General features: G+C 40.9%; 3 protein-coding genes across 12 annotated transcripts; 2 read left to right on the top strand and 1 right to left on the bottom strand.

Annotated features, from left to right (window-relative positions):
* The first annotated feature begins 38,232 nt into the window (after positions 1-38,232).
* On the top strand, positions 38,233-97,639 carry LOC145337914 (protein TASOR-like). Of its 3 annotated transcripts, none has more exons than XM_080182706.1 (23): positions 38,233-40,357; positions 60,298-60,446; positions 60,536-60,628; positions 63,774-63,846; positions 64,011-64,102; positions 65,870-66,004; positions 66,194-66,321; positions 68,638-68,657; positions 72,153-72,255; positions 79,653-79,756; positions 80,314-80,417; positions 80,764-80,833; positions 80,957-81,025; positions 81,609-82,349; positions 83,548-84,059; positions 85,268-85,406; positions 86,021-87,054; positions 91,328-91,453; positions 92,106-92,265; positions 92,652-92,760; positions 94,204-94,382; positions 94,480-94,638; positions 96,062-97,639. In XM_080182706.1, the coding sequence occupies exons 1-23, from the start codon at positions 39,991-39,993 to the stop codon at positions 96,700-96,702; spliced, it is 5,307 nt and encodes a 1,768-aa protein (XP_080038832.1). In that variant the 5' UTR covers positions 38,233-39,990; the 3' UTR covers positions 96,703-97,639. The 3 variants fall into 3 exon arrangements, with proteins under 3 accessions (XP_080038832.1, XP_080038839.1, XP_080038824.1); XM_080182713.1 differs by having other exon boundaries at positions 85,262-85,406; positions 86,063-87,054; XM_080182698.1 differs by having other exon boundaries at positions 85,262-85,406.
* A 5,503-nt stretch (positions 97,640-103,142) lies between these two features.
* On the bottom strand, positions 103,143-164,567 carry ccdc66 (coiled-coil domain containing 66). 6 transcript variants are annotated; one of them, XM_080182678.1, is made up of 20 exons: positions 164,457-164,567; positions 161,753-161,793; positions 150,671-150,735; positions 148,182-148,207; positions 146,670-147,141; positions 143,814-144,015; positions 143,110-143,213; positions 141,601-141,743; positions 139,488-139,667; positions 138,385-138,516; positions 130,424-130,662; positions 122,507-122,591; positions 118,650-118,811; positions 116,527-116,671; positions 116,280-116,393; positions 112,379-112,893; positions 110,365-110,423; positions 106,314-106,567; positions 105,713-105,840; positions 103,143-104,688 (listed from the first exon to the last, which is right to left on the bottom strand). In XM_080182678.1, exons 2-20 carry the CDS (start codon positions 161,776-161,778, stop codon positions 104,593-104,595), a joined length of 3,147 nt encoding a protein of 1,048 aa, XP_080038804.1. In that variant the 5' UTR covers positions 161,779-161,793; positions 164,457-164,567; the 3' UTR covers positions 103,143-104,592. The 6 variants fall into 6 exon arrangements, with proteins under 6 accessions (XP_080038804.1, XP_080038803.1, XP_080038811.1 ...); XM_080182677.1 differs by having other exon boundaries at positions 103,144-104,688; positions 116,268-116,393; XM_080182680.1 differs by having other exon boundaries at positions 103,146-104,688; positions 116,268-116,393; positions 146,670-147,096.
* A 45,551-nt stretch (positions 164,568-210,118) lies between these two features.
* On the top strand, positions 210,119-941,533 carry LOC145337821 (ERC protein 2). Of its 3 annotated transcripts, XM_080182674.1 has the most exons (21): positions 210,119-210,178; positions 227,276-227,449; positions 231,847-231,905; positions 233,764-234,565; positions 280,544-280,567; positions 282,195-282,611; positions 372,188-372,262; positions 392,594-392,749; positions 408,265-408,432; positions 460,256-460,423; positions 542,074-542,211; positions 571,685-571,825; positions 573,512-573,652; positions 580,589-580,782; positions 638,165-638,300; positions 650,525-650,656; positions 666,243-666,403; positions 774,692-774,839; positions 784,772-784,903; positions 863,661-863,849; positions 939,141-941,533. In XM_080182674.1, the coding sequence occupies exons 4-21, from the start codon at positions 233,888-233,890 to the stop codon at positions 939,276-939,278; spliced, it is 3,336 nt and encodes a 1,111-aa protein (XP_080038800.1). In that variant the 5' UTR covers positions 210,119-210,178; positions 227,276-227,449; positions 231,847-231,905; positions 233,764-233,887; the 3' UTR covers positions 939,279-941,533. The 3 variants fall into 3 exon arrangements, with proteins under 3 accessions (XP_080038800.1, XP_080038802.1, XP_080038801.1); XM_080182676.1 differs by lacking the exons at positions 231,847-231,905; positions 939,141-941,533 and adding an exon at positions 796,716-796,781 and having other exon boundaries at positions 863,661-863,748; XM_080182675.1 differs by lacking the exons at positions 231,847-231,905; positions 280,544-280,567.
* Positions 941,534-952,975: the final 11,442 nt, after the last annotated feature.

Genomic DNA, 952,975 nt, shown 5'->3' with positions numbered 1-952,975 from the left:
CCACACAGACACAGGGAGAACGTGCAAACTCCAATAGACAGTGACCCAAAACAGGAATTGAACTCGGGTCCCTGGCGCTGTGAGGCAGCAGTGCCAACCACTGTGCCACTGTCTCAACCAGGTAGGACTTCATTCACACAGTGTAAATTCTACTCTGCACCTTTTTGAAAAATGGATAATTCTATCCCTTAACTGGACTGGTGTATGACACTGATGCATTTTTCATCTTGCTCCAACTGAATGGGAGCTGAAAGAAAAGGAATGGCATTGGTAGTATTCATGGAAAGGTGCATGTCTTAGATTCTTGCTTGCAAAGTTCTACCTGGTGACCTGACACCCTCCAGCAACTGCAAAAGGGGATGAAGAAACATTTTTTTTCAAAAAGAAAAGGTTTATTTGTCTGGAGTGTAGCTATTGGTACCATATGATGGTACCCACCCACATCTCAGTGACCTGAAACAAACAAGACTCTTCATTCAGTTAACTGTGCTGAGGGTTGAAAGTTCCCAGCTAGTTGCTTTCCTCAATACATTCTCAGTTTAGATTTGTGGACAGGGTCATCGGTAATAAAAGCCTTCCAATACCCTTTACAAAGCAAAATAATATTTCAACAACATGATCTCCTTGCAGAACACTTTATTTTCGAAGATATGTGGAGTGCAATTGGAGGCACTATCTATGCACTGTGATGCATAAACAAGGAATGGCGTGGTCGTGCTCCACTGCCTGATTGAAATCATTTCTACCAACAGCTGGCTTAAAATCTAGGAGCCAACAGAAGAATGGGATTCAATCCAGGATCCAAATAACAGCAGAGTAATGTTCAGCAGCCAGCAGTGTATTGGAATGTGATCTAGAAGCCCAGCAATGTTACCATGACAGGTGGGTGATGAGCACTGTAAGCTTGACCAGGTTTTGTGCATTGAATGAGACTGACTGACGTTGTTGTCACAGCAGCTGAAGCATGAAGTGAGGTGCAGCAGAGTGCTGCAATGTTGTTGGTAGAATAGTCTAGCAAATCAAATGTGACTGAAGTCTTACCATTCAAAAGAGCGTAGGTTAAAAACACAGAACAAGTAGTTTAGAGGATGGGATATCTGTTCTGCGTGGATAGCTTGAACTACTTGGCTCAAATGGCTGAATGACCTCCTCCTGCTCCAATCTTCTATGTTTCTATGTACATAGTAAACTAAAATCTGCCAAACATGTAGACTATAAGAGCATGGAGGACTTATACATGACCTCAGCTAGAGTATTTTGTACATTTCTGGGCACCACACTATAGGTAGGATGTGAATGCATTGGTGGGACTGCAAAAGAGGTTTACTAGAATGGTTCCAGGCATAAGATATCAGTTATGAGGATAGATTGGAAAAGTTGGGACTGCTCTCCATGGAGAGAAAAAGGCTATGAGGAGATGCTCAAAAACATGAGGCAGATGGACAGGTAGGAAAGAATTGTTCCCAGTCGTAAAGTGATCAAGAGCAAGCAGGCATAGATTTAAGGTGATTTGCAAAATAAGCAAATGTGGTGTCGAATGAGTGGATCAGGTATGGAAAGCACTGCCTAGAAGTGTGGTTCGATTGAGGCATTCAAACCGTACGATTACTTGAAACATAGTGCAGGGGCATGGAGAAAAGGCATAATGCTTGTATAGACAGCCTGTATACACAATGGGCCAAATGGCTGCCCACACTGTAAGAATTCTATATTTAGAGTGGGACCCTTAAGCAGTAGGGAGGATGAGAGTGATGCAATGAATGGAGCAGCCAGCCTGGTGCCGCCTTATTCTGTTTGCTATTTTAATACAGGCAATAGGTTCACTTAAATGAGTAAAACCCCTGTGAAAATTGCAGGCAAGAAAATCAAACCATTGCAGTAGAAATTAATATAAGCCAGCCAATCTTCTTACCATCTTAAAATTAAAGTTTTTTTTACACACTACACTGTAGTATAATTACCACAACCTTCTACTCCGAGTAAGAAGATGACTGCCTATAATCTTAGAGTGATTTGCCATCTTATGATTTTGAAGCTCTAAAATGTGCAGACAGAAATGGAATTGGGTATTCTTAGCACATCTGACGCTATCAACTGTTATCCAGGCAGTAAACGTGATTAGCAAGCCTCAGAAAACTAGCTTCTCTCAGTTATTTAATGGTGTTAAAGCATATCCAATCAACCAACTGTGTCCCAAAGATTCTCATGTTTGTTTGTTGACAGCAATGGTTTGGACTGGCAGTAAGTGTCTGAACAATGTGCAAACTGAAAACCTCAAGAAATCCTTCAAGGCAGTGAGAGCAAGCAGTAGGCACGATTGTAGAACCACATAATTTCTCGATCGACATTTTGTGGCTTCGTATCTCGTGCTGCATGTCACGCAAAGGCATGGAAACATGAATCAAATAAATAATCTCATCTCCCTTTTGTCTCATGACAATACGTTAGCAGGCTAGCCAGATAATTGACTTGTTTTATATTACAAATGATAAGCTCCAAGGTGTTAGGCCACAAATAGGTTATTGCCCACCTCAAAGTTTAAAGCTAGCTTTCTGCAATTGATAATCAAGTAGATTATGTGGCTGTTGATTTCCTCGCTTATGCTAGTGAAGATATGAATAAACAAAAGTCAGAGTTGCTTGCAGTTGGCCTTAACAGGAAGCAACTAGGAGAGAACCTGTTAAGCCAAGAAGAGATTGAATCAATTAGTGAAGCTTTTTCTGATTGATAGAAAGCTGCTGCAAGGATGGATTATGATGCAGTTAATTGAGAGACCAGTGGAGTCATCAGGAAGATGTTATGGGGATATGGTAGTACTGTTACTAGACTAGTAATCCAAAGGTGATGTGCCACAACAGATGAAAGTTGAATTCAGTAAAAATCTGGCATTGAAAGTTTAATGATCACCATGAAACCATTGTCGATTGTTGTAATACCACCTCTGGTTCACTTATATCCTTTTAGAAAATAAAATCTATCCTTCCCTGGTTTGCCCTACATGTGACAATATGGCTGATTCTTATCTGCCCTCTGAAATGGCCTAGCAAGCCACTCAGTTCAAGGGCAATAAGGGATGGGTAATAAATGCTGGCTCAGCCAGCGATACCACATCTCATGATTTAATTTTTTAAAAAGTAATAAAGAGGAAAGACAGTGCTTTTCACTGCCACTGGATGTCTGGAAAGTGCTTTACTGCCAACAAAGTATTTCTGTAGTCACTTACCAGTCCACTCGATATCTACCTTGAAATATAGATAATCCTTTCTCACGTGGGGATGGGGCTTAGGTGGGATTGCTGTTGGTGCAGGCTCAATGGACCAAGTAGTTTTTCTCTGCACTGTAGGGATTCTATGATTCTAACTATTCCTGGGTAACTACTACTGTAAAACAGTCAGAACCATCCAAGTTTGCAATTATAATTATGCTTTTGGATGGTTGATAACAGAAAAATTGCCCAATGGAGTTTGAACTTCCCAGGCAATCCTTGCCTGCAACTTCTGTGGGTGGAGTGGTCCCAACGCATCTTTGAAGTATCCCTTCAGTTACAACTCCCCGGTCCCCGAAGCTCGGAAGTTACTGACTTTGTCTGATACGGTGTACACTCCCCCGGGTGGACATGTCCAACCTTAATATATAAAGGTAAAGTTGTCATAATCCCAGATGACCAAAGGCTGCTTTCCCTTTTGAAGGGGAGAGCTGACTGTTAATAACCTGAGATCACCACATATCAGGTAAGGGGGCAAGGTTGAAAAGGCAGCCCTTCATGAATAACCTCAGCCAGTTGGGGAATTGAACCCATGCTGCTGGCATTGCTCTGCATCACAAACCAGCTGTCCAGCCAAGTGGAATGTAGGATGATTCCATAAGTATGCAAAATTGCACAAAAGTTTTCCATAACTTTTCATTGGCAAAAATCTTATTTTCAATCACCATGAAAAGCGTTTTCTGTAGCTATTTCTTTTGGCTGTTAAGTTCCATGCTCACAAAAAAAAAACCACGAGGGCACATTGTGCGCCTAGATGAACTGTAGCAAGGACCCACTTGCATGGAGATTGGACAAATTTTGGGGTGGAAACTAAAGGCCAAGTCTGATAGACTGGTTATCTCCGGACTCTTGCCTGTGCCACGGGATAGTTTAGAGAGGAATAGAGAGAGGGAAAGTTTGAACTCGTGGCTGAGGGGATGGTGCAGGAGGGAGGGGTTCAGGTTCTTGAGCAATTGGGGCTCATTCTGGGGAAGGTGGGACCTCTACAGGAGTGATGGTCTACACCTGAATCAGAGGGGAACCAATATCCTGGGGGGTAAATTTGCTAAGGCTATGCAGGGAGGTTTAAACTGATTCGGAGGGGGGGTGGGATCCTGAGTAGAGGGGGTGAAAGTGAGGGGGACATAGATGGGGACTGCAATGCACGGCATTGTGGGGGTGGGGCGGAGCAGGGTTTGAAATGCGTATACTTTAATGCGAGGAGTATTCGCAATAAAGTGGATGAACTTGCAGCGTGGATCAGTACCTGGGACTTTGATGTTGTGGCCATTTCAGAGACATGGATAGAGCAGGGTCAGGAATGGTTATTGCAGGTCCCGGGGTTCAAATGCTTTAGTCGGAGTAGAGAAGGAGGTGGGGGGGGAGGGGTAGCATTATTGGTCAAGGACTGTATCACAGTGTCAGAGGGGAAGTTTGATGAGGACTTGTCTGTTGAGGTAGTATGGGCTGAGATTAGAAATAGGAGAGGAGAGGTCACCCTGTTGGGAGTCTTTTATAGACCTCCTAAAAGTTCTAGAGAGGTTGAGGAAAGGATTGCGGAGACGATCCTGGTTAGGAGTGAAAGTAATAGGGTAATTGTTATGGGGGACTTTAACTTTACTAATATTGATTGGAATTGCTATAGCTCTAGCTCATTAGAGGGGACAGTTTTTGTCAAAGCGTGCAGGAGGGTTTTTTGAGTCAGTATGTAGATAAGCCAACTAGAGGTGAGGCTATATTGGATTTGGTGCTGGGAAATGAGCCAGACTAGGTGCTAGACTTGGAAGTTGGGGTGCATTTTGGTGATAGTGACCACAATTCGGTTACGTTCACCTTAGTGATGGAAAGGGATAGGCATGAACCTCAGGCCAGTAGTTTTAGCTGGGGGAAGGGTAATTATGAGGCCATTAGGAGAGAATTAGGAAGCATAGGTTGGACTAGGAGATTACAGGGACTGGGAACGTCTGAAATGTGGAGTTTTTTCAAGGAGCAGCTACTGCGAGTCTGTGATAGGTATGTCCCTGTCAGGCAAGGAGGAATTGGTAAAGCTAGGGAACCGTGGTGCACTAAAAAAGTTGATTTGTTGGTTAAAAAGAAAAAGGAGGCTTATGTTCGGATGAGACTTGAGGGCTCGGGTAGTGCACTAGAAAACTTTAGATTGGCTAGGAGGGAGTTGAAGAGTGAGTTAAGAAGGGCTAAAAGAGGACATGAGAAGACTTTGGCTGATAGGATTAAGGAGAATCCTAAGGCGTTCTATAAGGTATGTCAAGAACAGAAGGTTGGTTAGGGCAAGATTAGGGCCAGTTATAGACAGCAGAGGGAAGTTATGTGTGGAACCGGAAGAGATTGGAGAGGCATTGAACCAATATTTCTCTTCGGTGTTCACGCAGGGGGACAAGAATATAGCTGAGGAGGACACTGGGTTGCAGGGGAGTAGAATAGACAGTATTACAGTTGATAAAGAGGATGTGCTGGATATTCTTGAGGGATTGAAGATAGATAAGTCCCCTGGTCCGGATGGGATTTACCCTAGGATTCTCTGGGAGGCAAGAGAAGTGATTGCAGAGCCTCTGGCTCTGATCTTCAGGTCATCGTTGGCCTCTGGTATAGTACCGGAAGATTGGAGGTTAGCGAATGTTGTCCCATTGTTTAAGAAGGGGAACAGAGACTTCCCCGGGAATTATAGACCGGTGAGTCTCACTTCTGTTGTGGGCAAGGTTTTAGAAAAAATTATTAGGGATAGGATTTATAGTTATTTGGAGAGTAATGAATTGATTGGAGATAGTCAGCATGGTAGGTCGTGCCTTACTAACCTTATTGAGTTTTTTGAAAAAGTGACCAAAGAGGTGGATGGGGGTAAGGCAGTTGACGTGGTATATATGGATTTTAGTAAGGCGTTTGATAAGGTTCACCATGGTAGGCTTCTGCAGAAAATGCAGATGTATGGGATTGAGGGTAATCTAGGAAATTGGATCAGGAATTGGCTAGCAGATAGGAGACAGAGGGTGGTGGTTGATGGTAAATATTCGTCATGGAGTTCGGTTACGAGTGGTGTGCCTCAGGGATCTGTTTTGGGGCCACTGCTGTTTGTAATTTTTATTAATGATCTGGATGAGGGTATAGTTGGGTGGATTAGTAAATTTGCTGATGACACCAAAGTCGGAGGTGTGGTAGATTGTGAGGAAGGGTGTCATAGTTTGCAGGTAGACTTGGACAGGTTGCAGAGCTGGGCCGAGAGGTGGCGGATGGAGTTTAATGCGGAGAAGTGTGAGGTAATTCACTTTGGTAGGAATAACAGATGTGTTGAGTATAGGGCTAACGGGAGGACTTTGAATAGCGTGGATGAGTAGAGGGATCTAGGTGTATGTGTACATAGATCCCTGAAAGTTGGGAATCAAGTAGATAGGGTTGTTAAGAAGGCATACGGTGTCTTGGCGTTTATCGGTAGGGGGATTGAATTTAGGAGTCGCAGCGTAATGTTGCAACTGTACACAACTCTGGTGCGGCCGCACTTGGAGTACTGTGTGCAGTTCTGGTCCCCACATTACAGGAAGGATGTGGAGGCTTTGGAGAGGGTGCAGAGGAGGTTTACCAGGATGTTGCCTGGTATGGAGGGGAGGTCCTATGAGGAGAGGCTGAGGGATTTGGGGTTGTTTTCGCTGGAAAGAAGGCGGCTAAGAGGGGATCTTATTGAAACATATAAGATGATTAGAAGTTTAGATAGGGTGGACAGTGATAGCCTTTTTCCTCGGATGGAGAAAGCTAGCACGAGGGGGCATGGCTTTAAATTAAGAGGGGGTAGTTATAGGACGGATGTCAGGGGTAGGTTCTTTACCCAGAGGGTGGTGAGGGATTGGAATGCCCTGCCTGCTGCGGTTGTAAATGCGCCTAGTTTGGGGGCGTTTAAGAGATCCGTGGATAGGTTTATGGACGAAAAGGGATTGGTTTAGGTTAGTGGGTCATTGTTTTTTAACTGGTCGGCGCAACATCGTGGGCCGAAGGGCCTGTTCTGCGCTGTAATGTTCTATGTTCTATGTTCTAAATCTCTGGAACTGTGCTGTGCAGACACAGGGTCCTCATGATAAGTTTAAGGCAAGGATGTAAACTGGTAATGTTCTAAGGTAGCAGGCAACAATAGCATTTATCCTGAATCTTTAAAAGCTATGAATAGTTTGGAATGTTTGTTCTGGGCATTTTTGAAAGAATTCTGTTGACTCCATTCACAGATGATATTGTGATGTTAAACACATTGATCTGTCATGCTCTATTTGCTATCTTGAACAAAGGACTAATCAATGGGATGTGAAGATGATGCCTCACCATGTGATATTATAGTTTATGTAATTTAAAAGGAAACCTCGAAGAATGTGCAAATTGAAAACCTCAAGAAGTCCTTAAGGACAGTGAGAGCAAACAGTCGGCATGATTGTAGAACCACGTAATTTCTTGATCAGTATTTTGTTGCACTGCAAGTCACTGGAAGGAAATGATTCAGATTGCTTAGACTGTTTTTCAATAGTGTTCATTATCTGTTAATTTGGATCAATAGGCAAGCATTTGTATAAGGCCTGTGCTGATTTTCACAAAGACTCTTTGAAGATAATTCTGCGAGCCAACCCATTAATTGGAAAGGCAATAAAAGGCTTAAATGTCCTGCAAAGCTACACTACTAATACTGCTTGAACTCCAGCATTACTGTTACAAAGCCTTGGCTTCGCCAACTGACATCTAAACTCTCTGGGTTTAAGCAAATGGACATGTCTATCCAGGGGAGTGTACACTGTATCACACAAACAAAAGTAAGTAACTTCCTAGCTTCGGGGACTGGGGAGTTGTAACTGAAGTGATACTTCAAAGATGCGTTGGGACCACTTCACCCACAGAAGTTGCAGGCAAGGATTGCCTGGCAATTGCCTGGGAAGATCAAACTTCCATTGGGCAATTTTTCTGTAATCAACCATCCAAAAGCATGATTATAATTGCAAACTTGGATGGTTCTGACCTGTTTTACAGCAGTAGCTACCCAGGAATAATTAGAATCATGGAATCCCCACAGTGCAGAGAGAAGCTACTTGGCCTATTGAGCCTGCACCAACAACAATCCCACCAAGCCCCACCCCCATAACCCCATGTGAGAAAGGATTACCTATGTGTCAAGATAGATATCGAGCGGACTGGTAATCTGACTCGTGATTGACATTTTACAGACGTTCAAACCCAAACTGTTTCCTATGGTTTCAGACAAAACAAAACAAACTTTCTTCTCAAATGTAAGTCGATAAATCATACCACTGTCAGGTATCCAATGCCATTATTCCTCAGTTTAACTGGCGGCAGTAATGAAGAACGATAAGATGCTGCTTTTGGTCAGATGTACACCGAGCTATGAGGCATTCATTTCTATTTTCAATAAGAGGCAATAGTAGATTGGTGCAAAGATCCCAAAAAGTTAACTTACGGTGGAAGTAATTGCATAAGTCATGCCATTAATTTCTGCAACCTCTGTTGGAATAATGGTGCCTGGTGTATCCACAGCAATTCTATGGTGTATGGTGCATGCACAGCAGTTTTGTGGTGCATGTTTTCAGCAAATTTTGGGGCTATTGATTGGGGGTTGCGAAAGTTTCAGTTGAATGCTGATTGGTACCAGCCTCACATTGGGTGCAGTTCTTCAGGTCCACACTGGGAAAGGGTGACCATACAGCTCAGAAGTAAGCCATTCAGCCCATCATACATGTGCTAGCTCTTTGAGAAAGATGCAGTTTCTGCTCTTGCAATATAGTCCTGTATATTTTTCCTTTATATATATAATACCCTTTCCTATATGATCCTAATCTCCATAGGGAAGTACTCATCAAGCCAATTGAGGTTTCATTTAATTACAGTGAATTACAAAGTTCTCATAACTAAGGGTTTTTCTAAACACTGTTTTTCCCCTAGATGTGTCCATGTGTGTTTTTTAAAAACCTATTCTAATGCTTTTCTCTAACATCTGAGAACCAAGAGCGTGAGCAATGTTTCACAAAAGATTCATGAGGCTCAGGTGGTACTCTGTGTCAGGACACCTCGCTCCTTTTGTTAGTTTGGTGTCACCTCCCACATTTCACTGGTGTGGTGCCATAAGGGAGCAGCTTTGACTCTTGCGTGGCTTGGCTCTGGTTATCTATAGTACTTTCCCATTATTGTCCTCATCCTTTGCTTTCCATTGAAGAGGTGCATCTGCAGAAGAGGGCAGAAGTCAAGAATGTGACAGCAATCGTCCCTTACCTACCAAAGAGGCAAAGTAGGGGTAGCAGGCTATAGCTGGGTGCTGCTTTACAGGGATACAAGAGACACAGTGCAGGTACTCATGAATAAGCTGGCATTGGCAAGTAGTCACCTACCTTTGTCACTTTTTTTTTGTTTATATCCAATTCAATCCAAAGTCTCAGCAAACAAGACATTCTAGATCCAAGCTGACAAGACAGGCTTCCCACTTCCTGTCTTGGGCTTGATCTACATGATCTGATTGGGGCAGGCATTGCACATTCCCCAAGGTTTAATCTCATTTGCACCTTAACCAAAAGGCCGAGATGCCACTTTTAAAAAATAGCTTCAAATGAAGCCTCAGTGTAGCATCATGACTTCAACCAAGTGCAGGATGCCAAAACTACACTTGAAGATCACCTACCTTTGTCATTTTTTTTAAATTTTTAAACTTTATTCCTATCCAATCAAGTCAAATTAAAGCCAATTCAGAGTCCCAACAAGTTGGGACATTCCCGATCCAAGCTGACAAGACAGGGCTCTCACCTCCTGTCTTGGGCTTGACCTACATGATCCAAGCTGATTGGAGCAGGCATAGCTCCTCCTCCAAGGCTTAATCTAATTTGCATCTTAGCCAAAAGGCCGAGATGCTGCTTTAAAAAATTGCTTCAAATGAAGCTGAAATGTAACCTAATGACGTCAACCAAGTGCAGCATGTTGATACTACACTTGATCTTAGCTAAAAGGCTGAGACCTACCTTTGTCACTTTCTAGGCAGCTGCTTAACTTCAAAGTGGGTGATCTTTGGAAGGTTGGAGAAGATTCTCAGTGACCTGGTTTTGTTAGTTATTCTGCATCAATCTATCCTGCCAAACCATATGAAGAATGGGGTTAAGAGGCTGAAGTGTGCAGTTGAATAGCACACATTGAATAGGCTGCACAGAAGGTTGCTGCTGGTTCAGCTGCATGTACTAATTTCACATTGATTCTTGTACCAATAGATATTCAATTAAGCACTGCCATAAATCCTTCATGTACCTCCCTCTAGAGGTCACTAGCAGATGTAACACCTTTTCTTGAAAGTGCAACTGCGGTTGAAATCACACTGAGGAAATCCCAGCACTGGAGTACACAGGTTTTACACAATGCTGTACCGATTGAGTAGACCTAGAAGACCCATCCCCTCGCATAAGGCTGGCACAGTGGTTAGCATTGCTGCCTCACAGTGCCACAGGGACCCAGGTTTGATTTCTGACTTGGGCTGTGTGCAATTTGCACATTCTTCCCATATCTCCATGGGTTTCCTTTGGGGGTTCCAGTTTCCTCCCAAGTCCAAAGACGTACAGATCAAGTTGATTGGCCATGCTCAACTAGCATCAGGGGGACTAGCAGGGTAAATATGTGGGATTACTGGAATAGGGGCTGGGTGGTATCATGGTCGGTGCAGAATCGATGGGCTAAATGGCTTCCTTCTGCACTGTAGGGGTTCTATAGGCCACTTGCTGTTGTGACATTTTTAAATGTGCAGCAGTAATGTAAATCACATTGAGATCATTCTTGGCCTTTGGCTAAGATGAAGTGTCAGCTCAAGCCCAAGATGGGATGCAATATCTTGTCTTGTCAGCTTGGACCTTGTTTGTCTCTTCTGTGGGGATCATGAATTGGATTCAATTGGAATTTGGATTTAGACTGAATAAAAATATGAAGAAAGAAAAAAATGAGTTAATTTTGGACCATGGCGTTTGGGACATTTGTCCAGATTCTTCTTCTTCGTGGTTTGGAACTTCTAAGCATATCCACGTGCGACATAGAGGACCCAGCTGTGAGGTGGATTTTTTTTAAAGAGAATGCAGCTGCAGGGAGACCACAGCAACACAACTTCAAGAACCTTGGAGGAAAAGCAAGCCTCACAACAAGTACGCCTCTTTTCCCAAACACAAGATCCAATTAAACAGGTACTGTATGAGAAACTTGGTTTTCATTAGTGGACAGTGATGGCCTTTAACAATAGCTAACTGGCTTGCATAGGGTAGCTTGTATCATACCATTCTACAATTCTGAACAAAATTGCCTCTCATGTAGTTGAGGCAATTCAGACTTGGAATGACAATTGACGGAAAATGTTGCCTAGGATTGTCTTACGAGGATTGGCTCGGCTTGGATCCGTTGGGAGTTTAGAAGAGTCAGAGGCAACTAGATTGAAACAAATAAGATCCTAAGTGTTCCTCGACAGGAAGGGGAGCCTGAGGAGAAAGGTGACTACGCTGGAGTGAGATGGAAACCGATTGAGTGATGAAATAGGTTCGCTTGGGCATTTGGTGCACAGAGGAAAGAAGTGTGGTATACATAGGAACTATTCTAACAGGGGAACCGCTGAGCAGATATGGAACTGGGTGTAAATCTCACCTTTGGAGCTGAGGTTGAAAGCAAAATCAGTGACATAGTAGGAAAAGCATAACTTCATTGGTTGGTAAGAAACGGCTGTTAGGGAATGTCTTTAAATAACAGTAAATTAGAATAGTTTATTTTTAAAGAAGTAGCTACTTTGATTTAAGTAATAAAACACTCAGGATAAGGGAAATCAGGGAGAGTAAAATAATATAAGTAAACAAAACTAAAAGTTAACATAATGGAAGCTAGGACATGGCATGTGGGTTTCGTCTTGTCCTGTAATATGTGCGAATTTGTGGATGCTACGGTGATCTACATGCCCATATGTGCAGGAAGTGTCACCAGCTGCAGGAACTTAAGCTCTGTGTTTCAGAGATTGACTCCAGCCACAGCTCATTGTGGTGAATCCATGAGGCTGAGGATTGCAACATAGATTGCAACTTCAGGGAGGTGGTCACTCCACAGGTTAGGAGCCTGGAGGCAGAAGGGGTTTGGGTGACCACCAGGCAGTCCAACATAATAAGGCAGGTAGTGCAGGAGTCCCCTGAGGTCTTGTCCGCTAATTGATTTTCCATTTTGGCTACAGGTCAGTTCCTCAGAGGAGGCTGTGCAGGAGGGGAGGAAAAAGAAAGGAAAAGCAATAGTGATAGGGTATTTGTAGCTAGGAGAACAGACAAGCATTTCTGCACTCATGAATGTGTCATCAGGATGGTATTTTGTCTCCCTGGTGCCAGGGTCACGTACATCGCAGAGAGCTGCAGAACCTCCTTCTGGGAGAGGGTGTACAGCCAGAGGTTATGGTCCACACTGGTACCAATGAATTAAGTAAGAAAGGGATGTGGTCCTGCAATCAGAATTTAGGAAGCAAATTAGTAAGCAGGCCCTCAAAAAATAATAATCTCCAGATTACTTCCAGTGCCATGTGCAAGTGAGTATAGAAATAGGAAGACAGTTGAATGCATGGTTGGAAAGAAGGTGTAGGAGGGAGACCTTTAGATTTTTGGGACATTGGGAATGCCTCTGAGCAATATGGCACATATACAAGTAGTTTGTGCCTGTGGAGAGCTGGGTCTGACTTCCTAGTTAACGCTATGGGGTGGGGGGGGCAGGGGGGAGGCCTTGTGGGAACCAGGATTTCTGATTTGATTTGATTGTCACGTGTATTGGGTTAGGAGACAATGAAAAGTATTGTTTCTTGCACGCTATAGAGACAAAACATGCTGTTCATAGTACATAGAGGAGAAGAAAAAAAAAGCATGTAGGATATAATGTCACAGCCATAGCTAGGGTGTAGAGAAATATCAGCTTAATACATGGCTGGTCCATTCAAAAGTCTGAGGGCAGGAACTAAGAAGCTGTTTTTGAGTCAATTGGTACTTGATTTCAGACTTTTATATCTTTTTTCTCAATGGAAGAAGGTGGATGGGGGAATGTCCATGGTGTGGGGTCCTTGGTTATGCTGGCTGCTTTTCCGAGGCAGCAGGAAGTGTTAATGGAGTCGTAGTGGGTTGAAGGCTGGTTTGCGTGATGGACTCGGATACGTTCACGACCCTTTGTAGTTACTTGCAGTCTTAGTCAGAGTAGGAGCCATAACAAGCTGCGATACAACCAGAAAGCATGCTTTCTATGGGCCATCTTTAAAAGTTGGTGAGAGTCGTAGCAGACATGCCAAATTTCATTAGCCTCCTGAGAAAGTAGAGGCATTGGTGGGCTTTCTTAGCTATAGCATCAGTGTGTAGAGACCAGGAAAGGTTGTTGATGATCCGGACATGATTACTTGGTTCAAGGACGGGCAAGACTGGGTGTTATGTATTTGATTTGATTTATTATTGTCACATGTATTAACATACAGTGAAAAGTATTGTTTCTTGCGTGCAATACAGACAAAGCATATTGTTCATGGGAAAAAAAAGAGACAGTGCAGAATGTAGCTTTACAATTGTAGCTAGGGTGTAGAGAAAGATCAACTTAATGCAAGGTAAGTCCATTCAAAAGTCTGACAGCAGCAGGGAAGAAGCTGTTCTTGAGTCAGTTGGTACATGACCTCAGACTTTTGTACCTTTTTCCCTATGGAAGGAGGTGGAAGAGAGGATGTCTGGGATGTCCTTATTTATACTGGCTGCTTTGCCGAGGCAGTGGGACGTGTAGACAGATATATTCCTGGCTACAAGATGTTCAGGAAAGATAGGACAGGAAGAAAAGGAGGAGGGATGGGGTTTTGGTCAAGAAGGCCCTTGGCTCTTGGAGGGACATTACAGACAGTAACTTTGTGTTTTATGTATTTAACTGCTGGAAGGTGCTGTCTGATGTATATGATATTAGCTGCCAACCTCACAGTTTATTTACTGTAAAATTGATCCAAACCTTCTTTATTCTCCTCCAATTCCATGAAGTACAAAATGGAGACCAAAACAATAGACTCTTTCTTCACATCCTTCGGTGAGTAAATGTCTTTTTCTTATAATACTTTTTCTTTAGTCTGTGGATCTGTGTGTCCCACTGATTGATGGGTGGGTTGTCTAATGGTAGCTATCGGTTCCTTAATGCTTGCCTTTCTTTTACTTAAGCTAATTGAACCACATTTCCATCATCCCCAACATTTACTTCCTTTCCTACTGTCCTTACCCATCCAACGAAAGAGTTAGCACAAGTAATTCCAAGGCTGAAGTCTCAGTGATGGAAAAAGTATTTGAAAAAATATTTGTGAGGGATGGTATAAGTCATCATTTAGAGAGACAGGCATTAATCAAGGACAGTGAGCATGAATTGTTAAAAGGTCACTTCTGACTAGCTTTATTGAGTTTTTGAGGAGGTAACAAGAATTAGGGTTTGATGTAGTCTACATAGATTTTAACAAGGTTTTTTGCAAGGTCCCCCATGGCAGACTGAACACTAATTTGAAGGCTCATGGGATCCAAGAGAAGTGTAGCAAGCTGCATCCAAAATTTACTCAATGGCAGGAAACAAAGGGTGCTTGTCAACAGGTATTTTTTGTGACTGGAAGGATGTTTCCAATGGGGTTCCACAAGGCTTGGCATTGGGTCTTTTGCTGTTTGATATAAATCAATGATTCCAGCATACATCTAAGGGGCATGATTAAGGTACTGGCAGACGCTATGAAAATTGGTATGCAGTTGATGGTCAAAAAGAAAGCTGTTGACTGTAGGAAGATATCAATGGACTGCTCAGGTGGTGGAACAGTGGTAAATAGAATTCAACCTGGAGATGTGTGAGGCAATCTCTCCCATTTGACACTTTCCTGAGAAAATTCGTTGTCCAAACATGTGCAGGTTGGATGGATTGGCCATGGTAAATTGCACCTTGGGTGTGCCGAGATGTATTGGATAGATGGATTAGCCATGGGAAATTAGTGGGGTTATGGGGACAGGGCAGGGGAATAGGTCCTGGGTAAGTTACTCTATCAGAGAATGGGTTGAATGGCATCTTCTGCACTGTAGGGATCCTATGATTCGATGATAATAAATAATTGCAGATCTATGATTGACTCCAAGATTGATTACTTTTTAAAATGGAACCACATTTTTTAATGAATGAACTTCCTATTGCAAATGTAATTATTCATCATTCACAAAGTATGTTTTATTACATGCTCGTTCAATACCTGATTACAGCATTTTATGTTGCTGCTTGCTAGACCCTCATCAATTTAATTAGCTTCCAGATGTGGATGTTTGTAACAGACCATTCTGCAAACCACTTTGGATCATTACATAAATTGAAGTTTTCCTATTTAGTATTACATTGTAACGTATTGAATTATTTAATAGATAAATGTATGTACAAAACATTTGATCAATTTTAGATAATGAAATGGGGATGTGGGCCAGATTTGATATTCTGTGATGTTTTATTGAATGTTGGCACGTACAATGTGCTTAAGTCTGCATTCTGGCTAATCCCCAACTAGGCTGAAGGTCAGATAGTCTACAGGGGAGACATCTGTTACTGAATGCAGCTTGATTGACACAAACATGCACTGCACCAGTAAGCTTAGAAATATGATTGTATATATTATATAATCATTCCACCTCTTCAGTCAGTGGCAACTATTGAAACCTATGTCTTTTCAGGGTTTGCGTGATTCACCAGGCACTGATTCCACCTTTATGACAGTCTCCTAGGGATGTGCAGGACCAGAATCTCAGCTGGCAAGTGTCAGATCAAGTGACAGAGTCCTTCCATCGATGCTGTGTCATTGCTCACTGTCCCCTTCAGGCTGCTGTATCATTTCCTGGGTGTCTGGAAGCAGGAAATCAGAAGGATGAGGTGGGATACAAGAGGTCTATGGAACCAACACATGCAGCTTGCACTCAGGAAGTGCAGACATTCTACCCCCCACTGGTTCTACTCAGCTTCCTTCTATTTTGTAACACCTTGCTGTGCAAGAGAGAAGGCAGAATGTGGGTGACCATGTATCACTGTATTTAGGTGATGTTGCTGCCTTGGCTGAATAGCGGGAGATATGGGGGTGCAGTGAGAGGGTGAGTGTGAGGCAGACAGTTGCAGAATCAGGGCTTACTCCTGCTGCCCAGCTCCAGACTAAGACCTCCAGATCCACATCCACCCCCTTGGAAACTCTCTCTCTCCTATGGTGTTCAAGTTTTCATCGTTTAGATTCCATCAATATTAATCAATTCAGCTTCCCTTTTAGAGGAACAGTATGCCTTTAAGAAGAGTAGGCTGATTGCACCATGTGTCATCTGTTCAACATTGTTTGCTCCCCCCCCTCCCCCTCCCCCACCCCCAGCCCCGCTGACTGCAGAGACAGCGTAAGTGCTAGCAGCACAAAGCGCAAAAGTTATTTCTTTACAGCGGACGACAGGATGAAAACCAACGATGGATAATTCACTTTTCCAATGGACTTGACTTCACCCAATGAACTAGGCATGTACAAATGGATAGGCCTTGTGGGCAATGACACAGAAGTTCCAGCTGAAATAGTGGCTGGCGTTTTACAGCCCCACTACAGCGTGTCTCTGCTTGCAGGAATGGCAAGCCATTTAAATCTCCACTCAGTTCAGTCGGATCATAATACCTCACCAAGTGGGAAAGAACCTTAAATCCTGGTCAGTGTAAATGGGGCCAGGCATTCAATCTGGACAAAGCCACTTTTCTGTGAGGTTGTTTTTAACCTCTTGCTTGTAACTAATAAAACGGCAGATTGAGTTTGCACTTTAGCAAGACAGCATCTCACGTGCGGCCCATCTCTCCACGTTGTCTTTGAGAAGGGATGTGGATCCCTTGCCTGCGTTTCCGAGGTGGTTAACTAAGTTAATCAGAGATTTTCTCCACGGGAGTGCAGAAACAGGAGCGGGCCATTTAACTCCTCGAGCTTGTTCCATCATTCAGTGGCTGGTTAGTGACCTAATCTCATTGTGTCCGCTCCCCATTATATATCAGAATTCAATGTGTGCTGATGACAGTAACATCTCATAGTGTGATATTGCCCTCTGCTGGGTAATCTTCAAATAATCCTCTATTTAGTTTTCCAAGGACGAAGACTAGCGATGTCTAAATACAAAATCAATATTTGTGAGAATTTTGTAAATATTTACCTAGGACTGATTAGAATGCAGCTAGAGTATCTCCACTTCCTACCCCTGCACTATCACTGCCAGCATCCCCTTAAGATCTATCCTCGCCTCTCCTGTGCCCCTTTACTACATGATTCTCCTCAGTAATAACATCCATAAGCACAGTTTGCATGCCTATCCTGATGATATTATTTCTGCCCCCACCTTCCATTTTGTTGACCATCTTTGTTCAGCCAGACTGCTTGTTGCACAAATGTAAGTTGTTGTTTCATTGTAGAATTACATGGAAGATACAGCACAAAAAAATGCCACTCCAGAGGAGTTTCCTTTCATTCCAGAGATCCCTTTCACAGCCTTTCAGTTACTCTTTTCCTTTTTCTCTTGGGTTTCCTTTAAAAAGCATCCAAACTATTCAACTCAACCATTTCTTCATTCAAACCAATCAATGAATAAAAAATGATTTTATTTTCGTACTGAATTTCATAGTGAGGGTGGCACAATGTTACAGTGATTAGCACTGCTGTCTCACAGCGACAGGGACACGGGTTCGATTCCAACCTTGGGTGACTTTTTGTGGAGTTTGCACATTCTCCATGTGTCTGTGTGGGTTTCCTCTGGGTGTTCCAGCTTCCTCCCACAGTCCAAAGATGTGCAGGTTAGGTGGATTGGCCATGCTAAATTGCCCATTAGTATTCCAAGATGTGTATGTTAGGGGATTAGTGGTAACTGCTGGCCACTTCCAGGATGTCCAGTGGGCACTGTCAGGTTGGCAGTGCCAGCCATGCCCCAACCACCTGGGGGCTTAAACAGCCTTCGAGCCATCTCCCCACCTTGGCACGGCCATTGCACCAGTCCCCTCCACTAGTGGAGATCAGTCGTGGTTCTTGCCTTTCTTGCACTGTGTCCAAAGGCCGGAGAACCCCATGTGCTGGGAGTCAAACGGGCTATATCCATATTTAAAGGTGCATACTTTAAAGATGCTAATCAGCCTCAAGCCATTAGAAAGGAGCTGGGAAGATCTCAAACTGTTTGGCGCCGGATGTGAAACTGATTTTTAGGCTGCACGCAATTCTGTGGGATTGACGTGATCTGTACCATGCACGGTGAGGTACTCACTGATCCATATTGGTTCCCACACAAGAAATGTCTTGATTTTAAAATTTTCATCCTTGTTTTCAAGTTTCTCCATAGCCTCACCCATCTATAATCCCATCCAGCTCCAAAATCTTCCAAGATATCTGCACTTATCTATTTCTGGACTCTCGAGCATCCATAATTTTAGTAGCTCCACCAGTGGTGGCTGTGCCCTGAGTAGCCTTGGCCCTAATCCTCCCTACTTCACTTTCCTCCTGTACAATATTCCTTAAATCTTTAACTGGGTATTTGGCCATTGGACTTATTGGTCATAATTTTATCATCCTGCCCGAATCGGAGTGGGCGAGGGGCAGACCATGGAAAGGTCTGTTGACCTCTGGTGGGATTTTACGGTTTCGTGATGAGGGAGGCCGTAAAATCTCACCCATTATCTCCTTCGCTCCTTATGGATGACACGGTGGCAAGTGGCACTGCTGCATCACAGCACCAGGGACACAGGTTCAATTGTGACCTTAGATGACTGTGTGGAGTTTGCACATTCTCCCCATGTCTGCGTGAGTTTCCTCCAGGTGCTCCAGTTTCTTTCCACAATCCAAAGATGTGCAGACTTGGTGGATTAGCTATGGTAAATGCAGGACATGGTACATGTCTGAGTTGTTTTTTGTACCTGTACCCATGCTCCCACCCTGCTCAACAACTCTCCCCTGACCTCCCAGTTTCCAGTCTGGAAGTCACACCAAGTGTGAAGCATGGAAAAAGGGTCACAGTGGAAAAAACTTGGGAAGATCAAGGTTCTATTGCAATAAATGATAGAGAAATTAATCATAATGCCCATAATTAATTAGTAGCAACTAACAATTGGTTTCAGGTTCTACCCACATTTTGACTGGACAGGATAATGAGTGCAGTTAAGTTTATAAAGCTTCTTTATTAGCCTAAAGAATCATGGAGCCTCGTCTTATTAGTGTTGATCTTCCCTGATTTCCCTCTCCTACACCTTTTTCCAGAAATTCCCTTTTCCTTATAATCTTTTTCCTCAGCACTTCATCTTTTGTCTTGCGTACTCGAGCTTTGTGATCTAGCCTGTCTGCTCTAACGATCACCAGTTGTGACAGTTGTCAGATTAACTTAGCAGTTTGTCGCAAACCATTGTAGCAGCATACATTTTGATCATAAGGGAATCATAGAATCAAAGAAACCTACAGTGCAGAAGCAGGCCATTTGGCCCATCGAGCCTGCACTGACCACAATCCCACCCAGGTACTATTACCATAACCCCACGCATTTCCCCTAGCTAGTCCCCCTGACACTAAGGGTCAATTTAGCATGGCCAATTCACCTAACACACACATCTTTGGACTGTGGGAGGAAGCTGGAGCACCCAGAGGAAACCCACACAGACATGGGGAAAATGTTCAAATTCCATACAGACAGTGACCCAAGCAGGGAATTGAACCTGGGTCCCTGGTGCTGGGAGGCAGCAGTGCTAACCACTGTGCTACCCAAGTGCTTCACTAAAAATGATCATTTTTCTCAGCAATGGATTTAAGACAGATCTCTGCTCAAAGTGGTGATTCACATCTTTAGAAAAAAACCATTCCAACTTCTGTATCTTTAAATTTACCCAACCAATACAGTAATATGAACAATAGAACAAGCATCAGTTAAATTAATAACAAAATTATTTGTAAACAAATTAATCATGGTAGTCTGAAAGGTAGCCTCACACTAGATGGATTGATTTTGGGGACTAAATAGGTCATGAAAGATAGGTGCATTTATATATTTTCCAATTACTGTGTGCCTCATTGTCACCCTTTACCCTGTCTTGTCAAGCCTATTCCATCACATCATACATTTATCTTGCGTGTGCATCCATCATCTCTTTCTTCACATTCTCATCTATCCGTTTTTCACTGCCAACACCCTTATAAGATCATAGGACTTAGGAACTTGAGTAGGCCAATCAGCTCTTCAATCCTGCTCCACCATGCAAGAAGATCATGTTTGATCAGCTAGCTTCTTAACTCCACTGCCCCCATAACCATTGATCCCTTGTCTCTCCAAAAATTTTACTAACTCTACTGTGAATAACTTCAATGATCCAGCCTCCACTTTTTTTGGGGGAAGAAGATTCCTTTCACAGGTTTGTTCTTTCCCTCACTGGAAGAAAGCACAAAATGTGAGGAGAAGGGAGTGAACCAGAGCATATCTCCACAGATCTCGCTGACCACAACTATAGAGGAGAAAGCAGTGGTAATCCCCTGGCTATTGGAGAGGTGATCGTCAAGATGGCCCATTTGTCATAGATTTTTCAGTCACTTTGACTTGATTTTTAACAGCGAGGGAAATATAATCCCTTTATAATAATAATCATGGAATCATAGAGCTCCTACCGTGCAGAAGGAGGTCATTCAGCCCATCGAGCCTGCACTGACAACAATGCCACCCAGGCCCTACCATCATAACCTCACATTCTTGCTCTGCTAATCCTGCTGTCATTAAGGGACAAATTAGCATAGCCAATCAATCTAATAAGCACATTTTTGGACTGTGGGAGAAAACTGGAGCACCTGGAGGACACCCACACAGACACAGGGAGAACATGCAAACTCACAGACAGTCACCTTGCGGCTGGAATTGAACCAGGGACCCTGGCACTGTGAGGCAACAGTGCTACTTACTGTACCACCGTGCCAACCAAGTCACACCCTTCTTCTCTTTACAGTACTAATTCATAATTTTTATCTTTGACAGGGTGTTGATGTGTGTTGCAGCAGTCACTGGGTGTCATGGATAATAATTACTCAGATTAGTTAAACCTCCTGAGGGGGCAGTGTCACAAAATGCATTCACAATGTGCACCAACTCAGATACTGTAGTTTGGGGGGAGCAATTGGTCAGATAATTGCAACTCCACCTCATGACTCACACTTCACAAGTGAGCAAGAGCAGATGGTAGTGTCTGAGTAAACATTACATTGAGAAGTTTCTGCTCTGTTGCTTAATCACATACATTTTATTCCTTTACACCACTTGCCCATCATTGGTTGCTAGGTGGCAAGTCAATACCTAACTTGTTTAATGATGAATGGGGAGACAAAATTGTAGAAGGTGTGAGAGGTGGTTGATTGCTGCAGCACAGTTTTATGTTTATAGCACTGGGAAGTTGGCAGGGGGGTAGGTGTGGGATGTGGTACAGGGATGATCATGGATAGTGGCATGCACACATGAAAAGGCCTTGGCAAGAGGTTCTAACTGGTGCAACTTGCACCAAATGATCTGGCATCTTGGAATGCAATGTGAGCAGCTTATATTACACTGGCATGATTCTGAGACCAGAAAAGATCATTGTGGATTATCTGGCTAGTCCCAGTGCCCAGGAGATACAATGGGCCTGATTATACCATCACGTTGCGCCCATTTTCAAATGTGGAAACTTGGTAAAGTCAGGCATGATACAAGTAGCACGATCTGTGCCCGTCTCCATGCCAGTTCCCCCTTTACCAAGACCTGAAAATAACCGCTACTGGGTCCGCGCCCAAAACAGGCGCGATGGCCATTTAAATACATTTGCATGCATTTAAATTGACTTGATGGGCTGCACACCCAACCTCACTGGCACTTCTCCCTTTACCACCACGTTTGCCCATCCAGAATCAGTGCAAAACTAACAAGCTCTACAAAAGTTTGATTCAGGCGCTCCAGTTAATGAGGTGGTAAGTGCTGAGCGTCCGATGGCCTTCTGCTTGAGATCGATTGGGGAAGGGAAAGGTGGGGCTGACAGCTCTCTGTTTGAGATTGTGGGGGGGTTGGGGGTCCACTGCCACTCTGCCTGCGATCAATGAGGGGGAAAGGGAGTCCGCTGCCAAAGCAAAATACCACAGATGCTGGAAATCTGAAATAAAAAACAGAAAATGCTGGAAAACCTCAGCAGATCTGCCAGCATCCATGGAAAGAGAAAGAGTTAACATTTCAAGTCCATATGGTTCCTCAGCTGAGTTTTTCCAACATTTTCTGTTTTTATTACACATATTTAGTTGATTGTTTCTGGCAGTTGCTACAATTGTTTACAACTGCTTGGTGCTTCCTATTTTTCTTTCATGATACAGAAGTTTGTAAGAGGTGGTATGATAGATATTGAAGGACTTCTTTCTAATTTCAAGACGTCTGCATAAACCGGTTGTTCCCAGGCAATGCGTGTGTCAGGGCCTTGCAAGAATGAGAAGATGCCCCACAGAACAACAGTGAACTTCGGTGAAGAACAATGAATAATCTCTTTAGTGATAACGTCCTCACTGAAATCTGTACCCTGTTGTAGACAACTTCAACCTCAGAGCTGGGCAAAGATGGCATTGTCAGTGAGTGTGAAGGTGGTCATGTCTGTGAACTTTCATGTTTGGACACTTCCAGGTTAGGTCTGGTGACATTTGCAATATAGGTTTAAGGCGTGAGGAGAGAAATACAGAAGGGTCCAGAGGGGCAATTTTTTGCCCCCACACAGAGGGTGGTGAGTATCTGGAATGAGCTGCAAGAGGTAGTGGTAAAGTTGGATACAATTTTGTCTTTTAAAGGCATTTAGACAGCTACATGGGTAAGATGGATATAGAGGGATACGGGTCAAATGCAGGCAATTGGAACTAGCTTAGTGGTTAAGAAAAAAAGGATGGTATGGGCAAGTTGGGCCGAAGAACCTGTTTCCAGGCTGTAAACCTCTATGACTTGATGTTGCAGTTTGCATTCCAATGTTAATGTTGAGGGAAGTCACCGTGGTGCTGAGTGCGCGAATTACAATTTCATTATCTTGTGCCAGAGATCAGTAGGTGAAGCAAGCAAGCAATTTTTCTAGGATGGCAGGCTTCTCTATGATACAGGGTGTCACTGACTGTGCACACATGCTTTGCAGCTTCCATACATCAACCAGCCTTATACATTACCAGGACCGAAAGAGATTCCAGTCCCTCGATGTTCAGCTGATGTTTACCACAGGTAGGGGATCAAACAGGTCAATGCTTCTGGCAGCAGTCATGTTGCTTTCACTCTACAGTAGTTCATACTGTGGCATCAGCTATACAGCCAGTAGTTGAGCAGGAGTCAAATTGTGTGGAGGAGGAGCAGGAGAAGGAAGGGAAAGGGAGGAAGGAAATGTGATGGCCCCTTTCTGCCTGGATTGTCTATGAAGAGTTAATTTGTTTGTGACACCATAAAACCCCAGGAACAATTCCCAAGTCACCAGTTTCACACCTTAATTTCTGTCACAGTCCATCAAAATGCAAAATAAAAACCATCACAAAATAAATATTCCAAACCAAATTGATAAATTAAATCATGTTATATTACATTCACATGTAAACTAATCACTCGAGTGCATTCCCAGTGCCTGTCTTTCGTGCTTGTCCAAGTGTTCCCACAGTGTGATCCCAGTGGCTGCAACATGGAATACAAGGTTAAGTCCCCAGTTCTTTTTCTCTACCAAATATTATCTACTTAAATCACCCTCCAACAATAGACATAGAAACCCTACAGTGCAGGGAGAAGCCATTTGGCCCATCAAGTCTGCACCAACCACAATCCCACCCAATATCCCTACACACTTACCTGCTAATTCCCCCTAACCTATGCATCTCGGGACATTAAGGGGCAATTTTAGCATGGCCAATCAACCTAACCCACACATCTTTGGACTGTGGGAGGAAACCAGAGCACCCAGGGGAAACCCACACAGACACAAGGAGAATGTGCAAACTCCACACAGACAGTGACCCAAGCTGGGAATTGAACCCAGGTCCCTGGAGCTGTGAACCAGCAGTGCAAACCACTGTGCTACCGTGCCCCCCAAAGGTACAAAGAGCTCATGAACTTTTGTCACCAAGATCAAAATAACCTAATCAGCTGCCTGTCATGTTCCTCCCTTCCACTAGTCCACTTGGCTAAACTTCCAACAATGTTCCCCATCCTAGCCCTGGACTCACATCATTCTCTAGTTTCTCTCCTAACTACCCCCATGCAATCAGAGCTCATCTTGTCTATGAGACCCATCTCTTGTTTCTTCAATCATATTCCCATTAAACTGATCATCCAACTTCCTCTTTTGGTGTCACTTTGTTCTTAAGATGAACTTCTGACCTTATTTTCATACCATCACTTAGACTACCTCTACAACATCGCCTGACTTCCAACAACTGTATCAACATCCTAGGGTTGCCATTTAACAAAAACTGAACCAGACCAGCCATAGAAATACTATGGCTACCAGAGCAGGTCAAAGGTGAGGAATTCTGCAGAGTAACTCACTTCCTGGCTCCCCAAAAACCTGTCCACCATCTACAAGGTACAAGTCAGAAGTGTACTGGAAAAGCTCTCCCCTTGCCTGGATGGGTGCAACTCCAACAACACACAAGAAGCTTGACACCATCTCAGACAACATAAAAAGTCTCACAACACTAAGTAAAAGTCCAACAAGTTCATTTGACAGTAAACCCACAAGCTTTCGGAACACTGATCCTTCGTCAGGACCTGATGAAGGAACAGTGTTCTGAAAGCTTGTGGGTTTACTGTCAAATGAACCTGTTGGACTTTAACCTGGTGTTGTGAGACTTCTTACTGTGTTTATCCCAGTCCAATGCCAGCATCTCCACATCTCAGACAAAACAGTCCTCTTGATTGCTACTCCTTTCACAGACATTCAATCTCTCCACCACAGACAAATAGTGGCAACCATGTATAACATTTACAAGATGCACTGCAGGAACTTACCAGTTCCTTAGGCAGCACCTTCCAAACCCATACCCATTACTACTTAGAAGGACAAGAATATCAGACCATCACCCAGATGTTCCCCTCCAAGTCACTCACCATCCTGACTTGGAAATATAATCACTGTTCCTTCACTGTCACTGAACAGTTGAAGAAGGCAGCTCACCACCACCTTCTCAAGGGCAACTGGGAATGAGCAATAAATGCTGGCATAGCCAGCAAAGTTCACATCATGCAAACAAATTTAAAAAAAGATGGAGGAAGAATGAGTCTGACGCTAACCTATATCTTACAACAGACCTATTTCTAAGAAACTGAAGTAAAACCAGACTCTCACTGAGACCTGAAGTGAACCAGTTTATATACTCTTGCAATGATTCCCTAATCCTTCTCCAACTAGGGGCAGCTGTGCTTAATTGCCAATTTAAAGCATGTATGCTATTGCAGCACAATTTCAACATTAACGCACACCCATATCTCAGCCAATCTATTGTGAAATATTCATTTATGCCATCATTTCCTCCAGTCTTGATTATGGCTGGTACCTCCACCAACAAACCTACATAAATTTCAGGTCATCAAAAATTCTGCTGCCCTTATAATCACTTCAGTGCAAGAGGAGGCCATTTGGCCCATTGAGCACCGACTACAATCCCATTCAGACCGTATACAAGTAACACCATGTATTTACCCTGCTAATCCCCTAAAACTAAAGGGTAATTTACCATGGCCAATCCATTTAACCTGCACATCTTTGGAGTGTGGGAGGAAATTGGAGCACCCAGAGAAAACCCCACACAGGCACAGGGAGAATATGCAAACACCACATTGACAGTAATCTAAGGCTGGAATTGAACCCAAATCAGTGGTGCTGTGAGGCAGAAGTGCTAACCACGGTGCCACCCCTTGTCTTAATGCACATCAATTCCCATTCACCCTGTTGAACATGGGGCCCGATTTTAATTCACTCAAAATACGTTCACTTACGCACAGTTAAAATTGACCGCAATGTCCTTGAAGAGCCTTCTGGACCCCTGCAGTTATGATGTGGGCATGCTGGCATTGGACTGGCGTAAACACAGTAAAAAGTCTGACAACACCAGGTTTTAGTCCAACCGATTTATTTGATAATACTCACAAGCTTTCGAGGGGACTGCCTCTTCGTCAAGTGAATGGAGAGTTCTGGCCTCAGACAGAGCATATAAAGCACAGACAGTTTAGAGATTACTGATTAGAATGCGAATCTTTACACCTAACCTGCTGTTCAAGACCTGAAGTGGCTGACAATGTGAGTGGAAGGAGCACTGATCACAGGTTACAGAGATGTGTATTGTCTCCAGACAGTACAGTAAGTGAGGTTTTGCAAACCCAGGCAAGTCACGGGGGTTACAGATAGTGCGACATGAACCCAAGATCCCTGTTGAGACCGTCCTCATGTGTGCGGAACTTGGCTATCAGTCCCTGTTCAGCGACTCTGCGCTGTCGTGTGTCGTGAAGGCCGCCTTGGAGAATGCTTACCCAAAGGTCAGAGGCTGAATGCCCGTGACCACTGAAGTGTTCGCCAACAGGAAGGGAACAGCCTTGCCTGGTGATTGTCGAGCGATGTTCATTCATCCGTTGTCGTAGCGTCTGCATGGTCTCCCCAATGTACCATGCTTCGGGACATCCTTTCTTGCAACGTATCAGGTAGACAATGTTGGCCGAGTTGCAAGAGTATTTACCATGTACCTGGTGGATGGTATTCTCACATGTGATGATGGTATCCATGTCGATGATCCGGCATGTCTTGCAGAGGTTGCTGTGGCAGGGTTGTGTGGAATTGTGGTCACTGTTCTCCTGAAGGCTGGGTAGTTTGCTGCGAACAATGGTCTGTTTGAGGTTGTGTGGTTGTCTGAAGGCAAGAAGTGGGGGTGTGGGGATAGCCCTGGCGAGATGTTCGTCTTCGTCAATGATATGTTGAAGACTCCGGAGAAGATGTCGTAGCTTCTCCGCTCCGGGGAAGTACTGGACGACAAAGGGTACTCTGTCCACTGTGTCCCGTGTTTGCCTTCTGAGGAGATCGGTGCGGTTTTTCGCTGTGGTGCATCGGAACTGTCGATCTATGAGTCGAGCACCATATCCTGTTCTTATGAGGGCATCTTTCAGGGTCTGGAGGTGTCAGTCACGATCCTCCTCATCTGAGCAAATCCTGTGTATATGGAGGGCTTGTCCATAGGGAATGGCTTCTTTAACATGTTTAGGGTGGAAACTGGAGAAATGGAGCATTGTGAGATTGTCTGTGGGCTTGCGGTACAGTGAGGTGCTGAGGTGACCGTCCTTAATGGAGATGTGTGTGTCCAAGAATGCAACTGATTCTGGGGAATAGTCCATGGTGAGTCTGATGGTGGGGTGGAATTTGTTGATATCATCATATAGTTGTTTCAGTGATTCTTCACCATGAGGCCAAAGGAAGAAAATGTCATCGATGTATCTAGTGTATAGCATTGGTTGAAGATTCTGTGAAGTGAAGAAGTCTTGTTCGAACCTGTGCATGAAGATGTTGGCATATTTCCCCTGCAGTTACACAGAGGTCTATGCTGCAAGACTTCCAATCTGAAAACCATGGAGCCCATTCTCTCCCATGTTGCGTCATTACTTACTGGTCCCCAGGACGGATTCAATATCTCCTACAGTCAGAATGCTGCAACTCTTTAAGAGCTACAGTTTAGTTTAAGTGGTTACAATTACAATGTTACAATTAACAGTGTGGTTATCACTGGCTGCATGCGGAAATCATTCTAATAAGCAGGCAATATGAAAACTTACCTCAGCAGGTCTGACAGCATCTGTGGAGAGAGAATGTTTTGAGTCTGGATGACTCTTCGTCGGAGCACAGCTGAGATTTTCCAGCATTTTCTGGTTTTTTTTCAGATTCCAACATCTGCCATATTTGGCTTTTAGGCAGAATAACCTGGCCCTGCAGCTGCTATCTGTGGCCCACATAGTTCAAGCTGTTCAACTCACTACCAAACCACATCCTCATTTATTATCACATAAATTACTTGTTTCTTGTTTGATTATTCCTGCCCAATTTATACTAATGTGCAAGTCACTACATTCCCCCACCATCCCAACTCCCCCAGGACCCGGGTGGTGAGTGTTTGGAACAAGCTACCAGAGATAGTAGAAGAGGAAGGTACAATTTTGTCTTTTAAAAAGCATTTAGACAGTTACATGGGTAAGATGGGCGTAGAGGGGTATGGGCCAAATGCGGGCAATTGGGATTAGCTTAGTGGTTAAAAAAGAGGCTGGCATGGACAAGTTGGGCCGAAGGGTTTCCATGCTGTAAACCTCTACGACCTTTGATCACTAGCAATCTAGCACAGTTCAGGAAACGCAGGATGGAAGTGATAGTCATCAAGTCTGTTCACACAGGAAGATAGTGTTAGAATCAGGTGATCCAGTTCACAGTGAATCACAATGCAAGCTGTGACAGTGAGTCAGACTTGCTAAGGGATGGATGAAACAATGTGCCTGTCCGATTACTCAGATAAGAGACATCTGCTCATTGCAGCTGTCAGGATATTTCAGTTTTTGCTATGCTTTTTAACCCCTGAGGGCTGAAATTTCTTGATTCTTTGAAAGCGGTTGTTTAAAAAGTTCTTTCCTGGGATGTGGTGTAGCAGCCTGTGACGGCTTGAGTAAAATAGAATAATTGAAAGGAAACCAACTGCAGACAAACAAAAAAGCAAAGTTTATTTATTAGTCACAAGTAGGCGTACATTCACACTGCAATGAAGTTACTGTGAAAATCCCCTAGTCGCCACATTCCAGTGCTTGTTCGGGTCCACTGAAGGAGAATTTAGCACGACCGATCCACATAACCTGCACATTTTTGGAATGTGGAAAGAATTAAGAAGGGTGCCAGGCAAAAGGCGGGGAATTATAGGCCGGTTAGTTTAACGTCTGTGGTAGGTAAAATGTTAGAATCTATCATTAAGGAGGAAATTGCGAGGCATCTTGAAGGGAATTGCTTGATAGAGCAGACGCAGCACGGTTTCATTAAAGGGAAGTCGTGTCTGACAAATTTACTGGAGTTCTGTGAGGATGTGTCTAGGGCGGTGGATAGAGGAGAGCCGGTGGATGTGGTCTTTCTAGATTTTCAGAAGGCGTTTGACAAAGTACCTCACAAGAGGTTATTGCAGAAGGTCAAGGGACATGGGGGTAGGATGTTAGCGTGGATAGAGGATTGGTTGTCAAATAGGAGGCAGAGAGTGGGGGTCAACGGGTGCTATTCGGATTGGCGGATGGTGACTAGTGGAGTGCCCCAGGGGTCGGTGCTGGGGCCTCAGCTTTTTACCATTTATATAGATGATCTGGAGGAGGGAACCGAGTGTAGGGTGTCGAAATTTGCTGATGACACCAAGATTGGGGGAACGGCAAATTGTGCGGAGGGTGTGGAGAGTCTGCAAAAGGATCTAGATAGGCTGGGCGAATGGGCCAGGAAATGGCAAATGGAATTTAATGTTGGCAAGTGTGAGGTGGTCCACTTTGGTAGGAAGAATGGTAGGAAGGACTATTACTTACGTGGCGAAAATCTGCAGCAGGCGATGGTGCAGAGGGACCTCGGGGTCCTTGTGCATGAGTCGCAAAAACCCAGCTTGCAGGTGCAGCAGGTGGTCAGGAAGGCAAATGGGATGCTGGCCTTCATAGCGAGGGGGATTGAATATAAAAGTAGGGAGGTCTTGCTGCAGCTGTATAGGGCATTGGTAAGGCCGCAGCTGGAGTACTGTGTGCAGTTTTGGGCGCCGCACCTGCGCAAAGATATTTTGGCCTTGGAGGGAGTGCAGAGGAGGTTTACTAGGCTGATAGCGGAGTTGAGGGGGTTGAGCTATGAGGAGAGGCTGAATAAACTAGGCTTGTACTCGTTAGAGTTTAGAAGAATGAGGGGAGATCTCATTGAGACGTATAAGATGATGAATGGGATGGATAGGATAGAGGTGGAGAGACTCTTCCCGCTCAAAAAAGACAGTAGGACTAGGGGGCACAGCCTCAAGATAAAAGGGGGGCGGTTTAGAACGGAGTTGAGGAGGAACTTCTTCACTCAAAGGGTGGTGAATCTCTGGAATTCTCTGCCCGTTGAAGTGGTGGAGGCTGCCTCGCTAAATATTTTTAAGATGCGGGTTGATGGGTTTTTGATAAGAGAGGGGATTAAGGGTTATGGGGAGAAAGCGGGAAAGTGGAACTGAGCAGCGACAGATCAGCCATGATCTTATTGAATGGCGGGGCAGGCTCGAGGGGCTAGATGGCCTACTCCTGCTCCTATTTCTTATGTTCTTATGTTCACCCGGAGGAAACCCATGCAGACACAGGGAGCATGTGCAAACTCCACACATGACGTGGAGATGCTGGCATTGGACTGGGATAAACACAGTAATAAGTCTCACAACACTAGGTTAAAGTCCAACAGGTTTATTTGGTGGCAAAAGCCACTAGCTTTTGGAGTTGTGCACAGCCTTTGCTACCAAATAAATCTGTTGGACTTTAACCTACTGTTGTGAGACTTATTACTGTGTAAACTCCACACAGGCAGTGACCCAAGCTGTGAATCGAACCTGGTCCCTGTGAAGCAGCAGTGCTAACCACTGTGCCACCGTGCCACTCTACATCAGGCCTGAGTGCAGGCACAGCGAGGTGACATTAAAACTGACATAGAAATTGATCTAAAAGCAAGGTATGCTGGGATTACCTCTGTCCAATACAGTCTGCCTGGAGACAGGCTCTTTGCAAGATTCGAGCTCAGACAGTTGAAAACCAAAGATGCACGTGTAAGAGGGATAGTGTCTATCTCCTAAGGAACAAATCACCACTATATACATGGGACAGACATGCATCAGTGAAATAAAAGATTCGATGCATATTAAAAGCTAGACTTCAGGCTCACAGCCACAAAGGATCCACCATTGAAAGCCATCAACAATGATGCAAAACTAATCAGATCTGAGCACTGAGAGACCAAATCCTCGGAAGAGTCTGGAAAGTAGCCAGACAGGTATAAGAAACCTACACTAGCAGCATTTAAGAAAACCCACCTCCCCAGCTTCCCCCAGAAGTGCATCAAGAAAGAGCAGTGACAAGAGCAGCTTACCTCCAGACCAGAAACAGAGACAGACTTGAGCTTTCAACATACTGATGGAGTCACAAGGATCCAGGGTCATATACAAATTTCTAAATGATCAATTAGCTAGAGAGAGAGAGAGAATTGTTAAAGTTGTAAAACTAAAGTCTTTTACTGTTTGGAATAATGTTGCAACTTAGTTATTTACTGTTGGTTTGTGCGTATGGTTGCTTTGCCTGATACATGCAGAGGTTTTTGAGTAAAATCCATTTTGCACAGTGCTGGTCGAGTGAATCTGCAGGATATTAGAAATATCCCAGACAACACCGAGAAGGCCAACTTTGATGTCTATCTCTCATTGTCTGGAATAGAGTGATTTACCAGGTCACTTCAGAGGGCAGTAAAGAGTCAATCACATCGCTGTGGATTTGAAGTCATAAACAGACAGGGCCAGAGCTGATAAGGATGGCAATTTTTTTCCCCTGAAGTGCATTAGGGAACCAGTATTTAGAGCAATCAATGATAGTTTCATGGTCACCATTACTGAGACTAGCTTTATATCCTAGATTTATGAATTGAATTTCAATTCCGCCTTCTACCGGAGTGGGATTTGAACCCAGAGTCTTTGGATTACTAGTGCACTGACACTATGCTGCCATCTACCCTACTCCAACCAGCACTCCCAATCCAGAAAGATGGCAATCTTGGAAAACAGAAAAGACACCTGTAATAATGGCGCTCTGCTTTTTCCTGCCATTAGGGAATTTTCCGAGGAATGGGCTGGGATCAACTGCACTACACAAAGGTGTGCAGCCACTTAAAGTCCTGAGTAGGGGCAATTTTATGGCCTCACTGGCATTTGGTTGGTGGTTAAGTGCTACACTGCCATACACTGAAGCCGCCAGTTCAATGGAAGTTGCTTCCTGCAACTGGCTGGGGTGGCTATCGGAACTGGAGGCTCCACGTCCCATTACTGGAGCCATGAGAATGAAAGACTGCAGTCCTGGCCAAGATCCCCAATGGAGATGTTGAGCTACTGGAGCTGCCAGGCCTCAGATTACCTATGGCCAAGAGGATGGTGAATGTGGAGGTGCCTCCCTGAAGATTGCAGAGTCAGCGTTGCCACTGGCAAATACAGACATGAGACATCTGTTTGGTCCTGATGTTGAGGTCCCAAGTCTCACTGGAAAATCCAGCCTTTGCTTATTAACATTTTCCATAGTCCTTCATACTTCAGTCATTTTAAGTGAGCCTAAAACCTGATCTAACTGGTATCATCCAATCGTCAGAGACTTGCAACTATAATGTGAAAGGACAAGAATTTTTACAATATAAAATGTTGGCATGATAAGTTTTCAATTATATTATTTGATAGCTGTTTGTCAGTACAGGGCTTGAGTATTACTGAAAAAGGACACAGTCAAATCTTTTCATCTTGCTCTCATCAGGACAATCACAAGAATACCAATGGCAGAGGAAACAATAACTTTATACTGTGTGAGAAGAAGATGTTAATTGTTTGGCACCGGGACTCTGATTAGTAGAGACACTGCCATGGAGAATGCACCAGTTAATGGTTGCTGACAGTTAACTGCCAAACATTGTTTGAAATTTAAACCAGGCAGTTGGAGCTTAATTGGTTAAGGCATTGCCCTGTGGAATGAACCAGCAAACCGCTATCTTATGTAGCTGAAACCGGTGCAATGTGTGTAGCGCCTTTCTATCTGCAAAGAGCACGGTCCGATGTAATAATTAGTGCAGCTTCCAGTACATGCCTAACTGACGATCTTAAATTGGTTGTCAGCATAATTAACAAATATTATCCAATTGCAGAATCACATCTAATGTTGGATACTGAGGGTGAGATTTTCTGGACCAGAATTCCCCACTCGAGATCATTGGACTTTTTAATTGTCCGTAAAGTACACGTGGAGGCAGAAGAGGTATTAAACAAATACTTTGCATCTGTCTTTACAAGGAAGAAGATGTTATCCAGACTGAAATGAGAGAGGAGGTAACTGATACACTAGAAGAACATATAATTGAGAAGGAAGAGATGTTAGAAAGACTATCTTTACTTAAAATTGATAAGTGCTTGGACTGGATGTGATGCATCCAAGGATATTGAGAGAAGTGAGAGTTGAAATTGCAGAGGCATGAATGATAATTTTCCAGTCTTTAGACTCAGGGATGGTACTGGAGGACTGGAGAATGGTGAATGCTACACTTTTGTTCAGGAGAGGTTTTCAAAAAAAAAAGCATTCAAGGGGGAGTTTAGGCAATGTTGGCTAGGCCAGCATTTATTGTCCATGAGAAACTGGTGCCATCTCTTAATTGCCCTTGAGAAGGTGATTGTGAACTGCTTTCTTAAACTGCTGCAGTCCATGTGGTGCAAGGATAAAGCTGACAACTACAGGCCAGTCAGTTTGACTTTAGTGTAAGGAAATTTCTGGAAATTATAGTTTGATACAAAATTAATACTCACTAGACAAGTGCAGGATAATTAAGGAAAGCCAGCATGGATTCATTAAGGGAAAATCATGTTTATCAAACTTGCTGGAGCTCCTTAACAGGTAACAGAGAAGGTTGTTAAAGGCCTTAGTAGTTTATATATATCTTCAAAAGTCATTTGATACAACACCACACAACGGACTTGTGAGCACAATTCTAGCTCATGGAAAAGAAGGGAAAGTAGGCACTTGAATAAGAAATTGGCTAAATGACAGGAAACAGAGATATGTGATAAATGGTTGGTTTTCAGATTGAGGGAAGCTTTGTAATAGAGTTTCCCAGAGGACAGTGTTGGATCCTTGTTCTTGATATATATTAATGACCTAGACTGGGGTATGATTTCAAAATTTGCAGATGATACAAGGATTGAAAACACTGTCAACTGTAATGTCTTGAACTAAAAAAGAAGACAGAGGGATTGGGCAGGCAAGTGGCAGATGATGTTCAATGCAGAGAAATTTGAGATGATTTGTTTTGGTCGAAAGAATGGGGAGAGACAGTATAAATTAAAAGGGAAAACTAAATAAAATGCAGGAACAAATTAACTCTTGGTGTGTACATATATATGTAAATCATTGAAGAAGTCATGTTGAACTTGATAAGACACTATTTAGGCCTTATCTGGAATATTGCATCCAATTCTGGGCGACATAGTTGAGGAAGGATGTGAAGGGAATGGAGAGACTACAGAGGAAATTTACAAGGATGATTCCAATGATAAGGGACTGTCGCTATGAAGATAAATTGGAGAAGTTGTGACAGTTTTCTTTGGAGAAAAAAAGCTAAGGGGAGAGTTGATAGAGGTACTCAAGATCCTGTGGGGAATCGATGGGGTAATTAGTGAGCAACTGTTCCCAATTCAAGAGAGCATCAAGAACTAGAGGGTATTGATTCAGTTATTACCAAAAGGAGTAAAAGTGATGTGAAGACATTTATGTTCATTAAAAGAGTGATTGGAGTCTGGGATAAACTTCCTTTGAGGATGGTGGAGGCTGATTTGATCTAGGTATAGAAAATGGAATTGGATTGTTATCTGAAAAGAGAATTTTTAAGATTATGGGTATCAGGCAGGGGAGTGGGACGAGGGAGAATGCACTTCCAAAGAGTGAGTGCAATTTCGATAGGACCAATGGCCTCCTTCTGCACTATGAAGATTATGTGATTTCATACTTTTTCCGTTGCAGAAGGGACATGCTTTTGATGTGATCTGCCAGCCTTTGGGGCGTATGACAAACATACCTAGTGTTACACTAACACTGAAACTCATATACCACATTACTCATGTGTGATATGCAGAACATCTTTTTGGTTTGACGGCAGCTTCCTGTTAGTTTCCAATACCACTTGTGTTGCTACTGCAGTCTTTGCAGACAGAAAGAGTCCACTTGCCAAAAAATCAGCACCCTCTACTCATACAATATAAAGGTGTTGTTTCCCCTGACTTTGGTATCCTTGCAACTGTCTTGAGTGCATGACGAAAGGCTTGCACAAAATGTCTTTTTTTTAGCAATGTAATAGTTGACTTAAAAAACATAACATCAGAAAGTAAGGGTTGAAAACATTATGAGCAAGAACTTTAATGACATTATAAAGATCATTGTGCTGTGAGCCAGGACAGATCCACAGAACTGTCACTGAATTGTTGAGTTGTTTCTCTTGTAAAATGGCTTTATAGTGGTGGCATGGTGGCACAGTGGTGCTGTCTCATAGTACCAGGGGACCTGGGTTCGATTTCAGCCTTGGGTGACTGTGTGGAGTTTGCAGGTTCTCTCCACGTCTGCGTGGGTTTCATCCAACATTCCAAAGATGTGCAGGTTAGGTGGATTAGCCATGGTAAATGTGTGGTTACATGGATAGGGCAGTGGGGAGGGCATAGGGAGGGATGTTCTTTTGGTGAACCAGTACAGACTCGATGGACCAGATATCCTCTTTCTGCAGTGTAGGGGTTCTGTGGAAAAACTAAAGCTGTGAAGAATCTAAACCAAGGCATATTAAATAATCTTTTGTCCCTTTCATACAATTTTTATCAGGAAAATAGAAGATATATGCCAGTTTAATCTTTTTAATTTAACTGTTAAGGAGACATTGAGTTACCCCCAATGTCATCAATCCCAAAAACACTAACCAAAGTGCTCTCCATTGTAGAAGTAAACAATAAAACACAAATTATACAAAGGAGACTTAATAAATTAAAATCATCATTTTATTTAGTGTCCAGTAGTATCTGTCAAGGAACTGCTGCATTATTCAAGTGTTACAATGCTGAATTACATTTTGATGAAGTTTCTGGTCTCTGGTTCTGATGATACCACTCTGATGTAACCCAGATGAATTTTATTTTGGGAACTACTTTGTTATTGTTCTGGCGATATTGTTTTGGCTCTGTCGCTATTATTTTGGTGCCTATAACACTGTAGGTGTTTCTTTTAACTAGATATTTTGTAAATTTCTTTGAATTAAATTTTGTTGACTGCTAAATTATTTATCTGGGGTTTCAAGTCAAGGTCTTTTAGACCATAAAATCACAGAATCCCTACAGTGCAGAAGGAGGCCATTTGGCCCATCGAGTCTGCACCGGCCACAATCCCACTCGGATCCTATCCCCATAACACCATGAATTTACCCTACTAGTCCCCCTGAATTTAAGGGACAATTTAGCATGGCCAATCCACCTAACCTGCACACCTTTGGTGTGTGGGAGGAAATCAGAGCACCCAGAGGAAACCCACACAGACACAGGGAGAATGTGCAAATTCCACACAGTCACCTGTGGCCGGAATTGAACTCGGGTCCCTGGCACACTGAGGCAGCAGTGCTAGCCACTGTGCTACTGAGGGAAGTCTTTTCTCTCCAAATAAATTTCATGTTGAAATGTTTTGTAATGCATTTTTACAACGTGCCATAGAACTCATCCTGTCTCCATGCACATAGGTGCCTCTCTATTACTATAATTTTTTTAATATTTTCAATATACATTCCCTGCCAGGCATATGGCTTGAGGGCAAAATATTTCAAATTGAAAATTACAGAAAGTGTCATAAAATTTGACATGTCTCTTCCACACACTGGGTGAAATTTTATGAGATTTTTTATAAGTGTCAGGCGTGTGTGAAACTGGGAGACTTCCAGATCCATTGTTTGGATGCATTTTCAGGCCAAATCTTATGCACTAGATGAGCCCATTTTTCGCTACAGAAGGCAGTGGGCAGGGCTTAACATCCCTGAATGCCTCCAGCTCTGATTGGAGTCTCAAATTGTGCATGCGTAGGGAAAAAATAAAATAAAGCAGTTCCCTTGCTGGATCCCTCCCAGACCAGATACAGCCTCCCCCTGGCCCCCATGGACATTGGACACCTCTCAACATTACTGATCCCCCTTACCACCCTCCAAGCCTGGACCCACTTGCAATGGCCCCCATCACCCCCGGCCCCGATGGCTGCCTGACACGACCCTTTCTCCTTCCCCTGCTGCCCAATCGTCACAGAGGCACAAATTCACCCCCTCCCCCTCATCCCCTCTCCATCAGCACATCTGTTCACTTGCCTTCCCCACAATGCTAAAAAAACAAACTGCATTTAACTTGCTGGAATGCTCAAAACAAACCACCTGCAGCCCGATCTGCCCTAACAAGGGGCAGCTCCATAAAAACTCCAAGGATGGACAGACAGGCAGTGTGGGAAGAAATGGCATCCAGAAAGGCAGCTGCCAGATTTTCCAAATCTGATCTGGCCAGGTTGTTGGAAGCAATACAGAACACCCTCTTCCCCCCAGCAGGATGTCATTCCAGGGGAAACGACGGAAAAACAGCCTGGGAGGCAGTAGCCGCATCTGTGAGTGCCACGGCACTGGCCAAGAGAACTGGCAAGCAGTGACGTAAGAAAACAAATGACCTCATCTGGGCAGCAAGGGTAAGCGTTTAACCCCATCTAGCATCTTCCTCCAGATCCCCCCATCCTCAGCATTCTGCATGTTCCAGCCCTTGGCCTCCAAAAACCTCCTTCCTTCTCCCCCTGCCACAGCGCTTGTCTTCTGAGGTCACCCCCTGATGCTCTGTAGCAGTCATGCCATCAGATTTTTAATGGCTCTTTCCAACCCAACAGGAGAAGAATGCCCATATCCACCAGGAGAGGGCGGAGACAGGGGGTGATGAGCCTGACCTCAGCCCCTTTGAAGAGCAGGCACTAGAGCTTGCAGACAAGGAGGACATCAGCGACAGCATGGTTGGGCTGGAATATAAAAGTGTATACTTGCCAATCTTCCAATCAATGGAGGAATGCCAAATAAGTTGCCTACATCCCAGATTCCACATGCGCTTAGTCTTGTGTCGTGTGTATGCCCGGTCCATCTGGCAAGACAGCCCCCACTGCTGCTCCTACCATTCTGCCCCTAGTAGCTCAGAAGACTCCTTGGGGGAAACGGATGAAGGACCTTCAAGGGCAGCACAAGTTTGGTGTCAGCTTCCACCTTATAATTCACCATCTCAGATATTCTCACGTTGGCAGGTCAAGTTAGTGGAGAGATGTCAGGGTCACAAAAAATAATAATATTGAGATTCTTTACGTACACCAAGTAACATTCTGAGATGCTTCAATACAGCACAGGAAATGTTTCAGGTATTTTACAACGGTCTTACAAATACTGCCATTACTTCAGAGTTGTCTACATAGAAAAAGTTGCACTCCAAGGTACTTCAGTCTAACAGTGCTGTGCTGCACATCTCCCTGATTGCTGCTGCTGTTGTGCTGCCCATATCCCTGTTTGCTGTTGTGCTGTGCTACCCATTTCCCTGGTTTTTTTTATTCATTCGTGGGGCATGAGCGTCACTGGCTGGCCAGCATTTATTGCCCATCCCTAGTTGCCCTTGAGAAGGTAGTGGTGAGCTGCCTTCTTGAATGTCTGCAGTCCATGTGCCATAAGGGAGGGAATTCAAGGTTTTTGACCGTGAAGGAATGGTGATATATTTCCATGATGTGGAGATACCGGCATTGGACTGAGGTGGGCATAGTAAGGAGTCTCAAACACCAGCTTAAAGTCCAACAGGTTTATTTGGTATCATGAGCTTTCGGAGAGCTGCTCCGCCATCAGGTAAGTGGAGAGGTGGATTCACAAACAAGGCATATATAGACAGAGACTCAATTGCAAGATAATGGTTGGAATGCAAGCCTTTACAGGTCTTGATACTCATGAAAGCTTGTGATACCAAACAAACCTGTTGGATTTTAACCTGATATACTTCCAAGCCAGGATGGTGAGTGGCTTAGAGGGGATCTTGCTGGTAGTGGTGTTTACATGTATCCACTGCTCTTATCCTTCTGGATGGAAGTGGTCATCGGTTTGGAAGGTGCTGAATAAGGATCTTTGGTGAACTGCTGCAGTGCACCTTGTCGATAGTACATGCTGCTGCTTCGTGGTAGAGGGAGTGGATGTTTGTAGATGTAGTGCCAATCACGTGCTGTACTGCCCATCTCCCTGGTTGCCACTGTATTGCCCATTGCCCTTGTTGCTGCTGTGCTGTGCTACCTGCCCATCTCCCTGATTCCTGCTGTGCAGCCTGCCCATCTCCCTGGTTACTGCTGTGCTGGGTGCCAGGTGGTGCTGCCTGCCCATATCCCTTGTTGCTGCTGAGCTGGGTCTTTTGCTCAGCAGTGCTGTCCATCCCCTTAGTTGCTGTGATGGGTGGCTGGGCTGCTTATCTCCTTGGTTGTTGCTGAGCTGGGTGCTGCCCATCTCCCTGGTTGGCTGGGTTGGACTGTGCTGTGCTGGAAGCTCTGTGAGATGGGCTGTGCTGCCCACCTCCCTGTCTGGGCTGCAGCCTGGGTTAGGCACCTCCCTGGCTGTTCTAATAATGACCTCTTTGCGCCAGCCGCCCCTTTTATAGGGCGCGCAGCCAGGCGCTGTGTGTGATAGGCCAGCAGGCGCGCGGCCGTGGCCCCGCCCCTCCCCTTGGTGCGCGAGGAGAAGGAGCAGAGGGAGCATGGCGCAGGGAGATTAGAGAGAGAGAGAGGCGGTGGTGCTGCTGACAGACACACACATACACAACCCGCTTAAAAACCCATCACACATTTATATATATAGACATATACACACAAAAAAAAATGGCTTCTCATAGCGAGACTGAGGAGAGCGGGCTCCCGGTTCTGAAAGAGGACGGCCGGGAGAGGCACCCGAGCGGCGAGAGCGGCCTCAGAGCCGGCGGCAGGGCGAAGCCATCGTCTCTCCTCCGGAACGCTTCGAAATCCAAACAACAAAATGGCGAAGCAGCGAGCGGGCCGCTGGTGGTGGTGGTGGCGGCGGCGGTGGCACCCGGCCCCGGGCCCGGGCCGCTCCAAGCCGACACGGCTCCTGCTCCTCACCCACTCGCTGCCGAAAGCGAGGAGCAGGGAGCCCCCGCCGTTCACAAAACCGCCGAAGATCACGTTCGGAAGAGTTTTCAGATCCCCAAGAAGAACAAAGAAAAGAAAGGTGCTTTTTAAATGTGTTAACACGCAGAGCGCACAGAGTTTCGCCTCTTGATGCAACCGGCCAACAATTCGTTGCTGGAGAGCGGCAAGTGTGGGGGGAAAGCAGACCCCTTCCTCTTGATTAGGGAATGTTAGCAAATGAGAAAATAAATACTCAATCTTTATTTTTGCTTCTGGCTCTTGAGGGGAAAAACAGGTAAGTGCCAAGTGGACCAGAGAAAGCCAGCATGTGATCTGAAATGTGGAATTCCGTACTTAGTGTCGTTATCTGGCCAGACCTTTTGGTAGCTCCAAGCCTATGGGGCGCTCGTACTTGCCTTCATGCAAGGTCTTCTGGAGAGACTCTGGCTCGTTCCCTCGCACTTCAGATTTCATCTTCATCCACATTGATGCAGTATGGGCGTTGCTGATCCTCTTTCACTCGGTTTTATTTGACGGAACATCCATTTCTTTGTCTTGTTAACCCGACCATATGAGTTGGGATTGTTCGTCCCGGCTTCATGTAGGGTTTTGGGTCCGGTGGAAGATGCTGGAAGCATGTGGTTGTTTATTATCTCGAGAATAGTTTCAGCATTTTCCAAATGCCATTGGAATTGACTAAATTCGGATGGGATTGCTACTGGTGGTTTCCTGTATAGCAAATGTGCACCTTTGAGCGGCTACCAAATTTGGGAGGATAGCTTCAGTTCTGTAACACTTTGTGGTGCACTGCATGAAGAGGAAGTGCTGCCTTATAATTTGATCTATAAGTACCTTGTCACATCAGTGGTATACAAGATGTAATTATGCAATCAGTGGACTTAAAGCCATAATAAAATGTTGTATACAATTGACATGTTACTTGAAATCACTACAGGGAAGGAGACAATTCAGTCCATTATGCCAATGCCAGCTGTTTGAAAGAGCTTTCCAGTTAGTCTTGTTGATTTTTTTTCCCCATAGCCCCCAGATGTTTCTTTTATAGCGGAGGCAGCATACTACAGGTTGGAACAGCTTGCTGTGTCTAGGAAAAAATTATCTTCCTTTGCCCCTGATCATTTGCTGTATCTATCTATTGAATGATGGCCTTGGATGTATATGAACCTCATGCAGACTGTTAACATGTGGAATAAATAGTCGGAACTCTATACTTGACCAGTTGATAACTTGCAGTATTTGGGCTGCTCTGATATCTGAACTGATTGGCTGCTGTGACAAAATATAGTGGTTTATTAATTTTAATCTGTCACTGCCACCCCTCCCCTTGAAAAAATTTTTTTTGACTCACGCTCTTGCAACTACTGTCTCACCTGCAACTTCCCTCTTCTTGCAAGTCTATTGCCACCTTTCCTGGAGCTCCATGTTTGAATCCCTCTGGTCAGGTTTCTCCCCCTGCCACAGTTCTGAATGTATTATCAACAACACAGATGTGACTTACAGAGATGAACTTTTCTCTCCTCCTTGACCTGCCTGCAACCCAATGATATTGTTGACTACACCATCCTCTCAATGTCTCTCCATTATTGTCTACCAGAGTGAGACTACATTCACCTGGTTAACTATCTAGTCATAGCCAGCGAGTCAGTTGCAATGGTTTATCTTCCTGGCCTCGCACCTTACCTCTGGCATCTGACAAGGATCTACACACACTACTTCACCATCACAACCTCTCTTAACTTCTCCATGGTTACCAAATTATCAGATAGCTTCGCCAACATCTGGTACTGAATGAGCAATAATTCCCTCTGATTATATTGGGAAGAGTGAAACTATTGTTTTGGTTCCCACTCCCAAACTCCATACTGTAGCTACTGACTTCAGCTCTTTGCTGGTTGTGGTCTGAGATTAAGTCAGTCTGTTTGCAACACTGGTGTCTTGTTTGATCCCAAGATGAGCTTTCAACCTTTGTAAAATTGAAAGTCAGCATGGATTTACAAAAGGGAAATCATATTTGACGAATCTCTTGGAATTTTTTTGAGGATGTAACTTGTAGATTTGACCGAGGAGAACCAATTGATGTGGTTTATTTAGATTTTACGAATGCTTTCAACAAGGTCTCTCATAATCGACTACACTGTAAAATTAAAGTACATGGGATTGCAGGTAATATCTTGAGATGGTTGGAAAGCTGGTTAGCAGATAGAGAGCAAAGAGTTGGCATAAATGGGTCTCTTTCTGATTGGTAATCAGTGATTAGTGGGGTTCTGCAGGGATCTATGCTGGAACCTTAACTGTTCACATATAAATGATTTGGAAGAAGAAACTGAATGTATTATCTTCAAATTTGCAGATGATACAAAGTTGGGTGGGAAGGTGAATTGTGAAGAGGATGCAGAGATGTTTCAGTGTGATTTGGACAAGCTGAGTGTGTGGCTGTATGCATGGCAGATGCAGTACAATGTGGATAAATGTGAGGTTATCCACTTAGGCAACAATAATAGGAAGACAGAATATTACTTGACTGGGTGTAAATTGAGGGAGGTGGATATTCAATGAGACCTTGGAGTCCTCACGTGTCAGTCGTTGAAAGTAAGCGCACAGGTGCAGCAGGCGGTAAAGAAGGTCAGTGGTATGTTGGCCTTCATAATAAGGATTTGAGTTTTGCTGCAATTGTATCAGGCATTAGTGAGGCCTGGAGTATTGTGTGCAGTTTTGGTGTCTTTATCTGAGGAAGGATGTCCTTGCTATAGAGAGTACAGTGAATCCATGTTGATTCCTGGATGGCAGGTCTGACAAATGGGGAGAAACTAAATTGGTAGGATTATATTCACTGGAGTTTAGAAGAGTGAGAGGGGATTTTATAGAAACTTTTCAAATTCTAACAGAGTTAGATAGCATAGATTCAGAAAGAATGTTCCCAATGGTGGGGGAGCCCAGAATTAGGGGTCACAGTTTGAGGTTAAAGGGTAAACCTTTTAGAACAGAGGTGAGGAGAAATTTCTTCCACCAGAGGGTGGTGAATGTGTGGAATTCACTACCACAGAATGTAGTTGAGGCCAAAACATTGTCTGATTTCAAGAAGAAATTAGTTATGGCTTTTGAGGCTAAAGGGATATGGGAGGAAGTGGGTGGGGGGGGGGTGCGGTGGTGGTCAGGATATTGAATTAGCTGATCAGCCATGATCAAAGCGAATGGTGGAGCTGTTTTGAAAGGCTGAATGGCCTACTTTTGTTTATTTCAGTTTCTATATAGGTGAGCTATCATTAAGACTTCATTGTCTCATCTTCATAACTTGGCCCAACTTTACCCCACTTCATACCTCAGCTCATCTGTTGCAGAATTCCACGTTCAAATCTTTATTACCTCTAGATTTGACTATTCCAACATACTCCTGACTCATGTCCCACATTTTAACTTTCATAAACTTGAGGTAATCCAATCTTGATGTCATTCAAAATTCTGCTACCCGTTCTTAACTTGCCACAAGAGCTTGCTGATCTGCATTTGTTGTGATCAAGCAATGACTTGATTTTAAAATTTTTAATTCTTGATTCCAAATCTTGTGTTTCAAATCTCGCTCTCCCTGTTTCTGCAATCTCCAGCTCCACAGTCCTCCAGGATATCTGCATTTTAATACAGGCCCCTTGTGTATTCCTAATTTTAAATACATCATGCGTTCTGTTGCCTAGGCTCTGACCTTTGGAATATTTTTGTTGCAACTCTGCTTCTCTAGACATTCTTTAAACCTACTTCTTTGACCAAGCTTTGATCATTTTACCTAATATCTCCCATGTGGCTTGGTGTCATACGTTGCTTATTAATGCTGCTGTGGAGCACCTTGAGACTTTCTATCACTCAAAAGCCTATATAGATGTTATCTCTTATTCGTTCAAAATCTAACATGACAGCAGGTCTACATTTGCAATAAATTACCATTTATCTGGCTGGGTTGTGTTAGCTAAGAAATGATGAACATTCCTATATTCCAAGTTGCCTAATTAAATGCCTTAGAATCCAACCAAATTAAATTTTAATGATGTGTTGTTGCCCGACTCATCAACAGCGTAAGAAATGTGGAAATAAAAGTCTAATTTTCTCTCATGCATCTCCTTCCTTACCCTCAATATCCAAGAGCAGTTCAATTAATCACTTTTTCGCATCAAGTAATTTTGAAGCAAACTCAACAATGGGTTTATATACTGTATTGCAGCAAAGGCCCTGAAATTGGAAAAGTAATGACCAGTTAATGGTGCCTACTGTTATTTGTACATTTAAAAAAAATTTTGTGATGAGGAAAAAGTATATGCCATGAGAATTATGAATTGCCACAAATAATTGACCAATGTGCAATGATTTGCCATTGGTCTTGCAAGACCAGAAGCTCCGCGTGCTGCGAAATAAGTTGATTTAACATTGTAAATGTAGATGAATCTCATCAGACATTTGAGCTGAAATTTTATTACATAAGAACCCTGTTAATGATGGAATTCAGGGATCCTGACAGCTCAACTTTGGAAGCTCAAAGGAAATAATTGACGTGGTAGAGTTGCATTCCTGCAGGCAGTAAATTGATTCCAGAGATGCTTTGAAAATAAATCTTCCTCGTCTCTCAATCATGTCTTCCTGCTGTGTTTCTCTTTTGGCATCCAATTTGGCTTTAATTTGCTCTAGTTTCTTTTCATTCAGTTTGGCTATTTCTGAGTTTCATTGGTTAAGGCAATGGACAATTGAACCCAATGTTCATGAGGTCTCAAATGACTCATTGACATTGCCTTGCTTTTATTAATTTGCATTCTTGCAATTTGTGGCAGAAAAATAACACGATTTAAAGGGCCAGGAAATAAAATCATAGTGCTTTGTGTGGGATATTCTGATACCTTAATTTCTGGCCTATTGAGATGAATGACCAATTGATTATTTTGGTATTGGAGGACAGAATTTGTACTTGTTCGTTGGCTGCAATTTCAGCCAGCTGCTTGGCATATGCATAAACTTGAAAATAGTTCACCTTTTTCTGTTTTGATTGCTTGTGGAATGATGCTAAACCTTGCAACAAAACAACTTCTGTATGTGATTTTTGTGGTTATGTGTGGCTTGCGCACTAGATAATTTGTGTTAGTAACCAATGTTACGTATCTACTTGATGCAATATTCTAGAAAATATGAAATTACCTAGCAACTAGATAGTTAGCCTTTCAAAGCACTCATGAAATTGGAATGTGGCTAACCCCACTTTTTCAGAGTGAATCTTTTGGCTACATTATTTGACAAACGTGCTTACTAATATTTGTCATTCCTGTGTCTCAATCCTGCTGTCCAGCTTTCATAAGCTGTATACATTAATTTTAATTATGAAATGTCCACTAAAACTCAAGAGGACAATTTCTAGGTGCTGAGATGAGAAGTTGGCTCTGTGCATTGGTCTCTTATAATGTTCTGACCCTTGACCTCACCCAACTGCAGCTGTAGTTGTCTGGTAGCTTACTGGTGTATCTGTACTTTGAATCCAGTGCAGCCTGCGAATCAACCTTCATTAGCTTAAGTTTTCAAACTTTATTTCTTCATTGTTATGTGTAATTTTGATTGCTGGTTTTAGACTCTACCTGTAATTCTAATGTTCAGCATCATGATACCTGCAGTGCATCTAAGTTGAGATTGAGGTGTTTTTGAACTTATTTGGTCTTGTATAAATTGCTCTTTGGTTTGGGTGTGGTAGATTCTTTGAGGTCAAATGACATGCTTCCACCATATAGAAAAACAAGATTGTCTATGAGCATTCAACAAATGAATGGATAAATTGTTATGCCTGCACTGGTTGCGATTAAAGGAGCATTGTGGGTCCATTTCATTGTTTTAAACACTAGATTGGACCACACACTCTGGGCTACAGTTGCACTGTCATCTATTCTACCCTTAAATTGAGGTGTTAATTGAAAGCTTGTGGACACTTGAGATGATGTGGAGATGCTGTCGTTGGACTGGGGTAAACACAATAAGAAGTCTCTCAACACCAGGTTCAAGTCCAACCAGTTTATTTGATAGTAAACCCACAAGCTTTTGGGATTTGCCCCTTCGTCAGGTGAGTGGAGAGTTCTGGTCTCAAACAGGGCATATAAAGGCACGTGTGTGTGTGCCTTTATTTGCTGTTTGAGATCAGAATTCTCCACTCACCTAATGAAGGGGTAAACTCACAAGCTATCAAATAAACTGGTTGGACTTTAACCTGGTGTTGTGAGACTTCTCACGACGCTTGAGATCCCATATCACTGTTTGAGAGAGAGTGGGATGTTACCTTGCGTTTAAACCAATAATAGCCACCTGATTGTTGCTTGTTGGTTCTTACTTGCAAAGTAGCAACTGTGCATATCGATGTAAGACACTGCACGTCAGAGTAGTGTATGCAGTGATTGAGACCGGAACCATCTGGAAGTCTCCATGATTAATTGTAGTCACCTGGTCTATGGGTTTCAGTGTAGTGTGAGGTAATTCAATTATTTGTTCTCCTTGTATGTTGTATTCTTAACTGTAACTCAATTTACTTTTAGCAGCCTCATTTAGAATTGAATGTTTTTAAGACTGTTGGGGCAGAATTAGATGGTATGCTTTGCAAAAATTTTAAACTACTTTTTGTTTGCACAACAATGCTAGCATTCCCACTTTAATATGATGTAAATGGAGGAATTTAATGCCATTCTTCAGTTATACTAAAGGTGGAAGATGTTGATTAAGTGGGCAGCCTGGACAAAATTGAGTATTCATCAAATATTAAAAACGGTTGGCACAAGACTTCTCTAGAGAAAAAGCTTTATGTTCCAAGGATGCTGTCAGCCCTCTGTTTTGTCCAGATCACAATTTTTAATGGTTTGAGTCTAAATAGTAATTGGCAGTTGTCAACGAAAGCTGTTGTTGCTAAATACTGTATTCACAATGCTGGTAAGGATGTTTTAATGATGTTTGTGATTGAAAGTCAATTCCTTATCCTATTCAGGATTTTCAAGGTCAGTTGTGACCCCTGCTAATATTGAGGTACTTGATAAGGGTGGAAATTGAATTGATAATACCAAAGGCTTAAGTTTGGCTTAATGGTAGCATTTTCAGTTCTGAGCCAGAAGATCATGGGTTCCTGTCCCATTGCATTGTAGTACTGAGGAGGAACTCCACTGTTGGAGATGCCCTCTTCTGGATGAGACTATCTAAGTGAATGCCTTGTCATCTTTGGAGATGAAAGATTCCTTTAAGACTTATCAAAAGAAGAACAGATGATTTTTCTTGTCTTTCAGCCAGCATTTATTCTGCAGCCAGCATCACTAAAACAGATTTAGTTTATCTCATTGCTTGTTTGTGAGCTCTGCAGTTTGGCTACCATATTTGCCTACATTACAATGATTGCATTCATTTTTAAAATTATTCTTTTAGCTGGGAAATGTTTTGGGACATGCTCTGAAAGGTGCTTTGTAGAAGTGTATGATTTAGTTTTTTTCTGTTAGTTGTTATTGGTGCTTGTACTATAGCTTTGTAATTTGTGTATATAAATTATATATAGTGCCTTTAACAGAATGAAACATCCCAAGGTGCTTTGCAGCAGCATTATTTAAAAAAAAGTATGGCAATCGGAGTCCAAGAAGGATATATTAAGTCAGATCAGGGGAGACGTTGGCATAGAGGCAGTGTCACAAGACTAGTACTCCAGAAGCCCAGACTTTAAAAAAAGGAGGTTGCAAGAAAGGGAACTATAGATCAGTGAGCTTAACTTTGGTAGTAGGGAAATTGTTAAGAGTGCATTATTAAAAATTTCATAGCGCAACATTTCAAAAGCAGTGATTATAATGGGGGTGGCATGGCAGCACAATGGTGAGCACTGCTGCCTCACTGTACCAGGGACTTGGATTCAATTCCAGCTTTGCATTACTGCATGGAGTTTGCACATTCTCCCCATGTTTGAATGGGCTTTCCCTGGGTGTTCTGGTTTCCCCTCAAATTTGGTGGATTGGTCATGTTAAATTGCTCCTTAGTGGCCAAGATGTTAGATTCTACCAATCATCAGAGTCAAGGAAAGTCAGAAATGATGGGGATGGGAGGTGTTAGAAAAACAAAAAGTAAGGCTCTGTGATAACAGCAGAACTAATATAAAATATTTCATGCAGTTTGATCTGCCATGATGATGAATGGCAGAGCAGGCTTGAAAGGCCAAATGGTCTATTCCTGTTCCTGTTTCTATGATAGCAAAGACTACAAGTAAAGCAATTAAGAGAAAAAAGTAACTAACAGAACATGATGGGGATATAGGTTATAATCTAAAATTGCTGAACCAAATTTGCAGATAAGATTGGGTGGGAAGTTAAGCTGTGAGGGTGATGCAGAGATGCTTCGTTGTTATTTGGTCAGGCTGAGTGAGCGGGCATATGTATGGCAGATGAAGCATAATGTGGATAAATGTGAGGTTAACCACTTTGGTAGCAAAAATAGGAAGGCAGATTATTATTTGAATGGGTGTAAATTGAGAGGTGGATGCTTAGCAAGATCTTGTCCTCGTGCATCGGTTGCTGAAAATAAGCACACATAAAAAGCAAGCAGTAGTAAGAAGATTTCATTATTGGAATAGGGATGTTTTACTGGGTGTTGGTGACACCTGGAGTGTTGTGTGCAGTTTTGGATTCCTTATCTAAGGAAGGATATTGGTATAAAGGGAGTGCAGTGAAGGTTCACCAGGTTGATTCCTGAGATGGCAGGAGTAAGTCAGTTTGGATTATATTCATTGGAGTTTAGAAGGATGAGAGGGATCTCATGGAAACTTAAAATTTTAACAAGATTATACAGGATAGATATAGAATGTTTCTATTGGTGGTATCCAGAATTTGAGGGGGGGGGGTCATAGTTTGAGGATAAGGGGTAAACCTTTTTAGGACAGTAGTGAGAAGAAATTTCTTCACCCAGAGACTGGTGAATCTGTAGAATTAACTGCCACAGAAAGTAGTTGAAGTCAAAACATTGTGATTTCAAGAACAAATTAGATGTAGCTCTTGGGGCTAAAGGGCTCAAGGGATATGGAGGAAGGCAGGATCAGGATATTGAATTTGCTGATCAGTTCTGCTAATGAATGGTGGAGCAGGGTTGAAAGACTGAATAGCCTTGCCTGCTCCTATTTTCTATATATGTTTCTAATGCTCTGTGGACACAGGTTCAAATCCCACTGTGGCAGCTGGTGGATTTAAAATCTGGAATTGAAAGCAAGTAACAGTTACTATGAAACCATTATCAATTATCATAAAAACGCACCTGGTTCATGAATATCATTAAGTGAAGGAATCTGCAGTTCTTACCTGGTGTGGCTTACATTTGATTCGAGCTCCACAGCAACGTGGTTGACTTTTAACTGCCCTCTCAAATATACTAGCAAGCCACTCAGTTCCAGGGCAAGAGTAAAAAGAATGACCAGAAATTTAATCAGACGTAGGTTTTAAGGGATCCCTTAAATGAGGCAAATGGAGAAGAGAATTCCAAAATTGAAGGCAATTATAATTGTCAACCCACAAGTAGCAAGGATTTGAGGAGCATGGAAAGCTACCTGAGACCTGTGGGGGGGTTGGAGTTTAGAGATGGGGAAGACCATGGAGGTAGTTGAAAATGTTGACTGACTGGCAGCCAGTATAGGTCAATAAACACGAGTGATAGGGGCATGAGACATGGAATTAAGGCACGATGGGGGGATGTGCATTATAGGAAGCTTGGCAAGGAGGGCTAGTGGAAGGGAGGTATTTGACAGAGGCAGTTGACCTGATTATCTCAGTTTTAGTGATAATGAAGTCCATGAGCTCCTCACACTTGTTGGAGGTGAGGGTGGAAGGGACAGGCCAGGCATTTTAAGAAGTTTTAAGTCAAAATAATTCCCATTGCATTCCAGATGATCTTGGAATAATGAACAGTATTAGCAAACGAGAGCAGGATGTGTTAATGAGTGCGTGTGTATATAAATGTGTGTGTGATATATATTAGATAGATATAAGTGCTATATCGGTCAGTGATAACACTGTAAACCACTAACAGTGAAATCTAACATTTCTGCATCATTGTAAAACTTTTTTTAATGTTGCAGCTGTATAGGACCCTGGTCAGACCCCACTTGGAGTACTGTGTTCAGTTCTGGTCGCCTCATTACAGGAAGTATGTGGAAGCCATAGGGTGCAGAGGAGATCTGCAAGGATGTTGCCTGGATTGGGGAGCATGCTTTATGAGGATGGGTTGAGGGAGCTTAGCCTTCTCTCCTTGGAGAGATGAGGGATGACCCAATAGAGGTGTGTAAGATGTTGAGAGGTATTGATTGAGTGGATAGTTAGAGGCTTTTTCCCAGGGCTGAAATGGTTGCTACAGGAGGACACAGGTTTAAGGTGCTGGGGAGTAGGTACAGAGGAGATGTCAGGGGTAAGTTTTTCACTGAGTGGTGGGTGTGTGGAATGGGCTGCCGGCAACGGTGTTGGAGGCGGATTCAATAGGGTCTTTTAAGAGACTTTTAGATAAGTATATGGAACTTAGTAAGATAGAGGGTTATAGGTAAGCCTAATGATCTCTAAGGTAGAGACATGTTCGGCACAACTTTGTGGGCCAAAGGGCCTGTATTGTGCTGTAGATTTTTTTCTAATTTCCGGACTTCAGATGTATCTGTAATGACCATCACATCTGAGTTGTCACCTGATGATTGATTTTTGTAGCTATTTGGAGATGTCGTAAAATTAATTTGAAATACCAGCTTGCAGAATCTTGCAACACAAGAAGAGTCCATTCGACCCTTTGAAAGAGCTACCAATTTAACTCCGCTACCCTGCTCTTTTCCCCATAGTCCTATGATTTTTCTCCTCTTCGTGTATTTATCCAGTTACCTTTTGAAAATTACTATCAGATAACCTATTGGTGTTGTGGTAAAATACTATTCTCAAGTCTTTCAGCTTTGAGTAAGCAGAGATTTTATTCAAGCATGTACTGGGAGAAATCCATTATTCTGGTTGCTTTCCCAGGAACCACAAGTCTGTGTTATGGTTTATTGTTCTTGATTCTTACATTGCAATACATTGTTGCAGTTGCTGGCTGATGTTGCTTTAGCATATATGTAAAACAATCTAATTAATGAATGGAGCCATTCATGCTTGCTCATGCTTCCTGTTATCTTAGCTTTTGACCTCAGGAGGTTCATTAGTGTCTGGGACCTAATAATTCCCTCTTGTTTCCTTATCTCCTTAACACGTTGTTTACCCATGCTGCTACAAAGAGCATGAAGCTTTATAGATACCGAGGTTCCTACAGTACCAGTTCCATGTCACATCATATCTATAGTATTGGTTAAATTTCCCATCTTGCCCAGAAAGAGCTCGCTGCATTTGTCTATTCTAATGTTGTTAATTTGCCTGCTCCAAGACTGTTTGTGCAAAACCTACTAATACACGTTTTCATATTAAGATTAATATGAAGTAATTTCAGTTATCCCACTTCCCTTCATTTATTTAAACAATTCTCATCTCTAGTTCTCTTGCCAATTGTTTTAATTTATTTTCAGGTTACTGTTTCCACTGATAGAAGAATCAGTAAACAAAGAAATTATCAAAACTTGTCATGGTTTTGGATGCATCTTTAACTAGTTCTCAGTTCTAAATTTCTCCAGTATTGTCTGTACCTCCAAAAACAAGGCACATTACTTTTAGACATTTGCATTGCTGCAGAGTCTAGGTGTGTTCAAAAACAAATAGCTATGGCTTACACTGTCATAAGCAGTACTTCAGTAGTATGTTACAGGACAGTTTCATAAATTGATGCAATCAACCATAGTGTTAGGAAGTAGGTTAATTTTTGTTTGTATTTGTGTGTTAAGAACAAGGTATAGCTTTAAGTCAGCTTCATTTTTAAAAATTGCGTCCAAATCTGAGTTTGTTTACGTGCCAGCTTTTAATGAGGTTTTTCTAAGGGCAAAAATAAAATGGGCTATTGCCTAGCAACCTAAGGTTCACAGAGAAAAGCAAAAGCATTTTGAATCCAGTTGGAACAAGATGACCTATAGGAAAGTTGCATTCCACAGAAATTGCCAGATCAAGCAGAACAATACAGTGACAGAAAGCAAGACCCTGAAGCTAAAGGACAGAAATGTCCTAAAATCCCAGAGAAGAACAGAAGTAAGTTCCAAGAAGAGCTTCTGGTCAAAGGAAACTAACAGGAACCTGAGGAAAAACTTAGTAAGGAGCAGAGAAAGACCCCCAAATTAAGGTAGGTGCGGACCTGGGACAATTTTGGATTGTAAGAAACCAGAGATCCATGGTAATCAGAAGATTTATGACTCCTTACTAAGTGCTTGTGAAGCACTGGTGTTCCTTTGGCATAGCTGGGTATCTGGGAGACTCTGAAAGGCAAAGCTTGAGTGCACTTGGCAGGGCAGAAGAATACCACAAAGAGAGTTTGAAACCCTAGAAGTTCTTCTTTGGTGAAGACGTTGAGAGAAAGTGTAGTTTGGGAAAAGATTTCAAGGCACATACTTTGAGAGTGAAGATTGAATACGCTGAGAAAAGCAAAATACTGCAGATGTTGGAATCTGAAACAAAAACAGAAAATGCTGGAAATTCTCAGCAGGTCCGACAGCATCTGTGGGGAGAGAATGTTTCGAGTCCAGATGACCTTTCGTCAGTGCTCATTGGAAACCTTGTGGGAGACACAGATCCAGTGAGACCAGTTGGCGCACAGCATGAAAAGCCTCTGAGAGGAGTTGATGAGTAATCCGTAGAAGTTTCTTCGGGTAGCATCTGCCAGTTGGTTTCAGAGAACGTAGGATGTCTGACTACAGTTTGCCTATTTGAGGCTTACAGCATGGAAACGGGCTCTTCGGCCCAACTTGTCCTTGCTGCCCCTTTTTTTTTAAAATCCCTGAGCTAATCCCAATTGCCTGCATTTGGCCCATATCCCTCTATATACCCATCTTACCCATGTAACTGTCTAAACACTTTTTAAAAGACAAAATTGTAGCCACTTCTACTACCACCTCAGGCCACTTGTTCCAGATACTCACCACAGTCTGAAAAAAATTGCCACTCTGAACTCTTATGTATCTCTCCCCTCTCACCTTTAAACCTATGCCTTCTAGTTTCAGACTTCCCTACCTTTGGGAAAAGATATTGACCACCTAGCTGATCTATGCCCCTCATTACTTTATGAACCTCTATAAGGTCACCCATCAGCCTTCTACACTCCAGAGGAAAAAAAAGTCCCAGTCTATCCAGCCTCTCCTTACAACTCAAACCATCAAGTCCTGGTAATTTACATGAACTGGATTGTGTACTGACAATTCATTAGAACATGAGAGAGATTTTGTAACTTATGTTATCCTTACAAATCTGTGTAAAATCATAGAAACCATTCAGTGCAGAAGGGGGCCATTCAGCCCATCGCACCTGCATTGACAACAATCCTATCCAGGCCTCATCCCAATAACCCCACATATTTACCTCGTTATCGCTCCAATCGTCACATCCTGGGACACTAAGGGGTAATTTAGCATGGCCAATGCATCTAACCCGTCCCTCTTTGGACTGGGAGGAAACCCACATAGACACGGAGAATGTACAAACTCCACACAGACTATGACCCATGCTGGGAATCAAACCCAGGTCTCTGGGGCTGTGAGGCAGCAGTGCAAGGGATAACTGACCAGTATGAGGCTTAATTCCCACTTTAAAAAAGTGAGTGAAAATATAGGTGATTTTTATTTTAAAAGCCCAGTAATTTAATCACCCCCTGCCCTCAAACAGCTCCTCACAGCGCTTTCAGTTTTAATCCCCTTCATCTTCCTCACTCCTGCTCTGAGGCCAGGCAAGCCTCAGGGCTTGCCCCAAATGGGGTCACAGTGGATAAAAGTTTGGGAGGCTTCATTCCAAAAGAGAAGTTCTCTTAATGTTGAGAGGAGATTTAGATATTGTGATATAAAACACAAGATGCTGAAAATGTTCAGGAGGTTAGACTGTATCTGTGGAGCTAATGTTGCAAGTTTATGATGATTCTTAATCAGATCTGTTTAAAGTCGTCATTGATCTAGAATGTTAACTTTCCCTACGTGGATGCTGCCTGGCCTAAGTATTTCAGGCAGTTTTTGTTTTTATTTGAGTTCCAGCATCTGTGATATTTTGCTCTTTTATTAGGTATGAGATATATATTTGCTTAAGTTTAGAGACCGCATCATAAATTATTTTACTAATGGCATGCTAAATTAAAAAAAATTAGACAAGCATCTGAATAGAAATTTTGATTCCAGATTTCATATAATTGACTCCCTCTCTCGTAATCCAAGGAAGACTAATATTGAGCATTGTTTTATGTAACCACTCATTCATAAGAACATAAGAAATAGGAGCAGAAGTAGGCCATCTAGCCCTTCGAGCCTGCCCAGCCATTCAATAAGATCATGGCTGATCTGTCGTGGCTCAGTTCCACTTTCCCGCCCTCTCCCCATAACCCTTAATCCCCTCTCTTATCAAGAACCCATCAACCCGCTTCTTAAAAATATTTAGCGAGGCAGCCTCCACCACTTCAACGGGCAGAGAATTCCAGAGATTCACCACCCTTTGAGTGAAGAAGTTCCTCCTCAACTCCGTTCTAAACCGCCTCCCCCTTATCTTGAGGCTGTGCCCCCTAGTCCTACTGTCTTTTTTGAGCTGTCTTTTTTTCCAATCCTGTTCATCCCAATGTAGTAGGGAAAAGAGAAATGGATATGGCTAGGCATTGCTTTTGACCTGTTTCAGGGAGCATGATTTATAGTACTACTTGACTTCTGGAGTATAATTTTGATTCTCTTTTTGTTGGAGGATTTATAATTTTGTGAAATTACTTGAAAATGCACAGAGGAATAAGCATGCTTAAACAACTGCTAGTACAAAAATGTTAATGTTAAGCATCAGTTAGGCTGAGGAGGAAGATTTTAGTGTTAGAGGCATTGTCAGTTGCTTAAGATTTCTAATATGCTGGAACAAAGTTAAGTAAAATTGTGGAATTGTGTAAGGTGGACTCCCAAGATTTTTCCCCCCAATTATTGGCAGTGTAGCTAAGCCTGTCTTGTCAGGTACAGCAGGTGGTCAGGAAGGCAAATGGGATGCTGGCCTTCATAGCGAGGGGGATTGAATATAAAAGTAGGGAGGTCTTGCTGCGGCTGTATAGGGCATTGGTGAGGCTGCAGCTGGAGTACTGTGTGCAGTTTTGGGTGCCGTACTTACGCAAAGATATTTTGACCTTGGAGGGAGTGCAGAGGAGGTTTACTAGGCTGATGCTGGAGTTGAGGGGGTTGAGCTATGAGGAGAGGCTGAATAAACTGGGCTTGTACTTGTTAGAGTTTAGAAGAATGAGGGGAGATCTCATTGAGACGTATAAGATGATGAATGGGATGGATAATAGGACTAGGGGGCACAGCCTCAAGATAAAGGGGGGGGGGGCGGTTTAGAACGGAGTTGAGGAAGAACTTCTTCACTCAAAGGGTGGTGAATCTCTGGAATTCTCTGCCCGTTGAAGTGGTTGAGGCTACCTCGCTAAATATTTTTAAGACGCGGGTTGATGGGTTTTTGATAAGAGAGGGGATTAAGGGTTATGGGGAGAGGGCGGGAATGTGGAACTGAGCCATGACAGATCAGCCATGATCTTATTGAATGGTGGGGCAGGCTCGAAGGGCCAGATGGCCTACTCCTGCTCCTATTTCTTATGTTCTTATGACCTTCAGAATAAGGCCAATAAGTGGTAAGCTGCTTTTCAATCTAAGAGCTGAAAAGACCTGACTCAAAAAAAGGTGACTGAAAAATTAACTGTGTTCAAGTTGGATACATTTGTGAATGGTGTTCTGCTTTTAATAATTCCATAGCGGGCAGTACAGCTTTCACGTACAGTGTAAATTCAGTATTAAGCAACATTGGAGAGGTTTAGTTGTGAAACTTTGCATTCCTTAGCACTGAGTGAATTGCAGCTGTTTCACAAATGGGAAATGCATGTCTGAGAGAATAATGGAACTTAATACACACCCATCTCTATAGTTTTATCATTCAATCCACTTATAATGCACAATAAAGATTGTCATATCTGGCCCATAAAAGTAAATTGACCAGAGACAACACATTTCTGCTTGCTGCACCGACATCCCAAAGGTCAGAGTAAGATTGCTAAATTCCAGTAGTCTTGTTGTAATGGTTATCCGTTCTCTTGACAAGATTTGCGTAGCCAACAAAGGTGTTTTCGTATCTACAGCACAGAATTTGTCCACTCTTCGATGATAACCTATTATTTGAAAATTTCTAGAGCGTAGAATTAACAACTTCGAGGCTAAGTTAAACTTATGATGAACTTTGATTGGACTTGATAGGTGTCTTTAAAGTTATAAAGGTGTTTGATGTGACAGTTATGACAACTCCTTCACTTGTGAGGAGTTCAAAACTAGGCATTGTGCTGGAACTTCTCCAGTCCTGAAGTCTGTTTTCTGAAATATCAACTGTTTGGAAATTCTTTGAGCAAACTCAGGCATTCCCTCCGTGATCAGCACCATTTTAATGTGGTACTTTTTGGATTGGAAATATGGAAGATACAGTATTTGGATAAGTAAAACAATTTTCATTACTCTTTCATAATGCTTTATTACTGTTTTAGTTTAAGTATTTATACCCACAGTATTTTCTGGTTCCCACACACTGGTTAATCATTCAGATGTTATTCCATAATCCAGAAAACTTTGGCATCCAGAAATCTCTTGGTCCCAAGATTCTGGATTGCGGAAGTTATGGTATATATGATAGTCACTGATAAATATAACGAAAAATTTAGGAGAAACTTTTTTACTGATTTAGTAGTTAGAATGTGGAATTTGTTATGACGTAGAGTAGTTGAGACAAATAACATCTGCATTTAATGGAATGTTTTAACTATATTAAAAGGATATACTGATTGGAGGTTATATAAGGTAGGAGGAAGTACGTGAGGAGCATAAACACCATCGTAGACCAAATATTCTGTTAATGTTGTAAAATGTATTTTATTTTATATGCAGGTAAACCCTAGTTCAACCATATTTACTAACATCTCTCATTTCAGGATAAATCTTATGTGCAACATTTGTATTCTTTATAACATTATAACTGTAGTGGTAATCTGTTTAAGCCTGCCGGCCCTCATGTTCATGGATACAGATATGGTCAACTATATTTTGCTGAAAGGAAGAAAATACTTGCAGTTGCCCTAAGGATATCTCAAAGTGCTTTGCAGCCTTTGAAGTATTTTGAAGTCTAGTGATTGTTGTTTCAGTGCCAGACCAGACAGCAGATCTTGCATATTCACAGGTTCTACATCCTTTATTAGCTGAATGGAGGTTATGTTAGAACTGTATTATGCAATAATTTGTTCACAGATCATTGTGTTTTGTAACAGTTCATTGTAACAGTTTACTGAGTGTACAAGAAAACGTACAGAGGAGTTTTATGAAAATGTTGTCAGGAATGCTGCAATGAGGAAAGGTTGGTTTGGCTAGGCTTGTTTTCTTTAAAGCAGAGGAGGCTGTGGAAGATTTGATTGAGTTTTTGAAATCGGGGGAACCTAGATAGTGGATACGAAGGGCCTGCTTCCCTTAGTGGGGAAGTCTATGATCAGTGAGACAAATTGGTAGAAAGGTGGGACAGTAGCACAGTGGTTAGCACTGCTGCTTCATAGCTCCAGGGACCTGGGTTCGATTCCCGGCTTGGGTCACTGTCTGTTTGGAGTTTGAGCATTCTCCTCGTGTCAGCGTGGGTTTCCTCCGGGTGCTCTGGTTTCCTCCCACAGTCCAAAGATGGTCATGCTAAAAATTGCCCCTTAGAGTCCTGAGATGCGTAGGTTAGAGGGATTAGTGGGTAAATATGTAGGGATATAGGGGTAGGGTGTTGGTGGGATTGTGGTTGGTGCAGACTGGGTGGTCCAAATGGCCTCTTTCTGCACTGTAGGATTTCTGTGATTAGTGGACAGTTGAGAATACAAAATATTTTCAGAGTGGTAAGGATCTAGAACTCCGTCTGGAAGGTTGGTAGAGTCAGAAGCGCTCTGTGCACTTCAGTACTTGTATATGCATTTGAAATGCTGCTGGCTAAGAACTGAAAAGAAGGATTAGACTGTATAACTTTAGTTGTCACGGGCACAGTGAGCAAAAGGCCTACTTTCACTGTAAATTTCTGTTTTTTTTTTAAATCACATTTTAATAAAGCACCTGATGCTAACAAAAATGGGATATAATACAAGATGAAGAGTAAAGTAACAGAATTTTGCCTAGTTTTAAACAGGATTGGTTTGGCTGAAATTTTCTTTTCCTCATTTTATGTTTTAACATGTTTTTCTAAAATGCAGCTCATGGTAAACAACAGATTTTAATGTTACTTAAACTTAAAAATCCCTTGAAACATTACAGATTTAAATCAGATCCCGACTGTTCAGTTTCAAAGTTGACTTTTAAACATAGCCACTGAGTTTTTAAATTAATTTGAGATGTGGGCATCACTGGCAAGTGATCATTGGAATTCATTGCCATCCCCAATTTCCCATGACAATAGCAGCATTCTGTCTCCCTCGAAATACTGTAGTCTTATGTAATGAAGGTACTCTCATAATCCTGTAGAGCAATTCCAGGATTTTGACCCAGCAATTGTGAAGCAACAGTAATTTTCTCCAAGTCAGGGTGATGTGTGACTTTGATCAGAAATCTCAGGTGGCTGCTCTAGGAAGTGGAGGGTGCAGATTTGGAGGTGCTGTTGAAGTAACCTTGACTTGCACCGTAATACATCAATGATGGTGTAGGAAGTGAAATGCTTAAAGTAGTGACGAGGTGTCCAGCAAGAGGACTGCATTGTTCTGGGTGGTCTTCAAACTTCTTGAGGAAGCTGCTCTCACCTGAGCAAATGGAAAACATTCCATCACATTCCTGACTTGTTCTTTGTAGATGGTGGAAAGGCTCAAGTTGCTACAGAATACCCAGCCCCTAATACAAAAGCAAAATACTGCAGATGCTGGAAATTGGAAATAAAAACAATGTGCTGGAAAAACAGCATCTGTGAAGGGAGAAACCAAGTTAATGTCTCGAGTCCAAAATGACTTCTCTTAAATAAAATTGCAGAGACATTAATAAATCTGATTGAATTAGGATTTACCTGCATATTGGCAGTTTAAATCTTTTCTAACATTTTTAAATTGGTGCGTGTGCATACGCCTCCATTTAGCTCATATTGCACCTCTTCCTATCAAAATGCACGATTCCACACTTCTCTGCATTAATTTTCATCTGATGTGTAACATATAATAGGTACACACAGAATAGTGATCCTGAGACTGACCTGAAAGACACCACTATTTTTCTCTCCAGTCTGAAAAAGTTACTCATCACCACTCTCTGCTTTCTGTCCCTTGGCTAATTTTGGACTCATGCTGCCACTATACCTTTAAACCCAAGAGCTTGTTTTTCGAACAAGTCCATTGTACCTTATCAAATGTCTTTTAAAAGTCTATATGTGCATTAACTCTATTATGTTCATCAATCAACTTTGTTACACCATCAATGAACTTCATCAAATTGGTAACAAGATTTGTCTTTTGTATATTTTACCAAATGGCTGTTAGATTTTGTCTCTTGTCAAATGCTCAAAACTCTCCACTAAGTTAGATCTTTTCTCTGTTAGAGGTTTTTGTAGCCCCACCTTTGGTTTAAATAAGTCCAGCAGGTGACTTACTGCATATTTTGAGTGCAAAATGAACTGTGTGTTTTGTGGCAGCGTGCATCTTTTTGATGGCCTGGCTGAGTTCAAGAATTTTGCTTGTGGTGAACTTTGAATGTAAATCTCATTCCGATGCAGCATACCAAAATGCTCACCAAATTATTTTTGTATGAAGTCATTTTGCAAAAAGCACAATGCTTACTGAAATATTGTAGCCTATCTAACAAAAAATCACATTACAAAGTAGCAGAAATATAACTGAAAATTTGTTGTTTCATTAATTGAATAAATTTGTTTTCAGAGCTTTGTCACCTAGTACCAGTGAGCTCCAGGGAATTCAAACAAGACATTTTGAAAATTCTCAATTCATCTTGCTTGGATGCTTCATCCGGTGCCAACTTCAACTATGTGAAAGCTAGTATGGTTCACAACGAACGATTAGAAAAAGAGGTTGGTAAATTTCTTCTTTTGATTCAATTTATTACGTATGTTCTTTCCAGTGGCACCCATGTGAGTGAAATTTTTTTTTAAATTTCCAGTACGTAGAGAAAAGGAAGGAGCTGAGAAATGAAGGTCGAACAGAAAAAGAGTTGGCAGAATCATATGCGTTCTTGCTTCTTGACGCTTCACAGGTATATACCGTATCTTTTGTGAATTTTTAAAAACTAGACTGAACACTACCTTTATGTTGCCCATTTTGTCACTGAGCCACCTATCAACAGTTGATATCTGTGCAACTGGTACGTTTGCCTACGTTTAATTTCCAACACTTGTGTATGAATTATGTCAAATCAAAATATGTTTGTGTCCATATTGGACTTTATTAGATTGTACTGTTCCATAAATTGCACAGGACAGCCTTAACTTAAATTTGAGAATTTTCTTTGTTCTAATTTTGCCCTTTGGTGCCAAACCAATTATAAAGGGCAAGTAATTGCACATACTTCAAATAGTGTGACACAAAACCAAGTGCGTATCTGCACTTTCCGATAAAGGACCGTCAGCTAGCTTGTGTCCACATTGGAACTTAACAATTAACATCCAGGATCTCTATATTTTATCTGTTAGTGACGTGTTATTTACCTTGTTGAAAATTAGGAATTGCGTAACGATTGCTACTGATTTAAACATCCTTCGCACTTTGTATGAGTGAAGCCATGTTTGGTTGGTTCTACAGAGTTGGCGTAGTAGATTCTAGGCATATAAAAATGTGTTGATATTACACATAAGAGGTGATAAGAACTGATGTTTTGTACAAAGTCTAGGTCCAGTGTAGTGATGCAGTTTGTTCCCCAAGCACATGTTTGTATTTGCTGCCTGTTGTTCCCAAATTTTTTTGTTTGGTGACACCAATCTGTATTAGGGCAAGTACTTTTGCTTTGCTCTCACTCCACTTCTGGTTTTGAGCTTCCAGGATAAATTTTCAACCCCACCCACAATGCTAAGACCTTACTGGTCAAACTTTTAATATACAGCATGATAATAAAAGCAAAATATTGCAGAGTCTGGAATCTGATACTTTCAGATTCCAGAAAATGCTGGAAAATCTCAGTATTGATCTCTCAGGAAGGGTACACTGGCTCTCGAAACAAATCCCTGAAGATCAGACCTCCTACCAGTCCTAATTTGCACATGTTGAATTTTGGAAACTGCTCATACCAAAAATCTCAAGTGGAGGCATCTGTCTGTGCAAAACATGCATGTGTGAATCTTATTCCTGTAGCTGTGACAATGGTGGGTGCTGTTTTTTGGGTGGGGGGGGAGGGTGTTTTCTGGATTCTAGCCTTTTCTGCCATTTTCACAATGACAGGGGCTTTCTGACAACATTACAGCAATTCACTACAAGAGATTAATCCCTGTGCTAGGAGGTATCATGTCCAAATGTGTTTCAAGTTTTTTTTTTAAAGATTTAGGAATGCCCAAAAATAGATCTGTTTGCTTTGTAGACAAAATTTCTGCTTGAAAATGAAGATGGTCTGGTTTGAAATTCCAGTCGTTTCCTTTATCATAATACATTCAAAAGATTCACACGTGGCATAACTTTGGTTTCCTTGTTTCGTTTCCTGCAGGCATTTGGAAAGGCAGGGTTTGATTAGGAGCAGTCAGCATGGCTTTGTGCATGGGAGATCATGCCTTACAAATTTGTTAGAGTCCTCTGATGAAGTGACCAGGAAGCCTCATGAGGGCAGGTCGGGTGACATAGTCTGTATAGACTTCAGTAAGGCCTTTGATAAAGTTCCACATGGTAGGCTGCTCTGGAAGATTAGATCACATGGAATCCAGAGAGATCTGGCACCTTGGATGTGCAATTGGCTTGATGGTAGGCAGCAGAGTGTAATGGTGGAAGGATGCTTGTTGGACTGAAGATCTGTGACTAATGGTGTGCCTCAGGGGTCAGTGCCGGTCCCATTGCTGTTTGTTACCTATATCAATGATTTGGATGAGAATGTACAAGGCATGATCGGTAAGTTTGCAGATGACACTAAAATAGGTAGTATTATAAACAATGAGGAAGGTTATCAAATCTTGCAGCAGGATCTTGATCAGCTGGGCAAGTGGGTCAAGAAATGGCAGATGGAGTTCAACAGAAATAAGTGTGAGGTGTTGCATTTTGGAAAGTCAAATCAAGGTAGGACTTTCACGGTGAATGATAGGATCTTAAGGAATATTGTGGTGCTGATCTTCAGGTGCATGGTTCTATAAAGGTGGAGTCACAGGGCAGTGAAAAAGTTTTAAAAGGTTTTGGCATGCTGGCCTTCACCAGTCAGGGCATTGAGTATAGAAGTTGGGAAGTTATGTTGCAGTTGTACGGGACGTTGGTGAGGCCGCACCTGGAGTATTGTGTTCAGTTTTGGTCGCCTTGCTGTAGGAAAGATGTTTATTAACTGAAGCGAGTGCAGAAGAGATGTACAAGGATGTTGTCAAGACTCAAGGGACTGAGTTATAGGGAGTGATTGGACAGCTAGGACTTTTTTTTTGGAGTATAGGGATACCGAGGGGGATCTTATAGAGGTGTATAAGATCATGAGAGGCACGAGTAGGCCGAATGCACTCAGTCTTTATCCCATGATTGTTGAATCGACAACTAGAGGGGTTTAAGAGGGGAAAGAATTAGTGGGAACTTGAGGAGTGTTTTTTTTTTACACAAAGTGTAGAAGTGTGGAATGAGCTGCTGGAGGAAGTGGTTGAGGCAGGAACATTGACAACATTTAAAAAAGCATTTGGACAGATACATGGATAGGAAAGGTTTAGAGGGATATGGGCCAAATGCAGGCAAATGGGGTTAGATTAGATGGGCATTTTGGTCAGCATGGACCAGTTTGGGCCAAAGGGCCTGTCTCCGTGCCATAGGTCCTGAGATCTCAACTTGAATCTCAATTTCACCTCCGGTCAAAATAGATCAGTAGAGGTCCTGGAGCTGTGTGCTCTAGGAGATCATATGTGGCCATACCTACTTTAAAATGTCATGATAGTGGTTATATGTGCATCCATAACATTTAATTCACTCAGCTGCCATAGGGAAGTTTTTCTACATCATTTGCAGGATATATATTTTGAACCCTATCAAGTAGGTTAAAAGCAACTTACTGCACATGCTGGAATCTGAAACAAAAACAGAAAATGCTGGAAAATCTCAGGTCTGACAGCATCTGTGGAGATGAGAGCTAATATTTCGAGTCTGGATCGCTATCAGTGCTACAAAGAGGTACTTTTTAAAAAAAAATTGTTTATGTTAAAAATTAATTGATGACTTTTCAATCACTTTTTTCCATCTAGATTCCCATCATTTGTGAAAAAGGATTGCCTGTGGGCCACTCCAAAGTTACAATTCTTGGAAATCCTACTATGGGTAAAAAAAATTTCTTCACTGAAATAGTAATTGGTATTTTTAAACATGCATAGTGTAAATTATCTCAAGTTGTTTGTGAAATTTTTGAGTGTTGAGTTTTTCTAATTAAGTCAATTAAAATTTTTTTAAAAAATGACTGAGATTTAATGACTTTTACCTCCCAGGTATTTATCTTTCAAAATACTGTGATGTTCTTCAGCCCAATCCTCTGGCAAGTGGCAGGAAGGCAGACATGATAATTTTCAAAATTATAAAGGTAATGTCCGACTTCATTTCTTTTAAGTCAGCTGTTTTCTCTTGTTTTCACTTCTCAATCCTAGCCCAACCTCTGAATCATTCCTTTGCCATGAAATGTACTTATTCTGTCTGATTTAATGTTAGACTGCAGGAGACAGGAATAAAGATTCCAGTGTTTAAAGTACAACATTTTGTAATGGGATGATGATTCTTCTAATTTATGTGACAATTTAAGAAAAAACATTCATGAGATGTGAGCATCACTGGCAAGGCCAGCATTTATTGCCTATCCCTAACTGCCCTTGAGAAGGTTGTGGTGAACTGTCATCAAGACCTACTGCAGGCCATGTAGTGTCATGGAGAATTCCAGGACTTCTCAGTGACATATTTTCAAGTCAGGATGGTGAATGATTTGGAGTGAAACCCCCAAGTGGTGATTTGTCTGCTATTCTTGCCCTTCTGAGAGGTAGTGATCATGGGTTTGGAACATGCTGTCTAAGGAGCCATGGTGAATTGCTGTGGTGCATCTTGTAGATAGCATACATGGCTGTCACTGTGCTTTGATGGTGGTGAGAATTAGTGTTTGTAGATGGGAGTGCCAGCCGAATGGACTGCTTTGTCGTGGGTGATGTCAAGCTTCTTGTGTTGGAACTGTACTCATTTATGTAAGTGGAAAATATTCCATCATGTGCGTGAATTTTGCCTTGTAGGTGGAGGACAGGCTTTGGGAGTCAGGCGGTGAGTTATTCCTCTGACCTGCTCTTGTAGCCATAAAATTTGCATTATTTCAGGTAACACCTAGGACATTGATAGTAGGGAGTTCAGTGATGGTAATAGGATTGAATGTCATGGGGCAATCATTGGATTCTGTCTTATTGGAGATAGTATTGCCTGATACTTATGTAGCATGCATGTTACTTGCCACTCATCAGCCCAAGCTTGGATATTGATCGGCTCTTTTTGCGTTTGGCCATGGACGACTTCAGTTTCTGGAAAGTTGTGAATGGTGCTGAGCATTGTGCAATCATCAGCGAACATCCCTCCTTCTGGCCTTAAGATGGAAGGAAGGTCATTGATGATGCAGCCGAAAATGGTTACGGTTAGGACGTTACCCTGAGGAACTTCTGCAGTGATGTCCCGGAGCTCAGTTGATTGACTTTCAACCATCTTCCTTTGAGCTAGATATGACTCCAGCCATTGGAGAGTTTACCCCTGATTCCTGTTGACTCCAGTTTTGTGAGGGCTTTTTGATGCCGTATTCTGTCAAATGCTGCCTTGATAGTAAGTGACACCATTCTCCAAAGCGTTGTAAGTTTTCAAGAGGGAGTTAAATATAGCCCTTGGGTCTAAAGGGATCAAAGGAAATGGGGGAAAGTGGGAACAAGTTACCGAGTTGCTTGGTCAACCATGATAATGAATGGCAGAGAAGGCTCAAAGGGCCAAACGGTCAGCTCCTATTTTCTAAGTTTCTCATCTCCCCTCATCCATAGAGTTCAGCTCTTTCGTCCATGTTTGATCCGAGGCTGTAATAAGATCAGGAGCTGAGTGACCCTAGTGGAATCCAAATTGGGTGTGAGCAAGCCGGTTATTGCTCAGCAGGTATAATTGAGTGCATCTTCGCTTGTATCTGAGTGGAGGCTAGTTGCTGATCCACAGCTTTGTAAAATTAGCAGATTGTCCTTCTGTGATCAGTTGGAATAATATTGTGAGAGGTCTGCTTATTTAAAAATGGTACACCACGTGATGCCTTTAACACACGTCTAATTTTGACTTGTTTAATTTTCAGGGAAGAGTAAAAGCTGTTTTTGATAACACCACCAAGAATTTCACCCCTCCAACCCCAAAGCACGATTGCCATGTTTTTAGAAACCTTAACAGGGTCATTTCACTGTTCACTTACAGAGCATTTGACCTTACACAGGTACCTTTTGAAAACTTTCTCTATCTTGAAGGCTATACATTACAATTTCTATCCTAAAATAAATGTTTGACTTAATTTGTTTGTACTTTTGGGAAGTTGATAAACCAGTTTACTTTTGATATCATATGATTGAAACAGATAAACTGGTTGCTTTGTTAGCTTATTAACATTGTCAATTTAATTTTTCAGTTTTACCTCTATGAATTTGGAAATGAAGGCATAAGACAGTATCCAAGACATGTTTGCCCATATGCCGTGGTATCCTTTGTTTACAAGGAAAATAACATTCCCAAAACGCCCAAACCACTTGTACTTAGGTAAGAAAAGAATGTGCATTTCATACTATCAGTATGAAAAGGGACTGTTCATGTAGTTAGATATTTTGTAGTTTTTATTTATGTATTTTGGTTTCACCTGTCAGGAAAAATACTGATTCAGATGAGTGAGAATAGATTTGGGACTGAATCTTGGATTTCCTTGTGACTCAGTATCTTGCTGACTGGTGAATTAACGCACAAAATTTTGGAGTTCTAAATTATATGATAAAATTTCTTTTATCTTGAGTTGCTTCTATTACCAAATAACCTTAGTCTAAAACGAGCACTAATTAATGGTATTGTGGAGTGCAGAATTTTCTGGAACATAGAATTTTATCTACCAAAAGCACCAACTAGTTCCTAATGTAAACAGTTGATACCATCTCTGGTTCACCAGCCTTTACTAAAGATGCTTATCCATTACTTGCAAGTCATCAGCTTAGCAATATTTTTACAGAAAGGGTACATATGATACACTAAGGTTTTTTGTTAAATTATTAAGATTATTGATAGAAATATTTTATTAACATAATTACAAGCCTCTGAAACTAGTGATAGTGTGAAATTGCAAGCAGTTTTACCTAAAGTGCTTCTTTTAGATTTACATGAAAATTGAAACAACATGTTGAAAATAAGTTGGTTAGTACACACACTGAAGTGTGAAATGTATCTAGGTCTGTAAGTATTTTCCTATGCTAATCGAGCCCACTTTACAGTCTTGGACTGCCTTGAGTATTAACTTTTAATAAGCCATAAAATATGAATGCAACAGAACTGGGTGGAGTTTAATATGCTGAATAATTGAGTTTAGTGCTGGAAAGAGAACTAGTTCCTAAGTGTTGACTTGCACGTTTTTTTACTTGGAGATGGATACCTATATCACCTTTGCCCATTATGTAGCATATACTGAATTGAATGCAATTATTTATTGTACCAGTTTTCATATGGTGTGAAGCACATTAGGCTCTGAAAAGATATGATTGGTAAGTTGTACTGAGCTGAATGTACCCGGGTCTTAAACACTCTTGCAGGGTACGTGACAGTACTCCCTTTATAAGAAGTTTCAGTTGCTTTTAATAATGGGGCAAGATTAAAGTAGCCCCTAATATCATTGGAGGTAATAGATCTAAAAACACTTGTATGTTATAAAGTTGCAGTTGATGACCAAGGGAAAGATCATAGGCTACACTTCACAGCATTAACAACCACTTGTACACCTGGGTTAAGGGACCAGTTTCAGTAGTGTAGATGCGGAAATCTGTTCTTGCACGCTTTCTTGTAGTTTTAAGAATGTTTTTAAGATGTGGGAGACCTTTCATGTTTCTGAAGCATCCTTGGTGTTCCCGCAAACTACTGGACAATGCAGTTAACTGTGGGACATAATTTCGCAGTGTGGTGAATGAATAATAAGAAGTCTCACAACATCAAGTTAAAGTCCAAAAGGTTTTTTTTGATAGCACGAGCTTTCGGAGCACTGCGCCTTCTTCAGGTCACTCACCTGACAAAGGAACAGTGCTCCAAAAGCTCATGCTACCAAATAACACTACTAACCTGGTGTTGTCAAACTTGTTGCTGTGCCCACCCCAGGCCAACGCTGGCATCTCCACACTGTGAATGAATAATGTTAGCTATTCATTTCACTTCCACTTGCTCACATTCCTGCAGGGATTTGCATTGAGACTTTCTGAATCCCTAGAGAACCTAAAGGCACAGACCTCTGCAGGTGATCTGGGTCCATGTGAACAAAGCAAACTGCTATGTATCTCCTTAACCAGTCAAATTGAAGAGTTGTTAACGAGCATACCCTAAAAGCATGTCTGACAGAATATTGAATTTATTGTCTCCTACAGAGCATTAACCTGGTGCTGCTTTTGACCTTTCATTAGCTCTGAATTGGTGAGCAGTCAATCTGGCAAGATTGGTGATTGATATCGTATAGCATTTGCCGCATGAGAAAATTAGGCTCAATTATAGCTCATTCCCACCTACCGTAGCAGTTGAGTGGCCTGCTGACACTTCAGTCATAACTTATATCTACATGAATGAGCTAAAGAGGGTGAATGGAAACCCAGTATCATACAAAAAAAGGAGTCCAGGGCTTTGAAAAAGATGGGAGAAAATTCTTGAGCGGGTAGGCAGTGGTATTGATGTGTTATTAAAGAATAATGTACAAAATGACACTAAAACCTGTTCAGAGTTTCTTCCAGTGTGGTTAGATCTGTGAAGTTCACAGGGCAACCTATTTTCCTCTCCAATTCGGGTTATTTGTAGATGCAATTGCTTATGAATAATATGCTTTTTTTTTTGCTCTTGCAGCAATGATGGTACCCAATCAGGTATGTTCATTCTCATTCACACGTTTGGAATGGAAAGTATCATAGAGCAATATGTATTTGATATGTTTCCCTGATTTGGCTAGAATCAATGTAGAATCTGATTTTTGAATTGATGGGGGAAGGACTACATAAATCTAATACATAAGAACATAAGAATTAGGAGCAGGAGTAGGCCATCTAGCCCTTCGAGCCTGCCCCGCCATTCAATAAGATCATGGCTGATCTGTTGCTGCTCAGTTCTACTTTCCTGCTTTCTCCCCATAACCCTTAATCCCCTCTCTTATCAAAAACCCATCAACCTGTGTCTTAAAAATATTTAGCGAGGCAGCCTCCACCACTTCAACGGGCAGAGAATTCCAGAGATTCACCACCCTTTGAGTGAAGAAGTTCCTCCTCAACTCCGTTCTAAACCGCCCCCCTTTTATCTTGAGGCTGTGCCCCCTAGTCCTACTGTCTTTTTTGAGCGGGAAGAGTCTCTCCACCTCTATCCTATCCATCCCATTCATCATCTTATACGTCTCAATGAGATCTCCCCTCGTTCTTCTAAACTCTAACGAGTACAAGCCCAGTTTATTCAGCCTCTCCTCATAGCTCAACCCCCTCAACTCCGGTATCAGCCTAGTAAACGTCCTCTGCACTCTCTCCAAGGCCAAAATATCTTTGCGCAGGTGCGGCGCCCAAAACTGCACACAGTACTCCAGCTGCGGCCTCACCAATGCCCTATACAGCTGCAGCAAGACCTCCCTACTTTTATATTCAATCCCCCTCGCTATGAAGGCCAGCATCCCATTCGCTTTCCTGACCACCTGCTGCACCTGCAAGCTGGGTTTTTGCGACTCATGCACAAGGACCCCGAGGTCCCTTTGCACCGTCGCCTGCTGCAGTTTTTCACCCCGTAAGTAAAAGTCCTTCCTACCATTCTTCCTACCAAAGTGGACCACCTCACACTTGCCAACATTAAATGCCATTTGCCATTTCCTGGCCCATTCGCCCAGCCTATCTAGATCCTTTTGCAGACTCTCCACACCCTCCGCACAATTTGCCGTTCCCCCAGTCTTGGTGTCATCAGCAAATTTCGACACCCTACACTCGGTTCCCTCCTCCAGATCATCTCTATAAATGGTAAAAAGCTGAGGCCCCAGCACCGACCCCTGGGGCACTCCACTAGTCACCATCCGCCAATCCGAATAGCACCTGTTGACCCCCACTCTCTGCCTCCTATTTGACAACCAATCCTCTATCCACGCTAACACCCTACCCCCAACTCCATGTCCCTCGACCTTCTGCAATAACCTCTTGTGAGGTACTTTGTCAAACGCCTTCTGAAAATCTAGAAAGACCACATCCACCGGCTCTCCTCTATCCACCGCCCTAGACACATCCTCATAGAACTCCAGTAAATTTGTCAGACACGACTTCCCTTTAATGAAACCGTGCTGCGTCTGCTCTATCAAGCAATTCCCTTCAAGATGCCTCGCAATTTCCTCCTTAATGACAGATTCTAACATTTTACCTACCACAGACGTTAAACTAACCGGCCTATAATTCCCCGCCTTTTGCCTGGCACCCTTCTTAAACAACGGCGTAACATTAGCCGTTTTCCAATCATCCGGCACTTCCCCGAAATCCAGCAACGTCTGGAAAATAACCACCAAGGCATCCACTATCACCTCCGCCATTTCTTTCAGAACCCTCGGATGCATTCCATCCGAGGGAATAATACATTTTTATAAAACATAGCTTTGTTTTCAGTGCAAAAATGCATAATCAGATTCTTTGTTGTTGCACTTAGTGCAAGTTTGACATGCACCTTTAGCAGCTCGCAATTGACTATTAGGCCAGGAAGAGATGATGTTTAAAACGATGGATTTTACACGCCTTATGAATCTGACATGTTTACTTGTTGCTACTGAGAAGAAGTAAAGCATAAATGCAACTATAGAATGGTTTCATGAGCTTCATTGCCATTTGAAAATTGCACACTCATTGGCAGCCAAAATACCAATTAGTTTCTTCCAAGATCTATGTTTAAAATTTCCAGTTCAAAAATCAGACGTGTTTCCCTGTCTAATCTTGCCAGTTGAATCTCAGCAGGCTGCTTTGAATTTTTTGTATACAATGGAAAAGGTTCTGTGACGAATATGCTGTGAACTCATTTGTAAATGCAGGCTCTTAAGCATTGCAGCCAAGATCTCCCATGTTTCGTGGAAAATGTATTTCTCTCTGTTTTCAAGATATTTCTTTTCAGGCATTAAATTTGGGACATGCAGATATGCAATCATCAAAGTTTACAGTAATTTTCTTAGGATATGTATTCATTATTAGTTGGAGGAAATTTTTGTGCCTTTATAATTACAGTACTGGTGAGTCAAACCATCCTTTGTCCTCTGTCTGCCTCCAAAGGCTAATCTGGGTCTTGATTGCACCATAGTTAGGATTCCATATTTCAGGTGATTGAAAGACCTTGTGAGGTCTAAACATCTGTGCTGCTTTAAAGTTGACAATGTATATGTGACTGTTTCATCTTTTTCAGAGTTTATTTGAAATGTTTGATTTCTTACAGCATAGCTCTGAAATATTAAAATGGTACACGTGAATGTTTTTAGTGTGAAACCCTTGAAATCAATTAATTTAATTGATACAAAGGGTATCTTGATTTTAAAATACCTTTGTTTAGTCATTTTAATAACATTTAGTACCGTACAGGTATACCATGGTATTTTACCACTTCCTGCAGTGAGATCACCATGCCCATTGTTTTCAAGATCTGCCACTTTCTACTTGATTTGCTAATTTTTTATACTTTTATTGGGTGTGTAATTGCAGATGCTTGGAACAAATGATGTTTGACCACCTATAAACTTCCGTGCACAATTTTATGCCTTAATATGTATCTGAATTTGGGTTTCAGTCAACATTTCTATTATCTCTAATGTAAAAACAGTGTTTGCTGGAAATCTTGAAGAAAAACAAATTGCTGGAAATACTCAGCAAGCCTGGCAGCATCTGTGGAGCAACAAAAATAACTGGCCAGTCCTGAAGAAGAATCATATTTGACTCAAAAACTTAGTCTTTTAGGCATTTGTCTGTCCACAGATGCTACCCGACCTTTCCAGCACTTTTGTTTTTACTTCTAATGTACCGGACCAGTTAAACTTTATCTAAGTAGAAAACAAAAGTAATTTATAGTTTTGGTTTCCCCACCACTAGAAGCAAATCTGATTACTAATTTTACTGATCCTGTGTTTTTTTTATGTCCACGCTTGACCCAGCTTTCTGAAATAAAAACTTTCTTGGTTTTTAAAACCTTCTTCTGGCCATTACAATGAACTCATTTCAGACATAAATCTTCACTCTTGTACCTTGATCTTTTTAAACTCATGGTCTCTTCTAGGTTTGTATCTCTTTCGGAAATGTGCTTTTTCTTTGTGTTATCGTTAGCTATTCGCTCATTTTTTAAACTGAACCTCTGAGAATTAAAATTTGTCTGTTTAGGAAAATCTTACACCATTTGGAAAGGACAGCTAATGAACAAGGGAAGGTTTCTGTGCTTTGGCTTATTACGTTCAGCAACTCAGCCATTTCTGCCATTCAAACTGTAAGTAGCATTGCTTTATGATAGTTCTATTTGTTCGATGGCAAAATTGAATGAATGACAGAATTAACTGGGAGTGACCATTGAATGATGAAGCCTAATTCTGATCAAAAATACGTCTGCTATTTCCCTAAGTTGTACTGTTTTTGAAAGATTTTTTGACAAGAGAAACTACAAAGTAGTGAAGTGCAAACATTCTGTAATGAGTGAAAGGAAAGAACTTGCTAATATCCTTGTTCTAAGTAGGATTTTGGTATGTTAAGTAATTTGTAACTGTGAAATGTTAATTTTAAAAAAGAGTAAATTAAACCCTGTCAAAATAGTACTTGGAATGGTGTTTTGAGGACATTCTATAATGTACACATTGTAGTCATGATTCATCAAAATTATATGGTTGTGCAACAATTTTAAGTCACTAAATCAAATGACAGTTAAAAGACTTTTGCTATAACTGCCACTGTACAAATGTGAGTATACAAAGATGCGACAATTTAAGTGGCAAAACCTTGATTACACAAAGCATACATTTCAGGTAATTGCAATAATAGTTAAATGAAGCAAAATGGTGACTGCTAAATAACTGGTTGCTTCTGCAGTGAGTCACAATGATGCAGCACAAATGGAAAGTAGTTAATTCTTCTTTGAATGTTAACTATTGATATTGTTCCATTCCCTGTTCAAGCAGTGCATTCGGGATCATAACTCTAACGTAAATGATTCCTTATGTTGCCTCTGACAATTGGCATAAAATATGATCTCTGGTTACCACTTTTCTGCCACCAGAAATTGTTTTTTTTCATTTATTGGTATTCTTAACGGAACCATACATGATTTTGAATACCTCTATCAAATTTTGTTAATTTTCTCTTAAGGATACCAAGCCCAGCCTCTCCGTTGTGTTTATCTAACTGAAGTCTCTCAAGCCTTGTACCTTTCTAACAAATCTATTCAGCATCCTTTCCAAAACCTTGAAACCATTCTTAGTGTGCCCAGATTTGAACATGCTACTCTAGTTGAGGCCTAACTACTTCTAAAGGTTTGAAGTTAACTTGTTTGCTTTTGTTTTCCATTAATAAAGCCAAGTATCCCCAACACCCTTTTCAACCTGCTTTGCCACCTTCAAGGATTTGTGTGCATGCAACCCTAGTTTTCTGTTCGTGCATCTTGTTTGATGTTCTACTGTTTAGATTACATCTCCTCATTATGTCAAAATGCATAACTTCACACTTGCGTTTAATTGCATTTGTATTTATTCGTTAAAGGGATGTTACTATTGCTGGCAAGACCAACTCCTTCTTTTGCCCATCCCTAATTGCCCCGAGACCATTTTAAGAATCAACTACATTTGCTCTGGGTCTGCAATCACCTCTATCCTTCTATGAAATTAATGAATCAGATGAATTTTTACAGCAATCAATGATAGTTTCATAGTCCTATTACTGAGACCAGATTTTTAAAATTAATTTCCTATAAGGAAACCTGCTATTAATCTACCAGGTTCAAGGGGTCAGATGGCCTACTTCTTCTGCTCCTATGCCTTAGGAGGTCTTTTGCATCAAAAACTAGATCGAGTTATTCAAATAACTATTTAGCTTCAGTAAATGGTTACTGACTTTCAGTTGTCAGCCCATACCCTTTTAGTGCCAGTAAACTTTATCATGAGTTATTGTCTTTAATGTGAAAAATGTGAAAGATTTTAAACTGACTGGTGTGTAGTTGCCAAGTTTATTCCCCTTGCCCCTTATTTAAAAAGCAGTATTAACGTCTACAGTTCCTCGATACTCCAGTACCAAACTGCTATTGAAGTAAAATTGTGGCCAGCGTCTCAGCAGTTTTCCATCCATTCTTCCTTCTAACACTGGATGTATCCAGTCTCTAATAGATTTTTTTTAAATGATTTTGATTGCCACTGTTTTATAATACTTCTCTATCTATTTGTATCCTATCTGATATCTGTGTTGCCTCCTTTTATTGCTATATCAGCAACATTTGCTTTTTGTTATTGAAGATGGATATCAGAACAAAGAACAATACAGCACAGGCGGCCCTTCGACCCTCCAAGCCTGCACTGATCATGTGTTCCTAACTAGACCATCTGTTTGTATCACTCTATTCCTAGTCTGCTCATGTGGCTACCTAGAGAAGTCTTAAATGATCCTAGTGTGTTTGCCTCAACCACCTTGCTTGGTAGTGCATTCCAGGCCCCCACCACCCTCTGTGTAAACTACATCCCCCGCATATCTTTTTTGAACTTTGCCCCTCTTACCTTGAACTTGTGACCCCTTGTTTTGTAATTTCTGAGCTGGAAAAAAGCTTCCAACTGTTCACCCTATCTATGCCCTTCATAATTTTATAAACTTCTGTTAGGTCGCCCCTCAACCCTCGTTTACTCAATCTCACTTCATAGGTAAGACCCTCCATACCAGGCAACATCCTGGTAAACCTTTTCTGCACTCTGTCCAAAGCCTCCACATCCTTCTGGTAGTGTGGTGACCAGAACTGGACATAGTATTCCAAATAAAGCTTGACCAACATTCTATAAAACTGCAACATATGCCAACTTTTGTACTCTTTGCCCTGTCCAATAAAGGCAAACATGCCATATGCCTTTTTCACCATCTTTTCCACCTGTGTTGCCACCTTTAAGGATCTGTGGACATGCACGCCCAGACCCATCTGTGTGTCTATACTCCTGATGGTTCTGCCATTAATTGTATAGCTCCCCCCTGTATTAGATCTACCAAAATGCATCACTTCACATTTATCTGGATTAAATTCCATCTGCCATTTCTCTGCCCAGTTTTCTAGCCTATCTATATCCTGTTTTTTTTCTCTTTTTTTACTTTATTTTGTGGTTACAGTGGCCATTGGGAGTGCTCAGAAGGATCTACTCAAAGTTGTCCTGTTACAGCCATTTTTTAAACAGATCACACGAATATATTCAAGTCTGTACAGATCTCATCACATCAACTGTCTTATATAGATCTAATTAGACAAATATATTCAATTCTATACAGGTCTAACTAATCACATTCCTCAATACAATGAATTTCCTATCTTGTTTACCCAATAGGTCTTTACCAGAATACAGTTGTACCAATAATTAAATTATTGATGTGGTTGTAGCTTTTTTTGCCTAGAGTATTCCATTCTTTGTGTGCACTCATTTTATTTGAGTCATGCTATCCTCTCTAACCTCTGTCAAGACATGCTAACTCATCTTTTCTGAGTTAGCCCTTTATTTGTATCCTACTTTCTCAGTCCCTCCTTTTGTGCATTAAAAGCACAACTTTACTTATTTAGTCTCTTAATAGCATCCTTGCTCTAGCCCTAAAAGTACTACTTAATATCATTATTGAGTTTACAAGGTGTTGAACTTTACACCACAAGGTTAAGATAAAAGTTAGCAATAATCCAGTCACTATCATCATTACAACAATAAGATATACAGCAAGGATAATACAGCGGAGGCCTTTGGGGACCATTCCTTAAAAATGTCCCACCAGTGATGTACTGTCAGTAAGGGTGTTTAGTCAGACAAGTGTACAAGTTCATTTTCTGAGTAGATGATTATAGCTCTGGTTTTACTTAATTATTTTCCTCTTCGTTGCAAGGCCTCATTGATCTTTGCATTGTTCTTGAGAAATGTTTGCATTCTTTCTAGCTTAATTGTTGGTGGTAACATTTCAATCTGAGCCACTTGGTGATAGAGTTTGACATTCCGCCACCCAACAAGAGGCAAGCTTGATCATCAAAGGTGTCAGAAATAGTAAATATTTTGTCACAACGTTCATCTATGGGTGGTTCTTATAGTCATCCATCCATGTATACTTCAAGTGAGCTAGTAATGCAGGCTTTATTTTGTCCAGTTTCACAGACAGTAGCCTGGAGGTATATTACCCTGATTCACAAACAATTTCCTTCAGTGAATTAAAACCATATCGTTCGTATACAGGAGAATGTACAGGACACAGGATACAATTAGGCATTTCACACAGTTTTTTCCCATGTGAGTATTATTTTTAACGCAAGGGGTCACAAGTTCAAGGTAAGGGGTGGGGGGGAGGGGCAAGGTTCAATACAGATATACAGGGGTCATATTTTGCACAGAGGGTGGTGGGAGCCTGGAATGCACTACCAAGCAAGGTGGTTGAGGCAGACACACTAATATCATTTGAGACATATTCCTTTGGTATAACCACTGCCTCCTTGAGAGTATCTACTTTTTGGACCGTAATCAAAGACACTGTTAGGGTGTTTGGCCCAAACATCAAAGTATATTTAGAAGTTAGATTAGACCCCAACAGTTCTTTTATCTTGTGCATAAATGTAAGGATAAGTTGGTTTGCTCCAAGTGTGATTTTACTGATAAATTAGCGTTCTTTTTATCAAATCAAGCTTCATTCGTAGTACACTTTACATATAACTCCAACAGAATGAAATAGCTTAACTTTTAGAAGTTGAACAATACTTAAAATGAAAGGAAACAATTCTAATTTTTAGTTTATCACTTTCAGTTACAGTTGAGCATTATTTCTCTTAATAGACTTAAAACACTTTAAAAATAGTTAGCAATCACAGGTATACTTGCTCTGACTTGGGTCATAGTCATGAAGGTTCCGTAGAGTCTGCAGAGAGAGAGAGCGCACAGCTTGTAGGGTTCTGTCTTTTAATAGCCTCCTCCAGCAACCGAGCACACAAAGCTGTTTCTCTCTACTACAAGCCTAGCTCCCCTCCTTTAACTACATTACCATGATCCTGTATACCTAATTTACCTTCCATTATTTTAACTTAAAAAAGATCAGGAGTCCCATCTTGTTATAGATAAAAAGCAAATAGTTTAATTCTAAGTAAATACTACAAGGCTAAAATTAGTAATTATCTTGTTGCATTCCCCTCCAGACGTACCAACTGCATTGAGAAAGAAGCACTGATCTTTAAACATTCTACAGAAACATTATCAATAGCACAGCATAATCACAGCTGCCAACTCTTTGATCACTTTTTTACTATTTGTGCTTCTAAAAAACCTTCTCTCCTTTTTTGTGATGGCTACTAATCTATTTTTGGACTTTTTTTTGCTCCCGCTGTTCTGTTTGTTTAGGTCTTCCCTTTACTTATTCTTTTACCATATAATGAATGATGATTTGTCATAATCCTCCATTTTGTATCATATTTTAATATTTAAATATTGTCAGCCAGGGCACAGTAGCTTTGGAAACCCCACCGATCATGGGAATGTGTTATTCCTTGCATCTTTTTGAAGGCTTTTCTTCAGGGTGGACACATACTTCATAGGCAAAACACAAATGGAATAACTACAATCAATTTTAGATTACAATCCCCAAGGCCAGATCCCTTGACTTACTGAAGCTGACACTTATCCGACTGAGCGTTTTTACATATGTATCTCCTTTCCATTGTTATTCTAAACGTGGTGTAATAATTATTGTTCTCCTAATGTTTTCACTGAAAAATGTCCCATTTCATTTCCCAGGATTGGATCCAGCACTATATCCATGTTGAGCTGGAAAAGCACTGAGAAAATTCACATGCACCCATTTCAGGAATTCCTCTGCTTCTTTGGCACAGTGGTTAGCACTGCTGCCTCACAGCACCAGGGATCTGGGTTCAAATTCGGCCTCGGGTCACTACTGTCTGTGTGGAGTTTGCACATTCTCCTTGTGTCTGTGGGCGCTTTCTCCGGGTGTGCTGGTTTACTCCCACACTCCAAAAGATGTGCGGGTTAGGTTGATTGGCAATGCTAAATTGACCCTAGTGTCAGGGATTAGCAGGGTAAATTTGTGAGCTTATGGGAATGGGGCTCGGGTGGTATTGTGGTCAGTGCAGACTCAGTGGGCTGAATGGCCTCCTTCTGCTCTGTAGGGATCCTATGGATTCTTTGCCCTTTACACTGTTAATTACTACACCTATCTACATTAGGCTAATTAATGTTCTATTTATTACTACACTAATTCTTGCATCTTTCTGTAATTCATCTCTGACTACTGAGACTGCAGTATCTCCCCATGACACTCAATGGCATTTGCTCAACCCCCAGAATCAATATCATGGGAGTTACCATTGACAAGAAGCTGAATTGGACCGGCCAAATAAATACCGTGGCTTCAAGAACAAGTCAGAGACAAAGAATTCTGCACCAAATAACTCACCTTCTGACTCCCTAAAGCAAGTCTACCATCTACAAGGCACAAGTCAGGAGTATGATGGAATACTCTCCACTTGCCTGGATGAGTGCAGTTCTAACAACACTGAACAAGTTTGACACTATCCAGGACAAAGCAGCCTGCTTGATTGGCATCCGATCCATTCACTCCCTCCGCCACCGAAACAGAGTTGAGCAGTGTTTATCATCCATAGAAGCCACTATTGGAATACAGGAATTCTCAATGCCTCCTTTGATGGCACCTTCCAAATCCATGACCACTACCATTTAGAAAGACAAGGGAAGCAGGCACAAGGAAACATACCAACTTGAAATTCCCACCCAAGCCACCCACCATCTGATTTGGAAATATGTTATTGTTCCTTCAGTACTGCTGGTCAAAACCCTGGAAGTTCCTCCTAACAGCATAATGGATGTACCTACACCACATGACTGCAGCAGTTCAAGAAGGCAGCTCCCTCCCATCTTTTTGGGCAATTAGGGATCAGCAATAAATGCTGGCCTAACTAGCAATGCCCACATCACAAATGAATTTTTAAAAAATTACTACAAAGTTATTTTTATCTCCTTTCCCCACTATATTGTGGCTAGTATAATACTCAGTTGTGCAGTAGCTCCTCTTGGTTCTAACGTCCTCATTTCAAAGTAAGTAAACTTTCTTTGACCACTCATACACCTAACTCATAGCACTGATGGGACATTTTTTATATCAGTATTGTCAGAGACCCTCTTTCCTCCTGAATTCCTTGTAACTAGGAATATCTAGTTGCCAATTCTCTGTTCTTTGAGCCAAATTTCTGCTTTTGCTAATGTTTTTATGTTCCCATGTGGCAAATTGTGCTTGCACCATGCTCTCCTTACCATGCTGTCATTCATTCCCAGACAGGAAGAATGTTATGTTAAATGACAAATGTCATCTTTGAACTGACAATAGTGACTTCTAATCACTTCATAGCCTTGAATGTTGACACTCTATACAACCAAATTAAAAGTGATTATCCTTTATATTTATTGTGGTCTGTATAATGAACTTCTCTGAACATGTTATATATTTTACTGTTAAACTGAGAGTTTCAATTAATGTAGCGTGAAATGGTTGAACGTTCTGTGCTGATTTCTAATCAAATTAAGTGGAGCATCTGGCAGCTATGAAAATATCACTAGTTGAATCTGTAGGTTTTTCTTTTTATCAAGTAGATCCTTTTTTTTTAAGGCCTGAAAAACTTGATATTGCAACGGTTATGAGTGTTGATAGCTTAAAAAACAAAGTACCAATGACGGTGTTCCGAAAAGCAACTTTCTCTGGGACAAGAGAAGGTAAGAGCTTAATCTGTGATTAAACATTTTGTTAGCCTTGTATAGTTGAAATTTCCTCTTTCGGCTTTTGTGAATTGCATATCACTTAAGTAAATCACTTGAGTTGATGTGGCGAGTCTGACAACACCAGGTTTAAGTCCAACCGATTTATTGGATAGTAAACTCACAAATAAATCGGTTGGACTTAAACCTGGTGTTGTCAGACTTTTTACTGTGTTTACCCCAGTTCAACGCCGGCATATCCACATCTTGATGTGGCAACTCAGCTGTGATTCAGGAAATTCATTGGCTCCTCCAAATGTGTTGTCTGTTGCTGTGTAATTGGAGATGGAAAGTAAGGAGATAGCTAACCATTGTCTGTTTCTTGCTTTTTCCCTTCTAGCATTGCTATTGCTTTTTTGTTTCTTCCCCCACTCAAAGCAGCCCACAACACAGGCATTTTAAACAGCCTGCTGTCCTTGAAGAGAACTGACTGTAATCATGTCTTTTGTTAAAATATGAGACTAATAAGTTCTGCCAAATTTATATTTAGAACCAGTTTTATCTGTTCTCCCCAGCACTGAAGAATGGAATGTATTATAGCTTGTACGAGTTTGTGGAACAAGGAAAAACAGGGAGCAATTTGGAGTCTCTACTTCATAAACTGGAAGAGGAAAAACTAGTGAGTTGCACATTGTCATTCACTGAACATTTCCATTTAAATAAAATGCAACTATCATTTGTAAATGTTTGCATCTCACTTGGAGAGTACCAACAATAATTGAAGCTCAGCTCATTTTGCTTAATTCTTTCAGCTCCTGCATGCCCGCTCTTCAGCTAACAAACTGGAAGATTAAAGCTTAAACGTGTCGTGCATATTCGTTGTCACTCTTGCTCATTTACTTGTTTGCCTAGCACCTCAGCATTATTACTTTTTCATGCTTGCCTCCCTGTTGCTATTTACCTTGGACCAATCCCCTATTGTTCATATTTGTAGCACTTTAAAGATTTAATATCTTTATGCATAGGTTCTTATAAAACCATTGGAAGATCGAGGATTTCTGCTTTTATTTTCTCCATTGGAGATGGTGGATAATGGTAAGTGTGATTGCTCAGATTTATATTAAATATTGTAATTGAATGTGAAGGTCTTAAACTTTTGGTACAGCTACAGAGTTGATTCAGAATTCTCATTGTGATTCTTTTTTCCCTAAAAATCAGGCTCTCAAAATTCGAAGTCCAAGTTTCTTCAAGCATTATTTTTGTTTCCAGAGTCTCGATTGATTGGTGGTAAGTTAAATCAGTATGGAACCAATTCAGGCCAGAAGTAATATATACTAGGGATATGAAAAATTAAGTCTGAGTTGTAGTATGAAATTTATATTTATGTAATGTCCTACTCCATACCTACTTTAGCCATCATTATATTTTACTCTACCATCACCTTGTCAGTGAAAGTAGAAATTCTGTGGCAGTGTGTAGATGTGTTGAACGCAGCAGCAGTAGTTGCCTGGCCTCTTTCAGTTCCTGTTAATAGATGGAAATGTTTCCCTTTAATTGGACTTTAGGTCATCTTTGCCCTTATTTGGATAATTCACACATTGCACACAATTGACACACAAGCATCTTAAAACTTCAGTGTAAGTATTTATTTGCTTAAGTTTTTAAGCAGGCAGTGTGAAGTGATATCTTTTAACAAGTGTGATAAAATTTGTCAACTTTGCTACAAAAATTGTTTTCAAAAATAATGCAAACTTGGAAAAATTGTCCACAAACTTTCTTTTCCTTTCTACCTCGGGACTACATTTTAACTTTGTAGTCTGCTATGAAAATGGGCCTAATAAGTTGGTGGTTGTTTGTGTTCCTTTTGTAGATGAAATCAAGAAAAATACTGAATCTGAGTCAACTGTATACAGTGACCCAGCGGTCATGCCGCAGTTAACCAAGCTTATACCTGCGCTGCACTTTGCTCTGGATAAAATTCGAAAAGAACTGCCTAGTAGCTTAAAGAACTCAACCATGGATGCTGCATTTGAAAATAATGTAATTGGTTATCTGAAGAATTCCCAAGGGAAAGAGGCATGTGGTGAAAATGGAAAGCTTAATCAATTCATCATTCCCACTTATGAGGAGAAAAGATTCTCTTCAACCAGGCAAAAGAGATCAAATTTAACAAGAATTTTGCGCTCTTACTTTTTTCACCCTGTCCGGTATCAATTTGAGGTTTCCAAAGCTAGCGAAATGTTAGACCAATATCCAAACTCTGATGCTGAGTTACTGAACTCTACTGTTGCATGTGCTGGAGAGGAACAAAAATTTGAGAATTCAGTGCCAGAGATCACTGCTCCGGAACCAATGGATCCTCAAATGAGCAGCATCGTAGCTGATGGTAATTTTGTGATGCCTTCTGAGAACATGGCTGATTATGATCCTCATAAAATCCAGGAGCTTATTGACTTGATATACAGCAGGAAAAGGCATGGCCCAGGGGAAGCTGGTGTAATGAATATTGAAGGACTTGCACATTGTTTTTCTGACAAAAATAACCTTGGATTGAAGAGGAAGTTAGAATCTGTTTCCGAGAGGAGCCACAAACATCTGAAGACAACTCAAGGTAATGGAACAAGCATTGCATTTAATTTAAATAGCATTTAATATTTAACTTACAATAAAATGGGTAATAAGAGTTAAATAACTCCTAGCATTTTGACAGGGAATTAATTTGACTGTAATTCAGATGAGTGAGGTGAATTTATTTTCCCCCAATTTAAGAATTTGAATTTGGCTAGTTTCAAAGCTGGTTACTTAACCTGAGGACAAAAAGCACCCAACTTGACATCTGTGATTTGTTATTATGATGGGGACAGCATTCAAAAATTAGAAGTGCAAAGGGACTTGGGAATCCTAATTCAGGATTCTCTTAAGGTTAACTTGCAGGCTGAGCTGGCAGTTAGGAAGGCAGATGCACTGTTAGCATTCATTTCGAGAAAACGAAAATACAACAGGGATGTACTGTTTTATAAGGCTCTGGTCAGACCACTTTTGGAATATTGTGAGCAATTTTGGGCCCTGTATCTAAGGAAGGATGTGCTGGCCTTGGCGAGAGTTCAGAAGAGGTTCATGAGAATGATCCCAGGAATGAAAGGCTTGACATATGAGAAGCATTTGAGGACACTGACTCTGTACTCAATGGAGTTTAGAAGGATGAGGTGGGGTTCTCATTGAAACTTAGAATACTGGAAGACCTGGATAGAATGAATGTGGAGATGATGTTCCCATTAGTAGGAGAGATTGAGATCTGAGGGCACAGCATCAGATAAAGGGATGACCCTTTAGAACTGAGATGGGGAGGAATTTCTTCAGCCAGAGGGTGGTGAGTCTGTGGAGTTCATTGTTACAAAAGGCTGTGGAGGCCTACGACAGTGCTAGCATTTTGTTTTAGAAAGTGGTACAGACTTTTTTTTTCCCACTATGCATTTTCTTCCCATTGTTTAGACATGATTATTCATATAGTTATTCATTCACCCAAGTGCAATAGAATTTATGGACTGAGCGAAGAAGAGCAATCTAAGATTTACTAAGTGTTCTATTCAAGAAAGCCAAATTGTATTGAACTGGACCCTAACCCTGACAGTTCATAAACTTTTACAGAGAGAAACATTATAAACATGCACTTACAAACCCAACACAGTTTGTCATCTATATATAGGAGCATAAACAAATTTCCAGTTGATACCTTTTGCATATACTGAAGTTATTTATGTACAATTATTACCAGGCTCTGTTCTTTAAAAAATGTAATTTCTTTACAGGGTCAGTGGATGAATCAAGATTACCTGATCCAGCTTCTCAAGTAATAAATGGGCTTGGCTTTGATGAAACTGACATCAGGCAACATGAACTTACTCCAGATCCTGAAAAACTTGTTGGTTTGTTTCTTGAAGTATTTAAGTCTTCCACTTGTCAGAGCACAGACCCAGAGGTTCCATTAAACCAGGAAATAAGGATGCCGGTTTGCCCCAGTGGTGATAATCTACAAAGCAACAATGTGGGTTACTGCTGGGACCAAAGTGATGCTTTGATTAATGGGAAAACACAACTAAATCAGAAAAGCGTTGATGGCCACACCTCACACGGTGAAGCAACAAAACAAGAGCATTCCCAGGAAGGCTTTGTACTTGGCCTTGAGCAAGAAAGTCCAAGATTATGTGGAAGTGGTTCTGGGTTAGCATATGTTGATGACATTCATTTCAGAATAAAAGGAATTGATCAACCTTCAGGGGAACATTCATTACCGTACAGTATGAGGGAAGAATACCCAGAGGTAAGGCTTGCTATTCTGTTTCACTAGTTGCATACTGCTTAGAAATTTATAAAGTAGGGAAGTAGTTTAATAACCTGGATTTTACAGTCAGCTGCAAAGCAAGTGTATTTATCGCTGACTTGAAGGGAGCGGCTCACAATGATTTAGTGATCTCTGTGCTGGGAGTTCTGATAGATTAAATCTGGTATCAGGCCAAGGGAATATGCAGACAGTGATGCCAGCAAGCAGTTGGAGAGCAATCACATTGAAATATTCATACAGGAAACCAGGAATTTAATGCCATTGAATCCCTTTTGCTTTAAAATTAAAGTTTTAGATTGTGAAATAAATGGCTACAATTGGGTTAAGATGGAAACCCAAATAGAGAAACATTTTAAACACAAGTTTTTTTAAACATTATCTATCATGGGTACATTTGGCATTCCAGAAATAAATAATGTTGAAGTCAGTTGAGGTGTTAAGCATAATTGTTGAGTAAAACACACAATTGTCCCTCGTGTAATTTTTTTTCAAGGGATTTTCCAGTAAAGCTGACAGTGAAGAGGTATCTTTCTTCCTAGTCCTGAAAGATCGACCCTTGATTCTGGCAAACTGTTAAAGACATGAGCAAGGGGCACACATAGTCTCCTTTGGGTGGAAGTCCTGTATCTGGAGAAAGTTCAGTGGCCCAATATAGTCTTTACAAAACAGAAGTCTGTTAATATGGCTAAAAAAGCTTTTTTCCTTGTTATTAAAGCTGTCTATTATCCTCTTCAGTGACCGAGTTGTTCCTGTTTTGCTTTCTTTCAATGGTGTACATGTGCATCTTTGTTTTTCTGAGAGCTGCATATTTAATCTATGAAAATATTTTTGCTTGTCTAATTTGTCTTTGTAATTTACCAGTCCGGCATCTTGGCTTTGCCTTTACATGTGCCTTTTCTATTAATGCACACATTAGTATAAATCGCTGTGTATGGATAATAGTTTGATGCTTATCAATAAGTTGAGAATATATGTCAAGATCTTTTCATGCTTGTAATTATTTATGGTCCAATTCTGCATTCTTTAAATCTTCTGAAGAAAGTTGTGCTGCTAAATTGCTAGAGTGGAATCTCCAACTAATCTAGAAAAGAATAAGCTCTCCCACAAAATGGTAAAGACTTATTAATGTGAAAATGATAGATTGATGAATTTGTTCTTACGCTCATCTGTCTCTTGCTAAGGAACAGAGCTTGGGAAGTGTAGCTAGTGCTGAAAGCTGTAGTCCTTGTACAAATGCCTCCCTTGAGCAGCTGTACAGCAAGAAGATTGCCACTTCTGATTGTACCAGTGATAGTGAAATTAACTGGAAACTTATTCCCATAACTGGTAAGACAGTCTGATATTTGAGAAACTCTACTGTGATTGTGTTTGTGGCTTTGTACTTCAATGTATTAAATGTTTAATCTGGGAGAGGCGAATTTGCTTTTTTTTAAATTATTTCTTCCCAAGTTTCCAAAAAACTTGATATCTTGAGCCTTCTTACTTTATAACAATTTTCTCTCTTTTCCTGAAGATAGGTAACAACTTGAAATTGTTAGATTATAAGGATTAATGTAACCTTGGTGATTAAAATTAGTGCTCTAGCATTGTATGATGGAACTAATTGTTTTGAGGTTGTGTAATGAAGATAATGTGCTTCTCCTTTGACTAGCTGCATTATCAGTAATGGCACATTGCCATGGGCTTGGAGTTGCACTGCAGCAATGGTTTTGAGCAGAGGCTAAGATTCTTGAATGTTGAAGGAGTTAATTTAAAACTCCTAAAGAAACATTGACATCTGTTCAAAACACAAATGCTGCCTCCTTTTCAAGCATATAATTCATTTCAAAATTATGGTCTGTGCTATTCTAATTGAATAACAGACTGATTAACATTAAACCTGAAGACACCTGGGGTGTCTAGTTTATTGAATGTACGATAATAGTTGTCTTCGTTTGTAGATATGAAATCACGGATTGAACAACTCTTCTATTTACCACCAGAGGATTCATGCCCTGATGATCCACGGGTTATAAATCGTCAATCGAACATTAATCACTATCAGTCACCTTCAGATTCTGGCACTGGAAAAGGCGACACTTTTAAAGATTTCCAGCAGTATTTTCCACCTTATGAGACCAATGGTCATCTGTTTGACTTGAAAGGTGATTCAGCTTCAACAATTGAATCTACTGTTCTATTGGAGTACAGCAAATTCTCAGACAAAATGAAGCAATTGCTTAAGAAGGAGAAAGTCAGATGCAGTCCTGACAACAAAAGGCCAATATTTAATGCTCCACGAAAGGTTCTGGCACTTTCCAGGCATTCAAATGTCCAATCACACCGAGTTTCGATCCAAGGTTACACAAATAAATTACGCAAGCAGATGAACTGTGTAATTGCTGATGCATGCTGTGGCCTGTCTCGTTCAAATACACATCTTTATCCATCGTCTTCTCCGGAATTAGCTCAGAGGATGCAAGAAGAAATTGTAACTTGCAGTAGAGTTGTACAGGAGCCATTCCAATCCACAGTATCTCAGTTAAATACCTTGTTGTATTCAACAGAGGGTACTAACCACTCTAACAATTGTATGTGTGAAGAACCATTTCCCTGTGAAAAGTCTCAGGGACCTGAAAAGGATCCAAAGACTGGTGCTTCCCTATCTGAGAGTACAATGCAATCACAGACCTCTGGACAAACATTTAGCTCCATCAATGATTCAGATTCTGTAGCTGCAATCGGAGAGGACAAAAGCTTGTCACCAGAGCAAATCTCGAGCTTTGGGAACCAGCAAGAGTTGGTGCATCCATTACAAGAAGCCGGCGGAACTGTTGGGCTTCCTGGAACACAACCATGTTTAACCAACTTAATTCAGCAATTAAATCCTGAAGTCTTTTGCAGCTTAGTTGAAATTATTAAGGATGTTCAGAAGAACACTGTGAAGTTTTACATTTATGAAGTGGAGAAGACTTCTGTCTGTGCAGAAATTAAGGTACAATAACGCTCAATGTCAAATTGAACTAAAATTGTTTTTCTCATCAGTAAACAGGTTAGCCAAATGTTGACAATATTAAAATAGTTTTAGGTCACCCTGTATTTTTTTTACAAGAATTTATCTCCATTTCTGTTATGGGCAAATTGAGTTGTACAAAGCCTTGGTATGACTCCATCTGGAATACTACAGTTAGTTTCATACTATATCTCAGGAGAAGAGGTTATAGTGCAGGATCACTGAAATGTTACTAGTAGTTAATGGGTTAAATTATAAGGACTTGTTGTACATACTTGATTTATATTTCCGTACAATAACAATTTGCCGTTATATGGATCCTTTAAATTAATATGTCTTGATGTGCCTCACAAAAGCATTGTGAAGCAAAACTGAGCTACTGAGCCTTCATGTCAAAAGCATGTTCCTACCGTTATAAGAATCCTTTTAAAGGAGGAAAGAGAAGCAGAAAGATTTGCGGAGAGAATTCTAGAGCTTGGGGCTAGACAGTTGAAGGCAAGGCCACCATGACAGTTCATGTCAAAAATAAAAGCATGGGATGCTCATTAATTGTGCTCTCAACCTATCCTGCCATCTTCAATGACATATGTCCATGTACGTTCCTCATATTCCTGTACCCTGTGGCCAAGGGTTGGTTTTCAGAGTAGGGCCTGATAAATATGGATTTAAGCGTTAGAGAGACAGTAACTGAAGAGAGAGAACTGTTCAACAATATTAGCTCAAATGGAGATCGTGTGATGAGTTTTTTAATTGGGAACTCTGGCCTCAGTGGTGGTGATATGTGGCTGTGCAAATCAGTAATAACAGAAGTGCTGGAGGGCCAAAAGCTCAACAGTTGGGATTTTAAGTGTAGTTATACCTGATTTAAGAGTGTGGTTTTTTTTCTTGGAATGGACACAGAAGATGATAGCTTTGGAGGATGTGGGTTAAGGGTGTGATCAAAGCAGTGATCAAAGATGGCTTTATCTTTGATATGGGAGCAGCGTGAGCTGGCAAAGCAAGGTTTCAGTGATACCTGTGGACATAAAGATTAAGGAAGGGTAAGAGGGCAGTGAATCCTGGTGAGAGAGTACGATGAGTGGAGTTGGGTTTTGAAATCACTAAGTCTGAGATACTGTCATTTGGTGCAGAGGCTGGGGAGCAAAGCATGAAGTTGTTTCCAGAAAAATTATACCAGACTTGAGTGTACTGTAGAGAATGAGGATTTTAAATGAGAACTGAGTGGAATTTGACAAGGACTCCAAATTTAGATTATTATGGGTGATTTAATTAGTGCTCAAATTGAGGAGATGAAAGATATAGGGAAACTGCATCCACATACTGATGAAAATCATTTTTTCCAAAAGTCAGGATTCTAGCTCATTGGAAATGTAAAACTGAGATTGATAAATTTTTGAGTGTACGAGTTTTTAGAGACATAGAACAAAGATAAGTAAATGGAGTTAAGAAAACTGATGGTGGAAGATGCTTGAGGTGCTAAGTAACATAAAAGTGTTAAGTGGGAACGCTTATTGCATAAATGGTCTCTATAAATACAAGTTGTTCATCTTCTAAAGACTATATATAAAGCAGGGATGGAACACTTGGACCCCTGGGTCTGTTGCCACTTGTGTATGGTCATGACAGCCAATTCTAATGGTACTTGGGTTGTTCACAGTTGAAATGGATATAATGTGAAAATGCACTGCTGAAATCTTAGTGTTAACACTGATTTCTAGTGAGCAAAAAAAAACAATTTACACCATTGTTTCAGGTGGCTGTTCCATGAAATGGGCAAAATGCATCCACTGAAACTTTGAATTGACATTGGCAGATTCACAAGATGGACAATCCTGTCACTTGCATTTCTGCTGAAAACGTGAGTGGGAAGCTGAACTTCCTCCTCTGGGCTGGTTATTAAGTTTATTTATTGCTGTCACATATAGGCTTACATTAACAATGAACATAACATAAGAAATAGGAGCAGGAATAGGCCGTCTAGCCCCTCGAGCCTTACCCGCCATTCAACAAGGTCATGGTTGATCTGAAGTGGCTCAGTTCCACTTTCCCGCTTTCTCCCCATAACCCTTAATCCCCTTGCCTACCAAAAACCTATCTACCCGCATCTTAAATATATTTAGCGAGGTAGCCTCCACCACTTCAACAGGCAGAGAATTCCAGAGATTCACCACCCTTTGAGTGAAGAAGTTCCTCCTCAACTCCGTTCTAAACCGCTCCCCCCCCTTATGTTGAGGCTGTGCCCTCTAGTCCTGCTGTCCCTTCTGAGCGGGAACAACCGCTCCACCTTTACCCTATCCATCCCCTTCATCATCTTATATGTCTCAATAAGATCCCCCCTCATCCTTCTAAACTCCGAGTACAAGCCCAGTCTATTCAGCCTCTCTTCATAGCTCAACCCCCTCAACTCCAGTATCAGCCTAGTGAACCTCCTCTGCACTCCCTCCAAGGCCACAATATCCTTGTGCAAGTGCGGCAACCAAAACTGCACACAGTACTCCAGCTGCGGCCTCACCAGTGCCCTGTACAGTTGCAGCAAGACCTCCCTACTTTTATATTCAATCCCCCTCGCTATGAAGGCCAGCATCCCATTTGCCTTCCTGACTACCTGCTCCACCTGTAGGCTGGGTTTTTGCGACTCATGCACAAGGACCCCCAGGTCTCTCTGCACCGTAGCATGCTGCAGCTTTTCGCCCTTTAAGTAGTAGTCCTTCCTACTATTATTCCTGCCAAAGTGGATAACCTCACACTTGCCAACATTGTATTCCATCTGCCAGGTCCTCGCCCACTCGCTCAGCCTATCTAGGTCCCTCTGCAGACTTTCTACACCCTCCGCACAATTTGCTTTTCCACTTATCTTCGTGTCATCAGCAAATTTCGACACCTTACACTCAGCTCCCTTCTCCAGATCATCTATATAAATGGTAAATAGCTGATGCCCCAGCACCGATCCCTGGGGCACTCCACTAGTCACCAACCGCCAATCCGAATAGCACCCATTGACACCTACTCTCTGCCTCCTATTTGACAGCCAGTCCTCTATCCACACTAACACCTTACCCCCAACTCCATGCCCCCAACCTTCTGTAACAACCTTTTGTGCGGCACCATATCAAACGCCTTCTGAAAATCGAGAAACACTACATCCACCGGTTCCCCTCTATCCACCACACTAGACACATCCTCATAGAATTCCAATAAATTTGTCAGACACGACTTCCCCTTAACGAATCCGTGCTGCGTCTGCTCTATCAAACAATTCTTCTCAAGATGCCTTGCTATTTCTTCTTTGATGACAGATTCAAGCATTTTTCCTACAACAGACGTTAAACTAACCGGCCTATAATTCCCTGCCTTTTGCCTGCTACCCTTTTTAAACAGCGGTGTAACATTAGCCATTTAACATCTCCTAGTTACCACACTCCGGTACCTGTTTGGGTACACTGAGGGAGAATGGCCAGTGCATCTAACCAGCATGTCTTGGACTGTGGATGGAAACTGGAGCAGCTGGGGAGAACGTGCAGAATCCGGACAGACGGTGATCCAAGGTTGGAATTGAACCTGGGTCCTTGGTGCTATGAGGCAGCAATGTTAACCACTGTGCCATCATGCTGCCCTTAAGTTAATAGCTGCTCTCTCATTGTAGTAATACCTCTTTAAAATATCTCAGATTTTGTTTGTTCAAAATCATGTGTATTTTTGTGTTTTGCAAATAGCTTAGTTGCACTGAAACAAAACATTTCCGCAATTTATGCACACAATCGCAATCTGTTGATGTGACGTTGTGATGCATTGACACCCTGTCCTGTTAACTAGTGGGAATTACTTCCCCTAAGCTTCTCAGTCACTCTGACCAATACAGAACACCCTGGTAAAAGACTATATTGAGCATAGTCAAAGGAAGTGAAAAAATATAACAGAGAAGAATATGCTCACACAAGATTCGTTTGCAATGCTTCTCACCTTTTGGCTAAGATCAAGTATTGGATAAAGCCCAAGATGGGGTGCAGTGCCTTATCTTGTCAGCTTGGATCTTGTTTGTCCCTCTTGTAGGGACCATGAATTGGATTCAATTAGAATTTGGTTTTGGAGTAAGCACGGAGATGGATTCAGGTCCACCTGGTCCATTCTGCATTGGCTTTGTGACGAAGAATGGAGAAAAAGTTAAAAACAGGTTTAAGTAGGTATTTCTATTTAAGAATTATTTCTTGAATTGCTACACAATTTGTGAATAACTTTTAAATTCTGAATCATGCAGGAATATTTGACTGGATTGGGTAATAAGGAGTGTCATCCCGAGGAATTTTTGAAAAAAAAAGATGGTTCGATGGATAAGTTACTGATTATAATTCAAAATGAAGACATTGCATCTCACATTCACAAGGTGAAGGCATCTCTCTTCAAAAATCTTGTGCACTCAATTGACATATCTTCTACTTCACTGAAGAACTGAAACCAAATGTAAATTGTGATCAGTTATCTAGAGAGGTTTTTAGTACACAAAAATGCTGGGAACATTCCTATTTTAAAGTTTCATGTTTCTACAAAAGTAATTTTTTAATTTTACTGTAGTTTGAGATATTGAATTTATTGCCGGAAGTCTCCTTTGTCATGTATGTAAATGCCATGCTTGGGATGTCCATTATAATGCAACTGAAACATCTGTTTGTTTAATAAGTACAACATTTGAATGAGACTACCAGGACTTAATGAACGGACTGGCTCTATTGACAAAAAACTCTTGTCGATTGAGGAAAGTGCATTTTTTTGATGGAGTGGAGTTAACACTGATATAAAGAAATTTGTTTGCACAGTATTAAAGATAAAGCTCAGCTTAACTCTAGCAGGTTAAAACTCTCCCTTGCAGTGACTTGCATTAACTTTGTCCCAATGTCTGTTCAGTCCCTGATACCAGATTTAGACTGCATTTACATTATAACTTTCTTAAAATTTGATTTTAAGTTTGTGTGAAAATTGAAGTAGTCATACTTGTTTCTGCAAGTTATATTTATTTGAAGGGTTTAATTTAATTGCAGGTCCCATCCTTGATATCTTTAAAGAAGTTGTCTCGTGTCAGTTTTGCTGGTGTGGATAGCTTGGATGATGTACAAAATCACACGTACAATGAGCTTTTTGTTTCTGGTGGATTTATGGTGTCAGATGAAACCGTCCTGAATCCAGAGTGTATTACTGTTGGTAAGTTGGTTTGCTACAGTTCAGTGTTTACTGCCAGTTCTAATTGCCAAGTTTTATTATGTTGAATAGGCTTGCTATTATTTGATAGTGGTTAATTAATCTCCTAATTTTTAAATTAGAAAATAAAGAATTATGCTGTCTTCTAAATGCTTCAGAAAGAGCAAAACAGTGAAAATGACAAAGGGAAGTTTAAAAATGAATGCTGTGGTTCATTCCCCCCTCGCTCTCCATCTGCCAGCCTTTAAAGATGTAGATGACGTAGCTTGAGAATGCAAACCCTCTCTGGGTTAACATTTGAACATGTTTCTCTGATAGTTTCAAGTATCTTGTTTTAATTGCGGAAATGTTATCAGAGTTATTTAACTATGTAAAACATTTTTCTCTAGAAAAACTCCAGATATTTTTGGAATTTCTTAAAGATTTGAGCACTCCTGAAAGCAAGTGGATCTGGAAGGTTCACTGCAAAATATACAAGAAGTTAAAGGAGCTGGCAAGGTTAGTGTGTTGCATCTTGCTTCATACTGTTGGACAACACCAAATTAACTGTAACCTATCACAAATGCCATAGTTGAATATTGATTATATTTGACTCTTTTATTGCATAGGTCATGCTCACCATTGAAAATTGTTATGTAAACATTTCATGTTCCTGTGCGGACCCATCTGTGCCTCTGTCTTGGCCAACTTTTCCCTCCCCAGTTCCACTTTGAACAAGTTGTTTTGTTCTACCTTAAACCTAAAAGTCCTTTATGGTCTTCCTAAGACCACAAACAGCAACACACTTTCACAGGAATTGGCTTTTGAATTGTAAGTGGGCAGGTTATTGTTCATGTTTCTCTTCTTGCCTTTTCCCTCACCCTACTATTCCTACTTTAATCTTTGACTGTTACCCCATCTCACCATTGTAAAATTCAACCTGTGTTTTTGTTTCTTTGTTGAATCTCTTCCCGTGCTACAAAACATACACAATCTGGGTGGGCGCTGCTACCTGAGCCAGCATTAATTATCCATCCCTAATTGCCTTTGAGGGAACAATTAAGAGTCAACCACGTTGCTGTGGGTCTGGAGTTATATGTAGGCCAGACCAGGTAAGAACAGCAGATCTCCTTCCCTAAAGGCATTAGTGAACAGGATGGGATTTTATAACAATTGACTGTTTTCATGGTAATTATTAGACTTTTAATTCTAGATATTTATTAAATTAAAATTTCATCATTTACTATGAAAGAACTTGAATCCAGATTGCCAGAGCATTGCCCTGTCTCCACTCCAATGACAATACCACTATGGTACCTACCAGCCTGCAGCTGTCTTAAATATCATGCCTACTACCACCTTCTAACCTAAAGGACAGTATGAAATAGGAAAATACTTTAAAAAGTGCATCAAAATTCACAAATGCAGATAATCCAAAAATAAGATTTACAGCCAGTTGCAGAAATAAAGCTTCAAAATATAATCTTACATGACAGCAAATGTATCTTCTGCACAATGATTACAAGATCCACTACGATATATTAACTTGTTGTAATCAAGCAAATTTGAGTACAAAACTGTTATGTAAAAATAATTGAACTCTTTTCCTAGTTAATGTATAATTGTTCCTGTATGGGAAAGATGATTGACATGACATTTTGTCTTTCACGATCAGATATGGTGCTGAATTATAAGTATAAAAGTCAAATTTAACAAGCGTCAAATGGGATTAGAGATCAAAAAATATTTTCACTTTTGTGGATGTATAAGATACAACACTGAAACTGAAAATTTTCAGTGATGCACATGTAAGAGTCTGCTGGCAGTATAAATATAATGTCCTGCATGGTTCACTTGGTGTAGTGTGAACTGATGTAAGATGTTCAAACTACGGTGATATTTATTAGCTTTTTACTATGTATTGTGAATAATGGAGCTATTTTTGTTTACACATTATTACAGAACAAATACAGCAGCCTTCAATATTCTATCACTTGTGAATAAGTATCAGAAGTGTAATTTAGTAGAAGTTCTATCTTACCATGACTGTGACTCCAGATCACGGAACACTATTGAATTAGACTGTTTAGTCAAACTTCAAGCTCAAACAATACAGCACAGACATGTAGTGTTCCTGACTGGTAAGCATTGAATTCCAGCTATATACGTCTATATTTATTTTGACATATGGACTGTTTATTAATACACCTTAATAATGTTTGGCACTTTTTCTTTCAGAGAAGAACGTGGAGCCTCTTTCCAACTATTCGGAGTGTGGAGTGGTTGTGGCCAGTATTGATGATCTTGTGAAAAATTTCAAAAACCTTATTGGCTACCATAGTTCAAGCGTGGAAGATAAACAGCTGTTAGGATTAGGATCTCAAGATGGCTTGCAAGGCAAGTGAAATGTAGTGGAACATCTTTTTTAATACTACAAGAAATTGAATGAAATCTCACAAGGTTAATGCATGAACCTTTATTCTTCTAATCTATATAAATTGCCTGAATTTACATTGCTCAAGTTTGCTGAAGACTAAGGAAAATCATGGTGCAGGGAAAAGATTTATAATGGTTGTAAAATTGAGCAATGGTATTGTGCATTTTGGGTAACAAGTGAGACACAAGTAATGCACACTAAATTAAGTTCATTATATCAGTTATGTTGAAAAATACCTGGGTGTGTTGTTCTCAATGAACTGTCTGGAAGATCACTTTGAAAGCTTAATTAGTCACAAGTCTTGTCATCTTTAGTGTGTTCACTTTTAATCAGAATGTCACAAAAGCATATGCTTTAATTAGAATGGAGAAAATTCAAGATTATCTTGCATGTATGGGGAAAGTTTAGAAAAGATCATAGAATCCCCACAGTGCAGAAGGAGGCCATTTGGCCCATTTAAGCCTGCACCAACAACAATGCCACCGAGGCCCTATCCCTGTAATCCCACATCATTACCCTGCAAATCCCCTGACAAAAAGCAACTTAGTATGCCAGTCCACCTAACCTGCACATCGTTGGACTGTGGGAGGAATCCGGAGCACCCGGAGGAAACCCATGCAAACTCCACACAGGCAGTCACCTGAGGCTGCCTCATAACACCAGGTCCCTGGTGCTGAGAGACAGCAGTGCTAACACCATGCCACCCAGTTTTAATATCCTGGATACCATTAATATCAAAACATTATACAATCCATAAAATAAAGATAAAATTATCCGCAAAGTCATAAGTTTCATCCCTAGCAGAATGAAGATGCTAAAGCTTAAAAATTGTTGGAAAGTTTCTCTCCCTCCCCCTCCCTTTTAATTTAAAAACATAATCTAAACCAGTGGTATTTGCTTCCTAATTGAGGAAATTGCCTTGGAGTTCTGAGCCTCATCAGGCAATGGTTAACTTGACTGATATGATTGCAGAAAAATTCCTGAGATGATATGTTTGGAAAAAGCCAACTGATAATATGTGGATCCATTTTTTGTTAGTCACAATCGATAAGAGTAATTAGATTCTTGTTCCCATAATTAATAGCCCTGTAAATTCAGGAAAGACAAATTTCCTTAAGTGTGGAACAGTTCCCAATGACTTGCACTCCATTTTTGATACTGAAAGCAGTATATCCATAGTGGCAGGATGAGTTGTTACACATCAAGAAATTTTGGTACCTAGCTTGGTGAGATTCTAGTGGCATTGGGAAACTCCTATTTTAATAGGATATGCCAGTCAGTTGCAGTTATATTTTAAAGTAGTACTGCTTTAAACCCCTCCAGATGTTCAAATTTTGTTCCGAATGATTTGACATGTTTTCATCAGTAACTTTTACTGGTTAGGTGCATTTTCTTCTAAGTCATTGGAATTGACAGAAGTGGAAAATGTTGACGCAGAAAACTTGGGAAAGAGTGAAGGAAACAATGAAGAGGAGGATATGTCTTTGGACTCTGAAGATAATTCACCACAGATAGAAATCTGTAGTGAGAAATCTGAAGATCTGAATGTTACTAATAGCTCACAAACTGAGGTCCAGGGAGCAAAAGGGACACTGGGCCATCCAGAGGAGTCCTTGCATCAGGCAACGGATGATGTTCCGATCACCCCTTCAATGGATGTCACTTCCGAACTAACTTCGAGCAATGTTCCTGCTTCCACTTTGCATTCAGTCAAAGGAGATAAAGATTCAGAAGCAGAAGGATTTACATGCAGCAGTAGTCCATTCTACTCTCATTCACATATGGAGTCAGACTATAGGAACTTTAATGTAATTACTCATCAAAGCTTCCTCACAGGTGGAATTGGACAATCATACATTCCTCCTCTGAATCAGAATAGTCAGGACAGTAGTTATTTTTCACCTGGATACAATCAAAACTTACGATACAAAAATAACTGGAAAAATTCCTGGAGTGCTGGTAGTGCACCAAGCCTGACTTATCAGCAGCAGCAACAGAAGCAACATCAGCAGCGGTATCATTAATTCCAACTTCTGCTGTTTTTCATGGAGAACTTTGGATACTTATGAAGGTGCTGACATTAGAAATGTACCTGGTCCATGTTTCCAGACACCAGTGTATTTCTGGATTTGTTCCTTATCCTTGGTGCTGAAAGGACTTCATTGGCTAACACATGGCATACCCTATATATGATGATATTAACTTCTGTTGTTTGAGATGCAAAACTGTGGAGTTCCTTTTAATTTATGTTGTAATAACTACAGTTTCTTCTTGCAATTTGCTCCTTTAAATGATTTAAGACAATTGTTTTGAGCAAGCTTTTTTTTGTATCTGAACCACATTTTTGCTTTTATTTTTAAAAGGTCAGTAGTTTTCTTGCCTATTCTTAAATTCAGATCTGGCAGTGAGAATTATGCAAAGATCTGACTCTTGGCTGCAGCTGTAATGTTGTAACTGTTGGCCAATTATACATTTAATTTTTCAAAGAGAAACTGAGTCAACTTCAGTACAGCTGTACCATAAGCACTACTTTGAAGCATGTTACACTGATGTACAATCAGTTTGTGTGTAAACGTTACGTATAATGGTTATTGGCTGTTTGATCCATTTCATGTTAGCAGCCTGATCTATGTTGAGAAAAATCCAAAATGTATCTAGCTTGACCTTTTTGGTTAAAAAGATATTTTTAATTTTTAAGAAAAATGCCACAAAAATACTTCTGACTTGCAGTTAATCTTTTGATAGATTTAATTTATTTTGTACAAATGTTTCATGAACCATTGTTTTTTTTATTCAAGTTGTGTAGTTGCTGTCTGGTAATAGTGTTTTATTTAATGGCCTTACAGCAGTACACTGAACTGCTTGTTAACAAAACATATTCATATACCTCATTTTCAAGTGTAGAGCCTATTTTGCCACTTGTTCAATTGAGCATTAAATAAAACACTTGCATACAAATTACTTCAGGATATTTGTGTATGTGTGTAAATATATATATATATAAATATATATATAAGATTAAAACTGTTTTCTTACTGTTGTATATTAAAAAAATAGACCTGTCAAACTAGTGTGTTTTTTGAAATTATCATTAGAAATATGACTGATCCCACCAAAGGCATACAAGTACCACAAGTGAAATGCAAACTCTTTTTGACACTGCTGTGTAATAGTCTCAAATTTGCTGTAGTAGTATTTTGGCCCTGCGCGTTCTTAGACTGTTAAATGCCCTGATCATCTAGCAGTGAATTTGTACAAAAATGTACTGGAGAATTCATTAAAAGCATCCAAGTCAAGAATGGCTCCAATTCTGAATCAATTCAGAAGTAGCATTAATTTGATCCTGTAAATTGTCATTTTATAAAATTGAATATTAAGTGAATGAATATGGTGCCCCTGTTTCCAAGTTAGTATAAATTGGTTGGAGCAACATTGGAATAGTCAGTAAACAGTGATGATGCAACAGTTCAAAGTTAAAAGTTAAAGTTTATTTATTAGGGTCACAAATAAGGCTTACATTAACACTGCAATGAAGTTAGTGAAATTCCCCTAGTAGCCAAGTCCAGGACCTGTTCAGGTCAATGCATCTAACCAGCACTGTTTTTCAGAATGTGAGAGGAAATCGGAACACCTAGAGAAAACCCACACACTCATGGGGAGAATGTGCAGACTCCACACAGACAGTGACCCAAGCCAGGAATTGAACCTGAGTTTCTGGGGCTGTGCAGCAGCAGTGCTAACTACTGTGCTGCCCCATGTTGGCTGGGATGAGGATATGCCTTGAGGATCGTCAGTCCTGATATTGTCTTCTGCCCATAATCATCATCTTTGCACCTCATGACTTGGGGACTTTGATCTTTTTGCCAAACCCCACCTGGAGACTCTTGGGAACTCTTGCTGCCTTTAGTTCTGAGGCCCAACTGGTCCCTATCTTGTGCTGAAAACCTCCTTCAAATGAACTCAGTTCCTCCAAAGAGCGGGCATAGCTTTGGGCAAGTTCATGAATCATAGCTATACCTGTTTTTTTTGTGTGGAATATTTGGCACATTTCTTGTTTTGGTTCACCTCCTCTTTTTCCAGTACATGACCAGTTCAGGGTCAGATGGTAGTGTCAAAGTTAATAGACTTTGCCTCCAGTTCATAACCACTTCTCTTTGTGCTATCCATTTCTAACTTCCTTTCTTTGATCACTCTCCATTTCTGGAGAGAGCCTGTCAATCGATATTCACTAGAAGCCCATTGACTCCCAGTTACTTTGACAATTCTTCTTACATCCTGCTTCCTGCAAGGATTTCATCCATTGCAACCTTCCATGCTAATGCTTCTGTTGGTCTGTCTTTTTTCTTCAACCAAGGATTCCAAATCCCTCTCCCCACATTCCTGCTGTGGTTGACAGGGCCCTGAACAGTTCTATTTCACACAGTCAGCCTTTCTGCTTTTTTAAAAGGATGAGAGTTCCCCTTGTTCTAACCTATCCCAGATAACTTCCAGCATGAGGCAACCACCAAATTTCTCATCCCCTTTCAGCATTCAAAATGGACTTTGTCTGTGCAATTCCTAGTCCACTTTTCATTTCCTCCCATATCTGTTTTCTGTGACATGTCACTGCAAGTGCAGGAGTTGCATGACCTCTTTTACCTCTTCCCTTGCCATTCAAGGCCCCAAGCACTTTTAAGTGAAAGTGATTTATCAGAAAAACTACAGCACAAACATGCCCTTTGGCCCACAAGTTGCACTGATCATAGCTCTACCTACTAGGCTTACCTATAACCCTCAATTCTATTAAGTTCTGTGTACTCATCCAGAAGTCTCTTAAATGACCCTATTGAATTTGCCTCCACCACCGACACCAGCCGATTCCACCACCCTCTGAAAAACTTACCCCTGCCATCTCTGTACCTGCTCCCCAGCACCTTAAACTTGTGTCCTCTTGTGGCAGCCATTTCAGCCTTGGGGGTAAAAAAAACTTGATCTATACCTCTCAACATCTTATACACCTCTATCAGTTCCCCTTTCATCCTTCGTCTCTTATAAGGTATACCACCCAGTCCAGGTAACATTCTTGTAAATCTCCTCTGTGCCCTTTCAATGACTTCCACATCCTTCCTGTAATGAGGTAACCAGAACTGAGCACAGTACTCCAAGTGGGGTCTGACCCCAGTCTTATAAAGCTGCAGCATTATCTCCTGACTCAAACTCAATTCCTTGATTGAAGAAGTCCAGAACACTATATGCCGCCTTAACCACATCCTCCACCTGCAAAGCTGATTTGAGAGTTCTAGGAACCTGGACCCCAAGATCCTTCTGATCTTCCCCACTGTTAAGAGGCTTACCCTTAGTATTATATTCCTTCATCCCATTAGACATTCATCTGCCACTTTTCCAGTCTTGCATCCAATCTATGTCAAGCTGTAACTTCTGACATCCCTCCAAACTATTCACAACACCTCCAACCTTTGTGTCATTGGCAAACTTACCAACCCATCCCTCCATTTCCTCATCCAGGTCATTTATAAAAATCACAAACAGCAAGGGTATATCCAAAACTATATCTAATTTCTTGAAATCACAACGTTTTGGCCTCAACTACTTTCTGTGGCAGTGAATTCCGCACATTCACCATTCTGGGTTCTAAAAGGTTTACCCCTTATCCTCAAACTAGGACCTCTAGTTCTGGACTCACCCACCATGAGGAACATTCTTTCTGAACCTACCTTGTCTAACCCTGTTAGAATTTTAAGTTTCTTTCCCATCTCACTCTTCTAAACTCCAGTGACTATAATCCTCACTTGGTCTCTCGTCATATGATGTAGAGATGCTGGTGTTGGACTGGGGTAAACACAGTAAGAAGTCTCACAACACCAGGTGCATCCTAGTAAACCTCCTCTACACTCTCTCCAAGGTCTCCACGTCCTTCCGGTAGTGTGGCAACCAGAGCTGGACGCAGTACACCAAATGTGGTCTAACCAACGTTCTATACAACTGCAACATTAGACACTAGCTTTTATACTCTATACCCCTTCCTATAAAGGCAAGCATACCATATGCCTTCTTCACCTATACTGCCACCTTCAAGGACTTGTGAACTTGCACACCCAGGTCCCTCTGTGTTTCTATACTCTTAATAGTCCCACCATTTCTTGTATAACTCTCCCCTACATTATTTCTTCCAAAATGCATCACCTCACATTTATCTGGATTAAATTCCATCTGCCATTTCTCCGCCCAGTTTACCAGCCTATCTATATCCTGCTCTACTGTTCGACACTGTTCATCACTATCAGCAAGTCCAGCCATCTTCGTGTCATCTGCAAACTTGCTGATCACATCAGTTACTCCAAATCATTTATATATATTACAAATAGCAGAGGTCCCAGTACAGAGCCCTGCGGTACACCACTAGTCACAGACCTTCAGCTAGAAAAAGACCCTTCCACTGCTACCCTCTGTCTCCTGTTGCCAAGCCAGTTCTCAATCCATCTAGCCACCTGTCCTTGTATCCTATGAGCCTTAACCTTTTTTTCACCAACCTGCCATGAGGGACTTTGATATCCACGGCTTGTCCTTTGTCAACTGTTTTTGTCACCTCCTCAAAAAATTCTACCAGATTCGTAAGGCACGATCTTCCCTTTACAAAGCTATGTTGTCTGTCACTAATCAGATTGTTATGTTCTAAATTCGTATACATCCTATCTCTAAAAATTCTAACAATTTCCCTACCACTTACGTCAAGCTCACCGGCTTATAATTACCCAGGTTATCCCTACTACCCTTTTTAAACGACAGTACCACATTCGCTATCCTCCAATCCTCTGGGGCCTCACCTGTGTCCAAAGAAGAGACAAAGATTTCCGTCAGAGGCCCAGCAATTTCATCTGTCGTCTTCCTGAGCAGCCTGGGATAAATGCCATCAGGCCCTGGAGATTTATCAGTTTTAATATTAGCTAAAAACTCTAACACTTCCTCCCTTGTAATGGAGATTTTCTCCAACGGGTCGACAATTCCCTCCAAGACACTTCCAGGCAACAAGTCCCTCTCCTTTGTGAATACCGATGCAAAGTATTCATTCAGGATCTCCCCCATTCCCTCGGGCTCTAAACACAGTTCCCCTCCTTTGTCCCCAAGAGGACCGATTTTTTCTCTAACCACCCTTTTGTTCCTAACATATGAATAAAATGCCTTTGGATTATCCTTAATCTTGTCTACCAAGATCATTTCGTGCCTCCTTTTCACCCTTCTTATTCCCTGTTTGAGTTCCCTCCTACTTTCTCTGTATTCCTCCAAAGCTCTCTCTGTTCTCAGTTGCCTGGACCTAACATACACCTCTCTTTTCTTTCTGATCAAGTCCTCAACATCCTTAGTTATCCACAGCTCTCTAATCCTACCTTTCTTATCCTTCCTCTTAACAGGCACATGTCTGTCCTGCAGCCTTATTAGTTGTCCTTTAAAAGACTCCCACATGCCAGATGTGGACTTACCCTCAAACAACATCATTAGAAAAAAATCAGGAATAAAACTCAACTCGTCTGGATATTGTGGTTTCAAGAGCAGGCCATTAACTCCCTGAAGCCTGACCAGCCATCCAATGAGATCATGGTGATCTCTGCAACTTAACTCCACCCAGCTGCCATTACTCCATATGGCAAGTTCAAAATTGTATCAATCCCAGATTTAAAATTATGAATTCATCTAGCATAGGCTGCAACTTGCAGAAGAGTTTTAAATCTTATTCACACAAAGGAGGAATTAAGTGTTCCTAATTTTGTTCCCAAAAGTCTGGCTCTAATTTTTAGTATGCCTCTGGTCCTAGATTCCCCCTCGTTCCTCCACCAAACAAAAAAAACTTAAATCACTTCCAAATTCCAAGACTTGGGTTTGTCACCTCTTTATATTTTAATCCTCAGAGGCCAGAAATTATTTTAGTAAATCAATGCTGCATTCAATCCCAGGCCAATTTATCTTTACAATAAACCATAGAATCCCTACAGCGGAAAAGGTCATTCAGCCCATCAAGTCTGCACCAACTCTCTGAAAGAGCATCTTACCCATGCCCAGAACTGCACACAGTGCTCAAGTTGTGGCTTCCATTTCCATTGCTTACAATAATGCCCTTCAGCAAATTTGAATATCCCATCATCTTAATTGCATTTCTATTTCTTAATTCAACAGTCTCCATTGCCTACCTCTTGAAATAACCTCTCAACATTGAAGTGATTTCATCTTTAATCACGAAGGCTACTTACCCTAAGCTAACCTTCAGCATAATGTTTTATGCACCCATATCTTCTTTCTCACAAGCATCTGTAGACATAATTACTATTATTTTTGAACTATTATACAGCCATTTCATCAGAGCCCTCCCTGTAATTTACTTCAGTAAGGTATTCCCAATTTTGATACAAATTTTATTACCTTATTTTATAGATTTAATCTGTTCTTTGTCTTATATGTTGAATATGTTTTCCTCAATTTGTCAATGCTATCCATTGCAACTTCGAACACTTTTGCTTTAAATGTTTTGGCACATGATATTGGAAGGGAAACAAGATCCAAAAGTTACACCGTAGCTTCAAATCCCACTCTACTGAGATGACCAGATTTCTGCTGTGGAGAGACACCTGCAGAAACATCAGCACAAAAGCAAACAAGAGGATAAAGACATCCCTCCTGGGAGAAAATGCTAAATAAACAAAAGATTCATTATAAAAGAGCCTTAACAAACATTAGTTGTGGTGATCATTGGCACAATTTATTTCACTCTTGGTTAAAACAATGCTTTTACATAAATATTTCTAATTGAATCACACAAAATTGAATTTCCCTTTAAATATAGCCTTTTATAAAACTGGGTGTCAGGACACATTTAATGGTTGTACCTTAAAAACCTCGACATTACAAGTAGTGAAACTGAAGCTTAATGATTGTTTCGTGTTTGCGAAACATGTATCTGCCATTTTTATATTCACCCAATTCGAGTTCCTGCATGCCAATGTTGAACTTCACTAATGCTAGTCTGTAACTGGCTACTGGAACACAGGAATCTGATCCTGAATGATTTGGCTGTTTATTTTCTCCCTGTAAATGTAAACCTTCACATTAATACTTCAGATCCACTTTATTTTGCCACTGGGAAATAATGAGCATCATTAACGTTCTATCAATATACCTGTTAGCAAAGAAGGGAAGCATTTGGTATCTCACAAAATTAGACTTGAGGGAATAAAATTTCCATGCTTTCATAGATGGAATCCAACCTTTCTTCGACACAAGCCTCATATACCACAAAAACTCCAGTAGTTCAAGAAAGCAGAGTTGGACAATAAATCCTTTCAACATTGCTCATCTTGAGAAGAATAATATATTCAGGAGTAATCTAATTAGCAATTCCCTTCAATCCTTCCCGTTCATATTGCGAAAACAACACAAGGGTATCTGGAAGCTACATCCTTACCAAATAATGAAGCAGCCTGTTATTTGCATCAGTAAATGATGTACCCTGAGGCTGACTAATTTCTTGTTAGGCCTGTAGATACTTGGTTAAAGTCAACACCATTCGTGTATGCAAATGATTGTATGGGGAGTACTTTGGGACATCCTGAGACACTTAGTAAGGTGCTTTGTAAATGCAAGTTTCTTTGTGCAGTTATACCCAAGACTACACAACTTTCTATATAGCACTCATTGTACAACTTGACCATGGACACATCCTTGGCATTTTGATATTTAATCTTTATAGATAACACTATTAAAGAAAATCTAAATAACAGCCCACAGTAATATCCAATTGGCCACAGATATCTAGTGCTATAAAAGTGCTTTTAACTATTTTATCCATAAACACAAACTCGAATTGTTGGATTTTTTTTGCAGCCTTAGGGTGAAGGACAGAGAGAAATTGAAGTCCTCCAAATTGATCATAAATGTTGAGAAGGTATTGAATATTGTTCATTTTGATGTACAGCACTGGATGTTAGACCAGTTTCCAACTCCCTCTGTTTCTGCATCAGGCCCTAAAAACAAAATAGAATATTGATTTCAGGCAATTGTGGTTCTTCTTTATTGTGGAAAATGAAAATATTTCATTGCAATGCTTGTACCCTTTCATCTTTGTATTGGCACTATGGTGTCCAAAATATAGCATCTATAGCTCTCTACCACTCTTAATATCAACACATATTCCTCCACCTCCTCCCTTCCCATACCTACTGACTATCAAAATCACGTCTTCAAAAACTGTACCTTTCAAAACACATTCTTTCTTTGGCAGTTTACATCAACTGGTACCATTAACGCACTCAGTCCTTTGACTCAATTCACTTATCTTCTCGATCAAAACTACCACCCATTCTCTCATTCAGCCAGCATGTCCTAGCCAAAATTAACTAACCTTCAATTTTTTCAAAAAGAGGCATGTTTTATATTTTGCTTTCATTCCCCAAGTTATTGGTCCATTATTGGATTAGATTGTATCATGTCTCTTCCAGTACTTTATGGGTGTCACTAAATGACAGTAAATCAAAAGCATAATCAAGTATGGTTTTAGTACAAAATCATACCAGCCACACTTACCTTAAAAGAACCTTAACAGTTTAAAATCGTGTTATAATTTCAATATTGATTTATAGTTCAGGCTATTTTGTTTTATGGAGCTCCATCAGTTTACTTGCGGCTACAGAGGATTTGTGATGGATTTGGTTAGAACCATGTCCTGGCTCAGGCCTGGGTGGTAAATTACAATTTGTGGAAGGTGGAAGTGGGGAGATAATACTTTGTGTAAAGTGGAAGTACAAAGAATAACAGCACAGAAGCAGGCCCTTCGGTCCACCCAGTCTGTGCTGACACAGAAGTACAAAAACTGAGTCACGATTAGGAGGCCACAATTGTGATTGGCTGCAAATAATTGAGTAAGACAGTAGCTAAAGTGCTGAATCACAAATTACATCTGATTTTATTTGACCATACAGGAAGTTCGCAGCTATAATGTTTAAAATTTATACAGATGCATCAGTAGCTCCTGTTGGGAATGAGTCTTACCTGGCGAAGCTCGGAGAGCCCTTTGAGAATAGCTTGCTGTCGTTCCCGGTTTCTCACCAGATCAGGGTTCAGAAGAGGATCTCTTGGATGGTTTGAACTACAGCTTTGATGCTGCTTGTGATCTGTTACTGAAAAAGAGTGCAGTAGAAAACTTGGATATGCCTATCAAAATTGGACTTGAAATAATTTCACATCTATCACCTTCAAGGTGGTTAAATAATTCAGTGCATTCTTACTATGGAAATCATTATGTATGTGAACTCAATAAACTTTCCCTGCAATTTAAATATGTTCTAAAGTAAAAAAGACATAGTAGCAGTGCATGTATGGGTTGTTAAAAATGATTAATTGTACCTGAGAATTTACTGTAAGTTGTGACAGAACCATTTACATTTTATTGGATCTGCTGAAAGAATGTTACACTTATAGAACAGTAAGCTAAGAAAGGCACTTTGAACTGTGGCAATTTCAACAATTAAATGGATTGAGAAATGGAAGCCAGGACTCCAGCAGGTGTATTTGGCAAACTGGTGTCCAGAGATACAATATTTTAACACTTTTCAAATGAGCTCCTAAATTAAAAACAAAATTGCATAACTACCATTGCAATGTTTGTACAGTGGGTCATGTGTTGAAGGCCTTGACATCGGGGCATCAGGATCCAAATGGTACACTTCATCTGTGCGCACATAAGGAACAAAGTTTGATGACGGTGGTCTGTCACTGTCTAATTCATTCGCAGTTGGAGTTCTTTGGCACCATTCACCTACATTTACATTTGAACCTGCATGAAGTTCCTTCTGCTCCATTGGGAGATGTTTGTTTCTCAGTGCAGGAACTGGTGGAGATACAGACCTAGAGAAAAAAACTTCTATTAAATTAATATTTCTCATTCCATTACTTATGCTTTAATTTTCATATACCAGTTCATTTTTTAATTTGGTATTTACTTTGGGCATGGTTTAAATGTAGTACTATAGGCAAGATTACCAAACAGTTTAGCATCAACCCAACACTATAAAGTTCAGTTCCTTAATGAATATCTTAAGTATCATGTGGAATAGAATATTATTGCATTTTTAGGAGAAATCATTTATCTTTGGATCGTAGAAATCATAGAATCCTACAGTGCAGAAGGAGGCCATTCAGCCCATTGAGTCTGCACTGACCACAATCCCAGCCAGGCCCTAAGGGGCAATTTAGCATGACCTGTCTATCTAATCCTCACATCTTTGGACTGTGGGAAGAAACCAAAGCACCTGGAGAAAACCCACACAGATACAGGGAGAATGTGCAAACTCCACATAGACAGTAACTCAAGCCAGGAATTGAACCCGGGTCCCTGGCGCTGTGAGGCAGCAGTGCTAACTACTTGCCACTGTGCTGTGTACAAGGTTCTTTCCAACCTTGGAAGTTCTGCACTTTATGAAGTGTGCCTTTCTACTATCCTAGTTGAAATGTTTCTGAAGTGCTTTTTTCCCAAAGTACTTATCTGCAGCTTTCAAACACATAAATTACCTCCCCCTGCAATCTTTCTAAGTAAACTATCTCAATAACCAAAAATGGCTGCAAACAGATCGAAGTCGAGAAGGATGAGTGGCTTAGGTTACCTTTGTCAGTCACCTTTTGACAAGAGTCCTTTTAGTATGTAACGGTGTAAATCTTATTGGAGGAATTAAAACATGGAGTTCCAACAAACATAGACACAGATTTGGGACATGTCAGCCCATTCAAGGCCTTTGGAGAGAAAAGTGAGAATGGAGGTGATGGTAGGTTCAAGGATTGCTTTTTAAGAAGAGGATGACAATGGCAGATTTGAAAGGGCTTGGGGAGACTGTACCAGTGGAGAAAGAATCATTTACTGGATAAGGATCCAGGCAGGGAGCTTCAATCATCAACATTTTAGTGGAACTGGGTCAAGGGAGCAGAAGGTGGGCCACATTGATAAAATAAGCTTGGAGAGAGCACAAGGGTGGATAGGAGAGAAACTGTAGAAACATCTGAGTTCAGGGATCGAGTAGAGAAGAATCTAGGTTTGCCTTAGTGGACTTGGGGGAAAAAGAGGGAACAATAAAGGTGGATGTCAATGAGCCCCTTGCATTTGTTGGAGGAGAGGGTTGGGCTTTAAGGGGGTTTAAGACAACAGTTTGTGGCAGAGGAAAGAAGCCAAGGATATCTTTGCATTCCAGAATGATCCTGGAAAAAAAGCAGTTTTGGTAGTTGAGAGAATGACCCAACTTTGCTTTATGTGGTCCAGTCAAACCAGTGAATAGCAAATTAGTTGTCATATCCATTTAAGTCCGATCCCTTGGATTTAAAGGAACAGAGATGAGGGTGGGACAGGGGAAAGAGTAATGGTTCTAATGGAGACTAGGCTAACAAAGATGGAGGTGAAGGTACAGTTGAAAAGACTAGCAACTGAAGGAACACTGTGGTGAATGGAGAGACAGTTGAGATTTTTGAAGTGCAAGTGTAAGTGAATTAGAAAGGAGATTTATCTGGGTGGCATGGACTCAGAAGGAAATGGGGTTAGGAGAGGAAAGGGGGATGTGGGTGCAGAGTGATACAAGGAAGTGATCAAAAAGGCTGCACATGATTGACATGATAGGATACATATGGGATGGGAAGGTTAAGTACAGTTTATTTGGAGGGAGAGATTAAGAAAGGATAGGAGGATAGTGTGGTGAATTGAGATGGAGTTTGAAATCAATGAGGACAAGAAGTTGTTGAGAGGAAAGCAGTGAAGAGAGCTCTGAGAAAATGTATGGTATTTAAATGGTTATTTAGGGAATACAATTTCAAATGAGAAGTGAACAAGATGAAATATTCAACAAGAGGAGAAAGTGGTAGAGGCCCAGGGAGACAAACAAGGTACGACTTGGTTGTAAATGCCACATTCTAATCATGACAGTCTGGAGCAAATAGTGGAAGGTATTACCAGGCACGGGGGCTTCATTTATATCATCTCTCAGCCAAGTTTCTACTGAAAAAACATTGTGAAAATTCATTCTGGAGGGAGGTGCGGTGATAGCTGATTCACTAGCTGAGTCCACAGGGCCAGCAATCAAAAGGAAGGAGATCAATGAGGTTAACCCCCAGTGGACACAATGGGCAGCAAGGTCAGCTGGCAAATAGGATGGGACAGGTGAGATTGCTGTTGCAAGAAAGCAGAGATGAGTATTTTGATGGGTCCTTTGGTGGATGCCAAGGAAAGAACAGATTATAAGTGTATCTAATGGGAAGCCAAGACTGGAATGACTGTGGGAGATTAAAAGGGTCAAGGAGTACTCAAGAATTGGATTAGGGACTTGGGAGGGCGGAAATTAAACAGTGCATGTAAACATGGGATGGGGGAAAGAAAGAGCAATCCTCTGGGATCATCCTTGGCCATTTCCATCACCACCATGATGTCACCATGAACCAAATCTCCCCTTCTTTCCATGTCAACATTACAAAGCAACTCGTCCCTCCACATTATCCCGATCCACTTCTCAATGACCTCCAACACTTCATCCATTTCCCACAGCATCCTCCCATACAATCACAGCAAAGTAACACTTGGCCCTTTATCTCCTCTCTCCTCACTGTCCAAGGCCCCACACATTCCTGTGACAATTTACTTGTACTTACTTCAACTTAATATATTGTATTTGTTGCTCACAACTTTCTCTCCTTTACATTATGTAGACCGAACGGAGATTGGGTGGCCACTTTCTAGTACACCTCCACTTAGTCCAACAGCATCACTCTGAGCTTCCAGTTGCTGGCAATTTTAATTCACCATCTTGCTCATCCGCTCACATTTATGCCCTCGACCTGCTGTGGTGTTTGAATATATGTTCGAGGAACCTCTTCTTCGGATTATGGTCCTCTTGTTTAAGAAAAGACGTATTGCAAAGGTGGGTTATTGGGATGATCTTGGGTATGGAGGGCTGCCATGTGAGGAGGGATTAAACAGGCGGGTCTGTATTCAGAGTTCAGGACAGTGAGGGATGATATGATTGAAACGTATAAGAAATTTTTAGGGTGAGACAGGGTGAATGTTGGGAGGATATGTCCATTTATGGGAGCATATAGAACCAGACAGCATAGTTGTGGAACAAGAGAAATAATTTATTTTCTCAAAGAATGATGAATCTTTGGAATTCTTTACCCCAGGGAGCTGTGGAGGCTGAATCCTTAAGCATTTTCAAGGCTCAGGTCAACAGGTTTTTAATCATAGGGACATTAAGGGTTATGGAGAGAAATCAGGAAAGCAGACGTATTAAGTGTTAGATCAGTCATGATCGTATTACACAGCAGGGCAGGCTCGAAGAGCTGAATGTCCTATTCCTGTTCCTATTTCTTGGTCTGATGATTGGGCACTTCCCAGCTTTCTGGACTCAACAGTGAGAGCTTCCATTAAGACCACCTACAATTTTTAGTCTGTGGTGCAGTTAGAGCCTCTGTCTGTTACAACTCAAGTAATATGGTCAACCAGTAAGCATCCTCCTTTAGATGCCAGTCTACACAGGCATTAGTTCTTGAAAAATAAAAAACCATCGGACTTTTTTTTCCCCTTTAAATGTTTTCTGTACTGAATTACTCATTGCCCCATGGCAGAATAAAATCACTGTCTGCTAAATCTATACATAAACTTCAGCAAAACTAACCTGTAATCTTTGTCAGCAGGTACTCTACTGTTTGAGTCGCTTCTTAGGGCAGGGTCATCCTGCAAATAGAGTTATTGCTGATCAAGTTAAAAATTAATTGCAGCTTTGAAAGATACAGAACTTTTTTTTGATTGCTTGCATGTGGACCTTCACAGACAGAGAACAAACTGGAAAACAAATTAACTCAATTGCTCAATTAAAGTATTTTAAAGTAAAATGATGTTTTACAAATTTACAAACATCCTTATTAATGAAATAAAATTTCCATCCAAGTGAGTAGAAACAGACATCCTCAAGCTCCCAAATGCTATGTTGGAGACAGTAGTGGATTGTATCATTACTGTCTTTTGTTATTATTTTACTTATATATAAAACATTGAGATGGATATATGCATATATATTGTATATACATATTGTATATATTTACTTTGTAGCAGGAATAGTGCAAAACTACAACCTCAATGTTATTATGGGATTCAAGCTGGACGCCACCCCCTGCTGGGTGAAAGGAAATGCAGTTTCTTCAGTCTGCTTCTGTTATCTTTTCTATTTCACCTGTACCACACTGAGACACCCCTGGCATCATGTACATAGGCTCAAAGCCAGTTGTTGCCCATTGTTCTTTGGAACATTTTCCCCATAGCAGAATGCAGTACATGCTGACAGTTGAGAAGTAGCAGTCCTTGAAGGAAGGTTGGGTGGGTGGGTGGGTCTGATGGTGCACAGACACATAGCAAGAATGCTAATGCATCAGCCAGCTGTCAGGACAGAATAGTCCCAGAACAGGCCCAAAAGTGGAACGGTCATTTTTTTTGAATGAGGGAAGATCAAGGATCAGATAGCAGTACCAAATCTTCCCAATGGCACAATAAAATAATTTTTTGGACTGTAGCTAGCAGAGCAGAAATGATGTGGAATAGGAAATGTACCACAGCTGGACTATCATGTCTTAAAAAAAACACAATACCAGTCAAAAAGGCATTTGGGACACAAAGAAAACCTGGAGAAAGACAAATGTGAGAAAAAAAGCAGTCTGGATGACATGTAGCAGTTTCAGAATATTAACTGCACAATAGAACCACCTGGCAGCCAGAGCCAAGTACTACATATCAACATCGTTTTCCACATATAACATCAAATGTCATGTCATGTGTGTGCTGCCTGAAGGCAGATCCTTGACTCATTGGCTGCTGGTATTTCACCCTGAGTCATTTTCCTGACAGTTTTATCAGTGTTGGTTTGCCATTGCCTTCCACTCTCTCAGACTGGGCAAAGAGGTATATCCTAAATCAATCTCAGCCATGTCATTAACTGATATAAGAGCAAAACATGGGCATTTGGGTATAACAATTCCCCTGATGAAGGAGCAGCGCTCTGAAAGCTCGAGATTCCAAATAGACCTGTTGGACCTGGTGTTGCGAGACTTTAGAGAATTTCCCAGACAGTCGGACATGTGAATTTTCAGTAAATATTAATGGTTTATGTACCAGATTTAGTATAACACCTCTCTCCTTTCCAGAAGGTGTGGCCTTAGGTTGAGTTAGGCAACCCTGGCATACATCAACCAAATGGCCATTCCGCATTTGTGAGCTGGGAAAGTAAATACTGGAAGGTAGCTAACTTCTAGTTACAGGATAGTAATTCTTAACTGGAATCTAGTCTGATTTTTCTCCAAACCTAAATTAGCCTGGGGACAGGGGCGTCACTAACCATATCTCAAATTTACCTTGACTTGGACTAGCCAGCACAGTATACATTAAGCGTACAACACAATTACTTCTTGAATTGTTTCTATTTCATATTGAGCAGCACTTTCCACCACCACCACCCCAGCAGACATTAGAGGATTTTCAAATCATGTTTCATGTTTTAAAGCCATTCAGATATTTATCACAAGTGCAAAAGATTGGAAATGTTTCTACGTGTCACCAGTTTCCACAGCACAGATAACAGGTAGCTAATGTATTTTTACTACAGTTCTGAACATGTTGCTACAATAAATTGACCTCATTACCTGCTGCAGAACAGACAGTCCTTGTTTTTCTGCAGGCTGAGGTAATGCAGCAACAGCTACTTTTGCCTGAAGTGCTGGCACCACAGGTGAAGGCAGTCTCTCTGCTGGTGGTTCCTTTGGGGGCTGTTTTTTCTTAGCTCGATGCTCTGGAGCATTCTTTGCCAACAACTGCAACAGTTCCATCTGTCTTTTCATCTTTTTCTCTTCCCTTTCTCTTTGTAAGCCTTTAGGATACCGTTCTGAAGCAGGGACATATCTCTTACTTGTTTTGTTAGTATTCCATTCTGGACGTTTCTCATTTTTCCCTTTCTTAGTTCTGGCAAATTGAGTGTATGAATCATCAGATAGTAAAACATTTTCTTTTTCAGTCACTGCAGCCTTTTCACTTGGTTTCTTTTTGAGTTTGTGTGTGTTTGACACAGTTTTGCATCCTGCAGCGATATCTGGAGTATGGGACATAGCAGGGTGGTCTGCAACTTGTGCACTGGGAAAGTTTCCAATTACCTCAAAATCATCTGAAAAAGCAAAAATAGTTGCAATTCTTTACTTCAAACAATAAAATTGAATTTCCTATAGTTACAAATACACAAGAAGCTATTATAATGATACTATAGGCAAGCATTTCTTTCACACTATTTCAGAGTCCAGAAATCAATAAACTATTTTGTATACCATTTTACTTGGAACAAATTAATAGCTACATAATAGGGGTACTAGGATTATTCTTACATCAAGCATCTACCTGCTATATAAGAGATTTCACAACCTTATTATAAGCACAGGTATTGTTTCAAATTGATAAAATTCATTTTGTATTTTATGCCAGTACAAAATTTCATAGTAGTACTGTGCTGTTTTGTAAATATCACTAAATCTGGTTTAATCAGTCATGTTAAAATATTACTGAAATTGAAGCTAACATGAATTTTATAATCCTGCAAAGATAACCAGGCTTTGTCTTTTTAGTGTTTTGTAAATTCTAGTTTGCAAACATGGATTTTGTGGTAATCAAAAAAATCTATCATTAAAAGTTTAATTACCATGAGGAGCAATTAGTCTTAAAACTGGTCTATTTAAAAGTAAATGTGTCTTGTTGGTACCATTTCATATTCTCATTGGAGAGGGTAATAAATTAGTAGTTACCCAGCCATTACATCAGAAAGTTAATTGAATTTTCTGGGCTTCTCCTTCACTCCCAACTCCACAGGAGAGCTATCTGAAAATCAGCAGCATTTTTTTTTAACAATGCATCTGTGAAATGGGAATTTATTTTGTGGATTCAAGAGGGAACTGGATTTTTATCTGAAAAGGAAAAATACGTAGAACTGTAAAGGAGAAAGCAGGGGAGTGGCACTCTGTAAATTGTTCCATTGGAGAGACAGCATGGACATGCCAGGCTCAATGGCCTTCTTCTGCGCTGTAACAGTTCTGTGATAATTTGGCCCGTACAATGGTAAAGAATTCAACTGAGATTAGTGGATTTACTGGTGTTGGCCATGAGTGGTCTGCTTGCCTCGTAGTTACAGAGTTGTGAACCCCAATTAATTCTTGCTACATTGAGGAATGAAGGGTTTTCACAGGTGTCTTGGGCAATACCTGGCCCTAAACCAACACTAAAAAAAAAATCGATTGTCTGGTCATTGTTGTGTTGCTCTTTGTGGAATTGTGATTTAGGCGCTGTTTCTTAAGGCAGTGACTGTACTTCAAAAGGGAACCGGATTGGAACTTCACTGGGATGTTCCAAAGTGCTTCATAGCCAATGTTTCAAAAGGAGTTTTATAAATGCAAATTATTTCTTTTATCCAGGATGGTGACAATTATAGTACACGATATGATCAACGCAAAAGAATGCCAATCTGATAAATTGATAAAATATTCTACACAGCCTCATCAGCCTTTATATCTGCAAAGTTTGCCAAACCCAACACTGGGGATAATGCTACTCCACAGAAATTTATTTTTATTCTTTCACAGGATGTAGGACTCACTGGCAAGGCAAACATCTGTTACCAACTCCTTTCGAACTGAGTGCTTGTTAAGCTATTTCACAGGGTATTTAAGAGTCAATTCCGTGGGCCAGGCGTCACATGTAAGCCAGACTGGATAAAGTCAGCAAATTTCCTTCTCTTGAAGGACAGTATTTGCTTATTAGCATCACAAGCAGGCTTACATTAACACTGCAACTAAGTTACTGTGAAAATCCCCTATTCGCCACACTCCAGTGGCAAATGTCTGTTTGGGTAGACCAAAGGAGAATTTAGCATGGCCAATGCACCTAATCAGCACGTCTTTTGGACTGAGAGAAGAAACTGGAGCACCCAGAGGAAGTCCACGCAGATGGGTTTTTAATGACAACTGATGATGGTCACTATTCATGATGCTAGCACAGGCACAATTTTGTTAATTGATTTAAAGTTCATTGGTGGAATCTGAACAACGTGTTCTCCAGGCACTAACTTGCCTTAGGCTATGGATTACTAGTCTAGTGACATTACCAAGCCACCAATTCCCCAAGGTTGTGGCTAATCCTTTACACTCAATTTACAAAGGCAAATATAACCTCTTAGGAAACATTGTTGAGCATCCTGCTATTTCAAATGAAATTTGGAGAGTTCAGTGAAACCTGGCTGAGTTAGGGTGTTTTTTTTTGAAAATGGGTTTTTAAACAAAATAAGTTACTGGAAGAGAGTTCATCACCATCCAGTTTGAAAACTCAAGTTAAAAGGCTCATGCAGGAATAGAAAGAACCATGCAATACAGGAAATAACTGGAGCACAGTATGAAAGCTTGGTGCCGTTTCTGAACTGTTTGCTTTACACCATGGCGTGTGTAAATTCAAGTCTCCTGCAAGTCATCAATGTTTAAACTTTCAAATTCTGAAAACAGGCATCATTTTCTTCTCATTTAAGTAGGAAATTTGGGCAATTGATGCAGTTTTACATTAGTGTGCATTTTCTATTATTATAGGAACTATGTTCCTGTGTTCTTTCCTACCTTCAATATAGTCAAATGTGTTCGCTAATAGGAGTACTGTGTGGTTTACTCATTTATTTGACAGAGAATTTACAACACAGTAACAGGCCATTCAGCCCAACCATTCACTATTGGTGTAAACTCTCCACAAACAGTTCTATTCACATTCCCCATCTTGTTCCAAATTTCTTCACCTATCTAATCTTGGATGTTGACGTTACTTAGATCTTTACCTTCTGCCACCCACCTCAGCTGGAGTTGTGCCCCCCCTTCTCAGCACCATGTTTTAAGAAGAATGTGAAGTGGGAGAGGGTACAGAACAGATGTATCAGATTTTACCAAGGACGAGCGATTACAATTACATGGATCAACTGGAAAAACAAGTGGTTGGGATTTGGATTACAATATCTAATAGAATGGTGGCTACAGATACAAAAGAGCACTCAAAATGAAATACTTAAAGGGGAAGAAATTGCAGAGATAAAGAGAAAGAGCATGGGAGAGGAAGAAACTGGATTGTTCTCTGAAATTGTCTGCACAGACTCGGTGGGACAAATTGTTGCCTTCTGTGCCAGGTTACTGATGTTAATTTTTTTTATGCATGTTGAACAGGAAAATAGGTTCTTCAATATAGTACAGCCTAATATTGACCATAACATTTAAATCTAAAGTACACATATGCTAAATTTTGTTTTAAAATGGTCAACACTGCACTTGGCACAATTAACTGGCAAGCAACATTTCTACACCTACAAGTATGGCTGACCAAATGGGCTGAGTGCTTATGAGAGAAAAATTCAGAGTTCTTATAAACCAACCAGGCTTAGTGTAAAGATGGCATTACAGCTGTTGCACTGAGGCATTTTTACAGTGTCATGAAATGCATCAATTAAGGTTTTTGCTGACAAGTACTGACCAGTTTGGATACCTCTATCTTTTCTAGGAGAATCTTTTTCTATCAAGATTTGTCCCGGTATCTCACTGACTTCTTCAGCAACAAGACTATTAGGTGCAGTACAGGAATTTATGCAACTTATGGTACCTGTCAGTCAAAAAATAATGTGTCAATCAAAACAAAATGAAAAATTATGAGAACACTAATTACTATATTCTTCAACAACAACAGAACAACAACAGCCACAAACTCTAAAATCTGCCCAATATCTGTTGCATGCCTTCTATATTCTTCTGAAGATTTGAAATGTCATGTCCTTTCCGAACCAATTCTCTAATGCGCTGTTCCTGCTTCTGCCTTTGTGCGTCTTCTTGTGCCCGCTGCACAGTTTCATAAAGCAGATTGGTTTTCCGGTTATGAAGTTCCTAGAAGATCAAAGATACCTTAAGATTGTGTGATTTTTTTAGTATTGCTAATGAACAAGATTTTCAAACTTAACTAGAAGTTCACATTTGATCAGTTTTGGCTACCAATTAGCTGTGGTCAATAAATGAGAACAAGGTACCACTGAGGTTGCAGATTTACAATCATAGATTCTTCAGACATGGTGGCACTTCTGAATACATTTCAATTTGGATTTTGACAAAAGAAGTACAATCTCAGACACTGCTGACAACACAAACTCAGTGGAAGAAGGTCTTGAGCACACATCTTGACTTCTCAATATTGCAGATTCAAGGTGCATATTTGGTGGATGGGAAGTCCATGTGCCTCAAGGCTACATTCCTGACTTCAGCTGACTTATCCATAACCTGGCTATTTGTGTTTTCTAGGAAGGCTCCCTGGTCTTCTTAATGTCCAGCTGGATTGAGGCCAAGATTTATTTGCAGCAGGTACTGGAGGCCTTCCACACCAGAGCGTGCTTGGATGGTCAATTTACTAACTGTTCAGAGTTTTGTAAAGTGTTCTTTTTTAAAAAGAATCAAATTTAACAGTTAAGCCAAAGCAAAGAACAAAGAACAAAATCAGCCCGGGAAACAGGCCCTTCGGCCCAATGAGCCCGCGCTGCCATCTCAACACCACCAGTCCACCTCTCTACCCATGACCCCTATCTAATGTTTTATGGCCATCCAGATTGAGGGAAACTGATTTAGGGACAATTTATTCCTGCCAATCAGCCTAACAGCACATCTTTGGGGTGTGGGAGGAAACCAGAGCACCCGGAGAAAACCCACGCAAGCACGGGGAGAATGCGTAAACTCCCACAGACACCGGCCCAAATCCATGTGTCTGCACAGCAGTCAGCGATAGTCACTGAGCTGTCGTCTTGCCCAGTATCTTGTCCAGTTTAGGCACACACCAACGACATGAAGCACTAGGCCAATCTCTAACAACCAAGAGCAGCCCCAGTACGACCCATCGCGTGTATGCCCCTCGTTGGACACGAGGTGGACCGACTTAAAACCTGTGAATGAAAAGAGAAAAAACGTTATTATCATACTATACCTATTTACATTACCAGGGACGCCCCAATGCTAATGACCCTTATTTAAAAGGTTCTCCTATATCCACCCATCTCCAACTCAGTCATGTGCCTAAGTTACTCTAAAAGGGCTCTAGCGTGTTTGCCTCCACCACCTTACTTGGCAGAGCATTCCATACCCCCACTACCCTCTGTGTGAAAAACCTCCCTCTAATATCTGCGTTGTACCGCTCCCCCCTCATAATCGAGTACATAGTGGTTTTGGTCCTTTAATATTTAAATAGCCCTATCACTGCCCAATGTCTCTTGCATTCCATTACAATCAAAAGAAAATTGGATTTACTTTGTGCTTTTCATATTCTCAAGACATCCCTCACAGCCAGTGAATTACATTTTAAAGTAGTCACCATTGTTTTGTAGCCACATACAGCAACAGCTTTAGATACAAGATGCCACAAATAGTACAAAAGATGAATGACCCATTAACCTATTTTGGTAGCGTTGTTTGAGCCAGGGAGGAGGGGCAGGAGGGGGCGTCCACCAGAACAGATACACAGGGCTCTGGTTCCATACCTCATCCTAAAGATACAGCACCCTCCCAGGATTCCACTAATGTGTGCACACCTGAATTTTGTGCTCTGATTGGCGTTAGAACCCATGACCATTTGACTCATAGACAAGAACTATACTAACTGAGCCAGCTAACATTTGAAAACTGAGGATTGAATTAAGTGTTGCAATAACAATACAATTTTAAATCAGGGCATCAAGATCAGGAATTACTTATTACTGAGCAATATATCCTGAAAAGAATTAAAATAAAAATATGCTTTGGTTGCAGGCCAGGAAGTACAGAGTTAAGACATTGCTCGACTGGAGGTATGTCCCCAGCATTACACTATATGGCTAATAGCACCCACTTCTTTTTCCCTTTGTGCTCGGGTTTCTTCCTCATATTGTTGTCTCAACCTTTCTCTCTCCTTTGCCAAACGAAGTTCCTCTTTTTGTTCTTCTTTTCTTTTCTGATCTTCTTCCAGCTGCCTCTGTCTGCGACGCTCCTCCACCTGAATGGCAATAGCTTTCTAGAACACAAGATTAAAAAGAACGTTGACTATCATGTTATAAGAAATTATCATCTTCCGTTATTCCTCTTGAATATCACTATATTGGTTTACATTTTTTGGATCTTGTGAAAACCTGAGCAACGAGACGTTTTTCTACTGAAATAGGAGGAAAAGTAAGCTATTTTGGTTTATTTCTCATATTGTTGTTTCACCTTAATTCCTTTGCTAGAATTTTACTTTTTGTACTTTCCAGTTGTGATCCCATTTCAGTTGCAATGACTCGTGATGCTCTCAACATGGATGGCTATAGTTCTCAAGAGCAACCACATGGTTTATGCTCATTGGTATCAAGAAATGAATAGCGTATAATTCAAATAACAGGGAAAGACACCCAACAACTTGATCAAACCAACTTCCAGCAGCTCTGCTCATCATAAATGGGAGGAACGTCCAGATTCTTCAAGTGGTGAGTTTGAAATATGTTCTATAGTACGGAAGATTCAGAAATATCTTTTCCGATCCAAGTAATGAAGCTCATTGCTTGAAAACAGGAAGATTGACCAACTACACCTGTACCTGAAGTCAGCGCCTTCAGTTAGGAACGGCTGTGAGGGATGTCTTGAGAAAGACTACTTTGCTCTCTTTAGAACAGGAAATATTAAGAATAAATTCAACAAAGATAAACAAAATTCTGAGGGACCCCAATGAAGTAAAGAAAATGTGTTTTTTACTGGTGGGTGAATCAGTAATCAAAGGACACAGATTTGAGGCAATTTTATGCAGCAAACTGCTCTGATCTGGAAAGCACTGCCTAAAACGGCTGATAGAAGTAAACTCAATAGTAACATTCAAAGAGAATCGGATCTCTTTTTCTTAGGCGCAACCTTGCGTCGAGGACAACTTGCTTCCACATTCACAGTCCAATGCGCATTCTACAGTCTCTGTTATGGGTGAAACAGATGGTGGTTGGAGGAGCAGGTGGGTGGGGTGTCTGGGCTGCCACGCATTCCTTTCACTGTTGAAGCTTTGCTTCAGTTTGCACTCAGCAATGTAACACAAAATGTTTGGCTAGTTCCCAGGTACATTTCCTTCACTTTGGGTCTTGGGCCAGGGATTCCTAGGTGTTGGTGGGGATGTTGCACTTTTTCAAGGAGGCTTTGAGGATGCCCTTGAAGCATTTGCTTTACACTCCTAGGGCTTGCTTGCTATGTCCAAGCTCAGAGTAGGTTTCTTGTTTCAAGAATCTCATATCAGGCATGCGGACGATGTGACCCATTAGAGAAGCTGATCCTGCATGGTCAATGCTTTGATGCTGGGGTGTTGGTCCAAGTGAGACTAACTGTATAGAGGGGTGGGTATCATTACTGCCCTATAAGCCTTGAGCTTGGTGCTGTGTCTGAAGTACTAGTCCTCACACACTCTCTTCCTCAGACAACCAAAGACTGCACTAGCACACTGAAGGAGTGTTGAACCTTATTGGCAATGTCTGCCCTTGTTGACAGTGAGTTCCCTATAGGTATGGAAAGTGGTCCACATTGTCTAAGGCTATGTTATTGGATTTTGATAACTGGGACAGTGATGTGTGACAGGTCTAGGTTAGAAGAGGACCTGGTCTGAGAGGCGTTTAGTGCAAGGTCAATGCTCTCATATGCCATGATGAAGGTGTAGGCAATGCCTTTGGGACCTGCCTCAGTGTGCGCACAGGTGCAAGCATCCTCTGCATACTGTAGTTCAATGACAGAGGATAAGGTGACCTTGGATCTGACCTGCAGGCGGCAAAGGTTGAACAGATTCCCATTTGTTCTTCAGTTTAAACTCCACTCCAGCGGGGAGCTTGCTGAGGGCGAGATGGAGCAATTCAGCAAGAACGATCGAGAAGAGTTTTGCTGCGAAGACACAGCCTTGTTTGACCCCAGTCCAAACATGAATGGGGTCTGAGGTAGATCCACTAGTTAGGATCACAGCTTGCACGTCACCATGAAGCAGCCAGAGAATGTTGACAAAGCTTTTGGACAGCTGAAATGGAGGAGGACGCTCCATAGTCCCACGCGGTTAACAGTGTCGAAGGCCTTTGTGAGATCAAAGGCAGCCATGCCCAACAGCTGATGCTGTTGCCTACATTTTTCTTATAATTGCCGCACAGTGAAAATCATGTCTGTGGTGCCCCTTGGTGGGCAGAATCCACATTGCTACTCTGGGAGGAGCTCTTTAGCCAGAGGAAGATGATGATTAAGGAGGGCTCTAGCCGTGACCTTTCCTGTGGCTGACAGCAGGGATTTTCCTCTATAGTAATGGCAGGCAGACTTGTCACCTTTCTTGAAGATGCATCACAATTGCAGTGTCTCAGATTTCCTGGCATGCTCTTCTCCTTCCAGTTAAGAAAAATGAGGTAATGCATTTGTGCCATTAGTGTTTCTTCACCATGTTTCAGTGCTTTGGCAGAGATTCCAAGTGTTATTTAGCTGTCAGATAGTTATATATTATCAGTAACATTTACAAGACACAAGTCAGGAGGGTATTGGAATATTCTTTTTTTTGTTTTTATTCCAATTCAATCCAATCAAGTCCAATTCAGAGTCCCAACAAGTTGAGACATTCCTGATCCAAGGTGACAAGACAGGGCTCTCACCTCCTGTCTTGGGCTTGATCTACATGATCCAAGCTGATTGGAGCAGGCATAGCTCCTCCCCGATGGCTTGATCTCATTTGCATCTTAGCCAAAATGCCGAGATGCCGCTTTTAAAAATTGCTTCAAATGAAGCTGAAATGTAACCTAATGACTTCAACCAAGTACAGCATGTTGACACTACACTTGATCTTAGCCAAAAGGCTGAGACCCATGCTTGGATGAGGTCCGTTCCAACAAATTTGTTACCATCCAGGACAAAGTAGTCCACTGAACTGGCAGCCCACCCACTAAGTTAAGTATTTTTTTGCTCCAACCACACATTGGTAGCAATTGCACCACATTTAAAATGCATTGCAGGAAGCTGGCAAGCCTCCTTCATAGCTTGTTTCAAATGAGCAACTTCTACCACCTAACAAAAACAAGGGCAGCAAACCCAAGGGAACACTGCAAGTATCCTCCAAGCCACACATCCAACCTGATTGGGAGATAAACCTATGCACCAACTGTAGTTACATTTGGTTTTATCTCTGAAAGGTGGAGATAGATTAGGAATGAAGGAAATCTGGTGGAAATGTTAACAATGACACTTTTTGAGCACTTTCTGGAATTCTTGCTCTATTCCATAAAATGTTTTTCTTTAATGTAATGCTATAACGGAGTAATCAAAAGAAAATACTACATATTTTAACAATGGAAATTATGGCGTCGATAAACAACAGCAGAAAAAAGTAATCTATAAACATTTAAATCTTACGCACATCAGATTATCACTTATTAAAAACAAGGATAACACTGGTCCAGAACCAGGGGTCACAATCTGAGGATACGGGATAGACCATTCAGGACGTAGATGAGGAGATATTACTTTACCCAAAAAGAGTGGTGAGCCTGTGGAATTCATTACCACTGGAAATAGTTGATGCTAAAACATTGAATGTATTCAAAAGGTGGCTTGATATAGCACTTGGGCGAACAGGATCAAAGGTTATGGGGAGAAAACAGCCACGATCGCAATGAATGGTGGAACAGACTTTTAGGGTCAAATGGCCTCCTCCTGCTCCAATCTTCTATGTTTCTACGTTACCTGGTGTTCTAGTTGCTTCTTTCGACGTAAATCTCGTTCTTCAATCTGTGCTGGGTCTAACAAGGCGGTCATGGATCTCAGGAAACTGAAACGGTAACAACAATGGAAAATTTCTAGTATTCTATGTAGAACCTATAAATATTGAAACCTCCAAAAACTAACAAATTTCATGTGCCATCGGATAAATGTATCACTTGACTGTCAAATCCATTGAGACATAGCAAAAGTCATTTTACAAGTAAATAAATCTGGAGGCAGTTTTTTAAAAAAATCTCCAGTTACATTAAACATTCTGTTTCTCTACAGCTGGCAGTGCTGTTATAGTTGTCCTTTTGGGTGGACTAGATTGGCTACAGATTTCTGCATTGCGGTCAGTATTGTTCCCCCAAAATTGCAAACAGAATCTTATTCCAACACCTGTGATCTATTCTTAGAACAATAAATTTGATGGCATCGGTAGCTTCAGGATTTTGTTGAAATATTATTGTTTTGTTTCAACAGCTATACCTCAAAAAGGTGAAAACAAAACTACAAATATAAAAGTGCTTCTTTATTTATTAGTCACAAATAGGCTTACATTAACACTGCAATGAAATTACTGTGAAAATCCTCTAGTCACCACACTCCAGCAACTGTTCGGGAAAACTGAGGGAGAATTTAGCATGGCCAATGCATCTAACCAGCATGTCATTCAAACTGTGGAAACCGGAGCACCCGGAGGAAACCCATGCAGACAAGGGGACAACTTGCAAAATCCACACAGTTTGGACACTGATCTAAGCCAGGAATCGAACCCGAATTCCTGACGCTGTGAGGCAGCAGTGTTAACCACTGTGCCGCCCCCAATATCAGACCAATCAGAAGTAATGTGTCATTGAAAATTGAAAGCCACTCCCTGCCTATTCTCTGACCATCCCCCCCCTCTCTTCCTGGTAACCCCCATTGCAGGACCTCTGTCCTGTCCTCGCTTATCTTTTGCCTGGATCCCATGATGTTCCTGGACTTCTGGTGGGTGCAGTGCCACCAGCAGTCACCAATCCTGCCGGCACTGGCAGTGTGGGGAGCTATTGGACTTTAGTTGGCCAGTGGCTCTCAGCAAGTGAAACATCAATCATGGGGAGGCCCAACAGCTGCCACTTAAGTGCCTTGATACTGTCAGCCTCTCCACAGAACCAACAGGGCTTCCCCCATCGGTTCTCCAATCACTGTGCAAGATCCACATCAACCCACAAAAGCCAGCCATATAGAGTTAATTTTCTACATTAAAGATTGCAGTAGTTCAAGTGCTCAATGAGATTGTTGTGCCTGCCTGAATTATGCAAAGTCTACTTCAATGAACCTTCCATAGTCAAGCTTCATTACACAATCACAGTAAGATACCGGTGTGCAATCTGTCAGTGAGTGGGAATGAATTTTTTTCATGACAACAAGATTTGTGACATTTGCTGAAAGTCAGATTAGCAAACAGAGAAATAACAAGCTCAAACAAAATTTCCTGGTGCAAGAAGAAGTGAGGCATGGATGAATTACCCATTCTTGGAACTGTACAATATTCTCCCCATCACACTAAACTCCAACACGCCTGGGAGGAGGTGGCATCAAGGAATAACAATATATTCACCAATCAAAATGCACAGAATTGTAGGTGAGACAAGATCATCTAAAATCAAACTATCCATATATATACCAAATAGATTGGTGAAATAAGCACACCGCAAGGGGTTTTCTCCCATTCAGAGTCCCTAAACAGACACAAATTGCAACTAAACATCTAGGCACACTGGTATTTTAAAATACTTGCACCTAAAAAAATTCTTCTTTCAAAATGTACTTGTATGTGGTACAAATACATGTGTTCACAGCCATGAACTGCACTGAAAAATTGCAATATGAACACCATTATTCTTCATCTCAACTCCACTAAGTTCCCACTGAACCCAGCAGCGAAGCAACCCACTTATGTTTGCCATTAAAGGTCACTTCGAAAAAACTACAAGATTAATAACCTGTATTTATATAACACCGTTCATGCAATAAAGCACCCTAAGGTGCTTTACAGAGGCACTATTAAGCAAAATTTTACACTGAACCAGAAATAACAGAATAGGTGACTAACAGCTTAGTCAAAGGGTTAAGTTTTAACAAGTGTCTCAAAGAAGGAAAGTGAGGTGATGAGGTGGAGAGATTTGGGAAGGGAATACCAGAGATTAAGGGCAGAATTTTATGAGATATTTTCTAAGTGTCCTGCTGGTATGAAAACAGGAGAGTTTCTGATCAGTTTTTCGGGCAAGATTTCATACTGAATCTCAGTCTTTGAAAAAACTTGGCTAGACCATTTCTAGCCATTAGAGGCAATGGGCAGGGCTTAATTCACCACACAGCCTGCTGTTCAAATCTGCACATGCAAAGGAAAAGCCAAAAGAACAGCAGCTCTCCTGACAGTACACCCACCCCCCCGGCCGCACACAGCCTCCCCCTCACCCCCACAGACATGGAGGACCTCACCCCCTCCCCGCTGCACCCCCCCCAACATTACTGACCTCCTTGCACATGGCTCCCTCATCACTTCCCTGGCTCTGATGGCGCGACCTTCTCCCTCCCCCGCCCCTGATCATCACAGAGACACAAATCCCCCCAACCCCCATCAGCACACCTGCAAATGCTAACTTCGCTTCCCTTCCATGTTAAGAAGGAAAACTGCATTAAACTGGCTGGAACGCTCTAATGGGCATGTGACTTACCCAAATTGCCTGCAGCAAATCTGTCCTAACAAGGGATAGCTCCACAAACCCCAAAGGATGCACAGACAGTCATGCAGTGCAGGATGAAATGGCCTCCAGGAAGGCAGCTCCCTGTTTTTCTGATGCTGATCTGACCATGTTGCTGGAGGCAGTGGAGACAAGGCAGGATACTCTTTTGCCCCCAGCAGGATGCTATCCGAGGGGAAGGGATGGAAACGCAGCCTGGGAGGCAGTGGCAGCATGTGTTACTGCCTGGGCACAGGCCAGGAAAACTGGGAAGCAGTGCCATAAAAAAACCGAATTACCTCATCTAAACAGCAAGGGTGAGCGTTTAACCTCATCTAGCATCTTCCCCCAAATGACTCCCAGGTCCTCCCATCCCTGCATCCTTCCAGTTCCTGGTCCCCAAGCATCTCCCTCCTCCCCCACAGTATCACAACCCTTGCCCTCTGAGGGCCACCCCCTGAAACCCTGCAGGACTCATGCCATCAGATTTTACATGGTTCCTTCTGTCCCCACAGAAGCATGCCCATAATTGCTGGGAGAGACCAAAATTTGGGTCTTCACCCCCTTTGAGGAGCGGGCACTGGAGCTTGTGGGAGGGGATGCAGAACAATGGAGACAGCATGCTCGGGCTGGAGCACAGAAGTGAGCACCTGCTAAATCTCCACTCATAGGAGATATCTCAAGTAAGTTGTATGCAGCCCAGATTCCTCTCCATTCCTTGCATTTAACCTTGTGTCCTACGTTGCAGGAAGGGATCCTGATGCACCTGGTCCACCTGGCATCACAGCCCCCACTGCTGCTCCACCCATCCTGCCCATCAGCTTGGAAGAGTCCACAGAGGAAGCTGATGTAGGGGCCTCCAAGGCTGGCACCAGTTTTGCAACAGCTTCCACTTCTCAAATCACCATCCCAGATATTCTCACATTGGTGGATCTAGTGGTGAGGCATTCGGGTCACTCTCTGGTGCACACAACACATCCGCTGATGTTTATCGAGTGGAGGGGGGAATGTCCAAGGCCTCTGGTGTGCGGGGGCCTGCCTGAGGTGAGGACTCAGCTGGTTCCACACTACATGCTGGGCCTTTGCGATCACTTCTCCCTCAGCTACTGGAAATGCAGCAACAGAGCCAGGGAATGCAGGAGGGGCTGACAGCAACACTGGACTGACCGTGAGGCTGCTGGGGAGGAATCCCAAAGTTTTCAGGCAGACCAGCTATTGCCTCTCTTGCATGGTTCCCAAGCCAACACTGCAAGGGTGGTGTCCGCGGTGGAAAGCCTGGGGCAGGAAATCCTCACAAGTCACAGGGTCAAAGGAATGGCAGAGTCACAGCAGGCCACAGCTGAGGGCCTGAATGTGCTTCATGGGTTTCTGCGGCCCATGGCTGACAGGCTGCAAAGCTTGTGCAGGAGACCCAGCAAGACAGTGCTAAGACACAGCAGACTATGGCTGCAGCCCTTGAAAACGTGGCCCACTCACAGAGGGTCATGGCTGAGGGGCTGCAGAGTGTGGCCTAGTCTCCGAGGGCACTCTGCTGTTATTGACTGGTGGCTTCTGACTCAGAGGGGCATCGCAGAGAGCTTGGCTACCATGGCAGGAACACAGGTGATCCTCCAAGACTCACAGGGCCAGGTGACGACAGTACTTCTGGAGCTCATGGTAGAAGCACTGCCATCCCATGGAGTGACCTAGAGGCCCACAGGAACCCCGAGGGAGGAGGAAGGGCTTGAAGCCGTGCCAGATCCTTCCAGCTAGGAGACTGCGGCTATCCCCTTCCTTAACCAGAGCACCAAGTTGAAGAGGGTATCATGGATATGTCCCTGGCATCTGGAAACTGGCCAGGGCCCTCAAGGTCCAGGCCTCCGGGGGACAACTGCTAAGGGCATCACAGGCCATGGGATGCAGTGGGCAGCTGACAACTTCGCTCCCAACGTACATCCTGGGGAGCTCCAGAGATGTAGTGGTCGGCCACATAAAGTTAAGAAGTTGTAGCAACACTAAGATGGCATGGATGAAGGGCAACATGAGTTAGATAGAATATTTAGGCACTTTAAAGTCTCACGTTCACTTGTTATATTAGCACTTATTTTGAAGGCATTTTTATTGGCACCAATAAATGTTATTTCACCCCATATCTGTGTTTACTTTGTCTCTGATTAGCCTCTAACAGGAATGTATTTAGCCCAACAGTTGCCGGAGGGATCTTGCATGTTAAAGTTTGTGGAAGAGTCCCCTTAATGCACTGTTACTGAGAAAATCAGGGCACTCAAATAATTCACTGGCTACAGCGGGTGGCATGCATTGGCAGTGATTTACAGCATCTGCCATGGCATCCCCAGAATCCATGGGAGATTTCCATACCATCCCCCCACCCCACATGCCCCAAGCCCTGCAGGGGTTGTAGTGCTCCTTGCCCACTACTCAGATGTGGGCCCAGCATGCATGTGGAGTTCAGATAGAAGTCAGACTACTTTACACCAGGGCATCATCACAATGGCACACTGCAATTCGTCATCACCCTCCTGCCTGCCACAGAAACTTACTAAAATGGCGTACCCAGGCCCACCATACTGGCATTACAATGTCAGACATTGTAAGAACACTGTGGCATTACAATGTTGCAGGGGATTGTAGGACGGCGCGGGGATGGGGATGGGGAGGAATAGAACCCACATATGGCAACACAGGCCCATACTGACCAAAGTGTGTAATGATCAGGGCCTCCCTTGCTGCCCTCATACGCGTGAACCTTGCTGTCGCCAGTCCTCCAGTACCTAGCTGGTGTTGCTTGACATCATCATCATCCTCCTCCTGTCGGGCTGCCTCTCTCCAGCGATGCCCCGCTGGTTGGCCCCCATGTCTTCCTCCTTTAAAAATGTCTCCTCGCTGCTGCACCAGGTTGTGTAGGACACATTACACGACCACAATGCAGGACAATAGCAAGGAACTGTATTGAAGGGCCTGGCAACAGCAGTCCAGGTACCTGAATAGTATTTTGATGAGCCCTGTGCTCCACTCTCTGCATCAGTCTCAGGCCTCTGCACAAGTCTCATCAGCCAGGTCCCCCCATGAGCCACCCCTGCACTCTGGGCTCCTCTTTAAAGACCTCCAGGACATCAGAGCTTCTCAATATATAACTATCTTGCACACTGCCAGGATATTTGGTCACACACCAATTGCACATTTATCGAGTGGAAGCCCTTTCTGTTTATGAAGCTTCCTGGATTCTTGACAGGAGCTTTGAGGGCAACACGGATGCAGTCTATAGCCCACTGTACATTTGGCATCCCTGTGATGTCTGTGAACCCTGCAGCCTGGGCTTGCTGCTGGCCTGGTCCAGGTCAAATTTAATATATTGGCCAGCCTCCTTCACACATTTGCGGACGGAGGATTGGGAAATGCCGCAAATGTCTCTACTGGCAGTCTGGAAGGACCCAGTGACGTAAAAGTTTAAGACGGCTGTCACTTTCACAGCCACCACGAGTGGATGCCCCCCAAACTGCCAGGTTCTGCAACAAATGGCACTGATGCCAAACTGTCTCCTTTTGGAGCCGGAGCCATCGGCAACATGTGATGTCCAACAGTTGCTCAAAGGACACTCGCGAGCAGAACTGTCAGGGTCTCTGCACCCTCCTTCTCCTGTCCCCTCCCCCCTACCACGGGGCAAATGGCAGCCAAGTCCTGCCCCTGGCGGCTGTCTCCCTCTTGCACATGGTAACACCTGGGCCTCCTCTATCTTTATCCTCCTGCTCCTCCTCAGCTCAAGTAGCAACCAAAAGAACAGCAAGATCAATTGGTCGCATTGCAAAAACCATCTTGTCAATCTGAAGTGGAGGGGTATGGGATTTAAGGAAGGGGAGAGACCGATGGAGAGGTTGAAGAACTCTGCTTGCCCCAGCCCAGCAACACAGATTCCCCATACCCCAGCCCACAACACACATTCCCTATAACCCCCCAACAGGACATTCTCCCATATCCTCCACAGCCCCCCCAGAATGGCAACGCAACATTCCCCACCCATTGCCACCCCCACTTACAAACACACCCAGAACCCATGCAGTAGTGGCCACAGACAGTGCTGCTTGACAAATCCTAAGGCTGCAGAAAGTTCACTTCAGAGTTTCCAGCCCATCCCCCACCAGCAACAGTGCTTGCTGCTGCCAGCATTTGGGCCTAGAGTCAACGCTAAGACCCAAGATCAGCACTCTGATCTGGGTCCATGCTGAGGGGCAGAGGTCGGACCTTGTGAACAACTGCAACCCTGAAATCCCCACACTTGTAGGCACCCCCCAACCCAAAACACAACATGGCCGCCACGAAACACCATCACTGCACCCCCCCACCCCGCCCCCACCACCAAACAGCACGGAGCAGTTTGAAAGCAGAGACTTACCTCCTTGCTCACCATCACTGCTCACGTGCCTGAATGTAACTTTTATATTTGATGTTTTATATTTTGCCGAACCAGCTGCAGCAAACGAGGTCATTAACACAGGTGAGCTGGGCAATTGGGAGTGAAGCTCACTAATTACATGGTGATGAGTGCAAAAAAGTGCAAATTGACATTTTGGATGGGGTCTCGATTGCACTAATCTTATTTCTTGGTTAAGTGGGAATGGGTGTGAAAACAGACGCCATTCCTTCTAGTTGCAACACACCCAATTTTACGACTTTTTCCCACCACAAAACAGGCACAACGAAGACATAAAATTCCACCCTAAGTCTCAGGTAGCCGAAGGCATGGCCACTAGTGATTAGCAATTAAAATAAGGGATGCTCAAGCGGTGAAAATTAGATGAGCATAATTATCTTGAAGGGCTGTGAGCCTGGATGAGATTACAAAGATAGGGAAGGGTGACACCCAGGGGGGATTTGAAACCAAGAATGAGGATTATAAAATTGAGGCGTTGCTTGATGGGGAGATTGTGCAAGTTAGTGAGCATGGGGATTATGGCTGGATGAGACTTGTCACAAATAAAGATGTGCTCTTTGCAATTTTGGATGGCCTCATGTTTACCAAGGGCAGAATTTAGGAGGTTAACCAGGAATATGCTGGGATAGTCACAGGCTCAAGATAACAAAGATACGGATGAAGACTTAAACAGCAGATGACTTTAATGCATGAGAGTGAAGTCAGGGAATGGAATATGAAGTAACTGCAGATGAACCTAACCTGGTTTTTTGCGTGTAAGGCAGCACATCAGATCCCGTGTCAACACTTATGTTCCCTGTATTTTCTCCAGCGGAAGAGTTACAATGATCAAGTACAGGCACAGCCTCAGATAATGCATCCCCTGATTCAGATGATTTTTTCAGTGTTGATGCACACGTTTTCACAGAAACTGGAGTCTGCGGATCAGGTATTCTGTGGTAAGAATCAAAATGCATAGCCCATCTGTTGTGATCATCACCCTGTTGAAACAGAAGACAGGTAATGATTGATTATTCAAAAAGCATGGAATAATTTTAACCCACCCCAGCTATTTGGATCAAGGTGAAGCTTAGTTAAAAAGCTCTACAAAGATTTGCAGCCCATTGCTCTTAATTTCTGCATGGTGTCATTTGAACTAGGCCATCATTTTATTAAAGCCTATCTCAATCAGGTTGGAGCCTCATAATACAATAATAAATTGGGATCCTGAAGTGTCATTACAGGCTTGTCCAACCCACAGCCAGCCCCTGAAGCTGCACTATGCAGCCCTAAGAGTCAATTTCCAAATGCCAGTCAAACAGGTAAGTTAAAAGGAAGGAGCTGCTCCTCCAATCAAAGCCCACTCCTCTCCTGCATTTGCTGATAGCGAGCCTATCAGCAGCAAATATGGGAGAGAAACAGTCTATGTTTGAAGGGGTAGCAAACATTTGCAGCAGAGAATCTGCTGGGGAGAAAGAGGTTGTGATATGTATGTGTGTACATATACATATATACACACATACATGTATATAACAAATGTATATATTGTATGTTGAGGATTTGGGGTGCAGCCTGCCCCTTTAAGAGTGCAAGTCAGGTGACCACTGGGAAATTAGTTCCTCCCTGTTGCGCAGTCTTAGACCTGACTGTGAATCAGTACATAACTTGAACACCGAGAGCTCTTTATTTAAGGTTTCAAGCCTACCTTGTGATTCTTTACGCACCTATAACGGCATATGTAAAATCCTTACAGTGCAAAAGGAGCCTGCACCAACAACAATCCCACTGAGGGCCTTAGTTCCACGTATTTACCCAGCTAATCTTTCTGACACTAAGGGGTAATTTAGCATGGCCAATCAACCTAAACTACATAATAGATTTTATTTCTGGTGGGCAGTGTGACAGGAGGGGAGAGAGAGGGACCAATAGAGAGAGGCACTGAGACCCAAAAGACTGCAGAGAGAGAGCAAGAGACCAGTAGAGCAAGGAGACACACAGAGAAGGAAAGGAAATCAAGCAATAATTTGAGCTGAATTTCAGGAGCGCTGTGCTACTCAGGGTTTGGGAAATTTAGTCTTATCTAATTTCAATGTATATTATATTAACATGCATGTTATCCCAGTTAAAGAGTGAAAGATGCTGCACATGCACAGTATTTCAACTTGTTTATAGTCTTTTACAGGCAAAAATGTTCAACAGAACCTAACTCCAGTTTTAATTTGGAACCAGGATTCACTTAAAGTTATTCCACTTAACGTTGTGACTACTGTAAATCTAGCTTACAATACTGCTGAAAGCCAGTCTGATAAAAGTGAAAGTTATTAACTAAAATGCAGATATAAAGATCAAAATACAGGTAAAGTAAAAGATGAGATTACAAATCAGTCTCAGATAGCTTTGCGAGCCCGTGCTTGAATTCCTTCTTTCCAAAATGGAGGGGATGAAACTGGAGGTTCAGTTTCGCAGCTGTAATTGCTTCTATAATTGACTAGCTCGGTGTTTACTTTTTTCAGGTGGACTCAGCAGTTTGAGAAGGAGTTTCTTGTTCCTCACAAGTTCTGTGGTTATGACACTTGAAGCTTGTCTGGACTCTTCTCGACAGAAGAGCAGTTGAATTCTAATCAAGTTTCCTCTTTGACCCTTTTGACAAAGTCTCTCAAAGTTCTTCCCAAGAGATTCTGTACACAAAATGGCTGTCCACAGCCAGCTTTCATTCAGTTCAAAACTTAAAATGGCTGCTGTGTTAATTTTCAAGGAGTCATTGTTTCATCAGGCCAAGAAGTTAATTATGTTGAGATTCTTTGAAGTCCCTGGAGGGGTATTTTCCAGCTCTAGAGAGTCTGATAAGATTTGTATGAATGCATAAAGATGTCATGCTGTCTGTTCATCCATATGCGTTTTGGAAAAGACTTTTAAACTCAATGAAAATAGCTGTCCTTAAAGTCTTATCATAATTACATGGTTGGGTCAACAGGATCACTAAAAATGCTCCAGGTTGCAAATGTATAATCGATGACATTGCAGTCATGGATACCACTAAGGAACAGATAACCAAAATCCTCAAGTGGCAGAATTTGAAGTTAATTTTTATAAACCTGGAATTAAAAGTCAAATGATAGCCATGAAATCATTGTTAACGGTCGTAAAAACCCATCCTTTAGTGAAGGAAATCTGCTGTCCTTATCTGGTATTGTCAACATGTGACTCCTGACCAACAGCAATGTGGTGACTCAACGCGAGTACCCATCAAGCCACTCAGTTGTATCAAATCCCTAAAGAGCCTCAAAGAAATGAAGTCAGAGAAACCACCTAGAATCGATCTAGACAGCGGAAATGACAACGGCAAAATCAGCCCCTTCAAAAATTGGAAGAGCTGCCTGACTAGCCAAGCAACAGCCCATCATAGTCATGCTCATGTTGGGGGTAAAGTTAGTGTGAGGATTGGTTATCTAACAGGAAGCAGAGAGTTGGAATCAATGGATGCTTTTCTGGTTGGCAGTTGGCGACTAATGGAGTGCCGCAGGGATCGGTGCTGGGGCCTCAACTGTTTACCATATACACAGATGATCTGGAGGAGGGGGCTGTGTGTAGGGTAACAAAATTTGCTGGTGACATGAAGATGAGTGGAAAAGTGAATTGCATGGAGGACGCGGAAAGTCTGCAGAGAGATCTGGATAGGCTAAGCGAGTGGGCGAGGACCTGGCAGATGGAGTATAACATTAGCAAATGTGAGGTTATCCACTTTGGTAGAAACAATAGTAGGAAGGAATATTATTTAAAGGGTGAAAAGCTGGGGGTCCTTGTGCACGAATCGCAAAAATTCAGTCTGCAGGTGCAACAGGTGATCAAGAAGGCGAATGGAATGTTGGCCTTTATCGTGAGGGGGATAGCAAATAAAAGCAAGGAGGTTTTGCTGCAACTGTACAAGGCACTGGTCTACTGCTGAAGGCATTGTGGAGAGTTATTGTTGATAGTTGGCCTAATTCAATATACGAGTTTCAAGACAACCCTTCTGAAGGGATAAGGATTAATACAGTATTTCAAGAGAAGAACTTAAAGGAAAACAAATGCTGATTCTGGAATCTCTTAGTCAGGATATAATAATGCAATTGCACCACGGCTACGTTGCAAGGAAATTTATGGCACGGGACTAACTGCGATATCAAGAGAGATGCAAAGATATGCAAGGTGTACCAAACATGTTAGCCAATCCAGCAGACACCTACTACACCCTCAAGTTTCAATTGCATCACTGATGAAGCACGTGCCCTATCGACATCCAGATGCAGAATTGACTAGTTTACATGTGGGGCAACAGGTTTGAATTATTCACCTAGCAGAAGGAACCCAGAGCCCCTCCAGTGATATCAAAGATTTATAGCAATGTGGATCACACAAAGTCACAACACTTATCTGATATACACTGAGAAACAGATGCTCTCCCCAGTATCCTGGAGGTTCGGCAGCAACGCCTGCCCGCTCATTAAATCTCTGAATGCCAATGTGTCCCTTAATTCCCCCCACCAACCAAGAGATTGGTCATCTGATGTAGAATTCTCCTGCATCTTGCTCGAAGTATTTCTTACAAATCATCAGTGTGTGACTGGTAAGTTTGCACGAAGAACCCAGTAACACAATACAGCCAAAGAGCTCACCCCAACATTCCAGAATCTGACCACTAGATGGCTCTATAGACAGCACCCATAATATTTGAATCAAAGATGCATTGACTTCAAATAATTAATTTTAGTTCATCTGTAAATTTTAATGATCTTTCCTTTAATTGTTAATCAAATTGTTTCTTCTTTGCATAGTTCCCCAAGTACCATGGTGCATCACAGCAATTCACCAAGCACTGTTGCTTGCCACCCTGTGATTTCTCACTATCCATCCCTTCTCCTGTTGAAAATGACCAACCATAAATTCTACAACTTTCAGACGGAGCACCTCAACATTATTTATTAATATGTTTCTACGGTTCTCCCGCCCATTTACAGTCCTTGTGCATGATGCAGCTGGTATTAGAGTATTGCTGTAAAAACCTCAGTCTCTGCCTCAACAGATTCTACTTGGCAGTACCAGCTGAGAAATGCATAATCTGGGCAATGCCAGCTTCTGCCACACTTCCTCCGCCACCAACAATGTCTTATGCTTTTATTTAGCTCTTCATGTTTCGATTATCTATCTCATCCTCACTCTCAATAACAAGTGCAACAGCAATTTCTAACAAAAATAAAATTGATAAAAAAGATTATTTATAACTCTCTCAAAGTTTGACATGCAGTCATTTTCAAAGCCATAAAGGACATTTGTTTTTATATGGTTAAACTATAATCAATTTTCTACCAAAAACAGGATTGCTAATTAATAACATATGAATACCCACGGACTGTTCCATGAGTTTATCCCTCCTCAGGGAAAGGCCGAAAACTAACATTTCTGAAGGCAGTTTTATTTATTTTTTACTTGTTCATGGGAAGTAAACATCGCTGTCCTTCAGCAAGTGGTGATAATTCCATAACCACCTTGTGCTACTGCAATCCCAGCATTTTGGAAGCACCTACAATGCTGTTAACAAGGTCACTCCAGAATTTTGACCCAGCAAAAGTAAAGGAACCATATATTGAGACATATAAGATGATGAATGGGATGGATAGAATAGAGGTGGAGAGGCTCTTCCCGCTCAGAAAGGACAGTAGGACTAGAGGGCACAGCCTCAAGATAAAGGGGGGGTGGTTTAGAACAGAGTTGAGGAGGAACTTCTTCACTCAAAGGGTGGTGAATCTCTGGAATTCTCTGCCCGTTGAAGTGGTGGAGGCTGCCTCGCTAAATATTTTTAAGATGCGGGTTGATAGGTTTTTGATAGGCAAGGGGATTAAGGGTTATGGGGAGAGGGCGGGAAAGTGGAACTGAGCCACGACAGATCAGCCATGATCTTACTGAATGGCGGGGCAGGCTCGAAGGGCTAGATGGCCTACTCCTGCTCCTATTTCTTATGTTCTTATGAACTGTGATATAGTTCCAGGCATCTGCTGCCCTTGCCCCTCTACTTGGTAGACCTCAGAGGTTTGGTAAGTGCTGTCAAAGGAGCCTTGGTGAGCTACTGGAGTTCATCTTATTGATGGTATATACTGCTGTCATTGTGCATTGGTGGTCAAGAGAGTGAATGTTGAAGGTAGTCAATACAGACTACCTCGTCCTGGATGGTGTCAAGCTCCTTGAATGTTGTTGGGGGTTGCACTCATGCAGGCAAATAGAGAGTATTCCATCATACACTCCTCAGAATTTCCAGCCTCTGACCTGCTCTTATAGCTACAGTATTTATATGACTGGTCCAGTTCAGTTTCTGGTCAATGGTAACCCCGTGGATGTTAATAGTGGGGGTTTTAATGATGATAATGTCATTGAACGTCAATGTTAAAAGAAAAGCAGTTGACAGTAAAATGTGTACTTTCCTGACTACTGTTGGCATTGTCTATAATTAAGCTGTTGACCTCTAGAGAGCCTGAAAGCATTGAACATTTTCATGTATTCTGCAAGCATCTGTTGATCTCAGCTGTGTTCATTGCATTAAAGCAAAGAAGATCTTACAGTTTGTAAGAAATTCAAGTGCAGCTTATGCAAGACTACATACGTTTAGTGTTGAAAAATGCCCAAGTGCCTCATTAATCTGTGAAGCAAAATACTTTCTTTTTCTTCTGGAACATGTTTGTGATCATAATTTATTGCGACCCAGAGCCTAGTGAGTAGTTTGAGGAAATATTTGTAAGGAATTCAAAATCGCTTAGATCAAAACTTCTGAAATACCACAGACCCAATTCAGGCCTGAATACATGACAATATCTTTAAACCTAGCAAAAAATAAGTCTACCTAAACATGAAAATACTAAATGGAAATAAAAAGCTAATAAGCATTAGTAGGAATGGATATACTGACAAATTGGATTACTAGTGAAAGAGAAAAAAAAGCTGCAGTTACAAATTAGGAAATCACTTGAGTGGGAACTGAACATATAAAAGTTGCCAAAAAAAATTAAGCAATAATTTACTTTTTTTTGGTATTCCTCTCATACTTGAAGATATCTCAAAGAGAAAAAGGACACCATAGGAAAGGTGAAAAGATATTTGAGAAGTGATGGGGTGAATGGATAATCAAAGGTTACAATTTTGAAGTTTTTTGAAGGATGAAAAAAGATGGCAAGACAGAGAGTGGCAACAGTCACCATTAGTAGATCAGAAGAAGGTGGAGACCACAAGTAAGCTGGTTGAGTTAATTAGGATTGATACGTGCTGAAGCTTCTGCAACTGAAGTCAGTTGCCAAAATAGATTGGGTGAAACTTATAACGGAATGTAAAAGATACAGTCAGGCACAATGGGAAAGTTCAGTTTGCAGAAGATGTGGATGATGAGGGTTCAGAAACATGTTAAAAGAAGCTGAGACACAGAAGTAATATAGGTGTTGAGTAGAATTGCAGCAGGAGCAAGCAGGCAATGTTGCAATAGTGGATATAAGTGGATATAAGTGATATTGTTAACGATTAGACATAGGGGAAGAAAGCTCATTTTGAGATTAAACACCACATTAAGGTTCAGTAGCTGATGACATGGTTTAAGATGCAGCCCATGAAAGCCAAAGCCAGGTCCAGAACATGTTAGTGTTAACTGATGATGATGGCATTGGTTTTACTTACATCAAGTAAAAGAAATGTTGGTTAATCTAGATTTAATGGCTGCAAGTTAATGGATTAGTTAGCATTTGGAAATACAGGTCATGCCATCAGTGTACATACAAAAGCAGATCCCGAGAGCACAATTTAACCATAGGGTTTGGAACCCTAACATTGGCAGAATTGGACACATCAGAGAGTGCTCTTGCTGGCAAACGGGGCCAGCTCAGCAATTTTACTGGAGGAAGCCTCTTAATTTACTGCCTCCAGGCTTGCCATCCAATTAACAGGGCAAGCAACTCTGGGTCCCTGGCAGTCCCTCAGGGAGCTCACAGATCAAGAGGGTGCATCAACATGGGCGCTCCTTTGGAGAGGCGAGTAACAAGTTAAAAATCTGAGGAGTCAACGGGCAAGCCCCTCCAAGGTCCATACAGCCAGGAGGACAAACATCCCTGCTGACCGCCCCCTCTTTGGGGAATAGGGTATCCAGCCTCAATGCATTCCTCTCCCCACTCACAACAGCTGCAGAGTGGCTGCTTCCATTTAGGTCCTGCTGGTTGGAAGCTTCTCTGGAGGAAGGAACGTGTCAGGGACATGGCTCTTCACCCAGCCGGAAAAATACTGGCTTATGTTTCAAGGTGATATATGCGACAAGGTCAGGAAAAGGGTGGAACCCTGAGGTATAATTAGAAGGGTCTGTGCAGGAAAGGAAGAAAAAACCTCTTAGAGGTGATATAATGTCTGTCATCAAACAGGAGCAGAATCAGGGAAGAAGTGTATGACAGTGGTGTATAACAGCAACTACTGGAAGTGGCCAGAGACTGTGAAAAGGATGAAGAGAGGCAGGAAGCAGAGATCATAAGCACACAATGTAATTCATGACTTTGGTGTGTAGTTTCAGTGGTATAAGTAAGCATAACATTTAGATGGGGACGTTTGCAAGCTATAAAACCTCAACAGCATGTCTCTCTTTTCAGCAGTAGTCTACTGTATTACAGACAGGATAGTCAAGTTTTTTTCCAGGTGTATCATAACGCTTTTGTTTTGAGATATACCTCTGCATATTTTAACTTTTCTTGCAGTTTCCTATTTTTTTCTTCCTCTCTTTGTTTATCCAGTTCTTGGAGCCACTTCTTTTGTTGTTCACGTTTTATTGCGCTGAAAGGATGCTCTAATGGTGCAGATTCCTGTGTGACACCAAAAGGAAGCACATCAAAATAACACTCATTAGTTAAATTAACTCAAAAGCAGAAAGCAATCTACTTATGATTTGACTGCTTTAAGCTATCAAACTATACTGGCAGTGGAATAACTAGTAGGCTCTCATTCTACAATAGTTACACTGATACATATTTTAGTTCACTTCTGTATGCACAACGTTAATACACTGGAGCAATAACTTCAAGTAATAAAACTAGCATCTGTCATTGCCTGCAGACAAGCACGATGGATCAAAGGATGCATTTTGGCAGCAATCCAGATATATAGGGAGTTCTATTTCTGACATATCAATATAAAATACACAACTGTATTCTGAGCCAGAACAGTGAATTGTCATACCACTTTAGATTGGTGGGTTTACACTGAAATATAGAACAAAACTGTGTGGGGCATAAACACAATAAAGACATTAATATTTGATAGCACTTTGGCATAATAACATCAACATGGCTTTGATAAATAAAAATAATACATTGTTCATATATTGAAGTAGGGAATAGGCTTTTGACATGATGGTGCCACTCCTACCTCCATGTCAAAAGGCACAAAGATCAAGCCACATTCCAGGCAGTTCCAACAAGTAGAGACCCACAGTCCAGCTCTGAACTCTGGAATATTCACATCCTGTGGGAGTGAGAATGAGTGCCTCTGCTACTGCCCTAGCCACACTGCCAATTTATGGATTATGGGAGCTCAAACTGCTCCCATCATACAGGGCTAACCTCTTTTGAAGAATATTGATAGAGCGTTCATATACCTGTATCTCAGACTGTCAATCAGCCTGCAAATTCTTCCACTACTGGAGAGTGCAGAAAGAGTTTGAAAATACCAAACCACTAACATTGGTCTACTAGTTGTGCAAGTTCACTTCTCATTCCTGACATCAACAGAAATGATTGTCAAAAAGAGGGGTGAGTGCAGAAAAACTACTTCTTACCCCAAGCACAAAAGCTGAACGGATGGCAGCAGGTAAATCTGGAGAACTAAAGCTAGAAGCTTTACCAACGTTACGATCTGAAGGAACAGTTGTATTTGCGGAGTTTGCCACAGTGGGGGCAGTGCTAATACCTCGACCATCAGTAAATGCACCAGAAGTAGCTGGTAAAGTTGCTTGTGGCTAAGAAAAATGAAGGCAACAATCTGCTCATTGTAATTTCATTATATATAACAGCATAATACTGGATCATCTCAGAAAGGTTTTAGTGTTACTGCTTGCACAAAACTAAAACAAAAAGCAACATTTATTCCACATTTGAGACAAATAAACAAGAAGTTTATACAATGAAGAACCTTTTACAACACTTGTTCAGATCCTGATCCATTAAAGTTTTAATGTATTACAATACTATATTTTAGTCAAAGGAGAATTACACGGTACCTTACAGCTCCTTAAATAGCAACAAACTATATGGCATCGTGTTTTTTTACTGCTTTAGAAATTTTCTGAAGATTGGAATGATTTTTGCAAAAGTTGTCAAACTTCCAAACAAATATGAAATTTAAACAATTATGTAGAAAATGTGTCATCTTGGAAATCCAATTAGTTAAATTTAGACCTAAAGAAACAGGCCATCCTTCAACATAAATTAGATCCCAGAAAACAGACGCTGAGGTCTTGTGCGGCAAAATTCAACAGAGTCAAACTCATCCAGGCCCTCTGCTGGCCTGGATCCCTATTATAAATTTCTAGGTCCAGTGTTGCCATCATTGCATTAAAGGTTTTTTGTGTTTACAGGTCTGTCAAGCAAAATCATTGTTGCAGGTTGGCCTGATTTTCTGATTTGCACAAGGTACACTGGAACTACCTGTTTAACTACTGCGGAGACATATCAGAGCAAAAGACATCTACAAAATATTTTTTCAAGTCCACAAATAAGGAACTGTTGCACTGGTATAGCTGCCATTTTCCTGATGAAACATCACAGCAAGATTGCTTTGTTCTCATAAGTGAAGGTATATTCACTTATGATACCAGCTGAAGAACATGGGAGTTCTGGTCATTATTCATCTGTCAGCCATCACTACAAAGACTACCTGGCCATTCATCTCACTGGTGCTGCTGGGAGTTTGCTGAGAGAGATTTGGTTGCCATGTTTGTCTATATTATAACAGTAATTACACATCAACACTATTTAATTTTGTTTTGTTTCTGTAAAATGCTTTGGGATATCTTGAGGTTGTGAAAGTTACATAAATGTAAGTATTTTCTTTTGTACATCAATTGACTATCAAGTACTTTGAATACCAACAATAGCCAGTCCCTTATGAAAGACACTTGTGTTTGCGAGTCGGCAACTTTTAGCGTATTAAGCTCTATGCTATGCCAAGTAGCAGGAAAATTAATTTATATAGCCTATTAACATCCATACAGACAGCCTGCCTAGGTTCTAGTAATTGCAAACTGCCTGATCATTTTCTGTGCAAGCCTGTTTTAACTCTTCACATACATACTGCTACTAGTGACAAAAAACTAAATTAATGATCTGATATTGAATATTGCAAAACTTTTTCAAGTATGTCACTAAAGCAGCTAGGTTTCACTGCAAGATACTCAGAAGTAAAGAGGAGCATTAATCAACCTTGGTGTATCCTTACCTAGTGCCTAACAAGCAGCATCAGTTTACACAGGAGCAGAAATATTTTATGCTTTGATGAGAAATAAAAGGGTATCATAGCACTTTATGGACATCCAGGATCTTTCTCAGTGTTCATCTTTTACTGCGGCTGACAGACCATAGCACTATTTCATTTTTAGATTAACAGGGATCTCTCCCCTGAACTTTTCTGTAACTAATATGGAAAATATCTAGAAATTTGGGCAAAGTAACATTTCAGTGTGTATGCATTTCCCAGCAAAATAGCTATAGAAAAATTGCTGCAGCCACTTGAGTCAGACTACAGATTTAATTAAAAAAACAAACATTTGCCTATTTTTCTTCAGTAAGAAATAAAACAGGCAATAAAAAAAACAGGCAGGAAGAGAAAGAAAGAGGTGAGAAGTAATGGAACATAGAGAATAAAAATGTAAAAGTATATATTTAAACTCCTACCTTTGCTTCACATGTTGCAACTGTCTTCTCATCTTTGGATTGTAGGGGTGCCCCTGCACCAGGCCTTCCCCATGGATTCCACTCCAAAAATTCTGAAGCTGCATTACCTTTTTCTAACTGCTTCTTTAAAGCCACCTGTTCATCTGCAGATTTCCAATAATCAAAAATATTGTCAATTATGTCAGAAAGCAGCATTGTTGATCCTGAAAATCAATTTTATGACATGGTTTAATCTCCACTTCTTTTTAAATGAGTTAGAGGAAAAACTAATATTTTTCTCATCAGGACAGTTGATACAGCAGTGGGAAACGTTTTTTTTTGTAAACTTTTTGGCGTAAGCGTTAGTGGACACTGCTTAAACCTCTGTCCAATATTCCAACAACTTGCTTCAGTTGCAATCTCAAAAATGTTAGCACAATCACAAAAGTCTGGCATTTACAGATCTAGCCAGTTTTAATAGAAGTTTTTAAAAGTCCCAAGCAGTCAGTGAGTGCTTCCCTCGGTCAGTGGGGGAAATTATCATCAGAAATTTAGACTTCCTGCGCAGATGCCAAGCAAGTCATGTGTCAAAACTTTCATAGGGTCCTGGCGAGCATCAAGTGACCGGAGAATTTGGGCTATATCTAAGATTCCTTTATCTCATGTAGGAAGACTTCCATTGGACCCTGGGGCTGTCTTCCTTTAACACAACTTACGTAAAAAATATCCTTCTATCCACTGTAATATTACTTATCACTTCCCTTCTATCGTCTCAAACATTTGCCTCTTCACTAATCAGAAAGGATCAATGCAAAATGTACTTATTAAATATTTTCACCATTTTTTGATCCAAAGAAACCTTCTTCACCACTCACTTCTTCGATATACTAAATTAGATCAATCAAAAACTTATCAAAATAAATTAAAATCACACCTAAAGTGTGCAGGCTTACAATTTATTTGATGGATGAAGTTTCAAATTATCGGCCCAAGTCTGGGGTCAGTGATAAAGGAATGTTGCTTGCCCTACATCACGCTGACCACAGACTTTTCACAGGCTTCTGAGCAGCAATTTGCTGTCATCGGGCACTTGATCTAATGTGGTGCTCTCTAACATGCATTAAGTTCTGAAGGAATATGGCTCCACACTTAGAAAATTAAATACTTCGTACCAGAGAAGTTACTTTTATATAATTATGACTTATCGCTGCATTATAAATTTGCTTAAGTCTAAATTGCTAACTTTATCTGCGTTATTTAATGGAGAAGTACAACACGTTCACACCTTTATGTGGACTGCTATCAATGAAGCAATATAATAGGATGACCTGCTCAGGAGCAGAACAAGCTTGATACCAATTTCCACACTTTGGCATTTAACTGTACATGTGGGGAGAAGACATTAGAAGTTTCTGTTCTATGTACTCCATAATAATGGAGAGAACGCATCATTTCACCATTATTGTCAATGAAGAACCCAGGCCTTTAAAGGAAGAGAAACAATTTTTCCAGACATGGAACATCACATACCTAGTTCCTTTTTCCATTGGATTCGCTTGGCTTCCAGCTGATCCTTTTCATTTTCTCGTTCTCCAAGGTGCCTGAAAAGACCATCTTGGACTTGGTTGTTCACACTAGTCAAAGTAATGCCATTCACATAAAAAAGAATCAGAAGTATATTTTTTGCTGCTTGCTTTAAAGAATTATAAACTTGCAATACAATTCTAAAATCAATTAAACTGCCTTTTTGTGGGTCAATTAGATTATTCATAGAACATCCATAGTTATCAGGAAGTCAATGTCGACTCAAAGGGTCGAATGGCCTCTTCTACACGATAGGGATTCAGTGATTCTCTTGCAGTTACGGCCTCTTCAAAATCATTCTATCATGCTGAGAAAGGCCATAAACTCTAGGATTCCTTCCATCAACCTCTGTACCTATCTCTCCTCTTTAAAACACTCCTTAGACCATTTCTTTGAACAAGCTCATTAAAAGTGCTAAATAATTGCAAGCTGCTACTGTTGTTGAGCTACTAATTGTTAATTACGAAGAAGTATTGGTAGCACAAGTCACTCACTACAATAAATGGCATCATCAACTCTCTACCTGACCATGCACCACGTCATAGCAGACCAATTGTGCAATCTTGTACTGCAAATTATAATAGAATTGCTGTTCTTGATTTATTTAGTGCATTCATATTATACTTATTTGCTTAGTTTCCACTACGTACCTAACACCCACAGTTTTCTCAGTTTGCACAGAGTTTGCTTGTTCAAGGTTTGCTCCAGATTTATTAGTCGCCTGTTGTTTTTGGGATGAACCATTGTGTTGTAAGGCTTCATTATTGGTGCAGCCAATACCATTTTGCAGAGTTTCATTCCCTTCCCCTTTCAGCTCTTTACATGTAGCCTCAGCTTCTTTAACTTCTTTACCTATTAAGAAACACAACATCAGCAATCAAAGCAGAACATCTTGTTTATTATCCCTGTTGTACATCTGTCTTTATAAAGGAAGAAGGTGCTAGCCAAGCAATGGTACAAGGGGAAGTAATTCTGAGACAAGATGGGTTTAAGAATGAAAAGGAGGTGGTATTGGCTAGGTTATCTGTAAGTAAAGTTAATAAGGACCACAGGAGATGTATCCAAGGAAACAGAAGAAAGTGAAGAGTGAAAATTACAAAGCCACTGCCAGTAATTTTTCAATCTTCCTTGGGCTCACGGGCAGTCCCAGTGTACTGGAGAATGGCAAACGTTAGACCCTTCTTTAAAAAAAGTGTAATGATAAGCCCAGCAAATACAGGCCATTCAGTTTAACTTTGTGGTGGGGAAACTTATAAAAACAATAATTCAGGACAAAATTAACAGATACATGAACACATGCAGGTTAATTAAGAAAAGTCAGCATGGATTTCTTAAGGGAAAATCAGGTTCACCTAACATGCTGGAGTTTTAATAGTTAACAGACAGGATTGATGACAGCAATGCTATTGATGTGGTGTACAGAAGGCATTTGATTTGATGCCGCACAATGGACTTATGGGCAAGGTTGTAGCTCTATCCATAAAAAAGAGATAGTAGCCACATGGATACAGAATTGGCTGAGAGACAGGAAACAGAGTACCAGTTAATGGATGTTCTGTGCTGGAGGTAGCTTTGTAGTGGAGTTCCCCAGGGGTCAGTGTTGTACCCTTACAATTCCAGATTTATATTAATGACCAAGACATTGGTGTACAGAGTGAAATTTCAAAACTTGCAGATATTCAAAACTTGGAAGTATTGTGAACTGTGAGGAGGATAGTGTAGAACTTGAAAGGGACATAGACAGGTTGATGAAATGGTGGGCAGGTAACAAATGAAGCTCAATGCAGAGAAACATGAAATGATTTGTTATGGTAGGAAGAACATGGAAAGACACTTAAGATAAAGACTACAACTCTAAAAGGAGTGCAGCAGCAGACAGACCTGGATGTGCATAAATCATTGAAGGTGGCAGGGTAGATTGAGAATACAGTTAAAGTATATAGTATCCGGGCTTTATTAATAGGGGCATAGAGTGCAAGAGCAAGGAAGGTAAGTTGAATTTGTTAAGTCACTAATTTGGCTTTAGAGTATTGTGTCTAGCCCTGGGTGCCACACTTTAGGAAAAATGTTAAGACATTAAAGAAGATGCAGAAAAAATTCACTGGAACCACAGTTATGAAGATAGATTGGAGAAGTTAAAACTATTTTCCGTACAAAAAATATGGTTGAAAGGAGAAGTATTCAAAATCATAAGGAGTCTGGACAGAGTAGAGAGGGAGAAACTGTTGCCAATCATGAAAAGTTACGTACAAATTTGAAGTAATTAGTAAAAGAAGAAGTGATATAAGAAGAAACTTTTTTTTTCACATAGAGTGGTTAGGATTTGGAATGCGTGCTTGAGAATGTGATAGATGCAGGTTTAATTCGGGAATTCAAAAGAGAATTAGATAGTTATCTGAAAATAAGAATGTGCAGGGTTACAGAGGGAAAGAAGGGGAATGGCACGAGGTGAGTTGCTCATTCGAACAGCCAAAGCAGGTATGATAGGCCAAATGGCCTTCTCCTGCATCAAAATAGTTCTGTGACTGTACTGTTACACCAATCAGTTCGGCAAGAACAAAAGGGTAAAAACAAAGGGTAAAAAAAAGCACAATTAGAATTGGTATTTTTGAATATTTTGTTTAGAATGTTACACTTGATTAAAGATCTAATAATTTTAAAAAGAAATTTGTTATCCTACTCCACAGTAAAGAACGACAACATACTTCAGAACATTAGTTTCAAAGTATTCATGTTGAGAATCCATTGCAAACATTGACTTTTTTTGGATCCCTATTTGACCTTCAGCAAGTTTATTAGTTACACAAAGAACTATAATTGCACAAAACATTTGATTACACAACAACAGGAATAACCAGTTAACAAACACAGTAAATTACTGAAGTTTGAGACTACATGAAATCCCCTTTGACAAGCTTGAAGAGTTACGCATAGATTTTAGACAGTAAAATCTCTGAATTTCTGATGTTTCCAAAAAGGATGTTTACAACTTTCATAATAAGATACTGATTTGAAGGATTGCAAACTTTATCTTGGCTTGTGCCAAGTTACCTAATTTCAGACAAAATTCCAGAATTTGGTGTTGCAATTGGCTAAATGATCTTTAGCAGCAAGGTAGGGTAAATGGAATTAGCTCCTTGCTCCTAATTAATGTTAAGTAAACCCTCCTTGAAAGGATGATCGTCCATCAACGTCATGTTTGGCGGCGTTTCTTTTTCTCTCAGCCCCACAATTGAATACTGTGCTGACACTCAAGGCCCAAGTTCACATATGAAGGATGATCATCTGGAGAAGGTATCAGAGGAAAAGCTAATAGAAAAGCAAAATACTGCAAATGCTGGAAATCAGAAATGAAAACAAAACTGTTGGAACGCTCAGCAGGTCAATCAGCAAAAAGAAAGCTGGTAATGTCACTGCATACAGAAGAAAATTGCAAGCACAGAAAGTAAATTGCTGTGTAATATTTATTTGACTCAAAGCTACACAAGCTCCCGCATGACACCTACCTGGCTTTGTACTTTTGATTCTTTGCTGGTTTTGGTTGGAATTTTCATTCACTTGACTTATAGATGCTAAAATTTGCTGGAGTTGCTCTTGGGTCAGACATACCAAGCTGTCTTTTAAAACATCCGAGGAAATCTTTTGCTTCTTCAGTGGCTGTTGCTTGGTTATGACAAGTTTCTTCACAGTAGCTTTATTTCCCGACTGACCATTTTTAGGAGATGTTTCAGCTTTATTTTTGATTTTATTATCTGTCTTTTTATCTGTAATCAACTGCTCTGCATTTTCTCCTTTCCCAGTTGTAACAATAGTGTTAGTTACAGCATGTTTCAATACAGGCTTGTCAGTCTTATTATTTTCATGGGTTGAAGGAACTTCCTGCAAAACTTGTTTAGATCTCAGCAGTTGTGTTGCTCGGTTCTTGTATTTTATCTGACAAATATTTAAAACTGTCAGCAGATATAGTATTAAAAGCTCCTATTTAAGCAAAGTTCGAAAAAGTATTTAGATGTTACATTGCAGAATTTCAAAAGGTTACAATGTACATTTTCTTCTATAAGGCCAAGATGAAGAGATAACATGTTTCAAAAGTAAAAATGCTTTTAATCATACGCAGTTCAACTGATGTCAATAAAACACTGACTATTGATTTCAATCTCTACCAACTTAACCAACACCTCACCAAATCCTTCAATCTATTCCATCCTTTTATATTCCTGCTTATGTGCCATTTACCTGGATTAGACTTTTTTTCAAAATCTGAAAACTTCAATTCCATCACTTCAACTTTCTTTGGAAAAGAAAATAAACCCAACTTCCTTTCAACTTTCCCCATAATTTGAAATGCCTGTACCACTGCCAAGGATTTGTGGTTTATGCTCATACAAGTCCATAACTTATAATGGAATTTATACATTCCCCTCAGCATTAACAGCTTCCTAAAACAATAAAAGAGAGTAAAGGAAGAGAGAGGTGGAAGCTGAGGATGGAGGTAGGGAAAGAGGAGAAAAAGGGTGAGGAAGGAGGGGGAAAAGGTGGGAGTCAACATGTTACACAGTGTGGCTCCATGGGGCTGCTTTTCCCTATTGATTCATTTGGTTAAGTGACTTTGCATCAATGGTAGTGTGGGATGGGGTTTTCTCTGTGTGAATTCTTCTCATCTTGAAGGTTCCTTTATTAAATGGGAGGGACTGCTGGGAAGTGATTTAGCCTCAGCTCAAGAGTCGTAGATTGATATAGCACAGAAAGGAGACAATTGTTGCCTCAAGAGGGGAGGATATGGCAGTACATATTTTCAGATTCAGCAGGATCAGCATGTTATTTTGACTTACAGATTGGGGACGAAGTAATATGTGGGGTCCAAATTTTGCTTCAGCTGAGATGATGGCTAAATGCTGTCATAACTAAATGGGTGGCAGTCAGAACCCAATTTTTGACATTGATGGCAAGGGGGTGGAATGTTATAAATGCAGACCTTTTCTGATACAACAATAGATAACTTAATTTAGATCACTTACCCTTTTAGCATCTTTTGATGAAGCATCTGTAATAAAATTAGACCAATCATGAAAACTACAACAGTAAGAATTAATTTCGAACATAAATATATTCCGTTGTAACGGCACTATTTTCAGTCAAGGCATCATATTGAACTCTGCAGCTCTTAGTTTCTCAGTTATGAAAAGAATTTTTTCCTTTGAATTACAATAACAACTTATTGTTCAGAAGAAAAATTGTACAAGAGGGACATGTTACATACACAAAACAGTCAAATTTAACTAGTTAGCAGTTCGTGTTACGAGGAGAGATATGGAAAAATAATACAATTGCCAGTAGGTGTGCAGATCAGGGGCAGCTAAGTGATGGATTAACCCTGGGAGATGCCCACAGCATTCGTGTGGAACTAAGAGGAGCACACCTATTCCTATGGCCACAAAGAGCCTTTTAATGAAAAAAAAAACCCCAATGACCTGGCTCTCTGTACAAAACACCCTTGCTACCACCAGCTTTCACTGTTAAGCTGGAGACTATGGCAGCCTTGGGTGTGCACTCAAAATGGTGTCATCAAAAGATAACTGTAAGAAGTCTCATAACAGCAGGTTAAAGTCCAACAGGTTTATTTGGAATCACGAGCTTTCAGAGCACTCTCTTTCCTCAAGTGAGTGGAGAGTTGGATTCACAAACACAGTATATATAGACAGAAACGCGTTTGCAAGACAATGGTTGGAATGATAGCCAAGTTCCGCAGGCATGAGGACGACCTCAAGCGGGATCTTGGGTTCACGTTACACCACAATTTACCCCCACCATTTTGCCTGGGATTGCAAAATCCTACTAACTGGCCTGGCATGAGACAATTCACACCTCCACTAGTGTGGAAAGTAATGGCCCGCTGTAATTACAAGAATTTAAAGTGCACTTCACCCAAGTGCAAAACTTCATTCAAACCGCTGCTGGCTGGAACTGCTTGGAGCCTGCAGCGAAAAAGATCCAAAGGATCCAGTCTAACTCAGCTCTGTCAAACTCAGGAGGCCACACCACCTTTTTTGCTGCACTGGCTGCTGTAGAGTCAGGGAGTGTGAGGGGAACCCATGTGGGGCTCAGTCTAGGCATTTAAAAATAGTTACACTGCAGTTAGAAGTGGTTTTATTTCTTGTAACTTTTTCAGAGTAGCTATTAGTGTAATACTGACAGAATCATCCCAAGTTAGTACCCAGGTGAAGTTAGCATTTCTGGAAAATTGCTGCGTAAACCCTTACCTGGGAACTTGCCAGAGGAATTCTCCAGTGCATCTTTGGGGTAACACCGCCCCCCTCACCTCCCCCCACCCCCCCCCAAATCCAATACGGGGAAGCCAGGACCTTATGTGCCAATAATGTGCTATTCTGATGAACGGTCCAGAGCTACAATATGGCATTCATTCAATGTTCACCCACCATATAATAATGAGGCTTAGTCCTTAAAACACATAGGCTTTCTTAGTATTATCAGGTCAGCTGACAAGCTCCTCTGATCATCAAATAGTTAAAATCTAACCCAATAAGGCAGATCTTCCAATTTTCATGAGGTGGTAAAATTGGCAGTGGCAAATTTGCCAAACATAATATGACCTACTGATTTCCTTTTCCACTAATTTCCAGCAGTATGTATTATGTGCCACAGATCCGCTAACTCCCAAACTTGAAAGTTTTGCCCTTAGGAGATATGAAAAACTAGAACTGGATTGACTAGTGATTTCATTGCGGGGTGGTGGTTTATATGTCAAGATACTTGAGTTTATGATTCGTTTGAATGGGAGGGGGGGTGGGGGGCAACAGCTTCAAAATCAATTCTGTTCAAAAAAGTGGTTTAGGTAAAATTTCTGCAATGTTCTGCTCTTTTTCAGGTTGCTGGCCTTTCTCAGTATGCAGGCACGCCAGGGAATTCCAGGATTGTACACAATAACATGCACATTCAGGTTACAATCAGATTAGTGCCAGTAGGATGTTTTTATTTGAATTGTGTACTTTGGATCCTCCCTAGGTACCTGTTCAGATGCACTGACCCAGTTTTTCCAATCATCAACACTGATAACCTATTTAAAATGTTCCAGCTATATGGAAAAAGAGCGATGCTGAACCAGAGAAAAATATCTACAGTAAAAGTCTGAAAACTTTATAAAGAATATAATGCAAAGCAGACAATTTTTTTAGATTGTATAGTATACACAGAACACAGCTGTCCCACAGATGGCCTAATTGGAAAGTTAATCAGTTAAGTACCCCACACTGCTTTTTCTCCTTTGCTTTCAGAAATCCACATGAAGTGATGGTACCTTTTGGCTGGAATCAATTTTTTTTTAAACTTTTAAAAATATATAAATCTGGATGTGGAATTTATTAACTACAGGGCAAACAGAATATGCATCTTCATAAGTGACAAGCAGAGAATGGAAATAAAATGCAATTATCCTCTTGTATTCTAGATGAACAGTATATAATTATTATATTACTAATTTATCACTTACCATAAGGTGCTAAAATTAACTTAGGCTTTCCATTCAAAAACTGTCTTTCAAGCTTCAAACCATCTCTACAAGCAAGCATAAATTGTTAGTATGCAAAACATTATGTACGATCAAAGCTGTCCTTATTTAGAATGTTATTTTGCACGCTTTCTACTAAGTTTTTTAATCTTGATCCTTCCACCAATAGAAAGTTTCATCCCATCCACCCTGTCCATATCCTTCATGATGTTGAATAACATCTGCCAAATCACGCCTCTCATTTCTTTTTTCCTTTCTATCTATGTGACTGAAGTTCCTCATCCCTGGAACCATTCCCATGAACCTTTAACAGAGGTAACAGAGAGAGCAGACAATGGCAATGCAGTGGATGTAACTTGGATTTAACAATGGATTTTGAAAGACCTCTGATGAGTACTCCATAAGAGAACATAAGAAATAGGAGCAGGAGTAGGCCATCTAACTCTTCGAGCCTGCTCTGCCATTCAATAAGATCATGGCTGATCTGAAGTGGATCAGCTCCACTTTCCTGCTTTCTCCCCATAACCTTTAATTCCTTTGTCTATCAGAAACCTATCTACCCATGACTTAAATATAAAATATATATATATATTTTACTATTTAGTATATTATATTTATTTATTTAAGAGACTAATAAATAAGATCAGAGAATGTGGAGTTAAGGGAAAGTGGCAGCATGGATTGATGGTTGACTTCAAGATAGAAAACAGAGTGGGTGAAACAGATAGTTATCCATAGTGGTGTTCTACAAAGATCAGTGCAAGAACCACTGTTGTTCACAACTGATACTAACAATTTGGACGTTGGAATCAAAATCAATATTTCTAAATTTGCAGATTACATCAATGTGGCAGTGTTGAACTTCATTTGCCCATTTGTTGGGGCGGTAGTTAGCACTGCTGCCTCACAGCACCAGGGACCCAGGTTCGATTCCCGACTTGGGTCACTGTCTGTGTGGAGTTTGCACATTCTTGTTGTGTCTACGTGAGTTTTCTCCGGGTGCTCTGGTTTCCTCCCACAGTCCAAAGATGTGCGGGTTAGGTGAATTGGCCATGCTAAATTTCCCCTAGTGTCAGGGGGTCTAGCCAGGGTAAACGTAAGGGGATAAAGCCTGCGTGGGATTGTGGTTGGTGCAGACTTGATGGACCGAATTGCCTCCTTCTGCACTGTGGGATTCTATGAACACAGATAAATGCGAGGGAATACACTTTGGTAGAAAGAATTGGAAAATTGCTTACTATTTGGAAAGTGCAAGTCTAGCTGGAGTAGTGGAACAAAGGAATGTTGGACTACAAATACATCAATCACTAAAAGTTGCACTACAGGTTAGTGAAGCAAAGCATTAGCCTTTACTTCTAGAAAAGTAGATCTGAAAAGTAGGGATGTTTTATTCAAAACCTGTACTCAAACCTTATTCAGGCACATTTGAGTGTAGACAGAGGTTCACTGATGTCTCTACCTGGTCTGGCCTGCATGTGATTCCAGATTCACAGCAATGTGACTCTTAAATGCCCTCATGCATGGGCAATAAATGCTGGCACAGCTAACAACACCCACATCCCATGAATAAATTTTAAAAGGTATGAAAAAAGGTGCAAAAGAATACTTTAGTAATTCGGGAAAGGATTCACAAGCTGGAACTCCATTCTTCAGAAATAAAAGATTGTTGGGGGTACAGAGATCCGTTAATTTTGATAGAGTAGAAGCAAAGAGAGAATGTTTCCTCTGGTCGGTCCAATAGCTCTTTGATTGAGATCGGAGGGGGGGGGTTGGGGTCCGCTGCCACTCTGCCCGTGATCAGTGGAGGGGGAAGGGGGTCTGCTGCCACTCTGCCTGAGATTGGTGGAGGGAACAAAGAACAAAGAAAATTTACAGCACATAAACAGGTCCTTCAGTCCTCCAAGCCTGCACCGATCACGCTAACTGACTGAATTAAAACCCCTTACCCTTCTGGGGACCGTATCTCTCTATTCCCATCCTATTCATTTATTCGTCAAGACGCCTCTTAAAATATCTGCTTACACTACCTCCCCCGGTAGCGAGTACCAGGCATCCACCACCTTCAGTATAAAAAACATGCCTCGTACATTTCCTTTAAATATTGCCCCTCACACCTTAAACCTATTCCCCCTAGTAACTGATTCTTCCACCCTGGGAAAAGCTTCTAACTATTCACTCTGTCCACGTCCTCATAATCTTGTAGACTTCTATCAGGTCACCCCTCGACTTCCGTCGTTTCAATGAGAACAAATCAAATTTCTCCAACCTCTCTTCTTAGCTAATGCTCTCCATACCAGGCAACATCCTAGTAAATCTTTTCTGTACCCTCTCCAAGGCCTCCACACCATTCTGGTAGCGTGGCGAGAATTGAACACTATATTCCAAGTGCAACCTAGCTAAGGTTCTATAAAGCTGCAACATGACTTGCCAATTTTTAAACTCAATGCCCCAGCCGATGAAGGCAAGTTTGCCGTATGCCTTCTTGACTACCTTCTCCAGCTGTGTTCCAATTTTCAATGACCTGTGTACCTGAACACCCAGATCCCTTTGCCTATCAATGCTCTTAAGGGTTCTGCCATTTATTGTATATTTCCTATCTGTATTAGACCTTCCAGATCACATTTGTCTGGATTAAACTCCATCCACCCAAGTTTCCAATTTATCTATATCTTGCTGTATTCTCTGATGATCCTCAACACTTTCCACAAATCCACCAACCTTTGTGTCATCAGCAAACTTACTAATGAAATCAGTTACATTTGCCTCCTAATCATTTATATATATTACAAACAGCAAAGGTCCCAGCACTGATCCCTGAGGAACGCCACTTGTAACAGCCCTCCATTCGGAAACGCACCCTTCTACTGCTACCCTCTGTCTTCTATGATCAAGCCAGTTCTGTATCCACCTTGCCAGCTCACCTCTGATCCCAAGCAGCTTCACCTTCTGCAGCAGTCTGCCATGAGGGACCTTGTCAAAGGCCTTACTGAAGTCCATGTAGACAACTTCCACTGCCCTACCTCATCAATCATATTCGTAACTTCCTTGAAAAACTTGATCAAGTTAGCATAGCATGACCTCTCCTTCACAAAAACATGTTGCCTTTTGCTAATACATCCAGTTACTTCCAAATGGGAGTAAATCCTGTCTCGAAGAATCCGCGCTAAGAATTTCCCTACCACTGACGTCAGGTTCGTCAGCCTGTAATTACCTGAATTATTCTTGTTACCTTTCTTAAACAAAGGAACAATATTGGCTGTTCTCCAATCCTCTGGGACCTTCCCTGTAAAAAGTCTGACAACACCAGGTTTTAGTCCAACCTATTTATTTGATAATATTCTCACAAGCTTTCGAGGGGTTACCCTCTTCGTCAGGTGGATTCACCTGACGAAGAGGGTAACCCCTCGAAAGCTTGTGAGAATATTATCAAATAAATAGGTTGGACTAAAACCTGGTGTTGTCAGACTTTTTACTGTGTTTACGCCAGTCCAACGCCGGCATACCCACATCATGACCTTCCCTGTAGCCAGTGAGAATACAAAGATTTCTCTCAAGGCCCAAGCAATTTCTTCCCTTGTTTCTTTCAGTATTCTGGGGTATATCCCATCAGGCCCTGGGGACTTGTCTACCTTAATGTTTCTCAAGAATCACAATACCTCCTCTTTTTTGATCTCAAAAGGGGGAGGGGGCTGTGATCAGTCTAGGTAGTAGGTTGATGGGTTGGGGGGATAAGAGGGTCAGTAATGTTGTGGGGGTGGGGCAATGTCTGTGGGGGCCACAGGGAGGCATTATCCAGCCCGGGAGCTATGTGGCAGCATTCTATCCTTTTTTTCTGTGCATGTGCAGTTGGAGGCACCGATCAGGGCTGCAGGGTTTCGGGCATATTAAACCTTGCTCACAGGCTTCTACAGCACAATTCAGAATCACTGATTTTTTTCAGGCAGAGCACATATGGGGGTGCCTGAGAATGTGTTTAAAAGTCAGATTGGAAACACTCCCAGTTTCAAGTCTGCCCAGCACTTACAATTAAAATGGTAAAATAGGGCCCAATATCTCTACCCATATTCAGTGGTGGAGGCAACTACTCAAAGGGAGAGTAAAGATGATCATGATGGTAAATTTAGATAAGATGGTAGGAGGTTGCATAGAACATAAACAACAGCACGGACCAGTTGAGCCGAATGTCCCCTTTCTGTGCCATGCAATATCTCCCAAGCAATCCTATGTTCCATATCTTCACACTGCAACTCCCTTAGGAGAACTCCCATCCATAAGGTATTGTCACAAAATAGTTATTTTTCCCCCGAGAGAGTAAATTTAAAGTGCATTTTGTACACTCATTTAATGTCCTCACAAATTGTTCTCTGATAAAAATACTGACTAAATAAGAACATAAGAAATAGGAGCAGGAGTAGGCCATCTAGCCCTTCGAGCCTGCCCCGCCATTCAATAAGATCATGGCTGATCTGTCATGGCCCAGTTCCACATTCCCGCCCTCTCCCCATAACCCTTAATCCCCTCTCTTATCAAAAACATGTTAGTTAAAAAAAATGTTAGTTACGTAAATTTTAAAGCAGTGATTAAAGGTTAAAGTAGCAAAGCTCAAAACCTACTAGCAAAAATTCAGAGTATTACTCTTTGGACCTATGAACTTGTGAGCTGGAAGAAAGTGGCTCCAAAATCTTCAGAATATAAATAAACTGACAATTCACTGCATGACTAATGGAGTGCTTCACTGTTGGAAGTACTGTCTTTCAATGAGATAGTAATCCAAGTCCTCAGTGTCTGGGGATCAATTATGTGATCAGACCCAATCTCAAGAGTTGTCCTGATGTCCTACCTAACATATTGGGATCCTGCAACTAAACATCATTAAAAGCAGATAACCTGGTCATTTATCCTATTGTTAATGGAATCTTACTGTGCCTAGCTTATGTGTCACTTTTCCTATGCTATAACATTGACTACAATTTGAAATTTCTTCACCAGCCATGTAGTGCTTTTGAAATGCAAGTTCTTTAAGCGATAAGAACATTTTGTCAGGTCACAACTTCATGACCAGATAATTCATTGTTACTAGTCAGATTAGACTGTTTATACTAAGCTACTAATTATCAGCACATAAGAAGAAAACTTTAAAAGAGAGGTATAGTTGCTCCCTTTCTTAGCAGCAAAGTAAGATCCACTACAGTGCCACAATGTACTGCTAATACCAATTAGAACCCAGGATATATTCTGCAATTTTTTGCAGATTCATAAATTCTGTTCAAATTTGGGAAACGTCTGAATAGTTACATCAAACTAGCAAATGGGATGAAGCAATATCTGAACATGGCCTTTGACATCACCATTCAGTTTTTTTTAAATAAGTATTCTCAGAATGCAAATGAGGTTGGAAAGATTTTATTGATTACCCTTCCCAGGAGCTTGGGCTTGCTGAGTTCTCATGTGGTGTGAAGCATTGATGTTGCAATAACCCAGAAGATTCCATTTTTTCCTGGTGCCGATAAGTAAATTACCAAATATATTTATTCCAAACCCAGAACTTATAAGTTAAGGAATTTAGACTCTCAAACTTTGGACAGCAAGGTCAGTATATTAACTATACTACTGCTCCAATGTTAATCTACTGCAACTCAGGCCTGAAATACCTGTCACGTTCATTATTCTTGTCCATTGCAAGTTTCTATACAGATGTTGAAGCAGCTTCTTACTTATTCCCTTTTCATAGCACGGTCATGCATGGCAATGCTACTTAGTTTAGAAAGAGATTTTTTGTGTACTACCTTGATTTGATCAGTCAACATCATTTAGTTTATGGACTTATACTTACAAGACATTTTATTGCATGCCAGAAAGTAGCTTATTAGTAAACTAATTAATAAACAGACTGTCGCCCTAACTTAACTGTAATCTCTGTGGGAACCTGACCAAGCTTAAAGCAGTTTGTCTTGTAAATTTCCAAAACTAGTTCAACAAAGGACACAAATATGGGAGTAATTACTGTTACCAATCATGCTTGATGCCAATTCATACATGTTCCTGAATCTTTTAAAAATTGCAAATTTACTGTGCGGGCAACATTATGAGAGTGTGGCCAGATTTTGAGCATACTGGTATCAAAAAAAGTCAATCAGTGATCCCTTGTTCCAGAAAAAACTTAATTAAAACAAAACATGCACAAAGAACACACCTGCATAGCAGTCTGGTCTTCAAATGATGCATTTTTAACTTGCATATCTAATCACTATTTCTGCTAGACCTGCTGATCTTGCTAAAATTAGGTCAATTCCACCCTGCAAGGCCAAACTCCTGATCACACTATATATGTTATATTTGAATGACATTCCTTGAAATGTTGCACTAAGTAGACAAAACCAACACAGCTATCCAGACCAGAAGATCACACATTCTCAGTTTCAGCGGAAACTGTCAGCCTCAATAAGGAGGAGGAGTACTGTTAATTTCAGCAGTCTGGCAAGAGAAAATGAAAAAATACCTGCCAGGGTTCCCACACCTGATCCGTATCTGGGAAACAGGGTAATGAAAGCTAGATCAGAATCAGAGTCCAATAAACTTTACTATCTCACATATGAACAACGTATGAGGTACCAGAGAATGCAAATGTGGACCTTTCAGAAGTTTATACCTTCATCTGGATTGGTGAAAGAGGGTCGCAGGTAGTTGGGGTAGCTCAAAAAATTAACTAAGTAAGAACATTTTTGTTTGTATTCTTTAGAAATAGCAATCCATATGCATTAGCATGTTTTAAGGTAGTGTAATGGCAATTCATAAATATTGTTTAATTCTATCAAATGATATTTATCCAGTACAAACTATTAAAGGGAGTTAAACAAAATATTGACAATGTAGATTGAAAAATGTTCATCTGATTCTTTTAAAGCAAAAAGCAAATGGCTAGCGTTTTACTAAATCTACCTTTTCTTTTAAAATAGGAAAAATGAAAATAAATTGAGCATGGTAGTGTGGTCATAATTTTGAGCAATATAAAGAGTCCTTAATCCTGTCAGTCAATTAGCAAGTATCCCTCTGCACAACTAGCCATTCGTAAGCCTCTGCTCTAATGAATGCGAGCTAAAACCTTCCGAATTTAGGCAAGTGGCATGTCCCAAAGGCAGAGTGCCCATCAAGCCCAAATCCAATCTCACTATAGCTCTGATTCCACCACCACCTTTCTCCAGTTTCTCTTCAATCTTTCTAATGCCTTCAACAACTTATTTCACTCAATGGATCCACCCTACTCTCTCTCCCCATCATTTCCCCACAAGTACTGACCATTCTACTTCTTTTCCTGAACAAAAGATAGAATAGAATACAATTTTACTGTCCAAACAAAAGTGGAAATTTGCCTTTAGCTTCAACATATCATACAGTCATTAGTTTTAAAACAGTGAATATTTCACACATGTATATATAACATACACCCATACCATATAAACACATTGCACCTTGCCATTAAAGCAATCACCGCAGTTGAATAAATAAAATAAAATTTAAGAAGTGGGTTATGTTTATATTGTTATTTGGTAAGCTAATGGCAGTCTGAACAAAAGACCTCTTGAACATGTCTTTCCTGGCAACAGGCATTCTAAAACACTGGCCCAAACGGAGCCTTTCAAATTGATGATATAAAGAGTGAGAGGGATCACCGACAACTGCCTGAGCTTTCCTTTTAGCTGTGTTGTTAAATAAGTTATCAAGCTGTGCCTGCTGTCTACTAATGATTTTACCTGTTGTCAATTCTGGCCAGCTTACTTTTACATTTCAACTCAATCTACCAGACTGTCATGTTGAATGTTAGGATATTCACTACCAGATTTTTGTATACCCTCATTAAAACATCTCGGTCAGAATTATCTGGTCCATCACGCCAGTAGTTGGCTAGTAGTCTGGTCCTGCCAGTGCTGCAGCACCCTGCCACAGGTTTCCTTAGTACATAAGAACATAAGAAATAGGAGCAGGAGTAGGCCATCTAGCCCTTCGAGCCTGCCCCGCCATTCAATAAGATCATGGCTAATCTGTCGTGGCTCAGTTCCACATTCCCGCCCTCTCCCCATAACCCTTAATCCCCTCTCTTATCAAAAACCCATCAACCCGCGTCTTAAAAATATTTAGCGAGGTAGCCTCCACCACTTCAACGGGCAGAGAATTCCAGAGATTCACCCTTTGAAGTATGGGGCAGCTTCAAAGAGAATTCCCATTGACAGTGGCAGGAGCAGAAGATGCTGCTGCAAGCGAATAGCAAACCATCTCCCACCACTGAGCGAAATACCAAGGAGAGGCCAGAGAATCTCACCCCTTGACTCACTCCAAACACTTTCAATTTTCTAATTAAAAACAGACACTAGCTGACACTTTTAAATTATCATCCCATTCTCCAAGAAACCACACTTAATCCCACAGTCCTTGCAAAATATCTTTCTATTTGCACCAAAGACTTTGAATATGTTCCTGACTCCCACATCTACTCAACTATATAGTTTCTTGCAACCTCTCCTCTGAGCTGTCAGGTTTGTGCAAATTCTAGTATTGGATAAGTCACAATTTCCTCAAATTAAACACTGCAAAGATTGACACCATTCCCTTCAGCCCCAGCTACAAACTTTGTATTTTGTCTGTATCCCAAGCCCATGTCCAGTCACTGTCTCAGGCTGAAGCAGACTATATGCAATCTTGGTGTTATATTTGATGGCTAAATAAACTTTTGATCTTATATCCATCCCCCCATAACACTAAGGCTGCCTATTTCTACTGCAGTGTCATCTACTGCCTCTATCCATACCCATCAAACTGCTGCTGAAACCCTCTTGCCACCTCAGACTCAATTACTTCAACAGCCAGCCGCACCCTCCACACTTCATAAACAGCATTGCACTGAAAGGCCTCCTCTGGGTGTTATCAACACCATGTCAAGCTTGGCCATCACTCTTTCCTTGTTAAATCAAAAAATCCGGTAAATAAAAAAAATTATTCCAAAGACCTCGACAATTGTTAAAAAAGCCAATATCCAAAATTCATTTCTCTACTTTTTTAGCAAATTGATTAACCTGTTTCTTTTAAATAAGCTGGTACCGCTGGGGAAAACAACAGAATTATAATTTTGGTAAACTTCCTAAATATTTGTACTAATCAACTGAAGGAATAATTTCAAACACATAAGCTTTCTTCATAAAAATACTGTTTTCTGATCCAATCAGTTCTTTCATCAAGGTATTCATTCCAGTAAGCCAAATTAAACCTAGCAAAGATGTCAAAGAAACACATCACCACTCCTCCCATGTGTCAGCTTGGCTCAGTCAGTAATTCTTTCAGCTTCTTAGAATCTTAGAACATTAGCTGGGATAATATTGTAGTACGGTACAGAGCGAGTGTCAGAGATGTTGCTTTTGGATGATATTGGCTTTGCCTCTTCAGCTGCACATTTATACTGCTTGACAAGCAAAGAGCTCTCCTATGTCTTAACAAATTCCAAAAATAACTGGCAACTTATCTCAGTTTTAGAATCTAGCTGGTGCAAAGTCAGGAGGAGCCAGGGCTGAGCAAAAGTACAGAACAAGATAAAGAGCACAACACAGACCCCAGACTGGGAGAAGCAGAATAGGATAAAAGGCACAGCACGCTTGAGCCTGGGGGAACACAGGTAGAAATTGAAAGAATGTTTAAGAAGGATTGTGGGTGTGAAGAAGGAAGGGTGGCAGAAACCAAGGGAATTGAGACCAATGCAGAGGATTGAGTACCACGAATTGAGATCATTCCGAGATAAGGATCTGGAATAATTAAAACCAGCTTTAGATCTTACATTTGTTTTAATGGTCTTAAGCTTTATTTCTAAAATTTAATTTCAATAAACATAGGGATAGCAGGATACCTTAGTTGTGTTTGATGCAAATCTTTTGCCAAGCAGAAACACCAGGACACATTATGTCCAGGACAACCACATGTGCAGGAACTTTCATTAGCTGCGGGAACTCAAGTTCTAGGTTTTGGAGTTTGAGTGGCAGTCACTTCAGCATATCTGGGAGACAGAGTTTTGTGGATAGTACATTTAAAGAGGTAATCGTAGCACAGCTTAAAGATGTGCAGGCAGACGGGGAATGAGTGATTGCCAGACAGTCAAGCAGGACCAAGCAGATAGAGTACACCTCTCTCTGCGCTCAGTTCTCAGTTCTGAATTATGTTGGAGGGGATACTTTTCCAGGAGACCAACCAAAACCAAGTCCATAGTGCCAAAGACAGAAGATTAGAAAAGCAATATGATGTTGTGGTGATAAGAGACCAGGCTCAAAAAAGATCAGGACTGGGTATGAAGTATTCTTGCAAACAAGGTATCTAGGTAAAAAAGGGAAGTAATGAGGAGAGGTAGAAGTATTAAGGAAAATATTATTTGACTGGCGAGTGAGACTGGGGAATGGTCAAATATAGATTCTATTTGATTAGTGTTAAGAAAGAGAAATATCATTATACTACTGGGTAAATTCTATCATTAGGAAAGATATGAAGGGGCAAACTTGGAGGGAAATTGCAGAGATGTAAAACCTATACTGTGGTAATGCGGACTTTGCAATCCTTATATTAGAATAATTAATATAAAGAGTGAAAATGGGGATGAGTTTCTGAAGTATATTCAGAAGAATTTTTGAGAACAGTATGTTTCTAACCAAAAGAGGAAGATGAGGGAAGAAAATAAAACAAATTCTGGAAACACTTAGCAGTTTGGCAGCATCTGCAGAGAAACAATTAGCATTCCAGTACACAACCTACATTTCTCTCTCCATAAACACTGCTGACCGGGATATTGCTAGCATTTTCTGTTCTCATTTAAGTTCCAGCATCCATATAGAGCAAAATTATTTAATTAGAGGAAGGTCAATTTCAGTGAGTGGAAAACTACTCAGTCACTGGTAAATTGGGCAGTGCCAAAAAGATTGGTAAATTTGGCAGGAAGTAGATTGAGAAGGCAATAATAATAGGAGATTCTAGAGAAGAACAGGTTGGAGTTCATCCAACTACCACTGCAGACAAGATTTCAATACAGTAGGGTACCTTCCTGATGCTGGTGTTGCGAACATCGCCGATTGGATACTCTGAGGAGAAAATGTAATTAACCAAAGGTCATAATCCACGTCAGTAAAAAAAACAATAGAAGTAAAGCTATAAAGGAATAATAGCAGGGATGGTTCAATAACCATCAATGTGCATTCCCACAAGGAGGAAAGATAAAGCAATATCAAAGCTAGAGTTCCTTGGATGAAGAAAAAGACAGTAAGATGAAGCAAAAAAAAGGTCATATGCCAAATGTCAGATTTATAATACAATTCAGAAGCAGGCTGTTGAAAGGGGAAAAGAAGAATAAAATCATTGAGTCAAAGAGCAAGTACAAGGGAAGACAAGCAGTTAACATAAAAGAGAATCCAAAAGTCTTCTAGAGGCATATAAATAGAGAAAAGAGAGCGAGAGAAAAGGTGGCACTAATGGGGGGATCATGTTCAGGGGAGGCAGAAGACATGGCTTACTGCGTACCTTTCTTTACCCAAGGAAGATGCTGTTAGCGTGAAAGAGGAGGAAATTGAGATATTGGATGGACAAAAAATTGATAGAAAACAGTAGAAAGGCTGTATGAATGGTGGTAAGTCACCAGGATTGGATAGGCCACATCCAAGGATGTTGAGAAACATAATGCAGGTGGAAATTGTTGAAGTACAGTACCAATCGGCCTTAGATACTAGATTGTGCCAAGGGTCAGAGTTTTGAAAATGTTACACCCTGTCCAAGATAAGGTACAAGGATAAATCTAGCAACTGCATGCCAGTCAGTTTAACCTCTACAGTAGGAAGGCTTTTATAAAAAAGGTAATCCGTGACAAAATTAAGTCACTTAGACCAGTATAGATTAATTAAGAAAAACCTGCACAGATTTGTTCAATGAATTTTTTGGTGAAATAACAAAGGGTTGATGAGAGTAATGTGGCATATATAGATTTCCAACAGCCATTTCAAAAAGTTCCACATAATAGGTTTGCCTGCATTGCTGAAGTTCAGAGGAACATAAAGGAAAGCAACAATATAAATATGAAGTTCATCACGTAACAGGAAACAGCAGTGAAGTTTTTCACACTGAAGGAAGGGATGCAGTTAGGTTCTTTGGGGACAGTATTAGAACCATTTGTCCTTGATATGTCAGTGACCTAGACTTGGGTGTACAGAACATACTTGCATAATTTGCAGGTGACAAAATTTTGGTATTGTGAATGGGAGGAAAAATCATGATAGACTTCAAGATGACATAAACAGGCTGATTGGATGGACAGACACAAGGCTCGTCATATTTAATGCAGAGAACTGTGAAGTGATATATTTTGATAGGGAGAACAAAGAGGCAACATAAAGAAAGGATACAGTGCTAAGAGTGGTGCAGAGACATTTGGGTGTATCTGTGCACGAACTGTTGAAGGTGATGATGCAGGTTGAGAAAGTAATGAAAAGGGCATGCAGGATCCTGGATTTTAATAGTTAAGGCAAAGGGTACAAAAACAAGGATGTCATGATAAACATTTATAAAACATTAATTAAGCCTCAGCTCGAGTACTAAGTCTAAATCCAGGCACCACACCTAAGGAAGGATGTAAAAAAAGTCTTCTCTTGTGCAAAAAATATTGTTGACAATGGTTCCAGGGAAAGGGGAGAACAACCCCAGCTTCTCCAAACAGAAGGTGAGGGGATTTGTTGAGATATCAAAAATCATGATGGGTCTAGATAAAGAGAAACTATTCCCATTGGAGATGGGTTCTGAGCCAGAGGTGTGACGATATTGCAGCTTTAGGAAATGTATTTGCGTAATGTTTATTGTGCAGGATCCTTTGTAACATTTTATTTTGTCAATGCTGTTTTGACTGTAACCAGCAGCCTCTGTTGTTACTGCAGCAGTGTAACTGATCTTAATTGCTACAACGCTTGTTTTAATCTAGACTGATGGTGTTGTCATTTTTGAGTTTTCTCCTGGGATTTTGGAGATTAGGACTTGATTGGGTTGACTGACAATAATATCAGGAGATTGAGTGGAACTAGGCTTACACAGCAAACTCAAGTTTAGGTGCTGCCTGGAATTGTTAGAGAGCAGTGCCTCTCCGAAGACTGGAATCTGCCAGTGGCAAGGTTTATTTCTCTGAAGATCTTCAGAGGACACTAACTTAAGGTGAGTGTTTCTCTCACCGTGAGGAAAAACTTTTTATACAGCAAGTGGTCAAGGAATCTTGTAAACTACTGCCCAAAAGGGTGAAGGGAAGTTCAATCATCGTTTTCAAAGGGATAAAACACCCGAAGAGATATAATTTGCAGGACAAGGGGGGAGGGGGGGGGAGAGAGAACCAGCTCTCGTGTTCAAGTAATGGGGATACCAAATGGCCTCAAACTGCGCTTTGTGCGTGTGCAAATTGACCACTGCATCTGCCCACGAAAAGTAATGGACCGGGACACGAATTCCTTGCTCTCTGACAGGCACGAAACTCAGGTTCACCCACCAGCCACTGTGTCGCGCCGGCCCGTCACTGACTGCGGTGAATCTGCTCCCTGAGTAAGTGACAGGACAACCTCTGCTGGCCGCCCCTTTAAACCGCTGTCCGTCGGCGTCAAATCCCTAGCGACGGAGGGGGGAGGGGAGGGGAGGGGAGGGGCCGCTACAGCAGGCAAGTTGTTCATTGCTAAGTAACATCACACACATGCACATATATCTGTATTAAGTCACAAATTACCCCAGATTCATGGCACAATCGTCATGTGAGCTGCTTGCCCAAGGTTGCTCACACCCAGCGGGGCCGCCGCAGCCTCAGTCCCCGCTCCGTCACAAACTCTGCATCCCCCGTTACCGGCCCCGCACAACAAGCCACCCCCTGATTGGTCACAACCTCTCCCCAACCCCCCCCGCCAATTAGCGGCATCCTTACTGCCATGTCCAGCGCGCATGGGCAGAGCCGGGGGGGCGGAGTCTGCTTCTCACCATCTGTCTGTCAGTGTGTGAGACCTGGTGTCTGTCTGTCCAGTGGCTTTTGCTGTCAAATAAACCCGTTGGACTTTAACCTGGTGTTGTGAGACTTTGTACTGTCAGTAAAAGGGATCCATGGGGCAATATTTTCACGTATAGGCTGGTGCGCATATGGAATGAGCTACCAGAGGAGGTGGTAAAAGCGACGCAATTACAACATTTAAAATACATTTGGATAGGTACATGTTTGGTAAATGTTTAGAAGGATGTTTTCCCTTAAGTTTTCTTTCAACCACCAAAAGCGTAGAGGGTTTATCCTTGGCATTTCAGGGCGTACACAACATCCATGGCTGTCTTGCGTTTGATGTGTTTGGTGTAGATGACTGAGTCCCAAATGATGTTCTCCAGGAAAACCTTCAGGACTCCGCATGTTTCCTCGTAGGCCTGAAATGTGCTTAACACCCCCATGGCGAGCGAGCCGATGGATAGCAGGCTTAGTTATTCCTTGGATATTATCGCAGAGAACTTTCTGGTGCCGCTTAACGCCACGCCTCCCAAGACCTTTCCCACCTTTACCTCTGCCAGACATCCCACCCTCAAAGCGAGTTCAAGATAGTCAGAGAGAAAGAGCTGCTGGTCAACAATGGAAGGGCAGTTATCCAGACCAGCTTCAGTAATTTCCAAACATTTTCACTAAATGCAAGGTGTTGCACTTTGGTAAGACACTTCGGCAGCACAGTGGTCAGCATTGCTGCCTCATGGCACCAAAGACCCAGGTTCGATTGCCTGCTCAGGTGACTGTCTGTGCAGAGCCTGCACGTTCTCCCCGTGTCTGTGTGGGTTTCCTCCTGGTGCTCCAGTTTCCTCCCACAGTCTAAAAGATGTGCTGGTTAGATGCATTGGCCATGCTAAATTCTTCCTGAGAGCACCCGAACAGGCGCCAGAATATGGCGACTGGGGGATTTTCACAGTAATTTCATTGCAGTGTTAAAGTAAGCCTACTTATGATACCAACAAAAATTTAAACAAACCAGGGCAGGACTTACACAGTTAATGGTAGGGCCCTGTGGAGTGTTGTCGAATAGAGAGACCGAGGGTGTAGGTGTATAATTCCTTGAAAGTGGCATCACAGGTAGACAGCGTGGTGAATAAGGCATTTGGCACATTTACCTTCATTGATCAGAGCAATGAGTACAGGAGTTGGGACATGATGTTATAACTACAAGACATTGGTAAGGCCACATTTGGAGTAGTGGGTACAATTCTGGTCACCCTGCTATAGGAAGGGTGTTAATCAACTGGGAGGGGTGCAAACGATGTTGAATTATAGGGAGAGACTTGAACTTCTTTCCCTGGAACGTGGGAGGATGAGGGGTGACCTCGTAAAATAATGAGGTACATAAATAAGGTGCATAGTGAAGGGCTTTTCCCTAGGGGAGGGCATAGGTTTAAGGTGAGAGGGAAACATTTAAAAGGGATCCATGGGGCAACATTTTCACATATAGGCTGGTGCGCATATGGAATGAGCTACCAGAGGAGGTGGTAAAAGCGGACACAATTACAACATTTAAAATACATTTGGATAGCTACATGTTTGGTAAATGTTTAGAAGGATGTGATCTCTCTTTATGATACTAGTTGTATTTTACCTCCTTGTTAGTATTGGGAACTTGGGCATGAAAATTAAGGCTGACCCTCCATTTCAGTATTGACGGGGTGCTGTAATGTGCAAGGTGCCGTTTTTTGGATAAGCTGTTAAACTGCAGCCTCGTATGTTCTCTCAGGTGGTGGGTTTTAAAAAAAATACAGTTTGAAGGAAGGGATTTATTTCCTGGTGTGTTGGATTGTATTTATCTTTCAATCAGCATCACAGAAAACAGATTGTCTGGTAATTATCATATTACTGTTGTGGGAGCTGACTGTGCATAAATTGGCAGCAGCATTGTCTACATGGCAGTATCCACTTCATTTGGCTGCAAAACATATTTGGTTACTGGTGTCCAGTGGTCGTAACAGGATACAGAAGGAGGCCTTTGAGTTTAGCTCTCTGTAAAGAAATTCAGTCAGACCCATAGCCCTGCTTTATCCCAGTAGTTTTGCAAGTTTATTGCCCTCAATTCCCATCCAGTTTACTTTTGAAATCATTGTTCTGCTTCCACCTCCCTTGAGGGCAACAAGATCAAGGTTGTCACCACTCATTGTAAAATATAAATTCTTCCTCACGTTCCCTCCTGCATCTGTGTTCCCCAGTCCTTGTATGATCAGCAAATGGGAATAGCTTTTCTTTGCCCATTTTATAAGCTTGTCGCAATAGTGTACACCTCTATCAAATATCCCTTCAATCCCAGCTTCTCTAATGTTACTTTCTCTGTAAAATCCTTAATTTCCTGGAACCATTCTGGTAAATTTCCTCTGTAAAGTCACCATAGTCCCAGATAATGCTAGACTGCTCTCCCCCTTGAGGGCTAGAGCTGACTGGTGTTAATTTAACCCAAGGATCATCACATCTCAGATGAGGGGCAAGGTTGAGAAGGAGATCCTTCATGAATAACCACACCGGTACGGGAATTGAACTCACGCTCATGGCATTGCTCTGCATCACAAACCAGCCATCTAGCCAACTGAGATAACTAGCCCCCTGAAATCTCACCTGCACCTCTGAGGACATTCACATTCTTCCTAAAGTGTGACCTGGACTGGACCCAATATTCTCATCCAGATCTTTCTTTCCCTTGACTTACAATAATTTGGTACCTTGAGTGGCTATACACCTAGGCTGGAATTCTCTGATGTCGTATGCTCACCCCCACTCCCAGTGAGAATTTGGCACTCAGCCAAACATCCATTCACAGCAGTGGGACTGGAGAATCCCAGGCATGGGTGAGGTTGGAGAATCTGGCCCCTGGTTTCTAAATAGATTTTGGATTTAGAGTGGTAACTTTGGAACTGACAGCTTGAAAAGTTCTTAAATTTTAGAGAAAATCCACACTATTTTTCAAGCAGGTCTACATGCAGTGATCGTGACAGTGCATCCATTCAAACATATGCATGAAGACCCAAATGAAATCTTGGTAAGGATACGCATAGCCTGGGAGAAAGAGATGGTGCCCTTACAGGGAGTGGAGAATGAGGAGCTGTAGTCAAGTTAGATTGGCAATTGGTGGAACGCACTTTTGCTTGAGCTCACCACTGGTTTTATTTAGACAAACCTAAGTAAATGACCACAAGATTTCACTCAAGGCTGGCTGAAGTTAGTTGTCATTAATGACCAATAAATTTGAAGGAAATTGTTTGATCGGTGGTTTTATTCTGGACCCCACTGAAACACTTAGCATCTCATATTCTAATAATGAAAATAAAACCAGTGGGGCTCCATCTCTTTCTCCCAGTTTCTCTGCCTCTGTTGCATCTGTCCCAATGATGCTAATGTCCAAAATGGCGCTTCCGACGTGTCTTTCTTTTCCTGAATCAGGGTTCCTCCCCTCTCCTAATATAGTTGACAAAGCACTTAAGTGTACCTGTCTCAATTCCCAAACACCTGCCCTCAGCACTTCTCCTCCCTCCCAGAACCGTGATAGGGCCCTATCCTTAACCTCACTTTTCACCACACCAGTTTCCACATTCAAAAGATCATCTTCCACCATCTCTGCCAACTCCAACATGATACACCACCAAAAACATACTCCCCCAGTCCCTACCCCGTCAGCATTCTGCAGGGACCACATGCTCCATGACGTCCTTGTCCACTCCTCCACCACCCCCAATTCCTCATTCCCTTCCCACAGCACCTTCGCTTATAATTGCAGAAGGTGCAACACCTGCGCCTTTACCTCCTTCCTCTTCACTGTTCAAAGATCCAAACCTTACAGATGAAGCAACATTTCATTTGCACCTCCTTCAATTTGGTCCACTGTATTCACTGCTCCCAGTGCAGTCTCCTTTATAGTGGGGAGACTAAATGTGGACTGGGTGACTACTTTTCTGCACACCTTCACTCAGTCTGACCTTCCTGTTCCTCACCATTAATTTGCCCCCTCCTCCCACACATCACCATCTGGTACTTGTTCTTAAGTTTTGTTTTCAGAGAGTGCTTACTCTTGTTGTGCTATTAACACATTCAGCTTTCTTACTTTTATGCCACTATCAACACCTTCTTTAGTATTTAACACAACAAATAACACTTCCTTTGTCTTGTGTCCCATGATTTGGCAAATCTCTCCCAATTCCCACCTATTCCAGACCCTCTATTTTGCTCCACCAGCTCTTAAACAGTATAAAATCCATCAAGTTTCTCCCTCTTTTTAATTCTGAACAGGAGTCATAGGGACTTGAAACACTGGCAGAATTTTACCTCCACGCCCACCCCTTCTTCGGGGCTGCCAGGCTCACAGAATGGATTTCCCTGTTGGACTCGGACGGGGTTTTATGAGCCTCACCTGAATAAGGTGTAAAATCCCAGCCCGTAACTCTGTTTCTTTCTCCACAAATGCTGTCAAACGCAAGGTTTTTCCAGCATTTTCTGTTTTCGTTTCGGATTTCCAGCATCTGCAGTATTTTGTTTATAAAAATTTTGTTCTGTGTTCTTTCTTTCTTTCCATCTTCACATACGTTTGTGTTCTCATCCATTTCTGTTTCTTTTGTTTCCCTTATCCATTTACCTCTCTATTTCCTTTTTGTTTCTCCTTTATTTGTTTCTCCTACTTTTCATTTTGTGACTGCAGTAATTAGCTGGGGATGAAGATTCAGATTGATCTATTTAGACTCATTGGAGATCTCCACTCTAAGTCCTCACGACAAATACTTTTTCTGATTTCTACCTCTGTACGCTCAAGGATCTTTCGTTTTTGGCAATCACTGCCTTCCTTTCTTTTCTGTGACTGGGGCTCTCAGAAGTACTCTTTACTAGTCCAAAAGTGTGTGGGTTACATTGATTGGCCATGCTAAATTGCACCTTAGTGTTCCAGGATGCATAGGTTGGAGGGATTAGTGGGGTAAATATGTGGGTTATGGGGATAGGGCCTGGGTGGGATTGTTGTCAGTGCAGACTCAATGGGCTGAATGGTCTCCTTCTGCACTGTAGGGTTCCTATGGTTTCTATAGTACTACAATTAAAAAACATACTTTTGCTCCTGGTCCCTACTCTTTCTTTACACCTAGCTTAATATTCTCTATCCTCCTACCCTTCCTGGGATTCTCTGTCACATTCAGCAGTAGCTGAATATTGCTGCAAGATTTTAAATTGCTGACTTCCCCCTTTTGATTTTCTTCACTGTTGCATACTTCAGCCATCACCACCCTTGCTGATTCCTATGCTGCTCCATTTTTTGCAAGCACTGGCTTGTTTACCTGCTTAAGCACTTTTAGTTTTTCATACACTCAGAGATGCAGCTTTTCACACAGGCGACCAACAGTCAATTAGAATGGTATACCAGGACAATCTGGGTTGCTTTAGTCCCTGTGTCAGATACTAGCTGAGATTTTCCCAGCTGTTACCAGCACTCATGTTTGAAACACACTCCTTCTCCTCCACTCTCTTTGTTTTGGACAAGATAAAGGATGGAAGTCTGAATTAAAATCCAGTGTCCATTTTCCTTGTGCTCGGATTCAGTCAGATTTTAGAACAAGAGTAACCAACCAGTTAAATGCCAACTGCTGAAAAATAATTGTGCGTCAGGAAATTCACGTATTTCATATACAGTACATGCAGATTATCAGAATCTTACATTTCCTCACAACCTCCTCAGGTCGTCTTCTTAACTTTAAAAAGGGACTGCATTCAGCATACAATTTTCTGGAACTTCCCTTTATTTAAACAAGACAGCTAAGATGGCTCTCAAAAGGTCAGATGACTTTTGCAACTTCTGCTTCAAGTCTCCAGAAAGTTTGTGATTGACTAACTATTGGTGGGAGCCAACCCCACCTCAAATGGACACAAGACAAAATCCATCTGTCGGATTTACCTCTGCTACTGTTTGTGAGCTCACCTGAAACTCAAAATCTAAAGACCTTATGAATCCTTAGCTCTAAGCTTGATACTCAACAAAAGAAAGTTGTGGAAGCCAGTTTATCATAAGTAGGTGTGAACGCACCCACCTCAACTCTCCTATTCTCCATTATGTAGCAATGGCTGCTAGCTTTGAACCATTTTGAGTGGACAATAGAATCATTTGATCAAGTGATCACCTAATTGAAACTGTCTTCAAATATCAAATCTATTATCCCAAGAGCTAGAGAGAAATCAATCTATCTGCAGAGAATATAGCAAGAAACAGCAGCTATAGGAAAAGACAGTAACATCCACACCTTATAAATCTGGAGGCATCCTAAAGTCCCATTCCTTTTCAAAGTCCATCAACGCAGAAACCTGACCTTCTGGTGAGAAAACCAAGTGACTCATTTGGTGACCTACTAACCCTAACACTAATTAGCCGTATCTTTGAGGGAATCCTGTAATATATATCCTGATATATGACTCCAACTATTGAAACCAACTAGACTGCCATTAAAGAGTGCAAATGCATATTTTACATGTTACAACAATGCTTTACTTACGATGCACCAAAGACATTAACTATGAACTATTCATAGAATCATAGAATCCTTAGAGTGTAGAAGGAGGCCATTCGGCCCACCGACCACAATCCCACCAGGCACCATTCCCATAATATCACATATTTACCCTGCTAATCCCCTGCATCAGGGTCAATTTATCATGGCCAATCAACTTAACCTGCACATCTTTGAACTGTGGGAGGAAATCGGAGCACCACAGGAAACCCATGCAGACATGGGGAGGATGTGCAAACTCCACACAAACAGTGACCTGAGGCTGGAATTGAACCTGTGTCCCTGGCTTTGTGAGGCAGTAGTGCTAACCACTGTGCATCATGCTGCCCCACAAAATTCCTTTGTTTGCAATTTATTATTTTTTTCTTGTGTATGTGTATGCATGGCTACTGAGTGATTGACATTGTATTAGACTTTTGGGTACATGTGAAAATAATTAATCTACTGTCTAAACTCATGAAAGCTTGCTGCTGATATTTTTTAAATTGTCACACACTCAGGGGTTCAGAAACATACATACTTCCTTTTCTAAAAACAAACACTTATTATAGATGGTAAGGAGAGGCAATCAAGAGCTTGGCTCTCTCTCATTCTTGTTTATAACAATATATTCTGGATAGGGTCTTCCTTCCAGAATGTCACTATAGCGGCAGCATTGAGTGATTGGGTTAATCCCTGAATTATTTCACAAATCATTCCTAATAGTACCTGGATGCTCTGATTACAGAAAAGACAATGGGCCCTGACAGCATCCCAGTTGGCATGTTTCCCACCAGAATTAGCTTCTCCCTCCTCTCTGCCAAACTTCCACTATAGCTATGATGCTGGCATCCATCTGGCAATGTGAAAAAATGCCCAAGGAGATGCTACCTACAGAAGAGCAGGATAAATCTTTCCTGGAAAATTACAAAGATCTCAGGTGGCCTCTATCATCAGCATCGCGTAGAAATCATCAATAGTGTCATCAAATGGTATCAATGACCTCAATAAATACTGCATCCAATCCAATCAATTTGTTCTATGAAACATTTTTTCCCTAAATTCAGGAAAATATGCCATTTATAGATTTTTCTTAAAGTTTTACTTGGAACCCTTCTAAGTTTTGCTTAACTGCAGCATATTTCCACTAGACCTTCAACCTCTATAATTAGATGTTGTCCTTAATCCCAGAGTGGTCTTGGCCTCACTTTAAATGTTAATGCGCTATTAATGTACTTTTAAATCCATTATTGCTTCCTTTTATATCACCTGCAAGCCCATTTTCATATCAGCTTTTTGACCTTCAAATCTCCCATTTCATCTTTCCACTGTATTTCTATACTCAATATATCAGTTTAGTATTGATCTCTGTTTGTCTAAGGAGTTCCATTTAACCTGGCACCTTGTCTTTGCCAAAATAAATACATTTAGTACTTTGAATCTTATATCTGAATATTTCTCATGTTGATGTTTTCTAACTTTTTGTCCAGACAACTTGGAGCAGTTCCCCTTTTACTTCACTGAACTTTATATTTATCCAATACAACAGCCAGAATTCTGCAATGTCAGTGAGAACAGAAAATTTGGCCAAAGTTCCATTCACTGTAGTGGGACCAGAGAATTCCAACCATGGGCATGATTGGAGAATTCCAGCCAACAACATCACCTTTGACATTTCAATACCTTTTTATATTTCTTGAATTTAACTATCAGTAGCTACTCATTGCTGATGATTCTCTGAGTCTCCCGTGTGCTTTTTACCCATTTCATTTCCAAGAGCAGAATTGAGCAATGCTTCTTTCCATATTGGACTATAAAAATACTGATCTAGAAGACATAACTGGATATATTATAGAAACAATTCCCCACTGTTACCGCATGTATCACCTATATATATATTTCTTCTGTTCCTATCCAGCAAAGCCTTTCAATGTGTATCAGACTTAATATATAAGTGAGTCTGAATGATGAGTTATTTCATTTTAAGGTATGCTCATCATGTTTCTCAATCTGCATGCTGCACTCCAGCTGGAATTTTAGCAGTCACTCAATTCTGTGCAAAGATTTCCACCTACATCCACTCAGAATGATTCTTACAACCTTATGCAGGGAAAAGCCATATCACCACCACTGATAGATGTTACTGATGAACATTGAATGAAAAACAGTATTTCCTATATAACCAACTTGCTGCATCTTGTATACATTTTTAGTAGGCAAAGCATGCAGCAACATAAACAAGCATACTGAAACCATAAGTCTCTTGGTACAGTCTACCAGTGGAAGTAGTCTGATCTTAAGATCCCTGTTTTGAACATCCACTGGAAATTCTGTTCTAGATTATAGCTCAGTGGTTCAGCTTGTATAACTAAAGATTTATCATCTCAAGACACATGTCACTTCTAGTCTGCTTTTAGCCAGCACAGACACAGTATGCAGCAGTAACTGACTTGATAGCATCTGACTCCTAGTGAACTAGAATTGCTGAAATGGAATGCTGAAGTAGCTTACGTAGGCAACAATACTATGGCTAGAGAAGGATAAATATTTCATTGCGATGCGCCATAGCATTTTATCTGAATTACTCAGTCTCAGCAATTGCTCTTCACTGAGAGAGAACTTTTAATTTTAAGCACAATTGGTTGGACATTCTTCCAACAATTTTAGCAAGAAAGAAGATAAATGTATAATGTTGGTGGGGAGTATTCAACAGCTATTTATTGATATTTCAGAGCTGAGTTTAATATTTTCTACTCCAACAATTATTAATGAAAATATTTTTTTAAAGATTGTTAACATACTAATGAACTTGCGCAATGTAGTACTTCTGAATTTTTGAAATGGGGACATAAGAGCACAAGAATACAGAAGTCATGGTAGACTTAAATTGTATATTAGTTTGGCTACAATTACAGTAATGTGTAGTTTTGAACATTCCATTATGGAAAGGGCATTGATGTTGTCAAGCACATTTACATTTCCACATACATTTATTAAGATAATGAACAAAGAAAGTTAGGAGTTAATTTAATTGAAGATTTTAAAATTATAAAGAGTTTTGATGGAATTAATATGGAAATATTATTTTCTCAGCATTGATTATTTAAAATTCTCACTAAAGTTGGACCTGGTAGTCTTTAAGGCAGAGAGTACTGCTTCTTTTATGCAAAATTTGGGAGGAACACATGAATTTATTTGCCACTAAAATTGAGACTATCACTTACGTTGCCTCTGTCACTTCTCTCCCTTCCTGATGCTCATTAAGCCTAAACTGCCACTAAGGTTCTGCCTACCCAAACTCTGAACTTGTATCTTTCTGTCATTTTCCTCCTATCTCCTCTCATGCCCTTTCTATCTTGCCCAATAGACCCACATCCTGCTCACTCAATCCTCTTCCTACCAATCCACTCATCACCCCATTTTCTCATCCCTGGCCCTCATGTTAATTGGTCAGTTTAGCAGTTCCTGCTCCGCAGATACTGTCCTTCTTCCTTTACGATCTCAGTATCTGTCACAAGACCACATATCTTGATCCTTCTATCAACTCCATTTTGCTTGTTTGATACCCATATTTAGATGAGCAGAAGTTTCCTTCAACTAAATGTTGGGAAGACCGAAGCCATTGTCTTCAGTCTCTGCATTTCTACCCACAGACTCCATCCTGCTGCTTAAACACTTGCTAAGGCTGAACCAGATTGTTGGAATCTTGGAATTCTATTTAACCCGAAGATAATCTTTTAATCCCAGATCTGTTCCACCGCCAAGACCACCTATATCCGCCTTTATCCATTCCTATCACAGCTCACTGTTGTTTCATCTTTTGTTACCTTTGTACTTGGCACTTCCTTTGCTCTCTTGACCAGTCACCCACCTTGTATCTTCAAACTTGAACTCTTCTAAAGCTCTGTCACTCTTATCCTAACTTACTCCAAGCCCAATTCACTCATGATCACAGTGGTTCATAGTCCAGCTTTGTCATTACTTTAAAATGGGTGCATGTGAAGACAAATCCAAGGAAGATTAGATTTGAATATCAATGATCTGAATCATCAGAGCAAAAGCAAACTGGGAGATCTAAATGAAAATGTTTGATTTCCGGAAAACTGATTTGAGTCCTCAAGTTGCTTCCAGATGCGAGGTCAGATTCAGAAGTAAGAACATCAAGTAGCTGACTCATATGGCGAGGTCTAAAGTATCATATAGATTCTCTTCTGGCTAATTTGTCTGTAATATTTCAGGTAAAAGATATATTTTTCCTAGCTATTACTCGTGATTCAATAATACATTGAAGATTACAAAACTAGTACCTTCAAAGCTATCCTTTTGCTCTTACTGATACTCTATAATAGCACAACTAACGGATCTGCATTCAGATGAACCTACGATGATACATGATGAAGCATCAGACTTGGTAAATGAGATGTCTCATGTGGCCAGGATTTCCACCCCATCTGCCAATGAGAATCGTGCAAGGGAGGGGTTAAAATTTGAAATTTCTAGTTCTGGATCTAATCTGCATTTCGTTAGGTAAAACCTGAAATATTAACTCTGTTTTTCTCTACACAGATGCCACCAGACCCACTGAGTGTTCGTCACATTTTCTGTTTTTAATACTAATGCCAGCCTGATGTAGTTCCCCAGAGGCACAAACCATTTTTGTGGTCAGACCTCATTTAAATGAAAGTGGCAAGCCGCCAGAGCTAAAAGAACGCTGATGGGCAGCTCACCAATATGAGAAGGAGCAGGAAAGCCAGCAGCCCAACCAGGGAACTGAGTCAGTAGAAGATACAGATGTGGGAAAACCGGACTGAGCAAGGAGAAAGCAGCACAAGATAAAGCAATCATCAGCAAGATTTTGTGGAAACTGAAAAAGCAACCCAGCTCTTACTGTGAATAACTGTCCACAACATTTGTTTTAGTCTTTTTCTAAGTGCCTCTTGCAATATCTTAAAGAATCTGATTGAGATCAGAGATCAGAGCTTGCACATGTTGATACTACACACTTTAGTTTTAAAGAGACTTCAAACTTTTTCCATGTTATCAAAGTGCAAGGGAGTGCTAGCCACTTATTTAAAGGCCTGCTGCAAATAAATTTCAATTCATCCAAAACCCTGCTGCCCATTTTCTATCCTGCATCATTACCCATTCAATGACCTACATTTTCTTTAATCCCTGCAATGCCTTTCACCCCTTCCTAATCTGTAACTTTTCTAATCCTTCAAGCTTTCGAGAACTCTGTTATTCCAACACTGACTTCTTACATATTCATAATCCCTTGGCCAACATTGGTTGCAATGCTTTAGCCAGCTTGGTCATATGCTTTTGAATTGCCTCCAATAAACCCAGATCCCAGGACACTGGCCTCTTGTATTGTAGTTAATGTAAGCCTACTTGTGACACCAATAAATAAAACTTAGAAAGAAGTTTACCTTTTTTTAATCACTATAATTGTGTGCATCAGAACAGTGGAAATAACAAAGTTCTTTGGACATGTTGGGAACTCCTGATATGATCTGATGTAATAAATATGCTCACGGGCATATTGGCATATGCTGTACAATTCGATTCTAATCCTACTCATTTTCCAAATATGCTACCATCATCCTAAATTACATAACATATGCCTGTAAATATAATTTGATATGTCTTGGTATGTCCACCTAATGTTATGGTCCAATGAGGTAATAAATGAAGTTTATGCATTTATGAATCTTCATCAGATTACTAACATAAAGTTTATTTATTAGTGTCACAAGTAAGCTTACATTAACACTGCAATGAAGTTACTGTGAAAATCCCCTAGTCGCCACACTCCGGAGCCTGTTTGGGTACACTGAGGGAGAACTTAGCATAGCCAATGCACCTAGCCAGCAAATCTTCCAGACTGTGGGAGAAAACCAGCGGACCTGGAAGAAACCCCCGCAGACAACGTGCAGACTCCGCACAGACAGTGACCCAAGTCGGGAATCAAACCCAGTTGCCTGGTGCTGTGAGGCAGCAGTGATAACCACTGTGCCACTGTACCAGCTAAACATAATCAAATAATAGGAGGCCCACATCCAAGAAAACTTAACAATGTCACAATAATTATTAACTCAAATAAGTGGAAAAAGGTCAATGATTAGGAATAACTGTACAATGATCAATTGGCTTGACAGGTTAATTTAATAGCCATACCAGATTTTAAATGTCAAAACTATGAGAGTGCTAATGTTTCCTTTCATTATACCCTCTTGCGATTGGTTGCGATGTAAAGGGCTACCAAAGCAATAAGTCTGACATTGCCCAAGGAGTAACAATCACATCACTATTCATCTTATGGGGGAAAGCAAATGTCTTCACTCCACTTAGATTTACTATAATGGGATCCTGTCGTCTTTTTGGAGATTAAGAATTTCAAACAACAATGATTTGCCTTGTCATTATGTCTATTTATTTACATATAAAGAATTTCAAATTTATTATTCACCTAAAGTTCAATTCTATACTATCCTTTCTGAAATGATTATTTATTCCAAGAAACAACTTTTTTTTTGTAGCTCAACTAATTAGTAAATGAGTACACAGCATCCTGAGTTTAGCCCCAGCCATAGTCAGTCAAGAAAAAACAGAAGGCAGTGCAACAAAATCCAACAATACAGACAATAGGATAAGGTTCCAGCTTATGTTAATTTTTAAATTCCTATTCATCAATATGAATAATAACTTTTGAGAAGAAAACAAGTGCTGGTTTTTCCACCTAATCAAATTTAATTATAATTGTTTTCTGTTAATCTGGACTTTTAAAATAAAGCAGATTCCTTATAAATTGCAATTTCCTTTTATAATTCAGTGTTTAGGTATTTAATGAATTTGCATAGACTGATATGTCAGTTAGGACATTTACTTCATGGTTCAAGCCCCACTGGTGCTTGACAATTGAATTCTCCAGCCATGTGTGTGATGCGATTTGATGCAGTACAGCCTTGGTTGTTGGAACTCATGAAAAAATTGACACTCAGTAAATGGAGATCCTGACAATAACGTTACAGGGTGGAATGATGTATGGAGGCCATCAGCTATGATGGAGGAAGGAAAGAGGACAAACAAAAAAAAAAGCAATTAAAGAAAACCTGTATGTTACATATACAGAAAAGAGAGGAAAATACAAACCAGTCAATTCTAAAAATGAGAACAGCCATTGTGCTATCTCTGCACTTTGTTTGCTGATCTCCCACTGGAAATTTTTAAAACTTGAGAAGATTAAGGATAATTTACAGTGTTTTCTTAAATTCCTTAAAGAAAGGATTTATGCTGAAGTATGATTAGAGAGACATTGCAACTCTCTTGTCCCTACCTGCTTCATGTAATTTGGGCTGGACACCTGACCAGCTATCACCCCAAGATGGTTCAGTGTACAATCAGTGCAACAATGCACTGTGTATTCATTCACTAAGCTAATCAGGAGTTCAGATATTCAATGATAAATAAGTAATAAAAATAAAAATGTGCTGTCATGAAAATATGTGGGTCTAGAAATTCAGGTAAAAATGAGTGTCACAGGAGTCAATGTGACGTACGCCATGTATGCAGCCGGTTCACACTGGATGCATGCTGCACATAATGTTCAGGCACCCTATGGTCATTTATGGCATCTACTCAAAACTGGTATCACTGCCACAGCTTATGATTTCAATGGAGAGTAAAAATGGGACATAAAACTAGTGGTTGATTTGAATCCATCAGTTTCTTATTGAATGGATTAATTTAAAATTATTCCCTGGGCAAGATAGTCATTCTTCATTTCATACCAGTTCATTTTAAAAAAAACACTAGTTGAATGCAGAAGCTGCCTAATTACCTTGCCTCTGCTGTATTGACAGTTGAAAAAGGTCAATGCTAATGGTTTACATCCATGCAACATACATCAATATCTAATCTATGTCAAACAGAGACAAGCAAATAGAAAGATAAAAGTGTGATTGAAAGAGAGACACAGAGAGGCACAGTGGGGAGAAAAACTGGCAGTTCCTGACAATAGCATTTAACTGTCAGTGTGGCAGATTATCCAGGTATTTCAGAAAAATATAAGAATAAATCTAACCCAACAATTACCACTTTTTCAGCTTTCTCCCAATCATCAATAAAATGATGGAAGGATTCAGCAGCATTGCCATCCAATAACACTCATTCCCTAATAACCTGCTCATCAACATCCAGTTTGGTTCCTGTCAGAAACACTGTGCTCTAGACTTCATCACAGTTTTGATTCAAATGCAAATGCAGGAGCTGAATTCTAATGGAAAGGTGAGAGTAACTGCCCTTGACATCAAGGCAGGATTTAACCAAATATGAAGTCCTAGCAAAACTAAGGTCTACGGGTGTTAACGAGAAAATCCCGACACAAAGGAAAATGATTACAGTTGTCAGAGGCCAATCATTGTAGCTCCAGGACATCACTCAGGATTTCCTCAGAGAAAGCATCCTTGCCACAGTCACCCTCAGTTGCTTTATCACTGCCCTTCCCACAATCATAGATTAAATGTAGGACATTTACTGATGATTCCAAATCATTTAGCTTTATTCACAACTTATTCAGTCATGGTGCAGCCCAAGTAGTCATGATACAGCTCCTTCTCTACTGCCATCAGACTTTTGAATGGACCTACCATATATTAAGTTGATCTTTCTCTGCACCCTAGCTATGACTGTAACATTGCATTCTGCACCCTCTCTTCCCCTATCTACTCTATGAATTATATACTTTGTTGTAATAGCGCACAAGAAACAGTACTTTTTACTGTGTCCCAATACATGTGATAAATAATAAATCAAGTCTAAAGCAGGATTTCAATACCATTTAGGCTTGAGGCAACAATTGGATCGGTCATCTCTGAAGCAAGGAAGTCCTGCCTTCTCCTTTTGGCCTTTAACAGTGTCATCATTGTTTATGTTCCCTGCCATAAACAACTTGGGGCCATCACTGTCTAGAAGTTAATCCGGGCCAGCTATATCAATATTGCAACTATAAAAGCAGGGTAAGGGTATGTACTCTTCAAGGAATGGTCCCTCAAAACAACTCCACCGTTCACAGGGTTCAGATAAGAAATGTGGTGGAATGTTTACCAATTGCCATAATGGGTTTACAAACAATACACTACCCATGAAACTCAACATCATCCAAAAAAACTGTATCTGATCAGTGATTGATTCTGCTACTAGACCCAATAGCAATCCTCTGTCACTGGAGGATTGTGACTAGCACGTACTAATAACAGGATGCACCAGTCATTATGACATGTTGAGGTGGTGGAGGCTGCCTCGCTAAATATTTTTAAGAAGCGGGTTGATGGGTTTTTGATAAGCGAGGGGATTAAGGGTCATGGGGAGAGGGTGGGAATGTGGAACTGAGCCACGACAGATCAGCCATGATCTTATTGAATGGCGGGGCAGGCTCGAAGGGCCAGATGGCCTACTCCTGCTCCTATTTCTTATGTTCTTACGTTCTTATTATTTCCTTCCCCCGTAATATCTACTCCTGAGAAGGACAAGCACAGCAATGTCATGACAGCACCAACATGCTCAATTTACAAATCAAATTGACTTGAGCATAAATTGATACCTCATCATCCTGGAATTTCTTAGATACCTTAGATTGTTGTGGAAGTCCCATTGTAGCAAGAACTACTGCATCAGGGACAGGCACACAACTGCATTCACAGGACTACTGGGGAATGGGTAATAAATGCAAACTTGCCAGTATCACTTACACCCTGAGAACAAATTTAAAGGTACTTATGCATTTTCAGAAAAACTTCATTGCAGTGTTAATGTAAGCCTACTTGTGACACTAATGAATAAACTTTAAAAATAAATAAATGAACATAGAATCCTACAGTGCAGAAGGAGGCCATTTGGCCCATCCAGTCTTCACTAACCACAATCCCACCCAGGCCTTGTCTGCATAACCACATGCATTTACCCCAGCTAGTCTCTCTGACACTAAAGGACAATTTACCATGGCCAATCAACATAACCCACACATCTTTGGACTGTGGGAGAAAACCAGAGCACATGGAGGAAACACACGCAGACACAGGGAGAATATGTCCCCACACAGACAGTGATCCAAGCCGGGAATGGAACCTGGCGCTATGAAGCAGCAGTGCTAACCACTGTGCCACTGCGTTTCATAGTATTATTGAACTTAGGGATAACTTTATATTTGCCCATTCAGTGACCTATGGAACAGAGAGATAGAAAGGCAGAAAGGTTTAGGGAGAGAGATTCAACTGTTTACGTATCAGTCAGAATAACCTATATCTCAGGTAGAAACTTAAAGAAAACCTATGGATATTCTACATAATATGTTCTTTCCATGGACAAATATCAGAATAATTAATATATTCAGGTTTATCTGAGTGAGGTACCAGGGAATGCATGTTGCATGGAAGGAATATTGTTGAACACTGAATAAATTGACGGTTAAATTTCCCAGTTTTGATTCATTCTGCTCTTTTTTGTTAAAATTTCCACGTTTAGTTTAGAGCTTCATTATAGAGGATACATGAAACATCCCATAAATAGCTGTAAATCAGGAATTGGAAAGGAGGGAAGAACTCAAGAAAGGCAATCATCAGGGTAGTAGCACTTAGCAAATTGTTGGAACTGCAGGTTTACAAGTCCCTGGGTTCTGATGGATTTCAACCTAGGGTCTTAAAATAAGTGCCTAGTGAGATTGTTAATGCATTGGTTTTAAATTTCCAAAATTCACTAGATTTGGGGAAGGTTCCATTAGATGGGAAAATAACAAATGTAACTCTGTCATTCAAAAAGAAAGGGAGAGAGAGAGAGAGCAGGAAACTGTAAGCTAGTTAGCTTAACATCTGTCAAAGGGAAAATGTTAGAATGTATTATTAGAGATGTTGCAACAGGGCACTTAGATAAATTCAAAGTAATCAAGCAGAGTCAGCATGATTTTGTGCCAGTAAAATCATGTTTAACCAATTTATTGGAGTTCTTTGAAGAAGTAGCATATGCAATCCATAACGGGGAAGCAGTAGGTTTTCAGAAGGCATTTGATAAGGGGTCACAGCAAAGGTAATTGTGGAAAATAAAAGCTCATGGTGTAGGGGGTAATTTATTGGCATGGGTAAAAGATTACTCAACAAACATGAAATAGACAGTAGATAACTGAGTCATTTTCTGGTCGGTAAGATGTAACAAATGGTGTGCCAACGTGGACTGGGGCCTCAACTCTTTACAATTTATATATATAATGTGCATGAAGGACCCAAAAATATTGTTGCTAAATTTGCTGATGTCACATAGATAGCTAGGAAAATAAGTTGGGAAGATGATATAAGGAGGCTATAAAAAGATATAGATGTTAGGTGAGTGGACAAAGGCCTGGAGTATAATGTGGGAAAATGTGAAATTGACCAGTAGAATAATAAAGAAACATATTGTCTAAATACTGAGGAATTGCAGACTTTTGAGATGCAGAGGGATCTGGGTATCCTAGTATATGAATCACAAAAGGCTATTACGAAGGTACAGCAAGTAATTCAGAAAGATAATAGAAAGCTATTGTTTATTCATAAGAACATAACATAAGAACATAAGAAATAGGAGCAGGAGTAGGCCATCCAGCCCTTCGAGCCTGCCCCGCCATTCAATAAGATCATGGCTGATCTGTCATGGCTCAGTTCCACATTCCCGCCCTCTCCCCACAACCCTTAATCCCCTCGCTTATCAAAAACCCATCAACCCACGTCTTAAAAATATTGAGCGAGGCAGCCTCCACCACCTCAACGGGCAGAGAATTCCAGAGATTCACCACCCTTTGAGTGAAGAAGTTCCTCCTCAACTCCGTTCTAAACCGCCCCCCCTTTATCTTGAGGCTGTGCCCCCTAGTCCTACTGTCCTTTCTGAGTGGGAAGAGCCTCTCCACCTCTATCCTATCCATCCCATTCATCATCTTATACGTCTCAATGAGATCTCCCCTCATTCTTCTAAACTCTAACGAGTACAAGCCTAGTTTATTCAGCCTCTCCTCATAGCTCAACCCCCTCAACTCCGGTATCAGCCTAGTAAACCTCCTCTGCACTCCCTCCAAGGCCAAAATATCCTTGCGTAAGTACGGCGACCAAAACTGCACACAGTACTCCAGCTGCGGCCTCACCAATGCCCTATACAGCTGCAGCAAGACCTCCCTACTTTTATATTCAACCCCCCTTGCTATGAAGGCCAGCATCCCATTCGCCTTCCTGACCACCTGCTGCACCTGCAGGCTGGGTTTTTGCGACTCATGCACAAGGACCCCGAGGTCCCTCTGCACCGTCACCTGCTGCAGTTTTTCGCCCCGTAAGTAATAGTCCTTCCTACCATTATTCCTGCCAAAATGGACCACTTCGCACTTGCCAACATTAAATTCCATTTGCCATTTCCTGGCCCATTCGCCCAGCCTATCTAGATCCTTCTGCAGACTCTTCACACCCTCCGCGCAATTTGCCGTTCCACCAATCTTGGTGTCATCAGCAAATTTCGACACCATACACGCGGTTCCCTCCTCCAGATCATCTATATAATTGGTAAATAGCTGAGGCCCCAGCACCGACCCCTGGGGCACTCCACTAGTCACCAATTGTCCAAGGGGAATTCCAAGGGGAATTAAATACAAAAGTAGGGAGGTTATCCTTCAATTATACAGGGCATTGGTAAGAGCACATCTGGAGTATTGTATACAGTATTGGAATGATGCAAATGCATTGGGAGCAGCTCAGTTCAGAGAAGGTTAATTCCTGGAATAAAAACCTGGAAAAGGCAGCTTGTCTTATGAGGAAAGGCTGGATAGGCCAAACTTGTATCCACTGGAGTTTAAAAGAGTCGGAGGCGACTTGACTGAAACATATAAGATCCTAGGGGGATTTGACAGAGTGGATGTGGAAAGGATGTTTCCTCTTGTTGGAGAATTTAGAACTAGGGGTAACTGTTTAAAAATAAGGGGTTGTCCATTTAAGATAGAGATAAGGAAAATCATTTTCTCTCAGAGGGTCGTGAGTTTTTGGGACTCTTTCCCTCAATAGGAGGTGAAGGCTGAAATACTTTTATATTAGAGATAGATTCTTGATAAGCAAGGGAATGAAAAGTTATCAGCGGTGGCAAGAATGTGGAGGTGTGGTTAAAATCAGATCAGCCATGATCTTATTGAATGACAGAGTGGGCTCAAAGGGCCAAGTGGCCTACTCCTGCTCCAAACTCATAGGTTCATGTGTTTGTGATTTTTTTTAGGTGAGTTTAAGATACTAGAGGCAGCGAAGTCCTTTGGGGAATAGATAGGAAAAATTAATTAAACCATACAGAGCCAGATAGTTTTTAAGTCTCTTCTTATTATGGACGAGTCTGTGCTGCACAGATTAGTGCTCAAGACTGTTTACAAAATTATTAAACAATTTCTTCTGCCAGAGCAAATCTCTTCACAGAGTGCACGCTCTACATGTTTATGAATGTGGGTATCAGTAATAATTCAATATGAATTAGTTCCAAAAGATTTATGAAGTAGACAGTTCATGATTTAAGGGTAAGTCAGGTATGATACATATCAGTTTTCTGTCACACTTACAAAGTTAGTCTGCTTTCGTAATTTATAGGTCAAATGTCTGGGTGTTCACTTCATGTGAATCATTGTCTCAGTGGTATATCTCAATCACAGTAATAAGCTTCTTATGCACAATAGATTCAGATTTTATCACTCGGAAATTCATTAGGGGAAGCTTGTAATAATACCCTGCAATTTATCACACTAGTTTCTTATTGTCAATGTTCTATCTTAGCCTACAAGTCACATTTATGCTCAACAGCAGGAATGAATGTCAAAGATATGCAAACCATTTTGAATAATACATGACAAGAAATAGTTTTCACAACATTGATAGCTTTATTGAATTTTTAACTAATCATAAAGATTTTATTTACAGTCTGAAAAATGTGCATTTATATCTATATTTAATATATGTATGAATATATGATGATGCTATTTGATATTTTGATTACGAGATACTTGTTGGAGGAGTGTATGTATCTATGTCTTTTGACATGACTGCGCTTGTGCCTAAAATAATGTCAGTAAATGGGTTGATGTCATTTGTTTAGTCTTAGTTTCTGACAGTTAGTTAGATGTGGGGCCAAGGGCAGGCAGTAGGATGAAGGGAAAGTACAGTGTGATTGAACAAAGCCATACTGGTGATGGTATTCCAAGACCGGACTGTGCTGATGCTGATGGAAGAGGGCATTTTAGAGTTGGCTTGCAAGCATGGAAATCTACTGGTCAAGGGGATGGGGGCGGGGGGGTGGTGGTGGTGGGGGTGGTGGCAGTGTTTGGAGGAAGGTAATTGTGAAGGGGACACATTTTTGATGGGGTGGGAGCAACCCGTCAAGAAGTGCATGGTTACGTCCACTATTCCTCTATGTTCTCATATCTGTATATGTTTGAATTGTGCCGTGCCCATTTGCAGCAGTAGCTATTTACTGTGCTTCTTCACTGTTCATGTTGACTTACAGCTGTTTTTCACTCGTCAGCTGGAAGATCGTTCAGACAGTAGAGGATCTGGATGGTCCACCATTAACCTCAGAGAACAACAGACCCTCAGATTTCATCACATCACCTTCCACTACCTTGGATACTGGCTCCTCCTCATTTGAATTGAGCGTGTCAGTACAGATAGTACCACATGCCGGGGAAAACACATCACGTTCACTGAGGAGAGCACCCAGGCCTCTGAATGTTGGTGTAGTGTTGAAAACCAAGATGATACTGAGCCCCAAGAAGATGCTGAGCACTGGAGTTGTCCATTAGGTGGGAAATGCTGTATGTCCAGCAGGATGCACGTAGAGATCCAGAAGTCCTTCCAGAGGGTTTGCATGTTATGTTTCTTACAATGGAAAGGTTCCTGTGGTCATGAACAGTGTGGTCGCCCTCAGTTCTGAATGCACAACAACCTCTGTCAGGGCATTGGCAACTTTCATGGAGAGCTAGCTCCAGGAGCTTAATTGAGGTTTACTGGGATTGCATTCAGATCCATTAGCTCACTAGCTGAATGGCTTCAGCAGGGCACTGCTGGTATGAGAGATGGATAATGCACCAGTTGTCTCTGTTGGCAGCTTCATCTGAAGAAACCGCAATGACGGAGAAATGTCCAATACTGTGCCGGGCTCTCCAGCCCAGTTAGGGCCCATACAGTCACCAGCAACCAGAGGATGTCCACCAACATCATCCAGGGCAATAGGGCATTGAGTCAGCAGTCTACATCCAATGTAGCTGTCAGCAATAGGCCAGAACCAAGACAGAGCATTTGTAAATGTTTTAAGAAATCCAAACACGAAAGGCAATCATGTGTGAAATCTTTATCTCTGTGGCTTGTGTATTGTTGTCTTTTGTTGTTCCACTTCATTTCATTAAAATCTCACTTCATATCACACGTCCTTCTCATGTCATGAGTGACATGAAGATAGGAGGCCTGCAACTCAAACCTAAAAGACAATTAAGCATAACTTTTTCAGGAGTCGCAGGAGATTGAGGGTGTCAGGAGGAGTTCATGAGCTCTGAGCAATAATATCGTTGCAGCTTTTCAATGGTAGGGAGTGAGGATTTTGGATGCTTCCCAGAAGCTTTTTTGAATGATATCTGCCCTGGAATCACTGGGCTCCAAATAGCTGCTGTTCTGCTGGCTCCTCAACATGGTCCTGTGGCTGTATAGGTTTTTCCTCAGGGTTTGTTTGAAACTATCTTCAAACATTTTCAGTTGTACACCGCAATCTTCCTCCTCCATCTGATCTCCCTGCAAGCCAGATTGTGCGAGGCACAGCACACAACCACAATAAGTAACTCGGCATCTGGGGAATATTGAAGAGATCCCCCAGAGTGGTCCAGGTAACAAAACAACATTTTGAGGATGCCTAGCACCTTCTCAACTATGGCACCTGTGGCAGCACAGTTCCTGTTGTACCTCTCTTCGGTAGGCATTCTTGGATGACTTATTGGTGTCATCAGCAATCTTTTTAGAGGATATCCTTTATCCCCCGCCAGCCAGCTGGCTAGCTAAGCATGCAATGGGAATGAAAAGCCTTGGAACATGGGAGTGGTGGGGAAAATGAGCCATGTCAACTCTCAGGACACTTTGCACAAATCTGGAGGATCTGCTGATGCTAATCACACAGCAGCTGGATGTTGAATGAATGGAAGACTTTATGACTCACTAAGGCCCAGAGCTCTTCAGCAGATGCCTTGATCGGCATATGGGTGCAATCAGTTTTACCCTGAATTTTCTGAAAGCCTGCAATAGCTGCAAATCGTTTTGCATGCACTGCTTGTCTATCCTTATCTTTTCTGAAAGGTATGAAGGCATTCATCTTTCTGAGGAGCATGACCATGACAAGCTTTATGTAGCTGTGTGCTGGGAAATGTGACACATCACAGATGTCGCCGACAGGACGCTGAAGGAACCTGAAGTATCAAGACTGAGGGCAACAGTCACTTTCAGACATCGAGTGTCCACCAACAGGGTTGGATGTAATCTCAGACCCAATCATCTCACAAATGGGAGTCATAGTCTCCCTTGAGAGGTGGATCCTGCTTCTGCACTGTGCTTCAGTCAAGTCCAGATAGCTGAATCTAACTCTGTATCCTCTTCCAGTAGAGTAATGGTGCCTTCTCTGGCCTCTTCTCCCTTGTCAGTTTTGTTTGCCTTCAACAACCTCAGGGTACAATGCTTGGCAGATGATGATGCTTCTAGATGGCTGGCCTCCTCTCCCTTTTATCCCTCTCCTCCCCAGACGAGGAAGTGCCTCCACCTGACATGACAAATGCATTTTTAAACTTTAGGTTCACCGAGGTGCTGACTTAATGGTGCTTTGGCCAGTCTGTAATTGCCTGTTTCAGGACAGAAGCTTCCTTTACCTCCAGAAAATACGTGGTATATGATTATCAACGCAATCAAGAAAGTCAAGTTACATAAGAGATGTTTACTCCTTTCTCCAGATGCTTTGTTCCATCCTTAGCCTTATATCCCACCCTGGATTGAGAAAGTGCAAATTGTGTATTCCTCATCTGCTTGTTCAGCCCTTGAGTCGACTGTAAAAATGCACAGGCCTCTTAAAGTTACTTCTTTAACTGATGTTGGGTGGGTTATCATGGAATCATAGAATCCCACTGGCAGAAGGAAACCATCCAGCTCATCGAGTCTGCACTAATACCAATCTACCCAGGTCCTATACCCGCGCAGTTACCCTGCTAATCCCACAAACCTATCACATCCTGGGACATTAAGGGTTAATAAGAACGTAAGAAATAGGAGCAGGAGTAGGCCATCTCGCCCTTCGAGCCTGCCCCGCCATTCAATGAGATCATGGCTGATCTGTCGTGGCTCAGTTCCACATTCCCGCCCTCACCCCATAACCCTTAATCCCCTTGCCTATCAAAAACCTATCAACCAATAATTTAGCACGTCCAATGAACCTAACCCACACATCTTTTGCTGACATCCTGGCATGTCTGCCCACTGAAATATCACAACGCAGCGTGATAACGTCTGGACTTCCTCCTAATGTCATCATGTTCTATCATGGCACAATGGCAATGCCATGAATCCACAACCGCACCTCAAATTCAGGCCATGGTGTCCTGGCCAATATTTCCCTCTCAACTAATGTTACCAAAATAGATGATTTGGTAATTATCTAATTTGCTGTCGGTTGCACTTGTATAACATTTGTACATGAAACAACAATGATTATCCTTTAAAAGTAACTCATTGACGTGAAACTCCCTGGATATCCTTCTCTCAAGTAGCTCTCTCCTATCTCTTTGAACAATGCCTTGGATATGTTGCCTCATCTAGAAATATTGATCCTTGTCAAGCAGTAAGAGATGGCATTCATTTGGTGAAAGAACCTTATCTTCCCTTCATGGAAGAGGCCAGTAATCTGTTTCTCTTCCTGGGCCAAGATTCCACCATATGTGAATCCCCCTGAGAACTCCTGTTAAACAGAATGTAGTGAGGCTCACGAACGCAATGTCACCATCAGGGAGGCACCATCTGCTTTCTGGATCAGATGGTCACAGTGCCAGGCATGCACCTCACCCCCTGTAAGTGAGGGTCTACTAAGATATTCAAAGGGGTCGGTATGGTTTCTCTGGTCTCCATTGCCAGACATGGATTTAATTAATGGTCTAGGACCAAGCCATAATCATTTGGATTTTGCTGTTAAGTAATGGTGTCTGAAATTTGGGAGGGCAAGTCACTCTTAAATTACCATAAGGGTAAGTGGAGTAGGCAATCTATTGATTATAATGGCTATTTCACCTGCTAATGGGGGAAAATTGAGACAAAATTTAGTGCAAACCTGAGATCTGTAAAGCACATATTGACAGAACAAAGAAGAAAGTGAAACATCATGCATTACTTTGGTAATGAAAAAACAAAATCAATAACTTGAGGAAGTGGGCTGTAATTTTGCTCACAATCTCTGCAAGGATAGCGAGTTACAATTTCATTACAATTGTTAACTTTGTTAACATTACCTGATCTATTTTGAAATGAGCAGGTGGCAAGTGAAACAGGCAAAGCTGGAAGCATTACTTAAGAAATCTCAATCCTATACGTCACCGTTACAGTAAATTCTGCAAAGCCAACTCTTGCCTCGTGATGAAATGCTGCAGCCATGCTTACCAGATTGCAGAGCTAACGTATTTCCTTTTGCTCCAGAAATGAGTACAGTCGAATATCCACCAGTGGAGTTGATAAAGTGGGCCTAATCAATGCCAGAGCACTCCACCACTACATTGATGGAGCCGTCTCTCACAACTTGAGAATACTGCACTTTGCTTTTGATTTTCATTGCAGTAATGCAGCATTGACCTAAGGAAAATATTAATTCAAATTAAGAAGAAATCCATGCTTTAAAGAGAGAGCAGGAAAAAAATTATGAGAAAGGTTCCAGGGATATTGGGTTTTGAGTTACGTGGATAAATTGGACAAGTTGAGGTTGTTGTCCTTAGAGGAGGGAGAATTGAAAGACAAATAGAGGTGTTCAAAATCATGAGGGGTCCATACAGAGTCGATGGGGAAAAATTGTTCCCAATGGGAGAAGGACAAGGGCCAAAGGACACCAATATAAGGTGACTGGTGTTATGAAGAAGAGGGTGATCTCCTCTCAGAAAACTAACGCTCAACCACTCAAAGAAAAGTACCTCCCTCTCATAATCTATTTAAAGAGTATGTGAGAATGGTATGATCTGCGTACAGCAATTTTTAGTAGTTAAGTCAAAATAACTACATGAGACTCTCTTTTTAAAAACAAACAGTAACACTTTATTTTATCTAACTAACCCAACAGTTAACTAAACTATTATCAACTGAATAAAAGACTATTCTAATGGAATGCTGTTTAGATAATTACAATTCCACTTATTAACAAAAAGAAAATAGAATTTTTAGCCACACTCAAAATGGAATTAGGTTTGTTGACTCCCCGGAATCTTCTTCCTTCTTTGCTTTTCCTCTCCTGTGTTCTGTTAGTCTGTTCTGCTGAGATGAAATGAGGCTTTCTCTTGACACATAAATGTGTCTACCACACTGCCAGAAAGTTGCCTGTCTGTGCCTCTCTAGCTGAGAGCTGTGGCAGTTTTGGCAGAGGCTGTGGCTGTCTTTCTGGCCCTTTGGAGCAGGGAGCAGGTTGCGTTTATGCTCCCAATGACGTATCAAAATTTGCACAATAGGATTGGTTCACAGATTATCAAAGCATCAAAATTCAAATCCGATAGGCTCTTGCTTTTCAAAAGCTTATTTCAAATTGATTGGCTAAAATTCAAAAACATGTTCTAATTCAAATGTTAAAGGTTGTTATGAAAGCAAGCCTGTTGTTTTTGTCTCTCAATACAATGTTTCAGTCTGTACTGGATTTTTTTTGCGCCTGCAGCTCTTTAGTACACAGGAACCACCTTTTAATCTGACAATTTTACATCTCTTAGCAATTTACAAGTATTTATAATGTTACAAACATTAACTTCACAACACAAGCAAAAGAATGAATGATGACATAAGGAAAGTGGTTAAAAGCAAGTGGTTAGCACCCGGGATGCACTATCTGAGAGTTTGGTCGAGGTAAATTCAATCATGACTTTCAAAAAGGAATTGGATAAGGAGTTTAATAGGAGGTAATTGCTGGGCATTGTGGGATGAGTTGCGGAATGGGAGTAGCTGATATTCTTTTGCAGAGAACTGGCACAGACACAATAGGGTCAAATTGCATCTTTCGGTGCTGTAATCATTCCATGATTCTTTTAATGTAACGGTGCAGCTGAGTCAAAAGGACATGATTACATTATGCAGGGCGTGTACTCCATAATTTGTTTCTTGCATACACAAGTTTTCAAGTACCCTGAAAATGAAGAATGCATGGGTCCAGTTTGATTTCCATCCTGATTTAAACCATCAATTTTTGCCAGTGTTGCAACAAATTTATCTAAAAGCAATTACCAGTGTTTAATTTGCAGTTACTCCACATTGCAGTAATATTTAAATGTATTATCTGATAATCTAGAAAAACACATAAAATGTTACGAATCAAAATAAATTTCTGGGAAGTGTTTTGACAATTAATGTTTTAGGTTGCAGAAATTCTTTCCCACGCTCTGCACTGCCCCTTCTTTAGCATCATCAACAAACATTGATACTATCCCTCTTGTCAATGTGTTAAAATTATTTATGTCATTGTAAAGCAAATGTCCAAAAGCAGATCCTTAGATCACACTACTAATCACATACTGCCAATCTTAAGAGGTATGTATTTATCTCAAATCTTTCTTCTCTGTCTCTTTGCCATCTCTATTTCTATTCGGCGCATTAGTAAACACCTTCTAAACATTCGATCTGAGTTGCAATTAAGCTTGCCCCTTCATTGAATTTTCCCTGTTACAACTCGATCCATCATCATCATCCATTGCAAACCTTTACTTTTTAATCTCCCTGTGGTAATTTGAGGCTGGGACCAGATTGGGAAACAAATATGAACATCATTGGGAACACATATTTGGCAGGATTTTCTGGCTGAGCTCACCCCCAAGTCCAGAAATTCCCTCCTGAGATCAATGGGACTTTGCATGGTCTGCCCCCACCTGCTACAATTTCTGTGTGGACGGGACAAGAAAATTGGGATGTTTACAGGCTCAGCGTCATCTCACTAAGTAGAGCACAGTGCTGGCACTGCCCACCAGTTGATTGTCCGGAGGGAGGGCAACAACTCCTACAGCCTTAGCCCCCAATCTCTTCTGCTCCACAGTTTAAAAACCTCTGACATGAACTGTGATACATCTTAATTTAAAGTAAAATTTCAAACTACAAATATGAAGCTTATCTATACAAAGTTTATTGCATTGCCCATCCCCAAACTCATTCGTACTATATATCTACAGTTCTTCATTCAGTATCTAGACTTTGCCCAAATTTGACTTCCTTGACTTTTGAATTTCTCTGTCATCAAGATGATCTTAATCTGCCTTGTTATACTGTGTGAAACAGCTGCCATGACTCCGTTCTGCCACTCAGCCACCCAAGGTTGGGTGGAAATTTCTGGCCTCACAGTGCCAGGGACTCGGATTCAGTTCCAGCCTCGGGTCACTGCCTGTGTGGAGTTCTCACTTTCTTCCAGTGTCTGCGTGGGTTTCCTCTGGGTGCTCCGGTTTCCTTCCACAGTCCAGGTTAGATTGATTGGCCATGCTAAATTGACCCTAATGTCAGGGGATTAGCAAGGCGAATGAGGGTTGCAGGAATAGTGTCTGGCTGGATTGTGGTTGGTGAATACTCAATGGGTCAAATGGCCTCCTTCTATACTGTAGGGATTTTATGAAGGTTCAAGATAATCATTTCCCTGCTGTTTTACCTGCTGAACTCCTGTCTTGTTCTCCTGCCCTTCCAGAGCCCACAGAAATAACTTAAGATTTATCTGTGATGAACCTCCTCTCCTCAAGCAGTCTTACGAGTAGAGTTCACAGGGGTGTCACACACTACCTGCAGATGAGGTCTCAGCACTGATTATCTTACAGCTACATTAATGTCTCCATCCCATATAAAATCTTGCACAAGTGACATCTTAATCACTGGAGGTGATGGCTGAGTGATATTGCCGCTGGACTATTAATACAGAAACTTATTTAATGTTCTGAGGGCCTGAGTTCAAATCCCACTATGGCAGGTGGTAGAATTTGAATTTAATAAAAAAATCTGGAATTAAGAATCTACAGATGACCATGAAACCATTGTCGATTGTCGGAAAAACCTATCTGGTTCACTAATATCCTTTAGGAAAGGAAATCTGCCATCTTTGTCTGGTCTGGCTTATATGTGACGCCAGATCCACAGCAATGTGGTTGACTCTCAACTACCCTCCAAGGGCAACTAAGGACAGGCAAGAAATGCTAGCAAGCCAGTGATGCCGATGTCCCACAAATGAATTTAAAAAATTGCTTACTGTGGAGGGTTCAGCAGACACACATGTTTCTGCAATACTCTTCTATCCATAGTGCTCATAGTCAATCCATCTGGCTTTGTGCAGGACAAGCTTGCCCATAATTGATGGAGGGGATACTCTGGGGTTAAGGGTACGCTCCTCCCACGAGGAGCAGGCCACAGAGTTGGCAGGCAAGGGCTGACATTGTTCCTGTGCAGAAAATGAGATTGACCAGATCTATTAACCAACAAGTCTCGGGGGGGGGATCCATCCTGTATACATCAACACATGTAAACAATGACTGTGCATGACCTATAGTTTTGGAGCTTGACTAATCAATCACTAGCTCTTTTCTCTATTTCATTCACCAACAGGAGAAGGTAGAGGAAGAGCTTGATGAAGCACCTCAGCCCCAGCCCTAAGATCATCTTAGAAGAAGAGTCCGAGGATGAAGACCTATCGCTGCATTCATTTGGATCCTCCACTAGTGCGGATATATGCACCTTGATGGCTCCCAGGTCCAGAGTAGGCTCAGGGTCCACAGTAGATGGAGGTAGTAACAGCCAAGGAATCTGATGTCAGAGTGTTAGTGTGTCAGATCCGGAACCCCAAGGTACATTATGATGCCAGACTAGTCCCCAACAATTTTTCTATTTTGGCATAAATGTGAGGAAAGAATACTTCACCTCAGAAGTGATTCCACTGAGAAATTAGAAATCTTTCTAACAAAACAAGCTTTATTTACAACACAATTTAAGTTTCACTCTAACAAAGGAAGCAGTTTAATTTAACTCTTAACCACTGAACAACCTCTAAACATGAAAAGAAAAAACTTATAACCTATAAATTATTTCTATTCAGTTCCAATTAAATCTTTCATAGATTTAAATCCTTCTCTAAAAATAGTCAGCAAATCCAAGCATACTTGCTTTTATGTGGGTTAACAACTCTCGAGGTCCCATAGAGATTTTGTAGAAAGAGACAGCTTTTGTAGGCTTCCATCTTTAAACAGCCGTTTCCAGCAATTGAGCCCAGAAAGCTGTTTCTCTCTGCCACAAACCGAGCTCCTCCCATTTCTAATATCACATGTTCAAAAGAACCTGTATACCTAACTCACCTTTCCATTACTTTAATTGAGAAAACACCCCAAGGGTCCTCTTCCTTAGTAAACAAAAGCTCATTAAGCCTTCTGCTAAATAAACACTTACAAGGCCAAAATGAGTATGTATTCTGCTTTCTCACATCTGCTGTATTCCTGCCAGACAAATGAACTGTTTGTAACAAAACACTGAATCTTAAAACAGTCCCACCTCAAACAAAATATATTAATGACATAATAACACCACACCGCCTCTTAAAGAATATGAACCAACAATATGAAACATTGGCTATATTTTCAAAAACCTCTAGAGTTTTTCACACTATTAGTATTCTATAAGATACATATCTTACTGCATCTCAGCTTGTAAATGTAACAATAGTATAGTCCAGTTCAGTCTTTCTTTTCCAACATTGAATGTTCATTCTTCTTCATGTCGTCAAAATCGTGATGAAGCATCTGCAATCATGTTCTTTTGTCCTTCTAGTTCTTGACACACTGCTGTCATTATTGCTCTCTCTTTTCAGAGGCTTCCTTCTGTTCTTGATCTTGCTTTAATTCCAAATCCAAGTGTGGTTCTGTTGTCCTGATTGTAAATTAATCTGCTGCATTCCTGTCAGATAAACCAACTGTTTGTAACAAAAGACTGCATCTCAAAGCAATCCCACCTCAAACATAAAATATATTAATAGCATAGTAACGTCACACAGAATCCAAGTTCAATGATAAGTCTTTGCAAATGACCCTGAAAGAAATGTTGGAGATGCAGAGAGAGGCAGGGGAACATTAAGCAGCGATGTCACAGACTATCACCACACTGCAATGAAGGATGGAGGAATCCATCCATATCTGTCTGATGTTTGGGTGGCATGGTAGCGCAGAGGTTAGCACTGCTGCCTCACAGTGCAAGGAACCGGGGTTCAACTCCTGGCTTGGTTCACTGTCTGTGCGGAGTCTGCATATTCTCTGCATGGGTTTCCTCCGGGTGCTCCAGTTTCCTCCCACAGTCCAAAGATGTGCGGGTTGGTGGACTGGCCGTACTAAAATTGCCCCTTAGTGTCAGGGGCCTAGCTTCGGTACTGGGTGGGATTGTGATTGGTGCATCCTCAGTGGGCTGAATGGCCTCCTTTTGCACTGTAGGGAATCTATGATGTTGCTGCTCCAGCATGTAAGCTTTTCAAAATCTTCATGAGAAGGATGGCAGCTGCTTTGGTACACTCTGCTGCCACTGTATACAGTGGTGGAGGGAGTGAATATTTAAATTGTTCTGTTGTAAAGGCCAATGTGGAGAAACATTTCTGATAATAGTTTCAAGTTTGAAACGTAACCACTGTCTAAACTCCAGTAACAATTTCAGTAAGCTGTATTTTTCATTGATACTGTTACAATTAAAGATGTTTTCTAGCACTGATGAAAATTTTGTAAATAATGACTAGAAACACCGAACCAATGTGAGTCTAGTGTAACTTTCACAATAGAGATATACAAATTCTTTCCTGTAACCTTCAAAGGCATAATTTTGTGTTAGCATCCCCTGTTATATTGCATAGTGGAAAAATGTGGAACTAAAAGATTGATAACTAACTTATCTTTGGAAAACAATGACTAAATAAGTTTGAAGAAGAATTTGTACGGCTTTTACAAAGCAATGTATATTTTCCTGCTTGTGATTTTTCCTTTCTGCAGTAAGACAAAAAAACACTCTTGTTTCTTTTACTCTTTCACAGGTTGTCGACATGATTGGCAAGGCCAGTATTTAATTGTCTATCCCTAATTGCTCCTGAGAAGGTGGTGATGAGCCATCTTTGTGAACGATTGTAATCCATGCGGTGCAAGTACACCCATAGTGCTGTTAGGGAGAGAGTGCCAGGATTTTAACCCAGTATTGGTGAGGGAACAGCGATATACCCCTAAGTCAGGATGGTGTGCAGCTTGGAGGGGAACATGCAAATGATGGTGTTATCATGCATCTGCTGCCCTTGCCCTTTGAGGTGGTAGAGATCGTGGGTTTGGAAGTTGCTGTCAAAGGAGCTTTGCTGAGGTGCTGCAGTGCATCTTACTGCTGCCATTGAATGCAATGGTGGAGTGAGCGAATGTTTAAGTTGTTTTGTTACAAAGACCAATATGGAAAAAATGTTTCCGATAATAGTTTCAGATTTGAAATGTAACTTTTCCATTATTTAATTGTCTCAAAAATCTTATGAACTCACAAAATAATTACGCAGTGGTGGGAATATGTAGTTTTGTGGGTACAGGAATAGTGTACGCAGCTTTGCAGACTGGAATTTTTATTTCAGATATTTTCAGTTGTTTCTGTGATAAAGACAAGGTTCCAAGGTGTCCTCTAAATAACCCATCCTCATCATTATGCAAAGTGAGTGTCTTGAGACTTCCACAAATAAACAGGTTTCATAACAACAAGCGTAGAGTACTTTTTGCCTGTTCATAATTACAGTACAGTCGACATTAGAGAAGCCCTTAATTACATGTATTCATGTTTCCTCAGAAATTAAAAATCTGTACTCTGTGCAGTGTTTTTCATTCCAGCTGAGTTACAACATAATTTAGTCTATTGATTACATAAGCCTTATTAGATGTTTGATTCAGGGAGGCAAGAATTTTGCGTTCAGTAGAAATTTCTGAATTGGGAATGAAATATTTTATCATTTTCATACCCAACCTCAGAATCGAGTGCCACGTGGGTTAGAATGAAAGACAGACCCTCAACAATGTTGCTAACTCAATCCCTGTTCATTACTGCAATATTCTAGAATTATAGAATCGTAGAGTCAGAAACAGTGCAGAAGGAGTCCATTCAGTCCACCAGACCCACACCAATAACAATCCCACCTAGGCCCTATCCCTGTCATCCTATGTATTTACTTACCCTGCTATTCCCCCTGTCAGCAAGGGACAATTTACCTTGGCCAATCAATCTAACCTGCACATCTCTTGGACTGTGAAGTTTGAACGCTAAGATTGTGAAGACTGAAACATTCTTTCCTTTTGTGAAGAAACTGGAACACCTGGAGAAAACCTGCACAGATGTGGGGAGAACATGCAAAATCCACATAGATAGTCATCCAAGGCAGGAATTGAACCTGGATCCCTGGCGTTGTGAGGCAGCAGTGCTAATCACTGTACCACTGTACCGCACCAGTGGCACATTTTGTTGACCAGCTGTTCTTTTCACTTTCCTGAATAAAACTACCAATCAGCATTGGTTTATACACTGAGAGTTCCCACGTGATTTCTGAGTGAGGATTTTCTGATTTTCTCTGGCTGTCCTTCACCAGTGATCTGATCTCATTATTACAAGCCAAACAGTCCTGGTATCAGTAGAAACTGGCCCCTTCATCCTGTCAGGCAGCCTGTCCAGCTTCTGTAAGAGTGCCTATTGTGGCTTTTGCAGAAAACCACTGTGTGCTGTCTACCCAAATAAAACTCCATCTGAGGCAGAGTGACAGGAGAATGATATCACTTGCAGCTGAAGCAAACCCAATCGTTATTTCAGTCTTAAGTAAGTTTGCTGAATCCGAAATTAATGCATTTGGACTCCTTTAAACAAAAATTGTCATCTGGCAAATTGACTTGCAATGATACCCTTATTGGTGCACAAATAATTGGAAATTATTTTCTAATATACCAGAAAGGTTTCTCTAATGGTCAACATATCCTTTGCTACAAAAATTCCTTAATTTGGTGATCAACAGTTTGCATTGTTGCAGATGAGGGTAGACCTGGCCATTCTTCATCCCTGCTGGGACTTATTGTGCTTCAAATTTGGTGACAATGTCCTTTCAAGCTGTGTATTACATTTGAGAAGTTCATAAATGATATATTTTGTAAATCATATATTTTAAAAAAGCAGTTTGGTATTATGCACCCATCTAAATTATATCATGGAGATGTAAGTTCAATGTTATTAATAATTTTCTGCAGCTCCTACATAAGTTTAACTTTCACATAAATATGAGTTAAAAACATTTTGCCCTATCTTTTTAGTGCAGCTTCCAAAGGCCCCTTCGAAAATCAGCAGATTATTTAAGATCTGAAAAAAAAATTACATGCATAGCACATGCTTTGCTGAACTCCATAGAAAGGTGTGAAATGTAGAAAGGTCCTGTCATGACTGTATAAGAAAGGGTCAAATGGCTCACCTTCTGTCACTTCCTCATTTGAAAATAACAGTTACTTTTTTGTTTGAGAAGAATATTTGCCAGAATTTCAAATATGATTGAATATTTCAATTTGTGATGATTTCAGCCAGGCTAATGAGGTTGGTCTGCTAGAGTATGAACTCGCTGATTGAGTCCTCCGCTAAAAGATGCCCCTGATTGAGCGCTCATCAAAAGATGTCCCTGATTGAGTCCTAATTGATGGCCCAATCAGGGAGCCTCGTGTTCCACGTTTAAAGCAGGTGTGTCAGTCTCTCTGCCTGCTGAAGCAGGGAGCACACAGAGAGCACTCTGTGTGTAGTATGTCTTGTAAATAAAGGAACTTCTGGTGTTGGGACCTTCACCTCCGTGGCTTTATTACAAAGTTTAATCAGTTTGGTCATGGTCTGGATATCACCTTCAACCTGGGTCCCATTTTCTAAGCAACTATCCTTTAATGGTCCATCTGCAACAGTTGAATACCTCGGGTGATTAGCGTAGGTGCCTTGCTAATGAGACAGAAATGTGGAGTCTTACACGCTCAGTGGGCCGTTGCCTTTGGTGGGGCTTATAAGCTGTCTGATTTCATTTCAAAGAGGTTGAGGTTGGAATGTGAGATGTTTGTTAATGCAGAATAGGTGGCTAACTTGACTGTGCTGAAGTCATTAATAGACAGTGTTTTTAAAAAGTCTGTTTTTTAAAGGTCCAATTTTATGTTTCCAGCTTTAAAAAAATAATGGTTTGGCACAAAAAATATCTTAACGACAATCTTAAAATGCAAAAGGGTCTGTGATGGGATTAGAATTGTTGAATCATCGAAACCCTACTGTGCAGAAGGAGGTAATTCAGCCCATCAAGTCTGCCCCGACAACAATCCCATCTAGGCCTTATCTCTGTATTCCCACATATTTATCCCGCTAATCCCTCTAACCTACACATCCCAGGACTAAGGGGACAATTTAGCATGGCCAATGCACTTAACTCACACATCTTTGGATTTAAACCCTTCTTTGCTCACTTAACTTGGCTCAAGCTGCTTTTGTGCATCTATAAACAGTGAAGACCAATATCGCAATGTCTTTGCTGGTGGCACAGAAAGGATGCAGAATCTTCTGTCAGAAATTGGAATACATTGTTCCCATTTTATGTCTGAAAAACTGGTACAAGGCATACCAGTTTCTTCCAGAATTATTTTAATCAGAGGTTATTCCATTAAAGAAAAAAAAGTTCAATCACACACTGCAGTCATCAGTAGCAAGATTAGTTTAGAACATGTTCTTTGTTTCTCCAGTATTTTGAATAAGTATTGACCCTTTCTGTACTGTGAATCTGTTTTTAATTGTGAAGCCTGAACTTGGCATTTCAAATTGATCACTCCAAATCAATCCCCTATTTTGTTGCTTTTCTGCCAAATGCAGCCACAAAGTTGGTGGCAAGCCAGAAACAATGGCTGTGCCAAAGGAGATGACTTTGGCCTGTGCCTCCAACAGCAATACAGCATTAATCCCATCATCAATGTCAATCCAAGTGATTTGTCATTGAGCCAGATGTAGTTGCTTTTTTTGACCATCACTGTGATGATTGCCTGAATCTTTAACAAGAACAGATTTAATCTAGGCCTATGGGAGACAGAAGATCCGAGGACCGTAACCAGGCCAATTTTTACAGCGACCATAGCAATGGTTGGTTTTGTGGCTTTTTAAAAATTCATTCGTGAAACATGGGCATCACTGGCTGGCTAGCGTTTACTGCCCATCCCTAGTTATCCTTGAAGTGAGAGGCTTGCTAGGCCATTTCAGAGGGCAGTTGACAGTCAGCCACATTGCTGTGGTTCTGGAGTCACATGTAGGCCAGACCAAGTAAGGACAGCAGATTTCTTTCCTAAAGGACAATAGTGAACCAGTTTTCTCACAAGCGACAATGGTTTCATGGTCACCAATGGATTCTTAATTCCAGATTTTTTTAATTGAATTCAAATTCCACCAGCTGCTGTGGCAGGATTCATGAAATTTGAAATATGGGTTTTGCCCAGCCATCAGTTGTAATGTATGTTCCAGTGTTTTATGCTGGAGTCAGAGGACCAATTAATAGACCAGAAACAGCAAAGTATTTTAATAAGTTTTCTGGCTTTGAATCAAACATGAAATATGTTACAATATTCATTTTTACCATTAGTAGATAACAGCCATAAAAGAGATGTAGGCTTTTAACATTTTTTAGTGTCTCCTGTTGTGGGCCAATCAGGTCACTTATCTCATTTAAGTGCCTCTGGAGAGTAAGAGCTGGAATTTCAAAGAACTCTGAAGAACACCTGACTCATTAATTGTTGAAAATAACATTGTAATTGTATACTCGTTATGAAAAAGAAAAACTAAACCATGAAACGAAGATGTGGAGTTGCTGGCATTGGATCGGGGTAGGCACAGTAAGTAGTCTCGCAACACCAGGTTAAAGTCCAACAGGTTTATTTGGTAGCATGAGCTTTCAGAGTGTCATTCCTTCATCCTGATGGCACTCACCTGATGAAGGACCAGCACTCCGAAAGCTTATGCTACCAAGTAAACCTGTTGGACTTTAACCTGGTGTTGTGAGACTACTTACTGTACCATGAAACTAAATAAGAGGATTTATCCACTTTAATGAGTACATTTTTATTCCAGTAGTTAAAGTAGTATTCCAGACAGGCACCAGTGAAGCTATGGGCTGAATGTTCACTCCCAAAAATGGATTTGCAGGGGGTCATGTCAAAAATTTAAATGTAAAAATCCACAACAGGAATTTAACTCTCAAACACATCCACCCGTGGTTTTAGCAGAAACAGGATCAAAGGGTGAGCAACCATTTTTTTTCATGGGAAGCAGATTGGTCATTTCATTATAAAGAGGCTGTATATCTGGGGTGGCACAGTGGCACAGTGGTTAACACTGCTGCCTTCCAGTGTCAGGGACCCGGGTTTGATCCCCAGCTTGGAGTTTGCACATTCTCCCTGTATTTGTGTGGGTTTCCTCTGAGTGCTCCGGTTTCCTCCCACAGTCCAAAAAATGTGCTGGTTTGGTGAATTGGCCATGCTAAATTCTCCGTCAGTGTACCCAATAGGTGCCTGAGTGAGGCAACTGGGGGATTTTCAAAGTAACTTCATTGCAGTATTAACGTATGCCTACCTGTGACTAATAAATAAACCTTATCTTAATTTTAACAGTCTTTCAATTTTTAACTGCAGGCGGCCAGGTGTCCCAGGTTGCAGAAAATTTGGCAGCTTAAAGAAAGAAAATATGGCTGAATCTATGTGCCTTTACAGCACTGCTGTGGATCAGGAGGAGCAGGAGTTCTTCCTTCAGAACAAGCTACTCTGTAAACCCCTTCCCCACAATATGTTTGCTCCCCCACCATTGAGCCTCAACCCTGCAAATCTTACGCTCCCCCATGATTGAAACCCTTCCTCACCCACTAGACCACCAACAGTACCCCACTGGGCCACCAACAGTATCCCACTGTGCAATCACGATTCTCCAGACCACCTTAGGATATATTGCCCACTATCCCCCAGCCCTTCACTGCACTACATTGCCCTTTCTCTGTCGTCTCTCTCTCACTTTTCCAACATGCTTATCTGCTCACATAGATTCTGACCCTGTGAAGCAGAATTCCTGCCCTAAAGGCTGTCAATCTGTTACTCAGGCTGCCTGCAAGTGGGAATCCCACTTAAAGGATCTCTGTAGTTAAATTCCACAAGGCAATTGGGAAACATATTCTTCCAGATTTCTCGATCTCACAACAACACCTGAACACGGAGCACCTCTCCAGGCTAAAACCCTAGTCCATGGAACCAAAAATATCATTATGATGCAGCAATTGGAGGATCACCAAACGTTGGTCATTGTTCATGCCTGCACTACTGTAAGATCACCTCATATTCCAATATAACATATTGACAAGTGCTCCTGGACCATTGTGAATAATTCACTGGGAGTGTACCAGGATCAGAGACCACCTTACCCTTCCCATGTCTCTGTACTGGCCAACGTTGTTCAGTCAACACCACTAAAAGAAACACATCTCCACCTTCCTTCCTTCCTTTAAGATGCTCCTAAGTCTTAGCAATTTGTAAAGATTTTATTCACCTGGCATAATATGCCTTGTTTCAGTGTCAATTGTCTGAGCTCACTTGCCTCTATGCCTTTGCTGGTGGTTCTTTCCAGCAAGGATTACATATGGTCCCCATCAACAGGGACAACATGTGATGGCCTCGCTGGCAGAACTGGAGGTCACTGAGGCCCCCTGGGAGGTCAGGGGTAGGGGAGGTGCCCATTGGACAGTGCAAGCCTGGCACTGCCAGCCTGGCACACTGGCAGTGCCAAGGGGATGGGACTGGGGGAGAGCAGGACCTGGGGAGGACAGGGCCAGACTAGGGAGGATGGCTGCGCACTCTGCAATAGTGATTGGTGGGGGAGAATGGGGAACCGCTGCCAATCGGTGTGGGTGGGGGTTGGCAATCTGCCCGGCGGGTGTTTTGGCAATTGGTCCTGGTGGGAGTGGGGGAGGGGGGTGGAGTGGGGGGAGGGTGATCGTTCTGGATGGGGTTGGCATTTGACAAAATGTTACCTGGACTCATCCTCTTTTCTCTCCTTACAGATGCTGCCAGATCTGCTGGGATTTTCCAACATTTTCTCTTTCGGTTTCAGATTCCAGCATCCACAGTAATTTGCTTTTATCCAGTTATTAAAAAAAAGTTGCATTTGCCACTGATGTGATTTCACTGATTATTCTGGGTGAATGGAGTATCCTCAATAGCCCAAAGCCTCATTAAAAATATTGAACTAACATGTAGTTTTCCTTCTTCACCAGTAAATCTGTGATCAAACTTACGAGTACTCAAGATTTCTTGTTATTTCACTATTTTTGGAATGCAGAATTCTTTTAAGTGACAATGGGCCATACAATTATATCATGGACTTCTTGATCAATTTTCACCTCCACGTGGAGATCTTGTCAGATATAGCCAGTCCAGGGGTGGGCTTTCCTGATATCACCCACTGCCAGGATTGTCTGGTCCTGCACAAAGTCAATCACTACCAAACCATTGTGTGTTTTCAAGAAGAAATTAGACGTAGCTTTTTGGGCTAAAGGGATCAAGAAGTATGGGAGGGGTGCGGTGGCAGGCAGGATCAGGGTATTGAATTTGGTGATCAGCCACGAAGGGATTAATGTCCTAATCCTGCTTATATTTTCTATGTATGGTGGGTCTATAGTCATGGTGGGAAGGGGGTGGGTGACAGGGAAGGGTAGAAGGTAACGAAGTGAGTTTGAAAGATGATACTCAAACTGACTGTGACCATGTAATTAGTCAGTCAGCATGAGGTGGGAGGAGGTCTATTTTGGTGGGTGGATTTCAACGTCAAACAAGTAGTTGAATAAAGGAACACCCTAATAATTAGGAGGCAACTGGATGTCAAACATTTTCACTTATTCTTCTCTCTGTGGTGAAGCATGCATTGCAGCAGGATTTTCTCAACTCATGGGTTTCATAACATCATTGTGGACTGCAGCGATTCAAGAAGGCAGCTCACCACCACCTTCCCAAGGATGGGCAATAAATGCTGGCCAGCCAGCAATGCCCATGCCCCACAAATGAATAAAAAAAAACCCAGGTGTGGAACTGCCATTCATTCTGTGCCATTTGCCATTGCCTGCTGTCAGGGGCAGAGATGAAGGGGGGTTAGGGAAATGGAATGGCTCAAAGGGACACGGCTGATGGAAGGCAGCTAACTCGTGAATCCAAGCCTTCATCCTCCCCGGTGAATGATCATGATTGACATGGTTGGTCATTCAGTACTCCCAAGGCAATGGTCTCTCTATAGAGTTTCAAAGGTACTGGAAATAAACGGATAAGGTGAGGCTTTCCTGTGTGCAACTAGTCTTAGTCAACAGAATGGAAAATTCCACCCAGGGTGTCAATCTGAATGTGGGAGAACTGGACTGTACCTTCTCAGTAGATTCTCCATAGTTGAACTGTCTTCGCCAGTTGGCTATGTTTGTTGAGAAAGACCCAGAGGAAAGGAAAACGGGACAAGTAATCTGAGTGACACAGAGAGGCTGGACAGTAGAAAATGATATGCATCACAATTGGTTGTGAATTTTTATGAGGTTTGTGAATTATTATAAAGTAATAATCAGGGACCATGACCAGAGAAAACCCTAACCCTAACCTCCTATTTTCACAGATCATGAGGGAGTAGTGAATTTTTAATGCATGCTGTTCCAGCTTGGAGGTTCATAATATTAGCTGGTCCTCTCCTGGTCTTACTCCTTTCCCTTGTGTTGTGTATTGTTTCATCCTGCAGCAAGAGGGGGCGTGAATTAATGAGAAACCACTACAAAGGAGAATACACATCTGTGGGGCTCCTGCTTCCATGCTGAGAGAAAGAAAATGCAAGCAGGATGGGGAAATGCTGAATGGAATGTTGGAGGAATTGCTCACAATATTCCTCACAATATGCATAGAAGAGGAGATAATTAAATCGGTACAAACCTTGATAGGTTTGGAAGCATTTGAGCAACTTTCTCTGAGGGACATTTCTGTGATTATAATTTTTAAATGAGGCTCTGTTCCACAGGTTTTGGGAGCCAAGTGAATTTAAGGAAGAATGTGCAGGGTTACAGGGAGAAAGCAGGGGAATGGCACTAGGTACATTTCCCAATCAAAAAGTCAGCACACCTAATGTTCTTGTGTTTGAGGCATACACTTGATGGCTGAAGAAGATATTGCTACAACCACAGTTCAGCATTGTAAAGAACGACAACTCCAGTTGTAGTTTCCAGTTTCAGATATGCTTTGTGTATAAGAACATAAGAAATAGGAGCAGGAGTAGGCCATCTAGCCCTTCGAGCCTGCCCCGCCATTCAATAAGATCATGGCTGATCTGTTGTGGCTCAGTTCCGCTTTCCCACCCTCTCCCCATAACCCTTAATCCCCTCTCTTAATGGCTCCTCTAAGTTATTAGCATATTCAATTTGTTGGATTTTGTTCACCTTTTTCTTTTTGTTTCTGCAAAGAAAATTCCTTGTTACGACACTGCTTCAAGATGACCCTTCTTCTGACAAAAATAACACTCTACAGTTTTGGCTCTGTACCTCTCTATTGATGTTGCCTTTTCCCACCACACAAATAACACATGCTCTCTTCACATTTTCCCTTATTCAATACAGGCATGTTTTAACTCTGAAACTTAATTAATTTAGTGCTTCTGTGCAAATGAGTCTCCCTGTCACCTCAAAGTCTGGAACAATTCTGTCTCCTAATCTTAACTTGCCTGGTCATCTGAGGGGCCTCGGTTAATATAACATCTTCCCTTGGCTACAAGACGTCTAAAAGGTTTTTGCCTCAGACTCCAACAATGATTCTCTCTCCAATTCATTCTCCCTTTAAGTAATTGCATTCTGTCAGTCGGTATGGATCATTAATAAACAACATTTGCCCCCGGTCTCTCAGTGCATTTATTAAATTTTGCCCACTCAACAAAGGTACTTTTCCTGAATCTGAAGCGTGGAATGCTTGCATTACCCCATTGAATGCTGTGGTTTCCTCATCGATTCCTTGTCTGACCAAGATATCATCTGCATAACCATTCATTGCATACAGAAGTGTACTGACCCGCTCATTGCTTGGCTTTGCAGTGAGTCCCAATGTGGTGCAGGACCTTGGAAATCTTCAGTGCCAGTTCAGCCATGCTTCTGCTTGCTTTGGACCAGCAACTTGCTCAAAGCAATCTGGTAATGGCGGTGACTTTTCCATTCTGTATTTTTTTCTCTTCTTTTAACCTGCTGCTTGTCCATGTGCTATTCAATCACTGCTAGCTTGCTTTCCTGCCGTCTGTTTACTTGCTGCCACCATTTAATATTCCTGAGTTCAAGGTGTTGTTAATGACTTGTTGGTGTTCTCACAGGTGGAATTTAACATCAACTTTATTATAAATATACCTTCATCCATGACACACAACTACAAGAGAGAACCAAATTATGATAATGATGTGATCTTACACCACTTTCCCATGTCTCCATTAGCATCAGAGTCAAGGGGCGGAGTTTTCCCATCCTGCCTGCCATGGGAATCGTAGTGGGCAGGATACGGACCATGCAAAGGTCTGTTGACATCAGGTGGGATTTTTTGGACTTGGGACGAGTGTGGCTGGAAAATCCCGCCCGAGATGTCTGGAATGTGAATAGAGAAAGGGTCTGTAAGTTATGTTGTTGATTCTGGGAAGGCTGCAAAGTAAGAAAATGCTGCAAGTAGCTGCTTTGAAGGAAATGGGAAAGAGATAATGGTATGTTTGAAATGATATTGAGAAGTGATACAATATACTTTTTTGATAGATGGTGTTGGATGTGATGGAAGGATGTTACTGAGAGTTTTGGGGGAAGGGAAGGGACTTTTGCCTTCTGTTCTTGACATTTATGGATTTGCAGTAAGCTGTACTCACTCCTCCATACCTAATGGTATGTAGTGGTGCTACTGGTGCGGGTTTACAAAGATTATTAAAATTAGGCTGATGTTAGGAATTGTGGTGAGGTTAAATGGTGACTTATTATTCCACTTGGCGTTTGCTAAAACAGAAAATCTTGGCCTCTGTAGCTTAGGCTCTGCTGCTATTTTTGGAACTATATACCAATGTGCCCATTTGAAAATGGGATAGGATTTTTGGATGATGAGAATAGTTAAAAAATTTATTTTGTTAGTTCACAAGTAGGTTTACATTAACAATGCAATGAAATTACTGTGAAAATCCTCTAGTCTCCACACTCCACTGCCTATTCGGGCACACTGAGGGAGAATTTAGCACGTCCAACGCATGTAACCAGCACATCTTTTGAACTGTGGGAGAAAACCGGAGCATCCGGTGGAAACCCACACAGACATGGGGTGAATGTGCGGACTCTGCATAGACAGGACCCAAGTCAGAAATTGAACCTGCATCCATGGCTCTGTGATGCAGCAGTGCTAGCCATTGTACCACCGTGCCACCCATAGCACTACCAAGAAAGAGTAACGGAAAGAACTTGCATCTTTAATAACCATTTCAAGTTTCTCAGGATTTCCTAGCTCACTTTATGTAAAATAATTACTTTGAAGTTTTTTTATTTTAATGATAATAACAATCATTTTTCATGTAGACAAATGTTACAAGCAGCAAGGAGATGGATGACTAAGTAAATAATTTTTAGTGATATTGTTTGAAAAACAATCATTGGCCAGGACACCGTTTGGAATCCCTTGTTTTTTGTTTGGAATAACACCTTGGGATCTTTACCATCCACCTGAACAGAAGGCAGCTCCTCAGTATAACGGCTCTGCCAAATGACAGTGGTTCCAACAATATGGGACTTCACAGACCCGCAGTGTCAGCCTGGATAATGCACTTGCAAACCACAATTTATTTGATTTAAAAGTGACGGTACTATGTAGATCTCTCAGTGGCTTGGCTTTCAAATTCTTTACGCCTAACATTTGTGTGTGTGCATAAAAAGTAAGTTGCTGTGAAAGGAAAAACATCAGATCTGTTATACTTGATCTAATTTGTTTGTCATTCTGCCAAATATAGGCTTGAGAGTAGTAGTGGGTGGCACGGTGGCACAGTGTTTAGCATTGCTTCCTCACAATGCCAGTATCCCAGGTTCAATTCTGGCTTCGGGTCACTGTCTGTGTGGAGTTTGCACATTCTCCCCACTTCTGTGTGGGTTTCCTCTGGGTGCTCTGGTTTCCTTCCAGAGTCCAAAGATTGTTGGTTCAGTTGATTAGCCATGCTAAATTGACCCAAGTGTCAGGGGAATTAGCAGGGTAAATGTGTGGGATTATGAGAATAGGGCCTGGGTGGGATTGTAGTCAGTACAGACTCAATGGGCTGAATGGTTTCCTTATGTACTATAGAGATTCTATGATTCCCACTCACTGTCCTCATTTATAAGAGCAGCAGTAGAAGGGATCCACCACCTAAGGGCAGATCTATTGCACACTTCTCCATGCCTCATGTTTTCCTCTTCAGTTGTTGGTAGAAGTCTCCAATTTTCAATTTCAATGAGCAATATTACTCTGAAAAGAATACATGAGATGGTTTTCGGTTGCCTTCCCTGTGTGCAACTCAGAGAACACAGGCTTTCTTTCTAGAGCATCCTCTATTTTGAACAGCCATTATTCCTTGAGGTTCTAGACCTTCCAATATCAGCATCAAAAATTCACTGGTTTTGTCTTTGGCCATGGCTCTCATATTGAATTTTTACCTGATCTCTTACCTGGGCCTGCGGTGACTCACAGAAGGGCAAGGATGTTGTCTATATGCTCGTATGATCCTGTGACCTACCATTTACCAGATTAGGTGGCATTGGCCATGGTTAAAAAAAAGTCCCTCAGTGTCAGGGGGATTATCAAGGTAAATATGTGAAGAGGATCAGGCCTGGGTGGGGTTATTGTGGGTACAGGCTCGATGGGCCGAATGGCCTCCTTCTATGTACAGAAGGGGATTCTACTATTCACCATGATGGTGAATGTTAAAAAGTAAAAGGAAAGACAGAAGAACATTTTTTGTTGCTGTTGATAATATGCAAATAAATAGGGGCAGAGTGTTATATTGCTTTCCCCCATGAATGAAGAGGGTGCTAAAAATCGCCAGGTACTCAACATTGGGTGAAAAAATAGTTTTTCTCTCAATTTTCGTTTTCGAACAGAAGATGTGTATATATTTCAGGGCGGAATGTAATACTGTGGCTCTCCCTCTATTTCACAATGCCAGCCCACGCCCTCTTAACTGTGTCAAAACTTCAACCGAGGGGAATAAAAGGCGACTGCCGCCCAGGCAGACAACGTGAGATTGTAAAACACAGAGCAGACCCCGAGTGCCTGGGCGAGAAGGCATTGTCAAAATTTCAATCGCTGACTGGGCTCGGAATCGGAAGCCCAGCCGGCCAGGGGAAAGGGAAGAAACCAGCACAGGGGCGCAACCGGGCAACACAGGAGGTGAGTGGAGAGAGAGAGAAAAATAACAATTTGAAAGAAGATCGAGGTCAGGAAGCAGGGAATGTGAGTGTCTCTTTAAATGTTCTGGCTGGATGGTGCGGTTCCAGCCAATTGTAGAGAAGGTGTAGAATGCTGGGAATGTTAAGTCAAGCCTGGCTTGGATAAGCTGAATGGTGAGGGAGTGAGGAGGGATTCCCGAGGTAAAAGAAAAAAAAGATTCTCTTAAGAACTGGTTCTGATTTTGTGCTTGGTTTCTTGTTTTTCTCTCTCTCTCTTCTTCCGACAAGGGGATGTCCGCATTGGGGTTCACTGCGGCTGTGTTGCCGAGTCTTTCTCTCTGGTATATTTTTTCCTTCAGCAGCAGCAGCAGAGTCCCGGTGTGTCACACAGCTGAGGGAGGGGGATTTTTCGCTCTCTCTCTCTCTCTCATAGAACACTACAGCAGTACTTAAGGGAAGGGAGACAGATGCAATGATTGGAGGTGAGCGATTGCCTTTCATTATTGCAGCTTCTGAGGGAAAGAAAGGCGAGACATGTTTTTTTTTGGCAGCGGGAACGTGACATTTTTTTGCCAGTGGGCTGAAGAGAATTTCATCAGCGTTTCAGTGCGTATTTTTCTTCAACAGAAGGCCTCAAAATGCCATTTATGTTAGAGAGAGAGATATGTGTGCAGTGCAATTGGCAGAAGTAAACGCCCATTGTCAGAATAAATGGACATCGGCCGTGCTTTTTTTAAAAATGTATGTTTGGGGGGGGGGGGGGGGGATCGCCGTTTCTTTTTTCAGGGAGAGAAAATTACACTTGCCTCAGAAGTAGCTAAGGTTTTTTTTCACAGGGACAGACCATCACATTTGCCTCAGAAGTAGCTAAGGTTTAATGAAGGTATTGATTTACTAGGCGGTTTCCTGGGCGCAGCCCTCCCTCCCTCTCTCTCTCTCCCTCTCTCCATCTACTATGGTGTCTGATGGGTCCAGGGAATCTGCTGTCTCCACCTTAACCCCGGTAATGTGGCTGGCTGGTGGTGTGTATGTGTGTGTGTTTTTTTTTTGGGGGGGGGCTTGGGGTGGAGAGATATTTTGATTGACGTTTCATCGACAGTTCAGCAAGTAGAAAAATAATTGGACATCCAATTTGATTTGACCATTGGACGAGGGTCGGGGTTGGTCATGTCAAGTTTTTTTTGGCTGGGCTTTCGATTTTTGAGTGAGCTCTCTTTTTTATTACAAACAAGGCATTCCAGTCAATTTTGGCCTTAACCCATTGAAGGCTCTCTCTCCCCAAACCCCCCACTCTTTCAAATATATATATACTGTCATTTCCAAACAGCTTGATGTATCAAAGATGCTTTTTAAAATTTCTTTTCAAATGTGCCTTTAAGGTAGATGGGATGTCAAATCAAACTTGCGAGTCTTCTTTTTATGAAGTGGTTGCCGTTTATCATTTTGCTGTGGAAATGTTTCAAGTCTATTTTTATTTAGTGTTTCACTGACGTGATTTTTTTCCTCAGGCATGTGAAAATCTTGTGATATCAGAAGAGTGGCTGGCAGTCATGGGGAGAGTCTGGATGTTCATGCTGCAACGCTCATGAGAGTTAAAAAATGATATTGGTTGCATGTGAATAATTCTAATTTGTGTTTTTTAAAATCAGTTTTCTTAAATCACCCAGATACTGGCATATGATGGCATCTGTTTCACTTGTCATTCCTTACTGTGAGCGTGTGACCCACTGCACCAACATGTGCCAAATAATTAAATGATAATACAGTATCTTATTAACTGTGACACCAAAACCACTTGCATTAAGGTGGGTAGAACGGTGGTTAGCACTGCTGCCTCACAGCACCAAGGACCCGGGTTCAATTCCAGCCTCGGGTGACTCTCTGGCTGTGTGGAGTTTACACACTTTCCCTGTGGTGTGTGGGTTTCCTCTGGGTGCTCTGGTTTCCTCCCACACTCTAAAGATGTGTGAGTTAGGTCAGTTGGCCAAGCTGAATTGCCTGTGCCCTTCTCCTTAGGGGGCTAGCAGGGTAAATATGTGGATAGGGCTTGGGTGGGATGTTGTCAGTGCAATCTCAAAGGGCTGAATGACCTCCTCCTACACTTCAGGGATGCTATGATTCTAAGGCTATTTGGATTGGCAGGGTTGTGCGCAGTTTTGTTTTTAATATACTGGGAGCTGATTTGTATTTTCTCCCGATAGGTAGAATAGAAATTCTCTTCTGGTGATCGTCCTAAAATATCAGTCTGATCAATCCTGTTCTACTCCATGATGATGATTTTATAATGCATAACTTTCCATGATTTTGTGCTAATTGTCAGCCTGGCTCAGAGCTTGTGGAAACTATGGGATGCCGGAGGTGGAACAGTGGGAGCGTGTGCCATGCTGAGGGAAAGAAGCTGCACTTTGTCTCTCAATTTATACTTGCCTATTGGGATATGTAACTTTGGGGGCCAACATTAAGTTAAAACATTCAATATCCCATCACTGTTGATAAGCTCATAAGTCAGTTTTAAAAAAAACAAATTGCATAAAATCTATTACAGTGCTGCACACAATGTTGCCTTGGTTACAAATGTGTGCACTGCTGTCACAGCCCCACATATTGTTCCTGAAAATTGTAATGTGAGTTCTCACTATTGCCACGCAACTTGAACCTTCTGTTTTTTTTAACAAGTGCTACAAGGCATAGCAAGTGAGCTTTTTATTTGAAGGAATATACAAGACTGGAAAATTAATGTTAACTTTTGCTCATAGGAACTTTCCAACTCCTAAAGCAATATCACTGAATGCAATCATACACATGTAAAATGTGTCATATGCCAAATCCACTGACATTATTCACGTGAAATAATAAATAATTCTGGATGAATACAAGTGGTGCATAATTACACTGTCATGTAGATTTGTACTTGTAACTTTCATTCCACTGCAGACTGAATTGAGATGAGTTGTCCAGGAGAGATGCTGAAATTAAGCCAGAATTTTTTTAAAAATGGAAGGAGAACATATCCTTGAGGGTGAGTCATCCTTTGCTGATTAAACTGGAGAAATATTACATGGTAGGGGGATTTAAAGAGGATGGACTAAGAAATAACAGAAGCATAAGTGGTAGACTTGAGCAGGGACCCTTCACAAACATTGGCTTACTAGTTTTTTTTGGCTATCTATAGCAGGTGAGAAATGAAATAACTTGTCCTCCGTGGTATATTTGACTTACCCCTCCTGTGAAGAATTGCCTGACATCCTTCAGTTTCAGATGTATGCTATTCAGAAGTGAAAAGCTAACATTTCCCAGATGATTAGTTGGATAAATGCACAAAATAGTTTTATAACCACTTGCTGATAAATAAAGTTTTACGTTCATCTTGGGCCTTTTTGTATCAATGTAGTTAATCAGCTGGGTCAGTGATTGGGGCACGACAATTAGTCACAATATTTCTAACTACAAAGTAAAGAGGCAGCCAATGTCCTAATCTTGATTGTGATCAAGTATTTCATATATGTACAACGAAAGTGATTGGCTGTGTACATATGTAAGGCCAGGATTGAGGTTCACTACAATGATACATTTTATTCAGTGTCTGCTATTTGTCACTGGGTAAATTCATGGATAAAGAAATTGCCAAACTATGGGGTTTCAGATGTGTATCCAGTGTTCTCTTAACCTTTAATCTGCTCATTTTCCCTACACTGTTCTGCTGCTGTTTCTATAACAACAGCAAAATGGATATACCCATGTTTGTGTTGCTAAGGGTATCACTGTTAGTTCAGCGTGTATAGCCATATGAAGTAGGATGTCTGCATTGAACGTGTCAATCGACTCAAACCTGGCCATTAGCACTCTGTAAACAGTCTCCCAGGAGAATGAATTGATGTTTCATGGTGATTGGCTAACCATTTTATATTATCATCTTTACTTGGATGCTGGGCTTCCACCAAATACTACTTAGCAGTATGGTTGTGATCAGAAGTTAGCTATGCAAGGAATCATTTCATGTGCAAAGACAATAAGTTGTTAACATTGTTTTTAAAGATGCATAATGCATAACAAGTTAGGGGGGGGGAAAAAAACTAAGGCTGCCATTAAAGCAGCCGAAAGGTGAATTAAAATGGGAAAACTGTTAGTGATGGGAAAGGTTTTTGGGAAAAGGAGCGAGCCTTTCAACCCCTTCAGCTTTCTCCACCATTGACTCAGATCATGGCTGATCTCCATCTCAACCCAATTTTCCCAGCCTTGCTTCATATTGCTTTATGCATTTACCTAACAGAAATCAGTATCTCAGTTCTAGCGTCCACAGTCTTGTGGGAGGGAGTACTAAGTTTCTATGACTGTGGAAAAAGTGCTTCCTGATTTCACTTCTGAATGGACCAGCTCTAATTTCAAGTTTATGTCCTATGTTGCTTTGTTCTTGATTTCCTCCACTGAGGAATTAATTTTTCGCAGACATGACTGACCCTTAACAAAGCCTTGTTTGCTTTCTCTGATCAGCTCGCATTTGTTCAAGTACCTACCCACTCTATCCCTAATAACAGATCAAGTAGCTTCCCCAGAACTGATGTTTCAACTGATAGGTCTGTATGCAGTTGATTTCTCTCCCACTCTTCTTAAATAATGGAGTAGCTTTAGTAAATCTCCAATCTAACACAATCCCCAAATCAGGAAACCATTGAAAGATCACAACTAACACTAGGGTATTTCTCTCAACTACTACTTTTAATCCCTTTGGAGTAGAAACTGTTGGCTTCTGAAGATTTATCTTTGTGTAGTCCCTTTATTTTCCACATTAGCCTGTTGATGCTCATTTTAAGCTCCTTAGTTTTTCTCTATTGCTGATGTTTTATTCTCTTGGTTTTCACAACAGTGGAAAAGTATTTGTTTGAAATCTGCCACCTTGTTGTCTATTCAGCATAAGTTCATGAGTCCATATGTCCCTTAGTCACTTTCTTACTCTGTATTCACAAACTTCTATATTGCATATCTGCTTTCGTTTTATTGCTCAGCCTTTTGTATTACTTCTGTATAGCTCTTTGTTTTCTCCATGTTCCTTTTGCTTTTTATGTTTCTCCCAGTCCATGGGTCAGTATTTTTCTTATTATTGGTGTGATCCATTTGTATCAATTTACACTCCATCTTGCCTTTTGTTGATGATGGTGGCTTGACTGATAAGTGGAACTTTGATCTTTACAGTGATTACACTTTTTAAAAGCTATTTAATTGATGGTAAAATGCTTTGGATCATGAAAGGCACAGTATAAACATAAGTCTGTTTTCTTGAGGGTTATTTTTTCAGTTTCATCAGGAAGAAACTGTGGTCATTCTGCATTTGGTAATCATTGTGTAGGTCTGTGTCTCAGTACTTTGCTGCTTGTATCTTTTGTATTGTTCTGTATGAGTGGTTTTTGCTTGTACAAATGATTATATGAGTGAAAATTAAAAGACATAACTTCATGCTTTGTGGCTTTTGTTCACATGTTGGACTTAAGTTTTGGAAGCGGTTGGAATCTGATCTGAATAATGGCTTGGAGAATGTGAGACTCCTGATCTACTCCTGGGATTTTGTTCCTCATTAATATGTAGACCTTTAGAACTCTGAAGCCCTGTGAACACCAGTTATGAGTATGCTGCTTTTGTGAACTGCCAATAATCACTAATATGGTGCATTCACTTTCATAACTGAAACACACTGCTGTTTTGATTAGTGAAAATTTGAAATTTTTCATGCAGAAATGAAATAATTCCATTCCTTTTGTGTAACCCACTGGTAATGAATGGGACACCATTTGCATGTACAGGGGAAGTTGGTAGAACTACTGGAGCAATTTGCTTATACAGATTGAGGTTTTGAGGTAAAATTGTAGACCTTTATTGGATGGATGTATGTTGAAGTAAGCAGTAATTTTTAACTTCAAATTTATTCCTTGCCTCTGCCTTTACTAGATGTAGGATATTCTGTGTCACACTTATAACACTTGATTTTTCATTGGAAGCCAATCATCTCTGCAAATCGCCTAGGTAGTGCATGGTAGAGGCTTAATTTTGACCTCATTATTGTTCTGAGAGTTTGGATCTGTTACGATTGTGAATAGCATCCAAGCCAGTCAGTGAAGTAGAAATCAATAAACAGAGCTTTTCTTTATTGAGAGGGTTTATTCTCTCATTCATTCTCATAGCTCTCCTCCTAAATCCCCAGTGTCTCAGCTATCCCCTATTTGTACTCTTCAAAAAAAATCATTCAACAAAAATGACATGGAATGATGGTCCCTGATATTGTACTGCAATTAAAACAAAATATCAAAGGAAACTTGACTAAACCAAAATTTCATCCCCTATTTGTACTTTATTTTTGATTAAAATAAACAAAGTGGTGTGACAGTGAGACATTGTAATAAAAAAAAGTTAAAAGGGAACTTAACCAACAAAACCAAATTATCATTTCCTATTTATATATGTGCAAAATAATTACCTATCACTCTGTTTCTGTTAACCTCAGAAACTTTAGCAGTGTAATTGACAAGACATTAACCACATTGGCCTATATTTCTTCGTCTGTCATCTTGTTGTTGGATTCTTGGTCATCGACATTCAACTATGTTGACAGTGTCATTATCTAGTAAAGCATCTACTTTTGGCTCCAAGGAGGAGTCTTTGATGCAGTTGATTGTCGCTTCTTGGCAGGCTCAGCCAGATATGTGGATTCCTCTTCCATGTTGAAGTTCTTAAGGCACGTAGTCACATTCCCTTTACTGTCCACTATTCTCTTGGTCACTTCTTTCCTAGTTACATTCGGTGACAAGAATGAACACTATTGTCTTTGGTAATATTTTGTAAACAGGACTATTTCATCTCATTTGTTCTTTGTGTCCTCCATTATCTAACATCTTCTCCAATATGGCAGAAAATCACACCACAGACCATTGTTCGCTTATAGTAACTTGCAAAATGCCATGCCAGTTCTTAAATCATACTAGCCATACTTTGTTACCTTATCCTTCTCCTGGGAATCTGGTACCTGCATTTTTCATTTATTTCTTGGCAAAACTTCCTACTCTATGCTTGAATAATAGAACCAGATATCAGTATGTCTTTGGCTCTCTGCTGGGTGAACCATGTGTACACGGCTATGCTGACAGGTGTGTTGTCAGAATTTCCTATTAGCCATCTTTGTCCATTTCGATTGACCTTCTCTACTTTGTTTTTAACCCACCTGCAAAAGCATCGATTCAACGATCTGCATTCATTTTAAAACCAATCCTTGTTTAGTGCTTCTCTTTTATAGAGCTGATGATTTTCAGCTTCTCGGGAATAGTATTTTCTTGAGTCAGTTCATGCGATATTGTGGTGATTATTACATAAGGATCAGTAAAATACTATCTATTTCAAAGCTCTATCCTAAACCCATATTTATACAGATAAAAACGGTATTCATTTACAATGGAAACATAAACTAAGCCCCTCTTAATTAGCCAAGGCTGCCATCTCATGTGTGAAGATTTAGAGCCAATGTTTTATTGTCAAAACAAGTATTATTAAAATAACAATGAAAGCTTAGTTGATAATCCAGGAGTTCATAAAGAACACAGTTTTGTGAAATTAACTACATTTACTTGACTTCGTTTTTCCATATGAAGTGTGATCTGAAATTATGAATTTTAACAATTTAGTTTTATTGATTTGCTTGATGGGTGGTGGTATTTTGGGATCCAAGGCATTATACAGATATTTGTGGGGCCCCAGTGTGTCTGATCTGTACACAGCTCATTTTCTCTTGGTTTGTATTTTGTGCAGTGGTATTCCTGTCCTTCATACATGGCAGCCGTCTCATTGATTTTATAGTGGTGTTCCTCAGCCATCAATGCTATAACACTGTCTGGTTTCTTCTGCTGAACTGTGGATTATTTAAAGAGGGGTGGTGAAGGGTACCTGGGATCTTGTATCTCATCATCGGGAGAGGATTGCACTTATGAGTGGAATCATTACTACTCATTCGTCTTTTAGACTAGATCCGTCCTTGGAATTTAAACAGCATTGTTCATTAATCACCTTTTACTGGTGCAGTAACTGAAATTGACAGTATCGACTTTGAAGGCATTGATTTATCCCACAGCTCCCTGTCAATTTGTTCTTTTAGACTGGGCATCGAGACTTTTGTTTAAGAATTCTTTACAGCCTCCAGTTAGTCTTTTCAGAATTCAGCCAGTGATTTGAATGATGATTTTGATCTGCTGTTTTGACAGTTGAAGAATTTGGTGCCTTGTTACTTTAACTATTGGCTTTACCTGCAGTGAATCTTAAGGGAATCATCCACAGGCACCAGTGAGAGTGATGACTCCAGAAAAAGAAACTGTTCTAACACAGACATAGAAAATATTTAATTATCTTGAAATGCATGCCTCATTGTTCCATGCATCAGATTGCAACTCTACAATTACCTGTGTCAGCACCTAGCCTTCAGTTTGTCACTGGTTTCACTACATTAACTTTACAAATCTTTTGACTTGTTTGGTCTTGCTTTTAGCCACGTTAGTTCCTCTCTCCTCACCATGTATTTCAAAACTCAGCTATCTTGATTAATTTATAACCCTGTTGCTTACTGAACTTAAGTTTTCCTCCCTTACTTGTTTGTGTGTGTTTCAGCTGCTGTTCTGCATCCGAGTCCATCCATTCTCTTCTTTTGTCCTTTCTGCCATCATAGTTCTTTCCTTTCCCTGCCTTCAAGTAATTTATTCTCCCATTAGAAATGGTGAGAATAATAGAACTCGTTGCCTTTCCTGCTTTAGTACTGACATCCCTGTTTTGATTCCTTCTTGCATCATTCTACAGTTTCCCCCTCTGTGCACATGTCTCTTTTCCTGGTATCGTCTGACCCAATGGACACTTATTACTGCCTCCTAAAGAGCAGCAACCCAAATTGCCTCATCCTATTTTCTATTCCACCCCCCCAGACGTACCTGCCTGCCAAGGGCTAATTCTCATTGTTCCCAGTTCTGATCCTGTGGTCACTGCCAGTGGACGAGCTGTCACTGCTCTATTCTGCATCTTTATTTGGTAATCAAGTCCTTGCTATCCATGAGCTTCTTGTGGACAATCACATTAACATGACCACCTTGACAGACTTATGAGGGATGATGTCACCTTTCTCCCTTAGTGAAATCTTCCTGCCCAGCTATACTTGTTCTGCTCAAACTAGTGGTGTAGCCTTTATCCCTAAATCATACCTTCGTTTTTCTCCCTGTTCCTCTAGCAACCTCTCCTCCTTCAAACATCTTGCCTTGTTCATCCTTTTATTTCTTTTTTCAATCCTTCTATTTCAATCCTCGTTTTGTACAGCTCACCAAATTTCCCTTTAATTTGTCTTCTGCTTCAGTGGCTCCACGGAGCAATTTTTATCTCCAATGATTTTAAATCCCATCTTTTTTCTCCTTTTGAGTTTACTGTTCTCCATTCCTCTATAAATTCTCCTACCTACTTGAGCTTGTCATTGTATGAGATTTTGATTCCCCTATCATCACTATCATTTGAGCAATCTCTGATCATTTGCTGTGTATGGTGTGCTCTACCACGTTGTCTCTGTCCATAAGATCTAATCCCTTTTCTCAGCTTAATCATTCCTCTGATATATCTACTCTTTCAAGTCCATTTCTACTCAAGTCCAACTTGAATGCCTTTGGTTAAAGCAGTTGTTCACCATTCATCACTGAATCTGATGAGACTATTTGAAGGCAATTCTGTCCATCATTAACTGTCTACTATTCTAAGATCATCCAGGTGGGAAAGATAACAAACTTTTGATTTCTCTACCACACTTCTTAATCCACCCTCACCTTCAATAATAAAAAAGCTCATGGATTTTTTTCCATTCCAAAGATTGAGATGCCTGTTGAGTTTTCTCTGCTGCTTCCTAACCTACCCCTAAATTTTCCTTTTCTGTGGCCCTGGTTCTCTCTTGTCCATGACCTCCATCTCTTGGCTCTCTCCAACCAATTGCTACTAAACTGTTAACTACTCAACTTCAATTTCTGACTCTCATGTAAGCTGATATTATTAGTAGTTCTTGCTCCTTAGATATTGCCCTCTTTCTATCACCCATTTTAAAAGCCATTCCTTGACTCCACAGTCCTTGTAAACTACCACCCCATCTCCAACTTCTTTTTCCTCTTTGAAGGCCTTGAATGTGTTACTGCTACCCAAGTCCACGCCTCACTTTTTTGCAAATTCCTGTTTGAACCTCTCTAGTCAGGTTTCTGTTCCAAAATGGCGCTCAAAGTCACAAATGACACCCTAGTTGGTAACAGAAGTATTCCATCTAGTCCTTCTCTACATGACTTCAGCCTTTGGAACAGGATATTATGGTCAGAAGTATCAACATCTCTCAGCCCATTGTCTATCTTGGAAGCACTGCATGTGCCTGGTTTCATTTCTTGTCTATCTACTTGTAGCCAGAAAGTCACTTTTAATGGTTTTTTTTTTCTTTTGTCCTTTTTAGCTCTCTCTCAAGTTGGCACAGTAATTGGTTCTGCTGCCTCCCATCCCCAGGGACCTGGATTCCATTCCAGCCTTGAGTAACTGTCTGTATGGAGTTTGCGCATTCTCCCTGTGTCTGTGTGGGTTTCCTCCAGGTGCCCTAGCTTCTTCCCACACTCCAAAGATGTGCGGGTTAGGTTGATAGCCATGCTAAATTGCCCGCTGGTGTCTGGCAGACTAGTAGGTAAATATTTGGGGCTATGGGAATATGGCCTGCATGGGATTGTGGTAAGTTCAGATTTGAGGGGTTAAATGGTCTCCTTCTTCACTGTGTAGGGACTCTATACTAGGTGTTATCCTATTTCTAATCTGTATAGTGCCTCTTGCCGAAATCATCCAAAAACACAGCATTAGACTTCCTGCGTTTACCACCACTCCTCTTTCTAAATTATCATGTTGCTGGTCCAATATTCAGTAATGGATGAGCTGAAATCTCTCCAGCTAAACATTGGGAAGACAAAAGCTTGTCCTTGAATCTATTGCCAACTTCTTCTCTTAGCCACTGATTCCATCCATGATCCTGTGGCTGCATGCAACTGTTCATGGTCTTGATGTTATGTTTGAGATAACCTTCACATCTCTGCAAAATAACTAAGAACACCTATTTCCACCCCCATAATAGCAGTAATGTGAAAATCCCCCAGTTGCCACACTCCAGTGCCTGTTCGGGTGCACTGAGGGAGAATTTAGCATGACCAGTGCACCAAACCAGCACATCTTTCAGATTGTGGGAGAAAACTGGAGCACTTGGAGGAAACCCACGATACGGGGAGAACATGCAGGCTGCACAGACAGTGACCCAAACTGGGAATCAAACCCGGGTCCCCTGTGCTGAGGCAGCAGTGCCAACCACTGTGCCACCATGCCTTTGTTAGCTTTGGACTCAATTTTATTTCAATGCATTGTCAGCCTCCCACGTTCTACCCTCTACAAACATTTCAAAATTCTGCTGTCCTTGCACCGATTCTTGCTTGTACATCTCCCCTGTACTTGCTGATCCATGTTTGCTCCTAGTCAACCAGTGCCTTGGTGTTTAAAAAAAACTCTGATCTTTGTTTTCAAATCTAGCCACGGCCTCTCTACTGCCTATGTCTGGAATCTCCTCCAGCTCTGCAATACCCCTCAATTTCTGTGCTCATGTGCATTTCTGCTTTAAAATCTTCCTTTAGTTGCTTTGATACAAAGCTCTGGAATTCCATTCCTATATTGCTCAATGTTCTACTTTTTTTGTCACTCTTTAAAACCTTTTGTCCAAATTACCTAATATCACCCTATTTTGTTCTGTACAATGCCTGTTTAAGTGCCTTGGGACATTTTTGCATTAAAGATGCCATGTAAATATAGATTTTTGTTGCTTTTCATGTATCTGTCTCTCACTGGTCCACGTGTTGTGAAGTTGACCAAAAATTTGAATGTCTGCATTTATTTAAGATGTAGTGCTGACTTCTAACTAAAATTATCGTTTCAACATTATTCTTTTCTCACTTGTGTGAAATGTTTAAAATTTGGAACTAGATTGAAGTACAACATTTTAATATACTCCTAAAATCTTCAGAATGGATTTTTCTTGTTGAGTGAGTTTTCCTGCAAATCCACCCTGTGTATTTAATTGATTTTTTTTTGTTTCGAAAGATCACACACAGGCCATTATTGTAAAATGTCTCACAGCTAAGGCACTGAAGTACATTGCAATGCCCAGCCACTGCTGCACATCCCCTTTCTCCTCATTGAGTGGGTGTTGGGAATAGAAGATGCAAATTGAGATTTTATTTTTCAAGCTGCCTTATCCTGGAACTGTGAAGATGGCTATCACTGTGACATTATAGATTGTAACTGAATAGTTGAGCCTACATTGAATCAACAAGGGACAGTTGCAATTGTGGTATGGCTATCTTCAATCTCTTGCTGCAGTGCGTGGTGGGTTGTTGGATTCCAAGCATTCGTGCAGTTTTTATTGTGCTCCTACAGTGCTATAACTTACTGGTCCTTTTTGAAAGTCCGTCATCAGGTTATTCTCAGACAGAGAATTTTATCTTGAGGCCAGTGCAAAGCCTGTATCTTTTCAAATTAAAATTAGTTACTGGCTAGAAAACCTGTTGTTTTCTCTTTAAAATCTTGTAATTTTAGCTCCTTTTTTCCTTCAAACTCTTTGAACTGCACTAGCAAATTGCTTTCACTGATGAGCCCAAAAAGTTGTCATTTGGCTGCTGCTTATCTCTGTTTTCTTGTTTAATTGACACATTGTGTACATAGTTAGTATTGCTGTCTTTTGTTACCTGAGAAACTGATCAAGTTTGGGCCAGCATACATCAAAAATGATTTTTAGCAATTATCCTTTCCATTTTTTTCCCTCACTTTTGCAGCTGGCTTTGTCTTTTAATAGTGCACTTTTTAAAATCTAATGTGGAGTGTATGGTGCAAGTTGCTTGGGAAATTTATGCTTTAACCCAAATGATTCCAGCAAAACAGCACAAAGCCTGATAGGTTGGCAGTGGCAATACACTTTTTGTTTTTGACATATTATAGATTTCACTATGTTGAGTACATTGTGTATTTATTATTGTTTCAGCAGCCCATCATTGTTGGAGATATTTCAATTGTTACACTTCCTTTCTTTCTAAGTTGCTTAATGAAATATTGAGGAAAGGAGGGGGCAGAGTTGTGAATGGATTAGTGAATCATACTATATATTTGATAGGCTTCAATTCTGACCTCGGCTGACCGTCTGTGTGGAGTTTGCACATTCTCCCTGGCTCCGTGTAGATTTCCTCTGGGTGCTCAGGTTTCCTCCCACAGTCCAAAGATGTGCGGGTTACGTTGAATGGCCATGCTAAATTGCCCCTTAGAGTTAGGAGGATTAGTGGAATAAATGGGATATTGGGAATAGGGCCTGGGTGGGACTGTTGTCAGTGCAGGCTTGATGGGCTGAATAGCCTCTTGCACTGTAGCGATTCTACTTGTCTCAGGGACCTGAGACCAATGACTTGATCAAAGTATTGTCTGTGCTGACTGTGATTGCCCATGAAGTTAGCTTAAGAGATTGAAATCGAGTTCATGGTGTTCTCAAAAACAAAGTCAGAAATCTCAATCAAAGATGTCTCAATCAAAATAGTACATACTTGGATGGAGAGAGAGAGGGGCGATTGCAAGTTCACTTGAATGATGTACTTTTGAGGTTGTAATTATAATATGTTGTTGCAGCAGAGTTGTTGTTTCTGCTTTGGTTGTGTGAGCATCACAGACTAACATCTGTATTCAACCAGTATTTATGTGGTTAGTGCCAGCTGATCCAAATATAAATTGATACAGCACTCGTGATAATGAAAAACTTTTAATTGGAAATAATCTATAGATGGGCCTTGAAGATTGTAAGTTTTGATATGTGTCTAAGTTTTAACTGGCGTACAGGTGCTTGAAGTCAAAGGTGGAGAAGAGTATTACTCCTTGGCAGTAACTTCTTCTATTTTGGGTACAAATTTTCAATATTTGGATAAATTAGGCCAGCTTTATCCCCCTCAGGACACCTATTCTCTGGCACAATAGGAACAATCTATAATACTGCATCTGTGCACTTTGGAGAGATTCTCTGAAAGGATGTCAAAGAGGCAGGAATGATACTTCTATTCATTCACAAGATACAGGCTTCGCTGGCTAGGCCAGTTTTTACTACCCATCTCTAATTGCTCTCAACAAGATGGCAGTGAGCTGATTTCTTGAACTACTACAGTCCATGTGGTGTAGGTACATCCTCTGTGCTGTTTGGAAGGAAGTTCTAGTATTATGACCCAGCGACAGTGAAAAAACAGCGATATGTTTCCAAGTCAGGATGATGAGTGGCTTTAGGAGAATCCCTAGGTGGTGGTGTTCCCAAGTATCTGCTGCTCTTATCTTTCTGTATGGTGGTGGTCGTGGGCTTGGAGAATCCCAGGAGGCTTGGTGAGTTCTTGCTGTGCATCTTGTAGATGATCCACATTGCTGATACTGGGGTGAAGAGAAAGGAGTTTTGTGGATGCAATGCCAACAAGCAGGCTGCTTTGTCCTGAATGGTGTCAAACTTTTTATGTTGTTGGAGCTGCACTCATCCAGACAAATGGACTGTATTCCATCACATTCCTGACTTGTGCCTTGTAGATGGTAGAAAGGCTTTCTGTTAGGAAGTGAGTTAATTGCTGCAGGCTTCTCAGTTTTTGACCTGTTGCAGCCACAGTATTTACATGGCTAATGCAGTTGAGTTTCTGGTCAATGGTAATCCTCCGAATGTTGATAATTGGAGATTCAGTGCTGGTATTGCCATTGAATGTCAAGGGGTGATGGCTAGTGCAGTCTTGTTGGAGATGGTCATTGTCTAGTAGGCATGTGATGTGAATGTTACTTGCCATTTGTCTGTGTGCCACCTCCCTTGAGTTCTCACTTGGTTGAGGCTACCAACTGCAGAACGTACATTGCAATGCTTTCTGAACAAACGTAAGGATAGAATGTAATATTGGTGATGAAGATCTTGTCAGCAGCCAGAGAACTGGTGAGACTCCTGCCTTGCCTCTGGGAAGACCTGTTGGTGTGGTGACCTGCAACACAATTCCCCCACCACCACCACCAAACCAGCTGCCATAAAGAACAGGGATTTGACTTTGTCAGTCCCCTCTTCCTGATGCTAGGGTTCCTCGATCAGGCACTGGGTGCCTTTGAACGCAGAACCCCCTGGAAGCAAAACTGATGAATTTTCTTTTTAGGGCTTCCTATGTGATTGGTGAGATGAGGCTCTTAAGTGGGCATTAATTAAGTCAAGGACCTCAAATAACAACCTCCCACAATGATTGTTTCAGCCCCACGCAGGAGGACAGGGCAATATTCAGATGGGCAAGATGGCAAGTAACATTTGTGTTACACAAATATCAGGCATTGATCACCTCAGTGAGTGTAATCGTTTTCCCTTGACATTTGGTGGCATCAGCAGAACTGGACCAGCCATTCAAAATGTGACTACAAGAGCAGGTCAGAGGATGGTATTCTGCAACAAGTGGCTCACTGGGCCATGACTTTTTGGATCTCCAGTGGTGCATTTTGGGGGTTACCCAATAACGTTCTGAGGAATCCCTGTAGGAAATTCCTGAGTAAGGGTTTACCTGGCAATTGTCCCAAAGGGTCACCTTGCCCTAAATTGGGAACCATCCAACAAAGCAGTTTTAAATTGCTAACTTAAGATGGTTCTGCCAGTTTTATCCTGATAGTTACTCTGAAAGAGTTAGAAGGAAAAAAAAGTTCTAAATTTGAATAACTAATTAAAAAAACACAGCCTGCATAACCATGACCTCGCTGGGAACTCCTCCTTCCAGTCTGACCCACCCTTCTCTTGGTCCGACAGTCTGAAACCACCCGCCTCCATCCCTGTGTCTCCCAGTCCAACTTCCCCACCACTTGACCAGGTCTCTTCTGCCATTTTGACTCTTCAAAACTTAACGTTGTGGAATTACTTACACCACATGAACTGAAGAGGCTCATCACCAACTATGTGAGCAACAGGGAATGGGCTGTAAGTGCCGGCTCTGCTAGCAATGTTCACGTCCTGTAAATGAATGCGTGAAAAAAGCAGCAAGGAAAATGGCCCCTAGTGAACCATCTGCTGCCACAGCAAGATAAACTTCATGAGGAAAGGCTATGAAGTTATAAAAATGTGATTGGAAATTGCCTTTATCTATTGATCCATAGCATTCTGGAACATTTTTTTACTACCCCTTTACGGTAAGGAGTGCAGTTGGAGCGATGGAAATAACAAGTGGAATTTTACAGCTTTGAGGCCATAAAATGAGGTGAGCCATTTGAAAATCTGTTAACTTTGGGACCAGAAAATCCCACCGGCAAGAGGGGCGATAAAATTTCACTCGGTGAAGAGGGAAGAGCATGGCTCTTTTGTGTCAAGTGGCCATATTTTCTTAAATGGAGAAAATCTCAAAGTAGAGGCCTGATCTTGTCAGAAGAGTTTTAAGCTATGGATTGGAAAAACTATATTATACAGTAGCTGAAGGAGAATGGTTTAAAATTATTTTAAAATCGATTTATTTAATTTTTTAAAATGTTTTCCTCAATGATGGGAAGTTTGTCTCTCGGTTCCCTGCCTTGTTTTTAAATCCTGGTCGGGTAATACCCAGTATCTAACTTTAATAGTGTTTCCTTCAAATTGAAATGGCTACTTTTGGAAATTGAGTATTTTCTGTTGATACTTGATTTGAAGGGATGGTCTGCAGTTTATGATCTTTTACTAGAAGTGTAACCTTTACTTTCAAGTCAATTTTATCAGCACAGTTATATAAAATGATCTTGTCTTCAATTGATAACAGAGTACATCAAAAGAGAGACTGCTGCCTGGAGGTGATGATTCTTCCAGGTTCAGAGCTGACAGTGAACTGAATTCAAAAATTTTTTTGCAATAAAAATATAGATTTTAGAAACAGGATTGGGGCTATAAATAGCATTACCTGTAGCTTTTTTTTTATATCGTTGGCTACCATGCAACTTCAGTGGAGCCCAGATTCTGTTATGTGCGTCTACCCTCTTGATCTTTTTCCTTGTTTAATTTATGGTGAAATAAGACACTGGTATGAACTAGTTACTGATTGGAGGAATGCAGTCTTTTCTTCACCTTCACTGTTCCTCTGTGCCAGATGCATAGTAGCTCTGTCATTGTGATGCGTGCTTTTGGGAGTTGAATGGAAGAGAATATTGTTCTGAGAATTTTTAAGATCTTTCTCAAGGCCCCTTTATTTTCCCCTCTTTCAGGTAATACAATCCCAGGATAGATAGCTCCGAATTTTGGGGAGTTATCCTTGTAGCAGTCATCTGGGATTCTTCCGATTTTTAAATCCACGTTTTTGTGCAATACGGATCCTGGCTTTGAACACGACTTCAACCTCCTGAGACTGGATATAACTTCAGGGTAACATTCTTGTGCTTGTAAGTCATATTCTTTACTAATAAATTTCAACGTGTTTATTCACTTTCTTTATCCTCTGTGAACACTTAACTAATCTTTTTACGTGACTTATCTACTAAAATCATCAGCCTTGTTTCTGCTGTCATCTCTGACCTGTCCCCTTTTTATATGTATTCCACAGGTTATTTTTAATCTAATCAGATAAATTTGCATGTTCTATATTGAATTCTCTCTGCCAATTCTCTGCTCTTCAATTGAGACTGCCATGCCTCTTTCGACTGCCATGCCTCTTTCGACTGCCATGCCTCTTTCGACTGCCATGCCTCTTTCGACTGCCACACACTAGTTAACAGCATCCACCAAATTTCTCTTGTCCTCCCCTTCCGGAATTTCAAAGGGACCATTCCCTCCATGGCATCCTGAAACATGGTAATCTTTCCATGCAAGTGCAGAACCTGTTACTTTACCACAGCAATACCTGTTATTTTACCACATCTCCACTCACTGCCCAAGGCCCCACATGCTCCTTTAGGAGGAAATGGTAAATTACTGGCCACATCTTTCTATTTAGTATACCATTTTTGCTGCTTACAGTGGAGAAACCAAGCACACATTGGGTGACCACTTTGCACATCTATTCTGTCTGTAAACGGGACCCTGAGTGTCTGGTTTCCTGCCACTTTAATTCTATAGCTTGTACCCAAGTTGACCCCTGTACCCTCCTATAGTTCCATTGAAACTCAATGCATGTTTGAGGAACAGCACCTCCTCCTTTGGGTACTGTACAGACTTCTGGATTCAACACTGGATTTAACCATTTCAAAATGTAATCATTGGCCTCACTTTTAGAATCATAGAAACCCTACAGTCCAGGAGGAGGCCATTCAGCCCATTGAGTCTGCACCAACAACAATCCCACCCAGGCCTATCCTTGTAGTTGCACGTGTTTACCTCACTAATCTACGCATCCCAGGATACTGGGGAAATTGAGCATGACCAATCCACCTAATCCACACATCTTTTGCACTGTGGGAGGAAATCGGAACACCCGGAGAACCCACGCAGACTTGGGGAGAATGTGTGCAAACTCTGCACAGCCAGTGACCCAAGCCGGGAATTGAATCCAGGCCCCTAGCGCTGTGAGGCAGCAGTGCTAACCACTGTGCTGCCCACGTGGCTGGTTTTAATACAGCACAGGAACAGGCCCTTCAGCCCTCAAATTCTTTCTCAAATGATTCTACTTTCTCTTGTTGCTTTGAGGCAGCAATGTTTCATTATTCTACCATTCATGTCTCATCTAGACTTTTTTTTATTACTTGGCCCATTACCCCACCCCCTTTAATGTTTTTATCATATAATCGCTCCTGATCGCCACCTGTCACAGACGCTCCCTTGTACTCTTCAATATGAGACGATGTATTTTGCTGGGAAAAACATGGAGAGATATACAATAAGGGATAAAATTATTAAAGTGGTACAGGAGCAGAAGGACCTGGGTATATATGTGCATAGATCGTTTGAAGGTAGCAGGACAGGTGAAGAGAAGAGTTAATAAAGCAGATAGTATTCTGTGCTTTATTAATAGGGTCATGGAATATAAGAGCAAGGAGGCTATGCTGAACTTTGTACAACACACTAGTTAGACCTCAGCTGGAGTATTGCGTACAGTTCTGGGTATAGGAAGGATATCAACGCATTGGAGAGTGTGCAGAAGAGGTTTACAAGAATAATTCCTTTGAGAAAAGATTTGGAGAGGCTGGGATTGTTCTCCTTGGGAAGGAGCCAGAGGGGAGATTTGATAGAAATGCTCAATCGTGAGGGGGTTGATAGGGAGAAACTGTTCCCATTCTTAATAGGGAACAGATTTAAAATGGTTTGATAGAGAAAAGCTTTTCACACAACGAGTGTTTTGGGTCTGGAATACACTGCCTTGGAAGTGTGGTGGAGCCAGGCTCAACGAGGCATTCAAGAGAGCATTAGATGATTATTTGAACATAAGCAAAGGCAGGGGAATGGCACTAAGTCGTAAGGTTCATTTTGGAGGGCAGTGCAGACGTGATGGGCCTAATGACCTCCTGCACTGTAACAATTCTGTGACTCTTCTTCACATCCACAACCCCTTTTTTGTGTTTGCTCCTTATTGCATTTCTAACTTTTTACCCAATTCTCATGAAATATCATTTTATCGGAAACATTAACTCAGTTTCTTTGGCTATAGATTCTGCTGGACCTGCTGCATATTTCCAGCATTTCTGGTTTTATTTTAATTTTCCAGCATTTACTGTATTTTGCTTTTGAATAGATCATCAGCCTAGACATTGACACATCCTTTAAAATGTTGGTCTTGTAATAAACATTGAGGACTATAATCTGATTTCTGGGAGTGCTTAAATTATGACTGTTTAAGAAGAATGTTTCAGGCTGTCGAAACAAGAAGACGATAAATTGTTAGCTCCAAATAGCTATTGATGGATAAGCTTTCTAATGGCAACTCTTAGATAAACCTGCTTGAGTTAAAATAACAGCTTTCATTTATATAGTGCCACTAATGTCCTAAAACACTTAAGGGGAAGAATAGTAGAAAAAATTACTTTATAACCTCCTGCAAATTTGCTAATCCCTGACTACAAGCAGAGCGACTTCCCTCCCCTCCAATATGTGTCCAACTGAACTAATTAATACTGTTGAAATGTTTTGTCTTGTACTTATCAGGACAGAATAACAAGAATTTCAAAGTGAACAGCAAATTTATACATTCAGAAAAGATTACTAATTGGTTGACAAATGGCCTCTGGTTGATGTGTTGCCAGGGAGAATGCACCAGGGGGCAGTTACCCCACGCTTTTCTTTGCTTGAAAAAGGCTCAATGCCTGGACATGCTCTCTTTGCACAGGACAGGGCCCTGTGTACAAATATGTAGCTTCCAGCAAGCATAAGTGAAGCACAATGAGCCTGACTGATAATAAATTGGTTGTTAGTGTAATTCTTAGCACACCTTGGTTCAGTACGTTTTCTCCAATCGTGGAATCAGCAAAAGCTTGGGAGAGCAAACTGTTCCTGCTTCATTCCCTATGACGTCATCTTGACCAGTGGTAGTTTCCAATCCATCAGTAACCTTTTCTCATGCAGTCCTGATTTTGTTCTCTTTGAAATTTGTTATTTTTGGCATTGTCATGATGAGTGCAAGATGAAAAGCTTCAACGACAGGTTGCTTTTCTTTTTATCAATACTGTATGTACTACCAATTGCCTATAGACAAGTTCAGTTGTTAAATCATGCACAAGTAGAAGCAAACATTACCTTTTTTTAATTTCCTTTGTTATATTGCAAATTCATAATAAGCCTAGATATGTGAATTTAGTTTGTTGGAAAGCCTGAAGTAACGATTGATAGCTTGCACTTGCTCCATCCTGTAACAATATCTGTGGGATGTTGATATGGTCTGTAACTTTGGAGCAAGTAATCAGTTCATGCACAACAACAGACTCTTTCAATGTGCCCAGACATAAAAGCAATTTCAGACCAATGATTAGTCTAAAATTTGGACCTGTCCTGGTAATTGACTTCCTTTTTGCAGTGAGCTTGCATGCCAGAACAAAAATAAACTAGAATGGAAAACAATTCCTATAATGGCAAAACATGGTATCCCAGTTGTAATCATTGTACATAGTACACACGCTGGCTTTTTACTTTGCAGAAGGTGTATATATGATGACTGCACTTGTGTATTGTAGTCATGATTAAAGAAAAACTAATTCAGATGTTTGGCTGTTAGTAATCAGAAGAAAGAATGATTTGTTTTCTGGGAAATGGGCATATTCATAAACTCAGTCTGGTGAAAATATCTTGGGTCATTGTTACTGCAAGAAAATGCCACACTATATGGGAGAGCACAACACCTACTTGCGTGTTAATAGAGTAGTATTTATGATTCAGATGCACGCCTCTACTACTTTTAAAAGTGCAAAACTGGGTTATTAGTAAGTTGTCTTTGCACAATGTATCTTTGTGATCGGGAAGAAATGGCAAATAAAAGCTATACTGACTGCAGAAGAGAGCAATTTGAAAGCTGAGTTGCTATTGGAGGCACTGACAAAATTGAGGAGGATGTTCTTTTGTCCAGGAAATTTATATATAGATTAGGTTATCTTGAGAATTATATGAGGCACATTTTTGCTATTTCTTGGGTGTGTAGCTAATTAATCCATTGTGGATTGTGCAGCGATAAGCAGGTAAACACCATTAATGAACAGTGTTCTGGAAAAAATGTAACAACTGAAATTTGTGGCGTTGAGAAAGGAAAAAAAAGTTATATTATTTTTCCTAACAAGAGCACATCAAACTGACATGTGGTTGTGTGTCTCTCTTTTCTCTCTCTCTCTCTCTCTCTTTCTGTCACCTATTCGTTTAACGAAAGAGCACAATTCCTGTGACCACATCAGCTGATCCCTTTCTGCTGCTGGGTTTTTTCTAGAGGTGAGCATTTTCATTAACAGCACTTGCTTATTTCTGACATAGTGCAAAAGGAATCAGTTAGGCAGACCTGTGTGATTTAGATTCAGTTAGGAAGCAGGTGAGAGTTTATCCATTAGCTAAGGATTCGGTACATGTATTTTGCATGCTGTACGCTATCGTCCCTGCCAAAATTGCAAAATGGTGCTTATTCAAGTGATAAATGACATTGTGATTGTGAGCAAGGTAAACGCCCCCCTCAATTCTCTCAGCCTGCCTTTTGACATGGTGGACCATGTCATCTGGTTGTACTATCTCTTTAATCGTAGCCAGAGAATTGCTCGCAGTGGCTTTGCTTCCTGCCGCCGTATTAATACCTCTGTTCCTCAAAGATTTATCCTTGTTCCCCCCACCCCCATTTTTCATCCTATATGCTGTCCATTGGTGAGATCATTCAAAAACGGTTTTTACATGTATACTGACAACACCCAACTATAACTCACTACCACCACTTCACTTAAGTCTTCCCTTGCTGCAAATTTGTCAGACTGCTTGCCTCTCCAATTCTGGCTAAGCAAAGATTTCTTCCAGCTAAATATTGCAAAGGCCAAAGCCTTTGGTGTCAGTCTCAGCTAGAACGTGAGTTTGTAGTGAAGCGATGTAATCCCTGTCCCTGGCAAATGTCCGAGGCTGAAATATACTGTTTGCAACCTTGACAGCATATGTGACTCAAGTGGCTTTCCAGTCACACATCCATGCCATAATCAAAACTGCTTATTTCCAGCACTGCAATGTTACCTGATTCCATCCTGCCTTGGAACATTGCAGCCATGCCTTTGCCCCAGATTCTACTTTCTGCAAACTTGAGGTCACACTAAACTTTACTTCCCATTTCTTAGCTTGCACCAAATCCCTCTTGCCAACCGCCCCTCTGTTTGCTAATCTGTGTTGATTCCCAGTTAAGCAATGTCTTGATTTTTTTTTAATAAAAACTCATCCATGTAGCCTCATGTCTCCCTTTCTCTGCAGTTTCCAACAAGCAATATTCCTTGGCAAGTTGTGTGGGTGCAGCATGGGTCTCTTTTACCCCGTCTCCTATGCTTTAAGACATTCATTAAGGAAATGCATCACTGACCAAGCTTTTGGCCATCTGTCCTAAGAATTCTTGTGGTTTGATGTCAAATATTGCTTAACACCACTATGGAGTGCCTTGGTGATATTTTATTGTCTTCAAAAGGTGCTGTATAAATCCAAGTTGCCGTTAAGAGTATGGAAACTGCTGTATCTTTTTGTCTTCGGGAGGAGAAACTTAGAGAAAACTAAAGAGCTGGGGCAAAACATAGGGATTGTTTGGGGGAGTGGGAGGTAGTGTGAAATGAAAGATAAATATATTCTTCCAAGGATTGTGACATGCAAATTAGACTGGGGGTAGGGTGTCACCTTTACTATTCTAACTCAAAAGCAATTTAATCAGACTACTCGTTGCTAATAGTGTAAAGATCCCTCCTGTTGCTCCAGCAAGCTTGACACTTCCATGTAAACCGATGGAACGCTTCAATATTTGCAAATCATTAAATTTAGATTTTTGCTTCACCTTCAGAATAGTTAAAAGGGGGGGAAAGGTAATCTCAACACTGGGTTTATTGGATGTGAGAATGCTCCTTTGTGAACTTTCAGCTAATAAACCTGTCCTGTCTGTGGAGGAGGTGTTAAAACGCACATGAACATATTGGCCATATTACCTGGGTTCAACGTACACAGCTGTGCAGGATGGTTCATCAGTTTTTGTTATCTCTTCCCCTCCCCCTAAACTTTTTATCTGTTCGTTTATATCAGCATTGCCTGATTATCTGCAGTGTTATTCTTTTTAAATGTTTTCTAGATTGGAAGAGTAGGGCAATCTGTGGTCACGAGTGGAAATGCAGTAACAAGCTGGAACAGGCAGCACAAGCAAGAGGTGCAGACAGACGGGCGAGTCCCTCTAACCTTTGATTTACAAGCTCACCATGTACGGAAGTTCCAGGACCGTGGGCCATGTGGAAGGCAGCCCGTCACGGTCTCCCCGGCTTCCCCGCTCCCCTCGCCTGGGGCACCGGAGAACCAACAGCAGCGGGACAGGCGGGGCCGGAAAAACCCTCTCCATGGAGAACATCCAGTCCCTGAATGCCGCCTATGCCACGTCGGGACCCATGTACCTGAGTGACCATGAGGGGGTAGCCTCCACCAGCTTCCCCAAAGGGACCATGACCCTGGGCAGGGCCACCAACCGGGCCACCTACGGGGGGCGGGTCACGGCCATGGGCAGTAGTCCCAACATCGCCTCGGCCGGCCTGCCCCCCGGGGGGGACGCTTTGTCCTTCAGTGGCGACCACCACCACCCACACAGCGGCATGATGACCCCGTCCTCTCACCATCACCACCACCACCAAGTGCCCTCCACCTTGAGGCAGGTCCGTGACAACACCATGGTCGACTTGCAGGCACAGCTCAAGGATCTGCAGAGGGAGAATGAGATCCTGCGGAAGGAGCTGGAAATTAAAGACACCAAACTGGGATCATCCATGAACAGCATCAAAACCTTCTGGAGCCCTGAGCTGAAGAAGGAGCGAGTGCTGAGGAAAGAGGAGGCGGCCAGGATGTCAGTGCTTAAAGAACAGATGAGAGTGTCCCACGAGGAAAGCCAGGTATAATTATTTTTCTTTCATGATTTGGTCCTAGTTTTGCTAAGATGCTTTGAAATGTTTCAATTGTGGTTTGTGCCAGTTTTTTGTTAAATCTCTTAAAGCAAGAGGGATCGTTTGCCTTGAGCAACTGACCCAGGTGGACATCAGACCAGATCCTCCTCCTGTTAGCTGACCAGTAGCACTTTTCGCCATGCCCAGTCAGGTGGCAAAGATGCTGTCATTCTTTTTACCCTGCCCACACCTACCTGAATGCTTTACCCGCTGCTGCAGTTCCCAACTTATTTTTTGATTGCCTCTAATCTGGCCACAAATTTTAATACCTATGTTGTCTATATACCTTTTGGGGGTGGGGGGGTTGCTGGTTAACTCTTGTGATGCCAACAGCACAGATTAAACTCTTGCACCAGCTGAGGTTAGCCATGAAGACCCTGTCTTCCCAGCCCTGTCACTCGCCTGAGGTGTGCTGATCCTCTGGTTAAATCACCACCAGCCAGTTTTCGACTCCCCATAAAGGGAGAGCAGCCTATGGGCATCTGGGGCAATGGCAAGCTTACCTTGCCTTTTATTGTTTGTAGTTGAGGATGGGGGGGGGGTTGCATTTTGAGGATGGCAACCTGTAACTAGTAGAGTGCAACAATGGTCAGTTCTGGGGCCACAATTATTAACCAGATATATTAATGATGTGGAAATGCCAGCATTGGACTGGGGTGGGCATAATAAGTCTCGCAACACCAGGTTAAAGTCCAACATGTTTATTTGGTGTCGCGAGCTTTCAGAACACTGCTCCTTCATCGGGTGAGTCTCAGGGACATAGACAGGTTGGGTGGGTGAGCAAAGCTTAACAAATAGATTATAATGTATAAAAGTGTGAAGTTATGCACTTTGGTAGGAAGAATAAAGGAGCTGAATGTTCGTGAAGAAAGACTACAGAACGCTGAAGTACAGCAGTCTTGGGGGGTCCTCATGCACAAATCACAAAAAACTAGCATGCAAGTTCAGCAGGTAATAGGGAAGGCAAATGGAGTGTTGGTCTTTATTTCAAAGGAAATGGAGGATAAAAATAAGGAAGTTTTGCTAAAATTATACAAAACACTAATTAGACTAAGCCTGGAATAGTGCAAGCAATTTTGGTTGCCTTATCCAAGGAAAGATATACTGGCATTGGAAGAAGTCCAGAGAAGGTTCACTAGGTTGGTCCCAGGTCTGGAGGGATTTTCTTTTGGTGAGAGGTTGAGTAGGTTGGGCCTGTACTTGTTGACTTTAGAAGAATGAGTGCCTTATTGAGACATTCAGGGTTTTCGGGAACTTATCAGGGCAGATGCTGAGAGATGTTTCCCCTTGTGGGAGAGTCTACGAGCAGAGTTCATAATCTGAATAAGTGGTTGCTCATTTTAAGACCAGTGAAGAGGAATTTCATCTGAGGGGAGTGAACCTGTGGAATTCTTTACTCCACAAGGCTATAAAGGCTGGATCATTAAGTATATTCAAGGCTGAGATAGACAGACTTTTATTTAGTAAGGGAATCCAGCATTATGAGGATAAGATGGGGAAGTGTTGAGGAATATCAGATCAGTCATGATTTCATTCAATGAAGGAGCAGGCTTGACGGGCCAAGTGGCCTACTTCTGGTTCTATGTCAGCAACAGTGAGGGAATGGTAATATATTTCCATGTCAGGATGGTGGGTTATTTGGAGGGGAACTTCCAGGTGATGGTATTTGCCTGTTTGCTGTCCTTGAACTCCTAGATGATGGTGGTCATGGGGTTGGAAGGTCCTGCCTAAGGAGCTTTGGCGAGTTCCTGTTGTGCATCTTATATGTGGTACACACTGCTGCCACTAGGCTTTGGTGGTGGAGGGAGCGAATGTTCCTGGGTGGGGTGCCAAAGAAGCTTGTCCTGGAAGGTATTAAACTGCTTGTGTTGATGGAGCTGCACGCATCCAGGCGAGTGGAGAGTAATCCATCACACTCCTGACTTCAGCCTTGTAGATGGTGGACAGGCTTTGTGTCATTAGCAGGTAAGTTACTCAGCTTGCCTGCCTTTTGGTGATTTCCTCTCGACCTTGAGAAACCTCTTGAGACTCAGTTCTCTGGGCTTTTGTTCTCCACTAACCCTCTTCCGTCAAACTTCTCCTAAATCCCCAGTGTCCACCTCTTTTCTACTGAACTGTAAAATCTGTCATGCCTCTATGTAGGTAGTAGGAATGTAGAAATCGAGGTTGTTGAACAAATATTTTTCAAGCCCAGCTTAGATTTCTTTTTGCTTTAGGATTGTAATAGATTCCCTGCAAAATAGCTGTTTGGAGTTTTAAATGCCTGACCATTTCATGCCAACAAAATCTGACCGAGATATGGGTGGAATTTATTGGTATTTAAGATGTAGTTCATTGAGCCCAATTTTGAAGCTTGCTTCTAACTAAACTATTTGTTTTCCCTCTGACACTAATGGAATCTGACTGCATTAGCCTTCTTCCCTCCCTTCCAGGTGTTCTGATACAGATTGAAGCTGAAATTCATCTCATCATTATTAAGACTAACCAGTGGAAAAACCAAAACTGTGATTTAATCCTGTGTTGGTAGAGTAACGACTTTGATTTCCAAACTTGTTATTCAGAACTCAGTGCTGATACTGTGTAGCTTGAATGTGGCCCCAGCTACAATGGCTTGTTATGATTTCTCTGACTTCCTTGGCAGGGTTTATTCTGAGTGAGGCGCCTCCCATTGAGCAGCCTCAATGAATCCTACAAGTTGCGTAGGAGCTCCAAGTCAACACCCAGCTATTGTAGAATGATAGAAAATGTTGCTTTTACATCAAAAACCAAGTTTTGGGAGAATGATCAAAGTGTGTTGTTGTTCCTCATTAATATTTGTGTGGTGCATTTTGTTGTTGATCCCTGTACAATGGGGATTGCAGACTATCTATCCTAGAACATTTGAACAAACCTGCATGAAGTATCAATTTCCGTTTTTACATTAGGATGGCTTTGCTGCCAGACGAGTGTTTAATGGAGTTTGGAAGACCCAATAAAACAAGATTTTCTTGGCTGTTGGTCTTAAATATAACAAGAAAAATCTGGTGCGTTTACTTCATTACTTGCACAGCCAGCACCATATTGAAGTACATTCAGAGCTAGTGGCGCAAGACCAATTATAAAACGTAGTTTTATTCCAAGATGCACAGAAATTTGATGTTGAGATTGTGTGGCCAATTTGCTAATCCTCTTTTCTAACATGAATGGCCTCAAGTTGAACAATTTAAATAACCACATTGCACCTGCAGATCGAAGTGTGTGGATGCCTATAATGAAATTTATTCTATTTCTCCCAGTTTTGATCTGAAAGATTTTTCTCTCCTGTTGATTGTTGTAATAAGTATATGCTTATTAAATACATTTGTACTTTTTGAGTATCACATGTTTTCTTTCTTAACAATTTTTACCAATATTTTAATGCAAAGATGCTAAGTTTTAGTTTGTGATATCAATGGAATTGATTTTTGAAAAAATTAACTTGAAGCAAATGTTATCATTTAATGGAAACTTTGAATTTGAATTTGATTTTACAGAGCTGATTTTTATTTGGTCATATTCTTAATGTGGATTTGTTTAACATTGTGTTTGGTATTACATGACCTGGCCAGGGGTTTATATGGGTGCTTCAGCACTTCAAACTAGTAGCGTGAGTTTACCATACAGATATAAAAATATCCTATACTACCTTTTTTGTATTCTTGCAATATTATAAGCAGATTAGAAACAGGAATAAACCATGTGGCCCTTTGAGCCTGCTTTGCCATTCAAATAAGATCCTGGTTGATTTTGCACACAAGCTGCTGCCCTATCTGCAAATCCCTTGATTCCCTCAGTACCCAAAAATTGATCAATTTCAGTCTCAAATATATTCAAGGATTGAACAACTATAACCCTCTTGAATAGAACATTCCAAAGACTCAGAAGCTTGAGTAAATAAATTTTCTTCTCCTCAGTCCTAAAAGGCAAATGCCTTTTCCTGACTCTCTGGTTTTTAGTTCTAGCATCTCCTGCAGGGAAAACAGCTTCTTAGAATCTACTCCATTTAGTAATTTTCTTGTTTTGTGGCAGTGATGTAATTTTGTTCTGAGTTATGTATTTGCATGCAAATGTTCTGAAGTGGTCCTAAAATGTTGAGATTGACATCAATACCTCTTCTAATCTTTCAATGTAATGTGTCCACTTTTTTTTTGCCCTAATCACAGAACAGTTGTGATTAGTTCCATAGCCCTGCATACACCTTAAGCTGCCCATGATCATTAAAAGAAACTATATATGATACAAGCTTCTATTACTTTTTCAAGTTGTAAGTTCCAGATTCCGATAACAGTGAACTTTTTCCCCTTCTCTCCCTTCCAGATCATTTGCCACTGACTTTAAAACTATTACATTTGATTAGTGTTTTTTTCCCTGTCTGCTCTATAAAGGCCTCTCGTCACCTTGACAATTGCTGTTAGGTCATTTCTTAATCTTGCCTGTTCCAAGAAGGACAGTCCTCACCTTTTTCCAACCTCAGACCTGATGATCCTGATCTCTGGTAAACTTCCTTTGTTCTCTCTTTAATGCATTTGGGCAGCATGGTGGCACAATGGTTAGCATTGTTGCCTCAGAGTGCCAGGGACCCTGGTTCAATTCTGGCCTTGGGAGATTGTGGACAGCAAGAAGTCTCAACGCCAGGTTAAAGTCCAGCAGTTCTATTTCGTATCACGACCTATCTGAGCATTGCTCCTTCATCAGGTGAGGTCATCTCTCACCAAATTAACCTGTTGGACTTTAACCTGAGATTGTGAGACTTCTTACAGTGCCCATTCCAGTCCAATACCGGCGTCTCCACATGTCTAAGTGTGAAGTTTGCTCATTCTCCCCATGTCTGCGTAGTTTTCTCTGGGTGCTCCAGTTTCCCCTCTCAGTCCAAAAATGTGAGGGTGAGGTGGATTGGCCAGGCTAAATTGTCCATTTAGTGTCAGGGGGACTAGCAAGCTAAATATGCAGGGTTATGGGGATAGGGCTTGGGTGGAATTGTTGTCAGTGCAGGCTGGGGATGGGCCGAATAGCTGCCTCCTGCGCACTCAGGATTTGTGTGCAGAATTGTCCACAATACTCCAACTGAGGACTAATTGAAATTGTATTTTAAAAATTCCATTTCATGCAGTTTAGGCACTTCCTAATGCAATAGTGTTCCTGTATGATGTATAATTGTGCTACAATTACTTTACCAGAAATGTAAAAAAAAAAGTTGAGTTACTCGCAAGCAGGCTTACATTAACACTGCAGCGAAATTCCCCTAGTTGCCACACTCTGGCACCTGTTCGGGTCAACCTAATCAGCACGTCTTTAGGGCTGTGAGAGGAAACCGCAGCACGTGGAGGAAACCCACACAGACACTGGGAGAAGGTGCAAACTCCACACAGACAGTGACCCAAGCAGGGAATCGAACCCGGGTCCCTGGCGCTGCGAGGCAGCAGCGCTGATCACTGTGTTGCAGTAAGAAGTCTCTCAACACCAGATTAAATTCCAATAAGTTTATTTGGTGCCACTGTGCCATCAAATAACAGTGGGAAATGTTTCTTATCTACTATTTATCAGGACACCTGCTTGTGAGTCACCAAATTTAGTGAATGTAAATGAGCTTCTACCATATTCTCTACCCTGATACCTAGGTACTTCAAATTTGGGTTTTTCAAAGCCTTTTTTTTTGTTCATCATTAAACAGGCAAATAACAGGTTTCATAAGTGGAATGCATTTCATATCAACTCAAATCTTCGGTTCACTGAATTAATCATAACCTATGTTTAACATTTAAGTCTGTTTGAGGTAAGTTACTAAGTGGAATTTACATAGGACTTTCATCACACTTCTATTTAATCTTCAAAGACAGAAAATGTCAGTTGTCCAATCAGATTCAAACAAGTTTTAAAAAATCATTTTTTTTAAACAGTTAAATAATTGAACAAAAATGCCAAATGTTCCTTGGTGTTTTGTTTGCAAGGGCCTTTATTAAATGCATCTTATAAATACTAAAGCTTTATGGTGGATCAATCAATTGGAAGACAGCAATTAATGATTGCTCAGTCATAAACAGATCCTGGGTAACTACATTACTAGGAGGACATGATTGACCACTTCCACTGGGCAGAAGTTTCCTAGAATCCCTACAGTGCAGAAGGAGGCCATTTGGCCTATTGAGTCTGCACTGACCACAATCCTACCCATGTCCTATCCCTTAGCCTCAGTATTTACCTTTTAAGGGCCAATTTAGCATAGCCAATCAACCTAACAGGCACATCTTTGGAGTGTGGGAGGAAAGCGGAGTACCTGGAGGAAACCCACGCAGAGAGGTGGAGAATGTGTCTGTGCAGAGTTTGTAGTAACCCAAGCCGGGAATCAAACACAGGCTTCTGGTGAAGTAGCAGTGCTAACCATTATCACCGTGCCACCCACATTGGTACGCAATTGTCATAGGGCACTCTGGTAAAAGGCTGGCATGGGTGAATGTGCAGGAGATGGATAGTGAGTGGCATGATTGCTGCAACAGAAAGAATTACTTGCATTTATATAGCACCTTTACCAATCTCTGGATGTTCCAAAATACTTTAATTATAGTTTTGAAGCTTGCGTCACTTGGAAACAAATCAACTAATTTGCACAAAGGAAAGTCCCACAAATAGTGATGTGACATTTACACAATCTTTTCGTTTTAGTACTGTTAGTTGAAGGATGGATATTGGTGAGAAAGCCACTGCTTTTTGAAAAAAAAATTGACAATTTGAAAACACATACCACAACTGAATGACAGAAGCAAAATACTGCAGATGCTGGAAGTCTGACATAAGGCAAAAAATGCCAGCAATACTTGGGTCAGGTAGCATCTGAGTGAAGCAAAACAAGGTTAATGTTTCAGATCAATGACTTGCCATCAGAACTGGGAAAAGCTGGCAATGCAGTAGATTTTATGCATGTGATAATGGGATGGAGTGAGTCAGGAAAAAGACAAAGGAGAAGGTCTGTGGTGAATGGAAGACTGGAAAGTTTAACTGAAGAATTAATGTACAGGGCCAATGGACATACAGGTGAACTAGGAGTAAGCCATTTGGCCCCTCAAACCTGCTCCACCATTCAATAAGGTCACAACTAATCTGATTGTGGTCTCAACTTCACGTCGTTTTACGGGAGGCAGTGATATAATGGCATTATCACTGGACGAGTAATCCAGGGACCTGGGTTTGGATCCTAGCAAAGCAAATGGTGAAATTTGAATTCTATTGAAGTCTAATGATACCATGGATTCACTGTTGTAAAACAATGTACTTTATGAAGGAAATCTGTCCATACCTGATCTGGTCTACACATGACTCCAGATCCACACTGACTCTTCACTGTCCTCTGAAATCCACCACAATAGGTGGCACAGTGATTAGCACTGCTGCCTTATAGTGCCAGGAACCTGGGTTCAATTCCAGCCTTGTGTGACTGCCAGTGTGGATTTTGCATGTTCTACCTGTGTCTGTGTGGGTTTCTTCCTGGTGCTCTGATTTCCTCCCACAGTCCAAAGCTGTGCTGGTTAGGTGCATTGGCCATGTTCAATTCTCCCTCAGTGTACCCAAACAGGCACCGGAGTGTGGCAATTTGACAATTTTTCACAACTTCATTGCAATGTTAATATAAGCCTACTTGTGACACTAATAAATGAAATAAAGATTGGTGGGGCAGATGTGTGGGGTTAAGTGAATGCCTTAGTATGACGCTTATAGCAGACTTGGGCCAAACGATCTCCTTCTGCACTGAAGAATTTTGTGGATGTGGTTGACTCTTAAAATGGCCTAACAACCCACTTTGCTAGGTCAGCCAACAATGCCCACATTCCATGAACAAATTTAGTAACTGTACATTTGATTCCTTCATTGTTATAGGGAGTGCTAATGGGACAAGTAAAGGAATAAAAGATGTGTGTAGCAGAGGCAGACTGAACAATTAACTGCCTTCTGAAAGCACAAAGAGAAAAATGAGCAAAAATGTGCAAAGGTAATGAAACAAAATGGTGGCAGCGGTTACAGATAGAAATTGTCGTGTTGAGTTTGGAAGATCTCAAAAGATGAGGTGCTGTTTCTGAAATAAATGTTGAAGTTCTTTGACATGAGAGGAAGTTGGATAAATAAAATTGCAGATGACCAGAAGCTTGGGGTTATGCTTGTAGATGGAACACAGAACTGAAACCTAATCTGTGCTAGAACTCTTGACTGTAGAGGAGACTTTGTGTGTAGTGAATGCAGTATACTAAATTGAAAGAAGTATGTGCAAATCATTTGTTCATCTGCGTGGAGTTTCTGGTACCTTGGACAGACAAGAGGTGAAAGGTGTTTGTTACATATTTGGCTCCTGCATGATGAGGTGTTGGGGTGGCTGAGTGGATCACTGAGGGAATGGATTCTTTGGAATAGTGAGAAGGGAAGATGGTGCTTGGTGGTAACAACATCATGCTGGAGGATCATCTGGTGAGGTGGAAGTTAGGAATCCTATCATGGTTATGGGAGGGAGGAGAGAGAGGGAGAGCTAAGTGTGGGCAATGGACAGACGCAGTCAAGGACCCTATCAACCATAGTTGTTTGTATCCTCATTTGAGGGAATAAGAAAGGCATGTTAGAAATGCTGGTGTGGAAGATTGCATCATGAGAACAGATGAGATGAAGACTAAGAAACTGAGAGTGGAGTCCTTACAGGAAGCAGGGTGTGGAAAAATGTAGCTGACATGGGCTGGTGGGTTCCATAAATGTTGGTTGACATCTCCAGAAATCAAGACGGAAAAGAAGGGAAGGACCATTGGAAGGTCAGAGATGGGTGGAAATTGGAAGCAACATTGGTGATATTTTCCAGTTAGGTGTCAGCAGGAACCAGAATTGAGGATGTTGGATCAAAGCTCTGCAGTCATAAGAACATAAGAACATAAGAAATAGGAGCAGGAGTAGGCCATCTAGCCCTTCGAGCCTGCCCCGCCATTCAATAAGATCATGGCTGATCTGTCGTGGCTCAGTTCCACTTTCCCGCCCTCTCCCCATAACCCTTAATCCCCTCTCTTATCAAGAACCCATCAACCCGCTTCTTAAAAATATTTAGCGAGGCAGCCTCCACCACTTCAACGGGCAGAGAATTCCAGAGATTCACCACCCTTTGAGTGAAGAAGTTCCTCCTCAACTCCGTTCTAAACCGCCTCCCCCTTATCTTGAGGCTGTGCCCCCTAGTCCTACTGTCTTTTTTGAGCGGGAAGAGTCTCTCCACCTCTATCCTATCCATCCCATTCATCATCATATACGTCTCAATGAGATCTCCCCTCATTCTTCTAAACTCTAACAAGTACAAGCCTAGTTTATTCAGCCTCTCCTCATAGCTCAATCCCCTCAACTCCGGTATCAGCCTAGTAAACCTCCTCTGCACTCCCTCCAGGGCCAAAATATCTTTGCGCAGGTGCGGCGCCCAAAACTGCACACAGTACTCCAGCTGCGGCCTCACCAATGCCCTACACAGCTGCAGCAAGACCTCCCTACTTTTATATTCAATCCCCCTCGCTATGAAGGCCAGCATCCCATTCGCCTTCCTGACCACCTGCTGCACCTGCAAGCTGGGTTTTTGCGACTCATGCACAAGGACCCCGAGGTCCCTCTGCACCGTCGCCTGCTGCAGTTTTTTGCCACGTAAGTAATAGTCCTTCCTACCATTCTTCTTACCAAAGTGGACCACCTCACACTTGCCAACATTAAATTCCATTTGCCATTTCCCGGCCCATTCGCCCAGCCTATCTAGATCCTTCTGCAGACTCTCCACACCCTCCGCACAATTTGCCTTTCCCCCAATCTTGGTGTCATCAGCAAATTTCGACACCCTGCACTCGGTTCCCTCCTCCAGATCATCTATATAAATGGTAAATAGCTGAGGCCCCAGCGCCGACCCCTGGGGCACCCCACTAGTCACCAACCGCCAATCCGAATAGCACCCATTGACCCCCACTCTCTGCCTCCTATTTGACAACCAATCCTCTATCCACGCTAACACCCTACCCCCAACTCCATGTCCCCTGACCTTCTGCAATAACCTCTTGTGAGGTACCTTGTCAAACGCCTTCTGAAAATCCAGAAAGACCACATCCACCGGCTCTCCTCTATCCACTGCCCTAGACACATCCTCATAGAACTCCAGTAAATTTGTCAGACACGACTTCCCTTTAATGAAACCGTGTTGCGTCTGCCCTATCAAGCAATTCCCTTCAAGATGCCTCGCAATTTCCTCCTTAATGACGGATTCTAACATTTTACCTACCACAGACGTTAAACTAACCGGCCTATAATTCCCCGCCTTTTGCCTGGCACCCTTCTTAAACAACGGCGTAACATTAGCCATTTTCCAATCTTCCGGCACTTCCCCGGAATCCAGCGACGTCTGGAAAATAACCACCAAGGCATCCACTATAACCTCCGCCATTTCTTTCAGAATCCTCGGATGCATTCCATCCGGTCCTGGCGACTTGTCCACAATCAGCCCCTCCAGTCTGTCGAGCACCACCTCTCTAGTAACAGTAATGTCATTAAGACCCTCCAGTCCTACCACCTTTCCATCGCTAACACCCGGCAAATTATTCACGTCCTCCTCCGTGAAGACAGAAACAAAAAAGTTATTCAAGACCTTAGCCATTTCCCCATCCCCTACCACTAGGTCCCCTTTCTCATCCTCTAAAGGACCAACGTTCACCCTAGCCAGCCTCTTCCTTTTTATATATTTATAAAAACTCTTGCTATCCTTTTTTATACTAAGTGCTAGCCCAGCTTCATAGCTTCTCCTACCCTCCTTTATCAACTTCTTTGTCAATCTTTGTTGACATTTAAACCTTTCCCAATCCTCTTCTCGCCCACTGCTCTTAGCTACTCTAAATTCCTGCCACATCCAGTCATGAATGGCAGTAGACAGTTAAACAGAGTGGGAGTCACCACAAATATCGCCCCTCAGTATGATTGAAAGAAGAAATGTTGAAGACAGGCAGGCATAGTTGGGACCTACAATAAATGGTACCCATAACAACACTTTTTCTATTTGTTGATGCAGCCTTGATGGGTCAAATGGCTTTCTTCTGCACTGTAGCGATTCACTGTATGAAAGTAAATGAAAGAGGAGTTGTGAGAACCTGCTCAGTCAGTTGAAGAAGAGTGGTGGTGGATGGGGACTGATTGGGCCGTTCTTCATAGGCTGAGCGTTCTCTGCTCCTACTATCTGGTTGTGGGTGGAGATATGGAGAGCTGGATTCTGATGGAAGGAAATGTTAACTGATGTAAGTCTCCCCTTCTCCTCAAATCTATTTATCAGGTTGACGCATTCTTGTGGGTTTCTAGAACTGTCAACTGAAAATTAACATACAGAAGTGGAGAAAATAATAATTAGCTTGTCTAATTCACCACTTTATTGAACAAACCAGTTGGTTATTTGAATTAATTTTTATGGAGAGTTTGGAATTTGTAATAGTGTATCACATTGAAGTGTAAAAGATGTAAAACTAGGTTAAAAATATTGTGTAACTAGGTTTTGTGTAGCAATGCATAGGGGGACTGAAGACCAAATATCAAGTGGAGCTAGAGGCTAAGAACTGGCGTGAGTATGTGTAATGTGATTCAGTCCATGGTTTGAAGTTATATATCATATTCCTTTTTATATTGACTGAAATAGTTAATTAAGGTAATAAACGATGCACACAACAATTCAGTGGATAAATGTAATTGCTTTTGTGAAATATAGCCTTGTTGGTTTTAGCTAAATCTTTTATTTCAGACATTATGGGCCAGATTTTTGGTCCTGGAAAGAGGCCACATGCAGGCAGGATGTTCAAAAAAATGGCCACCAATTGAAGCAAATGGAAGTTGTGCCACTGTTTCAGCCACTGGCTTTTTGCCAGGCATAGGAAAGTTCAGGCCCTGTAAGATTTTCAACAAGGCAGGCGGTCTTTGGAAGCCCTGCATGACTCCCAATGAGTGAACAGATGGGAATGGTCATGCAGTCAGAACAGGAAGCCATGATACTTTTAAAGTTCAGTTAAAGGAGCCATAGAGGCTTAAGGGTGGCATTGCAGGCACAGGAGGGATATGCTTGCATTGGAGGCAGCTCTGAGAAGATTCACAAGGTTGATTCTTGAGAGAAAAGGGTTGCCTGGTTAGGAAGGATTGAATAAGTTGGAGTTTAAAAGGGTGAGAAATGATTCAGAAACATATACGATTCTGAGGTGGCTTGACACCGTTGGTGCTGAGAGAATGTTTTCCCATTTGGGGGAATCTGGAACGAGGGGGTACAGTTTCAATGTAAGGGGTGTCCTCTTTTAAGACTGAAATGAGGCAAAATTTCTTTTCTCATAGGGTTATTATTCTTTGAATTCTGGACCTCAGAGGAGTGGAGGCTGGTTCATTGAATATATTCAAGGCTGAGTTAAACAGATGTCTGATCTACAAGGGAGTCAAGGGTTATGGAGGTCAAACAGGAAAGTGGAGTTAAGGCCACAATCAGATCAGCAGTGATCTTACTGAGCAGGGTTGAGTGGCCAAATAGCCTATTCCTCCTGTTTCTTTTGTCCGTGTGTTTCCTTAAGATCCATATTCCTTTAGAATGTCAATCTGAGTCATAAGGGGTTTTATAAGGTAGATGCTGGGAGGATGTCCTCCCTCATTTGAGGAGTTGGAAACTCGGGGCACCATCTCAATAAGGGTTTAGCCCTAATTGGGACGGTGAGATGAAAAATTTCTTCATAAAGTCATAGGTTTACAGCATGGAAACAGGCCCTTTGGCCCAACTTGTCCATGCTGCACCCCCCCCCCTCCCTCTTTTTTTGTTTAAAACCCATAAGCTAATCCCAATTGCCCACATTTGGTCCATATCCCTCTGTACCCATGTAACTATCTAAATGCTTTTTTGAAAGACAAAATTGTAACTGCCTCCACTAATACCTCTGGCAGCTTGTTCCAGACACTCAAAGGATTGTGAATCTTTACCTGAGAGAGCTGTGGATACTTTTTGGTTGAACGTATTCATGATGAAGGTTGATTAAAAATTTGTGGTGATGGTGCAGGAAGATTGAGCTGAGATAGAAGATTTCATTATTTTGGGTATGTACGGAATCACTGGTTTTCCTAATCTTCTCGCTGGCCTGTTATTTTTAAACTTGGGACTTTTAAACTTGCCTGCTTTACAGCAACTAGTGCTAATAGAAATGGAACGTGTCCTCCTTTTTGCTCTGCTTCTTTCACACTAGATGCTGGAGCCATGGGTGCACTTCACTGTCTAAATCTCATGCATCCAGTGTCAGGAAGGTCGGGCGAGACAGCCACTTTGGAATTTAAGCACACTTTAAGTCTGTACAGGTGGCAGTCCGTTGCTGATTGCCAATCCCTGGAAGTTACAGCTTAATGTCTTTCATTCAAAACACCTTTTATTTACATTGGCAACTATTTTTATAGAATATCAGGACATAACTACAGCTCCCTTCTGAGGTGCCATTTACTCATCTGAGTGACAGTAACAATATAGCCCCTGATGCACATGCGCAGTCATCATTATTAGAGTTAGCCCTTTACTCAGCATAAGTCATGATCTTGTTGAATGCTGGAGCAAACTTGAAGAGCCAAATGGCCCACTCCTCTTTGATTCAAAGAACAAAGAAAATTACAGCACAGGAACAGGCCCTTCAGCTCTCCAAGCCTGCACTGACCGTGCTGCCTGACTTAACTAAAATTCCCTACCTTTCCAGGGACCATATCCCCCTGTTCCCATCCTATTCATGTATTTGTCAAGATGCTCCTTAAAAGATACTATCGTATCTGATTCCACTTCGTCCCCCAGCAGCGAGTTCCAGGCATCCACCCCTCAGTGTGTTTTTAAAAAAAAATTGCCTCATGCATCTCCTTTTTAAATCTTGCCCCTCACACTTTATACCTGTGCCCCCTGGTAATTGACTCTTCCACCTTGGGAAAAAAGCTTCTGACAATCCACTCTGTCCATGCCTCTCATAATCTTGTGGACTTCTTTCAGGTCATCCCTCAGCCTCAGTCATTCCAGTGAGAACAAAGTTTCTCCAACCTTTCATCATAGCTGATGCCAGGCAACATCCTGGTAAATATTTTCTGTACCCTCTAAAGCCTCCACATCCTTCTGGTAGTGTGGCGACCAGAATTGAACACTATATTTCAAGTGCGGCCTAACTAAGGTTCTATAAAGCTGCAACATGACTTGCCAGTTTTTAAACTCCATGCCCCAGCTGATGAAGGCAAGCATGCCGTATGTCGTCTTGATTACCTTCTCTATCTGCATTGCCACTTCGAATGACCTGTGCAGCCAGGTGCCTTTGCCTATCAATACTCTTAAAGGTTCTGCCATTTACTGTATATTTCCTGTTTGGATTAGACCTTCCAAAATGCATTACCTCACATTTCTCCAGATTAGATTCCATCTGCCACCTCTCCGCCCAAGTCTCCAACTTATCTATATCATGCTTTACCCTCTGGTCCTCATCGCTTTCTGCAAATCCACAACCTTTGTGTCATCCGCAAACTTACTAATCAATCTAGTTGTACTTTCCTCAATCATTTATATATAACAAACAGTAAAGATCCCAGCACTGGTCCCTGAGGAATGTCACTTGTCACAGCCCTCCATTCAGAAATGCGCCCTTCCACTGCTACCCTCTGTCTTCTTTGATCGAGCCAGTTTTGTATCCACCTTGCTAGCTAATCTCTGATCCCATGTGACTTCACCTTCTGCACCAGTCTGCCATGAGGGACCTTGTCAAAGGCCTTACTGAAATCCATGTAGACAACATCCACTGCCCTACACTCATCAATTATCTTTGTCACTTCCTGGAAAAACTCAATCATGTTAGTGAGATACAACCTCCCCTTAACAACCATGTTGTCTCTCACTAATATATCTACTTATTTCCAAATGGGAAGAAATCCTGTCTAGAAGGATCCTTGCCAATAATTTCCCTACCACTGATGTAAGGCTCGCTGGCCTGTAATCACCTGGAATATTCTTGCTACCCTTCTTAAACAAAGGAATAAAGGATTCCTATGTTCATTTCCCAGTCTTGATCTTTCCTCAATTCCCAATCCAGAGTTCCAGCGACCCTCCGGTGTTCTTTTCTTTCCTGATTCTATTTTCTTGAATGCCAATTCCTGATTCCCTGCAAATTGTCCCCCAGAAAGTAGTGGCTGTCTCACAGTACGTGGGTTAAGGTCATTAAGCCTGAGGCTTTAATAGTGGCCAGTGATGTTGGAGTGACAGCTGCGCTATGGTGGCAAATTCAAATAGCTGGCCGTCCGCGGTGACGGGTCAATTCCCATATGTGTGTATATATAACACACCCAACTCTAGAAATTTCAGGTTCCACCAGGAAGGTATGACTTGCCAGTACTGAAGTGGATTGGGGTGAGAAGGAACTGATGTGTTACTGCTCAGAGATGATGGGATAGATGGAGAGCTAATTAATTTTCTTTTGGGGAGAGAACCTGTGAGGGATTCAGCCTTGAGATAACAATTGTTACATTTTCTGCCCTTTTTTTGAACAACTTATTGAGTGCAGGATTATGAATAGGAGATGGTGAATGGGAGATAGAAATGTATAGACTTTAGCAAGGGCCGAGCCATTTGACTCTTTGAAACTGCTCCGCCATTCATTTTGATCATGGCTGATGTTCAGTATCCTGATCCCTTTAGCCCCAAGAGCTATATCTAATTTCTTGTAAGTAGCGATTCTGAAAACATAGTTAAAGAAGAATTTCAGGAGGCTCGTTTTAAGTAGACAAATTTAGAAGGTTGAAGGAATTAGAGTTTGAGTGCTAAAGTTCTATGATAAATCAGATGACCCTAGAAGATGGAATGGGGGAAGCAAGGAGGAAAAGGAATGAAAAGAGTGGATTTTGATCTCATAGTCATAGGGGTTCACAGCATGGAAACAGGCCCTCTGGCCCAACTTGCCCATGCACCCTTTTTTTTTTTAGAAACTCCTAAGCTAATCCCAATTGCCCACATTTGGCCCATGTCCCTCCATACCCATTTGTACCCACGTAACTATCTAAGTGCTTTTTAAAAGATAAAATTGTACTCCCCTCCACTACTACCTCTGGCAGCTTGTTCCAGACAATCACCATCCTCTGTGAAAAAAATTGTCCCTCTGGACACTTTTTTGTATCTCTCCCCCTTTCACCTTTAAATCTATGCCCTCTAGTTTTAGATTCCACTACCTTTGGGAAAAGATATTGACTGTCTTAGCTGATTTATGCCCCTCATTATTTTATAGACCGCTATAAGGTCACCCCTCAGCCTCCTATGCTCCAGAGAAAAAAGTCCCAGTCTTTTCAGCCTCTCCTTATAACTCAATCCATCAAGTCCCAGTAGCATCCTAGTAAACCTTTTCAGCACTCATTCTAATTTAATAATTTCCTTTCTATAATAGTGACCAGAATTGCACACAGTATTTGAAGTGTGGCCTTACCAATGTCTTGTACAGCTTCAACAAGACGTCCCAACTCTTGTATTCAGTGTTCTGACTGATGAAACCAAGCATGCTGAATGTCTTCTTTCTTTACCACTCTACATCTGTGACTCCACTTTCAAGGAGCTATGAACACGTACCCCTCAATTTTTTTGTTCTGTAACTCTCCCCAGTGCCATACCATAAACTGAGTAACTCCTGCCATGGCTCAATTTACCAAAATGCATCACCTTGCGTTTGTCTAAATTAAACCCAATCTGCCATTCATCAGCCCGCAGGCCCAATTGATCAAGATCCTGTTGCAATCGGAGATAACTTTCTTCACTATGCCACCAATCTTGGTGTCATCTGTAAACTTGCTAACCATGCCCCCTACATTCTCATCCAAATCATTAATATAAATCACAAATAACAGTGGGCCCAGCACTGATCCCTGAGGCACACTGCTGGTCACAGGCCTCCAGTTTGAAAAACAACTCTTTGTATCCATTTAGATACCTCACCCTGGATCCTGTGAGATTTAACGTTACACAAGAACTTACCATGTGGCCTTGTCAAAGCCCTTGCTAAAGTCCATGTAGACAACATCAACTGTACTGCCTTCATCTACCTTCTTGGTTACTCCTTCAAAAAACTCAATTATATTTAAGAACATAAGAACATAAGAAATAGGAGCAGGAGTAGGCCATCTAGCCCTTCGAGCCTGCCCCACCATTCAATAAGATCATGGCTGATCTGTCGTGGCTCAGTTCCACTTTCCCGCCCTCTCCCCATAACCCTTAATCCCCTCTCTTATCAAGAACCCATCAACCTGCTTCTTAAAAATATTTAGCGAGGCAGCCTCCACCACTTCAACGGGCAGAGAATTCCAGAGATTCACCACCCTTTGAGTGAAGAAGTTCCTCCTCAACTCCGTTCTAAACCGCCTCCCCTTTATCTTGAGGCTGTGCCCCCTAGTCCTACTGTCTTTTTTGAGCGGGAAGAGTCTCTCCACCTCTATCCTATCCATCCCATTCATCATCTTATACGTCTCAATGAGATCTCCCCTCATTCTTCTAAACTCTAACGAGTACATGATTTTCCACTCACGAAGCATGCTGACTGTCCCTAATCAGTCCTTGCATCTCTAAATGCCTATAGATCCTGTCTTTCATAATATTTTAACAATTTACCCATCACAGATGTGAGGCTCGTTGGCCTGTAGTTCCCAGGTTTTTCCCTGCAGCCTTTTTTAAACAAAGGCACAATATTTGCCACTCTCCAATCTTCAGGCACCTCATTCGTGACTATCGATGATTTAAATATCTTGGCTAGGGAACTTGCAATTTCCTTCCTAGCCTCCCTCAAAGTCCTGGGATATACTTCATCAGGTCCCAGGGATTTATCTGCCTTGGTGTGCTTTAAGACTTCCAGCACCACCTTCTCTGTAATATATACACTCCTCAAGACAATATCTTTCGATTTATCCAATATCTGAATGTTACCAGAATTAATTCACTCCAACATATGAGATATATTTTTATATGCATGTATTGTTTCTCAGATTCTGTTATCTCTTAATATTTTGAGTTTCATATGTTCCTGTGTAACTTCCTATAGTTTCTTCCATTCTCGGAAATTAAATTTTCTATCAGGATAACGTCATAGGCACATCCCACAAAATCAATATTGGTATATTATTAGGCAGCTGTGGCTTTTATTAGTAGAGGGATCATGTAACAGGATGGCTGAATGAACACCAGCAAGGTCATTTGGAATGAAATGAATAGAGCAAGCAGTAGGCATTTAAGCTACGGGCATAAACATAGTTACAATTTTTCCAACAGTTTCAGTATAGAAATAATTTAATTTTCAAATCTCTTAAACTTTATTTCTATCCTGTGGAGCTCATTACCACAGTTGTGAATGAATTACACAGTTGAGCTGTGCAAGGATTCTGCTGAAGCTGTTTTAAACAACAGTATTTGATTCTAAGGGTTTAAACCTAGCTTTTGAAAGCTGCGTTAAATATTTTGCTATTTCTGGATGTATGAGAGTGTTAAATTATCTACAGCTATGGAATTCAGCCTTGTAAAAGGAAAGGACTTGCATTTTGTGTAGCACCTTTTCACAACTTCTAGAAGGCACAAAGAACTCCACAGCTAATAGAAGTACAGTACATTTTGAAGTGTAGCTAACCCTGTAAGGTAGGGAGAATGCAGCAACCAATTTGTCTCGAGCAGTATCCCACAAAGCAGGTGAATTTACTGGTAATGCTTGAAGCATAATAGCAAGAACACCAAGAGAACTCCCATACTTTTTCAAATAGTGCCATGGAATCTATTATGCTCACCTAAGGGGGCAAGATGGGTCTAGTGCATAATGAATCACCAGAAAGGCAATGAAAGGCACTTCCTTGGTATCATGCTAGATATATGTTTGGCATATATATGCAGATTTCTTGAGTGGGACTTGAATTCATGGTATCTGTAGGGTATGGTGGTGAATGGAAGCCAAAGGCTTAAGTGCAGTCAGAGGCAAAAACTGAAGCTAGGAGTTGTGGTATTGAGAGATTGACAAAAATGTTTGGCGTTAACTTTGTCTGTAACCGTGATTGCAGAAGAGAGCCCATGTGGGCTGGCGAGATGTCGGGGTAGTAGTGAATTTATGGAGTAGAATTTCTGATAGAAAGATGATTGATTGAGATGGAGAATGAAATTACTGAGGGTCAAGAGACTAAAAGAGGAAATGGGTAAGGGTAGTTTGGGTGGGGGTGGGACCAGTGATGGGCTGAGGTGTTGTAGGGAGTAAAGACTGTAAAGTATAGCCACAGAACTGGAAGAAGAGTTCAGACAAGAATGGGAATAAAAGGAGAAAGCTCTTCCTGCTTTAAAATCCTTACATTTTGAAAGTCAGCAAAGCTGTTTTGAGAGCAACAGATAGGAAAATGATGAGAGGAGTGAAAGGTAACAGTCTCATGGAAATGAGAAGCGTGTATATTGAGGATGAAAAGTAAGAAATGTCAGTGGAAGAAGGTGAGAGGACAAGTTTGAAGGAGAAGGAAAATGTATAATTAGGGATGGGGTGCCGTGAAGAGACGGGATGAGTCAAGAGTCATTGAGAGCTGTAATCGTAGCTTATGGCTGGTTCCAACCTTCCATTTGAAAGTGAAGTGGAAAAAGACAAAGGGAGAAGTGTCAGAGCAGTGAGACAGGGCAAAGAGTTAAAGGCAGAGAAAGCACGATAATGGTAGAAAAGAAATGGGAACAAACAATGCAAAATGTACAAGTGAGAATGACCATCTTCCCGAACTGAATGTGGACAGTACCAAGAGAAATTGGCAAGTACTTGAATAATTGTAAGTAGTTTTTAAATATTAATGCTAATTCTTCAAATAGTGATTGTGAATGCAAGCATTGAACCAAGCAGGACAACCTTTTTATGTTTAGAAATTTTTTACTGACTATGCATCTCTTGCCTATAAAGGGGAACTGAAAAATGCACCCAAAGTGGTTGAATTGCACTGTGTTCCTCAATGTGCTGACTTCATTGTGTTATAATAGTTTGTTTGGTCCTTTTATTCATTAGTGGATTGGTCAGTGACTAATGGCAATTGGATGGATGAAATTTGGCTCATTTTAATTAAGTGCCAATAGTGACCAGTCTGCAGTGTAAAATTTCAGTTCAGTTATCGACACTACACAATTTGAACTTTTCCTGTTGTCAGTCTTTATACCCATTCAATGTTATGCCCATTGTCTTTTCATTTTGGGTTGCAGGTGGCATTTTAAAATTGCACATATAGTCTATCCCTAACAGGCATTAATAATAGTTAATCTGAGAGCTGCACATAACTTGATTTTTTTTTCAACTAAAATCTGGCACTTTTTAGTACTGATGGGGTTCATTAAACAACCTAGATATGAAGTACTTATTTGTATAAGAAAGTGATGGATTTGTTTAATACCTAAATATCAGTTGCAGTGTAATAAGTGCTGCTGGTATTGCAATAAAAGTGGTACTTGTTAGCTTCTTTTAAAGACTTGGGCTGAAGTTTCCTGGGTGTTCCATCCAGTGGGATCATCTGGTCCTGACAATGGCAACTCCTCACTGTGTGGGTTCCCTGGCAGTGGATGGTAGGAACAGTGGGAAAACTCATTCCCAGCAAGGACTGGGAGATCCTGTCACTGGCCAGTGGCAGGCTGTCTCCTCCACTGTAAAATACTGGGGGGGGGAGGGAAGAGAGTGAGGGAGTTCTGACTTTCTGATCTTCAAAATGCTTTTCAAATATGAAAGGTGTAGGAAAGGTTGTGGCAAAATAGAATAAAGAACTGTTAACACCATTATTGTATTATAATGTAATATGATGGATGTTCCTGGCTTATTAAATAGCTCATCTTAATGAAAATTAGGTAAAATATCTCCTGTACTAAAATACAGAATTTGAATAAAATTGCAAGTGTAATGAAGGAATTAAAATGTAAAGCACATTTTTCAATAACTGATTTGATATCGAAGTGCTAACTGCACTTTCAAAAGTACACTGTGCTTGGAATTGGAAGATTTTCATACACATTGGTAGACATCATCCTGCATTATAATTCACAAGCACTGTCAATAACAGCTTAAGTAACAATTGAAAGCTATCCAGGATTAAATTGATTTCCATAAGCGAATGCAATCGTGGTTGGATTTTTTAAGATGCTATCACAACTGAAAATTTAAATGAATGCCTGGAAATTTAAATCTGAAATCTTAGTTTCTTGCTGATTTGCATTTTCTATTCCTCCCTTTTCTTGCCTCACACCCCTCTACTTCGAAGTATTAGTTCAGTATGTCAGCTGTGCTGGTCCCCAGAAACAACATATGGGAATACTCAGCAAGTTAACCAGAATCTGGGAGACAAAATAAAGTTCACATGGGCTTAAACATACACATTTTCTCTGGTGTACTCTATACTTAAGTAGGTGAGATCACCCAAACTTCTTCAACATCAAACAATTACAGGCAAAAGAACAAAAGACTTTTGGCCCAACAATTTGGGTTGGTCCATATCCTGAGTTTGAACGTTCATCCCAACAATTGGTTGAATCAAACAATGTTTTTGTCTGGCTGCTAATAATAGAGTACAGACTGTAATGGACTAGACTACGCTTGCAAAATCCAAAACAAAATGTCTAATTGGTTGTGATTTTAGGCAACACTTGTTGAACAATCCTGAGTGCGCTAATAACTACAATAAGCTCATTGTAAACTGTTCCAGGCAGTGTGTGATCAAGGGGGTTGTCTGGCCTGACCATCTGCCCTCTACCACAGCTGTATTCACGACTGGGTGTCCCTAGAGAAGGAGTATGCAGTATCCATGGATATCATTGAGACCTTCATGCCTGGTGGGCACCATGCAGACAGGGATATTTTACGGCCTCCGTTTAATCACATTTTGATCAGATGTTTAAGTTTTCTTTGCTGCTTGTTTTTGCTTGATGCCGTGTCACTTTTTAAGGGGCTGCTCCTATAATTTAGCCCTCAATTTGTTCAATTTAATTTTACTTGGATTAACCACAATAACAACCAATTTAAGATGATGTTGCTGGACGTAACATACATTCATGTGCAAGCATAAGGAATATGTTCAAACCTTGCATTTTTTTTCTGAACTACCCAAAAGCCTGGGGAGCCTGAAAGCTTTCTCCATGGCAACACTTCAGCCTGTCAGGGTCAACTTGCGAACCAATTATCTTTTTTCTGTCATGGTAGAAATTGTTTGCAATTTGCCGTTTTTGTGTTTGTCCTGATGTGTACATGATAAACGGCTTTGGCAGTATGTCTCCCTTTTTCAGAATATGCAAATATGAAATTGTCGTCATATTTACATTTATAACCTGTTATAATCACACACAAAGCAATGGATGTTTGTAATTCCTTTACTCAGGTTTTATTGAATTCAGCAAATCTTATTCGTCACTCAGAATTGATACATTCTTCCTAATATTCAAATATTACTTTTACATCATTTGCTTTATTTTCTTGAGGATGTCAAATTGGCTCGAACCAGATGGTAGCTCAGCAGGACATCCGCAGCACAAATGACAATTATTGGTTTTGCTGTTTAAAATAAAGCAACTTCTTTTCATGCATGTCATGATGCCATAATTTAATACAGACCTGAAAATCCAATGTACAGATCACCATTATAGTTAAATCTATCCAGCCTTTAAAAACACTGAATGTTTTTGCCTTGTTGGCTTTTTCTGACTTTCCTTTAGTGTGGCATATTTGAAAATCAGGCATACCTTCCGAAACAGCGGGGTTTTGCTGCATCAAGTCGTCATTCAGGCTTGTTTTTAAATTAGTTTGCTGATCTGCCTCGTGTGGCACTCTCATTGCAGATTTACATGTTGTAACATCTTGTGCTCTACAAGAGGTATGTACTGTCAGTAGTTTTTAAGGTGGTATGATAATAGGGAAGTAAACATCTGGTGAAGGAATTAAGAGTTTCCTGCTTGTATTTCGTTATTTGCATACCAACGTTTAAGGCAGCCAATGATGAGGATGGTTTCCTGAAGCTTGTGTAAACTGACCATTGACTGTGCACAGCTGAAGGAACACTTGCAACATATTGTCAGATTTATTGGAATGATTGATCGGGCCAAGATTCAGCAATGTGCGTGACCTCTAATTCTGCAAGGTGCGTAAACTCTTGCACCAGTAAACCTATGTCTGCCTGTGCGACCTGAGTTAATTTGATTTTGTTTATTTGTTCGGACATCAAAAGATGTCCCTAAATTGAGTATTACAGATCAGGCTTTAATATTAGTCTCAACCTCACCAATTAGGCAGCTTTTAGAGAATATTTCTACAGTAAAAAGGATTTAAAAAAAAACTTAGAATGGATAAGGTTTAATGTGATAAATGGTCACCAGCAACACCTGACAGCAAGGGTTATTGATTTGCAATATTCTGGGCAGATGACACAGCAACTGATTAAACCTGAATGAAGTTAGCAGATTGGATCCCATTTGAAAGTTTGGGATTATCCTCTTCAGACTTTTCTGTTTGGAAAATAGTAAATTTTTTTGGAATTTCAACAAAGATAGGGAATGATGGATGGGTGAATAAATCCGTGTAGTTTGAAAGGTTGCAGAATAGTAAATGTATTCAGATCTCATCCCATTATGCTGGGCGAGTGCTTTTTTATTTTATCAATTTTGATTCATTTGTGGGACATGGGCGTCACTGGCTAGCCAGCATTTATTGCCCTTGAGAAAATGGTGGTGAGCTGCCTTTTTGAAATGCTGCAATCCATGTGCTGTGGGTTGACCCACAATGTGGTTAGGGAGGGAATTCCAGGATCTTGACCCAGCGACTGAAGGAACAGTGATTTATATTTTCAAGTCAAGAAGGTGAATGACTTGGAGTTAAGAGGTTGTGAGCTCAAGTCCTAGTTCAGAGGTTTAAACACACATCTAAATTGACACTTCAATGCAGGTTTGAGATTCAGATTTGAAGCAGAGAGACATGCAAGTACAGTAGCAAGGGAATGCTGCTGTCTTTTAGATGGGATGTAATGCTGAGACTTAATATGTCCCCTTGGGAGGATGTAAACGGTCCCTTGCAGAAGGTAGTGTTCCCATGAATCTGCTGCCCTTGTCCTTCTAGGTACAAGTGGTCATAGGTTTGGAATCACCTGGTCTTTCTGGTTTTGAAGTGTCAGATCCACTGAAACCTTTGAGAACTGTAGGGATAGGAAAACTGCTGTTTTCTAAAGTAGTGTGTGGATTATTGCATCATTTTGTGTCAACCAATTGCTAGTTCAGAGAAGTTGAGTCATAGAAGCCCTAGGAATTTCTATTTTCAGCTTGCCCAGATGTTGGCAGTGGCTCAGCACTCTGACCTCTGAGTCAGAAGGACTTGTGAGTTCAAGTCCAGAGGATTGAACACACAAATCTAGTGTGAATTTGAAGTAAAGAGACATGCAAGCACAGTAGTGAGGAAGTGCTGTTCTTTTGGTGGTGCTATCCTTTAAATGAGATGTAGTATTGAGACCTCATCTGTGTTTACATCCTCCCCAAGAACAATCTCTTGGTGTTATTTGAACAAGAGCATAGGAACTCCCCGGTGCTGGTCAATACTTGCCCCTCAATGAGCTCACTAGATCAAATCCTCTTGGCTGCTGTGTTTCCCTATATTACAATGACTGCACTTCAAAAATACTTTGGTGTAACAAACTTTGTGGAAGGTACTGTATAAATGAAGGCTTGTTCTGTCAGCTTTGGTCAACCCTGATAATGACCTGCGTACTTACTAATCAGGCTGTCAAGACTACCATTATTGTAAGTGTCAAGAACTGACGCACACATTTAGAATGTATAAATAGTCGCATCCTGTCTTTGAATCCCACACTGTTGCATTCTGTATCAAGAGACCGGGATTGGTTAGCATTGGAATTGTTGTCAATAATGGAGATGCTTATATAATTTTAATTGTGGTGTGAAACTTGCGGCAGTGAGTGAAAACAGCATGATTTTAAGAAAGCAGTGATTTTTGTTTCAAACTGATGCATTGTGCAGACTAACTCAAGTATGCATCAGTCTTCTACTGCTGTTGAATTTGGAAGAGACTGTACTTTTGGACAGCTGGTTAACCACTCTTGTAATTGCCCTGTTCTACAATTACTAGTAACTAAATTTGAGTAATTGTGATGGAATTAACGTTATTGCTGGCACCTCGGAAATATTCATTTTTAAAACCAGTTGAGTTCCGGTCTAAAGTAGTGTTTCAAGGTTTATTTTGGATCGAATTTTGTTTCATTTTAATACTTAAAAACTCAGAAGTCATTCATTCTTAAGTTTCTGGTTTTGATTCTTTTGTGAACGTGTTTTAAATGTTTATGTAGCCACATGTTTTAGTGACTTCCCCCACACAACTGTGCAAGCAAAATTACTATAGTGGAGAAAGTGTTGCTGTAGAAAGTAGAGGATAATAATTACAAATGCAGGAGATGAAAAAGTCACATGTACACTAATGTGAAAAATAATAATATACCTACCAGGAAGATTTAAATTGAGAATGCATTATTTTTTTTTGTTTTCAGCAAGTTTCAGGGATGTCGGTGCTGGAGGACAAGTTTCTTTGGGCTGACCTTTGTTGCAGCCAAGATCCCAATGATTCCTCTCCCTTCCCCCCCCCCCCCCCCCCCCCCATCTGTGATTTGTGGGAAGTTTGCTTGTGTTTTTTTGGGGGGGTGTCGGGCACAAAGTTAGTTGCCATTCCCTTGTTAAAGGACAGTTGTCACCTGACCAGCAATGCCAGGAACGGTAGCCACTGCTGGAACTGTATCTGGAAGAAGGATGCCATGGAGGCACGGCACACCACACCCTCCCATCCAAGTGAGGAAGCCAGGGTCAGTTGGTAAGGCTGTGTGTGCGGCTGGTGGCTGTTAAGGATTGTTTGGGGAGAAGGGACGGGCACTGGTAAGATGAGACCCTTAAGTGGCTCCTTTGACCTCTGGGCAGAGGACTGTCCTCCACCTTCTCTGCCACTGGCTAATTAGGATGATGGGCAGTGCCCTCCTCTGCCTTCACTCACCATTTTGCAACCCCCAGTCCTCAATTTGTGCATCCACTGTCTGCCTTTAGCAGTCTGGGTAAGATGTAGCTCCAGCTAAATGATTGCACCTTCCATTTCAACCAATATTGAGTGGCAATGCATTAGACTTCTTTCTCTGTGAGCTCAAGCTGCTTGAAGTATGGTTGAGCAACGTGTGGCCTCTAATGAAGAGATGATTTGAGTACGATGTTAATACCTTCCTGCAGGGAGGAAAGAAGGGCAACTAAAGCCACAACTCCTTTGATGTTGGAGTTTAGTGAGTAGGATGAACCGGCAAAGGATACTCATGTCCTTCTGCATTGCAGGGACTCTAAGAAAGAAGCAGGTTGAATAAAAAATATATACAGAGGACAAGTGAAAAAGGAATATGGGGGTAGGAGGAGTTCATTTGGACCTGCGCTGCTATTTCTGCTATCTGTTTGTTGTTTCAATTCCACTTTTTTTGTTTGCCCTCCTCATGCCCTTGACTTTCTTGTTTATCAACAATCTGTCTAACTCAGCAAGAGTCTCCAATGCTTTCTGGGGAAGAGAAGTCCATATGCTAACAACCGTCTGAGATAAACTATTTCTCCATCTTAGAAAGGAGACCTCTTATTGTTAAACTGTACCCATGAGAAGAAACATCCTCCCAGTGTCCACCCTGTCAAGTCTCCTCAAGATCCTGTATGTTTCAATAAGACCTTCTCGTGTTCTTGTAAATTCCCATTGGTACGGATCCAACCTGATCAACTTTTCTTCGAAGATAAAACTTCCATTCCAGGAATGAGCCAAGTGAATCTTCTGTGGTCTGCTTCTAATACAATTGTATCCTCTTTCAAATGAGGAAACTGGTACACAGTACTCCAGCCCTCCCCTCACCAAGGCCCTGTCAGGCTGCAGTAGAATGTTTCAACTTTTATAATCCTTTATCCTTGCAATATTCTATTTGCTGTCTTAATTACTTGCTTTATCTGCAGGCTGACATTTTGTGATTTATGTACTAGGACAGCCAACTCCCTCTATCAGTGAGTTCTGCAATCTCTTTTCATTAAGTAGGCTACGACTTTTCTATTCCCTCCTGCCAAGTGGACAAGTTCACAATTTCTCTCCATTATGGTCCATGTCTAAATATTTTCCAACATGGAATGCAGCAATTAAAGAGGGCAGATCATCACCTCCAGGGCAATCAGGATGGGCAACAAATGCTGATCAAGTCAGCAATGCCCACATATCATCAATGAATTCCTAAATGCTTTTTTGTGTCTCCTGCTGTAGAGAGGTTAAATAAACTTCCCAAAGCTACTCTGAGATGAAAGGGAGGAAGGAACTGAAAACAATTACCACCACCACCAGGAAAAAGGTGTAAGGAAAACGATGAGACCCTGGAGGCTGACAAGTCCACAGGACCAGATGACCTAATGGTTTGGCTGCATTGGAAGATTTATAACCAAAGTTCTTTAGAATCTGGAAGGGTCCCACGGGATTAGAAAAGAACACGTGTAACACGTTTATTCAAGATTTATTACACTCCCTTGACAGCTTGTTGTCCTGCCTAGCTTGGTGTCATCAGCAAATTTAGCTACCACACATTCCGTCCCCCTCATTCAGATAATAGTTGAGGCCCTAGCACTAATCCCTGTGAGATTCATTAATTACAGCATGCCAACCTGAAGAACACTCATTTATCCCTACATTCTGCTTCCTGTTTGAAAACCAATCCTTTATCCATGCAAATATATTGCCCTCCCGCATGCCATCTGCCTGCATCTTATGTACTAACCTTATCTAAACACGTTTCAGAAATCCAAGTATATCATATTTACAAGTTTCCCTTTATTCATCTTGCTTGTTACTTCAAAAAAACTGTAATAAATGATTGAAACACACCTTCTCTTTGAAAAACCATGTTGACTCTGCCTGACCCTGTTATGATTTTAAGTATACTGCTGCAACCTGTTTACTGCTCGATTTTAGCAATATCCATGTGACAGATGTTAGGCTGACTGGTTTACAGTTTCCTGCTTTCTGCCTCTCTCTTTTCTTCACTAAAGGTGTTCCATATGCTATTTTCGAATCCTCTGGGATCCTTCCAAACACCAAGGAACTTTGGAAGATTTATTACCAATGCAGCCATTTCTTTTAGTAACCATTAGGCCATCTGGTCCTGTGGACTTGTCAGCCTTTAGGTCTCATTGTTTTCCTTGCACCATTTTGCTGGTGATAGTAATTGTTTTTAAGTCCCTTTCTCCCTTTTTTTTCACCTTTTTGAATTTTAAGTATCTTTGTGAAGATTTCTAATCATTCTACAGTGAGGAGAGGCACAATTTTGCAAATTCATTTACAGGTAGTGGGTGTCACTGGCTAGGCCAGCATCTATTTATTGCCCATCACTAACTGCCCTTGAGAAGGTGGTAGTGAGCTATCTTCTTGAACTGCTGCAGTCCCTGTGGCATAGGTACACCCACAGTGCTGTTAGGGAGGGAGCACTGGCAGAGTGGTTAGCGCTGCTGCCTCACAGCACCAGAGACCCAGGTTCAATTCTGGCTTCAGATCACTGTCTGTGTGGAGTTTGCACATGCTCCCTGTGTCTGTATGGGTTTCCTCCTGGTGCTCCGGTTTCCTCCCACAGTCCAGAGACATATGGGTTAGGTTGATTGGCCGTGCTAAATAGAGCCTTGTGTTAGGGGATTAGCAGGGTAAATATGTGGGGTTACAGGAATAAGGCTTGGGTGGGATTGTGATGCAGACTCGATGGGTGAATGGTCTGCTTCTGCACTGTATGGATTTGACCCAGTGACAGTGAAGAAGCGGTGATATATTGCCAAGTCAGGATAGTGAGTGACTTTGAGGGGAGCTTCCAAGTGGTGATGTTCCCATGTATTTGCTGCCCTTGTCCTAGATGATAGCAATCGTGTGTTTGGAAGGTGCTGCCTAAGGACCCTTGGTGAGTTCCTACACTGCATCATGTAGAGGGTGCACAGTGCTACCACTATTGGTGGTGGTGGAGGGAGTGTACGTTTATGGGAAGGAGTGTCAGTCAAACAGGCTGTTTTTGTCCTGGATGGTGTCAAGCTTCTCGAGTGTTGTTGGAGCTGCACTCATCCAGGCAAGTGGAGGGTATTCTGTCACACTCCTGACTTGTGCTTTTAAGATGGTGGATAGGCTTTGTGGAGTCAGGAGGTGAGTTACTTGCTGTAGGGTTCCTAGCCTCTGACCTGCTGTTATAGCCATAGTATTTATATGGCTGGTCAGATGCAGTTTCTGGTGAATGGAAGCGGAGGATACAGTGATGGCAATTGTCATCGAATGTCAGATTTAGATTCTCTTCTTGGAGATGGTTATTGCCTGGCACTTGTGTGGTGTGAATGTTACTTGTTTTCCATAATCAAAACCCCAGATTCATTCTTTGGAGGACCAACTTTGGTTTTAGTTACTCTTTTTTCCTATGTAAATACTTGTCAGAACTCGCTCTGTTTTTCAATTACTATCCAACTTTCTCATACTCTACCTTCCTTCTCTCTTTTCTTGAGTTATTTGCTGGTTCTTAAAATCTACCAGACTTCCGACCTTCCAGATTTATACCGTGCTTTTTTCAATCCAATACAATCCTTAACTTATTTAGCTGTGAATGATACAATCTTCTGAGTCTTTCTTTCTCACTGAGATAAACCTTTTGTTGAAAGTTAAATACCTCCTTTTAAGGTCTGTGATTTGACTCTCTACCTAGTTTTCCAATTTGCGTTTTGGATGTAATTAAGTACTGTTTCTTGCTCTCACTTGCGCTATCACACCTGCGCATGCACTCGTGCATTAATTCCTCCACTTTACCCTAAATGAAAGAAACATTTCCAAATGTAGCTATCTTGTAACAAAATGTCAAACATGGGGAAGCTTTCGGAAGCAACAACTTCTTGGTCAAGTGTGCACTAATAAAGGAGACCAAGCGTGGGTTTAAGGGTCAATCATGTTTGACTAATTTGATTGAATTTTCTGCTTGAGTAACAGAAGGCGGATGAGGGCAGTGCAGTTGATGTGTTGTGTATTGACTTGCAAAAGACATTTGATGAAGTGTCACGTAGGCTTGTTGACCTCTGTTAATTAAAACACCTGTTAATTTCACTTGAGGTTTTTTCATTTTGGCTCTCTCTCTCTCTCCCCTAATCATACAGTACTTTTGGCTGTTTCTCTTGCTACAAACGCAAAATAAGCCATTTACTGAGGAAAAAGTTCTCATGGACTTTGAGAATATTGGCAGATATATATGGGGACTGTATTGGAGCTGGATATTGCAATAGGTTCGTCTTGGGGCTTTCATTTAGGACTTGGATTCAAATCCAAGGCAGAATGTGGGTAGCATGGTGGCACTGTTGCCTCACAGCGGCAGGGGACCTGGGTTCAATTCCAGCCTTGGGTGACTGTGTGGAGTTTTCACATACTGTCTGCATGAGTTTCCTCTGGGTGCTGTCGTTTCCTCCCACAGCCCAAAGATGTGTGGGTTAGGTAGATTGGCCATGCCAAATTGACCCTCCGTGCCCCAAGATGTGTAGCTAGCAGATTAGCAGGGTAGATATGTGGGGTTATGGGGATAGGGTGGGGGCTGGGCCTGGGAAAGATGCTCTGTCAGTGACTCGGTGCAGATCTGATGGGTCAAATGGCCTCCTCCTTGTAGTGATTCTATAATGGGATGAAAATCTGTTGTCAGTAGATCTGATATGAAATTAGTCCCTTTTTTTTTCTAGTTCCTTGTGAGCATAGGCCTCCAGCTCAAAGCAGTCCCTAATTTGTCATTTCTTTTCCCTCTGACCATAGGCAAGCTAGTCTGGGAAATCAAGAGTAGGGGAGAAGAAATAATGGTGTGATAAGGGGTGAATTACTGGTCGTACAGCATGGTTCATTTTGTTTTCAGCATTTGGAGTTTTTAGTATGAAAATTAAACAAATGCCATTTTTAAAAAAAACATTTCTAACCTTTGGTAATCAGTCGAATCTACACTTGGACAAACTGCTATCATTCTTAAACCTGGAGATGTTTGTGCTTCCCCGTTTGGCCTTCTATATAAACTGTGGTGTTGTTTGCTGCCATCTACTGAGAGGTGGTACTTACTGCGAGAGATCTTGTTCAGGAAACCCTCTGCAAGCTATAAAGCCATCAAGTAATGCTGTTTATGCCTTAACTTGTGAGTATAAGCAGTCACACCCACACTTGTTTTTCAAATTGGCCTATTTTTCTGATTGTAAATTGTGCCTGCTTTGTTTTAAACAGGATCTCAGATCAAGGCTGAATTTAAACAGCAGTGCCCGGATTAAGAATGAAATGTATTGCCAACTGTCTGAAACAAGAAATGGCTATTTGACTTATCGGGTTCTGCTTCTGTAAAGCACCTTGAGATGGTTTCCTGTATAAACCAAGTAATAGTTGTTGAGTGGGAGAAACACGCTACATTACACAAAGTGGAAGGAACCATAGAAAGTTACAGCTCAGAAACAGGCCTTTTGGCCCCTCTTGTCTGTGCCGAACCATTTTTTTTTGCCTAGTCCCATTGACCTGCACACCCCTCTCATCCATGAGCCCGTCCAAGATTTTCTTAAATGTTTAAAAGTGACCCCGCATTTACCACTTTATCCAGCAGCTCATTCCACACTCCTACCACTCTGTGTGAAGAAGCCCCCCCGCCCCCAATATTCCCTTTTAAACTTTTCTCCTTTTCACCTTTAACCCATGCCCTCTGGTTTTTTTTTCTCCCCTAGCCTCAGTGGAAAAAGCCTGCTTGCATTCACTCTATCTATACTCATCAAAATCTTACACTTCTCTATCTAATCTCTCCTCATTCTTCTACGCTCCAGGGAATAAAGTCCTAACCTATTCAATCTCTCTCTGTAACTCAGCTTCTCAAGTCCCGGCAACATCCTTGTGAACCTTCTTTGCACTCTTTCAGCTTTAATTTACATCCTCCCTGTAACTAGGTGACTAAAACTGTACACAATACTCTAAATTCGGCTTCGCCAATGCCTTATACAACCTTACCATAACACTCCAACTTTTATACTCGATACTCCGGGTATAAAGGCCAATGTACCAAAAACACTCTTTACGACCCTATCCACCTGTGACGTCACTTTTAGGGAATTCTGTACCTGTGTTCCCAACTATTGGTTCAGTTATTTAGCTATTCATTTTGTGGGGAAGAAGGCAGTCTTTTTTGCTTAATCAGAAACTCTTCAGGTTAAATCTTTTTGATTGCACTTAATTATTTGGAATATCTATGCAAACCAAGGACAAATATTTGAAATATTTTCCACTGCAACCAGGTGTTGTGAGCACATTGCTCAGCAGGCCACCAAGAGGCCTGGTCACATCATCTCTCCTGAGTGGCAGAGATGATTTAATTTTTTTGCCTGACATTTGAGAAAGAACCTTGATCTTGGGAGGGCCCTTTAAAACTTTCCCCATTTTGACAGTTTCCATTTATAGGTGATGAAAAGGGTCTTGTAGCACCATTTATGTGTCAATATGTCACCAATGACACTATTTGAGTTGTTTTGAATGGACATCCCCTTTTTATGTGTTAAAGTTATTTAGTTTTTTAGATATTGTTAGGTACTGCTGGTTTCTGCTTTGATATGGTTGACTTGCATGCGAGGAGTAAGTTTGTTTTAGCTTGATTTGGTAACACACTCAGCTTTTCATGACATGTAAATCATGATGTGCAGCTCTTGTTTCTTGTGTTAAAGAACTTATTCAAAGATAACTTAGTTCCAAGTTGTATGTTCAGATTATGCATTGGTCTTTTGGCTAAGATCAAATGTAGTATCGACATGCTGTACTTGGTTGAAGTATAAGGTTACATTGTGGCTTCATTTGAAACAATTTTTTTAAAGCTACATCTCGGCCTTTTGGCTAGGATGCAAATGAGATCAAGCCATGGAGGAGGTGCAATGTCAGCTCCAATCAGCTTGGATCATGTAGATCAAACCCAAGTCAGGAGGTGACAGGCCTGTCTTTGTCAGCTTGGATCGGGAATGTCTCACTTGCTGAGACTTTGAATTGGATATATACATAAAAAAAAGTTTGTCAATATCTAGGATATGCTTGTAGAAACTGCATTTTAATACCACCTCCCTCTGAAATAAAGAATTGCAAAGCTTCGCACCCTTTTGAGTGAACAGATCTCTCAGCCTGAATGATCAACTCCTTTATCTTGAGACTATGCTCCCATGTTCTAGATTCCACAGCCAAGGGAAACAATCTGTGTCTAGCCTACCAAGTCCCATCAGGAACTTGTGATCAACGAGATCACCTCTCATTGTTCCAAACTCGAGACAGTATTTGCCTAATTTACTCTGTTTCTCTTCATAAGATGACCCTCTCGTCCCAGGAAGCAATCTAGTGAACCTTTTGCTGTATTGCTTCCTGGGCAAGTAGATGGAGGCCAGAACTGTGCACAGTCCTCCAGATGTAGTCTCCTTAAAGCCCCATGCCATTGTCGCAAGACTTCCTTGTTCTTGTACTCCAATCACCTGGCAATAAAAGCCAACATGATATTTGCCTTCCAAATTATGTCCTGTTCCCATGTTGTTAATTTACTGTGTTTTGTGGCATGTTATCAGAAGATTTTTTGGAAATCCAAGTATACTACATTCACAGGCTCCCCCTTTTCTGCCATCCTCAAATTAAATTTGTCATACGCTATTTTCCTTTTACAAAACCATGTTGATATTTAAAAAGTGCATTATTACAACTTCCTTAAGAGATTTCAACATTTCCAATGACTGATGTAAGGCTCAATGGCCTATAGTTCCCTGTTTCCTTTCCTTCTCCTTTCTTTGAATAATGGTGTTACATTTGCTACCTTCCAATTACTGGAATCAAGGGAATTTTGGAACATCATAGCTGGTGTATATGTGACCTCTGCAGCTACCTCTTTTAGAACCTGAGGATGTAGGCCGCAGATCCTGGGGATTTGGCAGTTTTTTGGCTCTTCAGTTTCTCTCGCTCTCACTGATAGTTACCTGGAGTTCCTCATACTCGTTAGCCCCTTGGTTACCCAATTATTGGCCTCCTATCTGTACAAAATATTTGCTAAAATTCTTTACCCATGATAAGTTATCCTGTCCCTACCTGTAAGGGATCAACGTTTACCATAGCAACTTGCCTTTATGTATCGTATACGGGAAAAGTAGTGTGGGACAAACCGCTTAGGTTTTTTCCAGAAGGGCACATATTTCTTGACTATTATAGGTTTGGATAGATAGCATGGAGGAGCAAACTGCACATGCTCAGTGAAGAAATGAGCCTGCTAGACCCAAATGTACACTTATGCATGATCCTATGTTGGGATGGAGTACACCTGTATGCAAGAGCCTTTCCATTTGAAATGGTCTTAGAATCAGGGTGTGATGAAGATGTTTGTTTGTGTCTCCTAATTTTAAGTGGTTAATTAAAAACTAAGGAATACTTGGGTGCATTGCAAAAAGTAAAAACTGTACTTGCAAGCTTTTTTGAAAATGTCACATTTCTTGTGTGATGAATATTAAATGCAGTTCTTGTGCCACTGTGGTAAATTAGAACGTAGGTGTTAAGTTCATATGTCGAGAGGAAGTATTATTAAGATAATTGCTAGCAGATTTTAATTGTTTGCTTTCATAACGCCTACATCTAGCAGTGTCCTGTTACTACTGATCTCTTTTCAAAATATGATGAATTGATTATTTGGCTAATGGAAAAAAGTGAGGTTAAATGCCAGATGGTGAATTTTCCTGTGAAGTGCTGCTCTAACTTTGATTAATATGACAGAACTGGAAGTTTATTCTGAAATAGTTATGTTAAATCATTGTTCTGTGCTAACAAAGTAATTAGAATCATAGAATCCGTGCAGTGCAGAAAGAGGCTATTTTGCCCATCGAGTCTGCACAGACTGTCTGTCAGAGCCAGCCCCAGGCCTAACTTCCTGCCCTATCCCTGTAATCCCACATATTTACCCTGCTAATCCCCCCGTGCCCCCCCCCCCCCACCCCCCCCAGACATTTTAGAAGCTAATGGACAACTTAGCATGGCCAATCCACCTAACGTGCATACCTTTTGGACTGTGCGAGGAAACTGGAATACCCAGGGGAAAAGTATGCAGATGCAGAAGAAACATGCAAACTCTAGAAAGTTACCCAGGGTTGGAATCAAAACTGGCTTCCTGGCACTGTGAGGCAACAGTGCTAACCACTGTACGTATATTCCCCTTGACTGAGCCATTGGCAAAGTCTGAATTGATCCTGAGTGATGGAGGGGCAGAAAATTTTTAGGTTTTTTAAAGAAACTTATTTGTTCAGGAAATGCTGCATTGTGGAACTTGGCAATGTGTATCAGAAGGTAGCAGCTTTGTGACTTTTAATTATTGATCTCCCTTGTGTGAAGCGATTAGTATTGCATTGCTTAGTTTTGAATATTTGGCAAGGACTGTATAGCAATTACATTGACTTTCACAATAGTCAAAGCTAATAATTAATGTATGTTCTGATTTATTGAAATAATCCTTTACAGTTAGTTTCAAAAAGGTATTAAATACTCATAATTTAAATATAATTTATGGTTTTCTCTCCCCATTGTTATAAATATGGGGTTTTATAAGATTAAATTTCAGGCCTTTTATTTGGTGTAAAATGAAAAGCGGTCAGGTAACGTGTTCTGGAAATGAAAATAGAAAATGCTGGATAAACTTAGCAGGTTTGGTAGCATCTGTGAATGAAACAGAGTTAACGTTTGGGTCCAACTGACTCCTACAGATCCTTCTGCAGAAGGATCACTTAGATCTGAAACACTTTCATTTTGTTTTATTTCCAGCGTCTGCAATTATTTTCTTCTAGTCAACCTGTTTTGAAGTCAGCCTGTCAACAGGCCTGGGTATGGGGCTACTAAACATTAAAGAGAGATCACATTTGTTTTCCAGGACAGAAGATGGATTATGTTCACACTTGATGACAATGACAGCAGCATCTGTATTTACAGTGGTTAGACTAGTAGTCTTCAAAATTCCAGGGATGTGTTGGATATTGCAGGTTGTGAACAATTTGTGTGTAATTCCAAGATAGAACAGAATTGAGGGCTTAAAGAACAGAGTCAGCATTTCTACCTGGATACAAGTCCCATGTGATATACATTGTCATGGAGATATTTCTGAGATATCCCTGAAACTCTGCTTCAGTTAGCTGGTACTTGGAGACGTGGGAGAGGAGAACTGAGCTCAGCAGCGGGTTGGGTAGGGGGCCAGGGAAATTAGCCACTGTAAACTGGCTATCTCTGCACATAGATGAAATAGTCAGTGCAGACAAAGGGATGTTTTACCATATCCATCAACAGTTCACAACTCAATGTCCTTGCTAACTGCACCAAAACTGTAATAAAAGACATGATTAAGTGACCATTGTCTGATCAGACATTCCAGCCCTCTACCACTAAAGCTGAAGGCATTACAAATGGGACACGCTTATTGTCTTGGGCTACCTCTTTTTGTATCATATTTACCAGTGTGTGTGACTAGAAACAATTATCTTTATTAGAAGTGGTGCCCTCTTTTAAAAAAAAAGCTGATTGTACACAATTTAGAGGGCAAACTGAAGAAGCCTTAGAAATTATTCAGTTCTCTCCTTATCGACAAGAAGGCTGTAAAGGATTCATCACACATAAATGCTGTGTCTGAATATCCTTGTACCTCTGATAGGGGGGGAGCAGCTGGATGCTGGAAATCCCTTTAGTTCACTGCACAGCAGTGAGTGGGAGCTCACGCTCAAGTTGAAAAGATCAATTTCACGGGGGTTTGAAACAAGCCTGGAAGATTTGCCATCTTGCACTAGAGGGAGAATTGCCAAGATTATTCCCCACTAAAAGACAGTTTGGTGGTTAGAAGTTACCAGGTTGGAAAGGAATGTAAACCCTTGGGATATAAGAATCACTTTTGTCTGGGTCTGTGGAAAACAAATGATTACTTCAGGGACTGTGCAATATATACCTGTGCAATCAGGTCATTGATTGTTAAAAATAAAAGGGCTATCGACCATAAAATTAGTATTTAGTCAGTTTTTTTGGTTTGGTTGTTACAGTAAAAGTCTTGATGTGAAATATTTTCATGTCACCCTTTCAGCTATCATTGTGATAACAAAGTTTTTTGATTTTTTTTTTCTTATGTTATCAATTCCAATGCAACTGGAATGCCACCCCTTAATTTCTCTTTTTATTGACTCTCCAATTTCCTTGCCTAAGGATACCGGGGATCTGTGCCTTTAATTTTATTTATTCATTCGTGGGACATGGGTGTTGCTGGCTGGCCAGCATTTATTGCCAATTCCTAATTCACCTTGCTTGGCCATTCAAAGGGCAGTTCAGAGTAAACCACATTGCTGCAGCACATATAGGCCAGACCAGGTAAGGACAAGAGATTTCCTTCCCTAAATGACATTAGTGAAGCAGATGGGTTTTTCCGACAATCGATTAATGATTTTGTGGTCATCAGTAGATTCTTAATTCCAGATATTTAGATTTCATGGGGGTTTGAAACAAGCCTGGAAGATTTGCCATCTTGCACTAGAGGGAGAATTGCCAAGATTATTCCCCACTAAAAGACAGTTTGGTGGTTAGAAGTTACCAGGTTGGAAAGGAATGTAAACCCTTGGGATTTGAGAATCACTAATTCCAGATTTTTTTTTGAGTTCAAATTCCATCTTCTGCTGTGGTGGGACTTGAGCCTAGATCCTCAGAACACTAGCTGAGTTTCTGGATTAATTGTCTAGTGAGAATACCACATTGTTGCCACACAGTTCTCTGAAAATAAATGGGTGACTTTCTGTGAAAAATTAGGCCTCTCACAAACTTAAAGCCTTCAGCTACTGTTCCATAGTGCTGTATGTAGGGTGTCTGGGGAACCAGCACAGCAGTTTTGTAGAAGTTTAGTCAATCCAAATTTTGAAGAGGTGTTTAGTATGTTAGCTCATCTGGTTAAAGACCATCAGAAAAATAAGTAACCATTTCACTTTGCCAAATATAACAAAGTCTATGGGGGTTCTGGACATGCAGGAAAACACAGGTGTAGTGGATGATACATAACCTATGTATCATCAGAAATTTACATTTAAAGTATTTATTTATTAGTGTCACAAAAAGGCTCACACTAACACTGCAATGAAGTTACTGTGAAAATCCCCTAGTACCCACATTCCAGCATCTGTTTGGGTACACTGCGGGAGAATTTGGCATGGCCAAAGTGCCTAACCAGCACATCTTTCAGAATGAGGGGGGAAACCAGAGCACCCTTGCAGGCACGGGGAGAATGTGCAGATTCCACACAGGTAGTGATCCAAGCTGGGAATCAAACCTAGGCCTCTGGTGCTGTGAGGCAGCATTGCCAGCCACTGATTTTGCAGGTTATGGGGGAAAGAGTGAAACTAATTAAATACCTCTTTTGAAGCAGAGGTACAATGCCCTGAATGGCTTATTTCTGTGCTGTGCAAATACACTCCAGGGGTGAGAAATATTCACCTTTTGGCAGTATTCCGGCTTTTTAATTCTAGAGTTCCACCCTATAAAATATTTTTCCAGCCTCCACCTCCAACTCTTTGTGGTTCTTTGCTTTGTTTTGCATGTATATGGTCCAGCAAGGTCATGTTCTGTTGTTGGTATGGACTTCATCCTACATTGCTAACTGCATAAATGCTGAACTTTTGAAATGTTGAGGTCACTGGTGATTTTGTACAAATACATTTGTCTGCAGTCTTGTTGGTAATGGAAAGTAAACAAAGGGAAAACTGATGTTTCAACCCACTTGAAGACTAATAATTCCACCCATTTAAGCGACCTAGAAGCATTTGCATTTCACTACAGGTCACAAAAAGTGCTACAATTTTCAGGTCATTCACGCTGTGCTGATTTTGCTCCTTTTGCTTTTTAATGTGTAAGTCATCCCTCTCTCAGAATTTTCAGACCTATTAGTCCTCACCCCCTCTGATCCCTAAATTCTATGATTCTAGGCTGAGGCATGTTGTTTCCAACTTTACACCAGCGGATGCAATAAATATATTAATTCTTCATGTATTCATAAGAACATAAGAAATAGGAGCAGGAGTAGGCCATCTAGCCCTTCGAGCCTGCCCCGCCATTCAATAAGATCATGGCCCCCTCAAGTTGCATGTCATTTGACAAAGTTATTCATTTGTGAAAGTGAAATATCTTAGGATATTGGCCATATAAATGCGTTTAAATTAAATCAGTAAAATGTATTAGTTACCTGCTTGTTTTGGATTTGAATGAATTAGTTTGCTGTCAGTCCTATGTAATACAGTTTTGTGTACTGTACATTGCCTGTGAATGGGTCTGGTCATATCTGCCTATCAAAATGTAACATTCCAATTCATTTCATTTATCTATGATCTGAGCCATCCAACCTTGTACGTGGCATTGCTACATAGTCATTGAGATCTCCTAACTCCATCTGGATGGAGGATAATGCTGTGTTTACAGCAGGCTTGGCCAGGGAAAGTTCAGAAAGATAACGTTTGGCATAGCAGTAAACTGAATGTCAAAGAAGTTGATATGTTAAGAAATTAAACAACTTCTGAGCAAATGTAAAGCAATATTTAATTTTTAAAAAAATTAATAAAAAGGACCAGATGTGAGGGTCTGTTTTCTTGGGTGTTCTCTCGCATGCACCCTCAGCACTGTGCGTGGGTGCATGAGTATTTGGTGTGGGGTGGCTAGAGTGAGTGAGAATGCTGAGGCTGAGCATAAGGCACACAGTCTCACTCAGACACACACTCACTGCTCACACCCAGACACACACATTCTGTGCCCCCCCAAACATGCGTGCTCACACTGCCCCTGCCACACATGGGCACACACACTCACTGTCCCCTGCGCTGTCACGCACGTGCGTGCGCGCTCTCACGCACACCCACACATTCCATATCCCCTGTATCTACTCCCTCCAGAATCCCCCTCCAGCGTGAAATATCTATAAGGCGACTTTCTAGTGTAGTTGCACAGTTCATCTAACCAATTCTGTATTAACCTGGAATGCTGTTCTCTGCATTCTGGATTTTTTTTCAAAAAACACGTCCTCAACTAATACATTGCAAAGAATGACTTATTGTTCTGTTGTTTGACCCTGATGATGTCCATTTACTAAAGCAGTGTATCAGGTCTTTTTAAAATTTATCCACAGGTGCTTTCAGCTTTGTCAACTAAGTTGCCTTTTACTATCATAAAATCCCTACAGTGCAGAAAGAGGTCATTTGAGCCGACAACAATCCCAACCAGATCCTCTTCCCTGTAACCCCTTGTATTTATCCTGCTAATCCCCTTGATACTAAGGGTCAATTTAGCATGGCCAATCAACTTAACCCACATGTTTTTGGACTGTGGGAAGAAGCCGGAGCATCCAGAGGAAACGCAGGGAGAATGTGCAAACTCCACACTGATAAGTCACCCAAGGCTGGATGTGAACCAAGATCCCTGGTGCTGTGAGGGCCAGCAGTGCTAACCACTATGCCCCATGATCTTACTGAATGGTGGTGCAGCTCAGGGGGCTGAGTGGCCTGCTCCTGTTCTGAATTCAGATGTTCATACATAATTGAATATAAGTGTGGAAATAAGAACAGAAAACCTTCTGTGCTCAAATGTTTGTTGAGCAGAGGTTTGATGCTGTGTGGTGTGTTAAGATCCCAGTTTCAGTTACCACTTAATGGGAATGTTCCAGAATGGAACCCTGGCTTAGAATGTTTTTGGAAATGTGGATGAATAGAATCCTAGGACTACTGATGAGCTTTTAACAATAAAAAAAATTAAATGTGAAAAATTTGACTGTAATACAATACTTCATTCCTACTTATCTTCACAAAGGTATGTGGATTTTAGGGATAACACATTATAAAATGTGCTGTAGTGTTTTCAGTAAATTCCTAGTCCCTGTAACCCAACAGGCTGACTGGTCAGACACACCCTACTCTCGAACCAAGTGGCAGATGCGACCCATTTGAACTTCTGTGGATTTCTCCTCCAGTGCCCCAGATGATTATCACATGACTGGTTCCAAACACCATTCTTAAAGACATGCTTTAGCATCATCTTCCAAGATGGACAGCAATTGTTAGCACTGCTGCCTCAAAGTGCCAGGGACCTGGTTTTGATTCCTGGCTTGGTTCGCTGTCAGTGTGGGGTTTGTACATTCTCCCCTTTTCTGCATGGGTTTCCTCCCACAGTCCAAAGATGTGCAGGTTAGGTGCACTGGCCATGCTATATTTGCCATTTAGTGCTAGGGGGACTAGCTAGGGTAAATGCATGGGGCAATGAGGATAGGGCCTGGTGGGATTGTGGTTGGTGCAGACTCAAGGGGCTGAATGGCCTCCTTCTGCACTGTAGGATTCTATGATTCTACATTAGTGTTAGCATCACTTTCTCAGCTGTTTTTAGCAAGGATCCACTTCCAGGATTTCCAACAGTTTTCAGTATCCCTCTGCCTTGGATTGTCATGTGCATTCAAGCTTTCACACACTCTGTCAGGTAGTCAGCCATCAATAAAACGTTGCTGCTCTACAGGCTGTATTATGGTCGCCAGTTTTTGGGTTGCTTCAGATATTTGGCTTCTCGCTAGCCAACTTCACGAGGTAGTAACTATTGTACTCTTTTCCTTTAACTTCAATGAACAGTACCTTGTTCAAATTCCAGTTCCCGTTTATTTGGCTTCAATCTTTGTAGTGCTTTTCATTTCCTGATTTCTAGAACTTCAGTTTCCAGGACTTGTTCTTTTGCCCATTACTCCATTGTTTTGTCTCTGCTTCTGGCGGAGCTGAGAGAGAAGGCTGCTTTCTCTCGAGGCCCTAGCTCCAACTGCCTTCGGTCCACTTAAAACTGAACTCAAAAATCCTTCCTGTGTAAAAGATGACTCCTGCTTGCTAAGCAACAGCCTATTCCTTCTTACACTTTTTTTTTGCTTTTTCACATTGTAAACGCTGAGAGCAATTTCTGTACAACAAAACAAATATTCCAGCAAAGGTATTAAATAAAAATCCACTCTGCATACATTCCATTGCCATTGCAACACACAATAGATAGGGATATCAGAATATACAAGCATTATTACTGAAGTATGGCATATGTATCCCAACAGTAAAAGGATGGAAACCTTTATAATTAGGGTCACAATTTCAGCTGGAAATATTTTCCAAACTAATTAGTAGAAATTTGCAGAGGAGAAACACTGATAAAATGCTTCATCCATGAACTACATGCCAAAAACCCCATGCATGCAAACACCTTTTGTTCAGCGTGAGTCCAACTAAAGTCTTGCCCCTTTCTTACTCAAACACTAAATTAAACTCACTTAAATCTGTACCTTATTTCTAATATCCAACAGTACAGGCATAGATTATTTTAAATTTGTTGTTTCCTGATGAGTGGTGTCCACTGGTTGATCTCTTTTGTGTGTTCTCCTGTGGCCAGCTCAAAGTGCTGACTGTGGCTGGGCTGTGTAAGCAGTTTGTCTGCTGTTGGTGACTTATGTCTGGAAGTAACAAATAAGGGGTATGTGTCAATATAAGGTGGGTAATGCAAATAATAGAAAATAAAGAGTCTGATTTGAAACCTTTTTTACTCTTTTTAACAACTTCAAATTAATTGGTGTAATAACACATCAAAGAAGTTTTAAAACACCAAATAAATCCTGAAATGGTTCAGTAATGCAAATTAAGTGACTTTGCATTAAGAAAATTGAGACCTGTACAAATTACCACCACAATTGGGAGTGTGTATTTTGAACTAAACATATGCTTTTGTACTATCCAATTGTGTTTATTCTTCAAGTAGAAATTAAATATTCATCTGGTTGCCTTGAGGGAGGGTGAATCCATTTTGTATGCAACTTCTCATGACCAGTTGCAACTGATGTTCAGATGACCTGGTTATAGTTTTATCTGGGTTTAGTGTATGGATTAAGCATTCTTTTTCAATGTTTCTCTTCTGTAAGTTTCTACTAATTAGTTTGGAAAATATTTCCAGTTGAAATTGTAACCCTAATTGGAAAGGTTTTCATCCTTTTACTGTTGGAACACGTATGTCATACTTCAGCAGTAACGCTTGTACAAGCTTACTTCCATAAGCTGAGACATGTTTCTGGTATTCTTAGCTATTGTGACATGCAAATAGATATGAAATGTATGCTTAGTGGATTTTTATTCAATCCATTTGTTGGAATATTTATTCTGTTGGGCAGAAATCTAGCAAGCTGTCCAATAAATGCATTGTACAAATTCGCACAGCTTTTATGAGGTGAAAGGACTTGACCTTCATCTACCGCTCCACCATTTATATATTTTATGAGGCTTTTACCGTATGCAAGTTTGCCATTTCAGTCAAACCTTAGGGTGTGGATGAGTGAAATATAAATATCAATGTTTTTGCACACGTTATAGAAAATTTGGGGCTTTAATTTTGAGCTGCATTAAGTGAATGTCATTTTGTGTGATTACTCATTCGTGGAATATGTAAGATAAAATGTGGCAATGTCCTGTTATGACAGTTCTTAATTTGACCAAGCCTTAGACCAGATGGAAACAAAGCATTTCGCCTTATCACTACCTCCTCATTACGTCCTTACAGAATAAAATTTTATTTATCTTAATATGATCAAGTGCTGCACAAAATAAGGGCTGATGGTGTAGAGGATGGCATATAGCATGGGTGGAGGATTGGTTAGTTAATAGGAAGTGGAGCAGGGATAAATGTGACTCTTTCAGGTGAATGGGGCCCTATTATAATCAGTCTGTATCAATAATTTAAATGAGGGGGCAGAATGTATGATAGCTAAACTTGCCAATATCACCAAGATAGGTGGGAAAGCTGTCAAGAGGAGGAGGTAAAGAGTCTATAAAGAGATGTAGGTAAGTTTAAGTAAGCAGGCAAAATTTTGATAGATGGAGCATAATGTGGAAATGTCTGTAATTGTTCACTTTGTTAGGAAGAATAATGTACTATTTAAATGGAGAGAGATTGCAGAATTTGGTGATACAAAGGGATCTGGATGTCCTGAATCACAAAAGGTTAAGATGGAGGTACATGGTGATTAGGAAGGCAAAAAAGAATGTTGGTGTTTATTGTTAGGGGAATGGAGTCTAAGTAGGGATTTTATTGAAGCTGTGCAGGGTCTTGGTGAGTCCACATCTGGAGTACTGTGCACATTTTCCTGATTTGCAAATGGATGTAATTACATTAGAAGCATTTTAGGGAAGGTTCACTCACTAATTCCTAGGATGAAAGGTTTATCTTATGAAGAATGGATGGAGAGGTTGGGCTTATCCACATTGGAGTTTACTTTGAAACATAAGGTCTTGAGGGGACTTGAAAGGGTGGTACTAGGAGGATGTTTCCACCTGTACAGGGGTGGGACCAGATCCATGGGACACATTAGATCCTTGGGACACAGTTTATAAGTAAGAGGTTTCCCTTTTAAAGCAGAGATGACAAGAACAATTTTGTGTGGTTGGTCTTCAGAATTCTCTTCCCCAGAAAGTGTGGAGGCTGGGTCATTGAATTTATTGAAAGCTGAGTTAGACTTTTGAATTGCAAAGGAGCCCAGGGTTATGGGGGAGCAGGCAGGAGAGTGGAGTTGAAGCTACAATCCTATTGAATGGAGGTGCAGGGTCAAAGGGCCAAATGGCCTACTCCAAGTCCATTGTTTCTATGACTTTTTTGTACTAATGTCACTGTTTTAGCTTTGTTATAATGTGAAATGACTTGGTCATATTTCAAGATGAATTTTTTTGGGGAAGAAAACGCTGCAGAAGATCTGAGAATCTCAGGTGATTGTGTCTGTATAACCTTGAAGGAGTAAAAAAATTCTCTGTACCACACACTATGGTTACAATTACTTGGATTGAATCCTAATGATTGATGCGCAATGACCTGTCATTGGAATACTCCTGTTTTCTCTCCAAACTGTCAATTTAATGTTCATTATCATTGTTTCCCAAATTCTTTATATTTCCAGTGGTGCATTTTAACCCAGTTATGAAATACATTTTCATTTGATGTGCAAAGTATTTTGGCAGATCAGATGAATAAAATAAAAAGTGATTGTTGAATCTGTTACGGGGTTATTGGAAACCTTGGTTCTGCCAGACTATGTGACTGATGTTTCAGATTTTTTGCTAATGCTAACTGCTTTTCTTTTGCTGTTTGTATCTTCCTCCTTTATCCTAATCTGAATTTTAGTCCTCATCATATTTCTGCTGAAAGGGTTGACAGTGATCCTTCTGTTAAACTTCTGTCACGCTGCCTGTAACCAGGTTTTGCTAATTGTTGCATAAATAAGGTTCAGTTTGACGTCCGTGGAGATATTTTGTCTCCATTCTCCTCTTCTCACCCTTGGATAATCTATTCAAAATTGAAACTTGTTCAAAGAATGACCCAAGGTCAAAACATAAATGCACTGCAATACTCTGATACCTAACATTCATCTCCGGTGCAGTTTACTCTTGTACTGGTTGGTGTTTGTGAGAGGCTATGTTAGCCAGAAATATTGTTATTTTGTTCAGTTTTAACTTTTAGATATTTATTCTAATGGCCATTATAATGCAAAAAATAAGATTGAGCCTTCCAGTGGCTTTATCGTAAATGATCCAACACCCAGAAATCTGGAATTGCTGAGCTCAATGACCCATTGTTTTCTGATTGACCCATTGGCAAAGCTTAACTTTGAATCCTGCTTATATTCAATCGTTTGCTATTAATCTTTTGCTGAGCTGTTTTAGCATTCATGCTGTTGGCGTGCAGTATTCCTGCTTGCATTCTCTGTATCCATTTGTTGATTTTGCTACATTCTTTTTTTATTTGCCATGCTGTTCAGCCTTTGGATGCAAGGAGATCAAAGGTTTGTGCTATGTTTGCAACAGTTCGGTTTGCACAACATAAAATAATGCAATTTGCTTTTTTTTTCTCGTTTAGTGATGTATGGAGCGTTGTGATTTATTTTGTACAAGGTTAAATGTTGAAGTTTTAATTGGTGAACATGTTAGATTACGTCCTTCCACACTACAAAAAATTTTAAATCTCTAGCCTGTTTTGCTAGTGCTTTTGTATTCGGCTCCCAGAGGAGAATCAATGTGCTAATGGATCCATGTTTATAAATATAATTTTCTTAATTGTATACATTCAGAACTTAATTTTTTTAGGTGTAATCTAACATTGCATCATTTCTGTGTCCCAAGAAAATATCATATTTGATGGGCAGAGGTATTAGACATTTTGCATCCTTTTTATTATAACTGTGAGGCTAGTATAGTAGAAACATTTCTCTTGATTTGGAACCTGTCTTTTGAAAATTTTCCAAATTTTCAGACCCAAATAAAAGCATACAGTCTAAACTCATGTGAAAGGATTTTTTTTGTTGTTGCTTGGCAAGGGTTATGCATCTGCTGTCAAATATGGTATAATTAATTGCAATATTAATTCCAATGTGGGAATTCTTTATTTGTTTTTAAGTGTTATATTTGTAATAGTGAACTGACAATAGTCAATGAATCTACAAGAAATTTGAAGGATTTTCTTGATTGTAGCATATTCTTTCAATGAATCTTAGAATAGTAATTAAAATATTTGCGTTTTGATCTTGTTGCAAGCAAGCATAACAGTCTGTTAATAACGTAGTGTTTCTTAAGCCATCTGCTGGAGATCCCTTAAATATTATATTTCAGATGCATTATATTAAGTAATGGTTTAGTTTCTATTTGCTTTAGCATACCAAAGTTGGAATTCATTTTGTCCCATGTAAAATTAAAATGATTCTTTTGGTAGCATAATATTGTTGGTGATCAACTTCCAACTAGAAGTCTGCTTGTTCCTTAGCTGTCTTTTTGCTTTGCTAGCTTCAGTTCCGCACTTGCTTTATCCTGTGTTTTTAAAGTAGATTATTAGATGGCACACTAAAATAGAGGTAATTAATTTTGGTTGGAATTAAGCATTCTTTGGATGGATTAAGTAGTCACACTGATGATTGTGGGAAAAGTTAATTCTGTCAAGCACTTGTATCTTATCAGTTGGGCCAGAAGATTTGACAGTAGGTTGTCTCCAAAAAGGAGAAATTCTCACATGGAAGAAAGTTGCACTCTGAGTATAGAATTGAGAGAGCGTATTGAATCGAGATTTCGATGTTTCAATGCCTTTTGAAGATTATTGATGTAACCTGTACCTCTAGGGCATTTTATTCAAGAATCTGTCCTAAAAAAAATTGCTTTTATGCTAAGATTAAGAAATGAAGAGGATAGAGATGATATTTAGAATTTCTGTTCTGACTAGTAAGAATTGCTCCTGCATAGGAGATCCAAGGAATCTTCTTGTGGGACAAACTACTGAACATTATCCTTGTCAAGGAAGTGGATTTGTTAGAAACTGATTTTAAGTTAATAGTATTACATTTTGATAGTTCAACCTACTGCAGTGTGGTTTTATTTGAATTTCTTGTAATAACTTTGAGCAACCTGTTTTTATTACTTATACAGCACCTACAGTTGACAATCCAAGCATTGCAAGATGAACTTCGAACCCAGCGAGATCTTAATCACCTTCTTCAGCAGGAGAATGTTAATCGAGGTGCCGAGCATTATACCATTGAGCTCACTGAGGAGAACTTCCGTAGGTTGCAGGCAGAGCATGAACGCCAGGCCAAAGAGCTTTTTCTTTTGAGGAAGACTTTAGAAGAAATGGAGTTGAGGATTGAGACACAGAAGCAGACGCTGAATGCAAGGGATGAATCAATTAAGAAACTACTCGAAATGCTGCAGAGTAAAGGGTTGCCTTCCAAATCCATGGAAGAGGAACATGAAAGGAGTCGGAGAATATCGGAGGCAGAATCTCAAGTGAATCATCTGGAGGTCCTACTGGACCAGAAAGAGAAAGAAAACAATCATCTTAAAGAGGTACATTTTGTTTTTACGTAGTACTGTATTTCAACAAAGATTTTGATTTGAAGTCTGTACTTTTCAATCTTTCCTGGTAGTAAATCAAATCGATCACACTCAGCATAACAGAAGCCCATTACCGAAGCCAAATATTCTAGTGATTCTATAGTAATTTCTGCAATACCTTGAGATATTAGGGGTGGCACAGTGGTTGGCAGTGCTGCCTCACCACACCAGGGACCTGGGTTCGATTCCCGACTCGGGTCACTTTCTGTGCAGAGTCTGTGTCTGCGTGGGGTTTCCTCCCACAGTCCAAAAGGGATGCTGATGAGGTGCATTGGTCATGCTAAATTCTCCCTGAGTGTACCTGAACAGGTGCCAGAGTGTGGCGAGTAGGTGATTTTCACAGTAAATGTAAATCTACATGTGACAAATAAATAAACTTTCAATAAATAAAGATATTGGTGAGGCTTGCAAAAGTGGCAAGTTTCTGAGAACAGGTTGATGCTCTGGGGTGGAAACAGAATTTTTGCCTCAGGGATAAAAGTTCGCTTGTGATGTGGAAATAATTTGAGCACTCAGTCAAGTTGGCTGATTGGAACAAGTTATTCAGATGTTGTGCCCTTAATTCAGCAATAACTGGGATTTTTAATAAGAGACTACAGGATAGCTGTTGTGAAAGATTCAAAAGTGGTCACGTTAGTGTAATGCAGGATGAGTTTCTGTGGTGAAGGTTGAAGGGCATGTTGAGGAAGAGTAGGGGTGAGATTTGGGAATGCACGATGCCAATACTTGCCTGAAATGACAATCTCCTGCCTCGTGTTGACATTGAGGGAGAGATTATTGTCGTTACACCAGTTCACTAGATTCTTCGTTATTCCTGTACTCTGTCTCGCCATTGTTTGAGATCTAACTCACTAGAGTGGTGTCATCAGCAAACTTGAAAATCAAGTTGGCGGGGAATTTGGCCACACAGTCATAGGTGTATAACGAGTATAGTAGGGGGCTGAGAACACAGCCTTGAGGGGGCACTCGTTTTGAGGATGATCATGGAGGAGGTATTGTTGCCTATCCTTTTCTGATTTGTGGTCCGTAGATTCAGAAGCTCAGGGTCCAGTCACAGAGGGAGGAGCTGAGGCCCAGGCCACAGAGTTTGGAGATGAATTGTGTGGAAATAATGGTGTTGAAGGCTGAGCTGTAGTCAATAAATAGGAGTCTGACATAAGAGTTATTCCTGCTTTGATTTCCCCCAACTTACTCAACAACTCTGTTTTCACTCTGGGGCTTGTGATGCTACTGTGCCTTTAAGAAATGTATTTTTTACCATGTTTCTCTGCAGTTGTTTTAAGAGGGTCTTTTGTGCTTATTGCTGACCTGTCAGATTTGATGTCCTTTTATTGCTGCTTAGATGATTTAATGGGTTTTTGTTTATTTTTAATCTAGGCCTAATGCATTCTCTTAGAATTTATAACCTTCTGGGAATTGGAGGGTAGGTGGGGAGGGGAGAGAATGATTGACAGGTCAGATAGGAGAGTTGTTTTCCCTGTGTTCTTGCTTTCAATTTTGTTTGCTGGCTAGTTGGAAGGCGTTTGGACTCCAGGCTGGATGCATTGTCTTCGCCTCTTTCCCTGGTATTAGAAATTCTGCTGGTTGGTTGGAAGTAGTCTTTCTTGCCTTTCTCGAGTGAAACGTTTGCTGTTCGAGCCTCTGCTTGCCTCTAGCAAGCATACCACCATCTGTACCTCAAGTGCTGGGAGCTACAGGGCTGGGAAGTCAGAATTTCAATTCTCCATCCAAAGGACTAATTCACAGCAGGTGTTGCAGAGCATTGAAATCCAGCATCATATGAGCATTCTTATTTTCTGTGCTAAACTCTGGGATGGGTGTATGTCTGGAAGAATGTTTGCTTGCTTGGAATAATATATTGAGCTATTAAGTTTATACAGTATCATAGTATTTTATAATTGGTAAATGTTTTTGCTGATTTTCTTTCTATGTGTTAACTGTTTTCTTACATAAACTCCCTGATAAAAGCTCCCTAGTGGGTCATTCAAATCATATCTGGAGTGAAACATCTTGTGCTCACCCGTGCCAAAATTCAAAATGCAGAACTTATGGTCTAGGCTGACTTCATAGAATACCTTGGAGTTTCTGACCTGGGTTATAAAAAGTTGCACCAAGTTTGAAGCAAGTGCATGGGGGTCACCTCAGAAAAATGTTTCAGAAGCGCTGCATTATTTAATGAGGTTTTGCTGTGTTGGCACATTCCTGAAAGTAAAACGTTTTTGAGATTTTTACATGAGCTTTTGTAAAGCTTGAGGGATGTCTAAGACAGGCCTGAAATTTTTAACAATCATTCTTCCAATATTCCTGCATCCCAGACCCGTTTCCATTACATAACCCAGAACTAACCATCAGCTTTTTTCCAATACAGCTGCATGTAGTGTCTGCAGCTGGCCTCTTACTCTGCCATTTCTTGGCAGATATTTCCTACCAACTATTCACAAAGAGACCTTATAAATAATTTTGGGAGAAGTCAGGCCATTGTAGTTTTAAAAAAAAAACAATTCTGCCGCGGGTTTTGCTTTGAATGTAACTCAGTTGGCAGCAGTGTTTGAGATTTGCTTTGTCCTGGTCAGATTTGGAAAATTTGTTTATGTCTTATTCATGTTGTGAGTGTGAGTGAGAAATTTTTCTTCAATTTTGGTATTGAATAGTGGCCAACATTTAATATTATTTTGGAAACCATCAAAAAGAAAGAGTTTAAGTGAAATCTGTTTAAATCATAATGAGTTATGTATTGCAGCCACGCTTAATGTGTCTCAAATTCCTTTATCAGCTCATACCTATGGATCAATTAGCCAACTAATGCATGAGATCAAAACTAAATTATAATTGCTTATTTTCTGTAAATTGGTATTTTAAGGCCAGTTTATGCCATATGCTACCATACTTTGCTCAATTAATTAGAGATAATGTGCCCATTTTGCATGTGTAGGATGAAGCTGAAGATCTGCTGCAAAAATGATTATTTTCAGGCGTAAGCACTTTGACACATGCTCTCTTTCTACCTTTCTGCCAAGTCTAGCATTAGAGAAAAGTTCAGTAATGGCGGCATGCAAGCCATACATTTCTCTAACCTCCATTTGTAAAAGCCTGCAAGTCTTCCAAATGAACGGCACAAAATGTTGTTTCATTTGTTTTAAATCCATTCACATTGTGATATGGATGCAGACCACGAGAGATTTAATTTTTCCATTACATTTTATGACTAATTAATTGGCAGAGATTTACTGACGAATGTTCAGGCTTTAGACCACTTCGTGGTAGTGATGCATGATTATACAGTTAGCTATGCAAAGCCAAGAGTAATTGGTTTGAACACTGTCCAATCTTACACGCTCCTCCTCATTGATAGGTCGGTGTCAGGGGCATTCGCTTTGCTGACAAGCGTATTATGTGGGTCTCTAATAACACTTTTGGAAATCCACTTTACCCTCATCACCCCTCTCTGTTATCTCATCAAAAAAACTTAATCGAGTTAGCTAAACACCATTTGCCTTCAATAAATCTGAGGTGGTTTTTCTTAATTAATCCAGTGACAAATTTGTGCCAGATTATTGTTTCTAAAAGCTTTTCCACACAGACGTTGGTTCCTGATTTATTCTCGCATCCTGTTTTGAACGAGGGTGTAACATTTGCAGTTCTCCTGTCGTCTGGCACCTCTCCTGGTAGAGAGATGCAAAGTTCTCATTTAATACCTTTGTCTCCACGCATAGATTTCTTTTAGGCCCCTATTCAGCCACAACCCTTCTCTATTTTATTATTTATATATTAATATGGATCTTTTGAATTCCTTTTTAAATGAGCTAACTGTGTGTTTTCTCTTCATTTGGTTCTCTGCACATAGTGACCTCCTATATCCAGTGGGTAAGTGTCAGATTTGGGCCAGTTCACAATTTCCTCCCTTCTGTCAGATGCATTCTTTCCAGTCATGGTGACTTTAAGTGCAGTCAGACTTTTAGATACCTCCTCTTTATTAATTTGTTTAGCCCATCAGTGTCTCAACTGCTCATCTTCCACTAATTTGGCAACATTATTTTCCCCTGGTAGAGAGATGTGAAGTTTTCATTTACTACCTTTTGTCTCCACGCATAGGTTTCTTTTAGGCACCTATTCAGCCACAACTCTTCTGTCTTTTATTATTTACATACTAATATGAATCGTTTAGATGCCTTTTTAAATGAGCTAACTGTGTTTTCTCTTGCTGTATTTTTGCCTGTTTGATTCCTTTCTCTTCTGAACAATGTATATTTGGTCTGGTTTTCTCTTGTATTCTGGCAGCTGTCACATATCCCATGTTTTCTTCATACCACACTCTATCTCTTGAGTTCCTGCAGTGCATCTTGGAGTTGGTACACACTGCTGTCACTGTGCATCGGTGATGGAGGGAGTGATTGACACCCCTTCCACAAACAATCAAGTGGGCTGCTTTGTCCTGTATGGTGTCAATCTTCTTGAGCATTGTACTCATCCAGGCAAGTGGAGACAATTCCATTATACTTCTGACTGGTTCAGCTACAACACTGGTATCTCCCTCACAATCTGGAAAACAGCCCAGGTATGTCCTATCCTCAAAAAAGACAAATTAAACCTGGCCAATCACTGTCCCATCACTTTACACTCAGCAAAGTGATGAAAGATTGACTGTGCTGTCAAGTGGTACTGGCACAGCAATAACCTGCCAGCTGCCCAGTTTGGGTTCTGCCAGGGTCACTCGGCTCCTGACCTTAATACAGTTTTAGTCCAGACATGGACAAAAGAACTGAACTGCTTTAACATCATGGCAATGTTTGACTGAGTGTGGCATCAAGAAGCCCCAACAAAACAGGAGCCAGTGGGAATTGGGGTGGGGGGAATGACTGTCCACCTGGCACAAAGGAAGATGGTTGTGATAGTTGGAGGTCAATCCTCTTGGCTCCAGGACGTCACTGCTGTTTTCCTCAGGATAGTGCCCGAGACTCAACCATCTACAATTGATTCATCAATGGCCCTTCCATCATAAGGTCAGAAGTGAGGATTGTGCAGCCATCAGCAAACACGTTGATTGTCATTCACGATTCCTCCTATACTGAAGCAGTCTGTGCACATAAGCTGCAAGACCTAGACAATATTCACATTTAGATATGTGTGGCATGAGTATTAATTGCCAGTTAAGTTCCAGGTATTAACCATTTCTGAGAGAATCCAGCCACTCCCCCATGCCATTCAACTGCATTACGATCATTGAATCTCCTACCAACATCCTGGAGGTTATCATTGACCCAAAACTGAACTGGACCAGCTGATGTGGTGTATCTGGATTTTCAGAAGGCATTTGACAAGGTGCCGCACCAAAAACTGCTGCATAAGATAAAGGTGCACGGTGTTACGGGTAATGTATTAGCATGGATAGACGATTGGTTAACTAACAGAAAGCAAAGAGTGGGGGCAAATGGGTGTTTTTCTGACTGGCTATCTGTGACTAGTGGTGTGCCTCAGGGATCCATGTTGGGACCGCAGTTGCTTACGATTTACATAAATGATTTGGAGTTAAGGACCAAGTGTAGCGTGTCAAAATTCTCAGATGACACTAAGATGAGTGGCAGAGCAAAGTGTGCAGAGGATGCTGAAAGTCCGCAAAGGGATGTAGATAGTCTAAGTGAGTGGATGAGGGTCTGGCAGATGGAGTACAGTGTTGGTAAATGAGAGGTCATCCATTTTGGTGGGAATAACAGCAAAATGGACTATTAAATAGTAAAAAATTGCAGCATGCTGCTGTGCAGAGGGACCTGGGTGTCCTTGTGCAAGAATCTAAAGGAGTTGATGAGGCGAATGGAATTTTGTCCTTCATTGTGAGAGGGATGGAATTTAAAAACAGTGAGGTTATGTTGCAGCTGTATAGGTGCTGGTGAGGCCACACCTGGAGTTTTGGTTTCCTTACTTGAGAAAGGATATACTGGCACCGGAGTGGGGTGCAGAGGAGATTCACTAGGTTGATTCTGGAGTTGAGAGGGTTGGCTTATGAGGAGAGACTGAGTAGACTGGGACTATACTCATTGGAATTCAGAAGAATGAGAGGAGATCTTATAGAAACAGGTAAGATTATGAAGGGAATAGATAAGATAGAAGCAGGGAAGTTGTTTCCATTGGATGAAACTAGAACTAGGGGGCATAACCTCAAACTAAGAGGGAGCAGATTTAGGACTGAGTTGAAGAGGATCTTCTTCACCAAAGGATTGTGAATCTGTGGAATTCCCTGCCCAGTAAAGCAGTTGAAGCTATCTGATTGAATGTTTTTAAGGCAAGGATAGATAAATTTTTGAATGGTGAAGGAATTGAGGGTTATGGTAAGTGGGTGGGTAATTGGAGTTGAGTCCATTGCAAAGATCAGCCATGATCTTATTGAATGGCGGAGCAGGCTCAAGGGCCTATTCCTTTTCTTTTGTTCTTGTGTTCTTGCACAAATATGTGGATACGTGAGCAGGTCAGGGGCTGAGTTCTGTGAAAAATAAATCACCTCCTGACTCCCCAAGGTCTATTCACCACCTAATAAGACACAAGACAAGAAGCTTAACGTTATCCAAGGCAAAGCAACCCACTTGATTGGCACCTTATCCACCACCTTCAACATTCCCTCTCCACCAATGATGCACAGTGACAGCAGTGTGCACCATCTACAAGATGCACTGACCAAAGCTAGTTCAGCAGCAACTTCCAAGCCTGTGATGATCAGCACCATCCGTGATGCCTCAGACATGTCCAAATATAGCAAAGCCTGGACTATATCCAGGCTTGAGCTGCCAAGTGACAAGTTGCATTCATGCTACACGAGTGCCAGCAATGACTATCTCCAATAAGAAAGGATCTAGTCATTGCCCATTGACAGTCAATGGCTTAATCCCCCTCTGTAAACGTGATCAAAAACTGAACTGGACTATCTGTATAAATATTGTGGCTACCAGGGTAGGCCAACGGCTAGGAATCCTGCGATGGGTAACTCATCTCCTGACACCCTTGTCTCAAGTCTATCCACCATTTATAAGGCACCAGTCAGAGTGTAATAGAATACTCTCCATTTGTCTGGAGGAGTATAGCTCCAACAACACTCAAACTCAATATCATTGTGGACAAAACAGCCTGCTTGATTGCTACTCCTTTCACAGACAGACATTCAATTCCTCCACCACCAATGAATAGTGGAAGCAGCGTAAGACCATAAGACATAGGAGCAGAATTAGGTCATTGAGTCTGCTCTGCCATTCAATCATGGCTGATATTTTTCTTATCCCCATTCCCTTGTCTTTTCCCTATAACCCCGATCCCCTCATTAATCAAGAACCGATCTATCTCTTTCTTAAAGACACTCAATGACCTGGCCTCCACAGCCTGTAGCAAATAGTTCCACAGATTCACCACTCTCTGGCTGAAAAAATTCCCCCTCATCTTTGTTTTAAAGGATTGTCCCTTTAGCCTGAGGTTTCGCCCTCCAGTTCTAGATTTTCCTACTAGTGGAAACATCCTCTCCATGTTCACTCCACCCAAGTCTCACAGTATCCTGTAAGTTTCAATAAGATCCCCCCTCATCCTTCTAAACTCCAATGAGTACAGACCCAGAGTACTCAATCATTCTTCAAACGACAAGATCTTTATTCCAGATATAATTTTTGTGAACCTTGTCACAAGAGGAGCCTCACCAAGGCCAGCACGTCCTCCTTACATACATGGCCCAAAACCGCTCAGAATACTCCAAATGGGGTCTGACCAGAGTCTTATACAGTCTCAAGAGAATCTAGAACAATGACTCCCAAATCCTTTTGTGTTTCTGATCTCCTAAGCATTTTCCCATTTACAGAATAGTTTGTGCCTCTATTCCTCCTTCCAAAGTTCATAACCTCACACTTTCCCACATAGTATGTACCATCTACAAGATGCACTGCGGGAATTCGCCAAGGATCCTCAAACAGCACCTTCCAAACCCATGACCACTCCCATCTAGAAGGACAAGAGCAGCAGATACCTGGGAACATCACCACCTGGAGGTTGCCCTCCAAGTCACTTACCATCCTGACTTGGAAATGTATTGCTGTTCCTTCGCTGTCGCTGGATCAAAATCCTGGAATCCCCTCTGTGTCAGCACTGTAGGTTTATCTACACCACAGGAACTGCAGCGATTCAAGGCAGTTCACCACCACCTTTTGAAGGGCAACCAGGGATTGACAATAAATGCTGTCTTAGCCAGTGACACCCACATCCCATAAAATGAATTTCAAAAAAATGAACATTTGATAGACGGTCAAAGTGAATGTAATAACTAACCGATATATTGCTCACTGAGACTTCAAGCTAACTTAGTGAATTCTGTTCCAGTGTCTAACACAGAATCCAGGAAACGGCTCATTAACTACTTACATTGCAAATCCTCATGCTGCTTTCAGTGCTGCTTCATGTATGGGCCCTTCCTTCCCTGCCATTCCACTCCCATCTCACACCAAGGCCACCTTTTGTGTTGCCGCTTGTTCACTTACTGTGGACCACTTCTGGTGATTATATGTTACAAGTCTATGAACAAGATCTGTTAATCTGATTTCCTTGATACACCTCAGATATTTTGACAAGTTTTCTACTCAAAGTTTCTGAATTTTACTTTTCAGATTATTTTACAGGTCTCCAGGAGAATCTCTTCCAAGCACGAGTTTGAGAACCATTGTATAAATCACAGGTGTATCTCTGTCTCAAACCCCATTTACTGCTTTTAAACCACAAGACCTAGGAGCAGAAGTAGACCATTGAATCTGCTCCATCATCCCTCAAGATCATGATTGATCTGATGTGATGATTCTCAACTCCACTTTCCCATCTTATCCTCGCAACCCTTGATTCTCTTACTGAGCGCTCTGTGGTAAAAAATTCCACAGATTGACTGCCATCTCAGAAAATAAATTCCTCCTCATCTCTGTTTTAAATGAGTGACCCTCTTCCTCTGAGATCATGCCCTCTGCCCTCCCACAAGGGGAGACACTCTCGCAGCATCTACCTTGTCCAGCCCCATGAGAATCCTATGTTTCAATAAGGTCGCCTCTCATTTTCTAAACTCCATTGAGTACAGGTCAAACCTATTCAGCCTCTTCTCCATAAGAAAATCCCTCCATACCCAGGATCAACCAAATGAACCTTCTCTGAATGCCAGTACAATTTTCCTGATTCGATGGGCCAAATGGTCTACTTCTGCTACTAGTTTGTGTTGTCTAAAAGCAGGATCAAAACTATTTACAATAATCCAAGTTCTAACTAATGCCTTGTAAAGTTTTTAGCAAGACTTTCCTCCTGACTAGGCCAAACTCCATGAAGATCCGCACCCGTGTCTGTCTGGACAGAACAGTTTGTTCTTTTTGCTGATTGAATGTTTTTGTCATCTTTTATATGTATTATTTCATTATTAGTTTACTCCACAATTGTCTTAAATCAAGTGGATGCAAGCTGAGTTAATGCAACCAGACTTTCTTTAGCCCTGGTATCATTCTCTGTGCTGTATCCCCTCAAAAGCCACTATATTTAACATGAGCTCGGTGGCCAAAAATGAACGCAGTTCTCCTGATAGCATCTGACCCAGCTTCTGTACAATTTAATCATCACTTATCCATCTTTTGTATTCTAATCCACTTGAAATGAAGGCCAACCTTCTGCTAACTTTTCTTCTTTGGACATTAGTTTTTCATGGGCATAAGAACTTAAATCCTTTTTCTAATTCACTGAACTTCTTAAAAAAAAATATTTCTCTGCTTTTTTTAAATCTCAAAAGTGGATGTCCTCACACTTTCCTACATTGAACTCCATCTACCGTAGTTTTGCCCACTTAATTTGTCTGTGGTGTTTTGTGGTCTCCTGCCCCCATCTACTGTGTTCCTGACCATAAAATATAGGAGCAGAATTAGGCCACCCGGCCCATCGAGTCTATTCTGCCATTCAATCATGGCTGATTTTTTTTTCTCTCTCGCTCATCCCCATTCTCCTGCCTTTTCCCCCATAGCTCCTAACTTCACTGTCCTTCATCTCGGTGAGTTTTTAATATTTTGGAATATATACATGCGTAGTGAAAAACCAAGGCTCAGTACAGATCCTTGGGAATAACATTTGTCACATCTTGCCAATCAAAAAATCCCCTACTTTTTGTTTCCAACTTCCCAACTAATCACCAACCCATGAAGCATCAGACTAGGACTTCAAGAAGCCTTCAACTACAGGTATACGGAGCCATGGGAATCTTTTGAGGATACTGTAGCACATTTTTAAAATGAAAAGTATGAACAGATTGATATATTTTGTAATGAGATTCTTTGAGACAGGAACCCAATTAAATTCTTAATGCATTAAACAGTTTTCACTTTAGAATTCACCTTTAGATCAAAGCTCTTTAATATTATGTGTTACTTTACGATTATAAATCATTTCGTTTTGCATGTAAAGATGTTGAGAGGCTGAAATCCTGCATGAATAAAGATTAGAAATAGATTAATGAGCAGCTATTTCTAGATGCCAGCTGCTATTGCCGTTTGTTCTAACTACTCTCCACATGACTCCTACTGTACTGATTGATATCCCTATTTAGAATTTTTATGCATAAAATGTTGGAATTGGCTGAGAGGGGGGAAAAAACTTGCTTTTTGCAAGAATAATTGTAAAAAAGAACCCTAACAGTTTGATCTATTTGCCAGTTCTGCCATGTGTCAATCATTACTTCAGCATGTACAATGTATTGGCAAATGAGTATTACTCTAAACAGAGCTCATTTTAACACTTGACTGTGAGAGGTGAGGGTGAAATATGCAACCAAAGGAATGTCAAAGTTATACAGTGTGAAATTCTCACTCATTGTGCTTTGAACAGACCTCAGGTCTGTTTCAGTTGCTTTTACCTTTAACTGCCCTGATTTAATGAAACTAAGCAATGCACCAGTTTGCAGTATGATAGCTTTGTATTTCTCCATTCATGTGGGTTTAATTGTAATCAATTAAGTAGTTTCCTTCTCTGATGTTGGCCCTTATCCTATGGAGGAATTTTTTTGGTCCTGGCACAGTGGTACAATGGTTAGCACTGCTGCCTCACAGGGCTAGGGACCTGGGTTCAGTTCCTGCCTTGGGTGACTGCCTGTCTATTTGCACATTATTCCATGTCTGCATGGGTTTCCTCTGGGTGCTAGGGTGTTCCTCCAAAGTCTAAACATAAGAATATAAGAACATAAGAAACAGGAGCAGGAGTAGGCCATCTAACCCTTCGAGCCTGCCCCGCCATTCAATAAGATCATGGCTGATCTGAAGTGGCTCAATTCCACTTTCCCGCTTTCTCCCCATAACCCTTAATCCCCTTCCCTACCAAAAACCTATCTACCCGCGTCTTAAACATATTTAGTGAGGTAGCCTCCACCACTTCAATGGGCAGAGAATTCCAGAGATTCACCACCTGTTGAGTGAAGAAGTTCCTGCTCAACTCTGTTCTAAACTGCCCCCCACCCCCCACCCACCCCGCTTGAGGCTGTGCCCTCTAGTCCTGCTGTCCTTTCTGAGCGGGAAGAACCTCTCCACCTCTACCCTATCCATCCCTTTCATCATCTTATACGTCTCAATGAGATCTCCCCTTATCCTTCTAAACTCTAACGAGTACAAGCCCAGTCTATTCAGCCTCTCCTCATAGCTCAACCCCCTCAACTCCGGTATCAGCCTAGTGAACCTCCTCTGCACTCCCTCCAAGGCCACAATATCCTTGCGCAAGTGCGGCGACCAAAACTGCCCACAGTGCTCCAGCTGCGGCCTCACCAGTGCCCTGTACAGTTGCAACAAGACCTCCCTACTTTTATATTCAATCCCCCTCGCTATGAAGGCCAGCATCCCATTTGCCTTCCTGACCACCTGCTGCACCTGTAGGCTGGGTTTTTGCGACTCATGCACAAGGACCCCCAGGTCCCTCTGCACGGTAGCATGCTGCAGCTTTTCACCCTGTAAGTAGTAGTCCTTCCTACCATTATTCCTACCAAAGTGGATAACCTCACACTTGGCAACATTATATTCCATCTGCCAGGTCCTCGCCCACTCGCTCAGCCTATCTAGACCCCTCTGCAGACTTTCCACACCCTCCGCACAACTTGCCGTTCCACTGATCTTTGTGTCATCAGCAAATTTCGACACCCTACACTCGGCTCCCTCCTCCAGATCATCTATGTAAGTGGTAAAATAGCTGAGGCCCTAGCACGGATCCCTGGGGCACTCCACTAGTCACCAACCGCCAATCCGAATAGCACCCATTGACACCCACTCTCTGCCTCCTATTTGACAGCCAATCCCCTATCCGCGCTAACACCCTACCCCCAACTCCATGCCCTGTAACCTTCTGTAACAACCTTTTGTGTGGTACCTTATCAAACGCCTTCTGAAAATCAAGAAACACCACATCCACCGGTTCCCCTCTATCCACCGCACTAGACACATCCTCATAGAATTCCAATAAATTCGTCAGACACGACTTCCCCTTAACGAAACCTTGCTACGTCTGCTCTATCAAACAATTCTTCTCGATGCCTCGCTATTTTCTCCTTGATTACGGATTCAAGATGTGCAGGTTAGGTGGATTGGTGTTGGTAAATTGCCCCTTAGTGTCCCAAGATGTGAAGGTTAGAGGGATTAGCTGGGTAAATATATAGGGCTACGGGAAGGGGTGGTATCCTCTGTCGGAGTGTTGATGCAGACTCGATTGGCCAAGTGGCCTCCTGCACTCTAGGATTCTATGATCTGAACAGGTGCTTGTACTTTCCTTCCAATTGCTTCAGCAATGGGGCAAATACATTTTGTCGAGATGAATCATGTTATTCTGAAAATTTAAATTCTGGAAACTTGTGCAATTAAATTTTGCACAAAGAAGACTGATTTTTTGCTAGTTTTCACAGGGACACTAGATGGCACTTATGTTCGTGTTTAGAGGTTTCAAGGAATTTAGAGTACAGAATTTCTTAACCTGTGCGGTTGGCAAAAGTGTTTGCAGCCTTTACAGTATTACATTTTTATTTCATGCTTTTTCAATCAATCATTTACATCAATCAATTTTGAGTTAAGAATCTGAGCAAATCTGCTCCTCTCTTCGCTCACGTTTAAGTGTGTCAAATTCTCTTTGCTTCTCTTCATGAATAATGAGATGCAAGAACATCTCATTATTCATAATGAGAAGCAAGGGGTGTGTGTGTGTGTGTGTGTGCACCACACCTGAACACTTCGATCGTTTTCTGTTTTCTATTTCCAGTGTCTGCAATATTTTGCTTTTATACTAAAGTATGGATGTCAGACCAGTCAGTGTAGAAACAAAGTATTCATGAGATATCTTGGAAAAATGTACTTAATCATCTTCAGCTGTTGGGCCACAAGGTCAGCATTAGTGCTGCTGGAGGACGGACTCTCTTGACTCTTCTGATAATGAAGCAGCCTATGCCAGTCTGGAGCAGGAACCGAACAGCGTCTAGACTTGGGCTGATGCGTGCAAGGAAGGTGGTCAGACAATGACTATCTCTAACAGGCAAAGGCACACTTAAGTCCTCCTGATCTTTCGTGGTATTACAATGGCTGAGATCCCCATATGTTTGGATTGCTCACTAATGTCAGTTTGCAACACGACTTAGTTTAAAAGGAATTGGATAGGTTGAAAATTAGAAAAGTTGAAGGAAGTGGGAAGCAGGATTAGCTTAGCTGGATTTTGTACAAGTGAGGAAGCGTCTTGGCTGAGAGACGTATTTGTGCCTTATGTCATGCATTGAATCTAAAGAACAAAGAGCTGTAGCGCAGGAACAGGCCCTTTTGCCACCAAGCCTGTGCTGATACAGATGCCTTTCCAATCTAGTATTTTCTTGCCTTGATGTGGTCCACATTCCTCTATTCCCTGCCTATTCATGTATCTATCCAGATGCCTCTTGAACGTTGTTATAGAATCTGCTTCCACCACCACCACCTACCTGCAGCACGATCCAGACATTCACTACCCTCTGTGTGAAAAGCTTGCCCCTTGCAACTCTTTTTAAACTTCCCCCTCTCGCTTTTGACCAATGCCTCTGAGTAATTGACCCTTTGAACCTGGAAAAATAAGTCTGATTATCCACTCTATCCAAGCCTGTCATAATCTTGTAAATCTCTATCAGATCCCCCTCCCTTCCTCCGATGCTCTAGTGAAAACAATCCAAGTTTGTTCAACTTTCCTTCATAGTCCATATCTCCAAACCAGGCAACATCTTGGTAAATCTCTTCTGCACTCTTTCCAATGCATCAACTTCCTTCTGGTAGCGTGGTGACTAGAATTGTACACAATACTCCAAAAGCAGCCTAACCAAAGTCTTATACAGCTGCCCTGATTTCACAATTCCTATATTCAGTGCCATTACTGATGAAGGCCAGCATGCCATATGCCTTCATGACCATCTTGTCCACCTGGGTTGCCACCTTTGGGGAACTGTGGACCTGCATACCTCGATCCCTCTGTATGCTAATATTTTTAAGGGCTCTACCATTTACAGTGTATTTTCCTTCTGCTGTAGACCTTCCAAATCGATTCACTTCCAGCTTAAATTCCATCTCCCATCTTCTGGCCCAGGTCTCCACCTGATTTATATCCTACTGTATCCTCTGACAGTCCTCCTCACTATCTGTTATTCCCCCAATTTTTGTATTATCTGCAAAATTACCAATTAGACCGTCTACATTTTCTTCTGAATCAGAGGTCTTAGCACTGATTCTTGTGGAACATTGCTTGTTATAGATCTCCAGTTAGAAAAGTACCTTTCCACTGCTACTCTTTGCTTTCTATGCCCAAGCCAGTTTTGTATCCATCTTACCAGCTCACCGCTGATTCCATGTGACTTCACCTTCTGAATCAGCCTGTCATGAGGTACCTTCTCCATGTACGTAACATCCACTGCCCTGCCCTGGTCAATTTTTCTTGTCACTTCCTCAAAGAACTCAACCAAATTTACGAGACATGACCTCCCCTTCACAAAGCCATGCTGTCTATTGCTAATAAGCCTATTCTGTTTCAGATGTGGGTACATCCTGTTTGAAAGAACCTTCTGCAATAATATTCCCTCCACTATTGTAAGGTTTGCAAGCCTATCGTTTGCCAGATTGTCTCTGTTGCCTTTCTTAAACAGAAGAACAACGTTAGCTACTCTTCAATTCTCTTGTACCTCACCTGTGGCTAAAGTGGAATCAGAGATTTTGGCTAAAGCCTCAGCAATTTCTTCCCTCACCCCTCAGTATTCTGGAAAAGACGTCTCTGGCCTTGGGGACTTATCTACCTTTTTAATATTTTTCAAAACCTCTACCTCCTTTTTTATCTTAACATATCCTAGAATGTCAACATCCTCCTTTCTACGCTCAACATCCACCACATCCTTCTCCTTTGTGAATACTGACGCAAAGTACTCGTTAATGACCTCACCCACTTCATCTCGCTCCATGCACAAATTCCCTGCACTGTCCTCAAGTGGACCTTTCCTTGGCTACCTTCTTCCTCCTCGTATATGCATAAAATACTTCAGATTATTAATTGTGTCTGCCAAGGATATTTAATGGCCCCTTTTTGTCTTCAAGTCCTTGTTTTAAGCTCTTTCTGGCTGTCTTTGTATTCCTCAAGAGCCTTATCCGTTTTCAATTTCCTGAAATTTACTTATGCATCCACTTTTTTCGCTAAGCTCACAATCTCTCTTGTCACCAGGGTTCCCAAATCTTACTATCTTTATCTTTCAATTTTACAAGCACGTTCTTATTCTGAATTATTAGTTTAATGCCAAACTCCCGAAATTCAACTTAGGTAAAAGATGGGATGAGATCTTATATTATTGGTGCCTATAGGCACCACAACAGCTAGCTGTTCACTTTCCTCCTACAGAATGTCCTACAGCTGCTCTGAGACATCTTTGATCCTTGCACCAGGGAAGCAACATACCAGTCTGGAGTCTCGTTTTCGTCTGCAGAAATGCCTATCTGTTCCCCTTCCAATTGATTCGCCTAACACTATAGCTCTGCCACTCTTTTTCCTGCCCTCCTGCACAGCAGGGCCAGCGATGGTGCCATGAACCTGGCTGGTCCCACCTTCCCTCATGAGCCATCTCCCCCAGTAGTATCTAAAGTGCTATATATGTTTTGGAGGGAGATGACCGCAAGGGACCCCTGCACTGCCTTCCTACTTTTCCTCTGTCTGGTGGTTAACCATTCCCTATCTACCTCAGTAATTTTTATCTGCAGTGTGACTGACTCACTGAACGTTCCATCCGTGACTTCCTCAGCATCGTGGATGCTCCAAAGTGAATCTGTCTGCAGCTCCAGTGATGTCAAGTGGTCTAACAGGAGCTGCAGTTGGATACACTTCTTGCATGTGAAGGAGCCAGGGACATTCCCATGTTGCATGACACGGATCTGGGATCTCCTGCCATGACTTAACTCTTAAATTAACTTGCAACAACCACAATGCCAGTAGAAAAAAGATGGAAAAACTACTTCCCAGTCACCAGCCACCTGCTGGCTGTAACATCACTGTTCAATTTCTTTCAGTAGATGTGAACTGCGCCAACTTCTCCCAGAATTCTCCAATGAAGTCTCTCTGCCACAGCTGCTGGATCTTGCACTCATTCCCATTTGTAAAGTCAGTTGCTGTCGATTTTACTTCCTACCGGGCAAGGATGTCCCTCCATTGGTGCCAAATCTAGTACTGTGTACAGTATTTATATGGAATTGATAACAATGAAACAAGGATTCAGCTCAACTGGTCAATGCCAGTATTTATGGTCCACAAGCATCTGCTGTTAAATCCCCCAGATTTTTCTCTAGATTGATCTGTATTAATACTATTTGTATCTTTTCCTCTTTTTGATGAGTTTAATTTCTATATATTAAACAGCATGTCGCTCTTTTTGGCTTAATTTTCGAACCTATCTTGGCAAACTTGAGGAATCTTCTTAGTGCTTTTGTTTCCAAATCCAGTCTCCGTTGCATCTCTCTCGACCCTAAAATGCAGCAACTTAACTGACGTTTTTACTATTAAGTTCATCAGTGCTTTGATACTGTAGTACCTTTTTGTCTATGAATTCTTTGTGGGAGATTTCTAAATCAATGTTTTTTTCCCTCTTGCCTTGTTTCAGCATGAAATTGTCAAATTCATTTGTAAAGAGTGACACAAAATTGTTACATATCTGTATGGATTTCTACTTTTTGCTGTGCTGCATAAACTGTATGTTTGGTCAGGGAATACTTTCAGGGATTGTGATAATTTAGATTTTGTCCCATATTACACACTACTTTTGAGTCATTAATACACCCTCTTGATTTGTCTGCAAAATTCCAAATATTATGTCACAGAATCCCTTTTTTTTCCAAGTGAATGAAACGAAAGAAACTACTTTCAAAAACCTTTCCTTTGCTAAAATGATTATTTTGAAATTTGACTTGTTTAGAATTTATCTTTGACAAAAATGAATCATTTAATGCTGCACCAAGCAAGGCTGTGTATAATTAATACACTTCAACTTTATATATGTAAAGGACATTAATTACATTTAAGGTAAATTGTTTGACCTTTTTGTGATGAAATCCAGTTGTAATTTTGTAATGCTGAGGAGCACTATGCAATCTATAAATGAATTGGCTGAACTTCTGTGAGTGAATTAAATAAATGATAAAAAATGTTGTCTTTTCTTTTTAAAATACGTGTCCTAAGTGTTCAAAATCATGTCTGAATTTTTGATTCAGCATGTTAACATTTAAAAGCAACAATTACTGCCTTAATTCATTATCAGTCTCACTCTTGTTGATTTGCTGCATCATGTCTCTGTCAGTTAACTAATTTACCTGTTGCTGTTTTTCTTCTGAATTCCTGTTCCTCTGGTCTCAGCTTGACATGGCAAGAATGCACACTTTGTTCCTGGCATTAAGTATAGCATTCCCCTAGTGGGTAAACATTTCAACCAGCTTTTCCATCGTCCACAGATTAAGAGCTATCATCTTTTTAAAATTCATTTATGCGTTGTGGGCATTGCTGGTTGGACCAACATTACTCATCCCTAGAAACCCTTGAGAAGGTGGCAGTGACATGCCAGTTTTAACTGCTGTGGGTTAGATACGCCCACAGTGCTGTTTGGAAGAGACTTCCAAGATTTTGACCAAGTGACAGTGAGGGAATGGTGTTTATATTTCCAAGCCAGGAAGATGAATAAATCATAGAATCCCTACAGTGTAGAAGGAGGCCCTTTGGCCCATCAAGACTGCACTGACCATAATCCCACTTGGGCTCTATTTCTATAAACTCACATATTTAACCTGCTAATCCCCCTGACACTAGGGTCAATTTGGTATGGCCAGTCACATGCCTGTGTGGCATGCACATCTTTGGAATGTGGAAGAAAACTGGAGCACCTGGAAGAAACCCACGCAGACCTGGGGAGAACGTGCAGACAGTGATCTGAGGCCGGAATTGAACCCAGGTCCCTGGCCCTGTGAGGCAGCATTGCTAACCGCTGTGCCACCTTGGAATGGCTTGGAAGGGAACTTCCAGGTTCTGAGGTATCTGCTGATTTTGTCCTTCTGGATTGTAGCGGTCATGGGTTTGAGCTGACTAAGGAAACTTGGTGAATTCCTGTAATGCATCTTGTAGATGGTGCACACAGTCGCCACTGTTCATCAGTAATGGAAGGATTAAATGTTTGGTTATTGCTGTCCCTCCAATGTTGCTTTGTCCTGGATGGTTCAAGCTTTTTGAGTGCTGTTGGAGTTGTACTCATCCAGGCAATTGGGAATTGTTCCATTACATTCCTGATTTGTACTTTGTAGATGGTGGACAGGCTTTGGAGAGTCAAGAGGTTACTCACTGCAGGATTCCTGGCCTTTGACCTGTTCTAATAGGTACAGTATTTACATGGCTGGTCAAGTCAGTGTTAAGCTCACGATGTTGACTGGTCCATAACTTAGTGCTGCACCCTGCAAACCTCACTCCTTTCTAAGACTGTAATATGATTTCCTGACTTCTACAACTCCTGGTCTCATTTCTCACTGATGTGGCCATCCTTGATAAGATCAGTTCTACTTTTGCACTCGCTCTGTCTTGCAAGCTTTCATGTACTCATTTTCCACTGCTCTTCTATTCCAAAGCCCAAGCATATTTTTGTATTGCTCTAGTGTTTAGGTAGTCGAAATCTCTTTAAATTACTGAAGGCATGTTTTGAGTATTTGTTCTATTTTCAATCAGGATTAAGGTTGCTAACTCTGGTTTGCTGTATTGGCGGAGGTTAGATCCTGTGAAATATGGCCACTGGTTGCAGGTGCTATTGCCTTTATTTTTAGTTGGGTAATACTAAGCCCCCAAAACAAATTGGCATTTTCTTTTATAGTAAGATAAATGACATCATGAAAGAACCAAATGAACGCACAGCTTTAAGGATAAGTAATGCTTAAATGAAGGCAATGGGAAGTACCAGCTAAACATCATTAATCGGCAAAAATGTAGTCTATAAATACGTAAAGTTTTAGGACAATTTTATTTGCACGTGGCAGATTATAAAGAAAAAGCAAACCTATTCCAATTCCTCACCAAGTTGTACTGGCAGGACTTGCATGGATTGCAGGTGATTTTTCTTCTCCTGGATTCAGTCATTTTCGTAACTTCAGTGAAGCAAAATGTTTTGAGTAATGATGGGGTCCAGCAGGGCTTGAACCATGACAGCCAATGAACTGCATGTACAAAGATTGTTTCTTCTGAGGCACCAGTTTGGAAGGACAATCACTCATTCCAATTGAAAGCGAGAAGATTTTGAACCCAAGTTTGGATGCATTGCATCTGCATATTGATTTAAGTATAAAAGATTATATAATTTAGTGGCAAAGGACAAATACTCGATGTATTGTTATCAATCCAGCAAATGATGCTCCAAAGATTCGGGTACCTTGCATTGAATATGGGCTTATTGCTCTTTGGTATGTGCCTGAGAAAACATGGGTAGTGGTACAAATATCAATGTCAGTAGATTTTTAAAAAAATAATTTGAGATGTAGGTGTTATTGACTAGGCAGCATATACTACCCACCCCTAGGTGCCCTTGAGAAGGTGATGGTGAGCTGCCTCCTTGAACTGCTGCAATCCATTAGGTGTGGGTGCACCCATAGTACTGTCAGAGAGCGAAGATGGTGAAGCAACGATGATACATTTGAGTGAGGATGGTGAGTGACTTGGAGGTGAATCCCCAGATGGTGGTGTTCCCAGATGTAAGAACGGAAGGCAAAGTTGGGCACAAGATACAAGACTTTGCATATGTCGAATGTGCTTTTTGAACCATAAACTTTGCCATTAAAAATGTAGCTCATGTGGACATGAATGATTTATGCTGGGTTACATGTGGTGTCTCCAGAATAAACTCAGATTTTCTACCAGCAATCTGTAACATTACTGTACTTGATCTGTCCCTGAAGAGTATTAAATAAAACATGGAAAAAGGAAAATACAGAAAAGGGTCATTTAAAGTTTAGGCAGATTGTGTCATTACTCCCTGAAGCCATTGTGAAAGGATAATATTTTAATAACTGCTACAGTGTGTGTGCGTTTGTGTATATATAAGATTTAGGCATTTGGTAATATTCTTCTTTCACTTTTGCCCTTGAATAGTTCCACCATATCCACACTTCATGTCTTGGCTGTCAAGTTTTTTTTGTAGTGCTTCATAATCCCCAGGCCCTTGAAACAGGACTAACTTTTTTTTCTTCTACGGTTTTGTACCTACAACCTAGCTGATATCCTGTGAATGTCTGTAGTTGAGTGCAACTTAATCTTAATATTCGAGACTGATTTTACACACTTAGCGGCGTAGAACTTTACTATGAATTTTTAAATTCTCCACCCACAGCTCCAGCAGGTTGAGTAAACTTTTACTTTACCATATAAAAATAACGTAGTGAAAAAGAATGATTTCTAATCAAAGGCCTTTTTCTCCCTCATCTCCTCTCTTCTGAGCTTGTTTTCATAGGTACTGACCAGCCTTTCACGTCTGTCTACTGGCCAATATTGACATCCTTTTTTTTGCCCCAGTGGTGCTAGAAGATTATTAGTTTGAGGTTACAGTCTTAATATAAGCCAGGGCAACATTCTTATTGCTGACTCTGAAGAGAAACAGCAAAATCTTTTGGGTAGAGTAGTGAGTGAAAGTGAGAAGAGAGGGCTGAGGATAAATTGTAAGGCAACAAAATGTCCAGTCTTGGGCAAAAAGAAAATTGTACCAGAATGTGCCATTGCAAATGAGTGAAGAGTGACAAGCTCATAGGCAGATAAATTTTGTTACTCAAAGCAAATTTAACATCAGGTGGAACGTGCGGCAAAGCAAAATGACGGATTGGAATGGCTAAAGTTGTGTTTCAAAATTGGAAAAGATTATGATCAACTCCATTAGCCATGAAAAGTAAGCTGAGAGTCTGGAATGCTACATCACATCAATTTTGACATTCGGCAATGAGTGTTGGACAATTTATTGACACTCCCAGAGAAAAATGGAGATGGCAGAGTTGTGGTTTTTGAGGCGAATAAAGTAAGATATTTTGGACAAATCACATGACCAGTGAAAAGTTTCTAGCAAATTCTGAGATGAAAAGAACTCTGAACAAGATCAGAAAGAGATGGTTGGAATTTCTTGGGCAGGTAATAAGGAATCATGATTTAGAAAATCTGATTCTAAGCATAGAATCCCCACAGTGCAGAATGAGGCCATTCGACCCATCAAGTGTGCACTGACAACAATCCCACCCAGGCCCTATCCCTGTAACCCCACCATTTTATCCTGCTAGTTCCCCAGACACTAAGGGGCAATTGAACATGGCCAGTCAATCTAATCCACATATTTTAGGACTGAGAGAGGAAACTGGAGCACATGGAGAAAACCCACGCAGACACAGGGAGAATTTGCAAACTTCACACAGACAGTGACCCAGATTGGAATTGAACCTGGGTTCCTGGCATTGTGAGGCAGCAATGCTAGCCACTGTGCAGCGATCTTCTGTGGGGAAAGAGTTAAAGTTTATTTATTAGTCACAAGTGAGGCTTGCATGAATGCTGCAGTGAAGTTACTGTGAAATTCCCCTAATTGCCACACCTGTTTGCGCCAATGCAGCTAACCAGCATGTCTTTCAGACCTTGGGAGGAAACCAGAGCACCTAGAGGAAACCCAGGCAGACAAGGGGAAAACATGCAAACTCCACACAGACAGTGACCCAAGCTAGGAATTGAACCCAGGTCCCTGGCACTGAGTGTCAGTAGTGCTAACAACTGTGCCACAGATCGCTGGTAAATGAGATCAAGATGGACAGAGAACATCTTTTTCAAGAGCCTTGCAAACTGGATGTATGTACCCATCAATAAAGATGACCCACAGTTCTAGAGCAAGATTAACATGGAGGTCCATAGATGTTAACTCCCTCTGAAGGCATGTTAGCTGAAGAGAGAGAGAGAGAGAGTGATCTTAGAGGGGCTATATAATTGTAAATAGTTGTTCCCTTGATTGGGCTGATATTTCATTGCAGAACCATACCATCATCTGATGTTGGGACATACGCACTTTCATCGGGGATTAGTGGATAGAGATTAGGAGTGGGAAGACGGATGATTTTCCCTTTTTGAACCAAAGATGTTGAGGCCAATTGTAACACCCCTCTCTTGTTGCACCAGTTTTCAAACTGTTGCTAATTTACATTGAGAACAGTGGAATAAAGCCCTACTTTGGTATCGTAACATATGCAAAGTAATAGAAGATTTCTTTAACTTTAGATGAAGTTATAATGTGGCACTAAGTTACTTTGCTACATGTACAGGGATAACATACTCAAAAATGATGGATGTGACCAATGGTATCCTTAAAGGAATAAAGTGAGGGCCTTGGCTCTTCAATGTGGCACAGTGTTGAGTACTGCTGACTCAGAGCTCCAGGGACCTGAGTTTGATTCCCGGCTTGGGTCACTGTCTGTGGAGTTTGCACATTCTCCCCATGTCTGCGAGGGTTTCCTCCCACACTCCAAAGATGTGGGGGGTTAGGTTGATTGGCCATCCTAAATTGCCCATAGTGTCCTGGAATGTATAGGTTAGAGGGAGTAGTGGGATAAATGTGTGGGCTGCCAGGGATAGGGCTTGGGATGGGATTGTTATCGGTGCAGACTCGATGGGCCGAATGGCTGCCTCCTGCACTGTAGGGTTTCGGTGATTTCAATGGATGTATTTATAACTGGCTTGGATGATGGCATGGACAATGCTTATCCACGTTTGCTGACAAGAATAAATTAGGTAGCACAGTAAATAGTGTGTGTTAGAGCAAAAAATATTATTTATGAAGTGAATGGGCAAACCTGGTGGGTGGAATTCAGTGTGGGGAAATCTGAGGTTGTCTACATTGGGGCTAAGTTAATTTTCTAGACAGTAAGAAATTAGAAAATGTGAATGACCAGAGAAATTTGGGACTTTAAGCACAGAAATCACTAAAAGTTGAAGTGCTTTCTTAAAAAAAAAGTAACAAGAGTACGCTCCGCCACACTTTGTTATTACAATTACGCAGCTCTTTCCTGATGGATTTTATGTAGCTTGGCTACCTTTCCTAAATAATTTTGGGGGACGACAGCTCTCTCCTTTCATTTTCTTTTATTCATTGACGGGATGTGGAAGTCGCTGGCTAGGCCAGTATTTATTGCCTATCCCTAGTAGTTCTTGGCAAGATGATAGTGAGCTGCCTCCTTGAAATGCTGCAATCCCTGAGGTACAAGTACACCCACAATGCTGTTAGGAAAGGAATTCCAAGATTTTGACCCTGCAAGAATGAAGGAACGGCGACATATTTTCAGTTCAAGATGACGAGTGACTTGGAGTAGAACCTGTAGGTGGTGGCGTTCCCAGGTATCTATCCTCCTAGGTGGTAGTGTTCATGGGTTGGGTAGGTGCAGCCCAAGGAACCTTGGTGAATTCCTGCAGTGCATATTGTAGATGGTACAAATGACTGCCACTGTTTGTAGTGTTGGAGGGATTGAATGTTTGTGGAAGGGGTAGCAACCAAGCAGGCTGCTGTGTTCTAGTTGATGTTGAACTTCTCGAGTGTTGTTAGAGCTGCACCCATCCAGGCAAGTGGAGAGTATTTCATTAGAATCCTGACTTGTGCCTTTGTAGATGGTGGACATGCTTTGGGGCGTCAGGGGTTGAGTTGCTTGCCACAGGATTCCCAACCTTTAACCTGTTCTTGTCACCACAGTATTTATATGGTTAGTCCAGTTCAGTTTTTGGTCAATGGTAACCCCTCCCAAGATATTGATGTGGGGGATTTGGTGACTGCAATGCATTGAACGTTGAGGTGTGATAAATAGATCCCCTCTCTCTTGTCTGAGGTGGTTGTTGCCTTGCACTTGTGTGGTGTGAATGTTACTTGCCACTTGTCAGTACAAATGTGAATATTGTCCAGATCTTGCTGCATTTGAACATGGACTGCTTCAGTATCTGAGGAATTGTGAATGGTGGTGAGCATTGTGCAATCAGCAGTGAACATCCCCACTTCTGACATTGTCATGAAAGGAAAGTCATTGATGAAGCAGCTGAAGATGGTTGGGCTTAGGACACTGGTGATGACCTGGAAATGACCTCCAACCACCATCTTCCTTTGTGCTAGGTATGACTCTAACCAGCAGACAGTTTTCCTCCAGATTCCCAATGACTCATTAGGCTGAAAATATATCATCTGAAACTTTGTCCCAAGATATCGGTCTCCATTTTTTTGGAGGGGATGGTTTTCTTTATTTGATCTTTCTCTTTCTGCTACTTTTTCACTTTTTCTATTTCTCTATGTAAGTTGTTGCTGTACCATAAGAGATTTTCTGTACAGTTATTCATTGTGAATGTTATTAAAACTTGACAAACCGAACTGCTGCCTGACAGTTCTGTTCCTAGCTTGAGTTGCTGTCTATATGGAGTCTGCAAGTTCTCCCTGTGTGTGCATGTGTTTTTTCCCCCCAGGTGCTCTGGTTTCCTCCCACACACCAAAGGTGTGTGGGTTAGATGCATTGACCATGCTAAATTGCCCCTTAGTGTTCTGGGATCTGTAGGTTAGAAGGGCTCATGGGATAAATATATGGGATTATGGGAATAGGGCCTGGGTGGGTTTGTTGTTGGTGCAGACTTGATGGACTGAATGGCCTCTTGCACTGTAAGGTTTCTGATTTCTATGAAATAAAAAGAAAGCTTCCCTCTCTTTGAGGATTTTTCAAGCAAATCAGATCCAACAATCTACTTGCATATTGTAAGCTGTGTAGTCTGACATGGAAACTGACATTATTTGCTATGCTCTAAAATAGTTAACAACATTCTAAATAAAATAACTTGCACCATTCTTAAAAAGAAAAGTCAATTCGCCCTATCTTTCAATGTTAACAGATTTTGTTTTCATTTTAGGATTCACGGCTTTGTCACAAACTAAATCATTCTTCTTTGGGTCATTCCCTCTCTGTGTACCAATTTTTCTTGAAACCTGGCCATTAGTTTTTGAGATATATTGTGTACTAATGGACTAACAAACAGGGATAGGAATGTTACTTGTGCCTATTTTCAGTGGTGGAGAAATGGAATGTTGACTTCACCTCAAGGAGGTGGAAGATGTGCTACAGCTAGGCAGAACTTGAGTGAGACCATGTCTAGAGGATTAGTTGTGGAAACTGTACCTCAGGATGGAAAACTGCGTTGCAGGTTCATTAGAGCGATGGAGGTAAAATGCTTACAAGGGAAGGTTGCATAAACTCGTTACTTGATCCTTTTCATTCAATTTGTTGCAGTTGTCAGATTTGACTATCCGTGCCTGATTTTGTGTTACCTGTGAATTTAGAAATTGTTTTGATTCCAGTGTCCAAATTATTAATGGAAATTGTGAACAGCACTGATCTTCTATACTTTTGAATAACTACCTTTTACTCCCACTCTTGAACTCAGCTAGCAATCCATTCTGTCACTTGACCTCTGACTCCATATTTTCTGTTATTCATTTGTCTATTATGGGGCACCATATCGAAGGCCTTTTGAAAATCCAAATAAATTACATTTATTGCATTAACACTGTTTATGTTACCCTCCTGAAAAATTCACTATGGTTGGTCAAGCAAAATTTTCCCTTTTGGAATCCATGCTGACTACTAGGATTTTGTTTCTAGCTGTTTTTCTTCCCTCTCCAGTAGGGATACCATGGCGGCATGATGCTACAGTGGTTAGCACTGCTACTTCACAGCGCCAGGGACCTGGGTTCAATTCCTGGCTTGGTTCTCTCTGTGTGGAGTTTGCACGTTTTCCCCGTGTCTGTGTGGGTTTCCTCCGGGTGCTCTGATTTCCTCCCACAGGTCTGAAAGACGTGCTGGTTAGGTGCATTGACCCGAACAGGCACTGGAGTGTGGTGACTAGGGGAATTTCACAGTAACTTGATTGCAGTGTTAATGTAAGCCTTACTTGGGACTAACAAATAAACCTTAACTTTAATACCATTGTTTTTCCTGCTATTGATGCAAAGTTGGCTGGTCTGTAATTCTCTGGACATATTTTTTCATGCTCCTTAAACATAGGAAACATTAGCTATCCAGCAGTACTCTGGCACCACACCTTTTTTTTTCATGAATTATTAAATATGGGTAGTAATGCCTTTATTGCTCTGTCTTTTTCTTTAATTCTCCCAAAATACATGGGTGCAACCAGCCATGAAGCTTTATCATCTTTGAAATTGTTTGGTTTATTCAGTACATTGCCTTTTTTAAGTGCACTTATCCCATTTGTTCATTTCGTCATTCACTGCCAAGTCTACCTGTTCTAACTCCACTAAATAAAAAAAACTGAAGTAAAATAAATGTTTAATATATTTGCCATCACTCTGCTTTATTGGTGGTATTATCCTGTCTATCCCCTTAATGATCTATTCCCATAAAAGCCTTTCTTTTATTTTTCATTGTGCCTGTCAAATATTTTACCATTTTGTTTCATCTTCCTTTTAATTTAATTTTATAGTTCCTCTTTACCTTCCTAATTGTTTGTTTTGACTTTTCTCTTTTATGATGCATTCCTCTGCTATGTCTCCTTTTCCAGCTTTCAATTGTTCCCATCTGTCTTTATTCACCCATGGGCATCATTTAAATGTTTCCCAATGTTTCTACATCAGTGTTTACCAATATAGTTGCCCACTTTATTATCCTAATTTTATTCTCAGCCCCTCAAAATCAGTTCTCCATTCCAGTTTTTGTCATTCTTATGTTCTTCTCTATCACCATTATCTTAAAGTGCATTATATTATGGTTGCTATTGCCTAAATGTTGCCCTACTTTTTTTAAAAAAAGCAAAAACACTATAGATGCTGGAAATCCAAAATTAAAGCAGAAAATGTTGGGAATATTCAGCAGGTCAGACACCATCTCTGGAGAGAACCAGAGGTAAGGTTTCAGGTTGTGATGAACTTCCATCAAAACTTCAAAAAGTCATCATTGACCTAAGAGGTTAACGCTACTTCTCTCCATAGATTCTGCCTGACCTGTTGAATACTGCCAATATTTTCTTTCATTTATTCCCTATTTCTACCCCTCTTGCCCATTGGTCCTTTCCTCATTACTGGGCCCAATAATGAATGCTTCCATGTTTGTATATTTTAACTTATTGGGTCAGAAATGAGTCCTGTAGACAATGTAGAAAGTCTATTCTGTTATCCCCTTCACTTACCTCTTCCGTGCACTTAATTCTAGGGTAGTTAAAACCCCACATTATGATCATACTGTTTTTACTCCATTCCCTAATTTGTCTGCATATTTCCATCTCCCCTCCACTATCTGTTGACTGCAACCACTAGTGTGATTGATCTTTTATTATTTTTAATCCCTCTATATGTATTCTATTTTTGTCTTGAGTAATAGCTGCCTCACGTATCCTACTGGCGTTATGTTATCTCCAATAAATACAGCTACTCCACCTCTTCCTTTCCTGCAGTGTTTAATTCCCAGTTCTATTTTTTCATACTTCAATATCTCTACTATGTCTGGTTCTTCCAGCTCCCCTATTAATTGTAGACGCTGCGTGAATAGTGCTATCGAATTTTGCAAAACAGAAAGAGGCCCTTTAACCTGTTGGCTGCAATCTAGAGCTGATTTGTCACTGACACAAATCCTGTAACAGCCGTTAAATCTCAAGTGGCCAAAAAAGGGATTTGCGCCAGTGAGATCTTAGTTTGTGATTTCCACCACCAGAGCCCCCCCCCCCCCCCCCCCCCCCCAGGTGATGTGATCAGATTCCAAAGGCGTCAACCTAATTTCAGTGAACTTAAATATATCTTTATCTAATGACCAGGCCCTACTATGTCCCTACCCACCCAGCAGCATGACATTAGTTGGTATAAAAACACTATGGCTTTCAACAATGAAAACCAGTCATGATGACCATGGTGCCTGTAGGTCCCTGGGCTTGAGAATTTGCCAGTGGGCAAATAAGCAGGGGTGGAAGCGGTGGGGGGGGGGGGTCACCTTCCTCCATTGGAGTGGGGTGTCCCCTTCTCTTGTGACTCTGCCTTTTAATTTAGTGCCTAACTCTTGGTACTCCTTCAGCAGTCCTCCTCTGTGCCAAATTCCTACCATGTTTATTCCAGCATGGATCATCTCAATTGAATTAATCTGTCTTTCCAAGTTCCTCTCCAGCCGCTGTGAGATATCCCTTGCCCTAATCACTGGGCAGAGAAAGTGCCTTTTGGGATTCTTCTCCCTTAAGTAATAAGTTCCCTGTTATTACTACATTTCTATTCTGCTTCTATCCCTGTCCCCAGACAGTGTTCTGAGCATTGGTCTGCCTTGTGGCTGTCCTCCTTGTCTTCACAGGCAATGTATACATTGTACCTGTTAGTCAGAGCCAGTATCTGCAGGAGCCCCTCCCATCCTTCCCCTAAATTCCTGTCACCGAGCTCCCTATCAGTCACCCCCTCAATTCCCTGAATCTACACTTCCCCTGAGGTGTGACAATATTCTCAATAAAAGGTCTAGAAACCCTTTCCCTTCCTTTATCTATGGAAGTCTCTACAACTCTCACTCCAGCCCAATAATCCTGAGCTGGGTAGAGTAAGAGTTGGAGATTGTTTGCTCAGTACAGTCTCATAATCCACAAACTCCCACATTCTGCAATCGAGACACAGGCTCTGCTCTGCCATATTTTAGTTTAGCCTTTTGCGTATTTAATTAAAGTATTTCTTCAATTACTATTTGTAGTTCTCTCAAGTATTTAACTAATTAAGCTATAAATTTAATACTGTACTTGCACTTTACAATCACAGTTTTAACTATTGCCCTTGTTCAGAGGAATAAATCCATAACAACCCATACCAACTAATCACCTTCCTGCTTACCTGAATAGTACCTCCTAGTTGAAGCTCTCAGGTCTCTCTGTCCCCTGTTTTCTCCCCCTCAGATCACACTGTCTTGGAAAAGACCAGAACAGTATCTCTTCCTTCGTTCACTAAATCCATTTAGTTAGACAACTACTATCATATTTGTACTCTGTCAAGCTGCACTTTGTGCAAAAGCCAAATTATCCACAACTACCACTTCTGGAGTTCTTTACCCAAAGGCAGATGTGGCCCACAGTGCTATGACTACCATGGACAGGCCAAGGAAGGGCCTGTCATTCCTCGCCAGAATGGGGATCAACTGCCATTCTATTGGCACCAATCTGATCCATACCGGCTCAGTTGGCTGGACAATCAGCTCCCCAAGGAGTCCAGAGTCATTACAACATATACCTTTTGTATGCATGTTGTAGTCTGCAGCTATAGATGATGATGGTAGAGGCTGCAATTTCTTGCCATTAGTGGCCGACCAGGAACCCGTCCCATTCTTAACCGCCATTGGCATACTTTGGAAGAATTTACAAGTTGATTCTCAACCCGTTTAGCTGTGTTGCAAAGTCCTACGGTGGGACCTGAAACGACCTCCTCTAGTATTTATACTAGCAAAAACTCCAAAGACCTGAATTGCTGGCCAGATAGCCAATCCTAACCACAAATGACCTAACTGTCGCTGCCCCGATCTGGCAGATAAACCACTGACTAAGATTAACCTGTATTCCATTGTTTTACTATGTTCAAGACCAAATTAAATTAAGGCTTCTGTTACCTTCATTTCACATGTTGAACTTTGTCTGATACGTTGTTCATTTATAGTTTAGGATGAGGGAATGCGATGTAGAAAATTCTGGGAAAAGTGTAGCTCTTACACAGTACTTGCTAAAACTTTGTCTTTACTATGCAATGAAATTAAATAACTGTTACAAACACAACTTAAAAAGTGAGGAATGACCCTGATGCCTTAAGTCCTTCCTTATATAAATGGGAAGTGATATGAAAAACCTCTTGAACTTCCAAAGCAACTTCCTGGTGGTAGTTTTTGTAATAGTGAAAAATGTTCCATTGACATTTTCCACTGAAGGATCCTCCAGCAACTTGAAAACCTGTTACAGAGTGTAATGCACGGTTTGAGGATTTTCAGGTCATAGCTTGAGGGTAAATCAGTAATATAGAAATTGTACTGTGGCAGACAGTTTTAGCAGCCTTTAATGTTACCAGTTATGATGGTGAGACAGCTGCAGACACTGGTCTGTTTCTACACTTTACTGTAGAAAGTATAGTTCTATGTTATGTCTGGGTTTGTGTAGGCTAAGGTAATGCAAGTACTACAAATGGGATAAATTATCTGCAGATTGTACAAGTGAGTTTGAGGCCATTGAAAGGGGAAGGAAATTTGATTTGAATTGAGCAAATGTGAGCTTTTGCTGCTTTTAGTAGGATTTGGCTAGCTTTAGTTTTGCACTTCCGAAGTTTCAAATAAGTAAAGTTAATGCATGCATGGGACATTGCAAGACATTGAAAAATGCCAACTTGGGACATTGCAAGAGATTGAAAAATGCCAACTTGTCTTAAGATTGTACTTATGCTTTGGAAATCTTGTTTTGTTGCTTTTCTTTATTTGTTGCTCTTGGACTTTATCTCCTGCTTTTCTCATCTAGCTGCACATTCCAGCAACTCAGGGAATGGATGTGATATGAGGTCCCTATTCTATTTTTATACTAATCTGAGACAGGCACCAGCAGTTATAAAAAAAGCAGTTTTGTTGCTAGTACCAGTTTTCCTTTTCTGTTAGGTAATAGCTAACTTTGTCATCCCCACTGCAGCATAGTTTGAGGTTATGGAATCTGAGGGGAAGGATCCCAGCACTCGGTGGCACTGTGTTTTAACTGTAGGCTGTGCCGTAAGACTGCCCATTTTTATTAATGTTTCTTGCAATGGGAAAGAGAACAGGGAGGCAAAAAGCAATCATTTCAATTGATCCACTTCATTATGCAATGTTTTAAAATCTAAATCTTTAAGTGTTTCAGTTTTGTGTAAAACGCATATTTGAAGTCACTGCTTCATGTAATTTAATAGAAATTGAATAAGGTGTACATATATTTTTGAGCTAAAAACTTGTATACAGTTAGCAGATGGAATCATTTGTAGAACCTTTTAATACATCAGCTTGAAGTAAAGCCTGAACTCAGGAATTTTTTTCTCAATGCCTCTGCCTCTGTCTCTGCACCTTGCCTCTTTTAAGGCATTCCTTTAAAACTTGGCTTTTTGACAAAGCTTTTGATCATCTGTTGCTTTTTTGGGCTTGGTGTAATTTTTTTTGTCAGACTACAGTTCTGTGAAACAAGTTGGGATGTTGTACCACATTTAAAAGGCTTTTTAAATGCAAGTTGTTGTCATGCCATACTTTGTGTGGACACTTGTCAAAAGTGCAAACTTTAAGTTCAACTATTTATGGATTGGTAGAATGAGGTGTTTGGAAACTCCAGTGTGATGCAGGTTCATAGGTGTATGGCTGTTTGTACCCACTAGGCAGAAATTCAGAATGTAGGGGCTGAAGTGTGTACCAAGTTGTTGGGACACTCGGAGTGCAAGACCTGGGAGTTTCCTCCTTTATGTGACCTAACTTTGAACTGGTGGAATGTCATCAATCAGCATGCGGGACCTGTCTGAGGACAGCCAACTGCAGGGGACCTTTGAAAAGAATCCCAGGCAAATTGGGAATGGATTGGGAGTGAAATTGGCCACCTTACGCCCCCATGTTACTGCTGCTTGGTACGGTGGCTGTTTACGTTTGGCTGGAGAGTCCTTGATTTCAGCTGTGCTGTTGGGAACAATTTAACTGGAAGTACTTCTGCATGAAACAAAATGTGAATGGAAAATGACCTTCACTTTGTTTTTGGCTTTTCTTTCTCCATCTCTGGAAGAAATTGGTTTCCTTCCGTTGGGTTTAATCTATCTCAGACCTGGGGAAAAGAATTCTAATGCTATCTGTTTATAAATACTTTAATTTTTGGTTATATATTCTACATATTTAATGTTCAGGTGCTGATAGCCTACTTTGTTTTGAATGTAGGTGATCCAACATTGTAGAATTAATTTACTTGTGTGAAGGCACAAGAAGTAATTGTATGGACACTTCACAGCCACAGGATCACACTCTGTGTCAAAAAAAGTTACTTTTTAGTATCTGTTGACCTTGAAACCATGTGAACTGTTTTCTTTGGGTTCGTCTCATTCCAATAAGCAGATACATCTATAGGACATAATAGTCAAAACAGAGACTGACGTTCCTGATTTTCAGACTGCTGTTGTGAAATTGCGTTTTCAGAATGGATCTGTAGAAATGTGAAATGTTGCCTGAGGCAATTTGTTTGACACAAGTTAGAAGCCAGCTGCTTTTGGTCAGAACAATAGGGGTCAACAGTAATTCTCTCTTTTTTCTCTTTAAAAGAGCCCCCTCATTTTTATAATAAACAGTAGTAAAAATATAGCAGTTTTTTTCTGATATTGGTTCTGTTTTAATTAACTATTTACCATTAAATTCTTGTAGAGATACCTAAAAATGAGGAACTTGTTCAATAAGGAGACTACTCTATTGCATTTAAAACTTTGTGTAAGCATTTTGCTTACATCTAGAAAGTTCTCTTAAAAACAGGGCATATTAGGTATGCGTTTGTGTGTATCCAATGACAGAATTTTTTTTTGTGTATCTGGTTATAATTGTTATAGACTCATGAAATTACATTCATGACCACCATCAAGTATAGTTGAAAAACTACTGTTGTGCCAGCTAGCGGGCAAAAGGAATGGTAGAGACCAGTTCAAGTTAAAAGTAAATCTTTTGGATCAAAAATGCAAGGTTTGTACAGTACTCTATATAGATAGGTGCCAAAGTGGTGGTGTTCTTCCAATGGAGATCTAACTGACATGGATTTTAAATGAGCAGCACAGTGTCTTTGAAGATTGAATATTGTAAATTAGAAATTTACTGGGCGGCACAATGGTTAGCACTGCTGCTGCCTCACGGCACCAGGGATCCAGGTTCGATTCCCAGCTTAGGTGACTGTCTGTGTGGAGTTTGCGTGTTCTCCCTGTGTCTGCATGGGTTTCCTCTCACATTCTGAAACTTGTGCTGGTTAGATGCATTGACCCAAAAAGGCACCAGAATGTGGCGACTAGGGGAATTTCACAGTAACTTCATCGCACTGTTAATGTGAGCCTTACTCGTGGTTAATAAATAAACTTTACTTTTCTGGTTGCTTTTTATGTTTCTATATGTGTCTGCAGAGAATTATAACTGGGACTTCCTGTTGGAAGTTGTTGAAGTTGTAACCTCCATACAGAGCAGTTTACATTACCAAACCATGGGTATTCCTGGAAATCTCCTCCATCTACATCACAAGTGTAAATATTTGTTGTGATGTGCCATTGTTCACACATGCCTATTTTGCAAGTAAAGAAAAATCAGAATGGCTTGAAGTTAATAGAAAATTCATTCAGTATTACAAATTATTTTTTGACATGGCTATGAACCTCTGGCAAGATATTTAATTAATTCCAGCTATTTTCAAATTTGTTTAGTATTGATAACGATGGTGTGATTTTTGTATGCATTTCTTAACATAGAACAGTACAGCACTGTACAGGCCCTTCAGCCCTCAGTGTTGTGCTGAGCTTTGTCCAAAACCAGGATCAAGCTATCCTGCTCCCTTTCATTCTGGTGTGCTCCATGTGCCTATCTGATAACCGCTTGAAAGTTTCTAAAGTGCCTGACCCCGTTTTCACAGCAGGCAGTCCATTCCACACCCCAACCACTTTGAGTAAAGAACATACCTCGGACGTCCGTCCTATATCTCCCACCATGAACCTTTATAGTTATGTGCCCTAGTAACAGCTACATCCACCTGAGAAAATAGTCTCTGAACGTCCACTCTATCTATGTCCTTCATCATTTTATAAACCTCTATTAAGTCACCTCTCATCCTTCACCACTCTAAAGAGAAAAGCCCTAGCTCCCTCAACCTTTCCTCGTAAGACCTACTGTCCAAACCAGGCAGCATCCTGGTAAATATCTTCTGCACTCTCTCCAATGCTTCCACATCCTCCTTATAGTGAAGTGACCAGAACTGTACACAATATTCCAAATGTGGTCTAACCAAGGTCCTGTATCGTTGCAGCATAACCCCACGGCTCTTAAACTCAAACTCCCTGTTAATAAACGCTAACACGCTGTAGGCCGCCTTCACAACTCTATCCACTTGAGTAGCAACCTTCAGAGATCTGTGGATATGAAACCCAAGATCCCTCTGTTCCTCCACATTCCTCAGAACCCTGCCGTTGACCCTGTAATCCACATTCAAGTTTGTCCTACCAGAATGAACCACCTCACACTTATCAGTGTTAAACTCCATCTGCCACTTTTCAGCCTAGTTCTGCATCCTATCAATGTCTCTTTGCAGCCTACAACAGCCCTCCACCTCATCCGCTACTCCACCAATTTTGGTGTCATCAGCAAATTTACTGACTGATCCTTCAGCCCCCTCCTCCAAGTCATTGATAAAAATCACATAGCAGAGGACCCAGCACTGATCCCTGTGGTACACCCCTGGTAACTGGTCTCCAGTCTGAAAATTTTCCATCCACCACCACCCTCTGTCTTCTATGAGATAGCCAGTTACTTATCCAATCGGCCAAATTTCCCTCTATCCCACACCTGCTTACTTTCTTCATGAGCCTACCATGGGGAACTTTATCAAATGCCTTACTAAAATCCATGTACATGACATCAACTGCCCTACCTTCATCTACACACTTAGTTACCTCCTCAAAGATTTCAACTTGTTTAGAATGTTTTAATAGGATGTACAAATATGATCGATTTGCTTTATTACTGTCACATGTATTAGAATACAATGAAAAGTTTTTCTTGCACATCGTACAGCCAAAGCATAGCGTACATAGAGAAGGAAAGGAAAGAATGCAGCATGTAGTGTTGCAGTCATAGCTAGGGTGAAGAGAAAGATCAGCTTAATATCTGGTAGGCCCATTCAACAGTCTGTCAGCAGGGACGAAGCTGCTCTTGAGTGGGTTGGTATGTGTCCTCAGACTTTTGTATCATTTTCCCGACAGAAGAAGGTGGAAGAGAATATGCCTGGGGTGCGTGAGGTCTTTCATTGTGCTAGCTGCTCTTCTGAGGCAGCGGGAAGTGTAGACAGAGTCAGTAGATGGGAGGCTGGTTTGAGTGATGGACTGGGCTTTGTTCACGACCCTTTGTAGTTTTTTGAGGTCTTGGCCAGACCAGGAGCTATACCAAGCTGTGACACAACCAAAAAGAATGCTTTCAGTGGTGCATCTCTAAAGGTTGGTGGGCGTCATGGCGGGCATTCCAAATTTCCTTAGCTTCCTGTGAAAGTGGAAGCGTTGATGGGCTTTCTTAACTAGAGCATCAGCATGGAGGGACCAGGACAGGTTGTTGGTGATCTGGACACCCAGAAACTTGAAGCTCTTGGCCATTTCCACTTCATCCCTGTTGATGTCAACAGGAAAAAGTCTGCCAACACCAGGTTTCAGTCCAACCAATTTATTTGATAGTAAACTCACTAGCTTTCGGGTTAGCCCCTTCATCAGGTGAATGGCCATTCACCTGACGAAGGGGCTAACCCGAAAACTAGTGAGTTTACTATCAAATAAATCGGTTGGACTGAAACCTGGTGTTGTCAGACTTTTTACTGTGTTTACCCCAGTCCAACGCCGGCATATCCACATCATGACGATGTCAATAGGGACATGTCCTCCACTAAGCTTCCTGAAATCGATGACTATCTCTTTCTTTTTGTTGACATTGAGGGAGAGATTATTGTCGTTGCACCAGTTCATCATCTCTTTGCTCTATTCTGTCTCCTTACTGTTTGAGATCCGACCCACTACAATTGTGTTGAACACCACAATTATGTTTGGTATGGTGCTGTTCATTGCATTGGTTTCCACAGTCGTAGAGTGCAGAAGGAGGTCATTTGGTCCATCGATTCTACACTGACTCTCTTGCCCATTCCCCTGCTTCCCCCACCCTATCTGCCCTATCCTGTAACCCTGAGCATTTTTCCAAGGCTAATTCGCCTAGCTTACATATCTTGGAACACTAAAAGGCAATATAGCATGGCCAAATCCACCTGACCTGCACATCTTTGGACTTTGGGAGGAAACAGTAGCACCTGGAGGAAACACACACAGACAGGGAGACAATGTCCAGAGTCTTATGTTTCAAAAGCCTTTTTAGATGTGTTGTTAGAAAGCCATCTTAATATTAATGGGAAGGAGATTTATACATTTTACTGCTCTGGCGAGGTCAGTTAGAATATTGTAAAAAAAAATTGCATGTGGAATTGTTAATATTAAGATTGATACATCATAACGATATATATTAGTGGTGCAGGTTTGATTATCATGTAGTTCTGACTGGGGATGATTAAGAGTCTGGTACTCTATAAGTTGAAAGGTATTCAGACATCCACAAGTTGATGGCTGAAATCACTTCCTGCAATTGTGATTTTTTTTAAAGATGGCAACAGCAGCTGTTACAAATGTGTTTTTTAAATGCAGGTTCTGAAAGTTGACTTTTAATGTGTCTCGATGTTGCTAGGGGTGTGAGAGTACCACATGTTTGATGCATTTGTGGTTATTAGTCACCAGACAGTTGGGCTGGAGAAATAGTGGTCGCTATTTACTGTATATCTAAATTGGTTTGCCTTTAAGCAGCGTTTTGGAGGTTAGCTTTCTTCTCACAAAATGGTTTGATTGTGAATGTCAAAAAACTGCCTGAGTTTCTGCACCTGCTTTGAAGGGGAAACTGTTGATTACAAGCAGCTGTTGAGCAAGAGGCAGATGACAAAGTGCGTCATTTAGCCTACATGTTTGTGTGAAAAGTGGCTGGAGGCCGCGAGCGTATTTTGCTTGGACCACGAAGGATTTGTAAGAACCTGGGAATGAGTTTTCCAGGTCTTTTTTTAAAAGCTCCGTATAAAGTGCAGTGTTTACAATATAACAAAATCTGTTCTTTTTGCAGCTGGTAGCAATGAGTATTTTTCTTAATATCTCTTTTTGTAGAAGTGATTGGAAATAGTAAATTGAATCAGAGGTAAAAATACAGTTCTATCATTAGCAATGTTAGTTCACTAGATGGCAGTGTTTATTATAAACTTTGGCTTAGATGTATAATTGAATAGATGTGGGGTATTTTGTCATCTGTGCATTTAACTGTTCTTAATCTGCTCGTTAAGAATTAATGCGAACACGTCAGCTGGAATGAATTTTTATTGTCAGATTTGACTTTGGATACTGTTTAAGTGGTAAGTTGAGGGTTTAACAGTGCATCTTATTGAAAATGATTACATTCCGTCTGTACACAGCTATGTCATCTAATTGTTGTTCTTGATCCAAAATGACTAAGTGTTGTTCATCTTGATAATCATTTCCTTTTTTGCTCTACTCTTTTTTAAAAAACAATTTTTCACAGTTATCAAGCTAGATAAATTGTTTATAAAAGCAAAATACTGTGCGTGGATGCTGGAAACTTGAAATAAAAATGGAAAATGGCACAGTTGTTAGCACTGTTGTCTTACAGCGCCAGGGACCCAGGTTCGATTTCAGTCTTGAGTGAATGTTAGGAGTTTGCACGTTCTCACTGTGTCTGTGTGGCTTTCCTCTCACTGTGCAAAGATGTGCGGGTTAGGTGGATTGGCCATCCTCAATTGCTCCTTAGTGTTCCAGGATGTGTGGCTTAGGGGGATTAATGGGGTAAATATGTGGGGTTACGGGGATGGAGTCTGGGTGGAATGTCAGTGCCGGTGCAGACTTGATGGGCCAAATGGTCTCCTTCTGCGCTAATAGGGATTCATTGAAAATGGTGCAATAACTCAGCAGGTCTGGCAACAACTGTGGAGAGAGAAGAAGTGTTGATGCTTCAAGCCAGTATGACTTTTTTTTGGAAATGGAGAGAAGCAGAAATCTGATGGTTGTATGAGGCTGTAAAATTGGGAAGAGAAGGTGGAGCAAAATTGAAGGTCAGTGTTAGGTTAAAGGTTAGGGAAGAATAAAAGACAAAAGATATCATGGAACACAAGACAAAATGAGTGGTAATAGGATTAATGATGAAGGGTTTGGTTCAGAGTTGTGGCAGAATAAAGGTCAGCAGTGTCTGAAAGCAAAATAGCAGAATGTGTTAATAGCAGAAAAAGGGTTGGTGTTGTCTGAAAGCAAAAACATGGGAATAAAACACCAAAGGACCATATGATGTAGGAACAGAAATAGATTATTCAACCCATTGAGTCTGCCCTGCTGTTCAGTGAGATCATGACTGATTTGGTATTATAATTCTCAACTCTACTTTCCTGCCTTACCCTGACAATGCTTGGTTCCCATACTGATTAAAAATCTGTCAGCCTTGAAAATGCTTAACGACCAAGCCTCTATAGCCATCTGCTGTAAAAAAAATTCCACAGATTCACTATCCTCTGAGAGACTGGCAATTGGCAAAAAAAAAATCCAGAATGAACATTCTCTCTCTGCCAATGCTGCCAGATTGGCTTGAGCTTTTCAAGCACTTTTTGCTTTTATTTCTGATGCTTGATGGCTACTTTCATTTATTCATATACTTTAAAAACAAAATAATTTTTTTTTCTTAGCTTTCTTCCTCATGCTGAATTTCTTGCGATTAACTCTAAATGGAAATAAATAAGGTCAGAAATAGGTGTGTGGTAGCTGGCAGGGAAGGCTAAATAAAGTTTTAAGTTTATTCGTTTATTATCACAAATAGGCTTACAGTAACACCGCAATGAAGTTACTGTGAAAATCCCCAAGTCACCACGCTCTGGCACCTGTTTGAGGACACTGAGGGAGAATTTTGCATGGCCAATGCACCTAACCAACATGTCTTAATACGGTTTGGCCATGTAGCTGGTATAGTTATAGTTTGCTGCATTGTTTTGTGGTTGCTCTGTTCATGACCCACGCGCATGCCGACTCTGGGAGAATGTGAAACTCCACACAGACAGTCAACAGTCAGCCAAGGCGGAATCAAACCTGGGTCCCTGGTGTTGTGAGGCAGTTCTGTTGACCACTATGCTACTGTGCCACTCCTGGCAGCTAGTTTCAGATTTTTGACAAGGTAATTTCCCTAAATATCTTTGCATAAACTGATCAGTAAATATTAGAACACCCCCACAATTTATTTCTTTGGGATCCTGTGGGGAAAATGGAGATTCATGTATTCCATTTATCAAGCTGAAATTCTAAAGCATGAACCAACCTTTCTAAATGTGAAGGCTTCCTTTGCCCTTTGGCCCTGGATAAAACCAAAAATTCTTTTGATCTCCCACCAGTTCCACACCCCACTCCCACTCACCTTTTGTACCAAAATTTGCAAGACAATGTGAGGGGTAGCTCTAAGAAAGCTGGCCTTGCTGAAAATTACGTAGTTCAAACCCAAATGTCTGTTAGTTGGCTGTTTTTCTCAGAGTGCTGGAGCTTTAGATGAAGTTCTTTAGTGGAGGCAAGTTATCATAATCTCTTATGGCCTGCAGTATGCCCAAGACTCCTGATGTAAGCGGGAGACACCCAATTTGCAAGCTGAGTCATATCCTTCAAGTTGATGGGTAACTGGGTGTGGTTCTATAACAACTTCTTTCAAAAAAAAGCAAGGTTGGCAACACCAACACTGCTCAATTTATGGTTCAGCAAGACTTCAAAATAGCATTTTTTTTGAAATGGCTATGAAAATAATATGTTTCTAATTATTGTCATTGGGTTTTTAAATGTCTTGGCAGATGTGTTTCAATAAAGCAAAGCTATATTATTTTCTAATTTCTCAAAGTTCAGATTTAGTGCAAGTTATTTTTGATTTTTTTTTTATGTGCAGGCTTACTGATACCAGTATGGTCACTGCGTGTACATAGACTAATTTATTGTAAACAGTTATTTATGATCCCCGCTTCACCAATATATTTTTAAAACATTTCCTTTCTGCCATCATCAGATTCCTTCGGATTTTTAAAAAAAAATGTACGTGGATGTCTTTACCAAAGATCTGTTGTTGGTCTTGCACTCTCACTAGAGCGTTTTATTGCTCAGTCGATTTTGGCCAACATTCAGAGGCCTTGAGAAACTTGCCAATGCAAATAATCTCTTGGGTGCTTCTAATTCAGAGGAGTTTGGAACGTAGACTGGGTGCTTCTTTGATCCCAGGGCTTTTTTCTATTGAATTAAATGCCTGATTTTATGTGATTCTTTTCCTCCTGTTGCTGACATTTCTGTCATCACTCAGTTCTAAGTCTGGAGGAAGAATGGTTTCCCTTTCTTAATTTCTGTATTTCTTTGGGGATTTGTGGATTTGATTTTAGTATCTTTGGAAGGAAAAAGAGATCCCACCAAATGAGGTTTTACTATTGCATTGGATAGTTCCAATTCCACCTATTTCCAGGAGAGGTAACAAGGTGGGTGATAACTTGTCAATGACAAAACTATTTTAAGCAGTGCTGTTGATGCCCTTAAGATAGAGAACATTCTATTGTCTTGGACATCCTGTTCTGCAAGTGCATGACTCAAGTTTGAGGTTCATTTCTGAGTAAGTAATTTTGCTTTGGGATAGGAGTTGAATAAGTACTGTAACTTTGTTTCAAGAAAGATAGGAACCTGCTTTAAAAACTATTTCACTTAGCCATACAGAGCATGAAATCCTAGTTTAATTGATCTGCACAATTAGTCAAAATGCTTTATTCATTTGTGGGACATGCGGGCTAGCATCTATTGTCCATCCCTAGTTGTCTGAAGGCAGTTGAGAGTCAACCACATTGCTATGGCTCCGACACCACAAGTAGGCCAGACCAGGCAAGGATAGCAGGTTTCCTTCCCTAAACAGCATTAGTGAACCAGATGGCTTTTTCCAATAATTGGCAATGGTTTTAAGGTCATCAGTAAATTCTTAATTCCAGATTTTTTTTATTATTGAATTCAAATTCCACCATCTGCTATGGTGGGAATGGAATCAGGGTCTCCAGAACATTAGCTGAGTTCCTGGATTATTAGTCTATCTATAGTATCGCTTGGCCATCACCTCCCCTAAGCTGAGCTAGAATGGGAAAAACTGGTAGTTTTGCCTGTGTGGTTAGGTTATGTTGTGATGCCCTTGTGATGGAGGAGTCTACCAACACTCTGTCCAAGCTAGTGTATGAATGGCCACTGGGAAAAGTAGTGGATGCCATCAGCAGTCATGTACTTATAGTCCAGTAGATGACAATGTCTTCTTGAACAAGGGAAAAGTTGGTGGAGAAAAGTTAAAATTATATCGAGTTCTCCCTACCTTTTCTCCTCCTCGCCCACTCCGTCAACCAAAAAGAAAAATAGCCATCTCTTAATTCTGTGAAGCAAAAGAAACTCTTGCGCATCTGGGTCAACAAAATGGCGAGAGAAAATGTCACCATTTGAGATTCTGTGCAATAACATAAGTAGTTGTTGGTGGCTGCTTTTTGTTTTTTGACCAATAGTGTTTTTTTTCTTTTCCTGACTTGGTTTATAGTTGTTCAGCTTGATTTTGTCTTTGTTCTCCCCACTGGAATGAAGAGGGGGAATTGAGGCATCCCAGAGGGTCAGGTGGCGGGAGGGTGAGGAGAGTGCCCCTGGGTATTGCCACCTTGGCAGTGTTAGCCTTGGCCCCCTGGCACTGCCCAAGGTCATGATGTGGGTATGCCGGCGTTGGACTGGCGTAAACACAGTAAAAAGTCTGACAACACCAGGTTTTAGTCCAACCTATTTATTTGATAATATACTCACTAGGGGTAACCCCGAAAGCTAGTGAGTATATTATCAAATAAATAGGTTGGACTAAAACCTGGTGTTGTCAGACTTTTTACTGTGTTTACTGCCCAAGGTGCCAGTGTCTGGGGCATCTTGACACTGACCACCAGGCATAGGACAGTGCCAAGGGGCTGAGGCCTCTGGGGAGGCAGGGAGGGAATCTGTGTGGGGGGGGGGGCTCCCAGTGCCACTCTGTACTTTGGGCTGAGTGTCAGAGGGAGGGAGGGAGGCCAGCCAGCAATCAGGGCTGACCATCTGGGTGTGGGGTGGGGGAGGTCAGGACTGTTTGATAAAAGCTCCTTAGTGGGTCACTTGAATTATTACCTGAAGTGAAACATCTCATGCTTCTCCTGGCCAAATTCAAAATGCAAAACCTATGGTTCAGATGGGTTTCATAATACACTTTGGAGTTTCTAACCTGAACTCTAACATAACATTTAGTAGGATTAAGGCTTTGAATGATATTTCAGCACTGGCTACAAGGACAGATCTGGCAAATGTTACATTCTGGGAATCTGCCATTAATACTGTTTTGCAAATGAGTGAATTTTTCCAGTTCTGCAAATATGTTCACTTGGCACATGATTCAGTGAAGCCCAAGACGAGGCTTAGACCTTGTGGTTTGGGCCTCCACTGATTTTTTTTTTGGGTCCATTATCCCCTAGGCTGCAACAGTGGAGAATACATACTATTATTCATTTGGCTATACGTTGCTTGGTTTAATGGTCTACCTGTGGTTTTAGTCCCATAAGAAATGAATAATTGTCGTGGCTTATGAAAGAGCTCTATACGTTAAGATAGAGTTGTAAAGCCCTACAGGCATCTACTAAATGGAATTGGTGTTGCAACTTCAGTTTGTAAGGAGGAAGATGGAATGAAGGAATAATCTATTGTCCCAAATAGAAAACAGGAGGCTATTTCAGTGTTGAAATTAAAATGAGTTTTGAGAACTACAGGATCTGGAAAGCATAGCAAATGTGGTTTCTTTATAATGAGAGCTTGTAAGTCACTAATTCAGACTTTGGGAACCAATGTCAGCAGTAAGGCATTTTTCCAAGTCCTATGAATTCATCGGTTTAAATGGCGCATTCATCATTTTCGGTAAAGCACAGTTAATGTGCCAGTTTTGAACATACCTAGAAGTCTGAGGGGCCAATATTCACACATGGATTATATGAAAAATGACAGCAGTAGTTAAACTGCTAATGAAACAGGCAAAAAAAAGCTCGAGGGAAACTGAAAGAGAGAGAATGTAAACTCGAATAATGCTGAGTTCAACTACAAATGTAAAAATAATCTAAGTATCATAACTAGATAGGCAGAGGTATGATGGGCTGAATGGCCTCCTGCACTGTATGATTCAGTGCAAATGCATGAAATAAGGTTCACGCTGTGCTTGAAATAGCAAACAACGAGCAATTTAAATTTATTGTTATATATTTTGATCGCAGAAACTCTAGAGGAATTTCTTGCAATTAGAATCATTGTTGAAAAGTTTTGGTTAACTTAGCCTGCACATTTTAATAAATAGTTTGAGTCAGTGATTGAGAGCTTGGGTGATATTGGATATTGTAAGGACTTGGGGGAGGTTCCGGGGGGGGGGGGGGGGGCGGCGGCGAAAAAAGCAAATGTAGGTTGTGATTTGTGAATGAGCAAATGGTCAGGTATGTTGAACATGAGGAATGATTTTAACATTCCAGGTCTTAAAAGTTCCCCATGTTATCCGCCAGGACCAATACTCCTGTGGGCTGTGTGAAGTACAGGATAACAAAAGAAAACTTTAATTTCACACACAAAGGAAGATCCCAATATGGGGGCGATTATGTGACCACATGTTTCTGGATGTAGAAATAAGAAAATTAGAGTGCAGTGAACTTTGGAATGAACTGAAATAAGGGTTTGGAGAAGGATAGAGTGGAATACTTTTAATGGGGCTTGAATAATATTTGAGCTAATACAGTTTTGAGAGTTATTTGTTTATAGTGGTAGCCAGATAGACTGTGTGGTCTATCCAGGCCTAAACTTTCCAACACTCCTATTGTGAAGGAATCCCTCCTTTTGATCACCCAAAAGGCACTTGCTTGCTTTGGAATTATTTTACAAATAATTGATATTTTACCAAGAATGTTAATTATGTTGTGGCTAGCAATGTAATCGATAATCCTTGAAGTCCAGATAAATTCATTCTTTTAATCAAGGTGGAGCCAGACTCCCCCTAATTGGGATCTTCCTTCTATGTACCAAATTGAAGCATTTTTTGTTATTTTGTATTTCACACTGCCCATGGAAGACCCTGGCGATTGGGGCTGGGGTGCAATCTCTAGGGGTGGGATGTGGCACTTGATCAAAAATTTATTTGGCTTACACCCATCAGTTTGTGGGCTGCAACTCCTCACCTGAACCTTCTGCAGCTGTTTTATGGGGCATCCTGCCTCTTGCCCATCTCTAGATGGCTGATCTGGAGACGGGCAAGCTAATTACCATTCATCAAATAAGCTATTTTTCCTATATTTGAGAGTCAATTAGGAGTTTAGCATAAACCTTGATTATCTAGTCTCAAAGTTAAGTAGTTGTGAAAGATATGTACCACTTTTACACTGAGTGGAGAACAATTTCACCTCTAGCACTCCTTTTGCAAATATTGTTACCATTTTGAGATCTAGTGGAGTTAAATGTGTTGCTTTTAAAAATCTCACCTCTGTTACTGGTTTTGGGCGCAAGAGCCAGCAATTTCAGGCATTCATAGTAGGCCATCATAGTTTATTTGTCTTTCTGATGGTCTTGTCCTGTGACCTCGAATCATCCCATCATACCTAAAATTGTTCACTGAATTCTCTTCACTCAACAGATTATATTGAGCCTTCAGTCATGGCATTCTTTCAAGATTAAATGTAGATATCTTTGAAGTTCTGATGTGCTATTCAAATAGCAATGAAGTTTACGTTAAGATAGCTGGTTTGGTAATGGTTTAGAACCGGTCATCATTATAAACAATTGCATACCTCAGCCAATAAGAGGGTACTGCATGAACTGTCAATTTAGCAATCTTTTGATAAACTGAGCCCACTCCTTTGGAACAGTGATTGTCTCATTATCCTTTGTCAAAAGTTGCTATGGACTTCATTTTATAAAAGTACAATAGAGCAATATTCACTGCTCTACTCAATACCATTGTTAGATCAGGTCATGCAAAGTGTATATACTTATTGAAAATCAATTTTAATGAACCTTGACATTAAACTGTGGGTTAAAGACACACACACATACATACACACACACACACCCACACAATGTATGAATATGTGTTAAGGTAATGGAATATTAATGAGTTCAGGGTAAAAATACTTACCTTTAGTACAATTTCTAATCATTGTTTGGAAGTCCTTTTATCCTCATTACCTTAGCCCCTATAGTTTTACTTTGGAGTGTTTGGCAATTTAATTTGGCATTATTATTTACATGTATGGAAAGCTGATTCTATAGGAGGAGGAGGACAGTAGTTGACTAGACTAGATGTTATGGCTTCACTAATAGGTTTGATGTAACTTTGAATAATGGAGCATAAATGGCAAAAATACATGGAATGGATAGTTGCAGAGAACTTGATGAACATATGCTGGAATGCCCGTTTGAATCTTTTAAGGTAGGGGAACAATGATGATGGCCTTGATGTATCAGAAAAACATGATATCTGATGTAATTATGATGCTGATGTTACGATCAGGACTGATGGAATTTAACAACATCTAGAAGACAGTCCTTAAGCAAGCTGCAAATGTTGCCCATAAAGGCAGGATAAGTTCAGAAGTGGCCCTCGCGTTTATGTTCTTGAAATAATGAGCTGTAGTTAAAATATTTCTACAAGCTTCCATTTTTTTTCAGGACAACCTCCGGAACCTAACTAATAAATTCTGAGATGGAAAAATAATGGAAAATTGAAATAGACCGAGTAATTGACTCTGTTCCTCTTTGAAAAGATCGCCAATGTTCTTGATTAATCTGTAATGATGTTTGGTTTTAGTGTAAGTAAACGAGTGGTTGTACTGATACCAGTTTTTAGGTTGAAATTCACATCATAGGCTGGAATATTTAATGATGTGTCATCTTGAAAGAAGCTGCTGTACTTAATGTTGTCTGGCCTGAAAAAAATGGTGACTGTTTGATGTGCTTTTACCATCTGTAGATCCCTCTGGAGACAAAACAAAACTCTGTGGTGAATTAGTTACACAAATCAGATGGGTAGATTTTCAGGAACGAAACTCTGGAAAGTTAATTGTTTGAATTTCTATAGTTGAGACACGTTGAACCTTGTACAGTCAGACACCCTATTCATCAAGAGTGCTTCAGTTATTTATATGTATACAGTACCATTGTGTATATAATCATATTTGAATTTAGTATCTTGCTGCAGTTACACAGGGTCTTGGTGAGGAAATACACCTTGAGTATTATGTGCAGTTGTGGTCTCCTAGTCTAAGGAATCTTGCTATCGAGGGAGTCCAGCGAATGTTCACCAGACTGATTCCCCGAATGGCACAACTGAAATATGAAGAGAGACTAGATCGACCGGGCTTGTACTCACTAAAATTTAGAAGAATGAGCGAGGATCTCACAGAAACATCTAAAATCCTGATGAGACTGGACAGGCATGATGTGGGAAGAATGTTCCTGATGGTGGGGAAGTCCAGAACTAGAGGTCAGTCTTTCAGGACTGAGAAGAGGAAGAATGTCTTCACTCAGAGTTAGAGTTGTGAATCTGTGGAATTCTCTACCACAGAAAGCTGTGGGGCCAGTTTGTTAGAAATGTTCAAGAAAGAATTGGATGTGGCCCTTGCAGCTAAAGGGAACAAGGAGTATGTAGAGAAAGCAGGAGTGTAAACTGAAAGTGTATGATCATATTGAGTGGTAGTGCAGGCTCGAAGAGCCGCATGATCAGCTGCTGCACATATTTGCTATGTTTCGATATGCTTCAACCTGCATCGCATATTGAAGAATTGGATCAGTTTTAGAAAATTGACAGTTAACAGTTGTTAATTATGAGTTGAAAAAACAAAGGCAAGTTGATTTAAAATTTACATAACATTACAACATGCCTGCACAAAGTTTACATCTACTGGTCTGGGAAAATCATGTAAGTTTTAATTTATTCTAATAAATTTTACCCCATCCCCTCAGCCCACCCCATGATTTTAATTTAATTAAATATTTGCCTTTAAGAGACAATTCTGGGTAATTGGGCATTTCAGATTTTTTTCCTACACTCCTTCCTTATGGGTCTGAGTATATTCCAAAGGTGTTGATACATCTTTGTTTTTGTATAATTAAGTGTGGTGGCTTTTGTTTGTGATATTATAATCCCTCGATATATTTATTGCCTGCGTGTCTCTTAAATGTTATCATATGAATATAATTCTGAGCACCATGTTTTGGAAGTATAGAAACAAGTAATAAATCAAAAAATATGAAGATTACCTAACTGGAAACATTATTTTATAGCTTTCAAAACACTTTCGTTATTTGTAACGCATCCTGAGTGAGTGCTTGGCATTCTTCAGTTTATTTTGGCTAAGATTGTGTTTTCATTATTTATTTGCAGAAGGCTAAGACATTCGAAAACATAAAATATTACAGGGAAAAGAATTGCTTCCTGTCCGTTTCCCATTATGAGATTTTTTTGGCTTTAAATATGAAACTTAAATTTAAAAAGCACAGTATGCTACTATCCTGTGAGTAACTCTGCCTACTACTGTCTGGAAGGGTTTGAATATTGCAACATCTGTTTTTCTCTGCTAGTGCTAGGCCCATCAGCAAAGTATCTTAGTTTTGTCACCTGCTGTATTATTACTGTGCTCGAAATGTAGAAAAACGGTAGCTGTGTTTAACAGAAGCTAATGACCCAAAATGCTGTCTTATACTCCACATACATGTGTCTTAATGCAAATAAAACACCAGCTGCGAATAAGAGGAAACAGTTCAAAAGAAATATTTTTATTGCTACAGTATACTGAACTTTGGTGTTTTCTTACCTCATTCCCCAAAATTGGGAAGGGTGCATAGTAATGGCAACTCAAAAAATTTGATACATTATCAGTGCACTGATAATAAACATCGCTGTTGGACAGTGGTGGAGTGTATATATGTACTGTCAATTAGGATTTAATCTCATTGGGAGCAGTGTTTCATAGAATGTACAGCACAGAGACAGGCAGTTTGAACCAACTCATCTGTGCCAGTATTTAAGCTCTGTGAACCTCCACCCTTTCCTCATCTAATCCTTATGAGAATAACCTTTTTTTCCCTCTCTCTCGTGTGTTTATCTGGCTTCCCCTTAAATGTTGCTACTCTGCCTCGATTCTTCTTTTGGTGGCGAGTTCTATATTTTCACCACTCTTTTTTTTGGGTAAAAAGCTTTCTCCTGAATTTCCTATTTGTGTTCACCTTGCACGTATGGTCCTTAGTTTTAGTCTTCCCCACAAATGGAAACCTGTTCTCTATGCCTACCCAGCCAAACCCGTCTTAAAAGGAGTTTGAACAGATTATCCCTCGGTCTACTTTGCTAGGAGTGTTAAAAGGACCCAACTCATTCAATATTTCCTGGTAGGTATAATCCTCTCAGTCTGGTAACTTATTTTTGCACTTTCACCAGTGCCTTCATCTACGGGAGCCAGAACTCCAGTATTCAATTCACAGGGCGGTAGAATCAACATAACTTTGCTTGTCAGCTTTATCGCATTTGAAACATACAAGATCTTGAGGGGTTTTATCAAGGTGGATGTGAAGAAGAAGTCCTTTTATAGGAGAATGTTAAACTAGGGTCACTGTTTAAAAATAAGAGGTGGATCAGGCTCGAGGGACCTAATTTGTATGTTAGTATTATAGAAATAAATCTCCTTTGCTGTTTTCATGGGCTGTATTAATTTGCAGCTGTACACATTACAAAACAAGTTCTCTTTTTGTGTCAAGCTGTAGGTTGGCATTGGTACCCTCAAATTCGATGGTAGTCATGATGATTTATATGCCCTTCTCTGATCAGAACTTTCCACTCACCTGATGAAGGAACAGTGTTCCGAAAGCTTGTGGGTTTACTATCAAACAAACTTATTGGACTTTAACCTGGTGTTGTGAGACTTCTTGCTGTGTTTGCCCTCAAATTCCAACAGGGATGCTGAATCCCAGTCAGTGTCAGACTGATTCCCTATCCTCTCTGCACACCACACCTCATTATTTCAGCTTTCACAGAGGCTTCTTGCATCCTAGCACAACTATGTAAGATCTAGGGCTTTTGTGTGTGATTGTATTACACTCTGTGAGTGGGAATCATTGCTTTTTGATATGCGTCAAGCTTGGATTTTCTTGAGAGGTGAAGGGGAAGAAGGTTAGAGGGCAGAACAATGATATTGCTGGCGTAGCAAAACATTCATTCATGCTCACAGTCTGTGTTTTGATGAGGTGGGCAAACATCTCTGCGCTAAGAGCACCACTGACCAGTAATGATGCAAAGCGTGCCACGCAGTCTGTGACTGTGCAGTGCCTGCATGTAATCAAGCCGTCACAGAGGGCTTTCCATGAGGTTGATCATTCTGTCAGTGAGTTCATATGCTTAAAGCCCTGAGCCATAGGGGTGCACCAATGCTGAATGGACTGTTCTATTTTTAGCTGATAAGCCCACGGTACGTTGGGGAAGTCTATGTCTACATCCATTGCTGCTGGTTTAAGTGGAGTCTCCTTTCCTGTAGCTCCTGAGGCCCTCCATCTGTGCCCAGCTGAGCAGCATTGTCTTTTGTTCTCCTCCTTCCTCCAAGGGAGGCTGCTCACAGCTGCTTCTGCCATAGTCACCTCCTCCTAGACACATGTGACATGGTCATCATTCAGCACCACCTTATGTATGCATGCGTGAGGATTCATTGAGGTGATGATATGAGTTGGTGGAGGGTGCACTTGCAGGTATGACTGCTGTTTCTGATTACTCCTCTCCATATATGCTTGGAGTGAGGATGATACAGGATTCAATCTTTGCACCTTAAAGTCAGAACCTGTGGGTGATGCACAGAGGTGGGGGGGAGAGGAGAACGTGGGCTTTTCCCTGGGAAAGGATTGGAACTTGGAAACGGTCCTGATATCAGTTCCCATTCCAAAAGGAAAATCCCAGCCATTCACCTGGAGATCTGTATTGGCCCCATCTCTTCAGCATCCTCGGTTCGTGTCATGGACTCTGGATTTTACAAGACAATAAGTTTTAAAATGTCTCCCTTAACTTGAAGTGAAACAGGATGCTCTGCAAAGAGGGATCAGCTGGGAAACATTCCCGTATCATCTGGTTGCTACAGACAAAGGTGGCAAACTTGATCAGAAACCACTGGATTACCAAATGACAAACGTAATACCTTTGCACAGTGATGTAGAAAAAGGGCAACTCCTTTTTGAGAAGCAGAGAAAAGATACTGCTGTGAAGGACTGTTTTATGTTAACAATCAGCCAGGATTCTGGTGAGAAGTCATTTTCTGTTCAAAAGATGGGTGCTTAGAGATTTAAGGAATGGGACTTTCCTGTGAAAATTAGATTCAGAAAACTGTGGCTGAGTGGAATGGTTTGTGAGAGACATTGGAACTTTTGATCTACTATGGTGGGGAGAAGTGAGCCTGCTGAATAACTGGGAATTACTTACAAAGAACAAAGAAAATTACAGTGCAGAAACATGTCCAAGCCTGCACCAACCATCCTGCTCGTATGAACTAAAACCCCTTATCCTTCCTTGGACCATATCCCTCTATTGCCATCCTATTCATGTATTTATTAAGACGCCCTTAAAAGCCATTTTTGAACTATTCCTGTACTGCCAGCCGTCTGGAACACCATGAAATTGGTTGGAAGACTCAATGATAAGCAAAGAACCTTTGCTTGAAATTGGTGTATTAATTACCTATTAAGTAATGTTTGGTCTACTTTGACTCGAGTTTGTTTGTTACAGTAAAAATATTAAAACATGACATCTTGTCCTTCAGTTTCTGTTCATGGGGAAATCCATCTCTTCTTAAAAGTTGGTGATATCTATGGGGATTGGAACACTTGTTCCTGATTCCTGTCTGCTTCATCCCATTATTGCTGGCCACTTCCAGTCATGTTGCACTTGGCTTTTAGATATCAGCTAAGTACTGCCATAGAACATTTTCCAAAAACCAGCTGCAAATTCTATCTTTGGCTCAACTAATATTGATTTTTATGTTTTTTGTTTTCCTTGACATCCACTTTTTTTTCTTTTTCTCTCCACCCACACCCCCCCTTCCCGCACCCCCTGTAAATTTCATGTTGTTCTGTACTTGAGTGCTTTGGAAGTGTAAGTTATTGGTTAGCTTTCTAACTGCAGAGGGTGTATACCTTTTCCACTACCTCATCCAGTTACATGCTTGTTTGTAGCCATAGTGAGGCAATTTTCTGTAATTGCAAATAGGGCTGACTTGTGATGAGACTGAACGCACAGATGTTCATTTCTTATTTGCTTTTCTGGTAGTAATTTGTGGGGGATTTCCGTTTTAGTTGATGCCATTCTTATAGGCGTTCCTATGTAGGTACCTGGAATAAATCTTGTTTCGTGTGTACATGAGGTAACCTGTCCCATACTATTCTTATGGCAGTTGTACAAATTTATAATGGGCCAGAACTTGCTTTCATTGTAATGATGAGGCCAATGATATCCCTGGATAAAAGCAAATTACTGCGGATGCTGGAATCTGAAACCAAAAGAGAGAATGCTGGAATAACTCAGCAGGTCTGGCAGCATCTGTAAGGAGAGAAAAGAGCTGATGTTTCGAGTTTAGACAACCCTTTGTCAAAGCAGGGATGATTCCCCTGTTATTTATGAATAAATTCTGCAACAACTCCAGACTCTGTGCAGATGTATAGTTAAATATGAACGTTCAAAAAGTGCTCTGAGTTGTGCTGCTCCGCTACTGAGTCAAAAACATTTCGTTGTCTGCCTCAGTGTTAATCTGCATTAAAAGTCATTGGGTTGCATTAAGTGTAACTGAGTTGCTGTGTTTATACAAACAAACTAAATCCACTGCAGATATTTGGGGCTAGTAATTGTTAGCCATGGTCTTCAGTCCTGTCACAAACTCTGTTCTCTGACCGTTGACTAGATCCTTCTCCCTGGCAACTGTCTGAGGCTGAACCAGATCATTCTCTGCCTTGGTGACAGATATGGTTCCCAAAGTTGAGCTTCTAACCACACTTCTCCATGTTTCCATCTCCATAACGTTATCCAACTTCGTGTAGTATAAATACTCTTTAATATTTGAAAATCAACTACTGTAAGCATGGAGTCTCATTTCTTCAGGGGTTGACATTTTCAGGGAGATATTAAAAATGTCACATTTTAAACGTTGAATTCTATTTCTTCCTCTTCCTTTTTATCTTTCGTTCTCTCCCTTTTATCCAGCTTTCACCCTTCCCTCTTTTCTGAACCTGAATTCAGCCTTGTTAATTCACCTCTTTCTCCTGCTGCACTGTTTATTCCCCAATCCTTGCATCTGATTGCTTAAAGAGATACCTGTTGACTTGGGTCGCAGACACCCTGTTTCCTTTGCTTCATCATTCTCAGCTTGTACCTCCAGCAATCGTGTGGGCAAACATTGTTTGTGCTGTAGAATGCAGTGGTAAGTTTAATTAACATCAGATGCAGTTCGGAGCTTTGCTACAAAAAATGCCTATTGTTTAATACCTGCATGGTCAGCACTGCAAATTAATGTGCATAAGTGAGGAATATTTGACAAACAGTGAGATCTAGAAAATGTTTGATTAAAAAGGGAGACTTCCAACAGTTTGGAGTGAAACAAGTGTGTTCTTAAATTCTTCGTGTTTCATTTCTTTTTTTTTCTGTTTAATTTCAGGATTTCTTTTTTAATGATGATGATTACTTCAAGTGCAAATAATGTTCCTGAATAAGTAATTTAAAATGTCTTGTCAATTTTCTTTTGTAGACGAATAGCTACCATTTTGAAAAAGCCTTTAGAGTTGAACAATTGAACTTGCAAAACTAAAATGGATGTGTATCAAATCTGGCAACCTGGGGACCAAGTCCATGTTGGATTTCAGAACTTGCTGTTTTTTTGGGGAGAAAATAAATCTTAACCCCCTTAGTTCAATGAATTGGACACACAGGAGTAGGAAATGATATGATTGCAAACTACTTTGGATGAATGGCCATGTTGCTGCTGTTATTAATTCACTTTGTATGCATTAACAATTCTTTTCCATAATTTGATATGATTTGATTCATTATTGTCACATGTATTAGTATGCAGTGAAAAGTATTGTTTCTCATATGCTGTACAGACAAAGCATACCATTCATAGAGAAGGAAACAAGAGAGTGCAGAATGTAGTGTTAGTCATAGCTAGTACGGTGTAGAGAAAGATCAACTTAATGCAACGTAGATATGTTCAAAAGTCTGATGGCAGCAGGAAAGAAGTTGTTCCTGAGTCAGTTGTATGTGTCCTCAGATTTTTGTATCTTTTCCCCGAAGGAAGAAGGTGGAAGAGAATATGTCTGGGGTGCATGTAGTCCTTAATTATGCTAGCTGCTTTTCCAAGGCAGCGGGAAGTATAGACAGTGTCCGTGGGTGGGAGGCTAGTTTAGATAATGGACTGGGCTTCATTTACGACCCTTTTGTAGTGTCTTGTGGTGTTGGGCAAAGCAGGAGCCATACTAAGCTGTGATACAACCCGAAAGAATGCCTTCTATGCTGCATCTATAAAAGCTGGTAAGAGTCGTAGCTGACATACCAAATTTCCTTAGTCTTCTGAGAAAGTAGAGGCATTGATAGGGTTTCTCAACTATAGTGTTGGCATGGGGGAACCAGGACAGGTTAACTTGAAGCTCTCGACCATTTCTACTTCGACCCTATTGATTTTGACAGGGGCATGTCCTCCACAATGCTTCTGAACTTGATGATTATCTGCTTCGTTTTGTTGACATTAAGGGAGACATTATTGCCATTGCACCAGTTCACCAAATTCTCTATCTCTTTTGAGCAGTAGATGTAGTGTATATGGACTTCAACAAGACGTTTGATAAGGTGCCCCATGCAAGGCTCACTGAGAAAGTGACGGGGCATGGGATCCAAGGGGACATTGCTTTGTGGATCCAGAACTGGCTTTCCCACAGAAGGCAAAGAGTGGTTGTAGATGGGCCATATTCTGTATGGAGGTCAGTTACCAGTGGAGTGCCCCAGGGATCTGTTCTGGGAGCCTTGCTGTTTGTGATTTTTATAAATGACTTGGATGAGGAAATGGAGGGATAGGTTGGTAAGTTTGCTGATGACACAAAGGTTGGAGGTGTTGTGGATAGTGTGGAGGGATGTCAGGGATGCAGCGAGACATTGATAGGATGCAATACTGGGCGGAGAAGTGGCAGATGGACTTCAACCCAGATAAGTGGGTAGTGGTTCATTTTGGTAGGTCAAATAGGATGGCAGAATATAATATTAATGGTAGGACAGTTGGCAGTGTAGAAGATCAGAGGGATCTTGGGGTCCGAGTTCATAGAACGCTCAAAGCAGCTGCGCAGGTTGAAGCTGTGGTTAAGAAGGTGTACGGTGTACTGGCCCTCATCAATCAAGGAGTTGAGTTTAGGAGTCGAGAGATAATGTTGCAGCTATGTAGGACCCTGGTCAGACCCCACTTGGAGTACTGTGCTCAGTTCTGGTTGCCTCATTACAGGAAGGATGTGGAAGCCATAGAAAGCATGCAGAGGAGATTTACAAGGATGTTGCCTGGATTGGGGAACATGCCTTATGAGGATAGGCTGAGGGAGCTTGGCCTTTTCTCCTTGGAGAGATGAGGGATGAGGAGTGACCTAATAGAGGTGTATAAGATGTTGAAAGGTATTGATCGAGTGGATAGTCAGAGGCTTTTTCCCAGGGCTGAAATGGTTGCCACAAGAGGACACTGGTTTAAGGTGCTGGGGAGTAGGTATAGAGGAGATGTCAGGGGTAAGTTTTTCACTGAGTGGTGGGTGCGTAGAATGGGCTGCCGGCAACGGTGGTGGAGGTGGATTTGATAGGGTCTTTTAGATAAGTACATGGAACTTAGTAAGATAGAGGGTTATAGGTAAGCCTAGCAATCTCTAAGGTAGGGACGTGTTCGGCACAACTTTGTGGGCCGAAGGGCCTGTATTGTGCTGTAATTTTTCTATGTTTCCTGTATTCTGTCCCATCATTATTTGAAATCAACCCACTGCAGCAAAATTGAAAGTTGTGTTGGAGGGGAATTTGGCCACACAGTCATAGGTGTATAAGGAGTATAATAGGGAGCTGAGGAGACAGCCTTGTGGGGCACTGGTGTTGAGGATGATTGTGGAGGAGTGTTGTTACCCCCAAAGCCCCACTTGCAACCCCCATTACAACCCCACTTCCCTACATAAGATGTTTTTAATGAGAAATGATCAATAAAACTGAAATGGTGTTAAAATATTCTGTAGTTATAACTGAAAACTATTTGTTTTTTTATTCATGTACGATTGTACAGTGTACTTCAATCACTCTTCGTTTCAACTGACTTGAGTTAGCTGCGAGAAGGTGCTCCTGTGAGACTGCAATCGAACGGATCAATCTGAACTTTGTATGGGATGCGGGCGGGGGTATCAAGGTTTACTAAGTCACTGTGCGTGGTGGATAAAATCTGTTTTTGGGCACCGTTAGCTTTTTCAGTAGTCAGATTTGAGGTGGTCTACCTGTGTAACAGTCAATTGTGAAAGCAAGCTAAATTGTTTTAGCTGTGCATCTTGCTTTCAGGATAAAAGGGAGTGGTACATTTGGATTTTGGCTATTTTATAGAATTCGTGCACTTAGACCCTTCAATGTTGTACTTTTTTTATGTTTTATAATGAACCCTGTCTAATTTTTTGGAATAAAGCAAAAAGATCCTGTGACTTTCTGTTTGAAGAGGAATTCTCCTTAGATAGAAGTCATAAGGTGGTCAATATGTGTTCTCAAAGGGAAGGTCTTGCCCATCTAACTTGGTGGTTTCTTTAAAGGTATGACCAAGGAGTTAAGAGGTAGAAGACTGGATGTGGTGTATTTAGATTTCAGCAAGACTATTAATACAATTCTTCTTAACGTTAATATTGGAAATGATTGTGGAAATTAATGAAAATATTTTAAGATAGACATTCTGATGGTTGACCAATAGAACCTCAAGGATAATGGTGAAGGGATTATCATCTGCTGTGGAAATTTGTACCTGTGGTGTTCCATGGTTCTGATTTCGGACCTCTTTTTGTTTAATATCTTTATAAATGATCTGAAGCTAATACTAAACATGGAAATTAGGAGGCCATTCAGCCCTTCGAGCCCACTCCACCATTCAGTATGATCATGGCTGATCCGTGATCTCAATGCCTTATTCCCACACTCCTTGATGCCATTAAAATCTTAAAAGAAAATCTCTTTCTTGAATACATTCAGTGACTTGGCCTCCACAGCCTTCTGTGGTAAAGAGTTCCACAAGTTCACTACCCTTTGAGTGAAAAAATCTTTCCTTATCTCAGCCCTAAATGCCCGTTCCACGTCCAGAGATTGTGTGCCCTGGTTTTAAATTTCCCAACTAGGGAAAACATCCTCCCTGCGTCTCATCTGTCTAGCCCCTGTCAGAATTTCATACACTTCAATCAGATCTCCTCTTATCTTTCTAAACTCTAGTGAATACAGGCCCAGTCAAACCAATCTCTCCTCATAAAATATTGGATTAAGAAGCAGGGTGCCTAAATTTTCATGAAATGAATGAAAAAAAGCAGACAAGGTCGAGGAAGATATGAAAAAATTAAGAATTGGGCAGGTGGGTAATGGTTGAAATTCAATGCCAAAAAATGCAAAATGCTTTACATCGGGGCAATAACAAAAAGGGATTATTAGTTGAATGAAAAAGTAATGTGCATGGAAAATGAAAGCGATCAGGGAGTCTTGATTGGCAATAAATTGCAGCAATTAATTCTCTATTAGTGAGTAAACAAATTGGATGTTGGAAAGTATTAAAAAATGAGCATTGAGCCAAAATAGTGAGTTAATCCTGTTTCTTTATAAATTGTAGTGTGGCTGCACTGGGAATGCTTTCACTGAAATAGGACAAAAAAAAATTTAGTCACCTTTTGGAAAGATGCAGAAAAAAAAGCAGCCAATGGTGGAAGGGATGGAGTGATTGAATTGTCAGGGACAATTATGAAATTGGTCTTTTTTTGCTGAAAAATAGATCGTGAAGAGATGATATCGTGGCTCTGTTTTAAGATTTGAAAGAAACTAGGTAATGTGGATCATGCTGAGCTATTTTACCTGGTGCAGACAATAGAACCAGAGGAGACTCCACTTGAAGGGGAGATGAATACAAAACTGATCTGCAGAAACAATATTTTAGTGAATGGTTAATCTGTGGAACAGCTCCCTAAAGAAATGGTGAAAGCAGTTAGTTTTGTCAAACTCATGCATTGAGTTATGTGTTTTTCAGGACCAAAGTTATAGAATCTTATAATTGGCCCGGTCTTTGGTGAGCATTTGGATGGTTTTGTAAACCGGTTTAAGGGAGATCGACTTTACCACAGGACTGACATATGAAATGCACCTCAACTGATGATGTTGCAGCACACAAACATTCTGTATTCTACCTATATCACTTTTGGCATTTGTAGCTTCTTCAAGATCATTAATGTGCCATTTTGCATGGATCATCACAGTTGATGGTGTTAATGGTTTCCATGCATTGATTTCGATAATGTGGAGATGCCGGTGTTGGACTGGGGTGGGCACAGTTAGAAGTCTCTCAACACCAGGTTAAAGTCCAACAGGTTGATCTGGTATCACAAACTTTTGGAACACGGCTCCTTCATCAGGTGACTCAGGTGGCTCCAAAAGCATGTGATTCCAAATAAACCTGTTGGACTTTGACCTCAATTTCAATACAGCATTTCTTTAGATTGGAAGCAGTGATATTGATAAATACAAAAGGAAACTAGATTACTTATGGAAAAGAGCATTTTAGGAAATACTGAGCAATTTGAGACCTGAAATATGGGAAAAATAGTATGCTTGGAAGGTGCAGGTGACTGAACATTGAGTTCTCAAAGTGCTCCACCACTCTGGCTTTCTTTGCGTCAGGATAGAGTATGCTCCAGATTGATCAATATACTTCTGACTGTATGGCCAAATTCCGCTCCAACTCCATTCTCAGATTTGCTGATGATCTCGAGCAATGACAAGATGGAGCACTGGAAAGAGATAGAGAATCAGGTGAAATGGTGCAATGACAATAATCCCTCCCTCAATGCCAGTAAAGTGAAGGAGGTAGTCACTGACTTCAGGAAATGTAGTTGAGGACATGCCCCTGTCTACCGCAATGGTGATGAAGTGGAAATAGTTGATAACTTCAAGTTTCTAGGTGTCCAGATCACCAACAACCTGTCCTGGTCCCTCCATGCTGATGTTATGGTTAAGAAAGCCCACCAACATCTCTCTTTTCTCAGGAGCCTAAGGAAATTTGGCACGCCTGCCCCATTTGTACAGATGCACCATAGAAAGCATTCTTTTCAGATGTGTCGCAGCTTGGTATGGCTTCTGCTCTAAGACCACAAGAAAATACAAAGTGTTGTGCACGCATCCCAGTCTGTCAGGCAAACCAGCTTCCTATCCATTGACTCTATCTACACTTCCTGCTGTCTTGGAAAAGCAGCCAGCATAATTAAAGGCCCCACGCATGCTGGACATGCTCTCTTCTGCCTTCTTCCATTGGAGGGAAAAAGGTACATGGGTCCAAGGTTACGTGCCAGCTGACTCAAGAACACTACCTTCTCTGCTGTCATCAGATTTTGAATGGACCGACCATATATTAAGCTGATCTTTCTCTACACACTATCTGTGACACTAATACTATATTCTGCACCTTCTCCTTTCCTTCTCCCCTATGTACTCTATGAATGGTATGCTTTGTATAGTGCACAAGGATCAATACTTTTCATTGTTTATCAATACATGTGATGATAAATCAAATGAACACATCGTTTCATGTCTACTCTAACTTGATGAACAAAATCAACATCAATTAAACATTAATTAGTAGACAGCTAATACAGAAAAGATATTCACCCTTAACTTTCAACACAATGGAAAACCCCACACCATACTTAGACTTCCTGCAGTATTGCAATCTTTAACAGGAACCTGTCTAAAGTTATTCCCAGCTTCCAACTGGCTCAATTCCCCTGTTCTGCTGACACCATCCAGTGTCCATCAGAAGTAATTTCCCTCAGTCTTGAGAATCCCCAAACCAACTTCCAGCAGCAAGGCCCACTCTGGTGACATGTCCCAGCCATATCAAGGCAGAGCATCCAGTGTCCTTAAATTTCCATCAGTCCCACCTCGTTGACCAGTAAATGAGCTTCCCACCAACATCCTGCCTGGTGGCTGATGGCGCTATTCATATCCCAGTGGTTCCCCTGTTTTTCTCTCTCTCTCTCTCTTTCCAGGACTTTATCTTTCGGTTCATGGTCGGTCTACAAGTAATAAGAACAGCTGCCCCTCTCCTTGCTGATAAATCTAGCACATGACTTTGAATAGATTTTGACCTGGGTCCCTGTCCCATGGCGACTAGTTTACATGGGCTTATTAATAGAGAGAATTAGCAGGAGATCACCTGCCCCTCTCCACTGCTACATTTAATCTTCAATTAACGGAGGTAGTTTAAACATGACCATCTTATATAGCCTTCCAGTTGTAACAATGGACTGTGATAATTTTTCTCCGGCAATTCTCATTTCCTGGCCAACATTTTCCCCTTAGACCTGACACTCTCTAGTATAGTTTGGATGGAGCACTGCACTGTCGGAGGTGTTACCTTTTGGATGAGACATTAAATCGAAGACCTATCTGCCTGCTTGGCCTAATGTAGAAGGTCCAATGACGGTATTTTGAAGAAGATCAAAGAGTCCTGTCCTGTTCTCCCCCCCTGCCCCAGTGTCCTAGCCAATATTCCAGCCCACATCACATAAAAAGGATTATCTGATCGTTGTCGTGTTGCTTTTTAGTTGGAGTTGACAGTTGCTGAGCTCAAACCAGCTGCACGTTCCCAACATTACAACAGTAACTACACATTCCAGATTTCATTAATTGCAAAATGGTTTGAGTGGTGTGAAAAGCGCTATATAAATGCGAATCTTTTTTGACCCAGCACCACTGAAACAGCTGACCTGGTCATCTACTTCATTGCTATTTACTGACCGAAAATGTACCTGGCTCAGCTCTCAAATGTTTGCAACTTCTAGCTTCACTTGACATACTCCGACATCTGTTTTGATCCTGGTTCAGACCTGTGAATTATCTTACAATCTGGTTAGGGGCCAGTAAGATTTTGTTTAAAATAGACAAAGTTCGACATCGCAGGTATTTGCTAAAAGAATAAAGGCACAAGATTCCAGTGTTTCTGAACAGACAAAATAGATGTTGCCGCCCACAGTCAGCAAAGTAAAACAATTTATAATACCTATCTTATGTTCTAACACTCAGAATTAACGTGAGGTACATGTGAATTTGTAGGCAAACTGTGGTTGAATACATTACAATACACAATAAATGACAGATGCAACCAGGAGAGGTCCCCCAGATTTCTCAACAACCTATCCAGATGTCAGTATCTACTATGAGTTGCACAATTTCATTAAAACTCTGCTTCCGTTGTGAGGGATTCCAAACTCCTCGCTTTCAAAGATAAAATCTCTGAATTCTCTTCAAATGTTGCTCTGACTTGCGCTCCCTCAATGATTGGCCTACTATAGGTGAGCATTCAGACCATTGAGCCTACTCCATCATTCAACTGTGGTCACAGCTGATCAGACACTTCAATGTCTTTCATCCACACTGTACCCATAGTCCTTTACATAATTGTTAATCAGAAATCTATCAGTCATTGCTTTAAACACACTCACTGGCCAGGAATCTACCAAAAAAATTCTAAATGCCAAATTCGTGTAAAAACTGGAGTAAATCCTGCTGTTTTTTAATCAAGATTTTCAAAATGAATCTTCCACACTCTGCAAAGAGTATCCTAGTGAAAATCATAATAAAGATCAATTGGTGGGGCCTCTTCCTGCTGAAGAGGCCAGCAGCATAGTGCTGAGTGGGGTTACTGCGCATGCACCAATCTGTCATATTGGAGATTGCGGAGATAGCGCATGCGCAGTGCCCCTGCACTGCTGGCCGCCTGATCACTGGCCAGTCCCGCGACTCCGCAATCACTGGCCTTCCTGCCAGACTTGATCGCTGTCCACCCTCCCTCTGCCACTGATCGCTATGCACACTATGCGGAATCCTCCCCCCTCCCACTGATCTCTCTCTCTCTCTCTCTCTCCCCCCCTCCCCCAATACACAGAGGCTCTGTCCCCTTGGCACTGCTGAATGCCCAGTGGGCACTGCCAGGGTGCCACCTGGGCATTGCCCCTTGGACAGTGCCATGGGACCAGGCTGGCAATTCCCAGGGGGCACTCCCACCTTATCCCTGACCTCCTTGGGGGCCCCCATAGTCTCCCTTGATTCTAGCAGGGCCAGCTCCCCATTTATGGTAGCTGTTGTACACTCCATTGGAGTGGACCACTCCTGGCAGGGGGGTGAGATGCTAGCGGGCCTGGAGATTTCAGTCTCAGGCCCGCTAATGAGGTTTAAATACTTACTTAAATATTTTAATCAGCTTCACGCTGATATCTGGCATGGAGCTGGTGATGCCAGAAATTTGGCAGCCAGAGACACGGAGAGGCCATGACGCCCAGCGCCCTTATGGTTCCCGCTTGCAGCAGGCTGGGAGAGTTACCCTCATTGTCTGAGCTTCTATGGCCCTCTGAGGAGGAAATTCCAAAGATTCACAACCCTCTGTGAAAAGAAATTTCTCCTCATCTCCGTTCGAAGTGGCTTCACCCTTATTTAGTGACCCTTACTACTAGACTCCACAGCCAGGTCTTACCCTATCTACTCCTTTAAGTATTTTGTAGGTTTCAATGAGATCATCTCTCATTCTTTGAAAGTCTAGAGAAAACAGGCCCAATTTCTCTTCATGATAGCTCCACCATCCCTGGAGTAGATCTGGTGAACCGTAGATGCATTGCCTCAATGGCAACAATATCGTTTAAAGTAAGAGGATCAAAACTGCACATGGTACTTCAGCTGTGGTCTCACCAAACTTCTACACAATTAAAGCAAGACTTCACTATTCCTGCACTCAGATCTTTGTGTGGTAGAGTCTAACATTGCATTAGCCTTCCTAATAGCTTGCTGAACCTGCATGTTAGCTGTCAGTGACTCATGGACACCCAGATCCCTCCTGTGAATCTACACTTTCCAATCTCTTACCATTTAGGAAATACTCTGCACATCTGTTCTTTCTATTATCTCACATTTTTCCACATTATATTCCATCTGCCACGTTCTTGCCCACTCTCTGGGTCTGTCCAAATCCTTCTGTAGCCACATTACAGCTTCCTCAAAACATGTATTCATCCACGAAGATGTGCTGATTAGATGCATTGGCTGTGCAGAATTCTCCCTCAGTGTACCTAAGCAGGCGCCAGAGTATGGGAACTAGGAGATTTTCACAGTAACTTCGTTGCAGTGATAATGTAAGCCTACTTGTGACACTAATCAGTGAACTTTTCTAAAAAAAGACTTTGAGTGCTGAGCTTATGCATTTTGCTTAAGGCGCCAATTGTTGGAGACCTGATGGTGGGAAAAGCTTTCTTTATTAAGCACTAAGTTACAATGGTTCAGTAAAAAGTGGGAAATCCCCTGTGGAAAATAAAAGAGAGGATTGGGAATTTGGGGAAGTAGTTTTAAAAAAGGCAATTTTCTGGAAGGGAAAGGAACATTAGGGAGAATATTGACAACGACCATTATTTATATGAGAAAAGCATATAACAGTATCAAAGATTTCAGGAGAGGAAGAACTGGTAAAGTTTCTAACCAAACTCTCTAAAGCAGTAGTCTATCGGAGACCATTTTTATTGAGTATGAAGGGGGTAAGATGTGTAACATCAGTCATGTTGTCTATTATTTCATTTTCATCAGCTACATTACAGTAATGTTTTCGGCTGCTTGAGACCATGGTAAACATCAAACACTGTACAGGTCCCAAGCATAACCATGTGGACTGCCATGGGCAATCCACTAGTGTTCTGGAGAAATTTGTCCTGTGGTCTCCAGCATAATGAAACTTGTAATAAAGCATTTTCTTTCTGTCCAGCTAATCTGCTTAACAAATTTATTCCAGAGGTGGTTTTAATTAGTGAGCTGTTTAAAGGCTAAGGAGATGGGAAGCTCATTCTTGAAGTGTAGCAATTACAGAAAATTATCAGACAGCAATTATTTTAAATGTTATTTTTGATAGTACATCTGGGGTTTATAGGAATTGGAACATTACAGACGCTAGGTCTTTGTTTTCTTGAGACCGAAAGCACAGAATATTGAGTTATACTGGAAACACATTTTTCCCTGAAGCCTTGTATGCAGTCACATTTCTGAAGCAAATTGAATTGATTAACATCACTGTATGTCTGAATTTCTTCCTCAATTTACGCAGCTAGTTACAGGAAAACACTGTAGGGATTAAAAATTTGCAAAAGTTCTTTTTCTCGGCACAGTTATTAGTGGACTGTTTCTAATTATCTTGCCATCTTTCCCCCCAGTATCTGAGTTGCCTCAGTTTTATATCTTGCTAAAGGGAATGTTAGTGGTTTTGTTTAAGCATGATAATTGGGAAAAGGCATGCTGTCTAGAAAGGGGAGAAAAAAAATGTTCATGTCTTTTTCAGGACCTGTGATTCATCCTGTTTGTTCAAAATGCAACATCAGGGAATAATTGGACGACAGAAAGTTGTGAATGAGTGGCCTGTGTGTGTGGTTGGCGTTATGGCATACTTTTACTGACTTGTGCATGTTGCATGCATCTTGCAACAGCCAAATGAAGAGCGGTGTTTTACATGGGCAAGGCCATAGTAATATTTTGAACCCATGCTGACTTTTAATAAAAGCAGTCAAAGTTTCAAGAACAAATTAGTGGCTGTGCATAATGGCTTATGAAGACCATGTTTCAAACTGAGGATGTAAAACAAACCCATAATGACAGGAGATATTAAAGCCCTCTTGGAGGTGCTGATTAATCTAACTTGTGCCTGAGGTTTAAATTTATTTCTTATAAACCACCTTACCATGAAGGATGTTGGTAATTAGTGTATGAATGGATGCAAATTAACTTGGTGTGTTATTTTTATATAATCCACTTTGTCCTGGGATTTCCAAATTATTTCCCAATTATTTGATTTGTTTTGTTTCATGTCAAGTTACTTAGAACTAAATGCGCACAATTTTCAGGGTTTCCTTTGTGAGATGGGCAGTTTCAGAGCAGTTGAAAGTAAAGGCTCTCTAAATCACAGGGCAGCATTTCCTGTGCAACCACCATGGCGGAGGTGGCCCACCATTGGCCGGCAGCAGTGGTATCTTTTGGTCCTGCCATTGTAAATAGGATTTCCTGCTGAATGCGCCACTTGCTGCCGAGAAATCCGTGGTGGAAGCGAACGATCCCACCAGCGTGAACAGCTGGAAAATTTCGGCCACTGTTTTGTCACTGACTCTGCAGTCATGGTTTTATGCTTTGCTTCATCTATTCCTACTTCGTAGATTTTTTTTCTGAAAGGTTGTCTTTGATCTTTCAAAACACTTCACTGGATGTTAGATTTTCAACTAGTGTGTAGTGATTTATTTTTGGATGGGGAGTGTCTGAATGGGACTGTTTGGGTAGGGGCTACTGAGAAGTTTGCCATTTTTGCAGCACCTGTATCTACAAATGCATTAATTATTGGGAGTTTTTAAAATGTAAAACTCATTGATTAGTTTTGTCCTAAAACTGCAAATATTGGGTTCCACAGACTTCATGCTGTTCATGTTTCATAAGTGGAAACAGGAATTGGTTTCATCATATATATTATGTATATATATCTTCCATCCAACTCTGTGAGGTCTGCTTGTCTGGAGAGATGTCATTCCAAAGTTGGAATGAGTAAAAGTCGATGCTTCTGTTTTCCATGATACTTTCATCCATCACTGTCTGTGTGTAAATGGGACAGTAAAAATATGAAAATGCTCCCATCATATTGACATTATTTCATTAATTATAAGTTCAGTTAGTGCATCTGCATGACCTACTTAACTAGGAAGAGGAGAATCCAGTGAAGGCACAGGACTGAAGCCACAGTTGGGATAATCTGAATAATCATAATGTATTTCCCTGGGTAAAGAATGTAACATAAACTGTGCAGTGAGAAAGTATTCCAGTTTAACTGTCCAGATAAAATGTAAAGCATTAATTGGAAGTCCTTAAGCGCCACTGCCAGTCTTATTTAGGAAAAATTTACCTGAGAAACATACCAAACTTTAACACTGACCATCTTTCTAGCTTTCTCTCATTGAAAATTGTTGTTCAGTGTCTCCTCCGAAATATGATTTTTTTTTTCTTGTGTGAGTCACTGCTTCCCTTCCTCAGCTTCTGCATTGAACTATTTTGGTTGTTGCTGATTTCAACCTCCATCTAAGTTCACTGTGCTGTCTCTTTCCTGTGTTTACTGTCTGTTTGTCATCCCCAAATCTCTCCATCCCATGTTCCCCAACCCAAATTCACAGGTCACCCCTTGATCTTACCATCTTGTGTGATCTTGCTCATCCCATCTTCTCAATCACAGGTAAAATCATCTCTAATCTCGTTCTTGTGTCACTGTCCATCCACATTCCCCTTCAATGCCTCAACCCTACTTCCTTCTGTTTCTCTCTCTGAGGGGGGGAAAAAGCAGTCTTAGAATCTCTACAGTGCAGAAGGAGGCCATTTGGCCCATTGAGTCTGCACTGCCCACAATCCCAGCCAGGCCCTAACAGTATAACTCCACCTATTTATCCTGCTAGTCCCCTGACATGAAGAGCCAATTTAACATGGCCAATCAACTTAATCTGCATATATTTGGACTGTGGGTGGAAACCAGAGCACCTGGAGGAAACCCAAGCAGACATGGGAAGAATGTGCAAACTCCTCACAAACAGTGAACTGAGCAGAGAATTGAACCCAGATCCCTGGTGCTGTAAGGCAGCAGTGCTAACCACTGCGCCACCTTTATCCCCAAGTTAATTTATAATTTCGCTTTAAAAATCCCAACTGTCTAGCCTTTGACCTTCTGTTCATAACATTTCTGCAGCAACTAATTTGCTCAACCCCATCCTCACCCTGCCTTTGGTGCCCCAGTTCTCAATAACACCTTTTACTTTTTGTCACCCTGGCCTGGTTGCTCACCCCTGGATGCAAGAGATGAAAACTTTTAAGGATATGGTTGTTAGTCATTCACCACCAGATTTAGCTGCACCACATAAAGTGGTATCAGGGTCCTGCTCCCATCTGCTCAAACTGTTCACTATTCCAGGATCATCCTGGCTAAGAAAAAATCTTGTTTTTCCCTCTGCTGCATATCAGCTTCTTAAGCCTCTCTCCTCCGTCCCCTCCACCTTCCCCTCCAAAAAGTACGAGGAGCTCATGGGTCTTTCCATTCAGATTGAAACAATTTCATCAGCTTTCTGTACTTCTTCTCTCTCCCCTATTAGCCAATCTGGCCAAACTGATTCCAAAGCTAGCCTTGAAATTTGATCTTTCTCTGGTTTCTCTCCTGCAACACCTCATGCCCTCTCTGAGCTCATCATATCATAGAATCTCTACAGTGCAGAAGGAGACCATTTGGCCCATGTAGCCTGCACCACCAACAATCCCACCCAGGCCCTATCCCTGTAACCCCATGTATTTACCCTGCCAATCCCCTGATACTAAGGGGCAATTTAGCATGGCCAGTCAACCTAACCTGTACGTCTTTGGAATGTGGGAGGAAACCAAGAGCACCCAGAGAAAACCCATCTCCATATGGGGAGAACATGCAGACTCCATGAGCTTTTGCCCATTAGATACACCTCACGCTCCTTCAACACCATTCCCATTGAACTGCTGACCATCAAACAGCAGGGCCCCACCCCACCACCATGATAGATGACGTTGTTAATGGTTCTGTTTCGTCCGGTTCTGTCGCTCTTTAAACCTGCTGTCATCACCCCTCTCCTCTAAAGTTCCTTTTAACCCCACTCTATTTGATAAGGAATGGAAGGTTGGAAGATGGACCATAGATTGCAGAGTTCTTGAGCGTGTTATTGCTTCCCATATCCCTGCCTTATCTACCTTTGGGATGCCATATTTGGATCTGTCGTCAGGTTTCTGTTCCTGCCATTGTACTGAAACAGCTCTCACCTAATGGCATCATTTTGTGAGTGCCTCAATTTGCCTCCAGTCTCTGACATGATTGACCACAGCATCTTCCTCCATTTTCTCTGTGCTGTCCTCTAGTGTGGTGGGATTGCTTTCACCTGGTTCCATTCTTATATAATTGTGGCTACAGTATCATTTGCAATGGCTTGTCTTCTCATTCCTACACAGTTACCCCTGGTGTTCCTCCTCCTTTCTCTCTCTTCTGTCCCCCCCCCACCCCCTTCAGGGGATTGGCAGGGTAAAATACATGGGGTTATTGCTGTTTCTTGAAAGATGATGATGTGATGTTTGGAAAGAAATGGAAACAAAATGACTGGACAACGTGACCATTATAATGGGGTGAACCTGCACTTTTTAAGCTGTCCAAATGAAAACATGTAATGATGCAACTTTGGAACTTCGAGTTGTGTGCGTGGTCAGTTCAGGAAGTGGGAGGTGGCATTGTACAAATCAGAATTGGGCTTGCAACTTCTGCTTGTGAAAAGAAGTTGGGGGGACAATAAGGCCAGGAGTGAAGCTTGAGATCAGAGTCTGAATGTCAACAGCAAGTCAAGTAGCTCTCAGCAGCAGAGGTAAGGAGAACTGCTTGCAGGTGGAACAAGTTGGGGAGGGGGGTGTGGAGAAATGAAATTAAAACAATTCAAAATTAAATTTGTTTTTTTAATGTAAAGCTGAAGCTGTAATGCTTCTGAAGGTTCATCAGCCACTTTCTGGTGATGGTACAAATAACAGTAAGATTTATTGTGTGGGTATAAATTCAGCAGCATTTAGAATTTGTATGTTTTTTGAAAAAAAAATGCAAAGTTTTTTTAAGGTGGGTGAAGAGAAGGCATGAATAAGAAGAGTTTGGCATTAAGTGCTTCTTGCTTGCTGTGGATAATCTAAATTAGACAGGTTAAGTTGAACAAACAAAAACAAAATGTTTTGCAATACTAGGTTAAAGTCCAGCAGGTTTATTTGGTAGCACAAGCCACAAGCTTTTGGAGCGCTGTTCCTTCATCAGGTATGTGGGAGTTCTGTTCACAAACAGGGCATATAAAGACACAAACTCAATTTACAAAATAATGGTTGGAATGTGAGTCTTTACAGGTAATCAAGTCTTAAAAGCACAGACAATGTGAGTGGAGAGAGGGTTAAGCACAGGTTAAAGAGACATGAATTGTCTCCAGCCGAGAGGGTTTGTGAGATTTTGCAAACCCATGCAAGTCGTGGGGGTTACAGATGGTACAATTAGTCATTACAAAGTTGGGAACTTCTACCAGGTCGCCATCTACTGGCACTGCAAGGAAATGCAATGGCTAAATGTAACATTTGAATTTGGGAATTCCTGTAGACAATGTTTACATAGCAGTTTAAATTTTGTGACTCAAGACCTTTTCAGCTCTGATTGTTTGGGGGTAGGAGGAGGTGGGGGTGGCTGCTGGGATAGTAAAGGATGGCATTGTCTGGAGCCTAATCTGGTTGTGTACTGGCTATAAATCCCAAATTGTGTGATTCCCGAATGAACAGGTCTAAAAGCTTCCTGAAATGTTGAACATGCATTTACAACTGTGACCTTTTGAAATGTTGTAGTTTATTTAAATTAAATTCCTTCTGCTGTTTTCTCGTTTCTTGTGTTGCATTTTCTGCTTTTTTTCCTCCCTGTGCTCTTTGTGACCTGTGGCTTCTGAGACCCTCAGCATGTTAAAAGGTCATGACAGCAAAGATCCAGCCCTTCATTGTGGCCAACCATTGACATCCTCACGCTGTAACTGTTTGACTGCATTTCGTTTTTGTTTGTTCAACTTAACCTGTCTAATTTAGGTTATCCGGAGCAAGCAAGAAGCACTTAATGCCAAACTCTGTTCTTATTCGTGCCTTCCCTTCACCCACCTTAAACAAAACATTGCATTTTTTTTCTGTCAAAAAAATACAAATTCTAAATGCTGCTGAATTTATACCCACACAATTTCCTTTTCTACCAGCAGGTGACAATAATTCTTCATTTATTTTGTTGCAATCCCTTTCAATCAAACAGAAAACTGAAACAACACATTTGAAAGTAGCACACCATTTTGATCGCTGCGATGAAATTAAACAACTTTAAACCAGTTCAGAGTTTCCATTTAATTCTTGTTATGCAGTCTGAAAATAGTTGAAGGTAACTTTTTTTTGTCCCTAATTCATTTGTTCAAATCCTGCTAATAGTCTATTGACAGGTGTTGCAAAAGTTCATGGCAGCATTGATATCACCATATATCCCTTGAGGACACACTATTATTTCTGTACAAAAAGCAATAAATGTTGAATCATAAATATTACTCGTGAGGCCATTGATTTAGTACCAGGAACTTGTGAGAAGGTCTATCTGTTTTGTGTCAGACCACCTGATGCAAAATATATAGCAGTTGTTTACTTTGTGCTTTTCAACGTTCCTGAGGAATTGAAAAATCCATTCTTAGGACAATTGTCATTAGAGGACACATGGATTTTCCAAAGCAATGGCAATTATTTTGAGGCAGAGCCAGTTGCAAGAGAATTTGAGCTTTAATCCAGCATGTATTACAAGGGAGACAGGTATTAATTGCGGGTTGCCTATGAGAAGGTGGTGGTGAGCTGCCAGATACTGAAGTTACTGCCACTGTGCAGTTGGGAAGCGAGTTCCAGAACTTTGACTCAACTTTGAAGAAGGAGCTGTGTGATATATTTCCAATTAAAATATAGTGTGACTTGTAAGATGACTTGGCAGTGGTCGCACGGCCACATATCTGCTTCCTTGCTCTTTTAGGTGGGGATATGATGGGGTTGGAATGTGCTGCGGAAAAAGAAGTCATGGTGATTTGTTGCAGGTGGTACACGCTCCAGCTGTAGCATGCTGGTGAATAACTGGGTGTTGAAGCTGGTTCATGCAGTGTTCATCAAGCAGAGAGCTTGTGTTGAGCTTCTTGAAAGTTGTTGTAGCTTCAACCATCCAAGAATATTCCACTGCACTCCTGATATGCTTATAGGTGGTTTTAGGTGTCTGAATATAAGCCAGTTGTCGACTTGAAGTGTTGATGCATCCATTTGGCCAACACAGTTGAATTATGAGTAAATGTGGACCTGCAGGATGTTGATGATTTTTAAAGATTCTTTCAGTGGGTGTGAAACAAATGTTGAGTCAGCATTAGCTGCCCATTCCTAATTTCCCTTGAAGATGGTGGTGAGCCACCTTCTTGAACCACTGCAGTCCATGTGGTTATCGATACACCCACAGTGCTGTGAAGAAGGGGATTCTGGGATTTTGACAGTGAAGAAATGGTGATTTATTTCCAAATCAGGTTTGTGTATGGCTAGAAGGGGAACTTGCATGTGGTGGTTTTCCCAGGTATCTGCTGCCTTTGTCCTTCTATGTGGTAGAGTTCATGGCTTTGGAAAGTGCTGTCAAAAGAGTTGCTGCAGTGCATCTTGTAGCTGGTACATACTACTGAGTAGTATTGGAGGGAGATGATTGAAGATGGTGGATGGGGTGCCAATCAAGTGGGCTGCTTTGTGCTGGATGGTGTTGAGCTTCTTGTGCATTGTTGGAGCTGCAGCCATTCAGACAAGCATTCCACTCCTCTCTTGATTTGTGCCTGGTGGATGGTGGTCAGACTTTGGGAGTCAGAAGGTGTGTCATTCACCACAAAACTTCCAACCTCTGACCTGATCTTGTAGCCACTGTATTTGTACGCTGACCTAGTTAAGTTTATGGGCAATAGTAAACCCCAGGGTGTTGATTCTGGGGGTTTTAGCAATGGCAGTGCATTGAATGCCAAGAGGAGATGGTTGAATTCTGTCTTGTTGGAGGTGCTCATTGTCTTTCACTTGTGTGATGTGAACGTTGTTACTTCTCAGTTCACGTCTGAATGTCGTCTAGGTCTTGGTGCACATGGACACAGACTGCTTCAGTATGTGAGGAGTTGCTGTGAATGGTGCTGAACTGATCTTGTGCTGTTTGCTGAATTCAGTGATGGTAATGCCACTGAATGTGAAGGGAAGGTGGTTAAAACAACTCTTTCTTGTTTTGACTTGTAGAACGCTGCCCTGAGAAACTCCTGCGTTGATGTCATGAGGGCTAGATGATTGGCTACTGACAACCGAACCAACGCATACTGTTAGGATTCCAGCCACTGTCATACCTGCTGTCTGTTGCTTTCGTTTCCCTTGGGCTTCTTGATGTCATATTCTATTGAGTGCTGCCTTGACGTTAAAAATCAGTCAATTCATCTCACCTCAGTAATCGTTAATGTTTCATTTTGATGAGTTCATAGTGGCTCTTTTCTACATTGGACATTTGGGAAGCTCAGCTGAGAGCTTATTTATTTCATTTGTTAAAGCTTCCAATTGAGTTCTCCAAATACATGGAATTAAAACTCCTCTCCCCCATAAAGTTCTTCCATATCCTTATACTTGCCACATGTTTCTGTTTCAACATACACTATGTTTCACAACCTGAGCAAGTCCCAAAATTATTCACAAAATAATTGAGCACTTTTGACATGCGGTGACTGTTGTAATTTTGTTTTGTCTAATTTCTAAGCAGTGTGAATTATTCCAAGACAGTGCAGAAAAAGGGATGAGGTTTCTTTTTTAGCCAAACTGCTCTCCATTTTTAGACAAGCTGGGATTTGGAAACATAATCCACAGTGAAGGGCTCAAGGAAGATTGGGAAAAGACAGAAGTCTCTTTGGAGTGAAGTTCTGCCCAGGAATACAGGATAAGAGGCAGAGAAATTATTTTGTTTAAGATGAACCATCGCAATGGACATAATGTCGCTTGTTTGCCATTTTGTATTATGCAGCTTGGAGCACTTGGTGAATGGACTAAGTGACTCTGAATATTTTGCCTTGATGATTAAAGCTGATCATGTGCTGTCTGGTTTCTCTTGATCCATCTTTGGAGTGATTGAGGAAATTTGTGTTGAAGTCAAAATTATCTGGTTCAAATTAGAAGGGTTTTTTGTTGTGTCCTGGGGGTTTAATTGGACTTCCCCAAGATTTCACTACCTTATTGCAAGATGGTACAGTAGCTTAGTGGTTATGTTAATGCCATGAGAGGCCTGGCCTAATGATTTGGAGAGATGGGTTCAAATCACATCATTGTACCTTGGAGCATTGTACCGTCCTTGTGGAGATAGACTCATCTGATGACAGCCTGCATCAGTACGCAGCATTATCAACGGGAGACACTCTGTACAGATCTAGCAGTTCAAAACTGGATATTTATGAGGTGCTGTGGGCCCTCAGCAGCTGTATGGTTTTGCACCACACCAATTAACCTCATGGCTTTATAGATCCTCGCTCTACAGTTTTCATCAAACGAAGGGGCCAACTATGGTTGAATGAAGAGTGCAGAAGAGCGTACCAGATGCAGCACAAGGCACATCTAAAACTGAGGTATCAATCTGGTGAAGCTACAGCACAGGATTGCAGACATGCTGAACAGTGGAAGCAGGATGCTATTGATGAAGCTAAAATAACCCCACAGTCAGCAGACCAGATCAAAGCCCTATAATCCTGACATGTCCAACCCTATTTATGGGAGGAGACAATTCCATGAAAATCTCTATCCACAATGCTGTGTGTCAATGTGAAAAAACCACAAGGATAAAGAGTTTGTAACCATCTTCAGCCAGCACATGGACCATCTTGTCCTCATTGTGAGGTCTCTAACATTACGGGCGCTGAACTCCAGCCAATTTGATTCACTCCACATAATATTGAGGAATGACTGAGTGCAGTGAATGGCTGGGGGCCATGGAAACACCATTAGCTGTGGTGCGCTAGGACTGTCTAAGCTGGTCCTGTATAACTATAACCCTAGCATCTCCTTAACAATGGGGAAAATCACCCCATTGTATCCTGCCCACAAGACATGTTCTGATCAGTTACTGCCTCCTCAATCTAGTCTTGATCATTGGCAAAGTAATGGAAGATGTCATGGACATAGCTGTCAAACAGCACTTACTCACCAGTAACCTGCTCACTGATGCTCAATTTGTGTTCTGCTGGACAAGTCAGTTCTGATCTCATTATAGGCCAGGGCCACATGGACAAAACGCCAAATTCCAGAGGTGAGGTGAGAATGACTATCTTTGACATCAAAGTAGTATTTGATTTTGGCATAAGGGACCTCTCGCAAAGCTGTCATCAATGAGAATCAGTGTGGGGACTAGGGGAAGATTCTCCACTGCTTGGATCGTTGGAAGATAGTTGTGGTTATTGGAGGCCAATCATGGCAGCTCCAGGACATTGGTGCAGGGATTGCTCAGGCCAATGTCCTTCAGCTACCTTCTCACTGAACTTGGAAGGCCAAAAGTGGCAATATTTGCCAATGATTGTACAGTATTCCGTCGTATTCATAACTCCTCAGTTGATGTACTCCTTTCTTCATGTAGGAAGACCTGGAAAACATTCAAGCTTGGCTTCCTTTCTGGCATGAACATTGCCTGGCACTTCAATGTCATGTAATGAATATTCACAATAAGAATGTGTCTCCTCTTGACATCGAAAGGCATTATCATTGCTGAATCCCTACCAGCAACATAGTGAGGGTCATCATTGGCAAGCAACTTAACTAGATCAGCCACATAAAATACTGTGGTGACATGAGCATGGGCACCGCAGAGCCTGAGTGTTCTCTGATGAATGATTTGCCTCACTACTTGATTTCCCAAAGCCTTTCCACATCTTTAAGGTACAGATCCGGAGTGTGGTGGAATATTCAAGTAGCTTGATGTAGTCCACGGAGGAACAGCACTCTCAGTTGGCACACATACACTATAGGCACAATGGGCCATAGTGTTTATCATCTACAGGCTGCACTGAAACAACTTACCTAACATCAACTCCCGAATCTGCAACTCCCATTGCCTCCAAGGAAAAAGACAGCACAAGCTCAACACGTGGACAAGCTGCCACCTGCGAGAGAAGAGCAGTGGAAAGGTACGTTACTGAATGGAGGCTGTGACAAGTAGCATTCCTCAGGGATCAGTGCTGTGACCTTTGCTGTTTGTTGTGGAAGAAAATGTAACTAGATTCATGATTAAGTTTGTGGATGACACAAAGTTTGGTAGATTTGCGGATAGTGATGAGGACCATCAGAGGATACAGCAGTGTATAGATCAGTTGGAGACTTGAGCAGAGAGATGGTAGATGGAGTTTAATCTGGACAAATGTGAGGTAATGCATTTTGGAAGGTCCAATACAGAAAGGAAATATCCAGTAAATGGCAGAACCCTTAAGAGTTTTGATAGGCAGAGGTAACTAAGTTTATAGATACATAGGCCACTGAAAATGGCAACGCAGTTGGAGAAGGTAGTCAAGAAGGCATTTGGCATGTTTGCCTTCATCAGCTGGGCCACTGAGTTTAAAAATTAGAAAGTCATGTTGTAGCTTTGTAGAACCTTAGTTAAGCCGCATTTGGAATATAGTGTTCCATTCTGGTCACCACAGTACCAGAAGGATGTGGAAGCTTTGGAGAGGGTACAGAAAAGAATTTACCAGGATGTTGCCTGGTATGGAAGGCATTAGCTATGGGGAGAGGTTGGAGAAACTTGGTTTGAGCTCACTAGAATGTTGGAGGTTGAGGGGTGACCTGATAGAAGCCTACAAGATTGAGGGGCATGGACAGAGTGGATAGTCAGAAGCTTTTTCCCAGGGTGGAAGAGTCAATTTCTAAGGGGTACAGGTTTAAGGTATGAGGGGCAAGGTTTAAAGGAGATGTACGAGGCAAATTTTTTTTACACAGAGCGTGCTGGGTGCCTGGACCTTGCTGCCGGTGAGTAAGTGGAAGCAGATATGATGGTGTCTTTTAAGGGTCATCTTGGCAAATATATGAATAGGATGGGAATGGAGGGACATGGTCCCTGAAAAGTTGTGGGGGGGGGGAGGGGTGCTAGTTTTAGTTCATTCGGGCAGCATGGTCGGAGCAGGCTTGGAGGGCCGAAGGGCCTGGTCTTGTGCAGTAATTTTCTTTGTTCTTTGTTTTCTTTGCAGGTTTTCCTCTAGTTTGCACACTATTTGAAGTTTATTTTGTTGTCACAAGTAGGCTTGCATCAAAGCTGCAATTAAGTTGCTGTGAAAATCCCCTAGTAGTCACACTCTGATTCCTGTTCAGGTATATTGGTCATGCTGAATTCTCCCTCAATGAAACCAACCAGCACGTCTTTCGGATGGTGGGAGGAAACTGGAGCACCTGGAGGAAACACTGGGAGAAGTGCAAACTCCGCACAGACGGTGCGGCACGGTGGCACAGTGATAAGCAGTGCTGCCTCACAGCTCCAAGGACCTGTATTCAATTCCCGGCTTGGCTCACAGTCTGTGTGGAGTTTGCACATTCTCCCTGTATCTACGTGGGTTTTCTCCGGGTGCTCCGGTTTCTTCCGATATCCCAAAGATGTGGGGGTTAGGTTGATTGACCATGCTAAATTGCCCCTTAGTGTCCTGGGATATGTAGATTAGAGGGATTAGTGGGGTAGTGGGGGTAAGGCCAAGTTGGGCTTGTTGTTGGTGCAGACTCGATGGGCTGAACGGCCTCCTTCTGCACTGGAGGGTTTCTATGATGATGACACTGACCCAAGTCAGAAATTGAATTTGGGTCCCAGGCACTGAGAGGCAGCAGTGCTAACTATCATACCACCATGCGGAATTAATGGCTGAAATCTTCCCAGGCAGCGGGAAGTGAACGGTTTGACTTAAATCTCTGATGCACCCTGAGGTGTGGTACTTAAACAGGAAGTTTAAAGCTCCGACTAATGTTTGTACTTTGCCCAGATTGCTTTTGTGATACCCAGTAACAGTGGAGCCAGATGACCAGAACTACAGAGATGTGGACTATTTATTCGATGCTTGTGTTGCTTTTTACGAGAAATTAGAATCTCTTTGTAGCAGGTGTGAAGCCTGCTGAGCAGTGTAACTCTAAACTGCAACAGAGACAAAGCACAATGGTAATCATGATAGTGTTCACCCCGCTCCTGACTGCTCGTAATCAACTCAACAATATTGACTGCCTTCACGCCAAATTCTTCTCTCTCTCTCTCTCTCTCTCCCCCCCTCCCCCCCCCCCCCCCCACAACTATCTTTGCTGACTCAGCTTCTGCAATCCCTGGCTCCTGTCTGGTTGAAATCAGAAGAAACAGCGTTGTTGGGGTTAAACATTATCAGGGCATGAGCATGTTTTAGGGTGGGGATGATGAACATTCAGTTGTAGGAGAGGTGGTGAGTGCAGTCAGGGGTGAACATTGATGGGAAGGTGAGCGGGTGAGTATTGCCTGAGGGTGTGTATTGTCAGGGATAAGGGAGGGAATGAACATTGTTGGGACGGGGGTTGGAGAGGGGGTTGGAGAGGGGCAGAGTGCTGTCGGGGGTGTGGGAGGGGGTCGAGTGCTGCCGGGTGTGTGGGAGTTGGAGTTGGGGGTGGGGGAGGGGGCCAAGTGCCACCGGAGTGTGGGAGAGGGAAGGGGCCGAGTGCTGTTGGGGTGTGGGAGAGGCCGAGGGGGAGGGGGAGGGGGCCGAGTGTGGTTGGGGATGTGGGAGGGAGAGGGGGAGGGAGAGAGGGAGGGGGCCGAGTGCTGTCGGAGTGGGGGTGGGGGCCGAGTGTGGTCAGCGGTGTGGGAGGGGGAGTGGGAGTGGGAGGGGGAGGGGGCCGAGTATCGCGGGGAGAGGGGGAGGGGGCCGAGTGCTGTTGGGAGTGTGTGGAGGGAGGGAGGGCGCGAGTGCTTTTGGGTGTGGGGGTGGGGACCGAGTATTGTCGGGGATGGGATGGGGAAGGGGGAGGGGGCCGAGTGCTGTGTGGACTCCCGAGGTCCATTTGAAACTGTGCAAGTCAATGAACTGAAGATTAGGGGCGTTGTTATAGGTAAAAGACACTTCTGAGACTGTTAGTGAGTCAAAATATAGCAAGTTTTATTTCAAAAGCTTTTGGGAGAAACCTGGTCCTAACAGTGGTTTACCAGGCTTCTTGTTGAACACAAATACTAATGGGTATTTATACATCAAGAGTCCCAGTATCAATCATGACGCAAACTCCCGATTCCAGTTAGGACTGCAGGTCTTCCTACTTTGGTCTCAACGCAAACTCTCGATTTAACCAGGACTCTCAGCCTATCTGGCAGCTGCAGTCACGACATAATCTTCGGTCCAATCACGATCCACAACACTTCTGGCAGCGTCAACATCTCCTTCCTTGAAGTTGGGCGGTCGCGGCTGTCCCAGCAGGACTGTTCCTGTTAAAAAGCCGCTATCGCAATCTATCAGCTGCAGCTATAAGCCAGTATTGCAAACTATCAGCTGCGGCTGTTTAACCATGTTAAGTTAGCACAAACAGGTAAGGTTTGCAATGTCTGCAAAATAACATTCACATTTGACTGTCTGTCATTGTGGAAATGAAAGTTAAAGAATGAAAGACATGAACAAGTAAGGAAAACATGAATAAATAATTTATATTGATACCAGGAGCAGTATAAGCTTAAGGAGATCAGCCATGAGGAAGGGTCATGTTTGTGATATTTGCTAGGTCAGGTGTGTCTTAGGTTCATAATGAAAACAGGGGCATGGCTATGTTGGCATTGTGTTTGCCGCTTGGCATCCCAAACCTCTTCATCACTGCATCTCTATTGGAGCTGTACCACAAAGGCGCAAAGATTCCAGGGTAAGTTGGTACATGGGCAGATTCTCTGGCATCAACTGGAAGATCTGGGCCTAAATTGACATTCCTTCATCAAATTTTTGGAGACCTCGCTACCTACTGAATTATGGGGAAAAACTTCAATGCACTGGCAGAAGTGGTTCAAGGAGCTACCTCATCACCATCTTCTCAAGGCCAGTCATGGATGGGCAATCAATACTGGATTTATTAGCGACTCCCCACATGAATAAATAAAGAAAAGATAGATTCTAATTCTGTTGAAATTAATAACTCAGACAGCTTATAGAATGACTGATTCCACTGAATCTGAGAAGGAGGTATTTATGGCAGACCTAAATTCCTGAACATTCAATTTTCACATCAGAAGGATGTTGAGCAAATAGAGGGAGACATTTATTCCATGTTTACATTGAGTCATTTTTAAATAAGATTTGTTTATACAGTTGATCCGGGTGAGTATAATTCTAATCATTTGTTGTGGTGTAGAAGATACCAGAAACCCTGTATAAAAAAATTAAAATTAAATTTAATGTACCAACCTGATGATATAAACCAGTTGCTGCTTTGGTTTTCGATCCAACAAAAAGTGTGTTAAGCCTCTTATCTGGTGGTGACATTCAATCGCTGAAAGACTGATTTAAAAATTCTACAGTCATCCAATCAAAACATAATTTTATTTGTACAGCCTTTCCAAAAGTTTCATTTGCCCAGCAGTGATATCCATCATCTTGATAAACACAAAATTCACCAGATCAATACTTAAGGGCACAAATGAAAAGAACAGAAAGTTCAAATCCTGAAAATGTGAACAAATTGCTGAAAAGACAGAGTTGCCCCAGGAGAGTTTGTAATGAAGGCACAAATGCTTCAGACTCTTCTGATGATTATCCTATACACCATGATAGTGAATTTTCTTTCCTTTGATGCTGGTGAGCCCTCTGAACATGTCCGTCCTTCCTTGCTATGAAATAGAGACGCATGGAAATTTTGAACAGCTAATCTAAGAGACCTAAAAGCTTCCTAATAAGCTTGAAAGATTCCAACAAGTGGGATGAAAGATTCCAACAAGTGAGACAAATGGCTTTTTTTTTTGTCTTTGCTGCTGGAATTATGATATCTGAGAAGCATGTTCCTGCCTTAACTGGACTAATCTTCCAAGTTTGAGAGAAGAAAAGCTGGGCTGGGTTCCTGTTTCTGAAAGCAGCTGATTACCCCTTGGGAAATAGGAAAATGTATGCACTGATGCTTGGTTGTGGCTTATGTAAATAAACATGTACATTTAAATACAGGTATGGTGTCTCAATTCTGGCTGTCCAAAGCTGGACTTGTCTGAAAACTGGATCTTTTTAGTCTATTCAAGTAAAACTGATGTACCTGAGCAATTCAAGTAGGTACTGTATTGGCATGGTGCTGGTATTGTTATCTGCTTTGCTGATTGTGCACCTCTCGGTGACTTTCGCCCTGAGCCACCTGACCCGAAGTTGAACAAAATCCAGAATGACCTTGGTCCCGAGTTTGCCAGTTTTAAGGTACCACACCTCTGGCACCTTTTCACAATTGCATGATGTTCCAAAGTGCTTTTCAGAAAATACTTAAAAGCAAAATGTAATCAACATTTTAACCAAAAAACTATGGCAGCAAAATTGGGCATGGCAATGCCAAATGAACCTCTGATCTGATCATTTGTTTTCAGCATTGGTTGAGGAATAAATATTGGCCAGGAATCTGGTGCAGAAATCTCCTGCTGCTCTCTGAAATTGCAGAAGGTCATGGTCCATTATTATTGTACTGGAATGTTGACCTAGATTATATGCTTAAATCCCTGGAGTGGGTCTTGAACTCTCAACCTTTTGACTCAGTGGTAGTAATCTTGCTGACATTACTGACACTTATAAGTATTATACTCTCGAGATGGAGTACCCTGTTACTGCTGAGAGTGTATGTTTGGTACATCAAGAACCACTTCAATGAGGTGGCAGAGTGATGCCAGTGTGAGTAGTTGCTTTCATTGTTAGTTTGGCTCAGTTGATAGACTGTGGGTTCAAGCCTTAGATTAGACCTCCGCCGATACTCCAGGCTGGTGATTCAGTGTAATAGTGTGGATGTGTTGCATTGTCAGAGCTGGTTCCTTTCTGAGTAAATGTTCATTCGTCGAATCCCACAATGCAGAAAGAGGCCACCTGGCCCGTAGGGTCTGACCCACCATAATCCCACCGAGGCCCCATCCTCAGAGCACCACTCATTTAACCTGCTAATCCCTCTAACCTATGCATCCTGGGACAATTTAAGCGGCAATTTAGCATAGCCAATCAACCTAATAGGCACATCTTTGGTCTGTGGGAGGAAACTGGAGCTCCGGAAGGAAACCCATGGGAGAATGTGCAAACTCCACGCAGATAGTGATCCAAGCCGGGAGTAGAACCCAGCTCCCTGGAGCTGTGAGGCAGTAATGCTAACCACTGTGCCACTGTACTGAATAAAGAGTTCATCTGCGTGGAAGATCACATGGCCCTACTTGCAAAACCGCGTCAAGTTTTTCTGAAGGCTTGGTCACAATAATTCCCTCAACCAATGCCACCAAAGAAGGATTATCTGGCTATTCATTTGGTTCCTATGTTTAGATTGCAACACAAGTGCTTATCATGTTGATTTGTTTCAAAGAACTTTGAGACACAGGGATGTGATGAGGTGCAATGTAAATACAATTTACTACTTTTTGTATTTTTTTTGATCCTTCAGAGGAGAGGGGGTCAGTAAACAGCAGTTATGGGAGCAACCATTAAAACTCAATGGGAAAAGGAAGCAGCAATTTGAGGACTGAATAGAACTGCAACTTTGTTTGAGCCACACTAGATTTAAATGAGCCTCACTGGCTATTGCATCCAGAAGAAAAATTGAACCCAACATGCTAACAGAGATTACTGCCCTGGTTTCCGTGGAAAAGCGGTAGTGTGGTGCAACACGCTCTCTCTCTCTTCTCTGTGACCTGGTCTGCAAAGTGTCACAAATACAAGTGTCATCTCTCAAAACTCCAGTAAAACCAAGAAGCCTTGCTGCTTTAGATAGGGAGTCCAACTGTGCAACAGTGTGTGTCTCAATACTGTGGGAAAGAAAATTCCTCAGTGGGTGGCCTGCTGGTTCACTGCAGCATGAGTTGATATCTATAATTCAATCCTGTGGTTGTGGGAAGCAGTGAATCTTTTCAGTTCTGAGAGTACCACAAAATCTAATGCTGCCTGTGAGGGAGATTAACACACCCACGTTACAATTTGTAGCCTGAACAAAAGCCACATTCAGTGCTGGAAATATTGGAAGTCCTTTTTGCACAAAGTCACTTAGAATTACATAGAATCTATAGCTTGGAAGCAGGCCATTTGGCCTGACCACCTATGTGCTCTGTATTCAGAAGAACTTGCTCGCACTCCTGTTACTGCTTCCCACCCTGCCTCAGTATCTCTTCAGCCTTTTATATGTATTGTCCTTCTAAATTCTATGTGTCATATTGGTAGCTGCCTTTCATCCACTGTGGGCAAAGTTTCTCTAAATTGACCCAAATGAATCCCATTAGTATTTCAAAGGCCTCCATCAGATTTTCTGTCCTCCAGAGAAAAGGGCTCTTAGCTGCATCCTCTCAGTTGCAGGGTTTTGCATTTTTTTTCATTTCTTCAAGATAATTTTTGTAGAATATAGATCAAATTGTTCAAAATCGGACCAGAATTTGCACCAAAATAATGGCACAGCTAATGGCATTCGTTACTTGTGTAAGTGTTATAGAGCAACTCCAGGTGACGTGAAGATTCACCATTAAATGCCAATATTGACTTGTTCCACCCTGCCATTAGGTTTGTAAAAATGGCATTCTGTCATCTGTCTTTCTATTGACATATATTGTCATGAATTTGTAGAGTCATAGAGATACCCAGCATGGAAACAGGCCCTTGACCCAACTTGTCCATGCTGACCAGGTTTCTTAAACTGAACTATTCCCATTTGCCTGCATTTGGCCCATATCCCTCTAACCATTCCCTATCCATATACCTATCCAAATGTATTTTTAGTGTTGTAATTGTATCTGCCTCTGGCAACTCATTCCATGTATGCATCATCCTTTGTGTACTTGTATGGTAGATATGAACAAAACCTGCTACAGATGCTTAGGGCTAATAATGTGAAAATTAACAAATGTGGAGTTTGTTCTTTTTAGGCTTTGAATTTTTAGGGTAGATCTTAAAAATTTAATTGAACAGAATTCCCTTTTGCCTCTCTTCCTAAATAACGTATTCCTCCCTTTCATTTTCTTTCCATATCTGGTTGACAATGTACATCATCCACTTTACTATTTAATGTTGTTCTCAATCCTTCTTCCACTATTTATCTTCCAATGCTTAAACTTCAGTGCCAGCAAAAGGACAACCAAAAGGCCGTCAATTTGCCACTGTGTTGTTATCAGTTCTTACTTTCAGCAACTTTGAATAAATATTTTTGAACTGGGATTTCGAGGGCAAACCTGGCACCAGGTTGAGTTGATGCCCTGTTACATTGGTGCATTGTGATTACGATTCAGTTGATCTTCTCTTGCGCTTCCTCTCATGGGAGAAGATTTCCTGATACTTGATTCATTTGAAGGTCCAGTAGTAATTCCATCTTGAACTACTTGCATGTTGAATCGCAAAGGAGTCTTGCACACAGATTTGAAAGATTCACCCCAATCCCTTTCGCCTGTTTCACTTCCTTGCTGTAACCTTGCTGTTCATTTTGGTAGTAGTTGATAGCAATGAAGTAATACAACAGGTCAGGTGTTTGAACAAGTTGCATTATGAATGTGAGATGTAATTTAAAACAAACAAACAGATCTTCATATATCTTGCATTCTTTTGTTTATCATCATCTCTTTGCCCCGTTCTGTGTCTTATAGAATTTACTGCACAGAGACAGGACATTTGGCCCACCTATCCATGTTAGTGTTTAAGACCTAAGGTGCCTTTCATTCTCATTCTTATTCTTATTATTCTTATCCAACTAGTATCACCCTCAATTCCCATCTCCCTCATGCTTAACCAACCTCCTGTTAAATACATCTATACTATTTGCCTAATTTGTTCCCTATGATGGTGAGTTTCACATTCTTGCCATTCTCCAGGTAGAATAGTCTCCATTTGATTTCTTGGTCACTTTCTTAAATTGATGACTTTTAGGTTTGCTCTTCCCATAAGTGGGAACTTTCTGTCTACTCTTATCAAAATCTTCCATAACATTAAAGATCTATGAAGCCACCCCTCATCTTTCCCTTTGCAATTATAATTTTGCATTTCAGGTATAATCCTTGTAAATCTATTCCCCAAGTGCTTCTGAATAATATGCTGGTCAGAGCTATGCCCAGTGTGCAGTGTGTCCTAAGGTTTTATACAAGTTTAACATAACTTCTCTACGATTCAATTCTATTCCTCTGGAAATATACCTTAGTTTGCTTTGTTTGCCTTTTTATGGCCTGCTTAACCTACATTGCTACTTTTAGCAATGTATGTATTTGTACTCCCAGATCTATTTACTCCTTCATCCCAATTAGAATTACTTATCTGGATGTCTAGTTTTCCCCTTAAATGATCTATGCTGTTTCGCTCGACGTCTCCATGTACTGGCAAGTTCCACATTCTGACCACTCTTTGCACAGGGATGTTTCTCTTGAATTTACTATTGGTTTTATTAATAGCTCTTCTATTTATCGCTCCAAAAATTGGATTCCCTCATAAATCTGAACTGCTTTTCTATGTCTATTCAACTCTTCTTGACTTGAAAAACCTCTTATATTTTATATTTGCTTTTGGGTGAAAAAATGAAATGCTTACTTATCTTTTGTATGATTTAATATTTTTCCAGAACCAGACTTTAACTCGTTACCTTTACTTCCCTTTTAATGCAAGGAGACAGGGTAGCTTGAAAGGAGTTTTAGTTGTGCACAATGAAACGTAAACTTTTGTTTATTTCATGCAAATGAAATTCTTCTTGCAAGCAGTACAGTGTGCAAATTATTAAAACCCCTAGTTGTGTTCCTTATTTTAGGAAATGGTATAGTAAATCGTTTGTTGTTTATGCCATAATGTGTATACTGTAACAGATCTCCACTGAGCTGTACATGTTAGGTAAAGTAGTTAAAATGTCTACTGAAAAGTTAATCATTATGTTGAGTGCTAAGATGTAGATATTGAGTAAAGTAACTATTTAGCCCTTTAAGAGCTCAATGAGTCAGGAGTTACTTTTACTATATTAGTGGGGCTGTGGACACTTAAAGTAACCCTTGAGCAGAAGGTCAGTAACTGAAGTGCAGGACAAAGCAGTTTTGTTTTACTCTGGGTTTACTGAGGCTTTAGAGACTAGATGTTCATAAACCTTTCAGTATACAGTTACTGTCTGTTACACTTTGGACCTTTGTAGCATATCTTGACACTTTAATGAAGTAAATGAGGGGGCATTGGATGATCTTATCCCGATGAACAATGATAAGCTGTTAATGGACAAGAACATCTTCCAACGGAGGGTTAAGTTTCCCAGCCACAATGCAGCCTATGGTTTGTCTTTGTTGGATTGTCAGCCTAATGACAATGCTGACTTGTCTGTAATGCCAATGGAATCTTGGTAAGCATAATGTAGATCTGCTTAGTTGAAGTGTTGCAAGAATTTTCAGTATAAAAATTGACCACAGTTGAGTATAAAAATGATGTAGTAAATTCTTTTATCATGTATGCTTTTAAGGTAATGAAACCTCCATATGATGCGCACAATGAGTGCATATAAAGCAATAAAGCTATCAAATGACTTGATTGAAAACGTTTTAAAATCCCGCCAAGTACACTGCAAATAAGAGAACTATTTCCTCAGTTATACATTAACGTCCTCTGAAATTTCTGAAATTAGCAATGTAAGATCCATAATTTGTTTCCTTTTGTTGTTGTGAACTGTTGGTTATTGTGGGTTTCAAACAGGATTTATTTGTAATTCTATAATAACTACTAGCATATCAAACACTTAAAGCAGAGCATAATATAAACACTCATTAAATGTTGACGTGAGGTTCTGTCAGTGGTTATTGCTGCCCTTCTACCTCTGGAGCTTAAGACAAAGATGTTCTCAACTGATTCCAATTGACATATCCTCCCATCTTTCACATCATTGTAGGCAGCCAGACATCAGTATCTGTGCTGTGGCAAGGATAAACATTGCATTCACAATATTGCCTGCAGAATCTACAATTGTAACCTTGCTAACATTGAGTAAACTGGTCCATTCGAACTGCAGAATCCGTATTACTTGGCCCATGTGAAGAATGCCGTCTGGTGTTTTATCCTTTTGCCTAATTAGCGGATTATTGGAGGTTTAGATTAAAGGTGATGTGGTTGTGCAAGAGATTCTGAAACTATGAAAGGTCATGAATGTAGCCCAATTCATCACACAAACCAGCCTCCCACCCATTGACTCTGTCTACACTTCCCACTGCTGTGGAAAAGCATAATTAAGTATCCCACGCACCCTGGACATACTATCTTCCACCTTCTTCTGTTGGGAAAATGATACAAAAGCCTGAATACCTTCTTCCCTGCTGCCATCAGACTTTTGAATGACCTACCTGACATTAAGTTGATCTTTCTCTACACCCTATCTACAACTGTAACACTACATTCTGCAGTCTCTCGTTTCCTTCTCTATGAACGATATATTTTGTCTGTATAGTGCGCAAGAAACAGTACTTTTCACTATATGCCAGTACATGTGACAAATCAAATCAAAGTTTGCTGAGATCCATTCCTTCTGCCAGCTTATTTTTGGAGGGTTCTGTCCCCTGCATACAGCATTGAGGAAAGCTGGACCACTGGGTTTAGGCTGGATGGTTCTGTATGTTCCAAGGACCACCACTAAAATTGGGAACATTGCACTGGAAAGTAAGATCTAATGCTGTGTTTGCGTTACAAGTATCCATATCAGTATTTCTCCTCACCTTCTGCTCTCTTGCCTCTACCAGATGTTATCTTCTGTTTATCCACTTTTGCTTTTTCTACTACTTCTGTCCATTTATTCCAGTTTCTTCAATCTTTCCACTGCAGTCTCCAGCACTTGCATCCTTTCTCTGCTTCCCATTTGAGTATTGCATTTTACTATTTGTGGAACAGTGTATATGAATTGGCTGCCATGTTTCCCTATATTTTAACAGTGGCAATACTCAAAAGTACTTAATGGTTGTAAAATGCTTTGGAGGCCCTGAAGTCATGAAGAACACTAGAAAAATGCAAATAATTTTATACTTTTCTCTGTGGGTTTTTCCCCTCTGACTTGGGGTCTCCCGCTCGGAGCCTCCTGTGCCCTCGGTCTCATCACCATGGTAGTTTTGATCAGTGTTTTGGAATGAGCATTGTGGAAGATCCTAAGATTAATTTCTGGTTTCAGGTTAACCAGTGGCTGGGTTTTTGAATGATAGAGCATCAGAGACAGAAAAAAGATGGGCAATATTAGTGTGCATTGAGGAAGAATTTGCATGAAATTTTCTGTATTTTACTTGGTTTTATGATGTTACTTAGGAAGAATTAATTGTATTAATATATGCCAGTGGTTCCAAAAATGGGGTATGGCATATGTCTGTAGGGGGTACTTCTCTCAATTGCGTAATGGTGGATTTTCAGCTGTGAAACTTTCTTTCTGACCTCTGCCTCCCCTTCTCTGTAGCCCATGCGTTCCCAAATGCAAGTGTCTCTGCAGTCAGGCTAAAGTGCTGCTGCTCACCATGCTTCTTACCTTTGTGATGCAATGTCCTGAGTTGACAGATTTACTAAGGTTTCTGGTTTATATCAGTCAACTTGATTGCAATTATGAATGTTTCCATTTGTGGCCAGAACAATGAATGTTTTTATGTTAAATATAATTCTTGGTATCTCTCTGCAACATAAAACTGCATTTCTGTATTGTTACATGTGCAAAATGAAGATTGGGCAACTTCTGTTAGGCAAGGAAAAATTCAGATGCAAGTTATTACACCTGATGATGGGGAACCCTGGACTTGCTCTGTTAGAGACCTGGGCACAATTTGTTTGATTAGACACTAATTGTGTGCATATTGGACAAGAGCAAATAAGTTGTATATAGATTTTTGTTTTAAAACTAATCCCTAACTATCTTCCCTGATGATGATGAATAAACTTAACTCCCTGTGTCCAGGTTATTGACAACAGGTTGCAACAGAATTTCCCAACCTGGCGCAATATCATTGAAACCACCCCCCTCCCCCAAATAGTTTCCCCACTTGAGCAAGATAACAAATAACTCAAAAGCTTTGAAAATTTTGCATTTTGTTATTAGATAATTAGCTCCAGTGCATGAAGATTTTTTGATTTGAAACAACAGCTACAATGCAGTTTGGTTTAACTTGCGTTTCAGGAACTGTGGATCTGCAAATCAAGATGGCTAACTTTTTTAAATGCAGAAAGAACAGAGTGCTCCTTAATCAGTACAACATGCCAGTGACTCATTGTCTTTTAACCAGTTTTATTAGAATATTAGAGATAAAACAGGTTCTCAAATGATGTCCTTCACATTTTAAGTCTACTTGGAAAATCTATGAAAGAAACACAGTCTGGAATGTTAGTAACCGCTTTGTGCTGCTCCAGTTGAAGGGGTAATTAATGCGCTGTGGAGTTTTGTTATGACCTTGCTTCATGGAATATCCGAGAACAATTGATGTTGTAAATCCATGCCAAGGGTTGCTGGGAAAATACACCGTTATAGCTGCTGTAGCGGGAATTCTTCTCCAGCATTGTCACAGATGTATTTTCTTAAATTTGAACCAGATGTGCTTACACGTTGATACAAAACATCAGTCATTGGAGGATCTTACTAGTTACCATTGTCCTTTTTGAATTGACTTTGTTACACAACGTTATGTCAGGATGATTTGGCCCCTTTTGAAATGGCAGTGCTTTTCTTTCATGAATTTATAAAATATTACAATGTTACAAAAATGTTGTTTCAGTTGATTTGTTTTAAATGTTTACTTAGAGATACCATTTTATTGTAATGGGACTGATCTTCAAAGGGTTGTCACTTCACTTGTTCTTGTGTTTGTTGGAATAGAAATATTTCTGCTTCAGTAAGTTTTATTGGATGCATAGGGTTTACTGTATGGTTACATAGAATCACATAAAACTTACAGCACAGAAACCGACTGTTTGACCCAACTGGCCTCTGTTTTATGCACTGCTTACTTAGCTTCCCTCCACTCTATTTTATCTAACCCGTATCTGTGTAGCCTTCTGCTCCTTTCTCCCTCATGTACCTATCTAAATTCCCAATCAATACATCAATACTGCTTGCCAGCTGAAGGACAGATGATGGTTATATGGGGAGTGATGGTTTAAAAGCAATTAATGCTTTGTCAAATGAGTTGTAACAAGAACCAAAAGGCTGATGTGTAGTCACAACAGTTTTGCATAACATCTTTTATATTTCTAATCACTGAATTGCTATCATTGTAAACAAAATGGTGGTTTTGATAATATTGACTGAAATTTTACTTGCCTTTTTTGCATAAATTTAATGATCTGTCAAGAGGCTTTACAGAGCCATATCAACAGTTCTGTTGCTATCTGAAAAGAATGGCCCTTCCTTGTGACTAATAAATAAACTTTTTCTTTACTTCAACTATTTTAGCAGTCATTTGAAATAAAGTAAAAACAAATAGTTTTTTTGTCAGATTGAACTTTTGTAGCATTTGGAAGAGCTGGGCCGTTTTAACATCATAAATTTTTCAGTGCAATTATCCAATATTAACTTCATAATTTTTAATTCCCTCCTACTCGTGAGTGCCAATTTCCACTAGAGCAAATCAGTTTTCTAAAGTAAGTACATTAGTGGTGTTTGCTGATTTGTGTTTAGAATTGACATGTTTAATAAACATCAATTCGCTGTCAAGAACGCAGTGAAGTACAGTGTGATGACTACGAAGAAGTTGTGCTGTTAGATTAAATGGTTTGAGCGTTTGCTTGCTGTCACTGTCACAATTGACATTAATTATTGATAGAAGCTGACATGGCGCATGTGCTGGTGGCAATGACTGTAATATAAGCTAGATAGAAACTGCAGTGTACTAGGGAGATTAACAAAAGGCTGGACCTGTGGCATGTAGGCCATTTCATTTCTCCATTTTATTACATAGTCAATTTATATCTGTAGCATATATTGTTGCATTACTTAAAATGTGAAACAATGAGTCGTCAAGTTTCCTTTGATCGTGTACCTCCACAGGAACTGCACAGGAGAACTCCAATCCAGCCAGAGTCGGCAAAGACAAAGGCTCTTCAAACAGTTATTGAAATGAAGGTAAGACCATTCACTCTACTTCAACTGTAGTGTGGTGCTGAAAAAAGATGCATGTCATTGCTGTAAAACCCAATTAATCTGAAACTGTGGGAACAGTCCTGTGCAAGTTTCATATTTATTTAAAAGCCCAACCTTTGAATTGATAATTTGCCATTAAAGACAAATTAATGCTGTATGCTTAAAGCTTACTGGGAAGCAGTGGTGACATTTGTCAAGTACATTAGGCAATGCTTATTTTTCTGATTTATTTCTTGGATTTTGCTTCCAAATTTCTCCCAATCCAAAAGGGCAGCTGACATACAATTTTTCCAAAACATTGAAAAATCAGGCACTTTTCCTTTGCACATTAATATGAAAGCACCAATAAAAGTGAAATGCATACAAACAATAAGGAGCCAACAGTGGAATGATACATGTACCACGTGCAGTAAAAATTATGCATATCTGGCTGAAAAGATACAGGATACAAATCCACTATCACTTTGCCTTTTATTGGAATGTTGGCATCTGTTAAATGTTCAATTAAAGCTGGATTGGAGGAAAAGTCTTTCTGTTTGATTTAATAGACTCATCCGTTTAAAATAATTGTTTAATTCTGTATACTGTCAGATATCGGTAACTCGTAGTTAGCAATATGTATATATAATGAAATGCTTGGCAGGTTTTTTCCTTTTTTTAACTTTCCGACTGATCTCCTCATGATAGCCCCACAGTTTGTTGTTTTGTTTCTATTGGACGTTACAGTTTTCGATTAGTACCTCTGTCCCTCAACAGTCTCTGTAAATGAACTGTGTTCATGGAAACCACACTTTTTAAAAGACTTTCCAGGTGTGTGAACTATAATTAGCCTCTTTAAGATAATTTATCGATCTAAGTTAATTGAAGTCATTTATCAACTTGGTTCATCATAAATTGACCACTATCATGCTACTTGCTTTGAAGCAGCAGAGTATTAAACTCAGAGCAGAGATAGCACATCTGAAGCATCTACTTAAAAAAAGGGCTAATTAAATGGAAATCCAAAAGATAAAAGCATGAGCAATTCATCAAATAATAAACAGTGCAATAAATACACAAAAAGGAATGTTTCCTGTTGGGTAATTAGCCATTTCAAGAAATGTCTTTCAGAAAGTGTTAGATCTTTGGAGATTTGCACTGAACATTTCCCTTGCGGCACAGCACTGGTGGCCACTTCCATAAGTGGATCTCCAATTAAAGGAGAATCTGCTCTTATATGCCCATTATATCTCAATAATTGCAGTGAAGCCCTGGATTAAATATATAGAAGTTTATTTGATTTGTTGCAATCCTTTGGGCAGCATCGTGGCCCAGTAGTTAGCACTGCTGCCTGTTGGCGCCAGAGACCCAGGTTCAGTTCTGGCCTTGGGTCACTGCCTGTGTGGAGTTTGCACATTCTCCTTGTGTCTGCGTGAGTTTCCTTGGGGTGCTCCATTTCCTCCTTCGGCTCCAAAATATGTGGATTAGGTTAATTTGCCGTGCTAAATTCCTCGTAATATCAGCAAGGTAAATACATGAGATTATGGAGATCAGGCCTGGATGAGATTGTGGTCAGTGCAGGTCCAATGGGCTGACTGGCCTCCTCCTGCACTGTAGGGATTCTATGCTTAGCCAGCTTTCTGTACCACTTTTGGGGTCTCTCAATTTGCAATATATAGGCTTGCAAAATAATTCTGATCCTAAAAGAATGAAACATTTGTGCTTGCACTCCTGCGCTTAGAACTGAAATAGTTAAATTTTTGGCCCTTGACCCCTGTTCCTGATGAGTGAAGCTCAGAACCCTGTCCCATGCTAACAACAACCATTTGGCCAGCTATCCAGGGCCTGCTTGTGCTTTATTTCCCAGTCCTAGCTGCAGCCTGTTGTGTAGTCTGACCAGAACATCTTCAATATGCTCATTTAATGCTGTCAATTTACAGATGCTGAAACCCATGCTGCTTTCATTTGTGCCCATGTAGGATATCTCGGTTGAACCACAACTACATCTGTAGTTCCTATAACACTTAGAATCTGACCAATTCCGTCTTTTTACACTCTGGCATCCCCCACATGTGGTTGCTCTAAAGAAAAGACCACCATGATCACACAATCCCCCGCTATGTTTGCCTCTCGTTTTTTGCCACTGAGGTGGATACCGTTGTCGCCATCCCTCTTCTGTGCCCAATCACACTTATTATGTTACGGTTGCAGTTGCTTCCTGCAAATGCACTGCACTATTCTGTGGAATCAACAATTGTTGATTTGTGGCCCACTGTTACATTTCAGATGAAGTATTTGTTTTGGGATTGGGTCACTGGTGTGGCCACATTACCTGCATGGATGCCCAGCCATTTTAAGGGCGAACGTTATTTATATGCTTATGCTCCTGGTGAGCTGGAGGCACTCTGTACAGCTCCTTGCTTGTGGGAGGTTAGGAAATCAACCAGCTTTCATTCAAGGCCAACAGGTAAGTCAGATTGAAGAGGGGCTCTGACTTGATTTTCCTTTTGCCGCACCCCCCCCCAAATATCTTTCCACTCTGCCTGTCTTGGCATTTCTGCAGATCCACTGACTCAGCAAATCTAATGGGCCATCTGACTTCCCACCTGTGGAATAGTTTCCTGGCATTCAAAAGGCCAGAAAATAATCATGTAATTGCTTGAGAGACTTGCACTCCTTATTGAGCCACCAAGCTCTTAGATCATCTGGAACTGGTATCCGGAATCAATCCTTTAACTTTAATTAATTCAGTGCTTTTGTAATAACACATTCTATGGACCTGGCCACAATTTCCAAGTACCCTCCAGCCCCCAACACCAGTAATGTACATTCACTGATTGGAGCATTGCACAAATCATAAGCAGTAAGGATAGCATGCTTTATTCATAATCTGTGATGATTTTGAGTGGTTAATGGTAAATGCTGCAAGTTGCTGTGCCCAAACATCATTGAATTACCCAGCCATAAGTATAACAAAGGCACACAAAAAAATTATCCATACCGTTTCTGTAACCGACTGGATTTAACTGATTATCCTATAGGAAGTTATTGGCTAGTTCAGTTATATTTTTGTGCTGCACTTGCTAATGCAATGGCATTCTGTGCCAATTCAAATGCACGACAATGCTCTTGTTCCCTTTTTACTTGTTACTTACAATTTTCCTCCACCTTGAATACATGTAGAACTTCTCCACTGTAAATCTGCGCTGGTGTTCTTATCTGCCTCATGTTTGTGACATTTAATCTCCACCCTTGTTTCTACATATGATTAACTTCGCAACTTCCAGTTTTGACAATTTTTTGACTAATGGGCACAGCCTTGCCTTTTTACAGCAGCCTGATGGGCTAATCTAGCTCTTCAAGTCTATTCTGTTACCCATGTGCTTTGAAAAGTTTTTACTTCATGTTGAACATGTTGTTTCTCATTTCTAATCTCAGCCCTTCCCTTGTATGCTTCTTTTATATTTTCCACAAGGGGGAAATAATGCTACAGAAAATTATTTTTAACACATGCTGTACTTTTTTTAAAAATAAAACTTATTTTCACCCTTAGTCAATCAGTGCTATAGTGGTTTTGGCAGTGTGGTTTTGCCCGTCAGAGGCTTCATTTCCTTGGAACAAGTAGCTTTTGGTACTAGTCCCAGAGTAAAGTTATTTACTGGTGAATTATTATTTCCACCCCTGGTTTGTTGGAACCAAGAGCCTCAAGTATTGAGTAACTTAAAAATGTAGAACTGAAGTGTTTTAAGTACCTCCCATCTCTGAGTGGAAATTGAATATTGCAGCATTTCTAATGCTATACTTATTACAGCGCCCATCATCATATGATTTTGGACCCGATAAAATATGGCAGGTATGTTAACTGGAATTTCCAGACTGGCTGTGTGTGTGTGTATATATGTATATGTGTATGTGTGTGTGTGTGTGTATATATATATATATGTGCGTTTGTGTGTGCGTGTGTGTGTGTCCCGTTTCCTTTCTTCAGTGAAAACCTTTGCAGAGAGATCTAAGTATTGCCACAATAGGGATATCTTGCTGCTGAATTAATCCTGTTAGGCCTGTTCAAGACCAGATGTAAATATCAAGGTTCATTAACTAACGAACAAAAATGTTTTGTGTGGCATGTAGAAGTCCAAAGTAAACGCATTGCCATAAAATGCTTCAGTATTACTATCCACTGTGCTATATTTTTGTTGTGGCATCTCTTAGCTAAAAACAATCTTTGTTTTCAGTACAACTTTTGTTTCATTTCTTTCCATAACTATGCGAAGAGAGGTTTGTTTGAGTTTGTTTTGCATTTGCGTGCAGCATTTCTTAAATTTGACAAAATTGCTGATTTTAAAAATTCACTTGATTTTGTGCATGCCAACTGTGTGTTTTGTGTTGTCTATTCTGATGATGACCTGGCATTAATGTAACAAGAGATCACAGTTAAAGCATCCTTGATGAAATTTGTGCCAGATGACATTAAACAATCAGTCCCTGCCCAAAAAGTGTAATTTCTAAATAGTTCCAATTATAATTTTCCTTTTCAAGGAACCCAAGGATCTAACATTTATTCCAATGAAAAGTGTTGGAAATACCCAACAGATCATGCAGCATCTATGGAGAGAGCAACTGTTAACGTTCAAGGTCAATAGCCTATTGTCAGGCTTGGAAATGAGATATTTAACATTTTTTAAAGAAGTACAGAGACAATGACGATGGGGTTGTTGGTGGGGTTGGTGGGGGGGAAGAAATAGTGTGTGGGAAAGAACAAGTCTTTGATAGGGTGGAAAGGCAGGAGAGATTAAATAAGAAGGGATGACAGTCAAAGGCAAAGGGAGATGGTAATGGGATAAATAAAGACACAAAAAAATTTTCTAGAGGAGGTGTAAATGTGAATAACTGAATCACCCACACCTGTCGTTTGAAGAAATGAGGATGGAAGCTGTGATCTGAAATTGTTGAACCCGGTGTTGAATGTGGAAGACTGTAAAATACTTAATTAACAGAACTGTCTCTCCCAGTTAATGTTACCACTGGACAGGAAGCTATCAGACAGAATCTTGGCTCTTTTCCTTTTCCTTCTTTTAGAAAACGTGGGTTAAAAGCGTCACAGAACTGCCAGTTTTCTTTTAACAACAGAAAAACAAAACGTTTATGAACAGGAAAAGTCTGACTATAGAATGGTACTCCTTCACCCCCACTTCACAAATGTACATAGATTTTAAGGATACCACAGGTTACAACATGTATCTTGTGTTATAATATTGTCATTAACACAGTCCCTGCAACTCAACAGGTTAACTGTGGTTAGACAACACCCCATTTTGGAACCAAGTGGCAGATGTCACACAATCAGACTTCTGAGGATGTTTCCTCAAACTCCCCCCAGATGATTCACGTGAGGGTTTTCAAACTCCGCTCTCAAAAAACACACTGCAGAATCTTCTTACAAACAATGCTTTCCCTCAGCTGTTTTCAGCAAGAATCGATGAAGAACAATGTGGTCTTCAAGCTTGTGTTGAGTTTTGCTGGAACAGTGCAAGAGAATAGGCCAGAATGGAAATGGGGTGATGAATTAAAGTAATAGACAACTAGAAGCTCAGTGTCTCCTCGCAGTCTGAAAGTGGTGTTTTGCAGAGTGATCAATCAATCTGCATTTGGACTCTGTGTGGAAGCGACTGCGTTGTCAATAGCAACTACAGTACACTAAATTAAAAAAAGTACAAGTGAATCACTGACTAACCTGGAGGGACTGTTTGGGTTCCAGGGCATTTGGAAGGGAGGAGGTAAGAGTGGGTGTTGCATCTCCTGTGCTTGGGTGGGGCGGTGTTGTGGGAAGGAGATGATTGAAGAATGGATAGGGGCATTGTGGAAAGAATGGTCCCTTTGGAATGCTGGGAACAAAGGGGAAGATGTGTTGGAAATGGCACAGGATGACTTGTTGAATGGGAACGAATTGGTTGGAAGGTGAGGACAGAATATTTTATTTTTGGCGGGCATGTGGAAGTAATGGGGACAGAAGTGTGGCCAATGGAATGGACACATTTGAGGGCCCTGTAATCCATGGCAGTGGGGATACCTTGGTTGAGGAAAGTCAACCTATTGGGTGGAGGTAGTGCCAGAACAGATGTGAAGAGGTGGAGAAAACAGAATTTACAGGAGGAAGTGTAATCAAGGTAGCTGTTGACTTATAGTGGACATGTTGCATCTGTAATTTTTTCCAGCTCTGACAAGTAGTCATTGGTCTGAAATGTTAACTCTGCCTCTCTGTCCACAAATGCTGGATCCTTCCTGCATTTACTATTTGCATTTGCAATATTTTGATTTTGTATTAAGATTTTCTTATTTTTGTTAAGAGTTATTAAGCCTAAGAAGGTATGACGAACATCTTGCTCAAAGAAAGGAGGAGAGGGAAAGATAGAACAGGCTTGGCAGCCAATAGTGGTGGGGGGTGCAATTGCAGGGGGTGTAGGTGATGCAAGAGTTGGGGGAAATGCCACTGAACCTTTAGAGGATTGGAGAGCTGAACTAGATAGTGCATTACTTACAAAAACAAACTCCTGGAAATGTTCAGGTCTGGGGGCTTCTGTGGAGTGAGAATAGAGTTACTATCTTAGATTGAAGACTTCTTGCCATCTCTACAAGTGCTGTCAGATCTGCCGAGCATTTCCAGCATTTTCTGCCTTTATTTTTGATTTCCAGGTTCTGGGAAAGAGACGGGGACTCAGGGCCTCAGGCTGGGGGTATGAGGGTGGGAGAGATAGGGATTGGGGGTCCTGGAGGGGGGCAGAGATGGGACCTGAAGTCTTGGGGAGAGATGTGGACTGGGGGACTTGGGGGGCAAAGATGGAGTCTGTGGGTCTCAGCAGATAGGGATTGGGGGTTTCTAGGGAGAGATGCACAGTGGGGGATTCTGGGGCAACATGGGGACTGGATGGGTTCTGGGAGTGATTGGGGAGGGCTTGAGGCGAGATGGGGGACTGGGGGTTCTGGGGAGAGATGGGAACTGGGGCAGATGGGGTGTTGGAGAGAGAATGGGGGATTTGGGAGGGGCTGTGGGAAGAGATGGGGACTCGGGTGTGGTGGGGGCGACTCCGCAGGGAGAGGGGAAACTGGAGAAGAGATGGGGACTTTGGAATGTGGACTTGCAGAGCATGAAAGGTTTCGGAAGTGGCATCTGTGAATGGCAGATTAGGAGAGAGGAAAGAAGGGGATGGGGAAAAGGAGGGGGAAACACTGTCAATGGGTTCGTTCCTGAGAGGCAGAATGCGGCAATGGGCGGAGGACTGGGAGAATGGTTAGCAAATGGTTGTGGAGACTCGCATGCCCTCCTGAAGTGGGAGCTGTACAACATGGTGAGTGGGAATGGCACTGAGCAAGGAGAAGCTGGTAAAGAGGTGAGTCAAATCTTGAGGTCCTTAACTGTGGGTAAATGATAGATTTTTCCATTAATGGATAAATTGAGAACTAGGGACCAGAGGCTAATAATTTTAGCTGGAGAAAATTGAGGAAAGGAGGAGGATGGTTCTTGAATGGAGGATAATTGAACTATAGAATCCTTCATCATGTGACTATTGGTATGAAGAAATAAAATTTCATTGGAAAGGAATGGATATATATTTGAACAGAAGGTAGATAAAAACTGGCGGGGGTGGGGTTATATGAGAGCTGCTTGTACGTGGTCTCAACCTATAATTTTGTGACAATCCTTTCCTGGATACGAGTTCAGTGAGTGGTCTAAAAATGCTGGTGAATTGAGGTTAGGGTGAGATGACCAATGAGAAACCCCCACCCACCCACCCAAGTGCCAAGCCTGCTGCCCTTTGTGCAGTACAGTTTGCTTCAGACTAACTCTGACCAAAGTTTCCAGTTGCCTCCACCTGAGTAGAATTTCAGTGAGTCACCATTAGTTGCTGGTGAAACCAAAGATCTCCCTCGACCCACCTCACCTCTCCTGCTTCAGGTCTGGCCCCACAATTCTGGCAACTTGTTGCACGAAACCACCCACGTAAAATACTCAAATACCAGGGACCTAATCTTTGATGTGGGACCATCTTTAGCCTCCCTGTAATTGGACATCACGCATTCAGATGTCATGTGATCAGAATGTCACATGACATGCCAGAATGCCTCCAGCCAGAAATGGCAAATCACCTTCAGTTCCACACAATTTTGACATAATCAACACTGATGGCAGTAAACGCTGGCCTTGTTGGAGACTCGTACATTGAAAATGGAAAGAAGAACTACCCACTGAATTAAGGGATGCTACAGTCTTGCTGTTTGGGAGAGAGCAGTAAGCGTTGCATTTTCAGCTGGTATTGATGTTTGTTTGTGTGACGTACGTATCATGCATTTCTGTAAGGGTTAAATGACAATTATCCTGGTTGGCAAGCTTTGTACATAATAATCTCCTATATGCTTGTGATTTTCCATAGTGCCTTAATTTCAAAATTAAAGCAACATTCATTTTGTTAAAAAAAATTCGCAAATCTCACTTGTATGATGCATATTTTATAAAGAGAGCAGTTCCCATGGACTGATTAAAGATTATTGCTTCCAACGAGAACGACTTTGCATTTTGTGTGATGTTCGGTTGTAACTGATTTTTAATTGATTTTTATCCAAGGCAGTCACTCTCTTTAGCTTTGTTGCGCAATAATATGAGGAAAATGCTGGTCCCAGATGTACAACTGTATTAGCATGAGACATGTTCTGTTAGATGTCGCTGCAGTTTATTAGGTTCAAAGAATCACAAACAGTGCTCTTAAGGCCATGTGATTAGTTGCTGCCAACAGTTCCTGATTTCGGCTTCAGCAGTGGGAAACGTACAGAGCTCGGGTGAAACTCTGGGTAAATTACCTCGCGCTATTTAGCCAGTCATAGACAACTAGAAATGGAACTTGTGCCTGGCTTCTTCAAGACTGTTGTGTGTGATTCGGTGATTAGGGAGAAAATAAAGTTAATTATCTTTTCTAAATAGAGAGGTCCACCTTTTGCTTCTCACTGAGATTTTAAGTTTTCTGGGGCATTATACACTAGGCACAAGTCCCCTTCTGGTGTATCATCCAAGGGATTACTGCTTGTGTGTGAGCCTGTAATTCTGCTACAGGGTCATAACGGCTGTGTCTAATACTTCCGTCACGTTCACACATGCAAGCTGCTTTCAGTGGTTTCTGGATAACTATCTGAAGTGGCCCAATTTCCACGCTCCTACATCCTTGGCTCTGAGGTGAAATGGAACTTAGCACAGGTCAGGAGTGCAACTTCGGATCTACCGACTTGTGTGGGAGAACTGCATTCAGTGAGTGAAGGCTGTGTTATGGTACACATTTCTAAAAGCAAACTTTTCCCAGGTACATGAAAGGTGCAGCAAAATTTTGCAATGAGCATAAAAGAATTATACCAGTAAAAAAAAAATCTACAGTGTGCTTGAACTGGTCTATGATCTACTTAACTATACACTGGATACGATAATTGTGACCATATGCAAATTCCATTGAAATCTTGTCATTGAGCAGTGCAGCATGCTGGTGGAAAAGTGATGTGGCTACTTGTAATTCTGCATCATTGTTGAATGTTAACAATTGGCATTCCCATATTCTGTACCAATCATTTTGGTTGCACAAAGAAACATACAGGGCTGCATGCTTGGCACAAAACAGGTCAGTTGGGCAGCTGAAGTAGACTCACTCCCTTCTTTTCTGCCTGGAGTTGGGAGGGGCACCTCCTGAAGCCAATGAGTACTACTTTAGATATGCACAGAGGAGTCCAATGATATTCTATCTGCCATTTTAACCTGACAGCAGAGGGGATGAGCAATGATGATGGCTTTCCCAACCGGCCTCTCTGATCCTGCAGGAATTATTTTGACTAATTTAGTAAGAATTCCTCTTCTGGAACACTTAGCTCATGCCTGGGATCATTCCTATTGCTCTTCAGTGGCACTTTCCCACTGCCCAGTTTTAATGGCTCAGCAACCACTTCCCACTGACCTTTTGGGTGTTTCGACCAAAGTCAGCGAACAGTACTGTTGATGAGACCTGATCATTCAGGTAGGCTGAACTTGCCTCCTGCGACCCCTCTGCGAGCATGGGTTTGTTTTGTGTTCTGCAGGTCAGAATAAAAGAATCCTGCACACATATAGGTTTATGGACGAAAAGGGATTGGTTTAGGTTAGCGGGTCATTGTTTTTTAACTGGTTGGCACAACATCGTGGGCCAAAGGGCCTGTTCTGCGCTGTAGTGTTCTATGTTCTATGTTCTACAATATACCAGGACGTTTCATGGCGATGCAGTTTTAGTATTTGTTAGAAATAAGTCAGTTGTTGGGCTGTTTAGCTGCTATATTCTTTAAACGATGTGTTTAATTTAAGCCTGTTGCAATTTTGAAGTATAAAATCTACAAACTAGAAATAAAAGGGTTAACCTGCTAATGCATCGTCATGGTCTTCAGCATATGCTATCAATATTGTTGAGCCTATCTGAAGTCAACCACCATGGCAACAAGGCCTATCAGTTTTCAGGAGAGAATTGCCTACAGACTTTCCTCTACTGTGCGAGCCCCATCAAATATCTTCTGTTCTTTTATGTAACCATGCATTTTTAAAGGCCCAAAAGTGAATTGACACAATATCTTCATTGAACAGTTTCCCTGTTTTAGTTTTATAAATGAAACTCTACACTATTGGGCAATAATTCCTCCCATCACCGTTAAAAAAATCAGTTCAGCTATAATATGTGATCATATTATAGTTTCTTGGTTTGAAGCTAAGTTTGCTTTTGAATTGCATGCATGCACTTAAACGCAATTTGTAAAATACAGAGGCTACGGAGAGATGGTGTGTAATGGCAATGTCGCTGGATTATTAATACAGAGGCCCAGGCTAATATTCTGGGGACAAGGGTTCAAATCCCACCAGAAAAGCTGGTGAAATTTAAATTAATGATTCAAATTAATAAAATAAAATCTGGAATTAAGAGCTAGTCTCAGTGACAGTTTCAGGGCACCATTATAAATTTTCCAAAATATCCATCTCGTTCATGAATGTCACTGAGAGAAGAAAATTACTGTCATTACTGTGACTCCAGATCCTACAACCATGTTTTAACTGCCCTCTGAAATGCCTTAACAAATCATTCAGTTGTACCAAATTGATAAAAGTCAAAATGAAATGCAACTGGATAGACCACCTAGCCTTGATTAGGTACAGGAAGCGACAATGGTACACCAAGCCCAGTCAACATCTGGGGGCTTGTGCCAAAACTGGAGAGCTGTCCCACAAACTAGTCATGTAAGGAAGTAGCTTGAAGGAACCATACACAAAACTGTACACTACACAAAAAGTCCTGGACGTCGTCATCATTATTCTCCTGGGCATGCCTTGTCCAATCGGTAGAATAGGCACAGCGGAAGCGGAGGGACAGTAGTGGCATCTATTTGGGGAGGGAGTTGCTCTGGGAGCCCTCAACATTGACTTTAAACCCCATGATGTTTCATGGTGCCAGTTCAAAATTGGGCAAGAAAACCTTCTGCTGATTACTTCCTACTGTGAGAAAAGAATCTGACACATAAAGGGTTAACTTGGGACAGAGTATGGTACTGCCCACACAGTTAGGTAAGGACCCACATGACCCACTTAGGAGTCAGTGTAGTCTTGGACAGAGTATGTGTAGTAGCACACATGGGGATAGCTCCTGGTTGAGTCATTGCTGTTCTTGTATCTATAGTTTATAATAGTTAATAAATACGTACTAGTGAACTAACTAAGTAAGATGGTGAATGCCTTAAGACCTATCAAACTACACCCAAAACCTTACAATATGATGACAGTGAATGGAGCAACTCAAAACCTCGCAGAGACTGTGGAAGAAAATTAATTTCTGGAAAGCCGAAGGAAAAATCAAAGGAGTATTCTGATCTGAAGAAAAGCTCAGCAGGAAACCCCCAAAGAAAGGCTTGGAAGCTGAAGACAGAAACTGAATTCCTCACTGTAGCAGAAGACTCCATTGAATCCGATAGAAGTCCAGCTTCAGTACACGTGTGTACAATCAGGTGACCCAGCAGGGTTGAGCTTAAAAGTTTAAATTCCTGGACCACATAAGTCTGGAAAAAAGTTAAATATTGCAGTGGTTAGAAATTGCTGTTAAAATGTAGTCAGAGGAAACTGATTCCTGAGTCTATGCCTGAACACCCATTGGCTCTTTGAGTAAAGAAAACAAACAAATTAAAAATTAATCGTGACTGAGCTTTAAAAATGGAGCTAAACCTGTGATTCGATGCTTCCAAAAACCTGAGAACTTTGAGCTAAACCAGGGAAGATTCTAACCAGTTGACCCAAACAGCTAATGTTGAAAACATTTAAATGCTGGAGTCACGAGTGCCATTATCATGGAAGCCGACCAAAACTGGCAAGTATGACTAAACCGTTTGTAAAGAAGTGTATAGCACAGCGACTCTATTTTGGATTTTTAGGAACTTCTTAAAGCTGAAACCTACAATTTAAAAATTTTAACCATGGATCAGAAATTCACTCTCCCAGATCAATTTGAATTTATCCAAGCACAGATCAATCAAAAACTTGGGCACTTTGGAGAAAGAGATTTCTTAAGTATGTGATTGCTTCAGGTCTAGATAAAAAAGATAAAAGCTGAGCAAGTTAATACACTATTCTATTCGGTAGGCCCGATAGTAGACGATATAATAGCTAGATGAGGAATCAATAAATTATCTGCAAAATTTAATGAAGTTTTAAAATCATTTGACACTTAGTTTAACCACAGAATCCTTGAAAGGGCAAAATTTAGTAAGTGTATCCAACATGTCGATTCCTACATTTGTGAGCTGTGCAGAATGGGTGAAGGTTGTGATTATGGTGACCTGAAATCTGAGCTAATAAGGGATAGACTAGTGTAGAAGGGGCAGACGATGCACTCGGGCATTTTTAAAGTGAAAATAGATCAAACCCTTAAGAAAACCAACCAGGCTATCTGAAATCCGTTTGCAGCACAGATCTGTATTGAAAGAAAGCAAACCATTGTACCAAATAAACTCCTCTGTCCAAAAGCACAGAAATGGTGGCACTCCAGGCCAAGGGAAACAATGCCCCAATGGACCAGGAGGTTGACCATGCCTGCGCTGTGGAGCAAAGCACCCCCAGGATTGACTCTCAATTTCAGTCCAGTGCTTTCAATGGAACTGAAGAGGACATTTTGGAAGGCTGTGCAAAACCAAACCACCACGATGCACTGAAGATCAGAAGAGGCTTAACAAGGTCGAGACAGTATACCAAGAGGACGCAGAACCATGCTGCTTGGGTAAGGTCTAAGATCCTGGATTTTCATTCTAGAATGTGGACACCTCGGTTAAGGCCATCTCACAACTTTAAATTGGACATGGGAGCAAATGTTGTGGTTGTATTGGACAAAGAACTGAAGCACCTCTGGCCATGAACAGCAGGCACATCACTTTTATGGGCCTGGAGGAATCTAACTTCCAATCAGAGGCATCATTAAAGCATGATGGCAAAGAAATCTTCAAGCTGATGTATATCATTCATAAACAGTCTTCTCTCATGAGCAGAGAAATCTGTGCAGCTCTGAGCCTCCTCCAAAATGGAAGGAAATATCAAGACAACCACTGTTGTAAATTATAGAGTTGGAAGCTCTTGGACTCGCAACAAGAACAATTATTTCGAATGGCGCTTCTTGCAGAGTAGGTTTGTCCACTTTTGTTAGACGTGCCAGAAACTTCTCATTGATCAGACCAGCCAACTATTTGGATGGTTACCATGACAGTGTGAGAGGATGGCAGTCAAGAGAGGTGGCAGTCAAGAGAGGTGCCAGCCAAGAGAAGAGCCGCAACCTCCAGCTCCGATGCCAATTGGAGAGATAAATGAAGAGACCACCACAGAGCAGATGCTGCAATCCCCATTCTGCATATCAGTGCCAAAAGCAATGTTAGAACCAGGTGATAGCCATCTAAGAATGACTGCACACCCCACAGCCAAATGCAAAGATAAACCAACTACCAAGTCACACCCTCACCAAGGGAAGAGCTGTCCTCCATTCCAGCATCTGTCATGGCAAGCCGTAGGAAGGAAGAGGAAAAGCAATACTATGGGGATAAGCCCAGAGTTTGCCCACTTGTATGGGGACTAAGCCAACTGACGTCTGTCATAACAACTGGAAAATCGACAGTGCTTCAATGCTAAAGAACAAAAAGAGAAATTGAGGAAGACACCCAGATGCCGGAAAATACTCTGATCTAACAAAATTTACCTGCAGCAATAGAGTCTACCACTTCTCTGACAGTAATGAGAACAAGGTATGGAAGGGTTATAATGTCTTCTGATCACTTGAAGCTATGAACTCAGACTTGAGGAGAGGAAGATAATACATGGGGTAAACTGTGTGAACTTGTAAATACATAGGATGAAAACTTGGGTGAGGTGCCCTATAAGGGGGTGGCACATGATTAACATGAGATTGAATACAGTACCACCCATTGCAGTGATGTAAGAGAATGACCCACACCTCGCATTCAGTTTAGTGTTAGACAGAACTGTGTGCAGAAGCAAGCACTGAGACTGCTCTTGATTTAGATCTTTACCTGTTTATATACTTTCTAGTAGTTACTGAATACTTACTGTTGATCTACCTAAGACTAAATATCATAAGACCCACCAAACTAAGCCCAACCCTTTATACAACCTACCATCCTCTCTCAGCTGATGTCAGTATTTCCGAATACCAGTTAGAGGAAGCTGTTCATGTAGCAAAGGCAAGAAGGTGCTCTGATTGGGGACTGCAGTGTTGATCAAGATTGATCTGTTAGCACCACTACTGACTGAGCTGATTGAGCCCTGAAGGACGTATCTGCTGGACTAAGCCTGTGGCAGATGGTGAGGGAATCTATCCTGGGCCGGGTCCTCAGCAGTCCGGTTGTTGTAGATGCATTGATATTAAAGGTAGGGTTGATCATTGCACAGTCCTCTTGAAGACACAGTCCCATTTTCACACTGATCATATCCAAAGATGTACAAGTTAAACAATTTGTAACCTTCAAAGAACATCAAGTTTCTGATTGTATAATTTGCACAATTTTAACTTGACGTTAGTGGAATAAAGCGATGTGCCATCCCTTGGGAATCAGGTAGGTCTTAATTTTGAGTTGTGCTTGAAAACCAGATAACATCGATACGTGACCCTAGGATTTTCACAGTAGCTTCACGGCAGTTTTAATGTAAGCTTACTTGTGACTAATAAATACATTTTAAACTTCAGATTTTCAGGTATGGACATCATTTACTTACAATTAGAAATGAGTGCAAAATGTATTCCATTATGCTGTTTGCACACAATTTTCAGTAGTAAGATAATTAATGCAATTAATTAGCTCCATGTATTATTTTGATCTCGTGAAGGATGGAAGCCCAATGATGGAAAATTTTAGTAAAGTATTAATGGGATATGCATAGTTAAAGGACAGAAATTCTCGGCAAACTTTGGAAAGGCTCATAAAACATTTCAATCCATTAACCATGTTTCTGAATGCTGAAGGGAAAGCAAAAAGATGTGTTGCTCTAATAAAGCAGCTTGGCAGCTGACCCCCTGCCACTTTTTTGTAAATTGGTGCAGTGGAGTTTTTCTACATGGCCTGATTGCCACTTCAATCCAATAAGGTATTCTCATCTGTTCAGAGCATATGAAAATAGCTTCCTGGATCAGGAGGCTAGAAGCAAACTATAGGCCATAAAGCTTAGGAACAGAAGTAGGCCGTTAAGCCTGCTCTGCCATTCAGTGAGATGATGCGGAGATGCCTGCGTTGGACTGGGGTAAACACAGTAAGAAATTTCACAACACCAGGCCAAAGTCCAACAGGTTTATTTGATAGCAAATGCCACTAGCTTTCAGAGCGCTGCTCTTTCGTCAGGTCCTCCTTACCTGACGGAGGAGCAGTGCTCTGAAAACTAGTGACATTTGCTACCAAATAAACCTGTTGGACTTTGACTTGGTGTTGTGAAACTTCTTACTGTATTCAGTGAGATCACAGTCATGATGATCCTCAACTCCACTTTCCCACCTTTTCCCCATAACCCTTGATTCCCTTATTGATTAAAAATCTATCTCAGCCTTGAACATAATAACCCAACTTCTGCAGCCCACTGTGATAAAGGATTCCATAACTTTATTATCCCCTGAGAGAAAAAATTCCTCCTTTGTGTCTTCTTCTGAGATTATGCCTTGACTCTCCCATGAGGAAAACCACCCTGTCAACTGCTACCCTCTGGAAGCCGCCTGGGAATCTTGTATGTCTCAATAAGGTTGTCTTCCATTCTTCTAAATGCCAATGAGTTTCAATGAACTTACTGGACATGGTGTTCTGTTACTTGGGGACTTCAAATGTTTCTGAAAAGCAATCCAGCATGATGCTTCATCAGTCCTTCATATGTCAATTGTATGCAGTTGCGTCTGCTGTCACAAAATACTATGGTAATTTGTGGCTCCGCATGCACTAACCCCTAATAAGATGAGATAATGTGCATCCTTTTGTGTAGATGCAGGTGCGAACATCAAGTAGCACAAGACGTCTCTACGCAGTTTTATTAACTTGGTACACCTCTTCTCCCCTGCTTCTATCAAAAAGCTTTTTCATGGGGAAGTTCCTTTTGGGAAATCCATTTTGATGCCATTGGAACGTTGAAGAGCAACAGTTGGCACTAAAGCTTTTAACACTTAAAAGAAACTGTAAAAATAAGATGATGGATATATCCTTTAAAAACTGTTGACAGAATCTTCATTTCTGACCTTTTAAATGATAATCCTAGATGCCCATGTAATGTGAGCAGCTATGTCACTCAATGTAATGGCTGCGTAAGTGCCAGAAAATCATAAGCAAAATTATACTTTGAATTAAGCTTTGCTGTGAAACTCCTACCTCCCTTCATTGCCAGAAATCATAGAAACCCTACAATGCAGAAAGAGGCCATTGAGTCCATCGAGTCTGCACCGACCACAATCCCACCAGACCCTACCCCCATATCGACCTGCTAATCCCTCCGACCTATGCATCTCAGGACACTCAGAGGCAATTTTAGCATGGCCAATCAACTTAAACTGCACATCTTTGGACTATGGGAGGAAACCAGAGCACCCGGAGGAATCCCATGCAGACACTAGGAGAGTGTGCAAACTCCACACAGTCACCCAAGCCGGGAATCGAACCCAGGTCCCTGGAGCAGTGAAGCAGCAGTGCTAACCACTGTGCTACCATGCACAAAGTGGATTAAGATTCAGAATGCTCCTCAGTTTTCAGATTGGGCTTGTCCAATTTATACCTCAAATTCAGGAAGCTAAATTAAAGTATGCCTTCTTGTCTGAACATTGTGGTATTATGTGTCAGTTGTCTACAAAATGTACAGTGCTGGATTATTGGTTATGAAAAATGAAGTGCGTAATGACTTTAAAATGTAACTGCGGTAGTTGTATTTTAAGCTGAATACTTCTCAATCTTTGGGGGATTGAACTTGTGACTTTCATTTACTTTGATTTAAATTGGTAGATGGCTTGAATTGTCAAAATATTTTAGAATTCAAGACTGTAAAAAAGGGCATCTGATGATTTAGAAGGTTTCCCCCTAACAACTGTCCATATAGTTCCCTTGAGGGAGAGCCTAGGTCGAGACTTTCCGGGAATACTGCAGAAAAAAGCGTGGAGTCTCATGCAATGCATTGATTACTACACTTTCTTGTGGGCCCTTTGCCAAATGATGACCTCCCAGTTACCATTTAACTTTGAGCCTTTCCCTGTCTTCAGTCTAGTTCAACCTTGGGTCTGATTTTCTCTCGTGGCAGTCAGCATTCATGGCCTTAGTGCCAGATGAGGGCATGGCAGAGTGTTATTGCCACTGGACTAGTAATGTGCAGACCTGGGTTCAAATCCCACCATAGCTGATGGTGAAATTTGAATTCAATAAGAATATCCGGAATGAAAAGTCTAATAATGACCATGTAAACCATTGTCGATTGTTGTAAAAACCTCTCTGGTTCACTCAGGGAAGGAAATCTGCTGTCCTTAATTGGCCTACGTGTGACCTGAGACACAGAGTAATGTGGTTGACTCTTAAATGCCCTTGGAAATGGCCACAGGTCAATTTTGTGATGGGCTATTAAGGCAGGCCCAACTGACAATGCCCACTTCAATTAATTAAAAAAAAACTGAGTATGATAAAACATGATTTTGAGTGTCCAGCTGTACAACCCTGAAGTGCCACATTTTGGTGAATGGGATATTTTAAATTTGTTCTCCCTTCTGACACAGTTGTGAGAGTGACTTCACAGAGAAATCTGGGAACCAGACTGTTGTTAATCATGTTTGGGGAAGGGTGCATAAGCATTGAAGGAAATGTAGCATCCATCAGCTTATTCTTTTGAAATACAAGCAGAAAATGTTGGGAAATAGTTACGGTAGCGCTCATGGAGAGAAATGGTTGAGGTTTAAAATCTGTGACATTTCATCAGAACTGGGAAAAGTTAGGAAAGTAACAGGTTTTGAGCAAGGGTTTGGTGGGGCAAGGGCAAAAGAAAGGGTCTGTGATAGGGTGAAAGTCAGGACATGTTGAATGATGGAAGAGCTAGTCTTCCAATGCCAAAGGGGAAAGTGATGGGGCAAGGAAAAAAACAAATGGTATGTCTGGAGCTGGTGTGCTGCTGACTGCAAACAAAAGATAAGAAAAAAAGCAATCAAGGTGGGTACTGAGATAGTGACCTGAAATTGTTGATTGCAGTGTTGGGTCCAGAAGGCTATAAAGTGCCGTTCGAAACATGAGGTACTCTTTCTTGCATTGAGTGTCACTGCAACAGTGCAGCAACCTAGGGCAGATTTGGCAGTGTGAGGAGAGCGGTGGAGAATTAAAATAACAGGCTAACTGATGCTTGGGATCATGCTTGCGAACTGGTTGGAGATGTTTCACAAAGCCATGACCCAATCTACATTTGACCTGCACCGTATAAAGGAGACCATACCTTGAGCAATGAATTCAGCACACTAGATTGAAAGAAGTACACTTGGAAATTTTTTTACACAGAGGGTGGTGGGTGCCTGGATCCCGCTGCCGGGAGAGGCAATGGAAGCAGATATGATAATGACTTTTAAAAGGCGTCTTGACAAATACATGAATAGGATGGGAATAGAGGGATACGGTCTCCAGGAAGGGTAGGGGATTTTAGTTCACACGGGCAGCATGGTTAGTGCAGGCTAGGAGGGCCGAAGGGCCTGTTCCTGTGTTGTAATTTTCTTTGTTGTTTTGTAAGTTTGTTACTTCAGCCACTGAGGGCAGGTGTTATATCTTCTGTGTTTACATGCAAAGATGCCAAAGGAAGGGGACCAGGTATAAGGGGTGGGGTGTAAATGAGGAGTGGACTAGACTCTCAAAGAGGGAACAGTCCCTTCAGAGTATTGAAAGAGGGGAGGAGGGAAAGATTTGCCTGGTGGTGACATCATTCTGAAGATGCAGAAATGGCAGCAAGTAATCCGTTGATTATGGAAGTTGTCAGGATGGAAGGTGAGGACAAAAGGAACCCTATTGTGGTTCTTGAGAGAGGGTAAGGGTTTACAAGCAGAAGTGCCGGTAATGTGGTAGACATGATTGAAGATGCTGCCAATTATGGTGGGAACGGAATTGTCAGTTCAGGGGGAAAAAAAGACATCCCAAAAACGCATCATCAAAATGGATGCAATGGGAATGGAATGGAATCTTTACAAAGTTTTCAGTGTAAGGAAGTGTAATAGAGGCAGCTTTGGGTGTTATTGGGTTAATAATGAAGACAAGTTGATAGTCAATTTTCCCAATTCTGATGAAAGATCACAGACATTAAACATGAACTCTGTTTCTCGCCTCTGATGCTGCCTGCTAAGAATTCCAAGAACTTTCTGCTTGTGTTTCAGATTTCCAGCGTCCACAATATTCTGTTTTCCAGTTAAGTTGTTTTTGTCCCACCTTGACATTGTGTAACTTTGGCACATCATTATTGCTATTGCTCGCCACATGGCCGCTTGGTTGAAGCCAAAGTATGGGGAAATCATAGGTCAATTTAGGAAAACTCTGGGAAATTTCCTGTCCGATTGCCAACAATAATCAAGTAAGTTCCTGGAGACCACTGTGACATGAACCTCAATGACCTGCTGTCCTTGTTTTTGTAGATGCGTTTGCTACAGATGTTGTGTTGGAAATAAGTGATTTTCTATTTTAACTTCAATGGTTGACATGTTTCAAATTATTGCACTTTTTAGTGGTATATAACAGTAATAATTTCTAAAATTGTAATTTTGTTTTCTGTATTAGGATACCAAGATTGCCTCACTGGAAAGAAATATTAGGGATTTAGAAGATGAAATTCAAATGCTAAAGACTAATGGAGCCTTGAGTACTGAAGACCGGGAAGAAGAGCTTAAGCAGATGGAAGTTTACAAGAGCCATTCAAAGTTCATGAAAAATAAGGTGATACTTTCTTTTTGGATAGGTGTATGATTTGTAAGTAATCACATGTAAGTGCCCTCTAGAGGTTTCTTTTGCATTTGTTACATGTGCTGATCACTGTGTGCTGTTATGTACAGCCAGGTGGTGAAGGAGGATGACCAGATGTCAAGTTTCATTCAGTTTTAGATTTATTTGCAAAGTAAAATATTATAAATGTAAAACTCCTAATCCAAACATAACCCCCCACCCGTATCGATAATTGTCTCTTCATATGTGCGCAAGTAATTATTGAAGAGTGGTTTCCCTCTCCCAACCTGTAGATAACTTAAATAAACTGGTAATATTTGATTAATTTTATGACTTGAAGAAATGGTCACTTGCTTTGTTTGTTCTTTGGGAGCTGTGTGCCTTGGTAACAGTAATTCTAGGCTAGCCCTTGATGGACCAAGTGGTCTTTCCTTGTCTCTCATTTTCATGTGTTTATATACAGATATTGGCTCTCAAAATTATATTTACTGCATAGACTGCATAAGTAAGGTTATGATGTGGAGATGCCAGCATTGGACTGGGCTAAACACAGTAAGAAGTCTCAACAGCAGGTTAAAGTCCAACAGATTTATTTGGTAGCAAAAGCCACTAGCTTTTGGGGTTTGCCCCTTCCATTCACCTGACGAAGGGGCAAACCCTGAAAACTAGAGGTGTTTACTACCAAATAAACCTGTTGGACTTTAACCTGGTGTTGTGAGACATAGAACATAGAACATTACAGCGCAGAACAGGCCCTTCGGCCCACGATGTTGCGCCGACCAGTTGAAAAGCAATGACCCGCTAACCTAAACCAAACCCTTTCCATCCATAAACCTATCCACGGATCTCTTAAACGCCCCCAAACTAGGCGCGTTTACAACTGCAGCAGGCAGGGCATTCCAATCCCTCACCACCTTCTGGGTAAAGAACCTACCCCTGACATCCGTCCTATAACTACCACCCCTTAATTTAAAGCTATGCCCCCTCGTGCTAGCTTTCTCCATCCGAGGAAAAAGGCTATCACTGTCCACCCTATCTAAACCTCTAATCATCTTACATGTTTCAATAAGGTCCCCTCTTAGCCGCCTTCTTTCTAATGAAAACAACCTCAAATCCCTCAGTCTCTCCTCATAGGACCTCCCCTCCATACCAGGCAACATCCTGGTAAACCTCCTCTGCACCCTCTCCAAAGCCTCCACATCCTTCCTATAATGTGGGGACCAGAACTGCACACAATACTCCCAAGTGCGGCCGCACCAGAGTTTTGTACAGTTGCAACATGACGCTGCGGCTCCTAAATTCAATCCCCCTACCAATAAACGCCAAGACACCGTATGCCTTCCTAACAACCCTATCTACTTGATTCCCAACTTTCAGGGATCTATGTACACATACACTTAGATCCCTCTGTTCATCCACACTATTCAGAGTCCTACCATTAGCCCTATACTCTACACATCTGTTATTCCTGCCAAAGTGAATTACCTCACACTTTTCCACATTAAACTCCATCCGCCACCTCTCGGCCCAGCTCTGCAACTTGTCCAAGTCTCCCTGTAAACTAAGACATCCTTCTTACTGTAAGTAAGGTTAGACAGACAAGTCAGGGCAGGTGGAGGCTGTGACTGCAAGCATGTTATTAATTTATTCCTTAGTGTGACAGGTAGCTTTACATTAACGCTGGAATGAAGTTACTGTGAAAACTCCCTAGTTGCTACACTCCATCACCTATTCGGGCACACTGAGGGAGAATTTACCACATGGCCAATGCACCTAACCAGCACATCTTTCAGACTATGGCAAGGAACTGGAGCTCCCAGAGGAAATCCATGCAGAATGGGGGAGAATGTGCAAACTCCACAAAGTCAGTCATTCAAGCTTGGAATCGAAGCCGGGTCCCTGGTACTATGAAGCAGCAGTGCTAACCACTATACCATTGTGCTGCCTCAGGTGGCGAGTTTGTGGAAAGCACTGCAAACCTGGGTAACCATATCAGTGCAGTGCCTGCAGCTTGAGCAACTTCGGCTCAGAGTTGTGGTATTAGAGTTTGAGCTACTGACATTTTGGGGCAACAGGGAGGGAAGAGTTACGTGGGCACTTTGTTCCAGGAAGCAGTTGCACCCCTTAGGTTAAGTAGAATTAAGTTTCAAATTAATATGCAGAACCCCAAACATAATAGCCTCTGGAATGTTATCTTAGCCACGTGTCAATTGGATAGGTTCAAGCATATTAGAGAATTAAAAACGTGACTCAGAGTGGTGTGGAAACCAGGGGTTTTGGTTTGAGGAATACAACACTAGTACTGGGGAAAGGAGGAACTGATCTGATGGGATCGGCTCAGCTTAAACCAGGATGGAATCAATGTTCTGATTTTATAACGAGAGCTGTGGACAGGGCTTTAAATGAAAAGGGTGGGGTGGGGAGGAGGAGAGACATGAAGGATGAATTTGAATTCTTTAAGGGAAAAGTCAAGGCGACAGAGCAGTGTAGCAATTTGGGTAAAGTCGAGCAGAGTGGGAGGAACAAAAACTTTAATGGTTATAGTGAGACACTAAAAATCATTGTAGTTTAAAAAAAGAAGATTCTATCTCTATGTGTAAAACATGCACAATAAGACAGATAACTAATGGCACAAGAGATAATTTGTTCCAATCTCATTTCCATGAAAGACACAGATACGTGGTGTCCAAGGTCAGCAAATAGACATAGGATAGACAACTTTTAAGGAAAACAGAATGAAAAAGAGGAGTGGTCCTAATAGTAAAGGCTGACCGAAGGACAGTGATAAGAAAGGCTCTCAGCCAGGAAGATCAGAAAGTAAATCACTGAGTGGAGACTGGAAATAACCAAAGTCAGAAAATATCAGTGGGAGTAATTTATAAGCCTGCTGACAGTAGTTATACTCTTGGGCAGAGCATTGAGCAAGAAACAATTGAAGCTTGTAGGAAGGGCAATGTAATAATCTTAGGGGATTTCAGACAAATCAAATGAGAAAAGATAGTCTGGAAGGTGAGGTCATGGCATGCATTCATGGCTGTTTCCAGGAACAGTTCACTGAGAAACCAAATAGTGTTGAAGGTATTTGAGTTTAATATTGTGTAATGAGGTAGGCTTAATTAGAAGAGGAGAACTGCCGCGGTTTGATTGAGTAAATAGACTAAAATGTATGGGGGCGGGGTGGGTAAGTAAACAGTGGAGAATATGTAAAGAAACAATTTAAAATGTTCAACAAAATATATATTCCATTAAAAACAAAAACTCAGCCAGAAAGAGCCATCCGTCATTTACTAGGGAAGTTAAAGATGGTATTAGATTAAAAGAAGAGGCTTATAATGTTGCAAAGAACAATCGTAAGCCTGAGGATTGGAAGAGTTTTAGAAACCAGCAAAGGGTGACTATAACATTGATTAAAAAAGGATTAAACTGGAATGTGACAGTAAAATAGTCAGGAGTATAAAAACAGATTGTAAGAGCTTTTACAAGTATTTAAAAAGGAAGACAGTAACTTTAGAAACAGAGACAGAAGAAATTATCAGGGAAATGAGGAAATGGCAGAGACATTGAATAAATCTTCTGTGCCTGCCTTCACAGCGGAAGATACAAGTTATATCCAGAAGTAGAAGGTAATCTAGGTGCAAATGTTAAGATAATTATTATCAGCAAGGGAAACAGTACTGGAGAAACTTAAGGGACTAAAATCCAAGAAGTCCCCAGGACCTGTTGACCTATATCCTAGGGCTTTAATGGAGGCACCTACAGAGGTAGTGAATGGCATGGTTATGATTTTCTGAAATTCTCTGGATTCTAAGAGGCCCACAGATTGAAAGTTGGCAAATATAACACTATTCAAGACATGAGGTAGCAGGGAAACATTGAACTAGAAGTCTGACATCAATTTGTCAGGGAAATTGTTAATGAACTCTTACCAATTCATTAAGAAAATCATAGTATGACTAGTATCATCAAAATCTTACAAAAGGGAAATAGTGTTTAATCTGTTTATTAAGAGTTTTTTTGAAGATGTAACTAATGTAGGTAGACCAGGGGGATAGGTAGATTTATTGTACCTGGCTTTCTGCAAGGCCTTCAGAAAGGTGACACACAGAAGTATAATATGCAAGATTAAGTTGGCTATGAAAGAATCCAGCTACTGATGTAGATCAGCCTGCATGTAGAACATAGAACATAGAAAAACTACAGCGGAAACAGGCCCTTCGGCCAACAAGTTGCACCGATGATATCCATACCTACTGGGCTTACCTATAATCCTCAAATCTATGAAGTCCCATGTACTCATCCAGAAGTCTCTTGAAAGACCCTATCAAATTTGCCTCCACTACCACCGACGGCAGCCAATTCCACTCTCCCACCACCTTCTGAGTGAAAAACTTACCCCTGATATCTCCTCTGTACCTACTCTCCAGCACCTTAAAACTGTGTCCCCTTGTAGCAACCATTCCAGCCCTTGGAAAAAGCCTCTGAGAATCCACCTGATCTATACACCTCTATAGGTCACCTCTCATCCTTCGTCTCTCTAAGGAGAAAAGACCAAGCTCCCTCAACCTAACCTTATAAGGCATGCCACCCAATCCAGGCAACATCCTTGTAAATCCCCTCTGCATCCTTTCAATAGCTTCGACATCCTTCCTGTAATGAGGTGACCAGAACTGAGCACAGTATTCCAAGAGAGGTCTGACCAGGTATTGGTGCCAGTCCCCAATAGTTGAGGAGGGAAGTGGTGGGCAGGGAATGTTTAGTCCTCTGCCCAGGGAAGAAGCATAAAGCTCTTAGACCCTCCTGGTGGGGGAATGGAGGAATAGAGGGATTGGACATCTATTGTGAATAGAAGGCAGTTAGGGCCAGGGAACTGAGAACTGTTGATCTAACGTAGGGCATTAAAGGAATCGTGAATGTAAGTGGAAAGAGACTGGTAGGGGAGAGAGGATGAAGACAAGACAGGAAGCAGTGAGTTCCATGGGGCAGGAACAGGTTGATATGATGGGTCTACCAGGGTAGTACTATGTGTGTATTTTGGGAAGGAAGTAAAAACAGGCTCTGTGGAGTTGGGGGTGGTGGGTGGAGGGAGGGCAGTATAAGGTTGGAGGCTGTGGAGGGAAGATCACCAAAGGAGATGACGTCAGTGACAGTCCTTGGGGGAAAAATGGCTTGATGTTCGCTGGTAGGTTCATGGTCCGGGGGAGGTAGGAAGAAGTATCTGAGAGGTGGTGTTCTGTTTTGATGATGCCATCTTCAAAAATGGCATTTCTGGCATGTCTGTCTTTTTCCTTAGCTGAGGTTTCCTCCCCCTACAATTGACAGAACATTCAGCTGCATTCACCCCATTTCCTGCACCACTGCCCTCACCCCTTCCTCTTCCTCTCAGAAGCAGGATGGGGTCCCCTTTGTCCTCACTTTCCATCCTACCAACCGCATTCAAAGGATCATTCTCCACCATTTCCACCAGTTCCAGCACGGAACACATTTTTCCCTCACCCCTCCCTGTCAGCATTTCACAGGTACCACTCCCTCCGTGACATCCTGATCTGCTCCTCCATGAAGCCCTTCTCCTTCCCTTGGCATTGTATCTTGTAATCGCAGAAGATGCCTCTTTACCTCCACCCTCCTCACTGGTCGAGGCCCCAGGGGCTCCTTTCTGGTGTGGCAATGTTTAATTTGCACCGGCTTCAATTTGGTCTACTGTATCGGCTGCGCCCAGTGCCGTCTTCTCTACACAGACTACACAGAGGAGACTAATTGCAAACTGGGTGACCACTTTGTTCAGTTTGCAAGCTTGACTCTAACCTTCCTGTCGCTTGCCATTTCAACTTAACGTCTTGCTGTCCTGCCCACATGTCTATCCTTGGCCTGCTGCAATGCTGCAGTGAAGGCCAATGCAAACTGGAGGAACAGATCTCATCTTCTGCTCAGCACTGAATTCAACAATTTTAGACTATGATCTTTCTCTTCCATCTTCACCTTTTTTTAAATAGCACAAACATTTTTTTTTGCTCCAATGTAAAAACCCTCCCTTGCTGGGATATCTGTCATTTGTTCTTGCGTTTTGCCGCAACCCAGTTCCCACTAGTTATTATTACCCCTCATGTAATCACATTTACCACTGTCTTTAGTTCTGTAGAAGGGTGATGTGGACTCGAAATGTTGGCCCAATGTCCGCAGATGGAATTCTCCATGGCTGTTGCAGCGAATGGAGTTTAGGCTGAGCAACAAATTCTCCGTTCTCCTTGGCAGTGGAGTAGCTATGGATAAGATCTCCCTACGGATGCTGCCAGACCTGCGGAGGTTTTCCAGCTTCCTCTGTTTTGGTGGTTGAAGCAGCATGCTTTTTGATTTGATCAGCCAGTTGTTAGGATATATAGTCTACTTACCTTCCATCACACTGGCACTTCATATCCGATGTTACTCAATTGTATGTTTGGCAGAATGTCTTTTGCTGTCAGTCTTGCTGCGGGTCTCAGCGAGAACAATGTTTTGTTCTCTTTATTTAAGGAAGGATATACCAGCATTGGAAGCAGTTCAGAGAGGTTTCAATAGTCTAATTCTTGGGATTAAAAAGGTTGTCTTATGAGACAGGTTGGGTCTCTAACTCATTGGAGTTTAGAAAAATGTAGGTAGTGAGAGGCGTGAAGCTTCAGAATAAAGTGTGTCCCATTTAAAATGGAGGTAAGGACGAATTTTATCTCTGAGGATTATTCATATTTGGAATTTTCTACTCTAGAAAGCAGTGGAGGCTGAGCCATTAAATTTATTCATGACTGAGTTGGACAGAGTTTTGCTCTGAGGGGTTGAGGGCTATGGGGTAGGAGGTGGGGGGAGAGAGAAATACAGTAAAATGGAGTAGATGCTGGCATCAGATCACCCAAGATCTTATTGAATGTTGAAGCAGGCTTGAGGAGCTGAATGGCCTACTCCTCCTACTGCTCTTGATGTTCTGATGCTCTTGATATGTCACCTGTAGAAGGTAATTAGGCTAATGTTGATTTGTTAAGTTGTCACGGTTAGTATTCTTTAGTGGGGAATGAGAAAATCACTTGATGTTTCCCTACTTCCATTTCTCATCTACGCTGCTGCTTAAGCTGCGTTTTGCCGCACTTTGAAGTAATACTAAAAACAAATAATGTCTTTGCGAATGCCTCACTGTGATTCTGAACAGATTCTGTGAATTCGCCCATTTGTTTGTCAGTTATAAAGTCATTAACCTTGGCAAGGTAGAAATATAAACAAAGCTAACTGGATCGTAAATTGGGCTTTGAATTTTTTGTTAACAGAATTTGAATACTGTGTTCATAACATAAATGCTGGACAAAATGAAGAGATTGTGACAGATAAATGACAACGAGGCTCATGAAAACATTGCCTCAGGCAGTGCATTTTTGTCGTTCTTTATGAGCTATCTCTGAATCAAAAAATGCTAAGTGTTATTAACCTTTGAACTGCACTAACTGAGCAAAATAACCCCACAGAAAGACATAGTATTTCTTAGATTTTTAAATTGGTTTCCAGAAAGCAAGTATTCTATTATGCTTGTCATTGCCTACTTAAAAATTTATAAAAAAAAGGGACTTTCAACAAAATGAGTCTATCTTGTCCCTTGTCAACACGGTAACATTTTGATGATCCTCCACAAAGCTCTTTCACCAGATCCATCCATAATTAATTCTGTGTTATGTGAGTTCTTAAATGTGTTACAAATCCCTCCATTCAACCGGTGACCTTTTGAGGTGGAAGTAGTATTTATTTTTCTGCCCTGAATGTTTTCCTTCATAAAAGGCCTATGGTTCAGATTGTATAAAAAGAATTGATAAGGAAAAAAATAGAAACCTGGCCAGTGTTTGTACAACAAAGGTCTTTTCATTGATTTTTGGGTGAAAATAATCTTAGTGTATCAGTCTGAGTTTCTTTATGAGAAATTGAAGAACCCCATGTTCTACGATTTTATTCCTTAAATTTGCTTCATACTAAATAGGCACAAAATGGATTTTTAAAAACATTTCAAAATATATTTTAACGTGTACAGATCCTGTCAACTTATTTGATTGTAACTAATTTGTCCCCCTTTATATTGGTAATTGGCCATGTAAACGTGTCGTGTTTAATTGCCTCTTCAGGCCAATGAAAACATTGCAGTGCCAGCAGTGGAGGCAAAGTACAATTACTGTGTTCCAGAGCTGCGTCGGCAGGGTGCACTATTCATGTGAGCACCTGCACAGGAGGAGGACTCTCCCATGAAAGTTCCCATCTTCAACAATGGGGTAGGCCTCAGCCTAAGTGTGCAACGAGCAATCCTGAAGCATTTGCAACCATCTTCAGCCAGAAGAGTAGTTGACCCATCTCAGCCTATTTCTGAGGACTCGACCATCACAGATGTCTACATTTCGAGTCAGGATGACCCCTCGTCTGACGAAGGGTTATCCTGGCTTGAAAGGTTGGTTCTATTCTCTCTCCACAGATGCCGTCAGACTTGCTGAGATTTTCCAGTAATTTCTGTTCTGTTTCAGATTCTAGCATCCACGGTATTTTGCTTTTATCACGGATATCTGTCTTCAACCAATTTGATTCACCCTGTGATTTTAAGAAAGAGATAAGTGTGCAGGGAATAGAGCAAAGACTATGGACCCTGACAGCATCCCAAATGGAGTATTGGAAGATATGTGTTCTAGAACTAACTGCACCCCTAGCCAAGCTGTCCCAGTAAAACTACTAAGACTGGCATCTACCTGACAAAGTAAGAAATTGCCCAGCAGGACCGTTCCATACTGTTCTGCCAGCCGACTCTGAACCATCAGAGACATAGTTATCAGCATTTACCTGTAACCTGCTCACCAACGTTCAGTTAGAGTTCCTCCAAGGCCACTGTGCTCCAAACCATGTTACTGTCTTGGCCCAAACACGGGCAGAGGAGCTGAATTCCAGAAGTGTGAGGTGAGAATGACTGACTGTTCTTGACATCAAAGTAGTGTTCCATCAAATTTGGAACCAAGGAGTCGGTGGGAATCAGGAGGAAAACTCTAAACGGGCTGGAGTCCAATCCAGCACACAGGAAGATGGTAGTGATCATTGGAAGCAAAACATCATCTCCTCAGTCCCAGGTCGATGCTGCATGAGTTTCTCAGAACTGTGTCCAAGGCCTAGTCACCTTTGACTGCTTCATAATGAACTTTCTTCAACATCAGAGCTGAAGTGGGAATATTCCTTGGTAATTGCAGTTCCATTCACAATTTTGCAAATAATGAACAGCCTTGGATTCACCACTAATCAGAAATTTAATTTGTCCAGCTACACAAATACTGTGGCTGCAAGCGCAGGTCAGAGGCTGGCTGTTTTGCGGCGAGTGACTCACTTCCTGACTTACAAAAACTTGTCAACCCGCAGTAAAATTCTAATGAGTCGAATCCCCGGGGATCTATCCACAAATTAATGTTAAGTGGAAACTTCATAGAATCCTACAATGCAGAAGGAGGCCATTCAGCCCATGAAGTCTGCACTGACCGCAATCCCACCAAGGCCCTATTCCCATAACCCCATGTATTTACCGTAGCTAATCCCCCTGACACCAAGGGGCAATTTTTTAGCATGGCCGATCTGCCTAACCTACATATCTTTGGACAGTGGGAGGAAACCGGAGCACCTGGAAGAAACCCAGGCAGACACAGAGAATGTGCAAACTCTACAGATAATGATCCAAACCAGGAATTGAACCCCGGTCCCTGGAGCTGTGAGGCAGCAGTGCCACCCATTGTGCCACTGTGCCACCCATATGATGACCTAGGAAACCCTCATCCCAAATTAATGTATCTATGTCATCTGTTAATGTGTCAAATGAAAACACAGTATTGCAGTAAAAGTATGAAAAAGTTTTTATTTTGATTTGTTCACAGCTTACAATAGCTTGACCTTACAAAAGGTTAGAACTCTGCATTGAAAAATGTTGCAAGTTAGCTCCAGAAAATCTACTTACACATGCCTGATTCAGGTCACCGGATTGTCATTGCAGTCAAACGTGTTTTTTGGTATTTTCCTGCTGCAATGAAAAATCCTGAAGCACTTCTACGAATTTCTATGACCTTTCTGGAATTGGCTAAGGAAACAAGTGGGTAGGTATTCATCGGAGTTCCCCAGCTGGGACTTTTGCTCTCCCTGATGCATACTAATGATCCAGATCTTGGTGTGCAGGAACAATTTCAAAGTTTCCAGGCAATGCAAAACTTGGAAGCGTTGTAAACTGAGAGCACAGCAGTGTCAAACTTCAAAAGGACGTCGACAAGCTGTGAAGTGGACAGATAGGTTTTGGTTGCCACACTTTAGGAAGGATGTGAACATTTGGGAGAGAATGCAGAAGAGGTTTACAAAAATGGTTCCAGTGATGAGAAACTTCTGTTATGAAGATAATTTGGAGAAGTTGTGACTGTCCTTCTTGGAGAGGAGAAGGCCAGGAAGAGATTTGATCGAAGCATTCAAAATCATGGGCAGAGTAGACGGGGAGAAACTGTTCCCACTTGTAAAAGAATCAAGAATAAGAAGGCACAGATTTAAAGTGATTTACGCAAGAAGTAAATGTGATGTGAGAAAAATCTTTTCCACGCAGCAGATGATTTGGGTCTAGAATGTACTGCCAGGGAATGTGGTGGGGGGACATTGAGGTTCCATTGAGACATGCAAGAATGCATTGGATGATTATTTTGAACAGAAGCAATATGCAGAGTTACAGAGAAAAGGCAGGGGATTGGCGCAGAGTCATAATGCTCATTTGGAGAGTTGGTGAAGAGATGATGAGCCAAATAGATGCCTCCTGCATCATTATGATTGTGACTCTTCAGGGTAATTGGCCTCACTGGGCTCCTCAGTTGAAGCAAGTATTGCATCTATAATTGCATTAACCAGCAGTTCTGTTGTTCAGCGTATAGCATTGCCCACCTCTGCACAGCTTTCCATGGCTGTACTCAAATTTTCATGCAGACTAATGAAAAGTGCTGTGCCATTGGTTTGGTGGCCTCGCCCTGCTCTTTCTTGTGTTCAATGTCTTGTACAGTTGCAACCTGTTTGAACCCAGCCTGTTGAAGCACTTGGCGATTGTGGCTTCTGTCACCATCTTCCATGTTCATGATGATGGCAACATGACCTCCAGGGCAGTTGGATTGTACTTCTTTTCAAAGGCCTTGAAAACCTGGGAAAATGCCTGCTTGTTGAACTGTTCAAAATAGTAGACAGAATTGATTGGGAATCTCCCACTCCCTCACGATGTCTGCTTTCTACGACAATTTTCCATTTGCTGTATGAGCTTCACTTCTCTCCAATCGACAACACTTTAAATTTTGTATCAAGTCTAACCATACTCAGGTTTTTTATGCTCTTTGACAGTGAGATCTTGATGTCAAATGGTGGCTTGCCCTGCACTGTGATTGTGCGGCCTAACTCTGCTCTGGTCAAGGTTAGGTCAGTGACAAGATTAGACAAGTTTGGCTCCTCCAGGGCTAGCTAGTGCAAATTTCCGCTTATCCTGGGCATCCTTCCAAGGGATTTGCTACACTTGTCAGCAAGAATAGTTGATGACTTTGATACAATGGGAATTCTCTCATCTGAGTTTGACATTGCGATCTCACTGCATTTATAAGGCACAAGTCAAGCGAATGATGGAATACTCTCCACTTGCCTGGATGAGTGCAGTCCCCATAACATGCAAGAAACTCAACGCCATCCAGTACACAACAAACCGCTTGATCGGAACCACCATCCACCATCTTAAACATTCAGTGCCTTCACCACTAGCACAACGTGACTGCAGCATGTATCATCTGCAAGGAGCGCTGCGGCATCTTGCTAAGATACATTCCATAACACCTCCCAAAATCAAAATATAATACTGTAGATGCTGGAATTCAAAACAAAAACAAAAAATGCTGCAAAAACTTAGTAGGTCTGGCATCATTTGTGGAGATAGAAAATAGAATCAATGCCTTGAGTACATATGAGTCTACATCAGAGCTAAAGCGAGGGAGAAATGTGATGGATTACATGCTGCGTAAGAAGGGTGGAGCAGCTGGAACAGAATAGAAGATCAGTAGTAGGTGGGAGTTAGCAGAGATTGCAACAAAGATGTGTAGGTCACGAGTCAGGAAGCATTAATGACAGGAGAAGATGCTAGTAATGGCTTAAAGATATCAGAATGTGTTAATGGGAGAATAAAGATGAGTGCTCGGTGAAATCTTAACAAGCGACCTCCCAAAATCATTAATCTCTACCTCCCTAGAAGCACAAGGACAGCAGGGTGTATGGAAATGCTGCCACATAAACCTTCCTTTCCAAGCCGCACACCATCCTGACTCAGTCCTCTATTGTCCCGAGTTCAGAACTCTATTTTATCTTCTTTCATTCCACTGTGGGAAAACTTACACCCCATGGACTGCAGCAGTTCGACAAGGCAGCTCATCACCTTCGCCAGGGCAACTAGGGATGAGCAATAAATGCTGGCTCTGTTGGTGACACTTGCATCCCATGAACAAATACAAAGAATGAATTTGTAGTACATTAATGGATCTTGTATTTGGGTGTAGATCCTATCTGTGTTTCGTGGTTTCCTGTTGTAATGTTTCTGTCACACTATTTGTGTCAACTTCTACCTTTCATAAATTCACCTTTCATAAACTTGTTAGTATGCAGTTTGGTGGTTTGAATTCCCACAATTCTGTTTCTTTTTCACCCATTGAATGTTATTCTCCTCAACAGCTGAAATTTCTAATATCTGAAGAAGTTGTTTGCTTCTTCATAACATGTTTAACTTCATCCATTAAATCATCTGTTATGCTTTATCAGGCTTTCAGTATGGTTACTATTCATTCTTCAGTATCAGTAAAAAGTAATGATTGAGTTGATAAAACTTGAAAGTTGTCAGTGAATTTGCTATGTTGTCTGAGCATGCTTGGGGCCCCAGTTTCGCTAGGTGCATTGGTCTGGTTCAATCACTTAGAGCGGGGATTTTCTTTTGCTGTAGCTTCTTGCCTTTTCCCAAGATCTCAGTTTTTGCAAGAAAAACGACAGGTAAAATTCCCATTGTCGACGAGGGGGAAACGAGTGTTCCGATTGCACATCTGCTGCAGCCCAATAGGTCAATTTGGAGACCGCTGAAGTATTTGAAATAAGCAATCGTGCTCAGCCACAAGCTCCTACTAACAGCAGGGAGTTCAATAAGTTGGCTTTTGACTGATTGACCAGTAAATGCTGAGAAGTTCTTGTTTCTCCCCATCCCTCCCTCGCTTAATCTTAATTTTATTGTTTTGTTTTCACTCTGACATATCTTCTGCTTATTTTGGTTGGTGGTAACTGCCTTTGAAAATTGACCTGAAGCTTTCTCCTTGCGTATTTTGAAAGTCTAGGTTTTCCGCCCTGATCATTTTAATAGGCAGGAACACAATGTCGAGAAGGCAAAAAACCTTCATGTGTTTTCTTTCTCTTTCTGTGGTTATTTGTGTTGCTTTTGTTTGGGTGTGTTCCTGCTTTGACAATAGTACTGCCGCAACATAGTCTCTGCTGCATAGCAATACTAAAATCTCAATCTAAATTCAGGGCTTGGTCTTGACCTGACACTGCAGGGGGATTTCAGAGAAGGTGGGTTTGAAACTGCAAGGATTATAACAATGAATGCATATATTTTGTTCATGTTCAGTCCCACTGATATGCAGTGACTAATTAAGTCAAATTCCATTTTCATTAAATGGCCTTCTGAAATTTTTTTTTAACTGGTCCTTTGAGGATTGAATTCCACAGCATTTCCCATTATTCTGTGAAAGCCATAATTACTAGCTTTTATTTATAAAATGGAACAGTTTTCTTGACGAGGAAGTAGCTTTGATGGATAAATGTGGGATGTGGGCCATTTGTTTTTCCGAATGGAGCAAACAAGGAAAACAGAGGTGCAAGCATTTTCAGTTTAGCAGCAGAGTTGGGAAGAGCGAAACTAAGCAAGCATTAGAAACCAGAAACTTTAGATCCTATAAACTGGCGTACCTGAGTTAAAAGGCACAAAAGCTGGACACTAATGACACCAAGGGATAGTGGGAAAAATGGCAAAAGAGATACATGATCAGCCATGATCTGATTGACGGTAGTGCTGTGCTATTACAGGTAGTGCTTTGGAGAAGAACATACAGCGAAAATAATGGATTCCTTTCTCCAAGCCCAATGTTCTACTTCCAAGCCTGAATGATCTTTCCCTACACTCTAGCCAGGACTGTAACACTATATTTTGCACTCTCTCCTTTCCTTCTGAATGTACAATATACTTTGTGTGTATAGCACATGAGCAATAATGCTTTTCACTGTATAGTAACACATGTGACCAATCAAATCGATTGAATGAATGAACAGGCTTGATGGGCCGAATGGCTTACTCCTGCTCTCTGTTCCTAAAACACGTTCAGTTATTTAATGCATCATTTGTGAATTCCAGTTTCTGGGAATAAAATGACAGTCAGAATTGTTTGAAAATACTATTTTGAGAGAGTTGGATTGTATATCAAAAACCAGAATGGTGCAAGTTGACAAAGCAAAATTGAATGGTAAACATTAATGCATCAATTAAAAAGGATAAAGTTAACACATGTATAACCAAAACATTTAACAGAAAGTAAAGTTTGAGGGGACAAGTGTACATTCTGTGCAAGATTTCTAATAAGATACAGGTTTTAATATATTACTGTAAATGGTCCCATGAATTTGGAGATAATGCAGAAGCTCTTGTTACAGTCTAAATATTTACATTTAACAACCAAATTGAATAAATATGGTTCCAGCCAGGTACTATGGACTGAATACTGCCTGACTGTGATTTCAGCCTCCTAATAACTCCATGTGTTTACTACAGCTTTTCTATTCACTTGTATTACTGTCTGTCATCTAGACTGTAAAACAAGTAGTTTGCACCACCATTCTTTTTCAGGGGTTGAGAACATCATTGGCAAGGCCAGCATTTGTTCCTCAGAATTTAGTCTGAGTGAGTGTAACGCGTATACATATGTTTCGATCAAGTGTCTTGGAAATGCCTTGCTGATGCTTTGCAACGGAAATAGGACCAGTGTTGTAATTTTTGCATGAGCAAAAAATACACTCTTCAAATCCAGTTACTTGATGTGAGTAATTTCAAAGCAGAGTCTTTCAGTTTAAAGAATAGGGTTAATGTTACTGTTTTGCTCGCTAACACAAACTTGAGATCTTTTGACCACTTGAAATACTTAAACAAGTTGCAGTCAAATGCAATCAGTGGAGACTTCTTCAAAACCTCCACATTTGGTGCCTTTGTATCATGAGGCCACCAGTATTGTCTGTGGATTGCTATGTTCCTGTGGGCCCACTTATAAATTCATTGACTTTGCTGTAGGAACAAAATATTGCAAATGCTGTACTTGATTTTTTTACTTCATGTTCAGCATGTTCGTTTAACTGTTATTGACTGTATGGATTTTAATGTCATGTAATGGTGTTCTTGTTTTCAATTACAGATTGACCAGTTAAAACAGGACCTGTCCAAGAAGGAATCTGAACTCCTTGCCTTACAAACCAAGCTTGAAACGTTGAACAATCAAAATTCTGATTGTAAACAACACATTGAGGTTCTCAAAGAATCACTCACTGCCAAAGAACAGAGAGCTGCCATACTTCAAACAGAGGTAAGCTAAGGACACACACTGTTGATAGGTGAATTTGAAATAAAACTGTAATCAATGACTTTTATATGCAGTTAATCTCCGTTAGAGTTGCATTGGGGAATCAAGGCCAACTGGCGTCCTTGGGAGCAGTAGAGTTATATAAATACTTTCCATCACACATAGATATAAGAATTTTTAATGGAAAAAGCTGATGGTAAATGTGCATTTTTGCAAGATTTCTAATGTTGTAAATATTTGGGTATTCTGCTATTGGTGCACTGTCTGAAATGATTGGGTATTCACCAAATAATATGTTATAATGGGGAAGATGTGAAGAGAAGGTGACCTTTCAAATCTTTCAAAGTAAGAAGAACTGTGGACACTTAGGTAGTGATGAAGTCAACCTCTAGGAAATTTCCAAGACTTAATTTTCCAGAGCCTTTTAATACTGATGAGAAAGCTGCTTCAGTCATTTTAAGCTATTATGTTGCATGAATCACTTCATTATCTGCTTAGCAAATTTAAACTTTTAATTAAGTGGCACTCTTACAGGACTCCCAATTACTGTTAGAAGGAAATTTTGGCATGCAAAGAGTTTGTGGTCAATCCTCAGTTAACTTTCCTGAGAGTTGGTGTATTTCAGTGAACTTTCCAATTAATAATGAGGTACAGAGGATGAACCTACAGTTCCACACGTCATCTCTTCTAAATTGTGAGGGCAGTTGACCAACAGGATGGCATACCTGAGATTTTCTGATGGACAGCAGTCAAACAGAAAATGGGGAGATTAACTCTTGGTCTAACCTTTATGCTTACGAAAAGCCAGTGGACACCTGTGGGGACAACATAAGTAATATTCTTTGCAATCACTTTGTAGTATATTGGCAGATTGATGACAATTTAAAAAGATGTGGTGGCTGCAGTTTGCACCACTTCACAGCAACACATGATTGACAAAACTGTAGTTTTAAGTTTATTTATGAGTGCCACAAGTAGGCTTACATTAACACTGCAATGAAGTTACTGTGAAATTCCCCCATTCGCCACACTTTGGCATCTGTTTGGGTGCACTGAGGGAGAATTTAGCACGGCCAAGCCACCTAACCAGCACGTCTTTCTTGGGAGGAAACTGGAGCCCCTGGAGGAAACCCTTGTAGACATGGGAGAATGTGCAATCCCTGCACGGACAGTGACCCAAGCTGGGAATCAAATCGCCTGGTGCTGTGAGGCAGCAATGAATGCTAACCATTGTGCCACCATGCTGCTGCTAAAGATGTGTAACACTGTAAAGGTACAGAACTGAGAGCGTTGTTAAAGCTACTTATTTTAATTTGGAGTGAATACTTGAGGTGGGTATCACTTTATCCCCTCCTATTATAGTAATTTTACCATAATGGGGAAAAATGAAAGAATCCCTCCCTCTGTCATTTACATTATGTTGCCTTTTTAGAGGCCGTGTATCATACTTGTTACTTGATTGAGAGACACTACCAATACAAATACATTCTGACAAGCGGTTGAATGTACCTGGATAACTCGGCCAAATCTCCCCTCTTGAATGAGATGAGGCCCCTTTGTGTTTCTTATAAAATGCTAACTGAGAACTTGCGATGTGGAATTGGGATGCACATATTTTTAATAAATGCAAAATTGAAACTTTTTTAAAGATGTTAAATGTGATGTTGACTATGTATTTTAATATAACCTGTTCCACCTGTTATGGTATACCATATTAGCTACGTTTTTGGAGTTGAACACCAGTACTTGTGTGTTTTTTTTTAGTGCTTATTTTCCTGCCTCTTCCTCTTCTCTATACCATTTTTTGAGTTTTTGCTGATGAGAGCTGGGCAGAGCTAAGAGCTATTAATCAATGTAAAAAAAACCAGGCTTATTTACACACATGAGAATCAGAAAGATCGTCTGAGTAAGGAGTGGATCCATTGATCAGTAGTTCCCAGCCTTTTCAGTAACACTGCACACTTCAATGAGACAAACACCCACTTGTTTCAACTTGATTAATTGTTCCTAAACACCGCATTTACTCACATTCACTATGGTTACAGTCTTACTAGACTAAAGTACAGGCGCAGTTCATCCAACCTCTTTTTATAAAACAGTCCCACCGTTCCTGGTACAAGCCTGGTGAGCCTTTGTTGCACTCCCTCTTAATCAATAATATTCTCCCTGAGGTAAGGAGACCAAAACTGTGCACAGTATTCCAGGTGTGGTCTAACCAAGCTCCTATAAATAACACAAGTCCTTGCTACTGCTGTGCTCAAATCCTCTTGTAATATAGGCTAATATTTCATTATCCTTTCTAATAGCATGCCACATGGTGTCTGCCAATATCATGGTGCTGTCTGTGCCATGCCCATGAATGATATTCCAAAGATTTTCTTCTCACTCTAGCTGTAAGCCAAAGTATCAGGGCCCTCTCTGGTTTGATAACACTGATGGCAGTTCTCAACATTCCTTATGCTACATGCACTTGGTCTTTTGCAATGAAAGACTCTTGCAAGGCCCATTCCAATGTGGAGTCGTTGGCCCAGATAGTCCTTCCACCATTTCCATGCCACAACAACTACATTTGAAAAAAGAGCCTTGCGGACCCGTGCCTCCCTCTCTGGCAGTGATATCTCCCCTGTTTTCCCCCTCTACCATCTGTTCAATAGAATCTCCCTCCAACATCCCAACTTCCCTGTTGCTCGTGGTGGTATCTCCCAGTACCCCCCATCTCCCCTGGTTCAATAGTTGTTGTCAGATCCTTCAAACTAAGACAGTGGCAGCAAGTTCGGCTGTTGCAAATGGCAGTAACCAGCTACAGTTGTATCCTTTCACCAACACCCGCACTACTAACTGGAGTTAGTGAATTGAGTTCTGGGGTGGTGGGGGGAATGGGGGAAAAAGAGATTATGAGCGCCAAGCATTGAGCTTGTAAGCCAGCATGCATTCCCGATAAGCCCGCAGCATGGTGGGAGTTGGATGCCTGATTTGGTCCTGCGCGTGCCCATTGAACCTTGGCATTCAAGTATTGCTCCCACCACAACGTTCCCGTAGCAGGCTGTGGCACAGTTGCCCGGTTCTCGCGACACACTAATTGAAAATCATTGTCATAGGTAGCCAAGGTGATATTTTGATAGCAGTAAGTGAAAGAATGACCAGCATGCTTAACAAATATTTGCCACTGTATTTATGATGGAGGAATAGATGGGACAGCACGGTGGCACAGTGGTTAGTATTGCTGTCTTGCAGCACTAGGTTCAGTTCCGGCCTAGGGTAACTGTGTGGAATTTGCACATTCTCCCCGTGCCCTCCGGGTGCTCTGGTTTCCTCTCTCAGTCCAAAGATATGCGGGTTAGCTGGATTGGCCATGCTAAATTGCCCCTTAGTATCAGGGGCACTAGCTAGAATAAATGCATGAGGATAGGGCCTGGGTATGATTGTGGTCAGTGCAGACTCGATGGGCCGAATGGCCTCCTTCTTCTGCACTTTAGGATTCTATGATTCTGTGTGTATGAAGAAGGAAAATAATTGCATGAATGGTTGATGGGAATTAGAGTTGATAAATTTGCGGGGAGATTGTAGATGCAACCTGGTGTTTTTGAAATAGAGACTCTATCAGAAGAATGAATAATTGTGAATGTTCAGATTCATATAACATAGAAATAGGCAATTTGACTCCTTGTGCCTGTGGTAGTTCTTTGAGAGTTGACTGGTTAGGATTGCTGTTGGTGAGAAAACTGCTAGAGGCTGTAGTAAGGAAGTAATAAGGGTGAGCCCTTTAATAAGCGAGGGCTTGGAAGGAACTCCGTGTCACAGTGGGTCAAGTACATTGCTGTTTCAGTTTTGGGATCCCGAATGAAGTATAATTGAAGATGATGGGATGGAAATCTGTTTGGTGCAATAAGTTTGGCAGTCTTGGAGAACATTCAGATAAAAGCAGAATACCAAGGATGCTGAAAATCTGAAATAAAAGCAGAAAATGCTGGATGAACCCCGCTAGGTCTGGCAGCATTTGTGGAGAGAAGGTGTCGACGTTTTGGATCCAAATGACTGAAGAGGGATCATTTAGTTCCAAAACATAAACACTATTTCCCTCCACAGATACTGGCAAGTCTACTGAATTTATACAGCATTTTCTGCTTTTACTTGAGAAATCTGTCCCAATAGACATTGACCTAAAGCACAAAACTATCATTAATTTGATTTGGTGAGAAGCCTCACAACACCAACAGGTTTGTTTGGCATCACGAGTTTTCGGAGCGCTGTTCCTTCATCAGGTGAGTCAATCTGGTCCAATGCCGGCATCTACACATCATTGTTAATTTGCCTGTAATTTATAATCAGAAAGTTTAAAAGATACGGGAATCGAAAAATGCCATAGAGGTGCCGAAATGAATTTTGTGGGGTCCTCTTTTATGAGGTTGGTGCTGAGGGCAAAGCAAAACTATTTTCATTCTGCAGCTAGCTCTGTCTTAAACAATCTGAGTGTGTTTGAAATAAAAAGTGTTCATTCTGGAAGACTTAACATTGCCTCCTTTGGCGGGGGAAAGAATGACCAGAAAAATTGAGGAAGCGAGAGCTAATTAGAGATGGTAATCATAGATTTGTCAAGGTCAGATTATGCTTGACTAATTTAATGGAACGCATTTAGAAAATTACTGAACAAAGAAGATGTCATACATTTGTTGTTTCGTTTTGTTAGTAAATTTGTAAGAGGTTGAAGTTCATGGTATTAAAGGTAATCATGGATAAAAGGATAGCTGAAGGACTGAAGACAGTAGGCAAGACCTTTTGGTCCCACCGCTGTCACCAGGTTTCCCATTGTTCACACCCTCTGCCGCCAGGAAGCTTACGGCAGGGTATTACCGTTGGTAGAACTGGAGTATCCTGTCAGTGGGACCGGCTGGAAAACCCCACCCAGAGAATGGGAATAATGGATATGAGCAATATGAAGCTACAGAGTTCGTATTAGGCATGAAATGTTACTGAACCAGAGAACGCAGATGGGGTACTTAAAATAAGGGTTTTAAAATTATGAAAAGATTAATTTGCGGAATGAAGTATGTGGAAAAAGACCAACTGGTCCATAAATGATGTACAATCACTTTTGAGGAGTGGTGAAAAATGATTTCCACTAATTGGTAAATCATAAGTGAGTAGAAACTTCAAATCAACAAGGGAAGGCTGGTAGGAATATTTTCAGAGGTGGTTTTGTGTATGAAATACATGATCACACATGGCTGTTGAAGATACTGCATTCCTTTTTGAGCCAGTTAGTTAAGGAATTTAAGGGAAAATATTAAGGGTATGGGAACAGATCAGAAAAAGAGGTCACAGTACATAGCAGTGACACCAGCATGATACTTCACTTCTCTGCTTAACTGTCTCTGATTTGATGGATAGAGAACCTTGCCCTCCATTTTTATTTATTTCTCTCCATCTAACCCACGTGCTGAAAGCAGTTATATTGCTTCATTTTATTATGTTTAGAATCTGTGATTTATCCAGTTACAGACATGTTTCAAAGTGGATACTTAAGTGTCTTGGTGAGATTGTTAACAATTCTTACTCTTCTTCATTTCTCTCTCTCGCTCTTTCTTTCTCCCCTCCCTCGTTAAAAATGTTTAGGATTTTCACCAAACTTAATAAACTTATTATTTCTGTTAAGATGGAATTTTCTGTTTTTCTTTTAATCAAATTGGTGGAAAAACACTGCACATGATTTACTCATTTTCATAATAGTTGTAGTTCTAGAATATTTAACATTTAATTTCTGCCTGACATAATAATCTCAATGATGTGAATAAATAATTCAAAGCAACAGTTAGAATTTAAGTAAAAAGTTTTGGAGTTGAGTATAGAAAGTTGAAGATTGGTACATAAATGCGAGTTTCAAGTTAGAATTGATTCTTTTTTGATTTTCATTACAGAACTGTATTAGTGATTTCTTTAAACAGTTGATTTGCAAAGATTGCTTGTGGCTGAAATGAAGAATGTTGTCCACTTTTTTACTCTTTTAATTTTGGGGGAAAGTTTTCAGTGTAATTGCCTCTCCATGTGCAAAGTATTTTGGTAGCACAGAAGCCAAACATATCTCATTCAAAGCTATTAGCTAGTTATTTTCTGGAAGTAGAAGATTTGGTACTTAATGGGTTAATGCAGGGGTGGGTAAACTTCACAGCCTTAGGGCCACATCTGGACATGGAAATAGTATGCCGGACCATAAATACACAAGAAAAGAAGAATTCGTGTTGAAACCCGGACAACATAATTGTGTTTTAAAGTCAGTGCTATGTTGAAATAATACAGTTGAACAATGCACCGTTGGAGAATTTCATCATTGAGTTGTTTGCTGATTTTTACTACACAACTGCATTGCTCCTCTCAGAACACATTTTATTAGATCTAAATCTCTTCAGTGCATTGCACTATGAAAAGTTCGATAATTTTCCCAATATGATTAAATCTGTAAGACTTCTTCAAGTAGCATCCTGAAAACATAAAATTAGATTCTATGCTAAGAGGTACTTTTCACTAAGTTAATAAGGTCCTTGTACTTGTTTGAGGTGAAGGTAGAGGGAGAGAGATTTAAGAATTTCTTGACTGTTGAGAAATGATATTTGGGGTTATCATTCCTCTTAGGATGATCTTGGAATTGTTGGTGATTTCGGGAAAGATAGAATTTCTGAATTCTAATGCAACGTCAAACCAACCATTTAGAACACTGGATTGTTCTATATTGTGAGGCATGAGCAAACAGGTTAAATCTTAAGCACTGTTTGTGTACCTTGAATTAGGCCTGTGTAATTGGGGAAGTATGGCTGCCCAATGAGCATTATCAAACTGCTTATACCAGTAAATTATCGTTTCCTTGCTTCACTAAATGGCTACTAATTAAGGTAGCTTTGTCTCAACCGATGCATGCTGTGCCATTTCATGTGCCAGTTTGTGTTTTTGTGTCTGATGACTTCTCAATAATGTCTGGTCATTTCTGTAAATGCTTTCCTTTGACTAGCATGTTGATTGGAAAGTGAAAGCTAGAGTTTTTTCAGGTAACCAGAAAAGGAATGTTAACACTTGGGCTAATCGATGAGTTCAGTAAGTAACTGTACGAGTTTGTGGTGCTGTGGAAAACAAATGTAGAAAGTTCTATGTTTAGAAACTGCTCTCGGTTGAATTGAAATCAGCAGTTGTGATGCTCAGGGAAGTAGCCCAATAAATATCTGATATTCTGCTTATCTGCGATTAAGATCAAATATATTTAATTGTATTTTTAAAATTTCCTTAGTTTCCACTAAAACATAATTGTTTTTATTCTAAATGTTTGTACCGGGGTTTAAGGCAATTGTTTGTGGAATAGACTATTAACTTTATCAGACAAGGTAAAGAGAATGGAGTTGCATTAAATGGATCAGAACTTTCTCACGGTGAAAAATTTGTTTTTGGGTAAACTGTAATAAACTAAAAGCTTAATAGATAATCAGTTAATCCATATTTATTTAATTTTTTAAAATAAGAAGTTGTCTAAAATATGCTTTAAATTCTCAAGTCAGAATTTCAGTTGTAGGTTTTGTATGCTTGTACCAAATGACTCATGACCCCAGTCAACAATGTGTCTTATTTTAGATCTGCCTATTTTACTGTGTGCTTGAAGAACAGCAAATTGTTTCAATGGATTTCAGAGGGTTAAATGAAGCTATGTAAACTTTTCTTGTACCAATATATGTAGTCTCTGTTTAGATTCTTTCTTTATTAATGATGTGAAAACATTGGGGTCAGATAAAAATGAGCTTGGGTCAGATTGCAAGAGCTGCCTAACATTTTAAAATTGTAGTGACTCTACAGAGATGTTGTTTGAATAGGATGAAAGGAGATACAATGAATGTTTCAATGTTTTGCAGCTGTTGGATGTGGCTTACCGTATAAAACTTCATGTGGCTTATAGCCCTCCAAATTTGAATGTGTTTCTCTGTTTTGTGTAGTTCTCATCCTCCCTTTTGTGAAAGGAAAAAAATCATCAGTGTTTGAAAAATGCCATCTTATTTTATTGCATCTTTTCCAGACTAAATAGTCAATCTCAATGACTGATATAATCAGAATGAAATTCTGTCTTTGTAAATGTTTAGGAAATCTTAACTGTTAAAGTCTCATGGAAATAAATCAGCATAATTGCATGGAAACACAATCAAAGCTGAACAACATTTCTCTGGTTGAATTTTTCCATTGTCCTTGTTGACTCCAGTGATGCTATAATGAGTATCCCTTTCATAAAAGAAACTGACCATAAACTAGCTTAGCCATCTGAGGTTTGAGGCAGTTGTAGTTTTATGATAGATATTGGCCCATTATGATCTGATTTTTGTAGTTTAAAATCCCAGGAATGTATAATGTGGTCTTGCATTTATTCGTGATTTGTTTTCCTTGATAAAAATTGATAGCTGAATATCACTCCGCTGCCGTGCACCTGCGCAGCAGAACCTGACAGTCACCAACTAAAATTATTTTTGATATATGACCAACCTGTTGACTTGCAAGGGACTGAAAAATGTGTAACAGGACTTTTCAGAACCCTGTCAAAAGTCTAATAATTTTATTTGGCGCTGATATTCAATCATGCACATGTTACGTGTAATATCCAGATATATTTTATACAGTTGCATAAATATCAAAAATTTTTAAATCAGTAATTGTTATAAAGTTTACTGTTGGATGAATATTATGTGAAGGTTTGATTTCATGCTGAGTTGTTTAGAGTAAGACTTTGATGGTTATAAATTACGCACATATTTGATGAAATTCGAAAGAGGGAAAAAAAGTATTTTGTTGTACGACCACCATGACTTTTTGGTTGCATATTGCATAAAGAGATCTAATAATTGCAACTAACCTAGTTAATAGGGCTGTTTAGTGGAGTGCCAATAAATCAGGGTGTCAAAAATGTAAACGAACTGACAAAATGATTACCATCTGTGAAAGAAGTATTTATAAAACATTAATGTACGTGAGTATGCTGTGGTTTCAACAGGAAATGGGGTAACATTAGATGTGCTTTAGTACCGGTTACAATTATGAGTCTTAAGATGATCCTGTGTTGCGGCTGAATGCTGATTAACCCCTAACCTCCAACCTCACCCCCACCCACAGCTACCAGCGCGCAACATTATAGAATAAGTGCTTCAGCAAAATTTATCTTTGTACCTTTTTGACAATTTCAGCGGTCCTATCAAATTATACAATGTACTGAATTTTGCTTGTGCTCCATGAAAGCAGTGTTTTATTCTGAGATTTTTTTTTGAAGAAATGTATTTGCTCATCAGTATTATGTAGTTTAAATGTCATTCTTCCTTGATTCACTGATTTGCTTGATTCGGGGGGAGGACTGTAACTTTTCTGCTTCAGCAATCCTCTTTCAACCCCCTGTTAGCATTTCCTCAGTCAGTGGAGATCAACTGACCACCTGATTTCTGTGTTTGATTTCATTTGTTTGGTGACGGTAGAGCAGGAGGTGTGATTTCATGATGCATGAAATCTTTCTCCTTCCTGCCCTCCCTTACCTAGAGTTGGATGCTTAAAAGTGATACAGCATTTTAACTAGCAAAATGACCAACCAAGACTGAATTTCATAATGATCTACTCAGGCTGGATAAGCTTAAATATTTGATTTGATTTATTTTGTCACATGTATTTATATGCAGTGAGAAGTTTTGTTTCTTGCGTGCTATACAGATAATGCAGGCTGTACATAGAGAAGGAAAGGAGAGAGTGCAGAATGTAGTGTTACAGTCATAGCTAAGGTGTAGGAAAAGATCGTTTAGGCTTGGAATTTGAATACGGGACTTAGAGAAAATAATCCATTATTTTATGTCTGTATATTCATTTCCAAGGCATTCCCTATAATGGTAGAGGATTTTTGATCAGTAAACACTGGCATGAGAAGATTTCATAGAATCCCTCCAGTGCAGGAGGAGGCCATTCGGCCCATCAAGCCTGCACTGACAACAACTCCACCTATGCCCTATCCCCATAGCCTCATGTATTTATCCTGCTAATCCCCCTGACACTAAGGGGCAACTGACATGGTCAGTCAACCTAACCAGCACGTCTTTCAGACTGGGAGGAAACCGGAGCACAGGGAGACATGGGGAGAAGATGCAAACTCCACACAGACATCACCCAAGCTGGGAATTGAACCTGAGTCCCTGATGCTGTGAGGCAGCAGTGCTAACTGCCATGTTATCGCGCTGCCGTTTGTCAGGACTCTGTCGTGTACCTCCTGAGGAGTGGCTTCAGGCTTATACAGAAAGGAGCTCAATGTATCGAGAGATGAATAGGGACCACAGTCTTACTTTGAATATGTCTGGGTATCAACTACAGGTGTTTGTGATATAGATTTAGAGTTTCAACATGTGTTTGAGCTGAAGTGTGAAAATGCTGAAATGAACACTCTCGCCGTTAGCAAAATGAAGGAGATGGATTGCTGTCATCCAAAAGGATAATTTTTAATTGCAAGACATTTTGAATCCAAATAGCATTTTTACTGTTTGTTTCCTTTTCCTCACTAACCTCTTCGACCATGAGAAGTTTGTTGCTTGCATTTGATTCCTTGGGAACCTGCTGGAGCATGCAAGTGGATTTGTTTAATATTTGAACCTTGATGATTTGGCTGGCTAATCAACTTTGAGGGGCTGGGCAAACATGCCCCAAAATATTCCTCTAAATATCTGTGCACATGCCCTTCTAATAGGGCCATTAGTTGGTGATTATGACAAAGGGGCCAATTTGGTGCTGCTGCCATTGCTGATTGAAATGATTAAACTCAGCAGATTAGGAATCAAACCCAATACCAATTTGCTTTTATGCCTCAGCTGCATAATGGACCAACTAGCTGAGGTATAGGGAACAGGGTCATTGAACTGTATTTTTTTGTTGGATGTGCATCATTTTAGTTTGCTAAAGTCCACACAGCTTGAATTTTAATGTTTCTACTTATTTTAAGAGTAATCATATTTTTAAAAAAAAAATTGAAGTGAAATTGACATCAGTTTTGAAGCTATCTTAATCTAAAATAAAAAGGTTAACGTCTCCTAACTTTCCATCTGGACAGAAGGCCTGAGAGGTGATAAAGGATTATTTATAGGTTGAAGGGTAATTCTTTAGCATGTCCTCATCTCAATTATTTCTACTGTGCGTGTCATGAATAAAGTTGGGATATCTGCGTTGCGCCAGGATACTGTTCGTATATATTTTATCTAATTCCTAGTGCGTATTGAGCTGAGAAATTAGTTTTAAGTTCGAGATCTGCTGTTATTTCTTTCAAGGTGTATTTTGCATTTAAACAAGCATCATGCTTGTTTTAAAATCCTAATTATAGCAACTCAAAAGTAAATTGTTTTCCAAATTCCAAAACGTGGGACAGGATTTTACCAGCCCTACGCTGACTGTGCGTGAGGTGGGTGAGCTGGGAAAATGCCAGGGAATTTTTTGTTGGCATCTCTGCGACTGATTTGAATAATTGAAGACCTAATGAAGGACAACTTTCCCAGGCCACCGGAGGCACCCTTACCCAAAGAATGACTTCTGATTAGACCAGCAGCGTCTAATGTCAGATTTCAGATGTCAGATTTCCTTCCCTATAGGACATTCATGAACCAGGTGGGTTTTTATGACAGCCGACAATGGTCATCATCAAACTTTTAATTCCTGATTTTTATTGAATTCACATTTCACCATGTGTCATGGTGGGATTTGAAAACCAGGTCCCCAGAGCAATACCCTGGGTCTCTGGATTACTAGTCCAGTGACAACATCACTACGCCACCACCTCTTTTTGAATTCCCAAATCCTTCTCCTGAGTTGCTACTCCAAGTTCATTTTTGATGTAATTTGTGTTCTCATTTTTATCTAATGCAGTGATTTTTCACATCCGGATTGATTCAATCTGGCATCTGTTCACCCAATGACCTAACTTCTCCAGATCCTTAGGAATATCACAAGTTTGCAGAATTGGCCACAATGCCCAATTAGGCGTTGGTCTCAGGCAAGGGCATCTTTCATGTCTGTCGTTGATTGTGGGAGCGACTTAATCGTTCTAAATGAGCCAGAGTTCTTTCCTCCAGAAAGGAGGATGCTGAGCGGGTGGCTTGATGGAGATCTTTAAAATCAGTCGATGATCTGGAGCAATATTTATATCTTCCCAAAATTCAGATAAGTAACATCTATGCCTTGCTCTTATCTCCATTTGATTGACCTCTTAAACATATGATGGTGATACTTAAATCAGATACTTCCGGCTAATCTTTTATGCTATCTCTTATCAAAGCTTTGAAGATTCCGCACAATCTAGTAAGACGTGCAGGTCTGTAAATTAACAGCTTACTACATGCCTATTTTTAAATAAAATTTCATAATTACTAAAATCTAATCTATCGGGATGTCGTCTGATACTAGTGAGCTTTGCAATAATATTGCAAAAGGATTTGCAATCTCCTTAGCTACCTGCAGTAGCATTATTGACTGAATATTGCCTGAGCGTAGAACCTTGTTTATTTTCGGCTTCCAAAACCTTTCGACTCTTCCCTTCAAATACTAACAGTTTCAGAGTTACTTCAATAAACATCCTCACACATACAGATGATCCTCACTAAGTCCCAGACTCTTTCAGAAAGATTGAAGTTCCCTCTGATTAAAACTGAGGCCTTAGCATAACAGTATACCCATCAAATGTTTATTTTGTGGTGGCCTGTAATATAGTTTTATCATTATTCGCCGGATCCATCTACACAAACATCTGTGCTAATTCCTAGTTCCTTCCTCTTGGCACCCTCCCCTGATAAATAATACCACCCCATCCCCTGTATTTCTTTGATCCTTCCTGATGTATATGCAGCCCTCAATCAGGGTCTGGATTTTCCAGCAGGGCATGGTGCAGGGTTGTAAAATGAAGGGTCGCAATTCCCAGCCTGCTCCTCATAATATGGTGGGTGGGCACTCTTTCATTTTAGTGTTTGCTTGTCCTCCATCTTTTTAAAATAACTATTAACAGGTAATTAAACTTATGAACTTAATTGACCCATATTCCCTGCTGCCAGCACCATAAAACTGTTGGTAGATGCGAGTGAGGAGCCTGCTTTTTGAGGGAGGGGGGAAATTGGTGGTGGAAGGGACACAACACTCAGGTGCTGCCCTTTACGCATCAGGGGTATCCCCCCCTTCCCCACCCAAAGATGCTACTTTCTCCCATTTACTCCTCCCAGCCTGGACTCCAAACGCACCCCCCCTCCCCCCCCAATCATATCTGCTTCAGCCCCTTCCCCAGGCTGACTGATCTTTCCCCTCCCTAAAAGCCTGACACTCACCTGGCACTCACCTGGCTCTGGGATCAATCAAAGTTCTTTGTTGGACTGCTTACAGTCCCAGTAATGCCTGTTATTCAATAGGCATTACTGAGGAGTGAAAATGCGCCCTCAATATGTTTGGCCTTCTGGTATTATTGCTGAGGGTTGGACTTTATTTTATGGTCCTCCAGTTGTTGGAAGGGAAGCCGTGTGCAACCAAGGTTTCAGTAACTCATAGAATGCAGCCCACTAACGTTCCATTTTTTTTCTCTTGTATGAACATACAAATTAGGAACAGGAATAGGCCTCTTGAGCCTGCTCCACCATTCAATGATCATAAGAACATAAGAACATAAGAAATAGGAGCAGGAGTAGGCCATCTGGCCCTTCGAGCCTGCCCCGCCATTCAATAAGATCATGGCTGATCTGTCGTGGCTCAGTTCCACTTTCCCGCCCTCTCCCCATAACCCTTAATCCCCTCTCTTATCAAAAACCCATCAACCCGCTTCTTAAAAATATTTAGCGAGGCAGCCTCCACCACTTCAACGGGCAGAGAATTCCAGAGATTCACCACCCTTTGAGTGAAGAAGTTCCTCCTCAACTCCGTTCTGAACTGCCCCCCCTTTATCTTGAGGCTGTGCCCCCTAGTCCTACTGTCTTTTTTGAGCGGGAAGAGTCTTTCCACCTCTATCCTATCCATCCCATTCATCATCTTATACGTCTCAATGAGATCTCCCCTCATTCTTCTAAACTCTAACGAGTACAAGCCTAGTTTATTCAGCCTCTCCTCATAGCTCAACCCCCTCAACTCCGGTATCAGCCTAGTAAACCTCCTCTGCACTCCCTCCAAGGCCAAAATATCCTTGCGCAGGTGCGGCGCCCAAAACTGCACACAGTACTCCAGCTGCGGCCTCACCAATGCCCTATACAGCTGCAGCAAGACCTCCCTACTTTTATATTCAATCCCCCTCGCTATGAAGGCCAGCATCCCATTCGCCTTCCTGACCACCTGCTGCACCTGCAGGCTGGGTTTTTGCGACTCATGCACAAGGACCCCGAGGTCCCTCTGCACCGTCGCCTGCTGCAGTTTTTCGCCACGTAAGTAATAGTCCTTCCTACCATTCTTCCTACCAAAGTGGACCACCTCACACTTGCCAACATTAAATTCCATTTGCCATTTCCTGGCCCATTCGCCCAGCCTATCTAGATCCTTCTGCAGACTCTCCACACCCTCCGCACAATTTGCCTTTCCCCCAATCTTGGTGTCATCAGCAAATTTCGACACCCTACACTCGGTTCCCTCCTCCAGATCATCTATATAAATGGTAAATAGCTGAGGCCCCAGCACCGACCCCTGGGGCACCCCACTAGTCACCAACCGCCAATCCGAATAGCACCCATTGACCCCCACTCTCTGCCTCCTATTTGACAACCAATCCTCTATCCACGCTAACACCCTACCCCCAACTCCATGTCCTCTGACCTTCTGCAGTAACCTCTTGTGAGGTACCTTATCAAACGCCTTCTGAAAATCCAGAAAGACCACATCCACCGGCTCTCCTCTATCCACCGCCCTAGACACATCCTCATAGAACTCCAGTAAATTGGTCAGACACGACTTCCCTTTAATGAAACCGTGTTGCGTCTGCCCTATCAAGCAATTCCCTTCAAGATGCCTCGCAATTTCCTCCTTAATGACGGATTCTAACATTTTACCTACCACAGACGTTAAACTAACCGGCCTGTAATTCCCCGCCTTTTGCCTGGCACCCTTCTTAAACAACGGCGTAACATTAGCCGTTTTCCAATCCTCCGGCACTTCCCCGGAATCCAGCGACGTCTGGAAAATAACCACCAAGGCATCCACTATCACCATTTCTTTCAGAACCCTCGGATGCATTCCATCCGGTCCTGGGGACTTGTCCACAATCAGCCCCTCCAGTCTGTCGCGCACCACCTCTCTAGTAACAGTAATGTCATTAAGACCCTCCAGTCCTACCACCTTTCCATCGCTAACACCCGGCAAATTATTCACGTCCTCCTCCGTGAAGACAGAAACAAAAAAGTTATTCAAGACCTTAGCCATATCCCCATCCCCTACCACTAGGTCCCCTTTCTCATCCGCTAAGGGACCAACGACTGATCAGATTGTAACTCCAACTCCACATTCCTGTCTATCCCCAATTTACCTTGCATCCCCTTCTTAATCAAGATTCTTATCTAGCTCCACTGTTAAATATTCCAAGATTCTGCCTCCACTGCCTTTTGAGGAAGAGATTTCCAGAGGCTCATGACACTCAAAAACAAAATTCTCCTATCTTTATCTCGAATGATCAGCGCTTTATTTTTAAACAGAGTTTTAGATTTTCCAGCAAGAGGAAGCATCCTCTTCAAATCCACCTTATCAGTGACCCTCAGGACCTTAAAGGTTTCAATCAAGTCACCTCTTCTCTAGTGGATACAAACCTAACATCTCTAATCTTTTCTCGTAAGACTACCTGTCCATTCCTGGTAGTGGTCTAGTAAACCTTCTCTGAACTGCTAACGCATTTACATTTTTCCTTAAGGTCAAAACTGTACACAATATTCCAGATGTGGTCTCACCATTGCCCTGTATAACTAGAGGATAATCTCCCTACTTTTGTACAATATCATTCTATTAGTTTTTCTAATTGCTTGCTGTGCTTGTATTTAAGCCTTTTGTGGTCATGCACTTAGCCATCTGTACTTCTGAACTCTGTAATCTCTCACCATTTAAATAAGTTTCTTTTTTATTGATCCTACCAAAATGGGCAGTTTCACATTTGCTCACATTACACTTCATTGCTGGGTTCTGCCTACTCACCTAACCTAGATGGTGTGGTCTCTGTCGAGTTTGCACATTCTCCCTGTGTTTTGCATGGGTTTCCTCCTGGTGCTCTGGTTTCCTTCCACAGTCCAAAGATGTGTAGGTTAGGTAGATTGGCCATGCTAAATTGCCTCTTAGTGTCAGGGAGACCAGCTAGGGTAAATGCCTGGGGTTATGGAAATAGGCCTGGGTGGGAATGTGGTCAGTGCAGACTTGATGGGCCGAATGGCCTCTTTCTGTACTATAGGATTCTATGTCCCTTTGTAGCCTCCTTGCGTCCTCTTCACAATTTACTTCGCTATATGGTTGTGTTGTTGGCAAATTTAGCAACCACACCTTCACTTCTTTCATCCAAGTCATTACTGTAAATAGTAAACAGTTGAAGCCCCAGCACTGATCTCTCCGGCAATTCACTTGTCCATATCCTGCAAACCAGAAAAAGACCCATTTATGCCAACTCTGTTTCCTGTTAGTCAGCCAACCTTCAATGCTATTGGCTTTAATGTATCACATCATAGTTCATTCCTTGTCCTCTTGTAATTGGTACACATTCTTATTCCTCCCCTAGATTCCATAGCTGATCCTTCCCAACTGTTTTTATTTTGTCCTAATTAAACCAAGCTGAATGTGTGTATTTGGTTTAGGTAAAAATCATCTTGATGTAAAACCTTAAGTTTCCCCTGAAGTGCTTTCAGCAGGCCAAGAATTTGAAGCTCTCACTTCCACAGTGAGCCATGCATTCACGTATCTACTCAATTTTTTATAGGTCCAATGTGTATCTAAGATGGGTACTCCATAATAATATCTTTAGTTTTTTCCCTAAATTCCTTTTGAAGGACTTTCATGCTACACCAGTCCACTTTCTAACTCTACTGTGAACCTCAGTGTCTTTGCACATTGAGCAAGTGCCCAATGTTCAAACATCATTTGGGGCTCGTAGTCTTGTTTGTAGAAGATCCTATTGCTTGTTCTTGCTGCACAATCCAAACATTTAAAATGTTAAAGCTCCCCCGTATTGTACTCCCCTGAATGCTTTATAGATTCAGGGAACTCTATAGCCTGAATGGCAGGCGTACAGTCTGTTTATCACGAACAGCAATCCTCATTCAGCTTTTTGGCAAAGAGTTTGACTTGATTCTAACTTTGATCTCATAACTTAAGAGCTCCTGAGCTCTGTGTTCTTCATTTCTGCTCCTTTTACATGAGAAAACATTTTCTTGTATAAGTTTTTATGTATAATTAAAATGAAAACTTGCATTTATGATAGATGTTAAGGTATTTGCAGTACAATTCTGATTTGCTGTCTTTTAGAGAATTTATGTTTTTAAAAATCCAGTTCTGCGGTATGAAATCGAACTGCAACCTCAGTCTAAACAGTATATATGAAATATAGTTAGCCCTTGCTCCCTTAACTCTCTGTAATGAGGCAGTTAGTGAATGTGGCATTGGTGAGCTCCATGTGTCTATTTGTATTTCATTACAATGAAGCTCTCAATAGCGCAGGGATTATGGATTTTTTGAGCAACTGAAGACTAAAAGTCTCTGATACGTGTTGTTCATGCAACTTCGATAAGAAGGGGATTCGTCTAATAAACTGATGATGTAAAAGAAATGGTTTGAAGTTAACTGCCTATAATTTGAACTTGGGCTTGTTTCTCCTCATTTCTTCAACCATTTTAAGCACTTCCTTGCTGGAGTACCATCACATCGCAATGGGTTTACGTTTTGACCATGCCACTTCTGAGATGCCCCTGTGTTGATACCAAGTCCTTCATGTTTTTGCACACATTCACCTCTGGCAGAATAGTAGGATTAACTGGTTTAATTTGTGCTACCTATTGCCAACATTGCCTTTGCAGTTAATTCTGGGCCAATATCTAATTAACTAACCATCACTTACTCCATATGGATGTCAAATTTTAGTGATACAAACCCAGCACCAAGCACTAATGTACTGTACAAAGCAACATGCTACAAATTCAACAGCAATTTTTCTTTTATTAAAGTTGGCCTTCTCCCTTAGTTTTTTCAGATCTTTCAGTGTGGCCTTCATCATTGCAATCATGGCATCCCCACAGTGCAGGAGGAGTTCACTCAACCCATCGAGTCTGCACTGACTCTTCGGCCGAGGATCCCACCCAGGCCCTATAAACCCATGTATCTACCTGACTAATTCTCCTAACCTGCACATTTTGGGACACTAAGCAATTTAGCGTGGCCAATCTACCTAACTTGCACCTTTTTGGACTGTGGGAGGAAATTGGAACACCCAGAGGAAATCAACGCAGACATGGGGAGAAAGTGCAAATTCCACACAGACATCCAAGGCTATAGTTGAACTTGGGTCCCTGACGCTGTGAGACAGCAGTACTAGCCACTGTGGCGCCTTGGCTGACTGCAAAATTCTGGCCAGGTGACAGTACTTGACACAGACTTTGAAGGAATCTGCCCAAAAAGATCTATTGATCTCTGTGGCTTGGATTTCACTTTCCCCAGTGTCAGTTTAGTTCCACTACCAGATCTATAAAGGATCTTCATTAGGATGTAACAGGTGACAACTTTGTATTGGATGTAATGTGACCAATGGTAATTAGTTGTAAGGGTCAGCTGACCAGGTAAACAATGGAACTAATTACAGTGTGATGTAACTCGTTAGAGTTTAGAAGAATGAGGGGAGATCTCATTGAGACGTATAAAATGATGAATGGGATGGATAGGATAGAGGTGGAGAGGCTCTTCCCGCTCAGAAAGGACAGTAGGACTAGGGGGCACAGCCTCAAGATAAAGGGGGGGCGGTTTAGAATGGAGTTGAGGAGGAACTTCTTCACTCAAAAGGTGGTGAATCTCTGGAATTCTCTGCCTGTTGAGGTGGTGGAGGCTGCCTCGCTAAATATTTTTAAGACGTGGGTTGATGGGTTTTTGATAAGCGAGGGGATTAAGGGTTATGGGGAGAGGGCGGGAATGTGGAACTGAGCCGCGACAGATCAGCCATGATCTTATTGAATGGCGGGGCAGGCTCGAAGGGCTAGATGGTCTACTCCTGCTCCTATTTCTTATGTTCTTACGTAACAGTCAGCTGACTCACTATAAGTAAGAACCTGTTTGGATTTGGGGGGAGCTTGGACTGGCCCAGGGCGTGGCCCCAAGTTTGGAGTAATGAAGTTTCATTATTAAACCCTTTCTTTGATTTATAAGTTGGAGTAAGTTTTGTTATACTTTCATTATCTGCATTTGGAAGCGTTCCTCCTGAAGAAACAATCTTTGGCATCATGCAATAGTGTTACCATTAAATAAGCTAAGCAGCCAGACACGTTGAATAATTTCACAGACAACAAAGCAGGAAGAGGCATTTCTTTGGCTCAATAAGCTAGTGACAGACTGTACTGCTGTAGTGCCATTAGCATTATGACACTTAAAAGACCAGTAGGATCAACGGCTTGAGCTGAACTAACTGGTTGAAGTTAGATTTTCCTTCTTGGGTAGAGCATTGAGCTGTAGTCCTGTGTGTAAAGTTGTTTAACTGATCAACATTACAAACATCAACTGCTCAACCTTCTAGGTTTGGAATTAAGGCACAATTGAAACTGCCAAATTGCTGTTAACATTTTTGTTTTTGGCTCACTTTATTTATTTATTAATGTCACAAGTGGGCTTACATTAACACACCAATGAAGTTACTGTGAAAATTCCCTAGTCACTATGCTCCAGAGACTGTTCAGGTACACTGAGGGAGAATTAGCATGGCCAATGTACCTAACCAGCACGTCTTTCAGACTCTAGGAGAAAATTGGAGCACCTGATGAAAACCCATACAGACATGGGGAGAACATACAGATTATGCACTGATGATGACCCAAACTAGGAATCAAACCTCGGTCCATGGTGCTGTGAGACAGCAATGCTAACCACTGTGCCATACAATAGTTGGTCAGGTTGACGCCTCAGCTTGTTACATTAAGTTTTTTTTTAGATTGGTGTAATGTTTTAGCTGTACTATTGATACTTAAATCGGATTTATCCTATTTGACAGAGTGCATACAAGTTTTGGTCTTTTTAATCTAACCAACTCGGGTTTGTGCAGGGCATTTTGCTTTGGCGAGGATGGCTTTAAGACTGTGATTTTTGAGTGTAGTTGGAATGTCTTTAGTAAATTACCCTACTTTTTTCCAAATTTTAAATGGCAAGATTATTGAGTTTTCTGGGAAAATTTAATGAATGATTTATTTACAGCATTATCATTCTTTAGCCCTTTACATGGGCATGAGCACTATTAGAACTGTTTTTTCCCCAGAGCTGTGTTACTTGAAACCAAACCCATTGTCTTTTCAGTTTTTTGGCCAGTTTTTGAAGTAGTGCTTTGCTCATAAGAACGTAAGAACTAGGAGCAGGAGTAGGCCATCTGGCCCCTCAAGCTTGCTCCGCCATCCAATAAGATCACAGCTGATCTTTTAGTGGACTCAGCTCCACTTACTCACCCGCTCACCATAACCCTTATCCCTTTAAAATTTATCTAACCCTGCCTTAAAAACATTCAATGAGATAGCCTCAACTGCTTCAATGGGCAAGGAATTCCACAGATTCAGAACTCCTTCACTTTAATCCTACGCCAAGGCTCTACATATAATGTAGTGATTTTGATAAATTGGTTGTACGACGTTTAACTTTACAACCAGCTCCAGGTTTACTGTAAAACTGAATGCAACGTAGTGCAAAAGCTGAAGATCTAAAATAAAACTGGAAATGGTGGACCTAGGCAGCTGCTGAGGCAGTATCTGCAGGGAACAAAAACTTAGGGTTAATATTTCAGGTTGATGACTTTGCATTAGAACTTTTCTGCAATGTCTGAATTATAGTGTGCATTTTTGTTAATTCGTTGGTAATATTTTTAGTTACTACTTTGTGGCATAATTAATAAAGCAAAATTGTTAACCCATCAGTTAATAGGTTTTTGTACGTGTGATTGACTTTAGCAGTGTGCCACTGGAATGTGTTTGGTGTTTTATCTTTGAACACAATCGATATGTTGAGTATCAGCCAGTGTAATCATGTGGACACATTGATCACTCGATAGTGGCAAGAAAACCCACTTCTGGTTTGTTTAAAATGCAATTATTCTAAGCCTGAAAGAAGCCAGAACAAAACACCCTTGAATGTGCATTTTCTAAGGAAATTAATTGGCTATAATTATGGAACACCTCTCATGAGTTGATTTTAAATTCTCGCACTTAGCTTTACCTATGGCAGATAACTTTACCGTGGCTCATCTATATCAAACATGACTTGAGGATCGTAAATTAATGATTAACAAATAGACTGGGGAAGTCGTGAAGGTTTTTAGAAGGGTTGCAGAAATAAAAATTGATGGTCTTATTTTTTTTCCCCCAACCTGTGACCCTGCGATAAAATGCTGATGGAATGTTTTAAATCTTTTAACTATCTGCTCCAGGGGTTTGAGATATTAGAATATGATAATTTATGGATAGCTCAGTGAAATGCATGATTTATTGGTTCAAAATGCATTTGCTTGCCTGAAGGGGTAGTAATGCTTGGTAGGAAATACATTGAATGTCTAATATTCACTGCATGTTTTTCTGGTGTTTTACAAGTTTGCCAACCTCCTTTGCACTTTTTTATTACTACTTTAGAATGTTTTGCCGTTAAGATTTAGGAATTTACTCATTTGAGAGTTTAAAGGTGTAATAGATTCTTGGAGGGGGAAGTTATTGGGGGTGAGTGGGAGTGTGGAGCTGAAGTTACTATCAGATCAGCCATGTTCTTATTGAATGGCAGCGCAAGCTCAAGGGGCCAAGTGACCTACTGCTCCCAATTCACATGTTTGTATATTTTACTTTAGATACTAATCTCTAAACAATGGTGACAATTTTGCAATAATTGTGTCCTGCTTTTGAAATCTTGCAAACCAGGGCCAGAAATTTCCCATCCTGCCTGCTGTGGAAATCGTAGTGGGTAAGATGTAAAATTCAATGGCCCATTCAAAGGCTTCTTGACCTTGGATGAGAATTTCCAATCTTGGGGTACGCAAGGCTGGAAAATCCAGCCCCAGATCTCTAATTAGACTGTGGATACCAGACCTGTTGTATTCCACGCCTATTCTTGTTCTTGTATTATTGTGCCTTTACAAAAAGGAGTACATGAATATTGTGCTGCCTCTATCATTGTTGACTAGCCCATATGATAATTTATATGATGAAGCCAAGCATAATAAATGAAAATGACAGCTACTTTAATCTACAGATTATGAGCTTTGAATCCTGCCAAATTATTGTGGGTGTGGGATGCACTGTAGGAATATTGAAAAATGCTGGGAAGGCGCACTGTACAATTTGTAATGGCACGTGTGTGTGTATCCTTTGACACTGAATTTTCGTGCAGCTATTCACTATCATGGGGGTGAATCGTTGCCCAATGCAGTTCTTGGGACGCAGTCCAACATAGAAGCGTATGGCAAATTTGTAATTCCGTTGGGTGAACTTACCTTTTTAACTTGAAGGGCGATGTTGTTTCTGCTCACAAGTTGATTTGGCTGGCTTTCATGATGGTAGCTTTTGAAATCTGAGTACATGAATTGTGTGTTATTGATTTCCACCAAAGCAAAGCCCTCATATAGAGGAAAGCAGGTATCGAGATAGGGATAAGGAAGTTCTTAAGTGTATTGAGAAGAAATGAAAGTCACAATGCTCAGGGGCATTTAGGTGCAGCAGTTCAAATTAATTGTCTGATAAATTATCCAAATCTCTCATTCTGGTACCAGTTTATGAAGTCTGGTCTGATGAGATAGCTAGCTTGGAAGTCATGTTCTAAAACGTTACCTGACATTCTTATTAATATTGTGAGAGACATGTTACCTAAGTTTTCCCTCAGTCGTCAGGACAAATGCAAGAATATCAAATTCCACAACAGTTTGTACCACAGGACAAAAAGGATGATTGGTTGTCAAGTCTGAGTGTCCGAGGCATGATGTGGAGATGCTGGCGTTGGACTGGGGTAAACACAGTAAGAAGTCTCAAAACACCAGGTTTAAGTCCAACCAGTTTATTTGATAGTAATTACTATCTGCTTCACTTACTGCCGCACTCACCTCCCCACACTTTTCACTCATTGCTCCGCTCACTTCAACATAAAAACGTAAGAACTTGGAGCAGGAGAAGGCAGTTGAGCTCCTTGAGCCTGCTCCATTGTTCAATATGGTCATGGCTGATCTCATCTCAGTCTCAATTGTAGTACTTTCCTGCCCATTCCCCATAACCCTTCAACCCATTGCTAATTAAAAATCTGTCTTATCTCCTCAAATTTGCTCAATGTCCTTGCATCCACTGCACTCTGGGATAGTCAATTCCCTGAAGCTTTTGGGAGAAGTAGTTTCTCCTCATCTCTGTTTTGAATCTTCTACCTCATCCTAAAATTATGCCCTCTTGTTCTAGAATGCCCCACAAGAGGAAACATCCACGCTGTCTACTTTGTCAATATCTTTTCTCTTATATACCTCAATTAGATATCCTTTCATTCTTCTAAACTCTAGAGAATATAAGCCTAAACTGCTCAATTTCTCTTCATAAGCCAAATCCCTCATCTCTGGAATCAAACTAGTGAACCTCCTCTGAACTATCTCTAATGCCACTCCATCCTTCCTCAAATAAGGGAAACAAAACTGTGCACAGTACACCAGATGCAATCTCACCAAGCCTTGTAGCAACACTTCCTTACTTTATACCCTATTCCTTTAGCTAATAATGCCAAAACTCCACTTACTTTTCTTATTACCTGCGTACTAGTTTTCTGTGACTCATGCACAAGGACACCCAGATCCCTCTGCACCGAAGTACCCCGAAGTTTGTCTTCATGTAGGTGTTATCTTTCCATTTCAACATGGTAACATTTGAAAAACAAATATGGAGTGGTGTATGTTATCATTGCAACAGGTTTTCCCCTAGTGGAATCTTCCATAAGTCGAGGCACTCTAATATGACATTTGGATATGTGGTGATATTGCTAGAAATAGCTGTTAAGTTTTTGTTTGCAAGTTCTGTCAAGTTTATAAAGCTAATTAATTTTGGTGAGGTATGTGTGAACTTCACACACTTAATGTGTGCAGGAATCTCTGACACCTTAGTGTTTGCACCATAGATGAGATCTTGCAGTTCATAATTACGAAGTACAATTGTATGCCAAAATTCCATTTACTTTCTTTTATTACCTGCTGTACTCCATCGAGCCTACACCAACTTTCTGACAGAGTATCTTACCCAGGCCCACCCTTTGTTCTATTCTCATAACCCCAAATAACCCACTAATCCTGAGAACCTGCATATCTTGGGACACTAAAGGACAATTTAACATGGCCAGTCGACTTATCCTATACGTTTTTGGCCTGTGGGAGGAAACCTACCCTGCTGCTGTCAGGCAGTAGTGCTAGCCACTTTGTCACTGTGCCACTTTTGCTGTACTGCTTGATGAGTTAACTCAATGGAGCACAACTGAAACTTATTTGATAACGTTAGTTTCGAATAACTTAGCAAGAAGTGCACACGCACACACTGACAAAAGGGCATCCAGATGTGAAACGTTGGCTGTATTCTCTTTCCACAGGTGCTGTCAGACCTGATGAGTTTTTCCAGCATTTTCCTGTTTTTGTTTCTGATTCCAGCATCCGCAGTTTTTTGTCTTTAACTGATCCTAATATTGATGCAGTTTGTAGTTGAGTGTGGGGCCTCCCATTGCCCTGACTCCACAAACCACACTTGACCATTGATGGTCATGACAGTGTAGCCTGAACCCTGTTCAATTTCTGGCATCATAAGTTCAAAATAATTAGAAATATTCTATGACGGATTAAATGTAGTTGAAAACAATGGGGTATGAATTCCTAAAGCTGGGCTAGAAAATCATTGGCTTTGTATTCCAGTAATTGGCCTGAACTGCATTCTGCCATGCTATATAGAATTAGTTTAACAATGCTGTGCATGAATTCCATAAATTGCACAGATTTTTTTTCTTGAAAAATGTGATATTAATACCTCCTGTCTTTTTAATGCCTAATGCAGAGGAATGGGTTAAATTGAACCCAGTCCTTTCACCTCTGGAGACAAATAAAAGATTGCTTGAAGTCATGGTAATTTTGTAAAATCACCTTGATTTTTATTTGGAGAATGTGTAAAAGCGTTGTTCTCTTTGTAGCATTTGCCTGGTACCAGCATTAGAAATCTTTTGAAGGTGCAGAATGACATCACCAAGAACAAACTTGATTTAAAAAAAAGTTCAGACCGTGCATTGTTTGAAGTGGAAATATCAGATTTTTAACTGTAGATGTTTAAGATGAGACCTTTTAACAAGACTTTTGATATACACAAAAGTTGAGGCAGATCCTGATCCAATTCCACTGCGTGGGACTGCTTTGCCATGGTGGGCCATGGCAGGGATTTATTTCTGTTGCCCAAGGCTTCCACAGAATGAAGTGAAACCAATGTGCATCACTGTTTGTTGACATGTGTTAACAATTTTACCATTTTTTTTGTTGCTTCAGGGAGGAATTAAATCAGAGGTACGCTCTCAGTCATGAAAGCTATAGTTGTATGAGATGTATGTCATTCAGCACTGCCTCAAAAATGAAATAACTATAATAATGTAATAATGTCTGACAAAAAAATTCCATTGATTTTTCCTTGGTGAAACTTGGTGTTTCAACATAGCTGTCTACATTGAATTTGAAACTGGGTGCATTCTCTTTACAGAATGAAAGTGACACTATCAGTAACAGATCACATTTAGTGAATCAGTCAAATAAAAACATATTTATATATTTTACTTAGATCCTAGATATTGACATCTTCTTTAAATAAAAAAAAATTTACATTTTGCTTCATAAAATATTCTAGCAATTTCACCTCGGACAGTAAGGCATCACTTTTTTGAATTAGTTAGCTAGAACCATATGTTTTTAGATTCTATACAACTTCTCTATTTTGGAATGAAGTCTTAATTTCTTATTCATGAGCATTTTTTTCTGAGATGAAGCCGTAGTATTGTTTTTTTTCAGAAGATGCTAATTGCTTATCCGGACATTGGTGGAGCTTACAACTCTGGTAGGGGTTTAGAAATGACAAATGGAATTGGCTGCTTGTTAGGCACCCTGCTTGGTTTTCTTTTCTATTGGCTTCAATGGGCAGAAAGACTGGGTGTGATGCTACTGGGCAGCAAATGCAACAACTCTCCAAGTTTCAAATTTTGTCATGGATTTCAGGAAAGAACTATACATTTCATGTTATTTTTGTAACATGGTGTTTTTCTGATGCACTTTGATGTCAGTGTTTCCTGAAGGAAATCTTATTTGTTTCCTTTTTGAGAAGTATTCTATAAAACAAAGCTCAACGCAAGATTTGCAAAATCGGGAGGGCAGTGTGCAAAATGTTGTATCACTGCAGCATTTAGTGAGATCAACTAGCATCAAAGAACCATACAGCACAGGAACAGGCACTTTGGCCCACCAAGCCTGTGCCAATACAATGTTTCTGTCCCTCAGTTCACCTCCCGTTCATGTGTCTATCAAGATGCATCTTGAACATTGCTGACTTGCCTGCCTCCAGCACCTCCACTGGCAGTGTGTTCCAGATACCCACCACCCTCTGTGGAAAAGCTTTCCCTGCACGTCTCCTCTAAACTTAACCCCTCTCACCTTAAACATATGCCCTCTTTTAGGAGTGGCATCCAGCCTCTCTGTGGATACAATTTGTTACCCAACCCAGGATCTAGCCCTGGTAAAGTCATTTTTCACCATGGGGAAAAAGCCTGTGACTATCCACTCTACCTATGCCCCTCATAATTTTGTAGATTGCTATCAGGTTGCCCCTCAGCCTCTGTCTTTCCAGTGAAAGCAATCAGAGTTTCTCCAACTTCTCCTCATACCTAAAACCCTCCAGGCAAGGCAACATCCTGGTAAATCTTCTTTGCACCCTCTTCAAAGTATTCACATCCTTCTGGTAGTGTGACAACCAGAACTGCATGCATTATTCCAGAAGTAGCCTACCTAACAATATTTTGTGCTACAGGCACAGTGATAAATTTCTCAGCAAAATTTTTTTTCTTTTCGCTTTTTAAATCCTGTGTAAGAAATTTAGTTGCTTTGGTCCATGTGGTGAAATAATTATATAGTTCTATGCATTGTGAGGAATGTCAAAAGTAGTGGGGAATGAGGTTACTACAGCAGATCGATATTAAGCATTGCTTTGGTTATTTCCTCAGCAAATAATCTGGGGGTGATTTAGATTGGTGTATTTATGAGCGTTTTAGTTGGAGAAGGTGTTGATCTGCATAAAGGGAATCTGTATTTCTTGGATTTTCTTCAGCTCATACATTGCACTGACTGGAAGATATCGCACATATGTCTAAGCTACATGTTTGTTCCGGGGATGACAATTGTACCACAGTAGTGCAAGGTAGTTTCCACTAGGAGTGAGATCTGAGGGTGATTCTGAATGTCTGAGTATGCAGTGGCCCCAAGGGGAGTATGTTTAAGTGACATCCCGCTTCTCTGTGGGTACAATTTGTTACCCAACTGTTGGAAAGCCAGGGTCTAGCCCGGGTTAAGTCATTTGTTTAACCCCATATTGCCCTTTCCTGGGCTACAATTTGAAATTCCAGGTGGAAATTTTCCAGTGGGACACTGTGGAGAAAGGGCTCACAGACCCACTGGCACTTTGTCACACTAGCTTCCCTCCAGAAAGTCAGAATCAGGGAAATGATTGAATGTTTCTGTGCATTAGCTGGTCTTATATGAGCACTTGTGAAGAAGGGAGTGTGCAGGAGAGTTAGTCAGGTGGCATTTGTCTCTTGTACCATGCTTTGATTAATGCTGTTGAGTTGCACTGCATAGTAGTGGCATTCATTACGAAACATCAGAAGGATAATGGTTCCATTTCATGCATACTTTTGACTCTGTTACTGTCTCGCGACCTCTGTCAAAGTCCTGGAACTGTTGAATTAGTATCTGGCTGGGTAGCAGTCAATACATGCTAAGAGGCAGGAAGAGTACAGTTATCTTTTCATTGTTCTCATGCAGTGCGAGGGAGAGGCTGTACCACCACATGGGGTTTTAGAATGACTGCATGGCCAGAATCGAAATGATCAAATGAAACATGAAATATTTGCCAGTACTCAATGCTGTTGTCCATTTATTTCATGACAGTCAATTTTTTTTACGATGACAAATAAAAGATTTAGCACAGTGAGGCCCCAAAGTTCAGAAAAGACACTATTAGACAGTGACTGTGTATAGTCCAAAACCTTTGAAATAATAGGTGGAATTTATGAAGTACCTGCATTTTTTTTCCCATTGTTGTTGTTGTCAACTGAGTGTTTGGCAGCACTGCCTCCCCTTCCTAGTTGATTGTTTTTCTCACTGTTTGTTTTCCACAGCTAAAAACAAAAAGTAATCAACGCATGAAAGCATTTTGAGATCTTTTGATGCTCGGTTCTGTTGTTATGTGAATTTCTAGGGGTAGTTTCCACTTGAGCAGAATTGGGAAATTGCATGGAAATGATGCTGGCAGGGTTGTTCTTCAACTTTCTGCTAAAATGCACTTCTATAGCCACAAATGTGAAATATTCCATGAAACAACTTAATGACGTGTAATTGCTTATTTTCTCTACTTTAAGTATTTTAATGCATTTAACTGGTCTAGTCTTATTCATACATTATTCATATAGCTAAAATTGGACTAATCACAAAAAATGCCTTTCTAATAAGTGTCTAGTCCTCCACCAGCGAGTAACATAATTTTAATTAACTGAAAAAGGCTTTAAAAGTATTATACAGATCTCTTACTAGTTTTAGCGGTCTACATAGAATTGTATCTCTTATTTTTAATAGAACATTTTGAAGACTATTTTCTAAAGTCCTTGAGTTGTAGGAAGGAGTAAACAACAGTCACCTGTGTGAATCCTGCACTCTTTACCTTATGACTGGCTTTAATCTCTTGGCCTGTTCGTTTGAGTTTTGTGAACAATAAAGTTGTAGTTTGCTTGGACAAAAGAAGTTAAACGTGATACTGTGGAAGAAAAGGCTGCTTCTAATTATTTTTAAGTATAGTTGTATCATTGTCCTTTTAACTGTTCGAAACAATAATTAAAAAAAAATGGAAACCTAGCCCTTTTAGATGCCATAGAGTGGTGTGCAAGCCATTTCGGGGAAAACCTTTGCCCTGCATCTCGTGTAGCTAACATTTATATTTGGTGCCTAAAGTGGACAGATGTTTTACTTTGAGCACCTTCAGGACTTGAGAACACAATCCAGGCTGCCAACACCTCATTTGTAACATTTGAAGAAGTGCTGCATAGTTGCTGGGTATTCTTTGGTTAAGAAATTAAACAAGATCTCATTTTCCTATTGTAGTAGTTCAGTGGGACAGCCAAGTGCCAATGCTACTTTCTAAAGCACGGCAGGGAGCTGCTCCTCTTCTGCTTGCCAACGTTTCTTCCTCAACCACAAGAGAATAACTTCAAATATAACACGACTTTTTGCCTCGGACCGCCCCAGAGCATTTTACAGTCAACAAATTATCTTGAGGTGTGGTCACTATTGTTATGTGGGTACTGTGACAGCTAATGTATGCTCAGCTCAGCAACAATCCACCAACAACAATGAGGTAAATAGTTAGATTTGTTTTTGTGATGTTAGTTGAAGGACAAGTATTGGTTGGGTCATTAGGGGAAGGATGAAAGTGATGGGGGTTAAGCCCAGGTAAAAATGTTGCTCTATTAAGATTAAGAGATACAAACAAAACACAGAAAACACCAATTAAAAATTTAGAAGAACAATAGCCAAGGAGTAGTGTTTCCGCAAGTTTTTTTCAGTGCGATAGGATGAAATCAGCCAAACTAGCACAAAAGATCACAGAATTGCTAATCACTTAAAGTGCAAAGTGAGTTTATACAATTTTTATCACCATTTTAAAAAAAACTTCGCAAGAAGCCATCTCCTTGCAAAAAATGACCATGTTCCCAGTTATAAAAATAATGGAGAATGCAGAGTTTCCACCTGTAGTGCCTGTTTGCATTTGTTCCTTCAAATTGAGTTTGTTGTTCTTAACCACACAAGCACTAGCAGGCTTGCTTCAAAGCTCCCATATAATAAAGATATTGAATGTAGGAATATGAAGAATGTAGGAATATCAAAGGCAGTGTGAAGAATTAGGCTTTGTGAAAAATTAGGCTCTGAAGAAAAGAATGATTAGTGGAGAGAGCCAGCCTTCATGTATGAAAGGTGAATTTTCTAATGAAAAATGAGATCTGGTGAGTGTCAGTCACAGGAAATAAAACACTTGAATGAGGAATTGAAATGTCTAAATGATAAACTTATGGAAGCAAATTCAACAAAAATAGACCTTCAAGTAAAATGTAATGAACTTCAAGTATGAGAACTCTCTGTTAACAGTTGTGGAAAAAAAAAACTTGAACAGGAAAATGAATTTCTGTCGAAGCAAAATTGCTGTTTGAATGTAGAATTTATAAACCACAGAATCGCAGAATTGTTATAGTGCAGGAAGAGCACATTTGGCCAATATGTACGCATTAGCTCTCCAAATGAGCATCATGACTTAGTGCCATTCCCCTGTCATTTCCCTGTACCCAGCACATTTATTCAAATAATCATCTAATACCCTCTTGAATACCAAGCCTGATGAACTGTTGGCACTGCATTGTGAAAAAAGCTGCGAGATTCTTGACCTTTGATGCAATCTGGAGAAAGTGAAAGATGAAATGTGTGGCATGGAAGAGCAAGTCAACCAGATATTAAAGCAGATGAGAAAAATTAAAAGAAACAAATGCCAAGTCTAATGAGTGAATTGAAAGAGTGGAAGAAACAGTAAGTAATCATGGAAGAAAGTTTTCAAAATGATCTAAATGCCCAGGTGAAGTTGCTAAGCATGCATAAGGGTTCAGCAGATAACATTGAACTCACCAGAGTAATTGCTAAGTTGAATGAAAACTATTAATGAGCTTGGAAGAGAACTGGAAAATGAGAGTGTAAATGAATATTTAGGCAACATTGTAAAAGAAAAGGAAATGAAGGTTTCATTTTTCAAGCATCAGTGGGAAGAATATGAACTTATGACCTTACTGTGTCTTTGCGAAATGCATTTTGTGTCATTTTTCTTGTGCAGGAATCAACTAAGTTCAGTCTATTTGAATTGATTTTTGGTCATGAGGTAAGAGGACCACTTAAGTTGATCATGAAGAAATTGTGAGCCAGCGTCCTGAGAATGCATTGTTAGACTAAATAGAGCTGGTGGGTTGACTAGAAGCGCAAAGTGATGAAACAGGAAGCAGATAAGAAAGGAAAAATTTTTAGTTTTGCTAATGGGGATAAAGTATTAGTGTTATTACCAGTGGTGGGTGAATCTGTAAAAGCAAAGTTTATCAAATTGAAAGGAATTTGAGTGAGGTGAATTATTTGATGATATCGCCAGATAGAAGGAGAACTCCATGAATCATTTGGATATGTTCAAATGGTATTTTGATAGGGAAGCAAAGCAGAAGGAGGATGTGTTGGTAGTTACAACTTGAGGTCCAAATCCAGATGATTCTGAATTTGACATTTGTCAGATTCAATTGGATAATGAAGACATTATCAGAAATTGGAATACATTGTTGAGTTGTCTTCCAGAGGAAAATCAAAATGACCTGAAAGTTGTTAAAATTACATGGAGAGACATGTGAGAATGAACTGAAGTACTAAAATAATTGTGCATGAGGTAGTTGTAGAAAATGCTATCCCAATTTAGTAATGTCTGTGTAGATTTAATGCTCTCAAGTTGACACAGGTTCAGAGGGAGAAGCTGATAGTTGCTCAGTCTGAGAAACAGCAGCTGAAAGTCTTGATACACCATGTAAAACTGGTGAAGGTGGAGGAGAACCAGTTACTAGACAGTGATGTGAATAAGGAAAATGAGCAGGTGCGAAGATGGTGCAAAAAAGGCTGACTGATTTGAACCCTGTACTTGTTGTTGAAATGACCTGAGCATAAATTACAGAATTGTCAAAAACAGCTCATCATCTATGCAAAGAAAAATGCAGATGAAACGACGGTCGTATGTGATCTCAAATGAAGATTGAGGAGCAGAAGTATTTTATTGCAGACGAAAGACAAGGACAACATTGTGTAATTAGGTTGTATGCTGAAACTGTACCATCATTCGAAATGAACTGCTGGGATAATGGATCTGTATTGCTTGCACAGATGTGGATACCCAGTGGAAAAGTGCTGTTCAGAGCTGGAGTTTGAGTAAATTTTGATGGTTTTGGCAGCTGCATAACTGCCACTGTGAACTTTGGAACCATGGTTGCAATGGGCTTTGACACCAATGAAGATGATCTGTTGCGTGTCTGCCAAAGCGCGTGCAGAAAGTGATGGTGGAGATCCAGAGCAAACAAAGGAGTTGGACTGCCTGACAGAGGAGGAGCTATGGCCAGTTAACAAGAAAGGGACAGAGAAAGTGACCTTTCTGGATGGACCTCACCATACAGATGTGAAGTTGAGAAGACATGCAAAGGGATAAGCTCTCTTTGATAAAGTCTGTAAGCAGCTCAATCTTTTGGGAAAAAAAGATTACTTTCAAGGCCCCAAAAATTAAAAGAACTAGTTAGAGGCAGCAAAGGAAATTGGAAGTCATATTTGAAGTTGTTTGGGCCAATTTGCATCCAATGTAAAGTCTTATCCTTCTGATCTTGCCTAGCTCTCTGAGGATATTGCTAGACATAATTTACAATTGTAACAAGGAAATTGAGCTCGGACTTGGAATAAAGTGAGGTTCAAGAACTGAAGAGGGTTTCTGTAAAGGAAAGAGGAAACAGCTGAACAATAGTGGTGTTGAGAAAAGAAGGAAAAGAGAACATGATGGCCAATGCTTTATCACAACTTGAACACCATGTTCAATGGTGGAAGAAGAGGACTGAAATGGACTATACTACTGTTATGTTTGCATGTTTGGATTTAATAAAATGTGTACTAGATGTTTGGAAAAAATGAAGCTATCTTTGCATATTGATGATTTTTTCTTTAGGGGAAATGTGACAGTACCATGCATTTAAGAAATGTATTTTGTCATTTTTTTTGTGCAGGATTATTTTTAAGCAGTCTGTTCTGTTCATCCAGTACTGCTTTGTCTATAATCGACAGCCTATGTTCATACTGCAGAATGATAATTGATCCTAAATGCTAAATTGTTTGTTTTAATCTGGACTAATACAGTTCTATTATTTTAGTATTTTCCCCTGGGGTTTTTCAGAATGAGGCTGTATTAGGTTGACTGAAAAATCATGTGATTGAGCAGGCTAAGCCTATACAGAGAAATAAGATGTTGCTGCTTGGGCTGTTTTAGAGAGAAGGAGCTTTTGATCTCTTTTTTTCTCTCTGGTGACTTGGCGATCGGGATCTGCTAAGAAATAAATATCTTTCTCTGAAGTTCTACTGTTTGAATATAGATCCTTCCCTGAAGGCTGCTGTATGAGAGTCAAAAGACTGGTGTCCTTCTGTATCTCTGATGAGAGAGGTTAAAGACTAGTAACCTGGCCTTGGTGCTAATTAATTCCGAAACGAGATTTATCTCTAGGGGATATTGTTTAAATTGAAGATTTTGCTAATTATTTAAATTGATATAAGTTATGTTAATTATTTTTGTTAGATTTTAATTGTGGTGTTAAATAATTTTTTTTATTAAAAGCTTTCTAGTGGGTTAATAGAATCACACCTGGAGCAAAACACCTTATGTTCGCAGTAATGTCAAAATCAAAAAATGTTGGGGTCGAGGCTAACTTCATATTATATACTTTGGAGTTTCTGATCTGGTTCTTTACAACTGGGGGCTCTTGAAAGATTAAAATCTACAGTGCCTTATTTGGTTGAGGATTGTTGGATTCAAAGACAGCAAGTGGTGGGTATTTGTTTTTTTCCTTTTTGGGTATTGCATTTGGTTAGTTTAAATACTGAGTGCCTTGTGGAATAATAGCTCTTTCAGTGGCCAAAGTTTCCAGGGTGTGGAAAAAGTCACTCAGGGTGGTTTGCAAAAAGTGGCTTACGCAAAGCATTTGGAATTGGTAAACAAGTTGCAGTTGTGGCGCTAGTGTGCCTTTAAAAAAATGTATTTTTAATCATAGTAACTGCAGTTATAAGCTGGCCCCGAGCTGTCTGCTTAGAAGTCCTTTTATTGCTGCTTCAGTGGTGTAAATGGGGTTTTGTTTATATTATATCATGGTTGTTTTTCTTTTTGTTTGTAATTGGTAAAAGTTATTGTTATATGTTAACTGTAATCGGAAATAAACTTTGTTTGATAAAAGTTCCCTAGTGGGTCACTTGAATCATACTTGAAGTGAAACATCTCATGCTTACCTTAGCCAAATTCAAATTGTAAAACTTGCGATCCATGCAGACTTCATAAAACAGTTTGGAATTTCTGACCTGAATTATGACACCATTGATATTATCTGAAGGGACAAGGAAGACAGAGATAATTGCAGTGATAGCTCAGCATTTAAAATTGCCAGATACACAAGTTGGAATCATTGGAAGTGGCTAGTATTCAATTACAATTGCAACTTGAATTAGAGACAAGGGCAAGGGAACCAGAGGGTGAGGCATAAGACAGAGAGAGAGAGGCAATTACAATGAAATAAAGAGCAAAATAACTAATACAGCTAGCACATGAAAAGGAAATGAAAGTTTGGACTGCAATTAAAAGCAGCGGAAACCAAAACAAAACTTGAACTTCGGAAACTGGAACTGAAAAGTGAACATCTACTTAAAATGGTGGAGATAAAGGTATAAAAGTTGGAAGTAATGATGAGGATTGTGAGGAACCCCATGTTTAATTTGGAAATCCATGCAAAAGTCATTTGTAGCATATAATGTGATTTTAATGCATCCATATATAAAGAGGGAAAGACTACCAGAATATGGGTTTGCAGTTACCCCAGTAAAATTGAAAACTTTGTTACAAAATAAAGATACAACTGGTCAAGGTATTGCTAAGAATGATGGAAAGATGATGGCCTAAACCGATGTAATTATTGCTCTTCCATTCAGATCTAAAAGAAAGGGTGTAAGAGAACAGGCAGATTCAGAGCCAGGATAACTCTATTTTGTTTACATCCTGCTAATTCTACTTGTTTCATGTTCTGGCTTTTCTTTTGGCTAAATCATTGTAAGTTTGAAACATGATGCGCACAATTGTGAAACAAAATGCAAGGGGCATCTGTACTACACGTAATAAGTTACTTGTGAGGAGTTTATGAAAAGTATTCGTGAAGAAAGTGTAAAGCCATTGTAAAGAAGTTTTAACTGTAGGGAAGCTTTCCTTCTTCCAAGGAAAACGTGTTAAGAAACCCAAACTTGGCATAATGTTAAACACAAAGGTCAGGATCTCCCAAGTCTTGAAAACCTCAGATTTCCCATACTATGCCAACCAGAAGCAGGCTGCACATGTACAATTCCGTAGATCTCTCCCCTTTTGGTTCTTTGGGCCCAGCATACCTGGGCATAAAGAAAGGGGAAAATAGATCAGGTAACCTGGAGCAGATGTGGAAAGCTAGTGTCCCACATGGGGCCAGGGCGAGGTTCCAAAAGGAAGTCCCAAGCTGGAGGCAGAGATGGCAGCGGATAGAAACCAGTCGTAGCTAAGTTAATGAGTAAGAGAGGAGCAAAGAGACAAACTCCAAACAGGAAATCGGCTGTGGGGAGCAGACTTTAAGTAATTAAGACAGCCAAAGGTTGGTGATTCCTTGCCGTGGGCTGCTGGAGCATAGGTATTCCTTTGGAATAGTAGCCTTCTGCTTGGTTTGGCTGAAGATCTGAAGTTGTGTTTGAGTGCATGCCCGGGAATCCAGAGGAATGGAATTTCTGAAGGCGAAATTGAAACCCGAAAGATGGGCTTTTATTGATTCCATCACAGTCTAGGAATTGGAGAGAATCATGAAAAGCTCTGGACATCCTAGCAGGTGGCTGAAGATTGGTGATTCTGTGCTGTGAATCGTTGGGACAGAGGTACTCTTTTGGAGCAATGGTTTTCTTTTTGGCACAATCGAAGAGCTCAAATTGTGCTTGTGAGTTGGTGCATGTAGACTTGGGAAACCAGAAGAACAGAGTCATGTGAGACTAGATTGACACTCTCTGAAGTGGACAATTGTGGTAACCATCTGAGTTGGAGTAATTTTTGGACAGAATTTCAATGCTTGATCTCTGAGGGTAAAGACTGGAATCTGTTGCGAGAGAGACAAGAGTTTCAATGAGATTGATTGACTCAGTGTTACTGACATCTGCATGGGTTATTTAGAAATCTGTGGAATCTGTTTTGGTTGCATCTGTCATTTATTGGGCAGCGTGGGGTGTTCAGCCAAGTTTGCTTATTGATTCGTATGTACCTCCGATCAATCCTGAATGTTAGAGTACAAGACAGATGCCATGATTTGTTTTATATTTCTTTCCTTGTATAGTGAAGACACTTTTTGTTTAAAATTCGTGGAATGTGACTTCCTTTGCTGAGCTAGTGTCTTGAACTTCAAACTTCATCAACATTATTGGCGCCTAGCTGATTCTCACCAAAGATTTGGTGGGCAGAGGGGGGTGGGGGGGAAGAGGCCTAGTCAAGAATCCGACCAATATTAATGACTTGGATGAAATGATTAAGTGTATTATTGCCAAATTTGCACATAATTGTAAGATAGGTACGACAACAACATGTGAGGAGTGCACTGAATCTGTAAAGGAATTTCAATAAGTTGTATGTGGCCAAAAATATGGCAGATGTTGTTTAATGTGAGAATATGCAGGGCTGTCCAATTTGCTGGGAACAGTGGAAAAGCAGAATATTTAGAGAGGCTGCAGAATTCTGTGGTACAGGTGGATCTGCATGGCTTCTCAGCTGAATCACAAAAAATAAGCGTGCAGGTACAACGAGTAATTAAGAGGGCAAATGGATTGTTATCCTTTCCTGCAAAGGGCTTGGATAATAAAAGCAAAGACGTCTTGCTGCAACTGTACAGGTCATTGGTGAAACCACATCTAGAGTACTGTGTGCAATTTTAGCCTACTTAAGGAGGAATATACTTGCAATTGAGGCAGTTCAAAGAAGGCTCACTGGCCTGATTCTTGGGATGAAGGAAATGTCTTTTGAGGAAAGGTTGAGCAGGTTGGACCTACACATTGCAGTTTAGAAGACTGACAGATGGTCTTATTGAAACCTGCAAGATTCTGAGGGGCTTGATAAGGTGAGAGGATATTTCCTTTTGTGGGGGAATCTGCTACTAAAGGATACAGTTTATAAATAAGGACTCTCTCCTCCTCGTTAATCTTCAGAATTCTCTATTTGGGTGAAGTTAAAGCCACATCTTAGATCAGCCATAAACTTATTAAAAGACAGAGCATTGTCAAGGAACCAAATGGCCCTCCTCCTCCTCCTCCTGTTTCACATTCCTTCTGAAAATGTTGCTCTTGCATCTTATTTAGTATAACTGCAGTTGCAGTGAAGCCAGATGTTTAAACTTTAGAATCTGAACCATGTTGGCCATTCCATTTCTAGCCATCAAAGTATTCACAATTTTGGCATCTCCCTTCTAACGTTGGCCTCCACTGTAGTGGCATTCCCAGTGATTGTTTGAACTTGACTACATTTGTACAGAGCTCAGTATTCTTATCTCAACTCTGTCTCAAAGCTGATGGTCAATTTAATTATGGCTGACCTCATTTTTAAAACGGTGACACAGTGTAACCAAACCCCCCCTGTCCCCCCAGCTAGTTACTGCTCGGGTTTAACTATCTATTCATTCTCCGCGTTATAACAGATAAATAAATGTGGAAGCCAGATTTCTTGAACTTAATTTGTGCTATTTTTACAAGAATCAGATGTTTCCTTGTGGCTTAGTCTTATTTGAATAGGTTTTCCACTCTTTACTGCACAGTACACAGCCTTTGGTGGCATAAACTTAACCAGGGAAAGCTGTGAATAAAAATAATCTGTAGAATTTTGCTCATCAAGCAGTTGGGTAGACTTGATGGCGGTGTCAAAATCATTAACAAAGAAAGTTGATTACTTGGAGTTCTCATTCCCCATTGACTTGCTGCTTAGGGAACATTTCAGCTTAACTGGTTGAAAGTAGATAGCAATTTCATTGCAACCAGGCTGGTTACACCTGAAAGTTATTAGTATTGACCTTTACTGTAAACCATAAAAACCTCATTTAGTTATGTAATTGAATGTTATGTTTCACAGCTTGGTTTTTGCTCATCTGATGAGCACAGCCAGTACTGCTGTTGGAATTAAAACCATATTGAACTGTAAAACATTCTTTATCTCTTGTTTCTAAATAGGTTACATTAACTGACAAAACAACTGTAAACATTTAAGGCATCTGCAGACTTCTGTTAAACTAACATATGCTAAACTGTTCCTGTTAGTTCCATTAAAGCAAAATTTTGTTTAAAATTTTTAAAGTAGTATTGAAGGTATAAGGAGCAGAGTATTTTTCAGATTGACAGATGATTAAAAGCAACTAATCTCTGTATACTTGGAGCAGGGTTTGTTTACTCTGCTTTTCAGCCTAAATAATGATAAATGCCTCCAAAACATTATTTTATCATCAGATGGAAAATATTACATAACTATATAGATTGGACGCAAAAAGTAAGTTTTCTGGAGTTGAGTTATAATGGTTAGAATCATGATGTAGTCAACTTCCATGCTGGATTCAAAAACCCATTTAATCAGAGTTCAAATTGAGCCCAAAAATCATGAAAACTTGCCTCCTACTTTAATAGAAATTATGCTATTTGACAGTTCTGTACTCTGCGAATTGAATAATTTTTGTGTACTCGAGTGTTGATTACAAAGATTTTTTGCATTCAGCAGGGTGAAATGTTCACGGAGCGTTAATGAAATTGGAAAGAAATGTCAGTTTGTAGCCTTTTAGGCTTGAGACCTCATTGATGTTCATGGAGATTGCAGCTACAGCATTTCAGTCGAGGCTGTTATGAAACGTAATTTCACGAAAAAGATAACAAAATATTTTCTTAATCATTTCAGTTCTGCAGAATACCATTTTTCAGCATTCCTTTTCTGGAGCCTACTCAAGGAATTCGTTTTTTTGTAACATCTTTCATTAATCAAGGGATGTGGGCATGTCTGGAAGAGTCAGGATTTTTAATTGCTTTTAAGAAGGTGGCGAGAGCCACATTCTTGGAATCAGCCATAGAATTCCTACAGTGCAGAAGGAGGCCATTTGGCCCAATGGGTCTGCACCACCTCTCTGAAAGAGCATATTACTCATGAAATGTGGAGAGGAGCTGAGCTACTTGCTGCAGAATTTCAAATCCCTCGCATGGTTTTGTAGTCACGGTATTTGTGTGATTGGTCCAGTTAAATTTCAAGTCAATGATGGCCTCCTCTCCCTCATGTCCCCCTTTCCACCTCCGCAGGATGTTGATGGTGGAAGAATCTGGATAATGATGTTGAATATCAAGGGAAGGTGCTCTCTGTTCTTAATTCTCTTCAGTGTTCAGCATGGGTGTAGATTGCCTCCCTCAACTGATGAATCAGTGTGTGGCGTTGAGTAGGCTGCTTCCTTTCCTTTGATTGACTTGTCGTCTAGAGTCAGCGTTGTCTAGAGAACTGCCAGGGGCTACCTTTGCCATTGTGCTGCCACCTCTGGTTGGAAAAAACAAACTGGGAGGCCATGTGATGAGCTTTAATATTAACAGTTATGATTGTAAAAAGGTGGGGTGATGTGTAAGAAAATGCAATTCGAGGTTGGAGAAATTACTCAAAGTCAGGAAGAGCACTAGATGAAACACGAGACAAAAGATTGAGAGGGGTTATAGATGCTTGGTCAATTTTTAAAAAGGATTCTGGAACATGAATGCCTCTGGGAATGCCAGCATTTGTTACTGATCCCTAATTGTCCATGCAAAGGCGTCCATTTCAGAGTTAGTCACATGGCCAAGAATTTGGAGTCACAAGCCAAGCTGGGTATGGATGGCGGTTTGTTCCCCAAAGGACATTAATTAGTCAAGCAGATGGAATTTTATTATGATCCAGTAGCTTCATGGTCACAAATATGGATTTATTTATTTTCAATTTTATTTTGTTCAGTCAGTTTAAGTTCCTCAATTGCTATGGTGGGATCTGAACCAGTCATCAAATTATGAAGCCAGGCCTCTGGCTCACTCGTCCAGTAGCATCACCCTTTGCTACCAGAATTTAACTTAGAATTATCTATGGTTTTTAAAACCAAATTCAATCCCCAATTTCATGAGTTTCTTTTGGCTGCTCTACCAATTTTTACAATACTTAATTGAAATAATATAATTATCTTGAGATTTTGAAGTGCCTCACAAATTTGTAATTTCATCTTTTTGTTAATTGTGGCTTTATTTTGAAGTATCTTTAGTTTGTTGCACAAATATTGCCAATTCTCTGACTTCAGGAAAGACAAATGGTGCGTCTGCAGATGTGCTTTGCAAATAGTTGAATTAAGATTGCCATTGCGTAATTGCTTTCTACTCTGATGTGATCATCTGCCGAGTCATCGAGCCATTCATATGGAAGGCCATGTGATAAAATGCGTTTGCAATGGCTGTAAGCTGACTGAATAGTAGGCAGCCTTTTCACTCTAACCCATAACTGTCTAGTTAAAGATGGCCACCCTTAATGGTACGACAAAACCATGCATAAATTTTCATTTGCTTGTGTACTTGGTATATTCCTTTTAAAGGGAAGTGCGTTGAGGGTAGTTTTGAAGGTCATATGTGGAACTCTGGAATGCTCTCAAATCTGAGTCTCCAGAGAAAGTCGATATTTTGGCCAGGAATTCTGAATTCTATAGGCTTAAATACTTCAAAGTTGGTTAATGTAATAGTGACAGCCCATGTAATTAAGTTGACTAAACCTGCAAATTGTCAGTTTTAAGCTTGCAATTGTCAATGCACTTTTATTTTAGCTAGATAACATTTCAATCGCTAGGCATTATTGCAGGGGTTCCTTTAGTCAATGTCCTACACCCTAACCAACATCAACCGATTCATCAGTTACCTTCGCTCTGATACAAAGGGTGCTTGCTGATTGCACATTGTTTAGTTCCACAACTTTTCAGATGTGAAACAGTCTGTGCTTGCTTAACAGCACTTGCTTGAGAAATGGCAAATAACTTTCACTCCAGCTCAGTGCCTAACCATGACCACACCAACAAGAGAGAGTCTAACTATATGCTGTTGATGTTCAATGGCATTACCATTCTGGGATTGCCTCAGACAAGGAACTGAACTGGACTAGCCATATAAGTACTGTGGAAGAGCAAGTCAGAGATTTGGGTGACCAGCACAAGACAGAAGTGAAATGCAATACTGCCCACTTACCTGAACTTGTGCAGCTTTGACAACACACAAAAAACTTGATACCATCGAAATCCATGGCCTCTACCACTTAGAATGACAAGGACAGTAGACACAGTAAAAAGTCTGACAATGCCAGGTTTTAGTCCAACCTATTTATTTGATAATATAGACACATGGGAACATCACCACCTGCAAATTCCTGGAGTTGCGCGCAATCTTGATGTGGAAATATATTGCTGTTCCTTCCCTGCCACTGTGCCAAAATCCTAGAACTCTTTCTGTCTGTGGCTGTACCTGCATAACATGGACTGTAGTAGTTCAAGAAGGCAACTCACTACCAACTTCTTAATTAGGGATGGACAACATGTACATGCCTTGCCAGCAACACCCATATCTTGTGAACTTGTGATAAATAAAACTACATTAACTTATTTTCCTGTGAATAAATGAACATCATCTTTTCTTGGTTCTCAATCTGAACTTATTTGTGATATGGCACAAATTATAAATTTAAATTTAAAATGCTCACATTCAATCACTCTATTGAGTTGTGTCCAGTAATATATCCCTTTTGGAAAATTCAGACTTCTGCGACCAAGCTTCTGTGTTATGAAGGGTCATTCATCATGGATTTACGATGCATTGGTGAATTCCTATCTGACTTTTTTTTTAGATAACCTGTCCTTACAAGAGTTACATTAAAGGTAGACAATTATGAAGGGAAATCAGCTTGATTTAGTATATTCTGCAAGTTAAAAGGATGCAGAAGAGGTGAGGATGTAATCTGCAGCTGAAATGAACAAAGTTGGTAAATTAGGATCAAGTTTAAAAGAAATATAAGAGGTCGCATGTACTGGTGTGTCGCCAGTGAACAAATGTGTAATATCTCATGTTTGCAATTCATGTATACAGTATATATAGTCTATCATTGAGATCTAAACACCAGATGACTGCTCTGCATAGTGTTAGCAGAGAATTTGACAGAGTATCAGTTTGGCAGTATACAGCGAAATTCAGTTCGCAAGATGAAAGGGTGCAAAATCATAACTACATAATTTATTTTTGGCAATGTAGAATATATTAATTTATGTATATTTTGTTCTCTGCCTTCAGTTTATGCCACTTATGACTCTCACCTTAGCCAAGGTTGGGCAGGTGATCTATCACCAAGTCTCTGACAGTCTACTCATACATTCATAAGATTAGGCTTGATTATGCCTCCTTGGTTTTTTTCCCCCTCCCTCCCTTTGTTCCACTGGCTGCCCTGGAAACATCTGTCTGCGAAATTGTGGGTGTGAATGCATTGTATAGTTGAGGTGATGAAAGTTATGTTAATACATCCTAGTTAATTTTTGCTGTAGGAAAGGTAAGGTGATAATGTTTTTGAGGATTTATTTAAAAAATGTATTTTTGTAAATATAATTTGTTTTCATCTTTCATCAAGCTTGCTGGGGTAGCATGTCTGCTGCTTCGTTGACTGGTGGGCTTTCTACTTCTGTGTTCCCCAGATCTTTTCAAACTATCTGTTAGGTACAAACACTACCCAGAAATGTTCATTCAATGCTCCTTCCTGCAGGTGAACCCTTGTTTAAAATGATAGAAGGCAGGGATTTGTATCGTTCCACTCAGTTTCACTCTGTTCTGTCACTGTCCAATTTCTGTATATGCTGTATTAAATGTTTTTTTCTCCTTGGTTTTATCCCATGACATTAAGGTTTTTAGATCAGATTTTATCTACGTGAAGAGCAATCAAATCCAATGCCATAGCTGGACTTGTAACAATTTGTAGCTATTGGAAATATTCTGATGAACACTTAGATTATTCCTGCCATGTGTTATATACTGTTTAACATTTACATTGGTTCTACATAATTTTTCAATACAAACCAAACTTTTTCCAAATAACGTTATTAAGTTAAAAGCTCTCTTTGGATTCAGATGACTAGGCAGTTTGTACCTTATTCCTAGACTTGTATGCTTGATTTTGGCTGATGCTACAGTGCAGTGTTGGAGTGTTGCATTGTGAAGGGCGCTATCTTTTGGATGTGACATTGAACTGAGGCCCCATCTGGCTGCTCTGGTGGTTCAGAAGGATGAACTGTTTTGGTCGGTAGTATTTCTTTTTGATGGTGTTGATTGAGGAAGCAAATTAATTCTGCGATTGAAATAATTTGTGTGCAAAATGGCTGCCACATTTTACCCAGATAATAATTACTGCAGTTAAAAGTAATGTGACATGTTTGAGATACCATTTAAAATGCCAGTTTTTCTTCCAGAGCACCTTAAAATTGACTTGGACCACTTGGATCCTCAAAAAACTTAAATTTCGCTTGGTAGTACAGAACCTGAATATTACTGAAAAGAGGCAATTTGATAAATTGAGCTCAATTTGAAAAATGCACATCAAATTTCCAATGATTTAACAGTTTATACTATGGGAGAAAAGTCTGTGATTGGTTGATAAGTTGATTCTAATTGGCTGGGGTGTAATTAATAAAAAGGGCAAAGGGGGAATGTATTCCTGTTGCAGAGAACGGTCCTCTGTGTATGTCACTTCTAATTAGCGTAAATGAGCCATGGTACCAGCTCAGCTGAGCAAAACTGCTGTTCTGCCTGTCACAGAATCGAGCAACGTTGTGTATGAGTTTCAATACTGGTGTGACACCAGGTACATAAGCCATCCATGTGATTGACTGAATCAAACAGCACATTCCTTCAGTTGATCCTAATTGACGGGCTAAAGACCATGCTCAACCAGATTACATGTGCAATACCCAAAACAAAATGCACACACTCAGATATGATTCTGTGATTTGGCAGTAGTTTTTGAACAATCCTGAGTGCGCATATAGCTGTGCATGCAACCAGTTGAGTTTGTAATATAATTCATTCAGATTTATTAGAAGCAGCACACTTCATACAAAAGGACCTGTTCTCTACAAACAGAAGGAACATGTGCAAGCTGGCTGCATTTTTTGAATTACCCAGAAGCAACTGTTCCCTCTTGCTTTTTTTATGGCAATGCCTCAACTTGCCAACCAATCAAGAGCCTTTTAGTGTAATATAAACTGTTGTTGTTTGAAATTTGACATTCTTGCATTTGTCCTGATGAGCGTAGCACAAAAAGCTTTGACAACATGTCTCACATCAGCATTATTCAAACTTTCCAGGTCTAAATTCATTTGTAATTGATAACGTTTGGTTAACATTCAGCAGGATTTATTCATGGAACAGGGAATGTTTGCTTCTTTAATGAATTTGAGTCCATTGCAGATGCAGGAACACTTTCTCAGTGTAACAATTCATCCAACATTTTGAAAAATATCCTCTACGAGAATCTATACGATACCGTGCTGATTTGTTATTGTCAGTTACAGTACGCGTGAAAAATATTTGCACAGACCAAGGTTGTTTTCTGATTTGGAATCACTAAATAAGAATGCAGTGAGGCCCGTGTTTGATCTGGAGTGTCTCCAGTTGTGAGGTGCTGGAGAGGAGTTGGAGGGTCACTTAATTAGCTGTTAATGGAAAGACCCCAAGAAATCCCATGCCTTGGAGAATAGTGGGAACACTCAGGAACATAATAGTGAATTCCTGAGGTACACCTTGATTTGGCCCCAAGAGAATTGAAGGAGTCTTCAAGAGGAACAACTGAATGGAAAGAAAAATGGAATAAAGAGTATGCTGATGTGATTGTCAGGTGTAACATGTAAGTGTTTACAAAACTTAGTTTTAAATTAGTAGTGTTTGCTTTGTTCAACTCTAGTACAGTAAAATTTTTTTGATGGAAACATGAACATTGTGGCATATTTCTTTCAGTTAATAACTGGAAGTTTCAATTTCCTGTCAAAGGTTCTGATCGCCATCAAGATCATAATAATAGAACTCTGACAAAGGGTCATCTCGACTCTAAACATTGGCTTTATTCTCTCCCCACAGATGCTGTCAGAGCTGCTGAGATCTTCCAGTATTTTCTGTTTTCTTTTGACAATAATAATCTTTGGAATAAATGGATGAGTGCAGCATCACTTAAGAAAATTAAACATAAGAACTAGAAGCAGGAGTAGGCCATCTGGCCCCTTGAACATGTTCCACCATTCAATAAGATCATGGCTGACCTTTCTGTGGACTCAGCTCCATTTACCTACCTGCTCACCATAGTCCTTAATTCCTTTACCGACAAATTTATCTATCCTTGCCTTAAAAACATTCAATGAAATAGCCTCAATTGCTCCACTGGGCAGGGAATTCCACAGATTCACAATCCTTTTGTGCGAAGAAGTTTCTCCTCCACTCGGTCCTAAATCTGGTCCCGCTTATTTTGAGGCCATGTCTCCTAGTGCTGTTTCCATCTGCCAACTTCCCTGCTTCTATCTTACCTATCCCCTTCATAATTTTATATGTTTCTGTAAGATCTTCCTTCATTTTTCTGAATTCCAATGAGTCCACTTGATAGGTACCCCTTCCACAAACATTCAATCCCTCCGCCACTGACACACATTAGCAGCAGAATGTACTATCTACAAGGTGCACAGCTCACACTCACCAAAGCTCCTTAGACAGCACCTTCCAAACCCATGACCACTGCCATCTAGAACAGCAAGGGCAATAGGTACATGAAAACACCACCACCTAGAAGCTATCATTCAGGCCACTCACCATCATGACTTGGAAATGTATCCCCGTTCCTTCACTATCACATGGTCAAAATCTTGGAATTCCCTCCCTAATACCTACACCACATAGACTGCAGTGGTTCAGGAAGACAGCTCACTACTCCCTTCTCAGGGGACAATTATGGATGGGTAATGAATGCTGGCCTAGCCAGTGAAACCCACGTTCCTTGAATGAATAAGAAAAAAGATTGTGATGTAGCCTGGATGTGCAGCGTTGAATGTTTTTCAGAGTGTAGGGAAAAGTGGAAGTGTGTATCAATCCCACCTAAATTCTTCAATCATGGAACTGTATCTGTTTCACTGAGTTTGAAAAGACATTATAGTGAACATTTTAGCAAATGTCTATCCACCAAATTGTTCACCGGAACCTTTTCCAAAAACAATCAATGCTTCAGTATATAATTCTATATACTTCATCGAAATAAGTTTCAGCATAATTTGGACGATATCTGTTTTAAATGTTTGACGGGGTGACAGTGTTGTTGCCACTGTTGGCTAAGCAATCTTAAATGGTAAAATTGAATGATTGTTTGGAACAAACTTATCCTGCATTTATGCATCTAAAGTCATGACCCTTTTCATGAATTTTACTGTTGTGTAGAGCAGTATTGAATTACTGTAGTTTGTAAATGAACTTACTGAAGAGAATGAATGGATGAAAAGAGATTAGTATTAGATGAATGTCACTGTGCATGTATTGGAGCAATTTGAGTCTGAGCTTGGCAGCTTCAATGTTCCTCCCCCTGAGTAGATATTTAAGACTTAGTCCTGAGATGCCAGCATGTTATTACTGTCACTTGCTGCCTGTGGGTCTCAATCAGTTGCTTTTGTGTCAACGAGCCTGGTCCCGTGGTAAAGCTTCAGTAATGGATGCCAAATTCAGTTCTTAAATTTTGGGGGAATAAGATAACTTCAGCTCTAAATTGTTAATTTAGTATCTGTTGTTTTAATAAAACTATTGTTCTATTCAACTGCCACAGTCAGCATTTAAATGATAATCCTAAATGTTCCTCAAAGGACTGCCAAGTATTCAAGGTACAGTAGCTAATAGCAGGGGACTACTTCATGACCCTTAAAATGATATGGTGTTGATTGAAACATTGAAACAAAGATTCCTATTCAGGTGTGAATCTGTAATATGATCAATGCTACCTTTTATTTCAACATCATATTAAAAATAGATTAGGGCAAACATTACAAAAGCCACTTTGAAGATCAATGTGCAAGTAATGCAGAGTACTCAAACAAACTGCAATACAAAGCAGAAAGAATATTCTAGAAAGAGACTTTTTTTATTGTTTTGTAATTTCCAGAACTTAACTTCATGTTCAAAACTAGTTGTCAGTGAGTAGGAAGGCCACAGTTAGTGTTGTTACTGTTTCAGTCTTCTCTCATTACGCTAAACTGAAAATAAAATGCTTTCACTGGAACTTATTACTCGTTTAATGAGAAAAAAAAATGGGTTCTGAAAAATCCTAAAATCACGTACTGTTTGTATTTAAGCCTCAATTGTCCTTGCCAGTTGAAATCTCTCGGCAACACAATTGGACCAAACCAGAGCTAGTGACACCGAATGAGTAATGTCATAAAGTTGTACCAGGTCACTGCACTTTACTGGACAGGCATCAAAAGGGATATACACTTCCAAAATAATCAAAAAGCTCATATAGGATTTATGTATCAGTATACATTAGTATAATCTGGTGGGGCTGCACAGCATGAATTATAGCGACCCTATTTCCTCAAACTAATTGCTTTAAGCATAAACCTACCAGAAATAACCTCGTATAGTCTGGTCGGAGTCATGAATTGGAGGTGACAGTCAGATGCACGACAAGCGATGGTGAATGCCATGCAAGACGAGACATAGGTTAATTGGGTGATTGGCACCTGAAAATGTCAACTGTTTTAACATTTGGAGTGGAATCATACCTTACTATTTATGCTCATGTTTCCTATTCAGTAGAGATACCAAATGCTGAAATTATTTTTAGACCAAGCTGTCAGCCTCATACTGAGTTTAAAGCAAAAAATGGTCTTTTCAGCCCAACTGTGTAGGTGGCATTTATGCTCTACATGAACGTCCTTCAGCTTTTCATCTTGGTCTAAGAGAGTACCTTTTTTTTGTCCGTCGTTCTTATCTGAATTGCTCTTAAACACATCAGTATGTTATTATCTCAGTCAAGGCGAGGAACAATTTCATCTTTGGAAATCTGAAAACCAGGAATTTAATTAAAAAGTTAAGTCGTAAGTTTAATGGTTTAAATGTAGACAAAAAGTAAACAGGAATATTAATAATTGCTTTCTACCTTATATAATGATTGTACTTTTTATAAAATAAAATCAACACAGTTATTCCCTAAACCAAACTTAACCCCAACTTCCTTCCACACCCATTTAACTTGTACATCGAAAACTCAAGCCAGGTACTTATTACAAACTGAAGATTAACCACTGACTCTGAGTGCTCATTTTGAAGATTTGTGTACAAGCTGAGATTTCTTGGGCCTTGAGCTTAATTCTAGCAATGTTTTCCCTTCAAGTATCCTCCAAACATCCCAATACTGTAGACTCCCAGTTCAGCACAGATATGGCTAGCGTCTTAAGTGAAGTCATCTTGGATCAGAACTCTACTGGTTCTTATGTATGATAAGTCTGGAGTTTTGCACCTGTGTTCATGTTTGCTTGCTTTCTTCAATGTTGGCTCTCTTCCCCCACTCCATCTCGTTTCCTTTCGTTCTAACTTTCTTGGTTCCACCCCATGCCTTGCACTTGGTGCCCCTATATCCCCCTCTCTGGTTCTCCCATCCCACTGGCATTCCCCCGTTTTCTGTCTCACTTCAGCCCCCTCTCGTTGATTCCCCCCTCGATCTCTCATCCATTCTCACCCTCATCGATTTTCTCCTCGTTGTTTGCTCCCTCTGTCTCTTGTTGCTGCTCCCTCTTTCTCTCTTGTCATCCCCCATCCTCTTCTCACTTCTCACCCCCTCCCCCTCACCCTACTCCGGCTCTGTTGCGCTCACCTATCCACTCTCTCGTTCTCTCCCTGTCCTCATTCTATCTTTGCTCCATTCCCATCCCATTCCCCTCCTCTCTTGTCCTTTCCCCTCTTCGCTCTCTTACCTTTGCTTGGGTAAGTTGCACACCCGCGACACGCATGCCCGACTCACACCTTGCCTTTGGAACATCCAAGGGTTAGACGAATTTTCCTTGTTGCATTCTGGTTAATCTCTGTTCTCATGCTTAATGGTGTATGAGGCAGACAAAGCATGCACCTGAGTCTGCTTCCATTGCTGTTCTTCCTACTATGGAAGCAGACACAAGGGTGTTGATTGAGGTTAAATGCCACTCTGCATCAAGCATGGCTGATTCTCCCAAGCTTATGGCATGGGTGTGTTGAAAAGATTTACAGCCTGATTTTCAACCTGTTTGGCAACTTTGAGTGCACCTTCCTTGGCCGTCAAGTCCTTGAGTCCTTCAGCTCGAACTGAAACTGCTCAGAGGTGGGCACTACCCACTGTCCACAAGATCTCCCATTAAATTATTGGTAGATGTGCATTTAATGTAATACTGAACCCATATTTGCCCTAATTACCTATTTTATAACTTTCACTATTCCTTCTTGCCACAATCAAGAAGCCCTGACTGCAACTTTTTTTGGTAAGTTTCAACACATCCAATCTAAAGGCATTATTTTTGTGTAAGGTTCAATAAAGGCATCTGGTGCAATAGCAGGTGAGCTAACGTCGTCGGAGGTTTGCTTCTGAAATGTTTAGGGTAACAAACCAAATTAAATCATTTTCTGAAATGCACCTTGGCCTATTGAACACATCTTTGTGATACTGATTATTAATTTAGCTGTTGGTCTCAGTGATCAGTTATCCGCAATGCTTACTATTTAAACAAATATGCTGAAAAAATTCCCCAAAATGAATCTAAATTTAAAATTGCTCCTGTCACCTTTGGATTTTAAAGCTAGGTTTTGTTGGTCACATTAATATTTTGTGTGCAGAAATTGCATTCAACTTGCTACTGCACATTATATTTAAGACCACCTTTCAAAGTGAAAGTTTCTATTTCACACCATAAATGAAACTTATAAGAAAAGCAAACACTGGTTGCATGGATATCAAGGGTTTCACAGTAGTTGGTGGGTATTGGGTGCGTTCCAATGCTAACCACAGCAGTGAAATGCAAACATGAGCTCCATGTAGCAACTAAAACTTTGGAAAAAGTTGGCTTAAGCCATGATCTGGAAGTTGAATATGTTCTTTACCTCTGTTTCTTTCTTCGTTTACAGAATTCACAGTTGAGAAAGCTTCTTGTACGTTTTGTACTCATTCTGAGTAACAGCCCAAATATTTCATCTGAAAGGTGGAAGTACTTTCTCTCTGGTTCCATGCTTGAGTAAAAAAAAGCTTAACTGATTTTTCTTTATTGGGTAGCTCTAGTGAACAATTGGGGTGGTACGGTGGCACAGTGGTTAGCACTGCTGCTTCACAGCACCTGGGATCTGGGTTCAATTCCTGGCTTGGGTCACTGTCTGTGTGGAGTTTGCACATTTTCCCTGTGTCTGTGTGGGTTTCCTCCGGGTGCTCCAGTTTCCTCCCACAGTCTAAAGATGTGCAGCTTAGGTGAATTAGCCATGCTGAATTCTCCCTCAGTGTACCCAAACAAGCGCCAGAGTGTGGTGACTAAGGGATTTTCACAGTTACTTTGCTGCAGTGTGAATATAAGCCTACTTGTGACTAATAAACTTCACTTTTAATTGGTTTTGTTTTCTGTGGAAAAGTTGTGAAATATGGTAGACTTCATAATATTGCAAAGGGTGAAGATGTTGTGACTTGCAGACACAGTAGAGGATGAAAATCTATAAAAGAATGTTTTCATTGGGTATACGTTGATTTGTAATCTCAAAAGTCAAAGTAATTGAAAACGTGACATAGAAATAGGATTGCATGGATTCTGTGGGTAATCTTTCTTAATAGCCATACTTAGCCATTTTTTTTGTAAATTAAGAACAGTGGTTGAACTTCTTTCACATTGGTTGATGTGCACAAATTGTGATGCTAAAAGAGACATGCAAAAAATCGAAGCAACTTGATGGCCTCAGATGATAGCTCCGTGCCCTTAACTTAAACGGTATCATTTACACAGTTCCTCCCTTGAGGATGGGACGTAGAAATATGATTGAATGGAAGCGATTTAGTGCAGAAAATAGAAGAAATGTTTCCCCGCAAAGGGAAGCAGAACCCCAAGGTAGGTGGTAAAGTAGGGGACATTTCACTTTTTAAGGAGAGTGGAATCTCCTAACACCTGGAATTTGGACTAGCGCTCATCTAGAAGATAAAGACTAGTGGCTGGACCAAACAAGTCTGCTTCCATGTGGTAATATCTCCATGGTTAAAGTCTAATGCAATATGGTCATTCCATATGAAGACATTGAAATGAGCTTTGAATACAGGATAAAATTCTTAGTATAATGAGAGTGGTGGGCATCTTTTTTTTTGACTTTTGCCAGAGCAGTAAATTTGTTTGTAAAAACTACAAGTATTTTCATACTGGGTTCTATGTATGTGTTTTTCTTCCCCAGGTAGATGCATTGAGGTTGCGACTTGAGGAAAAAGAAAGCTTCCTTAACAAAAAGACAAAACAGCTCCAAGATCTTACAGAAGAAAAGGGGACATTAGCAGGAGAGATACGTGATATGAAAGATATGCTGGAAGTGAAAGAGAGAAAGATCAATGTTCTCCAGAAAAAGGTAGGCCTTGAACATAAAAACATAGGAAATGAAAGCTTTCTTTTCACTTAAAACATTAGTTGTGCTATCTCTTTGTGATACATATCTATATGGTAGGACAAAGCTACATAACCATTGAGGCCCAAAACTGAAAATGTACAATAAGCCCAAAATGAGGGAAAGCCATCAAAGTTTGTTAATACAAAACCTACTGCTTCCATAAGCTTGTCGGTATTACTCTTTCCAAGAGTTTGTTTTTGTGTGTTGGATATTTTGTTAAGAAATAATTGCTGTCACCAATTTTGCATTTGTCTACCGCAATGCCCGCTTTGTACTAACCCAGTGAGTTTTCAGTAAATTCAATCGAAGTTTTAAGATGTGAAAGTGGCAAAACAGCCCTGAACTCGTTGATGGCTAGAAAACACTTAATCATCATCTTTTTCCCCATTACTATATTATAGATGCCATTCTAACCTCTGGCACAAACTGAATTAAGATGATAGTTATGTTTGTTGTGATCCTTGACATATTGTGTCAAAACAATTGTTTGCAAATTTGATTTTGTTGCTATAATTCCATTTATGTATTTCCAATTTGCACTAGTTTGATTTTAAAGTTGGCTATTATTGCCATAACATTGATTCCTCGTAGCAGATCATAGTGTAATTTTGTTGTGTGGCATCTCTTGGGATCAATGCACCTTATTTCATTTCCCAGTTTTACTGAGCACAGTAAATGACCCATCAATTTCTAATAGATGCTGCCTGACCTGCTGACCCTTTCCAGAATGTTCTGTTCTGTTTCAGATTTCCAACATCTCCAGTATTTTGTTGTTACAATAAACTGAAATTTCTGTTACACAATTTCCTATTGCTACATCCGTAAATTAAGTACTTTGGATAGTTAATTGTGCCTCCATTTTTTCTTTGAAACTTTTATCCATTTATGTTTGATTTCTTTCCTTCAGTTTGCTTTCTCCATTTCTTTTACAGTATTAGGCATTACCTCTTTTCATCTTACTTCAATGCAGCATATTTCCTAACTCCATTGTAAACCTATTGCTATGACAATACTCACTTAGACACTACCCGACTCTTCTGTATTAACCTAATTTAGTCCACAATCCCATTTCCATTTGGCCAGCATTGATTTGCTTAACCTAATTGTGTTAGCTGACCCTCTGCCTCTTCCAAAACTCAGTAATAGTTCAGAGAGCAGCATCTTTCATTCAATTTCCAAAAGTAAAGCCATTTGCCAACACACATTCTTTTTCCTCAGTTCTCATTTACTCTTCAATATTTGGATTTCTAACTCTATTAGATAAATTATAGATTTTTACAATGGAAGTAACTGTTTATGATTGCTTCATTGGATTTTCTACTTGCTTTTATCTTTCTGCAGTTTGCTGCCTTGGTTCTCTAATTTGCTGTAACTTTTCCTCAGTATCATCTTCTTGAGTAATGTTTCCCTTATCCTGAAACAACTTGTCTTTGACTGCAAGCTGATCCCTGTCCTTCAATTCCTCATGATGTGGAGATGCCGGCGTTGGACTGGGGTAAACACAGTAAAAAGTCTCACAACACCAGGTTAAAGTACAACAAGTTTATTTGGTAGCACAAGCCACTAGCTTTCGGAGCACTGCTCTTTCATCAGGTGAATGGGAGTACTGGTCACAAAATGGGGCATATAAAGACACAAACTCAATTTACAAAATAATGATTGGAATGCGAGTCTTTACAAGTAATCAAGTCTTAAAGGTACAGACAATGTGAGTGGAGAGAGGGTTAAGCACAAGTTAAATAGGTGCGTATTGTTTCCAGCTGGGACAGTTAGCCAGATTCTGTAAGCCCAGGCAAGTCATGGGGGTTACAGATAGTGTGATATGAACCCAAGATCCCGGGTGAGGTCATCCTCGTGCAGAACTTGGCTATTGGTCTCCACTCAGTGACTCTGCGTTGTCGTGTGTCGTGAAGGCCTCCTTGGAGAACGCTTACCCAAAGATCAGAGGCTGAATGCCTGTGACCGTTGAAGTGTTCCCCAAGAGGAAGAAAACAGTCTTGTCTGGTGATTGTCGAGCGGTGTTCATTCATCTGTTGTCTTAACGCTTGCACGGTCTCCCCAATGTACCATGCCTTGGGACATCCTTTTCTGCAGTGTATCAGGTAGACAATGTTGGCCGAGTTGCAAGAGTATGTACCGTGTACCTGGTGGATGATGTTCTTACGTGACATGATGGCATCCGTATCTAAGATCTGGCACGTCTTGCAGTGGTTGCAGTGGTCAGGTTGTGTGGTGTCGTGGTCACTGTTCCCTGAAGGCTGGGTTGTTTGCAGCGGACAATGGCCTGTTTGAGGTTGTGTGGTTGTTTGAAGGCAAAATGTGGGGATGGCCTTGGCGAGATGTTTGTCTTCATCAATGACATGTTGAGGCTCCAGAGAAGATGTTGTAGCTTCTCCGCTCCGGGGAAGTACTGGACGACAAAGGGTACTCTGTCCACTGTGTCCCGTGTTTGTCTTCTGAGGCGGTCGGTGCAGTTTTTCGCTGTGATGTGTTGGAACTGTCGATCGATGCGTCGAGCGCCATATCCTGCTCTTATGAGGGCATCTTTCAGCATCTGGAGGTGTCTGTTGCGATCTTTCCCATCTGAGGAGATCCTGTGTATGTGGAAGGCTTGTCCATAGGTGATGGCTTCTTTAACGTGTTTAGAGTGGAAGCGGAGAAGTGGAACATTATGAAGTTATCCGTGGGCTTGCGGTACAGTGAAGTGCTGAGGCAACCATCCTCGCTGGAGATGCGTGTGTCCAAGAATACAACCAATTCTGGAGAATAGTCCATTGTGAGTCTAATGGTGGGATGGAACTTGTTGATGTCATCATATAGTTGTTTCACTGATTGTTCAACATGAGGCCAAAGGAAGAAAATGTCATCAATACATCTAGTGTATAGTATCGGTTGAAAGTCCTGTGCAGTGAAGAGGTCTTGTTCAAATCTGTGCACGAAGATGTTGGCATATTGAGGTGTGAATTTGATTTCCAAGGCTGTTCTGTGTGTCGGGATGAAGAACTAGTTGTTGAAGGTGAAGACATTGTGGTCCAGGATGACGCGGATGAGTTGTAAAATTGCATCTGGAGACTGGCAGTTGGTGGCATTGAGTACTGAGGCAGTTGCAGCAATGCCATCCTCGTGGAGGTTGCTGGTGTAAAGTGCTGAGATATCCATTGTGATGAGGAGTGCTCCTGCTACAAACGTCGCATCCTGGAAACCAAGATAGAGTCCATATTCTCAACTTGCGCTCAGGACGCAGACCAGCTGCAAAACTCTGCCAAGCAGATGAGGCAAAGGAACTACGCCATCTATATGCACACCAGGAACAGGAAACTTGAGAAACTTGCCATCACCACCAGCAGCAACCAAGCCTCCCTCAGTACCGCAGTAGAAAACTATACCACTGCAAGGAAGTCCATTGTCAACTTGTCGGGCCACACACCTTGAACCAGATGAAATCGAAGTTCTCAGCCGAGGGCTCAATTTCTGCTCCACCACCAAAATAGACCCCATCAGTCTCGCAGCAGACACAGGAATTCATCAGGCGAATGAGGCTGCGGGAGTTCTTCCACAAACCCCAAGAGGCCAACAGCGAACACAATGAGACAGTCAATGAACCGGAACATCTGACAGAGAGATTTGCAGTGCAGCAACCGAAGAGAAAAGAGTTGAATTGAACTCCTCCAGAAGGTCGCTGCCCTCGACTTGACATAAGAACATAAGAACATAAGAAATAGGAGCAGGAGTAGGCCATCCAGCCCCTCGAGCCTGCCCCGCCATTCAACAAGATCATGGCTGATCTGTCTTGGCTCAGTTCCACATTCCCGCCCTCTCCCCATAACCCTTAATCCCCTTGCCTATCAACCCGCGTCTTAAAAATATTGAGCGAGGCAGCTTCCACCACTTCAACGGGCAGAGAATTCCAGAGATTCACCACCCTTTGAATGAAGAAGTTCGTCCTCAACTCCGTTCTAAACCGCCCCCCCTTTATCTTGAGGCTGTGCCCTCTAGTCCTACTGTCCTTTCTGAGCGGGAAGAGCCTCTCCACCTCTATCCTATCCATCCCATTCAACATCTTATACGTCTCAATGAGATCTCCCCTCATTCTTCTAAACTCTAACGAGTACAAGCCTAGTTTATTCAGCCTCTCCTCATAGGTCAACCCCCTCAACTCCGGAATCAGCCTAGTAAACCTCCTCTGCACTCCTTCCAAGGCCAAAATATCCTTGTGTAAGTGCGGCGACCAAAACTGCACACAGTACTCCAGCTGCGGCCTCACCAATGCCCTATACAGCTGCAGCAAGACCTCCCTACTTTTATATTCAATCCCCCTCGCTATGAAGGCCAGCATCCCATTCGCCTTCCTGACCATCTGCTGCACCTGCAAGCTGGGCTTTTGCAACTCATGCACAAGGACCCCGAGGTCCCTCTGCACCGTCGCATGCTGCAGTTTTTCGCCATGCAAGTAATAGTCCTTCCTACCAGTATTCCTACCAAAGTGGACAACCTCACATTTGCTCATGTATGCCCCGGAAGTGTATCAACACGAGATTCATTAGCCGCATTCACAAGATAGCCCCGAACATCACCCAAGCACAACGCAATGCCATCTGCGTGCTCAAGATCAACTGCAACATTGTCATCAAACCAGCAGACAAAGGAGAGGGCATTGTCATACTGAACAGAATGGATTACTGCAAAGAACTGAACAACGAGGAATACTACAGATGGTTACCTGCAGATCTGACCAAAGAACACACCCGTCAACTCAACAGACTTTTGATCTGGACCATCAGAGCACCCTCTGTGCTCTCATTCCATGTACTCCCTGCATTGGAGATCTCTACTGCCTCCTGAAGATACACAAGGCAAACACACCCGGCCGTCTCATTGTATCGGGCGATGAGACCCTGTGCGAGAACCTTTCCAGCTACGCGAGGGCATCCTGAAACCCATTGTACAAAGAACCCCCTGCTATTGTCACGAAAGTACAGACTTCCTACAGAAACTTAGCACACATGGAGCAATTGAACCAGAAGTACTCCTCATCACAATGGATGTCTCGGCACTCTACGCCAGCATCCCCCACTGCGATGGCATTGCTGCAACTGCCGCAGTATTCAATGCCGCCAACTGCCAGTCTCCAGATGCAATATTACAACTCATCCGCTTCGTCCTGGACTACAATGTCTTCACTTTCAAAAGCCAGTTCTTCATCCCGACACACAGAACAGTCATGGGGACCAAATTCGCAGCTCAATATGCCAACATCTTCGTGCACAGTTTTGAACAAAACCTCTTCACCGTACAGGATCTTCAACTGATGCTATATACTAGAAATATCAATTACACTTTCTTCCTTTGGCCTCATGCTGAACAATCACTGAAACAACTATATGATGCCACCAACAAGTTCCATCCCGCCATCAACAAGTTCCATCCCACCATCAGACTCACCATGGACTACTCTCTGGAATCAGTTGCATTCTTGGACATGCATCTCCACTAAGGACGGTCAGCACTTCACTGTACCCCAAACCGATGGATAACTTCATGATGCTCCACATCTCCAGCTTGCACCCTAAACATGATAAAGAAGCCATCCCCTATGGACAAGCCGTCCATAGACGCAGGATCTGCTCAGATGAGGAGGATTGCAACACGCACCTCCAGATGCTGAAAGATGCCCTCATAAGAACAGAATATGACAGTTGACTCATTGATCGACAGTTCTGACGCATCGCAGTGAAAAACCGCACCGACCTCCTCAGAAGACAAACATGGGACACAGCAAACAGAGTACCCTTCGTCGTCCAGAACTTCCCCTTAGCACAGAATCTATAGCATCTTCTCCAGAGCCTTCAACAGGTTATTGATGAAGACGAACGTCTCGCCAAGGCCATCCCCACACCCCCACTTCTTGCCTTCAAACAATCGCACAACATCAAACAGATCATTGTCCGCAGCAAACTACCCAGCCTTCAGGAGAAGAGTGACCATGACACCACACAAATCTGCCACAGCAACCTCTGCAAGACCTGCCGGATCATCGACACAGATGCCATTATCTCAGGTGAGAACACCATCCACCAGGTAGATGATACATACCCTTGCAACTCAGCCAACATTGTCTACCTGATACGCTGCAGGAAAGGATGTCCTGAGACATGGTACACTGGGGAGACCATGCAGACGCTACGACAGCGGATAAATGAACACTGCTCGACAATCACCACGCAAGAGTGTTCTCTTCGTGTTGGGGAACCCTTCAGCAGTCACGGGCATTCGGCTTCTGATCTTCGGGTAAGCGTTCTCTAAGGTAGCCTTCATGACACACGACAGTGCAGAGTCGCTGAGCAGAGACTGATAGCAAGTTCCGCACACATGAGGACTGCCTCACCCAGGATCTTGGGCTCAGGTCACACTACTGTAACCCCCATGACTTGCCTGGGCTTGCAAAATCTCACTAACTGTCCCAGCTGGAGATAATACTCATTTATTTAACTTGTCCTTAATCCTCTCTCCACTCACATTGTCTGTACCTTGAAGACTTGATTACCTGTAAAGGCTCTCATTCCAATCATTATTTTGTAAATTGAGTTTGTATCTTTATATGCACCGTTTTGTGAACACCACTCCCAATTACCTGATGAAGGAGCAGCGCTCTGAAAGCTAGTGGCCTTTGCTACCAAATAAACATGTTGTACTTTAACCTGGTGTTGTGAGACTTCATACTTCATTTCCTCAACATGCTCTTTATTACATTCTGCAGCTCATGACCATCCTCAGTTGTCCCTCCGATTAAGTCCAGTATCAGTCACAGGAGATTATGTTGAAATGATGTGGATCCCGAATGAATGCTTAGCTTCACTCATCATTTTATTGAAGAGGCATCTTCAGGCAATAGTAGAAGTCAATTAAGATATAAATGTTGGAGATGTTAACTAAACTAAGCAAACTTGAGGATAAGAACCCAGGACCGAATGGACTGCACCCAAGGAAAGAAATGAGAGCAAATAGCAGGGCTACTAACATCTAGATTTAAAATTCAACCTCAAAAGAAAAATAGTTCCAGAAGAATGGCAAAAAGCAAATAACACTCCACTCTTCAAAAAGAATTAAGTATTCACTAAATACTTAATAATTAAGACATTTGGAGGCAGGGAATATAATAAAGTCATTGCCAGTGTGGATTCCTATAAGAAAAATTATGCTGAACTTAAATTGACTGATTAAATAGCACAATGGATTGAAGGATGGCCACAACACAGACAATAGAACTTTAAAGGAAGGTTATTACACTGCCTGGAAGTGAGACATGGGGTGGCACAGTGGTTAGCACCGCTGCTTCAGTGTCAGGGACCTGGGTTTGATTCCCAGCTTGGGTCACTGTCTGTGTGGAGTTTGCACATTCTCCCCAAGTCTGTGTGGGTCTCTTCTGGGTGCTCCAGTTTCCTCTCACTGTCCAAAGATGTGTGAGTTAGGGGGATTGCTGTGCTAAATTGCCCCTTAGTGTCAGGGAGACTAGCTAGGGTAAATGCATGGAGTTATTGGGATAGGGCCTGTGTGGGATTGTGGTCAGTGCAGACTTGATGGGCCAAATGGCCTCTGTCTGCACTGTAGGATTCTATGAGTAACTTTGCTGTGCAGGTTGTGATAGAGGTGGGGGGGGAGGATGCTGTAAAACAGGATTGATGGCATCTGATTCGGACACTGTGTTATGAGCAACGTACAGCAATTTGCTTGGGTTCGCGATTTTGAAATGATGAATTATGAGGTGGTTGGGATGGTTAAGGAGTTAAGGGCTGGAGCCTGGGCAGCTTTTAAAGAGCAACAGGATGACAGCTGTTGGTGTTGTCCACTCCGCAAATGTGCAGTTAGATTTTTTGCTACATTTTTCAAAAAGGAGTAAGATTGCCATTGGCATTGAGGCCCCCTTGAGACCATCCAACTGGCAGAGGGCTCACAGGAATGGGGCAGTTTTGCAGCACCTACTGGAAGGGTGCCCCGGTCAGATCAGCAGCGCCCAGGTTGGTTGGGGATGATTTATTCCTTACGAGGTTCCTCCAGCAAGGAAGGGAACCTGAGCATGAGTAGATATGTCACATGGATCAGGACAGCAGCAGGGAAAAGTGACCACAGAGAGTACTGCGAGTAGGATGGAGATGAGGATACCCTGTGGCCAGGGCCTAAAGCGAAGCCTATGCCACTGCCAGATGATGGTGGATCCGTGTTGCCTAAGACTGTGTCTATCCTGAGAGGCCAAGATGGCAGAGATGGTGAACTCTGACTGTGTGGTTGGCCATCTGATTCTTATGGCTGTCATAGTCACTGTAGCCCTGAATTTTTGTGCTCCATGTGTCCATTCCAGGGAGTCTCTTGAGAGATTTTCTTTGCAGGATGTGGATACAATTGTTGCCCATCCCTAATTGCCCTTGAATTGAATGGTTTGTTAGGCCATTTCAGAGAGCAGCTAAGAGTCAACCACATTGCTTTGGAACTGATATAGGTCCCAGACTGGGTATGGATAGCAGATGTCCTTCCCTACAGGTTATTAGTGAATTAATTGGGTCTTTATGACAACTGATGATGGTTTATTGTTCACCATTACTAAGACTAACTTTGTATTCCAGAATTGACTTTAAATTATACCAGCTTCCATTGTGGGATTTGAACCCATGTTCCCAAAGCATTAGCCTGGACCTCTGGGTCACCAGTCCAGTGATATTACCAATAAGCCATCATCTCCACCTAGTTTTTCCTAGTCCCCCCCACCCCACTGATTTCCCAATCAGCTGCACATCATCGTAGTGATGTGCATCAAGATAGTGACAAATGCCTCCTTGAAGGGGTTGGGGGGGGGGGTGCAGTCAGGCTTCTGAACCAATGTGAACAGCAAGACCAAGAGCCAACAGTTTTGGGGCCATTGCTAGATTTCCTCTATATTCCCATGGTCAGCCAGTGGCCTCCATTGACAGGAAGGCATTCCATTCCCTCAACATCCAAATCATCTACACCCACAACCAGCAGATTTTACACATTTGTATGCATTAACCTTGGAGCAACCACAATGTTTACATTTTTAGGCATTCCCAGGTGTTGCCACTTCTTCCCACCATACCGTCACATTTCATGCCGACCATTCGGTATCCTCAAGGTGAGATTGGGGTACCTGGATCAATTGGATAGCACTCTTCAATATCTCAGTGAAGGTCTCCTGGATAGTGGTGGTCTCCAGCGGCAACACAACTTGGTGCTGCAAGGTTGAGGGGCCTGCCCGCTGGTTACATAGCGGAGCATTAGGCAACTTCAAACAAGGAAGCTGATGAGGAGCTGCAGCATCCTCTCAGACATGAGCAGCTGATCGGGGACACCTCGATAGAGCAAGGGATGCTCTAGAGCTACTTATACTCGCTTCAGCTGACACTTATCACTTCAGCCGACCTCCAACTAAAGATCCACACTGCAAATATGCAAAAACCACTTGCTCCTCCTTGCCCACTAACACCTGTTGCTTCGGCAATGTGCGAATGATGAATGCACTGTCGGTATCTCCAGCTGGTCCTTGGGTTGATAGATGCCAATCTTGCACTGCCAGAGGGCCACCATCACTGTGTTGAAGCTTTCATAAACCAAATAAAACATTTATTACATTAATCAGAACACAAAAGCAGACAGTCGTTAACTGTCTAATTACTTGTGAGGCCCCAATGCACCTAGTAAGCTTTGAGTTTTTCTGTATGCTGCTTCCCTTTGCTGTCAGCTGCCCCATAGCCTGACTGCTGACCTTGCTGCTCTGTAGCCTGATTGCTGATCTTGCAGCCGCCGCCCCCCAAAAATAGCTTGACAACCGTCCTCTGGCTACTTCACACGTCCCATGTGATCCTTGCAATTATACATGGATAGAAACTCTAATTAGTTGCAAAATGAAATGTAACCCAAGATAAAGGTGGTATAAGATCCTGATTAAGAACACCTTTGTAGTAGCAAACGTTCCTTTACACAGTTGTCTTCATTTCACAAATTAAGTACAACTGAATGTGCGTCTCGAATGAGCATTTACTGTACGAAGTTCCCAGTATTTTGGTATCCATTTAATAGTGTATATTGTACTGTACTGCATTGCTAATTGGATTATGTGTACTTATACTAATTTGAAAATATATGGATCAATCATTACATAATCGTTCTGGCTTGAAAGCACAGGAAGACCCAGCTTTAAAAAAAATCACAAGCAACAGCTATCTGTTTCCAATTTAGGTTACGTATTGATTTTTCTGAGCACCTGTGGCTCACTGGTATCTTATGTGACTGTCTCCATATGTGTATAATGTGGCCTTTTGTTCCTGATGACATAAATCTGTTCTTTGCATGATAGTTGTTCCAGCTAAATGCTATTTCCTGTGATTTCATAGCAGAACATATTTAGTTTAATTATTTCCTTCCTGCGCTATCATGAATATAAAACAGTGCATTACATATATCCAAATTTATCTCACTGACCACTTCATTAGAGGTGACTGAGTTATTTATAATTAGTGGTAATGCTAAAATACTGGTGTTACACATTTTGACTCAAAAGCTAAAGAATGCTTTGGGACTGTGAACAATTAACCAACTTGCATTTTTAGTGATACTTAAGTTTGTGCAATGTTAAGATCCAGGATGGCGACTTTCCTTTCAAGATACTTTCTCTCGACACTGGGCATTTTCAGTGGTGATCTTTGTAACTGTCTGACGTATTGTTGGAATTGTAAGGAGAATTTTCACTGCATGTTAATTTTTGTGGCTTCGATGTTCAGTCCTATCTGATGATTTAATTAAGTGCAGTGAAATCGCAATGAGTCAAACTCAGATGACACAATTTACAGCTATGTTGAAGTCGTCAACCATTTCCACCGGCAGAATAGTAAATCCTATTGAGCGATGCACATAATCAGTCAAAATTTGTGACTGCGGATTAGCCAAACTTGCCTAAGCCTGTCATATGACCAGGCCAACCAACCAGAGTGGAGTTAGACTACGTGAGTGCAAAATCATGGAATGCTGCAAAATCACAGCGCACTGCACAATCCATCATTTGATATGAGATCTCCCTGTGAGAGGATGTGCAAAGCCTGTGAGTATGCCTAAACCTGAGAGAAATTTAAGAAGTGTTGTCAATCTGAGAAAATGATGTGGAGATGCAGGCGTTGGACCAGGGTGGGCACAGTAAGAAATCTCGCAATACTAGGTTAAAGTCCAACAGACTTATTTGGAATCATGAGCTTTTGGAGCGTTGCCCCTTTATCAGGTGAGTGGAGAGGTAGGTTTGACAAACATGACATTGAGGCAAAGACACGACTGCAAGATAATGGTTGGAATGAGAGTCTTTACAGATAATAAAGTCTTTACAGTTACAGACAGTGCGAGTGGAGAGAGAGATAATCACAGGTTAAAGAGGTGTGAATTTTCTCAAACCAAGATAGTTAATAAGATTTTGCAAGCCCAGCCCAAATGGTGGAGGTTACATGTAATATGACATGAACCTAAGATCCCGGTTGAGGCCATCCTCATGCATGCGGAACTTGGGAGGAGTGTTCCCTTCCAGTCGGGGAACACTTCATCAATCAAAGGCATTCAACCTCGATCTTCAGATAAGCTGTGTCCAAGGTGGCCTTCAACACACCCGACAACGCAGAATCACCAGGCAGAAACTGATAGCCAAGTTCCTTCTAATCTGAGAGAGGGCAAAGTTAATAAAGAAAATGCTGCAAAATGGAAAGCGAACATGTGAAGGAGTGGGCAATTCAACCATTGAATTTGTCCACTATTGTGCAACACAAGGCAAATGTTTTGGAACGGTTTGACGAACAGGCGTTCTCTCCATCGAGGAAAGAGGACAAAAACAGCTGCCTACCCTGATGTTGAAGAAATTCTGCTCACGGTGGTTCAAGGCAACTCCAGCTGGAAATGTTCCTGTCTCCAGTCCAATCTTGCAGGAAAGGTGAAGAAGCTGGGCCACATGATGTTTATCTGCAGCAACGGACCAATTCAAGATGAGGTTTGGCATAGCCTTCCTCGCAGTAAGTGGTGAAGGTGCAGTGGTTACTGCAACAATAGTCTCATGCATGTCTTGGGCCAGTATGTACCGTGAGGTATTTTTAATGTAAATGAAACTGGACTGTTTTATCATCTTTTGCCAGACTGCTCTTGATATTTATTTGTGAAATATGCATTGGTGAGAAGCAGAGCAACGAATGCATCATTGCTATGGTCTGTGCCAACAGGGCATCAAAAAGATGCTGCTTGTGATCGGAAAATCCAAGAGTCACATTGCTTCAGGAATGTCAAGACACTACCACATGGTAAAAGGCTGCCTGAATGACTACCATCATTTTTGAGGTATAGATCAGGAAAGTGGTTAAGCCATGAGAACAAAAGGAAAGGAAGATTGTCATCATTCCAGATAATTGCCCTGCACACTCTGACACTGCTGGCTTTGAGAGCATCAAGCTGATGTTCTAGCCTCAACGTTATGGCCTGGGCCTGCCATTGGATTCAAGGGGGCCATTAGGAACTTGAAAACCCACTACTGATGGCAACTGATCTACGTATAGATGTAGGAATTCGGAGCAGGGGTAGGCCACTCAGCCCCTCAATCCTGCTTCACCATTCATAAGATCGTGGCTAATCTGATTGTAACCTCAACCTCACATTCCTGCTTACCTTCTCCGATAACCTTTCACCCCCTTGTTAATCAAGAATCTATCTATCTCTGCCTTACAAATATTCAATGATTCTGCTTCCACTGCCTTTTGAGGAAGAAAATTCCAGAGTCTCTCAAACCTCTCAAGTCATTGATAAGAAGCAGGAAGGCGATCTAACTGGCCCAGAGACTATGTTCATGATGAAAAAGGCATGGAATATAGTGATAGAAGCCATAATTGGCAACCGGTTCCACCATGCTGCATTCAAACAGGTTACAACTGCACGGCTGTCAAGAGCGAGAAGCAGCATGGGGTTGACCAACCCAATAATGAAGCACTTATCACTGGCCTGTGGGAGGCTGGCATTTAAATCCCAGCAGAGACCGCTATGGAAAGTTACGTGGAGGTGGGCAATGCCACGTGTTGCACGATTGAACTGAAAGATGATGTAGTACCTTCTTGATTCGAGGAGGCTGATGTCCCTGAAGTGTCTGATGGATGCTTGCTCGCCTTTTTCTGTAGTCAATGCCACAAAGGCCTTTGGAAATGCTCCACGATTTCACACTACAGCACGAAAACACTGAAAAGGTGTTTGACTACATTGACAACATGATGGATTATATTACACATGTCCGAAGATGGCATTGTGGGCGGAAAAAGAATCCAGAGCTTTTCCTGAACTAAGTCCGCATATTTTTCAACGCAAAGTCCTGGCCATTTACAAAATTCTGCTGTTTTAAGGTGCGAACAAGTTGAATAAAGACGTTCTCACATGTTTACTGCTTGACTGTGTTTTCATGTGGCATTTGAATCTTTTATTTCTGAGGTAGACAGTGTTTGTGACATCAAGTAACATAGAGATGCATTGTGGGGACAAGACTCCTTGGCTATTGTGAAACTCCCATGTAACACAGATTTATAGACGGATCCCGTAGGATTCTACTTATTCCAAAAAACTGTGGATGCTGGAATCCGAAACAAAAACAGAAGAATGGTGGAAAATCTCAGATGACCTTTTGTCAGAGCTGGGCGAAGGGTCAGCTAGACTCAACACATTGGCTCTATTCCCTCTCCACAGATGCTGCCAGACCTGCTGAGATTTTCCAACATTTTTCTGTTTTTATTCCACTTACTGGAATTTACTGTTCATGTTGAATTTTACTTTCTTTCCACTGAAATCTTGGAACTAGCTTATTGATTGAATTTTCGGGCTTTGTCTTTTTTGGAATTTTCCCCATTTTTAGCCTTTAACAATTGGCAGTTTATGGAATTCCAAATTCCCCAAATCCAATGAAGTTTTAGATTTCAATTTGTGGCCTATGATGCTGAACCAAACCCTAATATAATTGTTGCAATTTTTGGTGTTCTAATGTATTAATTTATAAACTCTTAAACTTTTTGATTTATTATTTCAACAATTTTGCTCTGCCTTTGCTATCTTCTGTTTTATTTTCATAGTGGTTTCAATTTAATTTTGTTTTGCTTCCCCTCGTTGTTTCCTTGAACTAATTTTTAAAAGTTCTGTTTCTCTATTTTCCAACTTGTACATCCAGTCTAAACATCAGACACTTGTCATATAAAGTTTTGCAGCTGGGAAAATGTGATAAAGCCGCCATAAGTTGAAAACCTGCTGCAGGGACTGTTTATTTAGCCAGTGGAAATTCACGGCATGCGTTGCTGAAGTGTCCAGAGATATCTTTGATAGTTGTTCTATTTGTGTTCTAACAAACCTTTTCTTGTATACAGTTTTAAAATGGATGAACAAACAATGTTCCTTTACCCTGGGAAATATTGAGAATTCCTGACATGTAGAATCCTGACAGTACAGAAGGAGGCCATTCAGCCCATCAAATCTGTGCCAACCACAATCCCACCCAGGCCCTATTCCCGTAACCCTTATTTATTCTGCTGACACCAAGGTCAATTTAGCATGGCCATTCAACGTAACCCACACATCTTTGGACTGTGGGAGGAAACTGGAGCGCCCAGAGGAGACCCACGCGTGTATGGGGAGAATGTGCAAACTCCACACAGACGGTGACCTGAGTCTGGAATTGAACCTGGGTCCCTGGCACTGTGAGTCAGTAGTATACAGCACCTTTGTGGGAATTTTTCTTCTCGGCACATTTTCATTAACTCCTTGAAATAAATAGTGGTACACACAAGGGGGAATCTTAATCAATCTGATGCTGACTGGAACAGAAATGAAAATCCACATTGTGCACTTGACGATTCTGCGAAGAAACTTTGGCCAACTGCAACCCTCAGTTCAACCTCTCCATGGGCCTGGAGCCTGCAGCGATTGTTTACTGTTACGTTTTATTGCTAACAAGTTGATTTATGGCTGATGTAACTATTGTTCAAAGTTAACAACAACAACAACCCCCACCACCTTGCAGCTTAAGACAGCTGGCCTGAAGAACTCTATGGCCTGACTTTGATGTCCAGGCTAGCAAGCCACCTCTGGGCGAGCAGCTGGCTGATCGGAATTTTGAGGCTAAATGTTAAGATGGATCAGGCTTCCCACTGCTGCACCTGCTCTCGGCAGTTTACGTGTCCTGCAGACTTCTCAGAAATTCCCTTTTTGTTTTAAATCATTGCAGTTTTATTCTGCAATCTTCTAAAGAGGTTCAAAGAAAACTTGTTAAATGTCGCTGAAGTAAATTGCCGTCATGCATTTGTAAGCTCTGCAACAGTTTCTCGAGCGATAGCAGTAGGGATTGTTAAATAGAGCTTTGGGAAATAACCCTGCTCTTAGGAGTTTATGGATAATAACAGATGCATCCCATATGATACAACATTTAAAACAATGAACAAAACAAATCACAATTCACTGGCAGTGATTTCATATGTGGAGTTCTGTGGTGGTCTGTTTATGCAATGTCTTAGTGACTAGGAGTTCAAATAAAAGCAAATAAATAAATTGTTATACACAAAAAATATGAACAGTTGTAGAGTTAGATGTGATATTTAGGTGCTGAGTTGTCTGAAATGGTTCAGTTTCTTTGCAGTTAGTTGAATTTGGATCCCTGTTATGGAAGGTCTTTTGGCTTTTAAGCCCAAAGCTTGTAATGATTGTTTAAACTTAACAGTTTGTTGCTGATAGGTTGTGGCATAGTGTAATCAGTTTCAGGTAACTTTTGTAAGAAGTGTATAGCTCGGTTGGACTTACGAAGAGGTTCTGAGTCTTGGAGAAGTGTTTATTAACTACTTGTAACTATATTCATATGCACAGTATAAATTCTAAGCCAGGAGTTCTTTCCATGCTTGCCTGAACACACGTCTCTGTCCAGTGTAAGACTGCACTCCAATCTCGGGTCATGGTTTCCATTACATCGTAGTGTGGGCTGTGCTGTGTCAAACATCAAGTCTTTCTATGCCACACCCTCGTACTTCATCTGGCCCCAAGTCTTTTTCCAATGTTTTTAAAATGTATTCCTGTTTATCCAAGATATTTACATGACTTTCTACTACTACTCCTCTGCCCCTTGAGTCTCTGCATTTACAGGTTCAGAAGCTCTGGAACCTTTATGATCCTTCCAGATCTTGTCTGCACCACACTTAGAGGAGTGGTGGACTCTGTTATACTGGGTCTGCCCCGATGAATTGGAGTTGCTTTGTATGTGGTCATTCTGGTATTGGTCAGTTGATCCTAATTCTTTATCATTCTTTGGAGTTTAACTGCTCCTTGACTGCCCATCTGGTGTATTCTCCTTATGGAGAAAACAAACACTTGGCTTGTCTATAGTGCCCGTTTTGATTTCCTCTCTACATGTGGTTTACCATGATGCATGTTGGGATGGAAAATGCCTCTTCCTACCATGTGGGTGTGACTTAACAATGGGCTGACCTTGCAGTTCAGCTTTCTGTGTAGCGGCATTCGCTTGGCTTGCTTCCTTGCTTTACTGAAGTGTAATGCAGTGGATTGATGGCTACTTCCTTTTCAACATCATTTGGCCAGCAGTTGTATTAGCTGGAGGTTGCAGAGTTTGTGCCACAGTCCCTTAAGGTACCTTACCAATAGATAGTGGAGACAGAGAGATAAGAGGTTCCTCTTGCTGCTGGTTCTTCTCTTGGCTGTCTTCCACTCAAGGCATTGTGGTAACTATCTGAGTGGCTGGTCTGAACAATGAGGAGCTCTGACACCTAAGAAAAGGGACAAATTGTCTCTGCGAAGAGTGAAGACTGTCGGAGCTGAGTTCCAATTTAAGAGTATCTGCTCTCTCGAGAACTATAATTGATGGCAGAAAAAGCCTGGTTATGATGTGCGTGACTTCAAAGATTTGTTTGCTGCCATACCTTTAATGGTTCCAGAATCATGTCTACAGTTGGAGGTCAGATTCCTGTGGTCTCATAGTGGTGTGTCTGTTGCTCATAACTAGAGGGGTCTCAACCACAGTTCCTTGTCAGGGAGGACTGTAACACTGGCTCCTGTGCCCAATTTGTTCACGAATGAAAATCCTATCTTTGATCGCACCTGTGTGTTGTGGTGAAAGCACGAAACCAACTGCTCTGAGTGTATGATCTTCAAGCAAGTAAAGATGTTAATTCTAGCATATGTTGGGGGAGAATTATCGTGGTTGAATTCCAGAGTCTGTCTCTCTCTCCCTGTCTCTCTGTCTGATACAAAGTCTATGTAACGAATTTATTGCTTTTATTTATCATGTTTCACTGTTAATTAATGAGCTGGACAATTAAAGCTCATGGATGACTCCTGTCATTCCACTGTTTTGGCCTTGGGAGCCTCTTAGTGACTTGGGTCTAACAGCAAACCCCCACCCCTATAATATTGGCTACATTTCCAAGTATACTCAGAGCCTTCATTGCTAATTTGTTTACCCTAAAGCTATTAATGCATGTTTTAATATCAACTTAATAAAATCATTTCAGTTGTCTCCCGTCCTAGAAATTTTGTTGTGTTTCCTCTTGGTGTGGTTCCTTGACCTCTTAAATCATCTTGGGGTCATCGGTGTGGCCGGTTATGTTAGCTTCATATAGGGTTTCTGAAGTGTTCAGTGTGGTTGTCATTAAAGCACTGTTGAGACTGCCAGACATCGACCTCACCTGTGAGGTTGCTTGGCTCCACAAGGCATGCATGGTTGTCCACCCTCTAGTGGTCAGTTTGGGCATTTCTTCCCTTGGCTTGGAGCATCTCTGCTGTTTTTATTAGGTGGATAAGGGGGGTTTCTCTGTACCATAGCTTACTGTTGCCCCTCTAGATGGATCTGTGGTATAAACTAATTTCTGACTGACTGACAATCTGAATTGTCTTTTCAAAGGTCAAACCTTCCTTCACATGAAGCATGTCTGAGAGTTCATTCCTCCAGCTTGCGTGCAGTACCCCAACAACAATTCTGTCCCTGATTTGCTCTGATTACAGATCACCATAGTCATAACCTCTGTACGGCTCATTAATGATGGAATCAATAGATTCTCCTGGCTCTTGTTAAACTTTGTTCTTTCAGGAATATTGTTACTGCTCAAATTAAGATATATATCAAATGATCTGAGAACTTCACCAAATTTTGCTGTGGATTCGTTGATTCCTTGTCTGGTTATTATATCGCTGGCTATTGGGCCTACCGAATAAAGCAGAATAAACCAGTTCAGCTTCAGCTTTTCTATTGAAACCTGAAGCAATCGTGTACTTAAAAAAATATCTTTCTGTAACTTTCCAAATTTTGTGACTGGCCTGTGCCTTGAATGAGGTAGAGTTTTGATCCATGGTCATTTAAAATCAAAAATGTGCATAGCTTTAAATGCTGTCAGGAAATCCAAGATGGTACTTCTATACACTTTTTCTCAATGAAGTTTCCTGTGCCTGTTGATTTTTGATGGATTCCTGCAGTAATAGTGTTTGTGATTTCACTGTTTTAAAACTTCCAGCAGCAACTCCCTGGATCAAACTTTTAAGTGGTCCCCGCAGTACGTGAATGATTTTTGCTTGTGATAGTTTTGATTCCTGGCTTTTGATGTTATTTTTAAACTGCCAATCATTTGTTTTATTTTTTTTTGATCAGAATGAACTCTGCTGCCATGAGTTTAGACACCAACTCCGGGTACTCATTCCGTCCAAGAGCTATGTTTGTTTAGATATTCCTATTAGGTCTTCTGACTCTGCACTCTTTTGGTATTGAAGCTGGACTTCCACAGGATTCAATGAAGTCTTTTGCTGCAGCCCACCTCTGCCCTCTGTCTCTCCTCCTGCTTTGGGTCTTATCTCTGACCATCTATTGTGCTTTTGCGCTTCATGTTCATCGTCATATCAGAATGCTGCTTTTTCAATCTTTGTTTTCAACTTCTTCTCCAGCTTCTGAGAGGTTCTTGGTGGTTCTGAGAGCTGCCGCCATATTGTAAGATGTGTGTAGTTCAGTAAGACTCAGAAAGAGGATCTGAGTTTTGTATAGTTTAACAATAAGTGTTTATTTATTACTGGTAACTAGTAGTAAAGTCTAAACTAAGAACTGTCTCCATGCTTGACTCTACGCACGTCTCTGTGCAGTACAAGATTACCTTCTAGTTGTAGGTCACATGTTACTTAACAGTGCAGGCAGTATTAGTCCTACATTAACTCTTTCTAAGTCAGAAACTTTGTACTACAGTAACTATTATTCAAACCTTTAATAAAAACTATAGGTTTGATGCCACAATTGTATGTTGTGTTTTAAATTACATTTTAACATTGACTTTGCTCTTTATGGCAGATTACACCAGAATATAATTGCTGTGTTGTGCTGTGCCGTGCCTAGCTTTCAACAGCTAATGTACAGTTTGTCCTGTTGCTAAAAAAAAAATCACCATTAATGCATTTTTGATGGTACAAAAATGGCTACCATTTTAATTAAAATCCTCTGGTTCATGCTGCTTGCCCCACACGCTAAATATTGTAATGCACATTGTCTACAACGCACTAGGAGAAATGTACAGCGGGATTTTCTGGCCCTACTTGTCCCAAAGCCAGAAAATTCCACGGGAGGTCAATGGATCTAACATGGCCTGTGTCCCACCCACTACGATTCCTGTGGCAAGCGGGATGGGAAAATTCCACCTGCAGTGTCCTGTGAGAGGTGGAAAACCAGTTAAACCTCAGCCCAATTGTGAGAGAAAGCCACAAATTAAGTGCTGCCTGTTGTTTGTTATAGGGTACTTCATTTGTAACTGCATGCAGCAAAGATCCATTTGTAAATTGTAATACTGAGGAAATCCAGTATAATGTAAATGCTGCAATGCATGGCAAGCAAATTGTTCTCAAATCAAGCAATCTTGTAAACTAGGAGCTGTTTAAAACGGTTTTCTCTATTTTTGAATTTAGCAAGAAAGGAAAGATTTTTTCATAGAATCCATACCATGCAGAATGCGTCCATTCAGCACATTGAGCCAGCAACGACAACAATCCCACCCAAACCCAAATCTGTAACCCCATGGATTTACTCTGACACGAAGGGACAATTTAGTCTGGCTGATCAACCTAACTTTCACATCTTTGGATTGTGGGAGGAAACCGGAGCACCCAGAGGAAATCCATGCAAACTGTTTAATGATTCAATGTTCGTTGTTAATGCAATGCTAGATATTATCTTTTTACCAAATCCCCCGCTATCAACATGCTGCAAGTTACCATTGACCTCTAACAGAACTGGACTTGCCATATAAACACTAGTTACAAGAGCAGGTCAGAGGCTGGAAATTGGGGAGTAATTCACCACCTAACCCTCCCCAAGAGCCTGTTCACCATCTACAAGGCTCAAGTCAGGAGTGTGATTGGATATTCTTCACTTGCCTGGATAAGTGCAGCTCCAACACTCAAAGGTTGACACCACCCAGGGCAAAGTAACCTACTTAATTGGCATCCCATCCAACATCATCAACGTTCACTCCCTCCACCACCAATTTCAAAGCTCTCCTGGTCCACTGATCCATTTCATTCCTTGTTTCATCCAATATTTTATCAGAAGACCTTTTTCTTCTAACTCTCTGGCAGCTCTGACAAAGGGTCATCCAGATTCGAAACCAGGATTCCACTGATATCAAAACCTCTGGAGATCTTCCTGCCAAGATCTCCAACCTCTTACTCCCCCAACCCAAACAGCCCACTTCGATCCAGAAACAGTTCTGTCCTGGTATACCAATTATTTCAGCCTGTTTCTGCCACATTGAATGGATTTGTTTCATTTTCTCTCCTTGTCCAATTCCTTCCCATCTACTTCCATGACTCTTTCGAAGGCTTTCCTTCGATCTAGCAGTTGCCAATTTCCTGGTCCTTACCATCTTCTCTTCACCATGAGTAGTTCTTATGTTCACCATGAACTTGTTCTTACATTGATCAGCTTCTCCTTAAACCATTGCTATGTGTATCCATGAGACTTCTAGCTATATCTTTTTTTTTGGAAGGCATGGAACATTCCTTATTCCAGTCTACCCTAGCATTTTTCCCCTCCTTCTTTGTTGATACTTCGATAATTGTATCAGTGCAGTTCATGCTCTCTTCCTGAAATGGAAAATTTTATCAATTTTGCTTCTAATTTTCACCCTCTTTTCTCCTTCACATGGTCCATAACTGGATCTCTCATCTCCTCCTTCAGCTTCTCAATCATAAGCTTATTGACTCTCTCAGCTACCTTGATGACATCCCGCTAAGGACTCCATTTAATTCTCCATCTTGTTGCGTCTGATCTGATGATTCAGTTTTCCGTACTGGTGTTTCTGACAGTCTTTCCGCCTTCTCCACTGATGACTTTCCCTCACCATGGTTGTCTGGGCTTTTTACCGTGTCTGTCTCATTCTCCATGCACTTCTGCTCTCATCCCTCCCCCTTCAATATAGGATTCCCCTTGTCCTTACCCTCCATCCCATCAGTTTCACATCAGACAGGTCATCCTCGTCTGTTTCCACCAAACATAACTCCTCCTTTCAGCATTCCAAAGTGATCGTTCCTTCCATGGCCCCCGATCTACTCCTCAATTACCTCAACATTTCCTCCCCTTCATGTGGCACTTTCCATGCAAGCGTAGAAGATGCGATACTTGTACTTTTTACCTTTTCCATTTTCACCATCCAAGGCCCTAATCACTCCTTGGAGTTGACACAGGATTTACTTGTACTGCTTTCAGTTTAGTATGCTGCATTTTCTGTTTGTAACCTGGTTGTTTCTACACTGAGGAAACCAAACACAGATTGGATAATCATTTTGTGGAACATCTTCATTCTGTCTCCAAACCTGACCTGACCTTCCAGTCACTCCATTTGAATTCCCTACTTCGCTCCCACTCTGATCTCTCTGTCCTCTTGTCTCCTGCAGTGTTCCAGTGAAGCTGCATGCAAGCTGAAGGAATGAACACCTCACCTTTCAGTTAGGCATTCATCAGCCTTCCAGACTCAACACTGAGATCCAAAATTTCAGACCGTAATCTCTGACCCAATTTTGTGTCCTTTTTCTGTGCAGGTTTTGGTTTTACTTTTTTGCTTCAGCATGGCAGCTAACCTGCCGTTCGCATCTCCTCTTGATACATTTGTTATTTCTTTATGTGTCCCATTCCCACTCCCTGTGGTCTTATGCCAGCAACTCTTTTAGCATTTAATCTCTGCTATTTTATGTCCTATCACAGGCCTTCTTTTGCATTCTTCTCCCTGACTTCCCTTCATTTGCTTAAAACTTATTACATAGAAACTAAAAGCAGGAGTAGACCATTAGGTCCTTTGAGCCTGCTTCGCCATTCATTATGATCATGATTGATCATCAAACCACCCATCCCCCACCCCGTATCCCTTTAGCTCCAATAGCTATGTCTAATTTCTTCTTGAAATCAGACAACGTTTTGGCCTTAACTAGTTTCTGTGGTTATGAATTCCACACATTCACCACCCTCTGGGTGAAGAAATTTCTCCTCCCCTCAGTTCTAAAAGGTTTACTCCTTACCCTCAAACTGTGACGCTGAGTTCCCTGTTGGGAACATTATTTCTGAATCTACCCTGCCTAACCCTGTTAGAATTTTATAAGTTTCTATGAGATCCCCCTCACTCTCTTCCAAATGCCAGTGAATATAATCATAACCAATTATATTTCTACCCAGTTTCTTCCTAGTTTTGAAGGTCGTCGAATTGAAATGTTAACTTTGTTCATCCCTCCTGAGCTGGTATAGCTGCTGTTTGACCTGTTGAGTATTGACATTTTCTGTTTTTATTTATTTTTCTTAATGGCTTTTACATGTTTTTTTTTCTTTCAGCTTGTTTGTACAGCATCACTTCTGAGTCAGAAAATGTAGATTAAAGTACTATTTGTTTGGGATGAATCAGCAACCATAGCTGTTTCTAGTCAATAATACAAGCAAATAGTAATTTAATTCCAAAATTGCATGACAGGTTGTAAACTAACCACGGGATTAACAACATTAAATAGGATGTATAATCAGTATTAAGCTGATGTCTTTCACTTGCTGTGATTTTTTTTTGGAACTTTTAGAGTTAAACCTTTCATAAATGTTCCAGCACATGCGGTTTCTTTGATATCGTTTCAGTGCAGATAATGTTCAAAGACGCTTTTTGCATTCCTCTGTAAAGCCAGTACTGGTTCAGAGTTTGTTTTCTTCATTCTCCAACTCTCCTCAAGGTGGTAACTTCTTGTTCATGTTGGATTCCAAGCCATCAGCTGCCCTTTCTGATGCTTTGCCCCAACCTCTGTTCTTGATCTGCGAAGCTAGGTGGGTCAGCAGATTATTTTACATAGGGGCTTCCCAGCAAGGTTTGATCTCGCCCTTATTTTATGTTTGTTAAGCGAACTTCTATCAACGGCCCCTGGATAGTGATAAGCCAGAACCTTGGCAATTTTCTGCTTCCTTTAATCTAGGCATGCTGAGGCCAATTCGGATGGCCTCCAAAGCCATACCACCACAAAACAAGAATGAAGTATAAAGCTTGGCATGTCTGTATGACAGTGTGACTCACTGTTGGCCAATCATGAGCTATCCAATCTCATACAGGTTTCAGAGAAAATAGTTTACAGGAGCTAATGTGAAATGCCCTGTACTAATTATAACGGTTTGTAAAAGTTGAATTGATTCGGCTATGCTGTGCCAATGCCTGTTTTTAAAGTGAGCGTTTGCATGTAGTAAAATAGTGTGTTAACCTTTTGTGGAGGGCCGTAAACAGCTAAAGCAGCTAGGGATTGATTCTAATTTTCTCCAAAGTGCAGAAAACTGATGGTAGCAGATTGGCTGCCCATTATACACCCAGTCCAATTATTGAAGTTCATCTGTTAATTCCAGCTCTCCACCTGGCAGTGAAACTTATAATCCATCATAGCTCAGTTGGGAGAGTGTTACTCTGAAGATCAAAAGGTCTCTGGTTCAATCCTGGGTTTCAGCATGAGCATCCTTGCAGGCAAAATATCCCCCCCACTGTATTTTAAAGGAATGAAAATCACACCTGATGTGCTAATATAAGTTTGTTCTTAGGGACAGTGCATTCTTTACTGATCATTTACTAGATATTAGTTTAAATGAAATATCCAAAGTATTCAGAAGTTATCAATTTAAGTTATTGAGAGTTTTCAGAACTTTGTGACAGTGTCACATTTTGTGGCATTTTCTCCATCCGAATTGTGGATTTTAACACTGAATCGTGAATTGTTTGTGTTCCAGAAAATTACATTTTTCTTCTCTGTACGTTCCTAATCTTTCTCACTGATGTAGATACCAGATAAAACTAATTCACTCAGTGTTGGTTCTAAAGACACATTTTCATACGGAAGGGGTTAAAATTCCAGTAGTTACACTGTTTGACCACAGTTCAGGAGACGAGTTTAATTTATTTAATAGATAGCGATGTATTTCTTCTGAAATGTTACTTCATATTAAACTGTCACCTTAATCTTTGAGATATGTAATAGCACAGAACATTGGAATTTGACCTGCCACCTTGAGATATTTTTCCTAACATCGTAGTCTCTCTTTGCTGTCGCTGATTTCTAAAGATTGAGCACTAGTTGGTGGTCTTCTCTTTCTCTCACCCTTCCACAAGCCACCACTAAATTTACTCATCACTTTGTGAATAAAGTAGTGGTGAGTACAAATTTGCAGTGCACATCGCAACTCAGATTCATGTTACAACAACGTTGTAACATAATAAAATCAACATAATAACATCTTCCAAGGTGCTTCACAGGAACATTGTAAAACAAAATATGAAATATGATAGTGAGCCATTGCAGGAGATATTAGGACAGATGATCAAGTGCTTGGTCAAAGAGGCAGGTTTTAAGGAGCCTCTTAAAAGAGGAAAGCATGGTTGAAAGTTGTAGGGGGGCAAGGAGTGAATTCCAGATCTTGGGGCTTAGGCAACGGAAGACATGGCCGGCAATGGTAGAGCTATTAAAATTGGGACCAAAAGGCCTAAATTAGAATGTACAAATATCTCAACGATTATAGAACATAGAACACTACAGCACAAACAGGCCCTTCGGCCCACAAGTTGCGTCGATCACATCTATACCTACCAAGCCATAGAACTATCTGTAACTCCCAATGCCATTAGATCCCATATACTCATCCAGGAGTCTTTTAAAAGAGCTCAGCGAGTTCGCCTCTACCACCACTGACAGCAGCTGATTCCTCTCACTCACCACCCTCTGAGTGAAAAACTTACCCCTACCATCTCCTCTGTACTTGCTTCCCAGCACCTTAAACCTGTGTCCTCTCGTAGCGACCATTTCAGCCCTGGGAAATAGCCTCCGAGAATCCACACTATCTATTCCTCTCAACATTTTATAAGCCTCTATCATGTTGCCTCTCAACCTTCGTCTCTCCAGGGAGAAGAGACCTAGCTCCCTCAACCTATCTTCATAAGGCATGCCTCCCAATCCAGGCAACATCCTTGTAAATCTCCTCTGCACCCTCTCAATAGCTTCCACATCCTTCCTGTAGTGAGGCGACCAGAACTGCGCACAGTGCTCCAAGTGGGGTCTGTCAAGGGTCCTATAAAGTCGCAGCATTACCTCCCGACTCCTAAAATCAATCCCTCGATTAATGAAGGCCAGTACACCATACGCCCTCTTGACCACATCCTCCACCTGCGAGGCCGATTTAAGAGTCCTATGGACCCGGACCCCAAGATCCTTCTGCTCTTCAACCCAGCTAAGAATCCTACCCTGGATATTGTATTCCTGCATCCCGTTCTGCCAAAATGGACCACTACACATTTATCCACGTTGAAGTCCATCTGCCACTTCTCCGCCCAGTCTTGCATCCTATCTATTATCACGCTGCAACTTCTGACATCCCTCCAGACTATCCACAACAATTATGGGGTTGTAGGAAACTACAGGGCTAAAGGGCAAGATCATAGAGGGATTTGACAATGGGGATGAGAATTTTAAAGCCAAAATGTTGCTGGACTGGGAGCTAATGAAGGTTTGCACCCACAAGGGTGATTAGGAAATGAGATTTGCTGTGAGTTAAGTCATGGATAGCTGAGTTTTGAATGACCTCCGGTTTACAGAGGGTAGAATGTGGGGCACCAGCCAGCAGTGTGTCAGAGTAGTCTAAACTAGAGGTGATGAAGGCATGAATGAGACTTAAAGTAGCAGGGAAGCTGAAATGGGGGTGAAGTCAGGCAATGAAGTGGAGGTGGAAATAGTTGTTCTTGGTGATGGTGCTAATATGAGGCCAGAAGCTTATCTTTGGGGTCAAATGTGACATCAAAGTGGCTTCAATCGAGTTTAATCTCAAACTGGTGCCAAGGAGAGGGGGGGTGGAGTTGATAGTTAATTAATGGAATTTGGAGCGTGGCTTCAGTCTTTCCAACACTTAATTGGAGCACATTTTTGCCTGCCTAGTACTGGATATCACACAAACAGTTTAATAATTTTAGCAACATTGTAGGAGTCAAGAGAGGTGGTGGTGTAGTCGCAGTTTATATGTGAAGACTAATGCTGTACCTTCAGATGTCACCATGGGGCAGCACGGTATGTAAATGAGAAATAGGAGGGGGCCAAGATTATATCCTTCAAGTACATCAAAGGTAACAGTGTGGAAATGGAAAGAGAAACCCTTGCAAGTGATTCTCTGACTACAATTAGATCGGTAAGAATGGAACCAGGTGAGAGCCGGCCTATCCAGCTGGAGGAAGGTGGAGAAGCATTGAAGTTGGATCATGTGATCAACTATATCATAGGCTGTAGATGGCTTAAGAAGGATTAGGAGGGAGAGCATTAGCTTCATCATAGTTACATAGAGATATAGGGGCGATGGTGGTGTAGTGGTATATATCATTTTGACGTGGCTTTGCAGTTCTTCCACGTTGAATGAGTGCCTTTATGTTTCTTAGCTCTTCACCAGTTTGAACTGGATACAAACATAATTCGCATTATTAGAAACTTGTGAATGTGTTTATTGGTGGTAATGTTTCTGGGCGAGTAATCCAGAAGCTCAGGCTAATGCTCTGAGGGATGCTGGTTCAAATTCTTCCATGTCACTGGTGGAATTTAAATTCAGTTAACAAGTTTGAAACAAAAACTGTTCTCCATAATGGTGAGCATGAAACTACCACCAGTTGTCATTATAAGTCCATCTGGTTCACTAATATCCTCTGTGTGACTCCAGAAATATGCCAACGTTGTTGACTCTTAGCCGCCCTCTGAAATAAGTTCAGAGATAATGAGGGATGGGCAGCAACTACAGGGCAAGACCATGGAGGGATTTGACGATGATCCCATGAAAGAATAAAGGGGAAAAAGGACATCATTTTGATAAGAGGTGTTTGGGTATTATGCAGATATTATAGCCCGTTTGAAGGGATAAAATTAACTTGATTTATCATTTAAAATCTCAGTTCTGAATAAAATCAAATAGATACTTTTCTGCTTTATGGACTGTTAAAATAAAAGGTAAAGTTTATTTATTAGTCACAATTAGACTTACATTAACACTGCAGTAAAGTTTCTGTGAAATTCCTCTAGTCACCACAGTCCAGCACCTGTTTGGAATAATGCACCTAACCAGCATGTCTTTCAGACTGTGGGAGGAAACCAGAGCACCTGGAGGAAACCCACACAGACACAGGGAAAATGTGCAAATTCCATACAGACAGTGACCCAAGCTGGAGATTGAACCCAGGACCCTGGTGCTGTGAAGCAGTAGTGCTAACCGCTGTACTACCATGCCGCCCCATGTAACAATGTGGACTTGAATTGTCACGATGAACAATTGGGCCTTTGGTATTTTTATCCTTGTAGCATCCAGTTTTGCACTGTGACCTACCCCAGCTTCAAGACCATTGCTTGATAAAACTCTGCAACAGTAGAATTCATAGAATTATTGTTCACGTTCTGTCTGTCCATAAAAGCGGTTGAACTTGCATTTTTGAATATAAAATGCCAATCTCTATTTTTTCCAAGCCATGACCCCATTGCATTTAATGGACCCAATCACCCCAGCAAAACCTGACAGATAAACGACCTTTTTCTTCGCATTCCAAATCTTACCACTTCCTACTGAATCATAAAATTTAACTCTGCTAAAGCGCCCCTGGCAAGCTAAAAAATTTAATTCTCTCTCCGCACATTGTTTTTATTTACAGCAACAAGCAACATGACTCATCTGCAGCCAAGCAACTATCCAAACGCCAGAATCTTTGTGAGCATGTGGGGGTTTCATGTCACCCAGCCAATCAGAAATTGCAGCTGAGCGCATGTAACCACTCAATCAGACCGTATGTGATAAAGTCCAGCCGCACACATGACCCCAATGCATTTCACTGGGGAGGGGGGAATGGTTAAGCAAGAATTTAAAGCTTTCCAAAACTTAAATGTGAAGCAGATGAAATTCAGATTTATCTTCAGTGGCTGGATTTGCATGGCACTAAGTTTCAACTTCAGATTTCTGTTCAACTCTAGGGAATGGAGCTGTGTGAGCGTGCAACGGGATAATTTCCCATAACTCTTTGCAGGAGGAGCAGTGTCAATGCAACCTGGGTGACATGAATCAGTTAGTACAAAATGCTCTGACCATGCAGTAGAATCAGAAACAGCTGAAAAACGATAATTGAACAGAAAGAAAGTGACTCAAGTTTTGAAAAGAACTATATTTACTGGGGGAGTTCAGTTCCCCTTTACAATAAATACTTCAGAGATTAAAGAAAGAAACTTTCACTTAATGACCAAGTAACTGCTCGGATTAAAACTGATGTCTTCCATGATTTTACAAGCCTTATGTAGTTTGTTAGAAAGCATTTCATTAGCTATCATGGTTGTAGAAAATTCTGCATTGTAATGGAAACAAAAATACACAGAATCCTAGGTTATGTTTAGAGATTGTGTAGAAACACTTGGATTAAAAGATTGAAAACTGAAAAATATATTTATTTGCACTTAATCAATTTAATAGTAGCTATTAACAACTGTTGGAAATAATGCTTCGGAAAGTTTTATGAAGTAGAGATTTGTTGTTCAACACACCTTCATATTCTACAATGTTCAGATCATGGCCTCCTGCAGGGCAAAAAATGCACTGAACTACCATTTGAGCCATCAACATGAATTATTTTTTCTAGTGTATAATTTCTATGGAACTTGACCACACCATTCTGAAAGATCTCTGGTTTGGTTTGGCATTGGCAGAACAGGTGGTGGTGGTGCTGCTACAGTTTACTGCATTGGGTTGGGTAAAGCAGGAGAGAAAATCTGCTCTAATGATTTGCTGCAAGAAAGTACTTGTGTAATGATCATCAAGGGAAGACTGGAATTGGGTTCAGCTCAGGTGCCTCAGCAGAGGGGTGAACCAGGTAACCAGACCTGATGCCTGAACTTTTCCACACCCACCAATTAAATTAATTGTCACTTAGAAAGACCTGGGTTATTTAAAGATAGGGAGTAAAAATTTGTCAAAGACAAGTTATGTCTGATATATTTACTATATTGATATAATTGAAGCAGTAGACATTGTTTATGTAAAATTTCTAAAAGCTCCTGTTTACGGGGCTTGCTGGTGAGTGATGACATCTAAGGGAAACAGTAGTGTAAAAAGGCAGTTTGCTGAAGTGCAGAAATAGAGTAGACATTAATACAAATGTTTTCCAGTATTACAAATGTTTAAGTATATATCTTCCACGGCAAATTCTCAACTAGCATACCTTGCATGCGTCTTGCTGTGTATTTTGAAACTTATAAAATAAAAATGCAATGCATTGATCAAGAAATGCCGTATGCAATCATAAAATCCCGAAAGTACAGAAGAGGCCATTCAGCCCAATGAGTCTGCACTGACTGGGTGTACATGTACACGGGTCAGTGAAAGTGGCAGTGCAGGTGGAAAAGGTAGTCAAGAAGGCATACACCATGCTTACGTTCATCAGCCAAGACATTGAGTTTAAAAATTGGCAAGTCATGTTGCAGCTTTGTAGAACCTTAGTTAGGCTGCACTTGGAAGAGAGTATTCAATTCTGGTCACTACACTACCAGAAGGATGTGGAGGCTTTGGAGAGGGTACAGAAAAGATTTACCAGGATGTTGCCTGATATGGAGGGCGTTAGCTATGAGGAGAGGTTGGAGAAACTTGGTTTGTTCTCACTGGAGCGATGGAGGTTGAGGGGAGACCAGATAGAAGTCTACAAGATTATAAGAAGCTTGGACAGAGCGGATAGTCAGAAGTTTTTTCCCAGGGTGGAAGAGTCAGTTACTAGGGGCGCAGGTTTAAGGTGCGAGGGGTAAGGTTTGAAGGAGATGTACGAGGCAGATTTTTTACACAGAGTAGAGAGTGCCTGGAATTCGTTGCTGGGGGATGTAGTGGAAACGGAAACCTTAGTGACTTTTGAAGGGCGTCTTGACAAATACATGAATAGGATAGGAATAGAGGAATATGATCCCCAGAAGGGAAGGGGGGGTTTTAGTTCGAGCAGCATGGTCGGTGCAGGCTTCGAGGGCTGAAGGGACTGTTTTTGTGCTGTAATTTTCTTTGTTCTTTGTTCTTTGACAGAGTATCTTACCCATATCCTCTTTCCCTGTCCTATCCTTGTAACTCCACACATTTACCATGGCCAGTCTACCTAATCTGCACATCTTTGGTTTGTGGGAAGAAACTGGAGCTCTCAGAGAAAACACATGCAGACACAGGGAGTATGTGCAAACGCCACACACAGTCACCCATGGCCGCAATTGAATCAAGTTCCTGGAGCTGTGAGACAGCAGTGATAACCACTGTACCATCATGTTGCAATGTGCAACTCATTTATGGTTCCTGCATAATAGGCAAAATCAGAGAATTTGTTCCTGAAAACACCAGCAAAAATCCGAGAGTGCCATTTAATGAAGGAAATGGATTATTCAATCATTGTTAATCAGTGCCTCTGATGTTAACCCCCATATGACAAAACCTACTATATTACTATATTTTAAAACCTACTATATATGATATGACCTCCAAATGACTGACCAACATCACAGGAGATCAGGTGTTAGAACATGAAAGGTGTCAAACACTTAATTGGTTTTAAAAACGTATCTAATTTGTTGCTTGGCACCCTTGTACAAATGAGTAGAATGCTCACTTATTTGATGAGGCACTTAGCCGCTTTTGTTGGTTAAGCATTATGCCTACGTTTGGTTCCTGTTGACAGTTCTGTTGCTAGCCGAACAATTTTATTTTGAGCTTCTGTAACACATTCCTAACTGGCTTTTGGTGAAAAATGTGGAATGTGCTTATGGAGATTCTGTGTCACTATCCATCTGCTGGTGCCAGGTGTCATTTAATGTTGGGACATTTCAGACAATTGATCAATAGTTTTTCATTTTACTTTGTTCTCCTACAACAATTTTTTTCTGAAAATTCCAGGCAAGCTCTCAATTTTTCTTTCGAAGGACAAGATAACTGTAATGGTAAGTGCTGTGGTGTTGAATTCCTTCTCCTTGGATGCATCCCATGCTAATGTCAATAAGCTATTTGCAACATGCAAATTATTGATGACATCAACTAAGGAAGTTTTGGAATACTTCTGCTAGTCACCATTCAATACATCCAATGAATACGTCCAACTTGTCAGAGTGCTAAGAGGCAATCTTTTTGTCTTTGCTATTTCACTGTTGTGTACGACATATAATGAGATTTCTGGTCTTTCCTTTAGATTTTTTTTCTTAAAAGTCCCCTCTAAATCCCTGTGACAGATGAACATTTCGGCCGCACTGAGTACAGAGACTTGGAAAATTGAGTCTAATAATCTATTCTCAATAATTCCAGTTTGTCCTACGCTCTCTATTTTTCCGGTCAAGACCACCGATGCCTACACTTCGTATTAAATAGAAAAGTTCGGAAGACGTGCAGAACCTTAATTTGAAGAAATGATTTATCCCTTTAAAAGTTTCTGACAAAATTATATCATATCAGTGCAACATCCATCCCTAACGAGCTGGTGACACAGTTGTAACCAGAAATCTGTCCTTGAATTTTAGTGAGCTCATCAATGCCTAAAAATGGGTGCTGCCTAGCAGAACTCAGGCTATTTTCCTTTATGGGCGGCATGGTTTCACAGTGCTTTTACCACTGATGCCTCATGGTGCCAGGGTTCAATTCCCAGCTTGGGTTACTGTCTGTGCAGAGTCTGCACATTCTCCATGTGTCTGTGTGGGTTTCCTCTGGGTGCCCCAGTTTCCTCCCACAGTCCAAAAGACATGCTGGTTAGGAGCATTGGCCATGCTAAATTCTCCCTCAGTGTACCTGAACAGGTGTGGAGTGTGGTAACGAGGGGATTTTCACAATAACTTTGTTGCAGAGTTAACTTGTGATACTAATAAATAAACTTAAAACTTAACTTAAACTTGTAACTTGTTTTTTTAGAACATAGAACATTACAGCGCAGAACAGGCCCTTCGGTCCACAATGTTGCGCCGACCAGTTAAAAAGCAATGACCCTCTAACCTAAACCAAACCCTTTCCATCCATAAATTTTTGGTACTTTTCATTCGTTTACAGACGCTGCAATAGTCTTGCAGTATGAATTATCATTTTGCACACCATGAAGCTGTTTAAAATCTTTTTTAGATTTCTTCACAATTTGCTTTATCTTCATTCTCACCCTCCCTCTCCTGCACCCCCCCATAAATAACTTGCCAAAATTGAAACCTTGCGTTAGATAGATACTGGCAGTGATTGGGAAGGGAAAAGTGCAGATTCTATATGTCCACAAGCAATTCACTTGACAACATTTATGATTGACAGAATCAAACAGTGGCTCTTTATTGTACTTTCTCCAAGGTCTGTCAATATAGACATCCTTTCATTGATGTGCAGACCTAAACCAATAGGTTCCGTATTTTTCCTGTCTTATTGCGCTTCTCTGATGTTGGGGTGTTTTACTATGCTGAAGCTTCTATATAAATGCAAGTTATTGTTGGATTTGCATGGGTAAATGTTGTACTTGTGAAAGCTTCTACTCCCAAGTTAGATAAATGTACAGTGTAAAGCCCCTTTTGATTAATATTATGAAATGCCCTAAGAACATTCCAGAACATTCTAATTTTAAACTTCAGCTGACCCTGTGGACAATTGCCTGATTATTGCTGAATTATGATGAGCTGTGCAGATATCTTTAAATATCTCCCCAGAATCTGTGCAGATCAGATTTATTTATTCTTTGTATTTCAGAAGAAGCTTTTGTTCCATTAGTGTGAGCTGTGTATCTATGTGCGTTCCACCGGGGAAATAATGCTATTTTAATCCCCAGTAGTTTTAAAAATTTCTAAACATAGCTTAATAATGACGTGTATCCAAGAGAGAAGCAACTTGGAAAAAATAATACTGCTAAAATAACAAGTGCTTTTGGACGCTTCTGGCTCAACATTTCGGAGTTACTTTTGGTTGATTTATTTTTCTTCTTTCTTGGGGTGTGGGCATCTCTGGCAAGGCCAGCATTTGTTGTCCATCCCTAATTGCCCTTGAACTGAGTGGCTTGTTCAACCATTTCAGTAGGCAGGTCAGAGTCAACCACATTGCTGTAGGTCTGGAGTCATGTGCAAGCTGAACCAAGTAAGAATAGTAAGAAGTCTCACAACATCAGGTTAAAGTCCAACAGGTTTATTTGATAGTAAACCCACTAGCTTTTGGGGTTTGCCCCTTCAAGAGGCAAATAACCTTCAAGGGGCAAACCCCAAAAGCTAGTGGGTTTACTATCAAATTAACTTGTTGGACTTTAACCTGATGTTGTGAGACTTCTTGCTGTGTTAACCCCAGTCCAATGCTGGCATTTGCACATCAGTGACTACCAAGTAAGGATGGTAGGTTTCTTTCTCAAGAATTTAGTTAACCAAACGGGTTTTTTTACAACAATCAATGATAGTTTCATGGTCACCGTTACTGAAACAAGCTTTCAATTCCAGATTTTCTTAATTGAATTTAAACTTCACCAGCTTCCACGGTGGGATTTGAATCCCCATCCACAGCTATTAGCATGGACCTGTAGATCGTTGGTCCAGTTGAATTACCACCGTCTCCCCTACAATGTTAAATAATGATTTTTAGATAGAATTAAATTCAGTATGAGCTTGAATAGTTTGAATACTGTGTCATCCTAACAAACAGCTCCAGAACATTGCCAAAATGTTTATTTAACTCACTAGCCTGGTTATGGACTCAGTTAAGAGATTGTCATTGAAAAAAGACCGCCATTTTACCTTTATTGATGTATCTGTAGATGCTATCTGTTTAAAATGTATTACTCTATGCACAGTGCTTTGAAGGAACTACTCTGATACTAAATCATCTTTTCCTGGTTTATCTATAACCATGCATACAATTAGTGGCATGCTCAATATCTGTGAGCCACTGTGCAACTGACTTCTGGACCAAATTTAATTCGGAGTACCATAGATTGCCCGAGAATGTAGAATTGCGTTGCTGATGAGGGTGAGACCCCAGCCGTGTTAAGTGAGCCATACTTATTACGTAAGAACATAAGAACATAAGAAATAGGAGCAGGAGTAGGCCATCTAGCCCCTCGAGCTTGCCCCGCCATTCAATAAGATCATGGCTGATCTGTCGTGGCTCAGTTCCACCTTCCCGCCCTCTCCTCATAACCCTTAATCCCCTTGCCTATCAAAAACATTGATGTCTGTTTACATCTTATTCTTTGCTGATAAAAAGCTATAATGTAGGACAAGGAAGGCTTTACTGGTTGAACAGAAAAGTAGTATTAACTGATATTCTACCGATACTATTTATTGTATGTACATGTTCTTTTAAACAATACTGCATGCATAGCATAATGAGGGCTCAACCAAATAGCTATTATATCGGTAACATAATCCCTTTGTTGATCAGGTGAATCAGCTGTTGTCTGCAAGCATTAATATTAGGTTTGTCTTTTCTTCCCAACTTCACAACATTTTTAAAGAAGTGATTCCAAAGTAAACCTTTCTATTTTAAAAATCTGATTATGCCAAACAACCATCTTCAGCTGCTGCTTCATCAATGATCTTCCTTCTGTCATAAGGTCAGGAGGTGGGAATGTTTGCTGATAATTGCACAATATTTAGTACCATTCGGAACTCCTCAGATACCGAAACAGTTTGTGTGCATGGGCAGCAAGATCAGATAACATTCAGGCTTGGCGGATAAGTGGTGAGTAACTTTGATGCCATACAGGTACCAAGTAATGATCATCACCAACAAGAGAGAATCTAACCAGCCCCCTTTGACATTCTTTTGCATTACCATTTTTAAATCTCTCTACTATCAATATCCTGGGGTGGGGGGGATTTACTATTGATCAGAAACTGAACTGGACCAGCCATGTAATACACGAGCAGGTCAGAGGCTGGAATTCTGTGGGAAGTCAACGCACCCCCTAACTCCCCAAAGCCTACCCACCATCTACAAGGCACAAGTCACAAATATGCTGTGGGGAGGCTACAAAATCTCCCCAGCCCCCCTGGGTTTTCAATTTAAATCTGTTTCTTCCCTGGTATTTATTTATTAGTTTTTGAACTTAACATTTTTAAGGCAAACACAGGAAACTCTGGAAATACTTGAAAGGTAAGGCGCTCTCTCTCTGCAGAGAGGAGACCCAAGTGACCCACTTTTCCAGACAAAACTTGAACCTGGTGCTTCATCAGGAAGATTTCCAGGCATCCAGAAACAGTGATGTCATCAAGAAGAATAAGCAGCCTGTCACTTTTAAGAATTCTCACAGACAGCAAACCAGGAAGTAAACTACACTGATTGTCATTCACTTTTTAACAAATTTTAAAGGGAACAAATAAAAAAAAGGACATGCATATTGAACACTGAAATATCATCAAGGTATTTTTTTCTTGAAATTACATTTTTTAAATAAGTTTGCTACAGTGAAAAGAATTGGCATTAAAAAGGTTGCATAGCAGTATTTATGATTTTGTATATTTCTAAAAATCCAATTAGACTATGTGATGTAGGAGCAGAGGTAGGCAATTACGCCTATTAAATCTTACTTTTATTCATTCATGAACACGGGCTTTGCTGTCTGGCCAGCATTTATTGCCCATCCCTAGCGCCCTTGAGAAGGTGGTGATGAGCTGCCTTTCTGAATTGCTGCAGTCCATGTGCTGTGGGTTGATCCGCAATGCCGTTAGGGAGGGAATTCCAGGATTTTGACCCAGCGACTGCGAAGGAATGGTGATATATTTCCAAGTCAGGATGGTGGTGACTTGGAGGGAAAATTTTTAGGTGGTGGTGTTCCTATGTATTTGCTGCCCATGTCCTTCTAGATGGAAGTGGTCATAGGTTTGGAAGATGTTGACCAAGGATCCTTGGTGCAATGCATCTTTGTAGATAGTACACACTGCTGCCACTGAGTGTTGGTGGTGGAGGGAACAGATATTGGTAGATGTGGTGCCAATCAAGCAGACTGCTTTGTCCTGGATGGTGTCAAGCTTCTTGAATGTTGTTGGAGCTGCGCTCATCCAGGCAAGTGGGGAGTATTCCATCACACTCCTGACTTGCAGTAGGGGAGTATTCCATCACACCCTTTCTCTGCCTTTTAATGAGATCATGACAGGTCTGATGTGAAAATACTAAATTCCACTTTCCTATGGGGAGATATCCCCATAACTCGTGATTCTGTTAGTGATTAGAAATCTGTCTACCTTGGCTTTGAGCATATTTAACGACCCAGCCTCTACAACCTTCTGCGGTAAAGAATTCCACAGAGTCATTCCTCTCTGAAAGAAGCAATTCCTCCTCATCTCTGTTTAAATGGGTGACCCCTTACTCTGAGATTATGCCCTCTGGTCCTAGACTCTCCTACAAGGGGAGACAATCTCTCAGCATCTACCATGATGCTCTCCTGAGAATCCTGTATGCCTCAATAAGGTCATCTTTCATTCTTCTAAATTCTAATGTGTGCAGGCCCAACCTACGCAACCTCACCTGATAAGAAAATCCCTCCGTACCTGAGATCAGTCTAGTGAATCTGCCCTGGACTGCCTGTATATTTTTCCCCCGATAAGGGAACCAAACTGTACACAGGATTCCAGGTGCGGTCTAACTAGTGTTTTGCTTGTTTTAGCAAGATTTCCTTATTTTTATACTCCATTTCCTTTGAAATAAAGAGCAACATTCAGCTTTTCTTCCCAATTACCTGTATGCTAGCTTTTGTGATTTATGCACAAGACCCCTGAATCCCTTTGTGCTGCTGCTTTCTGTGGCATTTCTCCAAGAATGTTGAGTACCTTTTATTCTTCTGACCAAAGTGCATAACTTCATATTTTACTACTTTACGATCCATCTGCCAAGTTTTTGTCCACTCATGTAAACTGCCTATATCCCTCTGTAGAATCTTTGTATCATCCTCAGCACTTGCCTTCACACCTATTTTTGTCATCCCCAAACTTGGCAATAGTACATTCACTTCCCTCATCTTAGTCATTAATATATATTGTAAATAATTGTACCCCAACACTGATCCCTGTGGCACTCTATTAATTACAGGGTGCCATTCTGAAATTGCCCCTTTTATTCCAACTCTGTCTTCTATTAGTTAGCCAATCCTCTATCCGTGCTAATGTACTATCCCAACATCATAGGTGCTTGCTTTTTAAGTGTAGTATTTTGTGCAGTATTTTGAGAGTGCATTTTGGAAATCCAAGTGCATTAGATCTACTGGTTCCCCTTTATCTAGCCTGCTCGTTACCATGTTAAAGAATTCTGATAAATTTGTCAGGCGTGATTTTCCCCTTGAAGCCTTACCGACTCTGCTTGATTACGTTATGTTCTGTATGCTCTGATATTACATCCTCTATAAAGGGCTCTAACATTTTCCCAACGACTGGCTTATAGTTACCTGTTTTTTGTTTCGCTCCCTTTTCGAATTAGAATCTGACATTGGCAGCTTTCCAGTCCTCTGGCACTTCTCCAGAATTTAAGGATTCCTGGAAGATTACTACCACTGCATCCACTATCTTTGTAGCTACTTCCTTTGATATCCGAGGATGCAATCCACCAGGTCCAGGGGGCTTATTGGCCTTTAGCCCAATTGGTTTCCCTAGTACTAGAACAGTTAGACTTCATTAACAAGGTGTAACGTTTCCAGGAGTTTTGTTAATGATATTACAGTGTAAAAGGGGAAGTCTTGTTCTTTGAAAGCATAACTGGATTTCTATGTGGGAGGGTTGTAAAGTATTTAATTTAAAAAAAACAATGTGCTGTTCTTGAGCTGCTTTGGGAAAAAATGTACGAGTCTGAGGATGGAGGCATCAGTGTGTAGCATAGGATTGAAATGACAGATGATCGGAAGCTCTGAATTATGCTTGCAAACTGACTGTAATGTTCTACAAACTAGAAGTTTTGATGTGACATTTGCTGACTATATTTTTCTCTATACTAAGAATGTTTGCAGAGGATCAAAAAGAAGCGCAAGGGCAAATCTGCTGTATTTGGATATTGCAATAAGTAAGAGGCTAGTTTTGATTTTTAAAGGGGGTTGCTCCATGTTGCTGGAGTAATGATTTGCTGGTGTGATGCATTCAAGGGAAAGGTTGCGCAGAAAAAATAGTGTTTGTCATTCAAAGGTTGCTTTTAATTTTATTCCCATTTCTAACAGGCTGCCAGATGGACTGTATACAGTCCCTTAGTAGTGGAGAACATGCAAGAGCAGCAAGGAAAGCCTTTGTCAGGCAGCATCTGTACTGGACTAATGTGTTGCATCGCTCCATATACTGGGGTCTTCTGTAAAAGGTAGAACTACTTGGTGATGAGAGATATGTCTAGGTGGCTGAAACTTCGTAGGGATTCATTGACGGAGCTGTGCCATCTCCTCCACAAAGATCTCAGCGCCATGTGTAACATTCGTACAGCAGCGCTATTGCTTGTCAAAGCCATTATGGCTCTCAATATTTATGTATCAAGCTCTTTCCAGTTTGTCACTGGGGAAATACCTGTTGTGCGAGCTTCTTTGCTGCCCATGTATATTTTCAAAAAGACTCTCAGCTTTCAGAATTCAGAGGCTCACCTGTTGTGACAATTATTGCTATCGATTTTTGGACACAAGGCTATGGATGATATTCAAATATGAGCATATTATGCACTCAGCATTGCATTATCATTTTTTTTCACTTATTCTTGACACAGGCAACATGACAAGGAAGTTCCATTTAATGTGTGGTAGCACTTCTAGAAATGTCACATTCGACTGAATGTAATAGAGCCTTTGAAGTGGGCTGGATGGTGGGTGGGCCCCCAAAACTGCAGGAGACCTTTTTTGCCAGGTAATTGTGCTCAGGGTACCCTGTACTACACTTTCTTGTTCCAGTCCTTCAAATACAATCTCTATCTTAGGAACAAGAGTTAGCCATTCACCACTTCAGGTCTGTTCCACCAACTTATTAGACAGTTAAGGGTGGCACAGTGATTAGCACTTTTGCCTCAGAGCATCAGAGACCCAGGTTCCATTCCAGCTTGGGTCACATTCTGTGTGGAGTTTGCGCATTCTCCCTGTGTTTGCGTGGGTTTCTTCCAGGTGCTCCAGTTTCCTCCCATAGTCCAAAGATGTGTAGGTTAGGCTAAATTGTCCCATAGTATCAGAGGGATTAGCAGGGTAAATGTGTGATCTTAAAGGGATAGGGCCTGGATGGGATTATTGTTGGTGCAGTCTCAAAGGGCTAAATGGCCTCCTTCTGCACTAAATGGATTCTGTGATTTTGTACATGATCTGTACCTTAACTCGAACACCCCATTGGAGTCTGTAACCCTTGTCTAACAGAAATTGAATAATCTGTTTTTAAAGTTTTCAGTTGACCCAAGTGTCACCGCTTTGAGGCAGTGGATTCCACATTTCCACTACTGTGTCAAGAAATATTTTCTGACATCACCCCTGAACTATCTGGCTAATTTTAGAGTTATGCCCCCTTGTTCTGCACTCTCCCACCAGAGGAAATAGTTGTTCCATATCTATCCTATCAAATCCTTTAATTATCTTAAACACCTCAATTATAACACTCCTTGATCTTCTATATTCAAGGGAATACAAGCCTAGCCTATGCAACCTTTCCTCATTATTTAACCCATTAGATCCAGTACTGGTGAGTCAGTTCTGCATCCTCTTTAAGACCAGTAGTGTTCAGAACTGAGTGCAGTACTTCAGATGGGATTGAAATAGAGCTCTGCACAGCTCTAACAAAACATTCCTCCCCCTTCCTATTTCATCCCCCTAGAGATGAACATTTTCATTAGCCTTTTAATTTTTTTCTTGTGCCTGTCTGCCAGTTTTTGATTTATATACTTTGCCCCCTAAGCTTCCAAATTTATCTTTAGCTACAGTGTAGTAGAAGTCTAACAAATGACAAATAAAGCCTCGACACAATGCATTTATTTCCTCAGCTACATGATGCATGAATGTGGACCGTTTGCTTTGGCACGGGATAGGGTGCTAATGCCTCATTCCTGATGTGCACCACCTAACTGACTGCGCCATTTCAATAATTGCCTTGTGAAGGCTGACTCTTTTTCAAAGCTCTGGCTTTCGTGGGCTCCATGTTTTGAGGATTATGTGCACGTTCAAAAATATGATCAACTGGTTTGCATACTGTCACCTGCTTCTTTGTCTGATGCATTAAGTGCCTCTGGAAAAAGGAACTTCTCAGTCCTTTAAATTGAGATCCTGCAAATGAACTTTTAGCTCCTGGTATGCTAAACTGGCTTTCCTCTCTTGGCAACATGCTGAATAAGCAGCTGGATTTGGTTTCCTGGTGCAATTTCAGATGGTTAACTGGCTTTTCAGTGCAGTTCACAGCTGACTTTAAAAGATAAATGCTGTAACATTTTCACTGACTTAGCCCACTGTATTAGAGCTGCCATGGCCACATTATAACCCACAGGTAAAGGATATCAATACTGTCAGGAAACTAGCAAGTTTAGATTCTCCCAAAAAGTTGTCTTGAGAGCTGAATTTTACTTGTGTAACTAATCTGTCACTTCTGGTGGAGCTGAGATGATACTGGATAGTAACCCAGAGGCCTGGAGTCCTGAGTTCAAATCCCACTTTTGTAGTTTGTGAATTTTAATTCAGTAAATTAGATAAATCTGAAATTAAAAACTATCATTGGTGACCTTGAGGCTATCAGATTGTTGTAGAAACCCAACATGTCCACCAAGTTTGTTTAGGAGAGGAAATCTTCCATCCTTACTTTGTCTGGCCTAAAGTGACTTTGACTTATAGCGATGTGCTTGAAGCTTACGTGTTTTCTATTGTATCGGACTGCTAAAGAAACGTGCAATATTGTAGGAATAAGAATGGACAGATCACCTGGTAATGACCTAGGGTTCAGATTTGGATACAACAAAGGTTAACATAGTCCAGTAAATACAGCTAATCACTTAACCAATACCTGGAAATTTGTGTCAAAATTGGGAGACCCCATCATCACACTCAGAACTGTACATTTCAATCAATGTTCCAGATTCTGCTGCAACCATCCCTGGGTATATCCAGTCTCACCTAAATATAGAACTGGCGGGAGTGACCCCTCTCAACATTGACTCGTAACCCTGAGGAACCTCTTGAGACCTGGTTAAACATGTGCAAGGAAATCTTCTGTTGATTACTTCTATCTCCCTCCTCAGCTGTTGAGTCATTGCTTGGCTATGTTGAATGCAACTTGGAGGAAGTAACAAGAGCACAGATTGTACTTTGGGTGGAGGATTTCAATGTGAATCACAAACAGTAGCTCAGTAGCACCACGAGTTATCAAGCCGGACAAGTTATGAACTTGCCTGATTGAGTGGTGAAAAAACCCACCCTAGGGAAAAACCTATTTGACCTTGTCCTCTTCAACTTGCACGTTGCAGATAACACGAGTAACAGGAGTAGACCATTTGAAATGACCTCCTTTTGCACCTCAGTTCTATGTTCCTATTCAACTATGATTGTTGGACTCAATCCATCATGATCCTGGCGGTCTGAAACTTAACTGGACCAATTACAAATCTTGTGCTTTGGGGGTAGGTCAGAAGCCAGATATTATGTGGTGTGGCTCAGCTGCTCACTCCTCAAAGGCACAAATCAAGAGTGCTGTAGAATACCTGGCACACTCTGATATGGGTGCAGCTCCAACAGTGACAGCATTCAAGAAGCTCAGCACCATCCAGTACAAAGCAGACTGCTTGATTGACATCCCATCCACACCTTAAACATTTACTCCCTCCACCATCTATTTACAGTGCCAACAGTGTGCACTGTCTACATGATGCCCTGCAGGAACTCACCCAGGCTTCTGTCAACCCATGACATCTGCCAGCCAGAAGTCCAAAGACAGCAAGTGCATCATTTCCAAGTTCCCTTCCAAGCCATTTACTATTCTGCATTAGAAATACACCACCATTCTTTTATCATCACTGGCCAAAATACTTGAACTCCCTGCCTGTGGATGTACCTTCACTACTGTGACTGCAGAGGTTCACAAAAACAGCTCACCTACATCTTCTCATTTTTCAAGGAAATTAGAGATACATCATAAATGCTGGGCTTTGCAGTGTCATCCACCAGTGATAGCCTAGCAGGAAAAGCAATTGCAAATATTGGAAAAGTATCTGAATTGAAAACTGAAAGCAATTTTGAGAGGAATTTCATTTAAAATGTTAACTTATTTATCTTCCATTATTTGTGACTGATGTGGCAGACATTTGAAGCAATGTTTTCACATTCAATTTAATTTATGAATTTGATTTTGAGAACTTATCACACTCAACACTAAGAAATGACAAGTATTTTGCAGCCTGTGGCATTTCAAAGTGCTTCCCAACAAATGAAGTACTTTTGAAATGTAGACTGTAAGGTAGTGTGATGCAGCAGCCAATCTGCATAGAAGGTTCTACAAATAGAAGTGACCCATTGATTTATTTTAATCGTGGAGGCAGAGGGATACGTTTTGGGCAGGACACCCAGAAAATGCAGGCTTTTTCAGTTTCTTTCATGGAATATTTTACTTCCAGCTCAGAGGGAACATAAGAAATGTTATGGAGGTAGTATAGGCAGTCCCTGTGAAGGAGGATAGATAAGGTTCAAAGCTCAGCTTTGGATTGAAACGAATGCCAATGGTTGCAAAATTGATCTACTTTGCAAAAAATTCAATTCACTTTCTTATTGCAGATAATCGGTCACTTTTTATTTTTAAGGGGCTCAATGTAGTTAAGAACAATCTAAGTGATGATGTAGGTTCCTGATTCATACTAACCAGATATTGGACAATATTAAGTTTCTGAATCTCGAGTATAAGCATGTCTTACCCTAAACGTAGGTACCTGTAATGGTGGTTCATTGCCACTGCACTGAAGTGTCAGCCTATAGGGAAGGCACAGTAGCATGGGCGGCATGATAGCACAGTGGTTAGCACCTCTGTCTCTTAGCACTAGGATCCTGGCCTGGGTCACACTGTGGAGTTTGCACGTTCTGCCCTTGTCTGTGTGGGTTTCCTCCGGGTGCTGTAGTTTCCTCCCACATACTGAAAGATGGGCTGGTCAGGTGCATTGACCCGAACAGGCGCCAGACTGTGGCATCTTGGGGAATTTCATAGTAACTTCATTGCAGTGTTAATGTAAGCCTTACTTGTGACTAATAAATAAATAAACCTGAACTCAGAAACTTCTGTCAAGTGTTATCACTAAATCCAAAGATGTGCGGCTTAGGTGGATTGGCCATGACAAATGGTGTCTCGGGGACTAGCTAGGGTAAATTAGGATTAGCATTTTTAAATAATTTGACAAGTGAAAATGTTTAAGGTAAACAGGTTTCTGCTTATGCTTGAGATTTAGTAAAGTAATATTTTCCCATACCTGGTTATTGAGGATCAGGAACGTATCATCACTTAGATTGCTCATAATTGACAAATACAGCCGTTTAAAAATAAAAAAAAGTCTGACCAATTATCTGCAATGTCTAAGAGAACTGAACTTTGTTTGTGAAGTACTTGAATTTTATAAACATGTCATTCTTTACCATCCAAAACCGAATCTCATCAATCTCATGTTTCCTCTCACCATGAGAGCTGCCTACTGCCACCTCCATAACAGCATCTGTGCCTTCACCTTCTCAAATCCAGAGCCATGTCTTTGTCGCCTACCAACCCAACATACGGGAGACCAGCCAGGAGCTTCTTGCAATAATCTAGTCTGGATCTAACAAAGACTTGGGTTCCACAGTGGATAACGGAGTCAGGCAATGACACAGAAGCAAAAATAGGCAGTTTAGGTGATGGCACAAGTATGTGATCAGAGCTCACCTTGGGTCAGATGTGATACCGTGACTATGCACAGACTGGCTTAATCTCCCAGGGAGAAGGATGGAGTTGTTGGCCGTGGAACTGAGTTTGGAGCTGGGATTAAAAACAAGGGGGGGCGATTTTACCTTTTTTGTTCCTAAGTGCTGGGCGGACTTGAAATTGGAAGTATTTCAGATCCCACCTTTAGCCCCATTCTCAGGCACCCCCTTATGCACTCTGCCTGAAAAAAAAGTAGCGATTCCGAATCACACTGGAGAAGTCTGTGGGTGGGGCTTAATTGCCCAAAACCCTGCAGCTCTGATTGGCGCCTCCAACTGCACACGTGCAGTAAAAAAAAAATTCAAAAACGTTCCCCTGCTACATCATTCCTGGGCCCGATAATGCCTCCCCCTGACCCCCCACAGACATTGCCCCACCCCCACAACATGACAACCGTATCCCCTCAGCCCTCTGCTACCCAGACCAATCATGGCTCTCTGTGCTCCCCCCCCCCCCCGAATCGATTACACGCAGAGTGGCAGTGGATACCCCCCGCCCTCACTGAGCAGAGACAGAGTGGCAGATTTGAAGCACAGAGCCATCTTACCAAACACCCCCACCCCCCCCGCCATCACCAAATCTGAGTCAGAGAGCGGCTGGAAGCTTGGAACTTACCTCCACAGATGCTGGAGCGTCTGAATCAGACCTTTGAGGACAATGTCTGTTTTGCGCTGAATCTGGGTGGGCGAACCCGATGGTAAAGGGGAAAGTGCTGGTAAGTTTGGGCATGCAGGCCATTAAGTCAATTTAAATGCATGTAAATTGATGTCGCACCTGTTTTTGGCATGGTCCCGATGGTGGCCATTTTTGGCCCTTGGTAAAAGGGGAATGGCGCAAAGGTGGGCATGGATCTCGCTCCTCATCTCAGCCCAACTTTACCAAGTTTTCGTGCCCGAAAATGGGTGCAACTTGATGATAAAATTGGGCCCAATGACTTTCATCTTCATGACATTTAATTGGAGGGAGAAATTTCTGCTTCTCCAGTCCTGGATGTCAGACGAACAGTTGGATAATTTAGCAACCATATGGGAGTGCATGAATCGGTAAATACCATTTTTCTCTTAGTCAGGTCCATATTAAAATGTATGTGTGTCAACACTAGAAGCAATAGAAGCTAGAACTGGAGGCTGATGTGGAATAAGGATTTATGATCGCTCAGATTTTTTTCTAATGGCTAAGTGTTTCCTTATCATGAGATCATTGACCAGTTCAAGATCATTACTAAATTTGATATGGCCTGTTGGTTAACACAGTGTTCTAAATTAAGCTATGGGAATAGAACTGGGGCATAGGTTCAAACTAATAATGGGTCATTTTAAGACTTTTGAGGTAAACCTCAAAAGTCAGGCTGGTAAGAGGAGCCTTTGATGATAAAGGTTTCGAAAGGGAGTTCTAAGTCAGTTCTCTGCCAGATTTGTTCATGACAGTGGCTGTTGGAATAGGGCAGCATTTAAAGGACTGTATTGGGTCAACAAACATTGTAGACAGGGCTTTGTGGAGGACAAGGATAATCAACAAGGTGAAGATGAGAGTCTGAGCTTGGAATTAAACAATACATCATTATGCTATTGTATTAAAATGGATTAAAGGATGGGAATTAATGGCAACATCAGTAGTAGTTTTATTGGTGTATTTTTCCACACTCCTTAATCTGTGAGCTGTTTTATATAGTCATAGCTGATAAAATGTCAAAAGTAATTTAGTGGATTTAAAATGTTATGAACTTGTGGAGACTGATAACATTTAAAAAGCTATTTGAATTTCCAGTGACTGACATGAAGGATCATGCAAAAAGATTTCTTTTTTTAAGACTTTTATTTTAACAAGCAAACTGAAAGCAACATTGTCTAAACATTACTTCAGTAGGCAACCTACACTGTAAAGCATACAATAAATTTTCCCCATTTAACTTCTAAAATGACTGAAAATTCATCCTCCATGGCCTCTACCGTGTCCTTTAAGTGGATACTTCATCAAGTCAGTTAGAGGTTATCTGGCTGAAAGTTATCAGAAACCAAGAATTGCTCTGGACTGCTTCTGCAAATTCCTCCCTTGAGTCAAAGTTAGGCAAATCATCTTGGCTTGTTTTAATCCTTAGGAACTTGGTCTCTTCAATCTGAGTGGATTTGGATCCACATTCTGTGGGTTAAAAATAGAGACTGGCTGCCTCCCCCTCTATTCGCTAATTCATGCAGCTTGATCTGCTTCTGTTAGGTTAAATGATATCTTAGAAAACCCTGTAAGCTGATACTACTATGGCTTGCAGTAGAGTCTTTGCCTCTCAAAGCCCACCTCCATGGTAACCTGAATAACATGAGCCTTGTATCCAGGTTGAAAATGCTAATTATCCATCTTCTTGACTCCAACTCAACTCTATCATGGGGCATGGGATCTAAGGGGACGTTGCTTTGTGGATCCAGAACTGGCTTGCCCACAGAAGGCAAAGAGTGGTTGTGGATGGATCTTTTTCTGCATGGAGGTCGGTCACTAGTGGAGTGCCCCATGGATCTGTCCTGGGACCCTTGCTCTTTGTGATTTTTATAAATGACCTGGATGAGGAAGTGGAGGGATGGGTTGGTAAGTTTGCTGATGACACAAAGGTTGGAGGTGTTGTGGATAGTGTGGAGGAATGTCAGAAGTTGCGACGAGACATAGATAGGATGCAAGATTGGGTGGAGAAATGGCAGATGGACTTCAACCCAGATAAGTGGGTAGTGGTTCATTTTGGCAGGTCAAATAGGATGGCAGAATATAATATTAATGGTAGGACACTTGGCAGTGTGGAAGATCAGAAGGATCTTGGGGTCTGGGTTCATTGGACGCTCAAAGCAGCTGTGCAGGTAGAGGATGTGGTTAAGGTGGTGTATGGTGTACTGGCCTTCATCAATCGAGGAATTGAGTGTAGGAGTCGGGAGATAACACTGCAGCTGTATAAGACCCTGGTCATACCCCATTTGGAGTACTGTGCTCAGTTCTGGTCACCTCATTACAGGAAGGATGTGGAAGCCATTGAAAGGGTGCAGAGGAGATTTACTAGGATGTTGCCTGGATTAGGTGGCATACCTTATGAGGATAGGTTGAGGGAGGTCGGTCTTTTCTCCTTAGAGAGATGAAGGATGAGGGATGACCTGATGTGGTGTATAAGATGTTGAAGGGTATTGATCGGGTGGATTCTCAGAGGCTTTTTCCCAGGGCTGAAATGGCTGCCACAAGAGGACACAGGTTTAGGGTGCTGGGGGGTACGTACAGAGGAGATGTCAGGGATAAGTTTTTCACTCAGAGGGTGGTGGGTGCATGGAATCGGCTGCCAGCAATGGTGGTGGAGGCAGATTCGATAGGGTCTTTTAAGAGACTTTTGGACAGGTACATGGGACTTAGATAGATGGTTAAAGATAAGCCTAGTAGGTAGGGACATGTTCGGTGCAGCTTGTGGGCCAAAGGGCCTGTTTGTGCTGTAGTTTTTCTATGTTCTGTGTTCTATTAAGGGGCATTTTAGCAAAGCCAATTAACCTAACCTGCACATCTTTGGACTGTGGGAAGAAACCGGAGCACCCAGGGGAAACCCACACAGATACGGGGAGAATGGGCAAACTTCACGTAGACAGTTACCCAAGGTTGGAATTGAACCCTGGTGCTGTGAGGCAGCAGTGCTAACCACTGTGCCAAAGAAGAAATACTGAAAATTTAGAGTTGACTTGATTTACACCTATCCCTGTTCACAGTACATATGGATATGGATGCCCACGTGCTCGTCTATATACACCAGTGCACACATGTACATGTATCCATAGCATTCTTCTTGGCCAATAGACTGGGGATGCCCAATACAGAAATGTCTTCCGAGGTGTTGCTTTCAACTTTGGTGGACCTCTGCAGATTAGATGAGTAATGTGTTTGTCCCCCTTTGACACCTGGTCAGGATGAGCAAAATCAATTCCAATATATGTTTAAGATGAATGCTAGTAGAAGTTTGGATTCAAACTTTATAACGAGTGTTTAGTTAAAGAATACTCTGAATTTAGTAATATTTACAGAATTTAATTAAATGCTGCAATGTTCACAGGTATGGATAGTGTCTGAAGGCACGTATAGTTTCCAGTGTAAGTGGACTCCCAGTGATTATGCAGACTAAGAAGGTCTCCGCTCAGATGACTACTTTGTGTTGAGGTACTTGATTTTGGGCAGAGGAGCCAAAAGGGTTCGAGTTCCCTTTGTTCAACAGAAGGGAAAATTTCCACTGCTAATTGTTATGTACTGGTTCTAGTAGAAGTGTTCATGTCTGAATATCAGTTCAGGGGAGAATCAAGTGTAAATGTAATGAGCAATAACTGCAGGGTATGGAATGATCCTTGGGGGTGGCCTTTTAAATGTGCGCTCGAGCAGGATATTTCTTCCGAGATAAAGAAGAGAATAATAGAAGTGTAACCAAAAAGTTAAATAGCAAAACAAAGATACTGTAAAGGATTAACTAAATATCAGTGCAATTCACTGTGATATGTTCAAATTTCTTCAGGATAAAGTTTGCACTTTTTTGTACTGTTTCTCACTTTCATCTCACGGGTCAAAGCTCTCCTTTACAGTTATGATCTTAAAAGAATGTTAACTGTACTACACAAAAATTAAGAAATTGAAAACCACAGTTTGGAAAGTTTGATGACTGAAAAGGGAAAAGCAATTTTTCATTTTCTCGCCCCAGGTGCTTTTAAAAGTGTCAGTCTTGCAAAGATGAATTATGTAACTTTAACAGAAAAATGAACTGCAACATTGTACTTTTGTCCTCTGCCAAGTATATTTATGTGCGAGGAAATGTTTCAGCGCGTTGGAGTAATTCCAGCTGATATAATTTGTGTTTCTTAGTCCGTATATCTCTTTATCAGGACAACCTCCTGTTTTCTGATCCTTATTAGGGTAAGAGTTTGGGGTGCTGAAAAGTTTTGTCTTAAAAAAAAAAGTGCATCAAGATATCAGAAGCTTTACAAGAATAGCCACAGTACAAGCCAGTGACACCAACACATGTCTCAATTACATTGATGACGCTCTATTACATGGGTGGTCTTCCCACACTTAAATGTGCTAATTACCTTTTTTTTATGCCCTTTCTACAAATGCATTTATATCCTCTCTCTCTCTGGATAACTACTCAAGCTCTGACTACAGCATTTAAATTTAACCACTTGCCGGTTTACCTGTGTCGGTTTATCTGGTTAATGTTCGGCCCAGAGGTGGGCTGCAATGTTGAGGGGGTGGAATGGTGTAAAAATAAAGGTTATTTATTAGTCACAAGTAGGCTTGCATTAAAACTACAATGCAGTTACTGCAAGAATCCCCTAGTTGCCACATTCCAGTGCCTGTTCAGGGACAGTGAGGGAGAATTTAGTATGGCCACTTCACCTAACCAGTACGTCTGTGGGTGGAGTGAGGAGGAGGAAGGAAGGAAGGCAGGCAAAGAAGACAATCTATTTCACTGCCAGATAATAACAGTTTCCATATTTGCTAGCAATCAGTGAAGTGAAATTTACTCTTGAGATGCAATAAACTGATCTGTAAGTCAAATAACAAATCATTTGGTACAAGGGTGAGGAGTATAGGGGTGAAATGAGGAAACTAGGAATGGAAGAATGGGTCAGTACAAACTAGTTTACTGGTCTGCAAACTGAGACTGCAAATGTACTAGTGATTGCATGGGTCAGTATGGTAACCCACTTCAAAGATTATTATTGAACTCCTGGAGGGATGTTCGTGACACATTTTCAAGTTGACTGGTACTTTGACTTCTAAATTTTGAGCATTTAACAATACAGTCCCATTGAAACATGTAACCCTTCTGTGGATTTTGCAATACTCCATTTGTTCAAAGCCAACTGTTTGATAAATGTATTTAATGAAGACATTAAATACAGGAAATGTTCAGCATTTGTCTTGAAAATTGCGTTATGAGATAAATACTTGGAATGTCACTAATGCTCTTAATATAATGTGGCCTTTGGATAACATTTTTGGTTCGCACGTCAATAGCTAATCTTTGTAAAATATCCTTTTTGTTGTGCTTCATTTGTGATCTTGCTTTGTCATTAAGTACAATTCAGCATTAGTATTGTGGTATACAGGAATTTAGTGATTTTGTTTTTAGCAAAATAAATTAATAATATTTCAACTTTCCTTTAATCTCCCTGATATGGATTCCAGAGATGCACTATTTCATTTGTGTTTTGCCTTGCTATGTCACTTACCGGCTTGCTGCAGAGATCTACTTACAACATTGGCCGTTAATCGGTGGGGTTTTCCAGCCGTTGCTAACGAGTGTCTCCAATGTTAATACATTAGATTCCGTGATGGGGACATTTCGTAATACTGGGGGGATGAAAATTTAATAGGTTATCTAATGGTTAGTAGAGTCCAATCCTTAAGTGGAAGAACTGGCTCAATGTGCCAAAGACAAAAGGAAAATATGATGAATATTCCCCAACTCTAAGTTGTGAAAAAATGCATGAAGAAACAAACAGAAGATTTTTTTCAGCCACTGTTTCTTGGTTTTAATTGAGTTGGTCACGGCCAACCTATGCTTGATGATATGCTGAAGTACTTGAGGAAGGACGCAGAAAAAATATTGAATGCTCCTGCAAAAGAACATCTGGAAGATAAAGATGAGGATGGTAAGGGCAAGGATAGTAAGAACATCTAGAATATCAGGGTGAAGTGGCTAGAACACCTGAAAGATAAGGGTGAGAGTGGTACATATTAGTTGGAATAAAAGATCTTTACGAACTGATTTAATTCTTTAACCAAAATTCAGTTTGTGTTATTCTCCTGTATTATTTGGAAAAAAGCCTTTGAAATCACAGATTGAATATAGAAATCACACTGAATTTTCAGTGCAGAAGCAGGTCATTTGGCCCATCATGTTTGCACCAGCTGTCCAAATGATCAGTTTACTTAATGCCTTCCCCCATTAACCCTGCACATTGTTCTCTTTCCAATTTATAGTCTAGTTCTCTTTTGAATGTCTTGATTGAACTAGACCTCACCACATTCGCAAGCAGTGCATTCGGACCCCAACCACTTGGAGCACAAACGTTTTTTCTGATATTGCTTTTGCTTCTTTTACCAATTACTTTAAATTTATGCCCCCTCCTTCTCAATCCTTTCACAAGTGGGAACAGTTTCTCTCTGTCTATTCTGTCCAAATCTCTCATGGTTTTCATAAATTTTAATAGCTTTCAGATAATCTTCTTTCAACCTTCTTTTCTCCGAGAAAAACAGTCCCAAATTCTCCAATCTATCTTCATAACCAAAGTTCTTCATCCCTGGAACCATTCCCATGAATCTTTTCTGCACCCTTTCTCTACACATCCTTCCTAAAGTGTGGTGCCCAGAGCTAGAGCTGGAGCTGATACCCAAACTGAGGCTGAACCAGTGACTTAAACAACATCAACATAACTTCCTTGCTCTTGCACTTTTTGTACCTATAACAAAGCCTATGATATTTTTCAACCATTCTCTCAACTGTTCTGCCATTTTCAATGATTTCAGGTGCACATAACATCCAAGTCCCTCTGACCCTGCAACCCTTTTAGAATTGCATCTTGACTTACTACTGTCTCTGATTTTCATAGAAATAATCAATTTGTATTCCTCTGCATTGTTGTCATTTGTTACCATCTGCCTATACCTCTAACATGTCTATGTCTTTGAAGTTCTATCCTACCTTCTTCTTCTTTGCAAGGCTTCCAAGTTTTGTATTAACCACAGATTTTCAAATTGTGCCTTGTATACCAACATCTACTTCATTAATGTAAAGCAAGGGTCACAACATTGACCTCTGGGGAGATTAGAGTGTCAAACCAGAACCCCCAGGTATGTTATGGAAGGAGAATAGATCCCAATAATGTATCTATTTTGGTATAAATGTGAGGAAAAGATTGCCTCAGGAGTAACTCCACTGACAAACTGTTTTTTTTTAATCAAAACAAACTTTATTCGTGACATGGTTTACATACAGCTCCAACAGAATGAAGTAGCTTAACTTTAACTGTTGAACAATACTTACAATGAAAGGAAATAATTCCAATTTCTGACATCACTAGTTCAGCTCCAATTAAGCAATATTTCTTTTATAGACTCAAAACACACTTTAAATATTGTTAGCAATCCCAGATATACTTGCTGTGATTTGGTAACAGGCATGAAAGTTCCAGAGAGCCTTTGCAGAGAGACTTTTCAGAGAGAGAGAGCAGCTGGTAGACTTCTATTTTTAGCAGCCTCCTCCAGCAACTAAATATACACAGTTGTTTTTTCCTCTTTGTTACAAACCTAGCTCCTCCCATTTCTAGTATCATATGACTATATGACCATGTATATCTAACTCAACATCCATTACTTTAATAAAAAAAAATGCCCTAGGGGTCATTTTCTTTTGTAAACAAAAGCCCATTAAGCCTTCTGCCAAATAAACACTTGCATGGCTCAAATGAGTAATAATCCTTCTTTCTAACATCTGCTGCATCCTTTCCAGACAAACCAACTCTCTGTAACAAAACACTGATTTTTAAAGTAGTCCCTCTTAAACATAAAATGTATCAATAGCACAGTATCATCAATGGGAATTCCGCTGCAAACCTTCCTCCAACCTGAAAACATCGTTAACCATTAATCTTCATGGCACTCAGTCAATTTCATATCCATGTTGCTACTTTTCCTTTTATTCCATCAGCTATAACTTTGCTCAAAAGTCTGTTGTGTGGTACAGTATCAAATACATTTTGGAACATAAGAACATAAGAACATAAGAAATAGGAGCAGGAGTAGGCCATCTAGCCCTTCGAGCCTGCCCCGCCATTCAATAAGATCATGGCTGATCTGTCGTGGCTCAGTTCCACTTTCCCGCCCTCTCCCCATAACCCTTAATCCCTTCTCTTATCAAAAACCCATCAACCCGCTTCTTAAAAATATTTAGCGAGGCAGCCTCCACCACTTCAACGGGCAGAGAATTCCAGAGATTCACCACCCTTTGAGTGAAGTCCACATTAAACCACTTCAACAGTATTGCCCTCATCACCTCTCTCTGATACCTCTTCAGCAAGTTAGTTAAACATGAGTTTCCTTTAAGAAATCCCTGCTGATTTTCCTTAATAATTTGCATTTGTGCCTATCACCATTAATTTTGTCCCATGGGCAGCACAGCGGTTAGCACTACTGCCTCACAGCATAGGGACCTGGGTTCGATTCCCGGTTTGGGTCACTGTCTATGTGGAGTCTGCACGTTCTCCCCGTGTCTGTGGGTTTCCTCTGTGTTCCAGTTTCCTCCCACAGTCTGAAAGACGTGCTGGTTGGGCGCAATGACCTAAACAGGTGCCGGGATATGGCGACTAATGGAATTTCACAGTCACTTCATTGCAGTGTTGATGTAAGTTTTACTCATGACCAATAAATAAATTTTACTTTACTTTTACTTTACTTCAGTTATTGTTTCTTGAAGTTTCCCCGCCACCGAAGTTAAACTGATTGGCTGGGTTTATCTTTACATCCTTTTTTTGAACAAGGATGTAACATTCACAATTTTCCAGTCCTCTGGCACCATCCCAAGACTAAGGAAGACTATAAAATTATGGTTTGTGCCTCTGCAATTTTCACACTCATTAAGAAGTCTCACAACACCAGATTAAAGTCCAATAAGTTTGTTTGGTAGCACAAGCTTTTGGAGCGCTGTCTCTTCATCAGATGACTCATCTAATGAAAGAGCTGCACTCCAAAATCTTGTACTACCAAATAAACCTGTTGGATTTTAACCTGGTGTTATGAGACTTCCTATCGTGCCTACCTCAGTCCAATGCCGGCATCTCCACATCGCACTTATTAATGTCAGTCTCCTTGAATGTATCTCATCCAGTCCTGGTGCCTGATTGACTTGAAGTATAGGTAGCCTATCCGATACCACCACCTTATCAATTTTAAATTGTCCTATTGTCTAAATTACCTCCTCTTTCATCATGGCTTGGGTAGCATCTTCTCACTTGGTAAAGATAGATGCAAAGTATTCATTTCACAGCTAAATTCTAAACAAATGCTATTTTCCTTTAACTGCATGAAATAAATTTGACCCGGTACTGAAGGGGGAAAGATGTAACCTTCCAGTAGAAGTAATTGATGAACAACCGAACACCACTAAGTAATGGACACATCGGTTTCAACAAAAAAAAATCTTAAAGAGACAGGTTTCCCTGAGATTTCCCAAATGAATAGGGTTGTGGAAAGTAACATTCTTCAGATTATCATCTGATTGTGCCTTTTGAAAAACAATGTGAGCAGAACTTTATTTTTAATAAAGATGCATTTTTCTTTCAAAATCTAGGATTTGTTAGTTTGATATTTGTATTTTTGCCAAAGGAGCTTGCGTGATTACATCAATGAAAATTGGCCATTTGAAAGTATTCCTGTTTCCCATTATGGAAAATGGATGTTGTTCAACGGGGTCCAGATCCACTTTCAGTACATTACTTTAAAGAAACGTACGTAGTTTGAAAGTAGGATTGCAATTTACTTTTCAGAATAAAATGGATTCAAAATTCAGCAGCTATTTTTATCGGTTAGAAAATGGAACACTTTGATCTGTGAATATTGCTGTTCCAGCTCGCTGAAGAAAACTGACTAAGATCAATGGCGTTCCGGTTAAAATATCAATCTGTTTTAGTCCCTTTTTTTTAGAAAGGAAAGAATGCATATGAAGCAAATAACATTTCTGAAAAATAATAACTGCAGAGCAGTGTGCAGAACAATAAGATTCCTGTGTACAGAAGGTCTTTGCTGATCTGTAGCCAGAGGTCAAAGTAAGAACACAGCTTGGGAAGATCATAGAAGTTTTTAATTCTTTCATCTTAATGGTTTCCATCTGAGTTCTGAGGATCAGATATAAGGAGCATAAGTAGAACATTCTGGAGCATCGGGTTATCTGATAACCTAATGTGGCCAGGTTATGGCAAGGTTGTGGTATTATATACTTATTATTAGTTGTGTTCTAAATGCCGTATAGATGGTAGTATTGGGTGGGTGGGCTGTAAATTTTTTTCTGGTATATTCTCTTAAAGATGGTATCTAACTCCTGGCTGGATGTCTCCAAATTAGCCTTAATAGCTTTCCAAAGTTTTGGTGGTAGAAAAATAATGTTTCCAGATGCGTGTATGTTTAATTTGCTGACTTTAACTTTGGGCAAGTAAGGAAATATCTAGTTAACTAATATTTTAATTACCTCAAACATGACAACTTGTGCCTGTTAATTGGCATTTGAATAATGTTGAATTATTCATATTGATAAGGAAACATAGTTGACATAATTATAAAACTATGTCAGAAAGACAATTCAAATTATTTTGTTGGTACTTCTGACCTATAATATTTATTCAGAGCTCAGAATCTGCTTTCTTGATTTTGTAAGGTTTCTTCTTAACCCTTTGTAGTGTAGCCAACTCATATCTATGAAGTTCTTGAGTGAAGCTGGCAAATTCTTATTTAAGGCATGTTCAAATTGGCATGACCTTAAGGACCAAAAGTTATGGAGCAATATTATACATTTGTGTGAATGTTGAATTTCTTACTGCTGTCTGGCAATTTGATTTTCTTTTTGACAAAAAGCACTTCAGAATATTTCAGACTAAAGTAGCAGCTGTTTCTGTTCCTTCGTTTGGCAGAGGTGATGAAAATTCTTTTGTTGTCTAAGTATTATTTTTCCTAATCCCTCTCGAGTCCAAATAATTTGACAGCTCTTGAAAACCACTTTTACCACTGTACTTAAAAAAACTAAAAAATTCTGTATCAGACATCTGTCCTGGCCTAACGACAGGTTCTGTATGAGTAATTGGATGAATTAATAAATGGAAATGTGTAATTTTTACAAAAAATAGGTTCACTGTTGCTATAGATGTTCTTTCTCTGGCACAGATTTATGTAATTGAGACAGAAATGTGACAATGGGACAATAAAACAATGAACAGTTTATTTTTACACAGGTAAACATGTAAAGAATTGAACTCATTGTTTAAAAGAAAAATGGATTGATCTAATGTTAAGATAATTGAAATTGATTAACTTCTGCTTGGATGAATATTAAAAATATTTATTTAAGGAGGCAAGATCTTTTTCCGTACCCTAGACTGTTTCTAATAAATGTAAATATCTTGATTCCATTGGTCAAAATGAGTGCGAAGGCACTGTTCAGAAAGTATTAATTGTAGCCTTAATTTTTGCACAATGGGCAGAACCCAAGTATGTTGGGTTAGTTTTTCTTTGTTAGTCTATGGGTTTGGGACTGAGAAAAGCAGTATTTTGAGGATCAGGATTGCAAATGTGAGGCAACGATTATGGTTTCCTGGGCAGCAGGATTCCAGTTTCCCTATATACTTGGGACAACCAATAGCAGACACCACAAAGCACTGGAGAAGGAACACCAGCAGTGCCATTGCAAAGTCCTCTAAAATTGGTGGCAGGAAAGACATCTAACAGCAGCACCCTCTTCCAAGCCCACATACGTAGCATCAAGGCACTAATCATTCAAAATCAGACCCACTACATGGGACATGTCAATTGAGCCTAACACCACACTCCTGAATCAGTTGCTACATTCTGAACTCATTCGTGGCAGGAGACCCCCAAGAGAACAAGGGAAATGCTTTAGGGATTTCTTCAAAGCATCCCTGAAGAGGTCAAACGTACCCACCAACTTATGGGACATCTTGATTTGTGATTGACCAAAATGGAGAAGGTTCATTTGAACCTAGGTCCTCATCATTACCGTGGTTCTCTGGATTACTAGTCCAGTTTCAATACCACTGTGTCACTGGCTTAGCTACGATGCCTATATCCCTTAAATGAATTTTAAAAATGATTCCGGAAGGCACTGAGCACACATTGGGTGGAGACTTTATTGAGATCCTCCAGAGGCAAAGTCAAGGTATTAGAGAGAGTGTATTCACACAGCCAACCCCTTCCAAGCCTTCAAGCATCACCTGCCCCAAATTTGGTAGAATCTACAAATCACATTTTGGACTCATCAGCCATCTCAGAATCCATCAAACTGGAGTGAAAACAGGTTGTCCTCGTTCTAAGTGCTAAAGGAGAAGAAAATTAGTTTATGGGCATAAAATCAGTCAATGACCCACCAACCAATATGAATTTACAAACTGCATGTCGCTTTGATCTGACATTGGAATTCCTTCAAGTTAAATGAACGCCTTTATGATCATTTAATATCACAACTTTTTAATGTTCACAAGATGGGCAGGTAGGAGCATACTTGGCTTTATCACAAATTTGTGCATGGTGGAGATTGTGATGTAGTGGCAAAGTCACTGGATTAGTAATCTAGTGCAATGCTCTGGGGCCACTGGTTTAAACCCCACCGCAGCAACTGACAGAATTTAAATTCAGTTAACAAGTCTGGAATTAAAAACATTATGGTGACCATGAAGTTAGCATCAATTGTCATTTTAAAAAAAACATCTGGTTTAGTAATGTCCTTTAGGGAAGGAAATCTGCCATCCTTACCTGGTCTGGCCTATATGTGATTAGAAACCTACAGTAAGGTGGCTGATTCTTAAGCACCCAATGGGGTAGTGTGACACATTCGTAATACCCATGTCCCATGGAAGAATAAAAACAAATACATGTATTTACTGATAAATATTGTCATTACTTACATGCGTCATGGCTTCAGGAAAAGCTTAGGCAAACTTTTAAAAATATTTTTGTAATTAAAGTAACACCAAGTACCAACTTATTTTCTTAGGCGGGAATTTTCAGGCCCTGCTGTGGTGGGACCCATTGTAACAGGACCCACCGTGGGAGATTTGGCGACCAATGGAAAGTACATTGACTTTCAGGAGGACGGGATGATCCCAGTGGCAGGCAAGGACTGGAAAATCCCACCCTTAGTCTTTATTATTGTTTCCATTACTAACCCCGAGATAAAGAAACAGTTGGCTTTCTGAGAATTCAAAACGTTCTTCCAAAGATTTTAAACATAACATGTTCCATCATTCAAATTCTTTTTTGAAATTGCCTTCAAAATTGGTCTCTTAACAATTGGTAAAAAAGTATATTAAATTTTTATTTACCTGCAGCAAAGAAAGAACCCCCTTTATCCTTAACACAGCTTGACCTGGGATTGCCTCTGCATTTTTTAGTTGGTTAGACACCTCACACTGTTAACATCTAATGAACATAATTAAAATGAGCACAATTGACCTTATAAAAGTTTTATTATTGATCCATACACATCACTCAACTTAAGAAATTTCCTACATGTTGCTTCTTAAAGAAGTCTTACAGCTGCAAAAATATAATACCGCAGGCCGGATTGGTCCAATTGAAATCTTGTGAAAAAGTGGATGGGCAGGATTTATTCTAAAAGGAAGTTTCCAATATCAAGCACTATTTGAGGAAGGTTTCCCAGAGAAATACTAGAATTCTGGCCATCTGATGGTGCTAGCACTACTCATGATCCTTGCTGGGATAAAAGTAGCACCCTCTTTGCAGTGTAATTTGTGAGACATGTCCCTTGAGCTAGGACCAATGTGTGAATACAAGTGATTTTAACTTTGTAGGGAAACTGATATATCAATTGAGGTAATACTGTGACAACTCGTTGTAATGTCCTGGAGCAGTTTATGGGTCTGCAGAGAAAAGATGTCAGCTGTTACCACTCTATTACAGATATTTCACTTGTACAGTGAAGTGGTCAGAGAACATAGCAAGTTCCTGAGTAGTGCTTTCTTGCCCCAGCTCATTTGAAGAGTTTCGGTTCACTACACAAGACATTATCAAATAGTAAACTTGATAACTTTGGAATTTGATATCTCCCTTGATACAATAATTCCACTTTAATGTGCGGTTAATCATTTCTGGCATTGAACCTGTCAGCAAAAGTTTTCAAGGTATATAAATTGGCTGAGATCTTAATCTTTCTAATCTCCTATAGCAAATTACCTGTAGTTAAAAATGATTTTTTTTTAAACCAAGCCACATCTTCTGACATTTTGAAATAGATAGCATTCCAAGTCAGTAGTGTTGGTGTATTGGATTTCAATTCCATACGATTAAATGGTAGAAGCTTGATGTTATGTATGTGTGAAGAGTGCAGAAAGATAGCTGATACTTGGATAATCCAGTTTATTTACCTCAGGAAAAGAAGAGCATGGTTCAAACGATGATGCACATTTGTTCATTCAATAATCCAGGCTAACTATTGTGAATAAAAGTGAAACACTGGAAAATCTCTGCAACTCTGGCAGCATTTGTGGCGAGAGGAGTAGTTAATTGCCATGATTTTGAGCCCAGGTTCACCACGGGTGCAAATGACAACATGGGTCCAAAATGTCACAAAGCTCTGAAAATGAGAATTTTGCTGGCGAGATCCCATTTGCCAGATCGCCATGTTGTCCCCTCAAATTGGGGACCCCCCCGCCCCCTTGCTGACAAGATGTCACATTGGCAAAATTTACAACTGCTCTCAAAAAATGGGAACCAGGATAAGGGAACCTTTGGGGGTGCGCAGTTAAGTTTAGCTCTGGTTTGGGGAGGGTTGGGGTGGTTGGGAGTGGGGTTATGGAGGGGGTTGCCCCTTGCGTTTGGGGGAGGGGGAGTGATTGGAGGGTGCTCTTTTGCGTGTATGGTATGGTTGTCATGGGAGAGGAGTTTTTTTATTGCAAATTGGGGCACCTTCAGAGCCGGCAATACCCTGCTTTGCGTGGGCCATATGAGGAGATTTGAGCCATGTCAGGAGGCTTGTTTTCAAACTGAGTGCTGCAAAATGTGGCAAGTAGAGCTGGCTGGGCAACCTCTGAGCTGCATGTCAGGTTTTCGAGCCTCACCCAGCAATCTGGTTGGAATTTTCCATTTCTTGCACAATGTTTCAAGTCTATTATGAATAGTTCTGTAAAGCACAATATTACCATATTTGATTAATTGTTTGACTTTATTCCTAAATAACCACGATGCATCAAAAAACTGCAGTCGTAGTAGTCTGATATTATGCACATGGAAATAAATGAAAGGAAAAGTGTTGAATAACACATCCAGTTTTGTGAGATATGTATTACAGAGGAAGCTGATAAGTATTCAATCTATGCATTTTTCAGGCTCTCGGGGTCTAAAGAATAAATGGTTAATAGTGTAGAATATATTGTGGCCAATCAGACATGAGAAGATTCTGGAAAACTACTTTTGGCATTTGGGGTTAAAATTGGCAAGGAAATGTCTTGAGGTTATTTTTTAAAAAAACCATGTGAGCTTCATTCAGCTGAAGGAAATCAGAAATATTTGAGATTGACACTCTGTATTCAAGTAGCCAACACAGCTGTCAAAGTATCACAAACAGAGTTTCAGTTCACCTGAGTACAAAGCAGTCCGTATTATAATTCAGCTATTAGTTTCTATCATTGTTAAATTAGTAACAATGTCAAACCACTACCTGCAATACAACGTGTTGTCCACTTCTTACCGGCAACGATAATCAGCTCGGTCCAAAGAGAAGAGGAGGCAGTCCTGTCTCTGTTAGTAATCTACTTTATTATTGTTTTGAGGGGGTGTACATGTAAATCATACGTCTGGTTAGAACATTAGCATGCAATTGGTATCAAAATTATGCAGTCTAAATGCACTCCCATTTGGTTTCCGTGACAATCCCTGAAGAATCACACAATATGAGAGGTGTTACCCAAAAAAAATGCTATCACTGGCCAAGTGGTTGCCTTCCCTCTGCATGCCTTCTCCATGTCTTCGAGGTAGGCTCTTCCTCTTCCGCGTGGTCAATTTTTAGAGTTTTGCTGCAGTTGGTCCTGAACCTCCATTCATTTCCCTGTTCCTTATCTCTTCCAACACATGCTGCCTCTTGGTTGTTGGTTAAAACAAAATCAAGTTTCAGGTTACTGCAGCTCAGGCAATAGTTTGAACACTTCATTTGCCACTTTCAGTCCCTGGCCAACGGAAGGGCCCAAAATAGTATCTGCATTGTAAACCGATTGTAAATTACATACTGTGTACAACTAGTTTCAACTGTTAACTTCAAAACATACACTGCAATGAGTTAGCTCTTCTGGATATGTATGTTGTTTAGATTTATGTGAGATCAGGGAAGTATTAAAGATCAAAATATGAACAATTAGCCAAGACTGTGATATGGGCTTTGATATTTTCGTATTGTAACTAATTATTTTAATGCTGCACTTACCATTTAATTTCATTTAAAATACCAGTCCAATTCAAGAATTTTAACTCCTCAACATCCTCTATTTTATTTTTGCTGCTTTCATTTTGATTTCCAGCATTGCCTTCAACTTGAGTTTTTCTTTCTGCTTGTCATCCTGTGTATACCTTAGAAAAGTCAAGAATTATATAAAAAAGGGCTAGCATTTATATACCATCTTTCCCAAATTCAGGGAGCTGCGATGCACTTTGCAGTCAATTCACTACTTATGCATTGTAGGCAATGTTGTAGGAATACATAGGCATGTGAATAGAATCCCACCAAAGCTTCATGATGTGCTTATTAACCCATTTAAAAAAGTAACTGATTAGAGATGAGCCCAATAATACATGCTTAGGACAAGCAATGAGGAAAAATTGTCCTTTTTATGAAAGGCCTCTCTTATAAATATTTATGTCCATCCTAAATTAGGCTAGTCATTTCTCCAGTTTTAAACTGGACAATCTGGTGTTCAGATGGATGGCGCCCTGTCCATTCGAACTGGATGTCTAATTGCCTGGTATATTGAAAGCAACTAACACCAGCATCTATCCAGGCCGGCGGAGTGGAGTTGGTTGATGGCCTGACTGTGTTCAAGGTGTGGGGTAGCTCTGGCTGAATTAGTGGGAGGATGGGAACCGGCCTCATCAGTGTTTATGTCCTTTATGATGCCTTTGCACTTTTTAAGTACTTTATGATGCTTTCATGCTAGCTTGTACAAACACACTAATGCATGTAGGATGGTGCTTATCGTACAGGCGTGCCAATACAGGTAGGATGCTACTTTTGACAGAATAGTTGCAATGAGTTCTGAGGAGAGACTGAGAAATTCCAAAGTCATAGCTTGGTAGTATTTGCTCGATTTTTGTTTTAACCGGCTTTAGCTCCTTCGACGTTCATTATCAGCTAGAATAAACACTCCAGATTTAACTCTAAGACGTATTATATGTTGGGTGAGATTTTCCAGCTGTGCTGGCCCTGAAACCATAAAATCCCGCCCAAGGTCAATGGACTTCTCCATGGTCCGTCCCTCACCTACTTCGATTCCTGTGGTGGGTGGAATAGTAAAATTCCGGTCGTGGTATTTTATTTATTTATTTTTTTAAATCTACATGTATCTGAGGGTGAACATTGGCAGGGATGTCTGGTATTCCTGAGGTCTGTCAGTGGCCACCTTGCCCTAAATCGGTGAAATTATGGACCATCCATGACACTTTATACATGATCCATGTAACTGTGAACAGGAAACCTGAAATAAGCTATCTTTGCTATATTGAGTGAGGGCTACTTGGTGATATTGAGTTTGTACTGATCATACTTTTTTAAACAATAGTTGGCTTTAATTTGACAATGATACCACTACGTAGCCCAGTTATCATAGTAAGCACAGGTTTTACGTTGGATCCTTGGAATTAATCTTTTATTTATTTCTGGAGTTCCTCCTCTTGTTTTTTTTCTCAAACCACTTACCATAACTTCTGTGCACCAATGAAGTGCTTGGGGCAGGGGAAGAACCTATTTTAATTTGTTGCAGGTTTTTTTAAAGTATGGGCTTGAAGGCAAATGCTACATTCCCGTTGTATATAAGTCATTGTATGGTGTAGAATAGATGCCGTTCTTGTAATTCAATGTGCAACTTCAGTGCAGTTTCTTAATAAAAATAAATAATCTTCTGGTTAATAAAAAGATTAAATTAGCACCGAAAATTATGAAATTGGTATTTGTGTCGATGTTTTGACAAGATGTAGATGTTTGGGAATGGTCCCAGCGATGACTAAAATCAAATTTCATCTGGATTGGAATGTTCTTTTCTATATGCAGTTTAAGCCTTGTATTGAAATTTGTGTATCAAAATATGCAATGGGGAGGATTATTGATTTGATTTTCCTCATTTGAAGAATCATTGCTAACTAGCTTGCCTCTTTCTCAGAGAGGTTTGGCTCAGAGAGCAGCAAAAATATTTGGAAAATTATTGAGTCAGCACATGCCACATGCTAGAATGAAAGGTTTTACTTTATGCAGATTTCGGATGTAAATACCTTTGCATGTCTAGTGTAACATTCTAATTGTGTACTTGATAAAGGAAGCTGGCTTGTGACCATACATTTTATTAATTGGTTGTAACTTTAATGTGCTGATTCTGATATTTTCCTGGCCAAGAGTAGGTTTGTATGAAAGCCAGGATTCCAGTGAGGAACTGATCAATACTGGGTTCCCTTCTTACTAACAGCACCGAAAAAAAAATAAAGATTGTATTGGAAATAGATATGAATGCTGTGGATGATTTAGTCACTGTAGGTCAGGAAGTTTGGGAATGAGATTTAGGTCAAAAGATGAGTGGAAGGAGATTAGAATCTTGGGTTACAAGCAGGTCAGAAGAAACCAAATTCCATCATGGAAAATATTGCATATGACACCAATTACATATAATGTGTAGGAGTAGACCTTCTGTAATTTGGAATGAAGTGCAGCACTGCTGTAAAGAAAATAACTAACGCATATATTTTAGGCAAGCAGAAGAAGTAAGTGTTCTCTATACAATATCATTTCACATGGATCAGATTCTTCACCCTGACTTGACCACTTTGGTGAGCTTATAGATGATGCATCTTCTAAGTGTCAGGTTATCATAATACTATGTTTGCTCAAGAAATGCCAAATATTCTTCTTGCCCAAAACTGAACCAGCATCTTCAACCCCCTGGAAAATGTTGTGAAGTTCTTGGATATCAGTAGGTAGCCTACAGGTGAAATCTGGTTAGAAGGCTGGAAATGATTAGATCATGGCATGAAAATACAATTCAATCTCCATTTTAAAGTTCTGTATGAAGACCAATAACCAAGGGGCATAGATTTAAAGCAAGGAGCAGGGGATTTGAGGAAATACATTTTCATCCAGAAAGTGGTGGGAACCTGGAACACTCTGATTGAAAAGGTGGTAGAGGCAGGAACCCTTGGAACATCTACAAAGAATTTTGCTGAGCACTTGAAATGCCATAGCACACCAGGCTACTGACCAAGTGCTGCTAAATGCGATTAGAATAACCAGGTGTTTGATGGTCAACATAGAAACATAGAAGATAGGAGAAGGAGGAGGCCATTTGGCCCTTCGAGCCTGCTCTGCCATTCATTAAGATCATGGCTAATCATCCAACTCAATAGCCTAATCCTGCTTTCTCCCCATAACCTTTGATCCTATTTGCCCCAAGTGCGATATCTAGCTGCCTCTTGAATACATTTTGGCTTTAGCTACTTCCTGTGGTAATGAATTCCACAGGCTCACCACTTTTTGGGTTATGAAATATTCCCTCACCTCCATCGTAAATGATCTACCCTGAACCCTCAGATTGTGACTCCTGGTTCTGGACTCCCCGCCATTGGTAACTTCCTCCCTGCCTCTATCCTATCTGGACCTATTGGAATTTTATAATTCCCTGAGATGCCCCTTCATTCGTTTGAACTCCAGTGAAAACAATCCTAACCTAGTCAATCTCTCCTCGTACATCAGTCCCGCCATCCTTGGAATCACCCTGATAAATCTTCGCTGTGCTTCCTTGAGAGCAAGAATGAGCTTCCTTAGAAACGGAGACCAAAACTGCATACACTACTCTAGGAGTGGCCTCACCAAGGCTCTGTATAATTGCAACAACACATCCCTGTTCCTGTACTTGAAACTTCTCGTAATGAAGACTAATATGCCATTTGCTTTCATTGCCACCCATTGCACGTCTATATTTACCTTCAGTGATTGGTGCACAAGGACACCCAGACCCCGCTGCACACTCCCCTCTCCCAATTTACAGCCATGATGGGCCAAAGGGCCTCCTTCCGTGCTACTCAGGTAGCACAGGAAGATGGGAAATATCAGCAGGATTTGTGACTGGCGTCCAGCAGGTCATTTTTATAAGCGTAAACTGGAAATTAGCGTGAGGCTGATTACAATATGGAATTCTTCATTTCCATATCATTAGTGAGCCTGGGATGGTATTGTCCGGGCTCACTAATTTCTCCCCTCCACCCGCTGGCAGTTCCCACTATCGGGGATCACGTATGATCCCCATAAATGGACTAGGTGTGATCATCCTGCTGGTAGGGACTGAGGCTCCCCTGGGAGGTCAGAGGCAGATTGTGCACCTTGGACTATACCAAGTGCCAAGTGTTGGGGCCTGATGAAGGGCGCAGGTCTGATTGGTGGTGCTAGGGTGGGGCAGGGGGGGAACCCTGCTGCACTTTCTGCAATAGGGATCGGTGGGGTTGGGATGGAGGGGGCAATTGGTGCTGACCTTGAGGAAGGCCCAGGCTGGACATCAGGCTGGGCATGGGGATGTGGGGGTCGGGCTGGACATGAGGGAGGTGGGGGTCGGGCTGGACATGGGGGAGGGGGTTGGTATTGAGCTAGACATGGGGGGAGTGGGGGTCGGACTGGACATGGAGGGTCATGGAGGCTGGCGATCGGGAGTAAGGGGTCATGGAGACTGGCGATCTGGGGTGGAGGGCCTCAGAGGGTGGGATGGGGTCACAGAAGCCGGTGATCGGGGGCAGGGGATCGTGGAGGCCAGTGATCAGGTGGTGGATGGGTTATGGAGGCTGGCAATTGGGAGTACAGTGATGGGGAAGCCAGGAGAGATGTGCAGTATTAAATTATGTTGTTTTGTGATTGTTCATTGCAAATGATTTATTATCTGTAAAACAGTACGAGAATGATATGTCGTAATTGATCCCATTTGCCCCAAGTGCGCTATCTAGCTGTCTCTTGAATACATTCAATGTTTTGGCTTCAACTACTTCCTGTGGTAACGAATTCTACAGGCTCACTACTCTTTGGGTTAAGAAATGTCTGCTCACCTCCGTCCTAAATGATCTACTCTGAACCCTCAGACTGTGTCTCCTGGTTCTGGATTTGTACTCTGTTTTGTATGGGTATAGCTTCCCTGAAGTTGCATGATTTAAAAATGGTGAAGAGGAAACTTGGTTTGTTTGCTTATTGTCAATCTGATTAGTTGATGGGGAACTCATCACAGATTCCTATTTATAATTTTCAGAGAAAAAACTGTATTCTTGTGGCTACAAATAATATAGATATACATGTACCTATACTTTTCTAATTTACTCTAATTGTCCTGAGCCATCTTAATATTTTGATACTCGCAAATGACCAAAGCTTCAGTTGTACAAAATATTCATGGTTACCATAAAGTGGTTAATTAGTCAGAATGAACAATTTGGAATATACATTTAGAAATGTGTAAGAGATGCACCTTTTTGTTGATTTGTGAAGAACATTGAGTTGATCTCCTGTAGAATTGGACATGTGAAAATTGAGTTCAAGCAGGGTCAGAGGATAGGAAATAAAACCACAGATGGGAGAGGGTTAAAGGGAGGGGAGGAGATGAATGGGACAAGGAGCATGTAGTAAGGAAGACAGGGATCGAAACCAGGGAAAGAAGAGTGAAAAGTGGGGAAGGGGTTGCAGGGCACAGAGAGTTGCCAAAGTTGGTAAACTAAAGGCTAATCACAGTGAGGGAGAGATGATGATGTGAGGGTAGGATGAGGAGTTGGCAGTGTGGGAGAGGAGAGGTTTATAGAAGAAGACAAGTGTAGAAACAAGTCAAGATGCTGATCAGAAGTGGGAAGCAATGTTGTTCAGGCCACGATGTGATGAGTGAACCAGTCTGGTGTTTGAGTAACTAGATGGCTGAGCGCACTTACCTGAAGGGCAAGGCAGGGCAGTGAGATGGTTTTCATGACTGGATAGGGCCGGACAAAATTGTTTCATGAGTGGAAGGATGCTAGGCGAGCCACAAAAGGTGGCTGGGGACAGGATTGTGGGGTGAAGTTCTATCAGCAAAAAAAAGAATTTCAGCAACCTTTAATTATATATTTTACTAGTTATTGCCTTTACTTAACTTCACCATCGTGGCTGCTGGCTGAATAAATCAAGCTTGCAAAACTTAGCTCTTGTATAGCAACGTTTGGAGTTCACAGTCTGTTACTATATGCAAGATCAATTGGTTTCTTTGTTTCAACTCTGAATATGTGTCATACAGTTAGTTTTCTTGTTGCCCAATCTTCTACTGCTGAGTATTTTTTTTGTCCAAAATGTTGATTCCTTCTCCCTACCTGGCTCATCTCCTTACCTGGCATCTGGCCCCTCCCCACCACCTGACCTTATCCCTCGCATGCCTGCCCTCCTTTGCCTTTTCTCTCTCTTTGTCTCTCTGCCTCCATCTCTCTCTCTCCCCCCCCCCCCCTCTCTCTCTCTCTCTCTGCCCTTGCCTCTGTCTGTCTGTTTCCCTCTCTCTGCCCTCGTGTCTGTCTCTCTGTCGGTCTCTCTGTCTGTCGGTCTCTCTGTCAAGCTACGAGTGTTGTTCAAGCTGCACTTATTCAGGCAATTGGGGAGAATTCCATCACACCCCTGACTTGTGCCTTGTAAGTGGTGGACAGGTTTGGGGAATCAGGAGGTGAAATCCACTCAAGGATAGTGGAAGGAATCTATGCTTGGACCCAAAGGAAATGGGCAAGATACTAAATGAACACTTTGCCTTAATGTTCACCAAAGAAGGGACTTGACAGATGAGGAGCCTAGGGTAGGGAGTGTAAATATTCTGAGTCATGTCGATATCAAAAAGACGGAGGTATTGAGCATCTTAAAAAGCATTAAAGCAGATAAGTCCCCAGGGCCTGATAGGATCTACCCCAGGGTGGAAATTTCTGGGGCCTAGACAGAAATCTTTGTATCCTCATTGGCTTCAAGTGAAGTTCCAGAGGACTGGAGGCTAGCCAGTGTTGTTCCATTGTTTAAGAAGGGCGGCAGGCATAATCCAGGAAATTATAGGCTAAGGAAATTATTGGAAAATATTCTTAGGGACAGGATTTACTCGCATTTGGAAACACATGGGCTGATTAATGATAGACAGCATGGTTTTGTGAAGGGGATGTTGTGTCTCACTAACTTGATTGAGTTTTATGAGGAAGTGAAGAAGGTGATAGATGAGGGAAAGGCAGTGGATGTTGTATACATGGACTTCCAATAAAGCCTTTGACAAGGTACCCCATGGTAGACTGGTATGAAAGGTGAAGTCACATGGGCTCAGAGGAGAGTTGGCAAAATGGATACAGAGCTGGCATGGCCATAGAAAACAGAGGGTAGCAGTAGAGGGGTGCTTTTCTGAATGGAAGGTTGTGACTAGTAGTGTTCCACAGGGATCAGTTTTGGGATCTTTGTTGTTCATAGTGTATATATAAATGACTTGGAGGAAAATGTAGCTGGTCTGATTAGTAAGTTCGCAGACAACACAGAAATTGGTGGAGTTGCGGATAGTGAAGAGGATTGCCAGAGGGCACAGCAAGACATAGACCAGTTGGAGACTTGGACAGAGAAGTGGCAGATGAAATTGAATCCAGACAAGTGTGAAGTAATGCATTTTGGAAGGTACAATGCATGTAGGAATTGTGCTGTAAATGGTAGAACCCTTAGGAGTATTGAAAGGCAGAGAGATCTGGGCGTACATGTCCACCAATCACTGAAAGTGGCATCACAGGTGGATAAGGTAGTCAAGAAGGCATATAACATGCTTGCTTTCACCAATTGAGACATTGAGTATAAAAATTGGCAGGTTGTGTTGCAGCTGTACAGAACCTTACTTAGGCCTCATTTAAAATATTGTGAACAATTCTGGTCACCATGCTACTGGAAGGATGTGGATACTCTGGAGAGGATACAGAAGGATGTTACCTCGTCTGGAGGGTGTTAGCTATGAGGAGAAGTTGGATCAACTTAGTTTGTCCTCACAGGAACAATGGAGGTTGAGGGGTGACCTGATAGAGACTTACAAGATTATGAGTGGCATGGACAGAGTGGATAGTTAGATGCTGCTTTCTGGGGTAGGAAAGTCAAGTACCAGGAGACATAGGTTTAAGATGCTTGGGGGAAGATGATTTTAGAGATGATGTGCGAGGCAAATATTTTTTACACAGAGGTGGTGAATGTCTGGAACACGCAGCCCAGAGTGTGGTGGGATTAGGTACAATAGTTAGGCATTTAAGGGACAACTAGACAAATAGATGAAAAGGATGGAAATGGAAGGATGCGGGCTCGGTAAATGCATATGGTTTTAGTTTAGGCAGACATCATGATCGGTTGCAGACTTGGCAGGCTGAAGGGTCAGTTCTTGTGCTGTACTGTTTTCTTTTTGTATGTTACTCACTACAGAATTCTCAGCATTTGGCCTGCTCTTATAGTGTTGGATCCTCTCTTACTGAAGATCATCATTATCTGGCACTGGCAGGAATGTTAGTTACTACTTACCAACCCAAGACTGAATATGATTCACATCTTGCTGCATTTGGATATGGACTGCTTCAAGCCCTGCTGCTGACATTGCGCAATCGTTTAAAGTTTTAGTTTAAAAATGTTTTTTTGCTAGGTCTCCTTGATGCCACACAGTCAAATTATCCCTTAATGTCAAGGGCTGTTACCCTCGCTTCACCTTTGGAATTCAGCTCGTTTGTCCGTGTTTGAACCAAGGCTGTAATAAGCTTAGGAGGTGAGTGGCCCTGGCAAAACGCAAGCTGAGTGTGCAAAACTCTGTGCCAGTTTAGTGCTGCTGCCTCCATGCTCCTTCACATTGACTGCGGGCTTCTGACAGACCAGCCTGTGTGCCAAGAATTTCATTATGCATCATCTCAGCCTTCAGTCTTTGCTCAAGTCTGTGCAGTAGAACCCATATGTGACCTCACTCTGTGGTGAACTGGCACAATGCTATCCTTCCCCTGGCTGCGGGCCATTTGTGTCTGGTGTCTTGCCACTTGCTGATCCTATCTCTCTGCTCTCCTCTAAACGATGTGAAGTGCCAGTATCTAAGCAGCAAATGTGAGACTGAGTAACTGTTTCTTCTGCAATGTCTTCCTCCTCTCTGTCTATTGTTCGTCAAACACTATCTGTCCAGCTGACAGTCCTCAGACACCCAAAGGATAAAAAAAAAGTGTTAAGGTTGAGGTATAGTGAGGGTGGGGTTGTGTTTGGGGGGTGGGTGGGATGGATGGATGGTCATGGAAACCAGCAATGCTTAAACCAAATGCATTTTGTAACTTAAAAGACATTGTGGAATGTAAAGAGGAGGATTACGTTTGAGGATATAATCATCTGCAATAGACTTAGTCTGCCACTGGTCAAGGTCTCAGCCACTGAGATGCATCTTCCTCGGTTAGGTGCCACAGTGCACCGCAAGAGAGCAGGGGATGTGCTGCACATTGTGGTTAAATGATTCGACTGTTTTTAAATAGCTGGCAGTTTATGAAAGATGATAAATGTAAGTGTGAGGTTTGTGACAGTACCAAATGTATGAGGGTAAGGCGAATGTTAGGTAAGAGTCATGATTGGTCGAGATTGCAGGTAAGTGGCTGGTGGGGGATATGGCACATTCAGCAGTGTCTGAGGCTAGCTGTGTAATTGATGGGGTTTGACATTTGAAGTTACAAATACTCATGTGAGGGCATTAAACTTTTTTAAAAAATTCACAGATGTGGGCATTGCTGCCTTGACCAGCATTTGTTCCAAATCTCTAATTGCCCTTGAAAAGGTGTTTGTTATTTTGTTGTGTGGTTGCGTTCTAGGTGGGAGTTTTAGGGATTGTCTATTCTCCCAAATTGTGTTGCTTGAGAATGTAGTTTCTCAAACCAATTACTCTTTATTTACAGCAAGTATTTACACACTTGGACCTCTCTTTCCCAGTCGCTTGGTTATCAATCATGTGATCTGACATTGTTATATCAGCACCATGAAGACTTTACATTGGTGAACCGCTGCCCTGAACCACTATACTTCATGTGGTGCAGGTATACCCATAGTTCTGCTATGAGGGAGTTCCAGGGATTTGACCCACTGACAGTGAATGAATAGCAATATTGCTCCTAGTCAGAATGGTGTGTGGCTTGGAGGGGAACTTGCAGATGGTGGTTGATGCCCCTATCCTTCCAGGTGGGAGAGATTGTGTGTTTGGATGGTGCTGTTGAAGGAGGCTTGATGAGTTGTTGCAGAGCATCTTGTCCACGGTGTGCTGTTGGTGGAAGCAGTGAATGTTTAAGGCGGTGGATGGGGCACCAATCAAGCAGGTTGCTTTGTCCTGGATGGTGTTGAGCTCCTCGAGTTTTGTTGGAATTGCAGTCATCCGGGCAAGTGGAGAGTGTTCCATCACACTGCTGCCTTGTAAGTGATGTAAAGACTTGGGGAAATCATGAGGTGAGTCACACGTCGCAGAATTCCCAGCCTGTGACCTACTCTTGTAGCCACAGGAATTATGTGGCTGGCCCACATAAATATTGTGGCTACAGAAGCTGGTCAGAGTGCTACTTGATGCCAAACTCACTCAAAGATCCTCTTAGAGTGATAGAAGTTTACAGGCCCTTTGGCCCCACTTGTCCATGCCGCCCTCTTTTTTAAATCCCTAAGCTAATCCCAATTTGGTCCATATTCCTCTATTCCCATCTTACCCATGTAACTGTCTAAATGCTTTTTAAAAGACAAAATTGTACCCGCCTCTACTACTACCTCTGGCAGCTTGTTCCACACACACTCCACACTGTGTGAAAAAAATTGCTCCTCTGGACAAATAATGTCAAAGGCCATCATTCTTGCCTCATGCCTTACATTCAGCTCATTTGTACAACATACAACTTTCACTCATTCAGTATGGAATAACTCAAGTCACTGAAATGTTTGAGATATAAGCCATGTAAAAGATTGTATAGTCTTATAGGAAAATATTTCTCAAGCTGCCAATTTATAGATTTGACTTTTGAATTCTGGGCTGAGAGTTTGTTTAGAGCAAAATACTTAAATTCTCCAACTTCTGCTTGGAATCTGGTTTGAAAAGGAACTGAAACCATCTAGCATAAAGCACTGCCAAATATCTTTTATTAAGATGGACCTTGTAAGCTTGTATAGAGTATTCTGTACTGGGCAACTTGGCTGCAATCAGAACCAAAGAATATAGAAACTTATGGTTTGCTGTAACTCAACAGGGAGGTTTATTCAGTAGCTGTGCACTCCACAAGCTGAATACAAGAGTGAACTTAAAGCTCTGAACCCAACTGATGATGTCACCCATTGCTCATGTAATTTGCCTCTTAAAGGGACACTGTCCCAAAATAACACACACCAACTATCATGCATAACACAGAGTATGATAGAAATTTTAAAAGAAAGATAGTGTGTATGCCAGTACTGAGAGCAAAGCTCTATGGCAAAAGTTTGAAGTGTGCTTTCAAAATTTGTTATCCTCCCTCCCTCCCCATTTACATATTTTTTAGCTCACCTGGACAGGCAAGATGTAGTTGAGTGCAAAATCTTGGCATATGGCAATGCAGCCTGTTTACAGCTAAGACTTACTGTAATTCCCAGAGTACTTGGAAAGCATTTAGTATCCAGTCACTAAAACAACAAAAGATTAGCATGTTCTGTTTATTGAAGGAACAGGTAATGTGAAAGAATGTTTTGAGTTGACTTGAGTTTTATACAGTGTAAAAATAATATTAAAAGTTAGTTCATGTTTAAAATCTTTTCAAAATCTTGCCCTGTGTCTTTTTTCAATGAAAAAGCAGGGCTGCAATTAATATAGTTGAATCTGCGGGAAGTGTTGAATGGACATTTGAAGTGTTGTGGTTTGCAAAGCATGCATTTTTGTTAAATAAGAACTCATCCAAAATCCACTGTGGTATTTATTTGAAAATATTTTAGTGTAAACATTAATGCTTACAAAACAAAAAAGCAGGTATATTCTAATAGAACAGCTGTTAAAACCAAATATCCAATATCGTTATAATCTTAGCACTGTAAGTGAGTGGTGCCTAGTAATGTTCAAGTAAGCAAATGTTGAAAATATGTTGATCAGTTCCAAATGATGGAGCTTATAAATGTAGGCCGTAGATTTAACTTTTGAAGTTGCATGGCAGTTTCTGATTCATCTCTCCCTCCTTCCAAACGAAGAGACCTTTTGGATTTTATATTCTCTGTCAGAATTTACAACCGCTCTTTATAATTTTATACCTCTGGTATCATAGATCCATTGCAATATATCTGGCTGGTTAGGAATCTCACCTGTGCAGTCATGTTCCTTTGGCACCGCTTTAGCCTTTTTTTTGCACAAGCTCGGCATGTAAACATACCTGTATGTGTTATGATGGGTCGCAGAGAAATGATTTGTAGATCTCTGTTTGTTTTGGGCTTGTGTGTGCAAGTGTGACATACTCAGCAGGTGCTGGCCCTAAGCCAACGTAGGAGTTCAGTCATGACAATAATTTATTGTGATAGGCTTTGCATCTATAAGAAACTTATCCATTTTGTGCAGCGATATATCGTTGAATTATGTAGTGAGGATGTTTGCTTCAGTGCTAACTTACTGTAGTTACTTTCATTGTGGAAATTCTTCAATGGGAAGAAAAATTTGTTGTCACTATATATGTAGTAGCCTGATTATACCACAAGGTGGCAGATTTAAAAGTTTCTGAATCAACAATTCAGAACTCAACTTGGTTCTTCAACCTAATTCATCGCCTGTTTTGTTTTGAAAAATTATTGCAAGCATTCAAAATATGTACTTTTTGTCATTGAACGTTATCACAGCCTTTTCTTCAGACTGCTTTTAAATGTGGTTCAGATGATCCATTTTTAAAGTTTTTTTAATTTACTTTTCACCCACAGTCCCCTTCAGCCATGTCCCTTCCCTGGTCTCTTCCATTTTGCAGTTGCGGGAAAGGGTTACATACTTGTCTGCAGCTTTCATCAAAACTATCCTCTCGCTTTGGCTGTTAAAGTGCGCTTGCTGCAGGCAAGACCCGAGGTGACAGATCTCCCTTCCCTTCCCCTCCCTCAGATGAAGCCCTCTACCTCTCTGAGGCAATTCAGCTGGCAGGCAAGGTTATAAACTAATAAAATGCAATATGTATGTGAAAAGCAGATCTGAATGTCTGGGAATGCTGTAACTTAAATCTATGACTGCAACAGGGGGAGACAAGTACCTCTTCAGTTAGCATGTCTCTGTATCGCTGGTGGTCTTTCAACTGCCTTAGCAAAAGACTCTACATGCAATTATTTAACCTTAACAGTGATAGTTCAAGTCATAGAATCACAGAAACCGTACTGTGCACAAGGAGGCACCATCAGGTCTGCATCAACCACAATCTGGCCCAGGTCCTATTCCCGTACTCCCACATATTTACCCTGCTAATCTCCCTGACACTAGGATCAATTCAGTATGGTCAGTCAACTCAACCCGCACATCTTTGGACTGTCGGAGGAAACCAGAGCAGACATGGGGAGAATGTGCAAACTCCACAAAGTTAGTGACCCGAGGCTGGGATTGAACCCGGGTCACTGGTGCTGTGAGGCAGCAGTGTTAATCATTGTGCCACCGCGCCATCTTAAATATTCCAAAAATCAGACGTTTTAAAATCAGTTAACCAACTGCTAAACAGTATCTTGATTTTGGACTTCAATTAGAGCTTCAGATTTTGTTTGAATTCTCTTTTGAAGCACTGTGGGATTTGTTACTGTGTTAATGGTGCCTTGTAGATGTAAGTTGTTTATTGGTAAATGAGCGGCATTTGTTTTATGTCCACAAATCATAAGATCTATAGTGCAGAAGGAGGCCATTTGGCCTATCAAGTCTGTACCAACAACAATCCCACCGAAGTCCCATCCCCGCAACTCCACATATGTACAGTCCTAATTGCCCTGACACTAAGGGTCAATTTAGCACGGCCAGTCAACCTACCCCATACATATTTGGACTGTGGGAGGAAACCCATGCAGGCACTGGGAGAAAGTGCAAGCTCCACACAAACAGTCACCTGAGACTGGAATTGAACCCATGACCCTGGCGCTGTGAGGCAGTAGCTCTGTGACACCATGCTGCCCTGAGTCTCAATCTCTTGAAGTTTCGTGCATAGGGAATCAAACGAAATACTGTTCAGGTGAAGTTGAGTTAAAGCGCACAGATTATTACACCAAAATATGCAGTCATAACTCAGTCCTGATTTTAAAGTTCAATATTCTGTCTTTTATATATTTGTAACTTACATTCCTATACCCACCTGCATAATGGAAACTGGCTCTGAAAAGCTTATAATTCATTAATTATATACATCTGCCAGTAGTGGTGTGCTATGATGTGTTGCCCTGATGGTAAAAGTTGTCAGAAAATATGGCATTATATTTAAAAGAAAAGTGGGATAATTTATCTCTAATTTTTATCCCTTACTAGATTGAAAGTTAACAATATACAATCAGATGATATGCTCTATATACCAGTTGGAGTGGAATGTTTAGTATTTCCCAGAATGGGAGTGGGTGATTTTGGGCTTAGCTGTCCTGAAGGCAGTCTTCCTCGTTAGCCCAAGGAACATGCTTGGTAGCACTGGGTATTTGGCCTGGATTTTGGTGGCACTAGAGTCCAGTATTAGCAGCACTGTGTTGAAGATGCTGGGATTTGGCAAGATGTGGGGAAGGGACCTTTTGCTTGACTTCGCTGAGAAGGTCAGACTTGGTTTTGGCAAAACACGTGGAAAAGACTATAATGAGTTATGACCTGTTAATGAATTGCTGCTGTCCACGTCGTGGGAAGAGGAAATACCAAACCTGATTCTGGTTGGGGTGGTGAGGATGGAGGATAATGGGTGGAAACAGCAGGTCTGAGGGTTATCCTGTAACTTGGGTCCAGCAACACCACTGGATAGCAGCACTGAGGAAGCCCTGAACTATCAGAGGTGCAGTTTTTTGGATGAAAAGTTAAACTAAGGTCCCAAAAAAATCCCGTGATACTTCAAAGAGGAGGAGTGGTGCCTAATGTCCTATGATATTTATCTTTCCATTAGCACTGAGAAAATGAGATTATCTCGTCACTATCATATGGCTCTCCCTCACTCGTTGCTTCCACCCCCACCCCCGTGCTCAATCTCTTGCAGGCCCACCCCCTTGCCTCTCCCCCAGCCACCTCGCTCCTACTGTTCACTCTCATCCATGCCCGCCCTCGCTTCACCACCCACTCGTGCTCTGTCTTGACCTCACCTCCTACTCGTGTGCTCCTGGCACTGACCCAGTCATACTTTCTTGCTCCTGCTCATGTGCTCTCTGGTTCCACACCCACTCTGCCCGCTCACCCCTGCCTGCTGGCCCCTGCCGCTCGCTCACTCACCCCTCCTGCATCCACTCACTCGCCCTCTTGCCCTGCCATTCATTGTTGTGCCACCAGCCATTTGCCCCTCATGTGTCTTTGCCTGCTGGTCAGCTGACCTCTCCCCGGTCTGTCGCTCACTCTCCCGTCCCTGTCGGCCCTTTTTACATATGCCCAAACACATACTCTGTTTATGATTTCTGAGGTTTATGCTGCAGTTGTCATTTGATACCAACAAAAGATCCAACAACCATGTAATTAATATATTGCTTCCTGTTTTCTCTTTCTCTTCCTGTCAGTTCATGTAAGCACAATCTCTTTAGTTTAAAAAAAACTCTGTTCAATGTGTACCTGAATAAAATCAGTCCGGTAGGCTTTATAGCAAATAATTTTGAAAAACAAGTGAAATAGATTTTTACACATCTCTCTCACTCACCTTCCCTGCCTGTCTCTCTCTCTCTCTCTCTCTCTGTCATATATTTAGTTAACTACATTCTACAATATATCCTGGGAATTTGAATGCTGACATGCTCATATTAAAGGATTCTTGTTCAACCAATAGGCTGTACTCACCGCCAAATTATCACGTCCAAATCTAAGCTGTTAGACGCCAAAGTGCAATAAAGATGAGGATAAAGATGAGGATTAAAGGATAGGAGAGAATTCATGGGATAAAGTTAGTCATGTTATTGTGAATATATATTTTTATTAAGCATTTAAATTCCCTATGTAGGACATTAATAGTACAATTTCTGAGAAAAATGGCAAACAAGTTTATTAAAAAGATAGCTTGAAAGATATGATTGGCTTACCAACAAGACTTGACAGTGGATTCTTGGCATTAAGCTGAATACAGGTTCCTGAACTTCCATGATGAACATTACCCTAAATGTTTAAACAAGGATGCTTGCTCCTGACCTCTAAGTAAGTTACCCACAAAGATCTAGTGATCTCTGTGGTGTGGTTTTCCTATTAGAAGTATTCAGGCCGCAATTCAGGAAGTTGGAGGCACTTAAAATCCTTCACTTTAGTTTAAATTTTCCGGCAGCGCACTGAATATTTGGCTGTATTTGAAGCTAAATTAACAGTCAATGATTTTTCAGAAATGGGGAGTTTTTAATTATTGTGAAGAAAATTGACATTCCACATTTGTCACTTTTCAGGGCCAGTTAGCATGTTTAGTGGTAATTACGTAGTTACTCCATTGTTTGAAAACACAGTCACGTTTTGTTTAACAAGGTGTGAGTTTTTTCAGGGCTTTTACAGAGAGACCAGCACATAGAGGGGAGCTTCTCATCAATTCCTGATGCAATGGGAAGTGGAAGCTGTTACCTATCTCCAAAAGAGAGAGTCCTGTGATCTTCCCTTGATGGCCAGTGACATTGTTATTGAAAATTCCCGATGATCAAGTGTTCTAGGGGAGGTCATTGTTGGCCAGACACTTAAATAGGTCACATAAGTACTGTGGTCAGGAGCAGGCCAAGGGCATTAGGCAGTGAGTGCCTCCCCGTTGCCTGTCCACCACCTACAAGGCACAAGTCAGGATTATGATTGAATAATCTCCACTTGACTGGATGGGTACAGCTCCCAAGAATATTCAAGAAGCTCATCACAATCAGGAAAAGCAGCCCACTTGATTGGCACTCTGTCCAACATTCATTCCCCCCACTCGCAGCCCTCTAGGGCTGTAGTGCATACAATCTGTAGGATGCACTGCAGCAACTTGTCGACTCCTTTTCCACGGCACATTCCAAACTTGCCCCTTCTGCCAAATGGGAGAACAAGAACTGTGGATGTGTGGGAATACGTCACCAGGTTAAAGTCCAACAGGTTTATTTGGTGGCACAAGCCACTAGCTTTCAGAGTGCTGCCCCTTCGTCAGGTGAGTGGGGTTTCAGTTCACAAACAGAGATTATTTTGTAAATTGAGTTTGTGTCTTTATATGCCCTGTTTCTGAACTGAAATCCTTCTCACCTGATGAAGGAGCAGCGTTCCGAAAGCAAGTGGCGTTTGCTACCAAAGAAACCTGTTGGACTTTAACCTGGTGTTGTGAGGCCTCTTACTGTGTTTACCCCAGTCCAACGCCGGCATCTCCACATCAATGTATCACCATCCAGACTGGAAAATATGGTGCCATTTGTTTATTGCCAGGGTGGCACAGTGGTTAGCACTACTGCTTCACAGCGCTGGGGACCTGGGTTCGATTGCCAGCTTGGGTCACTGCCTATGTGGAGTTTGCACGTTCTCCCCGCATCTGCATGGGTTTCCTTTGGGTGCTCCGGTGTCCTCCCACAGTCTAAAGATGTGCGGGCTAGGTTGATTGGCCATGCTAAATTGCCCCTTAGTGTCAGGCGGACTAGCTAGGGTAAATGCATGGAGTTATGGGGATAGGGCCTGGGCGGGATTGCGGTCAGTGCCGACTCTGGGCCAAATGGCTTCCTTGTGCACTGTAGGGATTCTATTTTATGATTCTGTGAATCTCCCCCCTTGACAACATTGTAGAAAAACCATCACTACATGTATCGCAAAGGATGTTCATCACCATCTTTCTGAGGGTCATTTAAGATGGTTAATAAATGCTGGTCTTGCCATTGATGGTCAAATTCTGTGAATGTCTGAAAAAAGGTTATAATTTGGGGAGAAATATGATAGGCAGGCACCTCCACACAACGAAAACAAAACTACAAGTGGATGAGAAGTCACCTTATTACTTGCTGCATCACCTGGCAGCTGATCCCTAGGTGCATTGACACAGGCCCAACAAATCCATTTGCTATTTCCTTTTTTATACATTGTACATGAAAACTTAGAAAAGTGACCTTTTAACAGTATGAGAACAGTGGAATGTTCTTGACAATGTGTTTAGCTATTGTACCCTGCAAAATACCTAACTCTCATTTTTCGTTGCTGCTTGCAAAACAGTTTGTGATTACAAGGTTCCATCAATGGGCTTTGCATTTTTGTTGGTAAATTGTTAATTCTTGTTGTCTACACTTGAAATGACATGCAGAAAGGTGATGCAAAAAATATGGACCCACTGACCCAATTCACTGGATGCCTTGATGCTAAAAATATATTTTGTTCAAAGGTTGCCTTAAGTACGCAACTAAATTTATTTAATTGCTCCAGGAAATTACTTCAAATGAAGAAAGGAAATAACAAAATATATCATAACTGTAATCAAAATTGTTCTGTGACTTAATACGATGAATTGAATTATGTATTTACAATAAACCCGTCTGAGGCTTTGGTACAGACTTTGGCCTTATTCACACTATAAAACCTGTTTACTTTTTTTTGTGATTGCTTTTTTTAGTACTGCATTGACCCAGATAATATCCTAGTGCACATCTCCGACTTGCCAGTTCAGCCAGTTATAAAGTCATAGAGGTTTACAGTATGGAAACAGGCCCTTCGGCCCAACTTGTCCATGCTTCCTTTTTTTTTAAAACCCCTAAGCTAATCCCAATTGCCTGCATTTGGCCCATATCCCTCCATACCCATCGTACCCATGTAACTATCTAAATGCTTTTTAAAAGATAAAATTGTACCCGCCTCTACTACTACTACTGGCAGCTTGTTCCAGACACAATCCACCCTCTGTGTGAAAAAATTGCCCCCTGGACACTTTTGTATCTCTCCCCTCTCACCTTAAACCTATGCCCTCTAGTTTTAGACTCCCCTATCCTTGGCAAAAGATATTGACTAGCTGATCTCTGCCTCTCATTATTTTATAGACCTCTATAAGATCACCCCTCAGCCTCCTACGCTCCAGAGAAAAAAGTCCTAGTCTATCCAGCCTCTCCTTATAACTCAATCCATCAAGTCCCAGTAGCATCCTAGTAAATCTTTTCTGCACTCTTCCTAGTTCAATAATACCCTTTCTATAACAGGGTGACCAGAATTGCAGATAGTATGGCCTTACCAATGTCTTGTACAACTTCAACAAAACATTCCAACTCCAGTATTCAATGTTCTGACCGATGAAACTAAGCATGCCGAATGCCTTCTTCACCACTCTGTCCACCTGTGACTCTGCTTTCAAGAAGCTATGAACATGTACCCCTAAATCTCTTTGTTCTGCAACTCTCCCCAGTGCTATACGATAAACTGAGTAAGTCCTGCCCTGGTTCAGTCTACCAAAATGCATCGCCTCACATTTGTGTAAATTAAACTCCACCTACCATTCATTAGCCCACTGGCCCAATTGATCAAGATCCTGTTGCAATTGGAGATAACTTTCTTCACTGTCCACTATGCCACCAATCTTGGTGTCATCTGCAAACTTACTAACCATTCCTCCTATATTCTCACCCAAATCATTAATATAAATGACAAATAACAGTGACCCAGCACTGAACCCTGAGGCACACCGCTGGTCACAGGCCTCCAGTTTGAAAAACAACTCTCTACAACCATCCTGTGGCTTCTGTCAAGAAGCCAATTTTGTATCCATTTTGATTCCTCACCCTGGATCCCGTGTGGTTTAACTTTATGCAACAACCTACCATGCGGTACCTTGTTGTACAAAATGACAATTAGATGTGGAGGTGGTCCGTATTTCCTAATATTTGTGGACAATACAGGAGCTAACAGAATAGTTTTTGTTTTAGTTTTAAGCCTGTGGTCCAGTTGATAAGTGAGTAATTATGTTGATGAAAATGGCAGAAAAGGAAATAATCTGTTGGTGTTTTAGATTCATATGTTGTCTACACACTATGTAACGGAAGGAAATATATATTTACACTAAAACATATTCTTTGTTTTCTCCTACAGATTGAAAATCTTCAAGAACAACTTAAAGACAAAGATAAACAACTTAATAATTTGAAAGACCGAGTTAAATCATTGCAGACAGACTCCAGCAACACAGATACAGCTTTGGCAACATTAGAAGAAGCTTTATCAGAGAAGGTAATAGATTATATTGTAACCCCTGAAGCACCTCTCTCGCATTTATTACAGCATTTGTGCATCAAGCAAAATTAGCATTTTCTAATAAGCATTTTTAAAAGATCTACTTTCCAGCTAAGGAAAATATTTAATGGAAGAATATTTGCTAAATTTTATTGGAACATTTAAACTTCACTCCCAAAAAGCAATGGCGGAAATGTAGTGCTGTTTGCCCAATTCATGTTATTTCAGTATGGATTGGAAGGGCTACATTAACCAGTGTTTTCTGTCTCACTTTTGTAAGTTTAGCTGCCATGCATAAATGTAGTTAAAGGGCCATAGAATAATTTGTGGCAGAGAAAGAGGCCATTCTGCCCACCATGTCCCTGTCAGCTCTCTGAAAGAACAACTCAGCTAATTTCACTTCCCTGTTCTTTCCCTCCACAGTCCTTTTAACTTGGTCACCAATAAGCAGATACCAAAGAAATGCCAAGTAGTTTGATTCAGCCTGATGTCAACCAGGGAAATGGTGGAATCAATGGCAGATGTGTGGTTGTTTGTGGCTCATTTGTGATCTGATATGGGATTGAAAATCATTAATTTGCAGGTGGAAAGTGGCCTTTGCATGATGTTTCCCAGAGGTAATGTTGATGAGAATGAGAGAAGGACCAAACATGGTGTCCTTTGTGGAAGTTGAAGGCGACGGTGTCAGTTTGAAAGAGAAGCCATTGGTAGAGATGCTCTGGTTACAACTGGTATGGGTAAGAATGGAACCAGGTAAGGGCAGTCCCACCTAACTAGACATTGCGGGAGAAGAATTGGAGAAAGATGGTTCAATATTGCCAAAGGCAGCAGAGTGGTTGACAAATGCACCCTGCTCACAAACAATAGAGAATGTCATTCACGACCTTGGATTGAGTGATGGATGGAACCCGATTTAAGCCAGGATATAGGGAGTTGTGAGTGAACTCAGAACAGGAAGGGGACAAGAAGCTTGCAGACTTTGGAGGTGAGCAGGAGATTGGATTTGGAATGGTAGTTTGCAAAAACAGAAAGATCTTGGATGCTTTTTAAACAGATGAAACCATTTATAATTCAGCATGTATGGGAAGCATGTGTAGTTCTCACTTGTTTAGTGGGAATAGACTTAAAGAAGCACAAAGAGATGCGTCTCATAGTCCAGATAGATTTTGATGTCAAGATGATGTCTGGGGAAGTGATGGTGGGGGGGAACCAGATGGTATTTTGGGTTAGAGTTGAACCTGGTGGGAGGTTAAGTTGAGCCTCTGGAAGCAGCATAGACAGCTGAATGGAGGGTCTCTATCTTAACTATCAAGAAGTTAATAAACTCACCCTTATTCACGATGAGGAAGAAAGGGACAGGGTGAGTGGCTTAGGGAGGTGATTGATACAAGTGAGATACCAGTGATTATCTGCTGTCTGGGACACAATGGGAATTAGATGTATGTTGCAGATGTAAAGAGAGGTTAGGGAAATTACAATATGAAATGATCCAGAGCAGAAGTTTGAGGAGATATTGTGGGATGCAATTGTTTTTTAGACAGTGCGCTGTCAGTTTACTGTCCGTGAATTAATGTTGTGGGTTCACAGTAAGTTGTTGGGAGGGCTGAAGCTAAGGGCTTTTAAAGCAGTTTTTTATTAAGTGAGGATGCCCAGGAGAATCCGAGAATTGAGAAGCAGAGAGGCATTCTCAAGCCAGCAGAGGCCGAAGCCCAGTGCAGGTGAGTCATGTCCTCTAGTTCCATGCCATTTTTGGCAGATTGGTGAACTTGGAGAGGGGTGATGAGCAGTGAAACCCAAGGACCAAAGAACTGGTGGGGATGAGATGAAGGGGACTAATCCAATGGACCATTGCAAATGAAGGAGCTTCATCTGATGAACAGGCAGGGGAATAGTGAGGAGCCCAGAAGAGTAGGATTGAAAGTCGGCCGTGTGACAGATGATGGAGGAGTTCTGGAAGATGAGAAGAAACAAACCATGAGTAAGAAAGGAAGAGCAGGCAGAGTCAATGGGATATCTGCAGCAGGATGAGCGCCTGGAAGCAAATTCTGTGGAAGATTCCAGCAGAGAATCACAAACCTAACCAATTGAAACAGCCCAGATGTTGGGGTGGGAATAACCCAGAGGTGTGCAGAAAAGTAGAATTTGGCCTGGAGAAAAGCCAGTTTATACCCAGGACCAGGGTTGAGCTAAGAACCCAGCAGTGCACTGGAGAACAGCTCAAATGTAGCAGGTTACAACAGCAGCTGGGTGTGAATAGAATCGCAGCAGTTTAAGCATTCCTGATAACCTGTTGGAGCGAAGAATACCAGGTGGTCTTGAAATGAAGTGAGACCATGTGCTACTGCTGCCACGTTTCCACACCTCCACTGACGGCATCTGTGCAGCACCATTATTTCCTCCTCCTGCTTCTCCAGATATTTATTTTTTTCCATAATCCAATGACCAATTGCAGGAAAACCCTGTGAGCCTGACCTGGTTTGAACACGCAACCTTCTGATCTGGAGTCAGACGTGCTACCCTTGTGCCACATGCCCACCCTAACAGTCTGCACTGTGGGGACCAGGGGACTTTCACGCAACGTAACATCAGCCAGACCTGCACAGATAATTCCATTTGTCCAGTACATGGATCAAGCCCACGAGCCTGGAATTATTAGCACCACAGGAGCAGGCTTTTATTACTTTTGTTCTGCTGCAATGATATGATCAAATATAAGATCTGATTTTTTTCCTTCAATTCCACATTGCTGTGCTATCTCTGTATCCTCTTAAATCCCTCAGTATCCAAAATTCTATGGACACTCCGTCTTGAAATCTGTTCAAGAGCTGAGCATTCACAGCCCTCTGTTGTAGAGAAATACAACAATTCACAGCTCTTTTTGAATGAAGACATAGTTCCTTGTCTCTGCCCTAAGTGGGGAGAAATTTCTTTGCTCCTTTGTGCCCTTCCAGCCCTCGGACCAAATTCCCCAGCCTACACCCCCGCCCAACTATCATGTTGCCAATTCACCACTTGTATAACAAATTGCAAGATGATCCCAGGCTCCCTGAGAATAATTCTTTGACACACCCACTGTCACATACTCACCAAAACAAACACAACCATTATCCAGCGCAGGAAGTGACACTTGTACAAATATAAAATTCAATAAATATGATTTTATGGCAGTGTACAAGATGCTTAAGGGCAGTTTTTATCACCAATTTAAAAACCTGGTTTCTTTCCAGCTTTTATTTTGAACATTCCTGAACTCGAGCAATTAAGCAAGGGATTAAAAAATATAAATTCAAGCTAAATGACATCCTGCAATTACTAAAGCTGTTTGCAGACACCACTTTTATAGGGTTCAGCATAAGGTTCTCATTTAGCCCCTAGAAAGCTGTAAAATGGAAAAAACAAGTTAAGTGGTGCAATTCAATCCCCAAAAGGCCAGGAAAAATCCAAGAATTGTATTTAATAAAAATGGAATTTTATTTATTTAGTCACTGAGCTAACAGCACTGATGATAGACCTACATGGCATAAACAGCACTATTATTGTGGAATAACAAATGAGCATAAGTGTAGCCTCTATTTTGATGGTCCTCTCTTGCTTGCATGAGTGAACTTTCATGCTTTGCATAACACAGCTTTGACATTTTTGATAGCAAGAATGATGCATTTAAGCAAGCCAAGCTGATAGAAGACTAATAAGTAGACTTCAAACAGACTGTAAGCATGCACCCACCTTCGTTCAGTGGGTACATGCTCGCCATTTAAAGTTTATTTATTAGTGTCACAAGTAAGCTTACATTTAACACTGCTATGAAGTGAAAATCCCCGAGTCGTCACACTCCAGAGCCTGTTCGGGTACACTGAGGGAGAATTTAGCATGGCTGATGCACCTAATCAGCACATCTGTCGGTCTGTGAGAGGAAACTGGAGCACCTGCAGGAAATCTATGGAGACACGGGGAGAATGTGCTGACTCCACACAGATAGTTAGCCAAGCTGGGAATTGAACCTGGGTCCCTGGCACTGTGATGCAGCAGTGCTAACCACTGTGCCACTTCTATCCTAATTTTCATCCCAGCCCGAAGACATCACTACTGGAATTTGTCTGTGGTGTAATGCCTCTACTTGTCTGGTACTACATCTTCAAAAGTCATTGGGACTGTAAAGAAAAACTCATCAAGGAGAGAATGGAGCGACCATTTAGTTGTGAGTGGTTGAAGCAGAGCGACGGACATGCTGAGTAATTGTGTAGTATGTTATGAAGAAATTTAAACACGTCCTTGTGCTTTCGCTAAATATTGATTTAATTTTTAAAAAATGATGCTTTTAGGTCAATAGGCTTCTTTATGTAGCCCAAATGTTATAACATTAAATCTCCGACAGCACTCTGCTGTCAACATTTGGCCATGGAATTGATGACAAACACATGACAGACATTTGACTTTGACTAGCGGGAAAGACATTGCTCTTGCAATCAATCCTGCTTGGTGCAGGGTTAGTACAGTCCTTGAATTAATGTGAATTATTATCACATGTATTAGCGTACAGTGAAAAGTATTGTTTCTTGCATGCTATACAGACAAAGCATACCAAACATAGAGAAGGAGTTTCTTGTGGTCTTCGACAAAGCAGGAGCCATACCAAGCTGTGATACAACCAGAAAGCATGCTTCCTATGGTGCATCTGTAAAAGTTGGTGAGAGTCGTAGCATACATGTCAAATTTCCTTAGCCTCCTGAGAAAGTAGGGGCTTTCTTAACTATAGCATCAGCATGAAGGGACCAGGACAGGTTGTTGGTGATCTGGCCAACTGGGAACTTGAAGCTCTTGACCATTTCCACAGTGCTAGAATTTATCAGCAGTTTGGAGGGAATTATGTTAACCTTTGATATATTTTGTATCATATTGAAGCTAATTTCCTTTAGGAAACAAGGTCAGGTATTGTATTCTGTGGCGTTTTTGGGCAATTTTCCTGGCATCTTTATTTCTCGTGAAGGCAGGAGCCACTTTTGTCATATAAGAGGCTTGAAGCTGTGTATCATCAGATTTCTTGATTTTTGGAGTCACCACAGGTGAGCCTTGTTGTACTCTTAGACAAATATCTGCACATGCATGTTTCCTGACCAGAACCACTGGATAGTGGTCAAAGTTAGAAGCCCTAGGTGATTTTCTAAGTTTCCTTTTGTTAGCCCAGGGCCACTGAGCTGAGTTCAAGTTCCCTAGTTGTTCTGGCTGAGATAAACTAACTCAATATTACAAGAAGTGAAACCAAGGACCTCAAGTATATGGATCTGTGATTTAACTTGCAAGGCCACCAGGAAGATTGTAGATTATTTTTTGTGAACTGTGTTGCATGAAATGGAACAAATCTGATTACAATTGAATAATTACTAGGGATGATTTCCAGTCCAGCTGAAGTTCCTCCACAAGACTTTTGACTATGATGTGCGCCAAATCAGTGATGCTTGGCAACTTGTTGATTAAGGAAGATAGAATAGCAGGAGGGCATCTAAGTGAAGTAATCAGCAATTAGGGATGGTGAACATGGGGCTAGCGATGATGGGGAAATATTTCTGACACTGTTGGGGTGGGTGTGGGATGCTTTCCTGTTTCTTTCAACCTCATGGAAATACAAATGGGATCATTTCTTCAGTTTGTTTTTGAAATTGTATCCAGCTGTTCCTGATAGCTGTCCATATTTGCCTTGAGTTAAACAATTAACAACAAACAAAGTGGCAGATGCAGAAATATTCAATGTATTAATGTTTGGGTTGAGGGTGAAGTGGGAAGACCTGCAAATAGCTGAAGAAGTGACTATGACCCAAATTTAAAATTATTACTAGTGGTGGTAGTACGAAAATCATGGTGCATCTCAGTTTGAAGATTAATGTCTCAATTCTGATTGAGATAGTTTAAGGGGCCAATGAAATGATGAGTGTTGTGGTGCTGGCTTAAAGCTTGTCCCCAAAAGCAGCTTTTCATTGTGTTGTACAACAAATTAATTATTGACTGAGAATATGCATTTATAGAACAACTATTTCTACTGACAGGGTAGCCACTTTTCTTTGTAATCTCTCACTGGGAAGGTATGTGGTGCAAGTATTTACAACTTCATAAATGTTAGTTCTTCAATGATGTACTAACCTCCTCCCACTCTGACAATTTGAACACATACATACTTGACCTCCACTAGCAAATATTTCTGGACAGCCGTGCACTCAGTCGAATATTGTAATATCTTAGCACGCAATGATCACCATTCATTCACTCTTTCGAGTGATGCATTATCAATTCTACCTTTTCTGTTTATTTCTGCATTTTTAGCACTGACAGGATGAATAAGTGTCCTGATAAATTTTAGCTTGGGCTATCTAGTTACAATATCTCAACATTCTACTAGTTTCAAACAGGAAATTTGCAAGTATTTTGGATTTATCTGGCTTTCAAATTGCAATTAGTTCCAGCCACACTTTCTCTGACAGATAGTTAGAATTGAGCTTTCCCTTGGAGTACAAATATACATTTGTAAATTATCAGAATTTTTCCTTGGGAGGAGATTTGAAAATTCAAGTTGGCTAAAATAATGTCCAACTTGTACCAGGCTAACAATGGTGATATTTTAATACTCTTGCATGAGATGTGACACAGATAGCTATATCAAACATGGAAGTTCAGCAAACCATCATAAAAGTTCTTGTGGTTCAAAATAGTTTGCCATATATAATTGTTCAAGGAACTGTCACTACTTGGCAAAATTAGATCCACAACATTCAATTAGAGCACTTTGGCTGGTCAGCTTTCTTCAGTTTTCTGTGTTTATTCAGATCTGTAAATCAGGCACTTTTGGGCACATTTTTCTAGGCTCATTGTCCAAAACTGAAATTTTATTTTAAAAGAAACAAAGACACAGGCACAATGGGTCAAATTCATCACTTACAGCACCCAGACAGGTGCCTCCCGAAGATAAAGCAGCCACTTCTCTGCTCTTTAACGGTACATGAAGAGCTGATGTAGACTCATCTCATCTTCCTCTCATCTTGCTGCTACAGCATTGAGCTCCTGGGCAAGATAATGTATTGCAGGTCTGCGCACAGATTTAGCATCCACTGAATATCCTGCTGGTTCTGGTTCTCCATTAAGGTCATCAAGCTCATCATGGAGGATGTTGTACATGTCCATAAGACCTGGCAGCACTGCTGACCTCATCATCATCATCAGTGCATGGCTGTGAGTGGCATCTGGCAGCATCATCTTGTATTCTCTCTCCTGCTGCTCTGTCAAGTCCCATTTTGCTGTCTAACTCCAGAGTCATGTCACCAGCCTGGGACTCTATGGGTTCAGTATTCCACAGTCCTGTGACTTTCAGTGACTTCTGCTGACAATGCCTATGTCTGCTGCTTTGTCACATCTATGACAGGCTCAACAGCTCATGACTGTAGATCCACCAACATGAGGGTAGCTGTGTTGGTGGAGGGAAAAGATAGTGCGCCCTTGACGATACCTCCTCCTCCTCAGTTGGACAGATCACACTTGCTCTCTCCAGTTGGCATGCCCTTTGGGATTGCAGGGACCTGCATGAGAGGACACAAGTATGTCGGGTTCAAAGGCTTCATGCCTGATATGGAGCTCCATGTGTTCCTTGATGACACAGGAGGTAATACGCTTCCTCACACCCTTGCATTGAGAATTGTGTCACCTTGTCAACAATTGTGCAATTTCTGCAAGCCAGCCATCTCCAGGGCTGCTGCCTATGTTGAACACTGTAAGAAGTCTCATAACATCAGGTTAGAGTCCAACCAGTTTATTTGATAGTAATCTCACAAGCTTTCGGAAATGGTGTCCCTTCGTCAGGTGTGTGGAAGGCACACCGTTTCCGAAAGCTTGTGGGATTACTATCAAATAAACTGGTTGGACTCTAACCTGACGTTGTGAGACTTCTTACTGTGTTTACCCCAGTCCAACGCTGGCATCTCTACATCATGCCTCTGTTGAAGTCAGAAATTGAATATCAGAGATGCCTCCACTAACTTTGGGTTGCTCCTCATTATTGTGACCTTACAGCTACTGATCTTCTCTGCTATCTCTGTCCAAACTTGGCAGACTCCCTCCTTCCCCCACCTTAGGGAAAAGGCCCTTCTGCCTTGCCTTTGCAGCTTGCAAGAGAACCTGCAGGGAGGCATCGCTAAACCATGAGGCCACCAGATTGCTGCCCAAATTGAACAGTAGCCTCCTGGTCTACTCCTTGAGTTCTCATTCGTGACTGTAGGCTTCTGACAGGATCTTGACTTCATTGGCAGAGATGCAGGCTGGTAGCAAAAGCTCCCTAAGGGCTGCTGCTATGATGATCCAATCATGGCAGGCTTTTAAAGATCTGCCTTTCTGTTTGGCTTTGCCAAGATTGGTGTTGCCCTCTTGCTCATCCATTGGACAGATTCCATACCTCCAGGTCATTCATTGGATGGTTGCCATGTGATTGTGGTTGGCTGGTTGTATTTTGGTCATGCAGGAAGGACACCCTATTCCAATGATGCCACCAATACTCACTTGTGCACAAAAATAAATCAGTTTTTCCCAGTGGGATGCAGCGGATAGTGATCAGGGCAGGAATTTTATCCAAGCCTTATCTGAACAGAGAGGGTCCAGTATAGTATCTGTGGAGATTTGGCATTGAATTGGGGACCTTTCTGTCTTTATGCATCAGCTGCACACTGTGTAGTGAATTTATCCGGTGAAAGATTTTGAGGGAACCCAAGATGAAAAATGTTCAAAGTTTGACATTGCAGGGCCTTAGCTCTTGACAGCCTGCTAATTCCCTGGTTGGGAAAATTGCTGAATGAAGTTCCTCCCTTTCCTCTCTGGTCCCTGGAAACTGAAGGAGTTGGGTTCAGGAAAACCAGTTTGATAGCCCCTTTGAGGCCAGGCAGGCTTAGATTTTTGGACCAGCTGTCGCAGTTAAAAACTCGATCCTTTTCTTTGCCATACAATGAACGTTTAAAGTCCCACATGGGAGGGAGGTTCTGAACTCTCCACACGCCAACCCAACTGACTGCATGCTAATTGAGTGAGAGGGGTTAAGTGCTCATGGCCCTCAGAAAGAGGAATTCTGACTGTTACTACATAAAGAAAGCCTACCACCCAAGTGGTATTTGACAGCATGAAGCATAGTTTTTCTGACAGAATGTGACACCAGAAAAATTGTCCTGCTATATGGGGAAAATCCTTAAAATTTTTTTTTGTCTCCAGAACATGATAAACTCGAGTTTCACACCTAGCTCAGTCGGAGTTGTTGAAGCAACTGTAGCGAAAGAGTACATTCCTACAGGAGCCGTTGCAATAAGATATTGGTCTTTGATATTGAAATGTGTGACGACAGCCACGTGGGTGAGAAATCTGTGCTGCTTATCTGATTTTGGAATTTCGCCTGAAAACCGACAGAAAAAAACACTTCGTATCCCCACCCACCTTCACTTGAACACATGGCATCACATGAGCTCAAATATATGACCTGAAAGTAACAATCATGAGTGGGCAAATTAATTGTCCATTATCTAGCTGGAAGAATTGAGACGCATTATAGAATCCTTAGAGTGCAGAAGGAGGGAATTTAACCCATCAAGCCTGCACAGACGGCAATCCTACCCAGGCTGTATCCTCGTCATCCCTTGTATTTAGCCTACTAGTCTCCTGACACTAAGGGGCAATTTAGCATGGCCAGTCAATCTAACCCACACATCTTGCTTTCACCGTCATTATCATCTCACAGGTGAAGGGGTTTAATTATGTCTCTCCCGCAGACTTCTCTTCAGTTCTCTCTTCCGTTGCAGCAGCTATATTCTACTCTGTTTCTGTGTTCTGCCTTTATCTTCAGTTACTGGTTAAAGTACAAATGTTTCACGTGAAATAGAAAAAGGAATATTATCTTTTTATATCTTTGGACAATGGGAGTTGAAATACACGCTCACGCACAAGAAATCATCAGGTTACTCTGGAAATCACACAGCTTGCTCAGTCTGACACTTTAAACCTTTAACATTTGCCATCCAGTGCTAAAGCAGAGATTCCTTTGTTCTTGGAGTATGGGTTTTCATACGAGTTTATCTTTCTGCAAGGATTTTCAAACTGTATGCCTGCCAGGTAGAGTTTGATATCAACTTCATGAAACATATTGAAATAAAACAAAATTATTCACCGTCAAATATCTTGACCTGTTTGATTATAGTTAGGGGGTGAGCTGATGTTGCATTTTAAGTACACCAGTTATAACATAAAACAGTAGGATGCAGCTTTGTGTTTGCAGTTTCCCACAGTTGATCTCTATTATGCCACTGGGGAGAAGAACCAAGCAAAATGTGAATACTTTCCTAGTGGGAGTAAGGAGAAATGGAATCAATCTGGGAATGAATTTGATCTTGTACACCTTTTGAGCTGTCAAATTAAGAGCAACATTGCTGGAGGTCTGAAGGTCTCAGATGATAATTATTTCAGCAGCTTGAGCAGTCTTCACATACATACACAGCCAAATCAGTAAATGCCAGAATAAAAATTGGGATCTTTAAAATTTGATTTGTTGCCAAAATGTGGTCTGCCAGCATAAATAATAGTTTCATACCTCGGTTGCACATAATGTGCCATTACAGTATCAATACAAGTACATTGTTTTACATTATTAATATCCATTCCTAATTGTGGCAGCCAATATACGGTATAGATTCACGTTAATGTTGTCGTAAGTTCTTCCAAGGGAAAAGTTTGTAATTCACGTTGTAGGATGTTGTTGTCTTTGTCTTATTTTTGTATATTAGACTTATGATCTCGATAAAGATCAGTAACATTTTTATTCCTTTTTGGAATCTGATAATGTGGTGTATTTGCTAAAAGAATGAAGCCAGAAGGTTCATAGTTTATACTGAAAGAATTTTATTTCACAGAATTCAGCTATTTACCATTTATATAGATGATCTGGAGGAGGGAACGGAGTGCAGGGTGTCGAAATTTGCTGATGACACCAAGATTGGGGGAAAGGCAAATTGTGCGGAGGGTGTGGAGAGTCTGCAGAAGGATCTAGATAGGCTGGGCGAATGGGCCAGGAAATGGCAAATGGAATTTAATGTTGGCAAGTGTGAGGTGGTCCACTTTGGTAGGAAGAATGGTAGGAAGGACTATTACTTACGTGGCGAAAAACTGCAGCAGGCGATGGTGCAGAGGGACCTCGGGGTCCTTGTGCATGAGTCGCAAAAACCCAGCTTGCAGGTGCAGCAGGTGGTCAGGAAGGCGAATGGGATGCTGGCCTTCATAGCGAGGGGGATTGAATATAAAAGTAGGGAGGTCTTGCTGCAGCTGTATAGGGCATTGGTGAGGCCGCAGCTGGAGTACTGTGTGCAGTTTTGGGCGCCGTACTTACGCAAGGATATTTTGGCCCTGGAGGGAGTGCAGAGGAGGTTTACTAGGCTGATACCGGAGTTGAGGGGATTGAGCTATGAGGAGAGGCTGAATAAACTAGGCTTGTACTCGTTAGAGTTTAGAAGAATGAGGGGAGATCTCATTGAGACGTATAAGATGATGAATGGGATGGATAGGATAGAGGTGGAGAGACTCTTCCCGCTCAAAAAAGACAGTAGGACTAGGGGGCACAGCCTCAAGATAAAGGGGAGGCGGTTTAGAACGGAGTTGAGGAGGAACTTCTTCACTCAAAGGGTGGTGAATCTCTGGAATTCTCTGCCCGTTGAAGTGGTGGAGGCTGCCTCGCTAAATATTTTTAAGAAGCAGGTTGATGGGTTCTTGATAAGAGAGGAGATTAAGGGTTATGGGGAGAGGGCGGGAAAGTGGAACTGAGCCACGACAGATCAGCCATGATCTTATTGAATGGCGGGGCAGGCTCGAAGGGCTAGATGGCCTACTCCTGCTCCTATTTCTTATGTTCTTATGTTCTTATGTTCAAAGAATATGAATCTCTTGAACAGTTAGCTGCATTAAAGGTAATAAAAATATAACGAACTCGATTATTTATAATCTAAACCAAATTCTTTAAATCACATTTCAGGGTGGCAGAATGGTTAGCACTGCTACCTCACAGCGGCAGGGACATGGGTTCGATTCCCTGCTTGTTCTCTGTCTATGTGGAGTCTGTATGTTCTTCTCTTGGCTGCGTGGGTTTCCTCCAAGTGCTCAGTTTCCTTCCACAGTCCAAAAGATGTGCTGGTTAGGTATGTTAGCCATGCCAAATTCTCCTTCAGTATACCCAGACAGACTCTGGAGTGTAGTGACTAGGGGATTTACATAGTAACTTCATTGCAGTATTAAAGTAAACCTATTTGTGACACTAATAAATGAACTAAAGAAAACTTTATTTTTATTTTACAGCCATTGGCCCTACACCCTCAGTAAATCAAGTCAGATATTTAAGGTTGGAGGTGTAACCAAGTACTTACTCAAAGATTCTTATAATTTTTTGGGCCATCCGATTATCTCTGGCAAGTTTTCCCTTCAGCCCACTTCCAAACATCCTACGGTTGCAAAATCCCTCCTCAACATAAGCTTTATTGGTATTGTAAATGTAGCCGTTACTCTCTCACTGTCAAGTTAAAACTCTCTTCGCCAAGTCAAAATTTCAGCTGAACCGTTTGAGAGAGATTTTCATTTCAGTAGCCAGCTTGTTCTTAAATGTGGAATCACTCCTCTGCAGTTCGCTAATGTTGACTTTTTTTCTTCTGTTGTTTCTCTCTCAGGCAAATTGGTCACATGTTCACTTATTGGAAGCCAGTTATGTACCAGAAATCAGATCCTAGAGAAAAATCTTGTTCTTTAAAGGGGCAATCACCACGAGACAAAATAGAGGCTTTTTTTCCCTCAAAAGCTCATAGACCATCACAGGCTACTCTTTTAAAATAGTAATGAGGCCAACAGCACCCATTGCTGTCTGATTTACAATTTTAAAAACCACTTCCCACAGCCATGTCTGCGCCATTTAATGCAGAAATCAGGAAGCATTGGCCCAAGTTGCCCTACTCCTCCAGAAACTGTGCTGTGACAGTATTTTGCTGAGAGACTCTGTATTGAAATACTTGGAATTGCATAGTTGTTGTACTAGTCTAAAAAAGTACATTAAACTCACCAGGGAAATTTGGGCTTGTTTATTTGCACAGAAGTAACTTTTTAAGTCTTTTTATTACTGTTGAACAACTTAAACTGCAAAGTCTCATTGAAAATAATTTCATGTAATTATTTTTTAACTTCTTATATTTGCCTCTTGTATTTCTCTGAATCCAATCCTTGATTTCTTTGCTTTAATTTTCTTTCTGTTCCTAAATTGGTGTTGATTCGGAAAGCACCTAGTTCAGGATTGTGCTGTTCATTGGCGAATCCTCAACTTGGTTGAGAAGATATAACTGCTTGTTCTGTTAACACATGTGCCAGATGCTCTTGGATCTCTAATGATCGTAGATTCCAGAGCAAAATCCCATAGAGTATAATGAATGGCTACTGCTGTTTGTTTGGCACTGAGCACCAAACCTGGCCATTTGAAATTCGCGAATAAATCTCCCTGCTGGTGTAATGAAGTCAACAGAAAATTAGACTTAAAGACAACCATGTGCCAAATATTCAATTTATAATGAAGCATAGTGTAATATTATTTGATTTGTAATACACTGCTGTTGTGTATTCTGTCTATGCATGGTTTACATTTCATTTGATATCATACATCTTAATTCAGCAACACATCTCTGAAGGGGCATTTTAAAAATACATTTTGAAAAGTCCATACAAACACTAACTACAGGTTCTGAACAAGTGTCTTATTGGACTCGAAACGTTGGCTCTGTTTCTCTCCACAGAGACTGCAAGACCCACTGAGTTTCTGTTTTTGCTTTAATCCACTGCATTTTCTTTGTCAACGCAATGTTAATCCTCAAACAACTCTTAAACATGATTTGCCTTCCTCAAATCTGTGCTGAATCCTTTGAATTAATCCACATCTTTCTAAGTGAATATTCATTTTATCCTGCCTTTAGAAGTACAACATTGATATTGGCCTCACTGGTCATTGCCTTCTGAGAATCTCAGAATAGTTACAATGCAGAGAGAGATCGTTCAGCCTGTCAAGCTTGTGTTGACTCTGCAAGCACAATCCAGTGAGTCCCTTTGCCTGATCATTCCCTGTAGCTTAACAATTTACCCCCTTCATGCACTTACTAATTCCATTTTTGAAAGCCACAACTGAATCTGTCTTCTCCACTCTTTCAGACAGTGCATTCCAGATTATAATCGCTCAGCGCAAAAATGTTTTTCTTTGTTACCTTTGGTTCTTTGATCAAAAACCTTGAATTGCTGCACTTTGCTTTCTCAACCTTCATGCCAATGGGAGCAGTATCTCACTTATCTACTCTGTCTTGAATCCTCATGATCTATATGGCTTTTAAAAAGTTCATTGAATCTTCCTTGCTTTTGTCCTCAATGCCTCTATATGTGAAACTTAGGATTCTGTGTGCTTTCTTAAAACAGTTTCTTTTTAACATGCAATGACAAATTTGACCATTTGTGCACATGTACCCACAATCTCTTTCTTCCTGCGCCTTCTTTAGAATGGTTATAGTTTATATTAATTCTCTTTATTCTCCCCACCAAAATTTATCACTTTATTTGTTAAACTTCATCTGCCTCGTGTTTGCCCATTACACCAGCTTGTTTGTTACCCTCTTGAGTTCTATCACTCCCATTGTTAAGACAGCTCCAAGTTTGGTATTATCTGCATGTTTTGAAGTAGTGGCCTGCACACCCAAGTCATTAATTTATATCAAGAAAAACAATGGTTCTACGACTGACCCCTCTTAACTGGGCACACAGTGGCACAGTGGTTAGCACTGTGCCTCACAGCACCAGGAATCCAAGTTCAATTCCAGCCTCAGACCACTGTCTGTGTGGAGTTTGCACATTCTCCCTGTGTCAGCGAGGATTTCTTCCGGTTGCTCCAGTTTCCTCCCAGAGACCAAAGATGTGTGGGTTAGGTTGATTGGCCATGTGAAATGGACCCTAGTGCCAGGGGGAATAGTAGGTTAATTTTGTGGGGCTACAGGAATAGGGCCTGGGTGGGATTGTGGTCAGTGCAGACTCGATGGGTCAAATAGCCTCCTTCTGCACTGTAGGATTCTATGAATCCCCATAACGGAAGTGTGTCGATTTGCATCTATCCAGTCCTTTGATAAAATTATGCATGTCCAAACATGATTTTTGGACTGAATAGATGGGAACACAGTGTTTATCCCTTGTGGTCAGTATGAGACAGTTGCTCTTGTCAAAAATATAAGTGAGTTGCACTTGGTATTGGGAGGCAAATTTGCAGACAGCACAGAAATATGGGGCATAGTTAATGGTGGACACGACTGACAGGAAGCGCATCGCATGAAATGTAGTGATTTTTGTGATAGGGTTTGGGAGGAAAATGATACAATATTGGTGAAGTATCAATTTTGGAAATCCAGAAATCTAGGTGCTTACTAAACTAATTCAAGGTTTACTGTTTAGAAGAGTAAAAAAAATGACACAGCAAAAATCAAACAACATGAAAACTAATAACTATGCTGTACCTTAAATAGTCAGTTATATTAAAGATATTAAAAATGCAATTAACGCAGTTACTTGCACTCCAAACTGAACTACTTTACTCAGATTTCCTTCCACACCAATTGACTTACAGCCCCAAAAAACTCAAGTAAGTAATCATCAGAAATTGGAGGTTAGTTTGAGTACTATTTCAAAGATTACTTTAAGAGTTGAGATTTCTTGAATTTTTCCTTGCTGCCTTTTCTCTCAAGTTCAATTTTTCAGTCCTTTTGTTTATGTTCTTTCCTTTTTTCCCAAATCCCTTTTGTTTTTGTTTACTTTTTGAGTTTGATTTTTTTGCTTTTCTCTTTCTCTTTACAATTCAACTTGTTTCATCGACAATTGCATTTTAACTATTTCAGACTGTGCGTTATCTGGTTGAGCCTCTTCCTCTTTAAGTTCCAAATGCTGTGCTAAAATATATACGCTTTTGGCTGTTTTAGCACCAGCTTTTACTTCCCTTCAACTCTTCTGCTAATTCTAATAACCCAACTTTGGGTAATTGTTGCAAAACACCCAGGAGTGAATCTTCCCTCTCTAGAATAGTCTTGGCAACTGACTTAGCCATTCAGCTGTTCACTAAGAATAGTAAAATTCACTGTGCACTATTGTTTGCCTAAACTTAAGCAAATCCCAGCTGACCCTTCACAAATCTGTGAATTTGCAATCCCAAAAGAGCCCCCAATTTTTATGATCTTAGCAGAGACCAAGAACATTTTTTTTCTGGCAATCCAAAACACCCAGTTATTCACTGAAAGTATGAAGCCATGAGTTTCATGGTTTAAAACAAAATAATTTTATTATGCAAAAATAAAAAAAAGTTGATAACTACTCTCCAGTATGTTAAAGATAGTGAAAGTACAAAGTCCTTATTCTCTAAAAATGAACTTTTTTAACTCAAGTTTCCTTCTACACCCATTTGATTGATATTCCCCAGGGTTGTTTCTCTTACAATAGAAGAGGCTAATGGGTGACCTAAATGAGGTCTACAAAATTATGAAGGGTGGACAAGAAAGACTTGTTTCCCCCCTAGCTGAGGGATCAATTACAGGGGACAAAGATTTAAGGTAATTGGTAGAAATATTAGAGGGGACATGAAGAAAATAGGTTTTCAGCCAGAATGTGGTGGATTTCTGGAATTCAGTGCCTAAATTGCTGGTTGAGGCGGAATTGCTGAACTAATTTAGAAGGCACCTGGACCTGCATCTAAAGTGCTGTAACCTGCAAAATCCCACACTATCACTGCCTGGCACTGTTTGACTGAGTGGCAATAGTTTGGGCCAACCTATTACATCCTGAGCTCTCATTCCAGATTCCGGCATTGTACTAATCTTCATTCCGAGGCCTTGAACTTCAGTTGGCCCATGGGGGTCCATTACTGATGAGGGGCGGGGATGCCGATGACCTGCATTTGCATTGCCCAAAAATGCATCTAAGGCTTTCTTGCGATATTTTTCACTTGTGCCACCAAGGCGCATGTTAGCACAGAACCAAGGATTAGGATGGCTATACTCTGGCTGTGTGCCATGGTCACCTTTCTAAGGGGATATAATTGCTTGCTCAGTTGGGCAATGGTTAGTTTTACAACCATACCATTACAGTAATTGAATTTGGAAGCCTGTGTGTTAAAGATTGAATGCTAGACAGCAATCATTGGCACTGTCATACCTAAGTGCTGCTTAAGTGGATACGATTGTGTGACTAGTCTGACTCCAAACATGTCAATAGAGCTCAAACTGAACAGTTTCAGCTGAAATGGGGTCCTTCACTGAAATCTGCCAACCACTGTCATTCCAACCAGACCATACTGAAACCCGTGCCATGAACTCTTCTCTCCAGGCCTTCAAGGAAGCTTGTGGCCCCACTCCAGAAGGTTGCCTTGACTAACATAGCTATGATGACATTCCTGACATTGAATGGTGGCAAATGTGGCCCGCCACTGCTGAGGGGAGGGGGTGCCCACGACTTGTATTTGCACGGGCCGAAAATGTATCTACAGTTTTCTTGCAATATTTTTCACTTGTGCCACCAAACCTGCCCAGCACAAACAGGAGCGTAAAGTCCTGGCCGAAGAGAAAATAGTTAATCAGAGAATAAAGCAAACTGTTTTCTTTGGTCGCTGAATTGGAACTGGAAAGTTAAAGGTATTACTTCATAATCATTCTCAAAAGACTGAAGGGAAAAGCTCAGAGCAAAGGTATTGTGGTGTATCAAGCGACACCTGTTATACAGCTGTTGAAGATCCAAACAATATTTTATTCTATCCATGTGCATGAGAGAGAGAGCGAGAGACTGTTCAATGACCAAGTTTGTCTTACGTAGTCATACACTCAAGTATCCAATGTCGCATGACACAAACAGTACTAGACAATCATAATATCGATGCCTCATTAGAAGACCAGACCAATCTCTGGTTGAAATAAGTGCTTCTTTTGTAAAGCTAATCAAGTTTCTGCTGTGTCCATAATACAGCGACCATGTATCGTGTCAATGTGGACAAGTTCCCATTCGCAGTAATTAGCTCTCTATAACTCTAATCAAGTTTCTACTTTGCATACATTATCGTGATTGCATTTCTTTGTGTAGTTAAATTACTCTCTGGGCTTGAGCAGAGTTTGAATTACACTTGAGTTAAGTTTTTTTAATCATTTGAACACCTCACCCATGTGTCACCCTTATACTAAGCTCCCAGCTAGCTGTGAACTTATGTCCCCTTGAACGTATCTGTCTAATTGTCTAATCACTTACTGTACTTATGTACTCTTACAATAGTCTTGTTAAGACATGGACAGGCCTCAGTTAGATCCATTTTGGTTTTGAGCAGACACCTTTAATTTTTATTTAAATCATTTGATGACACCTGTGAGACATTTCGATCAATGTTTCTCCTCCTGTCCACATTACTTGCTATTATCTCTTAGCAGTACCAGATTTTGGGACTGGAAGTTATTTTGAAGGTTTTATAAAATTGTGGTCAGTACTTCTCCTGCAGTTGAATGTTAGACTCATGGTGCTTTAGTGGATTAGAATTGGACATTTCTCGTAGAGGTGCTGTCAGGTATTTTCATGCAGGGAGCAGGTTGCTTATCTTATGATAGTCGATTGGAGAAATAATGTTTCTAAGTCATTGGCTTTTTATTTGGCCCTCTGGTTTAGGGAATCCCAAATGATAGACCTGAATTACCCACATAGTTATTGCTATTATCCACTTAAGACATTAGCATTTTGTTTCTTTTAAGGAACTTGAGTTTCTTTTGAGTTTAATTTGTTGTACGTTTTGCTAAATTGGGATGGATGTAGGTGGTTTCTACTCTTGGCTATACTGCTGTCCTGTTAAAGCTATGATATGTCTTTTTTTTTAATTCATTCATTGGACGTGGGCATTGCTGGCTGGCCAGTCTTTATTATCCATTCCTAGTTGCCTGAGGGCTGTTGAGAGTAAACCACATTGCTGTAGGTTTGGAGTCACGTGTAGGCCAGACCAGGTAGCAACGGCAGATTTCCTTCCCTAAAGGACATTAGTGAACCAGATGGCTTTTCCGACAATCAACAATGGTTTCATAGTTATCATTAGATTCATAATTCCAGATTTTTTAAAATTGAATTCAAATTCCACCATCTGCCGTGGCAGGATTCGTACACAGATCCCCAGAACATTAATTGAGTTTCTGGATTAATAGTCTGGCGATTACACCAGTAGGCCATCATCTCATTTTGTGGAATAATGGTAAATTGTTGCTGAGAGAGTTTTAAATTGCAAATGTGAATAAATTAACTTTATCTTTGTTTAAGCTAACTTTCGCAAAGAGTTTTTACAATGTCAAAATTCACAAACCAATAGGCATTGCGATGAGCCTTATAATAAGCTACGTATTTATTTTAATTCTGTTTCTGCTCCTGTGATGAATGGGATGGATTAATGCTGCCAATGCAAATAAGATGAATAAAAGAGCGCACTGATACAATTATTGCCTCTGAAATATGGAGTAGAAAGTAGTATAACACAATATTAGAGTCATTTAACATTGGCTGCTAAGATTACTTTTGACATCTGTCCTATATGTAACCAGATTTCAAGTTAGTCAACTCCTGATACTCTAAAATGTTTTCAGAGTCATGAACTATGTAAGATATTCATTTTACTATTTTGGTTTGATAATTTACTTCTGGTGAGCCAATCTAAGTGACCTGTACCATTTATTATATATAAGTAACCTTTTAAAAGTAGTCTATGAATTATTAATAAACAACAAGGAATTAGTAACTCACTGAAAGATTTCATTGTCCTAAAATTGAGCTAGTTGCTTTGGAGAAAAGTAAGTTTGACAAAATTATCCCAAATGTCAATAATCATTGTGAATATTGTTATTTTTAAAGTTGAATTAGTTTGTTATTGTAAATTGCTAAAATCCATTTTCCCCCTCTACCACTTGAAAAACAATTAGTATACGATCCATTGAAGCATTCGCTGTGTATGTAACATTTTGATATTTTACACCCTTCTGATGTCAAATTCAGGTTGAAAAGCAGTAATTTTCAGACTTCCAGCATACTTTCCTGACTTGATAGCAGAAAACTCAGGCTGCAACCAAACTGCAATCCAATGGCTCAGAATTCTTGTGGCCAAGAAGAAATGGCTTAGCCATTGAAACTGTTATCCGTACTGCTTTTGAGACAAGGGGCGGGATGGGGAGGGACAGGTTGTTATTAGCACATTCCAGACAGCTTTGCAGCTGTAAAGTTGGTTTAGTTTTCCTTCAGAGGTGCCACTGGAGAGCTCAGCCAAAAGCAGCAACAACTTGCATTTAATTAGCACCTTTAACATTAGAAAAAAAACTTCCTAATATGCTTCATAGAACTGAGAAGAATCGAAATATGCATTGTAGTTGCCATGGCTGCTACACCAGGCTGGGGTAGCTTTTCAAGGTTGTCACTTTGATGAGCAGTTTGGCAAACCAATCCTCAGTACTGAGAACTAAGGGGAGGAGCTGGAGAGGTTGGAGCAGAATGTTTCCGACGGGTCTGAATCTGGAAAGTCAATGAGAGGCAAAAAAGGGAGCTGTGCTCTCTAAATTAGTGAACTTCAATTTTGCTGTTCTCCTTTATAAAATGAATTTGACACATTTCACAGGACAAATTTGTGTAATTTACTGTGTAACTGTGATGAGCTGCAGGGAACAGACAAATTTTGCTGTGGGATAGATTTTTGTTGTTTGTTCATCACAGTTTTTGAGTTTACTGTTGATATCATCTCCAGCAGACAGTTTCTGAGTTAATATTTCAAAATATAGAAAAGTCAGCATACATATGGAGTGGCACAAGGATGCCAGTAGCCTAATTTAACTGGAGTAAACTCTTTTTGTTTTGGATAGTAGGTTATCTGGAATACACATACAATAGGACTGGATAATGCTGAACTCGAGAGAATAATAGATATAGATTTGAAATTTGCAACAGTTATTGACAGTGGTTGGATTCTGATTTGCATTACTGGCATGCTGCTGGCTTAAAACATTGACCTGAACAGAAATAGATATTTAAAAGTGGCAACTATATTGAAAGAGGTGGAAAAAATGATCTAGGAGATTTAGCTGCAGAAGGGAAACGAGCATGAAGAACGGACGGTGCAGTTAGAAATTGGAGTTTGAGAGGAAAAGGCAGGAAGGTGGGCAGTGCAAGAGTGCTGACACTGCTATGAGCAGAAACCCGAATAAGACAGGATGTAGGAAGATGGGAAACGACACAGATTCAAGACCAAAAAGATTTGCTCTTGAATTAACAGCGTGGTGTTTCTTGTTGGCAGGTGACTTTGTGCAACATTCAACTCGGTTTTGTAAAACGTGAAGTTCCAACTTGGAGAGGGAGATGTCATTTTTGTTTTATTCAGATATGTCGACAGTAACATGTCAACATGGATAAAGGATTAGTTCGCTGATAGGAAGCAGAAGGTAGCTTTTTGGGTTGGCTAGCTGAATTATTTACAAATTATATCAATGACTTGGATGAAGGAACTAAAGGTATGATGGCTAACTTTGCCAATGACACCAAGATAGATAGGATAGTAAGTTGTTAAAAGGGGGTAAAAATTTGATTTGATTTATTATTGTCACATGCGGTGAAAAGTATTGTTTCTTGTGCGCTATGTAGACAAAACATACTGTTCATAGAGAAGGAAATGAGAGAGTGCAGAATGTAGTGTTACAATTGTAGCTAAGGTGTAGAGAAAAATCAAGGTAAGTCTGATGGCAGCAGGAAAGGAGCTGTTCTTGAGTCAGTTGGTACGTGACCTCAGACTTTTGTGCCTTTTTCCTAGTGGAAGAAGGCGAAAGAGAGAATATCCAGGGTGTGTTGGGTCCTTAATTATGCTGGTTGCTTTGCCAAGACAGAGCCATTGGATGGGAGGCTGGTTTGCATGATGGATTGGGCTACATTCGCAACCTTTTGTAGGCCTTTGTGGTCTTGGGCAGAGCAAGAGCCATACCAAGCTGTGATACAACCAAAAAGAATGCTTTCTATGTTGCATCTGTAAAATTTGGTGAGAGTTGTAGCTTACATGCCAAATTTTCTTAGTCTTCTGAGAAAGTAGAGGCCTTGGTGGGCTTTCTTAACTATGGTGTTGGCATGGTGGAACCAGGACAGGTTGTTGGTGATCTGGACATCTAAAAACTTGAAGCCGTTGATTCTTTCTACTTCATCCCCATTGGTGTAGACAGGGGCATATTCTCCTACACGCTTTCTGAAGTTGATGACAATTTCCTTCATTTTGTTACATTGAGGGAGAGATTATTGTTGTTACACCAGATCACAAGGTTCTCTATCTCATTACTGTACTCTGTCTCATCATTGTTTGAGACCCGACCCACTATTGTGGTGTCGTCAGCAAACATGAAAATTAAACTGGAGGGGAATTTGGCCACACAGTCACAGGTGTATAAGGAGTATAGTAGATGGTTGAGAACGCAGCCTCGTGGGGCACCGGTGTTGAGGATGATCGTGGAGGAGGTGTTGTTGCCTCTCCTTACTGTTTGTGGAAGTTCAGGATCCAGTTGCAAAGGGAGTTGCCAAGTTTGGGTTCGGAGTTTGGAGATGAGTTTTGTGGGAATAATGGTGTTAAAGGCTGAGTTGTAGTCAATAAATAGGTGTCTGACACGGGTGTCCTTGTTATCTAGGTGTTCCAGAGTTGAGTGTAGGGCCGGGGGTTGGTGTCTGCTGTGGACCTGTTGCGGTGGTAAGCAAACTGTAGTGGATCCAGGTAGTTCGGGAGGCTGGAATTGACTCGTGCCACGACTGACCTTTTGAAGCACTTCATAATGATGGATGTCAGAGCCACCGGCCGATAGTCATTAAGACACGCTGCTTGGTTTTTCTTCGGTACCGGGATGGTGGCTGACTTCTTGAAGCTGATAGGGACCCCAGATTGTTGTAAAGAGAGGTTGAAGATGTCTGTGAATACCTCCATCAGCTGATCCACGCAGAATCTGAGTGCTTATCCGGGTACCCTATCTGGGCCAGTCGCTTTCTGTGGCTTGACCTTCAAGAAAAATACTCTGATATCTGCAATGGTGACCCCAGATACCGGTTCACTCAGGGCTTCCAGTTGCTCAAAACGGGTGTAGAATGCATTGAGCTCATCAGGGAAGGGTGTGTTAGAGCTGGGGATTTTACGTGCCTCGCCTTGTAGCCTGCTACGTCTTGCAGACCATGCCGTACTCAATGTGGCTAGCCTGGGACTCGAGCTTGGTCCCATCAAAGATGTCCTTTGGCATCTTTGATAGATCTCCTTAGATCATGTCTGGCTTTCTTGTATAGGTCGGTGTTGCTTGAAACTGAGTCTACAAAGGGGAAATAGCCAGTTTAAGTGAATGGGCAAGTATTTGACAGCTGTAGTATAAATGTGGTAAAATGTGAACTTGTCCACTTTGGCAGAAAGAATAGAAAAGTAGTATATTATTTAAACAGAGAGAGATTGCAGAACTGACTGATGCAGAGGGCCTGTGTGCCCTGGTATACAAATTGCACAAAGTTAGCATGCAGGTATAGCAAGTGATTGGGAAGGCAAGTGGAATGTTGTTTATTTCAAGGTGGGGGGGGGGGGGGGGGCGGTGAAAATATAACAGTGGGGAAGTTTTACTGCTGCTGTTCAGGGCCTTGGTGAGACCAATTGTGAAGTACTGCGTACAGCTTTGGTCTCTTTATTGAAAAATAATATAATTGCATTAAAAACAGTTCAGAGAAGGTTCACCCAACTCATTCTTGGGCTGAAGGATTTATTTTGTGGAGGAAGATTAAACATGTTGGGCTTATTTCCATTAGAATTTAGAAGAATGAGAGGTGAACTTACTGAAACACATCAGATCCTGAGGGAACTTGATCATTTGAAAACTGGGCAGATGTTTCCCTCGTGAGAGAAACTGGAACCAGGGCTCACGGCTTATAAATAAGAGGCCTCCTTTTTAAGGCAGAGATGAGAAAATAGTTTTTTTTTCCCCCACAGGGTGTTGTTATTCTTCCACAGAAAGCAATGGAGGCTGCCAGGTCTTTGAATTTATTCGAGGCTGAGTTAGGTAGATTTTTGAAATACAAGGGAGTTGAGGATATAGGGGTCAGACAGGAAGCTCTGACACCCCAGTCAGAAAATCAATGATCTTATTGAATAGTGGAGCAGCTCTGGGGGCTGATTGGGCTTAGAATCAGTAGTAAGCCAACGTTCCTGTGTAAGAAAAGCAAATGGTTGGTTACCTATTGTCAGTAAACAGAAAATATTATATTTTTGAGTGTTGATGTAGTGAGCAATTATTTTGCCTGTTGTGCTTCTCATTAATGCTTGGAGCTTGCAAACAAAAATTAAAGAACCTGGAAGAGTCTGTTTGGTGTTCACAGACTTGATTGTTGATTTGTAACACATTGGAAGTTTTAGTTAGAGAATGAAAACATAACAGATTACTGTATGTATGTCACCAAATGTTAAGTGAGACATAAGTTCAGACAATTTAAGAAATTGCTTACTTGATTATGCATATAAAGCACTTGCAGCTGAACAGATGTGCTGCTTTTAAGCATACCAATGTGGCATCACGGGGTGAGAAATGTCCCACAAGCAAGCTTTTTATCAAGCCACCTATTCAGCCCAAATAAAGTTAATCTCAACTGGAGCAACTTAGCAGGACTCAGAAGGTGGAGAACAATATGATCAATTAATCTACTTTGTATCTAAGTGTTTGGCTCTGGAGTAATATTACTGATGAAAGCAATTCCATTAATACCCTGAACTTGATTATCTCATCCTCTTGGTGTATGTATTTTTCCAGTGGCAATAGTTTCTTCTTCCTTTCAAAGTGTTCTCATGTTCAGCATTGTGTTTCCATGTTTATGTGATAGTGTTTTGTAATTTACATTTTTATTTTTCTTACTTTCTTAGTCAAAATATGACATTGGAAGATTACTGGCGTCACACAATATAGCTTGTAACTGTTGAAAGGATTCCAGGAAAATAAATATGTTACTCAAGAGAAATTGATCATTTTATAAAACAATCAAATGCCCAAGCTAAAATGATATTTAACTGCCTTTTAAAAAGCCATGATTCTGCTTTGTGTTTTTTTTTATGTGTTCTATAGTCTTAATAGCTGTAGGATGGTTTGATGGAATTTTATGGGTATTTATTTTGTATAGGGGCTGAGTGAGATTTAGTTGCTTCTGTATTCTGATTTGTGCATTTAATGTGATAGATCATAAATTTGATTTGGTTATTTACCATTTGGGGTGATTGTATCATTGTATTTTCATTAGCGTGGTGATTTTAACAGCATACCATCTAATCCATCCTATGATGTTTGCAATTTTCAGGAATTGTCCTTGTTTACAGTACAGTGACATATTAGAATAATGTGTCCTCTGCTTCCCTGTTATTCTTCCCAGTTTCATTCCATGTGGCCCTGCCAAAAGACAAGTGTTGCTTGGGTGTAAGCCAGAGACTATTGAAAGATGTCAAGGCCATGCTTTTTCTGCTGGTGGTTAGTCAAAGATGTCTTGTGACAGTTCATCAACTTTTCATGAGGTCTCTTTTAGATTCTAAGATGCTTTTGTTTTGCTTATAATTGAGGAAACATAGACTTGTCCAGAACATAAATAGCTTTCCTGTGCACATGTTCATCTAGCTGTATCCATTGTTGACTTAATATGCAGTTATGATAACCACTGAGAATCTGTGGCACAACTTAATAGAATTGGCTTTGTGCAAGCAAAAGACCACAGATCAAAAGTTCATGAAATACGAGTTGCCTTAATGTTTTATTTGTTTAGCCTGCAAAACTTGTGTTGAGAAAAGTATATTGCAAAGGAAGTTTGTTAAGCATGATCTTCATTCACAAAGTAGGTCTTTATGTCAAATTCAAGTGAAGTAACTAATGCATTGTATTATATGCAATGTATCTTGAGTAGTATTCTGGAAATGACTCTTATTTTATAAAAGTCTGTTTAAAAACTCAGCAGGGATATTAGTGTAGTATCAATACTGATGGCATTGTTGTATTGTGCCAATACAAATATCAAATAAATAACGAACAGTGGCAACAGGTATATTCTCAGCTCTAGTTTGTTTTAGCACTGCTTGTAGAATTCCAGGTATTTTACCCTTTGATTTAGGACCAATGTGATCTATCTAATAAATCTGTGCCATAAACAACATTTTCTACACTTGTCCTTCAAATTCAGAAAATCACAAGCCGAGATAAATAGGTTGCTAATGGTAAGTAATTTTAATTTTAAAAATTGCAATTCACAGAGCATCAAAAAATACAACAAAAGAAAGTCAACAGAAATGAGACACCAAATTTTGGACAATTTAATGGACTTTTTTGATCTAATTTATCGTATTTAAGTAATTGTTCAGCTCATTCTGTCTGACTTCTGGCACTACTCTCTCCTCCGCTTGGAGCAGTCAGTTCTTTTCAACATATGATTGACTTTCAGCTTTTCTTTTATATAGGGAATTACATTAACTAGCAGTGAGATTGCTGGATTCTGTAACAATTTCTTCGTAGAACCCATTGAATCCCTGCAGTGCAGAAGGAAGCCATTTGGCCCTTCGAGTCTGTACCAAGCACAGTCCCACCCAGGCCCTATTCCCGTAACCCCACATATTTACCGTCATGTTCCTCCAATACTAGGGTCAATTTAGCACGGCCAATTTAACTCACTTGCACACCTTTGAACTGTGGGAGGAAACAGGAGCACCCGGAAGAAGCCCATGCAGACACGGAGAGAATGTGCAAACTCCACACAGACAGTGACCCAAGGCTGGAATTGCACCTGGGTCCCTGGTGCTGTGAGGCAGCAGTGCTGACAACTGTGCCACCGTGCTGCCCCAGTTGCTCCTAACAGGAAATCAACACCGATTCAGAATGCTGAACAGTAACTTTGAAAAGTCACTTTTTGGGCTTTCAATATTGGATTCCCTGGTACTTGTGTTACAGGATAGATTGTAAGCATTTTCCAACCAATTATAATGACATCTCAATTGCATGAGGATGCCTTAATGTGGTGATTGGGGAATATGTCTTGTCAGCCCATCTGCTGACTACATTATTCCAAAAGACTAAGCTGCTGTCAGATGTTTAGGTATCTAGAAACTAGCTGCACAGTAAAAACAGCGATGGAGTCTGCGCATAGTCCTCGTTTCTGGCAATGACTCCAGATTATCAGGACTATAAGGATAATTACTGGTCCAAAATCAAAGGGAAAATACTATAGCAAACACTGAGAATATGCCGGTTGCAGCTGTTTGTTATTCATTTTCTATTACTGTTGGTGCAGCACAACAATGCCATCAGTAATGATACTACACTAACATCTCATGTTGTGGGTTTATTGTGTTACTTCTTGTCAAATCAAAGGTGGATTGTGAACCTTGCTGCACCTTACTAGCAAAATTTTCAAGGTTACCCATCGACAGGATTCTGCTCATAGTACATTGCACAACATTATTTCATGTACTTTATATTTTGAGAAGCAATTGGCTAGTTATTTAGTTCACTTCTGACACAGTAACAATTAAAGACTAGAAGATCTGACCCAAACCAACTTTTCTAGCACCACTCCTGCAGTCAAAGAATCAAAGGTATTCAGTTCGGATTGCAAAGGGATCATCTCTAATTGACAAATGTTTCTGAAGATCATGTAATTAAGTGAGTAGCTCATATACACCTCAGTTCATTCTGGTGCAGAAAAAGCATCTTGTGAATCAGTCTCCTCTAGTACATGCCTGCCTCAATCAGTTTTAGGGTATCCAGGCCGAATTAGGGGAGAGTGAGTAAGGCAAGCCTTGAGAATTCAGTTGATGGTAGCCTTGTCAGAAATGAAGGACGCTTCACACCTAATGTTTATTTCTCCTTTAACCGAGTGTCTTCCAATAGCAAATCTGGCACAGTCAGACCTAAGTTGACCAGCCCTGGCAAAAGTTCAGGGAGTAACAGAGCTTGCCAAGAAGCAGGCTTGCCTCAGGGATCATTCCCCATCTGTGCTGCCTCTTTAAACATTCAACGTCCCTGGAGGCTCAAAACCAACTGCTTGATTACATTTTTTTTTACAACAAAAATTTTTGTGGTTGAGTTGTAGAAGCTGTGGCCTATAGTAGAACCTTGTTATAATAAACTCTGTTATTGCAAACTTTGTTCCCCTGTCCCCCCATGGTTCTGCGTAAAGCTCCATTACAGTCAAGAGAGAACTTCAAACCTCAATTACATGAATCCATGATTAGAACTGATATTTCCCTGGTCCCCACAAGTTTATAATGATGAGATTCAGTTGTTTCTCAATGAGGTGTTTTGCTAATAGCTGTTATTATTATATTGTTGTAATTTGGCAATTATTGGCTCCAGTTTTTAACTCAGTTGTTCCAAGAAATGCAGTCACTATGAAAGGATGCAATTTTTACTGTGACTAGAATAATATGTATATCAAAGTGTTGATACTAAATCCAACCAGGAATATTTTTCAAGACTTTCAGGAAACTATACAAATATTTTCTGAAAATATATTAACTGAAAATTCAATCTTTTGTTGAGTAAGGGTTTATTATTCAAGTTTTATTTTATAACTTGATAGCAGCATATAAATGTTTACACCACTCAAGACAATGTTTTATTAAGTAGTTACTACAGGGTTATAAATTACAGAAACCTTTACATCAAAATTGTTTACAATACCAGATTCAAATATGTATCAAGTATCTAGTACACTGTAAACTCTCCAGTCCGGGATTTTGCAATTTTCTGGATTATAGAATGATATTAGGATGGCTAACCGGATGTGTGAGAACTAGAATAACAGGAGATATATTTACTTAAAAACATAAAACTGTGATAAAATGTTACGAAGCAGGAATAAAACTTGTTTTATTTATCTAAATATTGTAACTTCCATGAAGGCAAAATACTCTGGATGCTGGAATCTGAAACAAAAACAGAAAATGCTGAAGAAACTTAGCAGGTTTGACAACATAGGGCTAACGTTTTAAGTGTGGATGACCCTTTGGCTTGAAACGTTGGCTCTATTCTTTCTCCACAGATGCCGTCAGACCTGCTGAGTTTCTCCAGCATTTTCTGTTATCTTCTATGTTACTTTTCCCAAATTACTTCACTGTCATGGCCATTATTTTAGTGAGGGTTTGCTCAAAAGATTTTTTGGACAACTGGTATTTCTGATTAGTAAAATTTCCGGGTTGGATAGCTAACAATGTGTAGCATGTTAAAGCATTCATAAATACTAATATTGATAAACTTTTGTATTATGTTGGATAAAAATCAGATCTTTCATACACATGTTGTGATTTAAAGTTTGAGTCGTAAATGACTTTCTCTTTAATTGCCGGGCTCTCTTGTAGGAAAGAATTATAGAACGTCTCAAGGAGCAACGTGAAAGAGATGATCGTGAAAGATTGGAAGAGGTTGAGTCGTATAAAAAAGAAAATAAGGACCTTAAAGAGAAGATTAACAATTTGCAAGCTGAGCTAGCAGAAAAAGAGGTTAGTAACCTGAGGTTATAATTTGTGTTTCAGTAGTTGTCATGTAGCCTTTTTACAATAGTTTAAGTATTGTGGTTATAATAAAACCATCAGTCTTCACTAGCACTACCCCAGGATTGATACTAACTTCTGGTGCCCCTGCATGCACAGTTGAAAGCAGAAATCAATGATTTCTTGATTCTGCCACAGGATGTGTCACTGAAGTCCCCACAGATGGAAATAAATTAGAATTCACTGTTTTAACGTGAACTTGGACTTTTAATGCTGTTGGCCTCACTGTAACTGTTTTGAAAAAGTTGAGCCTTGTTGATGAGGTGTAAGTAGATTTTTACAACATATAGAAACATAGAAAATAGATGCAGGAGTAGGCCATTTGGCCCTTTGAGCCTGCTCCACCATGATATTGATCATGGCTGATCATCAAATTCAATATCCTGATCCTATGTTCTCTCTTTCTCTCTCCACCCCCCCCCCACAATCTCTTGGCCTCTTTAACCCCAAGAACCAAATCTAATTTCTTCTTGAAATATAACATCATACATTTTTGCTGAACAACCTCCCTGACTTTGAGGAACTAATTTTACATTTATGCAATGACAAACTTATCAAATCCATTCCAAAGCCTGCATTAAAAGAAAATCTGATATTTCAGTTTCTATCTTAAACCTATTTGCATATCTCAATCTTGATTTTACTTTCTGTAAGATTATAGAAAGTGAATGATGAGACCCGTTTTTACCAACTGGTTTGCTGTTTATGATGATTTTTAAATGAGATTGGCTGTTTAGCCTGCTTGCTGGTATTACTGTTGTTGGATATGGGAGATCCACTAAAACGGATGCCAAACTGAAATGAACATCGGAATAGTGAAATCCCTGCTATGGAGTTTACTAAATCTTTGTCGGCAGTTTTCTTTGAGGTCAGCAGTGAGCACCATCACTTCATCTCCAAATGCAAAATCCGTGCATATGGGTAAAATCTTGTTTTTAAAGATAAACTTTAAATGCAGCACTTGCCAGAAGCACTTCTGCTGTGTTGAGTGAAAATTTTAGAAAATGAAATATTGGTAAACTTTATCATCCCAGTACAAAAGGAATCCCATTCAGCCCATCGAGTCTACCTGACTCTCTGAAAGAGCCCACCCCCAACCATCGTTTCCTGCAACCCTATATCTTTACCATGGCCAAAGCATCTAACTTGCATGTCTTTGGACTGTGGGAGGAAACCCAGCACATGGAGGAAACCCACGCAGACACTGGGAGAACGTGCAGACACTCAAGGCCAGAATCGAATCCAGGTCGCTAGTGCTGTGAGGCAGGAGTGATTAACATAATTTAATTACGATCCACTTCAACTGATCAAACTTTCCGTAATACTTTATAAGGGTTCAAAAATTTTACTCCACTTAGTTGGAATCTACACTGAAAGGAAGTGAAAATCAGAGAATCAGGGCTAAAGTATTGTTGCCTTTCCTCATTATCACTTCCTTCAAATGCAGTTTTGACACTACGAACCCAATCCTATGGAGTTCGGTGTAAAACTATTCATAATTATTAATTTAAAAGAAAAATCATTTAAAGACATACATCCAGAATTGAATAGTATTAAAGAATACACCTGAAAAATAATTTCTGACTGTAATCTATAGGACATTACTTTCAATGATAATTATTTGTTTTCTCTCAGTCTAGTTTGATTGACTTGAAGGAACATGCATCCTCATTGGCTTCAACAGGTCTAAAGAAAGATTCTAAATTAAAAACTCTAGAAATAGCCATAGAGCAAAAGAAAGAAGAATGTAGTAAGTTGGAAGCACAATTAAAGAAGGTAAGTGTTAAGTTGTGGGGGGGAGGATTTTTTCTTGGTTAGTATTTGTATGCACTGGTGCTAATCTGAAATTTTTTTCATGATTTAATCTCGGATCACTGAAGCATTCCTGCTAGGATTTAATCAAAAAAATTAAGACCTAGACATTGAATCAGTATGGGTCACATGTCTTAAAGACCTTGAATTTCTTCCCCTCCCCCCAAATATATCACATTAACCAAATATTAAGATTGTCCTTGCTTTTAAGGTAGCAGCAACTATCTACATTTTCACTTATATTTTGTTTGATTCTGAAAGAAGTGGAATATGTACTTTTTCTATGTAAGGTACCTTTCTTTCATTCAGGATTCCTTGTAACTTACTCGCTACTTTGCTCAGAGGAGCTCTTCCTCAGGTTTCTCGCACTTCTTTTCCTGAGGGAAGGAGACTTTTTCCCCCAAGATTTTCAATATATAATTAAAGAGATTTTGAATTGTTTGTCCTTTCCATGATTAATTAGACAAGATTTTTGCTTTGTCTTTTGCTTTTGAACGTGTTTATTCAGAATGTCAAAACTTATTGCAAGAAGAAAAATAGTTTTGATAAGTTAATGTGCAGCAAATTTCCAAATAACTTGATAATTATACTTTTGCAGGCAAAAACTCCAAATCTCATGTGATCTCCACATGGTGTATACATAGTTATATTACAAGTCTTGACTCACTGATTATTCATGACATATAGAGTTTCTGAATTTCATCTAGTGATAGACCTAAGAGCATGCAGATTACCTTTCAGAAATATAAATTTATTGGATGAAATTACAAATTATTTGTAACCTGGAATGAAACCTAATGAATGTCATTTTAATGCAAGGTTTCAATTATAATTTTGGAAATTCTCCAATAAATATTTAATAAAAGGATTGCTACAGACATTGATGAATATTCAAAATAGTTCAAACTGAAAGGAATCCTTGAAATGCAGGTGTGTGATAGGTTTGAAAATAAAATCTGATTTTTTCCTAATTACTATGTTCAGTTGTTTCTCTTGCAGTTTGTTTTAATATAATGTGTTCAATGATTTAATGTGGATGCTGTAATTGAGTTAAATCATCAAATATGCATCTCCAGCTCACTTATTCATGTAGCTCTTAGAACCTCAGGGGAGAGTGAGGTCACCCGTAACTGGTTAGACAAGTCATTTTCCAGAAAGCAACTGATAATAGGTTTCTTTACAGTCATGGTTTCGTATTATGCTTGTTCTCGTTCTCTCTCCCTCTCTTTCTTTCTCCCAAGCCCTGATCTAACCAGATTCCTCTGTGAAGATATTATTGTTCCTTTTATAGAATAGCACTTAATGCGTGTTTATGCAATGATTTTGTGGAGCTGAACGCTGCTTGGTCATTAGTTGATACTCAGATACCTTAAATAGCTTTTAGTCTCCTTTTTGCTATGTCATAGCATATGGAAGTATCTTTTACATCACTAAAAATTGCCTCCTCTTGACCAGCCTGTGCAAAACAATGGATGACCTCGTCAGAAGTTGTGCCATTCAGAATAGGGAGGATAGTCTCTGAGCATATGGGAATTAAGAAATGCTGAAGGAGGAGAACATTAAAACCTAAATTCTGTTTAGTTTTGATCTCCAAAATGTCTAACCTAATCCCAACATTAAAATAATTTGCTTCTTCCCTGTTGAAAGAATGAATTTCCCCCCTCTAATGTGATTCTGTGGATTTTCAAGAGGCAAATTGGATTCTGAACATGTTGGGGTGAGACTCTCCTTTTGATGCAAAATGCAGTTTTTAACGGCTGTAATTGACAGAAGTTGCATTCTCAGAAATTACATGTTCTGAAATTGCACATTCCTACAATTTCTTTAGCAGGCGACTAATTGCAGAGAGCACCATGCATTCTCTCATTGCTCATGAAAAGAGGAACTTTCAGACCATACAATTTTATTTAAAGTAAACATCGCAAAGATCCACAATACTTCGCAATTTCTTGCTTGCTGGAATCCAAGCTGATTGTTATCAAAACAGGCAAAGTACAAAGAGAGAGGTTGTGGAACAACAACCGAAACATGTGAATTTTCACGTAAACACTTGGCAAATGCTCATTTACAAAATGGAAGAGAAAATAACATATACAAGCAAACTATTTTCAATCTGCCCTGGAAGAAACCTTGGAAAGCTGAATAACATTCACCTATAACATAGGAATCACTGCTGCAGATTTTCAGTGAAGTGATACTTATCTTTAGAAATGTAAAATAATGTGATGATAAGCATTCCATTGGCCCTGTGATTTTTGCTGGCTCCCTTTGTGATGTAATTTAGTTTATTTTGGCTGAAAATCATGTAGACAGAATCCAAATGTCTGCTGTTTGATGTTTTATTATTGTTGGTTTTCTGCTCAATTATGAGCATTTTTAAAGAAAATCCCTATTCAAATGGCCAGTTGATCTTTTTAAATAATATATATGTTAATTAAGTACTGTTGAACTTACCCAGAAAGAACAGCCTGTAATTGGAATGTCAAAACACACAAATAGAATAAAATACAAAATACATTAACCTGGATGAGAAACCTCTTCAAATAATTTTGTGGTTACTGAACAGATTGGATTTCAGAAAGTCCTTCTCACATATCAAGTGGCTTCTGTAGCAATTTGTTATCAAAAGTAACCTCTTGAAAGAAATCATGTGGAGCATAGAGGGCCTGCTTAATTTTTTTTTCAACTACTTTTAATAGAGCTGTCATCACATGGCATCCATTTTTCTCCATTGCCGCCACTGCCCCCACACCACCCTAAGGAAAAAGGATGGCGCAAGTTAGAAAATGTCCGAGCAACTTGTCTAATCATTAGTTAGACTGTCATTAAAATAGTTTTGTATCTTTTGTTTAAAATTAGATGAAATTTAAATTTCTTCCTGCACAGCATTCCGTGACTGTATAGCGTTAATTTCGAAAGTTCTGCCTCCACTTGCATTTTCGGAAAAATCAGATTTTCTTAAGGCAACAAAGCCTGAATGTTGTCATTATCACTCTTGCAACTCTTAATATAATCTAGAAACTATAACACTTGTTGTTTTTTTAAAAAAGCAGCAAATATTACAGATAAATGATTAGTATGGGCATACAGATTTTGAAATCTTTGAAGGCTGAAACTGGTGTGTACTGTTTTTTATACTATACACAATATGGTTACATTTACATCATTTTGTTGGCTCAGTTAAAGCTATAAAAGGTTTGATAATCATATTTAACAACATTTATGCCATAACCAGACATAGTTTATTGCTTAAAGTAATTACATTCATTTGCTTTTTTTATGTTATGGAAGGAAAGTTACTTATTATCCAAATCGTACCACTCTCCATCTCCAACCCCTCCCCCCTTTCCCGCTCCACCACCCCCAGACTCTGGCAGTACAGTTCTGGGGCTGCTATTATGTTATGAATTTTCCTTGTGCCATTCCTCTAAGTGTACCACAGTAGTACCAATACTGCAATGATATTTGTAAAAATGCATCCTACAGTTGAATTCGCAGCATTTGATCTTTTAAAATGTTCTCTGTCAGTGTCCTGGATACCGGCTGAACACTTGTAAAAGTTATTAGAAAAGGCAATTCTAAATCAGAAAGTATTAGCACGCCAAAGAGCATAAATCATGGTCCCATGCATGTGCTTGACAGTGCTTGCACTGAACATTTCCCATTCCCCACAGTGGAGTGAATGGCAATATGGCCATATATTTTGCAATTGCACTGATATTTATATATATATAGACAGAAGCAGTGCTATAATAATGAGGGTGAGCTGTTTAATGCAGACCTTTAGACTGAAAATAATGGTGAAATGTATTCTATTAAAATTTCAAATGATGTATTATGACTCATTTTGTGAACCTGTATTGTTACAATGCTGGTGCAAATGTAACAAAAGATTTATCAGAAGAATAACATAAACTTGGCTTTTAATTGTGCAGTAAACCAAAATTGACATATTTTACCATAAACTCTGCAGTCCTGTTTGTTACAATCCTGACATCTCCTTTGCTGAGCGAATGTGCCACTGAATATTCACCAAACTAATTTCGTTTCTGCAAGAAATCATGATGTTGTCTGTTAAACATTGCAAATTTTATAATATGCAGTTTTGTTCTGAAATGCCCATGATAATAGAATCCTATTGTTCTATAGAGCTGACCTGTCAAAATGGACCTTCCCATTCGAAGAGCTGTCCATTTGACTTTTGGAGAGCTATAAAATGTAGACTTTAAGTATCCAAATTGAATGAATGCACTAACATTTTGAAGAAGTAGTGTGTTGATGACGAATTCCAAAGTTAATCAGGTTAAGGACAATCAACATCTATTGTTGTCCTGCCAAGATTGCACTTCCTTTGAAATCTTTTAAATAAATTACCTTTGCATTAAAAATAATATACTTCAAATTTAATAACCCGATTTAATCAAGCTTATCTCCATAACCAACTTTGAAGCCTTCTGATTAATTATAACCTTTATAAACCAATGGTACTTTTAGTGATTCATCACTTGAACAGAACACTTAAATGTATCATTAGTGGTGGGAAGCTTGGTTTATTTCATGGAATATTTAACTCTGGGAGGAGAAAAAAGGAAAGTAACACTAACCTAAAAATTCTTACTCCAGCTATTCTTTTTATGAGCCAAAAACAACATTTATGTTTCCTTAGTGCCTCTCGCTTTCACTGTGGAATGTTTGGAAACTTAAATTTCTACTTTTAAGAGACATTTTCTGTGTAAATTCATTGGATTTGTTGAGCTAATGCTGTTTTCCTGAATCTTTCCTTCTTCCTGTCTGTGCTTCATTCCTCCCCAACTTTGCAATGTAGCAAGCTGAGCAGTTGTTCAATCAGATGTACATACCAGTAAGTGGTTCTAAAATGCCCTCTGTAACATTTGAAAGCATGAGGACCCATTGACCTAATATTGTGCTTATACTGAAGTGCAGCTCCGCAAACATTTCAAATGATTGCAATTTTCAGTCATACTGGAATAAGGAAGCTATGTAGACTTCAAGGTGTTGCATTGTTGATGCTTAAGTGATAACTAATTCGAAACTGGCATAGTGAAACCATGGTATTGTTTTTTGTGGTATTACCTTTAAGTCTACAAAGCCTTGGCAGACTGACAGTTTATGCACAGACCAAATTTAGTTACATTTTGGCATGCCCTAATATTTTCAACTTGTTAGGATGAGATAATTGGCAAATTGGTAACACTGGCAAGTTTTATAGTGAAGGTTTACATTCAAAATTCTTGTCAATGAAATCCTTGATTGTCATGAAGAACCATAATGGAGAACACAGACACCTTTTGTTCTGTGCCTAGACTGTTGTCAGACATAGGAATTCATTGCAGAATTGGGAGCACTTAGAGGGTTAACTTCTTATAATCAAATTAAATTACTTCAAGTTTGCATGTTTCAGTTACTTTGTTTTCAGTCACTTAAACTCCTGTTCTTCTGCACTTGACTGATTTATTTTTGTCCAGAATTATTCAGAACCCTAATATTTTAAGTAGCTAATTTTGTCCATCAGCTTCAAAGATTCGTATTTACTTTTCTTGCTGCTTTTGTGAAGTTCATGTGCAAATTTGTGAATGCTATACAAATGTCACTGTTTTTAAGGTTCTTGTAAATTTAGATTTTGATTCTTGTACGTCTGGGCATGTGCTTTCTCATAAACGTACAACATCTTTTGAGATTAGACAATAATTGAAGAATTAACTTAAGTCAATTAATTCTTAAACCGAATCCATGTACTGCTGGCATCTGAATGGACTAGTATATGTTAACTATGCTCTCTTGAGATTCAGATCATGGAATTAATACTGTTAACAGTAACTCGTTTCATTGTGTTCATTACCTTTTGGAAAGCTGGTCAATCTGCTTTTCTTCATCCTGCCATTCTAATATAAATAAAGGACAATAAATGAAGAACACTTCAATGCTGAACCCAGACGTTAAGATGTTTTATTGCTGTCGTGTCGGTAGTGCCACAAAACCTATTTGCATTTTCTTTTCTGGATTTATTTCAGTTGTATTTAAATTGCTAATGAATGATGAATTTGTTCTCATCTCTCTCTCAATCAGTTACTACATACTTAATAAATAAGAGGTAATAAACCACTGGTTTTAATGGCATATGTTTAGATAACTCTGAATGATAACACGCAACAGAATGTTGCTTAGCTTGGCAGTACAATTTACAACAGAATCAAGTTTACTGAAAAAATGCATACAATTACTAACAGTGCTCCTAAATTATCCTCCTTTTTAGAAATATGTTGAACAAAGCCCAGCAGTTTCTAATTGACGCATAAAAATAAAGTAACTAACAACACTTTATTGGATGGTGCACTTAACCTTTTGGTCATTTTAGCATCTAAAACAATTTAATAAACAAAAAATCACCACAAAGTAATTTAGCTTCCTCAGAAGAATAATGCTGTACTTTTCTCATCCTGTAAGTTGCAATTTTGTTTTGATTTGATTTCTGTTCTCATTCTTAATTGCCTTGTTTTGTCTTACGTGCTTGATTTTATTTTCAAGATACCAATTAGGAATTATGAGGAACATAGGGTAGGCCAAATATTGAAGTGCTTTTTTTTGTTTTGGTTTCATTATTTTGTGTGTGCTTGTTTGAAGTCTAAAGTACCAAAGAAATTTGGCTGCAAATTTTACTGCACTGTCATTCATAGTATTCAAGTCCCCATCCAAGATAATGTATTTGAATTTTCTTATGCTCTACTTTAAAGCATGTGTGTTAGGCTTGTTATGAAATTCATGGAGTTTGTGTGTGTGTTTTCAATAAATTATGAAGTGCTGTGCTATGGCATCATTTCAGAAATTAAAATGTTTATTTTTATGGTGTCACTTTCATTTCTCTTTACTTTTCATGCAAAGGCTCATGATGCTGAAGAGGATGCTCATTTGAACCCAGAGTTGGGTGAGAAAATGAGACAACTTGAGAAGGATGTGGCATACTACAAAGAGGAATCTGGTAAATCCCAGGCTGAAGTTGACAGACTCTTAGAGATCTTGAAGGAAGTAGAGACTGAGAAAAATGAGAGAGATAAGAAAATAGCAGAGCTCGAGAGGTAAGCGTCATTTTTTTAAATTAACATGATAATGGAAGTTAAATAAACCTGACACCAGAGCAAAACAGTTTTCCTGTAGTCGGAAGTTAATTTTCTGTTGTTGAGATTATTAAGCGGAGGGGCTCCAATGAAAATTACAACTGTGAGCTGTTGCTTTGTGCTCTATCTAAAGCATGGTTATTGTAATGCCGTTATCAATTTATGCAAGAATTTGTGCAAAAGGAAAAAGCATTTAAATTTACCATCTCTCTCCCTTCCCTGAAATCTATTTGTTTTCTTGCATGGTTATCAGTTTCCCTTGCATGCCCTGCTCTCCTTGCTTGCTAATGAGACTGGGGATCTGTGACCAGCCTCTGTTAAGACTGCTCTTAGGCTCACCATAAGCAAGGGCATGCTGTTTTGCCAATTGAACAAGAGTTAATTTCTTGAATAATCATTTCTCCATGACCACCCCGGCCCACCACACCCTGTTCTACTGGCACAGCTCAGGGTGCTGACAAGATGTCAGAAATCATTACAATGAATCATGCCATGTCACTTGGCAAAAAATATGTTTTTTTTAATTTTCTGTTACATGGCGTTAGTTTTTTCTGAAGCAGGTTGTCCTGAAGCAACTCTCTGGGAAACACTTGCAGTTTCTTTGGTAACATCAACTTGCATGTATGTATTGCCTTTAACATAGAAAAGCAAGCCAAGAGACTTCACAGGAGCCGAAATGGAGAAAAGTTGACACCAAGCCAAAAATTGAGCTAATAGGAGAAGTGATTAAAAGCTTTATCAAAGAAGTAGGTTTTAAAGAACATCATAAAGAGAGAAAGGCAGAGACTTTTATGGAAGAAATGCAGATACCAAGCTGCAAGTGGTGGGGAAAGAAGTGGGGGAAAATTCATAAGAAACACTAGATTTGGAGGAACGTAGAGTTTTGGGATTGCTGTAGAGTTGCAGGAGATTTGAGTTATCATGGGGCGGAACCATGGAGGATTTAAACTAAGCTTTTGGCCACTATAATGTTTTTCTATGGTTTGGTGTAAACTTTGCCTCATTACATGCTGTGAGGCATTGGTTGACCAAGAACCAATATAGGTCAACAAGCATGGGTGTGAGAGACAGGGGGTGATGGATGAGTGGTTTGTTGCAAGTTTGGATCGAGGGAATCATGTTTTGTTTGAGCTTCAGTTTATGGAAGGTGTCCAGGAAAGCATTGGAATAGTCTTGGAGGCAACAAACAATTTATGTTTTGTTTGAAGCACTGATCAAGAAGGGAAATTGAATCAGTAGCTGGGAAATAGAGTTTGTTGTTGGACTGATGACAATGAAATCTGGGCTCTAAACTCTTGAATTACACCATATGTGCGTGCGCGCGCGCACGCGCACACACACACACACACACACACACACACACACACTTACTTCATAATCCCCTCTGCATTGTTAATTCACTCCTTTAATATCCTCTTTAAAAACCAAACTCTTTGACTAACCTATTGGCCACTTATTTAAGAACATAAGAAATAGGAGCAGGAGTAGGCCATCTAGCCCTTCGAGCCTGCCCCGCCATTCAATAAGATCATGGCTGATCTGTCGCTGCTCAGTTCCACTTTCCCGCCCTCTCCCCATAACCCTTAATCCCCTCTCTTATCAAAAACCCATCAACCCGCGTCTTAAAAACATTCAGCGAGGCAGCCTCCACCACTTCAATGGGCAGAGAATTCCAGAGATTCACCACCCTTTGAGTGAAGAAGTTCCTCCTCAACTCCGTTCTAAACCGCCCCCCTTTTATCTTGAGGCTGTGCCCCCTAGTCCTACTGTCTTTTTTGAGCGGGAAGAGTCTCTCCACCTCTATCCTATCCATCCCATTCATCATCTTATACGTCTCAATGAGATCTCCATACGTCTCAATGAGATCTCCATTCATATCTCCATTCAATAAGAACATGGCTGATCTCAAGTGGATCAGTTCCACTTGCCTGCTTTCTCCCCATAACCCTTAATTCCCTTGCCTATCAAAAACCTATCTACTCGTGACTTAAATATATTTAGCGAGGTAGCCTCCACCACTTCGACGGGCAGAGAATTCCAGAGATTCACCACCCTTTGAGTGAAAAAGTTCCTCCTCAACTCTGATCTAAACTGCACCCCCCTTATCTTGAGGCTGTGTCCTCTAGTCCTACTATCCTTTCTAAGCGGGAAGAATGTCTCTACCTCTACCCTATCTATCCCCTTCATTATCTTATACGACTCTATAAGATCCTCCCTCATCCTTCTAAACTCCAACGAGTACAGTCCCAGTCTATTTAGTCTCTCTTCATAGTCCAACCCCCTCATCTCCGGTATCAGCCTAGTGAACCTCCTCTGCACTCCCTCCAAGGCCAAAATATCCTTGCGCAAGTGCGGCGACCAAAACTGCACACAGTACTCCAGCTGTGGCCTCACCAGTACCCTGTACCGTTGCAGCAAGACCTCCCTACTTTTATATTCTATCCCCTTCGCTATGAAGGCCAGCATTCCATTCGCCTTCTTGATCACCTGCTGCACCTGCAGACTGGGTTTTTGCGACTCGTGCACAAGGACCCCCAGGTCCCTCTGCACCGTAGCATGCTGCAGCTTTTTGCCTTTTAAATAATAATCCCTCCTACTATTATTTCTGCCAAAGTGGATAACCTCACACTTGCTAATATTATACTCCATCTGCCAGGTCCTTGCCCACTCGCTTAGCCTATCCAGATCCCTCTGCAGACTTTCCACACCCTCCACGCAATTTGCTTTTCCACTCATCTTCGTGTCATCAGCAAATTTCATCACCCTACACTGAGCCCCCTCCTCCAGGTCATCTATATAAATGGTGAACAGTTGAGGCCTCAGCACCGATCCCTGCGGCACTCCACTAGTCACCAACTGCCAATCAAATAGTACCCATTGATACCAACTCTCTGCTTCCTATGAGACAGTAAAAAGTCTGACAACACCAGGTTTTAGTCCAACCGATTTATTTGATAATATACTCACAAGCTTTCGGGGTTAGTCCCTTCGTCAGGTGAATGGAGAGTTCTGGCCTCAGACAGAGCCAGTAATCTCTAAACTGTCTGTGCTTTATATGCTCTGTCTGAGGCCAGAACTCTCCATTCACCTGATGAAGGGACTAACCCCGAAATCTTGTGAGTCTATTATCAAATAAATCGGTTGGACTAAAACCTGGTGTTGTCAGACTTTTTACTGTGTTTACGCCAGTCCAACGCCGGCATACCCACATCATGACTCCAATGAGACAGCCATTTCTCTATCCACGCTAACACTTTACCCCCAACTCCGTGCACCCTAACCTTCTGTAGCAACCTTTTGTGAGGCGCCTTATCAAACGCCTTTTGGAAATCTAAAAACACCACATCCACCGGTTCCCCTCTGTCTACCGCACTAGTCACATCCTCATAGAAATATTTCAATATCCTTCTATGGTTTGGTTTAAATCCTGTCTTATTATACGCTGTGAATGCTTTGGGAAGTTTTATAGTGTTAAATTTGCCTTATAAATGCAAGTTGTTGTTAGTTTTCTCAATGTTTTATTGAAGGGATTGCTGGCACACCCAGGACAACATATCAGATGAGCAGTGTATCATTAAGACAATGTAGTTGAAGGGGGCACTGGTGAAAGAGAGCTGGGTGATAGCAGTGTATATGTGGAAACTGATGCTGTGACTTCACATGATGCCACTAAGGGCCAACATGGAGATCAGGACCATAGAAATAGGAGGGGGCCAAGAATAGATCGTTTGTGTTCTCCAGAGGTAATTGTGCAGAGGAGGAGCGAAAGAGCAACCAATGCAGGTGAATCTCTGAAATAGTGCTTTCTACTAATAATGATTTTGCTTAAATATTTAGTGCCAATTACAAACATTTATATGTTAAAATAAAGCAAAATACTGCAGATGCCAAAAATCTGAAATAAAAACAAATTGCGAGGAAAACTCAGCAGGCCAGGCAGCATATGTGGAGAGACAAGGCGTAAACGTTTCAAATTGAATATGACTTTTCTTCCAACCCGAGACTTGGTTCCTGTCTGCACCGATGCTGCTGCGTTTTCCTAGCACTTTCTGTTTCAAGCACATTTTTAAAAAATTATTTGTTTAGTAAAAGATTTTATCCCTGAAAAATGTATATTTTGATTTGAAGAGAAATACTATAATTACAGTCTGAGAAAAGTTGCCTCTATTTAAATCTCCATGTAGAACCCTAATATTTCCTTTGCACATTTTGAACCTTTCATACAGGCTGTGGGAAGCTGCAGCTATTAGCAAATATTACAAAGCGTACAATTCTGTTGTAATATGTTGTAAATTCATAGTTTATGCTGCCGGTAACCTCAGCACAAAGTTAATTAATATTGTTTAACATTATGTGCTGTTTAGAGGGAATTTTGAAGGTTCTAATAGTTGGAGCAATTCAGATGTAATTTTTTACTTCAATCCTCACTTAGACATGTAGCTATAGATAAAGTTGCACAACTTGTTAATCGATCTCAGGCCCAACTAAACACTATTCCCAGAAGTTATTTGGTGATAATTGGTCAACCACAAAGACTTGCCTTGGCTCTGATGATTTCTCGATTGTAATTAGTTTGTTTTAAATTCATCCATGGCTGTAGCTGTCAAAACTGGCATTTGCTATCCATTCCTAATTTACTTTTGAAGAGGTGATGCTGGCCTACTGCAGTCTGTATGACAGAAGAACCATTTGAGTGAGGGGAAATGTAAGATTCTGAGCCAGTATTAATGAAGATCTGGTGGCTCATTCCGAGTCACGATAGTGTGTGATTTGAGGGGAATGTGCAGGTGTTCCTTTGCATCCATTTGCTTGTTCTTCTAGGTGGTAGTGGTTATGGGTGGCTTTGGGAGCTGCTGTAGAAAATGTCTTGGCAAGTTGCTGGTGTGGATCTTTGAGATGATGTACACTGCAGCTGAAGTATGCTGATGGGGGAGGTCATTACTATTTAAGATGGGGATTAGGTGCAGGTCAAGTGGGTTGCTTTGTCCTGGCTGATGTTGAGCGTCATGAATATTGTTGGAACTGTGCACATCCAGGCAGATAATGAATATTGACTTGCTCCTTGCACTTTATGGAAAGCTTCAGAGAGTCAGCTAGTGAGCCACTTGTTGCCCAGTATTCTGCGTTTGATCCCTCTAAGTCTGGTATATAGCTGACCTAATTAAGTTTTGATCAGTTGTGACCTGCTAGGATGTATGCTGTAGGGGATTCAATGATAGCAATGCTATTGAATGTTAAAAGAGATGTTTAGATGTTGCCCTTGAATTTGGATCAACTGGCACTGTGGACAAAGATAGTCAAACTCTCAAGTTATTGCACCACAAATCTCCTTTATTGTACTCTACCAAGGTACCACAGAATTATCAAACTACCACACAAACTTTAGTACACCAGCTATCAACTTCATTATGCACAAAGTATTTAACATCTGACTTATTTCATTACACATCAGATAACTAACCTCTGACTTACTTTGTTATACATAAAGTGTTCAGGAAGTATCAAAAGCTTCTCAAAATACCCAAACTCACTAGATATACTACCTGTGGCGAGGCGACATGAAGTGATCAGATTCCCTCCTCGTGGGCTTTGTTCCGATGTCTCCGAGTCCCAGACTCGGGGTCATGCTGCTTCTTCTGCAGTGTTTGATCCTGAGTTACTGCTGCCGTGTCTCTGAGTCCCTTGTTCTCGTACAGATATTGCTGGCACTGGTCATGCTTCCAGTCACGTACTCACAGGACAGGCACTTATAAATCATTGTCTTTTTAGTCACGAATGCTAAACAGTTGTGCCTCCCCCTCAGGAGCATGGCACACAGGGCCTTGTGTTCAATCACTGTCTGTTCAAGATATTACCAAGAGCTACTGTCCAATCAAGTCCTGTGCTTGTTCCATGGCTGCATATCCTGTTCTTTGATGCTCCCATAATCCTTAGCCTGATACAGATTTACCTCTTTAACCATCAGGCTTTGCTGATGGCTTTATGAATACCCATCAGGCTATAATATATTCTTGGTGAAGAAGGTCATTGCCTGGCACAAATTTTACTTCCCATTTACCAGCTTGAATGTTGTCCAGGTCTTGCTGCATGTGCATATGAACTGCTTCATTATCTCAAAGAGTTGTGAGTGGAACTGAACAATGTGCAATTATTAGTGAACAATCCCACTTTTAACCTTCTGATGGAGGGATTGTCATTGATAAAGTAGCTGAAGGTTATTGGACCTCCAGCACTACCTTAATGAACTCCTGCAGCGGTGTCATGGGGCTAAGATGATTGGTGCCCTGACAGTCAAAACCATCTTCCTTTGTACACTGTACAACCGCAGCCAATGGAGAGTTCTCTCCCTGATTCACATTGACTTCAATATTACTGGGCTGCTTAATGCCACAGTTGGTCAGCTGCTGCAGTAATATGAAGGTCAGTCACTCTCATCTCTTGAATTTAACTCTTTGATCTGTATAATGAAGCCTGGAGCCAAGTGTATTTCAGAAATGCTAACTGATGTGTACAGCATATGTGAAAATGTTACCTTTGAGTTAACAAGCCAATTGAAACTACCTATTCTTCACGTGAATTTCACGTTTTATTTGGAAAAAAATGTATATAGTGTTTATTCCTGCAAGACTGTGCCTTTGCTTTTGAAATTTTATAAGAATGTTGATTTATAGATCGTAAGACAGTTTGTTCCACCATTGAAAAACCTTGTAATGTTGAAACTTGTTCTTACTAAGTAATACAAATTAGTCTGGTCTGAAAAAAGTAGTGATATGACCACTCAAGTGGGAAAATACTCCATTTACCTAAGGAGATTATATTACACAATTAAAATTGAAACTATCTGTCCATACAATATATTGAGACAGATAAGGATTATTTTTATTAATGCTAGCTATATTTATAACAGGGCATTGGGGAAAAAAATAGTGTGGATGTCCTAAATAGATGTTTATTCAATATGTGAAAAAGAAAACAAATTTGAACCTTCAAAATTTTGAAGTTCTGAAAGAATGAAGGCAAAAAAGGTACTTGATATCTTTGAATACACAATAGAGACAGTGCAATATACAGTTCTCAGGATTACATATATACAGCTAAACCAGAAATAAATTTACTAAATTGTTCATCATCATCCACCATCATAGGGTTTACATAAAAATGTAATCATAAATGTTTTTGGAAACTAAAATTTGAGGCAGTAAATTCAGTAGATTCAGATTTATTTGCAACTGCAATTTGTCTGAGATGCCAAAATATATGAATTGTTTTGCTACTGTTCTCAGGATACTTTGCATGGAGATTCAAAGTACAGTATTGCTGATATGTTGTGTGTAGTATTGTATAAACTTGGTAAGTGTGTTGATGAGATCTGTCTTGCTATTTTTATCTCTTCCTGTTCAGTAGCAGAGCACGCACTCAGCAGCACCTCTCTGTCTCAGCCCAACAGCAGATAGGGGGGTTGGCCTGGGATTTCTTGGGAAAGTGAGTGCTGTGCCCCAGCATGCATTGCCAATGTACTATACGCTACGCTGTTTATGCACATTCCCTCATGACTTCCTTATGGTTTTCCTACAATTTGCATTTTGTTAAACATGCAATGTCCTGTTTTTGTTGGCCTAAAGCAATAACTAATTGATGACAAAGAAATGAACAGTTCTTTAGTGTTATGCCTTATGGAAACTTTCAATTGACACCTGCATTATATTAAGATTTCAGCTGACAATAGGCAATGTTGGATATAGTAGCAAACTTCTAAATATGTGAATTCTGCCCCTTCTACAGATAATTTTAGCCTTGGTTTATCAAAGAGAGCTAATAATACACACTGAAAACAGAAGCAAATTAATACTGTATGATGTTCTTATTGTTGAAGGTGAAAAACCTTCAACAATACACACAAATGTCATTTACTTGGTTCAGTTATTAGAGAGTACCAGCCATGGCCTAGTGGTAGTACTTTTGCCTAGCTTCAAAGTGTTGTGGATTGATGTCCCACTCTAGTGTAGTGTTGGAGTGCAATGCTGATGGAGATAATATCTTTTGAATGAACCAGTAAGCGGGGGCTCTACCTTACCTTCTTTGGACATAAAAGATTCCAAGGCATGAATCAAAGAGCAGACTGGGAGTTTTCCCCCACTGTCTGGTCTAAATTTATCCCTCGAATAACACCACTAAAATATATCATCTGGCCACTTCCATATTACTTGCTGTGAGTGTATTGGCCACTGTATGTCCTATAACAACATCTCAAAAGTACTTTGTTGATGGCACAGTACTTCAAGATTTATGGAGGTCTATATAAATGCAAATTCTTTCTTTTCCCTATCAAATTTTATCTTTAGATGAGGTGTGCAAAATTGATTAACATTGTGAAAAACAATTGTTGAGGAAATGCTGCATAAAGGCAAATAAACCCTCCCTCCCTCCCTATTTTCTCATTTTTATATCCATCAAGAGTTCTATGTGTTAAATTTTAAAGACCCCATTGGGACATCTTTTTAAAAAAGGACAGTCCAGCAATGGATTGAACAGGAGATGAAGATATTTGTTTCATATTCCCCCACCATCTCCTCTCCACCACTGACACAATTTAGGTAACAACAGATTCACCAAAGCATTTGAAGATCCACCAAAGATTTGTGATGAGCTCTTGGAGGAAGGTGACATGTTTCAGCTGAGGGAAATTAAAACAATTGTGTGCAATTTAGCTAATAGTGTAACTCCATCGCCACATCATTGTAACTTGAGAGTTATTTCAGTGATGGAGCAGCTAGCCTCTTTGTGAACTTTCATAGAACCCTGCAGTGCAGAAGGAGGCCATTTGGCCTATCGAGTCAGCACCAGCCACAATCCCACCCAGGTCCTATCCCCATAACCTTATGCATTCACCCTAGCTGGTCCCCCTGACACTAAAGGGCAATTTAGAATGGTCAATCTGCCTAACGTGTGCATCTTTGGACTGTGGGAGGGAAACTGGAGCACAGACATGGGGAGAATGTGCAGACTCCACACATACAGCCACCCAAGCCAGGAATCGAACCTGGGTCCCTGGCGCTGTGAGGCAGCAGTGCTAACTACTGTGCCACCATGCTGCTCACTTTGCTGCAATTAACTAGTTCCGTATTGCTGTTGATGGATGAAAGGTGGCACCCATTAAAACCAAACCACCAACCTCACCAACTATTATCAGGGCTTTTCAACATTCTGCTGTGATAAAGTCACCATCATTTTAATTAGCTGGGCAGTGATTTGCCCATGGGCTCTTTAAACTGAAGAATGGCATACTATTTAAAAGCTGTGTAAAATTGTTCGCTGCACTGCTCAGATGTATTTTCTTTGTCCAAAAATCTTGTGGTTTAGCTGTTTAAATAAATCATTGCAAGAATAGAGATGACCAGAACTAACCAAATGTGTAAATATCATTTTCAGCACAAACTAACCAAACAGATGATTTACACCGTTTTAAAAACTTGAATTCTAGTTTATTTATTATTCCTGATTTCGGAGTTCAGTGGCTGGTCGAATGCAGATATTTTGGTTCAAATGCCATGTGTTTATGAAATATCCTTTCAAAATTCAGGAATGACCATGTCATTAAACTGGAATCTCTGAATTTTCTGCTGTTAATCAATTCCTGATGTTTCCCTGAGCTGATTGATTTTTTGGAGCAGTTACGCGACTTTTAAGGCTTGAATATATTATTGAATTCTGATTGCCTAGGTATCATAGAATCAGTAGAACGCAGACCAGGCCATTTGGTCCATTGAGTCTGCACCGATTCTCTGACAGAGGAGCTTACCCAGGTCCTCTTTCCCCACCCCACACATTTCTCACGGTTAATCCACCTAGCCTACACATCTTTGGACTGTGGGAGGAAATTGGAGCATTCGAAGGAATCCCACACAGACACAGGGTGAACGTACAAACTTCCCACAGACAGCGACCCAAGCCGGGAATTGAACACGGGTCCTTGGTGCTGTGAGGCAGCAGTGTTAACCACTGTGCCACCGTACCTGCTAGTTAAGACTGTAGATTAAATTTGCTCACCAAAACTCTGAATGAACATTTCTGGTCGCTATCATTAAAATGACAGTGATGAGATTAACATCTCTGTTTCTAAAAGCAGAAAACATTCCTTTCTAAGATTTAAAATTGTGCATTTAGACTTCACCAAGTCTTATGTGACTATCAACCCCTGCAATCTTGCTTCCTTTTGAAGGGAAAGGGTAATCAGATGAAGCATTACATAACCATGACTGGTCCATTATATTTTTGTGACAACTTGAAATGGTACATCACACATTTATTTCACTTTCTACCATCAGTGGTTAGCGTCATTTTAAAACTGCACCCAATCTGGTACAGTAAAATGTAACCATCCTTAATCTTGAAGGGAATTTTTTTAAACACCAGCGAATCTGACACAGCATCCTTCCCCCACAAGACAATTACTTTGTTTCACAATTGGGTAACTATAGATTGTCCTTAACTGGTAGCTTCACTTGCCTTGTGTTAATAGGATTTTTGTTCCTTTCTGATCAAACATTTCCCAGAGATTTGTTACTTTGAATCCACTAGGGAATAAAGAACAAAGAACATTACAGTGTGGGAACAGGCCCTTCAGCCCTCCAAGCCTGCACCGACCATGCTGCCCAACTGAACTAAAACCCCCTACCCTTCCAGGGACTGTATCCCTCTATTCCCATCCTATTCATGTATTTGTCCAGACGCCCCTTAAAACTCACTATCGTACCTGTTTTCACTACCAGGCACCCACCGCCCTCTGTGTAAAAAAAAAATTGTCTCGTGCATCCCCTTTAAACCTTGCCTCTCGCATCTTAAACCTATGCCCCCTAGTAATTGACTCTTCCACTCTGGGGGCAAAAGCTTCAGACTATTCACTCGGTCCATGCCTCTCATAATCTTGTAGACTCCTATCAGGCCCTTCAACCTTCGTCGCTCCAGTGAGAACAAACCAAGTTTCTCCAACCTCACTTCATAGCTAATGCCCTCCATACCAGGCAATATCCTGGTAAATCTTTTTGTACACTCTCCAAAGCCTCCACATCTTTCTGGTAGTGTGTCAACCAGAATTGAACATTATATTCCAAGTGTGGCCTAACTAAGGTTCTATAATGCTGCAACATGACTTGCCAATTCTTAAGTTTAAGATCCCGGCTGATGAAGGCAAGCATGTTGTATGCCTTCTTAACTACCTTCTCCACCTGTGTTGCCACTTTCAGTGACTGGTATATCTGTACACCCAGATCCCTCTGCCTATCAGTACTCTGAAGGGTTTTGCCCTTAATGCTAATAAATGTTTATTTTCTCAATCACACAATAGTGAGCTTTCACCAAGTATAGAAGTAATTAACCAGTGTACATGTGTAACAAAGATAATCAACAAAATACAGGAAAGAAGTCACAATGTAAAGGAACAACTTTAAAAAATTTACATTTTTTTTGTAGAGCAATCAATTTGTCTATTTCCTTTATCATTATTGTTCCTTAACCATTCTCTTTGTTATTTCCTTTTCTCTTTCATGCTCTTCCTCCTTTATGCTCTCCCACTATCTTGATGTATTCCCCCCACCCCCCCCAACTCCACATTGTTCTCCTGCCCCTTTGCTCTTGCACTCTCCCCATCTTGTGCAATTTCATTTTCTTTTGCTACTTTTTCATTTTGTTGCCTTTTCCAAGGAACAACTTGTGTGGTTTTCCTCTGCTGCTCTTTTCAACCATGTTTCTGTCCCACTTATCTCAAAATGTACTTGCAATTCAGTTAAACCAACTATGTGGTTTCCTGAAACATGGCAGTTTCTGTAGCACTAGGAATGTTAACAGTTTTCGATGACCTGGATTTCATGGTCAGCAGCAAACATTACACTTGCACTTGTCCATAGAATGTACATAGGTTTGACACTGAAGCTTGCTATTATCAGACAATGAAAACAGTGCAGCACCCTCTATAGCGGATCTGTGATCTACATGGGTAGACAAGCAACTGAAATGCATCTTCAGCTGATCAGATTGAAGAATGCTTACTCAGCCATGTAGAATCTAAGCCAGGAACTATAAGTTAGAATATCCGGTATAAAATTATGTACGGAAATAAAAATCAAGAGGGGACAAAGAAAAGAGATTGATAAGAGATTGAAATTAAAAAATAGTTTCTCTTCAAACCTTCAATAATCATTAGTAGCAGAAAGAATGAGATTTGGTACTTCTGAAGTAAATTTTCAATGCCAGAGAGATTGTTTGGCAGTGGTTAACTTAAGTAGTCAAAAAATTCACTTATACTTTCATAGACAGACCATAACTTTTTTCAGGTGTCTTTAGTGACTATCTATTGGCTAAGTACTTCAAATTTACACCTTTGTGTTCATTCTGAAGCTGAATCTCTTTGCAAGTTACCATCAGGGTGAAGCTTACGGAGAAGCAGCATAAATTGCACACCTAGTCCCTGATGCATTTTGGATGGTGGAAACTTTTCTCCTGTTTAACTCAATTACCTTGAGCATTTGTTGCCTCAAGATTTTTCTTACCATAACATCTAGACCAATATGTTCATTTGGAGATTAAAAAAAAACCAAATGAAGTTTCAATATTTTCTTACCTCTCTTTTCAAAGGGAAGTGTTAAGATGACCAGTAAGGGCATTTATTTCTTAGTATTATTTTCCTTTTAGATTTTTAATTGGAGAAACAGCATGCCTGGATATTCTGTCATTTTTCTGTTTTCCATTAAAATCTTTTCTCCTGACTTATACTGACACGGGCTTTGTTTGTCTGTGATATTGCACTTGATTAGGCTTTCTTCACTTATGGGCCAAGACAGTAGCTGTTGGCAGGTTATTGAACCTTAGACCACAAATTCAAATAATATTAGCCAGTGCCCAAAAACTATAACCTGCCAGGTAGACAGACGTTTCTCCACTGTGAGAAAAAAAACACCATTCTCTGCAACACTAAAGGTTGAAATGAAATTGCTTAGTCCCTTCTTCTCTGAGAATGTCAAAGTATCAAAAGCAATGCATATCCAAGTGTATAATTTTCTTCAGATCAATACAATTACCTTGCCTTGAAATTGAACTGCCAAAAGAAAACACAACCTCTCCTTGCTCTAAGTCACATCACATGGTACAATCACATCACCATTGAATTGCTCTGTAGTGCAGATGCAGAATCTGACTGTAAAATAAGGCACCTTCACAGATGGTTCACAAAGACAGTTTCCAATATAACCCTGTATGTAGGAAAAGATAAAAGGAAAATGTTGAGTGCAGGAAATAAGATCAAGCTGACAGGAAATTCAAGCAGGTGTAAAAGTTTGGATGCCTTGTATCTGTACACATTTGCTGTCAGCTTTTTCCCACTGTAACTTCTTACGTCAACATCAAAAGTCAACTGCCAGTATGATGAGATCTGCCTGCTCGTGGAGATGAATAAAATTTTCAAGGCCTATTCCACACCATGTTGCATCAACATACCTGAAAGATCAGTCTTGACTTTCTGTCTAGCCTGCAACAGTCATTTTGAAAACGTACAAATAAACTTTTAACTTTAATGCTATTTTAAAAAGCCTTTGACTCATTCATTCAGTTAAGAAAATTTATTAGGATGAGGAAAATGGCACTGTGCATGAAGAGATATTAACGTTATTCTTTAAAATTACTTTCAACTTAAACCTCCCAGGGCCGAGACTGAGGTAAAGTTCTCGTATCAGACTTCTGTTAATGTTGTTCTGTTGCAATCACAAGGAGGGAATTGAGAGTGTAAAAACATCCATTTCTGTGATGAAGCATCTAGTGTGCATTGCTACTAAGATACGATAAGGATGTGAGAAACCTTGCCACTACAATATTATGTGGCTGCAATATTCTAGATTTTATGGGAAAATGCTAAACTTAACTTGGTCTCAAATGTGTCAAATCTAGTTCTGAGTACTCTTGTAAAGTTAATTTAAAACTATGAAAGCTCTTCTGTTGCCACAACTCCTTAAAGTAGGAAGTAGTTATGTCTTGGGATAGAAAAGGTAAAGTTTAATTCCTGCTGTGTGCACTGTTAGTTGGTTTCAGGTTATAAGAGGAAAGTAAATCTTAAAGAACAAAAACACAACTTGCATTTACATAGTACTATTAACAAAGGGAAAAATAAATCCTAAGATATTTCAGCAAGTGGACTCAGCCAACAATTGACATGGAGTTAAAAGAGATATTATGAGCTGTAACTAACCTGGTCTGTATGAATTTTAAAGGAGGAGAGAAAGGCAAAGATATGGGCCTAGATGGCTGAAGGCATGGCTTCCAGTGGTGAAGGGAGGGAGTGAGGAATTCATATGGGCCAGAGTTGAAGGAACAGAAGAGGTCTTGGAGGGTTGCAAAGCAAGGAAAGATGTTATTGTCTCAATAGAAGTAATGAAGGTGATATCATGATGAGACAACTGTGGACCATAGTGCATTGTGTTTTGGTGTTTTGATGAGAGCAGGAACCTGACTGGAGCAATTCAGATAGGCATGGCAGGAAACATGGGCATGGATTTTGGAGAGGTCAACATGCTCAGACTTTGGAGAGGTAAAGTACATTTGAGATGGGGCAGTGGTTTGAAAGGCCATAGTTCCATTTTTTTGAAAAGGAGTGACTGAAAGGTAGGAGTACAGTACATGGTGGAGGGGGGAACCATTTACGATGCTGGCGAAAATGGAGCTGAGAAGAGACGATGGGTTATGATAATGTCCTGGACCAGAACCCACGTTACATTAGGATGCTGGATTAGACCCCAAAAAATTTTCTATTTCTAAGTGGTAATGCTAAATTGCCACTTAGTGTCATAAGGTTGTAGCTTGGGTAGATTGGCCATGCTATATTCATCTTAATGTGCCAAGATATGTACGAGAGGTGTGCAGGCCAGGCTAAATTACCCCTTAGTGTCCCAAGATGTGTACGAGAAGTTGATTGGCCATGCTAAATTTCCCCTTAGTGTCCCAAGATGTGTATAAGATGTGGATCGGCCACACTAAATTGCCCCTGAATGTTCGCAGATGTGTAGGCTAGATGGATTGCACCTTAAGTGTCCCAAGATGTGTAGTTTAGGAGGATTGGATGTGCTAAATCACCCCTTAGTGTCCCATGATAGTATGTTGTGCTCCAGGAGTAATTCCACTGTCAAGGTAGGAATATTTAATCATGAAACAAACTTTATTTATTAATACAGTTTATATATAACTCTAACAAATGAAGTAACTTAACTATTAACAGTTGAACAATACCCAAAGATAAAAAAGCAACAACCTTAATTTCTAACTTATCACTGTTTCTGTCCAAATAAGCAACATTCTCCTTACAGACTTAAATGCCTCTTTAAATACAGTTAGCAACCATAAACATACTTGCTAATGTGAGTGTAGACAGTCTTGGAGCTATCACAAAGGCAGAGATCTGGAAACCTGCAAAAGCCCTTAATCAGGCTTCAGTTGTAAACTAAACTTTCTGCAAAAGCATTTTCTCTCTGCTGCAGACCCAGGACTGCACATAAACCACATCATCGCATGGCCCTATCTTTCCTGTAATCTGAAATCCTGGAGGAACATAAGTAACTAAAAGTTCACTAACTCTACTAAGTTAAAATAAGAATTATCTTCCTCAGCATCTGAGTTGCATTCCTTCTAAAAACACCGACAACCTGCAGAATAAAGCTGAATTTTTAAATATTCCCCTTAAACACAAAACAAAGCCCAACTGGAAAGGAACATTGTTTACTTATAGAATGCAAAGTAAAGTCGCTACCATGGTGTACACACATTAGTCACTGTCTGGGACAACAGTTCAGCAGGCCTAGTCCTGGGCCCACCTTACAAAAGGCGTAAGTAAGGAGTTCCAGGCCTTTTCTGTCTCTTCGCCTGAAGCCTCATCTCCAGCGCTTGTAGGGTCTGGTCAGGAGGCATGTAAGGTCAGTGAATGCCTCTTTCGTGAACAGCACCGATGAGCAGATCCAGGCATGGACCCAAAAGGATCCTATGATGGTGAAACAATGTCATGTGATCCTACGTGGTGGACCACAAGGGTGTCCTAGAATGGATTTAAAACCTTACCTGTCTAAATATCAGGAGTTGTGTTTATAAGATGGCATCAGCTCGTGGGGAGCCTAGGTGATTTCCCGCATCCAGGCCAGCAACCAATACTTCAAGAATTGCAGGGGGCTCTGACTCCATATCTGAGCCAGAGTCGTCATCATCTGAGGGTTGACTGTTGAGATTTTGGTGGGTAAAATGTCCTGCCTGCAGGCCAGTGTGAAGGGTGCCAACAGTGGCATGTGCATAGAATCCATTGCCTCTGTGGAGGATTCCCTCTAACAGTGCTGATCAGTATGTGTTTTTTTGAAGGTCTTCTCCCTGATTTGCACCTTATATGACATTGGTCCTTTTTTTTTTGAGAATAACTCCCAGAGTCCACAGAAATTCCTCACGTGGAATTTATCTGGTCCCTTACCATCGTGACCTCTTTTCTGAGCTTCTTGTTTTAACACAACTTCGTTGCCCAAATTTGGGAACATCCGACTAAGCCTAGTCCAAAGGTGTCAACTCAATAATAGCTCCGCCAGGGCTATTCCCGTCTCATATGTGGTATTGCCCAAAAGAAAATGTGCAAGCTTTGTTTCTAGAGAAACTGTGGTTTGTTTCTTTGTGCCACTTTTGAATGTCTGGACCACTTGCTCAGCCAGGTTGTTTGAGGACAGGTGGTAAGGTGCCATGTGAATGTGCCTTACTCCATTCATACTCATGAAGATCTGAAACTTCCATGTTGTCTGTTGGGGAATCTCTGGCATGCCCTGCATACTGAAGGATTGATAGACTTTTGCTATTGTATTGTAAACAGGCTGTAGAGGCCATTCAGTGCACATTGACTCCCCTTCAAAATGGATCAATGAGGATTAAATGAATGGAACCCATAAATAGCCCTGCAAAGTCTGCATTTACTCACACCCAGGATCTCCCTGGCCATTCCTAAGGGTGCAACAAGGCTGCTGGTGGGACCTTCTGATTTTCCTGGCGTGTTTTGCACCACTTGACCAGGTTTTCTATATCAATGTCAATGCCAGGCCACCAGACATAGCTCCTTGTGAGTATTTTCATCTCAGAAATTTCTGGGTGGTTATTGTGCAATTCTTGAAGTATTGGCTGCTGGCCTGGGTGTGGGAAATTACCTAGGCTTCCCACAAGCTGATGCCATCTTATAAACTCAACTCCTGATATTTAGATAGGTAAGGTTTCAAATCCATTCTAGGGCACCCTTGTGGTCAACCACTTAGGACCACGTGACGTTGTTTCACCATCATAGGATCCTTCTGGGTCCGTGCCTGGATCCACTTGATGGATACTGGCAGAATGCCCATAAACTTCAGAGTCTTGACAATTTCATCCTTACTCGGAGGCGAAGGTAGGCTGGTGGGTGCTGGCAGGTGGCTCAAGGTATCTGTTTTCCTGGATGATGTTTTAAAGTATATTCATAGGCACCTAATATCAGCTTTTAATCCAGTCTGATGTGATGGGAAGAATAATCTTTTCTTCTTCCTTGAAGAGACTCAACAGAGGTTTGTGATGGGATACTCTGGTGAAATGTCGAGCATTGATGTGCTGGTGGAACCTTTTCACAACGAACGACATGGTCAAATCATTTTTGTTCTGGGCATATGTCCTCTCTGTAACTGACAGGATTTGTGACGCGTACGATTGCATGTTCCACCCAAAAGTCCCAGCAGTGCGACAATACAATTTCTATCCCATGGGGGAGGCATCATGGGTTACAATGAGTGGTGTTAGGGGGCCATAATAGGCTAGTGTATTTTTTCACAGCAATTGTTTTTTGACATTTGCAAAGGCTTCTTCTTGTGGCATTTGCCATGACCATTTCTGATTTTTTTTTCATACACAGTAGGTGGATTGGTGCCAACAGGGTTGCCCAGTTTGGTATGAATTCTCTATAGTAATTTATGAGACCTAGGAAAGACTTTAATTCCATTGTGTTCCTTGGCGTCTGAGCCCCTTTTATGGCCTTCACCCTCTTTTCAACAGAGTATAATCCATCCTTGTCAGCCTGTACCCAAGGTACATCCTTGTTTATCTAGAACACGTTTTTCCCTTTTCAATCGACACAAGTCTTCTCTGTCTAAACTGGAGGCTCTGTTGACTGTCAATTTATAATCCCCTAAGAGTCACACTAAACTGTCAGTCTTAAAACTGGGACTAGTTTCAACAAATTGTACTGGCCTTATAATGCTTAGTTCCTCTAGATGTTTCAGTTCGTGCCTCCTTTGCACATAGGGCATAAGGGACTAGTTGTGCCTTGAAGTACATAGAGCTTTCCCCTATTGACTTATCTAATGTAGGCCTTCTTGGAACACTTTGGCATGCTTTCTGAAGGCTTCATACAGATGGCCAGATCTGTTGCCAATACAGATGGATTTTCTGTAGCCAATCCCTTCCCAAAAGGCTGGACCCTGATTCTTGCACCATTATCGAGGGAGTTGGTCTGTCATTATCCATTACATTTGGACTACAGTGGTCCCAATTATATGTAAGGGCCGTCCAGTGTATTTGGCCAATTTATCTTTCATCTTCCACAGGCTTAAAAGCAAGATGTCCAATGGGAGTCATCTAAAGTTTTGCTTCCCAATAATAGATACAGCAGCTTCTGTGTCTACCACCATGTCTAGGGGGGGGTAGCCATTTACCTGGAATTTAATCTTGTTTGGAGCCACTTGGGGTGTAATTTAGCTGCATCAGCTGCTTGTTTGGTCGCTGGTTTATTTGGAAAACCCAATCATGAGGTGGCTTTGCCCTTTGGCCTGGGAGGTACACGTTGTGCCTGTTTTGCCAGACTTGTCTGGGGCAGAACCTATGACTACAAGTGCAACACAGATGTGCTGGCTTCTGACTGTATGATGGAGAAATTTCCTATCTATTTCCAATCACCCTTTCTTGGCAGTAAATGGGAGACACGAGCGTTACCTGCTGGTGACTTGGTTTTAAGAACATAAGAAATAGGAGCAGGAATAGGCCATCTGGCCCTTCGAGCCTGCCCCGCCATTCAATAAGATCATGGCTGATCTGTCGTGGCTCAGTTCCACATTCCCACCCTCTCCCCATAACCCTTAATCCCCTCTCTTATCAGAAACCCATCAACCCGCGTCTTAAAAATATTTAGCGAGGTAGCCTCTACCACTTCAACGGGCAGAGAATTCCAGAGATTCACCACCCTTTGAGTGAAGAAGTTCTTCCTCAACTCCGTTCTAAACCGCCCCCCCTTTATCTTGAGGCTGTGCCCCCTAGTCCTACTGTCCTTTCTGAGCGGGAAGAGTCTTTCCACCTCTATCCTATCCATCCCATTCATCATCTTATACGTCTCAATGAGATCTCCCCTCATTCTTCTAAACTCTAACGAGTACAAGCCTAGTATATTCAGCCTCTCCTCATAGCTCAACCCCCTCAACTCCGGCATCAGCCTAGTAAACTTCCTCTGCACTCCCTCCAAGGCCAAAATATCCTTGCGTAAGTACGGCACCCAAAACTGCACACAGTACTCCAGCTGCGGCCTCACCAATGCCCTATATAGCCGCAGCAAGACCTCCCTACTTTTATATTCAATCCCCCTCGCTATGAAGGCCAGCATCCAGGTTTTGCGGTATGGGGTTGCTCAAGGCTGGGGCTGATACCGCCTCTGAATCCCTGAAGCTCCTGGGCCCCTTATTCCATGTTTTCACAGGAAAGGGCCAGTTCTATGGCTTTCTTGAGGTCCAGAGTTGGTTCAGTCATTGGCTTCCTTTGGATCACAATATTGTTAATTCCAAAAACTAAGCAATCCCTTAACATTTCTGGAAGTGCTGACCCATACTCAGTGTTCTGTGAGTTTCTGCTCTGTCATCAGGGAGCCCAGTTACTGTGTTGAATCGAGAGTATTGCAATATAACAGACGGTTTAGGGTCGTTGTGGTTTGCTATCATATCTAGCAATTCATTGAAAGATTCTGAATTTGGGGCTTCAGGTAGGTTGAACTTTTTATGGTGCTGATGGTCAGGACCCCAAAAGTGGCCAGGAGGATGACTTTTTATCAGTTTCCTGCTGTTATTCTGCTTGCCTGCAAAATATACCTCATTTTTTCAGCATACTGAGGCCAATTTTCCACACCCATATCATAGGTTTCCAGGGCGGGATTTTTCAGCCGTGCTCACTCCAAGGTTGGAAAATCCCATTGCATGGTCCATGCTCCGCTTGCTACAATTCCTGTGGTGGCTGGGACAGTAAAATTCCAGGCCCAGTTTCCCAAACAGTCTCAGTGTCATTGATACTGAATTATCGTTGCCTTACTAGGTTTTTTGCAAGGCAAGGCTTTCCCAAACTTTTCTTGTTCCTTGTTCCTGTAATAACTCAGGAAGCCCAAGTGGAAAAGAACATACTTCATTTACAGAATGCAAAGTAAAACCACAACTGTGGTGTACTCACACTAGTCCCTGCCTAGAACAAGTAGTTCTTCAGGCTCAGTCTTGGGTCTACTTATAAAAGGCTTAGGTAATGAGTTTCAGCCATTGCCTGTTAGTAGGGGAACTCATATTCAACAAACCCCACAGAACGATCAGTTACTGATTCCCTGTGAATCTTGTGGGTTTTTTCACTATATCCATTTCAATTACACTACTGCCATCAGAGTTATCAGCAGTTTAGTTGAAATGGAATGTAGGATGAGTTTCCACAATGAGCTGAGATTTGTCAAGGCACGAGGGCATTAGAGGGAAACCCATGGAAGATGCTGGTTCAGGACTGTGGCAGGAAAACCCTCAGGAAAAATTTGGAATGTGCAAATGGGTGAAAAGGATATGGCAGAGGCAGTTGAATGGATATTTTTGATCCTGGTCACAAAGGAGTTCATGAACTTCTCACGTGGGAGACTCATGTATTCGTAAGTGAGATTGTAAAGGTTTGGTTCTTGTGAATGATGAAGAAAGTGGGTTTGAAGTGAAGAAGATACGGACTTCAAGGAAGTGGCTAGAGATGTCCAATTGTGATTGAGATGATGGGAGTAAAGAGGTCATTTATGATAGTGAGGTCAAGGAATTGCCATCAATGTGGATCGAAGAGTGTATATGAAAGGAGAGGTTAAGAGAGGATAGAAAATTTGTGAAATCATAGCAGAGAGGGCAAGATAAGCTTGATGGAGATTGAAATCTTTGCCGATAAGGGATAATAATGCAGAGGCTGAGAAAAGAAACAAGTAACAAACTCGGGTAGGGTTTGTGGGACGTGACAGAGATGGAGAATTTTGAAAGAATTTTAATACTGAAATAGGGAGAGTGTGCATATGATTTGATGATCAGTGTTCAACTGACACCAATGCAGTTTTGGCAAAACAGATTATAGTACAGCTTCAACAAAAGTGGCTTTATGTTTCAAAGCTAAGATATTAATGCAGAATATGATTATAACTGAAAAGACACTGTGAAGGGAAATGTGAAGAGGCTTGGTGATTTTCTATGGGCTGGCAAAAATTCAAAGAATGGGGTTGAAGGTGGCCAGCAGTGGAAGGAATGTGCAGGTTGCGAAGAAAATTTGCCACCTGATCAGGTGCACTGGACAGACAGGTTAGTGAGAAGAGAATGGAGCAGTTAGGATCAGGGCACTTTAGAGAATGCTGTGGGAGGCAACAGGAGTCTTATTGAAAATAGATTCAAGTCTCAGGTGGAAACAAGAGGTTCAAAAGGCTGATGATGGATGGGAGTTGAGGTTGGTTGGAAAAGTGTTGTTCTGCTAGACTGCAATTTGGTCCCACTATTGGATGTACGCGTGTGCCCATAGATGTGAACGATAGGTAAGGACAGAATCAGACTTGGGTCTAATTGTTTCATGGTTCAAAAGTTTCTGACAGGTGCATGTGAGAAAGGACCAATTAAATGAATTACCAATGCAAGTTTATCGCAACAAGGAGTCAACGGGCAGAATTTTATGATCTCACTGCAGTGGGGCAGCGCTGCAAAATGCAGCGAGTTGTTCAAAAGTACATTTACTGAGGCAGGATTAGGAAATCCTGCCGGTGAGAAGGGCCATAAAATTTCACCCAATGTCTTCAGAAGGAGAAGAGGAAAACGAATATATCCTTGTACTGTCTGAATGCAGTTTATGTTCTCAATTTGGCTGCTGGATGGGGCACCATACAGAAGCATGGAATTTTATCTTGGAAGGGGGGAAGGGTGAAGTGGCAGATCCTGACCACCCCCTTTTTAAATTATGCTTCACATCAACTGATTAAGAGCAGTACCTACAGCAGCCAAGGACAGCCTCCAGCTTAAGCCATTAACCCTTTCTAACTAGAGTTCAGATTTTCAGGGAAATAGAGAAGATCGTTTTTTAAAAATATTTCATGGTAGTAACTTGAAATCACGTGCAAGTTAGCTGATTGTTGGGAAATTTGTTGAATGGAACAGTCAGTTGGAAAATTCCCTGTGGAGATTTTGAACGTTGACCCGTTTGGTATTGCTGATCAAAATGAGACATTGCATTGATTTTCTAATTCTTATTGAGCTGAAGGGAATTGTTTTTTGTTTGTCTTTTTTTGAAAAGCTTTTCTTTTGTTTCTGCATTTGTTTGTTCCATGACCACGTGGAACCAGTGGCATGAATACAAACACATCTTTGCAGTCCTGATTCGGCAAAGCCAGTTGTCTGAGATTTTGCACTGCAGTCTTTTGCTGTGAATATGCCAAGTGAGCAGTTTATTCCATACTGATGGAGTTAACATGCAACAGTCCTGTCTTTAACACTGGCCATTGCCACTACTTGACCACAATGTATATATTTTCAGGACAGTAAACAAATGGTCGCTTTAATGAATTGGTCATCTGACTCAACTTAGTTTACAGTTACACATTAACTGTACCGTAGCAGATATTTCTTTTCCCTACAATTATATAAAACAGTATATTTTTAAATTGACGCGCCCACTTTACTATTGTTCTTTTCTCTTCGAAAAAGAATGAAGGCCAACAAAAATCCTGAACGCTTTTTTTCTTTGAAAAGCCCACTGAACACAAGTTAAATTGAATCGAACACTCAACCACTTTATCTTTGTTACTCTCCCAACCACTGTGGGAAGAACCAGAGACTGGATGACCCTCATCTGTCACAACTTCCACCCTCATTTTTGCTGTACAATAAACATAACTCAGGGCAATGAGCACAGAGTATGGGGTCAGTAATTTTTTAAAGAAACTGTTACCTTCCTGGCTCTTTGCAACATTCACGTTACATGAAATAGTGCGTTAAAAAAAGAATGTGCATATATGACAGCTGTGGAGAATTTTCATGCTTAAAATTACAGAATTTTGTCTTGTTTAATTTGTAAAGCATGTTAGATATTATTGTACCGATCAGTTAACAAGCATCTGGATATTTTCAATGACCAAATATTTATCAAAATCTTTGACTATTAGAAAAGTTGCTCTAAATTTCTGAACTTAGAATGACCTGTTTGGTTATATTGACTTTACCAGGTCCTTTAGAATATTTGAATGCTTCTTAGTTGCTTATGTTTGCATAATTATATTGAGTAACCCTAAACTAATCTTTTCCTACATTATTCTCAACTTTCTCTGATATCTTCTGTCTATACTCCAACCTCCTATCTTCCTTGCTTCAACCAGCTTGGCTTCCAGGTCAGTACCTTCTGCTATCTTCACTTTTGTGCCATTCCCTGTCTAGCTAGTGTTTGATAAGTGCTGTACTACTTGGTTCCAACACATTTTTTTTAGGTTGTGGTAATAAAATAACCTAGAAAGACAAACTGACAACTTAGGAATGGAATATACTTACTGAATATTATTATTTTTATCATATTAGTCATTACATTTACAAGGAAACAAGTTCTCAATATATTTAAAGCATGAGTCGTTTAATCTAGTTAAATGAACAAACTATGGCATTAGTCAAGCAATAATGTATAAAACTTAGCAAAATAGTTACAGTAACATGCAGAAGAAAAGGTTGCTCATTTTCAGAACTTTTATAAATAGGTCTGTGTATATGAAATTATCTATTTATTTTGTACTGAAAGCCTCAAGATTTTTAAATTCATTCATGGAATGTGGGCGTTGCAGGCAAGGCCAGCTTTTATTGCCCATTCAGAATTGCCCAAGATAAAGCAGTGGTGAGCCCCCTTGTTGAACTGCTGCTGTCTGTATGGTTTAAGGTATTCCCGACATTGCACAGCATTCCAGGATTTTGACTCAGTGATGATAAAGGAATATCAATACATTTCAAAGTCCTGATAGTGTGTGACTTGGAGGAGAACTTGAAAGTGGCAGTGTTCCCATCTGCCCTTTCCTTTCAGGTGGTAGAGATTGTGGGTTTGTGAGGCACTAATTGAAGAAACCTTAGTGAGTTTCTGCAGTGGTGGAGAGAATGAATGTTTTTGGATTGCCTTGTCTGAATGGTGTTGTGCTTCTTGAGTGCTGTTGGAGTTGCATTCATCCACGCAAGTGGGGAGCATTCCATCAAACTCTTGACATGCCGTGAAGACGGTGGAAGGCCTTTGGGAAGTCCAATTGCTCACTGTCTAATATCCAGCCTCCAACCTGCTGTTGTACCCAGGGTAATTATCTGGCTGGTTCTGTTAAGCCTCTGATCGTGACCCGAAGAATGTTGATGAGGATTCAGCAATGGTATTGCCACTGAATGTCAGGGAGGTTGCAAGGGGTTGATTACGTCTCTGTGCATTTTGAGGGAGATGGTCATTGTCTGCGAGTGTGATTTCCCACTTACCAGCGAAAGTTGCCCTGATCTTGCTGCGCAGGCTACTTCATCATAAGTTACAAATGAAACTAACCTCTCTGCTGTCATCAGCAAACACCCCAGTTTCATCTTGTGGACTTGAGGTATAATTTCAGTCATGATCTTATGAATGTTGGAGCAGGCTTGATTGTCCAAATGGCTGACCGCTTGTTCCTATTTCTTATGAAGGAGAGATTATTGATGCAGCAGCTAAAGATGGTTGAGCCTAGGACAGTGCTCTAAGGAAGTCCTGCATTAATATCCTGGCCTTCATAGCGAGGGGGATTGAATATAAAAGTAGGGAGGTCTTGCTGCAGCTGTATAGGGCATTGGTGAGGCCGCAGCTGGAGTACTGTGTGCAGTTTTGGGCGCCGCACCTGCGCAAGGATATTTTGGCCCTGGAGGGAGTGCAGAGGAGGTTTACTAGGCTGATACCGGAGTTGAGGGGATTGAGCTATGAGGAGAGGCTGAATAAACTAGGCTTGTACTCGTTAGAGTTTAGAAGAATGAGGGGAGATCTCATTGAGACGTATAAGATGATGAATGGGATGGATAGAATAGAGGTGGAGAGACTCTTCCCGCTCAAAAAAGACAGTAGGACTAGGGGGCACAGCCTCAAGATAAAGGGGAGGCGGTTTAGAACGGAGTTGAGGAGGAACTTCTTCACTCAAAGGGTGGTGAATCTCTGGAATTCTCTGCCCGTTGAAGTGGTGGAGGCTGCATCGCTAAATATTTTTAAGAAGCGGGTTGATGGGTTTTTGATAAGAGAAGGGATTAAGGGTTATGGGGAGAGGGCGGGAAAGTGGAACTGAGCCACGACAGATCAGCCATGATCTTATTGAATGGCGGGGCAGGCTCGAAGGGCTAGATGGCCTACTCCTGCTCCTATTTCTTATGTTCTTATGTTCTTATGAGATTGTCCTTTAATAATCACAACCATCTTTCGTTGTGCTGGGTATAGCATTAACTGGTGGAGAGCATTTCCCCCAATTAACTTAAATTTAGCAAAGGTTCTTGGTTACCTCTCTGGGTCAGATACAACCTTGAAGTCCAGGGCTATCACTTTCATGTCACTTCTGGAATTCACTTGTTTCTATATTTGAGTCAAGGGTGTGATGTGTTCAGGAGCTGAATGATCTTGATGGAGCTCAAACTGATTATTGGTTAAAGATAAAGCATGTTCGCGAATCCAGATTTAATACAAAAACTCCTGTGCAATTGTGGAACTTGTGAATTAAACCAGGGCTTGTGAGGATTTCAAATACAAGCAATAACTTGGGGAACAAAATGTATTTTTTTTGTGTATGCCCTGTGGTTTTATACTTGGTAACCTTTGCATCAATGTGGGAATTAAAACTACAGAGGTGCCCCTGCATGCCTCACACTCACCCACCAAGGGAGGAAAGATAGCTAAAATATTAAATCTGTCATTTTTGAAGTTTCATTATTTGCTTTATGATAAGACCAGAAATTTTCCGTTTCATTACAATTGTGAAAAATAGGTAGTGGGAGGGATTGACATTCCTGCAATTAATTTCAAACATGTACTCCTTAACTCATAGACAGAAATTGTACAATTCCTGCACATACCTAATAGAGTGGATTTTACATATTATGCTTTCTTGTGACATGCTACAAAGTAAACATGCTTGTCTCTTCTCAGTAAAATATTATTTGTATGTATATGCTTTCGCGTCAGGAGGCAGGAAATTAGTTCTTGTAGAGTCTACTATTATGTACTTGTGTGAATTTGTATCTTTGCGGTTTCATAAGATTGGAAAAGCTTAAAAATTATTTCATGCGGTAGGAATAAATATAAATTTTCAAAAGCTATTTCAACAATAGTGGGGCGGTATGGTAGTCCAGTGGTTAGCACTGCTGCCTCACAGCTCTAAGCCTGGTCTTGGGTGACTGGCTTTGTGGAGTTTGCACATTCTCCCCATGTCTGCATGGGTGCTCTGATTTCCTCCCACAGTCCAAATATGTGCGGGTTAGGTTGGTTGTCCATGTTAAATTACCCCTTAGTGTCAGGGGAACTGGCAAAGTAAATATGTGGGGATATGGGGATAGGGCCTGGGTGGGATTATTGTTGGTGAAGCCTCAATGGGCCAAATGGCCTCTTTCTGCATTGTCAAGATTCTAATTCAGAACTGAAAAATGATACATTGCCATTTGGTACCTTGGAAAGCAATTTTTATTTTAATGTTGAAAAATTGCTTCCTTATTCACTGTTCAGTAAAACGGAGCTATCTTCAAAGAAATAAATTTAGAATAGTTTATTTTGAATCAGGAATAGATGGTGTAATATTTTCCTGTCTGATTTAGTAGATGTATTATATAGATATATTTTATATACCATGGTAAATTAAGTTATTGAATATTCAAAAACAATTTATTGTTTTTTTTCTATTTAGAACTTAACTTAAACAGTTCATCACTTTTGCCACATTTTCATTAAATTCATTTAAGCTGGTCACCAATTTCTGTAGCCACAAGTTCCTTTGTGTTTGCAATTAATCCTTTTATTGACCAAACATTATGGCACAAGAATTTGCGATTTATATTTTCTTATAGCAGTTGTCAAGAGTTTTTCTGAGTTCATGACTTTTCCAAATATTCTGTTGAATCTCATGCACATGTGAAATAATTATTTAAGAGAAAATGGTACTACTTGTGGGAAAAAAACACACCTTTTCTATATATTTAAATAAATTGTGGGTTGTGATGGTGAAAGGGTTAAACCTCACCTACAGTAGCTGGATTTCAGTATGTGTGTGCAACCATCCTTGGCTTTAGTTTTATGGAATGTAGTTTTTGAGGAGGTGAAAAGACGCTGCAAAGACTCATGTTAAGTCAGCCCTTGAAGAGAATTTAGTAGCCTTCGGCTTTAGACCAAATGTAACAGTGACAAATGACAGCTTTGTAGTTTCAAGAGCAGATTGAATGTGTTGATTGAAGATAATTTCCTTGGAGAAAGAAAGGTGCTAGCCTGACTTGTAACATGAGCTCAAAATTGAAAATAGACTTTTTAGCAAGAGTCCAAAGAGACCTTGATAATATTTATTGACCTGGCATTTCCTTAATGGTATTTTTTTCTCCCACTCTTGCTGTCTCTGATTTAGAAATGTATGAAAAAAGTAGCCCTTTCATAAATATATTGTTATCTGTAACTTTTTGTTTTCCTTTCTCCTGCCCTAACATGCCAGATTATGATTCTGCAAATGGCAATAGTCCTCTCCTTGTTTCAGTCTTCATGTTAGAATCAGCAAGCTGTTCAGTCTTGGAGGCATTATGCAATGGCTTCCTCTGTACGTACATTTGCACTTCCAGCAGTGGTTAACGAATATCAATCAAGAGTAAGAATTCATGCTGCGATTTTCTTTACCATCTGTCTGAAACACAGCCAATTTGCTGAACCTTATTGTTTTCTGGCTGGCTCAATTAATGACATGGATGAATCCTGAGATATTCCGGACTCCCTATTAGTAGACCACAATTTAATGGATTCACCATTGAGACATCAAGGAAGCTACATCTATGACTTTTTAATTCATTGTTTTCATCAACCATTTTTGTTTGCTTCCATGGAGTGTCCTTTCACAAAAGAGAATGTGTGTGAATAATAGATTTCTGTACAATGGCATAATTACACCCATTAGTCAGATGACTCAAGATTCATCTTTAATGAATAGGACATCACTCCCAATAGTGAAATACAGTGCTAATGCTATATAAAGGGCTGGGGCGGTGAGGAGTGGGGTGTTATTGTTACTTGTCTTTGTTTCTTCTGATGCCCCTGTACTCTGAATGAAGGATTCCTGAACAGGGTATGCTGTATATTTCTCAGGTGGCCTGGTTCAGAAGTCAGAGTGGAGCTGTGTGCAAGGTCTGACATCTGTCATTATGAAGTGCTTCGAAAGGCTGGTCATGGCATGAATCAGTTCCAGCCTCCTGGATTGCTTACTGCCGCAACAGGTCCACAGCAGATGCCATTTCCCTGGCCCTGCACTCAACCCTGGACCACCTAGATAACAAAAACACCTTTGTTAGACTCCTATTTATTGACTACAGCTCAGCCTTCCACACCATTATTCCCACAAAACTCATCTCCAGACTCCATGGTCAGGGCCTCGGCACCTCCCGCTGTGACTGGATCCTGAACTTCCAACCTCGTAGACCACAATCAGTAAGCATAGGCAATTCATATTTCTCCACATTCATTCTCAACACTGATGCCCCACCAGGCTGTTCTCAGCCCCCTATTATACTTCTTGTACACCTATGACTGAGTAGCCAAATTCTCCTCCAATTCGATTTTCAAGTTTGCGGATGACATCACCGTAGAGTGTCGGATCTCAGACAATGACAAGACAGAGTACAGGAAGGAGATAGAGAATCTGGTGAACTGGTGCAACAACAATACTCTCTCCCTCAATATCAACAAAACGATAGAGATCGTCATTAACTTTAGGAAGTGTAGAGGAGAACATGCCCCTGTCTACATCAATGGGGATGAAGTAGAAAAGTTTGAGACCTTCAAGTTTCTAAGTGTCCAGATCACCAACAACCTGTCCTTGTCCCCCCATGCCACCACTATAGTTAAGAAAGCCCACCAATGTCTCTACTTTCTCAGAAGACTAAGGAAATTTGGCATGTCAGCTACGACTCTCACTAGCTTTTACAGATGCACCATAGAAGGCATTCTTTCTGGTTATATCACAGCTTGGCATGGTTCCTGCTCTGCCCAAGACCACAAGAAACTACAAAAGGTTGTGAATGTAGTCCAGTCCATCACGCAAACCAGCCTCCCATCCATTGACTCTGTCTACGCTTGCTGCCTCTGCAATACGAGGTAAGGTTTCTATCAAGAGAACCAGCTATGTCACCTAATGCAGCTTGAAAAAAACCCTTAATGATTATGGAATAAAATCACCTCACAAATGTTTACATACTCCACAAAATTGAACAATTTATAGTATTTCCAATATAAGCCCATTTTTGGGACCAATTGTGTTGATCATTCAGTCAACACCACTTTGTGCTTTTTGTATTTCATAAAACTTCATGATTTGTTTACTAGCTATGTGATAATCCATTCTGTATGTTCACACTAAGTAAGTGGAGTATATAATCTCTTATACCTTCACTTTTTCCTGGAATTTATCCAGCAATTATTTAGAAAAGTTTACTAAGTGTGTGTCAAGGACAGTTCCTGGGGAACTATTAAAATAGGATTTTAAATTGGTTACGCCTGATAAATGGATGTAAATTGGGTGTAATTGATCAAAAATTGGTGGAGTCCCACAATGCCAAATTCCTATCCATTTGTAGCACCCACTTAGCTTTCTGGCTGGCAGCAAAGTATATCGTACTTTAAAGTTCACTTGATTAAAGTTGGGCTCTAATTCTGTCATTTAGGAGTCCACACAATTTTTCAAAGTTTCCGCTGATGTAGCCCAGCCCGTAAAAATTAGTTTTCCAGGCTGCTAAAATGTGCTTTATGAAACTGTGTTTAAAGAGCCATATAATAAGAATTGTAGTAGCAGTTGAGATTCTTCCTGAGTTGACACCTTGCTTTTGTTTATGTTTCGTTTCAGTTAGTTGGTTGGGAGGGTTTGTGCCAAGTATTCCCTGATGCTACCTTTTTTTCCCTAATTTCCTCAGTGCCTGGATAATGGGTTTCTCAGTGGGTTAATCCCCTTTCTTCATTTCAACTGTCCAGCTGCTTCTATCTGCTTTTGTACGCTGCATTTCTGCGCCACCATTTATTGTTGTCTTTAAGCAATATAGATGAATGGTGAGTCCATGGAGTTAAGAATATGCTTCAGTGGTAAATTTTTTTTAATCGCAAAACTGACTTGAGGAACTGTGTTATGATGGCCACCATGGGCATTGTCAAAAATTTCCCCGTGAGCTTTGTGGAATATGAACTGAGCGAGCCAAGGCCCGTCCAACGGGAAGTGAGCAGTGGAGGGGTTAAAACCCATTGCTTCATCTCCGAGTGGTATCCTGTAGGTCCTTCGGGATTGACTAGCATGTGGATGTGGCCCTTTTTATTGTATTATTATTAAAGGGTTTTTGGTGATGAAAGACTAGCCATGGCAGTATTATTATCGCCTTCATAGCGAGGGGGATTGAATATAAAAGTAGGGAGGTCTTGCTGCAGCTGTATAGGGCATTGGTGAGGCCGCAGCTGGAGTACTGTGTGCAGTTTTGGGCGCCGCACCTGCGCAAGGATATTTTGGCCCTGGAGGGAGTGCAGAGGAGGTTTACTAGGCTGATACCGGAGTTGAGGGGATTGAGCTATGAGGAGAGGCTGAATAAACTAGGCTTGTACTCGTTGGAGTTTAGAAGAATGAGGGGAGATCTCATTGAGACGTATAAGATGATGAATGGGATGGATAGGATAGAGGTGGAGAGACTCTTCCCGCTCAAAAAAGACAGTAGGACTAGGGGGCACAGCCTCAAGATAAAGGGGAGGCGGTTTAGAACGGAGTTGAGGAGGAACTTCTTCACTCAAAGGGTGGTGAATCTCTGGAATTCTCTGCCCGTTGAAGTGGTGGAGGCTGCCTCGCTAAATATTTTTAAGAAGCGGGTTGATGGGTTCTTGATAAGAGAGGGGATTAAGGGTTATGGGGAGAGGGCGGGAAAGTGGAACTGAGCCACAACAGATCAGCCATGATCTTATTGAATGGCGGGGCAGGCTCGAAGGGCTAGATGGCCTACTCCTGCTCCTATTTCTTATGTTCTTATGTTATGTTCTTATTACAAACTGAATAAGAACGTAAGAAATAGGAGCAGGAGTAGGCCATCTAGCCCTTCGAGCCTGCCCCGCCATTCAATAAGATCATGGCTGATCTGTCGTGTCTCAGTTCCACATTCCCGCCCTCTCCCCATAACCCTTAATCCCCTTGCCTATCAAAAACCTACTTCTGTTCCCCTGACTTCAGCTGGCACCCATTGCGATCTGGCTATTGATCCCTTCTTACTGAAGTGGTTTATGCCGTGTGATATCTGTTAGTATCCAACTTGCTGTGCTTTGCTGTGTCATGCCTTCTGCACCCCTTCATCCCTTTTGGCTATACAGTTCACATGCTCTGAACTGCTGCTTCTGATTTTGCAAGCTTCTTTGGACCTGATCCCTTGGATTTAAATTTTACTCTTGGGTTTATAATTTAACCTACCCACTAGGATAAATAGCTCCACAATCCTCATAGCACCTGCTCTCTCAATTTCACCACTGCTGCTTTACACTAGTGAAGTGAACTCTTAGCAACTGGGACCATTGCGCCTCTCTGTGGACTCCAGAATCAACCTTTACTGACTCCTTGTCCTCCTTCATTCATTCACTCCACTAGACAACCTTCCACAAATGTGTCAGCTATTATTCTTCTCCTGCCAGCAGTTATCTGATTGTATTTCTCTCCACTATTGATTCCAGTCATTGGTTGGTGGCTGCTCCAAATTGATCTTGTGTTGTCTGTAGTGGAGTGTCACTGCGCCACTGTCTCCTGGCCCTCATACTTTGAAGTGTTTCATTTTTTTTTCCCCTGTTCTCAGTTTACAACTGCTGCATGCCTTGTCTAATCTTTCTCGTGGCTCTGCAAGCCAAGTTTCCTTTTACATTCATTTGTTTCCACATATTCGTTGCCATTCAAACACAGAGGGAAGCACACATAATACTATGCTACCTACAATCCTATTGCAGGTTATTGTATTAAACATTTACCTGGTTATTTTGGTTTGTAATGAGAAAAACTCCGTTTCTTCAGTAAATGCAGTTTGAAGAACTAACAATTCTCCACTTGTAAAACATTCCAATAAAGTGCAAAACTCCTGTAGACTGAAATAATGAAATAACAGTTTTGTTATTTTAGAGTGTGGATTACTGTAGTATTGGGATTATTATGTGGCTGTTTAGATGGGGTACTTATGCAAACCAGACCACTTTTTAAAAAATAGTTCCTGCCCTACCATCAGTCCTTCTGTGTTAAGACAAAGTATGTTGCTCATATAGACAGGTGAGCTGAGCTTGGAGACCAGCTCCGAGGCAATCACTTGAAAAGGTGGCTAAGGTGCCTAACTTATTGTTTTCTCTCTTTCTCTCTCATTTCATTTCCTTTGCTCATTGTCTTTCTTAATGACGTGGTCAAGATTCGGAGCCTGATGTAATTCGTGCTATAGTACGTTGGTTTATTCCAGTGCTGTATCATTGTACCGCCTGTCTAGGATTATGTAGATAAGACTATAATTACCCGGTGTTATTGTCCATGACACTGTAGAGAATTAGGAATATTTACTTTTCTCATGAATCCAAGCTTTTTGTTACAATCGTTGCGCAACAGTCAGACTCCGTGTGCATTCTGGTTAATGTTTAAAGTTCATTCGGCAGACAGGTTTTTTGATAAATAATGCTATCCAGAACTCTGATGCGCAGTAACAAATGGCAAGCCATACTGAAATAAAATGGAAGAGATACACAATGTAGAAAATGCATTTTTGTTTCTAGGCCATTATAAGCAATGCAGACATGACTTGAATATTCACATGATCTGGTTAATGTTTCGGTTTCTTTTAGTAACAATCTTTTATCAGTAACTGCAGACAGAATATGTGGTGATGGAAGATAATGCTGAATTTTATATTCAAAATGGAGGTTCATTTTCCAGTTGCTGCACTTAAAATTCATAAGTTAATGTAATCGTAGAATGCACAAATTTTGCTGATTTTGTAGCTGTGCTTGAGAAAGTGGCCAGATTTAGAACAATATATCGATACAGAAGGAGCAAATAGGCAACATGACAGTCTTGGTGATTCTCAGATGATCTGAGTGAAGTGCAAAAATTTATTCTTGTAACCTGAATTTCAGGATTATGTTACTTTTGTATTTGTTAACAAACATGCAGTGAAAATCCTCTGTACATTTCTGATGTGCACAAGGCAAAACTAATAAAGTGTTTATGTGTGAGATTTAAACAATATGATGTAGTGCAAAAGGTCTTATGGTTGACAGATTGGCTTGAAGAACAACTATATGATGTGTTCGAGACTGCTTTCTATTAATAGGGGTGACGCCATGCTTAGCACTGCTGCCTAACAGTGCCAGTGGACTAGGTTGCTTAGGCATTCAAAAATTGACCCTAGGGACTAGCAGGATAAACATATAAAGTCATGGGGATAAGGCCATGGTGGGATTGTTATTGGTGCAGGCTTGGCAGGCCAAATGGTCTCTTTCTGCATTGTAGGGATTCTGTGTAGATAATAGTGGATACTGGCCTCTAAAACTGAAGTACAATTTCAATAAGTGTCAGGAACCACTACCCACAGTGAATTTTGATGCTGACCCTATCACATTTTGTCAGTGTACGGTACAGGGTTGGAGAAAAGAATGTTTTGATTTGCATTGCTTGATTTGTTTGGGTGCTCCTAATTGATGGAATGATATCTGGCCCCATACTACTAGGGAACCATCTCAAGTATTTAGCTGCCCAGGAGGCTAACGATTGTGACCAAGTGTGTCATGGGGCTGCTTCAAGGTTCAGCTTCCCTCAAACTCACAAAACATCTCTGTAATACCTATTGGCCCCTTCTGTAAAGAAGCAGAAACCTACTTGCATTATTTTCACAGCCTTTAGTTTAAGTTTAAAGTTTTAAAGTTTATTTATTAGTGTCACAAGTAGGCTTACATTTATTTTGATTTGATGTATTATGTCACATGTATTAGTATGCAGTGAAAAGTATTGTTTCTTGCGTGCTATACAGACAATGCATACCGTTTATAGGGAAAGAAAGGAGAGAGTGCAATATGTAGTGTTACAGTCACAGCTAGGGTGTAGAATCATCATCATAGAATCCCTACATGTATAGAAGGAGGCCATTCAACCCATCAAGCCTGCACAAAACATCAATTCCATACTATACGTGTAACCTCACATATATTTACTCTGTTAATCACCCCAAAAATAGGGACAATTTAGCATGGTCAATCAACTTAACTGTGGAATGAAATTACTGTGAAAATCCCCTAGTTGCCACACTCCAGCACCTATTCGGGTTCACTGAGGGAAAATTTAAGCATGGCCAATGCACCTAACCAGCATATCTTTTGGGCTGTGATTGGAAACTGGAGCACCCAGAGAAAATACAAGCAGACAAGTCGAGAATGTGCAGACTTGGCACAGTGACCAACAGTGGAATTGAACCTGGATCCCTGACACTGTGGGACAGCAGTGTTAACCAATGTGCCCTTTAGGGGTCCAGGCCGTGTCCTGTGCCTATGACCACTGATTGGCTCCATGCTGCCAGTCAGGCCACTATACCTGCTATCCTGTCTCCAGCTGATCAGGACATTGAAAGGCTGAGTGTCTTTTCTTTTGCCATTCTATTAAGCTGCTGAGCAATAGGAAAGAATCTTACGCTCAGTCTCTGTACAGGGATATTTTTCTCTCTCGTACCTATTCCGCTGAAGGTTTTGGAGAGACAGCATCGTGGTTGTGCTGATGCATATTCAGAATATCTCTATTGTGATCTCAGATAATTCAGGTTAGGTTGGTGTTTAAAACTGGGACATGTGTTTTAAAGTTAGATTTTAGTGGCTGGACAATTAAGAGTGATTTTGCCTTTGTGTTGCAAGAATATTTACAGTAGTCTGGTGGGTCAAGCATTTTGAGTGGGTGCCAGAAGATTCTTTGTGGTTGATCAGTCAGAATACTGTTGTATTGCTTTGTATTCGATACAAATCTTAAACATAACAGCAGCCTGATACATGGTTTAAATATTAATAGAAAGGTGGGGCTCTGACAAAATGAGAAATCGTAGAAACCCTACAGTACAGAAAGAGGCTATTCGGCCCATCGAGTCTGCACCAACCACAATCCCACCCAGGCCCTACCCCCATATCCCTACATATTTTACCCAATAATCCCTCAATCCTACACATCTCAGGATACTAAGGGGCAATTTAAGCATGGCCAACCCGCACATCTTTGGCCTGTGGCAGGAAACTGGAGCACCCAGGGGAAACCCACGCAGACATGAGGAGAATGTGCAAACTCCACACAAACAGTGACCCAAGCCAAGAATCGAACCCAGGTTCCTGGAGCTGTGAAGCAGCAATGCTAAGCATTGTGCTACTGTGCCACCCTGCCACCATAGCATTGATGCTCTGCACAAAATGTATCTTTGAATGTGATTGAGGGAACTTAAGGTGGAGTAGGCTTTTGAACTGACTTTGTGCAGTGTTTTACTTCTGTTTTTGTCAGTTACAGTAACTTTCTCTTGGACTGTGTGCTGAACAGGAGTATCACTTGACTAACATGTAAAGATTACATCCAAATGTTTGTGTTGGATTGAGTCCTCGCAAAACCTTGCAACTTATTGGATTATGCAATAAAAAAGAAATACATAGAACCATAGAATCCCTATGGTGCAGAAAGAGACCATTCGGCCCATCGAGTAATCCCACAGCTGCATTTACCCTGCTAAGCCCCCTGACGTTACAGGTTAATTTAGCATGGCCAATCAACCTAACCCACACATCTTTGGACTGTGGGAGGAAACTGAAGCACCCAAAGGAAACCCATGTAGACATGGGAAGAATGTGCAAACTCCACACAGACTGTCACTCGATGCTGGAATTGAACCCGGGTCCCTGATGCTGTGAGGCTGTGGTGCTAACCACTGTGCCGCTCCTCCAAAGATAATGTTTAACTTCTGGTGGACAGGTTTCAAATTTTGTTTTCACAGTTTTCTGTCTTTTCATAATTATCTAACTTGCAAATAAATCTGACTCTTTGTTTCAGCTCGAGTATGATATTGTGATAGTAGAATGAATAGGAAACCCTGATGGTACATAATCCCTAGGTAACAGTGTAGTTGTTGCTTGCCCTGTGACGTGCTATTCCAGTCATGAGATGCACAGAAGTTTGAGTCTGAAGTGATGAGTCCGCTGCTGTTTTGCTATATATATTTAATCCTCTGATGTTTAAGGGGCAATAGGGAAGTGTGTATTAGGATGGAGGAAGATTCATGGAGGCAACATCACTTCCTTTTTTGTGTTTCCTGCCCAGCAGTGAGGGGAATTGACAGATTGGTCGCCTGCCAGGGGAATAAGCCAGTGACGGAAGGCTGTACCTGAAGGAAAGGGTCCCAGTAATCTGGATCCTATGGGCAGCATGTTGGCACAGTGGTTAGCACTGCTGCCTCACATCACAGGGACCCAGGTTCAATTCCAGCCTTTGATGACTGGCTGTGTGGAGCTTGCATATTCTTCCAGTCTTTGTCGGTTTTCTCCGGATGTTCTTGGTTCTTCCCACAGTCCAAATTTGTACAGATTAAGTGGATTGGCCATGCTAAATTGCCCCTTAGTATCCAAGGTGTATAGGTTGGGGGGTGGGGGTGGTGTAAAGATGTGGGTAATGGGGATATGACCGGGCTAAGATGCTCTGTTGGAGAGTTGGTGCAGGCTCAATGGGTCAACTGGCTTCCTTTAAGGAGCAGTCTGCAGATCAGAGCTTCGGGCAGTTTGGGGTCATGACATCCATGATTGTGGTTTACAATGTTGTGGTTTGTGCAGTGATGACAACTGTGACCGCGAGTTGCAGGTCAGGGTTATAGGGGTCTAGGTTGGGCATGGCTGTGACCTCAGGCTGCAGGTCAGGCACGGCTGTGACTGCAGACTGCAAGCCTTAAGATGTGCCAAAGTTGGTGATTGTGGCAGGAGCTAGAAAGAGACTGTGATTCACAGAGGCAAGGCCAAAGTCCCCTTTGAAGATGGGGTTCACTCCTGGTCTTTCTTGCCCTCAAGAGACACTATGAAAAGCATTTAATGCCGAAATTGCAACGCCAGCCTCCATTTCACTGCTGTGTTTCTCAAACCTTGGGAAACCCACATTTTAAATTAAAATTCCAGTTTTGTTATGGGGGCTTGATTTAAATATGTTATTAAAGAGTCCTGCCTCCAAGCCTGAACACTCGAACGCCTCATTGTGTGAAAATATTGATAGGCTGTTGTGTTGGGGTGGAGGCACATAAAGCATCTTTTTCATATCTAGCTAACCATGCCCATGATGGGCATGGGGGCAGGGCAGTAGGTAGAGGGTTGTTGATCTCAGAACCTAAGAGATTAATCTTTTGAGTGTGATCCCCAAATTGTGACCATGTGCAATGTGACAAAGCATGAAAAAACGAGAAAAAAGCATTTAAAACTTACATGGTACAGTAATGTTCCTCAAAGTTAACGTGCTATATTGGATATAGTACTTGAAAATAAAGATAAATCTTTCCCAAGAGTCTGAGTCACATTTTATATTTGAGTGGCTATTGTTACCTGAATGGTAGAATTTTACATTCCCATGGCTACAATTTATAATAAATGCTGCTCAGAGCAATTTGAGCCAAGTACTCTGGAATGTAGGCTCAAGGTAAATGCTTGGTATGTTTCTAAAGTTTAAATATGTAAGAGCGAGGGTAATTTTTTTTTGTAACTCGCTCAAATGTTTCAATATAAAACAGGTTTTAACACAGAGAAACCCGGACCAGTTTGTCATTCAGACAACTTGAATTCTAGATTGCTCTGGAATTCTCACCACAGCAAATGAAAGCTAGCTCTGTGATGTGGGCAGCAGTTGGTTCTGTTATGGAAATGATGAAAGGACACTTGAAAATGCTTTTCGAGAGCTACTAATTTGTAGAAAACATATGTTGAGTTGTCAGTATTCTAAAACAAGAGTCCAAATATAGCAAGGGTTGGAGAAAATGAATACTTTCGATTTGCTTCGGTGGCAAGTTCAACACATTTCTCCCTTGCTGTGTGGTCCCTTCAGTGAGTGGGTGATCTGAGTTGCACCTGCTCATGGTAACAACTGGTATTGTTTCTTAGATCATTTGCCAGTTGCAATTCCTCATTCTCCCCCCATGGTCACCTGCAATCCCTGTTTTCTCACCTGATGAAGGGGCAGTGCCCCGAAAACTCATGATTCCAAATAAATCTATTGGATTTTAATCTGGTGTTGTAAGAATTCTTATAAGAACATAAGAACATAAGAAATAGGAGCAGGAGTAGGCCATCTAGCCCTTTGAGCCTGCCCCGCCATTCAATAAGATCATGGCTGATCTGTCGCTGCTCAGTTCCACTTTCCCGCTTTCTCCCCATAACCCTTAATCCCCTCTCTTATCAAAAACCCATCAACCTGCGTCTTAAAAATATTTAGCGAGGCAGCCTCCACCACTTCAACGGGCAGAGAATTCCAGAGATTCACCACCCTTTGAGTGAAGAAGTTCCTCCTCAACTCCGTTCTAAACCGCCCCCCTTTTATCTTGAGGCTGTGCCCCCTAGTCCTACTGTCTTTTTTGAGCGGGAAGAGTCTCTCCACCTCTATCCTATCCATCCCATTCATCATCTTATAAGTCTCAATGAGATCTCCCCTCATTCTTCTAAACTCTAACGAGTACAAGCCCAGTTTATTCAGCCTCTCCTCATAGCTCAACCCCCTCAACTCCGGTATCAGCCTAGTAAACTTCCTCTGCACTCCCTCCAAGGTCAAAATATCTTTGCGCAGGTGCGGTGCCCAAAACTGCACACAGTACTCCAGCTGCGGCCTCACCAATGCCCTATACAGCTGCAGCAAGACCTCCCTACTTTTATATTCAATCCCCCTTGCTATGAAGGCCAGCATCCCATTTGCCTTCCTGACCACCTGCTGCACCTGCAAGCTGGGTTTTTGTGACTCCTATGATATTGTATATATCTCTTACTTCATTTTATGAATTACTTCAAAATGCTGCTCTATGAGCAAATGTAGTACAACAAGATTCCACAGAGATCAATGTGGTGTATGACTGGCTAATCACTTTGATGCTGTTGGCTGGCGAAGCTGCCTGTTTGGAACATTGGAATGAAATCTTCAATATTCATCTGAATTATCTGGCGCATTAGAAAAGGGTCTTCATTTTTTAAAAAAATGCAATTAGCAAGGCAAGTGAAATGATGGTCCTTATTACAAGAGGATTTGAATATAGGAATAAAGATGTCTTCCTGAAATTATATTCCGCCTTGGTGAGATCACCCCTGGAGTATTGTGTGCAGCTTTGATCACCTTACCTAAGCAATATTATACTTGCCATAGAGAGAGGGCAACTAACATTCACCAGACTAATTCCCGAGGTGGAGGGATTGTTCTATGAGGATAGATTAAATGGGCTGGGCCCATATTCACTGCAATTTATGAAACTGGGGGACGAGCATGTAAAGCTCTTACAGGACTCAACAAGGTAGGATATTTCCTGTGGTTGGAGGGCATCTCTAGAACCAGGGAGTAAGGGGCGGATCGCTTCATACTGAGATGAGGAGGAATTTATTCACTCAAAGGATGGTGAATCTTTGGGATCCCCTGCCCCACAGGGCTGTGAAAGCTCGATTAAGTATGTTCAAGACTGAAATCAATAGATTTCTGCATCAAGCGCTACTGAGATAGTGCTGGAAAATGGTGCTGAGGTGGAATATGAACTTCTCATCGAATGGCAGAGCCAGTTTGAATGGCTCAGTGACCTACCCTTGCTCCTATTTCTTTTGTTCTTGGACTGTATTGGGTAGCAAGGTGAGTTGGCTGTTCAAGAGAGGGGAGCTTTTTCTTAAATGTCTAAGCGTTATCCCATACGGCATCATAAATTCCAAAGAATGGACATAATGTGGCGGATTTTCGCAGTCCATCCACTGCAGGCATTGTAGTGGGTGAGGAGCAGACCATGGAAAAATCAGTTGACCTTGGACGGGGTTTTCCAGTTTTGGGTTGAGAGCGGCTGGAGGACCCTGCCCAATGTCTGGGCGATCTTGTGATTTTATGAGTATTATTTCGTATCATTTGGATGATGGGGCTGTGATTACTAATGCTTTCGAAGCGGGGTCCTTTGATTTACAGCTGGTAGTAAGTAGACCATTGAAATTACAAATCACTTGAGCTGCACCAGTGGGTCTTCTGACATAATATCCCAAAATACATTCAGAAGGAGTAGGATAGCTTTATTTCTGTAAATATTAATCTCCAAACGCTCTTCTGCTTTATCTAAATGTTGTCCAGAGGTTCTTTCACTTGGGTGGGATATCACCAGCTAGATGAAGCATTAGAACATGAAATGGCCATAATTGTGGTTAAATTGGTGCTTCACTTACATACCACTAATTAATATCAAACCGAACAATTATTTACCAGTCTTGCAAATAGCTGTAGTTTAGCAACACAAAAAGTTCTATAATTTAAGAAAAGACCTTCATTTTGTAAATTGCTTGATTTGAATTAAAACTGCATACTGTTGAACTCCATCAGCTGTCCGTAGAGAATTCCAGTTTCGTGTTTCTTTCAAGTTTGTTTTTGGCTGCATTCCCCATATTTCTGTCATTTAGTTTTGGCTTCCCAGGAGGATTTACTGCTAAAGATTGGGAACCTTGACTTCTGTGGCTTCACATACTATTGTGGTGAACAGGGAATATATTTTTTCCAAGATGCATAATTTTGATCCGTTTTCATTCAGAAGTTCAAGAAAATATTAAACTGTTTATGTATAAAGTTCTGATGTTCCACGCTGTAATTAGTTCCGGAAAGAAGGAAAAACAGTAATTGTGTTGGATTCAGTAAGTTGCAATATTCCTGGCAGTTGTTGATAAGCAAGGATTTTAAAACAGCCTAGAGTAAATTCCTGAGAACTGCATCTCTGAAATATCTTTGCATTAATTTAAAACGTATAGTGATTTAAAACCATATTGCACTACCATAAAAGGGTATATCCCAGATTCAGCCAAAATCATGACATTTGTGATAGTATTACACTAAAAATTAATGAGTAGAATTGGGAGAAGGTTAGTACAAGGCATTGACGCATTAATCACACATGCATTCTTAGTCTTTGTACTCTCATTCATATCTAATAGTTGAGTTTGGAATGGAACCTATCTTGTCTTGTATCTTCTGGGGGGTTTCTTGAGTAAGATATGTTATTCCAAATGTTAAAATTCCTGAACACTAATTGTTTCCATATTAAAATGCTGTCCTGAGAGATCATCTGGTTCACTTTGTTTGCTCTGCTGTCAGTGAAATTGCACCCTGAGGATGTTATGGGTTGAATCTCAGTTACTTACCGTCGAGTGTCTTGTCTCCAGCGAGGCAACAAACAGGAATTCAGTAGAGTTGCAATACGTATTTTAATCTTTAATGTGATGGTTCAACAGGAGACCTACAAATCATGATTGCTTTTGAAAGTAAACTTTAAGGTTGAATTTATTTTGATCTTTTTATTTCTTGATGTGTAATTTAAGTAAGTGAGTCTTGTTACTTGTTATGCTCTGTGTATAATATTGCATTTTATCCATATTTTGGATAGATTGCATAATTTAATTTTTACTGGCTAAGAAGCTGGTTATGCAACCTTATCTTTTGTTGCAGGCAACCACCAGACTATATGCAAAAGCTGCCCCATGGCAAAGGGCCATGTCCTGTTCAAAGTCATGCAGAATGCAAACTGTGTGGAGATTGTGCATTGTAATACAATGCAAAAATATATGAAAACATTGTCACTCAAACATGTAATAATTGCAAACATCTACATCATTTTTAAAAATTTGAGCAATGCTTTGAGCTGCAAATAAATAGTCAAGAGTTTCTATGGCGTATTCCTATTCGTACTTAAATACTGTAGTAGCATATTACCACTCTGGCAAGTTTTGCTCCAAGCCATGCACTATCCCAACGTGGAACTATATTGCTGTTCCTTCACTGTCATTGAATTAGAATCCTGAAACTGCTTTCCTAATAACACTGTGCATGTACATGTACTACGGACTGCAATGGCTCACCATCACCTCCTTGAGAGCTATTGAGGTTGGGAAAGAAATGCTGACCTAGCCAGTGACAACTGCATCCCATGAAAGAACAGAAAGAAATTTGTATTTTTTAATACCTACGTTTGATTTTATTGATCCCATCATTATATGATCTCAAATCCAAGAGAGTCATCGATATTTATTTGGTAAAAATAAGATTTTTTTTATATTTAAAAAAAATCACTGTTTAATTATAGTTTCACAAGGAATTTTGTCTTAAAACAAATCATTGCTCGCTGGTATCATTTTGTTATCACCTTTTCAGTATTTTTCTTTAAGGTTGAACCATAATGGGTTCAACGTTTTCTTCAATTTGAGAAAATTGGCCTCTTGATGTAAAAGCAATATGTTCTAACTTGGCCATATCTAATATCAGATTGACCCATTCTTAATTTTCCATTTGGAGTTGTACTTTTCCAACGCAATAGGACTTAAATCCTTGCCAGTGTCAACATTAAGCATAGTACTCTGCCACATTTAAGCACTCTCCATTCCACGTCTGTGTCAATGATCCTGAGTCTGGGGAGCCAAAGAATTCTTTAACTCAAAAAACACTGTCTGGAGTGCTCACTCTTTGGGATGAGTGATGATTGGGTGCTTCAAGAATCTTCGCTAACCTAAGGTTGGATCATCTACAAATCTCTCTTTTTTTCCTTTTCCCCCCACTTTCCTTTTCCTTGGGGCTTATTTGATGTAACAACTAGCGAATTGTTCCCATTCTTACATACTTGTACTGTGTTTAAGAGCAAAGTTTACAGGGGCCTAATAAAAAGTATCCAATCTTTATTCTTGAGAGGTGGTGAGAATACAGCATGAATGTTGTTACGATTCCAATTGATAATACTAAGCAAAGCAAGTCAGATCCCAGAGAGAAACCTGACTTGATAGAACCTAACATTTTTAGTAACTGTGGAACAATGTTGTTGAACAAAATCACAGGAGTTTGCTGATGAACTTTTAACACAAGGAATAAAATATTTATTAAAACAAGAAAAGTGAACTATTTTGCAGCAGATAAAAAGGTTTGAAATAACGCAGGACAAGCACCAGAAGATGATTCAATTTCCCAATATCCCTTCACCCAGCTGACGTACTGACGTACAAACCAGTGATGAGTTATCAGTAGCTTGATGCAAAGGCTTCCTACCTTGGGATTGGCACACATGCAAATAGGCCTCTTCTGGTGGTTTCTTGAGCATTCACATAATGCTTCTCACCCAACTTGAATCTCTCTCTGAGACACCCAGAACTGTATCTGAAACTCACTACTGCTTCAACTGCAGAGCAAACACAAGTTCCTGAAACTCAGTTTCCCAGTAGCTTTGTAGTTTTTTTTATCCTGGAGAGCTGAAAATTCTTACCTTCACACTCTGACGTTCACTGAACTCTTCCTTGTCTACCTCTGAGTTAAATATTTAAATTTGAATTTTTCTATCATGCTATCTCAGCACTACCACGCACCCCCCCCATCACCTTCCACAAGTGTTTCACTCCAGTGGGGTTTACTACTGGTCCCCATGAACAGGGAACAAGTGGCCTGACCCTGCTAGAGGGAACAGAGGCCATTGAGGTCGGGGATAAGGGGATGACCCCTAGGCAGTGCCAACCTGACCTGGCCCTGGCCCTGGCCCTGCCTAGGGGACACAGGGGTGGGGGGGTGGGGGGAGCGGGTGGATGACACATTGGGACTGGTGTATTGTGGGGGGGGGGGGGGGGGGGGTACAGAACACATCTGGAGAGGTCCAGGATGCCAGCGATTGGGGCAGTTGGAGGGCAGGCCAGGCATTGGGCTGCCCAGCGATTGGGAGGTCAGCAGTGCGGGACCACTACCCATGAGCTACTCTCTGCGCTGACAGATCAGCGCATGTGCAATGGCCCGCTCAGTGGGCGGGAATAGGCACCGCCCTCTGATTTTCGGTGTGAATCTCACAAGGGCACTCTGTAATGCTCAGAATGTGAAAATCCCACTAAAAAAATCTGTGGGAGTTACTACAGTTTTCACGCAAATTCAGCCCTTAGAATTTTTTTTGGAGAATTGCTGATGGTGTCTTTTTCCCCAAATCACTAAACATCTAATCCTTTTCTAACCCATCTAACTTCAGGTGTTGTAGACATCGTTTAAAAATGTGTGTTATGTACCACAGGTCCACCCTGACGTCAAGGCACCAAGGCTCATCAGCAATCAGAAATGAAACTGATACCAGTCTGCCTTTCTTAATGTGCAGATATATATTTATTCATTTAACATATTTAATTATATTTAATTTAAAAAAATATATTGTTCCTAACATTAGAACATACCTAACAATCAAGGATGAGAAAATGTGAATGGAAGAAATGTAGTTTCCTAGGCTGTTTTATCTAGTACACTCATGTAAAAGTGGAATTTTCGAGACTGATGTTTTGGGCAAAAAGTTAAGAGGTTGATCTTTACATGGATAATGTTTTTGAGAGGCTTACTTTCAACTAAAACACATCTCCTGGCACACCTGACGTGGCTGTCAAAAGAATCCACGGAGTAATAGGGGAAATGCTCTACATACCAGCCATTTATTGTTTTTCTCTTCTGCATGCTCTCTCTATCTCTCTCACTCTTTCACTTCCTCTCTCCCATTCTCCTTTGGAATCATAGATTCCCTACAGTGCAGAAGGGCCATTTGGCCTATCAAGTCTGCACTGACTTTCTGAAAGAGCATCTTTTCCCTTTGGCCTATTCCAATAACCCTGCACGTTTACAATGGCTAATCCACCTACCTTACACATTTTTCATACACTTAAGGTCAATTTAGCACGGCCAGTCCACCAAAAATGTATATTTTTGGACTGTGGGAAGAAACCAGAGTGCTTGGAGGAAACTCACACGGACACGGGGAGAACATGCAAACTCCACATTTGACAGGGATCAGTTTCGCTCAGTTGGCTGGGCAGCTGCTTAGCGATGCAGAGTGATGCCATCAGTGCAGGTCCAAATACCATACAGACAACTGGTTTGGAATGCAGAATGATGCCAGTGGCACAGGTTTAATTCCCGTACCAGTTGAGGTTATTCGTGAAGGCCCACCTTCTCAACCTTGTCTGTTGCCTGGGGCATGGGGATCCATAGAATAGAATCATAGAATTCCTACAGTGCAGAAGGAGACCATTCAGCCCTTCAAGCCTGCACTGACAACAATCCCACCCAGGCCCTATCCCCGTAACCTCGCACATTTATCCTATCAGTTCCCCTGATGCTAAGAGGCAATTTAGCATGGCCAATCAACCTAACCCGCACATCTTTGGACTGTGGGAGGAAAGCGGAGCACCTGGAGGGAACCTGAGCACCTGGATGAAACCCATACAGATACAGGGAGAAAGTGCAAACTCCACACAGTGACCTGAGGCCAAAATTAAACCCGTGTCCCTGGTGCTGGGCGGCAGTAGCGCTAACTACTGTGCCACCCTCAGGTTATGTTACCTCATGTTAAATCACCACCACTCAGCTCTCTCCCTCAAAGGGGAGAACAACCTATGGTAACCTTGGACTATGGCAGCTTTACTTTTAGTCACCCAAGGTTGGAATCGAGCCTTGGTTCCTGGCATTGTAAGATAGCAGTGCTAACCACTCTGCCACCCCTTCATTAAAAATCCTTTATTAAGGATTATTTAGGGTTCTTTGACAAGTCCCTAAGGCTATTATTATATCATGAATGCATGCCTGAGTATCAGAGACTACAATTATTTCAGCAGGTTGTTTCAGTTGTTCACTGTTTCATTGACAGTTTAAAGGGGGTATTAAAGAATTAACTGTCTTTAATGTGGGGCTGAATAGAAGTTTGTTTTTATTAGAGATTAACCACTTGTGATTTAAAAGCTTTGAATGAATTTCATGAACGGGAATTTTCACTATCAAGTGTATCTGAGTGATTATTAGAACCCTGCTGCCTCTGTCTTAACTTGCAGCAAGTTCCATTCCCCTTTTATCTATGATCATTGACTTGCATTGGCTCCTGGTCAGGTAATGTCTTGATTTTAAAAATCTCATCCATGTTTTCAAATGCCTCCCTGGCCTCACCCCTCCCTATTTCTGCAACATCCTGCAGCCCCGCAGCCCTCCAAAATGTATCATTCTCCCTCTTGTGCATCCCAAATTTTAATCACTGCACCATTGACATAAATACCTGCAGTTTTTAGTCATTTGACATATCTCCTAACGTGGCTCTGTGTCCTACTCTGTGTTATAGTGCCCCTGTAAATTGCTTTGGAACATTTCATTATGTTAAAGGTGCTATATAAATTCATGTTGTTTTATTGGACTTCATTTACTCTGATCTAAATGCCACCTTGTTGCCCACCTAAGCCTTTGAGGCCTTCTGATTCATTCTGCTCCCTCATCCATCAAATGTAGTCACTAACACTGAAACTCAGTCCAGGTTATATGTATTGATTGAGTGGGGAGGGGGATCCTGGCATAAATTTCTGAGGCATTTCACTCAATAACTTCCCCATCCCCATATTGTAGAGTAACCTTTCTTCCCTCTGCCACTTTACCTTGCAGCTAGGTTACTAAAATCTACCATTACAGATCTTGATCTGAGCTGGCAAAGGGGCGGTGGCTTATTGCATAATTTCCTGTCTGATGTAATGTTTTGTTTTCGAACATTTTGCTCCCAATGGAATCTCAATTACCAGGAAAAGAATGAGATTTACTTTAAAAGTGGATCAACTTGGCTCCACCCATAACTAAGAGTCATGATGCTGACTGCACTTATTTGAAGTGTGGAGTTCTGCTGGGGTGTAAAATTGCTGTTGGCACACAGCAATGCTACTGGACTTATAGTACTCGATTCCCTTTGCAAAGCTATTGCATTCACTCCCACTGTCACTCTGCTTGCTTGGGATTAGGTGGTATTGAGAAGCAAGTTTAGATAGAAGTGGGGATGGCTGAGAAGCTTCAGAAATCTTACTCTGTGTTACTCCCTGAGGTTGGGAATTGGAGTGAGAACAGAGGCCTGAGTCAAGATCTAGAAGGAGGTCAAACCTCCTTTCTTACTGTGAGTGCCATTTGTCCAGCGCAGCCTGATCCCAAGTTACAAAGTCAATATGCAGAGTGGACAGAGCGCATCCCTAGTCCATCTTCTTTCTTGCTCCAGAAACCAGTTCTAATTCAAATTATATCCAATTTATAGAGATATACTATAGAGAGGTAGTACAAAAGAGATATATTTGATCCAAGCTGACAAGATATGGAGATGTTAGCCCTGATGACTCACTCACCTGATGAAGGAACAGCACTCCAAAAACTCATGGTAACAAATAAACCTGTTGGACTTTAACCTGGTGTTGTGAGACTTCTTATTGTGCTCAAGCTGACAAGAGCAGGCATTGCACTTGACCTTGCGCTTGTTCCTACACTTGATCTTTGCCAAAAATCTGAGAAGCCAGGGAGTAGCCAGCAGGGGAGTTGGGGACAGCCTAGATGGGAGGCTGAGAAAAACAACAGACTGAACGAGCAAGCTTGGAAGATGTCATTTTAAGGCTATTTTATCTCCTAATATTTGAAGATTGCCTGTGCAAAGCAAAGTTGTTTTAAAATTTTCTTTTGGATAAATTCCCTCCACCAAAGCCAGGCCTCGCAGAAGCTCAGAGCCCAGATCCCCTGCATTTTACTGCTCTCTCAATCACAGATTCTGTTTCTAGCGGAACAGCGAGCTCCAGAGAGAGAGGGAACCTGTGGTCAGAAGAGCTGGAGCATCAGTAGAGAGACAGAATCTGAGATTGGAGGAGCAACTCCTCACAGATTCTTCATGAATGGGTTGTGATTTTGTGAAAATCAGTTTTCCCTATGATTGAATTTTCACAGCCTTTTTGAGGGTTTTTGAGGGCCAATTTGCCTTCCGCTACATTTTGAACCCTGATCGTTACGAACGTTGAACGCAGTGACGTATTACTGTAAAATGCATTCTGATGTCTTTTCACACACAATTCCCATTTGACAAAATGACATGGAGCTGTGCTGCATTCTCAAATGGTGCAAAACACCTTTCTTTTTCAAGTTTATTTATTAATGTCACAAGCAGGCTTACATTAACACTGCAATGAAGTTATTATGAATTCCCCTAGTCACCACACTCCAGCACCTGTTCAGGTACATTGAAGGAGAATTTAGAATGGCCGTTGCACCTAACCAGCATACCTTTTGGACTATGGGAGGAAGCTGAAGCATCTGAAGGAAACCCATGCAGACATGGGGAGAACGTACAACCTCTGCACAGTGACCCAATCTGGGAATTGAATTTGGATCGCTGGTGCTGTGAGTCTGTAGTGCTAACCACTGTGGCACTTTGAAGGTGTTTATACATAATGTTATTGTGAAAACAAATGTGTTTTTGCACCAGGTACATTTGAACAACCATCGCTTTTTCTTATTGCTATACACTTCGCAGAGTGTTACAAACATTTAACACTGCTTGAATTTTTTTTCACCAATTTGAATTAATATCCTTGGCCTTTCTTCTTATTTCTGGCATTGTGACCAGAATTAAATATGATACTCCAAGTGAGGCCTGGCAAATGCAATGTAAATGTAGAACACAACCTCTAAACAATTGTAATCTGCTGTTCTGCCTTACAACATAGCATTCTATTTACATTTACAATTACATAGCCACCTTTTCTGGACATTGAAATTGATAATTGCACACTTCCAGGTTCCCTTCGAAATCTCCCCCCGCCTACTTATCGTGATGTCTTATGAAACTTTTTTTAAATTTGAGATATTTTTAGCCAGCTTGCTTCAGACTGATGTGTGGATGAGCTCCAGCTCTCTGAACATATTCATTCTAGATCAACAAGCCCAGGGATTGAACAGTGAATGGTCTTGGGACCCGGGTTCAATTCCCAGCTTGGGTCACTGTCTGTGCGGAGTCTGCACGTTCTTCCCGTGTCTGCGTGGGTTTCCTCTGGGTGCTGTGGTTTCCTCCCACAGTCTGAAAGACATGCCAGTTAGATGCATTGGCCATGCTAAATTCTTCCTCAATGTACCTGAACAGGCGCTAGAGTGTGGTGTGTAGGGGATTTTCACAGTAACTTCATTGCAGTGTTAATGTGAGCCTACTTGTGAACTCATAAATAAACTTAATTTAAAAAAAACTTGTTTGTCGGCTAATTAGTTTACCACCGCAAGAAAGATGACTTAACTCTTCAATGAACTTTGATTTGGACTTTAATGGCAGTTCAGTTTTATTTAATAGTAAAGGAATCAGTGAGTAATAGTAACTTTTTTTTTACATTAATTAATTTGCACTAAGCTTAGTAAAAGTTGAGCATGGATACTTTAGAACTGAGATTCTAAACTGTGTTGCAGCAATATTTTTTTGCAAAGCAGTTTTTTTTTGTTCCTGACTGGCTATGAAAGCTTTCTGTCTTGGCTATCTTTCTTCTGAGCGAGAGCTTCAAACAAACTTTCTGGTTTGAATAGGACAGCTTCTGAAATAACTACAAAAAGTGACTGAGCCCAAGAAGATTTAAATAGCTTTTTAATTCAAAAAAGCTGCCAAGTACGCAAAACAGATGTTTGTGTTTGAATTCAGTCACTAGGCTCCTCCTTTTGAATATAAGGAACAGACTCAAATCAGTTGTATCAGGTTAAGGTGGAACATGATTTCAATGAGTGAAGCTGGTTTTAAATCCCTTGTGTACTGTTTCAGAACTAAAGCCAATATCATTATCTTGGACAGAAATGCTTTGTTATACTGTTGTGTACTTCTTTTGACCAATGCGCAATATTTATCGGTGTTAAATTTCATTTGGCGTTTGTCTACTTAGTGCCATAGCGGATCTAAATCTGTAACTTCATTCACTATTTCACCACGCTTCCTGTTTGAGTGTAGTTGACAAATTGGATAAGCTTGTAATTAGTTTTTGTGTCCAGTTCATTGATACAATTCAGAAATTGTAGGGACCAGCCACTCACCCTGTGGATGCTGAGCCAACTTCACTTTTAGCTCATTATTTTCTTGCTTATTAGTCTTTCTTCTTTACACCCAAGATAATTCTGAATGAAATTAACAGTCGTCCTTTCAGTAATTCTCTTCACGTGTTTGCTTTTTTGCTTTGTGTACACATCAGCATTGAGATTCCATATGTATAACAAATAGCATATAGTTGACATTTATGCTGTTAAATTACTAAATAATAGAACTGGATATCCTTTCCATTTATCGCTTCTGGATAAAGAATGTGTTAGTTTAAAGGAAATCTTGTCTGTGTCCTGGTAGTTTTCTGAATCCTTTAGAAATCTGCCTGCTGCTGCCTGGAAGTTGTATTAATACCTCCACGGGTGTTTGGTAAAATATTGAATCAAATCAACAACACTCACAAACCAAGTCCCTGATGTCAGCAGTATCACAGGGCAGGTTTCAAGTCAAGCGTGCTCAAGGTAAAAGGGAGAAGAATAAGAGTGCATGTTGGTTTGGACTACTTTAGCACCTTTCTCGACGTAAACCAGCTTTAAAAGTAAAACAAAAATAATGTTGTGAAGCAACATTTATGAGCTATTTGATCTTCTATGGCATTTCACATGACAAAGTGATATCCTGAGGTGAAACAGGGCTCAGAATCAGACCAATTGCTCCAGGGCATACATAAGTAATTCCCTCCCTATTTCAAAGTCATGTATTATATTCTTATTTTTATATTTCCATCATAAATTCCTACATACACGTTTATAATGGAAACAGTTACGCAAGCATGTCACACCGTTATTACACCCTCCTGCGAGTTGGATTTACAATGGAAACATTTTACGCAATTTGCAATAGCTTTTAATATATTGCTAATTAATATCCTATGGCGTTGTAACATGGTAAGTCAGAGGGTAGTCTCCTGCTTACCTGTTTCTGTTATTTTCATGTTTTATTCTGTCTCTCCTTTTCTGATTCTATTTGGTTCTTTTCCTTCTCCGCCCTGACCTTGTCTTTCTCAGCCATCTGCAACTACACGTTATATTAGGGAAAAAGTGTGGTTCCCGGCATTTTTCCTTTTGTTTTCTTGCCTCCACCACCCCCCCCACCGCCTTGCCCATCACAAATACTTCACCCTCTACCTCTCACTCCTGTTTTATTACTTGCCTATTCATGCTCTCATTACCCACCTGCTTCCCTCATCCCATCGATACTTTTATCTCTTTCCCTTCAAGTTACCATTTCTGCTTTTCTCCCCACCCTTTTATATTCCCCTCCCCTTTGTCATTCATCTCCGCCTTAAGCTTCCATCCACATTCTCTCCAAATGTTTATGATGAGAGGCCATAAGTCCCTTCATCCTCAACCAGTATCCCCCTTCTGCATCCACTTCCCTTTCTACCTTCATAACAGAGGCTTTGTTTACTGTCCTAACTCAACTTAAAAAAAAGTACTTGAGTAGCAGTTTTAACAAAACATACTAAAATATCCCAAGGAATTTCACAGGAGTGCCAGAGAATAGAAAATTGACACTGAGCCACACAAGGAGGGGGGATAAGCAAATGCTTGGCCAAAGAGATGGGTTTGTAACATGCCAAAAATTGACAGGAGGGCTATGGCAGGTGAGAGCCTAGAAGCTATCATTATCTCAAAAGAGGTTGTGTTGGGCAGGTTAATGGGGCTAAAGATAGACAAGTCTCCTGGTCCTGATGGAATACATCCCAGAGTACTAAAAGAGATGGCGGGAGAAATAGCAAATGTACTAGTGGTAACTTATCAAAATTCGCTGGACTCTGGGATGGTTACCGCAGATTGGAAAACAGCAAATGTGATGCCACTGTTTAAAAAGGAAGCAGACAAAAGGTGGGTAACTGTAGGCTGGTTGCTTAACTTCTGTAGTAGGGAAAATGCTTGAATCTATCAGGCACTTAGATATAAATTGTACTGTTGGTAAGATGCAGGATGGGTTCGGGAAGGGAAGGTCATGTTTGACTAATTTGGTGGAATTCTTTGAGAACATTACATGTGCAGTGGACAGTGGGGAACCTGTGGATGTGGTGTATCTGGATTTCCAGAAGGCATTTGACAAGGTGTCGCACCAAAGACTGCTACATAAGATAAAGGTGCACAGTGTTACGGGTAATGTATTAGCATGGATAAAATGATTGGTTAACTAACAGAAAGCAAAGTGTAGGGGTAAATGGGTGTTTTGCTGGTTGGTGATCAGTGACTGGTGATGTGTGTAGGGATCAGTGTTGGGACCACAATTGTTTACAATTTACATAGATGATTTGGAGTTGGGAACCAAAATTTGCAGATGACACTAAGATGAGTAGCAGAGCAAAGTGTGCAGAGGAAACTGAAAGTTTACAAAGGGATATAGATAGTTTAAGTGAGTGGGAAAGGGTCTGGCAGATGGACTACAGTGTTGGTAAATGTGAGGTCATTCATTTTGGTAGAAATAACAGCAAAATGAACTGTTATTTAAATGGTAAAAAATTGGAGTATGCTGCTGTGCAGAAGGACCTGGGTGTCCTTGTGCAGGAATCTCAAGAAGTTGGTTTGCAGGTGCAGCAGATAATTAAGAAGGCAAATGGAATGTTGTCCTTCATTGCTCGAGGGATGGAGTTTAAAAACAGCGAGGTTATGTTGCAGCTGCGTAAGGTGCTGGTGGGGCCACACTTGGAGTACTGTGTACAGTTTTGGTCTCCTTACTTGAGAAAGGATATACTGGCACTGGAGGGGGTGCAGAGGAGATTCACTAGGTTGATTCCAGACTTGAGAGGATTGGCTTGAGAGAATTGACTGGGGCTATACTCATTGGAGTTCAGAAGAATTAGGGGAGATCTTATCGAAACATATAAGATTATGAAAGGAATAGATAAGATAGAAGCAGGGGAGTTGTTTCCACTGGTAGGTTAAAATAGAACTTGGGGGCTTAGCCTCAAAATAAAGGGAAGCAGATTTAGGACTGAGGAGGAACTTCTCCATACAAAGGGTTGTGAATCTGTGGAATTCCCTGCCCAGGGAAGCAGTTGAGGCTGCCTCATTGAATGTTTTTAAAGCAAGGATAGATAAATTTTTGAACAGTAAAGGAATTAAGGGTTATGGTGAGTGGGAGGGTAAGTGGAGCTGAATCCATGAAAAGATCAGCCATGATCTTATTGAATGGCAGAGCAGGCTCGAGGCGCCAGATGGCCTACTCCTGCTCCTAGTTCTTATATTCTTACGTTTTGGGCAGCATCTTGCAGCAGGAAGGGGGAAAAAAGAGGATTTGGGGGAAGGAGAGATAGAATCCTACAATTCTAGCTGAGGAGACAGCCATCAGTGGTGGAACAATTTAAAAACCTAAGATACTCGAGGACAGAATTTTGAATAAATTATGTTAGCATGTTTTATGTGTCTGCATATAAATCAATAGAGCATTTCAATATAACATTCTTAAATTTGTTAACATCAATAAAGACATTTGAGACTAATCAAAACTTAAGCCAAAAAAACTTCCAAATCAGTATGTTACAGAAAAATGTAATGGACAGTGAGTATATCTGAGGTCATTATTTCTTCCTCCTTTTCCTGATGATTTTCTTGCATTGCACTACAGAAGAACAACCATCAAATGTTTATGCTGATGCATTTCTTTCCATCACGAGAGTTGTTAGTTGTGTGCCGCAATGTAAGAGACATACTATTCTGTCAAACTGAAAAATGGCAGTTTCCAGCCCCATTCAGAAGTGCTTTCGTGTGATGGAACTTATTTTATTTTACTACGCTGCTTATTGAATGATGATTGATCACTGAAAAGCATAACAGGATAAATAGATAGGCCAAAAATATTGATTTGCTTTTTGAAAAAAAAGGATAAAAGATATGCCAGAATATGAGATCTTCTGCGATACTGCCATAAGAATACTAAATTGAGATTGAATATTTCAACTTTTCAAGTTTCCAATTGTAATAGACATGAACTAAAGCCTGATTTAGAGTATCTTTGGTAGAACTTGTAGGAGAAACTTGCTTAGTTCTCTTGCACAGCTGAGGGAAATCAAAGGAACTGGGGGAAAAAATCCAACTTTCTTTTTCTCATGAGGTATGAAAAACCCCAACTTGAAGCATAATTGTTTCATCCTGATTACTACTGCTATTAAGAACTTAAAATAATTTTTGGGGGGGGGAGGGTGGGGATCCTGAAAACCTTATGTGTATTTGTTATTCTTTAGATGTTATGAGATAGTCAGAAGGAAAGATGATTTTCCAGATAGTAAGTAGCTGACCTTCGTGCATGAAAGGAGTTTTTATTAGGGAATTCACAAGACATTCCACTCATAGAAGTTAGATTTCATATAAAAGTTTAGAAAATGTCCTTGCATGAAAACATCTTGCTAAAGCCTCAAAATAATCTGATTAATTTTTAAAAGGACCAAAGAGTTTTGTCTAATTTCTACATCAGAGTGATGGAGATGTCTCTGGCTACAGGTTCCATATTTCTACATGTCTGCCTTTTAGGATATCACTGTAGTTTAACCTTTGACAGTCTGATCATCTAACCGCTCGTACTTCTATTCATTTCTTGTTATAGACTGTCTTAACACAAGTTCCTCTGAATTTTAGAAGTTAATACTTATGGCAGGAATCTCTGTCAACACGTCATGCCTGTTGGTCTTGTGGTGAATATATGTGCTTCATTTGTGATGGCTATGTTCTGTGCCAGGTTAGATAGCATGCCAGTAAACTGGAAATCAGCACTGCTTCAGCCCTCCTGGCATAGGCAGTTCTTCCATGGTATATCATGTCAATTAAGCTGATGAGTGTTTATCAACGTACTTCGGAAATCGAGCTGTGATTTTATTTTAGAATCTTAGCTAACGACATCTCCAAACATTCTCAATTAATGCTCATTCTATGGCATAGCCTAGGCACTTAATTCCATGGGCAGCCTTTCTTTGCTTTTTGTTCTACGTACAGGAAATTCTTTGCAGTCTTGAAGTGCATGGTGAAAGGAAAACTTTTTCTCAGGTCAACCACACACCAATGATGGCAAGATAGTAAACTGATTTTAAAAGAAAAAACAAGCCCACTTTTTGAAGTGTTCTACTTAAAACTGGAATGATTTTTGTGCCTCATTTAGATGCTATCGCTTAAATAGTCCAAAAACTATTGAATAAACATTTTCCTTTGAGAGAGATTTCTTGACCAACTTACTGCTGTTATGAAAATTTACCACAGTGGATTAAGCAATATTTTGTATCCCTGCATCTATTTACGAAAAGAGCGTTTCCACTTATTATTTATGCTAGTAATTAAATACTTAAAGGAATCTTGTATGAATGGTTTGAATCATGAGCCATTGTGCTGCATAACCTTTACAAGATTCATTCAGATTTAAAAGAATTTCCTTCAGTGTAGTTTAGCCCTGCCACATAATGTGTCAAATGTTTTGTGGGTTCAGGATGGTAGTACTGATACATTCAAAAAAAATGAATATGAAGTCTAATGTATAATTCAGAGGTTTGGTAACTTTAGTAACACTTCTCTTTAAATGTTTGTAGATTCTTCACAGTTATTACGAACAGTTATGCTGAAATAGCTGCGTACAGCATTATGTTGCTGCAGTGTGAATAGCACAGGTCTTTTCATTGGAAAACAGTATTCTAAATTTGCTTGAAATATGTTGAAGGTTTGGCAAGAGAAATACTGTGCAATCTTGGTGTTTCACCTTTTTATGTGGTGAGCAACAGATTGCAAGATTGTGGATGTGGTCCTAATAAGAATGATTACTTGAAGTAATGTAGGTCCGTTTGCAAAAGATGATAGAATTATCAGTTTGTTGCTACTGAAGTTGCAGCTTTAAAGAGCTGAGTGCTGTTTTTGTTCATGGTTAGGCAACATGGTGTGCACGTGGAAACTACAACTCTGAACTTGCCATGAGCTAATGCAAACACTGAGTTCATTGTATTATTTTAATTTTTGTCCTTGGGATGCGAACATTGCTGACAAAGCCAGCATTTATTGCCCATCCCTAATTGCCCTTGAGAATGGTTATAATCGTACATATTCACCTAGTGGTAGTTTTGCTTAATTGTAATAATTAATTGACTCTAAATCCTTTTTCCGTCTAAACAACACATTATTAAAAAAGAATTTTAGATGGAGCAAAATCCAAATGCTGCTTTTGCTCATAGCAAATACACCAATTTATTCCTCCATTTGTAGTATCGGAAGTTTGTCAAATGCAGTACAATAGTGTGCACTACTCTTAAGGGGTAACTAAACTACATCCAATTAATAATAATTAAGAATATTCATCATCTGTTATCATTTTTTTGCTCGGAATATTGTGTTCATTGTTTAGAATGATAAGAATAACGGTTAAACTTTCTGGCCTTAAATGCATAGAACATTTCTACAAATATATTCCAATGTTCAACATTGAGCATAAAGATTATAATACACTGCTATTTGAAAATGAAAATTACACTCTGGTCTAGGTCTTGGTCTTATCAGGTACTCTTGATGCTATGGTGATGAATGTGGCAAAATAGCTGCAATAGCTTCTAAAACTAATCCAAGCAATGGTGTAATTCAAAATAATTTCTGAAATGTTGTGGGTGTTGGATGGGTGGGGTTGTGGCATGTGTGGGGGTAAAAGTTTAAGAATAAAATAAGATAGTATTTTTTCACTAACCTGTATTACTTGAGTGACTCCTCTTTTGAAATTCCCAGACAAGTAAAGGATCAGAATAAAAAAGTCGCCAACTTGAAACACAAAGAGCAGATGGAAAAGAAGAAGAATGCACAATTATTGGAGGAAGCTCGCAAACGAGAAGACAACTTGACCGATAACTCTCAACAGATGGAGGTGGGTTGATTGTGAAAGATTGTCTGTCTGCCTCAGTGCTTTTCACCTTCTCTATATATGCACACCTTTGAATTCAAAATTTGCATTTAAAACCTCAAGACGTTCAGGCAATATTGTGTATATACATAGAGATCTAACCCAAGAAAAATAGCAATAATGATGAGCAAATTTTCATTTATGCACAAACTTACACCTTAGATTGAAGTATCCAAAGCTCACTCAGGAGAATTTAATCTTAAAATGTTGTTCAAATACATAGCTTAACTTTTCAAAGCAATGTGAAGAAAATAAAGCATTTGACTTTTCAAAAGTTAGATGTTAAGACATTCTTGTCCCTGCTCTCTGCAAAGATCAGCAATTTATTTGTGTAGTTCAGTAGCTATTCTGCCAACCAGGTCTCCAGTCATCATTTAATAAACTGATCTTCCCTGGCATACTCGCAGTGTTTGAGCTAGGAAATGTCATTGGATATTGGTGCACAGTTGAAAATGAGTTCAGGAACAAAATAACACATATAACTCTAAGGATTTTTAATGAAATATTAAGAAATTTAACATTTTGTATCAGTAGAAAGAATTTTTAAAAACTATTAGATGTTAGTTTTCAGTCAAGTTATTAAAATAGCAAATTAGAAACTATTTTTCTGTGATAGCCTTATCCAGTGAAGTAGAAGGAGGAAAATCAGAAAGCTGGGATTTTGGTACCGTTGATTGGTGAATTCCGTTGCATTGTCAACCAGTACAGGAGTTCCCTGGATGCTGCTATTTTACCAGGTTTTCATCTGTGACTGCTGTGTAAATATCCTCCAAATAAGTTAAACTGAATCACCAAATTCTGTGCTGCAAGTTCTGTGCACATTGACTCTCAACACAAAATTGGCCCGTAATGGCTAACTGATGTCACTTGCTGATATTTGTATTTTGTTTCCTTTTGGAGAAGCAAACTGTAGATATTGAAGAGAATTTCCATGCTGGTCATGAGTGTAATATTGATGTGGGAAAGTGCTTTGGAGCACCTTTCCCGACTTTAGCCACATTGGGTACAATCTGGCAAATCATGAATCAGTCTGAATTAGTGAGATGAAATCACAGTGGACAACATTATTCTCAGAAAACTGCAAGATTTGATGATAATGTGTATAACATCTGTCATGCTAGATTGATTTTATTTCAGTGCTTTATAGATTTGCACATTTTTGGCATGTTATGTGTCAAGAAAATAGAACTGTGTACCCGACTAATGGTTAATTTAAACATCTGGATTTAAAATATCTGAGAACTTGTAATGTTCTCAGTTTCAACCCTTGATTTACCTACTAAAGCACTACTAATATTTGCTCTTTCATTTGTATAATATGATTAACTTTTTTTTCTCCATCGCAAATCAGTCTGCTTGTGGTAGCTTGCAGATGTTCAACTGCTAGACAGTCATGATAGAACTTGAGCTTTTCTTCACGTGTTCATCAGACTACAAGGCATGCAATGCTGGTTTCACCCTCAAATTTCTTGCTCTGCATTGCTTGCATTAGCTTTAGTTTTCTCTCCATACAGTGCCTGCCACAAAGACAAACTGCTTTTTAAACGAGGATAAAAAAAGTGGGAAAATTTTAAAACGCTTTTACATGACTGTTATGCTACAGGATCTCAGTTTGCAGTTTATTTGATTTCTGGCTATTTGATAAGATGGTCTAAGGTTATTTTGACCAGAGTTCCGAAAGTTGAGCTCTGATAGATTAACTCCATGGATGGTACAGCTGAAAATCAGATTAGATGGTTTAGCTTAACCACAATGCAGGGTTAAGGACAGAGGTGAGACTTGATGCATCAGACCTTTGCAGCGAATATTGTTCTTCAGTCTAATTTTGCTTTATATGGATTTAGAAATCAACCTCAACATCTTATCTGTAAAAAGATATTTTTCTGCCTTGTCACATGATATGGAGTGCAAGTAAGTCTAGTCCAAAACATAACATGCTAAAACAATGAAGGAAGATCAGACCAACATCTATAAATGAATAATATGCGATGGAATATAAATTCACTGTGGCTACATTTTAAATGAATCACAGCTTGAAACCAATTGGCATTTATCTAGTTACTAACTCAAATATTAATATTTCAGGATTGTTAACTCTGATGAGCTTGTATGTATTTGTCTTCACTTGACCAGTGGGGGTTCTATTAAGTAGTGGATAAATTCCATATGTGCTGCTGAAATGTGTTTTGAACTACAGCCAAAGTTTTAAACCTCTGTTCAGGAGAAAAACTGTACCATTGTTGAAAGAATTTAATTTGAAGAAATCCGCAGCTGAGGGGAAAACTCAGGAAGGTTATAAAAGCCAAGTTTGCACAGGTCATTAAAGTCAGTGCAGAACAAACTAATGTACAAATATTGACTTCCACAGAGGTAGCTACAAAGTGATATTTAGCTCTTTGTAAAGAGTGCTGACTTCATAACTTCAGATGTTACAATTGGAAAATGTTTCAATTTAAAAAGCTGTCTGGTGTTAAATGCAAAAATCTGGAAAAAATTCAACATATGGGTAATCTGCAGTAATTTTAACAGATTAAGTATGTACCAACAGTAATAGAATCTACTTCAAGTAACTGATTGTTTTAGTCATTCATAACAGAAAAATAACTAGCCATTTATATAGTGGAGTTGCAACAGAAGACACATGCAGACATATGAAATGATGTTATTGAGATCTGTGGTTTACAATAACCTTCCTGTAAATAGGCATAACCAACAAGTAATTATCATCTTCTGGAAGTGGGTTGAGTTGGCTCCAAGGCTACATATTTCCCAATAGAATGTGAGCTAAACTTCAAGTAGTTCTGACTATTATTGATGTCTGACCAACTAGCCTATAACCCACCTTATTAATCCAAGATAATAATAGTCTAGCCACTGGAATTCTTACCTTTTGACTTCAGATAGCCATGTAAACTATTGACTGAACAAGTAGAATATCCTAGCTAGGCAAACAGCAGGAAACTTATCAGTGCTGTGTGCTTATTTATAGCTACCAGAATATAGCACTGATAACCATTCTGCTGCATACATGAATGGGGCCTCAACTCTCTTAACCTAAGTAAATGAGATGCATCATTATCGGATAGACGGTGCACTCAAAATCAGGTCAATGGAAATTTTACCTAGGAAAATGCAAATGACTGCAGATTTTAAAGTTTTACAGTTTGTTTATTAGTCACGAGTAGGCTTACATTAACACTGCAATGAAGTTGCTGTGAAGTTCCCCTAGTCGCCACACTCTAGTGCCAGCACGTGTTTCAGACTGTGGGAGGAAACTAGACTGCCCAGAGGAAATCCACGTAGACATGGAGAGAACATACAAACTCCACAAGACAGCAACCCAAGCCGGGAATCAAACTCAGGTCCCTGGCACTGTGGGACAGCAATGCTAACCACTGCTATCCTTGCTGGAACCTAAAACAAAATAGAAAATGCTGGAAAATCGCAGCAGGTCTGACAGTATCTGTGCAGAGTATCTGTGCATAGAGCTAAGGTTTTGAGTCTGGATGACTCTCTGTCAGAGCTCTGAAAAGTTATCCAGACTCAAAACGTTGGCTCTACCCTATTTCCACAGATGCTGTCAGACCTGCTGAGCTTTTCCACCATTTTCTTTTGAAACTTTACCTATTTGAATTTGTTACTATCTATGCTTGGAGACGCTAAAGCGTGATGACAAGACCCCAGATTGCATATGATAGATGGCCAGCAGAGCCAATAAAATAAAAACTTTGAACTGTTCAAAAATCATGTTCTTACATGTTTGTTTTGTATCTCCAACTGCAAAATACTCTGTGGTGTGGCTTGGTATACCAGCATGCAACAGGTGAAAATACACACAGACAGATGTGATTTCTCAACCACTTGTCTTTATGTGTGGTATTGTTAGGTATTGCATGTGGTCTGGATAAACAAGACCTGCGTCCTGATTTTCATAGCTAAAATGAAACTACGCTTTCACTTGCATATTGTTTTAAATGAAAACAGTCAAAACATTTAGAGCAAATTGGAATAAAAGTTATATCATCTTTAGCTTCTCCACTGGTATACCCATTTCAGTCCCATAATTGCAATCCATTGCCATACTTAAAGGGCTGGACGGAAGTAATGGTGAGTTATCAGTGTTCAGCATTATTGAAGAATCAAGCAGGCAGCAACTTCTGGCAACCACCTATGCACAGTTAAATGTCATAATGACATTTCGCCAATGGACTCTTCATTAAAACATATGGAACAGTCTTAAACCTTTCCTGTAATCACATGAAAGATAATCATGAAACTTGCCAGAGAAGTCTAGATGTTGTCTATTCAGGTGAAAGTAATCTTTTAATCGTGTGTTAAATCTTAATTATTGCCAAATAACATCTCTGGCACTCAAAATTCATTTTCAGACTTGTGAAGTCTCTCACCTTCAAGTTTTGGTTATAGTTGGAGATCTCAAAAATTTAAAAAATTATTTCTTTTGGCCTCTTATCTCTCTCACTCCTTCCATCTTTCTGTCCCTCTCATTGTCTTGATTTCTTTGCCCATTTTGAAAATGAATTAAACATTTCTAATTTGTACTTCCTGGTTCAGACTCTGCGCTCCTCAATAACAGTTTTTCAATCTGATTGCTAAAGGAAATCAACAGTATTGCGCCCTGTTCACACAGGTCGTATATTCGCTGTAGATCGCTCAGTGCTATCTGAGTACAGCATGTTCCAGTGCGAAACCTCACAGACTCTGTGGGCAAGTGTAAGTGTTTTGAACAGCTGGTGCCGTTCATCTCCGCCAACCACAAAATGCAAGCCATTGCTTCTGTGCCACAAATATTAAACACAGGAAGAGATAATCTAATCAGACTTTACAGGGAACGATTGAGCTACAGTCAGACATTAAGTGCCAATTGGAATTTTTAAAGCCCATTTTTAAGCATTAAAACAGCATGACCACCTTATTTGTGATCGAGACAACAGTTAGCAGATGTATCTTATTATAGTATTTGAAGATGGAAGCAAAAATTCAAGCTGTCTTAAATGAAGAAAATAATGCACGTTAAGCTAATTGGCACAGTTTTTATGGTACAACTGGATCATTGAGGAATTTTAAAGGTCTTATTTCAAGTTACACTATATTTTCTATTGTGAAATTGCCAATGCTACATAAATATTACTCCACAATTCCAGGCAATACCACATGCATTTTACTCATTGCAACATATTTTAAATACATTCAGAAGCCAGTAGGAGTCAAATTGCAGTGAATTGGCTTATAGTGATGCGATGGGAGAAATGTCTTCTTTACTCTGAGGTTAGAATGTCAGAGTATTTGAGCCTCAAGTAACAAGTGAATCATTTTTTGATTTTCATTTACTTAATTAAACTGATATGGTTGACCTATCCACATTCATCATTATTGCAGTGTGTGTTTGACAGCAGCTCCTGGAGTCCAAGCGTGCAGTTAGTGTGCATTGTTGCAATCTTGTATGATAGACTCAATACTCCAATGCCTCAGACTTGCTGTATTTCCTACTAGTTCCACACTAAAGCGGTTGAGAAAGTTAAGGCCAGTGCATTCAGGAACAACTAAGTTTTTAAACAACGTAGCAAAAGATAAATGCTTGTGCACAACCTCTGTGGCCCTGAAAAATTATTTTAATAAACATAGAGTATCATTCCCTCAAAAGAAGATTAATGTTGTAGATTTTGTTTTTTGCTTTCCAGTTTCTCTTTCAATTGCTTTCTTCACCTCTTCTGTATTTTCCAATCTTTATCTTAATTCCCATTCCCATACGTGTTTTAAATGCAACTTATATTTCTTGTGTTTACTTTCATGGCTTGAGATTGCTGTTCAGTGAGGATCCTGCAGTTTGATTAATTGAAGAGCCTTGCTGTTGCTTGCCCTGTTCAGACACCACAAATTCTTTTTAGAAGACATTTGCATTAAAAAGAATCACAAAATGACTAGAATTTTCCATTGATTAGTCTGGGCAACTGTATGTGAGGTGAGCAGTGAAAGCTACTCCTTTGCCATTGGCAGTAAAATCCAGGTCCACGTCTGGCTTTGAAAACCTGAGAAATCTGTGCATACATTAAATATGGTCACACAGTCTGCTAAAGCATTAGACAAAGAGTGCAATGTCTTGAAATTAGAGTCCTGATTTTCCCGCCAACTTTATAACAGAAATTGACAGATTATGGCTAACGAAGTACCCAATGATGGAGTCTCCCCATTAGACTGAAAAGGAAACATGCTCTGTCTCCAAGAACCATTGTCTTACCTTGGTGTGCATACCTTTTGCATCTTTAAAGTAGCAGTAAACTTGGATTTTTCAGAAATGTTGCATACCAGCTTGTGGATGCAACTCGTGGTCCTCGATGCTGGAGAAACACCAAAGTTAAAAGGGTGTTGTTTCGTGTAAAAAGTATGTGGTAGGAAATAATTTTCACTTTTATTAACATAGAGCATGATAAAATAACTTTGCATTGAAATGCATTGCAGTATTTCAACATAATGATGTTTTGATAAATAATGCGCAGGTCTTCACACTCGCAATACAAGGAGGACATGCTGCTGGAAAAATAATAATCCGCCCTATTATCTGTTTTAATTTTACAGCTTGTCCATGGATTCACTTTAAAATTTGCAGAAATAAGCACATAAGCAAATCTACTAGGCTAAGCAATCAAATCATATGCCACAAGTGCATTTGAGAACTGAGTTTACCATCGATTTAGTCCATAATGTGGAACATGCCTCTATTTTAATATGTTTGCAACTTAATTTTTCATTGATTTAATGTGAGCAATTTACCGCTTTTAATTAAAACATGAATGTTTCTGTCCTACAGCAAATGGCAAAATGTTTCACCTATGTTGATTGTGCAAGGACATATGGAATCTGAAACAATTCTTCAATTTGAAATATCTTGCCATCACTTCCTTATGTAATTTATTTTGCTGTGAATGTGCAAATTTAAATATTTAGCAAGCGTTCTTTTGAAGATTGGACTGGTAGATAAAGCTAATGGAACAGATATGTTCAGAGCAAATACAGCAACATCGATAGAATGATACTTGAGGAAGCAGAAAGAAAGAGGTTATTACAGAAGGTTAGGGGGCATGGAGTTGAGGGTAGGGTGTTAGCGTGGATAGGGGATTGGCTGTCAAATAGGGGGCAGAGAGTGGGGGTCAATGGGTGCTATTCGGATTGGCGGTTGGTGACTAGTGGAGTGCCCCAGGGATCGGTGCTGGGGCCTCAGCTATTTACCATTTATGTAGATGATCTGGAGGAGGGAACCAAGTGTGTGGTGTCGAAATTTGCTGATGACACCAAGATTGGTGGAACGGTAAATTGTGCGGAGGGTGTGGAAAGTCTGCAAAAGGATCTAGATAGGCTGGGCGAATGGGCCAGGAACTGGCAAATGGAATTTAATGTTAGCAAGTGTGAAGTTGTCCACTTTGGTAGGAATAATGGTAGGAAGGACTATTACTTACATGGCGAAAAACTGCAGCATGCAACGGTGCAGAGGGACCTCGGGGTCCTTGTGCATGAGTCGCAAAAACCCAGCCTGCAGGTGCAGCAGGTGGTCAGGAAGGCTAATGGGATGCTGGCCTTCATAGCGAGGGGGATTGAATATAAAAGTAGGGAGGTCTTGCTGCAACTGTACAGGGCACTGGTGAGGCCGCAGCTGGAGTACTGTATGCAGTTTTGGTCGCCGCACTTACGCAAGGATATTTTGGCCTTGGAGGGAGTGCAGAGGAGGTTTACTAGGCTGATACCGGAGTTGAGGGGGTTGAACTATGAGGAGAGGCTGAATAAACTAGGCTTGTACTCGTTAGAGTTTAGAAGAATGAGGGGAGATCTCATTGAGACATATAAGATGATGAATGGGATGGATAGGATAGAGGTGGAGAAGCTCTTCCCGCTCAGAAAGGACAGTAGGACTAGGGGGCACAGCCTCAAGATAAAGGGGGGGCTGTTTAGAACGGAGTTGAGGAGGAACTTCTTCACTCAAAGGGTGGTGAATCTCTGGAATTCTTTGCCCGTTGAAGTGGTGGAGGCTGCCTCGCTAAATATATTTAAGACGCGGGTAGATAGGTTTTTGATAGGCAAGGGGATTAAGGGTTATGGGGAGAGGGCGGGAATGTGGAACTGAGCCACGACAGATCAGCCATGATCTTATTGAATGGCGGGGCAGGCTCGAAGGGCTAGATGGCCTACTCCTGCACTTATTTCTTCTGTTCTTATGTTCTTAAGAGCTTATGCCTTACATTCGTAATGGATAGAGTGTATGATTGAATGTATGATAAATCCCATCAGTGGTGGTTCTTGGTCAAGGTGGTGATCTTGCTTTGGGTGTAACCAGCTTAAGCAGTTTCTGATTGTGAAACAAAAAAAAATTTCAGAAAACATTGCAGTAAACTTGAGAACATGGACTGTTGAATGAAAATTATAGATGATTAGCTCATACAATTTAATACTAAATAGAATGATTTTGGGAGGAAAAAAATGATAATATCACTTAGAAAGATGCTGAAGAGTATCAATAAGTGAAGATCTAGAGATTTCAAATACTCAGTTCCTTAAAAAATACAGGTGTATGTAGATCAGTGATGGGCAACCTAAGGTAGCGAGTGGACTGCATGAGTGGGCATCTTTCATCTCAGTGGGCCACAAGATTGAAACCAGGCATGTTCACATAAGAACATAAGAAATAGGAGCAGGAGTAGGCCATCTAGCCCTTTGAGCCTGCCCCGCCATTCAATAAGATCATGGCTGATCTGTTGTGGCTCAGTTCCACATTCCCGCCCTCTCCCCATAACCCTTAATCCCCTCTCTTATCAAAAACCCATCAACCCGCATCTTAAAAATATTTAGCGAGGTAGCCTCCACCACTTCAACGGGCAGAGAATTCCAGAGATTCACCACCCTTTGAGTGAAGAAGTTCCTCCTCAACTCCGTTCTAAACCGCCCCCCCTTTATCTTGAGGCTGTGCCCCCTAGTCCTACTATCCTTTCTGAGCGGGAAGAGTCTCTCCACCTCTATCCTATCCATCCCATTCATCATCTTATACGTCTCAATGAGATCTCCCCTCATTCTTCTAAACTCTAATGAGTACAAGCCTAGTTTATTCAGCCTCTCCTCATAGCTCAACCCCCTCATCTCCGGTATCAGCCTAGTAAACCTCCTCTGCACTCCCTCCAAGGCCAAAATATCCTTGTGTAAGTACGGCGCCCAAAACTGCACACAGTACTCCAGCTGCGGCCTCACCAATGCCCTATACAGCCGCAGCAAGACCTCCCTACTTTTATATTCAATCCCCCTCGCTATGAAGGCCAGCATCCCATTCGCCTTCCTGACCACGTGCTGCACCTGCAAGCTGGGTTTTTGTGACTCATGCACAAGGACCCCAAGGTCCCTCTGCACCGTCGCCTGCTGCAGTTTTTCGCCACGTAAGTAATAATCCTTCCTACCAATGTGGACCACCTCGCATTTGCCAACATTAAATTCCATTTGCCATTTCCTGGCCCATTCGCCCAGCCTATCTAGATCCTTCTGTAGACCCTCCACACCCTCCGCACAATTTGCCGTTCCACCAATCTTGGTGTCATCAGCAAATTTCGACACCCTACACTCGGTTCCCTCCTCCAGATCATCTATATAAATGGTAAATACTTGAGGCCCCAGCACCGACCCCTGGGGCACTCCACTAGTCACCATCCGCCAATCCGAATAGCACCCATTGACCCCCACTCTCTGCCTCCTATTTGACAACCAATCCTCTATCCATGCTAACACCCTACCCCCAACTCCATGTCCCCTGACCTTCTGCAATAACCTCTTGTGAGGTACTTTGTCAAACGCCTTCTGAAAATCAAGAAAGACCACATCCACCGGCTTTCCTCCATCCACCGCCCTAGACACATCCTCATAGAACTCCAGTAAATTTGTCAGACACGACTTCCCTTTAACGAAACCGTGCTGCGTCTGCTCTGTCAAGCAATTCCTCTCAAGATGCCTCGCTATTTCCTCCTTGATGACGGATTCTAACATTTTACCTACAACAGACGTTAAACTAACCGGCCTATAATTCCCTGCCTTTTGCCTGGCACCCTTCTTAAACAACGGCGTAACATTAGCCGTTTTCCAATCTTCCGGCACTTCCCCGGAATCCAGCGACATCTGGAAAATAACCACCAAGGCATCCACTATCACCTCCGCCATTTCTTTCAGAACCCTCGGATGCATTCCATCCGGTCCTGGGGACTTGTCCACAATCAGCCCCTCCAGTCTGTCGAGCACCGCCTATCTCGTAACAGTAATGTCATTAAGACCCTCCAGTCCTACCACCTTTCCATCTCTAACACTATCATCACTAACTAACTATAACTCTTGAATGAGATTGAATACATTAATACACACCAAATATTTCATAATAAGTTACAGAAAATAATCATTCATATATTGTTAGAGCTGCTATCGACTTCAAGTGGTAAAAACAAAACAAATATTTTCGTTTGATTGGATGCACAAGGAGCACACAACTCAGTCATTGTGTGGAATCAGTATACACCTCACTTCATGTGCCCTTGGTTTACTTCATATCACCTCAGTTATACCTGTAGGGGAAAAAAACACTACATGGATGGAAAGCAGTGGAATTTGGGAACTCTGCACATGGCCCAAATTTCCTGTGGGCTGCACTAGTAATCCTGATGGGCCACGTGGTCCCTGAGGCTCAGGTTGCCAACCACTGGGGTAGATGTTGTCATTAAAAAGGCCAATGATATTTTGCGTTTTAAATTCAGGGGCATGGAGTGTAAGGATGACCAGGAACAATACACTTGTTGCGAATTAATGATTATGCTCCAGAGTACTGTGTACATTTTGGGCACCCCGTTGTAGTGAATACACAATGTATAGAAATGAGGATGGCTGCCTGCAAGAGAATGTACAGTAATTAGGTGAAATCTGAAACATTTCCACTGCACCAGAGATGTTGAGAGGGGTGAATGGTAACTTTTTTGTTTGGGAATTAAGTGAAGAGGAATTATTAATTTAAAATCCTCATGAAATGGAGGATTTGGGTTAATAATAAAATTAAAGCAGGGTTATGGGAAGAAAATAGCATGGGGAAATCTATTTTGGTTTGCTCTAGCTGAGAGTTGGTATGGACACAATGGTTAAACATTCTACACTCTTTTTACTGACAGAAGAGCACTTTTAAAATGTACATATTAATGGTAGTTTAAACATGCATGATTCATTCTTTGAACATTAAATTTAAATCAAAATTACAATATAAGATTTTAATGACTTATTTCATAAAATTTAACACTTTATAAAGTACATAATTGTTCCATCGCATTATTTTTCAACTTTGAAATCATAATTCCCTCCTTTCTTCAAAAATGCAATTCTTACTAGTGCTAAGTTTGCATAATATCACTCTGCTTTTGTCACTCTCTTTTTGACTACACTTAAAATCTCAGTTAAAACAGTCTGTTGAAAAGCCTTTATTTGTTTCACCAATGTGCTACAAAACTCTGAAAATACCAGCATTGTCAGGTTCCACATATGGGTTTAAAATTGGCCCTTCAGTACTGCAATGGATAACACGTTCACTGTTGATTTTAGTGAATTAAATTGCTAGCCTGCTGTCAAATTCAATTTGTATGGTGCGTAACCAGCACACAGCGTCCCTGTGTGACTAGCCAGTTCCAACAACAGCTTATGTATCTTTTATTTGTTTTTGTTTTGTTTTCACTTATAGTTGTGAAAAGAACCATTTTCAGAAATTAGAAGCCTACAGATCCTTACCGTTTCATGACTTGATTAACTTTCGTCTTATGTGTACCATTTCTCAATGTCTAGCCTATAAACCAACAGTTCCATACTTTGGACTGAATTGGCTGTCTCTTAACCCTTTTTAATTGCAGGTTTACCTTTGTACTCATCTTACATTTACAGATGAGCGGCAGAAAGTTGAAAATTCCAGGGCAGAGCCATTAATCAGTGCTGTGTTTAACGTGTTATGGAATAATTTTTTGGTAGATTGTGATGATTTACTTTTTTTTTATCATTTCAGATTTGATCCTGATATTTTAATGAGCTGAGTTGCATCGTGGAAAATGTTCAGAGAACTATTAATAATCTAATTGCAGTTATCCATTGGAATAATATTCCATAGTTTTCCTGCTTTTTCCCAGGAATCAGTGCAACAAAAAGACCAGAGAATAGAGGAACTGGAAGAAGCCCTGCGCGAGAGTGTGCAGATAACTGCAGAGAGGGAAGTGATTCTCGCCCAGGAAGAAGCTTCTAGATCTTCTGCAGAGAAACAGGTCTGCATGAGAGAACTTTCTTTCACTCTTTGCCCTTCATGGCTTAATGTCAGGGGACATTCAATGGCTCTCTTAACCACCCTCCCTCACACATCTTCCCATTGTGTGATTTTTTTTTTCTCTTAAGATGTCTTCATTAATTTTAAATACCTGTAACACCTTTCACTTCTGAGAAAGGGTTCCAAGTGCAACTTGTGTTGTTGGCTAAACAAATGTGATCTGACTTGCTTAGTGTTTACAGCATTTTGTGTTCACTTGTTTCCAGCCTCTGCAGTATTTTGCTTTCTGACCCTTCTAAAACAAAGTCAAAATTATGTGTCCCATTTGGTTCAGTACTATAATTAGATTTAAACTTGATTTCAAAGACATTACAAATCTCCCTCTGTAAGAGTTGATCTTGATTATTCCTTACTTTTGGATATCACGCAAATCATTTTCAGTGACGTAGCCAGCTTTACATGTGCAGTGCTAGATTTCGTTTTCAATTTTGTTATGAAATTGCTGTGTTTAATTCCATTCTAAAACCCTGTCACTGGACAAGGAATGCAGTCTGCAGATTTTCTCAGTAAATGACTGATGGAGAGTACGAGACAGCAACCTGAATGGAGGTGTTTGGCCTCTCTTGTAAATTCTGTCTTGAGGATGTGCCTGTCCTCGGCTCCAGGCCTTCCGATAATTGCACAGTGAGTGTCGCAGTTCTCCCTCACTGAGAGAACTCATGCTCCACCACCCGTGGGCAGAATCCTTTCGGAGCTTGTGAAAGTGCCATTTTTTTGTTCTTCTTTAGTTGCATTTTAGTTTGAGTAACCAACCAAAATGCTTCATTTTCAATGTACTTCAGCTAGATTACAGTTTCATTTTTTAAGCTGCAATAGTCCTGCATGTTGTTACATGCTAATGGTGGAAATATACTTTATTGTGTGTGTATTTTTTCCTGTTATATTCTGAACTCAGAGCCATGGAAACATAGTCTACAGGTATTTCCCTAAGATCCCATACCTTCAATGTTCTCATACTTGTCATTCCATTATAAAACCAGTGATTGTTCCCTGACAGAAACCTAAAGTTCTTTCATGTCCTGTATTTTTCATTCTCTGTACCTTTCAGTCAGGCTTCATGTAATAATTATAAGCATGGAGCCAGGCAGATAACTTTTTCAATATTAATGCTGTGAATTCTTGGCCAGTACCACTCTTATGTTCAGTAGCCCTTCTTCCGCTCCTCATTTTACAGAGAGACAATAAAGAGTGTAACCTCTTGGTAAACATCTACACCAGGATTAATCAAAACATACTTGATTACTATGAAGAAAATATGTTACACAGCTTTAGGTTGTGAATTTGAAATACAAATCAGCTGCATATCAATTAAAGAAGCAGGTTTCAAATCTCTCATAACTATCTGTACTTTTTTTCCTTGTAATTGTATTTCTGCTTTTGCATCCAAGTCCCTGTTACTTTTATCATGTGTGATTGTACGATTACAACATGTAATCACACATTTCTGTTCTTGATTTTATCTATTTATAATTGCATGTGCTCACTAACACTAACCGTATCAGATTTATATTGTGACTGTTGGTGTAATGTATATGGATATCTTAACTAAAGGCAAGGTATTGGGAACTCCAGTGTGTGACTCGTACCTTGTTGGGTGTTCAAGGTATCTCTTTGACTCTTGCCTTTCTTGGTCTTTTGTTTCCATGTGGATGAAGATAAACAATGTGTTTGGGCCCATGTGTGACAATAGGACTGCTAACAAAACCTATCTAACTAACTTCTTAATTTCTTCCAGTTGCCTTAAATTCCTTTTCTGTTTTCTTCATTTATCTGTATGCAGCTTGTCGACATGGCCCCGCAGTATTAATTGAAGGTTAACTTGAATTATTTTTATTCGCTCTCTGCACATTTACTTGCTAAGCAGTTCAATTCAAAATGAAGTAGTGATTACACAATTACTTCATACTCTAATTAAGTCACCACTTAATTAAGAAAAGCATGCAACTGTCATTCCTGTTTCTGCTTTGTGAACAGTTTTCTTGTTGTGTTCGCTTTAGCTGTGGTTTTCTGATGGTGGCATTCAAATAGCAACAAAACTTTTTTGTTAGTTTGACAATTCTGGAAGTATCTTCATTAAATTAAACCAAATGACTGTATCTTATCATTGTGATTGAATGAGATTGTCTTTTGTTCCAAGACTTGAAGTAAAACAGTGGGGCTAATATGTTTTGGGGGTTGGGTGGGGGAGATGGGCGTGGTGGAAGGGTTGTGTTGTTTGTAAGTAGTGTTGGCTGTAGAAGGAAACATGTAGATTGCCAAATCTGCATGCTGCTGCATGAGGGACAGAGGGATTTCAGCACTGACAACACCTACATGTTGGAGGCTCGACATCTATCAAACCCTGGTGGGATTCATCTCCTGGCCAGATACGTTCTGGCAGGAGCCCACTACCAAGAGCATGACAGAATTGCTGCTGACATAATGAGCCCTGAGGGGACCATGATTAAGGATGGGGGAGGGCAGAGGCACTCCATCTTCTGGCATGCAAGAAAACACAATTTTTTAAAGAACAATTTTTTCTCGAGGCCTTTGCTCACCTGGATTCGCTTCCTAACTGGTTTGACCTGATTGACCATATGCCACTAGGACATATGCTGGTGCTATGAATTGAGTTGGGGCTCAAAGACATAAATATTTATATCAGTCCAAATTAACCAACATCTCTGCTGAAGAGGGTTCTGGGATAGGTGATGGTGGGGAGAGCAGTGTGCTTTCCTTGGTGCCTACAGTTTAAATTTGCAGATGGTTGGGCTGGGGCATCAGAGTTTCGAGGATAAGCCTTGATTCATTTCAATGCCTCCCTACCACCACTCACTGATTTCCGTGCTGGGGGATAGAACTAAGATTCCTTGACTGCATATATGACAAATCTGAGTTGCATAAGTTGATGAAAAGATAGCATTAAGTGCAGGTTCTTGACCTTGCACAGTGCATCAGACTTTTATTGGAGTTGCAATAGGCTTATTGCTTTCAGAGACACCATTGCTAGGGACTATGTGATGGCAATGAACTGCCACAGAAATAATATCTACTGAGTACTCCTCATCTGTTCCATGTTTACCACTGGTTTCTTGAGCATAGAATCATGCATGTTTGAGGATTTGGGATTTTTTTCCTACCTGGCCTGAGAGAGGTGGGGGGGTGAAGAATTTAGCAGCACAGCTAATAACACCTCTACAACTCTCAGTCCTCCTTTCCAAGAAATATAAAAGAAATGCTTTGGTAAGTGTCATATCAGTACATAAAGAGGCATTTAATCCATCACATCTGCACACGTTCTTTAAAACAATGTACTCAGTCCCATTTTCTTGCATTTTCCAAATCTTGCTTTTTTTAATCTTTTTAAAATAGTTATCTAATTCCAATCTAAAAACTGTTCTAGATTTAATTTCAAACAACATTTCTGGTAAAAACACTCCATGTCTTAAACTCCTCTGTATAATTAAACAAAAAAAATCTCTTAATGCTTCCCTTTGTTATTTTGGTGATGATCTTAAATTCTTGGCTTCTCATTGCTGACTCCATAACCGGTGAAAATTGTTTTTCCGGATTTACCTTGTCAAAATCTCATCATTTTAAACATCTCTATCTGATCACTTTTTAACCTTCATATGAAAAGAGCCCTAGTTTCTCTGGTTTCTCCTCATAACTGAAACCTCTCAACCCATAATACCATCATAGTAAATCTCATTATGTCCTTTCCATGGCCTCAAAGAATAACCGAAAATAAGCCACTCAAAACCTGATGCAATTCTCTCACTGTGGACAAACTAATGATATGCAAATGTTTGACATTAACGCTCAGCTTTTATCCTCTGTAACCTTTTTTGAAAAATTTAGGATTTCTTATGCATGTAAACAGCCTTTATAGCTTGTTCCTTGACTTTAAGAGTTTACCTGAATATCTAACTACTTTTTAAAGCATGCTCAATCAGTGCTCTTATTCTTCAGAAAGCTACCAATTGGAATTTTTGTGCATTTTTATTTGATATCTGTTCAAACTACTAACTTTTGTTTGACTTCCTGAAGCTACTTACAATTTTCTTCACAGTCAAGTATGCTTGCTGTATCTGTGTCCTCTGTATGGTTTGATATTGTGCCCTCTATACACAAGTTCAGATTGTTTAATTTTGTATATAGAGATGAACAATGGTCCCAGTACTCAACTAAGGCGCACAACTGTTTTGATTCCATCAGTTTAGAAAAATAGCCTTTAACTGTGACTTTTATTTCATCCCTTTAACCAACTTAGTGTTCATACAACATCCATTCCGTTTCAGTAAAGTGCCATGATGCCTGATTGCCGCCTCCCTTTTTAATATTGATATCCAACTTATTTACTAATGAACTCGCTGTGAAGTGCTTTTGGACATCTGAGGATGTAAAAAAAGCTCTACATAAGTGCAAGTTATTTCTTCTTGCCGTCTGCTCAATAGTCAATTTAAATAGCTTGTTTATGTTAACTGAGCATGAAGCTTTCCCTATTCTAAAGCACTTACCTTTGTGTCTTCATTAAGCCATGTAACCTCTGTACATTCTGTTAGGTCTCTGCGTGGCTGACCTGGAGTTCTTTTACAGTAATGGGTTTACAAACCTGCTAACTTATTGATGTATTTCAGCACTACCCTGTCCCACCAAGATCTGATTATGATAATAGATTGTCTACGTGTGCAAGAGACTTTTCTCAATTTTCTATATCAAAGGTTACCAGGATTTTCGGTGGCTGCTGCAAAGATTTTCGCCATTTTTGTTGAGCAGAAGGTTACATGCTGTGCTGCTGGATTAGTGGCTTCTGATCATCTATACTAGCCAAACAACTGCTGCGATCCTGTCGCAATGATTGTTATCATTGGTAAATTTCCTTTACTGCTAATGAGGCGCCTGGAATTGTAGCCAGGATTTTTGGGATGTAGGGGGCTCCCGTCTCGCCATTTGGGTAGTCGGTGGAGAACACAGCCCCGCCAATTCCCGTGCCCCTCAGTGATTTCATACTCCAATGAGTCTTCATTGGCTGCAGACTGGCCTTCCATCCTGCCTTAGAGAGCTGCTGGCTAACTTGATTGTCTGACAGATCTGTATTCCCTGCAGGGGATAGGACTGGCACTGCAAACAGCCCTTAGAGCCTAGGTCCTAGGATTCCAGGAAAAGATCGGCACTTTTCGGGGGTGGGGGTGGAGGGGGGTCTTGGGACCCGGGAGGGGTTAGAGAGTGGGCGATTTGAGGTTGTGGGAAGAGGCGGGACAGGTGGAGGTCCAGTGGTTGCTGGTTAAAAGAGGGTTTCTGATGGAGACAACCACCCACCCCTCTTCCCTCTCAGTTCCTAAGCCCAATTGTTTGGGCCTCAATTGGGGTAAGGCAGGTGAACAGTCTAAGGCCTCGCCTGCCCACACCAGCGTAAAATTGATGAGAGGTCCGGCAGGTGCGAGAGAACCCAGCGGGAAACTATCCATGCTATTTCACACTCACACTTCACCTGAAACATGCCAGCGTAACGTGGGAGTGTAAAACTCATGCACGTGTTTCAAAATTGTAGCTTTCGCTAATTTTGTTAAACATAAAATGATAAGCAAATGTTTCTACCCATTTGTTTTTAGAGATGCAGACAATCTAGCCCATAATTGATTTAATGTTTTGGGAAGAATTAAACGATTAATTGGGGAAAAAAAAATTAGATTTTTGTTATTACATGGGAACAAAGAGGTAGGGGGTGTTGTGGAACAGGATGGGGTGGGGGCTAAGTGCGGGGACGGGGTTGAATTCAGTACCTCCCAGCATCCTGTAATTCCAGGTGTTGATGATCGTTCTACCTCAGGCTAGAGCTCAGTTGTGCAGCTGTTCCATACATTCTGGCAGCATGACACAATCATAACCAAAGAGTGTTTAATTTTGCAGTATTTCTTTGCGTGCAGAAGGATCCAGATGGCTTTCATTTTAAAAAAAAGTGACAGCTCTAGGGACACCAAAATTCACTGTTTTTAGACATAAAGTTACTATCTTACCTCGGCATTGTCACTGTCCCAGCAAAGCCGTCGCCTCTTGTCAGTCTGTAATCTTGCATAATTTTAATTCACCCTGATTTACTATGTCGTGTTCTCAGAGAGATGAAAATTGTGCTATTTAATTGAAGCATTTTCTATAGCTCAGCCATGGTGCACCCCTTAGTTAGGGTCTGCACTTAGTGTTGCTGACATTGTGCAGAGTGATCAGATTGACAGTACTGTATAATTGCATGGTGTAAAATCCAGCTCCTCACTCGGGCACTCACATACTGCCAATTCCCTATGCCTTAAAGAAGGATGTTAAACTAAGTGATTTCACATAAAGTTGATATTGTTTGTTTAATACTCGTTTGCAGGAAAAAATAGCTGTGCCTATTCTTTTCTCCCATCTTTGCAATCCTGGTAGCTTGCCATAAAAGTAAAATAGAAATCTGCTTGTTACTCAAGACAGCAGGAAAGCCAGGAGGTGGAAGGAACCAAGTTATCTTATTCAAAATGCCATTTGTCTATCCTATAATTGTTAATACCTCTTGTGAACAATTTTCACTTAATATAGGGGCTATGTCAGTACAAGATCAGAAGAATTTGTTTCTGTGTGAGCTTTTCCAGGCAATTCTTTATAATGGGGGTGGGTTGATAATTCCAGTCACACGGTGTTACATAAACAAATGTGCATCACAGAACAGCTTCAGATAATCTCTTTTTACTGACAGGGTTAAAAATGCAGTGCAAATGGGCATTAATGGCTAGCTAAGTTGCAATAAAAGCTCGTAAATTCCTGGAGTAACAGTGCATGGAATAAAAAATAACTTGGTAAAGACAAACCCGAGACTTGAGTTTTGCATTCTAAGAATGCCGCGTTTTGACACTCTGCTTAAAGGTATGGGTGCATTTCTTTGGCAATTATATACTTTAATTATTTAAAATATGTATCTGTGCCAGTGCAAAGTAAGTGCCAGCAGACTGAATGTAGTTTCCTGTGGAAAGATCATGCCAGCACAAAACTGCTCAAATTCCTCTCCAGTTCTAGAATCTGATTCCAAAAGAGATAAGAATGGAAGTGCCAACACAAATGCAACAGGAAGTCATTTTCTAAGATCCTTAATTGAAGTATTTTTTGGCTATTTTTGCTGAGCTTTAATTGACTTTGGTGTGCTATATGTTGACATTCAGTCTTCAGTAGAGAATGTTTTTGTTCCCCAGACAGTCGTCACTCATCTTACTCAGCGTATAAATAATAAAACAAGACCTGGTTTGTCCTGTTCTTCGTCCATATCTCTCATTACTTTGTTAAAAGCAAATTACATGACGCATTTGATCAAATCCCACTGGAAAACAACAGGACTTGGTTTTATTTTTACTCAAGTACGTCACTTACCTCTCCCTTTCCTTCTTTCCTCCACCTCACTATACCCCAGGCTTTTTGCCCCATGTGTTTCTCAGAGAGAATAAATTTGTAAGCTACGACTGACTTCCCCTCTCTAAGTTTGGGGGGCATAAAATGCTTTCTGTTCCCCCGCTTCATCTGATGGTAAAGCGTTCAGCATTCTTCGCCTTTCCACTGCGCCCCCACCTCCCAACTCCTTGCTGTTCACCTTTCAAAAGCTTCCTCCTCCCTAACCCTTCTCCTGCTATTTCTCCCATCTGTTTTGTCCTCTGTGAAGCATTTTATGTCACTTATTTTGTTGTCTTGAAGTTACATTGCTCTTCAAGTTAATTGCCTCAAAATTAACTGTTGAAATTCCAGACAAAAATGGCTGCTGAAGTTGTCCTCTACCTAAAAATCTTCAACCTAAAGATTAGGTAATGTCTGCAGTATATCGGTTATTGAAATGAATTAACTTGTTAAAAGAAGCTGGGTAGCACATCATCTGTGGCTCTTAAACTGCCTACCACATGTGTGCTGAGGTTTTATTAGCATTGCACTGTACTATTAAGCCTACTTTGTGGAAAAAGTGACAGAGTATCATCTAATATTTTAAAAATTCCTCTTCTGCCCCTCAGCTGAGAATGCTGAATTAGGACCACAAGCTGTAGTGGATTATTATCTAAATTTCTAATCCATAGACAAGGAGAGAGGCCCAAATGTGGGAAAATGACAAATTCTTGAGCAGTTTTCTTGTGTGAACACCAGTCAGGTGAGTGTTAGCATTCTTTTTGACCACATGCACAATTTTAGTTGAGCCCAGTGCACCTTCCAGCATGATCAGATCATGACAACCAACAGTGGCAAATCTGACAGTTTTGGCTTCTTTATCCCAGGACAGTAAAGATAATTTTAGTGTTCCAGTTGATATCCAGACTGAGATTAATAGACACCACACAGAATGATAATCAGTAACTGGTAGATATGCTGAGCAATACTTTAACCCGGTTAGTGACTATTTGAGGAAATTTGTATACTTTAGTCTTAAGGCAATGGCCTGGATTTTGCAGTCAGTGGCATGGCCAATGGCCTTTGAGAAAGTCACTTAGCCATCTGTGTGGAGTAGATTTCTACTTTCCTGACCTCACTTTGAATCTTGAACCTCTCCTAATGTCAAGGCGACCTCCAGGTATCCAGCAACAATAATATCATGATGCAGGGTAAGTAGCCAATCATATTGAAGTATTCTCACGCAAGACACACTAGGCGTGAAAAAACCACTGAAGATTTTCAATTTTAATTCTGCACAGAACAAAATGAACGATTGGGACACATGTGGGATTAAGATAGAAGCTAAAATATTAAACATTTAAAGTAAGACATTTCTTGTAATAGATAAATTTGACATTCAACCAATATGGAATCACTCTTGAGGGCAGTGAAGCTTTTAGCAATAATTATGAACTCATTTCCCCAGTTTCATAGAATCCTTAGAGTGCAGAAAAAGGCCACTCAGCCCATTGAGCCTGCACCGACAATAATCCCACCCAGGCCCTATCCCCGTAACGCCATGTGTTTACCTCACTAATCCATTTAACCTACACATCATGAGACACTCAGGACCAATTTAGCATGGCCAGTCCACCTAGCCTGCACATCTTTGGAGTATGGGAGGAAACTGGAGCCTCCGGAGGAAACCCACACAGGCACAGGGAAAACGTTTCACGTCATTCAATAAGGTGTAAACTTTTCAAGCATCTTTACAGGGAGACGAAGGGAAATTCTCCCATCCCGTCTGCCCCGGGCAGGACACAGGCCAAGCAAAGGTCAGTTCACCTTGGGCAGGATTTTCCAGTCTTGGGACGAACAGGGCCAGAACATCTGGCCCTAAGAGTGCAAGTTCTTACCAGTTCAACGATTTCCGATTGATTACAGTCGGGCGCACCCTCTGAGATGCATGGACTCATTGACAGCAAATTCTAGCTGTCCACATTTACCTGCATGTGTGGGGACTCCAGAAGTTGCAGTCAGTTTCAGGGGAGCAATAACAGCAAACGCTGACAGTTCTCCTGTCATAACTACCATAAAGTCTGGACCAGTATTTTTATAATTGTGTTAAGCATGTGATCTGGTTTCCCACGTCCTGGAGCTAAATTATGCTAGCATGAGTTGATTTGAATCCAATAAAGAATTTTAAACACCCTGTATTATAGGAACCTAATTTTGTTGTACTGCAAACTGATTTAAGTTAACTGTTTTCTATCCGTTGGGTTATACGTTTTTTTTTGCTTTCAATAATTGGTGCATTCCCTCCTTTGCTTAAAAAAACATCTTTTTGTAATTTAAGAAAATTTATAGAAACAACACACTTTTTAAACAGTTTTATGATTGTGAAATTTGGGTCAGGAGACAGCCTACTAAAGCTGAATGCTCCTCAGGCGGTGCATGCTATGTGACAGCTGGTTCCGACGCAGCCTGTGTTGTGCCCCATCTTAAGGAAGGCACTGGCATGCGCGGCCATTGCAAACACCAGAAGCAATGAAACTGGTGTGATTTTGATATCACATCGCCATACCAATTAATGAGACACCCCTTTCTCAAATTGGGACCACGCAGAGTCCAAATTTGACTAAATTTCAGCAGTACTCAACAAAGATTAAGCATTCAGCTGCAAGATGGCCTTTCCCTAGTTATATTTTCAGGGCCTGTCAACATGTTGAGGCACTGTTGACAAAGTTCTGCTGATGCCGAGTTTGTGGAACCCCCTGATGTGTGTTTGGAGTTGGTATTTGAGTGTTGGTGCTTAGGAGACAAAGGAGTGTTTGATGTAGATATAGGGGGGGGGGGGTTATGGCGGAACTGCCTCTTGTTCTGCAACATGAACATGGAATAAAGCCAAGGATACAGAAAGGGGAAAGCTCTGATTTGAAAGAGGAAGGTTCTACACAGAAGGCCTATACACCGAGGGTTTCTCACAAATGCATCTGGGACCTGCATCTCCCCAGGAGCAATGTCTGAGGTGACCTGGGTACAACAAGAAGGTAGTCACCGGATTGTCATCTCCTTCAGCTTAACCTGGAGTCTTATAGTAGGACAAGGAGACCATGAAGGTGACTGTCACCTTCCATCTTTATGATATTGGGAAGCATTGGCAACATTTCACAGTATTCTGTCCATTCCAGCATCTGGACGATTATGGAGACAAGTTGAGGATAGTTCATTGTCTTTTCATTGAGCTGGGACAAGCAGGATGAGGGCAGATGGCTTTGCCAGGATTCCTGATGGTGTAGGAAACTGCTCTGCAGGCTGTACACATCAATAAGGTGGGGCTTTGGATCAGAAGGGGCTCCCATTCCATAAATATGTCGTTGATGTGTGACCTTGTCAAGGCCATCATTTGGTGCATGCTGATTACCGTGGCAGTAGCCACAAAGCAAGCAGCATGCACCGATCAGTCTGACCAGCCATCCCCAAGCCCCTAGAGGAACCAGGGGAGAAGGGCAATCCCCTCTGAACAAGGCTGATTACCTACTTTTGGCACTTAGTCGTGCAAGGCTGTTAGAGCCAGGAAGCCAATCAGAACATTGTCAAGCAGGCAATCAGCCTTCTCAAACAATGGTTCCATTGCCTTGACTGCATGGAAGACATTGGAGTACACTTTTGAAGTTTTGAAGTTTATGGTGCTCTGCTGCTTTCCCCAAACTTAGCATCATGAGACTGCAGTCACTACATCCAAGAATCCAGCACTACCTTGGGGGTTGGGGATTGGTGGTTGGTGGTAGGGAGAATGAAGAGGAGGAGAAGGAGTTAGTGGGGCAGTGGCATCCTGGATCCCTTGTTACTGGAGGAGTTGAGAGAGATTAGATGATCAGGCTTCAATTTCAACGAAATAACTTTCCTACTCCCAAGATGGAGACAGTTGCCCACCGTTACAACTTCTAAAGACACCCCAACACAACAACCCCTTGTCCACCATCCACCAATAAGAGCCACTCTACGTTTTATTCTAAAGCACATCCAATTGTGCACAAAGAAATTAACTATTCACTCCTGTATGTTCCCTTTATGCCAGATTGGCAAGTGTTTGTTCTAGTGCTGTCCAGTGCTGTAGCGTGGCTTGTGGATGACTGCTGGCTTTTAGTGGGATGGGCTAGATGGCTTTGCAGGATGTAGTTTTGGATCTTTATATAACTTTGGACTGCCCCAACATGGGCAACAGCAGCCTAGGCTGGTTGTCTGAATGCCAACAGCAAGGGCGTCAGCAGAGGATGGTGATATTGGAATATGAATGCCATTATCCTGAGAGAGGACACTAGTTTTGTGTACCATAATGCTGTTGCTATTCCACTGGCCACACCTCAGCAGCTCTAGTAACCTGTTGCAGTACACTTTTGGAACTTGCTTGTCCCTTTGAACAAGGCAATCCAGCAGCAGTCTTAGTGTGTATGGATCTCATGGTCTCTGTTTGAACTTCCACTGCAGCCTTGACATTGTGTGGTTTCCACCAGTGCTGCAATGGAAGCTGTGATAGCAGCTACTGAACAGTCAATCATTGTTGTTTCTGTTAGTGCTGTCATAGAGGTGACCTCCATTTCACACTGGAAAGGATGACCTCCAAGCTCCATGCCCATAGCAAGCTAGTTAACAAACTTTCCACCTTGTGCATGCTCATCAGCATTCTCCTGTATACTGCTCCCCCAAGGTTCTCAGTTGAGTCCCCTGCAGCAGAACTTATCTTTAGCCTAATTCAAACTTAAAGTTTATTTTATTAGTCACAAGTAAGGCTATGTATTGAATCAGTTGCTGATGCTTCTATGTCTCTGGTATGAAATAACACTGCAATGAAGTTACTGTGAAATTCCCCCAGGAAAATCTCTTAGTCGCCACAGTCCAGTGCCTGTTCGGGTCAATGCACCTAACCAATACATCTTCCAGAATGTGGGAGGAAACTGGAGCACCCAAAGGAAACCCACGCAGACACAGAGGAATGTGCAAACTCTGCACAGACAGTGACCCAAGCCGGGAATCGAACTCGGATCCCTGGCGCTGTGTGAGGCAGCAGGACTAACCACTGTGCTACTGTGCTGCTGTTGAGTTGGTGCACAAACTATCTTTTCCCCTCCAACAGAAACAGAATGCTGGAAAATCTCAGCAGGTCTGACAGTATCTGTGAAGAAAGAATAGAGACAATGTTTTGTGTCAGGATGACACTTCATCAAACCCTTTATTGAGACATTCAAACATTTCCTACTGGTGTTTCAGATTCCAGCATCTGCAGTAAATGACATTTATATTTTCCCCTGTCCTGATTGTAGTTCACTTATACCCACAGATGCACAACATCAGACCACAGCTCCATACTTGGCTCTCAACCTCATGCAATACCAATGTATGAGCTGATGGCTACGTGTTGAATCAGTTGCTGATGCTTCTATGTCTCTGGTATTGGGTTGCTCCCTCCCCCTCCTCATGGGTCTGCTTTATCTGGCCGTGCAGCAGCCATTGGGGTAATTGAAAGTGTAAAAGCAGCAAGGGGAGGGTTGAGGCAAGTAAAGGGGCTGGAGAGGAAAGTACAAGATACGTTGTCTCACCATCTATATTGCTGGCTCCATTCCAGTGGGGAGGGAGCTGAGACAGGCATAAGGCAGTAATATACTGTCACCCTCAGTGGTCTCCAAGATGCTGGATACTTCCCCAGTCAGCCTCTTTGATTTTCCCTGCAGTTATAGTTATTCTTTCAGGAAAGGTCAGAATGGCAGTGATTGTGTGGCACTTTGTTTGGGTGATGTGGCTAACATTGATGAATAGCTGTAGGGCATGTGTGGGTTCACATCAGTGGAAGATGTGAGTGCTAGGCATGAGTCCTGAACGCTAGTAAATGTTGATGGAGGGGTGTGGTGCCTTGAGCAGCATGAGACGCTTATGCTGTGGAGGGTCTGATGGATTTTATGACAACTGATCTTGACCATACATATGAGGTCATTAAATTTTTTTGCAGCACTTGTGAGATTAGTGCTTCTCCAGTGTAGCACCCCTGAGTAGAGGAACCTGCTCCTTTATCTTCATTTCTCTTCACCTTCAATCTTCAACGTTTGTCTTTTTTTGCAATCTTCTTCTCCAGCATGAGTCCCCCTTAAGAGGGGCAGATTGCCTTTAAACACTAGAGACTAGTTAAAACACATGCTAGCCTCACATGCTCTTAGCCGCCTCCCCCACCAAACATGCTCTACATAAGCCAGACAATTGTTGACCACTGTTGTGATCAAAGCACAGATTTTCCAGAGATCTGGGGCCCTTTCTCTCCAAACTGCTTGATAGTTACACCAAAATGACGTAAAATGTGGATAACATCCAAAAACCCAGGCTCCTGTTTATCTTGATATTGTTGGGCCAGTCTGCTAAACAACAGACTAAGAAAGTAAAAACTGCTTGTTCAATGCTTTATCAGCTATTTTTATAAATTGGAGGATAAATTACACTATCTCAAATCGCTTAAATTATGCCAATTTAATTTCCTTCAAAGTGTGCAGCTCGCCAATACTAACTGCATTCTTGTCTTTGGTTAAGTGGGTGAAATTCCCCAGAACAGAGTGTGGGATGTGCATGCTAGAGATGAAAAGTTAGTAGAGGTGATACCAGGGGTGCTATAAAGACACCTATATCACACACAGTGACGTGTATTTGTTGACTTTTTGCAAGAGGATATATTGTACGTCACTACAATGTAGTTATGGCTTATGATTGCACAAGCATACCTTCTCTTTACATATTAAGCTATATTTTCAAATATGCATTATTTTAATGTCACAGGAATCAATAAATGGGTGGCCATCAGTGTCAATTGGAAAATTTAGGCTATTTTGCTTTTAATTCCGGATTTAATTCTGCAGTGAAGGTTTTGGTGGTGTTATTGTACAAAGGCTAATTTCTCCCCCCCCCAATCACCATTGTTCTGGAATTCATCCTAGTATGGGCATGGGATGAAAAGCTAGTGGTCCACATGAGGTGTGATCCTCTTCAATCATTTGTTGATTTTTTCCATTGATTTGGGACAAAGTGCAATCTATGATTTAATTAGAGAATTATCATCTTGAAAGTTTTGAATGGGATTTAATCAATTAATACTAGTTTATCTCAGTCATACTTGAGCAATCAAGTGAGCACATTTCTACGCCACGTGGTTTTGACAACAAATACAAGTGACCTGATCTTATTTCATTATTCTAAACAATACAGTGATTACACATTGTGGCCTTAAATGGACACAGCAAACTGCACCTTGATTGCTTAAGTGTGACTGAGATAAACTAGTATTGATTGATTAAATCCTATTCAAAACTTTCAAGATGAGAATTCTCTAGTGAGAAATATGATTTCTCATGAAATCAAATAATCCTCCTTTACTTATAAAGCACCACAATCTCTGGCCCAATATTGGTTGTAAGGGAAGCTCACCAGCAATCAATGACCTGTTGCCATTGTCATTGTTCCAATGCTTTTATGAATTTGTAATCTTCTCTGTGATTAAATGCAGATCAAAGAAAAGAACAAAGAAAAGTACGGTACAGGAACACGTCCTTCGGCCCTCCAAGCCTGTGCCTATCACGATACCCTAAATAAACTAAAAAGGACCTTCTGCCCTTACTCAGTCCATATTCCTCCATTCCCTTCCTTTTCATGTATCCATCCAGATGCCTATTAAATGTTGCTCACGTGCCTGTTTCCACCACTATCTCCCCTGGCAGCGCTTTCTAAGCACCCACAACTCTCTGCATAAAAAACTCCCCCTGCACATCTTCCTTAAACTTTCCCCCCTTACCTTGAACCTGTGCTCTTTTGTAATTGACATTTCCACCCTGGGAAAAAGCCTCTAACTATCCACTCTCTCAATACTTCTCATAATTTTGTAGACTTCTATCAGGTCTCCCCCAGCCTCTGTCTTTCCAGAGATGAGTTTAAGGAAAAGATTAGGTCATTTGAAAATTGTGCTATAACTTCAGTGACCTGCAAACAAGTTGAAGTAGGTTCCACTGTTGTTAGACACTGTCAACAATTTTATCAAAAATGTCACAGCAGCATTGCTTTTGAAGCAGACCACAGCATTATATCTAGATCTCTAATTTAAGAGATTATTTGAAGTCTTACTGTGCTTCTACTTACAGTTACAAGAGTTGATGGCCACTCTTGAGAAGACCAGACAAGAACTGGATTCCACTAAGGTCAGGCTGACCTCAACACAACAATCTCTAGCTGAGAGGGAGGCTCACCTTGCTAATCTTCGGATAGAACGGAGAAAACAGCTAGAAGAAGTGCTAGAGATGAAGTAAGTACAAATTGAACACTTGTTTGTCTTAATCACCTTAAAGTCAAAAGGAGTGAAAGGTTCTTAGAAAATTAAGAATAACTTTACTTTGAGCACAGATTGAATTGATGATAGCTTCTCAGTTATGATGAGACATTTTTCAGTTTTATTTTACTAGTAATTCATAGTAACAGCAAAAGCAAAAGATCATGGATATCATTGTTACTAAGTTTGAGGCTATCTATTCAGCTGCCTCTGCTATTTCCCTTCTTTTCCCCTCGCCCATTGGGTCAAATTTCACCGAAAGTTTCTGTCTGCCTTGGTCCTGCATGTGCATATTTCTCCAATTTCCTCTTGTATCTCCTTGTGTCATCTCTGACCCCCTCATGTCCATGAGACCCACTTCCTGCTTCCTCAATTCTATTCCCACCAAACCATTGGCCACCCAACTTCCAATCCTGGCACCATGTTGCTGATATTGTTAATGGTTGCCTCTCCTTGAATATTGCGCCTCTCCACTTAAAATCTACTGTCATCACTCATAAAAAAAAACACTTGACTTGCAAACTACCACCCATCTCCAACTTCTCCCATCTAAAGTCCATACATTTTTGCTGCCTTGAAAATAAGTGGCCATCTTTCCTTGAAACCCAGTTTGAAATTTTCCTATGAAATGTCTTCCTCTGTCACAGTACCAAAATGGCCTTTATCCAAATCATAAGTAATATCCATGTGACAGTGACAAAGGTAAAGCATCTTTCCTATTTGTTTCTTTTGACAAGGTTGATCACAATCTCCTCCTCCAACAGCTGTCCTCCAGCTGGTTCTATTCTTATCTCTCCAAGAGTCATCTGCAGTGATTTCTCTTTCTGTTCTTGCACTGTTACCGTTGTTGACCTATAATCAATTTTTGTCTCCCTTCCTATTTCTCATCTACTTGCTGTCCCTTGGTGACACCATCCCAAAAAAAAGTTTAGCTTTGCAGCTTTGTTGGCAACGTCCAAACCTGTCTAACCACCACCCTTCTTGACTTCTCAACTATCTCCAATTTCTCACGTGACCTGTCCAACATCCAGTTCTGGATAAGAAGAAATTTCCTCCAACGAAATATTTGAGAAGACTGAGGCCATTGTCCTTTTACTTCTACTGAAACCCTCATCCGTTTCGTGGTTACTTCTGAACTTGACTACTCTGATGCTCTCCTGGCTGGCCCTTCCATTTGCATAAATATCCAGAGTTCTGCCCCCAACTCTCACCAATTCTCATTCACCCATCACCACTGTGGTGACTGACCTACATTGTCTAACAATCTGGCAATGTCTTCATTTTAAACTGCTCAACCTTGTTTTCAAACTCTTTCATGGTATTGCCCCTTCCAACCTCTAAACTGCTTCATCCCTATAACCATCTGAGGTCACCTGTAGTCCCTTCCACGTCCATCATTGGTGTCTGTTTTTACCTACTTCAAATTCCCTGCCTTAGCCTGTCCTCCTTTATTTCCACGACCTATACTTCTTTAAACTTATCTCTTTGATCAAGCTTTTGCTCATCTATGTAGTGTTGCCTTATGTGTATCGGTGTCAAATTTTGTTTGGTTAGCACTCCTATGATGTGTCTTGGGATGTTTTACTGCATCAGTGATGTAATATAACTGAATGACGTTTTTTCAATTAGATGAGTATTTACTTTGGTTGAAATGCTGTCATTGTTATGCACAATATAGTGTCAGTATTATTAATGTTGCTTTTAATGACGTGCACAGCCCTATAAAACAGCATATTCATACTTTATAAAGTGAGACAGTCGGTTGCTGGTGGATTTGGTTCAACGTGGATGTTTAAAAAGCAAAATGCTGCAGATGCTGACATCTGAAACAAAAACAGAAAATGCTGCAAAATCTCAGCAGGTATGACAGCACCGGTGGAGAAAGAATAGACCCAATGTTTCAAGTCTGGATGAGCCTTTTCAGGACTACTCTGATGAAGGATTATCCAGCCTCGGAACGTTGGTTCTATTCTCTTCCACAGATGCTGTCAGAGCTGCTGAGATTTTGCAACATTTTCTGTTGTGATAGTAGATGTCTTTCTTAATTGATGCTGGAATTATAACTTAAATGCTTATACCACTCTCTTGATTAGGTTAAGAAATCTGTATCTGTAGTCATATATGTTTAAAGGCTACCACACTGATTTACGTACATTGACAAAGCACTTCTGCAAAGATCTAATGTGCGTTAAAATTCTTACTGTAATTTATCAAGAGCTTTATTGCCCTCAGTGATTTGCCATCATTGCAAAGATTTTCTTCATGGGTGTTCTCAAGCAAAATTGAATGAGTTGTCATTGTAGTTGTGTTGTTCAAACTGACCTCTTGTTCTTTGAAATTGGATGAATAGTCAGTTGCTGTCTGAAGCGTGAACATGTTGTCAACATCAATTGTTGTCAGGCAGCCAGTTTTTCATAAATTGGAATTATAAGATTTGCGAAAATCGTCTTACTAGATAATTTTCAAATGATTTGATTATCAAAGGAGCAGATCTGCAAATTCTGTTTTGTTTTAAATCTGAACATGCTCAATGAAATTGTGGAACAAATGAGATTTTCAAGTCACAATAACTTCATAGAATTGTACTGTTGGCTGATTTAAGGTTTCTAGAGTACATTGCGTTTCAATTTTTGTTAGTGAGGCCTTATGATTTGTTAAAAGAGCTTTTCAGTCAGAGCAAACTCTATTCAAAAGCTGAATGAGGTTGTCAAGAAATCCTTGTTAACTCTAAGGAGCAGTGCAAATGAAATTAACCTGCAATTATTGGTTTCAACTATTAACACATTGAGGCTTCTGTAAGTGTCAATATTCCTTTTGCTTTAAAAAAGAAGCTTCAGAAACTTAAAATACATGCTTTAGTGTCAAAGTCATTTTGCATTATTGTTTCTGATTCACGCTTTTCTTAAAGTAGCAAATGTTTACTCTTCTGCAAGTAATGGTCAGACTTTTTAGTATTAAATTAATATTCTTTAATATCCAAAATGTTAAAAATTTACAATAAATTCACAAAGTGCCTGGGAGGTCTATTAAATTGAGCATTTTTTTAAAACCTGGCTTCATATCCAACTTGGTTTTGGCATATTCCAAGTCTAAGAATGCAAGATTGAGGCAAAACTGCATTGACACAAAAGTGACCGCATAACTGCATTTCAAGTTTGTCTTAAAGATGCCAAAGAAATCAATGTGCTAAAAATGTGTCCTTTTAAACCTGTATTTTTTTTACTTTACCTGATGTATAAATTCATGCTTTTATTTTCTGGTCATCTTCCTATTCTGACCATTGAAGGGCACACAGACGCTGAAATGCATCTTAAAAGATTATTTTGAAGAAGCAACATGAAACTCTGATGCACAATGCTTCCAATTCAGTATTGAACTTGGGGTTTCATTTTAAGAGAATGATATCTTCCCAGTCCCTGTTTAGTTGCATTTTCACATTCTTTGTGCTCTATTATCATCATTTTAGAGCAGCCTAACTATCAGCATAGGAAGCAGATAGTGTTAAACTAACTGAGCTCCAGCTCAGTTTCCTATTCTTTCAAAATATCCCTGGGTAGTACTAAGCATCTCTGTGTATTTTCCCGTAAACTATCAAAAACTATGAACACAGCCTGTAAAAGGAAATACTTGCAATTAGACTATTTTGTGGTATAAAAAAATGTCGTCTGGTTTTTCGCTAGTTCATTTATAAGGCCATGTGTAGCCCCGTTTCTCTCAAGTTTGAAGTGCTTACATTAGCTATGAGTGGCCTGATCAAGTCTGAGGTATGCGTTTATTTTTTAAGTTCTTTGCGGGATGTGGATGTTGCTGGCAAGGACATTAATTGTTGTCCACTCCTAATTGTCCTTGAATTGAGTGGCTTGCTGGATCATTTCAGAGGGCATTGCTGACAAAAAGAAACATTTTGTTGAAGCTTTTCCTCTTGCACTCATCAGGACAATTCGCAAGAATAACAATGCAAGGGAAAACACAACAAATGTGGACTATGAGAGGAGAGTGCTGATTGGTTGGCAAGTGGACTTTGATCACTTGAGGCATTGCCATGGAGCATGTGTTAGTTGATGGTGACTGATAGTTAACTGCCAAGCATTGTTTGAACTTTGACCCAGGTAGTTTGAGGCATTGCCCTGAGGAATTAACTAGTGAATGCCTGTCATTTATTTTGTTTAATGGAAATAGACACATTGAGTGTACATGTTTTTTCCATCTGTGAAGAACAGTACCCTCAGTATTAATATATTTAGCTTCCAGTACATGCAGATGCGTCACCCTGAGAGCTCTGTTTAAATTGTTTGTCAGCCTAATGTTTTAGCACACTGAGGATTATTTAGCAAATGTCGTCCAATCGTAGAACCACATCTAATGTTGGACACTTTCTTGCAAGTCAAACAACTATTTCAGAGAGCAGCTTAGATTCACATGTAGACAGACCAGATAAGGAGGCAGATTTTGTTCCATTGAGGACATTAGTGAACCAGATGGAGTTTTATGAAAGTCAATAATTTTTTCATGGTCATTATTCCAGAAATCAACTTTCAACTCCAGATTTACTAACTAATTGAATATAAATTCCACCAGCTGCCATAATTTGAACCATGTTACCAGAGCATCAGCTTGGATGTATGGATTACTAGTCCAGACATTACCTCTATGCCACCACCACACCGTGTTCTGTTGTTTTTATGCAAAGAAAAATTTCAGTTGTGTTTTCCTGTTTACACGTGTATTTCTGGACTACTTGAGAGCAATGCTTTTCAGGTGACTTCTGAGTTAAAATTTGCTGCATTGTTTGACCTCAGCCTCTTGAAACTTTCTGTTTCAGCCAGTGCTTGTACCCATTTCACAAACAAATCCTGTTCCGTTGCAATGTTTTCAAAAACCACAGGTTATTTTGCACTGGCCTGGAGGCGAGTTGATGGCCACTGTGAATGTTAGTCCTGACTTGACCCACCAGGTGGTGTACTTAAGAAGTGGCTTCCTCCCCTAAATGGATTTCTTTCCTTCCTCCATATAATAAAGCCAAAGCTATTAAAATGTTCCTTCTGAGGAATGCCTGAGTGGAAGACTGTGATTTGAACTTGGTCTGTTTAACACTGTAGCTGTAGCTAGAAGACTCATCACTTTTCCTGAGACAGAAAATGGATGAAGCCATGAGGAAATAATTGTAGCCAGCTGGTTTGTAAAGGGTCAGGAGTTAAAGAAAACCCAGGAACATTAACGCAGTGGAGGTCAGTTCTATTAAATAATGTATTTTGAAGGATTTTGAAAAACGGCAGCTTATGAAATTAGCATCTTTAGAAATGCAGCTGAGTGATGAAGTTAACACTAATTGTTTTTCCTATATTGGATAAAATTTGAAATGTGCAAGCTTTTGTGCAAGAAATTCACCATTGCAACAATTAAAAAAGATTTTGAATGGTTACCCTGGGCACATTGGAAGTAATGTCCAAAAATATTGTACTGGTTCACTTTGCAAATCACTGAAATATCAATTTAAGTTTTGAGTAATTGCTCAAATCTATTTACTGTGCTTCTGGATGAATGTTTTGAAGATAGATTTGTGTAATAAATTGATCAAGAATATGTATTAATGCGCATGCATAAAATTTCTAATTACTTTCTTTTGGATTGTCCATCTGGAACTGGAATATGCTCTGCAGAAAGGGAATTGCCCTCAAGTAGTTCGTTTGTAGAATTCATGCTGGGAACATAAAGTCATATCCACAGTTAAATACTTCATGACACACAAAACAGCAGGATGTTGATACAACTGTGACTTCCACAGGAAGTTATTTGAATTGTAGCAGACGTTCTTAAAAAACCACGTTCTCAAAAAGTCTATGACGGCGTTTGCACCTAAGCAGGCCTGTGAGACAACAGTCCTTGATCAACTCTTTTCACACAGGCTTGCAAACATTGTAAAGATTAGAGGAAACCCAAACAAAGGCTTTTGTTCACAGTGTAGATGAAATATATTGGAGCAAGGTGAGGCAATTCTTGCGTGAAAGGATCTAGCAAATGGGCAGAAAGCAGTAAAACTCCTGTGAATAAGAATGTATCCAAGGATAGTGGCCTTTTATTTGGCAGTAAAACTCAAATCAATTTAAAACAAAGTGTGGTTGCTATGACATTGTTGCAGTGTTTATTGACCCTCAGTTTTCCGGGGTGGGGTTGGGGCATTTGACGGTGGTGTGTCAGGGTTCATCGTCACTACTGCTCTGAATCTGACTGCAACATCAGGAATTAGTGCAAACGCGGATGCGTGCCATAGGATGCACAGTATAGCCCCACCCCAGGCCAGCAAATCTGTAAAACCAATTGGTCTCGTCAGAACTTCCCCATTTCCATTCCCATACCGCTGTTAGAAAACCCATAAAGTCTTATTCAACAGCTGTAACTAGGTTTTAATAGCAAGTTAATCCTGAAAAAATACATGGAATGTTATGAAATGTCTCCTTTATGATTAATTAGCAGATATTCTAAATGTTTTAATTAATATTTTGACCTCCACCTTTCACCCCTTGTATACATCCCAATTTCTCTTTAGCACTACGTAAGTTTTTTTTTAAGAATTGATTTGATTTTAGTACTTTTAAATTTCCCGATTTGCTGTCTGTGAGAATTCTTTAATATGATTGGCTACTTGGACAAATTGATAACTTAATTGCAGCTGCATGCTGGAAATTCATCTTTAAGAACACTACAGTGAATCAGAAAAGGTGATGTTCTCATTACAGAGATGGCCCGATCTCTCAACAAGGCTTTCTTTAAGGTCAGTAACAAAGGTTCTTGCTTCACTGGTAACATTAACAATCAAAGCCATTATGTTTGGTACGCAGTCACAAAGTATACCATGGGATTGTAATCATGCAGTGTCAGTATGTTGTTGTTTTAGTGATGAATTGTTGTATACTGGGGGATGGCATCACAGTAACAGAAGCACTACATTATAGGATGGCCCAAAAGCAGAATGTTACCTTCCGTAAGATAAATCATACATTGATTTAAATTAACTTTCAAAATAGGAGCAGCCTTTGTGTCATGTGTTGGAAAGTTGTAGATTTCATCCACCACTTGAATTGTCTAATCCAAATTCAGATAAATTTTTATTTGTAAAGAAATTGAGTGAAATATCGAAGATTATATTGGGAATGCAATTTTAACATTGTTTTGAACAAGATTTGAAAATGTCAGTGTGTATGGTGCTCTGAAAAATGCTGTTTGATTGCATTTTTGGACCCTTCCGAAACATATATTTTATCAGATTTTAGTGAACAACAATTTATCCCACTTTCTGGTTACAAATTCTGCCATAGATACTTGCTTGGGTTCACTGGTGTCAGTCTTTCCTTTTAAAAAATCTGTCTCAGGAAGTTGACACATATTGCCCTAACTCTACTTGCACAAGTACATTACCCAGTGATTTAGTGATAGTATCCATTGTAAGCTGAACTGTCGCTTTTGCATGTAGCTTTGTCCAGTTCCTTTGAAGCAAGGTCAAATTAACATGATATTGGGCAAAGCTTGATTGATTAAGCAACTCAATTTTTCAAGAAGATGAACGTTGGAAGCAATAATTGTGTCCACATCCATATTGTTCGTTTGATGCATCATAATCAGTATCTCAAGATTGAATCCCTTTAAGATAAGCCTGCTGCTTTTCTGTGTGTGTCTCTCTGTTGCCATCCTGCCAAAGGCCCATTGAGGCATTGTCACTGCCTTCTGACATGCAGCAATCCCAAATGCCCCATCCTACTCCATTGCTGACTGTCCCATCTAGCACACCTGCTGGGAGCTGACCTTTCCAGGCCCTGTTTGTCTAACACAAACCTGCTACTGTTGTCCCTGTGTGTCAGTGATCAAATGTCACTGCCCTTCTCCACATCTCCCTGCCGCATGCCCATTTCTTTGTGAATAAGGCCTTTGTGATCCATAAGTTTATTATGGATTATCGGTTCGATATCATGATCTTGATGGAATCCTAGCTGAGGGGTTATGACACCTTCCCTCGTGATGAACCCTCCCTACTCAGCTATGTTTTATACTACTTGACCATCCTGGACTATCACTGTAGCAGATGTGGCGCTTATCCACAAATCACACTTTGGCTCATCTCCCTACTCCTCTGACACTTTCTCTTTTTTTGAACATCTCACTTATTTCCATCCCTTCCAATAGAATCTAAAATCTATATTCTCTACTGCCTCTAAGTAACGTAAACAATTTCTCACCAAGTTTTCTTTCATCTTTTACTCCCTCTGCCTCTGCACCATGTGATTTCCCATCCTCCAGTTGGTGTACCTCCATTTTTACCCTGCTCTCCCTCCGGAATTCATCGTCTTCTTATCTTCCTTTAAGCTCCGGTGATGGCCTAGTGGTATTATCGCTAGACTATTAATTCAAAAAATCAGCTCATGTTCTGGGGACCTGGTTTCAAATCCTGCATGCTAGATAGTGGAATTTGAATTCAAGAAAAATATCTGGAATTAAGAATCTACAGATGATCATGGAAACATTGGCCAAAGCTGGAAAAACCCATCTAGCTCACTAATGTCCTTTAGGGAAGGAAATCTGTCATCCTTACCTGGTCTGGCCGACATGTGATTACCAGTCACCACAATGTGATTGACTCTCAGCTGTCCTCTGAAATAGCCTAGCAAGCCACACACTTCAAGGGCAACTAAGGATGGGCAATAAATGCTGACCAGCCAGCAATGCCCATGTCCCATGAATGAATAAAAAAAAATAAGTTCCCCATCTCAAATTCACAGCCACTCCCAACTTACCCTCGTGTGGCTTTGCTACCCCATTTTGGTCAGTCACAGATGAGCCCATCTCTGATCACTCTTTGTACTGATGTTTTGAACCCACTTGTTCTCCTGTGTTGGTAGCTTCTCTTGCAGCAGCTGTGCTGCCTTTTAAAATATTGTTTCAGAGCTCTGACGAAGAGTCATCCAGACTTGAAATGTTGGCTCTATTTCCTCTCTGCAGATACTGTCAGACCTGCTGAGATTTTCCAGCATTTTCTGTCTTTGTTTCAGATTCCAGCATCCGTAGTAATTTGCTTATGTCTTTAAGATATAGTTGCTTTGCTTTTTCTTTGACAGTACACAGACCAAGATCAAAGGCCTCATAACAGAATCCGTTATAAATTATAGAAACAGATTACTTGCTATTTATAATCTGAGGAAACATCATCACAGTTAGAAACCATGCACAGCATGGAAAACTGCTCAAAGAGTTAAAATATTTTTTCTTCTGACCTTCATCGCTTACAGCGCAACCTTGTATATGATGGGGTATGTCACCACCATCTTGAAGCCCCCAAATTGCCATTGTTGCTTTGGTAGTCATTTTCTCCCACTCCTCCAACCTCATTCCAAAATAGTAGCTGGGTACAGCTCCTGGGCTCTGACATATTTTACCTCTCTCCACTCTGCACCAACTAAATAAAATTGATGCACACAAGCATTGGATCTCCCTGTACCCAACAAGAGTACACATGGCCTCCTGTGACTTTCAGTTGAGTTATCAAGACAGGACATACTGTCTACTGTACAAGATACAGTGCAAACCTGCTGCCTGAAACCCCATCTTTCACTGTGTGACACCAATCTATCATCACAGGCAGAATTCATATTTTGCTATTGTCTGTGATGAAAGTGTTTGTATGTGAGATGTTTGTTTTCTTATCTTCAGTGTGGTTATTCCAATTCAAATAACTTCAGCAGTAAGTTATTTTGAGTTTTAAAATAAGGAAGGTTATTTATTATCCCACATTTTCCTGGAGATTTAAAAGCTCAAATATCAGCACGCTGACTCGAAGATTAAATGGAAATGAGGGAAAAAAATAGTTACAATTTAGGATTATTTCAGTCTCTTTCATAGCAAGTCTGTAGATACATAGATGAGTTGATACTTTTGCTAGAGTGAGGTTTTTGAAAAGCATAGGATTCTCAGTAAGCTATTAGGCTTCTTGTGGTTGAATTACCAGGAGGTTGTTTTTCAGGTGAATTTGACATGGGAACAGGCTGGAAATAATCCTTCTTTCACTTTCAAGATATTGCTGTTTATTACCTTGGCTTCTTACTTTTTGCACATCTCTCTGTCTCCCTCTGAAGAGCTGATTCTTGCTGTTTTGAAAGCAGGCAACAACCATGGCAGTCTCATCCATGTGACCTGTTATCCAAAGTCCTTTTCCAAACATGGTGGTGTGTTACACCAATAAACATCATGCTTGTATGGGTGTTATGGTGGCACTGCTGCCTCACAGCACCAAGGACCTGGATTCAAGGACGAAGGTGAGAGAATGGAGAATTTTTCATTTGGAGAGCTGGCGCAGGCACAATGGGCGAGATAACCCCCCTCTGTGATTCCAAATAATCTAGGAATCGAAATCAGAGAGAAAACTTGCCACTGTTTGGAGTGATAACTCAAGGAAAAACAAAGGAAAGTTATTATTGTTGGAGGATGCCAACTAAAACCTGGACAGTAATCAGGTTTGGGCTGCTATGTGACAAATTACATTTGTGCCACACAGGTGCCAGACAATGACCATCTCTAACAACAATAAGAAGTCTCAAGACACCAGGTTAAAGTCCAGCAGGTTTATTTGGTAGTACAAGCTTTCAGACTATTGCTCCTTCATCAGGTGAGTGAGGAGCTTTGTTCACAAACAGCGCGTATGTAGATACAAACTCAGTTTACAAGGTAATGGTTGGAATGAGAGTCTTTACAGGTAATCAAGTCTTAATGGTACAGACAATGTGAGTGGAGAGAGCGTTAAGCACAGGTTAAAGAGGTATGTACCGTCTCCAGTCCAGACAGTTGGTGAGATTTTGCAAGCTCAGGCAAGTCGTGGAGGTTACGTGAACCCAAGATCCCAGTTGAGGCCGTCCTCGTGTGCGGAACTTGGCTATCAGTTTCTGCTCAGCAACTTGGCTATCAGTTTCTGCTCAGCGATTCTGCATTGTCGTGTGTCATGAAGGCCACCTTGGAGAACAGTTACCCGAAGATCAGAGGCTGAATGCCCATGACTACTGAAGTGTTCCCCGACAGGAAGAAAACACTCCGGCCTGGTGATTGTCGAGCAGTGTTCATTCATCCAATACACACCTCTTTAACTTGTGCTTAACCCTCCCTCCACTCACATTGTCTGTACCTTTAAGACTTGATTACCTGTAAAGACATGCATTCCAACCATTATCTTGTAAATTGAGTTTGTGTTTATATATGTCCTGTTTATGAACACAACTCCTCACTCACCTGATGAAGGAGCAGTACTCCAAAAGTTTGTGCTGCCAAATAAATCTGTTGGACTTTAACTTGGTATTGTGAGACTTCTTACTGTGCTTACCCCAATCCAAAGTTGGCATCGCCACATCATCTCTAACAAGACAGAATCTAACCAATTGCATTACCATCATTGAATCCCCCAAACAATATACTGCTCTACCCTATCTAAATGCATCATTTCACTTCCAGAAGGATGTTAAATGCTTTATAAATTGTGCAGAAAAGACTTATGAGAATGATTCCAGTGGTGAGGGAACAGGGAGTAGATTAGTGAGTAGCGCCAACAGTGTGGGTTCAGTTCCTCTGCCAGCTGAGATATTCATGAAGGTCACACCTCAGCCTTGCCCCTCACCTGAAATGCCATCAGATTAAATCCCCAGTAGTCAGTTCTTCCCTTGAAGGAGAGAGCAGCCTATGGTCGCCTGGGATAATGGTGACTTTACCTTTAGTTATGACACTGCCTGAAAGGGAGTTGAAGACCAATTCAATTGTGGCTTTCAAAAATGAATTGGATAAACAGTTGAAAGAGAAAGGAAATGCAGGACAAAGAGAACAGAGCAGAGGGATGGGATGCAATAAATTTAAGTTGGCACGGGTTCAACGGACCAAATGACCACCTGTGCTGGAACAGTTTATGATTCTGTACTTTAAAACACAATAATCTTCCTGCGTTTGAAGCTTGAGTTAGTCTGAAGATGTGTGGGTTAGGCTGATTGGCCATGCTAAATTGACCCTAACGTCAGGGGGATCAGCAGGGTAAATATGTGGGGTTGCGGGAATAGGGTCTGGGTGGGATTGTGGTCGGTTCAGACTTGATGGGCCAAATGGCTTTGTTTGGTACTGTAGGGATTCTTTGATTTAATATCTCAGATTCATATATTTTAAACTTGCTCAAATACTCTGCTTTTAAAATCCAATATTTAGATTAATTTTGTTACTGTTTCAAAATGTACCTCTTGAAAAATGATGAAAAGATCAAAGGTACATAACACTGTTCCCACCACTTGTGTGGGTCCCTTGTCTTTAAACTCTACAAAACACCATCTCCACTAGGTACACCACTTACAAACTAGACCCACACACTATGGGAGCCCAATTACATGGAAATCAGGTTTGTCTTGAATTGGCTCTGCAGTTAATTCTAGCAGACATACTCATCTTTATCTCAGATGGATGCTGCTCCTGGGTTACTGGTTGCCACCACGTTTTCATATGCCATTTGGATGAGGTACCTATGTGCCAATGAGTGGCAGTTTCTGCCTTCAGCAAGAGAGTGAACTGTTTGACTTACCATTTAAATAAAGGCTGTGACTTCCTGCATGGGGTATAGTGTACTCCTGCTGCCCAAATCTCCTATATGCCTCTCTGTAACTGAATATTCTCTCTACACTTCTGCAAAACAGCAAGAAATAACTTAGTATGGAAAAACAATCAGAAGATCTCAAATCAAGAAATTATTACTGTAGTCATTCTATCACCCAGAGTCATAGAGGAAACAGGCCTTTCTGCCCAACTTGTCCATGCTGCCCAGTTTTTACCATTAAGCTAGTTCTAATTGCCTCTTTGGCCCGTATCCCTCTATACCAGTCTTATCCATGTAATTCTCTAAATGTTTTTTAAAAGGTGAAATTGTACCTGCGTCTACTATTGCTTCTGGCAGTTTGTTCCAGTCACTCACCACCTTCTGCGTGAAAAAATTGACCTTCTGGACTCTTTTGTGTATCTCCTCTCTCACCTTAAACCTATGTCCTCTGGTCTTAGGCTCCCCTATCTTTGGGAAAATATGTTGTCTACCTTTCCTATGCCCCTCATTATTTTATAGACCTCGATAAGATCACCCCTAAGCCTCCTACGCTCCAGGGAAAAAAAAGGTCCCAGTCTACCCAGCCTCTTCTTATAACTCAAACCATCACATCCTGAAAGCATCCTAGTAAATCTTTTCTGCACTCTTTCTACTTTAATAATATCGTCTCTATAATAGGGTGACTAGAACTGTACACAGCATTCCAAGTGTGGCCTTACCAATGTCTTATACAACTTCCTACTCCTGGATTCAATATTCTGACCAGTGAAGCCTACTCTTGCTTTGGGGGATTTGTGTAGTTTTTTAAAGGATGCCCCAGTATTGGGCTCATACTTAATCATTTATCAATATTTTAAAATATTACCAAATGTATTTCCTTTAAGAAAATGCATTTTGAAATGGCCTTGTTTTTAAAATTTTTTGTAACATTTCTAACAGCATGACATTTTCTTAATAGCATTGTCATGCACAGGCGACTCGCCCTATTTGTGCATGCACAAAACTAACATTCTACTACTCCTTTAAGGATTGTTGCAAGTGTTTAATTTTTTAAATATTAAATTGTAATTTTCTTCCACTTAGCACTTGCCCTGAAAATAAAATATTATTCTCTGATGTAAATTCAGGTTTTTCTCCTCAAGTGGCAGCAATTTGAGAAAATTGATACAAGTACGAAGCAGTAAAATTTATTGACTTGGACAGGACCATGTCCACAACACGGTTCCAAAATGCCATTCAGAAAGTCGTGCATCACATTGACCGATTATCATTTTTACACTTGGATTTGTTTGTTTTTCTGGAGATTCTTTTTGTGTACTTGAATTGTCTCTGAAGGTCCAACGATGTATTTTGTTTGAAAATGTTTTGAGTCATACCTCTGCACCTGGCTGAAATCTAGTGAGATAACACATTAAAATGACTGAGGCTCTCCTTAAAATTAAAGACCTAGAGAATAGATATGTCTTCAACCTCCTGGCTCCCCAGCGTCAGGTTTGGGGAGTACCTCAAAGATGCGCTGCAAAGTCCCTCTTGGAAGTTTCCGGGCAAGGGTTTGCCTGGTAATTGTCCGGAAGGAGTTAACTGGGCTGGGAACTGTCTGACAAAGTGTTTAAATTGCTAGTTTCAGATGGTTCTATCAGTTTTACACTCAGTTATTCTGAAAAGTTAGAGGGAATAAAAGTGTTTCTAATTTCCGTGCAACTATTTTAAAGACTCAGACCGAGCCCGCACGAGACACCAACCTGACCCCCCTGCCCACAGAATTCCATCTCCCATCCACATGGGATCCCCATCCCCATCTTCCTGACGGATCAAGCCCAACCACCCATCCTGTCTCGCACCCCATGTTGCCCAACTGACCTTGCCCACATTGTCCGACTCCTCCTTTTCTTCGAATGCCTCACTCCCCCATTCCCCCAGGTCAGATACACATCCTTCCCCACCAACACCACCACCCGCCCAACCGTTCCCATCCAATTCCTTCAATCCGATGTCCAACCCCCACCCCCTGTTGACTGACTCTCCCCTGCCGATGTCCAGCTGCCCCAGTGACTAATTCCCCTTGACACCCGACTCCCTGTCCCCACCTCTGCACTCCCTCTTCCCCGATGTCCCACTCAGTGCCAAAAGAAAGGAGCCTCCTCCACTCTGCTCCAATCACAGTTTGCCAGTGAAACTGGGATGCACTTTGCAGCTTGAGTCTCCCCTGCCCTGAGTCAGGAAGGTTGGATGAGGCAGACACTTGAGCATTTTAGTGCAGGTATGTCAATGCAGGTATGTCAATACAGGTATGTCAAGCCAACGCTGATTGACACTCCAAGGAAGTAATGGCCCATAGAGTTTCATCATGGCTTGGGGGCATTTCTAATAATTTTGCTTGGAATGTGGTTATGTCAGAATTTATAGAGCAAATTAAAATGAATAGGTTACAGGATCTCAAATTTCAGTGCACTAATCCCATGTTTTTAGGCAACAGTGTACTTATTGTTTAATCTTCCTTTTGTACCTCCAAATTTTCTCACCCAAAGGTGATGGCATTCCAAAAGTGACAGCCCTCAATTACTTCCCACGAGTACCCACTTTACATGTATGAACTGTCAGGAAGCTGATTGACTATGGAGGCTTCACTATTTCCCTTCTGTCCACACACCTGCAGTTCCGACTAGGGATTCTCTAGACACTAATCAGGCGCAGAAAACCTGGTGGTAATTGCTTGAGCTCCCAACTTAAGTGATAGACCAGCTGTGGTGCCTTTGGACTATTGCAGTACAGTGCAGTCTTTTAAAAGGCTAGAGAAAGTGTTAAAATAGTACGTTTAAAAAGTCTGTCATCGTAAGATACTTTAAGACTAAATGTTCAAAACCATGGCATTTTTGGTATGTTGCCATTCACCTTTCCAAAGCTATCTGACAAGCTTTCAACCCTCAATTGTAGACTCCATTTTGAAAAGGGACACAGAGACTTGACATAAATTCTTAGCTCTGATAATTTTTATACTTTACCAACTAGAATATCTCTTTCTTTGAAATTTCAAATGCAGTTTGTGAATTTGCAGTATATTTCATTAAACCAAAGTGCTGAACTTTGTAACCAAGTTGATTTGGCGCTTCCGTTTTTAAGATTCAGGGTTTCTTTGGATTTCTTCCTTTCTCTTATTTTGTAAAACAAAATATTTTAATTTTTCTCCTGTCTTTTGGTATCTCGGGCTACATATTATAGCTCCAACTAAAATAAAAGGATGCTGAAGTCGTGATTAGAAGGCCCAAAAGTGTGGGTGACTCCATCATTAAATGTCATTCCATTATTTTGTGGTGAACTCGGTTTCTGTCGATAGCTTCATCCACAGTCCCCTTCCTGGCTGCCCACTCCCTGGTCGCCCACGCACACACACGTGGTTTCTGTCGATTGCCTCATCCACAGGCTCTTTCCCACTCGAGGCTGGGAGGATAATGTTAGAATCAACCATGTGTTGCATGGTGCTTATTGCTGGTCTGACCAGATGGTCATTCTCATGATGAACCTTATATTTAAAGTAATTCCAGCGCCACTGGGTTACATTCATTGCAAAATATGTTTCCAATGATGAGAGATTATAGGTGAATGAAATAATTATTATTTGGGGCAGGTACAGGTTTGTCAAAACCAATGCTTATGCATCTTCTTTCACCACCTTCCTATAATGCAAGCATGCTGAATAGATTTAAATTAAATAAAGCATTGGGAAAGACGAGATCAAGAACATTTCCACCACTATTCATCTCGTGCCCATTCCCGCAAAGAGCACCAGACCTGTGTTGAGCTAATTAATAAGCTGGAGAAAGACCTGTATTCGTGAGCTCTCTCTCATACATATATAGTGACACATCTGAACAACAAATGGTGGTCATGAAGGCATATGGACAGTCATCAAGAAAGCTGTATATGCCACATCTATAGAAGTACTTGGCTTTATTAAATGCAACACATTGAATTGATGACAGTGATGAGGAAATCAGATCAATTCTGGATTTGATGCATACAGCTCCCCTTTCCTGGATTAATGCCAAATGCTGTTCTTTGAAGATGACTACATACCAGGAATTAAAGCAGCCGGCTCAAAGTAAACTTTGTGATGGAAGATGAATGCTGGTCGACTGCAGGCAAACAGAGCTTGAAAGGCTTCAACAATGAACTAAAGTCTGTATTTGCACCAAAATCAAGTAGCACAATCATATGTTCCGAGTGAAGATGCTTGAAAGTCACTAAATTACCAAGCCAAAATCTTGCAGTGCTGTGTACCACACCTTCGGTTAGATATATTGACGTTGAAGTGAGTGCATCATAGATTTACTAGAATGATAAACTTAACTCCAAAGATTAAATGACAAGAAGGGAGTATACAAACTGTGGCTGTGTTCCTTGGAATTTAGAAGTTTAAAGGGGTGATTTCTTTAAAGGGAACTGGTAGATAAAGAGAAACTACTTTTGTTGGTTGGCACATTTAGGACCGAGGACATAGTCTAAAAATTAGAGGTAAGCCTTTCAGCAATGAAGCTGAGATACATTTCCACACACACAGGATGGTGGAAGTTTGAAGTTTTGTTCTGCATGTGTCAACTGATGCTGGGTAAATTATTCATTTTAAAATTGACATTGATAGATTATTGTTTAAAAAGGGAAAAAAGTATCTGCATTGAGACAGTGCCTTTGAACATCCCGAAGTGCTTCACAGCCATTGGGGTGTTTTTGAAGGTGGTCACAGTTGCGGTGGCTGTCATGTTTCCATACAATGTACACAACAAACAGCAATATGATAATGACCTATCACGATCTTTGTGAAGTTCGTTGACGGCTAAATAATGACCAAGGCAGTGGGGATAACTCACTTGCTCTTCTTTGGAATAGTGCCCTAAGACATTTAACATCCACATGAGAGGGCTGACAGGGGCTGTTGGTTTAACATCTCATCTGAAAGATGGCACTTCCAACAGTGAGGCACTCCCTCAGTAATGCACTGGAGCAGTGGTTCCCAGTCTCTCTCATGTCAGGGCACACCTCTATACCAGAAAAAAAAATTGAGGCATACCTCCTATTTTCTCTGTCTTCCTCCCTTACTGGGAACTTAGTTTTTAACTTCTCCCTGCCCTCTCGTCTGTGTTTCTTTTTCATCCTCTCCCTGTCTCTCTCCCTCACTTCTTCCAGGGTTTCTGTGCCTTTTTGCTTTTTGTGCAGATGCATGGGACCTTTGTCTTCAGCTCCAAGCCTGGTTGGTCATGTGCAAGCTCATGTTCAAGAGGAGAACTTGAACCTTTTGAGGGGCAGGAATGCTACCAGCTGAGTTATGAGTGTTAGACAAAAGGGTTAAATAATATTTGGCAAAGGCATCTCAGAATGATAATTTGACGCATTATGGCCAATATATGCTCTAGATATCTAGGCATTCCCTAGGCACCGCAGGCCATCAGCAGCATCCGAATTGTATTTCACTGCAACCTATAACCTCACCAGGCATATCCCTTTCTCCCATTAAAATCAATCAAAGGATTGGCCTTGGCTCAACGAAGGATGTGAAAGATCATGCCAGTAGCAGCAACATGAGTAGATAAAAGTGACGTGCCAACCTGGTGAAGCTACAAGAGAACATTAGAACATAAGAAATAGGAGCAGGAGTAGGCCATCTAGCCCTTCGAGCCTGCCCCACCATTCAATAAGATCATGGCTGATCTGAAGTGGCTCAGTTCCACTTTCCCGCTTTCTCCCCATAACCCTTAATCCCCTTGCCTACCAAAAACCTATCTACCCGCGTCCTAAATATATTTAGCAAGGTAGCCTCCACCTCTTCAACGGGCAGAGAATTCCAGAGATTCACCACCCTTTGAGTGAAGAAGTTCCTCCTCAACTCTGTTCTAAACTGCACCCCCCCCTTATCTTGAGGCTGTGCCCTCTAGTCCTGCTGTCCTTTCTGAGCGGGAAGAACCTCTCCACCTCTACCCTATCCATCCCTTTCAACATCTTATACGTCTCAATGAGATCTCCCCTCATCCTTCTAAACTCTAACAAGTACAAGCCCAGTCTATTCAGCCTCTCCTCATAGCTCAACCCCCTCAACTCCGGTATCAGCCTAGTGAACCTCCTCTGCACTCCCTCCAAGGCCAAAATATCTTTGCGCAAGTGCGGTGACCAAAACTGCACACAGTACTCCAGCTGCGGCCTCACCAGTGCCCTGTACAGTTGCAGCAAGACCTCCCTCCTTTTATATTCAATCCCCCTCGCTGTGAAGGCCAGCATCCCATTAGCCTTCCTGACCACCTGCTGCACCTGTTGGCTGGGTTTTTGCAACTCATGCACAAGGACCCCCAGGTCCCTCTGCACAGTAGCATGCTGCAGCTTTTCACCCTGTAAGTAGTAGTCCTTCCTACTATTATTCCTACTAAAGTGGATAACCTCACACTTGCCAACATTGTATTCCATCTGCCAGGTCCTCGCCCACTCACTCAGCCTATCTAGATCCCTCTGCAGACTTTCCACACCCTCCGCACAATTTGCTGTTCCACTTATCTTTGTGTCATCGGCAAATTTCGACACCCTACACTCGGCTCCCTCCTCCAGATCATCTGTATAAATGGTAAATAGCTGAGGCCCCAGCACCAATCCCTGGGGCACTCCACTAGTCACCAACCGCCAATCCAAATAGCACCCATTGACCCCCACTCTCTGCCTCCTATTTGACAGCCAGTCCCCTTTCCACGCTAACACCTTACCCCCAATTGCATGCCCCCTAACCTTCTGTAACAACCTTTTGTGCGGCACCTTATCAAACGCCTTCTGAAAATCAAGAAACACCACATCCACCGGTTCCCCTCTATCCACCGCACTAGATACATCCTCATAGAATTCCAATAAATTCGTCAGACACGACTTCCCCTTAACGAATCTGTGCTGCGTCTGCTCTATTAAACAATTCTTCTCAAGATGCCTCGCTATTTTCTCTTTGATTACGGATTCAAGCATTTTTCCTACAACAGACGTTAAACTAACCGGCCTATAATTCCCTGCCTTTTGCCTGCTACCCTTTTTAAACAGCGGCGTAACATTAGCCGTTTTCCAATCTTCCGGTGCTTCCCCGGAATCCAGCGAGGCTTGGAAAATAATCACCAAGGCATCCACTATCACCTCTGCCATTTCCTTCGGAACCCTTGGATGCATTCCATCCGTTCCTGGGGACTTGTCCACCATCAGTCCCTCTAGTCTATTGAGCACTGCCTCTCTAGTAACAATGATCTCATTCAGGCCCTCCACTCCTGCCATCTTTCCATCGCTAACACCCGGCAAACTATTCGCGTCCTCCTCTGTGAAGACCGAAGCAAAAAAGTTATTCAAGGCCTCAGCCATTTCCTCGTCCCCCACCACTAAATCCCCCCTCTCATCCTCTAAGGGTCCAACATTCACCCTAGCCAGACTTCTTTTTATATATTTATAAAAACTCTTACTATCCTTTTTTATATTTAGCGCTAGCCTAGATTCATAGTCTATCCTTCCTTTCTTTATCAACTTCTTCGTCATTCTTTGAAGAGAGGACTACATGCATGCTAACCAGAGGGAGTAGCAAAGTGATTCCACAATCAATGGTTCAGATCAAAGCTCTGCAGTCCTACCACATCCAGCCACGATTGGTGTGGATAATTAAATAAGTAATGGGAGGAGAAAACGACATGAGCAGCCCGATCGTCAGTGGTAGAGGAGCCCAACACGTGAGTACGAAAGATGAGGCTAAAGGGTTTGCAGCCACCTTCTGCCAGAGAATATAAGAACATAAGAAATAGGAGCAGGAGTAGGCCATCTAGCCCCTCAAGCCTGCCCTGCCATTCAATAAGATTATGGCTGATCTGAAGTGGATCAGTTCCACTTACCAGAGTACATGATACAACTTGGCCTCCTCTTCACCAGTATTGAAGTCAATCATTAACCATGTCGACTCACTTCATGTGATATCGGGAAATGACTGAGCATGCTGTATACAGCAGAGGCTACGGGTCCTGACAACATCCCAGCTGTGAGCGCTGAAGACATGTTCTCTAGAACCAGCTGTTCCTCTAGTCAATCTGTCCCTGTACATGTACAATACTGATACCTACGTGTCAAAGTGGAAAATTGCCCACATACGTCCTAGCCAGAAAAGGCAAGACAAATCCAGCTTGGTTAATTACACCACCACTCCACCTCCACCACCACCACCACCGCAACCAACAACCCCCCGCCCCAGTAATGGAAAGTATCATTGACAATAATTATTCGTCAATAATCTGCACATCATTGCTCAGTTTGGGTTCCACCAGGGTAATTTTGGCTCTAAACATCACAACAGCCTTGATTCAAATATGGATAAAAGAAGCTGAATTCAAGATCAGATGAGAGTGACTGGCTGTATATTAAGGAGCTCCAGTTATGTTGATAAGATTGAGGAGGAAAAATCTCCACTAGCGTAATCATACCTAACAAAGAAAGATGCCTGGGATATTGGAGACCAAGCATCTTAGCTTCAGAAAATCACTTCAGAACTTCCTCAGGGTAGTGTACTAGATCTGGCCATCTTTGGCTGTTTCATCAATATCCTTCTTTTCACCATAAGGTCAGAAGTTGAAATGTTTGGTGATGAATGCAAAATGTTCAGTATTATTAGAGACTTCTCGAGTACTGAAAGAGTCTGTGACCGTCTGCATCAAGACCTGGACAACTTTCAGGCTTGGGCTTATAAGTAGAACATGACATTTATGCTGCACAAGTATTAGGGAATGACTATCTGCAACAAGAGAGACATTCAGTTACATTAACAAACCTAACAAGATGGAGTACAGGAAAGAGACAGAGGATCTGGTGAATTGGTGCGGTGACAATAATCTCTCCCTCAATATCAACAAATTGAAGGAGATAGTCATCAACTTCAGGAAGTGTAGGGGACATCAATCAATGGGGATGAAGTAGAAATGGTCATGAGCTTCATGTTTTTAGGTTCCCAGATCACCAGCAGCCTGTCCTGATCCCTCCACGCCAATGCTATAGTTAAGAAAGCCCACCAACACTTCTACTTTCTCAGGAGACTAAGGAAATTTGGCATCTCTGCTATTACTCTGACCAACTTTTATAAATGCGCCATAGAAAGCATTCTTTCTTGTTGTATCACAACTTCGTATGGCTCCTGCTCTGTCCAAGACCACAATCAACTCAGAAGGGTCGTGAACTAAGCCCAGTCCATCACACAAACCAACCTCTCATCCATTGACACTGTCTACGCATCCTGCTGCCTTAGAAAAGCAGCCAGCATGATCCAGGACCCCATGCACTCCAGACATACTCTCTTCCAGATACAAAAGTCTGAGGATACGTACCAACCGAAGAACAACTTCTTCCCTGTTTTCATCGGACTTTTGAATGGAACTACCTCACATTAAGTTGATCCTTTGCTGCACACCAACTAACTGTAACACGACATTCTGCACTCCCTCCTTTCCTTTTCTATGTATGTTATGTTTTGCCTGTATAGCTGTATGTACCATATTCAGGACGGACTGGAGCAGATCACCGAAGTTTCTTTGGTGCAACCTTCAGTGAACTCCATCACTTAGAAGAACATGGACAGCAGGTGCATGGGAATACCACACCAGGTTCCTCTCTAAATCTCGCCTAATACTGTCTTGGAAATTTTTCCCTGTTCCTTCATCTCTGCTGCTTCAAAATCCTGATGTGTTACAGGTACTGGATGGCACCCTTTACTGTAGCATCAGTGCCCAGATTCTTTATGATGTATATGTTTCAGTGGGAATTGAGTGCATATTTGACACACTCTCAACAATGAATGCTGTTGGCAAATTATTTCCACTTTCAGGCAGTTTGTTTTCTTGGTAAATTGGCCAAATCCCAGATGGAATTTATGTTATATAACCTGCATGAATCCCAGATTCCTGTTTCCCTGCCAGAGGAATGTTGGCCATGCAAAATGTGGTTCTCATGCTTCCTTTTCCTCCTAGAGTTTCGTCTCTTTGTTAAAACAGACTAGGAAGAGCAGCTTTCCATAAAGGAGAGGTTTGGCATTTTATATTGGCTGGACCTTGATTGAATGGTTAACAGAAGAGCTAGTCTCTAGGTGTCATACTATTTTTCACATTTAGAAAACATATTAACACGGGTATACTGAGGAAAAATGTTAATTGATGCCAGGATAAGGAAAATAATTAATTATGTGATTATATGTGATGAAATTTTTCCCATATGGAAAATTTACATCGTAGATTAAGATCCGGTTCTTTTGTGTTACTTAGTAATGCTCAGACTTTGTTCTGAAATCCTGCTGGAGATTGTAGCATTTTCCTTGGGAAGATGAGTGGATATGAAAAGGCGACTGCCAAGTTGATAGAATGAAATGTTGGGCACTTTCTTCAATTGTGTACAATTTATAAAGATGAGGTATGAAATAGATCTACTGGATCTTAAATAGAAATGATAGCTCAATTTAAGTAATTTCAAGAATGATGCATCAAAGGACTTTAGCATTGCAGCACAGCTGATCCTCACTTAAAATATTATTATTTTGACTGTCAGCACTCGGGGATGTTTATTTTAGAAGTGCTCATTTGGAATAGGAATGAACTAGAATTATAGAATCTCTACAATGCACAAGGAGGCCATTTAGCCTATCAAGCCTGCACTGGCCACAATTCCACCCAGATCCTATCCCCGTAACCCATGTATTTACCCTGACACTAAGTGACAATTTAACGTGGCCAATCAACCTAACCTGCACATCTTTGGAGTGTGGGAGGAAACCGGAGACCTGGGGACAACCCACACAGTCACGGAGAACAAGCAAACTCCATACAGTCACCCAAGGCCAGAATTGAACCCAGGTCCCTGACGCTATGAGGCAGCAGTGCTAACCACTGTGCTATCATGCTGCCCTAGTCTTGAGGGGAGTTTTCCCTTCACTTATAAAACATAAAGGGTAAATAAAGATGAGTAATTTTCACAGTAACTTCATTGCAGTGCTAATGTAAGCCTACTTGTGACTACGGAATCAAGTGTAAAGTTTATTAATCTGGATTATACTGTCAATCCATTTTGCATATTGTCAAGAAGTTGTACTCTATCTGCAGTATATGGGGAAAAAATATAAGTAGGTATAACAAAACCAAATGTTAATTTGCAGTTTTTTTATTCAGTCATGGGACAAGGGTATCGCTGATTGGCATTTATTGCCCATTTCTAGTTGCCCTTGGAGGGCAGTTGAGATTCAACTACTGCTGTGGTTCTGGAGTCACATGTAGGCCAGACCAGGTAAGAATGGCAGATTTCCTTCCCTAAAGGACATTAATAAATCAGATGAGTTTTTCCAACAATCAACAATGGTTTCATGGTCATCAGTAGGTTCTTAATTCTGGATATTTTTCATTGAATTCAAATTTCACTGCCATGGTGGGATTAGAACCTGGGTCCTCAGAACATTAGTTGAGTTTCTGGATTAATAGTCAAGCGATAATATTACTAGGCCATTGCCCTCCCGATTACATTTACTAAATTAGTTTTTAAAATCCCATTTAAAAATAGTGCAAGTGCTAAATGTATATTCTGTAGACTGCTTCATTTAATGTTTATTTATTCAAAAAAAATCTACATTTCATAAAAGATCTGTTCAGGTGGTAGAATTTCCACATGGCAGATAGAGGATGATTTAAATGTGTCACTTCTAGATTAAAAATCATGTCCTTTTTGTAAATAAGAGTTGCTAACTAACCAGAAAATGTCTTTATTCACTGGTTGCTACAAAATAATGTTGTGCTGGATTTTTAAGTTGTTATTTTGCTGAAAGTTTAAATAATCTGTGAATAAACCAAAGATAATGTACAGCTGTAGGAGATATGAAGGAGACAGTTCTCACACAGCTAAGTGTAAAGTCATGAGATTCAGTAAAGAAAGCAAAGATGTACGTTACATATTACATGTAATGTGCTTGAAGAAGCCAATAGATAAGGATTTGGGGATTTTGATAGGTGGATCATTCTCACTATTGTTTCAATATTTGAAGAAAGCATGTCAACATAGATACAAACGTATGAATTAGGAACAGGAGTAGGCCATTCGGCCTCTATAGCCTGCTCTGCCAATTGTTAAGATCATAGCTAATGTGAATGGGGCCTCAACCCTACTTTCTTGTCTATTCCTTAAACCCTTTGAGTAGCTTGTCAGTCAAGAATTTATCTAACTCTGCTTTAAAAATATTCAATAACCTTGCCTCCACTGCTCTTCAGGGAAGCGAATTCTGCAAATTAATGGGCCTCTGAAATAATTTCTGCTCATCTCCATCTTAAATGGGAGACCCCTTATTTTTTAAACCATGCCCTCTAATTCTAATCTCTCCCATCAGGAGAGACCTTCTCTCAGTATCCACCATGTCAAGTCCCCTGAGGATTTTGTGTTTCACTAAGATAATCTTTCATCCTAAACACCAATGGATAACAGGCCCAAACCTGTCCAAACTTTCCTCACAAGGTAATTTCTTCATCCCAGGAATCAGTCGAATATGCCTTCATTGAACCACTTCTAATCTTGAGACCAAAATTGTACATAGTACTCCAGATGTGGTCTAACCAAGGCACCGTATGACTAATAACAAAACTTCCCTACTTTCATATTCCATTCTGCTTGCAATAAATGCAACATTCCATTTGCCTTCTCGATCATTTGCTGTTCCTGTAAACTAACTTTTTGTGGTTCATGTACCAGGACAGCCAAATCCTTACCAATCACAACATCTCTCCATTTGAATAAGATACTGCTTTTCTATTCTTTCTGCTGAAGTGGACAAGTTCACATTTTTCCACATTACATTCCAATTTTTTGCCTTTTCGCTTAACCTAACAATACTCCTTTGCAGGCTCCTTCTATCCTCTTTGCAACTTCCTCTCCTACTTGTTTATCTTTCTGTCATCAGCAAATTTAGCATTTATAGGTTCAGTTCCTACATCCAAGTTACTAATATAGCTTGTGAATAGTTGAGGTGTTCGCACCGATTGCGATGCACTGCACTAGTGACAGCTTGCCAACCCAAAAATCACACGTTCATTCCTTGTCTCCATTCCTGTTAGCTAACCAATCTTCTATCTATGCTAATATGTTACCTCCTACACCATGATCTTTTACTTTGAGCAGTAACCTTTAATATGGCACCTTATCGAATGCCTTTGGAAATTCAAGTACACCATGTCCACAGGTTATCCTTTATCCACATTACATGTTACTTCCTCAAGGCAGTTAATAATTTGATCAAAACAAATTTTTATTTCCGAAAATCATGTTGACTCTATCTGTTTGCATCAAGATTTTCTAAGTGCCCTGTCATAATCTCGTTAATAAATTCTGGCAGTTTTCTTTTGACAGATGTTAGGCTAACTGGCCTGTGGAGCCCTGTTTTCATTGCCCTTTGAATTGCATTCACTATTTAGCAAACTGGTGCGATCTTCCTGGAACCTTGGGCATTTTGGAAAATTACAATCAATGCATCTATTATCTCAAAAGCCACTTCTTTTAAGATCCTTGGATACAGGCCATCAGGTTGTAGCCACTTGCCAAAGCAAATCAAATTTTGAGATGTATAACCAAGGGTGTCTCTTACAAATTTAAGGATGTGCTGTTGAAGTTACATATGTGTTTGGTGAAGTTCCATTTGGAGTGCCAGGATATAGTTAGTGGACAATCCAATACTTGCTCAGGAGGAGGCTACTTCATGGAGAAAAATTGTTTACTTGAGGGCATCACTTTTGGTGAAGAAGAGAATGAGTGGGAACTCGGTAGAGGCCTTGTAACATATTTTCTGTTGGACATTTTTAGGTGCAGGTGAGGTCTGGGTTGAAGGGCCTTTAAACCTCTATGACACAGGATTTTGAGATATCAGGATCCACTCTAAAATTGAGTTGGCAGATGAAATAGGAAATTTGGCCAAGTTCTTTTTAGCAGCAAGAAATATTGGTTGAAAGTATTGAATGAACCATGGCAGGTTTAAGTTAGCACGGGATAACTGCTTATGATATTGGTTGTATTAAAGTAAAATATACTTCCTTAAAGCACTAAAATAGAATTTACGTAACATATAGCTTCAAATTATAAAATAGATTGATTGAGTTTGTTGTTTCCTTAAGTTCTGATTGAATCATGTGATTTTGGTGGCTTTAAGATGAGAGGGGAGAGATACAAAAGAGTCCAGACTTCCACTTTTTTCATACACAGGGTGGGGTGTGTCTGGAATAAGCTGCTAGAGGTAGTAGGAGAGGCGGTACAATTTTGTCTTTTAAAAAGAGTTTGAACAGTTACATGAGTAAGATGGCTTTCAAGGGAAAAGGGCCAAACGCGAGCAACTGGGATTATCTTAGTCCTCTTGAAAAAGAAAGGGCAGCATGGACAAGCTGGGCCGAAGGGCCTTTAAACCTCTATGACTCTATGGCCCTGATCTTTACCGGCACGGCCACCCGAGGCTTGTAAGATTGTGCTTGAGGCAAATGGGGAATGCCGTTCTGTGAGCCTCACCGACCCCGAATCTGGGGTGGCTGTGCCGGTAAAATCAGGGCCTGTGACTTTGGTAACCTGAATTGTCCAGAATGAAGTTTGTTCTATCGCATTTTGAGCTTGTGCAATATGTCTTGAGTTGTAATGTCTGTGGCTTTGGCTGCTAATAGGTATTGGGTATGAATAGTTTAAAAACAATTCATCTTGACTGTGTATGAAATGAATTACAATGCATTCCTAAGACTTAAGTCTCCGTGCTTGTTTTAGGGCCATTTTCTTGTACGCAGGTAACCTTTTCAGCTGTGTACAGCATTCTGTGTGGTCTTTAAGAAGGGGAAATGAGTTACATACAAGTCTATGGGGCTTCATGCAGTATTGAGTGCTGGAGCTGTAATAGGCTTCACATTCACCAGCAGGAAAGCAAGCTTAGATTAGAACCGCATGCCAGCAGCAGAGCCACCTATAGCGTGCCATATTTCTCATACTGACATCCAACAGTCTAATGCATTTAATCCAGGAGAAATGACTCTACCATTTATAAGGACAAGAAATTCAACCTCTGAAAAATTGCAAATATTAAACGGTGCAAGTGAAAAATGAATGCTTTCCAAGTCTTTGGAATGTGACCTTCCATGGAGAAAAGCTTGAAAGAAAGCACTTGCAAGGAAGTGTGGCTTTACTTTGAAATCAATGATCTAAAAAAATGCTACATTTTTAGCACTCTCACTTATCTGCTGGATTGAAAAGCAACTAATAATTTTTATTTCACCTTAACGATATGATTTGTTCATTCTGCTGAAATTTAATTTGTGGGAAGTTGCTGGCGCTGTTTTCTGTAACACCTGTGTGCCTCAGAACATTTTACATGTCGTGGTGCATTACAAATTATTGTTGGTGATGATGACATTCATACTTTCAGCAACAGGGGTATTTTTGCTAAACCTGCAAAGGTATATTAACAGATCGACTCCCAAAAAAGGTTTCACATGTAGTGTAAGCTTTCCCTACTCTACACCATATGATTCCACTTACGTTTTAATTGCATGTCTGTATGAATCTAGAATTAGGTTATGACGGGACTATTTCAATATGTTTACGATAGGATTCTTGACAGTCTTTTCCTCTTTCATGTAATTTGGCTCAGTTCCGTGTTCAGAATGGCATGAAATAATCCTGTTTTGTTACGTTAAGAAGTCTGTAAGATCACTGAGCCGGAGAGGGTTAGACCTAAATAGTTGTATAGAGTCCTGGTGGGACTTTGGATGGCAAGGGAGAAAGTCAAATTATCCAGCTAAAATTACAAAGATATAGTTCTGCAGAATTTGGATTTTTTCTTTTGAAAGGAGCTAAAGCATTTACTTTGTGTTTTTGGAAGAATTTATACCTGTAAATTCATCTTCAGCTGAAGAAATCAAACATAGTTGTCATCCAAAAGGAAATTGAGCTCAGAATTTCATATTTGATATTGAAATCAATGCTTTTACATAATTCGCACCGACAATTTAGAATTATACTCCCTTATCAAAATTGCTTTTTCACAGATATAATATTTATCGTTATTTATGGCATGGATAATTACCAGGCATAATAGGTAACAGCAAGTGATTGAGAAGCCGTCATCTTAATTGAAACGATGGATGATATCAAGGGCCAGAATTTCTGTTTATAACCATTATCTGAATAAGAAAGTTAGATTGCAATTTCAGTACTACTGTCTTATGTGTTATTGTACTGGACATAGCTGTGTGTGCATTCATGACTAAGATGCACATTAACGTCCTTTCAAAACTACCATTTTTATAACTATTGACTGCATACCTATATGGATTCTATAACTTCATTCAAAGCAACTGATAAAGTTCTGCAGCCCATGAATGAACTATTGTTCTGTCCAGCACTCACCGTTTCTCATCACCAGTACCAGCTTCTCATGCTGCAATATTCACCTCTCATTCTTTTCTCAACTTCCTATTCAGTGCTGTATCATAGAGCTGGTTCACCTATGGAAGTAGTTGGAAGAGAAGGCCAGGCACATGTTCTACTGTGACCAACAAACCAAACACTTGCACAGTTGGCAGTGCTGTTAAATCTGTCAGGTGGGCATAAAAAATGGTATTATTTGAAAAAGAGCAGGAAATTGTCCCTTTGTTACAATTGACTTTTAACACTCAAACCAACATTGCAGATATAGATTATCCTACAGTGACTGGTAAGTCATTCAACTCTGAGCCCTTTCTACAATTCATTCAGATCACAGTTAATCTGTACCTCAACTCAACTTAACCTGTCTTTGTTCCATATCCTTTGATACCCTTACCTAACAATTCTATCAATCTCAGTCTAATTTTATCTTATTCTTCCATCGAACGTGGGTATTGTTGGCAGGACTAGATTTGTTGTCCATCCTAATTGCCTTTGAGAAGCTGCAGGTGGGCTGCCTTCTCGAATAGCTGCAATCGGTCTGGCAGTGCTGGGTGCTCCCACACTGCTGTTTGGAAATTGGTTCTAGGATTTTGATCCAGTGACAGTGAAGGAAAGGCAGTATAGTTCCAAGTCAAGGTTGTGTGTGGCTTGGATAGGAATTGCAGCTGATGGTGTTCACATGCTTCTCCTGCCTTTGCCTTTTTAGGTGTTAGCGGTTGCAGCTTTGGAAAATGATGTTGAAAGCACCTTGATAAGGCGCTGCAGTGCTTCTTGTACATAGTACGTAGTGCGTACTGCTGTCACTGTGTGTTGGTGGTGAAAGGAGCCAATGTTAAAGTTGATGGATGGGGTGCCACTCAAGCAGACTGCTTTGTCCTGGATGGTGTCAAGCTTCTTGGATGTTGTTAGAACTACACTCATCCAAGCAAATGGAGATACTCCATCACATTGCTGACTTTTACCTTGTAGACGGTGGGCAGCCTTTGGGGAGTCAAGAGGTGAGTTAGTTTCCCCAGAATTTCCAGCTCCTCAACTGCTCTTGTAGCCACAGTATTTTTATGGCTGGTCCAGTTCAGTGTATGGTCAATGATAATGCCCCAGGGTGTTGATAATCGGAGAATCAGCAATGGTGATGCCACTCAGTGCCGAAGGGAGATGGTTAGATTCATGAGGGTCATTTACAACTGAGGCCAGACCTATCCAGCTGTTTATGCCAGCTGGATTTTCTGGTCCCACCGATGGCACACTCACACCATGGGTTTTCCAGTGGTGTGGGTGGATTCAGTGGGAAATCCTATTGACAGCAGTGAGACCAGAAGATCCTGCCGCCACCCAATGGCGTGCTGTATCCCACAATGCGAAATACATCATGGGGAGGCCAGAGAATACTGCCCTGAATGTTATCCAGGTCCTGCTGCAAATGGACACAGAATGCTTCAACAACACAGTAGCACGGAACATTGTAGATCATCAGAAGATATCTCCACTTCAGACTTTGATCGACGGGGAGTCATTGATGAAGCAGCTGAAGATGCTTGTGCCTAAAAACATTACCCTGAATAATTCCTGCGGTCATGTACTGGGACTAGATAATTGACTTCCAACAAGCACAGCTAACTTCCTTAATTGGAGATGCCGGTGTTGGACTGGGGTGGGCACAGTAAGATGTCTCACAACATCAGTTTAAAGTCCAACAGGTGTATTTGGAATCACGAGCTTTCTGTTTCCTTTGGTCGGATCTGCATTCCTAGTTGTCCAGTTGTTGGTACACTTTGCAGTAGTCGTTCTGTTTAATACGGTGGTGGCCCCTCCTTTGCTGGTCTGATGGCAATGTTGCGATTGGTCTTAAGAACATGCATGGCGTTGCGTTGTGTTTGAGTGATGTTTGGGGCTGTTTTGTATGCAACTTCCTTAGTGCTGGATGTGAATACAACCAGTGGAGAGTTTTCCCCCTGATTCCCCCTGGCACTCTAGGTCAAACGCTGTCTTGATGGATCAGTCACTTGCGCCTCCCTTGAATTACAATTGATCCAGCAGCCACAGTCTTTTGGGAGTGAGAATTTTGCATTTGCACTTCCCTTTGGGACAAAAATCAGGAAGCATTTTTCGCAAAGCAGCCTAATGTTTATGCCCTCTGGTTCTGGATTTCCTCACTGAAGGAAATAGTTTCTGTATATCCACCTTATCGAGTCCATTAATCACTTTAAATATTTCGATATGGGGATCCCTCAATTTTCTAAACTCCAAGAAGTTCAAGCCAGGTTTATGCAATCTGTCACCATGTTTAACCCTTTAAACCCTTATATCATTCTGGTGAATCTTTGCTGTACACCTTCTAAAGCCAATATGAATTTCCTGAGGCTCAGTGCCCAGGACTGAAAGCAATACTCCAGATGGGATCTAACCATCTCTGTGCAACAATCACTTCTGAATTCCAAACCTCTTGCCAACATTCCATTTCTGGTGACTCATCTTATTGCTGTGTGCAAATTGGCCATTGTGCTTTCCTACATTACAATAGTGATTACATTTCAAAACTACTTCATTGGCTGTGCAGCGTTTTAAGATACCCTGAGCTTGTGAATGGTCTGTGAAAATCTGGTCTATTTCTGGTCTTTTAAATTTGTTCTTGTGCCCATCCACAAACGCCACCTCCCCCCTCCCCCCAACCTCTTGGTTGATGTAAACATTTTAATTGAAGTTTGGATGATATCTGCAGTATGGTTTTCTGTAAAAGGTACATTAAAGCAACTGTGTCTTTATGTATGATTTTCTATCAATGCAAGTTCTGGCAATAAGCATTATTTAATAGAGATGCCCTAGAGGTCTAGTAGCAACTAAGTACAGCTTTTTAGGTATCTTTGCAATGTAAATTCTGATTTTTTACTTTGCATCGTATCAGATCAGTTTCCACTTCTATGAACAAATCTCCGTAGATCGTGAAACAAAAACACTGTTGCTTTTGTTTCTTTTCTCCATTATATTTGCATTTTGTGTGTAGGATATTTCCATGGTCTCTCATCCTCAGTCCAACAATGCTTGGCAAGATGTTGCACTATGTTTGGACAAATGTGTACCGGAAATAAGCTGTTAGTTAAAACATCTATTTTCACCATAACATGTACTATAAAAATTTCACTTTTTACTTTGGAAAATAAGAGTGGAATATTCTTTCTCTTGATCTTTATTTAGTTCAAGTGTGGAAAACGTGTCTAGACAATTTGTATTTTACAGGCATGCTTGCAGTTGGCAAGCTACTCTGTCTCATGGGAAAGACCAAGTCCTAACAGCTAAATAGCTGTTTGAAAGTAAAAAAGAGATAATTTTTTTTATCTGTGGCCAGCAGGCATCGCATTCTAACAAAGCTATTTCTTACTTCCATGCTGAATGAGTACAACTTGAAATAGGACGTTCATAGGTCTTTGGAATATTAAATCAGGACATTTGGACACACACTTGGGGACACGTATCAATTGCCCTCTCCCCAGATTGATTCAAATCGAATTTGTTAATGTGACTGTGTTTGTGACTGCTGTGCAGTCTTTATCAAAAGCTTGGTTACTTACTCATTTGAACATTTCGGAGTAAAGTGACTGGGAACCTGACAGAAGACTGCTGTAAATTTCAAGATCCTTGATGACCACAAGAACGTTTATCCTGTTTTTTTTGCATTTTTGAACCAACATGTGGAGCTTGTGGTTATTCCTATGCCTTAGTGACAGTATTGCCTTACTGTCGTTAGGCCTTTATGGAAGTTGGATGTATTCGTTTTAACTATGCGCTACCATCATCCAGTTCAAACCAGAGGCTTACAGTCATCTCATGGCTAGCTGTTAGGACTGGGCCATTATCAAGTATACTCTGTAATTTAAAACAGGAGAAACAGTGTGTAGGAAGTTGTGGACACAGGTATTAATTATTATTTGATTTTGTCTTTGCACAGCCATCAAGTGTTCTTTAGAGTAAGTGACTTCCGAGGAATGTTCTGAATTCTGACTGTACAAAAGAAATAAATTGGTATAATCAAGAAGTGGTCTTACACCTTGAAATGTGTCTCTGACAATCCCATTTGTTCTATAAGATAAGCTTTGAACCACTTGAGCACAAAAACAACTTTTGTTTTAGTGTGGCTAGGTATAGTTCTGTTTTATAATGCTCCCATGAAGCACCTTGGGACATTTTATTATTTTAAAAGTACTACATAAATATACTCTGTTACATTACAGGACAATTTAACACTTGACTTTAACCAACCATTATTAGAATCTTTAATTTGCTAAATGCTGCATGCCTTTCAGAACTGGTTTTAGAACTGCATTCTACTACCCCTGAACAATGTGCTCCCTAACTACTGTTTGCTGTACACAGCCGGCATTTTGTAGTGCGCAAATTCTTAAGATTGATACATGGCTGGGCGTATATTTTAAAAGGAATGGTGCTTATATACATTTGGCTTTCTCAGTAGCTGCACAGCTTAGAGGAATATTGATCGTGAGTCAGGTTTGAAAACCTGTAAGGAGTCATCCCAACTCAAAGTTTCACTATATTTTAAGCAACTTGACTAATGTCTCTGTTCTTACTCTCTCCTGCAAATGAACTGGTAGGTGTGTGACTGTGTATGTGTCCAATAATACTGAAATGTACTCAAACAGACCTGCACTTTTATTGCAAAGCAAACAGAACCAGCCATAAAAATATATTGCCATAGTGTTGCCTTCAAAATGTTACATTTGGAGAAGTGAAGAACATTTTGCTGCAATTTGGAAAACTAGGAAGAATGGACCTGAAATCCAGTGTTCAAAAAAAGATATTTTTACTTTACATTTTCATGTACAGTACATGAAACTGTTGTGGTACTAAATACTACTTCAGCATTTGAAAATGATCCATGTAATCTTAGGAAAGTATTCCACCTATTCTGTTAATATAAAGAACTGCAATTAGTAAATTTTATGTGAATCAAATCAAATGCCAAGCCTCCCTATGGAAATTGCAAATGTGGAGAATATAAATATATTTTAAACTATTATATAGGCAAAATATGATACACCTTGGCTTGTTTTGTTTCAAGCTGATTTCTGTAAGTGGGTGTCTGTGGCACATCAGTTCTACATGCACAATCTAAACTTTTAAATTGAATGTCTTGTAGTATTAAAAGCAAGGAAAGGACTCGCATTTCTATAATGCCATTCACTAACTTAGTATATTCCAAAGGGTTTTGCAGTCAATCCCAAAAAGTTTTACAGGGTTAGGGTTGGTGTTAGGAAGCACTTTTGAAGTGCTATCACTGCTATAATATAGGACAATGCGGCAGCCAGTTTGTGAACGGCAAGATGCCACAAACAGCAAAGAGCTACACGATCATCTGTTTTAGTTGTTGGTTGAGGGACAAATATTGGTCAGGACACTTGAAGAACTCTTCTGCACATCTTCAAATGTTGTTATAGGGGATCAGGGTGAGATAAATCAAAGTGACAAAGGCAACTCTTGGGAGTCAGAAAGGGGTACTCTCGGGTGAGTGAGAGGATGAAGGGGTGTAGGGGTCAAAGAGAACAACTCGAGCTGTAGGGGTCAGAGAGGGGAACTCTCGAAGGGGTGTGGGGGTCAGAGAGGGCAAGTTAAGGCACCTGGGTGCATCAGAGACAGAAACTCTCAAGACACCTGGGAACAAAGACAGTAACTCCTGGAGGAACGCTCAAAAATTTTTCTAAAATCCAGTCTGCCCCTGCTGGTGAGTAAAATCAATTTTCAGAGGATCACTATGAACAGAGGCTCTCTTCCAATGAAAATCTAACTATTATAAAGTACATTTAGCAGCGCTTGCAAACCAAAGGCAAATACCATACGACTAAATCTCCCGGTATGCATCCAATGAAAGCTGGCAAATTTAACTGTCAGGAATGTTGAAAGAGAAAGATGACTATACACATTGAACACCAAGGTTCCTTTACCCAGTAAACTTTTAGGTAATTAAAACAGTTCAGGGATTGGGCCCTTTGTCCATTGACCTCACAGAAAATCTGACTGAACTTTACTTTGGTTCGTGTTTTAATGTTTGGTGAGTGTGTTGATCCCGTGAAATTGTGGATTTACTGGCTGACAGTTGTAACATTTTATTGTAACTTTCAGAAAACAAATTTTTGATCCATTCTATACAAGCCAGCCGGAGTGAAAGGAAAGGTCCGATAATTTCTATCGGAACATCTCTCTTCTAATCAGCACCATGCAAGTTGGTACTGGTTGAAATAGAATTACCATTATTCAATTATTTATTAATTGAGAGTGTCTATTTGTATCAAATTAGATGACTTATTATAGTCAACGAAGTATAACATTACACACCTTTTAACAATATGTGAACACATCAAACCCATTCAGGTCCTGTCGGCATTGAGAATTGTGACACTGTGTGAATTTTAACAATTGATGACTTAATGTTATACATACTTGTTTATATTATCTGACAATTAGTATGCTTCTCAAAGTTTTTTTTCTGGGACTCATTGCTACATATTTTTCTAGGGTTTTTGAAAAAACTGCGCAACGTACTGTTTGTGTCCTTGATTCCATCTTATAACGTTGACAAAACAGAATCAAAACCTTAATAAGATAGCGATGAAATGTTTTTTATTTTTTCCTTTTTCCAAACTTTTCTTGAGGGCTAATGATCAAAAATTCACAAAATGTGACTGTATGTATGCTATTACATTAATATTTTGATCTTAATATTAGGTATACATGGGTAGTGCCGTGCAATTAATGCACATTGATATATTACTAAATATCAAGAGCTCCTAGAAGTGGTGTGTGAATATTGCATAGAATTAGTCTCTGCAAACTTTGGAAGCTGGATATATCATAGAAATAGAATCTATCGTGCAGAAGGCCCAGTGAGCCCGATTGTTGTGGGATACAACAATCCCACCCAAGTCCTGTCCTATCCCCATAACACCACATGTTTTATCTTCCTAATCCCCGACAAGGGACAATTTATCCTGGCCAATCAACCTAACCCGCACATTTTTGGACAATGGGAGGAATCCGGAGCACCCGGAGGAGACCTACACAGACACGGGGAGAATGCCTGTGAAGAGTTTGCACAGTCACCCGAGGCTGGAATTGAACCCGGGTCCCTGGCGTTGTGAGGCAGCAGTACTAACCACTGTGCCAATGTGCCACCCACATGTTCAACTTAAAGTTCAGCAAAAAGCAGAAGTGTCAAAAAACAAAATAAAGCTTTTGAATAAATTTTAAACATATTATTCATGTTTAGATCCAGTTCCCTCAAATACTTAGACTGATATACAAGAGATTATGAGGACCATCAACGTGGTCTGCGATCTATTAAAATCGTGCTATAAATAAAAGGAAATTACTACAGATGCTGGAAATCTGAAATGAGAAAAGAAGGTTCTGGAAAAACGCAGCAGGTCTGTCAGCACCTTTGGAGAGAGAAACAAAGGTAATAGGTGGGATTCTCCAATCCCATACATCCTGCCACCAGGAACGGAGAATTTGGTGCTCAGCCAAAACTCCATTCACTGCAGTGGAACTGGAGAATCCCAGCTACGGTTGAGGTTGGAGGTTTCCCACCGTATATTTTCAGTCAGATATGACTCTTCATTTCCAATGAAAAGTCATATTTGACTCAGAGTCATAGAGCTTTACAGCATGGAAATGGACCCTTCAGCCCAACTTTTCCATGCCACCCTTATTTTTCTTAAACCCCTAAGCTAATCTCAATTGCCCACATTTGGTCCATATGCCTCTATACCCATCATATCCATGTAACTACCTAAATGCTTTTTGAAAGATAAAATTTTACTCGCCTCTACTACTACCTCTGGCAGCTTGTTCCAGATGCTCACCACCCTCTGTGTGGAGAAAAATTGCCCTTCTGGATACTTTCGTATCTCTTCCCTCTCACCTTAAACCTATGCCCTGTAGTTTTAGACTCCTCTCTCTTTGGGAAAAGATGTTGACTATCTAGCTGATCTGTGCCCCTCATTATTTTATAGACCTCTATAAAATCACCCCTCAGCCTCTCACGCTCCAGAGAAAAACATCCCAGTCTATCCAGCCTCTCTTTACAACTCAAAACATTAACATTTATTTCTCTCCCAGGTGCTGCTAGACCTGCTGAGGTTTTTTCCAGCACATTACTTTTATAATAAATATTGTGATTGTCTTCAGATCATTTACCAATTGGAAATGCATTTCATCTCCTGCTTAATGGAAGCTCATAGCAGATAGAGTCATAGAGTCCTACAGTGCAGAAGAAGGCCATTCGGCCCGTTGAGCCTGCACCAACAACAATCCCACCCAGGCACTACCCCCCTAACCCCATGCATTTACCCTAGCTATCCCGCTGACACTAAGGCGCAATTTAACATGGCCAATCCACCTAACCCACACATCTTTGGACTGTGGGAGGAAACCGGAGCACCTGGAGGAAACCCACACGTGAATCAAACATGATGCCATAAATCAGTGATGAGGGGGAGGGCTCACTATATCACTCCCAACTGGATGTAAATCCAATATCAAGAGCACCAAGTCTAGTCTCCTGTTTTCCAGAGCTACAGATATAGGTAAGCTGGGTGCTTGGAGGTGGCAGCTCAGGCCTGAACTCTGCTATCATCAGGCAAGAGTATGGTTGGATGTCAACCCAGTATTCAGAGATTGTATCCCTTGTATTTCTCCAGATACAGAATAACGTAAGAATATTCTATTATAAATTATTGCACAAGCATCTAATAAGTAATCAGTAAATATAAATTCTGAGCTTCAAAATACATCACAAGTAGCAAAATAAACTTGGTTATGAAGAATGTAAACCTTGTCATAACAAAGAAGTAAAAAGGACCGTGCCATCTTAATAGTTACTGGTCCCCTACTGAGCAGAGTACACTCCAGGAGGAGTAGAGCTGCCTAGTTTCCAGAGACTGCTCGTAATTAGGTGGTTTTGGCGGGTAACTGGTTCCTGCACGATCTTTGGTCAGTATCTAGTTGCTGTTCTCCAAGTATTTGGGGATTATCTTTTTGGAAGGGAGGGTGTGAGCAGTGACAAAGTACGTAGTGTGGGATTTATGCAAAAAGAAAGGTGGTCTAAAAAGAAAGGTAAAAAGCAGAGGCTGGGTAAGATACTCCATGAACAATTCATGGAGGGTGGGTTCGGTTGATTTATTTTAGTCTGTGATTGTGGTGAACACTGACTAATTTTGAGATCCATTTGGTGTCATGCTATTACATAAGTGAGTGATTAATGTTATTTGGCTTAACATTGTATGGCTCATTGCAGTATCAGTATTGCAAATGCAAGACTTCAGATCTAGGATCACAGTAGTATGAGGATTTATTTGAAAAGTTTAAACTTTTTTTGCATCGTCATACATTTTTCTTCAATTAAATAGTTTCAGTCCTATGAAATTGCGACAAACTCATGGACTTGTATAATACCCCTAGACTTATCAGCTGAGAGAGAAAAAATAGACTTCAAATTTACTGAGCTTTACACTTAAATCAAAAGTTCTAAGATTTTAGTCTGGGGATTCTGTGCCTCTGGGAGCCACCAGACTAATCTAACATGAAGGTGTTTCTTCACCTGCCTGCAATGCACAACAAACATGTTAGCTGTTGGTTCCTTTTGGGGTTTATTTATGTTTGACACAGTCAGGGAGGCCTGGAGTTTCTCATCCCTCTACAGTATTTGCATAACCTTTCCGAGCTAATGGCTGCCACCTTGACAAGTTAAATTGGTTTCCTATGACTTTATGGAGTAAAATCCCTCAGACAAGCCTGCCCCTGCCCCTGCCCCATTTCAAATAGTGGATGTTATTGAGCAGATGTCATTAACAAATTGGTTGCAGGTTCCCATTATACCAGTATATGAAGTTCATGGGGAAGATAATTGTCTTAAAAGTTCTGAAAGCACCATAGAGACATTTAACCACTGATCATAGAATTGTGATTCAGAGAAGCCAGTCCAAGAAGCCTACCTTAATTACTATATGATTGTCATACAAATTAGATACTGCTGTGATATTGTAAACTTGGCATGTTAAACAGTACCTTAAAATTAATAACTGAGAAAATAACAGCATGAGTTTTGATCTATCTGTTGTCGGTTACCTACTGGTGTCAGTGTACAGTGCACATTATACTCTTCTTGTATCATTTAGAAATAGTGAAATTGTGTGCGTTAGAGATTTATCTGTGCAGTTTCATTAAAATTGTTTACTCATGGATGGCCATTAAAAAAGATATTGTAGAAATAAGGTACACAAAGCAAATATGTAATATGATTTTAGGATTGCTGAATGCAATTAGTGTATGCTACTGTGGCAAAGTGAAATAGTGAGTTAAAAGCTTACTTGTTATTACTTTCTTGTAAGTTGCTTGTGGCAACTTACAAAAAGGCAAGGGAATGGAGCTACAGTTGGAGGCTTCTTTGAGAAGTGAGAGCAGTGCAGGAAAAAAGTGAATTAATTGTTCTCCTGAAGTGCCAGCGAGGTGAAATTGGAATATTTTGCAATTGGCACTGCAGTGATCTTAAGATGCACAGCACCTTTCAAACTGCAATGCTTGTCCACTTAGAAGGACAAGAGTAGCAAATGCATGGGAACACCAGAACCTGCTCGTTCCCTACAAGTCTCACACCATCCTGACTTGGAACTATTTCACCATTCCTTCACCGTCACTGGGTCAAAGTCCTGGAACTCCCTCCTAACAGCACTGTGGGTGTTCCCACAACACATGGACTGCAGCGGTTGAAGAAGGCAGCACAACGCCGCCTTCTCAAGGGCAATTAGGGATGGACAATAAATGCTGGTCTGGCCAATGACGCCCACATCCCATAAACAAATAAAAAGAAGCTAAGAGCCTGCTGTTTGGATTACAGAGACAGGTGTTAATGATGCCATCTGTGTGATCTGTGGAGGCTGTGGCTTCAGCATTCACTTCTGCGTTAGTCTGTTTGATAATTTAACCCTGCCATATATCTGTTCTCACAATCACACTAGATGTGAAATGAAAGCTTGTTCAAAGCAACAGTAATTGGGGAAATAAATGAGCAGGAAAGGTCATGCTTCAGATAAGTAAATGTAGAAAAAAAGGCAAGGGAATGAAATAAATAGGCAGTAAGGTATACTGGCAGTGCAGGTCACAGTTAATGAACTTATTAAGAAGAACTATAGTGAAAGCGAAGTTGTAATAAATTGATTTTCCAAAGCCACTAGTGTTTATCAAAGCTTGGAGATGGGATTTGGGAGGTTTAGGGCTGGCAATCAATCATGTTGTGAAATATCCCGAACAGAGGAATGGATTTGGAGATAAATACATTTGGGTACACTTATAATAGTTAGAATCAATTTGCCAAGCTTGGCTGAAAAATGCTACAGGGAAGTCATGCAGGAGTCAACAAGTGTGTGTGGCAATGGGCATAATTATAACGGATTTATAGGAGATAATGAGCAGATCATCTTATGTGTGTAAACAGACATATGCTTTATTCAACACACTGCACAGATGCTGGAGACAATATACAGCAGATATTGGAAATCGGATATATAAACAGAAAATGCTGGAAATACTCAACAGCTCCACCAGCATCTCTAGAGAGATAGAGAGAGATGGAGTTAACGGTTCAGGCCAGTGACCTTCCATCAGAACTGGGAAATGTTAGAGATGTGGTATGTAAACACAGAGACTGAGAAAGGTGGAGGCGGGGTATGTAGAGGGGATTGGTAAAGAGAGAAAAGAACAAAATGGACAAGGCAAACCAAAATCTCTTTGGGGAAAGAAAGCTTTCTTGAATTCCTCATTCCCGGAAGAGAAATGGCAGTGCTGAAAAATCTGTGGAGAGAGAGCTGCATTTCAAATTTTAAACAACCATTACATAAAACATTTATGTAACCTATTTTGCATGTCACCTCTGGTTCTTCTGCCGCTCACCTCAAAATTGCTGTCTCCTTTTATATATTTCCAAATCAACAAGGTGTGTGGCATAGAAGGGAAACTTACAGGTGGTTGTGTTTCTATGCACCTACTGACCCTTGTCCTTCTAGGTAGTAGATGTCACAAGTTTGGAAGGTGCCATCAAAGTAATCTTGGTGTATTCCTGCAGTGCACCCTGTAGATGGTCTATTCTGCTGTCTTCATGCATCTGCGGTGGAGGAAGTGAATGTTTGAGATGGTGGATGGGGCTGCCCATCAAGTGGGTTGATTTGTCCTGGAATGTGTTGAACTACTTGTGTTGTTGGAGCTGCACTTTTCCAGACAAGTGGAGAGTACTCCATCACATTCCTGATTTGTAACTTTGAGGAGTTAGGAGTTGAGTTACTCGCTGCAGAATTCCCGGGTTATGATTTGCCCTTGTAGCCACAGTATTTGTACATCCAGTCCAGTTCAGTTTCTGGTCAATAATTACCCCCAGGATGTTGATAGTGAGGGTTTCAATGATGGTAATGCCATTGAGTGTCAAGGAAAGAGGGTTAGATTCTTCTTTGTTGGAAGTAGCCGTTGCCTGGCACTGATTTGGCACCTACATTACTTGCCACTTTTTAGCCTAAACCTGAATGTTATTCCGGTCTTGCTGAATATGAGCAGTATCTGATGAGTTACAAATGATGCTGAACATTGTGCAATCATCAGCAAACATCCCAGTTCTGATCTAATGATGCAGAAGCTGTCATTTGAAGCAGCTGAAAATGATTGGGCCTAGGATGCTAACATGAAAAACTCATGTCGTGATGTCCTGGAACTGAGATGACTGACTTCCAACAATCGTCATCTTCCTTTGTGCTAGGTATGACTCTAACCAGTGGAGAATCCCCTCACCTCCCAGTTCCCACTGACTTCAGTTTTGCCTGGTCTCCTTGATGCCTCACATTGTCAAATAGTGCCTTGATATCAAAGGCAGTCACTCTCACCTCGCCCCTAAAGTTCAGCCCTTTTGTCCCTGTTTGAACCAAGGCTGCATTGAGGCCAGGAACTGAGTGGCCATGGCAGAACTCAAACTGAGCATCAGTAAGCAGTTTTGTTTTTGAAGCATTGAGCATGTTATTACCGAGCAAGTGTAACTTGATAGCACTGTCAACAACCCTTACATCACCTTGCTAATGACTGAGAGTTGACTGAAGGAGCAGTAAGTGGTTGGATTGGGTTTTGTAGATAGCACATACTTGGGCAATTTTCCACATTGCCTGGTAGATACCAGTGTTGTAGCTGTACTCAAACAGCTTGGCTAGGGGTGCAGAAAGTTCTGGAGCCAGAAGATGTTTGCCAATGTCTTATCAATTACATAGTTACGATTTAATGCCAATTACATTGGTAAACAGGTGACGGGTATTAGACTACCTTTAAATGAGGATAGTTTCAAAAGAGTTATAAAAGAGTATGGCTGGGACATAGGGTGGGGTGGAGTGGGGTTGGTGGAAGTAGTACTGAGTGTGAACTAAGTTGATAAATTCTCTCCAATAAAGAAAGGTGCTGTGTTTTAGTTTTGATTTCACCAAATGGCTTAGATCCAGTTAGTCATCAGTACTATTGCTGGAATATTGTCGAACATAAGAAATAGGAGCAGGAGTAGGCCATCTAGCCCTTCGAGCCTGCCCCGCCATTCAATAAGATCATGGCTGATCTGTCGTGGCTCAGATCCACATTCCCGCCCTCTCCCCATAACCCTTAATCCCCTCTCTTATCAAAAACCCATCAACCGCATCTTAAAAATATTTAGCGAGGTAGCCTCCACCACTTCAACGGGCAGAGAATTCCAGAGATTCACCACCCTTTGAATGAAGAAGTTCCTCCTCAACTCCGTTCTAAACCGCCCCCCCTTTATCTCGAGGCTGTGCCCCCTAGTCCTATTATCCTTTCTGAGCGGGAAGAGTCTCTCCACCTCTATCCTATCCATCCCATTCATCATCTTATATGTCTCAATGAGATCTCCCCTCATTCTTCTAAACTCTAACGAGTACAAGCCTAGTTTATTCAGCCTCTCCTCATAGCTCAACCCCCTCAGCCCATAGCCTTTGCTTTCATAAGGAGTGAATAGAATTGGCTGAACACCGGTATCTGTCATGCGGGGGGACCTTGGGTAGAGACTGAGATGAATGATCCACTTGGCATTTCTGGCTGAAAATGGTTGGAAAAATTGTATCAAAAGTAAATTTTAAAAAACTGAAATAGTGGAGAGGAAACTAGAGGACCCGCTGGATCATGAATTTTCTCACATGCTGGTCTTAGGAACTTTAGGCAGAGAGAAAGGCAGAAAGAACTTGTATTTATACAGAACATTCTCTGCCCTCACAGCATCTCAATGTGCTCCACAGCTGATGAATTCTTTGAAGAGTAATTGCAGTTTTCATGAGAGCAAAAGTGGGAGAAAGTGAGGCAATTGCGATGCCTGCATCCCGAGAAAGAATTTACCTTATGTATTGAAATTTTTCCTTCTGGTCCTCTCTCTGGGTGCAAGCATACTCTTCTGATATTGCATGATTATAATGCTTTCACCTTAAACTATTCATCTAAATCTCAGTTTCTTCAGTTATTGCATGATTATGATCCTTCAGTTTCCGAGAGTAACTATCCTAAGGATTGTAAAAATGATGGTAGCCCAATTAATGGAAAATACAGGTAGCTTTGTTTTTGGAATTAGTGAGAAAATGAAAGATCTTTATCCAGAATCTTTGATCTTCACTATCTTCGTTAGCATTAGTAGGTGTTGATTCCAGGTTGGTGTAATGTTCTTTTTGTGTTTATTGCACATACTCATGACATCCCCCACCCCACCCAATCAATACCTAACACCTCAGCATATCCTATTCCTGTTTCATCATTATTCTTATAATCGTGTTCTTATTGATGAAAAATTTAACTTCCTGGAGAGGAATTTCGGTTATTTTTTCCCATATCGGTCTCATTGAAGCTGCACTTGATTTTTTTGTTGGCCTTCATGACAGAGAAAAATGACAGAAGATTGTGTCTGTGGCCTCTTCTACTGTTGTTTCAGTAAACTTGCAGTTATGTGGTTCATTAAATCCAAGTAGAGGAGAAAGATGTTCAAATAAGATTGTTCGGTAGCTTTGATAAAGCTTGATGTAAATCATGAATTAATTTATATCCTATAAGCACTGATCTGTGCAACAGTAGTGAAACAGTTATATACTCTTTCTCATTTTATATGCAGGAGCTCTCAGGAAAAAATATTTTCTGGCAGAAGAGCAGAACACCTGCTTTTTCTAACAGTTATGCTTCTTCAAATTGCAGAGCTGCTTATCTGTAGCATTCCTGTTGAGAATTGACAGCATTGTGTGGAGTCCAGTTTTAACTCTTCAATCAGTCAACCCTTGACAAGAAAATGTGAATAAAAATGTTTTTAAAAAAATTGCAAGGCAATTTGAATGAAAAGCATTATGAAGTACATATGCCTTCATGAAATCTAGGACTGAGATTAAAGAGAGTAGCTGTATAGTCTTAAGAATTCTGTTTTGGAAGCATTGTTGGTTCATATAGATTAGGTCCTGACCTATGTAACTTTCCTGTCAGCTTGGTATAAAGGTCAAAGTGTATATTAAATAAGCTTTTATGCAGAGTATGTTACAGCATTACTGAACTTGGCCATACCTTTAAAGGAAAGTTAGACTAAATATATTCTATTAATTGTATAAAGTGTATGCTTTGTGCTCAACTTGACATATTTTCAATTAATGATTAAATGATATTTGCAGTTATACATAGGTGTGTAACGGTGTATTCTTGAGTATTACATTTAGACTTTGAGACTAATTGTAGATGCTTAAGCCTATTACCATTATGGTTCATGAAATCAGAATTCACCAAATATTCACCAGTATGCACCAAATTTCTGATACTAGCAACATGTAGTCAATTTTTAAAAACTATTTATTGTGGAATAAAATATTTTGGCTAGGCCTGTGAAAGAGGATACTGTCTCTTTAAAAGAATTCCATGGTAAGTAGGGTAGAGGTGAACTTTAGTCTGAAAATTGTAATCCTGATTTTGCTGACATAATGTTTCCTTTATAAAAGCTGAGGTTTTTAATATTGAGTAGTAAAACCATCATTATCAGATTGTACATGGAATCCAGTGTGGTTGTTAATCAAACCCATTGCAGCATCTGGTAAAACTTAGTCGGCATGGACTTGTTACAATTAGAGGTTTGCCATGTCAAAGACATCATTCACTCATTGCAGCGACCCATGTTGTGCTGAACAAACACATGAGTTTTTAATACAAAACAATAGTCTAACAAACTCTTTCCCAGCACCCTTGAAGGAAAGGTATTTGCCTGAGGCGAATCTGGCCTGAAGTCATGTTTTTATGATTCTGCTTATTTGAAACTTTGGCCGACTATTGAGTAAAATTAAATATGCAAACAATTCTTACAAATGGGACTAAGTTGTAATGACTGTGTAAGCACAAACGTCAGTACGACATTAAGTTAAAATAAACACATAAACAGTACCTCCATAGTAACCTTCGGAAAGTAAAAGAAAGTTGTGCAGAGTGACTTCAGAGTAAGATATGTTTGTGAATATAAAACTTCAGTTAATTCATGGTACAATTAGACAATATAAACAGTTCACATTTGTTAAAGAAAGTTTCTATAGTACCAATTTTGTTGATTAGTTTTAATAAAAGTTAATGTAGGGTGATTATGGAATGCAATAATAACTACACGTTCCTCTAAAGTTGTACCCAGTAGTTCTATAATTGTTACATTTACAAAAGGAAGCTGTGTGTGTGTGTGTGTGTGTGTAAATATAATTTGAATAATGTAAGAAATACCCAGGATTTTGAGGAGCTCCTTTTTAAAAATGGCATTGTGATCAAATAAGCACTTGAATAATACAGCTACTGGCCTGGCAGTAGTTGGAGGAAATGATGCGAATAACTTGGAGGCAGTGATCTGTGCAAGCAGCATCAGTTATTTTTCTAATCGTGTCATTACTGTCTCCTGTGATGGATTTAAGAAAAAGTCGCTACATTTAGAGTGAGTGTTTGCTCTGTAAGTTGAGATTACAACAGTGACTTTACTTCAAAAGCAGTTCATTGGCTTTGTTGCCTTACCCACATCACGTGGATTACAGCGATTCAAGAAGTTGACTCATCACCACCTTCTCGAGGACAATTGGGGATGGGCACCAAAGGGCACCGAGACGCATCCCAAGGAATAATTTTATAAAAGCACTTTGGGGGCAGCCAAAGTTTGTGACAGGTTCGCTCTCTGTCACTTTCTCCCTCTCATTTGCATGTGTGTGTGTATATTACACCAACTTGACAAATGAATCACTTTATTGCAATTGTAATTCTATTTTCAGAAACTTGGATTTATATTTGCATCAGCACGTTATGTATGCTTTCTGTTTATACAATTTCTTATTGAATATTGCTGGTCAGGGGTTTTCAGAACACAGAATTGTATGTTGTAGTTATCACCTTTTTTTCCAGTCATTTGTGGGATATGGGCATTACTGGCTGGCCAGAATTTATTGTCTATCCCTAGTTGCCCAAAGACATAGAACATAGAACATTACAGCGCAGAACAGGCCCTTCGGCCCACGATGTTGCGCCGACCAGTTACAAAACAATGACCCACTAACCTAAACCAATCCCTTTTCGTCCATAAACCTATCCACGGAAGACAGTTGAGAGTCAACCACATTGTTGTGGCTCTGGAGTCACATGTAAGCCAGACCAAGTAAGGATGGCAGATTTCCTTCCCTAAAGGATATTAGTAAACTAGATGGGTTTTTCCAACAATTGACAAGGGCTTTCTGGTCATCGGTAGATTCCTAATTCTAGATTTTTTTAAAAATTGAATTCAAATTCTGCCATCTGATGTGGTGGGATTTGAACCCAGGTCCCCAGAACATTAATTGAGTTTCAGGATTAATAGTCTAGTGATAATACCACTAGACCTTCGCCTCCTCTATATAGGGCAGGTGTGGTAGCAAAATGATAATGTCTCAGAGGCAAGTATTCAGATCCCACCACCATCATCGGGGAGACCTTAAATTTAATTGATAAACCTGAAGTAATAGAATTAATAATTGTAGTAAAAATTCATTTGGCTCATTTGTATCTTTCAAGGAAAGGAATCTGTCACCCTTTCTTGGTTTGGTCTACATGTGAGATCAGATCCACAGCAATGTGGCTCACCCTTAGCCATCCTCTGAAATGGCCTACCAAGCTAAGCAATTGTATTAAACTGGTAGAGAAAAGTTAAGTAAGAATAAGACATGATAGACCACCAAACATCAACCTGCCATCTGAAATGACAAAGGCACACCTTCCCAGACTATTCTACTATCCTTCTGGGGACTTGTGCGAAAATTGGGGGAGCTGGTCTTGCAACCAAATGGAGCAACAGCCTGCGTCTCGCAACCAATATTCCAGAGCCCTCCATCACCATCCCGCTGGCAGAGATGACTGAACGGAGTGGCATACAGATGGGTGGGAGTGGCCCTGGGAGTCCTCATGACATCAGATCAAACATGAACAAGGAAAATTCCTGTTGATTATCATTGAATCGTGCTCCATGTTGAATACCATCTGGAAGAAGCACTGAGGGTACAAAGGGCATATCATACCAATACACTGTGGATGCCTGATTTCGATGTTCATCACCAAGAAACTGCTTGGTATTATCACTCCTCACCCAACTTGCTGAGTTCTGAAGGATGTCTGCCGGACTGGGCTTGCGGCAGATTGAGGAGGGCAATAAGCAGAAACCTAATTAATCTCACCCTTGCCAATCTACCTGTCATAGATGCATCACTCTATGATAATACTGATAGGAGTGACCACCCCACAGTCCTTGTGGAGACAAAGTCACATCTTTACACAGATGATATCATGTGTGGCACTACTGCCATTCTAAATGGGATAGACTCAAAATCGGTCTCTCAGCTTGTATACCTGAGGTCCTAAGTGAGGATATTTGCTAATGATTGCACAATAGTCAACACCTTGCTGTAGACCCATGATGCTGTTGGGAAGGGAATTCCAGGATTTTGACCCAGTGACAATGAAGAAACAGCAAAAGATTTCAAAGTCAGGATGGCGGATGGCTTGGAGGGAACTTCCAGGTGCTGGTGTTCCCATGTGTCTGCTGCATTTGCACATGGACTGCTTCAGCTTCCTGTACAGCCAAACGGAGCAGAATTCCCTCAACTCCATCTTAGTAATCGTTGCTCCGCACTTCTCCTCCCTTACCATTCAAAGCCAAGAGCCTTAAATTCAAGCCAGTGCCAGTAAGGCAAGCCATCCAATATTCTTGTGAGTAAATAGCTGAGCTGCTTGTGGAGGTGTTGCAGATTATGCAATATGTTTTAAGCCTAATTTAGGGCTGATCACAGGATTCCTGGTTGACTGCACACTGTCTACATCAGTAATTGTAGACACAGAGAATTACTCTCCCATCCCTTATATCTGGAAATATGCCTGTGGTTACTTTATTGAAACCAAACCTTATATGTAATTAACACAGTCGTATCACAGTGTTGCAGTTGTACACGAGCCAAGGGGTAAAATTATGAGCAAATGGTATTTATTGTGACCTTAAAGAAGATATAAATTTAAAATGGTTTTGTAAACAATTATCATGGCTTGTGCGTGCTCATCATTTTGAACATTAGTTTCTATTTTCAAAATGCTGATCACAATTTTCTATAGAGGAATAAAGTACACTTCACACACAAGCTTAAGACATCACTGTGTTTAAAAGATGCCCAGGTGCTAATTGTCACCTGGGCGGTACACAGAAAGGGGAAATGTGGTGGAAAGTCACATGTCAGTGACAGAGTGCGCTAATTTTCTTTCCACTGAAGTTAATAAAGGAAAATCATATTGGCTGTAAGTGGCTGCTAATCCTGCTAGCCAAATTTTCCATTCTAGGCTTCCTCCATTATTAATATCCAAACAGTGAAGACAAAAGCCTATCCCCATGGTGCATTTCACTTGTGGAACCTGGGTTTGAACTACACATGGCCTGTTGGGAATACATCTGTTCTTCTGGCATAATGTCCTAACCAAAACAAGGTTGCTCTGCTTCCGATCAATTCACAATGGTGATGAAATCACTGAACAAGATATCCATAACTTATATCAATTAGCACTAAGTTGACAACCTCACTCAAAATGGCAGCAAGGCCAGATTCTATGGAATATGAAACCTGCATTAGCACATTGGTGCAGTGCTAAAGTTGGATTTACAATATGCCGTTGGAGTAAAATCAAGTTTTGAAATGCTGGACTTGAGGGCACTTGCTGCTGACACTGATGAACTGAGGAAAATGTTCAATGATTTGATGACACAGGCACCTCTCTCCTTTTGCTCTTTACTGATCTTATTTTGGTTTAATTGCTTTATCATATTTTGTATCACATTTGTACTGCAAACTGAATATTCGTTATTGAGTATTTAAATGCAGCATAATTATTATGAGGTCAAACTGCAAAGCTAACTCATGCTTTGTTGCCTCTTGCATTCTTGGCAGATGTTTTCTGTTCAGTTATGTCTAACTGTCCTTTGAATGATATTAGCACACTATTTGGGAAAATGATTTTAATATACACCATAATTAAAGTGTAAATCATCTCGCTATTTGTAGAGAGAAAGTGATATTCGGCAAATTCCAAATCGTCACCATTTACTGAACAATCTTTGCCACTTTATGTGGCAGCTGTTTGTCAACCGCATCAAGTGCGTCAAGAAATTATTGTGTTTGCGCAGCGAGTGCAAATTAAATTCATTGCAAAGCATTGGAGCTGATGGTTAATAGCTCAAGAAACCTTTTAATTATGAGATTTATGATGCAGCAGTGTTACTCAACCTCTCTGCCCTGAGAAGGAACAATTAAAATGTGGAGTTTCAGTCCTGCAGGTTGCAAATTGTTTTTTGAGATCTTTCCGATTTTTATTTTCTTTCTTGCTTTTTCTTTCTGTTTAACTTCTGTCTCATAATCCAATGTTTCTTTTCCCGCTTTAGACCTTTTTTTTGTACCTAATTTAACTCTAATTCCATCCTTTTCCTATCCAATTTTCTTCTACTGCTTTGATCCAATGATTTCTGGGCAACGGTATCTATTCTGCAGTTTTGCCTCCTATCATTTATTAGATACCTGCAGAGTTTCAACTGCTGTGTATGGACGGAAGTATTACCTTGCTTGGAATGATTAGTCTTGAAAAGAAACTTCCTTTGCTAATTCATGTCTCTCTTTCAAATTTTACCCTGCTGAATCTTGATTTAAACTATAAACTCCTTGACCAGAGATGTCTTATATTTCTGTGAGGTTTTAAAGTAAAATATTTGGTTAAACAACAAGCACTCCAACTTCAAAGAAGGTCATACAATAGCTGTCTGACTTTACCTCACTGTCAATCAGTGTTAAATGTTTTGTGATTTGCATCAGCAATTGTACTTGGTTTCATTTTGCCAATAATGTTTTCATCCCACGTGGATATATCAAAGCTTCCAAGACCCTACTTACTCGCTGCTTCATCCAGTTCTCCCGAGGTCAGTTTGAGGAGCCTTGCTCTTCCTAATGACTTAGAGACCTGGTTATCCACCTTGGTAGGAATAATGGTAGGAAGGACTACTACTTACAGGGCGAAAAGCTGCAGCATGCAACGGTGCAGAGGGACCTGGGGGTCCTTGTGCATGAGGCGCAAAAACCCAGCCTACAGATGCAGCAGGTGGTCAGGAAGGCAAATGGGATGCTGGCCTTCATAGTGAGGGGGATTGAATATAAAAGTAGGGAGGTCTTGCTGCAACTGTACAGGGCAGCTGGAGTACTGTGTGCAGTTTTGGTCGCCGCACTTGCGCAAGGATATTTTGGCCTTGGAGGGAGTGCAGAGGAGGTTCACTAGGCTGATACCGGAGTTGAGGGGGTTGAACTATGAGGAGAGGCTGAATAGACTGGGCTTATACTCGTTAGAGTTTAGAAGGATGAGGGGAGATCTCATTGAGACGTTTAAGATGATGAAAGGGATGGATAGGGTAGAGGTGGAGAGGTTCTTCCCGCTCAGAAAGGACAGCAGGACTAGAGGGCACAGCCTCAAGATAAGGGGGGTGCAGTTTAGAACAGAGTTGAGGAGGAACTTCTTCACTCAAAGGGTGGTGAATCTCTGGAATTCTCTGCCCGTTGAAGTGGTGGAGGCTACCTCGCTAAATATATTTAAGACGCGGGTAGATAGGTTTTTGGTAGGCAAGGGGATTAAGGGTTATGGGGAGAAAGCGGGAAAGTGGAACTGAGCCACTTCAGATCAGCCATGATCTTATTGAATGGCGGGGCAGGCTCGAAGGGCTAGATGGCCTACTCTTGCTCCTACTTCTTATGTTCTTATGTATACAGGGCACATTTCAAAAAATTTGCAAATGATACAAAACTTGGAAGCACTGTTGAGGGAGGGTAGTGTGAAACTTCAAAAGGGCGTAGACATGTTGGTTGAATGGGTAGACGAGATGCAGCTGAAATTTAATGCAGAGAAGCCTGCAGTGATTCATTCGGTAGAAAAATTGTGAATAGACGGTATAAAGTAAAGGGTACAATTCGAAGAAGAGTACAGGAGCAGGGAGACTTGGGTGCACATATACATAAGTCGCTGAATGTGGTAAGATAGGTTGAGAGACTGGTTAGTAAACCATGCAGCATCACAGGCTTTATTAATAGGGTCGTAGAGTACAACAGCAAGGTGGTTTTGGTAAACGTGCATACAACATTGGTTCAGCCTCAACTTGGATATTGCGTAGAGTTCTGTGTGCCACACTTTAGGAAAGATGTGAAAGCATTAGAAACAGTGTAGAAAAAAAATCACAACAATGGTTCCAGCTCTGAGAAACATTGGTTACATCGAGAGTTTGGAGAGGTTGGGACTGTTTCTCTGGAGAAGAAAGGGTTGAGAGGAGATTTGATTGAGATATGCAAAGTCATGAGGAATCTGGACAGAGTAGATAGGGAAAAATTGTTCCCATTGGTGGAAGGATCGAGAATAAGGGAGCAAGGATTTAAGGAATGAGATAGAGAATCTGGTGAACTGGTGCAACAACAATAATCTCTCCTTCAGTGTCAATGAAATGAAGGAGAGTCATTAACACTCAACATTTCCTGCTGCCTCGGGAAAGCAGCCAGCATATCATAAACCCCGGACATACTCTTCCACCTTCTTCCGTCGGGAAAAAAGTGCAAAAGCCTGAGGTTCTGTACCAACTGACCCAAGCACAGCTTCTTCCCTGCTGCCATTAAATTTTTGAATGGACCTACCTCACACTAAGTTGATCTTTCTCTACACCCTAGCTATGATTGTAATACTACATTCTGCACTCTTCCTGTCCTTTTCTATGATGTTTTGTCTGTATAACATGCAAGAAACAATACTTTTCACTGTACACTAATAGGTGTGACAAGTCAAGCCAAAGGTAATTGCCAAAAGAAGAAATTGAGACAAATGCAGAGAGTGTGGTTGGACCTGGACTGCACAGAAGAGTGTGGTGGAAGCAGGTTCAATCAATGCATTTGAGGGGGGAATTGGATTATTCTTTGAAAAAGACCAATGTCCAGAGCTATGGGGAGAAAGCCAGGGAGTAACATTAGGTAAATTTCTGCTTCAGAGAACCAGCACAGACAGAACAGAATGAAAGGCAGCCTCCTGTGGTATAACCATCTTGTGAATAAACTGACATCTCAAAAATGAAGACTCTTTATATTAACATCAGACATATAGAATCCCTACAGTGCAGAAGGAGGTCATTCAGCCCATCAAGCCCGCACTAGCTCGTCGACAGACCATCTCATCCAGGCCCTAATCCTGTAACCCCACATATTTACCCTGCTAATTCCCCTAACTAATACATCTTGGGACACTAAGGGACAATTTAATATGGCCAGTCCAGCTAATCGGCACATCTTTGTGCTGTGGAGGTGACCCACGCAAACATGGGAAGAACGTGCAAACACCAAACAGAGAGTCGCTCAAGCCTGGAATTGAACTCGGGTCCTTGGCGTTGTGATGCTGCCACCATGCCACCCCAGACATGGGGCATTTAATTGCTTTGCTGAATTGTTAATGAACATTATTAACAAATCCTTTATACACAGCTAAATGATGAATTTGAAATTCCTAATGAACTGCCAATATTTCCAGATGTCTCAACTTTTCTCATCATCCCTGCTTCAAATTCCATTTGAGGCCAATAAATACCATTTCAAAACTATTCGTACCAATTAGAATTTAAAACAGGAGCCAGTCTGAGATTTAGTGACTCATTCACATTGCAAGTAAGGAACAATGAAAGTTGGGCTTATTTAGTTACTGTAAACAATTTTTGAGTTGCAAGGTTTGCAAGAAATTTGAATGCTACAGAAGTGTTTAGAGAAAGAACAAATGAATGTGTTAAAATGTTCAGCATCAAGAATAATTTCTATCCTTGTGTTAACATTTCCAAAATATAAAATGCAGTTGGTTGAACAGTGTCTCGAACAGAAAAGGCTGGGTTCATCTTTAGATGTGGATCTATTTGTAAGTCTATAAAGGTTTTTGTTTTGACACTTGTCTTACCACCTGTAAGAACCCCCACCTAGTCCATGGGGAAATCACTGATTGATTTCTATGTGGGGTTTTTTGAGTATGAGTTCTCCTGGTAATAGGCAGTGGCCTGCCCAGCAGGAACTTATTACCTAAGCAGACCTAGGACTGGGCCTGCTGAACTGCAATCCCTGGCAGCTACTTGTGTATGTACACCACAGAGGTGGTCTTACTTGGCATTCTATAATAAACTATGCTCCTTTCTAGTCGGGCTTCCTAAGTCATCACATTACCTGAGTGTGGCTGATAATTTAAAATAACTAAATTGGCAAAGTGGTAATGTCTTATCTGGCTGCCCTGGGGTCCAGGACCAGAACTGGTGTGGTGATGGTCAACACATTTTGTCTTTTGAATGTAGAATGATTAGAATTGTTGTAACTTTGTGTTGTAAAGGAGTTTAACTTGTAGTTAATGCAGTGTTTGACGTTAGATTGAGAGTGAAAGAAAAGAAGCCCGCATAGCTACTTTTATTTCAATAGTTAACATATCTATGAATTGGACTTCAACATCTTAACTGAGTGTACTGATTGGGGTTTATAGATTGTCAGTGTCAACAAAATAACTCAGTCAAGACATGAGACAGTCATAATTAATAGCTTAGATGTTATTTTTCCCCATCATTTATGTCTCACAAACCTCAGCTTTAGAAGTTTTAAAGTGAGTTTATGGTTTCTGAGTTCCAGCTGCAGCAGTGTTTATTTTGTGTTTTCTTGCCAAAGCGGTTCCCAGTAACATACAGGTTGAATGTTTCAATCAAAGAAAAGTTCTTGCTCATCTGTTGGGAGGAATTCTGCAGCCTTGTCAGACGGCCAGCGGGATTCCTGGTGCCCCACTGAATGGGCTGCTGGACAAAAACTAGGATCACGCCAGGGGTAAGAGCCATCAGGATTCACCTAACCCACCCAACGGTCTCGATCAAGTTCCTGCCCACAGTGGGTGGCGACCCAAATATTATGCAAATCCGGTAATTGTAATATGGTTAGCGGGTTTTACGGCTCATTCATCGACTCCTGCCACTCGTCGGTCTCTCCAGTGGGGAATGCACTAGGTGTTAGTGACCAGTGTTTGTGGGAGAGAGCTGAGCTCAGCAGGAATTTCACCGGTGTGGGGTGGGGTGGGGGGGGGGGGGGTCAGGAAAATTAACAGCGTCCTCGTTGTGCACTGGCTGCCTCTGCATATATATGAAATAGTCAGCCTGGACAAAAGGGATGTTTCATCATATCTATCGACCGTGCACAGTTGAATGTCCTTGCTAACAGCAGTGGAACTGTGAATAAGACATGAGTAAATGATCGTTGTCTGAATGGATGTTTCTTCCGTCTGCCACTAAAGATTATAACATTATCGGTTGGACGCAATTAAACAGCTATTGTCATGGGTCTGCCTCTTTGTATCATATGTAAATAATTTGCCAGCGTGCATGACTAGAAACAAGTATTTTTACTAGAAGTTGTGCCCTGTAAAAAATCTCACTGTTCACAATTCAGAGGCCAGGCCGAAGAAGCCTTAGGAATTGTTCCTAATTGGGTTCCTAAGGAGAACTGAGTTCTCTTTTCCTTATCGATAAGAAGGCAATAAAGGATCCATCACTCATCAACATTGCGACCGAATATCTTTTTAGTTTCAACGTGTGCACCTGGTGTGTTGGACCCCAAGAGTCCAGGGAAGGACAAGCAATACCTCAGCAAAGCAGGGAATCCTCCTCCTGCCACTCAAATAACGGCTTACCATGTCTTCTGTACCGCCGCCCCCCCCCCCACAACTCCACTCAACACACAGGAATAAGGCTGACCCCTCGCCCCCACCCCCCCCCTTCTGGCCTAAGCAATGCCAATGGTGCACTACCTTGTGGCACTGACACCCTGGCCTAGAATCTTGGGCCCTCAGCGAGATCAAGGAGGTAGGTCCAGTTCCCATGTGCCCTGTGCAGCTTCCAGAGGAAGGGTGGGGTTGGGTGGGCTCAGCCTGGGCGCAAGGGGTACAACCTCAAACTCTTCCCCCAGGGATGGGGGTCTTGAGGCTAGACTGCCCTGCTAGAGCTGGCAGATCTGAAGATCACCCCTGTCAAACTGATTTTGGGCAGCTCTGTACTTAACATCTTAATTCCCATCTGTCAGCTGTAAATATTTGAAATGGTCAGGTCGCATTAATCTCCATGCCCCTTGGACATTTGGCAGCCTTTTAAATCACAGCAGGACTCCATTCTGCAGCAGGGGAATGTCAGAAACCACAGGTGTGAGCAGACATTTTTGAAGTCCTCTGACAGAGGAGATATGAATTTCACTAGGGGGTTGGGGGATCAGTGCAGTTACCCACTCCACAGCTGCGTATTCAACCCCAGTGTGTTCACGCAGCTTTGATTTGATTTGATTTGATTTATTATTATCACATATATTAACAAACAATAAAAAATATTGTTTCTTACGCACTATGCAGACAAGGATATTGTCCTAAGGCAAGGATATTTTGGCCCTGGAGGGAGTGCAGAGGAGGTTTACTAGGCTGATACCGGAGTTGAGGGGATTGAGCTATGAGGAGAGGCTGAATAAACTAGGCTTGTACTCGTTAGAGTTTAGAAGAATGAGGGGAGATCTCATTGAGACGTATAAGATGATGAATGGGATGGATAGGATAGAGGTGGAGAGACTCTTCCCGCTCAAAAAAGACAGTAGGACTAGGGGGCACAGCCTCAAGATAAAGGGGAGGCGGTTTAGAACGGAGTTGAGGAGGAACTTCTTCACTCAAAGGGTGGTGAATATCTGGAATTCTCTGCCCGTTGAAGTGGTGGAGGCTGCCTCGCTAAATATTTTTAAGAAGCGGGTTGATGGGTTCTTGATAAGAGAGGGGATTAAGGGTTATGGGGAGAGGGCGGGAAAGTGGAACTGAGCCACAACAGATCAGCCATGATCTTATTGAATGGCGGGGCAGGCTCGAAGGGCTAGATGGCCTACTCCTGCTCCTATTTCTTATGTTCTTATGTTCTTATGTTCAAAGCATGCTGATCATAGAGAAGGAATCAAGACTGTGCAGAATGTAGTGTTACGGTCATAGCTAGGATGTAGAGATAGATCAACTTAATGCAAGGTAAGTCTATTCAAAAGTCTGACAGCAGCAGGGAAGAAACTGTTTTTAAGTTAGTTGGTACATGACCTCAGACTCTTGTTTTTTTTTAGAAAGTGGAAGAGAGAATGTCCAGGTTGCGTGGGGTCTTTAATTATGCTGGCTGCTTTGCTGAGGTAGTGGCAAGTGTAGACTGAGTCAATGGATGGGCGGCTGGTTTGCGTGATGGATTGGGCTACATTCATGACCTTTTGTAATTCCTTGTGGTCTTGAGCAGAGTAGAAGCCATACCAAACTGTGATACAACCAGAAAGAATGCTTTTCTATGGTGCATCTGTAAAAGTTGATGAGAGTCTTAGCTGACATACCAAATTTCCTTAGTCTTTTGAGAAAGTAGAGGTGTTGGTGTGCTTTCTTAACTATAGTGTCAGCATGGAGGGACCAGGATAGGTTGTTGGTGATCCGGTCACCTAAAAACTTGAAGCTCTTGACCCTTATTCCGGGGAAGTGCCGGAAGATTGGAAAACGACTAATGTTACGCTGTTGTTTAAGAAGGGTGGCAGGCAAAAGGCAGGGAATTATAGGCCGGTTAGTTTAACGTCTGTTGTAGGTAAAATGTTAGAATCCGTCATCGAGGAGGAAATAGCGAGGCATCTTGAGGGGAATTGCTTGGTAGAGCAGACGCAGCACGGTTTCGTTAAGGGGAAGTCGTGTCTGACAAATTTATTGGAGTTCTATGAGGATGTGTCTAGGGCGGTGGATAGAGGAGAGCCGGTGGATGTGGTCTTTCTTGATTTTCAAATGGCGTTTGACAAGATACCTCACAAGAGGTTATTGCAGAAGGTAAGGGGGCATGGAGTTGGGGGTAGGGTGTTAGCGTGGATAGAGGATTGGCTGTCAAATAGGAGGCAGAGAGTGGGGGTCAATGGGTGCTATTTGGATTGGTGGTTGGTGACTAGTGGAGTGCCCCAGGGGTCAGTGCTGGGGCCTCAGCTATTTACCATTTATATAGATGATCTGGAGGAGGGAACCAAGTGTATGGTGTCGAAATTTGCTGATGACACCAAGATTGGTGGAACGGCAAATTGCGCGGAGGGTGTGGAAAGTCTGCAGAAGGATCTAGATAGGCTGGGCGAATGGGCCAGGAACTGGCAAATGGAATTTAATGTTGGCAAGTGCGAGGTGGTCCACTTTGGTAGGAATAATGGTAGGAAGGACTATTACTTACGTGGCGAAAAGCTGCAGCAGACGACGGTGCAGAGGGACCTCGGGATCCTTGTGCATGAGTCGCAAAAACCCAGCCTGCAGGTGCAGCAGGTGGTCAGGAAGGCTAATGGGATGCTGGCCTTCATAGCGAGGGGGATTGAAAGGGTACAGAGGAGATTTACAAGGATGTTGCCTGGACTGGGAGGCATGCCTTATGAAGTTAGGTTGAGGGAACTGGGTCTCTTTTCCCTGGAGAGACGTAGGTTGAGAGGCGACCTGATAGAGGTTTATAAAATGTTGAGAGGAATAGATAGGGTGGATTCTCAGAGGCTATTTCCCCGGGTTGAAATGGTCGCTATGAGAGGACACAGGTTTAAGGTGCGGGGAGGAAAGTACAGACATGATGTTAGGGGTAAGTTTTTCACTCAGAGGGTGGTGAGTGAATCGAATCGGCTGCCATCAGTGGTGGTGGAGGCGAACTCGCTGGGGTCTTTTAAAAGACTTCTGGATGAGTATATGGGGTTTTATGGGATTGGGGGTTATAGATAGGTGTTGATGTGATCGGCGCAACTCGTGGGCCGAAGGGCCTGTTTGTGCTGTAGTGTTCGATGTTCTATGTTCTATAAAAGTAGGGAGGTCTTGCTGCAGCTGTATAGGGCACTGGTGAGCCCGCAGCTGGAGTACTGTGTGCAGTTTTGGTCACCGCACTTACGCAAGGATATTTTGGCCTTGGAGGGAGTGCAGAGGAGGTTTACTAGGCTGATACCGGAGTTGAGGGGGTTGAGCTATGAGGAGAGGCTGAATAAACTAGGCTTGTACTTGTTAGAGTTTAGAAGAATGAGGGGAGATCTCATTGAGACATATACGATGATGAATGGGATGGATAGGATAGAGGTGGAGAGACTCTTCCCGCTCAGAAAGGAGAGTAGGACTAGGGGGCACAGCCTCAAGATAAAGGGGGGGCGGTTTAGAACGGAGTTGAAGAGGAACTTCTTCACTCAAAGGGTGGTGAATCTCTGGAATTCTCTGCCCGTTGAAGTGGTGGAGGCTGCCTCGCTAAATATTTTTAAGACGCGGGTTGATGAGTTTTTGATAAGCGAGGGGATTAAGGGTTATGGGGAGAGGGCGGGAAAGTGGAACTGAGCCACAGCAGATCAGCCGTGATCTTATTGAATGGCGGGGCAGGCTCGAAGGGTTAGATGGCCTACTCCTGCTCCTATTTCTTATGTTCTTATGTAGATAGTGTGATGGTCTGTGAGACTTCCTTGAAAATTGAAACCTTTGAAACCCTCCATATTGCATTGAATACCTTAGATTTCTTTCAATTTCATACTGTGGTACTTTGAAATAAAATTTCATTCACAGTTTAATAGATTTCTACTCAAACTCCAGTCAGGTGTGTTTATTTATTTTTATGCTTGAATGCATCTCAAGTACCCCCATTGTTCCTAACCTCCATGTTTACAAAGACATGAAGCCTGATCGACATTGTGATTTCTTCAAAGGGAATCAGTGGTTTCATATCCTCTTTTGCAGACCACTTAATCCCTTTGAAAAAAACGCAGCTGTCAATCAGGCTTAGAGCCTTTATAAACATTGCATTTGGAACAATGGGGCTGCCAGGGGGCAGTGCCCCATTGACACAGCCAATGCATGTGGTCTGAAAAGGGGTCTGAGAGCTGAGTGGGTTCTAGTGGGGTTATGAGGGAGGAGAGGAGCTGTGGGGAGGGTCGAATCAGCCTTATGCCTGTACTGTATGCGAGGGTGAGAAGATGCCTCTCTTCTAAAGGTTGGTGATAGCCTCCTGGTCAGGGGGGATCACCAATTTGGTTCCCATTGTAAAGGGGGCCTGTCTCCGACTGCAGATGGGTGTCTGATCTCTGAATAGTGGGGCTGGTTGGCGTGTTTCTCAGGATGGGCTCATTTGCGACTTTCAGACGGTGAATCCCATCTGACAGATGCTGGCAGTGCCAGTGGGAAACACTCTGGGTTTCCCACTGGCGTGGACACAACAGGCACACTGTTACCAGCCATTCACACCATGCTTCCACTGCTGCAAGGTCAGAGAATTTGGCGTCAAGCCAAATCTTTCACTGCAGCAGGAATTAGCCATAACATTCCACCCTTAGTCTTGATTTGGGAGAATTGCGCCCCTTTTCTTCTGTGCAGACTTATTTCCTTCAAGTCTAGGTACAGTGTTTTTTGTGATAAGGTGGGTGGTCCATGGTATAAATGAATCAATTGGCTTTATCGGAGTGTTTCTATTAAGGTGCAGTCAAATTTCCAGAGTTCAGAAATGAAATGTGGAGTGGGCATGGAGCAGTGGTCCCAAGGTGCATGAAGTTCACATTTCAGGATTCCATTACTGTGTTCTATTGTGATACGAGATTAAGCTCCAATCTTAAAGCTGCCCATCAAATGTGATGTTTAAAATAACAGTACGGTATATGTTGCTGCATTCCAATCATTCTCCATTCCACTGCCATTTTAACAATAAATCACAGAAGACCTTCCCAATGCCTAACCTCTTCTTTACTCTTACCAAAAGCATTTCATTAATTTGAACACCTATTTAAAATCTCATCTTAACCTTCTCTGCTTTAAGGTGATCAAGCACAGTTTCTCCAGTCTCTTCACATAATTGAAGCCCCCTTATCCATTGTACCATTTGAGTAAATCTCTCCTCTATTCCTTCAGCTTGTTTATAATTGAGCTCTTAAGTCACAGTATGAGAATGCAAAGTGCACTGCCCCTGTAGAATACAGATCCAAAGCCGTTCAAAGTGCCCAGAAGGGAACGAGAACAGGAATAAAATTTCCACAGGGTGGAGAGAAGGGAAACAATTGGAATTAAAAAGTGCCACTATGAGTTAAGAAACTGGAGAGCCGACTTGATGGGCCAAATGACTTGCTGCTCAAACTATATTCCCGGCCTATGGATTAAACATCTTCTGTCTTCAATATTCCAAAGACATTCAATGTTTTTGACCTGTTTTCAGTCAGCCTGCTTCATAACAAAAACAAAGCTGATACTAAATTGACTATCTCACTTAAAAGATTTAGAAGTATTGAGAAATAAAAATGTGCATCTGTTCATTGGCTGCGCTTTTTCTGATGTTGTGGTTGAAGTGCATGTTTTGCTAAATTACAGATTTGATTCTGTAAACTATGGGCCTGATTTTACCAAAAATTCGCGCCCGTTTTCCCGGTAAATTCGGGCCTTTAATGCGATCCGCACCTGAATCCAAGCAGATCACGGCTTTACTGACACCTGATTCGGGCACAGATCTGGTCCGTGCATTTAAATCGATTTAATAAACCACGCACCCAACTTTACCACCAAATCCTATTTTGCCTTTTTCTGTTTTCCTGTTCCGTTCCGGATCCGCGCTTTTAGCGACCTGCTAAATAAAAATCCGAAGCCGATTTTTATTTTGCAGGGAAACCTCCAAAGCGGCTACACAGCCTGCAACGGCTCCCTGACCCAGATCATCCTCTGGGGGAGGGGAGGGGCTGCACAGATGTGCCTCTGGGAGCGGGAGGGGGCGAGAGGGCTGATCATTGTCCGGTGGTGGGGGAGGCGGCTGGATCTCTGGTTGTGGGAGGGGGTGGGGGTGGGGGGGGGGGGGGAGGCATTCGTTCCTCTGCTGGGGAGGAGGGATCGCCAGCAGAGTGTCAGCGCCCTCCCCCACCAAATCAGTGAGCGATCGCCCCCCGCCCCCACCCCACACACACACCCACACACACACACACACACACACACACACACACACACACACACACCAGACAACAATCAGCCCTCTCGCACCCCTGCCCAACCTAGAGGATGCTCCATCCCTCTCCCCACCCAGATGATGATCTGTGTCAGAGGGCTGGTCTCTCTGCCTTCTGTTTCTTTCCCGCCTGGGCACGCTGCTTCAGATTTTTTTTTTTTGAAAATGCGCACGCGCAGTTCAGAGCTCAGATTGTTCTGGCAGCGCTAAGATCAGCCCACAGTGCAAATAGTACCGGAGCCGGCAAAAAGCATATGGGCACGCTGCTAAGAGGACTCTGGGCCTTGGAACTGTATTACTCCCAGATCCGGCCGTAGACTCCAAACGGTAAAATTGGGCCCTGTATGTTTGGCGTAGGAGCTTGTGTCTGAAGTGGGAAATATGCAGGTCCACAACTTGATGATGGCAAAAAACACTTGTTTCGTTTCTCCACATTGACTGAATTATGTTATACAAAAGTTCAAGAACTGACATAAATATCTTTCATAGAATCAAAGAATTCCTACAGTGCAGAAGAGGTCATTCAGCCTTTGAGTCTATACCAATTCAGACAGAGTATCTCAGCCAGGCCCTCTCCCTGGCCCTATTCCTGTAACCCCCACACAGTTATCACAGCTAATCCATCTAACCTACAAATCTTTGGACACTGAGGGGCAATTTAGCTTGGCCTATCCACCTAACCTGCATATCTTTGGACTGTTGGGGGGGAAACCAAAGCATACAGAGAAAATGTGCAAACTTCACACAGACAGTCACCCAATGCTGGAATCGAACCTGGGTTGCTGGAGCTGTGAGGCAGGAATGCTAACCGCTATGCCGTCCTGTTTGTGCAAATTCAATAGCTGTTATTGCTATTTTTCTATTTGTATAAGTCTGTTTCTCAATCTCTACCTCCTTAATAGAACATTACAGCGCAGTACAGGTCCTTCGGCCCTCGATGTTGTGCTGACCAGTGGAACCAATCTAACCTAAACTATTCCAATGTTATCCATATGCCTATCCACTGACCATTTGAACACCCCTAATGTTCTCCAATTGCATTGTGTCCTTATTTTCTGCACTTGTATTGCTGAATTTTTCTTCTTTGTATATTTTGTATTCTATTAGTGCGTTGCTTTCTTGTTTTGTACTTCCTCTCTGTTGTAATAATGAAAATTGTCTCCATCTCTACACTGTTGCTGTGTCAAAATCCTGGAACTCCCTAACAGCAGTGTGGGTGTAGCTGTGCCACAAGGTTTGCCGCAGTTCAGGAAGGCAGCTCGCAACCATCTTATTCAGAGCACTTAGGAATGGGCAATAATACTTGCTAGTGATGCCTGATGGACAAATAAATAAAAGTAAATTTGACATGGAATTATACTTTTTCACCAGTGTGACACCGAACACATCTAGTTTAGTAGTTCCCAGCTTCTGAGCCTGCAGTGCAGAAAAAAAACTTTGCTGCAATAAGAACTGCTTTTTAAGTTGCCATAAATGTGGTCAAATATTGGATAAAATTAGTACAGTTTAATCATTTACTTTGTGACTAATTTCAAGCTATTTAAACTTGTCTTACCTGCTTGTCAAAAGGGAGAAGCTATTTAGTTCCCCTATGGCAAAGAATAATATACTTGCATTTCATAATATGATCTTCATGTCATAAAACAGCACACCACCAGAATGCTTTTAGCTACGACAAGGAAAGCCTTCTATAAATAGTTTCTGTTTGGAATGCATCATAAGACACCAATTCAAGGATTTTCGTAACTGCTTCACTCAAAATGTGCGCACAGAGAAGAGCAACACAGAAGAAAACACGAATTAAATACACGGACAACCGGTAGAAAATTAAATTAGAAGAATGAGGGGAGATCTCATTGAGACGTATAAGATGATGAATGGGATGGATAGGATAGAGGTGGAAAGACTCTTCCCGCTCAAAAAAGACAGTAGGACTAGGGGGCACAGCCTCAAGATAAAGGGGGGGCGGTTCAGAACGGAGTTGAGGAGGAACTTCTTCACTCAAAGGGTGGTGAATCTCTGGAATTCTCTGCCCGTTGAAGTGGTGGAGGCTGCATCGCTAAATATTTTTAAGAAGCGGGTTGATGGGTTTTTGATAAGAGAGGGGATTAAGGGTTATGGGGAGAGGGCGGGAAAGTGGAACTGAGCCACGACAGATCAGCCATGATCTTGTTGAGTGGCGGGGCAGGCTCGAAGGGCCAGATGGCCTACTCCTGCTCCTATTTCTTATGTTCTTATAATTATTGTGGATATTTCAAAACAAACCACAGCATGAATAATTCTTAAAATTCATCATTGGAAGGAAAAGAGGATCCGTTGTTGGTCGAGTGGCACAGGAGTTGTTGGTAAGTGGGACATTCTTGGATGGCATGCCTCCAATAGCTGTGTGGATGAGCTGAAGTTCACACAATGTGGAGAAAAGCAGCCTGGCCAGGAGAGACTTGAAAGAGTCCAGTCTGGAGATGACAAAAGCATGACAAGTGCCTCAGCCAGGAGCTGAGATGGATGATATGGAAGTTGAAATCGGTGGTCTTGATAATGGAGAGAATATGGGGTTGGAAACACAATTTGGGATTTAATAAGGTCAAATTTGATCAATGTAATTGTTTTAAAGGTCAAAGCCTGCAAAGCAATTGGATGGTGATGGCTTGAAAATGGTATTGGGTCACGCTGCCCTCTCTGGCCAGCATTCTTCCTGAGTTCAGGAAAAATAGCCACTGGCATATGCAAGACCCTTCCTGAATCTCCACAAACCATTGTGCTCCTCAACATCAGCTGCCTCAGCAATGACCTTCCATAAAACATTAGATCAGACGTGGGATGTTTACTAAGGATTACGTAGTGTTCAATACCATTTGCAACTCCTCAATACTGAAGTAGTACAATCCAGGATTTAGCAAGACCAGGACAACATTCGGGCTTGGGCTGAACAGTAGCAAGTAATCTTCGTGCCACACAAGTGCCAGGCAATGACCACCTCAAGGTACAAAGTTGGCCTTTAGGGACTGAGATGAGGAGAAACTTCTTCACTCAAAGGGTGGTGAACCTGTGGAATTCTCTACCTCAGAATTCTGTGGAGGCCAAGTCATTGAATATAGTTAAGAAGAAAATAGATCCCTAGATTCTGAAGGGATCTGAAGACTATGAGTTGAAATAGAGGATCAGCTGTGACCATATTCAATAGCAGAGCAGGCTCGAAGGGCTGAATGATCTACTGCTTCTGCTATTTTCTACGTTTCAATCTCCCTCACTGTCAACACTCTGAGGGTTACCATTGACCAGAAACTGAACTGGATTGGCCGTATAAATACTGTGGCTACAAGAGCAAGTCAAAGGTTGAGAATTTTGTGGCAACTAAGTCAGCTCCTGACTCCTTGAACCTGTCCATCATCTGAAAGGCACAAGTCTGAAGTGTGATGAAATACTTTTCCAGATAAGTGCATTTGAAGCAACAGTAAAAATATCAACACCATCCAAAACAAAATAGTCCACTTGATCAGCATCCTATTTACCACTTTAACCATTCACCTTTCCACAAGTGACAACAATGTGTATCATACATAAGATGCACTGCGGCAACTTGCCAAAGCTCCTTCGACAGCAGCTTCCAGATCCATAACATCTGCCACCCAGGAGAACAAGAACAACAGAGACATCCTTCAAGTTTCCTTCCAAGGCCCCCATCGCCCTAAGTCAGAACTATATTGCTAATCCTTCATTGTTGTTGGGTTAAAATCCTGGAACTCCCTTCCCAATAGCACAATGGATCTACCAACACCAAATAGAGAACAGCTCACTTCCACTATCTCAAGGGTAATGAGAGACGGGCAATGAATTCTAGCTTCACTGGCAATTTGCCAGTGAAACAATTACTTAGTTTGCTATGATCTGGGGAGACATGAATGTATTTATTTGCTATGAGTTGCACTGGAACTGTAAAATTAAAACTAAAAAGGTTGAAGATGCATACAAGCTCATTCAACGTCTTGAAAGACAAGACCGATTAACGTTTAGTGAACCCGTTGTCAGAACTGGAAATTAGATAAGAAAAATCACAGTCTCTCGGACTGATCCCTTGCAAACCTCCCCAAAGGCTAGGGTAATCATAGAATCCCTATTGTGCAGAAGGAGGCCATTCGGTTGCACCGACAACAATCCCACCCAGGCCCTATCCCACAACCCCACATTTACCTCGCTAATCCCTCAAATCTACACATCCTGGTTCACTAAGGGGCAATTTAGCATGGCCAGTCAACCTAACCTGCACACCTTTGGACTGTGGGAGGAAACCGGAGCACCCAGAGGGCACCCATGCAGACGAGATTGTGCAAACTCCACACAGACAGTGACCCAAGTCGGGAATTGAACCTGGGTCCTTGGCACTGTGGCAGTGCTAACCACTATGCCACTGTGCCGCCCTGCTAATGCATCCTTGATCACTAAGCAGCAACTGCTGGAAATACTCAACTGGTCAGGCAGCATCTGTGGAAAGAGAAACAGATTTGATGGTTGAGGTCAACAACCTCTCATCAGAACAGAACAAATGTGTAAACTTGAATTAGTTTTGTATCCGAGCAACCTACATCCACGCGTTCATGTTAATGTAAAATGAAAAGAAACAGCTCTCCAATTGCTTTTATTAACAAAAGTTCTGCCCAACTCCAAAACGTTACAGAACAAGCTAAATCTTCTATAACATATCAAGCCAAACTGTAATGAACTATTTTCCAACTCATTTTTCTCATCCACATTAGAGTTCTACTTTGTTCTTTCAAGGTAAAATAATGGAACAAAAGAATGCAGAATAAAAATATAGCACTCTTCAATGCACAGGATTGACAGAAAGCACTAAAATACCAGCATTAAGTGCCCATTAAACAGGCCTGTCAAATTCAAGTTCTTTGCTCATCTTTATTTGTCCGTCTCCTATTGCCCATTACCTAATGCACAGAAACCTCTTAATAATGCTTCTAAAGCTGTTGTAAGTATGTCTAATTAATTTCAGCATACTTATGGAAGCATTAGCAGCAGGGGAAAGTAAGCTTGGCTAGAATCCATTCCAAGCGACTCAACTGTAAAGGTTCCCTAAATACTAACACCAACCAATACTTTGGAGTGATCAAACAGAGTTGCACTGATTGATGAATGAGCCTCAGCAGTTACTGTAGATTAAACACTGATGTTCAGAGCTTCACACACACAAATATTTAATACAGTCTGGTAATGGATTTAGGAAGAAGTATGACTTTACATTTTTTGGAGTGTTGAGATTTCCGTGCCATTGCAAAAATGTGACAGCCGGTTAACTGCAATTTTTACCATGTTCTGCTGCAGAGAGCAGTAATTATAACTGATTGATGGCTTCTTTTTCTTTGGATGCAATATGAGATTAGTCCGTCCACTTATAGCTTGGTATCAGGTACAAATGCTGACGCTAATTTTAAATACGCATTTCTTTCCAATTGAGCATCATTTCTGACAATGATCTTGAATTGTTACTTCAATTATGTACGGCATGAATTTACCTTAGTGCATTGGTTCATTAGGCTTAATATGAAATATGGGATTTGAGAGGCAACTGGAATGCGTTGAAACAAATGTGGATAATGTGGTTCATTTGACAGGTATGTGGTTTTAATTAATAGAGATGGTCAACTATACAGAAAACTTGCTCTACATTTAAAATGAAATTTGGTCTTGAGACGTTTTTGTTCTTTACTTTTTCATGGAATGTGGGTGTCACTGACAAGGGCCAGCATTTGTTGCCCATCCCTAATTGCCCTCAAACTGATTGGTTTGCCAGGCATCTCAGAGGTCAGTGTTATGAATCGGCTTGTTTTGTTTTTAACCATTTCCATGAATTTTACAATATTGGTACAGTGACAGTGTTTCCTTTAACATTTCTTTGTATTGTCAATGCTTTTTGTCCAACTTCAAAAATACAGATTTTTAAATTATTTCCATTCTTAAAATCTGTCAGAAGCGGTGCCACATAGAAACAGAAAATGGAGTTACAAAGGACACTGAAGTTCAACTGAATAAATAAGTAGGAGTAGAAAATCTTTTCTTTCTGTTTACAACTGTAAACAGAAGAAGTTAGACCTGAATAATTTATATAATGCATTATGCCTCTCATTTAAAGTGAAAAGACCCAAAAATAAACAACCAAATGTGAGTACAAGTCCAGTACTTATTTCTGTCATATTATTCAAATATGCTTAATAATGTTTTGTCGTGTTAATGTATCTGGGTAGCTTAATACAAAGAAAACAGAACCATGGCTCATCTGTTTTCTTAAGGAATATCACATGGCCGATATTTACTTAACATTTCCTGTTAATTAACCTCAATTGTTTCTTTACACAACTTTGGAAAATCTTTCGGAAATGAATGCTAGATTTAAAATATTTCATTTGCACAAATAATTTACAGGAGTTGTTTAGTTGAAATAATTTGGCTTTTTAAAAATGATTACTGTAATGAGGGTTATATAGTTTCTCAGTTAACCTGCCACTTCTAAGATCAGTGTGAAATGTATTTCTTTTAAGTTACAGCCCTCTCTCTGCCTGTTACGAATGATTGTCATTTTCCCTGCTCTATAAAGGGTGGTCAGTTTTTATGCTGCTCCATCCCAAGCCGATAGACTTCTCATCCAAAGCATCTTCACCTTGCTGCCCCTCTTCCTGCTTTCAGTGCAGTGCTAAATATCCATCTCTTTTGCCAGGTCTTTGGTCTCTTCAAATTCCTCAACTTTCTGTTTGTTGTTTTTAAGTGCAAAAGGTCTAAAACCTTTCCCTGAATAGGGAATGGTATTTAATACATGCCATTACTATTTAATTTTGGACCTAATAGGGGTGGGGATTCACACCTTGAAGAAACAGGATAAAAATGACACCAAACACTTAATTTTGTGTTACTTTATTCATTTTATTTGTTTCATTTAACCCCATATTGTTAAGATGCAGAGTGTTTCTTCAATGGCAAGACAACATGTTGGTGATGTCTGCAATCCCATTATTGAGCTACTTAATAGGAAGTGTATGAGAATAGCCTAGGGAGGTAGACCCTCCTTCTGTTTGAAGTGCAATCCTCCTCTTCATGGATTCCCAGGCAGAATGTCTAACACAGTAATTATCAATATATATAATGACAGTGTAAGTGTACTTGTGTGGCCATGTGCTCAGATTTAAAACATGGAGAGTATTTTTGCAGCATTTTTGTAACACTGTTTTTCAGCATAATAATTCATGTAAGTCTTTGAGGATGGAATTTAACTGTGTTGTGGCACAAAATAAGCGATAGCGAATCTGCTGCCTGTATTGGGCCTTGCCTGTTCTTCATTGATCAAGAATATTGAGCAGGATTTAAAATGGATTGCTAATTTACTATCACTCGTTATCTGCTATCATCAAAGTTGAATTTAACCTTCTATTTTCCAGGACTCGCCTAATTGTAACTTCCAATTTTATGCAAAGTTTCAAATCCTATCAATATTAAAATCAATTTGGTCAGTCAGCTGAGATAAAACAATCTGTAACTTTATTCTTAAATGGCTTAACTTGAGTGTTTCCCTCAGATGAACTTTGCATTTTATTTGAAGGAAATGCTGTTTTATTTGTCACCCGCTCATCAGTCCTTTGCTTGACATCTAAAGCATGACAGCTACAAGAATCCCCTGTTTTGAAAAGGTTCATGTCTATTATCTTTGTACAAGTGAATTGTAAAGTAGTTACACAATTCAAGGGGTCAGATGATATGAAGACTGAAAGAACAAAGCTGGAGGGCAGTCTAAGCACCAAGATTTTGTGTAACAATCTATCATCGCTTGCTGTTTTATATAATGCAGTCGCCCCCTCTCCATATGGAGGTGTCAGTAGCCATGGCAACAGTCGTGACTTGGCTTGACCCGCTGCATAGTGAAATCACCACTGTTTGCAAAGGCAAGTGCTAGTTTTTTTTAACCACCTAGTGCTCCTGTAGTAATAGACTGTGAACTGAGAAGCATAAAATATAACTTGGCTCATGTCATTTCACTGTTAGACAATCTCCCCTAAGGAATCTAGTAAAATGATTGCCAGTATTGAAAATCAAGAGGAAAAACAAAGCCAAATGACCTCAGCTCGCCAGCTCCCTCACAAGCATCTCTTCCATCGTGCTGCTTTCCTAGAAATAATCTGATGCTGCAGGCTCTCAGCCCCATGAGGAATTGAGCATCTAACCCATGTGGGCTTTTCAGCAGAGGGTGAAGAAAACCAGGGTAAAAAGAGTGCTAAAAGTGTGTGCATCTAAATGTTTCAATCTGAGATTGCCTGCCATTTACCTTTAATGCTATGCCGTGGAGTTAGAGAAGTGAAAGAAGAGAATGAGAAACCTCTGTCAAATCTATCCTCACCTTGTGCTCAGACTCTGCTGATGTCTGGTATTATTGTGAGCTGTATCCCATCTCACCATACCTTGTCCAGATTACCGTTTATAGTTATGCTTAAAGCAGTACATATTCTGTTCCAAAAATGTGTGTTTTACTGATGTTTTTTGAGAGAGATTGCTTCCTTTCCCTTCCCTTCCTGTGGTTATCTGGTGGACCCCACTACTGTGCCCTAAAGAAGCAGGCAGGGGATGTGGTTTGGGGTCAGATAGGCAGTAAAAAATTGCATGGCCTTTCCGCCACCAGAACTGGGGAAATTGTGCAAAACATTATTAAAGATTTTGTGGAATGCTGTGGCTGAGATGAAGGAGAATTGTGGAGAGCCAAGCAGTGTCCTATTGTTCCATGATGTTGCATATTATAGCCCTCGTACATAACAGTTGATGTGATTTGTTCATATTATTTGTTCACTGTTAAGTTGATTCAGGGCATGGCTTATTGTAAGAAAAGGTTAAACTGCACCATCACATAGTAAACATTCAAGACTGTTTCTTTGAGATGTTGGATTCTTTATATATTAGAAAAGGTTTTCAGTCTGTGTTCTAGATAAAATTTCACAGCAACAATTAAACTTAAGTTCTGTCAGTGTTGTTCTTGCCGGATGTAGTATAAATTTAATTTCCTCGTGACTATTCGATTTCTTTGGTACTGACACTGAAATGATACTTGGCAATGTGTTACTAAATCTGCCAGAAGGTTTAAAACAGGATGGGATAGTTATTTTTACCTCTTGCGTGCCTGAGGATAAAAGGACCAAAATTGCGATAGCTTTTTATTAAAAAATAAACTCTTCCTGCTACTTTATTTTTCACAGCCGCAAACTCTTCCATCCATGCAACTGTGGTATCAAATAAACCAGGCATGCCATAATTGGCACCAACAACAAAGACACACACACTTGTAGCCTCCGGGCAGTTTAAAACCCAGACTCTTCTCTTCACATCCTCTTAAGTAACAGATGCAGTGGTGAACATTTTTTTTAAAGTGTTAATGTTTTATTTAAACTAATAATTTCAAAATGTGCGAGCGTGGCTTCATCTGCTCTATTTTCATACTTGAAGCACCAATGCTCGCGTTTGAGATCAGTATCAGCAGAAAGTATCAATAGTGTTCTCCCTTTGATGTTATTTATTTTTTTAACTGGTACCTTATAAATGTAAACAGACCTAATGCTCATGTATATCTGGCTCTTTAACTTTGGCATTACGTTCCTGAATTGTGGTTTCTAGGGCTGAAAATGAGTCCTGGATCTTTTGTTGGTCGAAGGTATGTGTTTGGTTAGTAACCATCAATTATTTTGTGGCAGGGTGAGCACATCTTTTGTGCAAGATGTGTTAATTATTTTTTGAAAGAGCAAGAAGTCTGTGATCCATTTATAGTTCTCAAAGGGTAATCCATTTGTCACGTGCACTTTAAGGGTGATTCAATAAGAAATGCAATTAATAAATCAGAAAATAATCACAGCATGACCTTTTCCACTTGTGGAACCTGCAGTAAAATTTTGAAATAAAAACAGAAAAAACTTGCAAGTTTTTTTTAGTTCAAAAGCTGTCTGAAGTGATTGGAAATGGGCTTATTTTATAGTCGGAGTATTGTAGTATTTCAAAGTCGGAGCTGTCTCCATTTTTGTCTCTTAGCAAGAGGTTTTCTGTGAACATTTGGTCATAGCAGATAGTATATGGATTCAGGAATGCCACTTGGAGGAACATAATTGCTTTATAAGTCAAAAAGAGAACTTTGGAAATTTCCAGTTTTCCCAAACTCACTTGTGATTATTATTGTTAAGGCTTTCTTTGACTTGTTTGACCATACCCTGGTTCTCAAAATCAGGTCCTATTTCTTCAGAGCCCATGACTACTTGTTCTATTTAACATTCCGATATTATGTCTGGAAGATGTCTTCATTCTATTTCATCCTTTATAGGCTTTGCATAGTTCCGTGATAAAGTGAAGTCAGTCATTAAAAACTGCATGTGTTCTGGAGCATTCTTCACCACAACAACAATAGACCTGTATTTATATAGCACCTTTAACGTAATAAGACATATCAAAGTGTTTATGAGCATTTTAAAACAAAATGTGACACCAAGTCATGTAAGGAGATATTAGGGCAGATGGCCACAAAGATGTAGGTTTAACAGGATGCCTTAAAGAGGGAAAGTGAGGGAAAGGGGTTTAGAAAGGGAATTCCAGAGCTTAGGGCCCGGGTAATTGAAGGCAGTTGCACCAATGTTGGGGCAGTTAAAATTTGGAAAGCTCAAGTGGCCTAAGTTAAAGGAGGGCAAAAAATTTTAGTGGGTATTGAGGTTGGAGGAGAATAGAAGTAGGGAGGAGCATGGCCAAGGAGGGATTTGAAAACAAGGATGAGGATTTTAAAATCAAGGTGTTGCTTAACTAGGAGCCAGTCAGTGTAGGTCAGCAAGTATCTGTGTGAAGGGTAAATGGTTTTTGGTGCTGATTAGAACACTAGTTATTTAAATGTATTTTCCTTTGTGCCCAATTCTGTATCAGCTCCTTTTCTTGCATATCTAGCTTCTAGATCTTGTTTTACTTTCATCGCCCCTTTGTTTTCTATCTTTCTAGATTTGTGCATTTTACCCCTCCCTCCTACAATTTTTGTGTAAATCCTAAGACATTGCTCCCAGTTGATTTGGGTAAAGCCCATCACATCTTTATTACATGTTTCTGCCAGAACATGTCGCATTTGTCCATTGTCACCACGAAGGCAATTGGCACCATCTTGCTTTTTTGTTCAAGCCTCCCTCCATTGACATCTCAGTGTTATCTGCCCATCTGATTTTTTTTTGTCTTCCTTGTCTGTTTTTTCCCTCAATTTCTGCTTCAATTGTTGCCAAGATAAGGCTGTCAGGTCTTTATTTCTAAAGCTTTATTTCTATGTCTCATGAACCAATCCTGTCATTTTTTACAAGAACTCGGAAGCATTCAACTCTTCAAGTTTGGTCCACCATTTGTTTAGATCATAGCTGATCCAGCTGTGGTCTCAACTTACCTGTTTGCCCACCTGAACTCCCTTGTCTATTAAAATTCTGTCTAACTCAGCCTTGGATGGATTTAATGAGCCAACCTCCACGACTGTCTGGAAAAGAGAATTGCATAACAATGACAGACTTGGAGGGGGTGAGGCTCGCAGAACGGCATTCTCCAGTGGCCTCGGGCAGAATCTTATGACCCTCGGGCAAGCGAGGTGATAAAATTCTAGCCTAAGATTCAGAGGCTTTCCAGCCAGGGCTGAATTTCCAAGAGGTAATTGATCGCACCCTTGTAGCCATAAAAGCATCAGCTGGGTGGCAAGGGCATTCAAAAACAGAAAGGATATCACGCCATCAATGTTCAGATTGTGTGAGATCAAAATCAAAGAATAGTGAGGAGTGTGCATGTTACCTGGGAAGTGGCCATGATGTATATACATCCTCAGATACTCCCAGGCACCAGAAATGTTTACAGTTCCAGAAGCTTTAGATGGCTGACTGCATCGGCAATAAAATGTACCTGTTGAAAAGATGGCTCATGACTGGAAAGGAATCCACAGATGGAGCCTGTGTGTAGGAATAATGATAGCCATATATCAACTATTGAGCACAAGATGTGTTTCAGATGTCTGGACGGATCAGTTGGTGCTCTTCAATATGAACCAGCGAACGTGTCACACAGTCATTGTTTGCTGTGCATTCCGCAGCCTGGTCTTCCAGCAATGGGAAGCCCTGTTGAGAAGGAATTGATGGAGACAACTGATGACAACTCTGATGAAGGGCAGGGTGAGATGTAACAGGTAACTGTGCAGGAGAGTCTGGATGCTAGATTAGTGGTATGTGCAATCCTGTTTTCCTGCGAGACAGAAAATTCCAATTGCACAGTTTGTCCAGCTTAATAACACTTTCCAGGCCCTTGGCACCTTCTCCAGTTAGCTCCATTTTGTACACTTTTGGGCCATGTAAGTGCAACGCAAGTTACATGTGGAGCAGAGGGATCCATATGAACACACAGTCCCACAACAGCAGCTAATAAATCCAATTCAGTTCAATTGCGTCGCATATACATGATGCGCAAGTGCAGCCAGAGAATCACGTGAAAACAAAGCTCATATATATGTGCATAATAAATCGTAATCTTCAAATGTCACAAATAAGACAATCTTTTCTGGATTTTGTGGTGTATTGTTTCTTCCTCATTACCAGCTGGGATGGAGACAGGTTGCTGACCCTTGCCTCGCATGACTCGGGCAGCCTCTGTTCACTTGGGAGTCCCCTGCACAGTGGCAGGACATCTGTTCTCTCGCCACACCTATCTGGAGCACTCAAACACATCAAAGTGGCAATGGAGATGCTGTCTCCATCAGAAGTGCCCTGAGAGATGCCCTGCTAATGGCTTTGGTAGCTGTTCACCCACTGCTGTAAGATCCATTTAGCTTCTGCTTCCCTGAGATGGACCAGGACCTGGATGTGATTCCAGGCTCTTCATCCCACCTCTCAGTGGGCCAGCAGCTCAGAGGTGAGGTAATGGAGCGCAGATCCACACACATGCCCAGTGTCCTATCACTGAGCTTGCTAGTTGGCTGTCCATGACAGTCATTGATTTGTTAATGGAGGAAGCTGTGCATTCTGTCGAGTGGGTGATCACAGCACTCAGGGTCTGAATGGACTCCTCCAGTGTCCATGTTAAACCTACATCTTTGTGGCCACCTGCCCTAATATCTCCTTATGTGACTTGGTGTCACATTTTATTTTATAATGCTCAACCGCTCTGAAATATCAGCTGTGTATCCTTGGAACTCATGCTGATGTCCGGTATCTGTTGCCTGGCAGATCATCCCAGAAGTCTATCACCAGTCAGGGGCTCAGTGTCAAGGTTGCTTCCAGCAGTCCTAAAACAGCCAGAGGTCATCCCCATATCTGTCAACAACAGCTATTCCTGCGACTCTATCTACGCTTCCTACTGCCTCGGCAAAGCAGCTAGCATAATTAAGGACCCCACGCACCCCGGACATTCTCTCTTCCACCTTCTTCCATCAGGAAAAAGATACAGAAGTCTGAGGTCACATATCAACCGACTCGAGAACAGCTTCTTCCCTGTTGCTGTCAGACATTCGAATGGACCTACCTGGTATTAAGTTGATTTTTCTCCCCGTCCTAGCTATGACTGTAACTACGTTGTGCCCTCTCTCCTTTCCTTCTCTATGAACAGTATGTTTTGTCGGTATTGCGCGTAAGAAACAATACTTTTCACTGTCTGCTAATACATGTGACAATAATAAATCAAATCAAATCAAAACGTGCCCTCACTAGTTGTCTATTCCTTACAATCAAACCAAACATACCCGAATCCTCCTTAAGTGCAGGACTCTGTGATATTGCTAGGTGTGGGGCAAGAATGTGACAGTGCATCCTCTGAGTCTTCTGCTTCCTCCTCAGAGATAACAGTCGGTCCCTCAAGGCTCGAAACTACAGCTGCTAATATTGCACTAAAAATACACATGCTACGCACATGCTGGAATCACTGGGAGATGTTAACCAATGTTTGAACTCTAAATCCTTCAATGCAGAAGCACACCTTCCTTCCAGAGTTCTGTTGCCTCCAAAGATACAAACTATTTGTGCTGCCTTCCCGACAGCTTCCCCAGTTTCCAAACCACCCACCCCCGTCCCTTTCAGTCCTGTTCCCCCTCTCTGATATTCTGCACCCTCTTCTATGAATGAAGACGGGAATTGAAATGCTGATGCTGTGTTGCAATCATGCCTTAAAATCTGTGGCCAAATATGTACTTCATCAGTGGTATACATTTCTCAGTGTTTTTTGCTAATTTAACAGGTGTAGAAGTTTTCCCTGATTATGACCCCCATTGCCATTCAGGATGACATGCCTGCACTATGCAATCTCCTACACATGGGAAACACATGATAATCCCACAATTGACACATATCACAGCTTCCATATATGTCCATCCCCGGAATGGTGACGCTCACCCTTACAGATCTCAAAAGGTCAATGAGCCTCTTCTGCACTGCAGCCAAAATTCTCTGGATGACAGCAGTGGCTGCTAACCTCTACTGCAACCTGTGTCCAGGCTGCTTTTGTCCAGTTGGGAGGTCTGCTCTTCCGATAAGAGGTCCAGAGCTCTCCCCAGCTCCTGGCCCCATTCTCTTGGCCACCTGTGGAGAAAGACAATGTTAAGTAAGTCCCCAGACACTTGCTATTCATCAGGGAAATATGTCAGCTGCATTCAAATGTTCTTTGTTTCCTGGCAAAGGTCTGAATATTTTGAAATGAGCAAAATGATCCTCCCCAATTGGAACTCTTACCTCCTGCATTGGGTCACTCGAATTTATATTCATTCATACAAAAAACTTGTGCCTCCAAAGAATTCTCTCCAGTGCATGTACCATGGTCTTGTGCCAGGGTTGCCTTTAAATGGATGGCCATAATCAACTTCTGGTTCACAGCCTGCTCCCGCTGTTCCTGGAGGTCCTATCTTCCTGTCACCGATAGGGCATGCTGCTCACACCTCTATGTATTTTATCAGCTTCCCACCAGGTAGCCTTTAATTGGCTTCTACTTGCATTGTCTAACATGTCTCAAAGGCAGGGTGGGAGTTGGTGATCCATGCACTTCTGGGTCAGACTCCCACCTACTGCCCAGGAACATAAAATTCAGTCCCAAGTCTGTGTACTGGTTGTATATCAAATCACTTTTCTCTATTTGTGGTTCTAATTCATGAATGCCTAATATATTTCAATAAGGGGACTTTAATTTTACATTTTTACCATTTTTTTTCCATGGATTTTATTTGTTGATGCTGTTAAACGTTTGATCCCTACCCGGCCCATTTCTGCTCATCTTTATTTAAATCTGCTCTATTGCCTTGACTTTCCTCTTTAGGTTAGTGGCTAGCACTGCTGCCTCATGGTGCCAGGGACCCGGATTCAATTCCAAACTTGGGTCCCTGTCTTTGTGAAGTTTGCATATTCTTCCCGTATCTGCATGGATTTCCTCTGGGTGCTCCAGTTTCCTTCCACACTCCAAAGATGTGCAGGTTAGGTTGATTGACCCAGGGAGATTAGCAGGGTAAATATGTGGGATTACAGAAATAGGACCCAGGTGGGATTGTGGCCAGTGCAGACTTGTCAGGCCGAATAGCCTTCCCTTGCACTATAGGGATTCTATAAAGCTCACTTCACTTGACTCTTTGTACCTGTCCCTTTTTATTTCAAAGCCCCTAATTTCAGCCCTAATTATGCAGTTCACTAGGACACTGTTCAAGTGGAATCCATCCCAATGGAACAGTTTCCTCTTTCCCCAGTACCGGTGCCAGTGCCTCATGAAACAGAACCCCTTCTTCTCGTATCACTCTTTGAACCATGTATTTAATTCTCTCATTTGCTTGATCCTATGCTAACTGGTGTGTAACTCAGCTAACAATCTAGGAGTCTATTACTTTTGAGGTTCTGTGTTTTAATTTGGTATCTAACACCTCAACTTGTCAACAGAATGTCATTTTTAATTCTACCTATCTCTTTGGTTCCTACTTGTCAACAGAATGTCATTTTTAATTCTACCTATCTCTTTGGTTCCTACGTGGACTATGACAGCTGATTGCACCCCATTCCTCTTCGAAATCCAACTCCAACTGTAAGGAGATGTCTTTAGCCTTGGTACTGAGCAGGCAACATAACCTTTCAAACTCCAGTTTCAGCTGCAAAGAACAGTATCTATACCCCTGACTAAAACGTCTCCATGTCACTACCATATTCTTTATAACTCTTGCCACTTCAGTGATATCCTGCACCGTGATGCCATGGACAGTTTGCCCATCCATCAAGGTGGTAAATATTTAGTCAAAGGCCAAAGCACCCCCATCACTACATCCTGGATGCTGATACCAGCAGTCACACCTTCCTATCCCTGACCATTGATGAACTGAAAGTTCTGCTAAACCTAAAGGGTGTGACTAGCTCCTGGAGCAAAGAATCCAAGTAGCCTGTTGATTTTCCACAAAGATCACAGCTGGGACTCCAGTTCACCAACTTTGAAACAAACCTACTTTGGCTGCAGACAGTTACAGCAGATGTGGTTGAGATTTCAGTGCTCTCCGCAAATTCACCCAGTTACGTCCAGTGCCTACTTGACCATTTCTCTCTCTCGTTACTTATTTAATTAATTGGTTCCTAACTTAGTAAAAGCAAGTTCCAGTTTCCCAGCTTAGAGACAAAAAGAAAAACACTCAGCAGTTACTGGACATAAAACAAAAAGAATAAAACACAGTACTTCCTCCCCTCTTTGCACTCAACTCCCACTTGCGGCAAATTCCCAACTTTGCTGTTGACAAAGCACTCCTTTGTGTGAAAACTCTTGTAGTTCCGACACTGTATGCTAGTAAGTATTCTCTGCTTATAGACAGAGTTTAATCATTTGCACTGGAATTACAGTATCCTGCCTGTTCAGTTTTTCACCTTGTCGGCATTAAAACATCCCAAAATGCTTTAAAAGGAGTGCTATAACACAAATTATGGACTGTGCCTTGCAGAGATATTAGGTCAGAAGACCAAAAGCTTGTTCAAAAAGGCTTTAGGAGTGTCTTAAAGAAAGTAAGGTGTGAGAGGCCGATCGTTGTGGGAAAGGATATTCCAGAGTTTAGGATCAAGGCATGGCCGTCATAGCAAATAAAATCAGGGATGCTGAAGAGCCCAGGATTAAAGAAGCACAGATATTCATCTGTGGAGATGACAGGCACAAGACCATGGAGCACTTTGAAAACATGGATCAGAATTTAAAAATGAACACGTTTCTTGGCCGGAAGCCAATGCAAATCAGCGAGCACAAGAGTGATGGGTCACCATACTACAGTGCTTACTTGAGTACACAGAGGAAGAATTTAGTGTGGCAAATGCACCTTACCAGCACATCTTTGGGACAGTAGGAGAAAACCCACACTGATACTGGAACAACATGCAAACTCCACCCAGACAGTGACCCAAACCAGTAATCGAACCCGGGTGTCTGGCGCTGCGAGGCAGCAGTGCTAACCACCATGCTACCGTGCCATCCCAGTGAGACCATACTTTAGAATATTGAGTACAATTTTGGTCCTCTTTATTTGAGGAGGGATGCAGTTGCATTGGAGACAATTTAGAGGAGATCACTAGATTGACAAGTGTCAGATTGATTATTTGCTGAAACCTTGGAGTGGGGGTTGAATACACAACTTTCAGACTGAGGTGGGATTGGTAGCCACTAAGCCAAGTGGCCTCTTGTCAGCTCTCTGACTGAGTGTCTGTCTCACACCTTTGTCATGAGCCTTATGGTGTTTTTCAGTGTTAGTGTTGCTATATAAATGTAAGTTCCGTGAGCACTAGAAAGCCATTAAGAAGTATTCTAGCAGGAAGTCAGTGCCTGCTGAGGATGAAGGAAGGAACTGGAGAAAACTGTCAGAAGAAAATAAAAGCAAATGTGCCTCCCCTAATAAAAGCTTGCATTTCCCATTATTAAAGTACTAAATGTGGCCTGCAAAGCAGATGGCTCAGTTGGCTGAAGGATATCTGTTTTCTGAAAAGTAAATCAAATAATAGGGGTCACAAACAAAAGAGACCTCCTCATCTTGGAGACTGGCACTTCTAAAGCCAAGAGCAGATGAGGGGCTGGGATTAGTAATGGTGGTTGAGCACGAGACAGAAGAAAGTCAGGAGAGCATCATCGTTACTATAACGACAGCAACTCATTCCTCAGACCTTGGATTGTGCCATTCCCAATCCCAGAACTGCATTGTGATTATCCCTGACTCCTTAAACATGGCAAATATTCAAGCTTCTTGGTAATTCTTCAAATAGCTTAACAGCCATCAAAGACTTGATTCCGACTCAAACTGTTAGGTTGGCTAGACTATTGATTTCGATGTTTTTTTTACATTAGGTGAAGTCCTGAAATTGTAAGTAGCTTAAAGGTTACACTTCTGTCAGTTTAGTGAAATTGACCATGGTTCATCCTATGGATTGAATAGAAACAGTGAGTTGCTGGCAAGAGAGCTTAGATATTTTTTGGAGCATGTGTTCTACCTGAAGTCTATAAATATAATTTTAAGTTTAGTTTCATTCAATTATCGTAGATCTTTGGGAAGCTGAGTATCACTTTCCAGGTCTCATACTGTTCCATTATACAGCCCTACGGTAATGCATCATTATTTTATGCTCAGCTGAATAAAATTAGTATTGTCTCGCAGTTTTTACACTGCATTGAAAGGATTATAGATAATAATGTGATAATGCATAAAAAATACCACATTTTGAAAAAAAGGTAATTTTTAAGAGTGGAATCACTGGCTTCAGCAAAGCTCTATTCCTCAAGCACTTGGATCAACGTTTTGCCACCCTCTAGATTTAACTATTCAGACATTTGTCCTTACTGACTTAATCCTGCGCAAAGTGCTGCTCCCCCATCACCCGTGACCTTGCTGACCTGTGTTATTTCCCAATGCTTGATTTCATCCTATTTCTACAGCCACTTCCAACCCTGTGACCCCTGTTGAACACTTTGTTCCTCTGACTTGAACCCACCATTGATGCAGACCTTCAGTCACTTTGGTCCAACTCTCGATTTACCTCCCAAATTCCTTCCTCGTTCAGCTCACCCTCCTCCTTCAAAATCTTCCACCAGTCCCATCTCTTCGACTAGGTTTCTGGGCACTTCTTCTAATCTTTCCCTTCTTAATGTCTTGCTGTTTTCCTCGATCCTGTATATTAGGAATGCTTTTATGTTAAAAGAACAATAAGTGCAAGAAGTTGTTTAATGTTTTACCCATTTATGCTACTTCACCTTAAAAAAAAATTAAATAAAGGAGAAATTTTCTTTATCCCTTTTGGGTGGAGGTGGCAGGTATTGTTCTACCACACAACTTCATGTTAACAAAATAACTGGTTCTAATTTTGTGAACTTTCACTGGGTGAAAACAAAATTTAATTTTGGCTAATCCTTACTCTTTCAACTCAAATTCAGTCAATTTGGGTTAGCACCACATTTGGATTTAGGGTAGAGATTTTTCAGCACAACACTCTGTTGTAACGTTATGAAGCTACCTGCATGGCCATTGCACCACTTGTTGTCTCTTGCTCTGTTTACCTGTTTTCCTATTCTTTCTGCAGCTGCAGATTTGGTATTGCAGCAATCAGGTTTTGTCTTTACAAAGAGCTTAATTACGGATAAAGCTAATGCTTTAAGTCAGACTCGTCCAATCTGTGGACCAAAATGTGGTCCCTGGAATGACTGTTGAGAATGCCACTGTGACAGCTCAGTGAGTTTGAAGATTTCGCCAGCAGATTGCTCCTCCAATCGCAGCCGGTTTTTCATTCTGTGTTTGCTGCTGATAAGAAAGAAAGAGGCAGGTGATTGGAGGAGCAGCAAACGCCAGCAGCTGTAAACATTTGAAGAAAGGCAGATTCAGGAACACATGGGGCTTGCAGGAGTGGGCAGAGTGCCTGGGGAACACACACTGGGTGTGGGAGATATAGAGAGGGAGAGAGAGATGTGGGGGTAGGGGGGCCGTGAGGGCAGAGGAGGGAGGGAAAGAGGCTCAGGGAAGGGGGTGTGAAGATGAAAAGACACATGGTGGTGGGGGGGGGGTGCGAATGGATGCAGGGAGGGGGGCGAAGGGACATGCTGTCACGTGGTTCAGGCTGCTTCCTTCCAGCTCCCGGGGCTCTTCTCCGCCTACAGCTGCATTTCCTAATGTCCCCCTTTGACTCCACAGTCCCCACACTCTCACCTCACATCCCAGAATTGGATCCCCGGTTCCTTCATGGTTCCTGCTACCCCCATGACACCTCTCCATTCCCACTACCTCCCAGTATCTTTGCCCCCCCCCCCCCGTGTCCCTTTGCCCCCCCCCCGCGTCCCTTTGCCCCCCCGCGTCCCTTTGCCCCCCCCGCGTCCCTTTGCCCCCCCCGCGTCCCTTTGCCCCCCCCGCGTCCCTTTGCCCCCCCCGCGTCCCTTTGCCCCCCCCGCGTCCCTTTGCCCCCCCCGCGTCCCTTTGCCCCCCCCGCGTCCCTTTGCCCCCCCCGCGTCCCTTTGCCCCCCCCGCGTCCCTTTGCCCCCCCCGCGTCCCTTTGCCCCCCCGCGTCCCTTTGCCCCCCCGCGTCCCTTTGCCCCCCCGCGTCCCTTTGCCCCCCCGCGTCCCTTTGCCCCCCCGCGTCCCTTTGCCCCCCCGCGTCCCTTTGCCCCCCCGCGTCCCTTTGCCCCCCCGCGTCCCTTTGCCCCCCCGCGTCCCTTTGCCCCCCCGCGTCCCTTTGCCCCCCCGCGTCCCTTTGCCCCCCCGCGTCCCTTTGCCCCCCCGCGTCCCTTTGCCCCCCCGCGTCCCTTTGCCCCCCCGCGTCCCTTTGCCCCCCCGCGTCCCTTTGCCCCCCCGTGTCCCTTTGCCCCCCTGCATCCCTTTGCCCCCCCCACTCCCTGCGTCCCTTTGCCCCCCCTCCCTGCGTCCCTTTGCCCCCCCCTCCCTGTGTCCCTTTGTCCCCCCTCCCTGCGTCCCTTTGTCCCCCCTCCCTGCGTCCCTTTGCCCCCCCTCCCTGCGTCCCTTTGCCCCCCCTCCCTGTGTCCCTTTGCCCCCCCCACTCCCTGCGTCCCTTTGCCCCCCCTCCCTGCGTCCCTTTGCCCCCCCTCCCTGTGTCCCTTTGTCCCCCCTCCCTGCGTCCCTTTGTCCCCCCTCCCTGTGTCCCTTTGCCCCCCCACTCCCTGCGTCCCTTTGCCCCCCCTCCCTGCGTCCCTTTGTCCCCCACTCCCTGTGACCCTTTGCCCCCCCCACTCCCTGCGACCCTTCGCCCCCCCCGCATCCCTTCACCTCCCCTCCCCGTGTGCCTTAGCTCCCCCCCGCCATGTCCCTCCACCCCCTCCCTGTGTCCCTTCGCCCCCCCCCCCCCACGTCCCTTGGCCCCCGCGACCCTTCATCCTTCGCCCCCCCCACGTCCCTTCGCTCCCCCCACATCCCTTCGCTCCCCCCACATCCCTTCGCCCCCGCGTCCCTTTGCTCCCCCCATGTCCCTTCGCCCCCCCCTCCCTGCATCCATTCGCACCCCCCCATGTGTCTTTTCATGTTCACACCCCCTTCCCTGAGCCTCTTTCCCTCCCTCCTCTGCCCTCACTGCCCCTCTACCCCCACATCTCTCTCTCCCTCTCTATATCTCCCACACCCAGTGTGTGTTCCCCAGGCACTCTGCCCATTCCTTGGCAGGCATTCACGTTTATTCCAGTGCAATTGGCCTTGGGCCTTGTTCCAGATTTTTCTCCTGTTCTCACTGCATCTACCCACCCCACAGCCCCACCAGCCGATTTTGTATACAGGGTGAGGAAGTGAGTGCGGGGATGGGTGAATGGGTGTGGGCCAGAGAGAATGAAGAGGGGGCCGAGGATGGGTGAGGGTCAGTGAGGGTGGGTGGTTGAGTGAGCCTGTGTCTCTCAGTCTCAGTTCTTGGTTGCCCTCGGTAGTAGGCGCTCAGTGTGAGGGTGAATGAGTGAGCACCCTGAGACTGGCATGAGCTGGACACATACACTCTCTCACTCTTTCACTTACAAATGGTTGTCTTGATTTGTTTTTAAGTTATCAACTTATTGTTGTGGGTTTTTTTTTGCTGAGTGAGTTTTTTCATACATCAGCCTTATTTCCTGAAGTACGTGTACAATGTTGTGCCAGACCTTATCTTTCTGACATTTGCTCATCCATCCCCCCCCCACCCACCCCACCATGAGTGTGAGAAAAATTGAAATGTTGCCCCTCACGAGAAAAGGTTGGACAAGCCTGCTCCAAATAAAATAAACTTAAACCAAATGTGTTCTTCTAGAGTTTGCCCCCCCACACACACATGCTTATACTTCCTTCTATCACTCTGTTAACTGTGCTTTGTGACAGAGCAGTCTTGCTTAGACTTCAGAGTCAACATAGAGACAGCTTCACCGAATCTCATGGGCTTTATTTGGTTGCCACTGTTTCAGGGTAAGAAATGAGCTACAGGTTTTTTTGGACAAAATCCAGGATATCATTGTTCTTTTTTCTTAAACAAAAACTTGCATTTGTATAGCACCTTTCGTGACCGCTGGACAACCCAAAGTTCTACACAACCAATAGAATAATGTTGAAAAGTACGCACTGCTATAATGTGGGAATCGTGTCAACCAATTTGTGCACAGCAAGCTCCCACAATGACGTGATAATGGTCATACAGCCTTTTTTAGTAATGTTGCTTGAGAGATGAGTACTGGCCATGACCCTGGGGAATACCTTGAAATCCTTCAAGCTCACCTGAGAGGGCAGATCGACCGGAGCCTTAGCTTAGACATGGCACCTTCGTAAGTGTTGCTCTGGCACATCTGCATCGATCTTTGTGCTCAAATCCTGAAGAGGGACTTGAACCCATAGTCTTGTGATTCAGAAGAGAGAGTTCAACCCGCAGCTGACATTAAGCTTTATAAATGGTTAAAGTAATATTTGACGTCGTTGGATCAGATGGAATTACACCGGTGCACCGATGAAAGTGAATTTGTATCTCATCTCCAACTTCGTTGCAACTTGGAATGTTCCTTTTTCTCAAAGCTGGATTTAGCTTGCTAAGTCCGCATTAAGGCATTCAGTTAGGTTTTCATTTTGCAGTTACGCATTTACTTTTGTAAGCTAACATGCGTAGTAGTGTTAACTATTCTCAACTTGTCTCATTTCCTGAGAAATGTGTCATAGTGGAGAATAAACATAAACCATGCACAGTATCGATAGTACGTTTTCTGTTCTTGACATTGAATTCTCTACGGCAAACCAAGCTTTGGAATCAGAAGAAACTAATGATTAAAAAATATGTTTGGAGGACTTCCAACTAATAAATCATGTTATATCCACTACAGATTGCATTTCTCTCTTTTTTTTTGATGCTACTTGTCATGGATATAAAACAGTTAATAAATTAGACTGCAACTTGTGCATGGTTTTCCTGACAAAAAGAAGAAGCATTTAAGTATTTTTCAGTCTGCTGGGGATATATCCCAGAAAGTAATGGTGATAGCTGAATCAAGAAGAATGGACCACTTATGATTGTGCCAATTGGCATTTCTCCACAAGTTAGAAGTATGGAACTCATTCAGTGTTTGGCTGTAAAAGACTTCAGTTAGCACCCTACCCAATAAATTTTCATTAAAAGTGGACCAGGATAATAAAACTGCAACAAAGTCTGAAATTGGTAAAGGTACAAAATCTAAACCTAATAGAAATTAAATACTTGAACTTCATGCCATCCTTCAGGGGTCATTGTTTGTGGCTAAAACCTTTCGTGTAAAAGTTATTGTAGGATTAATTGCATTTTACTCTTATAATAAAGAAAGAATTTTGAATTCCACTCCACTAGTCTGAGAACAGACATTTGAAGTATATCAATAATTTAGGTACTTGTCCTGTTCCATTTTTAAAAAATAAGTTTCATAGAATCCTACAGTGCAGAAGGAGGCCCTTCGGTCCTTCGAGTCTGAACAGACCATAATCCCATCCAGGCCCAATGCCCGGAACCCCATACATTTATCCTATCTAGTTCCCCTGACATGAAGGGGTAATTTAGCATGGCCAATCTACCTAACCCGCATATCTTTGGACTGTGGGAGGAAACCAGAGCACCCGGAGGAAACCCGTGATAATACTGGGAGAATGCGCAAACTCCACACAGATAGTGATCCAAGCAGGAGTCGAACCCGGGTCCCTGGCACTGAGGCAGCAGTGCTAACCACTGTGTCACTGTGCTGCCCAGTAATTGGTGTGCCTTTCAGAAAAATAAATAGTTCACACTTAGTAAAAAGTAAAATTGCCTTTGAAGAAATTCACAGAATCAGTCATATAATATGATAATTTGGTAACCTGAAAAAGAAAACTTTTCACTTGACACTGGACGTTTACAACACTTAAAACCAAATGGAAAGATGGTTCTGTCCTTCTGTCTGGAATTGGACTGTAAACTTAGACTACATGTCAGCAGGGAGTTCATACACGTGGCTTTCTGTTGTGTTAAAAGGGTATACCTTTTAATTTCATAGAATCCCACAGTACAGAAGAGGGCATTTGGCCCATTGAGTCTGCAATGACTCTGTAACAGAGCATCTTATCCAAGCTCTCTTCCCTGCTCTATCCCCATAACCCCAGATATTTCCCATGGTATATTAGCACGGCCAATCCTCCTAACCTGCACATCTTTGGACTGTGGGAGGAAACTGGAGCACCTGGAGGAAATCCATACAAACTTGGGGAGAATGTGCAAATTCCTTACAGTCAGCCAAGGCTGGAATTGAACCCAGATCCCAGTGTTAACAACTGTTCCACCGTGGTTTGGTGTATTGGTAGTCTGCAAAGTGACATTTACTCTGTGATGATTTTAGTTTGTTGCAGCAAAAATCTTGAAATGTAAAATTTTGTCATGCGATGCCTTGCATTGGGATCAGTGGGAAATTATTTTCTTTAATTCATTTACGTGATGTGGATACTGCTGGCAAAGCCAGCATTTATTGTCCATCCCCACTTGCCCTTCAGAAGGTGGTGGTGAGTTCCCTTCTTGAACCACGGCAGTCCCTGAGGTGTAAGTACATCCACAGTGCTGTTGGGAAGAAGATCCAGGATTTTGACCCAGCGACAGTGAAGGAACGGCAATTTATTTCCAAGTGAGGATGGTGAGTGACTTGGGCAGAACCTCCAGGTGGTGATGTATTTAGGTATCTACTGCTCTTGTTCTCCAACATGGTAGTGGTCGTGGGTTTGGAAGTTGCTGCCTAACGAACTTTGGTGAGTTCCTGCAGTGCATCATGTAGATGGTATACACTGCCGCCACTGTTTGTTGGTGGAGGGATTGAATGTTTGTGGAAGGGGTAGTGATCAAGTACTGCTTTGTCCTGGATGGGGTCAAACTTCTTGAATGTCGTTGGAGCTGCATTCATCCAAGCAAGTAGAGAGTATTCCATCATTCCTGACTTGTGCTTTGTAGATTGTGGACAGGCTTTGAAGGGTCAAATGGTGAATTACTCACTGCAGGATTCCTAGCCTGTAATCTGATCCGATGACCACAGTATTTATACGGCTCGTCCGATTCGATTTCTGCTCATTGGCAACTGCCAGGATGTTGATAGTGGGGATTCAACAATAGTAATGCCACTGAATATCAAGGGACAATGAATAGATCCTCTCTTGTTGGAGATGGTCATTGCCTGGCATTTGTGTGTCACAAATGTTGCTTGCCACTTTTCAGCCCAAGTCTGGATATTGTCCAGGTCTTGCTACATTTGGACATGGTATATTATTAGCATCTAAAAAGTCACAAATGGTGCTGAACATTGTGCAGTCATCAGCGAATATTCCAACTTCTGACGTTATGATAGAAGCAAGGTCATTGCAGGTGAAGATGGTTGGGCCTAGGATACTACCATGTGGAACTCCTGAAAATGTCCTGCAGTTGAAAAGATTGATCGCCAGTCACCACAACTATCTTCCTTTGCGCCAGATATGACTCCAACCAGTGGAGAGCTTTCCCATTGACTCCAGTTTTGCCAGGGCTCCTTGATGCCATACTCGGTCAAATGTTGCCTTGATGTCAAGGGTACTCACTCTCACATCACCTCTGGCTTTCGGCTCTTTCGTCCAGGCTTGAACGGAGGTTGTATTGTCAGGAACTAAGTAACACTGACAGAATCCAAATTGAACATCCATGAGCAGGTTATTGCTGAGCAGGTGCTGCTTGATAGTACTGTTGATGACCTCTTCCATCACTTTACTGATGATTGAGAGCAGACTGATGGGGTAGTAATTGACCAGGTTGGATTTGTACTGCTTTCTGTGTACAGGATGTCCTGGACAATTTTTCACATTGCTGTGTAGATATCAGTGTTATAGCTGTACTGGAACGGCTTGGCTAAGGGAGCGGCAGGTTCTGGAGCGTGTCTTCAGAGCTATTGCTGGAATATTGTCAGGGCCTATAATCTTTGCAGCATCCAGTACCTTCAGCCGTTTCTTGATATCACATGGAGTGAATCGAATTGGCTGACAACTGACATCTGTGGTGCTGGGGACCTCCAGTGGAGGCTGAGATGGATTATCCACTTGGCACTTCCGACTAAAGGCTGTTGAGAATGCTTCAGCCTTATCTTTTGTCCAGGTGTGTTGGCCTCCTCCAACACTGAGGATTGGAGTATTTGTGGAGCCTCCTCCTCCAGTGAGTTGTTAATTGTCCAACCCCATTCACAGCTGGATCTGGCAGGTCCGCAGAGCTTAGATCTGATCCGTTGGTTGTGGGGTCACTTGGCTGTATCTAATACTTGCTACTTATATCTCTTTTAAAAAGTTATCAGTCTCCACATGGACCATTACGCATGAATGAGAATTTCGATGGCCAGTGAACTGAGGCGAGGCAGAGTTTGGAATAGACAGTCATAAGGTGGCATGGATGTGTGCTTGGAAGCTCATCTCAGGATCAAATGTGGAGCAAAGGTTACGGACAGTCTGCTTCAGCCTCAGTTGGTTGCCAGGGAGAAGGATGGAGTCAGTACCTAGGGAACGGAGTAATAAGAGGTGACTAAGGATAAACCCTTATCAAGGGCAATTACCATGCGCGAGTGGAAAGAGAAGCCACTGCAGGTGATATTCTGGCTATGATTTGATGGATAAGAATGGAACCAGGCGAGCCAAACAGATGCTGGGCAACCAGGAGATTTCTTTAACTCCATTAAATCAGGCTAATTATCTGTAAGGTTTGATTAGTGCATGGCAGTGCTAATGAGGCATCTATATATTGCTTAACAAAAATTTATTGCACCCAAGTAACTGGAATGATCTGGTTTTTGCATGTGTTTTGTATTCCTATTTTAGGCTTTAAATGGCTGTGTTTAAGAACTGGAATTAATTATCACAGACCATGAGGTAAAAGTGATATTATGACTTCTCAAAAAAAAAGAGGCATGAAAGATGTTGGCTATTGTTAGTGTCCCTTAAAACAGCACTAACCTAGCAAACTTAAGTCAACATTACTTTGCCCCAAAACATGAAAAGGATTAAAACTAGGCACCTTGATTTTTATATTTTAATTACTTTCATATATCGACTTTGCTTATTCAAAAGAAACCAGTTCTGAATGTCTATTTTAATTCATCAGATTTTATTAAATGTGTTCCATATGAACAGAATGCATTATGGTGGCCATTGGGAATCAAAATTAATCCTATAAACTGTCAAGTGTGCTGAGGTCATAATCACTAGGTGAGCAGATTCTGTTTTTGGCAGTCTCCTGTGTATATTCCTGCTGTACCACACAGGGATTTAACAAACTGAAATACTTTTGAATTCAGCTGTTCTGTTTTCAGTGTTTGGTACCAGATGTCTGTTGTGTTATGATAGAGTAATGTTTGGATGTGATTCTATCGATACTCAGTCTGAAAAGATCAGTAGTGATGGCATTTAATTAGTGTAGCATATGTGGTAATGGTTTGGAAAGAAAACACCAATCATACTTGGTAAATAGAAACCCCTTCTAAAGCCGATAATGAATTAAGTTGTCCGATAACCCAAAATGTTTTTTGGTCGGGAATCCTCTGTAAATATCATGGGATATCTATGTAAACACCGTACTGGCACAAAATAACATCCTAATAATGCAGACAAATATAGAAGCCTGATAGGAGATGGATAAGAATCTAGCCTTGTGGGAATCCTAGTATTTCTTCATAGATCCCCTCTCCCAAATCCCAGGGTTTCCAATTTGAAACTTATGTGAGATACCATTTCTTTCCAACTTGTATTATTTTTATGTCACATGTTTCATTTCCACACAGATTGTGGACTGGCAATTGGGTTTTCTCAATTATATTGTATGATCAAATTAGAAACATTACAAATGTATAAGATATCGCAAAGTCATCAGGCACAGGCAATACAGAATTTGCGATTTTGCTTGCTTTTAAACAACTTATTGATTTTTCGTTTTTGGTTCACTTAATGTTACTTGCATTAGCAAGAATGAAAACTCTGGAGTAGCTTTCTGGAATATTTTACCTCCCTCCACAGCCTGGATTTTGGCTAAGAATAATAACAAAAATATCAGCGCTCGCCACTGTTACAGAGTAAATCAGACAGCAACGTCTGGTGTCCACCCATGTGCAGTTAAACACAGCAATTCAGGAAGTTGGTGTCTGATTTTCCCTGCTCCACCATGAGCTTTACTACACTGCTTGCCAATCAATTTGGTATGAAAGGACATAATGACTGTGAAGTTGCAGTATTTACCCACTAAACACACCAGAAAAAAAACATTAAGGCTGGTTCACTCGGGTGTAAATGGTGTTTTAATGTAATAAGGGTTAACTTAGTCGCACTGAAAATGTGACTTTACAAGTGTGGACCTTATTCCCTCTGAATGTAATTTTTGTTGGAGTTTCTTTCTTTTTTATCTCTTGTTTAACCCCATCCTCCTTTCCCCCTCTTAATGTCGCTTTATGATCATGTTTGCACGTTGAACTAAACATCGTATCTCATACTTTCTGCTTTAAACCATCTGCAGTGTCACCAAAATATGGGCTTTATCACAGCTAGTCCCGTGATGCAGCGAACCATTACCATTGTAAGGTTCAGGCGATGCAGGCATCCTTGTTACCCACTGGTTCTACTCTACTGCCCTCTGTTGTGAGAAACCTCATCCTGCATGACAGAGGGCAAAATATTAGTGATTGTGTGGCATTGTGTTTGATGTTCCTGACATAGCTGGAAGTGTGTGAAAACAGTAAGATGTGGGTGTGAGCGTTGTAACATGAAAGGGTGTGTGAGATCAAGATGAAGCATCTGGATGTTAGGCATAGTCCTGAGCAGTATCATCTTTAAGCTGAACATGTGTGTGGCAACGTAGCAACCTAGAAGGCACCATGCAATAATCTCTTTTAAGACAGGACACAAAATTTAAAATTATCATGCATCAAAATGAGCAGGGCATGCACAAAGGCAAGAAACAGAGGGGACATTGGTCCTGAATGCCAAGGACTGCTGCTCGATGAATGATATGGAACTGTGTTGCATTGAACAACGTGAGAGGTGTGTAAGAGACGATCATGAGGTCCATTTAACCACCCACACAAGATCATTAGACTTCTTGGGTCACTGCTGCCACCTCCCTGGGTGCAGATGCAAAGAATTTACCTCCCTGGACACCCAATCCTGGTTCTCTGTGGGGACATGGCCTTTCTCCTCATGTCCATCTCCAGCATTGAGGCCTCCAGTGTCACCTCTTGAACCTGGGAACATTCTCTCTGCCATTGCCTTCCATCTTTAACTATAGCTTGTATTTATGAATCATCTTCAACATGAAATGCCTCAAGATGCTTTACCAAGGCATTCTAAAACAGTGAATTCAGGTGTTTAGAATTGCAGCAGTGATGTTTAACAGCAGAGTTCTGTGAATCCAATGCAGCTCCCTGAAGGACAGGCTGCCTTTAAGAGCAGCATTCTGATACATCACTTCTAACACACCATGATCAGCTCCCTGTGGAGCGTTTAGGCAGTCAGACCATGTAAGAATTTGAAAACAAGAATGAGAATTGTAAAATAGAGGCCTTGCTTAACTGGGTCCCAATGTAGGCCTGTGAGCACAGATGCATGTTACAGGCACATTCAGACCAGTGTTACAATCTTGCAAGTGAGGAGGCAGCATCAAGTTTGAGTGATGCCTACTTCAATGGAAGTGGGAGCTTGCAGCTCTCAAACCATTATTTCCCAGCCCTAAAATGGGCCATAACCAAATTTTAGCTGTGTTTGTCTCGGTGACAAGTTTTCAAACTGGCTGAACAGACATATCCACGTTTGCCGGTTCATACATGGAACGGATAATGTCCCGATGAAAATAACCTCTGGCAATGTTAAGCTGCTGGGCAAAAATGTATGAAAAGGCCGTAGACAGCTGTGAACATGACAAATGGCAATGCCATTCCTTCACTTCAAAATCCAGTCTGTTCATTTTGCTCCACAGTCAGTAAATTCTGATAGTATCGATTGCAATGTTTCTTCTCTGACCTGAAAATTACTAATATCTTTTAAGCTGAATTTGAAAAGTGCCATTTGTATTTGGCATATTGGATTGTGGGTTAATGCAGCTTTTGTTTGCTACTATAAATAGTTCAGAAGTTTGTTTGTTTTGTCTCATGGGACAGTTCTCTCTCTCTCTCTCCCAATTGTTGGAAAAATGCAACAAAAGCTTCAGTCAAAAATAGAGAGCAGATTTCATATAACCATAGAATCCCTACAGTGCAGGAGGAGGCCATTTGGCCCATTGAGTCTGCACCAACAACAATCCCACCCAGGCCCTATTCCCGTAACCCCACATATTTACTCCACTAATCCCACCAATCTACACATCCTGGGACGCTAAGGGGCAATTTAGCATGGCCAATCAACCTAACCTGCGCACCTTTGGACTGTGGGAGGAAACCCTGAAGCACCTGGATAGACTTTTTACTGTGGAAACCCGTGCAGACAGAGGGAGAACGTGCTGACTCCACACAGACGTTGACCCAAGCCGGGAATCAAGCCCAGGTCTCTGGAGCTGTAAGGCTGTGATGTTTACTGCTGTGCCACCATGATACTGGATTTTGAACATATTGTGCTGTAACTGAAGAATAAGCATTTGTTTGGGGTTTATTCCTCATGCACGGCAATGTGTAAAAAGTACATTTAGAACAAAGAAAATTTCAGCACAGGAACAGGCCCTTCGACCCTCCAAGCCTGCACTGATCATGCTGCCCAACTGAACTAAAACCCTCTACACTTCCGGGGACCATATCCCTATATTCCCAACCTTTATGTTTGTCCAGATGCTTTTTAAAAGTCACTATCATATCTGTTTCCACTACCACCTCCTGCAGCGAGTTCCAGGCACCCACCACCCTCTGCGTAAAAAAAAACTTGCCTCGTACATCTCCTTTAAACCTTGCCACTTGCACCTTAAAGCTATGACCCCTAGTAATTGACTCTTCCACTCTGGGAAAGAGCTTCTGACTATCCACTCTATCCATGCCCCTCATAATCTTGTAGACTTCTATCAGGTTGCTTCTCAACTTTCATTGTTCCAGTGAGAACAAATCAAGTTTCCCCAATCTCTCCTCATAGCTAATGCCCTCCATATAAGGCAACATCCAGATAAATCATTTCTATAATTTATTTTAATAAGTTGGGGGTTTTAAAGAAGTGAACCTTTTAAAACATATTTCAAGATACAATTAATGCAAGTTAGATAAATGGTTCTCTTGCTTGTAAAATGGGCGCACTGCAAATTTAAACTAGATTGCGATTCACGTTAAGACTATGATAAGTGAATTGACCCGAGTTAAATACATCTAATTCATGTCAGATTATCTATAAAGTTGATGATTTTTGAGATTAAATATTTTTAATATTTCCACTGTTACAACTGTAATTTCTTCATCTTTACTACACAAAGCTTAAAAACTAAAATTTTTTTTTGCTTTGGAGGCTCAGTCAGTTGTCACGTTTACTTAAAAGCAAAAAGCTGTGGATGCCAGAGATCTGAAATAAAAGCAGAAAACGCTGGAAATTCTCAGTAGGCTTGACGGCACAGAGAAACAGAGTTAAGGTTTTGAGGTTGATGACATGCTGTTAGGCTTAACAATTAATTTATCCTGAAATAAATTTGATATCACGTCATGATTTGTAATTTAGGAATCCATGCTATAAATCTCACTGTCATGCATAAAGGGTTTAGGTGGGAGGTGGTGACCTAGTGGCATTATCACTAGACTATTAATCCAGAAACTCAGCTAATGCTCTGGGCACTTGGGTTCGACTCCCGCCACGGCAGATGGTGGAATTTGAATTCAATAAAAAAGTATTTAGAATTAAGAATCCACTGATGACCATGAAACCATTGTTGATTGTCAGAAAAACCCATCCTTTAGGGAAGGAAATCTGGCATTCTTACCTGGTCTGGCCTATATGTAACTCCAGAGCCACAGCAATGTGGTTGACTCCCAACTGTCCTCCAAGGGCAACTAGGGATAGGCAATAAATGCTGACTAGCCAGCAACATCCATGTCCCACAAATGAATAAAAAAAGGTTAAGTTTTAACTTGCTTTTTCATTGACACTGACTGTAACACAACACAACATTGTGATCATTTGAAAACCATATCAAGAATATCTGATGTAACTGTCCCTCTTTTCACCAAATTAAGATATACTCTGTGATCTAATCATAAGTAACAGTCAAGAAAATGATAGAGCAAATAGCGTGGCTTTGTACTGATCATTTCGCGTAAATAGATTATGTTCTGAATTCTGCCTCTGATGGAGATGAGGTACATTGTTCAGTTGATTGGTGCATCAGACTGACTATTAGCCCACACAGCAGTCAGGAGCTGAAAAAGTTGCAGTGTTAGCAAGAAACGTCGGGCAAAGTTGTCATCCTGCTCTTCTCTTCCATGAAACTGGTCATAACCCGTCTGCATTTTTTTTTAGCTTCTAGATTTTTTTTAATAATGCCGCTTGTAAAATATAGATTCCAAGAATTTCTAGCTATAAGCAGCAAACGCACTAATCAAAGAAAGTAGAAAGATGTCAAGCCGGATTTAATGTTCGAAGCAGTGTTCACACCTGATGGGAATCCCACAACAAACTCTTTCAAGACACCCTGTGCAATTTACCAAAAGGCAGCTACCTAACCTGGGCAATGTTAGGTCTCCCACTGAATCACAGACGTTCTGCCTCCAAGAACTGCTAGCCAGTCAGAGTTTGGCAGATGTCCAGCATCAGCATCACCAGGACCCAGTGGCCAGGCCGGGACGACCGATGTAACCCTACAGGTGGGACATGATGTGGGTACCAGTGAGCAGGAGAACTGGGTCAACTGCTAGGCCAAGGGGGTGCCTTACTGACACCAGATCTTCAATTGGGCAGCTGCTAGTAGAGTTCCAGTCACAGCAGCATGAGGCTCTTCATAGAATCCCTACAATGCTGAAGGAGGCCATTTAGCCTATCAATTCTGTACTGATTCCCTGACAGAACATCTTACCCAGGCCCACTTCCCTTGCCCTATCCACGTAACCCCACATCTTCACCTTGGCCAATCCATCTAACCTACACATCTTTGGAGTGTAGAAGGAAACCGGAGCACCTGGAGGAAACTCACAGAGACATGGGAAAAATGCGCAAAATCCACACAGACAGTCACTCAAGGTCGCAATGAAAGCCAGATCCCTGGTGCTGTGAGGCAGCATTGCTAACCACCATGCAACCGGCCTGGCTACTTAAGAAGCTGAATCATTCTCTGGTGGGAAGGCCATAATTCCCTCCCAGAGCTTGATCAGGGGAAGTTCGGAAGGCGACAGGTTCTCCATCTTTCACCCAATCAAATCCCCCACCACCTCCTAACTCCTCTCGGGGGTGTGAAGGAATGGGGAATTCCACCAGCGGGTGCATGTATGATCCCAATATTGAAGGGTAAAGTAACACAGAAAAAATTCTTTACCCTCTATGCATGAAATTAATTTCTGATATCCATTTTGTAAAGACCTGCAATTTGAGCGTGACTCATCCATTGTCAGATTTCACTTGGAAACAACAGCACATTTGTGAAGGCCTAAATTATTTTTATATAGAGTACTTTTTGATTGTAGCTTTTGTTGTGATTAAATGGCATGACAGATGACTAATAAGCTCTGGTACAAAGTTGGCTCTTTCATCTGCAGTTTACAGAAACCCTGATCCAAGCATAAAATAGTCTGCAAACGTGCCAAATATTTAGCAGGATTTAGCCAGGGAGCACTGGGCTCCTATTGCTGTCACTTCCAGTTTAGCAGCCAAAAAAGTGATGACCATGAAGTGGCACTATCATGGTTTTACTGTGAAAAGCTTTCAAGCATGAATCGTAAAAGCGCTGTGTTCCTGTTTTCAGTGCTTTCGTGTTTGTGAAGATTTTTATTGTCCCGTTCCTTGGAGAGAACTTTTAACAACTACTATTTCTGACTGCACGAATTAAAGTGTAAAACGGGACAAAAAAGTTGGAACGAATTGCAGTGGAACCTGGTTATCTGACACATCCCTCGCCCAGATAGATAATTAAAATAATCACAGATCCACTGTGTATTTTAACGTAGCATATATTGTATTTTATTCATGTTTAAATTAACCGTTGCTAAAGGTTGAAAGTTTTACTGTGTTTTGATTTCATTTTTGTAGTTCAAGATCAAGTCACTTGAATTCAGCTGCTCCTCACACTGAATTAAAGGTGCGATTGGTGCATCAGATAAACAGCCTAAGTTCCTCAAAAGCAACAATACCTTTAAATATATTGCTCTTGCAGAATATAATTGTTACAAATCGGGTGAAGTAAACATTTCTGACTCCCACTGGTGCTCTGGTTCGCACTTCTCTCCTGGTCAGAACCAGCTTGTATAAAGAGAGCAATGGGACATGGCAAATAGCCAACTTCATCCCATTGCCATTTTGAGAAATAAATCACATATTGAATAGCAAGAAGTAATCAAAGCGCAATGTGTTGACTCAGATTCAATTTGGAAAGCAAATTGTGCCTGCATGGGTTTTCTCTGGATCCTCCCTTAGTCCAAAGATGTGTAGGTTTACATGAGTTAGCCATGGGTTAAGGAGATGGGTCTCTGTAAGATGCTATTTCAGAGAGTTGGTGCAAAATCAATGAGCCAAATGACCTCCTTGTGCATTGTAGGGATTCTATGATAATTGAGGAATTCTGTATCCCATGTCAATTTACATGATCTAAATCATTGGTGTTTCTTTGGCAAAGCACATAGCCAGAGAACAGAAGTATTCATTTATTTAAATTTTATTTTTCCTTCTGTTCAGAGATTCTTCCATTTGTAATTTTCTATTACGCATTATTAATTACTGCCACTATCTGATTAAAATATCATTTATAAAAGGTTATTGTGTATGCTGTATGCATGTTTGGGAAAATATCTGGTAGTGGAGGAGGATTTTTTTTTCCGAAGCTGCAGTTGCACTTTAGCGTTGAGATAAAACAGGGTTAGGGACAAATTGACAAATGGCAGTATAACTTGGGAGCTTGGACAGTGCTGCACTGAGATAAAGTTGTGTGAGACCACCCGCATAAGAACATATCAAACCATTAGGCCTAGGAACAGTCATGTGTTCCATCCAATTTCAAAAACGTTCAGATAGTCTGTTGGATTTCCTGAGCGCTTTTCAAACTCCGTATTGAGTCTTTTTTAATGTTTATGAGAAAACAGATGCTCCCACCGCTTTCACCCAAGGTATAAAATAATAGCCATGGGGAAACAGGACCCCCCCCCCCAAACATGCGTGCAAACATTTATGCACAGAGCCTTCTTCCTTTGGTAAAGAGTAAGTTGCCAGGCCACATTCTAACTTGGGTTTCGCCGGCAGCTTTTCATGCACTCCAGCTACCAGATTTAACCTGGCGTTCCTCTATAACTAAACCCAAGTATGTAATTGTATACTAATTTTCTGATCTCTACACTGTTTTAACATAACAGCCATAGCAAGTTACGTATGGCTCTTGTATCTAACTCCTCTTAAAACATGCTGGAATACTAGAATCAGTATGTTAACCAGATCTTGTTTCCGAAATTTAACATGGCCACTAACATCTGCAAATCCATTTTGAGATGCTAAAAGCCAGAGCATGAGTACTTAAACCTCTTACAACCTCCTCAATCTTTTAACTCTTTTGTAAGACTTTCTAATGAATGTAGTTACAAGACTTTTTCATTATCAAGTAATCTTTGATTCAAAAAATTCTCAGTTTGCAGATTTGTAAATTCCCTTTCCTGTCTGCTAGTCGGAATGATCTAAACGGGCAAAATTTAATTGGTGGTGGTGGGGGGAGGGAGAGAGAGCAAATCTGAGAGATTGCTCCCCACCACTCCCCTGACGAGCGATAGATTTCCAGTGGCAGCCCAATAACATTGCATATTTTGAGAAGGTTGCCACTGGCTTTATTGCTTGCTGAGCAACACAGGTTAAAATGGAAGAGAGCAGGATCCAAGAGGAACACCAGTCATTCTGTCAATTTTAACTGCCCACCTGGCTTTCTTTTTCATCTGAGCAAGCAGAGTTAAAATTGCCCCGGTTTAGGTTTTCTCAACTAGGTCCATAGCTGGCATGTGTCTGCAGCACATAACATTCCACGTTTATGTCTTTTTAGTCTGTGAGGCTTTGTTCCATTGATCTGAGCTTCACATGCTTTAAGTGAGCTATTCTTAATAAGTTGACTTATTCATTTACCAGATTTATGACTGCTGCTTGTTCTTATGTACAAATAAAGTCCTGTGCTTAGTATGAAAGCTCTTGCACTGAGAATTTCGGCATTGGCTATTTATTTTCATATTGTATTAAGTCTCCATTTTCATTACCATATATGTTGTTTGATGTGCTCGATCCATCTTGATGGTTTGCATCATTCACTGTGAGCTGCCTTTGGGTCTCTCTGCGCTGCTTTGATTCTGCCCTGACCCTGCATTTTCTGAACTCTCACTCTTTTGTCGCCTGCTTTCGTCAATATTCCTTACCACAGATTTATATTTTCTTAGTTTTTTTCCACACTTTTCTTCTTCTTGCCACCACCACCTCTTCCGCAACCCCCCCCCCCCCCGTTTTTCCCCGCACCCTCTCCCCTCATTTATATTCTTTTTCAGTGTTCTGGTTTCCTTTTCTATTGCCGTGCTGTTTCTATCATTCTACTTTAATGAATAGAAAGTGAAAGGACTTCAATGCCAGTGAGAAGAACTGAAGTGAAGTGAAAGATTGAGGGGAAGCTGCACTATTGACGAAAGAAAATTAGACACAAGACAAGAGGAAAGGACACACGATAGTTGGTGATTTACTGAGTAGTTGCTGCAAAACCATGAGTGAAATGTCCCAACGTGGTGAATTAACCTCTTTTTCTCAGTTTCAGTTGGCTGACTGTATCACTTAATTTGTTATCAGCATTTCTTTGGATATTGACTGTTGAGTGTGCCTGGTACATCCTGCCACCTATTGATGATGAAGCAAATCCAAATAACAAATTAATGATATTGTCATCCTGATTTCCTATGAGGCCCACACCTCCCTGTGCAGTGTTTCATACTGTTTGTTTCTCATGGGTAATGTGATGAAGTGTATGTGTTCACCCTACAATTCCTTGAAGATTTGCCCAGCATACTTGCTAAATTTGAGTAGGTGTCCCTGCTTCAAGTTAACATAGACGTTTTCCTTTTATAGTGTGGTCCAAATGTCAGAGCCCAAATATAATCTGAGAACAGCTGGTGGCATCACGATAGTGCAGAAGAAAGTTGGCCAAAAACTATACTTTTGAGGAAGTGTTTAAAGGCAGTTTAAGAAATAGAAAAACAAAGGATTGTTATGGACAGTAAGATCAAGACAGGTGAGCATTGGTGGCACAGTGGTTAGCACTGCTGCCTTACAGTGCCAAGGACCCAGGTTCAATTCCCAACTTGGGTCACTGTCTATGTGGAATTTGCACATCTTCCCGTGTCTGCGAGGGTCTCTTCTGGGTACTCCGGTTCCCTCCCACAATCCAAGGATGTGCTGGTTAGGTGAATTGGCCATGCTAAATTCTCCCCCGGTACACCTGAACAGGTGCCGGAGTGTGGAGACTAGGGAATTTTCACAGTAACTTCATTGCTTTGTGAATGCAAGTCTGCTTGTGACTAATAAATAAATGAACTTTAAACACTGAGTAAGTAATGCTGACGGGAAAAGAGGCACACATTGCAAGATTGAGAGTACTGTTGGCGTGGCCTCAGAGATAGAATTGGAGGCTTGGGATTTAATCAAACAAACAAAGCCAGAGAATGACTTGGAAAAGTAGCAAGCTTTTGAATTTGATGTGAGGGGGAATTGGGAGCCAGTGGATATTGATGAGGAGTAGAGAAGAGGCATCGGTCAGAATGTGGAGTTTTGTATGAGTTAGAATTTGTGTAGAATGATAAGTTTGACAAGAAGACCATTGCAGAAGTTGATTTCTGCAATAATGGAGGCATGGATACTGGTTTTGGTGATGGGTCTCAAATTACATTTTTGTGAAAGGCCAACGTTTCTGGAAGAAGCTGTTAAGAACTTTATTCAGTTGGTCTCTGTGGACATTTCGCACAATTGTAGAAGGATCACTTACACACTAAGCTGCTTAATCAAAAGCAATATTACCTACAAGTATTGAGTAATTTAATGCATTGTCAGACTATTTCCAAGAATTGGCTGAGTGCCTGCAAGGTGTAGAAAATAGGGTAGGTATCAGTGATGCAAAGAAAAGGTGCAAAACATTTCCAGTTATGATTAAAATAGTGATTTGGCCATATACCTAACTAAACTAGTTTGAGCTGTCAAGCAGAACTCTTGACTGTTAAACTATTTTAGGGAAGGACAATAGTAATGAAATCAAGCATTTGAAAACTGCAACCATTTGAACTTGCAGCTGATCTTAGTATTGTACAATACAATCCAGTTTTCTTGTCCTTCAGATAACTGTACCTCTTCACATTTCTTGCTTCCTGATTATTTTCTGCTAAGCTGTTAATGGCAATCGTAATAATAGAATATGCACGGTAAATTATATTTTGTGCTGATGTTGCATAATTTCTCAGCTCAACTATTGTCTGTGTATAATTTTGTGAAAACTTGTTCAAAAATCCTTGAAATTATCCTGTAATTAGTGGGTCTGTCCCAGTGGTTAGCTCAAATTCATGCAGTGTAGGAGAAGAGATAAACATAGTTAACCTGTGACGACTGAAGATGTCTATTTTTGTTACGAATAAATCACTAGTCTGGCAGAATCATTACAGCTGGTAGGGTAGCATAAGTGTGGTATAGTTTGAGTGTAAAATATTTTTGAATGGCTAAAGTGTGAGCTTGCCTTACCTTGCATCAATGTTGACAGTGTGCAAGTGACCCTGGCTGTCAATGGAAATCATACGGCTGTGTTCTTTCTCGTTCTTTGTAACCTGTGCCATCTATGCTTTTCTTCCCCAGCTCACTCAGCACATTACTGTCCATGTTTCTCGATGTTGCTTTCCAAACAGTAGCTTAACTCATTTCCAGTCTGATCTCTTGGAAGAGTAGGCTGTTATTTGGAAGGAAGCTGAGTGAGCTCGCATTTAGAGTTAGATTCCACAATAACATCAGTTTGCTTCCAAGAATTTACTTCCAAAATACTTGTAAAAATATGGTGCAAGACCTGGTGATTGCTGCTGCATTGTAATGTTCAGCAAGAGTTCTATTTGATATGTGTAGATGGACCAAGCGCACTAAAATAAATGGACACTTCAAATTATTTGAAAAATAACACATCAGATGGAATGAAGTGGATTTGAATACATGCCTTCATGTATTTATTTTGTACTTGGATTTTTTTTTGTTTTGTTACTCTTGCGTGTCTATTAAATGTCTCTTGTTTCCCTTTCATTTGTCCTACATACGATTTTAATCAATAGTACACCATTATTTTTACACAAACCAGTTTTGGTGATGTCGTCGCAAAACTATTTTTTTTCCAGGATACAACAGTGTCCTGTGTAGTGTTTCTTGATTGTTTTTCTCTTAAACACAGATTGCTCTTATTAGAAGTTGTCATTCTTTTCAACCCACTCTTAAACCCAAGAATGCAGTACAGAGTTTGAGTATTTAAATATGGCTGTTCCTTTTGAGCACTTCAAAGCCTTAGTGTAAGATATAACTTGACCATTCTGTGAGCCAGATTGAGTCTCATTGTGCAATATTTGGCCTATTTTGTTTGCTTATCTCCAGAAAATCTATTAAAAATAATTTTACTGCAGGATTTCTTCGAGGGCAAAGAGCTTCACTAAATGTGAATGATTGGTTCTAGACTAAATATTGTTGGTGGCCACCCTGGTGGCTTAGTAAACTTCATAGTGAATTGCTGAGCTGTAGAACCTAGGAAGGCCTCTGGATCAACCTCTGGTCCATGTTAAGTTAGCAGCTGTCAGTCATGACTTCATTAGTGATGCAGCAATTGACTTTAGTGCCTTTAGGGGTTAGGAAGGGGAAAGTCGACCAAGGGTATCTCTAAATGTTATCGGCAACCTCTGTTTGAAGTGCACTAAGAAGACATTCGGTATGAACAGAAGTCATAAGGCACCCCCATCCCCCAGCTCCCAGAGCTGGCTGAATAGCTTGCTGTGAAACTGACTGTGAACAATGGCTACATGGATGAGGTACCAGTGGCTAACTTGTTAGTGGAATTATAAGAAGATATTGTTTTCAGAGAAAAGGAAAAGATGGTGATAATTTAAAATTTGAATTGCATTAAATGATTTTGACTTGTACCATCAAAGTTTTTCAATAAACTTCTTACTATTTGCCAATTAGTTCCCTGTACCTTCCTTTTTTGTTATTTTGACAGCTATTAACTCAACAATTCTGCTATTTTTTGTAAGTTGATGGTGTACTACACACTATCTTCCATTTTTGCCCATATTTGTTTAAGAACTATTCCTTTGACAGCTGTTTAGGCTGGAGTTTGATAAAATAATACACTGTACTTCTTTTTATCGGTGTTCAGCAGCCCAATTTTGTGGAGTTTTGCCCTTTGGTCGTGTGTCGTCTTATCTTTTTTTTGTGGTATTGGGTTTCCCCATTATTTCCCTATCATTTACCAGCTGCCCCAAGAATTGTGTTTTGCATGAGTATACCTTTTCTCTTTTATAGCCTTCTTAAGCTAAGTACATATTCTGTAACCCTAGACGTTATTTTGTGGATTTATATTCCACTACTCTCAAGTTGCTTGTTTATTCTGGTTCATTCTTTTTGAGTAAACTAAGAATGAAAGGGTTGGGAGACAGAGCAATATTAAGTTGAGGCAGTTGAATCAAATGATTAATGTTGCGATTAGGCATAGAATCAGAGCCAGGATTCTGTGCTAGACATAGTTAATTGAATATACTAGCCAAGTCCAGATGTTTTTTTCAGATAATTGCACCCAAAAACGTGAGTGCTGAACTGCAGAAGAGTAATGTTCTTTATTTTCAAAGTTACAGTATGGATTAAAATGTGAAAACTGACGTTTCTTTTTAAAGAAACTTTGGTTGGTTGCTATGTTTAATTGAAGAGGCACATCAAATGAAGATGGCAAGCACCAAATGTGTTGTGTAGCTGTTCTTCTCTCTGTTCTATCAGCCAGAGTTTACTTAGGCGGCCTATCGCAAATTGATGTTTTTCGTGTCTTTTAGAGTGCTTGTAGAATACAGACAAGAAACCCAAGCTTTGTGTACTGTAATTAAAAAAAAGCTAGTGCCTATCCTTAGATGTTTTCAATGTTCAGTAGACTAGATGAACCAGTGTCCACGTCCCTTTTGAAATCATGCAGATTCGTTTTGAACTGAAAGCCCTCTATGACAAATAAAACAGGCTCGGTGGGCCTACTTCACTTCAGGGATTCTATGATCAATACAGACATTATTCTTTTATTTAACTCCCACTAGTAGTAGAAAATATGTAGGCTGGCAATTCTCTCAGGCAGGTTCTGCCTTAGAGACCTGAGAGGTGGAAACTTCAGCTATGAACAAGTCAACAACCTTTTAGCGAGGGGTGAGGGTGGGTGAAATCTGAAACCTCATATAACTCAGGCCCAAATCCATGGGAAATTGATGTGTACCACTCGTGTGTCACAGGCTCATGCCCGTGCCTGCAACACTCACATGTTGCATCCAAAAAGCGCCCCCCCCCCACCACTTGCCCCATCTTGTGCCACTAGAGCCAGCAATCATTGAAACAGTGAGAACTTCAAAATTACCACATCCACTTCACTGTTAAAAATACCATTAAAAAATTGTGGCTGCGATTCTTCCGGCCTGCTGTGACTGCTCCCCACTAATGAGGACCAGGTGTCCTGACTCCGCTGGAGGGAACAGAACTCATTATGTGCCCCGCACCTCCCCGGGAGGTTGGAGGACACCGAGGCTGGCCCGAGGAAATCGGGTTGGCCAGCAATTGTGGGGGGGTGTCTGCAAGGCTGGCGATCAGGGGGTTCTGGGGAAGGCCAGCAATTAGAAGGCCTGTGATTTGGGAGGAGTGGGGTGGGCAGTGCACATATAGTGATCTCCACACTGACAGATGCATGCGCAGTGTCCTGCTCAGCACTATGCTGCTGGCCTCTCGGGTAGGAATAGGCCTCACACCCTGCTTATCAGAGTGAATCCCGCTGAAGCACTCTGTGATGTTCAGAGTGTCGAAGATTCATTCTGGTAAGTATGCCCAAAGGTGGGTAAGAAATACTCGGCACTTAAATTTTTTTGGGAGAATCCCAACCTACACTTTGTTCAGTCAGATGTAACAGCAATGTAATATTTTTGACCAAGAACTGTTTGTTCTTTATCAAAGCATTGTAATACATGACTTCTTTATTTTTTCAATGGATGTTAGTGTCTTAGTATTTGTCACCCATCATTAAGTACCCTTGACATGGTGGAGACGAGTGCATTATTGAACCATTGCATTGTAGTCACTCTGGTACCGAGAAGAGCATTTGAAAGAAATGGCCAAAAAAGGCTGATGAACAAAAGCACTGGTCCTGAAAAGTTAATATTATGCTTATAGAGTGTTCTTAATTAATTAATTGGTGGATTTTAAAAAAGAACTGAATTTTTAAACATTGTATTCAGAATAGTTTAGCATTATGTTCCAATCTTTAATTTGCTCTAGGGTTTTTTTTTAAGATTTTATTTCACTGTTTATGTTTCCTGATTATACGTCTGTGAAAATGTGATAACGTGATTGGCTGCTTGTGCATGTTAATCACATCACTACTGCTCCAAGTTGGGAATTCCCCAAGAAGGAAGATTGCAGTGAGTCACAGGAGCACTGCAGGGTGCTATAGGTGAAACTTGTGCCCTGGACATCACTTGATCTCTTGGCAAGGCTTACTTTGATGTCAGCAGTGAGCACACTTGCTTCACCATTGACCACAAACTGCTTCATTATCTGCTGACTACTGGAAGGATGCCCAACTCTCTAGAATGCATAATCTTTAAAGGCAAAAGTCTGTTCTTTAGAGTAATACAATCTGTACAGGGTAAATTGTTCCGCAAAATTCAATTATTCCAATTCAGAATTATCCACTTGATTTCAAGTTGAAACAGCAAAATATTCCTTTGCACAGACAGCAAAAATCTACAAATTTAGAAACGACAGTAAGAAAAGTACTGGGCTGGATTCTCTGACCTCATTCGCAGCCGGGATTCTCCCCTCACACTGCAGTGAAGGGAGATTTGGCTGAATGTGAAATTCTCCATCCTTGCTTTCAGCAATGTGGGGACATAAATAGCTGGAGAATTCTGGTCATTGTGTTTTTTTGGAGATCATAAAGTCATAGAAGTTTGCAGCATGAAAACAGGCCCTTTGACCCAACTTGTCCATGCTGCCCTTTTTTTTAAACCGCAGTTGCCCGCATTTGGCCCATATCCCTCTATACCCATTTTATCCATTTAACTATCTAAATGCTTTTTAAAAGACAAAATTATGTCCACCTCTACTACTATCTCTGGTAGCCTGTTCCAGACAGTTACTATCCTCTGTGCCCTTCTGCACACTTTTGTATCTCTCCCCTCTCACCTTAATCCTATGCCCTCTAGTTTTAAGCTCCCCTATCTTTGGGAAAAGATGGTTTGTTCTTTATCAAAGTCTTGTAATACATGGCTTTTTTATTTTTCAATGGATGTGAATGTCTTAGTATTTGTTACCCATCGCTAATAGCCCTGCGAAGGTAGTGGTGAGTGCCTTATTGAACCATTATATAGTCTTCACACTGGGACTGAGGAGACTGTTTGAAGGAAATGGCCAGGAAAATGTATCTAATTTAACAGAAACTAGTTCCTTCATAGCAAATGTATTTTGCACCTTTTACAAACAAATTATTTACCTAAAAGTGAGGAATGATAGTGTGGGGAACTGGCTTCAGACAGAAAGGGCTAGAATTTCATTACAGAATTTTGGGAAATTTCCCAACTCTGAGGAGGAGGTGCCCTGTCTCACCCAAGACCAGGATAGAGTCAGGGCCTGAGCCCCCGGAAGCACATCAGAGGTGGCCACAGGGGCAGGCAAATGTTGAGATGGGGTGTTTTAGCATTGTCACAGTGGCTTGCTTTCTGGTCCTGACCCCAACTCACTTGAGTGCATAACTTATAAAGACAAAAGTCTATTCTCCAGAGTAATATCATCTAGCCCCTACAAGCCACACCCTTGTGATGTCCATCCTTCATGGCAGCTCATGCATAATGACTGAGAGCCCAGACTCCCATAAAAGGATTAGTTTTGCTGACACAGTTGCAGCGAAGGGAGAACTTGCTTAATTGACAGTGCTATGGTATGTTTTTTTCCCATGATTTATTTTGCCAATAGCTCCGTGTTTGTTTGCACAAGGTAAAGAAATGCTTACAACTTCTGTAATTGCTACTTTAAATGTCTGGTTGATTTGACACCTTATAGGGCTGTAATAGCAGTTTTAAAAATAAATGATAAATGAGTGTTTTTAAGCTCTTCTATGCATGTTTTTTTACTATAGGGTTATTGGTTCTGTACTGAGTGAATACTGAGTGAATGGGCACAGAAGTGACATGACAGAAGCAAAATACTGCAGATGCTGGAATCTGAAAGAAAAGCAGAAAATGCTGGAAAATCTCAGCAGGTTTGATAGCATCTGTGAGAAGAGAATAGAGCCAATGTCTCGAGTCTGAATGACCCTTTATCAGCTCCGACAAAGGGTCACCTAAACTTGAAACATTGGCTTCATCTCTCCCCACAGATGCTGTCAGATCTGCTGAGATTTTCCAGCATTTTCTGCTTTTGTTGTGGAAGTGACATGAGTTGACATGGAGGGTCAAAGGAGCTATGAGCTAATAAGTGGGGAAGTGGGGTGGATGAGTTGGCATGGAGGGAATGAGGTGGGGGGAGGTTGAGTGGTGATACAAGTTGGTATAGAAGTTTAAAGTTTATTTATTAGTGGGCTGAAGTTAACACTGCAATGAAGTTACTGTGAAAATCCCCTAATTTCCACACTCTGGCACCTGCTCGGGGACACTGAGGGGGAATTTAGCATGGCCACTGCACCTAACCAACATGTCTTTCAGACTGTGGGAGGAAAGCAGAGCACCCAGTGAAAACCCACGTAGACACAGGGAGAACATGCAGATTCCAATGACCCTGAGCTGGGAATCGAACCCAGGTCCCTGGTGCTGTGAGGCAGCAGTTCTAACCACTGTACCATTGTTTAGGGCATGGATGAGACCTTTCGACTTCCAAAAGATTCCCAAATCCAGACAATGATTCATGTCTGCTCTGAAGCAAGGAGCCGCCTCCTTGGAGAAACCTGCCTAATTCCACGGAAACTGCATGGGCCTAAGCGATGCCTATCCCTGTAATGGACCTGGCTAGGTTGGCAGCACAGGGTGCGGGTTAGCTACCAAAAATTGGGATGTCAGGTATAGTAGTGGGAATCCCGGAATTGGGCCCTGCCCGACATTCTTAAATTGTCCTGGAGTTCTCACAATTCTGAAAAAACGTGACCCCTTTTGTCTATTTCAAGCTCTTCTAGTTCGTTCACAGCATGACTAATTGCAGAAGAATACTCCCTCCATGCTGCCTCAACAATGTGATTTAGCCTCATCCTTCAGGGGAACATCCTAGTACACCAACATGATATTTTTACAATTTGGCACAGCAACCTCCTTTGATCTGTCAGTGCCAAATTAATTGAGATGAATACCATTGCTCATGTTTCACACGATTTTAGTGCACATAGGCCGACAGCGCAACACTACATTTAAGTTGGCATATAAGAGTTAGTGTAATTGCTATGAATAAAAGATGCCACTCCGGTACAATGGGCGTGGGATTCTGTGCTTGTAGCTGAAGTACCTTGTTGGGGCAAAGTTGTTGTGCATTTTGAGATAGGAATTATGAAATCAACAGGTTCATTTTTGAAGCTAGAGGAAAGTAATCTATTTGGAGAAATCTGAATATTAATAGGAACTTTTGATGGTGAACTATGAAAAGGCAATGTTGACTCCTCTTTGGCAATGCCAGAGAAACATGATGATTCCTTAACCAGTCTAATTTTTGTTGCAGGCAAGAAGCACTGCTGGCAGCCATCAGTGAGAAAGATGCAAACATCGCCTTATTAGAACTGTCTGCCTCTAAAAAGAAAAAGACCCAAGATGAAGTGATAGCGCTTAAACGTGAGAAGGACCGACTAGTGCAACAGCTGAAACAGCAGGCAAGTTCCATTCAGTTTGCTGTTATGCCAAACCATCCTACAAGAAGAGCAAGAATACATTCATTGATTCTACAATACTTTTATGACCAACTCATTAGATTCTATTACTCATACATTTTGGACGCTACAGTGGTTTGTACTGCTGCCTCACAGCGCCATGGACCAGGGTTCAATTCCTGGCTTGGGTCACTGTCTGTGTGGATTCTGCATGTTCTCCCCATGTCTGCATGGATTTCCCTCCAGATGCTCCAGTTTCCTCCCACAGTCCAAAGGACATGCTAGTTAGGTGCATTAGCTATGCTAAATTCACTCAGTGTTACCCGAACAGGTGCTGGAGTGTGGCAATTAGGGGATTTTCATAGTAACTTCATTGCAGTGTTAATATAAGCCTATTTGTGACACTAATGATAAACTTTTATTAAACATTACATAAAATATATGCAGAATGGCTAAAACATAATTGACAATTACTCAAATAAACATGAATATGCAGTAATGATGCTTTGATGGTCCCGTTAAAATGAGAAAGAACTATATGGTGATGGAAAAAAGACTATCTTGTAAAAGAAGCCTTGCTAATTACCTTACCTTACTAATGTTTTACAAGATTATGTTTTAAATTCCTTTGCTGTTAAAAAAGTGCCATTAATGCAGGCTCTTCAGGATCATGCAGGTTTGCCGCAAACCTTCAAAGAACCTGTCAGATATAAATGAGACAAATTAATGATCCAGGAATACTTCATTTTCTTTCATGTGGAAGAGTTTGTTAATGCAGGTAAGGTTGACCATTATGCAAAACTTTCACATGGACCAACGCTTTAATTTGTCAGCCTGTAGTTTTTGCAATTTGTTTTACTTCTGGTTGAGGATTCAAATATTTAAAACTCGCTGAGAACCAAGCATGTTGGTTCTTAAATGATCTGATGTGCATAGTATTGTGTGAAGATACTGCTGGTTGTAACAAAATAGGATATAAAAGGGAACATGGAAACAATGTGCTGTGGAAAGGTTTGGCTTCGTATCATTATCAGATGTTGCGGTCCTCAGAGGGTAAGCATAATAAATTATAAACATTCAATTGCAGTCTTTTTAAACAAAATTAGTGTATCAAAATGTGCACCAAAGATGAAAGTAATTTGCATGTGGAGAAGTTTGACTTGTTTGATGTTGTCATTATATTTAACACGCTAGTTTTTCCAACAGAATAAATCATCTGTAATCAGGCCACATTGATTAGTTGCTGGACTAATAACAGCAAATGCTGGAAATATCAGCAGATCAGGCAATATGTGGAGAGAAAATGCCATTGACTTGAAAATTTAACTCTCTTCCTCTCTCCTCTGCTACTGACTACTTTGCTGAGTATTTCCATAATTTTCAGCTTTTATTACAATTTTGAAGAATCGGCAATATTTTACCTTTAACCTCGTTATTGGCAGTTCTAGCAGCGGTCCATACATGCAGGATCTTCCCATTGTGGGTGACCCTTAGCCATGACCATTTGAAAACCACAACTTTATTCTTGCAAAGTTGGAGAGTGTTAATTTATTTGTTTACATTTTGCAATCTATGTTATGTGATAATAGTGGAATTTGTGAAACACAATATTGGCTCTTAATTTTGTGTTCAGGTTTTTCACATTTCAATGTAGTTCTTTGTGAAAATAGTATAATGGGACTATAAGTTCAGCCGTGATTGGTATTAAAAACAGCAATTTCTGCAGTGCGAAGACCTGCCAGTGTTTAAGGAGAAATGTGGGTTCATGTTTTAGATACTCCCTAATCAAGACAAGCTTATCAGCATAATGGTTGTTTTCAGCCTAGTGTTCCCTAGTGTAGCCAGCTTCAATTTTGAGCTTTTCTACCACGCTGCATTCCAATAGATCAAAAGTTTATCAAGAATCTCCACCTGGCAGTGCTTTCCACTAGGATTCCTAGAATTGGTGGTTGATGCTGCTGGTATCCTGTGAAGTTCCAGCAGCATCAGCCATCTACGCAGTCATTTCTGTGCATTCCTGGTTTTGATGTCCCAGCCACAATGCTGCCTCTTGGCACATTTACGTGTCCAGAGGCAAGCCAAAATTCCATTGCAGTTAAGTTCAGTTTTAATGACCATTGCACTCCGCAGATCAAATCTTACTTTCTGAATTAATTTCCTATTTGTGCAACTATGTTTGACCCCTTGCTTAGAATGATCAGCAGTATTTCAGTGAGATTAGCGTTGTGATTAGTGATTTTCTTTTACTCCTGTGTTTCACAGACAAGCAAGATTTTTTGCACCTTGTTGAGCAGAGTTCTGCTGTGGGTGAAGAATGTAACAACTCATGGGAACGCCAGTTCGAACTCCCTTGGCAATAAAATCTGGCTTTGCCAATTTGATGTGGAATGCCTTTTTCTCTTCCTTTCTGAAGTTTAGCCTCATTGATTTAAAATGCGCGGCATACTTATTCCGTGCTTCCCTTACTCAGCAAAGTGGAGGTTTATGTAAAACACGAGGGAATCTTGGAAAACTACCCGAAGAGATCTAGTGGGACATTTTCACATCCCATGGTAACCTGATAAAGAACAAGGATAAATATCACGAAAGACTAGCCATCCAAACAGGACCCAGATAATAAACACAGATATAATAGGTAATACCCAGATGTTGGGAACGGGTGTCTACGGTTAGCTATGCATTGCTCACTTTTATCTTGTTCCCAGTGTTTGTACCACTCACTACTGTGATTTTTTTTTGTAACTAAAATCAATAAAATTAGTCCCTTGTACTCTGAAGCACAGTCCTGCATGAACTGAATGGATTTGCTTGCAGCAATCAATAGAACATAACAGAAGCTGAATTATAGTTTAAGATTTGAAACCCCAAGATGGTTCATCTGCACACAGATTTTTACCCTTGCATTCTTAGAATGTACTTCAGTGAAGGTCTTTCTGTTGAAAATGTAACACTCTCGGTCTATTGCTTGCTGCTGGCTCTCCTCGTGTTATCTTGCTGTCCAGATTCCACTTCATTGCTGCCAGGTTACTTTTGCTTTGCCACTTAATACAACAACAACAACAACTTGGATTTACATAAAACCTTTTCACATGGTAAGGCCCAAGATCCTTTGCTAGAGCACTATCAAACAAAGTTTGACACCCAGCCAGATGAAGAGAAATTGAGGCAGATGACCAGTAGCTTGGTCAGAGAGGTGGATTTAAAGTGTGTTTTCAAAGGAGCAAGGAATAGTAGAGGAAGGAAATTACAGAGCTCAAGCCCTCAGCAGCTGAAGGCATGGCCACCAGTGATGGCGAGGTTCAAAATTGGGGATGTGCGAGAGGCCAGAATTGTAGATACAGGGATATCTCAGAGGGTTCTAGGGCTTGGCAAGATTACAGAGATCGGGAGGAGCAAGGCATGAAGGACATGGTTGGGATATAGGCAGCAGAGCTTTGGATGAGCTTCAGTTTATGGAGGGTGGAAGATGGGAAGCCTGCCTGGAATGTGTTGTAATACACACAACTGGGACCATCAAAGTTATGGATGAGGATTTTAGCTTTGCACAAATATGAGTGGTATGCTCATCTTGTGATCAAATATAACACACTGTGAACAGTCTGGTTTATCCTCAGATGGTTGTTAGGGGGAGGAGGGATGGAATGGATGGCTAGGGAACTTAGTCTATAGAAAGAACCCTAACAAACATGTTATTGGCCACCTGTATTGATATATTTGTGGGCAGTGGGTTGAGAGATTTGACAAATATCACAGACAGCTCCCTGAAAGGGGCTGGAAGTGAGGAGAATGAGGACTGTGGGGACATGGATGGTTACTGGCAATTCATGTCTTCCTGACCCACTAGGCAAGAGATCTTCTTGCAGGAGTTGCAAAGTCAACAACTACCGGACAAAAAAGTTATCTGCCTCCGGAAGTGCTGTTGCTCAGTCCCATCCAGGTCACAGCTGATCTTGCCTGCAAGTCGTGTTGAAGCTGGAGCTCTGTGCTCAGCCTTTTTGTCCTGTGGAGAGGCAGGTGGTTGAGGAGCAGGTTTCTGCTGCTGCTTCTCATCTTGTTCCTCATCAGCAGTCCCAGAATTAGACCTGCCCAATGGCTGACATGAGGTTGACCATTATGAAGTGCAGATCAAATGTAAAAACATCAAAATAGCAGCAGTCACCTCCACAGTCTTGGAAACCACCTCCAAAGCAAGGAAAGTACATTCTCAGAAAACTTTCACTTTGGTGAGAAAACTGCTAGCAGATCTCAGTGTTTAAGACCTCCCCCCTCTCGGTGGCTCAGCCCAATCAATTCCCACTGTCCTCCTGTCTTGTTTTTTACCAACAGACTCAAGAAACCCATCAACACAAGTCATATTCTTCGTTTCAAACTACAGTTCATTGCCCACTGAACAAATTCAATTATCCAACCTGTTCCACAGTGGGGAACATGCAAGGGTTCCCTCAGCCTTCCTGACACACAGGGCCCTATTTTACTATTTTGATTCAAATACTGGATGGACTTGAAACTGGGAATGTTTCAGATCCGACTTTTAGATCCGTTCTGAGGCGCTCCCATATGCACTTTGCCTGAAAAAATATCAGCGATTCAGAATCACACTGCACAAGCCTGTGGGTGGGGTTTAATGCACCCAAAATCCTGCAGCTCCGATTGGCACCTCCAACTGCGCACGTGCAGAAAAAAATGATAGAATACTGCTCCCCTGACACATCCTTCCTGAGCCAAATATTGCCTCCCCCTGACCCCCACAGACATTACTGACACCCTGACCCCACCCCCCACAGCTCTGCACGCCACCCCCCCCCCCCCCCCCCCCAAACACCCAGCCAGCACACATTTATCCTAATCTCTTGATATACTTACGTAACTTGAATTTCTGGTTTTCATTCACAGGTAGAAAATTCAGATTGGATTCTGCTTCTTCCTTCCTCCCTGTTTCCTCTTTTCATTATTCCTCTTGGGTCCTGTCTCCTCCCCTTCCTGTCCACACAGTTATGTTGTTTCTCCCCACTCAGGTACTTGACCTCCAGTCAAACCCTTGCACACTGTCCTAGCCCAGCTCCTCACTACTCCTCTGCTGTCCTACACTCTGTACAATCCCAGATTTGAATCACTTAATAGCCCACAGCTACTCTCGGTAACAACTTGCAAAGCGTCCTGCCTTATTGCAAGCAGCAATAGCCCAACCTTGTTGTCTGTCTTCCTACACAGAGCACACTAACCCTTCTCATCCTTAGACCAGGTTTGCCCCAAACATTTTGCATGGGGGTGGGAGGTAGGGGGGCACATTGCCATTTTTTTCTCACATGAGGGGCCTGATGAGCAAACTTAAAAAAGATGCATGAACACTTTTTGTGATGAAAAGATGCAACTTGCAGAGCAGCAGCAAAGCATTGCCAAAGCAATAAATTGAAAATACTAAAAACAAAAATCAGCAAAAGTGCTGATAGGCCCACAAGTGTTCACTTGTGAACAGAACCTGTGCTGTCCATGATCCTGTTCTGGATGGTTGGATTTCCATCATGGCCTTGACAGAAACTGGGCTCCCAGCTGATACCACTGAACCTAAATGAAGACTAATGGCTTATCTATACTTTCTACTATGTGCCTTGCACTGATGTGGAGATGATGTGACCATTAGCACTCAGCCACACCTTGGATCTGTTCCTTACTCTTCTGGTATTTTCTCTTCCTAACACTTTACATCGTTGCACCCTCTTGCCTCCTTAAAAATCCAAATTTTCTATACCTGTCCTAGTCCCATCTATAGTTTCTCTCCGAAATATCTTCAGTCATTATTTCCCTCAGCCTCTGTACTGGTTAACTCCTTATCCTTGGTAATCTGAATTGCTATGTCAATTTATCTGCCCTCTCACACTTCTCTGAGTTTATTGCTCTCCTTTATTCTCTTAACCAAACCCTTCATTGAAATTCCTGTTTATATTAACAGCTGACCATCCAACCATGCCTTCTGTATTCCCATAATTTCAGACACAGACATGACCATCCTCGATTGCACCCTTGTTTTGCAAACACTCTTATCGTTCACCAGCTTCTCATCCTATCTGTGTCCACACTGAAAAACCTCCCTCAAGTGGTCTGCAACTGCATTTTTAAACTCCCAAACGTTGGTCTTCTATTGGCCAGAATCGATTGTTCTACTTTATCACTTCCCCACCAGTCTTTGTCCTTATCCCCAGTAGTATCCTAACTCTCTCCACCCTGGCCATTTTCTGGTACCGTCCAATCTTTGTTTCCCCAAGTCTAAGGATCACAGACTTCATGGAATTGTTACAACACGAGAGACCATCTAGCACATTGGGGCAACTTGTACAAAACTAGCTTAGCTGCTCATTGTCAGATCTGGCTGAACCAAATAAACACGATCAGGCCCTGCTCAGCTCTGTGGATACTGCTCATGATCCCAGAGTCATTCTGGGATGCAAATACAAACCCTGTCCCCCTTGCTCACAGACTAACCCCTTTAACATGAGTACCTTGTGACAAAGGATTGAGAACTTGCTAAATCTGCAGGTGCTTTTCTGTAAGAGATGGGAATCTGGTATTCCAGGATCCTGCATCACTGCATTCTTGAAGTTGCTTGAGAACACATGCTACATTCTGTGACAGCCTAGCTGCAAGTAATATTGTAGTTCAGTTTGATATTTTAGAAAGCTGTCATTGTTAAATTTCTTTCTTTGATTTTGTTGTAAAATCAATGAAGGACTTCCCAATACTACATGAAAGCAATGGTTTAGCACCTTGTGGTACCCATTATCCCTCATAGGTTGGATAATTATTAGTAATGTTTAGCACCTTGTGGTACCCATTATTCGCCATAGCTTGGATGATTATTAGTAATGTATCATTTTTAAAAAGTGTTTAGCTAGTCTGTCAAATGATTAGTGGAAAAATTTTGGTATTATGTTCGAATCAGCGTAGTCTTAGCACTCTTTACATTTATATAATCTAGTATGTGACTATTTTCTGTTCAGTTCTTTCAGCGGTTTAAAGCAAATTCAATTAATGAAGAAACAGTTTTTCTATTTGGAGATTGTCTCATTTGTAGTTGATAATTTGTTAACTAATCATACGAGACATTAGGTAAGGATGAACTGCCTTGGAAGCACATGGAGAAATAAATCGAAGTGCTCTGTATTTAATTTCAAAAGTCGTGTAACAACTTTTCTGGTCGTTCATTCATGGGGCTGAAGAGAGAGAGAGAAAGAGGAGCTATTTACTGTTGGCAGGCATTTAGTCCCACTTAAGATGGGGGAAGTTCAGGCATGCAGAAAATCAGCTGTTAAGTGGCCCTTGATTCCCATGAGAATTGCTATTAAATGTTGTTTCTTGTAGCTTGTTACAATTATTTCCTCCACAGGAAGGGATTTTATTTCTTGCCTGTCCCTTGTTCTGAATTTACTAGTCAAATTCATGGAAAGCCCAGATCATAGAGAAAAGGTAGCACTGGTCTGGGGAAGGAGGAGAAGACAGATGTGGGGAAGAGAGGGAATGGAGAAAGAAAGGGATATAGCGAAAGGAAGAGGAGAGGCTGTAGTGGAGGGGATGAACATAGTGTATAGGAAAGCTGCCCTCTCTATTCTGTTGGGGAGGTGGAAATAAATTTAGTTTAGTAATGATGGCATGCGGTGAACATGTTGGTTTTCTCAGTGCAATACATAACAGAAAGATGACGGTGAGACTATGATAGAATTATTTTAAACATCTCATTTGAGAAATTAAGCACTGAAGAACAGTGTGTCACCCATTTTGAAACTCCTAAAGTTAACCTGGGGAGGTTTGAGCAATTTGAAAAGTTGCTCTGCGTGCACATCCTGTTCAGGTACATTGTCAGCATGGTGTGTTCATAGAATCCCTACAGTACAGAAAGAGGCCATTTGGCCCATTGAGTCTGTACTGACCACAATCCCACCCAGGCCCTATTCCTGTAACCCTACACATTTACCCTGCTAATCCACGTGACATTAGGCTCAATTTAGCATGGCCAATCAACCTAACCCACACATCTTTGGACTGTGGGAAGAAACCGGAGCATCCGGAGGAAGCCCAAGGAGACATAGGGAGAACATGCAAACTCCACACAGACAGTGACCTGAGGTCGGAATCGAACCTGGGTCCCTGGCATTATGAGGCAGCAGTGCTAACCACTGTGCTGCCCCTGTTGTTGAAGAAATGGCACTGAAGACATGTTTGGAGACAATGGGGAATTCAATCCTAACAAAGAGAGCATGTAATTACAAACAAAGATTACATGTTTGGCTGAAAAGACTCTGGTGTTGAGGAAAAACACCTTTTGACATGTAAGTTTCTCAGCCAATGTCAGCCATATCCATTTTGGTTGTGATTACAACAGCAACAAATATACAATTCCATTTTGCTCATTTGGAATAAAACTGTCCTTGATTCCTCGTTAACTTCAATTTCCCAAATCCTCCAGTTCTGATATTCCATACATAATGACACCAAAGCCGCTGGAAGGCTGCTCACTTGCTTTCTTAGTAACTGCTTTCAGTACCCTTGCCCCATCGACATTGCATTTATGGCTATTAGACTTAAGGAAAACACGCTTGAAACAAAACTGACCCAATCACTCATTATCAGATTTGGCTCCATCATCATCGTGGGCTCAGCCATGTCTGGAGATTTGAAATAAAAACAGAAAATGCTGCAGACTCTCAGCAGATGAGGAAACATCTCTAGAGAGGAAACGGTAACATTAATGTCTCAGTCCTGTGACCCTTTGTGGAGACCTTCTGGCAAAAGTCATAAACCAGAAACATTAACCCTACCTTCCTTTCTCCACAGCAGCTACCAGGTCTGCTGAGAGTTTCCATTCTTTTCTGTTTTTATTTAATTTGTTGAAAATGGGAGGTGAGTTTTCCAGTACTTCAATGCATGACCATGCAATCTTCGGCCTCTCACGATAATTCCAAGTAAACCTTTGGGTCCAAATACCAGAAAGCAAATTTCCTGAATAAAAATATGCCACTGACGTTAAGGTTGAATGTCATTTGAAGATTCAGATATTATATTATTGAAGACCTGAGCATTCAGAATGAAACAAAGTATAAATGCAGTGAGAGACGCTGTTGTTTTGTTTCTAATAGTAATTGCCAGTGAATCTAGTGCTAATGTCGTATCCTGTTTCCAGATTGAGGAAGGCATAGAATTGATTGCTGCCCTGGTTATACATCTGACAACACAGGTTTAAGTCCAACCGATTTATTCGAAAGTAAACTCACAAGCTTTCGAGGTTAAGCGAACTCTCCATTCACCTGAAGAAGAGCTTAACCTCGAAAGCTTGTGAGTTTACTATCAAATAAATCGGTTGGACTTAAACCTGGTGTTGTCAGACTTTTTACTGTGTTTACCCCAATCCAACGCCGGCATATCCACATCCTGGTTATACGTCAAAGGCTTATGGTAGAAGCAATTATTGTATGTTGTAACTTCTGAATGAATGAACTTTGCCATATTATTTTCTTGCTAATATTTTCTAGAATTAATTTTAATGAACTAGGTTTGTGAAAAAAGGATGATCTGATTCCTCTAGGATTTTCCATTAAGTGTGATTAAATGAAATGCTAATTTGAATCAAATGTTGCTTTTCTTTGATTAATTATTAATTTTTGAAAACATTACTGATTTTTGCGTGACTACTTGAAAGTCAAGTGCATTCCCGTAACTTGGAGGAGATGCATTAGCTGTTTCCCTCTCTTTCTTTTGTGGTACTCTTACAGAATAAAAGCTCCAATTTAGGCTGAATTCCAGCATGCAGTTCTTTTCATTGCACCATTTGTTTTAGTAACTGGCTCTGTTTGGATCAGCCTCAATGTTAAAGACATTTTGGCTTTTATCCTATAAGAAGTCTTCAGAAGATTAGACCATTTAATTAGTCATTTTTCTTTCCTTAGACACAAAATCGGATGAAACTTATGGCAGATAATTACGATGATGATCATCATCACCACCATCACCATCACCACCATCACCATCGCTCACCGGCAAGATCACAGCACAGTAACCATAGACCCTCTCCTGATCAGGTGAGTCTTTAGCCGTCTTGCCTATAAAGTGTTGTAATCTTCTGACGGGTCACTTTGTACCAACCACTTGACAAATTCCATTTTGTGACCATGACAAATTAGAACAAGTAGTGCCAGCCACTGAAAAACACAAGCTCAATCTTTGACATAATTGCTTTCTAGTTCAGTCAACAAGGCAAATTTACTGCATAAACCAAAAGTGTTTGCTGTCTGTATTCGTCTCCCATTTCAGTATTGCTGCTGGTTAAGTTTCACAAAGGGAAAAGATAATCTTTATGAATAATGGTATTTAGTTTTGCGTGCATATGCTGTAACATTCATTATCTTCCAGCTTTAACATGCCTTTTACTTTTCTATAGCAAGTATACAGCAAAATGTGAACAAATCTTAATAGTTTTGGATATATTTACATCAAATAGGCTTCCCAGTTTATATGCAATAGCATAATTGAAGGACGAATCCCTAATCCTAGTAAACCAGAAACTAATCACTCTATGTACTACATGATAGGATTATGAACATTTGCTGTAATATGAAATTTGATTAACAAAGGAATTAAGATTTTCTTTCTCTATCCTGCTTCAATGATTATTTTACAGATAAAAGGATTAACAACAAATGCCAGGTTAACACAGATCTATCTGTAATCAAATGTTAATTTATTAATGATAAACTTCAGTGATTTTTCATTTAAGGACATGTTTTCAGGATTATGATGTATGTTTTCCATTGTATTGTAGAAAATCCTAGTCTTTGCCATTCTCTGCTCCTTGAATGTATCTTTCCTTGTAGACGTGGTCACTCTGACTAAAGACTTAGGGGTGAATTATCTGCACTGCTATTTGGTGTGCAGACAAAGGTCTATACTTTTATCCAAAACTGATTTATAAGTACAGTATTTCAAGTGTTACTCAGAGCTGGAGTTACTTTTTTTTATTGAATACCTTTTGAACCAAGGCACTTTTGAGCAGTATTTTTCATGGTCAGTAAGATGTATGCTGGTTGACAAGTACAATCGCTTTGGTGATATGTTACTGTTCATGAATTGAATCAAAAAAGATACTTGTGTAACATTTATAAGGTCATTTGTTTGGCTCATGAAGGACACCCTTCAAGTTTATGGTCTCGTCATCTGAGAATGTCAACTCAGTAGTCTTCCCAATAAAGAGCTCAGCTTTTTCCCCGATGAACACAATTTTCTAGTTCCAAACACCCTTCCTTATCTTGCCTTAATTCTGTAAATTTTGTGAACCTGGATTTTCTTGCCTTACGTATTATCTGTAAATACAGTTTACAATTCACTTTTCTCTTTCGCTCTAAGTATTTGATGTTCTGTCACTAGGTCCACTCTGAGATGACTCCTTCCAAGCCCATGATAGTTAGCTAATGTGCTCTTTCTTCATACCTTTCACACCAAGGATCAGCTTTCCTGATCTCTGCAATATCTCAGGGCCTGGCTGATACAGAGACCAGACCCTAAATAGTTGTAGTGATCAGCAGAAATATATATTGGTGCGTCTTGCTAAATATTGGCTCTTTTATTATTTTTATATAAACACAGTTGATTTATTTATGCATTACCGTGTCTGACTGGACCATCATTATGCCTTCGTTTCCTCTGCAAAACCAAACCACAACTCCAGAATCATGCTGGAGATTAAATATGATGCCAGCTCTTGTTTCCTTTATGCCTTCGCCCATGCCACCTAATCGTCACCTCCAGCACTCAGAACGCGACTAACCATCTTCTACCTCCTTTTCATCCCTTCTCTTTTCCTTTGCCCATCAACCTCCCATCAGCTCATTGGCATGGCTAGGGGGTGAGAGATGCAACAAGAAGAATGGCAAGGTTGGATGGCTGTTAGTCGAGACCACAAAACCTATTTGTGTTTCTCTCCTACCTTTCCTTATGACCTCTGTGGCTGATATTTTGCACCACACCCACTTCCAACTCCCTTGACTGTGTTTTCATTCAATTACTGACTCTTCCTTTCTGGACTTCAATACTTGCTGGCATTCTACATCAACACAAAAATGCTGGAAAATCTCAGCAGGTTTGACAGCAACTGTGGAGAGAGAGTAGAGCCAACATTTTGAGTCATTCTACATCCCTATTTTTGAACACTATTCCTCTTGCTTTTAAGTCTGCTATCATAAACAAATACTCGATAAAGAGCTCTTAACCCCATCTTTTTGTAAAATATATTCCCATTTCCAAACTCCCTTTTCTATACAAAGTCCTCGAACATGATGCAATCTTCCAAATCTCTCCTCAACTCTACGTTTGAACCTCTCCAGTTAGGTCAGTTAAGTTTCCACTGATGCTATAGTAAAGAAATTACTCTAATTAAAGCTATAACTGACATTGTCTGTGACCATAATTATGATGCTTTCCTTCCTCGTACTTGAACGCAGTGCAACTTTTGACATGATTATTTGCATCATTGTCTTCAATAACTCTTCTCTTGTGTCCAGTTCAGCAGGGTTGCCTTTGCTTGATTCTACTCTTAACCTTTTCAATCTTAGCCAAAATATCTCTAGCAATGCATCATGCTTGGCTCCCATCTTTTCTTACACATGCTGCTCCATGGCAACATTAACTACAGACAAGGGGTCAGCTTTCACCTGTACATCAACAATACCTAGCTCTACTTCTCCATTACCTTTATCAAGCATTGCCTAGCCTATGTGTGTTGTTGTTCTGCTTATTTGACATCCGGTCTTGACTGAGTAGCCATTTCCTCTCATTAACCTTTGGGAATATTGAAGCCATTGTCTCATCCTCTACCTAAACTTGCCACTGAATCCATTCTCTCTCTGATTACTGTTTTGGGCTGAACCACTCTCACTGTTCTATATCCTGTCAATCATAAAGACCAGCAATTCTATCTTCATAATATCAACTGCCTTATCCCCTTCCCCAATCTGTGCTGATACTCACGTCCATGTCTTTGTCATCGCTGAACATGATTATTTAAATGCTCTCCAATCCTGGGATGCATCCTCTTAACCTTCACCAAGCTTATTCAAATTCTCTTCAACTTGTCCTTGCTGACATATATTGATTCTGGTTTTCCTCAACACCTTTAATTTAAAATCCTCCTCATTGCCTGTTTCCTCCCTCTTTCTGTGACCTCCAGCATCCCCATTCCTTCTGATACTGGCCTCATGCATTTTGCATTCTATTTATTCTACCTCTGGCATTAAGCTTTAAGATACCTAGCCTTCATGCATTGTATTCCCTTCCTAAAATCTTTCACCTTCCTCTGCTCCTCAAAACTTACCTCTTTGACTAAGCATTTTGTTGCATAATCTGCTACATAATCAAGCCTTTGTTTTTGAAGTCTTTCATAAGTCTTTGCTTAAAGTTAGTAAATATCTCCTTAGAAGTTTTCCACTGCATCTCTGATATCCTACCTTGAACCTACTTTCCAAGTTTATTTTAGCCAGCTACTCCTTAATTCTCTTATTATGCTTATATTAAATACTAGACTTAAACCCACACTTCTCACCTTCAAATTGAATGTGAAATTCTATCATGTATAATGCTATTGCCTAGAGACTCCCTTACTATGACGTTATGGATTAATTCTGTCTCTTTGCACATTACCAGTCTGGATTGGTGCTAGAACCTACTACTGTAAGAAATTGTCCTAATTATACTCTATTAACTCATTTTCCAGGCTACCTTTATCAATCTGATACACCGAATATACATGCAGACTATAGATCCATGAATATTGTGGTACTTTTCTGTCTCCCGTCATTTATTCCTCCTCTATGGTCTGACCTACTGTTTGGAGACCTATGAACTACTCCCACAAGTGACCTCTTATCTTTTCTAATCTCTACTCCTTGCTCTTTCAAGTTAAGATCATCTCACACCACAGAATTAATTACATGCTTGATTGGCAGTGCTACCCCACCACCTTTTTCCCAGCTTCCTGTATTTTTGAAATGTCACATACAACCCCTTTAGCTCTCTTTTTTATCATTTTTTTAATTTAAAGTTTATTTATTATCATCACAAGTAGGCTTACATTTATACTGCAGTGAGGTTACTGTGAAAATCCCCTAGTCACCACACTCCGCCTGTTCGGTATACTGATGGAGAATTTAGCATGGCCAGTGCACCTAGCCAGCATGCCTTTCAGACCAGGGGAGGAAACTGGAGCACCCGGAGGAAACCCGTGCAGACTCCACACAGACAGAGACCCAAGCTGGGAAACAAACCCGGGTCCCTGATGCTGTGAGGCAGCAGTGCTAACCACTGTGCCAAGTGGCTTCAATGCAATGTTTAATTCAAAATAAGTGCACATTAAAATACTTGACTTGACTTAGGTCATGTTAATGTAATAATTTTACAATGTTGCAGAGGCCTTTATGAAAGAATAGCCCAAAAAAAAATTTTGTGAAAATTGGGATCAGAGCAGTTCAACAGCAGATAGATTGTGAGGATTTTATAATGACAATACATCTATGATTTGTACCCTGGTAACAAATGGAACTGGAATATTTTAAGCTGCCATTATCGCTTTTGCATTGATGCGAGATGTTTCATGGTATGTTCTAATCAAAAAATTGGAGTGCCCCAAAGTCAGGAGTTGGTCTTGAGTCTGAGCCAAAGTGCGCTGAGTCAATATGTGGGTGCCCTCTTTTTAGCTTGCTTCACACCACTTGGATTAAGTATTGTACAACTCCAGCCCAATGCAACATCATTTTAAAAAAATCCGGGTCTCTGGAACCCCCCGCCTTGAACTTTGTAGACATGGTATTGAACACTTTTACCCATACTGTGATAACAGATTAGCTGCCCCACGACCAGAGAGCTGTGTGCATCTGAATGTGCAGACGCAGAACTTAATGTGACTGTAATGTGGCTCGGTGGAATGAACAATGCACTGTACAGATCCTGGTATAGTTACTTCCTGATCATCTTTTGCACCTGAGCGAATTATGTATATGGACGCCCAAATCCTTTTGTTCCTCCACAGTTCAAAGTCTCTCACCATTAAGAAAAATGAAGATCTGAATCCAAGCATAAAGTTTAATGGCAAATTGGTTATTAGTTTATAAGCACTTGCATGAATTCAAACCCTCAAGTGTCATACATTTGAATTTTTGTACAAAGGAACTGTCTTATCCCACCACCACGTCCCTGCCACTGAAAAAAACTGACAGACAATTGGAGAAGTTGTGCAGTCAACAATATATTTCAAATTGCTCATGGAGCCAAGGATATCATTGTAAACTCAAGGGATCTTACTTTTAAAAAATTTCCATTTCTTCATATTTTAAGTACCTTTCTGCCATAAAATATTGTGCATGATTATACTGCTTATGTGTTATTTTTAAATGTGCATTTTGTGCTATTTCAAAACCATTTGTCCATTTTAACATTAATACATTTGATATATTTAAGGGGGATTCCAAGCAAGCTATCTGCTTCATTCAGGCCTGTCAAATATTCTGTTTGGTTCTCATTATTTCAGCTAACAAACAAGGTATAAAGGTTGAACCTTATCAGAAAATTGCAATTGGCTTATGGATTTTAATTAATCCATTTAAGTGAGTTGGATCTCATTTTCCCTCCTGAAATGGCTTTGTGCCTCCACCTTTCTATCCCCCTTTAAGGCCATCTGCATTAAGGAATAGCAGAAGGTGGATGATTCTGGTGGGGATTTTCAACAGAATCTTTGATAGCACTAATGTATTTGGGAGATGTATAAATATGGCAATCACGTAAACATGTAACAAATGCATGTAATTGCTGTGGGAGATTTTAGTAATCATACAGACAGATAGGAGCCAAATAGGTAACATAGAAAGACATTGGATTTGTAGAATGTAAATGTGACAGTTTGCTGGAACAACATGCTTTCCAATTAACAAGGAGGCAATACTATATTTATTGATAGTGGATAATGAGCCAGAATTTGTAAACAGCCTTTCAATAGGGGAACCTCTTGTGAATAGTGACCGTAATAGGTTAGATTTTGATGTTGGGTTTCAGCATGGTTTTAAATTTAATTAAGGTGAACCTTGAAGGGTGAGAAATTAATTAACCACAATAAACTGGCCTTAACAGGGGAAATCTACAGAGAGAAGTCGTCAAGGAAAAATTTGGTACAATACAAATGAGTAGATAGCCCCTAAGAGACAAAACATGGTCAATGAAAGACGAAAGGAGTCAGTATTAAGCTAAAAGTAAAAGTTTACGCAAATACAATGAAAATGGAAAATAAAGTAGACTGAGAGGGCACCTAAAAAAAAATGGGAAAACAAAAAGTTCTAAAGGTACAAACAAGGAATGTGACAGTGAGATTGACAACACATGTTTTATAAACATTTTATAAAAACATGAGACACCTTTGCTTTTCACCACACAAATTACTTGGGTAAAGGAATAACATGTTGTGTATCCAAGTTTGCAGATGATAGCACATAAGAATGCACAATAAAGTGTGGAGTTGACTACAGGAAGTTGTTCTATTAGGAATTAATAAATAGAGTGTGCCTATTAAAGACATACAGCTGGACTATAATGGTTAATGAGGAAATGGTGGACTTATTAAATTTGTAGTTTACATTCATTTCCACAGTAGAGGAAAAGGACAAGATAATATCAGTGAAAGAGAACCTAAAAATGCATCAAGGGATGGAAGGCATATTTTTAATGGTAATTAGGAAAATAATGGGAATTAATATAGATAAGTCTACAGGACCCAATCTTCATTCCAGGTTATGAAAAAAAATAGATGAAGTAGATAAGGAAATTATAGACATATTCACAACTTTGCAAAGCTCTCCAGATTCTCTTGCTTCATAAAGTTGCAAATGTCATTGATGTCTACATATACTTCCAGAAAGCATTTAACATAATTCTGAAATGAGAACAGGTGATGCTAGCTGAGAGATAGATGTCGGTGAGTATCAGCAAAGGGAATATATTCCAAATATCAGCAAGTGACAAGTCGTTTTCCCTTGGGAAGTGAAGTGACACCTTTGCTTTTCACCACATAAATTACTTGGGTCAAGGAATAATGTGTTGTGTATCCAAGTTTGCAGATGACACTAAATAGGAATGTACAATAAAGTGTGGAGTTGGCAACAGAAAGTTACAAGGGGACATCGATTAAGTAAGTAGGTAAAACTATTACAAATGAAGTTCAATGTGAGGAAGTTTGACGTTATCCACTGAGATCTGAGAAAGACAACTCAGAATACTTTAAGATACTAGGAGCTCTGGTGGAGCCGATGGGATTTGTTTGCACACAATTTTCAAGATTTAAGATTGATTTTTTTTGACAATTAGGGGTATTGAAGAATATGGAGCAGAGGCAGGCAAATGAAGTTGAGTACAGATCTTAGAATCACAGAATGGTTGGACTGACTTGAGGGAATAATTGGTTTACTGTTCCTGCGTTAAGCTGTAGATGAAAATAATCAAATTACAGATTATTATGCAATAGCCTATTTAATCACCCATTCAATTTCAATGAAAATGGTTATAAAAGTATTGTGTATTTTGCATAAGAGGAACTAGCTTCTCACCATATCTCAACCAGGTAGATAGATAATTTAGTGGGATTAAAGGTCATCAGAAACAATCAATTTTGTTAGAAATTGGAACTAGAAACAATCAAAATCATTGAAGGATGGGATTTGGCCAACCAGGAACCAATTGTGAAATCTTACATCTCAGAAGTAGGCTATTTGGCTGTTTGAATAAACTGTCCAATTTAATCCCACATCATCGCTTTTCCCCCATACCCCTCAAATTGATCCTCTTCAAATTCATTCCTTTTGAAATTTCCGCTGAAGTCTGCTCCTGCCACCCTTTTAGATCTTAACAAGTCTCTGTGTAGAAACAAAACAAGAAGTCTCAAAGTTTTCCCTTTAGTTCTTTCACCCAATATTTTAAGTCTGTGATCTTTTGTTACTAACCTATTTGTCAGAGAAAACTGTCTTTTCCTACTTTCCCTCTCTAAACCCATCATAATTTTGAACATCTCAATTAGGTCTTCCTGTAATCATTTCCATTTTAAGGAGAACAATCCCAGCTCCTACAATCTGTCCACAAAATGGCTGAGCGAGTGGGCGAGGACTTGGCAGATGGAGTACAATGTTAGCAAGTGTGAGGTTATCCACTTTGGCAGGAATAATAGTAGGAGGGATTACTATTTAAAGGGCGAAAAGCTGCAGCATGCTACGATGCAGAAGGGCTTGGGGGTCCTTGTGCATGAGTTGCAAAAACCCAGTCTGCAGGTGCAGCAGGTGATCAAAAAGGCGAATGGGATGCTGGCCTTTTTAGCGAGGGGGATAGAATATAAAAGCAGGGAGGTCTTACTGCAATTGGTGAGGCTGCAGCTGGAGTACTGTGTGCAGTTTTGGTCGCCGCACTTGCGGAAGGATATTTTGGCCTTGGGGGAGTGCAGAGGAGGTTCACTAGGCTGATACCAGAGATGAGGGGGTTGGACTATGAAGAGAGACTAAATAGACTGGGTCTGTACTCGTTGGAGTTTAGAAGGATGAGGGGGGATCTTATTGAGACGTATAAGATAATGAAGGGGATGGATAGGGTAGAGGTAGAGAGATTTTTCCCGCTCAAAGGACAACAGGACTAGAGGGCACAGCCTCAAGATAAGGAGGGGGGGCAGTTTAGAACGGAGTTGAGGAGGAACTTCTTCACTCAAAGGGTGGTGAATCTCTGGAATTCTCTGCCCGTTGAAGTGGTGGAGGCTACCTCGCTAAATATATTTAAGACATGGGTAGATACGTTTTTGGTAGGCAAGGGAATTAAGGGTTATGGGGAGAAAGCGGGAAAGTGGAACTGAGCCACTTCAGATCAGCCATGATCTTATTGAATGGCAGGGCAGGCTCGAAGGGCTAGATGGCCTACTCCTGCTCCTACTTCTTATGTTCTTATGTTATGTTCCTATTTAAAACTTAAGTCCTTTATTAATGATATCATCCTGGTTGGTACCCTCTCATAGGCCTTGACATCCTTCCTAATGTGCGGGCCTAGGAATGTATATAATACTCCAGCTGAGACCTAACCAGCGATTTGAAAATGTTTAGTATGACTCCCTTATTTTTGTATTTATGCTGTTCTTTTCAGAGCCAACATTCAGTATGCTTTTTAAACCATCATCACAACCTATCCTGTCATCTTGAAAGATATGTGAATATGCAATCTCATATTCTTTTCTTGCATCCTGTTCATGACAGTACCATTTAGATTATACTGCCTATCCATCTTGTTCCTCACAAAGTGCATCAAGTCCTGCATGTTAGTGTTAAATTGCATTTGCCATCTGTCTGTCCAGCTAACCAGTCTATCTTTGTCTTCCTGATGTCTGCTTTTATTCACCTCACTATTATGTTGATGAGCTTTGACTCGTTCTCAGACTTTAAAATTTAGTCCCTATACTCACATCCAAGTTATCTATACAAGAAAGGAAATGATCCTAATAACAATCTGTTTGTTGGACCCCACGCCTTTCTAGTCATCAGTTCATCACTATTGTCTATATCCTATCTCTTATCCAATTAAGCACCCATTACAGTCATCCCCTTAATCCTGAATAAGATGGTTATGTGGTACTTTATCAAATGCCATTGATAATCAGGCAGCAAGTCTTTGTACGCTGTCAGACTGTTTGTTTTTGTAGGCTGTGTCAGCTATATTGTAATTGTCAACTTTTCCTAGTTTTCTCAGTAGATACAAAATTTATTGAAAATTCGAAATTTCTTCTTCCACAAGTTTTTTTAATTTGTCTTAGCTGAAGCCTCCTTGCCGCATCAATCATCATAACATGTTTTCAGAATGAAGTGGTTTGAAACATGGGGTGGAATTTTCCAACCGGACTCGCCCCAAAACCGGAAAATCCTGCCTGAGATCAACAGGTCTTTCCATGGTCTGCCCTTCACCCACTACGGTTCCTGTGGCAGGTGGAATGGGAAAATTTGCCCCATTGTGTTTACAGAGAGAGTTTGTGTTAATCAGAACTTCAAAATGAAAAGGTTAAGGAATCACATACCTGTATGATTAACAGAGCAATATGATATTTCTTGGGTCCCATCATTTCCTCAGATTGACAGCAGGCAAATGTTAGCAGCATGTACCAAGGATTTTCTGGCCCGCTGTAATAATTGCAGCATTAGTTTGTTTAATTCTGGCATGCTTGGAAAGGGTAGAAAACTGCTGTTTCAAAATAAAACATTCCCCTCCTTTTCTAACAAAAAGGGTTGACTTTGACTTTTAATCAGCAAAGCCAAGAGAAGACCTACTGTGATTTCTGACTGAAGATTAACGCGTACTGATCTGAGGCTGCAGCGAGGTAGGTATTAGTGTGTGAAATGGGCAGTGCTTGTTTCACTCGAAGCAAGTGATTAACGTATCAACCCATGCTAAGTGGCAGAAGTAGATAATTGCCGTTGCTGTTCATAGAGGCATCTAGCTGGGTCATCTGTTTCCTAATGCTGCTGTGATTAAGTCTGTACATGTTTATCTTCATTTTTTTTGGTGAAATACTAGAAGTGCCAAATTTCTCATAGCCCACTGCTAAAGGCAGCAATTTGACCCGACTCCTTGTTAAATCTGTTGAGCTGCGTATTCAAATTGATTTCTCCGTTCTTTGCGATGCAATAACCAATTCACGTCCAAAGCTCCATCTGAATTTCTGGGTGTCCTTTTTATGTTCTTCACCTTTGACTCAGATGGCCTTGGGAACATAACTGTCTAAATTTTCAAAGAGCAAAATGTTTTGCTTGTGTGTTGGAGTGAATAAGATTGGTGTGTCTATTTTTAAGACATTGTTACAGCATGTTAATTATAAATTTTTTGCTGAGTTAAATTTAGAACAAGAATATCTTAATCTCCTTATTAAGAAACAAGTCATTGTCTCTATGAGAAATTAAAAGATACCACTTTTATTTTACAGGGATATTTTCCAATCAGTACTGTTCCCCGACAAATATGTAATTGATTGCATTATTTTTTTCACATGTTATAACCTATTACTTTAAACAGGTGAACACCAAAAATTTAAAAAGCATATGAAGGAATCCAGTACAAATCTAACCTGGTCAGAACCTGCACTAATACATGCCATTGTCCAGCTTACTTATTTCAATCTCTGGCTTTTCAGATGTGGTAATGTGTTTTCAAATAGCTGAAACTTAAGTTTCCGTAATTCCTGAGATGATCAAATTCAGTGTTCTATTTTAAAAAGGTATTATTGAATACATTTTTGAACTTGCAATCTATTTTTCACATCAATATTATGCATGCCCCATCACTCTTCTATTATCTAAGATGGCAAAATGCATTCGGATTTGCAGTTTGTTTTAAAAAATTGTCTTGAAACAATGTTGCAAAATACAATATTTTTAATTGAATGACTTGCAGCCGATGTTCGAAAGCGTCTTGAAAATACAGTATAAACTAAATTGTTTTTTGAGGATAGTATTTGTTTATTACAGAATATATATAGATTACAAAAGTCAAGAAGCAACGTTAAAATTCTGAACTCTTACACAGGGTAAGGGCTATCATGAAATGGATTCAGGTTACTTTGCTTGTTTTTGCTTTAACTTCTGTTTTGTAGGTTTCAGTGGGGTGAAATTGTCTCTGTAGACAATCTGTATGTTTGTTTGTCTTTGTGCTGAGGCTGCAGGCTGTCTACTCTAAACAAACTCACATTTCTACCAACAGAGATAAAAATGTTCTAATGCACCAAACTAACTAACCCTTTCTTTGTTTCATTCCAATGCTGCCATGCATGTCCTCAAACATATCGACCAATAGGATGATGAGGAGGGCATATGGGCGTAACAGTACACATGAACCAAAGCTACAGTTTTGTTCTGAGGGGTGAGAGCCTGGATTTTCTCTTCTCAGATCAGATTGCACTGGATGCTGTAATGCTCAAATGTTCTGCTCTTTGTGCGATGTTTCTTTGTGTGTGTTCTACTGTTTATTGTTCCTGTGTCACTCTTTCCCTCTGTCCACATTGCCTTTAAGCATCAGTTAGAAACTGATTCTGTAGCAGTGCAGGTGAGAAATTATTCACAACAGTAGATTTTTGCATCAGTTCTGGTGATGTTAAAAGAAGTGATTGTCATGGCTTTAACAATTAAGTGACATGCCCACATTCTACTGAAGACATATATGTATTAGTCAAATGACATGTTATTTGGTATCCTTGCATCTGCTAATAGATTAATTAAGAGCAAAATTGCCATTGAAATTAGGGATCAAATTCTTTGCCAATTTTCACTGGAAGAATGTGAGGAAGCAGGATTGGAAGAATGAGGTGAAGACCAAAGAAAAGGAAGGAAAATTGGACTTACACTTCGAAAACTAGATTGTTGACATATTACATCATAGTGAGAGTGCAGACCACAAACTTTTAATCCTAACCTGATCAAATCGTGGACAATTTCCCTCACAGACTTGTGCTGAGGTAATTGCCTTTGTTCTTGATCAGCAAAGGCCATATAGAAATATTATATGAGCTTTGCAGATTTTCCCCAATGGCATTTAGAGGGCAAATAGTAAAGGTAGTTATTCCTGTAATTTCTGTAACATTATGTATTGTGTTGAGATAGCTGTACTTTTAAAAATAACGATTGACTAAATCGAGCGTGCTGATATTCACATCACTTTTGCACATCTGTGTTCAAAAGCCAATGCACATTTTTCCTTAGCCACTCTCATATTGACCTGAAGAGGTCACAACAAAAACTGGAATGTTTGAATAAAATGGCGTGACAATGATGTGAACTACTTATAATTAATTTATATAAAAGAAAAATACTTTGGATGCTAGAAATCTGAAATAAAAACAGTAAATGTTGAATAAACTCAGCAGGTTTGGCAGCATCTGTGGTGAGAGAAACAGAGTTCTTCAGAACTGGAGACGATGGAAATGTAATGGATTATATAGTTGGAGAGGGGGATGGAGGAGGTGGAGATAAATAGAGGTCAGGGAGACGTCAGAGCTGGGGAGAGAGTAACAGAAGTGTCAAGGACACAAGATGAAGGGATTGTTAACTTAAGGACTAACTTTAAGGACTTAACCATTAAGGACCAAGGATTGCATAAAAGTAAGCAAGCAGAATGTGTTAATAAGAGTGTTAAGTCCCAGGCCAGAATTCCAAAGTGTCTTGTGAAGTTAGCTTTGACCCAAGTTTTACATTTGATCTTGGCATGGGAGAGCATAAGATCTTTCATTCTAGATATGATTTAAGTGACCCACTAGAAGCTTTTATCAAACAAAATTTATTTAAGAACACAGTTAGGATATAACAAAAAGAATTAGCATAACTTTTACTAATTACTTCTCGCAGACATGCACCCTTCTTCATTAGGTGCTAACTTAGTTAGCACAACAACAAATGTGCTCACATTATGCTGGATTTTCAGCTTTTTAACACTTCTGGACAGAGGTCCGGACAGCAATTTTCAGAGAAGGATATATCCTCAAACAGCAAAGCCTCAGAGAGGTAAACTCTTCTCTCTTTACTCCAAAGCATCATCTAAGCTCAAATATTCTGTGAAAAAAATCCAGCTTCCCTGTCACATGATCATACCTGCCAGTCATCCCAATGAAGACCCACTCTGCAAAATCCCAGGGGAAAACAGCATTAGCTCAGATTAAAATCACCATTCTAGCTATTAAAAGCAAATAGGCTGCTGCAACAATCCAGCATGCTGATAGACACTACAGCTCCCGACTGCATAAAAAATAATGCTACAACAGATCCTACACAAGCACATGACTCAGATATATTTCTTAAAGGTACAGTATTGTCACAGAAGAACAAAGATCAATGCTCGGTAAAAGCAAAGCAGAGCAAGAAGTGACAGGTGGTCTTATGGGGGAGGATGCAGTGTTTGCATTGGGACAAACCAAAGAAAGAAAAAACAAAAAGGGGTCAAGATGGGAAAGTTCACAGTCTAAAGTTATTGAATGCAGCGTTGAGTCCAGAAGGCTGTAACGTGCCTTATTGGAAGATGAGGTGCTGCTCCTCTAGTTTGCATTGAGCATCACTGGAACATTGCAGTAAGCCAAGGGTAGACACATGGGCATGGGAACAAGTTGCTGAGTTGAAATGTGGACACACCTGCCAAATTCATTCAGCACCTTCTGTCTTTATATACAATTAATTAATCATTGTTGCGCATGAAAATAAAGATCTGGCTATTGCAAAAGTCACTAATTCTATTTTCCCGTGTCTTTGTAATTGAATCTGGATGGAAAAAAAACACAAACGAAGAACAATGGTTACTATTGATATCTGACTCTGTGCTCTGTGAGAATTTTAATACAAATTTGTTTTGACAGTTTTATGTTGCTTGTGTAGGAATTTTTATGGTCTGTGAAACTAGAGATTGTTGAGGAGAATCATTTTGAATCAGTGTGTCATCTTGTTGCACAAATAGTTGAGCTCTCATCTGATCTTGAAATTCCATTCTTACATCTGGAGGTTTTTGTTCCTTACATCAACATGTGACCAAAAATAATTATACTGCTGGATACTGATGCTGCTTCACACTTATCATTATATAGATGAGTACATTTTCATTTGGAATGAATTGTGTATCGAACATTGTCATGATGGATGCTGATAGGAATTAAAGTTGAAATGCAATTACTCAATTAAAATGCCCCTTCATGGTTGATGCCCTCTGATTCCACTGCCCCCCAACAGAATCCAATATTAACCAGTTCTTTTTAGCAGGAGTTCAGAACATTTACTGGAAGACAGCAAGACCCTGCTATAAATATTGTTATGATCCCCTTTGAGAAATATAACTAGTTTTTTAAAAAAAAGCTGTTCTAACTTCCAGCTATATAATGGAAGAATAATGCAACAAGGTTTCAAGTTTTGCGACTTTGACTGTAGTAAACAAACTAAAAGCAACATTGTCTAAATATTATTCAGTAGGCAACTTAAATTCTAAGCTACAGAGAAGTTCCTCCATTTAGCTTTTAAAATGGCTGAAAATCCCCCTCCATTGTTACATTTTATTCCTTAAGTAGGCATTTAATTCTCCAGGAACCAGTCCAAAGCTACTCTCAGTTCGTGAGGCTTGCCTCATTTTTTTCCCTTTTCTGGCTAAGTAATCTCTAACCTCTAAACTGACTTTCATGGTGAGGGTTACCCTGGCGAATCCTCTCTCGAGCCAAGAGCGTGCAAAATTTTCAGCTTCATTTAAAACTTCACAAGCTTCCATCCGAATGTGAATTCCCACTTGAATTTTGCATGGTGACAATAGAGGCAGGTGTGGCTATCCCTTTGCTGTCTGCTTTCTCTCTCCTCACACTCTCTCTCTCTGTACTCTCTCTTCTCTCCTATTAACTCTGCCCCTTATGCTGTCTCTGATTTTTGCAAGCTGACCTGTATCTCAGGTGCAGTGATACTGTTGTTAATATCACGTTCATAATTCATGTTTTAGAATACAATTTTTAGTTTTAGAAAGCTAAAGTGTTCAATGTAAGGTAAACGAGTAGTAATCTTGAAATGAATGCAACTCAAACAAGCAGTTAAAAGCTATCCTCTGTTTACCCAACAAATCAAAGGGGGAGAATGTCTTGGCAGAGCCAGGATGTCTATTGTTGGCGCCATAAAAAATAGCTAATAATGAATAATTCTGGGAAAGGGGATCATACAATATCTAATTTTTATATTAGATATAAAAATTAAGACTCATGAAAAACATTGAAATTAAAAGGTAGTTAATTTGCATTTATGTCTGGGAACATGTATGTCATGCTGCTATAAAAATAATGATTCAGGGTGGAACCTTGGTTGTAAGGTTCTTATGTTCAATTTGTGTTTGTATGCTTGCTGACAGTAATAGACAGTTCAGTTCAGTTGGAAGTTTAGCTCCAGCTTGCAGCTAGTGGCCCCGGGGGTGGGGGGGTGTTGTGGAATAACCTGTGGTCCTCGCATGGCCTTGTGGCAGTAAACAAAGAAACATATATGTGGTCCTGGAGACTTAGCTGGGGAAGCAGTGGTGGGAAAGGAGTTTGATCTGTCAGCAACCTAAACAAGGAGCTAAGTCATCCAGTTGTGAGGGCGGTAAAGGAAAAGATGGGAGTTAAAGTAGCCAGTAGGCTAATGGAAGGAACCCTGTAGAATCTCAGGAATAGATGGAATACTGAGGAGAATTATTAATATGAATTCTCAATGGCTGTGTCATGACTTTGGGATTGGTCCAGAGAAAGTCAATGAAGCTTAAAATTGTCAGAAGATAAGAGAACCCTTTTCAGAATGGGATGGGGGTTGGTGGGGGGGGGGGGGGGGGGGGGGTTGCTGGTGCCGGGGGTATGGTATACATTTATAAGCTACTGTGTTGTTAGTGATTTGCACTTTTTATTTTGGTATGCAATAAAGTTTTTGTTTTTTGTTTAAAACTAAAGTCACATGGTATAGTTAAGTCAAATAATTGCTGGATATTCAGGTAGTTTTTTTGGACATTGGCAGTCCCTCAAAGGATTGTAACAAAACCTTAGAAAACTGTGTAAGGTAAAACTATAATGGCTTGCTATGGCCTCTTCCCATCTCAAAGCTTATTTCCATGGCAATGTGAATCGCACATAATCAGGTAGAAATGTGAATTAGCTATCCTCTAGCAGCCACTACCATCACCACCACCACTGCCCACCCCACCAACCTTCCTGCCAACTCCAGGAATTAAATAGACAGTTTAAAGTATAACCATTCATAAAATCTGATACTCCCTTCATCTTCCTGTGAGACCTAGAAACTTAAAGTCTCCATTGTCAGCACAGTTGCTCTGGTCATTGTTTATAAGTGGGAATATCTCGTACCTCCTGCCCAGTAAGACAACCTGGACCACTTTTTAACCTTTAACAACCAAGCTACCCAAGCTTGTTGTCAGGCAGAATTCAGAACAGATCAGATGATGCCTTTCCTCTTCTACTTTACCCTAACTTAAAGAGGTAGACATAACACATCACAATCTTTTGAACTTTAAATTTGTAACCATATGTAGATCAAGTTTCAGGTATGTTAATTGGGATCCTTGCAGTTTGCCAGTTGGGCCAAACTGATTGAGAAGCAGATCCAGGACCACAAGAGGCCCAGAAAGGTGGATTTGGAAAAAAAAATGCTTCCTTGTGGACCAGAAAGAGCAGGAGTGCTTCAATGAGTTCCACAAGGAAACTTTGTGTCTCCTCTGCTCCAAGCTTTGTTCCCTGCCCAACCAGTTGCCTCAGCCACTGCTTAGAGTGCAGAGCATTCATTTCAGACCCTACTTGCAGCCTGTTGCTGCCTAAAATCCCATTTCGCCCTTGCCAGCAGATAATTTATTCCAGTGAGCTCATGCAAGAAATTGATTCCAATCAAAAGCTGAGGCCTGCTATGAAATCTCAGGCTTTGCCCTCCTGTGAACTGAACAATAACAAAGGGTCGTCTGGACTCAAACATCAGTTGTTTTCTCTCCTTACAGATGCTGCCAGACCTGCTGAGGTTTTCCAGCATTTTCCCTTGATTTCAAATTCTCTCCATTTTGTCTCACAGTCGTATCAATCCATTCTTCTTTAAAGTCACTCACATTGTTCATCTTTCTACTTTATCTTCCACACCTCATGCTTTAGCCAAACTACGATACCAGGACATCAGAGTTAACTGTTATCAACAACTGTTTAGATGATCCATTATCAGTTTTTTTCATCATCTAGGTGTCTCCTTCCTGTTGATTTTTGTTACAACTAAAGAAAAGCTTTCATACATTCAGTGTTGTGTATAGTTTCAGACTTGTTTGGCAGAATTGTTAAGTTGTATTAATAGCTTATTGGAACAATAGTTGATAGTCCAACTAGAGAAGGGGCTATACTGGACCTAGTACTGGGGAATGAGCCCAGTCAGGTCATCAAAGTTTCAGTAGGGGAACATGTGGCAAACAGTGACCACAATTCTGTAAACTTTAGGATAGTAATGGAAAAAGATGAGTGTTGTCCTACGGGTAAGGTGCTGAATTGGGGAAAGGCTAACTATAGCCGGATTAGGCAGGAGTTGATGGCTATTGATTGGGAGAGGCTGTTCGAGGGTAAATCCACATCTGGCATGTGGGAGTCTTTTAAGGAGCAGTTGATAGGGCTGCAGGACAGGCATGTGCCTGTAAAAGGGAAGGATAGGAAAGGTAGGATTCGAGAGCCATGGATAATCAGGGAAATTGAGGGTCTGCTCAAAAAGAAAAGAGAGGCATACATTAGGTCCAGGCAGCTAAAAACAGATGGAGCATTGGAGTAATACAGAAAAAGTAGGAAAGAACTCAAACGGGGAGTTAGAAGGGCAAAAAAGGGTCATGAAATGTCCTTGGCAGACAGGATTAGGGAGAATCCTAAGGCATTTTATTCATACATTAGGAACAAGAGAGTTGTCAGGGAAAAAAATCAGACCTCTCAGGGACAAAGCAGGGGAAATATGCTTAGAGCCCAAGGAAGTAGGTGAGACCCTAAATGAATACTTTGCATCAGTATTCACAAAGGAGAGGGACATGTTGACTGGGAGTCTCTCAGAGGGATGTATTGACCCCGTAGAGAAAATCTCAATTACAAGGGAGGAAGTGTTAGGGAACACTAAGACAGACAAATCCCCAGAGCCTGATGGCATCTATCCTAGACTGCTCAGGGAGACAAGAGATGAAATTGCTGGGCCTCTAACAGAGATCTTTGTCTCTTCACTGGACACAGGTGAGGTCCCAGAGGATTGGAGGATAGCAATTGTGGTCCCGTTATTTAAGGAAGGTAGCAAGGATAACGAGGGTAATTATAGGCCGGTGAGCTTGACATCAGTGGTAGGGAAATTGTTGGAGAGGATTCTTAGAGATAGGATGTATGCACATTTAGAACAGAATAATCTCATTAGCAATAGACAGCATGGTTTTCTAAGAGGGAGGTCATGCCTCACAAATTTGGTTGAGTTTTTTGAGGAGGTGACAAAACGATTGACGAGAGAAGAGCCGTGGATGTTGTCTACATGAATTTTAGTAAAGTGTTTGACAAAGTTCCTCATGGCAAGTTGGTGCAAAAGGTTAAATTTCACAGGATAAAAGGAGAGCTAGCTAGATGGGTGAAGAACTGGCTTGGCCATAGAAGACAGGGTAGCAGTGGAAGGGTCTTTTTCCGGCTGGAGGTTTGTGACTAATGGTGTTCCGCAGGGCTCTGTACTGGGACCTCTGCTGTTTGTGATATATATAAATGATTTGGAAGAAGGTGTAACTGGTGTGATCAGTAAGTTTGCGGACGACACAAAGATGGCTGGACTTGCGGATAGCGATGAACGTTGTCAGAGAATACAGCAGGATATAGATAGGCTGGAAAATTGGGCAGAGAAATGGAAGATGGAATTTAATCCAGATAAATGCAAAGTGATGCATTTTGGTAGAACTAATGTAGGGGGGAGCTGTACAATAAATGGCAGAACCATCAGGAGTATAGACGCACAGCGGGATCTGGGTGTGCAGGTCCACAGATCCTTTAAAGGTGGCAATGCAGGTGGAGAAGGTGGTGAAGAAGGCATATGGCATGCTTGCCTTTTTAGGATGGAGCGTAGAGTATAAAAGTTGGCATGTGATGTTGCGGCTATATAGAACGTTGGTTAAGCCACATTTGGAATACTGTGTCCAGTTCTGGTCGCCACACTACCAGAAGGATGTGGAGGCTTTGGAGAGAGCACAGAAAAGGTTTACCAGGATGTTGCCTGGTATGGAAAGTCTTAGCTATGAGGAGAGATTGGGTAAACTGGGGTTGTTCTCCCTGGAAAGTCGGAGGATGAGGGGCAACCTAATAGAGGTGTATAATATTATGAAGGGCATAGATAGGGTGAACAATGGGAAACTTTTTCCCAGGTCAGAGGTGACGAACACAAGGGGTCATAGGTTCAAGGTGAGGGGGGCAAGGTTTAACACAGGCATCAGAGGAATGTATTTTACACAGAGGGTGGTAGGGGCCTGGAATGCACTGCCAAGCAAGGTGGTAGAGATGAACACGCTGGGATTGTTTAAGACTTATCTGGATAGCCACATGAACAGGCTGAGAATGGAGGGATACAAACGAATTGTCAAGTTGGGAGCATGAGCGGCGCAGGCTTGGAGGGCTGAAGGGCCTGTTTCCTGTGCTGTATTGTTCTTTGTTCTTAGTGATCAGGCAGCTCACCACCACTTTCTCGAGGGCAATTAGGTTTGGACAATAAATGCTGTCCTAGGCAGCGATGCCCATAGCATGTGAATTAAGTTTAAAGACAAGTTGCAAATTATCAGCAGTTAACATAACTGAAGGCTCTTTTCCAAAACCAGTAAACACCATTCCCAGTGCTATTTTCTCTTACGTAATTTTTAAGTTAATTAAGAAAGGTAATTCCATCATCTTCAGCACATCATCAGGTCTCAGGTGGGTAATACAGAGTATTTAAATCCCTACAATCAGGCGTCATTAGATATTTATTTTATACATTCATTTTTATTCTCCTGCCTAAAGCAGGCTTGTAAGAAGTATTGGAAATTCATGGCATTACCCCTCTCCTTGTGGTGTTAACCTTTCCTGGTCTCTGCATCATGCTTTTAAAACAAACATGAAATTAATTTCTTCAAAGAAGAATCTGCCTTTGTTATTTCGTGCGTTCCTCTTGCGCTTTGTCAGCATAAGGAAACTAATTTCCAAAGTAAATGCGCTGATCTATAGCCTGGTTTCAGACGCCAGGGCACCTAACCTTGATTTGGTAGATGACCATCCATCAAATATTTCCCTGTAATCAAACTGTTGAACTTGATTCCTTCGAACATATACCATGGATTCTGTCATAACACCAAAATTCTATATCTGCCAGTTGCTCACATGGAATTGTGCTAACCATGGTAATATCCAGACATGACGTGTTTAGAACGTTAATCACTCTTACTGCCTGACCAAAAATTTTAAGAAGATTATTCCTTTTACTCGTGACATTAAAAACTTGCAAGCAACTGAATTATGTGATCTGTGTTAGGAATCAGTTGTACCAGATGTTACTGTCTATCTTCTATCCATTTCCAATTTGGATGTGTATATAAGTACAAAAACAGTTGTGAGTGAGATGCATTGTTGTCATTAAATATTAAAATCATAGCAAGTTTAATTTGCATTCATGTCAATATTGATATTGGTGAAGGAATGTATGAATATGGCAAGTGTATGAAGCCCATGTGCTTCTTTGTCATTAAGACGATTGCTTCAATTGATTGTGCTGGAACATGACTCTCTCCTGGATAGGAATGACTTTTTAAATGCTTTTTTCTTTTCTGGTAGTGTGTCCAGACCTTTCAAAGCACCATCATTTGCCTCCTTTCTGAACGAAAATACTCCTGACCTCCCCCATCCCCCACCCCCCACCGTCCCCCTTGATTGCATTTTGCAGTCATATTTACAATCTCTCTTTCCTCTTCCAAGTCCTTGGAGTGAATTGTCACCTTCCAATTGCTGCCTGTTTTTAGTGCAGTTCTTTCTGAATCACATAGCTTGTAATTTCTAAATTTACCTACTTTTTATAGTCCTTCCTTTCTTCATTTTGCATTCTTACATAATTTGTGACAACACCAGAATACATATTTCATTGATTGTAAAATACTTTGGGATGTGCCATGTTTGTGATAGGCACTATATAAATGCAAATCTTCCTCTTCTTCCTTCATTTGTACCCCAACTTCAGTCCATCTGACAGAACCTTCTTCCATGCCTTTGCATTGCCTGCAAAGTCAGTGTAAGATTGTACTACCTAATTAGGAAGAAGGAAGAGCACCAACATATAGTGTTGTGGGAGCATTTTTTAGACGCTGTTTACTTAGATATGTTGAAAGGGTTATTATGACAGTATTATGACAAAAACCACTTTGTACTGCAAAGTTTTTGGAACTTTGCATCCCTTTAAGCCAGGAACAGATTTGGCAGCAGAGCTTTCTTGTGCATGGACTTTATGGAGACAAAATCTGGACAAGTTTATTAAGTTGTTATTATTAGAACAGCACAGTGGTACAGTGGTTAGCACTGCTGCCACACAGTGCCAGACATCCAGGTTCGATTCCTGCTTGGGTCATTGTCTGTCGGAGTCTGCATGTTCACCCCATGTTGGCATAGGTCTCCTCTGGTGCTCTGGTTTCCTCCCACAAGTCCAAAAGATGTGCTGCTTAGGTACATTGAGGGAAAATTTAACATGATCAATGTATCTGAACAGGCGCCGGAGGGTGGCGATTAAGGGATTTTCACAGTAACTTCATTGCAGTGTTAATATAAGCTCACTTGTGACACTAATATATAAACTTTAAAATGTTAAAGTTTATTTATTAGTCACAAGTAAGGCTCACATCAACGCTGCAACAAAGTTACTGTGAAATTCCCCTAGCTGCCACATTCTGGCGCCTGTTCGGGTCAATGCACCTGACAAGCACATCTTTCAGATTGTGGGAGGAAACCGGAGCACCTGGAGGAAACCCACACAGACACAGAGAGAACATGTAAACTGGACACAGACAGTGACCCAAACTGGGAATCAACTCGGTCCCTGGCGTTGTGAGGCAGCAGTGCTAACCACTGTGCCACCATGATAAGCTATGTTTTAAACTTGGGTGGTGATTTAGGATATGCCCTCCTGTCAACGTCTGGTGGCAGAGTGCACAAAATGGTTTCTTTTACATCTTTTGTCTTTGAGCTTTTCTTCCTCCCACTCCCCCTTGTCTTTCTTTTTTCTTTTTTTTTTGTATGGTCTTTCTCTCAGCCCCCCAAAAAGGCAAGCTCAGGTCATCCTTTAATAATTTTACAGTGGATGCAATCTCAATGACTCCATGCACCTCCCTGTGGGAATGAGTTGGGTATTAGTCCTATACTTTAACTGCATCTTTTTCCATCACACTTGAGAACATCCAGACGACTGTCTTCAGTAGCATACCTAGGGATTTGGTTCATCACTTCAGGAATGTATAATTTTTCTGGGTCAGTTTCAAGTGAGTGGTTCATCCAGCTTGTCCGTGTCATCTGGAAGAATGCAGTGAAATCATTCCTTGTGACTAGAAAGCAAAATGTCACGTTGTAAGAACTGATGTTCTTGTTGTAATATCAATCCAGGCAAGGGTCAAGAAGAATCTCTGAACAGTATCCAACACAGCAATTTTCCAACCATTTGTGTCCATGTCTTCAATTAACAAAATCCTAAGCTGTGAAACTTTCTCTCTGTCTCCACCTTTCTTTCATCCCTTAAGATGTTCCTCACGTCTGCCTAATGTATCCTTTTGTGGCTTGGTGCCAAATCCTGTTTCATAAACCTCCTGCAAAGTCTGTTGGGGTGGAGGTGATGGCCTAATGGTATTATGACTAGGTTATTAATCCAGAAACTCAGCTAATGTTCTGGGGACAGGGTTCAAATCCCACCACACCAAATGGTGGAATTTAAATTCAGTAAAAAATATCTGGAAATAGGAATCATGAAACCATTGTCGATTGTCGGTTCACAATTTCCTTTAGGGAAGGAAATCTGCTGCCTTACCTGGTTCGGCCTACATCTGACTCTAGAGCCACAGGAATTTGGTTCTCAATTGCAACTAGGGATGGGCAATAAGTGCTGGCCAGCCAGCGACACACCATGTCCCATGAAGGAATAAAAAAAAATTAAGGGCATGTTGTTGTTACTTGTGTTTAATTCAACAAACATGTTTTTATTTGTGTGCGATTTGATATACGGGGATATCCCTCAGGTATGAAACAGGCTTTTAGTCCCCCCTGCAACTGTTCATTCCATTCAATAATTCAACTGATGAGCCTGTGCCATGATCCAAAATGCACCTTATAGATTTTTATCTGTCCTCTACAATCCTTGTTAAAGAAGGTTTTACGTAGACTGAAACCCGTACTGCTGCAGTTCTTCATCTGGTATTCTATGTTAAGTTATTAATCAAACGCTTTTACATTTTGTTGGCATGTAGTGGATATATATAGGTGTAGATCAAATATCTGAGGGATCAGAGTATACATAGCCTCTCAGGACCTAGAGTCAGAAACATTTACAGCATGGAAGCAGACCCTTTGGCCCAACTGGTCCATACCGTCCGGTTTTTACCATTTAGCTATTCCCAATTATCCACATTTGGCCCATATCCCTCTATACCCATCTTACTATAACTGTCTAAATGCTTTTTAAAAGACAAAATTGTATCCACCTCTACTACCTCTCGCAGCTCGTTCCAGAGACTCATCACCATCTGGGGAATTTCATAATAACTTCCTTGCAGTGTTAATGTAAGCCTTACTTGTGACTAATAAGTAAATAAACTTTTAAAAAACTTTAAACCTATGCCCTCTAGTTTTAGACTCCCGTACCTTGAGAAAAGATGTTGACTATCTTGCTGATCTATGCCCCTCATTTTATAGACCTCAATAAGATTTGACTAATTTGGTGGAATTCTTTGAGAACATTACATGTGCAGTGGACAATGGGGTGGTGTATCTGGATTTCCAGAAGGCATTTGACAAAGTGCCGCACCAAAGACTGCTACACAAGATAAAGATGCACAGTGCTACAGGTAATGATTTAGCACGGAAAGAGGATTGGTTAACTAACAGAAAGCAAAGAGTGGGAGTAAAAGGGTGTTTTTCTGGTTGGCGATCAGTGACTAGTGGTGCGCCTCAGGAATCGGTGTTGGGACCACAATTGTTTACGATTTACATAGATAATTTGGAGCTGGGGACTAAGTGTAGTGTGTCAAAATTTGCAGATGACACTAAGATGGGTGGAAGAGCAAAGTATGCAGAGGTCGCTGAAAGTCTGCAAAGGGATATAGATAATCTGAGTGGGCGAGGGTCTGGCAGATGGAGTACAATGTTGGTAAATGTAAGGTCATCCATTTTGATAGGAATAACAGCAAAATGGACTATTACTTAAATGGTAAAAAATTGCAGCATGCTGCTGTGCAGAGGACCTGAGTGTGCTTTTGCAGGAATCTCAAGGAGTTGGTTTGCTGGTGCAGCAGGTAATTTAGAAGGCAAATGGAACTTTGTCCTTCATTGCTAGAGGGATGAAGTTTAAAAACAGCATGATTGTGTTGCAGCTGTATAAGGTGCTGGTGAGGCCGCACCTGGAGTACAGTGTATAGTTTTGGTCTCCTTACTTGAGAAAGGATATCCTGGCACTGAAGGCGTTGCAAAGGAGATTCACTAGGTTGATTCTGGAGTTGAGAGGGTTGGCTTATGAGGACAGACTGAGTAGACTGAGATTATGCTCATTGGAATTCAGAAGAATGAGGGGAGATCTTAGAGAAACATACAAGATAATGAAGGGAATATTAAGATAGAAGCAGGGAAGTTGTTTCCACTGGTGGGTGAAACTAGAACTAGGGGGCATAGCCTCAAGATAAGCGGAAGCAGATTAAGGACCAAGTTGAGGAAGAACTTCTTCACACAAAAGGTTGTGAATCTGTGGAATTCCCTGCCCAGTGAAGCAGTTGAGGATACCTCATTAAATGTTTTTAAGGCAAGGATAGATACATTTTTGAACAGTAAAGGAATTAAGGATTATGGTGAGCAGAGGTGAATGGAGCTGAGTCCACAGAAAGATCAGCCATGACCTTATTGAATGGCAGAGCAGGCTCAAGGGGCCAGATGGCCTACTCCTGCTCCTAGTTCTTATTTTCTTAAGCCTCCTATGCTCCAGGGAAAAATCTACCAGTCTGTTCAGCCTGTCCTTATAACTCAAACCATCGAGTCCCGGTAGCACCCTAGTAAATCTTTTTTGCACCCTCTCTGGTTTAATAATATCCTTTCTATAATTGGGTGACCAGAAGTGTACACAGTATTCCTAGTGTGGCCTTACCAATGTCTTGTACAATTTCAACAAGACCTACCCACTCCTGTATTCAATGTTCTGACCAATGAAACCAAGCATGCCGAATGCCTTCTTCACCACTCTGCCCACCTGTGACTTCACTTTCAAGGAGCTATGAACCTGTATCCCTAGATGTCTTTGTTTTATAACTTCCCCCAATGCCCTACTTAATTGTGTAGGTCCTGAGCTTGTTCAATCTACCAAAATGCATCACCTTGCATTTATCTAAATTAAACTCCATCTGCCATTAGTCAGCCCACTGGCCCAATTGATCAAGATCCTGTTGCAATCCTAGATAACTTCCTTTACTGTCCACGATGCCACCAATGTTGGTGCCATCTGCAGACTTAGTAGTTGTGCCTATTGAATTTTCATCGAAATCATTAATATAAATGACAAATAACAGTCAACCCAGCACCGATCCCTGAGGCACACCACTGGTCACAGGCCTCCAGTTTGAAAAACAAACCTCTACAACCACCCTCTGACTTCTGTCATCAAGCCAATTTTGTATCCACTTGGTTACCTCACTTGAATCCCTTGAGCTGGATAAATTTTGCGTATCCCTGCCTGGTAGTAGTAAAAGGCTGTATGGATAAACATCCAGATCGCACTGAAAAGAAAGAATAAAATTGAATCTGAAATGTGATTGCATGTTGGAGAAGCACGTGAAAAGCAGCAACATTATGCTGAATCATAATGTTTGCCAATATAGCCAAGTTCACTGGTTTGACAGAGTTAATATACAAACATCATTGCAAAGATGGTTTTAAAATTGGATCAATTGTAACAGAGTTTTGCAGGTACCTCCTTCGCAGACATAACATACATTAGCTCTAGGGGTGGGCAATAAATGCTGGCCAACCACCAACGCCCATATCCCATGAATGAATAAAAAATGCACCACCTGATAATTTGCACTAAACATAGAAAAACTTCATTCAAATACATAATCACTTACTTTGGATACACGGAACACAACACTACCCATCAGCACAAGCAAATTTACGATGCTCTGTTTATTTCCAAAGGTACATAATTCTATGTTCATAGTTCATAAATTACCTGTTTATGTATATGAATACATTCTTGGGCCATATCCGCCCTTGCCCAGAATCGTTTGCTATTTAAATAGAAGCTTTGCCCAGGCAGCCTACGGAAGTATGTTTTGACTATATCCTATCTCCAAGCATCAGTATAGCTGCAATTGAACGTTAATGGCACGTTTTTTAACAAGCAGCAGTTTTATGAATAGTTACTGATTTACAGTTTCAAAATATTAAAAATCAGTGGATATTTAGACTGTAAAACGTGTAACCTGGGAGTAAACAGACAAATCCTTTTACTGTTGTGTTTGAGTGAATTGCAGACTCGTAGCTTGAGAAAGTTCCATCCTTTACTGTTGATAAGGATCCTACCTGAAATAAGTTTTTGGAAAGCCTCAAAGACTTGCGTCTATACAGCATCTTTAACTTAGTAAACTATCTCATGGCACATCATAGGAATATTATCAACACTAATTGCCGGTCCCCTAGCAGAGATAGTTGAATCGTTGGTAGTCACAGGTGAGGTGCCTGAATATTAGAGGGTGGCAAATGTTATGTCTTTGTTTAAAAAGGGCTGCAGGGAAAAGCGAGGGAACTACAGGCCGGTAAGCCTCACATCTGGTGGGTAAGTTGTTGAAAGGTATTTTAAGAGGCAGGATCTACAGGCATTTGGAGATGCATTCACTGATTAGGGACAGTCAGCATGGCTTTGTGAGTGGAAAATCATGTCTCACAAATTTGATTGAGTTTTTTTGAAAGGGTAACCAAGAAGTTAGATGAGGACAATGCAGTTGATGTTGTCTACATGGACTTTAGCAAGGTTTTTGACAAGGTACCGCATGGTAGGTTGTTGCATAAGATTAAATCTCACGGGATCCAGGGTGAGGTAGCTAAATTGATACAAAATTGGCTTGGTGACAGAAGCCAGAGGGTAGTTGTAGAAAGTTACTTTTCAAACTGGAGACGTGTGACCAGCGGTGTTCGGTGGGGTCCACTGTTATTCGTCATTTATATTAATGATTTGGATGAGAATATAGGAGGCGTAGTTAGTAGGTTTGCAAATGACATCAAGATTGGTGACATAGTGGACAGTGAAGAAGGTTATCTCGGATTGCAACAGGATCTTGGTAAGGCGACGCTTGGAATACTGTGTACAGTTCTGGTTACCCTATTATAGAAAGGATATTATTAAACCAGAAAGAGTGCAGAAGAGGTTTACTAGGATGCTGCCAGGACTTGATGGTTTGAGTTATAAAGAGAGGCTGGATAGACTCTGACTTTTTCCCTGGAGTGTAGAAGGCTGAGAGGTGATCTTATAGTGGTGTGTAAAACAATGAGGGGCGTAGATCAGCTAGATGGTCAATATCTTTTCCCACAGGTAAGGGAGTCTAAAACTAGAGGGCATAGGTTTAACATGAGAAGGGAGAAATACAAAAGGATCCAGAGGGACAATTTTTTCACACACAAGGTGGTGTGTCTGGAACAAGCTGCCACAGGTAATAGTAGAGGCAGGTATAATTTTGTCTTTTAAAATGCATTTAGACAGTTACATGGGTAAGATGGGTATAGAGGGATATGGGCCAAATGTGGGCAATTGGGTCTAGCTTAGGGGTTAAAAAAAGGGTGGAATGGACAAGGTGGGCCGAAGGGCCTGTTTCCATGCTATAAACCTCTCTGACTCTATCAGTGGGGAAGGGGTTGCAGCACAAAACTTTCCATTGATTTAACATTTAGGGCACAATCTTACCGACTGTTCACACCACACTCCCACTGCAGCGAGGTCAGAGAATTTGGCATCCAGCCAAATCTCTGTTCACTGCAGCGGGATGGGAGAATCCCACCAGCATGAACGATGGTAACAACTAAATTTCTAGATTTAATAGAGGAGAATTTTTCCCATCATTGTTTCCTGGTTTAATATCCAGAGCTAATGGGACGGAATACTTAATCCGCTGTACTGTTCTATCTTCAGCAAAATGTAACATTTATACTCACAAAGATTACGGGCAAGAGAATATAATGGACCCTATCATGCTCATTTTCAGCATGGCTTTCCCAGTCGAAGTACAGAATCATGGAATTCACTATCTTTTTTGTGAGTTGGGATGCATTTAAGGAAATAAGATAATGGGCATAGAGAAGCTTATTGTATGGATTGTTAGAGCTTCCCTGCTTTGGATGAAACTTTAGGCCAAGTGCCCATCTGCCTGCTTTGGGTACGTATGAAATTCAAAGAACAAAGAGCAGTACAGCACAGGAACAGACCATTCTGCTCACCAAGTCTGTAGCAACCCTGATGCCTCTCTAATATTTTCTTGTTTCTATATGGTCCACATCCCTCTATTCCCTGCCTATTCGTGTATCTACCCAGGTGCCTTTTGAACGTTGTTATAGAATCTGCTCCCAGCATCTCCTGCGGCAGGCAGCGCAGTCCAGGCATTCGCTACCGTCTGTGTGGAAAAACCTGCCCCTTACATCTCTTTTAGACTTCCCCTCTCACTTTCAAGCTATGTCCTCGAGTAATTGACCCTTCAACCCTGGGAAAAAGACTCTCACTATCCACTCTACCCAAGCCTGTCATAATCTTGTAAACCTCTATCAGGTCCTCTCTCGTCTTCATTGGAGCATTGGAAGATAATACAAGCTTTTTCAACCTTTCTTTATAGTCCATATTCTCCAAACCAGGTAACAGCCTGGTAAATCTCTTCTGCACCCTTTCCAATGGATCAACATCCTTCCGGTAGTGTGGTGACCAGAACTGTACACAATACTCCAAATGCAGCCTGACTAAAGTCTTTATATAGCTGCAGCATGCTTTTTCAATTCCTGTACTCAACATCTCTCCGATGAAGGGCAGCATGTCATGTGCCTTCATGACCACCTTGTCCACCTGAGTTGCCAAGTTCAGGGATCTACATGTCTAGATCCCTCTGCATGCTAATATTTCTAAGGACCCTACCACTTAGTGTATGCTTTCTTTCTGCAGTAGACCTTCCAAATCATATCACCTCACATTTGCCCTGGTTAAATTCCATCTGCCATCTTTTGGCCCAGGTCTTCAGCTGATTTATCTCCTGCTGTATCCTCTGACAATCCTCCTCACTATCCGCTATTTCCCCAAATGTTGTATCATCTGCACATTTACTAATCAGACTACCTACATTTTCCTCCAAGTCATTTATGTATTACAAACAACAGAGGCCCCAGCACATCCTTGTGGAACTTGCCAGTCACAGATCTCTAGTTAGAAAAGTACTTTCCACTGCTACTCTCTGCCTATTGGGCTTAAGCCAGTTTTGTATCCATCTTATCAACTCACCTCGGATCCCATATGATTTCACCTTCTATATCAGCCTGCCATGAGGAACCTTATCGAAGGCTTTACTAAAGCCCATGTAAACAACATCCACTGCCTTGCCCTGGTCAATTTTTCTTCTCATTTCCTCAAAAAACTCAATTAAGTTTTGAGACATGACCTCCCATTTACAAGACCACACTGCCTATTGCTAATAAGCCTATTCTTTTCCAGATGTGAATCTTCTCCAATAATTTCCCCACCACTGACGTAAGATTCACAGGCCAGTAATTTCCTGGATTGTCTCTTCTGCCTTTCTTAACAGAGGAACAATGTTAACTACTCTCCAATCATCCAGCTAACGAGGATACAAAGATTTCAGCCAAGGCCTCAGCAATTTCTTCCTTCATCTCTCTTAATATTCTGGGATAGGCCTTAGGGAAATGTCCTTCTTAATGTCTTTTTATAACCTCCAATACTACCTCCCTTTTTATCTGAACATGTCCTAGAATGTCAATATCCTACTTTCTCAACTCACCATCTACCACATCCTTCTCCTTTGTGAATATTGATGCAAAGTACTCGTTAAACACCTCAATTATCGCATCTAGATCCACACACAAATTCCGTCCACTGTTTTTGAGTGGACCTACTCTGTGACCCTTCATACCCCCATGATAAAGTATGCCCCCTTCAGACAACGCACTAGCCCCTCGTACCTCCAGCCCCAATGAAAAGCTATTGAAGTTACCTGACCACTCCCGATATAGAAAGAAGCAATAGATGCTGTGATGTGGTAGTGGGGAGGGAGTTTAAAAGAGCTTCCAATTGTTGACTTACCACTTGCTTTTAAAAAACTTTTTTACGGCGGCCCAATAAAAATGCCAATCATCCAAACCCTTTAAAGTATCAAAGGCAGAAATTGCAAGCATTTGAACCTCTGTTTATTTACAGAATTGTGGAAGTGACAGCAGAGGTCAGAGAGCCAGAGCTGTCCTTCAGGCAGTGTTTTCTCTGGGGCTTGGGTATTTCAACAGATTCAGCTTGATTATGGACGTAGTTGGCAATGGGGTCATAAAGATGTGTTGGGGGCCTGAGGTGTCATGGAGAGTGTGTAGGGGTTGAGGGAGGAAAGGCCACCTGCTTGTATTTTAATTGGAATGAAGTCCCACAGCAAAGAGGTGGACATTCAGAGCCAGCAACCCCTGACCAAATGCAGTCCAATTCACTCTCCCACAACAAAAATCCCATTCTTGCAGGAAATTTCTCCTGACACAGGCCAAGCTGAATTTTCCCAACTCTCGCTATCCATGCCAAGGTGAAAATCCAACCCAAAGTATTAATTTATAACCATACCCACATCCTTCACACGCATTCTATCCCTTAATAAGACCAAGTCTTTCTTTGTGATTCTTTTGTTCTTTATGGATGGGATTTTTCACGCAATTTGTGGTGGAGGCAGCCTGGCATTGGCTGGTGGCAAAATCTTCTGGTCCCGCCATTGTCAATGTGGTTTCCCATTGAATGCACCCCATGCTGCCTTGCACCCCTGCCACAGGTTTCACCATCAGCGGGATTAGAAGATCTCACCGGTGTGAACAGCCAGAAGGTCCTGCTCAATGTATATCGAAGAAAGCTGCGTTTTACTTGTAAACTTTTCTTCATGCCTTCTCTTTGCTTCCTAATTTCCTTTTTAATTTCACTCCCACCCTTTTGAAGTAACTAAAGTTTGAAGGAAAAGCATGAAAGAATACAAAAATAAATACAATGCAAGTGAAAATGGAAATGAAGGAAAGAGGCAACACATCGAGTTCCTGAATTGGGAAACAGAAAGCATTTATTTATAAATATTGTTCATTTTGACTGTTAACATTTGTATAAATTCTACTTGACGAAATAATTTCAATCCTCTGATTAACATTGACACAAAATTTTCAGTTTGTTGTTAGATCAGTTTGTGGTGTATCCTTAAAAGTCAGGAGAGGGATAGCAAATGGAAGTCCCAAATGTGAAGAGCCCAAGGGAAAAAAGAGTTGAATTATTTTGAAAAGCACAATTTACTAATTCACTTCAAATATTTTTGTTTGTAAAATCCCTAATATTCCCTCTCCATATGTTAATACGCTTTTACTACGCATTGTACCTTAAAGACGTTCACTATTGGGTGATTTGAGTTTTGTCAAAGATATAAAATGCTGAATTAAGCAAATGCATGGACATGGAACTTTGATACGCAACAAATACATCCGTTAGAGACTAGTTTAACAGCAGCTGTGGATCTTTATAATCAGGTGCATCCGGTCTGCTTATTTTATATCTCATAGTGTAGTTCATCAAAGTTAACACAAAAAACTGGTGCAGATCCTTCGGAGCAAAATGGCTAGTAATTATATTGTACAAAAGGCTCAAAGAGAACTTGGAATATTTGTTAATCAACATCTCTGAGGCCTCCACTTTCATGTCAATGTAAAATACCTGGTGGTTTTGTCTAATGCAGTTTCCGCTGTCTTTACAGATCTGACTGCGCATCAGAATATCTGAATCATTAAAGCCTCCAGACTGTAAATAGTTCTTAGCAGTTCACACATTGGCATTCAGCAGCCGTATTTGTTTTCTTTTGAAATCTTTTTGTCTGCTTGTTAGTCGGCCTTTGGTTTGAAATCAGACCAGCAAAACTGGATTGTGCAATTTCTTGAGTTTTGCTGTTGAACACTGTGCCAAAGTTCTTTGCAGGGCGACACAGTGGTTAGCACTGCTGCCTCACAGTATTCCATTCCCAGTTTGGGTTACTGTCTGTGTGGAGTTTGCACATTCCCCTGTGCCTGTGTGGATTTCCTAGGGGTTCTCCGTCCAAAGATGTAAGTTAGGTGAATTGGCCACACTAAATTTTCCCTCAGTGTACCCAAACAGGTGCCGGACTGTGGTGACTAGGGGATTTTCACAGTAACTTCATTGCAGAGTAAGCCTACTTGTAATTAATAAATAAACTTTTTTGCAGTATTTATTCATATGTGAGGGAGAGATAATCATTAAAGAGACTGAATTACTTAGGATTTTAATCTTGTCTCAATGTATAAACATGTTAAGTATTGTACCTTTACTGGTGCTCAAAACTTCAAGTACCTTCTGAGGCACAATTTCTGCAGTTCAAATATTGTTGTAGCTAAAAACTGGTAAACCAAATAGAAAGGGATCTAACTGAATTGGACAAATAAGTGGAAATGGACATTTAATGTGGACAAGAACAAGCTAAAAACTTGGGAAGGGAAATATATCTTGTGGGAATATGAACTTGGTGGCTCATGTAGCATCTTGCCTTGAGCACACTTGGTGTGCTATTCAGTATTATTGCTGCAAAAAATGCATTGAAGCACTGAAGAAAGTATGCACGAGATTTAAAAGGACGATGCCAGGATAGAAGGGATATGCTATCAGGAAAGTATGATCAGGCTGTGAACTCTTCCCATACACCTTTGGCAAATAGAGCAAGTAGAGACCTCTTGAAATTATGAAGAGGTTTGACATGATGCACATTTCCATGTGTAGGAATGCCTGGAATAAAAGGACAAGTATAAGATAGCCACTCAAAGATTAAATAGAGAATTTAGGATAAATGCCTTTACAGTTGTGAGAATGTGGAATTCACAGTCACACGGCCTGTAGATAGCATTTGAGGGGAAGAGTACATGAGGGAAAAAGTGGCCAGTGGAGGAGTAGTTGAATTGGATGGAGCCTTGGGTTGATTGTAAACACCAGCATTGACCATTTGGGCCAAATGGCCTGTTGTCTGCACTGTAGATTCTAGGTAGTTAATTCACAATAGAAATAGATAAGTTGGACCCTGACAGTATGTTCGGGAATTACCTCAAACACTGGAACCACCAGGGAACAAGGATTAAACTTGGAAGTGGAAAGGTACTCGGGAAGTTTTGCTTTAAATCCGCAGTAATGGAAAAGACTGCACAGGAAGTAGAGGGGGAAAAAATTGGAAAGATATTTGAGGCATGGGCATAGAAGAGTTATTTGTTGTACAGATCTGCACAGCTGGGCTACGTAATCATTTCCAGTGTGGTACTTTTCACAGTGAAAACAGAAATAAATAATGACCTGCATTCATATAAGTAAAAGCAAAATACTGCGGATGCTGGAATCTGAAACAAAAACAAAAAATGCTGGAACATCTCAGCAGGTCTGACAGCATCTGTGGAAAGAGAATCAAAGCAACGACTCGAAACATTGGTTTTATTCTCTCTCCACAGATGCTGTCAGACCTGCCTGGATCATAATTTTTGCACCTTGAATTTGGCTAGGATAAGCATAATAGGTTCACCTCAAGTATGATTCAAGTGTCCCACTAGGGAGCTTTTATCAAAGAAAAGTTTATTTAAGAATATAGTTAACGGCCAGAATTCTCCCAAAAAATTCTAAGTGTCGAATACACATGAAAACTGGAATCTTCACACTGGGTTTTTTCAGTGGGAGTTCAGAGACAAATCTCTTTCATTCTATGCACTGCAGAGGCCACTAGCATGAATATCATTAAAAACTAGGGGGCAGGGCCGAGACCGGCTAGAGAAGTGGAAATCAGCATGTTGAGTGGACCACTACGCATGTGCTGATCTGTCAGTGCCAAGATCAGCGCATGTGCAATGGCCCCACATTGATGGCCTCCCAATTGTTGTCCAGCTTGATAGCTGTCCAGCCCCATGAGTCCCGTAATGCCGGCTCTCTGACGCCTCCCATGGCCCAATTGCTGGCCCAGCCTGCCCGACCTCTACCTCCTGCTGTCTCAACCCCCTCCCCCTCCCACCAGTGCTGACCACCCCGCCCCACCCCCCCAGCCTACCCGAATTGCTGGCTTCCCTTGTTCCCCCACTGCACACTACAGAGTGGGTCACCCTATGCCCTGTGCCCCTTGGCATTGCCCCATGCCTGGTGAGCAGTGCCAAGGTACCCCTAGCATTGACACCTTGCCCCTTGGGTAGTGCCAGGGGACCCAGTCTGGCACTGCCAGGGTGGCATTGTCAGACTGGGTCCCCTTCTCCCTTACTTCTGACCCTCTGGGGATCCTGATTGCCCTCGATCTCTCCAGCGGGACAGGCCATCAGCTCTCCAAAAGTGAATAAGCTACTGTAAACCCTACTGTAAATATTCCAAGTGGGATGGGAGAGGCCAGCAGGGCCAGAGACTTCAGTCCTGGGCTAATTAGATTTAAAATATATGGTAATAAGCATTACTATAATTTATGTGTTTCCCTGCCAATTTCCAGCGCAGAGTTGATGCCACCAGAAATCAAGTGCTGGGAGATGCTAGCAGGCCAGGATGCCCAGCACAGTGGGATTGATGAATCGCCTCCAACATGCGGAAAAAAAATTAGCAATAACTTATCAATTACAGACAAAACAAAACAACCACGATAATGTGTAATCCTTAACTAATATATCTAAGATGTTCCAATCAAACCAAAACTTCCTTTTAGACAAAACCCTTTTCACAGATTTAACACAGCAAAGACTAATGCTCACGTGATACTGGAACTGAGTCCTTTGGATGAATGCTGCAGTCCTGTTGATAGTGTCAGACAGCTTCCCAGAAAACCAGGGAGACTCTGGTCAAGCCACCAACAGCAGACTTTCTACTTCAGGAAGGCTTTCTGCTAAGCAGCAGAATTTCCCCAAACCAGGGAGAGAGAGATATAGAGAGACACTGCTTTCAGTCTGAGGTCCACTCCCTTCTAAACTAAAACCTGCAGCTCAAAACTGAAAATGAAAGCGATCCCATCATCTGACCTGCCAACCAGTTTTCCCTGACAATAAAACTAATTCCAAAAATAAAAATAAACGACCCCCATTCAAACCACTTAAGGAGCAATAAAAAGACTCCTAGTGGACAACCTGGTGCCATAATGGCATCAGCCAAGGCTGTGATTTTTAAAAAACTCTTAAAAGTACACTAACGTCATACCTCCCCCTTAAGAAAAAAAGTGAACCATCAACATTCACAGATGGTTTCATTTTTCAAATCCTTTCAGTTTTACACTACCAGTATTCTACAATAAATCGATTGCAACTTCTCCTCATAACCTCTGTTCACATGTAAACTTGTAGTCTGTGACACCAACTATTCCTGTACAACAGACTCCTGATCATTCCACACCATGGTCTTAAATAGTGAACTTGAAAGGACTGGAATATGTTCATCTAATTTTTAGCCTAAAATCTAAATTAAAAATCTAATTTTTAGCCTAAAATTAGATGAACGTATTCCAGTCGTTTTACGTTCCCAAAAGTCCCCAAAATATGATATGCAAAATGAGAGAAATAAATTGAAACCTGTTGAATGGATTACCTCACTGAAAGTTTTTTCACATCGGTTTTCAGAATCAAGGTAAATTGGAACTGATTCTGAATAAACTGAGATCCATTGGTAATTAACTTCTTGATAACCATGAAGCCCCATTTCAACAACTTAAGTATTCAATTGGTCTTACCATACCTGAAGTAAATAAAAAAAAGTGAGCACAAATACCTGGGTGAGATTTTGCAAGGATCAGAAGCTGGGTGCTGTTTAATGGAAAACCTATACTTGTTCCGTGAAGCAATTTTCTAGACAAATGTGTCATGTGATTGTTTTATTTGTCTTGACTCTTATACCTATGTGCGGTTTAGGTTGACTGGCCATGTTAAATTGTCCCTTTGCGTCAGGGAGATTAGCAGGGTGAATACGTGAAGTTACGGGGATAGGGCCTGGCTGGGATTGTTGCCAGTGCTGGATCAATGGGCCGAATGACCTATTTCTGCACTGTATGGATTCTATGATTCAGCCCTTTAGCCTATTCGCGGTTCAATTAGATAATGTCTGATCTGTGCTTTGGTTCAATGTCATTTTATATTCTTGGAAACTAAAAATATATCTACTGCAGGTAAAAGCTTTTAATATTTTCTCTGTAGACTCATTGGTTAAGCATTTGTTGTTGATGGTTTCAATCTAGTTGTTACTCAAGATTTAAACATTGAGCTGGTCAACATTAATTTTGAATAATGTAAACAAGAGGGAGACAAATTCCTAAGCAAATATTTACGATTTGGTCAATGAAAGGGGCTAGTCCCTTTTCAGCATTTGAAATCCTTTAGGGTTGATTTGAATTGGTTCAGTTTTGATGGCCATCACGTGAAAGGACCACAAACAGTGTTTGGATTATACCCTGATGCCTTGAGTGATGGTATGCAATAAGTAACAAAATACTCAGTATAAAGAGAAATCCTGAAATTTATCCCTGCAGCAATGGGTCATTTTAAAGAGAGACAGGATGTAAAGTAAAACCATCACTTGTCCCTTTGATCAAAGGGCAGGTTACCTGCCTCCACCCAGCAGGCGATTAACACACAAGTACATTCCACATTAAACAACAGTGACAAGGCAGTGCTAACTATTTGAAGTTTGTCATCTTACACATACAAGGAAGTATGCAGATAATTTAAGATTTTCCTGGTGCAAATGCCACGGTTATTGCAGCAGAGCTTTCATGTTAATTTCAAATAATCTGTAATGTTTAAAACTGGTTATTGTTTCACGATAAGCATGTATTTGACTGGGATATAAAGTTAAAAAGGTATTCTTTAGTACAGTAGCTTATTTGGAAATAGATTGCTGCACTTCAAAAGTGGCATAATTTAATGAACACTGACATGGTGAATAACAAAGTCTTAAGATGATCTCTTAATGAAAGGTTAGCAGGTTTGCAATGAAAAGATGAGAGCTCAGCCTGTCGGTCTGATAAAAAGACTTTAAAGTTTCAACCAATCTTCATAGCAAAAATAATGAAAATTAACCAAATTGGGAAGTGAGAAATGAGACCCTTTATTAAAAAAAAGGATAAACATAAGTGGAACAAACTGTATTTTTAAGCCTTATTTTCCCTCCTGCTATTGAACCATACCTGTTGATATCACATGCTCATGAGTCCACAAACAAAAGGCCAGGTGCTTAGCATGCTCCTGCCAATTTTGCAGCCGTAGCTTGTCCATCTGAAGTTCTACAAGTGCCCTGAAGTGACTCATGCCACCAACTTTGCTTTCCTGTGTAATTGCTGGGTCTACAAGTTGTGGAGCTCATGCAAGTAAACATTGAGAAGCAAGTGAAATGTCACTTTTCTAAACAGAACAACTTGTATTTATGTAGCACCTGAAATATTGACAAACATTCAAAGGCATCTTACAGAGAGAGAGTAAGATGGATCTGAAACTGAAGTATGGAATTCAGAGTAGGCGAGATGATCAGAAAAGAGAGAAGGCTTTTGAAAATGGAGGAATAAGTGATGGAGGTTGTAGGAGGGGAGTTCCAGAATTCGGACTGAAGCTACAAGTTCTGCTGCCAATGGCAGGATCAAGAAGGGGAGGATGCACAGTTTAAAAAAAACAAATTTGGAAGACCTCAGCATACTGGAAGGATGCAAGGCTTGAGGGGTTTGCAAGTGAGGGTGGGACAGGATCCTGGAGAGACTTGACAATGAGGATGTGGTTTTGATGTAATAGAGAACGGGAGCCAGCCGTTTGGAGATGTTGAGCACACAGGATGGGATGTGGGTGGTGGAGTTTTGCAATTATTGAAATTTATGGAAGCTTGAGGATGGGAAATCAACACGGAGCAATTATCTACAGGTATTTTTAAGGGTTTTGGCAGCGCTGGGAACGAGATAGGGCAGGGGTAGATGATTGTGCAGAGGTAGAAGTAAGTAGATTTGTTGATTGATGGGATGAGTTTGTACATGAACGTACGCTGTGTTGCAACACCAGTTTACAATACTCATTTTAACTAATGGAAGTAAAGGTTAAAAAGAAGTACAGAATTAGTATCAGGCAAAGCAACTGACCTGTTTTTTAAAAAAAACTAATTGTGCATTTAGAGTCTATTTTGGAATTAAACCTGAGAACTTAAACCTGCATGAAATGAGGGTAATATTTCAAGTCTTTCTTATTATCTAGTAGTTAGTACTTAAAGCTGCCCCAATGATGTAAGTTATTTAGTAAGAGCATCATGTTTCCATGAATATTGTGTGGTTACAGCTGCAGTGCCCTATAATTACAGTTTCTCAATGTATAAGTGGCAATTTTTAAAATTTAAACTTCCAGGTTTTCGTAAAGTTTGGTGAGAGGAGTACTTGGTCAAACACTGCCAAAGTCCATGATGGTGTGACTAGGACATTGATTCCAATTCTATGTTCCCGATGTTGGGATATCTGCCGAATAAATGGTACTGCGTAGAAAATCTTGAGTTTCAGAATCTTTTCTACTTTTACATAACTGCAGCACTGCAGTTTTGTTGTTTTCAGTCTGGAGAGAATTATACAGTGATGTTCCCAAGGGCTCAGTCCCAGAATTACTGCTTTGTTTGATGTGTGTTATTGTTTTGGACTTTGGTATACAGGACACAATTCCAAAATTTCCAGATGACATGAAACTTAAAAGTGAGGAAGATGAAAACAGAATTCAAGGGGGTAAACAGGCTGGTGGAGTGGGAGGACACATGACAAATAAAATTCAATGTAGCAAAGTATGAGATGATACGTTTTGGTAGGATGAACGAGGAGCAAGAATACATGCTAACGGATGCAGTTTCAAAGGGTATGCAAGGAGACAGATTTTAGGGTGCTTCTGAACAAGTAATTCAAGGTGGCAGTACAGGTTAACAAAGCATATTGCATCTGGGATCCTATTTATAAATGGAGACACAGGCCAGAATTTTATATGTGAAGTTCAAAATGTATCCAATCCAGAAGCACGTGAGAAAACATCAGGCACATATCCTGACATCATTGTGTGCTCGTGTGATATTTTAGTCAGTAGGCGCACGCATAAGTAGGAAGTACGCATGCTGGCAATCGGAAAGCCAATCTGATTAATTAAACAACAATTGGTTGGGATTTTATATTGCCTGTCTGTCTTTTTGTTTGATGGGCGGACTGATTGGCCAGGGGGCCTTTACATTTAAGTTGCAACCTGGATCCAGGGTGGGATGAAAGGCCAGAGCTCAAATCAAACTAACAGGTGTGTCTGGGGACTGTGCTCGGTGTATGATTGTGTTGCCCAGACACTCCTGGCATAGTTTTAACGTTGTATTTATTTTTCAAGGAACAGCAGCCCCCTGAAACATCTCCCTAGCGGCTGCCCCCCTGAGGGAGCACATTGGAAACTCCAGTTCACACGCTCTCTTTTTTTGGCACCTGCCCTCTTGCCACCCTGCTCACCAGTGCTCTACCTTTCACAGAGCCCCTTTCACATTGGCTCCATAGCAGTTAGCTTTGTTGTAGCACCAGGGACCTGGGTTTGATTCATGGCTTGGGTCACTGTCTGTACAGTGTTTGCACGTAGTCCCCGTGTTTGTGTGGGTTTCCTCCAGGTGCTCCGGTTTCCTCCCACAGTCCAAAAGACGTGCTGGTTAGATGCATTGGCCATTCTAAATTCTCCCACAGTTTACCCAAACAGGCACTGGAGTGTGGAGACTAGGGGGTTTTTAGAGTAACTTCATCGCAGTGTTAATGTAAGACTACTTGTGACACCAATAAATAAAGTTTAATTGGCCAGTCAGTGTGAAATTATGTTCTAGGGCTTGCCTGTGACCAGGAATGTGTTTCACACGCACTTCTGGACCTGCTAAATGCACATACCCAATGGGCAAAAAATTCAGGCCACAGAGTACAAAAGACAGGAAGTTATATAAATATAAAATACTACATCTGACCATAGCTGGAGTATTGTGTCAAATTCAGTGCACCACAAATCAGGAAGGACTTGACGGTTTGGAAAGGGTAAAAAAAATCTATTTAAAATCATTCCAGGGATGAGGGCGTACAGTTGGGGGTAGACTAGAGAAGCTGAGATATTTTCCTTAGGTTAAGAGCAGATATGTTGGAGATGTTTAAAATATGATGGATTTCTGTAGAATCAGTGAAGAGAAATTATTTCCAATGGCTGGATCTTCAATAATGGGAGGACTCACATGTGAGGTGAGTGACAATGGAACGAGAAGCAACATGAGGAAAAGCTTTCTTTTGTAACAAGTATTTAGAGTTTGAATTGCAGTTCCTGTTAAAATGGCGGATATAAATTTAATAATAACCTTCGAAAAGGAACTGGATCAATAATTGAAGGAGAAAAAATGTGAGAATGTGAAGGGTTTGGGAGAGGAACCATCTGAGTTGTTCTCTGAAAGAGCAGGTTTATGCTCAGTGGGAAATACTGCCTTCTGTGCTGCATTATTGTATATCTAAGATTTTACCTTACAGTATTGAATAGAAGGTTAATAAATGCTAATATAAGTATTATAATTTTGCTGTGATATTTTGTCCACCATTTAAGCCTAATCTGTTTGTAGAAAATAAGCTTAAAGGTAACAGAATAAGGAGCACGCAGGAGAGTAAGTGTTTTTGGTGTGATTTAATGCGCTGGGCAAGTATAGTCACATCGAACTTTTTCAGGGTTCAAGTGTCAAGTGAGTGCTTACACAGTAAATTGCTTCTGACCGCTGAGTAACCAGTTATATAAATGTATGGTTCGCTTATGGTGCAGTGACATTTGCTCTGCACATGCGCTACACATATTGTAGTGTCAACAAGATGGTGTCATGCATTTGGAACCTTTGTGTCCTGATGATGCACAACAGCTTTCGGTTGAACTCTGAATTTTGGAGGTCAGCAGACAAAAGTTCTGATTCCAGTGGTAAATTGAGAAACTTTGTGTCAGTTCTCTAGAGATCTGTGGATTCAAATTTGTAGACGCTATCGATTGGAGGGGACCAGCTCTGGAATCAACAACACAGCAACTTGCATGTATATGAAGTCTTTAACATTATAAAATGTCCCAAAGCATTTCAGAGGCGCATTAGAAAGCAACATTTGGCACTGAATCACTGTGGTGATATTACGACAGATAGACAATCGTTTGGCCAAAGAGATGGATTTTAAGGACAATCTTAAACGAGGAAAGCAAGGCAGAGAGGTGTCTTGGCCACCTGTGTTGGAGTAATTCATGTTGCAGATGCTCAGAGAGTAGGATTAGTGGAGCACAGAGGTCTCAGATATTGGTGAGACTGGAATTGATTCCTGAAATAGGGAAGGGCAGGGATATGGAGGGAATTGAAAATAAGGGATATAATTTGAGGCATTCCTTAAATTTGATTTTTATTCATTCATGGGACATGGGCGTCGCTGGCTGACCAGCATTTATTGCCCATCCCTAGTTGCCCTGGGAGGCTAGTTGAGAGTCAACCACAATGCTGTAGCTCTGGAATCAGATGTAGGCCAGACCGGGTAAGGACGGCAGATTTCCTTCCCTATCGGACATTAGTGAATCAGATGGGTTTTCCTGACAATCAACAATGGTTTCATGGTCACCAGTCGATTCTTAATTCCAGATTTTTTTTATTGAATTCAAACTCCACCATCAGCTGTGTCAGAATTTGAATCCAGGTCCCCAAATCATTCGTAGATCAGTGAACACAGGGCTGATACGTGAAAGAAACTTGGTGTCAGCAAAGAGGTGGCAGTGTTTCCAATTATGTCAAGTTTATTAAAGATAGAATGTAAGAGAAACCTAGAGACGACAAATGCAGAAATGAGTGTTTCATTTAACAGCTGAGCTCTGATGAAGGGTCATCCAGACTTGAATGTTGGCTCTATTCTCTCTCCACAGATGCTGTCAGACCTGCTGATTTTTCTGAATCTGTTTATAAAGTTGGGTATGGGATAAATTTTGGGTAAGACAGCAGAAGTTTTCCTCTGTTGTTCTTTGAATGGTGCCGTTGGTTCTCTCACCCACCTGAGAGGGCAAGTGGACCCTTGGTTTAATGTCTCATTTGAAAGGCAGCATCTGTAATAGTGCAGCGTTCATTCTGAACTGTGTGTTCAATATGAGTCTCTAGAGTGTGATTTCAGAGGGAAGCGTGCTTTTCCTAATCCAAGATACTGGACGGGATTTTACGGCCTCGTTCATCCCAAAACCATAAAATCCCGCCCGAGGTCAATGGACCTTTCTATTGTCCGTCCCTCGCCTGCTCCGATTCCTGTGATGGGTAGGGAGATAAAATTCCTGCAACAATCTTTCTTTAACCTTTCATAGGCTACGTGTGTCGCAGGCAAGACCAGCATTTGTTGCTCATCCCTAATTGCTTTTGGACTGAATGACTTGCTGGGCTATTTCAGAGGACAGTTGAGAATCGGCCACATTGCTGTGGCCTGGCGTTACATGTAGGCCAGACTGGGTAAGGGTGGTAGATTTCCTTTCCCAAAGAGCATTAGTGAACCAGATGGGGTTTTTTTTTTAACAAAGATCAATGCTTTTCATGGTCACTATTACTGAAACCAGTTTGAAATTCCAGGTTCGTTAATTGAATTTATACTCAACCAGCTACTGTGGGGGATTTGATCCCATGTCCCTAAGCCTATGGATTACTAGCTTGGAGCTATTACCGCCATTCTCGCATACGTTTTTAATAGTTGAGGTGTTAAACTTGCACTATTACCAGAATAATGAAAGTTACAAAAGTTTAAAATGAAAAGATGAAATTTTGTTTTATTTGTTGGTAATTTTATCTGTGATTAATATTCAATCAGAATATCTTGTAGAAGAAATTCAGTTTTTCCTTATGAAGAATAATTTAAAGAATTTGAGAAAACTTCTACATCCAGTACAGAAACCGGTATAGACCACTGTGTGGAAAGCCAGTCAGCCTATTGCATTTGTGCCAGATCCCTGCTAGAGCAATCCAAATCAACCCCACTGCCATGCATTCTCCCAACAGCCCTGTACGTACTTCTATTCCAAATGTTTCCACATTAGTCCCTTAAAAGATACAATGGTCCCTGTATTAACTGCTCCCACTGACATAGCATTCCATGCTGAAACCACTTCCTGTGTAATGAAAATTTCTCCAAAGCCTTCTCTCCCTTTGCGACTATTTAAAATTGACAGCCCTTTGTCACTGATTCTCCAAACTGAGGAAATAGCCTTTCCCTATGCAACCTGTCAAAAGCCCCACACTGATGAAAAAAAACCTTTGTTTGTTATTCTTTAGCAACGGTTAACAAAGCTCTGAATCTAAGGTATCGCAACACATCTTAAAGCTCCTCAGGCAAGAGTGAAAAAAAATGCTAAAAGTGCTATTAACTTTGGTTTTGTCCTATGACTTTGTAACTTGAGGTGGGAAGGTTTAATCATTTGGTGTAATTGTATTCCCATTTCTGAGTCAATTGATATCTTATGTTCTTAATTAGATTGGATTATTACATAAAAAGTATGTGATTTCATTCTAATTTAATAAATTAGTCTGAAATTGGCAACTTGATAGTCCTTAAAGAAATGTAATCAAAAAATGAGCTTTGCTATCTATTGAAGGTTTTTTTAATCTAACCACAGTTTTTTTTCCCATATATACTAAAGTGTAGTTTGTCTTTTAAAATAAGTAACTTCTATTGTACTCTATACACTGTCTAAACAATTAGTAAATGTCAGCGTGTGCTAGAACCCTTTTATGTTGTAAAACAGACAAGCTAAAACTGTTTAAAAAGTACACTCCCAAAACAGGTGCTGAGATCAGACCTAAGTTTTGTGCTGTCACCTCATGTGAAACTAGAGGGCTCAGAGGCTATTCATTGTTCTGTTTACATGTTAACTTGCTGTGTTAAATAAAAGATCAATTCCACTCTGTTGCTGTTTAAACCATTCTTATCTGGGTGCTTTGTGGAGTACTGACAAGTGTCCTTCCCCAGCCAGCCCTTGACATAATGTCACAACTGCCAATCACACACAGCCTTAAGTAATCGGACAGTGCCTGGGGTGACTATTTGTTTGCTTTTTTGTGTTTCCTGTCAGAAAGGCCACTGGGCTTTGTTACACCTGTAGGTCATGAATGTCACTGACCTATCACCTTTCACTAGCATCAAGTGTGAACTTTAGTTAGAGCAGCATGTTTTAGCATCCACTCTTCAATAGAAGCCACTAATTAAAGAGAGTCCCTTGTCTGCAGTCCATACTTCTCGATTTGATACTGTTTTAATGGTGGTATCTGTAACAGGAGTAGGCATTTAGCAAGTGGGAAATGTTTGTTTGACGAGCTGTAATCTGAGATGATTTCTGTTGATTTTATTTAGAAGTATTTGTCTATTTCTCATGTGACTACATGGGAATGTCATTGCAGTTTTCTCATAAAATGGCATTTTCAGAAACCGATTACTTCAGTTCATCCAATGTATGTTTCTGTTGTATTGCTTGAATGCTAAACTGTACAATATTTAAAAATAGAGGAAAATCAAGTGTTGAAAAATGTTACATCCTCATTTAAATCCAATGCAGCTTATTGTTGAAAAAAATCCTATCTATATTGTACCTATGTATGGTTTGGTTACATGGTCTACAGGGTCCTAGTCAAGCTGCAACCCCCTGCTGATTCACAACCTCGAGATTTGTCTCTCAATTTTTATACTGATAGGCATTAAAGAAAGCAGATTGGAAGGGGAAGAAATTCAAGGAGACAAAAACTTCAGCCGTAACAGCTGAGCGGGTGATCATTCTCGGCCTCTGCTGGAGGCCTCCAGCACCGTAGGTGCCAGCCTTCAGCGAATTCCAATCACTTCATGCAATATCAAGAAATGGCTAAAGGCACTGCTAAGGCTGTGGCCCTGACAATATTTGGAAATTGGAATGAAGACTTGTGCTCCAGATCTAGCTGTGCCCCTAGCCAAGCTGTTCCAGCAGAGCTATAATGCTGTTAGTAAGGGGGCGAGGGGTTATGGGGAAAAGGCAGGAAAATGGGGATGAGAAAAATTTCAGCCATGATTGAATGCCGGCGCAGACTTGATGGCCAAGTGACCTAATCCTACTCCTATGTCTTATGGTATTTACCCAGCAGTCCGGAACATTGCCCGGGTATATCCTATACACAAAAAGCAGGACAAGTCCAACCTGGCTAATTACCGCCCCATAGATACACTCTTGATCATTAGCAAAGTGATGGAAGGAGTCATCAACAATGCAGTCAAGTGGCCCTTGCTTAGTAATGACCTGTTCACTGATGTTTAGTTTGGGTTCTGCCAAGGCTGCATAGATCCTGACTTCATTCTAGCTTGGGTTCAAATGCACAGAAGAGCTGAATGCAAGAGGTGGGGTGAGACAACTGCCCTTGACATCAAGGCAAAATTTGACTGAGTGTGGCATCAAGGAGCACTAGCAAAACTGGAGTCAGTGTGTACTGGGGGAAAACTCTCCACTGATTGGTGTCATCCCTGCACAAAGGAAGATGGTTGTGGTGATTGGAGGTCAATCATTTCAGCTCCAGGACATCACTGCCTGGTTGACTGTAGCTCCAACAAGTTTGACACAAGGACGAAGCAGCCTGCTTGATTGGCATCCCTTCTGCAAACATTCACACGTTCCACACACATTAGCAGCAGTGTGTACCATCTCCAAGGTGCACTGCAGGGAATCACCAAGGTCAGTTAGACAGCATCTCTAAAACTCACAACCACTGCCATCTAGAATGACAAGGGCAGCAGATACATGGGGACTCCACCACCTGAAAGTTCCCCACCAAGCCACTCATCATTCTGACTTGGAAATATATTGCCGTTCCTTCATTGTCGCTGAATTAAAAACCTGGAACTCCCTTCCTAACAGCACTGTGAGTTACTTACATCACATGGACTGCGGTTCGAGAAGACAATGCACCACCACCACCTCGAGGGCAATTAGGGAAAGGCAATGAATACTGGCCTAGCCAGCGAAGTTCATATTCCTTGAATGAATAAAACAAAACTGGAACAATGCCATTATTGTAAGACCAGGCCATTGCAAAGTCAATGCATCATCTACACAGTTCAAGTGTATTGGAATGCTCAACATTTGCCTGGATAGGTGCAGCTACTGCAGCACTTAAGAATCTCAATACAATCTAACATAGAGCAACTCACTTCAATTGTGTCCTTGCCCCTGGACTCAATGTCTACCCTATTCACCACCAAGTACAGTCTATAGTGCAGCAACATCACTGTTACTTTGACAGTACTGCCCTCTTCTTACCTGTACCACAAGGACAAGAGCGGTTATGTCATGGGATGTTAACTCCAGTTCGCCCTCAAAGTCACGCACCATCCCAATTTGAACTTCTATCACCCTTCTTCTTTCTCATCGTTCAGTCAGTATCTTGAACTTTCCTACCTAACTTTGTAGGGTTTCTACATCATGAGAACAAATACTGAAACAATATCTCACTCAGTCATTCTTGCTTTCTCTTCTTCTAACGAATGATTGCACGTGGCTTATTGTGAACCCCTTCCCAAGTAAATGTACGTTAATTGTGGAATAATTTATTTTATGCCTTGTGGCATTATTTGGGATCTCTTGTTAATTCTTTATCCTTGAAAGGATTCAGAAAGAGAGCTACTTAAATGTTGTAGCTTTAAAAATCCTGGTGCATTCACTTGAGGGTGTGGACAATAGGTAGTTAAGATGCTAATAAGCTGGTGCTGATTTTATTCTAAGAATAATAAGCAATTCTTTCACCTGTCAGAGCAATCAAAAATACCTCACACCCATTGTACCTTTGAACCCCTTTTCTGCTATGAATAATTAAGGATCAAGCACAGGCAGGCAGTCAGCCAGTTTTCTGAAATGGAATGTTGCAAGGCAGTCAGGCCACAAATGTTTGAAGAAGGTAACACCACAGGGGAGAATAATCAGGCATCATCTTAAATCAAGTAAGATGACCCACTTATGGGGGAATATGTGGCACGTTCTTTATTTTGTGTTACTATGCAAAGGTAAGTTGCTGATGGAATTAAATGCAGACAATTAAAGCTGATACTCTGTATTCTGATATTTTCCTTGTGTGAAATATCAATTCATATCAGCCTGAATCTCTCAAATGTGTTTCTTAGTCCAATTCCCAAGAAATCAAAGAAGCACGCATGTGAATAGCTGATTCAGATCACAATGGGATGCTATTTCAAAATTCTATGGTTACATTATCTTTCACATAGATTTAGAGCCATGTGGCTCACCTTCCACTGAAAGCTGCTCAGATCACTAAGGGAGGTTACTGTCACCATTGATCTCAACAATGCTTCAGCACGTATTTCTTTCTATATATTGTTTTTTCTGAAAACTGAACACAAGCTAATTCAGACTTGCTCCTCCTGTCCAAATGATTGAAAGCAGTATGCTTTACAGGCAAACGTGCAGGAGTCTTTCACTGAGATGAAATCGTCAATGGCAGGTCTGTAACAGCTTAGACTTTTAGCTTATCCTGCTTGAGAGCAATAAAAATTAAGATCACAAAGAGGATACATTTTATTATTATGGTGGATCAAAATAAACGGCAAAAGGCAAGGAGAGGTGTTTGCCAGTTTAGAGTTTGTGTTAGATATTCCCTAGTGAATTGCCCATTGGTCTTGTGAGCAGTCTGAGTGTTTTTTGTTTACAGATGTGCATCTAACTGTGCGATAGTGTAAGGGAGCAATAAAAAGACTCAGTTTCGTGAACGGAACTAGATATCATTTTTCTCACATGCCCTCAGGTAGTGCTCCAGTCATGGCAAAGGAGGGCTAAGGTACACTCAGTGAGATGAAGCCAGATATAAATTGTTGTGCTGCTCTACTCCAAAGGCAGTAAATGAAGAGTCAAGACAGAAATTCCCTTTACGTAGCTGAATTTCAATTCTTTCCCTGTAAACATAGAAAAGTAATAAAACACATACCCTTGAGGGCTGACTTATTTGCATAACCTTTCTTTCAGACCATGACCAAATGCAAACACTGACTGACCTACATTTCTTTTAGGATCCAGCACACAGCCTGAGTTTGTGAGCTGCAGTGTCTTGTTTAAAACCACTATTTCCAAATCCATTTTCTTTGTTAATTCTGTCCTCAGGAAGTGGGAAGGTGATGTGGTTAAATACAATTTATGTCGATAATAAAATAATCACCTTCCCACACCAAAACCAACATGCCTATCATAAAATGCAGCACAGGTTAGAACTACTTGCCTCACACCTCCAGGGATCTGAGTTCAATTCCTGGCTTGGGTCACTTTCTGTGTGGAGTCTGCATGTTCTTCCCATGTTTGCGTGGGTTTCCTCCGGGTGCTCCAGTTTCCTCCCATGGTCCAAAACGTGTGCTGGTTAGGTCCATCGGCCTTGCTAAATTCTCTCTCAGTGTATCCAAACAGGCACAAGTGTGTGGTGACTAGGAGATTTTCACAATAACTTCATTGCAATGTTAATGTAAGCCTACTTGTGACAAAATAAATAAACTTTAACTGTTTCCTCTCTGTACTAGGGTAATGCCATGCCCATATAAATGAAATCGCTCTTACCACAACGGATATTGGTTTATAATGAGATAACAACATTCATGGGTATCCTCTCTCATCAAATTCTAATATGCATTTTCCAATATCTGTAGATTCTGTTTTAAATATGTGTGTTCACTTTATTTTAAAATTAACCTCAAATATGGCTGAATTTGAAAGTCAGCTCCATAAAACGGGAAAAAACACACCGACAAAAATTGCTCTTGCACTATTCAAATATTACTACTGTCAAAGAGCTACGTTTGGCATTCGGCCTAGCTGCACATGTTCTAAGTGGTCAGAAAGAGGTTTAAAGTAGTTTCTTCTCAGATGCTCTATTTCTTAATGGATTCTGAAATAAACGAATGAAATGAAATCACCTTTTTCATCACACGCGCTATTTTTAAATTCTCCTTGGAATTAAGCTGAATATATATTTCTGCTGGTATTTTTGCCTACACAGCAGTGACTATGGGTTGATCTTACCAGGATTTAGCAAAGTATCAGTTCTTGTGAGAAACTCTTCAACTCTACTGGTTAGTTTACTCTTCCAGATTTTGAGCCCCTCAGTCTGGGAGAAAGAAAGAGTGGGTGCAGTTTGCACCAGCACATGGTGAGGCAGGGACTCGTACAGCTGGCACGACCAGCTGCACTGAGGTTGGGGCACCAGCTTAAAAAGTCACCACGATCAGAGCACAAAGCATACCATCCTCCCTCCTCTGTGATCATCGCTAGCATTCGTATCCCCAACTCCCCCCATCTTTGCCAGCATTTGGCATCCCCCCTCAATGCCTGCTCCCCCATCACCTCAAATGGATAAACCCCCAATGAGGCTCCCCCCCAGGGCTCATCCCAGCACAGGTTGGCAGTGCCCAGCCACGTCCCTTTCCCCCGGGGCCTATCCTGACCTTTGCACCCTGGGAGGGATTCCCTTGACAAGTTTATGTCTGGCCAAACCTGCCTGACCTCGCTGATGTGACATCAGAAGAATTATAGAAACATATAAGATTATGCAGGGAATAAATCAAATAGAAGCAGGGAAGTTGTTTCCACTGGCAGGTGAAACTAGAACTAGGAGACATAGCCTCAGAATAAGGCGGAGCAGATTTGGGACTGAATTGAGGAGGAACTTCTTCACCCAAAGGACTGTGAATCTGTGGCATTCCCTGCCCAGTGAAGTAGCTGAGGCTACTTCATTGAATATTTTTAAGGCAAGGATAGATAAATCTTTGAACAGTAAAGGAATTAAGGGTTATGGTGCATGGACAGTTAAGTGGAGCTCAGTCCACGCAAAGATCAGCCGTGATCTTATTGAATGGCAGAACTGACTCGAGGGGCCAGATAGCCTACTCCTGCTCCTAGTTCTTGTGTTCTTATATTCTTATATGAATATTTAGTGAGGGGTGGGGGGGGGGGGAATAATTTGGCAAGCAGACTAAATAAATATTTAAATTTATTGAAATCTATTAAAACCTGATTGTGTCACTGACGAGGGTTAGGCAAAATGAGAAATCACAATCTTGCTGGTAAGTGCAGGCTGAAGATCCAGCCCACTACTTTAAACATAGTCTGTTACTACAAACAGCAGTTGATGCCAGATCAATTGTAATTTTTTCAACTTGAGGCTGGTAGAATTTTATTACCCAAAGGGATATGGGGCAAAAGTATGGGTAATTATATTGCAGAGCTATGAACATATTGAATGATGGAAAAAGTGCAAGGGGCTTAATGGTCTATTCTTGTTCCAATGTTATTATTAGTTGTAACGCTTCTTGGAATGTCCTGGAGGCATAAATATGTTTGTTGGCTTTTTCATTTTTCATGCAATTTATACCATAGCCGATAGGTTAGATACTATGTGGCTGGAAGTAGCCTGGTTGACTTTTACTATCAGTATTGATAGACAAAGGACAGATTGAAAATTAATGAAACTCATGAGACTGGAAGAAACATTTCTGTAGAGTAGGATGTGGAAGCAATTCAATCACAAACAATTAGATACTTCAGAAAGATATTAGGTAAAGCCAGGGAAGGAGGGTTTGATGGAAGGTTCTTTTCTGATGTAGCTTGCCAAGGATGAATAAATGTTCTGCAGTTTTGCGTGATAACCTTTTGGGATCAGGGAGTATGTAAGCAGGTCATACCCTGAGGAGATTAAAATGATGGAATGGAATCCACAAATGCTCAGATTACTAAATAGTGTCAATCACATAGGGAAAAGCAGAGTTGAGCAAAATCTCTATTGGGTAGAGGTGGCTCCCAGATGATACGTCACTCAATGCAGGTTCAGGACAAAGTCAACCCTTTGAGAAACCCAGTAATCTGACACTTGAACCAGGCAGGTGTGCAGTAATCCAAGAGGTGTTTGGCTGTAAGAAGACAAAAATCAACAGAAGTTATTTTATTATCCACACTTCAACAAAATTGGTCTCTTGATGATTGACCAGCCACTGTGGGTCACTGATAGAAGTGGAGTAAAAAAAAGCTTTGGCATTTGGGAATTGGAGTCCCCCCACTAAGCAATTAATAGCCGTCAGGTTAACGTCACATCAAAATAGGTGGTTCTAACTGGAACCTTCTGATAATGGGTGATAAGTTGGCACTGAAAAAATGGCTACCTGGCTTAATGATCACAAATTTATAGAGTTAATACAAGTTTATTTATTCGTGTCACAAGTAATCTTACACTAACACTGCAATGAAGTTACTGTGAAAATCCCCTCGTCGACACACTCCAGCACCTGTTCAGGTACACTGAGGGAGAATTTAGCAAGGCCAATGCACCTAACCAGTACGTCGTCTGGACTGTGGGAGAAAACCGGAGTACCCGGAGGAAACACACACAGACACGGGGAGAATGTACAGATTCCGCACAGACAGTGACTGAAACTGGGAATCAAACCCAGGTCTCTGGTGCTGTGAGACAGCAGTGCTAACCACGGTGCCAACCGTAATCTAGAAAGATGTAAACTTCAAGGAAATTTATTTGAAATCTTTACAATAGTGAAAAAAATGATTAATTCTGCCAATGTGTCCAGGTTGTTTCAATTAGTCTGATTAGGAAAGACCAGAGGACATGAGTCTGCGTTACAGCTTTTAAGCGAAATGTCATTCACAAACCATAATTTCAACTTTAGAAGCTTTCTAACCAAAACAAATTGGAAGAAATTGTGCTAAAGTGATTTCAATCAAATATGTTGTGTAATGTTTTCCAAAGTTGTACCAATTGGTCTTTTTCTCCATTGAAAACTTCAGTCCTCAGAAAAATTAAAATGCCCTTTCAAAAAAAAGTATAAATTGTTCACCACAAAGGTTATTCACTGATAGAAGACTGGTTGGCAGAGAGGAAACAAAGAGTAGGAATTAATGGGCACTTTTCACACTGGCAGGCAATAACTAGTGGGGCGCAAGAGAGATCGATGCTGGAACCCCAGCTATTCACAATATATGTTAATGATTTGGACAAGGGAAGAAAATGTAACATCTGAGTTTGCAGATGATACCAGGTTGGGTGGGAGGGCGAACAGTGACAAGGATGCAGAGATCATTCAGATTGATGTGGACAGGTTGGGTGAGTGGGCTAATCAATAGCAGATACAGTGTAATTTGGGTAAGTGTGCGGTTATTCACTTTGGAAGCAAAAACAAGGAGGCAGATTATTACCTGAATGGCTGTAAATTGGGAGAGGGAAATGTACAGCGGGACCTGGGTGTCCATGTGCACCAGTCATCTCTTCTTTTGGCCATGTGCATTTCAGACAACAGATGGCAAACTGCAGAAAAGCTGACAAAATGCTTCAAAAGGTCTAACAGCTTTAATAAGAGTTAACTTTAAAGAACAATCTGCTACTAGAAAACAATTAGACCATTGCTTCAAAGTGACTGAATTAGTTAAAAAGAAAAGGGGTGAATTCTCTTGAAAACATTCTAAGTGCCGAATTCATGTAAAACCTGGAGTAATTCCAGCTGTTTTTTTCAAAATGAATCTCCCACACTGTGCATAACAGAGAGTCCTAGCGTGAATCATGCTAAATTCAGTGGACGGGGCCTATTCTCGCTAGAGAGGCTGGCAGCATAGTGCTGAATGGCCACTGCGCATGCGCCAATCTGTCAGTGCCATGATTGGTGCTTATGCAATGGTCCCGTACTGTCGGCTTTGCGATTGCTAGCCAGTTCAATTGCCCCATGACTCCGCATCGCTGGGTGTATGAGCCCCACCCAGCCCCGATCATTGGCCTCGCAAACTACCTGCAGCCTCGACACCACCCTCCCCCCCCCCCCCCCCCACCGTTCCAATGCCCATCCCCCAATCGCTGGCCTCCCTCCCTCTGCCTACGATCCCAATGCAGAGTGGGAGTGGAATCCCCCACACCCACCGATCTCCCCCTGCCAGAGGCCCTGCCCCCTCTGGCTTCAACCCCTTGGCATTGCCCAATGCCTGGTGGGCTATATGAAGTTACCCCCCGGGCATTGCCCGGGGGGGGGGGGGGTGAGGGCCAAGCTGGCAACCCCCCATTACCCCTGATCACCTGGGCAGCACTCCAGTGAGGTCAAGCCACTAGCTGCCCACTACGGGGGGGGGAGCTATTGAAAACCCTGCTGGAATGGAACACTCCTGGCCTGGGGGAGATGCTAGCAGGCCCAGAGACTTCAGTCCAGGGCCCACTAATTGAATGTAAATGAACATTTGAATAATTTATTCAGCTCCATGCCAATATCCAGCGTGGGGCTGATGGTGCCAGAAATCCAGCGGGCGGAGATGGGAAGCCGCTAAACGCCTCCCTAAACGCTTAAGTCTCCCGGCCCACTGTGCTGGCTGGAAGATTCGCCCCCATGTTCCTTTGTTTAGTATCCTGAAACTTCATACAAAATCTAGAAGGGTCAATGATTCTTTGAATGATTTTGTACCATATAATGGTTCTGACTTTGACGCATTCATCCACCTTTCTGTAGCTCTTGGAGCTAAAGGGATCAAGGGATATGAGAGGAAGGGGGGAGTCAGAATATTGATTTTGATGATCAGCCATGATCAAAATGAATGGTGGGCAGGCTTGAAAGGCTGGATGGCCTACTCCTGCTTCTATTTTTTATGCCTCTGTTTCTCAAACTATACTCAGCATTGCTGGCCTCATAGTCATAAGCTGGAGTGCCAGAACGAGCAGAAGGCCAATGTGGCCTGATCTGTTACATTTGGAGCATAATGGCATGAATGTGGAAACAAGTCCTGGAACAAAGGGGTGAGAATCTGAGTCCACAGTTTTGTGCGTTGCTGATGCAACTCCAAATAGGGCAGAAATAAACTAGTTCCTCAATTCACCATTTCAACCTGCCTGAAGTAGAAAGCTTTCCAACAGCTAGAACTTGACTTTCTGCCCCCCAACACACAGGGTACTGAATACAGAGAGAAGGCTACTTCATCTCTCCTGCCAATATTGACTTGGAAACCTTGTCATTTCCCTATAATGGTACAACAGGGAAGTCTTAAATAGTGCAAGAATTCTGGAAAAATTGCTTGTATACTTTTTTGAACCATACGTGCATCTTTCAGATTCGATTGACTGTTCCGCTCTCCTCGAACACAATCATGTTTGTTTGGGTTTGTAACCAGGATAATCTGGTTTATATTTTATGAGCCACCTGCTAGCAATTTCCCCCCCTTCCCACTCTTGTACCTTAGAAATACAGCAAGAGGGCTTAGTTCCGAGACAAATTTAACTAAATTTAACTGTTCATGTATTGTCTAAACAATTAATTTGCTATATATTTTATCTGAATAGTTTGTGAACTATACATTAACTTCTTGAATATGGAAATCAATGACAATTAAGCAAAAAGGCATCCAACTTTAGGTGTAGCCTATTGATTAAGTTAGAAGTGCAGAGATGAGTTTTAGTTATCTCAACCTAGTTAAAAATAGAATCTTCTGTTCTTACCTATTTGAACTACTTTTTCATATGCTATTTATATTGTTTCAACTAATCATATTTGTTTGCTTTAGGCGACTAATGAAATGCATATATTTTAAAAGAGAAAACAGGGAATTATAGAGCAATAAGCTTAACGTCGGTAATGAGGAAGATTCTCGAATCCGTTATCAAGGACTTTATACCAAAGGATTTAGAAAGCAGCGGCAGGATCGGACAGAGTCAACATGGACTTATGAAGGCGAAATCATGATTGACGTATCTGTCGGAATTCTTTGAAGATGTAACTAGTAGAGTTGACAAAGGGGAATGAGTAGATGTGGTATATTCGGACTTTTAAAAAGTGTTTGACAAAGTCCTGCACAAGAGATTATCGTACAAGATTAAAGCGCATGGGATTGGAAGACGTGTATTGAGATGGATAGAAAACTGGTTGGCAGGGAGAAAAAAAAAGCAGGAATTAATGGGTGCTTTTCAAAGTGGCAGGCAGTAACTAGTGTGGTGCCACAGGGATCGGCCCCCAGCTATTCACTATATATATATGTATATATTAATGATTTGGATGAGGTAAAAAATGTAACATCTCAAAGTTGCAGATGATACCAAGTTGGATGGGAGGGTGATCTGTGACGAGGATGAAGAGATCCTTCAGAATGATCTGGACAGGTTGGGTGGGTGGGCTAATCAATAGTGGATGCAGTATAATTTAGATAAGTGTGAAGTTATTCACTTTGGAAGCAAAAACAAGAAGGCAGATTACTACTGTGTGGCTGTAAATTGGGAGAGGGTGCACGCAGGCAGTAAAAAAGGCAAATGGCATGTTGGCCTTCATGGCGAGAGGTTTCGAGGACAGGAGCAGGGATGTTTTGTTGCAATTATACATGCCTTGGGGAAGCCACACCTAAAATATTATGTGCAGTTTTGGTCTCCTTTTGTGAGGAAGAATGTTCTTGCTCTTGAGAGAGTGCAGCACAGGTTTATCAGGTTGATTCTGGGAATGGTCGGACTGATGTATGAGGAGAGATTGACTAGGTTAATATTACTTTCCCTGGAATTCAGATAAATGAGGGGGCATCTCATATAAAATTCTAACAGGTTTAGACAGGGTAGATGCAGGGAGGATGTTCTGATGGTGGAGAGTCCAGAACCAGTGGTCACAGTCTAAGGATTCAGGATAGACCATTTAGGACAGAGGTGAGGAGACATTTCTTCACCCAAAGAGTGATGAGCCTGTGGAATTCATTACCACAGGAAGAAGTTGATGCCAAAACATTGAATGTATTCAAGAGGCGGTTGGATATAGCACTTGGGGCAAATGGGATCAAAGATTATGGGAAAAAGTAGGATTAGGCCGTTGAGTTGGATGATCAGCCATGATTGTAATGAATGGCAGAGCAGGCTCGAAGGACCAAATGGCCTCCTCCTGCTCCTATCTTCTATATTAAATATCGGAAAATACACATTTTCTGGACTGGAAGATTCAATATGAATCCAGGCCTGAAGTGAAAGGACAACATTTAGACCTGCTGTACCATCCTGCCCTGGGTTTGTAACCTTCTTTACACACCATTTTTTCTTATTTTACAAAAATAATGAAGCCATCAAATTTCATTGGTTTACAGCTCCTGGCCATCTGAGTGATGGTGTCCTAAGATCTATAGTCACTAGATGATTCCTTTTGGGCTGTAACCATGACTCTTTGAAATAGCCTATGGTGACAACTGTGACCAATTTATAGCTATCTCTCAATAAATACAACTTGACAGTGTACATTTGACTATATTTAATGAATGCTAAAATTAATTCTGATCCAATATTTTAATTGTAGTCTTAATAGTTGGCCTACAGAAATATTCTGTTTTCTCCTTCTCAGCAAGGAATTCTTTAAAGTAGTGTGCAAAATAAGGAAACGACATTGGATAAAAGCAAATTACTGCAGATGCTGGAATCTGAAACCCAAAAAAGAAAATGCTGGAAAATCTCAGCAGGTCTGGCAGCATCTATAAGGGGAAAAAAGAGCTGACATTTCGAGTCCAGGTGACCCTTTGTCAAAGCTCAATGAATTTGTGCTTTGACAAAGGGTCATCTGGACTTGAAACATCAGCTCTTTTCTTTCCTTACAAAGGCTGCCAGACCTGCTGAGATGATTAAGGAAACAACATTACCTTACAGGAGTGTGCCTTTTTGTTTTGATTTTTCCCTTTTTGGTGGGTTGTAACAGACCTCTCAGCAAACATGATTTGTGGCAGGATAGCTTTATGTTCTCAGCTGTGCTTGCAAAACTCATCCAAACCTTTAAATGTAAAGCCATGTTCAGAACTAGATCAGTCCCTCATTCAATTCCATTTTCAGTTGCTGTTAAGCAATGCTTTAATTCATTGGCTATTCTGGCTTCATGAAAGGCTATTATTTTGCAATTATTTATGGTGAGCTTCTTTCTATAGTACCTAATGAACGGGCACAATAAGATGTCTCACACACCAGGTTAAAGTCCAACAGGTTTATTTGGAATTACAAGATTTCAGAGCAGTACTTCTTCATCAGACTCACCTGATGAAGGAACGGTGCTGAGAAAGCTCGTGATTCCAAATAAAAGTGTGAACAGTTGATGATTTTTTTTAAGTCCACATTTTGAGAATCAATATCTTACTACTATAAGCAAGTCTTACAAAATCACAAAAAACAGTATGCAAGTTTACACTAGCTCTAGTTGATAAAGCAGTTATCCAGGTAACATTTACCTACATTCCTACATTTCAACAATAGCTACACTTAAAAAGTTCTTAATTGGCTGTAAAATGCTTTGGCATGTCCTGGAAGGTTGTGAAAGGTGCTCGACACATGCAAGATCTGTCTTCACCAAAATTAAATTTACACAATTACACTTGGCATTTTATCAAGTCATAAGCTACCTCAAGCTGTAAAAGCCACATTTGTGAGAAATAATTAAATCGCATAAACCTCTCTACTTCATGGATCACTTTTCACTACTGCTGAGTTGTAAATTTTCTCTCCAGTTGTCTCCTTTTCTGGCTGCAGTAACTGTTTACAGTGATGATTTGATTTTACAATGATGTGGAGATGCTGGCATTGGACTGGGGTAAATAAAGTAAGAAGTCTCACAACACCAGGTTAAAGTCCAACAAGTTTACTTGATAGTAAGCCTACAAGCTTTCGGAATGCTGTTTCTTTGTCAGGTGAGTTCCTCATCCTGGATTGATTTTACAATCCAGGATGGCCACTTCCTGATACTAACTGGTTAAGTGGCTCAGTCATTCATATTCGTTCTTTCTAACGAACATTTGTGGATATTTTAGTTAGCCTCCAGATAACTCAGGTAGACCCCATCTTGCATTTTAAAATCACTTGCATTGTGTTGCAGTTTGCATTATCAGCATTTAAACTGTAAGATTCAAAGTAGTTTGCAAACTTCCTAATACTTAATCATGAAATCAGAACAATTCCATTCATTGGTAGATTTCATTTTTCTACTACCCTACTGTTTCAACAATGAATCTATCACAAATTATTCTGGCTGTAATGAACTACCATAGTACGTTCAATGTCCCTGTCCACTCAAACCATTGAACATGTTGCAAGCCTCCCAAATACTCCCAAAAGTTTAAAGTTTGTTTATTAGTGTCACAAGTAGGCTTACGTTAACATTGTAATGAAGTTGCTGTGAAAATCTTCTGGTTGCTGCACCCCAGTGCCTGTTTGGGTACACTAAAGGATAATTTAGCATGGCCAATGCACCTAACCAGCATTTCCTTAGGACTGTGGGAATAAACTGGAGCAGCTGGAGGAAACCCATGTAGACATGGGGAGAACATGCAGACTCCACACAGGCAGTGACCCGAGCCAGGGATTGAACCTGGGTCCCTGGTGCTATGAGGCAGCAATGCTAACCACTATGCCACCGTACCGCCTCATCCAGGACCATCTTTCCCAAAACTCTGTGTTTGAACCTCTCCAATCAAGTTTATGCCCTGCCATAGTATTGAAATGGTCCTCGTCAAAGTCTCAAATTGCAGCCTTTGTGACTGACCATGTGCTCTCTTCCTGCACTCTTGTAACCTCTATTGCAATAGCTTCATTTGCTAACCATGTTTTCGAGGTTTACTTCGCAAGACAATGTTGGAGGAGGGAGATTGGTTGAGGTTATATTGGTGAAAAAAATTAAAATCATAATATGAGTTTTGGAGAAGGGAAATTTAGACAAGCTGAGCCAAATATCTGAAATCATTTTTATTTAAAACTTTGAGTTGTATGTTTATTTTGTGGTTTAGCATTAATCCAGCAACAAAGCAACACCTTAGTCATACTTTGAATAACTTTATTTTCAGGGTATTAATGTTTGTTTCAGTATCACGTAAACTGGAAACAATTTTTAAATGACTAGTCTCACCTGCAGTAAAACAGATAATTGTAGCCTTTTAACTTAGAAAAGAAACATTCACATGTTCCGACACATTGGACTAATAATATGGTCCCAGTGCAGTGGTGCCAAAACCTCTGCTCGTCAAGTGCTCTGTGCTGACCTTGCCCTATACCGTGAGCTTAACTAATCAGCATAGTTTGCAGGCACCCAGCACATAATGATGCACTAGGAGATCACAGGGAGCGGTACTCCAGGTACCTGTTTCTGTAGAAGGGCTACTGACTGCCGTTTGAGCATTTCTGTTCTCTCTTGGCCCTGGCTGTTTTGAGGCATATCAACTCCATTTAAACTACTGGCCTTTGGAAATGAACAATTAGAGGGGAATCAAAGGGACTCAAATTTTAAAAAAGATCAACCTTCCTTTAGAGAGCAAATAATAGTTAGATAATGGTTATATGATAGTTGCCTTTGAGGTATTGGCTCCCATTGTATGCCATCCAGTTTCTTTAACATGTTTTTAAGTGTCCTCTTAGATAGCTCTGTTTTAAGGTTTACTAGGACATTGGGCAAAATTTTCCCGTCCTGCATGCCATGGGAATCGTAACAAGCAGAGTACTGACCATGCAAAGGTCTATTGACTGTTGACCTTAGGCAGGATTTTCCGGACTTGGGACAAGCACAAGCTGGAAAATCCAACCATAGTGTAACATTTGTCATGCTGAAATAATAGCCTTGAAATCAAATGTTGCGTTTTTAAGGCAAATCAGTTAAAGCATTTTTTAAAAAGAGGTGCAATGATTTTTTACTGTCTTGTTGGTGTCACTTTTTTCCAGTATATGGAGTAAAGTGAGAGCAATTGTCTTTTGAGTGTGCAGGCCCAGAGTTTCTGTCCCTCTCCAGTCATTATTTCAGCAGAGCTCCTAAAGGAGACAACCAGCACCCAATCCTTTTTGGGTCTTCAGTGTTTTGATCAGTTTCCATTCTGATTTGTAGGGGCAACCCGCGACTTATCAAGTAAATAACAGATCAGTGGTCCTAACAAAAATTGTTTTCTAGATTGGAGAAGTGGTTGCGGTGATGGGCAAATCCACGCAACTAGCCCTCAGCCGCAGATAAGTGACCATTTCCGTTTCCTGATGTAACGGGTAGGAGGTGTCAAAGGTGTTCCCCATGTATCGTTTGCCCCTACCAACTCCATAAAGATGAAGTGCCCTCTTGCTGACCAGGAAGCTCTGGTAATGCCAAAGTTGTAGGCCACCAGGAGATATGATCCTTGTGCAGCCATTTAAAAAAGGTAAATCAAACACTAGGGTTTAGTTTTGGAAGGATAGAATTTGAAGAGTGGAGATATTATGTTAACTTTGTATAAAACCTTGACTACACTTTTTTATTAATGGGACATGGGCGTCACTGACTGGGCCAGCAATTACTGCCCATCCCTAGTTGCCCGAGGGCTATTGAGAGTCAACCACTTGGAGCACGATGTACACATCTGGTTTTATTAATTTTGTCTTATACGAAGTACAAAAAAACTTTACAAGGGTGATCCCTGAAATGTAAAGTCACGCTTATCAGGAAAGGTTGAATAGGTTGATCTTGAATAGATAAGGTTGAGGGGGTATACGTTTTTAAAATTTCAGAAAGTTTCAACAGAGTAGACAAGAAGGCAGGCTTTTCCCAGCTGCCAGATGAGGTGAGGTGGGAACAGGAATTTCACAAGTTGAGCAGCATTGTGGATTGACCGCCTGCTGCAAGGCATTGGGCAGCCAATCTGTATATGTAAGACCCCCAAATAACAGCCGTTCAATGTGCTTGCCAGAATTTTGCCGGCAGCCATACGGCCCTGCCATGTCAGGAGTTCTGCTACCTCAGTGGATGCAATCTCTGTGTCTCAGTCTGTGCTTTCATCAGAGCCAGAGGTCCCATCTCTCAAAATGGGGGCAGCTGGCAGCAAAGGCCACGCATGTCACAATTGCTGCCGCTGGAAGGATGTGCTAGGTTAGTCCCTCTTAAAATAAATAATTATTTTCATCCTTCCAAGGGTAACTCCATTTTGAGATGCCCTTGCTGCCTCAGCATGTTCCAACTCTCTTAGTCTGGCTGCTGAGGTGTCAAAGTTTTCAACCCTCTTATTAGACTGGAAGTGGACAATCAGGAATCCACTCCTTTGTTTCCCATTGAGGTTTCCATTTGGTCCCCACACCACCGAACAGCCCTGCCAAAGTATTTCCACTTTTGGGAAAGAACAAACGAGAGGCATCAAAAACAAAACTGAGTCAACGAGAAACCAGATAAGGAATTCAGAAAAAATGTATTTACTCAGAGTGGATAGGGTGAAGAACTTGCTACTGCAAGGAGTGGTTGAGGCAAATGGCTTAGATACACTTAAGGGAAGCCAAGTAACCACATGAAGGAGAAAGAATTAGAGGGTTATGCAGATAGAGAATTCTGGTTGATTAGGAAGGATGAATGGAGATTCAGATGGAGCATATATACCGTTCTGGGCTAGTTCTGTGCTGTATGTTCTATGTATCCACCAGCCATGGAATTTTACAGCCTCAGTGTCGCTTCTTTTCCTTGAAATTTGAAAACAATGTGGATGTACTTCCTTGGCTGGAAGTGTGATAAAAACTCCGTTTACCTGCACAAATGGCTTTTTTACCAAAGTTATGGCAACAGAGCAGGAGGAGCACTGAGGAAATTGACTTCAAGTGAGTATACCTTTCAAGTTGAGCAGGCTGTCTCAAGAATTTTGTTTTCTAAAATGGATTTCTTAAGTTCCTGACCTAAAATAAACAGCAGCAGATGCTTGTCAAATCAAGATATCTTCTGACCTGCCCTAGCTTGTGCTGAATCCTGGCCACACCCCATCCCTCACTTTGAATTCCACTATTAGGTCACTGCTACCCCTTTATTATTCTTTGTAATCATTTTCCAGTCTGCTTACCAAACTCGTGCCTTGCCATTAGCTCTCACATGTCTGCACTGAGCCCAGAATTAGTTGAGTCATCTGCGATAGTAAAACTTAAAATTATCTGCACTGATTTTAGAGATATCAGCACAACCAGTAATTATAAATCTCCTTCAATGTATTCAGATTTTTTTTACGTGCTTTAAGTCCAGTTTGATAAATAATTTTCTTTCTTACAAAGTCAGATCTTGGGTTACAATGTGAGGAAGAATGTATCATATTTATAGAGAGACAATCTTAAAATTGAGGTTAAAGTTAGGTGGTAACTTAGTCAAATTCTGTTGTTAGTATTTGTAAGGACTATGTTTTCATGAGTAAAAGTGAAGTACGTTTTATTTTATGCACAGTTAGAATATAAAGGGGAAGTTGCACTTTAAAAAGAGCTCCGATTTGCTGCTTAAAGAGGTGTAGATTCCTGCGTAAAGCTACTAAATGTGTCGGTCTATGCAATAGCCTTTCACATTCTGAAAGATCCCATTCAAACCTAAGATGTGTGGTTAGCCTTTCATATTCCATGAGCACTTTTATTTGTAAACATGGGGGAGGAAAAGCCCTAATGCTGACACCTGATTTGATAGCCGGTGTTTTGTATATATTTACCAGATGAAGAGGATTCTCCATTCACCAAGATTGTCTACAGTGTGTCTCCAGCAATGTTGTAATTCAGCTTTGAATTGTCTGCTAGCTAAATAAGTAGGTTGGATTTGCAGATTGACTTCAAAGGTTTTGGTCTTCAGCTGCTTTTATCAAACATTGGTGTCAGCTTAGGGGTTTTTGTGATGTATCTGGAAGTCTGGCCATTTGACATCACATTCGCAGGGTGCACAGCATTAAAAAGAATGGTGATGGAGCAGGAATACCCTGAGATAACCTGCCTATTTGACATGTCATTAATAAAGCGAATAGACATAAATGTAAATAAGACAAGTGTTAGAAAAGTTGATTCTCTGAATCAAGTGCCAGTATTCTACTAACATTATTATAAAACCCTACAACCTATTTGCTTTTAATTTTTCCTGTTGTACCATACAAAAAGGATCCAGGAGCTGTAGGGCAAAAGTTTGAAATGAGTCCTTTCCAATATTCAAACATAAATTTATCTTTTCCAAATGCTCGCTATGTTCGAATGAAGACCAAAAAAAAACTGAACAATGAACTTTATGGCTATTAAACCATAAGACATAGGAGCAGAATTAGTGCCAATCAGTGTATCAAGTCTTCTCTGCCATTTTTTTTCTTATCCCCATTCTCCTGCCTTTTCCCCATAACACCTGATCCCTTTATTAATTAAGAAGATAACAGTAGATATTTTAATTTTTAGACTGCTGTAAACAAATGACTTGTAGTTTTGGGGTATATTTGAATGTATTCCAGATAGTTTGTCTGGGTTATTCAACTCATTGGCCCATAGTCAGCTACATGCCTAAAGGAGTCTTACATTAGTTGTTTATCATGCATGACTGATTGTGATTATTTTGGACTTTGAGTGGTCTGGTTAGTGGTCGATGCTTGTGATTATTTTAGACTCTGAGTGGTCTGGTTAGCGGCTGATCCTGTGCTTCAGCAGTCATCAGCAGCCAGTAATTTAGACTGATCCTATTTAATTTCATGGGTGTCCTGGAAAGTTTGCCTGTCCTCATTCACTCAGCTTAGCTCTGGGACAGATGCTTTCTGTCTGACATCTTTTTACTCAACATCAAGGGATGTTTTGCAAAAAGGGGAAGGAATGTTTTGTAAAGGCGAGGAGAATGTTGTGGACACGTATGCAGTAGTTACTCCAAGATCTTTTGCTTTGTGAATGTGATACTCTGTCCATGTGCTAAGGACTTACATTCACAGCTAGTTAATAGTTTGAGAGGTTTGTGTCTTGCCTGTTTTTTTCCCCTGATCCTTAAAAGTTGAAGACAGTGAACAGAAATGTCCAGAATTAGCACAACACAGAACATCGGTTAAAGCTCGGGTTATGCAGGCCAACCAGATGACAAAATGTCTGGATATTCTGGCACATAAATTCCTCACTCATTTAAAAAAAAACTGCAAGAAAGTGGAACTTGTCTACATGTTGGACCTTATAGTAACACATTTCAGAATTGTAAGACAAGGACAGTCACTTGGAAATAGGGAAGGCACCTCAATGCAAAAATCCGTACATTATGAGGTGGGCAAGTTAAAAGGAGATTTGATAGAGATATTCAAAATAATGAATGGCTTGAATGGTAACTAAAGAGAAGCTGTTTCCAGTGGAAGCAGGGTTAGTCACCAAAGGATAGATATTTGAGGAAAGCAAAAGAATCAAAGGCAAAACCAGTTATTGTGATCTGGAATGCACTGCCTGAAAGGGTTGTAGATTCCGATTCAATATTCAAAAGAGAGTTGAATAAATACTTTGAGGGGTTGGATACAAGGCTACAGGGAAAGAGTAGGGGAATGGGATTAACTGGATAACTATCAGATAGTAAAATGTCTGACAACACCAGGTTTTAGTCCAACCGATTTATTTGATAGTAAACTCACAAGCTTTCGAGGGGACTTACTTGTGAGCCTCGAAAGCTTGTGAGTTTACTATCAAATAAATCGGTTGGACTAAAACCTGGTGTTGTCAGACTTTGTACTGTGTTTAGCCCAGTCCAACGCCGGCATACCCACATCATGATAACTATCAGATAGCCAGTACAGTTACAATGAGTCAAATGACCTCATGTGCTGCCTGATTTGCTGTAAAGGCACAGGTTAATTGTTTCATTGTACCGATTGCCATTGTCAATCCCTTCTCCTGTCGTCTTAAATTATTGGAGCAAAAGGGGCATTTCGTAGAATAGAATCCCTGCAGTGTAGAAGGAGGTTATTTGTCCCATTGCGTCTACACTGACAGAGACAGAGCGTCACACTCAGGCATTACCCAGTAGCCCCACGTATTTACCCCATGAATCCCCCTAACTTGCACATCTTTGCACCCTAAAGGGCAGTTTACCATGGCCAATCCACATCTTAGACTGTGGAAGGAAACCGGAGCACCCAGAGGCAAACCATCCAAATGTGGGAAGAATTTGCAGACAGCTACCCAAGGCTGGAATCAAACTGAGGTTTCTGGTGCTATGAGTCAGCAGTGCTAACCACTGTACCATTGTGAGGGACAGCACAGTGGTACAGTGTTTAGCAATGCTGTCTCACAGCACCAGGGACCCGGGTTCAATTCCTGACTTAGGTCATTGTCCGTACAGAGTCTGCATGTTTTCCCCATGTCTCTGTGGGTTTTCTCTAGGTGTTCTATTTGCCTCCCACAGCCCGAAAGACGCGCTGGTTGGTGCGTTGGCCAAGCTAAATTCTCCCTTAATGTACCCAAACAGGCACTGGAGTGTGGCCACTAGGGGCTTTTCACAGTAACTTCATTGTGGTGTTAATGTAAGCCTACTTGTAACACAACTTAAACTTTAAACTGTGCCACCCACTAATATGAAAGAAAATGCTTTGAATATAGATTCTTCTAAAACAAAATTGGATGACCTTGATTGCTTTGCACAGACAGATGGATTTCTATTTTGGGTTCCAACTGGTTTCCAAGCTTTCTATGGGTTAAGTGTTTCCACTCTGTACCAATTTGCAATAGAACAGTTTGAAACTTGAATATTTTTTTCTACACTTTCGTAAAAGTTTACTTGCATTGATACATTTAATATAATGTCTAAATGACTTAAAATTGTCACATTGAGACCATTCCTTGTTTGAAATTTTCAATGATTGAAATCAGCATATCAATAATAAAGACTTCTGAAATATCGGCCAACCTCCGGTTAAAGATATGGCAGCTTGGTTTGACACATGCTGCAGCAGGAACAAATCAAAAACACATTTGACAGTTTTGAACTTGGTCTAAGAGCAATCAAAACTGAAGGTTTTTTTTGCTCCACTGATTACGTGAGACAAGAATTAGACTCGAGCGTGAGCATTTCTTTATAATCTATTCTGTGTTGCTAACAATTTACAAATTCTGTTTTTTTTAAAAAAAACACATCATTTGTAATTGTGGTCAGAAATGCTCCACTTCTCATTTGTACGCAAATCTGGAAACCAGATACTTGGATGTTAAGTGCAGTAAGTTGTCTACAATATTTAATCCTTTTAAGCCTTTAAATAAAGATGCATATTTGAAGGATTGCGGTATTCATGAGGTAAACCAATAACTGAGAGAAAAAAAACTGATAACAGTTTGAGTGCAGCTATTGTAAATCTGTGGTTATACCTAAGGAAAAACTTGTTTTGAGCCTTTTCCATTTTGTTTACAACAGGCATTCTGCTTCAACCTTTTGTGCAATCTATTAAAGCTAGGTGACAGGAAGGAGATCAGTTTCTCTATGACTTTTTAATCAGTTTGGTATTTACTCACTAGTCTGGATGGAAGCTTGGCTTTGTGATGACAGACTTTGCACTGAGATAAAGATCTAAGATTCCTATTGCAGAGCTTTGTCTTCCACCACTGAAATCCATGCCACTATTACTTATATTGATTGTATTTCTTTTAATTACAGTTAGCTTTTTAAGGGCTACTCGTTCGATACAGTTAATTTCCTTGGCTTAGCTTGGTCTACAAAAATCGAAAGATTGGGGTTCCTCAGCAGATGTTTTATTCAGAAATGTCTGTATTTAGATATCAGCTAAATAATATATTCGATCATCTCAGATCAGTCATTTCAAGAGCTAATTATGAATTGTCAAAATATTGAATAGTACTCTTCAGGGGATTACAGGACTGTTAACCTTTTGGATCATTTTAAATATATTAAGGAACTCTGAAATAATCATACAGCGCAGAAAAGGCCCCTCGGCCCATTGAGTCTGCACTGACACATTAGAAACACCCGAACCCCCGCCCGATCCCATCCGCTAGCACTTGGCCCATAACCCTGAATGTAATGACGTGCCAAGTGCTCATCCTACTGCTTTTTAAGGTATGCGAAGCAATCCGCCTCTACCGCCTTCCCAGACAATGCATTCCCGACTGCCACCACCACCTGAGTAAAAAAAAACTTTTTCTCACATCCATCTGCCCCCTCCCCCCAAACCTCCTGCCCCTCACCTTAGAATCCCAACCGTCAAAAGGAGGCCATTCAACCCATCGAGTTTGCACTGATCACAATCCCACCCAGGCCCATTCCCATAAACCCACATATTTACCCTGCTAATCCTCCTGACACTAAGTGGCATTTTAGCATGGCCATTCAATTTAACCTCATCTTTGGACTATGGGAGGAAACAGAAACACCCTGAGGAAACCCATGCAGACATGGGGAGAATGTGCAGAATCCACACAATCACCCAAAGCCGGAATTGAACCCAGGTACATAGCGCTGTGAGGCAGCAGTACTAACCACTGTGCCACCATGCCACCCCACCTTCAAGCAAAGTCTTCTTGTGACTGACCTTTCAACTGAGGGGAACAGCTGTTCTTTATCCACTTTGTCCATGGCCTTCATCATCTTCTACACCTCATAGTAATCATCAGTGAACAGAAAGTATTTGAATTTACCTGTACAAGGAGCTTTAGAAGAGAGTTTCCTCACACACACACACGAGTGCCTCACCCACCCACCCTTCCCTTTCACCCCAGCTCTGCGATGTTGTGGGCAGACAAGCTGAATTTGCTGAGCTAGGTCATTGAAATGGTTCAGTCGCCAACCAGCCTCCTGGCAGAACTTTTGCCCAGAAATGATCGGTCTGAAAGTTCCAAGCTGCTTACCCCAGGGAGCAGCAGGAAGATCTACAACTCAGAATTCTGGTTGGTCATTGCTTTTCTTTAAAAAAAAGAATTAAACCCACTTAGTTCTTACTAGCAAGCATCCCCCTACATCCCAGAGAGAGGCTCCAGCACACAGCCCAACGTCAGGTTTTGTGGAGCGCCTAAGCTGCAATGCAAGAAATGATTGCAGATGTTGGAAATATCCCCCCACCACATCTGCATATTGCAGTCACAGGCTCAGTCTACTGCTTAGCAAAAGAACTGCAACCCAAGGACAATTTAAAAGGAATGTAGATCTGATGTCACCAACATCTGTCCACATTTAGTTAAAATCGGGACAATCGGTCCCCTTATGTTTGTTTGAAAGTCTTTACTACAACAGGAATTTCAGGCTGGGGTTACAAACATCTTATTGAGCGCAGAGAAGTACAGTGCAACGGAGGATTATCCCATCCCAAAGACACTGGGGTGACATGGTGGCACAGTGATCAGCATTGCTGCCTTATAGCGCCATAGACCCAGGTTCAATTCCCAGCTTGGGTCACTGTCTGTGTGGAGTCTGCACATTCTCCCCGTGTCTCTGTGTGGGTTTTCTCCAGGTACTCCGGTTTCCTTCCACAGTCCAAAAGACATGCTGGTTAGTTGGCCATGCTAAATTCTCCCTCAGCGTACCTGAACAGCGTGGCGACTAGGGGATTTCTATAGTAACTTCATTGCAGTGTTAATGTGAGTTTACTTGTGACACTAATAAATAAACTTTAAACATACTGTTCAAAGTTTGTAGCCACGTGAGAGTTAATATCAGCATGAAGGAGGCTGATCATAACTACTGCAACACTTCAAAAGCCAATTACATTTTTCTAACATGAAAATCGCAAGAGCTAACCAAGATTTGTTTAATGAACCTGAGGGCAAGTCTTCAAAGCAAAGTCTATGGTTTAACCATTGCTGGGGCCATTGCCTTTGAACTGAGAAGTAGTTGATCCTAGGTTAGGTTGATCTTTCAGCTGCCTTCCTAATCTCATGAAAAAGGTCTGAACATCAAGTGTTGCCCCCATGTGAAAGTGACAGGTTTGGATAAAAGTGATATATAGTTACAAATACAACTCCTTTAACTATGCGTACCTGAATAAAAGCCGATAAATCCATGGATTAAATGTGTGTAGTGAATCTTAACCCATGAACAGTTCTTTTGAATCTACTTTATGGAGCAGTCAGTCAAATTGGAATGGATTAAATAATTTTGCTTTGCTAAGTAAACTGAAAGAGCAGGTTTCATGTTGGATCTTTCAGACTCTTGATATATTCTAGACTTAAGGACAAATTGAACTGAGCTGCTAATGTTGATTTTAACCAGTTGCTGTCATCAGTCTTCCTTTGCCCCAAAAATGAGACTAAAGTTTGAAATACTGTTGAAAATATTGAGTGCACAGGGTTAAAGAGATTATTGTGATAGATTGTGAAGTAAATGTGTGATAATGTGCACGTACTTCATCATGAGTATACAGACAAGGTAGGGTTACATTTTTTACATTGTCAGTTTCTTTGTCCTGTGAATGGTGTTCTCTGAGTGCCGCACACAAGTTTTCACACTTTCCAGTCACATTCTGAATATGCCGTTAAAAGCAGCTGAGCACAGTACTTCCACCGGTCAAAGTATCCTCGTGTTCCTGGATAATGATTATATATGATGTGGAGATGCCGGCGTTGGACTGGGGTCGGCTTAATGATTATGTAGCAAATTAGTGTGTGATGCTGATGTTGGAAGAATATGCCTTAATGTGAAGAAAACATTGAACCATCCTTAGCCATGTAGTCATCTCAAAAATCGAATCAATCACCTGTATCATAATATCCTGCAGGACGTGCGTTTGCAAGCAGATTTGACTTCTGACAAAGCTCTCAGCCACTTCGAAGGAAAAACAGCAGCTTTAAAAATGAATTAATAGAATATGTTATCCAGTTGTGATTCACAGAACATACTAAAAATGTAAAAGGCAAATTTAATAAGTTTATTTAAGCACAACATGGCAAGCCAGTACTTGACAGGATTTATTTAGTATATCCATACAGTCTGCTGTTTACAGTGTCTCTCTTTATCAGAATTAATCACATGTTTGAAGAACCTTTGTATCCTTGACCTTTAATTAAATTCAGCTGTTCTGCAATTTCTTCTTTTATAAAAAAATCCTTAGCTTAGAATGCAAGTCAAGCCTTTGATAACAGGTTGTCACAAAACAGTTTTGAAGTTTGAAGAGTTTGAACCAAGTATTTTGTCAGGTGCATACAAATACAGTATTTCTAACCTTTGCATTTGATCTGTCTTTGGATAAGAAAAGTGTGATGGACATAGGTTTATTTCTGTGTCATCTTATAAAATATTTCTGTTATCTGGAATCGTAGTTGAATACACTGGGATTTTTAATGGATTTACATAGACTGTAGCTGTAGAAATTTCCGTCATCTTGACATAAGGCCCTGGGTGTGAGTAATTGTCAACAGTGGACTGGGAGCTGAATGCTGATGCAAAGATGCCTCTATTGATACTATGCTCTGAATTCTGGATCCTGCCAGGTTAAAATTGCTGCGCTTAAAACCTTAGATAACGTGGGCAATTTTGTCACTGCGAGCAGAGAAATAACCATCATCCGAAGACATGCTGGTCAGGTGTGTTGGCCATGGTAAATTCATCCTCAACGTACCCGGACAGACGCTGGAGTGTTGTGACTAGGGGATTTTCACTGTAACTTCATTGCAGAGTTAATATATGCCTACTTGTGACACTAATAAATAAATGTAAACTCATCTGCAAGGGCTTACTGAGGGTGTCTTGTAGGAGGACATGGTTGTTGGCTCAGATTTAACACCTGTTGCACAAGGAGCCTGCTTTAATCTGACGAAAGTGTTTTTCTCAAAGAGTGTGGCCTTCACATCAAAGGAAATGAGGAGTTTATCTGAATGGCAATCCTAGTAGTACTGTACATTGTCTCAATCTAACGATATTTTCACGTCACAGCGGTGAAATAGAACCTTGGGGGACGGGAAATACCAGGGTCTATCTTAGAAAGATCAACAGGCTCAATTTAAAGATTGTAAAAGCATGCATATGCTTTTGTTGTTTTATCTTTCTACTGAAGAGGACAAGAGTGAGTCATTGACAACGTATATGGAACATTGGTGTGATGTAACTCATTAAAAGACTAATAGTTAATCCTATGACATGTGAGGCCATTCGCTCCATGCATAAGGTTATAAATCTTGGATCATAGGAGGCATGAGTCTGCCAAGGAAGTTGCGTTTTGAATTGGACATGTATAAAGACCATTGGAAGAGTGCCCAACTTGTAATTATTTGCATCTGTGTGGGATAAGTTTCAACTGCAGACCTAAAATACACTATTCAAAGGAAAGTAAATTACCAGAAGCAAACACCAGCAAAAAATGAGGCCAGAGCTCAGAAACACAGGGACGGAAAATTGGAATTGGCTCATTCAGAAGAGTGAAAAAGGACAGCACATGTAAGAAGAAGCTCAGCATAAGGAGGAAGGAAATGAGCGATGCTATTAAAATGAGAAGAGCCAAAAATAAGCACAGTGGAAACATGATGCTGAGTGGAAAAAATTGAAAAGAATGTATGTTTATATGGCACCCATAATATTTTGAAATCTCTATTGTATAGAATTGTGTGCAAAGGAATGATTGCTGAACCAAAAGCAAAAATGAGGAGAGCTCATCAATTGTTTGGTCAAAGGGATGGGATTTAAAGAGGATGGGGAGGCTGAGAGAATACCAGGCCATGGGGCCGAGGGCACCGAATGTACTAATACCACTGATGGAGCAAAAGGAGGGGTGTAGTACAAGAATCCAGTGTCAGAGGAATAAAATGTTGGGAAGGAATTGAAGACTTGAATTTATCGTGAGCACTGGACATCTTAATGCACTTTACAGCCAATTAAATTCCCTTGTAGAGTAATCGCTGTTGTAGTGTAGGGAACAGGATGGAGTTGTAGGTTTTAGATAATGTATTGGAGATTTTTAAAACTAATTGGCAGCACGGTGGCCACTGCCTCACAGCGCCAGGGACCTGGGGTCAATTCTGGCTTTGGGTGACTGTCTTGTGTGGAGTTTGCATGTTCTCCCCGTGTCTGCATCGGTTTCTTCCAGGTGCTCTGGTTTCCTCCCACAGTCCAAAGATGCGTAGGTCAGGTCAATTGGCCATGCTATATTCCCCCTTAGTTTCATCTTGCATCTGCTGCACTTATCCTTCACAGTGGCAGAGGTTGTAATTTGTAAAGCGCTGTCAAATGAATCATGACAACTTGCTGCAGTGCATTTTGTAGATGGTGCGTCCTGCTGCCATTGTGTGCAAATGGTAGAGAGATTAAGTTGAAATGTTTTGGAGGAAGATTATGTCAACCATATGAAACACTGTAGGTTCAGCAGGATGAGAAAGACTAATGCATCATGGTCACAGCCGCAGTAAGTGCAATTTCAGGTGTGTGGCAGCAGGAGAGACTTGTAGAGTTTCAATCAGTGATTTGTTACAGATGTGGTCATGACATCATGTTTAGTGTCTTCGGAGAGGAAAGGGAGATTGCATAAGTAGTCTTTGTTCGCAAGAACAGAGGGATTAAGGAAATTATTTTTCAGGAAAGAGAGGTTTGTAAAGAGACCAAGTCTGAGCAGAATGAATTTACAATGTTAGCCAGAATAGGAGTCACTATTACAGTTGATGGTATGAAGACAAAAATAACTAACGTGTCACTGTCCTCCTGCTCAAAGACTTTCTCTCAGTCGTGCAGTGTTACTGATGAACGATGACTGTTTGTACACTAAAACACGTAAAAGGTTTGCATGCAGAGGAATAAGATTTATTTAAAAGTGGATTTCATTCCTTATATTAGATACTATTTAAGGTGTATGGAAAGGAAAATTAGGTGATTTAAAAAGTGCAATCTATATCATGTCTGTAAGAAATATATAACGATTTTCATGTATCACTTATCCCCAAACCACTTCAATCAGTGTCAAATTGATAGATGGCTGGTCATGACCCTTTTTATAGTACTAACCAGGCCAACAAATTAGCATTTTTTATCACAATTTAAAGCACAAGTTTATTTGTGTACCCCAACTACTAGTTGACTTAAACGCGTTTGCATTATCTATCATTTATATATTACTTGTAATCACCAGAGGTTAGAGGGTAGAGCATTAAAGTAAGAGAGTATGATTAAAACTTTAAGTGCTGTTACTTAAATAATCATCATTTATGATTTTCTTCATACCAGACATTGCCGTTACACAAAACCACCTGCAGTTGTCTGACTGGATAGAATGAGCAGTGAAAAATGATGAGTTTTGTGGCATGTTGCATGCTTGAAGACTTTCTAATCACCGCTTCAGATTGTATTGGTAACTTATTCTGCACACTTTCCTAAAATCATTTTAAAGACATCCTACTTCGTCTTCACGAAGCAGCACTTTTCAACTGCTCTCAGTGTCTAGATCAGTTCCCCCAATTATTTGATAGGTTTTTAATAGATTGTGGAACAAAATAAGAAAGGAAAAATTTGCTTGGTGGCAACCTGTGCCAGGGGAAGTGCCAAGCCACTGCCTGGGCTTTTTGCTCACCCTGGGGACTCTACTCACCTTTGCGCTCCTGGAGGGAGCCCCACAATAGGTTCATATTGACGAGGTTTAAAAATACAGCAAGGGAGGAATATATAGTTTGGGGGGGGGGGGGGTGCTGTAAATTGTATTAAAATATATTAAAATAATAAAATTCTCACACTTTGTGGACATGAACCTCGCTACATCACTAGCGAGGACCGTGTTTCCCGATTCTCTCCGGACTTTCAGCCTCCTTTGCTGTGCTGTCTGATGGTGAATGCAGGCTAAAATTGCCCCCTGTGGACGATATATTTGCCATGCATCCAAAGGGCGGGAGCAGCTGACAGAATGTTTCATGCACCTCCTGGCTTCATTTCTTTTGGATGAAGCTGCAGAGTAGCCGGCACTAATTGTTTGTGGTAACAGGAATCGGCATTCAGGGTTTGACAAATTTTTCTGGCTCCAGGAAGAGCAGAAACGGGGGGGATTCAGTCCCAAGCTGGATAGCAACCAGAAGTATTTTTGTGGAGCCAAGTGGAGTCCAAATGTCCCTTCTGCCTCCACAAAATGGTCCGGTAAAAATTGGTGTGGCCATTTCTTGAGCAGCCTCCAGTGATCCCTTCTAAAGAAAGGGGGCTCAGCCGCTCTAGACCTGGTGCAAACAGATATGTTCAAATGTGTGCCCGAATTCTGTATTGGGGAACCCCAACCAGCGTTAGGATCCTGGTTTCCATCAGCAAAGCCACCTATTTCAAGAGGGTGTCCTTACCTACTATAGGGTGTTGCTTACAGTTTGGTAGGTCTGAAGAAGTCTTCATAGTCATACGTGAATTAACTGTGTCTTTATCGATTCTTAGGAGCTATTTACAAATATACAGTAAAGAATACAAGCAAGGAGCTATTTCCATGCTTGCTGGTACACACAGATCTATCCAACACACAACTGACCTTGGGTGTGGGTTTTGTGTTTTCTTGCATCGCTTTGTGGGCAATACTACACTCAGTCCCACGTTAAGCTCATGTGTGCCCTTATGCTATACCAACTGAAAGGAGCCTGTTTCCAATATGATGACCGATATATTTGTAGAATAGACATCAGAAATCACAATCCAAAATGCATCTCTCAATCATTCATTTTGCATTCCAAAAATGGGTGAAGGCAGTTTGAAATTCTTCCCGATATGGCAGAATTTGCACATGCACAAACAATGCCACATCCACCTTTCTTGTCCCTCCACTACGTAAGTGCTGTAACTGCTTAATTGACAGCCAGTTCTGAATGAGTCAAAATTTGTACCAGTTGAACATTGGGAAGATAAAGCTATTAGCACAGACAGGAGGGAGTTAATTTAAAAAGCAGTACTTTCTCCTCCTGCCATCCATCTTTAAACAGAAAGATGTTTTGTTTTGTTTCCTTCTTTATCAGTGGTAGCGTATTTCCAATTCCTTGCCTTTTGTGGGATCTCGTTTTCTATTAATAACCGCACAGCAAACTCATGATCAAATGAACTCAAAGGGTTAGTTTATTTGCACACACTCAAAATGCAAGAGCAGGTTTGCAACATTCGTACAGTAAAAGAGGCGGATAGAGAAAAGAAGAGCCTATGTTACAGACACCACGGAGAAAATAAATATTGGTTCACATCGGTTCCAGAATGCAGAATCAAAGTCCAATGAGGCATTCTGTGATGGAAGTCAGCAAACTGAGGCTTCCCAACTTACAAGGTCGTTTACTTCCACACCCATAACTTATCAGACCCTTAACCATCCTCTGCTTAAACCATCATTCGTGCATCTGTTCCGGCTGGATTCAATATTTTCAATGCTTTGCCATCTGCCCTCCTCTACACTTCAGCTTAATCTACAATTGGCACATATTCCAATCCTATAACTAGTTCCAGTTAATTATCGCTCCTGTCCTTGCTGATCTATGTTGGCTTTTGATCTTCAACACATCCAAATTAAAGTTCTCATCCTTGTGCTTAGATCCCACCAGGGGATCATCCTTACCTTTGTCTTTAAACCAACCCCCACACACCCTCGACCCACCAGCCTGACAACCATTCTGGAACTTTCCGTTCCTCCGATTCCACTGTCTTTTGCTTCCCTTCAATCAGCATTGAAGATTGTGCCTTCAGCTCTTCTTATTTCCTCCCCAAACTACTTCATTGCCCTCTCCTAATTTAAGACCCTTGTTAAAACCATCTCTTTGATTAAGTTTTTTGGCCACTTCCCCTAATTTCTTCTTTTTTGACTTTAGATTTGTCTCATTGTTCCGCTGTGCAGCACTTTGGAACTTTATTTTACATGAAATACTTTGTGCAAGATCATACGTCTTTAATTATCAGTCATTTCCAAATGCATTTTTTTCTGGGCTGGGTGGGACATTAATTAGGACACTTACAGATGTTATTTGTATTCAGCCAGACCTGATGATTAGTTGCAATTATAAGGTGTTATTAAAATGGCAGTTTTTTCGCACAGATTGTGCATCTGTGCGCCAGATTACTTCATCTAGAAGATATTTCAAAAAGTAGGTCTCTGATTCCACCTTCAGGAACATGTACATGGACACCACCTTTTTTGCAATTGGGGAAGTATATAAATGTGAATGTAAAAGCATCTATACCTCCATAGTCATGGTAGCAATGTAAATAGACAACTCAAAAGTACACTATGAATCTGGAAAATCTGGAGTGATTAAAGGCTGCATTCAGCTGTTCTTCGCAAGGGTATCATGAGTATTCTAGCTTTTGGATGTAGAAATATTAGTCTTTGGGATTTATTATTCGAACATAATACAAAGCACTTTTTTTTCGACGTGATCTGAGACCATGGTTGTGGAATTTGACTTGCTTTAATTGTACTAGAGTGGTGCTTAATTATGGTTGCGTTTCAAAGTCACATCAGGATTATAAAATGTATATAATTGGATTTGTCAAGTTTAAAGCATTAACTTGACATGATATTTTGTTTACAATCTCTTTTACATCTGATGTTCTAGGTAAAGTATTGCAGCTCAAATCCCTTCCCGTTCAAGAATACTCAGCATGATTTGTACCCAAACAAAATTAATTTGTGTGTTTTTATTTTGTATCTAATAATGGCAGGGAATAAATCAACTTGGATAACTTGTGCTTAATCTTGGGAGGGATGCCAACTGACATATATATCTTTTCCATACTCCAACTAATTCTAAAATATGCTACACAACTCTGACAAACTTTCTGATTGTTATATTTAAAAAGAAATACCAAAAAATATTATAAATGATGTTTCCACTTTTGTCTTTAAAAGATATGGAGGCGATTCTCTCAAAAAAAATTGAAGTGTCGAATTTGTGTAAAAGCTGTTTTTCTCAGTGGGAATTTCAAAATGAATCTGTGTACTGCAGAGTTCATTACTGTGAATTAGTCCAAAAATCAGTGGGTGGGGCCTATTCCAGCTAGAGAGGCCGGCAGCATAGCGCTGAGCGGGCCACTGCGCGTGCACTGATTTGTTAGCGCCAAGATTGGCGCATATACAGTGGCCACTGTTTGCTGGCCAGCCCCGCGACCCCTGAATCGCCAACAATGCAACCCAAGGTGGCATTGCCCAGGGGGCATCCCTACCACCCGACCCTCTGGAGGGTGCCATTGATTGCCCCTCTTCACTCCAGCAGGGTCGAGTCGCCAGTGGGGAGCAATACTAAACCCCTAAAATACTCCTGGTGGGGGATGGGGGGAAGGAGGAGAGAGGCTAGCGGGCCCAGAGACTTCAGTCCCGAGACCGCTAATGAGATTCAAATTGTATGGAGATGCTAATTTAAATAAATTTTTCAGCTCTGTGCCTATTTCTGGCACGGAGCTGACAGTGCTGGAAATCTAGCTATTAGATAAGCATGGAGGCCATGACGCCCTGTGGGGAGCCCGCGAAACGGCCTCCACTGAGTCACCCAGCCAGCAGAACAGTGGGTTGGGAGAATCGCCCCCTCAACATGGGTAAAACTGTGCAAAGCACAAACTGAGCACCTTTATGAGGAAGCAGTTGTGAATAATTACTGACACTCCCTTGTACCTCACTTCCAATGTCTACTCTTTATTGTCGTCTTACAGTCACTGTTGCTGTAAATTGCATTTGAAGATATATCTGTTGACCTTAGGTAGTTCTGAATTCCAGTGAAAATGTTTTACGATTTGTTTATCATTTCTGATATAATTTATCAGTATCTTATTAGGGAAACGGTTTTTTTTTATAATTGAACATAATTAAGTTTACAAATTGTTCACTAATCGGTTCACTAATTGTTGCTATCAAGCTTAAATTACAGATTACGTCAAAATTTTTAAACGTGCAACAAACGCAAACGCCATTATTTTGCAATATTTCAGTTTCGATAAAATATTCCTAACATCTGGAGTTTCAAGTTTTGGTGTATTAGCTAAGATGAGAAACCAATTGCAAAATAAATGCTTGCACAAGTGATCAGGAGAAAGATCGCGTGTTTGAAAAGCCCAAAACTGTTTCGAGAGATAAGATGTGGTACTGTACTTCTCCTTAATTCTCGGCAGTAACTCAATCCTGTTTCATGTTAGATGATCCAGTCACTGTTGGAGGCATTCAACCACCGCATCAAATTAAAACTGTACATCGATCACCTGACCGCACTTTGCCTGGAGCGGAATCCACAAGTCTTGGCAGGATTGCCATCATTACCAGTCAACGAGGAAGAAGAGGATGAGGTTTCCCGGGAGCGTCAGTTGCAAAGTTTGACACCTGAACAGGTGAGATATTCTAATTACATCCTTCACAGGATTGCCCTGTGTGTTGCAGTGTTGCTCGAGACCCTACAGCTGGGGAAAGCAAGATGTCAACAAAGCACTTCACCTGGTTAGAAATGTTAACTTTTTTGTTAAACTCAAGGATGACAAAGACTGTGCTCTTCACAATTGATTGTAAGGCTTTAAAATCTGTGTTAGCTTTGTAAACTTAAATTTGATTAGTGTGAGTTTGATGGCTAAGATTGAATGAGTGAGCAACGTGTATGTATCTGTTATGGAATAATTTACCAATGGTTCACCTGAACTTTTTGTAGTATAAAAGAATGAGAATGGTATTCTTATTGTGCTTCTGAACACCGAGAATGGGAAGATATTAGAGAATTTGTTGCATAGGTATTTGACCTCTTCACCCAAGCCATGCTGAGTAGTATCAGTAAATCGCAAAGAATCCATTGAAGTGCTGCACCATTGAAAATAAAAAGAAGTTTTCAGAATTTGCTGCTTCACCATCATAAAAGTTAAGCAATCTGAACATATGCACCAGTGGGTACACAAAGCAACTTTGAGCTATTAAATAGCTCATTATGTAGCTTTTAATCCAGTCACATGGGAAACTACAAACTGTAACAACAGCTCATGAAATGTGAAACTATGGGAACAGCTGAGTAAATGCAAACACATTCTGATTTTAGAAAGCTGATAATATGAAAGATAACTGAGAGAACCCCTCTGTTGTGGTTACGTTGAAAAGTGGCCGGGTTTTTTAAAAAATGTGCAACATTCTTTTTCTACTTTCCAGAAGGAAGCGCAGATTTTATTTTCAGTAGTGGAGTTTTTAAATGAAGTTCTAGATCCTCATCCGTGTATGAGCCCTGTGTGCTATTTACGTAGCAGGTCAGCTTCAACGAGAGATCTTTCAGCCCACAGAAAGCCAAGAATGTGAAAAGCACACCTTTGCAACAATCCCATTCACTACAGAAAACAAGGTTTCTGTGGTTGCTTCACTGGCAACAAAGGCAGAAAGTGTGTTTGCAGAGGGGAGCAGCTAGTTTTTTTCTGACTGCTGACAGGCTATGTGCTTTATCCTGCCTATACAAAATACTGAAGTGCTCAACGGTCTGTACAGACCTTCCCATTCATTGCAAAGAGATGAATCTTTTAGCAATATATTACACATCAAATTATTTAACTGTACCCATGTACAGTTGGAAACACAACTAGCTACTATAAAACCACAATTTGTACAAAATCAAAGCCTGGGTCTTCATATTATACTCTTGCTTCCTGATGCAACATTTGTCTCTATTCTTTCAAGTAAGTTTTTCAATGATGGCACAGTTGCACAATGGTTAGTACTGCTGCCTCATGGCATCAGGGACCTGGGTTCAATTCCAGTCTCGGGTGGCTGTCTGTATGGAGTTTGCACATTCCCCCGTGTCTGCATGGGTTTTCTCTGGGTGTTCCAGTTTCCTCCCACAGTACAAAGATGTGCAGGTTAGGTGAATTAGCCATTGCCCCTTAGTGTCCCAAGATGAGTAGGTTGGGAGGATTGGCAGGGTAAATACTTGGGGTTATGGGGAACAGGCCTGGGTGGAATTGCCCCTTAGTGTCAGGAGGATTACATGGGGTTACAAGGATATGGCCTAGGTGGGATTTTGCCAGTGCAGATCTAGTGGGCTGTATGGCCTCTTCCTGCAATAAAGGGATTCTATGATTCAATGATTAATGTACATCAAGAACTCACACCCCAAAGTAAAGAAATGCAGATGTCATTTTGTGGTTCTGATATTTCTTGGAACGCAACGGAGAGGTTCTTACTCAGATACGTGGACTGGGATTTTCAGTTGTCCGTCGGGGCCAGAACAGGAGTGGACAGGCTTTAAAATTAATCCTCCCAGATGGCGTGTCACTGTCCCCACACCTTTAGGAACGCGCTAGAATTTTCAAAGTGACGGTGGGCGGAACATAGTGGGGAACCTGCTCTCCTCCAATTAAGGGTCCGTTAAGCTCCTTGAGGAGCTTGTTAACAGGCTGGGGAGGCCAAGAAGGCGATTTTCAATTTGTAAATTGCCTAACCCAAACAGTCTGCTGCGCATTAGTGTACAGCTGTCGAATTCAAAGCAGGCAGAAGTTAAAGGGTTTTTTTTATATGTGCTGAAAAGTTTGAGGACCTGGGGAATTTTGCATCAGATTGAGCACATTATCTTTCCTCGCGCCATTTAGGCTGCTTACGTGCTTTGAGGCTGCTGGCCCTCAAAAATGCGGCTTCCTCCTTTGCAAGGCAGTAGTATGTCCCCTCATGGCAGCCGGCTGCTTTCGCCACTCATGCTCAGCAGGCAGCTCCCACCCCCTGGAAACATTCAGCGCCATTCATTGGGCAATGAACTCACAGCCGGTCCAATAAGGACATTTACTTTTGAAGATAGCATGGTCTGGGAAATCATCCGGATGTCAGATTCCAGACCTAGAATTAAAAATTAAAGCCCATGGTATCTGATATTAAAAACACAAGGGTGTAAGTTAATATTTCTTGAAGTATTTATTTGAAAATACGGACTTATTGATCAGGTGTTGAATCTGTCAACAGGAAATAATTACATTGTTTTAACTCCTGACTTTCACAGGATATGAATCCTTGCTGGTTGTGTGTATGTATGTATATATAATATGTATATACACACACATAGTAGAAACCATAGTTTTGCTTGTCACTAAGATCGACAGGTAAGGGAAACCTTCTCCCTAAATTCTCAAAATGTCAGGCTTCTCAATGAGCTAAGTGACTTGCATGCACAAGGTCCAAAGGAATGTGCAAGGCTATGCAAAATACTGTTTGAATTTATTCCCTAATATTTGTCAGTTTCTTCTGAAAAACAAAGTCAAATTTTGTTTATAATCCAGAACCAGCTGGGCCTGGTAGATAACAACCATTGGACCATTTCTGGGTTAATTTTAAGATTGTTGCAGAATTGTAGTATGATGCAGGAATGTTGGTAAGTGAATCCAGTCCTCCTCCAACTTTAGCCAAGTGTTTCCAGCACTCATCCAACTTTAGAATTGAATTAAATGTTTCATAAAAATAAAAATGTTATGGTGGCAGTGTACTGCTCTCCCCATGAAGCAGTCTTTTTACACTGCCCACCATACAGCGAGGGTGAAAACACTGATCACTGAGGGAGCATTGTGTCATGAAGTCTTTATTTCAGTTAACTGCTTTTGATTTGGTTTATTATGGTCAAATGTATTAATATACAGTGAAAAGTACTGTTTCTTGTACGCTATACAAAGCATACTGTTCACAGAGAAGGAAACAAGAGTGCAGAATGTAGTGTTACAGTCATTGCTAGGGTGTAGAGAAAGATCAACTTAATGTAAGATAAGTCCATTCAAAAGTAGGGAAGAAGCTGTTCTTGAGTCGATTGGTACATGACCTCAGACTTTTGTATCTTTTTCACAAAGGAAGAAGGTGGAAGAGAGAATGTCTGGGGTGCCTGGGATTCTTAATTATGCTGGCTGCTTTGCCGAGGCAGCGGAAAATGTAGACAGTCAGTGGATGGGAGGCTGGTGTGCATAATGGATTGGGCTACATTCATGACCTTTTTAGCTTCTTGCAGTCTTGGGCAGAGCAGGAGCCATACCAAGCTGTGATACAACCAGAAAGAATGCTTTCAATTGTGCACCTGTAAAAGTTGGTGAGAGGCCGTGCTTGACACAGCACTGAAATTGGAAGTATGCTCAGCTCAGCAGCTGTTTTTCCCATGTTGTTTCATGTTATTTAAAGGCATCATAATCCTCTCAAACTAACACAGGGGACAAGCTAATACGAGGGTGGCACAATGCCACAGTGGTTAGCACTGCTGCCTCTCAGGGCTAGGGACCAGGGTTCAATTCCGGCATTGGGTGACTACCTGTCACATTTTCCGTGTGTCTGCATGAGTTTCTTCCGGGTGCTCAGGTTTCCTCCCACACTCCAAACATGTGTGGGTTAGGTGGATTGGCCATGCTAAATTGACTCTTAGTGTCAGGGGGATTAGCAGGGTAAATATGTAGAGTTACAGGGCCTGGGTAGAATTGTTGTCGGTGCAGCCCAGTTGGACCGAATGGCCTCATTTTGCGCTGTAGGGATTCAGTGATTCTACCATTCTTCTATAACATAAACAGTCTGTAAATTTAAAGGCCTAATGTGTAATAAGAGCGGGTTTAAACTTTAAGCTTTTTACACAATGAAATGGTAGATACCAATGGTAAAACTTCAAGTAAGAATTTTGCTAAACTTTCACAGAAAAGAATAGGAATTATAGATAACGCATTGTGATTCTTTAGCATTAAGAGCAGTGTAGATTTTAATTAGGTTACAAGTACATTACTAATCAATTCTACAAGTTACCTTTGATTACCTGCAAAGGTATTTGTATATACTAACTTGCACATTATCAGGCATTCAATTTAAATTCGCCCTTGCTATCCTGGTTCCTATCATCTTAGACCAAAATGCTTGCCAGCAGAATAATTGTACAAATGGAGATTAAGCACCGTTCTCACTCGTCATTAAAAAAAAGGACGCATTCTTACCACTAAAGTACCAGAGACCAAATGACCACCCTAGATTATCAATTGTTATAGACATGGCCAAATAAAATGCATTTTCTCAAAGTGGTCTGTGCACTAACAATTTGCACGTGTTTTTATGCAGCTCCCTTTTAATTTGTGAATGATTTAAAATAACCCAGCAGCAAAGCTTTAGTCTTAAACAAGGTTCAAATGAGTTTATCACAAAAACAATTTGATAAGTTAGTTAAGCAAAATTGATAAAATTATTCATTAATATACAGATACAAAGATTAAAATGCAGAGGGAAAAGAATGATGCTTCGAGTTGTGATTTCAGATCAGTCTCATGAGACATTGTTGTGGGACTGTTGCCAGACTAGACCCCAATAATGTTTCTATTTTGCCATAAGTGTGAGGAAATGATACTTCCTTCCAGGAAGGATTCCACAGACAAAGTAGGAATCTTCTATAGTTGAACAAACTTTACTTAATAGCACAGTTTAAATACAACTCTAACAAATGAAGCAACATAACTATTAACAGTTGAAAAATATTTAAAATTGAAAAGGAAACGACTTTCGAGCTTATAATTGTTCCAGTTCCAAATAAGCTCCATTCATGCATAAATCAAATCCAATTTAAAAAAAAGTTCACAAACCCAGTCATACATGCTTTAACATTTGTTAACAGTCTTGGACCTTTCGGAGAAAATTCCAGAAGCTTAAAAAATCCTAAGTTCAACCAGGCTTCAGCTGCACACTAACTGCTTTTTGCAAATGCTTTTGTTTTTCTCTGCTGCAGTTCCACATAACTCAATTACATGACCCTGTCAATCATTCTGATCAGAAATCTCAGGGGAACTTAAGTAAGCAAAGTCCATTGACTTTACTTAACATAACCACCTGCTAGACTACAATGAATAATTATCCTGCTCTCCCAGCATCTGAGCTGCATTCCCTCCAAATATACTGACTGTAGAATAAAGCTGAATTTTTAAACATTCTCCTTAAACACAAATATATATCATATCAATTGCACCATTATCCTCAGACAGGAAAACCACCCTCTGTGTCTTGCCCTGTTAGAATCTTTACGCTTCAACAATCCAGAGAGTGTAAACCTAACTCACTCAGTTTCTCACCATAGGACAACCCTCTCATCCTAGGAACCAAGCTAGCGAATCTTCTTGCTGCTGGTTCCTTATCCTTCCTTAGATAAGAAGACCCATAACTACACACCATGCTCTACATGTGGTCTCACTAAAGCCCTATGCAATGATCACAAAACCTCCCTATTTTGTACTCTAACCCTTCGCATTAAAGGCCAGTATGCCATTCGTCTCTCTAATTGCTTGCTGTACCAGCATACTATCTTCTGCTCTTTCTCGTACGAGTACTCTGAATATCAGCATTTAAAGGTTTCATGCCTTTGTAAAAGAAAAGATTCTGCTCTTCTATTCTGAAACCAAAGTGGATAATCTCATGCTTCCTCGTACTGTATTCCATCTGCCACCTTATTCTTTGTCCGCCCACCCACTTATTCTGTTGGTGGACAGGACTTCCAGTCAGGTGTGTTGATGAGGTCCCATGTAGACAGGCTTTAAAATAAAAGCTCCCTGATGGCATGTCAGTGATTTGACACCTCTGTGCCACACTGGAGTTTTCAAAGCAGGAGTAGATGGGATTGGAATCAGGAACATGCTTAACTCCAATTAACTACCTATCATACTTCTTGAAGAGATTTTTAATGGGCTAGAGATAGGCAGAAGAGAATGTAGACACCCTGGTGCACCTTAGTGCATAACTGTGAAGTTCAACGAAGAGAACAATTAAATAATGTTTTTTATGATGAAAATATTTTATAACGGGACTTCGGTTCCGGATTGGACCAGCCACTTTTGTGCTTGGTAAGGTTACTGGTATGCTAACTCCTTCTCTCTTCTGCAAGATAGTAGCAAACTCCAACATGACTGCTCATCTCCCTTTGGACACTTGTGCCCTGAGCAACACTCTGTGCCACTAATTCAGACTGAGCTCAATGCTAGCCCTATTAGGGCATTGAAGCTTTGAAAATTGCATCAAAGTCTCAGAACATGGAAATTATCCTGGCATTGAGTTTGAGGCCCTATATTGAAAATCAAGTCCTGTATCTTACATTCTCAGCTAATCTTGTATCATAAGCTAAATTATCTTACTTTTAGTCAATATAAATTGTAAATATCTGAGTTCTCTGAGCTGATCTGTGTGACAATCCATGAGCCCCTTATCTTGGACATTAACCTTTCATATAGCATCTTATCAAGTGTCTTCTATTCCAAGAAAAAACAGGATATCTGGTGACAATATGAAGAAAATAGATATTTATAGTTATCCATTTTTTTCCATTTCTAACATTAATGATTTTATTTTCAGCCCTTTAATGAAGCATTTCATTCTCCCAACAATCTTTTATGTGAAGTGATTGCTCCTTTCCCCTCTCTCTTAGTGGTAACTTCAAAGTTAAATCCTTGTGTTATTGACTATGCAACAGGACATAACAGATATTCCCTTATTCTGAATAATGTAAAAAATTTCCACGAAATTTCCTCTTGCCATCAGGACTCCAATAGAAATAGTTTCAGCGACTCAAATCTCTCCTCTTAAGTATAGATTCCCACTTCTTGCATAATTTTGCTGAATCTACACTCTGCACTGTCACTTTAACATCCATTCTATATTGGGGAAATCAAAACTGCACAAAGCTTTGTAAATGAAATTTATTTAATGTAAATTAATCATTACATTTCTGTCTTGTGTCCTCTCGTCCCTATCAATAAAACATAAAATCCTACTGCACTTTTTCTAGCTTTATTTACATGCACTTAGCACTTCAGAGAATTATGTCTTTGGAAAAAAAGTTTGTCTTAACACAGCGCATTTCACAACCATGGGATCTCTCAAAGCACTCCTGATGTAATGTAGGAAACAAAGCAGCCAATTTACACACAGTAAACCCCCACATCTTCCCAGTAAAACAATCTAAGTCTTCCTTTGATCTCATAATCAAACTACCCAGGTTTACTGTTGGGCAGACTTCAGAACAGGTCATACGACTCTTCATTTACTGTAAATTTAAAGCTACACTTCCAAATTATAAAATTTTAAACTTCATATTTGTAACAATGGGGCTATGTACTTTATGGACATGAAGTGGGATGGACCAAGTCGCCTTTGCTGTCCTTAAGTATCTTGTGGTCCCCAGTGGGAAGGAGAATTGCCTGCACATTCATCAGAATTGTTGGTTTCCATTATACACGGCCTTAAACAATATTTCACCTAGCAAATACAATACTTGCTGATCTACCCAATCAAGCAATGCCTTGATTTTTAAATTCTCAGCCATCCCCATCTTTGTAATCTCTGCCAGTCCCACACCTCCCTTGACATTTGCACTTCTTTAATTCTGCCTTCTTGAAATCACTGATTTTACAGTGGCACGGTGGTTAGCACTGCTGCTTCACAGTACCAGGGGCCTGGGTTCGATTCCCAGTTTGGGTCACTGTCTGTACGGAGTCTGCATGTTCTCCCTGTGTCTGCGTAGGTTTCCTCCAGGGGCTCTGGTTTCTTCCCGCAGTCCAAAAGACATGCTGGTTAGGTGCATTGGACATGCTAATTTTCTCTGTGTACCCGAACAGGCACTGGAGTATGGTGACTAGGGGATCTTCACAGTGCCCTCGTTACAGTGTTAGTGTAAGCCTACTTGTGACTAATAAATAAACTTTGTGATGTATGGATATGCTCTATCAGTAGAAACAAAAACAAACTATTTCTATATATTACCCATCTGACCACGTGTGACTCCAGGCACACAACAATGTGGTTGACTCTTAACTGCGCTCTGAAATGGTCTTGTGAGCTACTCACTTGTAGCTGACCATCATGTTCTCAGGAGCAATTAGGGATGGGCAATACACACTGGCAATATCCAATCCCATCAATGAAGAAAAGTGCTGAATTGTCTTTGGGATATTCTGAGGTTTTGAAGGGTGCTAGATTAATGCAAATAGTGCATACAATGCAGAAAGAGACCACTTGTCCTGTCATCCCCACACTGGCTCTCTGCACGAACTAATCCTACTCTCGCGTCTTTTCCCTGTAGTCCTGCAGATTTTTCTTTCTCTTCAGATAATGATCCAGTTCACTTTTGAAAACTAAGATTAAATCTGCCTCCACAACATTCTCAGGTGGTGAGTTCCAGATCCACAGTGGCATAGTGGTTGGCACTGCGGCCCCCCCAGCGCCAGGAACCCGGGTTCAATTCCGGCATTGGGTGACTGTGTATGTGGCATCTGCACGTTCTCCTTGTGTGTGCGTCGGTTTCCCTTGGGTGCTCCAGTTTCCTCCCACAGTCCAAAGATGTGCAGATTATGTGGATTGGCCATGCTAAATTGCCTCTTAGTGTTAGGGGGATTAGTGGGCTAAAAATGTGGGTTATGGAGATAGGGCCTGGTTGGTGCAGGCTCGATGGGCTGAATGGCCTCCTTCGGCACTATAGTGATTCTATGATTCTAACCATTTGCTGCATAAGTAGCTTTTCCCCGTGCCATTGTTAGTTCTTTTGCCAATCACCTTAATCAGTGTCCTCTGGTTCTCAGTCCTTCCACCAATGAGAGCTGTTTCACTCTATCCAGACACCTCATCATTTTGAACATCTCTGTCAAATCACCTCTCAATTTTCTCTCCTCTAACTGAAGAAGGCAGCCTCCAGGTTCTCAACCTGCTTACAAAACTGAAGTCCCTTATCCTAGGAACCAATCTGATAAAGCGTTTCTGTACCCTCTCTAATGCCTGTGTCTAATCTGCAATGGGACCCCTGTTATTGACTTGTCAGGATTTTTGCATTGTGTGATACTGGCCTGCACTGTTCGTATTCCTTACGGGATTCATATTTTAGCTTCTCATATTGACACACAGTAAACCCCCACATCATCCCAGTAAAACTAAGTCTAAGTCTTCCTTTGATCTTTCGTAATCAAACTACCCAGGTTTATTGCTGGGCAGACTTCAGAACAGGTCATATGACTCATTTCATTTTACTGTAAATTTAAAGATACAGTCCCAAAATATAATAATCTTTTAAAACATTGTTTCTTGTTGATTGTTCTTTTTATTTGAAGGTTAATGGGAAAAGGCTCTCGACTATTTGCAGTGGAGGAGGAGGAAGGCCATAGAACCAATTTAAAGTAATGGAATAACGTTTACCTTGCTGCTTGCCCAATTAAAGCTACACTTTTTCTTGCTTTTCCATCCTCTCTAATCAGATACCTCTCCACTCCACTTGGAGCTCCTCCAATCGCAGCTGCGTTTTCTCCTGCTGTCTCATTCCAGCTGCTCGATTTTTTTTTTGCAGCTGGGGTTCAACATTCATCCCTGCCCCTCCCCCAATCAAGCTCACTGCCACCCATATAGCCCCCATCTCACTTTCCTCCCTTAAGTCATTCCCTAAAACTATTTCTTTAACCATGCTTTTAGTCATTTGACCTAATGGCTGGAATTCTTTGGCTGCTCGCGCCCTGCCGCTGCTGCCAGCAAGGATAGGGAATTTTGCATTCAGCCAAATCTCCGTTCACTGCTGCGGGACCAGAGAATCCCACCAGTGTGAACAGCCGGAGAGTCTCGCCCAATACCTCTTAAGTGGCCTGGTGTCATATTTTATTTTATAATGCTCCTGTGAAGCTCCTTGGGACATTTTGTTATTTTAAAGCACTTTGCAAATATATGTTGTTGTATTAATATATGGACAAACCTTTGAAAAAAACAGCTATTGAACATGTAATAGCATTCAGTAAAGAACATTGAGAGACCACACAAAAAGAAAAATTGTATTAAACAGAGCATTTTAAAAAGGGAAATGAATTGGGATGAGCGATTTGAACAAGCAGTGAAGATGGTAAATGTATTATATGGCCAAGTTAAATTTTTTACACTAAAACGGAATGTCATGAAAAATAAAACAGTTTCCGTTTAATTCCTCTGCTTTCCTGCCTAAAGAACCACAGTTGTATTAGTGTTGTCTTTGCTATTATTAAAACAGGATTATTGCCTCATACTTTCAATGAACCAAGGTAGTTGACCCCGAGTATCGTTAAACCAAACATTCATAAATACACTGGGAATATTGGCTGCTGATTATCCATGACCACGCAGTAGATTTCTCTCCTGTTTTGACCAGTAATTGAGCCTGGGGGTATACTCGAACAGTGACTGCATTAGTTTCTGGCAGTGGTAGAAAAATTATTTCTCCCCCTTGGTTTCAAGTTGCCTCTAGTGTACAATAATGCTTGTTATAACACCCTTTGCTCACTCTTTCAGTTCACTTGAGGCAATATTTTTTTATTTATGACATTTTTCTACTGTGAAACAGATACTAAATTAAGCATTGAAGCTTAGCTGAGAATTTGCGGATCGCTGATCTGGATTTGAAAACCATCCATGGTATCCTGGAAGGAATGCTGTTGCATGAAATTGAATGCATGTTATTAAATCCCTTGTTTGTCTGTGCTAATTGATGGAGAAGGTTGCATTGAATTGTGCATGTTTAGTTCTGCTGATGTTTAACATATTTGTTCAGTCCTTCACTAAAAGTAGAATGAAATCCACTTACTAAATGTCCTGTGACTGCACATCTCACCAGCTGAACGAATTGAGGCAGTAAGAAATCTTCATGAATGAAGATTTATGTGATTCTAAATTGTTCAAGCGCTCTTTATGACTGCGGAAAATATGCAATTTCCCTATTGAGTAATCTCATGCGAAATATGTTCATAGAATAAAGAAAGAAAGTCGGAAGTACTGTGCAACGTAAGGAAGGCAGTGATAGCCTTGAAGAGAACATAGCCAAGCTGGTGGAAGGGGCCAACTTGTGGCCAATGGAATTTAATGCAGAAAAAGGCAAAGTGATAGGAAAAACGAGGGAATATAAACCAAGGATGCAATTCTAAAGGAGTACCGAGAGTCCTATCCTCATTGAAGATGGCAGGGCAGGCTGAGAAATTGGCTAAAAAGGCATTTAGAGTCCTAGACTTTGTAATGAGGAGCATAGACAGAAAGGCATAATGATGAACTTCTACAAAACATTGTTCCGCCTGAACTGAAGTATTGTGTCCAATAATGGGTATTAAACTTTAGGAAGAATGTGAAAACTTGGAGACGGTGCAGAAAAGATTTACAAGAATGACTTCAGGGATGAGGGACTTCAGTTAGAAGGATGGATTTAAGAATTTTTGAGAAGTTTGAGAGGCATTTGAATAGAGATGCTCAAAGTCTTGAGGTGTCTTGACAGAATGGTTAGAGAGAGTGGGTTCACTTTCATGGAATGTTTAAGAACCAGAGGACATGGATTTGAGGTGATTGGCAAAATATCTGAAGGTGACTTGAGAAAGTATTTGTTCAACGCAGCAAATAGCTAGAATATGAAATGCAGTTGCTGAGAAGGTAAAGGAAGTTTTCAAAAAGGGACTTGTGGAAACACCTGAAGATTTTTTTTAATGCAGTGTTATGACATAGGGAAGGGGAGTGGAACTCGCTGAATTGCTTTTTCAGAGAAGCTGCAGGGATTGATGGGTTGAATGGACTCCTCTGTGCTGTAACCATTCTCTGATTGTAATTCAGATTTATATAGCACGTTTCACATCAGACTTCACTATTGTAATATAGAAAACACAGAAGCTAATTTGCATACACGGGCCCAGAACTTTCCCCTCGAGTCAGGTGCGCAGAGAGATGACAATTTCTGACTCTGCAAACACATTCTTTAAAAGTGGCTGCCCTCGGTTCCAATGTTGATATTTTCCATCTGAAGCCCAGCAGAGATGAATCTGTTGGCAGCTTGAACAGTTCCAATGAGGTTTGTCAGTTTCAATGAGTTTTGGCAGTTCTGTAAGAGCTGACAGTTCTTTGACCGTTCTAATGAGTTCATGCATTTTTTATTAATGTAAAATCACTACTTTTAACAATCCCGAAGGGTTCCTCCCCGAGCCCTGAGATATCCCAGGACCATATTCAAATGAGTACCTGAACTCTCCAAACAGGTTCACTGTCTATCCAAATTATAGCCCACAGTTCTGATTTTTGTTCCGGGGAGGTGGACTGGATTAAGGGTATGAGCAGCCACCTCCAGAAAATATGCTGAGGCTGCTAGGTGTAGAAGTGGTCTGGGCAGAAGGCATACCTCTGTGTGCTTTGAAACCTTGCTGAACCTAATAGAAAAAGATGATTGAAACAGTCCTGTCCCCTCAATGTTCTCCATGTCCCACCCAAACCACCTCGTATCCCAAGCCACCTCCCATGGCTGCTCATACTACCTATGTCATCCTATGCTATACATCCCCCAAACTAACTCATGCCCGCTATGTCTCACACTCATATACATGGCTCTTTATAGTCCCTATGCCAGCTTACTACCAACTCATGTCACCCAATGCCCTGTACTCGTCCCATTGTGACCTTACTGTCTCCAGGCGAACTCACCTTGTATCCACCTTGGACAAACATCAGGAGCCATCAGACATAAAATAAAGTTGTGTCTATTGATGACTTCACTATTTAAAAAAAACTCTCTAGTTGATTAATTAAAAACATTCAAGATGTTGAAATTCCTTCAACTAACCTGTTCTGATAAACAATTTTTATTCTGCAACAACTTGTAACTGTCAATTAAACTGGTCACTTAACATACCCCATTGTAGTAAAATTAAGTTGTAAAATCATGTAGCACAAATCTTGTAATTTTAACTCCACAGGCTTGTGTGAGAAAGAGTGAATGATCAAATACCAATTTTAAAGGAAAACGCCACACTTTTTTAGATTTAAAGCCCAGCAGAGTTAAAGCCTTTGTCAGCTTTGATAGTTCCAATTAATTTCATGCACTCCTTACTCATAATCATGTCTGCTTTTGACAATCCCAAAGAGTGCCTTGCCTCTCCCCAGAAGTGTCTGAGGGTCATATCTAAAGGGAGGTGAGTATCTTGTCTCTCTACAGACATACCCAGTCTATCCAAACAAATTCTCCAAATTCAGGCCACCTTTTATCTGTCTAATTTGCACATGTCAGGTTTCACACTCCTGGCCTACTTCCCACGTCAGTGGAGTCAGCTGATGATTTAAATGGCCAGTTGCTTCTGTCAATTGCACATGCATGAACTCTGGCCTAACTTCAGTCCTCCATGAAAACAGTATGTACTCATGTTTGGGGGCTGAACTTCAGATTTCTGGGCTCATCTGCCATGAGAATTCGTGTCTCAGACAGAAGTCAGATAATGATTAAATAATTTCTGTTAGTGATGGTGGTGTATTTTGCCAGGACACTGGGACGTTTTCCTTGAGTGGTGCTTAGGATTTTAATATCTATCTGAAAGGGCAGTTATTGTTTCACTTTAACTTTTCATCCAAAAGATGGCACCCCTAACAGTACAATACACTCTTAGTTCGTTATTGGAGAATCAGCTTAGAGTTTCTGCTCTAACTTCCAAAATGGGACTTGATCAACAAGTGAAAGTACTGCTTTGTCAGCTATGCCTGATACCTAATGCACTGTATGACATGACACTAGGCCATACAAACCAGGAAGTTTTGAGGAAAAGTCTTGGCTGGTTTGACTCAGCTGATCTCATTGGAACAGTATTGGGCATAACAGTTGATGTCAGCACCCAAACTGAACAAAGATGGAAAGTGGGTAAAGTTCCTGCTGTCTGATTGCACTTTGATGTTTATGTTGCAAGTGGTATGTGTGAATATATTAAGGGTCTATGAAAGCCCTGTTGATGAATAACTTCCTGATTGTGTTCAGGTTTACACATAAGTACACATTTGGGCGATATGCTTTCGAGTTTTTTCTGCTACTGCTGCCTATGGAGATTAGTTGAAACATTTATTGGGAGAGTAAGACTAAGGAGAGAAAATCAACAGAATATTGGAGGGGAAAAATATGGGATTTGGCTATGGGAGAATTGCAAGTACTTCTCGTTCTTAATAGGATTTAGAGCTTGATCCTCATCTTAAGAGTCCAGCTGCCTTTTGTGATCTGTTTGCTGCAAAACTGATATTTGGATTTCATCTCAAAAGGCATTACTATGCAGTGCCATGGAATTGAAATTTCCTGTTGTATAAGGCAGTAATTCTCTAAGATTTAGAAGAGTTATCAAATGGCCTGAATCCTCCATGTTCTGAAATAATACTTGGGTGCACGGTGGCACAGTAGTTAGCACTGCTGCCTCACAGTGCCAGGGACCCAGGGTCAATTCCAGCCTCAGGTCACTGTCTGTGTGGAGTTTGCACCTTCTCCCCATGTCTGCGTGGATTTCCTCCGGGTGCTCCAGTTTCCTCCCACTGTCCAAAAATGTGCAGGTTAGATAGATTGGCCATGCTAAATTGACCCTCATGTCAGGGGATTAGCAGGGTAAATATGTGGGGTTATGGGAATAGGGCCTGGGTGGGATTGTGGCTGGTGCAGACTCAATGGGCTGAATGGCCGCACTATAGGGAGTCTATGTAACTAAGTCTAAACCTGAGAGCAAGCCATCCTTCTCCTTTGGCCCTGGGTTATTGATCTTGAAATTAAATCTCCCATACCAGCTTGGAGCGAGATATTAAAAGTAAAAGATAGGAAATTCTTCTCCAATCTGCCACATGTAAAGTTTTACAACAGCGGATAGCTTTTTTAAAAATTCAATTGTAGGACATGGGCGTCACTAGCTGACCAGCATTTATTGCCCATCCTGTAGTTGTCTGAGGGCAGTTGAGAGTCAACCACATTGCTCTGGAATCACATGTAAGCCAGACAAGGTAAGTAAGGCAGATTCCCTTCCCTAAAGGACGTTGGTGAACCAGATGGGTTTTTTCGACAATGGGCAGTAGTTCCATGGTCATCAGTAAATTCTTAATGCCAGACACTTTTTATTGAATTCAAATTTCACCATCTGCCGTGGCAGGCTTCGAACCCAGGTCCCCAAAACATTAGCTGAGTTTCTGGATTAATAGTCTAGCGATTATACCACTAGGCCAATGCCTCCCCAGTATACAGGCCAAATAAGTCCTAGCACAGAGGAGCAAGGCATTTCATTAACATATTTAAATCAGTGTCATTGGGAGGCCGGTTTTAATTTAACAGTAGCAAAATGGAGTTGGGAGCTGCTGCTTGCAGGCTTTTACAGCACACTCAATGGGCAGGGGAGCAGGTGTTCTCTCCCCGGTTCCTTCGGGGATCTTCCTTCTGCTGATTGTGCCCTCCCAACAGCCCCTGCTGTGCTTTTTGCAACTCACTGCTCTTCTCTGCTAACCCAGATCTGCAGTGTGCCCCGCGATTACAATTGCTAGGGACCAATATCAAGAGCTCCTAGCTGAGGTCTCCTGCCATTGGTTTTGGCTGACAGCCAGAAATGGAGGTCCTCTCATTAACATCAGCTGTACCACTGTGTCTCCAGTCTTACTGAGTAACCCCAAACTACCACTCTGCCCTGCACCCTCAGACACTCACTATCTCTCCATAAATATTGAGACCCAATGACTTTTCAAAAACGTTCTTGGGATGTAGCATAAACAATGGAACATTACAATGAAACATTATGGCTGGAATTCTCTGGCTGTTCATGTCAGCAGGATTCTCCAGTCTGGCTGGCAGCGCACCGCACCCCTGCCCGCAGGTTTTTTGACGACATGGGGTGACATCCATGGGAAATCCTATTGACAGCGGCGGGATCAAACAGTCTCACCACTGTGAACAGCACACTGCCTTCCACCACCAGGAAACTCACAACTGGGAAGCCAGAGAATCTCACCCCATATGTTTGAAAAAAATGTTGGCTTTTTTATACGGCACACTGTTCTTGAAAAATGTTTGTGTGGATAATGTAGAACTCTGTGCAGCATGGTACGTTGTGTAGCATGTAAAACTTCCCACAAATACATACATGTCCTATCCTGCAACATTTGCTATGCACAATATAAACAGTTGCACAATACCAGTGTCAGCAGCATAGAATTGTACATTGTAAAATATTAATAAGGGTACCATAGAATTAAACACATGCTAGGTTTGGCATTTTGGCTTGCATGTTAAATTTAATTGTAATGCAATTGGTAATGCTTTTCAAACTTCAATACAGGAGCAGGGGTCATCTTGATCATCATTAAAATATCTTTTAAAATTAAATTAGTCTCGCATTTTGTCAGTCCAGATAAACTTCTGCTCCAGTACAGCGCCCACAGTATTGGCCTTCAAACAATGTTTGCTTCTAAAATGGATTGTACAAACTGCCAGGTTCACAGCTGTTTTTAGGTTTTAAAATGAATGTCTCTGCATGTCCTGAAGCAACAGCACTCTACTGGCATTTTTCCTCTAATAGACAGATGTTAAGTCCCACCAAAACACCATTACGTATGTTGTATTAGTCTAGGTGAAGTCTCTGACTTTTTTCAGCATTATTTGAACTGTGCCATTCAAAAATTGCCATCTGCGCTGAATACATGCAGGTCTTGTATGAAGTGTGGGTGCACAGACAGGGGCTCCTCTGTGTATAGATTCGAATTAGAACATCTTTTACTATCATCAGGTCTGTATCTGTCCAGAAATGGACGAGTGGTGAGTGCTTTGTTGCACAGTCTACCTGGAATGTTCAATAATTACTGACAGTCAGCTAAAACCCTGCTACACAAATATTACTTCCACTCAAATTTCCTTCACCAGCACCTGTAGTGCGTGCCATTCCTTGGCTGGCTGCAAAAAAAAAGCATATCATTTAACAAGTTAAATGACAATCAATGTCAAGGTGCCAGGTGTGCTGGAGACATGGTACAGAGACCTGGGCCATTCACTGGGGGTTTTATTTCAAGTCGCCTGCACGCTCACCAGGAAGGTTTTGTGTAGATATAAATCTTTCGGTACTTTTACATTGAATTACAACTTGTGGCAGATCTTGTACGTTACCTGTACACACACGCACACTGTTTACCAATATGATTATGAATTCTCAATTCTTGGTTATATGGCAATAACTAAATAATTCAAACTAAGTAACCTTTTCTACTCTGGTCCAACAACATTGTGCAGTGATTTGCGCTCAACTTAACAAAAACAATGCAAAGTATTTTTGTTATGTTTTGGCCAAATGCCATTTTTGGATTATTTCCAGCATTCACCCTGTGTAATACAAAGCTAAGTAGTACGACTTTTTTAATGCTTTGGGGGATAATAAGCTGATTATATTTATAAATTCTATTATCTCACAGTTTCTTTTTCAATTAAAGAAAGACAGACTTGCATTTGTATACTCCTTTCACAACCAAAGAACATCCCAATGAATTACTTTTTGATGTGTAGTCACGGCTGTAATGTAGGAAATGATGTAGCCAATTCGCTCACTGCAAGCTCCCACCCAGAGCAACGTGATAACGAGATCATCTCTCTTTGTTGATTGAGAGTTAAGTGGCCAGGTCACAGACGATAACTCCTTTAGTCTTCAAATGATTGTCATGGGATTTTTCACATTGACTGGAAAGGGGAGCTGGGGCCTTAGTCCAATGTCTCAACTAAAAGACAGCAGCTCTGATAGTGCAGCACTCCCTTAGAACTGCTCTGGATTGTCAGCTATGATTTTTGTGTTCCAAATCCTGGAGGGGACTTGCACCCACAGCCTTTGTGTGACTGAGTCTAGAGAAGCAATTACCCTATAATGATCTAAGATCTGATGAAGGTTCATCCAGGCTCAAAAAGTTGGCTCCATTCTCTCTCTACCGATGCTGCCAGACCTGCTGCATTTTCTGTTTTTGTTTCAGATTCCAGCAACCACAGTGTTTTGTCTTTACCCTTTCCAGATAGTTTTTTTTTTAAATTCAATTTATAATGCTTCATGCCATTGCACATTTCCTTAAATAAATGATATTCAGTATGAGTTAATATTACAAATTTTTGATTACATTTCAAATGGGTGGCACATTGGTTAGCACTGATGCCTCACAGTGTTATGGACCCGGGTTCAATTCTGTCCTCGGGTCACTGTCTGTGTGGAGTTTACACATTCTCTGTGTGTCTGCATGGGCTTCTCCCACAGTCCAGTGATGTGCAGGTTAGGTTGATTGGCCATTGTAAATTGTCTCCAGTGTCAGGGGGGATTAGCAGTGTAAATGTGCGCTGTTACAGGAATAGCGCATTGGTAGAATTGTGGTCGGTGTAGACTCGATAGGCCAAATGGCCTCATTCTGCACTGTAGTGATTCTATAAATGCAATTTATTCGACAGTACACTCAGTAAGGCTTTCTCCCATGACTTTTATTCAGTAAATGAGTACAGAGCATCACTATTTTTTCCACACAATTTATGGGTTATTCAGTTTGTGCAATTAAACTGTCAATCATCAACTCCTAAAACCAGGACCACAAGAAGGATTAACTGATTGGAAACTGGCTTAGTTTAAATTAGGACAAAAAGCATTATAAATATTAATCAATTAAAAGCTGCTGCTTTTAATTTTATAACCTAAAACTTAAACTACTCTGAAATGTAACTGTAGTTGAAAAATATTAAGGGCAAAATACTCTTGCCCTGTCCGCCACAGGAATCTTGGCGAGCGAGACACAGATCGTGCAAAGATCTGTTGATCTTGGGTGAGATTTTCCGGTGAGCGCAGCCAGAAAATCTCACCCGAAGAATCTGAATAATCATTGACTTTAGATGCCAGCTCTCATCCAGTGGTTATATATTCACTGAAGAGTCGGGTACAAACCCCATTCCAAAGCATTGGCATGTAATGTAGATTCAAGGCAATACTGAGGGAGTGCTGCATTGTCTGACTTTCCAAGACCACTAGGGGAACAGATCAGCTGTTGATATTGATGATCAGCAGTCAATATCCTTTCCCAAAGGTAGGGGAGTCTAAAACTAGAGGGCATAGGTTTAAGGGGAGAGAGAAAAGTATCCAGAGGGGCAATTTTTTCACACAGAGGGTGGTGAGTGTCTGGAACAAGCTGCCAGAGGTAGTAGTAGAGCCGGGCACAATTTTATCTTTTAAAAAGCATTTAGATAGTTACATGGGTATGATGGCTATGGAGGGATATGGGCCAAATATGGGCAATTGGGATTAGCTTAGCGGTTTTAAAAAGAAGGTAGCATGGACAAGATAAGCCAAAGGGCCTGTTTCCTTGCTGTAAACCTCTATGACATGAAACTGAAGATGGTCATAAAAGATTCCATGATTCTTTCAGAAAACAGAAAATTCATGTATTGGCCTGACCAACATTTATCCTTCAACCAATATGTCTAAAGCAAAATAATTTGATAATTTATCTTTTGTTTGTGGGACTTTTGCTAAGTCTAAGTTGGCTGCTTTTCTTCCTACACTATGGCATTTTCTACACTGCCTGTAAAACCAGTTGGGACACATTGAGGTTGTGAAATGGTGTTATTTAAATACAAGCCCTTTCTTTATTTTCTTTAAGAAAACATTTCTATTTAATATATTAGTTATTTTTGGCATTATATTTAGTGCATTGTAAATGAGCTGAATATTTACTGAAAGGCTTCCAATCCAGTTCATGTTCCCACTGTTAAAGAATTTTTTTAAAGAATAACCTACATTGTGACAAATCCACACAATATTACTTTATTTTGCACTTACATTGGCCATTGGGAGAGATCAGAAAGATCTGCTCAATGTTGTCCTGTTACAGCCATCTCTTATACAGATCATACTAGTATATTCAAGTTTTTTACAGAACTAATCACATCAGCCATCTTTTATATAGTCTAATCAGGCGAGTCTATTCAATTCTGTATAGATCTAATCGCATTCCTCAATACAATGGATTTCCTACCTTGTTTACCCAATAGGTCTTTACCAGAATACAGTTACATCCATAACTGAATTACTTATATGGTTGTAGCTTTTTTTTCTCTCGAGAGCATTCCATTCTTTGTATGCCTTCATTTTATTTGAGTTATGCTATCCTCTCTAACCTCTGTCAAGCCATGCTCACCCATATTTTCTAAGTTAGCCTTTTATCTAAATTGTATTTTCTCACCACCAGTAACTGGTATATGTCTAGGTGTGACGGACACACTTAATGGCCTCTCCTATCTGATTCATTTTCATGAACCAAAGTCATAGATTGAAATGTGTTATCAAAATAATAAATATAGGTGCCCCAAAGTTTCAGCAATTTTATCTTAGGAAACAAACCATACAAATGTTTTAGTCTCAACCAATGCAGTAGCAGAGGCGGCATTATTGTCCTTGGCAACCCTGAGGTGGTTATGAATGTGCAATGTCAAAATTGTAGCCCGAAGCAATAAGAGTATTATCTTTGATTTGCGTCACTGACATCTGCCACTCATAGGTTCACTGCTACATTCCTATTCATTGTGCATCATAATCCCCGACAGAAATATTCTATCTGTTCCTCACTCTAACATCATTTGTGGTAAGCTAGTAGTTGCTGTATAACATTTTTTTTGGATATTGGAAATGCAAGTCCCAAACGGAGAGCCAAACTGAAGTAAAACAAGCCATGTACAAGTGTTAATTGAGCTGCAAGGGTTCACCGGATGTTTGTTTTGGCAGGTTGGGGACCACATTTGAGGGTCAGCTCTAATATTTAAATGCTTGTTTTAACTCATTTAAAGCCACGGGCGAGAGCACGAGACCAGTAGCTGCAGTTTGAATTTCTATTACAGTTCTATTCAATTTGCATATTTACACAGATTGGTTCCTATTTGGCTGGAGCTCTAAATCGTCTATCTAGCCAGAGAACTCTGCATTTACACATACAGAGCCTTCATCTAACATTTTAAAAATAAAACAGTGCAGAGGATATGGGGGGAGAATTCTCCTCTGTATGTGTAATAATTCTTGTTCACCAGTTAAGGGAAAAGCAACAACACTTTCATTTACAGGTAAATGCTATCCAGAGGCGTACATCCTCGTGGCTGCAGTCAGCTCCCGAGAAAGTTCCAGAACAGAAACCCAAGCTCATCAGGACGATCCTCAACCCTGTTCCCTGATTGGTTCCCCAAGATCATGTGATCTTTACTCTGCAGGTTGGTCGTTAAAGGGACAATCACACATCCCTCCCCCTCCAAAGTCCTTTTTTTCCCAAATGCCAATACTCGATTTACGCAGTCCAAGATAATTAGTCATTTAGTACATCAATTCAGTTCATTACAAATTAAATCCTTCAGGCGGTTTCCAAATTCTCATGGAGCAGTGTAACTCCTCTGTCTGTGGCGCTTCCACAGGGATAGCTGTCAGCCGAAACTGCAGTGATAGTTTTCTCTTCAGGCGTGCAGTTCAGTTCGCTCTGCTTCCACGGAGACATCGGTGGTGCCTGCCACAGGACAACCAGGTAACTTAGTGCTTGGGTATAGCTCCTGATGGCAGTACTAGTTGCTGGGGCAACTCTCGCTATCTCAGATGGTCTGTGTGTTTCCGGATGATTCTTCCTTCTCTGTCCACTTGATAAGACAGGGGTCCAATGTTGACTGCAACAGCTCAGGTATTTTGAGGAGCACAATATGGTCAACCATGTCAAAGATTACAAACAGGCCAGGGAGGAATAGCTTGCCTTTGTCATTGTCACACAGGGTGTCATTTATGATGAGAACCATTCTGATACTGTAGCAGATGCGGCAACCTGCTTGAAGGAATTTTTTTTATTCTTTTAAGGAATGCGGGCATCACTGGCTCGGCCAGCATTTGTTGCTCATCCCTAATTGCCTTTGGAAAGGTGATGGTGAGCTATCTTCTTGAAGCATGGCAATCTATGTGGTGTAAGTGCATCTACAGTGCTGTTATGAAGGGAATTCTAGGATTATGATCCAGTGACAATGAAGGAACAGCGATACAGTTCCGTGTCAAGATGGCGTTCAGCTCAGAGGGAAACCTACAGGTTGGATTCCAAGAAAGATGAGCATGAATTCAGAAGGTCACGATGAGTGGCACGGTAGCACAGTGGTTAGCACTGTTGCTTCGCAGCTCCAGGTTCCTGGGTTTGATTCCTGGCTCGGGTCACTGTCTGTGTGTATTTTCACATTCTCCTTGTGTCTGCGTGGGTTTCCTCCGGGTACTCCGGTTTCCTCCCACAGTCCAAAAATGTGCGAGTTAAGTTGATTGGCCATGCTATGAAATTGCCCCTTAGTGTCTAGGGATGTAAAGGTTAGAGGGATTAGTGGGTATAATATGTAGGGATACGGGGGTAGGGCCTGGGTGGGATGGTGTTCGGTGCAGACTCGATGGGCCAAAGGGCCTCTTTCTGCACTGTAGGGTTCTATGATTCTATGATGTGTTCAAGGACTTTGGAGAAGACAGGGAAGTTGGGGATGGGGGTGGTTGCTTCTAAGGAATATATAGCATCCTTTTTCTTCCTGTCACCTCATAATTATCCATTTAAAGTTAATTTACTAGTTCCACACATGTTACACAAGTATATTGATCTCTTTCTGTGTTTTGATGCCACCCTCTTTTTTTTAAACTACATTTTCCAATTTGGTGTCACATTTTTACAAATAGTACTCCTGACTCCAGAGACCAAATCACTGATGGTAATCGTGAACAACAGTGGCTCTAGTACACCACTTCCACCATTTGCCGGTCTGAATAACATCCTTTAGTTCTTATAGACTTGTTTCATATTTCAAAGCCAGTTTGCTTTTTGCCTCTGACTCTACATGGCCTGATTCTAGCCCTGAGCCAATTACACAGCATTATCAAATTCCTTTCAAAAATCTAAATATACTCTGTCCATTACATTATCCTTACAGACTCTTTATATTACTCCTTCAAAGAATTTAATAAATTTGGTCAAGTGTGACCTCCCTCTTGTAAAACAAACAGCAATTTTATTAAGTTTTGGTTCTAGATTTTTAAAATTACATAAAGGTTATTTCTTGCTGCTGATTTTAAGCCAATTGGCCTATAGTTCCCTCAACTTGTTCTCTCCCCTTTTCCAAATATGGGAATCACATCAGCCATTTGATAGTTCTCTGATATTATTTGTTTTCCTAAAGATCTTGTATGTGTTTATAATAGTGCTTCAGCAATCTCCACTAGATTCTTTTAATATGCTTGGATGTAAACCATCTGGCCCAGTGTCTTATTCCCTCTTCCATCAAATGGTGATTCAGCCACTAAACTCTGAAGAGCCAAGCACATCACACTCGTAATTTTTTTTTAGAATTTTGGAAAGTAACGAAACACTTTTTCTGCCAGGGCTACCGATGTAAATCCACATTATTGTGGGGAATTACATTAGTGTGTTCTGGTCCCCTGCAGCTTGGCATCCTGCCCATAACAGCGTGCGAAACACTGTACTTAACCAAGCCTTACGTCTAAAGTCCATGAGAATACCTGTCAGGAATGGGCAACCTGAAAATCTGACAAATGTGGATTTTATTAAAGACATTTTGAAAAGATACGTAAGAACTAACTTAACTTTTATTTTCTTGTCAGTTGGGGCATTATAAGTAGATTCTGATGGTCAGAATGGTGAAAATATCCTCATGGGTTGACCTTGGGCCATATTTCAGTATCTTGACTGGTTGGTACAGTTTGGAAGAAATAGACTTGTCTGCAGTCAACAATTCACCAACCAGAATGTGTTTTTATTAAAAGCAAAGTGCAAATTCTTTAACATTCTTCAGTCATTCAGCCAAATTCCATGGCAATATTTTAGTTGATAAACTCTTCTCCCTCAACGAAAGGAGAAAATAATCTCTAATAATGAAAAGACCTGAAGAGAAAATGTTGCCTTTATTTCTATTTAAATTACCACGAAAAATGCTTGTAATTCTATAATGTGTGTTACTCAAAACTATTTATCTTCAACTGCTAAATAGTTAGGCAATGTTTTAGTCCCAACCTGAGCCAGAATCGAAGGTGTGACTGGAAAATCACAAAAGGATTAAGCCGCAGAACTCTTGAGCAGCAAGTAAACTTTTTCAAATTGAACAAAGAGTAATAAAGAGCTAACAAGACATTTGCAGTCGTGTGTGTAGACAGCAATGGTTTAATCGAATTACCTCTCACTCGCTACCAGCCGTCAGCAGTACCGCGCATCACAGATGTATGAAGATGAATGTCACAATACACTTATAAATTGATGGTATAGACTGTACTGGGAAGACAATGTTTCAGAACATCAATTTGATTTTTCAAAGCAAGGTTATCGGATAACATTATTTCTTTGAAGACCAACATAAGCAATGTTGAAATTCGTGCTTTATGCATCCTCAAAGACAGTTCCGCAAGCATGAGTTTTGATTTGTTAGATTTCTTGTGCTAGATGCATATGCAGAACATATTATGGGGGCTTCTTATGTGTTGTAAGTATTTTAAGTACTTAGCTTATCTCAATCCTCAAGTGTCCTTACGTTTTCTTGCCAGATTTTACGAAGATAATCTACAGCAGAATATTAACCTAATATGTTTTCTTTAATTAAGCTAGGTATGAATTTGTGACTACGATCCATTGGGAGTTTTCATTGTTGGGGAGTGGGGGACTGCGGGTGCTGGGTGCTGGCCCCCATTACTTGTTTATCTCTGATTATCTTTTAATGTCTCCTCATATTTCGGTTGTTTGTTCTGTGAACTGAGTGCTGATAATGTGTTCCACAAGCAACCTGGTGGAGAAAGCCATGGGATCAGATTATGATTGATGGAACAACAAGTTAGGCAGAAAAGTCACCTGTTCTTCTTAGCACGTAACAAAGGTTTCAAAAACAAGCTGGCAAAATTCTTTTTTTTTCCGGTTGAACACCAAAACACTGGCTTGCTTTTGTTTAACCACTTAAGCCCTAATGTCTGAGATTTTAGAATAGTTCTATTGTAAAAGTCCTAAACCACACGCAGTAGATTGTGCATTGAGATCAATGATAACATTTCCCACATGCGGGCTTGCAAGACATAAATCTTTTAACCGCGGTATAAAGGAGTGTGCTTTATTTTTTGACTTAAGCTGTTCATAAAAGTTACATTTTGCACACTTCAGCCACCTCTTCCAGTAGTTTAAACTTCTCATATTTTTGTTATCTCTTGCTTTCTTCAGAATGGGACTATGGGTCCCTATGGGTCGGGAAGCCTCTAACTAGAGGGCGTAGGTTTAGGGGGAGAGGGGAGAGATACAAAAGTATCCAGAGGGGCAATTTTTTCACACAGAGGGTGGTGAGTGTCTGGAACAAGCTGCCAGAGGTAGTAGTAGAGGTGGATACAATTTTGTCTTTTAAAAAGCATTTAGATAGTTACACGGGTACAATGGGCATAGAGGGACATGGGCCAAATGCGGGCAATTGAGATTAGCCTAGGGTTTTTAAAAGGGCGGCATGGACAAGTTCAGTCAAAGGGCCTGTTTTCATACTGTAAACCTCTATGACTCTCTGCAATTGAAGGATTTAGACAGTAGAGCAATGTTCAATTTTAGCAAAATATGCAAAAGATTTTATGGCTAAGTATATGGTACTTAATTTCTATAAACAATACTGTTTAAGCATTTAGTGAACTGAAGAATGGGGAAATAAACTGAAATCTCAGTGCCTTGAAATATATATTTAGGAATTTGCACATCTATCATTAACATACTTCCATTTTCTATCTTATTACTTTTTCACTTCAAAGACAAGTATGCAGGCATTATTGCAAATATACTGCTAACAATAATTAACAGCATTTTCAAGCATTCAAACGTATCCCTTTGAAAACTATCATTGTTAAAAAAATGATTGAACAAAGCCTCTCTCTTAATTCAACAATTTCTAATTGTTGTTTTTTCCACATATTCATATCCTAACTTTGGTTGTCTCACTTTACACCTCTACCTTTCTTCAGTCCTACTCAATACACCGAACAGGCTGACGATATGGTTCCTAAGCATCAGTAATTTTGATTGTAATTTAACAGAGAGTCATCTGGACTCGAAATGTCAGCTCTTTTCTCTCCTCACAGACACTGCCAGACTTGCTGAGATTTTCCAGCATTTTGTCTTTTGGTTTCAGATTCCAGCATCCGCAGTACCACCTTGTGGTTCATGAAAGATCCTCTTGCTGGCTTTGTCCTTCAATTTTCTGCTTTACCTGATGCACAAATGAAGTGGCTGTGCCCAACGTCTTCCCAACTCGCTAAAATCAAGAATTCGTGATATCAGGAAAAGCTGTCGGTGCAATAGGCATGTTTTTTTGGGTGTCCTTAGCGATCCAAAATGATTGCCAGTGGAGCAAGCATCCACAGCCTGGTGCAAGATGCACTGGATGCCAGATGGTGAGGGCGCACGTAGTGAGTGTCCACTAGAGATATGCAGATTAGGAAGATTCTGATGTCAGTCAGCATGAAATACTGACCTTCCTGTGCAGAGCAGCACTGCCATTTTGGAGCTCAGTGCTTCAAATTATGTCTTTTCTTGATCATGCACGACTGACTGCACGTTCAGCAGCTGGAAAATATTCCCACACCGTCGCTACTTAAAGGAATAATCAACTAATTTGAGATTAGTTGGTGATCTTTGTTTTCTGGTAATGCTACAATTTTACAAATTTTGAGTGCGTTCTAGAGTTGTTTGAAGCTGCAGAAGTCTACTGGCAATGATATTGCACGTGTTAAAAATGTTGCGAGAAAGAGCCGTATTGGATTCAGAATATTTACTGTTTCTCTCTCCAAGGATGCTATGCCAGACCTGCTGATTTTTTTTTACAGCACTTTGTTTTTATTTCAGATCTCCATCATCCACAGTATTTTGCTTTTATTGTTTATGTTTAAAATGTTGGCCCTCACTTCAAAGCTTATGCATAAACTAGTTGCTCCCAAAGTACAGCATGTGAGAATTAGCAGAGGGCAGAGCAATATACCAGAGGGAGGAGGGAGAGGAGGAGGAGGGCTCTCAGCAGGAGACAATATCTGCCTGGCGAGAAATATGTGCTTCATTAAGGACATCCTTCCAGAGATCTCCCACTTGTTGCAGCCACAGCTGAAGCCACAGAGCAGGGCAAGGATCGCATTGCTAGTGGCTATGAAGGTGATTGTGACCATCAGCCTTTTTGCACTGGGCTCCTTGCAGTCTGGAGCAGGCAATATTTGTAACATCTTGCAGATTGCTTTTCACTGTTGCATAAAGGAGGTCATTGGCGTGCTCTGTTCAAAGAGAACTGACTACATTTCCCTCTCTTTCGCCAGAAAGAAGCAGACAAAGTGAGCTGTGCAAGTATTTCAGGCTTTCCCATGATGTAGGGTGCCACTTTTTATATGTGCATTGCTTTGTGGGCGCTTGCATGTCAACTCTGAGATGTCCCACCACAGTAAGGAATTCCACTCTCTCACATACAGCGGGCATGTAACTATATACAGCAAATCTTACAGATCAATGCCTGGTATCCTGGAGCAATCATTATGCCTTCATTCTTTGGCAATCTGCTATGCCATCTGCATTTGAGCCACTATGATAAACCAAAGGGTGGCTATTATGCAATCAGAGTTACCTGAGGGCAACATGGCATACAATGAAAGCCCGCCTGCCACGTGAAATGTGATCGAGCAGACCATTCATGTGTAGAAGCAGTCTGAACTGTTCTGAGGGAAGCCTCCTGTACTTGTAGGGTGCATGTCAAGGTTCACGGTGGTCTGCTAGATATGACATGGCCTAACCACCAGCTATGCAGCAAGCAGCTGAGGAGGAAGATGAAGAAAGAAGAATACGTCTGAAGTAGCCCTTCTCCAGCCAGGCCAAGGGCCCTCATTTTGGTCGGACAAACTTGAATGCGGATTACAGGGTCAACGGCAGGGTTCTGAGGAATGTGGAGGAACAGAGAGAACTTGGGATTCATATCCACAGATCACTGAAGGTTGCCACTCAAGTGGATAGAGTTGTGAAGAAGGCTTATAGCGTGTTAGCATTTAATAACAGGGGGTTTGAGTTTAAGAGCTGTGGGGTTATGTTGCATCTACACCAGACCTTGGTGAGACTATTTGGAATATTGTGTTCAGTTCTGGTCACCTCACTATAAGAAGGATGTGGAAGCATTGGAGAAAGTACAAAGGAGATTTACCAGGATGCTGCCTGTTTTGGAAGGTAGGACTTATGAGGAAAAGTTGACGGAGCTGGGGCTTTTCTCTTTAGAGCGGAGGAGAATGAGAGGAAACTTAAGAGGTTTCTAAGATGATGAGGGTGTTAGATAGAGTGGACATGCAGAGACTATTTCCTTGGGTGGATGTAGCTGTTACTAGGGGGCATAATTATAAGGTTCATTGTGAGAGATGTAGGAGGGATGTCTGAGGTAGATTCTTCGCTCAGAGAGTGGTTGGGGTGTAGAATACACTGCCTGCTGTGATTGTGGAGTCAGACACTATAGGAACTTTCAAGCGGTTATTGGATAGGCACATGGAGCATACCAGAATTGTAGGGAGTGGAACAGCTTAAACTTGGATTTGGACATAGCTCAGCACAACACTGAGGGTCAAAGGGCCTGAACTGTGCTGTACTGTTCTATGTTTCTATATTTCTATTTGTTTGCGATACCGGTAAACACAACCCCAATTCTCCTTCCACCAACAGTCTTGCACTTTACCCTTCCCTCTGTGACTGACCATCACAGCATCTGCTAAACCATATTACAAAATAAACATTCCAAACCAAATTTATAAATTAAAACATGCTTCTTAACATACAAACATCAACCCATCATCCTTCCATTAGTGCCTGTCTTCCATGTGTCTTTGCCTGTTTAAGTGCTCCGTGCACTATTAACCTAATGACTATAGAATGGTTACTGGAAGGTTGCTGACTTTCAATCAAGGAGACTGCCGATGACCTTGGAGAACATCCTAGAGCAACTCTGTGCCTAGAAGATCCAGTTTCAAAATCCACTATCTTGGCATTTGCAGTGGTCAGTCTGGCAGCTAGCAAACCAGAAGCAGCAAGGATACTGGCAGAGAAGAATGAATGCTGTCACCTTTGGGCGGAGGGGGTGGGGAGCGGTGCGGATATTGGGTCATCTGCACACAACCACTGCTATTCCCATGGGGCAGAACATGAACAATTTTAGTAATGACTTAGAGACAGATTGCTGAATGACTCATAGAATCCCTACAATGCCATTTAGTCCATTGACTCTGCACTCTGACTCTCTGACACAGCATCCCATCCAGGCCCTATCCCTGTAATCATACATATTTACCCTGTCAATTCCCCTAACCTACACACTAAGGGACAATTTAGCAGGGACAATCTGCCTAACCTGCATATCTTTGGACTGTGATAGCCTGGATGCCCTATTTGAACGCTGATTTTCACAGCCATAATGGCAGCAGTCTGAGCTACCAGCACAAAACCCAGACATTTGGTGACTTCTGTTTGTGCCACAACGAAAGCAGAGACATTGATTAACATATACAAGTCATATTTGTGTTCAGAAGTATACAAATAGAGTTGGCCACAACTTCTACACTCCAAAGGATGATCATCAAACTGTGCAAAGCACATATTTACAACAATTCTTCTGTACCTTACCCAATGAAGTGTGCACTGGAGTTTTCTGCAGTAAAACTCTTGTGCAACCTCGCCTGCTGAGAAGCTTTCACTTGTGTCACTGGACTCGTCATCCAGAGACCCAAGGTAATGCTGTGAGGAGCTGGGTTCAAATCCCACCACAGCAGATGGTGAAATTTGAATTCCATAAAAATGTGGAATTAAAAAAAACAATGGTGACCATGAAACCATTGTCGATTGTCACAAAAACCCAGCTGCTTCACTAATATCCTTTAGAGAAGGAAGTCTGCCAAGCCTCCCTGGTTTGACCCAAATCAATGTGGTTGACTCTTAAATTCCCTCAGGGATGGGCAATAAATATTGGCCCAACCAGCGACGCCCGCTCCCATTAATGAGTAAATTTTAAAAAATTTGCTCCCTGCTCGGGCCCAGTATTTGAGCTCCAAATGTGAGATGGAGTAGCTTGTTTTATAACTGTCTTATTGCTCTCCCACCTGTTGCAGGTCAGGTTGCAGTTCTTGGCTATCTGGAAGGAGAAAGGCCATAGAGGGAAGAGTGGGGCCAAGTAAGAAGCATGTGCTTAAATCACCTGCAATTGGGAGCGATTGTAGATTGAGGGGGAAGGGGGATGCGAAAAAGAACATTAGGTATGAGGGTACCATCCGCTTCAATAGTTTCAGATCTGTCGCTGACCGTGGCCTCCGCAGTGGCCACTCCAATAATGGCCAACACCATCTCCCCGTGGGTGTAAGTCCAAACAGCTGTACCTGTTCCCTGCTGGTTAGCTTCTGATGCCTTCAAGCGTTGTCCCACCTTCTCCTACGAGAGAGAGAGAGAGTAATGTGTTGGTGTATGTTTTGTATTTGTTTGGGTGATGGCTGACTATGTGTTCAAGCTGTAAGATGGGGGTGAGAAGCTTGTGGCAATACTAAATCTATGGGGGTGTGTACGCAAGAGTCCTGATTGATAGGTAAGTGATGGGGAGATAGTGCATCAAGCAGTTTTTGAAGCTAGTGATGCAGTTGATGTGAAATGGTACTTGGAGATTCATTCAGTGACCCTTAATATGCACATGGAGGCATTGAACATTGCCTTGTACTGCATCAGGCCAGACTCCTAGTTGTGACTGTTAGAACTGTCTGCTTCTGCTGCCTTCTGGGAATTTAACTGGAGAGCCTCCCAACTTCCTATACATAGATCACATTTCCCTTCTTCTGCCAAGGTTTTCAGTGCTGTCTCGGAAAATCTTGGAGTAGCTCCCTCCCCCTGCCCCCAGTGTTATCGCTTTTCTCCTACTTTTGCAGATCAAAATCAGTTGTAAAATCGCTTGCAGCACCTGCTGCAGCCACAATGCATCTCCCCTTCAAAAGGTGAAAACTGGCTTTAAGTGGCATAGACTTAGCTGTAACTCGTGCTGGCCTCTCTCAATTTTGGACCCCCTGCTGAGACGGGCAGTCACGCAACAGCTCAGTGAGTGCTGGCTGCATCCTGTAATGGTATAATTAACAGGCAGCAATAATGTTGCTTTGCAGTATGCATCAGCAGCAACAAGTGCGGATTAATCATGCATCTCAACCACCCCCCACCCCGCCCCCAATCCTTGTTTTCAGAGGCCATCGGTTTTGGCCCTGGGTATTGTTGGGGATGGGAGACACATGTTATTGAAGATTTTGTTTCTTTATTTGCATCTTCCTTTTCAGAAAATGACATTTTTCTATTGTCTGCTGCATTATTTAAGATAGTAGCGTAATTGGAGCAATGATTTGTTGACCTGTGGGTTGATTAGGATTTCACTTGGTTCACATATTTAGATGAAAAAGGCTGTTCAGCCCATTTGATTTCTTGCCCCCAAAATAAAACAGCAGCTTTGACATTGTGTCACCACTGCATCTTACTGCTTTTTAAATGAGTCCAGTGTCCTAGCCTCAACTACCAATACTGCCAATCTGTTCCAGCTGTTGATCATACTCTATTAAAAAGGATGCTCTTGAATATCTGTCCTGAGTTTGCCGTTAAAAACTTGAGTCCCTGTTCTGTAGCCCTGTTGCCTGACACTTCTGAAAGTTGCTGAAAAGAGAGATATGTTGCCAAGGCCGCATATCTGTAAGTATTGGTTCACTCCACTTTCTTTATCCTGTTTGGTGTACTGTTTACCTCTTCAAGGTCCTTTCTGACATCTTTTCTCAAAACTAATGAGCAGGAGGTTATCAAGTTGTTTCTTGCAGTTCTTTCTCTGACACCAGAGATCAACCTTATTGTTCTCCTCTGTGCTACCTCTACAACCTGAACGGGCCCCTTAAGCACAGCAACCAGAGCTGTACATAGTTCACCAGTACTACAAGAACCATAAGCTAGATTCTGAACTGACAAGATGCTGGAATACTTTCAGCACCATGACGTTTGACCTCTGAACCAATCTTGCATAAATAATAGAATTTTATTCTCAGAGAGGAGAGGAGCAACAGTGGAATTGGGGGAGGGGGGCGTGTGGAAGTCTTTGAATAATGTTCAAAGAATATTTGTACACTGCTGGAGGGCAGAAGTCAAGGAACAACTTAGACAATAGAGGGGTGTGTGACAGAGTCCCTATCAGAGAAAAGGGATGTGAAACGTAAAGGACTTAGCTATTTTTTTCAAAATTGAGCCTAAAGTAAAATCAACTCAGAATTATTTCCAGTTGATGGATCTCATAGGTTTTTAGTTTCAAAGCAATTATTTTTTCATTTCTGGCAGAGTTTTATTTTTTGCATGTTCGCCTTCCTTAAATGGTGATCATATTCCTTGCTATTGTTGACATCATCCAGGTTGGTAAAGTATCATGGATTTGTTACTGCTCCAGAGCACAAATGGTGCATTGCAACCAACAAATCAATGACTGATCCCCACTTGACAAAATGTTACGGCCAAATTTCCTTCTCAGAAGAGAGCACAGGAAAGGATTGGGAAAATGGAATCTATCCCACTGGTCTTTCAGACACTAGACCTGCCCTGCAATCCACCTTCCAATTTATAACACAAGAAGACCTCAATATCTTTAGCTCTAAGAAATTTATAAATTCTTTAGCAGGTGCCCAATGTTGCAAATGGTTCCAGGTTTCCTCCAACACCGCTCCTCCATCATCTAGCCGTGACCTGGTTACCTTCTTAATTATTCAGAGGATCATTGCACTGGCTTCTCTTTCCACTCCTGCACCATTAACTCTGGTGTCCCCAAGGACATATTCTTGCTCCCTCCTATTTCTTGTTTGTGTGCTGCTCCTTGATAACACACCTGAAAACGTGACACCAGGTTCAACATGTGCATTAACAGCTCCCAATTCTACCTCAGCACTATGTCTTTTGACCCCTCTACTTTCTCTACTTTGTTACACTGCTTGTCCAATATTCAATAATGGATGACCTGAAATTAAACCAAAGAGTAAAAAGATTGAATTTGTTCATGTTGGTCGTTTCACAAGCTCCACTTCTTTGCTGTCAACTCAGTGCTTCTCCCCTGCAACATTCTGAAGCTCATCTAAACTATTCACAACCCTGCTGTTGCATTTGATCCCAAGATGAGGTTCCAACCAAATATCCACCCTCCTACCAAGACTGCCTGCTTCTGCCTCCATAAGATCATCCCACTCTGCTGAAATCCTGATACTTATCTATATATCCTGTGGACTTAACCATTCCAATACACTCCTAACTGGCCTCCCATCTTGCATGCTCTATAAACTTGAGTTCATCCAAAACTCTGCTTTCCATATTCCAATTCATACCAAGTGCTATTCTCCTGTGACCGCTTTGCTTTCTGATATATGTTGCCTCCTCAATCAAGCGATGCCTCAATTTTAAAACTTCTCATCCTTGTATCAAAACCCCTTCATAGCCTCAGCTCTCCTGAGCTCTGTTACTTCCAATTCTGTAACTTTCGTAGATCTCTGTGCTCATCAAATTTTAGGCTGTCCAATTTTAAGAACTCTACCATTAGCAGCCATGCCTTCAGCTGCCTTGGTTTTGAGTTCTGAAATTCCCTCTTTAAACCTCTTTCTACTTCTGTCCTTTATTTTTTAAAATGCTCCTTAAAACATTTTGATTGTCTATCCTACCACCTCCTTATGTGGTTCTATATCAACTTTTGTTCAGTAATGCTCCTGTGAAGTGCCTGGCATGTTTTACTGCCTTAAGGGCTTTATTTCAGTGCAAGTCATTATTGTAGATGTATAGCTTATGACTATAGTCAGAGGACTATGCTTTGTCTGTTAGCATAGGACTTTTACAAGTGCTACTGGTGAACAGATACAATTTGTAAATATTTGACCCAAAAAAGACGTGATTTCAAAGACCATAGGCAAGAAAGAGAACAGTCAATCTCAGTATTCATCTTACATGGGTAATTATGAGACAAATAAACTCAGTTTTTGTCTTTTGTATTTTCACAAAACATTTGGAATATATTTCAGAAGGCCTTGAAACAAGTTCCCCTTAAAGGAAAAGTGGGTAAATTTAGTACCTAGTACTACTAACTTTAGTGCACAGGGATGTCTAGCCTATGCTGCGTAAGCTGATTGGACTCGGTTGTTGGGCCTGACATTGTTTAAATACCTATCAAAGCTCACTTCTGAAGAATGGCCATTTAGCAATACATTGGCAGGCAGACGATGATGTGCAATCGTCATTACAAAGAGAGAGCCAAGCTATACTGTTATCAAAGGGCAACACGGTGGCACAGTGGTTAGTACTGTTGCCTCACAGTGCCAGGGACTTGGGTTCAATTCTGATCTTGGGTCAACGTCTGTGTGGAGATTGCACATTCTCTCCATGTCTGCATGGGTTTCCTCCCACATCAAGCGCTGCCTCAATTTTAAAATTCTCATCCCTGTGTCCAAATCCCTTCATAGGCTCATTTCTCCCAATCTCTGTTGCCTCCAATTCTATAACAAAGATGTGTGGATTAGGTTGATTGGCCATGCTAAATTGCCCCTCAGAATAGCAGGGTGATTACGAGGATAGGGCCTGAGTGGAATTGTTGGTGGTGCTGGTTTGATAGCCAGATGGGCTCCTTCTGCACTGTAGGGATTCTATGTTGTGGGTCTTAACTTAGGTTGCTACTGATCTTTATCAAAATATACTTGGAAGGCAAGGCTATTGGTAAACAATACCTTTTATAAAATATTCTTCCAATCATATACAGGATAAGGCTTAGCACAAGGCTTCACATATCTCTCAGCAAACTTTGTTGTCACCTTATCTTACTGATCACTGATGATGTGCAGTGTCTATTTACATATTTAACATAAATCCTTTATATCATATCTACTCCCAAGCCTCTGACTCTACCGAATACATTGTTTTCATTATTCTACATTCCATCCCCCACTTCATCCCTGGTTCACAAGAAGTGAGCTGGTTGGGATTCTGGTAAGTCATATGCCCGGTGACATTTCTTATAGTTTTTGGTTTGATTTGCATGATACTCATTCTCTTTCTCCCTTATTCTCTTTATATATCCTGCTTTGAGGCAAGGTATTAATGCCTGCCAAAAACAGGAAGTTGATCTGCAGCTGATGGTTGGATAGAGCCAGCCCACTCTGGAGTGGTGTGGAATGGTAACTTACTGCCAAGTTGATATAGTCATTTATCTTCAAAATCTTTAATGGCGTCTCTGTTATCTTGCTTCTATCTGAATGAGCTAATCATCTGGATAAACCCATTGGCTTCTGTGAACTGTTGCTTAGAATGACTAGGTCTGAAATGCCACATAATGTTGTTAAAAGCTTCTGAGGTGGGGCTATGAAGACATTTAACCTCAATCCATCTGGAGTAATAGGCAACAACTGTGAGGAATCTCTTCCCTTTGAGCTGGAAAATACCCATCCAGAGATGTTCCCATGGTCTGGATGGAAATTAAGATAATATTCATGGTTCTCTTTTGTCCCCGACATTGGATCACACAAGTGATGCAGTTTGACATCATTTGTTCCAATGATTTTGCGGTCACGGGCCACCAAACAGAATTTCACACTCTAGCACAACACTTTGTGATGACCTGGTTTCCCTGGTGTATTCTCCAAAGAATCTCGAGTTTGAAGTCTCTAGGTATGACCAATACCTCATCATAAATGAGCAAGTCATCCACAACATTGTGATGTATTTGGTGTTCAAAGTATTGTTTCAAAATGAGGTTATTGGGAACATATTCTGATCATCCTTTGATATTATTCCCAAATTTTAGCACATTCCTCATCTGCTTCTTGTGTCTTTTGAATTTCACTTAGCCTCTGTGCTAATGCTGGTTGCAATTTAGTGGTCACTGAAAGTAGGGCTCCACATCTTTGACAAAATTATGTCATAGAATCCTAGAATCCCTGCAGTGCAGAAGGAGGCCATTTGACCCATCAAGTCTGCCATGACTGCAATTCCACCCTGGTCCTATCCCTGGAACCCTACATATTTACTCTTACTAGTCCCCCTGACACTAAAGAGCAATTTGCTAATCCACCTAATCCACACATCTTTGGACTGTGGGAGGAAACCTGAGCTCAGAGGAAACCCACACAGGCATGGGGAGAATGTATAAACTCCCCATAGTCACCTGAGGCTGGAATCAAACCCAGGTCCCTGGCGCTGAGAGGCAGCAGTGTTAACCACTATGCCATTGTGCCGCCCATGTCCTCTTGTTCAGGTTTGTCCCTCTTGTTCTCATGAATGGGTTTGTCCACCTGTTTCTTGCTTGATGCAAACTGCCCTTCCCAGTAACTAACAAGTGATTCTTTGGCCTGGTTTTCTCAAGCTTCTACCTCGATTCTGTTCCTGTTTCAGAGCACTTGTTTCTGTTTTCTCAAGGCCTCTAAATAAGTTCAAAGATTCTGTCCTGAAGTATTTAGTTCATCACCTGTATAGTTGAGCTGTCGACCTGTGCGCAGCTTGATAGTGAATGGTCTTAGTTTTGTATCACATACAAAGATTGTGTGATTTCTCTTCCTTTGTATTGAGGTGTAGCAATTCACTATCCCTTCAGCTCCAGTTGAATTCTGCCTCAGCTATGGAGTTGTCTGGTAGATAGCTGAAGATGGTTTTGCTTTAGCCACTGTTGTATGACTAAAAGAACTGAAACTCCTGCTCCATTGTTTAATTTGACCATATTGTCTGGGCTGCAATAGGCCTCATTAAACCCTGTAATTTCTCCCAACTATGGCACTTCATTGTCTTTTAACCTTGAATTTCCTGAATTGTGCATGCTTTAATTGATCCTTCAATTTTCCGCGTTGGGAGCGTTTTGCTGTGGCATACGGATTTAAAATGCCACCTCTCTAGGAATGGCATTCTGCATTTTTGGTGGAATGCTCTTCAATTGCAATTTTTTCCCATTGCAGCAGGAACGCTGAGTAATGGCAGCAAACATGCCCCTTGGCCACTTCCCTGATTTTGCACAGATGTGCTGATATTTCTATTCTCTAGAACCTGCAGCTGCAGATTCAAATTCCTGTTTTTCTCTCCATGAAATCTCCCTGCCATCTTTAATAATTACCCAATTTTGCTTTCCCACTTCTGCTTGCTATCTACACCACCTGTGAGAGTGTTAAATCCTCCTTTGACTTTAAAAAGCCTGAGAAAGTTTCACCTAAGGCTCCTACAACACTGTGACCCCGAATTAATTTGTCTTTCAGGGGCTCCATATTCAGAATTCTTAGCTGGTGAAATAAATCATTAATGAAGGAATCTACAATTACTGCCAGTTTTTGGCTATATCAAGTGATTGTGTTCCTTTTAAGGATAACACCTTTGTATGTCAATGTTTCTTCATTTAGGCCCTGTCGAGCCAATACATCATCTGCATTACAGCATGTGGTTTAGAAAATGGTGCTGCATTGTTTCTTGTTAGTCCCAAAGAAGTTCTGTACCTGGTAAACCTACAGTGCCAGTTTTACCACTTCTTAGCTCAATCTGAGCCTTCCACGTGATCGATGTTCTCTGGTCAGGGTAGGATTTTCTCCATGGCTCTTCAGCACTGCAGCCTTTCTTGAACTTCTGTTGGCATTTCTTCTCACGCTGTCCATCCCTAGCAGCCATTTTTCTTTCCCAATTTTCTGGTTGCTGGGCTCTTGGTGCTTTTTCTACTGCCTTATCTGTTGCCACCATCTGTGATCATCATTATGGGTCTTAGCCTTAGGTCGTCCTTGGTCAGGATTGATAGACACTGCTGGAGGCAAGGTTGCTAGTAAACTTTACCTTTTATTAAACATTCTTCTAATTATATACAATATAAGGCTTAGCACAAGGCTTCACATGGAACTATCTCTCAGCATGTTCTGTTGTCCATGTATCATACATCATTGGTGATATAGACTTTCTACTTACATATTTAACATTAACTCTTTACACTACAGCTATTGATATTACTCAGGAAATAGTACAAGATGTTGCTAACAAGGGAAGACATTTCTGTTTCTTGCATGATTAGGTTCTAGTTGGATCTGTACTATGGTAAATGTGCCCCTGTGGAAATCTGTGCTGTTCATCATGACTCGCCAAGAAAGCTTTATCATTGGAAGGCATTTTGTTCAGGGTTTGCATACCTCAGCTTGAGCAGGTAGGAACTGATACACCAAATGGCAAATACTTTTTGTTTTCTGTATCAGTACTGAGGATGTTGGGTTCAGCAAATACATTCATCTTTGGCAGAGGAGTGTACATGCCTTCCAGGTCCCTAGAATGTGAAGGTTTGTGGTCTATGCTTGCCCAAGATAGAGATAAGAAAAGTGTGCAGTATATTCTCAAATAATTTAATTTCACATGTCGGATTGTGTCTATTGGCAGAGTATTCAACAGATGCTTGGTATTATCCACGGCAAAGATTTTTTTTGCTGCAATCAGAGGAATTGAAGATGACATCAAAATCTGGTTACAATTCTTGGATCATTTCAGTGGAGCCACCTACAACTCTTTAAATAGTTATTTTATAAAGTAAGTGCACCCAGATGTTGCAGTCTGTAGTTGGCAGCGTATCTTCATGGATGCAGCCACAATATTGGAGGGAGCAGCGAACCTGGAGCCCTCCATGACATCACTAGTCATATATGTAATAGACCAAGAGCTATTGAATATTCCAAACACCAAGTTCTGACAATAATCACACAAGTTTTTCATAAACACTCTAAAAAGTCATTGGAATTATTCCAAACTAAAAAAATATCTTTTTGACCTTTGCCAGTAGACCACCATATATACATTGGTTTGTTTGCAATTTTCACTCAAGGGAGAGAAAGAACTTGCATTTATATGGTGCATTTCAGATTCTCAAGATATTCCAAATAATGTTACGAACAATGAAATGCTTTTGACGAGTAGCCAGTGTTTTATAGGTAGAAGTAGGTAAAGCCCTGCAAATAATCAATGAATAGGTTACCAGTTAATCTTTTTGGTGACATTGGTTGAGGGAAGAACGTTGGCCAGGAAAACCCACTGCTCTTTTAAAATTGTGCCATGATGTATTGTATGTGTCTCTGAGCAATAGGCTGAGTATGGCTAACCCAGTTGTGGCTTTAATTCCACATTTCTGCCTACCCCCTTAACCTTTTGATTCCCTTAAATCCATCCACATGAGCCTTAACTATATGCAATGGAACAGCCTCCACTGATGTCCATGTTCAAGACTTCCAAAGATTAACAACCCTCAGAGAAGAACTTCTTCCTCATCTCCATCTCAAATGGGAGACCCCTTTTTTAAAGCTCTGCCATACAGTTCAAGACCACCCCACCATGAGAGGAAGCATCCTCTCAGCATCTAACTTATCAAGTCCCCTCAAAATGTTACATATTTTAATGAGATTGTCTCTCATTCTTCTAAACTCCAAAAAGTGTCAGCACAACCTGCTCAACGTTTCTTTGTGACACAACCTCATCGTCGCAGGAATCAATCTACTGAACCTTCACTCAACTGCCCTCCAGAGCAAGTGCAAGTATCTTCCTCCTTAAATAAGGAAATCAAAACTGCAAACAGTACACCAGTTATAATCTCCCTAATGCATGTGTAGCTGCAGTTAGACTTCCCTATTTTTATATTGCACTCCCTTGGCAATAAAGGGCAAAATTCCAGTTCATGCTAATCTTTTAAGGTTTATGTGATAGGATGTCCAGATCCCTCTGTACCACAGCATTCTACAGACTCTCTCCAAAACACTCACCAGTAAGTTGGTGAGAATTATATTCGTTTTAAATTAAGTTACTCAAAATACACTTACACTCTTTATGGAACTGAAAGAATAACAGAGAATAGTATTTGGCTGTTCAGATCTGTTTAGACCTGACACAACAGGCAGATTTTTTTTAAAATGGCAAAGTATCAGGTTCCATTTGAAAACCAGCATGTTCCTCCTCCCCCCATAGAAATAGCCAATTTTTTTCTTTCTCCAGCAATTTCCCGCACCACCTGAGGGCTATACTCACTTCAAGTCCTCTGCATGGTGTGATGTCATGCCAGTGGAGGTTGTGGGGGAGGGGAACATATGATGACCCTCGAAGTAATGGTGTAAAGATGTCTAGGAATATTTAAATATAGTTAAATTGATGGTAATCAGGTTCACTTCTTTACTGGCCATGAACCTTACTACGTTTTTAGTTATTTATTAGTGTCGCAAGTACACTGCAATGAAGTAACTGTGAAAATCCCCTAGTCGCCAAATTCCTGCCTGCTCGGGTACATTGAGGGAGAAATTAGCATGGCTAATACATCTATCCAACACTTCTTTCGGACTGTGGGAGGAAACCAGAGCACCTGGAGGAAACCTCCGCAGACATGGGGAGAACATGCAGACTCCACACAGACAGTGACCCAAGCCGGGAATCAAACCCAGATCCCTGGCACTGTGAAGCAGCAGTGCTAACCACTGCGTATTATGTTGCCTGCGGGAGGAGGGGGAAGATCTCAAACTCTGATCTCGCAGCTGCAGATCCCATCATGGTGCTCTCGCGAGTGTTAGTGGCCATGATAGGATTTGCACCCTCGGCAAACGGGCCCAGAAAATTGCAGCTAATATTTTCTCATTACTAGCAATAACTTAGAAATAATTGTTCTGGCATAAAATAAGTTTGTTAAATGCATGCATACCGCATTTAACTGTAAAGAATTTCCTGTACTTTTTTTTCAAAATTTAACAACTGCCTGCAGCACCAATAAAAAGAAAATGCTAACAATTTCGGTGCAATTTAAGCCAGACCCTCAGCCAGTGAAATGTTGCCATACTTGCACATCCGTTTTGTACTGCTTTTGGAATGAAGTGAGAGTGGATTTTCCTAATGTGGTCACTGCCAATCAGCACAGATCAGCTGGCTTCTTTATTGTGCAAACCCCATTAGCAGATCAACAGTCCTTGTTGCCAGTCTCTGGCAGATAGTGTCCGCATGTTCACCTCCAAAAACGGATTAACTGGCCATTCATTCACTGGTTGTTTGTGTACGTATTAGCTGCCGTGTTTGCCGACATAATATTGGCGACTGCACTTCATTAAAAACTCTGGGTGACATGAGAAGTGTTATTTAAATGCAAGTTCATTTTGTTTAATAGGGTTATTTGTTTGACACTCGCTTGGATTTTCATCTGGATTTGGCAAGCAACTTTGAGGTATTTATGCCTGCCTGATACTATTCATAGGCTGGACTGTTTACTCAAACTCAAAATGGAGAATTGTAATCCTTATGAAATGAGGCATTTTACTAATCAATATTGTTCAGAGAATTATCTCAGAATCAATAATACATTTTAACAGCAATTTTCCAGATGTGTTGAATGCATTGGCAGAAAGTATGGTTGTACTGCAGTTAATCCCTTTCTTTATCAATAACATAGACAAAAAAGCATGTTTTTATTTTTTAAATGGACGACAATATTATTGCATAAAATATTTATCAGTTACTAATGCTTCTTCCCTCATGATCCATATCATGTATATTATAGTTACTTCTATCTCCTTGATTTTCCTGTGTCCTCACGTCTAGGATTGCATGTACCCATCTCTTTATTGATGTATGTCAACATTAATGTCATTTTGTCTTCTTCGTCAACAACTCTCTTCATAATTTAATTTCCATGCAAGGCTGTCATCATGTTTGCAACCTCGAATAAGCGTGATCGTAAACAAAGGAAACCTTAACATTACACACATAAAAGCATAGCAACAGTACATTCAACCTTCGCATATAAAAACTTAAGGTACAAACGCAGCAATCTGGAGCCAATAAATACATTTTGAGTCTGCTAAATGCTTCAGACAACTAGGAGTTCCTCGCATGACTCCCCTTTCCGAATGTACTGCAGATTCTCCTGTGCCCTTCTCCAGTACACCCAGAATTGCCAACCTACTCTCAAATCTAGAAGTCCATCAACCAATGGTCTTAGATTATAGAATTCCCCCCTTAACATCTCCCATCCAGAAGCCCCCAACTCCCAAATTTCACGGCTCACTTCCATTATTCTCAAATCCCAACACTATTGCTATATCTCGTCATTCATGCAAGAAGCCCTCAGGACCAATTTTCAGTGGTCCTAGGTCAATCACCCCTCACCAATACTAACATATGTCAGAAATCGACTGGTTTGTTTCCGGGGGTCATTCCGAATGTCCCTAGGCCCAGGGAAATCTTTTTAAAAATGCTCACATACTCTGGAATACCTTCTGTGTTGTTGCTTGGAGAGCCTGACTGGAATTCTCCAATGTTGTACACCTAGCACTCGTACTCATGCACGCCTTTAAAAAAAAAAGCTGTTTGTAAGATGCTGCCAAATCTTAGCATCAGTGCATTTTTAGTGCACCTACCATGATGCTAGACCCAGAATCATTGAATCCCCTCAGTGCCAAGGGAGGCACATCAAACCTGCACCAATACCAATCTCACCCAGGCCATATCCCTTTTACCCCTAATCCCCTTGACACTAAGGAGCAATTTAACATGGCCAATCCACCTAACCCGTACATCTTTGGACTGTGGGGTGAAACCGCAGCACCTGCAGGAAGCCCAAGCAGACAATGGAAGAATGTGCAAGATCCACACAGACATTGACTCAAAGCTGGAATTGAACCCAGGTCCCTGGCACTGTGAGGCAGCAGTACTAACCCTATGCTACCCCAATATCAAGTCTAATAGTGAGTGTGCTTTCAACTGGTGGTACCTCCAGTCAGCCCGACATTTGCATTATTATGAAACTCAGAAATGTCCTGGTGAATTTTGTCTCCATTCCTTTTATAAGTGCTATTGAAGTTCTGTGCAATTCTGCTACCACCATGCCATTAAAGTCCAGCACTCCCAATTGCCAGCGTTACATCAGCGCAATACTCCCCTACCCCGTGTTTATCAGCTATGTGTGGCCTACCATCTGCTGCTTTAAAAAATTAAATATATAGGTGGAGGAAGCTTAGTTCAGCTAGCAGCGCACTCTCTAATGTCAGGAGGTCATAGTAGGATTTTCTTACTGCCAAGTACAGCCCTTTGCAAATTGGGCAATGTGAATGGGAGCAGCGCTTTGTGGAGCACTCCTTATTTATGATTTCATTGGAATGGAACTTAGCGATATCGAATATAAAGCAGCAGTTTATAGCATTAACCATTGTAACAAGGACAAAGGAGAGAGACACAATGAGTAATGAAGCTTGGGGTGTTACTAGGATTTTTGGAGCTGCAGATGGAGATTGTTGCTATTTCGTAACAGGGCATTTGAAATAAAGTAAAATAAATTGTCATCAAGCCCGGTTGTGACTATCTGAACACCAACATTGAAGTCTTGCCTCACAAACACTTTCAGTTATTAATTTTGTAAATAAAGTCTCTAACGATTTCAGGGACAGTTTTATTCTGGTTTAGCGAAAGAGGCTACTGTATACCTGAAACATTTCTTTCAAGCAGTCAGGTTGACAACTTATACCACAGAGTTGATTTTGTCTGTGTGCAGACAGCTACTGCATGAAACTTTTACACCCCCAAATTCTTCAAGCCCCCAATCTGTGACCTATACTTAATCAGTCAATCAGCTGTCCAAAGGGGTGCCAAGCTAATGTTGTAGGTTCATCATTTCTGTTTTGGAAGTTAGCAGTAGCTCATGAAGGCATAGAACTTTTCAAAGCTCCAGAATAATTGATAGCACCCTGGACAGACAGTTTTGGCTTGTCCTGCGCTTCAGTTTATTTATTAGTGTCACAAATGTGCTTACGTTAACACCGCAATTAAGTTACTGTGAAAATCCCCTAGTCGCCATACTCTGGCACTGCAATTTAAGCCAAACCCTGGTACACTGAGGGAGAATTTAGCATGGCCGATGCACCTAACCAGCATGTCTTTCAGAATATGGGAAGAAACCAGAACACTGGGAGGAAACCCATGCAGATACAGGGAGAATGTGCAAACTCTGCACAGACAGTGACCCAAGCTAGGAATTGAACCCGGGTCCCTGGCACTGTGAGGCAGTAGTGCTAACCACTGTGCCTCCCATACTGGTGAAGATGCAATAGTCTATTGCCACTATATGATTTGTTCGTAGATGTTGGCAGATCCAAAGGCACATTCAGTTTGTATGTTTGCACGTTACAAGGGTCTGCATTTACATCTAAATTGTATTTCTCCAGAAATCCAGACATAGCCATCATGAGGAAGCTAAAATAACTCCACGTCCCTTCTTTTCTGAAATGTGTGGCAGGGCTGAAATTCCACATTTTATGTACCAATCTAGTAACATGAACATTTTTTTTTAATGGCTTGCATAGCGTTGTTACGAAGGTGTTACAGATTACGTTTCCCCAGGAAGCTTGCCACATACATTCCAGAGAAACAGGAAGTCATGTAGCAGCAATTTACATCTGTTCAACGGCTATTTAAAGTAAATTATTGCTAATGAGAATACATAATTTTTTTGCCAAAAGTAGTTGTTCTCTGCAGCATAAATTCAGTTGAAAGAATTAAGATGTTGCAGTTAATGTAGCAAAATCTTAATTGCAAAATAACATTATAATTTTCCCAGCTTCTAATTTATTTGCTTCCTTTGTCCCTTGAGGACAAAGGATGCACTGCTGAATTAAATGTGTTTGATGTTATGCAGATGTGCAGTTCAATGAGGCCTCCACCCACTACCTCCTCCAGGCAACGAGAGAACGTACATTTATTAGGCCTGTTGCACTTTGTCAATGATTTTATTGAAAATATAAATGGGTGTGAGTTTTCTCTTTCTCCTGCCCCTCAGTATTGTGGTCTTAGAAGCAAGTTTGTTCTGCACCTCAATTTTGGTTTAATATTGTTTAACTCATGGTTTGTAGTTCAAATTGAGTGTAATTACAATTATCTACAAGAATGATATTCAACATCCTTTAAATGCTAAAGATAAAAATGAGAGGCAAAATGATATTCCAAAGATTTATTTGATATAAATGTAGAAAGGGCATCATATACTGGAGGAATTGCACATTTAAAATGTTCTACCTTTTTGGAGTTTTGAAGTCATCAAAGAATAAAGTTTAAACAAAATTTAAATGTATGAAGCTTTTGAATATATCCAAACCAAAAATATATTTTGCAAATTCCTACATTGTGGGTCAGAGGTAGCGACAGAGATTGCCATTCATGCACTTTATCCCATCATTCTGTGTGGTACTGTTTGCATTCTCTCAGCTTCTGTTTTCTCAGATGAAGAAAATTATGTCATTAGTTGTGGGATCTTTTCATATTTTTGAGAGATGTTTTTCATTTACCTTAGAGCCCACTCCCTTCCTCAATTAATAATGGATTCAATCACCAAAATCTTTTCAGCTTGATTTGATTGTCAGACATTATTTTTATCTGAAATGTCTAGCATTTCAAAGAGTGAAAGATATGAGAGATCAAATTAGTAATCATCAAATAAAGGCAAAAATATTTCTGTCCTTTCTAAAGCTTTGCAGTGCTTTGGGTCCATCTGAAAAGCAAACATTGCTCTTTCACTCATAAGTTGGGCAGATACTGCCTTTTTTTTCAAGCAACTCTTCGTACTAGAAGCTTGTTGCTCTGTCATTTTCCATTGGCTGTAAAACAATACTTCAATAATTCGAAGAATGTGGAAATGTGAATGTTTGAAGAATGTTATGAAAAGATTAGTTTAAAATAGGATCCAGAGGGAGTTAACACTGGTAACTTACAGCTGTAACTGAGTACACAAACTACAAGAATTATCTCAGAATCAAACTATTCCAACTTTCAGTCTTCTCCAAGTAAATGTCAGCACTGTTGGAGAAACGCAGATCGGCCATTCTCGAAATGTCAGCAAAATTTATTTCCTGCTGCAGCACTACATCATACCTCGAGCAATGATCTGACTCTGAGTAAACAAAAAAAAATCAGGATCGCAATGTTGGTGATTTTTTGTTCACCGCTTTACATTGCGGAATCTGCCCTGCTCACTGATCATTTTTATGTTGTTTGAGTAATAAAAAAATGAAAGAAGACAGCACAGTCTTTGATGTTGATAAAGTCGCACTTTTGTTGGCGACTGGACTCTGTCAGTAACACCTAAGTTAGCAGTGACAGTAAAATCAGAAGAGAAGGAGGGCACTTATTTAACCCCTTAGGTAATCCATGTTATAGTTTGTAGCCACTTAACTTCTAAATACATTATCAATTGATAAAGAGCTCAACTTGGAGCTCTTTATTACTCTTGTTCAAAGCTAATAAAACTCCAACTTTTATCACTTTGTTGTTTTCCAATTTCATAAATTAATCATTTTTGAAACTTGTTAATGTAATACAGGTTTTTCCTTTCCTGCTGAGTACTTTAACCAGCATCTGACTTCAGCAGAACAGATTTTCTTCAAGGCTGTCAATTTTTTTTAACCAGACACTGCAATCGTTAGAATACTGGGACTTCTTGTAGCTTGTAAAGTATTTTGCTCTTTATACCATATGACCTAAAAGTTTGTTGATGAATTTTAACAGCTAAATTATAACCAGTAGAACTAAATTAACTAAAATTAAAGGCAGGAAAAGCAAACATCCCATTCAGCTTCCTGGTTAGCTTTTATATCTTTTAACGAGCTTTTAGTGATTTAGGTATATGGACGCCTAAATCGCTTTGCCTCTGCACTACATTTAATCTAGTCTCTCTAGATTAAGAAAATATTCAGCTTTATCTTTCTCAAGTCACAATGGATAATCTCACACGATCCCCATACCAAAATCTATCTTCCATTGGTTTGCCTCCTCACTTAATTTGTCGATGTTCCTGTGCTACTTTCTGCTCCAAACCATAAACTTACTGTTCCTCTGAAAAGAGTGTCATTTGCAAACTTGGCGGTGCAGCTGCCTATTCTTTCATACAGATAATTAATACCTATGATGAATAGTTGACACTACAGTACAGATTTTCAAGGAACACCATCCTTCCTTCAATAATCAAGAGAACAAACTCTTTATCACTGCTTTCTGCCTCCTGCCTCCCAGCCAATTAATAACTCAAGTCATAAGGTTGCCTGCAATTCTGAACACTCCTGTTTTCATTAATCTCTTGAGCAGAACCTTGTGCAATACAAATACATTCTGGGTTTCCATATCAACAGTTTTTTCCACATTGGCCATGTTAAAGACTGCCTCAAAGAATTCAGCCACATCAGTGTGATGTGACTTCACAAATAAAAGGTGACTCTGATCAGCTGATTCTTGCCCAAGTACTCTGTCACACTTGCACTGATAAATTTCAGTAACTTTCCCACTGTTCATGTCAAGCTGGCAGATCTAGCTACCTGCTTTCTTCTTCCTGCACTTGGAGTGACATTTTACAATTTTGCAATCCAAAGGCACAGTTCTCAAATCTGAATAATTTTGTAAAAGTATGCTTGTTGCAGCTGCAGTTTCCTCAGCTAATTCTTTTAGTAGCCTGTGATGGAAACCATTTATCAAAACAATCAGGTCCTGAAGATGAACATATCTGAAGTCCCCATTATTTTCTCCATTTTGTTTCTACTTTAAAATCCACTAGTTTTTACTACTATGGTAAAAACTTTAGTTGGTTTTACTATACCAACTATATAGTTGGTTCCTCCAACTATATAGTTCCTCCCCCACCCACCCTTTAAACTAGGCTCCCTTATGTGATTTCCTGTACTATTTGTCCTATCCCTTTATAAAATCCCTGCAGTGCAGGAGGACCGGAGGAAGTCAGTCGGCACACCAAATATGTACCGACAACAATGCCACCCAGGCTCTACACCTGTAACCCCAAGTATTTGTCCTGCTAGTCCTGCTGATACTAATGAACAATTTAGCATGAACAATCAACCTAACTTGCACATCTTTGGAGAGTGGGAGGAGACTGGAGCACCTGAAAGAAACCCATGCAGACACAGGGAGACTGTGCAAACTTCACACAGACAGTGACCCAAGCTGGTAATTGAACCCAGGTCTCTGGAGCTGTGAGGCAGCAGTGCTAACCACTGTGCCATCGTGTGCTTTCTTCACCGTGGAGTATGATGCAGCATGTTAATTTAGTGGATCTGCCATTTCCTTTTTGCACAGTAGAGTTTTTCCTGCATCTATCTTTAATGTGGCAACATTTCCCTTTCTCACTTTTCTCTTTCATATATTCAAAAAAGTGTTTACTGTTATTTAAAGGTTTTCATTATATTCCCAATACGCACGTCATTATTTTATTCATACCCTGTTTTCTGAATGCTCCTGTTTTTCTATGCTTGCCTTATCTTAAGCCTTTCATTTTAGCTTGATAATCATTTGTTGACCATACTTGCTTAATTATGCAAAATAAAAAATGCAAAGTGACAATTCTCTTGTATTTAGCATTTCAGTTCCAGAAACAGCTGAATATTTTTAAAAAGTCAGGGGATTGTAAGGCTGGGTTTGTAAGCCTTCGCATACAGTCAGCGCAAATCAGATAATTGGGCACCCAAACATGCATATCTAATTTTTCAACAGGCTTTTTGGTTGTTTGGCTTCATCTTAATATTCTCCTATCTTATGCAATTGAGTAGACTGGGGCCAAAATGAAAGTCTGTGGCAGAAAAAGTGGTCCTTATATGTGTCACGCGTCCTTTGTTTGAATAGAGGGGAGTATGGTAGGATGAGAGAAGAATTGGCGAATGTGGACTGGGGAATGTGTTGGAAGGTAGGTCTGCTGAGGAGCAGTGGAGGATCTTTAAGGAGATCTTTCTTGGTGCTCAGCAGAAATTTATTCCGATGGTTAAAAAGGACAGTAGGAAGAGAGGTAATAAGCCGTGGATAACGAAGGAGGTGAAGGAAAGTGTTAAATTAAAAGCGGAGGAATTTAGAGTAGCTAAGAGCAGTGGGCGAGAAGAGGATTGGGAAAGGTTTAAATGTCAACAAAGATTGACAAAGAAGTTGATAAAGGAGGGTAGGAGAAGCTATGAGGCTGGGCTAGCACTTAATATAAAAAAGGATAGCAAGAGTTTTTATAAATATATAAAAAGGAAGAGGCTGGCTAGGGTGAACGTTGGTCCTTTAGAGGATGAGAAAGGGGAGCTAGTGGTAGGGGATGGGGATATGGCAAAGGTCTTGAATAACTTTTTTGTTTCTGTCTTCACGGAGGAGGACGTGAATAATTTGCCGGGTGTTAGCGATGGAAAGGTGGTAGGAATGGAGGGTCTTAATGACATTACTGTTACTAGAGAGGTGGTGCTCGACAGACTGGAGGGGCTGATTGTGGACAAGTCCCCAGGACCGGATGGAATGCATCCGAGGGTTCTGAAAGAAATGGCGGAGGTGATAGTGGATGCCTTGGTGGTTATTTTCCAGACGTCGCTGGATTCCGGGGAAGTGCCGGAAGATTGGAAAACGGCTAATGTTACGCCGTTGTTTAAGAAGGGTGCCAGGCAAAAGGCGGGGAATTATAGGCCGGTTAGTTTAACGTCTGTGGTAGGTAAAATGTTAGAATCCATCATTAAGCAGGAAATTGCGAGGCATCTTGAAGGGAATTGCTTGATAGGGCGGACGCAACACGGTTTCATTAAAGGGAAGTCGTGTCTGACAAATTTACTGGAGTTCTATGAGGATGTGTCTAGGGCAGTGGATAGAGGAGAGCCGGTGGATGTGGTCTTTCTGGATTTTCAGAAGGCGTTTGACAAGGTACCTCACAAGAGGTTATTGCAGAAGGTCAGGGGACATGGAGTTGGGGGTAGGGTGTTAGCGTGGATAGAGGATTGGTTGTCAAATAGGAGGCAGAGAGTGGGGGTCAATGGGTGCTATTCGGATTGGCGGATGGTGACTAGTGGGGTGCCCCAGGGGTCGGTGCTGGGGCCTCAGCTATTTACCATTTATATAGATGATCTGGAGGAGGGAACCGAGTGCAGGGTGTCGAAATTTGCTGATGACACCAAGATTGGGGGAACGGCAAATTGTGCGGAGGGTGTGGAGAGTCTGCAGAAGGATCTAGATAGGCTGGGCGAATGGGCCAGGAAATGGCAAATGGAATTTAATGTTGGCAAGTGTGAGGTGGTCCACTTTGGTAGGAAGAATGGTAGGAAGGACTATTACTTACGTGGCGAAAAACTGCAGCAGGCGACGGTGCAGAGGGACCTCGGGGTCCTTGTGCATGAATCGCAAAAACCCAGCTTGCAGGTGCAGCAGGTGGTCAGGAAGGCGAATGGGATGCTGGCCTTCATAGCGAGGGGGATTGAATATAAAAGTAGGGAGGTCTTGCTGCAGCTGTATAGGGCATTGGTGAGGCCGCAGCTGGAGTACTGTGTGCAGTTTTGGGCGCCGCACCTGCGCAAGGATATTTTGGCCCTGGAGGGAGTGCAGAGGAGGTTTACTAGGCTGATACCGGAGTTGAGGGGATTGAGCTATGAGGAGAGGCTGAATAAACTAGGCTTGTACTCGTTAGAGTTTAGAAGAATGAGGGGAGATCTCATTGAGACGTATAAGATGATGAATGGGATGGATAGGGTAGAGGTGGAGAGACTCTTCCCGCTCAAAAAAGACAGTAGGACTAGGGGGCACAGCCTCAAGATAAAGGGGAGGCGGTTTAGAACGGAGTTGAGGAGGAACTTCTTCACTCAAAGGGTGGTGAATCTCTGGAATTCTCTGCCCGTTGAAGTGGTGGAGGCTGCCTCGCTAAATATTTTTAAGAAGCGGGTTGATGGGTTCTTGATAAGAGAGGGGATTAAGGGTTATGGGGAGAGGGCGGGAAAGTGGAACTGAGCCACGACAGATCAGCCATGATCTTATTGAATGGCGGGGCAGGCTCGAAGGGCTAGATGGCCTACTCCTGCTCCTATTTCTTATGTTCTTATGTTCTTATGTTTGGCTGTTGCAGCAAAGGTCTGACAATATAATTGAGATAAGGAAGAGTTGTAGTGATACTGAATAATTTTGATCATACCCATTACTAACCTGGAATGCTAACAGGACATTTCAACTGAGCAAGTTTTTTGCTGGATAACTTGCATAAGACGCCAAGAAGGACAAGGACTGCAGATACATGGCAACAGCACCACCTGCAAGTTCCACTCCAAGTGGCACCCCATCTTTGCTTGGGAACATATGATCATTCTTTCTTCATCAGTCAAAATACTGGCAATCCCTACCATACAACACAATGGGAACAACTTCACTCCATGGTTTGCAGCAGTTTAAGTAGGCAGCTTACCACAAATTTCTTGAAGGTTATTAAAGATGGGCAATAAATATTGGCTTTACCAACAACAGCCACATCTCAAGAATGAATAAATGAAAAAAGCTACCATGGAGTTGTACCATCTGTTCAACAATCATTTGGATAAACATCTGGATCAGACCTGACTCTACCCAAATAAATAACAGTTTCCACAATAAAGCTTTCTTGCTACCACATCCTTCCAAGCCACCCCAAGAGACACCTACCACAGCGGACGGACTGCAGTGCACACATGTTTCAGGGAACTGTGAAATGCTATGGCAATATCTTTATTCTTCCTGGGAAAGGAATGATTTGTTGAATAGAATGTGAGTTTTTGTATAACTGGGTTTCCTCAATTATAAAGATTCCAAATGGGCATTGAGGCTCTTCATATCAAACCTGTGACCAAAAGAAAGAGAGAGGATTTACACTCAAATAATGCTTGATTAGATTTTAACTAGGAAGTCCTACATTCAATCAACTGCCTGCACTGAATTAGCTAAATCTAGGTGAGACAACAATAGAGATGTTACAGTCAGCCTCAAACACTTTGGTTAAGAGTGGGGATATCAACTGAGATTCCTACTCTTGATCACTAACGTGGACATTGAGTGAACACTGAATTTGGCACAGCCCTTGTGGATATACCAAATCCAATCTCCTTGCAATAAAGGGCAACATGCCTTTCTAATTGTTTGCTGTACCATTATGCTAAACTTTGGTGCTCCTTGTACGAACGCACCCCAGTTACTTTGAACATCAACATTCAGATGTTCTGCACTTTAAAAAAAAAGTTTCTCTATTTTTACTATTAAAGTGAATAACCTTACACTTCCCAACATCATATTCTTATCTGCCACCTTGTTGGCCACAGACTTAAACTGTCTATATGTCCTCACAGCCGTTGTGTCCACTTCATGACATACATTCCTGTCCAGCTTTGTATTGTCAATAAACTTAGATACATTACTCTAAGTCTCTATCTAAGTAATTATATATATTTTCCATTTTCGGGATGTGGGAGTTACCGGTTGGACCAGCATTTATTGCCCATCTCTAACTGCCCTACATTTCAGAAGGCATTTGAGAGTCAACCATGTTGCTGTGGGTCTAGTGTCACATGCAGGCCAGACCGAGTAAGGACAGCAGATTTCCTTCCTTAAAATGAACTATAAGAACCAGATGATTTCTTTAACCATAATTGACAATGGTTTTACGGTCATCATAAAATTCCAGAATTTTGTTGAATTCAGATTTCACCATCTGCCATTGTGAGTTTTGAATCCAGGTCCCAAGATCTCATAGAACATAGAACATTACAGTGCAGTACAGGTCCTTCGGTCTTCGATGTTGCAGCGACCTGTGAAACCAATCTAAAGCGCATCAAACCTACACTATTCCAATATCATCCATATGTTTATCCATTGACCATTTAAATGCCACTACTGGTGCAGGTGGGGCATTCCACGCCCTTACTACTCTCTGAGTAAAAAACCTACCTCTGACATCTGTCCTATATCTATCACCCCTCAATTTAAAGCTATGTCCCCTCATGCTAGCCATTTCCATCCAAGGAAAAAGACTGTCACTGTCCACCCTATCTAATCCTCATCATCTTATTTGCCTCACCTCTTAACCTTCTCTCTAATGAAAACAGTTTCAAGTCCCTCAGCCTTTCCTCATAAGACCTTCCCACCATACCAGGCAACATCCTGGTAAATCTCTGCATTCTTTCCAATGCTTCCACATCCTTCCTATAATGCAGCGACCAGAACTGTACGCAATACACCAAATGCAGCCGCATGCTGCAACATGTTACAGCATGTTGTACAGCTGCAACATGACCTCATGGCTCCAAAACTCAATCCCTCTACCAATAAAAGCTAACACACCGTACGCCTTTTTAATAACCCTATCAACCTGGGTGCCAACTTTCAGGGATCTATGCACATGGACACCGAGATCTCTCTGCTCATCCACACTACCAAGAATCTTACCATTAGCCCAGTACTCTGTACTCCTGTTACTCCTGCCAAAGTGAATCACCTCACACTTTTCCACATTAAACTCTATTTGCCACCTCTCAGCCCCGCTCTGTAGCTAATCTATGTCACTCTGTAACCTGCAACATCTTTCCACACTGTCCACAACTCCACCGACTTTAGTGTCATCTGCAAATTTACTAACCCTTCTACGCCCTCATCCAGGTCATTTATAAAAATGACAAACAGCAGTGGCCCTAAAACAGATCATTGGGGTACACCACTAGTAACTGAACTCCAGAATGAACATTTCCTACTCTCTGCCTTCTTACAGCTAACCAATTTCTGATCCAAACCCGTAAATCACCCTCAATCCCATGCCTCCGTATCTTCTGCAATAGCTTACTGTGGGGAATCTTATCAAACGCTTTACTGAAATCCATATACACCACATCAACTGCTTTACCCTCATACATCTCTTTGGTCACCTTCTCAAAGAACTCCATAACGTTTGTGAGGCACAACCTACCCTTCACAAAACCGTGTTGATTATCCCTAATCAATTTATTTCTTTCTAGATGATTATAAATCCTATCTCTTATAATCGTTTCCAAAACTTTGCCCACAACAGAAGTAAGACTCACTGGTCTATAATTACCAGGGTTGTCTCTACTCCCCTTCTTGAACAAGGGGACACATTTGCTATCCTCCAGTCTTCTGGCACTATTCCTGTAGACAATGACGACCTAAAGATCAAAGCCAAAGGTTCTGCAATCTCCTCCCTAGCCTCCCAGAGAATCCTAGGATAAAATCCCATCTGGCCCAGGGGACTTATCTATTTTCATACTTTCCAGAATTGCTAACACCTCCTCCTTAGATCATAGAACTCTACAGTGCAGAAAGAGGCCCTTCGGCCCATAGAGTCTGCACTGAACACAATCCCACCCAGGCCCGACTCCCATATCCCTATATATTTTACCCACTAATCCCTCTAACCTACACATCCCAGGACACTAAGGGGCATTTTTTTAGGATGGCCAATCACCCTAACCCACACATCTTTGGACTATGGGAGGAAACCGGAGTACCCAGAGGAAACCCACGCAGACACGAGGAGAATGCACAAACTCCACACAGACAGCGACCCGAGCCAGGAATCGAACCCAGGTCTCTGGAGCTGTGAAGCTGCAGTGCTAACCACTGTGTGCTACTGTGTCGCCCAATGAACCTCAATCCCGTCTAGTCTAATAGCTTGTATCTCAGTATTCTCCTTGACAACATTGTCTTTTTCCTGTGTGAATACTGACAAAAAATATTCATTTAGCACCTCTCCTATTTCTTCGGACTCCACGCACAACTTCCCACCACTATCCTTGACTGGCCCTAATCTTACCCTAGTCATTATTTTATTCCTGACATACCTATAGAAAGCTTTAGGGTTTTACTTGATCCCACCTGCCAAAGACTTCTCATGTCCCCTCCTGGCTCTTCTTAGCTCTCTCTTTAGGTCCTTCCTAGCTCTCTGATCCTGGATCGGTGCATTACTAGTCCAGTGGCAACACCACTAGGCCACTGTCCTATAGACCAAAAGGCCCCCCACTCTGACCTGTGCAGCATGCCACTAGTTACAGCCTGCCAACTTGAAAATGCCCAGCATATTCCTACTTTCTGCTTCCTGTCCATTAACCAATCACCCATCTGTGCTAATTGTTATCCCTAAATCCATGAACCTAATCTTAACCAATTGTGTGGCATTTTAGCAATGTCCAAATCTACAACGTTTGCTGGCTCTTCTTTATTTATACTATTAGTTGCAGCTTCAAAAAACTTAAATTTGTTTAACAATTTTCGTTTTGTAAAACTATGTTGACTCTGTTGGATTATACTATCCTTTTCTAAGTGTGTTGACAAGAATAGCTTAAAAGTAAATTCCAGTGATTTTCTGATAGCCAATGTTAGGCTAACTGGCTTGTTGGTTGTCCCTGTTTTCTCTTTCTGTCCTTTCTTGAATAGTGGGTATTACATTTTCAACTTCTTGTCTGCTAGGACCATAATAAAATTCAGGGAATTTTGGAACAGTCCGAATTCAAATGTATGAGTTCAACCTAGCTGCCTCCCCTTTTCAGTTATCTTTCCCTTCTCTTGGGTGTTGGTGTTGGCGTTATTTTCAGCCAGCTGAAAGGCAGTATTGTGTGCGTGTTAATAGCTGGGACAGTATTGTGTTTCAAGTATCTATTCATCATCCAGGCCTCCTAACACCTTATGATCTTTCATGCTTTACAATGTTTCTTCACTTCTTGCTATCTATTCTCTTCAATTTCCAGCTGCTTGAATCATAACTAATGCATCCATAATCTCTGCAGCTATCTCTTTTAGAAACTGAGGATATAGGCCAGTGGTGGGTGTCTTGCAGCCCAGGGGCTACATGAAACCTATCAAGGTTCTGAGTGCAGCCCACAAGACATTTTGTTGACTGTTGCCCATGCGCAGAGTTGCCTCATTCTGCTGGTTTTCATCTATGTAGCTTTTTCTCTATTGGTATAACTGGAGTGATACACACACAAAGCAAGGACAAGTGAAATGAAATGCATGGTCATTGTATGCAATGACTGAGAGAGCCTCTGTGGTCAGTCGGGTATAAATATTTATTTTGTTTTTACCGCTTGAAGTTGGTGGCAGTTCTATTAACGTATAAATGATTAAGCATTTTTTGTAACTTGTTATGAAATATTTGGCATGTGTTAAATGTATTTAATCTTACTCATGGGGTCATGGTTAGTGAATATGCCCAATTTCAATCTCGCGGCCCACTGAGATGAGGGCCATTAATGCAGCCTACTCACTAGCCTTGGTAGCCCAGCACTGATATAAGCCTTCGTGTCCTGGGTTTTGTCAGCTTTTAGTCCCTTGAGTTTCTCTAATAATTTTTCTCTGCTGATATTAATTACCTTAATTAATTACCATGACTGTTATTAGACCCTTGGCTACCCTCTCTCTGGTATCTTTTTTTTGTCTTTGACTTTGAGAACAAGTACAAAATATATGCCTCTGGCATTTCCTCATTCCACATGATTGCTCCTATCTCTGCCTCTAAGGGACTGATTTAACAACTGTGGAATTTATTACCACAGGAGGTAGTTGATGCCAAAACATTGAATGTATCAAAAGATGTGGCTAGACACAGCACTTGGGATGAATGGGATTGAAGTTTATGGGGAGAAGGCAGGATTAGGCTACTGAACAGGACGATTAGCCATGATTGTGATGAATAGCGGAGCAGGCTCGAAGGGCCAATGGCCTCCTTCTGCTCCTATCTTCTATGTTTCTATGTCACTCTCCTTGTTATATACTATACTACCTTTGTTGCTTATTCTAAAATTTAAATCTCTCTTGCTCCAATTCTTTTCTTTTGATCGTGGTTATTTTTCTATGATATCAGTACTTTTGCTCAATATTGTAGTTTTCCAGCAGTTAATCAATTCTCCTTCCATTGGTAGAATAGAATTTAAGCTTATCATTCCACAACACAGTCATCCCGATTTCATCTTTCATTATATTTGCATTTCTTTTATTATACAGAACGATTTTATTTCCTCCTGTCAAGAATGACCCTTGTGTTCAATCTTTCCTCTATCGTTACTATTTCCCTTTGACTCTGGATAAGTTACTTCCAACTACTTTTTATGAAGAATGTTAGTTGACAGCCTAGTTTGTCATTTTAATATGCAGAACAACCTTCTTGTGCAGTATTATTCTTCCCAAGCGAGCTCTCCAGTTGTCTGAAATGTTGGTTGTCTTCTGCATGCATTATTCCAGTAACACCTTGGTCAAGTCAACTACGGTTCTTATTTTGAACACATTCTGTAATAGTGCTCTATCAGAATGCTTTATCCAGGAACGTAACAGCCTGAATTCAAATGTATGAGTCCAACCTAGCTGCCGCCCCTTTATTTATTTAATTTATCTTTCCCTTCTTTTGGGTAGTGGTTTTGGCATTATTTTCAGCCATCTGAATGAGATATTGTGTGCTTGTTAACAACCACAACAGCATAGTGTTTCAAGTATCTATTCATCATCCAGGTCTTTTAACACTTTATATGATCATTCATGCTTTACAATGTTTCTTCACTTGCTATCTACTTGCTTCAATTTCCAGCTGCTTGAATTAAAAATAATCTAACTGTGACGTTTTTTAACTTGGTTTCTCAGAAGTGAATATTTGCATTGTATCTTAGTAGCATTGTAGACTTTGTTCGATACCTTGGGGAAAATTGCACTGATATGTCTGCATTTCTTGGCTTGTGTTGGAGGCAAGCACAGACCTTGTCTGAACTTGGTTTCTGGAAACTAGGTCTGAAGATGGGATGAACGTTCTGCTTAATAGTTATCATAGCCAATGGAATCATATTCTGCCATTGTCAGCAGGTGAATTGTTACATTGATGAATGGGAAAGAGAGAATAATTCATGTTGTTTGAATCCAAGTGTTCTACATTTATCCAGTTCCAATTCAATCCTCCATTGATTGAATGTAGAACTTCCTAGTTAGAATCTACTCAAACATTATTTGAATGTAAATCCTCTTTCTTCCTTTTGGTCACAGGTTTGAGATGAAGAGCCCCAAGGCAAAGACTGGGGGGCATCATTCATTCTTTTTAGGATATGTCTTGCATGTTCCTCATCCGTTTATTTGTTCCAAGGAATGGTGTTCTTCCATCCAGAAAGAGGATGCAGTTACTTCCAGTTAATTGTGAGGCACAAGCCTATTCATTGCAGGGCTGTCAGTGTCCAGGGACCAAGCAAACATGGAGCTGTGTCCTACAAAGAACAAAGAAAAGGACAGTACAGGAGCAGGCCCTTTGGCCCTCCAAGCCTGTGCCAATCATGATGCTCTAACTAAATTTAAAGAAAACTTCTGCTGTTACTCGTTCCGTATCCCTCTGTTTTGCCCTTATTCATGTACCAGTCCAGATGCCTCTTAAATATTGCTAATGTGCCTGCTTGCGTCCATCCTCTGGCAGCGCATTCCAGGCACACAACACTCTCTGCTTGTAAAACTTGGCCCGCACCTCTCTCTTAAACTTTCCCTCTCCCACCTTGAACCTGTGCCCCCTTGTAATTGATACTTCCACCCTTAGAAAATGCCTCTGACTACTCACCCTATCTATGCCTCTCAATTTTGTAGACCTCTATCAGTTCTCTCCTCAGTCTCTGGCTTTCCGGTGAAAACAATCGTAGTTTGTTCAACCTCTCTTCATAACCAACACCCTCAAGACCAGGCTACATCCTGGCGAACCTTCTTTGCACTCTCTCCAAACCTTCCACGTCCTTCTGTTAATGTGGTGACCAAAACTGCACGTAATGTTCCATATACAGCCTAACCAAGGTTTTGTAAAGCTGCATCATGATTTCCCAACTCTTGTACTCAATGCCCCAGCTGATGAAGGCAAGTATGCAACATGCCTTCTTAATCATCTTGGCCACCTGTATTGCCACTTTTAGGGAACTATGGACCTGCGCACCCAGATCCCTCTGTTAATATTCCTAGGAGTTCTGCCATTTACAATATAATTGACACCTAAATTTGATCCTCAAAAATATATCACCTCGCATTTGTCCAGGCTAAACGCTATCTGCCATTTCTGTGCCCAAGTCTCCAAGTACTCTGAAATTGCAAACTTCAACATGGCCTTCATGACTGCTGTCCAGAACGGCAGAAAAGACAACCAACTTTTGTGGATCTTGTTGGGTGCAGCAGTTCATAAAAGTCAATGAATGATATTGTTACACCCAGCAAAAACTGCTACTGTTGAGGGTATTGGTGGTTAGTGCCAGAGTGGAATTGGTAATAGCATGCAATTGTGCAATATCTCCGAGAACTGGAAATAAGGAACTCACCAGTGATGCTCTGGTCAGAGAGTAGGCTGGTGGCCAATTCTGTTAATAACCAGTTATCTGATACTTTTTCTTTCCACGGCATTGTTACCAGTGGCAGAATTAAGACCAGATGGAAGCTGATCTTAGCCTATCAACACAGGAATGTCAATGGACAATGATTGTTGCACATCCCCTCCCCCAGCTCCCCAGAAACATATGCAAGGAAAAATTTGGATTTTGTTTTTTAAAGGTAGATTTCTGATCTATTATGCATCTCTTACGGCTGACAAAAACAATTGCCTTGTTTGTGAATATTAAAAAGATGTTTATTGGTGATTTGAAAACAAAATTGTTGATGCGTCTTCCCGTATTCGTGAGTTATATTAGAAAAAATGTCCTTCAAGGACAGTAAACTACTACTCCCACCCAGTCTGACCTACATATGACTCAAACATTAGACTATGTGGTTGACTCTTATTGTCTTTTGAAGTGGCCTAGCTAGCCACTCAATTGCAGCATAGCTAGGGATGGGCAATGTCAATGGCTTAGTTTGTGAGTCCACATTCAAAGAAAACAAATTTCTCATAAAAGCTTCCACCAAATCCTTCTACCCTCCCAAAAAAAGCTGATTTTTTTTTATTCATTTGTGGGACATGGGCGTTGCTGGCTGGTCAGCATTTATTGCCCATCCCTTAGTTGCCCTTGAGAAGATGGTGGTGAGCTGCTTTCTTGAAACGCTGCAGTCCACATGCACAATAGCGTTTTTTTTTGGGTACAATATTCGTTAACCGGCATCTGCTTCATTTTGCAGCCAGCAGCTATTTTGGAAGGAAGTGATTAAATGTTTAATGCTTGGAGTTTGATGTTTTGTGTTTTTGGAATTAAATATTAGAAATCTCAAATCCTCATTATTGTGAGAAAAAGTTTTGGTAAAATTGCTTTATTAGAGAAAAAATCATTTTCCTCATGAAGTGGGAACATGAATATGTTTGAAACACACAGTCTTTCTGCTATATTAATGTGGTAATGATTATAAATTTAGGACATTTCAACATGATTAGTTGGATGTATAGTAGGAAAACTACAAAAATATGGTACTGTATCTCCTCAGGCAGTTAACTGTAAAGGTTTTAATTGCTGCATTTAAGGTGCTTGGCCAAGATTGTAAGTAACAATTTACCACATTCCTGAAGGTTTTTACAGAAAGTATTTGAACGTAAAAGATTTTAATTGTTGCAGACCAAAGCTGAGTTTTATATTTTGGTGCGAGAAGGAAGGAGTTCAGCATTTGGTTATGTTGTCTGCCATCTGCTTCATAGCCTTATAGGATGACATTTCACAAAAATATATTGTTGAAAATGTGTTTAGTCACTTAAACATGTTGAAAACACATTGAAGTAGTTGCTACCACATTGTTGCTTTAATAGGCTCAATGATCACAACTCACAAACTCTAAAATATGTCAGCAGAGAGGAGGCATAGCTCATTTGCACTTAGCAGTTAAAGCCATGTCATTGTAAGTTACAATCCGCAGCACGTTTGCCAGTCAATTTGAAGATGCAGCTCATATATTGTGGCCATCTATAACCACAAATGTCCCAGCAGGAGTTGAGTAAAGTAGACAAGCCACAGGCAAGGGCAAATAGAGCATAACAACTTCCTAATAAGATTCCTGCCATTTGATTAGAAATCTGGGAGAGCGTGGCTCACTGTGTATAGGGTCACACATGCAACAGTGTTCACATCTTGGACTTCCTGTCTGTACTTGCTATTACCCTAGGGCAGTGCCTGCTGTTGAAGGGAACCTAGGCCACTCCCAGATGGCAGACAGGCACACTGTGTTATTAAAAACCAGAGATTCTGAACCCTTGATGTTCTTGTAGACTCCTAATTAGTCCCTTGCATAAGGGTAAATGGCATGTCACGTTAATAAGAAGAAAGTCTTGGCCAACTATTTATTACCAGGTCGTCTCATTTACTAATTTTCAAACTGCGCTGGCAGCTTGAAGAGTCAGAACAGCAATTTCCATCTTTATTTCATTTAGCCATTATATTTGTTACATTGTCAGTGTGTTAGGACAGTTTAAAGGGGGGAAAAAAACGAGGGGGATTTTATAATTCCTGCTCCACTTAAAGATGTTTGACTGATTAACTTTTTATGTGAAACTTTTATGAAAAGCAGTTTCAGGTGACATGGGGTGCATTTTGATGGACTGCAGTTACATGAAAGCTGGACTTTCCACATGCACATGGCCCTGTGTTGTTAAAATGCCAATTGTCAAGTCACGAAATTAAGCATGTTTGCTCTCATTAGACTGAGCAGATTTTAATGCTGTTTTAGGCATTTGCTGCGGTTGCTTATTGTGTAGGGGCCTGGAAGCAGACAGCAGAAGGTTTAGTTTCTCTTCAGATTTTGGTGCGGACAAGAGACACTGAAGAGAAGTCTCGTCTCTTTCATGAATTGTGTGTTGTGGTGAAACAATGTTTGGGATCTCAAATTCAGCAACAAAAGTGTCACCAAGAGCCCTGCTCCTGCAAAAAAAACAATGTAAATTTGGTTAGTGGCAGGACTTACTCTGTTATATGTTATCTTGTATGTTAACATAGTTGAATGTAACAAAAGCACGATTTTCCTTTTGTTCCATGAGTAAATTGATCTTCATCCATCATTCTCCAGTTTGTTGTCTAGAGTTTAACTGGTAGCACAGTGGTTAGCACTGCTGTCTCCACAACGCCAGGGATCCGGGTTTGAATCCCGACTTGGGTCACTGTCTCTGTGGAGTCTGCACGCTCTCCCCGTGTCTGTGTGGGTTTCTTCTGGATGCTCCGGTTTCGTTCCACAGTCCAAACGATGTACTGGTTAGATGCGTTGGCCATGCTACATTCTCCCCCAGTGTACCCAAACAGGTGCCGAGGTGTGGCAACTAAGGGGTTTTTACTGTAACTTCATTGCAGTGTTAACATAAGCCTGCTTGTGATACTGATAAATAACCTGGAACGTAACTACCTATGACCGAATCTTTCCCAAATATTAACTGAAGTTTGGTATGAATTTACAAATGTATATTAAATGCATGTGAATTATCTGGTTTGCATAACAGGGTAAACTCAGGAACCTTAACCAAACTGTGCAATAATTTAAAACTTTGTTGCTTTTCTTCTATAACTGCTGCTTTCAGACTGAGGGAAAGCAGAAAAGATGAAAATGTCTTTTATATTTTTCTCTTAAACAAATCTGGAAGGGAATAATCCTCTTATGGAAATACCAGGAATGTATTTACTTGCCATGGCACTCCCAACAGAAGATGGGCCAAAAAAATTCCACTTCAATCTTGCCACATAAGTTATGCCTCTCTAAACCTAAATCTCTGGTCTCCCCATTGCCAAATATTGGATTTACAGGACCACCTGAGTGGTTTGGTCTACTTTCAAAAGCTCACTACTCTTATAATTGCTTTTCCCCCCATACCCTGTATGAAATCACTGACTTAAAATTGTACTCTACATCCTTGCTCTTGCTGAGCATTTGGAAGATTGATGGTTTTATGTCACTTTGCCTTGATCTGCATTATTAGAATTTTAGTGTCCTTAGCAACCAGTGTCTGGATTTTTGACACAGTAGCACGGAGAGTTGAAAAATAGTAACGGTGGTATTTTACAATTCTAAATGAATGAAGTGCTAGATGGCAAATGTGTTCATGCTGTGAGGGAGTACTTAAAGTAGCTGGATTAAGCAATTGCAACTAACAAGGACTTATGGGGCCAAAAAATAAAAAGAAGTTTCTTTGGCTCTGATTCTGCAAACTGACCCAATTGGAACAGAGAATTAGAAATGTGCTAATTGTGGCAAATCCCGAGGCAAAGGCCTGGAATATTATATGGCCTAAAATAAAAGGGTAATTCTGTTTTAAGAAAAAAAAATCAACACAGTACATGAACATACAAAATAGACCATGAAAATGAATTTGACCCATCTGCAATATCAACCCAGGACCTTCCCCTGAGCATCCCACTGCTTACCTGCTGTCCCAAGTCAAATCTTCTTGTGGAAGAGGCAAGCAACCACTTCTTGAATATTATCCTGTATTGTTGAATTTATATTCGTAAAGAAGTACTGAAGGCCGAAAGGCCACACAGTGTACTCTGTGTGGGGAACTCAAATATTTGTCATTGAGTAGCTTGACATCAACTCTACTGAATGAGTCTTGAAGAACATAGCTGTCAGGCTGGCTCTGTAGCAGGTGGTGAGAGGACCAACACAAGGAGAAAAATCACCAAATTCCTAGCCGCAGATGCATTGTCTGTGGCAATATTGGTACAAGTGACCACTGCATAGTCCTTGTGGAAACAAAGTGTCAATTTCACACTGACAACACCCTTTAGTGTAATTTGTGGCACTACCACTATGCTAAATGGAATAAGTTCAGAGAAGATATCGGAATTAGAAAATGATATTCCAGCACATAATCTTGAGGTTTGGCACATGTGCCTCACGCTCTACCATTACTATCAAGCTTGGCAGAATGAGGCACATGAAAGAGCGTGCCAGGAGGATCACCTGACATACCAAAAAATATGCTGCTACTGCAGTGAAGTGACTACACAGGAAAACATGCATTCTAATGGTGGAAGAAGTATGCAGGAAACAGAGCTAAGTGATCCCACAACCAATGGATCACATCAAAGCTCTGCAGAACTGTCACATCTGGTCATAAATGATGTACAATTAAACAACTAACAGGAGGAAGATTCCCATGAATGCCATCACCCTCAACGGTGGGGAGCCCAACACTTGAAAGCAAAAGACAAAGCTGAAGCTTGCAACCATCTTCAGTCAGGTACTAAGTGGTTGATCCATCTCAGTCTCCTCCTGGAGTCCCAATTATCACAAGCTGTGGTTCAGTCAGTCCAGTTTACTGCACTTGATACCAAAAAAAATGGCTGAGAGCACCGAATACAGCAAAGACCCTGACGGTATTGCTGAAGACGTGCCCCAGAACAGCAGCAAGGCAATGGAATGTGCCATCAACAGGGCTATTCAGTGGCACTTAGCTGCTCTTCCCTTAGGTTCCCTTTGAGTCCAGACATCAGTACAATCTTGGTCCAACCATTGATAAAAGAGCTAAATTCCAGATTTAAGATGGTATCAAGGCAGTATTTTACAGAGCATGGCATCAGGGAATTCTATTAAAATTGAAGTCATTGGGAATCATGGGCAGATAATTCTCTGCTAGCTGGAATCATATCAAGCGCAAAAGAAGATGGCCCCAAACCGGAGTTCAATTTTGGAAACATTTATGGAGGTTGTTCCAGGAAGTGAAAATCAGGCTATATTCCCATGTGGTGAGTACAAACTCTACAAAGTGGGGCGGCACAGTGGTTCGCACTGCTGCCTCACAGCATCAGTGATCTAGATTTGATTCCTAGCTTAGGTCATTGTGTGGATTTGGTGCATTCTCCCCATGTCTGCATGGGTTTCCTCCAGGTGCTCCGGTTTCCTCCCACAGTCCAAAGATATGCAGGTTAGGTGGATTGGCCATGCTAACATTAGTGTCATGCGACTGACCAGGGTAAATGCATGGAATTATGGGGATGGGGCCTGGATGGGACTGTGGTCTGTGCAGACTCAATGGGCTAAATGACCTCCTCCTGCACTGTAGGCTTCTAGGATCTAAAGCAGTGTCATCCTGGTCTGTTGGATTTACTGAATCGCTGCAGTGCATTTACCATCAAACACTCAAATAATCTCCACATTTTGCATCCTAATCTAATGAGGTTTAATATAGAAGTGGTTTTGCTCTGGACACTCAACTAAAAACATGAGTATTAATTGAAGTTTGACTAATCAATATGTTGAGCATATCTGAAACAGGCTAATGCTGCTGTGGTTTACATCTGTTCACCCCTGAGACATTCTAGGAATTTCCATTACTCTCTGTGGGATTTGGTTAACCACTTTGAGAATTTTTAGTGGGATGTGATGGACCAATTTTGGGTTGGAAAGGGCTAGTCACAGGTTTGAACCTTGGCTAAAGTCAACATAAATGTGTAGTCATCCCACTGCAAACTATGTGGCAATGCTCAAATTAGTATTAAAGCCACGTGTTGCCTTCTGTTAAGGTGCATGGATAGGGAAAACAAATCAAATCATTTGATCTTTAGTCTTAATAAATTGGTCACCAGGAACAATTGTAAATTCGCCTGCAGCTGGGATTTTCCAGTCCCACTGCTGTGAACGGAGATTTTGCTGAGCGCCATATTCTCTTGTTGGTGGCGGGGTGTACGAGACTGGAGAATTCCGTCCAATGTCTAAACATGTGTACCTGGAACTCAGCTTAATAAGGGTGATCTTATCTGGGGAATAAAAATCTGATTGATGATCAATGAGGTACCCAGCACTTAGAAAAAGTATTAAGCACCATGATTTGTTGATTTAACTTTTCTAGTGCAAATATAGAGATTATTCAATGGATATGAAGTGATTGTGCATCTGATTGGGTTAACATGTTCATTTAATGGCAGTTATACTGCTTACACTAGTACGTGGAGAGAAATGTAGCCCTCTGATTTTTCCAGTTGAACGACTTGTGTGTGAAGTGACACGGAAGAAATGTACTTAAACTCTGCGTTAATTGCAGGTAACCTTTCCCCGTTACTGACAAGCACAGTGACTTGCGACTAATGCATGTTTCTTCTGATTACAAAGGTTGCCAGCAGCTTTGGCAACAACATTTAAAAAACCAAGTAGCTTCAGCATTTATTAAGGCAATAATAACTAATATCAGCATTCTAGGTTCTTAATCTATTTGTGTTTCTTAGATTCAGGATCTTAGATCTCCCATCGGCTAGCACTCACTCTCTGTGGCCCAGAATCTTCCTTTACTTCCCATATCAAAATCATTTGTACTGAGCCCAAGGATCTAATGTAGAAACCATATTAGAGTGTTTTGGTTTGCCAGCCATATTGTGTATCCTCATGATCTTTTTCAATTCTGGAAGGCAGTAGAATAAGCTTGACTAGATCAGGACTCTGGCTGTAAACTGCCAGTAAAAAGTCTGACAACACCAGGTTTTAGTCCAACCTATTTATTTGACAATATACTCGCAAGCTTTCGGGTTAGCCCCTTCGTCAGGTGATTGGAGAGTTCTGGCCTCAGACAGAGCATATAAAGCACAGACAGTTTAGAGATTACTGATTAGAATGCGAATCCTTACACCTAACCTGCTGTTCAAGACCTGAAGTGGCTGATAATGTGAGTGGAAGGAGCACTGATCACAGTTTAAAGAGATGTGTATTGTCTCCAGACAGTACAGTAAGTGAGGTTTTGCAAACCCAGGCAAGTCACGGGGGTTACAGATAGTGCGACATGAACCCAAGATCCCTGTTGAGACCGTCCTCATGTGTGCGGAACTTGGCTATCAGTCTCTGTTCAGCGACTCTGCGCTGTCGTGTGTCGTGAAGGCCGCCTTGGAGAATGCTTACCCGAAGGTCAGAGGCTGAATGCCCGTGACCACTGAAGTGTTCGCCAACAGGAAGGGAACAGTCTTGCCTGGTGACTGTCGAGCGATGTTCATTCATCCGTTGTCGTAGCGTCTGCATGGTCTCCCCAATGTACCATGCTTCGGGACATCCTTTCTTGCAACGTATCAGGTAGACAATGTTGGCCGAGTTGCAAGAGTATTTACCATGTACCTGGTGGACGGTATTCTCACGTGTGATGATGGTATCCATGTCGATGATCCGGCATGTCTTGCAGAGGTTGCTGTGGCAGGGTTGTGTGGTATTGTGGTCACTGTTCTCCTGAAGGCTGGGTAGTTTGCTACGAACAATGGTCTGTTTGAGGTTGTGTGGTTGTCTGAAAGCAAGAAGTGGGGGTGTGGGGATAGCCCTGGCGAGATGTTTGTCTTCATCAATGATATGTTGAAGACTCCGGAGAAGATGTCGTAGCTTCTCCGCTCTGGGAAAGTACTGGACGACGAAGGGTACTCTGTCCACTGTGTCCTGTGTTTGCCTTCTGTGGCGCATCGGAACTGCCGATCATTGTTCGCAGCAAACTACCCAGCCTTCAGGAGAACAGTGACCACAATACCACACAACCCTGCCACAGCAACCTCTGCAAGACATGCCGGATCATCGACATGGATACCATCATCACACGTGAGAATACCGTCCACCAGGTACATGGTAAATACTCTTGCAACTCGGCCAACATTGTCTACCTGATACGTTGCAAGAAAGGATGTCCCGAAGCATGGTACATTGGGGAGACCATGCAGACGCTACGACAACGGATGAATGAACATCGCTCGACAGTCACCAGGCAAGACTGTTCCCTTCCTGTTGGCGAACACTTCAGTGGTCATGGGCATTCAGCCTCTGACCTTCGGGTAAGCATTCTCCAAGGCGGCCTTCACGACACACGACAGCGCAGAGTCGCTGAACAGAGACTGATAGCCAAGTTCCGCACACATGAGGACGGTCTCAACAGGGATCTTGGGTTCATGTCGCACTATCTGTAACCCCCGTGACTTGCCTGGGTTTGCAAAACCTCACTTACTGTACTGTCTGGAGACAATACACATCTCTTTAAACTGTGATCAGTGCTCCTTCCACTCACATTATCAGCCACTTCAGGTCTTGAACAGCAGGTTAGGTGTAAGGATTCGCATTCTAATCAGTAATCTCTAAACTGTCTGTGCTTTATATGCTCTGTCTGAGGCCAGAACTCTCCATTCACCTGACGAAGGGGCTAACCCGAAAGCTTGCGAGTATATTATCAAATAAATAGGTTGGACTAAAACCTGGTGTTGTCAGACTTTTTACTGTGTTTACGCCAGTCCAACGCCAGCATACCCACATCATGTAAACTGCCAAACAGATTAAGTTGGATTCTCAGTAGTTATAAGCTTAATATCCTCCTCCAGAAGATAAAATGAAATTGAAGTTGCATTCACTGCATAAAACTGCATTGTAAACTGGACTGAACAGAAGAGGGATGAAGAGATTGTGCCAATTTGCAGGTGTTTCTGTAGCTGAATCTCTGGCGAGGGGGAAAGTGAGTTTCCAATACATTTTATTCTATTGACCAGGCAAATGTTGAGCCCATGGCTCGGAATGTTATCTTTACTTCAAGATTTATTGCTTACTGTCCACAGAGTCTGTCCAACCTATCTCTCTGTCATGGCTACCTTGAGCAGGATTCTTCAGTTTAAGCAAGATAGGCTAAGAATATTTTTTGACATGACAAGGACAAAGGAAATCTAGTTGTTTTTCTTGAACTAAAAAAGAGTCTCCAATCAAACATTCATACTGAAACGTGTATTTGAATTGACTGGCTCTATCCCTTCCTCAGTTACCTAAAAAGACATAACATCTGTTTTCAAGGTTTTGTATATCAAAACAAGCTGGACCATTTTCAGTGATTGAATCTGGTTTCTAACTTTGTGTTCCATGACAGGATGAACGAAACTAATGCCCCAATGAACCGTGAACAAGAATGCTTAGTTGTTTTCGCAATGAGTTCTGGGCACAACGATTGTAATCAGAGGCCCAACTCTTCTCTTGAGAGACCATTTGACGTTGGTCGCCAATTTGACAGCATTGAGGATCCTGAGAAAAGAGCAGTGTAAGGTTCCAAATCTGGATCCCTACACCTGAACCTGATGGATGGTGATGTTTTAACAGGCGTTAGCATGTTTCCAAAATACAACATAGTTAGGAAAGCACCAACCTTGTAAGTTTTGTAGATTCCCCCAGAAACCTGCTGTGTTAATATAGCTGGGCAATTAGTAAAAAGCATATAAAGGATGATGCGAAATGGAGAACAACATCCAGTGGATCAATCCCAGAGCGGATGGATTTAATGCCAAATGATGATTTTCCTCAAAATTCCCATGTGGCTAAAACAAGATTACATGTCATTTTCTGATACTTGAATCCAAAGAGATTAAAAGCACAAAATGCCTGGAGTTTAGGAGAAAATATTGCAAAACTGTTTTCAGAATTTAAAAATTATATTTTTGTGGTTTTTACAAGCAGTTTGTTATCCAAGTTATATATTTATAGCTAGGAATCAAATAATCTTCTATTTTTGGTGTGTGGCTTAGTTACAGGCTCGCTTTTCCTCTACAAAACCTAGCCACTTCTCATCAACCCCAGGCATGCCGGTGTCATGGTTTTATTTCTACAAGTGGCCTCTCTGAGTAACATTCAAAAAATATCATTAATTAAGGCAGATTTTGCTGTAGGATCATGTCACCGGGATAGGATTAAAATTTCCAACCTAATTTCGCAAAGGCATTTGATATTCATGCCATCGATGAAGGCTGGAACCTAACATAGGTCTGAGAGGTAAAAGGACAATGCATTAACCTACTGTGTCATCATGTCCTCCAAAGTTCTGTAAAACCTCCATTTAATTGTGCTGTTGTACTATATTAGAATGTGATGAAAAACATATTGGCAGAATTTTTGTTATTTGTGGCTGTCAAAAGCATCAGATATAAATCCACATCAAAAACATGGGTTTTGGATATGCTTCCCTGTTTCAGTACGTTGCATTATTAAATTAAATACCACAGGGCTAGCTTAAGGTGACACAAAGAATAATAATTAGAAGTCAAGTCTTTGAATTGCTACTTTCTCAGTAATCTAATCACATCAAGAAAAATAAGTAATTGAGAAAAAGTATTTTTCCTTTGATCACAGACACAACAAATAAACCACAGGGGAAGAAAGAATGGAATTGAGGCAGTATTTCTGAGATGACAAGTTATGATACGATCATTTGGTTCTGGAATTCATACAGAGAGAATGCCTGCTGGGACTCTTAGATAGAGACATCCTTAATACCATAGCTCGGCTGGAAACTCCGTTTTAAACAATAAAATAATACTATTCTGTTTTGTTAAGCTAATTTATCCTATCAATATTTAGTCTTTTCTTCAGATGCCATGTGTGTCTTATTAGAAATAGGGTAAGCTGTTTCTTCAAATGCTGTTCCTGGATTTTTGGTATCTGGACACATGTTCAAAGTAACATTTGTTGGCCACATGTAACAGGGGAGGGACTTTTGCTTCAGAACTGAGGTCATCACAAAACAGATACTTTATGGAACGTGAAGTATGTGGTAATGAAATGTGCCCAGTTTAAGATGATTGCGCCTGTTGAAATATAAATCATTTATTTTGATTCATATTTTATTTTTAGGACCAGAATAATGAATCTTTATGAAAAGCAAGCAGGATTATTGTGTTTTAACAAAAAGTAATTAAATTTGTCAGGAGGTCTTTAATCATCTTGGATTCACAAATATATGGGCAAAGGTTTAGCAGGGCTCAGTAAATGTTCTGGGTAAATGGTCAATTTGGTATTTGAATACAAATTTATTGTTTAGTAGTTTGAAAGGCAATGGTGTAATTTGAATATTGGAAAAGAGGGTTGTGTAACTTCAGAACATTGTAATGCCTTAGGTGAACCAAAGCAAAATAGTAATTCAAATTGCAATCATAACCGTGTCGCGTTTCTCTACATAATGTACTTTTAAAATGTTTAGATTCTGAAGAGGAGTAGATTAACATATAAGTAAGACCTAGCGAAATATCAAAATGAAATTTGATCAAGCAGTCTCATAAAACTGAGCAAATTGGATAGAGAAATTGTTTGTTAACGAAGTCATAAAAAATAAGTAGTCACAAGTACCACTGGCCTTGCAATTCAGTTGGGTTATTGAGGTCACTAATCATTGCATTCCTCCATTTAAGGAAGGTTAAAATGTTCAGTAAAGCCATGTGTTGAAGAGAAGGTTTTCATTAGTGCCCTTTTAATTATTTTGTTTCATAGATAGCTTTGAAACATCATGCTGGGCATCAACGGCAGAATTTTTATACTTACTGTTCTTCCTGCATTGGTATCAAAGTTTGATTTGATTTATTATTGTCACATATATTAACATACAGTAAAAGGTATTGTTTCTTGCATGCTATACAGACAAAGCACATCGTTCATTGAGAAGGAAACGAGAGAGTGCAGAATGTAGTGTTACAGTCATAGCGAGGGTGTAGCAAAAGATCAATCCATTGCAAGGTAGGTCCATTCAAATATCTGATGGCAGCAGGGAAGAGACTGCTCTTGAGTCAGTTGGTATGTGACCTCAGATTTTAGTATCTTTTTGGAAGGAAGTTGAAGAGAGAATGTCCAGGATGCGTGGGGTCCTTAATTATGCTGGCTGCATTGCCGAGACAGCGGGAAGTATAGACAGAGTAAATGGATGGGAGGCTGGTTTGCGTGATGGATTGGGCTACGTTCACAACCCTTTATAGTTTCTTGCGGTAAATTTCTAAAGTAAACTTTGAAAGGATGAAACTTGAATGTGCAGTAATTTTAAAAAGTTCTTGAAAAGGACAGTTTCGACTATGGTGGGATTTCATTTTCGTGTTAATAGTATTCACATTTCTTAGTGAAGTGAAGGTACCGTGATGGTGGTGTGGAGACCATTGCATTAAAAACACAGAAGCACACTTGAGATTGCATTTCCCTTTGGAAATGCCACACTAGAGTATACATGTTCATTCCCATCGCTGCTGTTTTATAAATGTATTTGTTATTTTTACACAGGTGGAAATTTTGCATCAAACAGAAACCCTGAAAACATTTTACTCATTTTTCTTCTTAATAACAGAATGGACATTCTGAGACTTAATACTGCTGTGTCAACTTGGTGTATACTGTGTTGGGGGTATGCTTATATTTAGATTTGAAATAGCATGAATCACATTCATTCATTAAATACTGGACTTTTGACCACTGTGTAATTTTCTTTCTCTTGGAATATAGTCTGTTCTGTAGATGACTTGTATCTTTATTCGCATTATATTATTGATTGTTTAATCCTTTGCCTGGGGTAAAATATCTGGCCAGCCAACAGTGTGAATCAGAAAATCACAGTTAGCGAACTCATGATTTTCTCACCTGAATATGTGGTGAGATGGCAAGACCCCTCAAGTCAGCCAATTGTAATGCTCTTTGAGAATTTTTCAGATTCCTGCCTAGCCAGCTACCCTCTCCTTTCTTCTGATCCACTTGTCTATTTTAGCAAAGTGACTAATATTGCTCTAGCCAACATAAAATGTGTTCCACCCTACTCCTTTCCTTCTATCATATACCACATTGTGGTTAACTCACGCCTCCCACCCTGCTGTTTCTAGTCTGCTGAGCACACCTGGGCCCAGAGAGTGGGATCAACTCAGAAGCCTGGGGAAAACGGCTGGTTGGATCCGATTACAGGATTCCCAGCTGGAAAGCAGTGCTGACAATTTCTGCTGGAATGTCCATTGGCAGCTCACACCCTGCATTTCTAACCAGCCCTTGACACTCGCACATCTCCATGGCCACTTCCAAATTCGAGCCCATCCCCACCTCCATGGAGTAAAAGTAGTTTGTTGTGGGGGCCAATTAAATGGAGAAGTGTCAACCAGGTAGGAAATTTCCCACCTCATTAGTGAAAATCCAGCCCCTAATTTGTTGGCCAGCCTGTAGCAGTCAAAGCTAACTTTATATCTACTCTCAGTTTCTAGAAATTTACTGTTACTGCTGCCAGATAAACTTCACTGAGAAGAAGCATGAACTGCAGACTTTCTGTCACAACAGCACATGCTCCTTGTACTCTTTGTTCTTCTTTTCCAGCTTTCTCCTGCACAGTTGTTAACTTTCCCAAAGAGAAAATATGACATTTTTGGCTTTCTCCTGCTCCACCAACACTAATCTTGATGACTTTGGCAAATAATTTCCTTCCTGTGTCACATTCTTTCGTTATGACTGATCAGGTTTACTTTTCCCCCATCTGTTGGATGTTCTCTGTACTCCAATAAGATATCTCCAAGCACATCTGTCCTGTCAAAGTCATGATATGTCCCTCCTGACTGAACCCTGTGTTACACAACCACTTCAGTCTTTATTTTTAAACTCCAAATCCAGATGTCCTCCTTGAAAATTCTCTTGTCCTCACTAATCCCTGAGAAGAGTCGTGCATCTTACCCTTGAAACTACTGCCGAATTATTATTCCATTTTCCCTTGGATATCTATGCTAATTTTTAAATTATCCTATGCCCTAAAAGAAATGGCTGCAGAGGCAGTGGGTGCATTGGCTGCAATCTTCCAAATCTCCCTAGATTCAGGGAAGAATCCTGCAGATTGGCAAACCTATTATGTAACACTTCAACAAAGAAAGGAGACAGAAAGCAGAAACGTACAGACCAGTTTGCCTCACATCTGTCATCAGGAAAGTGTTGGAATCCATTATTAGTGAAGAATAGCAGAACATTTAGAAAATCAGAATACAGTCAAGCAGAGTCAACGTGGTTTTGTGAAAGGTTTATTGTGTTTGACAAATGTATTGGGCCTTCTGAGGATGTGACAAGCAGAATGGATAAAGGAGAACCTGTTGTTGTCAATTGTCCCTTGATGCGCAGTCAAGAGTTTCATCCATGGATCTTGTAACTGACCAGGCCAATTCCTGACCCATAAGTCTTATGGGACAGGACCTACCTAGCATATGGGACAGGACCTACCTAGACTTGCATCTTCTAAGCAATAAGCAACCTCCCTGTTTTTCCAACCAAAATGTACTTAACTTATGTTTGTGTGTTGGACTCATTTGCTAATTATTTGCTCATTCAGTAAGTTCATTAATGTCTCGCTACAATTTGTTGCAGTCTTCCTCAGTATTGATGATCCTCAACTAATTTGATAGTGTTTTTGATTCCAAAGACCAACTTGTGGATGTAAATTTTGAACAGTTAGTGGTTCCAGCACTGATCCTTGTAGAACGCCACATCCCATCTTCTGCCATCTGAATAATTACCCTTTACTCCCACTCTCTGCTTTCTGTTGTGACACCAGCTAGCCAATCTGTCTGCCACTTATCCCCTGACTGCACATTCTCTAAGAGTATTCGTTAGTCTATTACAGGACACCTTATCGAAGGCCTTTTGAAAATCCAGTTAAATTACATCCACTGCATTGCCATTGCCAACTTTCTTCGTTATCTTCTCAAAAAACTTAACAAAGTTAGTCAACAAAATTTTCCTTTTTAAAATACATGCTAACTATTCATTATTACATTTTGCTTTTCTGGCTGTTTTTCTGTTCTCTCCTTGAGTGAAGGTTCCATTATTTTTCCTACCTTTGATGTCAAGCTGATTAGTCTATAATTTCCAGCACATTTCTATCCATCCTCCCCCTTAAATATAGGAAGTATATTAGCTATCCATCAGTCCTCTTTTCCAACAAATTATTAAATATGAGTTGTAATGTTGCTGCCATCTTTTTGTTAGATTCTTTTAAAATACAACCAAACTGGGTCTTTTGTCGTCTTCAGTTTATTTAGTTTATTCAATATTTGAAGGCCTTGGTGTCCCATTAAAATAAATGCCAAAAGCACCTAACAATGATAACACATATTCCCCCTGTATGCCAATTCCTTCTTTGCTTAAACATATCTGAATATTTAACTTCGGAGTAATTAAAGTTCCGTATATGATATTTAGAAGGAACAAAATATACAAGCTACATTAATTTTCACTTTGAAACTATTGTAAAATTTGGAGCAATGTTTCTTATAAAAGAAATACATCAACACACAAATGTTATTTACTATTCTCATTCCAGCCATGAAGCAAGTGACTGTTACATTGCTCATTAGCACTATAAGACATAAAGGTCAGCTTGTCCCAGGTAGCCATTTGCGTGCAAAATCTAAACTATATATTGTTGTTTTTACTAGCTGACAGAGGAGTTGGAGAGAGGAGAAAAGGAAAATCTGGCACTACAGGAGTACACAGACAACTTGCTTCAACGAATTTCAGATCTCTGTCCTGATGTCCTGGAGCAAGTCATCAAAATGCTGGAAGAGGCAGCCTGATGCAGCAGAAAGGGAGGTAGTATTGAAATGGTGCTAGCACATTGCAAAATGATTAGAAAGGAAAAATCCATTCAGCATTAACACCACTCAATACTGCACCATTGATTCAAAGCCAATTTTCATCCGACTATATTTGTGTATACCTTAACAGTATTTGGAATATCATTCCAGAAATAATAGGGTCCTCAAAGTTACTATCAAGAAAGATGGAAATAATCTGTACTCTGAAAAGCCTATGTTATGATTAGGTGGGTGTTCAGCTTTGCCTTGACTACCTTCTTGAGATTCCTATTCTTTGCAGTTTTTATACCCAGCTTTAGCTTTTAACCCATTATTGTCAACTTCTGCAGGCTCAGCAGCTACAATGGGTTCAGGGAATTCCACGGGTAATCTTTCCTTACTCTCTGGTACCTTAGCCACACTTGCATCTAAATTTCCAGGTGGGCAGGAAAGCAACAAGAACTTTTAGAATAGAAAATCATTCTAGTGGATAATATATTAAATCTAAAGCGTAGCTTCTGTGTGATGAAAAGTTCAGTTTTAAAGGTGAAAGAATTATCAAACAGTTGACAAGGATTATCCTTCTGAACAAAGAAACCTGTGCCTCTCAAAATGTACTGTACGTCTGAATATGTTCATTAGATGATCAACTTATAAGAGGTGTTGTTAAAATGGAAGAGTATTTACAATTCTGGAACTGGCCCACTAGCTTGGGATTGCTATATGTAAAGCACATGTCAGCAAGTAAGAAAAAGAAGCAGAAGTTGTGCAATTCTTTCTTGCTGACGTAGCAAAGCTCTCTGATGGTAATGGTTGTACTTTATGCCATTATTGAAGATTCCAGAAGAAATTTAACAGCATCTTGCAGCTGGTTTCTACGTATGGCAACTTGTGCATTTGTATAATTTTGAGTTCTTAATGCATAATCATACTCAATGGCAAAGGAACTTCACTGCTTTGAGTGGAAATGCAATAGAAAACTTTTTACTGCTTTAAGTGAAACCAAACCTCAGAGCTTTCTTCAGTAAAGGGGGCAAAGTTCTTTGGAATATGTTCAGCACATCTGGCATATTTTGCACTCCTGGAGAACGCAGGCAACAAGAAGTAGTATGTAACATTGTTGTCACATTGGGGTTGTGATCCTTTGAGTGCCCTAACAAGCAGTTCTCTATGTTCTATAGTACAACTGAATACTTGAAGTAGGAAATTCTTACCACAAGGACCTAATGTTAAGTAAATGTCATAGTAAATGCATAAATGCAATGATGTTTAGCTGTTAGATCATTTATATGTAATGTGCCAATTTGGAACAGTTATTGCATTGGGGGAATTATGTTGTTCCCAGATTATAGAAATATGGATCATAAACATGAACTTCAAATCAGGACATCAAAACAAGACTTTCTGGGCAAAAGAAAACTGTTCTACCAAATGAAAAAGGACATTTCTCGTTACATGTTTTACAGAATTTCAAGATATTTTCTTTTGATACTTTGGCATAGAACTCTGGTTAAAATAAACACTGTGACAAACTGACAGTAATGTTTTATTTATGCGTCACTGGTAGACATCTCGCTTTGAGTGTTAAAAAAAAATGATTACCATTAACACAAATTCTCTTTTCTCTTGGCTTGTTTTCAGATAATTAACTTGACTGGTGTTCTGATTGTTATTACGCCTGTATTATATACTGTGTCAATTTCTGTACAGTAATTTTTGTATTTGAGATTTGTGTATCCAAAAGCACGCAATTTCAGTTTGACTTTCATTTGAAAGTGGATTAAAAATTTAATTTTCAAGTAAGTGTTTACAAGCGGATCATACAAATGTTGACACAATGCTTACCCGCGATGTAATTGTGTAGAATGGTGTTTGAATGTGATGTGCTGGAATATGTAGATCAGTAATTCCCTTGGTAACCTTTAAATGTTCTGTCAGATTTTAGTAACACCTCTAGTCTTATTATTTTCGAGTTTGTGGCATGTCATGGATTCTGCTGTTGATATGTAGTGAAGATGTTGACATGGTACCAAAAGGAATCCTTGAGTATGGTTAACCGCCATGGGCATGATTTAAAACTGTTACTGTACATCATTATCTCGTGGACATTTAGAGGTATATAAAGTACAAAACATTGTTATCAATGTGCAAGAAATATTTAGTGTTGCCCAGCTTGTTTATATATTCATTAAATAAAGATTTCTTTCTGATATCACCGTTGCTGTTTAATAAAGAAAACTGCTTTTTTTGTGGAATGCTGTTTTTTTTTTCAGTTTATTTTCAGAATAAATCCAAATTTATCATTATACGAAAATTGCCATACAATAGCTTTCACCAGCTTCTCCACTTAACTGTCCACCACCATCCTCCCCCCCGCCCCCCCCCACTTCATATACTGCTTCTCGTCCATTTAATGACCTTAACTCAGTAGTGCTTTCGCCGCAATGGGCATGAATACAACTCCATGATTTGCCAGCAGGAATACATTTCAAGCTGGGTGAGCTGGGAGACGTCAATTTTTCCCCTGTCCAGGCTGTAACTTGGCTTCAGTTAGCACTCCGTCACCTCAGCCAACCAACTGAGAACTGTCAAAAGCTCACCAAAAGCCAGGCAACTGAATTTGAGTTACAAGTAACACTCCGTCCTGATCTCGTGAACTAGCTGGAAGTCAATCACTCAGTTGTTTGAGTGGCTTGATTCCAGCAGCGCAGTTAATGCTACATATAGAGGGAAATGATTTACTTGTAGATAATCATTTTGAGACTTTTTAAAAAAAAAAATCAGAATGGAAAATTAGAACATATTCCTCCTGCAATTTCTCTAATATAATCACTTTGTTTTGTACAAGCCATGTTCATTTTTAGAAACAAAAAAATCTGAAAATATCTAGTTTCATTTTATTTAATTTTGCACAACCCAAGTATTGAAATTGTATGAAAAACGTGTCAGTAATATATTCTCCATGACCTCTCAATTTTGGCTGCCAATCTGAAAGAGATTTATAGGCTTGAAGTATAAATGGAGAGATCACTGCAAAATATGAGTAGAACTAAATAGATACTGGCTAATAAAAATCAAGGGGTGGTTGAATGAAAGCATGACCAACTAATGCAGTTGTATTTTATAGGACCCAAAACATTCTGTGGAACAATGAGGATTTTTTTTAAATGCATTGAATATTTGAGAGCTCTACGTGCAGTCTAATAATGTAGTTACGGTATAATATCTGTGAAAGAACATTATTCAGCATAGTTTAGCCAACACCTTATTCAACAAAATATATTTTTAATAAATAGTTTTAAGCTTAGTTATTAGTGTCATAAGTACACTTACACTAACATTGCAATGAAGTTACTGTAAAAACCCCTTGTTGCCACACTCCAGCGCCCTTTAGGTGTGCTGAGCGAGAATTTAGCCTGGCCAATGCACCTAACCAGTATGTCTTTCGGACTGTGGGAGAAAACAGGAGCACCTGGAAGAATCTCATGCAGACATGGGGAGAATGTGCAGACTCTGCACAGGCAGTGACCAAAGCCAGTAAACGAAACCATGTCCCTGGTCCTGTGAGGCAGCAGTGCTTAATAAATAATATGCAACTTATCAAAAACATGTTTAGATCAAATTATAAAAAGTTGCATTCATTTCTATACCAAATTGGCAAAATGAAATAGTGGTTCATTTGAATTTCATTTATCAGTCCTTTTTATACAGTTATTTTTATGTTTGAATCCCTTAATTAGAATATTCGGCTATCACTTATCTAAGAGAAGCTTCCACTTCATTGAACATATATTTTTGGGTATGGTAACATCAAAATTATAGGACTAACCTATGATTCCAGTGTTCGTGAGTTCTAATTTCACTCTGGCAGCTTATTAATTTGAGTTAATTCAATCTAGTAATTTGTGAGCTGGACACCCAAACAAATGACCTTTAAAGCTGCCAACTCTCAAAAATGAAAATGGTTTTCTAATGTTCTGTCCATTAACGCCTACATGTGATTTCAGTCCTGTACTACATGTTTTCTTAATGCATGGCAAGCTATTCAATTGCGATTGCTATTCAAGAATGCTGACCACACTTGGAGACAACTAAAGAGGGACAACAAGAGTGATCTTGCCAATGTTGCATTGCCATTTACCCAGAAAAAGCATGTTTTTAAACTATGTAGACACACCTTTAAATGCACTTGCATGCAAAAAAAGAAAAACTCTTCAAACTACTTTTCACAGCGATGGTATAAACAAGCAGCTTAGTACTTCCACTATCAGAGAGAGTCATATTGGACAATGTCCTGGAAATTGGAGTGTGCAGAATCTGTTTTGCCAGTATAAAATGGCACTTTAGGGTCTGATATGATGCCCATTCTACAACGGAAGTTCACCTTCAGTCATACATCTGCCCTCTTCTAGCCATGGCCTGGGCTGGGTCCTTTAACAAGCCTTGAGAGCACCTTAGTGCTATCTCAGAATCTCTTGGAGCCAATTGTGAAATTGCCTATTCCTGCCTATAGGAAAAGTACACCTCACATCACTGCCTGATTAATTAGGAGTTTCCTTTATTAGCTTGACATTGCTGGTGCATCCATGTGAACAAGCTTGAGCACTAATGACTTATCCTCAGTGCACACTTTAAAGGTGCAATTGAATTTCTAGGTCAATGTATTTTAAATTGGGAATTTCATGCAGATAGAAGAGTTTCTTTGTAAAAGGAATATTCTGTATAATCTACAGAATTCTAATTTCCAGGAGGTTTGAATGTACATTGGTTTGGAACACAATGCTAAACAGATTTTCAGTGACAACTGGCTCAATTTATAACTGGCTCAATGAATTTTAATCTTAATTGTTAAAATACGTGGTTTGTGAGCTTGGACAGAGGACATGAACAGAGTTGTACTGAGGAAACTGGCCATGCATTCCAGAATATCAATGCATAAGTCATTGATGAGGCCACCTTTGGAATAGTGCCCATTGAAGGATCATAGAATGGATACAGTGAAAATTCACTGGAATAAGAGAAGCCTAAATTGACAGTCCAAGAGAAACTAGTAACATGTGGGTTTAAATAGTAGAATGCGAGAGACCAGAAATTGAAGAATAACTTGTTGCTTAGCTGACATTAAGAAGAAAAGAGCCAATGAAGGTTGTAGGGTATTGGTTACAGTTCTGGAGGTTTGAAGAAGTATTTGAAGTCATATGTAGAGTAATTGTAATACTTCATTAACTCTTTAGAACAATGTACAAGTATACAGTAAAGGATGCAATCTAGGAACAGTCTCCATGCTTGCTGGTACACACACCTCTGTCCAACACTGGACTGACCCTGGGTGCTGGTCCTGTGTTCTCCTACATCACTGTGTGGATGGTATTATAATCAGTCCCACACTTATATGTATCAGATCCTTATACTACACCTCCCTTTATCTAATGTATTTTAAAAGTTATCCTATTTTACCATGCATTCTACATTGTTATTACAATCATGCATTTAGCTTGTTATTACTACATTATCACTTACCCAATCTCCCCATTTCAAGTCCTTGGTTATAAGGTCTGTAGACCTTGTAACCCTTCCATATCTCATTCACACAACTGTCAGAGGATTGGTACAGTAATTTGTTCTGGCATCCGGGTATCCTTCCATTCTTTCATGTCGATCCGCACTTGCTTGTTTCAGCTGGTCAGTGGTTGCCACTGTAACCCGTTTCTTGTGGGGTCACCAAATATTGTGCTCACCTCCTTGCCATTTTTTTCACTTCTTCTGTTATTGCTTGGGTCATTGTGATGTCTGCAGAAGCTTATGTTTTGCCCCTGACTTGTTTCACAAATTTACTCAAATATTTGAGTACTTCTTTTCCAGTTTATGCATCTTTTCATTCAGCTCTGCAACAGCTCTGTTAACTTGAGTTCTCTTTGTATCTGATGAAGGAACTAAATGTAATATCACCAAATTTGCAGATGACACAAAGCTGGATGGGAGGGCAAGCTGTGAGGAGGATGCAGAGGTGCTTCATGGTAATTTGGAGAAGTTGAGTGAATGGGAAAATGTATGGCAGATGGAGTATAATGTGGATAAATGTGAGGTTATCCACTTTGGTGGCAAAAACAGGAAGGCAGATTATTATCTGAATGGCTATAAATTAAGAGACAGAATGTGCAGTGAGATCTGGGTGTTCTTGTATACCAGTTGCTGGAAGTATGCATGCAAGTGCCGCAGGCAGTAAAAAAAAAGGCAGATTGTATGTTGACCTTCATAGTGAGAGGATTTGAGTGCAGGAGCAGTGATGTCTTGTTGCAATTACACAGGGCATTGGTGAGACCGCACCTGGAATATTACATGCTGTCTCGGACTCCTTACCTGAGGAAGCATGTTCTTACTGTGGAGGGAGTGCAGCGAAGGTTTACCAGACTGATTCCTGCAATGGCGGGACAGACATATGAGGAGACTTTGAGTTGGTTAGGATTATGATTGCTGGAGTTTAGAAGAATGAAGGAGGATCTCATAGGAACCTATAAAATTCTAACAGGACTAGACAGTGTAAATGCAGGAAGGTTGTTCCCGATGGTAGGGGAGTCCAGAATCAGGGGTCATAATCTAAATATATGAAGTAAACCATTTAGGACTGAGATGAGAGAAATTTCTTCACCCAGAATGGTAAGCTTGTGGAATTCACTACCACAGAAAGCAGTTGAGGACAAAACATTGTGTAATTCCAAAAAGGAATTAGATACAGCTCTTAGTTTGAAAGGGATATAGGGGGAAGAGAGGATCAGGATTTGCATTCGATGATCAGCCATAATCAAAATGATTGACAGAGCAGGCTTGAAGGGCTGAATGGCCTATTCCTGCTTCTAGTTTCTATGTTTTTATGGATCAAAGGATATGGGGGAAAAGTGGGAACAGGTTACTGAATTGGATGATCAACCATGATTGTAGTGAATGGCAGAGCAGGCTCAAAGGACCAAATGGCTTTCTCCTGTTCCTATTTTCTGTGCTTTTCTATGTGTGCGCATCTCATCCATTGGCATAGTATACTCAGTTGGTGGGACTTCTTCTGAAGAGGAGGAGAGGGATAGGAGAGAAATGAGGTTAGGTAAGCATGGGCAGGGTCCCAGAGAGAGATTTTTGAGAGGAGAAGCATGTATTCAGTCAGTGCAGGGTCAGCAGGGAGGTCAAGATGGTAGGATCTGCAGAAGATGCCATTACACAGCAGCTAGAATCCACAGGTAGTTCTCCAACTATCTCCAACTATCTCCAAATGTCCATGGTCCAGTGTTGCAGGAGGCTCCAACAATCCAGTCCAGAATCAGGGGTCATAGTCTAAGTATATGGAGTAAACCATTTAGGACTGAGATGAGAGAAATTTCTTCACCCAAAATGGTGAGCTTGTGGAATTCACTATCACGGAAAGCAGTTGAGGACAAAACATTGTGTGTTTCCAAAAAGGAATTAGATACAGCTCTTAGTTTGAAAGGGATCAAGGGATATGGGGGGAGGATCAGGATTTGCATTTGATTTTTTTTATTCATTTGTGGGACATGGGCGTCATTGGCTGGCCAGCATTTATTGCCCATTCCTAGTTGCCCTTGAGAAGGTGATGTGGGCCATTGCCTTGAATTGCTACAGTCCATGTTCTGTGGGTTCACCCACATTGTCGTTAGAGAGGGAATTAATGAATGTTCAGATTGTCTGAGCCCGTAGGGCACATTCTCCAAGTTGGTGCCCATTCTCCTGGATCTCACATGATGCTTACATTTTGTGTCACTCACAGGTACCATGGCAGTCCGTGGCTTCTGTACCATTGGATGGATGGCTTCTGGGTGACAAAGGCTAGCCTTTGAAAAAGTGGCTCATGACTCCACTTCAGCATCCAAGAAAAGAGGAAAGATACAAGAGGAATCACGTCTTCACGAAGGGGCGGTGAAAGGACCATTAGGCTTCTTAAGATGTGCTTTCTGAAGCCTGGAGCTATTGACGAGCATGGAGGAATTCTCCACAGCACATCTCTCTCCTAGTTGTAGCAAGCTGCGCTCTATACAATCTGGCTTCGATAAGAAAGAAACCAGTGGGAGCTGAGGAAAGCTCACAAAGGTCCACAAGACAGGGAGGATAACTCTAGTTAATGGGCAGATGAAAAGCCCAAGGAGGCACTGGGTGAGGATGCTGAGGCAAATGAGAGGAACTTCCAATGAAATGAGACATTAAGGATGCCTTGATTTTGCAAACCTTCAGTTAGGCATCCAAGATATCAATCCTTCCTTGTGCCAGTGGCACTGTCGCCTTTTCAAACAAGGGTGGCACAGTGGTTAACACTGCTGCCTCACAGTGCCAGGGACCCAGGCTCAACTCCGGCCTTGGGTCACTGTATGGAGTTTGCACGTTCTCCCTCTGTCTGTGTGGGTTTCCTCTGGGTGCTCTAGTTTCCACCCACAGTCCAAAGATGTGTGGTTTAGGTTGTTTGACCATGCTAAAAATATAACATTGACCCTGGTGTCAGGGGGATTAGCAGGGAAAATATGTGGGGTTGTGGGAATAGTGGAATTCTGGACGGTGCAGACTCCTGCATGTAGGAGTGAATGGCCTCCTGCATGTAGGGATTCTATGGATTCAATTGTGATATGTTAGGGCAACCTAAAACTCCAGCACCATACAATGCCATGCAGTTACAAGCCTGTGCTGCATCTGGCATTTATTGCAACCATGAAGCCATCTCAGCTCATTAAAGTAAAATAAATACTTATGTTTTTGTCAATGTATCAACAAAGAACATACAAAGTTTCCAAACTGAACACAGATTGTTGAATAAAAGCAAATTACTGCAGATGCTGGAGTCTGAAACCAAAATAGAAAATGCTGGAAAATCTCAGCAGGTCCGGCAGCTTCTGTAAGGAGAGAAAAGAGCTGACATTTCGAGTTCAGACGACCCTTTGATAACTCGAAATATCAGCTCTTTTCTCTTTTTACAAGTTGTCAAATGCCTTCTGGAAGACCAAATACAAGACACCTACTGGCTCCCCTCTATCCACTCTGGTTGAGATGTCCTCAAAAAATTCTAATTAGACACGATTTCCCTTTCGTGAAGCCATGCTGACTCTGCTGGTTTAGATTGATTTTCTAAATGTGCTGCTATTACTTCCTTAATAACTGACTCCAACATTTTCTATAGGATAATCGGCCTATCGTTACCCACTTTTTGCTTCCCTCCCTTTTTGAATAGAGGCATCACACTGACAGTTTTCCAATCCTCCAATACTTCTCTAGAATCCATGAATTTTTGCAAAATTATAACAAATGCATCCACTAACTCTATAGATAGTTTTAGGATCCTAGGATGCAAACCTTCAGGGATTTTTTTGTCTTCAGTTCCATTAGTTTGTCTAATACTACTCTCATGTGATGGTACTTAATTCTTCTCCCATATTCTTTAGTATTAATTGGATCTCAAAGTATCTTCCACTGTAAAAACTGATGCAAAATATCTGTTTAACTCCTCTGCCATTTCCTTGTTCCCTGTAATTATCTCTCCAGATTCAATTCTTAGGGGGCCTATTTCATTTTGAGCTCACTCTTCCTCTTAGGGATCAGATCAGAAGCTCCAAGGTATACTATGAAGTTAGCCTAGACCCCATTTTTAAAACATTTTGGCATTAGGGTGATAATAAGGATTTTTGCTCCAGGTATGATTCAATTGACCCACTTGGAAGCTTTTATTAAAACAAACTTTATTTAACAACACAGTTAAAATATAACAAAAAGAATGAGCATAACTTTTACCAATTGAAAATATTTAAACACGAAAAGGTATAATTCTTAATAGTTAACAATCTCGACAGTTCCTATGTGAGCAATATCCCCACAGACATACATCCTTCTTCAGAATCAGCACAAAAATGGATATGTTCATGTGGGTACTACATTTCCAGCCTTTTAACCCTGCTGGCCAGATACAGAAGGACACCTGTCTTTTGTCTCCTATTCAGCAACCTCCAGAGAAAGATCCATCCCCAAATAATAGAACAGATTCCAGTCTCCAAGAGAGAGAAAAGAGAAGCACTTTTTTCTAACAATTCTGAGCAGCATCTGACTTGATTTCTCTATATAAGCCTAAACCTGCCCAGTCACAAGATTTGTCCTTTCCATCAACCTAATCAAGACTTACTCTGAAAAACCCAGGGGAAAATCCTAAAGAAACAGAACAGCATTAGCCCAGATAAAAACAAACAGTTTAGCAATTACAATCAATTATACTTCTGCAGAATCACCAGGCTGCTGTTTACAAACAAAGTGGCACTGGCTAATATAACTAACTGCTAAAAAAAAATCCTGCACAAGAAACATGACACAAATGCATTTGTAAAAGGCACAGATTCATTCCTTGTTTTATATATTTAAAGAAACTCTTATTATCAGTTTTTATATTCCTTGCTAGTTTGCCCTCATATTTTGTTTTCTCTCCGTTATATTTTTAGTCCTTTGTTGGTTTCTGTATTTATTCCAGTCTTTGGGGCTGACATTTGCCTCCTTATATGCTTTTCCTTTCAACTTAATAGTCTCCTTAACTTCCTTGTTTGGACCTGGTTGGTTTATCACTCTCTTAGATTATTTTCTCCTTACTGGGATATATTTTTGCTGAGAGTCATGAATTGCCTCCTAGGTACCTTGGCAAGATTAGGCACCTCATTCATCTCACACTGGTGGTGACTGACTGAGGTCACTACCAGTGTGTGGGCTTGCAGGTCCAAGCACAATTCCAGGAACTACAGAATCTGTTCCTGAAGTTGCCGCTCCCTAAAAGTCTCATTCTCTCAAAGAAGGACATTGTGTGCCCAGTGCCCAGGGTCAATGCAGTGCTTATGCTGTGCATGAACTCCTCCATGATAGACATAATGGCACACAGACCCTCATGGATTTCCACCAGATCTCCCTGCAGTGAAATAGTGGTAATGTCACTGGACTAGTGATCCAGAGACCCAGATTAATGATCTGAGAATTCAGGTTCAAATCCCACAACGGCAGATGGTGGAATTTGAAATCAGTAAAAAAAATCTGGAATTTAATGTGACCATGAAAACATTGTTGATTGTTGTAAAAATCCATCTGGTTCACTAATGTCCTTTAGGGAAGGAAGTCTGCCGTCCTCACTTGGTCTGGCCTACATGTGACTCCATAACGACATTAATGTGGTTGGCTCAGAAATGGCCTGGCAAGCCACTCAGTTCAAAGGACAATTAGGGATGGGTAATAAATGCTGGCTCAGCTAGCAACACCCATGTCCCATGGGCATTCAGCACTTGCTGCCTGCTGGATTAATCCAGATGCACGCTATCTGCCTCAGACTCAGTATGGTCTTGGTCTCCAGTGGTACTCTGACTGTTGATGTCCCTGGCAGCTCTTCACATGTGATGTGCCCTCACCACTGTGCAGTACCCATGGAGCTGACAACATAATGCCCATTGACATGTGAGTATTTACACTGGTGCCTGGTTCCGAGAGGAGGTGTGAGATTGGTGTAGGTGTAATTCTATCTTCTCCTGAGCCTAGTGGCAGATCCTCAGGGTCACCTGTGGTACTTGAGGATGGTGCAACTATGGGAGGAAGACAACATTGAATGATTGTCACTGCATACTAGGTGGACTGATGAGGCAATGGAGACCTGCAGCATGCTACTGTGGACATTCTTGCTGCCACATTTCCATTTCAGATGAGAGGCTCCTATGATGTTTGGACTCCCCGCCACATAAGCACATGTGCACAGCTCTCTCCATCCAAAGTATATGTACACTGCACTCTCCATCCATAAGAACATAAGAAATAGGAGCAGGAGTAGGCCATCTAGCCCTTCGAGCCTGCCCCGCCATTCAATAAGATCATGGCTGATCTGAAGTGGATCAGTTCCACTTTCCCACTTTCTCCCCATAAGCCTTAATTCCCTTGTCTATCAAAAACCTATCTACCCGTGACTTAAATATATTTAGCGAGGTAGCCTCCGCCACTTCAACGGGCAGAGAATTCCAGAGATTCACCACCCTTTGAGTGAAGAAGCTGCTCCTCAACTCCGTTCTAAACAGTCCCCCCTTTATCTTGAGGCTGTGCCCCCTAGTCCTACTATCCTTTCTAGGCGGGAAGAATCTCTCTACCTCTACCCTATCCATCCCCTTCGTTATCTTGTACATCTCTATAAGATCCCCCCTCAGCCTTCTAAACTCCAACGAGTACAGACCTAGTCTATTTAGTCTCTCTTCATAGTCCAACCCCCTCATCTCCGGTATCAGCCTAGTGAACCTCCTCTGCACTCCCTCCAAGGCCAATATATCCTTCCGGAAGTGCGGCGACCAAAACTGCACACAGTACTCCAGCTGCGGCCTCACCAGTACCCTGTACAGTTGCAGCAAGACCTCCCTGTTTTTATATTCTATCCCCTTCGCTGTGAAGGCCAGCATTCCATTCGCCTTCCTGACCACCTGCTGCATCTGCAGACTGGGTTTTTGCGACTCGTGCACAAGGACCCCCAGGTCCCTCTGCACCGTAGCATGCTGCAGCTTTTCGCCTTTTAAATAATAATCCCTCCTACTATTATTTCTACCAAAGTGGATAACCTCACACTTGCTAACATTATACTCCATCTGCCAGGTCCTCGCCCACTCACTCAGCCTATCCAGATCCCTCTGCAGACTTTCCACACCCTCCACGCAATTTGCTTTTCCACTCATCTTCGTGTCATCAGCAAATTTCGTCACCCTACACAGCCTCCTCATCTAGATCATCTATATAAATGGTAAACAGTTGAGGCCCCAGCACCGATCCCTGCGGCACTCCACTAGTCACCAACCACCAACCAGAATAGCACCCACTGATACCAACTCTCTGCTTCCTATTAGACAGCCAATCCTCTATCCACGCTAACACCTTACCCCCAACTCCATGCACCCTAACCTTCTGTAGCAACCTTTTATGAGGCACCTTATCAAATGCCTTATCCAAACCCATGCCTCACCACAACTGGTGGAGTGAGCTGGCAGTGGCACTCCAACTGCAGTACATCACTCTCGTAGCTGTTAAGGACAAATAGATTGGGCGCCCTGCCACCCATTTCTTCAGCGCTGCACTACATTATGGCTTTACTTCTCCTGAAAGGGAAAAATACAATTAATCGTTAATGCTGAAGGTCCAACAGCTTTCATACCCCTCCCCTCCACCCCTGTACAGTGGGGTGTGTCACAGGGCACATCTGGTCAGCACTCCGAAAGCTTGTGATTCCAAATAAACCTATTGGACTTTAATCTTTATTGTCAGACTTCTTACAATTTGGTAGGTCTAAAGAAGTCATATATAGGTTGACTATGAGTCATTAACTCTTAGCACTATCTAAAAATATACAGTAAAGGATCCAGGGTAGGAGTGTCTCCACCTCCGCACACACTAAACTGACCCTGGGTGTGGGTCATGTATTCTCATGCACCACTGTGTGGATGGTGTTGTACTTAGTCCCACGTGTGTATCAAAACCCATATAGTAACCCACATATTTAAACTACATTTTAAGTGCTTCCACTGGGTTGTGCGCAGAGAATAAAATGCAGCTTTGTGATGTTGAATTTGGGTCCCAGGTTCAATTCTGGGTGAGGGATGTGTTTTCGGGAAAGATTAAGGTTTTGCAGTGAATGTTTTTTTTTAAAAATACAGTGTTATTGGAAT

Source organism: Carcharhinus amblyrhynchos, chromosome 3, assembly GCF_965287045.1.
Source record: "Carcharhinus amblyrhynchos chromosome 3, sCarAmb.v2.hapA, whole genome shotgun sequence".
In the NCBI taxonomy this organism is placed as follows: domain Eukaryota; kingdom Metazoa; phylum Chordata; class Chondrichthyes; order Carcharhiniformes; family Carcharhinidae; genus Carcharhinus; species Carcharhinus amblyrhynchos.
This window is presented reverse-complemented; position numbering and strand designations above follow the sequence as displayed.

Excerpts from the sequence above, each read along its gene's own strand:
- LOC145337914 (XM_080182698.1), top strand. The coding sequence starts at position 39,991 with ATGGCTTCTCATAGCGAGACTGAGGAGAGCGGGCTCCCGGTTCTGAAA. Across the intron at positions 80,834-80,956 it reads ATTGGAGATGGTGGATAATG|GCTCTCAAAATTCGAAGTCC; the intron begins GTAAGTGTGATT and ends CCTAAAAATCAG. Across the intron at positions 81,026-81,608 it reads AGAGTCTCGATTGATTGGTG|ATGAAATCAAGAAAAATACT; the intron begins GTAAGTTAAATC and ends TTCCTTTTGTAG.
- ccdc66 (XM_080182677.1), bottom strand. The coding sequence starts at position 161,778 with ATGTTCGCAACACCAGCATCAGGAAG. Across the intron at positions 148,208-150,670 it reads GTTAATTTTAGCACCTTATG|ATGCTTCATCAAAAGATGCT; the intron begins GTAAGTGATAAA and ends ATTTTATTACAG. Across the intron at positions 147,142-148,181 it reads CATCAAAAGATGCTAAAAGG|GAGCTTTTAATACTATATCT; the intron begins GTAAGTGATCTA and ends TTGCTTAAATAG.
- LOC145337821 (XM_080182674.1), top strand. The coding sequence starts at position 233,888 with ATGTACGGAAGTTCCAGGACCGTGGGCCATGTGGAAGGCAGCCCGTCA. Across the intron at positions 580,783-638,164 it reads AAAATAGCAGAGCTCGAGAG|ACAAGTAAAGGATCAGAATA; the intron begins GTAAGCGTCATT and ends TGAAATTCCCAG. Across the intron at positions 666,404-774,691 it reads GAAGAAGTGCTAGAGATGAA|GCAAGAAGCACTGCTGGCAG; the intron begins GTAAGTACAAAT and ends TTTTTGTTGCAG.